Source organism: Prionailurus bengalensis, chromosome D1, assembly GCF_016509475.1.
Source record: "Prionailurus bengalensis isolate Pbe53 chromosome D1, Fcat_Pben_1.1_paternal_pri, whole genome shotgun sequence".
NCBI classification, from domain to species: domain Eukaryota; kingdom Metazoa; phylum Chordata; class Mammalia; order Carnivora; family Felidae; genus Prionailurus; species Prionailurus bengalensis.
Window position 1 is genome coordinate 79,669,648 of NC_057346.1, and position 1,153,433 is coordinate 80,823,080.

Sequence of the window (1,153,433 nt, forward strand, 5' to 3'; positions counted from 1 at the left end):
GTTAAAAGGAAAAAAAAGAAACACTTCAACAATCAATGGAGAAATAACAATATCACATTTTAAGAAGCATATGTAGGATAAAATATATTTTCGTGGACTTTCCTGGGAAATATATTTGCTACAGTCTGACCTCTGGCCACAATAGTTTATCACCTCTACACATGCAAAATTCCCTCATCCTTTCTCCCCAAGATATCTCACAAAGTATCATCTATGATGGTATTCAGGCTGGAGGTCCAACATCTTACCATCAAAATATGTTCAAGTGCAGTTGAAGGTCTTTGAATCTTATTCCTTGATTATGGCCCCTTTATTAGATTTGTTCCCTCATTCTGTTGTTTAAAAATGATAAGGTAGCTATCGAATTTACTTCAAAATAAAATATATTCTAGTATCTGAAAGTCACATCTATGTAAATTTCATGTCCTCGAAACACCCATTAATTCCAAGGTATTACTACATAATTGATTCATAGCCTGATAAACTGAACACCCTAGACTGATGTGTAGAGCAACAAAAGAAGTTTTCACAGAACTGTCTGTCTTATTGAAATTTGTATGAGATTGATTGTGCTTATTTATTGAGGGATATTCCACTATGCTGTCAATATTCTCTGTATTTCCCACTACTATCTGTGTTCATGGTTATGGGAACACTTACATAATCCAGTGATGGAGAAAAAAGAGGCTTCCATAATTCAACACTGAACTACAGTGGTGTGCCTTCCAAAACATAAAATACCACAATTTTGAGCCTTTCAGGTATCAATTGTCACTAAATATTAACATGAGTAAATTTTTTTCCAACTAACTGCAGTATAGTTTTGTAAAGCAATCTTTTATAAGACAGTCTGCCACACAGAATAATAAAGAGTTAGGAAGATTTATTGGACACGCAGTTTCATTTACACACTGATCATCTCAAGATATCTTAACACACATAGGCTCTCTTCTTGCCTACACTCTGACCAAAGACCATAAGTCACAATGTAACAATATTACGGTGACAATATCAGTTATCTTCAGAAATAAGGACGCATTTGAGAGGGATAGGGCACTATTAGTAATTATATTAGGGCAAAAGTTGTAAAACAGAATAATCATGAGTACACTGGGATATGTGCATAAGCAAACATGGGTGTACTTTGTGTTTGAACAACAGTTGGAATCCTAATTCTGCCCCTTATCTCATGCAATTCACTTAACCTCTTAGACTCTCAGTTTTCTTACCTAAAGAAATAGAATAATCAGACATCTCACTATTTGTATTAAATTATATAAATAAAATACTCTTAGCACTATCTGGCACAATTAGGGTCCTCAGTGAATGGCAATTAGCTTTGTTATTATTGTATTCTGATTGTCTAGAATAGTATCTGGTACATGATATATCCATAATAAATATTTGTTTGGTGAACAATAAAAATAATTAATACATACATAAATCAATGAAATGAAGAAGTACCATTAGTATTCAATGAAGTCAATTAATACTCCTGGTGATCCGACTACATGTCATAGTAGGATTAGAAAATACACAAAAGCATGTCCTGGGACACGGTCAACCTGGATTCAGAAAAACTATAAAATATGGAATGAATTAACTTTTTATACTATTTACCAGAAAATTAATCTGTATGCATCTGGAGCATAAGAACACTTGTGATTTAGGTTTCTATCCATTTGATTTAATCATGTAAGATATCTTTATTGTTTTCAGTTTTAAAACACTTTCTCAATTTCCCTGTTGTGTTATTGGAGATTGTATTAGTGAGAAAAGGAGAGGTTACACTGCATTATAAGTAACAAGCTATAAGCACAATTCTTTTAATGCATTCACAAACATTGTTATGGTTATATATTATGTAACAATCAATTGTACCCCTTGGCAAATTTCTCAACAGAAATTTCTCTCCTTTTCAGGCCAGGAGAGAATGGGATGACATTTAAAATATTGAAAGTAAATTATTGTTGGGGGAGCCTGGAGGCCTTATTTGGTTAAGCATCTGACTCTTGATTTTGGGTTAGGTCATGATCTCATGGTCAAGAGATTGGGCTCTGTACTGGGCTTGGGTGTTGGGTTCTGTACTGGGCCTGTAACCTGCTTGGGATTCTCTCTCTCCCTCTCTCCTTCTGTCCCTCCCCATTCCTGTGTTCTCTCTCTCTCAATCTCTCTCTCTCTCTCTCTCAAAAAGAAAGAGAGAAGGAAAGAAAGAAAGAAAGAAAGAAAGAAAGAGAAGAAAGAAAAAGAAAATCATTGTTACCTACAGATTCTATACCCAGCAAAACTGTCCTTCAGAAACAAATGAGGGATAAAGACATTTGGGAACAAAACTGAGGCAGTTCATTACCACCAGACCTACCTTACAAGAGATGCTAAAGGAAGTTCTTTAAATAGAAGTAAAATATCCATACCGCAGGTTCATTGGCTGAACACGGCCACTGTCTTTGCTCTGCAGACTATCAGGTGTCTGTCCTTCTCTTCACCAGAGCCTCACTTAGCTGCACAAATTCCAAGTGTTTTCACCAGCCTTTCTGGTCAAAGGGGGCCAGAATATACTCTCCACCCCAGGTAAGGTAATGTCACAGCCCTCCCTGCCTGAATGGAAAGAGGAGAAAGCACTCTAAGCTACTTTTAATTTCCCCGTCTCTCTAGTTGGAAGGGGCTGGGAGCTACCCTCAGCCTTGGACCTCCTGCATGCATGTAATACAGGAAGCTTCTATGCCTAGTATTGACTTTGTTTGGTGGGTGATCAACTCTGCCTGCCCACTTCTTTGACCAGCTTGAGCACTGCTAGGTTGCACACAGGCATGGTCATGAGCCCCTCTGATCAGGTAGAGCTGGAAGACATTCTTGACAGGAGGGAAGGAGTGACTCAGCACCTTACCAAGGCATGAGCAAATACAGCTCTAGGGCCAGCAAAACTCCTTGTTTCAGGATCTTAATCAGGTTATTCTGTACCTTGCTGAGTTCCCTGATTGGAGTCTGTCAGTTTTGCAGATGAGAAAAACTGCTGTTTGGGACTACTACTTAGATACTGCAGCTATCAGCCTGGTCTGCAGAGATCTATTTACTGGTTGTTACAAGTCCCCCCTTGCTTTCTCTGTTGTAGTCAGATTCCCAGTGAAATCTGCCCCACAGATTCCTTTGCAATTCCCATGGTGAAATATCAAAGTAGGGGTTCCCACAAAGTGACCCACAATGCTGAAAAGGGGTACCTGGATGTATCTCCTGAATTCTATTTCCGCACTGAAGGTACTCGAAGTTCAGGGAGACCTCTCCACATGGTGCTGCACTGGAGAAATGTGGTCAATGTGTAACTGTTTCTCTTAGCTTTCTATTGTGACCTCTCTTGGTCTCTGAGGTATAAGGGGATGCTTCAGCCTCATCCCTATGCTCTAGGATTCTCTCAGTGGTGCCTTGTTTTCAAATAGATGTCCATTGTTCTTGTGAGGAGGAACAAATTCAGGAACAACCTATGTCACCGTTTTGGTAATCACATTCAGCCTCATTATTCTTTAATATTATCCCATAACATTTTTTTCTGTTCTTTAGAATAATATATTTACTAATTGTACAATATTCTATTTTGTTTAGGTAACTAAATTAGTTTCCCAGCATCACCAAAACAAATTTTACCACAAAAAATTGGTGCTTTAAGACAAGAGAAATTTATTCCTCACAGTTCTGAAAGCCAGAAGTATGATATCAAACTTTCATGGAACTTAAAGAGCAAAGTGGAATTCTTTTTTACCACTCAATTCTAAGCTTTGAAAATTTAGGTCATGGAGTTTCTAGATCATTTCTTTTTTTTTTTTTTTAATTTTTTTTTCAACGTTTATTTATTTTTGGGACAGAGAGAGACAGAGCATGAACGGGGGAGGGGCAGAGAGAGAGGGAGACACAGAATCGGAAACAGGCTCCAGGCTCTGAGCCATCAGCCCAGAGCCTGACGCGGGGCTCGAACTCACGGACCGCGAGATCGTGACCTGGCTGAAGTCGGACGCTTAACCGACTGCGCCACCCAGGCGCCCCCTAGATCATTTCTTTAGCATGTTTCTATCCATCAAGTTCATCAGAAGCTGGCCATAGGGTGAGGACTCAAATGACAGCAATTTCTTGAGGGAGTGCTCTCATAAGAAACCATTATAAGAGTGCGGGAAGCATAAGAGAGGAGAGGAACTTAACCCGAGGTGTTATTTCAAGCAAAAACTTGAAAACAAAAGCTATTTCAAGCAAAAACTCAGCCTCAGCTTCATCATGCTTGGGATTTCTAGGGGTCAATTCTGCCATACCCTTGGTCTCTACTGGGGACATGTGAACTAAGTTTTATTCTTCACCAGAACCTCTCCAGGTTAGTATGAACTCAGGCACTTCTAGATCTTTGTATGTATAGAAAAATATAACTGAAGAGCAGTCCTGTGAGGACAGTCACACCTGCTATCGTCCACCTTTAACATCTTTCCAATGCACGTGCATCTCCCATCTCACATTAGGTACACTGTGTCCTGCCAAGACATTTTTGAGATGACATGTACTCATAATTCTGGGGGGAAAATTTACAGTAGGTAATTTAGAAAGATGAGCTATCTCTGACTACTGTAGTTTATCCTGAAATTGCAACTGATACTCATTATATACTTCTATCAACTATTCTGGATTCCACTCACCCTACCGTGGCTATTCTGGTGTCGAAGAAGTTTTCCCAGTGAGAAGCATTTCAACTCCTGAGTATATTCCCAAATTAAAGTTGTAAAGAGGAGATATAAGGAAGAATGTTTGGGGTGCCTGGGTGGCTCAGTTGGTTGAGCGACCGACTTCGGCTCAGGTCATGATCTCACAGTTTGTGGGTTCGAGCCGCATGTCGGGCTCTGTACTGACAGCTCAGAGCCTGGAGCCTGCTTTGGATTCTGTGTCTCCCTCTCTCTCTGCCCTTCCCCCACTCATGCTCTATCTCTCTCTGTCTCAGAAATAAATAAACATTAAAAAAAAAAAGGATGTTCATAGTAGCACTACTTAGTAGGGAAAAAAAAGAAGATAGCAAGAAAATATTTAAAATTAAGAGAAAAGAAAATGAAATACCTTATGCCAGTGAAAATTAATTCCTATATGCATAACATGAATACATTTTAGTGATCTAATGAGTGAGGAAAATATAAAGAAGTGTCTTTTTTTATAAAGTTCAAAAGCACAGAAAACAAAAAAATCATTGTTTACACATAAAATGTATACATGTGTGACTAGTACATAAACAGAATAGTGCTTTCATCTGTGGAGGAGAAAGGGACTTAGGATAGGAGAGGCCTATATAAATATGTAGTAGTAAGTAAGGGATTGAATAGTGAGTTTAGTAACACTCATTATATTAGCAAAGTAAACACATAAATGTGGGCCAAAGATAACCGTGCATCTACTACCAAGGATATCATTAATCCATCTGCACACCTGAGTTCCAATTAAAAATAAAAACTTTCCAGATTGACTGATTCGAATGTACAGCTAAGATTGAAAGCTACCACACTAGATGATCTGCAAAAGTTTCTTTTTTTAACAAACTGTGGCAAAAAAATATAGGGAAGATATTTCACTTATGAAAGTACACGTATGGGATATTTGAGGGAATGAACTTTTTTTAAATAAACAAATGTTTTAAACATTTTATCTTGATGTATAATAAAAGTCTGAAACAAAACATACCAAATTTAAATTTGATCTCATACTATGCATTCAAATACTAATAAACTCCTTCAATAGGAGTAGAATGATTTTAACAGTCCTATAATGCAGAAATGGCTCCACAAAGTCATATAACCCAAGTAGGTCAATTATATACTGAAGGGAACGTATATAGAAATACAAAGTTTCACTGGAAAGAGTGAAAAACCAAGGGACTTCTTAACAAACTCTAAACCCCATTTTAATCTCCTTATTTCAACAATGCAAGAACCTGTTTGTTTATTCACATGGACACTTTGACCACTTTAACACAAAGAAGAACCATAGTATAATAATGAACCTGACATGAAGATAAATGACTCCAATTAGCTTCCTCATTAGTTTTAACTAAGATTACTTCTTTAGTCATGACTGATTTATCTCCGTTTCACTTCGCTAGAGCCTCAGGAAGTTGCCTGCCAGATTAAAGCCAGGTAAAGAGAGTTCATTTAAAATCTAGACAGTCGTCTGCTATTTTCCCTTGGATCAATCTGTGACTGGCACTCAAGAGTGGATTCACATATGTGTGCTTTTGCCATTATTCCTATAGAGCAATGATCAGCAATTTTCAAACACAACATTCACAAAAATAGTAATAAGCATGTAATGTATGTCTATATTGCATGTGATGAAGGAAAAACTACACATTTTCAACAAGTATCTGCAGAACTCTTGAAAACTCCTGGTTTGAATTTATGTTTTTCACAGTCTCACTCTGTTTCACTTTGTCATTAAACCACAGAGAGTGGGGACTGAGAATGGGGACAGGCACATTGGTGGAATAAACTAAAAGCATTCAACACATGCTTAGGATTCTTCCTAGGTGCCTGGAGTTGGCAAGCTGTGAACAAATATGAAACTATGTTCTTGGGGTGCCTGGGTGGCTCAGTTGGTTAAGCATCTAACTCTTGATTTTGGCTCAGGTCAGGATCCTATGGTTCATGGATCTCTGTACTGAGAGCACAGAGCCTGCTTGGGTTTCTCTTTCTCCCTGTCCCTCTGCCCTTTCCCCGCTTACACATGTGGGCTCTCTCTCTCTCTCAAAATAAATAAACACTAAAAAAAAAAAAGCAACTGTGTTCTTTAGGTTTACAAAAAAGGCAGACCAGCCACAGAGATTTGCCTTTCCTTAGGCGAAGGAAATCTTCCTTAGGTGAAGATTAACATTTTGTGCTTTCTTGATGTAGACTTAGCCTACAGAAGGCAGTAAGTCCCTTGTGAGAAACTATGTGTGCCTGTACCCAGAGTTTACTCCAGGGAGAAATTGCCCAATTTCCCTGCGTCATACTTCCCTCAGGGTCCATGTGGTATGGGATCCATGGGCTGAAGTACTTTCAAACACTAACATTAGAAAAGAGACGGATGCTTTCAACAGGAAATTTGAGATCCTGAAAGCTCTCTTTCTATACCTAAGTGGTGGAAAAATGATTTGCTCATCTGACTATTAACTGATTTTTCATTCAAAAGCCATAAAGGCAGAAACTTCTGCACCATGCACCACCTGATTTTTTTTTTTGTCAGAACTCAAGATAACTTAGCACCTGACTCAGTTCTAGAGTTAAAGAAACATTAAAACAGAGCAGGAAGACCATAAAAAACAAAAACAAAAACAGAAACAAAAACAAAAACAAACCAGTAACAACAAAAAAATCCACAGATACTTAGAGCTTAACGATATAAAATCAAGGTAAAGATTTACACTAGGAAGTCACCTTTGAAATAGAACTGGGGGAAGAGTCATGTATAAAATTGGACACATCTCTAAGAAATTCTGGTTTCTTTTAAGGTAAGGGATTAGAAGAGACAATTGTGAGGTTAGAGGCACTCATTTCTACTGGAACAATACTGTATCCAGACTGTCTCATTGAAAAGTGTTCGAAGAAATAAATGTTGAGTCTCAAGAGATATTTCCAATTAAATTTGGATACTGTAGGTTTTAATCTCAATTCTATAATTATGTTGTCTTTAGCTATGAAAATTGATCCTGAAATCCATAACATAATTTATTTTTTACTTTATTTATTCTATTATGAAATATCATTCAAGATAATGATGGTTTCAAGAATATTAAGTGATTCATATAGTTGTATGTGATGTTTATTTGTACCATGCACAATGGTAGATTTAGTAGAAAATAAAGTCTATCAAGTTCTCTTAGCTATAATTATTAATAAAAAAAGGAAGAAAGGAAGGAGAAATGAAAGGCAGAAAAGGAAGAAGGCCATATTGCTATCTTAAAGTAACATACTTCCTAATGAGAAACACAGATTTATGCATGATTAAGTATTGCACGAGGCAGAATGCAGTAAGGGGATGGCAGAAATATAGCCACAGCCTATGGAAGTAATAAAGAAAAAACAGACGATTGTGGCTTGGGAGATGAGGAAAGTTTTCACAGCATAGGAGCTTAGCACTACACAATGAGAAGTATTTCAAAGGGCAATAATAACCAAGAAGTCGTTCTAGACTAAAAAGATTCATGTTACTGTAACCTAAGCCAAACTAAAAAATTAAAAAACTAAATATAATGGGATAATATATCACTTTTAACTTGGTATCAAACATGAATTACAGTTAGATTATGTTAGCATCACCTTCACTTAATTGGATATCCAGACAATGATCGTACTTAATTTCCAATAACTGGGATGAGAGAATACATTTTGCACATAGAATTCTTAGAAATAATTTGATATTACTTCACTGATTTTTTTGTGTCTGTCACTCTACTGTTACCTCTAAAATTGTTGTTTAATTTTCTCTATTAAAAAATCTTATTTGGGGCATCTGGATGGCTAGTTGGTTAAGCATCTGACTTCAACTCAGATCATGATCTCACGGCTTGTGAGTTCAAGCCCCACGTCGGGCTCTGTGCTGACAGCTCAGAGCCTGGAGCCTACTTTGGATTTCTGTGTCTCCCTCTCTCTCTCTGCCCCTTCCCTGCTCACTCTCTGTCTCTCAAAAATAAAGACATTGAAAATATTTTTAAAAAATCTTATTCAAGTTTGCAAAACCTAACATTTATTTCTTAGAACCCAAATTTTGTAAGGGAAATTACATCTTACTTTGAAATTATGAAGTAATAGACAGGATGCTGGGAAGGGTATAAAAGTGACTTCAGCATGTATCCAAAAGTGTATAGATAAGATTTACATATAATGAAAAAAATAAACTATTGAATTTTAAGGCACAGATATTACTGATTTGTAATGAACTGTATATTTACAGGACTCAATAATATGTAGAAAACAGATGTGTGCTAGGTATATAATTTCTTCTTCCAAGGAATATAAGACCTATACATGAAAGTGGTTCAACCAAAATGACAAATTAGAGACAATTCCATTATCTCCAAAGTATAATGTAGTAATTTTCAATCATTTAATCTTTTTTAAAAATTTTCTTAATGTTTATTTATTATTGAGAGACAGAGAGAGACAGAACATGAGCATGGGAGGGGCAGAGAGAGAGGAAGACACAGAATCTGAAGCAGGCTCCAGGCTCTGAGCTGTTAGTACAGAGCCAGATGTGGGGCTTGAACTCACAAACCGCGAGATCATGACCTAGGTGAAGTCAGATGCTTAACCATTTGAGCCAACCAGGTGCCCCTTTAATCATTAATCATTTAATCTTTAACAAAAATACATCTAGCACAAAAGGTATAAAACTTATGTATAACAACAGTACTCCTATTTACTTCACTAAAATTAAAGCAGCAGATATATGTTCTTTTTTTTTTTCTTTCTTTCTTTTTAAAAGCTTATTTAGTTATTTATTTTGAGAGAGAGAGAGAGAGAGAATCCAAGAGAAGGAGAGGGACAGAGGGAGAGAGAGAATCCCAACAGGTTCCACACTCAGTACAGAGCCCAATGAGGGGTTGGACTCACAAAGCAAGAGATCATGACCTTAGCTGAAATCAAGAGTTGGCGGGGGGGGGGGGGGGGGGGGGGGGACGGTGCTCAACTGGATGAGCTACCTAGATGCTCCTCTTCTTTTTTCTAAATTACACTTCCATGAATAAGATATTTACACCTACTCTGGTATGGATTATAGAATGATGTTAGGCATTTATTCTTTTTTCTTTCTTCCACATATCTGTGAATGTACACCCACTTCTGTAGAAATATTTTGGTTAATAAGTTACAGATTATCTTCCCACAAATACTCAGACAAATGGAGGTTTAGGGGCTTCATAAAGCAAAAATTAATAATAAGGGAACTTTCAGACAATGGCTTACTAATCTTATTGGAAACCTAGATTGTTTTTTTAATCTATTTTTTATTGTTTTAATGTTTATTTATTTTTGAGAAAAGGAGAGATAGTGACAGAGCATGAGGTGGGGAGGGGAAAAAAGAGAAGGAGACACAGAATCCGAAGAAGTCTCCAGGCTCTGACCTGTCAGCACAGAGCCCAATTCGGGGCTTAGACACACGAGCCGTGAGATCATGACCTGAGCTGAAGTCAGACACTCAACCAACTGAGCCACCCAGGCATCCCCTTTTTACCATTTTTAATATGTTGACTTAATCTCCAAAATTTCATGTCAATTGGTCACAACCAAGCATTCAGTAGTCTCATCAAGGGAAGGGAAGCAGATCCAGAAAGCAAAGAGGAAGAGGCCTGATGACTGCTTCTGTCCTATTCTTTCCCTTCTACTTCCTCTCCTTCTCTTCCTCCTCCTTTAAGTAGCAAAGCTAGAATTTTTCCAGAAGCCACACCTAGACACTAAATATATCCTTCTGACCAAAATTTTGCCAATTGGCTATAGCTGCTTATATAGGGGACTTGGAAATCAGGTCTTTAGTTGGGCACATTACTAACTGAAACAAAGTCCATGTAATGTAAGCAACAAAGGAAAACAGGGATATTTGGTAGGCCAAAAACATAATACCCAAGCCAACAACCTGAGTATTACCAATGACTCCATCATGCTTTCATATATGGAGAGATATACCATATTTATGGATCAAAATAGTTCATGTCATTAATATGTGAATTTTTCTCAAGATGATCTATAAATATGACCCTAACCTAATTGAAATTTCAGTAGAAGTTTTTGTAGAAGTTATCAAGCTGATTCTAAAATTTATATGGAAAATAAAGGAATTCAAATTTCCCAAAATTATAACAATACAAAGCAAAACAAACAAGATTGGATGACTCACACTACCTCATTTTAAGAACAATCAAATAAGTGTGAGATTAGTGAAGAATGTGGTCTTAAGTCAATAAAAAAATACAAAGTTCAACAATTAAACCTCAATATATTATGAATTGATTGTTGACAAAGATGTCAAGATCGACAAGAAATAGGAATGTTTTAAATAAATGACTACTGGACAATTGGACATGAACATTCAAAAAAGGAACAATCTATTTTGTATGAATTTAAAAAATTAACTAAAAATGGATGAAAAACCTAAATATAAGAGCTAAAACTCAAACTTCTAGAAGTAAACACAGAAAAAAATTTCAAGATCTTCTTAGGGAAAGATTTCTTAGATATGACACACAAAAAAACAATCCACAAAAAAAATTGATAAATTGAGCTTCACCAAAATGTATAATTTCTGCTTTTTGAAAGTTTGAAGATAAGGCACCAACTGGGAGAAAGTATTTCTAAATCACATATTTAATAAAGGACTTATTTCCAGAACACAAAACAAAGTCTCACTTCCCTTCTCCAGCTTCTATCTCACCTGCGGGAGGTCTTTGGTGTCACTTTCTAGAAGAGATAGGTACAATGGGGTCAAAATTTCATTCAGAGAACTTGGACAATTGAGAAAAGCAGAATTCATTTAACCATTAGTTTAATAAACTACAATAAGCTATAACTTAGAAAACATTTCAAGTTGACTCCTACTTACTACTCCAACCTTATTTCTCACTATCCTTCCATCAGACTACATGTGAAGAATTGCCATACTAAAATAATTTCAACAGGAATTTTAATTCCGAATGCAAAATTCACCCATAAGACAGGCTTTTCAGTACTTAAATTCTCGACAGAGCTAGGTACCAATTTAATGTTATTTGAGGATCTTCCATCTCATTTAAGCCTCTTTGGTCCTTTTGATACCAAGCACATATCACCAAATTTAGCTAATTGTTGCAACAGCATCCTGCAGACAGACGTCTGACTGATTGTCTGAAATGACTAACAGTTTGGGATATTATATATGCAATTTACTGCCAAGAATAGGTAATAAGCTCAAAGAGCTATTAAGATGCAAAGAAGGGATGGATCAAAAAAAAAAAATCAAAAGCTGTTCACAATCACAAGTGAAAGTATAATTACCATACATTATAAGGGAAAGAGAACTAACACTGAGTAAGCACCTACTATCTATTAACCATCTTGCTATTTAATTTGTGAATATTATCTCATCCACAGAACAGCTACTTAATGTAAACAGTACTGTCTTCATTTTAGGTTAAAATTTTTATTGAACTAAAATATACTATATACTGTAACATTCACCCTTTTAAAGAGTGCAATTCAATGGCCTTTAATATATTTACCAAGTTATCCAACCATCATTACTAACTAATTTCAGAATAGTTCATCTCTCCCAAAAGAAACCCCATACCTATTATAGCAGTCACACCCCATTTCTCCCTCTCTTCCCACTGCAAGCTCATGATAATCACTAATCTACTTTCTTTCCCTCTGAACTTGCCCACTCTGGACTTTTCATATAAATGGAATAACGCAGTATGTGGCCTTTTGTGATAGACCTCTTTCACTTAGCACAATGTACTCAAGGTACATTCATTTTTACGTCATGAATCAATACATAGTTCTTTTTGTAACTGAATAATATTTCCCTGTGTGGCTATAATAGTTTGTTTACTCAATCATCAGTTGATGGACATTTGGTTGTTTCCATTCTTTGGCTATTGTGAATAATGTCACTATGAATATTCATGTTCAAGTTTTTTTGTGAATATGATGGTTTTTTTTTCTCTTGGGTATATGTGTAGGAATGGAATTAGTGGGTTATAAGCAACATTTTACAGAAGTTTTGGGGTTTTTTTTAGTCTTTCTTTAATAGGTAGATACAGATATAGATATAGCTAGATACAGATAAAAATAATATCGCATTCTTTTTTACAAATGTATTTATTTTGAGAGAGAGAGAGGGAGAGAGCACAAGTGCTGGAGGGGCAAAGAGAGAAGGAAAGAGAGAATCCAAGGCAGGTTCTGTCCCGCCTGCACAGAACCTGACGCAGGGCTTGAACTCACTAACCCATGAGATCATGACCTGGGCCAAAATCAAGAGTTGGATGTTTAACTGACTGAGCCACCCAGGTGCCCAACATCACATTCTTAGGTAAATGGTAGCATTGCACACATATACTTTTTTTATGTGCTTTTTTAATTTAAAATATATTCTGAAAAACAAAATGAAAAATATATATGCTGAATATCAATACATAGATATTCCTCACTTCTTTTTACAGCCAAATGATCAGGATGTGCCATGACTAACTTAACCAGTAAACTATCCATGGATACTGGGTTGCTTTATCGTCACTTGTTATTACAAATTGAAACAGAATAAATCATGTTATGTATATTTGTTTTCATATTTTTGAACATATATTTTTAAAATAAGTTTTTAGAGATGAAGTTTCTGTGTCAAAGGACAAATGCAGTTATATATTATCAAATTCCCTTCCATCAAGTTAGCTCTATTTTTATATTCCCAGCCATTATCCCCATATGGTAAAATTTTAAGAAAAAGCTTTTTTAAATTTATTTATTTTAAGGGGGGTGAAGAGGAGGGACAGAGAGAGGAAGAGAGAAAATCCCAAGCAAGCTCCACACTGTCAGCATCAAACCCGATATGGTGCTTGATCTCACAAACTGTGAGATCATGACCTGAGCTGAAATCAACAGTTGGATTCTTCACTAACTGAACTACCCAGGTGCCCCACTATATGGTTAGTTTTTATAATACCTTTCACAATATATACAAATATCAAATCATTATATTATTTGAAACTAGTATAATGCTATAGGTCAACTACATTTCAACAAAAATATTTAAAGAATAGATGTATAGAAACATTAGAAGAAATTTACAAACTTGTAAACTTCAGTTAAGTTAAAAAATTAATAATAATCTAGAATTAAAAATATAACAATTTGATTAAAGGAACAAATAGAACTGGCATCAAAAACTAGAGAATCCACATTATTATTTTCAATCATAAATAGCACATTATAAAAAGTAAAATTCATTTTAAGTGTCTGGAAATGTAGGTTTTAGAGAATTAAAAGAACTTAATAAAGTCACACAGTCACACAGATCATTATTAAAGGAATGATCTTGGATTTGAACCCAAATATATATGGTTCCAAAGATTCTTATGTTTCTTATAGAAGTTGTTTCACAAGAAGAGAACTATGCATTATCTGAAAAAAGTCATTTCTGAGAAAGAAAAATAATGCAACTGGAGACAGCGTTCAGAATATAATACCTTAGACCATATCTTATTTTGAAAATATAATATATCAATTGATATACTGATTCTTCATATTTTAGTAACTTCTAATATAATTTCCTAACCCTTCTATTTTGGTAAAGAATGTGTAGCTTTTGTTTACCAAAGAAAATACAAATTTTTTCTATTGGCATATTTGCTGTGTATACAACTCATCGTGAAACAAGCTTTTAAAGTTGTATAACAATTTCTTCTCATGGAAAAGTTTTACAGAAAACCACATGTATAAAAATTTCATTATTTTCCATAGAAAAGTTTAAATGATGTATATTGTGAAGTGTTATTCTCTAAAAGACAAGTAAACACAAACAACTGATTTCTGTCTAAACATCATTAAGAAAATGGAGGTATCTGAGACATATGAGAAAGCCTAAAAAAACAATTTTAGCATTAGCTAAATAAACTGCATAGGAATAATACAGCACACTCCTCTAAATAATGCTCAGTATATGAAACATTTTTTCCCAAAGTTTTAACTAAAATCTACTGAAGTTAATGGACATTATAAAGGTTATAAATAACATAAAAACAAAAAAAAGTATGTAGCAACTATAGCACACTGGAAGCTGTTCTATTTTCTGCATGTGTCCCATAACCATTTTTGAAGGGCTCAGCTCTAGATATGAACTACACAAGAGAAAAACAAAGCCAAAGTCATTAATGAGCAGCCCACTTCAACATGCCAGCAGTTCTTACAGAGCACCAAGTCTGCATCTCATACTGGGCTGGAAACCCTTCACACCTCTGTTGCCCCAGACAAAAACGTGTTTTTCTGCATACAGAATAAGCTGGTAAATAAAAATCTGCCTGTAATCTAATGCACCTGTATATCAAAGCAAATTTCCCCATAAAAAATAATGGAAACTCAGATAATTCATTCTACAACCCAAAAAATATTCATATAAAAATGATTACAATACTGTAATATAATAGAAAATAATAAAGAAAATACAAAATATAAGGAAATATAAACAAATTAACCTGCACTTACTTTTGAAAACCTTCATGACTGGTGTAAGGGAGACAAAAGAGGAGGGTTATCATACAGGACAACTTTCTCTAACAGAATCACTACTAACTATTGGCTCAATGAAATCTTTTTCTTTTCATGCAACTTTAACAAAAAACCTATCTAAGACCTAGAATGAAGCAAAACATTCCTAACCTTACTCCTGTATGGAAAAGTAAAGGATTGCCCATAGGTGCTTTGAAATGACAGAAAACACACTAGTGCCAGTGGTGGGCATCTTCCAATGTTCTGAAAAAATCACTGATTTCTGCCAAACAGCGTGGCCTGAGACTGAGCATCTGAGCATGGAAGAGAGAGAGAGAGCATCTGAGCATGGAAGAGAGAGAGGAGAACCATTGGTTCAGTTGTGATCATGTGACATTTGGCTTCACATACCTAGTGTTGCAAGACATCCCTCGTTTATCAAGTTAAAATTTATTAGAAATGTTTGCTCTTCCTGTGGAACACTCACAGAACAAGTTACTCACAATCCAGGGTTTTACTGTATACACATTCAAGGCTTTAAGTGCTACTAACACTAACTTAAGTCGATATGAAATTTATCTGCCTTGAATTCTGCTCCAGAAGTTATCTGCACTTTTTATACTGACATTTACAGTTGTGGAATGTGTATATACAGAAGCTGGAAAACTATCATGGTGAAAAATAGAAGTATAAATAAAATGTGGTTTAATGGCTTTTCTAGTTGTTTCTCCTTCCTGCAGACAGCTACTTTGGGTTTTACTTTTCATATATAGAAGTAATTAATTTAAAATCATTTTGAAGTATAATTGGCATATTTCTTCCTATTTACCTGTTTTATTTGTCACTTAAAAAAATCAGGGGTGCCTGGGTGGTGAAGTCTGTTAAGAGTCCAACTTTTGACCTCAGCTCAGGTCAAGATGTCATGGTTCCTGAATTCAAGCCCTGCATTGGGCTCTGCATTATTGGTGTGAAGCCTGCTTAGAATTCTGTCTCTCCTTCTCTCTGGCCCTCCCTGCTTGGTCTCTCCCTCTCTCCCTCTCTCCCTCTCTCTCTCTCTCTCTCTCCCTCCCTCCCTCCCTCCCTCCCTCTCTCTCTCTCTCTCTGTCTCAAAATAAGTAAATAAACTTAAAATCTTTTTTTTAATCTGGCCTTAAGAAAATATGAGGTTTCAACATAAATAACAATTTAAGAGTAACTGTTGCATTTGCTTCTATTTTAAGGGCTAAGTGGTGTTCCAAGTTAGAAACCACTTGACAAACTCAATCATTTATACTATATTAAAAAAATGATCACCCTTATATTTTGAAAATGGTAGGACAAGACTGTTTTTTAGATTTAATTTTTTTTTTGGGTTGTTTCAGGCTCATAGCAGAATTGAGGAGAAGGTACAGAGATTTCCCACATACACCTACCCCCATATATGCATAGCCTCCCTATTATCCATATTTTCCACCAGAGTGGTAATTTCGTTATAATTGATGAACCTACATTGACACATCACAATCACCCAAAGTCCATAGTCTACATTACAATTCACTCTTGGTATTGTACATTCTATGGGTTTGAACAAACGTATGAAAACATGTATCTGTCATTATGGTATCTAAGAGAATATTTGCACTGCCCAAAAAATTCTTTATTCTTCTCTCTCCATTCCTCAATTCCTGAAAACAACTTATTTTTTTAATATAATTTATTGTCAAATTGGTTTCCATACAACACCCAGTGCTCATCCCAACAAGTGCCCTCCTCCCTGCCCACCACCCACTTTTCCCTCTCCTCCACCCCCCATCTACCCTTAGTTTGATCTCAGTCCTTAAGAGTCTCTTATGTTTTAATGTTGCCATGGTTTTTCATGACTCTTCCAAGATGTCGTATAAGAATCATATACTACGTAGCCTTTTCAGATTAGCTTCTTTCCAGATTAGCATTCAAGTTTTTCTTGCAGATTGGCATTTGTGTTTTCTCCACAGTTTTTTATGGCTTAATGGCTCCTTTCTTAGCACCGAATAACATTCCATGGTCTGAATGTACCACCGGTTGTTTATCGATTTATCTACCAAAGGACATTTTAGTTTCTAAACTTTGGCGATCATGAATAAAAACCGCTATAAACAGCCATGTGCAGGTTTTTGTTGTACATAAGTCTTCAGCTTCTTTGGCCAAATACTGAGAGGTGTAATTGTCAGATCATATAGTAAGAGTATGTTTAGTTTTGTAAAAAACTACCAAACGGTCTGCCAAAGTGGCTGTATGGTGCTATCAGCAGAGAATGAGAGTTGCTCTTGATCCGGATCTTTGTCAGCCAGCAGTGTTATCAGTATTCTGGATTTTGGCCACTCTAATAGGTGTGAAGTGCTATCTCCTTGTTTCAGTTTGCTCTTCCCTGCTGGCAAAAGACAGGGAGCATCTTTTTATATGCTAATATGTCATCTGTATATCTTCTCTGTTAAAGTGACTCAGGTATTTGGCCCATTTTTAAATCTGGGCATTCATTTTCTTATTGTTGAGTTTTAAGAATTTTTGTATATTTCGGATAACATTCATCAGATGCATCTGTTGCAAATATTTATTCCCAGTATGTGGCTTGTCTTCTCATTCCTTTTCATTTGTCTTTCACAGAGCAGAATTTTTTTAAATTTTAACTAAGTCTATTATCAATTGTTTCTTCCATGGATTGTGCCTTTGATGCTGTAATCTAAAAACTAATCGCCAAACCCATGGTTATCTGAGTTCTCCTATGGGAGCTTCTATGAGTTTTATAGTTTTGTGTTTTACTTTTGGTCTGTGATACATTTTAAGGTAGTTTTTTGTTTGTTTGTTTTGTTTTGTTTTTGATGAGTGTAAAGTCTCTAAATATCTAAATTCATCTTTTTTTTTTGCATGTAGATGTCTAGTTGGCCCAGCACCAATTGTTGAAAAGCCTATCTTTGCTCCATTGTATTGCCAGAGAAAACTTTTAAAATATTGCTAAAATGTAGTAATAGGTTTTCATCAATTCTAATCAGACTGTGTCTTCTATGGCTACTGAACTGTCAAGCCTTATTGAATAATGACAAAATTCACAGTGTTTTCAATGACTTATAAAAACTAAAATACAAATTGTGCAGGCAGTAATTATGAATTAGAGTGCTAGAATAACAACAACAACAACAACAACAAAAATCTGGTTTCTGGGAATATAGAACACACAGCTAAAAATAAGAAAGTTTTCTAGCTCTGGCTGTGCCACTCCTTCACTCTAGTCTTTTTAATAAATGATTTAATCATCCAGAGCTTCATTTTCCTTCTCTGTAAAATGAAAGAAGAGGCTTGACCAAAGGAGTCCTAAAATCTTTCTAAGTATCCACGTTCTCCCAGTTTGAATGTGTATTCCCTTCTCTTAGTCTCTGTCTCTCCTCACCTCTTTCCCTTCCTCCTTTTTCTCATCTTATTCTTCTTTCTCTCTTATCCATTCTTTCTTCCAGAGACAGAGAGAGAGAGAGGGAGAGAGAGAGCTTGAGAGAGATACACTATTTCTTATGTAATACAAGGGCTATTTATGTGAAACAGTTAAATTTTGAGGAATTCTGAGCTATAATAAATTTAAAGTAAAGTTCAATCTTTTCATGTAATTGAGGTTTGTTAAGGAAGCATTTCTCTTTAGTGTTTATAAATTATTTCATTACCATAAATTATATAGAAGAACTGATGAAAGACTCAAAACAGAATCTAGTAATTTTAAACACTTAGTGTGATAACTAGATAAAAAGATACACAATGAAACATACACCAACTCTAAAGTATAAAAGCAGTTGTATTAGATTAAATGAGTAGCTTGTTTAAAATATCAGTGTTGATAGACAAGTGCTGAAAATGCATTTATTTTTCATTTCTTTTTAAAATATCAAGATTTAATATATGCATTATTCAAAGTGAACTGGGCTAACACCTGACACCAGTGGATGTCCTGGAAGGACTTGTTACAAACCTTTCTTATAGACAAGCTTTGTAGCTGCCATCTAGTCACCCATTTCCTTCAATTTGTATTAAAATTAACTACTTGTGCATTATGCACTTATCTGATACCTTAGACTCTGCCATTCTAAATCCTTACCTTTTTTGTTTGGGACATCTCAAGTGTTTGTCAGTTAAGTTAGAGTGGACACACTGGGGGAAGATGGAAATAGTTGTTGTGACACCGAGACAGAGATAGGATAGCAACACATATTTCCTGAAATTTGTCTGCCTCTCATTCTATATTTAACCCTGGAGTCCTTGTCATTTGGCTGCTTTCTGATGGGTCTAATTCTATGTATAACATATTTTTGTAAGCTAGTCACTATGATTGTTAATTCATTTAGAAGAACCAAGAGGAAAGAATTACCATGAAAGGGCTGGTTAAAAGAAGAGAAATTAACGGGGAGCATGTTGGTAACATAGAAAAAATTCCCAGTAACTAAAGCCAATTTAATATTATTATATGAATGTCATAGACTCTGGGTCTGGAGTTCTCTCTTGTCCAGCAAGAGAGCACATGCAGGATTTAAATGCAAAAGCAGCTAATATCTGGGAGGAGACAAGAGCCCTGAATAAGGGTCCTTGTTCCGTTTTTATTAAGATCAGAAGGCTTACAAGCATGGTGGATGTGCACACAGAGACACTGAAACCGTGAACATTAACTCATGGGCGTGAAGGAAGGGTGTTTTGAAGACATGTGGTGTTAGGAGTTTGGGTCAATACAAAACAAAATCCTGGCACTGGGCAGAAGGTTGTTTACAACACACATGAGGAGCTACCTCTGTTTACCTGAACTGGGTTAGGGGACAAGAAAGACAGAGCATGCTACCTCAGGGTCAACAAGGCACCTTTCTTTTGGTAATTAGCTCTGCTCTGGCAACTTCATGCTGCTGAGGTGTAAAGTCTTGTTTTCCTATTTTTGTCCTTCCTTCCTGTGAAAGCAGCTTTCTGCTATTTTACTAAATTGGAGGATGCTTCCACCCTGAATACCTAATCTTGTTTACCTAATCTTGGATGCTTTTTATCTTGAGATTTCCTATTCCTATCCCTTTGTCTTATACTGGCGGCCTTTTCCCTGTTTACCTATTCTTGTTTACCCAAACTTGGATATGTTCATCCTGTGGCTTTGTAATTCTTTATGCCTTGTTAACCCATTGGTGCAAGCTTGGGGAATTCCTAAGGTTATCCCCCATATGTGAATAGCAAGACAAAGCAATGGAACTTAATAATAATTTCACAGATAGACCAAATTGCATATGGACATTCAGTACAAAATAAATGTGCCACATGAAGTCAGTAGGAAAAAAAGATACACAAGTTAACAATTGGGTTTAGAATAACTAGAGAGGCTTATGGAAGATGGATAAAATTTAATCAATTTTTTAAACCATACATGAGAATAAGGGCTAAAAAAGGAAATATATCTACTATAAGAATACAAGGACTAGATTTCTTTTTTTTTAATGTTTATTTATTTTTGAGAGAAAGAGCACAAGTGGGGGAGGGGCAGAAAGAGAGGGAGACACAGAATCTGAAGCAGGCTCCAGTCTCTGATTTGTCATCACAGAGCCCAACATGGGGTTTGAACTCACAGACCACAAGATCATGACCTGAGCCAAAGTTGGGCGCTTAGTGACTGAGCCACCCTGGTGCCCGCTATATATATATTTTAAAAGTTTTATTTACTTATTTTGAGAAAGAGAGAGAGAGAATAAGCAGGGGATAAGCAGATCTAAAGAGGGAGAGAGATAATCCCAAGGAGGCTCCACACTGAGACTGACACAGGGATGGATCTCACAGACTTTGAGATCACGCCCTGAGCCGAAATCAAAAGTCAGCCGCTTCACCAACTGAGCCGCCCAGGTGCCATTGGTAGAGATAGAGACAGCTGTCTCTATCTCTGTCTTGGTGTCACTACAACTATCTCCAACTCCCCTCGATGTGTCCACTCTACCTTAAGTGACAATCATGTGAGATGTCACGAGCAAAAAAAGGTAAGGATTTGAAAAGGCAGTTTAAGCTATCAGATAAGTGCATAACTTTAACACAAATATAATGAACATATTCTTGCAATTAAGGATGTTTCAGTAACAGGAAAACTATTCAAGCCTTTATTTAATCAGGTTAGATCTGAGGTCTAAGGTTGTCTCTTTGACAAGTAGTTAAGGTATTCTTTTTTTCAACGTTTATTTATTTTTGGGACACAGAGAGACAGCATGAATGGGGGAGGGGCAGAGAGAGAGGGAGACACAGAATCGGAAACAGGCTCCAGGCTCTGAGCCATCAGCCCAGAGCCCGACGCGGGGCTCGAACTCACGAACCGCGAGATCGTGACCTGGCTGAAGTCGGACGCTTAGCCGACTGCGCCACCCAGGCGCCCCAAAGTATTCTAAGGGGTACTAGAAGGTGAGAGAAATCTCAGAGTAAACATGGGGCACCTCCCCATGTTTTCATCTCAGATTTTATTGGAGGATATTGGTGGCAATGTATTTATAATGAACATACTTAAACCATCCTTTAAGCTCAAATAAACATCTATGCTATATAACAGAATGCAAATTCTCTTAATGATTAAACTTGAGAGTTCAAAAGGAGTCTGTACTTGAGATGGGTAACTTCAGGCTGTGCCCTAAGACTTACGGGAGGGTCTGTCTCCACTTCTGTCTGCTTGCTATTAGCAGTAGTTCAACAGAAAAAATTGGAAAGCACTGCCTTCAGTTCTTATTTCCTTTCCTTCATCTTCTTCTTTCCTCATTTCCATTTCAAAGCAGACCCTTCCAGTTTTTCGATCCCCGGTCTGTGGGAGAAGGGATTTGTACCCTCAGTGGATGAACTGCTGAGATGCTGAGACTTTTAACCGAAAAGGTTGTAAGAGCAGGAGTGAGCAGAATATAACCACTGGAGGAGACACTCCAGCAGCAGGGAAAAAAAAAAAAAAGAGAGAGAGAGAGAGATAAAGATCCTTAAATATTATATTGTGACATATTTATAGAGGGTTTAACTCCAGGTAGAAAGATCATAACCCCTTGTTGACTAATTTAGTTTACAATCAACTGTGACTTTAATGTTTTCAGTGACCTGGGGGCACCTGAGTGGCTCAGTTGGTTGAGAGTCCAACTTCGGCTCAGGTCATGATCTCACAATTCATGAGTTAGAGCCCTGTGCCGTGTGGGCTCTGTGCTGACAGCTCAGAGCCTGGAGCCTGCTTCAGATCTGTGTCTCCCTCTCTCTCTTCCTCTCTCTCTCTCTTAAAAATAAATAAACATTAAAAAAAATTAAAGTTTCAGTGGCCTGATGTTTTTCCCTTGTCCCCTCAGTGCACTTTTCTCAAATGTACTCCAAGCCATAGAAAAGAGAAAGTTTAGATCTTCCCTCCTTTTGCCCCTCCCACAGTCATATCAGAACTTCAGGAAAACGGAGATTTCTTCAAACCACAGGAGTAGCAGTTCATGGGTAATTTGGTTCATGGCGTTTTTGGTTTAGAACATAGCAAAGGGAATATTTCCATAAAAAGTAAATCAATAAGTAAATAGCTACCCAAATCAGGTGAGTATTCCATAAATTCAATAGATAAGAGTAAATTCAGTAAAGTGAGCCTTTTGGAAGGTACCTTGCATATGGGTAGGCATAGATTTCACTCAATTATAACACTTCTGTTTCTACACATTCTTGCCAATCCCTTCTCAATCCAATTTTCCTCCTTGATTGAGAGTAGTGAGGGAACACTGGCTCTCTGCTCGTTGTGCTAATTATAGGAAGAAAGATTAAGACCACTGTAGAGCTTTGGAGAACAGTCAGTACAGCTGGAGCTTGTTAAGTGAATTGGAGAGTGGAGGGATATGGGCTGTGGTCAGATCATGGCGAGAGAGAAGCAGATGCATCAAGCAGATGTGTAGAAAATGGAATTTACAGTATTTGTAGAAAATGCACGTTTACTAATCACTTTTTAAGAATATTTTTTATGTGATCTTCAGCATAGGAACATATGCCAACCTCTTTTAACTGTATAATTTTCATTTAAGTAATGCGAATACAGTTGATTCAAAAGAATAGGATCTTATTCTGTATACTTTGAATCTGAATGAGAAAGCAATTCTCTTCCTAACAATCCTGCATACCACTCCAACACAAGGTTCTTAACTTTTTAGAAGATGATGTGTGGATTTACGCCATACAGAGACCCAGGGGCTAAATTTCGTTTTGACTCTAATACACTGAGATGGACTCTGTAGTCTTCTACTGTCATTATATAAATTATTTACAATACCATTATTGTTTATATAGTTTTCCTATAAAAGAGGTCTCAACATAGAATATTTTTATATGTATATTTTTGTGTGTATGTGTATATCTGCACATATATATATACATATTCTATACATATATAGAAATACGACCACATTTATCAGGGAGAAAAAGATTATTTCTTCAGATAATGGACTGTTTTTATCTTTCTAGCTCTAGATCCTGGGAAAGGGCAGTTGGTTAATATATGCTGAATAAATATATGGCTTAGAGGCATAAAATCAAACAGAACATGTAACTGCTCTGTAATTTGCACACTAGCACTGTTTGCAGTGCTCACTAAATGCTTTCTCTATCTCTTACGAGTAAGAATTTTGCAACTTTTTTTCTCTGCTAATCAATATTTTTCTTATTATTACTTATTATTATCTATTATAGTGAGAGAGGGCATGCAAGCAGGGGAGAGAGGCAGAGGGAGAAAGAAATTTATATATTACTAGTAAGACTTTTGCAACTTTTTTCCCTTCTATCCAAAATGTTTATTATTTTTTTAAAAAGAAGACATGGTACAAAGTTATGACAATCTTCAACGTTAAGTATACACGCTATTCAAGCTGGCTTTTTTGAACTATCAAATCACAGAAAATAATAAATACAGTATAATCCAGTGTTACTTTTCTTTAATTATTCATTAAATGGATATTTAAGTGCTTACTGTGTCACTGATCCTGTGATAGTCATGAAAGGTGAAAAGACTAATTTACTCCACTCAATTAGTTTATGGAATAGCAGAGAGAAAATCATGCAAACAAGCCACTTCAGCATAATATCCTGGGGGTGGAGATGTTACCTTACTGGGACTGATTCAAATATAATATAATATAACAAATATAATATAATACAATATAACAGTGAAAACTGACATCTTTGTAATTTTCTTTTTTTTGTTTATGGATGTTAATAAGTCTTCTCATTTGATGAATTCTTTTTCTGAGTACTTCAGGAATGTTTTATATAACTTTTCCATTTATGTTTTTAGTATTTCTTGTTAAGCTATTTATATGTATTTTATTTTTATTTCTATTTTAAACTGAGCCTTCTCTTCCATTATATCTTCTGATATATGTACAGATTAATATATGTACACATATATATAGGCTATTGATTTTGTATACCAATTTTACTATCATCTACAGTTATGAAAGGAGATTTAACAAAAAAATGTTCTTCCTTTCATATTATTACACCTCTGATTATCTATTCTTGTGTTGGTAAATTCTTCCAACACAATGTTTAAAATATTATGGAAATCGTGGGTATTCTCCTTGAATTCAGTGAGAAATTCTTAATTGCTCATTTAGGTAAGATGCTGCATATTTGGCAGAGGTATATGCAGTTTTCTTGTTAAATAATTATCCATAAACTCCCATTTTACTGATTATCCGATGAGTGTTTAATTTTGCTAACATCTTTTCTGAATATATAGAGATGATCATATATTTTTTTTCTTTTGGGTCTATTAATATGAAAGAATTTATTAATTGGTATATTTATATCTCAATAGGCTTGTGCTCTGGAATTAAATATACTTGGTCATGATGTATAATTAATTTGTTGCTGGGTTGTGTTCATTAATATTTAACATTTATCAATTTATTTGATATACTTCTGATTTTCTATTTATTATGTCATTTCTTTTAGTTTAACTTTTCTGTTCCTTTAACGAGATTTTGGGAGTGCCTGGGTGGCTCAGTCAGTTAAGCATCGACTCTTGATTTCCGCTCAGGTCTTGATGTCACAGTTTGTGAGAAGAAGCCCCATGTCAGTCTCTGTGTTAAGAACATGGATACTGCTTAGGATTCTCTCTCTCCCTCTCTCTGCCCTTACCTCTCTCTCTCTCTCTCTCTCTCTCTCTCTCTCTCTCTCAAAATAAATAAATAAACATTCTTTTTTGAAAATGAGGTTTTGGAATTCACCTCATTTACTTTCATATCCATTAACATAGGTATTTTAATGCTATAAATTTTCCTCTGACAATGTTCTAGCTTTATACCATGACTCTGATGTATTTTGTTTCCATTATCACTATCTCAAGAAATTTTGAAATTTAATTTTATATAGATTCTTTGGCTCAACAGTTAATAGCAGGCTTTTATTTTAAATTTAATTTTAAATGGTAGGGAACTTCTACATTTTGTTATGAATTTTTAGTATTATGCTTAAGGTGCAGAGAATGGTGTTTTTATTACTCTTACCCTGGCAATTCATTGGCTTTTAGTGTGTGGTCTAACATGTACCCAGTTTTTATGCCTAGCCCAATTTTATTTCGAAGGTACATCCTGTATCATCACATTTTAGGGTTTGATCTGTGTAAGTTCTTAAATACTTCGTCTGTCTTTGTGAGAGGTATGTTAAAGTTGGATATGATTAGTGTGTGTGGTCCTCCTCTTATTTCTCTTTTCAATAAATTACCCCGTATCTACCTGGCTGCCCATATCAAAAAAATCCAGGAATCACCCTTAATGCATCTCTTCTCCTCGTCCCCTCTCCACAAGCAGCACATCATTAGATGGGTCACCAAATATGTCTCAAATCTACATCCATATCTTCATTTCCACATTACTACTCCAGTTCCTGCACCCATCTTATCTTTCCCAGAACATTGCCTGCCAGCTGATACTAATGGGTTCCCTCTTAGTCTACTCAAAACTGGCAGTGAGAACATGCATTGCCTGCCTGAAAATCATCCATGTTAGCTGGTTATGGTCAACTTGAAAGAAAATTCCTTCCTAGGTTGCACAAGGATGTGCCTATTCACCATCCTCATCTTGCAGTGCTTTCTGCTTCACTCAGGACACATCAGTCCATACTGGCCTTCTAGTTTCTCCAACAAGTACAGGCCTCTTCAACCTCTAGGTCTTTGAAGGTACTTGTCTCTTTAGATGAAATAATCCACACATCACTTTTTACTTGATTAATACAAGCGCTGCCTTTATGCTTCAGCTTAGACATCACTTAGACAAACATGTCTTCCCCGTTACATCTCTCTTATCCTTCCTCAATCTTACCTAAATTCTTGAATTTTTCTATCACTGAAATTATCTAATTTTGTAATTGTACTTCCTTTTTTGAGTATTCATATGATGTCCTTTTCTCTACTGGACTATAAATTCCATGAAGGCAGGAAAAGTATCTGGCCGACTTTTGCCATGTTGTATCTAGCATTGTGCTAGTCTCATGATCTTCCATCTGCAAGCTGGATGATTCAAGAAAGCCAGTGGTATAGCTAGGAGGTGTGAGACCCAGAAAGCTGATGGTGTAGATCCTAGTCCACGTCTGAAGGCCTGAGAACCACGAGTACTGAGCGCTTAAGGAGATTGATGTCCTAGTTCTAACAGTCAGTCAGAGAGCAAACTCCACTTTCCTCTGCCTTTTTGCTTTATTCAGGCCCTAAATAGATTCAGTGATGCTCAACCACAACAGAGAGAGCCATTGGTTTTACTCAGTCAACCAATTCTAATGCTAATCTCTTCTGGAAACACCCTGACAGACACACCCACAAAAAAAAAAAAATGTTTAGCTTTCAGGGCATCTCTTGGAATAGTCAATTTGACACATAAAATGAACCATTATAATTGCTCAATAAATAATAATAAACACATAAAAAATATTTTCAGTCATTTCACAATAACATAAGCATCTTGACTATAATGCTTTTGACCTTCTAATGAGAGGTGCATTGCAACACATTGAGAATCTAGAAATGGGCTGCATTTGCTTGCTAGGCTAGACTATGCCTTGGTTGAACATCTGGTAACAAAGTAGGACAAGAATCCCTACAGATGCATAATCAACCTCAACTGTGAAAAATATCTCTAGGAAAAACAAAACTTAGCATAATTATTTATATATTAAATCACAAAGGAGAAAACTATTGATTTGGCTTAAAGTTATGGCCAAGATATGTCTCCTCAGGTTTTGTTTTGTTTTGTTTTATTTTATATATCTATATGAGAAACATGGAAACATGTCTAAAAACATCTATGAATGAGTTTCAAATTGTGAACTACTGAACAAACCTAAAACAGTTCTTGTCAGCTGACTCTAACTGAAAATGTTGTGTGTGTCCAATTAAAAAAATCCAAAAAGGTCATTTTAGTGAAAATATGTCTCTATATGTTCACCATGGCTCTATGTAATCAACTAGACATTACCTCGGAGAACTGAAAATTGTCAAATCACTTAAAATTTCTGAAAGACCTATCAAAATATTCTCCACTTATTTCCTTAAAATATCTGAAGAAGAAGATCCCTAGATCTATCATACAATCATTAAGCTTCAAACAGATCTCACCTTGAACATTCAAGGTCTCCCTAAGCAATTGATTAATAATATTGTGTATAAGTTAGCCATGAAAATGACATGCCCAAGACCCGAATGAAAAGAAGCAGTTCCAGACAAAATAGGACAGAAGTATGCTTTTCCTCATTAGTTTTTTTCTTATATGGATACGTGTTTGAGCATCTTGGTTTCTTTCAGACTTCTGTCTTACATATTTTTAATAAATATGATAAGTTTTTCCAGGTTTGGTAACCTTCTTATGAGAGTGCAACACTAAATTTTCTGTTATGATTTATGTTACATATGCAGTAAGGAAATAGAAAAGAGAAAGGGAATGAAAAGTCATTAAAATTAAATATTATCAGGATGCCTGGGTGGCTCAGTCAGTTAAGCATCCAACTTTGGCTCAGGTCATGATCTCATGGTTCCTGAGTTTGAACCCTGTGTCAGGTTCTGTGCTGATAACTCAGAGCCTGGAGACTGTCTTGGATTCTGTGACTCCCTCTCTCTCTGCCCCTCCCCAACTAGTGCTCTGTCATCTCTGTCTCTCAAAAATAAATAAATATTAAAAAAATTAAAAAAATTTTTTCATGATACCGTTAATAGGCCAAAGCCTTTTTCCTTAGCCAAAGGCTTATTAATTTTTTTTTAACCAGCTCATAGATTCATTGATCTTTTCCATTGAGTTTTCTTCTGTTCTATTTATTTCTGCTCTGATCCTTGTTATATCCTTTTTAGTGATAGTTTTGTTCTATTTTCTATTGTCTTGAGATACGAAGTTAGGTTGTTTACTTGAGAAATTTCATTTTTCTTTCTTTCTTTTTTAATGTTTATTCATTTTTGAGAGAGGGAGAGAGAGAGAGCACAAGTAGGGGAGGGGCAGAGAGAGAGAGAGAGATGGAGACACAGAATGTGAAGCAGGCTCCAGGCTCTGAGCTGTCAGTGCAGAGCCTGAAGTAGGGCTTGAATGCAAGAACAATGAGATCATTACATGAGCCGAAGTTGGACACTCAATAGACTGAGCCACCCAGGCGCCCCTCATTTTTCTTAATGTTGGCATATATAGCTATAAATTTCCCTCTTAGAACTGCTGTAGCTGCACTGAAATAAAATCAGAAATGAAAGAGGGGACATTACAACTGATAGGTACCACAGAAGCACAAAATATTGTTGAGAATTGTTACCATAAAAGAATGTTGAATTTTGTAAAAATCTATTTTTCTGAATTTATTGAAATATCACATGGCTTTATCCTTCATTTTATTCCCGTGGTATATCACATTTATTGATCTGTATATGCTGTACTATCCCGTATCACAGGGATAAATTCCATTTGTTCATGGTGTATGATGATTTTACTGTGTTGCTTAATTGGGTTGCAAATATTTTGTTGAGATTTTTCATCAAAGATAATGACCTGTAGTTTTCTTTTCTTGTGGTATCCTCATCTGGCTTTAATATAAAAGTAAGACTAGCCTTAAAAAATGAGTCTGGAATGCTCTGCTCTTCAACTTTTATTGTGAGAGTTAGAAAAAGATTAGTTAAGTTTTTAAATGTTTGCAAAAAATCACCAGTGAAACCATTTGCTTTTTGGCTTTCTTTGTTGGGAAGTATTTGATAATTAATTCAATCCCCTTACTCATTATCAGTCTGTTCAGATTTTATATTTACATATGAGTCTTGGTTAAGTTGTATGTTTCTGGAAATTTATCATATTTAATCTGAATTCCTGCATCTTTATTGGTTTAAAGAAAGATGAATCACAAAAGAAAAATAAAAGGAAAATTGTTTAAAGGAAAACTAAAATGAAAATACAGTAAAACCTTGGGTTGCGAGTAACTTATTGCATAAGCATTCTGCAAGAAGAGAAAACATTTCTAATAAATTTCAAGTTGATAAACAATGTCTTGCAATAAGAGTAGCAGGTGTTGCCAAATGTCACATGATCATAACTGCACCAGTGCTCACTTTCAGCAGCAATGTACTAAAACTGGAACGATACAGAGGTTAGCCCCTGTGCAAGGATGACACACAAATTCATGAAGCTTCCATGTTAAAAAAAAAAAAAAAAAAAAAGAATTAAGCCAATGGTTCCTCTCTCTCTCTCTCTCTGTCTCTCTCTCTCTGTGCGGGATTGTGGTGATCATCTCCCATGCTCGGATGCTCAATCTCAGGCCACGTTCTGGCAGAATCAGTGACTTGGAAGGTGCCCACGACTGTCACTGGTGTATTTTTTGTCACTTCAAAGCACCTATGGACAGTCCTTTGTTTTCCATACAAGAGTAAGCTTAGGAATGTTTGCTTCATTCTAGGTCAGGCTGCCTGCAGATATAGACCCTTTCCTCTGCTACCTTATTGCCAGGTACATTGAATACAGCATATGACAAGAGTTTAGTAATACTGCACTGCAGTCAACATCCATGCAAATGTGTACAATGGCCCCCATGCAGAAAAGGTTGAAAAGAAAGGCAGTAAGAAGGAGATGGTTAGGATGGAAGTTAAGAAGGAAATTACCAAAGGGCGCCTGGGTGGCTCAGTTGGTTGAGCATCTGTCTTCGGCTCAGGTCATGATCTCACAGCTTGTGAGTTCAAGCCCCTGAGAGCTCGGAGCCTGGAGCCTGCTTCAGATTCTGTGTCTCTCTCTCTGCCCCTCCCTGGCTCATGCTTGCTCTTTCTCTCTCTCTCTCTCTAAAATAAATAACCTTAAAAAATTTTAAAAAGAAGGAAATTGTGGAGAAGTATGAAGTAGGTATGCGCATGACTGAAATTGCAAGGCTTTATAAGAAGTCTACATTTGCATGTGGTCTGAAGAGGAGGAGGAGAAAAAGAGGAATCCCTCACTTCAAATGAGATTAGGGAGATGTGTAAAATGTGGGAGACAGTGCAAAATTTTATAGAAAAGCACCACCCAAATAAGACTGTAGTGGTGCAAGTGATGAATCTGTTTAATGACAATGCAATGTCACATTTCTGTGAAATACTCAAAAGGAGGCAAAAGCAAGTGTCACTGGACAGATTCCAAAAGAAAAAGATTCCATTGAACCAGTAGATAGCAATGATTCTGTTAGCAATAGTGAATGTTGCCCTGCATAATAACCCTCCCCTCTCTTGTCTCCCTCACACCAGCCACAAAGGTTTTCAAAGGCAAGTGAAGGCTAATTTGTTTTTTTTCTTTATATTTTGTATTTTCTTCATTATTTTGTATTATATTACAGTACTATAATCATTTTTTATATGAAAATTTGGGGGTTATGGAACAAATCATCTCAATTTCCATTATTTCTTGTGGGGAGGTTCACTCTGACATACAAGTGCTTTGGATTACAAGCATGTTTCTGGAATGAATTATGCTCACAAACCAAGATTTTGCTGTACTATAATCTTAAAATATGAATATTTTTTTTAAAAAATCCATATATGAGTCAGGTTATATTGTTGATATAAAGAAGTATTGGGATACCAGGAGTGAATAAGGACTTCAGTCTCTGTGTTGACACTTAATAGTGTGTTACCTGGGATATATCACTTATCCTGAGATTCTGTTTCTTCACACACAGAATGGCAGGAAGGACTATATCACTCTTTTTCTTTGAGTCTTAGGTGAGATAATCAATATGAAAATATATAGCATTATGAAATGTGATGCAAATATGTAACACCTCAAAGTATTATTTTTATTGTCATCAGATACTATTTATCAAGATAATTTTATTTTGGATTCTAATAGCCATATTAATATATTATTTTATCTCTCCATGATATACTTGAGAGATTGTTAGTAATCACTTAAATAAATATTAAATATCCACTTTGCAATTTTAAAAGAAAACTTGGAAATAATAGCTTAACTTTTATCATTTTAAACAATTTTTATTAATGATAGTCATAATCAATAATGTAATGTAATGTAATAATGTAATAATGACAGCCCTACTAGTAACTATTCACAGTATTCTTCTTCTGTACCACTTACTAAATATAAGGGAAGTGGGGGAAACAAAAGCAGACAATTCTACTGAAGCTTCTTTTTTAGAATTGAATTTGCTAACATTGAAATCACAGCCGTTGAAAATGTTTTAAGTTTGTTTTAAAGTGAGAAAAGCATGTTGTATTTCCCCATCAGTCTTCAGTAGATTGAGAACAAGCTCTAGGCAAACGGCTGGACAGCTCTGTTCTTCTTTTGGTCTCCTTGAACTGACTCCTCCTTTCCTTCCCTTCTCCGGGTCAGATGGTACAGGTTTTCTATTATGTGCTGTTTGCATCCATGCCCAGAAGCATGTCATATATTCGGGGCATTTTCCAAAATACTTTACCTGCATTCCCATCAGAATATCATGATCCTAACTTTTCCTTCTGGACTGTGCTATTCAATATTCTCTTTGTCATTTGGCTTACAGTTTCCTTTCCTGTGATCTCTGACACATTGCAACAGATTTCCTGCCTCAGCTGAGAATGTGCCCTTCCTTTACTTATAAATCTTCAACTACATCATTGACCAAAAGAATAAACTCCAGGGGCACCTGGGTGGCTCAGTTGCTTAAGCATTGGACTGCAGCTCAGGTCATGATCTCCCAGTTCGTGGGTTCAAGCCCCATGTCAGACTCTGTGTTGACAGCTCAGAGCCTGGAGCCTGCCTCAGATCCCATGTCTCCCTCTCTTTCCCCCCTCCCCACTCATGCTCTGTCTCTCTGTCTCTCAAAAATAAATAAACATTAAAAAATAATAAAAAAAAGAATAAACTTCAAACTGCCTAGGCCAGAATTTTAGGTTTTTTATAAGCTCTCCTCGGGAAAACTTTCTTCTCCTATAATTCAATATAGTAGACCCTTGATATTACTCACATATATTTTAATTCAATCATTTTAACATCATTCATTGTGCTAAGCAATCTAATTCAGCAAAAAAAAAAAAAAAGAGTCAAAGACAGTGAACACACATTTTCTAATATTCTTATGTCAGCTAAATAAGCATAAATACAAATTCTCTTAGAATGCTTAAATAGGGGCGCCTGGGTGGCGCAGTCGGTTAAGCGTCCGACTTTAGCCAGGTCACGATCTCGCGGTCCGTGAGTTCGAGCCCCGCGTCGGGCTCTGGGCTGATGGCCCAGAGCCTCGAGCCTGTTTCCGATTCTGTGTCTCCCTCTCTCTCTGCCCCTCCCCCGTTCATGCTCGGTCTCTCTCTGTCCCAAAAATAAATAAACGTTGAAAAAAAAATTTAAAAAAAAAAGAATGCTTAAATAGCATAACTATATTTATATATAGTTGCTAGTTGCTATGTTTCTTCTTCAATCCAGTATCTCACATGTACCCACTAGATTCACAGAGCATGTGATTCATACTGAAATTTCAACAAATCACTAATCCTTACTTGTGATAACTTGTGGTATTATTTTAAAAGACAAAATTAAAATAATACCGAGTTTTCCATGAATTACATTCACTGTAATTGTCTCTCGGAATTTAAAAATTGTATTACCAATACTATTCTCAAGAGCTTTGTTTCATATTTATGTAACATCTTTCTCATTGTTACATGATACTTGTATTAATAACTAGCTTATTTCAATCCCTTCCTCATTTACTATTGCCTTATTGTAAGCAATTGCAAAATATAATAACTTAGAGTGGGTTTGAAACAATGTTTATTGATTTTTCTAATATACACTTAAAGATTTTGAAATTGAATAAAAAATTGTCACCCATATACAAACCCAAGTCATTTCATAATGTGACTATATCAGTTGGCTAGGACTATTGCAACAAAGTGCCATTAAGTAGGCAGCTTTAACAAAAGAAATGTATTTTCTCACAGTTCTGAGGGCTAACAGTCTAAGATCAATGTTTGGCAGGGTTGGTTTTTTCTTTTTTTTTTTTTTTTTAATTTTTTTTTTTTCAACGTTTATTTATTTTTGGGACAGAGAGAGACAGAGCATGAACGGGGGAGGGGCAGAGAGAGAAGGAGACACAGAATCGGAAACAGGCTCCAGGCTCTGAGCCATCAGCCCAGAGCCTGACGCGGGGCTCGAACTCACGGACCGCGAGATGGTGACCTGGCTGAAGTCGGACGCTTAACCGACTGCGCCACCCAGGCGCCCCAGGGTTGGTTTTTTCTAAGGGCTGGGGAGGAAGGGTCTGTTTTAGGACTCTTCTTGACTTGCAGATGGCCATCTTCTGTGTTTTCATGTTTTCTTCCCTCTGGGCATGTGTGTGTCCAAACTTCCTCTTCTTCTATGGACACAGGTTACACAGAATTCAGGCCCATGCCTGAATGATTCCATTTAACTTGATTACCTCTTAAAGACCTTATCTCAAAATATGGTCTATTTATGGGGTTCAGGGGATTAGAACTTCTATATGTGGATTTTTTGAGAGATACAATTAAGTCTATACTAATGCCTGATAGAATATTTTCCTATATGTGATCTTTCTTTTTCTTCATTTTGCCTTTTTAGAACATTTAGAATGTCCACTAATACCTTTTATAATCTTTTCCTAATCCTCCTACTTCTTTTTTTTTTTAATCTATGTATTTATTTTGAGAGAGAAAGCACACAAGTGAACAGTGAGGGGCAGAGAGAGAGGGAGAAAGAGAAGTTTAGGTAGGCTCTGGGATTTCAGGGGACCCTGATGCAGGGCTGGATCTCACATGAGACTACAACCTGAGCCGAAACCAAGAGTCAGACACATAACCAACTGAGTCACCAGGTGTCCTGAATCCCCCTATTTCTTTCCCCACCACCCAATTTAAGGCATTCCTTCCTTCTCTAAATCCTTACAGAATATTAGTTGCATCTCCTCTTAGGGTTATTTGACCATAAAAGAGATGAATTGCTGTAACATGAAGGAAAACATTTTGAAGGGAAATTTTGTATAACAAAGAAAATTATGTTCTTTATCCTTCATAGAACAGTGATTAGGGGTGCCTAGATGGATCAGTCAGTTGAGCATACCACTTCGGCTCAGGTCATGATCTCACAGTCTGTGGGTTCGAGCCCCGCATCGAGCTTTGTCCTGACAGCCCGGAGCCTGGAGCCTACTTTGGATTTTGTGTCTCCCTCTCTCTCTGCCCCTCCCCCACTCACACTATGTCTCTCTCTTTCAAAAATAAATAAACATTAAAAAAAATAGTGATTAAAAAATAATGTTCCTAACAAACCATTGAGGGTAAGGGAAATAAAAAGAAGAAAAAAAATGTAAGGGAATAGTAAGGAAAGAATAAGGAAAAGGAGACTTTAGAGGCATTTTCTTCCTCATTTACTTTTGATGCCAGACAAATTTTCAGTACCAAACATCATACCCCCGAACATACCAAGAATTAGAGTTGATAGAAGGAAAGGAAAAGTGGCTTCCACTATGCTGCAGACAGTGCCATGTTTTCACCTGAAAGTTCTTTCATTAACTCTCAAATTCACTTTGAGTTAACTACTACTTTTATATCAAAGGTAACAAGATGCAGTTCGGAAGGAAACAAGCAGGAAATGAAAGAAAGGGATGAGAGCAATCAAAGAGGTCAATCAGAAACAAGTCAATTAAAAAACTACAATTTTAAATTATAATCACCATTTTTTAGTCCCAAATTATCACTATCACTTTATTTTACTTAATAATTAAACTCAAGTTCACTTATTTCTAGGCAAAAGCTGACAAAATAAACATATTCTATGTACATGAACTTAAGTATAAATGCAATCAAAGTAACATTTAGCTAAACTAAGTGACTTGCTTTTATCAGATGTCAATAATGAAAGTAAAGTTGTGTTTCTTCTACCAAACTTCATTTGCAGTAAATTTTCTAGCATTAATATTTCAGCATTGCCATAAGTTAAGTTATGGAAATTAAAACAAAATTCTTTAATGTCCTATACAACTGAGCTCTTTCTTAAGTTCTATGACAATCAATTATCATGAGGAGCTACTAATTTACTAGACACTAAATTAGATGCACACAAAATCCTGCTACTTTCCAGATTATTTTCCTTTAGGAAATATATGTTAGTGAATAACTAAGAAAAAAAAAACATTAAGTTACATGTATAAATAAATACCAGTTTTTTGAAATCTAATGTTTACTTTTAATTCTTTCTTTATGCATGAATAAGTTATAATAGTGAATGCCATTCAAATGAGGAATTGCCTTATTTTTCCTCTACTTCTCAGAGAGAAAAAGTATGGAAACATCTCTCCCTGGATCTACAGACAATGGGAAAGAAGAGGCTTTTCATCTTCCTCTCATGGATAAGAAATCAACACACAGACTATTCTATGAATTAATCCATTTCAGTAGTTACTAAATTAGTTTTTTGGTATTTTTATCATCTTAGTAGCCTCAAAAAAAAGGTAAAATGAAAAGCTGAAGATATTATTTTCTTAAAAAAAATTTTCCTCTCTTAGATCTTGGTGTGTTGTAAGTTCTGTTTTATTGTGGAAGGATATCCTCTGAGATGCTGTTTCTGTTCAAGACTCACTGGTGGATACAGAACATGCATCAGTGACTTATAAACTAGCAATAAGTCCACCTGGGTGGCTCAGTCGCTTGAGCACCCAACTCTTGGTTTGGCTCAGGTCATCATCCCAGGGTTGTGGGATTGAGCCCCACATTGGGCTCTGTGCAGAGTGTGGAGTTTGCTTAAGATTCTCTCTCTCTTTCCCTCTGCCACTCCCTCTGCTCTCTCTCTCTCTCTCTCTCAAATAAATAATAATAATAATAAATTAAAAAGTAGCAAAAATGGGGAGGTTATAATTAGATTTTTAAAATGACATGTGTGGGTTTCAATCTACTAGATGAAAATACAGAATATAGTTTTTACGACTTTGGATATGATCAGATCTAATTTGGAAAAAAATGAGTGAAAAAGAATTTCTAGAATAAAATATTAAGGATGAAGTAGTCTTCAAAAGTTTCTTCTTCTACTTCCCTTTCCAATGCTATGGATGTGGGTGTTTGCAATATCGTATAAAGGAGAGGTAGACGTGGCAGGTCAAGAGATGGGACGTCATTTTAATTTGAAATTGGCAAAATCTTTATGAAATCCCCTCTCCAGTCCTGGGACAATACTTAATTCTCATGGTGTGGGGTATGCCATACAGTCACTATAATTACCTATTTTATTGAGCAACGGATTCTTCCTAATTTATTTTGCCATATGTCCCTAGACACAGAAGTAAACAGATCCCAGCAGTCATGACACCTACTACTATGAAGTTTCAAATGTGTGTTGCTATTTAAAAACAGATGAAAGAGTATAAAATATCTTATAATGCTATATAGGTACACTACCAGAGACATGTCTTAATAATATGTCAGTTGTATACTTTTATATAAAAATAAACCCCCAGAATCAAACAATAATAGCATCAATAATATCTAACATTGAAGATATAAACTCTAATAAAACAGAGTTCACAGATACCATGTTAAGTACTTTGAAAATGCACGATTCCATTCAGGAATTCTCTTCTACCTAATGTCTTTCCTGACTCCTCCAGTCATCCACCAACACCCAATACAAAAGAATAACTCTTCTTTTTGCCTCTATTTATAGTACTTCTGTTATAACCTCACAGTCAGTTTGCTGAATCAATTCTTTTCATGTTTTCCAACCAGCTGCCTCCCTAAATAAAAGAAAGTATGGATTTTCTCTCCATGCACCCAGAAGTAAGCATGTTGCCAGGTCAATGGTGGAATCTCAGTAAATGTTAATTTTGTTTGATCAAATAATTTGAGTGTAGAAAAACTCTACAAAATTAATTTCTAGTTTTGAAACAATTTTATTAGCAGCCCCATCTCTGTACTTAAACTAACACACCCTGTGACTACTCTGGATATTTGTTGACCCAGAATAACCAAGTATCATTATTGATGCAATAGAGATACTGCAGGCAACTTTGGTGATGCCTTACCATTTCAAGCTTTCCTTTATCTTAAGATTGACATTCAAAGGACTCATCTCACCCTTGGTGAAACCTTTGTTTGTATTATACAAGCTTCCTCTTTGTTTACCTAATGTTGCTGTTACAATTGCTTCTAACTAATCACTGTTTAAGCCTTGGTTAAAAACAGTAATCATCATTGTGTGTTAACTCTCATGGGTCCGAGGTTAACCAAGATTAGCTAGGCAGCTCTCCATCAAATTTTTTTATGAGTTAGCAGTCAGTTGATGACTGGAGTAATTTCAAGAGCTTCTTTATCCACACAGCTACCAGTTGCTAGTATACTGCCATCTGGGAAGTCAGCTGGGGCTGTCAGCCAAAACTCCTACATGTGACTTCTCTATGTAGCTTGTTTTCTCACAACATACCTACTAAGTTCCTAGAGTGAGCATGCCAAGAGAACCAGAACAAAAGGGGTATGGCCTTTTCTGACCAAGCCAGAAGACACATAGAGTCATTTATACAGGAGTCATGAGGATACCAAGATTCAAGGGGATGGAACAGAAACCCCCCCCAACCTCTTAATGGAAAATATTGTAACCACCTCCTTGCAAACAAACAAAAAAAGAATATGAGATTGGAGATCTTACTGCAGTCGTTTTAGACAAAATTTTCCCATAAATGGTGTATAGCTCTCCCAATTTGACCATATACTTCTTTATGAAAAGTCGAAATTCAAACTCAGTTCTTACATTGAGAAGAGATGAAATATGATCTGGAGCTGCCATATGCCCAAGAAGTATAAAAAGCTAACCAGAAAAGCAGGAAAGAATGAATCAAAGATCCAGAGAATGGGGCGCCTGGGTGGCGCAGTCGGTTAAGCGTCCGACTTCAGCCAGGTCACGATCTCACGGTCCGTGAGTTCGAGCCCCGCGTCAGGCTCTGGGCTGATGGCTCAGAGCCTGGAGCCTGTTTCCGATTCTGTGTCTCCCTCTCTCTCTGCCCCTCCCCCGTTCATGCTGTCTCTCTCTGTCCCAAAAATAAATAAACGTTGAAAAAAAAAAATTAAAAAAAAAAAAAAAAAACAAGATCCAGAGAAGAGGAGAGATGAAAAGTGTCTATGTCTGTCTGGGCAAGTGGAGAGAATACAAACATTGCTAAACAGCATATTCGCTTGTTCTAGTTCTTCATGACTTTCAATTATTCTTTCTATTTTGAGTTTTGTGATACAGCTGTATTGTTTCCAGAATCCATTCTATAAAGAAGGTTTTCTCTTACTTATCACCCAAATGGTTGCTGTTAAGACACTTTATAATGCATTTCAATAATGCTTCAAAGCATTTTAGGAGTAAATTCTTATGTTATTTTTGAGTTTGCAATATCATGAGATCGGTGCTTTTCACCAACAGAGAAGAAAATATTTACTATTCACTTATTATGAGCATGAGGCTTTCTGCCCATGTAATTCATATGATTCAAAGAACCATTACCTCCTAACTCCAGAGTACTTTACAGAAAAGATGTCCCAAAAGTTAAAAGGAGAGTTGAGGGCTCCTGGGTGGCTCAGTCGGTTGAGTGTCCGACTTTGGCTCAGGTCATGATCTCACGCTCCGGGAGCTCGAGCCCTGCATCAGGGTCTGTGCTGACAGCTCGGAGCCTGGGGCCTGCTTTGGATTCTGTGTCTCCCTCCCTCTCTGCCCCTCCCCTGCTCATTCTCTGTCTCTCTCTGTCTCAAAAATAAATAAAAATATTTTTAAAAAATTAAAAAAAAATGAGAGTTGAATGTTGGCACTCAGACCCTATCATTAATGTAAACATTATACCTGTTTTCACAAATATGTTGTTTTTATTTACAAACATGTTCATATTCCAAAATACTTGAGGTGCAGTCTCACAGTCAATCATTAACTGGGGAAAAATACAAGGATATCCCAGCTTAATCATCAGTAAATACCGACTGCACATCAACTACGTATAGTGTTCAGTGTTAGGACATGAAAACACCATAAGGAAGCAAGACACATTACACTGCATTGTGGTTAAAAGACCAGAGCACATAGCTGGAGAGAAATGGTGCACAAATCGGTATATATAATTGTAAAATAGAGCATCTGATACATATTCATATCAAATAAGTGACCCATTTAATATTTATAAGAATTTAGAAAATGATATTGAAAATGTAGCAATTCAAACGGGTTTCAAAAATGGTAGAAATCAAATGACGGTTTAGGTGAAAGGTAATACTTCTTAGAGAGAAAGCCAAATGGTTTTCAAAGGGCCAAGATACAAATAATAGAAGAATAGGGGGTTACCACTCTCTCATACAGCTTCAGTAAAAGTTATAACTCTGTTCTAGCACTCATTGCTAGGCTTTGACGTTGTCCAGTTTCTGACTTAACACAGCACGTAATGTAGTCTTCCCCAACATTGCAGAATTGGCACACAAAATATTATCTCCTTGGCTTCCTTCAGAAGAGAAAACAACAGGAGATAAGACTAGAGAAGGCAAGTTTTATTTTGTTTGCTTTTTGTTTTAAGTCCATGAATTCAAGTATCAGGTTTAATCCAGTAAGCAATGAAAAGGATTACATATTTTGAAGAATAATGAGAAAAAAATTAAACTTTTCAGTGGTCTCATGAAGTCATTACACATATATTGTTTTGAGTTAAAGGACCTTCAAAATAGGATGTTGTCAGTAAGAATACAAGAGATGGATTTAAAGTACTTTTACCAAAAAATATGCGACTTTGTTCATCTGTATTGGTAATTAAAAATATATAGAAAAATTATCTCATTAGAAAAAGCACTTTCTAGGGATTATTTTGTAAATCAAGTTGATAGCATAATTTTACCTCAATGTTTAATTTAATGGAATTAACTAAAACTGACCACAATAATAATGGTAATAATAATGATGATGGTGGTATGATAAAGATAACAATAAAAGCAACCTCATAAGAAATATCTATTAACTTATGCCTATAATTTTGCAAACTCTTTGCCAAGGAAATAAGCATAAATGCTTATACAATGTACATGCTACAGAATAACTGTGAACCCCATTCTGGCTACAAATAAGTAGTTATTGTGGAAAATGGCAAACCAACAAAATAATAAAATTTCTCCCTATCATCACAGAACCTGGCAGGAAGGTCAAAGGAAAATTTTTGAAAATCCTCTGCATGCCTACGTTGAACCTCATCTGGGATAGAACAGAGTCGCATGTTTTCTACTTTCTAGGAAATAGCACTGAAGGAGGGATTAGCAAGCTTTATCAGACTGGTGAAGTTAGTCCCTCAAACATGGCATTTAAGGAACCTCAGGGATATTCTAAAGCTCAGATTTACAGAACAATTGCATTCTTTTTTAGTGAATCTATCTACCCACCCCATGCAACTGCTCAGCTTTATCCTTAAGTTTCAGTAAAGGGAACAAAAAATAATACTCAGTTCTCAAAATATAGTTTTGGCTGCAGGTATATGGATGTTAGTGATTTCAAAGAAGATGGAAAAATTTTAAAGACAGTAGACCACACAAATCCATTATACTAAATAAACAAATAAAGATTGTGAAAGGCAAATAAATATATTAGTAAATAAAATTATGGTCTGCCAAAAGTTTTTCAACTTTGCCTGCTTACTTCTTTTACATGAACAAGACAAAAATAAATGCCATAATATCACAGACACTTGTAATTACTTACTTATAAAACTACCCCATTGTTTCTGCCACTTTGCAGAAAAACCCAGTTTCACTCATCATGCCAAGTGCCCAGGCCTAGGAAATGAATCATGATTGCTCTAATTTCTTTCCAAAAATATTTCTAGGTTACTATCGTAGCTAGAAAGTGACCATTGGATGGTATTTTGACCAATGAGATGCAAGGAGCTTTATAGGAACTCTTTTCCCCGTGGATAAAATAACAGAAATTTGCCCTTCTGATCTCTTTAGACTACAAGCTCTTTTGAGTATATAATAATGCCTGGATTCCTTCAATCCATCTTTCAACTCTGAGGAAAAAGCCAGTTGATACATAAGAAGCCAATCCCGAGCTCCTGACATTAGTATCTTCCATGAAGGACCCAGAAGTTCCTACCTGTACTGTACCTGTTATATAGATATACAGGTCTTTTAAGTGTAGTAAGGTTTCAATGACGTTATTCTAACAGATTCACATAAAAATTAGAAAACATAATACAACCAAAAATAGATGGGAAGAAAAGAATAATAGTAGAGAGGGAAGGAAGGAAGGAAGAAGGGAGAGAAGACTATGCAAAAGACAAGGAAGACAGTTGGAAGAAAATATTACCCTCAGTAAAGAGGTAAATATCCCCAGAAAGATTTAACCCTGCAGAAAATAAATGAATAAAATTTTAAGATAAACATTATGAAGAATAAAAATTCAATTTGCAAACTTTCCTCATTTTCTATAACTTCTTGTTGCTCAAACAATTGTTAAACTTTGAATTGAACACAGGCTAGAAGTTAAAATGGAAATAACAGTGAGAGGAGTAGGGTTATACCCAAAAGGTATTTGTTCATCCATAGTATCTAAAATCTTGCAAATAGAATTTGAGTGTGCTCAACCAAGGAGAATTGAATTGAATTTTGGATCAGACAAAATATATTTATACAGGTATCCTAACAAGACGCTCTGCATGCAACATTTTAACTGTGGTAGATAACTGAAGTTTTACTTGTTGGCCTAGCTAATGCAAACCTAGTTCTAATTTTGTACTATGAATACTGTAGGACAGACATCTGTTCATATAATGTAGAAGAACTATTTAAATAATTTGGGAGGTGGAAATGTTTTGGGTCCATCATGTGCTTACCCTCCCTCTAAAAATGACAAAAAGAAAAAAGAAAAACAGAAAAGGAAAAGGAAAGAAAGAGAAGACTTATCTTTCATTCTGACTTGGAGGCACAATTGGTGTGTCAGAATCTTAAAGAGTTCCATGCTGTTTTACTATGTTACAGAAGCTAGTGGGAAGATCTACAATTAGAATAGGTTCCTCATTCTCAATTAGGCTGGAAGGGGCTCAGGATTGCCAAGCAGAGATAGCTACAATTTTCTGCCATAAAGTAGAAATGGGCACTCATCAGAGTCAGCAAAAGAATCAGATTACTGAAATTGGTTTACCCCAAAAAACTTAGGGTTTAGTTTGTTGAATAAGTTATTTCAAAAGGTAAAATAAATAGGTAAATTAATAAGAGCATACGGCTAACCATATACTTAAGCTGCCCTATAAAGCTTGGTTCTTCATTTATCTGTCACATCCAGAATACCTGACTGAGGTGAGGATTTGTGCCCTTTAGAGGGGGCCCTACATATCACATGGGCATAGTATGACTCTTCCTTCTAGCCTTCTTTGACGGAGTCTACAGACTAAGTCTTTCTATTCCAGAGAGACAGTAAAATCTGTATCTATGGAGAACTACGGCTAGTGGCTCTAATTTTTTATTAAGTCCAAAGAACATAGAATACTAGTATAGTCAGCTGCTCCATGAGGGAAGTTATAAGGGAACAGATCAATAAAGTTCTCAAGTCCACCTGATTTGGAATTTGGAAATGAAAAAAATATATAGATAGATAGAGATAGAGATATACAGAGATAGATATAAATAGATATAGATATAGATATGCACATATAGATACATATATATAATACATATGCATATATAATCTCCACATTTTCTGAATCAATACTATCTTCATTAGGTTTTATTTTTAAAATTCATTTTGAAGTATAATGTACATACAGGGAAGCATACATATTGTAAGTATCTAATCTGATGAATTTTAACGATCAGGACATCATAAAAATCATTCTGTCAGCAGAGCCTCAGGAGCCCCCTTTGTGCTTTCCTCTGATTACTTCTCCTTCCCTGTCATTCCACTTTTTTTACTTAGAACAGCATCAGTTAGTTTTGCCTATTTTTGCACTTTTTATAAATGGAAACATAAGAATATGTATTCTTTCGAGCCTGTCTTTCTAGAACAAACAATCCTAGTTTGTATGGAGTCTGTCTTATTTACTGAATACTGTGTTGGTGAGGCTCACCGAGATGGTTGTATGTGTTGTAAAGTGTTAACTCCAGTTGCAGTACAGTATTCCCTTGTATGAAGATGTGACTCACCCATTCTACAATACATGAGCATTTGAGTAGTTTCCAGATCAGGGCTGTTATAAACAGGGTTGCAATGAACATTCTTGTGCTTTGCTTTTGGTAACATTTCTAGGAGTAGAATCGCTGGATCATAAGGCATAAATATGTTCTGTTTTAGTAGATAGTGCCAAACTGTTTAAAATTGGTTGCACTAATTCAAACTTCTATTAGCCATTATGAAACGTCTGACCGCTCCATATGCTCTCCTACTGCATTATGTGTCAGAGCAAAGCTTTTCATTTTTGTCACCTTATGTGGTTGTATTGGGATACCAATTTATTTTAATTTGCGTTTCCTTGGTAATTAATGAAATTGCCTTTTCATATTTATTGTTAATGTAACTCTTTTGCAAAGTGTCTTTTCGAATGTTTTAAATCAATTTTTAAAATTAGGTTTTCTTTTCGTACATCTTGTGAATGTACACAAGACCACCGCTTATTATAAAAGTACCCTTACTCATCAGGAGGATAGGCCAATGTAATCTCTGGATGTCCGTCAGCCTCCTTCTACACCCAGCTCAGGACTTACTCAAACAGCTCATGGATAAAGTAGCCAGCTGGAAGATATATAATATAAGCATAGTCTCAACCACATGGACTCTCTCTCTCCAAGGCTGTCATTGCTTCAAGTCTAATTTGCTCCCAAAGAATGACTAATCTAGGACATGAGTAAGGCTGTCCAAAACATTCTACTTCTACTTTATTTTGTGTGTGCCAATCATATCATTACAAAGGCTTGCTGATACCCTGGGATCCATCTAGGAAATGACAGATAGAATTCCCCACCTATCTCATCATCTCTCCTCCATTTTCTCCCTCTTCTCTGTAACCCTATGGAATCTTTTAAGGGAATGGAACATTGGCAGTGATAGAAAAGTTACCTTCCCTCATCTGTTTCTCCAAAACCTCTCTCTTACCCAAAGTTCCCTAAGACTTCAGGACTGTAAAACCCAGAAAAATTCCTATATCTTCTCTCTGCCAAATCTCATCAATGACTTGAAGCAGTAGTCATGGAATTGACAAATTCCTGATCGAAGGAGAGGAATAATGCTATAAATATCATGGACAATGATATATTTCAAATATGTAATGTATTCTGCCTAAGCCTCTCAGTGTTTTTTTTTTATTTTAACTGAATGAACTTGAACATTTTATTTAACCTCTCTAAGCCTAATTTCCCTCACCTAATAGAGAGAAGGCCCACAAGAGCAATGTCTCAGAATCGCTGTACTTTTTCAATGGCATGCCCACAAGTGACTCAGCAGGGCATCTAACCCCTTTTAGATATTGTTCAGTAAAGGTTAGCTATGTATAAGCCATGTACTGTTATTCAACTAATTATAAAAGACAGCTAAGAAGGGAGAAAGTGTCTGAACTTTCCCTGTAGTGTTATTCAAACTCAAACTGCTACATTCGTTATACTTGGAGCAGTGCTATGGACATGGCACCAGTAATTTCAGAAAATATCCTACCAATGACTCAAGCTCTGAAAGACCCTCAAACGTGGGGCTGTGAAAGTCAGCTATGAAACCGAAGGCACTAGCTAAACTGACAGCCTTCCCAAGGAGAAAGAGCCAGGTTAAAGCTCGCTGCCAGGAATCTGCCCCCACATTTCAAAATTCAGTGGAAGTCACAGACAAGACAGCCTCTCAGGGCCTCCTATAGCTTCCTAATATTGCAAGTGCCCCTGCTGTCCTGTCATGTCACACGCCAGCGATAAAAGCTTTCCCTTGTGCTCTTTCTCAGAAAAGCTCTATGGTCTTTGAATTTCAGATGTAAAAGGAGACAAGTGCAACAGTGCATTACAGAGGACCCAAACTGTTTTTGAAATCCTGTTTAGAGTTCACGGGTTGTAAAATCTGAGTGCAAAGGAGGGCCAAGATTTCAAGTGTCTCTTTCGTTGTTACTGCTTATAACTTATAACCATAATCTTAATGCTGCATTGCGTGTGCGCACATGTGAGGGAGGACACATGTGTGGGCGGCTCTCAATTGTGGTACCTATTCATGTACCTGCTGTGACGGCTGAACATTTAAGGGGGAGACTTCCATAACTTCTGGGCTTAAAACGCCCTTAAAGGACACCTATTCAAACTCCATTATGAAGAGGAGGACTGGACAACAGTGCCCCAAAATGCAAGACAAAGATTCAAACTTAGTACGAATATATTCTCACTTGCATACCAAGGCAAAAAATCCGTGGCTGTTGTCGGGACTTGCTCGTCCTTCTGCACCTTGCTCGCTCTCACCATGACATCACCCCCCCATACACACACACACACCAGGTAAACCTCATTTCCCATACAGGCATCAACAATTTTGCTTCCGAAGTTTGTTTTTTTAAATGTTGCTGTCTCTGAGTTGACTGTTGTTCTTCCGTGTAACCGTATCTCTAAATCATTTTCTTACATTAATTGAGAACCTACAATAGGCCAGCATTGGACTGGGCTCTCAGTACATTTTGTAGAATAAATCATACTAAAAGAGGTTGTTCCATTCTGTTAGAAGAAAACACTCACTTTTCAGAAATTCCATATGATGTAAGTTGAATATTTCTTGTAGCCTACATTGTCTTCTGTGTTGCACTGTAATTACCTGAATTTATTTTTTTAAATCTTTCTAATTACGTGTCACTCTATGTGGAACAACGGAAATATTTCAAAACAAAATTTAAAAGAAGAAATGAATAATAGAAGAAATATAGCGAATGTATATTCTAGGAATCAATCTATTTTTCTATGGAGCCATCTGCATTTAAACAGATACAAATATCAAAGCAGCACTTTAATATCAAAGGTAATGATGCCATCTTAAAATTTTCTATTATGTTCACTCGTTTCTCATATAATTATTTATCACGTGCCTACTATTTTCATGGCTCCATATAGGACAACTGAGATACAAAGATGGATTATAAAGATATAATTTTTATTAATCTGTTAGCCAAAGTCAATATGCAATCAACAGATTATAATATTTGGTACAAAATCAAGAAATAACAATTTTAAAGATTGATTAATTCTACTTGACAGGGAAATATTTTTGAAGGAGACATCTTTGGTGGGTATGTATTCTTGTCAGGCACAGAGTCAGGAAGAAAGCCTGGCATGATAAAGAAACTAAGATATGTGTTATTGTAGTAGAACTGAGGGGAGAGGGGGGTACTGTTTTATTCCTGCTCTAAGAGATGTGGTTAAAGAAATAAGCAGGGACCATGATTTGGAAAGTCTTGTATTCACACTAGAGTAATTTTAGAATGTAAGTTATGGGAAATTGTAATAGGATGTCCAACAGTCTACTTATAAGGCTTATAATGTAGTGATGGAAAGAATCTGCTCAGAGCCCACATTGCCAGGATTTAGAACCCAGCTGGGCATAAATAAGCTGTGAGACTTTGGTCAATTTATGAAAATTTTCTGTGCATCAGTTCTCACATTCATAAATGGTAATAAAATATAATCTCTATATAAATATAGATTATATACATACACTATATCATAGAGTTGTGAGAATTTAATTCACCAATAAATGCAAATCACTTAGAGTAGTGCCTGTTTTATAGTAAATCCCAAAAAAGTGTTCACTCTTACCCTTCCTGGTTTTCTTGATATATCAAAGTGCCAGCAATGTCATGAATGTGAGAAGATGAAGGGTAGAGTCAGCAAGTCAATGAACTGTAAGAATTCTATGATGAATAATTCACAAAATTTATTATACATACTTATGAGCAATAGATTCTGAAATGATTATGTGCAAGTTGTAAGGATCTACACAAAGCAGATATGAGGACAAAATCTTAAAAGAATCTCACATATTCTATAACCTTTCCATATGTTTCAGTTGGATGTTGAGTAAGTCCTTCTTTTGAAAAACTGTGATCACTCAAAGTCTAAAAAATACTGCTAGTTTTGGCTTTTTGTGTGCTCTGCCAAAGAAAATGACTATCCTTTCTAACTGTTGAGTACTTACTTTGGGTGCCAAGACTCACCCTTTATTAAAAAGTGGAGTAGGCAGAGTTATGGTTCTCCAAAAAAAGTTTATATCCTAATCTCCAGAACTGATGAATATGTTATGATATGTAGGTGAAGGGGAGTTAAGCCTGCAGATAGAATTTAGGGTGATAATTAATGGATTTAAAGATGGATAGATTGTTCTGAATTATCCAGGTGGGCCCAATGCAATCACAAAGGTACTTAAAGTGCAGGAGTTAGGGTGAGGGGGAAATGTGAGCACAGAAGAAAATACTGAGAGATGTGATGTTACTGGCTCTGAAGATGGAAGAAGTGGACCTTTATAAACTTGAAAAGGCCAGGAAATGGAATCTCACATAGAGCCAAAAGTAATATAACTTTACAAAACTTGATTTCAGCCTGTTAAAATCTGTGTTGGACTTCTGACCTGCAGAACACTGAGATAGTAATCTGTGTTGAATAAGCTGCTCACTTTCTGATAATTTATTATAGCAACAATTGAATACCAATAAAGCTACTATATATTTAATATAATGATTTATTATATAATACAACTATAATACATAAGCTATTATTTATTATATATAACTATATAATACATAGAACTACTTATAATGTAATACATATTATATATTAATATAATTGTTCAGTATATTATATAATATATACTATAATTATGTATTAGTATAATTAATGTGTGTAGGACATAACATGTATTGTTAATAATATATAAATGTATAATATGTTATAATATATTTTATATTATCTATATAATAAATATGTGTAATAAATAATAATATGTATATTCTTATAAGCAATATCCTCAACATGGTTTTATTACTTTCTAAATATGTTTCACTAAAAGATATTTTCATGTCTACTTTGGAAGAAATAAATTAGTTAACAATTAGTTCTCAAAATAACCTAGTGATGTAGATGATAATCATTTTATAGACTGAAATATGAAAGCCCTGTGAATTTAAATAATTGCCTAAGGTCACAGAGTTAATATATGTAGAAACCAGGAATCAAACTGGGTGAACTCACTTGAGAGCACATACTGTGTGTTTTTGTTTTTTGACTTAAAACACGAAGGAAAATTTTTATAATAAATAAATAAAATGGTAAAATATTTAAATTATAGAACATACTGAGAAACATACTGACTCCGCCAGTCAAGTTAATTAACATACCCATCACTTCATAGAGTCACTCTATTTATGGCAGGGTAGGGACGTGAAAATGTTTAAATTCTTTCTCTTAGCAAATTTAAATTACCCATTACAGTATTATCATCTATAGTCACCCATAGTACACATTAGCTCCTCAGAAATTATTAATTTTTCTACAGAAAGTTGGTTCCCTTTACCAAACTCTAACTGTTTCCCTCCCCCCCCACCCCCCCCCCCCCCACAGCACCTGACAACCACTATTCTCCTCTCTGCTTCTGGGGATTTGTGGGTTTGTTTTTAAGATTTTATATATAAGTGATACCGTGCAGTACCTATTTTTTCTGTCTGGCTTATTTTAGTTAGCATAACACCCTCCAGTTTCATTCATGTTGTCACAAATGGAAGGACTTTCTTATTTTTTAAGACCAAGTAATTTTCTTGGGTGTGTGTGTGTGTGTGTGTGTGTGTGTGTGTGTGTATGTGGGTGTGGGTATGTGTCATACTGTCGTTATTCATTCACCCACTGGGAGACACACAGATTTTTACCATATCTTGAATATTGTGAATAATGATGTGATAAACATGAGAGTACAGATATTGATTGATATGTGATTTTGTTTCCGTGGGACATATTCTCAAAAGTGAGAATGCTGGAATGTATAGGAGTCCTATTTTAATCTTTTGAGAAATCTTCATCCTTTTTTCCATAATGGCTGTACCAATTTACATTCCCAACAGTGCACAGGGGTTCCCTTTTCTACACATCCTTGCCAACACTTTATCTCTTTTTTTTCATGACAGGCATTCTAATGAGTGTGAGGTGATATCTCACTGTGGTTTGATGTTTATCTTCCTGATGATTAGCAATGTTGAATATTTCATACACCTAGTAGCCATTGTGTGTCTTTGGGAAAAAGTCTATTTAAGTATCTGCCTGTTTTTGTTTTTGTTTTTTATTTTGTCTATTTCTTTCATAAAGTCCTGGAAGATGGACCATGACAGCATAAAACTGAGATTTAAATTACCTTACAACTGGATTATTTCTGAATATTAAAGACCATAAAGTTAACTGACTTTAAATAACTATATGACTAAGGTTTATAATAGGATAATGCAAGTATGAATATTTTGCATATCTTAGTTTCAATATATTATTATGAATCAATAGGGCTTTTAGTTGATTAAGTTACTAATTATATTGTTTCTTTTTTTTTTCAGGTGTAGAATCTAGTGACTCATCACAAGTGCCCTCCTTAATACCCATAACTCATTTAACCTGTCCTCCCACCCACCTCCCATCCAGTAACCCTCAGTTTGTTCTCCACAGCTAAGAGTCTATTTTATAGTTTTCATCCTTTCCCCCACTATGTTCATCTATTTTGCTTCTTAAATTCCACATATGAGTGAAATCATATGATATTTGTCTTCCTCTGACTGGCTTATTTTGTTTAGCATAATACTCTATAGCTCCATGCACGTCATTGCAAATGACAAGATTTCATTCTTTTTGGTGCTGAGTAATATTCTATTTTATTTGTTTGTTTGTTTATTTATTTTTTTTTTATCCATTCATCAGTCAATGGACATTTGGGCTCTTTCCATAATTTGGCTACCATTGATAGTGCTGCTATAAACACCCAGGTGCATGTATCCCTTTGAGTCACAATTTTTGTTTCCTTTGGGTAAATACCTAGTAACACAATTTCTGGGTCATAGGGTAGTTCTATTACTTTAACTTTTTTTCAAAATTTTATTAAAATTCCAGTTAGTTAACATATACTGTAATATTGGTTTCAGGAGTAGAATTTAGTGATGCATCACTTGCATATAACACTGGTCCTTATCATAACAAGTGCCCCCCTTAATCTCCATCCCCCATTTAACTCACCCCCTATCCATCTCCCTCCATCAACCCTCAGTTTGTTTTCCCTCATTAAGAGTTTGTTAAGATTTGCTTCCCTCTCTCTCTTTTTTTTCCCTTGCCATATGTTCATTTGTTTTTTTTCTTAAATTCCACATATGAATGAAATCATATGACCTTTGTCTTTCTCTGAATGACTTATTTCACCTAGCCTAATGCACTCTAGCTCTATCCATGTCATTGCAAATGGCAAGATTTCATTCTTTTAATGACTGAATACTATATATATATATACATATATACATATGTATATACATATATATATATATACATATATACATATGTATATACATATATATATATATATATATTTATCCATGCATCAGTCAATGGACATAGGGACTTTTTTCATAGTTTTGCTATTGTTGATAATGCTGCTATAAACATTGGGGTGTGTGTGCCACTTCAAATCATTATTTTTGTATCCCTTGGGTAAATATCTATTAGTGCAATTGCTGGCTCATAGGGTAGTTTTGAGGCACCTCCATACTGTTTTCCAGAGTGCCTGCACCAGTTTGTATTCCCACCAACTGTGTAAGAGGGTTCCCCTTTCTCTCCATACACACCAATACCCATTGTTTCCTGTGTTGTTAATTTTAGCCATTCTGACAGGTATGAAGTGATATCTCATTATAGTTTTGATTTGTATTTCCCTGATGGTCAGCAATGTTGAAGGTCTTTGCCTGTTTTGTAATTGGGTTATCTATTTGTTTGCTATTGACTTAAGTTCCTTGTATATTTTAGATATTAATCCTTTATCAGTAGTTTAGTTTGCAAATATTTTCTCCCATTGCATAGACTGACTTTACAATATGTTAATAGTTTATTTTGCTGTGCAAAAGCCTTTATTTTATTATAGTCCCACCTGTTAATTTTTGCTCTCATTGCATTTGCTTTAAGGTCAAATCCAAAAAATAAAAAAAATTGGGGAGGAGCCAAGATGGCAGAACAGCATGTAAGTTTTTTGTGTGTCTCCCATCCATGAGATACAGCCAGACCAACACTAAACCACCCTGCACACCTAGAAAACTGATTTGAGGATTAACATGACAATCTGCACAACCTGAACCACAGAATTCAGCAGGTAAGTGGCATGGAGAGGTGAACTTGGGGAGCAAAAAGTCATGGGATGGTAGGTGCTTTTGCAAGCGGAGAGAGGACAGAGACTGGAGTGGGGGGGAATATGATAAAAGCACCCCTCCCCAAAAGCAGCTGGAAAGTGGACAATTGGAAACAGCCACAGGGACTAAACTAAAAAGGGAGAAAGGAGAAAGGAGAGGGTTTAAATTCCATTAAGACTGTAAACAAGGGAAGCACAAAGGCTGCAACTCTGCAGCTCCATACCTGGCAGTGCTCTGGTGGGAAGGGCGAATCCCCAGTGTTCCGGGAAGTTCTCGGGCCACACAGGGAAAAGCGATTCCACTGCTGGAAGGAGATTTGGTAGACATTGTTGAAGCCACCTGGTCCCAGCAGACCCCAGAAAACGGTCCATTTGCTGGTGCTGGAACAAGGTCATTAAGGGCGAATCCTGGCACCAGATGTATGTTGTGATTTTCCATGATCCCTGAAAAGCTGCTGCTACACTATCTTGCGAACTTTATCTGGGGTGGGCTGGCACCTGGTCTCAGTCTTGTGGCAATGGCAGCAGCAGTGTCCAGCCAGCGTTCCTGTGCAGCAGACATTTGGCCATTGCTCATTTGGTCATTGCTCCATAAGACCCTCCTGCAGAGGGGCAGAACGGATCAAAGCCACAGTCCTTCAGAAGTAAGGGGCTGGGAAAAACAGCCACATCTGAGACAAAATTCAGGACAGAGGTACTTCCTGGGGCCTGGTAACAGACAGTGAAAAAGTGGGTAGTGGATGAAAGCTAAAGACAGAGGAAAGGTGTGCAATTGCTGTTCCAGGAGAATTGAGTTCCAATACTAAAGACTGGGTAGCTGGATGGTGCCATTTTCACTGCTCCCACGCATGCGAATATGCATCTACCAGTGCCACAACACTCGACCCCAGTAGGTTAGCAGCATCACCTAGTGGAGAACGGAGCCATTACACTGAACCCCACCCAACTGGGCCAACCTTCCTCTTCAAGAACACAAGTCTTACCTCCTAGTTTATGGACTATAAAGTGCTACATAGTCTAACTTCTAGAGGAAAATGAAGTAATTTCAGTCCTATTTCAATCTGTTAGCAGGTCCCTCTATTCAATTTTATTTATTTTTTATTCTCTTTTACACTTCTTTTCTTTTTCTTGAATACCGAAAGAGAAAAAATTCATTTTTATTTTCAATTTTTATTAAAAATATTTTTCTTTAATTTTTTTACTATATTTTCCACTTTTGTGTAAATTTTTTTCAAATTCTATTTTACATCCATCATTTTTTTAGTCTACTTCAGAGTATTCACCTTTTCAAATTTTCAAACAATTTCCTTTTTTTTCATTTTCTTTCTTCTCTTTTTCGTTTCTATTCTTTTTCTTGAATGCAGAAAGAGTAAGACTTCATTTTTACTTTCAATTTCTATTAAAATGTTTTTCTTTAATTTTTCACAATATTTTTTGCTTTTATGTAAATTTTTTCAAATTCCATTTTACTTCCATCATTTTATTTTAGTCAACTAAAGTGTATTCGCTTTTACAAATTTTCAAAAGATTTCCTTTTTTTCTTTTTTCTCTTTTTCATTTCTTTTCTTTTTCTTGAATACAGAAAGAGAAAAAAATTATTTGTTTTTAATTTTTATTAAAAATATTTTTCTTAAATTTTTCTACTATATTCTTTACATTTGTGTATATTTTTTCAAATTCTATTTTACTTCCATCATCTCATTTTAGTTTACTTCAGTGTATTAATTTATTCAAATTCTCAAACTATTTCCTTCCCCTCCACCTTTTTTTCTCTAATCTGTCAAACCACTTTCAACACCCAGACCAAAACACACCTAGGTTCTACATTCATTTATTCAATTTTGTGTGTGTGTGTGTGTTTAATTTTTAAATTTTAATATTTTTTTAATTTTATTTTTTAATTTTAATTTTTCTACCTCATTAATTCCTTTTCTCCCTTCAAAATGAGAAAACTAAGGAATTCACCCCAAAAGAAAGAGCACAAAGAAAGGACAGCCAGGGACTTAACCAACACAGATACAAGCAAAATGTCTGAACCAGAATTTAGAATCATGATAATCAGAATACTAGCTAGAGTCGAAAGTAGATTATAATCCCTTTCTACACAGATAAAATAAATAAAAAAATAATCTGAATGGAATTAAAAATGCTATTACTGAGCTTCAATCACGGATGAATGCAGTGGCGGCAAGGATGGAAGAGGCAGAATAGAGAATCAGTGATATAGAGCACAAACTTATACAGAATAACGAAGCAGAAAAAAAGAGGGCGATTAAGGCAAAAGAGCACAATTTAAGAATCAGAGAAACCAGTGACTCATTAAAAAGGAACAACATCAGAATCATAGGGGTCCCAGAAGAGGAAGAGAGAGAAATAAGGGCAGAAGGGGTATGCGAGCAAATCATAGCAGAAAACTTTCCTAACCTGGGGAAAGACACAGACATCAAAATCCAGGAAGCACAGAGAATCCCCATTAGATTCAACAAAAACTGACCATCAACAAGGCATATCATAGTAAAATTCACAAAATACTCAGGCAAGGAGAGAATCATGAAAGCAGCAAGGAAAAAAAGTCCCTAAACTACAAGGGAAGACAGATCAGGTTTTCAGCAGACATATCCACAGAAACTTGGCAGGCCAGAAAGCAGTGCCAGGATATATTCAGTGTGCTGAATCAGAAAAATATGCAGCCAAGAATTTTTTATCCAGCAAGGCTGTCATTCAAAACAGAAGGAGAGAGACAAAGTTTCCCAAACAAAAATTAAAGGAGTTCGTGACCACTAAACCAGCCATGCAAGACATTTTAAGGGGGACTTTCTGAGGGGAGAAAAGATGAAAAAATGTATATGTGTATATATATGTATACGTATGTGTATATATATCTATATATGTGTGTGTATATATATATATGTGTATATATATGAGTATACATGTATATAAATACCAAAAGCAAGAAAGATTAGAAAGGACCAGAGAATACCACCAGAAACTCCAACTCTAAAGCATCATGATGCAATAAATTCATATCTTTCAGTACTCATTCTAAACGTCAATAGACTCAATGCCCCAATCAAAAGACATAGGGTAACAGAATGAATAAGAAAACAAGATCTATCTATATGCTGTTTACATGAGACCCACTTTAGACCTAAAGACACCTTCAGATTGAAAATAAGGGGATGGAGGACCATCTATCATGCTAATGGTCAAGAAAAGAAAGCCGGGGTAGCCATACTTATATCAGACAATCTAGACTTTAAAGACTGTATCAGGAGATGCAGAAGGGCATTATATCATAATCAAGGGGTCTATGCACCAATAAGACCTAACAATCATAAACATTTATGCGCCAAAAGTGGAGCACCCAAATATATAAATCAATTAATCATAAACATAAAGAAACTCATCGATAATAATACCATAATACTAGGAGACTTCAACACCCCACTCACAGCAATGGACAGATCATCTAATCAAAAAATTAACAAGGAAACAATGGCTTTGAATGACACACTGGACCCTATGGACTTAACAGATATATTCAGAACATTTCATCCTAAAGCAGCAGAATATACATTCTTCTCCAGTGCACATGGAACATTCTCCAGAATAGACCATATACTGGGACACAAATCAGCCCTAATTAAGTACAAAAAGATCGAGATCATACCATGCATATTTTCAGACCACAACCCTATGAAACTCAAAATCAACCAGAAGAAAAAATTTGGAAAGGTAACAAATGCTGGGAGACTGAAAAACATCCTACTAAAGAATGAATGGGCTAACCAAGTAGTTAAAGAGGAATTTAAAAAGTATATGCAAGTCAATTAAGATGATAACGTCACAATCTAAAACCTCTGGGACACAGCAAAGACGGTTATAAGAAGAAAGTATATAGCAATCTAGATCTTCCCAAAGAAGGAAGAAAGATCTCAGATACACAACCTAACCTTACACCTTAAGGAGCTGGAAAAATAACAACAAATAAAACCCAAAACTAGCAAGGGACAGGATATAATAAAGATTAGAGCAGAAATTAATGCTATTGAAACCAAAAAAATAGTAGAACACATTAATGAAACCAGAAGCTGTTTCTTTGAAAGAATTAACAAAATTGATAAACCACTAGACAGTTTGATCAAAAAGAAAAAGGAAAGGACCCAAATAAATAAAATCAAGAATGAAAGAGGAGAGATCACAACCAACACAGCAGAAATACAAACAATAATAAGAGAATATTATGAGCAATTATATGCCAATAAAATGGCCAATCTGGAAGAAATGGACAAATTCCTAGAAACATATACACTACCAAAACTGAAACAGGAAGAAATATAAAATTTGAACAGACCCATAACCACTAAGATAATTGTATTAGTAATCAAAAATCTGCCAAAAAACAAGAGTCCAGGGCGAGATGGCTTTCCAGGGGATTTCTACCAAACATTTGAGGAAGAGTTGACACCTATTCTCTTGAAACTGTTCCAAACAATAGAAATGGAAGGAAAACTTCCAAACTCTTTCTATGAAGCCAGTATTACCTTGTTTCCAAAACCAGACAGAGACCCCAGTAAAAAGGAGAACTATAGGCCAATCTCCCTGATGAACAGGGATGCAAAAATCCTCAACAAGATATTAGCAACCAGATCCAACAATACATTAAAAAAATTATTCACCACAACCAAGTGGGATTTATACCTGGGATACAGGGCTGGTTCAATATCCACACAACAATTAACGTGATTCATCACATCAATAAAAGAAAGGACAAGAACCATATGATCCTCTCAATAGATGCAGAGAAAGCATTTGACAAAATACAGCATCCTTTCTTGATAAAATCCCTCAACAAAGTAGGGATAGAAGGAGCATACCTCGAGTCATAAAAGCCATATATGAACAACCCAACACTAATATCATCCTCAATGGGGAAAAAGTGAGAGCTTTCCCCCTAAGGTCAGGAACAAGACAGGGATGTCCACTCTCCTCACTGTTATTCAACATAGTACTGGAAGTCTTAGCCTCTGCAATTAGACAACACAAAGAAATAAAAGGCATCCAAATTGGGCAGGAGAAGATCAAACTTTCACTCTTCGCAGATGACATGATACTCTATATGGAAAACCAAAAAGATTCCACCAAAAACTGCTAGAAGTGATTCATGAATTCAGCAAAATTGCAGGATATAAAATCAACACACAGAAATCAGTTGCATTCCCATACACCAACAATGAAGCAACAGAAAGAGAAATCAAGGAATCGATCCATATTTATAGTTGCACAAAAAAACCATAAAATACCTAGGAATAAATCTAACCAAAGAGGTGAAAAACCTATACAATGAAAACTACAGAAAGCTTATGAAAGAAATTGAAGAAGACACAAAAAATGGAAAAAGATTCCATGCTCCTGGATAGAAAGAACAAATATTGTTAAAATGTCGATACTACCCAAAGCAATCTACATATTCATTGCAATCCCTATCAAAATAACACTGTGAAGCATTCTTCACCGAGCTAGAACAAATAATCTTAAAAGTTGTATGGAACCAGAAAAGACCCCATATAGCCAAAGTATTCTTGAAAAGAAAACCAAAGCAGGAAGCATCACAATCCCAGACTTCAAGCTATACTACAAAGCTGTAATCATTAAGACAGTATGGTACCGGCACAGGAACGGACATTCAGATCAGTGGAACAGAATAGAGAACCCAGAAATGGACCCACAAACGTGTGGCCAACTAATCTTTGACAAAGCAGGAAAGAATGTCCAATGGAATAAAGACAGTCTCTTCAGCAAGTGGTGCTGGGAAAACTGGACAGCGACATGCAGAAGAATGAACCTGGACTACTTTCTTCAAACATACACAAAAATAAACTCAAAATGGATGAAAGACCTAAACGTAAGACAGGAAGCCATCAAAATCCTTGAGGAGAAAGCAGACAAAAACCTCTTTGATCTTGGCTGAGGCAACTTCTTACTCAACATGTCTCTGGAGGCAAGGGAAACAAAAGCAAAAATGAACTACTGAGACCTCATCAAACTAAAAAGCTCTGCACAGCAAAGGAAACAATCAGCAAAACTAAAAGGCAACTGACAGAATGGGAGAAGATATTTGAAAATGACATATGAGGTAAAGGGTTAGTATTCAAAATCTATAAAGAACTTATCAAACTCAATACCCAAAAAGCAAATCATCCAGTGAAGAAATGGGCAAAATACATGAATAGACAATTCTCCAAGGAAGACATGCAGATGGCCAACTGACACGTGACAAAATGCTCAACATCACTCATCATCTGGGAAATACAAATCAAAACCACAATGAGATACCACCTTAAACCTGTCAGAATGGCTAACATGAACAAATTAGGTAACAACAAATGTTGGCAAGGATGCGGAGAAAGAGGATCTCTTTTGCATTGTTGGTGGGAATGCAAGCTGGTGCAGCCACTCTGGAAAACATTATGAAGTTCCTCAAAAAAACTAAAACTAAAACTACCCGATGACCAAGCAATTGCACTACTAGGCATTTATCCACGGGATACAGGTGTGCTGTTTCGAAGGGACACATGCACCCCCATGTTTATAGCAGCACTATCAACAATAGCCAAAGTATGGAAAGAGCCGAAATGTCCATCGATGAATGAATGGATAAAGAAACTGTAGTATATACATACAACGGAGTATTACTCGCCAATCAAAATGAATGAAATCTTGCCACTTGCAACTCCGTGGATGGAATAGAGGGTATTATGCTAAGTGAAATTAGTAAGTCAGAGAAAGACAAATATCATATGACCTCAGTCATATATTTTAAGAGGCAAAATAGATGAGCATAAGGGAAGGGAAACAAAAATAATATAAAAACAGGGAGGGGGACAAAACAGAAGAGACTCATAAATATGGAGAACAAACTGTGGGTTACTGGAGGGTTTGTGGGAGGTAGATGGGCTAAATGGGTAATGGGCACTAAGGAATCTATTTTGCACTATGTGCTAACTAATTTTGATATAAATTTTAAAAAATAAAAAATAAAATTAAAAAAAAAAAACATTGCCAAGACTGATGTCAAGAAGCTTACTTCCTATGTTTCCTTCTGGTTTTATGGTTTCAGTTTACATTCAAGTCTTTATTTTGAGTTGATTTTTTGTGTATGGTATAAGACGGGCCTAATTTCAAGGTCTGCTTGTGTATACTCAGTTTTCCCAACCATTTATTGAAGTTACTATCCTTTCCTCATTGTGTATTAAGGATTCCCATTGTCACCACTTCTATTAAATATAGTACTCGAAGTCCTAGTCAGAAAAATTAAGAAAAAGAAATAAAAGGTATCGGTTGCAGGAGGGAAGATGGCGGCGTAGGAGGACGCTGGGCTCACTGCGCGTCCTGCTGATCACTTAGGTTCCACCTACACCTGCCTAAATAACCCAGAAAATCGCCAGAGGATTAGCAGAACGGAGTCGCCGGAGCCAAGCGCAGACGAGAGGCCCATGGAAGAGGGTAGGAAGGGCGGCGAGGCGGTGCGCGCTCCACGGACTGGCAGGAGGGAGCCGGGGCGGAGGGGCGGCTCGCCGGCCAAGCAGAGCCCCCGAGTCTGGCTTGCAAAAGCGGAGGGGCCTGACGGACTGTGTTCCGACTTAGCAAGCGCGACTTAGCGTCTGGGAGGTCATAAGTTAACAGTTCTGCTCAGAGGCGGGAAGGCTGGAGGACAAAGGGAGGGAGAGCTGCTGAGCCCCCGGACAACAGAGCTCAGTTTGGTGGGGAACAAAGGCGCTCGCCAGCGCCATCTCCCCCGCCCATCCCCCAGCCAAAATCCCAAAGAGAACCGGTTCCTGCCAGGGAACTTGCTCGCTCAGCGCAAACACCCAACTCTGCGCTTCTGTGGAGCCAAACCTCCGGCAGCGGATCTGACTCCCTCCTGCTGCAACAGGGCCCCTCCTGAAGTGGATCACCTAAGGAGAAGCAAGCTAAGCCTGCCCCTCCTGCCCCTGTGCACCTTGCCTACCCACCCCAGCTAATATGCCAGATACCCAGCATCACAAGCCTGGCAGTGTGCAAGTAGCCCAGACGAGCCACACCAACCCACAGTGAATCCCGCCCCTAGGAGAGGGGAAGAGAAGGCACACACCAGTCTGACTGTGGCCCCAGTGGTGGGCTGGGGGCAGACATCAGGTCTGACTGCGGCCCCGCCCACCAACTCCAGTTATACACCACAGCACAGGGGAAGAGCCCTGCAGGTCCTCACCACGCCAGGGACTGTCCAAAATGACCAAGCGGAAGAATTCCCCTCAGAAGAATCTCCAGGAAATAACAACAGCTAATGAGCTGATCAAAAAGGATTTAAACAATATAACAGAAAGTGAATTTAGAATAATAGTCATAAAATTAATCGCTGGGCTTGAAAACAGTATACAGGACAGCAGAGAATCTCTTGCTACAGAGATCAAGGGACTAAGGAACAGTCACGAGGAGCTGAAAAACGCTTTAAATGAAATGCATAACAAAATGGAAGCCACCATGGCTAGGACTGAAGAGGCAGAGGAGAGAATAGGTGAACTAGAAGATAAAGTTATGGAAAAAGAGGAAGCTGAGAAAAAGAGAGATAAAAACATCCAGGAGTATGAGGGGAAAATTAGAGAACTAAGTGATACACTGAAAAGAAATAATATACGCATAATTGGTATCCCAGAGGAGGAAGAGAGAGGGAAAGGTGCTGAAGGGGTACTTGAAGAAATCATAGCTGAGAACTTCCCTGAACTGGGGAAGGAAAAAGGCATTGAAATCCAAGAGGCACAGAGAACTCCCTTCAGACGTAACTTGAATCGATCTTCTGCATGACATATCGTAGCGAAACTGGCAAAATACAAGGATAAAGAGAAAATTCTGAAAGCAGCAAGGGGTAAACGTGCCCTCACATATAAAGGGAGACCTATAAGACTCGTGACTGATCTCCCTTTTGAAACTTGGCAGGCCAGAAAGAACTGGCACGAGATTTTCAGGGTGCTAGACAGAAAAAATATGCAGCCGAGAATCCTTTATCCAGCAAGTCTGTCATTTAGAATAGAAGGAGAGATAAAGGTCTTCCCAAACAAACAAAAACTGAAGGAATTTGTCACCACTAAACCAGCCCTACAAGAGATCCTAAGGGGGACCCTGTGAGACAAAGTCCCAGAGACATCACTACAAGCACAAAACATACAGACATCACAATGACTCTAAACCCGTATCTTTCTATAATAACACTGAATGTAAATGGATTAAATGCGCCAACCAAAAGACATAGGGTATCAGAATGGATAAAAAAACAAGACCCATCTATTTTCTGTCTACAAGAGACTCATTTTAGACCTGAAGACACCTTTAGATTGAGAGTGAGGGGATGGAGAACTATTATCATGCGACTGGAAGCCAAAAGAAAGCTGGAGTAGCCATACTTATATCAGACAACCTAGATTTTAAATTAAAGGCTGTAACAAGAAATGAAGAAGGACATTATATAATAGTTACAGGGTCTATCCATCAGGAAGAGCTAACAATTATAAATGTCTATGCGCCGAATACCGGAGCCCCCAAATATATAAAACAATTACTCATAAACAGAAGCAACCTTATCGATAAGAATGTGGTAATTGCAGGGGACTTTAACACCCCACTTACAGAAATGGATAGATCATCTAGACACACGGTCAATAAAGAAACAAGGGCCCTGAATGAGACATTGGATCAGATGGACTTGACAGATATTTTTAGAACTCTGCATCCCAAAGCAACAGAATATACTTTCTTCTCGAGTGCACATGGAACATTCTCCAAGATAGATCATATACTGGGTCACAAAACAGCCCTTCATAAGTTTACAAGAATTGAAATTATACCATGCATACTTTCAGACCACAATGCTATGAGGCTTGAAATCAACCACAGAAAAAAGTCTGGAAAACCTCCAAAAGCATGGAGGTTAAAGAACACCCTACTAACGAATGAGTGGGTCAACCAGGCAATTAGAGAAGAAATTAAAAAATATATGGAAACAAACGAAAATGAAAACACAACAACCCAAACGCTTTGGGACGCAGCAAAGGCAGTCCTGAGAGGAAAATACATTGCAATCCAGGCCTATCTCAAGAAACAAGAAAAATCCCAAATACAAAATCTAACAGCACACCTAAAGGAACTAGAAGCAGAACAGCAAAGGCAGCCTAAGCCCAGCAGAAGAAGAGAAATAATAAAGATCAGAGCAGAAATAAACAATATAGAAACTAAAAAAACTGTAGAGCAGATCAACGAAACCAAGAGTTGGTTTTTTGAAAAAATAAACAAAATTGACAAACCTCTAGCCAGGCTTCTCAAAAAGAAAAGGGAGATGAACCAAATAGATAAAATCATGAATGAAAATGGAATTATTACAACCAATCCCTCAGAGATACAAACAATTATCAGGGAATACTATGAAAACTTATATGCCAACAAATTGGACAACCTGGAAGAAATGGACGAATTCCTGAACACCCACACTCTTCCAAAACTCAATCAGGAGGAAATAGAAAGCTTGAACAGACCCATAACCAGCGAAGAAATTGAATCGGTTATCAAAAATCTCCCAACAAATAAGAGTCCAGGACCAGATGGTTTCCCAGGGGAGGTCTACCAGACGTTTAAAGCAGAGATAATACCTATCCTTCTCAAGCTATTCCAAGAAATAGAAAGGGAAGGAAAACTTCCAGACTCATTCTATGAAGCCAGTATTACTTTGATTCCTAAACCAGACAGAGACCCAGTAAAAAAAGAGAACTACAGGCCAATATCCCTGATGAATATGGATGCAAAAATTCTCAATAAGATACTAGCAAATCGAATTCAACGGCATATAAAAAGAATTATTCACCATGATCAAGTGGGATTCATTCCTGGGATGCAGGGCTGGTTCAACATTTGCAAAACAATCAACGTGATACATCACATTAACAAACAAAAAGAGAAGAACCATATGATCCTGTCAATCGATGCAGAAAAGGCCTTTGACAAAATCCAGCACCCTTTCTTAATAAAAACCCTTGAGAAAGTCGGGATAGAAGGAACATACTTAAATATCATAAAAGCCATTTATGAAAAGCCCACAGCTAACATCACCCTCAACGGGGAAAAACTGAGAGCTTTTTCCCTGAGATCAGGAAGACGACAGGGATGCCAACTCTCACCGCTGTTGTTTAACGTAGTGCTGGAAGTTCTAGCATCAGCAATCAGACAACAAAAGGAAATCAAAGGCATCAAAATTGGCAAAGATGAAGTCAAGCTTTCGCTCTTTGCAGATGACATGATATTATACATGGAAAATCCGATAGACTCCACCAAAAGTCTGCTAGAACTGATACAGGAATTCAGCAAAGTTGCAGGATACAAAATCAATGTACAGAAATCAGTTGCATTCTTATACACTAACAATGAAGCAACGGAAAGACAAATAAAGAAACTGATCCCATTCACAATTGCACCAAGAAGCATAAAATACCTAGGAATAAATCTAACCAAAGATGTAAAGGATCTGTATGCTGAAAACTATAGAAAGCTTATGAAGGTAATTGAAGAAGATTTAAAGAAATGGAAAGACATTCCCTGCTCATGGATTGGAAGAATAAATATTGTCAAAATGTCAATACTACCCAAAGCTATCTACACATTCAATGCAATCCCAATCAAAATTGCACCAGCATTCTTCTCGAAACTAGAACAAGCAATCCTAAAATTCATATGGAACCACAAAAGGCCCCGAATAGCCAAAGGAATTTTGAAGAAGAATACCAAAGCAGGAGGCATCACAATCCCAGACTTTAGCCTCTACTACAAAGCTGTCATCATCAAGACAGCATGGTATTGGCACAAAAACAGACACATAGACCAATGGAATAGAATAGAAACCCCAGAACTAGACCCACAAATGTATGGCCAACTCATCTTTGACAAAGCAGGAAAGAACATCCAATGGAAAAAAGACAGTCTCTTTAACAAATGGTGCTGGGAGAACTGGACAGCAACATGCAGAAGGTTGAAACTAGACCACTTTCTCACACCATTCACAAAAATAAACTCAAAATGGATAAAGGACCTAAATGTGAGACAGGAAACCATCAAAACCTTAGAGGAGAAAGCAGGAAAAGACCTCTCTGACCTCAGCCGTAGCAATCTCTTACTCGACACATCCCCAAAGGCAAGGGAATTAAAAGCAAAAGTGACTTACTGGGACCTTATGAAGATAAAAATCTTCTGCACAGCAAAGGAAACAACCAACAAAACTAAAAGGCAACCAACGGAATGGGAAAAGATATTCGCAAATGACATATCGGACAAAGGGCTAGTCTCCAAAACCTATAAAGAGCTCACCAAACTCCACACCCAAAAAACAAATAACCCAGTGAAGAAATGGGCAGAAAACATGAATAGACACTTCTCTAAAGAAGACATCCGGATGGCCAACAGGCACATGAAAAGATGTTCAGCGTCGCTCCTTATCAGGGAAATACAAATCAAAACCACACTCAGGTATCACCTCACGCCAGTCAGATTGGCCAAAATGAACAAATCAGGAGACTATAAATGCTGGAGAGGATGTGGAGAAACGGGAACCCTCTTGCACTGTTGGTGGGAATGCAAATTGGTGCAGCCGCTCTGGAAAGCAGTGTGGAGGTTCCTCAGAAAATTAAAAATAGACCTACCCTATGACCCAGCAATAGCACTGCTAGGAATTTATCCAAGGGATACAGGAGCACTGATGCATAGGGGCACTTGTACCCCAATGTTCATAGCAGCACTCTCAACAATAGCCAAAATATGGAAAGAGCCTAAATGTCCATCAACTGATGAATGGATAAAGAAATTGTGGTTTATATACACAATGGAGTACTACGTGGCAATGAGAAAAAATGAAATATGGCCTTTTGTAGCAACGTGGATGGAACTGGAGAGTGTGATGCTAAGTGAAATAAGCCACACAGAGAAAGACAGATACCATATGGTTTCACTCTTATGTGGATCCTGAGAAACTGAACAGGAACCCATGGGGGAGGTGAAGGAAAAAAAAAAAAGAGGTTAGAGGGGGAGAGAGCCAAAGCATAAGAGACTGTTAAAAACTGAGAACAAACTGAGGGTTGATGGGGGGTGGGAGGGAGGAGAGGGTGGGTGATGGGTATTGAGGAGGGCACCTTTTGGGATGAGCACTGGGTGTTGTATGGAAACCAATTTGACAATAAATTTCATATATATATATATATATATATATATATATATATATATATATAATGTATCTAATTTGGAAAAGAAGAAGTAAAACTCTGTTGTAGATGACATATTATCTATAGAAATACCCAAAGACTCCACCAAAAAATTGTTAAAACTAATAAATTCAAATAAAGTTGTAGGCTGCAAAATCAATATACAAATGTAAGTTTCATTTCCACTCACTAAGGTTTAACTACCAGAAAGAGAATTTAAGAAAATAATCACATTTACAGTAGGATCAAAACAGTAAAGTATTCAGGAATAAATTTAACCAAGGAGGGCAAAGATCTGTACACTTAAAACTATAACACACTGATGAAAGATATGAAGATATCACAAATAAAAGGAAAGGTATTTCTTATTCACAGATTAGAAGATCTACTATTGCTAAAATGTACATACTACCAAAGTGATCTACTGATCCAGTGCAATCCATATCAGAAATCCAATAGTATTTTCCACAGAAATAGTAAAAACAATTCTAAAATGCGTGTGGACTACAAAAGACCTTGAATAGCCAAAGTAATCATGGCAAAAAATGACAAAGCTGCAAGCATCGCAGTTCCTGACTTCCATCTATATTATCAAGTATAATATTCACAGCACTATGGTATTAGCATAAAACAGACACATAGATCAGTGGAACGGAACAGAGCACTCAGAAGTAATCCCACACAAATATGGTCAATTAATGTTCAACAAAGTCACCAAGAATACATCATTTGAGAGCACATGCTCTTATTTACTAAACAATCTGCTTTTCACTATATTCCAAGAGTTGAGTTCATGGCATGTAAAGCTTAAAAAGCTTTCTAGGCAATTCTGACATTCACTCTTAATTGCGAAGTATTACTTTAATGGCAAAACTCAGTTTTCTGCTTTTTGGGAAGACTTGTACTCACAATTATCCATTTCTTTTCCTTCTTGATATAAAAAAGGGATGGAAAAATGAATTAAAAAGTGCAGTTAAATAAAAAGCCCACATTAAAGAGCATTACCTGCTCGGACTGAAAAATTAAACTAGATACCACTATAATATATCCTGCACATTACAACGAAATGATTCTTATATAACAGTAGTTTATATATCACTTTTTAATCCTGAGCAATAATACTATATAGAATAGTCAGTAAAATGTGACACTTTAGCTTTGACATCTAAATGCACTAAAGCTCATACATGTATACCATGAAAATACTCTAAACACTAAGGGGCAATTATCCAATGCTTTTTTAAAGTAATTTTCATATTATTTTTATCACATGTTGTCCAAAAGAACTCTAAGGTGGAGAATGGTATTTTTTCCCTATTTTATCCAAAAAGAACTTGAGTATCAGAAAGTGATAAGTAATTTACTTTGGGTTCAAAATCACATGCCTTCTGGATGCCTATTTTGTCATCTGCCTTTGCTAAAAAATGCTTGTTCTCAGATTTGTGAAATTCAGGGTTACAATATTCAGCTCAACAAATCATTTCTCTTGCATATGCATTATAAATAATATTTCATAAATCAGAAGGCCATATCAATAAAGGTAAATGCTACATAAACAAGCATTTGATAGTCGTCAACCAAGATTTACCAAACCCTATGTAAGGACAACGGGCCTCAGGCACAGCAGAAGCAAATGCATTCTTGTGAAACCAGTCACCTGAATAAATTGGGACTAAGAAACTATATACAGCTGCTTACCTGAGTGCAAGGAGGTCAAATGAGCAGAGCAGATGATGCATTAAGTCTCTGCTGCCTGTGGAAGAGAAAAGTGCACATGGGAATGGTGACTTGAGTAAAATGTTTTCCCACACCTCTATTATGAGATGAATGCACAATCTTCTTATTGAATCACATTTCTTCATATTTCAATTATTCCTGGTGTCCTGAATTGGTCATGTAGGTGTCGCTCCTCCTCAGACAATGAGAACTAAAACATGCTCTCGATGAAGAAGGATTCTCATTCCACTTGTACTTTCCTGCCTGTGCACATGGATTTGGTACTTAAGACTAATGTTTTCCTTCTGGGACTTCTACTCATGACCTGATAATGGAAAATGCATTTCAAAAGGGTGTCCTAAGGGGCGCCTGGGTGGCTCAGTCGGTTAAGCATCCTACTTCAGCTCAGGTCATGATCTCACCCTCCGTGAGTTCGAGCCCCGCATCAGGCTCTGTGCTGACAGCTCAGAGCCTGGAGCCTGCTTTGGATTCTGTGTCTCCCTCTCTCTCTGCCCCTCCGCTACTAATGCTCTGTCTCTCTCTGTCTCAAAAATAAATAAAAACATTAAAAAAAATGTTTTTAAAAGGGTGTCCTAAAAGCCAAAATAATACTTCAAAATCTTTGTGTCAGTTATTCATCTTCAATCCCACAACAAGGCCTAATAATTCTGCCTCCTAAATAGTATTTCAAATATATCCAGACACCCTCCATATTTGCTGTTATTTCCCAAGTCTAGGCCATCATGTTCCTCGCCTGGTCAACACACTCCTACTATGTTTCCACCCATCTCTGCTATTTATCCTTTTAATACATCGCTACATAGTTGTTACTGTAATCTTTTTATTTAAAAAATTTTTTTTTAACTTTATTTATTTTGAGAAAGAGAGAGAGTGCATGAGCAGGGGAGGGGCAGAGAGAGAGAGAGAGAGAGAGAGAGAGAGAGAGAGAATACCAAGCAGGCTCTGCTCTATCAATGTAGAGCCCAAAGCGGGGCTGGAACTCAAGAACTGTGAGATCATGACCTGAGCCAAAATCAAGAGTTGGATGCCTAACTGACTGAGCCACCCCAGTACCCACCTACACTAATCTTTTTAAAAGTTATATTGAAATCTTCAGTGTCTTTGCACTGTATTTCAAAAACATTTCAAGGTTACCTTGGCCTATATGTGAAATGACTAAACTTTTTCTAAATTAGGGCAATTTATAACCAATAAAGAACACTATTAATAATTATACCAGAAAAACAGATATAAATTAGCACTTTTCACGACAATCTGGGTCATATGATTACTCTATCTACAAAAGTCTGCATCACCTGATCTATACCTAAATCCTAAAACCAAGTGGATATTTCCAGTCCTTAAAACAGAAAGCAATTGTCTCAAGTTATTTTCTCTTTCTGGCATTTTTTTCTCTCTTTTTTCACATCCTTTAAATGTCACCTCTTTATGGCTTTCTTTTCTGAATAGCCCATCTGATATTCATCCTCAAAATCATGATCTTAGATATGCCTCTTTTACAGAATGATTCATAAGTGATTAATGTTTATTTTTCTCTCCTCTAACATAATATATTGTAACCAATTGAAGATAGAGACTATATCTTGTATCACCAGCACCTAAGTAGTATGTTTGGCACATAGCACACTGTCAGCAAACATCAGATAATAAATGAGGAGTGCTAAGTGTTGACTGGATCCCTGGGGAAGAAGGTATGACCAACACAACAAGGGTAATTATGAAATACTGTTCCTCTAACATGGAATTTTAAAGGTGAGTCAGGCCTTATCCTAATAACACATTACTCTAACCCTTAAGCAAATCAAGCACAGAAAATGGAATGGAGTGGTTCACCTAGCCATATGGTAACATCCCCTCCAGATGACTCTTGATTTTTAATTAATAACCACACTTAGACTAAACACATCTTAATAGAGATATTATTTTATGGGATAAAGAAGAATAAGAACTGTAAATTTAATCTTGAAATAAAGATGGAACATAGTAATAGAATATATCAAATTTCCCCTCAAATTATAATTGTACTATCAGAACCCTAGATAGCTGTTAACTCATATCTGTATAATTGCAATTAGTTATTTTTATTTTCCCTTTAAATCTACTCTTTGTATCACTTACAAATTAATCTTGAATATGGGATCTCTTTCCTCAATCCTCTAGAATTAATTAGTTGTGTCTTACAGTATATATTTTTTTACATTTTTAAAAAATGTTTATTTATTTTTGAGAGAGATACAGAGAGTGAGCAGGGAAGGGGCAGAGAGAGGGAGAAACAGAATCTAAAGCAGGCTCCAGGCTCTGAGCTGTCAGCACAGAGCCCAACATGGGGCTTGAATTTATGGACTGAGAGATCATGACCTAAGCTGAAGTTGGGAGGCTTAACTGATTGAGCCACCCAGGCACCCCTATAGTATCATATTCTTGATTCATACATGTACTGTAGCATTTAGCACATCATCTCCCAATTTATCCAATTATATGAATTTCTTCCAGATGAGAGGGAGTTCTCAAAATAACAGATTTGGTCTTATTTTTATCATTGTAGGATCAAGCACACAGTCTAGTAAGTAGTGGGTTTTTCAAAGATGTTGTTTGAAAACATAAAATTTTTTTTTATTCTGCATTTTCTTCATTAGGGTATTTCAAATTTTCCATTACCAAAAGGCAGCTACATAAACATTTCGGCTTTACATTCAAAACCCTTTGTAATCTGGCCCTATCCTAAATATGCACCCAATACAAGAAACCCCTATATTGCAAAGCAAATGTCATGCAGTTCCCAAATGTAGGATGATAAGTACCACCCCAGGGAATATCAGCAATCTGATGGATTTTGCCTTGTTTCTTCTACCTTTTTGAAATTTTCAAATTTGCGAACATGTGTGTGCGTGTGTGTGTGTGTGTGTGTGTGTGTGTGTGTGTGTATTTTAATCCTTTAAAGATAACTGATTAAAGGAAAAATAGTGTTCTAAGGAATAGGATGATTGCATGTTGCTATAATATAAGGCAATGTGTAGGATGCGTTTGAAATAGTCAGATCTTATGAATTCAACATCAAAGCCAATGGTCTGTAACTTTGAGTTTAGCCATTATCCTTAGCAAAGCTTTTGATGTTTTTTTTTTTTGAAGTTGTCAAGTAATAATACGTTAGGAGATAAAAGATAAGAAAATTTGGTGCAAATGAGGTTTGCTTCTTTTATTTTAAAGACATTATCAGAGCAAATGCAAACAAATATATTTCTTATGAGATTGAGACAACAGGAAAATGAGAAAAAAAAGTAATTTTGTTGGTAGTAGGGATATTTCATTTTCTGTTTTCTTTTTGTATGTTTTACTTTCAAAATCACAAATATTAATAATGTAATCTTCAACAACTTTTTACCATAGAAAAATTAACAATGAGAATAAAGATCAGTAAATACGTTTTTTCTTTACAAACACCATTATTCAATTTTTCCATGAAATTTCCTTTAAAAATACCAAAGTTTAGTGAAAAAAATCATTTCCTGCTTCTCCTAAAGGTGCTTCTACTTTCTAATAAGTATCCATAGGAATAAAGTACATATTTCAACAAACTATGGCATTGTATCATGTTAAACAAAACTATATACAATTGTGGCCACCTTACTTTATTTAAATATATACTGGAACATTTAATACTGTAATCTCACTTAAATATCATGTATTACTGATTTAAAGAGTTGGCTATGATCTAGGGGGGATCAGAATCTTGAAAAATATATTAACTATAAAATTGTTAGTTTTGGAAATCTGATTGAATTTTATTCTTTTCACTTAAATGCCACCCTTTCCCTCCAAATATTTATTTACTTAAATCAGGAGAATAGGTTGCTTTTTTTTAATATGATAAATCTCTTCTCATCATTATAAGCTCTTCCTACAGCCAAATTTGTTTACTTACCATCCTTCAGATATATATGATTATGAATATACCTTATGAATGATAATAAAATGACTTACATAGATAAATCTTCTTGAAGGTTATTAATTCTAGGTCTTATGTAAACTATTTTGATATGTTTATCTCATTTAATTCCTCTCAACATTTATTATGGGGTAGGTATTATTTTTATTCCTATATGTGACTAAGACGTCTGAAGAATAAATAAGCTAAATAGCCTATGGTCACACACATACATACATACCTGGACACATACATACATGCATGCATATATACAACAAAGAGGGGAGGTGAAGGGTGCTTTGGTGGCTCAGTCCATTGAATGTCTGACTTCAGCTCAGGTCATGATCTCAAGGTTCGGTTCCTGATTTTTTTTTTCCAACGTTTATTTATTTTTGGGACAGAGAGAGACAGAGCATGAACGGGGGAGGGGCAGAAAGAGAGGGAGACACAGAATCGGAAACAGGCTCCAGGCTCTGAGCCATCAGCCCAGAGCCCGACGCGGGGCTCGAACTCACTGACGGTGAGATCGTGACCTGGCTGAAGTCGGACGCTTAACTGACTGCACCACCCAGGCGCCCCACGGTTCCTGATTTTGAGCCCGCATCAGGCTTGCTGTAGTCAGCACAGAGCCTGCTTCAGATCCTCTGTCCTCTTCTCTCTCTCTGCCCCTCCACCGCTCATGCACTCTCTCTCAAAAATAAATAAAACATTAAAAAAAGGTAGGGGGTGAAAAAAGATAGTAAAAGGAATAGTTTGAAGATTATTAGAGGATAGGTTTTTATTTTATCTAAAAAGGAAGGAAGGAACAAAGGAACGAAGGAAGAAAAGAAGGAAGGAAGGAAAGAAGGGAGGAAGGAGGAAAGGAAGGAGGAAAGGCAGGAGGAAAGGCAGGAGGGAAGAAAGAAAGGAGGGAGGGAAGGAAGGAAGGAAGGACAGAAACAAAGAAAGAAAGATCTTTATCTCTTGCTCACTTTGCTCTATAACTGCCTAAATGTACTTTATTCACCTAATCATTTCCTACCTTCACCATTAAGCATCTCTTGACCATACCAGGCCATTTTTCTCTGTATATTTTAAAAAAATATTTGCCAAGAAAATGGATGGCATTACCCATTTCAAAAATGTTTCCTGTGTGGAGGTCTTTATATATATATATATATATATATATATATATATATATATATATATATATAAAATAAGCAAACACACTTGCTGAACACAGCAGGAAGCTGAAACAGTTTGATGTTCCATTCGAATCAACAACTAAAACATCCAGTTATTTAGGGGCACCTGGGTGGCTCAGTCGGTTAAGCGTCCGATTTCGGCTCAGGTCATGATCTCACAGTCCATGAGTTCGAGCCCTGTGTCGGGCTCTGTGCTGACAGCTCGGAGCCTGGAGCCTGCTTCAGATTCTGTGTCTCCCTCTCTCTCTGCCCCTCCCCCACTCATGCTCTGTCTCTCTGTCTCTCTCTCTTTCTCTCTCTCTCTCTCTCTCTCTCTCTCTCTCAAAAGTGAATAAATGTTTAAAAATATTTTTTAATCCAGTTATTTAAATCCAATGTCATTTAAAATCAATCATTTTCAACTGGAACCTAGGTCCATGATATGACCCAGTTTAAGGTTATAAGTGGATAAATTACCAGGTAAATCAATAATCTGTGCAGTTTTTCAATAAGTTGAAACTCCAGTTGAAAATTACTACTTCTAGTACTGTACTGAATAAAATCCCTCACTGACTTTCTTAACAAACCAGTGTTCTCCATATCCTCTGAAACACATACTACTTATTAATGACCACAACCCACTAAAGACTTGTGGCTATCCTTACCATGCTTAAACTACTAGTGTAGTTTGTTCAACAAGAGTCAACTGAATAAAAATCTATCCCCTCCTGATTTTCAAACTATTCATTTTACTATATTTCCCTGCTAAGGAAATCACTATACACATCCTGATTGTAAACACTCAAAACTTTAATCCATTTAAAAATATATAAAAAATTAAAGCAAACAAAAGATTGTACAAATCATCACTATATATATATTTTTTAATGTTTTTATTTATTTTTGAGAGACAGAGAGACAGAGCATGAGCAGGGGAGGGACATAGAGAGGGAGACAGAATCTGAAGCAGGCTCCAGACTCTGAGCTGTCAGCACAGAGTCGAATGAGGGGCTCAACCTCACAGACCACAAGATCATGACCTGAGCCAAAGTCGGATGCTCAACCAACTGAGCCACCCAGGCACCCCATAACTGTATAGTTTAGAATTTTTGCCATCCATTACAATAAAGTTTCATGTCTTTAAAATAATTATTTTCATATCTATTATTATTTATCATACTGATCTCTTATAGAGCTTTTAAGTTTCAGGAAAGAATGGCATGCTGACAATATTTTGCATTGTCCTTTATGAGAATTATATTCATGTTTAACTGAATATGTCTTTGAATTTAGAACAAATCCAAAGAATCTAAAAGGAGGTATCATAAAATTTCATTAAAACATCACAGATTTTAAATGTACTTGAAAATGTAATGAATGTTTTCAGAAAGTAGGCTACATGGCATCATAGAATATTTAATGGGAAAGAACTCTGAGCTTATCCCTATAAATCCACCAGCCTGCTGGATGCATTTGTATAAGAGCTTCAGTAAACTCACTGATTAGAGAAAGTATATAGGTAAATTTATGTGAGTAGGCGCTTTCAATTGTTTTTATCTGTGATCCCCCACCCCAAAAAAGGAAGAGTAAGGGGCTTTTTTCATATTACTAAGTTTATGAATTTTTGCCATCCTTTAACAGAGTTCAGTGTTGCTGTTATATTTCCCATTCTCTTTATTTCACAATATTTATTAATCAGAATTTCTCTATTCTGCTGAAAAGGATCGTCAACTTTTCTCAATAAATGTATATGCACTGAAACAACTTAAATCAGAACAAAGTGGTGTAAAACGGTAGGTTATGGAGCCAAGAGTCACAAATGTGCTTTCATTGTATGGAGGTTTGTTTGCATGAGGAATCTGCTACTTGTTTTAAATATAATAGTGCAAGGGCAATTAAGCTTTGGAGCTTGTCTACATAGTTGAATATTTTTCTGTTCACTCATCTCTCACATTTCTCATACCTGTCACATCTGAACATTTAGTAAAAATTTATTTTTAACAGAATTCTAACCTCCGCATTTATTATTCTAAAGATAAGTACCTTGGCGTCGCAGGAGAAGCTGAGGCATATGGTACTTCTGCCTGCATATAATTCAACGTTCCTTTAATTAAATAGATAAAGCAAGTTTCAAAAGAATCTATATGACTGCTCATATTTGAGATTTCTCTTATGTGCATTAAACTTAACAGCACATCTAAGGGAAAATTCAGTTAATAATTTATGGTGTTTTGTATTGTATAATTATTTTAATTTAATAAAAATCAAATAAATGTTTAATTTCAAGTGATAAATTCTGATCATAAACATTGTAAAATAAGAAAAATGGCAAAAATAGCAGCAACACATACTCTCTTAAAGGATAAAAAAATTCAGAAAGTTAGTAATATGGAAAAATCTTAGAGTCCTTGCTTTTTTTTCTATCACATGAAAACATAGAGTTGGAGGTAATTACTGAAATAATTTCACCTATTTGTTTTCCATTATATAAATAAGTTGAGTTATGTATTTGTGTGAGATAAAACTTCCCTTTATTCAAATCTCATTTGATACTCACAAAATTGAAGAAAAATGACTTGATCATTTTAGGTACAAAAACTAACTCAGATCTTTAGAGAAAATAATAATATTTATGTAATAGAAAAATTTCCAAGTTTAATACAGCAGTATAATTTTATAAGGCTTTAATTAACCATGGTGCTATTTATTTAGACTAAAAGATTTCTAGCACTATAGCCACAAGCTATAAAAAGCTATTAAAAGAGGTTCCGAAACTAAGAAATAAAACCATTAATAATCACCTTCTTTCAAAGCCTTCAAACCCTTATCAGAGCATTAACGTTCAATAAACTATTTGGGGTAAACACAGAGTTTATGTGGTTTCTGTGTCACCTTATTGTCCTCAATCATTTTGTTTCCTTATGTCCTATAACCACACATTTGGGTTCCCTGGATTCGCACCAAACTACTAGATCAAGACTGATATCCTTTTAACTTTTAGAGAAAACAAACAAACCCTAAGACACTATTATTCTCAGATGCATTCTCAGGAATTAGGAGTGCTTTGAATGAAATAAAATTGTTAAAAAATAATAACAAATCCAAAGAATGTAGCCAGCAATACTGAATCCTTAAAGTAATAAAAATAATCATCTGATAAATAATATATTTTATATTTTAAGTGTTTTACACTTACATTTTCATTTGCTCAGTTCAATAAGTAAAGCATTTGAGTACACACAAAGAATTTTGTTTTTATTTTTATATTTTAAATTTTATAGGCCATCCATTTTATTATCACTGAAATGAACTAATTTTCAACATCATTTAACAAACCCATTTTCCTTTTGTAAAATTCAAACGTGGCTGAATATTTTGGTATCTAAAATATAACTGAAGACTTAAATAGTTTTAATTATAACAGTATGTAAGACCTATCATTGAAACTCTACGGCTGATCGAAATTTATTTTGAATGTTTAACAACATGTCCCGCTAGCAACAGTGAGTACAAAATGAAAATGGAAAATAATCTTTCTTAACTTCTTTTCCCTTTTCACTCATAAAGGCAAATCATACTGTTATATGTGTGTGATTTCAAATGTGTATATTTACTTATATATCTTTTGGTTTTCCCAAATAGTTTACTTTTGGAATGTCAAGCAAAAAAAACCATTTGGAAATAATGCAAATATTAACATAAGGGTAAACTATAATATGTTCTTTTGCTTGGACCTTTACTAAATAGAAGTATTCATTGAGAATAGACCTCAGAATCTTATTCCACAGTGAACCCACCATCTCATCTTGAAAACAATGAAGCCATTAAAAAAAAAGCTCTTGTGAATACAGGCTATTCATACTATTTTTTCTTTCTCCCTCTGCAATAAATCTTTACAATTTATTTTAAAAAGTGACTTGAAAAATTATTACCCATCTGCCATGGGCTAGTGTTTATCAGAAACATTTTCAATAATATCCAAACTATAGAAAAATAATATCAGTAAGTTTTTTTACATTTATAAATATTTGGGAAACATTATGAGCCTTTGCTATTACAAAAAAAATACACTTTGCAATACACTTTGCAAGCTCCATAGTATATAGAACTGGACACTATGTAGCCAAATGTGGAAATATGGCTTTGAGATAATGTTGATACAACTAATTATATTCAAAGTCCCAGGGATCATATAACCATTATGGTAACATAAAGCCATTTTTGAGAATTCTTTTGGCCAGGTGTCCAAAATAAATCTAAGAAAACTGGTATATTCCTTAAGCACTAGCTATGTGCTAGGTACTATGATAGTCTTTTTATAATTGCATTGTATTCATTATATCTATTTAGTGCACCCAGAAGATCTAAAAGATAAATATTATTATCACACCATTTTATTAATAAAAGTTCTGGAATACAGAGGAATTAAATTAATAATACCAAGATAATGAAGTTAGTAAATGGTCAGTCCATCTCCAAAGTCTTTATTCATCATCAGCATATATGGACCGACCAAGAGACAAAATATCCCTTATTGTCCAAGCATAGGACCCTAGTATTACATATTTACAAGTACCCTTAATGTTTATCTTATACAATGTCCCAAAACACGTGCTTGAATTACACTCTACAATACCTGGGGTCCATCTGTGGATAAACACTTCCAAAGACAATTTATTCATCCCAGCTTTTTTGTCTTTAGCAATCTTCCTCTGACTTTGAGAGGCATTTATACTAGTGCCAGATGAGGTTCATGTTCTCAAGAGTCAACCACAAACTGAAAGGCAAAGTTATCCATTTTGTGGAACTTACATGTTAATGGAAGATATAATGAAAAACAAATTAATAAGCCAGAAAATATCAGATAATAATAATGGATTTGAAGAATCCAAAACAAGTTAACAGGATGAAGATTGAGTGGGAGTATATTGTAAATTGGATGGTTACAGGCCTTTCTAAGAACATTCAAGCTAAAACCAGAATGACGGGGAAACTCTTAGCATGCGAAGATAAAGAGAAAATTGTTCTGTGCTGTTGGGAAAAAATAAACTTATGCAGATATCTTAAGGCAGAAGACAACCATGACCTATTCTAGGGAAAGAAAACAGGTCTGTATATAAGGAAGGGGTCTGTCCCGGGGGCTGTGTGGAGAAAGGTGGGAGGGATGCCAGGACCTAAGAGGCACTGCTTGAAGAGAAATAGTTTCTTTCTAAAATAAGATGGTTTAAAGCAAGGAAGGGACATCAATTTATTTATATTGTTTAGAGAAGTAACCCTGGATTTTGTGTTTTGAGACAATGATAATAGGCCAGAATGGAATAGAGACTCTTAGGAGACTCTTGTAGTTAGATGTCATTATCTTAGGCTAAGTCTGCGGCAGTGGAGATAGTATGTGGATGATTTCTAAACATAGTTTGGAGGTAGAACTCACAGGTCTTGCTCATAGATTGTATATATAAGAGAAAGAAAAAAAAGCACTAAGTGGTTGGTTACCTCAAGTTTTTGACTTGAGCACAAGAATATTTGTTGATTCAATTTACTAAAGTGGAGTTTTACTATCAGATGAGGTTTAATTCAGGAGGGAATCAAGAGTTCAGTTTTGGAATTGTAAGTTTGAGGTATCTATTAGATATAGGAGAGGAAATCTGTACTTTTAATCCATATTTTCCTATTTTATTCTTTAGTACCAGAGTCATAAAGGCTAATACTTCTTCTGCATGGAAGTACTTCAAATAGTGAAAGACTGTCTGCTCAGTTAATATTAACCTTCCTTGTAGTGCTTGTCTTAAGACATGTTTCCCTCACCCTTCCATTTTTCTCTCCTCTGGTTATGTTCCAATTTGCTTATACAATCTGAATGAGGGGGCTGATAACTAACTAGACAGAGCGGCACTGGGAAGATAATTTAAAGAGGATATTAATGCTCAAATCATAATGTGTCAAGCCACTAATTTTAAGAAGTAACAGATGAGAGGATCCTAGTGTAAAAATATAAAGGTATATTCAGGGTTGAGGGGCGCCTGGGTGGTTCAGTCGATTAAGTGCCTGGCTTCGGCTCAAGTCATCTCACGGTCTGTGAGTTCGAGCCTTGCAACAGGCTCTGTGCTGACAGCTCAGAACCTGGAACCTGCTTCAGATTCTGTCTGTCTGTCTGTCTGTCTGTCTGTCTGTCTGTCTCTCTCTCTCTCTCTGTCTCAAAAATAAATAAACATTTATAAAAATAAACGTATATTCAGGGTTGGGATTTCAACATATGAATTTGGTGGGGGAGGCACAATTTAGTCCGTAACAGGTACAATGTGAGAATTTCCAGCACTAGAGAGAGGAATATTTAAAGGGTATAGTAGAGACAAATGATTCTGTGCAGCAAAGACAACCATACTTCCTTAGTGCAGCACAAAATGGGGCAACATATGAAGCTGTTTTAAACCAAGTTTGGGAAAAACATACTATATATTATTAACTAACTAGGATTTTAGTCTACTCTTTAATCTACAAAAATTTCAATATGAGGAACTGTAAAGTCCTAACTTTTGGATTTCACCTTTATTTAAGTAATGAGGAAAATCAACAAGATAATGTCAGAGCCGGATAGAACCATGGTATCCACACTTTTAGATTCTCTCAGCCAAATTGTGCTATGTCTAATTCTGGCACCTTTCTTTTTAAAAAGTGTTTTGAGTTTGAACACATTTGAATTTGACAAACTGTCATACAAAGAGAACCTGAAGTAACTGGGAATATTTAGCCTGTAGAAAATATATACAGGATAAATTATGTTTGCCTTCAGATATTGGAAAATTTGCTTGATGAAAGAGCATGACACTTGTTTTGTGCAATCTAAATGGTAAAACTTAAGATCTTTTGGTGGGAGCCCCAGGGAAATTGCCAAGAAGACTGTTTTAACAATTATGTTATCTATCAAGTTAATGTTTTGCATTATAAAAATGGAACTTTGAACAGCCACTTGGAGAAAAAAAACATGGGAAAATCAAACACTGATTAGACATTTGAACTATATAATCTTCAAAGTTTCTTTCAACTCTGAAGTCTAACATTGTACAATAAAGAAATCCTTCATAGATTAATTCAATATCTATGGAAGACATTGAAACAGACTTATTGAGATGGTCAGTAGGGACAGAGATGATATTATTCAGTAACTTTTCTGCCCATAATTGAAAATTCAAAGCTGCCCAACTTGTAATCAAAACTATTGTTCCCAAATCCAAAATTCCTTCTTGAAACCTAATAAAATATTAAAAGAATATCATTTTAATCTTCCCTTCATAAGTATGGAAAATAAGACAGCATGGGTAGTGTTCAGAGGCTCAATAATTTGATTTAAAAGTTTTCAATAATCCAAGACACTTTTCAGGGGTCAACAACTTATAAATATGTTTTGAATTATTAAATTAGTTTCTCAAAAACTTGTTTCTCTCTCAAAGAATGAGGGACACAGTTTTATGACTGAGTTGAAGAATCGAAGGCAATATGAGAAATTGCTCTTCTTATCTCAGTCATTCAACCAACACACTGTTGGTTATAACAGAATGAGGACAAAGAGCTGCCAGTACTTGACGAGACAGGTGAGAGTAGAGTTGGTTCTAACAAGATGCCATCCAGGCCTAAACTTCAGATTGTCTCTGAGTAGATGATTTGCAGATATCACTGCAGGCGAATTATTATTCATGAGGAGCCATTGCCACAGAGTACATTCTGACTTGCAAATATCCCAGGAAAAAAAAAAAATTTGTTCCCTGAAAATTATCGTTAAACCCAGAGGTGGGAAAATGGAGATTTGTTAAGTCAATGCTAATTTCCTTTTTTTTTTTTTTTAACATTCCCAAATATATTGCATCTTTTTTTTTTTTCTTTTAGGTAACTGACAAAATGTTTCCCATGAAAACATGAGACAGGGTCACCTAGGTGGCTCAGTTGGTTAAGCGTTTAACTCTTGGTTTCTGCTCAGATCTTACGGTTGGAGTTTGAGCCCCACATCGGGCTCCCCATTGACAGTGTGGAGCCTGCTTGGGATTCTCTCTCTCCCTCTCTCTCTATGCCCCCCCCTCTTCTCATGCTTTCTCTCAAAATAAATAGACAAACTTTAACACAAACAAACAAATGAACAAACAAACATGAAATGGATTAGGGAATATTGAAATAGCCTACATTCAATTTACCCAAGCTCTTAATCTATTCTAAAATACAACTCATCTTCCTATGCAACTTATTAAACAATAAATATAAGGACTTTAATGATAGCCATTACTAAGCTTACTCCACTGACATTTAAAAATGTTTTCATTGATCTTTAAGTGAGAACTAGGAAGAGAATGCTCTCCCAAATAGGCTATATTATTGATTTTTGTAATACTTAAAAGTAACATTAGCTTATAGACTACAAGTGTTCAATATTCTCATAAAGTTACAAAATAACATATACTAATACTTAAATTATTGCATTTACAGATTTGGGGGAGACTAATAGTTATAGTACAAGTTCAATATTTCATATCTTTATGCAAATAGCATTTTTCAAGAATACCAATACTTTTATGTTGAAAAGGCTTATTGTAGGCATTTCCACATAATGAAAGAAATAGACTATAGGAATAATTTTGTCATGGAAAAAAAAGCCCCATATTTCTCCAATATAAGCAGTATACCTATTCAGTTATAACCTTCAAATTTCATGTTAAGTCACTGTCTTAAAGTTAGCTTAATCACATAAATAGGAGTCTGGCTTTGCAATTTATTGGGCTTTAAAAAAAATAGTTGAGTCATTAGGCAAAGTTTTTTTTAATCCCCTGTTATTAGAAACTAAAGAATTATAATATACATTTCTAATTCTCAGAGAAAAATATGAAGAAGGCAAAAGCTAAATAAAATTATTTCATAGACCCTGATAGATCGAAAAATATAAAAAGCAGATCATATATATCAATATAAAAGTATAATATAAATATGAACACATCTCTATGAATATAAGAATGGTATAATCAAATTAATAGATTTCTCTGAAGCACATGGATGTTGCTGTAATAGGACAGTAAACATTTAAGTGAACGTAGTAAATCAGAGTTGCCTCAAGACAGAGAGTGAAAATAGCCATTGTTTTTCATGGCAATTTATTGGGGAAGGATTTCTGTTTGATGATCAATGGGACACAAAACACATAACTAATGAGATGAAAATTTTTGGTACGTTAGTATGTTCAAGCAGCCTGAATTATGAACACTCTCAATGAAGATATATCTTAATGCAATGTACTTTAAGATTCAAAATCTATTTCAGGTTATTTAATAGCATTGCATTTATTTCATGTTATTTTAAAACTGTTCAGTAGGAAAATCTAAATCTGTTACCTTCTGTTTGGTCAACTGCAAATTGCATTGTCCATTTATTAAAGCAAAATTTACATAGTATAGTTTTTTTTTCCATATGTTTATTTCAATTATTCTATTATTTTACTGGTACATGTAGGAATTGCAACACTTTACCTCTAAAGAAGGAACAAGGCCAAATGAGTAAATTATCATTCAGGGTTCATTACTGGTATAGGAAAGTAAATTTTAATAAACCAGGGAATATGATGTCAGATTTTCCTGCAAGTTTCAGCACTGGTATATTGTAATCATTTATAGCTAATTTTCGCAAAGAAAACCCAACACATAGGTGAGAAAATTTCAAAATAAGTTATTTTACTGCAGTGTTTTTATGAAAGATAGCAAATTCAAAATGATTTCTTACCCAAGTTACCAAATTTATAATAATGATATTATTATTCTATACCTATTCTAGTATTCTATCTTACGTGTTCTTCTACTAATAATGGTATTAATTTTTATCTGGTTATTATAGCTAGTTATATAATCATAATTATTATTATAACCACAGTAATAATAGTATTGAAAATATAAACTACAGAAAACTTTCACATATGTTTATTTCAGTTGATCCTCACAGAAGCCTTTCATGCAGGTAAGGAAAAGTATTTTCACCATTTCGTAGAGGAGAAACTAATGCACAAGAGTCTATGTCACCTGGCCATAGTCATTCACCTAATAAAACAATATCATGCTCATTAAAACACTTGGCCCCAGAGTTATGGCATGGGATTTGCAATTTTTGGGCTACATACACTTACAATTATGAGTAAAGTTGTGTTTACAAGTAACTACATCTATCTCAAACAATGGAAACATTGGTTAAATTTGTATTACCAACTCTATCAAGAATTGATGCTTTAGCTGATATAGGTATATCTGACTGAGTTACTTTCTTTATTTCTCTAGATTCACATTCCTCTTCTAAAGATGTCCACAATAAATTTATGGATTGTACAACTTGATTAATTTTATTCCTAGAGTACTTTTATCAGAAAGATTATGACTGCTATTTTCACTGCTAGTAATATCAAGCCTAGGGCATTATTATTCCTATCCAGTCTTAATCTCCTTAAAGCAAATTTTTATTTGCTTATTAACTTTTTACTTTCTGCTTTTCATACTGCTTCTTAACCCCTTCACTTGTGTCTGTTTTTGTGTTGTTTTCTCTCATTTTGAGTTCTCTTTGCACTGCCCTACTCTCTAATGATACTCCCCAAGTTTTATCAGTCTCCATTATGTATTTTATCTTGCTTCTTTGAATGTTTTCAACAATCTCTATGCTGTCCCATCTTTCTGGATTCCTCCTGGCTATGATTTAATCACTTTTCTGCTTCCATTTTATACTGCTTAAAAATGGTGTGCCCACTCTCATTTTTTCAGTAATCAACCCAAAGTAATTTTGCTTTTTCTTCAGGTGTTTTATATCACTAACCACTTCCTAATTACCATATCAAATGGATAGTTTCCAGACTTCGCCTTTCTTCAATTCTTAGCTAAATTTGCCTGTTTGTACTTTTTGTTTCTGGACTTTTTTGCTCTGCCTTTTCTCAGAGATTTGTCTATGTTATAGTATTTATGAATATTGTGTTTATTCCTCTTGCTTTATTATATCGCATTCTATAAATAATTCACATATAGGGCATATTGTCGATAGACATTGGAGGTGGGTCCAGTTGAGGCTATTACAGTATTTCTACAAATATCCAGGAATACACCTTTATTGAGAACTTACACATGGCACAGTTCTGATGGGTGTATGGAATTGCTGGGTCACAGAGTACACATACATTTAGTAAACAGTGAAGAATATTGGTTTTTTAGTATACATGAACTTCAGTAAACATTGCAGAATAGTTTTCCAAAGTCCAAAGTGTTTGAAAGTAACTTATGCTGCTATCAGAAGGGTTTGGGAGTTCTACCTCTCCTAGATCCTTGCCAACTTCTGGTGGTGTTAGTCTTTATCATTTTAATACTCTTGCATGATATAGTGTCACAGTTTTATTTGCATGTTTCCCATAATTAATGAAATGGCCAAACTTCTTATATGTTTACTGTACACTTGGATAATCTCTTTTGAGAAGGGCTTTTTTAACTCTTTGCCTATTTTAAAAATCACATTATCTTTTTTTCTTGCGGATGTGTAGCATCTTTTTAGGCATTGGTTTCATCTTTCATCATGTCAAATATCTTTGCTCACTCTGTGCCTTACCGTCTCACTATTTATTGGTAATTATTGATAAATAATTCTTAATAATAATAAATCATAAATAATTTTAATATAATGTAACATTATTAATGCTTCTGGTATGGTTAGTACTTTTTTTGTCCCAAGGAATCTTTGCCTACTCGTAACTCATAAACGTATTGTCCTGTGTTAATCTTCCTAAAGCCTTATTGTTTAACTTTCACATTTAGATCCACAGCCCTTCTGAAATTGATTTTTATGTATGGTGTAAAATAGAGATCGAGATTTGTTTATATTTTTATATGGATTCCAAATGACCTAGCAGCATTTGTGCTAAAAACCATCTTTTCATTTATGCGCTGCAGTGTCACCAGTGACATAAAGCAATAGATATATATGTGTGGGCTTGAGTCTGCCCTTATCGTTCTGTTCATTTGTGGACTTGTCTGTCCTCATGCCAATTTCACACTATCTTAATTACTGTCCCTTCACAACAGGCTCTGCTATCAGAAGTATAAACTCCATCTGTGTCCTTCCTGGACACAACGTCTGTAGACGTTTGCATTTCCATTAAATTTTAGAGTCATTTGCCAGTTAAAAAAAAAAAAAAACAAAACACTGATGGGATTTTATTTGGATTCATTTGTGTCTATATAAATCAATTATATGGGTTATATTTCTTTTACCTCACAATTTTTTCATTACTTTTGTATTTTGAAAGGTGCTAACTACCAGGCACCAGGAATTCCTATGTTCAGGTGTTCCAGGGTCTTTTTTTAGTCATGGGCACAAAATAGATTTTTTTTTCTCAGGTGTGGAATAATGGGGGAGAATTTTTCTAGGGTATTTTCCATTCTTTCACTTTAATGAATTTATAACATGGCTTAGGAATGGCAGTCATATGTATACATGATTTTACAGATATTTAATACTTCTATGTTCTCAGACTTTTCTGTGATATATATACAATTAGTACGATTTAAAATTACTAAACTGTCATTAACTACTGTTGACTGTTTTGCCATTTCAGTTTTTATTTTCATCTCCTATAAATTTGGCTATGTTAATTATATTTTAAATGATTATGCATATTAACACCATTTCTCCATATTTATTCAATTTGAATACACCACAGTTTGTATTGGATAAAGAGAGAAGCTATTAGAGAAGGAGCTACTGCTTTACCAAAACTATTATTTAAAAGTTTGAAATTTCAAACAGGGCAGGATTTTTCTGTCAAGGAGAAGCTTCCTTAGGCTTCAGCTGTTTCAATGGGATTAGCCAAGGCAGAGTCCCAGTCTGAGGAGCTGATCCCATATCCAACTCTCAAGGAGATGGGCCCTGATAAATTTATACCAAAACAGAAGGCCTGTTTATCCAGAACTAGATACATATTTATCCCCTACTGAACTCATACTATGGTGCTTTCAGAGGGCAGAGGTAGGCTGGATAGAAATACAGCCTTGTTAGTTCTTGGCAAAGAAATCTCCAATGGGTGGGCATTAAAGTGAAATGTCCTGACCGGCCGAAATTACTTTTATGTTATCTCTTCTTGTTCAAGAGCCTACACTCTTTTACCTATTTTAAAAATTTTACAAGTTGTTCTCTTGCATCATATTATTTTATGTTGGATTTTTTCATAAACTAAAAACACAGTACAGTTCATTTTCTCATAGAATTTTCATTAAGGGATTAATGGGCAGCATTCATGAGATCTCCACAGTACCATCAACCCTCCTCACACACCTGATGTTGCCAATTCTCTGCTAATACTCAACCTGAGAAGTTGCAATAAATGCAAATCTGGACTCAGAGCTCTCAAAATCTTCACATAAAGATCACAAATAATTGATAAAATATATCTTAAGACCTACTACTTTTTCAGCTACCAAAGTGGCAGAAAACCATACAATGTTTGATATTGCCTAATGTTAATCCGAAACATGTCAAAACATGCAAAATTCTACAATGTTAAAACTTAAACTGAAAAAAAATAAAAAATTAAGCATTAAAAATTAAAAAAAAACTTTTTAGAAATGCAATTGGCAACATCTTTCAAAACTGAAAATGTACTTCCACTTTGACCCATCAAGTGCACTCGTAGGAATTTACTTTATAGATAAAATCATAAAAGTGGATACAACAATAGAAAGTTATGCAGTATTGCTCATAGTAACAATACAATAATAGAGACAGTTATGCAGGATTGCTTATAATAACAGATATCTGGAAACAGCTAACCATTCATCAATGAGGAACCAATGAAATAAATTACAGTAGATCCATACAATGGAGTATTATGAAATCATTAAAAACAAATAAGCTAGATTTCTGTTTGGCTACGAAAAGATAATCTCAGATGAGGAAAGAGAATCTCTGTGGAGCCAGGCAGCTTTTCAGCTATGTAGTTAACTACTACCTAAGCTAAAAAGTTCAAAATGAACAATATGCAATTTCTTTCCCTATAGACACTTTGTTATGGGAATATCGTGTAGTATTTATCAGATCATGACAGGAGTAAAATAAAGCCTTCTCTTCCTGGAACTCACAAACTCAAATCTCATTACCATTGCTGCTACCCAGCTCTGTTTGACTTTTAATGTACTATACTTTAATTAATCCAGACAAAAATACAGAGTGACAGTGAGTAGGAAGTGTTATATAGCCAAATCCCAAGGCTACAAATTATAAAAGAACACTAAATTTTGCCTCAAGCAGTATTCTGTGGTAGAAGGCGTCCTGTTCAACATCCAGAAATGAACAACTTGTTATTCTGTTAATTATGGATGATTAAAAGATCAAAACTTTTATGAACTTATTTTTGAAACAAGTATAGTAAGACAAGAAGATTGGATTATTTCTGTTTGGGGAGCTATATCTAAGATATAGTTGAAAACAACAGTTTCTGCCATGTCTTCTAGCTTTAAAATGCTGAGATGGTTATTCTTGCTTAAATTTTAGTGGCATAGGTGGAGATAGATGGAGACTAGACATTTGCAAAGAAACATTAAAGAGTAAAGTCTATTATTTCTTCTATGATTAAACTTAAGTTAAGGAGACAGTGTCTTTATTATTATGTATCTTCCATTATGCCTAGCTCAGTGAGCAGCTTTTCAATAATCATTTGCTGATTGCCTATGAATCCCCTGCTGATCTTAGCATTTAATTCTCCATCTCTCCAGGCCTAGTACAATCTCATGTTAGACAAGCTCTGGAGAGTAGAAAAACAGTGTAGTATATTGTGGGCATTTACATTTATAGTGTTTTATTTAATATATTCAAGAAACATCATAACAACACAAAAATCCAAAGGAAAAAATCAGTAAATATTCTATTTTCTTGCAAATCAACTTTTTATGTCTTTATTCCATTTCAGTCTTATATTATGTGCATCTCCAATTCTGCATAGCCATAATCACAGATTTTATATAATTTTTTATTCTTCATGAAATGTATCTTAACTTGAAATATTTAAATGTTGGGCTGTGTACCAATGCCTGATCTTAAATATCTAGACATAAAATAATTTAATACATGAAATTCAATATTAAATTTAAAAATAAATTAAAGTCAAAGATTACATTAAACTATAAACAATAAAGTACTAAATAAGCATTGCAGTAAATAAAAAAAAGCAGGTTTTAGTTTTTCTTTAAATTCCAGTTAGTTACCATACAGTGTAATATTAGTTTCAGACATACAATTTAGTGATTCAACACTTACATATAACACTGAGCACTCATCACAATAAGTGCACTCCTTAATTCCCATCACCTATTCAGGGGTGCCTGGGTGGCTCAGTCAGGTAAGCATCTGACTCTTGATTTCAGCTCAGGTCATGATCTCGTGGTTTGTGAGTTCAAGCCCCACATCGGGCTTTGCACTGACAGTGTGGAGTCTGCTTGGGATTCTCTCTCTCTCCCTCTCTGTCTCTCTCTTTCTCTTTAATAAAATTAAAAACTATATTATGTTTTAATAAACTTAAAAATTAAAAAAAATTCCCATCAACTCTGGTAATCATCAGTTTGTTCTCCATAGGTAAGGGTCTGTAAAACAGTGTTTGTCATATTTACATAAAGGGGTGCCTGGCTGGCTCAGCCAGTAAAGCATGCAACTCTTGATGTTAGGGTTGCAAGTTTGAGCCTCATGTTGGGTGTGGAGACTACTTAAAGTTCATATAATATATAATATAAAATTCTGGATTTTTCTCATACAATTAATAAATCCCTTCAAATAGAGAATTTAATGATACATAAGCATGTTTCATTTGGAGAAAAGGTAGATCATAGAAAAGGAAAGAAATTTGTTCAAAAAATGGGCTGAAAATGAGTACAACAAAGTCCCCTCCAACTCTAGAATATTGTTTGTTACCATCAGGCAAGGTGACCTATAAATACCAAATGAATTGTGCCAGATCTCAAGTTATTCAAAATTTCATCTAGTCTACCTGAACATAATAAAGACTATATATGCCAAGCTAACATCACACTTAAGAGTGAAAGGTTGAAAGCTTTTCCTCTAAGGCCAGGAACAAGATAAGGATTTCCTATCTCATCACTTCTACTTAACATAGTACAAAGCCATCAGAATTGGAAAGGATGAAGTAAAATTGTCTCTAATTACAGATTATATGATTTTATATATAGAAAATCCTAAAGACTCCCAAAAAGAATGGTTAGCTTTAATAAAAAAAAATTCAGTAAATTTGCACAATACAAAGTTAACATATAAAGCCTACACACTACTATGTTTGTATTTCCACACTTTAACAAAAAAAATTATTTAAAAAAAAATAAACATTCCCATTTACAATAGTATCAAAAACAATCAAATATTTAGGAATATATTTAACAAAGGATGTGAAAGATCGCTACACTAAAAACTATAAGGCTTTAATGAAAGACATTGAAGATGATGCAAATAAATGAAAAGGTATCCTGCATCCACAGATTGGAAGATTTAATATTGTTAAAATGTCCATGCTACCCAAAGGTATTTATAGATTCAACACAATCCCCATCAGAAGTACAATGGTATTTTTTACAGAAGTAGAAAAAATGATCCTAACATTTACGTACAACCACAGAAGACCCTGAATAGCAATCCTGAGAAAGAAGAACAAAGTGAGAGACATCACCCTTCCTAATTTCAAGCTATATTATAAAGCTGTAATAATTACAGCAGTATGGTATTAGCATAAGAACAGGCACATAGACCAATGGAACAGAATCAAGAGCCTAGAAATAAACCAGTGCATACTCAGCCAACCAATATTCAACAAAGGAACCAAGAATACTCAATGGAGAAAAGACAAACTTTTCAATAAATGACACAGTGAAAATTGGATGTTCACATGTAAAAGAATGAAACTAAACCCTTATCTTACACTACTCACAAAAATTAACTCCCAATGGATTAAAGAATTAAATGTAAGACCTGAAATAAAACTTCTAGAAAAAAAAAACAAAACAGGAAAGAGGTTCCTTGATATGCGTCTCTTTTTTGGGACATGACACCTAAAGCACAAATCAACAATATAAGGAACAAACAAGTGGGACTCAGTCAGACTAAAAACCTTCTGCACAGCAAGTGAAACTATCAACAGAGTGCAAAGACAACCCTATAGGATGAGAAAAAATATTTGCAAACCATATATCTTATAAGGGGTTAATATCAAAGACATAAATAAATCAAACAACTCAAGAGCAAATAATAATAACAGTAATTAATCATCATCATCATCATCATCATCATCATCATCATCATCCCAGGCAAAAGACCTGAATAGATATTTCCTTAAAGAAGATATTTATGAGGCCAACAAGTGCACAAAAAGGTTTTCAACATCTCTGATCATTAGGGAAAGGAAATCGAAACCGCAATGGGATATTCCCCCCATGCCCATTAGAATGGCTCTCAAAAAGACAAGAAATAACAAAATGTAGTGAGGATATGAAGAAAAGAGAATATTTGAGCACTATTGGTAGGATTGTAAACTACTAGAGCTGCTATGGAAAACACTGGGGATATTCCTCAAAAATTAGCGGGGCGCCTGGGTGGCGCAGTCGGTTAAGCGTCCGACTTCAGCCAGGTCACGATCTTGTGGTCCGTGAGTTCGAGCCCTGCGTCGGGCTCTGGGCTGATGGCTCAGAGCCTGGAGCCTGTTTCCGATTCTGTGTCTCCCTCTCTCTCTGCCCCTCCCCCGTTCATGCTCTGTCTCTCTCTGTCCCAAAAATAAATAAACGTTGAAAAAAAAAAAATTAGAAACAGAACTACCATGTGATTCAGCAATTCCATTTGTGGGTATATATTCAAAATAAATGGAACCATTATACTAAAAAGGTATCTTCATATCCATGTTTACTGAAGCATTATTAGTTTGTATCTTTGTGGCAGAACTAGAATTTTAAATGAAGCAATTTGACTCTATTCATATGTATGTATTACTGTGTAAATTTATACTAGTTTAAAAGTTGTTAACATGTATTAGGGACTGCAATATGGAAAGGCATAGGGAGCAAACAAAAAAGATGTTTAGAATTTAAGTTTAGATCATTTCTAGCATTTCCCTTAATCATATGCATTTTTAAAAGCAATATTTGAAAAGCTTGAATTATTAAATATACAGTCTGAGACACAGATTACCAGGGTTTGGATAACATAGCATGGATCTACAGAAATAAGTAAGTAATGCTTCCTAAGGATTTTGTAAATAGTTCAAGCTTACTATATTTTACAGTTCCAAGCAGAATTAATTCTGCTAAACATCAGTATAGCTTGTGACACTGACACTGGTTACATTTACATTCATCATCTTACCTTCTTCCACATTAGATTTCTAATCTAGTTATCATAAAACTAGCACAATCAGAAAAACTTTTTTCTTGTAATAAAAACTGTTGCCTATATATCAGGAATTGACCAGTATGGTGACCTCTGATCTTGCTTAGCCTGTGATTAATACATGTCAACACTCAAATGAAGTGGGGAAAAAAAGATTTGTGTCATCCTTCAAACAAGAAACAAATGCTTTCACGTTCTTCTCCATGTTTTCTCATTGAATTAAATGGACTTACTTCTGCAGTTATGTTGAAAGAGACATAACTATGAGCTTATAGAGAATTGATTATTTTTCCTTTACTCACTCATCTGATAAATATTAATGGAATACCTCCTGTGTGCCCTCTTTGGGGATTTAATAGTGGATAAGACAGACAAGTCCCTTGCTTCTGGCTGCTGAAAGGGTCTTATAATAAGCAAGTTAAATAAACTAAACCATACAGATGTTGATAAGTAAGTGAAGACATTAAATAAGGCATATACTAGAGAGTAGAGAATCTTTAACTGGGCTAACCAAGAAGTTCTTCCTGATGTTTGACTTTTGAGCTGCAAATTAGAGAACAAACAGGCTAGCAGTACAAAGATTGTCATTAATCCATCCTTAGAGTTATCAACTATCAAATATAAATGTATATAATTATTCAGAACATAGTAATTATAACCATATTAAATATGTTTTGCCATCAAGTTTAGGAAAGAGGCTCCAGAAGCAACTATTATTTTCTCCAGGATTAAGAGGTCTATCACAAGGCAAATCTAATTTTAACAAGGTGATAAATTTTATTTGCATTACTAGAAAAAAAATGTTCAGAGTGAATTTATAGTTCACCCATTAAAACAGTAAAATACATTTTCTTCCTATTCTACAGATGAGAATGTAAAGCTCAGTGAATTTAAGGTGCAGTGTAAAATGGATAAAGTTACTACAATTGTTAAAATTAATTATGATAATTATAGGGTAATAATAAAAGCAATCGCTGCCCCTCAATGACTATCTTTCCAAGGACTTTATTGCCTAATTGCATTCTCACACTATTTCTCCAAGTTGGTATTAATCCATTTTATAAGTGATAAAACCGAGGCTCAGAGGAGCCCAAACAAGTAAGTGGAATATGAATGCGGGTAGAATGTGCACACTTTAACCACAAATTTAATGAATTGCAAGTACAATGCAAGGTGCCCTTTAAAGATAGATAACTATGTTTTATCATAGCATTTTTGAAGAAATATTAACAATAGGAATTAACTACACTGTGGGGCTTTTTCCCCCTTAGCTGATATACAGGTCAATTAATCAATTTTTAGACTGTTGTTAGTGTATATAAACCTCCCAGCACAGAACATTGCAGGACTACCATTACTTTAAAATACAGTAAAATCCCATGTTATGATGTATTGCTGTAGCACTCTTCCATTTACAAAATACTTTCAAAGTTAGTTTTCTCATGCAATTCTGAGAGCAACCCTATGAAGTTGTTATTACTTCTTCTTCTCGTTTATGGATGGAGTCACTCCAACTTAGTAAGACACAGTGATTTGCTTTAAGTCCCACAGACAATACATAGCAGAACTTGCTTCAAACCCTATCTCTATGGTTTGCCTAGTAATCTTTCCAATATATCATGTTTCTTTTCAGAAAAATGAGCTTCTTTTGTTTAAGCCGAAAGTGTATAGGGATGGCAATAGCGTAGAAGTCAAAGATGACAATAAGTATGTATGTATGTTTGGAGATCTTACAGGACAATGTATTGATGCTCTTTAAAATATCACAGGGGAAAGTTAGTACTTTTCCCAAGTAATTGCTTCCAAGCCACAAAAATGTCTGCTAACTTTTGAAATAACTTCTACTGTCAAAGAAGACTTAATCTGTGAGCCAGTTGACTTTTCCTACTCTATAGTGAAAGAAGTTAGTGCTGCAGGTTTGATCCACTATACCATATTATGATAAAAGAGAGAGAATCAAACAAAGGATTAGCAAAATTTGAAAGAAATGCAAAGTATTAATAAAGTTAGTAATTAATGAAAGAGACAAGAAACCAAGTATATATTGCTCTTCTACAAAGTTTTCAGAAATGGCCAGCTCAGGTCACCAGAGTGAAGCCCAATGATTAAAACAGTATCCAGTATTAGCAGGAAACAGCACTACATAAGTAAAGAGCTTGAACTCTGAGGTTAGGAGAAACTGGACCTAAGCCACTAAGTCATCAAATTGCTAGATATTTGACCTCGAGCAAATAGCTCCATCTTTCTGTGTCTTGGTTCCAATACCTATAAAAATGAAATTTATACCTAACTTGTAGTTTTATCATGAAAACAATTTTTTAAAATCTCCATGATACACTGTGTAGCACATAACAAGTGTTTAATATACATTTTTAAATTTCTCTTTTCTTTCCTCTGGAGTGATCTGCAGAATATAGTAAATAAAAATGGATGAATAATACAAGGATATTTCCAAATGGAAAGAGTCTCTGCTGGAGCTAGTTTTTTTCAATGTACTTATTTGTTCTAATGTCAACATGATGAAGATACATGTAACTGAAATTATAGCCTAAAATATATAACATTATATTTATTACGAAACTCTGTTACAGGTAATTAATATGAATTTTGTGCAAGACCATTCTGAGGTTAATCTGTGATAAAGTTCAACGATATTTTTGATATTTGATAGCAGATAGTTTCAAGCCACACTCCTCTTTGTTCTCCACTGCCCCATCCATGGACAAGACAATAGAGCAAATGATCAAATACTCCCTTTCTTGGCACAAGTGGAAAAATCAAACCACACAAACCCTGGTACTCTCACCTGGGAATCCTCACCCCAACTCCACCACCTAACCATAATATAAAACAAAGATGTCACTTACTCACTTTAACTAAAGCCATCTGGGACTGGCTTAGATGCTTGTCTGCTCTCCTGAGAAAGCCCAATTATGTGATTAAAAGACCTCTCCATACCTTGTTAATATATTGTGGCATCATCAGTCTTCACACAAGAACAAATTCTGAGTGTTGAGGGTTGATCATACCCTCAATGCAGGAATCACAAGATGGGATAAATTTTGTAAGGGAAGTTATCCATATTAAAACGTGTGTAAGAAAAAAATAGTTGGAAACATGAGAATATATATACATTCACCTATGTATGCAGTGTATGCATACACACACACACATACAAAATACACACATATACGTATGTATGTGTGTGTGTGTGTGTTTATATTTATACCTACATGCCAAGCTTGAAAGCAAAGAACACAAATTTTCTTAAGAATTCTTCAAAAGTATGATGGCTGGTAGCATACTACCTGATTAAGAGAATAGGCCCTTACTCTTGACTTAAGCTGAGATGTCTTTTGAGACATGACCCCATGACCCCATGAAACCTTGGTATGAATGAGAATAATATGTGAATAAAGAATGAAATGAATGATTGGAAATCCAGGACTTTGCTTTAGGTTTCAATTCAGACTATACTCTGATAAGCTCTTTTAAAATCGTCATCTCTCTAGGAAACTCCACTGGGAATGCCAAGGGCAGCACCATCACCTCTTTGATCTCAAGAGTTCGTGGAATGAAATATAAAGCTCCCCACCAGGTGTACCTTCAGTGATGAGCTGAAGGAATTCATGTTGTTAAGGTAAATGGGCAAAATACTCACCCTCAGAAAATCCACTTTAGTGTGACTTAAAATAGTGTTTAGACCAAATGTCTAGTGAAATGTGACCCATTCAATAATAATGGATACAGTGGCCATCAGAACTAGAAATTATAGAATCATTTGTAAATACAAAAACTTGGAGATGATCTAGCTATCACATCAAATCAGTAGGGAAATGATCAAGTATTTTATGTGTCTTGCTGGTAAAGCTAAAATTTAGAAGGAAAAAAATTGTGACTTTCTACTCTATACCATACACAAATGCTAATTCCACAAAGATTACATATCTAAAATTCCATTCAGAAGTACACATATGTAAATTACAAAAGATATTGAATGGGTGGAGATTTCCATAAGAAAGAAGATAGATCAGCAGGTTTGATACCCTTATGCTTACCACATTATTGCTAGACTGTAAAAAGTTACATTTGAAAGTAATAGAGACTTACATGCAAAAATTTTAATAAGCAAAACCCTTGAGAAAGCAATTCCACTTTTGAACAAAAATTATTCAACAGAAGTAGGGCTGACATTAATTTCTTATACATAAGCATGATTGTATTGGTTGTTTATAGGTGATGCCAATTTTTTTGGTTTGGCATTTCTTCTATTAATAGGGTGTACATTCTTATAGTCAGTGTCCATACCCTACTGCTGGTAAATATTTTGAATATATTATGGAGGGTAGGTGTGTCAGGGTGCATGTACAGGCATGCATGCACACGTTAGCTAGCTTTTTCCCTACATTGTGTGCAGTAAAGTAAAACTAGACATAACAAGTGATTATTAATAAAGAAATTTGTAAGTAAACCATTCAACATTTACATTTGGGAGTGTTATGCATCTGTTAAAATCACTGAAGTAGATCTATTTGCATTTATATGAATATATACATACAAGGGAAATGCACGGGAATATGGAGAAAACTGTTAAGAGTGAGTACTTCTGAAGACTTGGGACTGTGTAGATGGAAAACATTACTTACATAGGTCTATGTAGTTGGATGTTTAATTTATATAGGTCTGTATAGCACATAATGTTTTAATATGTAAATTACATGCTCTATAATATATATGCCATTATAACTAATATTACTTCAGTAAAAATTATAATGAAACAAATCATGAGTTTGGTACTCTATCAAAAGAGAATCAAAAGGGGTATGAACTGGTTGAGAAATAACAACATATATCTCTGAGAGTGAAATGATAGGGAAGACTCTAGATTCAAATACTCTACTAAATTAACCAAGCTTAAAATTCCAGCTTCAGTTCCAGTTGTCAAAAGAGATGCAATTTCTGTATTTAACTACACAAGACAACTCACTGCTCAGGAATAACTTATACAGACTCTAGCCTCAGTGCTCCATTTAGACTAATCCTTGGTCATGAAAGTCTCCTCTCACCTCCATGCTTTTTGTGTGTATCATGCATAATGCTGACAATCTAGCTACAGCTCAAATATCATCCCCTCTGTAGATTTCTCAGATATTCCTGCAAAAGTTAATCTCTGTCCACAGTGCCTCGTATCACTTTTTAAAATAAGCATATACTACCTCAGATTTTAGGGTTTGGTGTGTGTGTGTGTGTGTGTGTGTGTGTGTGTGTGTTTTATGGGTGCCTCTCTTCTATACTTGTCTCTGACATCCTTTATCAAGACCAATGTCCAATTTGTCTTTGTATCTCCATAATATAACAAAATATATGAAAAGTAAGAAGCATTTAAAAGATTTTTTTGAACTACATTTATTTCAATTCAATAAGAATGCACTCTACAAAGTGCTCTAAATTTGATTATATACATGTACTTTAAACTGCATTCAAGAGCAAGATACTGCAAGATGTTTTTGAATTCCACATTGCAAACAGCTCTCCAGCATAGGTTATAACCTCAAAAATGCAGTAAAGTAAAAGTGAATAAAGAACATAAATAATTCACTTATAGGTCTTTGAAATTCTATAGATACAGAATTGATGTTATATATTTGTAGTATACATATAAAATATATAATTTATATTATGCATTTAGCATAAACATTTATAGTATATATAAATATACATTCACTAAAATTATTTATTAATTGCTTTATAGTCTAAATTTTAAAATAATACAAACAAAAGGTTAATTAGCATGTGTGATAATGGTGGCTGCTGCTACACAGCTACATAAGCTGGGAAATGAATACTTGAAAGTACTAAGAAATTTCAAGCTCCATTTTCTTGATAGAGGGATCATGAGCAAGAGAAAGGAAGGACAGAGAAAGGGAGAGACTTTTAAAAACACTTCAAAATGGATTCTATTATAATCCAAGTTTTCTTACTAAATTTCTACTATCAGAGTACACTATGTTTAATTTTTTCATTAGTGCCTAATTAATTCACATAATCATAATAATAGGCTTAGAAATAAAGGCTCTACTATTGTGCTATCCCCATAAAATTATGGATTTAATGTTGGCCACCATTAAAGAGTTAACATGACAAAATCTTTGTAATAATATATATATAATGTAAAATATTTCATTAATAATGAATTATATGTTGAAATGATTATGATTCGAATGTGCTGGGCTACATTAAATATATTATCAAAATTAATCTCACCTCATTCTTTAACTTTTTGAATGAGGTTATCAGATCATTGAAGTTTGCATGTGTAGCTTATATTTGTGACTTATTGTATGAATCACTTGGACAGCACTGTTCTAGAAGTTCTTGCTCAACAGAACACTCTTTCTTTTTAAAGTTTATTTTGAGAGGGAGAGCACAAGTTCAGGAGGAGCAGAGAGAATGAGAGAGGGAGAGGGAGAATCCCAAGCAGGCTTCACCCTGTCAGTACGAACCTGATGTGGAGCTGAAACTAATTAACTGTGAGATCATGACATGAGTCGAAGTTAGACACAGGTGCCCCAACATAACATTTCTGGGAAAACGCTCAAGCAATATGACCTCTCCTAGAGATTGATATTTATTAAAAGACTAGGGTAACCATCTCCTCCAGTCTGCTCAGGACTGAGTCTGTGATGGCAGACTTTCAGTGCTTAAAACAGGACAGTCCCAGGCATATCAGAACAGTTGATCATCTTCTACATAAAGCTTTTATCATGGTAAATTAAGTCTAGCATCTTTATCTGGAGGTTTCCACAGGTACTTAAAAATTAGAATGTCCAAAAACTGACTTGCTCACCTTTTCCAACTCCAGTCTCATGATCTCCAAACTCAGTTAATGATGTCACTATCTACTATGTCATAAATCAAGGAGAAAACAAAAAAACAAAAACAAAACCTTAAGATTACCTTTGAACTCTACATCAACATTCATATATTAACAGTCACAAAATTCTGTGAATACTTCTTAGTATGTCTTGTGAATCAATCCCATCCTTTCTATTTCTACCACCTGTTCCGTATTAAATTATCATTTAGCTAGTTGTGGGAAAAGATCAGGTTTTTGGGGTGAATCAAGTGTGGATATGTGGTTAACTGTTGGATCTATTTCTTCAAATTGACAGACAGTTGCTGCCTGTGAAACAAACTCCATAATTGCTCCAATTTTCCTAACACAGTGTTAGAAAATTTCCAGAAAATAACGTGAAACTGATCAGCACATAGATGTCAGTGCAAGTTACAAGAAGGGATTGGAGTGTTATGAAAAACACAGATATAATTAACCAGAAGAAGACCTAGAGTTCTCATCCAAGATGATGGATTGAAAATGAGGATATGCTTCTCTCTTCTAAGATACTCTTAAAGTATAAAATATTAATAATATTAATAATGAAAAAAACAGGAATGAGGCTATAGAGTGATGATTCAATAAAACCCTGAAACTGAAAAATTAATGAAGTGTTGACTGATAATGCACACTGGTTTAGAATACATGCAGAATGAACTACAGCCGCGGGGAAAGCCAGATGATCCAAAAGACCACTTGGGGCTGGCCTACTGTGGAAAACAACAGAGCAGCTATGGACAGGAGAAAGTTGTTTATTTGCTTTTTTGAATATGTGTGTTTCTTTGTTGTTTATTTTAGGCTTTTAGGTAGAGTTCCTTGGACTTGTTGTACTTCTTTTAAAATGCCCCTTTGCCCATGCCTTACAAAGAAATACTTAGTAAATACTTAATGCCCTGAACTGATTTACCAATATGTTTATCAAAGAATTTCAAGGGTGCCTGGGTGGCTCAGTCAGTTAAGCTTCTGACTACAGCTCAGGTCATGACCTCCTGATTCGTGATTTGGAGCCCTGAGCTGGGCTCGGTACTTACAGCTCAAAGCCTGGAGCCTGCTTCAGATTCTGTGTCTCCCTGTCTCTCTGACCCTGCCCCACTTGTGCTCTCTCTCGAAAATAAAAAAATAAACATTAAAAAAAAGAATTTCAAATATAAGAAATTCATTTAGGTAAAAGAGAAAGATCCATTTATTACTGAGCACGAGACAGACCTATGATTTTCAAGGTTTTGAGCATGAATAAAAGGATTATAAAAGAAGTATAAAAGAGTAAATGATAAATATTTTAATAGAGAGGTGTTTTTAATTCATTATTTAAAAACAGACATCTTAAAGATCTTCTTTTTTTTTAAATTTCTTACTAGTATGGCCCAAAATAACCTACTCTGAATTTGGGTGAAGAAATTTGAATTCAACAAAACACTGTCTATGTCTGTTTAGCATTTGTTGAATCTTTGCTATGACAGATTTCTACTTCTCAACTATGTTCATGGACATAGTGTACATATTGCAGACATAAATCTTTGTCCTATCCATAGATCTAAGTTTGGAAGGCCTTAAAGAAAAAGCAAACAGTTCAGAGAGGATGAAATCATCACACCTTCAGAGAAGTGAACCCTTTCTTATTCAGCTGTTTCTCCTCAAAGTTTCCCATCATTCTCCTACTTCTTTGTCCTCACCTAGCAATGTTCACTTTGTCAGCAAATTTCCACTTTTTCTGTGAGAATACAAACAACTCAGTTTCTACCTTTCAAACTTCTACCTAAAGAGAGTCCTGTTAATACTTCAGAAAGAGACCTCCAGGGTAAAGTAAATGCCAAGTACAAAGATATTGTGACTAGAGTTTCCTTACTTTGGTCAAGGAGGATCTTGGAAGCTAGGGTAGTGGACATGGAGGAATCAAGTGGAAAGTGGTAAATGATAGGAAGAAAACTAGCAGGTGGACAAAGTAATGTATGGCTATAGGCCACTGTAATTTGATGGGAGTTAAGCTATATTCTGAGTGAGACACGAAACTATTAGAGGACTCTGAGAGGAGGAGTAACACAAGTTGACATCATCTGAAAACAATCACAAAGTTTGTTGTGTCTTAGAAGGGTGGGACAATTGAAAGTGCAGAGACCCTTAGGAAGGTACAACAGTAATCCAGGTAACAAGATGTAGTCAGGATGAGGATGGATCTAGAGAAAGCAGTGGGAGGGGTGCATGGCTAAGTTGGTTGGATATCTGATTCTTGATCTCAGCTCAGGTCTTGATCTTAGGGTCATGAGTTCAAGCCCTGCATTGGGCTCCATGCTGGGCATAAAACCTATTTAAATGAATGAACGAGAGAGAGAGAGAGAGAGAGAGAGAGAGAGAGAGAGAGAGAGGAAGGAAGGAAGGAAGGAAGGAAGGAAGGAAGGAAGGAAGGAAGAAAAGGCAGTGAGATTTTCCAACATCATTTGTTGATGAATAAAATGTGGGAAATGCAGGCAAAAAAAGAAATAAATAACCTTCTATGTTTTGGGGGTAAACACTGCTAGTCTTGATAATAGCATTTATATCGATTGATTGATTTTTAACCCACTTCACTGAGATATGATTAACATTCATATCCTGTACATATTAATGTATATAACTTCATGAGTTTGAAGTAGACATCCATGAAACCATCACCACAGTCTATGCGATAAACCTATTCATCAGCACCAAGTTTCTATCTTCTATTATTGTTATTATTATTATTTGATAAGAACTCTTATAAATGATCTACCAGTTTTAATGGAGTGGAGTGGGTTCAGGAATGAATAGGAGCACAGCAAGTTGACATCATGAACATGGACAACTGTTCAAAGAGTTTTGTTAGAAAGAGGAGCAGACACAGAAGGGGTTAGCCAGGCACCAACAAAGATTCAGGGAAGGATTTTGTAAATTTATATTGTTTGTGTATAGTGATGGTAATGAATAAATACAGAGGTAAAAATTGATGATAAAGAGAATAACTCTTAACACAAAGTCCTCAAATAAGCAAGAAGAATAGGAACAAATACAGACAGTGAAAGGACGTTCTTATACTCATGGAAAGTGTATCCATTGAAATTCAAGAATAAAGCAGAATATAAGGGCACCAGTTAAAGGATATTAGTAGATTTGGTGTTGGATGTGTGTGGAAGTTCTTTGTTGATTTCTTTTTCTCTCTTTGAGAGAATGATAACTGGGGGAGGGGATGTGTTAGGAGTTTGAAGAGAAAAGATGTGTGAAATAAATGCCTATAGATGGAGAGTGTGAATTCACCATAGAATTACTTACCATAGTAGAATGTGTTAAACATAGTAGAATTGATGAGGTCCATTGAGGGCTCATATGGTCATAAATTTAAATTGAGTCCAGTTAGTACATTTGTATATATCTCTATGCCCAATGGGAAAAGAGTAGAGAGATTAGTATTGAACTAATGCATTTAGGTGAGTTCTCGGAGACAGAGGCAATGGACTTAAGACAATAAGCAAATAAGTCATTGAATCTAAATCAGGAAAAGGAATAAAATAAGAATATGAAGTACATGATAAGCAGTGGAAAGGTCAATAGATAGGACGTGCCAGTTGGGCAATTTAAGTGCATATTTTAACTTGAGCTATTAGAGTAAATAAAATGGTAAGACAGTAAACAGTCCTTGGAATATGAGATGCTTTAAGATTTTGGAAGGTATGAAAATACTGGAAAGAGAAAAATAAGGCCATGGTAGTGTTGGGAGAGAGGACTGAGAGTCACAGGAGATGGAAAGCCTAAAAGTATGAGAGAATGTGTGTGTGTGTCTGTGTGTGTCTGTGTGTGTGTGTGTGTGTGTGTGAGAGAGAGAGAGAGAGAGAGAGAGAGAGAGAGAGAGAGAGAGAGAGAGAGAGAATTATTAGGAATTGATGGAGAATGCCACCCAAGGCATCCAGGAACAGGGTGGGTGGGGGTAGCAGGTGATAGTGTCGTAGGTAGGAGAGAATAATAGTAATAGGCAGATGTTATGTAAGGATCTAGATGGCACTTTCCTTGGAGTGAGAGACTATAACATTGTACTATTATGTAATGCAATGTTCCCAGAGGACAGCCATATTTCTGTCACAGTGAGAAAGTTAAGGGGACATTCAAGTAAGACATTGGAATAGAGGTGACTTTGCTGAAGTCATATTGTGTTTCAGGGGTCATAGAGGAAAGGTTTGGGGCATCAGGAGATGAGATCAGAAAAAGAATTTAAAGAGATAAATGAAGTGTAAACCATGAGTATTGAATTTTCTGGGGCTACAGAAGTTAACACAGATATAAGAAAGAATGAATTCACCCTGAAACTCTCTTGGAAGAGGTCAATGATCCATTCTAATTATAGCCTCCTTCCTGGAACTGGTCTCTTAGACAGATTGTGATGGCCATTTGCATAATATTGGTAGGGAGAAAGGGAAATCCTGCCAAAATTTGCAGAACTCTATTGGTTCCTTTTTTAAATCTGCCAACAGCAGTGTCAGTGCCAGGCAATTAAAGTATTTCTCAACATATCAGACCTATGAATACAGAGCACAAACTGATGGTTGCCAGAGAGAAGGGGGTTGGGGGGATGGACAAAATGGGTGAGTGGAAGTGGGAGATACAGGCTTCCAGTTATGGAATGAATAAGTCACAAGAATAAAATATACAGCATAGGGAGTGTATTCAATGATACTGTAATAGCACTGAATGGTGACAGATGGTAGCTACACTTGTGGTGAGCCTAGAAAGATGTATAGATATCTCGAATCACTAAATCATACACCTGAAACTAATGTAACGCTGTATGTTAACTATAGTCAAATTAAATTAAAAAATTTTTTTTTTACATTTATTTATTTTTGAGAGACAGAGCACTAGGTGGGGGAGGGGCAGAAAGAAAGAGACAGACAGACAGACAGACAGACAGACAGAATCCAAAGCAGGTTCCAGGCTCTGAGCTGTCAGCACAGAGCCCAACAAAGGGCTCGAACTCACAAACCGTGAGATCATGACCTGAGCCGAAGTTGGAGGCTTAACCGACTGAGCCACCCAGGTGCTCTTCAAATTAAATTCTTTAATTGTTAAGATGATTTTAAAAATCCTCGACAGTAGAAAGTTAAAATATAGTTGCTAGATTTATTTTTTGTGTATATTTTGAAATATTTGGCTAAAAATTTTCAAATATTCTCCTGTTAAACACTGAGCCTCTTTGTAAACATAATCTCATGTGTTTTTAAAAATACTATGAAATACTTAAAAATAATAAATGTTCAGGTGTTTGCCTGTCCTATGAGATAATTCAATCTAGTGTTTCTTGGAGGGAACAATGTGAAACAGTTTCTTTCCTGTTGTCATTAATTCTGCATCTTTCTCATGATTTGAATCAGTGAGAAATAAATAATATTGTATCTCATCCAAAACTGGAAACTTAAATCATTTATAGCATTGTATATAATGAAAATTAAGACCAATACAGAACATATCATTTATATACTAGATCAGATGTTCTCAAAAGGTAGTCCATGGACCACCTTCTTCATCAGAAATATCTAGGGCGTTCATTCAGCATATAGATGTGTCTACACCTCACAGCACTTCCTGAATCATGTTCTCAATGTGTGGGGTCCTAAAAGTCTAAATACAGCAGATGATAGATGATAGATACATATATACATAGATGATAGATAGATAGATAGATAGATAGATAGATAGATAGATAGATAGATAGACAGACATTTAGTGTATATATACTAAAATGCAACGATAATTATAGTTTCAATATGAGTAGGATTTGGAAGATGGAGAGACCACATATTTATTTTAACAGCAGTCAGGAAAGATTGCTTTAACGGTATAAATAACAAGAACTTTTAAATTTTTACTATATGCTGTGTTAAGCAATATCTTAAATTGAGTTCCATCCAGAAGCAAACACTAGACTCAAGACAAGAATTCAAGTACAAATAGTTTATTTCAACAACGAAGGAAACATCAGTTGGGGAAAACAAAGTGTGGTGATTTCGCAACTATGCTTTCCACAGTTGTCTTCTCAATATGGCTTCAGCATAAAATTGGCCACAAGGTAAATGTGCACAAGACTGGGAAGGCAGACATAAAGGAGCAGCTATCACACTTAGGAGATCAGGGGAGAGTGCCAGGGATTTCTGTTGCTCCAGAGCCTTTCCTTGATCTATTGGGTCATCCTGTTACTGTGTGGCAGCAGCCAGTTCTGCAGCTCCTTCCAATCCTGCAATATCACCTCTCCAGACTTAGAAAGTCTGGGACAGCACATGTACAGTTCAGTTGCATTAACTCCAGCCTTTTCCACAGATCATCTGTGCCATTGGGGCCAGAGACAGTGCAAAACAAAGGTGGGTTCCTGTCTGTCTTCATGGACTCCAATATGTCTCTCTTTCCCTCATTTCACATCAAGCTTTTTTTCCTGACTTTCAATCTGCTGACCTGGTCCCCCACACAGTGCAGAGGCTTTCAACCTCCACAGACTTTCTAACTACCTCTCACAATTTTATAAAATCTAATCTGTAAAATAAATCTCATATTTCATATCACTCATGATGGTCCTACCTTCTTAATCAAACCCTAATTCATAAAACAGGGAAGAGTAGAAAACCAGTCAAGAGGGAGTTATCAAACAAGTTGCTACTGTATTTGATGAGAGCTCAATCCCACTGGAGACTCCAGGAACCAATACAGAACACAAGCCTTAGAGTTATTCCACTCTAGCAGAGAAGAAGCTGAAATGTTCATCTACCTCCTTCTGTCAATAATTGATTAACAGCTGCTCTCAAGGAATAATTCTTATAATCTGGCCATTCTATGAGCAAATAAGATTCAAGTGGCCAGATAAAGCCCTTCAGCAAAGAGATACAGTGGAAGTCCCAGATAAAAGTTGGGTGACCTGGACAGAAACTATGGGGGCCAACATGATGTGTGGGTCAGTGACAATTATTTATGAGAAGTTTATAAGAATTAGCTCTTTTATCCTCATAGAAACCCTACAAAGTATTCAGTATCATTTATGTTTGCCTTATGCAGTTAAAAAAAAGAGTTCTAAACCGCTTGGCAAAGTTTTCAAAGTCACAAGGCAATAAGTGGAAGAGTTAGGATTTTTTTTTAAGTTTAGTTCTTTTGGGAGAAAGAGAGTACGTGTGTGCACATGAGCACACACGATTGGGGAGGGGCAGAGAGAGGAAGGGACAAAAATCTCAAGATGCATATGGCACAGAGCCTGACATGGGGCATGAACTCAAGAACCGTGAGATCATGACTTGAGCCAGGATCAAGAGTCTGGCACAACCAATGAGAAAGAATGAAATATGGCCTTTAGTAACAACGTGGATGGAACTGGAGAGTGTTATGCTAAGTGAAATAAGTCATACAGAGAAAGACAGATACCATATGTTTCCACTCTTATATGGATCCTGAGAAACTTAACAGAAGACGATGGGGGAGGGGAAAGAAAAAAAAAGAGAGGGAGGGAGCCAAACCATAAGAGACTTTTAAAAACTGAGAATAAACTGAGGGTTGATGGGGGGATGGGAGGCAGGAGAGGGGGGGTGATGGGCATTGAGGAGGGCACCTGTTGGAATGAGCACTGGGTGTTGTATGGAAACCAATTTGACAATAAACTTCATATTAAAAAAAAAAAAGAGTCCTGCACAACCAACTGAGCCACCCTGGTTCCCCGAAGAGACAGGATTTAAACCCAAGTACATATTATTTCAAAGTCTGTGCTTTTAAGTTCAGTTTCTTCAATTATCTTTGGCAGTAGTCATGGGTCTACCCAGTTGTGGCAGAGAATGGTTTTCCCTCTAGCATGTATCACGGACTATTCGGGGTTGCTTAATTTCTCTGATCCTACATACATTATGGAATCTCATTATAATGTGGGCCTCACCTGAAGATTTTGCCTAACAAGATCCCAGAAAAGACCTAGAAAACTCATATATGAAGTGCAGAACATGAAATTTGTTTGAAAAAAAAAACAACTTCTGTCTTTTCTATTTTTTTTTTAACCATAGGCTCCAACTGCAGTTTGGGAACAAATTATAAGATGAAAGATGTAGACTTAAAGTCAGAAACACTTGTGTTGTTTAGCCACACTTACCCTGTAGCTCTGAGATATATAAAAGCCAGGGATCATAGGTGAAGAAAAGGTTTAACAATATAGAGAGAATTTGCAGGAACTGTTGAAACCTAAGTTAGTTCAGCAACTGAAACAAGATATATTCATCAATTAATATAGGAGCTAAAAATAGAGATGGTCCAAGTAAATGGGTATAGAGATGTATGGGGAAGTGATGCTAAAGTAACCCCCTGGTATCTGGACCCACTTCTCACCTTGCTTCTCACCAGTTCTGCCTGACAGTCTCTTGTCCTACTTTATGAAACAGCTTGAAGATTCATCAGCCTACTACACTCTCTTTTGTCTCTGAACCCTTTCCCTGTAAAACACTTCCCTCTACAAATTACAACATACTTAATAATAAAATGTTGAATGATTTTCTCCTAATATTGGGATCAAGGAAATGATGCCTAAAATCATGTTTTCTATTTAATCATGGTCCGGAGTTTCTAGTCAGTGCAAAAAGACAAAGTAAAAAAAGAAAAATACATGTAAAACTAAATCTATTTGAAGATACTATGATTACTTTGTAGAGCATAAATATATACAGAGATAATTATTAGGTCTTATAATAAAATTTGGCAAATGTGCCAAATGCCTGGTTAATATTTTTAAAAATTGCATCTTACACTGGCAACAAATTATTTCAAGATAAAATTAAATGAATTATGTTTTCTAAAGTGTTGAAAATATAAATTACTTAAGAAACACTTAGTGAAAGAAGTATAAGTCTTCTGCACTGAAAACTACAGAATTCTGTTGAGAGGAAGGAAAGATCTAAATAAAGGTATAATATTATCAACATGACATTTCTTCACAAGTTGATCTATAGATTCAGCTTATTTCCATTTAAACTCTCCCTGGGCTTGCTTGTAGAAATTGACAGAGTGATTCTAAAATGTCTATGGGAATGCAAAAGTTCTTGAGGAGCCAAAAAGAAAAAGAAAAAGAAAACTGGGAACTTGCACCTCATTTCAAGATTTAGTAAAGAAGTATAGAAATGAAGATATCATGGTTATGGCACAGGGATAGACCTATGAATCTATGGAGGAATAGACTCCAAAAAATAGCCCACAAATACATGGTCCCCTAACAAAGGAACCAAGGAAACTTAATAGACAAAAGAGTCTTTCTCACATCTTGTCTTGAAACTATTGTCTTTCTATATGGAAAAAATGACCATCCATCCTTATCTCACACTATATGGAAAATATAGTTGACATTGATTATAGTTATAAGTATAAAAACTAAACGTATAAAATTTCTAGAAGAAAAAAAGGTAAAATCTTTGTGACACTGGCCAAAACAAAGATACCTTAGATGGGATACAGACACAGAGAGCATGAACTAAAAAGAAAAATTGTATACATTGGATTTTTTTAATTAAAAATTGCCCTTCTGAAAATACTTTGGGGAAACAAAAAAGATAATACAGTCTAGGAGCACATATTCACAAACCATTAATCTGACAAGGGTGTTTTATACAGAATATCTACATCTATCTATAAATTTTACCACTAAACAATAAGCAACCAAATTAATAATGGCAAAATATGTGAATAGACACTGCAAATGAAGATATATTAATGAACACTTAGCACATAAAAAGTTCCTACAAAGTAGTGGTTATCAGGGAAATGAAAACCAAAACACATGACTAAAAATATCAACTATTTTTCAAAATGTGAAGGAACCAAAATTAGACACTCTTGGTGGAATTGTGAAGGGATGTCATGTCTTAAATATTTAAGATCATCTACCCTAAGTCCAGCCTTTTCTCTGGTAGCTATTTGCTAAGAGAAAAGAGAATAGGTGTATAAACAAATACATGTATTAATGTTTGGTTTTTGTGGAGTTTTTCTGCAACTTTACTCACAATGGCCCCAAACTGCAAATAATTCAACTGTCCATTGAGAGGTGAATAGATACATTCAACTTGGTATATGTAATTGAATACAACTCAGTAATAGAAAGGACAGAGTACTGATACAAATAGCAACACAGAGATGAACTGCAAAGGCAAGATGCAGTGTTAAAGGAGCCAGAAACCCAAAAGAATACATACTGGGTGATTCCACTTACATGAAATCTTTAAAAATGACAAGCAAAATATGGTGACAAAACAAGGATCAGTGGTTGCCTGGAACAGAAGATAGAAGAAGAGTTGCACTGCAAAGTGAAATAAGGAATATCCTTTGGGTTGTGCAATTGTTCTTGGTTGTGGTGATAGTTTCATAGTTCCATCCAACTGTCAAAAGTTATATTATACAATTTAAATGGATGTAATTTATTATACATAATTCATATTAACATCAGGTTATTAAAAAAAAAAAACTTGCTCAATTCTCAGTCAATGCTACTTTTGTTTTCAACCCACACAATTACTCTTCCAATAGCAAAGGTATTTTGGAAGTACCTCTTTTAAAATGGTGGGGTGTCTGGGTGACTCAGTCGGTTAACTGTCTGACTTCAGCTCAGGCCACAATTTCACGGTTCATCGGTTGGAGCCCCACTTCAAGCTCTGTGCTAACAGCTCAGAGCCTGGAGCCTGCTTAGGATTCTACATCTCCCACACTCTTTGCCTCTCCCCAGCTCGTGATCTGTCTTTCTCTCTCTCTCTCTCTCTCTCTCTCTCTCTCTCTCTCTCTCTCAAAAGTAAACATTTTTAAAATATTTTAAAAATTTAAAAATAAATTTTAAAAATATATAAATAAAATAAATCTAGGATCTGGATTATCACTCTCATGTTCATTGCAGTATTATTAACAATAGCTAAGATATGGAAACTACCTAAATGTTCATCAATGGATGAATGGATAAAGAAAATGTGGCACATATACACAATGGAACATAATTCAGTTTTTAAAAAAAGAAGAAACTCTTGCCAATTGTGACAACAAGGATGAACCTAGAAAACATTACGCTAAGTGAAAGAAACCAGGCACAGAAAGAACAATACTGTGTGATCCTACTTATATGAGATATTTAAAGTTGTAAAACTTATAGAAGCAGAAAGCATAAAGTAGAGAGAGAAATGGGGAGTTGTTTAATGAGCATGAAAATTTAGTTATCCAAAATAAGTTTTAGTGATCTGTTGTACACCATTGTGCCTGCAGTTACCAATACTGTATTGTGCACTTAAATTTTTATAAGAGGGAAGAACTCATGTTAAATGCTCATACCACAAAAACCAATCAATCTCTTAAATGTCAGTTTTAAAAAAAAGAATTAAACCTCTTGTTGATAGTAAAAAGATTAATACCCAGGTGTAATTACTGTTATCTTTTTTTTTTAAAAAAAGGAAAACAAATAAAAGTCTCTCTAACACCTGCCTAAATAATAGCCTGATTATGATGACAACAACAAAGGGTTTTATATGAATATACAGCAGTTGCACCAAAATAACACAATTAAATTTGCTGCACTGTTAATTGTTACCTATGTCATTATAATTATGCATACTACGGTCACCAAAAGTTAATAAATACTTGTCAATTGCCAAAGGCAATTTTTCACATTCTGCCTGACAGTAACCTGTATCTGTGCCAGGACAATTTTTGCAAAAGAAAAGCTTACTACAAGGAGCTGCTGAGCATGCCATTTCACTAATAATTGATTTTCTTCCCTTAATTTTCAAAACCCTTCAGGTAGAAGAAACACTAATCAATTCTCAGCACAGCAGGTAGAGATCTTTTCAGATGTTCAGTTGTGATACAGACATCCTACTGGGTTCCATCTTAATAACTGCGTACAATGTCATATGTCTCTTAATAAACTAGTAATTTTTTTTCTCAGTATAAGAAAAACATTTATTGACTTTTATATTCTGCTTAAATAGTACCGATTACCTGCTAATCCATTCATCACACTTAAAGCAACAATTTCTGAATGTTTTCTTAGCTTCCTGAAAGAGTTTAAATTACAGAACTATAGATGTTTAATTCATTGCTTCATTTTTTACCATTGCATTTGCTGCTCTGTTGTGCCACATCACAACTACATATAATAGTAAAGAACAGAAATAATTACACAAAATTATAGATTTTTAAATACTTTGTGTCCATGCTTTTTCCAAAAATTTATATGCAATTATTAAACGTTTACTTTGTATATGGTATGAAGTTTAATTTAAAGAAAGTTAAGACATAGTTTCTGCTCCAAGATGGCCTTATCATCTATTAAGTTATGCTAAATAGTTCAGGTTCTCTGGTAAAGAGAAATCAAAACAGAAATATGAGTGTAAGAGATTTATTGGGGAAAACATTTTGAGCGATAAAAAGGAAAATGCATGGAAAGGCAGGGGAGCTCTCAGACCAGTATATAGGTCTGACATTTTTGGAGAAGATAGGGAAGGGAGTACAGAAGATTGAGTGGCAAGAGTCTCAGCCCAGTTTTAAGAAAGCTTGATCAGGCAAAGGAAGAGTCCATGAGTCAAAGTTGCATGTCAGAAGAATCCCACATCTTGTAGAGATGGTCCAGAATTAGTATCTCCACCAAGTTAAGTCACTGAAACAAGAATGGTCTTGACACCAATGCCATTCTGAATTTACATGGAAATCTGCAAGAGCTACCAGCCAACAGGGCATCTCACAGTAGACCTGAACCAAATATTGTCATAACCACCAAACAGATCATTCTCTCCATGCAGTCCAGCAAGTAGCTCCTAGATTAGAGCCAGGAATAGTAGTAGTAGTAGTAGTAGTAGTAGTAGAAGCAGCAGCTCCTAGTAGTTTCTACTAGCATCTTTTTCTGAGTAGAAAACTTAGAAAAGAGAAGGCAAAGTGTAATGGGACACATGTAGTTTCCATCACTACAGTTAGTCTTGAGTGACATCTAGTACATATCCTCTCCAGTCAATGTATCTGAGATGAAAAACTGTCAGAAGATCATAACTTTGTATGGGGTTAACAGCCTCAAAGCCTCCTGATTTATCTTTTTTTCCCTTTTTCTGGTTGCAGATTGTGTTAGAGTTATGTAGAGAAATAGAACAATAAGATGGATAGATAGAAAGGAGATGGATGATTGATAGATGAGAGAGAGAGAGAGAGAGAGAGAGAGAGAGAGAGAGAGAGATGATAGATATATGTGGCTAAGAGGGAATTTGTTATACTAATTGCCTCATGTAGTTATAGAAGATGAAAAGTTCCATAATTTACCATCTACCATCTAGAGAACCAGGGATGCAGGTAGCATAATTCAGTTCCAGTCCAAAGGCCTGTGAATCAGAGGACTGATCATGTTAGTTCTGATCTGAGTCCAAAACTCTAGGAATTTTGAGCACCAATATCTGAGTGCAGGAGAAAATGGAAGTCTCAGCCCAAGCAGAGAGAGAGAGAGAGAGAGAGAGAGAGAGAGAGAGAGAGAGAGAAAGGGAGAGCAAATTCACTCTTCTTCCACCTTTTTGTTCTATTCTACCCTCAACAGAATGCATGATACCCTCCCACATCAAAGAGGGTCATCAGCTTTACTCTGATAACCAATTCAAATGCTTATCTATTTAGGAAACACTCTCAGAGACACATGTAAAAACACTACTTTACCCGTTATCTGGGTAGCCCTGAGTTCAGCAAATTCATGTATAAAATAAGCTATCACATAGATGTAAAGTAAGACCCTTGTTGGTTGCTTATACATTTTGTCTGTAGGAAGAATATGGTCTATTAATCATTTCCACAATTCCCTGCAAATCAAGCCCCCTTTGCTTCCTAACATTTCTGATAATTCAGGTCTTTTGACTTCTGACTGTTAAGCACTCTCATTTGACCTCTATCACATGGGGTCTCACAATCCTATTACATATTAATGAGCTACCTCTCCTGCTTTAGCCCTGAAGGACACTGGAGGGTCATCTCTGAATATTTGTGATACTGATCCCCCTCAGCAGAGCATTCCCAGTGGCCTTAGTGAACAGTGTGTTCTCTGGGCCCTTCTATATTACATCCTACATTGGTGGGTCTTCTGTTATATAGCATGCACATTCCAGCATGACAACACCACTGTCTTTATTTCTTCTTCCAGTGTCTGCCAGGGCAATTTAGACATTACTTCACTTGCTATTTCTAGTTCTTCAGGCAATTAAGAGTCACTTTCAGGAGCAATAGTCTTTAGATCTTAGTATAACCTGGTTAGTTAGGAATATCGATATCCAAATCCTGTCTGCAGTTGTGAAAACCTAGTCTCTAAAAGAAGAGTGACTGGCCCAAGATCATGCAGTCAATTTATAGTCAGAAGTAAAATCTACACCTGTCTTTCTCCAAAACCCATTTTTTTAAAAAAAGGAATAATTTTGCTCCATAATGTCTTTGTTTTTAAGTTGTTGTTTGGTTTGGGGTTTGTTTCTTTGGTTTTGGCTTTCTTGTTTTGGTTTTTATGTGTATGTTTGCCAGCATGTTTAAATTCTGTACCTTGAGAAATGCACAAAAGTCAATGGATTCTGGCTTCTTCTGATCCATGTGGCCAAACAACTTCAGAATCCACTTCTGGAATATTTTTCTGGTTCTGTTACAACATGCAAACATATTCCTAGCTAAGAAAGCTAGTCTCCAAAACCATTCTTATGGCCCATTTTCTTGCGCTATCCCTGGCTTCCCTTGTTTTACTTGCCCTCTGAAAAACAGATGACAAGATAGGATTACACATGCAAGAAATGTATTGGGAGAAAGGCCCATGATGAATAAAGGGCCGAAGGAGGGAAAAGCTTTCACACCACACTGTGGTGCTGAGAGCTGTGAGAAAGGGGAGATGGAAGAGGACTGGTAGGAAGAATCTCAGTCTGAAGAACAGTTCTGAGACAGTTTTGGTGAGGGCAAGGTGTCATTCCCAAGCTAAAGTTTCCCATCAGAATTATTCTGCCCCTTGCAAGAATGGACCTCTATTATTACTCATGCCACACTCAGTCAATATTTGGGAGCAGACTGCGGGAAGCATCTCCTGGTATGAATGTGATGATAAATCTAGGAGGACAGCAGTCGGAGTTGTCAGTTAGGTGTGTTCCTCATAAAGAGAACTGAGTGGCATGTTTTCATGATCTCCAAGTGGAGGAAGTAATTTATGTAAATAAAAACTCAAATACACCTTGTGAAGCAATAAGAACCCCAAGTGGGAAACAAATGACGTGAACTGGCAGTTTAGAAAAGTAGGCATTATTTGATGGTAGGGAAATGGTGGGGAGCATTGGTCTGAAGGAGATAAGGTCTACAGAATTAGTCATGAAGTAAGTGGCATTGGAAATGTGATTTAAAGAATATAAAAGAGAGATAGGTTTGGATTTTAAAGAACAGAGTGAAAGGGCATTCTAGTCAGAAGAAACAAAGCAAAACATTAGCTTCTTTGGGAAAGAGTCGGCAATAGGATTTGAACTGTGTGGAGTTACAAAGAATATGAATGGAAGGGAAGTTGTGAGTAGGATTTGTCATTTTTGCTCCATTCTGGACTGAAATCACTTCCCAGAGAACGCAATCATGTTAATTTGTGAGGTTGGTCATTTTTTAACTACTGTGAACTTAAGATAAGGAATCTGATTATTATTAAGTTCTTGCACCTGAGGCAATGCCTAACAATAATGTTCAATGAATATGTGCTGAGTTAACAATTGATTACGTATTAACTGAGATAAATAGCACAGGACGCCTGACTCACAAATTTGTCCTTTTTGTTGTTGGTGGTACTATTTACATTTTTTTTTCTTCTTGTAATTCAATAGTGAATCAAAGTTACCTAAGTGGAAAATATTTTAAATACATTTTTATAATTATTTATTTTTCTCATTATAACCTCAAGAACCAATGACTTGTTTTAATTTTAATTCACTTTCTCCCATGACTATACTAATTTAAACAAATTTTTATTGTGCTAATGTTTTTAAAATTATGACCTAGCTACCCCTTCACATTTGAATTAAAATGTATTATTCTTTTTTTTAAATTTTTTTTTAACGTTTATTTATTTTTGAGACAGAGAGAGACAGAGCATGAACAGGGGAGGGGCAGAGAGAGAGGGAGACACAGAATCGGAAGCAGGCTCCAGGTTCTGAGCCATCAGCCCAGAGCCTGATGCGGGGCTCGAACTCACGGACCACGAGATCGTGACCTGGCTGAAGTCGGACGCTTAACCGACTGAGCCACCCAGGTGCCCCCTATTCTTTTTCTAATTATAAACATAATACATAAATTAAATCACTATAATATCACTACTGAAAAATAATCTTTGTTAATATTTTGATACAGTTTCTTCTATTATTATTTGCCATTATTTATTATTATTCTATTTATTATTTAAAACATTTTAATTTCTATTTACTAGTATTTTACTGGCCCAAGAATAGTTTTCACAATATTTTTAAAATATAATGTAAGAGACAGGTGCAAGAGTGTTTCAAATGTTCTGGATATAACCTAATGTCCATTGCTGCTTTGCCCTAAATAACCAGTATGGTTTCTCCTTTCTTATAAAAAGAGGTAAGATTTTATATTTTCTTTATTCATATTTGTTATGAAAGCTTGAAAACAAATATGATACCCAAATCACAGCAACTTTTTCTATTCCTTGCTTTTTAAAATTTAATTAATCTTATAAAATCATTATCGCTTTTTGAAAGGTTTGAATAACATAATTTAAAGGACTCTCCTAGATTTTTAATGTTCTCACTACGCATCTGTCCAGGGTTCCTCCTAGAATAGTCTTATGATGGTATCCATAAAGTTCCAAGCGCAAAGACAAAGCAGACACTCAGTAGATACACACAGTTTTTAGAAATATTTAGCTATTTTATTCTATTGCACATAATACACTTCACTGAATGTTTCTGTTTTCAAGATTATTTTCAGCTCAAAGGAACTCAGTTACAACAGCTTTTATACTAACTGGAAAGCACTGGATCATCTCTGCCTTTGTATGAAATTTAATCTGATTATTACTATTTAGGAAGCCTTCAAATCTACCATTACAATATCATTTAAGTTGAGGACTTTAAGAGGCTCTTGGCTTTTTGTGGCTAGTCCATTGAGAGGAAAAATAATTAACATACTGTGAAGTACAATTTCCTAAAGTATTATTAAAAGAGTGCAAAGCATTTGAGGTTACAAAATCACTTTTGTGCATCAGAGGGCCCAAAATCCTGTCCAATAAATACAATAAAGAAAATTGGTGTTTTACATGGTTTTTTTTTTTTCAAAACTAAACCTTTGAAGACTAGAGAATATGGAATTTTAGAATTAAAAGAGATCTTGGAAGGGGTACTGGGTGGCTCAGTGGGTCGAGCATCCGATTCTTGATTTGGGGTTCAGGTCATGATCCCAGGTCATGGGATGGAGCCCCATTTGGGCTCCACACTGAGCATGGAGCCTGCTTGAGACTCTCTCTCTCCTTCTGCCCCTCTCTCCCACTTGCACTCTCTCTCTCTAAAATTAAATTAAAAAAGAAAAAGAGATCTTGGAAATAATTCTATTTGAGGTCAAGTTACATTTTTTATTTTTTTTAATTTTAATTTTATTTTTAAGAGAGAGAGGCAGAGCATAAGCAGCGGAGGGGCAGGGAGAGAGGGAGACACAATCCAAAGCAGACTGCAGCTTCTGAGCTGTCAGCACAGAGGGCAACGCAGGGGCCCAACACACGAACCATGATATCATGACCTGAACCAAAGTCGGATGCTCAACTGACTGAGCCACCCAGGAGTCCCTAGGACTTTTTTTTTAAGTGATAAATCTACTTCATTGCTAGAGGTTATATGAAGTACTATCTTAAGACCACTTTTAAGACTGATACTGGCTTCGATCATAGAAAAACTGTATTATGGATAGTAAAACTATGTGTGGGAAACTGAACGGTTGGACACCTACATAGCTGTTGAAAATTTTAATTTAGTCTTTAAGACTTTAACAGAAATTGATTCTCCAGTGTCATGTACTAGTAATGCTAGTGGATGCCAAGGTAGATTTTTTGTCTCTTAATTCCCAGATCAGTGGTTTCTCCACTGTTCCATGTTTCCCCTAACTAAGCTCTATGAAACTAGCTGATACATTGCCTGCCTAAAACCTCTATATGTAATGAAAACATAAAATTTAACTATAATATAAATTATTCAGTATTAAAAGCTATGATTTAACCATAAAAATTATTCAGTATTAAAAGCTAAGTCTTTCATAAAAGTATTCATGAAACAATTTCATCAATTAATGATGATATAGTTAAGTTAAATACTATATATAGTATTACATTTTTGATGTCCCATCTATACTTAATGTTTTTGAACAGGGGGGCCTGAGTGACCCAGTTGGTTAAGCATCTAAATCTTGATTTCTGCTCAGATCATGATCTCCTGGTTCCTGAGATCGAGCCTTGAGTCAGGCTCTGCACTGACAGCATGGAGCTTACTTGGGATTCTCTCTCTCCCTTTCGCTTTACCGCTTTCCCATTTGCACCCTCTCTGTCTCTCAAAATAAATAAAAGACATTTAAAAAATAATAATTTTTTTGAACAAACCTGCAAGACATTTAAAATGATTGCTTGTTCAAAAGCTTTAGAAAATTAAATTCATTGAGAACTAATTGTCAATGTTAATTAAGTATATATAGCAGTGACTAATGAATAAATTGTTAAAAGCTTTGCTTTCTAGAAGTGTATTTCAAACTAATCAAGATATTTTAGTTATATTGTTGTTTACAGCAGATAGTGAAATACTTGACATAATATTTTTTATAATGAGTCACTTTAATATTAAAAATTTTGACATCTAAAATTTCTTGACTATTATTTCAAAATAGTGCTTGTAATCATGAAGATTGTGAATGGAATGAACAATTAAAGAGATGTTACAGTGGTTATGGAATTGCTTATGCAACAGAAAATATTAGAAAAGCCAACGTTATTTGGGTATTTTGAAGTCGATGTATACAGAGTCATTAAACTCTCTTCCTTTAGTTCTTATATATTTACCTTAATATGATCACCTTGTATGGGAATTATTGTCACTGACAAGTTGACATTGATCTCTTTGAGGGTAAAGGTCACATCTTTGCCAAAGTTCATGGCCTATAGTAAGATCAATTACTGATTGGAGATGGAATAAGGTATAAAAGGATAACAAAAATTACATTGGAAAAAACAGTTGCATAGGCAAGGTAAACCATATTCACATATAATTTAGGACATGAATTAGAATGGTGATAAAGAAACTTTCTCATTTTACTCTTCATCTTTATCTTGATCCTTTGCTATTTCCTATACAAGTTCTTCCAAATATTTTGTCCCATAGTTCACTCATATTGTGGATTTTTTTCAATAATGTTGTTCTCTACGTTGCATAGTTTGGATTTTGAATACGTTAGATAATGAGAATTATCTTTTCTCCTGTAGTGCCTAATCTGCTATTAACCTCATACGTTATATTTTCATTTCTAGAATTTTCATGAGGATCTCTTTTGTACCTTCCATTTCTTTCCAAATCATGTTCATACTTTCTCCAATCCTCTCGTTCCCTCTTTCTTTCACACATGCAATTTTCATCTTTTAATCCACTATTTCTATCATGTGCATAATTTTTAAAATATCTCTATTTATTATTTTTCACTATTTTAACTTTACACTGATTCTTATTTAAAATATATATATATATATATACATACATATATATATATATATATATATATATATATATTGTTCTTGAATGCACTAAAGTTAAATGAAAACAGTTTGATGCGAGAGTTGCGGCAAGATGGCGGCTTAGGAGGACGCTGGGCTCACCGCACATCCTGCTGATCACTTAGATTCCATCTACACCTGCCTAAATAACCCAGAAAACCGCCAGAGGGTTAGCAGAACAGAGTCGCCGGAGCCAAACGCAGACGAGAGGCCCACGGAAGAGGGTAGGAAGGGCCGCGAGGCGGTGCGCGCTCCACGGACTGGCGGGAGGGAGCCGGGGCGGAGGGGCGGCTCGCCAGCCAAGCAGAGCCCCCGAGTCGGGCTTGCAAAAGCGGAGGGGCCGGGCGGACTGTGTTCCGACAGCAAGCGCGACCTAGCGTCTGGGAGGTCAGAAATTAACAGCTCTGCTCGGGAAGCGGGAAGGCTGGAGGACAAAGGGAGGGAGAGCTGCTGAGCACCCTGACAACAGAGCTCAGTTTGGTGGGGAACAAAGGCGCTCGCCAGCGCCATTTCCCCCGCCCATCCCCCAGCCGAAATCCCAAAGGGAACCGGTTCCTGCCAGGGAACTTGCTCGCTCCGCGCAAACACCCAACTCTGCGCTTCTGCTGAGCCAAACCTCCGGCAGCGGATCTGACTCCCTCCCGCTGCCACAGGGCCCCTCCTGAAGTGGATCACCTAAGGAGAAGCGATCTAAGCCTGCCCCTCCTGCCCCCGAGCACCTTGCCTACCCACCCCAGCTAATACGCCAGATCCCCAGCATCACAAGCCTGGCAGGGTGCAAGTAGCCCAGACGAGCCACACCACCCCACAGTGAATCCCGCCCCTAGGAGAGGGGAAGAGAAGGCACACACCAGTCTGACTGTGGCCCCAGCGGTGGGCTGGGGGCAGACATCAGGTCTGACTGCGGCCCCGCCCACCAACTCCAGGTATACACCACAGCACAGGGGAAGTGCCCTGCAGGTCCTCACCACGCCAGGGACTATCCAAAATGACCAAGCGGAAGAACTCCCCTCAGAAGAATCTCCAGGAAATAACAACAGCTAATGAGCTGATCAAAAAGGATTTAAATAATATAACAGAAAGTGAATTTAGAATAATAGTCATAAAATTAATCGCTGGGCTTGAAAACAGTATACAGGACAGCAGAGAATCTCTTGCTACAGAGATCAAGGGACTAAGGAACAGTCACGAGGAGCTGAAAAACGCTTTAAACGAAATGCATAACAAAATGGAAACCACCACAGCTCGGCTTGAAGAGGCAGAGGAGAGAATAGGTGAACTAGAAGATAAAGTTATGGAAAAAGAGGAAGCTGAGAAAAAGAGAGATAAAAAAATCCAGGAGTATGAGGGGAAAATTAGAGAATTAAGTGATACACTAAAAAGAAATAATATACGCATAATTGGTATCCCAGAGGAGGAAGAGAGAGGGAAAGGTGCTGAAGGGGTACTTGAAGAAATCATAGCTGAGAACTTCCCTGAACTGGGGAAGGAAAAAGGCATTGAAATCCAAGAGGCACAGAGAACTCCCTTCAGACGTAACTTGAATCGATCTTCTGCACGACATATCGTAGTGAAACTGGCAAAATACAAGGATAAAGAGAAAATTCTGAAAGCAGCAAGGGGTAAACGTGCCCTCACATATAAAGGGAGACCTATAAGACTCGTGACTGATCTCTCTTTTGAAACTTGGCAGGCCAGAAAGAATTGGCAAGAGATTTTCAGGGTGCTAGACAGAAAAAATATGCAGCCAAGAATCCTTTATCCAGCAAGTCTGTCATTTAGAATAGAAGGAGAGATAAAGGTCTTCCCAAACAAACAAAAACTGAAGGAATTTGTCACCACTAAACCAGCCCTACAAGAGATCCTAAGGGGGACCCTGTGAGACAAAGTCCCAGAGACATCACTATAAGCATAAAACATACAGACATCACAATGACTCTAAACCCGTATCTTTCTATAATAACACTGAATGTAAATGGATTAAATGCGCCAACCAAAAGACATAGGGTATCAGAATGGATAAAAAAACAAGACCCATCTATTTGCTGTCTACAAGAGACTCATTTTAGACCTGAGGACACCTTTAGATTGAGAGTGAGGGGATGGAGAACTATTTATCATGCGACTGGAAGCCAAAAGAAAGCTGGAGTAGCCATACTTATATCAGACAAACTAGACTTTAAATTAAAGGCTGTAACAAGAGATGAAGAAGGACATTATATAATAGTTACAGGGTCTATCCATCAGGAAGAGCTAACAATTATAAATGTCTATGCACCGAATACCAGAGCCCCCAAATATATAAAACAATTACTCATAAACAGAAGCAACCTTATTGATAAGAATGTGGTAATTGCAGGGGACTTTAATACACCACTTACAGAAATGGATAGATCATCTAGACACACGGTCAATAAAGAAACAAGGGCCCTGAATGAGACATTGGATCAGATGGACTTGACAGATATATTTAGAACTCTGCATCCCAAAGCAACAGAATATACTTTCTTCTCGAGTGCACATGGAACATTCTCCAAGATAGATCATATACTGGGTCACAAAACAGCCCTTCATAAGTTTACAAGAATTGAAATTATACCATGCTTACTTTCAGACCACAATGCCATGAAGCTTGAAATCAACCACAGGAAAAAGTCTGGAAAACCTCCAAAAGCATGGAGGTTAAAGAACACCCTACTAACGAATGAGTGGGTCAACCAGGCAATTAGAGAAGAAATTAAAAAATATATGGAAACAAACGAAAATGAAAACACAACAATCCAAACGCTTTGGGACGCAGCAAAGGCAGTCCTGAGAGGAAAATACATTGCAATCCAGGCCTATCTCAAGAAACAAGAAAAATCCCAAATACAAAATCTACCAGCACACCTAAAGGAACTAGAAGCAGAACAGCAAAGGCAGCCTAAGCCCAGCAGAAGAAGAGAAATAATAAAGATCAGAGCAGAAATAAACAATATAGAAACTAAAAAAACTGTAGAGCAGATCAACGAAACCAAGAGTTGGTTTTTTGAAAAAATAAACAAAATTGACAAACCTCTAGCCAGGCTTCTCAAAAAGAAAAGGGAGATGACCCAAATAGATAAAATCATGAATGAAAATGGAATGATTACAACCAATCCCTCAGAGATACAAACAATTATCAGGGAATACTATGAAAACTTATATGCCAACAAATTGGACAACCTGGAAGAAATGGACGAATTCCTGAACACCCACACGCTTCCAAAACTCAATCAGGAGGAAATAGAAAGCTTGAACAGACCCATAACCAGCGAAGAAATTGAATCGGTTATCAAAAATCTCCCAACAAATAAGAGTCCAGGACCAGATGGCTTCCCAGGGGAGTTCTACCAGACGTTTAAAGCAGAGATAATACCTATCCTTCTCAAGCTATTCCAAGAAATAGAAAGGGAAGGAAAACTTCCAGACTCATTCTATGAAGCCAGTATTACTTTGATTCCTAAACCAGACAGAGACCCAGTAAAAAAAGAGAACTACAGGCCAATATCCCTGATGAATATGGATGCAAAAATTCTCAATAAGGTACTAGCAAATCGAATTCAACGGCATATAAAAAGAATTATTCACCATGATCAAGTGGGATTCATTCCTGGGATGCAGGGCTGGTTCAACATTCGCAAATCAATCAACGTGATACATCACATTAACAAAAAAAGAGAGAAGAACCATATGATCCTGTCAATCGATGCAGAAAAGGCCTTCGACAAAATCCAGCACCCTTTCTTAATAAAAACCCTTGAGAAAGTCGGGATAGAAGGAACATACTTAAAGATCATAAAAGCCATTTATGAAAAGCCCACAGCTAACATCATCCCCAACGGGGAAAAACTGAAAGCTTTTTCCCTGAGATCAGGAACACGACAAGGATGCCCACTCTCACCGCTGCTGTTTAACATAGTGCTGGAAGTTCTAGCATCAGCAATCAGACAACAAAAGGAAATCAAAGGCATCAAAATTGGCAAAGATGAAGTCAAGCTTTCGCTTTTTGCAGATGACATGATATTATACATGGAAAATCCGATAGACTCCACCAAAAGTCTGCTAGAACTGATACAGGAATTCAGCAAAGTTGCAGGATACAAAATCAATGTACAGAAATCAGTTGCATTCTTATACACTAACAATGAAGCAACAGAAAGACAAATAAAGAAACTGATCCCATTCACAATTGCACCAAGAAGCATAAAATACCTAGGAATAAATCTAACCAAAGATGTAAAGGATCTGTATGCTGAAAACTATAGAAAGCTTAGGAAGGAAATTGAAGAAGATTTAAAGAAATGGAAAGACATTCCCTGCTCATGGATTGGAAAAATAAATATTGTCAAAATGTCAATCCTACCCAAAGCTATCTACACATTCAATGCAATCCCAATCAAAATTGCACCAGCATTCTTCTCGAAACTAGAACAAGCAATCCTAAAATTCATATGGAACCACAAAAGGCCCCGAATAGCCAAAGGAATTTTGAAGAAGAAGACCAAAGCAGGAGGCATCACAATCCCAGACTTTAGCCTCTACTACAAAGCTGTCATCATCAAGACAGCATGGTATTGGCACCAAAACAGACACATAGACCAATGGAATAGAATAGAAACCCCAGAACTAGACCCACAAACGTATGGCCAACTCATCTTTGACAAAGCAGGAAAGAACATCCAATGGAAAAAAGACAGCCTCTTTAACAAATGGTGCTGGGAGAACTGGACAGCAACATGCAGAAGGTTGAAACTAGACCACTTTCTCACACCATTCACAAAAATAAACTCAAAATGGATAAAGGACCTAAATGTGAGACAGGAAACCATCAAAACCTTAGAGGAGAAAGCAGGAAAAGACCTCTCTGACCTCAGCCGTAGCAATCTCTTACTCGACACATCCCCAAAGGCAAGGGAATTAAAAGCAAAAGTGACTTACTGGGACCTTATGAAGATAAAAATCTTCTGCACAGCAAAGGAAACAACCAACAAAACTAAAAGGCAACCAACGGAATGGGAAAAGATATTCGCAAATGACATATCGGACAAAGGCTAGTATCCAAAATCTATAAAGAGCTCACCAAACTCCACACCCGAAAAACAAATAACCCAGTGAAGAAATGGGCAGAAAACATGAATAGACACTTCTCTAAAGAAGACATCCGGATGGCCAACAGGCACATGAAAAGATGTTCAGCGTCGCTCCTTATCAGGGAAATACAAATCAAAACCACACTCAGGTATCACCTCACGCCAGTCAGAGTGGCCAAAATGAACAAATCAGGAGACTATAGATGCTGGAGAGGATGTGGAGAAACGGGAACCCTCTTGCACTGTTGGTGGGAATGCAAATTGGTGCAGCCGCTCTGGAAAGCAGTGTGGAGGTTCCTCAGAAAATTAAAAATAGACCTACCCTATGTCCCAGCAATAGCACTGCTAGGAATTTATCCAAGGGATACAGGAGCACTGATGCATAGGGCCACTTGTACCCCAATGTTCATAGCAGCACTCTCAACAATAGCCAAATTATGGAAAGAGCCTAAATGTCCATCAACTGATGAATGGATAAAGAAATTGTGGTTTATATACACAATGGAATATTACATGGCAATGAGAAAAAATAAAATATGGCCTTTTGTAGCAACGTGGATGGAACTGGAGAGTGTGATGCTAAGTGAAATAAGCCATACAGAGAAAGACAGATACCATATGGTCTCACTCTTATGTGGATCCTGAGAAACTTAACAGGAACCCATGGGGGAGGAGAAGGAAAAAAAAAAAAAAAAAAAAGAGGTTAGAATGGGAGAGAGCCAAAGCATAAGAGACTGTTAAAAACTGAGAACAAACTGAGGGTTGATGGGGGGTGGGAGGGAGGAGAGGGTGGGTGATGGGTATTGAGGAGGGCACCTTTTGGGATGAGCACTGGGTGTTGTATGGAAACCAATTTGTTAATAAATTTCAGAAAAAAAAAAAAAAGAATGAAAAAAAAAAAAAAGAAGATGTGGTATATATTATACAATGGAATATTACTCAGCCAATAAAAAGAATGAAATCTTGTCATTTGTAATGACATGGATGGAGCTAGAATGTATTATGCTAAGTGAAATAAGTCAACCAGAGAAAGACAAATACCATCTGATTTCATTCAATATGTGGAATTTAAAAAACAAGACAGATGAATATATGGGAAAGGGGAGGAAAGAAGACAGGGGAAACAAACACAAGAGACTCTTAATGATAGAGAAAAGCCATGATAGAACAAACTGTGGGTGGATGGAGAGAGGTGGGTAGGAGATAGGCTGGATGGGTAATGGCTACTAAGGAGGGCACTTGTAATGAACACTAGGTATTGTATGTAAGTGACGAATCACTAAATTCTATTTTGTGAAACCAGTATTATACTGTATGTTAACTAAAATTAAAAAAAAAAGAAAAAAGAAATATGTAATGTAGAGTAGGACTACTGGCAATAAATTTTCACAATCTTTTTTTTGAGAAAAAAAAAAAGAAAACAGTTTGATGCTTTGGAAGTTCATTTCTTAACTTTGTTTGGTGGTGCTCAAACAGCCGTTAGTCAGACAAATTTGGTCCTATTCCTAAGAAAATCCCCTCCTGATACCCTCCTAAGGACCCCACCCAGTGTCCAAAGTCTGATTGGGAGGCACGTGAAACACTCCATACCCTTTCTAAGCAACTTTACCTGCTGTCCAATATAAGATACACACACACACACACACACACACACACACACACACACACACACGTTCTTTAAGATGGGAGGGCAATTTCTTTCCTGGTTACTTCATCATAGCCCTAAATCAGGTCTCTTTTCCAATATTTTGAATGTGAAAAAGCATTTAATTTTCAGGCAAAGATTTAAAGGTTATAGATGTATTTACCTCTACTGCTTCCTAAAATGGTAACCAGAAAAATAATAAAATGTCTATAACAGAACCTATAAAACCTTACAAAAGGGAGATAAAAGTAGCAACATTTTAGCAACTGGAAGGCAGATGATTAGTACCAAACTGGAGACAAAAGAAACCTAAATTCCAAGCAGTCAGTGGAGATAGCCAAGAAACAGTTCAGGATGCACATCATAATCCCCCCAAATCTGTGAACATCAGCAGTAATCAGTACCTCTAGAGAGAAAAGTAAATATTGAACTTAAGAAAAGAGTATTTTGACTAAATCACTAATGCACTATACCAAGAGAAAAAGAAAACCTTAAAAGGTTAGGTACTGTATCATTATATTTATATAGTAGTCTGGAAAAGGTAAGCCAAGTCTTCAGACAATCGCTTAGAAGAAAAGGTCAAGGAAAAAGTGAAAAATTGATCTCTCTGTCCTACAATTTAAGAACACATTCTGAGCTGATGTTGCTTCATTTATTAATGCCCTCTCAGAATGATTTTGTAAGTTGGTTATACATATATCTATGTTTTTCTAACCTTATTTATCCACAACTACAAAATGAGTTATTTGAATGCATTGTTGAATCAATATACCCCAGGTCTAAGTTATTACCTTGATCTAACTCCCATAAAAAGAGATAGATTAACTGTGATGTTTCTTTAATTTCTTTATCCAGAGATATTTTAAAAGTATCCATGGAAATGTTTTCCAGAATGTTAAAAAGGTTTTGCCTTTAAACTTCTGTGTCCGTAGATTCTGGCATTCACTTTAAACTCTTTTAGAAAATTAAGTAGCAGTTGGGCATCCTGTAGCTCTGATATGTTTCATATTTTCCACAACTCATCAAATATTGACATATTCTCTGAGAAACTGCATTTCCCCTTTCATTTAGTACCATGGAGAAAATGTTCATGACCTAAAACCCAAATTCCTTAAGTCTAGCTTAGTACTCTCTGATGAAAACAAACAATGGATCCATTTATTTTGTTCCCTTTCATATTCTAAAGTTTTCTCATCTTAGAAAGTGTCTTGAATTTTAATTCTAAATTTATATAATATTTTCTAATTATTGTTGGATTTTGAAGTATATTCATATGAGAGAGGATTCTGTCTGAATAATCAGTGATATCTTAATTCATCTTTTTAAAGAATCAGATCAAAGCAACACATTGAGTCACAATAGATGCTACTTTTTTCAAGAAGCATTGTTAGAACTTTTATTTGAATTTATTTTAAAATTTAAGAGTAATACAAAGAATCTGCCTATACTCTTTACCCAGATGAATTAATTGATTCATTGTTTTATTATTTCTAGACTCTTTTCTCTGGACCAATTGACAGTAAATTGGAGATAATGTAACTTTTATACATAACAATTTTACTGTTTACTTCTAAAATTTACAGTTACCAAAGTAAAATATGAACAATGAAACATTTCTTCCAGATGAGATTAGCATTTAAGTAGTAGACTCAGTAAAATAGATTGCCCTCCTCAATGTGGATGAACATCATCCAAACTGTTGAGGGTCTGAATAAAACAAACGTAAAGAAAGGAGGAATTCACTCCTTTTTTCCTTCACCACTGTTAAGTTGGGCCATGTCATCTCATCTTCTCTGGACCTAAGACTGGAATGCACATTATTGGTTCTTCTGGTTCTCCAGTTCTGTGTCTGGTACCATTGGTTCTGTTTCTCTGTGAAACCCTAATACAATATTCAAATGTTATCAATTGTGCCAATAATATCCTCTATGGATCCTTTCCTGTCCCCCAATCTAGGATCCAACTTAGGATCATGCATTGAGGTTAGTTACGGTTTCTTATTCTCCTTTCATATATAACATTTCTGCAGTATTTTTTTATTGTTGTTTTTCATGAACTTTATATATTTGAAAGTAACAGTTATTTGATAGAATGTTCCTCAATTTAAGCTTGTCTGATGTCTCTTCATGATCAGAACATTTTGATGCATTTTTAGGAAGAATACCAAAGAAATGACACAGAGTCCTCAGTACATATTAGGAAGCATGTGATGTTGTTTAGTCCCATTATTGGTGATGTCAACTTTAGTCATTTGGTTAAGTGATGTCCACAAGATTTCTTCACTCTAAAGTTATTATTTTTTTCTCTTTGTAATTAATGAGTACATTATAGAGTCTGGATAAATAAATTTCATATTCATTACTGAACTTTCAATCACTAAGTTTAACATCCATTTAAGAAAACAGATTATTACTATGATTGTTGTCAAATAGATATTTTCTAGGGTTATTAACTAAGACCTCATTCCTCTTTTTCCCCCCTCTTCTCATCCTTCCTTTCTTTTCTTTCTTTCTTTCTTTTATTTCTTTTAGTTCTTTCTTTCTTTCTTACTGTAAACCTATGTGTTCATATTTTATTCAATGGGTTACTATCTTTATTAAAAATGATGGTAAAATTGTCCCAGATTTAGCCAGTGGGAAATCTGTGTCTATGTCCATGCTTGTCATTTTTTTTGAACACTTCCTTAATTTCTAGGACAAGATATTCTGGACTCATTTTTACTTTCCCTGTCTCAGTTATGGAATCAACCATATTCCAAAGAATCTCTGGTCTCTTTAGACTTTATTTAGAAACCAACATCTGAACCGGTAAGTATTTTTCCAAGCATTAAGTTAAATTTATTCACATTTCTTAGAGGAAAGTAACAATTTCATAGCTAAAGAAATAGAAAACTACCGGGGGTGCCTGGGTGGCTCAGTCGGTTGAGCGTCCAACTTCAGCTCAGGTCATGATCTCACAGTCTGTGAGTTTGAGCCCTGCATCGGGCTCTGTGCTGACAGCTCAGAGCCCGGAGCCTGTTTCAGATTCTGTGTCTCCCTCTCTCTCTGACCCTCCCCCGTTCATGCTCTGTCTCTCTCTGTCTCAAAAATAAATAAACGTTAAAAAAAATTTTTTAAAGAAATAGAAAACTACAGGTAATTTTCCAGAAGTTATGAAAATAGTAAATAGCATATGGAAGTTCTTAGTCTCCATCTCTTGATTTTAGTTGGCTGTCATATTAAATAACAGCTGATTCTTACTGTGATTGTATTTCACAGTAAGGTTTATCCATTCATTTAAAATACATTTTACTGGGGCACCTATCTGGCTCAGTAGGTTAAGCATCTGACTTCGGTTCAGGTCATGATCTCATGGTCCATGGGTTTGAGCCCCATGTTGGGCTCTGTGCAGACAGCTCAGCTCAGAGCCTAGAGCCTCCTTCAGATTCTGTCTCCCTCTCTCTTTACCCTCCCCTGTTCACACTCTATTTTTCTATGTCTCTCAAAAATAAATAAACATTTAATTTTTTAAAAAAAATAAGTAAATAAAATATGTTTTACTAAGCACTTATAGCTACTTCTATAAACACCAGAGATATAACAATGAATAAATTGAATAAAATCCCTGCACTCATGGAACTTATTTTCCAATAGGGGAAGGCAGTCAATAAGAAAGAAAAATGTTAATTATGGTGTATTTTAGATGATTAAAACTGTTACAAAGAAAAAAAAACAGGGAAGGGAATAGAGTATATCAGATGGGATGTCAAATATACCAGATGGTGCTGCAATTTTGAATAGACTGGTCCAGGAAGGCATCAGTAAGAACATTCCACCCACATAAAGACCTGAAGCTGATAAGGGAGATATCATATGAATATTTGGGACTAGCACAATCCAGACAGAGGAAGAGTGTGAGCCAGGCACTGATGTTGAAACATGCCTTGTATAGTAGAACAGTAAGAAAATGTTTGTGGCTGAAGTGATACGGGAAAGGAAGGGAGTGGTAAGCCATGCGGTTGGTCATGCTCTTGTGCTTCCCTCAATAAAAATAGAATAAGTAGATTTTTACAGATACCAAAACAAAATTATGATTTAAAAAGCAAATGAATATTATACTTACAGCAAAAGCATATAAAAATTAAAATAAAATTTCAGAAATCAAAATGAAGTTTAAAATAAACACAGGGGCGCCTGGGTGGCTCAGTCGGTTGAGCGTCCGACTTCGGCTCAGGTCATGATCTCACGGTCCGTGAGTTCGAGCCCCGCATCGGGCTCTGTGCTGACCGCTCAGGGCCTGGAGCCTGTTTCCAATTCTGTGCCTCCCTCTCTCTCTGACCCTCCCCCGTTCATGCTCTGTCTCTCTCTGTCTCAAAAATAAATAAACGTTAAAATAAACACATATTAAGGATACAAAAATATCAAAAATTGGGCACAGAATCTCTTACATGGTGGTCACTCAGTCTTGACTTTGGTCATGAAATGTTTAAGAGAATAAGAGAGGCATATATAGGCAACATTAGGAACTGAGAAGATCAGAAATTAGCACTAAAACATAAATGGACACACAATAGAAGATTATAATTGTTTGGAAAACAGCATAGGTTTTTTTTGCAAATTATTATAAAAAAAAGAATGTATCTTCATTGGAAAATTATTACAATATAAATAGAATTAAAGGAAAATAATATAAAATTTCTATTACATGCCAACATTATTTCATATATTCTTAGATACTTCTTTATTTTTATTTCTGTCTCTATCACCTCTATCTCTATAACCTCTATCTCTATCATCTCTATCTCTATCCCTATCTATATCTCTGTTTCTATCATCTCTATCTCTTTCTCAACTTTACAGGAGGCTAGATGCTGGAGAGAAATATGTCTTCTGTGCAATTCCTGTTTGTTAGTATAGTTGCCACACAGCTTTAAAAGTTTATGTTACCACTCAGTTCTAAGTTGTTTGAGATTTATGTAAGGTAAAACACATACATTGTCCTAAAACCTCAGGAAAATCTACAGTGATATACAAATTTGGGGACACTGAGTTGCTTAGGGAACACTGAGTAAAAGGCAAAATGTACAAGGGCTGGGTTGCAAATTCAGCACTTCCAAGAATGAGGAACCAGATGACTTTAAGAATATAAATCCAATCCAAACAGTAACTGCTGCCAGTAATTCTAACAGTAGATGCTTTCTCACATTTCTATACACTGGTGAATAGAATTTTTATTCTTTAATTTTTTTTAATTTTTATTCTTTACCAAATTCATTTATTCAACCTATATTAATTCATCAATCATAACTGTAGGCTCTGGGAGCACAATATCAAACAAAGCCAATTCTTTGTGCTCACAATACTTATGTTATTGTAAATATTTGTGAGTGTGTTTGAGAAATCAGCAGGGGAAATTGGGGTGAGAGTAAAATAGACAATAAGTAATGTTTACATGAAAAATAATAACATAAATGAAATAAATAATCGGTAGATGCAAAATGATATCCCATCATGTTAATTGTCCTCTTATTTGTGAGGATGGGTTTCAAGAACATGTATGTCTCTTATTTGTAACAGTAACTGAATAAAAATCCTATTCTTGCTGGTCTCTTTGTAAGCCCTGAGGAAATCACATGATCTGCCTTTTTTATCAAGTCAACAATTCAAATCTTTGAGTCCTTTCAAAAGACATAAATTTCCATTCTAATCCACTAGAAATTATCTCCTCTCAGAGTTTGCTCATATACTGAGAATATGTAATACATTCAAATCTTATTCAAGAATCAAGAGTGCATTTATCTTTCCTGTATCACCTGAAAGACTTCCACCCCCTTACTACAATTTGTTTCTCCCTGCTGCTTCAATGATATCTCTAATTTCTTGCCTATTGACATGAACTTCCTTTTATACAAATTGCTTTTAATTAAACTCTCTAGTTTTTATGGTTGAGATCTTTTATCAATTATATTAAATCATGAATTTTATCTGTACATGGGATTACATCCCCAAAGCATATCCTTTCTATATTAGGGAGCTCATGAAGCTAATAAAATAATTGGAAACCTATTTATTGTGGCTTCATCTATGCTTGTTTACCCCTTTTTTTCTCATCATTGACTACTCTTGCATATGAACTTAAATTATTGTTAAAGAATTTTTAATGGATTTTGTCCCTAGAAGTTTGCTTCCTGGTTTTCCATATTTCATTTGCTGTATGAAGCAGTTTTGCATTTTAGATTGTCTCCAGATTAACAAAACAGAACTGTGATTCTTGAATGTCATTAGCAACAGAAAAGAGAGCCCATTAACTAGCATTTATTAAATGTTCACTATGGTCCAGGTATTGCTATAGAAACATTACAGGATCCATCTCATGTAGTTCTTATGTTAATTCATTATTTCTTTTCTGTAGTGAGTTTAAAGAACAGCAATTATTGTAAAACATTTTATAAGGGTGGAAATTCTGACTCATGGATTTGCTATGCCCCTGCTGTACTCCCTTTAGTTGGGGTGATATTTTTTTATTATTATGAAATAAGTAATGCATTTTCATAAAGGTATTCAAGGTTTATTGTTTTTGTTACAAGATTTCTGTTTATGCAGAAACAACCATAACTGCAGCCTGAGACACTTAAGGTACATGTTTGTGTCCTGCTTATGCTACTAGTGTATCAAGATTTAGTGGAGGGGTTCTGCTTATCATAGTCACTTGAGGATTAAGGCTAATGGAAGCCTGCCTTTGTACTTCCAAAAACACCTCATTGTGGAAAAAGAACTTGGTGAATCATAATCTAGCTCATGAAGTTTCTTCCTGGAAGGGAAATATACCAATTCCATCTATATTTCATTGTTTACTGATGAGGGAGCATTGGGAAAGCTGAGGGCAAAGTACAAGCTAATACTACCCCCTTCCTCCAGGTGGGATATGTGTGATATTCCTCGGACACTCCTGGCTACCCAAAAACAAAGGAGAGGGGTTTAAGTGCTTGCCATGGTGATGTGGGAAACCAAAGCAAATGAAAAATTAAATTCCCTTACTGCCTATAGCCCATTGACAAGTCCTTGAAACAGTCACAGTGACCTCCTTCTCAGAGTTCAGCTGCCTCAATGATGACACTTTGCTAGGGGCAAAGGGGAATCTTGGCCTAACCCTCCAGGAACCTACAAGTCTATTTTAACATATAAAAATTCCTTTGGAAACTTTTTTTATATCAACTCCCCAAAGATATATGCTGGCAATCATACTCCAAGCTTATGGCCCCCTGATACACTTCTGAAGGGTCTCATGACTGAGGTTTTAGTAAATGGTAATAAATGGCATTTTCCTAACAGCACATAGCTTCTCAAGGTTCTGGAAACCTTGCTTCCAAAACTCCTTAGAGACTTACTCTATCCCTAACCCTCTCGCAACCTGAAGATATATATAATTAGTTTCCAGTTACAACCCTAATGCAGCTCTTTCTGCCCAAGGCTCCTGTCCCTGTGCTTTGATAAAATCACCTTTTGCTCCCTTTTTTACTTCTTGATTCACACCAGTTTCCTTTCCGTTCTTAGCAGAAATTTTATTTATGAAAAGAAATCCCCCTCTTTCTTCTCTCCCCCTTACCGCAGACAAAGAAAATTGCATACCAAAGGCCCTCAGGTTAAAAAAAAAAAAAGAATTTGGCTCATTTGAGTAACTGAGAAAAGGGAAGTGTGTCTGGGGCATAGTAAATAAGAGAAAGCATTGACATCTATGTAACTGTTTCTAATGCAATGCCTTTTCTCTTCCCCATAGGCAAATTCATATACTCTGAAATAGAGTTCAAATTATTTTCTTTCCAATCAGGTGCCCTTGTCCTCTCTGGCCCAACATGCCCTTCTTTGAATCTGATTTTTCTGTGATTTCCTCATTCTGAAAGGTTCACTCAGAGAGGCTCATACTTTCACTTACCCAATTGTCTTAACTACATCTGGCTTCCCACTCCTGCTGTCCCAGAGGGTTTCATCATGTATCACATTTTAATATATTGCCTTTGACATCTGGCACATGCAGTTCTTTGCAAACAGTGGGTTTCCAATGAATAAACTGGCCAAATGTGTGAACTATTACAAGTAACAAGTCAGGCATACACAATATGCCTTTGATTCTTTTCTTAACAAATATTTGTGAGTACCATCTCTGTGTTCGGCACTATGTTGAGCAGTGGGAATGCAATGATAGTGTCTGCTGTGAGCAAGTCAATGATCAACACTACCATTGGAAGTGACCAATGAAAGAAATTGTAAATGTGCTTGCCTAAGAGCAGAAAAATAGAGGGAAAGAGGAACAGTAACAGACATGGCTGGTCAGTGTTCAGTGGTGGTGGGAGTGCTAATACATGACCAGCACCATAGAGATAAGAGTCAAGTGAATGGGCTCAGTTCTGTGGCCCTTTCCAGTTCTCTTGGAGGCAGGTCTGAATTTAGTAGTCAAGAAGTGAGTCTTGACTGTGAGTACTCTTACTCACAGAGTAAGAGGCTGGAGGATAAAAATGAAGTAAGAACAGGTTCATTGTCTCATCACTGGGAGGTAAGGTCATGTAAGAACACAAGGGCCCACCTGTGATCCTTCTTCTGACACATTCTCTTTGATACATATTATGTTCTAGGAACAAGGGATACACTGGGGAACAGACAGGATTATATATGTCATCAACAAAAAGTTTGCATCATAGTTTCCAAGATGTACCAAAGTTATAAGATCCACATTCTTTTTTTTTAAATTTTTTTAACGTTTATTTATTTTTGAGACAGAGAGAGACAGAGCATGAATGGGGGAGGGTCACAGAGAGAGGGAGACACAGAATCTGAAACAGGCTCCAGGCTCTGAGCTGTCAGCACAGAGCCCAATGCGGGGCTTGAACCCACGGACCGTGATATCATGACCTGAGCTGAAGTCGGACGCTTCACCGACCGAGTCACCCAGGCGCCCCATAAGATCCACATTCTATTAGTTATTGTGTGATTGGTCCTGCATGGGGCCTAGCCAGCACCCACTGCAGAGGACTAAGAATACGTAAATCCCAAAGAAGGGAATGACTGCTCCTAACGGTTTCTGAGCACCATGATTTGGCAACTGCTTCCTTCTTGAGAGATAGTACAACACTGACTTAGAAGAAAGCAGAATACAGAATGGAAGGAGAAAGAGGTCACTCACTGAGTTGCTTCCTCTTCAGTGAAAGACTTCAACTGTCATCCACCTGATGTCACATTGGTTGAACTTTGGGATTCAAGATTGCCATTTGTGGATGTTCTTGTGACCTGAGAGTAATTGCAGTAGCTATAGAATAGTTTTTCTGCCCCTTGAGAGAACTATGACTTACATGCAGGCTTTTGTAATCTCACATAACAGAAGAGAATTGTATCTCAGAAAGGTTAAGGTGGAATGTTGTTAGTCTTGCACTCGCTTAACCTATTCACCTCCAGAAATGCCATAGCCAGTGTGTGAGTCCTTAAGCAAATATGAACTTTCTCACTGCATGTAAGATGCCTCAGACTTAACATTTTAATAAAGTAAAAACAGTGCATGACTTTCCTGTCCCTGAGTCCATAAGTGGAAACAGTCAATCTGGGTCATTATATTTAGTGTATTAAAGCAAATGTTTTTATAGTATGCCTACTCTTCCCTCCATTCAAGCTAGGTTCTCAAAACTATTTTAAGAATTACAAATACAGGGAAATTGACTTTCAGTTAGGTACAAATCAGTGAACTTAAATGTGAATATGGCATGGAAGAAAAAAACTATATGTGTATATGTATGTATGTATATATATATATATATATATATATATACACACACACACACACACACACACACACACTCTATATATATATACTATATATATACTATATATAGTATATATATAGTAACCGTATTAAATAACTAAAATCACCTGATAATGAATTCAGGAATCAGCATCCCACCTCTACTCTTTCATAGCCAGCTTTATCTAGGTCATTTTAAGAATATCTGATTCTATGCTATCTGGGTTCAAATTCAGATCCTGTTTTAATAATGTCTTTGTTCTTGTGAGAGGTGAGATGATTCATTTTCAGAAATACCAAATAAAAGCTGTCTAGTTAACAGTAGGTTTACAACCTATCGGAATTATGTACGAACGCCCTCCCCACCATCCACAATGGAGTCCCAAACCCTTAGATACTTCACCTTCCTGATTCTTCTTGCCCTCTCCATTTGCAAGCTTATTTTTCATGGGCTTTGCAATGAGCATGAGCCAAAGCACAGAAGTCTCTTCCTGACTTCAAGGAATCTATATTTGTTCCAATCAGACTACTTTTTGCCTTACATGGGCATAGGCAGCTTTTGAGTAAGGTTGTAACCTCTATAGTACTCATCCAATGAGGAATCAGGGGAGGGACTTCATGCTAGGAGATAAATTGCCTGCTGTAACTGCCCCCAGTGGGCCTGTCCATCACACACCTGCTCCTGCAAGAACACTGATTAAAGCCTCCCTTCACTGTGCTCTCTGATCTCCCAGTCTCCTCTGATTGGGTCAGTGGGCTTATTTCTCACAGTGCTTTTGAGTTTTATCCCCTGGTAGACATCATGTAAGCTCTGGCAGCTGTTCCTCACTCATTTATTCAAAAATTATTGTGTCTTCTATTCTGCGGGTACTTGATATATGTTAATGAAGAAAACAGAAATCCTTACTCCCATGAGGCTCACAGTGTTGACATTTATGTTCATTAGCACTTTTACATTTTATTTTCTTTATTTACTCTTCTATCCAGTATGACACTTGTTCCTACATTGTCCTGTATTATCCTCTGATTCTTGCTGTCTATTAATAGTATGTAGGAAATACTGACCTGGATACATAGATACCTCCTTTTATCTATATTTTCACATCAATCTATTGCTTTACCTAGTCCTCTAAATAATTGGCCATCTGTGCATAGCACAAAATAATAATACAATACTTCTGAACATAATTATCGTCAACAAAACTGAAAATCTTTGTCCGGATTTACAAACTCACTTTTTGAAAAGTTATTAGAAAACTATCCGCTATTAAAAAATTTCTTTTTGAATGCTAAAGCAATTCTAATTGTTAAAATGATACCATAATGACCCTTTTTCAATAAAATAAAAGGTATTGGCCATTCTCATAAACATTATCCCATTTGATTCCAAATTAAAAAGATAACAGAACCTTTATTAAAAGCCTGTGTTCTAGTTTTCACTGAAGTATTATATTCAATCTATAATTAGCAAGCAGCAAGGTAATGATAATAATAAATATAAAAAGATGGGTGCCTGGGTGGCTAAGTTGGTTAATCATCAGACTTCAGCTCTGGTCATGATCTTGTGGTCTATGAGTTCTAGCCCCAGGCTCTGTGCTAACAGCTCAGATCCTGGATCCTACTTCGGATTCTGTGTCTCCCTCTCTCTGCTCCTCCCCTGTTCATGGTCTGTTTTTGTCTCTCTCTGTCTCAAAAGATAACCATTAAAAAATAATAATAAATATAAAAAGAAATGGAGGAATATAGAATATAGAACTCTTGGTAAGTTAAAAAATAATAAAAATTTTAATTCTAGTTTTAGTTGCAGAAAAAAATCAATTTCTTGGATGAAGAACTATAATGCAAAATATTTTTAATGTTAGAATGTTTTGTTTTTTACTAAAAAGTTTCATGAGCTCTTATGTTTAAACACCATGAATTAGGAGCGCCTGGGTAGCTCAGTTGGGTGAGTGTCCAGCTCTTTATTTTGGCTTGGGCTAGGGTCATAATCTCATGGTTGTGGGATTGAGCACTGCTTCCGGCTTCACACTGAGTGTGGAAACTGCTTGGGATTCTCTCTCTCTCTCTTTCTTTTTCTCTCTCTGCCTCTCCCCCATTCCTCCCCTCTCAAAATTAAATAAGTAAAAAAAACAAATAATAAACAAACACCATGAATTAAATATCTTTTGCGAACCTGTTCTTTATGTGCAGTTGAATTGCCACACTTCCAAAGTTCATGACACATATATATAAGTAGGAATGAAAGAGCAGAGTGCATTTTGTGTGACTATTAGTATTTATTAAGTGCAGTTACGGAAGTTACCAAAAAGATGTGCATTTAAGAGAGGATGACTTCTTTCCCTCTTGGGTGAAGAAGGAAATGAAGGAAAGCCATAATGAGGGAAAATTTCAGAATGACAGAGCAGGGAATGTAGAAGGGCTCAGAAGGAAATAGAACAAATTTCCTGATGGAAGATGCAGTGATGTAGAGAGAAAGGCGACATTTGATAATCAATTAATATAAAAGAAGAAGTCAAAATGAAGTTAGAGCCATATAATCAGGGTAAAGCAGAAATAAGTAACAGGAATCTGACAGACTGACTTTTAAGCTTTCCTTTTCTCTCCTGTCCAATGCCTGAGTGTGTTTAATAGATTGCCTAAATCCAATGAGAATGAAAAGCTCATTCTGAACATTTTAACATTATTTATAGTATCGAATATAGATTTAAAATTATGTCACATATATGTATACATATCCATACATACATACGCACAATACTAATTTAGTCTTCCTTAGTATTGTCAACCAAAGAGTTCTCGCAAAATGGTTTGGTATTACCTACATCTATTTTGGAAGAAGGGAAATTCAACAATACAACATGCCTAAATTGTGAAACCTACTAGATATAGATGACATCTAATTTTTTTTTTATTTATTATTATCCACTAGAAAATACATTGTCCAAACTAAACTCAAATGCCTTTGTTACTGTGAGTTGAAGATTATCAAGTAACACATTTAGAATACTCCATAATTAATAGTTGGTGCTATTTAAATTTACTTACTGGGAATTGATTTCATCCATCAGGCTAGAGTTAACAAACATGAATTTATGTGTAATTCAGGCAAATTTTAAATTTTGGAGTATTTTCTAATTTACACCCTATGTCATTTAAGTGAAATTCACTTAATTATTGTGAGGTTAGTTTCCTCTTCTATATAACAATCACCTCCTTCATAAAATTTGATTGGGCTCAAATATGTTAATTTCTATCTTAATATTAAAACTGGATAAACATATTTTCAGTAATGTTACATTTACTATATTTCAGAGATATTCTATATTTTTATGTCACCTTCCTATTCAATATGATAAATTCCTACTAAAAACAAATAACTTCTGTTAAAAACTCTAGTCAAAAAGTGATGGCAAATAGTTCACTAAGGATATTTGTGTATACTCAAAATCTCCATATAACATTTAAAATAACTAACTTACTTGCAACGATTCACCTTTTTTTGTTTGTTTGTTTTAAGTAAATTCTTATCTATGTAAGTCATAAATACTACAAAGCTTCCAAACTGGGTATTATATGGCATTTAGGTAAGCCACAGATGAGTTTAGTGTGCCATGAAATATCAATGTTTAAAAAAATGTTTTATAGTAATACAACATTCAAAACTATTTTTTAATGTTTATTCACCTCTAGAGAGACAGAGAGAGTGTGCACAAGTGGGGTAGGGACAGAAAGTGAGGGAGAGAGAGAGAATGCCAAGCAGGTTCAGTGTTGTCAGTATGGAGCCATGGGGATCTACTCACGAACCATGAGATCATGATCTGAGCCAAAATCAAGAGTTGGACACTTAACCAATTGAGCCACTCAGGCTCCCCAACATTCAAAATCATTTTAACAACCAACTAGGAATTTTGCAACAATTGTAAAAAATATTTGGGCAATATTAATACAGCTCAGCACCTCAGCCTGACCTTTGCCTTGAAACACCAAGAAAGTGCAGTTATTACTTTAGATATAAGTTAGATAGCAAAGTTATTTATTTTTACTGTGTATGTAAAGGCCTAGTGTTTAATTTAATAATTCTGGTTTCACAGTATCTTTGTAAAAAGTGTGTTCTAATTTACATCTTTATTAATAGCATTAGTAGTAGTATTTGGTATTGCTTGATTCCACATAGAATATAATTGACTACAGTATTAGTGGCTGATTTTTGGCTTTCAGTATTAACAACTACTCAAATTATTGCTCATGATGGAAATGTCATGAATTACTGCTTGTTTTTCCAAAATACTAGTTTTCATTTAATAAATAAATAAATAAATAAATAAAAATTATTTAATTTAATAATTCATAAAAGGGACTATTATACCTCCAGGAAATTATTATTTTTTTGAATTTTAGATATACATCAGCATAAAATATATATTACTTTAAAATAATTTTAGCCATTGAATTAAGTTAAAATTAATATAAACTATTTCATATACTGCATACCAGCTTAATGATAGCTAATATAAGGATTTTCTCAAATTTAATTCATACTCCTTATAATATTTCTCTTCCTTAGCCTAAGGATCTTATGTACATGGAAAACTTATGAAATAGAGGAATGATACTAACCAGACCGTGTTCTGACCAAAAAAACAAACAAAAAACAAAAAACAAAACACTAAGGTAGGGAAGCTGAGGGGACTCCAGTTTAGAAAGTTTCCATTTCTGCCGGGCATGTTTACTCCTGTTCTAGATTTTACCTTACATCTGAGTGAGAACCAAAGAAGTTCTTTTCCCACTTCAAGGGGGAAAAAAAGTTAACCATTCTTTGAGTTTTGTCAGAGGTCCTGAGCATCTGATAATGCCTAAGAGAAGCTGAATCCCACACCTGTTCAGGACATTAGCTTCAAACAAGCCTCAGCTGATGCTGGCATCAGTATCCATATCTTCAATGATTTATAAAATATACCTAGTATTCACCTGTCACTAGCATTGATTGGACCCTACCCCTGGCTTCCTGAAGGAACATGAATCCTGGACCTCTTTTCCAATATACACCCCTAAATATAAGCCCCAAATGATGACAATACTCATTCTCCTTTTCTTTCGTATCCTCCCAGAACCTGCTGGTCTGTTCCACTCTGTCTGTTATACTCTATCACTCACACTACTCAGTCAACTCTGTTTCACTTCCTCTGGCATGTGATTTGATTTCTATCCTGCACGAAGCCAACAACCCTCACCCATGCTCCTATGGGGACCCCCTTCTGGGCACTCAGACCCAGCCTGCTTGCATCAAAACAAAAAAAAAAAAAAAAAAGGTTGGGCTCATTTCAGCTTTTTTTTATAAGTACAAATTAAGAAACAATATGTTTCCATGAGATTATTACAACATTTTCATATCAAGCTGAAGAAGCTGTTTAGAAAATACTGCAATCAAAAGCTAAATCCAAAATGTTTCACATAACTACAAAATTACTTATTTTCCCAGCTGACTTGCAATTTTTAAAGCCACATTTTACACCACTAGCACAAAGAAATAAATGTTTGCTGTTGAAACAAACTCATAACATGAAGTGACAACATGTCGAGTGGCATAAAAACAACACAAAGTCAGATGATTGTTAGACTTCAAAAAGTCTGTATTGCACATTGAATTTACAGTCAGTCCATATGCATGGTTAATAGTACTAAATGGAATTCTTGAAGAGAAAATTTTGAATTAAATGTATGTATTTGGCAAAAACATGCCAAAACATTCTTCAAAGCAATGAATGAAAACTGTAAACAATGAGATACTATGGAAACTTGCCTAGTGAGTGCCATGAAGGGGTGGCTGTTATGAGACAAGAGGATGCACATTTAAATTTTTTTTAATGTTTTTATTTATTTTTGAGACAGAGAGAGACAAAGCATGAGCAGGGGAGGGACAGAGAGAGAGGGAGACACAGAATCCAAAGCCGGCTCCAGGTTCTGAGCTGTCAGCTCAGAGCCCAACGCGGGGCTCAAACTCACAGACTGTGAAATCATGACCTGGGCTGAAGTCTGACACTTAACCGACTGAGCCACCCAGGTGTCCCAATTTACATCTTAATTTAGAAAACAATGAGATGCAGTTAAGTATTGTTTTAGTCAGACTTCAAGCTGTTTTACAAAGCTGTAATCAAGACAGTATGGTTCTGGCACAAAAACAGACACTCACATCAATGGAACAGAATAGAGAACCCAGAAATGGACCCACAAATGTATGGCCAACTAATCTTTGACAAAGCAGGAAAGAATATCCATGGAATAAAGACAGTCTCTTCAGCAAGTGGTGCTGGGAAAACTGGATGGCAACATGCAGAAAAATGCACCTGGGCCACTTTGTTACACCACACACAAAAATAAACTCAAAATGGATGAAAGACCTAAATGTAAGACAGGAAGCCATCAAAATCCTTGAGGAGAAAGCAGGCAAAAACCTCTTTGACTTTGGCCGCAGCAACTTCTTACTCAACACATCTCCGGAGGCAAGGGAAACAAAAGCAAAAATGAACTATTGACACCTCATGAAAAAAAAAGCTTCTGCAGAGGAGGGAAACAATCAGCAAATCTAAAAGGCAATCAATGGGATAGGAGAAGATATTTACAAACAACATATCAGATAAAGGGTTAGTATCCAAAATCTCTAAAGAATTTATCAAACTCAACACCCAAAAAACAAATAATCCAGTGAAGAAATGGGCAAAAGACATGAATAGACACTTCTCCAAAAAAGACATCCAGATGGCCAACTGACACATGAAAGAGTGCTCAACATCAGTCATCATCAGGGAAATACACATCAAAACCACAATGAGAAGCCATCTCACACCTGTCAGAATGGCTAAAATAAACAACTCAGACAAGGACAGATGTTGGCGATGATGTGGAGAAAGAGGATCTCTTTTGCATTGTTGGTGGCAATGCAAGCTGGTACAGCCACTCTGGAAAACAGTATGGAGGTTCCTCAAAAAATTAAAAATAGAACTATTCTATGACCCAGCAATTGCACTAGTAGGTATTTATCCAAGGGATACAGGTATGCTGTTTTGAAGGGACACATGCACCCCAATGTTTATAGCGGCATTATCAACAATAGCCAAAGAATGGAAAGAGCCTAAATGTCCATTGATGGATGAATGGATAAAAAAAAATGGTGTATATATATATATATATATATATATATATATATATATATATATATACACAATGGAGTATTACTCGGCAATCAAAAAGATTGAAATCTTGCCATTTGCAACTACATGGATGGAACTAGAAGTATTATGCCAAGCAAAATTAGTCAGAGAAAGACAAATATGACTTCACTCATATGAAGGCTTTAAGATACAAAACAGATGAACATAAGGGAAGGGAAACAAAAATAATATAAAAACAGGAAGGGGGACAAAACAGAAGAGATTCTTAAATACGGAGAACAAACAGAGGGTTACTGGAGGGGTTGTGGGAGGGGGGATGGGCTAAATGGGTAAGGAGCATTAATGAATCTACTCCTGAAATTATTGTTGCACTATATGCTAACTTGGATGTGAATTTAAAGACATATTTTTTTTTAAAAAGTATAGTTTTAGTCATAGAGAAGATCTCATATGTAACTTATCTGGTAGATTTGAATAATTAAATCAGTATATATCTCAAATTACTCAATCTAGTAACATCAAAGTTGCTAGACTCACCTCTTTTTATCTTTGATGTAACAAGATGGGCTCAGTATAAGCAATTTTCTGTTTCATATACAAGTATTGATTATATAGAGGAAGGGTATTATCAAAGTTTAAATGCTATATCTATTTATCTACTGATAAACAGTTTGTTTTCCATATCTTGACTACTGTGAATAATGCTGCAATGAACATGGAAGTATACATAACCCCTCCGAAATCCTAATTTCAGTTCTTTTGGTTATATTCAAAGCAACATATGCATACAATGGAATGTTATTTAGCCTTTAAACAGGGGGAAATATTGCTATATGGGAAAGCATGGATGAAGATGGAGGATATTATAATGAGTGAAAGAAGTCAGTCATGAAAAGAAAAATCCTGCATGATTCCACTTATATGAGGTTTCTAAAATAATCAAACTCACAGAAGCAGAGAGTAGAATGGTGTTTTTCATGGCTAGAAGAGGGAGAAGTTGCAAGTTGCTGTTCAAATAGACATAAAGTTTCAGTTATGCAAGATGAATAAGTTCTAGAGATCTGTGGTACAACCATAAATGTGCAGTTAAAATAATTAAGAGGGTAGATGTTGTGTTAAGTGTAGTTACTACAAGAAAACAACAAAGGAACCAAAGTAAACTTTCAAAGGTGATGAATATGTTTGTTACCTCGATTGTGGCTATGGTTTCACAGGTACATCCATCCATCCAAACTCTTCAAATAATATATATGTGTTTAATATATATTAAATATGTGTCGATTTTTATGAACCATTTATATCTCAGTAAATCTACATTAAAACAATTTTTAAAAGATTAGGTACTCAAAATCTGAGAGTGACTTCCATTTTTTAAGATTTGTTAAAGGATAGTCATTGCCCTTAAAAATAGATTACCAGAGGGGCGCCTGGGTGGCGCAGTTGGTTAAGCGTCCAACTTCAGCCAGGTCACGATCTCGCGGTCCGTGGGTTCAAGCCCCGCGTCGGGCTCTGGGCTGATGGCTCAGAGCCTGAAGCCTGTTTCCGATTCTGTGTCTCCCTCTCTCTCTGCCCCTCCCCCGTTCATGCTCTGTCTCTCTCTGTCCCAAAAATAAATAAACGTTGAAAAAAAAATTAAAAAAAAAATAGATTACCAGAGTGACATTTTTAAAAAAATATTTTTTAATGTTTATTTATTTTTGAGAGAGAGAGTGAGACAGAGTATGAGTAGGGGAGGGCCAGAGAGAGGGAGACACAGAATCCGAAGCAGGCTCCAGTCTCTGAACTGTCAGCACAGAGCCCAACGTGGGGCTCAAACTCACGGACCGTGAGATCATGACCTGAGCTGAAGTCTGATGCCCAACCGACTGAGCCACCCAGGCACCCCTCCAGAGTGACATTTTTTAATACATGAATTAACTTAATTGTAAATTGACAAGACCATGAATAGAGACTAATGTGTGTTGATGAAAATACATGGAATCAGAGGCAGGGGAATCTAACTTTGGAGAATTTAGACTTATTTTTTTTAACCTTTTTTAACATTTCTTTATTATTGAGAGACAGAAAGACACAGAGCAGGGGAGGGGCAAAGACAGGGGGAGACACAGAATCTGAAGCAGGCTCCAGGCTCTGAGCTGTCAGCACAAAGCCCGACGCAGGGCTCAAACTCACAAACTGCCAGATCATGACCTGAGCCGAAGTTGGTCTCCTAACCAATTGAGACACCCAGGCAGCCCTAGACTTAAATTTTTAAAAATCCAGATTAGTAGATCAACCAGTGTGTATTCTTTAAGAAACAATCATCATTACATTTAAATTGTTGATATCAAAAAGTCTAAATGATTTTGAAATTTTTCACAAAAAATTTCAACATACTAATTTATTTAATGAAAGATTACATTTTAAGAAAAACTATACTCTGACATGGAAGCAAGCTCTAGTGTGTCTTTTTAAAAATGAATTTGGGGCACCTAGGTGGCTCTAGTGGGTCTTTTAAAAAATGGATTTGGGGTGCCTAGGTGGCTCAGTCAGTTGAGTGTCTGACTCTTGATTTTGGCTCAGGTCATGATCCCAGGGTTGTGGGATGAGCCCTGTGTGGGGATCTGTACTGAGCGCGGAGCTAGCTTAAGATTCTCTCTCTCTCTCTCTCTCTCTCTCTCTCTCTCTCTCTCTCTCTCTCTCTCTCTCTCTTTCTCTCCCCTCCTCTCCCTTGCTCATGTTCTCTATCTCTCTAAAATAAAAAATAAAAGATTTTATTTGGGAGCTTTCTACAAAATAATGTTTAATATCCTCTGTAATCTCTATTTTTATCATAATTATGTAATTTAAAAAAACATGATAAATTTTATGACCAGGTTTCTTATAAATGTCCCCAAATTCCTTCTATTTCAGTTAAATTCCCCCTGCAAATAACCCTTTCCATGGGGGTAATAAGCCAAAAACTTTGGGAAATGCCAAAATAGTGTAGAGTGTTTTTGAATTGCCTTGGAATGAGAATTAAATAATGCATCCTAATTTGATTAATTCTGATGAGATTATATGTCAAAATATCTATGGAGAGTGTCATGAAATTTTTAAAAAATCATATGAAAAAAAATCATTTGGAGAAACAAAGAGTACCAATGAAAACAAGACAAAACAAATTTTGGGTTTGCCCTGAGCAAAGTGAATAGCTTTATTTATAGAAATCTGATGTATCATAGGCCCTGTAGACTTAGTGGAGTCTGAATTCATACATACTGAAATTTAAATAAAAGTAAAATCCTTTTCATTAAAGTTCAAAACATATAAGCCTGCAAATATCTTCTAAACAGGCTTGAAAAAATAGATTCTGATACTGAAAAAGGTTGTTACTAATAATTTTTCCAGAAAGACAGAAATAAACTGAGAGTGTCATAAGTAAACCAAGAAATAAGGTCACCCTGGCATAAATCACAATGATAAAAACAGCTAATTTACATCATGCCATGCAAGACTGTTGCATAGTACAATTCTGAGAGGCACCAGTCACAAACCATGTTGTGTTCCAGCAGGCACCTATGACAAATATTTCAATTTGAATGGTGCCCCATGGACTTGTGCAAAGTGGTGAACCCCATCCTCAATCTAAGCCAGGCATACTTCTGATGACTTTAGGTTATATTAGTTATTTTGCTTTTAAAACAATAGTAGGGATGAGAAAATAAAGATGGAGAGACTGAATAACCCGCTAGAGGCAGACAGGTGATTAGTGGTGGAACTCTGATATGAACCTAGACAGTGTGACACTCAATAGCTAAACTATATTTGCTTCCTATTAATATTTTTCTTCAGTGTATTTTCTTTAGCAATAGGCACAATGACCTGAAGGTATAAAAATTTGGGATGTATAATGCCTTCCAAGAGTTGGGTTATTTTAAATAATTTCCACTGCATGAGTAGAAAATATGCATACAAAATACACATAAGTGAATTGGGAACATTTCACAAAGTTTAGCTTGACATAATTTGTGAGTTAGAGCTTCACCTATGAAAATTTTACTTGGAAATGCAAAGAGAAATGAAGAAATCATACCGTATATATTTTCTTAAAATTGTATTCTTCCGTTTATCATTCATACTTTATATTTCCAGGCCCCGTGAAGATGAAAAGGAATAATCATGGGAAAATATTCACATCTTTTCCCTTCCTGACACAGTCAATTGGGTAGACAATACTTTGAATTCTCCTCATGATCTAAATGTTCTCCCAATAAAATACTTACCTGAAGGAAGGATGTTAAATCAATCTTGATTTAAATCTCTAACCATATGAAGTAGAGATTGTTTATTATTCCTGAGCCCATAAAATTTTAAATCCATATTCCACATAATTTATTTATTATACTTCTTTTCATCCTCAGATATAAATATGAAAATTACCGCACGGTTTAAGAGTAGAAAGAGAAAAAAAAAAGATGAACTGGAGAGACAAGAGGGTCTTCTGCAGAAAAGAGCAAATACATGAAATAAGAATAAGAACTGAAAAAGAGAAGTGAATGTAATAAATAATAATAATAAATAGCATTATGATGTTTCATTTCATCTTTATATAGCTCCTAATTACTCTAAATTAGAATATCAGTAATGCAAAATTGATGCCAAAGTTGTGAACTTTAAGAATGGTAATAATCTGGGACATTCTTCTGATATGTTCACTTTCCAAATCATCTTCATATTATTTAGACTTCAAGATTATAAGGAAACTAAAATTTTATCCACTAGACATACCTCCTTTGAGTAAGGAACTTTGATAATTTAGAGACTTTCTGTGATCAATTAAAATAAATACATTCTTGTTTCTGTCTGTGAATAAACCCTTTAATATATAAATCAAATCAAATAATGAACAAGTTAGTGTTTTTATTTGTCCATTATCACATCATGTCAAATAGACTAGGTGTGTTTTCCCTAACTTAGAGTATATTTAGAATGGTCTGGCCTAGGATACAGATTAGATAGAGTAACGGAAAACCAATTCGGGTCCCTGGAGAAGCATCCAAGGACTTAGAGGTATTGGCAGCCACACGAAGGAATGTATGGGGAAGGGCATGGGCCTTAGAAACATGTCAAAGGCATATGCCATTTCAATCTAAGCAACCCTGGAGAAGATAACAAATGAGACAGGTTCATGATATTGCTTACTAGAAGTGATCTGACATAGTATTGATATGTCATGAGTAAGGAAAACAGCAGTGATTCCAAATATGAATGCCAAAATAATTATCATTGGATTGATGCTTGAACTAGCAGGCACCATTTCTGAAGTCAATTTTCTTTTTATTTGGTAGCACTGTGATGAGTGGTATAAAGTGGTCAATTTTCTTTTTATTTGGTAGCACCAAGATGAGTGGTATAAAGATGGTTAATGTTTCCTCAACAAAGCCAAAGGAGCCTCCCAACCTGCCCATAAAGTTCTGTTGGAGGGCAGTGCTGTGCACCTTACACCACAAGTACATAATCTTTTCAGGAAACCCCTAAGAATATGCTGGACATGAAATTTAGCAGGCCTTGTGCTATTATGGGGAATTGTATTTCTTTCTTCAAAATACATTGCCACTTTCGAATAGTGAAATCGCCGTTGCAAGAATGGGGAAAAGTCAGACACAAAAATAGGAGAAAGAATGCTAAAAGCACATTCTACTCAAAGAGCCAAAAAATTCAAATATTAGCTTTCTCTCCAAGGGAAATGGAGCAATAGGATCCAATTTACATGCTATCAGTGTTTTCTTTAAGTCTCTATTTTGTTTGCAAAGATTTTGTGGATTTTAAAAAACAGTCATTATGTCATACTAAGGTAAGTTTTTCTAATATTCCTTACGTGTACTAAATATGCCAAATAACATATGGATCTTAGTATCTCAAGAAAAAAATATATAGGTAGATATTTAAATATGATAGACTTCCTCCTGAACATTGGTATAAAATTAGAGAAACACTCAATTTTAAGAAATAATTTGATAACTGATTGGATCTAGAAATAAAATGTTAAAAAAATAAAAGACAGTCAAAATCCTAGAAGTTCTGGTCCCACAAGGATAAACATCATTGTCAGATCTTACAGCTCTCTCCAGATAATTATGTTTCAAGAGGAACATTATTATCAGCAATAGTATTTTATACCAGGGTTTAATGAATATAAATGATATTCTAAATAACCCTAATTAGTTTTTTGAAAGCATAGAATGAATAATTTTAGGTGAACTTTTTCCAAGTTATATTTTCAAGTTAGGTACCTTGACACATATTTCTGTGAATTTTACTGTAGGTATTGAACATTTACTACACCAAATGTTCATAAATATCCCTGTATACCCAAGCTGCTTCTTTTAGATAAATCATTCAATTTTTGAACACTCTATTGTATCTCAGGATAGTTATACATCCATCCCTATGAATTTCCAGCTTTGAAGATTAACATCCCATGTGAGAAGCTAACAGATGGGACCCTACTTTCAGATTAATCATTTTACTCAAACTCCCCATGGCCTGTATTGTGACAAGGATCAAAACTGCATCCGAGGTCTAATAGAATATGTTTGGGAAAGTAGGGAAAAGAGAAGAAACATATTTTTATCAGTGTTTTTCTGACAGAGAGAGGAGAGTCAGAAGCACTCCTGCTGCAACAATAATATATGTTGTTTAAGGTAAAGCCTGTTCCTACAAACAAGTTCATTAAATACTTTCTTTTTCTTAACTCAGCTGAAGGAGGGACAAAAATAGGTATAGTATGGGTTGTGGAAAGATGACTGACAACAATAAAGCCACCTGCAAAAGACATGAGGAGTGAGGTTGCCAGTGTCAAACTAAATATTAATTAGTAGCAATGTTTGATATCTTATACTTCAGATAAAAACAAAATTTGAATATTTTCATTATGCTTCCTTATATATCGTCATGTATACCTTTAGTTTAAACTGAAATCCATTAAATTACACAAAAGAAATAGTAATTCTTCAGGCACTAGCAGATTCTTATATTTAACTATTTAGTATCCTCGTTATTCCAACTTGGAAGTCTAAAGAAGACTGACATAAGATAATGTTAATGAATTAATTTTATTTTTATAGATGAATAATTCTAAGTGTCAGGATAATTTCATGGTTTCAGATGGCTTTGGTTTGTCTTCTACAGCCATATTGCATTTTTTGTTCAATCACTTATACGTAAATGTGCATGACATTTGAGAGGCAGTGGAAAGTATAAATACTAGAGCTGCATCTATGGTCTAAAGGTTCACTTCACAGCATTTGGTTTCATATTCTTCATGGCTTTCCTGTTCAACTCTGTAGGATTCCAGGGGTTTATTCTTTGTACTTATAATGCCTGTCATCTTGTGAATAATTTACATGTATTTTTTTCATTGACAAATAATACAATGAAGTGAAGAAGTTAGATGATCATTGGGATCATTCTCAGCATGAATATCCTATAATACAAAATAGTTCTTTTCATGTAAAAAAAAACTCAAAGTTTATTGCCTTACTGATGCTAGGAGAATAACATCTGGCATATATTTTAAAAAAACATTATAAAAGAAATGAGAGTTTTACGGATTACGCATCTCAGTAGAAACATTTACAAAAATCAAATGTATAAAAAATCAAAATTCTATAAAGTCTTGTATTTTAGCAGAGAATTTACAGAAGAAAATGTTATATTACAATTTTATTAACAAATCCAAAAAACTAAAATGAGAAAAATTTCAGATGTCACATTTTAAAAATCCATCCATTTCCCTGTGAGGATTTTATCAAGATTGAGTAAACCTTTTTGTGAAAATCTAATTGCTTTCCAAAATTAAATTTTTAAAATTTTTATCTAGGGGAATGTGATAAAATTATATATCTATTTTCAAGATGAAACCTTTGGCTCTTTTATTTAAATTTTTTTCATTTGTATTGTTCTGACTTAAAAGAAAAGAAAAATATAAGAAGACACTATAAATTTGTTTTTCTATAGCTAAACTTACGAGAAATAGGTCACTTACAATTAATTTAATCCCAATCCACTTTTTTTTTTTTTTAAGAGGAACTATAGAGCAAGCATGTAACTAATAATGACCATTATCTCCTTTGGTGTCCTGAGTAGACTCATAGGGAGATCAGAAGCCAGTCTCTGTGAATGGCAGGCTTATTATATAATATGAAGAGTAAATATTTTTGCAAACAGCATGTTAAATTTTTTTCTTAACATGAGTAATCAGATATATAGGTAGATAGAAAATAGATAAATAAGGACAGAGAGGGAGAGAGATAAAGTAAATAGCTTCTTTTTTATATACATATCTGTCTCTCTGGAGCATATTTATACATATAACTATATGTATGCTATTTGTATACATACAAATATATGTATATGAGATTCCCCTGTTCAACCCGCTTTCTGAGATTTCAAAGGAAGTTATTAGAATGGAATTTCAAAGTGGAAAGCACTGTACAAATTTGGAAGCTAAAATTGAAATAGTTCAATATTTAGCAACATCTCATGATTTTGAGATGCCTTACCTCTCTTCTCTAATTGGTTTACTCCCAATTATTGTTATGCTCAGAATTCATCCCACCCTATAAATCCTGGTAGTTTGTTTTTATGCTGTAAAGCATGTAGATGTAATGCTTTATATATTTCAATATGACCTACAATTATAACATCAATAAACATCATAAATCATAAAATAGCAGAATCAACTGTGGTTAGTAGGGGGAAAAAAGTTTCCTTGGCTACAGCTCAGATATTTTGATTCTATGATTGCAGAAGGAAGTCCTAAATGTGTCTGAAACAGGTACCCAAAGAAATATTACAAGATAATTTATCTGGGGTGCTGGGTGGCTCATTTGATTGAGCATGCAACTTCGGCTCAGGTTATGATCTCGTGGTGGAGCCTCATGTTGGGCTCTGTGTTGACAGCTCAGAGCCTGGAGCCTGCTTTGAATTCTGTGTCTTGCTCTCTTTCTCTCTCAAAAATAAACACTAAATAAGATAATTTTTCTGATATAAAGGAAGATAATTTTTTTAAATGAAAAAGTTTACCAATTTATGCTTATACTCATTTTAAAAATAAATATTTCTGGGCATATTTAGATATATTCTAAGTAAAAAAAATATTTTTTAAAAAATCTAAAAGATAATTTGGCAAGTATCAACATCTTTTTTATTAAATGTTTATTTTAACACAGAGTGTGCACATGTATACGAGCAGGGTAGGGGCTGAGAGACAGAATCCCAAGCAGGCTTTGTGCTAATGACCCAGGGCTAGATCCCACAACCATGAGATCGGGACCTGAGCAGAAATCAAGAGTCGGAAACCCAGCTGACTGAGCCACCCAAGCACCCTGGCAAGTATCAATATCTTAAAATCATGTAGTTCCAATGATTCGTGAATCCATCTCCTATCAGGTATCTTATTTATTGTATTAAAATTGGGGAAAAAAGGAATAAAGAAACACATACTTAGATATGAACACAAAATATTGTGAACATCAGATTTTTCTTTTAACATATAAGAAATAAAATAGCCCTCTTTTCCTTTCCTTTTTTCAATGGAGTTTTTAGTGTCTAATATTTACTAGTTGTTAGGCTTGTCACATTTAACACTATCATGAACATGTCAAAAATTCTGCCCTAGAGAATCTGGCCATTTCTAGTGGGGTGGGGGGAGGAATACTCAAATAATGATTCTAATTAAATAAATCAGAATAAAGACCCCTTTCCCCAACCCTCCAAAACTCAAGGACAGGGATGAACAACTTGATATGCATAAAATAATTGTGGATAACATAGATAAAACATAAAATTAGGGTAAGATATTTTATTTATTTATTTATTTATTTATTTATTTATTTATTTATTTAGAGAGACAGAAAGAATGAACGGGGCAGGGTAGAGAGAGGGAAAGAGAGAATTCCAAGAATGATCCACTCTGTCAGTATGGAGCCTGATGCAGGGCTTGAACCCAAGAAACCATGCGATCATGACCTTAGCCAAAACCAAAAGTCAGATGCTTAACCAACTAAACCACCCAGGCCTCTGGGGTAAACTATGTATAATATCATTTTTATAACGATTTAATTTTTAAGAAAATATTTTGAAAAGAAGCATCCTTTTAATATTTAAATCAGTGGGGCAGGAGACAAAAAGATCTCCAGATTATAAGATTTTGGAATGTCAGTACAGGAGATGAATAGGTAAAATGTTAAAAGGTTTGCCTTTTCCAGGAATAGAAACAACAAATAAAAACTTAAAAAAAAATGTTTGTTAAAAATAAAAGTTAATCACTCATAAAATGAAAATAGGAACAGAATTATAAATGTGAAAACAAAGGAATGACTATAATTAAATTAGAAATGGTAGAGAACAGGCATGCCTGCATGGCTTCTGACTCTTAAGCGCCTGACTCTTGATTTCAGCTCAGATCAGGATCTCAGAGTCCTGAGACTGAGCCCTGTGTCCAACTCTGCTCTGGGGGTGGAATCTGCTTGGGATGTTCTTTCCCTCTCCCTCTTTCTCTCCCCCTTCCCTGTGTGCTCTCTCTCACTCTCTCTCTCTCTCAAAAAATAATAAAGAAAAGAAATGGTAGAGAGCAAAACAAAAAGGGAGAGAAAAGCATAAGTAGGAAATACAAATTATGAACACAAGACAAATATCAGATACATGTGTGTTCACAAGAAATTCCTTGCTAAACAAATCAAAGATACATCACCCAGAGACCTTAGAGGCATCCTTAATAACACCCTTTTCATCCACTGCAATCCAATGTATCATCAATCTCTGAATATTTTCTTCACCTAAATACTTAACACACACATGTATTTCTCTGAATACCTATTCCTACAACTCTACAGTATTGCCCACACTGCTGAAAAGCCTTCCTAACTGGCTTCTATCAAAGAGGATCAGGCATTTATGAGCACAGGTTTCCATGCAGAAATGACCCTCTAATTCTTTTCAAGTTTTATCACAGAAAGTCTATAACATACTTAATATGAAACTAAATTTGGACTTCTGAATTATAGAAGGCCGCTTCATCTTGCTTTCAATTTAAAAGCTATGGACTTTAACAAATTTAAAGAACAATCTTGTGATCAAAGAAAGTCCTGTCAATGGTTGGCCTTTGCACACAAATGAGGGCTTTTCTGGGGAATTCAATTATTACACATAGGAAAGATAAGCAAGAGGTAAAAGCAAGAGTGTAGATCCATAGTTTTCTAACATAATTTCTTGTGTACTTTGTTACTTAATAATCCCTTTTCCCACTGAGTGTTTTATACATATCTCATCTTTTAGGAGACAGATTTCCAACTTTTAGGACAATTTTTTTCCCTGGTAACAGGTACTACCAACCATAGCAGTCCTAAATCTCACATGTAACTAACTCTTTGATACAGTCTAGCTTTATTTCTCTACAGTATGAAATCCAAGACTTGTATTATGAGGTTTGTTATGTACTTTTGTTAGTAATATATTTTTATTTAATTCATATGTATATGAATATATTTATATGTATGCTTCACAATATTTTCAATAGAAATTCCTGATCTACTAATTTGAATTCATGTCTTACATTCAAAAAATTCTTTGAAATAACAAATTGAACTAATTAAGTTGCCGGCTAGTGTGAAGAAAATAGAATAGTTCCTATGCAGCAAAACAAGTTCCATAGCAGTATTAAATATGGTCTAATTTATTTCATTTTTTTAAAAAAATCATTATTATCACATTTATCATTGATACTTTTCAGGGGTTACTTAAACAGATGATGGACAGTAAGGCTGGAAAGAAAGTCTGGTGTCATCTGAGTAATTTCCATACTTCCAGACTCATCCCATCTGCCTTGGTTATGTAACTTCACCAATTGGATCTCTTCTACCAAATGCTGAAAATTTTAGGTTAAAAAAGGGCAATTTACGTATTTTTTTCCTAATTATCTAGTTAGTGTTATATTTTTGCCATGGAAATTTTTCTCCAAAGTCACCATATCCCCTCTCCATTATAAACAAATGGCCTGGTTTGAGAGCTCCTCACAAATACTCAATAAAAATATACAGAAGTGGATTTTTTTCACTAAGAATAAAAATGAGTGTGAGGACAATAAATAATGCACACATTATATAAATGGACAAAATTGTTGTAATTTCTGCCCAAATTCTTTTGGGGAATGCCCTGCAAGAATCATGTTTGTACCATTTCTGGTCTTTCACTACTATCATGAATTCATCAGTTCATTGGGTTCTAGGTTGAAAACAAACGAATGAGCAAAGTTGCTCCAACAGAGCAAAACACAGTTAACAACGTGCTTTTTATTTCTGAGCCAGCCAACTCTCTCCTCTTGTCCTGAGATGATGGGCATTAAAGTAGTAGGAAATGCACAATGGCAGAAAATTACACCCTTGTCTTCCCCCTGAGAAATCATGTCTTATTCCAAACTCTTCAGGTAGAGAATTGGCAATAGGTCAGGGATAAAAATTTACTACCTCTATGAACTGAACGTAATGGCAACATTTCAGTCTTCCTCTATTCTCTGTAATCGGATCACAATCAATACTTCTAATAGACATAGCCATAAAACTGAATCATCTAATACTACAACAGCTCTGTATATTTCTCAATATTTATTTTGTGCCATTTCTCCAGGGTTGAAGATTTAAAAAAAAAAATGACTTGTGGCAAAGAAGTAATCATAACCACAATGTTATTTAAATGTAATAACACTCACATGAATAATTATGAAATTGCGGTTTCAAGAAATAGAATGATCAGCCAGAATAACCTACAGACATAAGAAATAAATGTGTCATGCTTTCAACTCATACTTTAAGATCTTAATAAAACTTTGATCTGATATTTAGAATTTTTCAAAAAAGTCTTTTAAAAATACCACCTAATGCCTGAAGATAAAACATTGATATGTTTTTTTAAGTACTCAAGTATTCTTTCTAAATCTGTTTTTGGAGGCCTAAAGACTCAAGAGTTGGAAGTAATCTTTGCCTCAGATTCGCCCCAAACAAGACTCTCAGAGGGAGAAGACCCAGCAACCTTGCTCTTAAAGGTGAGGTTGCCTAGCAACTCCTATCCACCAGGCGGAAGCTGTCTGAATGCATCAGTTCCAAAAGCAGCTACTCTGCGGATCAATTACTAAGACAGAAAATAAAGACAAAAATGAAAACGTTAGCAAAGTGCCCCATGGAGTTAAAGAGTAATCAGATACTGAAAGGCACAACTCTTGTAAAATACCTCTCCTTATATCTTTTTGTTGCAGAAACACGCTGCACAAAGACCTTGAAAGAGAAAACTTTATCATTACAAAACTCCTAAGTTTCATTGGGCTAAAAGCAAGACCCTGAGGTCTTTTTATACTGTATCTTGGTGACCTCGGAAGGGACCAAACAAAAACTGTTTTGGTTTGTTTCTTTTAAAATGAGGCTTTTGTTCATTACAAGAGCTTGGAGGAAATGATTTCTGTAATCATTAGGGTGTGGTTTTAAGTGATACTTATATCTCTAGGGAGACACCATTTAGTTTGTAAATTACATACCACTTGATCCTTTGACTCTTAAAAGTTTTACATTTCTCATTGGAGCTACTAACCAGGAGGCATGACAGATTAAGGAAATGTAACTAAAGTAAAAACTAACCACAGCCCAAGTCCAAATGCAGACTTCATCTATAAAATGAGAGTTTAGAAGAAGTGTTTTCCAGTTTCTTCCCAGCCATTTTCCACTCTTTTAGACACTATAGTACCTCATTTCACATTCTCCAGTAGTACTTGCTAATTATACCACTAATGTTCACACTAAAAGATGGTCTCCATTTAAAGCCCCCACAATTTTTTTTAAACATTCAGTGCTGATTTAAATTGTTATAATCACAGTGCTACATGAATATCAAGAATATATTAGATACACACATTGGTTTCCTAGGGCTGCAATTACCACAAACTTGCTGGCTTAAAATTCAAAAAGAAATCTATTCTATCATGGTGCCAAAGACCAAAGGTCTAAAATCAAGGAGTTAGCAGTGTTGGTTCCCTTTGAAATCTCTGAAAGATAATACATTCCACACCTCTTTCCTAACTGCTGGTGGTTCCTTGGCTTGTAGAGGCATCTCTTCAATCTCTACCTCCATCCTCGCATGGCTTCCCACTTTGTGTCTGTTTCAAACATCGCTCTTCTTTCCCCTATTAGAATTTCAGTCATTGGAGTTAAAGCCCACCCTAAATCCAGGATGATCCCTTCTCAAGATCCTTAAATACCTCTGCAAAGACCTCATTTTCAAATATCATATTCATAGATATCATGAGTTAGGACGTGGACATATCTTTTTGGGAGTAGACAACTCAACCTTCTCCAGTATAATTTCCTAAGTCTTAATACAAACATAACTATCAGGCAATAACTAAACTTCATGTTGATAATTTGGTGTGCTGAATAACCTTGTCTTACTTTAATATATATATTTTAAAAAACACAGCCTCTCACCCTGTTGTACACATAATATCTTTCTATTAGAACTTCAACACAAAATAAAGAATGCTATTTCTAATAATTATGTTTTAGGAAGTGCTATCTCATACTTAAAAATCTCCAAGAGAACCATCCTTAAATATTAGTTTCAATGAGAATCTTGCTAACATTCTAAAGCTAACCTTTCTTATGAAGATAATGTTAGCCTTGAGACATAAGAAACTCTCCAATGTGAATGAGTAATAAAAAAAATGTCTATATTATTACAACCAATGTTACATTTGATGGAATAAGGCAAGTGGTAAACACAACTATAATATCTGCATCTTTTATATACTTTACCTTTATTAACTCATTTCATTTGCTTTATAAATTCATGTGGTAGATGGTATTATTATCTTTGTTTTGGAGGAAGCTAAGGTATATAGAAGTCATATAACACTTACTCAACATTGCAAAGCCTATAATTGGTTTGAGTGATATAGAGCAAGATGATTTCTTTTTATTTTTAAAGTGGGTATGCATATACTAGTGTGCTATTTTAGCTGCTATAAAATCACTACCAATTATGATATATCTTGGTATGAAAGTGATCATAAATGAAACATAACGTCCAATTCTCCTATATGGGTCATGTTAGAAATATCTATATTATCTTTTTATTACTTAGTAAGTTATTGTGAACATGAAATTCCAGAATTAAAAATATATTTTTATAATTAAATAGGAAGTAGAAACAAAATTCATTTGTGGATCATGTCAGGGATCTACTGGTCTACTTTTGTGACTTCCAAAATTTAGTCCATGGTTTAATGGGTAATCCAAGATGTTTTCATCCATCTTTAGCAAATTATAATATGAGGGTACAGTGTTATACTTATTTGGTTGGTTTTTGGAAGAAAAAATAAATCTGTACTGTGTTTAATTACATTAATTAGCAGATCATTACAAGTTGGTAAATACAAAGAGAAGTTTTAAGATGAAATATTAAGATCTAACACTTAATAGTATTATTTAACTGTAGTATGTAATTTACATGTTATAGTTCATGAAATCTTCAGAACTACTTCTAAGATAGGTTCTAACTTCATCTGTATCTTACACATGAGGAAATAAAGGTGTGAGAAGTTTTGTATTTTTCCTCAAGATTAAACAGCAAGTAAATGACAAAACCAGGTCATAAATTCAGATAATCCACCTCATGAGTTGGCACTCTTACTCAATATACTCTATTGCCTCATTGCACAGCCACTTAAATGAGTTGAGTGTACAGTCACCCTGATAAGGATTATATTTCCAATCTTCCCTTGCATCTTTCTTGTGGCCACAAGACTGAATTCTGGTCAATAAATGTCAACTTTTTATTTTATCTTTCTTCTTCTGTGTTGCTGCCTAGAATGTGGTAGCCATCAACCTGGATTATGAGAATGAGGAGAACACCCCAGGAATGATAGAGCAGAACGTCCATACTGACTTGGACTTCATACACAAGATATTTATACAAGAGATCAATTTCCTTTTTTGTAAGTTTGTTTGTTTATTTATTTTGAGAGAGAGAAAAAGAGAGAGACAGAGAGAGAGAGAGACAGATAGAGAGAGAGAGAGAGAAGGGGAGGGGGAGAGAGAGGGAGAAACAGAATCCCAAGCAGGCTCTATGCTATCAGGGCAGAGCCTGACGCAGGGCTCTATTTCAGGAACCATGATATCATGACCTGAGCCGAAATCAAGAGTCGGACGCTTAACTGACTGAGCCACCCAGGCACCCCAAAAGAGATAAATTTCTGTATTGTTTAAGCTCTATTAATTTGGCTCTTTGGTTTTTGCAGTCTAAATCAATCTTACTCGACAAAGTTAGCCACATTATCACTTATTTGGCAAATGAGGAAGCCTATGATAACAGACTTGTAAAGTATCCTCAGCTGATAGATATGCTGCTAAAATTGAAATGCAGCTGAATTACTGAGATAACAAGTACATGTGATTTTCTATATTTCCCCATTCTATAGGAATAAAAATGGAAATGTGAAGAATAAAGAAAAGTATGGTTTCTACTCTATGTAGTACCTTTATATAGGTTAACATTTTCATTTTCCTGAATTATCCAATAAATATGTAACTTATTTGGTCTACTATACTACATCTAGCATTATTTAGAAAACCATATATTTTGTATTTTATTTTTTATATCTACCTCTCAGTCTGAATAAATTTGAGTTCTCCAATTTAAAACAAAAGTATTTTTTGTATTGGTGAAAATATTTAACACTTTCTTGTAAGCACAATGTTTAAGATTTAATAGTAACAGGGAATAAATACACTCAAATACATTTTACTCATTACTCAAATTTGGAAGAATCTAATGCTATAGAAATGGGATTTTTCGATGTAATAATTTAAATATTAATATTATTTTTTATATGAAAATATAAATTCAGAATCTTTTTTAGCAAATCCTATAAAATGTCTCCTATTTATTTTTACTATCAAAACTGCTGTCGGGGCACCTGGGTAGCTCATTCAGTTAAGCGTCCAACTATTGATTTTGACTCAGGTCATGATCTCACCATTCGTGAGAGGGAGCCCCACATTGGGCTCTGAGCTGACAGTGTAGAGCCTACTTGGGATTCAATCTCCCTCAAAAAAAATAAATAAACTTTAAAAAAACTGCTATAAAATATTACATCCTTCTCACTCATTTATAGGTATCTTGTAATAGTTCTTAGAGAACAGAAACTGAATTCATTGGTGTCTTTAAATCAAAGCCAGTTCTTTGTACTTGAACTACTTTCTGACATAGAACATTAAGTTGCCATTACTACATGAATTTTAAAAATAATAATAAAACAAACAGGAACCTCCCTAGAGAGTTTCTGTTGCTGTTGACACCATTACAGTACACTGATAAAGAGCATTAAATTGCATTCAATCGATCTGGGGATAAGTCCAACTTTTCTACTTCTGTGGCCTTGGCTAAAGTAAATATTGATAATAGTGCAATTTACCATATAAGATTGCACTGTGTTTATTAAATGAGAAAATGCTTTAGCCCATTTCCTAGAACCTCATAAGCTCCTGGGAAGATGATGACCAAAGAATCTAGATACAAAAGTACAGGAAACAGGGAATCCAAACTAGGGAAAACCAAAAGGAAAGTCCAAGGAATGGCTCACCCAGGTGATTTAGTCGGTTAAGCATCCGACTTCAGCTCAGGTCATGATCTCACAGTCCGTGGGTTCAAGCCCTACTTCAGGGTCTGTGCTGATGGCTCAGAGCCTGAAGGCTACTTTGAATTCTGTCTCTCCCTCTCTGTTCCTCCCCTGCTCACTCTCTGTCTCTCTGTCTCTCTCTCTGAAATAAATAAACATTAGAAAGAAAGAAAGAAAGAAAGAAAGAAAGAAAGAAAGAAAGAAAGAAAGAAAGAAAGAAAGAAAGAAAGAAAGAAAAGAAAGTCAGTCAGTCCCAGGAACATGAAGGAAGGAAACTCCAAGTTTATTAGCTCTGCAGGTAATATCACGAGCCACACATCCAGGCAGAACTTATGCCAGAAGACTCTGGGAGAGATGCCTTCTTGTAATGTTAGTAGAATAACTGTTGCTGTGAAAGTATTTCTATGATGTTTCCATTGCCAAGGAGGAGTTTGGAGAGGCTAAATAATACATCCATGGAAAGCAAGGGAGCTAAGGGTGAGGATCATATTCTGCTCTTGGGTGGGAATAACACAGAGAGGGAAGCAATCTTTCGGATGCAGAACTCACAAAAGGGAAGTCTTCACAATGAGCTTGCCTAAGGGAAGCTTTATAAAATGCACCCAGAACTTTCGAGGTGTAGATGGTAAGGTACGGCCTTGGTAGAGAAAAGTGGGATAGGCATTCAGGCAGATAAGACAGTATGTGCATAGGCAGAGAAGAGACAGGTGGGAAAGTATGAGAGAAAGGTTAGTGTTTTATGAAAAGAGAAGGAAGCAAGTGACTGGGAATAAGAATTATGTGATAGGTTGATTCCTGATTTTAAAAGACTTTGTTCTGGAATAAAAACTTGGCCTTGAAACCTGTAATAAATGGGATGTTTTTAAGCTAGAAAAATTACCCGGTAAACAGGTGTTTTATAATGACACTAACCTTTTTGAGAGTGTTGAAATTGCATTGGGCCATAAAGCATCACGAGTAGTAAAATCAACAAAATTTAAGAACAAAAACAAAAATTTTGCTTTAGTTTCTAGGCCTGCCATGGAAAATTACCACAAACTTGATGGCTTAAAAAAGAAATTACTTTTCACAATGTTGGAGCCAGGTGTCTGAAATCCAGGTGTCCATGGGGTCATGTTCCCTATAAAGGATCAAGGAACAAATCCTTACAGAGCAATCTTTGGTATTCTTTGGCATCACTCTAATCTCTGCTTAGGTCTTCACATGGCCTTCTCTGTGTCTAGATCAGTGTCTTTTCTCTTCTTATGAGATCACTAGTCATATTGAATTTAGGACCCACCCTAATCTAGTGTGACTTCATCTTAACTTGATTACATATGCGAAGACCCTATTTCCAAATAAGGTCACACTGTAAGGTTCCATGTAGAGGAACATTTTGGCAGGCACTATTTAACTCACCACAGTCTACCCTCTGTTACCCCTCAAAGGTCAAATCCATCCCACATGCAAAATATATTCCTCCCAACCCACAATCCCCAAAAGTCTTACCTCATTCCAGCATTAACTCAAAATTTCAAAATCTCATTTAAATACCATCAACTCAAAGAGTACCAAGGCTCATTATCCAAGTCATCTAAATCAGGTATGCTTATCAAATTTCATTTTGATTTGGTGAGAAACCTAATTTTCTGATTACCACTATCACTGTAATAACACAAAAACTAAGAAAACTACTACTACTTAAGTGCAAGAAAATAGATTTTTTGTGATTTATCCACATGTTTTGTGTAAAAAAAGGATGAACACAAATGAGTATTTATTATATGATTCCATTTACATGAAGTTCAGAACTGGTCACATTTATCTATGCTGATAGAAGTCAGGATAGTGACAACTTTGAGGGGGGTAGATATTAAATGGAAGGGGTAAGAGGTGTAAAGGAAATTTCAGGAAGGAAATTTTCTGTATTTTGAGTTGGTTAAGAGTTACAAAGGCATATACATACTTAAAATTATATCAAGCTGTACATTTAAGATCTGCATAGTCTATGAAATTTATAATTATAAATTTATAATTAAGTAAAAAATTTTTTTTTCTTTCTTTTTTTTTTTTATTTTTTTTATTTTTTATTTTTTTTTTCAACGTTTATTTATTTTTGGGACAGAGAGAGACAGAGCATGAACGGGCGAGGGGCAGAGAGAGAGGGAGACACAGAAACGGAAACAGGCTCCAGGCTCTGAGCCATCAGCCCAGAGCCTGATGCGGGGCTCGAACTCCCGGACCGCGAGATCGTGACCTGGCTGAAGTCGGACGCTTAACCGACTACGCCACCCAGGCGCCCCAAAGTAAAAAATTTTTAAAGTACAAAAAAGTATTTTTATTTTTCCATATGAAAATTCTTGAATGCTTTACATAGACTCAATAAATAAGAGACACTTAAACATTTGCTAAGTAAGCATAGAAGAGGCAAATACAAAAGACTGGGAGAAAGTCAATATCTAGAAAAATGTCTCTTTCATGTGATGGTTCATTTTAATATAACATCAACCAGACATCAAATAAAACCAAGTTAAAAACAAACACTGTTTATTGGCATTACATATACATTTATATTTTAAGTTAATACATTTTAATCTAAACACATATGTGCCTTTAAAGTTTTATTTCCTACTTATCTGAATTTTCATTAACCCACAAACTTTTGGCAGTATTAGTATTAAAATAAAAGGGCCTTCAGTGTATATACTAGCATTATATTTTTCATCTACTATATGGATGAGGAAAATTAATCTCAAAAGTCTAGTATCACTTATAATTAAGTGACAGGAAGTAAATATAACATTAGAGTCTTAAACTCTTTTCTATAACAACTTCATTGAGGTAAAATTGATATATAAAGAACTGCACATATTTAATGTGTTTAATAATAGGTTTGGACATATACAAATGCCCAGTTTAGGTTCAATAGACCCTCAACTCTTAATTCAATGCTTTATTGCTTTTGGAAACTGAATTGCTAAGTAAATAGTTCAGACAAAAGGTGTTGCAGGTTTGATCTAGGAAAATCGGGGTTGAGAAAATCGGGGTTCAGAGTAGAATTTCTATGTCAATTCAACTTAAATATCAAGGAGAATGGAATATAAACCATTTCATCAAATATGATTAATGTGGTAAACCTAGCTTTAAAAAAGCACTATTTGTTAAATGAGTTATTCAATGATACCTTTGTGCAAAGAATCCACTTTAACTTAAAAAAAAAAAGCAAATGCAAATATGCAAAACAAACAAAAAAATGTAAGAGTATACCAAGATGATGAAATCAATTCTAGTTGAGAAAATGCCTGGATACCAGAGTACGTTCTTCAGGTTCTCACGACTACAGAGTACGCAAGTTGCCAGCACACAGCGTAGCATGCCACCCTTGACCACAGGAATGAAAGCAAAGTTTTAAGTAATTGAAGAAAATCAGTATGAAATTGTGTCTAACAATATACATACCTGTCTGTAACAAGTGATATCGGCAGACAGCATTCATAAAAATGAGAAAACATTGTATGAGTCTTCCTTTACGCTCTCTCAGCTTACTTATTTTACAAGTCAGGGATTGCTCTCTCTCTCTCTCTCTCTCTCTCTCTCTCTCAATATATTCCATAGGATCTCTACACATTACTTCTTGCAAGATTTATAAAGTGAAAAAAGTAAAACTCCAATGTTCACATGGTGTCAAGGAGTATTTGAGAGCTTTCTGAAGAATCTTTCCCATTTACAATGTCACATAGTCATGGCTGGCACTTTGTTTACTGTGAATGCAATATCCTGAGTCATGTAATAAACACGAATTCAGGATAATAGGGTTTTAAAGGATCATACAGAAGTATAGTTTGATATTATCCAGTTAAAATTCTGAAACAAGAATTCATTTTTGTTTTCATTATTCCACAGAAACTGTGTATTCTCAAACGCTTTTCTATTTTGATTTATTCTCTTTACGGGACTCTGTGGCAGCATGGATTGTGCTGCTAGATAGTATATTTGATTCTCTTTCCTTTTCAGTTTGCTTTACTAGCTGAAGTTAATATTACTTTTGTCAATTTCCCCTTGAATTCAGTTATCCTCTAAGGACCTACCTTCAAGTACAAATTACTGGGTAATCCCCTCAGGATGGGGGCTGTGATGCACTTATTTTTGATAACTATAATGGAAATACAAACGTCTACAGCTCTGTTCTCAAACTTAGGTGTACATCAGAAAGCCTAAAGAGAGTGAGTGTTGATTTAGGTTCTTCCAAAACGCCATCTGTATTCCCTGTTTTCTTGAATCATCTCTGGCACAGCTCGGGTTAGTGAGGGTCCTCTAAAAAGCTAATGTTAAAATGAAATTAGAAGTACAAGAGAGGAATTGGAGAAAATGCATGACAGGGAGGAAGGAGAGAGAATCAGAAAAGGTGGAGAAAGCATTCAGACCAGGAGGTGAGTGTGACCCCAGTGAGGGACAGGGGAAAGGAAAGAGTATTAGATGGAACAAGTCTCAGACTGCAGCACAATTCTAAGAATGCTTTGTCAAGCATAGCACAATGAGCCAAAGTGACCTGGTAAAGGAGTTCAGCATCTTGCAAGCATACCTCCTTTAGTACATCTACTCCATTCAGTCATTGGCTGGGAGCAGCCTTTGTGCAAAGATGGGGGCAGTTCCAAAAGGGCTGCTGATGGCCATCAGTTAATCTTGCTCCCTTCAGCAGGAGATCTGAGGAAATCTGAGTGCCACATTTTCACGGCCAACACAACTTGTCAAAACACAGATTTCTGGACTCCACCCTGAAGAATTTCTGATTTAGTAAGTTTGGGGTGAGTCTAAGAATTTACATTTCTAACAAGTTGTGTATGCTACTGACCTCACAACCACATTATTGAAATGCTCAACTATATATAGCAGCATCTGTAAGTTTTCTTTCCCCTTTGAATATGGTGGAGTGGAGAGATAATTTATGTGTTGAAATTAACTCTTTTGACACAAAAAGTTTCTGCAGTTTTATTTAGTAATATGTTGAATAGTTTGGTGAGTGTTTGGAAAAATGCATACATGCTGCTGGTGAAACTGCTTTAAAAGCACTTTGCTGGGATGAAAGAAAACCCCTGGGACTCTTTTATTGCTTTGTCTTATTACCTCAGCAAAGAAAACTTAACTTTTCTTTGTTACATTTTAATAGTTAATAGCCTATATATTGAAACAATACATTGAAAATTCATAATGCATACAGGGACCAAGGTTATAGGGTGAGAGTGTGGTTGGGGAAAAGAGATTCATTTAATTCCCCAAATCTACTAAAGATGCAGACACAAATCCCAATGCATTGTATAATGAACAGGTGGAAAAAAAAAAGACTCAAAGATTTCTCTTGCACCAGGAACATGTAAATTTCTCCTCAAAGATTAGACCTCCTCAGTATTTCCTTATGTAAAATCAAAGATTAGACAAAAATCATAGTGAGTAATTTGGATACTCAGATATATCTAGGACTTTGGCAATAAGGAAAATTATTTTTCTCAGCAACTTGGGGGACAGAAAAAATGAGATCTAACAAATGGGACAAGGATGAGAAGGAAATGAAGCTGAAAATCAGTGAAACCTATGGTTTATGAGGCAATATAGGTACCCAGTGGTCCTCAACAGATAATCAGGTATCTTTTATTGCTGAAAATAAAGAAAATATTCAGGTTGAGAATGGCCTCCATCCCCTGTAGCAGCAGGGCAACCAATTACCAGGTCCAGTGGAGAGACAAATACTAAGATTCCTTGATCTGAGAATTAGCATAAAGGAGAAGGGATCAATGTCCCAGCAACATATATTCAACCTTACTTATAATCAAATGAGATAGTCAACAATTAGCATAGCTAATAGCAGGAACAGAAACTCACCTATAGACATTGACTTAAAAGTTGATTTCACTGGAAGCAAGTATATAAGCAAACACTGAGAACATCCTACAATTAATAACACAGTCCTAAAACTGGAAGAGAATATCATAGAAAAGAACAAAGCAAGTGCAAGTCATATTGAAAGAAGAAATGAAGCATTCATCAGAAATTCATTCTCTATTCACACAGTTTAAGAAATCTCACCAACTTATTTGCTTTGAGTGAATGAAATTTCAAAAATGTGTTTAGGGGCGCCTGGGTGGCTCAGTCAGTTGAGCGTCTGACTTCGGCTCAGGTCATCGTCTCGCGGTCCATGAGTTAGAGCCCCGCGTCGGGCTCTGGGCTGATGGCTCAGAGCCTGGAGCCTGCTTCTGATTCTGTGTCTCCCTCTCTCTCTGCCCCTCCCCCGTTCATGCTCTGTCTCTCTCTGTCTCAAAAATAAATAAACGTTAAAAAAAAATTAAAAAAATGTGTTCAAAACAAATTGCATATCTCTTGCTAGCCATAATACATAAGTATGGATAGAAAATAAGACTTTTCACTATGAATCGTAGATACAACCAGTGTGTGCTTTGTTTGTTTGTTTCTTTGTTTCATAACTTCTAAGTGAAGAAACTTCTGCATTATGGTTTTACTTCTGTAAGTTTATATCCAAGCTCATTCATTTAAAAAAAAGGAATATTTTATATCCAGAGATATATACAAGATAAATTCAACCTAACTCCTACCATAAATTTTCTAATGCCTGAGATGTATGTATGTATGTGTGTATGTATGTTTGTATAAATAAAGAAATGTATGTGTTGCTTGCAAAATTTAATGTTAATGAAATTAGTTCTGAGAGTGATGTAGTGTAATTGTATAGTTACACAGAGTTTCCTTAAGCCTAGTTAAACTGTACAGTCCTATACAATTTCTACATTATTTTTTAGTTCTTTCTCTGTAGGAATTGGTAAAAATATTAGTTACAGCACCTGAAGAATGAGTCTCCCATTACTTTCTTTTTTTTAATTTTTAAACTTTTATTTATTTTTGAGAGAGAGAGAAAGAAAGACAGAGTGCTAGTGGGGAAGGGACAGAGAAAGAGAGGCAGACATAGAATCCAAAGCAGGCTCCAGGCTTCACTCTGTCAGCACAGAGCCAGATGTGAGGCTAGAGCTCACAAACTGAGAGACCATGACCTGAGCCGAAATCAGACACACAACGAACTGAGCCACCCAAGCACTCCTACCATAACTTTCTAATGATCCTCTTCTTTGGACCTAGCACAGTCTGGGTCCAACGTTAATATTGTGGATTATTAAGCCTCCACATCTGGGTGTTTAATACTAATAAGTAAGAAAATTAACATTTACACTGCATGTGCTCTCTCTATATATAGGCTCTATTTCTAAAGGGATTTTGTTTTAATTCAGTGTTTTAGGAAAAAATGTCCCGAGATAGCTACTTGAGAATGGTGTTCACTGTTGTGGTGTTGCATAGAAGTGTTACATTTTCTTTAATGTGTTTCATCCTTCAGTGAAAAGTAACTTCATGTTCTATGCCTTTGTTGTTGTTCACATTGCTCTTCTTCTATCCTGTAGCAGGAACTGAAGGTCCAGGGGAGGGAAACCCAAGGTATAGTTTATACTTGACAAGGATTGACAACCAAATTGGGTGAGAGCTGGAAATTATTTCCAACTGGGCAACCATAGACATTATGAAGCACCATTAACACTTTTTGGGCTGCTACTTGAGTTCTATTATTTAATTTCAAGTTCATCTTTCTTTAAGTACTGCTATAGACTGAATGCCTATTTATCCCCAAAATTCATATGTTGAAAGCTGATCTCCAATGTGATGGTATTTGGAGGTGAGACCTGTGAGATGTGTTTAGATCATGAGAAAGAAACCTTCATGTATGGGATCAGTGCTCATAAAAGAGACCTTCTGTCATGTGAGTTTACAGTGAGGCAATTGCCGCTGAGGACCCAGGAAGTGGCCCTCATCAAATCTTCTGGTGTCTTGTTCTTGATCTTCCTAGCCTCAAGATGTATGAGAAACACATTTCTGTTGTTTATACACCACCCGGTCTATGGTACTTTTGTTAAAACAGCTCAAACAGAATGAAACAAGTACACTGAGACTACAATGTAGGGCAGAAGGTAGGAAGCACTTTCAATGCTGTAAAAGATTTTCTTTTTTAGAGCATTTTCGACTTATACAAAGATTGCTCAGGAAATATTACAGTGGAAATAGCAGCGCTTTGGAGGAAGTCATATTGTGTGTGCTTCAACACAGGCTTCATAAGAAATTGTAATGAACATTCACTAAGCACTACAAACAAACTATCTAACTCTTTCTGGTAGATGAAAATATCCAAGATCACATTTTTCTGTTTTAACATTGAGGATCTAGACCTCCTCTAGAGCTTTATGCATTTTTGAAGTCATTAGAATCCTATGAGCAAACAATTATCAGTAAGGATCCACTGAAGGAATATGATGTAATCAGTGAAAGAATAACCATGAGCTGGACACTGATGCCATTTTGGAAATACCATCTCACATATATTTAGTAAAATGAACATAATACAAGATTATCTATTATGAAATGTCAGACTGAATTGATTTGAATATGGCTATTTAAGATATTAATATCAATATTTGGTTAGCAATCACACCAGGGCCCTCATATATTATTTTACTTCAAAGATGTATCCTGTATATTCAGAGACCTGTATTTTACATAGTGAAAAAAATTTTGATGGAAATATTTGGGAACATAATTGACAACAGTGTTTTAATAAAGAAAAATGGTTATGAGGCCAGCATTACCTTGATTCCAAAACCAGGCAAAGACCCCACGAAAAAGGAGAACCACAGACCAATTTCCCTGATGAACATGGATGCAAAAATTCTCAACAAGATACTAGCAAACTGGATCCAACCGTATATTAAAAGAATTATTCACCACAATCAAGTGGGATTTATACCTGGGATGCAGGGCTGATTCAATACCCACAAAGCAATCAATGTGATACTTTAATAAAATAAAAGATAAGAACTACATGATCTTCTCAATAGATGCTAAAAAAGCATTTGACAAAATACATCCATCCTTTCTTGATAAAAACCCTCAAGAAAGTAGGCATAGAAGGAAAATACCTCAAGATCATAAAGGCCATATATGAAAGACCCACCACTAATATCATCCTCAAGGGGGAAAAACTGAGACATCCCTAAGGTCAGAAACATGACAGGGATGTCATTCTCACCACTGTTATTCAACATATTTATTTAATTTATTTATTTAATAAATAATATTTATTTTAATATTTATTATTTAATAAATATTTAATAAATAAAATATTTAATAAATATCTATTTTTAATAAATAATATTTATTTATTTATTTAATATTTATTTATATTTGAAGAAGAGAAAGACACAGCGTTAGTGGGGTGAGGCAGAGAGAGAGGGCGATATAGAATCTGAAGCAGGGCCAGGCTCTGATCTGTCAGCACAGAGCCCAATGTGGGGCTTGAACTCACAAACTGTGAAATCATGACCCAAGCCAAAGTCAGACGCTTAACTGACTGAGCAACACAGGCACCCAAGATAAAAAGCTTCTGCACAGCAAAGGAAATAATAAGCAAAACTAAAAGGTAAGTGATGGAATGGTAGAAGATATAACAGATAAGGGGTTAGTATTCAAAATCTATAAAGAACTTATCAAACTCAACAGCCAAAAACCAAATCATCCAGTGAAGATATGGGCAGAAGACATGAATAGACACTATTCCACAGAAGACATGCAGATGGCTAACAGACACATTAAAAGATGCTTAATATCACTCATCATCAGGGAAATACAAATCAAAATCACAATGAGATGCCACCTCACACCTGTCAGAATGGCTAAAATAAACAACTCAGGCAACAACAGATTTCGGCAAGGATGCAGAGAAACAGGAACTCTTTTGCACTGCTGATGTGAATGCAAACTGATGCAACCACTCTGGAAAACAGTATGTAGGCTCTTCAAAAAATTAAAAATAGAACTAGCCTCTGACCCAGCAATTGCTCTAGTAGGTATTTACCCAAAGGATACAAAAATGTTGATTTGAAGAGGCACTTGCATGACAATGTTTATAGTAGCACTATCAACAATAGCCAAAGTATGGAAAGAGCCCAAATGTCCTTCAACTGATGAGTAGATAAATAAGATGTGGTGTACACACACACACACACACACACACACACACACACACACACAATGGAATATTACTTAGCAATCGAGACTATAATCTTGCCATTGGCAACAACATGGATGGAACTAGAGGGAGTCAGAAAAAGACAAATATACGATTTCACTCATATGTGGGATTTAAGAAACAAAACAGATGAACATAGGGGAAGGGAAGAAAAAATAATATAAAAACAGAGGGAGACAAACCATAAGAGACTCTTAAGAACAGATGACAAACTGAGGGTTGCTGGTGGGGTGTTGGGTGGGTTGGGCTAAATGGGCAATGGGCATTAAGGAGGGCACTTGTTGGGATGAGAACTGGGTGTTATATGTTATTGGTGAATTATTAAATTCTGTTCTTAAAATCATTATTGTACTGTATGTTAACAAACTTGGATTTAAATACAATAAAAAAGAAAAAAGAAAAAAGAAAAAAATGGTGTAGAACATCTATACAAATTTACAATATCAAGGAAATTACAATCCTTCATTTCTATATGGTATGCAAACATACCTAAATATTGCCTCATGTTTGCATATGGTTTTCAAAAGACATAAATTGAACAAATTCATAACTAGCCAATTAAATTATTTTTCCAGTTTTATTGAGGTTTAATTGACAGATGAAATTATATTTAACGTGCATAATGTGATGATTTCATATATGTGCACATTATATAAACACAATCAAGTTAACTAATGCATCCACCTCCTCATATAGTTAGCTGTCTTTCTCTTTTTTTGTTTGTTTGTTTTTTTGGTAAGAATACTAAAGATCTAATCTTCTATCAAATTTTAATTGTGTAATACAGTATTATCAATCATAGTGACCGTGCTGTACCTTAGAACCTCAAAAGTCATTCATCATATAGCTGAAACCCGTACCTTTTGACCAATCTCCCCCTCTTACTTCCATATACACATGCATGCACACACACACACCCACAACCACAATTCTACTCTGTATGAGTTCAACTTTTTTTTTCTTTGTTAAGAATTCACGATTCCACATAAATGTTATATCATGCAGTATTCCATGCAATATTCATCTTTTCATCTTTCTGTCTCTGGTTTATTTCACTTAGCATAATGACATGTTGTCATAAACAGAGGGATTGCCTTCTTTTTAAAGACTGAATAATACTCCATTATACATATATACAGCACATTTTCTTTATCCACTCTTCCATTGATGGACACTTAAGTTGTTTCCATATGTTGACTATTGTGAACAATGCTGAAATGAACATGGGAATACAGATAGTCTCTTCGAGATAGTGATTTTGTTTCTTTTGCATACATACCCAACAGTGAGATTGCTGTATCATATAGTAGTTCTATTTTTAATTTGAGGAACTTAATTTGAGCCACTTCCATAGTGGCTATACTAATTCTCACTCTCACCAATGGTGTACAAGGATTCCCATGTTACCATGTCCAGTATTTTACTTCTTGCCTTTTTGAAGTTAGCCATCCTAAAAAGTATGAGGTGATATCTCATTGCAGTTTTTATTTGCCTTTCCATGATGATTAATGATGTAGAGCATCTTCTCATAAACCTGATGGTCATTTGTATGTCTTCTTGGGGAAATGTCTATTGATTTCCCTTGCCCATTTTCAATTTGATTATTTGTTTCAATGGCTAAAGAGCGGTATGAGGGCTTCATATATTTAAAATATTAACCCTTTATCAGAAATGTGGTTTGCAAATATTTTCCTCCATTCTATAGGTTGCCCTTTAATTTTGTTGATGATTTCCTTTGCTGTGCAAAGGTTCTTAGGTTGATGTGGCCCCACTTATTAATTTTTGCTTTTGTTGCCTTTGCTTTTTCTGTCAAATTCAAAAAGTCATTGCCAAGACTGATGTCAAGGATCTCACCTTCTAAGTTTTCTGCCACTAATTTTTCAGTTTTAGGTCTGGTGTTCAAGTCTCTAATCCATTTTGATTGATGTTTCTGTAAGATAGGGGTCTAATTTCATTGTATGTTGCTATCCAATTTTCCCAGCACCATTTATTGAAGAGACTCTTCTTTCCCCATTGTATTTTTAAAACCTTTATTGAAAATTAATTGACTAACTATGTGTGGGTATAACCAGTTAATTTAAAAACAACCTTTTAATTGTTTAACTTTGTCCCCAAAATGTACCTTTTATTTGCCCACCTACATAAAAGTTGAAATTAGCATCAATCGTATTATGAATGTCTCATTCAATGAATGATAATAAATAAAATACATTTAAGTCATATGAAGTACAGTAATTTTGGTATGACCACACAGTTAAATTAGAAAAATAAACATACAATATAAATAAAATACATATATATATATACATTTATGTATTTATAATTATTTGCTGCATTTTTGTATCTCCCTTAACAACTTATAGATATTACTATAAATCAACCCATACGTCTTTAATTCACTATTCTCAATGATGAAAGAATATTGCATGAACTGGATGAGTGTTATTCAGTTATTTTTCTACTGTTGCATCTACACTTTTAACTGTTTTTTCCATATTGTGATTTTTTTCAAACCCAAATGTCATTATATTTAACTGTGTCCCACCCCAATCCAAAAAAAACTTTTAAAGAACACAGAGCTCCATATGTTTTGCCTCTACTTTCCTCTCTGCCTCATAGAGTCCCACATATCCTTTCACACTTTGAATTACAAATACACATACAGACCCACACAGACCCATACAGACTACACACACGCATGCACACACACACACACACACACACACACACACACACACCCTTCATTTGTTATCACCTTCTTCAGAATTTAGCTCAATAATTACTTCTTTAGGAATCTTTTCCTTGATATTTCTGGGTAGGTTTTTAACCTAGTTAAGTGCCTAGAGCACCATGCATTAGTCTGTCACACTTATTGTTGTAATATTATATTAGTGGCTTGGGTAGCTTTCAACCTCTTTAAAAATAATTTCCATAAATACAGGGATTTTTTTGATTTTTGATTTTATATTTTTGTCATGTCCTTAAATCTCTAGTGTTTCATACAAAGTACTGAGTATAATAGCTCTTAATATACTTCATGAATGAATGAAAAAATGTATAGTAAATATATATAGTAAGTACATAAAATAAAAGCAAAATTATAAATGAGAATTAAAATATGATATTGAAAGTATAAATTGATATTTGAAAAAGAAATAGAATGAATATAAGTAATTTTCAATATTTTAAACATTTGCAGTTACTAAATATAAATTGAATTTTGAAGTATCTTAATAGAAAATAAAAGGAGAGGGGCGCCTGGGTGGCGCAGTCGGTTAAGCGTCCGACTTCAGCCAGGTCACAATCTCTCAGTCCGGGAGTTCGAGCCCCACGTCAGGCTCTGGGCTGATGGCTCAGAGCCTGGAGCCTGTTTCCGATTCTGTGTCTCCCTCTCTCTCTGCCCCTCCCCTGTTCATGCTCTGTCTCTCTCTGTCCCAAAAATAAATAAACGTTGAAAAAAAATTTTTTTTAAATAAAAAAAAAGAAAAGAAAAAGAGAGACAGAATAAAACATGAAAATTCTTTAGATTAAATAACTTGAAATTTCTTACACAGTACTTAAATCCAAAAAAGAATATTTTCATCTAGGGATTAACATAAAGTAATAATTTTCTAGTACACTTGTTTTTCTTTTCCTCTGTTTGTAATTAATATTCTTGGGAATACTGAGAATAATTATATTGTGAACATTTATGCAGCCTTGCTTCATACTTGATACTTAACATTCTATGATTTTTGTATGTTTATTTACTTTTAAGACAGAGAGAGTATGTGTGAGTGGGAGAGGGACAGAGAGAGGAGACCCAGAATCCAAAGCAGGCTCCAGGCTCCAAGCTGTTAGCATAGAGCCCAATGAAGGCAAACCCACGAACCATAAGATCATGACCTGAGCTGAAGTCAGAAGCTTAACTGAGCTACCCAGGTTCCCCTTCTCTAAGTATTTTTTATATATTACATCATAAGCTCTTTACCTACTTTAGCTGACAACAAGTATATTATTATTACCATTTTAATGAGGATGATATTAAGGCACATAGAGATTGAGAATGCTGGCCAACTTCCTAGAGCTAAGGAAGGCAGGATGTTTCATCTTGCAGTTAATGACATTTAAATAAAAAATCAATAATAATAAACACATAACATAAAAATATTCCGAGATGATCCTTGTATGCTTTGAATTTTACTTTTAATCTCTTTGCACATTTATTTTCCCTCTAAGTAGTTCAAGACACTTTTAATTGTCTATTGCTTAGTAATAGACCCACAAAAAAACTTCAAGGCGTAAGTAGTGTCATTTATTTCTCATAATTCTGTGGAATGACTATGATTAGCTGAGTGGTTCCCCTGTTGCATGTGACATCATACAGAGTTATTAATTCAGATTCATTCAGCTGATACATCTGCTACATTGAACTCAGCCTCCTCACAGCATACATTCAGGGTAGTTGAACTTCCAGGACAGCTGATTTCCAAAGGGAGAAAGTGAAAGTTGCCAATACTATTAAGGAGTGGGATGGGGCCAGTGGTCTCTTTTACAAACTCTATTAGACAAAACATGTCACAAGGCCAGCCAAGATTCAAGGAAAGACAGAAGAGACTACCACTTGATAAGAGGACATATGCCTACTTGTAGGGAGGGAAAGAATTATTGGTGACCATCTTTAAAAACTCTAGCACAGACTCACATCAATGTTTTATTTTTCTTTTCTTTTTCAAATATTCATTTTCCTGCCCTTTTGTGGCAGTGCTGCAAATAAGATAATGTGAAAAAGAATGTAAGAGGAAAGAATAGAAGTACAGTAAAACCTTAGTTTGTGAGCATAATTCGTTCTGGAAACATGCTTGTAATCCAAAGCACTTGCATATCAAAGCAGATTTCCCCATAAGAAATAATGGAAACTCAGACAATTCATTCCACAACCTCAAAATATTCATATAAAAATGATTACAATACTGTAATATAATACAGAATAATAAAGAAAATACAAAATATAAAGAAAAATAAACAGATTAACCCGTACTTACCTTTGAAAGCCTTCATGGCTGGTGTGGGGGAGACAAGAGAGAGGAGGGTTATTGTGCAGGAGGATTTTCACTATCACTAATGGAATATTGCTATCTATTGGCTCAGGGGAGTCTTTTTCTTTTCATGCAACTTTAACAAGGAACCTATCCAACAACACTTGCTTTTGCCTCCTTTTGAGGATTTTGCAGAAATGTGACATTGCATTGACGGTCACTCACAATCCCACAGAGAGAGAGAGAGAGAAAGAGAGAGAAGAACCATTGGCTAGTTGTGATCATGTGATGTTCAACATCACATACTACTAGAATTGCAAGACAGTGCTCATTTATCAAGTTAAAATTTATTAGAAATGTGTGCTCATCTTGTGGAACACTCACAGAACAAGTTACTCACAATCCAAGGTTTTACTGTATAAGAAAGGCTATATAACCCAAACATTAGTATTTTATTTTGGAATATGAACAAGCTCTGAAAAAAAACTAATTTTTCTTTAGGCTATACAAGGGTGAGGAAGATCAAGAAGCTTGAAGAATGGACCAGGGCCAAACAAGAGGGATGTGTTTTTGGAGAACTGTTGATAAGTCAATAAGTCTGAAAAAGAAACAAAACAATACAAGGCACTTAATGACTGTATTCAGTGCCAGAATATAAAGGAAAGGAAGGGACAAAATGTGGACAACTTTAAATGACAGGCTGAGTATCTAAACTTGACATTTTTGCCCAGAGCCAGCCCAGGGCTTACTCTTTTAAAGTCAGTAGAGACAACATTAGTAAGAGAGAATTGAGAAGTTATTTTGACCCACTCAGAGATGTCCAAATCTTGTCAAGTGTTGATCTGTTTTTGAACACAGATTTTCCTGGTCTTGAGATATGATGACAAATGCTTTGTACAAGTATGATCTTGATAGTGCCAAACAAAGTATTCCAGTGTGTAATGTTTTAGACAAGTGTCATTCTCAGAAAAAGAATTTAAAAGATCCTTCTTAGAATTACAAAGTGAAAGAGAATGATGAAGACAAAAAAAAAATAAAAAAAGGATCTTCCAATTAAAATAATATATTTGAAAACTCCACCTAATAAATGTTTTTAGTATCATTAATTCACATAAATTATTTGGAGCCTGATTTCTACTACATGGACTCAGGATGCATCAGTATGATTCCATTCTCCATATACACAGTCTATCCATGCCTGAATAATGGCAGCAATACACATAGCATCAAAACCGGAGGAAATGAAAGAAGAAGGCTTGATTAAATTATTTGACCCAATTTTATACTTTTTTATTGAAGTTATGATCAGTGAATAAGGAACAACAGAAAAGGAGGAAGTAGCTTGAAGATTTTGAAATATAAATCGAGCTATTATTTAACAACTACTTATTTATCACATACTATGCACCAGATACTCTTCTCAACACTATAAAGATTAGCTCCTAGAACCCTCACAACAACCTTTTGAAGTAGGTATTATTATTATCTTCATTTTTAAATGAGATACATAAAAGTTATAATCTTATGGAACTTTGCATACTGTAGTTAATGGCAGGGCCAGAGGGACAAGTTCTTTCCATTACTGTATATACATTCTTCAAGATTTCTTCTCAGTTCATTTCCCAGAAGGCATCAAACGTGTCACCATTCACATATTCACCAAGATTCTTAGTGGCAGGGATATGAAATCAAACTAAAACCCAAGTCTCTGCCTTCTATGAATTAATATTTTTATTGGAGAAGAAAAGAAAGAAATAAGAATATACATAAGTAAGAACATCTTACAATAGGATAAATAAGCCCCATGAAGGAAATAAACCAGATATATCTAATGGGTGATCCTTAGGAGTAAAACTTTTATTACTATCAATTTGCAAGGAAAAGCCTTTGATGAAGCAACATTTGAACTGATTCCTAAATAATGAGAAGACGCCAGCCGTGTGAAGAGTCAGGGCAAGGGGTTGCAGGAACAGCCAAAAACAAGTATGTCGACCCTCAGGTAGGAATGAGCTTGGTTTGCTCAAGAAACAGAAGGAGAGTGTAGTTAAAGCATAAGGAATGAGGAAGAGAGATTAAAGAAGAGTGTTGTAGACACACACAGGCAACGGAGTAAGGGAGACCATATTTTATTATTAAAAACTCTGCAAGGAAGAAATATTACCAGAAGAAAGAGTTACTGATGTTATTTTACTTGCTTAGTAATGAGAGTGACACATTAGAGTCATTAAAACTAAAGAACTGCATTCAACTCTTCTCTGAATTCTATTTTTAATGACAGCTATTAGCATGTTCAGAAGTATTTCTACATTTAATAGAAGACTACTTATATTAGTGGACAGGAAAATATGGATTTCTTTGACATGTTTCACTTCATTATGGAGGTGGTATGTATAGAGTTTTGCTCCCCAGTGAGAAGACTCAGGTTCTTTATATTAGATAATTTAGATTTAAGAAAATATAAACTTCCTTCCTTTAATTGCACAGTTTCTATAATTTCCATTATGGTAAGTTTTTTTATAGAAAAATAGATATAATTCTGAGCCTTACTTTTTAATGCATTGTTTTCTGAATTTAAACCAGTAGATACCAAAACGTTCCTTTATTTTGGCAATAGGACTACCATCTATTTTTTACCTCTTTTAATTATATGTAGGGATCATTAGCTCTAATTTGAGTTTGACAGTTTTACTGAAAAAAATAAAAATAGTTTAATTCATTTTACAGTTCTATTTTATTGATTTATTTTATTAGCCTATTATTTTACATATAATTATTAAATTATTGCAGTTATAAATAATTTTCCCTTTTCCTGAAAATAGTATCTACTCCAGGTAAGTGAGGGAATTGAATACAGGTACAGGTTTAGAGTTATTGGAAGAGTTTTTGGAATTTTTGAAAGAGGGATGTGAAACCAACAGTGCTTGAGAAAGGCAGTTTCCGGGAACCTACTGTGGGGGCAACAACTATAATGGGCTGACAAGCATGAGCTCTAACAGCAGCTGCCCAGAAAGGACCAGAACATAAGGGACATACAACCACTGCCAGACACACTACCAGTAATGACAAGAGAAGGAAAGACATCCATGCTTTCCTTCTGCCCTCCCTCTAAATCTTGCCTCTCAAGTGACCGAACCTAACAGGAAACCAGGTGGCAAGAACACCTGAGAAGTACAGTATACAGAGATGTAGCTCCGGGTTCGATGTCTGTTATGAATTGGGGCTGATGAGGCTAAAAGGTGTGGAACAAGTCTATGAACAAATAACCAAATGACTGGAACATAAAAATCAACTAAAATTCCAAGAACAAAAGATAAGTGCTGTTCACACTCAGATTTTTTAGATTGATGCCTTTTATGAATTTTCTTTTACTTTCCATTGCTGTTTAGCTGTTTCACTACACACACACACACACACACACACACACACAATTCTTGGCACAGTTTGGTGAGTCGGCTCAAGAAATTTACGTATGGATTTTTAAAAAATTATTAAAATAGATCTGTTTTTTTTTTTAAGTCTACAGCTGGTTCCTGGGTAGCTCAGTAAGTTGAGCGTCTCTTGATTTCGGCTCAGGTCATGATCCCAAAGTTCGTGGGTTTGAGCCCCCTGTCAGTCTCTATGCTGACAGTATGGAGCCTGCTTGGGATGCTCTTTTCCTCTCTCTCTGTCCTTCCCCTGCTTGCACTCTCTCTCTCAGAACAGATAAATAAACTTTAAAAAGTCCCTGTGTTCTAAGTCACTGGTCAGGATCCAGAAGCAAACGAAGGGTTTAAGACTGAATATTAGTTTGATTCAAATGTGTTAAGGTAAACGAATAGCAACATGTGCCAATTTTGTTCATCATGGCATGTATTTCTGGAACTGTCTTAAATATGGTTTCACCCTTTTCTGATTAGGGATACTTCAAGTAAGGTCATGGACCTAATGTCCCCATGAACAAATCACATAACTTTGTTGAGGGGAATATGTGTGGTGTTTCCTAGCACAAGCTAAAATGCCCAGTGTCTAGCTACAGTCCTCAGACACTTGAACCTTTTCTGAGAACCCAGGACAGAAGGGAAGGAGGGAAATCTCTACCTTTCCGGATGCTTCATGCTGCAGCGCTGTGTCTATACAAACAGCCTCTGACCAGAAAACAGGTATTAATGGGCTAAGGCTTAATGCTGCTTGTCCATGATTCAGAAATCAAAAGCAACTAATTACACATGAAAAATAAAATGCAATAAATAAGTAAAACTACCTTAGACCACGCATGGTGCACACTGCCAAGGAAACACTCATGTGGTTAGTAAAGCAAAGGTTAAACTCCCCTGTGCTAATTGTATCAGAAACTTTAATTTCCATCTGTCCTTTGTAAAAATTTCATTGTTTACTTCTTTAAAGTATCTTGCCTATGCACCAACTGTCAAGTTGTTTGTGATTGTAACACCAAAATTGCCGGGGCCTTTACCACCTCCCCCCACAATTGAAAGTACCCTGTCAAGTGTATAATGAAGTTAGAAATAGAGTTCTGCATGTCCATCTTCACAAGGCAAACTCACTAGGCAAGAAAGTCACTTCTAATAGAGAGGAAAAGTATTAAGGAAATGAAGAGAAAAGCCGAGTGTTATGTTAATTGATGCCCAGATCCATGGAAGAAAACAGAAAGAAAAACTCCTCCCTAGCAAATTCAAGGAAAGAAGAAGCAAAAAAAATTTTTTTTTAATTTACACTCTGTCTATAGTATGGTTTCTCAGCTTCAACAGTGCTAATACTTTGAGCCAGATAGCCATTTGTTGCTCCAGCCATACTGGGTATGACAGGAAGTTAAGCAGCATCGCTGACCTCTACCTATTCAATGACAGTAGCTCTCCTCACTCATAACAACCACAAATGTCTCAAGATATTGAGAAATACCCCCTGAGGGCAAAAGAGATCCTGGTGGAAAACCACAGGTATATAGGATGAAATATTATAAGGGCATCACAGCAACAGTTAAGAAAATTTTCTGTTTTATTGTTTTTTATTTTTTCAATATTTATTTACTTATTTTGAGAGAGACAGAGAGAGAGAGAGAGAGAGCATGCACACATGGGAAGGGCAGACAGAGAGGAAGCAAGAGAATCCCAAGCAGGATCTGTATTATCAGCACAGAGCCAGACACGGGGCTCTACCTCATGAGCCATGAGATCATGACCTGAGCCGAAATCAAGAGTCTAACACTTAACCAATCGAGCGACCCGGGTGCCCCAAGAAAATTTTCTAATGTGAGAAAATATTCAATACACCAAACACAAAGGGTAGGAAATACTCAGTAACTCCTAAACATAATTTTGACTTTATTTTCATTACAGCATTTATCATTGATCAATGATCATTTGTAAGTAGAATGTTAGACTCATGGGAGCTGGGTTTTCATTTATCTTGAGCAATAGCTGTATCCCCAGAACATAGGAAAATACCTGAAACATAACATGTGTTCAATAGATCTTCAAGTTCTTAAATCAATATATATAATTTCTTAATTTTGGTTAAAATTTTAATTAGAAAGAAATGAATTAGGTATTAGGACAGACCTATGGGGGTGATATATAAACATGTATCACTTTATTGAGGTATAGTTATCATACAAAAGCAGTATATATTTAATATATACAACTTGATGAGTTTGGAAATAAGTATCCACCTGTAGAACTATTACCACAATCTATGCCATAAACATCCATCACCTCCAAGAGTTTTGTCTCACCCTCTTTATTTACTATTAAGTACATCTTTATTTAAAAAAAAAAACTACTTCTCGGGGCACGTGGGTGGCTCAGTCAGTTGAGTGTCCGACTTCGGCTCAGGTCATGATCTTGCGGTCTGAGTTCTAGCCCCGCATCAGGCTCTGTGCTGACAGCTCAGAGCCTAGAGCCTGCTTTGGATTCTGTCTCCCTCTCTCTCTGCCCCTCCCCCCGCTCATGCTCTGTCTCTCTCTCGCAGTCAAAAACTAAATAAAAACATTAAAAAAAATTTTTTTAACTACTTCTCTGTATTTGGACAGAAGAAACAAAGAGAAAATGGAAGGAAAAAATCCAAGAATAAAGTCTCAGAATAATGGAAGAACGTTTTCCAAAGGAAAGACACAAATCTATCACAGGTTCATCGAATGCAAAGCATGATGAACTAAATCTCCACACCCAGCCACATTCACACACACACACACACACACACACACACACACACATACACACACACCCTAAAAGTATTTTTTTCTATTTATTTATTTATTTATTTATTTATTTATTTATTTATTTATTTTTGAAGGAGAGAGAGAGAGACAGAGCATGATCGGGGGAGAAGCAGAGAGAGGGAGACACAGAATTCGAAGCAGGCTCCACGCTCCATGCTGTCAGAGCCCGATGCGGGGCTGGAACCCACAAACCGTGAGATCGTGACCTGAGCTGAAGTCGGACACTCAACCGCCTGAGCCACCCAGGCGCCCCCACCCTAAAAGTTTTAAGATGAGAAAACAAAGAAAAGAAAATAGGTTAACTCAGAAGAATAAGAGCCAGAACGATCAGATTTTTCATTAACAGCACCACATATCAGACAACAAAATACTCTGGCTTTTCCATTTTGAGAGATAATCACTTGCACTTAGAACTTGATACCTATATGTGCTAATAACTATATGATCTCACAACATGCAAGGCTTGTTTGAAAACTGCATGTACTGCCTGGTTTAATCTTGGGAGTAAGATAGCATTAATAATCCTGCATTTTGGATGAGGACTTAGAAGCACCGAGGGGATAAGTAACTTTTCTGAGGTCAGGAGAAGCAGTGCTCGAATGTAAGTAGCAGCCTCTGGCTTCAAATTTCTTTTTTTTTTTAATTTTTTTTCAACGTTTATTTATTTTTGGGACAGAGAGAGACAGAGCATGAACGGGGGAGGGGCAGAGAGAGAGGGAGACACAGAATCGGAAACAGGCTCCAGGCTCTGAGCCATCAGCCCAGAGCCTGACGCGGGGCTCGAACTCACGGACCGCGAGATCGTGACCTGGCTGAAGTCGGACGCTTAACCGACTGCGCCACCCAGGCGCCCCACAAATTTCTTTTTTTTTAACTTTTTAAAAAATATATTTATTTATGAGGGAGAGAGAGAGAGAGAAACAGCATGAGTGGGGAAGGGGCAGAGAGAGAGAGGGAGACACAGAATCCGAAACAGGCTCCAGGCTCTGAGCTGTCAGCACAGAGCCCAATGTGGGGCTCGAACCACAAACCATGAGATCATGACCTGAGCTAAAGTTGGATGCTTAACCAACTGAGCCACCCGCGCGCCCCTCTGGCTTCATATTTCTTAATGCTAATCACTTTTCTATTCTACTCTGTGGTATCCACTTTGAGTGGGATTGTAACATAAGAACAGGTTAATAATTCAAGGGCTCACATTTTTTCCATCTTATACATATTTTCTGAGGGAAAGAAAAAGTAGATGAGGAAGTAATATCATGAAATGAAAAATAATCCAAGAAAGAGGAAAATGTTAGCTACAAAAAATAATGTTCTTAACAAAGGAGTATGTTTGGAAAAGACATCATAATAACAGCTGTGGAACTTGAATAGACCATACTGAAGCTGAAGGTGAGAGTTCCACAGGACGAGTGACTTAAAAAAGAGAGTAGGTACCATGTAACATATAGTCGGATTAAGAGAATAAATAATCTGGGGTGCCTGGGTGGCGCAGTCGGTTAAGCGTCCGACTTCAGCCAGGTCACGATCTTGTGGTCTGTGAGTTCGAGCCCCGCGTCAGGCTCTAGGCTGATGGCTCAGAGCCTGGAGCCTGTTTCGGATTCTGTGTCTCCCTCTCTCTCTGCCCCTCCCCCGTTCATGCTCTGTCTCTCTCTGTCCCAAAAATAAATAAACGTTGAAAAAAAAATTTTTTTTAAAAAAAGAGAATAAATAATCTTAGATGACAAAGATACTTGCTATTATAATAAAAGAAGGGGGAAAAAATAAAAAGAAACTTCAGGAAGAATAAAATAAATCCAAACAAGTGACAAACATTAAGAATATCTGGATTCATTATTAAGAACACTAAAATTTATTGTGATTCTTAACCACTGATGAAGCTTAAAGAAAGGTAACTAATTAATGCTTCACCGTTGAAATCCCCTTGGAGCGGTTTAGTTTGGTAATGTAGATTAATATTTCTCATTTCTTCTGAAAGATCAAGTAGCAGTACTTAGATCTACAGTGAGCCTGAATAATATAATTACAACAATGTAAATATTATCCATTGACTTTTTTCAACCTGTAGATTTAACATGTATACAAATAAGCAATGATTTAATTATGGTTATAAGGCAATATACATGTTGTAAAGCTTAAGAATGCAAAAGCAGGGGCACTTGGGTGGCTCAGTTGGTTGAGCACCCAGCCTCAGCCCAGGTCCCAATCTCATGGTTTGTGAGTTTGAGCCCTGTGTCAGGGGTTTAAGGGTTTTAAGTTTTATTAAAGAAGCAATTTTGAATAACTCTCCTAAAGTTATAAACATAACCAATAAGAAAAAAAAATGTCAATTAAAAATTGACAAAAGAGTGAGAGGTTCTCTCCCTCTCTCTCTGCCCCTCCCCTATTCATGCTTTTATTTTCTCTCTCAAATAAACTTTAAAAACAAATTTTTTAAGAATGCAAAAGCAAAGTTATAACTGATAGCAATTATGAAATAGAAGGAAGAGGGGAGGTAAAGGAAATTGTAGGGATGCTAATATCCTCATTTAATATAAAATTAGGTATATATAGGGACACCTGGGTGGCTTAGTCGGTTGAGTGTCCAACTCTTGATTTAGGCTCAGGTCATGATCCCAGGTTGTGGGACCAAGCCTTGCATGGGACTCCACACTGAGTATGGAGCCTGTTTGGGATTCTCTCTCTCTCTCTCTCTCTCTCTCTCTCTCTCTCTGTCCCTCCCTCATTCTCTCTAAAATAAAAAAAAATGATCTACATATAAATATTATATATATATATATATGTGTGTGTACACACACGTAGTGGGTATGAAGTGAGATGTTATTTAAGTTTATTAAACAATTTTGAATGACTCTCCTAAAGTTATAAGCATAACCAATAAGAAAAAAAATAATGTCAATTAAAAATTGACAAAAGAGTGGCTATGATAAGTGACCTTACTATTTATCTTTCATCAAAACGAATGTAAAGATACTGATTTTGGCAAATCAAAAAATAGGAACATAATTATATTAGAGTTATCAAGTTGGCCACAAAAGAAAATTACAAAGAAAAAAAATCATTTAAAATGTCTAGCTTCAGGGCCTCCTACTGAAGTTTGCATGTAAAAAGGTAGAAAAAGATAGTTTAGTATTTAAATTATTTTGTTTAAAATATACGTTACGTGTGTTTGTATATACGTGCACATATGTATATATGCATACAGCATTTAAATATGCTTTACTATTTCATGTACTGTTGCAGGTAAAAATCTTCCTACCTGGGTGCCTGGGTGGCTCAGTCAGTTAAGCATCTGACTTCAGCTTAGGTCATGATCTCGCTGTTTGTGAGTTTGAGCTCTTACTCAGGCTCTGTGCTGACAGTCTTAGAGCCTGGACCTTGCTTCAGATTCTGTGTTTCCTTCTCTCTCTGTCCCTCCCCTGTTCACGTCCTGTCTCTCTCTCAAAAATAAATAAACATTTTTTTTAAATCCTCCCACCAAAATTACCTCCTACTGCTGTTTTCAGGGCAAGAATGCAGGGCTGATTCTGATATCCTTCTGACAAAACTTGGCCACAAAGCATAGACAATTACAATTATCTAAGAATTCAATACTCAAAACATGTGTTAGGATTAAAGTTTTACACACCAACATCCCTTTCTTATAATAGCAACTTTGTTGAGTATAGTCTAATCCACTGATTAAACAACACATGTATTATAAAGCACTTCAATCTTTTCCAGAAGACAGAAAATTATGATTAATATTTGAAATCCATGCTTATATACTCATAAGGAGCTGATATTTGGCTCAAAAACTTTAAGGTAGTCTCATTTCTAAAGTCCTACATATTCAGCACCAATTATTTTCACTAGATATATTAACCTTCTACCAATCCTCAAATGATTATTTTTTGCAAATATGCTTTTGTGTAATTATGCATTAAAAAGGCTGCAAGTTTTCCCAGGTCTCTATAGCCCAAGGCTGTTATACATCCCGCCCTGAATTCCCAAGTTGAAGAGCTGATTATATTTGGCCTATTTGATTTTTGAAGAAATTGCATTTTATATGTAGCCCACTTGCTTTTGACATGCTAAATTTTGAGTTTTGAAATATACAACTCATATTTCTAGTTACCATTTCTTAAACTTTAATGATAACCAGTCTATTAAAGCATTACTATTAATAGAATACAGACATTGAATTTTTAACATCATAAAGACACTACACTAAAGCTTCATTATTATATTCTGGGTTAGGAAATCATATACTCAGTAAGGAGCATCTTTAGATTTCACAGGTGTTCACTGCAGATGCTGATAAATAGATGCATCTGGAATGCCTAGCAACTTGCCACCCACCACAATGAGCGAAAATGAAGCAAAAAGGAAAAAAGAACACTATTGGTCATTGCCTGGAAAAATAACATAAATTGATCATTTCAATGTTGCATGGCTTCATCTAAGCATGGGGAGGATCAAAAGCATTTTTAAATACCTGAAATGACTTATCAACTGCTGAGAAATTACAGCTTGGAATTAAAGCAGCACAGCATAATCAAAGTACCTTACAACCATATCTTGGTGAAAAACTGCAAATTAAATTTGCCTTGCAAAGAATTGGTCAAAATTATTAAGTCATCAAATTATCACATTTCTTCCTTGCATAGATTTGCACTGAATAGCCCCATGCTGATTCTATCATTACTTTCTTTTTATGCTCCCCTATCAATAATAATATCTTAGAATACATATACAGAAAATCCTTAACAAAACAAGCAAGGATACAGGGAAGGGCCACAGAGTGAGTTAAATTTATTTTGATTGTTTTATGTACACATTCGGATGACATCTGAGAGTAACATAGAAATAAATCATATGTATAAGGATCAATGAAAATGACTCTCCATTTTTAAAAGGCAAAGATAAGCATACCATTTCCCCTTCTTTCTTTTCTTTAAAGTTGCCTTGGAAGCATACTGAATCCAAGCTCATACTCTAATCTTGGAATAGAGATTAATCTCTCTAGGGATTAACCCCATCACCAGTTTTTACTATGTAGAGATACCTCCAAATTCAGGCCAAATCACCTCTACATACATAAGGACATAATCTCTGGAATTAGCTTAGGGGTCACTTATGAGATAAATGGGAGACAGTCAAAAGGTACAGTCATTTGTCTATTAGGAAGATAAAAGAAATTACTGTTCTTTCTGTTGTTTTGTTATATACAACATGTGGGATTTTGTTCTAACTTCATAATCACTTTCATGCTTCCTTACATACACATAACTCTGTTAATGTTTACTTACAATAGTTTTTGTTCTCGCCTCTCTTCTGCATTGATACTAAGGAATCTTTTTGTAGGTAGGATTGTTACATTTCTCCAATATAGGTAAAGGTGACATGACACAGAATCCCCTACTGGTAAATTTTAAAAGTTAGATGTAAAGTCAGGGCAGGACAATAAATTGCCAAAAATACTCAAGAAGGAGACAACTCATAATCATATATGCTGGTCAGACCCTCAGCTATAAAAACATTCTCAAATACTTCAATGAGGTGACAATACAAACAGTTGGATCTTCAATTGGAAATTCAAAATATTGCATTCTTTAAGAGACTTTACCAGGCTGATTTATAATCTATCTTCCTAGTCTTTAGGGAAGTTTTATCCAGAAGTACACTACACTATACACATAGATGAATTAAAATTATTTATTCCTCTGTCTCTTCTATATAATTCTAAACTGTGAAATCTAAACCTTTCTACCCTCCCACTCTCCCTAGATACTGAGAATCAGAATAATGTTTACTTGTCTATATTAACATGATATTTCTCTTCCACTGTCTTCATTATTATTTCTTTATTCTTCCTGGATGCAAACAGTTTGAACATTCACTGTGGGAACTTCCCAGAAGACCCACCGCCTCTTCAATGGTAAGCATCAATACACAGCTTGGTTCCTGCAATTCTTTGAATTTCCTCAAATTTTCACTTTGCTGTTTTCATCAGTTCTGGACTATTGACTCACAATCCATTCTCAATCCCAATAAAGTCTTCACTTTGGAAGACCTACTTTAAGTCAAACTTCCAGTTCTAATAACTTCTGACCTCAGGCTTTCTTCCCTCTCCCCATGGGAAATATCACAAAGTTTTGTGAAGTAGTGTTCCTAGTTATTGCTGTGAATAATATACTCAGCATTGTCTTATTAATAAGTCTTGCTGCTAGTATATAGAGAATTCAATGCTGATAGTCCTCAAAGACAGTAAGGGTGTTTTCATAGTTTATTTGTCAATAAAGTGCCAAATGATTTCCAAGTAACTATGACCTGTGTCATTTACTTGTGGTTTGAGGTGCCATAAATCAATATATCTCTATCTCTCTATAACTATCCTTATCTCTCTATCTCTATCTCTTTACTTAAGTATCTACATATATGTATTATATGTAGAGAATATTTTATACATATTCTTATATTCTCTCTCTCTCTCCTTCCTGTTTCTCTGTGTTTTAAATATAGAGGGATTATATAAAGAGATACACACATACACACACACACACACACACATACATATACATTAAGAGATGGGAGAATTTCATATATATATATATATATATATATATAGTAAGAGATGGAGAGATAATATATATATTAAAAAAAAAGAGTATCCTTGGACACACATTTACATGAATTGTAAGAGTTCTTTCCAATATAGAAAGATAGAACTGATTCTGACTACCTCGGAATTTTAAAATTTCCAAATGGCAAGTTACTTAAATTTTATAAATTTCATTTCACACATTTTTCTCATCTGTAATGGAGGTGTCTCATAGGACTGTTGAGATTAAATGAATAAATATATGCGAGTACTTTAGAAAGGTCTCATATTAATGCAAGTGATATGTAAGTATCATCTACTATATGCCTTTTCATGATACTATCTGTTTACTTTGTGATCTTTAGCAGGTCCTTTACTATTGACTTTGGCTTAATTATGATGTTTGGAAGTGTCAAGAACTAGAACTCAAGGGGTTCCTGGGTGGCTCAGTTGGTTAAGCGTCTGACTTCAGCTCAGGTCATGATCTCACGGTTTGTGGGTTCAGGCCCTGTGTCAGGCTCTGTGCTGACAGCTCAGAACCTGGAGCCTAATTCATATTCTGTGTCTCCCTCTCTTTCTCCCCCTCCCCTACTTGTGCTCTGCCTCTCTCTCTCTCTTTCAAAAATAAATAAACATTATTTTTTTTAATAAGAAAGAAGAACTAGAACTCAAATTATGCTAATACTAAGTCATACCCACAGGATAGTTTTAAATTGTTTTTACTTTTTACTAAATTTCTGATTCAAATATTTCTCCTATAATTTCTTTGGTATCTTCTTGTAGTCTTGCCCACTCATCATTTTTATTTCATCAGCATTAACAAATAAGCACAGACATTATGCACAGAGATTAATTAAGTATAATCTAACTAAGGGTGTTTTTCAAGTATATCATTTCTTCTTGGTTATTTTCACTTTTTTTCAATATTATATATATTTTTAAGATTTAATGCAATCCCTATCATAACACCAACAGCATTTTTTCTCAGAACTGGAAGAAATAATACTAAAATTTGTATGGAACCACAAAAGATATCTCAAATAGCCAAAGGAGTCTTGAAAAGAAGAACAAAACTAGAGGTATAACAATTCCAGATTTCAAGATACCAACCTGTAGTAATCAAAACAGTATGGTATTGGCACAAAAAGAGACACATATATTAATCAAACAGAATAGAGAGCCTACAAATTAACTCAAAATTATATAATTAAGTAATCTTTGACAAAGGAAGAACATGCAATGGGAAAAAGACTGTCTCTTGAACAAGTGGTATTGGGAAAACTTTTCAGCTACATGCAAAAGAATAAAACTAGACCACTTTCTTACACTATACACAAAATATATTCAACGTGCATTAAAGACCTAAATGTAAAACTTGAAACCATAAAAATCCTTGAAGAGAGCACAGGCAATAATTCCTCTGACATCAACCATAGCAACATCTTTCCAGATGTCTCCTGAGACAAGGGAAACAAAAGGAAAAATAAACTATTGGGACAATATAGAAACAAAAAGCTTCTACACAACAAAGGAAACAATCAACAAACTAAAAGACAACCTGGGGGGTGGCGGAGGGGAGGGGGGCACCTGGGTGGCTCAGTAGTTGAGCATTAGACTCTTGATTTCAGCTCAGGTCATGATCCCAGGGTCCTGGGATTGAGCCCTGCACTGGGCTCTGCACTAAGTGTGAAACCTGCTTAAGAATATCTCTCTCCCCTCTCTCTCTCTCTCTCTCTCTCTCTCTCTCTCTCTCTCTCCCTCTCCCCCTTCTCTCTCTCTGCCCCCCCCAAAAAATAAAAAAAGTCTTAAAATATAAAAATGAAAAACAATGTACAGAATAGAAGATATTTGCAAATAACATATCCAGCAGAGCGTTACTACTCCATATATATGAAGAACTTACACAACTCAATGCCAAAAAACAAATAATACAATTAAAAAATGGGCAGACAACATGAAGAGACATTGCTCCAAAGAAGACATAGAAATGGCCAAAAGACACATGAAAAGATGCTCAACATCACTCATCATCAGGGAAATGCAAATTAACACCACAGTAAGATATCATCTCATATCTGTCAGCATGACTAAAATAAAAAACTCATGAAACAGCAAGTTTTGGCGAGAATGTGGAGAAAAAGGAACTCTCTTGCACTGTTGGTGGGAATGCAAATCAGTGCAGCCACTGTGGAGTATGGAATTACCTCAAAAAGATGAAAATAGAAGTACGCTATGATCCACTAATCACAATCACACTACTGGATATTTATCCAGAGAATACAAAAACACTGAGTTGAAAAGGTATATATGGGGCGCCTGGGTGGCGCAGTCGGTTAAGCGTCCGACTTCAGCCAGGTCACGATCTCGCGGTCCGGGAGTTCAAGCCCCGCGTCAGGCTCTGGGCTGATGGCTCAGAGCCTGGAGCCTGCTTCCGATTCTGTGTCTCCCTCTCTCTCTGCCCCTCCCCCGTTCATGCTCTGTCTCTCTCTGTCCCAAAAATAAATAAATAAACGTTGAAAAGAAAAATTTAAAAAAAAAAGGTATATGTACCATATGTGTATTACACCATTATTTATAGTCAAATTATGGAAGCAACCCAAGTGTCTATGAGTAGAAGAATGGATAAAGAAGTGGCGGTATATATTTATAATGGAATATTACCCAACCATACAAAGGAATGAAATAATTCCAATTGCAACAGTATGGATGGATGGATACAGAAGGTATAATGTCAAGTGAAATAAGTCAGAGAAAGACAAATACCATATGATTTCACCGATATGTGGAATTTAAGAAACAAAACAAAGAACAAAAAAAGAGACAAACCAAAAAAGACTGTTAACTATAAAGAAAAAAAAAAAACTGATGGTTACCAGAGTTGGGGGGGGGGGGGAATCGGTGAAATAAACAAATGGGATTAAGAATACATTTGTCATGATGAGCGCTAAGTAATGCATAGAATTGCTGAATCACTATATAGTACACCTGAAACTAATATAACACTGTATGTTATGCTAATCGTAGAATTAAAATTTAAAAACAGAAGAAGAGAGACTAATTTGAGATATCTGGCCATAGCACCAAGCTAAACCTTAAAAAAAATAATAGTGAAGCTTTGGAATAAGCAAAAATATTACTGAATATTCTTTCATTGAAATGCTGGAGCTTCCTGGTATTATCTAAATAGGAACATGCATATGAATTATCGCTTACTAACCTATATTCTAAATCTGTAAAAATTATAACACATATACAACTGAAAACAAGCAAACTACTCTTTTTTAGAATCATATATATAAATTTGATGGAGATTTAATAGATACTCCTTAGCCAAAGAAAAGCCAGTTTTGTGTCATTTGCAAATTCATTTCAATACTTTTTTTTTCTTTAAGTTTTATTTATTTATTTTGAGAGAGAGAGACAGACAGAGTGAGCAGGGGTGGGGCAGAGAGAGAGGTAGAGAGAGAATCCCAAGACAGGTTCTGTCCACACTGTCAGTGTGGAGCCTGATGCGGGGCTCAAACTCACAAACCATGAGATCATGACCTGAGCAGAAACCAAGGGTCAGACGCTCAACCAACTGAGACTCCAAGATGCCCGTCAATATTTTTGATCTACAAATATACCTGTTATTTAGATTTTACTAAGAATCATTCCTTACATTTTACTAGTTGTTGCACTGAATTAATGAGTTAAATAAAAACTTTAATACAGGTTTATTATATATCTGTATAAGTCTTCTTTTCAAAAATTGTTTTTAATGATATGATTTTTTTAAGTTAGCATGATTTTTTTAATGTTTATTTTTGAGATAGAGAGAGAGAGAGAGAGAGAGAGAGCGAGCATGAGCAGGGGAGGAACAGAGAGAGAGGGAGACACAGAATCCGAAGCAGGTTCCAGGCTCTGAGATGTCGGCACAGAGCCTGATGCAGGGCTCGAACCCTTGAACTGCGAGATCATGACCTGAGCCAAAGTCAGATGCTTAACTGACTGAGTCACCTAGGCGCCCCATAAGTTAGCATTATTAATAAAAGAGTTTTCAAAATTTTTATTCTTTTGTTGTCTAAACATTTCAGGAAACAAAATTTTAGGTTCTTAAGTTAGGCTTGATAATTTAAAAAATTATATCATTAAAGAATGATTTTCAAAAATGATCTGATTTGTACTCTCAGGGCAGATAACCATTCAGAAGAAATTTTATTCTGAAATTAACATAATGCAACTCTGATGAATCATTGACAGCAATAAGAAGTCAACGTAAGTAATTAAGTTGGTCAATATTTCTGTTGAGGAAAAGCTAAGTCCAAGACAAAATTAACAAACAATGTTTATTCATAGACTGTGACAAGGGACTTTATTGTCATCACTTTTGTTTTAGCAGGGTTTCAGTGTTGGTAATTTGGAGTAAAAACAGAAAGGGTGAGTCTGATTGACAAGCAGTTCTATGAAGGTGGGATTATTGGAAGTGAAGAGACTTTTACTTGGTTTTCAGGTATAGTGGAAGCTGATGGTTGGCTTCAAGGGGGAGAGCAAGCAGTTTGGGAGAGTTTAAAAGAAGAAAACATTTATTATCAAAGACTGAGAGGTTTCTCTGGGTTGGCCATATCGTGGGACAAATGGGCATCTATATGGGAGACCCCAGATAATGTCATAATGGTCCTGAGGGGCAGCAAGGGCTGTTGCCATAGGAAGCAATTTTTCTGTCTGCATTGGACTTTTGTCTTCTCTAAAGCCATGTTTCCTATTGCTTATGCAATTCAGTTAACTGTTAAATATGCTATCTCCTATGTTATTGCTTTGCTTTGTACCTTAGTATTTACATTTTAATAAATTTTTGCCCTGCATCTTCCCAACCAGATATGCTCTTTAAATGAGGTCATGGGGTTTTCTACATTTTTTATCATCAAGCATAGAGATTGAAAGCTTAGTTGCTCATGAAGTTTTAAAAGTCCCTTCAGTGTATGCTTGTGTGTGGAGCTCAATCATTAAGTACTTTAAAAATAAACCATATAGGGGTTGCCTGGGTAACTCAGTTGATTAAGCATCCAACTTTTGATCTCAGTTCAGGTCTTGATCCCAGGGGTAATGAGTTCAAGACCCCGTGCTGGACCCTGTGCTGGCCATAAAGACTTCTTAAGAAATAAAAAAATAAAATAAAATAAGATAAATAAATAAATAAACCATACAAAAATTCTTTGCTTTATTATGTTGCTTTTGTATGATTTATTCCAACATTTCAAATGTAATTGTTAGTCCACCCATATTGATGCTGTTAAAGTAATTTTGTTTAGTTGTAACTTGGAATTAACTAATTTACAAAGCAAAACATTATGTTAATTCGTAGGTGTGGTAGAACCTGCCTTACAAAAATGCCTGGGTCTCTCTACACAAATGCCGTGTTTCTACAACAAAATCTTCAAAATCCCTTAAGATTCTGACATGAAAGGTAAAATGAAAAGACAAAATTGTATGCATAATAACTACTGATTAAAAGTCCAAGTTTATAACACACCTTGTATTTTTTGTCATGGGAGGAAAGAATTTTAACAATTCATTAAATTAAAGCAACTATAAATTTTGAAAAATTCTGTACATATAAAAGTGAAAACAAACTTGCCCAAAGTAATCCATGGAGAAAAGATCTGCATAAAAATGTAACCATGAACTTTTAAAGTATACATTTAAAATCCACATATTCAAAAGGAAAAAGGACATGGCAGGAAACGGATGAGGATAAGGCAGATCACATCCACCAAGACACAAATGTGTAAAGATATTGACAAATAAGTTTGCATGATACAAATGCTTATTTGTCTCTTCATAAAGACATGTTGCTTCACCTAGAAACATGCATGCAATTATTGCATGCCTCGGACAGCCCATTAACATCAGTAGGAGGAAATGATCCAGAGAAATATGACCTGTACATTCCAAAGATTGAACCGGAAATAACAGTGAACTGTGAATATTTATTTAATGCCTGCTCATTGTTAAACAATATGTTTGTGGACTTGTAATTATTGGTTTAGAGTTGGAGGCAGGAATACCTATAAATCTTTCATACTGGAATGTAAATATTTACATTAACGTTTGCCTCAGGGACCACAGTATCTGTAGGTCATCAATATAAAAAGAAACACTCAGAGATCCTCCACACATGCGCTCTCAAAAAGAAGCCATACTGTGGCCTACAGTCTAGACATTTAATATTCCAAAATGAAAGGCACAAAGGAAGAGGAAGATACAGGCTCTATCATGACAACATGGAGAAGACTAATATTCTGAGAAGGCACATGGGTTAATTATTTGCTAGAAACCTGTGCTTGACAAAACACTATGACCAGCAATAGATTTTCCTGAAACATAAAACTTGTCAGCCTAGGGAATAAAGTATGTAAGGAGAATCATTTTCTAATTATGTAATGATAATAACTGATTATGTACATGATACATAATAATATCTGAATATGTATGAGAAAGAGAGAGAGAGAGAAAATGAGACAGAAAAATCAAGGTTGAGATATACAGGAAAAAAATCTTTAAAATAAATATATTTGGTGATAATTGTTGGTAGGAAAGATTCTTAGAACTGAGAAGCCACGGTTATATATATATATATATATACATATATATGTATATATATATATATGTGTGTGTGCGTGTGTATATGTGTATATATACACATGCACATACATACAAATACATACGCATATGTACACACACATACGTACAAATATATACACACATATAAACATAATCAAGACTTCTGAATTGCAACTATAAACAAGTGAGTTTGACATTGCAACTTAAAGGTTAAAAAAATGTTTATTTACTTTTGACAGAGAGACAGAGAGAGAGAAAGAGAGTGCAAGCAGGGAAGGAGCAGAGAGAGAGGGACAGAGGATCTGAAGCAGGCTCCATGCTGACAAGAGAGCCCGATGCAAGGCTCAAACTCACTTCATGACCTGAGTTGAACTGACTGAGCCACCTCACCACCCCTGGTTTCTATTAATATACTTCTCCAGTTTTATAATTAAACAGATGGTTCATAATATTATGCAAATATGTATACAACATACTAGATCTATCCAGAATTTAAATCATCAATAATTATCCACCTTTCAATCTCTTACCAACTCTTTCTTTTTTATTATTATTCTTGGCTTAGGTATTATCTAATACTAAAATAAAACATAATTATTTTGAAGATATCAATTAAATTTAATAAATAAGTATGCTTAGTTTGGTATTTGCAAGTCAAAATCATGGTAGGTTCAATAATTAACTTGTTAAAATAGTATTCCTGATTGAAAACTTGAGAAAAAAGTTTGTTAAAGGTTTTCGTCTAGGTATTGAGAAATTTAATATAGTATCTGAAACTTGAAATTCTGAATTTCTTCCCATTATTCAGGAGCATTAACATCTCCATAATTTTGACTAATGGCTGCCAGTGAGGATTGATATGAAATTTTATGATTATTCAAATACCTATGTTATGCAGAAAACTCAAATAATCAGGAGGCACACACTGGTCTATTGGAGTCCTTTTATTTAGGGGATAACTTAAGTGATGTTCCACCTTTTTCTCTTCATTTGAGAGGAGTGCATAGTAATCTAGTGCAGATAGTATCCATAGAGAAATCAACCCTTGTTTTGTGGGACATGATTATGGAAGCACTGTCCCCTGCCATTGTGTGATTATACCCAAGATAGAACAGTAGCCAACTTATCATGGCAAAACTGACTCCACCCCCATTCTATCAGCTTGGCATTCACAATTAAAAATAGAGTCAGCTCCTCTTAAAATAATCAGGAGACAGCAAACCAACCCTGTATTTGACCAAGAATGGTTGCCTTAGCCTGTCTTCATGGACTTTTCTTTTTTTTTTTTAATTTTTTAAAAATGTGTATTCATTTTTGAGAGAGAAAGAGAGACAGAGCGTGAGCAGGGGAGGGGCAGAGAGAGAGAAGGAGACACGTAATCAATCTGACACAGGCTCCAGGCTCTGAGCTGTCAGCACAGAGCCCGATGTGGGGCTAGAACTCAGAATCCATGAGATGATAACCTGAGCCAAAGTCAGATGCTTAATGGACTGAGCCACCCAGGCACCCTGATTTCAAGGACCTTTCTAAGAAGACAACTTTTTTTCTGGGAAGCCAGTCTTCAAAGATTATTCTTGGGTAATTTAAATTTACTTCTCAACTCATGAATATCAATAACAATGATCCATATAATATTTTTCACTCATTCATAATATTTCGGGGTACTCTTGGCATAGAGTTAAATTAAGTGTTTCAATTAATGTAAAACCGTATTTGGGTACCTTAATTCAGTGGTTGGTAGAAGCAGCTAGAAAAATAACGCTTCTCCTTATGGAAAAATAATAGTATTTCACACTAAGTTATAAAAGTTACCTCATGAAATTTAAGAATGAGGGGAGTCTTTCAATATTTGCTTCATAATCTTTGCAATAGTCCCTCTTTGTTATAAATATTCCAGCCACGGTGAAGACCACAACTAAATGTTCTGTGTTCCGTCCTTCAGGGTTGTGTGACTGACTTAATAATTACTGGATCTTTTTAGTTATTTGTCCACATCCTCATTCATCCCTTAATCTCTAATAGCATACAGAACTAGAGGGAAAGTTGGGGAAAACATTTATTGTCTCTTATTGTAATTGTAATTATCTTCCCTCTTTACCTTATGTCTGCCCTACTGTTGCTTACAGATAGAAAATAACTTCAAGACTTTCTCAGCAGCATGGACACTGTAAGTCTTCCTGATACTTCTTGCAATGCCTCTCATTACCATGTACACTCTGAGCCAGCTCTGAGTGAAAGTGTGAACAGGACAAGACTTGGGGCCAGGAAGAATTAAAGCAGAGTTCTGTAATTCATAAGATATAGGACATTGAACATATCTTTTCACCATTTTGAACGACAGGTTTCTTATGTACAAGTAAGGGTAGGAAGATCTACCTCTTGGGATTCTGTGTGAATTACATAAAATATAAGACATCTGGAAATTTTTGAGCAAGGTGCCTGACAGTGGTAGAATACCTAAGAGAGACCACAATTTTGTTTGTTTTTTCTTGAATAACATTTTTGTACTTTTTCCAAAGGTCGTTTGTATTTAACACTGAGTACTCCTAAAGGAAGATACTTTAAGCTTTCATCACCGAAAGCATCATAATGTTCCTCAAATTTTAAGTACATATTTTGAACTTACAGATTTTGTTTTCTATTTACACAATAATATTGCCATTTGCCATGAAGAAAAAGAAAAAAACACTAATTAGTCTCTCCTACTGTATGACAGGTGCTGTGAAAATATGTCCTGATTTATATTTTTATTTGATATTTATTGCAATATTTAGTCTGGGTGGTAAATTCTCATTTTTACATGTGGAAGAAAACTGTAGCTCAAAAATATGGTGGATTTTACACAATATAGTAACTAAAGTAGCTGTAATTAAAATTTGTACTTCGAAAGTCATGAATTCTGACATAGGATTGTGCCACAGTTGAAAATGATCACTTACAACTATTTGCTAATCAAATGCTGCACTATTAAAATTTTCTTCATACTGGTGCCGATAATTTGCATACTCAAAAGAAGGCAGCGGCTCGGATTTAATCATATCTAATTCTACCACATATTGTACAGCATGTTTGTCTACAGCAAATGCATATTTTTATATTTTTAAGTTTACTTATTTATTTTGAGAGAGAGAGAAACAGAGCTCATGAGCAGGGGGTAGGGCAGAGAGAGAGAGAGAGAGAGAGAGAGAGAGAGAGAGAGAGAGAATCCCAAGCAGGGTCCATGGGGTTCGAACTCACAAACTGTGAGATCAGGACCTGAGCCAAAGTCAAGAGCTGGACTCAACCAACTGAGCCCCATAGGCACCCAACAAGTACATATTGTAGAGAAGGGACAATTGTTGCAAAGGTGCTTAAGAGATTCTTTAAAAAAAGGGGGGGGGGTGGAATTCTTGCCAAGAAAGGAAAAGAAACTTGGTTTCATTTTCTGCAATCCAAGTCAAATCTATCCCCTTCAGTTTTATCCCCTGAGAATTCTCTCCCTCCACTGCAGGGTCTAAAAGCCTAGTTAACTATATTCACTAGAATCTTTCAGGCACCTTTCCAAGTTATCGTGCACCAATTACAGGCAGATTCAGGAGAAAGCTTAGAAAGCAGAAGTGCTATGTTTCCTGTAGCAATGCCAGGTAGCCGTGGGCTTTCTCAGACATGTGAATTTACACCTGCTCATGGATTCTACCAGTGGATCTCACCTTCTTCAGTGTTTCGGGTCACTGTGAACCTTTTTTGAGCAGTTTCCTGACATATAGTAGAAACAACTTATACATTCTATTCCCAAGTCTGTGAGCTAGTGGTAAGATGCCTTGATCGCTTCCCCAGCCCTGCCAGTTGTCTTGTAAGCAGCTTGTTTCCTGTGTGCAAACATTCATTGCCTAAACATTCTAGGGTGGCTTCTGTTTTCATGACTGAACTCTGGCTGATAGAGGAGACAAGAAAAGTGGCGAAGTACCGATTTTTCCTGATTAGTTTCCACTTAGAGATATCACCGTGCTTCCAAATATAGGAAGAAACTTCAAGTCTAGAGCTAAGATACACCTAAGACCATTTTTATTTATTAATGGGCATTACCAACTGAGAAATATTCCCTTTCTGCATCCTGCAGTAGATGTGACTCTCTCTTCTTACTAGGTAGAACTATAAACTTTAAACCACCCACAATGTCATTGTATCAACAACACAAAGCATAAATGGTACACTCTAAGAGTCTCCCTCAATTCCTAAATGATCTTGCCTTCAAGGTGTGAAATGTACTTTGCTTTCAACTATGTTACCTTTCTAAATGCTGCATTGGAAACAAAAACAAAACAAAGCAAAACAAAAAACCACACACATACCTTTTAATACCTCTATCTACTGCCATTTTCTTCTCAAACCTTGATTCCCTATTTTCAATTAATTATCAATGTTTGACCAGCTAATATGATAAAACATGTAATTAAGGACCACAATTATCTAAGTCTTTATCAGATGATTTCTCAAAGTGCCAATGGGACACATTTGTACTAAGATTCATAAAGTGAAGAAGTGAACCTTTTTTTTTTTTTTTCAAATTTCCAAACAGGTCCTTTTCCAATAATAAAATGTGACGTATTAAGTTGATTGATGTGAATAATTTTTTGCTATTTATTTCTTAAATGGAACCAAATCTTTGACTGTCCTAATAAATAATTCTCAGATATCAAAACTTAAAGATTTTATCATTTATTTAATTGTTATTATAGTTACTACTAGAATCATTATTCTGGGGGGTTAGTGTTATTAAATGATTATTTACAAGGGTTACTGTCATCATTTTCAAGTTTTAAAGATCTTTTTTATAAAATAATATGCAAATGTTATCATCCAATTCAATAGCTCACTTTCTTTCTTTAAGTTAATGAATTTAATTCTGATTAAATATTGGAGAGATTTGTTCTCATTTCTCCTCACTTTGAGTGGGAGAAAAAAACAAGTCTGGAACTAGAAAAAATAAAGGTGGACATCTAAGAACTTGTATATACTTCAAAATAATAAGTCACTTTGCTACTAAAGGAACTGATGAAAATTGTACTCGGGAACCAAATAAGCTCTGACAGTTAATGGAACTAATTTACCAGTGAAATGATGAGGGAAATGAATTACTTCAGGGATGTAGGAAGTTAGAAATATTGGTGTCATGGAGGTGAACATGTAAAATTGCTCTATTTTCATATTAGAAAAAGCAATTTAAAATATATCATTTCCTTAAAGTTTGAAAAATCATGTTCAATTCCCAGCATAGGACATATGGTGATGGGACAAGAGCATAATCTACTAGAACCCCCCATTATATATTCAAGTACCTAGGCATCTTGGGCTCATTAAGTTATATTAGTCCAAAATTAAAAAAATAATAATGAATAACACTCTAAGTGTAAGGAAATCATCAGATATGTCTGATTTGAGACTTTATTCATTGACCCCATCCATTACTTTCTTAAAATACCTTTTTAATAGTGTTGTAAAATGACAAACAATACTAAATAATAAGTTTGTACTGAGGACAGAGCCACATTTTTAAGATGACAACCCATCAAGAGGGTATAAATTGAACCAAAATATCTTTCTTTTCCCTTCATTTCTTCATGCCCATAAAAATTGTGGTTTTCAGTTATCAGAACAGGGATGTTGATAATTCTAAGAAATATATGTTGTGAGATTATTTTGGAAACTATAATTTAAGGAATATTGAGAAATGGAATTTTGTTAAAGATAAAGAAGAATTCATGCGATATTCTAGAAAAATAAAAATAAATAAAGGACATGCTAATAATATGCAGTAATTTCGGGAATGATGTAATATGTTTTGTAGACTCTATTATTTTGCCAATAGGGTATTTTTCTCTAATGTATGTGAAAATTTCCCGAAGGAAAACCTGTCTATGCACAATTCCACATTTAATATGAAGTTGATTAGGTCCGATCTCCCCAAATAACAACATATATCAACAAAATAAAGAGCAAGAACTTGGGGCACCTGGGTGGCTCAGTCAGTCAAGCATCCAACTTCAGGTCAGGTCATGATCTCGTGGTTCATAGGTTCAGGCCCCACATCAGATTCTGTGCTGATTCTGTGCTCAGAGCCTGGAGCCTGCTTCAGAATCTGTCTCTCTCTCTCTGTGCCCCTCCCCAACTCATGCTTTGTCTCTGTCTCTGAAAACTGAATAAACCTTAAAAACAAATTTTAAAAAAGAGCAGGAACTTGATTTTATTAATATATTTTTAAAAATATCCTTTATTTTTAATTTAAAATTTTAAATAATCATAATTTTAAATTCTTTAACTTTTTTTCTTTAAGCAAGTACAGATTATCTGACAAATCCGTGGCTCTTTTCTGAATGATTATTCTTATTTACATTTAAGAATCTCCCCCAAAAAACTTTTTAAATTTGTTTTGTATTTTATAGCATGTAAGGCATTGCTTAGCACACAGATACTCTAACTCTATGCAAGTTGGCATTCCAAACAACTTTCCAGAACCAATAAAGTGTTTTGTGAAAATATGTGTTTGGAAAACAGTGAGTCTCCATCACAAAAATTCATGCAAATAGTAGCAAATGATCTCTCTGAGGCACTGAGATAAATGGAATGGCAATTTGAGTTGCTGAGATAAATCCCAATCCTGGCAGTGCACTGGAGTTATCCAGTGAGCGTTGAAAAATAAATATAAAGCCTCAACTCAGACCTAATAAGCCTTAATGTATAGGGAACAGGTTCCAGGCATGTGTACTGTTAACATACTCCATTAGTGATTTTGATCTACCTGGTATATAATCAATATTGGAGAACCACAAAACTGAAGTTCCTTAAAGACACGTACATAACAAAAACATTTATTCAGGTAAATAAGCTATAGAGAATGAATCATATTTGAGATGCATCTATCACTTAGTTACAGAATGCTGAATTGGTAAGATTAACACAAAATTTAGTTTCTCCATTCCAATTTATTACCTGGCAAGTGAGTTGACTTACAGACCTAAGGGAAAACAAGCTCTATATATTTACGCTTGAAAATAGATTTTTATTCCTACATTCAGTAGATGTTTATTAAGTACCTTCTAGAGACCAGGCATTATTCTCTTAAACCCTTGACATTCTAGGGTCATTATTTTTTACATTCTGACCCCTACTCCTCAGATCTCCTGCATGCATATCTTTCCTTGGCACTAAGCCTATAAAAGGGTTGATACTTCAAATAATCCATCTGCCCTCAAAATTCTATTTTTAATGATGTAACATACGTGGGGAGGAGTACAACCTATATACAAGCAGGTGCCCTGACTCTAAGGACATGTGACCTACGACTTAATCACCACACAAAGACAGTCGTAGTTGTTCTCAGCTTTGATTCAGTATTATATCTACCCCACTTTAATGAATCTGTGAAAATCATTTCCAGATTCTTTGCAGTTAAGGATATTTATGAGCCTGCCAAACCTAGAGTTGCCAAATGGAGTAGACAGCACTGCTGATGGCTTGGTACAGCTTCCAGAGGTAGGGGGGAGATCTGAGGATGTGGGTAATAGGACATGAATATAAGATGCCCCTTTGTAAAATATGGGAAATAACTTTTCATCTAACTATCTCTGTCCCAACATATTTCTTATACAACCTGCATCATATATATATATATATATATATATATATATATATATATGCACCATATATATTTATATATATAAATTTTACTAAGAACTCACCTAATGGGGCTTGCATTTATGATAATGTAGCTATACCAAGATTCCAGTTGTTATTTACACTACTAACAACTTACAAAATACTTAAACATCAAAATTACTTATCTGAACTTGGTTGAGTCAATAATATTAAAGAGAGGGTCTTTGTTTTTGCCAACATTTTTTTCACTCCTGCAATAAGAATCCCACACTGACAGTAAATAGGCTTCAACTCACATGTCAATGTAAAATAATTGGTAGCAGCTACATAAAGTGACCTATTTTCAACAGAAAATATAACCTTGGAGTTGGTATATGCATGTTTTGTACCAATGAATGGGAATGGGGACCACTTGGAATGTATTCATGCCAACCAACCTTGCATTACCCCACTGTGTTATAATTATCTTCTTCCATCTTATTGCTCTGCCAATATAAGCTTTTTTGCTGATCAGCAATTATATATTGTGTTCATCTTTAGATCACACTTACTTACATAGTGCCTGGCCCGATAACTTTTTGCTGAATAGTTGTTCTTTACTACTTTGAGGGCAGTAACAAATAGACTTGAGACACCAAATGATAGTCACATTTCTGTTCTTTCACCAAGTAAGGTCAAGTTTCTGTGTGTGGGTTGACTGAAATACCCCTCCCAATGACTGTAGTGTCCAGTTGAGTTTAACCTTCTGAGTAAAGAAATCAAATAGATGAAAATAGAGACATGAAAATACTTGGAAGTACAATGAGAAACTCTATTAATCACAGGTGTGTTAAGCTTTGGTATTATTCAGTGAGATTGGATGATTATATAATATCATAGAGAGTACATGATACCTGTAAGATCTCACTTGCTTCTAAACAGCTTTCTTCTTTTTAGGCATTTACTTGTTAATCAAACATTTACTAGCAATCTTGTTATAAAAGGAGAATATAGGGGCGCCTGGGTGGCGCAGTCGGTTAAGCGTCCGACTTCAGCCAGGTCACAATCTCGCGGTCCGTGAGTTCGAGCCCTGCGTCGGGCTCTGGGCTGATGGCTCAGAGCCTGGAGCCTGTTTCCGATTCTGTGTCTCCCTCTCTCTCTGCCCCTCCCTTGTTCATGCTCTGTCTCTCTCTGTCCCAAAAATAAATAAACGTTGAAAAAAAAAATTAAAAAAAAAAAAAAGGAGAATATGGAGAAATGTAAATCAGGCCATGTCATATTCTATATGATTGAGAATAGAATATCCACAAAGAGATAAGGAAATACAATGGAAAAGTAAAGCAAGATTCATCCAATAAGTGGCTCAATCCCTAAACCTGTAAACAGTCATTTTTATCATCCTACATTCCCATCTAATCAATCATTCAATCAACTTTGCCTGCCTGATTACTCTCTGATCCATCCAACTGTCTGTATTTCAACTGCTGTTATCCATTTCCCTACCATGTACAGTAACTTTATTAAGAATTCCCTCATCAGGTCTAGTCCTTCCAAATAACACTTCCTGTGAAAGTCATGTTTCTTAAACAGCCCAATCTATCCAGTTATGATAAAAATCCTTGCTAGCCATTTATTTATATTAGGAAAAATTTCCCTCAAGAAATGACTTTTGCCTTATAGCCCCTGCCTCCTGATCTGCTTTATCCTTTGCAAATCTTCCTTTTCTTCCCTAAGCTTCAACATCCTTGTCTTTGTAGTGATTATAATCACAACAGGCTATTTTTAAGTTCAGAAACATTGTCATTTTTTTTTTCTTCATACTCACCATAGAAGTTGAGACAATACGTAATGAATGACATGTACCTGGGAAAGGTTTAGTAAAATTTAAGAATATTGAAAGGACTAAAAATAAGACCATGGGAATGTTGGGGAATGAATGTTAACTTTGAGTTTATTGTATCTCAGGCATTACCTCATTTACCTTTTCTGACACTTTTATAAGGAGGGATAATCATGCAGACATTGAAACCGTTCTTCAAAGAAGTTGAAAAATTCATCCCAAATCACAATATCAGTAAGTGGGCAAAGCTGAAATTTCAACCCAGATCTCTATGACTCTTTCTACCATCTCCTGCAACATAGGGTATTTTAATTTCATCCTAAAGGCAAAGGGAGACTTTGTAAGACATTTAGGCATGGAATAATATGATAGAAATATTATAAATTTTAGTTTGGCAATAATGTTCATCAGTTAATTAAAGAAAGAACAAACCAAATGTCATTAAAGTAGTAAAGAAATAATGTAGTGATCTAGAAGGATGTAGGCCAGGGTAGAATGAGAAAAAAGAAAAGAAAGGAATAACGTCTGCCATGCATTAAACTGCAGTGTAAAGTATACTTTGGGGAAACATATTTTGCCTAAGCAAAATTAAAATAGATATATGCATAGTTAAGCGTCCAATTTCAGCTCAGGTCGTGATCTCACAGTTCATGAGTTTGAGCCCTGAGTCCGGCTCTATGCTGACAGCTCAGAGCCTGAAGCCTGCTTCTGATTCTGTGTCTCCCTCTCTCTCTGCCCCTGTGCTGCTCGTTTTCTCTCTCTCTCTCTCTCAAAAGTAAATAAAAACAAACATTAAAAATTTTTTAAAAAGAATAAAACATTTTAAAAAAGGGGGTGTGCCTGGGTGGCTCAGTCGGTTGAGCGTCCGACTTTGGCTCAGGTTATGATCTCACAGTCTGTGAGTTTGAGCCCCATGTTGAGCTCTGTGCTGACAACTCAGAGCCTGGAGCCTGCTTCGGATTCTGTGTCTCCCTCTCTCTCTGCCCCTCCCCCGTTCATGCTCTGTCTCTCTCTCTGTAAAAAATAAATAAACATTTAAAAAAAAATTTTAAATACATATATACATGTATGTATTAGCTACATATGTATGAATAACCCGTGAAAGGAGAAGGGTAGAGAGGCAGACTCCAAGGTATTAGAAAAAAATATATAGTGCTGTCAGCCCAGGTTAGGAAAAGTATTGCAAAAAGAAGCCAGTTTCTGACCATGCTGTGATAACATATATAGGTAACTGTAGTAACAGAAAACTAAGATTTGTTGTTTCTTACTTCATTAGTTGAGAACAACCCCCCAGCAAATTAAATGGAAATGCGAAAGTAAAAAGTAGAAAGTATGGGGGCACCTGGGTGGCTCAGTTGGTTGAGCATCCGACTTAAACTCAGGTTATAATCTTGCAGTTCATGGGTTTGAGCCCCACATTGGGCTCACTGCTGTCAGCTCAAAGCCCACTTTGGATCCTCTGTCTCCCTCTCTCTGTCCTTCCTCTGCTTACACTCTCTCAAAAATAAATAAAACATTTTTTAAAAAGTAGAAAGTATTGGGGCGCCTGGATGCCTCAGTCAGTGAAAGCATCCGACTTCGGCCTAGTTCGTGAGTTCAAGCCCCACATTGGGCTCTGTGCTGATGACTCAGAACCTGGAGCCTGCTTTGGATTCTGTCTCCCAATCTCTCTGCCCTTCCCCCACTCATGCTCTGTCTCTCTCTCCTTCAAAAATAAACGTTAAAAAAATTTTTTTAATTAAAAAAAAAGTAGGAAGTATGATTATTTCATCAAGATGTTTGAAAAGTAACCTTGAAGTTCACTGCCAAGATGCATTCATTATGGAATCAAAAATAGTCAAGTAAAAGGTTTATAAATCCTGATCTGATTGTGGGACACATCTGAAGATCTATTTATAAGCCAGTCATCCTTTCTTGAGTTTAAGCATCTTTTAAATGGGAAAGTGTTCATTTATAGGCTGATGGTATAGTATAGGTAGTTTTAATAAGAAATAAAAAAAAAAAGTTAGGTAACATGGTGCAATCTGACAGCTATAAATAAAATTTTACAAAAATAACAGCAAAGGGGAACCTGGCTAGCTCAGTCAGTGGAGTATGCAACTCTTGATCTTGGGGTTGTAAATTCAAGCCCCACATTGCTTGTAGAGATTACTTGTAAATAAAATCTTTAAAAAAAAGTAACAGCAAAGAGGGAACACAGTGATCAGTGTGTTCAAGCAAGGACTGAAAGGACAGAAAAAAATACTTTGTATGATGTCTTTGGAAGGGTAGACTCCAAGTTATAATTCATTATGTTATGGCATCTGTGAATTTTAAGATAAAAGTCATGACTCAATTTTATACTACTGGAACTCATTCATACAAAGCCTTCAGTTCCTAGAAGGATTGGTACTGATATCAGGTAAATGTTTATGCACACACTAATTTCTTGGGATTGAAAAAATATACATTTTGTATACAAAAGCAGAAAAATATATACAATGAAAATTAATTGCAGGATTTTTTTCCAAGAACAGAATATTAGGAATAATCTAAATGCCCATAATTGAGAGTCTAGCTAAATATATTGTATTCCTTGAGTAAAATTTAGGCAATACAAAAACTGAAGGAAAAATGTTATATTTGCCTATAAGGTATACTATCCAATATGGTAGTCACCAGTCATATATGGCCGTTTAAATTTAAATCTATGGCAAAAAAAAATTCTATTGGACAATATTGGTTTAAAAGACAATAGGTGGGAAAATAAAAATATTATTTATACAATGAGATTTTGCACTTACTTTTTATTATTTTAACTTGCATAACCCTGTTGCTTTTATAATTTATAATTTAAGTTCACAGTAACATGATGAAATTCTTAACATAGATTATATATAAAATGATGTTTATTTTGGATAGGAGTCTAGCTCCATTTTTAGTTCTTTGAGTGTCATTTTGTCTGGCTCTACTGTCTATTGAATTTATGTATTCCTGGTAGCCGAATTACTGGCACACAGAAGTCACTGACAAACAGTCTAATCAATAATTTGGTGAAGAGTGGGGATTTGGGGGCCAAATTGCCTGGTTTTAAAGTCCATTTTGCCACTTACAGCTAGATAACTCTGGAAAGGTTTCATTTGTATTGAATGCACTGGTTTCCTCATCTATAAACGGTGTTAAAAGTTAACAATATTTACCTGTGCTATGAGGATTGAATAAGTTAATACATGTGAAATATTTAGATAAGAGTGTTTAGAGCAGAGTAAGTGCTCAGGACAAGTTAATTACTATGAAGAAGAGAATAGAAATTGATTTCTTCTGAAATTGAAGCAGGTACTGTATCTGATCCATTGCCCCTCTCTAGGACAGTGTCTCATGCCTAATCTATGATCCAATATTTATTTGTTGACTGACTATGGACTAAAGACCCCATTTTATAAATGCATTTAACATTATGTATATTCAGTCTTTACACTAAACAATGCCTGTATAATGATCTATTAATCCCTATCCTGAAGGACTTGAGTCTGCTGGGAAAGGGGACAAATACAAAATAAAAGTGCACAGTAATGAGTTATTTGTTACAGGAAGGCACAAGCAGTTGTGAGAGCTCAAAATAGCAAACTAGCTCAGCTCAAGAAAGGGAGGGTTAGAGAAAGTTTCCCAGAGAAAGAAATTCTGCTTTAGTGTTTAAAGTCAGTGGAGAAATGGTCTTGCCATTCAGAAATAGCAAACACAAAAACACTGACCAGCATAATAGAAGAGCAAGCAGGCGTGGTCAGGAGTCAGAAAAGTCTTTTGTGGACTTTGGCTACAGGACTACTCCAAAGGATGCCCCTTGGAGCCCTGTGAGCAAAAGACCCACATTGTCCCTTAACATAGAGGGGGAAACCATCCTGCACACCTAGAAAACTGATATGAGGATTAAACACAACAATCTGCACAAACTGAACCACAGAACTCAGCAGGTACGCAGCACAGAGAGGTGAACTGGGAGAAAGAAGCTGTGGAGGGCAGGGAGCTGTTTTTGCTTACAGAGAGAGGACAGAGATGGGGGGAGAGTACAGGAAAAGCACTCCCCCAAAAGTAGCTGGAAAGAAAGTGGAAAGTGGAAACAGCCACAGGGACTGAACTAAGAAGGGAGACAGGAGAAAGGAGAGGGTTTAAATTCCATTAAGACTCTATAAACAAGGGGAATTCAGAGACCGAAACTCCACACCTCGATACCGGGTGGTGCTCTGGTGGGAAGGGAGAATCCACAGGAGCAGAGTGAAGTCTGGGGGGTCCTCAGTCCACACAGGGAGAGGCAGTTCCACTGCTGGGAGGATATTTGGTAGAGGCTTTGCGGCTACCCCACAGGCAAAAGTCCCAACAGACCACAGAGAACAACCACATTCGCTGGTGCTGGAGCAAGATCATTAAAAGGGAAGCCTGGTGCCAGATGTGTGTTGTGACTTACCATACTCCCTGAAACGATGCTGCTACATGATCACATGAATTTTTTCTGGGGCGGGCTGGCACCCAGCTGCAGTCTCTGGGCATCAGCAGCAGTACAGTCCCTCGAATGTTCCTGGGTGTGGCCAGCACCCGATCATTGCTCAGTGAGACCCTCCCACAGACAGTCAAAATGGGTCAAAGGTGTAGTGCCTCAGAAGTGAGGGGTTGGGAAACACAGCTGAATCTGAGATAAAACTCAGCAGGGAGGTGCCACCTGGAAACCTGACAGCTTGGTCAAAGACAGTGTAAAAGCGGGAAATGGATGGAAACTGGAGACAAAGGACAGGTGCACGATTGATGATCAGGGAGAACAAAGTTCTAATACTAGAGACTGGGTAGCTGGGAGATACCATTTTCATGACCCCCCCCCCCCACCGTGAAAGTGCATACACACATACAAGCACCACAACAATCCACCCCAGTAAGCTAAGCACTGCCATCTAGTGGAGAATAAATCCATTAAACTAAGCCCAGCCCAACTGGGCCAACCTTGCTCTTCAGGACATCCTAAGTCTCACTGGGGCACCGGGTGGCTCAGTCAGTTAAGCATCCAACTTCGGTATCAGATGATCTCGCAGTTTGTGAGTTCAATCCCTGCTTTGGGCTCTGTGCTGACAGCTCAGAGCCTAGAGCCTGCTTAGGATTCTGTGTCTCATTCTCTCTCTGTCCCTCCCCCACTTGTGCTCTGTCTCTCTCTGTCTCTCAAAAACAAATAAATGTAAAAAAAATTTTTAAATATATTAAAAAATAAAAAAATAAGTCTCTCCGCGTGCTTAGTTTATGGACTATAACCCCGCATTGGGTTCTATGCTAACAGCTCAGAGTCTGGAGCCCACTTCGGATTCTCTGTCTCCCTCTCTCTGCTGCTAGCCTGCTCACACATTCTTTCTCTCCTTGAAAATAAATAAACGTTAAAAAAAAATTTTTTTAATCCTTCATAGTTTGACTTCTAGGGCAAAACAATGTAATTTCATGCACCAAAAACCATAAAACACCTAGGAATAAATCTAACCAAAGAGGTGAAAAATCTATACGCTGAAACCTATAGAAAGGTTATGAAAGAAATTGAAGAAGACACCAAAAAATGGGAGAAGATTCCATGCTCCTGGATAGAAAGAACAAATATTGTTAAAATGTCGATACTGACCAAAGCAACTACATATTCAATGCAATCCCTATCAAAGTACCACCAGCATTCTTCACAGAGCTAGAACAAATAATCCTAAAATTTTTATGGAACCACAAAAGACCCTGCAAAGCCAAAGCAATCTTGAAAAAGAAAACCAAAGCAGGAGGCATCACAATCCTGGACTTCAAGCTATACTACAAAGCTGTAATCAAGACAGTATGGTACTGGCACAAGAACAGACACTCAGATCAATGGAACAGTATAGAGAACCCAGAAATGGACCCACAAATGTATGGTCAACTAATCTTTGACAAAGCAGGAAAGAATATCCAATGGAATAAAGACAGTGTCTTCAGCAAGTGGTGCTGGGAAAACTGGACAGTGACATGCAGAAGAATGAACCTGGACCACTTTCTTACACCATACACGAAAACAAACTCAAAATGGATGAAAGATCTCAATGTAAGACAGGAAGCCATCAAAATCCTCGAGGAGAAAGCAGGCAAAAACCTCTTTGATCTTGGCCGCAGAAACTTCTTACTCAGCACGTCTATGGAGGCAAGGGAAACAAAAGCAAAAATGAACTACTGGGACTTCATCAAAATAAAAAGCTTCTGCACAGGGAAGGAAACAATCAGCAAAACTAAAAGGCAAGTGACAGAATGGGAGAAGATATTTGCAAATGACATATGAGGTAAAGGGTTAGTATCCAAAATCTCTAAAGAACTTATCAAACTCAACACCCCAAAAACAAATAATTCAGTGAAGAAATGGGCAAAAGACATGAATAGACACTTCTCCGAAGAAGACATCCAGATGGCCAACTGACACATGGAAAAATGCTCAACAACACACATCATCAGTTTCCTCCATGAGTGTACCTTTCTTTCTAGAAGAACTTTTAAAGGGAAAAAAACACATAAGTTATGATTAAAAATTTGGCACAAAAATGAATATTCATTTAGAATTACAAAACAAATAAAAACATATTACTATTTATAAAGATCTGGCAAAAATCAAATTATAAAATGCCCCAAAATAAGGTAATTGGAGTATATAATTAGCTGAATGTCTTACTTCTATAATATTGTTTTGCTTACATTTTGTTATATACTCTAAGGCTACCTCATCCATGGCAACAATTCTGTAGTAAGGTTTTCTATAGAAAGAAAAGGGAGACAATTCAGGCTTCCATCCAAGGTAGTCCATTGAAATGTAAATTTAAGTTTGCTTATTTATTTACTTATTTATTGAGAGCATGCAAGCACATAAGAGACAGAGAGAGAGGGAGAGAGAGAATCCCAAGCAGGTTCCACCCTGTCAGCACAGAGAAAGATAGAGAGTTTGATCTTTCTCCAACTGTGAGATCATGACCAGAGCTGAAATCAAGAGTCAGACACTTAACCAACTGAGCCACCCAGGTGCCCTGAAAGGTAAATTTTTTATAATGGTTTAGAAAAATTGCTTCACAACCCTTTATTGAAAGCTTTCCTCTCTAATTTTCTCTGTAGTTCTTACTCAGGTTTTTTTTGTGGCCCACGGGAAAGCTTTTTAGAAATTCTAGCCTTTTCATCTCACTTGGCATGATCCCCATTCAGCTAAGCCAAGGCTCTGCTGCTTTCCTCATCCTTCAGGAGCTTCTAGAGCACTGGAAGGGTAGAGCTGAGGTGAGAGGAGGAAAAAAATACTATAAAGTCCTGGCCTGAGTAGCTTCCAAATGGGGAGTAGTAGAGCAATGCCTAGTGTGAGCACATTTTTGTCATATTATAGTACAAATACAGGGTCTAGAAAATTCATGAGATCCAGCAAGACAGGTCTTTATTTAAGGAAGAAGGAGCCTGGGTAGAAAGGGTCGTAATGATGATAATACTGGCAGCCCACTAACGTCACCAAAGCAACAGAATATGGAAAGAAAGTGAGGAGGACTCCAAGCTGAGATAATATTCTATGTCCCTAACATAGGAGCTGGCTAACTTTTTTTCTGTAAAGGGCCAGACAGTAAATACATTTGGCTTCGTGTACCTATGGTCCCTGTTGCAATTACTCAACTCTGCCAGCAAGCAAGCAGCCATAGACAATACATTAATGAATGGATGTGGCTGTGGTCCAATACAACTTAATTTTCAAAAATAAGCAGTTGATGGGATTTGGCCTATGGGCCACAATTTGCTGACCCCCTGCTTTAGCCTATCATTAGAATTTGAAGACTTGGCAGGGGCCACAGCCAAAAAAAAAAAAAAAAAAAAAAAAAAGTCCTCCATTATGTTTTGGAGCTAAAAATACAGAGGACTACTTCTCATGTATAAGATATGATTCTTTTTAAAAGAGTTGACAAGCTTATTAGCAGAATCCAACAGAATCAGTTACACATGCAATAGCCAAGTGCAAATTTACAGAGGACAGAAGTCATGTATTTTGAAAGAATTCCATAGACAACAAATGCTATAGTAAAGGACAAGATATCATTTCATATTAGGTGCTCAGTGAAGACTCCATGGAAATTTGGCTTTAAATATCTCTTAAATCACAAATAGAATTTAGTAAATGTGGAAAGCAGAAAAGCATTTCAAGTATGAAAAAGATGTGAGTAAAGATATGAAGGCTGGAATCTAGGGTACCAAATACCATTACTCCGGGGAACCATAAAAATTAGCTATTGGATGTAGCCACTATTTATGAGGAAACAGTCTTCTAAACTACAGTTATACATGAAATAGAGTCTATTAAACTTTTATCTTCAGGCCAAGTAGAAATACAAAGAGAATGATTCTCTTCCCCTGATGGTCTATTCCACAGACACTATAATTTACAGACGCAGAAGAAATAAATACAAAGCAAAGCTTCCTTGTAATAAATCCACCTGGACTATGTTGGCTGTGAAAGTTATCACTTTTTTTTAAATTAATTAATTTATTTATTTTTGTAGTACATGGGATTTATAGCCTCAATCCTCTAGGACATCCTGCAAAATAGAGACAATTCAGCACCTCCCTTGAGGGACTTGCAATGATAATGAAGTAGAAAAAAATAGTAAGTTTTGCCTTGTGGATGCCTAGCTAGATTGCAAATAAAAACCCAGAGCTGCATTAGCTCTGTTATCTGCATTTTCAAGCTGTTCACAAATAGGGGGCTGAATGATATAGATTTGCACTCAGTGCAATTGTATTGAAATAGGAATACAGCTAACTATTTGAATATGTAGTGACTATGCTCTCCCAAAACACAATTTTCCACTAGAAAACATAACAAAACAAAAAAAATTAAGAACAGCTTTTTTGGACAAGAAATAGCAGAGTAAGTGCCAACATACGCTTTATTCTACAAACCCTCAAATTCCATTACATCATCCACAGCTTTCCTGGCAAGCCTTATTTTCTTCCCCATTCATTTTAAGTCTATGAATGCTTAAATAGGAAATGTGATCTATCTCAAAGGAAGAGAACCTGCATGGCTCCTATTAAGAATCCAACATCATCTCCCTCGGGGCTAAATTTTAAATATAGAACTACTCCTTGGCTCAAATTAATCTGTGTGAATCAAACTATGGTTTAACTCTTTCCTCCACTTGTCTTACTCTGACTGCCCAGTCTTAGAGAAAGGAGAACTAGAAAAGAGAACATTCTACATTTTCATAAAATAACCCATTTAAAGTATTTACTTTTCAACCAAAAACATAAGTTTCAGTACCTAATATTATGTTACCTTTCTTGATATAAATCATTATATCCTTTATTAAATATATATCTTAAAGAGTATTTTTCATAAATTAAGCTTTCTTCTTATAAAAATTATAGCTAAGTATTAGTTGCACATACTATATGTCAGATTTCGCTATTGTTTTATATGTCTTAAGTTATTTAATTGGCATAACAAACATAAGCCATATTATTGTGTATTGTATATTATTGTATTCTGCAATTTATTTATTTATTTATTTATATATTCATTTATTTATATATCAAAAGAGAGCACAAAAGGGGAAGGAGAGAAGCAGAGGGAGAGAGAGAGAATCTTAAGCAGGTACCATGCTCAGGGCAGAACTCAATACAAGGCTCAATTCCATGACCCTGGGTTTATGACCTGAGCCTAAATCAAGAATCAGATGCTCAATCAACTGAACTACCCAGGCATCCCATATTCTGCATTTTATTAAACTGAAGCACAGAGTTTTATCAGTTCAAACCCAATCCATCTGACACCAGAGTCTATGTTCTTGAACACTAATTTATTGCCTCTATAATAGTATATAAGAGCATGTTTGCTAAAAGCACAGCAAGTGTTAATTAAATCAAATATTTAAGTATGTTAGACATTTATACAGGAGACTCAGTTCTTTATAGGAAAATGATTTTTATGAACTTAAAAAAACAGTTAACAAGACGCTCTATCTGCTTCTCTAAGGAAAACTAGTATTTATCCAATTAATTCTTACAAAATGCTAACTATATGAAGATTATCCTGTATTAGGGATCTTGATCTTTTGATTGCTGGAGGATAGAGGCCCAGGGTCATGTAAGAGACCCTATCAAAATGCTCCAAGAGTGGCAGGACCTTCTTGGAATTTCATATAAATTTTTGAGTAGATACATATGTTTGTTTGTTTAAGCTGAAGTTTCATGGTTTTCAATGAATTTCAAAGGATCAGTGACAATCCAAAATTAATCCCCACTGTCCAAAAATAAGTTCACTTTTGGGGCGCCTGGGTGGCGCAGTCGGTTAAGCGTCCGACTTCAGCCAGGTCACGATCTCGCGGTCCGTGAGTTCGAGCCCCGCGTCGGGCTCTGGGCTGATGGCTCAGAGCCTGGAGCCTGTTTCCGATTCTGTGTCTCCCTATCTCTCTGCCCCTCCCCCGTTCATGCTCTGTCTCTCTCTGTCCCAAAAATAAATAAACGTTGAAAAAAAAATTAAAAAAACAAAAAACAAAAAACAAAAATAAGTTCACTTTTGGACTTAGCCCATTAGGACTCTTAGCGTAAGTAAGAAGAGTCCTCTGCCTACACATCACCTAAAGAATTCATTAACACCTGCAGTTCACATGGGGTATTAGATTCAAACTCTACTGTGTTCCCAGAGTCCCTGTATTGTGTTCCCCAAGTTCAGGTTGTATAAATTAGGATTCTAGAGCTTGGTTATGACTACCTCCCTAACTCTTTCTATCCTGAAGATCTAATTAGCTTGGCAACTACATTGGAAGGAATGATGGAATAACAGGAAAACTACAGAGTTAGCACTGAGGACAGTGATCCTCCTCACCTTTCAATAAACATTTTTTTCATGGCCAAATCTCCTACTAGATGTTTAATGTTGATGAAAAACAGGAGTTTTGATAGCTGCTCTTTTATCTTGTTAAATGAATTTTTCTGCCCCCCACCCCATCCTTAGGCATAGAAGCAGCAATTTTAAAACACAACAAAGTTAATATTTTTGAGTTTTTCTTTTTTCAGATACCAATTATTCCACCATTCACCATCATTCTCATGTTTATGTGGTGTATGAGTTAGAGTGTAGGTGAATAAATCCCTCGAAAGAAAGAAAGAAAGAAAGAAAGAAAGAAAGAAAGAAAGAAAGAAAGAAAGAAAGAAAGAAAGAAAGAAAGAAAAGACAAGATGCAGGTGTTTCATCGAGAAGCAACTGGGCAACTCTATGAAAACCAGTCTGCCTAGATTCAACTTCTAGGTCCATGTCCTTTCAGCTCTCCTCTCATTTCCTTCCTCTTGCTTTTTGTTGTTGTTGTTGTTGTTTGCTTCTTTTAAATGTTAAAGTGGACTAGGATTTCAGGAGTAGTGGTGGAGAGCAGTTTAGCCTAAAGATATGCAAATCTCTTTTGAGGCAAGTCTATTACTCCCATTGTTCAGAGTGTCTCATTAGCAGGATTAAAGTTCCAATTTAGCAGAGTTATTTGGAGTACTTGAAGTATATGGAACATTTCACATGACAAATGGTTGTGTGCACTTCATTTAGTAATTTGTTGATTTTAATTATATCTATCCTGACATACATGAAGAAATGAAACCTTTTGAAAAAGATTGACAATATCAAGTGACGCTTTTCCTTGCAAGGGAAACTATTTCTATTTATGTCAAACCTAATTTATAGCTATGTGAAAAAGTGACAATGCATATAAACCAATCACTTCTCAAAAGCCTTTAGTATCTCACTTTACAAGAAAATATCCAAGTTAATACAATTAGCATATAAGGCCCCAGGACCCACGATTTGGAAAATATCCTTACAGCTTTCCTTTGACCACATCATCAACCAAAGGATAAAGAGTCTGTGTGGTCAAGGGAATGAGCCTGATGAATTGTGTGGGGTGTCTCTTTGTGGGATATGTGGTAGAATTTACTGGCCAAAGTGTTCACAAGCATGAGTGACAGGCCTTTTATGGTATAGAGTGGGGCCAGGTGTAGCAAAAAGGGGGGAAAAAAGGCAGGCAGACCAAGGGACAGCTCACCTTTTATTGGACCATTTGGTGAAGAAGTTCAGTAATTTTGAGATTTCTGAATTACAGCCTGTCTTGTGAGACCATTACAAAGGTATATATGACATGTACTTAACAGCTTAATTTATAACTTCTGAAATTTAGACACATGGTATACTGGCATCCATATGTATTCTTTACCTGGATATGATTTGAATGCAGGTCTACTAACTGATCTAAACTTTGACTTTCTCTCTAGCCCCATCTTTTTTAAACCCTGCTACCTCCATTGCAATGGGATTTGGAAACATTATGTACTATCCATACCTTTCTGTTTTATATCTTGGTACTTGGACATTTTCTTTTGTGTGTGATTTTCTTCATTGACTCTGTGCTGCAAACTCCACCCTACTTTGTCTGATAAGCAGATTATTTCAAAAGATAGATCAAACATCATCTTTCTGGTGAGTCCTTGGCTAATGTCCCAGTTCTCCTACTCTCCCAGTTCTCCCTATCCCAGGTGATTCTTCTCCCACTTCTCCCTACCCACTCACAATACATCTCTTCACCTATAAAGCCCTATTCCTACTGCTACTTATTAAAGATGGTAACCTTTTTCTAAGATTTCTGTATAACATCTCAGAATAGTTCTTGTTCTGCATTCCCAGCTTGATGAATATTGCTACTTTATGTATTAAACACAATTCATATATATCAGTAATTGTTAGGACACAGTATTAAAATACCAATACACAGTCACGAAAAAAGATAGAAAGGACTCAATGGAAGGTTTGCTGTTAGAGTCTGTGAACTGAGCCCAATGCCTAATAATTTCTTGCTATACTTATTTCAATTGATACTGATGTAGATTAAACACTACATGGTCTTATGTAACCATGTTCTTCTATAATGTTTTTAATAATGCAAGAGATAAACCACAAAGCAAAAACACAAAATGGGGGTTGAGCTGGGAATATACTATCCAAATGCAATACAGTAATATATATTCCATAGCCACTAAGGATAATGTTCAAAACCTTACATATAGGAGCATTATTTACATTGATTCTCAAAAGTTATATAGTTTCTTTAGAAAATCTGCAAGTTTATTTCTTCATACTCAGCCATTATACCATATGAACCATAAGAACATAATATACCATAAGAACAACAATAAAATCACCAAACACTAGGAAACCATATGCATGCTTAGATAGATCAATATAGATAAAATATACCCTCAGCTATATATGGTATTCTGGAAACAAATAATGCTGCAAGGAAAAAAAAAAAACAACTAAAAAGTATCAGTCTGTTTTCCGTATAATCAAAGATAAGAGCATCTAACACCGAAGTCTTTAAGTGATATACCATTGTATGCATTTTGAAATCCTCTCTAAATGGTAAACCTACATTGTATAAAGTTCTTCTCAATTGCATAAACATAATCCAATCACAGAAACATACTAAATATTTTGGGCTATTTCTTTAGTTTTGTTTGTTTGTTTGTTTGTTTCACTGACACAAAAGGAAAATGAGAAAATGGGCAATTATACTTTACACAATTATATTGTAAATTTAGGGAATGTAAAGGGACCTAAAAGGAAAGTAAGGTTGCTATACTTTACTCAAAGTGGTAAATGGTGACATTTGTAGATTCTGTTAATGTACATATCTAGGTCACCTGCTAAAAAAAATCAATATATTGATTGATCAAAAAGCAATATATTCATTAATCAAAATAGAATTCTAAAAAATGTTCAAGGAATCTACAGAGAGGCCAGGAAAAAAAAAAAAAAACAATGCAATGAGAAACAAAGGGCCAAACATAAAATGTAATAAAATGTCAGATTTAATCTTCAACATATCAATAACTATATATAAATGGTATAAAAAGAGTAGTACAAGGCAGAGACTCATAGCAAGGATAAGAAACATGACCCAGCTCTCTGCCATCTATAGGAACTAACTTTGAATTTAAACACATAAGCTTGTTTAAAGTAGAAAGATTGAAAAAAAGATACATCATTCAAACAATCAAAAAAGGGTAGCTAAATTAATATTACAGTTTATAGACTTCAGACATGGAAAATTGGTAGGGACAGGGCCCCTGGGTGGCTCAGTTGGTTAAGCTTCCAACACTTGCTTTCAACTCAGGTCATGATCTCGTGGTTTGTGAGTTCAAGCCCCACATCAGGCTCTGAGTTGATGGTGTGGAGCATCCTTGGGATTCTCTCTCTCCCTCTCTCTCTCTCTCTCTTTCAAAATAAATAAATAAACTTAAAAAAAAAATAAAGGAAAATTGGTAGGGATAAAAAGGGACACTACATAATGATAAAAGAAACAGTACATAAGAATATATAGCAACTATAAATGAATATACACCAAAAAAAGTTCCAAAATAATGAAGCAGATATTTATAGATATGAAAGAAGTAGACAAATCCACATTTATTGGATTCATTTGGATCTTCTTTCAGTAACTGGTAGGACAACCAGATGGAAGAATAAAAATATTAAAAAAAAAAACTATATAACACCATCAAACAACAGGATCCAACTGATATTTATAGAAGACTCCAACTAACCGCTGCAGAACACACATTCATTTGAAGCACATATGAGAAATTCATCAAAACTAATTCCAAAAAGCCTTAATAAATTGAAAAGAATTAAAATAACAAAGGGTATGTTTCTGATCATAATAGTATCTGTATAGGAAACAGTTAACACAGTAGTACTGAGTTGCTCAAATCTTGCACATTTTCACAGAGCACTGGCTTTTTATGACTGGCCTTTATCTAGCTCTTGGGAATAGAACAATTGAAGTATTCTCATGGTAGTGTTTTGCATGCCCAGGGCCTTGAACCATACTGTATCACACTAAACAGTTTGTACATTTTGATTTGTGGTGAATGACTTTTCTTCTTCTGGGAGTTCAGTAACTTCTTAAGGTTCAGTAACTATTTCAGTATTATGCGCCTACATGACTGAAATCCAATAAAATCCTAGACTCCTAGGCTCAGATGAACTTCCCTAGTAGAAAACACCCGTCAAATGTTACCACATTTATTGCTGGATGAGGTAAGCAGGTTTAGTGTGGCCTGGGAGAAAACTCCAGGAAACATGTGCCTCAATTCCTCCAGATTTTGCTCCATAGATCTTTTCTCTTTGCTGATTTGTCTTTGTATTCTTCTGCAGATAAACTGTAGCCATGAGTATAAGGACTTCTGAGTCCTATGAGTTCCTCTAGTGAATCACCAAATTGAGAAGTAGTCATGGGAACAACCCTCAATACAGTGTTAAACTTGAAATCAGTAACAGAAGAACAACAATAAAATCACCAAACACTAGGAAATTAAACAATTCACAGCTAAGTAATGCGTGGGTTGAAGATAAAATTTACAAGAATGTTTTTAATATATAAAACTAAATGAAAATGGAAGCTAACATATCAAAATTTGTTGAATTAGATAAAGCAGTGCTGAGAGGGAAACTGATAAATAAAAATTCTCACATCAGAAAGACATACTGTCTCAGATCAATAATCTATGTTTTTATCTTAAGAAGCTAGAAATAGGAAGAGAAAAACAAACTCAAAACAAATGTGTGGAAGGAAATGATAAATATAATAACAGCAATAAATGAAATTAAATAGAAATACAATAGAGAAAAGTAATGAAAAAAATTTTAGTACTTTCATTTTAAAAATTAATGATTGATAAACCTCTAGCAAGTGTGACTAATATAAAATATATACAACATAAAACATCAATATCAGTAATAAAATAGGGATATCACAACAGCTCTTGTAGCCATTACAGGGATAACAAGGGTATACCATAAACAATTTTACACAGATAAATCCAAAAAGAAAAATGGATCAATTCCTCAAAACTCATAAACTGCCAAAACTCATCCAAGATGAAAAAAATAGCCTCAATAATCCTATATCTAATAAATAAATTAAATTTGTAGTTAAATAGCTTCTGAAAAATAAATCTGGAGGTCTAGATAGTCACTGGAAAATTTCATCAAACATATGAAAAAGGTTTAATAACAATTTTACAGAATCTCTCACAGGAAATAGAAGAAAAGGGGACATTTCCAATGAATCCAGTATTAAGTTGATACCAAAACTAGACAGACAGTAGAAAAATCAACAAGTCAAAATTACAGACCAATATATCTAACAAACTTAGATGCAAAAACCTTTCACAATATACTAATAAACATTTCAGCATTGTATTTTTAAAAAATTCACCATGACTAAAAAATTCACCAGTGATGCAAGGTTAGTTCAATATTCAAAAATCAATCAATGTAGTCAACCTTATCAAATGGTTTAAAAAAATCATATGATCTATTAATACAGAAAGAAAGCATTCGATAAAGCTCAACACCCATTCAGGATAAAAACTGTCAGTAGAAATAGTGGAAAACTTCCTAAACTTCATAAAGATCAACTACAAAATCCTATATCTAGCTTCATACTTAACAGTCAAAGACTAAAAGTCTTTCCCTCCAATATCAGATTCAAGGCAAGAATGTTGTCTTTTACCACTCTTATTCATAATATTATCAGATGGTCTAGCCACTGTAGCAAGGCAAGAAAAGAAAATGAAAGCCATACATATTGAAAAGGAACAAATAAAACTGCTTTTATTTGTAGACAGCATAACTGACTACATAGAACAACCACAAAATCTGCAATAAAAAACAAAACAATCTCCTCAAACAACAACAAAAAAAATCCCTTCGGTAAGGTCACAAGATTTAGGGTTAACACACAAAATTTAACTGTATTCCTGGGGCACCTGGTGGCTCAGTTGGTTAAGCTTCTGACTTGATTGCAGCTCAGGTCATGATCTCACAGTTTGTGAGTTTGGGCCCTGCACCAGGCTCTGCACTGACAGCACAGAGCCTGCTTAGGATTCTCTTTCCCTTTTTCTTTCTGCTCCTCCCCAACACGCTCACTCTCTCAAAACAAATAAGTAAACCTTTTAAAAAATTAACTATATTCCTATATACAGAAAGCAAACAAGAGAACATTATTGTTTAAATTAAAAACTGAATATCAAATATTGGAACACATGGATGGCTCAGTCGGTTAAGTGTCTGACTTTGGCTCAGGTCATGATCTCATGGTTGGTGAGTCGGAGACCACATAGGGATCTGAGCTGACAGCTTAGAACCTGGAGCCTGCTTCAGATTCTGTGTCTCCCTCTCTCTCTGCACATCCCCTCCCCCCCCCCATTTCAAAAATAAATAAACATTAAAACAATGCACATCTAAAAAAAATAAACACAATCTCAAATATAATTGCTCCAATCACTTTTCCTGATGATAAAGATGATTATATAACTGCAGTAATCAGAAATCAAGAGAGTGTGGCACTGACACAGACAAATAGAAAAATGGAACTGAGTATCAAAACCAGAAATAGATCCACACAGATATGCCCATCATACAAATATGCCCAATTAATCAAGTAACTTTTGATAAAGGATAAAAAGAACCTTAATGTAATATCATACCTTATTTAAAATTAGCAAAATTAACTGAAAGTAGATCATAGTCTTAAATGTACAATGTGAAATGATAAAATTTCTAGAAATATGATATGGGAGAAAAATTGTACAACCTAAGCATATTAGGCTTGACAGCAAAAACACAGTCCATAATAGGAAACTTTCATAAATTGAGCTCAATATATATTACAAACTTTTGATACATTAAAGGCTTATTAAAATGATGGAAAGGTAAATTTTAAAACTAGAATTTGTTTTCAAATGACATATTTATTAAAGTTCTTTTATCTAGAATATGTATAGAACTGGCAAATGCCAACATTTAGAAAAAAGTTTGAAAATGAACAAAACATAAATATATTCTCAGATATATCAACCAAGAGGATGTAAAGAAAATACAGTAAAACCTTGGTTTGCAAGTATAATTCATTCCAGAAACATCCTTGTAATCTAAAGCACTTGTATATCAAAGCGAATTTCACCAACCTTTGGCTTAGTTGTGATCATGTGACGTTCAGTGTCACATACTACTCCTATTGTAAAACATTGCTCATTTATCAAGCTAAAATTTATTAGAAATGTGTGCTCGTTTTACAGAACAGCTGCAGAACAAGTTACTAACAATCCAAGGTTTTACTCTGTGTTCAAGATCGTTAGCCCATAGAGAATTGAAAATTAAAACCACAATGAGGTATCATCATACACATATCAGAAAAGCGTACATTAAAAACAGCTGAAAACACAACATGCTGTCAAGAATGTGGATAGAATGGGTCACTCATACATTGCCTGTGGGAGTGGAATAAAAAATCTTGAAGGGATATATTCTTTATGATTCCATTTATTTAAATTTATGAAATTTCATAATTATAGAAGTGGAGAAAGGATTAATATTGCTAGGGGTTGGGTATGAGGAGCAGAGAGTGGGTTTGGAGAGCAAGAGTCTAATGCTGATGGGTCAGTTGAGTATTAGATGGTGTGGTGTTTGCAGAAAGCTACACATATGGTAAAATTGAATTTAGCCATACACGCATACCCTTGACAAATGAGTGAGTGCATTACCTGTGAGGTAGTATTTATTCCATTATGCATATAAAAATACTAAGCCTCAATTTAAATTACTTAATAAAGTTTTTTGATAAGTGAGAACACCAGAATTTTATCTCAGATTTTTCACATTCCAAAACCAATGTCCTAATCACTACAAAGCACTGTTTTCAGGCAATTTTATTTTCTTCTATATCGTTTTATCTATATAGGCTTTTTATTTGTCACTTTCTTACGGAACCTCTGCTGATATGAGCACACAAGTTAGGATCAATGGTGGGCTTAGGAAGGAAATGTAGGTTTTCATGAAGCCCAGTATTTGGAACCAAGTGGATCATGTCCTGAAGAGAAAAAAAAAAAAAAAAAAAGAGAGAGAGAGAGAGAAAAAAACAAAGCGACACCCTGGCTTATGGATGTGCAAACCCCTATAGTATAAATACAGCAACTGTGACCAATATCAAGTGCTAATATGACATCAGTGAATGTGGGGCTGGGAAGAACTATGTGTTAACACATCATTGCATGTTATTTTCACCATTCAGAAACAACAGATATAAACAGCCTGAAGAGCACACATAATTGTAATACAGAGTGAAATAATGAGGAAGGATGTCTTTTCAGTATTTACTATCTTTTAATACATTTTTGTTAAATTGTAGGTTGGTGCAAATTAATATTTAATAACAGCTGTTTTCAAAAACTGGCTCTCAAAATGCCTGAAAATTGACCAGTTTGCTATTGTGAATCAATACAAGCCTATTCCACTATGCACAACTATATAATCTCATTGTATTTCTACAGTTCTAATTCTCAAACATTTACACTAACATAACCCTAGTTGGTACACATGGGGTCTATAATTGAAACCCAAAGAAGCCTGCTTTAATGGGGAATATCTGGAGGGGAGATACTAAAATCACCTGAAGCCTATTCTCTCTCTCTTTCTCTCTTCCCAATTATGCTGATTTTAAACACTCATTTCATAATACTGATGCTGATACTTCTTTTAATAAATTTTATTTTAAAAGGCAATATTTTAAATGATTCATATTCTTATGGGTGCATTTTGTTGTTGTTGTTGTTGTTGTTGTTTATTCACAGGTGTATTGAGAAGTTCACTTCTAGTTTGCCTAAAGGTCATCAATGGAGTAATAAGACCATCTGAGGGTTTTGCACTAAAAACACAGTATTTTCGCCCACTATAAAATTGCCTTAGCAGGATTAGTTGAACTATTCCCTCATGAGAAAAATAAAACTGTGGAAAATTCATTAATGTCTTTATTCTATTTATTCAGGATGGATTCCACAATAATTCATGTAGCCACTTTTATTTAAAAAAAAATCACAAAGATTTCTCGGGTTTCAACATCAGGAATATTTACTCTTTTTGTTGTTGTTTGTTTGTTTAACACTAAAACCACTGAAAACATTTTCCTTTTACTCTGGCAAAAACAAACAAATGAAAAAAAACATAAACTACATTTATTTTGCCCTGATAAAGCAAACACTGCATCCTTGTCTACCCCAAGAATTATACAAGATGTCATAGCAAGTATTTGAAGTGTTCATTCTACCCTTGATTCATCTTCTTTTTCTACATTAATAAGTATTGCTTATTTATTGTAAATTTATCCTATTATATAGAATAAATCCAAGTAACTCATTATAAATCATTTTTTAATTGAGGCAGAATTCCACAGAATGGTTTTGCTACAGCTTAGTCATATAGAAATTGTTCCACAGTTTTCAACTTGGGTATACCTAGCCAGAGGGAAAAAGGATAAATAACGTTTTCCATAATTAAGTTGAATCTTTGAGGAAAATATTACCTTAATCTAAAACAATACTGATACTTTTAGAAAATAGCTTTTCTGCTGCCAACAGAGTTATATTAGTCATTCTATTCTTCAGATTTCAGTGAAAGTTTTAAAATGTTTAAAAGATATTATGACAATGTAAAATTAATGGTAGAAGCATTTTTGTCGAATTCCATATTTGCATTTTTAATTATTACACATCTGCTTATATTTTACCTAAATCCTGAAATGGATTTATTTTTTCTCTGTATCTTTTTGGTTTGGTGTTATTAATAATGATTGTGGAACATTTGCTTTACTTACTTCAAAAGACTGCTGTATCAAAGAACATTGGGTATCATTAAAGAACCTTGAAAAAGCTATAAAAATCTATCAAGCATTATTTCTCTTCTCACGTCATTAAAGCTGGTTAGCTTCTCCAGCAAGTCATAAAAGAAAGCCATGAATGATTCCCAGTGATTTGTAAATTCTCTTCCTACTTCATGCCTGACCATCACCCTGACACTCAAAACTTATCTTCCCAATTCCAAATTCCTGACTACAAACACCCAATTCCCTTTCTGCTACAGACACACATAAAATTATTTGTTCTGAAAAACCCTTTATGAAGTGTTGTTCTTTTTTGTTCTCTTTCTTTTTTTATACATTCTGGGAAGGCAAATGGTATTAATATTCATTTAATCAGTCTCTAGAATATTTTTCCAATTGTTTCGAGTAAGAAGTTCCTCACTCTGATGCTAACTTCTGCATTCATTGGCCCAGCACTCTCCAATAAAAGTGGGACAAAGGAGAAATATTCTAATGTCAGGAATTACGCATTTACCAACTTCATAAGAAACTAGAATTAGTACATTCATTACATTCATCCCATCTCTGCCATCATTAGGTCATGTGTTCATTATTTTGTCATCAATTTTACTGAGAAAATGTGAGATACAACAAAATGTACACATTCAAGTGTACTAAATGTGAGTTTAGACAAATATATACACACAAGTATTCACATCCCAAATAGAGACTATTTCCATCACCTCAAAATGTTCCCTCCTTCCCCTTTGCTGTCCATCTCCCACCCACTAAATCAGACAATTACTGATCTGATTTCTATCACTAGTGTCCCCTGTTCTAGAACTTCATATGAGTAAGTACACTTCTTTTCCTCAGCACAATATTTATGTTCAACAAAATGTTTTTGAAATGAAATCATGTTGTTACATGTTGTGATACCTTCATGTTTTTATAAAGAGCATACAGCATTCCATTGTATGAATGTGCCTCAGCTTATCTATCCATTCATCTAATGAGGGAGATGTATTTTGTTTCCATATTAGAGGATTACAAACAAAGCTGTAATATATTTTGTAAAAATATTTTTTGACCCTATGTTTTTATTTCTTTTAGATAAATTAGAACTGCAGGGTCTTATGGTTAGTGTATGGTTAACTCCAAAAGAAACACACTTTTTTCCAAAGAGGTTGTATGATGTTGCACACTCATAAACAATGTATTAGAAATTCTAATTTATCTATATTCTTGCTAACCTTTTGTACTGTAGTGTAATTTGCATTTCCCCAGTGACTAATGATCTTATTATGTATTTTTGTATATTCTTTTGTAAAATGCACATTCAAATCTTTTGTTATGTTTATTTTGTATTGGTACATTTATCTTTTTTGATTCACTGAGTTGTAAACTTTATGTATTCTGGATACAAATAATTTGTAAAGTGCATATAATGCCAGTACTTTCTATCAATTTTAATTTTCTTAACAATTACATTTGAAGATAATTTTTAATGAAACAAGTTCTCAATCATCTTTCTTATGTGATTATTAATTTTGTCTGATAATAAATATTTCTATGCTGATAAATATCTGCCCCAAAATCATAAAATTTTCCCATGTTTTTTTCTAGGAATTTAAAATTTTTACCTTTATATTATACATATGATGGATTTGGAATTATCTTTTGTGTATGATGAAAGATAGGGTTCAAGTTTTATTTCTTCTATATAAATACCTATTTTCTATATTAACATCTATATTAGCAACTTTATTAACACTATTTGTTAAAAAGACTCTTTTCCTGATGTAACTACCTTGGCATTATGCAGTGAATAATTAAGGATGTCCAAAGAAAGGTTTGGCCTTGCCCAGCTTCTGGAGAGTAACTTCTAAAACCATGGAAGGTCCTAACTGTTAAGAATGTCTTGTTTACCTGGGCATCTATGACCATGCCAGATAGTCTACATTAACAATGAGTTTTAGAGTGGAGGGCCATGTGACATCATGTGGTATCATCTATACCTCTGTAGGTACTAAAGAATAAGGTTAGTCACACAAGTGGTTCATCATGCATAATTCACTGAGCTCTAATAAAATTCTTGGACTCCAAGGTTTAGGAAAGCTTGTGTTTGACAATAGTCCATTCCTGGAGAAGTGCTGTCTGTGTGACTACTGAAGAGGGCAATCTGAAGCTCACACCTGGACCTCTACTAGACACTGCCCTGTGTGCCTTTTCCCATTGTTGATTTTAATCTGTATCTTTTCATTATAATAAAACATAATCCTGAATATAACAGCTTTGCTGAATTCTGTGAGTCCTTCTAGCAAATTATGAAACCTGAGGATAGTCTTGGGGATCTCTCAAACCATAGGTACCTTTTTTGAAAACTAATCAATCATGTATGTGGTCAGTTGGACTTTATTTTTTCAATGTATATTTGTCTACTTTTAGTTCTCTTTCTTAATTACTGTAAATTTATATAATTCCTTGATACAATTAACTATAAATCTTACATGTTTCCTTTCTAAAAAAAAAAAAAATGTTGGCTATTCCAAGTACTTTGCATTTCTGTGGAAATTTTAGAATGAGTCTTTCATTTTATACTAGTAACTCTCCTGGTATGCTGAATGGGATCACGTTAAGTCTAAGAGCAATTCAGAAAGAATTAACATCTTAAAAATATTGAGCTTTGGGGGCGCCTAGGTGGCTCAGTTGGTTGAGTGTACAACTCTTGGTTTAGGCTCAGGTCATGATCCCAGGGATGTGGGCTCCATCCTGAGGTTGGGAGCCCAAGTTGGGCTCTATGCTGAGTGTGGAACATGCTGAAAGATCCTCTCTCTCCCTCTGCCCCTCTCCCCTGCTCGTGTTCTCTATCTCTAAAATAAAAATATATATATTATATATATATATATTGACTTTCTTAATCATGAACCTAGATATCTGTTCATTTATTTAATCCCCTCTATTTTCTCTCATTATTGTAGTCTTATCTCTTAATTTCTTATAAATATTTATCTTTCTACAGCATCTATTCCCCAGCACAAAAGTCACCATGAGTGCTTTAGAGCTAGGTATGAATATCATGCTTCTGTTGCCAGAGCAATAGAAGATCTCACTCCTCAGGCTAAGGAGAGCCTCTATTTAAATCTGAAATAATTTCTCAATATCAATAGTGATGCTAACCTCCCAGTAACTAAAAAATATTAAATATTAGAAAGAGGAAGAAGAGGGGTGCCTGGGTGGCTCAGTCGTTAAGCGTCCGACTTTTGGTTTCAGCTCAGACCATGATCTCCTCGTTTCATGAGTTCAAACCCTGCATCAGGCTCTGCGCTGGAATCACAAAGCTTGTTTGGGATTCTCTCTCTATCTCCATCTCTCTCTGCCCCTCCCCAATTTGCACTATGTCTCTCTAAAAATAAATAAATAGGGGTGCCTGGGTGGCTTAGTCAGTTGGGCACTGACTTCCGCTCAGGTCATGCTCACAGCCTGCGAGTTTGAGCCCTGTGTCAGGCTCCGTGCTGACAGCTCAGAGCCTGGAGTCTGCTTCAGACTCTGTATCCCTCTCTTGCTCTGCCCTTCCCTCACTCATGCACTCTCTCTCTCTCTCAAGAAAGAGAAAAAAAAAACATTAAAATAAACTAAAAAAAATTAAAAATTTAAAAAGAGAAAGAAGAAGGAAGGGAAGAAAACAATGAAGGAAGAAAATGTGTTTTCTCTGCTAGACTGTATCCCATACAGTATCCTACTCCATGCATCTACATACATTAGAAGCATTCTATAATGATTAAATAAAATCTGAAGTAAAATCACTAGTTAACTTACCACTTTTATCTGCCTTTTATTTGCCATAAACTAGATTTTTAATATATTCAATATTTAAAAGATAAAAGAATTCTATAGTCACAACTTTGATTTATGTAACATTTTAGTGTGGGTTGTAGCAACTCATATAACCTCAAAGCTATGTAAATAGAAAACACATAGGGGTGCCTGGGTGGCTCAGTTGAGCATCCAACTTCAGCTCAAGTCATGATCTCAGTTTGTGGATTTGAGCCCCAGAGCTAAGAGCCTGCTTCAGATCCTCTGCCCCCCCCCCCCACCCCTCCCATGTTTGTGCCCTCTCTCTCTCTCTCTCAAAAAAAAAAAAAAAAATATATATATATATATAAAGAAATATATAGAAATATACGTGTGTGTACATATATATATATATATATGCACACACATGAATAAAGAAAACATATAGAAAACAATTTCAAACACAACTTATACAGTTTTTAAAACATTACATGGCTTTCCAGGTTTTATTTGAATACTGGACAAAAAGCAAGATTTGACTGCCAAAAACACATGTATCTACCTGAAGAGACAATTTATACTAACACTTACAGAAAATTTTGTCAAGGATTCATCAAGTATTTTCAATTGATTTTTTTTAAAATGAAAATAATGTGGAGGTGCCTGGTTGGCTTAGTCAGTAGAACATGTGACTCTCGATCCCAGGGTCATCCCTTAATTAAAGGGTGCTTGGCTGGCTTAGTTGGTAGGCATGCAACTCTTGATCTCAAAAGGGTTGGGAGTTTACTAAAATGAATAAATAACTAATGTTTTAAAATGAAAATGATATATACTTTAAAATCTTTTTAAATTGTTGATTTTTTTAACTTCATAACACATTTTTCTTTTACTCTGCAGCAAAAATTATGTATCTTTCTAATTTTCAGGGTATTTTCGATGTATAAAGGCAAATTCTGTTAACTGTAAATTAACAGCCACCTGACATACTCAGATCCTGTTCCAAAAGTATGAAATTTCATTAATATAAGGCTAATTTTAAAAAAAAATCTCAAATAAAGTCTACATAGTAAATTCCAAATCAATATCAAACTTATGTTCTTTGTTGTGCTCTTAACTTCTTTATAGGTGAATAGATAAATCTGTTTATGAAAAATTACAGCAAACAGAAGACTGTAGAGAAAAATGGAGTAGAAGTTATTATCATTCCTCCTTTAAGTATCTATTCTTTTCAATAACAGCAGCATGAGGGAAAAGATGATGTGATGTGGTTTTACATGTGTGTGTGTGTGTGTTATTTTGACACATTTCTGGTAACGTACTTATAAATGGTAAAATTAAATGTAAAAATTTTTGTGTCATGGCAAAATGTCCCATTGAGAGCATCCATCGCAGAAGGGTCACTAAAAAGCCATATAGACAAAATTATTTGGCCAATTGAAGTCAATTGCTTTCTTTCATCAACCACCTAAAACTGATACAACTGGTACATTAATGGATTAACTGCTGTCACATGTATGGAGGCTTATTTATAGGCCCGACTACATGGATCCCTACTTATGAAGGTAGCTTTAGCTACTGTTGTTAACAACTGCCAGCAACACAACCAAATCTAAGTTCCTAATACAATATCATCCTTCAAGAATATCAATTGGCCACTTTATAGTAAATTGACTTCAGGTGACACTTTACACCCTGGAAGAGGCTACAATTCATTCTGACAGAGACAGACACAAAATCCAATTATGGCTTTATCTTCTCTGCCTTTTCTGTTATGGTATCAACCAGCACCACCATCTGAGGGCTTAGAGAACATCTGATCCATAAGCATGAGATACCATATAGCATCATATTAAACAAAGGCACCCACAACAAATAGTAAGTAATATGCAAGAGTAGGTATATAATCATATGACTTACTGATCATATCACCTATCCTATAACCTAGAGTCTGCCAACATTAAAGGTTTATCAAAATGCCTGTTGAAGGCAAAGCAGAAGTACCAGTTTAGAATAAACTCCTGGATAGAATGCTGAATTCTTAAAGATTCAGTAAACAACTTAAGCCAACAAATTTTATGCAGTTCTGTGTCTCCAACAAATATACAGCATAGGAACCAAAATGGAAACAGGCGTGGCCCCCCTTAACTTAAATCCCAGTAGCTTATTTGGGGAATGTGTGGTTTCTCTTCCTGTAGCTCTGCATTCTGTAAGTTTCTCAAGCTTCTATTTCTCAAAAGGGAAATACTTCTTCCAGGGGAAAAACAAGAGACCCACTGAACTATAAACTGCAGTTATGGCTCCAATACCTCAGGGCTCTTTGGCCAGGAAATCATCAGGGGGAAAAAAAGAGTTTTCCTCTCACTGGGGAGTTGAGCCACTAATACACACTACAGGCTGAGAAAAATATGTAGTGGTACCCAGGTGACCCATCAGATGTCTCTTGGTATCCCCTTGTTCATTTTTATAGTAAATGACAAGAGAAGCAAGTGTGTCATGATAAAGTTATGGTGATATGGAATTTGGGTCCCTAATGGATGACTCCGGAGCATGACAAAACATAAGCCACAAAACCATTGGAGGTGCTATTCTCATTTAATGTACAATGGAGGGAGATGATGAATATCATTTGTGTCCCCCATACTAGCCACAGTGAAAGAGCCTGCACTTCGTCTCTCTAACTTTTATCCTCTAAGTTTTTTCCAGGAAACGAGGCCCACTGGAATACTGGAAGAGCTGTGTCCAGAAATTAATTAAAGTACTCGCATCCATGAAGTACAGCCAGATGAACACTAAACCATCCTGCACACCTAGAAAACTGCTTTGAGAATTCACACAACAATCTGCACAACCTAAACCACAGAACTCAGCAGGTATGCGGCACAGAGAGGTGAACCGGGGGAGAGAGAAGCTGCAGAGGGCAGGGAGCTGATTTTCTTGCAGAGAGAGGACAGAGACAGGGGAGAGAGTATGGGAAAAGCACTCCCCCCTGCAAAAGCAGCTGGAGAGAAAGTGGAAGAGTGGAAACAGCCGCAGGGAGATGCCATCTGGTGTCAGATGTGTGTTATGACTTACCATAATCCCTGAAATGCTGCTGCTACACGATGGCGTGAACATTTTCTGGGGACGGGCTGGCATCCAGCCACAGTCTCTGGGCCTTGGCAGCAGCACGGTCCCTCAAACATTCCTGGGTGTGGCCGGAACCGGCCATTGCTCGGTGATACTCTCCCCCAGAAGGTCTGAGAGGCACAAAGCCACAGTCCCTCAAAAGTGAAGGGGCGGGAAACACAGCCGCATCTGGGATAAAAGTCAGGAGGAAGGTGCCGCCTGGAAACCTGACGGCTTGGCCACCGTCGGTATAAAAGCAGGGAATGGAAGGAAGCCGGAGACGAAGGACAGGTGCAGAGTTACTGATCGGGAAGAACAGACTTCGGTACTAGAGACTAGGAGCTGGGGGACGCCATTTTCACCCCTCTTGCACATGCGCATACACACCTTCAGGCGCCTTAAAAATCCACCCCATTAAGCTAAGCAGCGCCATCTAGGGGAGAAGGGGGCTGTTACACTAAGCCCTGCCCAATTGAGCCAACAACACTCTTCAGGAACACCACAAGTCTCTCTGCCTGCTTAGTTTACAGACTACAAAGTGCTACGTAGTTTGACTTCTAGGGGAAAACGATGTAATTTCTATCGTATTTCAATCTGTTTGCTGGTCTATTCAATTTTCTTTTATTTATTTTTTTTACTTTTTCATTTATTTTCTTTTTCTTGAATACAGAAAGAGAAAAAAGTTTATTTTTATTTTCAATTTTATTAAAAATATTTTCTTTAAAAATATTTTCTTTATTTTTTAGTATATTTTATACTTTATTGTAAATTTTTCAAATTCTATTTTACTTCCATCATTTCATTCTATTCTATTTCATTGTATTCATTTTTTCAAATTTTCAAACGTTTTCCTTTTGTTTTTTCTTTTCTCCCCTCCCCCACCTTTTTTCTTAATCTATCAAGCTCCTTCCAACAACCAGAACAAAACACACCTAGGATCTAGCATCATTTATTTGATTTGTGTGTGTGTGGTGTTTTTATTTTTTTATTTTAATTTTTTAATTTATTAATTTCTATTTTTCCTTCAAAATGATGAAATGAAGGAATTCACCCCAAAAGAAAGAGCAGAAAGAAACAACAGCAAGGGACTTCATCAACAGAGACACAAACAAGATGTCTGAACCAGAATTTGGAAACATGATAATAAGAATAATAGCTGGGGTCAAAAATAGTTTAGAATCCCTTTCTGCAAAGATAAAAGAAGTAAAAAGATAGTCAGGATGAAATAAAAAATGCTATAACTGGGCTACAATCTCAAATGGAGGCTACAGTGGCAAGGATAGATGAGGCAGAGAGGGAGTCAGTGATATAGAGGACAAACATATAGAGAATAATGAAGCAGAAAAAAAAAAGGGAGACTAAGGCAAAAGAGCACAATTTAAGAATTAGATAAATCAGTGACCCATTAAAAAGGAATAGCATCAGAATCATAGGGGTTGCAGAAGATGAAAACAGAGAAAAAGGGGTAGAAGAAGACAGAGAAAAGGGGTCTTTCCTGGGGAAAGATACAGACATCAAAATCCAGGAAGCACAGAGGACTCCCATTAGATTCAACAAAAACTGCCCATCAACAAGGCATATCATAGTCAAATTCACAAAATATTCAGGCAAGGAGAGAATCATGAAAGCAGCAAGGGAAAAATAGTCCTTAACCTACAAGGAAAGACAGATCAGGTTTGCAGCAGAACTATCCACAGAAACTTGGCAGGCCAGAAAGGAGTGGCGGGATATATTCAGTGTGCGGAATCAGAAAAAATATGCAGCCAAGAATTCTTCAAAATAGAAGGAGAGATAAAAAGTTTCCCAGACAAACAAAAATTAAAGGAGTTCATGACCACTAAACCAGCCCTGCAAGAAATTTTAAGGGGGACTCTCTGAGGGGAGAAAAGCCAAAAAACAAAAAACAAAAAACAAAAACAAAAAAAAAAGCAACAAAGACTAGAAAGGACCAGAGAACACCACCAGAAACTCCAACTCTACAAGCATCGTAATGGCAATAAATTCATACCTTTCAGTACTCACCCTAACGTCAATGGACTCAATGGTCCAATCAAAAGACATAGGGTAACAGAATGGATAAGAAAACAATATCCATCTATGTGCTGTTTACAAGAGACCCACTTTAGACCTAAAGACACCTTCAGATTGAAAGTAAGGGGATTGAGAACCACCTATCATGCTAATGGTTGACAAAAGAAAGCCAGAGTAGCCATACTTACATCAGACCATCTAGACTTAAGTAAAGACTTGAACAAGAGATGAAGAAGGGTATTATATCATAATTAAGGGGTCCATCCACCAAGAAGACCTAACAATTGTAAACATTTATGCCCCAAAGGTGAAGCACCCAAATATATAAATCACTTAATCACAAACATAAAGAAAATTATTGATAATAATACCATAATAGTAGAGGACTTCAATACTCCACTTACAACAATGGACATATCATCTAAACAGAAAATCGACAAAGAAACAATGGCTTTGAATGACACACTGGACCAGAAGGACTTAACAGATATATTCAGAACATTTATATTACAGCAGTAGAATATACATTCTTCTCCAGTGCACATGGAATGTTCTCCAGAATAGATCACATACTGGGACACAAATCAGCCCTCAACAAGTACAAAAAGATTGAGATCATACCATGTATACTGTCAGAACACAATGCTATGAAACTTGAAATCAACCACAAGAAAAAAATTTGGAAAGATAACAAATACTTGGAGACAAAGAATATCCTACTAAAGAATGAATGGGCTAACCAAGAAGTTAAAGAGGAAATTAAAAAGTACATGGAGGCCAATGAAAATGATAACACCACTGCCCAAAACCTCTGGAATGCAGCCAAGGTAGTCATAAGAGGAAACTATATAGCAAATCAGGCCTTCCTAAAGAAGAAAGAGAGGTCTCAGATACACAACCTAACCTTACACTTTAAGAGTTAGAAAAGGAACAGCAAATAAAACCCAAGACCAGCAGAAGACAGGAAAAAATAAAGATTAGAGCAGAAATCAATGCTATCAAAACCAAAACAAACAACAACAACAAAACAGTAGAACAGATCAATGAAACCAGAAGTTGTTTCGTTGAAAGAATTAACAAAATTGATAAACCACTATCCAGTTTGATAAATAAAAAAAAAAAAAGGAAAGGAAAGGACCCAAATAAATAAAATCAAGAATGAAAGAAGAGAGATCACAACCAACACAGCAGAAATAAAAACAATAATAAGAGAATATTATGGGCAATTATATGCCAATAAAATGGCCAATCTGGAAGAAATGGACAAATTCCTAGAAACATATACACTACCAAAACTGAAACAGGAAGAAATAGAAAATTTGAACAGACCCAAAACCAGTAAAGAAATCGAATTAGTAATCAAAAATCTCCCAAAAAAAACAAAAGCCAAGGGCCTGATGGCTTTCCAGGGGAATTCCACCAAATATTTAAGGAAGAGTTAACACCTATTCTCTTGAAACTGTTCCAAAAAATAGAAATGGAAGGAAAACTTCCAAACTCTTTCTATGAAGCCAGCATTACCTTGATTCCAAAACCAGACAAAGACCCCAGTAAAAAGGAAAACTATAGACCAATTTCTCTGATGAACATGGATACAAAAATTATCAGCAAGATATTAGCCAACTGGATCCAACACTACATTAAAAAATTATTTACCACGACCAAGTGGGATTTACACCTGGGATGCAGGGGTGGTTCAATATCTGCAAAATAATTAACGTAATTCATCACATCAATAAAATAAAGGACAAGAACCACATGATCCTCTCAAAAATGCAGAGAAAGCATTTGACAAACTACAGCGCCCTTTCTTGATAAAACCCCTCAAGAAAGTAGGGATAGAAGGAGCATAACTCGAGATCATAAAAGCCATATATGAACGACCCAATGCTAATATTATCCTCAATGGGGAAAAACTGAGAGCTTTCCTCCTAAGGGATATCCACTCTTGACACTGTTATTCAACATAATATTGGGCATCCAAATCGGCCAAGAGGATGTCATATTCACTCTTTGCAGATGATGTGATACTCTATGTGGAAAACCCAAAGATTCCACCAAAAAACTGCTAGAACTAATTCATGAATTCAGCAAAGTGGCAGGATATAAAATCAATGCACAGAAATCAGCTGCATTCTTATACACCAATAATGAGCAGCAGAAAGATAAATCAAGGAATTGATCCCATTTAAAATTGCACCAAAACCATAAAACACCTAGCAATAAATCTAATCAAAGAGGTGGAAAAATCTATACACTGAAAACTATAGAAAGGTTATGGAATAAATTGAAGAAGACACACACATAATAAAGGAAAAATATTCCATGCTCCTACATAGGAAGAACAAATATTGTTAAAATGTCAATACTACCAAAGCAGTCTACATATTCAATGCAATCCCTACCAAAATAACACCAGCATTCTTCACAGAGCTAGAACAAACAATTCTAAAATTTGTATGGAACCACAAAAGACCCTGAATAGCCAAAGCAATCTTGAAAAAGAAAACCAAAGCAGGAGGCATCACAATCCTGGAATTCAAGATGTGTTACTAAGATGTAATCATCAAGACAGTATGGTCCTGGCACAAAAACAGACACTTAGATCAATGGAACAGAATACAGAACCCAGCAATGGACCCACAAATGTATGGCCAACTAATCTTTGACAAAGCAAGGAAGAATATCCAATGGAATAAAGACAGTCTCTTCAGCAAGTGGTGCTGGGAAAACTGGATGGCAACATGCATAAAAATGAACCTGGACCACTTTCTGACACTATCCACAAAAATAAACTCAAAATGGATGAAAGACCTAAATGTAAGACAGGAAGAGTAAAAATCCTCGAGGAGTAAGCAAGCAAAAACCTCTTTGACCTTGGCCCCAGCAACTTCTTACTCAGCACGTCTCTGGAGGCAATGGAAACAAAAGCAAAAATGAACTATTAATTGGGAATTCATCAAAATAAAAAGCTTCTGCACAGGGAAGGAAACAATCAGCAAAACTAAAAGGCAAGCAACAGAATGGGAGAAGATATTTGCAAATGACTTATCAGATAAAAGGTTAGTATCCAAAATCTATAAAGAACTTATCAAACTCAACACCCAAAAAACAAAAAAAAAATCCAGTGAAGAAATGGCCAAAAGACATGAATAGACACTTCTCCAAAGAAAACATCCAGATGGCCAACCGATACATGAAAAAAATGCTCATCACTCATCCTCAGGGAAATACAAAGCAAAACCACAGTGAGATGCTACCTCACACCTATCAGAATGGCTAACATTAACAACTTAGCCAACAACAGATGTTGGGGAGGATGTGGAGAGAGAAGATCTCTTTTGCACTGCTGGTGGAAATGCAAACTGGTGCAGCCACTCTGGAAAACAGTATGGAGTTTCCTCAAATATTAAAAATAGAACTACCCTACGAACCAGCAATTGCACTACTAAGTATTCATCCAAGGGATATAGGTATGTTGTTTCAAAGAGGCACATGCACCCCAATGTTTACAGGAGCACCATCAATAATAGCCAAAGTATGGAAAGAGCCCATATGTCCATCAATGGATGAATGGTTAAAGAAGAAGTGGTGTATATATATATATATATATATATATATATATATATACACAATGGAGTATTACTCGGCAAGAAAAATAATGAAATCTTGCCATTTGCAACTATGCGGATGGAGCTAGAGTGTATTATTCTAAGAAAAATTAGTCAGAGAAATACAAATATCATGTCACTTCACTCATATGAGGTCTTTAAGATACAAAACAGATGAACATAAGGGAAGCAAAAAGAATATAAAAACAGGGAGGGGGACAAAACATAAGAGACTCTTAAATACGGAAAACACACAGAGGGTTACAGGAGGTGTTGTGGGAGGGGAGATGGTCTAAATGGGTAAGAGGCATTAAGAAATCTACTCCTGAAATCATTGTTGCACTATATGCTAACTAACTTTGATGTAAATTAAAAAAAAAGAAATTAAAGTAGATTTCAATGATTCAAAAGTTTACTGTGATAGACAGTGGGATATACTGCCCATATTCCTCTTCAGGAATGAACAATTTGTAATCCCAGCTGTTGGAAATTCAGCTGAGTAAACTTTAGTTCCCAGTCCATTTTAAAAAGCCCCAACTTAGGGCTCCTGGGTGGCTTAACCAATGCTTAACCGACTGACTTCAGCTCATGTCATGGTCTCGCATTCATGGATTGGAGCCCCGCATCAAGGCTCTTTGATGACAGATCAGAGCCTGGAGCTTTGTTTCAGATTCTGTGTCTCCCTCTCTCTCTGCCCCTTTCTCTCTCTCTCTCTCTCTCTCTCTCTCAAAAATGAATAAACATTAAAAAAAAAATACCCCAACTGAAGACCGCTATCTTTCTTGGGAAGAAAGACATATACCTTCTTGGGAAGTATGCATTTAGTTTGATGGAAGAATATAAAATTCTGGGCCTCTTTGTCCCATCTCAGGATAATTCTAAAGTGTTATCTCAGATTTAGAGCTCTCTGCGGAATAAACTGAATCCTTCTTTGTAATCAAGCTTCTTCTCTGCCCAATTCTTCTCCCTTTCCCTTCCACAACAGTTGATCTCAAGAGTATTCCCTAATAAACCTCGTTTTCACTAATCTCCATATCTGACTCTGCTTCCCAGGAAACCCAACCTGGAACATGATCTCATAGGTGCTAAGATGCTGGTTTAAGGTACATAATAAAAATTCAAAAATGTTATTCATTTGAGTTCCTTTCATGAGTATTACAATAAATATATCATAAGTAACAATATGCTTTTTGACTCACATATATGCTATTTGAATTATAATTTAAAGGTTTAATTAAACCAAGACTCTAATTCAAATAAACTTCGGAAGACAATGTTGTAACTATGTTGGCTATAAATCCATAGTGCAAACAAATCTATTTTAACATTGGCTGATTTAGTCACCCATTTAATCTATTTAATGATACCAACAATTTTTATGAAAAACTACATCTTTTTGTGATACAATATATCAAATAGTTTTTGGCACTTGGTTTATGATCATCTTTTTATTGAAAATCCTGATGGATATTAATTATAAAGATAAATAATTTAAAAATAACTTCAGAAAATGTGATATAATAAATAATATTGGAAAAGCATTACCAAGCTAGATTTGCTACAATTGCTCTACTAATTTTATAATAAGGCTACTTAAAATAAAAGTTAAATTGCTTTATTCTAGTTAAAGTAAGATCTGTAAAAACATTTCTAAAGTAATGGCCTTTTAAGTGTGTTCCATAAAGTAAAATTTGCATAAGATATATTATAATTAAAGAGAGACAAAACATTTGCACTTAAATAAATTCTGAAATAAGGGAATATTAAATCCCATCTTGGATAATCACAGTTCACATGAATGTATTAGATCTTTTAAAGTAGAAACCAATGAAATCTGAACTGTAAACCTGTGATTTTTCCAACATAATTGATATTAATTCAGTAACTTCAGGCCATCCATTTATATTTTTATAAGTCATGAGTATTTTTATAAATCACTGTGTAGTGAGCACCTACTGTGTACAAGGAAGGTTGGCTACAAAAGGATATAAGATTAAAAGTTTGGGCCTATCTGGAGCTTGACTCAAGGGAAGAAAAGAGAAGATAAATATTCAAGTAAAATCATTAGAGTAGGTTTATATACTATTAAGAAAATTAAAAATGAGTGGCACCTGGGAGGCTCAGCTGGTTAAGCATGCAACTCTTGATGTCAACTCAGGTCATGTTCTCACAGTTCATGAGGTGGAGCCCAATGTTGGGCTCTGCGCTGACAGCACAGAGCCTGCTTGGGATTCTCTCTCTCTCTCTCTCTCTCTCTCTCTCTCTCTCTCTCTCTCTTTCTGCCCCTCCCCCACTCATGCTCTCCATCCCTCCTCTCTCTCTCTCAAAATAAATAAATAAATTTTAAAAAAAGAAAATTAAAAAAACATTAAAATATAACTAATAAAATGGAAATAATAAATATGTATAAAATCATGATTCACACCTTCATATACTTACTTGGTATACTTGCCTTCATAACTTAAAATGAAGTACATTTCAGAGATACAACGAACTTTTAGTTATTAATTTTATTTAGACAGAGAATATTTTTTGAACGTCCTATTTCTGAATACCTTGCTTCTTGTAAGCATGAAACAAAGGTAGAATATGTTTTGCTGCCTCAAAATATGGTAAGAAGGAAAAATTCCAGAAAGATTAACATCCACGATCAATCATCTTTAGATGATTTCTTTTTTCCTATAAGTACATTCTATGATGATGTCATCTGGCTTCAGTTTGGATTTACGTACAACATGAATTTTAATCCCCAGCTGTTTGTCCTCTTGCCACAAGATATATTTGGTGTACCTATAGAATTTAGTGTTGGATAAATACTATCCTCCTTTGGAAACTGGCATCCTTCCTCCTTTTCAATAATGAGAACTCTGCAATGTGTCACATGTTCTCTTTCACACAGGCAGTCAAAAAGCTCAATCAAATTTTTAAAGCCCAGTTTCAGTATTGATGTTAACTCTTCTGAATAAAAAATCCCATTATCAATATTTCACTGACCTGTTGCCTCTCTAGTTTCTTTCTTTCTTTTTTTTAATTATTAGATATTTAAATCATACAGAAATGAGGCGAAAAGAATATAACAAACAATATAATTAAACAGATATCAAAAATGTTCCTACTAAATTCTCATCTTAAGTCCTAAGAAAGCACACATTTAGATACTGCTTCACAGCCCATCTCATCCTTCTCACACCCTCACTAGAGGGCAACCAGTGATTTGAAGTTTGTGTGCATTGCTCAACTCCACAAAGTATCACTAGACAACCTCTTAATAAGGCAACATGTATTTTATTTAAACTCAATGCAGTAATGGAAAATATTACCTTGACGGAGGATATTTGTAAGTCGTAGAGTTAGGTTGCAAGTGGTTTATGGTTTGTCTTTCAGGTAAGGACATTTATTATAATTGTAAAAAGTTTGCAATCTTGGAGTTTGGGAGATGTACACAGTAAGTTGATGGTCTTGAAATGGGTCTTAGTAGGTACAGCATTTGATATGTAAGTTATTTGCCCAGATGAGCAGATAAATTTCTCTGATAAATTGATTTGTAGAAATTTTCTTGAAGTAAACAATGAAATTTTTTTATGGGCTTAGTCTTAATGCTGCCAGGCAAATGTTTCCTAGAACTTAAGTCACTATGACAGAGATCTTCTATACTATAGATTGATGCAGATGGGTTTTTTAGTACTGTGTGTATATGTATGTGTGTTTTGTATGTACACTATTATGTATACTTTCATGAATAATCTGCTTTTTATCAAAACTAAGGCACTATCAACATGCTATTGGCTATAAGATTCAGAGATATCCCTATTAAAAATGTGCATTTTAGTATTATTCAAAACTGGATATTATATATTTTTGTGAATTCAAAAATTTTTGTGAATGACATCATGCGTTCCCTACCATTTCTCCATTGCATATATTTTAGTTAACTTTATGCTTAGAGATACAGTGATATATATACATGTGATGTAATATCTTCATTTCAATTCATGTATTTTTTTGCATGAACCAATCAGCTTATTGATTCATTTTTTATTTATAGAGAATCAGAGGGTTGTTAGCATTTTTTATTTATTGTCCCTATTTCCTTAAACTCATATGCAAGATTTGTTACTAAAAATAGTACCGGATGTAAGTTAAAATTTCTAATTGCTTGCCATTTTATACTATTCAGACATCATCCAGAGAGTAGGTACAATTTGGCTTTTCTGTGTATTATGCATTTCTGTGACAAAACTAGTCCTACCAATTCACTTTCTCACATACTAGATATACCTAAGTTTTCCATTTTCCTACATTCATATAAACACTTAATGTTATCAGTTTTATTGATATTTGCCAATCTGTTTGTATAAAATCATATCTCAATATGACTTCAATTTACTTTTCCATTCTTACAGGGGAAGTGAATACCCTTCTGTATGTTTACTGATTAATCGAGTTTCTTCATCTTCATATCCTTTACCCATTTCCCTTTCTTTATTATAAACTCAGTTCTACATTTAAAGAGACTGTAGGGGTGCCTGGATCGCCCAGTCGGTTGAATGTCCAACTCTTGATTGCAGGTCATGATCTCGTGGTTTGTGGGTTCAAGCCCCACATTGGGCTCTATAATGATAGTGCAGAGCCTGCTTGGGATTCTCTCTCTCCTCCTCTCTCTATGAGCCTCCACTGCTTGTGCACATGTACTTTCTCTCTCAAAATAAATACTTAAGAAAATAAGAAACAAAAATAAAGAGACTGTAATATGTTATCCAGCATTTCTAGAAGGTTGCAGCAGAAGAAATTTCATCATACAAGTCTGTCATATTTCTATAACTGGACCTTTGCTCTCCTTTATTACCCTTGTCCTGTAGAACATTGTTACACATCCTAGTTTCAAAAGATATAAAATAGTAATTCTAGAATATATAAAAGAGTGTCAGTAGCACATGGGAATTACATAATATTATTTTGGTTATGTTTTTTTGTCAGCCAAGTATAAATTTCTAATCTCAAAAATAAAGAAACCTAGTTTGCAGATCAGTAATTACTAAGAGTAATTTGCAGAATAAGACTTTCCACAAGTATACCCACTACACAGTGCTATTTTGATTATGGATTTTGATCCCAGATGATACAGTTTGAACACAAAGTGTGTTATTGAAAATGGTATCTCAAAACAAAGAAATTTAGCCTATGCAATATTTTTTCAATGTTGATTTATTTTTTTGAGAGAGACAGAGTATGAGCAGAGGAGGGGCAGAGAGGGAGGGAGACAGAATCTGAAGCAGGCTCCAGGCTCCAAGCTGTCAGCACACAGCCTGACATAGGGCTCGAATCCACAAGCCACTGGATCATGACTTGAGCAGAAATTGGATGCTTAACCAACTAAGCCACCCAAACACCCCAAGAATGCTTATCTTGAATACAAGTTGGTTTTGTTTTGTTTTGTTTTTTAACTCTGCTAGAAAATGGAAAATAAATAAGTAAAATACTACATTATTTATTTAATTTGTATGCATACATTTTAAATCTTTGATTTTATTAATTCATTATCCTTTATTTCAAGAAAAAGTTTTCATCTATACAATTCTGTAGCTAAAATTACCTGAGCTGAAGTCAGACACTTAACTGACTGAGCCACCTAACCAACTGAGCCACCCAGGCACTCTGAAAATTAGCCCATCTAGGTCTCTCTTAAGAACTCAGCACTGATCTGTGTTTTGATCCACCAGAATTTATGGGAAAGAAACCTTCAACCTTCACACTTAGAGATACATAAACAAACAACCACATGTAAGAGCCCAATTATACTTTAAAATTACAGACATGAAAGAAATATACAAGTGGAAATTCAATGGAAGTTTCATTTACAATGAACAAATTATTTGCACATACAAAAAAAAATCCCTTTTTTATCCAAAGTTATTGATAAGTATAAATTAGATATGAAAATCATTTCCATAAAACATGTTCCATGTTTATCTTAATTTTACATATTAGAAAAGTTTTACTATATATACATATATAATACATATAATATAGATTTATATTTAATTTTATCTGAAGAAATAGCTATTAAAAACAAAAAAAAACACCTTTCTGCTTTTGATTTGATTGACTCTATCCGCATTTCATCTGTAGAATAATTTTCTTATTAAAAATCCAATGATACAACAATCATTCATCACTGTATCTTAGGGGTAGAAAGAAACCAAAAACAACAACAACAACAACAACAACAAAAACAGACAAAAATCTTCACTATTACAAATTGAAAATTTCGTATATTGAAGATTTTCAGTGGTAATACTCCCATATTTGAATACATTTTCTAAAAGTTAACATTTTTGAAGTGATGTGGAGAACAAGGCAAAAGAAATGTAGATAAAATTAAATTTCCTTATAACCTGCAGCCCATAGACAAATACTTGAGATTGGCAGAGGATGACCTGCCTCCAGGAATTCCCAACTGTCCTAATGTTAATGCTTCGCTAGAGAGAAAAGCAACCTTAGCTTGACAACAGCCAGGCCTCCAGAATCCTGAATCTTCTTTAGCATATGAGAAAGATTTTGGAAACTTTCCTGTGCCTTTACCTCCTCCATGTCCAAAGTATATAATCAGCTGCTCCTCACAATCCCACTCAGCTCTTTCTGCCTAAGTATCCTATCTCTGTGCTATAATAAAAATACCTTTTTGCACTGAAAATGTCTCCAGAATTCTTTCTGGGCCATTGGCTCCAAACCTCAACACTTCAAGAAACATCATTTTGGTGCCCAGAAAGTGGCCTGAGTCTTCTCGTATGGACTCTGAGCCTCGGTGCAAACTTGATGAGTAATTCCTCTCCCTTCCCTTTACTTTAATTTCAGGGGCTTTTCAAGGAGTATGGTCTTATTGGAACACTTTCATGCTGATTGCTCAGCTCAGGCTGCAGTCCTCATGGCTACTCTACAGGGAGAAGAAAGCTTGCCTTTTGGCTGGAAGTTAGTACCATGTCAGGAATAGTAATAAGATTCAGAAATTTGATGTCCTCTCTTTTATTCCTGTCCTTATAAAAGTTGTCTGTCTTGGGCATGGGACAGCCACCTATGTGACCAGGATGACTGCCAGTATTAAGACTCCCAAATGAGGTTCCCTCCTCATTGATCTAATGTGATCCCCTCCACATCCCTGGTCTAACAGTTTCTGGCTCAAGACCTCTACTCGGAGCTGGCCAAAAACCAGTACCCAATTGAATTAAAACCCAACCAAGGCCGTTTCCTAGGGAAGTTGGCTGTAAAACACTACATGTGTTGGAATGTCACTTGGATTTCTATCTTTACTGTTTTCTATCAATGTGCCCTACTGATTACTTAAACTACAAAATTGGATAATTTCCCCTTGTAAAAGTTTTCTAATGTTTTCCATGGGTTAAAAACGGTTGGTTCTTCATGGCATGGCCTTCATGGCAAAGCCAGGCATTTCAGGGCTTTCACCAGCACCCATCTGTATGCAATGGGAAAGTACAGGAACACTAGCATCCCTCCTACAGGGCCTTTACGGTGGGATGGTGATCAACAGTGATTTCATTTGAGGGACCTCTCTGGTTGCTTTTGACACCTGGAGCCTCTAACATATCCTGCATGGGACACCACTAGGGAGTTGGGGGAGATTTGGGGGAATGTACCTTTTCTAAGAGACTTCTTCTTCAGTTCCCAAGGACTATCCTTTGGGATGCCTTTTAATCCACTGGAAACAATTCAGATTGTAAAATTGAAATAGGATTGATATTCTGTAACACTGCATGGCCTCAGTATGATCCATCAGTTAGATCTCTTCTGCAGGAAACAGGGAAAATGGACAGAAGTACCCCATGTCCATCCCTGTATGGCCCTAAATCAGTACTCTGGCCTAAGGGTCTTTGCAGAATGTATTTGGCTAGTAAACTACCTGCTGATATATTGGATGTTAATTGTCCAAACAGGCCTCCTTTGAATAAACCCAGGTTGTTGGATGAAACACTGGCCTTTCCAAACAAAGGGGATACTCTCTCTCTCTCTCTCTCTCTCTCCCTTTCCTAATAGACCCTAATAGCTAGTTACTCTAGCTATTTGTGGGGGATTTTCCCTCATTCATTTCCCAAGCTAATGGCTATGATAATTTGAAGCAATTGTCTTTGATAAGTCTACTTCACAATGGGAACTTTAAGGAATATTCCCAAGCAGCTGCCAAAACCCCTTTTGTTTTGGGGACATACCCTGTCCTCTCTGGCCTGACATAAACTGCCTATTTACACTTTAGTGGAAAGAAAACCTGTCCTTTTATCCATCTAAACATGGGCTTTAGGACCTGGAGACCTCCTTCTCTGTCCTCTGGAGTTTTATCTGTCTCCAACCTTACTGGTGGACCCTCACCTCTTCAGTCTTCCCCTCCCACTCCTCCTGTTTCTGCACCACCTCAGGTGTGTCCTGCATAACTGGATCCTATAAGATCTCGGTGCCTCAGGCACCATTAGCTGCTCTTCCTCCCCTCACTGTCTAGGAGTCCAGAGCACTCCTTTGGACTTATACCACCCACTTCAGATTTTCCCTCCAGTGTCCCAGGAAAAAATTAACAATGGGGAACAAATCGATTGACTTATAAACGGATGCAGGTGGAATAAATTTGCTTTTTAAGCTAATTTCAGTTTGTTGGGTTTAATTAAGATAGACGTGTCTTTAGAGTTACCATAGTAGTAAATATGAAATTTTTATTCTGCCAAGGTTTACTGAAGGTCAAATATACTCATGATCTCTGCTCTGATTTGTCAGTCATCAAAAAGAATTTAAAATGATGGTTATTTTGTCTGTCTCAAAGTCTTCATGGGTTATTGTTAAGATAGGTTTCTAAGTCTTTGGTAACATGAAACTTTATAAAGTTTTGCTTGGATGATAAAATGGGTTTGAATTCATTGGACACCTAGGCCTTTTCTAAATAGGATGGAACACTGAAGCATTAATTACTGAACATAGGTGTGTGCTTCTTATTGCAGAGAAGCTAAGAATATTTGGATCTGTTGGAAAAGATGCTTTGTGCTTAATAGATTCATAAATTTGCCATCTAAAGAATTCTAGTGTAACACTTCACAAATGGTTACTACTACGTTTTCACTGGTGGCTAATGTTTCTAAGAGTTAAAATGTTGCTAAATGTAATTGAGACTGATGGAAATAAGGAAAGCAACTCTGAATTAAAAAAGTGGTTGTAGGGGCTCCTGGGTGGCGCAGTCGGTTAAGCGTCCGACTTCAGCCAGGTCACAATCTCGCGGTCCATAAGTTCGAGCCCCCCAGTCAGGCTCTGGGCTGATGGCTCAGAGCCTGGAGCCTGTTTCCGATTCTGTGTCTCCCTCTCTCTCTGCCCCTCCCCCGTTCATGCTCTGTCTTTCTCTGTCCCAAAAATAAATAAACGTTGAAAAAAAAAAAAGTGGTTGTAGAAGGTTTATGAAGGGAAATCTTTGGAAAGGAATTTTATATGTGGTCAAGACTAAAGTTGAAAATAACGGATATTAAAAGTACACTGGTATAAGATTGAAATTCTGCTTTTCTGTTAAAAAAAAGTTTTCTTTGATAGTTGATCTGCATTTGATAAGGAGATGTAAACAAAGTTTATTTCCTCTTTTGTCTGTCCAGAAACCAATTTCTATGTTTTGTCTTTATTATGTCCTTGAGTACTTAGTTAAGACTTCTCAATATGAAAGGAGCTAAGTTTTGCTAACAACCATAAAATCCTATATATTTGCGTTTGGAATCTCTTACTGTCACCTTGGTTAAATAATAATTAAGTTTCAAGTTTATAATGATCCATAATCCTGTTTGGACATGTGCTTTATAACTTTATGAGGTTTTTAAACAAACATCCCAGGATTTAAATTGCAAATGAAGTCTTTTGACCAATTAACATTTTGTTTATTTGTTATGTTAAGTTACTTAGAAATAGAAAGCACTGTCAAACAAATAATATGCCTTAGGTTGTATTGCTTGGGTAAATGCTATAACTTTTCAACAATATATATATAATTCCTGAAGTTTTAATATGTTTTGGTAATAAGGTTATCACTTAACATTCTAATTATTGAAGTGTTATATGTCACAGAAATAACTGAATATCCTTGTCAATTGCATTACAGTCTTCTGTCATTTGCAGAGTTTCATCTTCAAAGAGATTCACAAAAAGAACTTTTTTTTTATTTTAACCAGTAAAGGTTTTTTGATAGCTTTACAATCATAAAACTAAAATGGGTGAGAATTTCCAGAACTAACTAAAAGCTGCATTGAAGCTGAACAAGAATTAGTAATATGGGACTAAATGAATTAAGGAAGATGATTACAGTTTTCATGACTCTTCTTTGAAACATTGTTGGTTCTCTAATGTTTGCTTTTCCAGATTAAGGAAATTTTCTCTTAAGATATTTATGACTGGGTTGCCTGGGTGGCTCAGATGGTTAAGTGTGAGAAGTAAGCCCACTGACCTAATCAAAGGAGGGATGCAGAGACTTGGAGCACAGTGAAGTGAGGCTTTAATCAGTGTCTTTGCAAGAGTGGGTGTCTGATGGACAGACAAACTCTGAGCAGTTGCAGCAGAAAATTTATCTCCTAGTGTGCAAGTCCCTCCTCTGATTCCGCATTGGCGGAGTACTACAGAGGTTACAGCATTATCTGATGTCACCTATGCCTATGTCAGGCAAAAAGTAGTCTGATTGGCCTGAGGTGATGCAGAGTTTCAGTCCCTCCTTCATTCTTTGGTGCATGCTCATTGGAAAGCCCATGAAAATAAGCCCATGAAACAGAGAGGGGAAGAAGAACCAGGAAGTGAAGTATCCGAGGGCTTGGGAATCCATTATGAGGCTGGGGGTGTTCATATATATTTCCAATAGGTTTTAAATCTACTGTTAAATAGACAGCACAACTTTCATGTGGTATTTCTGAAAACGAATCATCTCCCTTACGTCTCACATTAAGCAACTGACACTTGATCTCGGCTCAGGTCATGATCTCACAGTTTGTAAGTTCGAACCTGTGCACTGACAGCACAAGCCTGCTTGGAATTCTCTCCTTCCCTCATCTCTCTGCCCCTCTCCCCCAAAATAAATAAAAAAATTTAGGGGAAAAAATGTATATATGATGTACAGAAATGTGATAAAGTTTTCATTAGTGAACAAATTGAAGAGTTTAACTTTTCTGTCTACCCGAACCCTCTGAAATTCAAAACTTTCTGTGAATATTCTTTCTTTCATGACAATTATAGTTATTCACATAAGTTCAATATGAATCTGTTTTTCTTATAACAGAACACCTTTGGAAATACTGGTTATTTTGCTAAGGCTTTTAACCAGAATGTCATATTTGGGAGCCATGCATAGACTCAGATATGAGCAGACAGCTTTAAGGAACGAAGGTTGACTTTATGAAGCAAATAGAGCCCCTTAGAAATGTTGACCTGATACTTTGCTTAGAGAGTTCCCATCAGCCTTATCGGGTGAGTAAAGAAAGTCATATCCTGGCAGGTGCAGGAACTTCAAGAATTTGGGGGACCTCAAGAAAAGAAATTCACCCAAATCTACAGGTATTGCAGGAATGTCTGATGGCAAGTGTTTGGCTTGGCTTCTGGCCTAGAGAGGCTACTAAAAGCTCAATCTAGAGATTTGTTACAAAAAGTTCCAGTGAAGCAAATTTTAAAAGATCTGTATGGTCAATCATTATTCTTTCTGAGCTTATGTAAATAATAAGATCAAGTTTTTTATAATTGGTTTTGTTTTACAAATGAATCAGTCTTCATTTGGCTATTTCTGGAAATGAGGGTAATTATAAAGAAAAGTTATGTTTCAATAACACATCTTTGTAGATAATCAATTCTAATACTATTTATTATAAACTGGACTAGATCCTGAATTTTTCAGGTTTCCTCAAATATTTGGCTATGGCTCTTCAACTAAGGTTTCCAAACTTCTTCCATTCTCTTGACTTGAAGTAATTAAAAACTAAATCTACCTTTTCCCTAAAAGCCCTAAAAACTGATGCTGGACAACTTGAAGTAAACTTTAGAGAAATAGCTCATCTATAGACAATCTTCTTGCTTATTATTCTGGGGGGTAATAATAGGACCTCATGGGCTTATGATTAGATTATTTAAACACCTGGAAAATGGGATGGATTCCCCCAACAATTGTATAGGAAAAGCCTTTTCTCACTATAGACCTATCAATAGATAAGGTGCTTTATTAAACTATTCACTTGAAGATGGGTTAATTCATACATCTCTAAATGAATATGCAAACCATACCCTCCCTAAACATGATCTGACAGTTACTAGCAAACCACTCCATAGAAGCCCAGGGGACATGGTTTATTTAAAAGATTGGAAGTCTAATACAGAAAGGGATTTAACTCCAAAATGGCAGGCCCTCGACCAGGTCATATTAAGTACTCCCACAGCCATAAAATTAGAAGGACATTCTTCATGGACTCATACATCAAGAATTGAAGCTGTATCTTCCTCACATGAATCCAGTGTGCCAGATAATGTGCCTTCTTATACCTGTGAACCTGCAGAAGACTACAAACTTCTTTTCAAATGAAAGTGATGGTTGTATCTTTCTCTTTCTTTCTCTTTTCCCCTATACTGACAATTCCTTCTTACAATGGGCCATTATAAAGGTTCACCAAAGACAAATTACAAACCACAAAAACCCATCAGATTCCAGCTGCCTGTTCCCACTCCATCTGGGTGGGATGCTTTAAGACTAACATCTAAAAATCTTCTCACTGGCAGCACTTGAGGCTCAGGCAGTAGCTTATAATTCGCTTGAACCATTAACTGATACATTTCTTTTGTTTCCATGGAGGTGTCTCTTAATGTTACCTGATTGCTTGCTAAACAAAACAGTATTTGATGGCTAACACCACTAGCTACACAATTAAGGCCTTAGGTGACTCTCAAAATGGCAATAGATATTTTAACTGCTGTACAGCGTGAAACATGTGGTAGCATAAAAACAGAATGTTGTGTATATATTCCAGATAATCACAAAAATGTAACAGGATTGCCAAAAGATCTAAATATTCAGATTGATGCTCTAAACCATCTCTCTTTCCTATAGTGATTGGTTAAACTCCTGGGTTGGAGGAAAATTTTGGTCAGCTATCAAAATTATTTTATTCAGGCTTCTCCTTCTCATAATAATATTAATCATATTTTGTTGTCTTTTCATGTGTCTTCCTGCCCAGTGCCAAGATTCCTTCACTGCCATAACTTCCAGCTGATGGAGCATCCTTTCTCTTCAAGGATGTTCATATATGTTATCTACCTTGGATTGGCTGCCTCTGCTTTAGTAACTTATGTATAAATTCCCCAGCTGACCAATGTTGACCCATAGGTAGGGTCTTCTTCAGCAGGAAGAAGTTATAGGAGAGACCTTAGGCCCTCAGCAACCTTAAAGATTTAAGGGTCAAAATGGTTCTGGGGTGGGGTGGGGAGGGGTGGGGAGATGATGTGGAGAAGAAAAGCCAAAGAAATGTAGATAAAATTAAATTTCCTTATAGTCTGCAGTATAGTCAAGTATTGACAAATACTTGAGACAGGCAGAGGATGACCATCCTCCAGGAACTCCCAACTGTCTTAATTTTAATGCTTTGCTAGAGAGAAAAGCAACCTTAGCTTGACAATAGCTAGGCCTCGAGATCCTTTGAGTTTTCTTTAGTGTATGAGAAAGGTTTTGGAAACTTTCCTGTGTCTTTACCTCCCCCATCTCCAATGTATATGATCAGTTGCTCCTCACAATCCCAGTCAGCTCTTTCTGCCTAAGGATCCTGTCCCTGCGCTATAATAAAAAGAGTTTTGCACAGACAATGTCTCAATTCTTTCTTGGCCATTGGCCCTGAACCCCAACACTTGAAACCACATCATGAAGTATAAAGGCAAATCTTTCCCACTGGCTTTATTCAAGCAGCCATGACTACTTGTTGCAAATTTCTTGCTTAATATATTCTACCAAACTTTGCTCCAGGAATTTTCATTTGTAACCTGAACAGGATATTGTTTTGTGTCAACCACAGTTCACTGGCTGAGAACATCAAGATTAGAGCAGCTGACTACTGGCTGTTGTTAAAAACAAACAACAGGTGGGGCGCCTGGGTGGCGCAGTCAGTTGGGCGTCTGACTTCAGCCAGGTCACGATCTCGCGGTCTGTGAGTTCGAGCCCCACATCAGGCTCTGGGCTGATGGCTCGGAGCCTGGAGCCTGTTTCTGATTCTGTGTCTCCCTCTCTCTCTGCCCCTCCCCCGTTCATGCTCTGTCTCTCTCTGTCCCAAAAATAAATCAAAACGTTGAAGAAAAAAAAAAAAAAAAACAGGTTCCCAAAAGGAGTCACTTTCACTAATCCTCACCAAGACTTAATACCTGGCAGCACTTGAGACTCAGGCACTAGCTTATAATTTATTTGAACCATTAATTTACATGTTTCTTTTGTTTCCATGGAGGTGTCTCTTATTATTACCTGATTGCTACAATTTCAGCCTCAATCAGGAGGGGCATTTTAAACCAATCAGTTTCTTGATCAGCACTAGTTAAGTAATCTGCTTGATAAAAAAATCCCCTGCCTTTCCCTAAGGGAATGTAAGTAATCTTCCCTAAAATAATCCATTCTTTTGAATTTCTTGTCCTGACCTCATTTTTCCTATAAAAGCCTTCCATTTTGTATACCTCCCCAGAGCTCCTTCCTGTTTGCTAGATGGGGTGCTGCCTGATTCATGGATTGTTGAATAAAACCCATTAGATTTGTTAATTTACTCTATCAAATCTTGTTTTTTAACACACGTAAAGGATTTGCAATTATTACTATTGCAAAATCAATTAGCTCAATGACAAAACATGGGATAGATTACTTATTTTCCTTCCTGAAAAGTGTAAAAAAAATTGGCACAAAAAATAATTTTGAACAAAACCACCATGAAAGGCAGCAGAATTTGCCACCTCAAAATATGCCTCTTTGGCATAAGAATTATTTTGAGCTGGTTATTTTTAAGAAACAGCAGGCATATAAAAAGACATAAAAACTGAAGTTACTCTTTTATAAACAACGTTTACATTTATACCAATGGAAATTTCCATTGGTAAAAGTGTCTTCCTACCAGAAAGATGAGGATAACTAAATCATTAGTACCTCTTGTCAGTGGAAAGGCAGTGACTCATAAGGGCATAGCAACCTTAGTCTTATGTACTCTGCTTTGCTTGATAACCTTCCATAACTGCCTCCCATTCCATACCCCATTTTCTTTTGTCTTTAGCTGAAGAAGGTGTCTAAAGTGATGGCCTGAGGAGCATGGGTGGCTCAGTTGTTAGGCATCTGACTTCAACTCAGGTCATGATCTCACAGTTTATGGGGGTTCGAGCCCCATGTCAGGCTCTGTGCTGACAGCTCAGAGCCTGGAGCCTGCTTCAGATTCTGTGTGTGTGTCTCTCTCTCTCTGTCCATCCCCTGCTGGCTCTCTCTCTCTCTCTCTCTCTCTCTCTCTCTCTCTCTCTCTCTCATAAATAAATAAATAAATAAATAAATAAATAAACAAACAAACATTTAAAAAATAACAAAAAAATGAAGTGATGGCTTGGACCATTTCAGAGAGTTACTCAGTTTTCCTGGGTATCTCCCAAGTATACCTAAAGTATACATGTTACTTAATATCCATTTGTTTTTCTCTTGTTAGTCTATCATTTGGTATTGGTAGCCTTACACTCAATTCTTCCCCAGAACATATTTCTGTTTCTTGTCATATAAGCATATTTTCTATAATTTTTAAAATGAGAACTTTGAAAATATATTCTAAGTAAGATTAACATTGGCATAAACATTAAAAGACTAGCTTATTTCTGTGGATTCTTTGGATAGGGTAGGAGACCCTGAATAGTTAGAGGTGTTTTCCATTTTTTGCATGTATCCCTCTTATCATCACTTTCTCTTCCCTGTGCAAAGTACCATATTAGGTCAGACATACAGATAAAATTTATTTCTGGTTATGATTTTGCTTTTTATTACAATAGGGAGAAAAGTGATGTTTTCAAGACACAGTGTGCACATGTCCAAGAACCTCTAAAAGTTCCAGACCTCATTTAATCCTTAAACCACAGGTGTAGGCCAACTAAGGATATTTGAAGCAATCCTATCTACTTAGCTCACAGTAGGCAAGATCAAGACTTAAAGAAAATGCAGTTGAGCAAAACCAAATACATTTAGCAACTTGTACAAGTCAAAGTCAGTGCATCAATTGGTGCATTCAGAATTGGTAATCGTACATACAAGGATCTATTTTGTACCAATAAGCATCTCTGCTTGCATATGAAAATGTTCTGGTTAATGGAAAAGAAAATTGAAGAGAAATAGCAACATCTGGCATTGAAGTTTAGCTCCTAAATTAATACAGAGTAAGCCTTTTTAAAACTTTCCACCTAAGCATATCTTCTATGCCCTAAGAAGTCTCCTACATTAAAATCTAAGAATAACCAAACACATGTGTTATCAAGCACCTAGTGTGTGTGTTTGTGTGTGTGTGTGTGTGTGTGTGTGTGTGTGTGTATCATGATATACAAATGTTTGCCCTAAGAATGTGAGTAACATTGTTGGAAAGATAGAGTTAAATTTGTAAGTAAAAAAAGAGTTTAACACAGAGTTTTTTGGCCAAGCATTCTAATGGAAAGAAGAGAGGAATGAGTTGCACAGCTTAGGTTTAAGCCCCAATTTGGGCAATAACAATGTAATCTTGGACTTCTATAGCCTTCCTTGTTATCAGTTTTCTCCTCTATATAAAAGAGATATCGCTATTGTAGGTGGAGTTAGGGGTTTCAGAAAAAAAAAAAGAGACAGAGAGAGAGAACATAGCATTCTTGACATAAGAAAAATCATTTTAGACCCCCTGCCATCTTGTGATATCTGCTTGATGGGCACTACTTATCCAAACTCCTTTTTTTTCAGAACTTCTTAATATATGCTGAAATTGTAGAGTAATAGACCTCAGCAGCTAATGATTTTAAGAGGAAAAAAGGAATGTAAGAACAAACAGCCACTATCAGTCCAGGAGATAGCTTAATCTATCAGGGAAAATAAATTAGTGGTGAAATTCCCAGTGCTGTTTCAAAAGTAAAGAACTCGGCCATAAAAAAATGAAATCTTTCCATTTGCAAAAACGTGGATGGATCTAGAGAGTATAATGTTAAGTGAAATAAGCCAGTTAGAGAAAGACAAATACCATATGATCACACTCATATGTAAATTTAAGAAACAAAACAATAAAAAAGGTGGGGGGGGAAGAGAATAGAGAACAAAGTGGGGGGGATGGGTAAATTAGGTGCAGGGGATTAAGAGTATGCTTATCATTATAATCACTGAATAATATATAGAATTATTGAATAACTATATTGTACACCTGAAAACAAAATAACACTGTATGGTAACTACACTTGAATTTAAAAAAGAGGGGAGGGCTCCTGGGTGGCTGGGCTCCTAAGGTCTTGATCTTATGTTTTGTGAAATCGAGCCCTGCATCAGGCTTTGCGTGGACAGCACAGGGCCTGCTTGGGATCATTTCCTTCCTCTCTCTCTCTGCCCCTCCCCACTTAGTGTTATCTCTCTAAATAAATAAATAAGTTTGCAAATAAATAAATTAATTTTTAAAAAGATTGTGCTGATGTACATTCTTGAGTTATCTTTGCAGGATCCAAGCCCCTTTGAGCACTCATACCAAAACAACTATAGCCAGAGAATGAATGGTGCTGACCTCCTGACTTGCACAAGGTCATGATCTCCTGGTCTGTGAGTTCGAACCCCAGGTCAGGCTCTGTGCTGACAGCTCAGAGCTTGGAGCCTGCTTCTGATTCCCTCTCTCTCTCTGCCTTTCTCCTGCTCTCTCTCTCTCTCTCTCTCTTTCAAAAATAAATAAAACATTATTTTTTTTTAAATAGCATAAACTGCAAGCTCTGTCAGAATCCAGGAAAAAAAAAAAACACTAGAATTTTGGTTAGAGCTGAATGAAGTGACAGAAAAAAAGATAGAGGGATCATTTCAGAAGTGAACAAAAGCTTGAGTGGAGATGAAGCCTGGGATAATCTTGATAATTTGCAGGAAACAGAGTAATGAGAACAAAAGAGCAATCTTTTCTTGTAGCTTCCCTCCCATTCGCTAATGTTATTTGTGCTGCAGGAGAGACTGCAAGGAATTGTTGAGCCAAATCCCAGACACATGTATGGGAACTGAATGGGGGCTGGGACAAACATTTGACAAGACAAGAGAATGATACATGCTATGGATCAAGTGGAAATAACATTGGCCAGGTACCACAGAGTCAGATACAATAGTTATTGACACATTGGGACTCAGGGAGTCACTCAGGATCATCGACCAGAGACACAAAATGATGAAAGCAATGTTTAGTGAAGTTTAATGGATGGTGCTACCCAATGGAAAGATGATCAAATGGGAGGAATAGAGCTTTAGAAAAAAATGCATGAAGGTAGGGAGATTTGCTGTTCTAGACATGAAGGGATTTAGTCAAAGTGGAAGCAATAGAAAAAGAACATTGTGGAAATATATTTAAGAAACAATCAATAATTTTTATATTTGACTGAATATATAAGAAGAAAGAAAAAAAATTAAAAATAACTCCATTATTGTTGTCCTTAGTCAAAATAGCATAGATTTCCACTAAGAAATGGGAAAAATTGGTGATCTAACATCGGTTACATATTTATCATTTACACGGAATTTTTTTTTGGATCCATTATTTTATTTAATATCCATAGCAAACCTATGAGGTATCACCATTTCTCTGTTACAGGCAAAGAAACAGGTTGAGAAAGTTTGGATAATTGGGCCATTGTCTAATAGGGAAAAAAATTAGACAGGTATTCTTCAAGTCTATGTCTAGTTGTAAAGCCGATATTTTTCTGTAATATATTGCTACAAAGTACCTTTCACCACCAAAATATGATATAAAGGAATTAGGGGAAATAATAGCCAAGTCCTGCGAAGAATGTTGTCAGGGTAACAACAGGAAGGAAAACTTGTATACTGAAAATTTTCAATACAGAAACTCATGTTAAGCAAGTGAGAGTTAAAAATGTACATACACATAAAATATAAATATTAAAAGTGAAACAAATGGTCAGCTGAAATTAATCGTTCTCCTTGCTATCATAAAAAAAAAATAAGGGTTTTTGAGAAATATTTTTTAGACTTAATTTTGAGATGATATGGTCCATTTCTAAATCAGAGGTGATTTATTTGGAATAGAAGGGATGAATAAATGAATTTTTCTATACTATCACCAATCCAAATTTAGCTTGAGAACCTGTATATTTATATATATTTATATTTATAATATTTATATTTACATACACACACATATATGCACACACACACATGTACATACACACTGTTGACTGCAGCCTGCAGAATCAGGAAAGCTAAGGTATAATTCAGTCACAATCTAAAGAACTGGGAACCAGGAAGCCAATGTCATGAATCCCAGTTCGAATCCAAAGGCCAAGGAACCAAGGGCACCAGTGTCTGAGGCCAGGAGTATATGGATGTCCCAGTTCAGGCAGAAAGGAAAAACTTGCACCCTTCCATTGCCTTTTTATTCTATCTAGGTTCTCAATGGATTGGATGCCCACAAACTTTTGTGAGGGCCAATTTTTTTATTCAATCTATCAATTCTTATGGAAATGTCCTCAGAGACACACCCAGAAATAATGTCTTACATGCTATTTGAGCATCTTTTAGTCCAGCCAACTTGACACACAACATTAAACACCACACAGTGGTCACATGAAGAGACAAAAAATGCATAAACCCATATGCATATGCATAAAACTCAAGACTTCTCTCATGGTAGGAATTTACTGCAACTAGAGACCTGGAAACTAGCTGAAAATGTTGAAATGCTATTTAAAATCTTTACGTATTTTGGGGGTGCAGGGAGGGTAAGGAGAATATGTGGATTTAAACTAAGTTGTGGGGGAAGAGAGAGTATTTGTAACTTTTCAGAGATATACTCTATGTCTTGCTATTCCTGTAAATATGAATAATGTTCAAGTTTTGTATTGCATATGTTGTATGGACTCACACCATTTTCTTTTACACCAATCAAACAATCTGACAAAGAATGCTTATCTTTTTAAAAAAATTTTTAAAAAGTTTATTTGTTTTTGACAGAGACAGAGAGAAATAGAGCATGTGGGAGAGGCAGAGAGGGAAGGAGATACAGAACCCGAAGCAGGCTCCTGGCTCTGAGCTGTCAGCACAGAGCCTGATGCGGGGCTTGACCTCACAGACTATGTATGAGACCATCACCTGAGCCAAAGCCTGACGCTTAACCAACTGAGCCACCCAGGTGCCCCAAGAATGCTTATCTTGAATGCAGATAGGTTTTATTTGTTTTGTTTTGTCTTTTAACTCTGCTAGAAAATGGAAAATAAATAAGTAAAATACTGCATCACTTATTTAATTCAGACACATTTTTTTCAAATCTTTGATTTTATTAATTGGTTATCCTTTATTTCAAGAAAAAGTTTTCATCTATACAATTCTGCAGCTAAAGTGACATTAAAGTAAAATTTCCTGTTTTTAATTTTTTTTAACGTTTATTCATTCTTGAGAGACAGAGACAGAGTGCAAGTGCAGGGAGGGGCAGAAAGGGAGGGAGATACAGAATCTGAAGCAGGCTCTAGGCTCTAAGTTGTCAGCTCAGAGCCAGATGCCAGGTTCGAACCCATGAACAATGACCTGAGCCGAAGTCAAAGGGTACTGACTGAACCACCCAGGCACCCCCAAATTTCCTGTTATACAACAAATGAAAGTGTCAAATGATCTTTGAAGGTTTTTAAATCCAGCTTTAAACATCCTGTGACATTGGATGTAAACTTGGTTTCTTCTTTCCTGAGTCAATGGGTAAAAATAAGTAGATTCACTGAGGTGACAAAATGGTGGAGACTTGACCAATGGTTGCTTGATCCAAACTTAAACATTTATTTGGTTGCAGCAGGGTTAGCTCATATGGTAACACACTATTTTCATTTATCAAATGACAAAATAAAGTTTTGACTTCTCTAATTAAATTTGGAACCAAATGATATTATAATAAATAACAAAATAAAAAATAAAAAATAAAATAAATTACTAAAATACATCTGTGAGCTTATAAAAAATTTAAAAGATAAATACATCTTGATGTCAAAACAGTTAAATTTCCCTCAGACTTGAATTGTCAATATTGAAATGTAAAATACAATAATTTGAAATAAAAGATTCTATAATTAAATAAATATTTGGCCATTAACTTAACAGCAGAATCTTTGACTGTAAGTTGTAGGAAGACATGATGGGGTGTGTATACTATATATATTAAATCATAAATACTTAAGTCAAAACAATGAAAACTAGTCCAACTTTCATTTTATGGGAGCAGAAATCCAAGCTCAGAGAGCAGACATATCCAAATCTCTTGGTATTTCCTGACCTTTCCTTGGGATATTACATCCACTTGGAAACTTTATAGACCTGTCTGTGATCATTCATTTCCTCCCTACTTTATGGTCTCTACCATCCTACTTGGGCCTCTCTGCTAATGGGAAAGAGATGCCTGCTCTAAGCAGATAAATTAGAGAAGTTTCCACCATATCCATCTTTCCAGTGGTTTCTGAGAGAAGGGGCACTTTTGTGAAGAAAATCCTCCTCACATTCCTCCTATCAATTTAGTGTTTCCCTGAACACAATGTTAGTCAGCATAAACTAGTTAGAATTTCAGACTCCATTTACACCTCAACCAGATGTCTTTGTGCAATGTGCAAAAAGCACAACCACTTGAGCTTGCTTTGCCATTTTTTGTAAACACACTGTATGTAAACTTTGTTTTCATATGAGTTTAGTGTAATCAACCCAGTTATCGAGTTGCATTTCTAGCAGTGGTAGTTTTTTGGTTTTTTCCTTAGAACAAGGGAAAAACCTTATACTATTATCACCTTGAGCTTGCTTTGGCATTTTTTGTAAACACACTGTATGTAAACTGTCTTTGTTTTCATATGAGTTCAGTAATCAACCCAGTTATCGAGTTATATTTCTAGCAGTGGTAGTTTTTTGTTTATTTCCTTAGAACAAGGAAAAACCCTTATACTATTAGACTTTTCCATTCACTGTGGCATTCTTCTCATGCAATCCTCTTTTCCATTTATCAACATTTAATTAATTTTCAGATCAATTAATTAATTAAAATTAACTAATTTTCTAAATCACTGGTATAACTTTTGTTTTTCACTCTTCATTCTTATAAAGTTATCTACTTGAACTCAGGAAAACTATCAGACCATGTATAAATAGCTTTCTAAGTAAAGAAACATTTTCATATAACAATAGTTCATTACTTTAAAATATCCTGAGATTTCTTATGTCTTTATCACCTCAAGTAAAATACAACCTATTTCTTACTCCTAAGCACAGAGCTGTATTCCATTTCCCAGACTCCTTTGCAGTTGAATGTGGCCATGTGATAAGAGTTCTAACCAATGGAATATGAGGGAACTGACTGAACCACTTCCAGCCCTGGCTGGCCAAAACTTCCCAAATTGTAATGTCCTTTTCCCATTCACTTATGCATTAAAGACTAGCACTGCAAAAGTGTAGGCCACTTAAAGTAGTGACATTAGAAATGGAGGGAAATCACCAAGTAAGTTAAGAACCCCCTCTATTTACAAGCAAAAAAAAAAAACTATTGATGATGTTTAAATAATTATATATTTAGGGGTTATTTTAGCAGGCATTATCTTAACTAATACACAACCATTACTTTAAATTAGAAAATAAAGTAAGTATCTTGCCTTGAAAACAAGAAGAAACCTCTTAAGCAATGATAGATTCCAAGTTATATATTTATTAAATTTTGATTTGGATGAATATTTCTGTTCACATATGGATATAAATGTGTGTATGAACATATATGAATTTAATATTCTATATCTGTCACATATATGACATATATATTCTGTATAATATATATAATCTACATAATATATATGTGCAATTTAATAAGATTTTTCAGCAAAAAGAAGAGACAGAGAGAGAGAGAGAAAACAACATAGATTGAGATAAGGGGGTTCTACTAGAAATATAAGGGTCCCAGACAGAAGGAATGAAAGAATTGTTTGTGTGTTTTGTTCAGTTTTATCAGGCACTATATTAGGTTTGGGTGTTATATTATATTTTTGTCTTACAAAAATTTTTGTGGAAAAATTATACATAAATTTTACAAATAAGAAATGTGGTGTATGCTATTTTTCTTCCTAGGGTGATGTCATATTTTATTAACTAAATTGTATTCAGGAATTCAATGAAGTCTGAAATTAGAAAGCTGCTTAAGTCTCAGGATGGCTAAAATTTAAACTAAAATAATGTTTAAATATTTTCATGAAACTCTGAAAGGTGAACTTTTCAAAAGTACTAGACTGAGATTCAAGTTAGCCCTTAGTTGTCAGGAACAGATCTTTTGTCTCAATTTGCCTCTGCTACTTGGGAGACCTTTATGTTTTAAAGTGCTGTCCATATGCCCCCTTTGACTAATGACTTTCAAAAAAAGTTGGACTTACTAGGATATCTATATACACATTTTCTAAATTAGAGACAGAGCAGTAATGGTCTTAAGAAAACAGCTGGCAGTAAGACTATTAGACTGTACAGAGTTAGAAAACATTTTAAGTGTAAAACATGTTCATATCTATATAAATGTCCAATAAATAATTTAAGACAACCTTGCTAACAAGTTATAGTGTTGAGTCATTTAAATACAATCAGCAACCGTTGCACATATGAGCAATTTATTTCTATAGTATGTTTTTCTCAAAAAATAGCTATTAAATGAGGATATAATGTCTCTATCTCTATCCCATGAATTATGAATGATATTTTAATCTAAGATGTTCAATACTATGAGTATAGTATTTCTAAAATTACATGCCTCTTTATAAATTATCTTATGAACTTTCATTTAAAGTAAATGGGAAATACTGAAACTTTAAAGTGACAAATTGCCATCTTCTATTGTATTAAATCAGGAATCATTTCTCTTCACTTTGAAAACAAGAAATGAATATCAAATACAAGAAAGTTATTAGTTCTCAAGTTCAAATCTAAAATAACTTTCAAAAGGACACCATAGACACATTCTTTAATATATCATTTTAACATGACTTACACTATTTCGTGAAGATAAAATTGGTTTGTTAGGTATTATCACTTTCAAAGCAAAGGGAACCATCAAGAAAACAAACAGGCAACCTACTGAATGGGAGAAGATATTTTCAAATGATGTATCTGGTAAGAGTTTAATATGTAAAATATATAAAGAACTTATAAAACTCAACACATACACATACACACACACACAATCCTATTAAAAAATGAGCAGAGGACTTGAATAGACATTTTTCCAAGGAAGACATACAGATGGTCAACAGACACATGAAAACATCACATCATTCCTCATAAGGGAAATACCAATCAAACCACAATGAGATATCACTTCACACAAGCCAAAATGACAGGTACCAAAAAAAAAAAAAAAAAAAAAAAAAAAAAAAAAAACAAGAAATAATAACTGTTGGCAAGGATATGGAGAGAGGGAACCTTAGTGCACTGTTGGTGGGAATGTTAAGTTGATGTAACCACTGTGGAAAACAGTATGGAGGGTCCTCAAAAGACTGAAAATAGAAATACCATATTCAGTAATTTCACTACTGGGTATTTACCCAAAGAAAACAAAAACAATTTGAAAAGATGCATGCACCCTTATATTTATTGCAGCATTATTTACAATAGCCAAGATATGGAAGCAATCCAAGAGTCCATTGATAGATGAATAAAAAAGATGGGGTGCCTGTGTGGCTCAGTTGGTTAAGCATCCAACTTCAGCTCAAGTCATGATTTCACAGCTTGTGGGGTCAAGCCTCGTGTCGGGCTCTGTGCTGACAGCTCAGAGCCTGGAGCCTGCTTTGGATTCTGTGTCTCCATCTCTCTCTGCCCCTCCCCTGTTCACATTCTGTCTCTCTCGCTCTCAAAAATAAATAAACATAAAAAATTTTTTAAAGAAAGATGTCATATTATATTTATAATAGAATATTACTCACTACAAAAAGAATGAGATCTTGCCATTTGCAACAAAACAAATGGACCTAGAGGGTATTACGCTAAGTAAAATAAATAAGACAGAGAAAGGCAAATAACATATGATGTCACTTATATTTGGAATCTAAAAAACAAAACAAAGAAGAAATAGACTCTTACATACAGTGAACAAACTGGAAATTTCTAGAAGAGAGGTGGAGGGGGGAATGGGTAGAATAGGTGAAGGGGAATAAGAGGTACAAACTTCCATTTATAAAATAACTAAGTCATGGAGATGAAAAGTACAGTATACAGAATGTAGTCAATAATATTATAATAATGTTGTATGATGGCAAATGGTGACTATACTTATGGTGAGCACTGAGTAATGTATAGAATTGTCAAATCACTTAGTTGTATACCTGAAATTAACATAACATTGTGTGTCAACAATACTTCAATTTAAAAAAGTAGCCATTTGTCACTCTGCATCAAATATGACTTCAGAGAAAAACATGGGTTTATATATTTGGGTGATGCTCTCTAATACTCCTTGTATTTTCACACAAATTTGGACATATAGCAAATGCTCACATGCTAAGTCAATAGATTGGTTCCCAATGACAAGAATAATATGGACTTCTAATTTACTCATAGTAACGTTCCTGAAAATGGAAATGAAAAATGGAATTTACAAGCAAAACCAGAGTAAAATGCAGTATCATTAGCTATCAAGGTAAAAACTCAATGTACACTTATGCTACACAACAGTAAAAATGTAAAAAGCCTAAGCTTTTTAGTCTTACAATGTATACTTTGGGCACAATGTTTTCTTTATTTTTATATTACATTATTAGTTACAATTTGTTGCACTTATTATGAGCCAAGCACTTGGCTAAGAACTGCATCCATTATCTTCTTCAATGTTTGCAACTATCTCATAAAAGATATAAGAATATGTTCAGTTGTAAAACTTTTTATTTTTTTAAATACTTTTAATGCTTATCTTGGTCTAGGCACTATTTAAGCACTTCATAAATATGAATTCAAGCCTTATTACAACCCTCTAAGTACATGCCATTATTACTCACATGTTGCATATGGAAACTGTGGCAAAGATAGATTAAGTAATTTGCCCAAACTTGCACAGCAATTAGCTGGTGGAATAGAGGTTCAAATCTAGGCACTCTGGCTTTAAACTAGAGATTAGAGTGGTTAAAACAGTTACCTAAGAGTAAACAGCTAATAATTGATAAGAAAGATATTAATGTGATATATACTTATAAAATTATACATATATACCCAGGCAAGAGAGTCTTTTGCCCTGACTCCTAAACTTCTTTTGGGGATGGGGCGGCGATGGGGGAAGGTGCTCCTTCAGCTGTGCTCCTTTCCATGAAGAAAGGAATACACAGGGTGGAGAGGATATACATCCTAGGAGCCCTTCCAAACCCTCTCTGAACCCTCATACTTGTACTTGAGACTTCAGTGCCCTGTACACAAGGCTCTTGGCTGCTTCCATAGCCTGCTCAAGCCTTTTCTTCCACAACACTTCCAGTGTGCCCAACATTAGGCCCGAGAAATTACCAAGGGTAGCTTTTAACGTAATGTAAACTGAAATTAGATGTGCAGTCTGAGTGCCCAACAAGTGTGCTGTTAAGGCCAACTCTTGGTACAGGATGGAGCAGGGAATTAAGAAGAAATGGGTAGACCATTTTCTAGGGGCTTGCAGCCTATGCCACCATGGTTTCCAAATTTTCTAAATCAAAACCTCGATATCCAGGTCATTATGAAGGTGTATTTGTCAAGGTAGAAGGAAAGAAAGTATTTTATTTATTTTTTAACTCTTGTATCCTAGAAATATTGGTGATTATTCTTTCCAGAAAAAACACATCCTTATTCTTTATGACATTCTACATCTTCAAATCTAGTAGAAAATGTGTGGATAAAAATGGAAGAGCACACAACCTTATTATTAACGTGGTGAAGTGAAAAAGTGTTTCCCCTTTTCCCTCAACTCTATTTTATTAATGTTTCATTTGACAAATCACTCATAAATTAATGATCTGCAGGGGAGTCCTAAATCTGAGAATGGAGATATAATGCCATGATATAAAGAATGATGAAGCAATTCTGAAATTGTTTAGCTGGTAATGCATCTAAAAACAGTACACTAAAATGTAATCAACTTCAAGTTTCCCAGCCTTTCATCAGCTACCACCATTTTCTCAAATTCTTTGTCAAATGTAAGTAAACACATTGATTTCAAGGTTCTTGAAACCTTTGAAAATCTTTGTAGATTTTTAATCTTGATGGTGAATTTATTGCTGTTGAAATACCCTCCATATATAATTTGCTTTCACCATACTTTATAAAAGGAAGCAAAAATTGGTTCCTTGTTTTTCCTTCAGGTTAGCTATCTATCTATCATACAGTGTCTTATACTGAGGAAATAGTTGATCCAAAAATGCTTTTGATTTCAAACTAAACACAAATATAAAAACTTAACATTCGATTAACTTTGGCATTAGTAGGAATATTTGAAGAACTAAAAACAAACATACTATACTAAGACTAATGTGAAAGAATAAGGAAGAAGAGACAATCATAAAAGGTCAACATTTCTTCCCAAAAGTAAAATGTTCAATTCAAAAAATAATCATTTTTTATTAAAAGTAAAAATATTTCTATTTTGAAAATTCAGCTCTGAAAATCTTAGTCATACATGAGTATAAACAATGCGCAAGACTGTACAGAGCCAATCGGTAAATGAACTTTATATGCTTCAGGAAATAACACAGTTAATACAGAAGTTTCGAAACTTTCTGTATTCCATTAAAAAAAAGTTTTCTATGTGATTATTTTGAATAGCTTTTTTATTACAGGATCATTATTTTATGATGATGAAATGAAAATACTAGTGATATATAGCTAGCTCTCTTTAAAACATCCCTAATTCTATAGGAAGAAGCCAAACTGGAATGCCTAATCAGATTTCCACTTTGCCCTTAAATTCTGCTTTTTCAGCATGTCACTGTTAACATGGTTCATTCAGTTCAGCTGTATAGTTAGAGACCAAGGCACTGCTGTGGAAGTGCCTTTGGCTTCCTAAATCTTAGTCTTTGAACTCATCCTTTTCTGGGACAATGAACATTAATTGCCATTTGGCATTGAAAATAAAAATGAAGGAGATAACCAGCAAACTGCCTCCACAGCAAGAATCTGTAGGGGAAGGGAGAAATGGAGTTTATGATTTCATGGTTTGTCCATATAGTCCCAGGAATCAGGATGTTTAGACAAATGAAAGATTATATGGATTTTTGATTTTAGGTCAAGTAACAGCAAAACAAAAACAAACAAAAAACAAAACAAAAACCCAAACCCAAAAAACAACCAAGCCAAAAACAAAATAAAACCATGCACCGTGGTCCACTAGAGACCTGCATTCTGTTACTCAAAGAAACATTTAGGCAAACAGATGACTGTAGAATTTCAGCATAGATTTCAAAAAGTATTCTTATATGTATTGTATTATGCTGTAAACTGTGATTACACAATGCCAGAAAAGTATAATATTGCAACAAATGTTCTAATTGTTGGATAAAATGTTTGAGTAACTTCTTCCCTCTACCCTCACACCCCGCCCTGGGCCTCCTACACACACTAAATCAAGGAATCTGAGAACTTGTGAGTCTTATCACACCAACCTCTAGCTGATGTGGCTAAATGCTAATCAAAAAACCATTTTAGAAAACTTTGTGTTCTGTGGTCAAAATCACTTTTATTTCACTGTGAGATCTTACACTTTGTCGTAGCATAAATACACACTGATGGCAACATTCAAAGGGCCTATTTATATACTTGGAGAGTAAGAATAGTTAACGGTGTCATGACACTTTTTCCATCATTTTTGTCAAAAAATCATTTAAGATTTTTAGCTTCGAAAAAAGCTTTGAGCCCATGTTGGGATTTGCTAAATCTGATTCTAAAGAGAAAAATGAAAGAAAAGTGAAATTCAGGCATGCTTCAAAGAGCTGTTTATTTAGAATAGAAATGGGGGGAGAATGGAAAGCAAAGCAATACATTTCAAGAGCCTGCAAATCTTTTATCTTTGCTATGCCTACTTAATCTGTCCTTCATATTTGGCTAATTCACGCTGATGATAGAATACTGATGAATGTTAATGTCTTATACGTATCTGCAACAGTCAACAATTGACACAAGAGTAAATATTCTATGAGAACATAGCCGAGTAGAGATTCTATCTGTACTGTGAATGTGTATGGCGATCTAAATGCTGGATACTGGAGATGTAATAAGTGGAACATTAACTCCTACCTTTTGAAGAGCTGATGACTTATACTTTTGTAATTGCTCTGTTATGATAGATAAGCAAATATGAGACACAGAATATTACCACCAAATAATGTGGGCTATGTTGTATAGGAAAAAATCAGATTAGGTTACAGTGGACTGGGCCCACTGATGTCAGGAATTTTGTAAAATTGGGCACCCGGGTGGCTCAGTGGGTTGAATGTCCAACTTTGGCTCAGGTCATGATCTCAGGGTTCATGAGTTTGAGCCCTGCATCAGGCTCACTGCTATCAGCTCAGAACCTGCTTAGGATTCTCTGTGCCCCTCTCTCTGCCTGTCCCCTGCTCATGATCTCTCTCTCTAAAATGAGTAAACATTAAAAAAAAAAAAGGATTTTGTATAATCATGTCCAATAAAGTTATCAATGTTACATACTTTCCACCATCAGTATGCCAACTGAGAGTATCAATACCTACTTTGGGGTTAGTTTGATATCGACATCAAGATTATAAAATTGGAAAGCAGGTTTCATTCATATATCTTATATTTCTAATTCATCGACAGTAATCCTGATACCTTCACCATCGGTTCCAGGGTTCCTGAATCTAAATGGTCCTTAATGTCTCATACTGTTGATTTTCTTTTTAAGTTTATTTGTTTTGAGAGAGAAAGGGGAGAGGGACAGAGAGACTGAGAGAGAGAGAGAGAGAGAGAGAGAGAGAGAGAGAGAGAGACTCCCAAGCAAGCCCTACATGGTCAACACTGAGCCCAAAGTGGGGCTCCATCTCATGAACTGTGAGATCATGACTTGAGCTGAAATCAAGAGACAGATTTTTCACCAACTGAGCCACCAGGCACCCCTCATATTGTTAATGTTAATAATAATTACCAGAATAGCATTTACTCAATGTTTGTACTGTATCATACACTAATCTCAGCATTTTTCATATATTAAACTATTACATCTGTAAAACAACCATATGGAGTAGGGAGTAAAATTATTATCTTTTCATAGATGAGATATTTGTTTTGGGAGTAATCAATTTCAATTAGTTAATTAATTCAATAACAATTTATTGAATACTCTGTTCTAGGCATTGAAATGGGCATGAGGGTACAACCTCCCAAAAAACCCATTCTCTTCTTTCACAGAATTTATAATCCAATAGTGGAGCAGTTACATTTCCCACAGCTATAATAAAATAGCTTCCTAATAAATGTATGTAGAGAATGTCTTTAAGGTCACAAAAGAGGGCCATCTAAAATGTCAGGAAGGGTCCTGAAACATGTCCTAATTTAGACATCCTTAATTAACAGTTATATAGAAGCATGTCTGTGTGGGGAAGCGAAAGTCATTCTGGGCAAAAGGAACAGTATCCATGAATATAACTTGATTGTAGGAAAACAGTCACTCTGTATGTAGTCATTTGTACTTTCGATAAATTGGGGATTTTAATCCCATGCTCTGCAAGGATGATAGAAGAAGAGGATTCTTAACCAGTGAGAAAGCCCAGCCAAATGCCCAGCAGCCAAATTCAAGGGATTATGTGTCCTATTTAAATTCACATCGAATCTCATAATGTGATAAAAACTGTTTCTGTTTATTAAAAATATGTAAAAGTTAAGAGTGTAACTAAACTTGATGTGAGCATATAATTGGGATATTTGATGGTGGGTGGGGTGAGATCCTAAAGAAACTGGAAATGTCACATAATTTCTCAGTCATGAAGGTCTTGCAAAATGCAGTTCTCCAAACTGTTAACTTTGTGGTTCAATCTAGCTCTGTGTTAAGTATATGTGATTTCCCCCAATTGCTTCTTGCTGCTAGAATTGTTCAAATATGGTACTGCAGTTTAACAGACAAAAGATATTATCTTGAATAGCAATTTATATACCTTATTTTTATATTTTAATCACTCCATGATCCAAAATTGTCTCATACTGAGTACTCCAAGTAAGCAGGATAGCATAGCATTTAGAGAACTAACTCTTGAGCCAGGCAGACTTAGACCTCTCTGATGTTGGCATTACAGGTAATCCCAACAAAGCCTTACTTTGCAGGAACTAATCACCAATATCTTGCCATTTAGTTTCCTCGGGGCTGGAGGTTAGTTACCAGTTTTAATATTTTAGGTTTTTGCCAGTCATCAGTTCTTTGTAATTATTACTACAGGAAAAACATTTCAAACCTAATCATATGGAACCTTTGAAGTCTTCTCACTGAATTAGGAAACAGAAGGCAGCCCCCTTGTTTTCCTCTCTCTATAGAGACTTACAGCACAGAAACATATCTTTAAATAAATCTCCATCCCAGTATGATTTTCTATTCTCTTGATCCATGTATATTCTAGAAGTGAGTGAATGAGTTCACCAGTTATGAAACAGGTTCTCCTTTATTCTCTTTATAAAATATATATGGGGTCAGGGGATGCATTCTGTTTTATTTGTCTTTTCATATCATTAAAACATTCAAGGGGCGCCTGGGTGGCGCAGTCGGTTAAGCGTCCAACTTCAGCCAGGTCACGATCTCGCGGTCCGTGAGTTCGAGCCCCGCGTCAGGCTCTGGGCTGATGGCTCGGAGCCTGGAGCCTGTTTCTGATTCTGTGTCTCCCTCTCTCTCTGCCCCACCCCCGTTCATGCTCTGTCTCTCTCTGTCCCAAAAATAAATAAATGTTGAAAAAAAAAATTAAAAAAAAAACATTCAAAATGGCAGCAAGAAGCATGCATGCTAGTATCTTGTTATATAAGAGTTTGACACTGAATCCAATGCTATGAATTTTAATATTTCTTTTATGAGTTACTTCATAAGTTTTCCATATAATTTTAATACTAGAGAAATAAAAGCTTTGAGCCCATGTTAGAGTCAGATTTAGCAAATCCTAAAGAAGGAAATGAACAACAAAATGAAAATTGAACAACAGTTTTGTGACTTCCTTGTACACTGAGAGTGAGCCAGACTCAGATTACTAAGTAAACACAAAGATATTTGTATTCTCTTGACATCTTCAGCATCATATAAGCTTTTAAATGCATTAAGTTGATATAACCTCTTCAGAAAAAAAGATGATAAAATACCTAGTAAAAACCATATGAATGTGTATAATACTTCTTCCTATAGTGTGTATTTTTGTGTGTTCAAAATGTATTATAAGCTTATCTCCAATACAATTAATTATAAAGAGTTAACTAGATAAACAAATACACAATTAGCAAACAACACAAAGACATAACACAAAGCAATTGCATAGTGAATTGTGGAATGTCAACAGAGAGTGATCCAGCATAGGTGTTTATAATTATAAAGTCCCAAAGACACAGGGAGAAGTTTTATTGATTTAAAAAGCAAAAATTCCATGTGTATGATGGTTGCAACTATGTAAATTGCACATGTGGGGATGCATGTGACTTTTTTGATGTTATAACACATTACCAAAACTTGAGCCATGTAAAACAACAGATTTATTATTTCACAGTGCTGAAGATCAGAATTTCCACATGACTCTCATCAGCTAAGAGCAAAGTAACTGTAGGACTGCATTCTTATAGAGTCTCTGAGGAGAATCAGCTTTTAAGCTCATTCAAGTTATTGGGAGAATTCAGTTCCACATGGTATAGGACAAAGATCCTTATTTCCTTGCTGACTGTCACCTGGGGTTATTATCAATTTCTAGAAGCCACCCATATCCCTTGGTTTCTATCCCTCTTCATTGATCTCCAAAGCCAGAAATCATGAGTAGTGCCTTCACATTTTGGATCACATTTTTAGCTTAATCTCTTTTCAGTTTTCTTTTCTTTCTAACTAGATGGAAGATACTCTGCTTTTAAGAGTTCATATTAGATTAGATTGAGCCTGCCAGATAATCCAAAATAATCTACCTATTTAAAGCAGTAACTTTAGTTGCATCTGCAAAGTCTCTTTTGCTATATAAGATAACATAGGGTGTGGACATGTTTAGGGGTCCATTAATCTGCCTTTCAAAATGTGGATAGTGGACAAAAGTTCATATGTAAAATGAGAATAATTATATTAAGATAGCAAAAGAGCTTTTCACTTCTTAAAATACTCTTAGTTTTCTCTACTATATTCTCAGAAATAAAAGGCAATTCATCATTTAACACTTACTAAGTTTTGACACTTCAGTTCAAGTGTATATATGTGCGTGTGGCTAATTCATAAATAAACTCACAAGACTGTTTCTGCATTGCAGTAATTATTATCATGGTAGCAGTTTGTTATATAATAAATCTTAAATATGCAATATACAGCTTAATAGGAGGCCAGCATTGCAAAATCTAGTCATTTTTAATAAAATTAAACTAACAAAAATTATAATATTTATAAGAAGTTCATAAGAATATGTAGCCAAGGGTATATTTAACAGTAAAACAAAATAGTTTGTGAAATTTTATGCAGCCAAAGAAATAAAAGAGAAAAGTGCTGTTTTAGGTACTTTTACTTAAACTGTTCCAGCATTCTACAAAGTAAGCAAGAGATTAATGATAATCCTGTCACAAAACTTTTTGAAGCAACAATTAGGTATGCAGAAATAGAAAGTGATGCTCAGAAATTAGCTAAGACTTTCTGGGAAGTTTTAGGAAGGAAGGAAGAAAGAAAGAAAGAATTCCCTAGAATGCAAAATGTATATAAACACTGGTGCAGACCCATGAAGTAATACCCTAAAAACTGAGCAAAAGCGCCAAATCTTATCTGGATGCTAGTCATACTGAAATTTTTGTCCTACTATTACTGGAATCATAGAAAACAAGGACAAAAAAAAAACAGTTCATTATTATCGCTCCAGTCATCATGTTTTAATAATTTTTGTATCCCTAAATGTTGCACCAGTCATACAAACAAAACAAACAAACAAACAAAAAATTATAGAGTGTTAAAAGAAATTAGTTCACAGATAAAAGTAAATCACAGTCCCATAGTTGATTATACTGCCAGGTAAAACATCCTTGCCCCAAATCAGATTAGATAATCTAGCTTAAATACTCCTTTAGAGGAGGATGCTTAATTCAAAAGGGGTTAAGTATTGTTCTGCAGCTGTTCCATTTCTATTAGGTTTAGTCCCCTCACAAGAGAAAGAAGGAGGAAAAAAAACCCACTGTAAACACTGGATTTAATATAGAAGAGTGTGTTTATTCCACATAACTACCTTGTAAAATAGGTATTATTCCTATCATTTCACAGATGAGGCAGTTGGGCTTAGTTGCTTAAGTTACCCAAAGCTAGTTATTTCTGGGAAAATAAACTAGGTATCTTTCTCTAATTATTTTTTCTCTCTCTCCTTCTCTCCCTCTTTCTCCTTTCTACCATTGCACTGAAAACAAAGAAACAATGGAGGATTTGAATGCATAAAACCATTTAAACTAACAGATTACAATTACCAGTTAAAAATTCAGTTAGTATGAGACAACTATAGCAGAAAGACATGAATGAGTTATCTGCTATAACTAAGATTCTCTTGGGTAAAGCCAAAAATGTAACATCTCCTTAATGATTAAGGAGAGAACTATAGGATTCAAATGGTGGGAGCCACAGGAAATATGTTGCAACATTCTCTTTTTATTGAAAAGCATATTTCAAGTGTGACCAATATTTATATTTCAGTTATAAAAGAAAATAAAAGCATAGTTTTGGTTTCTGGTTAAGAGATAAAGAAATGGAAAGAATACTGCACCTACCCTTACAACAATAAAGTATGCCAAATTGCAAGCTCATGACTTTTCTTGAGTATATTGGACAGCTGAGGCAACCACCTAGCCCAAAATATAAGAAGAGACAGATGTCTACAAAGGGAGACTGGATGCGAGCAAGTGTTTATGTGGAGCAGGTATAGCCAGACACTATCGGAAGAATTCAGTCAGCATGGTTAATAAGTTAGTGGAAGATGAGACGTAGGTTGTTGAGTGTGGAATCCTCGGAGGCTGCAGATATAGGGAGAATTTGCACCTTCTTTAAAGCTCTTGTCTTCCCCACCATGTGTCCACAAAACAAGAGTGACAAGAATCTTGAAAAAGCATCCTTTTTGAGACAGGGTAACAGCAACTACCGTGTGAGGGAGACAAAATCTGCCTGGACAAATTTTTTCTTATGTTTGCTATGGAACAAAAGCATCATGATGGGAAGGGACTTTTAGAACGGGCATAGTTAGCTTGCATTGATGTCAGTGATTTCAGTAGTAGAAATATGTAGATTAGCATTAATGAGAGCAATTCCCTGCTATTCTAAACTCCAGAGAGTTAGTACCTGTGTTCAAGATTTCCAAGTTCATCTACCTATATTCCCAACCCCATGTTCCAGGGTCCTACAATTTCCCTATTAGTTTCCTGATCTGGGTACACTCGATCTGCTTCATCTGAGAATCCAGATTTCTTTAACTCCTAGTCAATCTTATAATTAGGTTGTGTGCCTTATTTTCAAGTCTATGTGTCCTGAAATTACAAGAGGTAAATGTCTTTTTAAACGATGCAGAGGAAACTCTCCAGTTCTCACATTTTGCTTTAAATTGTAGATTAATAAATCTGAGACTCTCATTTTTCTATTCAGTAAATCGATGGCATTTAGCAACAGGCACTAAGTTCCAGATTACAGAATAGTTATTCATTCTGCCATGCTTTCCAAGTTCCAAAGATTTTGGCCAGATATGCATCCCCTTCATCCTATATCTGTTCCAAATTCACTACAGGTAAACATCTTGGCAAAAAAACTGCTACAGTCTTCCAGGAACTATCAAAACTCCATTTACCACCACTGATGGTGTCCTTATTGCCATTGGTTGGTGCATTCACCTCCAGATTCCTATCCTTAGAGTTGGCTTCCTAGAGCCATGTCTGGCACCAACTCTCTTCAATTAGACTCCCTAGAAACAGAGGCAAAGATAGAATTTCTCTTGAAAGCTATTTATTGATAGATTGCTCTCCAAGAGAGAAAATAAATAAATAAAAACCTGTAGTGAAAGAGCAAAGCAGTACAGTTGGGGGGAGGGTGTGGGCGGGGAGCTGACAAACACTACAGTCTCAGCAAATGCTTGGCTTTAGCTTCACTCATAGTGGGAGATATTTGGGAATAAACTCATCAGCAGTGTTGCCCTCCCTGGTGCTAGAAGATTCCTTTTGATTTCCCTGTAGCAATCAATCACTGGCTGTGAGTTATCCAGGGAAGGGGGTAGGGGTGGGGGTAGAAAATAATCAGTGGAGGGCAATTTTCTGGAAAAGACAGGTAGCTGTGGGCCATTACAAGCTGATAGCAACTGGGGAATGTGTATGTCAGTCAGTTTTGAGCCCAGGGTTTATGGGTGGGGCAACACAATTTCTCTGGTTAGGATAAAGGTCTTCTGATCCTCTCTCCTTCCATCTTCCACAAACTCTTTCCTCCGCTCTTGTTCAAACACACAGAGCTTCCCCTTTTGCTTTCAGTAGAGGCCAGTTGTGCTTGAATATGTGGCGTATGAATGGGGACAATGATTAAAACATTGAAATATTCACTGAGACACCAACTTAGATTAAATCTTGTGGAGTATGGAGAAGGTAAGTGCTAAAAGTGGTAAAGAGACACCAAATGCAATGATGGCAGTTGGAACAAGCACAGAGTTAGCCTTATCCTGCCATGACAGCCACTGAGTGTTGAGAACACAGATCAGACATCTTCTCAGAACACTGTAACCTTCATTGGCTCTTCCTGAGATTCTATGCCAGATCTCCAGCACATATACAAACAAAGCAAAACCCACAGGGGTGATTTCCCAGTGCATCTTTGAGGCATTCTCCCATGAAATTTTGGTTTCAGAATGTAACAGAGGTGAATCAGACATTGAGTGTAAAAAGAGAGATCAAATTGAATGATCCACATAGATCACATGCCCATTTTCACCAGAAAATGGTGTTTAATGGTCTCTGGAAGAGTCAACAAATTACAGCCCCAGGTTGAATTCAGCCCATGACCTGTTTTTTTTGGTTGTTGTTGTTTGTTTTTTATTTTTTGTTTTGTTTTGTTTTTGTTTTTAATGGCCAGTGTGATGAGAATGGTTTTTCATATTTTAAAAGATTTTAAAAGAGTAGGGGCGCCTGGGTGGCGCAGTCGGTTAAGCGTCCGACTTCAGCCAGGTCACGATCTCGCGGTCTGGGAGTTCGAGCCCCGCGTCAGGCTCTGGGCTGATGGCTCAGAGCCTGGAGCCTGTTTCCGATTCTGTGTCTCCCTCTCTCTCTGCCCCTCCCCCGTTCATGCTCTGTCTCTCTCTGTCCCAAAAATAAATAAACGTTGAGAAAAAAAATTTTAAAAAAGAGGAAAAGTAAAGTAGGATAGGGAGCAGGACTGTATGTGACCTCAAAGCATAAAATATTTATTCTCTGGTCCTTCACAGAAGTTTGCCGATGCCTATTTTATGATTCAGGTCTCTGAAAATATCTTCCACTAAAAGAAGGAAAAGCAATATTCTCTGGTACAAAAAATATTCTCTAGTAGTAGAACATAATCTCTATCCCCAATTGCTGATGGTATTTTACTTTGGCCATAGCAGTAAGGATATAGTTTTTTGAATTACTCCTCTCATGAAAACTACACTTGATATGGCCCTAAATAATCAGTAAAATACTACAAAAATGTGTTCCCCATAATTTCTGCATTATCTGAGGTTTGTCATACTTCTGTATGCATGGGAATCACTGGGAATTTTTCTTAAAATGTGGATTCTTCTATCCCAAGAAATTTCAAATTCATAATATATTGGGTAGGGCACAGGAGTCTGCTTTTCAAACATCCCCAGGTAATTGATACAGGTAGATTATAAACTGCACTTTGAGAAATACATGCATTGTGGAAAAGCATAAATTTAAAAGTCAGGCAGATTTGGATTTCAAGGATAGTATACTGATTAAATCCACAAATACTTGGAGGACATTCATTACCTTCTATGTTTCAGCTACACTTGTCAGCATTTGGGGATGCCGCAGTGAACAAAACAGAAAAAAAAATCTGTATTCTCATGGCACTTACATATGAGTAAGTATAAACAGATTAAAAACAAGTAAGTAAAATATACAGAGTGTCAGTGTGACGAGTGCCCTGAAAAAAAAGAAGGCAGAGAAATGCTGCAGGGGCTTGGGTGTGAAGGCAGATGGGTAAGGGGTCTCACTGAGATGCATTATAGTAAAGAGACATGAAGGTAAGGGGGAAAATATAATTCAGTCTTGAGCTGCTCTGTTCCCAGGAGAGAAAACAGCTAATACTAACCTTGAAGTTTCGCATATTCAAAAATAAAAGAGTAAGGAGGCAGTATGAGGCGAGGATCACTCTAACTGCTATGTGAAGAATAAACTGTAGGGGAGAAGGAAAGGCAGAATAATACCACTCCAGTCCCCCACATATCACCTATATGGCAAAACAAAACAAAACAAAAACAACAAAAACAATTGAAGATGTGCTTGTTAAGGATTTTCAGATGAGGAGGTTAGCCTGTGATATCCAGGTTGGCCCAGTTAATCATTACTGTCCTTATAAGTTAAAGAGGGAGCAGGGGGTAAGAGTCAGATCTGAAGATGAAGGGAGAGTCATAGTCAAGAAATGCAGGGAAAGACACCCTGAGAAGTTGGAAAAGGTAAGAGAAAAGATTCTCACCTAGAATTTGAGGAGGGAATGCATCCCTGCTGATACTGTAACTTTCTCCCCGAGACAGACCCATTTTGACATCTGACCTCCAAAAAGTAAGATAATTTTTTTTTTTTTGGTTTAAGCTACTGTATGTGTGGTTATTTGTTAGAGCAGTCAAAGAAGAATAACACAGGGAGTGAAGACATAAGCATGGAGATAACTAGGGACGTCACTGCAGGAATTAATTCAAAAAGTAATAACTAAGTAAAGACTAAGGTGATATTAGAAGAGACAGTATAAAAATGATTGAGGGGTGCTTGGGTGGCTTGGTCATTTGAGCATCTGACTCTTGGTTTCGGCTCAGGTCCTGATCTTGTGGTTGTAAGATCGAGCCCTGCTTCAGGTTCTGAACTGAGCATGGAGCCTGCTTGGAATTCTTTCTCTCCCTCTGCCCCTATCCCCCACTCTCTAAAATAAATAAAATTTTAAAAATGAATTATAGGTCCTGCCTCGCATTCTGAAGGGGAATCATAATGATTCACAGAGGGATAGGGTGTTAAATATAAGAGAAAGATCAAAGTCAAGAGTAAAGTCCAGGCTTTTGGCCTTGGATGATGGAAGAAAGTGGCTGTCATTTATTCAGATGGGGAAAATGTTGGAAGAGCAAAAGGAAGAAATGCCTGTTGGACATCCAAGTGAGTTTGTCAAATAGCCCATTTCCTATTCAAGTCTAATTTTAGGAGTGAAGTCTGGGCTTGAAAGGTAAATTTGTGAGTAACCAGTTTTAAAGAACATTTGGAGCCAGGAGAGATATCTTCAAATGGCATGAGTAAAGCTAAAAAAAAGAGATTTAAAACCTGAGCCCTGTGATTTAATGAGATTTAAAACCTCATTCTAGCTTTGGGAGATTGTAAAAGGAATAACAAACTAGCAAAGGAAACTGAGGAACAACAACAAACATGGTAGGAAAATGGAGCAGGTGAATGAGATAAGTCTGGCAAAAAGGGATTTGAAAGATGGGCTGAAGTTAGGGATCTTCAGATGGGGAGGTCCCAATATAACCCCAAACCTCCTTATAAGGGCAAGAGGGGGAGCAGGCAGGTCAGAGATCTGATGATGTCTGGTGCTGGCTGTGAAGACCAAGGGGAGACTCAAAATCAAGAAATCCAGGAAAAGGCCCTTTCCCAGAAGGTGAAAAAGGGAAGACAAAAGACTCACCTACAGCTTTAGGAGGGAATGTTGCCCTGCTGACACCATGATTTTCACCCAGTGAGATCCATTTCAAAGACGTCTGACTTCCACAAAGGTAAGATAATAACTTTGTTGGTTAAAGTACTGCATGTGTAGTAATTTGGTACAGCAGCCAAAGGAGAATAATATAGGGAGTAAAAGTATAAGCTGGGGATAATTTAGAAGGTCATTGCAGTAATTAAGGAGCAAGAGTGGGGGAAAATGTAGGAAATATTGATGAGAAGTCGACTTTGTTGAGTACTGAGGGATGACCATTGACTTTAGCAAATTGTGCATTATTTGGGGCCTTGATAAAAGCCCTTTTAGTGACGTGTTTGGGGAGAAACTTGGAGTGAAGGAGTTTGAGTGGTTCTACCACTTGCTAACTTTAGAACCATGGACACCTTTCTTAACTTCTGGAAATGTTAGTTTCTCCTAAAATATGGCATAATTATTCATGTTACAAAGGTCTTGTGAAGATTAAAGGGAGTAGTGCTTGCATAGTGTCTTTTAAAATTTCTGACACACTGAAAAATTTCAGCTATTTTCTTTCTGTTTCAATACAATATTCCAATGAAATAAACCTATTTGTGTCTGATGTATTCTATAAAGTGAACATGAAATGTTTGTAATCCAGATAAGATGTGAACTTATGCTGTAAGACATTGATCTATTAGGTTAAGGTATCTTCCATTTCTGGATTCATGAGAAGTCTAGAGACCTCTGAAGAATTACTGTAAATTTCTAGAAGTTCATCCAGTGTTCCCACTGATCTGAACACTTAACTACTTCTCAATTTAAAGATAGTCTTATTTTCTAGAACTAAATATGTTCACTTACAAATAATGTAAAATCCAAAAAATGATCTACGCATAAGAAAAGTTTTACTCCCCTTTTAAAGACCAACTGAGTGCTTTCCCCCAAGGTCAGAAACATGACAAGGATGTCCACTCTCACCAGTGTTATTTAACATAGTGTTGGAAGTCCTAGCCTCAGCAATCAGACAACACAAAGAATTAAAAGGCATCCAAATTGGCAAGGAGGAAGATAAGAAACAGATGAACATAAGGGAAAGGAAAGAAAAATAATATAAAAACAGGGAGGGAAACAAAACATAAGAGGCTTTTAAATACAGAGAACAAACTGAGGGTTGCTGGAGGGGTTTGGGGTGGGGGGATGGGCTAAACGGGCAAGGGGCATTAAGGAGGACACTTGTTGGGATGTTTACTGGGTATTATATGTGGAGGATGAATCACTGGATTCTTCTGAAATCATTGCACTATATGCTAACTAACTTGGATGTAAATTTTTTAAAAATAAAAGATGGTTTTAGATGGATATTTTTAATAGTAAAAATTTTAAATATCTACTAGAAAATATGTTGAAAAGGAATGTACCTGATTTGTCTTTAAAAAATTAAAAAACAAACAAACAAACAAAAAACGGGATCCTCTGAAAGCCTAGACTGAAGGTTTCAATGAACCTTCCAAACACCTCCCCTATTCTAATCCCTGAACTCCCCAGGGGATATTTGACAATGTCTGTAGACATTTTGGGTTATACAACTGGATGGGGGAAGGTGTGAGAAGCATCTGGTACATAGGGGCCAGGGCTCCTGCTGAACAGGTTGTAAGGGACATCCTCCACAATCAAGAATTATCCTGCCCAAAATGTCATAGGGTGGAGGTAGAGAAACCTTGATGTAGAAGGAGGTTATGTTTCTGGTCATTTGATTCAGAATCTTTATCCCTGTGACTGCTGCCTCTAGGCATGTTGTACAGAAAAATGACTTAAGAGTTTTTTCTGCCATCTCAACTGATATTTTACAAAGCCCAACATTTAGAAGGAAGTTAACTTAATCTTCTGTTTGTGCAATTGCATCAGCCTCCACCCTCTTCTATCTTGCTCTCTGTCCTGGACTGATGACATATATCAATAAGATTCAGATTCCCTGGGAGTTTGGCCAATGGGACACCCTAATGAAGATGGGGAGAAGGAAAATATGCACTATACTTAGACCTCTTTTCTTATACCTAACTCCCTCTATGTCACATAGTCTGGGTCCTTTTCCAAAAAGTCCTGATCTTGAATTTTTTCTTCCTGGGTCCCCTAACCCATCTTATTTTAAAGGTAGGCACAGTAGGGGCACCTGGGTGGCTCAGTGGGTTAAGTGTCCAACTCTTGATTTCTTCTCAGGTCATGACCCCAGGGTCATGGGACTGAGCCATGCATTGGGCTCCACGTGATTCTGGAGCCTGCTTGGAACTCTGTCTGTCTCCCCTGCTAATGTGTTCTCTAAAAATAAATAACAAATTTAAAAACAAAGTAGGCATAGTAACATCTCTACTGTTATAAGCTCAGGATCACTGACCTATACATTATGGTCCTTACTATGCATTTACTTCTTGTGTAAATGTCTTGAATTTGAGTGTATTATTGGTTTCCTGATAGAGATCTAATTCAGTTTCGGAGTGTGTCTGTGTCTAGGGCATAGTTGCCCCTTTATATCATGCCCACTTAAATGTTGTAACATCTCTCACAAGAAGTAAGTAACCCCCAAGGAGAAGAAATAAAAATACAACAGTTTAAACACAATAGGACATGAAAGAACATGAAGCAAGTTATACAACTTGTGAAAGATCTCAATTACCTTCTAAGATTAACATGTTACAATTGACCATTTTTATATTAACATGTTAGAATTGACCATTTTTCTTAAGTTAGAGACAAAAAGCACAAGCGATACTCCCTCACTGGGAAAACCTCGTACTATCCTTATCAGATTGTACCCTCACCCTACTATATGCTTATCAGGTCTCCCCAGGGTCTTACTATCCTGCACCTAGACAACAATAGTTGCTTTCTCATTCAAGACCCAGTATCCACTATTTCTACACTAGCCCATTCAGCAACCTATTGCTATTCTAAAATATCAGGTGATCATTTATCTTCCCTGATTAAACTTATTTTGTTTTTTATTTGCCCAGTGAATACTGTCTAATCTTAAAATGAAAAGGAAGGCCTTTGGCAATCTGACCTCAAACTTTCTTTCCAATATTCTTTTACATACATTTAAGAATTTCTTCTACCCAAGTTAGAAGGGCTAGGTTTGCTTCATACCAGTCTTAATTAGTCTACTAAACATCCAATTCTGAATAAACAGTTATCTGCTAATGGTTCTTTTCAAGTAAAAATGGTGTTTGATTAAAAAAGTAGAGGAGGCTGGGGCACCTGGGTGGCTCAGTCGTTTGAGCATCCGACTTCAGCTCAGGTCATGATCTTGTGGTCTGTGAGTTTGAGCCCTGTGCCGGGCTCTGTGCTGACAGCTCAGAGCCTGGCTCCCACTTCAGATTCTGTGTCTCCCTCTCTCTATGCCCCTCCCCTGCTCATGCTCTGTCTCTCTCTCTGTCAAAAATAAATAAACACTAAAAAAAATTTTTTTTAATTGGAGGGGGTAGCAGTCTAGCTTACAACTCAAATATTTTTCCTTGAAACAGTCATACTGTGGTTACAGTAGAAGTGTTTTATGCATACCTACTTTCTTATGGTCTCAAATATTTTAAGTTTAATTTATTTTGAAAAAGAGTGTGAGTGAGCAGGGGAGGGGCAGAGAGCGGGAGAGAGAATCCCAAATAGGCTCTGTGCTGTCAGCACAGAGCTCAACGTGGGGGTTGATCTCACAAACTGTGAGACCATGACCTGAGTGGAAATCAAGAGTCAGACGTTTAACTGACTGAGCCACCCAGGTACCCCTCTATTGCCTCAAATATTAAAAGGATTAAGACTTAAGTAAAAATATTAACAGTAACTTAAGTGAAGAATACCATGACTCTTTCAGGCTGGTTCAGGCTGAAGAACCAGCAGTTTATCCATTATTTTTACATCTCATAAATCTCAGCATAGAGAGAGAGACCAATAACTAGAAAATGTAGCCCATTGCTTCCCATCTCATGGGCTACACTTTGACCTTTTTTGTGTTAAGATACTTGCACTTACTTTTCTTAGTAAAGTAAGTAAAGTAAAGTAAAGTAAGTAAAGTAAATACTTACTACTTAGTATTACTAAGAAAAGTTTTTACCAACAGACCTCTTGAAAGATTTTCAGGAAAATCACGTTCTTATAACTGCTGCTATAAACTTTGAATTAAGTTATTGAAGATGCTTTTCCCTTTCTCTAACTCCTGGGTTGTTACCAAAAAAGAGCAAGAAATCACTAGTTGAAGACATGGAAGGTAGAACCATCAACTTCATGTTCTGATTTTCCACATTTGCCCAGGGTTCATGGGTCCATGCCTGTGGAATTGGGCCAAGACACTGCTTCTCTGGAGATTTATTTCCAGCTTTCCACAGCACTTTTTACATGACATATTAGTGTTTCTATCCTATTGATTTTAGTTATTAATTTGCATGTCTTTCTCATTTGGTAGAAAGTGTGCTTCTGAAAAGCAGGAAGCATGTTGTATTCAAACTGGCACCCTACCACCTAGGGTTGGCACAGAATACACGTTCCAAAAAGGAAAAGCTCAGGGACAGTGGAAGTTTTAAGTGGTTACATTTCATTGTAATGGTTATTTACTGAAATAATAGTGGTAGGTATTTCTCTGTGGAGGTCTTATGATGTTTCAAGCACGGTCCTGGTGAGTTTTGGGGTGATGGTGGGATTCATAGGGTTTGGAGCTGATGGCCAAGAAAGAATTCTTGAAGATGGCTTTGGTGCAAAAATGGTGATTTTATTAAAGTACAAGGACAGGTCCCGTGGGCAGAAAGAGTAACACTGGAGTTGTGTAGAATGACTAGTTACATACTATGGACTTGGGGGAGGTAGTTAAAGGGAAGTTTCCAAAGAGACTTTCATATGCTAAAGACTCACAGAGTACTGGAGGCCTAGCTATGTCAAGCTAAGATTGTTTTTCCCTCTAGCAAAACATTAACATGAATACAGTAGGTAGTTCCTGGAGAAATGTTATACTGTGTACTTGTCTCAGGTATCTTGTCAATGGACTACAGAATATAAGAAAACTTAATTTTACCTGCCATTTCCTTCTTGCCTTTGTTCCCCATGTCACCATAGAGGGGGTGATGTCCAGGCCCCAGGAAACTGAGTCTACAGGTTTCTAGAGTTTGGGCTATTGATAAAATTGCCTTTTTCTTGTAATTTACTAGAACATTTGTAAACTGATGGAGACTCATGTCCTGTATGACTGTGATCTCTATCACTTAACCACTTTTGTCTTTCCTTTGTTTTTAGGCAGTCAGGAGTGCCTGAGAAATATCACACATACCCCACTTTGGGGCTGGGGGATGGTGTGTGCTAGCTTGTACTTTGTCCTCAGCCTGTCTTATGCTCCCTCATCAGTCCTAAGTGCTTTGTATATGTCATTTAATCCTTACACAATTTTTAAATTTCTACTTTTTTCCAGTTAACATACAGTGTTATATTAGTTTTAGGTGTAGAATATAGATATTTAACACTTCCATACATCATCAAGTGCTCATTATGACATTACACAAACTCTTTACATTCATAAATTATTATTCCCAGCTCCTCTCCATCTGCATATTGTTGAAACAGTTGAAACAAAAATAGGGGGTTAAAAGGACAGAGGTGCCTGGGTGGCTCAGTCTGTTAAGCCTCTGACTCTTGGTTTCCATTCAGGTCATCATCTCACTGTCCATCAGATCAGAACCACGCATTGGGCTCTGTGCTGACAGCATGGAGACTGCCTTGGATTTCTCTCTCTCTCCCTCTCTCTCTCTCTCTCTGTCCCTCTCCCACTCACACTCACTCTCTTTCTCTCTCTCTCTCAAAATAAATTTTAAAAAAATTAAAAATCTTTAAAAGGACAAGTAATATATTTCTTTTCTGTAGTCAGCCAATTAGCGAACATTGGAATCAGTAATTCAATAATACACTTACTGAATGTCAGCTACTTTATATATAAAAAACAAAGCATGCTGCTGGAGACTTGGTTGTAGACTTTTTTTTTTATATCATTTGTGCGTATTCATCTGAGAACATGAATCAAGATCAGGTGGCTTTTACTTTACCCTGATAGGCGGCTGCTAAATATTAGACAGTTTCAGGTAGGTTTCCATGATATTTCTATGCCTCCGACTGGTTTTCATGTGAATTTTTTTTTAATTGAAATATGTCTGTATGAAAACATTTTTCTCCTGATTCCGTTAGCCTCTTCCTGAAACATGTCTAAACTATTGTCATGTAGCCTATCTTATAGCCTATTTAGTTGAAGAGCTTTAATGCTTAATAGTCAGTAACTGTGGCTGAGGAAGAAGAAAAACCAGCCTTAAGATTCTCTGCTGACCAATGGAGATTAAGACCTGAATGAGCGTCTCCTGTCCAGAGGCTATGCTGCTGCTATTCAGATGCAATTATCTTTGTAGCCAACTTCCCCATGTTAAACTTGGCATGTAAAAATAGGCCAGCACTTCCTTCCTTACTATCCCTCATAGGAAATATCATGATAGGATTCTCTAAAGCCCTGATGCAGGATACACCTTTCCAGCAGGAAGATCTTTAGGTAGGCAGACCTCTCATCAGAGGTGTATTTATAATCATGGATTAGAAGATTGAGAATAATTCCCTTAAAGTCAAAATGAATAATTCTAGTAGACCGCATCCCGAATTCCTTCTTAGGTTACAGAATACTCAGGGAGTTTTGTTTGTATATAAATTTGTCTTTTCCCAAGCATCATAGCTCCTTACTATAGTACTAGGTTCCATGACAAAGTTTCTTCTCTGTACTCTGTGATCATTCCCTTATGTTGAGCTCCTCTGATCTCAGGCAATACCATGGTGATATTATGTGTTGTCAAGAGTATTTCATAGTAGTTTTCAAACTATTTGACTCTTTTTTTTTAACCATAGCCCACAGTGAGATTATATATTTTACATCATGACCCATCTAAAAACATACTTTCACAATTTTTTTTCTCTTATTAAGTATAATGTACTGTCCTATATTCTTTCTATAGGTCCACAAAATTGATTTTGTGATTCACAAATAGGTCCTGATCATCAGTTTGAAAATGATAATCTGTTCCAGGGAAGTGGCTTTCAAAGTGTGGGTAAATTAAAGAAAAAACATAATCATAAGAGAATAAGTACATATTTACTGTAAGAAAACCAAAAGAACACCTGCAAAATTTTGCCATGCATCAGAATCACCCTTTGTTAATACAGATTACCAGGCTCTGCCTCAGAGATTTGATATAGTAGGTAAGGTGAGCAACCCAAGAATTTGCATTTTAAACAAGTTCCTAATACTGCTGGTTTCAGCGATGCACTTTGAGGACCACTAGTCAAGAGGGAAAATCAAGGATTTCCTCCCACTGTTAATCTTATTAGATCTTTCCTCAGAGTTCTATGTATGCCCCCTTGTGGCAATCCAAGGTAACAGTTTGGAAGATGGTGCTTCCCAAATACTACTGAGTGATAAAGGCAGTAAAAATTAACCGTCACATTTAAGATGTCTCCAACAACCTTAGAACATTCATTGTAAACAGAAAAAAAGGGGGGCGTACTTAAAAGGGCAGAACTAAGAGCCAGATGAACGTGCGTTCAAACTACCACTTTAAATATTTCTTATTAATGTTTATTTATTTTTGAAGGAGAGAGAGAGTGTGAGTGGGGGAGAGGCAGAGAGAGGGACACACAGAATCTGAAGCAGGCTCCAGGCTCTGAGCTGTCAGCAGAGTCTGACGCAGGACTTGAACTCATGAACTGTGAGATCATGACATGAGCCGAAGTCAGATGCCCAACCGACTGAGCCACCCAGGTGACCCTCAAACTACCACTTTAAAAATGTAAAGTTGGGCAAGTTCTCTAATTCACAGCGGCTCATCCGTAAAGTGTTATAGCAGTACTTTATATCTCACATAGTATTGTTGAGAATTAAGCATGTTAATACACGAAGGCTCGAGCATCCTGATAATTTAGAGTGTGAATAACCAGCCTTTAATGTTCCAAAGTACCACACTTGAGCCCATTCATACTCTTATCTACATTGTCAAGCCCACCACCTAATGCATCTTTGCTCCTATATGTCCAGGAATAAGTGTGTATTCACACCATTCAGCCTGAATTCAGAAATCAAATATACCCCGGTCTCTGCATAATTCTAAAACTGCTGCTACCACTTGAAGTTGTTTGCTCTAGAATAAGCCATCAAGCTACGCAGACCCTGGCTGGTGTTAAAACCTAGAAATGATACAGCTGATACCAAGGCATTCCAAGGGAACTTCTTACTGCTGCAGACATGTCTCCAGTATGTGGTTAGAACTGAGTCCTGTGCCCTGGGACTCTCCAGTGCCACCAATGTAGGTATTTACCCCAGGCTCCAGTGGTTATCGGAGGTAAAACTAGAACCACTTTCCTTTCAGTGCTGTGCTTAGACACAGATGTGCAATAGCAAGATGGGTCTGAGCCCTACCGTGCAGCTTTTTAGATACACTCTTTCAATAATTTTCATGTTCTACAATCCCATGAATCAAAAAAATATGCTTTAAGAACTAAAAACCATTGGGTGGCCGGGTGGATTAGTGGGTTGAGCATCTGACTTTGGCTCAGGTCATGATCTCATGGTTCATGAATTTGAGCCCCACATCAGGCTCTTTGCTGTCAGCAAGGAGACTACCTCAGATCCTCTGCCCCTCTCTTTCCGCCTCTCCCCCACTCATGCTTGCTCTCTCTTCTCTTTCTCAAAAATAAACATGAAAAAAACCTAAAAGTCATCAAAAAAAGCACAACTTGCTTTAAAAAAAGAGGCAGTAGTCAAAAAAAAAGTCATATCATTACTATTTGAAAATAAAGGAAATTAAAAGGATCAATTCCTGCCCTAAAGGAATTGATTCTATAATAGGAAAGGTAAGCCTATATTTATTTAATTTGATCTTGGGAATTATTTTTCCTCCTATTTGAAGACAAGGGGATATTTCCAGTGTAATAACTTTCTCCCCCCCCCCCCCCCCCCCCCCCCCCCCACCGAAAGTAAACCTGTTAATAAACCAATGCTGTATTTGTAGTCGGTGGCATTTCAGAATCCAGGGCAGGAAAGTTAGAAACAATAATACAATGTGAGGGCTTTTGTAAAGGTCTGGCTGAATATTTTTAGGTTATGTATCTAAGAGAAATTTGAATGGAAATCTTAAATGAAAAACGTCGGCACTGACTTGCACACAAACACACACGATATGCTCAAATACAAATGTGGCTAGTACTATCATCACAGCTCATAATTATATCCCAAAGTGTTTTCATACGGAAGATGTCTGTTCCTCATCTCTAGGAACCAACCAAACTCAAAGCAATATTAATAAGCATAGAATAGTCCTCAAGTACTTGTAAATAGTAACATAAAAATCTCAGCAAAACAGCCATCATTTCCAACCTAAAATACTGAAAACTGTTAATAAATATAAACCCTGGCTCTCTAGCATTTGAAAAGAATGTCTTGAAATATATACATGTGTGGAGTTTCAAAACTGAATTTTGGAATTAATTGCTAAATGAAGGTTTAAAAAATGGTTATACTGGAAAGAACGCTTTACAAAGAAGCCTCTGTTTGTCTAGAAAAGGATAGCAAAAAATGAATGCTCCTGTCTGAGAAACACTGTCATTCATGAGCAAAGGTTGACATCTGGACCTGCTTTTAATCAGGCAGCTCTAAACACTGCAGTCAAACTGAATCCTTCTGTGTGGCTTTAAACATCCACTTTCAAATGCATAGTTTAAAATTTTTTGTATTGTTTATTATTTTTGAGAGAGAGAGAGAGACAGACAGAGAGCAAGCAGGGAAGGGGCAGAGAGAGAAGGAGACACAGAATCAGAAGCAGGCTCCAGGCTCTGAGTTCTCAGGACAGAGCCCCACATGGGGCTCAAACTTACAGACTGTGAGATCATGACCTGAGCTATAGTCGGCCGCCCAACTGACTGAGCCAACCAGGTGCCCCTCAAATGTATAGTTTTAGAAATGCACAATTCTGAGATACATGTCCAGAATTTATCTGCATGTTTTTAAAATCTGTGATAACAGCCAGGAAAACAAATTTGTCAGTAGAAGCATTTTTCTTTTACAACGTACTTTTTTCCTCTCTCATTTAGTGATGTTACAATCACATGGATATAAAAAATGATTATGAATGCTGCTCATTCTCTATCAGACTAACTCCTTCAATATAAATATGTCTCTTACAACATGCATCCGCTTATCTACAGAACTACCATAATTAATGCAGTTCAGCATGAAATTTTAGGTGTGGCATTAAGATTTGTGACCTTGGGGGCACCTGGGTGGCTCAGTCAGTTGAGCATCTGACTCTTGCTTTCAGCTCAGTTCATGATCCCAGGGTTATGGGACCGAGCCCAAGTCAGGCTCTGTTCTGACAGTGTAGACCCTGCTTAAGATTCTCTCTCCCAGGGCGCCTGGGTGGCTCAGTTCAGGTTAAGCATCTGACTTGGGCTCATGTCATGATCTTGAGGTTCATGAGGTTGAGCCACACATTGAGCTCTGTGCTGATAGCTCAGAGTTTGGAGCCTGCTTCAGATCTATGTCTCCCTGTCTTGCTGCCCCTCCCCTGCTCTCTCACTCCCTCTCTCTCTGTCTCTCTCTCTCTCAAAATGAATAAAACATTAAAAAAAAAAGATTCTCTCTCTCCCTCTGCCCCTCTTCCCTGCTTATGTGTTCTTGTGTGCTCTCTGAAATTAAAAAAAAAAAAAAAATTAAACCCTGCTACTATTAAAAAAAAAACAAATGGTGACTTCAGGCAAATCACTTAAACAATCTAAGCCTTTTTTTTTTTTGGATCTAAAATAAGGATAACAAATCTATCTGGGTTGTTGAAAGTATTTAATCTATGCAAAATGCTATGTCTGGCATCTGCTCAGTAAATTATACTTTCATAGCTTTTTATAGATACCCAAAGTAGAATAAAAGTCATACAAAGGTATAAATCATGGTTTACCTAAAAACTATATACAGGGAAATATCAAGTAAAATTTATATATGCCCAAAGAAAATGTTAAAGAACGATGATTATCTCTTTACAGATGAATTCAGTAGAGGACTCATGATCACATCTCTTGAATTCACTTAAAACCTGAGATAAAATGTTGATTTGTATGGAATTTATGGGACCACACATCATATGAAGCAAGGTACACCTGTCTTTTCAAAATGCCAAGGTTCATATGGCTCAGTCCTTAAGCATCTGACTTCTGCTCAGGTTATGACCTCCCAGTTCGTGAGTTGGAGCCCTGCTTCGGGTGACCCCTACTTCTTTCTCTCTTTGCCCCTTGTGGGATTTTCTCTCTCTCTCTCTCTCTCTCCCTCCCTCCCTCCCTCCCTCCCTCTCCGCCTCTCACTCACTTGTGTGCGTGCTCTTTCTCTCTCAATAAATGCAAATTTTTTTCTAGTCTGTATTTCTAGGTTTTAGAACTTGTCATGTACAGTAATAAAAAGCTGTACAGTAAGAGTCTGAGGAGCGAAATCTGGGCCGAGGAATTTATAAACAATACCTAGCCATGAGAACGATATGCATATGGCACCCACGTGATCATGACTGAGTCTGTGGGCCTGTGGCTGGGGAGACAGAAGGGAGGAGGCAGGACCAGAGTGCACAGACATCCTTTTAGAAATTTGCAACCTGTCAGAAGTTAAACAGATTTTTAGCTGGTTGAGTCTCCAAGTTTCTTAGTTAGGAATGCTAAAAAGATAATAATAAACACAAAATGATTTTAGTCCTAGAAGTCATACAAGCTTTGAGCAAAACTGGACTTGAGGTGAGGGAAGAGTGATTTTTTTAGAGTACTCAAGAGCATGTGTTGTTAATTATCTTCTGGTTCTTTCTACTTGCACTTTCCCCATTTTTTCCATCTAAGAAGTTAGTGTGGTATTGTACCAGGAAAGAGAAAGGGTAAGGAAAAGGAGGAGGGGTAGGTGGAGAGAAAGGACTACTATTTCTGAACAGCATAAATATGGCAAAGGCTAAGTAAGTAGGGAATCTCCCACAGAGAAATTAGGGCCAGCTTTTCATGGGTCATGTTAAAATTCTTAAGTCCTTTATCCTTGAGCTTGTTTTCCTGGCTGAAGTTTGATGAGACAACAGAACGTGCACGAGGGCACAGGAGATATGCCCAGTGTGTGACTCCTGCCCTGCTTCCTTGCTGCCACTGTTTGCGTGTATCACTCATGATGCTTTAGGAGCACAAAATTATGGGAGACCCAGGAGTTGAGTGAAACTCAAAGTCAGTACAGGGTAAGTAAGGTGTGATTACTACTTAAGTCAAGGGTGACAAAACTTCAGATCCACAAGAAAGTAGCAGTGTTCTAAGAAATGGAAATGACCCAGTAGCTCTATCCTATCCTTTCTTACTCAGCCTTCCCCCACCCACCCCATGTATTAACCAATAAAGTGATATGGGAAAGAGGACATCAGAAAGGGAAAGGTGGGGCAACTGGTGGTTCATCTCCCTTTCAGTCCTTTACCCATGAGTAGACTAAAGGCGGAGGGTATTGGTAGGACGTGGGTGTGTCAAGGGGATGAAGTAAGAGTTGATTGAGTTTGTGCATGCAGAAAGTGTAAAACACAAGTTGTGGAATTCCAGTGAGTCTGCATACAAGTGAAATGTTCCTATTTAAAACTAGTACTTAGAGTATTTCTAACATGAAAACATTTAAAGCACTTAAAAATGTAAGCAAAAACTTAAACACAAAGCAATTTCGGACTAACACTGCCCAACATGAAAGTGAATGGCAACATTCATGCTAATAATATAAAGCGGGTTTCTCTTAGAATACTATCAAATAGTAATAAAACCATCATGGTAGGTAGAGCCTGCATTGAAGAAAGAAAACAAAAAGTTTTATGTGTTAGTACCATTAATAGCATCTGTTTTCCTACTTTGCATTTTGCACTAGGCCCTGAAACTTTTGCAGCCACAATGTGAAGGTAAGCGAAGGCACTTTTTCTTACATCAGCAAAGAAGGCGTGCTATGCCATAACCAGAAATACTTGTCAGAAAAGCCTCTTCTGTACCTCAGCTGGATTAGCAAGGCTCTGGCTCTTCCTACACATGAGCTCTCAAATATGATTCTCCTGTCTACCCCATAACCCCCTCTACCTCTTACTGTCATTAGTTAACCTCATAGATCTCCATATTTTACTGAAGGGGTGGTGCTTTATGAGTGTCATGGCTACTTGAGTTTCAGATCTGGCGACACACCAGTTATCCTACCTTAATAGGCTATTCATGTGGTTCAAACCATTACTGTCAGTTTCATGGGAAGCTCTGGCGTGAGTTCTTCCAGAAGGGTACTGTGACATCCTCTAGAAAATGGGGATATAGGTTCAGTGTCCGCTTGGCTCATCTGGTATTGAGGTGAAGTCAAAAAAATCAGGGCATAGATTCATTGCCTGTGTGTTGTATGTTCTATTTATACTTTATTCTTAATCATAACCAAACACCTTAAATGTGTGTCCTCGGTCACAGAAGGCAATTATGGAACTAATAAGGTTTGGGGTCTTCAATGGGTTAGAATCCATATTCTACCACTTGGCAAGTTGATCATTCTCAATCTTTCTTCATTGTGAGTCATTTGTTATTTTTCTCACAAAAGACAAAAGATTGTAACTGAAGTGATCACCAGAGAAGGGGAAAAGACAATTGGCTGCTATGTGGACATTTGGATTCTTTTGGTAATTCAGAATCTGAAGCCCTATGCTCGTTTAGGAAATGTTATGAAACAAAACCCTCCATCAAAATATAAAATGTTAGATATTCACCCTCCTGAACTCTCTAGCAATGAGGCTGTTTGAGGTAAGCTCCAATCACACACATTCAACTATAGTTTTGACTAATATGCTGTTCAGGTTTAGGGAAAGGGCAACCTGCCCCAAGTGGACCACTTTGTTATGAACATTATTTTGCATTAAAGTAATCATAACCCAGCCAGTGCAGGAGAATATCTCTTCAGGGTCCTCAACTGCCCAAACTGACATCGGAAAGGAGAGACTATAACAGGAAGAAAACTATTAACAGATAAGAAACTTATGTGCATAACAGGGTAACCTTCTTCAGAACATCTCCTTCACTTTCTTGCTAAGAGTCTTCTATATATGCTCTTTGTATGCTCAGATCCTACCTCTCTCTCTCCTTAGCTCCTGTAAGCATCATGTTGCCTGTCTTTGGAATTTGCACGTCTGCGTGGATTCCCCATACATATGCCTATTAAATTGGACTTTTTCCTATTAATCGGTCTGAGGTCAATTCAATTCTAAGTCCTTCTAGAAGGACCATAGGGCACAGAGTTCTTCCTGGACAGAGGCAAAGAATCGAGGCTACTCCAGAATTCTTTCTGCTCAGGCTGGCATCGGCAGCCCCATCTACCAGGTTAAAGAAGACTCTGTCTGAGGTGACATTTCCAAAGGCAGTGCCATCATCCAATGTTGATGGGTAAATTTTTTTTAATTAATTTATTTATTTTGAGAGAGAGAAAGAGAAAGAACATGAGTGGGAAAGGGGCAGGGAGAGAGAGAATTCTAAGCAGGCTCTGAGGTCTCAGCCCCAATGTGGGGCTCAAACTCCCAAACTCTGACATGATGACCTGAGTGGAGATCAAGAGTCAGACACTTAACCGACCGAGCCACCCAGGCACCCCATGATGGGCAAATTCTGATGTTCCTTCCTGGTGGCAGCAACAGTAATGTCTCTGCCAGGGCAACACTCTAGCATAATTTACAGTATTATTCTTCTGTTACATATACCCTTGCCTTGGTTCTAAGTCTTGCCTAGAGATTCTGAGTGGCTTGCTAACCTCTGAATACATTTTGTGCTTATGTCAGCTAGAATTGTTTTCCGTTGCTTGAACCGATAACCCTGACTGATCCAGTAGTTGATGCATATGTTCCGATATTCTAAGAGGCCTTGACAAATGACGTAGAAATAAATAATAATTCATTTCTAAGTGAGCACTTCTATACTCTATTTTAGAAAGGCCAGCCAAATCTTGCTGACTATACTCCAAAGGAAAAACAATGGATATTTATTTAGAAATAACTATGAAATCTGAATATGCAAAGGTCACTGTTAAAGAAATATGTTAGTTTAAGGTGAAGAGTGCCTTTTGCTATCTGTTTGTGTGAAATATATAAAAATACTCCTACAATATGGCACTGTTGTTCCCAAAAGATGGTAGCAGATCCTGGGCCAAGTTCACAGGCTTTCAGGAAAGGCTTTTGACTTGGTTCCATAAAGCACAGTACATGGAAATGTCCTATGTATATTCTCGGTATCACACTTACTGAACAAGAAGGCTGATGTTTCTGATCTTAAAAAAGATACCGGGAAATCCTATGTTTGGAGCTTTCTGCCTGGGAACCTTCTCCTTTACCCAAAGGGGATTTGTCTAGTAAGACACCTAATCAAAGAAGAAGTGAAAGGGTGCTATGACCTTAGGAACCAGAATCCACACATCTCTCTCAATTTGTGCTTTCAAAGTAGATTAACTGACTTCTTTGGTAGAAAGAAATCCATTAATTACCAGTTTTAGGCACTCTCAAGTTTTCACTTCATTTACTCACCTTCCTTATTTGATCCTTGCTCTGTGGCAGCTCTTCTTTCTGGAGATTGAGATTGTTTGGTTTGCCTCTTATGCCAAGACTCATCCTGGACTTTATGTAAAACCTCATTTTCCCTCTGTTTCAAACTATGATATTTTTATAACTTAAAATGACCCTCACCCTCAGGCAGTTTTTATTTTTATTCCCTGTTGGACTTTAGATTTCCTCTCCTTCTGACCTAGCTCTTTTTCTGAGCTGCTTCCTGGCATCTGTCAGCCAATATCTCCTCTCTCTCTCCAAGGAGCACGGAGGAAACCATATCCCACTTACCAGTGAAAAGCTTTCAGCTGCAAGAAACACAATTTCCAACTAAAGCAGGCCTAAAACAATAGATACTTCTCACTCAAGAAATCTGTATTAGAAAGTTTCAGTCTCGGAGGAGCCAAGATGGCGGAACAACATAGAAATTTTTTGTGTGTCTTGCATCCATGAAATACAGTCAGACCAACACTAAACCATCCTGCACACCTAGAAAACTGATTTGAGGATTAACACAGCAATCTGCACAACCTGAACCACAGAATTCAGCAGGTATGTGGCGCAGAGAGGTGAACTTGGGGAAAGAGAAGCCGGCAGCGGGCAGGGAGCCGCTTTTGCAGGTGGAGAGAGGACGGAGACTGGGGGTGGGGGAGAATACGGGAAAAGCAGCCCTCCCCAAAAGCAGCTGGAGAGACAGTGGAAAATTGGAAACAGCCGCAGGGACTAAACTAAAAAGGGAGAAAGGAGAAAGGAAAGGGTTTCAATTGTATTAAGACTGTAAATAAGAGGAGCACAAAGGCTGCGACTCCACAGCTCCATACCTGGCGGTGCTCTGGTGGGAAGGGCGAATCCCCAGGAGCAGAGTGGGGTCTGGGAGGTTCTCGGGCCACACGGGAAAAAGCAGTTCCACTGCTGGAAGGACATTTGGTAGAGACAGTTGAAGCCACTTGGTCCCAGCAGACACCAGAGAATGGCCACATTCACTGGTTCTGGAACAAGGTCGTTAAGGGTGAAGCCTGGTGCCAAAAGTGCGTGGTGATTTTCCATAATGCCTGGAATGCTGCTGCTACACTGTATCGCGAACATTTTCTGGGGTGGGCTGGCACCTGGCCGCAGTCTCAGAGCACTGGCAGCAGCAGGGTCCAGCAAGCGTTCCTGGGTGCAGCCGACATTCGGCCATTGCTCATTCGGTCATTGCTCAGTGAGACCCTCCCACAGAGGGGTGGAACAGGTCAAAGCCTCAGTCCTTCAGAAGTAAGGGGCCAGGGAAAACAGCTGCATCTGAGACAAAACTCAGGAGAGAAGTACTGCCTGGGGCCTGGTCATGAAGAATGAAAAAGCAGGGAGTGGAGAAGAGCTGAAGACAGAGGACGGGTGCACAATTGCTGATCCTGGAGAACAGACTGGGTACCTGGGTGACAGCATTTTCACCGCTTCCACGCATGTGCATATGCACCTACAAGCGCTTCAACGATCCACCGCAGTAGGCTAGCAGCGCCATCTAGTGGAGAACTGAGCCATTACACTGAGCCCCGCCCACCTGGGCCAACCCCGCTCTCAAGAACACAAGTCTCACTGCCGGCTTAGTTTATGGACTATAAAGTGCTACATAGACTGACTTCTAGGGGAAAACAAAGTAATTTCAGTCCTATTTCAATCTGTTAGCAGGTCCATCTATTCAATTTTCTTTTTTTTTTCTCTTTTAGACTTATTTTTCTTGAATACAGAAAGAAAAAAATCATTTTTATTTTCAATTTATATTAAAAATATTTTCTTTAATTTTTATTACTATATTTTTTATTTTGTGTAAATTTTTTCAAATTCTATTTTACTTCCATTTTATTTTAGTCTCATTCAGTATATTCACCTTTTCAAATTTTCAAACAATTTGCTTTTTTTTTCATTTTTCTTTTTTATTTTTCGTTTCTTTTTCTTGAATGCAGAAAGAAAAACTTCATTTTACTTTCAATTTGTATTAAAAATATTTTTATTTTATTTTTACTATATTTTTTGCTTTTATGTAATTTGTTTCAAATTCTTTTTTACTTCCATCATTTTAGTCTACTACAGTGTATTCACTTTCTCAAATTTTCAAAAGATTTCCTTTTTTTCCTTTCCTTGTTTATCTTTTTTCTCTTTTTCATTTCTTTCCTTTTTCTTAATACAGAAAAAGAAAATACTCTATTCTAAATTTTTATTAAAAATATTTTTCTTTAATATTTTTCTACTATATTCTTTACTTTTGTGTATATTTTTTCAAATTCTATTTTACCCCCCTCATCTCATTTTAGTCTACTTCAGTGTATTCTTTTTTCAAATTCTCAAATGATTTCCTTTTTTTTTTCTCCCCCCCTTTTTTCTCCAATCTGTCAAATCACTTTCAACACACAGACCAAAACACACCTAGGATCTAGTATCTTCTATTCGATTTGTGTATGTGTGTGTGTTTAATTTTTAATTTTAATATTTTTTAATTCTAATTTTTTTATAATTTCAATTTTTCTACCTCATAAATTCCTTTTCTCCCTTCAAAATGACAAAACGAAGGAAATCATCCCAAAAGAAAGAGCACGAAGAAACAACAGCCAGGGATTTAACCAACACAGATACAAGCAAGATGTCTGAAGCAGAATTCAGAATCACTATAATAAGAATACTAGCTGGAGTGTAAAATAGATTAGAATCCCTATCTACAGAGATAAAAGAAGTAAAAAAATAGCTAGAAAGAAATTAAAAATTCTGTAACTGAGCTGCAATCATGGATGGATGCAGTGGCGGCAAGGATGGATGAGGCAGAACAGAGAATCAGCGATGTAGAGGACAAACTTCTAGAGAATAATGAGGCAGAAAAAAAGAGGGAGATTAAGGCAAAAGAGCACAATTTAAGAATTAGAGAAACCAGTAACTCATTAAAAAGGAACAACATCAGAATCATAGGGGTCCCAGAAGAGGAAGAGAGAGAAATAGGGGTAGAAGGGGTATGTGAGCAAATCACAGCAGAAAACATTCCTAACCTGGGGAAAGACACAGATATCAAAATCCAGGAAGCACAGAGGAGCCGCATTAGATTCAACAAAAACCGACCATCAACAAGGCATCTCATAGTCAAATTCACAATATACTCAGGCAAGGAGAGAATCATGAAAGCAGCAAGGAAAAAAGTCCCTAACTTACAAGGGAAGACAGATCAGGTTTGCAGCAGACCTATCCACAGAAACTTGGCAGGCCAGAAAGAGTGGCAGGATATATTCAGTGTGCTGAATCAGAAAAATATGCAGCCAAGAATTCTTTATCCAGCAAAGGTTGTCATTCAAAATAGAAGGAGAGATAAAAATTTTCCCAAACAAAAATTAAAGGAGTTCGTGACCACTAAACCAGCCCTGCAAGAAATTTTAAGGGGAACTCTCTGAGGGGAGAAAAGATGGGGAAAAATAGGTATATAAATACCAAAAGCAACAAAGATTAGAAAGGACCAGAGAACACCACCAGAAACTCCAACTCTACAAGCATCATAATGGCAATAAATTCATATCTTTCAGTACCCTAAATGTCAATGGACTCAATGGTCCAATCAAAAGACATAGGGTAACAGAATGGATAAGAAAACAAGATCCATCTATATGCTATTTACAAGAGACCCACTTTAGACCTGAAGACACCTTCAGATTGAAAATAAGGGGATGGAGAACCATCTATCATGCTAATGGTGAACAAAAGAAAGCTGGAATAGCCATACTTACATCAAACAATCTAGACTTTAAAATAAAGACTGTATCAAGAGATGCAGAAGGGCATTATATCATAATCAAGGGGTCTATCCACCAATAAGACCTAACAATCATAAACATTTATGCACCAAATGTGGAGCACCCAAATCTATAAATCAATTAATCACAAACATAAAGAAACTCATTGATAGTAATACCATAATACTAGGAGACTTCAACACCGCACTCACAGCAATGGACAGATCATCTAATCAAAAAATCAACAAGGAAACAATGGCTTTGAATGACACACTGGACCAGATAGATTTAACAGATATATTCAGAGCATTTCATCCTAATTTTTTTTAACATTTATTTATTTTTGAGACAGAGAGCATGAACAGGGGAGGGTCAGAGGAAGAGGGAGACACAGAATCTGAAACAGGCTCCAGGCTCTGAGCTGTCAGCACAGAGCCCAATGCCGGGCTCGAACCCACAGACCGCGAGATGATGACCTGAGCCAAAGCCGGACGCTTAACCGACTGAGCCACCCAGTCGCCTCTAGAGCGTTTCATCCTAAAGCAGCAGAATATACATTCTTCTCCAGTGCACATGGAACGTTCTGCAGAATAGACCATGTACTGGGACACAAATAGCCCTAAGTAAGCACAAAAAGATCAATATCATACCGTGCATATTTTCAGACCACAACCCTATGAAACTCAAAATCAACCAGAAGAAAAAATTTGGAAAGGTAACAAATGCTTGAAGACTGAAGAACATCCTACCAGAGAATGAATGGGCTAACCAAGCAGTTAAAGAGGAAATTAAAAAGTATATAGAAGTCAATGAAAATGATAACACTACAACCCAAAACCTCTGGGATGCAGCAAAGGCAGTCATAAGAGGAAAATATATAGCAATCCAGGCCTTCCTAAAGAAGGAAGAAAGATCTCATATACACAACCTAACCTTATGCCTTAAGGAGCTGGAAAAAGAACAGCAAATAAAACCCAAAACCAGCAGAAGACAGGAAATAATAAAGATCAGAGCAGAAATTAATGCTATGGAAACAAACAACAACAACAACAACAGTAGAACAGCTCAATGAAACCAGAAGCTGTTTCTTTGAAAGAATTAACAAAATTGATAAACCACTAGCCAGTTTGATCAAAAAGAAAAACGAAAGGACCCAAATAAATAAAATCAAGAATAAAAGAGGAGAGATCACAACGAACACAACAGAAATAAAAACAATAATAGAATAATATGAGCAATTATATGCCAATAAAATGGCCAATCTGGAAGAAATGGACAAATTCCTAGAAACATATACACTACCAAAACTGAAACAGGAAGAAATATAAAATTTGAACAGACCCATAACCAGTAAGGAAATCAAATTAGTAATCAAAAATCTCCCAAAAAACAAGAGTCCAGGGCCAGATGGCTTTCCAGGGGAATTATACCAAACACTGAAGTTAACACCTATTCTCTTGAAACTGTTCCAAAAAATAGAAATGGAAGGAAAATTTCCAAACTCTTTCTATGAAGTCAGCATTATTACCTTGATTCCAAAACCAGACAGAGACCCCAGTAAAAAGAACTATAGACCAATTTCCCAGAAATACATGAAAGCAAAAATCCTCAACAAGATATTAGCCAACCAGAGCCAACAATACATTAAAAAATTATTCGCTATGACCAAGCGGGATTTATACCTAGGATGCAGGGCTGGTTCAATATCCGCAAAACAACGTGATTCATCACATCAATAAAAGAAAGGACAAGAACCATATGATCCTCTGAATAGATGCAGAGAAAGCATTTGACAAAATACAGCATCCTTTCTTGATAAAATCCCTCAACAAAGTAGGGATAGAAGGAGCATACCTCGAGTCATAAAAGCCATATATGAAAAACCCAACACTAATATCATCCTCAATGGGGAAAAAGTGAGAGCTTTCCCCCTAAGGTCAGGAACAAGACAGGGATTTCCACTCTCCTCACTGTTATTCAACATAGTATTGGAAGTCTTAGCCTCTGCAATCAGACAACACAAAGAAATAAAAGGCATCCAAATTGGGCAGGAGAAGATCAAACTTTCACTCTTCGCAGATGACATGATACTCTATATGGAAAACCAAAGATTCCACCAAAAACTGCTAGAAGTGATTCATGAATTCAGCAAAATTGCAGGATATAAAATCAACGCACAGAAATCGGTTGCATTCCCATACACCAACAATGGAGTGACAGAAAGAGAAATCAAGGAATCGATCTCGTTTACAGTTGCGCCAAAAGCCATAAAATACTTAGGAATAAATCTAACCAAAGAGGTGAAAAATCTATATACTGAAAACTATAGAAAGCTTATGAAATAAATTGAAGAAGACACACACACAATAAAGGAAAAATATTCCATGCTCCTACATAGGAGGAACAAATATTGTTAAAATGTCATTACTACCAAAGCAGTCTGCATATTCAATGCAATCGCTATCAAAATAACACCAGCATTCTTCACAGAGCTAGAACAAACAATTCTAAAATTTGTGTGGAACCACAAAACCCTGAATAGCCAAAGTTTTCTTGAAAAAGAAAACCAAAGCAGGAGGCATCACAATTCCGGAATTCAAGCTGTATTACTAAGCTGTAATCATCAAGACAGTATGGTCCTGGCACAAAAACAGACACTCAGATCAGAGTGGAACAGAATACAGAACCCAGCAATGGACCCACAAATGTATGGCCAAGTAATCTTTGACAAAGCAAGGAAGAATATCCAATGGAATAAAGACAGTCTCTTCAGCAAGTGGTGCTGGGAAAACTGGATGGCAACATGCATAAAAATGAACCTGGACCACTTTCTGACACTATCCACAAAAATAAACTCAAAATGGATGAAAGACCTAAATGTAAGACAGGAAGCCTTCAAAATCCTCGAGGAGAAAGCAGGCAAAAACCTCTTTGATCTTGGCCACAGCACCTTCTTACTCAACACGTCTCCGGAGGCAAGGGAAACAAAAGCAAAAATGAAGTACTGGGACTTCATCAAAATAAAAAGTTTCTGCGCAGGGAAGGAAACAATCAGCAAAACTAAAAGGCAAGCGACAGAAGGGGAGAAGATATTTGCAAATGGCATATGAGGTAAAGGGTTAGTATCCAAAATCTGTAAAGAACTTATCAAACTCAACACCCAAAAAACAAAGAATCCAGTGAAGAAATGGGCAAAAGACATGAATAAACACTTCTCTAAGAAGACATCCAGATGGCCAACTGACACATGAAAAAAATGCTCAAGATTACTCATCATCAGGGAAATACAAATCAAAACCACAATGAGATACCACCACCTGACACCTGTCAGAATGGCTAACATTAACAACTCAGGCAACAACAGATGTTGGCAAGGATATGGAGAAAGAGGATCTCTTTTGCATTGTTGCTGGCAATGCAAGCTGGTACAGCCACTCTGGAAAACAGTATGGAGGTTCCTCAAAAAACTAAAAATAAAACTACCCTATGACCAAGCAATTGCACTACTAGGTATCTATCCACGGGATACAGGTGTGCTGTTTCAAAGGGACACATGCACCCCCATGTTTATAGCAGCATTATCAACAATAGCCAAAGTATGGAAAGAGCCCAAATGTCCATCAATGGATGAATGGTTAAAGAAGAAATAGTATAGATATATACAATGGGGTATTACCCAGCAATCAAAAAGAATGAAATCTTGCCATTTGCAACTACATGGATGGAACTGGAGGGTATTATGCTAAGTGAAATTAGTTAGGCAGAGAAAGACAAAAATCATATGACTTCACTCATATGAGGACTTTAGGAGACAAAACAGATGAACATAAGGGAAGAGAAACAAAAATAATATGAAAACAGGGAGGGGGACAAACCAGAAGAGACTCATAAATATGGAGAACAAACTGAGGGTTACTGGAGGGGTTGTGGGAGAGGGGATGGGCTCAATGGGTAAGGGGCACTAAGGAATCTACTCCTGAAATCACTGTTGGATGATATGCTAACTAATTTGGATATAAATTAAAAAAAAAATTAAATATTTAAAAAATCAAGTCCATTGGAGTAAACTAGGGAAAAAAAAAAGAAAGTTTCAGTCTCGGTACAACCACTTTATAATATGAATGACCCAGAGATATCACATCTTTCACAGTACGGAAAGATGACTGGCAGTATCTCTCTTCATGGTCCCAGTATCTGGCCCTATTTTCAGGCACTTCAGTCTCACAGGACAGCATCCCAAACAGGAAGGAAGGGGGCAGGGATTAAATGAGTTTCTCTCTGTATGGCTATTCATTTTATCAGAAAGGGACAGTTTTCTCAGAATCTAAGAACTACTTTGCGACCCCCTTGCCCTCCCTCTCCTTCATCTTACTCTATGCCTTCCATACTAATGAATACATGGCTTCCAGTGAGGTAGAGAAAAGTAACTTCTTCAACCCAGGTATTTCAGCTTAAAATCTGTTTAGGACATTAATTCAGATTTCAGTAAACAGGTTATATTTATTGTGACTAATGCATAAATTGTAGCATTCGGTCCTGAAGGTGGAACTCCTTAGTGTCTGTGATGAATGCCTCTGCCTCTGTTTCCTTTCATCATATCTGAGGCATGATATAAGATAGAACTGATTGCTGTGACAGAGGAGCGGAGACATCCATATGAAGGAGATGAATCACACCAGTGCATTTTTCTCCATGATTTTGGATAATGGCAGGTGAAGGAGTGAAAACTGCCTGTAGAGACAGATGAGCCAAAGGCAGATGTAAACCTTGCTTTGTATGAGCCACTCTGCCCTGAAGAGCCTGTGGAGATGTGGCCCCTGGTGATAATTGTTAAAAGAAGAAAGAGGGATTCAGCTGAAAACTATTCTGAGTGTATCACGGAAAACGTTGCTGACTTGCTGGGATCTCTGCTAAAATAGAAGGATTTAGAATAGACATTTAAAACAAAATTTATCACAGCACAAGAAAGTCCTCAGTCAATATCCATGGCTGTTTAACAGTTTGTTATTAATTACCTGTGCTATTGGGATGGGTTGGACCAAAACAATCTCCACATACTAGAATCTCCTTTGTAATCCTTTCCTCTTCCATCCTATTATCTGCTCCAGAAAACAATCTTGAACTTGACTCTTCAACCTTATTTTATCTTTAATAAGTACATTTGAAAAATGTCAATGTTAAATGACCCAGCAATGTCGGTAGCAATCGATTTCAGGGAGTATAACTGTGGCAGTAGTAATAAAACATAAGAATTTTTTACTGACATTTTATTCTCCTGACTGGACGAAATAGCTAATAATAATATTGATCATTTCTTTTTAACCTTGTGCTAAGGACCTTCCCTTTCATGCACTATCTTTAATCGTTATAAATACCTTGTCTCAAAAATAACTAAACTGGCTTAATTTACTCAGGTCTATGCAACTAATGAGAGGTGGAACTGGTCTTCAAATCCTATGCTTGTTTTACTTCCAATAGGTTGCTTTAGAGAAACCAGTGTGTCCCCACAACATGTATTTCACTTTAGTACAATAACAGATGTTTTCTTCTTAGGAGTTAGGCACAACAAAACAAAAAGGACCAGAAAGAGTAACTGCTCTTGTCCAAAATGTAGGGCAGAGAAAAGACTAGGAGTAAGACATTAAATGTTGCCTCCTAAGTAGGTATATAAGTCTAGATTCTGTAGAGAGAAAATAGAACTAATAGGGTGTGTAAATATAAATGTGTGTCTAATACATATACATGTGTGTACACATATGTGTGTTTATAGGAGACATAGGCATTTATGTTAGTGAATCGATTCACACAATTCTAGGGGCTGGTGATTCTGAAATCTGCAGGGCAGGTTGAAGACCCAGGCAAGAGTTAATGTTGCATCTCTAAAGGAATTCTGCAGGCAGAATTTCTTCTAGGACCTGAGACTTTTGTTTGTTTGTTTGTTTGTTTTCCTTCTCTAAAGGCCTTCAACTGATTGGATGAGGTATTCATTATGAAGAATAATCTATTTTATTCAGTCTACTGATTTAAGTATACCTAAAATATCTTCACAGCCATGTCTATACTGATATGTCACCTAAACTTGGGTAGAATAACTTCCAAGTTATCCAAGTTGACATATGAAATTACCATGAAAACAGGGAAGTGACAACTGACAAATACTACCCAAAACATTGGGAAAATATCACCTAATATTTTATTTTGCTTCTAAATCTTAATATTGGAAACTTTCACAACACTAATCCTTATCATGTATGGTAATAATCATCTCCCCTTAGTCAAGTTAATGCACAGAAACATCTCCAGGAATATTAATTGAATCATTTAAATGTTATTAAGCCTCTATTAAATGCCATGAAATATGCAAAGCACCAGGACAAAAAGAGAAGACCTAGTCTCTGTCCTCAAGAGGCTTACAATCTGATATGAGGGACTGGGAAACAGAATGTCTATATATTAAAAAAAAAAATCTTTTCACTAATAGCTTCAGTGTCAATGCCAGCGTTACTATATTTATTAAAAATGGATTAAGTCCCCCTTATCAGATAAGGTGATGCAGGTGAATTTTATGCCTCCAAGAATATGTTGTCTTGTCATGGATAATTTCCATGTACCAACAGTGGTATTTTTTTTTAAAGAAATTCATATCAGTAATAACGTATTGGGAATGTACTGCATGCAGTTAAGGATAAAAGAAATATAATTAAGATGATTTATGCAAATTATTTCAATGGAAGTTATTCCACTAATTATGAATTTACATTAGAGTCTTACATGCCAAAATACCACACAGGTACTGAACAAAACTATGGAAAGAACTTTTTTCAAAAAAAAAAATTACAGTCCTTTGTTGTTCCCAGAATCAGTTGGAAAGCAAGTACTTTTGACTTGACTTGAGGTCAAGGATCTACTTGGTTTTCTACTACATTTTGTGACCTCAAGAAAGTTACGTAAGCTGCAGAGTCCTGATTTTTCTGGTAATAAGTTTTTAGAGTTGTAAAAATTAAGTGGGAATCACACATGTGAAAGTGCCAAGCAGCAGTGTGAGAGTAGAAGACACTCAGTAAGGACTATTTCCTTATTTATATTAGACTTGAAATTTAGGAGAATAGCTCATTAATTTATGGTTTCATGAGACTGCCTATTATACTTTGCATCATTTATATCCTTGACTTTGGTATATAAATTGCCAAAGTGAGAGGAGATAAAACTATCTGTTCCCCACCTGTGTTACTGCTGCTGGCACACAGGGACAGGCACACACTTCCTGGTGAAATTATATTCAATTCTACATTACAAAGTTATCATTTTTAGAGATTACTACAATGATTGCATGCTGTCACTTAAAGGTGGCCCATGTTATCCAAAAGACAAAGTATGCTTGAAATACACTGATTTGTACAGGAATAACTCATAGGCTTATAAGAGAAGCTGTTAAATAGTAGACTAACAAGGTGAAGAGAGGAAACACAGACATGAGTTGTGAGCCTGACCTTTGTTCTAGTAATTTTCTGACTATTCCAATGCTCCAGCTAACAGATTTAAGACGTGTGTGTCAATATGAGATCCAACTGGAGAACATTGTGTCTCTCCAAAGCTGTATAATGATGGATGAACTGTTGTTCATACTTTTTTATTCATTCTGGAAAGCAAGACTCAAATTTTGATAAATGTTTCTTAGAATACCATATAAGGATGAAGGAGTGAGAGACTAAAGACCAAACTTGGGACTTCTCTGCTGAGATTACATACTTTAGACATAGATGAGCTCTATTAGCCTGAGTTTCTCTTTTTAAAGATGTAGTGACTGAAATTCAGAGAACCTCAGGTATAATTATTGTCAGAGAGAAGGCTTACTTTCTTTTCATTAACTATAAAAGCAATTAGAAAGATTATGAAAATAACTGTTTTGGGGAGTAGAAAGTTTTAGGACATAAAAATAAACCCATAGTTTTCTCAAGGTGCATTATCATGCTTTTCCATATGGTCTTTTGTCATTACACAGATTAAAAAAAAACTCCTATATTTAGGAATTAAACTTGTCTTTAATCTTCTGATACAAATGTTGGTAATATGATAAAGGTTACATTACATTTATATTTTTGAGTCACAGGATCGGAAGCTTTCTGAGCAAAAGTCAGTAAATATATCACTAAAGTAACTTAATTTTTGTCATGTACATAGATATATACTCTTAAAATTGTTTTAATTTTATATATATAACTTGTTGCATTTAACTACAAAATACGGAATTACATAAAAATGTAACATATAAACTACATGTCAATTAATTATGTAAAGTAACAAATATATAAAGTAAGTTACACATAATTGGTATGTACAATAATATAAACACTTCTGAGTATACTATCTGATTTTAAGGTTTTTTCCGTGAGGTTTTTTCCTGTTTTTCTGTTTAGAATGTATTGTTTCCTCATTGTGCTTGACTCTGAGTCACTCTCTGTGCATCAGACAAAACCTTCCCTTTCCCAGTCTGGAATGAGTGGCCTCTCACAGAAGATGAACTTTATGGTTCAACCCCGCCCTAGCTCTTGTAGTCTCTGAAACCTTTGCCATTGTCCAAGAAGCCTATTTTATTTTTAAAGGTTCCCCCGCAGTTAGGTGTGTGTTAAGACCTGTCACTGCCCCAAGGGGAGGTTTTCAGTCAGCACCTAGATCCAGGCTGACTGGAAGCAAGACCTTCAGCAGCTTTAAAGTATGCAAATATATACAGTCCTATGGGACCACAAGCATAAGCCCTGTTAGCCACCGTGCCTAAGGGACAGAGGTGTCCAGGAAGCAGGTGCAAAAACCCAGCCACCAGACACTGTAGAATTCCCCCACCAGGGGAAATACCGGCGCTATGGAGCAGCAGGGGGAAAGAGCGCAAACAGCGCCCCCGGCAGTCTCCACTAGGAGAGCGCAACCGCAAGCTCCAGAGGGGTGTCCGTCCAATCAGATGCCTCGCCCTCTGGCCAGCGCTACGAGAAGAGACAGCAAATGAGACTGACTCACACGGAGTCCCCGGGCACCTTGGCCGCTGCTTTCTCGCGAGTTCCCAGGGCGGTGAGTCCAAGCGCGAAGCCCTTTAAGGGAAGTTTCTCAGATTGCAATAGTTTTGTGCGTCTCTTGGACGTGAGCCCTGACGGTTTTCAAAGCTAGATTTTTGGGGGGATTCTTTCTCAGGTTCATGTTTTAAAAGTTAGGGATGCCCAATGTGGGGTCCAAACCCTTTGCTCCTGGCGGGGAGAAGCTCCAGGTTTTGAGTTCCCTCCTGACCGTGCGGCCGTCTCCGCGCCGAGGGTAAGGTTGACGGTGGGATTGTGTCCCAGCCTCTCCAGCTGCTTCTACGTGAGCCTTCTGTCCTTTTGCTCGATGTGGAGGGCACTCAGCCGGTGTTCAGTTTGGTGTTTAGAGGGCATCTTTTCATTTGGAATTGTGGATTCGGTGTCTTTGTGTTAAAGATGTGAGTTTAGGGTCCTCATTAGTCGCCATCTTGAGCCCAAACTTTTTTTTGACTTAAATAATGATCTTCTAGTAGACTCCCTGATCCTGTCTCCTCCTCCATCCAATCTCCCCTGTTCAAGAAGTAGCCATTATCCTGAATTTGCTTCTTAAAAAAAACATTTTTTTTTTAAGTTCATTTATTTGGAGAGAGCGAGAGTGCGTGTGAGCAAGGGAGGGGAAGAGGCCAAGCAGGCTCCACATGGTCAGTGGTGAGCCAGACCTTGGGCTCTATCTCAGGGACTGGGAGATCATGACTTAAGCCTGAATCAATCAGACTGAGCCACCTAGGCCCTCCGTTTCTTAAAATTTTTGAACATTTCTTTGCCTATTTAAAATTTACACATGTATATGCTCATTAAAACAATATTTTTAATTTTTCTTGCTTTAAAATCTTAATAGAAATTGTTCTATATTGTATATATGTGTATGTTTACTCAACGTTATCCAACAATGTTTTTAAGATGCCTCATGTATGTGTTATGACAGTAAATTGAAGGTTGGCCGTAGCAACTCTTATACCATATTTACAATCCAGAAAAATTATTTCGTGAGCAAGCTTTTTTTTTCTTTTTAAGTCAGAGGTATATTAAAATGTATATTTTTTGATTGCCACTTTCTCTGTTCATGGTCTATTTTGTAGCCTGAAATTCCCAACAGTAAATGCTAATTTTGATTTCAAAGATGGCATCTTTTCTTTCTCAGGCCCAACTGTAAAGTATCCTCATAATTTACCACCCCTCTCCACCCAGGTATTTTGAAAGGTTATGGCCAGAATTACTCATCAGTGCAACTAATAACACTAGGAAGTGTAAAATTAAAAGGGCTTGAATGTATGTGGGAACCAGGGAAGGCCAGGCTCCAGGCAGAGAATTTGAAAGATGCTATCCAGAATTGGAAATATTATATTTAGTTTCATGTAATTTTGGCCCATAATATTCTTCCAAATTTTAAAATAATTTTATTACATGCATGAAAAAGACAAAAATTGGAGCAATTTCTAAATGAAGAGATTCAAAAGAGCTTTTTCTAAAAAATGCAGGTTTCAAAAAATTATGCAATAATAGTCACATAAATCCTGTTTTTGTTTGCATGACACTACACTTTCGGAATCCCATTGCTATTTGTGTCCTAATTACTTCACACTCAATGTTCCAATTGCCTGTAGGTGCCTGGTACTGTTCTTACAACAGGGAACAAGCAATAATGAAGACTCTGCAGATAAAAAGGAGTCATTGACTGCTTTTGTCAAAAACTAAGCAGATAACTACCTTATCTGGGTTCCACAGGGACTAGACATCTTTACCCTTAGTTTACTGCAAAATAAAAAAAAAATGCTCTAGAGTTAGTCTTTAGCCATGAAACCCGTATGGCAAGTGAAATCATCTGGCATGCCTTAAAATTATATGCTTGAGAAATATGTTCCTGGTTTATAAGTAGAGAGTGCACTCTGTTGGGGACAGAGTGCACATTCTGCAGCAGAAGCTGGCTCCTGACACAGCTTAGCCACACTCATCTTGAGTAACTCAGCTCACACTCTGAAATTGAGTACCAACAGGTTATTAAAGAAAAAGGTTAAGATTAACTAGAATGGCACCTTTTAGATTTCCTAATTAAATTGAAGCTTTTTGTAAATCTTGTTTAAACATAACTTACTGTACACAGTGCAGGGCAAACACATGAAGTTTTGAACCCTGGAACTCTGTTTTACCTTAGTTTCCTATCCAGAATTCCTATAATTTTCTTAGCTCTTCTATTTTATTAGACATTCAGGTAATCTCAAGCATGTGTTCTATCACTCTAGGCTTCCCTTTGCACTTAAAAATGTACTACTGATAACAAATGAACTGCAGATAAAGAGATCCTCTATTGAAAGTTGGCCAGGAAGAGGTCTGTAAATGGTTGGAGGCACTAGTGATCTCTAGACTTCAATAATAAGGGTAATTCTATAACCTAAGTCCCATTCAGCAGAGCCAGAACAATCCAGATTAGGGCAGGCTAAAGTCCTTGAATCTATAGCCAATCAGGTCAGCTCTGTGCATGAGAACATGCCAAGGAGGGTAGGTCCCATTCTGAGACCAAGTGGAAGACTCCAAATAGGCCAAGAAGCTCTGTAAATGACCACGATTCTGGAAAAGGAGCTCAGAAAAACTTCTGCTTTGAACTACTTCTCTAAGAAATAGCCCTTTTTAAGGTCTATTTAAAAAAATTTTTTTACTTAATGTTTTTATTTATTTTTGAGACAGAGAGAGACAGATCATGAGCAGGGGAGGGGCAGAGAGAGAGGGAGACACAGAATTGGAAGCAGGCTCCAGGGTCTGAGCCATCAGCACAGAGCCCGAAGCAGGGCTCGAACTCACAGACTGTGAGATCATGACCTGAGCCGAAGTCAGACGCTCAACCAACTGAGCCACCCAGGCGCCCCTAAGGTCTAATTTTAAATGCTACTAATAGTACTGCTATCATCAACCACTATTGCAAACATCATCCTATCATTTAAGTCCTAACATGTGCCTATCACCACAAGACCCACTCCTCTTATTCCATTTTTGCTAATCTGCAGAACTGGTTTACCAATTATGTTATAACCACAAGTTTTATAAGGGAAAAACAAACATCAGATTATTTCACTTAATTGGCTTCACATTCTGATTTTGTGGTACATGTGTAGACTCAAATAAACACATTCTTGTGCAGACACATCTGTACTGCCTCATGTGCTGCTTAACTTCCTCCACTGTAGGCATCTATGTCCTATTTTTTATTCATGGTAGTTGTCGTCTTATTGTTAAACTGTTGTCTATTTTTCCCCCCAAGAACATAAACTTGACGGAAAAGAATATGATTTCTTGCTATATGTACAGAGACTAGAGCAATGTTTGGCACATAGTTGGCACTCAGGAAATACTTGTTGAATAAATGAACAAAATAGTATCTTGAATGATAGATAATCTGGCAAGTGACAGAGACAGGGTATAAGGAAACTCAAGTATTCAGTGGCCAAAATTTATAGTTTCTATCTACTATGTTTCACAGCCTCTTAATGTAGCATTCTCAGATGGTATATACTATGACCTCAATTTTCTCAACAAAGGAAGAATTCTGAGTGGTTAGAAAAACCCAGTCCTCCTGGTGTGAGGGAATTATCACCAGTGTTCCTGTGCATAATTCAGTCACATTGTCTGGGTGGATTTGATTCTTGGGATGTGTGGATGTTTTTATTTTTATTTTTTTTTAATTTTTTTTTCAATGTTTTATTTATTTTGGGGACAGAGAGAGACAGAGCATGAACGGGGGAGGGGCAGAGAGAGAGGGAGACACAGAATCGGAAACAGGCTCCAGGCTCCGAGCCATCAGCCCAGAGCCTGACGCGGGGCTCGAACTCACGGACCGCGAGATCGTGACCTGGCTGAAGTCGGACGCTTAACCGACTGCGCCACCCAGGCGCCCCTGTGGATGTTTTTAAATGGGTTTTATTTTTAAATTTATTTTCTTTTATTTTAGAGAGTGCATGGGGAGAGGGTCAGACAGAGAGAATCCCAAGCACGCTCCACACTCAGCATGAAGCACCCTGTGGGGCTCAACCCCATAATCCTAGGATCAGGACCTGAGCTGAAGTCAAGAGTCAAAGCTCAACTGACTAAACCACCCAGGCACCCCCAGGGTGTGTGCTTTTTGAGATTCCGTGGATTGTGGCCAAGACTGGACAATGCCAGACCCATCAAGTCCTATCAGGATATCAACCACAATAATTCTTGAGCACTCCAGGGTTGGAGTTGAGTTCATCTACTTGGAAATACAACATTAAATAGAAATTTTAGGGCACCTAAGTGTCTTAGTCAGTTAAGTGTCCAACCTTGATTTCAACTCAGGTCATGATCTCAGTGGTTCATTAAGTTATGGTTTCCTGGTTCATGAGATCGAGCCCGGCGTCAGGTTCTGTGCTGACGGTGTCGAGCTTGCCTGGGATTTCCTCCCCTCTCTTTCTCTCTGCCCTTCTCTCCTCTGCCAACCATGCATGTGTGCACTCTCAAAAATAATGTATGTACTTTTGGGAGCTTTTATTATGACATTAATATCAACTGGAATGATCATGTAGTTATAAAAATAGATAGCATAAGTAGAGGCCGCATTGAAAAACTGTTTCTAGATGTCAGAATGTTTTGAATTGGCTCTAATGGAGAACCTATCTGGGGAAAAAGATTCATTTATTTCTCTCTCAAATACTGAGTACTGACTGTGTACTTTTTAAAAATACTGAGGACAATATACAGTTACAAATGCCAGCTGTAAGAGGGAATGCTAATTAATATAAGGTCCAAATAGTATATTTCTGCCTGATCTAAAGAAATAATCATCACCAGCCTATACTATGTTAATGTTGTACTTCGTGAATTTTTGGTGATTCTTATGAGAAAGTATCATGTGTTCTTCTGTGCAGTCACTTGCTCTGTAACAATATCTGAAACATTTACCAAAGTTCCTGCACCTCTGATTTTCTGGCCTGCAAATTCATGTATTCACAAAGTGGAACTTAAATCTGCCCATTTTCCTGACCTCAGGCTATCAATGAACAGTTAGTGCTACTTGCTCATCTTCAGCAGGTCTTTTGCTTACAGAACGGACTGCGGCATTAAGGTGAGGGTTAGCCTTGTCATCTCCAAGATCTTTCTTCTTCTCCCACCTCCTCAGCTCTTGCAGATGCATTCCCTGACATCTTGAATTTTAACATCACCATCACTATAGCTATCTGGGCTTGATCTCAATGTCATCTTTACTTCTACCTGCTCTATTCTCCATATTAAAAACGTATCAAAATTCATCTCAAGGTTTGTCCTTTATTTGCTTTCTTGGATGCTCAGTCTTTCTAGAATTGTCCTGACGCAAGGCATCTAAGAGCCTTCATGACTGAGCTCTCACCTGACTTTTTAGTCTCCTCTGGTATTTTCCTGTAACTCTTTCAGAATATGCACCCCCCCCGCCCCTGTCCCACCACACACATGCTTTTTGCTGCTGCTGCTGCTTCTTCTTCTTCTTCTTCTTCTTCTTCTTCTTCTTCTTTTTTAATTTTAGAGAGTACCAGTTGGGGGAGAGGGGCAAAGGGGGAGAGAGAATCTCAAACAGGCTCCGTGCTCAGAGCAGGGCCTTATGTGGGACTGGATGCCACAATCCTGTGATCATGACTGGAGCCCAAATCAAGAGTTGGATGCCCAATCAAGTGAATCACCCAGTGGCCCTGTGCTTCTCTTAATCTGAAATTCATTTTTTTGTCTCCAAATTCCACTCCTATTTTTCTTTGCTTAAGTTCTGATGACTTCATATTCATACCTTAAGCCTGTCACAGGTGCCACCCCTGATGGATCTTTTTCAAAATTAAGTGGATTTGTGGCAATGTGTGTATTTATTAGAAGTTAACACATTTATTATAATAATTGTATTTTTCCTTGGCCTCTTTTGCAATACTGTGTTTTTCTTCACTGTGATGCCACAGTATTTGGAAGAGAGACTTGTATATATTGGGCATTCAATGTCATATGAGTGAATTACATTCTAACAAGATGCTGTGATTACTGGTTATTCTCTTCAGGTAATTAAATGTGAAATTGATTTTAATTTGACAGCTACCACAAAAAGCAACAAAACACATGTCCTAACTTCTTATACATAGCTTTCTTTTCTATTTTTATAACTGTACTAGAGTGTTTTACTACAGAAATATGGCTTTAAACAATAATAAAACTTTCTGATTATCCTGTTGCTTGCTTAAAAGTAAACTCTCAGTGGTTACACTCTGGTCCAAGATATTATTTAAAGATTTCTGTGATAAATGCATGAAGGGAAAATTTAGTTCCAGGAAGGTGATATGAATCAGATCAATGGATAGAATCACACTATATGCTGTAAGAATTATGTGGGTTTAAATTTACATTTCAAATGTGCAAAGCAATATAAAATGGTAAATTGACAAAGCACTCCAGATAAAATACCAAAGAAACCTGGATCAATTCTGAGCTCCAAGAATATTATCAACTTTCTTTTTTGTGCATATATCTCACCAGAGAGAGATAATTGGTTTGACTCCAGAGTCCGGATACCCTGGGCGAATGGTGTTTATGTATTGAAGCTGGAGGCGGTAGCTGCTGTCGCTTATACGCTTCAACCCAATGAGCATCTGATTTTCCTTATGTAAAAATTTTATCCTGAAACTCTTCTGATTAGAACTGTTCAGTGCTTCCTAAGTAATGAATGGAAACTTCTGAGGTGGTATAGGAAGGTTTTCAAAAACTGATTGCTGTCTCCTGTCTACAATCCTATCTTGGCACCTTCCACCTCACACGGCATGCGTCAGTTATATGCTACTGCTGGGTGTCCCACAATTTTCTGTGATTGCAGGCCTCTCTTGGTTTACATGCTGTCATGCCTGCCTGCCCTTCTTTACTCACCAAGTCAAATCTTCTATTGGAGTTCCCTTCTTGATCTTCAAGGAACCTCTTCTATTGTCCTTATTTTAAATTCCATTATAACAATTTTTCATTTCCATTTTTTAAGCACTTACCTCATGCTTCCTGCTATACTAGATATAAGGGATAGAGTAATGAACAAATATTTATGGTCTCTGATCTCTGTATGCTTATAGACGAGTAGGGAAGTCAGTATGAAAGCAGTGATGATGATAATAGGATAAAGGAAGGTCTTCTATGAGATTATAAATGAGGGAGACCAAACCAAGTCAGGGATTAAGTCTTCTGTGTGGAAATGTTTAAGTTGAGAACTAAAGGGAGAGTGGAAATAACTCCTACAGAGACTCGGATTCATGAATAAAAATCCTATTTTCTCAATGACCTATGTATTATCTTTGTGAAGAAACTAATATTCTATAAATGTCATTTCTTAATTACAAGTTGAAAAACTATCTTTTTAATGCTGGGAGTTTATGGTCCTGTAATAGTTGTACTTCCACTGTGCTACAGGTTGACTGTGTCCTCCTGAATTCTTCTACTGAAGCCTGATGCCCACTCTGATGGTAGTTGGAGGTGGGGCTTCTGGAAAAGGATTAGGTCACGAGGGGGTGGCCCTCATGGATGGAATTAGTGCCCCTATAAAAGAGGCCTCAGAGCACTCCCTCACCATTTCTACCATGTGAGGATGTAACAGGCAAGATGGTTTATGAATCAGGAAGCAGAACTTGACCCAGAACCTGATGAGGCAGGCAAACCAGTCTTGGACTTACAGCTTCCAAAAATCGTATAAGCAACAGAACTTTGTTTCTCAGTTACCTAGTCTGTGGTATTTTGTTGTTCAAGCTGCTCGAATAGACTGAGACCCACTGTGTGCCACTCTCCTACCTCCAGGACATTTAGCAATCCCAGATGAATATATGATACTTCAGGATATCCTTCACTTGGGTCAGGTTTATGCTCATTACTAAAATACTTTAGTGGTTGTTCCTCACATAGTCACTAACGAAAGAGAAACTCATTTTCAGTTATGTAAGAGGCAGCTGCTTGTGGTGTCTGCCTTCTAGACACTGAAACTAAGACTAACCAGCCTGAAAGACCCATCACCCTTTTCATTCTCTGCTGGGCAGAACTTTTTTGGCGTGCTATGACCAATAACTCTATTCTGTCAATTCGTTTAGAGAAAAATGGACTAAATGTTGTTGTTGTTGTTGTTGTTGTTGTTGTTGTTTAATTTTTTTAATGTTTATTTACTTTTTGAGAGAGGGAAACAGAGCATGAGTGGGGAAGGGTCAGAGAGAGAGAGGGAGATGCAGAATCCGAAGCAGGCTCTGGGCTCTAAGCTGTCAGCCCAGAGCCTGACGTGGGGCTTGAACTCACAAGCTGTGAGATCATGACCCAAGCCGAAGTTGGACACTCAACCGACTGAGCCACTCAGGCGCCCCAAATGTTGTTGTTTTTAATTTTCTTTTTACTGTTTATTTATTTTTGAGAGACAGAGACAGAGCATGAGTGGGGGCGAGGCAGAGAGAGAGGGAGACACAGAATCCAAAGCAGGCTCCAGGCTCTGAGCTGTCAGCACAGAGCCCTCCACAGGCTCAAACTCACAAACTGTGAGATCATGACCTCAGCCGAAGTTGGATGCTTAACCAGCTGAGCCACCCAGGCACCCCTGGACCAAACATCATTTTATTTATTTTTTTTTTTTATTTATTTTTTTTTTTTTAAATTTTTTTTTTCAACGTTTTTTATTTATTTTTGGGACAGAGAGAGACAGAGCATGAACGGGGGAGGGGCAGAGAGAGAGGGAGACACAGAATCGGAAACAGGCTCCAGGCTCTGAGCCATCAGCCCAGAGCCCGACGCGGGGCTCGAACTCACGGACCGCGAGATCGTGACCTGGCTGAAGTCAGACGCTTAACCGACTGCGCCACCCAGGCGCCCCCCAAACATCATTTTAAACAGAGAAGTTGTAGACATTAGAGAGTCTGGATCAAATATTTCAATGCCATCAGTTTGTTCCATGTCTACCATTCTTTTAAAGCACTGATTTAGGAGGAACTTGGAATCAACAGGGACAAAAAAACAAACAACAAACAAACAAAAACCACCACCACCACCACCACCACCACCACCAACAACAACAACCACAAAAAAACCTACTGGCATAAATGAGCTGGAAGAGGTGTCCACTGGACAGGAGAATTTTTTACAATGTATACCAAGCAACTCCTGAAATGGCATAAAGCAACCTAAGTAATTGCTACATAGTCACAACTTTCCTTTGCTTAGCAATGGCCTTTGCTGTATTGTATTCTGCAGCTAGAGGTAAAGCATGTATTCTAATAAATGCCAGGCTTTTTTTTTTTTTTCCTTTGCTGAAAGCCTGTTCCACCTGAGGCAAACTTGAAAGAAGTTTCACTGACATCATGGCAAGCCATATTTTGTCAATCTAAGATGAATTAGTTTAAAAAAGTTACAATAGCTTATTCATTTTCACAAATTAAACATTCTACTTTAAAAAATTTTTAACACTTTTTTCCCCTTAACATTACATTTTCCCTAAAAGGACCATCAGGGAAGAAAAAAACAAAAACAGGGCTCTGACATAAACTTTGGTTGTAAAGTCTCTTGGCCCTGTGTAGGAAACCACAATGGAGATTCTTCAGAAGAGGGTGAAGCTCTGAGTTGCTTTGGGCAACACAAGAGAGGAAAGATATTTTGGGAAAGCCTAGAAGCTAGTTGCTGTTGCAGATGTCTGCAGGTTTTCGTAGTGGCAGTACTTTCAGCAGACACCTCAGTTGTGTGCCAGTGTTGTGTATCCTGGCCTATGAACATGGGAATATTCCATTTTTGGTGCAATTTGTAGAAAGTAACCAGTTCTGGGAGTCCAAATGTGGTGGACTAATTTTCTGTGTCAAGTTTTATATTAAGAGGAGCAGCATGATAATGGGCAACAGATCAAAGGTTTTGAGTCTAAGCAGTGGAAGGAGAACTCTTGTGCTATCTCAGGCAAATCATTTACTTGTTCTAGGCCTAGGTTGTCTCCTAGTAAAATGGGAAGCATAAAATCTAAACCCCCTTGAGTTACAAAGAGAATTATATATGACATAATGAATGTTATGTCATGTGTTGGTTGTTGATAGAGTTTAAATCCCTTACCTTTTGCAAAAAATTATGATTTTGGAAAAATGAGATCATTAGCAAATTTTAGGCATGGTTTCTGGAACAGTCTTTGAATTAAATGAAGAAAGGTATATGAATGGACACGAATGTCTGAAATTTGGTAACAGACTCCTAAGGAGGAGGTATTTAGTAGAGAATGTTTGGAGGAAAGTATTTAAAAAATGTATCTTTAAAGATCAACTTTAGGACTTTGAGATGGAGAAAACAAAAATAGCTTGAAGAAACCTCATCTTTGACCTGTTTGTTTTTGTTTTTGGTTTGTGGAGGAAAAGCATAACTCAAGAAGGACAGCATTTTGAATATATAAATATATACCCAAAAGAAATGACCCCCAAAAAGCTATGAACTGTGAAATTTTAATTTTTTTTCCTATTCCTTTTCCAATATTGAAAATATTGCTTTAGTTAGGCAACTCTTCCATCCAAGTATTAATTATTCTAGATTGGCCATAACCATGAAAGCAAATATATCCTGATTTGCTATGACTTTAACACATTTAATAAACTTTGAATTCAAAAATTTTAAAATCTATTTAGTATGGCGCACCTGGGTGGCTCAGTTGGTTAAATGTCTGACTTCAGCTCAGATCATGGTCTCAAGGTCCGTGAGTTCAAGCCCTGTGTCAGGTTCTGTTCTGACCACTCAGAGCCTGGAGCCTGCTTCGGATTCTGTGTCTCCCTCTCTCTCTCTCCGCCACTCTCCCTCCCCCTCCCTCCCTCTCTCTCTCAAAAATAAACATAAAAAAATCTATTTAGTTTTATAAAAACATGTATTTTTCCAGTCTGCCAGAGATGTAGTTCAGTCAGTGGTTAAATTAATTGAAATACCAATATTCTAAAATGCAGCCTTCTAAGGCAATTTGAAACAGTAGTAAATAATTGCTTTGAGCAAGTCTACTTACATGGAAAGGCACTCTACTTACAGCAAGGTCACATAATTTACAAGACCATGACCTGATGCCTGGACATGACACATAAGGGAATTCAGGTTTTTATAAAAATGTATGAGAGGGCCTCCTATCCTGGGGGTGTGTAATAGTCCATTATTAGTCTCTGATTCTGCTTTCTCTAATGAGTCCCTTTGTCCATTTCTCTCCATGACCTTTGACTAAAATCTATGGGAGTTTTTTTTCCATCTTTTTCTCTACCTTGGCATATTTGAAGTAGATATTAAGAAATATATCCTCCTTAAAAGATGGGATGGTGTTCTAAACCTATTTATTGCTTAAAGAAGACTGGGGACTTGAGTGTCTTAAGTCTCAATGAATCTCTAGGGTTTTTAGTCTAACTAATGAGGTCTTTAGTACCTGAAAGTTAGTTTTATTTTTTCCCCTGTCTTTTTACTTTATGATTATCCTCTTTTCTCTCATTGTTGGGGTGGGGAGAGGGTAATTTAAGACTGTGTAACATCAGGTGTATGGCTACACCTTTAATTTGATCTTTGCCCTGAGACATCTTAGCTTTCAGTTCCAGAGGCCTGCATTTTCTCTTTCATTCAGGTCTTCTTCTTCTTCTTCTTCTTCTTCTTCTTCTTCTTCTTCTTCTTCTTCTTCTTTTTCTTCTTCCTCCTCCTCCTCCTCCTCCATTTTTAGAGAGTGAGAGCACGAGGCAGGGCTGGGAGTAGGGTGCAGGCAGAGAGAGAGAGAGAGAGTGAGAATCTCAAGCAAGCTCCACACTGTCAGCACAGAGCCTGACATGGGGTTCGCTGTCACAAACTGTGAAATCATGACCTGAGCTAAAACCAACAGTTGGAGCCTAACCAACTGAGCTACCTATGTGCCCCTCAGCTGAGGTCTTCTAAGTGACTTGAGTGTCCCCATGGAAGGGTGGTTAGCTTCTCCCAGAACAAGGTGTTGAAGAGACAAAGGCAGAGAGTGCTAACATTTATTTGGTCTAGCCTTGGGAAGTACACACATTATTTCTGCTGTTTGACATTGGTGACACAGAGCTACCCTTGATTTAATATGGGAGGTAGACCACACAAGTGTGAAGGATTATCTAGGGCAAGGATTACTGGGGGCCATATGGGAGGGTCACTATAACAGGACTGATTTTGATTTTGGAAGAGTCCTTGACATGGCTACTGCAGACATGACCTCTGTCTGCCCAGGTGATTCTGCTTCAGAAGCATTGACTGATACTGGCTAATTTAGAGGGAATTTGAATGCCAAGTGCACGTCATAGCTGTGGCTTATGCAGACACATAACGTTAGCCTCTTTACATCACTGGTGAAGACAGTATTACATTAAGGCATTGGACATACCAACATGCCTTAGTGTGGCAGAAAAAAAAATGTTGGCTGGAGTTTGCTATTAAAAACCTGATATATGGAGGAAGGGAAATTAGAAGAAGGGTGAACCCTTACTGTCCACCTATAATGAAGCTGATTGCTGTGATAACCTTGCTCATTTTATAGCCAAACCAAGGGAATTCTAAGCTTGTACATTTTGAGAACTTTTAAATTTATTTTAGGCCTGAGATATTAGCCTTTTCTTCCAGGAATCTGAGGTTTAATAAATAATATTGTGGTAATGTGGCAAAGTCTGTATTGTCTTGAGTTTTTGCTTAAAAGTACGGTGTTACAGTGAAGCATTAACTATGTGATACTTACAGAATCTATGCAGTGAAAATTATTTACCTGTAAAAAGGCAGGTATTTCTTCACTCTCCTCTGCTTTGAAATCTACTATGGTCAAATAAATCCATAGGATTTGTTTATTTAAATTTAAGTCCATAAATATTATCAGGATTTATTTCATTGTGATGGTACAGAAGGGATACATTTGGTTTCATAGTTAACTACATGGCAGACGGGATATGTTTTTATTCCCAGACTGCCCTTCCTCTTCCCTAAGGAAATGAATACATATTATGAGGTACTGCATGAGCATTTTCCAAATACTGCATTTTGAATCCTCACAGAAGTCATAAAAGATGTTCTGTGTTTGTATTGTTAAAAGAAGTAGTGATATTTTCCTTAGATCTTTTTATGTTAATTTATAATACATGTATTTAAATACTTTTCATTTAAAATGGAGCTCTTTGAAGACTTCACAGGTTTATAGTATGGAGACCAGAGGAGAACGCTAATGACCTATTTCAGTTAACTATTGCTACTTTAAATCCACCCCCCCTCAAATGTAATTGGTTAATAGAATATTTTTTGTTCATGAATCTGAATTTTGGGCTAGACTCAGTGGGGACAGTTTATCAGTGTTCCATACTGCATCATTTGGGTTGATACAAATGACCTTGGAAGATCCAGTTCCAAGGTGATTCATGTATAACACTGATAAATTGGTGATGGTTCTAGGTTCCTTTCCACTTAGGCCTTTTCATGGGTTGGTTTCTTCATAGTATTTTAGTCAAGTTCCCGAGTGAATATTCCAAAATAGAGGAAGTAGAAGCTAGTAATTTCTTAAAGTGTTCGCCCAGAAACTGCCCTAGTGTTAGTTTTACCACATTCTATTGGTCAAGTAGCCACAGATTCCTGATTCTATGAGTGGGGATATAGACTTAGTTCCCAGTGAGGATACTGGAGGCCTTAAAGTGCAAGAAAATGAGTATTAACTTTAAAGATTGGAATTTTGTTTATAATAATTGATTTCATGAAAGTCATAGATGCAAGTGAGTATGTAAATCCAATTTCTTGTATACTGACAATGAGTGAAGACCAGAAATGTGTATGAAATACACCAAATTAGCACTAAAGTGATGAAGAGATATGCTCTCTTCATAGATTAGAAGACACAACATTGTAACATAATTTCTCCCCAAATCTAATAGTAATCAGAAGCCCATCAAACTTTTGTAGATATTAATAGTCTAATTCAGAACTTACTGTGAAATATAAATTGAATGACAACAGACAAAATAAATTTGAAGAAGAAAAAAACAGGAAGATTTGCACTGTCTTCAAGGCTTTTCATAAGGCTAAAGTAATGAATACAATGTAATATTGGCAAAATAATAGGGGTGCCTGGGTGGCTCAGTTGGTTGAGTGTCTGACTTTGGTTCAGGTCATGAACTTGCAGTCTGTGAGTTCAAGCCCCGTGTCAGGCTTTGTGCTGACAGCTCAGAGCCCTGAAGCCTACTTCAGATTCTGTCTCCCTGTCTCTCTGCCCCTCCCCTGCTCATGCTCTCTGTCTCTGTCTCTCAAAAATAAATAAACGTTAAAAAATTAATGTTGGCAAAATAATAAACGTAGATAAATGGAACAAAGTATATACATAGAACCACCAAAATCAGTTTAACTGATTTTTGACAGAAGTGCAAAATAAATTCAGTGAAAAAGAATAGTGCTGGAAATTTTGAATATGCTTATTTGTGTTTAAAAAAACCCTCCAGAGGCACCTGGTCAGCTCAGTCACTTGAGTGTCTAACTCTTGATTTTGGCTCAGATCATGATCTCACGGTTCATAAGATCAAGCCCCACACTGGGCTCTGCACTGACAGTGTGGAGCCTACTTGAGATTCTGTCTCTCCCTCTCTCTCTCTCTCCCCCTCCCTTGCATGTGTGTTCTCTTTCTTTCTGTCTCAAAATAAACATTTAAAAAATTAAAAAACCCTCTATCCTTATTTAGTACCCAATAAAATATCAACTTGAAATAGATCATAAATATAAAAAACATAATACATCTAAAGCAAAACAAAACATGGGAGAAACCTTTGGCTTTGGACAAAAAGCTATCAGATACAAGATCAAAATCACAATAAAAATTGATAAACTGTCAAAAATTTGCACTTTTTGGAAGTCTTAAAAATAACGGACATGCAAGAGATTGGGACAAATATAGGTAAATCAGACATCTCACAGATTTGTATACAGGCTATACAAAGAAACCTCAAAATCAATGACAAAGCAAGCTATCCGATAATCTGAAGGTTTGACTACATACTTTAAGGAAGCTATACAGATGGCAAGTGAACACATGAGAAGATACTACTACATATGTACTCGAATGGTTAAAAACACAAAACAAAAACTGACAAGTGTTGACAAGGATAGATAGCATCTGGAACTCTTTTATATGTTGATCCTGGGAATGAAAAGTGGTCACAGCTCTTCTAGAAAACAGTTTGGTAGTTGTGTAGTTTAACATATGCTTGCTACACTTCCAAGCAATCTCATTCTGAGGTATTTACCTAATAAAATTGAAAACTTAGGTTCCTACAAAAAACATACATGAAAGTTTATTCAATGTGTATAGCAGTTCTACTCATAACTACCAAAAACTGGAAACAACAAATGCCATTTGGTTGGTGAATGGATAAACAAAATTCAGTACATCAGTACAATGGCATGTTTGAACAATTTGAATTATTAGCAATCAAATTAATAAACTGACGTGTGCAGTGACATAGATGGGTCTCAAGGAAGTGAAGAGCCATATTCAAAAAGCTACACACCATGTGTGTCTTTTATTTATTTATTTATTTATTTACATCCAAGTTAGAATATAGTGCAATAATGATTTCAGTGGTTCATTCCCTATGTATAACACCCAGTGCTCATCCAAGCAAGTGTCTTAATACCCCTTATCCATTTAGCCCATCCCCTCCCCCACTTAATTTTTTTTAGGTCTGTTTATTTTTGAGAGACAGCACAAGCAGGGGAGGGGCAGAGGGAGAGGGAGATGCAGAATCCAAAGCAGGCTCCAGGCTCTGAGATGTCAGCACAGAGCACAATGCAGGTCTTGAACTGAGAAACCGCGAGATCATGACCTGAGCCGAAGTTGAAAGGTTAACCAACTGAGCAACCTAGGCGCCCCCATGTATGTCTTTTAATATGAATTTTTGGAGAGGCAAAATTTTAAGAACAAATTAGATCAGTGGCTTCCTGGTTATATGTGGAGATGAGTAACTGACTAAAGAGGGGGATCATTAGGGAATTTTCTAGGGTGATGGAACATTCTGTATCTTGTTAGTTGTGGTTACATAACTGTATATGTTTGTCTCAATTCAAAGAACTGTACATTTAAGAGTGAGTTATGCTATATGAAACTTAAAAACTGAAAAAAAGTACTGTAGGCACCTCTGGACATAGTAACACAATACCCCCAACCCACATTTGCTGAACAGGTTCCATGTGCATCTGATCCAACCCAACTACAACCTAAAGATGGGTCAAGGGGAATGCCTGCCTCAGATAACACTCTTACTAAAAAATGATGGGGTAGGGGTGTGTGTAAAAAAATGGAGGAGACTGAGTAGATGTGGGTATCATATATACAAAAGATAGCTATCTGTGTTAAAACTGGCCATGAGATTTAGTGGGAAGGAGGTGACTTAAAGTCCTTGAATGTCATTATTGTCTGGGCTTACATACAGATCTTCCAAAGTTACTCAAACCTTACCTCTTCATCTTATTACATTCTCTATATTCAAATTGTATCCTGATTCATATATACATCACTGCTTAGACATGACACCTGTTTACTAGGTTCTTGAAAACCTACTATGTTTCAAAGGTCCAGATTTCTCCCCTGTAACCTGACATTCTGATTTTTTGTTTAAATTGATAGGGTTAGGGGCTGCATTCCAAACACAAGTCACTTCTGCCTTTATTTGACTAACTTTAACTTGCTGGTGACGTAGGTTATGGCCATAGCTGTCTACTTCACTTGCTCATTTTATCCAGCCCGGCAAAACTCACTCATGGATTTTCTTCTAAATATGAACATGCATGCATTTAACCAGCCTCACTCATTTTGTCATTAATCCAAACAGGTGTCCTTAGTTTTGGATGGCAGTTTTCAGGCTGGCAGTTGTCTTGAGACAAAAGTGCTTTCAGCTATGATCAGTGAGAGTGATTGGCAGGAGCCGAGATCCTGCAGATCTCTGTTCTTTAATCACAGCGGAAAGGACATTTGGGAATTTCATCACCATCCACAACAATCTCATTTGGGAGAAACTGCTTAGCATGTCTTGTACTGCAGAGCAAAGGAAAACAATCAATAATAAGATATACTGTTAAGTAAAGTCAATACAACATCAAATATCTCATTTTTATAAATTGAAACTCATCTTACTATAAATAAGACAATGTTTTCACTTTGTATACAAAAAATGAACAAACAAACTTGTTTTTAAAGCCCAGGAGATAACAATCAGAGTTTATATATCTTTAACTTATAAGTAAAAAGAAATCCAATAGAAAATGGCTTAAACAAAGGAGGGGTTTAACTGCCCAAAGTGACTTGCAAATTTAAAAGTATGGTGACCATCAGCATTAGTTTGATCTAGGTGACTTCCAAGAACCCAGTTTCCTCCTCCTGTTCTTTTCTGCCTTCAAGAGTCAGTTTACCCTCTTTTATTTCCACTAATGGCTAACATCAGCTCCAGAAATAACCTGCTTCTCTGTTTATATTCAGAGATTGCAAGAATGAATATCTTCCTCAAATATCAAATGAAAACTCAAAGCTTTAAACAGCATTGAAAAGCCTAAGAGTCTACTCCAGAGCCAGCTATTGTGGGTGTTAATTGACAGGATCCAGGGTTATAACTCATTACCTGAAAAACTAACAATTGTGAAGGAGATAGGATTTTGTTAACTGAGCAGGCCCCTCCAGGTCCAGTCCCTATCAGCTAGGAGTAGGTTCAGCCCTACTATTGTTTGCTGTACAATGAGAGACGGTAAATGAGTGGAAGGTCACCATATCTAAAAGTACATATAGTAAGTGGTAGGCAGAAGTGTAGAATTAGTTGATTAAAGGCCATTCTAGGCTTGCCAGTTAGAGACATAGGCAAAACTCTTCACCGTTCAGTTTATATAACCTCATCTTTCAAATGAACATAATAGCTTGTACAGAGTTATTATGAGACCAGGAAAAGAGAATATATGTAAAAGTTTTTCCCAACTGAAATAAGCTGTTTTTGAAAGAAAAAATTTAAGGACATCTGGCTAAGTCGGTTAACTGTCCAACTCTTGGTTTTGGCTCAGGTCATGATCTCACAGTCCATGAGTTTGAGCCCTGTGTTGGGCTCTGTGCTGACAGTGCAGAGCCTGCTTGGGATTCTCCTTCTCCTCTCTCTGCCCTTCTCCTGCGTGTGCGCACACGCTCTCTCTCTCTCTCTCAAAATAAATAAACCTAAGAAAATTTTCAGTTAACATTCAGTGTAATACAGTTTCAAGTGTACAATACAGTGATTCAACACTTCCATACAATACCCAGTGCTCGTCACAGCAGGGGTGCACTCCTTAATCCCTGTCACCTATTTAACCCATTCCTCCACCCACCTCCCCTCTGGTAATCATCATTTTGTTCTCTATAGTTAAGACTCTGTTTCTTGGTTTGCCTGTCTTTTTTCCCCTTTGCTCATTTGTTTCTCAGATTCCATATATGACTGTAATCATATGGTATTTGTCTTTCTCTGACTCATTTCGCTTAGCATAATACTCTCTAGCTCCATCAATATCATTCCATTGGCAAGATTTCATTCTTTTTTATGGGTGAGCAATATTCCATTGTGTGTGTGTGTGTGTGTGTGTGTGTGTGTGTGTACACACATATATACATGCACCACATCATCTTTATCAATTCATCAGATGGTGGATACTTATGCTGTTTCCATAATTTAGCTATTGTGGATAATGCTGCTATAAACATAGGGGTTCAGGTATCCTTTGAATTGGTATTTTTGTATTCTTTGGGTAAATATATAGTAATGCTATTGCTAGGTTGTAGTTCTACTTTCAGCTTTTTGAGGAGCCTCTGTACTGTTTCCCAGAGTGGCTGGATGTGGAGAAAGGGGAACCCTCATGCATTCCCACCAACAGTGCAGTAGGGTCCCCCTTTCTCCACATCCTGGCCAATACCTGCTGTTTCTTTTGTTGTTGGTTTTATCCATTCTGCCAGGTATGAGGTGATATCTCCTTGTAGTTTTGATTTGCATTTCCCTACTGATGAGTAATGTTGAGCATCTTTTCATGTGGCCATTTGTTGGCTTTCTGTATGTCTTCTTTTGAAAAATGTCTGTTCATGCCTTCTGCCCATTTTTAAATTGATGATTCATTTTGGGGGTGTTGAGTCTTATACTTTATATATTTTGGATACTAACCCTTAATCAGATATGTTATTTACAAATATCCTCTCCCATTCTGTAGGGTGCCTTTTAGATTTCTTGATTGTTTCCTTCACCATGCAGCAGCTTTTTATTTTGTGTGGAACCACAAAAGACCCTGAATAGCCAAAGAAACCTTGAAAAAACACAGCTGGAGGTACCACAATTCCAGACTTCAAGTTATATTACAAAGCAGTGGTGATCAAAACAGTATGGTACTGGCATGAAAGTAGACCCATAAATCAATAGAACAGAATACAAAACCCAGAAATGAACCTGCAACTGTATGGTCAGTTAATCTTCAACAAAGCAGGAAAGAATATCTAATGGAGAAAAGACAATGTCTTTAACAAATGGTGTTGGGAAAACTGGATAGCAACATGCAAAAGAATAAAACTGGACCACTTTCTTATACCAAAATAAAATAAATAAATTCAAAGTAGATTAAAGACCTAAATATGGGACCTGAAACCATAAAAATCCTAGAAGAAAACGTAGGCAGTAACCTCTTTGTCATAGGGCACAGCAACTTCCTTCCGGATCTGTCTCCTGAGGCAAGGGAAACAAAAGCAAAAATAAATTGTTGGGACTTTTCTTAATTAGAAAGAAATCATTGTAAAGAAGCACATAGTGATCAAGTAGAGAATTGCTTTAGAAAAACATTTATAGAAACTTAGTAAATGAGTCCACTTGTATTTTTATGTGTTCTATTTTATCTTTCTTTGTCTTTTTGGGAGAGGGCCAAATTTAATCTGTAAATTCCAAATCTTGACTAAATGTTGGAGGAAAAAAATATACTAGAAAAGAAATTTATCTCCAAGGATAGGCAAATTATTTTTTTGTAAAGAGTTTAAATAATCCTCGACTGAAGAGTCCTGTTGCCAAAAATAGATAAGGTTTATCTTCGTATATTCTGCGTACATATTTGAGTTAATATATATGTAAAATAGGAGTTAATGTGTTATATATTATAAATGAATTTTATATTTAGATATGTATATATCTCTACATGTATAGAGTTAAATAATCTTTAGCAAATAGTCCTTTAATCTTGCCTCTTAGGAATTATGCATTTAATTCATCTGCCCTTTTAGAATTTCAAAGAATAAGAATAAAGTTGTACTGCATTTGAATCATATTTCAAACCAAGTAGAGAGTTTATTAGTTTGCTTATCCAAATAGGTTTTCCTGAAACCAAAAAAAGAATACATTGTATAAGAATACACTGATTATATAATAGTTAAATGCATGCTCACTTCCATTTTTCATAATTAGAATTTTTAATTCCACAACACTGATAACTAATGATTTTGAGAATAAACTTGATGAGAAGGGGCAGTTCCTGGAACAATTACAGAGCTTGATTAACCAGAGTAAGAGGAAGCTCCCCCCACCCCTTTGGTCTAAGATGATGCCTGTGATGCTTGAAGCCATTAAGTATAATAACAAAAATAAGCTTTAAGAGTTCAGAAAACAACAATGCATGAAGCTTAAGATGGCAAATATACAGAAACTCTTAGCTCAGGAAACCTGCATTTTTGCCTTTTTAAAATATAAAATTCTTTATAAGATCTACAATAAAGGAAACATGACTGTATTACTGAGAACCCTTCTGTGAGGCATGATGATAATCATTGAGACATAAAGAAAAGGTTTGAATTTCACCCCTCTTATGAGCTGTATGAATTGGGTAATTTACTACTTAATCTCTCCGTATTTCTGCTTTCTCACCTAAAAATGGAAAATAAGACCTACGTCATAGGTTGTTATGAAAATTACATGATCCAACAGTCTAATTTGGGCTGTGGGCTATCATAGGTGCTTACATAAATAATAACGTGTTTTGGTTAGATTTAAAAATAATTTAGAGAATATTATTGCCCTGAACAGTCAGAATTTTAAAGAAAAAAGGAAAAAAGAGAAAGATCTTGGGATATCTATATCCCAAAACACTTTTCCTTAGAATGTATATAGGCAACCAGTTTATATTTTTTGAACTTTTGTTGCATCAGGACTTCACACAGTTATGGAAAATTTGAAAAGTGGTAAGAAAACAAACGTTTTCCCTCAAGGAGCTCACAATCTATAAGCTAGATTTTTTTTGAACATTATATCTAATTTAACACCTCACTGCGATAGAATTATATTTAGGTTAGGAAAGATTAAGACTGGACTTTTTGTTATAAAATGCTTCGCACAGCATTTAACCAGCCAGTTGATGGATATTTTTTATTGAACCACTCTGGTTGAAGATGGTCTGTTTTGTTTACAGGGGAAATCAGTATAGGAGGGCCAATGTGTTTTTCTCAACAGTTACAAAATTTCATTCATCCTATTCTTTAATGAGGGTTATTTGTGATAACTTCGAATACATTTCCTATTCAAAGGGAGAGAAATGCTAAAACACAGAGGATATCTTACAACTGGTGAATTTTAGCATGATCCAAATCTCATTTGTATTATAATAAATTATTAGAGCTAATTGTGCTTTGAAGATTTCCCATGTGGTTATATAGCTCTTAATGATGCTGTTAGGAGGCATATTATGCTGATGCTATCAAATTTGAAATTGTTAAACCTACATGATAATTGTAGTGCTACACAATACCAGAGGGCTGTAGGAGGGCTGACATTTTTTCTACATCCTTAACATGGGATGCATTTCTGAGATTCATAACTGTTGAATCCTTTATTTCCCTCACTTTAAGGTATGTATGGCCTTGGACAAACACTAATGTTCTTTCTGTGCCTTGGTTACTCACCTGTAAAATGTGGAGAATACTGCCCTGTCTTTCTTATGAAATTTTGTAGAAATCAGATGGCTCTTTGCATTAAACTAGACTTTTCTCATCCAGTGCTTGTGTTCTTTTTACCCCTAAGAGCTCGGCAGGTTATTTTGGGGATTAGGTGGAGAGTGGCCCAGTAAGCCAGAATCTTTTTTCTTTTCCCCCTTTACCATTTGTGCCATTCCAATGTCATCAAAATATTCACCAATAGTTTCTTCCAAAAGTTTAAAAGTTCTATTATATTTGGTGCCTATAAATCCGTATATAGATATAAAGAATGTGTCAATAAATGATGTGAGAGATCCAATTTTACCTTATGTTCCATATTGTCATGTTACTATAACCCATCTTTCTCTGCTGATTTGTAATCCCACAGCTTTCATATGCAAGTCCCCCTATTGATGGATCTTTTTCTGGGTTCCTTCTTTAGTTTCATCGGTTTGTTTGTCTGTTCTTGTCTCTACCCCACAGCATTTTAAATATTCAAGCTTGGTTAAAATTCCAAATATCAATAGCTAAGTCCATTTGTTTTTGTTCTTTAAAATTGGCTTGGGGTGCCTGGGTGGCTCAGTCGGTTAAGCGTCTGACTTTGGCTCAGGTCATGATCTCACGGTTCGTGGGTTTGAGCCCCGTGTCAGGCTCTGTGCTGACAGCTCAGAGCCTAGAGCCTGTTTCAGATTCTGTGTCTCCCTCTCTCTGACCCTCCCCCATTCATGCTCTGTCTCTCTCTGTCTCAAAGGTAAATAAATGTTAAAAAAATTTAAAAAAATAAAATTGGCTTAACTATTTTTGACTTTTATATTCCTGGAAATGGTAGGAGCAACTGGGTAAGAATTTAATTGGAATTTCATTGAATTCTGGATCAATCTGGGGAGGACTGGCTGCTTTGCCACACTGAATTGATGCACATACGAACATTATATCTCCATTTTTTCAGACCTTCTGTGTCCTGTATTCATATTTGGTAGTTTTTCCCAGCAAACTTGCTTTTAACTTTTATTGGCAAGGGCACACTTAGGGCACATTTATTTCTTAGATAATAGATAATAGCATATAGTTCAACATTATATTCTGAATTTTGCGAGAAATTACATTTTTTTACTTTTCACATTACTTTTTTATTTTACTATTCAGTAATAACATTTGTTTTGAGATTTTGCCTGCTACTGATACCTTGCAAAATTGCTGAGATTAAATCATGACATTTTAGCTTCTATAAAATATTTTAAAGAATATCTATAAATGTAAAATAGCAAAAGTTAATTTCAAAAAAACATGTAATAATCTGGTATAATCTGATAGTGACCCCTGTATTCAGAGGGCAGAGAGGGACTAAAGAAAGTGGCAGGCCATTCCAGGTTGACTGCTCGAAATTTTAATAATAACAAAGGGAACAGGGGCCCCTGCGTGGCTCAGTTGGTTAAGTGTCTGACTTTGGCTCAGGTCATGATCTCGCAGCCTGTGGGTTGGAGCCCCATGTTGGGCTCTGTGTTGTCAGCTCAGAGCCTGGAGTCTGCTTCAGATTCTGTGTCTTCTTCTCTCTCTGCCCCTTCCCCATTCATGCTTGGTCTCTCTCTCTCTCTCTCTCTCTCTCAAAAATAAACAAAAATTACAAAAATAAATAAAAATAATAACAAAGGGAAGTGACATATGAGACTTATCTTGGGCAGCAGCAAGGTGAAATGGACTCCCATACTTGCCCTCCAAATTAAAGGTTTATATGGAAGCCCCAGCTGGGCTCAGTCGCATATACCATGCGAGTGTTTTCAAAACCATCACCATCTCAAGGCTGTGCCCTTGGAGTAGCCTCTGGGAACTGGAAAGGCCAGTGGAACCTACATTCCAAGGGCAAACAGAGCAGGTGAGGAGCCTCTGAGTGCCCAGGTTCAGCTCAAAGGTCAGTCAGTGGTCACATCTTTTTGATGATGTCCCCCAGTACCCTACAGTGCTTTACAATTCATGTTTTATTATTAAAGTCTGGTAAAACCAACAGATCAGGAAAATATCGACATTAAAATGATAGTTTGGGGGTGCTTAGGTGGCTTAGTCGGTTAAGCTTCTTACTCTTGATTTTGGCTCAGGTCATGATCCCAGAGTCATGGGATTGAGCCCCACATGGGGCTCCATGCTGAGCATGGAGCCTGCTTAAGATTCTCTCCCTCTCCCCTCCCTCTGCCCTTCTCCTGCTTGATGCTCTCTCTCTCTCTCTCTCTCTAAAACAAACAAATAAATGAAAAAACAAAGGCGAAAACAAAAAACAACAAAAACAAAAAATGCACAATAGTTTGTTATTCAAGAGGAGGCATGTTACTCTTCACATGGCCACATGGGAAAGCACCAGGGGTGGCCAGGGGGCAAAGGCAATGAGGGCAAAAGATGGACAAGAGCCTTTAATGTAATTTCAACTGGAAGGAAAGGAGAGGAAGGGTAAACAGATTTAGGCCTGGCTAGTTTGCATAATGTCAGGGGGCTTGGGAGCAAAAAGGTTATCCCTAGTTGCTTGGTACTTTGCACTGAGGTCATTAAAACAGGGAGAGCAGTAGTGGAAAAGTCTGATAAAGTAGGTGATTAGAGTACACCTCTGGATTGGTTGTTTTGCATATAAAAGGACCACTCATAGGTAAGTCATTTACTATGTGTAGTAGTCAGCTAGCCCTTTAAGAGGCGGTCTCAGCAGAGTTTGCAAGGTCCAGATGTCTGAGCATCAGAAACACAGAAAATATAAAGGCATAGTTGACACTCTCTCTTTTCTCTACCCAGATCTTCTCCCAGGAAGCACACAGAATTAATCATCTTCTTTTCAAAGATAATCCATGTTTTCAAATATAAGTAATTGTGAATTTTTTTACACAGAGAATTACAAGTAAAACATATTTTGCTTTCAGTTAACAGTATTTTTGAATTTCTTTTCATATCAGTACATCTCATTTTTCTTTCATTCATTTTACCAGTTTTGTAAAATTCTATTAGATACATTATGATTTACTTGACCATTCTTTTTCAGAAGGACATTTAGTATGTTTCAATCTTGTGCTATCACAGGTAGCACTGCAATGGATATGCTTATTCATACATAATTCTCAGAGAGGAAGACCTTACTCTGCCCTACGGTCCTTGTAGCTGGTCTTAGAATCGAATTGACATGAGACAGATTAGGAGGAGAAAATCAAATTTAATAGTTGTATGTACAGGGAATCCACATAGACGTGAGATTCCAAAGACAATGGGGCAACTTGAAGCTTCTGTGAGCTAAAGAGGGAGTAGGGATGGAAGACACAAAAGGGACACAAAAGGGAGAGAGGTGTTAGCAAGAAGGTGAAAGGAGATTCTTGGAAAAGCAAATGTTGCCCGTTATGCAGATAAGTCCCTTAGGTAATGAGGAGTCTGCATAGCTCTCTTTCTGGTACAGGCTCTCCTTTCCAATGAAAATTTAGGCAGTTATAAGATAGGCAGAGGGCTTTTACTGCATCTGGTGGGTTTTGATTCCTTGTAAATCAAAATAATCTTTGTGCCAAATTAGCAATTTCTGGGCATCTCATCCTGTACCTCTTTATAACCAACATATGCATGATTACAGAAAAAGGGAAAAACTGAAAAGGTCATGCATCTAAAAGTATATATTGATAATTTTTTTCTCGACAGATAGTACCAATTTATACCACTACCATATTTTACCATTTATACTACTACCAGTGATTGAGAAACACTGTTTCCCTCATTCTCAAGGTCTCTTAAAGTATTTATCAAAGGCTTTTTACCTTTACATCATTAAGCAAAATTCAACCAAGTAAATTTGAAGATGTAATTGGCTTTAAGTGATGCATGCATTAGGCCGCATCCCATCCAGCAAGTAGAGGGGAGCTTTAGAAGTTGTATAATATGGAAGGAGGGTGGGACCAGACCTTATTAGCAAAAGAAAAGGATTCTTTTAGACAAGGTCATCTTCCCTTAGAGGAGAGGCTGGGGTCTTATTAGGTAGATTACCTGAGCTTCCTTTGAGTGATGGGGAGCTCCTCTGACAGATTACCTCATTAGTGCTGGACCACAAAATTCCACTCCTAGAGAGTTTGAAACAGCGATTAGTCCTTGGTTTGCTGACTGGGGCCCAAGTGACTCCACCGTGGGCCTATGGCTTTCTTTTTGACATTATAAACCATATTTTTTTGTGTGTATGCATATATAAGCATATATAAAATGCTTATACACATATATAAATGTAGGTGATTTGATATTTAGGATTTTTGTAGTTCTGCTCAAAATATTTGCCTGTAGTATTCCTTTCTCCTGTTCTTCTAGGTTTTTTTAAATTTTTTTTTAACATTTATTTATTATTGAGAGACCGAGAGAGACAGAGCGTGAGCAGGGGAGGGGCAGAGAGAGAGGGAGACACAGAATCTGAGGCAGGTTCCAGGCTCTGAGTTGTCAGCACAGAGCCCAACACGGGGCTCGAACTCACAGACCGTGAGATCATGACCTGATCCAAAGTCGGACACTTAACTGACTGAGCCACCCAGGTGCCCCTCCTTCTGTGGTTGTAATATCAATGCCTTACTAGTTTTATAAAATACTTTTGGGAATCTTTCCTCTCTTTACATTTTTTGAACATACATGTAAGGGATTATATGTTTCTTGAATATGGTAGAACTTGCTTTAAAAATTGTTACTTGTTTCCTTAATATTCAAGTCACGATTCATGAATCTCACCCATGATTTTTATGTAGTTTCTGTCTTGGAATTCTGCACATGGCTCAAGTTTTAATGATGTTGAAAGTAAAAGTTTAGAATTATCTGAGTAGTCCATTTATTTTATTCACAAATAAACAAAATAAATGGTGGCCCAAATTAAAGAAATTATGTGCTCAAGAGTAAGTTATAATTCTCTCAAATCCGCAGTATCTCCACTGTGTACACACACACACACACACTCTCTCTCTCTCTCTCTCTCTCTCAATGCCATTAGAGATCTCTTAGTGGCACTAAGTTCCAACTACTAAGCATAATTTCCTTGGAGTCCTTTCATTCCCCCCGCCTTTTGGTTAATTTATTGGTATCTGGGAGATAGGTGAAAGGACTAGGGTAGCCTGGTCCTGTCAGAAAGATTTCATAAGATACCAAAGAACCCAATATGTCACAAGTAAGCATATTACGACTAACACATTGAGACCAGGTTTGTGACCATCCCTAGCTAGCTTTGATCACTGATCTTTTTCCATTCTACAGGGTCTCAAGAGGAGGAACACACTCACCCATAGGATGTATTCCTCACCTTTACCCATTTTGTTAAGTTTGAGTCCTTGATTGTATTTTTAAGTGAGGAAATAAAGCCTTTTCTACAGAATGACCAACATTAACATTCCCCTTCCCAAGTTGGCCCTCTCTTCACTACAGGTGCATGAACACGATAATAACCTAATGAACAAAATTGTTACAGAGCCCCCCAAAATTGTACACAATTCCAATAAGTTTTCCCAGTCACCAAATTTCACAAGCTGAAAATCTTTTCAATAATAATAATAAAACAGCATTTGCACTCCTGATGTCTTAGAAACAGTATGATGCCATAAAAATGTAAATTATTTTGGTTTTGTCCTAGTTTTTATGAATAAAGAAGTGAAACTCTTAGAGGTTTACAGAAGTGCCATTTGGTGAAAGACTGTGCATTTTTTGACCCCCAAGCTGGCCTTTCTCCTGAGTTCGCTGCAGTCGTATTGTTATTAAGCATTTTACCATGTCTAAGAAAACAGGGTGCTTAGTTGCATTTATAATCAAACATCAACTGAGAAAATTCTTCCCCTTTCTGACAGTTCCATCACGAGTATTACCTTTACAATAAGAGAAGCCAAAAGAATAGTGAGGATACATTAGATATGATTAAGTTCTAAATTTGAATACCTTCATGTCTCAAGACTCGTTCCAGAGAATGGCACTATATTTGTGGAAAGTTAATAGATACAAATTCATATTTAATGTGACATGTCATAGTTTATTTATTTTTTCATGCTGAAGTTATTTTCCTTAGATGGTGTGAATTCATTCAGTAAGCTATAAAAAGCAAACATTGTCCATCCTTTGGAATTTCAAAGGACCGTGTGTTTAAACAGTGAGTTAATTATGTAAGGATGCCAGAGATCATTAATGAATGCATTTCTAGTGGGGGATTAAAAAACTTTACGCTAGTGACAGTGAAATCTACTCGCTTGGTTTGATTTTTAAGAGCTATGTTGAAAAAAAAACAACCAAATTTTGCCTTTGTGAGGACACTCTTCTGCCTATAATCATTGAGATGCCACATTTCAAGGGCTGTTTTTAGGCTCCATTTAAGGGACAAGGACTTAGTACTCAAATTGGTTAATTGCACCCATTAATACTCAGCAAATATACATGGAGCTGAAAATGTTCTCTAGGACTTCCTACACTAGAAATGGCATTGTAATTTTAGTAAGTGAGAATTAGAATAATTCTTTCTTCCCCATTTCTAGCAGCACAAAGTTTTTCTTTTGCAAAATTCACAGCTAAGAGAACCACTTGGCTCCAATTCCAGTACCAAGGGTTACCACTTCAGTGACTTTTAACAAAGAAGATTTGGCTAGACTAGATGAGTGAAAATATCTTAGGCTGTTCAGACCCAATGATCCATAAAGCCAAATGTGGTGCCACTTTGCTGTTAGATTACAAAAAAAGTCTTTTTTGTTGTTGTTGTTTCTTTCAGAAGTTGTCCTATTTGATGAATACATGTTTGTAAATTATGGAATAGTTCAAGTAAGTTAAAAACAAGTATTAAAAGATGGGTAATTTCTTACCTAATTGAACTATGCATGTATGGTAAAATAGTGTAATTTTTATTTTTAACTGAAAGGTATCTTCATAATTATCCAGTCTAAAAATTACAGAAACTGAGGCTTAGAGAGATAAAAAGGGACTTTCTCAAAGTCAGACAGCTGAAATTTACAATCCTGCTAGCAACTGCTACATCCTGTTCCCTGATCATGCAGGTGATTCACTTCCTCTGATGTTCCCCTAATGCAGCCACATACATCAAGGATGCTCCCTGCCCTCTCCCCTATTGCTTTATAGTGTAAAGCATTTCAAATGTTCTTTTAAAGGAAGTTATTATCTTTAAACATTTTTTTAATGTTTATTTATGTTTTGCGTGCGAGAGAGAGCGGGGGAGGGGCAGAGAGGGTGACACAGAATCTGAAGCACGTTCCAGGCTTTGAGCTGTCAGCACAGAGCCTGACACAGGGCTCGAATCTAGGGACCCCAAGATCATGACCTGAGCCAAAGCCGGATGCTTAACCTACTGAGCCATGCAGGTGCCCCAGGGAGGTTTTTCTTTTTAAAGAAGCCCTTCAAATTCTAGTGGGATATAATCCCTCTTTCTGTATCCCCATATCTTTTCTTACTTAACTTTCCTGGTCTAAGATCAATTCAGTCTGTATTGTTTGCCTTAATTCATGCCCCCCCCCCCCCCCCCAGGCTATAAGTTTCTTGAGGACAACTATTTATTTTTGATGGTCTCTATTATATCTAATAGAGCATCTGATATTTGAAACAGTAAATACGTCTTGGGAACTTTTTATTTGTAGCTCTATTTTATTTTATTTTTTAAGTTTATTTTTGAGAGCATGCACACATGTGTGCATGGGGGAGGGGCAAGAGAGAGAGAGAGGGAGAGAGAGGAAGAGAGAGGATCCCAAGCAGGCTATGCAGTGTCAGTGCAGAGACTGACGTGGGACTCAAACTCACAAACAGTGAGATCATGACCCGAGCTGAAATCATGAGTCAGACTCTTAATCAGCTGAGCCACCCAGGCATCCCTATAGCTATATTTTAAATCTGGTTGCTGACTTGTGACTCTGAAAGCAATTTAGCTTTTTTTATCTGCCACTATATTGCATAGTAGGAAACACCATCAGACAAATTAAATAGATAAGAAAGACTGTATTCATGACTTTATTTATTCAAGACTTTATTGTATTAAAAAAGAGAAATTAAACTCTTCCCTTAAACAAAAGGTAGCATAATTATTAAATGCAGGAAAGAGCTAGTGGAAAACTAGGGTATTAGTGAGGATTTGTGTAAATGTGATTAAATCATGTGTCTGCCAAATAGCTCTTGTCCACCTTTGTTTTTTACACTCCTACAGAGTTTGGGAGATAGGGGTGTTACCTTTTTTGATGATTACCAAAGATAACTCCTAGGTCTTGAGAAAGACCTTCCTGGGTTGTAAAACTGCCAAGAGGCTGGAGATTTATATTGCAAAGGGGCAGAGAAATAATTTACAATTGCAAGTTTTTTAAATAAAGAAAAGGAGGTCTATAGTCTAAGGTGAAGATGAAACCCATCTAAAGTTTCGTCAATCTGGAAAGAACATTAAGGCTATCTGGGTCACCATCCAGTGTGTTACATTTACTGACACTATATAATTTATGATGTAAGTAATAGAAAACTCAGGTCAAAATGGCTTAATAAAGACATTTCATTTCATATAACCAAAAGTTCTAAGGAAGGTGTGGTTCCAGGATTGGTTAACCAAGCAGTTGAAGGATATCACTAAAGACTTACTTATTTTTATCTCTAATATTCTACTCTGGTATGAACCCCATGTTGCCTAAATCCTCCTTATGGTGAAATAATTAGAACTAAATTTTCAGGCACTCCTTACAATGAAACTACATGCCAGATACAGTCTCTTAATTAGCTTTTAGGGAAGATGCTTGTACATCTCATTGGCTCGAATTTGATCACATGTTCATTTCTAACCTGAATTTAGAAGGATGAATGAGAATCTCTTGATTAGGTGAGCATTACCAGGATTTACTCCTGAATTCCTTGAGAGAAGAATGGATTGAAAAAATATGTATATTGATTCTTCTTTGCCGGAAGAATGTAGAAATTAATACTGGGTAAACAATATTGGAAGACACTACAAAAATTATTAAGAGTTAGGACTTCCAGTGATTTCACTTTATTGAACCATTAAATAAATTGGATTAGGATAATATAGAGAATGAGTTCTTGTAAACAATGTTAAAATCTATGTTCTTTCTAAATTTACCAATCTTTCCAAATATATGTCCAATCTAATTTCTACATGTAATGACAGACTGAGCAATTAAGAACTAAGTCAGCTACTCTCCCCAGCAGCCATATGCCTTTCTGTCCCATGCCTCCTTTTTATAATTTTGCCATATGTGCATGCATCTGTATATAGTATATACAATGATTTTATAGGTATAAAATTTTATATAAATGGAATATTATATGACAAGTATTTTTGAAGTCTGTTTTAATTATTTTCTCAGTTTAATCATGATGTTGATAAAATTTATCCATGTATATCATGTCAGTACATCTGAAATTGTTTTTCATTTATGGTACCTAAAAGGATAACATTTTTATAGTACAGATAAGTGAATTTTTCAGAACCTTTTATTAAATGTTTTTATAAACTTATTTATTTTCCAATGATATATATCCTCTCTACAGTATATAATACTCCTCATATATTATATTCCTATATATGTATTTTTCTGAACTCCCGGTTGTGTTGATTTCTGTCAGAGCCAAGTATTCTCAGTTCATATAGCTTTAGAGTAATTCTTGATATTTGGAAACAAAAGCCACTCCCCTTGTTCTTCTTCAGAACTATTTTAAAATTTTATGGGCCATTATTCCTCTTTAAAATTTTTACTTTCATGTTTGTCAAACTTCAGTTAAAAAATTCTGATTATAATTAAAATCTTATTGAAATTAAACAGGTGTCTGAAAACAATTGATGTATTAAATCACTGAGTTCTTTCCAAAATGTGGAAAGTCAAAATTGGGTCTTCTGTGATGTCTCTGATATTTTATATATTTCTCCCCAAATCTTATCTAGCTAGCTAGCTAGCTAGCTAGCTAGTTGAGGGTCTTATATTTTACATTATTATAAAAATGTATTTTGTATTTTTGTAACTTTCTCTTTTGCTAATATAAACTGTGCAACTGATGTTTATGTTGATTTTAAATCTAGAAACTTGAAGAATTCATTACTTCTAATAAATTTTCTGTTTATCTTCTTGATTTTTCTTCTTAGGCTGTCATCAGAACTTCTCCAAATACTGATAGGCCTTTTTTATCAGTCCTTTTATCTTTTGTTCTTATATTATTGCCTTGGTTATGTCTTTGATTCAGTGTTGAGTAGAATTCGTGATATTGGGCTTTCTCTTTTTGTTCCTAATTGCACAGTAAAAGTTTTGACGTTCGAGTTTGTGTAGTTTTTGTTAAGTATTTTTAACAAGTTAAGGTAGTTTTCAGCACCCACCAAAAAACCCTTTGTATACCGTCTTCTCTTTCCCTTCCACCCAAAAACAGTGACTGCTATCACTTTCTAAAACCATAGATCGGTAGTGACTGACTTTAAAATTTTGTAATGATTTTAAACTTTAGATTAATGCCAAGGGTACTCTTGCTTTAGGCCTCCTTTGCTCAGATTATATTTATGATATTCGTGTTATTATGTGTAGTTGTAGTTCTTTCAAAGTGATGTATAATATTCAAAATGTCAAAGACATTTATGCATTTCTTTGCTGATGGAAATTTGTGTTTCCAGTTTTTGCATATTATGAATAGCATAGTTCTGAATCCTTGTGCATGTGTATTGTGGAGAACACTTGCATGCACTTATGGATACATACCTGAGAATGGAATTGTTGAAACCTGAAACACGCATGTGTTCAACTGCCAAATAGTTGCCCAAAGTGGTTGCACCAAACTATACATCTATCAGCTGCATATTTTCATAAATTGAATATCTGTCAATCATTCAGTTTAGTCATTCTGATGACCTTGTAGTAGTCTTAAATTGTGTTTTTTAATTTGCACTTCTATGATGACTAATGGTATTGACAAATTTGTCATATTTGTAACGTGTTTTGGAATATAAATTAGTACAACCACTATGGAAAACACTATGGAGGCTTCTCAAAAAAAAAAGTATATATAAACGTTTTTCCAGCAAGTCCATGTCTGAGTATATACCGAAAATGAAATTAGTATCTTGAAGAAATGTCTGCATGCCCATGTTCATTGCAGCATTACTTACATGAGCAAAGACATGGAAACAACCTAAATGTTCATCAATAGATGAATGGATAAAGAAAATGTGGCATATACATATAATAGAATATTATTCAGCCTTTATAAAGAGGAATTCCTGCTATTTGCTACAACATGATGAACTTGGAAGACATTATGCTGAGTGAAATAAGCTAGACACAGAATAAATTCTACAGGATTCTACTTATGTAGGAATCTGAAATAGTTGAACTCGTAGAAGCAGAGAGGAGAATGGTGATTACCAGGGGCGGGAGGAAAAGGAAATCAGGGAGGTTTTGGTCAAAGGTTTTGATCATCTAGTTCCACTGTATGAGTAAATCCTAGAGACCTGCTGTTTATAGTGTATATAAATAATAATAATGTGCTGTGTACTAAAATTTGCTAAAAGGATAGGTAGATCTTATGTTAACTGTTATAAAAAGAAAGAGGAAACTTCTGGAGGGGATAAGTAAGGTATTGTATAGTGACAGTTTCACAGATGTATACTTCAAATTCATTAAAGTATGTATATTAAATATGTATAGTTTTTTATATGTCAATCATACTGCAATAAAAATTAAAAATATTTTAACTATTCTTCTATTGTATCATCTGTATCTTTTTAATGTAGAAGATCATTATATATTCTATGTTAAGTCCTTAGAATATATATATATATATATATATATATATATATATATATATACCACAAAATATCTTCATCCAGTCTGTGGTTTACCTTTTATTTTTGATGGCATTTAAAACAATGAGCATAATGTTTACATATTCCCATTTATTATGTTTCTCTCTTATTAATTAGTGCTTTTAAAATTTTAAGAAATTTTGCCTACATCTGTAGTTTGAAGATAGTCTATTTTGTATTCTGAAAGTTAGTTGTTTCATTTTTTTTTTAAATTTTACCTTTGACATTTAAGTTTAGATTTATAATTCCTCTAGTATTGATTTTTTTTCTCTGACCTTGTATTAGTTTTCTGTGACTGATGTAACAGATTTCCACAAGTTTAGTGACTAAGGTATACAAATTTATTATCTTCTAGTTCTTTAGGTCAGAAGTTGGACTCCTGTCTCCATAAACTATAAGCAAGGTGCCATCGGGCTGCCTTCCTTTCTGGAAGCTGCAGGGGAGAAAGTTCCCTTGTTTTTACCATGCTTCTAAAGTCTGTCCTCAATTATTGGCTCATGACTTCCTTCTATCTTCAAAGTCAATAAAGGCATATTGAATGACCCTCATATTATATCACTCTGACCTCTTCTTTCTCTCCTTCCACTTTTAAAGATTTTTGTGCTTACATTAGGTCCACTCAGATACTACAGGGTAATTTATCTATTTTGAGGTTAACTGATTAGTAACCTTAATTTAATTTGCAACCTTAATTCCCCTTTACCATGTTAGGTAATATACTCAGTGTCCAAGGATTAGGATATGAGCATTTCCAGGGGGACATTTTCTGCCTCTTATAGACATGAAGTGGAATTTGTTTCAGTGTTTTTTTTTTCTATGTTGGTATCGAATTGGCCCAAAATCACTTCTTAAAGATGTACTGCACAGAAGTATGAAAAGTCAAGTGTTTGGTTCTTTTTATGAACCTTTTATGTTCCATTTTTCTATTCTTATGTTGACACCGTGTTGTCTTCATTCTTTCCTCTTTTTAATTTTTTTTAAGATTTCATTTTTAAGTAATCTCTATACCCAACGTGGGGCTCAAACTCACAACCCCAACATCAAAAGTCCCATGCTCTACCAACTGAGCCAGCAGGTACCCAGATTCCTTCTCTTTGTAATAACTATTGGTATCTGGTAGTTCTGTGCTTAAATTATTTTACTTCAAGACTGCCTTGGCTTATCTTGGTCTTTTGAATGATTAGAACTATCTTAGAATGAGATTATCAATTTCCAAAAATTCCTAGGATTTTCACTTGGGTTGCATTAAATTTGGAAAATTGACATCTTTGTAATACTAGATATATTTAGATTTTCTGTACATTTCTTCAATACAATTTTATATTCAGTGCAGAGTCTTAGTTTTGTGAGATTTATTCATAGCTATTTGATGTTTTAGGATGCTATTTTAAGTTGTAACTTTATTTTTCAGAATTTTCTATTTGCTAATCCATGAAATACAATAGATTTTCCTGTTTTTACCTTTTATTCAGTGACCTTTTTACCTCAGGAATAATGAAAATTAAGCAAATGTCATAACTGGGCATATGAGAAGACCATCAATTCTGATACTTTCACCAAAATCTCTATTGAATCGTCTTCACCAGCTTCCTTTTGCCCAGGCAAAGCCTGGATTCTCAGCCTCCTGTCCTGAGGGGAAAATCAGCTTCAGAAGATCAGCTGACCTCTGTTATATGTCCCTCTGGAAATTTAGCTCTTAGTATTTCAACTTAGTATTTCAGCAGCTCTCTGATACTTTTGAACAGAAGAGTCTTGTATTTTAGGACTTGTCTAGTTGTTTCTGGGCTGGTAACCATCCTACTTAGAGTGGATATTGTATGATGGATTTTATCCAAATATTTATGTAAATATATTGAAAACAATGATTTTTCCTTAGAGTTTCTAATGTTAAATAATATTAACTTCACAAACCCATTTTCAGTAGTATTTTTTATTAAAATTTGATTTCTTCTACATTATTAATTCTTTTACTTATTTAATTCAAAAGTTTAGTCAATTTTTTAGCTTTTGTTTCAAATATAAATATTCACATGTATAAATTGAACTATAATCACTATTTTTTACATCCTCGAAAGTATGAGTACCTTAATTATATGCAGAGTTAAATATTATAATATATTTTTATGTCATAATTTTTTTACCTTCAGATTCATTTAGAAGGGTGTTTATAATCTCAAAAAATGATTACTTTAGGTATGACCTTAATATCGAACTCTAGTATAATTAAATCATGGTTAAAAACCATGACCTAAAGAATATAAACTCTTTAAAGTCTACTGAAATCTGCTTTTGATCTATTACTTTGTACATTGCTAATAATAGTCTATGTGTTTAAGAATAAATACTCTTAAAAAAAAGAATAAATACTCTAAATTTGGGATACACATTTCTCTCTCTCCCCCCTCCCTCGCTCCCTTCCTCTCTCTCTCTCTTTTTTTTTTATTTTTTAAAAAAATTTTTTTTTCAACGTTTATTTATTTTTGGGACAGAGAGAGACAGAGCATGAACGGGGGAAGGGCAGAGAGAGAGGGAGACACAGAATCGGAAACAGGCTCCAGGCTCTGAGCCATCAGCCCAGAGCCTGACGCGGGGCTCGAACTCACGGACCGCAAGATCGTGACCTGGCTGAAGTCGGACGCTTAACCGACTGCGCCACCCAGGCGCCCCTCTCTCTCTCTTTCTATACACACACACACACACACACACACACACACACACACACACATATACACACATATATATACACACACACATATATGCATATATGTGTATATATATGTATATAGACAGATATATATCATATATATGTGTGTGTATATGTATATGGACATATACATACATACATATACATACATATACATACATATACATATACATATACATATACATATACATATATATATCTCCAGATCAACTTTGCAAATAATTGTTTAAATTTTTATATCCTCCTCTTTGTTACTCCTGTACATTGATTGGTTTTTCTATCTCACATATTTTCTTTTTAAAATTTGGCTTGTGGGTTTATGTTCATCATGACTTTAACTGTGGGAATTTTGCAAATGTAAGGTCTGTCCTAAACACTCGTCTTTCCTCCACTCAGGCTTTGGACCGGCTTCTGCTGGAACCCAAAGGTGTACTATCAACCTAGCCTCAGGTTTTCAGTTAAATTCTTTACAAGATTGCATTTTCTTTTTCTCTGTATCAAATTACCTTCAATATTAGAAGCTTAAAACAATACATGTTATTATTTATTATAGCATTTTGAGATACTGTTGGAGGTCAGGATTTCAGGAGAGGCTTAGCTAGGTGGTTTTGATTCAGGATCTTTTATGAGATTACAGTCAAAGCATTGGTCAGAATTCAGTCATCTGAAGACTTGAGTAAGGCTACAGGATCCACTTTCAACATGGCTTGCTCATAGGCTGTTGGCAGAAGGCCTCAAATCCTTGCTTGTTATTGGCAGGATGTTTCCGTTTGTTTTCATATGAACGTCCACATAAGACTATTTTTTGTCTGTACAACATGGTAGAAGATTCCCCCACAGTGAATGACTCAAAAGAGAGAACAAGGAGGAAGCTGCGTGCCTTTTATGGCATAGTTTTAGAAGCTACACATTGCCCTTCTGCCATATTCTATTTGTTATGAGTGAGTCATCAAGTCCCACCTTCATGCAAGAGAAGGGAATTAACTCCACCTTCTGAAGGAAGAAGTACCTGGTAATTTGTGTACATATTTTAAAATCACCACAGAAATTTTTACAGAATTTGAATAAAATGTAAATTCCACGCTGGTGGCTAACTAGACCTATTGTTTAATATTTCTAAGGGTAAAGATTTTTTTCTACTTGGTTTTAAGGCTCAATTATCTTTTTCTTTTAGTAGAATTGTATTTTGTTTGCCCTTTTCATTGAGACCTTCAAGGATGAGGCTATATGAAGGGTATCAGTTCCAAATCTGCTTTACAGAAGTCTAAAGCCATTATCTCCACATGGCCATTAATCCTGAAACCATTTGGTCACCAGGATTGCCACACAGGTTTAGGCTACCCAGTGCACTTTTGCTCTGTGATATACTCTCCTTGATTTAGCTCCTGAAGATTTTCTTTGCTTTCTTGAAAGTACAATCATAAGCTTAGAAAATGTTTATTATATATTATCCTGAATTTTTATGATTTTTCTAGTAAAAGTTGTTATAGGATAACCACTCTGCTTCCTTCCCGGAAATGAAAGTCTCTGAAGAAAGATTTATGGTGCAGACATACACTAAATCTTAATTAGAGTACTAGGTACTACTAATCCAGAATAAGTTTTTGGCTCCCCCTCTGGTAGTTAACTTTCATTGACCAATTCCATCTTTCCAAGATTACCTTTGTCTTCTCTCTTCTATTCTTCTACATTTGATGATGCATCTCTTTTGCTGGCTTCACACTTTCTGATGGTGTCTAATAACCAAATGCTTTTTAGCCCACCTTGTATGCACAAAATATTTCAAGTTTTCTTTTTTACCCAACCTCATTCCCTTCTAAGAAAAATTCTCTTGAAAGCTATTAACTTATCTCTTTATATAAGTCTATGAATTTTAGCTTTCTACCAACTTACTAGCTGTTACCTCACAATAAAATATTGACAATTTTTGTTACCATTTAGAAAAATAATTTTAACTGATCATTATCTACTGGATTATTTATTTAAGCTTTTATTTAATTATTTTTTAAATGTATATTTCAGAGAGAGAGACAGACAGCCAGGGGAGAGTCAGAGAGAGAGAGACCTAGAATCTGAAGCAGGCTCTGCGCTGACAGCAGATAGCCCAATGCAGAACTTTAACCTAGGAGTGGTGAGATCATGACCTGAGTCAAAGTCAGACACTTAGCCAACTGAGCCACCCAGGTGCCCCTCTACTGGATTCTTAATATTCAGAAAGCACTAAGCTAGGCTCTGGAGAGAGAAAAGGATGGGAGAGATTCACAGAGCTAAAATTATAAACATTAGAAAAACTATTGGTGACAAAATGCACCGCAATAAATAATGTGCATGAAGTGCTTTAAGGAATAATAGGAACATTTTAATTTACATTGGAATAGGAGAGGGAGAGTTAGAGAATGCTTTTGTAGAGACACTTTTTAGTTAGGGCTTGAGCAAAAAGTTCTTTAGTTGAAACTATGAGTTGGTAATGGGGAAGGAGAGTAGAGTGACAAGTGGTGCAAAGAAAGAAGACAGTGGAAAAGAGGGGAAGAGTCTCAGGAAAACAAATAAGAGCAAGGAGACATGAGAGCACAAGGAACATTTGGGCAACAACAAATATTTACTGAAGTGGCTGAAATAGAGTACACAAAGGTGGAATAGGGGAATGACACAGAATGGTAGACAAGGTTGAAATTTTAAAGAGCTTTGAATAGCAGGGTGTGGATTTCACAATTTATCCTGTGGGAAACAGGGGATATGAATAAAGTGGTAAGAGATCTCAGACAAAAATGGGATTTCATGGGTGAAGTCTTAAAATACTGAAATGTTCAAGACCTTTGTTACGGATTGGCTTTCCCAGGCTCAAGTCACATATTAACTGATTATATTTGCTTCAGAACAAATGTTCTTTTTATTTTTGTGGCTGATTGACTATTGTTGATATGTGTGAAAATACTTTCAGGTTCACAAACTGCTGACACTTTGAGTCTGTTTCCTCATATATTAAACAACTGATGAGAGCAGGGTGTAGCTATCATACGTACTTGATAATGTTGTGAATCCAAGACAACAAGACATGAGAGAAAGTCAAAAGATGACACTGTAATTTTCAACTTAGTACAAAGTGAACTCTCATGAATTTGACTCAAAAGTTTTGTTTTGTTTTTTTAAAAATATATCCTGTGGTCACTACCACCCCCGCCATGCTTAAGATGGTTTTGTAAGAACATTGACTCATTATGGGAGTTATTTTAGGCTGAATCTCTCTATTTAAGAGAAGAAATAGTTCTACCAAAAAACTGACACTGAGACACATCAATTAAGGTGATTTTAGTAAATACTTGTAGAAACTTCTACCAAATAAAACTCTTGTGTTTGTATTGCAGTCATGTTTGTTTTATGAGCTATTTGCCCTCATCTTGGCTCATTAGGTGATACAAAGACACCCTGACTTTAGCTTGATTAATAAGATTTTTCTCTTTGGAAAATATAAGAGACATTAAGTGAACTGGGTGGAGACACAAAAGATCTCTAGGAAAATCTACAAACTCATGGAAAATCCAAGACTCTAGCTCTGTTTTGTTTCCCATGTTGTTCAGGATTAAATTGACTTTCATTAAATTCAAGTAACAGAAATATTCTATTAAATAATGAAAAATCTGGGAGAGTGGCTGCAAAATGGAACACACTGAGATCTCTCTTGGCAAGGTTATTAACCATTTACTAGGTTTCATGGGTTTTCTAAACTTGAGATAAAGGGTCTAAAATATGTTAAACATATATCAACCTGTGAGATAATAAATCCCTATAAGATAAACTTTAATATGGAAAATATCCTCAGTGACTTCTCTGAGGATCAGTTTTCCTCTTAACTGCATCTATCTTAATTAGCAAAGAAGAAAGCACTCAAATGATAAGAAGTAGTTTAAGGACTACTTTTCCCTAAGCCATGTAATACCCTTTTAAGCAGCCATGAATCACAGTTAATGAAGTTTTAGGTTGCTCTAGAGATCAGCTAGAAGGGATAAACAGGTCTCATTAGGATTATTTTCAAACAATGAGAACTTGAACTCTGAACCTCAGACCAACCTGGTTTCTTCTTCTCTTTGCCATTTACTAAAGCCAAACCTTTGGGTAAGACTGTTAAGACTGTGCCTTAATTTCTTCACCTTATAATGAGAGCATGGACAAAGCACTTGGCCTGATGTGTTTCACTGTTGCACAGCACCTAGAACAGCATTTGGTGCATAAGACTTCAATAATATTGAATGAATGGACGAACTGTCTTATGTTTGGCTTTAGGCTTAAGTGAAACAATGTCTTTATTGTTTCTTTATCAGTAAAGTTATCTTCAAGGGTAAGAAAACCCACAAATTGCTAAAACAAAACCAAAAAAACTGAGAAGCATTATACATGGTTAACCTATTGAAACTGTAGCGTAGATAGTATATCTGGCTGCAGAGCTTTAGGGATCTTTGGGCTTTTAAAACAAAAAATGGTTTTTTTCTAAATCCGTTTTCTCTGAATTTTGTCTTTGTTGTATGGATCGAAATTCTCCATGATTTAGGAGAGCTGGATGCCTAATCCCATGTTCATATCCTGAGAAAAGAAGGCTTTTCTTTCTCAGCTCCAATTTAAAAAAAAAAGTGTTGGGGAAGGCTTCTGATTGAAATGGGAGGTGCATCCCTATTATCTTAGGACAAAAATTCTTTGCAGGTAATGAAACTATAGTCATTAAAAATAACTTTAAGCAATATGGTTTTAGCATGAAACAGACTCATGGATGAATGGAATAGAATGGAGGGCCCAGAAATAATCCCATAAATGTATGGTCAATTAATCCATAACAAAGGAGGCAAGAATATGCAATCAGGGAAAGAATAGTTTGTAATAAATCGTGTTTGGAAAACTGGACAGCTCGATGCAAAAGGATGAAACGGAATCACTGTATTACACCATACACAAAAATAAATTTAAAATGGATTATAGAAGAAAACATAGGCAATGAGTTCTTTGACTATGGTCTTAGCAGTATTTCTTTGGATCAGTCTCCTTAGGCACGTAAAACAAAAGCTAAAATAAACAAGTGGGATTACATCAGACTAAAAAAGCTTTTGCAAAAGCATAGGGAAATCAAAACAAAAAGTTAACCTACTGAGTGGGAAAAGATATTTGCAAATTATACATCTGATAAGGGGTTAATATCCAGAGTATGTAAAGAACATATACAACTTAAGAGCAAAAGCAAAGAATCAATCACAAATACACAAAGGGCTTGAATATTTTCCCAAAGAAGACGTATAGATAGATGGCCAACAAGCACGTGAGAAGATGTTCAACATCACTAATGAGAAAAATGCAAACAAAACCATGAGATATGGCCTCACACCTGTCAGATTCGCTATTATCAAAAAGACAAAATTACAAGTGTTAAGAAGGATCTGAAGAAGAGAATCCTCATCTACTGTTGGTGGGAACATAAATTGAACTAGAACTGCCATACAACCCAGCAGTTTCACTTTTGAGAGTTTACCTGAAGAGAACAAAAACAGCAATTCAAGGAAATATATGCACCCCTCTGTTCATTGCACCATTATTTACAATATCCAAGATATGGAAGCAACATAAGTGTTCACTGATAGATGAAGTTATATTTTAATATTTAGATATAAGGGATTATGATAATAGATGAAAAGGTTTTTTCCACCGTTTCACGTTTAAAAAGCTAAAACTCAGCGACTAGAAAAAATAAGCTAAAAATACTATAATGTCATATCACTGGATACTATCTGGTTATGAGATTAACAACATATTCTAATATTAAATCAATTATTGATGCTATATGACTGGTTATGACTAAAGGTATTGATGAGAAATAAAAATGACTAGAAATACGTATATCTTAGGGAAATTACAGATGCTGCTTCTGCTGGCCTCAGGAAAATCTGTCTTTTGAAAGTGAGGTGTGTTAGCAGGCTTTCAAATCTAGCAGAAGTCTTCATCTATTTACATGGTAGATTCTTAACATCTTTTTCTTTTTTTTTTTTTAATTGAAGTATAGTTGAGCCATGGCATTACATTAGTCTTAGGTGTACAGCATAGTGATTCCATAAGTCTACATGTTATGCTATGCTCACCACAAGTGTAACTACCACCTGTCATGGCACACTATTACAGTATGATTAATTATATCCCCTACGCTGTGTATTTTCTCCCCCTTTAATATCTCCCTTTTCAAAACCTTATATATGCATATTTGAAGAACTATTCCTCACCCATTATGTTAAAAAATATCCTTTGGCATTAAAAAAACATCTAGTTGCCACAATAGGGAAGACTCTAGAGATGAATTAATTGAGCAGTACTGGGAGTAGGTGAGAAATTAAGGTGTATTTTGTCAGAAGGAAGTTTCAACTATATCCATAGAACTAATACTTCCAAAGCCTATAAAATTCTCAAGATAAAATGATAAAGACCATATGCTGTGATGAAGTATTACTGAATGAGATCATCAGAGAAGATCTGGGATATGAGAATTTATGGAGGGTGAATAAGCTGTTGAAGGACTCACTGAAAGTGGTGAGACTTTGAAAGGGAAGTGATGTGTGGTCCTGGAATTCTATCACCTGACTTGGTGAATTCTGGAGAAAACTAAGCTATCAAATTTATTTTGAGTTACTTAATTTTATGATATATCTTTCTAGTCATTGATACTCCTTGATCGACTACCCCATGTCACAAGTCACATGCATCCCTGTTTCCGTGTTTTAGCTAATTGTGTTACTCTACCTGGAATGAATTTTGCTTTTCCTTTTTAAAAGGTGACTAATTCAAGACTCTGCAGGTCTCTCTGTTCTTGATGGCTCACTAAAGAACAGAAAGTCTGTCTTCGTTACGTCACAAATTCATCCTTTGCATTTCTGTTGCATTTATTTGGTAGTTTTTTTAGTCCTCATACAGCTCATGATCATTTTACTGGTGTTTATTTTTAAAATTTTTAATTTTAAGATAATTGTAGTTTTACATGGAGTTATAATAATCCAGAGATCCTATGTACGGTTTACCTAGTCTTTCCCAAAGGTAACATCCTGAAAAACTGTAGCATAATATTGAGTCCAAAATATTGACATTGATAGTCAAGGATCAGAATATTTCATGACCACAAAAATCCCTCATGTTGCCTTTTGATAGTCATACCCATTTTCCTCCTACCCCCACCCCCTACTTTATCCCCAGTAGCCACTAATCTGTTTCCCATTTCTATAATTTTGTCATTTCAGGAATGTTATATAAATGGAATCATGCAAATCCCAAAGGCTACATTTTTTTTTAGTTTTTGCCCAGCATGTTTTAGAAATTTGTCCCAAGTTGTTAAATGTGTGGCTTGTTTCTTTTCATTACTGAGTTTTCTTCCGTGGTATAGGTCTATCATAGTTTATTTAACCATTCATTTATTGAACATCTGGATTATTGCCAACTTGGGGCTATTAAGAATAAAGTTTCTATGAATTTTTGTGCAGAGACTTTCCTGTGATCACAAGTCTTTATTTGGGATAAGTGTCCAGGAAAGTAATGTTGTATTACATGTTAGTTGCATGTTCAGTTTGTTTGTTTGTTTGTATGTTTGTTTAATAAATTGCCAAACTGTTTTCCAGTGTGCCTCTACCATTTACATTCTCACTATCAACGTGTAGATGATCCACTTTCCCTACATCCAGCTAGCATTAAATTTTTGTCATTTTTTTAAGTTTTAACAATTCTGATAGGTGGATAGTGGTATTCCGTTATGTTTTTCATTTGTATTTCCCTACTGGCTAGTAATGCTGACCATTTTCTCATGTGGTTATTTATGATGTGTATGTTGTTATAGGTAAAATGTCTCTTGTCTTTTGTCCATTTTTTGACTATATTTTTTGAGTTTTGAATATTCAGTATTCTAAACAGTAATCCTTTGTATACCTAATTTGCAAATATTTTCTTGTGGTCTGTGCCTTTTCATTCTCTTAACAGGATTTTACAGAAAAATACATGTTAAAATATTTATAAAGTCCAACTCATCAATTGTTTTCCTTTTATGTATCATACTCTTAGTGTCAAATCTGAAAACTCTTTACCTATCCTAAATGCTGAAGATTTACTTTTATTTTTTACCAAGTTTTATAGATTATTTTGCTTTTAAAATTACTGTTTATGTTTAAGGGGAGCATTCTATACCTCCTACTTATGATAAATGTCCTGGCTCCCTATTTGGTCTTCTCTGACACCATACTGGTGGGTTTTTTGGTACTTCCTAATAGGATGGTAAGGATGAAAGTCTTACTGTCCAATCAACCCTTCTTGGCATAGGTGGATGTGGGCCATGGTTTCCCCCCTCCCATCCACCCCCTCCATGGTATTTGAGTGGATTAGAGCAGTTATTGTCGAAACATTTTCTCTTTTGCTAGGCTGCCTCTTTCCTGGTCTTGGCCAGAGAGAGCATGTTTTTGTTGGGCTTTTTGTTTTTGGTGACTCTTAGCATTTCTAGGTTGTTGGCTTCTTCAGCTCTAAGTATAGGATATTTGAAGCAAAAACTCCATGACCTCATAGTCTTTTTTCCCTTGGATCACCATGTTCCAGCCCACCTTCTTCACTCCACTTCTTATAATCTTCTTTATGTTGTTTTATATAATGTCCAGGGTTTTTCATTGGTGGGAAGAATAGGGAGATGTATATCTAGGTCATTTTTCCAGTATCTTTCAGTGCTTTTTAAATTATTTATATATAGTCTATCTCCCAGATAGGTCTCAGGTCTTTGAAACAGACATATTATTTTATAGTTTAGCAGGTGTAGCATAGCCCCCGAGTTCATGATTGTGATGGAGATGCTGTTGGTTTGATGATCTAGCCTTGCCATTTGGCAACTGTAAGCAAAAGTGGTTTTCTGCAGTTACATCTTTGCTACCAGACACCGTTCTTCAGGACATGAATAGACAACTGATTCAGTCTATGCCATTTGAAGTCTAGTATCTGAGCAATTTCAATAAAAGGCAGAGGCATATAGATAGAGGATGAGTGTAGACATTGATGGAGTGATTGAGAAAGATAAGATTGTTTTCCACTCTTTATGTAATTAAAAAACTTTAGAACTGAGGGTATTGTTCCATGTGGGCTTAGGAGGGTAGTCTCTAGAGAAAAAGAGAATGAAGCCAATGCATAGAAAAGTACAGATGACAGACCTAGAGCACACTGCCTGGGTTGCATGTTGTGCTTAGGTTTTTATTCCAGATCCTTCGTATGCAGGCACCATTTCTACATAATTTTTCATGTCCCATGCTCCATCCTTTTCACTGAAATTAAATTTTGTTTCTTCTTTTAGTCATCAAATAATGATAATTCAATCACTTATAGATATTGGATGCATCTTTTTTTTTTAACTCTGGAAATATATTCTATAGCTTCTCTCAATTTCACTTAGATTTCTTTCCTTTGTTTCCCTCTAGTTTTCTTAGTTTGTGTTGATAATATAAGAGTAGCAGCATTGCAGGTGGAAGTGTGGTAGAATATTTTAGTTTCTTTTTCCTACATTTTCCATCCTCAAGACCCACAAAATACATAATATTTATAAAATCTTGTCCTACATCTGGGAATGGCTAGCAGTACATTAAAAAGCATCCATTACTTAGAAGTGATAGAAGATTGATGTTCATTCAGTTGGACAATACATATCTAATTGCCCACTTATGAGTGAAGTAACATTATAGACACTTTAGAGCTATGAAATATTGATATAGAAAGGCATCTGACTCATTCTGTTAAATTGTTGTGCCAAGTGTGTTTTTAAGGACCTTCTGAAATTTTGAGTTTATCATTAGTTACTTCATCTGCAGGAGATATGTTAAAGGTATCTATTGAAAGTTGCAAGAAAGGGTGCCTGTTTCTGTAAGCATGATGTTTCATGAACTGGTTGGAATTTCTCTTCTGATAAAAGATTTGGTGGAGAGATGCTAGCTGGCTCAGTCAGTTAAGCATTGGCCTTCTTGATTTCAGATCAGGTCATGATCTCACAGCCCATTGTGGATCCAGCTTAGGATTCTTTGTGTCCTTCTTCTCCTTCACCTCCCCTGCTTGTGCTCTCTCTGTCTCTCTTTCTCTCTAAAAAAAAAAAAAGGGAGAGACAAAGGAAAAGATTTGGTGGAATTACCAATAACAACCTAGAAGTCCTAGGTAAGTTCTAGAATCTTTGTTAATGTGAACTTGAGATGTTTTCTTAGTAGGAAAATTAATTGAAAAGATGTACATTTAAGGCCTGTTTAGAAAACTTCCTGTCTTTTATTGTTTAAAGGGGTCCTGTATCAACAACATAACCTCATCAGATCTCTAATAGATTGAATAGATTGGTGACTATGATTTGGTTTCCTTCTAGAAATAACTTATATTTTAGGGTATGTTAACACTGGCAGAATGTTTGGAAAAAGGCTGAAACAATGTCCTTATCTAGACATGAAGATGAGGGGCATAGGTAATTTTAATTCTAATCACGATAACATGACATGACTCTTCCTTAAGTTCAAAAGACAAAGGATACACATGTACAACTAATCAAATAACACTAATTTAGAGAGCAGCAACTATGTGCCCTGCATGGTGAAATTAATTATCTATATTCATTGTCTCCCCAGTTCTCAAACTCCAGTGAAAAAAGTACTGGCCATTTCACATATGAAGAATCTAAGTATTTTAAAGAAGTTAAGCACCTTGTCCACATTCACATATACAGGAAGCAGCACAGACAGGATCTGAATTCTTACTGACAGGGAAAGGTAGGATAAAATAGGCAGAGAGGGAAAGGTTAGGACCCAAGGTCCCTGGGTGGGGAAAACACATATTTTAAAACAATGCTGAAGTGATCCCCAGGGGTGCCTGTGTGGCTCAATTGGTTAGGCGTATGACTTTGGCTCAGGTCATGATCTCATGGTTCGTGAGTTTGAGCCCCGCATCAGGCCCTGTGCTGGCAGCTCAGAGCCTGAAGCCTGCTTCGGATTCTGTCTCTTCTCTCTCTGCCCCTCCCCTCCTCGCGCTCTGTCTCTCTCTGACTCTCAAAAATAAATAAATAAATGTTAAAAAAAATTAAAAAAAAAACAATGCTGGGAGCTAGTGACCACCAGCAAACTCCCTTCAAACTCTCTCAGGCGTAAGGTTCCTCTTAAGATTGTAACAGACACCACCTACTTCTCCTCAGGAATTTGACCATCACAATACCTAACTAAAATAGATAAACCATAAAATTTATGTTGTATGAGAGACAGTATGACCAAAGTCTGACTTCTCACACAATGGAATCCAACCAATCAGGAATGGACAGCCCAGCACTTAGAACTATCAAGTCAATAAGGGTAGAACCTGAGAAGGAACAAGGAAGAAAGGAAACAGGGCTGACCAGAACCTTATAAAATAAAGCCTCTTCCCTATAGTTGAGGGTATTCACTTTCAAATGCCCCCTCTCTGTAAAGAGAGCTTTCATACTATTCTTACTTTCTGGTCTTATACTCTAATAAACTTTTGCCTGCTACTCATTTTATTCTGTGTCCACCTCTTCATTCCTGAAGCTGCGAGACAAAGAACCCCAGGCATTGAGGTAAAAAATCCTGAACACTATCTAACTAGAACACCTGTTGTATTAATGAAATTCCTATATAGTCTCGCCATGACTGGAGCAAAATGCTTTTATTTTTTCCCAGTCTTAGATCATTTCCATTTTCAGCAAATAATTTAAGCAGGAATTAAGTGGTGGCTCAAATGTTGTAGTGTTTCTCTTTAATGCACAGTATGCCGCTGGAATTTTCTAATTTCCTTTTGGGAAAAGAAAAAAGGTCTGCAAATGATAAGAATCTGTCTAGTTTATTGTAGGCACTGATCAAGAATTGATTTTCCTCACAACATTTAAGCCACCATGCAATTTATTTAAGTTTTTTTAATGTTTTTATTTATTTTTGAGAGACAGTGTGAGTAAAGGAGGGGCAGAGAGGGAGGCAGAGGATCTGAAGCGTGCTCTGTGCTGACATCAGAGAGCCTGATGCTGGGCTTGAACTCACAGACTGTGAGATCATGATCTGAGCCAAAGTGGGACACTTACCTGACTAAGCCACCCAGGTGCCCCAAGGTACCATGCAATTTGGGTAACTGAATTTATATATACCTTCCTCACCTGATCTATAATTTTTATTCATAAATTCTGAGCTTTAAGAGATGAATTCTTTATAAGCCTTGTATTTTACATGGCTATACAAGATGTAATAAATTTAGTCTCAATTAGAATATTAAGAACACAGACTTTGCCACTTTGTTCTAGGTAAAGAGTTTTAATAAAAACAGCAAGAACACATTCAATTAAATTGAGCATGCATTACATTTGCAAACAGTATAGGTGTAGCCCAGAAAAGAGCAGGAACCAGGCCCTATCCTCCAAAAGGGAAAAAATGTATAGTCTATTTGTATGGCAAACTATTCCAAATATTACAAACAAGACCCTAGGTGGCTGGGTGGCTCAGTCGGTTGAGTGTCCGACTTTGGCTCAGGTCATGATCTCACAGTTCGTAAATTCCAGCCCCATGTCAGGCTCTGTGCTGACAGCTCGGAGCCTGGAGCCTGCTTCGAATTCTGTGTCTCCCTCTCTGTCTTCCCCTAACCCACTAGCATTCTGTCTCTATCTCTCTCTAAAATAAATAAACATTAAAACAATTTTTAAAAACAAATAAGACACTATCAGATCTCAATTATGAGATCCCTTTTGATTGAGAGAAGAAGCAGGGAATGTCCATAGAAGAGACATTTGATGTGGAACTTGGATGATTTAACTTTGGCCATAGTTAGAAGATAAGAGAAAATAGGATGCCCTTGGAAGTGGGATAGACATGAGGAAAGATACAGATATAGGAGAGGCCACAGTATGAGGCATCAGGTACAATGAATCTAGAGTAAGTGACTGAGGAGAGGTTGAAGGCCAGATTAAAGCTTTTGTATTTAATTTTATGGGAAGTCTTGAGTCTTTTTGAATTTGTTTTGTTTTGTTCTGAGATGGGGTAGTCCAACATTACATGAGCAAGTAGTCACTTGTATATAGGATAGTTAAACCAACCTGGGGTGATGAAGCATTCCCTAGCCCATAAAGCATATCACTTGACTTTGATTTAGGGGGAAGAGAAAATCTGGAAGAGCCAGTGACAATTGTCTAGGAAGCAGAAAATGCATATCTACCTAAAGGTTTACCAGGAATACAAAGGAAAAGTCTTTTCTGGAGATGCTATAAAGTTAGAGCCTTAGGTCTTGGCAAATGATTATATGGGAAGGACGGTGAAAACACATGCAGTCATGAATACTCTAGAAGACCATGAAAGGAAAATAAATGTGTAAAGGTTTTTATCCTTAGAATTGCTCCTATAATAGGGATTTATTATAATAATCTAAATGGTGACAAAGGAGTTTTGAATCTAATAGGACTCCAGAAACTGTTACACTGCCAGACTCAGAAAGACTAGACTCACAATCCAAGGCTGTGCTACAGGTCAAAATGCCTTGTGGTCCCTGCTGCACCAGGAGGTTGTTGATATTTAATTTAGGACTCAGTTATCACATGGGCACAGCTACTGTGTGTCTTGAGGCAGGCTTTTTTTTTTTCAGTTCCTAGTATAAACCAGTGATTCTCTCTCCAAATCTACATCTTGAATTCTTGAATTCCTAATTAAGAGTATAATGGACCTATTTTGTACTCCTTCATGCTTGCTGTCACTTTCACAGGCCACCGACAAAGGATCTCTTAGAATCATTTTGAGAATAGAAAAGACTCAAAACATCAACACATTAAACAAAGTAAAAGTTCACCTTAAAGAGGGCTGGAGGTGGTAAAAGCCTGAAAGATGGGTCAAGAAAGCAGTATCCTTCGTGATGTGCCTTTTATTTCCAAGGTAACATTATGGTTGTGGCACTTCAGCCATTATGTTCACTTTTCAGGCAGCAGAAAAGGGAAGGAAAAGGAGAACCTTCATAACGAGAAGAATTTCCATGTATGTTTCATTCATTGATCTTGCTGAAAGAATTTAGGCATAGTTCTTTTTTTTTTTCCTCCCAGCACAAAAACAGTTTTTATTATAGCACAGGGATGGCATCCTTAGGCAGAAAAAGCTCCACCGGGAATGTGAGGGGCAACTGATCATATACTTTGGAGATGGGAGAGGTAAAGACAAAGGGAAATTTCCAAAAGGTTTCTCATATGCTAAAGAAGAGGCAGATGATTGATGCTGGGGGCCTGGCTATTGTCAAATTAAGGTGTTTTTTTTTTTTCTCTAGCAAAGTGTTAACATTAAGATAGTTGGGAGGGAGTTCCTGGAGCAGTGTCCTTCTCTGCCTGTCTTAAGTATTTGTCAATGGGCTGCAAGTTACAAGGAAAGGAAATTTTATTTTATCTGCATTTCCTTTGGCTTTTGTTCTCCACACCATTCCTCCCTGAACAATTTTGACCCTTAAATCTTTAAGGTTGCTGAGAGTATAAAGGTCTCTTCTGTAACTTCTTCCTGCTGTATAGGGCCATGGAGGTGTCCCTACCTACGGGTCAACATTGGTCAGGTGGGGAATTTATAGATAGGACTTACCAAAGGCAGAGGCAGCTGATCCAAGGTAGACAACATATGTGAAGCTCCTTGAATAGAAAGGATCATCTGTCAGCTGGAAATTAGGGCAGTGAAGGAGTCTTGGCACTAGGCAGGGGGACACAGGAAAAAAAAAACCAAAAGGTTAATATTATGAGAAAAAGAAGTCCAATAAAAACAGCCTTTGATAGTTAATCAGAATTTTCCTCTGGTCCAGGAGTTTAACCAATCACTAAGGGAAATGAGCCATTTAAAGCACCTATTTGAGTATTTATATCTTTTAGAAATCTTGCTATATTCTTACGATATTTGGAATATATATACAATATTCTGTTCATTCTTGTGATATTTGGAATATATACACAACATCCTGTTTTTATGCTAGCACATGTTTCACATTGTGAAGCAGTTAAAATATCTAATGCCACTTTGAGAGTCATTTAAGGCCTTAAATGTATAGGACGTGGTGTTAGCCATCATATACTATTTTGTTTAGCAAGCAATCAGGTAATTAATAAGAGGCACCTTTATGGAAACAAAAGAAAAGTATAAGTTAATAGTTGGAGCAAATTAGAAACCCAGTATCCTGAGTCTCAAGTGCTTAGAATCTAGTATCTACAAAGATGTGTTATTAAAACATTTTCTCTCTCTACAATCTTGTTCCCAGAGATAGCCAAATCAAGACTATTTCATTTGAAAATCAAGTCCAGTTTTCACAAACTTGGCCTAATTATTTATATAAGCTCAGTAAGAATAGTGATTGATCATCTAAATCTTTTAAAATTTGCTTTGCTGGAACTTTTTATAAGGAATCTTGATTGAATTTTTAGTAGCTTCTCCAGGTCAAAATCCAAGCCAAGTGCTTGCCATCAGACATACCTGCAATCCCTGTAGATTTTGGCAAATTCCTCTTCTTGAGGTCCCCAAAATAGCCTGAGTTTCCTGCACCTGCCAGGAGGTGACATTCTTTACTCATCTGATAAGGCTCCTGGGAACTGACAATTCTAAGCTGCAAAAGAAATGTAATTTTAAAAATTGTTCCTAGTTAAAAATTGGAATTGGTTTACTAGAAGGGGAAAAAAGATAATGAATATTGGGAGAAAAATACCTGGTCCAGTTTTATAATAGATTGTCACTGAGTTAAATGCCCATCACTAGTCCAAGGTGCTATTGTTGATGGAAGAGTTAAATCATCTGGAGACCTGACTATGCAGCTGTCTCGCTAAGGGATACAGCCAGGCATTTTACCTTAGGTGAAGACCATGAGCAACACAGACATCATGATTGGCCTGCCCAGAACAAGGAAGTTGAGTAAAGAGCAGATTTGGGGTAGAGTAAGCTTGGCAGTGACAGGTAATTGATGAGATCAATTTTGTTCTCATTAAGTTTTTATTGATGACGGGCACAGTTGCCCATAACTTTGTTTCTGGAGGCCAAATAAAATTATTGCAAACTAGGATATAATAAATATTATAATAGTAATTTTGAGTCTTTGCAATCGTTGTGTATTTCCCAAAGGGGACAGATGGCCTCTTACAGTGTATGTAGGCACAGAATTGCTTTCACTTTCATTCTAGCCATGGGCTTTTCCTGCACTTTCACCTCTGAAATCATGCTTAATGAGAACTCTACATTTACTAGTAAATGGTATTTTGTATGGTTTCAGTCTTGTTGCTTTCCATTGCATACTTCACAAATAATGTTACAGGGATCAGGACTATGACTCATCTGTGCCCTCAAATGAACTAAAAAGGTGCTCAGTGAGAATCCAGAGCATTTTTTTTCCTTATCAAGGGGCTCCTGTTAGCCAAATAATGAAGGCAGAGTGGAATGGTGAGGTACCAGCAACCCCCATATTTTAAAACTTAGAAATGTCATTTTCAACAAATGAGTTACATAGGAGGCTGCACCCAGAAAGACACAGGTGCACTTGGGAGAAACTTCAGGATATCTTGGCAGATTTACATTTGAAGATTTTTTCATGAAGCCTATCTTTAAATGAAAAATTTGCATTGTTTTTGGTGCATGTGCATGTGTGCGCACACACACACACACACACACACACACACACACACAAATATACATACTCACTGTGCCTTCCAAACTCCCACTCTTTCGGAAAACCTACCCACTGCACTTGAGGTGTTCCATTTATTACCAAAATTGCCAACCCTTTTGTGCTTATATTTAGGTTTATATTTATGTGTCAGATGAACATCTCTGCCTAGACTGCCCTCAGTCTAGTTGTCAGTTCATCCAAATTTCACCTGATTTCTTTTTATTAAATTTTTTAAAATGTTTATTTTTCAGAGAGAGAGAGAGGTGCGGGGGGGGGGGGTGGGGCAGAGAGAGAAGAAGACTCAAAATCTGAAGCAGGCATCAGGCTCTGGGCTGCCAGCACAGAGCCTGACACCAGGCTTGAACTCAGGAGCTGTGAGATCGTGACCTGAGTCGAAGTCCTACGCTTAACCGACTGAGCCACCGAGGTGCCCCTCACCTGACTTCTTATGTTCAAAGCTTGACTTTTCCATCTTGTTGAATCTGAGCTGCTGCTACTTTTATTTCTTAGTATTGTCATCTCTTATTATACCTTAGTATAACTTATGTTGTTTTTATTCATCCTATTACCGGCACTTTCAACTACACATTGGAAATAGTGTCTATTGCCAGTTTTTTTTATGGTGGATATAGTTTTTATCTCACATTTTTATTTTCAACTTTCATACAATTTATTCCTCCTTATAGCTTTCATACATGCACAAAGACAAAAGATTTGGATTTATCCAAACATATTGTAATTTAGATTTGTTTCATGTGGTCTTCTGTGACGACGAACCGCAGGGTCAGGTAGACAGATGAGTGTGTTGTTGCTTGAAATTGTTAATATCCTTCTTTTGGTGCATAGACTTGTTGTGTTTGGAGATGAAGGTTTTATTACACTTAAAGAATCATCTGAAAAGTGGTATAAATTTTCAAGATACCTTATGGAAAAAGTTATCAAATGAGGTAAGTCTGTTGGTCGTGTGACTGCTTTTAATATAGCTCTATGAGCTGAAGAAGCAGTGGTCCTACCTCAGTTGCCTTTTTCTCACTCCTCTTTCTTTTAAATTGCACTCCCCAGCAACAACAAAATAGCACATAAGCTTTTGTCTTAGGCTTCATTTTCCCAGAACTTGAAAATTATTTTCTAAGGGTAAATAGGTAAAGGAAAGAAAAGATATAATTAGAAAGGTGTCCTCCAAATTTTCCCTTATCCGAGGTCCCTGGCCTCCTTTTCCTCATTCATAAATCATTGGGGAGACAGAAAATGACTGAGCTTTATTGGATTCATCAACTGTTCTCCTCTTTGTCCTGTGGCTTGAGATTTATAATGCTGTGTAACCCTAATTAAATATTGTCTCTGCTTCGTTCTTTTTAATATATATGTTTTAGAGATCGAGCACAGGCAGGGGAGAGGGGCAGAGGGAGAGAGAGAGAATCTTAAGCAGGCTCCATACTCAGCATGGAGCTGGATGCGGGGCTCCATCCCACTACCGTGGGATCATGACCTGAACCAAAATCAGAAGTCTCAGAAACTCAACCAACTGAGCCACCTAAGCGCCCCCTCTCTGCTTTATTTTTAATCCTTTTAGTTACTTCCTTTATTCTACTTGGCAAGGACCAAATGGAATTCATTCTCAATCATGACTAACACAGAAAAATGTTGTGTCTGTGTGTTAGTCTTCATACTGTTTATTCTGAATTTGATTTGGCGGGGGGGTCCACTCCATTGAGATAACTATGAAAGAGAAGATTTAAAGATGCAGAGCAGAAGCCTGTGCTTTCTGAAGCTGTTGGCAGACCTGGGAAGGATATATGGAGACAAGAAGGAAAAGATTGGAATTTATTCACTCAACATTTTTGTTAAGTGCATCCTATTTGCTAGGCTTTTGAACATTTGTAACTCAATAGATGCATAAAGTCGGTACTACATACATATAATGGTAGTGGTAGCTACAAAAGTTCTGGATTAGCAATAAAAAGGCACACTGCTTTTAGGTTAAATTCTGCCATTGAACAGTGCTGTGACCTTGAGCAAATCAACTGTCCACTCAGGGACTCATTTGTCTTATCCATAAAATAAGAACGTTAAACTGAATAAAACCCACCAGTCTCTTCTCCATCTAAAATTCAGTGATACTAGCTCCTTTGTGTGACATTTTATTATTCATTTGCAAAATGAGAAGGTTTGCAGGGGTGGCTTACTTCAGTGATGGTAAAAATATGTTTTTCAAATATATTGAGTGCTATATAAATGCAAAGTAGTTGCGGGCGAGTTTAGATATGTTTAATGCGTTGCTGTTAGCTTTCATAAAACCACTACAACACTTGAGCATCTGTTATATTTCTAGTTCTATATTTATATATTATGAAGAGAAAAAGAAACTGGCTTATAAACATGTGTTTCCTAGAACAGGTCCAAAGCATTTGTTTAGTTGTCCTGCCTGAAAAAGATTGAAAAATAAAAATTAAAACCTGCGAAGATTTTTGTTTTGCTTTTTTTTGTTGTTGTACTTATTTCTTGTAATTTCACTCTTGCTGCTTCAGTGTAGTCCTGTGGTGATATTAGACATCTTTTTTGCATTCTTTCCTCGCAGATGGCCTGCTTGCTGTCCAGAGGCTTCCTTTAGCTGTTGCTCCTGAAAAAGTTTGCGTCTTTCTCCCTTTATGCCTGTATTCTTGTGTAAGTTAATTGGTGCTGTTGGAGGGTCTGAGCAGACCTTGCAGTGAGTAGAAGAATGGGCTAAAAATCCCTGTGAAAGTGGAATTGCAACAGTTGAAGCTCTTTTGAAGTGTCCTTGGGCTTTTTCTTTTTTTTTTTTTTTCAACGTTTATTTATTTTTGGGACAGAGAGAGACAGAGCATGAACGGGGGAGGGGCAGAGAGAGAGGGAGACACAGAATCGGAAACAGGCTCCAGGCTCTGAGCCATCAGCCCAGAGCCTGACGCGGGGCTCGAACTCACGGAGCGCGAGATCGTGACCTGGCTGAAGTCAGACGCTTAACCGACTGCGCCACCCAGGCGCCCCTACTTGGGCTTTTTCTAAGAGTACCTGTTCTTGATAGCCTCCACTGCTAGATTATTAGGTACTTTGTGTAACATTTGTGTCTCAAAGATCTTAATATAATAATAATAATAATAATAATAATAATAATAAACAAAAGAGGTAGTTATTTGTGGTATTAAAAAATAGTACCTAGCAGATCACTTGGTTTGTTGTAGATAATTGATACATAGTTGTGCTCCATTATTCTGGATCCTTTGCCATGTCAAAAAATACATATATATATATCACCTGCAAAGCAAAAAGCTAAATATGTACCAAATGCATACTTATTGACATGTGTATTGTCTGTTTCTTCTGCTAAGATTTCAGGAAGATGGATATGTCTTGACCGTTGTTATAGTTCCAGCATCTGTGACGGTGTATAGAACAAAGTGGGTTCTGAATACACATTTGTTAAATGAATGTGTTATGGTTATTAAGATTATTTGTGTTACGGTTTTAAGATTATTACAGAAAGTATCAATAAGTTAGAATTTATGTCTCCCTGAACATAAAAAATAACGAGGACCAAAAAGGCACTGTCAGTTCTTGTACCATTCGTGTCCCTTGCTCACTGGTATTATAATTACTAGCCATTTGAAGAGCTGCAACATGGAGAAGGATCAAACTAAATGAAAAGGGGAGGGGGAGGCAGTGTTTCCTAGTCTTCCATTGTTTTGTTTGTCTCTAAAACCCTACTGATCTATAAAAGTATTGGATTACTGAATTTTAAAGCTGGCAGGGACCATGAAATCTTCAAGCCATTATCATTTTCAGCAATACTGTTAACCATTCCTTTCGGTTGAACAATTATGTCTTGTGAACATTTAGTCAGGGAAAGCCTGTCTTTCTTTCTGTTCTTGTAAAGTTTGTGCTGTTGTGGGTATGTTCAAACAATTCATTAAATATGCATTCACTGTGTGTCTACAAGTATTTTGGGGGGCCAGATCTCTTGCTATATGTTTGAGACAAAGAGATAAAATAAGTGATTCTTTTTTTAAATGTTTATTTAGTATTTGAGAGAGTGGGTGTGCATGCAAGTTGGTAGGGGGGCTGGGCTGAAACCAAGAGTTGCGTGCTTAACCGACTGAGCCACCCAGACACCCCAATAAATGACACTTTTATACAAAGAACTCACAGTCTTGAGAAAGGGTCAAACAAATAAACAACAATTATTACATAAAATAATATAAACAGTACTAAACCTGTATATAAAACAATGGGCAGAAGGATGGGGTCTGATCATCATCAGTGGCATAGCAGATTATGTAATACATGAGCATAAGCTTGAAATATATGTTATATTTAATTATATACAGAAGGGGGAAAGAGCAATAAGTCAGAAAAACCTGAATGTTAACACAGAAAGGTGAGACAAAGCATGTGTTTTGTGATCAACAAATAACTCTGTGGGCATAAAAGGTAGGACACTGTGGGAAGCCATAGGTCGTAAAGCTGGAGAAGTGGACAGGATTAATAGCTTGAAGCATATGGTGTGTCAGGCTGAATTTCAACCTTAAATTTCAGGTTGTGAGGACAGGTAGGGTGGTGACATGATAAAGCAGTATGAAGAATAGAGAAGAGGAAGATATGTTATTGAATTAGACTTCTAAAAGAATAAACAGATGATTTAAACACTAAAACCATAGACAGAATAGCATTTGGAATTAAATATATAAAATTTAAAGGCTACATATTGGAAATAGAATACGAACCATGGCAGATGATAGGATAAATTGCTAAGATCCACTTTCTAGAAGGAAGATGTATTATCCCAGCTCCTGGAAGTTTTGCTGGCTGACAACCCTAAGTTGTCAACCTCTTTTAGGAACTACCTCGAGATCTGAAGTGAGGTTCCTTGCCCAAAGTTGAGCTTCCTACCACAGATCTTCTGCATCCAAAGACTGATTGAAGTTGGAGTGCAAAGGTCAAACCCTCTTAACCCAATACTGAAAAACTCTGAAAGGTCATACCATTTTCAGTACTCCCCTACGAGCCCACTGAACCCCATCACAACTCCAGGTCTCTCTTTGCTGAACTTTCTTACTCCCCATTCACAAATGTTAATAATTAAAACTTCCTGGGGCGCCTGGGTGGCTCAGTCGGTTAAGCATCCGACTTCGGCTCAGGTCATGATCTCGCGGTCCGTGAGTTTGAGCCCCGCGTCGGGCTCTGTGCTGACCACTCAGAGCCTGGAGCCTGTTTCAGATTCTGTGTCTCCCTCTCTCTCTGACCCTCCCCCATTCATGCTCTGTCTCTCTCTGTCTCAAAAATAAATAAACGTTAAAAAAATAATTAAAACTTCCTTAAATCATTTTGCTGCCCACAAACTTCTATCACAGAGTCTGCTTGCCAGTTCCAAACAAGAGACATAAAACTTTATTTTCTGTATTTTACCTTTTGTTGGTTTTTTTTATTCCACTAAATTCAGTTTAATTCCAGAACCAAATATTTCTTTCTTTTTTTTAAGTTTGTATTTATTTATCTACTTTTGAGAAAGAGAGTGAGCACAAGCAGGAGAGGGGCAGAAAGAGAGGAGACAGAGGATCTGAAGCAGGCTGTGTATAGACAGCAGAGAGCCCCATGTGGGGCTTGAACTCATGAACCATGAGATCATGACCTGAGTTGAAGGCAGAGGTTAGTTAACTGACTGAGCCACCCAGGTGCCCTAAGAACCAAGTATTTCCATTACTGATTATAACTTCACTCAACTTTTAGAAGTACTCATATCAATTATCCAGCAAGAAAATGTAAAATGTTGATGCAATCTCATTTCTGTGTATGGTTCATAGAGTGAAAAGTGGTTTCTTACACCACACAGGAATAGTTGTAGTTCCATATTTAGATGTTGTGGCTTCAGGGTATTTTAGTTTCATCACCTAATTTTAAAAATTCATATCTGAAGGGTCAGACCAGAAACAGTTACAAAAACCCAGAGAAGAATGGATGATAAGTGTCCTGACAGGATCTGTGGCCTTTGGTAGAAGGACTCTGTCAAGCCTTGAAGAATATCACAAAGTCGGGCCATGGGAAATAAAAATTCTATACATTCTTCTTACCTCTTGGGAGAGCTTACTGATTCCTCCTTTAGTTGACTCCAACCGGAAGCAAAGGGAGAAGGGAAACTGTTGATCAGAGCACGATGAAAATATATGGAACATAGATTTGAAGGAGAAATAGAAAACATAAAGCACAAGTCACAAAAAGCTAAAGTTGTCACAAGTGATGGATCCTATTAGGAAAGATCTGTAGTAATTATGAAGGTGGTGGACAGTCGCCTAGTGTTTATACCCCATCCTTAACATAACAACCACTCGGTGTTATAATGACACACCTAATCAATATTCGATGAATGAGTGAATTAATGATTATATTTTCTTTTATCATGTAGCTTCAGGCTTTATTTCTTATTTATGGCTCTGTAGTTAATCATGAATTTGGTTGTGGTCTATATATCTTGTAGTTATGACATCTGGCTGTAGATGGGCACTGGTTGATACCTTTGTCTCTCCTGATCAGGACTGAATTCATGTGTCCTTTATCCACATTGCCATTCAATTTCTATGACTTGTATTTGGTATTTTAAATAGATCTTTAACCTATTTCTCTAAAAATCCCACCTGTCGCTGCCCTATTTCATACCACCATGATGTTTTTCCTGGCCTATTAATACAGACTCCATGTTTGACTACTTACTGTAAACAGTTTAACTGCACCAATCTGTTCTCCATCCTGCAATCCTAGTGATTTTCTAAAGTTAAAATTTGATCATAATATCTTCCATTTAACATCTTATGGTGGCTTCCATTAGGGTAAGATGATAGAGGACTTGTATAGCCCTCTGCAATCTGGGTTTTGTTTCATTCTTGTCACTTATATCCTCATTCTCCATTATGTTCTCTGAGATCCAGCCAAGCTGAACTTGCCTGATTTCTTCAACAAAGCATATTCTCTCTTAGTTCTGCTGCATGTGGACATCCTTTTTCCTGGAACAAGCCCCACTGGGACCTCCATTCCATCAAAGCTGCAGGGTAAACTCCTTAGTGTCTATATAATGTCCATGTTTTCTGAGAGATTTTAAATTCCATGATGTCTCTTTCTCTGCTGACTCCCATTTCCCAGATATTAGCACAGTACCTGGCATAGAGTATTTAGCTAAATATTTGTGGAATAAATCACATCCTCCTAGAGGGTGATCCATATTAAAAAAAATTAATGCTTGTTTATTTTTGAAAGAGTGCAAGTGGGGGAAAGGCAGAGAAAGAGGAATACAGAATCTGAAGCAGGCTCGGCACTGTCATTGGGCAGAGCCCAATGCGGGGCTCCAACTCACTAACCATAAGATCATGACCTGAACCTAAGCTGGATGCTTAACCAGCTGAGCCACTCATGCACCCGTAGAGTGTGATCCATATTATTTTTTAGAAATGTATTGAAATATGTTTTAATTCTAAGAAATTGACAACAGAATTATACATGGAAATTAATGAGCAAAATTGACTACTTATATTCTTTCATAGTAAATGTTACACAGAAGCATCAAATGCTTTAACTTATTTCCAGGTACTGAGATCTGGAAAAATGCAAGATATATCCGCAACAAAAACAACTTTCATATATTAGGAAAACACAATCTTGTGAATAATATAAGTACTATATATTTATTCTGTATATTTAAAGTTCTTGACAGAACTTCTGTCATTCTATACAATCTGTATAATGGGAGATATTTTGTTTCTCCTTTCAAAAATTTATTATTTCAGCAAATTTTCATTGAGCATCAGACATTGATGCCCCAGATATTGTAGATAGTAGCGATAAAGTTATGACCAAAAGAAACAAAGACCCTGCTTTTATGAAACTTACATATCTGAAATACAGATAAATAATGGGAGAAAAGAAAGCAGAATAGATAAGATCTAGTTACGTGAAAGAAATCACCTAAGTTATGTAAAAAAGGAAATTAAGTATAAAGAATAACTAGGTAAAATGTCATTAACTAGTGAAAGAGGTAAAAATAAAATTCTAAAGTCTATGAGGGTAACAACTACCACAGCACCTGACTAACCCTATGGCTGAGGGAAAATTGAATCAGGAAGAGACAAACTTAGAGGAAGGACCTCACAAGATTGATATTAAGACCACGAAAGTACTGGTCTACCTGCTGCCAAATTACATTCCTGCTGCCATAGTAAAGGGGAAACTTTCCCAAGATCACCAAGAAACTGGGAGAGCAGCCCACCCCCATGGGGACTGCTAAAGAGACCAACCTGAATTTGCCACTGCAGAAAAAAACAAAATGATGAAGAAAAATGTAGTCCTTTTATCCTCTATCCTTGCCTTCTTATTCCAGTGCCTCCCACTGACGGAATTTGACAGAGAGCCAACTGGCAAAAGAGGAATACAGGTCTCAGAGACAAGTTCCCATAGCAAAAAGTAGGCCATAAAAGGATGGGGGTGGAGTTAGAAGGCGATAAATTAATAACTAGCACAAATCCCTGATAATGTGGGATTTCCTCAGAGGTCTAAATGAAGTAAGGAACACAGCTACATTTTTCTCTGAAGAAAAAATATTTCAGGCAGAGAAAAGAACAATTTCAGAAAACCTGGAGCTGGATCACAGTTGGTAGGTTTGACAAAGAGCAAGGAAGTCCACAATGCTGGAAGGAACATGAAGGGGTTCACAGAGATTGCAAAGGAACAGAGCAAGGATAGACCTTTCCTTTGAGTGAAGTGACAGTTGACTTGAAGATTCTGATCAGTGGAAGGATGTGATCTTATTTTATTTATTTTTATTTGAGAGAGAGCATGTATACAAGTGGGGGAGGGAACAAAGAGAGAGAAAGGGGCGGGGAGAGAGAGAGAGAGAAAGAGAGAGAGAGAGAGAGAGAGAGAGAGAGAGAGAGAGAGAGAATCTTAAGCAGGCTCCATGCTTAGTGCAGAGACTGACACAGGGCTTGGTCCCATGGACCCTGGGATCATGACCTGAGCCAAAATCAAGAGTCCAGTGCTCGACCTGCTGAGCCACCCAGGCACCCTGATCTTCATTGATTTTAAAAAGATCACTTTGGCTGTCATGTTGAGAAATGACAGTGGGTGGTCATAAGGAGAACCAGAATGTAAAAAAATTCAGTGTGAGAAAGGAAGATGGCATGGACTGAGGTGGATATAGGGAGGTAATGTGAAGACATTGAATTGAGGGTGGAAGTAAAAGCTAGCAGAGGTCACTGATGAATTGTAAAGGAAATACGTGAGAGGAAGAGAAATCAAGAAAATGATGCTAAAGTGTTTTTCTTAATCATCCTTCCTGCTGGAAGAGTGGAGATGTCATGGAACTCTGATGAGAAAGCCAGGGAGGGTTGCATTTTAGGGGTGTGGAGAAATCAGGAGGTCATTTTTAGATTTATTGGTTTGTTACGCCTGTTGGACAGGCAAGTGGTAACAACGAATAGTCACTAGGGCATATCATGTGCTGAGGAGCATCCAAGCTAGAGTTGTATATTTAAAGTCATTGGCTTAGCGATTGAAGACGTTATGTAATCAGTGAGATTGGTTAATATCACCTAGGGATCAAGTGCACATCGATGAAACAAAAGGCTGGAGAGTGAGCTCAGGGACAGTCTGACATTTACAGGTTGGGTATATGTGGAAAAACCAACAGAATTTGAGGTTGGCCAGTGAAACACTGGTGTTGCAGAAGTCAAGTAAAACAAGTATTCAAGAAAAGTGATCACCAAGTGATGTATGGAATTGTTGAAACATTGTATTGTACGGCTGAAACTAACATAAAACTAACTTGAATGAAAATAAAAATATAAGAATTTTTTTTAAAAAAAGAAAACATTAAATATAAATAAAAGGAAAAAATGTTCATTTTGTTCAAATGTAGCTCGTAAGGAAATAGGGAAGGGTAAAAAATTTACCACTGTATTAATACTCTTTTGCTGCCCATATTGCCTCCTCTCTTTAGCTACAGTTTGTACTTCCCCCAATATTTAAGTAACAACCAATTAGATGCAATTTTTCTTTTATTGATGCAACTGGATCCCACACTCAAATTTTAAGTTTTTATTTTCCAGTTAGTTAACATAAGTGTTATATTGCTTTCAGTTGTACAATTTAGTGATTCAACAATTCCATACATCACCCTGTGCTCATCACAAGTGCACTCTTTAATTTCCATCACCTATTTAACCCATCCCCCCACCCAAAGTCAAATTTTAATTGGTCATCTAGAAATTAGAGACTGCATTTTCCAACCTCCTTTGCTTTGTGTTGTACATAGTGATGTGTTCCTGTTGCAGGTTTGGTTTCTTAGAGATTTTTTCATCCATTTTTTCCTGCAGTTTTAGAAATCATGATGACTGAAGCACTCTTGGGTTGTTTGGTCATGTCATTATGATAGATAAGCATAGATCAGAGTCTACCCTAACACTCCCTGGGTGAGGATCCACTGGTCCTCTTAAATCTTCAATCATGAAAGGCTCGTTTATCCTAGTTTGGCTTCTTTTTTATACTAGGAAGAACAGATATAATTTAATGTTATTATACTTAGCCCTTAGAGGAAATGTTATATAAACAAACTACCATCTTCTTACTTTCCTTCCTTTCGTTCATGTATTCCAGTGATAATGTGATTTTAATATATATGAGTGATTTAAGATAAATTAGGGTAATGCTAAGGCTTAAGATAATATCTCACTGGTATTACTTTCTTTACAAACAAAACTTAATTTGCTGAAGGATTTAGGGAAAATCTGCTTCTAGCATTATCACAATTCTCTAATACAATTTCCTTTGTGGAATATATACATTTCCTTTGGAGGAGATAGCTAATATATCAGAAAGAGTCCTGGTCTTACCTAGAATGAGAAGATCTAGTTCCATGAGAAGCTACGAGGTAACTTTAAATTGCCTTCAGCTGGAACTCCCCATAAATGCATGAAGGCCATTAAATATATCTCCAGGTGACAGGAAAGATGGCAGCTCCAGGTGATAGAAAATGTTCTGTTCTAAGCCATGACTCTGCACCAAGCACCGTTTGCATTATTTGGATTAAATTCATGGGTCCGTCCTTTGACTATGACTTCCAGAACTCACTTAGGCAGACTCTTCATGAAAGAAACAAATACCGACTTTCACAATACTGTATCTTGACTCTGTTGCAATATTGTGCAGACCTCTTCTATCTTGAAAATATTGTGCTATCTATCTCAAAATGCTAGTAGGCTTTTTTTTTTTTTCAAATTTGAGATCCTATTAGGATTAGGCTGTATGTAAAAATAATCTCACCACAGGGAGTGATTCTTTTTTTTTTTTTTTTAATTTTTTTTTTTCAACGTTTATTTATTTTTGGGACAGAGAGAGACAGAGCATGAACGGGGGAGGGGCAGAGAGAGAGGGAGACACAGAATTGGAAACAGGCTCCAGGCTCTGAGCCATCAGCCCAGAGCCCGACGCGGGGCTCGAACTCACGAACCGCAAGATCGTGACCTGGCTGAAGTCGGACGCTTAACCGACTGCGCCACCCAGGCGCCCCAAGGGAGTGATTCTTATATGTGAGATACTATTTAATTACTTTACTCGTTTAATCCTCACAACTCTGTAAAGTGTACACTGTTATTCCTATTTTACATATAAAGTAACTGAGTTAAAGTGAGGAGACTGAGGAATTTACAGAAGGTTGTAAAGCTAATACCTTTCAGAGCCAGGTTTCATAGTAGTTAGCATCAAATTCTGGGATTTTAACCCCAACTTTATATTTAAACTATAAAATAATCTATAAATACAAAGTCTTTATATACTTGTAGCTTACACAGGTGCTTAGTCAAAACTGCCCTTTAAAACTTTGAGAGAAGGTGGAAAAATTCTGTTCCCTGACTGTAAAAGTCTGGGGAATTAATACAACACCTTAATTTTATTTGCTGTCATTAGGTGTTTTGACTGAGAAGTCATTTTATGCTGCCGGATTTCCCCAGGTAAATGACAGTGAGATAATATGTTTTGTTCCTGTGGCATCGTTCACCTACGAATCTTCAAGGGCTCTACAAATGTTAGCTCATTAACAATCCTATCTCTTTATCATACATTCTCTCTAGAGTAGATAGCAAATAATTGAAGCTCAGAAGTATTACATGACTTACCCAAGGTCACAGACCCAAACCTTTATAAACAACAAAGAAAAACATGTGTGGGTTAATTTATTTTCAGTTCTCTTGCCACATTGTTGTATACCAACCAATATCCTTCCTCAGTTATAGTCTTGAAGCAGAATTTCACCCTTATTTCGGTAGGTCCTAAGATAAAAAGTTAGATCTTAGGTTGGCCATCTTGCTCTTTGGTACAGTAATAATAGGAAAAATGCTTTATGTTTGGTCACTTATTGTATCACTTAATCTCTCAGATGTCCTAGGAAGGATATAAGGTAAGTATTATTCATTTATTGAATAGAAGTACTGAGACTTAGAATAATGATTACAAGCTTTATTATTTACTATATGTGAAATATTTTATAAGTTGTACCTCTTTCTATAAAAAAAACTTCATACATTAGATACTAAAAATATTCTACAGGTAAAGAAACTAGAAACTGGGACTCAGAGAAGTTAAATAGTTTGTTGTTATTGCAACAGCCTGTTTTTTCAATACTGTTTAACCCCTATGCTACAGGACCTGAGGTCCCAGCTGGTCACCAGTGGTAATGTTGAGGGTAGATATCATCACCACATCACACACACCCTTCACTATTAGCATCATTTTCAGTGTCCTAGGTTTGGATTCCTGGAATCAGATGAGACAAAGTATTGCATGGAGGTTTATTGAGAAGAACTCTCAGGGGATATACCAAAAGGAAGTAAAAAGGCAGATGGGGCAAGAGAAGAAGGTGATCTGCAATGAAGCCCCAGCAGATTCTCTGAGGAGCTTTGCTGTTTTCCACAGTTTTCCCAAATTGAGCAAGGGAGTTGAGCCTTTGACACGCTCAGTTGTCACAAGCCAAAAGACAACACTTGGAATGGGGAGTAACTTTGGGCAAGGTAGTCGTGAGCCATCTGCAACAGACATAACCATCAAAGAAGGTGGATATGTAAGTCTTGAAGTGTTCAGAGCAAAGCCCCATGGTATCCACAGCAGGCAGTAATATTCATTAGGCATGTACCTGTGTCAGGTACTGCACTAAGATCTTTATATGCATGATCTCATTCCACCTTTATGACTTTAAGAGATTAATATTATTCTCACTTTAGGGTTAAGGATATTTTTCCAAAACTACATGAGTACTACCTTTTGCACTTAACCACTGTTATGAATCTCCTGATATTCAAGAGTCTCTTGCCAAGATGAGTGAAGTTTCATGAGTTGATGAATTCCTCTGAAATTTCACAGATACATATCCATTTAAAAATTGGCTGTTGGGCACATTAAATGAAATTAAGTGAAACCACAAATATGGAACTGGTTTAGCTGTTATCAGCTACCACACAAACATAAAACATTTGTTGCTATTATTGGTACATAGAATGTATTCAACAAATGGTAGTTCATTTCCATATCCATCTGTCTCAGAGAGATTGGCTTTAACTGTGCCTACTTCCCCTCAGAATAATATGAAATGATGATCTCCTATCAATTTAAATAAAAAACAGTTATGCAGTGAAACCTTGGTTTGTGGATATAATTCGTTCCGGAAACATGCTTGTAATCCAAGGCACTTGTATATCAAAGCGAATTTCAAGAACCATGGCTCAGTTGTGATCACGTCATGTATGGCGTCACATACTACTTGTATTGTAAGACATTGCTCATTTATCAAGTTAAAATTTATTAGAAATGTTTGCTTATCTGGAGGAAGAGTTGCAGAACAAGTTTGTCACAATCCAAGGTTTTACCATTTTACCACATGAGTGACTTAGTCTGCACTATGTGTTGCCTGAAGCTACCAGATCACCTGTCATCTCCTCTAGTACCATCCCCATACAGTACAACACTGAAATTGTCTGTGGAGTAAACCTTAACTCGATTCTTCAGTCACTCCTATTCTGCATCAAGAGCTTTCGCTGTTGCCTTGAGAAAAGGTATCTCTATGTCGTGATCAGGCATTTCTGAAATCCATGGCAAAAGGGGATGTAGCATTTCCTAAATAGAAGTAGAGGATGGGGAGATGCCCGTAGACTAATTAGGTAACTTTATTTTTAAGTGTTTATATGGCATTTGGTCCATATAAAATCAGCAAAGGAAGAGAAATAAGGAATGTTACGTTTCATCTCAGATGTGAGATGCCAGATTCCTCACCGTACACAACAAAATGCCGAAGCATAGCTGGTACTCCATTAAAAATTATTATACAGTAATAATGGTAATTAGTACTGTAAATTTATATTCTTTGTTCTATATCAATATCCCAGATACCTTATCAGCATACAAGTTTCCTTAGATGTCACTTCTCTCTTTGGGCTTTATTTTTCTATCCACTGCAATAGTGCTACATTTTTTTTTTTATTTCCTACATACTTTGAAAATTCCAGAGTGCTGTAAAGACCAAGTTTTATTATCCAATTACATTTTTATGCAATTGTAACCAAAAACTTGTGCAATCAGTTTCTTTCAAGCAGGTACATTTTCTATTTGAATCTGATTGATTTTGCAATGAATGGCTGAGGTGTTAGCATAAATCCATGTAGTTGTTTAGGACAACCTGATTTCTATAGACACCTTGAAAATGGAATACAGTGAATGTAAACTGAAGATAAATTATCAAATGAAAGAGAGACCTGAACTAAATACAGACTTAAATATTACATGGATTTTATAGTCACTTCCACATTCGGATGCTGAAGTGCTAAAATATAATGAAGGGAAATCTGCCTGAGATAATTCCCATGAAGCAGTGCTTGAAAATAATAGAAATCTCAATATTACTATCCACAAAACAAAAACCAAGAAAACATAACTAGAAGTTTAGAGAGACAGTATGGGAAACATAAATTTCGGGAGCTGTTTAAAGTAAATGTAATATCTTCCATAAAAGAGGTATCACCACCAGCTGCTAACAGTGGAGGGAAAACAAAATGGAATTGGCAGTTTGGGGCACCTGGGTGGCTCAGTGGATTAAGCATATGACTCTTGCTCTTGCCTCAGGTCATGATTTCACAGTTGGTGAGATGGAGCCCCTGGTTGGGCTCTGCACTGACAGCGCGGAGCCTGCTTGGCGTTCTGTCTTTTCCTGTGTCTCTCCCCTATGTGCGCTCTCTCACGCTCTCTCAAAAACAACAAAAGGAAAATGGAATTGGCAGTAGACATAATTTTTGAATATCATGGGAGCCTCAAGGATCAAATAATATGGAAGTTCAAATGTAGTCTGGAAAGGCTTAGCTGACTGATGTGATGTTTGAGGCAGACAGATAGGCATGGATGCTCTATACACAAGAGCCCATCCTTATGCCATTATTGTCACTGGAGTACAGAATATGCTCCTTAGCCAGCCTTGAAGTGTATGCCTACTTCTGAAACCAGGACATTGTGTCAGCCCCATTCAAATCACCACGGAGAGAAGGAAGACAGGTATTTCATCAGAGGAAAATCAGTTTATTTACAGAATCAGGATAATGAAGGGAGAGCAAGCAAGCAAAACAGTAAGTGTCCACTAAGCCTGAATATTACCCAAAGCTTTACATATGAATGTATGTACCTTTTAAAATATAATTTTTTTTCAACGTTTATTTATTTTTGGGACAGAGAGAGACAGAGCATAAACAAGGGAGGGGCAGAGAGAGAGGGAGACACAGAATCGGAAACAGGCTCCAGGCTCCGAGCCATCAGCCCAGAGCCCGATGCGGGGCTCGAACTCACCGACCGCGAGATCGTGACCTGGCTGAAGTCGGACGCTTAACCGACTGCACCACCCAGGTGCCCCTTAAAATATAAATTATGAACTGAGAACAAACTGAGGGTTGATGGGGGGTGGGAGGGAGGGAGCGTGGGTGATGGGTATTGAGGAGGGGACCTTTTGGGATGAGCACTGGGTGTTGTATGGAAACCAATTTGACAATAAATTTCATAAAAAAATAAAAAATAAATAAAAAATATATCAATTATGTATCTAGACATATATTACATATATATACATGAACATGAATATGTGTATTATATGTTATATGTAATATATATTTATTTAAATAAGTTATGTGTACAACATAAATATATTTATTTATGTATCTCCTCAGAAAAAGTAGTGGAGCATGAACTATTTAGTGGTTATGGTCTTTACACAAAGTCACTTTCGATTGGGTTTTATCCTAACATTGATAGGTTTTTTTTTTTTTTTTTTTTTTTTTAAGAGAGAGTGAGCAAAGAAGAGGGACAGAGGGCTAGAGAGAGAATCTTAAGCAGGCTCCAATGCTCATCACAGGGCCTGATGCAGGGCTCAATCCCACAACCCTGAGATTGTGACCTGAGCCAAAACCAACAGTTGGACACTTACTCGACTGGGCCACCCAGGTGCCACAACATTTTCAGCTTTGATTAAGCACACAGGCATGCTTGAGATCTGTTTTGAAGAGATATAGGATTTTGCCAGTGTGATTCAGAATGATTATGTTTCTTGGTGTGGCTCTTTGGAATAAGTGTCGTAAATACAAAATGGTCCAATTTTGGAGTTTTGTGGAAAAAAAAAAACAGGATATACTAAAGCAAGTGTTTAAATATTTCTAACAATGAGAAAGTATCAATAGTATCTTCAGTTCTATTTTATTACTGTATGTTTCCTCTGAAAAAGCTGCATTGAAATAAAACCAAAGTAGTGCATTGTAATAAATAGGCAGTTTTAACTACAGGGAAAGTGGCAAAAATTACCATATGAACATCTTTCACAGCAAAAATTTAAGTATGGAATAACAAGTCAATTAGAAAACTTGTATGTTGGTTGTATATAACAGGTATTATAGCTTTTTTAGGCACTTAATATATTTGGATAATATTAAGAGTCAAAAAACTCAAGTAGAATTCAATGTTTCCTTGGTTTACATAATGCTATATTTTTTATCAAGTGTGCACATTAAGTAAAATAAATTAATTTGCTTAAGGAGGAATGATGATGTAGAGGAAAAAAAATATTTTTAAATACAAGCAGAAAAGAAGCAGATTGGAAATGAAAGAGCCGGAGCTCATACCGTCTATGGTCGTGAGGGAACTATATTGACTTTGGACTGGTTCCTGGCACTCAGATATCCTGTTTGTAAAATAGATAAATTGAGTTCAGATCCAAGCCCTGATTCTTATTAACTGTATGACTGTGAACAAGTTATGTAACTTCTAAGCTCAGCTTTTATATCGATACACTGGAGATAAGAAGTCCTACTCCACAGAATTATAGTGAGGATTAAATTCCTACTCTTAAAAAGCACTGTGTAAATATTAAAAGATTATATGGAAGTTAGTATTCCTTGCTAAAGAATATAATGTGTCCTTGGAAATGAAAATTAATAAATGAAACTTAAAAGTGTTATGCAGCTCTAAAATGCCAAAAATTTAGTAGGATTTAGCAAGTAATAAATTAAATTCTGTGCCCAAAATAATGTTACAAAATTTTAAAAATCCATTTGATAATATTACAGGATGATGTTACCTATTGGACAATCTATTGAAGCGTGAGAAATTACAGTGAAACATAGCAGTGTAAAACAAAAATACTTTATTATCTGATTATGTGTTTCTGTTGGTAAGGAGTACCTTACCTGAATAGTTCTGGAATTTGTCTTTTAATTAATTAGTAGGGCTATTTACATTGTCTAATTATTCTTGGGTGATTTTTGGTAAGATGCTTTTTCATAAGTGTGTCCATTTTTTCTAAGTTGTAAAATAGGTCAGAGTAATATATCTCATTGTCCATTTAATATCTGTAATATCGGTAATAATGGATCTTTTCATTCATAATGTTGACAGTATACATTGTTATTTTTTGTATCACTAATTTCTACTCTTATTGTTTCTTTCCACGAAATTACTTTGAGTTTAATTTGCTCTTCTTTTTCCAGTTTCTTATGGTGAACATTAGATCACTCTTTAAAAATATTTCATCTTTCTACTATTAGCATTTATCACTTTAATTGTATCACACAGTACTGATATGTTGTTTTTCATTTTTAACTGATTAAAAATCTTTTTTGATTTTTCTGTGATTTCTTCTTTGATTTCTTTCGTTACTTAAGATATCTGGAAACTTTGGCACTGCATTTGTAATTTAATTCTATTTGGTCAGAGTATATGTTCTGGAAACTTCAATTTTTTTTCTTCTAATATTTTATTTAAACTCAAGTTAGTTAATATATAGTGTTGTCTTGATTTCAGGAGTAGAATTTAGTGGTTCCTTACTTACATAGAACACCCAATGCTCATCCCAACAAGTGCCCTTCTTAATGCCCATCACCCATTTAGCCCATCCACCCACCCAACACCCATCCAGCAACCCTGAGTTTGTTCTCAGGGTTAAGAGTTTCTTACAATTTGCCTCCCTCTCTGTTTTTTTAATCTTGTTTTATTTTTCCTTCCCTTCCCCTATGTTAATCTGTTTAATTCCACATATGAGTGAAATCATATAGTATTTGTCTTTCTCTGACTTATTTTGCTTAGCATAATAATTCTAGTTCCATCTACATCATTGCAAATTGCAAGTCTTCATTCTTTCTGATGGCTGAATAATATTCCAGTGTGTGTGTGTGTGTGTGTGTGTGTGTGTGTGTGTGTGATATCACATCTTCTTTATCCTTTATCAATTGACCCAGCAATTGCACTACTGGGTATTCATCCAAAGGATACAAAATACTGAATCAAAGGGGGCACATGCACCCCAATGTTTATAGCAGCACTATGAACAATAGCCAAATTATGGAAAAAGCACAAATGTTCACTTTTTGTTTACCACATAGAGAATTATATTATGGCATGCCCTATTGTCTGTATGGCTAATGTTCCACAGACACTTAGAAAAATTTTCACCATTTTTGATGAGGTATATGATGAATGTTACTTAGGTAAGGTTGGTTAATAATATTCTTCAAATATTCTCTATCCTGATATTTTGTATATTTATCAGTGATGAGAATGATGTTTTGAAATTTCCATTGATACCTGTATTTGTTTTCCTCTTGAGTCTCTTTTCTTTTGAAATTTTAAGTACATACATTTAAATTTCTTGTCTATTTCTGATTTCATCTTATTATGAAATATATCTTTTTATTTTTACTAATATTCTATATCATGAAATCATTTTTCTATTAGTGTAACCACTCAAGCTTTCTAATGTAAAGTGAGTTTTTTTTGTCTTTGTATTTAAACTACATTTCTTCTATACCATTCTTAGTCACATATTTATCCAATTGGACGATCTCTTATTTTTAATTGATACCTAATTGCTTACATTGACTTAATCTAATTACTGATATGGTTTGTTTTATGTCTACTATTTTACTATTTGCTTTCTATTTCTATCATTTGAGCTACTGTTCCTCTGTTCATTCTTTCTCGCCCCATTTTGGCTTCATTGTTTATCATTTTTTTTCTCTACTTTGGAATATTTGTTATAAGTATTTGAACTTGTTCTGTGGTTACTCCAGTGACTATATTATGCATTCATACTTTTCATATTGTGTTTAAAGTTAATATATCCAACTTCATGTAACAGAACAAAAGACCTTTTCAGTAGGATAATTCATTTGCCATAGCTATCTTTTGTGCTATTATTGTCAGATATTATTTCTACATATTCCAGCCTAGAATGTAATGTTACTATTTCTTTTTTAAATAAGGGAAAAAAGAGATAGCCTTTTATATATATCTAAATATGTATTATTTCTGGACCTTCTCATTCTTTCCTATAAATTTACATTTTCATGTTGTATCATTTCCCTGTAGCCTGAGCAATCAATCTTTTATTATCTGTGCTAGAGCAGATTCTCTGTTAAGAAATCTTTCCAGTTTTGGGGCGCCTGGGTGGCACAGTCAGTTAAGCGTCCGACTTCAGCCAGGTCATGATCTCGCGCTCCGTGAGTTCGAGCCCCGCGTCGGGCTCTGGGCTGATGGCTCAGAGCCTGGAGCCTCTTTCCGATTCTGTGTCTCCCTCTCTCTCTGCCCCTCCCCCGTTCATGCTCTGTCTCTCTCTGTCCCAAAAATAAATAAACGTTGAAAAAAAAATTTTAAAAAGAAATCTTTCCAGTTTTATTTATTTGGAAATAATCTTTATTTTGCCCTTATTTGTGAAGGATATTTTGCTGAATATAAAACTCTGGATTGACAGTTTTATAGCATTTTAAAGATAATTCTTCCATTGTCTCCACTCTATTGTTTGTGTTGAGAATCTGTCATTATTGAGATTCTTTGGTGTATGGTGTTCCTATTTAAGATTTATTTCTTGGGGCACCTGGGTGGCTCAGTTGGTTGAGCGTCTGACTTCAGCCTAGGTCATGATCTCTCCATTATGAGTTCGAGCCCTGCATCATGCTCTGTGCTGACAGCTCAAAGCCTGGAGCCTGTTTCAGATTCTGTGTCTCACTCTGTCTCTGCCCCTTCCCCACTCCCACTCTGTCTCTTCCTCAAAAATAAATAAACATTTAAAAAATTTAAAAAAAGATTTACTTCTCTTTTTGGCAGTTTAACTAGGATATATCTAAATAAGGCTATTTTTGTATTCTGCATAAATTTGGTGGAATTTCTCAAATATGTGAATTTGTTTTTTCAACATATCTGTATTTTTGCCATTGCTTTTTAAAAAAAATATAATTTATGTCCTAATCTTTTTGTCTTATTCCTCTAGAACTCAAAATATGTTTGTTATACAACTTGATATGATACTACAGTTCACTAAATCCCTGTTCATATATTTATTTCATTATTTTCTTTCTTCAGATAGGATTATTTCTATTTATGTGTCTTTAAGTGCATTAACAATTCACTCTTTAGCATTCAGAATTATGCGTTTTTATTTCATATTGTCAGTTCTGGAATTTATATTTCCTTTTTGTAGTTTTTTTTTAAGTTTTATCTTTTGAGGTTTATTTATTTTGAGAGAGAGCGAGTGTGTGAACAGGGGAGAGGCAGAGAGAAAGGGAGAGACAGAATCCCAAGCAGGCTTTGCACTGCCAGCACAGAGCCTAATGCAGGGCTAGATCTCACAAACAGTAAAATCATGACCTGAGCTGAAATCAACAGTCAGATGCTTTACCCACTGAGCCATCGAGGTATCTCTCTTTTTTGTAATTTAAATTTCTCTGTAGTGATTGTCTGCTAATCTCAAAATCTGTGTTGCTGAGTTCTGTTTCCACTGATTGCTTTTATGCTTGATTATGTGTATGTTTTCATGTTTCTGCATGTTTGAAATAATTATATACTTGGCATTGTGTTGGATACACTGTAGAGATTCTGAATTGTGTCCTCTTCTTTTACTGGATGCTGAATTTTCCTCTGTAGGTAGTTAGGTAGCAGGATTTTCAGAGTTGTGACATTGAGGCTTTTCTTTCCAGGGAGCAACTTTAGTGCTGGCACTGCTCAGTAGGGTTCTTACCGGAAGAACTGAGCTCCAAAGGCCACATGGTGTAGTTTTTTATGTATGTTTTTACTTCTTTGTCTCCCATATCTGGTGACACACAAACATGCAGTCTGATTAAGTGGTCTCATGTTACAAGGTCATGAGGGATGGTTGTCCTATAATGTGTATAACCAGGTTGCCTTGAGGTTTGCTTGTTTTTTCTTTCCTTAGGGAGGGGACCCTACCACAGTTAAGTTACTGGTGGTTCTTTTCATACTGTCAGGCCTTATTTATTTATTTTTACTAGAAATCTGTATCAGTTTTATTCATTGTTCTAAGATTCATCTCTTATCCTTAGGCATGGTTGTTACCCCAAAAGCCTGGCCTTCTGTGAGTCTCAACTAAATACTTGAGGTGTTCATAAAGTGTTGTTGCAGCTTCTCCATTCTGTCCAGATGGGAATTCCAATGTCTCACAGTAGTTCAGAAACTCTGGTATCTGTCTTCCAGATTCACTGCAACTGCAAGTTAGCAGAACGAGGCCTTTCAGAGTCTGGTCTGGTGTATGCAGCCCAGCCCTTGGCCAAGGGCCCATGACAAAGCCCCATGCAGTATCTTGGAGGTTTTTTGCAAAGCATCTCCTTCTCTGGCACTATTTTCCCAAAATCCTAGGAACCTTAGGAAATCGAAACTCTGATTTCTTCCTCTGCTCATTAGGACTATTATTTTCCTGGTATGTACCTCCTTGTACCATGCTAATTAAGATGCTCCTCTTGAAAAAACTCACGTGAGCATGGGCTTGCTTCTGTGACCCTGCTCTTCCTATTTCTCAATGCTTGCAAATGTAGCAGGATTCTGGCACAGAGAGTCGTGACACTGAGGCTTTTCTTTCCAGGAAGCAACTTTATTCATGTGGGCACAGCTCAGTTGGGTTCATACGCAAAGAGCTGAGCCCCGAACAACAGGTGACTTAGTTTGTTACATTATTTTTTACTTCTTCGTCTTCCATATATGGTAACACACAAACATGCAGTCTGATTAAGTGGTCTCATGTGACAAGGTCGTGAGGGATGTTGTCACATATGCATATAGCCAGGTTGCCTTGTTTCCCCCCCCCCCTTAGGGAAGGGACCCTACCACACTAATAATCATCTTTTTTTGGGTTGAATATAATGTTGATGGGAAGATGTCTTTGAAAACCATATGTCTAATGTTACATACAGTAAAAAGCAGGTATGCAGTAAAAATCTTGGTTTAGCAATGGTTCTATAGTGAGAGATAGTCATAAAAGGGACTAAAATGGGTCTTAAATGTATCTGAAGAAGTTCACAGAGACAACTGTGTGTAGCAAAAGGAAGCACACTCTAAATCCCAGAAATAAGAAATGGCATTGATTTTACAAGTTAGGTGGAATTTAACTGAATGGATTGGTTGTGCAGACCAGATTCCTTTATAAATACACAGAGAAATATGAAAATACTTTTTAAAAGACTTAAAATGTATACATTAAAAAATTGTTGTGCTCATTAAGGAAGACTTACTCACTTTACAAGAGGATTAATTGGGGTCACGGTACCCTGGTGAATTCCCAGTGTAATTGTTTGCCAAAAGCAGATTTACAATGTATCGCCTACATTTGGTTAAAGGGAAGGAGAGCGACTGTTCTGTGACTGCTTTGTCTATTTTTTTCTTCAAGCAAATAGACTGAGTCCCAGGGCAACTCACACAGTGATGCTAGCCAAGAGGAGGATGTGGCATTATTTCCAGGGCGACTACTATAGGGTAGAAGAGATCCCTGGGTCCTTCCTTCTTGAAGTCCCATTCCAGAGATCTTGCACTGACTTCTCACCATTTGTGTGAACCAAGAGGATGACTTATAAAGGCGGTGGGGAATTCCGTATTTAATTCATATGACTCGGTTCAGAAGTACTAGACAGTATAGGATTTGGTCTTCTTGCTTTTGCTTTTCTTGCTTGTTTGATTCTGTGTGGGGCACAGACACTTGCATTGTTTTTTCTCTCTTTTCTTCCTTAGGGTGTGTTTGGGAAAAAGAAATAGCCTTATTAGAGGAAATTTCATTGTAGATAGTTTTCATTAGCAACAACAAAATAGTAAGTATGGAAATAGGAAACATTTTCGGTGAACCATGTAAAACACTTTGTTTTGTCTTTAGGTCTTTAACACTCACACCTAGAGATACCTGAAAAAATTAGTGATTGGCTTAGAATATACATACATAAAAATATGATTTTTACAGTATCCTCACCTTCCTTAGTACTGAATAAAGTGAGAAATATCCCTCTGGTTCTTAATGTATTTATAGTACAGTGAGGAACAAAAACATATAATGACAAAATGATATTAAGTACCAAGGCAATCTGGCACACATCCTAGACTCAGAAGGGTAGACCTCATCAAGTTTGTGGCATCTGGTAGGCTAGGGAAAGTAGTCTAGAAAAATATGATGGCCTTGATGAGTCTTAAATGATTAAAGTAAGGGACAGGTAAGTGAATGAGAGAACAGGTCAGGAAAAAAGGAATAACATGAAACATTACAAAGTCATATCAAGGAAAACATCTCTCACTCTGTTTGGAGTACAATATGCAAGTTAAAGCACAGAGAAAAGGCATGCATTGAAAACATTATTGAATGTAGTTTCCTAGTTTTGAGGCACTAAAGACATTTGCAGCCAAGGAAGGTCATATTGGGGCAATGAATTTGAGGTAAATACATCTGAAAGCAGGGAACACACTTCAGATCAAAAATATAAACCCTAAATAGAGCCTGCTTACTTTATTTAATATAGGTTCAATATTGGGGTGGCATAAAGAAATACATATGAAGTGATAGGACTTTGTGATTGACTCTATGTAGGAGAAAGGAGGGTTAAAAGTAAATGAACGAACCCCAGGGTTGTAACTCTGATGACTGAGTTGATGAAGGCATGAGGAAATATATAGAAGGCTGATCAGAGAGGAGGAACAAAAGTTTAGTGTGATTGACTTTGAAGTATCCAGAGGAAACCTAGCTAAGGGCTCAGGGAAGAAATGTATGCTGAAGATAACATTTTTAGACTCATAATCATATTGGCGATGGTAAAAGTCATAAAAAGTGCTGTTCACCTTGGGAGGAAAATACAGAATTTTAAATGTTTATTTACTTAGTTTTAGAGATTTAGAGCATGAACAGGGGAGGGGCAGAGAGAAAGAGAGAGAGGGGAGAGAGAATCCCAAGCAGGCTCTGTGCTGCCAGTGCAGAGCCCGATGGCAGATTTGATCATGAACTATGAGATCACTACCTGAGCCAAAATCAAGAGTCAGATGCTCAGCTGACTGAGCCACCCAGGCACCCCAAATAGAGAATTTTAAAAGAGGAGGATCAAAGGTGAAACTCTAGAGGATATCAGAGTTTAGTATATAGGAGTAGAAAAAGAAATACAGAAATGATGAAAACATAGTACTGTGAAGGATAATAAATAGCAGGATAATTCCACAGAGGAGATTAAATGGACTTCATGAAAATTAAAACTTTTTGCTACAAATGACACAATCAAGAAAGTGAAAAGATAACCCATAGATTGGGTTAAAACATTTGTAAATCAGTTGTCTAATAAAGGAATTGTATCCAGAATGCACAAAGAGCACTTACCATTCAGAAGTCACAAATTACTCAATGAAAATAGGCAAAGAGTTTGAATAAACAAATGTCCAGAAATTGTATATGAGTGGCCAGTGGGCACATAAAATTGTGCCCAATATGATAAATCATCAGATAAATACAAATCAAAACCACAATGAGATACCACTTTACATCCCCATAAAAGGTTATAATAATAATCTGAAAATACCAAGTGTTGGCAAGGCTGTACAGAAATTAACATGCATATATTGCCTGTAGGAATGAACAGTGGTATAGCTATTTTCAGAAAGTTTGGCTGTTTCTCAAAAAAAATTAAACAGTGTTATTATATAATCCAGCAATTCCTCTCCTAGGTGTATACACAAGGGAATTGGGAACAGATGCTCACATGGGAGCTTTCATATGAATGTTCATAGCAGCATTATGCAAATAGCCAGAACACGGAAACAATCCTAGTGATGAATGGATAAACACAATGTGGTGCATTCCTACAATGGAACATTATTAAAGGAATTAAAAGGAATGAAGTACTGATACATGCTATAACACGGATAAACCTTGAAACAGGAAAGAAACTAGTAATGTAAGACCACATATGGTAGAATTCAATTTATATGAAATGTCAATAATTATACACATCTGTAGAGACAGTAATTAGACTGTCAGGGGTTAGGAGAAAGTGAAAAACAAGAGGTATAGTGTGAGTGACTAGTGGGTATGGAGTTTCTTTTGGAGAGATGAAAATGTTCTGGAGTTAGATATTGGTGATTTCATAACCTTGTTGAGTATGTTAAACACTGAATTACACACTTTAGTGATGTTTTAGGTATCTGAATTAAATCTCAGCAAACCTGCTTAAAAAATAGCTACTGTATTTCCCAATCCCAGCATTTTATGGACACCAGCCTCTTGCTGTAACTGCATTGACTTTCTTGATGTCCTTTATCCAGACTTGGGTATAGTTATTGCAACAACTTCTGCTGAGCTCAGTGTTGGGACTCAGCATAGGACAAGTGGTTTCAGCTAAGTGAAACTGCTGTCTGCGCTGCTGCATCTTTAAAATTCATATGCCTGTTCTCCGAAGCCATAAAATCAATTCTGGATTTGAGTTTTCCTGTGACAGTGTGGACAGAATGTCATGGGTGATGGAGACTTACAGTCTTGTAATTCCCCAAGAAGAAAAGACTTCTGCCGAATGGCAGATCTATACTTGAATTCAGAATATAATACCGCAATCCTCTAAATCTGCAGGAGTTTCCAAAATCTCACTTAGGCTCACCTTCCAAATGTGCTTTCCTGATGCTTGCGTGCCCTTCTAAGTTCGATGTCTTTTTTTTTTCCTACTTGCAGAAAATTCACAAAGGCCAACAAACCTTGTGGTTCTTTATTGGTCTCCGATACAGAGGTACAACATAACTGCGAGACACAGTCTAAAAAGAATTCATTCTAATACTCGCCTTTCTTGGTTGACAATCTACAGTTGTCTATTGTTTTATGTTTTATGGCTAATAAAAAGTAATGCAATTTAGGCCGGGGAAGGTCTTTTCTTACATAGGTGTGTTAAAAAAAATTTCCTTCAAAAGAAAGATTATGAAGTGATACAGCCTGAATTTGAATGCTATCTACTAACTAAGTGATCTAGTGACCTTGAGCAAGTGATTTAACCATTCTGAATCTGTCAAATCAACTGCTAAAGAGGAGAATAATGAAAACAACTACTACATTTGGTGCCTATAATTAGGACCACAAGATAATGAACTCAAACTTGTTATGTAAACAAATATGTGTTCCACAAGTATGAGCGTTATTTCCTAGTATAGTTTTTTTTTTTTTATTACCAAGTAGTCATAGGCTTTTGTTGAGTATACAACTCAAATGTTCACCTTTCAAACTAAGCAGGAAATCTATTGTTAGATAATTCTGGCAGGAGCAAACTGAAATACATATTTTCCTTTGGAGTCAGAGTTCTGTTTTAGCAGAGTGGAGTGCAATTTTTCTTTGTAAATGACATGTTATTCACATGTGAGTTGATTTTATATATGCCTGGTTATATCTATTGTGAATCCTATTGCCCAAGGGACCGGTACCCAGCTTGCAAAAGTTATTATTCATCTATTTTAGTAGTCTGAGGTTTTAAAGCAGTATGTGTCCTGTATAAATGTCTTAAACTTCAATCCCATTAAAAGCAAAAACAAAAATCAGTAAAATAGATGGTTAATTCTTTAAACTTATATCCTCTTTAAAATAAAAGCTTTTTAACGACTATTTTTTCCTACAAATCATGTTTCAAAAATTATACTCTAAGTGTCTTGCCCCTGAAAAAATGGAATGTGAGCTGAACGCTCTGGATAGGAATTGCAGTTGACCACCTGACCTTTGCCCCACGGGGTCTTTGGTGCACTCTAGCCGTTACTGAACATCAGCTTTGTGTTGATCACTGGACTACTTGTACTAGGTGTAATGTTCCAGGCAACAGTAGGGTTTGCTTAAGATTTAAGACAATGAAATTCTTTGTTAAAAAGAAAAAAAAATCCAGCCTAGATCTTACTGGTCTTCAGTTACCTCATTTCTATAATAGGGACAATATTAATTTATATTTCTCTAGGATGTCTCTGGTGAAGATCAAATGTGTTGATGTATAAAGAAGTACTTATAAACATTCAACCAAGAAATACTGTTGGAATATCAAAAATAAACCATGTTTTAAGGACCCTAGAGTGAGCATCTCAGTTGAAGTTGGCTGTTTTTTTTTTTCAGAATTGCTTTTACAGAAATATTATTTCGTATTAGTTTCTAAAATTTTTCTCATTTTCCAAAATAAAGCTTAATATCAGATGTTTATTATAGAAAATATGAAAAATATATTAAAAAAATGACAGAGTCTTCTGTCTTCTGATACCGCCACTTTGAGTTAATTACTGTTAGCATTTTGATGAATATTAGTTATGTGTCCTCACCTGAAGGAAAGGACCCCTTCAGGTGAGTGAATTTGGGCCACCAACTCCAACCCCACTGTCAGCTGCTGGTACAAGGGGACAGATTGAAATTGGAGGAAGGTCAGAAATCTTCAAAACCAGAAGCAGCAGACGTCCTAACTGTCCCGAAACCTCTTTATATTTATATCCACGTTTGCGGCCAAAGAAGCTGGCAGTGGCATTATGGGCTCAGGGTGCGTTTCTGGACACTGCTCACTTCTGCTTCTCTTCAGTCTGCATCAGGCTAATCATTATGCAATTCTAATTAGAATATTTTAAACACTCTTCAGAGCGACGTTTTTCCAAACACTGTGTAATCAGGTGAGGGACACCTGCTTGCGAGTCTGAGCGTGATGGTCTCTCCCAGTGAATTCTGTCTCACATCCTGCTGAGTACTCAGGTTCAATTACTGGAAGGTTAGATTTCTCTCCTCGCCCCCCACCCCTGCTCCGCCCTTCCCCTCCCTCCCTTTCCCCGTCCTCAGGGGAAGGGGAATAAATGGTCAACCCCAGAAGGGTGTGCAGTCCGGGGAGCGGGGAGCGCAGCCCGTAGACCCGAGCGCCGGGCCATCGCTGGGAACCCCTCCCTCTCCCCGCGCCGCCTCCAGCGCGAGTGACAACGCGCCCTCCAGGCTCGGGAGCAGCCGCGTGCGGAACAATCCCGGGCAGGGCTCGCCTCGCTGGTGACATCACTGCCGAAGATACTCCCCGCTCTCTCAGTGCCTTCCTTCACGAGGCGTCCGTCCGTCCGTTTGTCCGTTTCCTCCCATCCGCTGCTGGAGAGGGCTCAGCGCTGCCGGGGACAGAGCCGGGCACCGAGGAGCGACAGGACCCGGAGGAGGAGGGAGAGCAAAGGCAGCGAGGGAAGGAGGACCCCGGCAGGCGACAGCATGAAATTCAGCCCAGCGCACTACTTGCTGCCTCTCCTGCCGGCGCTGGTCCTCAGCACCAGGTGAGTCCAGGAGCGTGAGTGACCTGAGCCAACGGGCGCTGTGGGTAGGGGTAAGTTGGTCCTACCGCAGGTCACCTGTCAGGGCCAAGGACAGGCACTTCAGCTCTTTGCACCTCCCACCTAAGTTAAAGGATATCTCTGTGGTTCGGGCTCTCAGATCCTTCCCGGAGAATAGAGCCCTTTTCTAGTTATCCTAGTCCTTAGAGAAAGTCTGTGTTCTTACCGGCAAGGGAACCAAGAGCTTTCCCTTTCAAAGAAAATATGTTTCCCTCCAGCCCTAGTAGGAGCAAACAGATAACAGGCAGTAATACCAAAATTAAGGAAATGGAGAGACAAGGAGGAAATTGTCACCAGGCAGTGTATTTATATTAGAGCTGACTTAATAGCCACAGAGCGTACTTACCTCCTTCAAGTGTGTCTGATTTTAAGGTAGGAGAATAATCCTGGAAGATAGTAAACCTTGTACAAAAGTTCCTGGACTCATGAAATGGCCTGTTTTAAGGTCTTGAGGAAGCTTAGTGGTAGGCATTTTCATGTGGCTGTCCTATGAACAGGTCTAATTAGAGAACACACAAGGCGATTAAAAGTTAGAAGGCACTCTCAGTGTGCTGATGCAGAGAGACCCTAGTCAGAAACAATTAAGTACTGTACTTCATCACTGGGCACTGATGGGACTTTAAGCCCCAGCACAGAGAAGCTATTTTTAGTGGAGGTTTAAAATGCAATGGTTGAAAAGAGTTTTGTGACTCCCCACTGTTGATCAAGTCCCAAAGTTGGTGATGGGCTTGCATTCTTCTTCCTCAAGAGAAGCACAAAGGTGGTCTGTTTCATTGCCCGGGACTGAGCCTTTATTCTGTATGCTCTTAACATCATATTGGCAGCAACCTCTTTCCCTTGGCTACTAGAAAATAAAATAACCCTCACAGCAAGAGCTTCGTTTCAAATCTATGTGAATGGAAACATTATCTGATTGTTCATCTGATGGAAAATGAAGGGAAACAGGGTAATATCAAATTCTGAAATTAAGAATGAAAAAAAACTCATTATCTATAAAAATGAGGCAGTAAAATTCTGGATTCCATTTCTAATTTACACATCCTCTTTCGGGTTCTTGTAACCAGACTTTCCTTTTAGAATGAAGACTGTTTGATTTAGCCTTAATCACTGATGAACTTAGTCTTTCCTTGCAGACAAAGCCAGGTGACTTTCCCACAATAAAACAGAATATGAGGTGTGTATATATATATATATATATATTTTTTTTTTTCTTTTCTCTAAAGGTTGTTTGTCACTTCAGTACACAACATGCAGATGGTTTTAAAATCACTTTGCTTCCCAGAATTACAGTAACTTGCTCCAATTACAGAACCCATTTTAATATTTGTGGTTAGCTTTAAATGACTCAGTGCAAATTGTACATCAGTTATTTTTTTTAAGCGTCTTGCCACTTACACTGAACTCTTGTGTTGTAGTTTAATAATTGTAATTTCTAGAAAAGGGAAATTCTCAAAGTTGGACACTCAACTAGATGCCTGTCATCATATGCATAAAATAATAAATATTTAAACAATAGAAACCCTGCCCACAATGATTTTTAAAGACATTGAAAACCCCTAGTGTTCCAAAAGTACATTTGCTTTTTAAGGATGCCATAATTTAAGTGAGTCAGGAAGCTGTATAGTCTCTAGCTTCTGAAGTTTTAGTGTTGGTTACATAATGCAAAGAGCCATTATCTTTCTTTTGATGGAATGGTTAATTTTTATTAGAATAAAATTTTAAAATAATCAACATTTATTACAACAGAAATTAAAATTAGTCATTCCTAGTTTATTTTAGATATGAAACTTCTGCAGTGTTTTTTGTGTAAAACCTATGTCAGGTCTTTAAATTTTCCTTCCTGCAAACTCAACAGAAAGAGCAAGCTGGGCTTAAAAAAAGTGAAACTTTTGATAACCAGTGGCCTGTCTTGTTGTGATTGTTGTGTAGAAATTTATTTTATTGGATATTCAGATTACTTTGTGACAGCAGATTTGACAGTGAATATGGTACTATCAATATGTCATTTTGCAAGAAGAGATTATGTTTTAGTGGTTTCTATCACAAGGCCATTCTCTTTGTAATATTTAAGGGTTCTTGTAGGCAATGGTTAACGTGCAGGTTAGAACCTAAACTAAACAGGTTTGTAAGAACAGTTGCATTAGTGGAGGTGAGTTTATTGTCCTGCTGAGAAAAATTGTAGCTCAGCCATGAGCACCTGGGGCAATGGGCTTTCTAGCCAAAGACTTGTTAGTTTCTTAGTCAGTGGTCTTGTATGTGAAGCAAGTGGCATTTCACATGCTTAGGTTATGTTGAAAGCATTAGCACAGGATGGCAGTTGCTAGATATTCTTATATAGCCTTTGGATGTTATCACTTTTATTGTCAAATCTTTTCAAAGTGTGACGAATGTGGATCTGTGGCTCTTCATGCAAAAGAAACCTATGTATTTGTTTCAACATCTCTTTCTCTGGGCAAAGCTCTTAAATACCATACTATTATATTTCCAAGAGGCCTAAAGTTCAGTTGTTTTATAGTAAAGGGATGTGTTCAGCAAAACACATGCTGCAAGTAGGGAAAGATCATTATTATATAATAGTTTCTCTCCACAAGGATGAAAACCCTAAAACGATTTCACCTTTTAAATAGGAATTTTTGGATAGCTGTTTTTGTTTGCTCTTCATCTTTACATCTTTATAACAACTTTAGATGCTAAAGCCTCAAAATGCCATAATTTTCACCATAGTGAACAACACTGATGCCCCTCAAGTAAAGTGAGTTACTTTATTTGTCCTGAAAAAAAGTTAAATGTTCGCCATGAACAACAACCAAGAATTGTCCTCTGTTTCACTGGTAAGCCCCATAGAGTTAAAAAGAGCCATTTAATTTTCTGTACATTGTCTCTCCTGTTTATAAAGTTCATGTAAATTCAAAACAGCAAGTTAATGTTATGAATAATGAAGCTAATGCAGAAACCCATTTAACCTGTGCACAAATAAATGTGGTCAAAGAAAGCAAACATATATTGGTTTAATAGCTTTAGAGTAGAATGACTGTACTTTTTAAATAGCTTCATTCTGTAGAAGTATTAAATTGCTATTCCAAGGCATCCAGCAATTCACTTCAGAAAGAGGTAGTATAGGTATTGAAGAGTAGGGTGAAAAAAATCTTTAGAAGTTCTTGGTGAAAAGGGACCCATGGAGTGCTGGGGAAGGCTTGTGCTTTAGTCTGCTGAACCTCTGTTCCTTTATGCTGTGATTCTACTCTTGATGCCTTTGGTTTATTGAGTTTTAAATGACTTAATGGGGAGAGAAACATGGCAGGGGAGAAGTGAAGGTCTACTGACTTCTGGTGGTTTTCCATCAAGCAAGAACTTTAAGCAGATGGTCGCTTATAGTCCTCACAATAGGAGTCACCTTAGAGGTCTCTCCTGGGCCCTCTGATCAGCAGTCACACCACATGTTTACTCTGGAATCTATTTTTAGATGATACTGTATATTGAAGATGCTCCAGGCTCTTATTTGCTCTGTACCTAAATCTAACCTCAGAATCAAGTTGATGTATAGGACAAAGACTTAGAATCACAATTAAAACACAATAAGCAGCTTAAAAAAAAACAACAAACAACTTAAGCAAATAAATTTTTGCAGTCTTCCTTGAACCTCCCCCAAGTTGATATGAGATAATGTGGGTTTATTCTCCCAAGGCCTACACAGAGTGAGTCTTGCCACACATACCTTTATATGACCCTACGTACATTCCTTTGTGATAAGAATTACACACTTCTGTGTAATCGAATTGGAGACAGGTCTTTTCTAGGCTAAGACAGTATTAATAAGCAAATGTTTCTGACTTTTCAGATTTTAATTCTGGACCCTAGTTGCCTATTTCCAATAGCAATTTTTAAAATTACTTATTAGGGGATTTCTTTATGGATTAAATTTATTTCCCTCATGACTAATAAGTGACCCCTCCAACATTTATGATATGACCACAATTGTCCCAGACCAAACTCCATGTGATTCAAAAGAAGGAATATGACCTACCTACCAGGAAGCAAAAATCATTGAAACCACTGAGGGGTATGTGCTAACAATACTGTGTTTTCTCAAGTGTGTGGTATGGGTGCTCACGAGCCTGTTTTGACTGACTTCTACAGGAAATCCCTTTAATGAATAGGGCTAAATCATTTAACCTGATTCAACATATTTAATACTGAGTTTTCTTCTCTGGAAAAGCAAACAAGTCCATTTGAGCTTCATAACCTTCAGATGTCTTTGATGTTTTCATTATCACACATTAAAAGTGTGTCTGCAGTGTGCCAGTCATTGCATATGGCATCAGGACAATAAGATATTTAGTTCCAGATGCGTGTCCTCCTAACCCAGTCATGCACAGAAATTGTTACGGGTAAGACCAAATTGGATAAATAACAACAAGCATTTTGAAGTTCTAGATACAAATAGAGAAGAGAGTGAATAATGATAGTGGAGGAGTATCAGAAGTAACTTCCACTTTGAAGACAGTGAGGGAAGTAATATATTTTAATTTTAAAACTTGAGTATCCTGCAGCACTTGCTAACTGTGTGATGTTAGGTGAATTTCTTACCTCTCTATCTAGTTATCTCATGTAGAAAATAGGACTACTTATAGAAACTACCTGAGCAGTAAGGACTGAATGAGTTTATTTAGAAAAATTGGCCAATATTTCTTAGAACAGAGTAAGTGATCAACAGGGACTAGGCTGTGTAGGTAATACTATGTTTTAATTATTTTCACAAACTTTTTGTATCTATGATTGATCAGGACATATCAAAATAAATGAAAACTTGGATACAAGTCAATTGAATGGCAGAATATGAACAAGAGTCACAGTCCTCATTTAAAAGTAGGAAAATATTGGCAAAGAAGAGAGAAGCAGTAGCAGAAGTAATGAGGATTACCTCGTTACTAGGCTGCTTCTTTCAAAAGTGTTTTGGTGGCAAAGTGCCTGGATGGTGCAGCGCACTTTGGCAAACCCCATGAAAAACTATAGTTTATAATTTATCGTACAGAATATGTTTTAGCACAAAAGTACATATTTAGCTACTTGTATATCTGTTTAAAATTTAGTTGTATATATAGCACATCCATCATATCAAATCAAAGCCATGAGCATCAATAAAAAGACGCTTTGAAACTACATAAGAAGGATTGATGTAAAAGGTTAAACAACTTTATTTTCTACTTTTCAATTGATTTCATAATCTGCTGACAATCTATGAAATACAGTTTCTTCTCTTAATTTTTCTAAATATATAACAGATTTTTTTCTACTGAGAACAATTTGAAAACCAGTGATACAGAAGAAACACAACTATGTCTTAAGAGTCATCACATGAGTTATTCCCTAAGCTTTTTGAAAATGACTTTAGAGACCATCTAGTTTCAACTAGTTTGCACATATTTCATCATAACGTTTTCATAGTTTTGCCAAGAAATTCTGACCACTAAATGAAAAAAAATTTTTTTTTGCCATAGATTATTGTGTGTTTGTGAATGTGTGATGTCTATTAATCTAGTGAATCCTGGAAAAGGGTATGATTTGCTGCTGTGGGGAGATAATAAGGCATAGATTATTGTTAAATCTGCATCAAAGAAAGGACACACGTTTACTGGGATGTCTACGAACTTTGCTTCATAATTATAGGAAGCAAAAAATCTAAACTATCACATTCAGATGCAATCTGAAGGTCAACCAAGTAAACAGTGTGCTCTGAGAATGCTTTCATAAACACTGGGAGGCGTCATTATACCATAGGTAGTGATTGCATTGCAATTATGTCTGACTTGTTTGGTGTTGCTTTCGAGTGTTTTAATCTCTTTGAGTGTACTTTAAAGAGTTTGTTATTGGGAAACATACTGTGAATATAAGGTTGTGTTCTATTCTAAAGCCCTTCACTTTAGAGATGAGAAAACTGAGGTCCAAAGCGACAGACTCCTCTAAGGCTGCAGAAGGAAACCAGAACAAGGATCCAACATTTACCCCAATACCCAGTAATCAAGCTATATTTGTATAGTTGGTCCCTACAATATTATCTAGAACTATTGTAGTTATTGTGAAGTTACTCTAAAACAAATTCTCTGCGCACGTATACTCATGGTGGAACAACAGGCTTTTGTCAAAGGAAATTACAGCAATGGGGAGTTGTTTGCCTATATTCAGTTGTTTTTGGAAGAGTGAGATGGCTTAAAAAGAGATCCAGGTCATTTTCAAAACCCAGAGTAGTCATTAATGAGTTCTCACCTTGGTACACAGTTTACTTCTCAAGCAATACACCTCTAATAGTTCCTGTTGATTTTTCCGTTCTATTGTGAAGGTGATATTGTTGATGTCTTTGGGATCTTTTCATTGAATCTAGTTCCAATAAACATAGTTCCTAGCTAGGCATTTGCTTTTATATTCCTTACCTATCAAACCTATGCTGTTACTCTGTGGTATTGTTCAATGGGAAACATACTCAACTATCCTACAATGAATAGTTCCCAGATATGTTCGCATGGAAATTTATGGTGAGCTTTAACACTCCATCTGGTGTTACCTGTCTCTACATTTTCATCATAGCCAGTGAGCAACTTATATAGCATTTTTAGGGTCAGACATACATATTTGTCTTTGGATAGGTTTCTTAACCATTCAGACTTTAATTTCTCATCTATAAAATGGAGAATAATACTGTCTGTCATTTAGGGCATTTAGGATTAAAGAAAATGTACTTAAGTGCTATTTCAGTGCGTATAGCTGTATAGCTGTGTTCCGTAGTCTTTAAGAGATCCTAAGACATGTTAGCTATTAGTATCGATAGAGAGTACAATTTAGCATGTTGATTTTATATTGGACACCTCAAGCAACCGACATTTAATTATTTTATCAAAATTCAAAATAAATTCCTTAAATGAATTGATTTGTATAGCCAAAACATGAAAAACATTTATTTCCTAAGATTTTGCTGTGGGTAGGCAGGGAGGAATTGAGCCCCGTGATTAATCCTTGGGGGAAAAATGGAACAAAAACATGCAATGACTTGCTGCCCTCCAAAATTGTCCTTGCATCTGAGCTAAGGTATTGCTAGGAGCTATTGCAGATTCTGGATCAGCCTTCATCTCCTATCCTTATAGAAGATGTGACTTCCTCCAGCCTATTCTCCAGAGGATTATTAGGGTTTCTAATTTCCTGTCCTTCCAACTAATATTCAAAATACTCTGAGCAGAAGCACTTAGTGAGCAAGGTTTACAAGAATTATTTGCCCTGTCACATGGGTTAAATCCAAAGAATGTGAACTCAGACTTTGGAATAGCCCCACTAGCTACTTGACTTAATGTCAATTAACAACTCTTAGCCACATTTTCCTATCAGTAAAAAAGGTGATAATAATGCTCCTCTGATTTAAGAGTATTTAATAAGATAATGTGTATAAAGAATAGTGTCTAGAACAGAGAAATTCAATGTATTTTCAGTCTTATCTGACTGAAGGGGATTAGAGCAATTTTACCCTACCAGAGTGTACTTTCATTTCAGAAAGAGCGGTCCCTAATAAATACACACCTGATGCTGGTGTGTGCAAGACAGAGGTATTGGTGAAGAGATTTTAGAGTTCAACCCCATCTTCCCTTATCACAGATGATAAAACTGGATGGAAACTTTATTTTCCTTAGGAGTTCATGAGGATTATTTGAGACCAAAGTAAAAGCCAATTCTGGATTGTCCTATAACCAATCTCAGTTAGCAACACTGATTTAAACACCTGTAACTTCCTCAAGAAAAAAATAAGGGAAACCAGTATGACCTGTCCTAGGTTCTATTTGGGGTCTGAAAGCTCCAAATTATGTTGCTAATAGTTAAACATTAAATATAGTTATTAAATTATATTACCATAATATATTAATGCCTTTAAAGGAAGTTCATGTTTCAACTTTACCTGAGGATGATGGAACCAAAGAGATCTATCTTAAACTAGGACAACATAACAGCAACAAGCCTTTTTGACAAATTGAGGGCTCTGGATTCTAATAATTCAGTGTTCTCACATGGGGTAAGGTTGCTCCTGACCTCTGCGGAATGGTGAAGGGGCTGGAATGGAAAAGGGAAACAAGAAACTTAGCATACTAAGACTGAATGTGGTATGCGTGGACAAAGATGGTAGGAGTGAACAAGAAAGTCCTCTATCATGTAAGCCTTCCTGTTTTCATTGTTTTTGTTTGTTTGTTACTGTTTTTTCAATGCTCTTCTCTAATGCTTACAGTCATTCATTGGTTGTCTTTGCAGTAAACTAAGCCATTAACATTGGGCAGGGAAGGGGGCAAAAAAAAAGATTCTGAATTGTAAAAGAAACAAGACAATGCATGAGAAATTGAAGTGACGTGTTGGCAAGAAGCAAATATGGTTGAGGAAGCTTTATATTGTTGAGAGCATGTAGCTTTTCCCTTCAGATGCCACAAAGTGAAATGTGAGCTCATTCTACAGATAAGTTCATATGAAAATGGGGGCACACTTTTTCTGACACTACAATTTAGAAAAATATTGAAAAGCATCAAATCCTTTTTGTAGTAGTATGTGTCTTTATTTCAATTGGTAATTTTATACAACATGTAAGTTATAGTTTCAGCCAATAACTAATTAATTCCCTGGCAGTGTTCTAGGTGCTTACTTTGTTACTTAACCCTTCCTTGCAACTGATTTTACTTATATACCTTTATCAGGAGGGAGGCTGAGTTTTAGACACATTAAATGATTAACCTACATTCTCCCAACTAGAAAGTGGTTAGATTCTAACCCCTTCATTCTGAGAATTGCTTTATGAATGAATTTATAGCACTGCCATAGAATTCAATTTCTTTATAAATACACAATGAAGAAAAATAATATGTGATATGCAAATAAGAATGCTAAACTAAACCATTTTGACAAATAACTGTTTTCATGAAGTAGGACAGGCTACAATAAAAATATTCTTAAAATTACACCTGAAACTTATATGTCATGTACCCGATATACCTCAATTAGAATATATTAAAAATTAAAAGATACAAATGATCTGATATTAAGAAATCAATTCTTAAATCAGCCCAAGAAATTCATTAGTTTGAAGACCAAATTGAAGCCTTTATAATAAACACAGAAGTTTGCCAGCTAACATTCCTATTTCCATGTAGAAAACATGTCTTCAGGCACCTTAGTGGCTCAGTCAGTTGAACATATGACTCTTGATTTCTGCTTGGGTCATCATTCCAGGTTGGTGGGATCGAGCTCCACTCTTGGGTTCAGTGCTGAATGTGGAGCCTCCTGAAGATTCTCTCTTGCTCTTGCTCTCTCTCTTAACCCCTCTAACCCTCCCCAAGTTCTGGGGAGTTCTAACTCCCCAAAGTTCATGTACTCTGTCTCTAAAATAATAATAAAAACATGTCTTCAGATCAGTGTTTCTCAAAGTATACCCCTTAGTGTACCTAAATTAGAGTACCCTGGGATGCCTGTAAAAAGGCACCTTCCTGGTCGCTGCCTAGACACACTAGATTAGATCCCCTAAGGAAAGGAGGAGGGGGCCAAGGAATTTTCGTTTTAACCTGGACCTCAGATGCTTCCCATGTACTTGAGAGCTTGGAAAGCGCTGCTCCACTATTTGAGAACTATAGAGTCTCGAACACCTTGCCATCTTCAGCAGTAACACCGTGTGCGCATTGCAGCTGAAATCAGGGTGATGGAAATATGGTGATACTTTGCCAAAAACCAAAAAACAAAACACAAAAAACCTGCCTATTTTTACATGGATATAAATTTAAACTTTTTTATGCTGATTTATTTTTGAGAGAAAGAGACAGAGTGTGAGCAGGGGGAGGGGCAGAGAGAGAGGGAGACGCGGAATCCAAAGCAGGCTCCAGGCTCTGCACTGTTAGCACAGAGCCCGATGTGGGGCTCGAAGCCACAAACCGCGAGAACATGACCTGAGCTGAAGTCTGACACTTAACCATCTAAGCCACCCAGGCACCCCTACATGTATATAAATAAGTGAATATCTTGGTATCAGCCAAGTTACATGAAAATGGTTCTCTGCCTCATTAAAAAAAAAATGCAAAGGGCTGAAAAGAGCTGAGAAAATAGTCAAACTAAATGATATAAAACTGTATTACATGGATACAAGGAATACACTCTATTTAGAATGTCCTGGAGAGTGAGGTAAAATCTTAGAAACTCTGAAAAGAATGAAGCTTTAACTGTATCTCCTGTCGTCCTGTGTTGATCTTTTCAAGTTCTATGACAAAGATGCACTGAAAACCAGGACCTACATGTAAGGCTGTGCAAATCCTTACTGTTTTTTACTTGGTGCAGGAAATTAGAGTTTTTCAGATGAAGTAGAAGTAATATTCAGCCTGACAAAAAAGGTTTTGAACCCCCCCCCACACACACATGCTACATTAAATGTACATGTACATGTACACACATGTACATTTCTGGATTAAGCAGAATGTACAGCTATGCTAGCCATATTGTGGCAGTTCTTTTCCACTCTACAGTTTCAGTTCTGGAATAACAAAGGAATCAAAAGATGGTATAATACGTAATAGCTCACAATCACAGAAAACCTTAAACCAAGTTAAGCCTCATAATAAATTTGTGAGGTGGTTCCTGATGTTGCCTTCAGTTTATATATGTGGAAACTAAGGCACCTAGGGGTTAGGTTACCTGCCCAAGGTTATAAGCCCATAAGTGGATTCTGAATTCAAAGGACAAATAGCACTAGAGCCCATGCTCTTAATTACTATGCTACAGCGCCTCCTAGCGTGTGATGTAAAGCACTGGAATGAGCCAGTGTCGGCTTGCATCCCTCTCCTGTGTGGCTTCTGATTTATATAGTGAGAAAAGGAAAGAAAAATGTAGCGTGCTCTGAGGTATCCCCAAAGCTCACAACTAAAGTTCTAACTAAAATAATGTATGGTGTATTTTGCTTTCATCGTGAAAGAAAATAATAATATTTGTGTGATGTTGCCTTTGCTTGTGGATGTTGTTTTCCAAAGTCAAAACCATTGAACTACAATGTTCTATTGCCTGGCTCCAGATGGCACTTGAATTTTCACTGTGGAGCTGGTGGGAATCAGACTGACCTAATTGCAGCACCTTCTACCTGTGTGATCCCAGGTAGCTGTCTCAACTTCTCAGACTCATAATTTTATTTTTAACATTTATAACAGTGGTTAAAGGTTGTTTACATGTGAGAATTGTGCTACACAGTTCTCTAGGGTAACTTTACTTAATGCTTTTCCATACTTAACCTTCCATGAAGGTATTTGGTAGATGAGAGCATTAAGGATTAGAGAAGTTAATACCTTTAAAGTTACTAAAAGGTAGAAGTGGAATTTGAACCTGTGATTTAAAAGGCTTAAGCTTTAAGGTCTGGATTCTCAGACAAAAAGAGTTTTAACCCTGAAATTTCGTGGCGTCTGGCTTTGGGAAGTATCTCAGAAACAATGCTGTTGAGAACCTAACGCAAAAAGGGGACTGTGTTATACACATGGATACCTGAGCTACAGGATTCAGTGCCCTGTTTGTATGCAAACCCTCACAATATCCCCATCTCATAAATAGTATCCCCTTTTGTTTTAAAGCTGTGAGAAAGCAACAGTCTCATCATTTGAACGTTGTCTGTCTTGAAGGCTGACCTGATAATAAGTCAGATTTTCCTTACGAGTTTAAGTGTGATGTTTCACTGGAACTACACTTCCATGGGTAGTCAGAAGATGGCACTGTGAAGTATAAAGTACAGCACAAGCATATCTCTGTTGTAGATTCAACCTCTTTATAGACTGACACATCTCAAAATTGATACCTGAAAAAATGACTTGATTTCATATCAAAATCATTAACAGATACATGTATGTATATATAAGTCTAGGTATGGATGTACCTGTATATATGCATATGTATAACATGCTTTATAATATAGTACATATTACATATAATTTTAATTATAAAACATAGGTATTTTAAAGTTTTATGAAAACATATTCTTAAAAATAGGAATTGGGAGCACACTGATGTTAGCTTAGTTCCATTCATCATTGTAGTAATTCCTATATATCCACTTTTCTCCTTGAGAATAGACCTGAAAGTTGGAGAATGTACCCATTTCCCCTATATACTCTTTTTATTCAAGTGCCCTATTAAAAGGATTCTCAAGGATCGACTTGAAGGGGAGTAGGCATCCTGTGAAGAAGGTCTACCTGACACATTTATACTATTTAAATTTTAACTTTCATACATGTTCATACATTTTCACATCACCCTGTGTAGCGATTAGTAACAACCCCTTTTTATGAAAATGAGGAGACCATTATTAGTGACAGTAAGAGGCCCAGACCTGTGGCTTTGGTACTACTTTTGCAGCAGCAGAGCCAGCGTCTGGTGAGAACCTGCTTTCTGGTCACATGGGTTATATCCCTACGGGATGGAGAGCACGGCGAGAGGACACATGTGGTGCTTCTTATTTATTTATTATTCTAAAATTATTTATTCATTTATTTATTTTTAATTTACATCCAAGTTAATTAGCATGTAGTACAATAATGTTTTTCAGGAGTAGATTCCAGTGATTCATCTGCTATGTATAATACCCAGTGCTTATCCCAACAAGTGTCTTCTTTAATGCCCTTTACCCATTTAGCCCATCCCCCACCCACAGCCTCTACAGCAAGCCTCAGTCCTCTGTATTTAAGAGTCTTACATTTTGTCCCCCTCCCTGTTTTTATATTCTTTTTTCTTCCCTTCCCTTCTGTTCATCTGTTTTATATCTTAAATTCCTCATACGAGTGAAGTCATATGATATTTGTCTTTCTCTGACTGACTTTGCTTTGCAAAGTACCCTCTAGTTCCATCCATGTTGTTGCAAATGGCATATACTACATCATCTTTAACCATTCATCCATCGATGGACATTTGGGCTCTTTCCATACTTTAGCTATTGTTGATAGCACTGCTATAAACATTGGGGTGCATGTGCCTCTTTGAAACAGCATACCTGTATCCCTTGAATATATACCTAGTAGTGCAATTGCTGAGTCATAGGGTAGTTCTATTTTTAACTTTTTGAGGACTCTCCATGCTGTTTTCTAGAGTGGCTGCACCAGTTTGCATTCCCACCAACAGTGCAAGAGAGTTCCTCTTTCTCTGCATCTTTACCAACATCTGTTGTTTCCTGAGTTATTAATTTTAGCCATTCTAACTGGTGTGAGGTGGTATCTCATTGTGGTTTTAATTTGTATTTCCCTGATGATGAGTGATGTTGAGCATTTTTTCATGTGTCTGTTAGCCATCTGAATGTCTTCTTTGAAAAAGTGTCTATTCATGTCTTTTGCCCATTTCTTCACTGGACTATTTTATTTATTTATTTATTTATTTATTTATTTATTTATTTATTTGGTGCTGACTTTGATAAGTTCTTCATAGATTTTGGATACTAACCCTTTAACTGATAGGTCATTTGCAAATATCTTCTCCCATTCTGTCGGTTGCGTTTTAGTTTTGCAGATTGTGTTTCTCCACTATACAGAAGCTTTTTATCTTGATGAGGTCCCAAGAGTTCATTTTTGCTTTTGTTTCCCTTGCTTTCGGAGGTGTGAGTAGTAAGTTGCTGTGGCTGAGGTGAGTAGTAAGTTGCTGTGGCCGAGGTCAAAGAGGTTTTTGCCTGCTTTCTCCTCTAGGATTTTTTTTTAATGTTTATTTATTTTGAGAGAGAGAGAGACAAAGCACAAGCAGGGGAGGAGCAGAGACAGAGAGGGAGACACAAAATCTGAGGCAGGCTCCAGGCTCTGAGCTGTCAGCACAGAGCTTGACACAGGGCTCGAACTCACAAGCTGTAAGATCATGACCTGAGCTGAAGTTGGATGCTCAAACGACTGAGCCACCCAGGCGCACCTCTCCTCTAGGATTTTGATGGCTTCCTATCCTACGTTTAGGTCTTTCATCCATTTTGAGTTTATTTTTATGTATGGTATAAGAAAGTGGTCCAGATTCATTATTCTGCATGTCGCTGTCTAGTTTTCCCAACACCATTTGCTGAAGAGACTGTCTTTATTCCATTGGATGTTCTTTTCCTGCTTTGTCAAAGATTAGTTGACCATAGGTTTGTGGGCATTTCTTTTTATAAGGGCACTAATCTCATCATGAGGGCTCTACCCTTGTAAACTAATTACCTCTCCTGATTCCATCTCAGTAAGGGTTAGGGTTTCAGTATATGAATTTTGGGAGAACCCAGACATACAGTCTATAACATGCCTGTTGGCTAGGAAGGGAAAGGACAGAGTCTGGTAGCTAAGAATACTCCCAGTTTTCATTTTTGGAAGATGAAGCAAAGGTGACCAGCCTAGTAGGATTAAAGAAGGTGGTACATATGTGGTATTTGATATATATATGTATGTGTGTATATGTATATATATGTATATGTATATATATATATATATGTGTGTGTATGTGTATGTATATATATACATATATATATACACATATATGTATATGTATATGTGTATATATATATATTTTTAATACATGGTTTTGGTCCTATTATCTGTGTATCTTTCATAAATCAATGTGAGTACATCCCTGTAAACCTTACCACTTTAATGAGCTAAGATTCAGTTTCTTGGTATGTATCAGAAAACTGCAAATTACAATGCCTTATACAAAACATACATTTATTTCTCTTACATAAGATATGCATACAGGTAGGAAATTACAGGGTGGTTGATTCTCCATCATCAGCAAGCAGGTTGTATTATCCCTTGCATGGGTCTGAGGTACTTTTATCTTCATCAACTCCTTCCCCCAAGTATAAATGTGTATATATAGATGTTTGTGTGTGTGTGTGTGTAATTTATGTGTGTGTATATATATGTATATATATGTATGTTTTGTAACTGTTATAAAAATGAGTATATTAATATACTTAAATCTAAAAGTTCATTTTTAATTTTTTTATAGTTTTTTTTTATTTCAACTCCAGTATACTGGAGTGTATATAGTGTGCTATTCATCACAGTAAGTGTATTCTTTAATTCCTATCACCTATTTCACCCATCTCCCCATCCACCTCCTTTCCTGTAACCATCAGTTTGTTCTCTATAGTTAAGAGTCTGTTTCTTGGTTTGTCTCTCTTTCTTTTCCTTTGCTCATTTGTTTTGTTTCTTAAATTCCACATATGAGTGAAATCATATATTTATCTTTCTCTGATTTATTTTGCTTACAATTATACTTTCTAGCTCAATCCATGTTGTTGTAAATGGCAAGATTTCATTCTTTTTTATGGCTGAATAATATCCCTTATATGTCTACCACTTCTTCTTTATCTGTTCATCAGTCGATGAATGCTTGGGCTTCTTCCATGATTTGGCTGTTGTAAACAATGCTGCTAAAAACACAGAGATACATATATCATTTCAAATTATGTTTTTATATTCTTTTGGTAAGTACCCAGTAGTGTGATGACTGGATCATAGGATACGTCTATTTTTAACTTTTTGAGGAACCTCCTTACCGTTTTCCATAGTGGCTTCACCAGTTTGCATTCCCACCAACAGTGCAAGAGAGTTCCTTTTTCTCCATATTCTCTCCAAAACTTGTTGTCTCTTGAGTTTTTTATTTTAGCCACTCTGGAAGGTGTGAGGTGATATCTCATTGTGGTTTAGAGTTGCATTTCCCTGATGATGAGTGATATTGAGCATCTTTTCATGTGTCTGTTGGTCATCTGTATGTCTTCTTTGGAGCAATGTCTATTCATGTCTTCTCATTTTTTTTTAATGTTTATTTATTTCTGAGACAGGGACAGAGCATGAGTGGAGGAGGGGCAGGGAGAGAAAGGGAGACACAGAATCTGAAGCAGGCTCCAGGCTCTGAGCTGTCAGCACAGTTCCCAGCGTTGGGCTTGAACTCACAAACCGTGAGATCATGACCTGAGCTGAAGTCGGTCACTTAACCGACTGAGCCACCCAGGCACCCCAGTGTCGTCTCATTTTTAATGATAGTTTTTAGGGGTTTCCTGGTGTTGAGTTGTACAAGGTCTTTATATATTTTGGATTCTAACCCTTTATCACCTATGTCCTTTGCAAATACCTTCTCCCATTACAAAGGTTGTCTTTTAGTTTTATTGATTCTTCTTCTGTGCAGCATTTTATTGCAATGTAATCCCAATAGTTTATTTTTGCTTTTATTCCCCTTGCCTCAGGAGACATTATCTAGAAAAATGTTGTTACAGTCAATGTCAGAGAAATGACTGCCTGTTCTCCCTTCTAAGATTTTTATGGTTACAGGTCTCACTTTTAGGTGTTTAATCCATTTTCAGTTTATTTTTATGTATGATATAACAAAGTGGTTCAGTTTCATTCTTTTGCATGTAGCTGTCCGCTTTAGGCTTTTACTTTAAAATAAATTTTAAAATGTTTGTGGGTCCCTAAGAAAGTTGTGGATCCTCAGCACTGGGTCCACTGTGCCTAATGGCCAAGTTGGCCCTGTCAGTAGGGACCCTGTCTCTTTCCAGCTCTCTGTTCTCCTGAAGCCCTTGCCATCATGATCCAAGAGAATTTAATAGAATAGCTGTATTCAACTAAAAGGGAAGCTGGGATTTGCAGTCTTTTTACCTGGGCTGTATGTTCAGGTAAAAATCAGGGTTTTGGTACTAAGTGACAAAAGGATAATGGAAGCTCTATTCACATTAGCTTTGTCTTTCCTTTGAACTGCTTTTCCAATTCTCTGCTAGGTAAATGCTTCCCATTACCCCCAAATGTTTTCTCTTTTCATTACATTGAAATAGAAGCTAGATGTCTCCCATTAGAAATTACTTTAAAAATGGCAAATTTCCTGAATGCGAGTCATTGTTTTAGTTTATAGATAAAAGCTTCTATCAGTGGGATATAAACTAAGAGGTGGAGACCAAAGCAGGACATAGTTGCAGCTTAAAGAGGGGTATTTTTAATTAATTATTTTGTGTGACTCCTATATATTACCAAGAATAAAATAGTATCAGCAAATGGTTGCATCTTGCATTTAGTACCAGTTTTCTGAAGGTGACCAAGTTAAAGGCAAGGTTCACATGTATTTTATGGCCTTATACTGTGGTTTATATATCACAAGTACTTAAATATGTGTTTAAATGCTCTATCTAAATAATTGGAAGTAGATGCTTTGCTTCAGTGTTTTTTTTCTTAAACTTTGTCTTTTTTGTATGTGTGTTCCACCCTCAGATGGAACGATAATACGATCTAGGTAATTTTTTAATTTTTAAGTAAATGATGCAATTATTTTTTAAGGAATTATGTTTCGATTTTATGTTACCAGGAACTGCCATTTTTTAAAATTTGTACCCTTGCAAAGATCCTTCCCTAAGGAAGAAAAGCTAAAGAAATTTCTCTGTACAGTTTTGCCCAGTTGGAATAGGAATGACATGATTATGGTAACACAGTGACTGAAATAATGGATCTTGGATACTAGGCTGAGTAGGGAGGGAAGTGAAGCCAAGACAGTGCTGGAAACAAAGGCAGAGACCAAGGATCTAGATATCTCCATAGGCTCACTGAAGGACGTGGTGGTAGTCACAAGCTGAGAAAGCAAACAGGAGAGGTGGCCATATATCAGTAGTACAAACCTTAAGAACCTTCTTAGAATCATAACATTTCAGACCTCCGTGGGTCTTTCTACCCAGCCCTTTCTTTTTCTGAATCTATAAATTTAGGCTTCTAGAAATCAAGTAACTTACCAAAAGAGATGGAACTGTTTAATAGTGTACTCAAGACATAGGGGAAAAAATGCATGTTTTTATTTGCAATCCAGCATCAGTATTTCATAAAAATTGAGAACTTTATCATAATCTTGAGCTCACCTGACCATTGTAAAGCATCCTGAAAAAAATTATAAACAAATATTTATGGTGGCTTTTGTTTCAGATATCTATAATGTTCTGTAACATGAGTGTAAATGGTTAAAAAAAAAAAAAACTTCAGTGACTTTGAATTCTTGGTTCCCTTCTAACACTTGCCACTAAGTTTAACACTAGTTTGTATATAAAAAATATAACTTGGCTTGTCAAAATGGGTCTTTTACTTTCTGGTGCTAATGCTTTCTCCTATCTGGCATAGTTTTACTCTGCTTTGGTTTTCTTTATTATCTTAATAAAATAGATGGTGATGTTTTTTTAAACATGATTTTCTTTCAATTTCTGGAGACAAGCTAATACCACAAACTTCTTTTAAGAGAATGAAAATTATATTGGCTGACAAATAGCAAAACAACCAAATAACCAAAATGAAGCATGTTTGCCTGCTTTTGAATTCATAAAAGATTTGACTATATCTGAATAAAAAAACCTACACATGAAAAACAGTCTTATAGAGTTATAAGATGGCTAGTTGTAATCCTGTAGCAATCATTGGTTAAGTTTTATTTCTTAGGATCAGTATAGCAAGTAAAACAAAGTAATGGATGAGACTTGTTTCGGGGCCAACAACTATGTCTTAAAGTACTTTCAGATATTAAGAAAATAAAAATTTATCAATAGCCACTTTTAGATCCTGCTCCTTCATGACTGCCTCATTAAATTAAAAATGTACATTTTTTAAAATATACTCAGGACCTATGTAATACAAGACCCATATGGTTTTGTCTGTGGCTCTTCTCTGTTCTTTATCCCTTACGGTGACACCAAGTTGCAGGGCCAGCATTTGGACCCGGCCCTCACTCTGAACTCTAAGTTGTATCCTGGAAGATCAGTGGATGAATCCCATTAGTACCAAACAAAAGGTAAATTCTGGCAGAAATGTGTGATTTTCTCTTTCAAGAAATCACCAGCATTTGCCTACCTGCAACCTTTCAGATGCTGAATGCACAGAGTGTTTATCCCAAAGAAGTGATGAAAAGGTGATAGTCTAGGAAAATAAGAGCTGCTAGACAGAATGCTAAGTGGAAAACCAAGTGGAATGGAATTGATTTAGTGTTTTGATGTGTGCAAGCATAGTATATTTTATAAATATCATCAGGATTCTCTGGCTGTGTTTTGTAATAAGCCCATTGGGTTGGGGGGCAGAGGGGAGGGTGCACAGGCCCTTGGAAAATAGAATGTTTTAAAGATAAAGAGTGACTACAGTGCCTATAAACAGATGCCTGTGATGCATCACTAGTGTTGAGCTTGAGTTTGTGGAAGAGAATGGATTGGTGGAAGAGAATTCCTTCATTGAATACAGACACTATTTCTGGTTTGTTGTTGTTGTTGTTTCCTGGCAATAAAAAAGACATACAAGACAAACTGGCAGAAAGAGGGAGATTAGTCGTTGGTGATGATGAGTCCCTTATTCCTCATCTGTAGTGAAGCAAAGTATAGTGACATGAGAAGAAGGAATTCAGAGTAAGTGTGCTTGCTTTATAAGTAGTCTCCACGTTTCAGCGGAGCTCAGACGGTAGCTGGACAGAGCTGCAGCAGAATGAGGGAGGCGTGTGGGAGTACCGGCCACAAGCACATAACAAGATCAGGCCCTGCCTCTCTCCAGCCCAACTCCCCACTGGATGATTAGGAATTTCATTTTGTGGGGGATGATATGGTATCCTCTTTATAGGGAGCCTACTGAATTTATGCTGTTTATGTAGAGAAAATGATTAACATAATTCTGTGGTTAGGTTTTGAGGGTGTTTTTTTTTATTCTCTCGATGATGAGGCAATGAGATTATGACAACACAGCAGTATTATATGAAACTAATTACCGGGAGCATTTTTTAAAGAATTCTCCCTACTGGTGTTGGAATAAGCAATACCGTTGGAATAAGCCCCTCAGATGAAAACAGCCCTGTTGGAATGTGTAGCTCAGGGAAAGCCAAGTTCATAAAACCAAGGACTGGATAGGACAGTCTTAAGCTAATTAGAGATGAACATAAAAGCTCACTTCTCATATGACTTTAGGTCAGGAGTCCCAAAGAGGAGAGTGAATGAACTATTAATAAGACCAAAAGTTGTAGCAAATAATCATTGTTACTAAGACTTTTCTGCTGATTTGAGCTGTGAGTGCCTGCAAGTGAAGGATGCTGGGAGATGTTACTTGCTGTTCCCAAATTTCTGGGCAAAGACTAAAGCCAGGAAAACAGTCATAATTTTTTTTTTTTTTTTTTTTTTTTTTTTTGGTAAATTCACCCAATTGACCCAGGGCCTCTCTTACAGGGGTTGCACATTCATCCAGAGATTCCCCACCCCCCACCCTGCCCTGGAGTACCTTATGGAATCATATACTGTGCCCAGTAGCCCAGGATGTGTGTGGTAAGAGGATAGAAGTGGGTGGTTATGCTGTAGGGGCTACATCTTCCATAATTTACTCTCCTCCTTCTGGAGAGGTTCAGTTTCTCTGAGCTATAAAGGATACTTTTGAGAACCAGCAAGAGGAATAATTTGACAACTGGTTGGTTTAATAGCAAAGAAGGTTATGCAAACTAATGTAATTAATATTTACTAATTAATGTATACTAAGAACCTGATGAATGCCAGGAAATAACATTAAGTGCTTGGCAGCCCAGATGCATAAGAAAGACATCCTTTGGGGAACGGGAGGGACATCAAATGTCCAAACAGGAGCATAAAGATACCCACCTCTGGGAATGGAGAGGAGAGAGCTGTGGAAGATGTCGGAGAAATCAGTGTCTTTTCTTTGGGTTTCAACACCTAGAGGGACATTTTCAGGAACAGTTTTTGCTCAGGAAAATAAATTCTAGGAATATTCAAACCATGCCTTATAAGCAGAACAGTGAGAAGGGAAAATAGACGGTCAGTTTGCCCATCTTCCATACTTAAAAAAAAATATCCCCTTTTTTGGTTATGGAAATCTGGATTAAAGTTTGTCACGTAAATGAATCTTATGTAACTTGAATAGCCCCCAGAAAATTCTACATTAAGTGTTTATATATAACCAGTGTATTATCACTATATACAAACACATTTTTATAGTTTTCAAATATGACTACGACATTTTACTCGGTTCACAAAGAAATGAGACAGATTTGTCTGTGAGTAGGCACTACATACATAAGCATGAGATATCTTCAGCTTTGTATGAAATTGTATACACTTGATCTTAGCCAAAAGTCCGAGAAGCGATTGAAATTGTATACTAACTGTACAAGTCTTGCCTGTATGAGATGGGAGATCCTGATCTCTGAGGATATGGGTGGCCCAAAAAGTCCTCAAGTTTAAGTTTCCGTGTCCATAAAAGAAGGATAGGATTAGAATGCCTCAAACAGAGGAGATAAGATAAGGAGTCCATGTCCTGGGAAGCTGACAGGATATTAATTCAGTTCAACATCCAACATTGTAGCATGTGGAAGAAGCAACATATTGTAATGGAATTCAGAGGCTGTGGAGGGTCTTCTCAGTGCCTGGTCCAGCTTCTCTCTACTAGGAGTTCCACTGTTTACCAATTACTGTTTTGGCTCCCAACGGCTAACAAATGCTTATCTCCACAAAAATGCTCATAAGAACAATGAGATTCTTCCCCTAAACCTGAGTTTTATTCACCCTGTCATTCAGGAACACCCTCTCACATTTCTAGCCTCCCCAGTAGTGTTCCTTCCCTTTCCCCTGAGTATTACGTATTTTCTCTCCTCTCTTATATATTAATTTGGCCTCATCCCTACCACTGGATAATATGCAACTTCTCCTTTCATGAAGCGGCTGACCCTGGTCTCTCACTCCAAGGTCAACAACCATGTGTCTAACATGCAGGTAAAAACAGAATGCAACCTGCCTCAAGGTAAGTCTGTGGTGCAGTTTGTGCCCCGGAGCTCTCCTAGGGACCGGGTGAAACTAGTCTCTTGCTGGAACCACTTCAGTGTGGAACATTTTTGTCCTGTTATGTTTTCTTTTCAAGTTTTGAAAATCTTTACTCATCCAGGTAAATCACTGCCAAAGGGCGCCCCTCTTAGGCTTCATTTTTAGGAAAACTGACCTGAGACAGATTGAGCTACTTGGGTTTGAATCCCAATCTCCCACATTACTAGTTATGTGACCTAGGATGAGCTATTGAAAATTCCATATGTAGATATTTCATTTGAATAGGGCAAATAACCAATCTCGAAGACTGGATGTGAAGAATAATGGATAACAGATTTAAAACACCTGGAACTTCTGTATGCTTATTGTATGCTACTTCTCTTCCATTAGTTATGGAAGTGAATGTAAAGCCTAAAGCTAGTTCCATGGAAAGTGAGGTTTTCTGGAATATGAAATCCTGTGACCCCTCAAGGTGGAATAAGCCGTGTGCTGCAATTCCTGCTCCAGAGTTGTATGGTCTTTTCTTTTTCTGAGTTTGGTAAGTTCTTGTTGCTATATATATGATACTTTTCTCACATCATCCTTCCAAACACAAAATACAGTTTTTAAAAATCATGTTTTCTGTGTTCTAAATTGAAATGTGTAAATGAAGTCTTATTTGAAAAAGGCAGTTGCCTGTCCAGAGAATTATTAGGAAAGGTTAAGAATACTCCCCACCATCTTTTATGTAAGAACTTCAACCTATTTCTTCAATTCCGTATTTGTTTTTGTACATATCTAAGCAATGACTCCAAAAACTCAACCATTTCATTGAGGGCATCAATCATACTGCTTGCATAGCTTTAATTATTTGAGCCAGTTTCTACAATTTACTTTCTTAAAAATCCATTTAAGAAGGTTGAGTGTACAAGATGGTGTGAGGTAATTAAAAGAGAGTTTAATCTTATTGAAGTCCGATTTTGTTGCTGCTCAAGGTTATTTTCATGTTGTGTCTGAAGAAAGAAAAATCTTTTTATGTGTCTAGTAATTATGGTGTATAAGAATTCTTTTTAATTATATTGAAGTCTTGCCTTTTTATCACTGAGAAAATAATTTCTCTATGGTAAAATAACAATTTCCTTCATTTGGTTTCTAAAATAATTTGTTTTGAAATGTGGTTTACTTAACTCTATTAAAGTTCTGCTGATTTGGGAAGTAAAATGGAACTGTTGTAGGCAAACAGATCTTTGAGATGGAGGTACTAAAAGGCCTGTAATTCATCACATTTTATTAATATATTTTTTAAATATAAAATAATTTGTACTTATGTGTTAGATATTACCTCATTAATCTATTTTTGCCTAATTGAGTTAATTTATTACATATGATCTATAGCTGAGCATACTAAGGCTCCGATAAGTTAAGAAACTTGCTTCATTTAGTCAACTGTTCAATGAGGGAGCCCGAATTCAAATCCAGGGTTGAATGTCTGAACCTAAAGCCTAGGTTATCACTTGAGCCATAACCATTAAATAACCATTAAAGTCTTTTGATTATTTTGAAAAAATAAATGACATACCTGTTTTCCCTTATAACATTCTGTGTTTACATCTGGCCTAATACAAAATACATAGCTATGTGATGGTACATTATCTTTTCTGTAAATATTCAGGGAGAAATCTGAATTCATTTGATTTTAATGTGGGCTTTGAACACCTGTCTCTGTCTCTTTATCTGTCTCTATTTTTCCTTCCCATTTTCTCTCTCCTGATGATCAGCTCAGGTACAGGGAGCCTCATTCTCCCTTAACCCTAACTAATTTAGTTAAATAAGAATTTGAGTAGTCAAGTAGGTTATTAGATTTAATTGTTTGGAATAATTGAGGGGGTATTCCAGGGACAGAAGATTATAGTTTGAGAAGCAAGGGATATGTTACCTCAAGAAAGTGTAAGGTAGTACCACAAGCCAAAGTAACGGGAGTGTAGAGCCTCTTCCTTTTCCTTGAAACAAATGTAAGAGAAACTGTATAAAATTTTCAAAGGGCACATTTATTGAGTGTCCGTAATATAGTTGTGAATTTGTTAAGTTGGTGATTGAAATATCAGAAGGTGATAGTAGATCTCGATGCAGATCTATTGAGTTGCTCTCTTCTTAGTCTTTCCGCTATTTATTCCTAACTCAAAGCTAGTTGGTAAACAGAGAATGGCTTCATAAGCTAGTTTGCGCTCCCAGTCCTATCGTCCTCTTGTCTGAAGTCTTGCTTTACATTTTGACTACAGTTATTGTTCAGACATTTTAAGGACTGTTAACACCACTCCTCAATCTGTTAACCTTATTCTGAATGAGTCTTGAGTTTTGGAGAGTACTGTTCATCATTGAGGAGTATAGTCTGCCATCTGGGAGAATCTATGTAGCTGGATATAGGTTTAGGGAGAAAGACAAAGATTTGAATAAAAGATTCTTGAAAGGTTTGAATGAAAGATTCTTTCAAGGTTTTATTTTGTGTAGTTACAACACTTGGTGCTTAGTTCTGTTACAACAAATGGAAGAAAGGAAGCATGAGATTTCCAGAATTAGGATTGGATTGTGGCCATGTTAGAAGAACAGGCCTATTACTTTTCTCTATAAAACTCGCCTGTGAATTGGGAAAGAGGTTTTGCCTTCATCCAGGATACAGTTTCAGTGAGTTAGTTCTGCATATCTGCTGAAATTTGTTGTCTTCTTGCATCTGTTTGTGTGTGTTTTTGGCGGGGGGGGGGGGGCGGGTAGAATTTCATTTATTGTGTGCAGAGTTGTCTTTCAGATTTTAGTAGAGTACAACTATTTTAATATAATTACTATATAATATACACTTTCTAAAAAAATTAAAACAAACTGCATCTTTTCAAGAATGTATTTTGGCTTATTTTTCACCTGTTAGCATCATCATCAGGAAAATTTTCATTTCAGCCAAGCTTTAGACATGAAGGTGTTGACAGCACAGACCTGGGATATATCTTCACTTCTCTCTACTAACTCAACATAACAACAAGAACAAAAGCACCTTGGTGTCAGGCAGTTATAAAGGCTTTACTTTTATCTGATTTCTTTCATTTCATTAATTTGCTAGATTTATTACCTGATCTTAGAAGCTTCATAGATGTGTGACTGTAAAGTGGCATAACAATGCGTAAAATCTCTAACAGCTAGGTTCTTTAATTTTGGAGAGTTTAAATGGGAGGATTTGGGAGATTTTACTTTCAGAAGGGGAAATCTGGTAGAAAGATAGCTGTCAAGATGCAGTGGACTTATTACCAGCAGAATTAAATGAACCACGCAAAGTTGCTATCTATTCTAAAACTCACTAGTGTATGACCAAAAGGAGTGGTTGAAAATGGAACTGTTATCACCGTGAAGGGAAAGCAGAATTGAAAAATGATTGAAATGAGTATTTGCATCTGTGATTCCATTTGAACATCATTTTGAAGCACTCCCTGCTGTAGAAATCTGGTGTGATTTTTGTGGTTTTCTGCCCATGGGAAGCAGACATATAATTTTAAAAAAAATTTAATGTTTATTTATTTGAGAGAGAGAGAGAGAGAGAGAGAGAGAGAGAGAGAGAATATGAGTGGGGGAGGGGCAAAGAGAGAAGAAAATACAGAATCCAAAGCAGGCTCCAGGCTCTGAACTGTCAGCACAGAACCCGACGTGGAGTTCAAACTCAAGAACTGTGAGATTATGACCTGAACTGAAGTCGGATGCTTAACTGACTGAGCCACCTGGTGTCTCCAGACATATAATTAAAAAAAGATAATAGGGTTGCAAGATTATTGAGCTTGCACAGATCTTTGTGTATAAATTTAAATTTCACTATTTCAATTTAATTTATATTTAAATTTCACTGATTATTCAGCAGCACTAAGTTGCTGAATAGTCATTAACGAAACTCATCAATGGAAAGGGGATTGAAAACACAGTATTGTTTCTTCCTCCTTCTCCCGTGTTCAGTTAACCTCTTTTGGGGGGGGGGAGATGGGGGACACTGAAGCATGGGCCAACATAAATTACACTTATACAAGAACTAACACCTGGGCCAGACTTGATTTAGGAAATTTGAATTTTGTGGTTAGTCATTTGTGATGCCATTGAAGGGCCAAAAACTCAATTTTTGTCAACGTTCCTCACAAATAAGTCAGCAGAGAAGATAATTCATATTAGTTAAGCCTATATGAGTTTGAAACATAATCTGAAGTTGCAGCATTGTCTTTGAGGAGAAATTAAAATTCAATGGTGATAGATGCTAATGTTTTCCAATCATTGCCTTACCCCTCTGTAGGGAAATATTCCTGGATGGCCACGTTATGATCAGGTCGTAATGACAGTAGTAGCAGCTGTTATGTTTTATCGAAAAAAAATCGTCATGGGTCTTAGCACTGTGCTAAGCTTTTCACATATTTTATTCTCTTACAGCTTCATAGCATAGGTTCTTTTATCACTGTCATTTTACAGATGAGGAAACAAAACCTTGGGAAAGTCCAGAATTTGCACAAACTACATATTCTGTCAATGCCATGGGTAAGATTTAGATACACATCTGTCTTTCAGCAGACAAGTTAAGAGCCCAGGCTTTCTACCTCAATCTAGGTGAGCCTTTACTTGGAAATAGAAGAAGGGCAGTCCCAAGGAGTAGGTCATCTAAGGTACACTGAGACTTTATTTCACATCCTCCATTGCTAGGAGGAGCATCTGTATAGGGGCTGGTTAGTCACATTACATTTCTCCTTTGGGCCAGTGAAAACTGCTTTTTTTCTTCCTTTTTTTTTTCTTAGCCTTGAGACTAAATAACTTAGTGTCTTCTTGCTTAGTAATACTCATGGGTCTATCTAGTGTTCCTGATATTTTTAAGTGTCTTTGAAGGAGTGTTATATATACCTCACCCTTTTATTCGTAATAGCCTGTCACCTATAGTAGGTACTTAGTTCATCACGAGTGGCCTTCTCCAGGCCATCTCAAAGGTTAACTCTGCACCTCTTCTTGAGGGCATAGTGATGGGCTACCTCCTCCATGATGGCTTCAGGGTGGCTCTTATCATGGTGGCAACCATATCATTATCTGTTGGACTGAAACCTTACACGAGAGTGACTGTCCCCAGGAAACTTTGAGGTCTTATTTAAAAGACTAATCTAGACCGCATATGCTTAAATAGTTGTGCTTAGAGAGTTGGCTTAATTTGAGAAAGGGAGAATCTGTCTTTAGTGCCATGCAATTATTCTTTCAGAATATACAACCTATACCCTGTACAATCAAGACCTTCTCTCAGAATATATCTTTTGTCAACCTGAATCCCAACAAAATAATGCCCCTATACTTGCCACGGCTTGTTTTGAATAATTTGGGATGTGGCCCAAGATAATGACCTCTCCTTTCAAAACTTGACACTTTGTATTTCACCTAGAACTTGATAATACAGTAGTACATCAAAAATACATCTACTTGGGCAGGAGTATCAATTAGAAAAGAATGCCTTAGTAAGCTAACCCTTAACTAAGTAACAGAGTTAGATTTTGCCACCAGTCCTCTGAAGGATAAGCACTTGCCAGAGTGGCAGTCCTATAAATCCCAGACATCATAGCAGATCACATGTGCAAGCCTACCTCCAGAACAAAGTTCTCTCCCTCAGACCAGGACAAAAATCCTTTGAGTATTGGTGACAAATGTGAAAAAGAGAAACTTACAAAGGTACTTATAGAAAATTTTATTTATTTATTTTTGTTTATTTATTTTTGAGAGAGACAGAGACTGAATGCGAGTGGGTTAGGGGCAGAGATATAGGGAGAATCTGAAGCAGGCTCCAGGCTCTGAGCTGTCAGCACAGAGCCTGACACGGGGCTCGAACTCACAAGCTGTGAGATCATGGCCTGAGCCGAAGTCAGACGCCCAACCGACTGAGCCACCCAGGTGCCCCATACTTATAGAAAGTTTAAATCATTTTGTAGTTAAAAAGTATCATAAAAAAAATGGAATCTCTTGTGAAATTTTGAAAACCTTATATTAGTATGAAAAAAGCTTCTTTATTATTATTGTGGATGTTAAAACTTCATGATTTTGTAAGTGGAATTTTATAAATTGCCTTTTTCATCCCTAGTTTTCTCTTAAGTGCTTGTGGGGGACACTAGTATTCTACCAGTAGCAAAGTCTTTAGAACATAGAAGTTATCCAAATTTGGGGTACTGAGAATCAGTTTTCTGGTCAGTATTGTGTGTTCACAGATGGATTGGCTAGCAATCCTGCATTTTACAATCACAGTCCAAAGAAAGAAGATATTTTTCCTCTCCCTGTAAAGTTTCCTAATAAGTTGTGAAGCATAGATTATCTTACACAAATATGCATTTAGAGTGTTGCAGAAGTAACAAGGCAGAGCTGACATTTTTCTGTGGTTAGAGACTAATCAAACAAGTTGTAATCAAAGAGTCATCTCTGCCTGGATGGCTCAGTCAGTTAAGCATCCTACTCTTGATCTCACTGTTCGTGAGATTGACCTCTGCTTTGGGTCCTTCACTGATAGTGTGGAGCCTGCTTGGGATTCTCTCTCCCACCCCTCTCTCTGCCCCTCCTCTGCATGTGTTCTTTCTCTCTCAAAATAAATAAACTTAAGAAGAAAAAAAAAGACTTCTATCTTGAGCTTTACATCTTAAGTTGCATTATATAATTGATAAATTCTCCCTAAAGATTGCTGGAGGTCCAGATCCTTAAAATCTACCTTGAGTTTTATGGCGAACACAGTGCCAGTTAAGTCCAGGTGGTGGAGATACTGGTGCAGTTTATCCCACAGTTAGCCCTGTGGTCCGTTCTAGAAGGAAGAGGGATAATGTTGAATGTAGACAGTGTGTTCTTAATTCCCTAGATAGGTTTCTGTGCTTAAATATCTCTGTGAATGGGCATTGCCATTTGCTATAAGCTTTTAAGAAAACAGACTGTTGTACAACAACGTAATTATACTTGAGGACACCAGAAGAATAAAAAAGCCAGGTAAACAACCTCTATGCCAGTGGTTTTCGGCGGGGGCAGGGGAGGGAAGCATAGCATTTCAATGGGAAACTTGGTGATGTACTTTGTAGACTTATACGTACTTGATGAATCAATTTGTCATTGCCCACCTTTTCACAAAGTAATGAGATAACTTTCATGGAAATCCTCACATTTAGTTTAAGAAGAAGAAATATATTTGGAATTACAAGTTTTAAAACTCTAGTTCAAGTGAAGCACGTCACAATGAGGAGGGAGCTGCTTTGCAATTCAAAATCACTGGTGTCTTTCTTTTACTAGTCAGATTTCCCTTTTGAAAATGCTACATCCATTGAATACCAGTAAAGCTGTGATTTCAAGACTTCAATGTCATGAAACACGCTTCTGGAGGAATGATGTTAGAAATACAGTTTGCATGCATGTTTCCTTTGACCACTGAAGTGTAACCACCACCAAATGCAATACTGGAAATTGTTGTTTGTTTGTTTGTTTGTTTTGGAGAGGGGGGAGGGGCAGATGGAAAGGGAGAGAGAATCTTAAGCAGGTTCCATGCCTAGTGTGGAGGCCAAGGTTGTGCTCGATCTCATGACCATGAGACCATGACCTGAGCCAAAATGAAGAGTCAGACACTTAACCAACTGAGCCACCCAGGTGCCCCTGTTGTTGTTGTTTTTTTTTTTTTTTCAACGTTTATTTATTTTTGGGACAGAGAGAGACAGAGCATGAATGGGGGAGGGGCAGAGAGAGAGGGAGACACAGAATCGGAAACAGGCTCCAGGCTCTGAGCCATCAGCCCAGAGCCCGACGCGGGGCTCGAACTCACGGACCGTGAGATCGTGACCTGGCTGAAGTCGGCCGCTTAACCGACTGCGCCACCCAGGCGCCCCTGTTGTTTTTTAATAGAAGAAATTTGACTCTCCAGAGGAACCTTTTTTGAGTAGTTTAATATTTGGCAATAATTGACCCAAAGTTTTTCTAATAGGTACAAATAGCCAATTTTATGAGGAAGGTATATTATCTAAGGGGAGAACACTAAAGAAAGTGCCATGGGAAAAAAAAAGGCTATGGGACCAATTTGTTTATGATGCTTTCATAACAAGCCTCATACTCTTTAATATCTCATAACAGAACTTATAACACTTTGTGTCAGAAGACAGTAAATAAATAGTAAATAGTAAATGACATAAATATTTACATGCTTTTATTAACCTATTTCTAAAAACTATTCTTTTTCTCATACTGATTTTTTTTTGTAATCTCCCTGAAAGAAGAAAGAAATCTGTTTTCATTCATCTAATTATACAGTGCAAAGCTATGAATATAGCTGTGGAGCTTGTTAAATGCATCTGTAAGCAAATCCTTCATGTGTGAGCAGTTGAGTCTAGATGTCTTCTGAAGGCAGGATCTCAGTCTTAGACTTCTTCATGTTCTTCATAACTCATTGTCAAAAGCTTGGCTCATATGCTGAATAAACATGTAATTTGACAAATTGTCATGCTGTCTACACTTGAGGTGTTATTTAAATCTTACTCCCAATCCTAAAGTATTTTTATGTTGGCTTTTATAGATTCATGTAGGAAAAGGCATGAGCAAATAGGGCTGCACAATTGTCCTTTTGATAAGAAGTTCTTACGACTTCTTAGATGGATATTTGACTTTGATACTACTCAGAAAGGCTATCATAATTTAAAACAAGATTTACATAGTAAAGATACTCTATCTTTGTGATTTAGAGGAGTCAGTAAAGGTACTTTAAAGCATTTAATCTTCCTATTCCCAACTTTTACACCAAAACTTTTTATACACACATGCATAAATACACACACACACACACACACACACACACACACACACACACACTACTGGGTCCGACTTTATTTTTTTTTTATTTTTAAAAAATTTTTTTTACGTTTATTTATTGTTGAGACAGAGAGAGACAGAGCATGAACGGGGGAGGGGCAGAGAGAAAGGGAGACACAGAATCGGAAGCAGGCTCCAGGCTCCGAGCCATCAGCCCAGAGCCCGACGCGGGGCTCGAACTCACGGACCTCAAGATCGTGACCTGAGCTGAAGTCGGACGCTCAACCGACTGAGCCACCCAGGCGCCCCTGACTTTATATCCTTTAACCACATAATGTCAAACTGAAGGTCTTTCCTCAATTTTGTCTCTACCAATCTGTACTTGATATTTCAATAAGCATGTCATTGTCTCTAAAAAATAGTTTTTGACAACTTATTGTATAATAAAGCTTCTCTGACCTGCTTTCAATCAGCATATGCTGATACAGTGAGAATCCCTTTGGCATGGATTTTTATTATATGTTGCCCTACAATTACTTTTCAGTTGAAGAAATCCAGGTGTTGTCCATGTTTTATGTCCCTGTAGATTATGATTAATCTGATATTTTCTCCTCAGATTTGGGGCTTGAAGAAGTAGCTCCCTTTTATTTAAAGTAACGTTTAATTTGAAAATAAAAACACTTTCATAGCATTGTAGACAATGTGGAAAATATAGAAAACATAAATAGGGGAAGAAAAAACCCTTTACTCAATACCTTTAACATTTTATGTGAATTATCCATATGCCAGGGATCATGCACAGTGAGTTTAATGCTGTTTAGTGAATAAATTAATACATGTTAATTCATGTAAAATATCAAGCATTGATTTATTAAAAAACAATTTGAAATATATTAATCATAGACAAGAGTCTGTTTCACTGTGGATACTAGTAATGCTTCTCATTTTGTCAGGTTAGAGTATTTAGATTGCCTACTTAAGCTCTAATCAGGATCCCGGTAACCAGTATTCACAGGTAAATGAGCCATAGGAAATAACTATATTATTTTAATTCAGGTCCTACCTAATCTCTCTGGGCAGGTGAAGATTCAATGGACTTGGCTTTTATTACAAATCTGCATCATTTACTTGTAATACATTAACTCTGACCCCAATGAAAGATCTTTAATCATAGGTCTTGGAGGCAGTAGGGCATAAATCATTTGATAAAAGTGAAAATATTATTTATATTTTCTATATAATGCAAAATGAAAATTTCTTAATATATTCTTATATCAAGACTCCTTTTTTAAAAAAAAAGGTCAGTTGAGGTACAGGAGCAGTGAAAATTTAAATTGATATCTACTTATTTATCTCACGATAAGTCAATTTACCCTAAACAAAACGTAAGATACTGATATAAGAATCTAGTTCTCAAATTAATTTTCTTAGATATTGGAAGTGTTTCAGAAGTTGAGCTGGCCAGTTCCATCTTCTGCCAAGTGATAAAGATTTTCAAATGCTGTGTTTCATTACAAAAATTAATATTGTTAAAATATTTTTAAAATAAAATATAGTTGTGTAGCTTGCATGCTGCATTTCAATTCACAATACCTGTTCTCTTAGGCTGGTCAACCAAGGTGATACAATGTCACTAATGCTATAAATGCATGGCCTGATTATAAGGGTGATGTATCCTTATGAGAATTTCAGCTTTAATGAAACATGCTGACAGCCAGGGCTTTCCTTTATATGCAAGAGCTCTTTAGAAAGAGTCTATTCTATGGACTTCTGAGACATCTAGTTGAAAAAAAGTTACTTTTTCTAATTCAGAACTTAAATCCCTTAGATAGACTTTAGGTAATGATAACCACCTTTTCCCTGAAGTCCGCTGCAAACCCATAGATAGAAATTCTATTTTTACTGAGCAAGAACAATGTTGTTTATACATTAGTCAATAACTCTTTCAAATTCCTTGGCACAGCATCCATGTAGGAGGCAATTAATAATGTAGTTACTGCAACGTAAATTGATTCACTTAATTATGAAATACTGAAAGCAACCTTTAAAAGTGGAATGGGGACAGTGTGCTAGGTCAGTGAGGAGAATATGAAAGTTCTGGTCTTCAATATTATATCATTTAAATCAATTCTTTATCAGTTTAGAGGATCAAACCAAGTTACATTTCATCCTTCTCTGATGTTCCCCTATCATGATCTCAAAATCATTGAACATTCGACCCTGAATAGTCTGCAGTTTAGAAGCCTTCTGAAAAGGGCTAGGATCATAGAACAGGTACAGTTAAAGTATCCTTGGAAAGACTTCAGCCTTTTTTCTTTGCCTTCCCTAAACTTTGTTAGTAGTCTGTATTTTTTATTGGGGCCTTCACTGAATAATAACCTCTGCTGTAGAGAAATGGACAAAAGTCTTACCAGTTCAGACTCCCTTTGGTGGTTTTCTGATGTGACATGCTGTTGAGGTGGTGATGATTTCAGAATGATGTAAATGTAGAATTTGAAAGAACCATAGCGGGATTAAGCTTTTTCAGTCCTCAGACACACTCTGTCTCTCTTCAGTAACTCAACAATTATATTTGTTTTACTTTTATTGCTGATTTAAGGTGGCTCAAATTTATAGAGGTACAGTTGTATTCAAGAATTGCCAAACTAATTTTCAGGGTGGCAGTAGCATTCTGTATTCACACTGGTTTAGTAAAAGTATTAAAATTGGTGGGCAAATGAGGACAACAGAAAAAATACAGATAAAACATGTAAAAACTACAAGATTAAGCTAGGAGGCTTACTAGAAGTTGGTTATAAAATTGGTGTGAAATAATTGGTAGACAGAATATATAATATAGACATATACATGAGAGAGAGATGCTGAAATTATAGAATTCAGCACTTCATAATTTAAGAATGTTCATTTTTTCTCAGGAGAGCACACCTTACCTGTCCCTGAGATCAAGAAAACTGGCTTTCAGCACTTCCCAGAGATAGTAGGGTACAACATAGTTAATAGGATTTTCTTCAAATCCTAAAAATGAATAGAACAATGAATTGTTCGTGACCTTTTTATACGATCCTCAAAATTAACCGCATAAATTTGAGGTAAAATTCAGCAATAACACTAGAGCACGCAAACACTTCTTGACATCAAAAACCATCCATAAAAGGAAAAATTAGTTCAACTGATCAAAATTTAAAACTGTCAATCTGCAAAAGACCCTGATCTAGCAAGATCAACAAATCAAGCTAGAGATGAGGAGAAAATATCTGCAGCTCACATATCTGAAAAGGGGATAGTATCTAGAAAATAACTCTAAGAACTCATTAGTAATAAAATGAATTATCTAATGAGAAAATAGGCAAAGATATAGACAATTCACCAATGAAGACATACAGACGACAATATGTAAGCATATGAAAGCTTATGTAAGCATATGAAAGATGTTCAACATCATCATTCATCAAGTAAATGCAAGCTAAAACCACAATGTGATCCCACTATGTACTTACCAGAATGGGTAAAATAAGATGGTATGTCAACATCAAAAGGTGGCAATGATGTAGAGAAACTAGATCACCTGCACACTACTGTTGTGAATGTGAAATGCTGTAGCCACCGTGGAAAAACAGTTTGGCAGTTCTTTAAACCATCAGCTATCATGCTTATAACCCAGCAATTGAACTCTTGGGCATATTGAAGAGAAATGAAAACTTAGGTCCACGCTAAAGCCTGTACAGGTTTATGTACAGCATTTTATTGTAACAGAAAATTGTTTTCTACAATTTTGTCATTTCAAGAATGTTATATATGAATAGTATTATACAGTACGTGAACTTTAAGGTTTGATGTCCTGCCAGCAATATAATTCCCTGAATATTCAACCAAGTCATCGAGTATGTCTGTAGTACTTTGTTTTATATCGTTATATTCTGTGAAAAGGACGTAGCGTGATTTGCATAACCATTCACTTACAGAGGACTATTTCAGTTTTTTTTTTAATTTCAATGTTTGTTTATTTTTGAGAGAGAAAGAGAAAGAATGAGAATGAGGGGGGGAAGGGCAGAAAGAGAGGGAGACACAGAATCCAAAGCAGGGTCCAGGCTTCGAGCTGTCAGGGCAGAGCCTGAGGTGGGGCTTGAACTCACGGACTACAAAATCATGACCTGAGCTGAAGTCGACATTTAACTGACTGTGTCATCCAGGCGACCCATAACTACATGTATAATTCAAAAAGAAACTTGATGGGAGAAAGTTTCATGGTGGATGTTTCACATTAGGTTTCTTTAGTCCAATCTAACTGAAGAATGTATTTAAGTATGGTTTTCCCCTAGAATTGTGTCAATGTTATCCTTCCTTCCTGATCTTGAAAACAACTGGTACCAACAGAAATATTCTTCCTTTTATAGTTTTCTTTAATCCAACTTTCTGTTTTTGACCTAAGTACATTGATATAGAAAGAAACTTTGTTACTATTCATAAAAGAAAACAAATCTAACTTACCATGAGGAAAGAGGAAACCATAAAAATGAATACATAACTAAACTATTCTGTGTTTTTTTAATGTACACTTGTATTACTTAAAATCTTCACAGCTCAGTCATGTGTACTGGATTTTGGGAAGCACTGCATAGCAATATTAAATTCTTTTACAAATCCTTAATTTCTAGCGTTATTTTCTACACCATCGCATCTAAAAGGCATAGAGTGGGATTATCTGATATTTCTAATTACATAGTAGTTTTGACATTATTATATCTTTATGAAGATATGGCTGTAACCCAGAGTTGACTTCCAGGCAAAGGAAACCATTTGTGGAAAATGTCTCTCATTTCTGGGAACAAATTAAGTTCATAGGAGTATAACTTTAGGAACATGCCATCATAGGTAGGATCTGATTGGGAGTCCTTTAATGCAATCTGGTGAAATTAGGACTTAGGTTAATGCTAGTGAAACCATGAAGAGATCCTTACAAGTCTGCTGGGATACTAGGATTTTTTTCTTACTTTCATCCCATTAAAATAGTATGCCCCAAACTAAAATAGCATATATAGTTGCAAATGCCAAAGGGCCATTTTAATATTTTTTCACTTAAAAATGTGTCTTTTTCCTCTTTCCCTCTTTCCCTCCTTCCTTGCTTCCTTTCTCTCTGTGTCTTTTTGTCATTTTTTTTTTATGAAGGATTACCGTGGTTTTAAGGAAGATACCCATCACTGTTCATGAGTTGATCTGTGTTGTGTGCCTTTGTTCTTGTGAAAGCAATCATTCTATGAAGGGTTTCCCTGCAGGGCTCCAAAGCTAACAAATCAATTAGCACCAGTTAATCAGTTATATAACTCACGACACCAGGGAGAAAACAAAAACAAAAATCAAAACCACAAATGTGTATTACCACTTCCGGTACCGACAAAGCATTTCTGACTGAAACCTGATCCATTCAGATTTATGAATGAATAAAAGAGGATGTCAAATTTTGGTTTAGAGATGCAATTTTAATCCCCTTCTCTGCCTGTTGTTTTGTTAAATATAATGTTGAGAGGCAATTTAAGAGCTGTAAATTTTTCTTTCACTGCTTATTTTCGTCTTCGTGATCTCTGATCACAAAACTGTCTTTTTTACTTGACTGTGTTCCACATGACTGTGTTATAGCATCTCATGTTTAAGGAGCATGCAGCCAGATTGTTTTAATACTTGCTAATGCTTGACAGTGCTATGGTGTATTAGAAGCAATTGATTAACAAGGGTTTTATTTCTATTTAAGGGCTTGTCTTTCTGTGCTATGACTTAACTTTGATCTTTTTAGTCTTACTAAGGTAGAAGTTTTCAGTCCTCAACGGAAATTGACCAATCCATCAGAGTTCCCTTGTCCCTTTGCTCCCCATCACAATACAGCAATATTCAGAGGATACGTGAAGAAACCCCACTGGGTTTCTTGGTTGGGTTCTGCGTTGTTCTAAGTGGTCTTCCACATAGCCAGTACTTGAACATGGGGATGGTACTCCCAGAGGGTTTTACCCACAGCCAACCTCTATGGGGAAGGGGATTCTGATGCTGTTTATTATCTTGATTGGAATAAAAGCAAGGAAGCAGTGTTGACCCCAGTCATAACTCTCATCACATTTGGAATTCTGGGAGCCAAACTTTTTTTTCTTCTTTTTCCTTTGCTTTCTTTTTTTTTTTGATAGAAACATTGAAAGAAACTGGCGTAATTGCCGAAGAGGCTTTGAGGAATATGTCCCAGAGATATTGCTATTCTCCTTCCTCAGTACGGCTTATCTTCCGGAAAAGAGGCAGACGCACCTTGGTATTTATGCTTGGCTGAGAAAGAACAGACAATAGTTAGAACCTCTGAGTGTCTCCATAAGAATATAGATTGCAAGGAAATAGAAGTTAAAAAAAATGTTTTAATTAACTATATATTCAAAAGCATTTTCATTAAAATACTATAGTTTTTCCAAGCCTCAAGGGTAAAGAGGTAAAATCATTTTCTCTCTGACAATTAGCTGTATTATCTGAATAAGGTTTGGGGCATTTGCAGGCTATTCCAGCGTCATGCTAACTGCAGTGTGGGGGTCTTTCTCTACCTTTGTTAAATAGGATTCTCTTCTCTCTCTCTCCCTCTGTGTGAGTGTGCATGTCTTCCTCTCTCACATACACGCATACACAATTTGTAATTTGTTGGCCTCTTCTGGAAATTCCCTTATTGTCAGTGCCTTTATTCTTCGGTTTCCACTCTTCCCGCCTACGCACAAACCCCACTTAATCCAGCCTTGAGAAAATAAGACCTTAACACTGAGCCTGCTCTTCTTTTCTTACAAATTGGGTCACTCTACAGTCTGCTTCTGGGTCATCGCCTCATTTTCTTTGCAAATGCTTTGCTCCTCTTTAGAGCTTTAAAAATTTCTCAGAGAAGTCTTAAAAAAATCCTTCAAACACACAAAGCTCAGAATACAAATAGAGCTGAATAGGAGTGCAATTTATAATTGGTAGTGCTAGGGGATTTGGGTTTGTGACCATAGAGATCAGCGTCCTAAGAAGCAGGAAATTGCAAATTCATGGGGCTGGACTTCCGTTTCTTGTTAAATGCCTTTGTAGAGGTCTCTCCACGTGGCTGTCACTGAAAATATGGCTCAATCTTCATAGTAGGTGTGGGCATTTTGCTTTTCTTGAGGAAGTATAAAAGTTTCCTTTCATGAAAATCTGACGGCTCATTGAAAATGCAAAACGAAGTAAATGATTCTTTAGAATCAAAATCATGTTTCTCAGCTGTTTCAAGGGACACTAGTTTCAGTAGACATTAATAGGCATTAAATGAACAAAATAATCCTCTTGGGAAACGCTACCAAGGCAGTTAAGCAGGTTTCTTTACTGCAGGAGTTTTCATAATCTTTTATTTATTAATGCGCACGAGCCTCTAAGGAGAGGATACATAGGCAAAAAAATTATCAAATTAATTTAGCTACCAAAGGACATCTCACGGAAGCAGAGTTCTCTGAAACATGTTTTAGGAAATGCCGTTAGAAATGCTGATGGCAGAAATAAAAAAATTTTAAAGAGTGATTTTAACTGGAGAATCATTTCTTCTCTGGAGGATAGTTACTGAGTGATGTGACTGAGGGCCAGCTCAGTCCTTACCAATGCTCAGCAAAGGATTCATTTCATTTGCTCCTACCCTCTGATCCTTTTCTACAGAGTGACTGTCACAAAACAGTTTGGAGATTCTTTTTATAAAGATAAACTAAAGTGTGTTGAAGACATCCATCCTTTCATACTCCCAAATAAATTACTTTACATGGCTTTTCTGGTCACCCTTTTCTGGTTGCTAAGAAACATTCAATATTTGGTAGCATGAAATTAAACTTCCAAACATTCTAACTCTCTTCTTGGTAGATTTTGTACGTAACTTCTTTCTGACCACTGTTCAGCGATACCAGTTCTCAACCTTTTATTCCTGATCAGTCACTATCATTTTCTTCCACTGTATCATCCTCCTGCATCACAGAACTCATTTCGGTTTGTGATCTAACAGCTCGTTGATAAAATTTTGGAGATTGTTATTGTTTCATCTCTGGGACAGTCAGTTCTGCAAGACAGAAACTATGTTCGTTTTGTTCATTGTGTCTTTATACACAGAACCTAGCCTAGAAATAGGTACAATGTAGCTGTTCAGTAACTATAATGAATGGATAGATGAATGAAGGTATGCATACATGTTTTTATCTAGGGGCTCAGTTCATGAGATCAGATTGCCAAATTCAACCACAGAGCAGAAAACCCTTTATTCATTAGCCCCCCAAGTGGGAAAACATAAGTACTAATCCTTGCGTGCTAATCATAGCCCTCCTGAAAGCATGTGCCCTAAGTTCTGACACCTGAAAAAATCTGTTAAGTAGTGATTTTTGAGGATCACATTAGAATATAAACAAACACAATATTCATCATTAGGAATATTGCTATTTTGCCAATAAATTGCCCTCTTCAAACAAAAGTTAATATATTATTTTTAAAAAATTTTTAACATATATTTATTTTGAGAGAAAGCGTGAGCAGGAGAGGGACAGAGAGAGAGAGGGAGACACCAAATCAGAAGCAGGCTTCTGGCTCTGAGCTTTCAGCACAAAGCCCGATGTGGGACATGAACTCACCAACTGCGAGATCCTGACCTGAGCTGAAGTCGGGCGCTCAACCAACTGAGCCACCCAGGAACTCCAAAAGTTAATATATTCTTGTTCAAGGTCAGGAATCCATAAGTATAAGGCTTTTAACTATTTAATTCTAAATTATATAAAAAAATATTTTGCTCAAGCTCACTGGTAGTATTGTAGCAGTTTCCCCCTTTAACAGGGCAAATAGTTCTGATTGTTTTTTGTTTTGTTTTTTATCACTAGGTTGCAGTTTTTTCCTTCATTGAATTTCCAGATTTTAAAAAGTGAAACTAAAGCAATCATTAAGTAGTTCAGATAAAGGAGAAGCATCTTTACCTGAGTTACCTATCAGGCCTACTCTGGCCTGCCCTTGCTCCCCTCAGAACAAGTTCTGGGGCTCTACGATACTCTTTGCAAGGTGACGCCAATTAAAAGTCATCTCTACCATATGACTCAACTGACTATGAGAACAGTTCTTCTCATACCTATTATGTGCGCACACAGTCCACAATTAGGTATCTCACTGGCATGAATGTCTTATAAAGTTACGCTCTAATACAAAATTAGATGGCAATCATTATATACAGAGAATCTGTCAAGTTATATAAATAAATCCATATGGCATTTTAAAATTTTAGAAATTTCATCATCTCTTTGAAAGTTAACAATATTGTTTTGCATATTACTACTAACTTATTATAGATTATTAATAAATATCTTCATTTTATCTTGAAAATATAAATGATCCCCAAAGCATTCACCAAATTTAAGGGTTTTTTTTCTGAAAAAAAAAAAAAACAACAAACCTTTGTTTTTACCTTAGACTACTTTTCTTATGGAAATTTTGATTGAAATATCCTAAAAATCCTAAAAATATCCTAAAAATTTTCCTAAAAATTTAGGAAATATCCTAAAAATATTGGCAATCGACATACTTTAATTCTTGCTCTTTTTTCCCCCTCAATTTCCTAGTTGCAAATTTCACTACTAGTACCTTTTTCATTTAATTCAACCAAAAGTAACTTGATTCTAATACTAAGGCATCTAAACATTTTTAAGGCAATGCACCCAATTATGAATTCACCAAGAAGATTTGTGTTACTCTCCTCAGTTTGGGGATTCAGGGCAAGTTACATGCAGAACTTCAGCATCAGAATATCTCATCTGCCAGTTTTTCTGCTTGACATTTTATAACCATTGTTAGATCTGTGATTTGAATCTTGATGTAACTATTATGCTTGTGCCAAACACCAGCCTACTCATCATATGCATAGATACACACATACACGTATATATATGAAGTATAAATAAAAATATGTATCTTCTGTAGTGTTAACAAGTACTATCTTGCTTAACATTCCCATGCCCCCATTAACTGATGGGCATAACTAATGCCCCCATTTTACCACTGTCTACAGAATACTTCTGAAAGGTCTATATTGGATCCTTATGTCCCCTGCACCATCGTCTAGTCAAATGGTCCTCCAATTGATGGACATTTGGTGTAATTCCTAAATATATTTCATACTTGAAGGACAAATTCAATAAATAAAAAAATAAAAATTTTTATTGCAATGTCTTCTGCCTTTCTGTAATTAGAGCCCTTCCTGTTTAAGCTACACTGAAATACTTATTTTTTTCTAAACACTTTTCTTTACTTTGCTGCCGATGCTGCTCATCCCCTAAGAACAAATGTCACGTACAACACAAACCCTTTCTTCCACTTTGATCCCTCACCCAGGTAGAAAGAAAGCACTACAATTAGTATATCCTCCTTGTGCTATATTTGTATGTATTATGCTATACTTTTATGTTTGCTTACACAGTGATTTGCTTACACAGTGTGAACTGCTTACAAGTCAGTGGCAGGTGGGGGGATGCTGGCCTAGCAAGCACTTCAAGTGTAATAACACATTTCCCATAGTTCACATATGAAAACTATAGCACACGATTCCATTCTGAAATGATTGTATTAGAGTCTTAATTATATACGTATCTTAGATCGTCTAACAATGCCTTTGGATTTTTCCACTAAGGTTATGTTAAATTCTCAGACAAAATTATAAAATAAAACCTTCTGTTAAGAATTACATCAGACCAAAATTGGATAAACAAAATAGGGAGACAGTTATGTTAAAATTCCCCTTGCTTAGTAAAATTAGATTCCCTGAAGGCAAGCTCTCCTATAGTCAGTTTGTTCTATATATCTAACCTGAGAAGCATTACTAATACCCTCCTCAAAAAGATAAAAGTGTGTCTATATGAGTTTTCAGTTGAAAATTCCAGAGGTCGGGGCGCCTGGGTGGCAGAGTCGGTTAAGCGTCCGACTTCAGCCAGGTCACGATCTCCCTGTCCGGGAGTTCAAGCCCCGCGTCAGGCTCTGGGCTGATGGCTCAGAGCCTGGAGCCTGTTTCCGATTCTGTGTCTCCCTCTCTCTCTGCCCCTCCCCCGTTCGTGCTCTCTCTCTCTCTGTCCCAAAAATAAATAAACGTTGAAAAAAAAAAAAAAAGAAAATTCCAGAGGTCATATTGTACGTGTGTGGATACAGGAAATGTGGAATCGCTGGTTTTCTCCTGCATATGGAATTCCGTGGGTCATTCTCTTCCTACCTCACACCAAAGGCAGGATCTCCCCCTGTTGTCTTTGCCAGGTGCTGTGTTTTAAGAAGTTTCATTCAGTTCTGCATGTGGGAGATTAGGTCTGTTTTTTGTTTTTTTGTTTTTACTTCTCTGCCATCTGTCAACCATTCAGAAGTGTATGGGGGCGCCTGGGTGGCGCAGTCGGTTAAGCGTCGGACTTCAGCCAGGTCACGATCTCGCGGTCCGGGAGTTCGAGCCCCGCGTCAGGCTCTGGGCTGATGGCTCAGAGCCTGGAGCCAGTTTCCGATTCTGTGTCTCCCTCTCTCTCTGCCCCTCCCCCGTTCATGCTCTGTCCCAAAAATAAATAAACATTGAAAAAAAAAAAAAAAGAAGTGTATGATCTTTTACATCTTTTTGATAAATAGTTATTTCCTATTCATTCAACTCTTTTTATATTGCTTTGAAATTGGTATTTTCATATTCATATATTTATTTGCCACAAGAATGCTTGCCTAGTTGTTTTATCCTTAGTTTCACTTAAAATAAAACCTCTAAGGTCCTGAATCATTTTATTTGCCTTTCAAACTGTCTTCTCTGTTTCTCTGATGTGCTTTCAAAAGGATATGCCTTGAATTTAAAATATTTTGGTCTCTTGATATAAAACATATGAACATAAAATTTGTTCTTGCTGACTTCTGTTACATATTCCATTTAGTTCTTCGCTCTCAGGGCCCTTGGCATGTGTCTGTTTTATTTATTTTTATTTTTATTTTTTTAAATGTTTATTTTGCGAGACAGATTAAGTGCATGCACGTGGGCACGAGAGTGTAGGAGGGTCAGAGAGAGGGAAAGAGAGAGAGTATCCCAAACAGGCTCTGCACAGTCAGTGCAGAGCCCAGCATAGGGCTCTATCCCACAAACTGTGAAATCATGACTTGAGACAAAATGAAGAGTCAGATGCTTAAATAACTCAGCCACCCAGACACCCCCATGTTTTATTATTTTAAAAAGTAATAATCATTTGCTTCTGTATGAGTTTTGGAGCTGCCACTTAGTAGCTGTGTGTAGCAATTTATTTAAATTTTCTCATTTTTGTGTACTTAAATAAAATTCAGCATAATATTTGCCTTGCCACATATGAAGATTATATGAAATAGTCAATATATAGCACATACACATTCAATGTATTTGTGTCCCCCCTCACTACCTCCTCAGTATGTACTCTGTATCTTTCTGCTGTGTTATTTTGTAAAAATCACAAGGATTAAAAAGAATTTCACCAGGACAGCAATCATTCCTTGCACTCCTTTTAAAAATAGGAACCTGTTTAAATAAAATAGAGTGAATAAAATTTCCCTAATCCAAATCAACTCTATGGATATGAAAAGGAAATTGCTCCCCCCTATCATTTTCTGTTTGTTGAATACGTGTCTCCAAATCTTCACAATGCAGATGACTGTTGGAGTTTTGAGGGGTTTTCATCAAATTTATTTTTATTTTTTCATGTGTCAGACTGTCTTTTTCCATCTTAAGGCTGAATAACATTCTGCATTATGTTTGTGTTTATCTGTTGATAAACACTTCTTTTTTTTATTTTTTTCAAATTAAAAATGTTGCTATAAATTTGGGAATGCAAATATTTTATTTCCCGTTTTCAGTTATTTTTGGGGGGGTATATACAGAGTAGTGCAATTGCTGATCATATGATAATCCTGTTTTTCATCTTTTGAGAATGACCATACTGTTGTTCACACTGTCTACACCATTTTACTTTCCTACCAACTGTGTATAAGTTTGCACGATCTCCACATCCTTGTCAGCACATGTTATTTTGTTTATTTTTCAGTAGCCCTCCTAATGGATATGAGGTTGTTGTCTCATGAGTTTTGATTTTCATATCCCTAATGATAGGTGATATTGATCATCTTGTGCTTATTTGTCATTTGTATATTATTTTGTCATATCTAATAAATTATTGCAAAAATCAATGTCATAACACTATTTCCTGATAAGGAACACTTTTTCTGATAAGTGTTTTATAGTTTTGAAATCCAGAAGTAGGAGTTCAAATTTGTTCATATTCAGTATTGCTTTGGGTCTCTGAATATGACTGAGATTCCAAAAGCATATTAGAATAAGTTTCTCTATGCCTGAAAACATAATTATGGTTGATATTTTGGTTAGAATGACATTGGGTTTTTTTTTAAAAAAGAATAGCATTGAGTTTGTAGTTTTTATTGTATCTAATTGACATCATAATAATATTGTCTTCCAGTCCTTGAACAAGAAATGTCTTATTTATCTTTATTATTTTCAGCAATGTTTTGTAGTGTTAATTATACAAATATTTTGCTTCCTCTTCAATTGTGTAGGTCAACTCCTATTATCTATAGTTTATGATTCAGTCTTGGTATATCTTGTTTTTATTTTTTATATGTGTAGTTCTATGTCATTGTTTTCATTTGCATTTTCCTGATGACATACCAAGTTGTTATATATATATATATATTATATATATATATATATATATATATATATATATATTGCTGTGTATCTTCTTTGATAAGGTGTCTGTTAAGGTCTTTGGCCCATTTTTAATTGTTTTTTGTTGTTGTTGTTGAATTTTAAGCATTCTTTTTATATCTTGGATGGCAATCCTTTATCAGATGGATTTTATTTCAAATATTTTGTCCCAGTCTGTGGCTTATCTTCTTATTCTCTTACATTATCTATTTATAGCTAGTTATTTTAGTTTTAATAAAGTCTAGATTATCAATTATTTCATGAATCATGACTTTGGTGTTCTAAACTGTCAACAATATACCCTTGGTCATTTAGATTTTTTTTGTGTGTTACAGCAGTTTTATAATATTGCATTTTACAGTTAGGCTTGTGATGTATCTTTCAGTTGTTGTGAAGAGTGTAAGGTCTGTGTCTAGATTCACCTGTTGTGTGTGGATATCTAGTTGTTTTAGCAGCATTTGTTGAAAAAACTATCTTTGAAACTTTTATTGTCTTTGCTCCTTTTAAAAATCAGTCGACTATATTTATGTGAGTCTATTTTTAGTCTATTTGGTTCTATTGATCTGTTTGTGTATTTTTTCAAAAATAATATACTGCCTTGCTTCTTGTGGCTTTATAGTAATCCTTGAATAGGGGAGTGTCAGTTCTCCAACTTTGTTATTCTACTTCAGTATTGTAATGGCTGTTGGGTTTTTGAGATGCCATATGCACATTAGAAACAGTTTGTCAATATGCACAAAATAACTTGCAGGATTTTGATTGGGATTGCTAATCATCAAGTTGATTTTTGGAATAAGATTTTTTCTATTCCATCTCTTGAACACCTCTGAAATAAAATACAAATATATACATGTACATATATATATGTATATATATATGTATATATGTATATATATGTATATACGTATGTATTATATATATGTATATATGTATATACGTACATGCATACACACGCACATCAATCTAACAATAGAACATAAAGGTTTTAAAAAGGAAGGGATAAAGTCTTGATATAGAAAGTAATTGAATCCTAAATATTTCTGAACTTCCTACATCTAGGAGAGATAGGGAAACCACCTATAAGTCTCTTAGCATAATTATCAAAAGAAGGGACATAATCTCTCAAGAAGAAGACAAATTTTATATGTGTAAATGTAATTTATTGATAATTTGTTATTATTAATATAAGCAATAATATTATAAGACCATCTTTAATCATTTTGAACAATGCCATGGAGAGTGTCATCTAGAAAATACTTATAATGAAGATGCAGATTGGCAGTGCAAATTATGAAAGTGCTACAAATTGAATTTTTAAAACCCCCTTTAGAGATTTCCTACAAAAAGTATATATGAGGAAGAAACTTGCTTACTTATAATGTATCTGTACAAAGATCCTTAAAATGAGTTAATATGTTAACTTACACAATACTACCAATCTAAATATAATCAAACATTTGAATGACATAATGGTATACTCAATAAAAGCATGCTGTTAAGTAATTAAATGCAGGTCTACATTCTAAAATTCAGTCAGGGATTGTTAAAAGACCCTTTGCCTACATATATAAAAAATTTTCATCCCATAGTTATTTAGCTCTGATATTCTATGTTCATTTCTTGGAATGTGTTTGTAAGAAAGTCCTGAAATTATATAATGGACTGAAGCCAAGTTTTTTGAATTACAATGCATGTGCTGTATTTAAATTAAAAAAAAAAAACATATTAAGACAAGACCAAAAACATTTTTTGGTGCTATAGATGGAGTACCACTAATAAAGTGAACTTTTTAAATAGTTTTGCATCACTTCTTAAACAAAATGTGTTGAAATTTGTCAAGATATATTGTAGAAGTTAGTTTCACTCTAATCTGTGAAATTAAAATGGAAAAACTGTTAAAATTCCTTGATCCCATATACAATTGCACCAAGAACCATAAGATACCTAGGAATAAACCTAACCAAAGAGCTAAAAGATCTGTACTCTAAAAACTATAAAACACTGATAAAGAAATTGAAGAGGACACAAAGAAATGGAAAACTATTCCATGCTCATGGATTGCAAGAGACCCAAAGCAATCTACACATTTAATGCAATCTCTATCAAAATACCACCAGCATTTTTCACAGAGCTGGAACAAATAATCCTAAAAGTAGTATGGAACCACAAAAGATCCTGAATAGACAAAGCAACCTTGAAAAAGAAGAGCAAAGCTGGATGCATCACAATTCCAGACTTAAGTTATGTTACAAAGCTGTAGTGATCAAAGCAGTATGGTACTGGCACAAAAACAGACACATAGATCAACGGAACAGAATAGGAAACCCAGAAATGAATCCACAACTGTATGGTCAACTAATCTGCAACAAAGCAGAAACGAAAATACAATGGAAAAGTCTCTTCAACAAATGGTGTTGGGAAAACTGGACAGCAACATGCAGACGAATACAACGAATAAAACTGTCAACTAATCTGCAACAAAGCAGAAAAGAAAATACAATGGAAAAGTCTCTTCAACAAATGGTGTTGGGAAAACTGGACAGCAACATTCAGACGAATAAAACTGAGCCATTTTATTGGGCTGAATGGATGAAAGACCTAAATGTGAGACAGGAAGCCATCAAAATCCTAGAGGAGAACACAGGCAGCAACCTCTCCGACCTCGGCTATAGCAACTTCTTAGGTATGTCTCTATGTCTCTTGGGGCAAGGGAAACAAAAGCAAAAATGAACTGTTGGGATCTCATCAAGATAAAACCTGCACAGCAAAAGAAACAATAAAACAAAGGCAACCTTCAGAATGGGAGAAGGTATTTGCAAAGTGACATATCAGATAAAGGGTTAGTATCCAAAATTTGTAAAGTACTTATAAAACTCAACACCCAAAAACCAAATAATTCAATGAAAAAATGGACAGAAGGCATGAATAGACTTTTTTCTGAAGAAGACCTGAAGGTCTGAAGAAGACTATTTTTCTCAAGATGGCTAACAGACACTAGAAAAGATGCTCAACATCACTCATCATCAAGGAAATAAAAATCAAAACCATGATGAGATACCAACTCATATCTGTCAGAATGGCTAAAATTAACAACATAAGAAACAACAGATGTTGGCAAAGATGTGGAGAAAAGGGAACCCTCTTAAACCATTGGTGGGAATGCAAGTTGGTGCAGCCACTCTGGGAAAACAGTATGGAGGTTCCTCAATAAGTTAAAAATAGAACTACCCTACAATCCAGCAATTGTACTACTAGGTATTTACCCAAATGATATAAAAATACTGATTCAAAGGGATACATGCACCCCAAAGCTTATAGCAGCATTATCAACAATAGCCAAATTATGGAAACAGCGCAAATGTCCATCAGGGATCTATACACGATGAAATATTACTTGGCGATTAAAAAGAATGAAATCTTGCCATTTGCAATGATGCAGATGGAGCTAGAGAGTATAATGCTAAGTGAAATAAGTCAGAGAAAGATAAATACCATATGATTTCACTCATGTGGATTTTAAGAAACCAAACAGATGAAAATAGGGAGGAATGGGAGGAAAGAGAGGCAAACCAGAGGATAGACTCTTAACTACAGAGAACAACAGGGTTGCCGGATGGGAGTTGGGTAGAGGAATGGGCTAAATGGGTAATGGGTATTAAGGAGGGCACTTGTGATGAGCACTCAATGTTGTATGTAAATGATGAATCACTAAATTTCACACCTGAAACTGTTATTACACTGTACATTAACTGACTGGAATTTAAATTAAAACTTGGAAGAGAAAAATAAATGAGCAAGCAAACTTCCAGGTAGAAGGGAAAAAAAGAGAAAACTTTTACAAATTTCTATGAATACTGTTTACAAATACCAGTTATCATAATATTTTAATGCAAAAAAGTCTGAATACTACCTGTGACAAAAACTACCAAAACAAAATGAAGTTTTATCCTGAAATAAAATCTACCTTTTATTATAAATACTATATTTTACTACCTTGCTTTAATTAAAAAAAAATTTTAATAGACCAAACTGTGTCTACTAAATACAGAAATTCAATATGGAGCTCCTTGTGTGGTGGTGTTTCTCAAATAATTACTTATAATCAGTTAGTTTGTTTTATAGTCACCTCTCTAAGAAAAGAAATAAGGGGACTGGCACTTTTCCTCTAATGCACTCAAAAAGTTACACACCCCAAAATATAAGTAGATGAAGATATAAAATTGAAATTAAATATATGAATCTATACATACTACAGTTATAATCTACCTTTTACAAATAAAAAGAATAAGGAGATCAGTTTCAAATGTCAAGGTAGCAAAAGTAAGAGTTAATAATGGACAAATGGATATCCACATGCAAAAGAATAAAGTTGGACTCTTCACATCATATTTAATAATTAAAATAGATACATAGACATAAGTATGCATGTTAAAACTATAAAATTCTAAAATGTAAAACATAGGAGTGCATCTTCGCAGCTTTAAGTTAGGCAGTGATTTCTTAGATATAATACAAAACCACAAGCAAGAGTAACTGCTAATGAATACAGGATTTCTTTTTGAAGGTGATGCCAAAAGCCATTTGCTTTAGAGAAGGTCACCCCTTCAGACATATGAAAGGAGAGACGTAAGTCCAGAATTAATTTTTATATGACATTTACTAAACTGATAGGCCATTACTGAACATTAAATATCAATTTGAAGAATACCCTGTTATGTGGAAGAAATGGTAATTATAGCTGCTATGAAGAGTGTGTATGGGGGGTGCCTGGGTTGCTCAATTGGTTTAATGTCTGATTTTGGCTCAGGTTATGATCTCATGGTTCCTGAGTTTGAGTCCCCCATCACTCTCTGCGCTGACAGTACATAGCCTGCTTCTGATCTTCTGTCCCCCACACTCTGCCCCTCCCCCGCTCACTCTGTAAATGAATGAATGAATGAATGAGTGAGTGAGTGAATAAATAAATAAATAAATAAATAAATAAATAAATAAATACATGTGTATAGGGAGAGGCAGTGAGGATACAGCCTCAATTTTCATAGTCAATTAAAGAATATATGGACAGAGCCCTTATTTGGGTGCTACTGATGATTATACAAGATAGTTTTGGGCAATATGATAGATTGCTACTTTAATAATGAAAAACAGTCACTGTGATTTATAAAAATAGCTAGTCCTTCATTGTTTTTTAATGGCTGTGTAACTTAATTTAGCTGTCACTCATAGATTTGTGGTAAAGATAAGTGCAAAAGACTATATTTAGCAGTGAAACTGTAGGAGGTATGCCCTCAGCTAGGCTTGCCCAATATCATGGTTTTATTGTTTGGTTTCAGTAAAAGGGGGAATTTTTATTGCCTGTATGTCCATGACATTCTAGGAAGGTAAGGAATTACATAACTATTATACAAGTGAACAATCATAATTGTTGGAAAAATTTGTCTACAAAAGTATGGGGGGGGAAAGTTGGTTTACTTATTTTTGAATGCACATACATTTAATTGTGGATTAATGATCATAGTGGATGGATTAAATTTTTATTGAAGAAAATGGATAGGGAGAATCAGAAAATGTTTGATTTATTTAAAATATGTGGAATGAATTTATAAAAGGGGTACATTGACTTACTCTAGTTACCTTAATCTCACTGGTGTGTATTTGGGAGAACCACTTGCAATCATAGGTCACTTGCAAAAGTACTGTGCCATTTCTGAAAACCCTGAATGCACTTGAAGTAGATAATTTTGAATGAGACAAATTATATGACTAAATGTTCACAACTTTAGCCAAAGACATTTAAATGTTAATGTTGCTGTTTATGGTAGTTTTTGGTATCTCAGTTGGAAGATTCAGTTAAAAATATAAGGAATCAAACTGCTGTTTAGAATGGAAGAATAAGAAGGGTTCACCATGCTGTAGGCTAGAAAGATTCTAACAGCTGGGGATTTGAGAACATTTATGAATCAATGTCATTGTATAGAGTGACATGTCAATTTCATTATAATGACATAGATGTGCTAGCTCTTCTGATACTAATTATTAGAGATAACCATGTGCTAGGTGTTTTAAAATATTTTAAAATAGAACCTATTATGTATGTATTAATTTTATTTATTAAAACATAAATCTAATACATAATTTGAAGAGTAATTTTGAAATTTTACTGTCTTAGCTTGAAAACTGTACCCTGGTTTATGTAATAAATCAGTGCTCACATTATGTCAAGTCTGAGTGACACAATTATAAGATATTGATTTTATTAGCTGGATGGTTATTGGAGCTGCACAATATAGAATATTGCATTCTAGAGTTGAAAGAGTATTTGGATATCTTGTAGCCAGATTTTAAGTATCTCAGTGTATATTGGATAGCAACATAGATCCCTACTGATCACTACTAGAGGCAAGGAATATATTCTGTTATTGAAAATCTCTAAATATTGGCAAATTAAATCTTTTTAATGGACTTCAGTTCCCCCTGAAATATGTCTTTTCTAACTGGGTCTGCTTTACATTGAGGCACAAAATAAATATCTTTAGTACTTTAAACCTAAATAGAAATTGTTTTTTGTGCATTTAAATGAAACAATAAATTGAGGATAGTTACCGTTTTATTTGAGATTTTGACTGCAGTCGTTCATGAGACTATTTCAAGATTTCAGAATCAGCTTTATTGTTACTTAAGATTACAGAAAAGTTCCCTTAGAATCCAAATTTACATTTATTAGAACATTCCATTCATAATACTCATATATTGTGAAAGTGTATAATTAATTTTTTTGATAAGAGGAGAGATTAATTTTTCTATCACATATTTGGATACTAAGAAATGGAGTGTTAAATCCTTTGGTAAAAAGATAAATCCTAAACATAGGAAATTTTAAAACTGACAAAATAGTGTATGTCTACACTATGGGATATTATTTGGCAATTTAAAGAATGAGGTACAGACACCTATTATATGGATGAACCTTGAAAACATTGTGCTAAGCGAAACAAACTAGTCCTATAAGAAGTATAGTGTATTGTTCAGTTATGAAAATGTCTGGAATTACCAACTCCATGAAATATAAATTAGATTATTTTTCTAGGGGCTGTGGGTTGGAAAGGGAGAAGAGGGGAAAACTACCAATGACTTTAATGTCTTGTTTTTCGAGTGTTGAAAATGTTCTATATTTAAATTGCAGTGATGTTTGCACAATTCTGTTTATAAACAACAAAAACACTGAAATGGATACTTTAAAAAGGGTGACTATTCTGTGAAATATATCAATTTAATATCAATATCAATGATAAGAAAATACTCAGGTTAAAAAAATGGGCCCAAAGTCTTCACAGACACCTCACCAAAAAAGGTATACAGATGGCAAATAAATATATGAAAAGATGTTCTACATCATATGTCATTAGAGGAATGCAAATTAAAATAACAGTGAGATACCACTACACATCTCTTGGAATAGTATTTGGTTATTTTTGTGTTATTGTTAGAGTGGAGTTTGGCAACAGTACCCAATGTTGAGAGGGATGTGGAGCGATAGGAACTCTCATTCCTTGCTGATGGGAATGCAAAATGGTACAGTCACTTTGGATGACAGTTTGGTGGCTTCTTGCAAAACTGAACATGCTCTTACTATACAAGCTGGCAATTGCATTCTTTCATATTAACCCAAAGAAGTGGAAACTTATGTTCCCATAAAAACTTGCACATGGATCTTTATAGCAGCATTATTCATAATTGCCAAAACTTGGAAGCAACGAAGACGTTCTTCAGTAGGTGAATGGACAAACGGGTACATCCAGAGATAATGGAATCTTACTCACTGACAGAAAGAAACGGGCTATCAACTGATAAAGAGACATGGAGGAACACTTCATGCATATCACTAAGTGAAAAACAAATCTAAAAAAGCTACAGACTTTATGATTCCAACTATATGACATTCTGTTAAGGCAAAACTACAGAGATAATGCAAAACTCAGTGGTCATCAGGGCTTGGGAGCAAGGAGTGAGGGCTAAGGGCAATGTATGATACTGTGATGATGGGTGCATGTCACTATACATTTATCCAAACCCATAGAATGTGCAACACCAAGGACAAACTGTAATGTAAACTGTGGACTTTGGCTGATCGTGATATGTCAGTATAGATTTATCAATTGCTTAAAAAAAAAGTACTCCTCTAGTCAGGGGAGAGGGATATGGATAATTGGGAAGACTGTGTATATATGGGGTAAGGATGTAAGAGAAATCTGTCTTTCCCTCAGTTTTGTTATGAACCTAAAACTGTCCCCTAAACAAAGCCTAAATAAAAAATAAATTTAGAAACATCTATTTTTACATATACTGGGAAGGCCATACCACTTATTGGCAACATCGCCCTCTGTGAGAAACAATGAAAAAAACTGCCATTTTCTCGAGTGTCCTCTATCTCTCTTGGGGCTCGAAAGACCTTGAAAGAATTTCTCTCTACAGTTCTGAGAAAGAAATTCTTTGTGCAGGCTCTGCAAGGGAACTGTTTTTCCTCCTGGCACATTTGCTCTGTAGTGCACAGGAGACGGGGAGTTTGATGTTTGCTTTTCTTTGTAAACGCGATGCTGAAGTGCTGATAGCTGGGCTTTAACTTCTGGATCCAGTGTAAGGTACCAAGAGAGAAAGTGTGAAAATCGTAATTGAGAAACTGCAAATGCAGAGAACTGAAATCATGTAGGTAGAAGCAGTCCTATTTTCTTATGCGCTGCTGCGTTTCTTCATCATTCCATGAATTTATGTATGATATGGTTTTAAATGTAACCTGTGGAGTACAGAGTGAAACTGAAGAAAATATATGTCTTGTGTCCAGAATGAAATAATTCTGTCAAGTGTTCTTTAACATTCACACAATAAAATATTCTCAAGTATACATAGTAAGAGTTAAAGTGGTTTTCTCAAATGATACTCTGTAAGATTTGCATATAACTTTACATCTTTAATTTTTATAACCTAATGATAAGTGTTGCCTTTCAAGTGTTTTCTTTGACTTTGAATGCCTATTCTACAGTCCTTTGAAAATGAAATTTAATCTCCCGGTCTTTCTAACTACTGAAAAAATTCCCGAGATTTTTGTTACAAAATACTTTCTTAATGAGGAATTGTTAATGACAGATTAGGTGAAACCCAGGTGGTGAGTCTGTGGTTTTGTGGCATAAACCTCTAAACCCTTGCTGTTAAAGATTTTAGTTAAGGACTACTAACCAGAGTAAGGATCTAACAAGTTGGGGGTAGGGGGGCAGCGCCTGGGTGGTTCAGTCAGTTAAGCATCAGACCCTTGAAATTTTGGCTAACGTCATGATCTCACAGTTTGTGAATTCAGGTCCTGTGTCGGGCTCCATGCTGACCACATGGAGGCTGCTTGGGATTCTCTCTCTGTCTGTCTCTCTGTCTCTGTCTCTCTCTCTCAAAATAAATAAACTTAAAAACAAAAAAGGATATAACAAGTATGCATCAGGCTGTATTGAAACAGGACCACTTCTAAAGTTATCCCTAAAGTTCATCTTTTTCAGATCCTACAGTTGGGATGCAAATAATGGTAGCCCAGTTAGAAACCTGGGAGATGCAGTTTTGGTGGTGGCAGGTTAGGAAAACATCTTATAATTGTAGCCATAAATGTAGATCGACATCAATGTAAGTCGGTTTCTCAGAGAACTCACATGGTATTATAAGGCATTGTGTACTATGTTCACAGGAAAGCGAGTGAGGTTCCTACGTGGCTGGTGAAACTCTTTGGTGTGCTGTGTGGATTTGCTTGGCAGACTGTAAGAATGATAAACCCAAAACTAAGCTTATTCAAGTCAGTCATGCCATTGTAAACACATTGTCTTTAAGAACAGCTGAAGAAACAATGTATGAAGGCTAGAGTAGGGAAGGTTTTTTAAAGATATGGAAGATAGTCCCAAGTATTGACAAACAATATGTAGGAGGAGGTTTTCTCCTCTGCAGAAGTGGGATAGTAAGGATACATAACTCGGGACTTTTATATGGGAAATTAATGATATATAGTGTTACTTAGTAAATCCTCAATAAATATTACTGTTGCCGTTATACTTTTGTATATCCTTTAACTTTGCACAAAGGAAATATCCCCAGATGGCAAAATTCTCAAGTCCGATCAGTCATTTTACAAATATTGTATTCACACCACTGAAGTAATAAGACATTTTAGAGAACTAAACTCAACCTGTCTCTGCTACCTCTGCTCATCTTCATAGACTAGTTGAGTCCTTGGCATCTAATTGCTATAAAAATCAAAGAGAGTCCATTTTCAACATTTATATGAAATTGATGCACTCAGTTCAAGCTGAGTTCAAATTCAAATAGCTGGCTGAACTCATTGTCCTGAGAAAGAAATGCTATCCCACACTGGTTATTACCACCTGCCTTTCAGTCTCTGTTCATTGGTAATTCACTTATGCATTAGTGGGGTGTTCTTTAATTTCATTGTGAGTGGCTGATGGTGCTTTTTCAAAGGAAAAAGTATTTTAAGTGCAATTTCAATAGCTTCAGCTAAATTAACACTAAGAATAGATGTATTGTCAACTCATTGATTTAATAATGTATGAAGCCCATATAAGAAGAATGCTAAAATCATTACTTAGTACTTTCTCTCAAGGACCTAGTCTTGTAAGAGAAGGTAAGTTTACAAATACCTCTATGTTGAGGAAGATTTTGACATAGCATATTGGGGGGGGGGGGGTGAAAGCATGCAGATTCAGAAAGGAGAAGATGAATTTATTTAATGCAAAGAAAGACTTTATGAGTAATGTGCTATATGAAGGAAACATCAAGAAATGCGTGGGATTAAGGGAGTGAGAGAGGAGGCATCCTAGAAAGATGGAAAATAATGCTATATTCTTAACTAATATTCTTCCTTGGGGCACCTGGGCGGCTCAGTTAGTTAAGCGTCTGATTCTTGATTTCCAGTCAGGTCATGATCTCACAGTTCGCAGGATCGAGCCCTCTGTGGGGCTTTGCGCTGACAGCACGGATCCTGCTTGGGATTCTCTCTCCCTCTCTCTCAGCCCTTCCTCCCCCTCTCTCAAAATAAATAAATAAACTTAAAAAAAATCCTCCCTTGGCCATAGTTCAGGATACTTGTTTTCCTGGAAAACTAATAGTATATTACGAATTATATTTCAATACTCACTTAGGTTATATTTATCTCTATCCTACACATAGTTGACAAGGCCCTGAAGGATTTTGCTCCAAACCCACCTTTTGTTACTTCTTTCCTTTCTTGTACTCATATACTGTCTGACCATTTGGTACCAATTTCACTTGTTCAAATCTTCCAAGAATTTTCTATTTCTAGCCTTTGCGTTTGCTAATATCTCTCTCTGGTATATTCTGTATTTTCATCTAGCCCCTGCACTCTAACATTCCTGGTTAATTTTCTCTATTCATGTCTTAATTACCATTTTTATAAAAAAAAAACTTTCCTTGATATCCCATCTAAGGAACCTTCTCTGTGCATCCCATACTATCCTGAACTTTTCCACTGGAGGATTTATTCCGCTGTGTTATAATTGTTCACTTATCTCCATTCTCCACCAGATTGTAGGTGTTATGACAATAGGACTCCCATTTTTCTTGCCTTTAGATCTCAGCACTGTGGTTGGCTGGTAATAAATAGATAATATTATTGAATCAGTGAATAGATGAGTAATATGTAGTGGAGATATCAGCATCTTGCCAAATTGTGAGTTTTAGAATGTAAGTATATCTTATTCAAGGCTGGTTCGTCAGAGGTGACATGATTATGGTTCTGAGCAAAGTGACTTGTGCATCTGAAACATTTTCTTGGTTATGACTGTCATTAGAACACAATAACTGGACAGAAATCTCTCTTTGATTTTAGTCAAATGGAAGCCATTGGAAAACATAAGTGCGTGAAAAATTATGAAGAAGTAACGTAAATGGAAGGGAACAAAGTTGTATTAAGTACCAAACAAAGGTATAAAATTCAAATCTTTATTATTATTTTTTGTTTTAAAAATATTTATTTATTTTGAGAGAGAGAGGGAGTGAGGGAGGGGCAGAGAGTGAGGGAGAGAGAGAGAATTCCAAGCAGGCTCTACATTGTCAGCACGGAGCCTGACACTGGGCTTGATCTCATGAACTGTGAGATCATGACCTGCGCTGAGATCAAGAGTTGGATGCTTAACCAACTGAGCCACGCAGATGCCCCAATCCAAATCTTGACCAGAAGAGAAATATCAAAACCTGTGAAAAAAATTGTAACTTTATTTTATTTCATTAACATCTGTATCGAATCAAGTAATGAACGATGTCCACTATTGGTAAGCGAAATTGTAGATAAATATGTTGCTCTTAACAAGATATTTTCTATTGAATAATTAAATTGTTTTTAAACATTTGTGAAATTCCACTTACTACATTTGTAGATAGTACTAAATTAGAAATGTTTACTAATATCCTGAAACACAAGCAAAAAAAAGTTAAGACATTCCTGCAAATGAGAACATTAGTCATATATCTGGATGTTTTAAAGGAATATGGACATAATAGCAGACTTCAGAAAAGCAATGAAACTATAGCCTGTAAACAACTGGCAGGGAATAAATGTATCAGGCAAATTATTGTAGGTTATAGTTGACCACAAATCAAATCCAAATGTATAGGACTATAATGTATTGTAACAACTTATGATAATCAGACTTTCTTTGCAAGAATATAATTTAAGTATATAAAATAAAATATAAATATATAAGTATCACAATTTTACAAAGCAAATACAAATGCACTTGATGTGGAGGGTTAAGCAGATACCAAATTAAATATGTTACATGTCATGATTCACTTTGAGAGCAAAGGAACTGAATGTGTAAAGAGAGTATCAGAGACAAGAAAGAGGCAGGGCAGCAAGTCAGATTCAACTCTAGGTCCACTTATGAAACACCTGTGTAGTTTTTGAAAAGATAATGAATGCCTTAACCATATCATTTCACATACACTGAAACTGAGGCCCAGAGTCTCAGTAGCAGAACTAGAAATTCAAATCATGCTACCCTTAACTGTTCTTAAGAATTATGTTAAGGGAACCACCGGACACAGATGAGAACCCTAAAAATGTGCGATACCTTAGTTGAGTCTTGAAAGATGTGTAAAGTTTGCCAAATGAAGAAAGATAGGAAGAGCCACCCAGAAAGAGGAAAGAGCCTGTGAAACACTGCATTGTTTTTATGTGAAACAATTGAAAGTATATATGGCTTGAATGTAATATTCAATTACATTTGTAGTGGATTTGTTTTTTGTATTGAAAATGGGATAGAGAAGGTTTTAAAACACAAAGATTAACAGTGAATTATATAAAGAATTAAAAATACTGAGGTGTTTGGGTGGCTCAGTTGGTTGAGGGTCCGACTTTGGCTCAGGTCATGATCTTGCAGTTCGTGAGTTCGAGCCTCACATTGGGCTCACTGCTGTCAGCCTGTCGGCACACAGTCTGCTTCAGATCCTCTGTCCCTCTCTCTCCCTTCCCCTCCCCAGCTTATTATGCTCTGTCTCTCAAAAAATAAATAAAACATTAAAAAATATAAATAGAAAATGTTTTGTAGGAAGCCTTCTGAAACAATGAGAGACGTTGCCATTGTCTATTAAATTGAGAAGGCATGCTTTATGGTATAACATGAAAGATGGTAAAGACCTCAGAATTGGAACGATAACCTCTTGGATGATAGGTCAAGAGTCTCGGTGGTAACTTAGTGATCGTTTCTAAGAGAGAGTACAGTAAAACCTTGGATTGTGAGTAACATGTCCTGCAAGTGTTCTGCAAGACAAGCAAACGTTTCAAATACATTTTAAGGTGATAAACAAGTGATATTTTTGCAATACGAGTATTATGTGATACTGGATATCACATGATCACAACTGAGCCAATGGTTCTTGAAATCTGCTTTGATATTTTGGATTGCAAGCATATTTCCGGAACAAATTATGTTTGCAACCCAAGCTTTTAATGTATATCTAATTACTAAGAGGTGGAGTCTGAGGAATACTCTAATTCTTATTTCAAGGGTAGGGCTTTGATCTCAAAATGGTTACTGGCAAGAGAAAATAAGAAATGCAGGTATAAGGGAGTTTTGAGATAGCCGTAAGCCAGCCGTGGCAAGAATCCATCAACAGTGACCAATAAAGAAGAACTACAATTGATGACTGGGTCAAAAGGGGTGATTACAGGGCTTAGGAAGGAGGTAAGAATCAAATAATTGAAACAAAGGTATTGCATTCATGCAGACTAGTTGCAGATACGGCTTGAACACAAGGCCAATATTTTGACTGGAGCTGAATAAGCACCTTTGATAAAACGCTTTTCTTTGCAAAAGTGAAATGGGATGAAACTACCTGTGTGAACTGAGGAACTTCACCCATGCAGAGGACAAGGTATGTGGCAGCTAGGGGCAGGATGGGTCTGACAATTTCCTCTTCCTATCTGAAATTGGAAAGAATCATTAGAAAGAAAGAATATAAAAGAAATATCAAACACAATTCAAGAAATACAGTTCAAATTAAGAGCCACTCAGTTTCTTATCATGGAATAGGACAAAAGGGACTTTTACATTCTAGGACACTGAAAACATTTCATGAAAAATCAATCTATTAAACATATATTTATTGAACATCTATACATGGGTGCTGTTTTAATTTTAGAGAGACATAAACAGACACTAATCATGCAAAAAAAAAAAACCCCACAGAAAACAAAATCACAAAAAACAGACAAATAAAGAAAAACCCACCCTGATCTTACATGTTGCTGTGCCTTTAGTGCTTCTGTTGAAGTGTTGAAATTATGGATAATTTTACTATGTTATTGGAAAGATATGTAGGACCCTGTCAAATTTCATATAATTTTAGTCACTTCATGTCTCTCTTATTTCAGCGTTCCTTCTATCCCTCTTATTATCAACACAATCATATGGCAATATAGATTTTTCTAGTAGTTATTTGACCTTAACCTCAATTTCAGAGAAACCAACTTTTCTTTGTTAGCATTGGAAAATGGAAAAAGATAAGGGAAAAAATGCTTTGTGAACATAGGAGAAAAAAAAAAAACTAGTGTAATTATAAAGGTAGATAGCTCCTGTTCTATAATTTTCCTATTTATTTTACTTATTTTATGTGTTTATTTCACTTATTTTATGAATTGTGGATTTTGTAACTACACTGTCATTAGAGCTACTACTGAGGCAGAATGATGATTAAATGGTATATATCTTAGTCTCTAAAATGAACTCTATTTTCTTCCTCAAAACAGGAAATGAAAACCTATGGAAGGTAAACTAGCAGCTCAAGTTCAGATTTCAAGTTAAACTGAAGAACAGTTTACCTTGACATTTAGTCCACTGAATTACCCTGTTTATTTGATTGCCTTTCCTTAGGTCTTGCTTTAAGATTTGAAAGTGTGTAGGGCTTCAGGTTTGAATATATAATTTTCCTTCTCGAAGATGTGTATTCAAATTAAAAAAAAAGGCTTTATGTTCTAGCTGTAAACTCTTTCAATGTACTTTGCAGTCTTTAATATGTAAATATCCTAGTTCTGAAAGTTCTTCTTCTTCAAAGAGTAGAACCAGTATTATGTGACATCTAGCCACCTGACTTTAGTATATTAGCACAAAGTGCATCAGTAACAAGGTAAAATTTGTTTTTAATACCACTGGAGTAGGATTTAGACTGTAAAAGAAAGATGTCAAAACTGTATCATACAAATATAAAATTCTGTTTCATTCAAGAGAATGAAAAACAATCTGGACAGGTCATACAAATAATTCCTTTTTAAGGTGGCGTACTCAGGCACATTTTGATATTGAATGTTTTACTCTGCTCCTGTATTAGCCTTCAGAAAGAGTAGATTTGCATGCTCCGTGCCAGAAATGTCAGCGAAATAGGACTGTTAGACCTCACTGGCCCATCTCGCTTATCTAGAAGCTGCATTTGATACAGTGTCTGAGGGACAACCAGGGCTCTGTTTTCAGGAAACAAGTAGATCAATACTTACATTTGTAACCATCAGAAAGTTTCTCAGTATATTGAATGATATTTGATCTTTTCGGCTAAAGTACCCTCTGAGGATGAGTAATAAGGGGCATGTTCTCATTTTGGTTATCATGGATAAAATTTGTTCATTTTTGTGACTTTATAAGCATGTATATGTAGGATAAATTAGATCCAGTGATCCTTATAGGATTGGCTTCCTCAAAGAACACTGCACTGATTTTAAGACTATTCAAATTAGAGATTCGAATTCTATGGTCTATTCATATAGACCATTGAATTCACAAAATAACTGTATTATGGTGTGCTCTACCTGTAGAGAATATGGTAATAAAAAAAAAAAGGCATCCCCTACCATACAACAGGGGTTGTCACTGATATGCAAGACTGACTGATGACCATGGAGAGGGATAGATAGAATCATCCTCTGAGCTTTGTGTGCAGACCTAGCTGATGAGAAAGCTTCCTGTATATGCTGGTTCCCTAGAACAGCAGAGTTATCAAAACAGGAAAGGACCTGAAGACAGTAGCTATTTTAAAATTATCCCTGATGCTTAAATCCAAAAGAGATTCAAATAAACCATGCATATAGCGAAGGAAACTGAGGATATTTTACTTGACACCCTATGGGCAGATTTTAGACTTGAAGGTAAATATCCAGAGGGTAAATAAGAAAACAAATTCTGGACTAAGAAAACCTATGGTGGCCAAAACCAATAAAGCCATTAAAATCACAGTCTTGAATAGTTTACTAAAGCAAATGGAATGGAAACTATTTTCACCTATGTAGTAAAAGATAACTTTGTTGAGGGTGCACTTCCAAAGTTCTCACCTGTTATCAGAATAATATTTTTAGGGGCACCTGGGTGGCTCAGTTGGTTAAGTGTCTGACTTGGGTTCAGGTCATGATCTCATGGTCTGTGAGTTTGAGCCCCGCATCAGGCTCTGTACTGACAGCTCAGAGCCTGGAGTCTGCTTTAGATTCTGTGTGTGTGTGTGTGTGTGTGTGTGTGTGTGTGTCTCAAAAATAAAATAAACATTAAAAAAAAGAAGAAGAAGATTTTTAAAGGACAAAAATCTTGCTGATAATCTAGCTGAAAGGAAAGTTTTAATTTCCAAAAATAAGCAATATTACAAATAGGTGGACAGAATAAAAACAGTGCCAACAGCAAAATAAACCTAATAAGTATTTCTTAAAGAAATGTCAAACAAATGTTAGCCTCTTCTCTACAATATTAAAAACTAGAAGATTTATAAATTATGGTTTTCAAGGTTAAAGTTTATTAAACAATAGTTCGTTAGTGAAGTCAGGTGATCATACTGGAAGAAAAGGAAAGATAATTCAGTTTATCAGATAGCATTCATCAATATGGCACAAAACAATTGATACATAAATTATCTAAAATGTCTGGTTTCCACAAGAGTAATAAAAAATTGCAAAGCATGGAAATATATAAGAAGTGTGACCCATATGTAGAAAAATAGAGCAGATACTAGTGACTGCCTTTGAGTGGGCCTATACATTAGGCCTAGAAGACAAACAATTGAGAGCAGCTATTATAAGTGTGTTCACAGAATCAAAAGTAACATTGAAAGGATGACACTCATCAAATGATGGATAACCAACCAGATAGAAATTATTTTTTTAAGACTAGCGGAGTTATTGGAGTTGAAAATTACAATCAGCTAAATTAAAAAAAAAATTCACTAGAGAGCCTCCACAGTAGATTTAAAAAATAATCAGCCCTCTTACACTGTTGGTGGGAATGAAAGCTGGTACAGCCACTCTGGAAAACAGTATGGGACTTACTAAAAAAGTTAAAAATAGACCTACCCTATGTTCCAGCAATTGCACTACCCAATATTTACCCAAAGGATACAAAAATACTAATTCAAATGGGTACATGCACCCTTATGTTTATAGCAGCACTATCTACCATAGCTAAATTATGGAAATAGCCCAAATGTCCATCGATTGATGAATGGATAAAGAGATGTGGTATATATACACAATGGAATATTACTCAGTCATAAAAAATAATGAAATCTTGACATTTATAATAACATGGATGGGACTAGAGAGTATTATGCTAATTGAAATAAGTCAGAGACAAATACCACATTATTTCACTCATATGTGGAACTTAAGAAACAAAACAAATGAACATAAAGGGGAAGAAAAAGAGAGGAAAGCCAAGAAACACTCTTAACTATAGAGAACAAACTGATATACCAGTAAGCATACCAATATGTGCATAATGAGAGTGCCAGAAAGAAGAAAAAGAAACGAGCAGAATTTTTTTCTGAAGAAATAATAACTAAAAGCCTTCCACATTTGATGAAAACATTAATTGACACATCCACAAAGTTCAAGAAATAACAAGTAGGATAAATACATATAGACCTACACCCAAATACATCATAGTCAAATTTTGAAAGCCAAAGAATCCTGAAAACAGCAAGAGAAAAATGGCTTCTCATGTATAAGTTAAACCCAATAAAATTAGTGGGGGATTTATTATCAAAAGCAATGGAGACTAAAACGTAGTGAGGTAACATTCAAATTGCCAAAAGAGAAAAAAAAAATCAATCTTACATGCAGCAAAACCCTTTCCAAAATGGAGACGAAATACATTCCAGGTAAAAACAAACTGAAAAAATGTGTTGCTGGAAGACTTGCCTTAAAATAAATACTCCAGGAAGTCCTTAAGAAAGTGACATTGTAGAGGAATTGTGATACACATACTAAAAGAGAGTAGGTAAATATAAAGACCAATTAAACTGTTTATTCATTCATCTGTTTATGGATATCTGAATTATTTCCAGTTTTGACTATTTCAAATAAAACTGCTGACTTGAATACAAAAAAAAAAGTAAATATAAAAGCCTGCATATATCTTCTTTCTGTTACCAACTGACTTAAAAAGAAATTGTGTAAAACAATGTCTGTGCAATTGTATTATTAGGTATATGACATATGGGAATGTTACATATTTGACAATAAGCACACAAATATGGGAGGTAGGAATAAAGCCAAATTGAAGTGAATAAGTGACACCAAATGGTAAATTGAATCCACAGGTAGAAATAAAGAGAAGCAGACATGAAATAAGAAGTTTTTTAAAAAGTATAATGTATTTTCCTTTCCTCTCTCAGCTTCTTTAAGGATTAAGATTCTACAAAGCAATAATTATAACATTGTAGTTTTGTCCTGTCATTTATGTACTGAAAAATTACCGAAGTGTAATTCAAATTGCCACTCTGAAATATCTCTATCCTAAGACAGTTACAGTACTTAATGAGTAAAACATGATTGTTTTAAGTGTAATTAACTCTATTCTGAGATTTGAAACCTATTAAAGGGTGAGAAGACAAAGTCTGAAAATACTTTGCCTGTACTTTGCTCATTGAATCATGGAAGATGTTGATGGCACTTGCCTCATGCAATAACATGAGAGGATCTATAAAGAAATGTATTGATACTTCATAGAATTTTCAGAAGTTTGAGTAGGAAAGTATCTTTCTGAAAAAGGCATCTTTTATATGCAAGAATAGATTTTTGGGTAAATTCAACTCACATGTGCATCAATCATCATTCAGGCCATCCAACCTTTAGTATTTGACTGTATGATTAAAGTGTTAACCATTTATGACAGATTATTTTATTTCTCCTGTAATAAAAGTAGGAAAAGAGCCTTCTAGTAAAATAGTTTGCATATCTTGAGTCCAGTTTTGAAATATATTATTAATGTGGGAAATTTCTTGAAATCCTGCCCTTCACTTGGACAAACTGGGCCATGTCCAGAAAAGAGTGAGTCAAATTAAAACTGTCTTAAGCAATGGCTAAAATAAATAGATATCTCACTTTTAAAAATAGTACAGAAATTTACAGGTATACAAACATTTCACATTCACATGTCTCAGTGTATCTAAATCTCTCTTCTGTAAAGCTTTTGACTTCCACAGATGTATTTGCCTGGGGGGTTTCTAGGGTATCCAGTGTGGAAACCAATAGCTGGAGCGCTAAACTTTTCACTTACGTTTCATATATTAAAGTGGCTTTAAACCTTTCCTTTTATAGATTAGAAAATTAAGGCCAGATAAGAAAAGATTTGTCTGAAATCATACCCTTAAAAGAGACATGAAGGGTAATATGGAAGGTAAAACCTATGTTCAAATGTTGAAAAGCTAACATGTGAAGGGAATAGAAGTCATTCTGTGGAGCTGCATAAGACAGCAATAGAGTCAGTGGATGGAAGATACAAATTAGAGAGAAATACACTACAACCAAAAAAGCATCCCACAACATAAGCTACAGTTCAGATGGCCTGAACACAAGGAGCACTGATTTATCCAGGTATAGAGATATTGAGGAAGAGTCTGGGATTCTGCTCTTGGTGGTGGGATCGAGGATGGATGCATCTTATCAGAGGTTGTATGTGGTGTCTCTTAAGACACATTTTAACTCTAAGAGTTTGTTTTATATATAAACAAAAAAAAACTCTAAGATTTTTTTTGTATATAAGAAAGTGACCTCCTTTATTTGGTGCTTCTCAGGCTATGGAAGATTTTGCTAAAAGGAAATTTGAGTGTCCTTGTGCAATTTGTCTAGACAGCATTTTGGGTTTTTTATCCTTCCCACCATACCCTGGGAAAGGCATGTGACTCTCATAAAAAATATGTATCTTTATATTTTCCTGCCCCAATCTTGTGTTTATCACAGCAAATAAATTCAATTCAAATGCCAACTCTGCATTAGAGTTAGTAGCTACCTTGGAGGTTGTGTTGTAGATAATTCTGATGGGTAGTTTGGGTTCAAAATAAGGAGTCAAATCCCTTGAGTCAGGTAATTGGTATCTCTGGTATAAATCAGTAAATGAATAAGTAGTTTGGTACGTGAAAAAAGCAACATGGACATGTGATTTGATAAATTAGGGAAAAATTTAAAATTGCCTTAGGCTTATATTTGTGTTTTTTTTTTTCTTTTCAGCTATGATTTTGAAGTTCAAGCATTTTCTAATTTCTTGATGAATAGGAAATTTTTTTTGTATCTTCTACCGATTTTATCAGGCTTTTGAAAGTTTTATCCATTTACTGAGATAGGGAAACAATAGGCTATGATTATTAGACTATTTGCTTAGCCCCAAATTTTCCTGCCAGAATGAAATGCTTGAAATTCTTGTTTAGAAATTCTAATGAATAAATTTCATTATCCCTTTTAGAAGAGTATACTGGGTGTCCATTTTTGCAACTCTTTCTGTACTACTGTCTGTGAAATTGTACAAGATTGTCTTTTATTTCCATGTTAACAAGTGAGGACAACTATGTGAATTTTCAGGCTTTAAATTCTGGAGACTGATGGACATATGCACATAAAATAGCCATTGGTAGAACACATAAGAACCTAATTAATTGTGGATGTACAGGTTGGGAACCCAACAAGTAATATGATGATGATGTCAGAGTATATGGTCTCTTTGTTCAGAACAAGCGTATAGCAAGGTTTACTGTCAAACTATCCTAAATTAACTGAATTACTTCTATTAAAACATTATAAAAGTCTTAACTTTTATTCTTGTCAAATCCTTTAAAATTATAAGCTGTTTCTTATGTTTGCTATTTCATACCTGACCTATCTTCTTGCCATTTTTATCGTTATATAAACCGTAATAGTAATAAAGATTTTAAGCAATTCACTTGAATTTTTCCCAGAAAACAGAAGAGATTTTACTCTGAAAACTCCTTACAGTCCTGCTTTGCCAAATATAAATAGGGGTTCATTACAGCTCAATGCCAAATGGAAAAAGGGAACCCCATTTCTAATCTGGCAATGCATAAACAATGGACAGCCACTTTTCACAGTTAATCATCACATATGTGACTCTTTTCTGTGTGCAAGGATGGTAGTATGCAAAGGCTGAAAACAAAACTGAAGGGTGAAGTCCGTAATCTGTTTGGCAGCTTGATATTTACTCTTTATCAGGGATCTCACATGAAAATATCCTCAGTCCCTAACCATTCACAGTTTAGAATGGATGGTTCTAATGCCTCAGTTGCAATATGTTTTTATTATCTAAAGACACAAAATATGTTATGCTTTTCAAAAACTTGCACAGAAAAAAGTTTCCTTTTTCAAGCACAGGGATGCTTTTGAACTTGAGAAGATTCAACTTTAGGTATCTGACACAGTTTTTAAAATCTCTTTATTGACATGATTAACATGTAAAAAGCTGTAGATATTTAAGGTATATGAACCCAATGATTGGCAAATATACAACTGATTATTAAATATACACTCATGAAACCATCACCACCATCATGGCCATAAATCTATCCATCACCTCCCAGAGTTTCTTCCCACCTCTTTATTTATGCATGTATGTACATATGTATGTATGTATATCATAAGAACACAATATAAGGTCTACCCTCATAATAAATTTTACATGTTTAATACAATATTGTTAATTCCGGCCACTATGCTGTATAGTAGATCTCCAGAATTTATCTTGCATAACTTAAACTAGGTACCGTTTGACCATCACCTCCCCATTCTCTCTACTCAGCACCTGGCAATCACCATTCTACTCTGCTTCCACGAGTTTGATTATTTTAGATTCCACATATAAGTGAGGTCATACAGTATTTGTTATTCTACAGACACAATTTTTATAAGTACTTAAGCTGGAGAGAATGTAATATTCTTTAGTTGGCTTTCACTTAGCATGATACCTTCTAGTTCCATTCATGGCAAGATTTCCATAATGGCAAGATTTCATTCTTCTTTATGGCTGAGTATCTTTCCGTGTGTGTGTGTGTGTGTGTGTGTGTGTGTGTGTGTGTGTGTGTAAGGATGTGTATAAATGTATATTCTATATTCATTCATCACTTCATCTTAAGTTAGGATGACCAACTGGAACTAGATTCCACTGAAGAGTAGGTCAAACTTAAAAAAAGAAAAAAAGGAAGGAAAGGAGGGAAGAACGGATGTGAGGAAGGGAAGGGAAGGGAAGGAAGGAAGGAAGGAAGGGTCATCTTTCAGGGTTTTATTGTAGCCCATTAAAAAAATAATGTTTAGTTTTTGAGAAAGAGAGAGAGAGACAGAGACAGAGTGTGAGCAGGGGAGGGGCAGAGAGAGAGGGAGGCACAGGATCTGAAACAGGCTCCAAACTCTGAGCTGTCTGCACAGAGCCCAATGTGGGGCTTGAATTCATGAACCATGAAATCATGACCTGAGTTGAAATCAGATGCTAAACCGGCTCAGCCACCCAGGTTCCCCTTATTGTAGTCCTTTTTAATTCCTCATTTTTCTCATAGCCCATGTTGACCCTACATATTTCCTTCTAAATATCTTTGGTGATTTCTTCCTTTTCCTGTGCTTCCCTAATTGCTGTATGGAAGTTCATTATTTGAACTATATATTTTGGGTGAAATTGCTTGATGTTTATAAATAAGCTCATTTAATTTCACATCATTATCTTATTTCATTGACTTGATCTTGATTTCTTTGTTTATAACACAAATGTAGGATTGCATGAATGTCAAGATTCACAGTTCCCACGATGTATTCTGCTATATACTAGTAATTGTCATGTATGAGTGTTTTCTTACCAGACTATGTATTAAACATTTTGCCCTTATAATCTGTTTAATCCCCAAAGTACTCAGTGAAGTACATTGGATTATCCAGCATATAAAGGAGAAAATGAGATACCAAGAGAAGAAAAACTTGCATGGTTTGCTAATATAAGAGCCTGTGTTCAAGATTAGGTTTACACCAGACTTCTAATCACCACAGGACACAGACTTATTGCCTTCCATTCTTTCAACCTTTTTCTCTTCCTTCCAGAGCTGCCTCCCCCTCTTTATTTATTCCCTCTCATTTTCTGTTATTCTTTTCTCTGTCACCTCTTTCTATTTCCCTATGTCCTAGGGGCTAGAGACTCAAAATTAGTTGGACAAAGCCCTGAACTCAGATTCACAAATACCTGTTTTTATCACAATGCTCTATATGTAATTTGGTATCCATTCACAATTTCTAAATGAGTCAATGGATGAAATAATTTAACCTCTACTTAACCTAAAGAGTGGTCAGTATCACATTTTTCTAGTTAAACATACTGTCTAATCTCTCCAGTCCACTTTTAGTACTCTTTTGTCTGTAGTGTGACATATTTATATTACAAATGTTATATATTTAGGGGAAATAGGGAATGAGTAATCACCAGATTTGTTAAAGAGAAACCATGAATAAATATACCTAAATTGCCAAATACTTCCTTGGAAATAATTGACGATGTGAAAATCGAAAAGTATGTACATTGTGAATGGAAACTAGTCATCCAAGTAAACTAAGAATAATCATTTTTTTTTCTGAATGAATCATAAGAGAATTAACTTTTAGAGTGTACCTGTAAAATAGATGATAGATAGAACGACTAAAATAAGGGGAACCTGTGGAAAATGTACGGAACCAGCAAGTTTAATTCTACAAGACAGATTGACAATAGATATGAATATTCTAATAAACCTGTTAACTTCCATAGGAATTAGACATGTAATGAAATTGAATACAATTAATTTAAAAAACTTAGCCATATATTAAATTGGGAGAAACCGATGGCTGTGTTTAAAGAAAAACATCCTACCAGCAATGAATAAATGATGCATCTCTTCATAGAACATTTAAGTCCATTCTTTTGGCATTTATTCCATCTGATAGATTTTATTTAAACTGCCTATTTGAATGATTAGCAACTCTGCTATTGTGAATATCTCAATTCTTTATTTGAAAACTCAGCTGCTGCCTAAAATGATGCTACTTCTATCTCTTAATAGCCTTTTAAAAATCAAAATATTGTGACATTATTCATTTATGAGGTATGAATTCTTTTATTGAACTTAGTATTTCTAAGGGATGCTTTCATGAAAACTTTAGTGCATCTGGTTTTGACACAGTGTTCTCTGCTGTATTTTGAGGCGACTAGGAGTTTTTTACTCAAGGGACTTTGCAAAGTTGTACAATTAAAGTAAGTTTTGGAAAAAAACAATAACAAAATGCTTTTAAGATAAGGTATTATGCATTCATTCCACTTTACCAGAGGCATATCATGTCTTGTAAATTTTGTATTTCATGATTAGATGTATTGTTAAAGTCACAAATGTAAAGGAGATGGTAATACCAGATTAACCCTATCTGATAATTAGGTCACCAATACTGAATATATACTCTGATCCATCAGATGTAAAATGAAATGAGTAAAAAGTATAAAAAAAGAAATACTTGCTTTTAAGTATGACATAAAAATTACAATGTGAGGTGCCTGGCTGGCTCAGTCGGTCAAGCATCCGACGCCTGATTCTGGCTCAAGTCGTGATCTCACTGTTGTGAGTTCGAGTGCCGCACAGGGTCTCTGCACTGAAAGTGTGGAGCCTGCTTGGGATTCTTTCTCTCCCTCTTTCTCTGCATCTCCCCCACTCATGCTGTCTGTCTGTCTCTCTCTCTCTGAAAATAAATAAACTTAAAAAATAATAAATACAAATTTTGTGGTAGGCATTGTAATCAGTCCAATTAAATGTGTTTTCTTTAATTTTACTGCCCCCAAATATATGTGAGCTAATAAATGTTATTGTACCTTCCTTATGAATGAAAACTTAGAATTCAGAGGTAGTTTGATTTATGATTATGCTTGTGGTGGTGCTGTTTTATGTCAGTTAGTAATTACATTCAGTTCCAAGAAGGAAACTTAGAAAATGGTGGCTACAATGAAAGAGAGGTTTTATTTTGCTCCTATCATGAGAACTGTGGAGAAAGTCAATCCAAGCCTGGGATACTGAGCCCATGATGTCAGCCAGGTTCTGGACTTACTTCTTTCTAAGCTCAACCATCCTTGCCATGTGCTTTTTCCCTCCTAGTACAATCTACTAAATTGTGTTTCTCCTATACTGGAAGGAAGAAAAGGAAAAATTCAAAACATAAATACTATTGTTTTATTCCTTAATCTTAAGAAGCATTCTCAGTAACCCCAGGCAACAATTTCTACTTACCTCAGAAATATGTGATATGGGCTATAGTATACTTTTTTTGTATTCCCACTTTGCTATCATCAACAATATTAGGATGCTTTTAATTTTTTTATTTATTTTTGAGAGAGACAGAGTGCAGGCGGGGGAAGGGCAGAGAGTGAAGGAGACAAAGAATCTGAAGCAGGCTCCAGGCTCCAAGCTGTCAGCACAGAGCCCGATGAAGGGATCAAATCCACAAACTGTGAGATCATGAGCTGAGCCGAAGTTGAATGCTTACCTGACTGAGCCACCCAGGTGCCCCTCAGAATGCTTTTGATGAAAAAAGTGAGGGTATGTTTTTTGGGTAACTAGAAATCTCATTCCTAGTCATTAAGAAGCAGAGCTATGACCTGAAGCCAGATTTGTGTAACTCCCAAACCAAGGCTCTTAAACTCTGTTTTATGGAATATTCTTTCATTTCCCTGGTATACATCATTATTTTAAAACTTAGTTATTAGGAGAGTGCTATGTTAATGCTATATGAAAAGTTTGATTATGTGAATTTGGAAAGTATAACATATTCATTGAATCAGTAGAAATTGGAAAAATCTTAGAAAACTATGTAAATGTGTTGTTATGCAATGCATATGGGAATATTTTAACCTTCTATTTTATTTTTGTTATTTTGCAGCTAGAACCTATGAATTATTTGTAATTTAGCAGATTAACCCTTTTTGAGTGAATTTTAATTTATGTATCAAGTGACCATTTTGAAACTTCAAGAATAGGAGAAATATGCTCTGTAGATATGACGCAATTGCCTTCAGAAGTTGGATAGTGTTAAAAGACTATCATAGCAATTTTATGTATTATAATCTGTATTCTTACCATTTTTGTAGAGCATAGGAGCCTATCTTTGCAAAATTGCAGAGGATAAAGTTACTATAAATGCCTACACTGTTTCTGGTTTCAAGGTTTTTTGTTGTTGTTGTTTTGATCCATTGTTGGCAAGCCCATTTACTCTACTACTGAATAATGGCTAAAGCAAATAATTGTGTGATCATATGGATTTATGTTATTAGTCCTTGTTTAGAAGTCAAGTAGTTTAGATGACCTATTGATTAGTAGAGTGAGTAGCAGTTAGGGGTCACTTGGGAATGAATTGATACTTCGAACAAAATACAAAGATAAATACATTTAAAAAATCACTTGTAGGAATATTGCAGTGTAGAAAATCAATGAGTATCTGTATCCCTTTAGAAAAATTAAAATGTAACAAAATAAATGTAGAAATTGTTTTTAGATAAAAAAATTATAAGATCACATGTTTTTAATTTATTTATTTAAATTCAAGTTAGTTAACATGCAGTATAGTATTGGCTTCAAGAGTAGATCCCAGTGATTCATCACTTACATATAACACCCAGTGCTCATCCCAACAAGTGCCCTCCTAATGCCCATCATCCATTTAGCCCATCCCCCCACTCACCTACCCTCCAGGAACCCTCAGTTTGTTCTCTGTATTTAAGGTCTCTTATGGTTTGCCCCCACCTCTGTTTTTATCTTATTTTTCCTTCCCTTATCCTATGTTCATCTCTTGTTTCTTAAATTCCACATATGAACGAAATCATATATCTTTCTGTGACTTATTTCACTTAGCATAATACCCTCCAGTTCCATCCATGTTATTGCAAATGGCAAGATTTCATTCTTTTTGATCTTTGTTAATTCATTTATATCACAAATACTCCTTGGATACATATTTTAACATTAGGCAGTAATGTTTTAGTCTGATGAAGACTGTCTTTTTTTTTTTTCAACGTTTTTTTTTTTTAATTTATTTTTGGGACAGAGAGAGACAGAGCATGAACGGGGGAGGGGCAGAGAGAGAGGGAGACACAGAATCGGAAACAGTCTCCAGGCTCCGAGCCATCAGCCCAGAGCCTGACACGGGGCTCGAACTCACAGACCGCGAGATCGTGACCTGGTTGAAGTCGGACGCCTAACCGACTGCGCCACCCAGGCGCCCCTGATGAAGACTGTCTTTATCATAGAAATAGCCTATGGAATAGCTACAAGAAACAATACCTTACATTATACCTAAGTTCATAATCAACTAAGTTCATATCAGCGTGAAATAGGTATATAATAGATATGGATAAATTAGGAAATTAAGTTTATTAAAATTAATTGGTGACAGATGATTTAAATACCCAATTTTTTTTAAATGAGTTTCAAAAGAAATACAGGGTACCATAGTTGTTATTTTCTGTTAGTAAGACTTAAGATTTCCCGAGTTCCCTAATGTTTAATGGTGTTTGAATATAACCCACAGATGTTTCTGCACACATCTGCAAATCCTTTCTTCTTTATTCAGTTCTGGGAGATCAGTTGGCTTACTGAGAAGGAACTTTATATTTTATTACATTCTGGTGCTGCTTAAGGACAACCTTGTTTAAATCCTTTCTAATTGTTTCAAAAGTTGTAGATCAGGCAATTAGAAGTAAAACAGCTGTGTATCTGTTGCCTGCAATACTGGAAAGATTCATTTTCTTTCTGTATTGCCTGTCATATCAAATAAAGAGGCTGAGAGTTTATCTGTGATAAATGCACTCAATTTAATGCAATGGGACAGTCCCTTAATTTGAGCACCTAGCATAGTGTCAGCCTAAATCTCTTTCTGCTGATTTAATTAGCAAAAACTCCGTATTAATGACTTTGCAATTAAACTTTTTTAGTCCCCATTGAAAAAATATAATCCTTTCACAAAACAACAACAAAAATTTAGAATGAGCTCAATAATAAAAGTAATTTGCATTTTTTAAGCAAATGTGTTAAACAGCTGATGAATTATTCAACATTCAGTGTTGGTTCTTCAGACTTAATGAGCCTCTGTAATTTGACTTCCATACCGAATTATAAATTTTATTCTATGTTTATGAATTGAAAAGTATTCATCAGCAAAATGCATGCATCAAAGTACTATACATTGTTAATAAAATATTTTTTTTCTAATTAGGCAGGAAATTCTGTTCTAGCAACCCAAGCAGAATTCCTTACTGTGATGACAGCAGTTTTATCACTGTTATTCATTTTACTGCCATATTTATTATGAGCAAAATATAGGTGGAAATCTCATTCTTGTTAATTTTGTGTTTTATTCCTAGATGTCCTATGTTGAATGATCACATGGAACCCAATTATAAATCTATTTCTCAAAACCTCAAGGCTGTTTACTTTATTTCATCTTGAGTGGAATAGTTCAAAGTTCTAGCAAGCTAGAATCCTATATATGTAAAGCCTAGCATCATAATATTTCTTCCAAAAGAAATAAAGCATTTGTCAGTTCTTGGGTGTATACTCTTTTCACTGACAAAATAACAGTTCGTTTAATGATGAAGAAAATTGTCAGTAAAACAAGGAACAAAACCCACAAGTGAGCCTAGTTTGTGCATTTTTAAACACTTTATTGCATTTGAAACTCAATGGATATGCTAATAATCTGAAAGTAGCAGCAATATACAAATATTTGCTAACCTGTATTGAGGACTTGCTCTGTATCTGGCTCTGTTTGACGTACTTCCACACATTCCTTACAACAAACAACATTAGGAGTTAGATGCTGTTATACTGTATCTTTATGAGGAACCTGAAGGTCAGAGAGTTGAGTTACTTTCCCTGATAGACAGCAAGTCACTGGCGAAGTAGTTACTCAAGCTTCTGGCCAGGCTGATTCCGTAGCCATGTTGGAAACCCCTGACAGCCCTCTCTGAACCATGCTGGACATGCTTCATGCCTCTTGTTGAGCTGCAGCCATTATTCTATTTCGAATGATTTCATTTCGGGGAATATAAGCTGTTCTACCACATAATGTTAATGAAATGGTTCGTAGAAGAATTAAGTGAGTTCTAACTTCTTCTAACTGGAATGATGCTGGTCATCTAACAGATCATCTAAGTGTAGCTCATTTGTAATAAATGATAAAAGTGCAATAAAAACCTTTTTCTTTTTCATGAATCTTTTTAAGTGTGTCTTAGGCAATTCTCTCTTTTTTTAAGGAGTATTTTGGCTCACTGTAATCCCTAGATATTCTTTCTGCCAAAGGACAGATTCTAGAGATGGATGGAAATAGAAACTTATTAAAATCACGGTATGTAAGAGATGTGTGTCTCACATTTTATTGTAAAATTTAGATTTAGGATTTTCTAAAATGGGCTACACTAATCCAAATCTCTTCTTCCATTTTAATCGATTTGCTGTTTTACATAAAATAAAAATTCTTAAGAATGTATCTCAAGTCATTACACAAAATAAGAACTCAACAAATACTGGTTTCTTCTTGCCCTCACTTGAAATTTTATAAATAATGTCCAGAAGCAGTGTATGTAGTTAGTACTGTGGTTCTTTATCCCATCTGTAGTTATTGTTCATCACATAGGTCCAGAAAAATGTGTGCTTGATCCCAACAGATTTTGGGGGTCTAGACGGTTGGTAATTTTGAAATTCTATTTTTTAGTCTTATAATTGTCTTGCATGGAGAGTCATTATATAAATCTATAAATGAGGCGAATTATATCTTCAACCCTGATTGAACAAAGGGGAATATATAAAATTAGGCCAGATACTCCAAGTGTATTTACATTTGAGACAGGGATCTAGAAGAAAGGGCATAAGACCAACCATATGTAGCCATTTCTTAGATTTGACTAAGTTTGGCAATGGGTGATAACAGCATGAAGGAAAAATTATCACGGTGGTTTATGGGTTTTTTTCTGTGGCTAACTCTTAGTTAGGAACTAGCTTACACTCTTTTGTCTTATTCTCTACTCTGCCAACAGGTTCTCCTCTTTTAACACAGAGATCTAGGCTCCAAATATAAGGTGTATTTTAGGAGTGAAATTATAGCATATTGGTTAAGAGCAGAAAGACTGGGATGTGCTTGGGTTGTATGAGGAAACTATCAGGAGACTATCACATGTTTCTATGAAATACATTATTTCAGCTTTTAATGTTCCAAATAACCAAGGAGAAGACTGTTTGGCACTCTGTTCCCAAAACATCCAAACTCTCATTCTAGATTTTATTTGCCTAGCAAAGGAAAAGTAGACATTCTTCATCTTTCTTATCTTCAAACTTATTTAGAAGGAAACTAAAGCAGGTTGTAATTTTAGGTAGAGTGACCAGAAAAGGTCAAGTTGTGTCCTGCTTTTAAATTATTTTGAATTGTATTATTTTGTTCTTTCATTAATTCAAATACATATATATTAGGTACCTACCATATACTAATTCTGGAAGTACTGGTGATAAGCTAGTGAGCAAACTAAAGTCCTGCTATCTGGATACCAAATTCTGGACATGATTGGAAGGAGGAAATGAAACCTACCAGCTTTTTTTTTTTTAAATCCCACCCCTACTCATAAACTTCATAATCCCTGTTGTCTTTGTTTCAACCTAACCTCACTTCACCTCCACTTCAGTCCACCTCACTCACTTAGTGACCTAAATTCTTTTGTGACTTCCAATAATCCTCCAGTATTTGAGATGTTAGAAAGTTGTCCTTTATATTTAACTACCAACGCCTATGCTGAAATTGACAATGATTTATTTCTACTCACCGGAGGAGAATCCAGTTGGACACTTACATTCTGTACTTATACATCAGATCTATTGCTCTCTAAGTGGGTAAGTATAGATAAATAACTTCATATCTCATGATCAAACAGAGAGCCCTCAATGATGTTTTGTTGCTACAATGGACTTTTCTCAGTTGTTCTGATTTCCTAAGGTACTCAATTCAGATTATTTTCATATTAGTAATTAACATGTGTTCAAGTATCTGTGTGTGAGATGACAAACAAGGTCTGCAGTGATAGTAGTATCCTTGGCATCTACCCAACCACCTCCATACATTGTTGCTTAATAATTTTTTTTGCCAATTTGTGTTGTGTGCCTTAGGCAAACTGTACAGTTGATAATTAGGTACTGTTTTGAAAAGGGGCTAGAAGTCAGAAATAACTGATATGAAAACAACAACATCAACAACAAAAGCCCAGTGGAACAGATCAAGAAATGAGGAGCTGATTCTTTGACAAGATCAACAAAATTGATAAATCTTTAGCCAGACTCAAAAAAACAAAAATCAAAAACAAAAAAAAAAAAAAAGAAAAGATTCAAAATCACATGAGAGAGGAGAAATAACAACCAACACCACAGAAATACAATTGTAAGAGAATATTAGGAAAAATTATATGCCAACAGTTGGACAACAACAAAAAAAACGGGAAAATCCCTAGAATCATATAACCTACCAAAACGGAAGCAGGAAGAAATAGAAAATTTGAACAGACCAATTACTAGCAAGGAAATTGAATCACTAATCAAAAAAAACTCCCAACACAGTTCAGGACCAGATGGCTTCACAGGGGAATTATACCAAACATTTAAAGAAGAGTTAATACCTATTCTTCTTAAACTATTCCAAAAAACATACAAATGGAAGGGAAACTTCATAACCCATTCTATGAGGCCAGCGTTACCTTGATACCAAAACCAGGTAAAGAAGAGAGGTATGGGCCAACATCTTTGATAAACATAAATGCAAAAATCCTCAACAAAATACTAGCAAACTAAAGTCCTACATACATTAAAAAAAATTATTCACCCATGATCAAGTGAGGTTTATTCCCAGGAATGAAGGGTGGTTTAATTCACAAATCAATCAACATGAGACATCACATCAATAAGAGAAAGGGTAAAAACTGTATGATCATTTCAATAGGTGCAGAAAATTTGACAAAGTACAACATCCATTCATGATGACTCTCAAAAAAGTGGGTTTAGAGGAAACATACCTCAACATAATAAAGGCTTTATTTGAGAAATCCACTTGCAAACATCATACTCAATAGACAAAAACTGAGAGCTTTTCACCTAGGATGTACACTCTCACCACTTTTATTCAACATAGTACTAGAAGTCCTAGACACAGAAATCAGACAACAAAAAGAAATAAAAGGCATCCTAATTGGTAGGGAAGAAATGAACACTTCACTATTTGCAGATGACATGGTACTATATACAGAAAACCCTAAAGTCTCCACAAAACAAAACAACAACAACAAAAAAACCTGATGGAACTGATAAATAAATTCAGTAATGTTGTGGGATACAAAATCAATGAACAAAAATCTGTTGCATTGCTAAGTACTAAAAATGAAACAGTGGAAAGAGAAATTAAGAAAATCCCATTTAAAATTGCACTAAAAAATAACAAGATACCTGGGAAAAAAACTAACCAAAGAGGTGAAAGATCTGTACTCTGAAAACTATAAAACACTAAAACACTAATGAAAGTAATTGAAGACACAAAGAATGGAAAGACATTCCATGCTCATGGATTGTAAGAACAAATATTGTCAAAATGTCTATACTACTTAAGGCAATCTACAGATTTAATTCAATCCCAATCAAAATATGAACAGTATTTTTAACAGAACTAGACCAAACAATCCTAAAATGTGTATGGAATCTCAAAAGACCCTGAAAAGCCAGAAGCGATCTTGAAAAACAAAACTGGAGGTATATTAATTCCAGACCTCAAGTTATATTACACAGCTGATGTAATCAAGTAGTATGGTACTGTCATAAAAATAGACACATAGATCAATGAAATAGAAAATAAAATCCAGAAACAAACCCACAATTACATAGTCAATCTTCAACAAAGGGAGAAAGAATATACAATTGGAAAAAGACAGTTTTTTCCACAGAGGGTGTTGGGAAAACTAGACCATTTTCTTACACCATACACAAAAATAAATTCAAAATGGTTGAAATATCTAAATGTGAGACCTGAAACTATAAATATCCTAGAAAAGAGAATAAGCAGTAATTTCTCTGACATCAGCCCTAGCCACTTTTTTCTAGCATATGTCTCCTGAGGCAAGGGAAATAAAAGTAAAAATAAACCTTTGTAACTGTATCAAAATAAGTTTCTGTACAGCAAAGCAAACATTTAACAAAACTAAAAGGCAACCTGCTGAAGAGGAGAAGATACTTGCAAATGACATATCTGGTAAAGGCTTAGTGTCCAAAATATAAAAAGAACTTCTAAAACTCAACACCCAAAAAACAATCCAATTAAAAAATGGGCAGAAGACATGAACAGACATTTCACCAAGGAAGACATACAGATGGCCAACACACACGTGAAATGATACACCACACCATTTATCATCAGGAAAATGCAAATCAAAACTACAATGAGACATCACCTCACCCTTGTCAGAATGGCTAAAATCAAAAACACATGAAACAACAAAGTGTTAACAAGGATGTGAAGAAAAAGGAACCCTCTTACACAGTTGGTGGGAATGCAAACTGGTGTAGTCACTCTGGAAAACAGTATGCATGTTCCCCCAAAAAGTTAAAAATAGAAGTACCCTATGATCCAGTAATTGAACTGTGTATTTACCAAAAATATACAAAAACACTCATTCAAAGGGATACATACACCCCAATGTTTTAGCAGCATTGTTTAAAATAGCCAAATTACAGAAGCAGCCCAGATGTCCATTGATAAGTGAATGGATAAAGGAGAAATGGTGTATATACACAATGGAATATTATTCAGCCATAAAAAAAGAATGAAATTTTGCCATTTGCAGTAACTTGGATGGAGTGAGAGAGTATAATGCTAACTGATATAAGTCAGTCAACAAAATACAATACCGTATGATCTCACTCATATGTGGAATATAAGAAAGAAAACAAACGAGCAAAGGAAAAATAGGGGCAAGCCAAGAAAGAGAGAGACTCTTAACTATAGAGAACAAACTGATGGTTACCAGAGGAGAGGTGGGTAGGGGGATGGGTAAAATAGGTGATGCGGATTAAGGAGTGCACCTGTGGTGATGAGCACTGAATGCTGTATGGATTGTTGAATTGCTATTTTCTACATCTAAAACCAATATAACACTGTATGTTTACAGGAATTAAAATAACTTAAAAAAGTAGGGGGAGGCTAGAAGAATTGATTCTGGAATCATGTATTTAAGTCTCTTTTTAGTTTTTGGGTACAGTTTTAAGTCTGGAATTGCCTGGGTAATTATACGTGACCCTTTCCCTATGAAATTCACAATTTACTTAAAAAAGAGGTTATGAAGACACACACACATACGCATACACAGTCCACTTTAACAACAAAATCGACACAAAATTGCATGGTATGAGTATGGAGCATGCTCCCTGTGATTTAACGTAGTGTTTAAGTAAGAAACATAGGAAGAAAATGTCACTACTTAGTAACCTCTGATGGTTAGCTAAGAGTCCAAGCCAGGTTCTCTTGGATACACTCACTGGTAAATATACTTATCTCCATAATTCTTGAGTTTTTCTGGTTACTTCTGGTTAAATGAAAGTTTTATTTCTAGCTAAATAAATGGAATAAGTATGTCGCAAAGCGTTTTCTTTTCGAAAGGCACCACTTTCCCTTTGGATAAAAGGAATCTCAGGGTTTTGCAGTGGTTTGTTCTTGCCATTGCGATCATTAGCCAAATCCAAACACAGAAGGATTCTTGAAATTAGACTAGACTTATTTCTGAAGTGTATTATTCACAACTCTATCTCTGTTAGGTATCCTTTCAAATGGATTCTGTGGCCATATACCTTTTGGAAATACTGTATTTCATATTCTCATCTTGGGAATTCAGCAGGAATGGGAGCATACTGAGTGAAGCAACAAAATCAGACTTGTTTAATCTCAGCTAAATATTTCTCAAACTTACTTGACCACGGACTCTCTTTGCTCTCCCTTCTATTTATAGTTTGAACAACACATGTTCTGAAGACCATCTTAACTCTGGCTGAGTCTGTATAGATACTAGCACAGCTTTTGGAAGTTTCAGTTACTAGTTTGTTTTACCTAAATGTTACATAGCAGTTTTTTAACTTCCCCACTTATTATTTTCTCTAACAGTATAATGGTGAATATTCAAAAAGATTCTGGCTCTTTGAACTACCAATATTGATATTTTTTTAAAAATGGCAATTTCCCATTTAAGTTGTATATAATCACTGTTAGTCTTTCAGTATGATAAATACAGAAGATGCTAAATTGTATTTTATATCTACCATACAATTTTGAGAGTAAGCGTTGAACTTCTTGAAGGGTCTGTGCCTTGCCCTTGTATTTGACGACAAACAGAACTGTTAGGACCTCTCTCCTTCTAAATTAAATAATGGCATATGGTTATCGTTTATTCTGAGAAGGAAACCACAGAGGTGAAAATGGCGTAAAAGCAAATACAGGCTTTTAAAAAAAGTTTGGAGGACTCAAGACTATAATTGAGAAGGCAAAGACTATTTAATGGACCATAACTGACCCCTATCCTCACAACCATATTTAGAATTAGTGCCTAAAAAATAGTTGTTATTCAAAGAAAACCAAAAGGAGCTACGTACTTGTATGCATGTCTAATTTCATTCTCCTGAAAACTCTGTGAAATAGATGCTTTCATTCCTGTTTTACCAAGGAACTTATTTTCTCAAGGTCATAGCCAGTAATTGGCAGAGCTTGGGGATAAAAGTGGATGAGTCCTGCCTTCTTTGGTCAGCATGTTCACAGAACACTCAGATGCTCTCTCTGTATGGTCTGAACACTAAAAATTTACGAAGACAGTATAAACATAAGTGAACTTAGTGAACAATAGACAAAACATGCCAAGAAAATGTCTTACTCCCTCAGATTCCTTTTAGTGTTTTTGGAATTGACTTGCATATCTGGAAACTCAGTAAGGATACCTGAGTGCTGCTGTTTCTATAAAGAAAAGGTTCCACCCCTTTCAGTGGAACCATACATCAGTACATTCAGTGGAACCATATTTGACTAGGCTTGTCCAGCTGCCATCAGCTAGAATTCAGGACTGAGGCTTCTGTGTGAATCAATAGCCAGTGTCAGGTTCAAATTGAATTTTATTGCTGTTAGTTCTTGAGTCATTGTTTTATGTCTCACTGCATTGCTTAAACTAACAGAAAGGATTTTCCAGCTTAGCTGGGCTGTTTTTTTCCACTCTCATCTCTGTACTCTATAGGCTATTTTATTTATCACATTCCTTTTTAAATAAGTGGTATATATTCTTTTTGTTTTAATTGGGAAAATTCACACACCTCTGTTCCTTTGTATTCCCCGGTCTCTGCTGAAAAAAGCCTTTTTTTATGAGTGCTTTGGAATCCTTTTTAGGCTGCTGAACATGGAAGTGGCATAAGGGTAAAGGCAGAACAAGATTATGAATGTGACTCCTCTTTTTGCAGCTTCTTAAGAAGCTGCTCGTAGACCTATTTTGTTTAATGTTGTGTTTTACGCTCATAGGAGATGGAATTATTGCAATATGATTTGAGAATACTGTTTTTAACACTAAACGTTACGTGGTTAATGAACACAAAAATTAGCCAATGCATCTTTAGCCATGTCTAGTAGGAGAGAAATGAACCACAGGAAACTTCAAGGTCCATTTTGTTGTGGTTGTTGAACTATACTCTTTACTATTTATTCTAAACTTTCTTTCCCAATTTTTTTTACTATGCCTAATAGTGCAACAAAATTAGCTGCTGTCATTTCTCTTTTTTTTTCTCAAATTCCTTTTGTAGAAATACAAAGGAGAAACTAAAACCCACAGAATCAATATCAGAAAGAAGGCAATGTTTTCAATTATGGTTCTCTGTACTTTCTGTAGAAATAAAAAGGGAAGTCAGCAGAAGCTTACATGTTCAATCATACAATGATTGGAGCAATGAATCTAAACTTTGTCTTTCCAACCTCAAACTAAATAATTTCATATCACATTACTCTCTCACTTCTACTGGATCTTGAAGCCATTATGCTTCTGTTTTGTTTTGATTTTTAAAGTGGTCATATTTATGAAGTCCATATAGATATTTGCTTTCTCCAAACGCATCTGAGGAGTTTCATTTTATAAATAAATTCTAAGAAAAAATATATCTTCTCAGGCATAGCAACAAAATCTTTTTAAAGAAGGACTCGGACCATGCCCCCCACCCTGCACCACGAGTTTATTATCTTAGTTTAAGTTGCCTGAACTTCAAAGATGCAATAACCATTAAAATATCATACGTTTTTATAAAATACATCTTAATCTGTTTCTATTCTTTTCTTTTTTTAAATGTTTATCTATTTTTAGAAAGAGCACACAAACAGGGGAGGGGCAGAGAGAGAGGGAGACAGAGAATCCCAAGCAGGCTCCACACTCAGCATGGAGCCCAACACGGGGCTCAACCTCACAACCATGAGATCATGACCTGAACTGAAATCAAGAGTCAGACACTTTACCAACTGAGCCACACAGGCGGTGGCCCTCTGTTTGCATTCTTAATAAAGGAAAAGTAACCTTGTTTTTGATCATTATGATTCAGTAGTCCATTTTAAATTAGAAAACTATGAATGGACCAAGCATTATGCCATTAGTGTTAAAATTCAAATGTGTAAACATTACAGAGAATAATGAATCCTCAATAGGGAACCTTATCCTGCATTCCCTGTATGCTAGGATTAAATTACACATATTCTTTGGGAACCTATGATTTTCCTATTCCTTTTCTATAATTTTATTAAATCCAGAGCAGATTCTTTCTGACTAGTTCTAATTCACTGTATCAATTTAAAGCCAAATTATATTTGTTTAATTTGAATTATCAAAGGCTTCTGTTCTTCTGTGTGTAGTGCAAATGGGAAATACATGTGTAGCTTTATTTAACAAAATAATCCTTTAAAAGGTAAGTTGGGACCTTTCTGAAGTCATATGTCAAAACAATTTGAATTATGACTGTTTTCCTTGCAGAAAGTTAGCTAAATGGGCACAAATATGTGAGTTCTTATCCTTTCATTCTTATAATTTACTTTGTATAAATGTGAGCCTATCTAGGTTCTCTGCTCAAGTCAAATATGTTTCTTCGTGAGCCTGTCCTTGATAGTGTACATAGAATACTTCCTTTGTGAAAGAACCAGAGAGCGTTGTAGCAGGATGAGGATTGGGGAGGGGTGTTAATTTGGTTATTGTGCAAGAGAGAATCCGGTGATGGTTTCACTCACATATCCCATTGCAGACTTTCCTGCCTGGAATTAGATTTACCACTCTTCCAGGATGAGAAAGAGAGCACAAGCGCAAAACATCTGAATGGAGGGCTTTCCTAGGCTTCTGATTCTCAGAGAAACTAAATGGTCAGCTTATTCCATGAGTATTCCCGTTTATAATTCTTGGCACAGGGGATGAGATTCCCTCTGTTTCAGGAAACCAGTTGTGAGATACAACAGTATAAAGGTTATAGGAAAATATTTAGAGTATTTTTGAAACTGAAAGCATTTGTGATAACTAAATATAAAGTATTTCTTAAGTACCTAGTAGGTACTTGGCACTGTGCTTAAATAGTGGGGATATAGAAATAAATATGACACAGTCTCTATCTTCAAGAGATTCTCAGCCTAGACAGCTTTGTTGTTAAGTAGGTTAACTGATGTATATGTGACCAATGCAAAAAAGCTATGGGAACAAAGGGGAGTGAACTGCACAAATTGTATAGAAGAAGGTTTTCCAAGATGTTGCTGGGATGCTGGACATTTTATGACCTTCTGAATTTTCCTTTTAAGAAGTACAGATGTCCACCTGGATGAGGCCAAGGTCTAATATAGAAAGAAACACAGAAAACTTGAGTGTGGTAGGATATAGGATACCTTTTGATGTTAATTTTTAATTTTTTTTAATTTTACTTATCTTTTAAGTTTATTCATTTTGAGAGAGACAAAGACAGTGTGAGTGGGGGAAGGGCAGAGAGAGGAGAGAGAGAATCACAAGCAGGTTCCACATGGTCAGCACAGAGTCTGATGTGGGGCTCAAGAAACTGTGAGATCATGACCTCAGTCAAAACCAAAAGTCGGATGCTTAACCGACTGAGCCACCCAGGTGCCACTTGATGTTAACTTTTTAAATTTTTTTTAATGTTTATTTAGCTTTGAGAGAGAGACAGAGTGTGAGCAGAGGAGGGATTAGAGAGAGAGGGAGACACAGAATCTGAAACAGGCTCCAGACTCTGAGCAAGTGGTCAGCACAGAGCCTGATGCGGGGCTCGAACTCACAAACTACAAGATCATGACGCTTAACCAACTGAGCCATCCAGGCACCGCACTTGATGTTAACTTTTTAAATGTTTTTCTTTTTCCTTGTTTTTCATAAATTATTTACAACTTTGTACTTTATTGTTTTATATTAGAATGTGTTTTTTTTGTTGCAAATATTTATATTGATGAGGAAAAAATTCCCTTATTAGGTGACTCATCACTTTTCTATGAATTTGCTGAGTCATCCTTGACTCATGATCATATAGTTCATATTCACCAGAAAGTGAAACTTTAAAGGAGGAAATACCAGAGCCTCCTGTTTGTCAGTGGATTAGAAATCTTAGGACAAGCAATAGCAGAGGTCCCTTGAAACTGAGATTGACAGTAATATATGACCTGAGTGGTAACATGTGACTTCATTTAACTAGTCCTTTAAGAATGTTAACAAAATTGAATGTTTTAACCAAAAAACATTATTGAAGGCAATGTGGATTACAAAAGGAATAAAATATAGCTTCGGAGGAAGGAACTTGGCTTTCTAGTCTGTCTGTAATGACTTCAGATAAGACGCATAAGTTACCAGAGAACTATCCCAGCCTGATCTCCAGATCCCAGGTTCAGGCTCACTTAAAAACAAATAAATAAATAAATGATTTTTTTGAAATCCATATTGTATTTTAAAATAAGGATACTAATAGGAGTAGTAATATAAATAACCTCTTTGTGTTGAGCATTTATGGGATTCCAAGCTCTCATTAATAACAATTTATGCTACTTTTCTCATTTTATTTTTTTATTTTTTTAAAGTTTATTTATTTGTTTAGAGAGAGAGAGAGAGTCAGGGAGGGGCAGAGAGAGAGAGAGAGAGAGAAAGAGAGAGAGAGAGAGAGAATCCCAAACAGACTCTGCACTGTCTGCACAGAACCCAATCCCATGAAATCATGACCTGAGCTGAAATCAGGAGTCAGATGCTCAACCTACTGAGCCACCCAGGTACCCCTGCTTTTCTAATTTTATCCTCATAGTTCTGTGATGAAGTTACTAGTATAGATGAAGCTACTATACTCGGTGAAAAACTGAGGCCTAGAGAGGATATGTGATTTTTTTCAAAGTCGACATTTAATAAAACAAAGATCCTGGCCTCCTATCCATGCGTTTCTCACCTCCAAATACATATAACTGTATCCTAGGCACCTTGGACCTCAGCTGCAGCTGAAGTAGCAAAAATCCCTGCTTACTTTCTTGCTGGTGGGGTGTATTTCTGGACCAACTCAAACTTCATTTATTCATTTGGCCATTTGTGTATCTCATTCTGTTCTCTCACTTCTATAAATAAACTCTGGCCCTGCAAATCCCAGAGCTCATAATGTCATAGCCATTGGATATGCCATCTGATTGTCTTCTGTGAGTGTCCTGTAGATTTCTAGTTATTCCTGGATCTCTAATTCATCACTGTAGATACTCTGAATTTTCTGTGCCCCTCTTTTAGAGCCTGTTGTCTCTCAGGTCTTCTGTTGCCTTCAGTGACTTTCCAAAAAATACCCTGTCTTGTTTCCCTAGATAGCTTGTCCTTACTTCACAGAGCTGCTGTGAGAAGTGACATGATACATGTGAAAATATATTTAAAAAGCTTCACATCCTTGGGGCGCCTGGGTGGCGCAGTCGGTTAAGCGTCCGACTTCAGCCAGGTCACGATCTCGCGGTCCGTGAGTTCGAGCCCCGCGTCAGGCTCTGGGCTGATGGCTCAGAGCCTGGAGCCTGTTTCCGATTCTGTGTCTCCCTCTCTCTCTGCCCCACCCCCGCTCATGCTCTGTCTCTCTCTGTCCCAAAAATAAATAAACGTTGAAAAAAAAAAACAAAAAAAACTTCACATCCTTAATTTCTTCCCCACTAAAATGAACAGGATTGAACTAGATACCCTCTAATGTTCCTGTGGCTCACCGATTCCATTATCAGTGATTTATTAACTTGCCATCAGGTGCAAGGTATTCTGACATCAGACTCCAAATATCTTAAGCTTATTGCGGAGCAGGCTCTAGTAGGTATTGTATACACTTAGGGGGAATTGAATACACTCAGAGGAATTAAAACAATTCTCTTTGTTAACTTATTCTTAAATTGGTGCTTATGTTACAATTTTTGTCATGGAGTCTTCCCCTTTTCTTCAAATCATGTGAAATACATACATAATTGTAGGTTAACATTTAAAAAGTCAGGCCAGTGCTTGAAATTATATATGACAGAGAAATTCTTCTTGCCAAGTCCGACCTTGACCTGTTGCCTCATTTATTTTCAACGTGGCTTATAAATGAATGTTCAACAAGATCCTTTTCAACTGATCTTATCCCAAACTGAACATTTTCAATTCAAAGGCTGAATCTTGAGCATGAAATGACAGCAACTATGTTCATAATTGAAGTGATTGGGGTTTGAAAAAAACAAAGTTGAATGCTTTCTCCTAAAGTCTGATATTCTAGTTAGGATTCTAATACTTGGGATATTTTACTTTGGTTTATGTGCATGTAAAATTATCCCATTTTATCCTTTGATTCACAAAAATGAAACTTTATCATCCTGGCATATGTACTTGACATTCAACCTTCCATCAAGAAATGTGCATGTTTCATAGGATACTATTATACTGGAATCATCTACGCCTCAAAATCAATAATTAAACGTATATAATTGTAGCAGAATGTGAGAATCAGTTTCTTTTCATTCTTAATCCGGTAATAGAGCTACTGTGTATACACATCTATATTTTTTCACCAGGTGGTAATGTTTTATTGCACCCATCTATTATTAAAGGCACAGTTATTTTTTTTTACTAATAATGTGAATTAACTTTACTTGTTTTTATAAAATCTTTACTTTGTGATAGAGATACAGTATAGTGATTAATGCTTTTTCACTAATTTATAAAGATTTATCCTTTTCCTCTTTATACCATTTAAGATATCCACAGATATCTGTCTCTTATTGCTAAATAAGAGACATCTTATTTAAGATGTCTAATATAAGTGTCTAAAGCTAAATAAGTGTCATCTTATTGCTAAATATAGGTGTTATTTATTTATTTATTTATTTATTTATTTATTTATTTATTGAGAGACAGAGTGAAAGCAGGGTAGGGGCAGAGAGAGAGGGAAACACAAAATCTGAAGCAAGCTCCAGGCTCTGATCTGTCAGCACAGATCCCGATGCGGGGCTTGAACTCACAGGCCACGAGACCATGACCCGGGCCGAAGTCGGACGCCTAACCAACTGAGCCACCCAAGCTCTCCTAAATATAGGTGTCATTATGATAGCACTTCAGAAAGGTAAAGAATTCAGAGCAGGAAATACATTAACAATATCCAGCCTTTCTAAAATCAATCCTAAAATATATGCTTTTACTTCCGTGAATGTCTTTGGTACTGCCTTGCTGTATTTTCAACATGAGTTATACAAGTAGAGATTTCTAGTAACATTCCTTCCTTGGCTTATGTATAGATTGTAAATGTAAATTTTTTTTTCATTCTGCAAATATTTATTAAGCACTATCTATGCTTTAAATGTGTTGTTTAAATGGGAATAGAGTAGGGACTATTGCAGTCAAGGTACTTGTCCTCATTCAAGAATTATTAATAGTCACTATTTTTGAACACTTATAGTACACCTATCAGCACATTTACAATATCCTTAATTCTTCAAAATAACATCATTACCTTATTTTCATGCAGAGATACCAAAATGGAGAAAAAGTAATTACTTAACCAAGATCACATGCCAAGTGAAAAGGCAAAATCATGCTTCACACCCAACTCAACCCAAGTACAAAAATCAACTCTTGGGGAGCCTGGATGGCTCAGTTGGTTGAGTGTCCAACTCTTGATTTCGGCTCAGGTTATGATCTCATGATTCATGAGTTCACGCCCCCCATCAGGTTCCACACTAACAGTGTGGAGCCCACTTGGGGTTCTCTCTCCCCTACCCTTTCTCTCTCTCTCAAATAAGTTAACTTAAAACGAAAAGAAATTTAAAAAATCAACTCTTTCCATACCTACTACTGCTGCCTTTCTGGCTTTATTGATAGTTTTGTATATTAGTTGATTCAATTACTTTCTTCTGTAATTTCTCCAATCCAGGTATCATAGTCACAATTGCTGTTCTACATTCCTTTGGACAGATAAACAGAAATAAACTGTGGTAATGGGAAATTGCCATCAGAACAGACTCCATAGTTGACTGTTCAAATTCTGATGTTGCCTTTTAATTGTTCCATGAAGTTGGAATCTCTAAAATCCATGATATGGCTGCAGCTTAAGATCAATTGTGTGACCTTGAGCAAGTCCTGTAATTTCCTAGTAGTTCTGTTTTGCCATCTGAAAAACTGTGATCATAATAGGTAACATCTGCACACCATTCGTGAAGTTGAGTGCATTCACATCCATAGGGCAGGCAACACTTTGGGAAAGACAATTCTGGCATTCAAGAAAATAAGAGCAAAATGAATTTTAAACATGTTTATTGCTAAGATAGTCACTAAAAATTTTTGAATGGTTATTGCCCAGAACATATTATTTTCTAATTGAAAACAAATGCCTACCAGTTTTCATCACAGCCCCTTTCAGCCACTGGTGACTGTTTCTGTAATATACCTGTCCTATCTCATGAGGATTAACAAAGAGCCATTGGGGAAAGTATGCAGTAAATAGTGAGAGTATTAATGAAAATGGAAAAACCCACCAAGGCATATTCTGTGTATGGTTACCTTTTAGCTGTCAGTACTTTTCACTATGAATTTGATTGATTTGCCCCGTGCGAACATTAACTACCTTTAACTGGGATATTGTGCCAGGATCTTTAGATTCACCCTTCCTGACAACAGGCATTCCTAATGTGCCATGTCATAGCCTTTTGGTGATTCATTCAATCAGATCTACTCTTTTCATGAATGCTGCTAATTAGAATTTGTGGAGCACTTCACATTTGATTTGAGATTTTGATTTTATAACAACCTTCTAGCAGGAGTACTGTCAGCATTACAATATTTTTAAGTGCAATTGTTTAAGAGGCAGAACCAAAATGGTAAGAGAAAAAGCATGTGACATAGTGATTCAGGGAAGCTGTGTGTTTTATAATATTTCTCTAGGTTTATATTTCCCTCAGTTCTTATTATCTCAGCATGGCTGCCTATGTTCTACACTACCTGATCCGTGTCTAGAAGACTCTCTCCAGCCTTACTCAGTACCCCTGACACGGTCTTCCAAATGCTAAACCCCAACAAGAGACAGGTTTTCAGCACAGCCTGTGCAAACCAGCTGCAGCAGTGGGAGTGTGCTGGGAGAGGACCTTCATCTGAGTGTCTCTCTGTGGATTGCAAAAAAAAAAAAGCACAATAGAAATGACCTTCTAAATATGCTGGCGGTGAAGGTTTTACCTAGTGTAAGGAGAGGTAGTAAAATATTCCTTTTAAAAGTCAGAGCCATATAATAACAGGGCTAGACAAAGAGAAATAAAATTACACAGAAAAGAGGCCAGTCTTTCAGTGGAATGCTTTGTACCTTTTAGAATAGAATCCATTATGGACATCTATCAGTGATAGACACAAGTCAAATAATACCCATTCTTTAGTTTCCTGCTGCCTCGAATGGACTTTTACTTTTTTTTTTCCCTGTAAAATTTGAACAATTTTAAATGTGAAACTTTGCCTTTAGAGGCTGTTTTTCTTAGTTTCAAATTTTAATGGAAAAGGTAGTGGAATAAATGGGGAATCTGATTCAGAAGGCTTGGCCTGTCCAGTATTTTAAATGGAAGTTCACATTCAGTAAGTCTCGGGGCTATTGGCACTGCTTTTCCAGCAGGACTCTCAACTTCTCCCATGCATCCTATCTGAGCTGGACTGATCAGTTTGGTTCATAAGCTAAAATCAATTTTTCTCTTTACAGACGATGCTGTATCTCCCATCTTTCATATAGCATTTTATCCTTCTCTGCCTTACATTATATTAAGACTTGCATTATAAATATAATTTATGATTATAATTTTTGGCATTGTGTATTATTATTCCTATTGTCTTTAGCTAAGGAACAAATCGCCCTGATAATAATTTATTGTCCTTTCTCATGGTTTTGTGGGTTGAGTAAGTTCAGCCGAGTAGTTCTTCCATAGTGTCTGTCATGTGGTTGTGGTCAGATGTCCCCTGCCTGACACCTGTCCACAGAAGCTCACTCACATAGCTGCTGCTTGACGCTAGCTATTGAATGGGAGCTCAGCTGAGCCTGTGGTCTACAGTGCTACAAGTGGCTTTTCTTTTAGAATGATCAGTTTGTCCTGTTTTTTCTGAGGGCATTCCTTATTTTCACGCTGAAAGTTGCACATCCTGAGAGCTCCCGTGGTGTTGAGCAAAGTGAGAAGGTTAGTCACCTACTCAGGTTAGGTTTCTTACAACTTAGAAGCTGGGTCCCAGGACAAATATCCAAAGTGAGGGTGTGTCAAGAGCTTCTTGCAGAAGCTGCAAGTGTTTTTACTGACTTTAGACACCACATATCATCACTTATGTTGAATTTTATTAGTGAAGCAAGTCGCTTAGGCCAGCCCCTTCAAAGGGAAGGGAATTAAACCCCATATTGAGGAAGTGGCAAAATAACATTGCAGTAAAGAAATTGGGAAGGAAGATATTGTTGTGGCCATCTTTGGAAACTGTAACCTTCTACAGTATATATGACCTCATCTTTGAGAGAACAGGATTCAGTTCACATTTGCCTTGTCTCTATATATCTTTCCCAGAGTACCTTGCACTTAGAGTCGCTTAATGCTTAAAAATAAGGAACATCTTTATTCTAAAGTTATTATTAATCCTTACTTGGATCCAAAATTGCATTCAATTTTGTTTAGATCTTCTCCAATTTATGCAGTTGAAAGTGACAAATTTGGATCGGGAATAAGAGAAGCCAAAAGAAAAAAAAATGTCCTAGAGAAAGTCTGTGCTTCTTATTACCAGATCAGTGCTGTGCACTGTCAAGAGTCTGTTACTGATTTCAATCTTCAGGTGGTGTTTTGATGGAGTCATGGGTAGTGTTTGGAAAGGCGGTAACTAATAGCACTGTTGGGAAACCAATGCATTATTTTACGTATCCCCAACTATAGGAATGAAAAAGAAAAACTAACAAGCAACTCCCATTTCTGCTTTCACATTTATATTCACACCTTTGGTGCCCTTAGGAAAACATGCTCTCAAGTTATGCAGGAATATAAACTTTGGTGTGCGAGTGAGACATGTCATCACTGTAGGTAGGTAAATAGCCCTACTTTCTCTCTTCTGTGTCCTATATTAGATCCTATTTGTTTCCTTTCACATGAAATGTGATAAATCCCAGGCCCAATTCTGTAAACAACATTGTACTTACTTATCAGTGATTAACAATTATATCATGTATATTATGATATACATCATTTATTTAACCTAAGTAAAGAATTTGTACATATATAATGGCGTTGAGTTAACATGGAAATTTGGCATTGCCTGTAGAGGATTCGAATATTCTTGTAGGTCCTTAAAATGTTGTGCTTCTCAAATTCTAGCGAAGGCAGTTTAATCTTTGTAAATATGTAAGGTCAATTCTATTAGATTCTCAAAAAAGGGGCAGTCACAGTTTGTGGGCAGCTCTGATGGCTTTTATTACGTGGGCTGAAGCACAAAAGTTCAGCTCTGTTGAGTACCACCGTAGAGTGCATTTTAGAGATCCAGTGCCCTCTAATTGCTTCAAAATGTCAGGTGCTCCAAGCAGGGGCAAAGAAGCACAGGCAGTGGAAAACTAATTGGCATTGGGACATAAAGCTTTTCTGGGTCACTGATTTACATTAGGCTGAGGTCAGTAGTGAACTCAGATTCATTCTCTTCAATGGCAAACTATTATATGGGAAATCAGGCCTGGACAGACTCCAATTGCTGCTGGCCGTTGTGCCACAAACCCGTGTACGATGGTTAACTACACTGGTAGTAGCAACCATTCAACTTTTAGATATTTGACTTCAATATGAAAATATCACACTTTTGAAAATGAGTCCATGCTTCACAAAAGCCAAGAGAAGGCAAAACTGTGGCTATTTATAGCCTGCTGAGGATAGCATCGAAAATTTGGGAGACCCGTAGGGAGAATGCAAGACTGTAAAACAGATTATTGTTTTGTGTATGTTAACGAAAAGATGATAAGTGAGTTTGACAATGGAATCTAAAAGAACGCAAATGTATTATCTTTGTTTTCAAAGGTCATGCTCATGGTCAGCATAGGATTAGGCCTCATGCCTGTGCCCTCTGAAATACTTTTGGCTCCAGAAACATGGAGTAAATGTAGCAAATTTTGATTATTAAAACTTCAAGATCTCATTTGCATAATACTTATCTCAGTTTTCCTAAGGAAACTTATGTGCATATCAGAGTATTACTTAAACCACTTCTACATGCCAAAGTAGCTTAGTGTTATCTGTGTACTGGAGAATTTACAAATATTCCCCCCCCCTTTTATTTATTTTTTTTTGTATTTCAGCTCCATATGCTTTAGCAGAAGGAATATAATCCCAAAGCATCCACATCAATTCAATAATCTCACGTGTATCCTGCACTTTACTTTTTCTCTATATAACAAACGATATATTACTTCTACAACTATTTCAAATGATCTTACAAATAAAAACATATAAGGTAGAATAAGTTCTAAAGTCAAATTTCAAATTTTGTGGATGTCTTAAGAGAGGGAAAGATTAGGTCTGCTAGGAGATTACATAAAACTCAAGAGTGTTGCATTCGAGCTGGCCTATGAGATGTTGGTAGAGATTTATACCAGCGACAGGATCAGGGAGGATATTTTCAGTTTAAGGAACAGTAGCACCATAATCAGTGATGACAGAATACAGTAAATATATTTAGGCAAATATAAAGTTTATTATTTGGAGTAAGGAGTTTATTAATAAGCGAATTAGGTATTGGCTAAAGTAGCCTGGTGCCTTATTTTAGAACACCAAAAATGACTGCAAGAAAATTGAGTCAAGAATTCCTAGACAGTGGCAGTTAGCAATACGACTCCAAATCTGTGTTAATCAAAAGACATTTTTGGAGTAATCCCTGTTCCTCAGAGATTCTATAAAAATGAAAACTATTGGCTCAGGAATTATCTAGAACGGAGTGATCTCCAGGGATTAGAATGTAGGGACCCAAACTGCAGGAACAATAATTTCAGAAATGATCTGCTATTGTTCAAGATATCCCTGTTCAGAAAACATGAAACTTTGGCAATTTTTAATCTCTATTTTTGAGCTAAAATGTCAAAATGTAAGGAGGATATATCCAGTTAGTCTGTGTTATCACACTATCTCATAAGTAAGAGGGAATGGGAACACTCTGTATAGTGGTGACTGCAATAAAGGATTGCCATTATGATGAAATGAGTCGAGTCAAAAGCAATACATATGCAATTTGCCAAGGAGTTATTATGCAGACAAGGTGAAGTTTAAATATTAAATATACATACCTTGTTTCTGTGCATATGTATATGTAGATGTATACAAATACTGTATCTATTTTTAAATGTTTTAATTATCAGCATTAAGTATGTGTGTATATATATACACACAGATACACTTTCATATTATACATTTAAGATGCGTAATGCTATTCAATGCATAGAAAAATTTCTTGCATAGTAATAACGCATGTTTGCTACAGTAAAGTTTCCTTCAAAATAGCTCCATATGGTATATAACCTACTTTAATTTTCCTTAATCCAAAATTTCGGTCAGCAGGTAGCTTATATAGTCAAAAATACCAGACTTTCTGACCCTATGCTTAGTGCTTCCCATAGTATGTTGGTGCTACAGTTTTAAAGACCTTTGAGTGGGAGTAAAGTTAAGTGTGCAAATGTAATCAGATTAAAAGGGAGAATGGGATATAATAAGCCTCCAAAAACCAATAAATAATTTTTGTGACAAAAATTAGCAAAGCACCAAACTGGAGGTAAGTGTTAGGACTGTCTTTAAATTTTATAGCTAGAAGTTCACCAATAAGTAAAGCAATAAAACTGCATTTTTCTTGCAGTGTTTTTTGTTTTGTTTTGTTTTGTTTTGTTTTGTTTTGTTTTGTTTTGTTTTTGGTTAAACTCTTGCAGCCTTCCACTCCGCCTGTTCGTCTTACATAATATCACAATAGAGGTCAGTTTAGACTGTAAGGAATGATAGTCATTCTTTAGTCATGTGACAAACATTTATCAAGCACCTGTTTTGTGCCTTGTAGAAACAAATTTGGTAGACCAGGCCCTGGAAATGCAGAAAGGAAAATGGGAGTTTCTGCCTCCCAGAAGTAGTCTTGTGGGAGACAAGTAAATAGATGAGTGCCATTAGTAAAAATAAACTATGGAAACGTTTTTGTGCAAGGATCTGTACACTAAGCAAATAAATAAAAACGAAGTGCCTTATTTTGCCTGAAACTTTTATCTGTTGAAACTGTGCAGATACAGGAGAGTTTCCAAAAACTGGATGGAAAAGGGAAACAGTACATTACATGGCTTCCCCTAGAAGCTGCTTTATGATTTAAATCTTTATGCAAAATTTGGCATCAGATGGATGTGAAATGTAATTACGTTGGCAGGTTAGATGGAAGTGTGGGAATAGGAAGAAACTAACATGCAAATAACTACATCTTGGTGTGTTCACAGAAGACTAAAATTCTGATTTCATATCGTCCCTGAAAATAAGCTAATCATTTCCAGAGAAACAAGGATGCTGTTGAGAAATAGGACCTCCAGGCAGATTATTATACCACCTCCAAAGATAGAGCCTTGCAGTAGTCAGAAATCTGTTTGGTTTCGTGTCCATCTCAAGTTTATCCTTATGGTGCAAGGGAAGCTGCGGCTGTTGACAGCACAGTGGGCTGTCTTTGCCTTGAGAGAAGCAACTCCACAGATGGGCTTGTTGCCAGCACCGCAAACCTGCTGACACCAGAAAGTCAGGGCAAATGAGGGATTGGTGTAGTGATTAACATGAAATCTTTGGGTCTGTTCAAATGTCCAAATGGTTGTTTTTCATTCTCCAAGCCATTCAGTTTACTTTTTTTTTTTTTTTAATCTGTAATCTAGGTAGATAACAGATGGCAAGATTTCTTTGGTGTTGTATTAATTGGATTATCCACTGTGTCATTAGCTGTCAAATGCTGAACCTCCTTTTTAACTAGAAAGTGTTTTCATCAACAAAGCAATGAGGATATGAACACCCATTAGGTCTTGGGACATTTAAGCTTAGGTAAAGATACTAATACATGGAAAACAAATACATTTACAAAAACAATACATTTATAATATGAAAACAATAAATTTACAAAACAATACTGCTTTTCCAAATTAGAAAAAGTAAGATGACTGGCCATGGTACAGATTCTTGGGGTGTATCGGTGAGGCATATCATCACCCAGTTTTTAGTTTGTGTAAATCCCTACCACACCATCACCTCCCAGATAACATCTGGCCCCTCTTGATAGCTTAGTCCCCACCTTATTCAGAATCCTTCCATCTTTGGATCACTTTAATTGTCAAAATATCCTTCCATATTTTGCCTGCAATTGTCCTGTCTTGAACTCACCCTCCACAACACTACCCATTGTCTATTTGTTGTTCTGCCTCAGAATCTTCTAATACTCAAATTCAAATGTAACAAGTGTGATAAATTAGCCTTCATCTGTCCAGGCTAAATAGGTGCTAATCCTTTTATTTCCTTCTCATCGGTTGTTTTTTTATTAATTATCTTCTCTTCCTCTTCTGTTACCATATTCTACAGTTTTTCTTTGACCCTCCTAAAATTTAGAATTATTTAAGCATCATTATAGCTAAGATATACTGAGATATTTGTCAGTAATACAGTAATAGTCTCACTATTTTTTGACACTACTAATTTTGAGAAGTACATGAAGAAAAAAACAAACAAAAAAAACCTTGTGTAGTTACAATATCCTGTAGTCAAAATCCTTTGCCACTCATTTTCACACGTAAGTATGAATTGTATTTTGTTGTTAGAAAGAAACCTAAATTTTAACACTCTTCTTTGTTTTCAAGTAAGCTTTTGTTATACCAGTATCCCCCTAAATGACATGTTGTTACCCTAACACCTGGTATTTGTGAATGTGACCTTCTTTGAAATGAGATCTTAATGTAACTTAAGATGAGGTCATACTGGAGTAAGGTTGGCCCTTAATCCAATGACTCATGTTCTTATAAGACGAGAATCGGAGCTAAAGGTAAAATTCACATGGGTGAGAGTATTATCTCTCTGGAGACACACAGGGAAGATGACCATGTGACAAGAAGAAGCAGAGATTGGAAGAATCACTAAGGCTTGTTGGCAACCACCAGAAGCTAGCGGATAGAGCATGACCTTCCCAACACCTTGAATTTGGATTTCTGGTTTTCAAAATGGTGAAAGAACTTATTTCTGTTGTGTTAAGCCACCCAGTTTGCAGTACTTTGTTATGAAAGGACTAGGAAACTAATATAAGGAGATTAGAGGTTTAAAATAATTTAGAAAGTTCCCCTGAAGCTTTCATTAGTGCTATATGGAAGAAAGCTCAGAGCTCAGAGAAATGTGAGTTCAGATTGCATTTGTTCCACTGAGAAGATGTGTACTTCTCACCAAGTTACCAACCTTTCTAAATATCAGGGCTCAGGTCTGTGAGATGAAGATAATGGCCACTTAATTGCATTTTTGCAGTGCTGAACCGGAAGTGGTTAGGAGCACCCTACAGACAGGAGCCAGAGAAAAGACTTCTATAACGTGCAGAAGCAAAGGAAGGAAATTATTTGATTGGCCACTGCTTAAAGCCTAGTAGGCTATTTTTGTGGTTGGCTGTTCTGAAGAGTTTTGATTTTGTAACTTTGAGGCAATTAGACTTAGATTTTGGTTTGCTTACCTAGGCCACTGTGGCATTAGAGCCACCTCAGTCAAATGGCCTTGCTTAATTAATTTAACAACAGTATTGGTCTCTCTTTACCAACTCCCTTATTAGGTTAATCTGTTATGTTTTAATTTAAACAAGCCTATTTCTCAGAAAGCTGAATGTGAGAAATCATATATTATGTTTTCAGGTACCCTTTCCAAATTGTTTTGAATTTTCTCTACCCAGTAAATTTTGTTACCATTTAAAAAAAGTATTACTTGGGGTGCATGGATAGCTCAGTCAGGCATCCGACATCACTCAGGCCGTGATCTCATAGGTTGGTGGGTTTGAGCTCCACATTGGGCTCTGTGCCTGCTTAGGATTCTCGCTCTCTCCCCTGTCTCTGCCGCTCCCCTGCTCACACTTTCTCTCCGTCTCAAAATAAATACGTAAATAAATCTTTAAAAAAATGTAAATTGTATTCACTGAATATGATGAGGAGGAATTAAATGAGTTCTGTTATTGTTAGCAAATACTAGTGACAAAAACACACTTGAAATTTCTTGAAACCCCTGTAACTTCACAGGGTATGCTAATTCTTGACCGTGACAGCAATTTAAGGTTGTTCAGACTTAGATTCTCACAAATAATCACAGATTAAATATATGTCTCTACATATATGGGAAAAAGAGGTACATGTACTATTGACATATGATTTCTTTTATAAAGTTAGAAGTATACCTGAATATGAATATATTGAAATGCTATGTGGGCATTTGTCTATTGGAGAATTCATATTTAGAATTCAGAAAGGAGATTTTTGTCTCTCAAGTGCTTCATGTCCAATTTTGTGTGTTGAATTTTGAAGGTGATAATTACGTTTAAGTTCCCCCTAACCTAGAATCAATGTAAAAATACAAGAAGGAAATAAAAATATCAGCTTTGTTATTGAGAATCCTGAACAGAAAAGATGGCTTTGATGTATAGCCATAGCCAGGCTCTCTTACGTTTCCTCTAATCCCTAATTTGCCCACCAATATGAATGATGCCCCTTCAGATAAACCTGTCTCCATTCCTTGAGGGAGAAGTGAAGTGAGAATAAGGAAGGTGGAAGTTTCTTACTATTTCACAAAGGGTAAAATGTATTCATTTGTGGTGTAACGACTATCAAGGGCCACTTTTATAGGGTTATGGTATATTCACTTCTACACATTGTATAAAAAGCTGTATATCTGGTTCCACAGGTATGAGACTGTACCTTAGGAAAGTGTAAGGGTCTGAGCTTTCCATCACGAAATCCCAAGACACAGTTTTCAGGAAGTGAGGTCGTCTCTTCCTGCCTTTCCACCCAACCCCCAATGTATGATTCTGAAAATTATTTCTGAGTGACCCAAAAAGTCTTAGCTTGACTCTCAGTTTTTGAATGGAAGACAGTTTTCTAGGAGAATATTTGGTTCATTAGCTTACATGTCAGAGGAATATTTATCTAAGCCTTCCAGTGTTAATGTTCTTTGGGGATATTTGAATATCGCCCAAGTGAGAGCCAGAAATATGCCACAGACACTATAACATTGTGAATTCAGAAGCAGCTATGACCATGCTGCTCTTCGAAAGAACTATTTTGTAAAGTGTGTGGTGAGAGAAAAGGGAAAAATTAATTATCTAGGTATGTATAGATATGTACAATTATAGTGTAGAATTCTTACGTAGTCATGCATTATTCCGCATCTACATTAATCTAATAAATTCACATGTGATCTGACTCACAAAATAATCTCTTATATGTAGATGTGGTTATTTATTGCTTCAGTTATCCATAAGTGAATTTCCTTTCAGGTCCAGCTTTCATGTTTTCTATAAAACCTTCCCATGAGCCAGTAAAGGGGAAGAATACAGGAATACAGGATTTGTAAGTCACTTAAAGTATGTGATTTCCTATTCCTTTTTTGGCATTTCTTTTAACTTGGTGATATCAGGCACATTAAAATATTACATAAGTTTTCTAGGCCTGAGTTTCACCATTTTTAAGGTGAGATTTAAAGGATGTTTAATTAATTGTGGGGATGGATTTTTGAGATCATTCTGTGTAAATTGCAATGCAAAAAAAAAAAAAGTGAGTTCAGCTTTTCTTCCAATACAGTATTAAATAAAATGAGGGTGTCACTCCACCTTCTGACCTTCTCCGACGTGCAACGTCTCATGATATTTAGATTTTCTACTGTGTCTTACTGGCGTGGCCCCTTTCTACTAAAGTGTGAGGTTCTTGAAAGCATACTTTATTTATCTTTTATCTTTCATTTCAGGCTGCACATACATCTGGCACATAGCTCTCTCATTACTCTCTGAGGGACAGATTAACTCATTCAACAGATAATTACTGAAGATACAGCATTACCATGGGGAGATATGTGCTAAAACAATGCTGAACAATGTACGAGTGCTGCCCATTATTCCTGAACTGGGAATTTCAACTAAACAAAGATAAACTAATGGTAACATTAAAATACCTTTTAGCCTTCTAGAACGCATTCGCTGTTTCCTATAGAAATACAGAAATAATGGGGCGCCTGGGTGGCTCAGTAGGTTAAGCGTCGGACTTCGGTTCAGGTCATGATCTCACGGTTCGTGAGTTCAAGACCCGCGTTGGGCTCTGTGCTGACAGCTCAGAGCTTGGAGCCTGCTTCAGATTCTGTGTCTCCCTCTGTCTCTGCTTTCCCCCCACTCACACTCTGTCTCTTTCCCCTTCAAAAATAAATAAGCATTAAAAAAAATTTTTTAAAAAGAAATACAGAATAAGAATTATATGCTATTCTATCAGGAAAGTGAAGCTGACACAGGAGAAGAGCCTGGTCTGTGACACCCAACTGAGTGCTAATTTTAGCTCAGCCATATATCACTTGTTTGACTTTAGCAACATATTTAAATGTGCGTTTTTGTTTGTTTTGTTTTTGTTTTCTTTTGTTTTAGTTTTCCTGAAGTAATGAAGTTAATGTAGACTAGTAATGATCTGACATACTTCTCAGGTAATCTGTCTTGAATGTTCATTTGTTTGACTTTTTTCTTTAAGAAGTCCATGTGCTAAACTTGAGATACATTTTCAAACACATGCCCACTGTGATTTGGTGGAGGCCAGTCCCAGTTTGTCTATGTGCTATGTCTAATATTTAAGGAAGCTATTAACTTTTTTTTTTGGTGGGGTTGGGGTAATAATTCAAATTTTATCCTGATCAAGTTTGAGAGAACTGCCAGAAGAGGACTGGAGATATTTATTATTAAACACCCCAAAGACCAGCCTGTAAATTTAACATTAGTACAAAGCAGAAGTGAGGCCTCTCCTTTCTAAGGCTTTCCTACTGAGTTCTGACTAATAATAAAGACTTTGAAATTATGTTTCATACAGAGTGGCATCAATATGAGAGGGCCATGCTGAGTTTTAGAAGATTATGATGTGGATATTAATCTGAACCATTTAACTTCTTTTTTTTAATTTTTTTAATATTTATATATTTATTTTGAGAGAGTGGAAGTGTGTGCGTGCACAAGTGGGGGAGGGGCAGAGGGGAGAGGGAATCCCAAGCATGCTCTGTACCATCAGCACATAGCCCAATGTGGGGCTCAAGCTCCCAAACTGCGAAATCATGACCTGAGCCAAGATCAAGAGTCAGATGCCTAATCAACTGAGCCACCCACGTGCCCCTATAGTAAAGAAACTTCTTTCTATGAGCAAATACCATCTCTAATTTAGTTCAAGAGATCAAATAAAATAATCATAATCATTTCTGAAAACACTGACTTTATTAGACCAAACACTTGAGGATTTATTTTTTGGGGTATTGTAATGCCTTGAATCTGAGCTCTTAAAACTTAAAAACAAAAACAAAAACAAAATTTTAAAGTTTCACCTTAAAAAAACTTGTCCGTGAATTTCTATAAAGCAATGAAGATGGTATCCTGATAAGCTCTCTCCTTATGTTCTGAAATATCTTTTAAGAAGTAGAGTATGTGGGGTGCCTGGGTGGCTCCATTGGTTAAGTGTCTGACTTCAGCTCAGGTCATGATCTCGCAGTTCATGAGTTCAAGCCCCACGTCGGGCTCTGTGCCGATAGCTTGGAGCCTGGAGCCTGCTTCGGATTCTGTGTCTCCCCCTCTCTCTGCCCCTCTCTTGCCCATTTTCTGTCTCTCTCTGTCTCTCAAAAATAAATAAATTAAAAAAAATTAGAATTAGAGTAGAGATTTGCTTGAAAAAAAAGAATTAGCGTAGAGATTTGCTAATGTTGAACCACGCTTGCAACCCAGGAATAAATCCCATTTGATCATGGTGAATGATCCTTTTAATGTACTGTTGGATTCAATTTGCTAGTATTTTGTTGAGAATTTTTGCATCCATGCTCCTCAGATGTTGGCCTTCAGTTCTCGTTTTAGTGCAATCTTTGTTTTTGGCATCAGGGTAATGCTGACCTCATAGAATGAGTTTGGAAGTTTTCCTTCCAGTTCTATTTTTTGGAATAGTTTGAGAAGATTAGGTATTAACTTATATTCTTATATTTTTTAAATATTTGGTATAATTCCCCTGTGAAGACATCTTCAGGAGATTTTTGATTACTAGTTCAATTACTTTGTTGGTTATCAATATAACCAAGTTTTCTTGGTTTTCTATTTTGCGGTGATGGATTAAGTGGGTGAAATTAATATTACACTGTAAGTTAACTAACTGGAATTTAAATAAAAACTTGAAAAAAAGAAGAGCGTATAGAGTAGATATAATTATTCTATTAGGGGATGTTAGTTTTCTCAGAGTTGTAGTGAACAACTTGGTTTTCAAGTTTTCTATTTCTTCCTGTTTCAGTCTGGGTAGTTCATGTGCTTCTAGGAATTTATCATTTCAAATGATATATATTGTAAAGGGTTAGTATTCAAATATGTAAAGAACTTATAAACCTCAACTCCAAAAACCAAATAGCCCAGTTAAAAAGGGGGCAGAAGACACGAATAGACATTTTTCCAAAGAAGACATATAGGTGACTGACACATGAAAAGATGCTCAACATCACTCATGATCAGAGAAATACAAATGAAAACTACAATGAGATACCATGCCTGTCAGAATGGCTAAAATTAATGACACAGGAAACAACAGGTATTGGCAAGAATTCAGAGAAAGGGGAACCCTCTTACACTGTTGGTGGGCATGCAGACTGGTGCAACTGGAAAGCAGTATGGAGGTTTCTCAAAAAATTAAAAATATAACTATGCTACAATCCAGCAATGGCACTATTAGCTATGTATTTGCCCAAAGGATACAAAAATCCTGATTTGAAGGGATACATGCATATTTATAGCAGCATTGTTAATAATAGCCAAATTATGAAAAGAGACCAAGTGTCTATAGACTGATGAATGGATAAAGAAGTTGTGGTGTGTACATATATATATATATATATACACACATACATATATATGCAATGGATATATGTAATGGATATATATAGATAATGGATATATATAGATAATGCATTATAATATATATATAATGGATATATATATAAAAGAATGAAATATGATCATTTGCAATGACATGGATGCAGCTAGAGAGTATTATGGTAAACAAATTAAGTCAGAGAAAGGTAAATACTGCATGATTTCATTCATATGTGGGGTTTAAGAAACAAAACAGATGAACATATGGGAAAGGTGGGGGGACAAACCAGAAAACAGAGTCTAAACTGTAGAGAACAAACTGAGGGTTGCTGGAAGAGAGGTGGTTGGGGGGGATGGATTAAGTGGGTGAAATTAATATTACACTGTTAACTAACTAGAATTTAAATAAAAACTTGAAAAAAAAGGATTATAGAGTAGATATAATTATTCTATTGAAGGGATATTAGTTTTCTCAGAGTGGTAATGAACATATATTTGTCTAATTTGGGGGGGTATATCTATATATTCATCTATCAATTTATATCTATCATCTCTATTTTAATTTCTCGAGTCATCAACTTGCTAGGGTACAAAATAGCAAATCAAAGGATTGACGGCCCCTATCCCCTCAACACCCACTTGCTGAGTTCACAGTATTAATTGACAATTTAGAATGATGAGAATACATTTCCACAGTATGAAAATAGAATATCATCAGACTCTATACAATTATATGATGTATGAAGTGTTTTTTAATAAAATTCAAAATTTCTGTAATGCTTAAAGAGTTTAGCAAACTATTTTGGGTTGACTTTATCATTCTCCTGGTAAAATCAAAATGCAATAAAGGAACAAAATATCATTGCATTAACTAAAATTTGTGAATACTTTCAAAGAGACACAAGAATAATGAGAAGACTAAGATTTTTATGAATTATGGCACAAATGGATTTTCTAAGGAGCAGTTACAGGAGTTGGGATTGTATAGTTAACCGTGGAAAAAGTACCTGAAGTGAGAAATCTCAGTAAATATACCTGCAGACACATACAAAATGCCCACCATTTTGGGGTCCTTAGAATGGCAATTTGGGGGGCACATTTTAGGCAGCACTAGGAAACAAAAGCCACCAGGTTTTTTTGTTTTGTTTTCATTGACGAAAGCCCGTATTTTACTAAGATTTTCTTAGTTCTTCCCTAAAGTCCTTTTCCTGTTCCAAGAGAGATGATACATGTATATTTTTTCAGTTTGTTCATGACCTGTTTTTTTTTCAAACTGAAATATAATTAACACACAATGTTATACCAGTTTCAAGTGTAGAATGTATTGATTCAACAATTCTATGCATTACTCAGTGTAGTCACCCTCTGTCACCAGTCACCATACAATATTACTACAATATTATTGACTGTATTTCCTATGTGGTACTTTTCATCTCTGTTACTTATTTATTTCATAACTGGAAGTTTATACCTCTTAAAGATTAAGTTTTTAAATTATTTTTGAGAATGAGAGAGAAAGCGCAAGTGGGGTGGGGGCATAGAGAGAGGGAGACACAAAATCTGAAGCAGGCGCCAGGCTCTCAGCTGTCAGCACAGAGCTTGACACAGGGCTTGAATCCACAAACTGCATGATCATGACCTGAGCCAAAGTCAGATCAGATGCTTAAAGTCAGTTGATTAACCAACTGAGCCACCCAGGTGCCTGTGGAAGTCTATACCTCTTAATTCTCTATTTCACCCATCCCTCTTAACCATTGTCCCTCTGGCCAACCACCAGTTTGTTCTCTGTATTTAAAAGTCTGCTTTTTAGTTTTTTTGTTTCTTTGTTCAATTTTTTTGGATTCCACATATAAGGGAAATCATATGGTATTTGTCTTTCTCTACAAGAGAAAGGCCTACCCATGTCATTGTAAGTGATAAGATCTCAAAAGCTGGGATTTCTAAAGATGAAAAGGGAATATTTTTATGTGTTATTTACAAAGACTTTGATTGGTGTTGGTGTCAGAAAGAAAACTAGTCTTGGCTAAACATGATTTGTTGCTAAGGCTGTCACTAATCAAAAGTCTATTACCATACCAAGTTGCAGGGGTTTGGGCAGAGTCCTTGCAATATTTGTGGTTTGGCCCAGTTCAAAAGTTCATGGTCCCACCCCATGAGGACTTGAATAAGACCCACCTCCTTAATGGCCTTCCAGCTCCATTTTCTTTTTCTTTTTTTTAATGTTTGTTTATTTTAGAGTGCAAGAAAGAGGGTACAGAAGATCCGAAGTGGGCTCTGTGCTGACAACAGCAAGCTAGGTGAGGGGCTTGAAGTCACAAACTATGAGATATGAAGTCCTGAGCTGAAGTCCTACACTCAACCTACTGAGCTATCCAGGTGCCCCGCCTCCAGCTCCATTTTCAAACCTCTTAACATAAATGACTCCATTTTATTACACTTTTCACAACACACACACACACACACACACACACAATTTGTTTTTATTTTTCGGTACACTTTTGTAAAACAACACGTTATAATGATTCAAACTAATTAAAAACTATAGACTTAATCCAAAGAAGCTTTCAGTAAGATACAGTTGTCCTGTAAATAATTAGGTATGGAATAGCAATTTGTTTTGGAAAGTGATAAAACATTTTTGGAGTCATACTTTTCCAATATATGTACATGAGTCCTCTGACCAAACGCTTTAAGATATTTTGTGGTGTTTGCTGCTGTAGTAAGTCTTTCATAAGTGATGGAAGAGATTATTTACAAATACAAGATACTGAGGGATGCCTGGGTGGCTCAGTCCATTGAGCGTCTGACTTTAGCTCAGGTCATGATCTCGCGGTCTGTGAGTTCGAGCCCCGCATCAGGCTCTGCGCTGACAGCTCAGAGCCTGGAGCCTGCTTTGGATTCTGTGTCTCCCTCTCTCTCTTCCCCTTCAGCAATCATGCTCTGTCTCTCTGTGTGTCAAAAATAAATAAAACATTTAAAAAATTTAAATTAAAAATACAAGATACTGTGTCCACCTTAGTGGCTCAGTAGATTAAGCATCTGACTTTGGCTCATGTCATGATCTCATGGTTTGTGAGCTCTAGTCACTTTGGGTGACTTTGAGTCCCACTCTGGGCTCTGCACTCTCCCTATCTCTCTGCACTTCATGAATTCCCTCTCTCTGCTCCCTGTTCACTCATGCTCTCTCTCTCCCTCTCAAAAATAAATAATTAATTAAAAAAATAAAAATACAAGATAGAGATGACTTATGGAATGATAGTCCCTACAAATCCACTCCCCAGTAAAGCAACCATAACTGGTGAAGGTGACGAATTATTTTTGCAAATTTCTAGAACTTGTTATAAGAGCATAGATAAAATAAAGAAGCATTTTTTAAAATTTAATGTTTATTTTTGACAGAGAGAGAGAGAGAGAGAGAGAGAGAGATACAGACAGACAGAGCATGAGTTGGGGAGGGGCAGAGAGTGAGGGAGACATAAAATCTGAAATGGGCTTCAGGCTCCGAGCTGTCAGCACAGAGCCCGACATGGGGCTTGAACTCACGGACAGCGAGATCATGACCTGAGCTGAAGTCAGATGCTCAAATGACTGAACCACCCAGGCGCCCCAATAAAGAATCATTTATTGAGGCATACCTACTCAATCTCACTGAGAACATTGAGAGTCAGGCATTTGAGCCACAATCTCTGAGCTCAGTGTGATGGAAGTGCTACTTGGGGTGGGTGCAGACTAGAATGCGGATCTCCTCGCCCACCCACATACTCTGAGGGGGAAGGTTGCAGGCTCCACGTTGCAGCAGAATCTCTAACCCAGGCAACAGCATAGGAGAGTTCCAGGACTCTTGTCCTCCACCAGACTCAACTAATAGGGTGAAGATTTACTCTAGATGTGGCAGGCTTGGATGACTGGGGCATCAGTCATCCTTGTCCTACCCACTAGTAGGGTAGAAGTTCCAAGATAAGAAGTAAGCTGAAAAAAAAAAAAAAAAAGGCTACTGCCCCAGCTCAGTGCTTGCTTGGGAAGAGGGTATCACCCTGAGAGAAGTGCGTCCCTAATTCTAGCTGTGTAGCAGTGGCACAGAGTACTTGCCAAATTTGCAGGCCATAAAAAACAGTGAACTGCTTTTATTTTGAACAGTGTTGGGGGGAAGTTCAAGGATGTTCTGGGAAACAATTTAGATTATAGCATTTAAGAGGAAGATGGGGGCCTTTGACAGCAACAAGCTAAGCTTCTAAACCAGCTAGAAATTTACCACAAAATCCTGGAAAGAGCAAGCTAAAAAGATCCCTCCCAAGGTCACCACAAAAGTCAAAAACTGGCATCAAAAGATTACCCCTCCAATGGGGTCTAAATTTAACTGGATAAAACCGTTTATGCCCCAAGGAAGAATGAAAAACAGTAGAGCAATCAGTTGGCAACTAGCCAAAGCTAACAACTGAGATTAATAAAAGAAGACAGTGTAAGAGACACTCATGTTCCCAATTTTACAGGAAAGGAAATAGAGGCTCAAAAGAGACTAATAAACATTTATCCCAATTTCCCCAGTAAGTGGAAGGAATAAGATGCGGGCACCTTTCCATTTGTTTTTCTATTCTAAAATTTATAGTTCTCTCATCCGGTCTCTGACTTGTTAATGAGCCTTTTACCTTCCAGGTGGCTGTAACTGAGGGCAAGCCTTCGGGAACATAATTGTCTATAATTGATCAAAAGTCTAAGGTCTTACGGGGTCATTTGTTTCTTAACTTATACAGCATAGTAAGTCTTGGTATATAGGTTGGCAGAGTACAGATTTTTAATTTTTTTTTTTAGTGTTTACTTTTGAAGGAGAGAGAAACAGAGCATGAGTGGGGGAAGAGCAGAGAGAGAAAGGGAGACACAGAATCTGAAGCACGCTCCTGGCTCTGAGCTGTCAGAACAGAGCCGTATGTGGGGCCCAAACTCACAAACTGTGAGATCATGACCCAAGCCAAAGTCAGATGCTCAACCAGCTGAGCCACCCAGGCACCCCGCGAAGTACAAATTTTTGAAAGCTATCAAGATAATATTCGTTGTTTTTTTTTTAATGTATCATTTCTCCTGTAGCTTCATGTAAGTATCATGCTTTTCCTTGATGGATTCTGTTTCTGCTGAGTGGTGTTTTGATCTCCTGGATATTGATCCTCTTGGGATACTAAAACAAATGTGTAGCTATTAACACTCAAAATCTGATGCTTCAACAGGTATTATATAATTATATAATTTTAAAGGTATTTGCAAATACACAATAACTAGTAATGTCTTAATTAACTGGAAAGGATATATTTTGGTAGAAATTTAGAGATGGTTTTGGATACTTGCTCTGTACAAGTCTGTGTGGGGCATGGTTTTAAGAAGTAGGAATATTTACCCGATGTCCCTTGTGATTTCATATATCTAACCAGCCTTATAACCATACTTTGAGTCCTACATTCTTCACTTGCCTTTTATATCATACAGAAGACTGATGTGTTCCCTGCTCTGAGGTATTCTTTACTAAATTCTGTTTCTGGCCTAGGCAACAACTGAAAATAAATAAAACACTAAAAATTATGCCAGAGAGAAAATTAAAGACCATGATATTTTGTAGGCCTGAGCTTACCTTTTTAGAAGCTTCAGGAATCCACATGATTGATTTGTAGAAGATGTAATTTATGAGATTTGGAGTCAAGTACAACTTGAATTTCACCTTCATCTCAAGCCGGCTATAGATACTTGGGTAATTTACTTAACCTTTATTAGCTGCCTTTGAAAAATGTAAATAATGACATTTTCCTCTCACTAATATGGTGAGTTTTAAATAAAATAATTTGGTGCCTAGCAGAAATCTTAAAATCTAATTGGTGTTGTATCTATTCTGGTTTCCTTGTCTTTCCACACCCTTGTCATCCTTGATTAGAATTCTATTTTATGGACACATCGATTCATTCCTAAAATTGAGCTCTAATAAAATGACATTTGCCCTTTTCATGGAACACTGTTGCTGCTCAGAGCAATTTTCCTCCTTGGATTCTTTAATTATAAAGCCAGAATCCTGCCTCCTGTGTGTCACAGTAACTGTACCATGACTTCAGTGAAGATTCATCAGTCCCTTAATTATCTTCACTGATATAGTCAGGGCCTTGGGAGTAGATTGTGTGTTTTAGAGAGACCACTAGTTCAGTCATACATGGTAAGTCACGTTCTCTTTGAATGACCTCTTTAGATGTAAGTGGAAATATGTAACAAATATATTGTATAACAAAAATGCTTGTAAGGTCACGTATTAACTGGTATGAATACCCACAAATCTCCCATTTAATTAGAGTGGTCACTATGTGGTGAGTCAGAATTCACTTTCATACTTCACAGAAATTTGAATTTAAAAAAAAAAACAACTCATAAAAACCAAAAACCCAAACACTTAATTCAGTGTAATAAAACTGTTATCTTTAAAATTTAGTTGCCAGGGGCACCTGGGCAGCTCAGTCGGTTGTGTCTGACTTCAACTCAGCTCATGATCTCATGATTTCTGAGTTCTGAGCCCCACATGGGGCTCTTTGCTCTCAGCACAAAGCCAGCTTCTGATCCTCTGTCTCCCTCTCTCTGCACCTCCTCCGCTTGCACGTGTGTGCCCGCACTCTTTTTCTCTCTCTCTAAAATAAATACACATTTAAAAAAATAAACAAAATCCAGTTGCCCAATGTCAGAGGCCTCTCTCTCTCTCTCTCTGTCTCTCTCTCTCTCTTTAATCTGATAAATCGAATTTAGATTTATAAGGCACACCATTCTACTTTTTAAATATTTAATTTCGTTTTCCATTAAAAAAGTGAATCTGTATATTTTTTTCTCATACGAAGACGATGTCAGATACCAGGGTGAGCAAAATGCTGGATAAGGAGACAAGAGAGCCAGACTTCAAGTCTTATCCTGACACTATTGAGATATGTGATCCTAAAGTTAGTGGCAAGGATGGGATGAGATATATATATTCCCATCCTTGGCCTATTTTTCTGTGTGTAAAATGTTGCTATTAGCTGCTGGAATAATTTGTAAGATTATCCTGAGACTCAAATAAATAAATGATGTTCCTGTATATTAGAAAGAAACATTGAATTACAGATTCCTGGCTTAAAGTCAGTTATAACTCTTAATTGGTTGAATACACTTAGAAAATTACTATTCTGAGACTCATTTGTCTTCCACAAAAAGAGAGATTGAACTAAATCTCTAAGAATTGCTCTGGTTCTGGGGCACCTGGGTGGCTCAATCTGTTAGGCGAACGACTCTTGATTTCGGCTCAGGTCATGAACGCATGGTTTGTGGGATTGAACCTCACGTCGGGCTCTGTGCTGATGGTGCTGGGCCTGCTTGGGATTCTCTCTCTGCCCCTCCCACATGCTCTCTCTTTCTCAAAATAAATAAATGTTTAAAAAAAAAGTTGCTCTGGTTCTGACTCTTGTATCATGTAACAATAGGTATAAAATTAACATAAATATATAATCCATATGCTATATATATATATGTATACACACACAAAATACACATACATACAGACTTAAACATACATACTTAAGTAGAATACATAAAATTTTACTTAACCCCCCTTTTTTTTTGAGAGTGTGAGAAGGGGAAAGGGGCAGAGGGAGAGAGAATCTTAAGCAGGCTCCATGCTCAGTGTGGAGCCCCATGCGGAGCTCTGTTCCATGACCCTGGGATCATAAGCTGAGCCGAAATCAAGAGTTGGATGCTCTACCCACTAAGCCAAGCAGATGCCCCCAAATTTTACTTAAATGTTTTAATTTTTGTTTAATTATGAGAGAGATACTTGGAATTTACTTAAATGTTTTAATTTTTGTTTAATTATGAGAGATGTTCTTTGAATTTAGTTATGAGAGATGTACTTTGAAATTCTGGTAAAGTACATATTTATTGTGATGAAGATGAATTTATATTGCCTTGTACTTCAGTAATATCTAGATTAATACCAGCATGTGAAATAAGGCCTAAGTTTGAATACAATCTCAGCTATTTGTTATTTATGTAAAACATGGCAAGTTAATTAAGCTCCTTTAAGGTTGTTTTCTCCTGTGAGCCAATACAAATACTTCAGTTGTTGGGGGGCGGGGGGGGGGTGGAGTCTGTGAAACCACACATGTGACAACTTTCTGCAGTATTTGGTTTCCTAACACAGTTGTGTCTGGTTGACATGAATGGATGTCCCAGAACTCACAGTGCCTACATCTCTCCCCCTCCATGGTGCCCTGCCCATTCCTCTAAGGAGGTCCATAGAGAGATGGACCACAGAGCACCAGTTCAAGCCATTTCTTACAGAAACAGAGAATGGGATGAGCCAGAGTAAATACAACTGGTCTCCTGGGGATTAGCTACAGGGCGGTAAGCACTGTTTCCAAATGAAGAGGACTGTGAAGGCTGGAAACAGGAATCAAAGACAAAAGGATTCAAAGACATGAATCATGAAAATATGCAGGACTTGGGAGCAAGTATAAAAGCAAAACATAAAAGTGAAGACAATTTACCCCATCAAACCACAATACAGGCAGCTTTGTTTACCACCCGAAAGCGATAGTATTTCTTTAGAACCCCAGTGAAATCTGTTCTCATAAATCTGACAGGTAATCTGTATTGTAGCACTTCAACAATTACTTTCTAGAAACCCTAATGAGAAGAAGTCTTAAGAGTATGCATTCAGGGAGTTGGGATTGTGAGGAGAAGTCAGATCACATGGAGTGGTAGCCATTTTATTTTCTGCACTCAGGGCTGAGTTTTGTGTTATGGTCAGCTCTGGTGAGTATCGGGTGTATGTTAAGAGAAGTCTTATCACCTTCCTATGAAGAGAGTATCTACAGAGTTCTCTGTGTACTGCCTTAAAGACAGATCAAACCCCTGAGATCTTTCTAGATGCTGCAACTGGCTTCATGTATCCAGCCTAGTATCTTTGTATTCTTGAGAGGGATATGCTGTCTTTCTTAGAGAACTCAGCTCGGCCAACATGAGTGATGGGGCTTTAAACTGGGTCGAGGCCAATGGTCTGTGCAAAATCCTCTCTCTGTAGCACTGTCATCTGTTACTAGGAAGCTGACACATGGGGAATTCAGGTTGAGCCATTATAAGACAGCAGAGTGTGACTGGAGCTGATTGAATGTTGTGTCTCTGCACAATGTGACATATTGCCCAAAGACGTATTGATTAGCTTCCGGTGTTTGGAGAGCTCAAACTCCATTTTTAGCCCTGGTCTGTTGCTCTAAGGCCAGTGAGAGGCCATCAAGAATTTGCTGTACCAGGAGCAACTAAGAGTGTTTAACAGTCCATTTCCAGGAACTTTAGGACATCTTAGAAGGCTGACTCTATGGCTTTCTGGTAAAGATTGGGAACTTTGATAAATAGAGATGGAATAAATTATAACCCTGGGAAGCTTATCTAATGGAATATAGACCAGACAAAAGCATATAAGGAATTGTGGGCTGTGGAAAGAGTCCATATGATGTAGGCACATACTCATTTCTACTTAAAAAAAATGTATCTTGGGGGCGCCTGGGTGGCTCAGTCAGTTAAGTGTCCAACTCTTAATTTTGGCTCAGACTATGATCTCATGAGTTAAAGACAGGGATCCTCTGTGTTCCTCTCTCTCTCTGCCCCTTCCCTGCTCATGGGCTCTCTCTCCCTCAAAAATAAATAAACATTTTTTAAAAGCTTGTTGGAGATAAGACCTTCTCTGGGGTACAGTATGCCACTTCCCTTAAAAATTCCATAGCTGTTTACTATGCAAAGAGGTCAGCCCATTTATAGAGCAGTTGTCATGGGCAAGTAAGTATGTTAGTTCATGGGGGTATGATGATATTGAAAAGAACAATGCCTATTTAAAGAGTGCCTATTACTGCATCGTCTTATTTGATCCTCATGCAAACACAGTGAGGTAGGCATATTTATATCCCTATTTTACATATAAAAATTATAAGAACCTTACTCAAAATCACACAGCTCATAAATGATAGGGCATGGGCTTGGAATCAATTCTGTCTGAGTCCAAAGTTATTTTTTTAATCAAATGATATACTCCCACTGAATGAAGAAAACATATTCCTTGAGTTGAAAGACTCACTGTAGAGGGAGACATATAAATAAATCGCTTTCCTGTTTAATCTTCTCACTGACTGCAAGTGCTCATAAGAGAAGTGCCAAAGTCCCTACCTTGACCTCTAAGTTCCTTCCTGATCTGGTCACTAACTCCTTCTGGACCCTTAGCCCATCAGTGGTCACCTCTTCTGCACTCACTCAGATCCCAGCCATACTCAAATTCCTCAGTCTCTGCAACATACCCACCCCCCCAGTCTAGCCCTTATTGTTTAGCTATTATTTGACCTGGGGATCTCAATTTAAGTATAATTTCCTGGAGAAGCCTTTCCAAAGGCACAAATTTAAATTAATTCATACTTTTGTATTCTCTCATTTCACTCTGTACTTCATCTTATGGCCACAATTTGTAATTACATGTTTATTGTGATTATTTATTACCTGCTTCCCCCCCCCCACCGCCGTAGCCTTAAAATCCCATGGGGAAGGATTATGTATATTTAGTGTATAAGTATCTTATAAAAATATCCCATATTAATGAGTGTGTTACCAGGTAAGTGATTTTTTATCTCTTATATTTAAGAATGTCAACTTTAGGGGCACCTGGGTGGCTCAGTTGATTAAGTGTCCAATTCTTGGTTTTGGCTCAAGTCATGATCTCATGGTTTTGTGAGTTCAAGCCCTGCATTGGGCTCTGTGCTGGCAGCACAGTGCCTGCTTAGGATTTTCTGTTTCCTTTTCTAACCCTCCCCCACTTGTGATATCTCTGTCTCTCTCAAAATAAATAGATAAAAATAATTTAAAATTAAAAACAATTTTGTCAACTTTAAGAAACAACATGTTTGATGATAGGTTAAAATAAAGTGAAATTTCAAATATCCTTTATACCTGCTCGTGCTTTGCTTTATATGAAGAAACTGTGATAAGGTAACAGTGAGAGTAAGTAAATATTTGTTGAATGAGTGAAAATAAATTAATGAATCTATCTAGGCGTCCTTAGCCTACATGGAAGGAAGCATTTGTTTATAGTGGCTTAAAAGTATTTTCAAGGACATACATTCACACAGAATTCAACAATTCTAATTATGTTCTAGGAGCTGGTTCCACTCAGGAACTAAACTTCCCTATTCAGGGCTTTCATGAATTTTAGAGTAGCTGAGAAACAGCACAATAGAAAAAGTAACTTTTGATAATATTACTGAGTTTTAGGATTCATGTATTTTTTCCCCCTAATATGGATGGATACATTGAGGTTATACCTATGTAACGATATATGTATGGCTGTAAGAATTAATTTGTCTTATATTTGTCTTTTGTCTTATATTTCTAAATCTTGTGAAATTAAAACATTTGCATCCTTCATCCAAAAATTTTCAACCGTTACTGTGTGCCAAGGTTGTGTTAGGAAGTGGGAATATGATACCAGTCTTCACCCATAAGGAACTCAAAGTTTGAGGGAGGAAAAAATTATAAAAATTATAGTCTCTAAGTGCCATATAAAAATTAACACTTTTAGTCATCACAAGTATCCCAGATGGAGCTGCCACATTCATCTTCATGTTCCAAATAAGAGAATGAATGCACAGAGACCCAAGTGTTCCTTATATGTTCTGGCTGTCATAGGAGGATGACATATCTAGGAAATAGCAAACATTTCAGGTGGTTGGAATATTAAGATAATCATAGGAGATAATGAATATAAAAATAGTCAGACCATGTATATAGCGCCAAGAAGTTTGGACTTCCCAAAATAGGTAATTGATGACTCATTAAGGAGCATGTTGAGATTTGTGTGTGTTCAGAAAATGATGTAGTGTGAAATGTGAGCAAGAGAGGCCGTAAGAGAAAATTATGAAATTCTCACTGAAGAAGGATGAAAGTTAAAACAGGGAATAGTTTTATGGATAGGAGAAATGAATTCAAACCAATTTAGCATAGAATTGACAGGGGTGATCATTTGGATGGCAAGGGGTTAGAAGAAAAAAGAAATTAATGTTGATTACCATTTCACACGTGGACAAATTGGTGGAGGGATGTGGTTGTTGTCAGAGATAAATACAGCAGAACAAATTTGATGGAAGTTACCTTAGTTTTGAATTGTATTTAAAATATCTGTCGAGTAGGAAAAAATAAATTTGTAGAACTATCTAAATCTTCCTTTATTTAAAAAATGAAATCATTATGACTTGACAAATCTGTACTCTTTATAAGTAAGGGATTATTTTGCCATGATGTATTTTCAGTAAATGTGATCTACTTTTAGTCTGTATTGTAATCACATTTACATCGAAGATCATCTCGTGCTACTAGTGTGTTCCTTCCAAAATATAGTTTGCTTTAGATCTCAACTTTGCTCACCACTGCTGCAGTGTTGTGAATGATACTAGCTTCATTCTCCTTTCAAAGGGGATTGATGGTGAGCAATATCTCTATAAATAGGTAAAGATTTGATTCCTATCTATTCTTCCGGATAGAAACATTCCAATCGGTTAAGAATAGCCTTCATCACTGAATCCATTTTTCTTTGCATAATTAATTATATTTAATTTCTTCTGTACAGATTATTCACATTCCATGGTATATTCTGTTAAGGGTAGAAAACCTGTACATTGGGCTTATTTCTTTAATTTTCTTCAGTGAGGTGTACCTATCCCTTCCTCCAGCAGAAATCTACCCACTTCTTAAATTCTTTAACTTGATCTTTGCTTCCTATTAATAGGGAAAACTAGTGATCCTAATATTTGTTAAACATGGTGCTTAACAAATAAACTTATTTGAAGCATCTCTTTTGAAGAATTCACAGGAGGAAGTGTTAATGCCATTTCTACTCTAGAACCACATAGTGAATATTAACAGAAGAGATCTTCAGCAACCATCTCTTGCTCTCCAGGGGCCTACCTTGGAGACCTGTCTCTCTTAACGTTGAAACAGCTACTTGGATAGCAATTCTATTTGCATTCTCAATAGTGTTTCCCTGACCTTTGAATTCAAGAACAAATGACATCGCAGATACACCTGTTGGTAAAGGGGCAACTTCAGTGTGACTTAGAAGTGATGATTTCAGATTTGGCCAGGAAAGGATATTAAAATACGCACATCTACACACTCCCCTTGTTCTTTCTCCCTCTCTTTTTCTAATCCATTAAAAGCTACTAAAAGGGTAATTTTAAAACCATAAAAGCAAATTAGAAAAAAAAAATGACCATGACAGAATAAAAGAATTTTTATATATATATATATATATATATATATATATGTATATATAGTTAAAAGCTTACCACATTTACCCTTTTACATTTATTCATTTCATTTATTCATTAATGAAAAATTTATCACTACTAAGCCCCAGTTCACTTTCTTTTGGAAGAAATAAGACTTGGGTATGTTGAATTTGAAGTGCAGATGGGAGAGGAAGCAACAAAAGTCTGGAATTAGGTGAATGTACATTAGTTCGATAAATGAATCCAAATATGGGTAATCTGAAAAATGAATATATCTGACTTCACTTGAAGTGGTTAAAAATTAAAAAAAAAAAAGAAACAGGGAAGGAAAGGAGAGAGAAATTACAAAGATGCTAAAAGATCACAAGACTATCATTCAAAACACATTTCTAATTCTGACTCAGCCACTAGATATTTAGCAAATCTTTACATTTTATTTTTGTTTTCTCACGGGAGAAACTTCCAAACTGCTCCCAGTCCATATGTGAAACCTCTTTGCATCCTAAGTGCCCACTAAAAACATTTTCTCAGTAAAAGAGGTTATTCCTAATCTCCCTAGGACAGAAAATTGCCTCCTCTGTGTATGTTCTATTGACCTTTATTGTACATGTTGCTATCAGCATGTTTCTCTTGCTTTGTTAAACTCTTTCTTGTCCACTGACATACCACTTGTCATGTGATGGGCCTAATAGATCATGATAAATGTTGAATAAATGTATGAATTAACTCTATCTTTGATGTCTAATTTCTTTAGCTAGATATACAGCTGTCCAAACAAAAGCCAAAAAATTATACTTCATTCCTCTTTCTTCCCCTCCCCTCTCCCACCCCATCCAGTCCACTCAAGTTTCTGTAAATACTGTCTATTCTAGAAAACTTATCTTTAATCAGCTTCTTTCCATCTCTGCTGTCTCTCCCATCACAATCCAATCCATCGTCATCTGGACTTCTGCAATATATTTTAACTCCTTTTCTTTCTTCTACTCTTGATTCACCTACAATCTATTATATACTTGGAAATATTTAAAGCATACAGTTTCATTTCCTACCAGAACTACCCACCAAAAAAAAAAAAAAAGAAAAAAAAAGCTTATCATCATCATTAGTAGTAAAATTCAAATCCCTAAGGTCTATGAAATAGCTCCCTATGTGAATCATCCTTGGCCTATCTTTCAGATGGCATTGTCTACTAATTTCTTCATTTATTTTTGCCAAAATGATCTTTGTATTCCTGAAATGCATGAGAATTGTTCCTGATTAAGGTCTTTGTGTTGCATTTTGCCTTTCTTGGAAAAACTCTTTTCCCTGAACTTTTATATGGTTCAGTCCTTTGTGTGAGAGAGGTTACCTGATGATTCACCTAAAAGTAGTCTCTCTTGATTGCCCTCGCCTAATAGTATTACACCATCAGTCTCTTTTACTTTCTTTGTTCTTTTACTTACTATTTAAAATCACCTTGTTGATTTGATTACTTTTTTTTTTAATCTCCATACTCAATTTAAGTGTAAATTCTTGGCATCACAGAATTTATCTGCCTTGTGTATGGTTCTGTTAAAAGAATACAGAACAGTGCTGGCATGTTAAAATAATACTCAAGAATGTGTTTTGGATATATAATTAAATAATGAATGGATCTTCAAGTCCATCTTCAAGTCCAACCTTTCCAGGTTCAATAGTTAAAGTTTAAAGCTCATCACTTAGAGAAGATCTTGTAATTTTAATTTTGGAATCACAGTTCATTTCATTATTGGCTTCAAAATATATTTTATGGATTTATTTATTTATTTATTTATTTTTACTTAGAGATAATTGTAGATCTATATGCAGAGATAATAAGGATTCCCATGTACCTTAACCCAGTTTCTCCAATGGTAACATCTTGCAAAACTATTGTACAATTCCATGACAAGGATACTGACTGACATGGAGAACATCAAGTTATGTATGGAATGGTTCCACACTCACAGTGATCCCTTGTGTTGCCCTTTTATGGTCTTTCTTTACCCACTCACACACTCCAGTCCTTCCCTCCTGGCAATCTTCTACTAATCTCTTCTCCATTTCCAAATTATTTGAGGAATGACATATAAATGAAATAACACAGTGTATAAGCTTTGGAGTTTGGCTCCCTCATCCTGCAGAACAGTTCTCTGGAGATTCATCCAAACTATTGCTTGAAATCATAGTTCATTGTTTTTGTTGCTGAGAATTTGGATGCACCATTGTTTGTTTAACCATTCGTCTGTTGAAGGATATCTGCGTTTTTTCTGGTTTTAGGGGTATTACCAGTACAGATGCTTTGAACATTTGTGAACAAGCTTTTATGTGAATGTAAGTCTTCATTTTTCTGGGATACATGCCCGGGAAGGCAGTTGCTGGGTTGTATGGTAATAGCATGTTTAGTTTTCACGGGAACTGCCAAACAGATTTTGCAGACCAGTTGTACTGTTTTACCTTCTCACCAACAAGGTGTTAGTGACTCAGTTTCTCCACATCCTTTCCTTTGTTACAGTTTTGAAGAACAATTTATCCACTCTGATAGGTGTATGAGGATACCTCATCGTGCTTTTAAGTTGCATTTCCTTAATCGCTTAAGGTGTTGAACATTTTTTCATGTGTTTATTTGCCATCTGTATATCCTCTTTGGTGAAATTTCCCTTTAGATACTCTGTGTGTTTTGTAGCTAGATTTTTTTTTTATTGTGGAGTCTAGAGAGTTCTTTCTACAATATATTATAGATACTAGTCTTTCGTGATATACGTGGTTTGCAAATATTTTATCCCAGTCCATAGCTTCTCTTTTCAGTCTCTTTACAGGGTCTTAAACAAAGGTAAATTTTTAATATTTGTGAAATAGCAATTTTTCCTCTTATTGATCTCAGTTTTGGTTTCAAGTCTGTCTAGACCTAGATCCAGAAGATTTTCCTCTAGGTTTTCCCTCTATGATTCTTGCTTTTCCCAAAAAGGTTTGTTAAATTTTACACTTTCGTCCAAAATTCATTGTGAGTTGAATTTTGAATAAAGTATGGAATTTAAAGTTGAGGAGGGTTTGTTTTGTTTTTGTTTTTGTTTTTGTTTTTTTGTTTTTGTTTTATCCACAGATGTCTATTTGTCTGGCATCACGTTTTGGAAAGGCTACCTTTCCACTATTGAAATTCTTTTGCACTTGTGTCTAAATTCAGTTAAGCATATTTGTTTGGGTGTATTTCTGAGTTCTTTATACTGTTGCAGTGATCTGTGTTTCTATCCCTATGTCAATACCCCACACTCTTGATGACAGTAGCTATATAATGTCTTAAAACTGGCTAGTTTACATCTTACTCTATGCTTTTCAAAATTGTTTTATGTATTATACATACTTGACCTTCCCATATGCATATCTAGATCTATAAAGCATTTAGCTAGGATTTGTATAATAATTGTGTTAAATCTCTATATCAATTTGGAGAGAATTACCATCTTTATTTTATTGTCTTCCAACCCATGAATAAGGTGAGGTAAGTCCATTTCATGTAGTGTTTTTCATCGGCATTTAAAAATTTTAAGCATAAAAGTCTTGTATGCTTGTTGCTAGACTTACACCTATGTAATTATTTTTTCCCATTTGTAAATGGTATTGTATTTTTAATTTTTGTGTTATTGTGTTCACTGCTAGCACACAGAAATGCAGTTAAATTTTTTATACTTATACGCTTCAATCTGTTAAATTCACTTATTCGTTCCAGGACTTTATCTGTCCTGCGTTTTTAAAAATTTATTTATTTCTTGGGATTGTCTATGTAGACAGTCATGATATATGCAAATAGGAATTACTTTATTTCTCCCTTATCTATATATTTTTAATTTCCTTTTGTTGCCTTATTACACTGGCTAGAGTATCTACTATTATGTTAAATTGTTAAATAAGAATGATGAGAACAGATATCTATGCTTTGTTTCCAGTCTTAGAGGGAAAGAATTCAGTCTTCAACCATTAATTGTCATGATAGTTGTAGTTTGTTTTTTGTTTATTTGTTTTTTAAATAAATAGTCAATATCAGGTTGAGGAGATTCTCCTCTATTTCCAGTTCTCTGAGAGTTTTACCATGAATGGGAATTAGATTTTGTTAAAGGATTTTTCTGCATAAATTGATGAAATCCTGTGATGTTTCTTGTTTAGTCTGCTAATATGTTGAACTGCATTAATTTTTAATATTTAAACAACGTTGCATCTGAGGAATAAACACCATGTGATCAGGGTATATAATTTCTCTTATACATTGTTGAATTCTGTTTTTTAATATATTAAATATTTCTGGTCTATATCCATGAAGGATTTGATCAGCAATTTTTTAATATATATTTTTGGTGTTTTTTTATTATATTTGTCTGTTTTGATAACAGCAGCTTTATAAAATGCGTTAAGAAATATTCCTTTCTCCTGTTTTCTATAAGATATTGTATAGAATTTGTATGAATTCTTCTCTAAACATTTGGTAGAATTCTCCAGTGACACATTCTGGGGCTGATAATTTATTTATTAATTTATTTGTGGAGTTTTTAAAATAAATATTATAAATAACTGCTGCCTTTAATAAATATAGGGCTCTTTAAATTATTTCATAGTAGATGAGGCATGGTAGTTTGTACTTTCCAAAGAGAAGAACTGTAGACAGTTCATCCACACTATCAAATTATGTTTACAGAATTGCTTGTAGCAGTCTGTTTTGGTATCTGTATGGCCTATATGGATATCCCTTGTTTCATTTCAGATGTTGATAATTTGTGTCCTCTCTCGTTCTCTCCAGTCTTGGTGAGATTTGTTAAGTGTGCAGATCATTTTGGAGAACCAACTTATAGTTTCTTCAGGTTTTTTTTTTTCATTTTCTGTATTATCTTTTGTTTTCAATTTAATGGATTCCTATTTTTCATTATTTTTTCTGTTCACATTTATTTTACTCTGTTTCTAGATTCTTTTGGTAGGAGCTTAGATTATTATTTTGGCCCTTTTTGTCTTCTCTCACATAAGCATTTAGTGCTATAAAATTTCCTCTCAGCACTGCCTTAGCTATGACATTTAGTAATTTTGGTATGTAGTAATTTCATTTTTATTCAAATCAATGCATTTTATAATTTTGCTTGTGTCTTCACCTTGTTATTTACAAGTGTGCTGTTTAGTTTCTCAGTGTTTAGAGATTTACCTATTGTTCATTTCTAGTTTGGTTCCTTGTGGTCAAAGATTTGTGTGTATGATTTCTGTTGTGTGTGTGTGATTTGCATGTGTATGGTTTCTGTTCTTTAAAATGGCTGAGGTATGTTTCATAGCTAATGTTGTGGTATATTTTGGTATAGGTTCCATGGGTATTTGAAAAGCAAGTATGTATTCTGCTATTGTTAGTACTGCATGAATGTTGATTAGATCCTGTTGGTTAATGGTGCTGAGTTCTTCTATATACTTGCAGATTTTCTCTCTGTAGTAATTCTATCAGTAGTTGAGACATGGATGCCCCATGTTTTATTTTAGTTTCAAAGACAACCAAGTTCCTGAAGAGCTGATGATATATATTTTTTTCAATCTTTTTACTCTCTATTAGTTATAAAAACTACATTTTTGGTCTTTTCTGTAATATATATTTTGAATTTTCTATTTCCTTGCTGATATTTTCTGTCTTCAATTGTTTCAAGTGTGTTCATAATTACTCATGGAGACATTTTAATGATGGCTTTTTAAAAATCATTGTCGGGTAATTCTAATATCTCTGGTGTCTCAATTTAGGCTTTTAGTGTCTTTTTCATTCAAGTTGAAAATTCTCATGGTTCTTATTATGATATGTGATTTTTTTTTCAACTAAAACCTGAACCTGGACATTTTGGGCATTATGTGATGAGACATAGGGTCTTATTTAAACTATTTTAGCTGGTGTCCTTTGAAGCCACTCTGGCAAGATAAGAAGACAATGCCTTATTACTGTCAGGCAGCAGAAGTACCGGTTCCCCACTAGACCTCCTTAGTCTAGGGTACCTAGTCCACCCTAGGAGAGAGGGGGACTTCTCATTACTGTTGGACAGATATGGGAGTTTTCACTATCTATGCAGCCTGTACTGATGTCACTTAAGGGGTGGGGTATGTGTGACCTATCTACCACCAGGCAGTGGGAATACCTGAACTCTCTGCGAGGCCACATGTGACAGCATTACAGGTAGGAGTTGGCAGAACATCTCATTACTGCTGGTGGGGTTTAAGTCCAGGCTCCCCACAAGTCTCCATTGATGCTTTGAGTAGAGATTGTCACTTCCCACTGGGGATACAGGTCCTTCTCTGATGCTACCATGTTGCAGGGGTTGGGTTATTTCATTATCACTTGGTGAGGATGGAGGTTAGTCTAGGCCTTTGCATGCATGATTTGTGGTGGGCCAGTTGGTTTCTGCTGTGCTTGACTTAAATGGCAAGCTTTATTGCCTGTTTTTTTATGTCTTTAGGCTGTCCACTTTTTTTTTTCTTGGCTGGAAACAGTAAACCTTTGTTGAAACTTTCATTTGGTCTGTGTCTTTGAAGTTTCTAGTCGCAGCTTCTTTTCCATGTCTGAGATACATAAGACAAAAAGAAGACCAAGAAACTCATCAGCATTTACTTCCCTGGTTCCCAGGTTCATTAGCCAGACTGCTTTCTTCTCTCCACCTTTGAGAGTTTTTCTTCTAATGTTTTTTTTTATATACAATTACCAGGGATTTTAGTTGTACTTACTGGGAGAAATAGAGAAAAGTGCATCTACTTCATCTTCTTTGGAAGTGGAAATACTTGTAATCTTACACTACTGCTTGCTGAATATCCTTGGGAGATTTATGCAACAATTTCCCTCTACAAAAACTTCTCCATGAGACTTGACATCATGCTTCAACTGGGAAGTATTACTTCATTGTTGGGCATTTCTTATCTTTGCCTTTCATAGGACTCTCTTTTTTTGTAATTGTAATCACTTAGCATTTTGCATAAAGTTTCTTTTATATGCATACACAGACCTTCTGAATTAGACAGCTCCTTGAAGAATAAGACCAGGGTTTGCTTATCTTCAGAGTACCTGGCCCACTGTCTTACACATGAAAAGCACTTGCATATTTTTCTAAAAAAATAAGTGCTTTATGTTTGCTGACATTTCATCAGATTGTGTAAAATGTTGGAATTTTCATATCCTATTCATGAAAAAAAATAGTCTGAACATTGTAGTCTGGTATTTTGAAAATAGTTTAGTAATTCTTACAAATAGTATGATTATTTTGGAGCTATATTTGCTAAAATAAGCATTGTTTCTGTTTCTATCCTTGTCTGTGTCTCATTTGGAAGGTTTGCTATTATTTTCTTTAATGCCAGGAGTGTAGATTCTAGTTTAATACTTAATTAAATAAACACATTTTAGTTAGTGAGTCTGAAGCCAAAATTGAATTATCTGTAATTCTACAGAAAAGAGTCAACTGAAATAAAAGCTTTTAGGATGATAATTTGATTCCATCATTTGTGTGCTTTACCAACATTAGGAAATTATACTTTTCAGACTTTCACCATAAAAGTTAAAATGGGAATTCTTGCCTCTTTTTAATTCAACATATGAATGTTGTTTAATTTTAAAATTTTATGTTAAAATAAGTTTATATGCATTTTTAGTACAGGAGTATTGAATCTCATATTAGTTTCAACAAAGTGTTGCTATATCTCCCTAGTTCTCAATTTTCTCCTATTTTAAGCGGTAATAATGATAATATCTTCCCTTTTTTACCCAGTGACAGCATTGCGACAGAAGAAAATCACTTGAAAGTAATTTAGGGGCGCCTGGGTGGCTCAGTCAGTTAAGCGGCTGACTTCGGCTCAGGTCATGATCTCACGGTCCGTGAGTTCGAGCCCCGCGTCGGGCTCTGTGCTGACAGCTCAGAGCCTGGAGCCTGTTTCAGATTCTGTGTCTCCCTCTCTCTGACCCTCCCCCATTCATGCTCTGTCTCTCTCTGTCTCAAAAATAAATAAACATTAAAACATTTAAAAAAAAGAAAATAATTTGTAACTTATTGGATTCTGGCACAGCCTACCCCTATGTAGTTGTGTGAATTGAATAATGTGAAAGTATTTTGAAAATGTCAAAACCTTAAAGTATGTTACCATCTCTGAAGAGTGGTCCATTTTAGATGACATGGTGCCAAATATGGTAGCAGAATATTGTACCAGAATCACCAAACTTTGAAAAGTTAATTTCATCATATCTTATACATTGTTTGAGTATTTGACCCATCTGTTGATATCAGATTTAAGTTTATTTTTGAGAGAGAGAGAGACAGAATGCAAGCATGGGAGGGGCAGAGAGAGGGAGACAGAATATGAAACAGGCTCTGGGCTCCACCATGTCAGCACAGAGCCTGATGTGGGGCTCAAACCCATGAACCAGAAGATCATGGCCTGAGCCTCAGTCGGGCACTTAACCAACTGAGCCACCCAGACATATTGATTCACCAGAAATTTACCCTAATTATAGATCTGATTTTCAGTGAGTACAGAAAAGATGACCATGCTTTTCTTGCTAAATATTGAAAAATGTCCACACCAGTAGGAAGTAGCCTGCTAAATGTCCAACCCCACTGTTCACCTTTACTTCTTCCCTGGAACTCTTATGCTTAGGACTCTTCAAAGGGTAACACATGTATCAGCAAGAATATCCATGATTCTGCTCCAGTGCTAAAGAAGCTACCTGACGGGTTGTTACTTTCACTATTTTTGGTGCCCACTCTTTCTTAACTCTTTTTGAAGACAAATGATAAGATGTTGGATTTGATTTTTTGTTAGCTTAAAGTCGCTGGGTCTTATTGAGGGAAGGGACAGAAATGGGCTGCACTTCCCAAGTTGACTTTTGTTTTACCTCTGGCTTTCACATCTCTCAGCTTCGATATCTGCATTTGGAGACTGACCTACTGGGGTGCCACAATATGCTTTGACACTGGATCTATTCTCTGGCTGACAGTGTTTTTCTTAGTTCTCACTAATTTGTATTGATCCTTTATCCAGCTACACAGTGTCTTTGCCTGGAAGTCTTACTGAAACTTCACACAGAGCTGAGTAGTACTCCTGTGTGTTCTCACAGCACATGTACTTATCCTTTTATAGAACATATCCCTCTACATGTAATGACTGCAGTACTTATGTCTCCCCCTCTAGATTTCATCTTTTTCAGGGTAGGAACTATGCTTTCAAGAGCTTCCTACATGGTGTCATGAATGAATACAGAAGTAAACTCATTATATTGAAGTTTAGCTTATAACAGTTTCTGTGCTAGACTCTTACAATTTTATCTTGGTTAATTACTGTTATTAAAAGATAAGAGAATGGAGATTCTGAAAAAGATACTAACCTGATCAAGATTAGCAACATTTTCTGGATTTGAACTGGAGTCTGTTTGACTTTAAATCCATACCTTGTATAGTGATATCACATTGCATTTGTAGGAACAGGTAAATCTCTTCTCATTTAAAACAAAATCATCTGGGGGGTGCCTGGGTGGCTCAGTCGAGTGTCCGACTTTCACTCAGGTGATGATCTCATGGTCTGTGAGTTCAAGCTCCACATCAGGTTCTGTGATGACAGCTCAGAGCCTACTTCAGATTCCATGTCTCCATCTCTCTCTGCCCCTCCCCTGCTCATGCTCTGTCTCTGGCTCTTTCTCAAAAATAAATACATATTTAAAAAATTTTAAAATGATGTCATGATTATCTGTGTTGTCATGAATGATTTGCTTCATTTCTCTGAACCCCAGTTGTAATAATATAATGTTCTTAGTTTTTTTTAAACATCACCCTCATTACCATTGTTATTATAATTATCATTAGGCTATATTTGAGAAGTGAAATAGGTAAGTAGACTAATTATGGTAAAATGAAGATATCAAGGGCTAGGTGAAGAAGAGTAGTTAATTAATGAGGAAAGGGAGGGGAGAGCAGGAGCAACGAATACTCGTGGTGAACATGAGATGCTGAGATTCAAATTTAATAGGTGGAACATTTGAGGGATATGACACCGTCCAAATGCATCTTCCATTTGTTGAAGTTTAGGTGAAAGTTCTTGGAGAAAAGATTAAGAAGCAGTAGGTCGAAAAATAACTTGTTGTTATCCACACAGATATTAAAATAGACTAACTCCAGCACCAGAGCCCTCAAATGAAGGAGAGAAATAACCAGACCCACACATGGTATTGATGAAAAGGTCTACAGAGTAGATTAGCTGGGTGGCATGAGACTTGAGAGCATATTTATACATGAAGATGGAGGTATAATGAGCAGCAAGCAGTGAAAGTATCTTGAGGAAGGCCAGTGTTTGTAGTCCACTGGCCTTTGGGTATGTGGGGAGTAGGAAAATAAGTAGTTAAGAGACAGAGCTTGAGAATGCAAAGGTCTCCACATTCTAGCTTTCTAACCTTGAATAATTTCCGAAGAGTCTTCAGAGGTTCAGCTGTTTCTGTCATAAAACGCCAACCTCATATGGTTATTGTCCTCCTAAATGAGGCAATATCTATGAAATGCTGCATAGAGGAGTGGCTGATAGTGATTTTTCAACAAATGGCAGCTATCTGTATTATCCTCCACTTCTAAAAGCTGGACAAGGAGAGTGCTTTTCACTGAAGACAATCATAATAATTATATATATATATTATATTGATTATGATATTAATATAAATATATTTATAAGACATAAATTATATAGAATTGTATGTTATACAATATGTAAATCATATATATTATATGATTGTGTGTGTGTGTATATATAGATATATAGATATATATATCTATATATACAGTAAGTCAGAAAAGAGCCTGTATTGTCTAAATTGTGTCATTCTATCATCCACAAAGAAATTGAGAAACTGTCATTGCAGCATCCTCCAGTGATCAGCAGGTTTTAAAATACTGACTTACAATTAGGAGTAAACAAATTAAACTACTTCTCAACTAGGAAGTCTTAAAATACATTCCCAAGTGTAATTGCATCATGAGTTACAATTGTGTTTTTTCCCCTTTAGACATGCCATCAATAAGTCCCATTGCCTTGTCTCTGGTAGACTTTCATCAATGAGAAGATAACCTTTCAGCCAGTTATAAGGATGAAGTGGGAGACCACAATCAATGAATCACACAGGCTTTGTAAATGACACAGCCTGTTTGATAATTTCCATCTAACCTGTACTGAACTTTAGCCAATTATTTGTAAAGAAAAGACCATTGTGAATTCACTGTACCAGCTAATATAATGATGAAGGGTGGTCAATATCAAATTGACTATTAAAATCGGTAGAAGATGGCATCTTGTTCCTGAACTCTGATCAACATTAAATTAATTAATAGACATGATGAAGTTGAGTACATGTTTCCACTTTATATGGTTAGAGAAATCAAGCTTTGATTTGAATTCTGAGTTGGTTGTGACAAAAGACCACAGGCAGTACCACGATATTTCATTTGCCATATGGAATGACCTGTCTTGGGTTTCTTTATGTTAGGGATCTGCTAACTCCAGCCCACAGGCCAAATGTGACTTGCTGCTTATTTCTGTATATAAAATTGTATTGGGATAGAAGTACATTAACTTGTTTATATATTACATTTGGCTAATTTCATGCTAAATTGAGTAGTTGTGTCAAATATGATATGGCTCCCCAAACCTAAAATATTTACTATCTAGTCCTTTACAGAACAACAATAACACAAAATTCAATTCCTGCTCCATGCAATAAGCTTTGAGGAATATTAAGGTATTCTATTTTTTACTACTTTATTAAGGCAAGAATTGGTTTACCAGTCCACATAGGTGATACATTGTTCTCTATTGCATGGATATTAAATTCTATGTTCTACATCTTAAACATACCAATGAGCATTTCCCTTTACTTGAACACTGAAATTTCCTATTGTTAGGTATAATTTGTCATCATTATTATTACTTTTATGTGGAGGGATTCCCAAAACATGCTTGAGTCACACAAGTCTGATTGGTAATGCCTTTAGTCTTTATTTAATGAATTAAAGGGGAAAAGTTAATAAATTTACACTTTTCGTTAAGGAAAAACCAAAGTACATCAGCCTCTTTTAATAAAGATATGAGCACACACGTACTAGAGAGAGATGCTTCCATAGTGCAGGAAAATATGTGAGATGTTATTCTCTGAGAATTGAAATTTTAAATCCATATTTAACACCCCCAAGCAGAGAGGCAGATGCGCATTAAATGGCTCTTAGGCCAGAGGGATTTGACCATCGTCAGATGACTGAATATCGGAAAGATATGACTGTGCAAAGGAGGTTTTCCGGCCTTGGAAAAAAGAACTTCTTGACTTCCTGAGTTGACAGTCTTAATTCAGGTTCTGTCAAGGAAGATACAGCTCTCTCTTTAGTGTTAGCCTATCTCCACAGGGTGGCAAGTGTATCAGTAGAGCAAAAGTGTGGATATAAATCTGTTTTTTTTAAAAAATAGGTATGTGACTGTTATAACTGACTTACTTTGCTCTGATCCCACGCTGGCTACAAACATTCTCCTGGCAATTTGCTTTGCCATGCAGAGGCAGAATACGAAAGCCAGATGTTCTCTTGTAGTAGAGAGTTAACAAATGTTCTAGTTTAGTCACCATTTCTGAGAGATGGCTTAACATGGATCCTCCTTGCAAAATGGAACCTCTTTGTAGTATTGGCAATTTGAGATGTTTGGGTCTGCCCAGGTGAGAGCCAGACCCTAGTTGGCTGAGGTACCCTTACAGTATTAATGCTACCCATGAGGCCTCCTGGAGGCCAGACTGTGGCTGTTTCTTGTCAATATGCATAGCATGCCAAATGGCTCACTCCTCTCTAAATGTAATGCGGGAGACCACAACCCCTTCCCCAATATGTGTGTGGGCACTTAACTGAATTTTATCAACTATTATTACATATTCAAAATAGGCTAATCATAATCAAACTAGTCAAACAAATTAGACCCTGAAGTGTTTCCAGTCTGGGGTACTTGCAGTTCTTGGCATTATGTTGAATTGGTGACAGTTCATCTATGTTGAAGAAATGATAAAGTATACTCTGGAATAAGGAGCAAGGGTATTTGGTGCACTTTTTATTTTCATGCTCTCAAATCTTGGAGCAAAGTTAATTCTTGTAAATTGTCACACTCACACATGCACATATATACCTGCAAGAACTCGTTTCACTACCAAGAGGCTATTATGTCAAATCAAAGGAGAATACTTATCCACATATTCAGGTACTGTGATGGATATAGGAAAGATGAAGCATTTGGTAATGTTGTGAAGGAGCGTGTCATTTTCTCATCCTATAAGAAGTATTGTTTATACAAATAATTTGAAATAACTCTGGATACACTGTCTTCTAAAACTTTAGATGTCATGAAGCTTGCATGTATGAGAAAAGATGACTGATATTTAACTAGCCTCGTCCACACTATTTCAGTTTTTCTGTTTTCAGTATAGGTAGGACAAGTATACTTGATGGATGTCTGCAGGAATTCATGTAGGAATCACAGAATCCTCGTGTGAATCTGTGCTAACAGTCCTTGAAAATCCCTGTCTACTCAACAGGGCAATCCTGATATCATCTCCAACAAACCACACTCATGCATCAAAAACAGGTATATTCCAATATCTCACAAATCCTACCTAGCATCTGCAGAGAAGGTAAATGATTACAATGTACTAGCCTTAATCACACACAAAGAGACTCTCCAACATCTAAGGAAATGCAAAATATCACACAGAATATAAACCAAGCTGATGACATAACCTAAAATATTCAGATACATTTACCTTTCAGACATTGTGGGATATTAGGACTCTTTCATTCTTGTTTGAGAGTACACAATTTTAAACTCTTTAAACAAAGTGGTGTACTAAAAAGTGATATGGGCTAGAATCAATAGATGGTAAAGGAGTGAAAGATTGTTAGAGCTCTTATTTAGAAAGGAAAGATGGGACCTTGAGGAATGATGGGGTCCAGAAAAAAACCTGAGCTAACAAGTGTTAAATGTTATGTTGTTGTTGTTGTTTTTAAGTTTATGTCTTTTTTTTAATACATGAAATATATTGTCAAATTGGTTTCCATACAACACCCAGTGCTCATCCCAATGCCCTCTTCAATGCCCATCACCCACCCTCTCCTCCCTCCCATCCCCCATCAATCCTCAGTTTGTTCTCAGTTTTTAAGAGTCTCCCATGCTTTGGCTCTCTCTCCCACTCTAACCTCTTTTTTTTTTCCTTCCCCTCCTCCATGGATTTCTGTTAAGCTTCTCAGGATTCACATAAAAGTGAAAACATATAGTATCTGTCCCTCTCTGTATGGCTTATTTCACTTAGCATCACACTCTCCAGTTCCATCCACATTGCTACAAAGGGCCATATTTCTTTCTCATTGCCACGTAGTACACCATTGTGTATATAAACCACAATTTCTTTATCCATTCATCAGTTGATAGACATTTAGGCTCTTTCCACAATTTGGCTATTGTTGAGAGTGCTGCTATAAACATTGGGGTACAAGTGCCCCTATGCATCAGTACTCCTGTATCCCTTGGGTAAATTCCTAGCAGTGCTACTGCTGGGTCATAGGGTAGGTCTATTTTTAATTTTTTGAGGAACCTCCACACTGTTTTCCAGAGTGGCTGCACCAATTTGCATTCCCACCAACAGTGCAAGAGGATTCCCGTTTCTCCACATCCTCTCCAGCATCTATAGTCTCCTGATTTGTTCATTTTGGCCACTCTGACTGGCGTGAGGTGGTATCTGAGTGTGGTTTTGATTTGTATTTCCCTGATAAGGAGCGATGTTGAGCATCTTTTCATGTGCCTGTTGGCCATCCGGATGTCTTCTTTAGAGAAGTGTCTATTCATGTTTTCTGCCCATTTCTTCACTGGATTATTTGTTTTTCGGGTGTGGAGTTTGGTGAGCTCTTTATAGATTTTGGATACTAGCCCTTTGTCCAATATGTCATTTGCAAATATCTTTTCCCATTCCGTTGGTTGCCTTTTAGTTTTGTTGATTGTTCCCTTTCCTGTGCAGGAGCTTTTTATCTTCATGAGGTCTCAATAGTTCATTTTTGCTTTTAATTCCCTTGCCTTTGGGGATGTGTCAATTAAGAAATTGCTATGGCTGAGGTCAGAGAGGTCTTTTCCTGCTTTCTCCTCTAGGGTTTTTATGGTTTCCTGTCTCACATTCAGGTCCTTTATCCATTTTGAGTTTATTTTTGTGAATGGTGTAAGAAAGTGTTCTAGCTTCATTCTTCTGCATGTTGCTGTCCAGTTCTCACAGCACCATTTGTTAAAGAGACTGTCTTTTTTCCATTGGATGTTCTTTCCTGCTTTGTCAAAGATGAGTTGGCCATACTTTTGTGGGTCGAGTTCTGGGGTTTCTATTCTATTCCATTGGTCTATGTGTCTGTCTTCATGCCAATACCATGCTGGCTGATGATTACAGCTTTGTAGTAGAGGCTAAAGTCTGGGATTATGATGCCTCCTGCTTTGGTCTTCTTCTTCAAAATTACTTTGGCTATTTGGGGCCTTTTGTGGTTCCATATGAATTTTAGGATTGCTTGTTCTAGCTTCGAGAAGAATGCTGGTGCAATTTTGATTGGGATTGCATTGAATGTGTAGATAGCTTTGGGTAGTATTGACATTTTGACAATATTTATTCTTCCAACCCATGAGCACAGAATGTTTTTCCATTTCTTTATATCTTCTTCAATTTCCTTCCTAAGCTTTCTATAGTTTTCAGCATACAGATCCTTTACATCTTTGGTTAGATTTATTCCTAGGTATTTTATGCTTCTTGGTGCAATTGTGAATGGGATCAGTTTCTTTATTTGTCTTTCTGTTGCTTCATTGTTAGTGTATAAGAATGCAACTGATTTCTGTACATTGATTTTGTATCCTGCAACTTTGCTGAATTCATGTATCAGTTCTAGCAGACTTTTGGTGGAGTCTATTGGATTTTCCATGTATAATATCATGTCATCTGCAAAAAGTGAAAGCTTGACTTCATTTTTGCCAATTTTGATGCCTTTGATTTCCTTTTGTTGTCTGATTGCTGATGCTAGCACTTTCAACACTATGTTAAACAACAGTGGTGAGAGTGGGCATCCCTGTCGTGTTCCTGATCTCAGGGGGAAAGCTCTCAGTTTTTCCCCACTGAGGATGATATTAGCTGTGGGCTTTTCATAAATGGCTTTTATGATGTTTAAGTATGTTCCCTCTATCCTGACTTTCTCGAGGGTTTTTATTAAGAAAGGATGCTGAATTTTGTCCAATGCTTTTTCTGCATCGATTGACAGCATCTTATGGTTCTTATCTTTTCTTAATGTGATGTATCACGTTGATTGATTTGCGAATGTTGAACCAGCCCTGCATCCCAGAAATGAATCCCACTTGATCATGGTGAATAATTCTTTTTATAAGCTGTTGAATTCGATTTGCTAGTATCTTATTGAGAATTTTTGCGTCCATATTCATCAGGGATATTGGCCTGTAGTTCTCTTTTTTTACTGGGTCTCTGTCTGGTTTAGGAATCAAAGTAATACTGGCTTCATAGAATGAGTCTAGAAGTTTTCCTTCTCTTTCTATTTTTTGGAATAGCTTGAGAAGGATAGGTATTATCTCTGCTTTAAATGTCTGGTAGAATTCCCCGGGGAAACCATCTGGTCCTGGACTCTTACTTGTTGGGAGATTTTTGATAACTGACTCAATTTCTTTGCTGGTTATGGGTCTGTTCAAGCTTTCTATTTCCTCCTGATTGAGTTTTGGAAGTGTTTTGGTGTTTAGGAATTTGTCTATTTCTTCCAGGTTGTCCAGTTTGTTGGCATATAATTTTTCATAGTATTCCCTGATAATTGCTTGTATCTCTGAGGGACTGGTTGTAATAATTCCATTTTCATTCATGATTTTATCTATTTGGGTCATCTCCCTTTTCCTTTTGAGAAGCATGGTTATCAATTTTGTTTATTTTTTCAAAAAACCAACTATGGTTTCACTGATCTGCTCTACAGCTTTTTTTAGATTCTATATTGTTTATTTCTACTCTGATATTTATTATTTCTCTTCTTCTACTGGGTATGGGGTGTCTTTGCTCTTCTGCTTCTATTTCCTTCAGGTGTGGTGTTAGATTTTGTATTTGAGATTTTTCTTGTTTCTTGAGATAGGCCTGGATTGCAATGTATTTTCCTCTCAGGACTGCCTTCGCTGCATCCCAAAGCATTTGGGTTGTTGTATTTTCATTTTTTTTGTTTCCATATATTTTTTAATTTCTTCTCTAATTGCTTGGTTGACCCATTCATTGTTTAGTAGGGTGTTCTTTAACCTCCATGCTTTTGGAGGTTTTCCAGGCTTTTTCCTGTGGTTGATTTCAAGCTTCATAGCATTGTGGTCTGAAAGTATGCATGGTATGATCTCAATTCTTGTAGACTTATGAAGGGCTGTTTTGTTACCCAGTATGTGATCTATCTTGGAGAATATTCCATGTGCACTCAAGAAGAAAGTATATTCTGTTGCTTTGGGATGCAGAGTTCTAAATATATCTGTCAAGTCCATCTCATCCAATGTCTCATTCAGGGCCCTTGTTTCTTTATTGACCGTGTGTCTAGATGATCTATCCATTGTTGTAAGTGGGGTATTAAAGTCCCCTGCAATTACCACATTCTCATCAATAAGGTTGCTTATGTTTGCGAGTAATTGTTTTATATATTTGGGGGCTCCCGTATTCGGCGCATAGACATTTATAATTGTTAGTTCTTGATGGATAGACCCTGTAATTATTATATAATGCCCTTCTTCATCTCTTGTTACAGCCTTTAATTTAAAGTCTAGTTTGTCTGATATAAGTATGGCTACTCCAGCTTTCTTTTGACTTCCAGTGGCATGATAAATAGTTCTCCATCCCCTCACTTTCAATCTGAAAGTGTCCTCAGGTCTAAAATGAGTCTCTTGTAAACAGCAAATAGATGGGTCTTGTTTTTTTATCCATTCTGATACCCTATGTCTTTTGGTTAGCACATTTAGTCCATTTACATTCAGTGTTATTACTGAAAGATATGGGTTTAGAGTCATTGTGATGTCTGTAGGTTTCATGCTTGTAGTGATGTCTCTGGTACTTTGTCTCACAGGATCCCCCTTAGGATCTCTTGTAGGGCTGCTTTAGTGGTGATGAATTCCTTCAGTTTTTGTTTGGGAAGACCTTTATCTCTCCTATTCTAAATGACAAATTTGCTGGATAGAGGATTCTTGGTTGCATATTTTTTTCTGTTCATCACATTGAAGATTTCCTGCCATTCCTTTCTGGCCTGCCAAGTTTCAGTAGAGATACCCGTCATGACTCTTTTCGGTCTCCCTTTATATGTTAGAGCACATTTATCCCTTGCTGCTTTCAGAATTTTCTCTTTATCCTTGTATTTTGCCAGTTTCACTATGATATGTCGTGCAGAAGATCGATTCAAGTTACATCTGAAAGGAGTTCTCTGTGCCTCTTGGATTTCAATGGCTTTTTCCTTCCCCAGATCAGGGAAGTTCTCAGCTATTATTTCTTCAAGTACCCCTTCAGCACCTTTCCCTCTCTCTTCCTCCTCTGGAATACCAATTATGCGTATATTATTTCTCTTTAGTGCATCCCTTAGTTCTCTAATTTTCCGCTCATACTCCCGGATTTTTTTATCTCTCTTTTTCTCAGCTTCTTCTTTTTCCATAATTTTATCTTCTAGTTCACCTATTCTCTCCTCTGCCTCTTCAATCCAAGCTGTGGTCGTCTCCATTGTATTTTGCAGCTCATTGATAGCATTTTTTAGCTCCTCCTGGCTGTTCCTTAGTCCCTTGATCTCTGTAGCAAGAGATTTTCTGCTGTCCTTTATACTGTTTTCAAGCCCAGCGATTAATTTTATGACTATTATTCTAAATTCACTTTCTGTTTTATTGTTTAAATAAATTTTGATCTGTTCGTTAGCTGTTGTTATTTCCTGGACTTTTTTCTGAGGGGAATTCTTCCATTTCGTCATTTTGGATAGTCCCTGGAGTGGTGAGGAACTGCAGGGCACTTCCCCAGTGCTGTCTTGAATAACTTGCATTGGTGGGCGGGGCCACAGTCAGACCTGATGTCTGCCCCCAGCCCACCGCTTGGGCCACAGCCAGACTGGTGTGTGCCTTCTCTTCCCCTCTCCTAGGGGCGGGATTCACTGTGGGGTGGTGTGGCCCATCTGGGCTACTTGCACACTGCCAGGCTTGTGGTGCTGGGGATCTGGCATATTAGCTGGGGTGAATCGGCAAGGTGCACAGGGGTGGGAGGGGCAGGCTCAGCTCGCTTTTCCTTGGGAGATCTGCTGCAGGAGGGGCCCTGCAGCACCAGGAGGGAGTCAGACCCACTGCAGGGATGGATCCTCAGAAGCTCAGCGTTGGGTGTTTGTGAGGTGCAAGTAAGTTCCCTGACAGGAACCTGTTCCCTTTGGGATTTGGCTGGGGGATGGGCGAGGGAGATGGCGCTGGTGAGCACCTTTATTCCCCGCCAAGCTGCGCTCTGTCGTCTGGGGCTCAACAGCTCTCCCTCCCGTTGTCCTCCCGTCCTCCAGCCCTCCTACTCTCCGAGCAGAACTGTTAACTTATAACCTTCCAGATGTTAAGTCCCTCTTGCTGTTAGAACACACTCCGTCCGGCCCCTCGGTTTTTGCAAGCCAGACTCGGAGGCTCTACTTTGCTGGCGGGCTGCCCCTCCGCCCTCGCTCCCTCCTGCCAGTCTGTGTAGCGCATACCCCCTCTCCACCCTTCCTACCCTCTTCCGTGGACCTCTCATCTACACTTGGCTCCGGAGACTCCGTTCTGCTAGTCTTCTGGCGGTTTTCTGGGTTAGTCAGGTGTGGGTGGAATCTAAGTGATCCGCAGGACGCGTTGAGTCCTCCTACACCACCATCTTTCCATTAAGTTTATATCTTGAGAGAGAGAGAGAGAGAGGGAGAGAGAGAGAGAGCACGAGCGAATGCTCACAAGTAGGGGGGAGGGGCAGAAAGGAGGAGAGACAGAATTCCAAGCAGCCTCCCTGCCATCAGTGCAGAACCCAATGTGTAGGGCTCAAACTCACAAACTGTGAGATCATGACTTGAGCCAAGATCAAGAGTCAGACAGTTAACCCACTGCACCACCCAGTTATGGGTGCCCCTGTTATGTTGTTTTCATAAGAATGACTTTCTCAGTCCTAGTTGATTGTCTTGTCTCCTTCACACAAGCCACATGTGAAGTTACCTTTATGTTTATGTAGCATTTTTGCAGTTTTATTTAAACATTTTGTGCTGACATTTAAAGGCATTCAGGAGTAGAGGACATATAAAAACATTCTCTCAAAAACAATAAAATAGAGCCACCACAATGCTTTTAAACATTTAAAAATAACTAGGATATATAGGTCACCTCAAGGCAAACTCAAATATATTAAGGTTGACTTTAGTTGTCACTTTATTCTTAGCAGAGTATACAAGTTATGCCACCCCAAAATTTAAAAATAACTTTTTGAAGGGTCATGTTTCCATTTTAATGATATAGCCACCATATTAAAAACATCAATCAATCAGAATTCAAAAGTCATAAGATAATCGTGAGGAAAAAAATAGTGGGAAAATATGTGTTGTATGGTTTTCTAAGTTGTATTTTGTATATCATTACAAAAGAAATCCTTATGCATATAAATTAAAGTTTTCAATAAGATAATTTAGATCAAAATATATTTTAAAATATCCATTTACCTTTGTCAAGTTTTAAATAGAAAAATGAAAAAAAATAAATGGAAAAATGCATGTTGTCAATTTTTACCTATTTCACATATTAAAGCAGCACAGTTTCTATCTCAAAATGAATTAATAAATGTCCCAAAATGTAAATACTAGTATTTATACATTTATGTAGCAACAATGTGGATTTTATTTTCTCTAATAAAATGAACCATTAATTTGGTTTTGTAAATGACATATACAGTATTTGTTACCATTATTCACTTTGAACAATCATTTTTGATATCTTTCAAATTTTGAAGGAAACATAAAAAATAACTGATAAAACATTTGCATCTGTATATTAAAAGATGATAAAGTCTAAACTAGTTTTACTACAAAATTAAAGAAATTAAGATCACAGACTTGAGACAGACTACCTGGATTTTATATAGCAAGGCTCAAAATTTACTAGAAGCATTATCTTGAACAAATTAATTTTTCGTGCTTCAAGTTATACATAAATTATTTCTATATGGGTTATTAAAAATTTATAACAAAGTCTAAGAAAATAAAACCAAAATTTGGATAAAATATAACATGGCAATAAAAACAAAGTCATTCACAAAATGTGATGCAAAGATCCTGAAAATTGTATTTTAGACCATAAGGGTGAGGAGTAAACATTATGGTAGAGGTCATGAACTGGCAGTCCATGGTCTACACATGCTTTGTTTGTCTGTCCCAGAACTGGTCTGCATAACTTTTTCTATGTGTGTTTACTTATTTTGAGGGAGGTGGAGGGAAAGACAGAATTCCAAGCAGCCTCCAAGCTGTCAGCACAGAGCCCCAATGGAGCTCGATCCCACAACCTCGAGATCATGACCAGAGGTAAAATCAAGAGTAGGACCCTTAACCAACTGAGTCACCTCGGTGCTCCAGTCCACATAACTTTTTTTTAATTGAGGTAGTCCCTAATGCTTTTGTATCAGAATATATACCAAGTATCAGGAATATATTTTATTTATTTTTAAAAAAAATTTTTTTTAAACGTTTATTTATTTTTGAGACAGAGAGAGAGCATGAACAGGGGAGGGACAGAGAGAGAGGGAGACACAGAATCTGAAACAGGCTCCAGGCTCTGAGCTGTCAGCACAGAGCCCGACGCGGGGCTCGGACTCACGGACCTTGAGATCGTGACCTGAGCCGAAGTCGGCCGCTTAACCGGCTGAGCCACCCAGGCGCCCCAGGAATATATTTTAGATAAAGCGTTTGCTTTCTATTTTTTCAAGTTCCCATTCCCTATTATTGCCCTCATATTGGGACCCAGTATCTTTAAGTTTTCTTACTGTTTTACAGAATTCCTTTTTTCAATTAAATGCTGCTTTTCTGGATTCCTGACAGAGATCTGTTTTCCCACTCTCTATCCCAGCCCTTAGGTTCACATATTTGCATTACCCACCTGCATGGCCCCTGGAGGCAGTTGACTTTGCAAACCAGAAGTGGTAGGGACCTGTGTTCACAAAATTAAGTATGTCATTACCTTTGTTCTTACCTTATTTAAAAATCAAATAGATAAATGGAATAATGGCCTTACTTTAATTTTGAACAGTCAAGAACTTCTTACTTTGAATCTAGTAAGGATGAACAATATGCACTGGGGATTAAATGTACACATTGTGACAGTCTCAGTAGATGAGTCATTTGATCTCTGTTACTCACCATAGTATCTTTAGACATAACAGTTATTCTTGTTACTTCAAAAATTATCAAAAGACTGAAATAGCATTCTATCAATTTGACTTTTTATTTCTGTGAATAAAAAAGAATGACACTATATATATTTTCTTAAATACCACCCAGGGGCACCTGGGTGGCTCAGTCGGTTGAGCGTCCGACTTCGGCTCAGATCATGATCTTGCAGTTTGTGAGTTCAAGCTCCGTGTTGGGCTCTGTGCTGACAGCTCAGAGCCTGGAGTCTGTTTCAGATTCTGTGTCTCCCCTTCTCTCTGCCCCTCCCATGCTCATGCTCTCTCTCTGTTTCTCAATAATAAAGAAATGTTAAAAGTTTAAATAAAACTAATGCTACTTTGGTTAAAGTTGTCAGAATATAGAGATTTCTATCTCATTGTCTTCTCTGAATAAAAAAGAATGACATCATATGTATTTTTTTAAATACCACCCAGGGGTATTTTTGTCTTCTATAAAACAAATGAAAGGAGACTTAATAAAAGGAGAAAGTTAATCTTTAATGAAAATGGAGGGAAGAGAGACTGTCAGGCACTGTGAAACTTAGGACAAATCAAGTTGGGGTGCTAGGAAGGACATTTGAGGCACACAGACAGCACTGACCAAAAGTGGATCTCAGTGCCCTGAGGGCCACCCAGTTATCCTGTGCCTGGAATTCAAGGCCAGAGGTGCAGACAGTTATTGTAAGATTCCCCAGTGCTTGGTGACTCTGGAATAGGGAAGGGAAGGCTGGAAAAAAAAATCCAAAAATAAGGAAAGAATATGGGCCAACAATCACAAGACAACCCTCTTAAATACTTGCAAATTAAAGGGATTTTTAAACTTAATTTTATGCAAAATGGATGATTTTTCCAGGAAAAAAATTTTAAAAAATCAACCTAGAGAATTTTAAGAATCTAACCAAACCAGAGGGAAAAAGGAGGATTTTTAAAACTTATCCAAAAGCCCTAGATGCCTCCCTTCTCTGCACTGCTTCAGCCTTTTTGTCATGTCTTCGCAATGACAGACTTTCCCCCCATGGCAGTAACTTAAGGCTGGATCATGTCATTAGCTGTCGATTCTAATTTTTTTCTAAAATGGGATCCTTTTGCTTATCTGTTTTCTTGATTCTGCAGTATCCATACTCACCTTTCCTTTTTATCTTCACATCTTTGTGATCCGTTGTACTGAATTAATTTTATTAAATATTTACAGCAACACTTTATAATAAACTATAAATTTCCTTGAGTTCCATATTTTTTTAGCCTCAGTTTTTTAACTCTTTTCTGCATATATGATATGTTCTCTTTATTTTGTTTCCCCTGCGTTTTGTGTTTTTTTTCTAATCTGTTTTTTATTTGTTCATTTTCCTGGTTTTTGTTTTGTTTACCATGGGTAGTTCTGGACAATCTATTAACTACCTGTTCCGCAATGTGTATACGTTCTCAATCATCACAGTTCCATTTAATCTGGAACCTCCTTGCCGCCGTCTCTCTATTACCGTCTGTATGTCCTTTCTTCCTACCTCAGTACAACCAGAGGGAGGAATAATTCAGTTGAAGTTTTGTGAATCCTTTGTTTAAGGGAATACTTCCTGTTTTCCTGAATCCGCTGTTAAATGTCTTAATAAAAAGTTATCCATTGTGTTTGATAATTTTTACACTTTATTACACTTAGGCTACTATCCTCCCACAGGTAACAGAGGTTGGGCATTGTGCATTGTCACCTTTGATGGCTGCATTTCAAAAGGGTGACTCCCAGGTCCTAGAAAGACTTTTCTGGATTGTGAAAGTTTTACATCTTTCTGAGAAGCTCAGAAAGAATTTACAAAGGAAAGTTTCTAAAGTAAATGCTCTAAGAGAAGGGAGGTCAAAGGGCTGGAGTCAGGAAGAACTCTATAGAAAGTTTAATGAAATTGACAGAAAAGTTAAGGCCGCCTTAGTCACTAATGACATATAAACAAATACATACATGATATTATGAATTACAAGAGACAGGGGAGTTGAGTGGCTGTTTTGGGGTAGTTACTGTTTTACATAAGGGAGCTTCTTATATAAATGGAGGTAATGAGCAGAGAATTGGATTAAGTTGTATATCTAACATATCTGATGATTTGGTTTGAACACGGAGATTGAAAAAATCTGAATAACAGTTACATGATTTATGTCTGTCCATAAAATATGACACCCAAAAGATAAAGTATTTGCACGTATTTAGTTGAATTTGTAGCGTATTAGTCAAGTTGTGAAAAATACAACTTGTATCAAGGATGTAAAAGCATTGTTAGAAAATTTAAGAGTGTCAGGTCTTATTAAAGTTGTTATTGAAAAATACTTAACAGTCATGGAATGTTGTGTAGATAAACATTAATAGATATGAAGATGTTATTAATAAAATGTTAGACTAACAAATTATGAACTTTTAAAGTTTTTAAATTGCTGACTTCCTGAATTTATCTTTAATGATTTACAACACGATTTACAGAATGTCCTTTTTATACTGAAGTGCCTCGCCTCTTCTAAGACAAGGTGGTGACACAGATTTTGCCAATGAGACAAAAAAAATCACCATTTTTCCTAATTAAAAAAAATCTGTTACTCAGGTGGTTCTGTGATTTCTCAACTTGCAGGAAGTGATGATTATTTTTAACAATCTAATGAGCTCAATTTGAAGATTCATGCTTACAAAGCTACCCCCTTGCTTAGTACACAATTTATTAAGGGAATTGAAAGAACATATGGTCTCAAGAAGGAATTGACTTTTATAACTCGGAGTGGATTTATGAAAAAAAAACCAAAAACAAAAAACATACACTTTCTGAAATTTTAAAAATGTCTTTGCCAGACATCTCGATATGTTTTAAATGCATTTGAAAAAATATGCTCATCTTTTGGGGGCAGGAAGGGCAGAACTGAACTGGCTGAAGAACCAACCGTTCATCATCTCCCTTAAGTTGGAATTTTTAAAGAAAGCGAGTAGGGCATATATAGTGAGTGGTTCAACACTGACACACAAAGACATTTTTTAAAGAACTTCCAGATCAGTATAGTTGGGTGCCATGTTGCTATTTCTAGTTCACTAACACCATACATGTTATTATTCACAATGATTTATCTTTGAAAATCAGAGTTTTCTTGATGATTGAATATACAAATTAAAAAGCAGAAACAAACGTATAACATTGCAATTATTATCTAGAATAGCCAATTTTAAAATATTGGTGAAATCAAATGGTTCTCAAATAGATTATTCATTAGCTTTATAAAAGGTAGAGTATTTTTAAGATATATAATTTTAGTTAAACATACACCTTTACCTGGCATAATTGTAGTACAATTAGGTTGCTGTTACACATTCTGTATTCCATCTTGGTATCTCCTGATTTTTTTAAGTTTCACACATTGTTAACTCCCTGCACAGTAAATTCCATGGGTTTTGACAAATTTGTAGTATCATGTGTCCACAGTTATAGTATCATTATCATACAGAAAAATTTCCCTATCCTAAAAAAATTCTTTCTGCTTCACCTATTCAAATCTTCCTCAAACACACTGAAATTTCTTACATCCAATTTTATTTGAATGTATGATTCCACCTCTGTGAATGTTTGAAAACCACTTTTATGGAAAATGAGAAACCATTAAATAATTTTATGGGAGAGGAAAATATGCTCATATTTGAATTTAAATATCTTGCACAGTGGGAAGGTAGAGAGAATTTTGAACAGCTGAAGTCTAGACAAAATGTGATGACCGCCTAAATTATTAGAATTAAAAATACAGATTGACATGGAGGAATTAAAGACATGGAGGAATTCAGAAATACTTACAATTACAACCAAGATGATCTGATAAGTGATGAGTACCAAAGACAGGAAAATAGTGTTCCATAAGAATTATTGGTAGAACCAGAATTAGGAACTAGACATTTCCACTAGAGCACAAAACAAAGATCTTGCCCCATGTGGCTATTACTAGGGAAGTGTTAATTTGCTTGCCAATGCAGAGTGCAGAGTTTGGTTCCCGCTTAAAACTTCTTCCTGTCTCTTGCATGGGACTTATTCATGGACCTTCAGAGCCAGTGCATAATTACAACATGGGTCAAATGATCCTGAACACCTTCTGGGCATTTGTTTTGTAAGGGAAGAGGAAGCAGGTAGATTAGTTATATTATCCTTAATTTATATTTAACACACAAATTAGTAATTACTGGAAGAGACATATCTAAGATGGAATATTCCGTATACTATTTTTGCTGGAGCTTCTTGTTGGATACTTCCAGTGAAACACTGTAATGAGAAAAGTATTCTTATTACATTCATATTGTAGCTGTCCTCCATTTATACAGTTGGTACCAGGTCAGCCTAAATTCTAGGACATAAAGAACAAATTTTGTTTCTTCTTCCATATAATATTGTTTCCAAATATGTAGATAATATACATGTTTACCCTTCATGACTAGAAATCATTTCTATAGATTCAATAACTTCCATCCCAGGACCAACTTTTCAGGCAAAATAATTTCACCCCCAGCTATTTTCCTCCGAAAACGTGCAAACCCCTAGCCTTCCGTACTTTCTAGCCAACGCTCCCATTGTCTGGATAGAATGAAGTTTTGGCTCCTTTTTGTGTTTCTGTAATGTTGATTGCTGGAGGCTGTGCCTGCTTACACACTACCGAGTGCAACTTTCAGATAAGGGCTGAACAGCATGATGGTGAGTCCTTCACAGTCTGCTCTGCCTAGGATCTTCAATACAACCCCCTCAGATGCTGTTTACAACTGTGCAATGAAGGGTGAAACTTCATCTGCTATCCTCCTCCTGTTCATGCTGCATCAAGCAGAATGCCACACATACTTTCCCTTTTTCCAATCCCCCCCCCTTTTTTTTTTGCTCAGCTTCCCGAAACCATATGGATGCAGCTAGAATGGATGGCTAAAATGATAACACGTTGATTTGCAGTGGATCATTTCTTTCATGCACATTTTTTTTTTTTTGCCCTACATGTAGATCACAAAGCAAATGAAAGAGCAATCAAATGGAAGATTCAAACAGGGATAGACCTGCAACATCAACAGTGATACCAGTGTTCAAGTCAGCCAAATCAACATGTACTAGGTCACAGGAAACTAAATCAGAACAAAGGCAGGTGGATTTCTTGTCTGTGTCAGCATATAAATTTCTCCTTCGTTCTTTTTTTATCAGTTTGGTTTGGGTCCCTGTTTTATTTCGTTTTTTGTCACTTCAGTGAAATTTTGCTAGAACTGAGTACAAATAAAACCACAAAAGTGAAATCCAAAGTTGCTGGCAAAGCATTAAAAAAAAAAAACCTGTTGAAGAAATACAGCATATGTTTATTTTCACTCGGCTGAAGACTCCGTGACTAATGGAAATCACTTCATAGACCCCTGATTCTAATGCCCATTTTGTTATCTTTCCTTGCCTGTGTCTGTCATTTTTCTAATTCTATTTTTTACTTCTAAATACCCATTCTGTTTATATATAATATTAGCTACTGTGTAGCCTGCTGGCATTGTGTCCAATGGTGATTGGCATTCTTTGCTTAACACCAGATTATTTCTGCCTATTAAAAATTTGAGAGAGGGGCATCTGGGTGGCCCAGTCGTTTAAACGTCCAGCTTCATCTCAGGTAATGATCTCACAGTTTGCTAGTTCAAGCCCTGCGTTGGGCTCTGTGCTGACAGCTCAGAGCCTGGAGCCTGCTTCAGATTCTGTGCCTCCCTCTCTCTCTGCCCCTTGCCCGCTCACTCTCTCTCTCTCTCTCAAAAATAAAATATTAATAAAATTAAAACATTTTTTTTGAGAGGAAAAGGAAAGTGAGTATAGACAGTGATACAGTCAGATATTCAACAATCTCCACCTCCCTTTCCACTGGTGAAAAATATATATTGGATACTTCTTAAATATATTGCAAGGCAATTATCTCATTTGTTTAAAGGCCCCCTTCCTATCAAATTATTCATTTGCATGATCATAGGCTGTTGGACATACAGGACTATGTTTCTTTAAAATGTAGATTGCTAGGAGTTTCTTGTGTAAACAGGGCAGTGGAATTAACTCAAGAGCATTTGACAGTAGTCATCCTTGTGTTCAAAGGTTTCTGCCACCAGGTTCTGAATGAAAGAGAAGCATACTGTCCAATTTATCTAATTAGCAGAATACCTGCTAGTTTGAGATATTAACAATCTGTCAGTATTTTTTTTCCTTAAAATAGCTTTCATGAAAATGAAGACATGTATATTACTTGACTATTTTCAATTTCAACAGTGCTAATGTTTGACGCTTTGTTATGCTGTTATAGTTCATTTCTTGAGGGAGTATTAATCATTATGTAGACATCTGCAAAAAGTAAGCAAGAAACACTTACTTTGAAGATCTATATTTTGTGTGTATGGGTATCAGTTATTCTTTTCTTTTTCCAAGAAAAAAAAAGCATACATAAAATCTCATTAACTTGGTCCATTAAACCTTGTGTAATCAAATGGCTCATTCATTTTAGGAGGTGAAGGCTGTACTGAACAGTGATTAAAAGCAGGCTCCCTGGGGGAAACAAACGAGTTCAAACCGAACTCTGTCACTCATGAGTTGTGTGGCCTTGGGCTGGTTACACTGCTCAACTTCTGGTTCATCATCTGTAAAATGTGAATTATAAAAGTACCAACCTCACAGTGTTGCTGAGGTGATTATATTGATCCAGCTTTAAGAACTTAGGCTGACCTCCCTAAGAGTTCAATGGAGACTGCTCTCTGCATTTATATTCATTGAGCTCATAGTAGTAATGAAAGTGTGCATTTAAAAATGAGAAAACAGAATTGGATATTTGACATTTGATTTTCAAAAAAAAAAGTCAAATATTTACAACAACTTATTATATTAGTGTTTTAAAATATATGTTAATGTTACTTAATTTTACATGGCAGAAAGCCCAATTATCAAGGTCTTAACAGATTGCGTTTAATTTCCTCATCTAAGCAAGCAGTCAGGAGGTGTATTATTACTGGCATTTGCTCAGTGATGCCATCAGGGTTTTCTATCTTGGTTTCACCATGTTAAGATCTGGACCCCTGCTCTTCTGCTTCATATCTCATGGCTGTCAGAAGACTGCTTCTGCTGAAATCACTACATCCATGAAGGAAATTGAATGTGTAGGATACCAATCATTTCTGTTCCTCTTTCATCAGGAATGCATGTGACTTCCTACAATCCCTCAAAAAGCTTTTGCTGATGCCTTATTGGCCATCTCTGTGTCCAGTGGTTTCTCCAAGGTGCATGGTAGCTGGGAAAGCAATTATTTAGTGGAAGGTTGTGTTCCCAACACTGCTCTGTCTGTGTAAGCAGGAAAGAAGTGGAGGAGTGAGCATCAGATAAACTACGTCAGTGGATGCGAGTAATCATCACAGGAAACCACTGTGCTTTCTTAGACTTCCATACTCTCATCCCATAGTTTAGCATTGTTTTAAATGGATATGAGGAAACAGCCATTAGCTCTTAATTACTTGGGACCTTTGAGATTTTAATTCAGCTCTAGTAGAAGGGGTTATTTATTCTGCAGTTGACATTTTTTTAAGTTTATTAATTTATTTTGAGAAAGACAGACAGTGCAAGTGGGGGAGAGGCAGAGAGAGAATCCCAAACAAGTTCCATGCTGTCAGCACAGAGCTTGATGTGGGGCTCAAACCCACAAAGCCTCTAGATCATGACCTGAGCCAAAACCAAGGGTCAGATGCTTAACCTACTGAGCCACCCATGTGCCCCTGCAGTTGAGATTTTTATGAGGGGTGTGCAGCATGTGTGAGCTTCTTTTTTGCCTCAAGATAACAATAGTAGGTGGGAAAAATGCCACTTGAGGAATTATCTCCCATCTCATTTCATTGCGCCATTCTCCTGGGCTCTATGTGACCTTCTGTTTTTCACATACACCAAGCTCATCCTCACTCAGTGAGATTTGCAGCTGCCTTGTCAGTCTGAGAATTTCTCCTTCATCCCTTACATTTACTTAACTTAGCACTTCCTTAATTTCAGCACCTTATTTTACTTTTCTGCCTTCAGTCACTGAGGGCTGTTTTTATTGGTAAAAAAAAAAAAAGAAGTCAAATTTATAGAGAAAATTATGAGGACTCAATGTAGCCAGTCATAAAAGAAAAGAAAAGAAAAAGAAAATTCCAATTGAATAAAAATTCAGAAAACTAATGGCGTTTTTCCAAAGATTGTTCCTAACCAATCCATGACAATCCTAGGGAAGTTCTGGAAATTATTTTCTTTCATGGAAGAAGTAGAGTATTTTCAACTTGATGAAATAAATTGAGATGTAATTATATACTGAACATTTTACCCTTTGTGAATCACACACAGAAACAAAGCCAATACTTTGGGTATATGGTTTATGCTATTATAAATTTCTCAAATTTTAATCTCCTTTTCTTGTTTATTTTTCTCATGGTTGTCTCATATTTGAGATAATTTGTTGTCCTTTTTGTAATTTCTTTAACTGTTTCAATTATTTTCCTCTTTATTTTAGTCAAATCAAACAGTTGTATGTATTTTAATATTTCCTTTCCCCCCCACTGAGTAACCTGGTATTCAAGAGTGATAGTACCCCTTGTGCCCACCACCAGTCATCTTATTTATTTGTGTATGTGTGTGTGTGTGTGTTCATTTTTTTAAGAATTTATTTTAATTAAAGTTAGTTAACATATAATGCAATATTAGTTTCGGGTGTACCATGTAGTGATTTCAGTGCTTCCATGCAATCCCCAGTGCTCATCACGAGTGCCCTCCTTAATCCCGATCCCCTGTTCAACACACCTCCCTTCTGGTAACCATCAGTTTGTTCTCTACAGTTAAGAAACTGTTTCTTAGACACATGGGTGGCTCAGTGGATTAAGCGTCCAAGTCTTGATTTCAGCTCAGGTCATGGACCTAAAAGTTTGTGAGAGCAAGCCTTGGTTAAGGCTCTGCACTGACAGTGGGGAGCCTGCCTGGATTCTCTCTTTCTCCCTCTCCTCTGTCTCTCTCCTGCTCATGTGAGTGCGTGCTTTCTGTTTCTCTCTCTCTCTCTCTCAAAATAAGTAAATAAGCATTAAAAAAGAAGAGTCTTTCTTGGTTTGCCTCTCTTTTTTTCCCTTTGCTAATTTGTTTTGTTTCTTAAATTTCACATATGAGTGAAATCATTCAGTATTTTTCTTTCTCTGACTGACTTGTTTTGCTTAGAGTAATACTCTGTAACTCCATACATGTCATTGTAAGTGATGAGATTTAATTATTTTTTATGGCTGGATAATATATATATGTATAAAATTATACACATGCATTATACATATACATATATATAATATATATGTATCTCACATCTTTATCCATCCATCTATTGCTGCTTCCATAATTTGGCTAATATAAATAATGCTACTATAAACATAGAGATGCATGTATCCCTTTGAATTAGTATTTTTGTATTCTTTGAGTAAGTACCTAGTAGTGAAATTGCTGGGTCGTAGGCTAGTTCTATTTTTAACTTTTTGAGGAGTCTCCATACTGTTTTCCAGAGTGGCTGTACCACTTTGCATTCCCACCAATACTGCAAAAGGGTTTCCCTTTTTCTGCATTCTCATGAACACCTGTTGTTTCTTGTGTTGTTGGTTTTAGCCATTCTGACAGGTGTGAGGTAATATCTCATTGTAGTTTTGATTTTCATTTCCCTGATGATGAGTGATATTGAGCATCTTTTAATATGTCTGTTGGTCACCTGAGTGTCTTCTTTAGAAAAATGTCTCTTCATGTTTTTTGCCCAGTTTTAATTGGATTATTCATTTTGGGGGGTGGTGAGTTCTGTAAGTTCTATGTATATTTTGGATACTAACTTTATCACAAATGTTATTTGCAAATATCTCCTCCCATTCTCTAGTTTGTCTTTCAGTTTCGTTGACTGTTTCTTTTGTTGTGCAGAAGCTTTTTATTTTGTCAATAAGATACTCAAGAATAAACCTAAACAAAGAGGTGAAAAAACTCTGAAAACTATTAAACACTGATGAAAGAAATTGAAGATGGCACAAAGAAATGGTAAGACATTCTGTACTCATGGATGGGAAGAACAAATACTGTTAAAATGTCTGTACTATGAAAGCAATCTACACATTTAATGCAATCTCTATCAAAATGCCAAAGGATTTTCCATAGAGCTAGAACAAAGAGTCCTAAAATTTGAAAGCAACCTAGAAAAAGAAAAGGCTGGAGGCATCACAATTCTGGACTTCAAGTTATATTACAAAGCTGTAGTGATCAAAACAGTCTGATACTGCCACAAAAATAGGCATAGATCAGTGTAACAGAATAGAAAACCCAGAAATGAACCCACAACATTATGGTCCATTAATTTTTGATAAAGCAGTAAAGAATATCCAATGTGAAAAAAAACCATCTCTTCAACAATTGGTGCTGGGAGAACTGGACCAAAGCATGCAAAAGAATGAGACTGGACCACTTTCTTACACCGTACACAAAAATAAATTCAAGATGGATTAAAGAACTAAAGGTGAGACATGAGATATAAAAATCTAGAGGAGAACACAGGCAGTCACCTCTTTGACACTGGCCACAGCAACTTCTTTCTAAATACATTTCCTGAGACAAGGGAAACAAAAGCAAAATTAAACTATTGGGACTTAATCAAAATAGAAACTTCTGCCCACCACCAGTCATTTTAACAAGGCAAGGTGTCTGGAAGAAACTAATGATCTTGCCAAACCATCTGTCTTCATTTCCATCATTGGCCTTACCTTTTGAACCTCCTTCCTCCCCCTGTTCTGCCAATCCATTTTTTCCTCTGAGAATCCATTCTTCACCATACCAGTCTCCCTATGAACCATTCCCATGGTTTCCTTATCTTCTCTGGTAGGGCTTTTAATTCTGTAACCTAAATTCGATATAAGTGCCAGATTAGTGTGCACCACTGACACAAAAACATTTTGCTATTTAAATCCATATATTGTCTTTAATTCCATTTTCCCAAAGCTGGTCTTACCTTGTTTTTATAAGCCAAGATGCTTCTCCACTTTTTAAATTTCTGTGGACTGCACATATATTCATGTGCTTATCTAGCATGGAACCTGGTAGTTACAATTATTTCCTCCCTTTTATTCACTGCGTTTGCAAATTGTCTCTTGTTAATATTATCCTTTAATCTAACCCACTCATGGCTCTCTATGAGTGGGTAGCACCAGCAAACACATAGGTGTTTGTTTGTTTTTAGATTAAAAATCTAGTTCCTCAGCCTCTTAGCTCTGAAATCCCCCATCCCTACTTTCTTTCTTTCTAATACATATTACACATTTAAGGGATTAGTTGTAAAAACTTTCAGCTGATCTGGTGTGTGTAGCCAATGGTTTCTGTCCTTACTACACATCTAATTTATGTGAACAATCTTTAGCATTCTGTGAAATTAATACAGAATCTAAAGAACACATAGATTCTGATTTATATGAACATCTGTGGTCAACCTGAGATGGATGGGAGGTTACTTCCAGAAGCTAGGGAGCAAGTGGAACTGTGAGCCCCTGGAAGTGACTGCACCATGACCAATGAGTCAGGTGAAAAAGTGCCAGTCTATGATGGAGGCTATGAAGCCTAACTGAGTAATGATGCTGGGAATAGTGCAGATACTAGAAATGGAAACTATAAGGGCTGTATGAATAAAGTAAAATGACTTATTAAATTATCCTACTCTACAAAGTCAGGTGAGCAAGAAATATCCCCCAACTTATTTTTGTTAATGAATTATCCCCAGATACCTTCCAAAAAACCAAAGTGAAATTAATTTTCAGACATTATTGGAGTTTTCTTGTTCCAATAAGGGGATTTTTAGAGAATGCGCTCTCCATCCTGTCACAAGCATAGCCAGAACATCTGCTGAAATTGAGGAAAGAACAGACGTAACAATATTTTCACATGTTCTTCCCTCTTATAAAACTTTTCAAAAAAAAAATAAATGTTCATTCTTCGGACATTATTCCTTGCCAGGAAATAGAGACTTTGGTGGGATGGCCATTCTGAGGCTTCCCACTAACATAAACATGCCTGGCTAAGTAGGTGATATTTTTTAGGGATCCCAAAGAGCTCTGGAGGAACAGTTTGGGTATTAGCTGTCTTCCTTACCTGCTCTCTAAGAGACAGTTTTCCTTGATGAGGATAATTTCTATAAGTATTGGCACAACTCTACCTCGCTTGGAGCATCTCTTGGTTCTGGATGAGTGTGGAAGGTTTTGGTTTAATGGAGTCCATGTGAGTATTCAATTTCCAATTTCAAGTGGTCTTATGTGCAAACCACAATTCTCATCTTTGGAGATATCTTCTTTTTCATAAAGTTATTGTCACTGACGCACTAATTGGAAAAAGGTCTTAATGACTTTTAAGTCCGGACTTTTCAAGTGGTCAGAGAGTCACTATCATATTTTGGATTTTGGTAATTTCCATCTCTGTTCTGTTTATTACTGCATCTTCAGTAATAATCAGATGCATCATCCCCTAAACCAGGAATTTCATTTCTGGAGACCCAGTGGTAGGACTACAGGTCTGATAAAAGATCATTTTTACTAGAGGCAAAAAAACCTTTCTCACAGTCTGTTTCAATATAAAATCTCAAGTCACAGGGGGTATTTCCAGGCTTGGGGTAATAGGATTATCATATTTCCTAGGCCTCTGGAAACTTGAGCCATTGTGTGTCCTCCTAAGTTTACCCAATTATCAGGAATCTATAGAGTTGAACAGATTCTTAAAAATCACCTCTATCTGTTTTCTGCATTTGTATCTTCTTGGAGATCAAAGATAAATTAATCTTTGCAGCAAGTACTGAGATTGCATTTTGCTACTTTCTTACTTCTGCTGACCATCCTATATCTGGTGAGGGCTATTAAGGCCTTCTGGAAAACAACGTGAAATGCATCCATTCACAGTCTTTCATTAGTTGCCAAATTGTACCGGTCTCACTTCTGCAAACACATTTCCATCAGGGTCATGGCCTTTTTCTCAAAATGAATTAGCTAGACGTGGTAACGTCTCCACAGAAGGCACGTGCTGCACGCAGATTCTTACTCAGCCTCTTTGTGAAACGGAAGTGTGAGTCAAAAATATCAGGTGAACTAAGATATTTATATTTGTACTTTATTTAAATCACCTTAAATTCATCATCCAGTATTTTAGTACATTACACAAAAATACTAGTAACTACACACATTTCCCGTATGTGGGGGATGCACGTTTGTGCACTCATACATGTGCACGCGTGCACACACACACACACACACTAGAGATGAACAAGGTAAAGAGGGCTACTGTAACTGTTTCACACATATTAAAAGATTCTGAGGAGCCATCATAGAACTAGTAGGCGGGAGATCTTATATGACATAAAATTGAAGAGGCAGAAACCAGCAATGGGAGAAGCCAGATTTATGAGGCCAGAAACAATGCATCCCCAAATGATTAATGAATACCCACCAAATTTTCTCTTAGAGACTTAAGAAGTACTTGAAAGTGCTTTGCAAAGCACTGGAATTTCCACGTAAACATGTGGGATTTAGATCTAGTGAAATCTGTGTTTAACTGCCTAGGTAAGGGATTGTGTTTTCATAAGCTGAAGTCTGACTACTTTTGGATTCATATGCATGATAAACTGTCCATGGGCTTCTTAACATTGTTACCTTGGGCAAATTTCTTAACTTCTATAAGTCTCAATTCCTTATTTCTTATAAACGTAAAACTAGTGAAGTGCCCAGCACAGACTCCATAGGCCCTTAGTAACTGTCAGTTCTTTCCCTCTTTTCTCACACATCACAGCCATTCCCTTCTCCATGCCTTTGTCCTTCTCTCCTTCCTTTTAATGTCTTCCTGGCCCTTTGTGCTATCCAATTCAAAGTTTTTAAGTCCAACTCTGTTTTGTTTCATTTATCTTGTAAACTATGCTTCAGTAGCACTACCCAGCTATTACACTAATCAACTAAACCATAAACTATATTCTGAAATAATAGGCGATTATTTTCAACCTGGCACCTTTTGATACATTGTTTTTCTCTGTTTTCTATTAGCAGCATATTATTTCACTCTGCGGGAGCTCATTAGCTTTTTGAGAGTAGGAATTATGTCATCTGTTCCATTTGATAAAGTGCCTAGCACAGGGCCTCACATTTAGCTGGCAAGTACTTAAACACACACACACACACACACACACACACACACACACACAAAAGAATACTTGATGGTTGTTTTCAATTTAAAAGACTATTGCCAAAGTCAGGGAGGGAGGGAGGGATCAAGTGATGTTTGCTGTTTAGTTGCTCTGTTACTGGGCCAATTTGCATATGCTATGTATTCAAGTATACACAATAACCAGGTAAAATATTTTTATTGTTCTCATTCTGAAAATGGAGAAGCTGAAAATTAAATATTTTAATTAATTTACGTAAACTCTCATAGTGTTTATAATGGCTAATTTTATGTGTCAACTTGGCTAGGCCCTGTTAGCAAGATATTTGATAAAGCATTATTATAGATGTTTCTGTGAAGATATGTTTTAGTTGAGATTGATGTTTCAATAGGTGGTATTTGAGTAAAGTAGCTTACTCTCCATAATGTGAATGGGCTGCATCCAGTGAGTTGGAGACCCGACTAGAAATAAGCTTTCCTCCCAAGCAAGAAGGGATTGTATAGACTCCAACTGCAACTCTTCACTAGGTTTCCAGTCTGCTGGCCTACCCTGCAGATTTTGGACTTGCCAAGCCTCCACAGTACCATAAGCTAATTCCTTAAAGAAAATTAATTTCCGGGCACCTGGGTGGCTCAGTTGGTTAAACATCAGACTTTTGAGCTCACGCTTCCTGGGTTCCAGCCCCATGTTGAGCTCTGTGCTGACAGCTCAGAGCCTGGAGCATGCTTTGGATTCTGTGTCCCCTCTCTCTGCCCCTCCCCCCTCATGTTTTTTCTCTGTCTCTCAAAAGTAAATAAATGTTAAAAAATTAATCTCTCTGTCTAATATAGAAGTGCACATATACACATCTTGTTAGTTCTAATAGAGAATTTCATATGAACAGAGGAGATTTAAACAAAAGCCTTCTAAACTACTTTATTGAGATATGACTGACATATAAAGAGTTGTACATATTTAATATATGAGTTTGGAGATAAGCCTACACCTGTGTAACCATCAACACAATCTGTGCCATAAACATATCCGTTACCTCTGGAAGTTTCCCTCTGGCCTTTTTATTTATTTATTGTGATAAGAACAGTTAATATAAGTCTTACCCTCTGAGCAAAATTTTAAGTATATAATATAGTATTGTTAACTGTTGACACTGTACTGAACATCTCTTTAGGACTTAATCATCTTGCATAACTGAAACTATATTTTTTGATATGAACCCAGTGTCCATGTTCATTGTATTATACCATCTGTCACAGAGATTCCTTTAAAGCATCTTACTAAGTTGGGGAAATACAAAATAATTCAAGGAGGAATATGGTAAGGTACTTAACAGTTTTAATAAGTGGATCCTAAGAGGAAAGGTAATTCAAAAGGAGAGAATTTAGTGAAAGAGCTATCATTGTGGACTGTGAAAAATAGGGTTTACACACCCCATGTAGAAGGAAGGAAATAAGACTCCATTTGTAGGAAAATAGAAAAGATCAAATATGTAGATCCATAGGTAATATTTAAGAAACTGCATATGTTCTCATGCTAAAGTGAAAGATATATGAAGATAGTTTGCATTAGATGGAAGTGAAGCATGAATCATACTCAATATTCTAGGTGAACAGTGGCTGAAGCCTAATCTTAAAGATGCATCATGAGGGGCACCTGGGTGGCTCAGTCGGTTAAGCGTCTGACTTCGGCTCAGGTCATGAACCCCCAGTTCGTGGGTTCGAGCCCTGCATCGGGCTCTGTGCTGACAGCTCAGAGCCTAGAGCCTGCTTCAGATTCTGTGTCTCCTTCTCTCTCTGTTCCTCCCATGGTCATGCTCTATCTCTCTCTCTCAAAAATAAAGATTAAAAAAAAATTAAAAAAAGATGCATAATGATTTAATGAAGCAGGGTTGAAGGGATTGAACTTTCATGACAGAGCTTCAAATATTTAAAAAAATCTTCAAATTTGTTTTTACATAATATTATGTTTTAAATGTTGCTCTATGCATTTTGACCCTTGTTCTGCCTGCCTCATTTCTTGATATGTAGCAAATGATGTCATGTCACATAGTTACTAGAGGGCAAGCCACTTGATGGTAAAAGGGCAATAGTGTTAACATCTTAAAACTTTTATTGAAAAATTTCTATAATAGCAATATATGTCTATTGTGGAAGAGTTGGAATTGTATCAAATTGGAATTAAAAATCCAAGTCAGAAAAGGATGATAGTGGGGAGCAGATTATTTGGGGCTTTAGAGACAAGGAATTTTGATCAGAGAAGAAATGGGGTGTGACAGAGATTCAGAAATCACTCTGGCTGCTGTTCTGAACACAGACTGTGGGTGGGTCAAGGGAAGAAGCATGGAGACCAGTTAGGAGGCTAGAATAATAGAATAGGTAAGAAAAGATGATGGTAGTTTGGACCATGGTGGTAACAGTGGTTACATGTTACTAGGTTCTGGATATATTTTCAAGTGGCTTTTATGATTTTCAGGGCATTAACTGAATATTGAATGTGAGAGGGATGGGTCAAGGGAAACTTTTTTTTTGGGGGGGGGCCTGAGTAAATTAAAGGAGTTGGTATTACAGTCAGAAGGGGTGGGGGATATTGAGGGAGAAGCCGATCATTTTGAGCTATGCAGGGCATTGCCCATTACGTATCCAAGTGAAGATGGCAATAGTCACTTCCCTACGTAAGTCTGAATTCAAGAAAGAGTTTCTACATATATTAATTTGGGAGTCTTCAGTATTGCTATGACATTTGCAGCCCATAAGATAACCGAAGTTATCTAGAGAGTGAGAGTAAACAGAGGAGAGAAGTCCTCTAACTAATACCTGGACATTGCCACTGCCCTTGTTTGGTATTGTATATATGAGAAGGAAATACATGAAAAGCTGGAAAGTAATGCATATTGAGGCAGAATTAAAAACAAAGGTGATCGGGTTCTGAAAGTCAAGTGAAGAGAGTTTTGAGGAGAATAGAGTATTGTGTACTTGAGATTTGCTGAGGGTAGATATTAAGCATTTTTACCACGAATACACATACAAAACTATGTGAGGTGATTGATGATTTAATTATCTTGATCCTGGCATTATTTCATAATGTATTTCAAATCACCACATTTTAAACTTAAATATACACAATTAGATTTGCAAGCCATTCCTTAATAAAGCTGGGAAAAATGCAAAAAAAATGTTTCTGGGGCACCCGGGTGGCTCAGTCGGTTGAGCGACCAACTTTGGCTCAGGTCATGATCTCACAGTTTGTGAGTTTGAGCCCCACGTTGGGCTCTGTGCTGACAGCTCAGAGCCTGGAGCCTGCTTGATTCTGTGCCTCCCCCTCTCTCTCTGCCCCTCCCCCTCTCATGCTCTGTCTCTCTCTGTCTCAGAAATAAACATTAAAAAAATGAAAAGGGGCGCCTGGGTGGTGCAGTCGGTTAAGCGTCCGACTTCAGCCAGGTCACGATCTCGTGGTCCGTGAGTTTGAGCCCCGCGTCAGGCTCTGGGCTGATGGCTCAGAGCCTGGAGCCTGTTTCCGATTCTGTGTCTCCCTCTCTCTCTGCCCCTCCCCCATTCATGCTCTGTCTCTCTCTGTCCCAAAAATAAATAAACGTTGGAAAAAAAATTAAAAAAAAAAATTAAAAAAAAAAGTTTCTTTCTTTTTAATTAAGAAGTTTTTTAAAGCGTTTATTTATTTTGAGAAAGAGAGAGAGAGAGAGAGAGAGAGAGAGGAGAGAGAGAGAGAGAGAGAGAGAGAGAGAGAGAGAATCCCAAGCAGGCTCTGTGCTGTCAGCAGAGACCTGAGTCAGAATCAATAGTCGGACACTTAACTGACTGATTCACCTAGGCATCTTTTTCTTACTATAATGGTAAACTTAGTGGAATCTTCTGACAGATGTGGGAGCTGATTTAATTAATATTCTTCAAAAAGATAATGATAGGTGGAGAAAACAACAAAAGCAAAAAAGGCTATTTAGAAGGCCATTGCAATAGTCAAAGTGAGAGACAATTTAAGCATAATTTGGGGAAATAGTGGAATGATGATAGAAGTGGTTAAATTTGAGATGTTTGGAGGGGAAAGCTGACAGGACAAACTGTTATGTTGAATATAGATTATCAGCAAAAGTAGAAGCAAGACAACTTCTAAATTTTGCACTTTGTAAATGGTATGCTTTTAGACTTAGGATTTTTCATCTTTTTTGTTGTTCCATAAATCATTTTGACGGCAGTAAAATCTAGTGGTCAAATGGTTCTCAGAATAATGTTTTTAAATTTATAGAATAAAATGTACAGGCTAAAAAGACAACTAACTCATCAAAATAGTTATAATATTGAAATATTATAAAAATTTGTGATACTGCAACGTGCATGCTTCTTCGTTAAGTGTATTTCATAATGTGGTAGGAAGGATTCTAGGATGATCCCAAGATTCCTTTCTCCTTTCGTTTAACCCCCTTCTCCATGGATATGAGTAGAATGCCTGAATATGATGAAGGTTGTTTCTGTGATCATGGTACATGGCAAAGGTAAAGAGACTTTTGCAGATGTAATTAGGTCCACAATCAGTCCACTTGAGAAAGAAGGACGATTAACCTGAGCTGGCTTGACCTAATCAGGTGAACCCTTTGAAACAAAGTCTAAGGTTGGAGACTGGAAGCAGCAGAGAAACTTTTTGCTAGCCTTGAAGAAGCAAGCCACTATGTATTCTTTTTACAGACACCTGTGTGAGCTTGGAACAAGACCTTGAGCCTCAGATGAGATCACAAACACCGCTTGATTTCCATCTCTCAGACCCTGAGCACAGGACCAGTTAAACTGTGCCTGGACACTTGACCCGTATAGTTTTAATGAATGTTCGTGCTAAGTTTGCTATAAAGCAGTAAACAGCAAGTCACGTAAGAGGATCTAGCATTGAGTGTAATAAAGTCTGTGATTTTAATGTACTAATGAGCATAAGCTACATACGTAGGTTATCTGTCACAACCATAATGTGATATGGAAGTATCTGCTTTTCTACTTGTGATAAATTACAGGAACTGCTGTTGCTGGAATTCATAATGGAAAGAAATACTTAATTTTAGCTACAGGTTAGTAAAAATGATTATTTTTTTTTCCTCAACCAAGTTCACAGGTTCCCTCAATTTTATGTGAATTGCTTTGGCAGAGGGATGGACTCAGGTGAAAAATTCTGTTTATAAAGTTTCTAAGTAAGAATGTGCCCTGAGTCTCTTTAGAAAGACTTTAGAAAGACCTATATTGTAACAGAAAATACATGCACCGTAATCTTCAGTTACCCAGAAACATTGAATTAAGCAGATGTGTCCTTTCAGTTAATGTGTTTTTTTATGTCAGTGAATGCAAATAAAGGAACAGTTTGGTAATATTTCTAAGCTCTATTCTTTTTAATTAGACTACTTTCAAAAACCGTGTGGGCATCTTTGGATGAAAGACATAAATTGATTCATATGTTTGGGAGATGGGAGAGATAGTTTTTACCAGAAATCTAGACATTTTAATATCTATATTTTTGTTTCTTCGAGTAAAGAAGTACATTTTCTGCATGAATGATAGTCACACACTGCTCAGTAATTTCACTCTATCATCAACATTGAAGTCACACCTTTCAGAGGAGATTCACTTTAGACACAACTTAATTTTAGCCAAGTTAAATGTATAGGTATGTTATAAAACAGAAAGATTTCACATCATTCTTTTCACATTTTCTGAAATTTAATGCACTAACAATCCAAAGCACAATATATTATGTTTTTTCCTTTGTTTCTGTGCTCTCCTTGATCCTCAGGCAATAATAAAATTTTAACTCCCAAGAGAATTGCGGCTTGCTGTACTTTGCTTCGTTGACATGTGATTGCTAATTGGAAGATAAATCCATTGTTGGCACGTGAAGTTGAACGAGACTTTGAGGACTGTGCCAACTAGAAACACACTCAACACCTGGTGCCTTTTTGAAACAATTATCATCCTTGCTAGAGTCTGTGGGTTCTGCTCAATGGACTGCAGACAGATGCTTGGATTAGATGTCACCTTGCACAGCTGAAGCTGCCAAGTTCGCATGTACCTATGTGTTCTATTCTGGTCTCCTGGTCGGCACAGCTGTGTGTTTCTGTGCATTGGATATGAGTGTTGCTAGAACACTAGAGGCTCAGTTTTCCTTTGTGTTGAAAATCCATCCTATTATAGATGTCCCTTAGACTATTTCTTGAGGCCCTGAGATGTAGGCTCACATTTCCCTAAGATTCATTATTTGGATATTGCATTTTAAAATAATGCTTTTACAAATGTGAAATTTAGGGTGCCTACCTGGCTCAGGCTCAGTCAGTAAAGTATATGACTCTTGATCTTGGGGTCTTGAGTTTGAGCCCCATCTTGGGCATAGAGTATCCTTAAAAAAAATAAGTTAAAAAATTTTGTGGTGAACAGAGAGGAAGGGAGGCAAACCGTAAGAGACTCTTAAATACAGAGGACACACTGAGGGTTGATGGAGGTTGGGGGAGAGGGGAAAGTGGGTGATGGACATTGAGGAGGGCACTTGTGGGATGAGCACTGGGTGTTGTATGTAAGCCAATTTGACAATAAGTTATATTAAAAAAAACAAAAACAAAATGAAACAAAACAAAATTTTGTGATGAAAGTTAACCATTTGTGAACCTAAGTAAAGGACATTTATAGATTCATTATATATTTCTTTTGCCTTTTTTTAAATTGGTTAAAAAACCAAAAACTAACAATAATGCTTGAAAAGAGAAGTGTGTCTGAAGTAAGCTTGTACCAGAAACGGAAGAGGAGATAGCCTATTCCCAAGAGAAAACTTGAATCCAGGGGATACCTCTTTCTCCACTTTCCACAGTAATTTTGGTACTTTTCTCACTATCTGCAGATGCAAATTATAGTGAACTAAAGCCATGTCCACAGCCACCCAACAGAAAATTTCTAAGGCTAAGTAAGCATCAAATCAATGGTTACCAAAAAGTTCTAAAATAATAATACTAATAAAAACATTTGACCAGAAGATGAGAAGCACTATGATCAAAACTAAATCAAACGGTACTAAAAAAAGTTAAGTTGCAAATGAGACTTTAGCTTTAGAGATTAGGGAAAATCTCACATTCATAAAACAAAACAGTTTACCATGAGAAATCACCAGTTGTAGATCATGGAGATTTCTTATATAATTTTTTTAAGTACCTAAAGGGATAGTTAAAGGGCATACGCTTAAACATCTAGATTTTAAAATCTATTGTAAAATAGATTCCTAAATAGCAGAAGGAATTAAGTTGGAACATAGATTAATAAAATATGTAAATTAAAATCTACTAACAATTAGCAAAAAAGGAAAATGAAATTTCAATATAGCTCTAAAAAGTTTTTTAAGATAAAAACTGAGATACTAGAGAAAATAAAATGTTCAAAGGAATAGAATTGTTTCAAAAAGTTTACCAAATTACGTTGAAAAATCCAGATCTTCATAGGAGATCACGCATTGATAAAAAAAAAATAACAATTATAAGACTCATTTGTAGATAACTTATAACATTTGAGAAAAATAAAATTTTACAAAATCTTAAAAATTTCTGGGGGGAAAAAAAAACCCAACCAAGGTTATCTTCAGAAAAGAATTGGATTATAATCATTCATCAAAATGGCAGAATCTTGTCAGAGGTAGAAAACAAAAATTGCTTTTGATTTAAAATCCTGCAACCAAACTAAGTTACGCTTGTGAGGGACAATTAAGACTTTAGACCGCTCGGCCACGCTACCTGCGTTAAGACTTTAAATAAATGAGAAATTCACTAAAAATAAATGAATTATTTGAAAAAGAATTAGGAAAGATAAAATGTTCTAAAATTAAAAAAAAATCTTGCACTTCAAAGGTAATTACTTTTAACATTTTGATGTATTCCATGTCATCTTTTTCCTGTTACATATTTAGAATATTGGTTATATAAGAGATTCTTAAAAACTGAGAATAAACTGAGGTTTCATGGGAGGTGGGAAGGAGGGGAAAGTGGGTGATGGGCATTGAGGAGGGCACCTGTTGGGATGAGCACTGGGTGTTGTATGGAAACCAATTTGACAATAAATTTCATATTAAAAAAAAAAAGAGTTTGAGCAATAGGATAAGTTTACACCAAAATTCCATTTAGAACTGGAATAAGTTTCTGGAATCAGCAAAACTTCACACCACATACTCTAAAATTTAAATTAAAAATTGTCCAAAAAATACAATATTGGTTATTAGGTTTTATAAATAATTTCCCCTTAATATTATAATTTGTCCCATAGTAAAAGTACTTTACAAATATCTGTTTAATGTCTAAGTTGTTTCCACTAAGTAGTTATGTACCAACTCACTTATAATCTTATTGGATGTTTCTTTTTTGTTTCTTTTTTTTACTATCACATATATTGTGATGACCATCTTTATAATATGGTTTTTTTTTTATGTTTCAGGGGTTTTTTTTGGTTTCATTTTGTTTATTTCTAAGTGTAATTTTTCTTTTTTTTTCTTGCCTCCATTTTTTTCATTGACTGAAGAAGCTATAAATAATGTCATTTTTATAGTAGCAGTAACCTACTGAGTGAAAGAGCTTTAGGATGGTTAAGAGCATAAAATTAGTTTCCTTGGGATTTGATGTAAACTGAGATAATGTTGACAGTGGAAGGTTTTTAATTTGTCTTTTCATCTACTACTTGCCTTTTTTTTTTCTGATGGGGAATTTTATTTTATTTATTTTATTTTTTATTTTTTAATTAATCAATCAATTTATTTATTTATTTATTTATTGTTTAACTTACATCCAAGTTAGTTAGCATATAGTGCAACAATGATTTCAGGAGTAGATTCCTTAATGCCCCTTACCCATTTTAGCCAATCCTCCCTTCCCATGACCCCTCCAGCAACCCTCTGTTTGTTCTCTATATCTAAGAGTCTCTTATGTTTTGTCCCCCTCCCTGTTTTTATATTATTTTTACTTCCCTTCCCCTGTGTTCATCTGTTTTGTATCTTAAAGTCCTCATATGAATGAAGTCATATGATATTTTTCTTTCTCTGACTAATTTTGCTTAAAATAATTACCCTCCAGTTCCATCCATGTAGTTGCAAATGACAAGATTTCATTCTTTTTGATTGTCTAGTAATAGGCCATTGTATATATATGTATATATGTGTATATATATAAAGAAGATGTGGAATAGGTATATATTGTATATATATATGCGTATATATGTATATATATATATAAAGAAGATGTGGTGTGTATGTGTGTATATATATGTGTGTGTGTGTATATACATATATATACAGATACACATATACATATGTATATATGTATACACACACACACATATATATATATATACATATATATATATATGTATATATATATATACACACACACACATACACACCACATCTTCTTTATCCATTCATCCATTGATGGATATTTAGGCTCTTTCCTTACTTTGGCTATTGTCAGTAGCACTGCTATAAACATTGGGGTGCATGTGTCCCTTCAAAACAGCATACCTATATCCCTTGGAAACACACCTAGTAGTGCACTTGCTGACTCATAGGGTAGTTCTATTTTTAATTTTTTGAAGAACCTCCATACTGTTTTCCAGAGTGGCTGCACCAGTTTTCATTCCCACCAGCAGTGCAAAAGAGATCCTCTTTCTCAGCATCCTCGCCAACATCTGTTGTTGCCCGAGTTGTTTAGCCATTCTGACACAGGTGTCAGGTGGTATCTCATTGTGGTTTTGATTTGTATTTCCTGATGATGAGTGATATTGAACATTTTTTTCATGTGTCATTTGCCATCTGGATGTCTTCTTTGGAGAAGTGTCTATTCATGTCTTTTGCCCATTTCTTCAGTGGACTTGTTTTTTTGGTGTTGATTTTGATATATTCTTTATAGATTTTGGATACTAACCCTTTAACTGATATGTCATTTGCAAATATCTTCTCCCATTCTATGGATTGCCTTTTAGTTTTGCTGATTGTTTCCTTCAGAAGCTTTTTATTTTGATGAGGTCCCAGTAGTTAATTTTTGCTTTTGTTTCCCTTGCCTCCAGAGATGTGTTGAGTAAGAAGTTGCTGTGGCTGAGGTCAAAGAGGTTTTTGCCTGCTTTTCTCTTCCACGATTTTCAATTTATTTTTGTGTTTGATGTAAGAAAGTGGTCCAAGTCCATTTTTCTACATGTCGCTGTCCAGTTTTCCCAGCACTATTTTCTGAGGAGACTGTCTTTATTCCATTGGATATTATTTCCTGCTTTGTCAAAGATTAGTTGGCCGTACGTTTGTGGGTCCATTTCTGGGTTCTCTATTCTGTTCCATTGATCTCAGTGTCTGTTTGTGTGCCATACTGTCCTGATGATTACAGGTTTGTAATATGTCTTGAAGTCTGGGATTGTGATGCCTCCAGCTTTGGTTTCCTTTTTCAAGATTGCTTTGGCTATTTGGGGTCTGTTTTTGTTCTATACAAATTTTAGGATTGTTTGTTCTAGCTCTGTGAAGCATGCTGGTGTTATTTTGATAAGAATTGCTCTAAGTGTAATTTTTCTGATGTAGGCAGTCTGATCATTCACCATTTTAAAAATGCAAAAACTTATTTCCTAGGAGATTTGTATTAATTGCATGCACAATGGGTGTGAAGTCTCTACAGTTTCTAAACCTGAAGATCTGTGGGTGAACAAGAGCTATTTGAAAAATCAGGTGTAGGTGGATGTGGGGGTGGGTGTGAGGGTGCAGATTTAAGAGCACAAGAACAAATCAGTAGGTTATATTAAGAACTAGGACCTATAGATGGAGATGGAGAACTTCAGGGAAACAGGTCTTCCTCCTGAGTAGTGGTGGCACACTACTGGGCCACACTCTCTGTGCCTGCAGGGAACTCCTTCCTGTGCAGCCCAGAGTCAAGGAAGAATCTCCTGAGCAATATCTGAAAGCACAGATAGAGTTTGCAGACGAAATGTTACCAAAGCCTTTATGCCAGAGGGGTGGAAGTTTCTAAAGAACTTCTCAAGGACTGGAGAAGAAGGAAAGACAGTATGAGATGAGACTTCCATTGATCAGAGTACGATGCTAACATTGAAACACGAACTTAAAATGAATGGAGGTGCCGTTTTGAGGCAATTTAATTTTCCAGCACTGAATATAAAAGCCGTGAAATTAAGGGGAGATTTTATTATTGAATCTTTTTCCCTGACTGAGAGGAGAGGTCCCCCTCAGAGACAGATTCAGATTTGAATCATGGAAAGGGCATTTCGCATAGAATGAATCATTAATGAAGTTCTTGTCCTCAAAGTTTGGAAGTCAAGACTTTTTTTAGTGTTATTACTACTACATAGGTGGTGAAGGATTGTTTTAGCTAAAAAAACAAAACTAAACAAAAGCCAGTATCTTACTGAAAAAAAAATGAGGAAGGAGGAAGGCATAGTGGAAAGAATCCATGAACTGACTTACACTTCTGTTTTTTCTAGTCTACAGTCCCATTATTTACTTACTCTATGGCTTTCTACAAGTCACTTAACCTTTTCAGATCTATCATCACTCTTCTTGCACATTTTTTTTGGAAATGAGATAACATAGAAGCATTCTTAATAACAGCAAAATGCTATATACATGTTAAATAGCATTATTAATATTGACCATGAGGATCTTGTAATTATTCATCTGCATATTCAAAGTACAAAGTATTTCAGCTCCCCAAATTTAAGTGTTTTTGAATATATAAATTTAAACATGCAATTTTTTTTTTCAACTTTATTTTATTTTATTTTTTTTTTCTGAAATTTATTGACAAATTGGTTTCCATACAACACCCAGTGCTCATCGCAAAAGGTGCCCTCCTCAATACCCATCACCCACCCTCTCCTCCCTCCCACCCCCCATCAACCCTCAGTTTGTTCTCAGTTTTTAACAGTGTCTTATGCTTTGGCTCTCTCCCATTCTAACCTCTTTTTTTTTTTTTTCCTTCCCCTCCCCCATGGGTTCCTGTTAAGTTTCTCAGGATCCACATAAGAGTGAGACCATATGGTACCTGTCTTTCTCTGTATGGCTTATTTCACTTAGCATCACACTCTCCAGTTCCATCCACGTTGCTACAAAAGGCCATATTTCATTTTTTCTCATTGCCATGTAATATTCCATTGTGTATATAAACCACAATTTCTTTATCCATTCATCAGTTGATGGACATTTAGGCTCTTTCCATAATTTGGCTATTGCTGAGAGTGCTGCTATGAACATTGGGGTACAAGTGGCCCTATGCATCAGTGCTCCTGTATCCCTTGGATAAATTCCTAGCAGTGCTATTGCTGGGTCATAGGGTAGGTCTATTTTTAATTTTCTGAGGAACCTCCACACTGCTTTCCAGAGCGGCTGCACCAATTTGCATTCCCACCAACAGTGCAAGAGGGTTCCCGTTTCTCCACATCCTCTCCAGCATCTATAGTCTCCTGATTTGTTCATTTTGGCCACTCTGACTGGCGTGAGGTGATACCTGAGTGTGGTTTTGATTTGTATTTCCCTGATAAGGAGCGACGCTGAACATCTTTTCATGTGCCTGTTGGCCATCCGGATGTCTTCTTTAGAGAAGTGTCTATTCATGTTTTCTGCCCATTTCTTCACTGGGTTATTTGTTTTTCGGGTGTGGAGTTTGGTGAGCTCTTTATAGATTTTGGATACTAGCCCTTTGTCCGATATGTCATTTGCGAATATCTTTTCCCATTCCGTTGGTTGCCTTTTAGTTTTGTTGGTTGTTTCCTTTGCTGTGCAGAAGCTTTTTATCTTCATAAGGTCCCAGTAATTCACTTTTGCTTTTAATTCCCTTGCCTTTGGGGATGTGTCGAGGAAGAGATTGCTACGGCTGAGGTCAGAGAGGTCTTTTCCTGCTTTCTCCTCTAAGGTTTTGATGGTTTCCTGTCTCACATTTAGGTCCTTTATCCATTTTGAGTTTATTTTTGTGAATGGTGTGAGAAAGTGGTCTAGTTTCAACCTTCTGCATGTTGCTGTCCAGTTCTCCCAGCACCATTTGTTAAAGAGGCTGTCTTTTTTCCATTGGATGTTCTTTCCTGCTTTGTCAAAGATGAGTTGGCCATACGTTTGTGGGTCTAGTTCTGGGGTTTCTATTCTATTCCATTGGTCTATGTGTCTGTTTTGGTGCCAATACCATGCTGTCTTGATGATGACAGCTTTGTAGTAGAGGCTAAAGTCTGGGATTGTGATGCCTCCTGCTTTGGTCTTCTTCTTCAAAATTCCTTTGGCTATTCGGGGCCTTTTGTGGTTCCATATGAATTTTAGGATTGCTTGTTCTAGTTTCGAGAAGAATGCTGGTGCAATTTTGATTGGGATTGCGTTGAATGTGTAGATAGCTTTGGGTAGTATTGACATTTTGACAATATTTATTTTTCCAATCCATGAGCAGGGAATGTCTTTCCATTTCTTTAAATCTTCTTCAATTTCCTTCAGAAGCTTTCTATAGTTTTCAGCATACAGATCCTTTACATCTTTGGTTAGATTTATTCCTAGGTATTTTATGCTTCTTGGTGCAATTGTGAATGGGATCAGTTTCTTTATTTGTCTTTCTGTTGCTTCATTGTTAGTGTATAAGAATGCAACTGATTTCTGTACATTGATTTTGTATCCTGCAACTTTGCTGAATTCCTGTATCAATTCTAGCAGACTTTTGGTGGAGTCTATCGGATTTTCCATGTATAATATCATGTCATCTGCAAAAAGCGAAAGCTTGACTTCATCTTTGCCAATTTTGATGCCTTTGATTTCCTTTTGTTGTCTGATTGCTGATGCTAGAACTTCCAGCACTATGTTAAACAGCAGCGGTGAGAGTGGGCATCCTTGTCGTGTTCCTGATCTCAGGGAAAAAGCTCTCAGTTTTTCCCCGTTGAGGATGATGTTAGCTGTGGGCTTTTCATAAATGGCTTTTATGATCTTTAAGTATGTTCCTTCTATCCCGACTTTCTCAAGGGTTTTTATTAAGAAAGGGTGCTGGATTTTGTCGAAGGCCTTTTCTGCATCGATTGACAGGATCATATGGTTCTTCTCTCTTTTTTTGTTAATGTGATGTATCATGTTGATTGATTTGCGAATGTTGAACCAGCCCTGCATCCCAGGAATGAATCCCACTTGATCATGGTGAATAATTCTTTTTATATGCCGTTGAATTCGATTTGCTAGTATCTTATTGAGAATTTTTGCATCCACATTCATCAGGGATATTGGCCTGTAGTTCTCTTTTTTTACTGGGTCTCTGTCTGGTTTAGGAATCAAAGTAATACTGGCTTCATAGAATGAGTCTGGAAGTTTTCCTTCCCTTTCTATTTCTTGGAATAGCTTGAGAAGGATAGGTATTATCTCTGCTTTAAACGTCTGGTAGAACTCCCCTGGGAAGCCATCTGGTCCTGGACTCTTATTTGTTGGGAGATTTTTGATAACCGATTCAATTTCTTCGCTGGTTATGGGTCTGTTCAAGCTTTCTATTTCCTCCTGATTGAGTTTTGGAAGCGTGTGGGTGTTCAGGAATTCGTCCATTTCTTCCAGGTTGTCCAATTTGTTGGCATATAAGTTTTCATAGTATTCCCTGATAATTGTTTGTATCTCTGAGGGATTGGTTGTAATAATTCCATTTTCATTCATGATTTTATCTATTTGGGTCATCTCCCTTTTCTTTTTGAGAAGCCTGGCTAGAGGTTTGTCAATTTTGTTTATTTTTTCAAAAAACCAACTCTTGGTTTCGTTGATCTGCTCTACAGTTTTTTTAGATTCTATATTATTTATTTCTGCTCTGATCTTTATTATTTCTCTTCTTCTGCTGGGCTTAGGCTGCCTTTGCTGTTCTGCTTCTAGTTCCTTTAGGTGTGCTGTTAGATTTTGTATTTGGGATTTTTCTTGTTTCTTGAGATAGGCCTGGATTGCAATGTATTTTCCTCTCAGGACTGCCTTTGCTGCGTCCCAAAGCGTTTGGATTGTTGTATTTTCATTTTCGTTTGTTTCCATATATTTTTTAATTTCTTCTCTAATTGCCTGGTTGACCCACTCATTCGTTAGTAGGGTGTTCTTTAACCTCCATGCTTTTGGAGGTTTTCCAGACTTTTTCCTGTGGTTGATTTCAAGCTTCATGGCATTGTGGTCTGAAAGTAAGCATGGTATAATTTCAATTCTTGTAAACTTATGAAGGGCTGTTTTGTGACCCAGTATATGATCTATCTTGGAGAATGTTCCATGTGCACTCGAGAAGAAAGTATATTCTGTTGCTTTGGGATGCAGAGTTCTAAATATATCTGTCAAGTCCATCTCATCCAATGTCTCATTCAGGGCCCTTGTTTCTTTATTGACCGTGTGTCTAGATGATCTATCCATTTCTGTAAGTGGTGTATTAAAGTCCCCTGCAATTACCACATTCTTATCAATAAGGTTGCTTATGTTTATGAGTAATTGTTTTATATATTTGGGGGCTCCGGTATTCGGTGCATAGACATTGATAATTGTTAGCTCTTCCTGATGGATAGACCCTGTAACTATTATATAATGTCCTTCTTCATCTCTTGTTACAGCCTTTAATTTAAAGTCTAGTTTGTCTGATATAAGTATGGCTACTCCAGCTTTCTTTTGGCTTCCAGTCGCATGATAAATAGTTCTCCATCCCCTCACTCTCAATCTAAAGGTGTCCTCAGGTCTAAAATGAGTCTCTTGTAGACAGCAAATAGATGGGTCTTGTTTTTTTATCCATTCTGATACCCTATGTCTTTTGGTTGGCGCATTTAATCCATTTACATTCAGTGTTATTATAGAAAGATACGGGTTTAGAGTCATTGTGATGTCTGTATGTTTTATGCTTATAGTGATGTCTCTGGGACTTTGTCTCACAGGGTCCCCCTTAGGATCTCTTGTAGGGCTGGTTTAGTGGTGACAAATTCCTTCAGTTTTTGTTTGTTTGGGAAGACCTTTATCTCTCCTTCTATTCTAAATGACAGACTTGCTGGATAAAGGATTCTTGGCTGCATATTTTTTCTGTCTAGCACCCTGAAAATCTCTTGCCAATTCTTTCTGGCCTGCCAAGTTTCAAAAGAGAGATCAGTCACGAGTCTTATAGGTCTCCCTTTATATGTGAGGGCACGTTTACCCCTTGCTGCTTTCAGAATTTTCTCTTTATCCTTGTATTTTGCCATTTTCACTATGATATGTCGTGCAGAAGATCGATTCAAGTTACGTCTGAAGGGAGTTCTCTGTGCCTCTTGGATTTCAATGCCTTTTTCCTTCCCCAGTTCAGGGAAGTTCTCAGCTATGATTTCTTCAAGTACCCCTTCAGCACCTTTCCCTCTCTCTTCCTCCTCTGGGATACCAATTATGCGTATATTATTTCTTTTTAGTGTATCACTTAATTCTCTAATTTTCCCCTCATACTCCTGGATTTTTTTATCTCTCTTTTTCTCAGCTTCCTCTTTTTCCATAACTTTATCTTCTAGTTCACCTATTCTCTCCTCTGCCTCTTCAAGCCGAGCTGTGGTGGTTTCCATTTTGTTATGCATTTCGTTTAAAGCGTTTTTCAGCTCCTCGTGACTGTTCCTTAGTCCCTTGATCTCTGTAGCAAGAGATTCTCTGCTGTCCTGTATACTGTTTTCAAGCCCAGCGATTAATTTTATGACTATTATTCTAAATTCACTTTCTGTTATATTATTTAAATCCTTTTTGATCAGCTCATTAGCTGTTGTTATTTCCTGGAGATTCTTCTGAGGGGAGTTCTTCCGCTTGGTCATTTTGGATAGTCCCTGGCGTGGTGAGGACCTGCAGGGCACTTCCCCTGTGCTGTGGTGTATACCTGGAGTTGGTGGGCGGGGCCGCAGTCAGACCTGATGTCTGCCCCCAGCCCACCGCTGGGGCCACAGTCAGACTGGTGTGTGCCTTCTCTTCCCCTCTCCTAGGGGCGGGATTCACTGTGGGGTGGTGTGGCTCGTCTGGGCTACTTGCACCCTGCCAGGCTTGTGATGCTGGGGATCTGGCGTATTAGCTGGGGTGGGTAGGCAAGGTGCTCGGGGGCAGGAGGGGCGGGCTTAGATCGCTTCTCCTTAGGTGATCCACTTCAGGAGGGGCCCTGTGGCAGCGGGAGGGAGTCAGATCCGCTGCCGGAGGTTTGGCTCCGCCGAAGCGCAGAGTTGGGTGTTTGCGCGGAGCGAGCAAGTTCCCTGGCAGGAACCGGTTCCCTTTGGGATTTCGGCTGGGGGATGGGCGGGGGAAATGGCGCTGGCGAGCGCCTTTGTTCCCCACCAAACTGAGCTCTGTTGTCAGGGGGCTCAGCAGCTCTCCTTCCCTTTGTCCTCCAGCCTTCCCGCTTTCCGAGCAGAGCTGTTAATTTCTGACCTCCCAGACGCTAAGTCGCGCTTGCTGTCGGAACACAGTCCGCCCGGCCCCTCCGCTTTTGCAAGCCCGACTCGGGGGCTCTGCTTGGCCGGCAAGCCTCCCCTCCGCCCCGGCTCCCTCCCGCCAGTCCGTGGAGCGCGCACCGCCTTGCCGCCCTTCCTACCCTCTTCCGTGGGCCTCTCGTCTGCGTTTGGCTCCGGCGACTCTGTTCTGCTAATCCTCTGGCGGTTTTCTGGGTTATTTAGGCAGGTGTAGATGGAATCTAATTGATCAGCAGGACGTGCGGTGAGCCCAGCGTCCTCCTAAGCCGCCATCTTGCCCATTAAACATGCAATTTTAATGCATACTGTGGTAAAGGAATTAGACTATGCACTGTGTAGAATGGGGATCCAGGTAGGGAGGACACAGTTTGTACATTCAAAGGGATGATTTTCATAGCTAAAATTTCTGGCTTGTTGTCCAGATTACTTTTTTTTTCTTTTTTTAATATTTTATTTATTTTAGAGAGAAAGAGTGCACACAAGTTGGAGAAAGGGGCAGGAGTTCTGAGCCACACAACTGAGCTACTGAGCTCAGCACAGAGCAAGGTGCAGGGCTCAATCCCATGGCACCGAGATCATGACCTGAGCACAAATCAAGAGTCGAATGTTCAATCTACTGAGCCCCCTAGGTGCCTCAGGGTTTCTAAGAACACTTAACTCTGAGTAACCCAAAGGCCTGAGCAAACACACCAAGTGATAGATAGGCTTAGTCAAAATATAAAATGTACCATCTAAAGAGCCAGATGTACTCTTAGACTTCAGCAATGGCTTTGAAAAGACTGTTGTTTGCATTAGCTGGACAGAATTGACCTCTTAGCAATCTGTGCACCCTAAAACTCAAATCTTCTGACTTCTTTCAGAGCAGTAAACTCTCCAGTGCAAAAGAATGGAGAAAATTCATGGGATGAATACTTTTCTCTATGAGTTTATTAAGTAATCTTTATGGAAATGAGAACTGGAAAGCAGCAAAACAGGCAATAACTAATACGATGTCAGCATGGCAAACTGTATTGAGTACTGGAGGGGTCAAGTACATCCTGCCTTCAAAGAGTTGATAGTGCAAGTTTGATCAATTTAGTGCAGGGAAACCACTGTGGTTTTCTCAGCTTTGTAATCATTGGTTTCACTGCTGGTACTTGTCTGGAATTTTTTTGCTTGAAAGTAATAGGAACTCAACTCCCAACGCGTCACCATAAAAAGGGATTTTATTGATCTCACTGCAGTCCAGAGTAAATTTTCTGGGCCTCAGGGCATGGCTGGCTGTAGGAACTCAAAGAGTATCCTCAGGATTTGGTGGGTATTTCTTTAGTCTTTCCCCTGGTAGTATATATTTTTTTCTTTTAATTTTATTAATTTATTTTGAGGGGAGGAGAGACAGAGAGAAAGGGAAAGAGAAAAGCCCAAGCAGGCTCCATGCTGTCAGTGCAGAGCCTGACTCAGGGCTCCAACACATGAACTGTGACATCATGACCTGAGCTGAAATCAAGACCCTTAACTGACTGACTGAGCCATCCAGGCGCCTCTCCCCTTATACTTTTATTCTCAAGTTGTCTCTCTCTATGTGGAGAAAAATGACATGCCCGAAGGTCCAGAAACCTATCTCTGAAAGTTAGCAACACCTGTAGCAAGAGAATATCCTTTTTTCCACCACTCCTTGAAAAACTTTGGGATATGCTCTGAAAGATTGGGCCCATGTACTCATTACTGAATGAATTTCCATAACCAAAGGTGTGGAATTCTCTGACTGATCAGCTTTCCATGTGACAGAAAGTCATACAAGAGTGATTCCCCTAAATAAATAAAGTAATATGTTTTTTTCTAGGAGGGAAAATAGAGGTGGGGCAGCAAAACCACAAATGTCTATTATCCTGCAGATCCTCTGCTATTATCAATAGACAGCTTAACTGAAAAACTCAGCTTTCCTCATGAGACATGAAAAGGACAGAAATATAAATGAGAAGAATGGGGAGGGGAAAGGTTAACGTCTAACTTGGCATGGTTAGAACTTGAGTATATAGCATATTTTCCTGGAGAGTCAGGTGCTCATTATGTCCCATTTTCCAACCAGAGGTTTCAAAATGCTCAGAAAATGTAGTCAAACGAGTTTTTTCATTAAACTCTTTTCCCTTTAGGCGGAAAGGCTGGGTTCAAGTACCTAGTGAGATAGAATCTTATTGACCTGCTATTGGCAAGCAGCAAGGTCCAGCACTAAAAAGGGAAATGAGAAGAACTGAGTCTGAGACCCAGCTCTGACAGTAGCTGCTTAGTGGCCTTGAAAAATGTTCTTTTTGACTTCAGCTTTCTCATCAGGAGAACAAGGGGATCAGGTCAAATGATACTTGTGTGCAGGGTTATCCAGAAGCAAAGAAAATTAAAAACAAAACAAAACAAAAAAGGAGTTCAGTTTGTTCCACTCATGCACCAATTTTAACCCTCTTCCAAATTAGCCATTTATTATTCTTGTGCCCAATTGTTTTCAGTTGGATTCAAGTATATTTTAGCACCCAGTCCTTTTCAATCCTGTCCCTGGAGTAAAAAATTAAATCTCTCTGGACTCATACTGCTTTTCTGATTGGTATTAATGATATACTTTTATTTTATTTTTAAAATGTTTTTTAATGCTTATTTATTTATTTTTAGAGAGAGAGGTAGGGAATGAGCAGGGGAAGGGCAGAGAAAGAGGGACATAGAGAATCCCAAGCGGACTCTGCACTGTCCGCACAGAGCTTGATGCGGGGCTGGAACTCTTGAACCAGTGAGATCATGACCTGAGCTGAAATCGGAAGCCAGGCGCTTAACCAACTGAGCCACCCAGGCACCCCAATCATTTACTTCTAAATGAGCCATACATTTTTATAGAGCTCACCTTTGGGGATTACAATCAAGCTAACATTGTTTTAAATTGTTAGAGGAAACTGCCCATGAATCTTCTTCTTTTTTTTGTTTTTTCCAGTCTGTGTTATGAAAATGGACACCCTCAGATACCTAAATGTATTTAGATTTGTGAGCAGGATAGGATATTTTGGTTTATTTGAAGCAGGCACATTTTGTAGTAACAGCTAATAGCTATACCTCATTAGTTTTGTTGGTATGATGGTCCTGTTCAGAATTTGAGGAATCATGTTGTGTTAGTCCTATTAAAGGACTAGTAAAGTAAAGACTATTAAAGGACTAGTAAAGACTATTAAAGTCCTATTAAAGGACTAGTAAAGTAACTAGTTTACTAGTTAGTAAAGAGGCACCTGGTCTCTTCCTAGGCTTCAAGTAAAGATTCTTTTGACTTAAGTCATGAATCTTGAAAAATCTTGTCCTAAATAAAGAAAAAGGAGGAGAAAATGAATTTCACTTGTATACCTTACTTACTGATCATATTTCCTATCTTTTGGCCATGAACTTTTCACTTAAAATATCTAATGGTAGAATATGAATCATATAGAGAAATAACAATCGATTCTGTGTTTATCTGCCTATAGTCTGAAATAATAATAATTTAAAAGACAACTAAAATGTGTTTCATTACAGCAGTTTATCTCCAGTAAATGACTATATTAAAAAGATGGTATAAATTTAATATGAAAAAGTAAAATGTAGTCTAGTTAATGTTCCTTAGGAAAGTTGCTTGATAAGGTCTTGCATTTTCATTTTCGTGGTTAAAAATAGTGTTTATACAGGCAACACTAGGCTTCAAGTTAAACCACTGGATGGGGGTTGTAACTTTGGTACCACAGAAGTCATAGAGTTTCGCTGCTATTAACCTTAAGTACGTATTTTAAAAATAGCAATTATTTTATTATGTGAGGATTATTATGGTTTCAATGACCTTATAGACATCAAAAGTTAACTCTATGATGTTATCTCACCCATTTTATGTATGGGCTGAAGCTTCAAATAGTTATATATTTAAGATCAGTCATATCAGCATATGAACCCAGGCCCAGCTGACTCCAGTGTGTGAGCCCTGAATCTATCTCACTTATCATATCAAATGCCCACCCTTCCAGTAGACTACCTGTCAAATTGCTGCCTTAGAATTCTTCCTAGTTTTGCTGCCATTTGAAAGCATGCACATACACACACACACACACACACACATGCACACATACATTTATTTCAGGCTATATTTTATAAAATATAAAATATTTTATATTTGTATTGATAAATTTGTAAACCTATTTGACTTCTAGGGCTTTTAATTATGTATAGAAAACATCCTTCACTTAAAAATTAAATGTTTCCAACAGGTTTAGATTTTTATTTCATTTCATTTAAGAAAATTAACCAATCAGGTATTCATTTTGGTTTATGTAAAATTAGAATTTATATTTTTCTCAAAAAGCCTAAGCATTTGTCACCTGACTCCTGATTAAATAATCCAGCTTCCAGATTCCTGAACTGATTTTGAGTATGCTGGCTTCTGGGTAGCTGTCTCTCTGTAATTAAGCCAGTGTCAATCTGAATTACTGAATTTTTATAATGAATTTCTGTTTTCCACGAAAGTTAGCTCTCCCTCATTATTCTTCCTTCTCAAAAATGTCCAAGGTTATTTTTTATATTTTTATCCTAAGTAATTTTTGAATAATTAAAAAATATTTTGTGAAATCCTGTCCATATGTATTTAGTATGGATTCAATTAATATAATTTAGAGTAATTGATATAATTGACATATTTAGTACTGTGAATTTTCCATTTCAACAAAATAATATATATTTGAATCCAAGTCCTCTTTTGTATCTGTGTAGATTTTTAATAATTTCTTTCTACAGGGGTGCCTGGGTGGCTCAGTCGGTTAAGCATCCAACTTCAGCTCAGGTCGTGATCTTGCAGTTCATGAGTTCAAGCCCTGAGTCAGGCTCTGTATTGACAGCTCAGAGCCTGGAGCCTGCTTTGGAATCTGTGTCTCCCTCTCCCACTTGTGTTCTATCTGTCTCTCAAAAATAAGCAAATACTTAAAAAAATACTAATAATTTCTTTCTGTAGATTTTGTCTATTTATTGTTTAACATATTCCTAGTGGCTTTAGTATATTTTCTTTACACATTGTATTTAACATTTTTCTCCTTGGATTGTAGATATTTTCCTTGTGCAACACTGTTAATTCTCATAGATATATTTTTATTGATGAATTAGGTTACTTCTCACATCTGTTCTTATAAATAACACTGCTGTGAATATATCTGCATATGAAAATTTGATTTTGAAATCACTGATATTCAGATATAGCAAAATACTACATGCTAAAGTACTAAGGATTTTTCTTCCTTGACCAAAGTAGTGTTTCATCTAGTCATCACACACACACACACACACACACACACACACATTTTTGAAGTAAATTTAAGATACTTAATACACAAGACTCTAATGTTTTCGCTTGGATGTCATTTTCAATGTGGAGGTGGTTATAATGGACACACTGGACAGATGGTATTTTATGCAGGGGGTCTAAGTAGATTCCCATTTTCTGAACATCACCCTAAACTAGTTGATGTATGTGTACTGAATTTTCCAGAACATTAGGCCTTACTAATGATTGTAAGACGCAAAGCTAACTGATAGAGTCAATAGGCTAAATAAGTGAGGAGGAAGTAGTTTAATTTAGCTTTCAAAGCAATAGTAAGGGACATTTCTTTTTCTTTTTCTTTTTCACTTGCTCTTAGCAGGGAAAAAGGACACTCTGTTTGGCATGCATAGAACTTATTAACAGACTGACAACAAATGTGAAGGAATGGGATTTCAGCAAAATATATTCTGAAACAGTTGCATTTTTATTGAGAGTTGTCTCTCATAGTGTGTGATTTATTAAATATTATGCAATATAGCTCTATACAAATATTGAACCCACTTACACAGTGCTGACAAAGAATTACATTATTAACTATTCTGAATTGTGCAGTGAGCCCAACTTTTTCTTGCCTACTAGGCAAATATTCTACTTAAGCCTTTAGTCCCTTTAGAAGTAGTTGCACATTTACCAGAATGGCAAAATTAGTCTCCCTGAGCACAAGAAAGTACTAAATGAAAATAGAATTAAAATTACAATTTTTGTTTGTGCAATTTATTATTTTGGGGAAGCCACAATGAATTCATTAATTTTTATCTTCTGGCAAGAAGAATTATAGTTGTTATGCAGTTATTGTATACATTAGCATATCCCATTGTATTTAATTTATTATATTTAATTTAATTAAGTCAATAGCTTTCAAAGAGTTGCTTGGGATAAGGCCCCTTAAGGTTAAATGAGTTTTCCAATATCACATAGCATGTAATTAAAGGGGTTATGATTAAGTGTCAGACTTCCCTCTTCAAAATTTCTGATTTACCACTTCATCAGTTATAACTTAATAAGCAAAGGGAAAAATCCTTACCAAACAATACAATGAAGGCTCATATTCTAGAGGGCATATCCAATATAAACAATCCCTTTCAATTTTAAAACCTGTTAAATATCTCTTTCATTAACCCTTTGAGCAGTAGCCTCAAATGAAAACTGTGTATCTCAATCTTTCTTCCTGAAGGAAAGGCCACTATGGTCATGTCCAAACGCCTACCAGATACCATTTAAAAACATCTACATCTTTGCTCTCTGTGTCTATGAGACTATTTCTGTTTTTGTCTCTACAAAGACTAGTGTGGCTAAAGAAGGTATCTAGTGTTTAATCTCTACCCCAGCCTTAGTCTTTCCACTTGGTTCAAGAGGAATCCTGTCTCCCTAGAAGGGATTAGGGGTGGGAAGAGATTTTTTTTTTCTTTTTTTTTCTTTTAATTTACAAATTCTGTTTTCTTAGAGGTATTGTTTCTTCAGCTGGATTATATGGATTATATGTCTCCCATATATTTTATTTGTGTGAACACTTCACTTTTTTTAATCCTAAAATTAACAAACTTTCTCTTGAAACTTTTGGCCCAGGGTTCCCAAACTCGGCAATATTGACATTTTGGGTCAGCTAATCTTTTGTCATGAGGTCCTGTCCAGTGCATTTGAGGATGTTTAGCAGATGTGACACATACACCTTTAGTTGTATCAACTAAAATGTCCCTAGGCATGGGGCGCCTGGGTGGCGCAGTCGGTTAAGCGTCCGACTTCAGCCAGGTCACGATCTTGCGGTTCGTGAGTTCGAGCCCCGCGTCGGGCTCTGGGCTGATGGCTCAGAGCCTGGAGCCCGTTTCCAATTCTGTGTCTCCCTCTCTCTCTGCCCCTCCCCCGTTCATGCTCTGTCTCTCTCTGTCCCAAAAATAAATAAACGTTGAAAAAAAAAATTTAAAATGTCCCTAGGCATGACTTAATGTTCCACGGGGTGAGGTGGGGGGCAAAATTGCCTCCAGGTGAGCAGCACTGTGTTAGCTCCTCCTCTAAAACAACAGAAGTTCTTGGAATTTATGATTTGTTTTCCTGTTTTTTGTTGTTGAGGTATGATTTAAAGAAAAAAAACTGTCCATATTTATACATCTTGGTGAGTTTGAAGAGAAGTATATACCTGTGGAGCCACACCATAAACAATGTCATGAATAAAACCATCTCCTGTAAAATTTTCCTATCTCCTTCTTTGTGTATGTGTGTGATAAGAACACTTAACACAAGGCCTATCAGCTTACAAATATTTAAGTATACAGCACAGTATTTTTAATTATATGTACAGCAAATTTCTAAAATGCATTGGTCTTGCATAACTGAAACTTTGTACGCTTACACCAATACCTCCCTGATTTCCCCTTCCCCCCAGCCCCTGGCAACTACCTTCTATTTCTGCTTCCATGAGTTTATTTTAGATTTCTTATATATTAAGTGTGATCCTACAATATTTGTTCTATCTCTGGCTTATTTCACTTAGCATGGTGTCCTCCAAGTTCTATCACGTGGTGCAGATGGCATGGATTTTTTTCAGCTTAGTAGTATTCCATTTTATGCACGTACCATACTTTCTTTATCCATCCATCTGTTTATGGGCATGTAGGTTATTCCATGTGTTTGCTATTATAAAAAATGCTGCAGTGAACCTGAGAGTGTAGGTATCTCTTCGAGCTCCTGATTTCAATTCTTCCGGGTATATACATGACATGGGATTGCTAGGTCATATGCTGGTTCTATGCATAAATTATTTTGACGAATCTCTGTTTTCCATAATGGCTTATGGAAAAGCCATTATGGCTTTTATACATACATTATTTATACATTATATATATTTATATATACATTCCTTATATATATTATTCCTTATATATATTATATATATATAAGTTCCTTATATATATTATATATATAAGTTCCTTATATATTTATTATATATATAAGTTCCTTATATATTTATTATATATATAAGTTCCTTATATATTTATTATATATATAAGTTCCTTATATATATTAAGTATTATAAGTTCCTTATATATATCAAGTATTAACCTTTTATCAAATACATGGTTTTAAGTTATTTTCTTCCACTATATAGGTTGCCTTTTAACTTGGTTGATTATTTCTCTTCTTGTGCAGATTATTTCTCTTCTTGTGCAGAAGTTTCTATTTGATGTAGTCCTGTTTCTCTAGTATCCTATCCAAGAAATTCTTGCCAAGGCCTCTGTTCCATGATGCCTTTTCCCTATGTTTCCTTCTTGGTGTTTTACAGTTTCAGAATTCTTTTACATTTCTAGTATCCTTACCACACATTCATTCCTCAGTGTATCTCAATTTGGCTTCTAAAACTATATTGGTACTGGGCCACCTGGGTGGCTCAGTCAGTTAAGCATCCAACTCTTGATTTTGGCTCAGGTCATGATCTCACATTTCATGAGATGGAGCCCCATGCTGGGCTCTGCACTGACAGTGCGGAGCCTGCTTGGGATTCTCTCTCTCCCTCTCCATCTGCCCCTCCTCCACATGCACATGTGCACTTTCTCTCTCTCTCTCTCAAAATAAATAAACTTAAAAAGAGAAAAAGACAGGGTCACCTGGGTGGCTTAGTCAGTTAAGCATTCCACTTTGGGTCAAGTCATGATCTCGCCATTCATGAGTTTGAGCCCCACGTCAGGCTCTGTGCTGACAGCATGGATCCTGGAGCCTGCTTCAGATTCTGTGTTTCCCTGTCTCTCTACATTCCCCGCCCCACCCCTCTCAAGGTCTGTTTCTCTCTCTCAAAAATAAATAAACATTAAAAAAAAAGACTACCTTGGTACTGAAATTTCTCATTAACATGGCCATAAAATTTCCAATAGCTAAATCATTTGAATGCTCCAGTCTTTCTTTTGAATTCTGAAATATTTGACATTCCCAGTCACCCTCCACTTAATAAAACTACTTTATATATAGGATCAATTTCAAAAAAAAAAATAATCTGCTAAGAAATGAGAATTACCATTTATTATTAACTCAGTATGTATTATGTTCTGTTTGTTCTACATGTTTTTTAGTCTCACAATAAATAGACTGAGAATTATTGGGCACACTTGGTACTGTTGACCATTGTCCTCTTGGAACCTACTTGGCTTTCTCTCAGTCCCAAGGACTTGCCTTGTGTCCTGACTCTGGTTTTCTTTTATTTCCTTTTATCAGCTAGCAAGCCTCCTTCCTCCTTTAAATACTTTATTTCCCCTGTACTGTGGCAGCAAAATGAACCATAGTTTCCTCCTCTGCTCCTTCTTTGATGTTCCCATAGCCTGGTGTGCCAGCCTTGTCATTTGGTGAATTTCACTGGATGACCTCAGCAGGAGAACAGCAACAACAAAACAAAAACAAAATGAAAAAAAAAAGTGAAAAGGAACCCAGTTTTTAGAGCTCTAAATATTGTGGGATGTGCCTTGCAATTTATAATTCCTTCAGACACAATAAATAAATGTCCATTTCATTTCTCTCTGACTGTGGTTGAAGGACAGATTGCAGGTGACAGCTGCCAGGTGGTCTCAGGGACTGTTTCTCAAGAGATTTGATTTCCTTGAGCATCTCCCTTCCTCAAAGAAAAACAATTGGATAGCATTCTTTCGTGAAAATGATGTTCATATTAATTTTTGTGTTCCTGGTCCTCATTTCAATGGTAAAATGCTATGTAAATGAGAAATAATTACCATGATTATTTTTTACTAATTAAACATGTGCAAAGGGACATTTATATCCCTTCATTGTTTTATTTAGTGTATAATTAAATGAGTTCACATTTATTTTCAAATATTCCTTAACAATAAATGCTACTGCATTTGGGCATATACAGAAAAAAAAAGTATTATAAACAGAGTTAGTTTTCCTATGTCTATATCATTTAACAATTTCATATGCAAGATTCAATGAGATTTACCTTTCTTCCACTGCCACAAGAGTGGAATCAATTAACAGGCATTTCAGATATGGTCTTTCCTCTTTTCATAGAGCAAGGAAAATACAATGTTGCAATCTCAAGTTAAAAATCTAAACTGTTTTTACCTAGAAATATTGTTCATATATCATATATATTACAGCCTGAGTGGAATTTTTAGCTGGTTTCTAGGAAGTGAGCCAAGCTTTTAAAACCTACCTCCTTCTTGAGGTTAGAAACTGTGATACAGTCTCATCTTCACTGTAGACATGACCTTGATGTTTGTTTTTTTTTTTTATTCTGTAATCACTTTAAGAAAATTGGGTTGTAGTTCAGGTATAAGGTAAATCAATAAACCCTTTAGAGTAGGATTGGGTTATCTGAACAATAATTTTATACCATGGACCAATGCCTACGTGAAATACAGATCCTGCTTTTTCTAACAGATTTATGAAAAGAAACATGCTTGGCATTTCTGAACTCTGTACTCTGAGGTTTTCAAAATATGCTTGCTATTAAGAGAATAGAAAATATCTTAATTTTCCTGAGAATTTTTATGGCAAATCTAGGGACTGTAGATGATTTTGGATTATTGTTATAAATTATGAAGTAATTTCCATAGGGTCAAATTTTTGCTCATTTGTTACAGAATTTTAACATTATGCATAGAGTGTTGCAAATGTTAAATTGTTCAATAAAAAATTGGTTCACCATAGAGGATTTTCAAAATAGAACCATAATGATTGAAAACTTAATATTATCTCTTTACACAACATATAATACATGAGCTTTTGAATAAAAAACTGCTTATTAATACTGTATTAATTGTTGTTAATATGTGGTAACTATTAATGGACACAATATGAAAAAAATCCTTTTAATTTGAGCAGAGGACCTCAACAGACATTTTTCCAAAGAAGACATACAGATGGCCAATAGACACTTGAAAAGATGCCCAACATCACTAATCATAAGGGGAATTCAAATCACAGCCACAATGAGATATCATCTTATACCAGTCAGAATGTCCAGTATCAAAGAGATAAGAAATAATGAATGTGGTGAAGATGAGGAGAAAAGAGAACTCTCATCAAATGTTGGTGGGAATGTAAATTGTGCAGTCACTATAGAAAATAGTATGGAGGTCCCTCAATAAAATAAAAATAGAAGTACCATATGATCTAGTAGTTCTACAACTGGGCATTTACCTGAAGAAAATGAAAATACTAATTCAAAAAGATATACGTATCTCTGTGTTTATTGCAACATTATTTACAATAGCCAAGATATGGAAGCAACCCAAGTATTCATGGATAGATGAATGGAGAAAGAAGGTGTGGGATGTGTGTGTGTGTGTGTGTGTGTGTGTGCGTGTGTGTGATGGAATATTACTTAGCCATAAAAAGAATGAGATCTTGCCATTTGCAACAGCATAGATGGACCTAGAAAATATTATGCTAGGAGAAATAATTTATTTGTTTGTTGTATGAGTGAAATGATTATATGATCAAGTGAGATCATATAATAATCATCTTTCACTGTACTAATAAATTATTATATGATCTTACTTGTATGCAGAAACTAAAAAATCAAAAAGAGCAAAAAAAAATAGAAACACATAAATACAACAAACTGGTCATTGCCAGAGATGAGGGTGTCAGAGAATGAGTGAAATAGGTGAAGGGGAGTTGGTAGTACAAACTTCCAGTTATGAAATAAGATGTGAGGATGAAAAGTACAACATAGGTAATGCAGTCAATAATATTGTAATAGCTTTGGTGACAGATAGTTACTTCACTTATCATGGTAGGAATTATGCAATGTATGGAATTGTTGAATCACTATGTTATACACTTGAAATTAATATAACATTGTATATCAACTACAATTTTAGAAAAAATGCTTTCACGAAACAACTGGCTATTTTAAAGTTATTATTAGTATCTCCTAAAAATTCCAATTTTCTTTGTATATATCTCAAAGCAGACAGAGATAAAAGTAAAATCTGCTATTAGTATTTTTTATGTGGCAGAATTATAAGATGAACAATAAGTGAAATATTGGATCATGAAAGAGGTTTTAAAGAGAGGTACTTTTTATAGGCTGCATTTTTTCTATGAAGCCCGAATAATTTTATGATGAGTTTCTGAAAAATCACGTAAATAATATACAGGGTGTCTATTGAAGATAAACACTGTTTAAGTGGGCTTTTTGCAAAAATTTCCCTCAAGCCTCAAAGCATTAGAATATAACCCAAATACTTTTATTTATTTATTCATTTTTTTTAATATGTATTTGTTTTTGAGAGAGAGAATGTGTGCTCACACGCAAAAGGGAGAGGGGCATAGAGGAAGAGGGACAGAGCATCCAAAGCAGGCTCGGCGCTGACAGCTGAGAGCCTGATGTGGGGCTCAAAGCTGAGATCATGACCTGAACTGAAGTTGGGCGCTTGACCTACTGAGCCACCCAGGCACCCCTAACCCAAACACTTTTAAGAAAAGCTATTTAGATTATCATTAATATGTAGCAGTTCAGGGATTCAAATATAGCAAATGCAAAAATGATACTTATTAACTCTAGTGAACCGGTGAGGAAAGTGAATAAAACTGGCTAATCTAGTTAGGATCAGACACATTTTATTTGATGAAGAAGGAGCACCGACACTATCCTCGTGATATCTGATGTTCCCATTTTCCTTAATAAATTCTCTTACAGTTATTGTAAAAGTTACAAGAAACTATTACAAACAGCGGACTTGAAAATTTTCACAGAGAATATAAGCAACAAGTATCAAGTATATTGTTCTACTTTTCTGCCTTCAAATATTATTAGCTGTATTCATTTTTGCCTATTTTCACTGACACCATTTTAACTTAAGCCTCCATTCTTAGCTGATTTGCACCACTTCAAGATCTTCCTTCTTCCTTGTACTATAAACTCCCTCCAATCTATTCTCCATTTACAAACCATCAAAATCTTTGAAATAAAAAATTACTCTCTAAAATCACTTCTTTTTGCACTTAGAATAATGCACCAATACTTTTCTAGGTCTCGTAAATCCATTAAGATTCTTTCTTTGCCTGACTGTGTATTTAACTTGTCTTGGGCTACCTTCTCCTTTTTTCCAGCTACAGTAGACCCTTTAATGACCTTGAACATGCCAAGATTGCTTTCATCTCAGAGCCTTCACACATGCTCTTCCTTCTCTCTGGAATTCTACAGCCCCTGCTCTTTGCACAGCGGTAATACATTCTTCAAAACTCTTCATGACATTTTTCAGCAACATCTTTCCTGACCATTCAATCTAGGTAGACTTATCTGTATTCTTTTCCTTGTTTCTTGTTCATTTTCTGTACATTACCACAGATTTAAAATCTGGGGCGCCTGGGTGGCGCAGTCGGTTGAGCGTCCGACTTCAGCCAGGTCACGATCTCGCGGTCTGTGAGTTCGAGCCCCGCGTCAGGCTCTGGGCTGATGGCTGGGAGCCTGGAGCCTGCTTCCGATTCTGTGTCTCCCTCTCTCTCTGCCCCTCCCCCGTTCATGCTCTGTCTCTCTCTGTCCCAAAAATAAATAAAACGTTAAAAAAAATTAAAAAAAAATGTGAATTAAAACAGATACATTTTATACACACATACACATGCATAAACCTCTGTGTGTATCTATCTGTCCGTCTATCTAGGGAGTGAAGGAGGGAGGAAGTAATTGGGGGGATTAGTAGATAGGTGGATTATTGTTTTTCATTTGTTTATTTGACCACTGATAACTCCATAAAGGCAAGGACCATACATACTTTATTCACTAAAATATTTCCAGTACCTAGGGTAATGCGTGGTCCATAGTAAGTATTCAGTAAATTTTTATATCATCCATGAAGTAATGAATAAAAAGAATGAATGAAAGGGTGAATATGGAAGTTCATATAGCTGAATGGTTGTGAACCACATCTTAGGAATTTTAGTCTAAAACTTTTTCTACTATGCCAGGTTGGATCTGAAACCACAGAAGAATGTCCACCTCCGATACGTGACTTTTTCTTACTTTCTCCTTTTACTGTATCCCCAGTGTGTTTATTATAATTATCCTAAAATCAGATATTTTATTAAACACTCTAATTGCGACTTGTGTTATATATCCTGAACTATTACTCAGCTACTCAGTAGTGAATTCCAAGTGTTAGGCGTTATTTCCTTGTGGGGAAAATAATCTAAAGTTCTAACATAATACAGGTCCTTAGGTAGATTCTTATTTTAATATATGCTTATTAACTTTAAAATGTACCAGAAGAGAACAAGGTTGTCTCAAAGGCAGGACTTTCAGTCCCTCTGGAAAGCACAGTATATCTCCCAATGTTAATTTAAGCTTGACAAATGAGGGGTGAATTTATTTGTAAGAGAGTTCATATCATCATTGAGAAGCATTTATTCTTCCTTGAAAGGTTATTTTCTGCAAAATAAGATATAGTGCTGCATCCAGGCATCAGCCTGCTCTGCAAGGGAACAGTCCGTGGCATTTAGACTAAGTGTTATGTCCTCTAGCTAGGAAATGAGTTGTGAGAGGTATTTTTCATTTCTAACTTCTGATCATAGTAACGTTTTCAGTAAGCTTATACGGAGACAGCTGCTGCTGAGCAGGTTTATTTTCACTGGGTCATAAAATAACATATGAGTGGAAATAATTCAGTTATTGCCTTAGTTGAAGGAACTTTTTGTCATGGGAAGAGAGTGGGTCATGTCAGATGTGATGAGTCAGACAGATGAGAATCTGTATCTCAGATTTGACCTTTATTGCATCTGTGACCTTTAGCAAGTTATTTAACCTCTATAAGCCTGTTTACTCATATTTTATTACTTCCTCCTAAGGGTACTAAAATTTTTAATGTCACTTTAAGTATTCAACACATGGTAACTTGAAGCAACAGTAATAATAATGCACACAAGTTACATTTCATAAAACACCACAGAGCTGAGACATGGAAATAGAGAAATTTCAGTATGTATCACTAGTTATTTTATGTACTCATTATGTCAAAAGTATTGACTAGCCCGTACTAGATTACAGACACTAAGTTATATATGAATTGTTGCATAAAGCCCCCGTGATGTCTTCTCTCATGGAAATATACTTTACTTTTTATTATTTTTGTTTTACCAATTTAAAAAATATATATCTAGTTTGAATGATGTTTTATTTTTAAAAAGTATGGTGGGATTAATGTTGCAATGTCCCAGTCTTAACTCTTTTTAAAGTGGCACAACCTTTGGAATTGCCCTCGACCTTTAGGACATTCATGGGATATGGAGGTAACACATAGGTGTTTCTGTGATGTGTCCATGTGGTGACCTGTGATTATTTATTACAACCTTTATCTACTCAGATTACAATCACTAGTTTAATTGTTTCCTTTGGCAGAATATAAGCTCTTAGGCTATAGGAATTGTGACTGGTTTATTTGCTATTATATATATACATAATATGTACTTCCTGGAAACTGTTGATTGAATTAATTGATGAGTATTTTCCGTGATTATTCATGCTGTGTGAAGTACGCGTGATTAGCACATGCTGGAAGTTACCACCCTATTTTGAAACACTGATGTAAAAAGGAAAAGAAAAATAAATTCTGCAAATTGAAGGATCAACATTAATAGCATTTTAAAATTACTTTCACTGCAAATGAGTAGAATGTTGAAAAGTACAGTGCAATTAGCCTGACATGTTTGCAGTAAATTGTCAGATTATCAAGGATTTTTAGGAAATCAAGACTCCTAAATAAACAAGCCCCCTCAATCAGCAAAGCTGACCGCCGGTAATACCTACTGATGTGTGACAGGGATAATGAGATTAATTCAACTCCAAAATAATCCTTTAAGTATTCCCAGTCTTTAATTTAGTCTTTGCTCCAGAAGTTTAGAAATCTGACGAAAAGAAAATGGAGTGAAATGGAGCACTATGGGTTTCAACACTTCTCTTTGTCTGGCATGACAGCCTGCCTTCTAATAAGGAAAAACAATTGTGTAAATACTGGTTACAGAACCAAAAGAAGAAAATTTAAAAAGCTTAGATGAATTTTCTTTCATATATCATGTCTTGAATTGTTAAGAGCTGGTATAATATTAAATGAGAGGATGTGCTTGGCTTTTTCATAATTGCTGCCTTTCATAGCTATAGCGTACCTCCCTTAATTTGGATAAAAAGATATAAACATAGATTGAACCTTATTAAGTTTGCATTTTTGCTCCCTTTTAACATATAATGCATTATTCATACAGCCATTACTACATTTGCAGTAAAAGCTGGTGAATATGGGATATCCTGGAAATACGACCTGTTGTCATTAACTCAAGACTATCTGCTTACTCAGAGAAGGACTTCTTGAACTATGAGGAAGATAAGGAAAATCAATGGAAATAATTTGTGCTGGTAGAAAATTCTTCTTTCTGGCTAGAGAAAATTACAAATGTTTCAATATGCATTTAGATGTTTTGCATTTTCACCAAAGTAACTATTAGCTCAGGGTGATGTCTTCTTATTTCAAGAATACAATTCATCCCTGGAAAAACACCATCAAATCACAATGAATTAACTTTGTAGTACTTGGTAAGTGGGTGTAGATAATGTGCGGTATAAAAAAAGCAGTCCACGAATTTTGGGGAGAGTAAAGTGAAGGTTAAAGCATTTTATATTAATATAAACGTTACACATATCCAGTCTATTAATTCAAGAGGTGTTAAAAATGAGGCTAATTCTTCTGTGTAGATCATCTCTATCCGATGAAGAAAGAAATGAATAAGGCCAAAACATATTTAAGACTATAATTAGACCAGATAGGCGAAATAATTCACCAACAAGATGTACTGAGAATCTAGTATCTATTGCATTCCTACCACGGTCTCCTATACCTGAAGTAGTAAAAGAAGGGACATTTAAATAGAAATTATAGGGGTCATAAGAGAGTGAAAATTCTTTTAAGAATCAGGAAGCTCCAAAGAAATGCTTGTTTTCTTAGTTCTTAATTTACGTGCTTATTAATCTCTTAAGTCTTTCTGTTTTATAAGCAAGTAAAATACCTTAGAACTTCTCTATGAATAAATGTTTGAGAAGTCTGAGTGCCAACAGAATCTAAGAAACATGGTCTTTTGGAGCAATTAAGGAAATCACAGATTTATTCAGAATGTTCACCACTTTATTTCTACAGGACAGTAGGTGTTACAGTAGTCCAAAGTTTAAGAAGCATTTCTGGGTGTTAGAAAGAGTGTTGACTTCGGAGTCAGGCAAGCTGGGTTCATTCTCATGTTACACTATTGTTAGTTTTGCGACCTTGGACAAGTCAACTACATTTAGATTCTGAGCCATAATTCCCTTACCTGAAAAATAAAGACAATAATGTCTTTTACAAGGGTTTGGTGAATATAGGTGTATATTCTTCGCCAGTGTATAAAGGTCTTTGCCAGTCATTATGATTGTGTTGAAGTCTACGATCATTGTTTGCAGAGCAAAACTTTTCCGGTTAATAACCTCAAAGTTAATAACCTCCAGCTAATAACCTCAAGAAATTTAGTCCGGCAAAACTAAAATAGAAAATTGAGAAGGCGATAAAGACCTTCCTCTTCAGTCTTACTCCTTGTCTGATCTTGGGACCTTTTGGTCTGCTGTTTTTCGCCTTGTAGGAAATGAAGTGGTTAAAGAAGGACCAGACACGGAGAAGTTAGAGGAGATCTGCATTCCTACTGAGAAGCACCTTCAGGGCACTGTTAATCCTGCTAGTGACAGAGAGGCCCTGGGGCAATCTTTTAAAAAGATTTAAAAGCCTTCTGACATGTTCCCCATCTAAGCAAATCTAGTGCTGCTACAGAAGCAGCACCAAGCAGAAGGCAACTTTAGAAAGTGTAAAAATAATGAGACTGCTTCTCTTTTGCACGAAGGGTGTTAGCGAGACTATGCCTTCCTTTTTGTGTGCCTGGAGAGGAGAATTTACTATGGATACTATTCTTCTCCTTGTATTTTATTTTCTCTCTTTTTTTTTTTCCTTTTTTACCTTTCCCCCTTTTATTCTTGCCCCCCTCCCCACTACCAGTGGAGCAGTATGAATTGATCATCTACTGTTTGTAGGTCCTGGTGGTGCCAGGGTATGCAAAGAATGGAAATGTTAATCACCCTTGTCAGATTCCTACCAGCATCTCTTTGTAGATGGGCAGTGTATTTCCAAGGAATATTGCCTCCTGTTTTAGCACTGCTGAACTGGTCCCTTGCCTTTAACTGGTGACACTCGCTTTCTCTGTTCTCAGATACGTCTTCTTTATTTCTCCGCATTGGCACCGCACATGGCCTGCCCTCCAGCAGAGCCTCTTGTACTTAGCACCATACGTAAGCTAATTCTGCTGTCTTCTTTTAATAGGTCTAACGTGGTCGATCCCGGTTCATGTCAAGTTCAGGCAAAGGCAGAAGATCCAAAAGAGGACGTATTATCCCTTTATCATTACCACCATTTAGCAGGCAGGATTCTGTCCCTAAATTCTTAATCTCAGGGGAAGCAAACATTTTTTTTTCCTTATGTTCTACATCAAAACACTAGCCAAATCTTAGAAAGTCTGCTTCCATAATAGCTCTGCTTTCTTCCTCTTCTCTCAGTCTCCACTTCATCTTTCTCAAGCCAAAGTCTCAAAACTTCACTCCAGAATGTTTTCAATAGCCTTCTAACTGGCTTCCCAAATCAATACTTTGTCCCCCTTTTGTTACATTCTCCACCTGATTATCCACCCAATCTTTCAGAAGGTTCATTTTGTTTGCATCACTTTACTGCTCAGAAGTGTTTTTTGCTTATAATTTTTCATGGGGGGGGATAAACCTGTTAATCTAGATCCCTTGATTATTCTCTTCCGATCCTGTTTCACCTGATTTCTCTTCACTCCCTTTAAACTTCAGAACTGCTTTGCCTATTGTTCCTATTTTTCCCCTGAGCCTTCCCGTCTATGTTCATCTGCTTATGCTGTTCCCCCTTTCCCACAAATTTCTCCCTCCAGTTTTTTTAGGCCTAGTCTAGTGTTCATGGTTGTTGACATATCTGTGGTCTGGATGCTTGTGATTCCAGTGCACACTGAACCACTAGGGAGTTGAGAGCATAGGAGCAGCACCTAGCCAATTCAGATAGGATTTGGAAGAAGAGGTATCCTGGTATATTAGGTTAATCTAAGTTCTCCAGAGAAGCAGAACCAGTAGGAGAAATTTTATGTGTATATATATATATATATGTATATATATGTATATACACATATATATACATATATATATATTACACTTATTTCCTTATAGTGTAATATATATATATATACATATATATATATATGTAGTGAAATTATTAACCATATATGTATATTTCACTATAAGGATTTGGTTCACATGATTATGAAGTCTGAGGAGTCCCCAGATCTATTGTCAGCAAGCTTGAGACCCAGGAGAGCCAGTGGGATAGTCCAAGTCCAAAGGCTTGACAACTGGGAGAACCAATGATGTAAGTTCCAATCTGAGTCTGAGTTTGAAAGTAGAAGACCACTGAGCTCAAAGAGAGGCAGGGGCGCCTGGGTGACTCAGTCGGTTAAGAGTCAGACTTCAGGTCAGGTCACGATCTCCCAGTCCGTGAGTTCGAGACCTGCGTCGGGCTCTGGGCTGATGGCTCAGAGCCTGGAGCCTGCTTCTGATTCTGTGTCTCCCTCTCTCTCTGCCGCTCCCCTATTCATGCTCTGTCTCTCTCTGTCTGTCTCAAAAATAAATAAACTTAAAAAAAAAAAAAAGCTCCTGAGGATTCAACTCAGTTCAAAAAAAAAAAAAAAAGAGAGAGGCAGAGAGAGAATTCTCTTACCCTGACTTTTTGTTCTGTTTGGGCCTTCAGTGAGTTGGATGATGTCCATCTACACTGGAGAGGGCAATTTGCTTTACTCAGTCTAGGGATTCAAATCCCTAGAGATTGTAGGGACTCATACAGAAACCACCTCACAGACACACCTAGAGTAATGTTTTTTAAATATTTTTATTTTTAAAATCTTTTCCAGCTTTAATGAGGTATGATTAACAAAAATTATGTATATTTAGGTTGTACATCTTGACGATTTAATGTATGTATGCACTGTGAGATGATTACCACAATCAAGTTAATTAATACATCCATCTATCACCTCATATAGCTACTATTGTGTGTGTGTGGTGATAACAATTAAGATCACTCTCTCAGAAAATTTCAAGTATGTAATACAGTCTTATTAACTATAATTACCATGCTATACATAAACCCCCAGAACTCATCACTTTACAACTGAAAATCTGTACCCTTTGACCAACATCATCCCATTTTCTCCATCCCCCATGAGCTGGTAACCAACATTCTATTTCCTGGCTCTGTGAGTTCATATTTTTTAGATTCCAACATATGAGTGGAATGATACAGCATTTGTCTTTCTGTGTCTGATTGTTTTTATTGAACATAATGTAAATGATCTTCCAGGTCCATCCAAGTTGTCATAAATAGCAAAATATACTTCTTGTATAAATGTCTATGTAGATATTTTGTCCTTTTTTTCTAATTTTTTTCTTTGCTCTAGAGTTGTAGGAGTTTCATATATATTTGGGATATTAACCATGTCTCAGATATTCAGTTTATAGATGAATATTTTGTAGATGGTCTTCTCATTTTGTTGACTTACCTTTGCTGTACAGAAGCTTTTTATTTTGATGTAATCAGTCACATTAGTCTGTGTTTGATTTTGCTGCATATGTTTTCAATATCTCCAAAAATCTATTGCCAAGACCAGTGTCAAGGAGCTTTTCCAGAATAGTTGTTTAGCCAAATGTTACCCAGTTGCCCAATCAAGTTGACACAGGAAATTAACCATCTTTCCTGATAGGAAAACAAGCTGAGGTGTGTTCTTTGTCTCCAAGAGGTCTCCAGCTATATCCTTTCCCAGTTGCTCACAGTGTCAAACTATTCTTTAAGTCAACTTTTACTAGTGTCCTTCCATTCCCATTTCACTTCCTAATTCCTTACCTAGGGTTTCGTGGGATCACTCAAGTAAACTGTTAGCACACACATCCCAGTTTTGGAGATAACCTAATAGTTATTCTTAAAAGTCACCCCCATTCTGTCTTCCCTGATTCTGCAGCTGAGAATGCTTCCTACCATTTTCTACTCTGTTAGAGTCATCACTTCCTTCATTTTACAAATATGTTTTTGTCTTTCCTCATAAAATTTCTTGATAAGCAAGAGTTACGCTACCTTTAACTTTCTATTTCCCATATTCCTCTGTCATACTATGTGATATATTTAGTGAATTTTTTTTTTCCTGTGTCTGTTTCTCCTACTTATTTATCTAAGTGTTTCCTATATGAGAGAGCAGTTTGATTGTTTGGGTCATCGTTTAAGGTAAATATTTCAGTAGATCCAAAACGAAAATGTTAATTCACAAAATTTTTCCTTTGGGGAGATTCTCAGGATACAGTGGGATTAGAGACATCCTTGTCAAACAGCACTAGGGTCCCTATGCAAGTGAAGTTTGTGTATTGCCTCTATATTCCCCTATTCTCCAACTGTAGAGAAATGTTCCTGTGCTTATTTTCTTCCTATTCCTTTCAATGAATGGAAGAAATCACCTATTCAATTTTAGAAAACCTAATTTCCATTTGAGATGTGGACCAAGATTATCTTTTTATTATCTTTAGAATCATGACCGGCGTGCCTGGGTGGCTCAGTCGGTTAAGCGTCTGACTTCGGCTCAGGTCACGATCTCTAGGTTTGTGACTTCAAGCCCCGCGTCGGGCTCTGTGCTGACAGCTCAGAGCCTGGAGCCTGCTTCCTATTCTGTGTCTGCCCATCTCTTGGCCCCTCCCATGCTCATGCTCTGTCTCTCTCTCTCTGTCTCTCAATAATAAATAAATGTAAAAAAAAAAAAATCATGACCATTGACTTGTTAAGGTGCCTGTCAACCAGCCTTTTGGATACTACTCTTATTTAATATCTTCTTGATATTATTATTATTATTATTACCACCACCCCTAAACAACAAAATCATACACAAACTCCTACATCACTAATCTATCTCTGGTTCTAGGTCTCAGAGACACAGTTAAGCCCCATCTGGTGATGCAGTTTATTCAGATACCTGCTACCCTGAGTCCTCTTCCTCTGTTATTTGGAGTTAATCTTATCTTAGAGATCTTAAAACTTAACTCAAGCTCCCATTTCAGAAATGTATAGAATTTAGCACTACCCTGTCCTCATTAATATGTCTAGGGGTCTTAAATGCTTATGTTTTTGTTATAATACATTGCTCAAAATTTCCTTTTTTCCTGAATTTCCATTCATACACTGTATCTATTTATTTTTCTATATTCACTTTACTCCCTTAAAATATGATTCCCGAGGCACCTGGGTGGCTCAGTCGGTTAAACGTCAAACTTTTTATTTCGGCTCAGGTCATGATCTCGTGGTTGTGAGATCAAACCCTGTGTTGGGCTCTGCACTGAGCATAGAGCCTGCTTGGGATTCTCTCTCTCTTTCTGTCTCTCTCGTTCTGTCTCCTTCTCTCTCAAAATAAATAAATAGGCATTAAAATAAAATACCACTCCCCACAAAGGATTATATGTCTCTGAGGTTTTCCTGAGGATTTTGAATTATTGTAACATGATACATAGCATCATAACACTGTACACATTTATTTTCATATAATTCCCTAACTAAATTGGATACAAAGGAATGCCTTCCTGTTTTTGTTTTTTGTTTTTCCTAGAGTTCTGCCTTCTTGACACTTTTTCTATAGCCCATCCTTACTTGAACCTTACATGTTTTTATCTCAATCCAACTTTCTAACCTTGGTTATCATTGAGAAAATTTTCTCATTTCTTTTGAAAAGTGTTTTGCACCTAAGGCATCAATGCCTAGATGAATCCCAGGGTCATGACAAATAGGTGCCTATCATTCCAAGTGCAAAATTCAAATTCCTTAGCTCAGCATATTCTAGCATCTGCCTCTCTATCATTTCTTCTCAACTCCTAACTCTGCCCAGTGTGTGCTCTCCTTACCTACACGTTGAAATATTAGCTCATTTCTGTGGGACCACATATTCTTCCCTCTTCCCACATGCTTTTGCATGTGCTATGTCATCTAGCTATGACAGTGTATCCATTTCCTCCTTACCCACACTGTTACATCAAACATCCTCCTCCTTCTAGAATGCTCTGTAATTGCCCACCCAACACAGTCAGTTTTGGGTATCTCCCTACTCTACTTAGATAACATCCTAGTCAGGCTTCATTTTTCCCCATGAGCTGTCACAGACTGAAAGATTTTTCAGGGCAGGGATTATGGTTTGTTCACTGATGTGCCATCACTCTCCCACAATGGTGGCTTCTGGCACGTATGGTAAATAACAAATGCTTCTTGAATGAATGCACAAATTATTGAATAAATAAATTAATTGTGAGTCTGGGCTAATGTGCTTCCTTGAGCTACTCTGAAGTATTTTTGGAGGAAATTTAAGGCAAATATTTGATTATTCCATATTTAGTTGAACTAGAATTGAAGGGCATCATACTTGATTGTCACACTCATATTTTGCTGTGTTAACTGTTGTCAAATGTAAGAAAGTATTTCCCTCTTCAACTTTCCCACTGTGTTCTGTTCTGAATGTGTAAGTACAACTGTCCACACTACATCTGCATCTGACTGGCCATTGAATCTATTGCATGTAATGCATGTAAATCACATCTGTTCTTTGAAACAGGATATCCACCACTTCCTAGGAGTTTGATTTCCATGTGTATAGTCTTGTTGGCAGTAGGGATTGTGTGGTGCTTGTGAGCATAGTGACTTCCAAAAACCAGCTGTTAAGGGAATGCTTTATCGTTCTTGTGGAATGAGTTTCAACCTTCTCACCCATAACTGGAGCCTTTCCACATAATACGCTCTTTCCCTTGACCTCCCTAGAGCTGCTTGTTAAGTTAACATGGAAACTGAGGTTTGAAATGTCTCGGCATAGATTTAGCATTCACCTGTAATGCCAAAGGGACCAGATGGCTTGTGATTAATAAACTGGACTATGAGGAAGGTTTCCTGTTTCCAAGATAAAAATTAGGAAAGGAAAACAAAAGCATTGCTCTGTGAAGTTATCTGGGAAGCTAGGAAGGAAAATAAAAACATTGCACTGTGAAGTTATCCAGGCAGCTAAGTTTTGTTCATTTAAATGATGATTATTATATAGAGATAATTCCCATTCTTATTGTGGGTTTTGGGTTTCTAACATGACATTGATAACAGTGTTGTAGTTCATTTTCAAATGTCTTTGTTAGGTGAAATAAAAGTTTATCAAATCTGTGTCAGTCACCAAAAACATGCATAAGGGGAATTTTATCAGTCCCTGAATTTAAAAAGTAGAAAAAATATTGTCATAGGCAACACTCATTCTTCAGAAACAATGTATAATCTAACATTATATAGAATTTACTATATGCCAGATCATCTCCCAAACATTTTACCTATGAATTGAGTCCTCACAATAAACCTGTGAGATAGTTAACTTTATTTGCCCATTTTACAATGAACACACTGAGGCTCAGAGAGGTTGTATAGCTTGCTGTAGGTCACAGAGCTGCTCGGAAGCAGGGATGGGCTTTGACCTGGTAGAGTTTGACTATGGATCCAGTATCTATAACCATTAGGTTAAACTGCTACCAAAGACAGAATAACTTATTTACACGCTTTGCACACTACAATGTTTTGAATTGCCTCACTTTATGTCCTCATGCAGGTGCTCTCCTAATCATGCTCAGGCGTAATTTTCATTTATATGCGAGTCACAAATTCTGTCTCAGACTCAGTGAAATCTGAATGTATTCCCCTCACAGCTGATATGAAGGGTTAAATATATTTGAATAAATCAGGTCAGCGCTTAATATAGGGAAGTCACTAAATAATTGATAGACATCATCATTCTTCTTTTTTTAATTAAAAAATTTTTTTCAATGTTTATTTATTTTTGAGACAGAGAGAGACAGAGCATGAATAGGGGAGGGTTAGAGAAAGGGAGACATGGAATCCGAAGCAGGCTCCAGGCTCTGAGCTGTCAGCACAGAGCCCGACGCGGGGCTTGAACTCACAGACTGTGAGATCATGACCTGAGATGAAGCCGGATGCTTAACCAACTGAGCCACCCAGGCACCCCAAGGATCATCATTCTTCTTAAAGGGAGGCCTTACCCAAGTCTCATCTTTTTTTTTCCTGTCGACTATTGTTTTTGTTTTTGTTTTTTTTCATTGAGATTTAACTTCCACTCCATAAAGAATACATGTATTAAATACTGGTTAGTTTTTATACTCAAGTAACCACAACCAATATCAAGCTATAGAGTATTTCTAGCACCATAGACAGCTCCCCAAGGTCCTTTTCCAGTCACTCTTGTCAAGGGATAACCATTCTTCTGATTCTATCACTATAGCTTAGTTTTTCCTGTTCATGAACTTCTGTAAGTTGAATCTTCATTCACCTAATGAATTGCATAGTGAAGATTTAATCTCAGGAAATCTGTTTTGGAAGCACCGACTGCTACTGTGAGAAGGTCAGGGCTGACCTTTTGTTAGTCTGTGCTTATTCCATAGGTCTAACACCTGGACTTCAACTTGACACTCGAGTTTTTTGTCTTCACCTTATGCCTGCTTTTGAGAACTTGATCCTGATCATTTATGTATCTTAAAATCAGTTACTGCTCAATTCTCAGGTGATGACTGAGGTACTCTTTTGTCCTTTTATTTGCTTTTGATGAATCTCTTAAAATCCTGTTCCCACCTCCCCTGTCACGTAATATTCAGCATTCCACTCTTGACTCCAGTGCCAGGGTAGATCACTAGATCATTACATATAACTGACCTCCGATTTCCTGCTGTGGTTATATATTAAGAAATCTGTAGCAACACAAGAGTTATAGTGCCAGTTGTGTTATGGGTTTTTTTCTCTGACATGTCATAATACCTGTTGGGTACCATGCTCCGCTTGTTGGCCATTCATAACCTGCAGTTTTCTCTGCCAAGTCACTTCCAGATTTATTCTGTTTCCCAGCTGGGAGATCTAGTTACAGAGTCTAGCCCTTGCTTCCTTACCTTGTCTTACTATAATCAACAGGAATCCTAACTTCTTTTTTCCCTATCTCTAGCTAATTTATATATACCTGTATATATATTTTTGTTACATCTATAGATATGTTTTTCATTCTCACTCTTCAGAACTGGGTTATACTTCTGACCCCAAATTGTTCTTCTTTATGTTTTCATTCTCTTTTCTTAATGCTTCCGTTCTTACCTGATTTTTTTTTCTCTCTCCTTCTGTACCTTTTTTAGGCAAATTCATACTTTTTGACTCCTTTAATAATTTACTTCTCAGAGTTTTAGAAACATTAAAAAATAAATGCAGTAAGGATTTGTAGAAAACATCTGAGAAGTTCTAGAAAAAGTGTAGACCTTTTTAATTACACACATATTTCCCCACTGTTAGCAAGAATGCTATGACACTGGTCTGACGCAGGAAATAAATAGGAACAGACAGCCGTTCTCTTAAATCTGGGATCAGGAATTTTCATTATGATAATAGTTTGTTTATTTTTGCTAATGTTTCAGTTCTGTAGTGCTTAGATGGTCATATTGAAATAAATTAATAATCACATTAATTATTAATATTAATTTAAATGCCTGATAACCGTTTTTGTTTTTTTTTTTTAAAACACTGCTCTTCTTCAGGACCTTGTTCTAGGTCTTCAAGGTAAGAAAGCAGTGAGTGAATAGACTTTGCATAAGGGCATTCATTTGCTTTTTAAAGAATGTTTTACTTCAAGAATTTGGACTTTATTTTAGTCCCACTTTACAAAGGCTCTTTGTAGCTGATTTCCCATGAATCCAATGAAACTGAAGCTCTGGATTCTTCCATTGCACCAGCTCCTTTCAAGGTCCTGAGAAGGTTCCCAATAATACGTTAATACAGTCTTGGATATTGCAACATTTGCAAAAGTAAAAAAGTTTAACTTCATTTGGTTAAGACTGATTTCTTTCCACTCTGATATTCTTCAGAGTTCCTTTTTCTTGTGTATAGTGTTTTTTGGTCTAGAAGAATTTTGGTGATACATTTAACTCCAGAAGTTGAGATGAAGCTATGTTTAACATGGGTATAATGAGATAAATGTACATGATTCAAAGTCAGTTGTGTTGCTCTATACCATCTAAGGTGTGGAATGATAACACTTCTATCACCCACTGTACCCACCCTCCAAGTGTCCTGATAAGAAGATAGAAGGTCAGTGGTCTAGTCAAGAAGTATGCATGTTCTAAATCCTTAGGAGCTGAAATATCTCAATAGTGGAAGAAAAACAAGGTTTGAAATACAAAGAAGTGGACAATGGTAAATGGAAACTTCAGTTTATTAAGAATGAAAATAGTAAGAAGAGGTTCCAGTTCTCACTGATATCTAATCAACACAGAGGTTCTCTTCTCTCCAAACAAGAAAAAAAGATGCAGCACCCACAATTTATAATTTATTTAATACATATACTATACTATATATATTATACTATATAATTTTGTATAATATAATATAATATCTATCAATAATATAGTGTATATATTTCTTTTTGATGAGACTCTTAGGAAATAGAATTTATCAGAATTTCTGTATATGGCCAAACCCCATTAAAGTGCAATGAATACATCAATGTGATGACACATATTCTAAGCAGTCTGGTGTTTAAGAGCATGTTGTATAGTATCTGACATCTTTTATCTTGAAAGGTGCTCCCAGAATAAGTGGCATGAAAATTGCCAACCAAGCAGAGAAATGGCCTAAAGAAACAAGTGTCCTCTTAAAAAAAAATTCTATGCGATCATCTACAAGTCAATTATTAAGTGCAGAAGAAAGTATATCAGGTAGTTTATTAACAAGGTATTTAATATGCTGTTTATAAATGTGGTTTTTATTGGTTTCTTTTTTAAGCTTATGAATTATTTTTTTCTTGTTCAAATTAATGTCCATATTGTCCCTTTTTTTTTTTTTTCTAGTGGAAACCCTGTTTCAGGACTCAGAAATCTGTATTTATTCCTAAAAACAATGGATAGGAAGGTAAAGTAGGTTTTTCCTTCTGGCATTTAAGATCTAGAATTTGGAATGTTTCAGGGTTGCATGGAACACGAAGTCTTGTTATGAGAAGAATATTTTAAAAAGAATGAGGAAAAAAGGAAGCAAAGATGACCACTCTATTAGAAAGGTGGGGCTGGTGAAAGGGGACTTAATAAGTTGTTATTTGAGAACTTATCCATCTTTAGACAATTACCTGTCTGTGTTATGCCTGGCCTGGAATATTGCTCAATGTTACTTGCACTAGTGGCACTCTGTGGAGAGCCAAATGGAAATTTTTAATAAAAATGTCTTGTGACTTGAGATAAAGCAGGAGCATAAAGATGGCCCCAGCGGATTCTGCTGTCCCAGCTGTAACTGGATACTAAGTGCTGGGAAAAGAAAAAAAAAAAAAATCACATAAAGACGCTAAAACTACAGATAAGAAAAGTAGTAAAAGCCATGCTAGGAATATGGGGTTCTTTCTACCATAAAATTAACTTTTTCAGTATCTATGTAGATGAGCAAGAAATGCACTCACGATGTTTTTAATACTCATTATATATATGTATATTTATATATCATATATTTTTATACATATATATGTATATTTATATATCATATATTTTATACATATATATATATATATACACACGTATATATTATGTATATATCCCAAACAGTTGAAAACAACTTGGTATCTTGAGGTTCCAAAACACATTTAATGTCATTATTTCATATTTAGCACAATTTCATCACTGTTCCTAGATGAAAAATCAATAATTTTTACCAAGCATACATAATGTCATTTGGCTACATTTTACCAAAAAAAATTTTTTTAACAGTATGATTTTTTTTCTTACACTAGTACATTATTATATAGGTGAAGTTGACTCAGTTTTTATTAAGTATTACCCTTCTCATTTGGGAGAACATTAAAGCATTACTTTCTAATCCATAAAACAAGGAAAATACCCTTAAGGTTAAAATCACTGGGTATTTTCCTTGAAAATAGCTACATATGGGAGTCTATTTGATTTTCACAGCTGCTATTCCATTTTTTCATTGACATTAACTCACTTTTGAGTGACAGTTTTTTTTTTTTTATGTTTCTCCAGGATTTTACAAAATGAGGCTAAATTATATGCTCCTCGCTAAAACTGAGTAAAATTCTATTTTTATGAGTAACACTAGCTGCCATTGAAATAACTGATTAAGGATTAATAGTCTTGTACATTGTTTGACTTTTATAGTTTTATTTTACTCTCTAATTTCATTCTTCTCTATACCTCACCCTTTTATGCTTGGTAAATATCTTTTGTTAAAAAGAAAAGAAAAGTAATATGGTCTTATAGCATTGGGTGATTTATTACACCATTACACCACTAGAATGACAACATTTTGGGGGAATTTTAACATAATTGATTATAAAGGCAGTTGACTCCCTTCACCCAGGACTAAGTAATACGTCTTCAGAATTGGCAAGAGAGAGTGTCTTATTTATTTATTTACTTAAATTTTTTTTTTAATGTTTTATTTTTGACAGACAGAGAGAGACAGAGCATGAGTGGGGGAGGGGCAGAGAGAGAGGGAGACACAGAATCCGAAGCAGGCTCCAGGTTCCGAGCTGTCAGTACAGAGCCCGACACAGGGCTTGAACTCATGGACTGTGAGATCATGACCTGAGCCAAAGTTGGATGCTCAAACGACAGAGCCACCCAGGACCCCCAAGATAGAGTGTTTTAAATATGAAGGCTAAGGAGAACTGATATACACTACATGGGCTTAAATTACTCTTCCACATATATTTTACCCTAAATAAAATACATGAGTACTGCTGAGCATGGAAAAGAATTAATTCTAAGTTGATTAGAAGGAAATAAACAAGGCAGCTTATTTTCATACAATGAGAATTGCATAATAGAGCATTTTTACAATGGAAACTAAATGTCTTTGCTTTTCATACAAAAGAACTACATATTTCATTTATTATTCCTTTGAACAAAATCTTTCTGCAGTATAGTATTTAAGCTACTTGTACTTTAGTAGGATCTAGAATTTATCAGAGAAAAGCAAGGACAAAGGACAAAATCACTGTACTGCATGTTTTAGAAATGTGTTAGGGGATTATATATGAATATGTTTAAAAGCTGAATATTACCAATATAAAATAAATGGTTCAAGTGAGAAATAGAGTACAATGGTGAATAAATGTAAAACTAATCATGTTTACCCTCTCTAGTTAGGAAAATGCAGTAGAAAGCAATCAGTTTGGAAAAATAAAATAAAAGATAACTAATAGCCCAAATATATTTAGGATGAGCTAGAAGAGACATTATGGGTAGGCTTGTATGATGTTGCAAATTTTAGAGAGGCCCATTTGGCACAGCTTAAAGTGGTCATACCATACGATAGAGAAATTTTACTTATTTTTATTTCTCTTCAAAACCTTACAGTGGTTTCAGATTTCACCAACAGTAAATGGCAAACACTTTATAATATTCTGAAAGCCCTGCATTCTTTGAACTCTGGCTTTTTCTCCTCCTAGCTATCTGTTGCTTGCTGTAACAGCTCCATGGGTCTCTTTGATATTCCTCCACTATGTTAGGTTGGTTTCAACTTAAGGATTTTTTCTGACTTCTCTATCTGGAATGTTCTCTCCACATATATCTGTTCAACCAGTTTCTTTACCTGCTTTGACCTTTACTCACATCTTAATACTTACCTTGGCTATCCTACTCAGCACTGTATGTCCTTCCTACTCTTTCCTTTCCACAATGGCAGCCTTTTTATTATTTTTCAGTGATTTATTCCAAGTGTCTAGAACTCATCTTAATATTTCTAGAATAGAAGCATTGTGTACATGGGGCGCCTGGGTGGCGCAGTCGGTTAAGCGTCCAACTTCAGCCAGGTCACGATCTTGCGGTCCGTGAGTTCGAGCCCCGCGTCGGGCTCTGGGCCGATGGCTCAGAGCCTGGAGCCTGTTTCCGATTCTGTGTCTCCCTCTCTCTCTGCCCCTCCCCCGTTCATGCTCTGTCTCTCTCTGTCCCAAAAATAAATAAACGTTGAAAAAAAAATTAAAAAAAAAAAGAAGCATTGTGTACAAAACAATGTTCCCTATTTTAGCATTGCTTAGTAATAAAAAAATAGAGATATCCTAATTTAGAGTATAAGTCATGTTTATACTCATTCTAGGAAATATCATACAAGATTTAAACTAATGTGGAGGATTTATACATTCTCACATATGATGATATCAGAAATGATATCCTGTTATTGGATTGTCTCCTTTACTATTATGTAGTATCCTTCTTTGTCTCTTGTTACAGTCTGTTTTAAAGTCTGTTTTGGCTGACAAAAGTAAGTATTGCTATCCAAGCTCTCTTTTGTTTTTTTGCTTTTTTAAAAAAATTTTTTTATTATTTTTTTAATATGAAATTTATTGTCAAATTGGTTTCCATACAACACCCAGTGCTCATCCCAACAGGTGCCCTCCTCAATGCCTATCACCCACCCTCCCCTGCCCCCCTCCCCCCCCCCCCCCCCCCCCGCCAATCAACCCTCAGTTTATTCTCAGTTTTCAAAGTCTCTTATGGTTTGGCTCCCTTCCTCTCTAACTTTTTTTTTTTCCTTCCCCTCCCCCATGGTCTTCTGTTAAGTTTCTCAGGATCCACATAAGAGTGAAAACATATGGTATCTGTCTCCATTTGCACATTAAATGCTTCTCTATTCCCTCACTTTCAGTCTGCATGTATCTTCAATCTGAAATGAGTCTCTTGTGGGCAACATATAAATGGGTCTTGCTTTTTTTATCCACTCTGTCACCCGATGTCTCTTGATTGGAGCATTTAGTCCATTTACATTCAAAGAACTTATTATTGATAGATATGTATTGGTTGCCATTTTGTTACTTGTTTTATGGTTTTTTGTAGTTTTTCTCTGATCCTTCTCTTGCTCACTTTCATGGTTTGTTGGCTTTCTTTAGTGATATACTTGGATTACTTTCTCTTTATTTTTGTATATCTAGTACTGGTTTTGATGTGTCATTACCATTGGGTTTGTATATAGCATCTTCAGCATAGAGCAGTTTATGTGAACTTGGTGGTCACTTAAGTTTGAACTCATTCCCTCCGCCATCCCCCACATTTTAGGTATATGGGATTATATTTTATATCCTTTTATTTTATGAATCCCTTGATTTATTTTTACAGAAATACTTATTTTTTACTGCTTTTGTGTTTTTTATTTTTCAGACTCTCACTTATGGTCTTTCCTTTTCACTGAAAATATCTCCTTTAATTTTCTTGTAGGACTGGTGTAGTGGTCCCAAACTCTAGTTTTTGTTGTCTAGGAAACTCTTTATCTTTCCTTCTATTCTGAATGATAGTCTTGGTAGATAGAGTATTCCTGGCTACAGATTTTTCCCTTTTAGCACTTTGAATATATCATGCCACTTCCTTCTGGTCTACAAAGGTTCTGCTGAAAAATCAGCTGACAACCTTATGTATGGGGTTTCTCTGGGATGTAATTGCTTTCCTTTCTCTTGCTGCTTTAAATTTTTTTCTTTATCACTACTTTTGGCCATTTTAATTATTGTGTGTTTTGGTTCAGACCTCCTTGGGTTGATTTTTTTGGAGGACCTCTGTGTCTCCTGAGTCTGGATACCTATTTCCTTCCCCAGATTTAGGAAATCTTCATCTATTGTTTCTTCAAATAAATTGCCCTCTTTTCACTCTCTTCTTCTGGGATGCCTATAATACAAATGTTATTACACTCGATGGAGTCACTGAGTTCCCGAAGACTATTCTCAATTTTCATAATTTATTTTCCTCTGATTTATTCAACTTGATTACTTTTCATGAGTCTGTCTTCCAGGTCATTAATTCATTTCTATGCTTCCTCTAGCCTGCTATTTATTCCATCAAGTATATTTTTAATTTCAATTATTATGTTCTTCATCACTGGTTGGTTCTTTTTTATCTCTGTGTTAAGGGCCTCATTGAGATCCTCCAATCTCTTCTCAAGTCTACTGAGTATCTTTGTGATCCTTACTTTAAGTTCTCTATCAGATAGGGGCACCTGGGTGGCTCAGTCAGTTAAGCATCTGACTCTTGATTTCCAGTTAGGTCATGATCTCGGGGTTTGTGAGTTCGAGCCCCACATCGGGCTCCACGCTGACAGTGCATAGCCTGTTTGGGATTCTCTCTGCCCCTCCTCTGCTTGTTCTCTCTCTCTCTCTCTCAAAATAAATAAGTAAACATTTAAAAATAAGTAAATTCTCTATCAGATATTTTATCTCCCTTTAACTTAGGTCTCCTGCTGTGATTTTGTTCTGTTCTTTCACTTGAGAAATATTCCTCTGTGTCTTCATTCTGCCTAACTCTCTGTGTCTGTTTCTGTGTGTTAGGAAAGTGGGCTAGGTCTCTTGCTTTTGAAAGTAGTTGGTAGGGTACACACTTTTAAGAAGGTGGTGCTGGTCCTCTTGCACAAGGTGTGTGTATCATCCAGGGAGGATGGGAAATGCCATGTTGGCAAACTTTGCTCTGGTCTTCTGGGGTAGGGGACCCACAGAGCTAGGACTGAGGCAAGACTGTCTGAAGGGGGTGGGATGCAGTGTAAGCAAATTAGGTATGAATGCCAGCACCTCAGGTTGACTTGTGATTATGCTGGAGGGGTAGAGGAGGGAAAAGATGCCTGCCAGCTCCTTTGTTCCTGGAGAAATCCCTCAGCAAACTCTGAGATTAGTAACTATCTCTCTAATATGCCCCAGGTGTCTTTCAAACTGCTGTTTTAGGCTGTTTGTTGTGCTATCTCTTTAAGGGTGGGGACTTCTTCTTGCCCCTTCCAGGCTCTCCCAGAGCAGAGCCTGCTGATTTAAATTTCTAGGACTTAAGTTCCTCTGGTTATAAGAAACCAAGAAACTTAGCCCTTCTGATTTTCAAAGCCAACTGCTGTGGGGATTCTTCTCTGTTGTGCAGGCTCCCTGGTGTGATAATATTTCTCACCTCTCCACCTCCCTCCAGCACCCACACCCAGGGGGTTTAACTCCCCACTGTGTCTGTCTTTACTACCCTCTTCTATGTGGCCTCTTCTCTACATTTATTCACAGACTTTGTTCTGCCAGTCTTTGGTTCATTTTCTGAATTATTTGCAATGATGCCTGTTATCTAGTTGTATCCATAGGACAAGGTGAGTTTAGGATCCTCATACTCTGCCACCTTCCCCCAGAAGTCTCAGATTTTAAGAATTTCTGTAAACATTAATAGAAAAATATGAGTGGTTAATTTATATATGACCTCTTTAATAAGGTAACATATAAACTGTTATCCTAAGTACATGAGAGAATTAGCCATACATAGATGAAGAAAAGAACCTCTAGATGTATAAATAGGAGTACAAAGGCCTTGTGATACAGAAAAAAGCTGAGTTACCTTGATTTTTTTTTTTTTTTTTTTTTTTAGGATTAGTGTGACTAGAGTTTTCTGAGCTAGGAGAAGTGTATGGATGAAATATGAGATGATTAAAGTTTGTTTAGATCATGAAAAGGACTTTGGATTTCTAAGTGGATTATGATACTAAGAACATTAACCAGGGGACAAAAAAGATTTACATTTTGAAAAAGACTTATTTTAGCTACTTGTGAAAAATTTATTGAAGGGTGAATCATCTGTGTAAGCAGAGGATCTACTTTAGGCAGATTAGAGTATGGACAGGCAAGGTAAGAGATGCATTAATATTTGAAATGCATACTGGAATTAAAATGTACAGAGATTACTGATGGATTGACTACTAAAGGTAGAAAAATAGAGACATAGAATATGGCTAACTGTGTTTTGGTTGAGAATTGGAAGTGTTTTATGATTAGCTGTGCTGGGGGAAACATGGGGAAAAGTTTTATCTAGGATAGAAGTCTAAGATACAGGTGGAAATGTGAGGGCAGATGGGTTATAGATATCGAGCTCAGAAGAGTACCCTTCTAGAGATAAATATTTGGGAGCTATCAAAAGAGAGATGACACCTAAAATCATGGAATGGATGAGGCCACTAATGGAGAGAATATAGATGAAAGAGACTGTCAGAATTTTGAGCACTGAGGAACCACGGCATAGATTTTTGTTGGAATAGAAGCCAAAAACAACAAAAAGATGGTGGAACTGTCAGCGAGGGAGAAAGAATGTGTCAGTCACAATTGTACCTCCTGGATTTGTACTCGCCATTTCTACTACCTAAAAAGTTATTCTACAGGTTGATGTATGGCCATTTTCTTCACCCTTTCAAGTGCTTCCTCAATTATCAACATGTTAGTCACATTTTCTCGGGTTACCTAACTTAAAATGGACCATGCCCAATACTGGCATTCCCTATACTTTTCTGCTTTATTTCTCTTTCTAGCACTTACCAACAGCTACCATATTATGTAGTTTATTCAACTGCTTATAAATTATCTCCCCTCATTAGACTATATTTCCCAATAAAGGGGTTTGGTTTTGTTTATTTAAAAAAAAAACTGCTATAACTCCAGAACTTAAAGCAACATTGGATATATTGGCAGTGTCCAATAATTTGTGGAATGATGTAGAAACTATTCTATAATTTAATAGAAATTATAATAACTGATGTTGGGATTTAGTGGAAAAATTCTACTGGACTAAGGGATCTTGATGCAAGATGGGAATGGTTTTAAGAATGAGTAGCAGTTGACGAAATGAAGACTGTACGTGACCAGCTGTAACATATTACGAGTTCATAGGCTGCAGTTAACCAGGCAGGCCACCAGTGGTTACTAAGTACATCTTAAAAATCCATGCTTGTATTATAGGTTGCTTGGTGGACTCTTATTCCTGAAGGTTATATTGAGAGATTTGGCAGTTTAATACAGAGGACAAAAAGAAAGTGGCATGGGTTTTTTTTGCAGGGGCCTTCAAGCCTGAATATCCTGATTTTAGAAAGCTTTATTCAGAATAATGATAACAAATGTTACTAAAATAGACATGGTAGTGGTGTTTTTAGGCTTTGAATAAAGAATCATTCACCAAATATTTTAAGTTTCATAACTGTGAAGCCTGGACTCCAGACACATAGATACAAGGTATGGTTTAATATATTATTTGTTTTTCTAAGTTAACTGATAGTTTAGAACAAATATAAATATAAAATGCAATCTGAATGAGCATAAATATTGATCTTAAATAACTGTCTAACCACCCTCACAACACACACACATATACACACGTACACACACATATGCACTAACACAGAAGCACATGGGCACTGGAGGAAATCCCTATGATTTAGACACTTAAGAGAGAAAAGGGAGCCTATATGAACCAAACAAGTTATAATTATTTTAGGAAAAGCTGCAAAAAGTTGAATGTGTATTTAACTATGCTTCGCTAAAAAAATCAATATAAGCAACGCTCTTTATTTATGAAAAACATTTCTGTTATCCTTAAGAAGATCCCTGCTGATCTAATGACTTTTTTTTTCATCAATTCTCTCATGACCATGAGAGAGATTTGCCTCTCTAGAGTAAAAATAGTCCTGTGGCAGTTTGCCTCTTAGAGCCTCAGAGAGCTCCCGTGAGCCCCTGCGCCTGCCAAACCACTGCACGTTCCATGGTTCCAACTGGGGTGTTTGTAAAGTAAATTATCTAAAGAGAGTGGAACAGACACCACCATGAGATACCACTTTATACCTGTCAGAATGGCTAACATTAACAATTCAGGCAACAACAGATGTTGGCGAGGATGCGGAGAAAGAGGATCTCTTTTGCATTGTTGGTGGGAATGCAAGCTGGTGCAGCCACTCTGGAAAACCGTATGGAGATTCCTCAAAAAACTAAAAGTAGAACTACCCTACGACCCAGCAATTGCGCTACTAGGCATTTATCCAAGGGATTCAGGTATGCTGTTTCAAAGGGACACATGCACCCCCATGTTTATAGCAGCACTATCGACAATAGCCAGAGTATGGAAAGAGCCCAAATGTCCATCAATGGATGAATGGATAAAGAAGAAGTGGTATATATATATACAATGGAGTATTACTTGGCAATCAAAAAGAATGAAATCTTGCCATTTGCAACTACGTGGATGGAACTGGAGGGTATTATGCTAAGTGAAATTAGTTAAGCAGATAGACAAAAATCATATGACTTCACTCATATGAGGACTTTAGGAGACAAAACAGATGAACATAAGGGAAGGAAACAAAAATAATATAAAAACAGGGAGGGGGACAAACCAGAAGAGACTCATAAATATGGGGAACAAACTGAGGGTTATGGGAGGGGTTGTGGGAGGAGGGGATGGGCTAAATGGGTAAGGGACACTAAGGAATCTACTCCTGAAATCATTGTTGCACTGTATGCTAACTAATTTGGATGTAAATTTAAAAATAAGTAAAAAATAAAATGAAAGAGAATGGAACAGCTTTTCTGTTCCTCAGGATGGGTGGAGCTCTTGCCTAGCTCCTTATTCAATCCACCAAGCAGTTTCCAGTGTGATTTCAACTGAAGAGATTATTCTTTTTTTCCTCTCCTTAAAGATACTGTTTGTGTGGTTTACCCAAAATAGGTCTCCACAGCTTCCTTCAGTGATTTGCTTTTCATGAATGGAGAGAAAAATCCTTACATCTTAGAGTCTTTTGAGGCTGCTCACAAATAGTCTTTAAAATCTGTTACTGGGCTGCCTGGGTGGTTCAGGTGGTTAAGCATCTGACTCCTGATTTTAGGTCAGGTCATGATCTCACTGTTCCTCAGTTCAGGACCCAAGTAAAATACATATATGCTCTGGACTCTCTCTCTTCCTCTCTCTCCACCCCTCCCCTGCTTGTGTGCACATGCTCTCTCTCTCTCTCTCTCTAAAAGTAAATAAATAAACTTAAAAACAATAAAAAAATACTATTACTATCCCCTGCTTGCTATGAAAACTGACCAAGGTCAACACAATATTGATCAAATCAGCAATATTTCTATTTTAGATTCTAGCTGTATTGTCATGTGTTAAAAACACAATCTGAAATTATTATTTTCATATATTATTTTGAAAATGTTCTTACAATATGGAAAACAATAATATTATGAATATCATTGAATAAGATTCAAGTTCATGAATGACTACCATATTTCAACTTTGTTTTTGTGATGGCATTCATTATTTTTAACTTATTTGCCTTCATTAGAGTCATGTATATCTGTCAGTGCATTGAATGAGTATATATGAGAGTTTAAGTGTTTTGTGGTATTATTATAATTATTGCTGCATACTAATATTCAAATTCATACATATGCTAATATTTCAAGCAACTACATTTCTAAAGAGAATATTATTATTATGTAGAATTTTAGTCCATTTAGTTTTATGTTGAATGAACAGAGGACAAAAAGGATCATATAATTCCCTAAATTCCCTAAGGAAAAATCATATTAGAAGTGACAGAAAAGGAATACACATAAGGCAAATATGACTTTTTCTGTAGTCACAGAATCTCTACAGATATTTTAACCTTGAAAAGAAACCTTTAGGCAGAAGATGTATTACTCACATAATTTGATTATCAAATTATGAGACTTGAGCTTACGCATTTTTTGAATGAGCAGTCATATCTGTCTATCTGTCTACCCATACACATGCACTAACACAGAAATATATATGTGCTTACAGTTACTTGATCTATAAACCTTGAATGTTCTTACTGTATATCCAGGGCATTTCTGTTTTTTTCATTCATTTTCTCCTTAACAAGAAAATATAAAATCAAGAAGAGTAAAGATTTGAAAACCTTAACCTTCCTGCAACTATTTTTGTTCTCTTTAAAATTTTTGTGTTTAGAATAAGTTGTTTTTGCCCTTTAAAAAAAAGTATGAAGGAGCAAGAGACATGGAAAGAGAAGAGAAAGAAATACAAAAGAAGATGCGTAGCAGTGCATTTCAAAGTCACATTTCATTTTCCCTTAATTTTTTCCCAACCCTGTTTGTCATTTAGAGGAAAATGAAACCAATCCGGATGTGAAACTAAGAGACAAGTTATGAAACCACAGAAAGAGTAGCGCATTCTAAGACCTAATACTGGGAGATTAAGGATTTGATATCCATTGAAATTAGACTTTCCTTTGTATATTTATTGATAATAAACAGCTGTGTCTGTTGAGACCTAATTTAAATAGCAACTTGGTGACAACAGAATGACATGTGAATTACCTAGGCTTGAGAACAGAAAGTTGGGGAAAGAAGTTGGGCATTTGGAATTATAATGCTGCAACTGACCTCACTTGGGTTGGAATGTTGCCTCTGACACTGCTCACCTAGATTAATGAATGTCTCTTCCAGCACTGGGGCCATTGAAAAGTGACATTTTACATTTTCAAGCTTGGTTATTAATTTAATCTGTATAAGCAATGATTCATAATCTGTAATGGGCATGCTCATAATTTCAAATGAAAATGACACATGCAAACTGGAAATAGGACAAACTTGCTACGCAAGATTCCAGAAATGCAAAATGTGAAATAGGTGCTCATAATGCTGGTAGGGGGAAAAAAAACATCCTAAAGCTGCTGATTGCCTTTTTTAGAAAGTGCTGAGTGAAGGTTTAAACTGGGCTTTGTAAGTCCCAGGGTGAGACTACCTCCTTGGCCACTGGAAAAAGTTTCACTGTGAGCTGTGTGATGACTGGCACTTGACACTTCTTCCCCACATGAGGGGAGGGATAGTCCTATTCTAAGGTACAGAAAATTGCCTGGCAGCCAATGTCCTGTTTTAGAATCTTTTATAAAGAAGAGGATGAAGACGATAACTACCATTCTTTCTAGTATGTTGGCCGTGTTGGGGTGGGGGCTGGAGTACTAAACTTGTTAACCCCATTATTGAATGTTGGGACCATGTTACTTATTTTGTTATAACAGAAAGGCTAGCTATGTGGGAGTTGCCAAGGCTCCTGATCTCCTCTTTCATATGCATTTAAAAAAGAAATTGAATCTCCTTTCCATCTGTGGGAAGAGGAAAATGCAGTTCCTCTCTGTCTTTAGTAACACCGGGACTCTGAGGTCTCCAGTCTGTTCTAGGAATGTTTGCTCAGATTCCTTGCTTCCACTAAACACTGCTTGCTGCCCTTCTCTCCTCTCTCTTTCAGTGCTGTTTTCTCTTATGTCTTGAATCTCTTGTGTGTAGTGATGAGAAGAGGGCTGAGTAAGGGGCAGCACCACTTTCTTTTAATATGTTCCAAAGTACAGCTAACATGAGATGGACCTTGAAAATTGTAATGATGGAGTGAATACCAGGCACAGCTCAGAAACCTGTATTATATTTAATACTTTATAAGCCAGCCTTATTTAAAAAAATTTTTTTTAACGTTTATTTATTTTTGAGACAGAGAGACACAGAGCATGAACAGGGGAGGGGCAGAGAGAGAGGGAGACACAGAATCGGAAACAGGCTCCAGGCTCCGAGCCATCAGCCCAGAGCCCGACGCGGGGCTCGAACTCCCGGACCGCGAGATCGTGACCTGGCTGAAGTCGGACGCTTAACCGACTGCGCCACCCAGGCGCCCCAAGCCAGCCTTATTTTTAAAAGTCTCTGTCTTAACCTGCTGTGAGGTATTTTCTGTGTACCACATTTCTTTTCCTTAGTTCCTGGTTTTCCACTATTTTCTAAGTAATTTCTCTCCTTTATACCTCTTTACTTATTATTCCCTCTTCACTTCTCCCCTCTCCGCCATACTAATTCTTTCAGGGTACTTCTCTCTTCCCTTTCTGATTTTTTTTTAATAAAAATAAGCCATAGGGCACCTGGGTGGCTCAACTGGTTGAGTGTCTGACTCTTGATTTCAGCTCAGGTCATTCCAGGGTCATGGGATTCAGGCCAAGTCAGGCTCCATACAGAGGATGGAGCCTGCTTAATATTCTCTCTCTCTCTCTCTCTCTCTCTCTCTCTCTCTCTCTCTCCCTCTCCCCCACTTGCTCTATCTTTCTCTGTCTCTAAAATAAAATTAAAAAAAACAATAACAAAAAAGCATTTGTTGGCTTAAATGCTCCTATCAAAAGACATGGGGTATTAGAATGAATAAAAACAAGGCCCATGTATATGCTGCCTACAAGAGACTCATTTTAGACCTAAAGACACTGGAATTGAAAGTGAGGAGATTGAGAAACATTTATCACATAAATGGATGTTCAAAATAAAGCACACACTAGACTTTAAAACAAAGACTGCAACAAGAGACAAAGAAAGGCATTATATAATCATAAAGGGGACAATCCAACTAGAAAAGCTAATAATTGTGAATATTTATGCATCAACATGGGAGTACCCAAATATATAAAACAATGACAAACATAAAGGAGTTAATTGGTAACAATACAATGGTAGTAGTGAACTTGGACACTCCACTTATATCAATGGATAGATCATCTAAACAGGAAATAAAAAAGGAAATGATGGCTTCAAATGACACACTGGACCAGGTGGACTTAACAGATATATTTAGAATATTCCACCCTAAAACAGAAGACACATGGAACATTCTCCAGAATACATACACTACTGCTCTGTTGATCTTTGACTGATATAAGTAATTGGTACTAGGTGTTTAAGAGCCAAACTCAGGAGTTAAACTTGGTTTGAATATTTCAGTTCTATTACCCACTAGGTGTTGACTGCAGGCAAATCATTTATCCTCTTGGAGCCTTTGCTTCATCATGGAAATCATTTCTATTTATAACTGAACCTCATTATTCACAGATTCCATATTTACAAATTCACTTATTAAAATTTATTTGTACCCCTCCCCCCCCCCCCCAAATAAGCCATTTGTTGATTTAATGCTGTGGTCTGGGGCCCATCTTTACACATACAAATAGTTAAAGTATATTGTTAAAAAAGGAAAAAGAAAAAGAAAGAAGAAAGGGAAGAAATCGAAGTCACTTATTCATTTTCTTTCCTAATCTGCTATCCTTTACAAAAATATTCACAACAGTCTTCAAGAAAGGGTATAATATGTCTAATTTTCAAGTAGGAAAATAAGACTCTAAGGTATTAGCAAAGTGGCCCAATTCACACAAGTAGCATGTGGCAGAGCTGATATTAAAACTGGCCTGTAAAACCAGAGCTCTGTGTGTGTGCGTGCGTGTATGCATGCTGTCTGCATATAGGTGTGTACAATATTTTAAAAACCCTGTATGAAATACACCTTGCAGAACTAGCATTATTAAAAATATCAGAAAATACAGAAGAGCTTTCAAATGTTGTTAGATGAACAATTAAAAATTTTCTGAGTATTAGCATGATTTGTATCTATGTTTCAGATTTATTAAATTTCTTTATGTATCACATTTACTATCTTTCTTTTGGTCCTCATGTCCCACAAATGTCCTTTGACTATCACCATTGCAAACATGGCCTTGAAAAGCAGGCAGCTCAATTTGGGCTCAGTTCCCCAGTTTATGGGCTGCGGATGATAACAATACAGAGAGTGCAGCACAGAGGCAAAGCACACTCTTACAGACCCACCCAAGTCCAGAGCCCATCCCTGATCTCCCCCAGATCGTTTGTCATTTGGATGTTTCAAATGTACCAAATGAGGCGGTCATAGAGTATCTCTACTTACAAATTGTTGATTTAATTGTCTATTTCTAGCTTGTAGCCATTTTTAACAGAAATGTGCAGAAGCATTGTACCTACTTGATTAAAACGGGAGGGAAGATTTAAAGATATGAGTTAATGTTTAGTTAAGGCATCAGACAAATAAAAGTGACTGTCTTATAACAAATAATGATAAGACACTGTCTTACAAATAGTCAAAGTCACAGTTAGTCAAAATAGTCAAAAATAGTCAAAGTTCATGAATGGTTGATTTATTTGGAAAAAATTAAATAAATAAATAAAGCACAAATGGCCAATGGCCAATACCGCAGGAGAAATCTCAACTATATAAGAAACCAGATCCAGATTAAAAGAAGAGATGCTATTTTTTTGTGAATCACTTGTAATTTTAAATCTTTCATGTGTCTCCATCTGTAGTAGGTTGTATGGTGGTACTGAAAAGACAAATGTCAATGCCCTAACCTCCTGAACCTGTGAATATGTATTTATTTTGAAAAAAAAAAAAAAAAAGGACTTTTTTGCAGATTTAAATTAAAGATCATCCTAGCGGTCGGGTGGGTCCCAAATCCAATGACAGTTATTTTTGTAAGTGAAAGGCCCATGGAGATTTGAAACTCAGACACACAGTGAGAAAGGTCATGGAAAGATGAAAGCACAGATAGAATCATACGGCCCCCACCTAAGGGACACTAAAGTCACCAGAAACTGGAAAAGGAATGGGAGGATTGTTCTCTAGAGCCTTTTTGCCTACTTCCTGATTTCAGACTTCTGGCCTCCACAGCTGTACTGGGATAAATTTTTCAATCACTCATGTGTAGTTAATTTGTTATGACACTTCGAGGAAACCAGTACTCTGCCTGTGTCTATTTTAAGAATAATAATTCTAGGTGTTTTGTAAAAGTCCCAAAACCTATGGTAGATATTTTTATGCATAGAGGTAGGTAGGTATACAAATTTTATGGGAAGTCTTTGGCTATTTATAATCTGAGTCATTCATTTTTAAGATCATGCTATTGGATAAAATAATTCTTTTAGACTGTCTCTTATGAAATAATCAGAAACTTCGTTCCTGACACCTTTCCCTTAGAAATTTTCATACAGTTGGTCTGTAGTGGGGCCCAGGAATCTATAGTTTTAAGAAGCACTCTGATTGTTATCTGTCAGGTTTTAAAAACACCAATATTATAATTTAGAATATTTTTGTTTTTGTTTTATATAAAGTATGAAAATCTACAGGGGTGCCTGCGTGGCTCAGTCACTTAAGCGTCCAACTCTTGATTTTGGCTCAGGTCATGATCTCACGGTTCCTGGGATTGAGCCCCACATAAGGCTCCATGCTGACAGTATGGAGCCTGCTTGGGATTCTTTCTCTCTGCTCCTGCCCTGCTCACACTCTTTCTCTCTCTCAAAATAAATAAACTTAAAAAAAAGAATCTACACTTTTATTGACTTATTATAGAAACAAAATTGAGTATTAAAGAATTGGTTAATTGTGTTTATATTTGAATTATGAAATCGAAAGCATGTATTATTTTTTCATATTTAACGTAGATTATACATTTTCTAAAATAATTGTGAATTGTATTCATAATAAGAAACCAACTCTACAGAGATCATTATGCTGTAATGTGATCAGTACTATGATGGAGATGCATACGATAATGGGTGGAAACAGGAAATAATAACAATAGATTCGTTTTACCTGAGTTGGGAGGCCATCCAGGATGTTTTACAAGGAGCTGACCTTTATACAGAAACTTGAAGAAGACAAGAACATTTCAACATGAGAATAAAAATAGAACAGAGAAATTGAGAGCTAAAAGTTCATGTTTTCAGAGTAATAAATTCTATAGCATGTTACTATATTTCTTATCGTAGTTGATACACAATGTTACATTAGCATCAGATGTACAACACAGTCAGTTGATGACCCTGCATGTTATGCTATGCTCACCACAAGGTGACCATGTGTCACCGTACAGTATAGTCTGTTAGTATTTGTGTTAGCAGAGTATTAATAGGTTTTGCAGGATCCTAAATAGCAGAAGACCATTTCTTCAAGAAAAGAAGCAGAGTGACCAGGTGAATGTCCTAAAAGCAAGTCCTAGAGGGAGGAGGAATGAAAGGGGAGAAGTTGAGTTTGTCATCAAGCAGGTAGAAAATAACAAGGATAGAAGGAGGTGAGAGAACAGTTATGAGAAATAGGCGATTATCACCTTTGCTAAAAAAAATTTCTACCTCATATTATCCCTCCGTGCATATCATTTTCGAAAACATTAGTAGCCTGAAACAAATCAGGTCCTTCAGGAAATCTTAGGTAATTGACTTAAGAAGAAGGTGCATGAGATTCACTTAAAGCAATTGTTAAGAAGCTGTATTAATTTTTGACAGTTTGAAATTCTGCTCCTCCTCACAGGCCTGTGGAAATCACCTGCTAAGCTGTTAAAACTGATTTCTGGGTTCTACCTCACCGCGGGAGATTCTGATTCAGAAACTCTGAATGGAATTTGATAATTTTCGCTTCTACTGAATCCTTAGACAATGCGGATAGAGTGGAACTAGGAATACGTGATGAATAATCAGGATGAATTCAAGTGTACTTACCTGAAAGCCTGACAGAGACTTAGAAATAAGAACGTTTAATAGCATCACGTAACAAAAAGTCTGCATGTTGGAGCTTGTAGGGTCAGTACTATAGCCTAAATACAGCCTTAAATACTAATGTTGTTTTTATACTTCAGATTCCCCATCCAGCAAGCTGGCTTCTCATCTGTCTTTGGGAATAACGTGTCATGTTCCCCCAAATGATTGTCACATCTCTAGAAGTAGGAAGGGAGAAGGAGAGGCAAAGATTGTCGAGGCAGGAAAATATTTCCCTTTTTTAAATCTGTTTGTAGTAGAAAAAAAATCCTGAAGACCCAAGAGACATTCTTCTCTCGTATTGTCTAAATCTATCACATGACGTGGCCATCTCTTGTTGCAGAGGAGGCTGAGAAATTGCATATGTGGCATTTGTGACCTCTAATGTGGGTAGATTATGCCAGTAAGACAGAGAGAGAGAGAAGGAAATGACTAACGGCTAGGCAACACATACTTAGCATATTCTAGAAGGATAAAAAGAAGAGTTTATTTGGTTAGAATGAGTCTCAACATCATTCTTAGGGAAGAACATAGTTTATGAAAGGGTACAGAGTATCAGGAAACGGAACAAAATGTATTTTAACTAGAATGTAGAGTACCTAGAGGGAAGCTAGTAGGGAAATGAAACTGCAGACAGGTAAGCATACTTTTTTTTATGCAATTGCCTCTACATTTTTTAGTTATCATACACCTATTCTTATTAAGACAAAATTGTGTTTTATCTCAAGGTACGATCGTAGGATTCTCTTTCAAAAATTTCAGTCATGATTAGGAAAACTCTCTCTAGGTGTAAGCCTCCTTTGCTGGTGGGTCCCACTGAATCCTCTATCTTCGGTAGAGCTGATTACTGGTAGAAACGCACATGGCCTTCCACTACACCGTCTTTCTTTCTGCAGATGTAGCCTTATCTGTGGGCCTTAAAAGCACTGAGAAGGCAGGAACTAGGAATCGCAAGAATGTATAGTCTTTTCGCCAGCAGTGAGTATATGGAGAGGAGCTTGTGGAGTAAATAGCTGCTGTAGTGTCTGCCTGTCTGAGCTGCCGGTTTATCAGATCCTTAGAACATGAGAAGTTTGAGTAAACATGAGCCGGGATCCATTTCTCTTGCTATATCTTTCCACCTTGGGAAGTATAGAAATTCATGCCTCTGGTGAGAGTGTTTCCTTTTGCCCCCTAGTAACCTGTGATTATCATTTTCTGGGATCAGAACCGTTTGACATTTTAATAGGTCTCTGCCAGAGTGGAAGTGAAAATCAGTGGGGTAAGGCTTCTGAAACACTGTGAATTCCTGAAAGGAAGAGATTAATATAAATGAAAGGTGGTGATTTTATTATTGTAAAGATGCCTTTGGACTTTTCCCTCTGTAGAATCACAGATATCATGCAGGCCTTGTAGCTTTCTCCCCTCACCTTGCTTTAGAGTCTGACTACACACAACTTGCAGAATGGCAGGATCTGAAACCACCCAGCCTAAGAAGCTTGCAAAATCAATATAACTCCTATCAGTCAGAGATGCCAAGGACAAGATTCATTTCATGCATCAAACAGAATGCAAAGCTGCGGACTCCTCTACTCCTAGTGAAATGTATTTCTATACAGATACATGAAGTTAATAAAAACTTAACACATTGATTGTGTATTGGCAGGGTTCTTTTTCTCTGTGATTAATGATCTCACATTCCATGCTCGTGCTGTAGCAAACCCTTCTGAATTTTTTTCCCGCTTTTTGAAGGTAGTCTAGCTATCTATTCTGTGGTAAGGATTTCCTTAATCACAAAGGATTTTTACTACCTGAATTATTCATTAAGAGTGTATCCCACACTCTCTTCACCACTGAACTTAATAAATGTTGTTGGCATAAATTTATCATATACTGTTGCAATTATATTTTCATGCCTATCATATTCTAACCTAAGAACTCAGTGAAGGCAGGAACTATGTTTTAGCCACTTCTGATTTTCAGACCTAGCTCTCAAACTGGTTAAGAACACACATGCGTGTGCATGTGCACATGCATGCATACACACACACACACACACACACACACATATGCACTGTTCTTAATTAGCTTGAATAAATAAGTAATGCTAATATTTTTGGGAAGCGGAATCAAATAAAATAACTCCAGACTCTTTAAAGGCAAGCTAGAATTGCAACTGTATTTAAACCTCTACTGATTTATTCTATTTTATTTTTTTCATTCCTGGCTAGTTAGATAGCTGTTAACTTCTTTCACCGTGGTCACTGAAAAGGGAAGAACTTCATTACATTTCACTGTGTATTCAAACAATCTAGGACAAAGTCTGTCTTCTCCTTGGATACATTCTCCCTGTACAGCATAAACTTCCAGTCTCTGCAGATATGAGCACTTTTCTGAACATCCCATTGACAAAATATCTGTAAACCATTTTGCCCCAATTAAGTCATCACTGATTTTTTTTCCAACGTTTTTTTTTTTTTTTTTTTTTTTTTGGGACAGAGAGAGACAGAGCATGAACGGGGGAGGGGCAGAGAGAGAGGGAGACACAGAATTGGAAACAGGCTCCAGGCTCTGAGCCATCAGCCCAGAGCCCGACGCGGGGCTCGAACTCACGGACCGCGAGATCGTGACCTGGCTGAAGTCGGACGCTTAACCGACTGCGCCACCCAGGCGCCCCAAGTCATCACTGATTTTAAGAACCATCTTGAATTTGAAGGCAATTTTGAAAAAACAAATATCCCAAATGGCCCTTCCTTCTCTACAAGGAGACTTCAGCTTGTGATATGTCTGCACTGGTATCAGTGTCCATTTCTTACAAGGAGTTCATGTGCCCTTGGAAATACTATGTAGCTTTGTTAAATTGTAAGTGCATGGAGATTATTCTCTTTCTTTTAAGTTTATTTTTGAGAGAGAGAGAGATAGAGAGAGAAAGAGAACAGATGAAGAGGGAGAGACTGAGCCTGATGGCAGAATTGAACTCACAAACCATGAGATCATGATCTGAGCCAGAATCAAGAGTTGGAAGCTTAACTGACTGAGCCACCCAGGCACCCTGAGTGTTCATATTTTCAGAAGAGCATCATTGAGGATTATAATACACAAAAGTTTAATAGCCATTCCTTGTGAGCGATTACAGGGCAGATATGCATTCAAACTCTAAAGGCAGGATGTAAGGCAAAATTACCCCTAAATTTTCCTTAGCATTGGAAAAGATTGCTTTTTTCTTTGGTGGAACATCAGATGAACTCAGTTTCTTGTATTTAGGGCTATACTGTCACTGGGAAAGGAGGAGGTTGTTTCTTTAAATAAATCATGTCCAGCATGGCATGATGTTTATATTATAAGGGACATACATCCTCCTGTCACACACTTCTTCACACGCATTTACTCAATAAATGACAGGTGTAATTCTTAGCACTATGAAATTCTTTTTCTCTTATTTAAAAAATCAAGTGATTACTTTTGGGGAAATAGAATTAAAAGTTCCTCCCAATGCAGAAAACATCTCCACAGAGATAGAAGAGAAATAAAGTAATGTCTTCTTGCTGAAAAAGCATTAAAACAGAATAATGATGTGCATGGCAGGCAATCAACTGGACGTTTGCAGGACAGAAAGAAATCTTATCCATCTTGCCAAGCAGATACAACTTATTCCAGACATTTTCTCAATATAAATGAAATCAGGTCTCAAGTAACAAGATTCAACAATACCGTTTTTCACATACAGTTTGTCCTAAATTAATTTGGTGTTTGGGATATCCATCTGCCTTAGCAAATTGGCTTTACCCAAAGGAAAAAATTAGCTGCTTATGCTTTATAAGAGTTAGTTTTGTAACTTGGAGGAAGTACCAGCTGAAGTTAGGCTCCGACCCCTCCCCCTCCCCCCAGAAACTGGGACATAGGAGTCCTATCTTTCTTTTTAATTTTTTTAAAAAGATTGTATTTTATTTTTTAAGTAAAATCTACATCCAACATAGGGCTTAAATTTATAACTTCAAGTTCAAGCGTCACATGCTTCACTGACTAAGCCAGCCAGGTGCTCTGCTTTCTTGTTTTTTAAAGCTTTTATTCAAATTACAGTTAGTTAACATACAGGGTAGTATTTGTTTCAGATGTATAATATAGTAATTCAGTACTTCCATACATCACCTGGCACTCATCACGACAAGGGCACTTCTTAATCCCCATCACCTATTGAACCCATCCTTCCACCACCACCCCTTGGATAGCCACCAGTTTGTTCTCTGTAGTAAAAGTATGACTCTTGATTTGCCTCTCTCTCTTATTTCCTGGCTATGTTCATTTGTTTTGTTTCCTAAATTCCACATATTAGTGGAATCATATGGTACTTGTCTTTCTCTGACTGACTTATTTAATTTAGCATAATACTCTCTGACTCCATCAATGTTGTTACAAATGGCAAGATTTCATTATGGCTAATTAATAATCCATTGTGTGTGTGTGTGTGTGTGTGTGTGTGTGTGTGTGTGTATACACAGCACATCTTTGCATTCATTTGTCAATGGATGAACACCTGGACTGTTTCCATTATTTGGCTACTGTAGATAATGCTTCTATAAATGTAGGGGTGCATGTATCCCTTTGAATTAGTATCTCTGTATTATTTGGGTAAATATCAAGTAGTGTGATTGCTGGATTTCAGGGTAGTTCTATTTTTAACTTTTTGAGGGATCTCCATACTGTTTTCCACAGTGGCTGCACCAGTTTACATTCCCACCAATAGTGCAAGAGGACTCCCCTTTCTCCGCATTCTTGCCAAAACCTGTTGTTTCTTGTGTTGTTGATTTTAGCCATTCTGACAGGTGTGCGGTGATATCTCATTGTAGTTTTTAGTTGCATTTTCCTGATGATGAGTGATGTTGAGTATCTTTTCATGTGTCTATTGGCCATATGGATGTCTTCTTTGGAAAAAAATGTCTATTCATGTCTTCTGGCCATTTTTAAATTGATTTTTCATTTTGGGGGTTTTGAGTTTTATTTTTTTTTTAATTTTTTTTTCAACATTTATTTATTTTTGGGACAGAGAGAGACAGAGCATGAACGGGGGAGGGGCAGAGAGAGAGGGAGACACAGAATCAGAAACAAGCTCCAGGCTCTGAGCCATCAGCCCAGAGCCTGACGCGGGGCTCGAACTCCCGGACCGCGAGATCGTGACCTGGCTGAAGTCGGACGCTTAACCGACTGCTCCACCCAGGCGCCCCGGGGTTTTTGAGTTTTATAAAAGTTCTTTATATATTTTGGATATTGACCTTTTATTGGATATGTCATTTGCAAATATGTTCTCCCATTCCATCGGTTGCCTTTTAGTTTTGTTGATTGTTTCCTTTGCTGTACAGAGGGATGCTATCTTCTTGATGATTACATTTCAAGGAAATGGTTCCCAGGTCAAATGAAAAAGATATTCCTGGATCTCAAAACTGGCAAGTGGCTTATTTACCTTATAAGAAGAACTACATATATTTCAAAGAGAGAGAAAGAGCTTAAAAGTTTTCTAAAGTAAATGCTCTGAGAAAGAGGGAGAGAGTCTTTTCTCCCCTTATTTTCAACTGGGAAAACTAAGCCTCCTATTTTCAACTTCTGTTTTCCCTAACACTACAAAACTCATGCTATTTTCATAAATTTTATCAAGTTGTGAAATACAATCTATTTCACAGATATGGAGACTGAAGCTAGAAAGTTATAATGATTTCCTGATGTCTGACTAGCTGGTTAGTGACAATATCTGGAAATCAAATTTTGATTTTTAAATTTTGTATCAATGTATTGATTGGCTAAAACATGCATGATGACAATGGTTCTTTGCCTTTTTTTATGCTTCCCATGTTTTCAATCCAGAAAATATTTCTCTGATAAGTGTTTTCTAACAACAGGCATCAGGAGATTCATGTAGTGCCTGCATCGCTATGAGAGGTGATGGTGGGGATGGTAATGTCTATGTCAAAATATGTGTGCTTGGATGTATTTATTTGGAAAAATGTAGGGTTTTTTAAATCATTGCTTAACGCTTTTGAGGTCTTTATGGGTATGCATATACACATATAATTTTATATAAAGGCAACACATTCTATTTTTTCCGTTTCTTTGTTTGCTTGTACCTTCCTTTTATAAACTTCCTCTCTCTGCAACCCTCCTCTACCCCCTCTTAACCTATTTCATTTCAAATTTATATCCTTACTAACATAATCCTGTATAGGTATACTCAGACACAAACACATATTTGTACATTCACAGGCCATGATTCATTATTACCAGTGTTATATAAATGCATCATACTCTTAATTTTTACTCTTGTTCCTTAAAAGTACCTCATGGAAATCCTTTCAAGTCAATGTGCATGACTCTGATTGACATACAACTTAACCTTAAAATGATATACTATATCGTGTTGTCAAAGAAAACCAGAGCCAGACAGTAGTTAGAGCAATAAAAACAGATTTTATTCAGGGACTATTGCAGTTGGGGAAAAAGGGATCTCCATATAGAACTGGGCTCAATTCTGCATACAGCATGGACAAGTGAGGATTTACAGCGAAGCAGCAGGTTGGGATCTTTGGATGAAAAATTATGAAAAGGAAACATCAGGGGTACGGGAGGGTTCTGATAAACCAAATTTGGCAGGATTCTTGCTGAAAGCAAGCTAGAGTTGTGGGATATCATCTGGAGAATGGTGGAAGGTGGGGAACTAGATCTGATATCCAAGATGCCCAGATATTGGGGGTGGGGGTGCTGGCTAAACTGATTTAGCAAGATTCCTGCTACAACTTGGTGCTGTAGACCAGACAGACACTGAGGAACTTGACTAAAATTTGGTCTCAGAGAGTCCTTGTCAGTGTATGTAACATAATTTACTCAGATCTCTTATCTTGTTTCCAGATATTTACCTATGATTAATGCTCCTTTAAATTTATGTTCTCAAGGGCTGGAACTTTTAATTTCTATGAATAAATTCCCAAGTGTAGGATGGTTGGGAGAAGAGTTGTGTATTTTTATTTTAAAACACTCCTGCCAGAAGGCTTGTGATACTTCAGACTTTGACTTTATTTATATGAGAGACTTTCTTCCTCAAAGGATACTTTTCTAGACATCTTTCACTACACAGGAGTACGGAACAAATTCCGCCACACATCCACAGTGGGCTTTGGCTTCTTCTCTTAGTTTGCAATGGCAAACTTTGAAAGAAAAATACTATGCAAATATCCTGGTGGTCAAACTGGATGTTGGGTCTGATAAAAAGAAAATGGAAAGAGTGGCTTCAGATAATACAGAGGCCTTTTAGCAAAATAATCCATGACCTTTCTGTCAAGATTGAGAGGAGTTTCATGGTTCTGTTGAATTTCCTGAGGGCAGACATTGCAAGCGTTTCCCAGGATACAACGCTCCATGGTCACAACTTTAATAATAGCTTGGCCAAGCCAAGTAAAAGTCACTTTTATTCAATCTCTTTGCCTATGAATAAATAAAAATATACACTTTGGAACAGGTTTGACAACTGGAGGGAGAATAATTTTAATCTTTCTTCTTTTTGATATGCTTTTGAGTTATTAATTCGAATATGTATTCCTAAATATATCTTTCCTGGCAATTCACAGAGCAGTGAATTTCCAATAGAAAGGATTTAAAACTCTTGAGCTTGGCATTTAAGAATTTTGATCATGTGAATTTAGCAACTTCTTCAGGTTTTACCCAATAGCTCAATGAGTACCCCATATGCAATTTAGACTGTATTACTTGCTGATTTATAATCTGTATGCACTCAGCACTTTCCTTATACGTCGTCATTACCTGTATCATTTCCTCTACTTAGAATACCTTCCCCTTTACTAAATTTAATAATCATATGCATCATTCAAGGCCCAACACAAATATCTTTTCTTCCATGAAATTTTCCAGGATTGTTTAATCTGAGCTTGATCTCTCCTAATGCCTTACTCCTATCACATTTTGTCACATGTTACCCTCATCGTGATGTGTGTTCTAGTTGACCTATATATTACATGCTACTGGATTAGGTATAATGTATTTCCTTTTTTTAAATAAAGATTCCTAATACATAGGAGGAACCAAGAAAATATTTAGCGGTTCATTTATTAAGGAGACCACATAATGTGATGTTTTGTCATCAAAGACATCTAGGGTTGAAAACTAATCATTACTGTCTATGTGACCTTGGAGACATTACTCTGAATCTGTGCTTTCTTGCTTGCAAAATGAATATAATGTCACACTTCTGGGAGATTATGAGAATTAATGATAGATGTATAACGTCTACCACAATGTCTGATATACACTTGTATGCAATAAATGTTAGAGATTATTTTGTAAGGATAAATAACATGAAACTATGGTGATGGTTGCCATAATAAGTGTTTCTTTAAATGTAGGCAGAAATGCTGCAAACAGGCTGAATGGAAGTTTGCATTTCTGTAATTATTATTATTGTTGTATTTCTGTGCAAAAGTACACCTTGAGATCTCACAGAACTACTCCAGATCTTCGAATTTTAAAAGGCTTAAATCTGAAGGCATTGGATATACTCTAGAAGATTTTTTCATTTAGAACAAAGGCAAAAAAAAAAGTGAAGTTGAAACATTAAAAAAAAAAAGACTCCACAATGAGCGTTACTTCTATTGTATTTGCATTTAGAGTAAACAAAAAATATTGGTTCTGACGGGGCATTGAAAGAGCATAAAGTGTAAAGAAGGGTTCCAAGAACAATAGGGACAAGGTGAAGGATACAATAATCAGTTTGTAAAAGCTTCCAACTGGCCCAGTCTAGGATTAATTAAACATCAAATTAAATAATAATTACTAGAGATACATGGTTCCAAGAACTCATTATCCTTATACAAGCTAATATACAATTATTCATTAAAAATATGAACTCTGATAATTAATTATAACAGGAGGGAATGGATAGGATACATGGCCTCGACATTCAGGAAAGAAAGGACCTATATAGTTCTAAGAGGAGACTACATGGCAGAAGTGCAATGAGGTAATTTTTCTATCTAGATTGACAGAGTAGGTTGAAGGCACTCCAGGTTGATGGAAGGATTCAAGCAAAAGCTAGAAGTGAGAATTCATTCAGCCAACTACATTTCAGAGGCACCTTTCAAAATGTGCTATGAAATAAAAACAATCTGGGCTGACGTAAATCAATCATTTATTCAAAAATTCATTGTGGTAAGGAGAATGCTTTCACCATTAAATCTTCAAGCAACTTAGAGTAAAGGCAACAAGGCTTCTTTTCTTTTTTTTTTTAATGTTTATTTTTGAGAGAGGGAGAGAGACAGAGAGACAGAGAAAGAGTGAGAGAGAGAGAGAGGGAGAGAGAGAGACAGAGTGTGAGTGGGAGAGGGGCAGAGAGAGAGGGAGACACAGAATCTGAAGCAGGCTCCAGGCTCTGAGCTGTCAACACAGAGCCTGATGTGGGGCTCGAACTCCCAAGCTGGGAGATCATGACCTGAGCCAAAGTCAGATGCTTAATCGACTGAGCCATCCAGGCGCCCCAAAAAGGCTTTCTTCCACAGAGAGAAGTATCCCAAGGCTAGAAAAAAGTAGCTGTGGAGAAGTGGGGTGAACAGGTGGTGTGATGAAACATGTGAACAGGAAATCGTTTATTTATCACCAGCTGATTCTCAGAGGGGATTGCTGAGGCTGCGGAGAGGTGGTGTGGTGTTCCATGCCCCAGTACTTGCTGAGTTGCCAGTGCTTGTTTAAGCTCAAGGTGAGACAAGTGTCAAGGGCCTGAGGGAACAAGAGAAGCCTGATAGCACATTGGGCAAATGTCGTTTTGTCCAGATAGGTCAGTGGGGACAAACAGATCAGCTATTCATTTATGAGACAAAGAATGGGAATTTGAAGGGTCTGTCTCTGACTTTGTCGCAAGTAACCAAGAGGGTCATCGGCGAGTCTTACTTAAATCATATAGGAAAGACGGCCCTTTGCAGAAAGGCCTTTCCTGGAACATAAAATGTTGGGAGGATTTCTTAACCATTGGTAATTTCCAGGCGTGCAGGTCTCAGATACAGTTCAGCATTGTCACTGAACAACACTGTGCTAGGTAATAGGACTAGACAACATTCATGCAAAGATTTCAATTTTGTAGTGAGATACATACATAAGTAATATGCTATTAATACAGTATAGAAGCTGTGAAGAGAGATGGGGAATAGAGAAAACCTTGAATGAGAATGAGGTTTGAGAAGACTGGCTTGATGTGTATAGAGGTTTTGTACTGTGGAATCGAAAGCGCTAAGACTGGGGAGAGTCTGATGTTTTGTGGATGGCTTGGCTATTGGAAATAATTTAACATATGATTATTTGGGGAATTTATTTTAATTTCAGTTTCAGTTAATTCATGTGAATGAAACTAGACCACAATACATTTAAAGACTTTCAAGAAATACACTGGTCGATAATTAAATACAGCACACGTAAGAGGTAAGAGAGAAAACCTGAGCAAAGGAAACAGAAGGAGAATAAAGGTAGTTTCAAGCCAGAGGGCATATGGCCTAGACCTTGACGTAGCCAAAGAGCACTGATATTTTAAACTATAAGTTGATGCAAATTGAACTTTAAGGTTAGAAATCCTGATTTGAGAGCAGTGCATTAAATGGATTGGAGAAGAAAAAAAAATATCAATTAATACAGTGCTATAAATAGATAATGATGACTTGTACTAGGACAGTAAGACTGGGTAGTTGCACATAACAGTATTCAGATATTCAAAGTTAGAGAAAAAGATGAGATTGCATCAAGCTATTGATAATCTTTGAGAACTAAAGAAAATAGTTAGTTAAACAATGGCCCCGAAAGTTACATTTTTAGTGAAATTGAACATATTTGTTGTCAGTGTGTAAGCCAGTGGAAAACTGAACAGAATGTCAAATCCCTTGGAAGGACTAGGAGGACCACCAGTGAGCAAGGTGGCAAGTACTCAAAGGGCTAATCTCTGAGAATGAAGTACTGAGAAGTTAACCACTGGGGCTCTGTAGCAGATTATTTAGAAGTATGACCATTATCATTCTTCTGGTGTACATACTCACTTACATTATGACTTGGATAGCTTTTCAAGAAGAAATGAAGTGTATTTCTCTGCCTCTTAATCTGTCCACGACTTGTGACCTGCTTTGTGACCAATGCAATGTGGCAGATGTGATATCATAATGCTTTCAGCCTAAACCTGAAAAATACTCCTTTACATTTGCTAATTTTCTTAGAACCCTAACCAATTGGAATGTGAATAAGCACAGGCTAACTCTCTGGATCCTGAGGAACATATGAGACATGGCTTCCATGACAAGCTGATAGTCAACCACAGAAGCAGAGCCATTTATTTGACCAGAAAACGATCAGAGAAACAAGAGTTAGCTCAGCCTAGAGCCGATGTGTCCGGATGAGCTCAGGCCAAATTTCTGACACTCAGAGTCATGAAATAAATGAATGATGATGAAATGGACAAATTCCTAAAAATAATGTATATTACTCATATTGACATAGGGACAATTAGTTGAATATCTATTTTTTTTATTTTATTTTTTGTTTAATTTACATCCAAGTTAGTTAGCATACAGTGCAACAATGATTTACCCATTTAGCCCATCCCCCCCTCTGACAATCCCTCCAGTAACCCTCTGTTTGTTCTCCATATTTAAGAGTCTCTTTTGTCCCCCTCCCTGTTTTTATATCATTTTTGGTTCCCTTCCCTTGTGTTAATCTTTTCTGTGTTTTAAAGTCCTCATATGAGTGAAGTCATATTGTATTTGTCTTTTTCTGACTAATTTCGCTTAGCCTAATACCCTCTAGTTCCATTCACATAGTTGCAAATGGCAAGATTTCATTCTTTTTGATTGCCGAGTAATACTCCATTGTGTGTGTGTGTGTGTGTGTGTGTGTGTGTGTGTGTATATATATACCACTTCTTCTTTATCCATTCATCCATCAATGGACGTTTGGGCTCTTTCCATACTTTGGCTATTGTTGATAGTGCTGCTATAAACATTGGGGTACATGTGCCCCTTCAAAACAGCATACCTGTATCCCTTGGATAAATACTTAGTAGTATAATTGCTGGGTCGTAGGGTAGTTCTATTTTTAATTTTTTGAGGAACTTCCATACTGTTTTCCAGAGTGGCTGCACCAGTTTGCATTCCCACCAGCAGTGCAAAAGAGATCCTCTTTCTCTGCATCCTCGCCAACATCTGTTGTTGCCTGAGTTGTTAATGTTAGCCATTCTGACATGTGTGAGGTTGTGTCTCATTGTGGTTTTGATTTGCATTTCCCTGATGATGAATCAAGCATGTTTTCATGTGTTGGTTGGCCATCTGGATTTCTTCTTTGGAGAAGTGTCTATTCATGTCTTTTGCCCATTTCTTCACTTGATTATTTGTTTTATGGGTGTTGAGTTTGAGAAGTTCTTTACAGATTTTGGATACTAACCCTTTAACTGATATGTCATTTGCAAATATCTTCTCCCATTTTGTAGTTGCCTTTTAGTTTTGCTGATTGTTTCCTTTGCTGTGCAGAAGCTTTTTATTTTGATGAGGTCCCAACAGTTCATTTTTGCTTTTGTTTCCCTTGCCTCTGGCGACTTGTTGAGTAAGAGGTTGCTGTGGCCAAGATCAAAGGGTTTTTGCCTGCTTTCTCCTCCAGGATTTTGATGGCTTCCTGTCTTACATTGGTCTTTCATCCATTTTGAGTTTATTTTTGTGTATGGTGTAAGAAAGTGGTCCAGGTTCATTTTTCTGCATGTCACTGTCCAGTTTTCGCAGCACCACCCGCTGAAGAGACGGTCTTTATTCCATTGGATATTCTTTCCTGCTTTGTCAAAGATTAGTTGGCCAGGGGCGCCTGGGTGGCGCAGTCGGTTAAGCGTCCGACTTCAGCCAGGTCACGATCTCACGGTCCGTGAGTTCGAGCCCCGCGTCAGGCACTGGGCTGATGGCTCAGAGCCTGGAGCCTGTTTCCGATTCTGTGTCTCCTTCTCTCTCTGCCCCTCCCCTGTTCATGCTCTGTCTCTCTCTGTCCCAAAAATAAATAAACGTTGAAAAAAAAAAAAAAAAGATTAGTTGGCCATACATTTGTGGGTCCATTCCTGGGTTCTCTGTTCTGTTCAACTGATCTGAGTGTCGGTTTTTGTGCCAGTACCATACTGTCTTGATGATTACAGCTTTGTAATACAGCTTGAAGTTTGTTGAATATCTATTAAAACATTAAATCTGTAACTAAGGACCTTCTAACAAAGGAAACTACAGACCAGATGATTTTACTTGTCAATTCTACTCATTCAGATAAAAAATATTACCAACCTTCCACAAATTCTTTCAGATAATAGGAAAAGAGAGCATACTTCCCAACTTTTTTATGAGCTAAACATTACCTAGATACAAAGCTTTACATCACTATAATGACAAAGGGCATTTATAACTAAATTGCTCTGTGAAAATGAATGTAAAAATCCTAAATAAAATATTAGCAAATTGAATCTAACATAATTATATATGATAAACAAAATGATTGATTTCAGTAATGAGAGTTTGATTTAATATTATCATTAATCGTATGCAAAATGAATCAGTAAGCCTTAATCATATGCAAAATGAGTCAGTGTCATTCGGCACATTAATAGTGTAAAAGAAAAAAATGTATGTGATCTTCTCAATGGATGCATTTATGAGACAAGTTTTTTCTGCTTATTTATTTATTTATTTATTTATTCATTTGTTTATGTAAATTCAAGTTATTTAAGATACAGTGTAGTATTGTTTTCAAGGGAAGAACTCAATGATTCATCACTTACATATAACACCCAGTGCTCATCCCAACAAGTGCCCTCCTACTGCCCATCACCCATTTAGCTCATTCCCCCATCCACCTCCCCTCCAGCAACCCTCAATTTGTACTCTTTAAGAGTTTCTTATGGTTTGCCTCCCTCTCTGTTTTTATATTATTTTTCCTTGACTTTCTCAATGTTCATCTTTTGTGTTTCTTAAATTGCACCTATGAGTGAAGTCTTATGATATTTGTCTTTTTCTGACTGATTTATTTCATTTAGCATAATACACTCTAGTTCCATGTTTGTGGTTGCAAATGACAAGATTTCATTCTTTTTGATTGCTGAGTAGTATTCCATTGTGTGTGTATCTTATATATATATATTATATATACACCACATCTTCTTTATCCATTCATCAGTGGATAGACACTTGAGCTCTTCCCATGATTTGGCTATTGTTGATAGTGCTGCCCCTTCATATCAGCATTTTTGTATCCTTTGGATAAATACCTAGTAGTACAATTGTTGGGTCATTGGGTAGTTCTATTTTTAATTTTTAAAAAATGTTTATTTATTTCTTTAGAGAGAGAAAGAGAGATAGCAATAGAGAATGAGCAGGGGAGAGGCAGAGAGAGAGAGGGAAAGAGATAATCCCAAGGAGGTTCCTCACTATCAGTACACAGCCTGATGCGGGGCTTGATCCCACAAACCAAGGATCATGACCTGAGGTGAAACTAAGTCAGATGCTTACCCAGCTGAGCCACCGAGGTATGCCTCTGTTTTTAATTTTATGAGGAATCTCTATACTGTTTTCCAGAGTGGCTGCACCAGTATGTATTCCCACCAACAGTGCAAAAGTGTTCCCCTTTCTTTCTCATTGCTGCATAGTACTCCATTGTGTATATAAACCACAGTTTCTTTATCCATTCATCAGTTGATGGGCATTTAGGCTCTTTCCATAATTTGGCCCTTCGTAGAAACATGGACTCAACTGGAGAGTGTGATGCTAAGTGAAATAAGCCATACAGAGAAAGACAGATACCATATGTTTTCACTCTTATGTGGATCCTGAGAAACTTAACAGGAACCCATGGGGGAGGGGAAGGAAAAAAAAAGAGAGGTGGGAGAGAGCCAAAGCATAAGAGACTCTTAAAAACTGAGAACAAACTGAGGGCTGATGGGGGGTGGGGGGGGAGGGTGGGTGATGGGTATTGAAGAGCGCATCTTTTGGGATGAGCACTGGGTGTTGTATGGAAACCAATTTGACAATAAATTTCATATATTTAAAAAAAAAGTGTTACCCTTTCTCCTCATCCTCACCAGCATCTGTTGTCTCCTGAGTTGTTGATTTTAGCCATTCTGACAGGTGTGGGGTGGCATCTCATTGTGGTTTTGATGATGGGTGATGTTGAGCATCTTTTCATGTGGCTGTTGGCCATATGGATGTCTTCTTTGGAAAAATGTCTATTCATGTATTCTGCCCATTTTTAAATTGATTATTCATTTTTGGGGTTTTGAGTTTTATAATTCTTTATATATTTTGGATATTGACCCTTTATTGGATATGTCATTTGCAAATATATTCTCCCATTCCATAGGTTGCTTTTTAGTTTTGTTGATTGTTTCCTTCACTGAGACAAATTATTACTGTGATACTGCTCTATTACAAATTACTCCAAAAGCTTTATGGCTTAAAATAACAGTGTTTGAACTCATGTTGAAGAGTCGTTGGGGTGTTTCTGCTTCAGAGTTTGAATCAAATTCAGGTTTGCTCCACATGATTTCTTTTTGAAGAAGCCTAAAGTTGCAGTAGTTATCTGGGGCAATTTCTTCATGTGGTCATTAGCAGGAGAACAAGAAACTAAGAAAAATCAGATAAACATCCTTTACAGTCTTCAGTGTGTCATGTCCATTAACATTCCATTGAAGTGTCACATGACCGAGTGAATGGTGTGGGGGTTTTTATCCTGCCTACATTTGCAATATGGAAAGGATGGGAGGAATGAAAGAGCGGTGCACAATTAATAACATATACTACAATGAAAAAAAATATGTTTGACACCATTCAGATTCCATTAACGAATAAAATTGAACAGTTAGAAACCAGAAATCGAAGAAAACATGTTTACATTTGATTTTTTAAAAACTTAGGAATTGACCAAAAAGCCTATAGGAAATACCGTACTTGTGATATTGAAATCTTTTTCCCCTGTAATCGGGAATAAGAAAAAGGTGCAATGTGGAATAAACAAAGGATTTTACATCACAAATTGTATTGAACGTTGTAGAATAGATCCTTGGTCCTTAATAACAAGGTAATATAAAGAAATTAAATAGAAGACTTAAGGATTGAAAAAATAAAAAACTATATTTTTGTGGACAATATGGTTATACTTGTAGAAAATACAAAATATTCCACAAATAATATTTTATAATTGATAATTTTCTGAATGCAAAATCATATACCAAAATCCATATTTTAATGTACTAGCAATATACAATTATAAATTAATGTGTTCATAAGAGAAAACATTTATAATCAGATAAAATTTTTTTTCAAATATTTATAGATTTAAGTGGTACAACTCCAGTGAACTACTCTGAATATAAAAGATTAATAAATTAGTCTATATTTATAATGTCAATACCTATTAATCAAAAGAAACCATTAAGAGATCAAAAATTCCAACAGCAGAATAATTATATTTTCAACACATTTAACCATGAAAGAGCTCATGTATGGAATATATAAATACAACCTACAAATAAATAACAAACAGTGGGCAAACCAATGGGAAAAAGGCAAAAGGCATGAGCAGGCATTTTATTGAAAAAAATATTTATTTATTCATTTATATTTAAAGTTTATTTATTTGTTTTTGGAAGAGAAAGAAAGTGTGAGTTGGGGAAGAGCAGAAAGAGAGGGAGAGAGAATCCCAAGCAGGCTCCACACTGTCATTGTGGATCCTGATGGCCTGAACCCATGAACCATGAAATCATGATCTGAGCCAAAGTCGACACTTAGCTGATTGAGCCATCCAGGTGCCCTAAAAATAATATTTAAATCATTTTTGTAAAGTACTCACTTTGAGTCAACCAGTAAAATACAAATTACAGCTAAAGCAAACTGCTATTTTGCAACCGGTAGGGTGACTGAAAATTGAAAACTATAATATCGTAGTATATAAGAATTTGAAACAATTGAAATTCTTCACTTCTCCTATGCTATAGCAGATTGGGAAAATTCTTTGGCAGTATTTACTGAAGTTGAAAATGCATGCCCTCTAATGAGCAATTCCTTTCTTAGATATATACTTGGCATACATTTACTTGCATGTTAAATACAAGGCATATGAAATATTCATATCCTTATTCATAACAGTTGAAAACTGGACAAAAACAAAGGTATGCATCAGCACTAGCATATATACACTGCAATATGATTATTCATTACTATACTATGTGGTGATAAAACTTAACTATTCTCCAGGGCACCTGACTCCAGAAGCTTCTGACTCTTGGTTTTGACTCAGGCATGATCCCATGGTTGTGGGATCGAGCCCCACTTCAGGCTCCATGCTGAGCATGGAGCCTGCTTAAGATTCTCTCTCTCTTCCTCTGCCCCTTTCCCCTGCTCATGCTCTCTCTCTCCAAAAAAACATTTTTTAAATGAACTATTTCTCCACACAATATGGAAGAGTGTTACAAACTCCATGTTGTATAAAACCAAATAAAAGGAGACATATTCAGTAATTTCATTTGCACAGATTTCAAACATAGGCAAATACTTATGAAGTAAGAGAAGTAAGAATATTAGTTATATTTGAAGAGGAAAAAGAATGTAATAAATGAGTGAAGTCAATATCATCTGGGGTGTATTATCTATTTTTAAAATTCTTATGTATTTACTTTGTGTGAGTTCATGAAATGTGCCTGGGGATTGTGGTTTTTTTTTTTTCCTTTTCTTTTCTGCATAAGTACCACAACTCAATTACAAAAAAAAAGTCCTAAGAAAAATGGTATCATCTGAAAATTACAGCAAATAGTTGCATACATTGTAGTCACTGATGAAGCACAATGAATATAGCTATCTTAAAAACACAAGATAGAAGATCTGCTATCATTTTTCTCTATTTAGCATTTTTTGGAGGTTTTAGCCAGTACAATTTGCAAAGAAAAAAAAAAGTTGTGACTATGAGAATAAAAGATGGTTGATACCATTCAAAGATAATACCACTGCCTAGTTGTAAAAGCCAAACAAATCAACTAAGTAACTCCAGCAAGTACTAAGTTTGTTTAATAAGGTATTTGGAATCAAGATCAACTTAGTAGCTTTAAAAGAAACGAACAACATTCATTTAGGCAGTGGAATGGAAAAATCCATCCACAATAACAACAGGTCTAACAAGAAATGAGCAAGAACTCTTTGAAGTAACTTTAAAGCATTTCTGAATCATAAGTTGTTAAATAATATATGAGACCACCTATCTTTGGGATTGAAAGATACTCTCTTGTTATCTATTTCCCTAAATATAATACAAATGCAGTTTCAATTAAATTCCCTATGGAAGTTTATTATGAAATTGACAAGATCATTCCAAAATTCACTGAGAATACACAAATACAGAAAAACTAGCAATAAAACTATAAAAACAAAAGTGGGAAATCTAGAAAATAACAAAATGTAGCACACAGCTTTAATAATTAAACCATGGAATGGTGTTGCAACAAATTCATCAATACATCAGAATAGATCATAACCACCTTTAAAGAACAGCATTGGAGTGGAGAAGGTCTATTTGTGCAAGAGCAATATGGAGGCCATAAATTTAGGAAAAGATTTATCTCCATGTATATTTAAAAGAAATTGGGGAGTTAGGAAATCTAAAAATCAATAACAGACTTACAAAAAATATTTTCCCCATAATAGACAGTTAAAAACCATACTGGGCAGAAATTTCTATAAGTCAATAGATTAAAAAACTGTTAAGGGTTGAGTCATTCACCCCAAAATTCATACTTTGAAGTCCTAATCTACAGTACCTTTGATGTAACATCATTGGGAGATGGGTGTTTATAGAAGCTGTCAAGTTAAAATAAGGCACTAGAGTGGGCTCTAAACTAATCTGAGTGATGTCCTTATAAAAATGGAAAATTAGTCACAGAGTCACACATAGAAGACAATGTGAAGACACATAGGAAGAAGACGGCCATCTGTAAGCCAAAGAGAGAGTCTGGGACAGATCTTTCCCTCACGGTCCTCATAAGGAACCGACTCTACCAACAGCTTGATTTTTAATTTCCTGCCTCTAGAATTGTGAGACAAATTAAAATTTCTGTTGTTTGAGCTACCCATTCTGTAGTACTTTGTGACAGCAGCCCCAGCAAGCTAATACAAAAACTAACCCAAAATATGAGTGGGTAAAAGGCATACATAGATCATTCATAGGGTCAGAAATGCAAGTACTAATGAAAGTTATGAAAATATAATTAATCTTTCCAGTGAAGTGATCGAAATTTTGTCCTAGAGAAGGTACAATTTTTCACTCATGCCACTAACACATATTAAGTAAAGGAGGAAAACAATTTCCAGTTCAGGTGAATGTGTTGAGAAGAATACCAGAATACTATACTGATACTAGAAGTATAGACTAGAATAGCAATTTACTAGTACCTATAAAAATTGACACGTTAACTTTGGAGTGAAATATTTGTATTTCTAAGAATATATGCCATAAGAATTTTCATTAAGATATATTTGTGGGTTTTTTTTCCGGTGAAATATATTTGTAGCCACATATGTGGATTTCATTACTTTTTAAGAGAGAAAGAAAACTTGAAAACACCCTAAATGTCCCGTGGTAAAGTATGTTAAAATATAAGTGCGTGGATTTTAATATGTGTAGACATGGAAAGAGCTCTGAGATATACAAGCCAATTGCAGAGTACACTTCTAGGAGGATCATATAAATATAAAAAAAAATGTATGTTATGGGAAAAATAACCTGCATTGAGAGATAAATATGCACTCATGTGTAAATGCAAGAAAGTGTGAGAAATCCAGTGCTTTCATTAAGGTTACTTTTCTCCTTTTATAAGAACTTTGAATGACTGAATCTGGAGTGGTGCTATTAATTAGCACTTTCGACGATATTTCCCTGTGACTAATATATAATCACAAAATTGTGATATAAAATTTTGATATAATCACAAAAATTATATCCTTTTTGTGGCTTTCAGTTTACTGACCTGAACAAAAAAAGGATCTAAATTCGTTCTCCTTTCCACATGAATTCATCTGAAGGCCAACATGGTGATAGAATTAAAAGATAATTGTAAATACTAAAAAAGGAAATGCTATTCCTAATTTTACTTAATGGTAAATAAAAATGGCAACAATATTCAATACCAAAGACATATATGCAATAGTGAAGGAAGAAGTAATACATAATAAGTTCTACAATGGCACAGTGAATATTTAACTATGATAAATGCCTAGTCAAGTCACGGTATTCTTCCGGAGTACTGGCTAAGACATAGGACTCTGAAGGCTGACTGATCTACCACACCCTTAATAGAAATGTGTTCTGGAAAGTTACCATCCCTGTGACTCAGTTCCTTCAACCCTACTGTGGGGTTCATGCTACTACTTATCTGACAGAGTTGTGCAAATTAAATGAGTCAATATGTATGATATCACATCTTATATGTAATACATTACCAATGCATGTTATTAAACACTGTGATTTATTCTGGTCATTTAAGGTAATTTTGGAGATGTGTTTATTGTCACAAACATTCAGGGGAAACAAATTGGGATATGAACTAAAGCTGAATAATTAGAAATAGATGGAAATGTGCCTTGCCCATCATCATAGGACTTTGCTAGAGAGACTGAGAGGAGACCTGGGACACTGTTCACCAGTGGAAATCTAAAGGCCATGGGGAGATAGTGAGGTTCTTAGCAAGGGAGCATTCCAATTTCCTTCAAACAAGAATACAAAGACCACTAGAAAACAACAGTTAAAAAATTATTAAGGAGGGGCGCCTGGGTGGCGCAGTCGGTTAAGCGTCCGACTTCAGCCAGGTCACGATCTTGTGGTCCGTGAGTTCGAGCCCCGCATCAGGCTCTGGGCTGATGGCTCGGAGCCTGGAGCCTGTTTCCGATTCTGTGTCTCCCTCTCTCTCTGCCCCTCCCCCGTTCATGCTCTGTCTCTCTCTGTCCCCAAAATAAATAAACGTTGAAAAAAAAATTTAAAAAAAAATTATTAAGGAAAAAAACAAAACAAAAACAGGGGCACCTGGGTGTCTTTGTTGATTGAGCATCCAAGTCTTGATTTTGTCTCAGGTCACGATATCGAGTTTCATGAGACTGAGCCCCGCGAAGGGCTCCGAGCTGACAGCATGGAGCCTGCTTGGGATTCTCTCTCTGCCTCTCTGCCACTACGTGCACCCTATCTCATGAGAAAAAGAAATTTACATAACCCAATAATTGTATTAGAAACCTATTGTAGATTGTAGACTCAGTTCCTTTATAGTTCTGCAGTAAGACTGAAAATTTTAAAAAACTAGAAAATTGAGCCATTTTCTTACAAGTTTGGAATTGAACTTGTCAACCTGACTTTAACTAAAAAAAACTGTTTTTCATATGACTTCTCTCTCAGTAAAGGGCTGTGTCCAACAGTTGCCAAGGCAGAAACAGGCCAGTGCCCTGCCTCTCCTTCCTCATAACACACACAGACAAAAGATGTTTTAAAAAATATTATATATTATTGATTCAATTTTGCTTGTTTCGCTGAAATCAGTGCAAGCTTCTCTGTCTCTGCTTTCTCTAATCTTTTTTTAATTGTTTTTCATGTTTGTTTGTTTTTTTTTTTTTGAGAGAGAGAGAGTAAGTGAGTTTGTGTGTGGCGGGGGAGGGGGACGGTCAGGAAAAAGAGAGGGAGAGAATCCCAAGCAGGCCTCAAACTGTCAGCACAGACTAGGGGCTCTATCCCAGGACCCCGTGATCATGACCTGAGCTGAAATCAAGAGTCAGACGCTTAACCCACTGAGCCACACAGGTGCCCCTCTGCTGCTTCTAATCTAAGCCACCACAAATTTTTCTCTGGATTGTTGCTGTGGACTTCCTTTCTCCAGGTTTTTCCCTCTTCCAGTTTACTCTCCAGTTTTTAGCCAGGAAAATCTTTACAAAACATAAATCTGACCATGTCACTCCTTGTGTAATTATTTATTTTCACATTGTAAAAACTCCTGTTACTTAAGCATCTTGCATCTGTTTTTTTCATGCTTTCCACATCCTCATTTAGCAGGAAGTCCCAACCCCTGAGTTAGGACTCCAAACCTTCTGATACTTATGCACTTTTCAAAAATTCAGTGAGCACATTTTTATTAGTATTTACATGTGCTTTCCCCTTTTCTATAGCTAATTGCTATTTATCTTAACAAGTTCATTTTATATTTTGTATTACTTTTTCCAGGAAGTCTTTCCTGGATTAGCAACTCTCCTATGTGCTCCAATTGATTATTTTAGCCTCTCTCTCTCAGTTACAGTTCTGGGCTGCCCTGGCAATTATCTTTTTCTTTGTCTACATTTTCCCCATACACACACACACACACACACACACACACACACACACCATAGCATACATAAACATACCCTACCTGCTCATTTATGCCTTGAATAGGAACTTAGCATAGTAACTTGGTCCTTCTGAGCCCAATTCTTTTATATTTGCAAAATGAGAATTACACTACTGGCCTTCTTACAAAGACCATATGAAAAAAGTAAAAGAAAATATGTGTATATATATGATATGGAGTTAAGTAAGTCTTTCTTTCATGAAAATTAACAAGTCTGTTCAAATTTTACTCTGATTACAATATTTATTGACTGATTTCATAGATATTCTGTTTTTTTCCTGTTCCTCTTTAATAGCAATAGACATTCTTAGACATGTTTGCAAAGGGGTGCCTTTTCAGTGGACTTCTTTCCCTACACAGCAGGGATAAAACAAGACCCCGACATTCTGCTCTGGCTCTGTCCCCAAGCGTCTCTCCCTAATGTCAGAATCTGTTTGTGTCTTTGGGATACGTTGGTTCAAATCATATCTCTTTGCTGTTTGGAAAAATATCTGTCTTCCAAGAGGTACCTGATAAGCTATGTTATATCTGTCAAAGATATACAGTATTGTTCTGGAAACTCTCTGTAGCCTGGAGGGTCCTCAATGCAAAATGAAACCTTTGTTATACAGCTCTTTGGTTTTCAGTTTTCCCCTTTTAGATGAAAGTGGACAAATAAAACATCCTAGTAATTAAGGTTTCAATTAATCTTGATTTTGCTTTAAATGCGAGGGCTTGTGATTATTTTTAAAGTGGCCAAAGCCACAGGGGAGCATTTGAGGGGCTCTCATGCGATTTTTTTCTGTGTTAGACAGGACTATGAAGATCTAGAAAAGCAGCTGAAAGAAGTCTTTAAGGAGCGAAGCAACATCCTCCATCAGCTGACAAAGACATCAAGGGAACTTGATGGAATTAAAGTCAACCTTCAGGTGAGATGAAAACTAAATTTCCTGGCTGCAAAGGACTTGGCCTGTCTCGGTGGATTAGCATTAAAAGACTCCTGCATTTTTTTCTTTACCAGTTTTGAATATGTTTTCTGGGCTTGACCATGGGAGTTATTTATTATCATATGAGCTTTAAAAAGAAATGCCATTTGAAATGCAGTCTGGGAATCTGTGGTTTGCAAATGCAGAAAGGAGAAAATTGTGTGCTTGGCAAGGCCATCAGTTTCTCAAGCTTCTAAGATCAATTTGCCCCCTGTGTTTTTTATATTATAAAATGATGAAAACTAATTATGACCAAGAGTTGAATGAATATAGGGATGATCTCTAGAAGAGAGTTTGAATTCCACAAAGGACAGTTCTCAAGCTTCTTTAATAAACCTCATTACTAAAATGGGTAAATGCCTTAGAAAGGTGAGAGTCAGCTATGAAAATGTATGAATACTCAGTGAAATCCCAATCAAAAACCAGAGACAAGATCATTATCTAAAAAATTTTTTTTCTGAAATATCTTATAATATATTTTAATGTTTGCTTGAATATTGAAATTATTGAGGACATAATGCATACTAAAAGCTTTGCTGTTTTACAGAATTTAATTTTCATAATATATCTCTGAGATGTGTACTATTAATGTGATTTTTCTTGTTACACATGAGGAATTATGCTTAGAGAAGATAAGTTATTTTTGAATGTCGCAAGGGAAGCCAGAGTTTCAGTACAGGAAATCTGGCTTCAGGGCTTGTCTGTTAGTTACCGCACTGAACCATGCTTCTGAACCATGTGGAGTCACTGTTATCCTTAGCTTTTTATTCCATGAAGTTGATAAGGATGATGATGGTGTCAGTCGCCACTCCAGTCTATTGAACATGGTCTCAAGGTCTTACATTAGGTATTCTTTGTATAATTTCTATTTAATTTTTACATGAACACTATGCTATGGCTGTCTTGTAAGTGGGAAAACGGGAGTTAGAGAAAGGTTAAGAAACCATGGAGGACACAGTGAGAATTAGGTGGCAGAGCAGGTATATGAGCACAGCGCCCAAGCTCTTGTTCCTGAAGTTATGTTACAACTTGAGAACATTAAAAAAAAAAAGGCGCAAAACCCACCCACATTCCATTAGAACACAGAGATGAGTATCAGGGCGCTAACAGTGCTAAGATGGAAGAATACATAGAATGTTAGGAAAGCCCTGACTTGGATAAAAAGGAAACTAAGTCAATTTTTACAGGGAGCTGATACCAGAATTACATCTTATCCTTAAGTAGAAATTCACCAGTTACATGGGGCTACAAAGAGTGTTCAGTAGGCCTGGCCCCTTCTCAGAGGCATGGAATATCTGCCACTTTGAGATTATTTCAAGCATATGGTTAGATGCCCATGTATGGTCAGGAAACTCAGTGTGTCGACACCAGCAGCCTAAGTCAAGACACCCAAGTACAATCTGGAAAATTGCTTGACAACAATATATAATTTCATGGATTCATGGCTTTTAAAAGGGTAACAATCCTACCACTAAATGCCATTTTTTAAAAATCGTTTTTCCATTTTCTGTAAGCCATTGTGCAAGATATTTTTCATTTTTTATCTTATTAAATCCTCTTAGCAACCTCTTCACAAAATTAAGGTAATATTTCACTCATAAAATGAAGAAGCAAGATTCAAATAGGCCAAGGAAGTGCCCAGTCATACATCTAATAAATGGTGATTCTAGGTTTTAAACTAATAGTGAATAACTACATAACCCATTCCACATTTTCCTCCCAGTGGAACTTCATGAAGAAAGGAGTTTTGAAAGTTGTTATAGTTTTCTCTATAACCATAGCCCCTGGATGGAATGGTAATATAGGTCAGCCAATAAGCACTACATTGATTAATTCGTACATAAATCAACCTTAGAATCCTTAAAGGAACTAAAAATATTTTCCAAGAAGTGGATGTTGCTGGATAAATAATAACCAAGGGCGCCCTAGCTTTTCTCATTATATACACTTTGCTGTATCTACCCTTTTCATTTCTGCATCTCATGTTTTTTTGTTTGTTTGTTTGCTTCTTTTGTTTTGATTGTAAATGTCTTGAAGACAGCCATCCGCTTCATCTTGGTTTCCGTCAGGATGCCCAGAATATAGCAGATGGTCAGCAAATGAATAGGCCTATTTTATTGCACTGTTCATCAAGGGTTTTTCCACATCTGTTTTGCCCTTTGAGTTTTTTCCAATAAATGTCTAAAGTAGACTGTTCAAAAATCTCATCCCTGTTTTTCACCTAAGGAAGTCAGAGGGCAGATTTTGTGACCCGCCCCAGGTCTTATGACCATGATGCACTTTGAGCTATGAATCCCATGATTGGCAATGCCCTCCATCCCTTCCTCATCCTACCCTCTTTGTATGTTATATAAAGCTATTCTTTCCAAATAAGTGAAACGCCTTTTATTGGCTGCTTCCTAATTATGACCTCTGTCAGTTATTTTAGGGAAGAAGTTTCTCTTATGCAGTTCAGCCCACCACATCCATATCAGAATGCTGATCCCGCTGTATGAAAATTATCTGATTTTAGCCTTAGACTCTACAATTTGTGAAGGCAGATGTCGTCCCTCTGCACAGGACTTTGCATAATTCATGAGAGATATTTGTTAGATAGGTATTAAGTAAACAAAGTATTTGCCATTCCTAAGATTCTTAATTTTCTGCCTGCCACAGCTGCTTTTCCTGCAAATAATATCACTGCCCCTTTCAACATCTAATATCAAGAAAGATTGGTTACCCTGTTAAATAGTTTATTGACTATAAATAAGAAAGTTCTTGGGGAAGGCTTAATGGGCCAGATTCTATAACGAGAATAGCTCAGTGGGCTTTTCTGTTTTAAGTCACAGTCTGTGGATGCTGGATCTGCCAGAGTAAATAAACACTAATGACTGAGGTGGTACATATTGTTTCTCTTAATACCCTCTCTTTTCATACCAGTTACAATTTTACATGGCTCTTGTTTTCCTGTGCATGCTGCTGCATTACTCATTAAGAATAAATAGACAAGACCAAACAGGTACATGTTTTTTGGCTGCTTTGATCTTGCATTATGTTATTACATAGCTTATTCAGAGACGTCTTTTATGTCCCTTTGTATTTGTAGAAACTATGCCAGAGCTGGTTTAATATGGCTGCAAAGAACACAGTTAAACTTCAACGGAAGAGCAAAAGATGTGTTTTCTACTTGCTTGTAAAGAGACCTAAATATTAGGAGAGCATTCTCCCCTCCGTCGAACCTCTAAAGGCTGAGAGACTCAGTATATTCGCTTTCACCACTGTGTAGCACCTATACTGTGCTTGGTGTCATGAATTCTCATGGGCACCTTAGAGCCATGAGGACCATGGTGGCCTCATTTGCACATTCTTGTTCCAGGGCCATAAGAACAGTCACACCTGTGCCATAGAGACAAAAGTGAGCCTCACTGTATCACTTGAATAAGATTTCCTTTTCCCACTTTTCTTATCAGTCTTTGAAAAACGATGAGAAAACTTCCAAAACTGATGTTCAGAAGCTTCTGGAAATAGGTCAGAGACAAAGGTAAGACTGTGCTTTCCCTTAATTTTCTCAATTCTTTCTTTTTCCCCATAGTGTGAAAAACTCCACATTCAGAAATTTCACAAAATCACTTCATTCTAAATGCATTAATTCATTTATCTTCTTACTTGAATGCGTGAGGATCTTGTTCAAATGAAGATTTGTATGCAATAAATCTATGGTGGGGTTTGAAATTGTGCATTTTCAACAGGTTCTCTGGTGATGGTTATGCTATGCTGCTTGTCTGCAGATCACAGAGTGTTTATGGATCTGTGGTATTTTCCTCTATTATCCAAGTAAGACAGACCCTGATAAATCTGCCCATCAATAGACACGTCCAATAACATGTTTAATGGCATCAAAACTTGATCATAGTGTTAATGGTGGGGTGGTAAGGAATGGGGTAATCTTATTAACAGCGTAAGTAGAATTAGTCTAATCTTATTAGTGTTGGATTGTGTTTTTTTGTTTTTTTGAAAGAAGTGTGTTGTCAGTAGATTTCTATGCAGTATAATATGATTTGAAATTGCCTCTCAAAGGAAAAAAAATATTTTAAGGTAGAAACAAGCTAGCATTTGTATACATTTACTAGAGGCTCTCTTAGATGCTTTATATATATTCTCCTATTTCACCCTCATAATTACCTTATAAAGTAGATACGATTTCCCTATTTAATGGATAGGAAATCGAGTTGATGAGAGATGTATTAAGTGGAATTTGCTCTGTTGTGTCTAACCCCGTGGCGACACCCTTTCACATTAGTTCATTGATCACAAAACACAAAACTCCAAAAAAGCTTATACATACTATGTAGTCCCTTCTCATTGTCTTGTATCTTCTCCACTGTTCTTGCCTTCTGACCCAGAAACCTCTCATTGGCATATATTCAGATCGAGCTGATGACACATTAAAAATTTCAGATCTACTGTCCTATGTTGACTATTTTTATTATTTTAATGAAATTATTATTTCTTAACATGAAATTGTCTTCAAAGTCAAGTATTAAAGAGCTTGTATAAGATAATTCGCTAGCATATTTCCAAAAATAGATCATTTTAAGTGATTGTATTGGTTTGAAATAAGCTACTTCTAAAAACATGGTTACATTTATTAAGAATTTCAGATCATCGTCTATACATTTGGTATGATATACAAACTACCAGATGATGGGCCAAGTCTTTCAATTAAATGGCAAAACAAACCTGATATTTTGGTATTACGATTTCAATGTTTTACTCAAAATTAGAAAGCTCGTTTAAAATGTGCAACTTGTATAATGTACACAAAGTCAGAATGGAAAATTTGGTAAATTCTAACGGTAGGTAATTTCTCAAACGGATATGACATTTGATATATTAGTTTTTGTGATTACTTGCAAAGAGAGATAGAAAAATCATGGCTACCTGAAGGTGAAGGAGACTGTGTATCTCATTTGAAAAGAAGAGATACTAATAAACAGTAAAAGAGAAAAAAAAATCTTAGAATATAAAAATGTTAACTAATTTCAAATTTAGAAGTTTTATCTGACTCTGAAACAGTGCAATGCATTGTAGATGCCACTTGGCTATACCTCCAGCTCTCAGTAACCTTTCATCCTCTGGGATGCTTGCCACCTGACACTTACGTGCACCAGTGTTCCCTAGAAGTCATTAGGACTTCAACGTCACTCACAGTTACAAAAACAAATCAATTAGAATTTCCCTCTTGGAACTGTAACTAAGAGGCATCTAATCAGTCTCTCTGTGTAGCTGAAACCAGACTGTGAGTAAGTAAACTCAGAGGCTATAATCGTGCAGAGAGAGCAGAGAGCACCTTGCTGTTGAGACAGAGAAAGGAATGCATGTGCATATTTTTGTGTGCACGTGCATGTGTATGAGAGAGAGCGAGCACACAAAAGTTGTGTTGGCTCTTGAGTGTTACATTTTGACACCCTAGATGATACCCACAGAAGAGCTCCAGATCTAAACCATACCATATAAGGAGAGAGTGTGTACTTAAATGTGGAGACTTGGGGGATTGGAGGGTAACCTAAAGTGTCTGAAAACTGCCTTAGAAAAAGTAATAATACATTTTATTCTCTATGGTGGTTGGTGGGTGGAGATTCTAAGAAGGCAGTTTTGGACTCTCTGTTCCAAAGCATCGTACAGAATCATGTTCTCTGAAAACAAAAATGATACATGGGGCAGCAGCAAGTTCTCCATCTGAGATGTTTTTACGATACAAGTTGTAAAAAAAATGCCTTCCTGTAGTGTGATTTTGGTGTGTTTTCATATTTATAATTTGACATTGGAGGTGTATGAAACAGCTGGTCCAGATAGGACCCTAGAGTAGCAGCGATAGTTGGGTAAAACCCTGGAGTAGCAGTGATAGTTGGTGGAGGAGGCCTGCCCATGAGCAAGTCAGGAGTCCTCTCTCATAGGAGTGTAACTTTCCAAGGCTGTGAGGCAGAGACTTGGGGCTCGCTAAAGCACAGGAGCAGTGGGAATGTGTAGAGATAAGTCTGGAAGGTGAAAGAGGAGATGGAGATATTCAGAAGGTTCAAAAGATCAACTTTACCGTTCTGTCTGATAGCTTTCTTTGATGTGAGAAAATGTGTAGAGTCCTCTACCTTCTCCAGTGTTTGTTAACAGCAGAAAGTGCTTTAACCTTTTAATTTTGTTTTACTCCCTACATTGCCTATAGATGTCAGTATGTGGGAATTTTTGAATATACATAGATACTCATTTTTATTTTTATAAAATATATTTTATAATTTTAAATTTTTTTTTCAACGTTTATTTATTTTTGGGACAGAGAGAGACAGAGCATGAACAGGGGAGGGGCAGAGAGAGAGGGAGACAAGAATCGGAAACAGGCTCCAGGCTCTGAGCCATCAGCCCAGAGCCCCACGCGGGGCTCGAACTCACGGAGTGCGAGATCGTGACCTGGCTGAAATCGGACGCTTAACCGACTGCGCCACCCAGGCGCCCCTAAAATATATTTTATAATTTTAAAATGTATGTATCATTTAAAATTCAAAGATATTTTTAATTTTTAAATATTTAAAAAATGATAAAAAGTTAAATGATAAAAAATACTTATTTTTTAAATATTTAAAAATTGATTAAAAATGATAAAAAATGTAAAAACTTTTTAAATTTAAAAATGATAAAAATATAATTAATCATTGTAAAATTTTAGTATAATTTTTTTAACAGTTGGAAATATAATAGTTTGTATTTTCATTCAGTGCTTATTAATGATCTGAGTGTTAGGGATAGCATGTAGACCCTTTCTGCCCTCGTTCTTCCCTCCATCCCTGTCTCCCTCCCTCCCTCCCTTTGTTCTTTCCCTCCTCTTTTTCTGTCTCCACAGAGGTAGTGTAATGACTCCAGGGTTTGAACACATAGGTTCTAGAACACAATTTCACTACCTTTCTCCGTATCAGTTTTCTGCCTGTAGTATTATGTCATAGTTTGATGTGAACCTTCTAAGAGTGAGTGCCTGATGCATTGGAAGCCCACAATATATATAGATATTTCTATTCTATTCTTTTATGCCACAAATGGTCTTTGTGGAAGATAGTAGAAACAATAACGGAAGCCCCAATTTTAAATGTTCATATATGAAACAATCCTGATCAATGCTACCTGTTAGAGGAAGGAATGGGAGCTGAGACTTAAATCCACTCTAAGCACCAGCATGTTACAAGCTTCTCCCAGGCGAACAGTAATTGTCTAAGAACCAACGTGACCATAACTATTTTTCAACATGTTTCAGTTATATCGTACTTTGACAAGCGAGGTCCAGATTGATTTTAAAAATCCTATGGACTCTCATTGATATTCCTGAAATTGAGACTTGGACCTAAGAGTTTCTAAAGTAAGAAATCTAGGAACGATATTAAATCCCATTAGATGAAAGAACGGTCCACAGGTGTGCAAGATGAGATGGTCAAAGAATGAGCTTAGGGACCCAGAGTACTGCTGGAGGTTATGACCGAGATCTCATATTTATTAAATGATTATTTTCTAGGGTTTGTGCTAAGCATTGTGCCTACATTGTGTCATCTAAACGTCACTACAAACCCATGAGGTAGCTCTATTAGTGTTCCCATTTTATAGATGAAGAAAATGGGTCTAAGACGGTACAGTCTTATCTCTAGTCTCTGTAGTGTGGTTACACGCAAAGGTTGCGGGGGGGGTGGTGGTCGTTTGCCATGAGAATGGGAATTTTAAATTAGTTTGAGTCCTGCTGGTAAGGCTGGGAAAGGTTTCTGTTTGGCTGTTGCTATTGCTTTGAAGGAGTTTATTCCTGTAGCCAGAATAAAATGCACACACACACACACACACACACACACACTCACTAACCTTTATCTGCTATCAGAATTTTTTGAAGTGGTAGCTTAGGTAATAAAATGAAGGCACAGAAAGATAGTATGATTTGCCATATGAGTAAATCTTAAACCCTTGAGAGGAATGCGTAATTATGGAAATGTTTATATTTTTAACAAGTGAGGCAACATCCATGTGTAGTAGTGAGCTTGAGACAAATGTGTAATACATGCAAGACATGTATTTCTTTTATTATCCCCAATAAATGAGGCAAGTCCGAAATAAGTCTCTTTTCTCTTTGTTTTTATAAAAAGTCCCAGGCCTTATAAAGCATGTCTAAAGTACACTGTCTTAGAATTAATCAATTAGAAGCATCCACAGGGAGTTGTAATTTTATCCTATCTGCAAGTCTGTGGCAACTTTTTTTTTTTTCTAACCAGCATGTTCATACCCTGGCATGCTGTCACTAAAATTAGCTTTTCAACTCTAATTATTATATTGATTTGATTTAACACATTATGCAGCTCACAGATGATTCACTCAGTGGGATTTTTATAAGACACAATAGCAAGGCGATTTTCTTTAAATACAGCTTGCTTTTAGCACTTCTATGGGAGAGAAAACTTTATTACTAGAATCCTTAGGTACATCCTGTATGCTTAATTATGTCTCTATATACAGTTCTAGTTATCAGTTTCCTAAATGTATGTAGACACCAAAACCTCCTTTCATAATGTACATAGGAAATAATAGAATTGTGTTTCTCTTTTGCTCTCTATTTTCTGCTAGAGAACAAATGAAGTCTCTCCAGGAGGTCCTGCAAAATCAACTTAAAGAGACATCTGAGAAAGCAGAAAAACAACAAGCTACTGTAAGTATGTTTCTTCTTTGTGTCCTTTGCTTTGGTGCTAGGAGATTTTTTTTTTCTTCCCCAAATCACCATGGAACGAACACTCCTGTAAAAAATAACAATATAATAAGGAAAATTCAGTCACCAAAATCATAAAAATACTTGGTCAGCATTCATTTCAAGGGAAGAGTTTTGTTGTATTTGATTGTTAGGGGTCTTCTAAATCCCAACCCTCATTTATGAATGAAAACAGAGGTCAAGAGTAGGACAAAAGTGCTGGTGTCAGCCCCATACCAATGGCTCCTGACTTGTGGCCTACAACTGACCTTGAGCTGAGTTAAGCTGTATAGATCCCTACCTCTCATCCACTTAGCAGGAATCTCTCAGGGGCGGAGCCATATTCTTCTTGTTGAATCAACTCCACAGGTGATTCTGACACGCCCCTGGCTTGAGAATCAAACTTCTCTCCAGATATTCTCACTGGATTTCTACTGTATTCTCCAGAACCACCTTATGTACCATTTATGGTTAATGAGCCTTTTATCTTGCTTCTAGGACCCGAGTCTATTTTAAAATATAGTATATTAATGGAAAGTTTAAGGTGCAGTTAGGCCAACAAATCAGGAAATGACTACCATTGAGAGGATAGTTTATTTCTCACAATTCCCAAGACGGATGACATGCCATGGGACTGGTGACCACCCATGGAAGTACTTGGGTAGGTCATGAGGCAGAGGGAACTGTGGGCAAGAGTCTTTATTGTGGGTTCTGTGGGAAGGAATGGGTGAGAAGGTGTAAGCAGCACTAGGAGGAGTCAGTGTGAATGACTTCAGCAGGCTCTGGGATGTAAGGAATGCTTACCTGTACCTGCCCCTGGGGTGATCAGGGCAGGTGTATAGTGAGTGGGCTGGCCTGTGAGAGCATGCCAATACAAAGGGGTGGCTCGGGCTATGGGCTCTGTGTTGGTTACTTTGTTTTTGAAAAGCATGTCACCAGGAGGAATTGTTCTGTGCTGGCAATTGAATAACTAATATGCTTTAACCCAGAGTCAGGAAAGAGATGACCACAATCTTGACAAATATGGGATTGAGATACACGTATTAAAACAACGATTATTTTATTAATGTGCATCTGATGGGATTTAGAAGACAGATTTCATAGTACCTCTTCCAAATTGTGGTCATCTCAGAAAGAATGCTTTGTGCTTATTCTCCCTCTTTGAAAATTCTAAGTTGACTAAGAATTAAACTAGTTTGTATTTTTAAGCATTGTGGGGGGGGGGGTGTGAATAATATTTATTTTCTCTGTTAGACTGTTGGTGTAATTGAAGGCTGGATGATAAGGAGAGATAAAGATAATTGTTCACTCTCAAATACAGGGGAACAACTGGATTTGCTTCTGCAAACATTGTGCTATTTTAGATTTAAGAGCTGATAATCTTATGTGCTACCCTTGATTAGATATCTAGTAACTATGCCTTTTTCCATAAAAATAGCAGGTTGTATGTTTTATGCAAAAGATGTTTCAAATATACCATTTGATAAGTCCATAATAAAATCTCATGAAACTTAAAGAATAAGCTTAAATCACAAAAATATGAAAGAAGATAAATTTATGAAAAATTAAACTGAAGAAACAGTAGAGCTGTCATGATCTAATGCTATTTGAAAGTACTTTTTAAGAATATTTTTTATTATCCCTGAGCAAATAATGGAATAGCTTATCTTTCAAACTATGTTCCTCCTAAAAGTCCTAATAGACAGCAAGGAAGAATAAGCTCTCATTCTCTGTAACCAGAGTAATTAAATATATTAATGCTCATTGGATGCATTTCACTACTCTTGTTAATTTTTATGGCTTAACTTGCCCTAAGTGAGACATAATTAGTTTAAAGGCAAAAATTAGCTTCTAGCTTTGACTCTCATTAAGAATAAAGAATTGCTATGTTCTTATATTCTTTGTTCAAAGTAAATAAATGATATTTTCTGTTTCTGAGAATTAAATTCATAGCTATCTCTTGAGAATGCTTATTTTTTCCAGGGATGTTAAAACCTGCTGGGATTCGAGATCAATGGTTTCAAAATGCTAATACTTTTTGAATATTCTGAATATATTTTAGCTCTTGAATATTGAACACTGACTTCTCAAGATTCTCTGTCCTTGTTTCACATTTAAATAATTATATTCTTTATTTTATTTTATTTTTTTTAAATTTTTTTTTTCAACGTTTATTTATTTTTGGGACAGAGAGAGACAGAGCATGAACGCGGGAGGGGCAGAGAGAGAGAGGGAGACACAGAATCGGAAACAGGCTCCAGGCTCTGAGCCATCAACCCAGAGCCCGACGCGGGGCTCGAACTCACGGACCGCGAGATCGTGACCTGGCTGAAGTCGGACGCCTAACCGACTGCGCCACCCAGGCGCCCCAATAATTATATTCTTTATTAATAAAACTAACTTTAATTAAGAGTATAATGAAAACTGGGGCACTGGGCTGGCTCAGTCGGTAGAGCATAAGACTCTTGATCTCAGGGTCTGGAGTTTGAGCCCCACAGTGGGCATAGAGTTTACTTAAAACAAAACAAAACAAAGCAAAACAAAGCAAAACAAAACCTGGTCTAGCTACTTCTTAAGGTTGTTTTGAAATAATGTGTGAGAAAATGCCATGTCATGTGTTTGCATGTAAAAATAAGATAATTATTTTTTTAAGTTGTTAATTATAGAAAACATATTGAATAATATCAAAATGTGAGGATTTGGGAAAAATTGAGGTCCATGAAGGAATAGGTTATTAATATAAACAAGATGGCTTAATTTTTAGATTTTTATTTTATCTTATTTTTAGTAGGCTTCATGCCCAACATGGGCCTTGAACTCAGGACCCCAAGATCAAGAGTCTGTGCTCTACTGACTGAGCCAGTGAGGTGCCCAATATAAGTAAGAGTGCTTTTTGTAGTTCATGACTTAAAGACAAATCTGTAATATATCAGATTTTTCTAGTGCTTATAAAGTGTTTAGGCTCTAAAGTAAGCTCTAACAGTTGGCTTTTTTTTTTTTTTTTTTTGTAATGGGAGTGCTCACTTAAGCTTTGATTGCAGAGGCATCCATTTCAAAGATGGCTATCTGAAATAAACACAGAGGTGCCAGCCACATCACTAGGTAAAGAGCAAGGCCAGGCCCTCCCCCTCCCAGACTTAAAGCTCCTAAAAACCCCCAGCTTCCTTTGTTTTGAAGATCTTGGTTGATTTCAGTAATTGACCTTTGGGGCTGCTTGTTTGTTCTGTTCCATTGTTTTAAATTTCCATTCTTATGTTTTAAATTCACCTACCCTCCACCCCTTTAAAAAGCATAACCTCCGGCCTGTGCTCTCCCTGGCTCTTTCTACCTAAGGCTTCACTGTGTGGCCCAGGTGTAACTTGTAATTTCCAGAACTTGTAAGCAATACCTTTATTTTTTTTGTTTTTTAAATTTTCAGTTTCCTGATGCTATTGATGAGGGGTCTTGCAGTCATACTAAGAACCACAAAGGCCGGTCCAGCCACAAGATTGGTTACCAATAGGCTGAGACAGTATGAAGCAGTAAAAATTGGTGCAAAAGCTGTTTATTGGGGCATACACTATTGCTCTGCGTACATATCTTTCATTTTTTAATTTTTTTTTAACATTTATTTATTTTTGAGAGCCAGAGAGAGACAGCATGAGCAGGGGAGATGCAGAGAATCTGAAGAATTCAGATTCTGAATCTGAGGCAGGCTCCAGGCTCTGAGCTGTCAGCAGAGCCAGAGATGAGGCTTTGATCTCATTGACCACAGGATCATGATCTGAGCTGAAGTCAGACACTTAACCAACTGAGCCACCCAGGCGCCCCTGCATTCATATCTAATTTTGAATGGCATTAAGTCCTCCATTGATTCCTTTGTTTTACCAACCAAATCAAATTACCTTCTTAAAGGGACAAAGAGTGTGACTCATGTATTCAGGTTGCTGTCAGTATCTTCATAGTTCAGATTTGCCCTGAAAATTATTACGACCAAGATAACGATCATGGTAGTTCTCGAGCTTCTGCTTGTTTTATATGCAGTTTGACCATTCAAAATTGGTTTAGATCTCTATTACCATTTGAAGGAATGGTACAAGAACCCCTACACAAGCCAGAAGAGAGTGTTAACATCTGTTGTATGGGTTTACACAACAGACAAAAGCAAAATATACAAAAACATGAACAAAACAAATACACATCAACTTCAGGGTAGTGGTTACTTCTGGAGACAGGGAAGGAAGAAAAATTAGGTAGGACTTTAATAGTAGGTGTTGTTATGCCCAGAATTCGTGATCCCCAAAGACCACTAGGGAGCCGAGTCCCATGCAAAAGCAAAAGAGCCTTTATTTGAGCTAGCTCGAGCTCAATCCCCTACCTGCACCGAGGCAGCGGTGAGATACCAGGGAGACAGCGAGTTTCAAAAGCACAAAGGTTTTATAGGGGTCTAGGGGCAGCCGATTGGCTGGGGAAGGGTCAGAGTCCTGTTACGCAGGTCGCTGGGCGTGTTTTGATCAGGAAGTTTGAATGGGTGAGCGGGAGGTTACTCAAGGGGAGGAAGCGCGGTCTGAGGTTTCTGCGATTTTCCAGGAAAAGGGGTCATGTCGGGGACATAGTCACTCAAGGTGGAGGACACAGAACAAGATGGAGTCGGCCGGCGTAGGCCTGCCCTTTCAGGTGTAATATTTTTTTTTTTTAATTTTTTTTTTTCAACGTTTATTTATTTTTGGGACAGAGAGAGACAGAGCATGAACGGGGGAGGGGCAGAGAGAGAGGGAGACACAGAATGGGAAACAGGCTCCAGGCTCTGAGCCATCAGCCCAGAGCCCGACGCGGGGCTCAAACTCACGGACCGCGAGATCGTGACCCGGCCGAAGTCGGACGCTTAACCGACTGCGCCACCCAGGCGCCCCAATGTGTAATATTTTTTTTTTACATGATTTGAAGGAAGTTTAACTAAATATTTACATTTGTTTATTCTTAAGGTTGGGCCCAGAGACATTTTACATACGACTTCCTGATCTTTTGTTTATGTCTGAAATGTGTCAGAACTGTTTTTTTTTTCTTTTTTAAATCTGTATATATAGTGAAAATTCATTTTACTCCTAAACTTGATTTCTACTGATTCAGTCTATCTCTGTAGATAATGCACATTACCAGTCTCTTTTGTATTATTTCAGGGATCCTCTAAGACTATGTTGTCCCACTATGTACATAAGACTGCTGAGCATTATAAAATGGCTGGTCCAAATTGAGATATGCTGTTAGTGTAAACCATACAGTGCATTTTAAAGATGTACTACAAACTCTAATGTCAATTATATCATTAATCCATGACATGTCAAAATGATGTCTTGAATATATTGAATTAAATAAAATATAGTGGTGAAATTAATTTTATCTGTTTCCTGTTGCTTCTTTTAAAAATGTGACTACAAGGAAATAAAAAATTGGAGAAATTAAATATTTCATCCACCATCATAAATTTACTTTTTATCATAGTGAATGCTCAACGGCTATAAAGTCTCAAATTTTAAAACTATGCTATACTGACTTTGTTTTCAAAATACTCAGGCAGATATGCTCAGGGAGAAAAGGTGCTATGTTTATGCAAACATGGCTTGGACAACTGACCTAAGATCACATATCCCAACAATATCACAATCGGAAGGAAACATCATGGTTTCTTTGATGTAGTATTATAACATTCTGTGTTTTTGAGATCAGAAATATCACCATGCAATTGCTTTCTAACCTGCCACTGATGAAAATTACCTGGAGAGTGTTTTATGAGTGGAGATTTCTAGGCGCAACCCTAGAATCTGGCTTTTTGTTGTTTGTTTTGTTTTGTTTTTTTAAAGGACCACATTTTTTTAATTCAGGTTTAAATAGTTAGAGAATCACAGTTATAATATGCACAGTTTCTTAATTAAAAATAATGAATCTTTTACTACATGAGAAAAGGCTTTTTTATGATCAATGGATATATGTATGAATTGGGCAATGAAAACTTGGTTAATGAAAATTTTAATCCTTTGTTCTTTTTCAGTATTTCTTTATAAAGAAATAATCATTGTATTATGCTTCAAAAATCATGAAAATAAATTGACAAATCCATAGAAATGAGTTTGAAATGTTCTTACATAATATTTTATTCCTTTTCAGATTAATTTTTTAAAGACTGAAATGGAAAGAAAGAGCAAAATGATCCGAGATCTCCAGAATGAGGTAAGATATATTTCAGGCAAATTCTATAAATCAAAAAAAAAAAAAAAAAAAGACAAACCCACATATAGTTTCACCACAAGTTTTGGAGTATTGATCACATGCAAATTTGACCTTATAGTAATGCCCCTGATTTCGAATCCGAGAGACCACCAAGGAGCCGATACGGATGCAAACGCACGAGGGTTTATTTGCAAGCTTGAGCTTGGGCCCAGGTATACCCGACACAGCGGAGCAGGGACTTGGATCCCTAGGTTAAGAGGCGTAGCAGTTTTATAGGGGCCAATGGCCAATGAGATTGTAACACACACAGAAAGTTGCATAGTCATGTCAGTCCACACGCAGGTGGCCAATTGAATTACAATTTACCCTATAATAACTGTTTGAACTAGCCTATCACTCTGGTCAGAATTGGCGCGCAAGTTTGGCAGGCAAAAGGCGAGGTTTAAGAATTGGCGCGCAAGTTTGGCAGGCAAAAGGCGGGTTTTACATTCTTTGGTGGTTAGGGGTTCCGCATGCCTATATGAGCCGGTTTCCAGTAAGGGTGTGCTCAGCAGCTTGTCTAGGGTGGGGGAGTGTCTTAAGCAATAAGTAGGTCATGTGGGGGTTATATATGAGATGGTGGGTGTAGCACAAAATGGAATTAGTCTTGCTCTGCTTGTCCAGGGGTAGGGGATTTTTGTTAAATTCCTTGGGTCCCACACTTATGTGTGAATGGAAAGGAATTGTAAGGTTAAGAATTTCAAAGAGTAGATAATCCCTACTTCTATCTGTATTTGATAATGTTATTAGTTCATGCCTCCCTATTTCATTTTCCTTCTAATTATATTTTGCTTGGACTACTATTACAAATTAATTTTCATTTCATAAATTTATCTATCCACCAAATGACATCAGAGGGGGTGAAGAAGAAGACTAGCTAGCAATTGACTTCCTGCAAGGAAGAGTTAATCTAGAATGAAAAATTTATTTAGGATAATCTTCAAGTAACATAAAGTTTAACAGAAATAGGCTGGAACAGCTTTCGCTATAGCCTTCAAAGTATAAGGACCCTATAAAATACTGTATTTTTTTTTCTTCTGATTCTCTCTCTTGTTATACAACCACTTTATTTTCTACAGTTCCTCCATCACATTTCTATTTCTACCTTTTCATTTCCATTTTCTTGAATACAGTTAGTTAATTAGGACTCTTAAACCATGACTAATTAATAATACATTTTCCTTGATCAGTCTCACTAATTATGGTTTAGTTTAAATCCCAAAATAATCACTCTAGATTTTCCTAATCTCTATTTTTTTAATTCCCTTGTTCATTCATTCATCTATTCTTTCCTTTTTTTTTTTTTTGAGACATTTGAACAATAGATGAGATACATTATTCACATTATTCCTAAATGGTTTCCATCTTGATATCAAGTTTAAAAAATAGACTTTACAAATGTTTTGGTATCAAGCATTTATCATCAGTGCTCTGATTATGACATTAAAATGGCTTAACAGGTGTGTGAAAAATGTACAGAAGAAAGGAAAGCAAGATAGATTTTAAATGGCTTTCTGATGATTTTACTGTATTTTCATTTCTTTCTAATGAGTTTTACTTCTGAGTGTTCTTAAGAAACTTAACATGGAAGGGACTTGATAATGGTTTCCCTGAGGGCTAAATCTCGATTTCCTATTTATAGTGGAAAATATCAGTAGACCAGAGTTACCCCGGAATGCTGAGTGTACTGGATAATATCTTGTTCACTGGAACTCAGTGAGAGGGTCATATTAGTCCAGTCAAACACTTCCGGGATTATTTAAGGAAAGGGGAATGTTTAAAACAACATTAAAGTCAATATTAAAATAGGAAATAAAGAACATTTGCCTGTGCATGCACAAATACACATATGAACAACATGAACACAGTTGTATGATAATGGAAGGATTATAGGTTAATTTAGATCACTAAACTTCATCAGTTAATTTTAAATCTTAGATAATTTTTTTTAAGTCTAGACTATAAGAAGAAATCAATTTTAAAATCAATCTATAAATTATTCATAACAAATATATATAAAGAATGAATGAAATATTTTTTTCTGGAGGATACCTTTATAGTATGATGTTAATTTTCTAGATGTATAGGCTAGAATAATTCTAAAACAAATACAACTTCACAGGAGTAATATCTATGAAATATAAGCTTTGAAATGAAATTTACTACTCACTTTTCATCAGATTGAAAATCTGCAAGATGATAACTGATAAGTAGAGACAGTTTTTGACTTCCCTAATGAAACCTAATGGTGAACATATATCATCAATTGAAATTTTTAAATTTGACTCCTTTCTATTAATTCCTTGAAATTTTAGGCTTATTATTTTGACAAATGATCATTATGTGTAGAGACTAAACAAAATGATTGACCCATATACGGACAGCTGCCTGGAAGATTTTTAGTTGAAAAGCAAGAAAAAAATCAAACAAAAATTAATTAAACAAAATATAAAGAGGTGAGGGAAACAATACAGGTATAAAGACATTTCTGGAAGAAGCTTGAAGTCCCCAGAGAACTTCTTAGTGAGGGTTTTGGGGAAGTTTCAGTAGAATAAGGGACTTCTGAAAATTGTTAAAGAATGATCAACATTTTTTTTCCCATTATGTGAAGGCAACTATTAAAAGACATTTATACATTACCACCTAGGGATTTGGGTTTTAAGACTTAATATATTCCTTGGAGGAGGAAAAATACTCAGATTTTAGAAAAAGCAAATGCTGTGTGAGGCAGAAAGTTTTAAGTTATGACCTGCTTTTCTGCTTATGTTCTCTTGCATGGGACATTCAAGTCACATCTATTCCCCCAGTGTATTTCTTTGTATGAAATTACCACAGTAGGAATTAATAAATGGTGGAAACTCCTTTTGAGATTCTTCATATATGTAAAATCATACGGTATTTGATTTTCTCTGACTGACTTATTTCAGTTAGCGTAATATACTCTAGGTCCACCTATGGTAAGGTCTCATTCCTTTTTATAGCTGAGTAGCATTCCATTGTATATGCATACACATCTTCTTTATCCATTCATCTATGGGTGTACAGTTAGGTTGCTTCCATACATTGGCTATTGTAATAATGCTACAATAGACATATGTCGTAGACATGAGTGCATATATCTTTTTAAGTTAGTAGTTTTGTTTTCTTTGAGTAAGTACCAAGTACTGTAATTATTGGATCCTATGGTAATTCTATTTTTGGCACTTCCATACTGTTTTCTTCAGTGATTATAGCAATTTACATCCCCACCAAAAATACATGAAGATTCTCTTTTCTCCACATCCTCACCAACACTTGTTATTTCTTGTCTTTTCAATACCAGCCAGCCTAACAGGTGTGAGGTGATATCTCATTGTGGTTGTGATTTGCATTTTTCTGATGATTAGTGATGTTGAGCATTTTTTAGGTATCTGTTGGCCAGCTCTATGGAGAAATGCATATTTAGGTGCCCTGCTAATTTTTTTAACCATATATTTTTTTTTTTGGTTTTAAAATGTCTTAGTTCTTTGTATATTTTGGATATTAATCCCTCGTTGGATATATAATTTGCAAATATCTTCTCCCATTCAGTAGGTTGCATTTTTGTTTTCTTGATGGTTTCCTTTGCTGTTCAAAAGCTTTTTTTTTTTAATTTGATGTAGTCCTAATAGTTTATTTTTGCTTTTGTTTCCCTTGCCTGAGAAGACATATCCATAAACATCTTGCTAAGGGTGATATCAAAGAAATTACTGCCCAATTTGTGTTTGTTTGTTTTCAGATTTTTATTGTTTTAGGTATCACATTTAGGTCTTTAATTCATTTTAAGCTTATTTTTGTGTATGGTGTAAGAGAGTTGTCCAGTTTTTTTTTTCTCTTTTCTTTTCTTTTCTTTTCTTTTCTTTTCTTTTCTTTTCTTTTCTTTTCTTTCTTTTTTTCCCCCCACATGTGGCTGTCTAGTTTCCCCAACACTATTTTTTGAAAAGACTGTCTTTTCCCCATTGTATATTCTTGACTCCTTTGTCATAGATTAATTAACCATAGAGGCATGGGTTTATTTCTGGGCCCTCTATTCTGTTTCATGGATTTATGTGTCTATTTTCGTATTGGTAATATACTGTTTTGATTACTATAGCCTTGTACTATATCTTGAAATTTGGGACTGTAATACTTCTAGTTCTGTTCTTCTTTCTCAAGATTGTTTTGGCTATTCAGGGTTTTTTTGTGGTTCCATACAAATTTTAGGTTATTTTTTCTAGCTCTGTGAAAAAAGCTATTCCTATTTTGATAGGGATTGTATTAAATCTGTAGATTGTTTTGAGTATTATGGTATTTTTAACAATATTAATTTTTTTTCAATCCATGAGCATGGTATATCTTTCCATTTGTTTTGTAATCTTCAATTTCTTTCATCAGTATCTTATAGTTTTCTTAATATATTAAGTTAAAAACTTAATATGGTTTTCTTTTTTTTTTTTTTTTTTTTAATTTTTTTTTTCAGCGTTTTTATTTATTTTTGGGACAGAGAGAGACAGAGCATGAACGGGGGAGGGGCAGAGAGAGAGGGAGACACAGAATCGGAAACAGGCTCCAGGCTCCGAGCCATCAGCCCAGAGCCTGACGTGGGGCTCGAACTCACGGACCGCGAGATCTTGACCTGGCTGAAGTCGGACGCTCAACCGACTGCGCCACCCAGGCGCCCCTAAAAACTTAATATGGTTTTCTTAATGTAGGTCTATTACCTCCTTGGTTAAATTAATCCTAGACAATTTATTCTTCTTGGTGTAATTGTGAATGGGATATTTTTCTTGATTTCTCTTTCTTCTGCTTCATTATTAGTGTGTGGAAATACAACAAACTTCAATACATTGATTTTATATCCTGCAACCTTACTGAATTCATTTATCAGTTCCAGGGAGTTTTTAGGTGTAATCATTAGGATTTTCTACATATTATCATATCATCTGGAAATATGACAGTTTGACTTTTTTCTTACCAGTTTGGATGCATTTTATTTATTTTTCTTGACTGATTGTTGCAGCTAAGACTTCAGGTTCTATGTTGAATAAAGTGGTGATAGTAGACCTCATTGTGTTACCCCTGATATAGCAGAAGAACTCTTAGTTTTTCACCTTTGAGTATATATAATATTACCTGTGGATTTTTCATATATGGCCTTTATTATATTGGTTTTTTTTTTCCCACTAAGCCTTCTTTGTTGTTTTTTATCGTAAACGGATGTTGCACTTTGTCAAATGCTTTTTCTGCACCTATTGAGATGGTCATACGGTTTTTATCTCTACTTTAAATTTTTTTAATGTTTATTTATTTTGAGAGAGAGAGAGAGAGAGAGAGAGAGAGAGAGAGAAACAGATCATGAGCAGGGGAGGAGCAGAGAGAGAGAGGGAGACACAGAATCTGAAGCAGGCTCCAGGCTGTGAGCTGTCAGTACAGAGCCGGATGTGGGGCTCAAACCCATGAACTGTGAGATCATGACCTGAGACGAAGTTGGATGCTTAACTGACTGAGCCACGAAGGGACCCCTGTTCTTCCTCTTGTTAATGTGATATATTATATTGACTTATTTGTGAATATTGAACTGCTCTTGCATCCATAGAACAAATTCCACTTTATTGAATGATCTTTTTAATGTATTTTTGAATTATTTTTGCTAATATTTTGTTGAGAATTTTTGCATCTGTTCATCAGCAACATTGTCTTATAGTTTTGTTTTTTGTAGTGCCTTTGTCTGATTTTGGTATCAGGGTAATGCTGGCTTCAGAGAATGAATTTGGAAGTTTTCCTTCCTCTATATTTTGGAATAGTTTAAGAAGAATAGGTATTAACTGTAAAAAATAAATGTTTGGTAGAATTCACCTGTGAAGCATCTGGTCCTGGACTTTTGTTTGTTGGCAGTTTTTAGATTATCTGGTTTTGATGTCTCTTATGCAGTCAGTTTTTCTGCATGAAATCACTGATTTTTCATTTTGTATTTGGTTATTTTTATATTAGAGCAAATATGAATATATTAGAGCAAATATGAATATATTAGAGCAAATATTTAGATTAGAGCAAATATGAAAATTTGCACCAGGAGTGCCTGGGTAGCTCAGTTAAGTGTTTGACTTTGGCTCAGGTCATGATCTCTCAGTTTGTGAGTTTGAGCCCCGCATCAGTCTCTGTGCTGATAGCTCAGAGCCTGTAGCCTGCTTGGGATTCTGTGTCCTCCTCTCTCTCTGCACCTTCCCTGCTCATGCTTTGTTTCTCTCTGTGTCTCTCAAAAATAAACAAATATTTTAAAAAGATATGTGTGAGAACATTTGAGCCAAAAAATGAAACAAAGGAACAAAAATGTCAGCCTGCCTTCTCTGACTTCCATATATATGATAAGTGCATTATCATGTGATAGAGATAATCTCATGGACTCCAAAGCTTAGAAGCCTCTTTGACTTTGCACTTTCAAAATATGCTGTCTTCACTATTCTTTCTAATGTTTTTTTTTTTTTAAATTACTCATTTTACCCCCTAGGATAAAGTAAGTTTATCTATAATGGTCCTAGATATAAGAAAGTCTCAAAGAATGAGTAGGATCATATGTAGATATTGAAATATTGGACAAATTAGACATTATGGTATGCATCTTTGATTAACTGAAACCCCTTAATGAAATGTGTGAGTCTGATTATCTCCAGGACTTTTTAAAGGAATATATAGTTGGTAATATTTGATTTAGATTGGTATCAAAACATAGTCTGAATCTAATTAGTAGATGGGAGATAAAAGGGAAAGGAGGGGAGAGGAAAAATAAAGGAAGGAGAGAAGTAGGGAGAAAGATGCCCCTCCCCCCAACCCCCAGCACTATTTTTTATGGTGGTTTGTTTTAAGACCGATTCTTATGATTATTTTCCTGAGACTCATTCAGGACGGTTCAAGGTAAGGATGAAATAAGTAATCAAACTAAAAATAATAATAACGAAATTCAAGAACCATAGAAGTGGGCCACACTCTGCCCAGGGATGGAGATCAGAAATTTGTCAAATCTACCTTTTTTCAGTGGCAGGCTTTCCCTCTCACTATTTTTCATGGCTCCATTTTTTTTTTCTTTCTAGTTTCTCAATTCTTTTGCTCATCTATTTATTGCATGGCTCGTAAAGTTTAACCTGACTCCGAATTACTAATATGACTCCTCTAGCTCCTACTAATAACTGATTTAATCTCTTTTTACATTTGGTTTTATTGCTGTTGTTATAAGTGACTGGGAGAAAATTCTTGCCATAGGTCAAGTCACTGACCAATCTGTAGATTTCCAAAGAATTCCAAATAGCCACGGACATATCCAGGCATAGGAGAAATAGAACATGTGATTTTAGATGCAGTGTGCCAGTTGCTGTTCTCAGCCTTGACAAAAATAATTCTCTGCTAAAACAAAAGGGATTTATTAACTCATACAGAGATCATACAAAATTGTTAGGAGAACTGATACATAGCTTATAGGCTGAACGTTAGGCACTACCACAGTATACCCCAGAACTGGTTGTATTAAGGCCAGGCTGTCTCTCCCAAGACCAGGAAGCTGCCAGCCAGCTTGATGCTCCCATCCCTGCAGACTCTGGAATCACACAGCCCTATCTATCTCTTGTGCATGAGGCAATGGATAACATCTATACTGTTTTCTCATGTAACAAATTTCTGTCTACATATATATTGCAGGGATCATGTTTGATGAGCAAAGCCCAAGTCATGTCTGCCCTGGAGCTATAATGAATTTTAGAAATGGAGGGAATTGGTTTCTTTTATTTCTAATTTGTTTTCTTTAAGTTTTCTTTAGAGATATGGGTTTAACACTGTGAGTAACTTTCACATTGTCAGAACAGCGTTCTAAAATTTGGTAGCCTGTGTTGTTAACAACCTTTCTTAATAAAGGTTTAGAGTACATGATAACCAGGTTTAGTATATGGCAGACCATCACTAAAGGGTTTTGGGTACTTGAGGTAAGTACCACTGACAAACCGTTCAGTTATACATATGTGTATGTTATGATATCTTGTGTGTATAAATGTCATTTTACCTATCTTTATAATGTTATTTTAATTTTGCTTTTCTCTGGATTATTTCCTCAATTAGATGATTACTTTTTGAAGTTAGAATCCTACCTTCCCTAAAATATTAGATTTAACATTTTTATTGCAATTTTTTTTAATGTTTCTTTATTTTGAGAGAGAGAATGCTAGCAGGGGAGGGTCAGAGAAAGAAAGAGAGAGAGAATCCCAAGTAGGCTCTGTGCTGTCAGTGCAGAGTCTGACATAGGGTTCAAACTCAGGAATCATGAGATTATAACCTGAGCCGAAATCAAGTCAGACGCTTAACAGACTTGAGTCACCTAGGCACCCCTATAATTCACAATTTTTAACACACAAAAAACACAGGGCCAAGACTCTGTGCAATGAAAATAAATTAAGACCACACTTAAGACTGTTCTTAGCACCAGTAGATTAAATGAGTTGAATAAACACTGGACATTATCTCCAAATTTGGAGATTGGAGTTGGGTTCCCTAATTTGCTATTCTCTACAATAGCGATGCTTAGAGATCCTGTAAAATATAAAGATTGATATCAGAGAATCTCTTACCATGCTGAAATTCTAAGATAACAGAAAAAAAGTATAGATACATGTGTGTGTTTCTCAAAGGAAAGGATTTAGATTCTCAGAGGGAGTCCATGACTCAGAGAAAAATAATAAAGGTCAGTAACCACTGATCTAGAGAAATATCTAGTAAGTTTTAAGAAGAAAACCCATTTTGGTTCAACTCTTTTGGCTGTAAATCTCTCTAAAACAAATTATTCCATCTTCTTGCCTCAGTAAACACATTCAAGTGAAGATGATGGGTTCTTTCATAATGTGACAGAGTGCTTCAGGGTCATCATTCTGCAAATGGATTCTCATGGCTGCCTGCAGATGAATAGGTGTAAAGTTTGAGTCAAATATATACTGAGTCCAGGACATGCCTGAGATGTTTTCAAATGATTCCATTACAACCTTTCACTTTATTCCTGCTGATTTACCTTGTTTTAAGTGATTAGTTCTGAACAATTGTGGTGACTGGTTATTCTGGCTAGTTTTGTTTGTACCTAGTATGTAAAGTTTAACCATCCCCATTAGGTCCTATGGCTACTGTGACAAAGTACCACAAACTGGCTGGTTTAAAACAATAGAAGGTTACTTTCTTTACAATTCTGAAGGCTAGACGTTCTAAAATCAGTTCTAAAATCAAAGTGCGGCAGGGGCTTGCTCCTTCTGAAGGTTCCAGGAAGTAATTCTTCCTTGCCTCTTTCTAGTTTCTTGTGCCTCCAGAGGAAATCCTTCCCATTCTTTGGCCTGTCAAGAATCTCAGCTTCTTGCCTTCATATGACTTTCTCTATGTGTGTTCTCTTTATGTGTTCTCTCTTCTTCTTATACGAATACCAGTTACCAAATTTAGGCCCTACCATAATGTAGTATAACTTGGTTTTAACTTAATTACATGTGCAAAGGCCCTCTTTTCAAATATGGTCACATTCTGAGATTGTAGGTGGATGTGAATTTGATACATTTCAAACCAGTCCACCATTTATAGCATTTTGTATATTTCAGGTAAACAGCCTAGGCATTTTTGTTTTTTTTTATAGCAAGCAAGGAGAGAACATTTTATTAGTTGCAAGTCTTGGGCAATTTTTTAACAGGGAAAGAGCAAACATTTTATTACACAAAAATCTGTCTATGGAAATACTCTAATATTGTTAATTTAGATGCACATCTAAGATTTATTTATATTTTCATTTCTAAGATAAACAGCTTAATTCCTAACATTGTCCCAACTTTGTGCTAGATTCCTGAAGGATATAATAAATATTATTACATTTAAATTATCTTTGTCTATGACAAAGATCTTTGTCTATGACAAAACAATCTTTGTCTATGAGGAATATAAACAGAATTTAGTAACATTTTTCAGTATAATATATAATGATACATTAATAATTACAAAACCCACACAAAAACATAATAAATATATTGAAATAAGCATTTTACAATAAAATCTTGTAAGGGGGGCAGATAAGGGTAATACTCAGGTCTGGTGGACACCTAATTCATTGAAGAGGTGACTTTTGAAAGAAATAAAAGGACTAGAATATATGGCTATTTTATTCACAACCAAGAAAGAAAACATAAAAAAAGTTGATATTGCAAACATTCCCTTATAAGTGAAAGGTTATTAACTATTTACTGATTTAAAGAAAACAATTAATTTTGATGATTGTGGCTGAATTTAATTTCAGGCCAGCTTACTTATAAAGCATGTATGTATTTTTAGTGTCTAAATCAATGCTGTAAGTACATGTTATAAGAGAGCATTGGGGCAGCCAATCTTATAGAGCCAAAGCATAATAGATAGAAAAATAAATCTGAAAATGTCCACTGTAAGATACAGCTACATCAGTGAGCTTTCCACTTTGAAGACACATAATTTTTTCTTAGCATTTCAGAAGTAAGCCAGAACTGCTGTTTTATGGGAGATTACTATCTAACTTATATTTTATTTTATTTACTGCTACAATCAATTAATTCTGCCTAATTCTAGTTTATTACATCAGAATATTAGCTATATGCTACATCTAAAATTGTCTGCCGTTTTAGAAATGATTCTCAGTTGAAATGGTGTGACATGTGCCCTCGGAGGCAAGTGGGTCACTGTTTCTCTTTTCTAGAAGGGGAATAGCCAGTGTTCTCTAATGTGCTGCTTCAAGTGAAGGAGAGAGTGTGATTTCTTAATTTCGTGTTTCTTGTAAACATTGTTTATCTTTTTTATGTACCTCAGAATATTCGTTTAGTACATGAGAAAACTGCACATAAGACATTTAGCACATATTTAGCTCTTCACATTGAAAACTTATTATCATTATAATTGCTGTCACTGAGTTCTGAGGTAAAATTAATTCATCAATAAGCAATGCTGTGTACAAATATTTCCTTATGAAATGGTTCTAAACAAACAAAAAATCCCTCCCTATGTCTCCTAAATGAAAACAATAAGGTAAGACATTACTCTACCTCTCTAACTTTTAGACAGTCTCATTCCATCTCTCCAAATGTCTCTCTCCATATGGTAGATGAGAAGACCACACATTTCTGCCCTTTAGTCAGATGGGATTAGCTCTATTACAAACTCATATATGATCTAGCATTTTGTATATTTCAGGTAAACCGCTTAGGCGTTTAAAAAAAAAACAGGCAAGAATGGAACATTTTATTAAGTTGGATGCTTAACTGACTGAGCCACTCAGGTGCCCCTGTTTTGTTTTTTAATGTAATGACCTCTGGTTCACAGAATTGGATCAGTCATGATCTGTGGTTCTGTGGTTCCTAGAAAATCTCCATCATGTGACACTGATTCTGCAAAGGCCCTTAAAAAATTAATTTAAATAAACACGAGTAAAGACTCTGACCAACATGTGAGCAAAATCTTATTAAAGTCCCTTTTAGCACCATCATCCATAGTTTTTACATGAACAAATTAAGGAATAGAGAGGTAAAAGTCCCACAGTCAGTCGTGGAGTTGGGGTTTGAAACCAGACCAACACAAGAGCTAATACTCTCAGCCTTTAACTAGAGTTTAGACTGTGAATTCAAGTTACTAAGTTCAGGGTTTCAACATTTTTGCACTAAGCCTAATTGAAGTTTGAAAAACTCTCTACCTCTTTTCAATGTAGTTTCAACCATCAAGTGAAACACTTCACCTTTTGCTCCTTCTTTTATTTCCCCCTCCTCCCCACTCCTGTGAAAAGTTTATTCACATTGATGTAGCTAACATCATACGTTTCTTTCAACCTCAGGGAAACTTAGACTTAGTGAATCATTAGCGCAGAGAAACTTTTTGTGCTCTGCACTAAAATAAAAATATTAATATTGTTGAAATAGATTGAACCTACCGTATGTGGGCCCTCAAAATGATAGTGGGGCCTTTTCCACCTTATTTCTGAATGTTGCACAAAGCAACACTAGATGGGGCAATTAATGTGCTCCCTCATTCATTGAGACCTATGTTCCAAGAATGTTTCTAGCCCCAGGTGAGAGACACTTCCATTTCCATCATCATTTTCCATTTTCCCTAAAAAATAGATTTCTTAACCTACCATGGTCCATTTTAATAACATAAAACTGGTATTAGGAAATTACGAATGAGTTAGTTCATAGAAACATTTTTATACATTAAGAACCTTCTAAAACTATGCATTATGCCCTATTTAAATTTAGCCATGACTTCTAATCTCTTTCTTACCCAAAACATTTTTTTTAACTAGGTGTCTTCCTCCATGCTTCTGAAACTTCAAGATACATGAGAAGCCCCTGGAGATCTTGTAAAAATGCAGATACTGATTAAGAGCAGGATCTGTATTCTGCATTTCTAACAAGTTCCCAAGAGATGCCAATACAGCCAGTGCATGCGCAATACTTTGAATAGAAAGGCACTTAATAAGTGATTTACAAATGCTACTCAGTGTTACTGAGGATCATTTGGGGAGCTTTAATAGAGAGACTCTTGAATAATGTTTAGAGATTCAGTGTCAGTGCTGGTGACCTGAGGCTTGGCCATCTGCATTTCTTCAGTGTAGGTAGAAGGGATTCTGTTTTAGATGAAGAGTTCACAGAAATGTTAGGGGATGTGTTCACTTGGTAACTCAGAAAGGTCAAGAAGGGAAATCTCAAAGATTAAGCATTGGAACACTAAAAGTATATTCTGAGGGCATCTTTAGAGTGGGTGTTCTATAGCTATCTTGGGTCTCAGGTACTCTTATTGGCCAAGAAAGAGCAGGACTGATTAAATGGTTTGCTTTAAGCAAGAGAAAGTTCTGCAACACTAGATTTGGATGTGCTGTTAGAACCGAATGCTAGATAGCCAAAGCAATCAATGGACATGGTGATATTATAGTAAGGATTTAAATAATTTTATAATCACGGGAAATAAGACATCTGCGATGTTAAGAAATAAGATCCAGATTTGGGAACCTGTGCTCAAAAGCATGTATGTCCTCAGTCTCCTGCTGTATGACTGCCTTGTTTTAAAATTTCCTTCCTCCTCCTCATCTTGTATCACCACTATCACAACTATTTAGGAACTTAGTGCCTATGATATAGTTGATATTCAGTAACCACTTGTTGACTATTGCCAGCTTCTTATACATTTTTACAATAAAAATATCTCACCAAAGAAGGAGTCAAAACTGCCACTGTCATCAGTTCTCCTGTAGCTAGCATTTTACACGTGCAATTGCACTTCTTGGTGGCAAGCAAGCCCTTTTATATACATGATTTCACTTTGCACAGTCTGGAAGTCAAGCAGAACACATTCTGAAATGGAAGAAAGAGATAAGGAAAACTAAATTCTAAAGACTGTCCACATTGCTTAATTTCAGAGAGCTAGAAGACAGTAGAGAAGGAATTAGGCACTCCATTTTCCCTCTCCTTTTACTACGCTTTTCTCCTTCCTAGTGTTCTTCCACTCCCATGACTATCGACTGGGGCATAAATGTGAAACTAACCACCTAGATAACTGTCTCTTTTAATCTTTCTGCATATCACATGCAGGCATGCATTGTCTAAGCTCACTATTCTTGCTCCAGCTGTGAGAAAATGAACCCCTTTTTTGTATTCTTCTTCATAAAGCTGTCTCTGTCATGTTGGATGTTAACACCTCTCCTATTCCCTTTGATTTCTTATTTTCTAGATGAGATTACATCCCCTGTAACATAACAGAGAACAGCTATTTTGGGTTTTCAAGGAAATTACACTTACCCTTTTTGTTTTCTAAACAAGTGTAACAAAATTTTATAACTTTTCTTCGTAATCCAAACTTACCTGATATATGAATTTGCTATATTAATTAAAAAAACTATTTTGATTTTTAAGAGGTAAAAAAAGGAATTTAAGATTTTCAGTGATCTATTTATATTGTATTTGAAATAAGGTTTTAATATTTTTCAGGTTTGAGGAATAAGTTTTCATATCAAAATGACTGTACTAATAATGCATTTTGAATTATTTTACCATTAAAAAAAATAGTCCTTTCTTGTGTAGTAAGAGTTGGATATTTGGCCACTGAAAGGCAGTTTGCTTAGGAGAAGTTTTATTTCTTAGGCTATATACTGAAACTAGTTTTTGTGGACAAAGTTTCATCCATTTCAGACATTTTTAAGATTTCAGAATACATAATTTATGTATTGTACTCTTTGTGTATATATACTACTTACCCATTGCCTGTCACTCACTGCCTCCCTTGGTCACTGATAAGTAGAATTTAAAATAAGATAGTGTGATGGAAGCAGACGTGTGTCTGCCAATACCCATTCCCCCAGTCCTTCATTTGGTAGTACAACAAGTGAGTTTAGCAGGAAACGTATACCTACAGCTCCGTTAACTAGCCTCTTGGCAACTGTTGCAGTTAGGGCCACGTTACTATGCCCTAGGCAACAGATAAGAATAAAACTGAGTCCATGGTTATATATACAAAGAAAGAGAAAACTGTAGTTGTTTTCTCTTAGATACTTAATTCTTTCTTTTCACTGGGTGGTGTATACCTTTATTCAGTATGACGAAATGATAAGTTCTTGTTCAGTCTGGAAACTCTTTTTATGCCCCAAATTGTCCTTAGGTGTTTCATATCTTATTTGAGAGGAATTTTCCTTTTTTAATGTTTTTGCTCAAATGAGACAAAGTATTGTCACCATAACTGTATATTTCTCCTTCAACTTTTGTAGAAAACTTTGCTTCATCCCTATACTCTTAGAGCTAGATTATTGCCCCCTTCCCTGTGCTCTGGCACAGTTCAGCATTTCTCATATCTTAAAAGTTATCACACTGCATTGCATTTTTCTATGGCAGGGAGGGGCACATACCTATTGTCTCTTCATCACCAGTTTCTAATGTAGTACATGATACCGGGAAGTTTTTAATGAGCAACTAAAGAATACCTTCCCTGAGTCCTCCTGGAGTACACCTCTATTTTGGAGGAGGAGAGGTGATTATGTTTCTCCTTTCAGAACCAACATTCTGGGGGATGGAATATTAAACCTTTTGTTGGTTCTTAAACTATTTGGAATTTTTATTGAAAACTGCTATTGGGGCAGCTTCTAGGCTTTCCTTATGTTGCATCATTAAATACACCCCTAGACATAGAACTGAAGATTATTAATGTATCGTTTCAAGTTAAATGTCTTATGAGTCAACAGAACATAGGACAACCCTTATGTAAGCAGACATAGAACTTTGTTTTTCAGCAATGTCAGAAGCAAGTTTTTTTTAAGACAGTTAAGTTTCCTTAATTGGCTATAAAAATCTTTTTGTATTATAGTTTTTTTATGTGTAAGTTTAAAATCCTTATCATTTGAATCATCATTAATATTAAAAACATCTACCAAAACATCTTTTTTAAAATTTTTTTTCAACGTTTTTTATTTATTTTTGGGACAGAGAGAGACAGAGCATGAACGGGGGAGGGGCAGAGAGAGAGGGAGACACAGAATCGGAAACAGGCACCAGGCTCCCAGCCATCAGCCCAGAGCCTGACGCGGGGCTCGAACTCACAGACCGCGAGATCGTGACCTGGCTGAAGTCGCACGCTTAACCGACTGCGCCACCCAGGCGCCCCCAAAACATCTTACTTTTTAATTAAGGGTCTAAAGATTTCCTTCTAAAAAAGAGTGGCTACAATAAATTCTAAGGCTACATTTGCATCAGTGTCTTAGTTGCGTTGGTTCTGTTAGATTTTTTGTAAACATCCTTTTCTTCCATCCTTCAGAAGCTGCTCATTGATTTTGCCACAAAACGGTAAATACTCTGCTTTCTTTCAAAAGCAAGCTGAGTGCATTGTCTGGCAACAGTGAATCAGAATCTCCATTCTGTCAGTTTTATCACAAAAAGTCTCTTTTTCTCCAAAGCCTTGGGGGTCAGACACTCTGGATATATAAAATTCCTAGTAATTCAAAGTGTTTGAATCCTCCACCTAAACAGGACGATGGTGAATTGGTAGCTATGTAGGAGTAGTTCTTGTTACACTGTATGCTCCTCACCGTAGAAAGTTAGACTCTGCACAAAAGCCCAATTTTGTGTCACTCTTATCTTTCAAAATATTCTCATTTTTTGCTACATGTATATGTTAGGCATTAATGCATGTGCATAAATAAATACATACACATATATTTACATAAAATTATTTATTTATTTATTTATTTATTTATTTATTTATTTAATGAAATTTATTGACAAATTGGTTTCCATACAACACCCAGTGCTCATCCCAAAAGGTGCCCTCCTCAATACCCATCACCCACCCTCTCCTCCCTCCCACCCCCCATCAACCCTCAGTTTGTTCTCAGTTTTTAACAGTCTCTTATGCTTTGGCTCTCTCCCATTCTAACCTCTTTTTTTTTTTTCCTTCCCCTCCCCCATGGATTCCTGTTAAGTTTCTCAGGATCCACATAAGAGTGAAACCATATGGTATCTGTCTTTCTCTGTATGGCTTATTTCACTTAGCATCACACTCTCCAGTTCCATCCACGTTGCTACAAAAGGCCATATTTCATTTTTTCTCATTGCCACGTAGTACTCCATTGTGTATATAAACCACAATTTCTTTATCCATTCATCAGTTGATGGACATTTAGGCTCTTTCCATAATTTGGCTATTGTTGAGAGTGCTGCTATGAACATTGGGGTACAAGTGCCCCTAAGCATCAGTACTCCTGTATCCCTTGGATAAATTCCTAGCAGTGCTATTGCTGGGTCATAGGGTAGGTCTATTTTTAATTTTCTGAGGAACCTCCACACTGCTTTCCAGAGCGGCTGCACCAATTTGCATTCCCACCAACAGTGCAAGAGGGTTCCCGTTTCTCCACATCCTCTCCAGCATCTATAGTCTCCTGATTTGTTCATTTTGGCCACTCTGACTGGCGTGAGGTGATACCTGAGTGTGGTTTTGATTTGTATTTCCCTGATAAGGAGAGACGCTGAACATCTTTTCATGTGCCTGTTGGCCATCCGGATGTCTTCTTTAGAGAAGTGTCTATTCATGTTTTCTGCCCATTTCTTCACTGGGTTATTTGTTTTTTGGGTGTGGAGTTTGGTGAGCTCTTTATAGATTTTGGATACTAGCCCTTTGTCCAATATGTCATTTGCGAATATCTTTTCCCTTTCCGTTGGTTGCCTTTTAGTTTTGTTGGTTGTTTCCTTTGCTGTGCAGAAGCTTTTTATCTTCATAAGATCCCAGTAATTCACTTTTGCTTTTAATTCCCTTGCCTTTGGGGACGTGTCGAGTAAGAGATTGCTACGGCTGAGGTCAGAGAGGTCTTTTCCTGCTTTCTCCTCTAAGGTTTTGATGGTTTCCTGTCTCACATTTAGGTCCTTTGTCCATTTTGAGTTTATTTTTGTGAATGGTGTGAGAAAGTGGTCTAGTTTCAACCTTCTGCATGTTGCTGTCCAGTTCTCCCAGCACCATTTGTTAAAGAGGCTGTCTTTTTTCCATTGGATGTTCTTTCCTGTTTTGTCAAAGATGAGTTGGCCATATGTTTGTGGGTCTAGTTCTGGGGTTTCTATTCTATTCCATTGGTCTATGTGTCTGTTTTGGTGCCAATACCATGCTGTCTTGATGATGACAGCTTTGTAGTAGAGGCTAAAGTCTGGGATTGTGATGCCTCCTGCTTTGGTCTTCTTCTTCAAAATTCCTTTGGCTATTCGGGGCCTTTTGTGGTTCCATATGAATTTTAGGATTGCTTGTTCTAGTTTCGAGAAGAATGCTGGTGCAATTTTGATTGGAATTGCATTGAATGTGTAGATAGCTTTGGGTAGTATTAACATTATGACAATATTTATTTTTCCAATCCATGAGCAGGGAATGTCTTTCCATTTCTTTAAATCTTCTTCAATTTCCTTCATAAGCTTTCTATAGTTTTCAGCATACAGATCCTTTACATCTTTGGTTAGATTTATTCCTAGGTATTTTATGCTTCTTGGTGCAATTGTGAATGGGATCAGTTTCTTTATTTGTCTTTCTGTTGCTTCATTGTTAGTGTATAAGAATGCAACTGATTTCTGTACATTGATTTTGTATCCTGCAACTTTGCTGAATTCCTGTATCAGTTCTAGCAGACTTTTGGTGGAGTCTATCGGATTTTCCATGTATAATATCATGTCATCTGCAAAAAGCGAAAGCTTGACTTCATCTTTGCCAATTTGGATGCCTTTGATTTCCTTTTGTTGTCTGATTGCTGATGCTAGAACTTCCAGCACTATGTTAAACAGCAGCGGTGAGAGTGGGCATCCTTGTCGTGTTCCTGATCTCAGGGAAAAAGCTCTCAGTTTTTCCCCGTTGAGGATGATGTTAGCTGTGGGCTTTTCATAAATGGCTTTTATGATCTTTAAGTATGTTCCTTCTATCCCGACATAAAAGTATTTAGATATTAGATAGAACTCACTTGAGATTGGCCTTTTGGGAAACTGATCCAAATCCAAATATGAATCCAAATACGAAAATTGATCTAAATATAAATTTGGCAGCTTTGTGAAAATGTAGAACCCATTACAAATGTCTGTAGGTGCCTTGGCTCACAAATACTTTCCTCCCCACGGTCAGACACCTTTCAGGCCAAATCTTTCAAAGATACCTCCTGATGACTTTGCAGACTCCTCCCATGTAAATTCATTGACTTTCTCATGTGTTCCCATCCCGGGTGGCATAGGGATGTCTGTTGTGGCTTCTATCATATTGCTGGCTAGTTTTCATCAAGGTGGCTCTTATCTGCCACACCTGAGGCACTGACACACTCTAAATTCCTCAGGGCAGGAAAGAAGGGAGAAAGGGAAATGGAGTTAACGGAGGGAGGCTTGAATAAATGTATGGGTAGGTGGATTTAAGATTAATGACGTGTTAAAAAGGTGCTCCGGCTTTGATTGTAAGTGTCAATATGTGCATTATTAAATAAAATGTGGGCCTTGCTTGGCAGTGTTTCACTGAGTAATTTAAGTAGTCTGTGACCTGTGAAGACATTGTTATTTACTTGGAAGTATTAACGATATACCTGTAGAAGTGTCTGACATTTCATTAGAAAGTTTAATGAGCTTCTCAAGGTGCTCTTGGTGGTCAGTTCAGTCCAAACATGTTATTATAATATGATCAGAATGGGGAAGAAAAACTCAGTGAAGATAAACAAATTATTATGACTGACATTGAAAGTATTGCTAGGATTCTAAGTGATCTTTCATACACCATTGAAGCCAGGGGAGATCTCAGGCAACATCCTACCCACCAGTCTCCTTTCACAGGTGACACGCTCCAGGCTTTAAAAAGACCAGGCTGATTCTTTGTGTGGTTGCTTTGTTTCCGATTGGCACTACTTAGAACTCACGGAAACTATGACTTCTGGAAACCGTTCTCGAGAAGTGGTTATTTAAGTTTGTGCTTCCAAGCTTTAGGATTTTTAGCCCTTTAAGTAGAGTCAAGGGAGATGGGTACACTGAGCACCCCACTGTATTTATTCACTTATGTTTGTTTTGTGGGACCATTTGTCCCCCACTGGCACTTGATAAATAAGCACATTTTCTTTTCTTTTTTAAATTTTTATTTATTTTATGGGACGCCTGGGTCGCTCAGTCGGTTAGGTGTACGACTTCGGCTCAAGTCAAGATCTCGCAGTCCGTGAGCTCAAGCCCTGCGTCAGGCTCTGTGCTGACAGCTCAGCCGCTGGAGCCTGCTTTGGATTCTGTCTCCTTCTCTCTCTGCCCCTCCCCTGCTCATGGTCTGCCTCTCTCTGTCTCAAAAATAAATAAAAACATTAAAAAAATTAATTATTTATTTATTTTGATGTTTATTTGATTTTGAGAGAGAGAGAGAGAGAGAGAGGGAGCATGAGCAGGGGAGGGGCAGAGAGAGGGAGACACAGAATCTGAAACAGGCTCCAGGTTCTGAGCTGCCAGCACAGAGTCGGACGTGGGGCTCCAACTCATGAACCATGAGATCATAACCTGAGCCTGATGCTTAAACTGACTGAACCACCCAGACACCCCAATAATTACATTTTCTAGCCAAGCCAATACAAAACCCTTTTGTGAAGAGATTATAATGTGTATCTTAGGGCAACCTGAAAACAGGAAGCATATTATATATTTCATGATTTTTATTTCATTATTTCTGTGAATTTATATATGTATATATTTAAAATATATTTAATATATTTTTATATATAAGACATTTTAAAGGGTAAATTTATTTTCCAACTGTAATTGCAGGCATGCATGTTCAATATAGAAACAAAAAAAAACACAGCAAAGAAAATAATAAAAAAACTTTTATTTTTTTCCTTGGAAAGAAGAGTTGGAATATGGGAGCCTGTCTAACAAATAGAATCATGATCCTTCTGTAAATGAAATGTATTATGTTTTTCTTTCCAGTTGGTATTTATAAGGATTATCTCACAATACTAAATTTTTTTTTTTGGTAAACATCAGATTAATGGCTGCTTACTTATAAAACTTGTCCCTCACCTAAAGAAATTATGTGCCAAACTATCTAATTATCTACCTAACGATCTATGTGTTTGGATAATAATTGATTTAATGTTTTGAAGTCTATCTGTATCCTGGAATGGATTACATATTCACCTACATTTTATTCTGGATATGGCTGTCATGAACAAATTTTCAATAAAAATCGTCTATATCAGTAAATAGAATGAAGTTATTTGTACATTTCTTAGTAGGATTTGTCCACTTGGAAAATAATGATTGCCACTGAAACATACAAGGACTGACAGCTTTTTTAAAAATCTAATTCAGCCTCAGTTAATAAACATAATTGAAGAATGAGTTGGTTAATTAAATGTTCCTGTTAACTGAAGTTACACAAGCTCTGACCTATGCTTCTTGATCCCCTGTAATGATTTTAAAAAGACCTTATTATTTCCACATCTATAATTGGGCATCCTTCTGAAACTTCAGCCAATTAAGTTCTTATAAAATTAAGCTCCTCTGACTATTTTGTATCTTCCAGAGCCTCGAGCTCAGCATTTAAGTGTCAGTAGTGTTTTTCCATGACTCCAGATATGAAGTTAAAAAAAATGGAGTTGAATGTATATTGGTTGTAAATTCAGCAACTTTGGCAGGCTTATTCATTCTTCTTTCAACTATAAAATACAGATAAACAAAATATCTGTCTCATAGACTTTCTGTGAAATTTAAATGTATGGAAAGTGCTGAGAACAGTCACTGGCTTATAGCTGTCATCACTGTAATTGGTCTTATCATTGGGAATTGATAGTAAAATCAATAAAATTGCATATTGTTGTCAAGTGATTTTCATTTACATCTATTAAAAATATCAGTGTGAGCAGGGCGCCTGGGTTGGTCTGTCGGTTAAGCGTCCGACTTCAGCTCAGGTCATGATCTCACAGTCTGTGAGTTTGAGCCCCGCGTCGGGCTCTGTGCTGAGAGCTCAGAGCCTGGAGCCCGTTTCAGATTCTGTGTCTCCCTCTCTCTCTGCCCCTCCCCTGTTCATGCTCTGTCTCTCTCTGTCTCAAAAATAAATAAACGTTAAAAAAATTAAAAAAAAATATCAGTGTGAGCAGTGAAAGGACTGTGGAGAAAACACTCAGTTGATATTTCTAATTGATTTGTCTTGGGTTACTCACAGTTTTTCATAGCTCTCCTCTAACAACCACCCTTATATGTTTTCTCTGCAAGATCCTTCTTTCTCTCACATGAATTTTCTTTGCAGTATGTTAAAAGCAGATGGGAAGTCATATTCGGTACCTGTCCTTATAGCTAACAAAACTAGGTTCTCAATGTATCACAGTTGACTGTGATATCCTCGGGGTGTAAACCTAATCAGTATTATCGAGACTGTGTTACTGCTGACATCTTGCCTGTGTGCACACCTGCCTGTGTGCAAAGCCCTAATCACTGCAAGAGCTGGTGACTGGACACCAGCTGAGAGGAACAACCTGGGTTTATTCACTAATTTTCCTTGCTAAATGCTATTTGTGGCAATTACATAGGAACCTCAAAATAAGAATAAGATAATTAAGACTGGACAGAGAGTTCTGGAGTTTGGTTTTTTTCACAACCATTTAGAGCACCGGAGCATGTAAAAAGTGTCCATAAAAATAAGGTGAAAGGGGGCACCTGGATGACTCAGTCAGTTAAGCATCAGACTCTCGATCTCAGCTCAGATCTTTTTTTTTAACAATTTATATTTTTTATTTTTTAATTAATTAAATTTTTTTGAGGTAGGGAGAGAGGGAGGGAGAGAGAGTGCGAGCAGGGGAGGGTCAGAGAGAGAATCTTAAGCAGGCTCCACTGTTCAGCTCTCAGTGCAGAGACAGACCTGGGACTTGACCTGGGGCTAGATGCAGGTCTCCATCTCACAACTATGAGATCTTAACCTGGCCGGAAATCAAGAGTTGGGTGCTTAACTGACTGAACCACCCAGGTGCCCCTCAACTCAGGTCTTGATCTCAGGGTCTTGAGTTCAAGCCCCACAGTGGGCTCTGTGCTGGGCATGACACCACTTAAAAAAAGAAAAAGATGAAATGCAAGAATTAAATTTATATTTAGAATATCTGTAGCTCCATCTCCAATTCAGTTTTCCATCTTCAACTCTGAATCTTCAGAAACGTGTCTATCCCTATAATATATTAATTGTTTCATATATATATATTAACTAAATATTCTTGTATACCAATGCATACATGCATAATATATGTGTGAAGCTTAGATCCCCAAAATTTATCTCTCTGTGAAAACATGCTATTTTCCCAAATTTTGGTTTTTTTTAATTGTATTATCAGATGTAAGACTGCATATTGTTAAAATTCCAATTAAAATAAATTTTTTAATGTTTATTTTTGAGAGAGAGAGACAGATAGTGTGAGCAGTGGAGGAGCAGAGAGAGAGGGAGACACAGTATCCAAAGCAGGCTCCAGGCCCTGAGCTGTCAGCACAGAGCCCAACACAGTTCTCGAACTCAGGAACTGCAAGATCATGACCTGAGCCGGAGTCAGATGGTCAACCAACTGAGCCACCCAGGCACCCTGTTAAAATTCCAATTTTTGAAGATAATTACTATTTACATATTCTCTTCATGACATGGCTACTTAGGGAATCATTTGTAGAACACATTGGCTATTCTACCAATTGACATTCCTTCTATAAACAACGAAATAGATGTCTTCAAGACTAAATACCTACACATGGTAATTATTTTACTGACTATCAATATGTTCTTAATTCTTAGGTATGGTACCTGTTTGAGTTTTTTGATTTGTATGTTGGTTTGGCCTTGATTGGCAGCTCCCATTGATCTCTTAACTTTTTCATTGTCCCCTAATCACTTTGTGTTCTTGGGTCTCTTCTTTTTCCATCCCACTTTGTACTACTCATTCTAATAATCACTCCCCCTAGTAATCCTTCATTTCCTTCATGCCTCCCTTCTTTTGCCATATACAAATGGCTAAATCCGAAATTTAGTTAAATCTAAATCTCTCTATACCTTCCCCGGTGCAGGAGATTGTGGCTGGTGAGAATCAAACAAGCATGATGACTGATCTCATTTTGAACTTATGATCAATAACCTTAAGTGGGTCCTTGCTGCTAAGCAATCCTGCAATCTTCTACATAGCACAGTCCATTAATTCTCCCAATGTGATACCTATTTTATACTTCCTTCTCTCCAAACTTTAAACTCCTCTTGCTCAACCAGCTGTATCAGTTGATACACCTGTATGTTAGTCAGGGTTCCAGAAAAACAGAACCAATAAGAAGTGTGCATGTGTATGTGTTCAGGTGTGTGTGTGTGAGAGAGAGAGATTCATATATCTCCTTTATATCAATACATTATCTATCTATCCTCTATCTATCTATCTATCTAAGAGACATTTAAGAAATTGCCTCCCATAATTATGGAGACTTATAAGTGCAAAATCTGCAGGATATTGGCAGGTTCAGACCCAGAGGAGAGTCAGAGTCACAGTTCAAGTCTCAAGGCTGTCTGCTGCAGAATTCCCTCTTCCTGGGACGTCAGTCTTTTGTCTGATTCTTCCTTCAACTGATTGGACAAGACCCCCCCCAACCCCCCAAATTATAGAGGCCAACATGCTTTACTCAGAGTCCATCAATTGAAATGTAAATCTTATCCAAAAACACACTCACAGAAACATCCATAAAAATGTTAGACCAAATATCCGAGCATTGCAGGCCAGCCATGTTGACACATAAAATTAACCATCATGTCATACTTCTTATTTCATCAAGAAAATAGATGCTATCTATGCTGGACATTGTTCATTTACCCTCCAGGTCTACTTTCTAGCTATTATCACACTTCTGTGTGCCCCATAAATCTGTACAATATGGACCATATCAGTTTGTCCTTTTGTCTTTTTCTTCCCATTGGGCTTGGGAATTCCTGGCAGCAGATGGAAGGAAGCTGGGGAGTGAGGCCAGTATATTTTGTATTCCACATACATGGTCAACTAGAGCTGTTAGAATTTTCAACCTAAGTTCATGGCTCCTGACAAGGTGTATCTCTCTATTTTAACTTTCTTCCCTTGAATATATGTCACCACCTTCCTCTTGTCCCTTCATGCCCAAAGCAGTTGTATCTTCAGGCCACTGCATCACCTCTCCCAGTTCTCCTTCACACTTGCTACATCTTGTCAAATACTTCCTCAAACCTACATGAAATGATCTGATTTTGATTGTACGATCTTTTCTGAAGGAACCCTGATTAATACATTTTAAGAAGTAACCTTTTACTTGGTCCTAGCACATCTAGCCATCTATCTACATTGTTACCCATTTGCCTTTACTGCTTATACCGGGTGAGTTACTACCCCTCTTAAGTCAGTCCCTACACTTGTGCATCAGATCTAAACTCCACTCATACTCAAAAATATCTGATAATTATCCTTTCTCTCTTCTGTATCATCAATTTATCTATTTCATAAACAACTATACTGTTGTATCACCCATCTTTGAAACATTATGGCTCAACCCTGCATTGCCTTACAGTTATTACCTTATTTCTCTGCTCTTTTTTATGGCAAAACTCTTTGAAAGACTGTATATTCTCATATGTGTCCTCATCCATATAAATTCATGCTTGACCCCACTTCTATAGACTGCTTCCTTTCAAGGTCCATAGTGAACTCCATATTGCTAACTTGAAATGTTAGTAATAATTCTCCTTTTAAGTTAGCAGCTGTATTTGCAATACTTGACCACTCCCACATTCCTAAAACATTTGCTTCACTTGGATTTCATGACTCCATGTCTCTGGAATCTTTTCTCATTTTACCATTCCTATTCATTCTCTGTTGATAATGATTTTTTGTCTTTTTAGATATTTTATTGTTGGAGTACATCATATCTTAGTCTTCAAACCTCTTTTCCGTTCATTCTCTAAGTGACCTTTTCTGTGTCAAGTTTGTGAGTAGCACTGACAAATGTATACTTCTCATATTCATATTTTCTGCTTAGGACACTCCTTTGAATTCCCAAGTACTTGAATCTAACTACTTACTCAACATACCTATTTGTATCTCAGACTTAACAGGTCCGCAAGCAATGCCTCCTACTTTCTTCCTCTATGGAGGAAGTTGAGACAATGGAGGAATCTATGGAGTTATTGAGACAAACAATTTGTGGTCATCTTTGATGCCTCCCTTATTCTCATACCTTCACATATAAAATCCTTATTAATGTTTCGAAAGAAAAAATAGAATCTTAGTGATCTTATGCTAAATCTGCTATTTTACAGCATTGTCAATACTGACTGAATAAGCAAGTTTAATTCAAACCAGATAAATCTGTCCTATGTTTTTGACCACCATATTTTCAGGAATCATTTTCATTATAAATTTACATTTAGCTTTAAAGCTACATGTTTCAGTGGGATACAATGGCATTTTTAATGACCTCTAGTGTAGTTTCTGTACAATATATATAAAAATTTGCGGGAATACTTGGTAAATATATTTTAGCAATATTTGTCATGATATGCGGTAAACTGAAATCTAGAGACCAGTGTCAAAATCTTTATTATAATCTGCCTACCCATCACCTATTTATTATTCTAAGTATAATCAATAAACAAATGCTTAAATTTTTTACTTTGAATAGTTTTTTGTCTTTCATCCTGTACAACTTCTGTCTTAGGTGTTTTAAAAGCTTTTTTTTTTTCCCCTGAAATTCACTACTAGCATGTTAAGCAGCTCTTATGTTTTATTTTTATGATCTATCATGGTAACCTCAGTAGTGTATTCAATACATATGTGTCCACTAAGTGTCCAAAGCTTTGGCTTCATGCTACAGGAGACCAAAGAGCAACTGATAAATAACCATATTTCTCAGGATCTCACAAGGTGATAGAATTAATGTAATTACTAGCAAGCTTTTTTATTGGCCATATAAAGGAGCTAAATTAGCCCACTGGTTATCTTAAGTAGAGAACTTACTAGTTGTTTTCTTTTTTAGGAAAGGGGGGGACTATTTATGAATCAACATTTTAGCCTTTTCAAAATATAATCCTTGAAATTATCAGAAGCATCCTTCCTGTGATCCAAATTTCAAACCACAAAAGCAGTAACTTAAGGAACCAGAATCTTTGACATGGTAAGGATTTTGATGTGATAAGGATATGTCAAGGGTTTTTTCCCAATGCTCAAGTCCCTTTCATTGTGAGTTTCTTTTTGTTCAAATACAAAAGCAGCTTGTTTGTTTGCTCTTTTCTTTTCTTTTCTTTTCTTTTCTTTTCTTTTCTTTTCTTTTTAACCTTTGAGAGCTCTGAAATGGAATCCTTTTTTTGGGGGGGTGGGGATCCTTCATTTTAAAATACTGCAATCATTTTGTTGCTATATATAGAAAAGTTTATTTAGCTTTTGTAACCTGTCTATCTTACACTTCTGTTTTCAAAGACATGGAACCTTATGCTAAGCTATAATATAATAAAACCACTTCTAGTACAATTTATTGGGCACTTACTCTAGTGAGGTACTGTATTAGTAGCCTTTTTACATATATTACTTCTCTCATCTTTATAGCAACCAGTAGGACAAATGTTAAAATCTCCAGCTTCATGGAAAATGTAATGAACCTCAATGAAGTTAGGATGCTGAATTTCACCCAAATTAGGAAGCAGAGACTGGATTTGAACCAAGGCTTACTTGGCTCTAAAATCCAGATATACTGTTAAGTGGCATTTTCCTTTTGTCAGGTTCTGACATTTTTCTTACGCCCTTATTTTCCCCTTTTTATCTATAGTCAAAGTGCTACTGTCATTCCTATTCAGCCCCCATCCTGCTTCTACCTACAAGGTCTCAGTGGTATCCTTGAGATTGGTGCGGGCTCCAGCTGGAGATGCAGGAAGTTTCTCTTGAAGTAACTTATACAACCAGCACTTTTGATTCCTCTCTTCTATTTTCTCGATGACAAATCTTGGCTTTTTGCTGCCTGGAAGTCTGGTCCATCTTTTGGATTCATTGTCTTCTATTACCTTATTGCTGAATTCTTTTTTTTTCTTAATTTTTTTATGTTTATTTTATTTTTGAGAGAGAGACAGAGCACAAGCAGCACAAGCAGGACAGGGGCAGAGAGAGAGGGAGACACAGAATCTGAAACAGGCTCCAGGCTCTCAGCTGTCAGCACAGAACCTGACACGGGGCTTGAACCCACAAACCGTGAGATCATGACCTGAACTGAAATTGGTGCTCAACCGACTGAGCCACCCAGGCACCCCTGATTGCTGAATTATTGTTAGATCTCAGTCTGAGTTTTAGCTGAGCCGCTTAACTGTGGGTTGGTTTCCTTGTAGTAACTTCGATGTGCACAGCAAAAGGTTCAGTGTCCCATGTTGCCCGAAGTCCCACACTGGACACAGTTGGATTCTCCCCTCCTCCCCTCTGTATTATTACAGACATGTAATTTCAATATTTCAACTTTTCCTAGTTTCAAAGTTCAGCTCTAAAACATTGAACTATTTTACTTTGTAGAGGTATCATCAACTGTATTTTTATTTGATTTAGCATTTCCTCTTGTGATTAATGTCTAAATGATCCCGAGTAACCCTGTGGGGCTGAATCTGCGCTCTACAAGTACTTCCTTCATGTGTAAATACATTCTGTTAATGTTGCTACCTGCCGCTATCTGCAGATATGCTCTGCTCACAGATGGGCTGCAGTGAAAAGATTTGTATGTATCCTCCTGATTCTCAGTTGTAAAAGAACAAAGAAAACCCTGACCAAATCTTGCCAAAGAAAAATTGCACTAGACAAAGTGAAACAGGCATTGAAAATGGTATTCAAACCTAGTACAATAGGGGAGTGAATCAAAACAAAGTCTGAATTCAACTCCCTTGACATAAATGGCAGAAAGGTTGTTATTCTGCAGTGAGCTAGTGGAGATATACCAAAGGAAGTTAGGGGGAGGATGATCAATGGGATGGGTTAGTGCACACTGAATTGTTCTTGAGTTTGCAAATGTTTTTTCCTGTGATTAGGCCACCTGTGTTTGCTAATCATTGCCCATAGAAATTAGGCCTCTACCTTTCCACAGGGACTGGAAGATAGGAGTGCTATGTTGTTTGATAAACCGCATTTCAAAGAGATAGCACCCATGTATCCTTGAAGATATTCCTGGGTTGTAAAATTGGCAAGAGCCTTTTTTCCTTTTTTCTTTTCTTTTCTTTTCTTTTCTTTTCTTTTCTTTTCTTTTCTTTTTTCTTCTGTTCTTTTCTTTCCTTTTCTTTCTTTCTTTCTTTCTTCCTTTTTTATTTCTTTCTTCCTTTCTTCCTTTTTTATTTTTGTAATTAGAGGCTTTTTAAAGATTTACGTCTCGAAAGGGCAGGGAAAGAATTTACAATGACAAGATTACTAAAATAATGTCCTAAGAAAAGGGAGGTCAGGGCCCAGAGTCAGGAAGACTATATGTCCAAACTTTAGTCAGGCTGAGGGAAATGTTAAGGCTGTTTAGGTCAGTCTCATTGCTTTTAAGATGTTACTCATTACTTGTAAGTCATTTCCTCTATTTCATTTACCCTCAGGCTACTTATTAAACAACTCAGAGGCAACAACAGCTGTTCTAACCTGATTTTGCTTTTTTGCTTTTTACTAGCTGCCTTGACAGATTTTATCTCCCTTTTTTCAAGTTTTTATTTAAATTCCAGTTAGGAGGCGCCTGGGTGGCTCAGTCGGTTGAGACTCCGACTTCAGCTCAGGTCACGATCTCGCGGTCCGTGAGTTCGAGCCCTGCGTCGGGCTCTGGGCTGATGGCTCAGAACCTGGAGCCTGCTTCCAATTCTGTGTGTCTCTCTCTCTCTCTGACCCTTCCCCGTTCATGCTCTGTCTCTCTCTGTCTCAAAAATAAAACTTAAAAAAAAATTAAATTCCAGTTAGTTAAAAAGGGCACCTGCCGGGCACCTGGCTTCAGCTCAGGTCATGATCTCACAGTTTGTGAGTTCAAGCCCCGCGTCGGGCTCTATGCTGACAGCTCGGAGCCTGGAGCCTGCTTCAGAGTCTGCATCTCCGTCTCTCTCTGACCCTCCTCCGTTCATGCTCTGTCTCTCTGTCTCAAAAATAAATAAACATTAAAAAACTAAATTAAAAAAAAAAGGGTACCTGAGTGTCTCAGTAAGTTAAACATCCAACTTCAGCTCGGGTCATGATCTTATGTTCATGGGTTTGAGCCCCGCATTGGGTTGATAGCTCAGAGCCTGGAGCCTGCTTCATATTCTGTGTTTCCTCTCTCTCTGCCCTTCCCATGCTCACACTCTGTCTCTCTCAAAAATAAATAAATATGTAAAAAATTTAAGGTCCAGTTAGTTAACATACAGTGTAATATTAGCTTCCAATGTACAATATAATGAGTCAACAATTCCATACATTACTTATCATAAGTGTATTCTTTAATCCCCATCACCTATTTTACCTATCCCACCACCCAACTCCCTCTTAACCATCAGTTCTCTATAGTTAGGAGTCTGTTTCTTGGTTTGCCTCTCTCTCTCTCTTTTTTTCCTCATATGTTTTGTTTCTTAAAATCCACACATGAGTGAAATCATATGGTATTTGTCTTTCTCTGACTGACTTCTTTTGCTTAGTATAATACTCTCTAGCTTCATCCATGTCTGCAAACATAGTCATGAGGGAATTATATTTATGTACATTTCTCCTTTTTCTTTTGTGTTCTGATCCTCATTTAGTACTATAAAATCAAAATAATATTCTTACTGAGTTTGAGAAGAAATCGAATCTGTTTTCTTTAACCCTGACCTTGTGTTTGTCATTTCAAGTAACAGGTTAAGTAAGGATAAGACCTTTTAAATGCCAAATTCTCCAGTTGATTCTAACTAGAAGGTTAAGAAATTAATCAAAGAACCTGGCCTTATTACCTTTGTTGGATCCCATTAGCTGACTTAGAAAGAGCTTGAGAAGGAAGTGCTATTGAACCGTGGCCCAACAGAGAAGTCTTGTAGAAAAGGTTTGTAGAAAAGAAAAAAGTTATCCTCAACTCTCCTAGGACTCCTGTCGGGAAATTAAACTGATAAAGACATGCTAATATGAAAAAAAAAGCATCCAGAATTATTTTATTAAAGTTTTATGTGACATGAGAAATTTTATTAGGAAATGACCCAAAGAAACAAGCCTGTGTATTTTTATGCTAGGTTTGATGAACACTGGGCAATTGTATAGAAATACTGTAGTCTAAGGAATATGCAGTAATCATAGAGAACTGGGGGAAATTTGGCAACTCATGGTTAAGATCCTTTTGGCATTTTCTTGTCTTCAGAAATGAAGATGCACCTTTCCTCCAGGTATAGGGAGGGTACCTCTCACATGAGGGTTTTGTGATCTGTTACAGCTAAGAAGAGTGAGAGGAAGATCAGAATAACCTTCCTGTTTCTGCTGTTTTCTTAAACTCCTTCAGCCTAAAATATTCAGTAGGACAAGGTCCCATTTTGGGGGGTTGTGTTTCCTAAGCCCCATCAGGTTGACCGCATACTGTGTACTGTGATACTCCACCTGTTCTACTATAATATTCCACCTACTCCACACCTACTATGCTCAAGTACACAGATAGACTTTTTCCTTTTTTTTTTAACTTGGATTCCAATAGTAGGGGGTGAGCATGTACAAATTGATATTTGTTCTTTCTTCCAATCCCGGGGTGCCCTATAGCGTGTGCATTTTCAGAATGGCTGAGACTGGTACTCATGGAAGTGGAGTCAAGAGACTGACAAGCCTAGTGAAGATTCAAATCCCAACCTCGGACTCCTCCTAGCTATTGTCCTCTAATCACTGGAGCTAAGTACTCCCATATATTGTGATACATAGCACTTCAGAATGAAGTAGGAGCTATGGTTGTATAAACTGGTTATAGATAAAAATCATTCGAGTGTGTTGTAATTTAGATACATGAAGTGTGCCATTTTGCTGTTGTCTCAGTTGTGCTTTGCTTTTTCGTCTATATAATACAAATCATATTCTCTGACTTACGTTTCTCGTAAGGTTCTTTCAGAGTCAAAGAAGGTGTTTTTTGCAAGTACACTTGAAGCTAAAGGATGCAAGATATCATACTATGAATAAAATACAGGAATAAATGTGGCAGTCATAACAACCTTGTTAACCAAGAAGTTAATTTCAAGATTATAGGATTTTAGAGTTTGAATAGATTTGGGGTAGTTCGGCCATGAATAACATCTTTGATGGTTTCTTTGTTTATTTGTGTTGAAGATAATGTATGAGAAGGAAGTTAAATGTTGTTAAAACTCACCCAGTAACTAGAATTCAAATTTAGTTCTTTAACCTTCTAGCCCATTTCACTTTTTATTTTTGTGCCCATTTCACTTTTCACACTGGCCCTGCTTTACTGGGGCAGCTCATAAATATTTCTGTTTTTTTAGCCACTAATAAGGTGCTCGTGTAGATTATATGCATGATTTAGTGATGAAGCCTAGCTTTATGAGAGTTTATGCTATTTTGTACCATGTGTCATCACTTCTGCCAAACCAGAATCTGATTTCAGATCTTTAGTTTTTTCCCTTTGATTTCTTGGCTTTTCAGTCTGATTGTCTTTTCTTGGGAATAATTGGTAGAAGGTCAGTGATACAATATTTATTTTTGAGTTCAGAAAGTTCACTAATTATTCACTAACTGTGTCTGATATCTACAGCCTTAAAAGAATATAAGAAATATGAATACAATGATAATAGCCATAACAATTAACAACTGTGAAGAGAATACATCTTGCAGAGCATCTTTATGAGTTTTGTTACATATAATTCTCCTAATATCCACGTGAAGGTGAATGTACTAAACTCGTTTCACTGTTTAAGGAACAGAGACTCTGATAATTTATAGGAATGAGTGTATATCTCACAAGTAAACCTGATATTCTGACTGGTACCTGAGCTCTTTGCAGGATTCTGTACTATTGGTATATCGATATTTCAATGTTCTACAGGTCTCTATTTGTACCATGTTCTTACGTATTTTGGACTTAATCCTGACAGGAGTAGATAGCTAGGAGAAATACAGAGTGCTAGACTACAATGGGATTATATGATTTACTGCCAATCTGTCACCTCCAAGCATCCCAGAATTGCATACCGCCTCACGGGCTTCTGCACGTCTGCATGATTCTGGTTGGCTACAGAGGGCACTGACATTTAATGACTGACCTTAGTTCTGTTGATTTCATGGTTATGAACTGAACTTCTCACCATGCTGTGTACAGAGTTCTCAAGAGATTCCTTTCTGTCCATAGACCAGGGCTTTGCCTTGAGACATGGCATAAAAATATTTTGAGTTTTCTCAGATGTGTCATAGCTGTGTCTTTTTAGGGCAACTTTGAATATTAGACCCAGAAAGAGTTCATTTGAAGCACAGTGTGATGAATAAACTTGGTGAATAAGCAGGAACATAATTTTTCAGAATAAAAATTACTCTGGTGCTTTCAGGACCTTAAGCAAATGGGGCGCACAAAGCAAACTGCGTTCTTCCAATATCACCTGGGGTTGTCTTTTTTAAGAACTTGGTTAGAATTTTCTGTGTTTATTATGCTCTACCTTTCTACATTTTCTGCCACTCTTTCAAGTAACACCCATTTTTGGAAATAGGTATGACATTTTATCATTAGCCACAGACAACGTATAGTTCACTTTTCTAATTGATGTAGGTTCTTTACAAAATGTGATATCAACTACAATTATTACTTGGTTTTGAAATTGTGTGTCTGTGTGTGTGTGTCATAGCAAGATATAGGACAAAAAGAGCAGAAGTGATAGTAAAAAAGTGGTCCAGAAGATATATACAGTACACCTTGGCCCTGATTGGAATGCCTAAAATTTACAGGACTGGCTTGTGATCAGGCTACTGGTGAGCTCTGGTTGAGTTCAATTTTCTTATAGCCAAATTGGACTGAACTCCTTTAGATGATAAAAATGCAGATTTCTGTAATAGCTTTTTGAGTGAAATATTTCTTCACAATTGACATAATTTAGACAGTACACAGATTACCTTTGTTTTGAGGTACATATCTAGCAAAGCTTACTTGAATGGATTATGCAGATACAGAGATAAATAAAATAAATCCTTCTCAAGAGTACTGCAAACTACCTACCTTCATGTGTTATCCTGTACAGCAAGCCATTTTTATGTGTTGGAAACAGGGCTAGGTTTGGAGACAACAGACCCTGGTGGATAGGGGTTCAGGGTTCAAGTCGGAGCATCTGTGTTGAAATTCCAGCTCATCATTCACTAACTGGGTGACATTAGACAAGTAGTTCAACCAACCTCACCCTCAAACCCTCTTGAATAACACGAAAAAGAAATAGTACCACTCATAGGGCAGTTGTGGGAGTTAAATTAATTCATATGTATAAAACACTTAAGAATTGAGTAGCTATGGCTATAATTAGAACTCAGGCAATGACAGATGTTGGCGAAGATGCAGAGAAAGAGGAACCCTTTTGCACTGTTGGTGGGAATGCAAACTGCTGCAGCCACTCTGGAAAACGGTATGGAGGTTCCTCAAAATATTAAAAATAGACCTATCCTACTATCCAGCAATTGCACTATGAGGTATTTATCCAAAGGTTATAGGTGTGCTGTTTCGAAGGGGCACATGCTCCCCAATGTTTATAGCAGCACTATCAACAATAGCCAAAGTATGGAAAGAGCCCAAATGTCTTTCAACAGATGGCTGGGTAAAGAGGATAGGGTGTGTATATATATATACTGAGATATTATATATATCTCATATATATATATATATGTATATATATATATATATATAGGGTGTGTATATATATATACTGAGATATTACTTGGCAATCAAAAATCTTAACATTGAAACATTGATTAAAATCTTAACATTTGCAACAATGTGGATGGAACTAGAGTGTATTATGCTAAGCATAATTAGTCAGAGAAAGACAAATATCATATGACTTCACTCATATGTGGAACTTAAGATACAAAACAGATGAACTTAAGGGAAGGGAATCAAAAATATATAAAAATAGGAGGGGACAAAACATAGACTTTTAAATATAGAGGGTTGTTGGAGGGGCTGTGGGTGGGGGCGTGGGCTAAAGGGGTAAGGGGCATTAAGGAGGACACTTGTTGGGCTGAGTCCTGGGTGTTCTGTGTAGGGGATGAATCACTGGATTCTACTTCTGCAGTCATTATTGCACCATATGCTAACTAGCTTGGATGTAAATTTAAAAACATAAATAAAAGAATAAATTTTAAAAAAGAATTGAATAGCTATTAGTCCTTACCGTTATCACATTATGATATAAAATGATGCAAAATTCTGAATTTTCATCTTTGTTTGAAATGACTGTTTTGTGGCCTATAGCCTAACATTCATTTCTGTTGCACCCTGCCCACCATACAACATAACTTCTAGCTACTAGAAGTCCTCTTCTAGCTACACCATGGCCATAACTTTACAACCAAGAAGTATACATATCTAATTTTGGTTGTGTCTAGCCGTTAACATTCTCTCACTCCTTTAGCTAGTGTTTTAATAGTTCTTGGCAAGTCTGTTATCGGAAAGCATTATTTTAACTTCTATAAAACAGTTTATTAATGGGATATGTGAGTGTTACACTAAATACTGTGAGTAAAGGTCTAGTAAAGGTGACACTAAAATTTCTGAACATGTGAGATCGTAATCAAGCCTGAAGATGAAACTGCATATTTTCTAAATACTGTGTCTGTAAAGGAAGCACGCGGTTTTAAATTTAAATTATATGTTTATCATGAGGAGGTGGTGTTGACATGGAGATATTTGGATGACAAGCATCTCCAACACATCATGGACTGTCACTAGTATCTGTCACATAGGAGAGACTTAATAAATGTAAATTTCTTTCCCATTCAGATGTGTTGTAAATGTTAATTTCAATCTTTGTTAACAAAATTGTCTTTTCATTTGTCAAAAAATTGTGATATCTGCAATTAAGAGTCTGACTTGACTCAGAATTTATATTTGTTAATCTAAGGGAGAAATTTTGAAAGCCACAGTTGATGATGATGGTGTGAAAAAAGAGAATGACGATCATTGTCACCTTTAATACCTAAAGTTTGGCAACCAGTGTAGGAAGTTGCTTTTATATAAACCATCTCATTTAATCCTAAAAGCAATTTTTCAAGGAATGTACTTTCCTTCCCATTTTACACCTGAGGAACCTGGAGCTCAGGGGTTTAAGAATCTTATTCAAGGTCAGAAAGCAACAGAAATTCAAATCCAAAAGCTCTTCTGCCTGTAAATCTGGCACTCTACAATAAAAATGCTCTCCATCTATTCACTGAAGATAATTTAAGGAAAAGTGTTTTGTCATTAGCATCTTAATTTCATATTGCCAAAATAACAACTTTTAGGATTCATCCCAGAAAACCTCCAAAATAAATTTTTCAGCCTAGGAATCTATTTATTGACAAATTCATCTTAAAACACTGCTGACAAGACACTAATAAGAGCCATAGGCAGACATTTAGTGCAATTTACCCAACTGCCCTTTTGTCCACTTATTTTTTTAGATGTTTTAAAGCCTTCATTATTTGTGAGAGAAAACAGTGAGATGTTTCAGAATGTCTGAAAGTAGAACCAGTTTTCCAAATATGATAACCCATAATAATGGGAGGAATTTTGTTTTGATTTTCCTTTGCTTTCTGTTATTAAAAATGTCTCTCTGAGACTGGGTGGCCCAGTCGGTTAAGCGTCCGACTTCAGCTCAGATCATGAACACAAGGTTTGTGGGTTCGATTGAGCCCCACCTCGGGCTCTGTGCTGACAGCTCAGAGCCTGGAGCCTGCTTAGGATTCTGTGTCTCCCTATCTCTCTGCCCCTCCCCTGCTCAAGCTCTGTGCCTCTCTCAAAAGTAAATAAATATAAAAATGTCTCTCTGTTTTTTTTTTTTTTTACTTTTGAGTTTTAATTAATGTTTTTGTCTCTGTTGCTCTGTGAAATACATAGGCGCTTTGGTTTTTTATGTTTATTTTTTTTTAATTTGAAACAATAACATGTAATAAGCCTCATTCTTTGTAGCTGTAGCATCTTATATTTTATGTCACTTTGATTTGGGGAAGTAGCAATCAAATTTACCAGCACAGGAGAGGAGCCCCTAAGTTCCCATCTGCCTTGTGGGCAACACCAATTCACAATGCACAATGGACATTCAGTGTAGAGACTTCGGATGGAAAATGAAGACTTCTCCTGCAGACCATGCTTATAAACCATAGGCTCTGGGTCTTTCCATTCTGCCTGCCGACCATCCTCTTTCCCCCTGCGTCCCACTAGGACAGGGGAAGGGATTTTCTAGAACTTGGGGAGAGTGGGGTGAGGGAGAGAATAAGCTACATCTCTGGCTTCTGGAGTGGACCCAACATGCATTTCGCATAAAAATACTGCCGTGCATCATGGGCAGGCATGGCCAAAGTGACACCGCTAGTGTAAGAAGTGCACAGGTGAGGCTGACTTTGGCTGGGTGAGCTTCCTCCCTGTGTGTTTAACACTGCTGCTAAGGCATGAGGCGTTTCCGAGGGACAGTTTACAAGCTGAATTGTATTGCAGCGGTGGAAACTTCACCCGCTAGAAAAAAAAATCTGTGTCACCATTGCAAGGACTGCGTGTCATTGTCATCTTTTCCTCCTTCTGCTCTTTCTCCACCATCATCATTGTCATCATGGTCATTCTCAGCCTACAAATAAGTAACCCAGCTGAACCCTTTCCATATCCAGGCACTCTTCTAAGTGCTTTACGTACGCGAGCTTATTACTTAATTGTCACAACATTCGTATGAGTTAGAAACCATTTTTACTTTTACACAGAGAGGAAACTGAGGGATGCATAGGGGAAAGAAACTCGTGCAATCTTTTAAATTCAGGCCAGACCACCCAACTCTGCATTGTTTTCCTGGAGAGGATCTGGCTCATAGCTCTTGAGTCTGGCAGAAGTAGATTCAAGTATTAGCTTTGCCAAATACCAACTTTGTGACTATGGTAAGCTACTCTAGCTAATCTGGGCCTTGGCTTCCTCATCTCTAAAATGGGATAAATGATAACACATATTTCCCAGTAATCTTGTTGGTATTAAATAAGATATGGGGAAATCATTTTGGCCTCTGGCAGTGGGAATGGCCATCCAGATATAAAAGTAATACTTCATTATCATTTTTTAATCAGAAAGAATTAAGCAAATTTAATGTTCCCTGAAGTTTAGACATTGAACATATCTTGCTGATCGATTGCTCCAGTAAATGAGAATTTTAATAGAGGTGCTTAATTAATCTAGCTAATTAACTAAACAATCCTAGATATCATTAGAAATAAAACAGGGCAGGAGTCCAGATTTGATGCTTTTAATTCCATTCCAGAGCACTTCAACAGCCCTTTATTTCCTTTGTCCTACTTCCTATATAGTGCTCTCCACCCAGCCCCATCCTTTTCTTTTTGGGTTTGAATGCTAGGAAGGAGAGGACATTTTATCTTCCTTCTCCTACCCACTTCCCATATGTACAACTGAAGCCTTGAAGGTAGTAACACTGAAAGCCTAACCCCTGATAAAACATTCTTGGCAAGTCTTTGATGGGAAATTCTTCTGGAAGATCTATGTGGCATCCTCTTCCTGCCTCACCAACAGTATTTGACTGTGTGTTGCATTATGTTATGCTGTGATGTTGCTTAGCTCTAACTTGCAACATGACAGATTCAACAATACCACCTGGGTATGTGATATTATGATACTATCAAAATTGTTGAATGGGAGAACTGCAGGACAACAGTTCAGGCAGGAGTTACTGAATTCCCTAGGTAAGCATGTCTACAGATTTAGTGAAGGCAAGGTCAACCTTCTGTGTTATTGTCACTTATCTACCATTCAATTCAACAAACACTGGGGAAAGCTAGGGAGGTTGTGTTTTCCAGGCCATATGCTCATTCATCACCAGTCTGTTGTTCCTGCTAAGAGACTGAACAGCTCCTAATGGGACTGATTCTCTGGAACTTTCATTTAGACAGGTTGGGAAAATCATGCAACTATTAATACAAGCCCAGGTCAAAAGTTTCTGAATAATAATAAGGATAAAAAGTAAACTCTTTTCTTTAAATTTGCTGTTCCTGAAATTCTTTCTCATACCTTAAAAATAGCATTTTTTTCTGGGAACCTATTTTATGGTGATATATTTTTAGTGTCAAATATATAACTAAAAGCTATTGTGAATTCTATCTGCATTTACCACCAGACCAAAATGACTTGTAAAACTGCAGAATAGATTTAACCTTCCCAAGCCTTTTTATTTCATGTTACATCATGAAATCTGTTTTTTTTTTTCTTTTTAAATTATACTTGGCTCCAAAATGTAAATTTTCAAAAAGGGCTTTTATTTATAAAACGATTTTCTCTGAGGTTTCATGTATAACAAGGGAATGTTGCTCCTATAGAATCAACATACAACACTTCACATCAAGGAGGTGCCAATATAAAAGAATTTCTAAAAGCAGGGGTGATTTTTAAAAATCATGACTGGCAAAGGAATATTATTTTCCTGTTCTAGAAATAGAGCTGCCTACCTCCACAGACCAGATCCTAAATGCATTATCAGAGCCTCTTAGATACTCCATTAAAGACCCTTTTATTCAAGTCTTCTGACTGTCATATGTTCATTAATAATAATAGTTGCAGATTTTAGAGATGTGTTATGTTCTGGGAAGATTGTATTGAACATTTTAATGTGTTTATATTGACCATTACAATAATATTGTGGAATGTGTGTCTTTACTATTGTTGTTGTTGTTGCTGTTATACTGAATATATAATGAGGTTTAACATGTCATCCAGGGTAGCACAATTAATGAAAAAGAGACTTTTCTGGGACAATTCTTATTGCTACTACATATTGATTCTCAAAGGAGACTGAGATAGTGCTATTTTAGATATTATTAGAAGGAATTTACAAGGAATCGGGTAATAATAGCTTAGTATGGGATATATGCAAAATTTTCTTAACTTTGTTTATTGCTTTTTAAATATAAGACAGGATATGAATTAATGACAAGAGCCCAGGTTTTAGGTAAATATCTGCCATTTAATAAATGTTCCAAGTTTGGAAATTTACTGCTCTGAGTCCATTTCCTCACCTGCAAAATGGGTCAATAATGTCTACCCAAAATTGTTTTTATGAGTACGAAAGTATGTAAGAAGCAAAGTGTGTGGTAGAGTTTCAATAAGTGACATAATAAATGGTTTATAATGAAGCTTTTGCTATTAGTGTTCAAGGTACATTGGAAGGACTTAATGAGAAATGAGTATTTCTCAATCATTGAGCAATAACATTGAGCAAAGGCATGTAGAGGTTAGAGAAAGATATCATGATACTGAAGCACACACCAAGTGCTACAGAGGAGACAAAGAAGTGGGGTGGTAAGTATTGGCAAAGTGAGGGAGCATTGGATACACAGGATATTATCTATTAAGACCCCCTAAGTTAGAAAGGTTGTAGGAAGTACACCCTATCGTATTCTTACATTTATTAACATCTCTTGGTTTTGCTCTCAGAAAGACTTAGCTCAGCAAACATTTATTAAGTGACTCATACAAGCCAGGCACAGTGATAAAAGAGTCTGGAAGCTTGCAGTCTGCCAATGTCAGAAATTATCTCTGTATGTATTTTGATCTTTGAAAATTAGAACCACAAGTATGTCACGGAAATTGTTTAGCCCACTGCATTCTAAATTTAGTTTGGATTTTCTTGGGAGCCGACTCTAAGACAAAAATCCAAAACTAAACAGTCAATTTGGGAAGTAGAGTAAAAGTGGCAGGTGCTGGAGAAGTAAGACAAAACATGGAAGGTGGACAATTAAGAGTTATAGAGTTTAATCATCTTGAGAGACTTTTGGATGACATTCTAAAATCTTTGTTAGATATTGGCCGAGGCTGATTCCAAGAATCTTGATTCCATATTTCTATCTTGCAACATAAGCAAGAAGAGTGTTTCCTGGCACAAAAGCCCCCAACAAAGAAATACAGGTAGTGGGAGTTAGATGTTGGATGACTTGCACGGATTGAGAAGATAGGGCCAACTTTATGATCTGTGTGTATTGCGTGAATATTAATTTATGAAAAGTATTCAATGGTCAAAAATCTTTGGGGATAAATCTAGGTTAAACTCCAGGACTCTTCTTTTTCTATCATTAATGAATGTTTAGCTTCAGCTTAGAAATGCACAAACATTCTGGAACTGGCTCTGATCTGTTGGTGAGTGTTGACTGTTAGATATTAAGGAATTTTGTGAGACCATTTTTAAGCTGTCAGTAGCTTGAAATTGGACATTGTAGGAATACTTACACCACGTAGATTGGCAAATATTACAAATCAGCCTTCACCGTGCCCAGAGCTGGTTTAATAGCACACTTCCAAAATAGTGCAGATTTTTTTTTTCAGATTTAGGCCATCAACCCTTAAATTACTGCAACATTGTGTGGAATCAGTGTACTATGTGGGATTTACTAATAAAATCCAACTGCTTCTTTATATAAAGAAGGAAGCATTAAGTTCATATTGATAGTAATGTATTCATTAAAAACAAAATTTCCATTCTATTTGGAAAGAGATAGGGCAACGTGGACCCAAAATATGTGGTTTCCAGTTGTTTATAACTCTGTTGATAATGTTTTCATGCTATTTTTATCAATTTGTCTAATGGATTTTATTCCCTTAGCTTTGTTTTCTGACACAAGATTTGGAATATAAAAGACATCCTAGACAAATTATTTAAAGATCTCTGTTAAGATCTTATACAGTCCTCTATGAAATCATGTATGAGTTCCTTGTAGGGCAGAGAGATGTTGGCTTAATAACAGAACAACTAAAAATAAACAAAAGACCCATTTAATTGATAATTCTATTAAACATACTGGAGGGTAAACAGACTGATTTACTATTTCTCAAAGAGTACAGACCAGAAGGAGGAGAGAGGTGGTCTGGATGCTTCACACCAGGTCATTACCTGGTTATAGCATAGTGTGATATCAATGCCATTGCCTTTGAAAAGAGATGATGTAGCCCAATGACTACACTGTTTACTTTGAAAAAATAGAGCTGAAGTCAGAAGGGAAATAAAAGTACTATCATCGAATCCAGGTCACTCCTATATAATTGTGAAGTGGGATTTTGCAAGAGGCTTATACTTTGCACTGTCAAATTGGTGGATTACTTATAACACAGAACTTATGATCATAGCATTAAAAATAAAAACAATAATGGATATTTTGAAACCTTTTGGGTTTATAAAGCACTTTCACTTGTATCATCACCTCCAACTGTAAATTAATAAGTTAACTGTGGAAACAGATGGCAACAATATAGGTACTATTGTCCTATCCATGCGTCCAACTACTTTTAGTAATTTTGGGGATGTAGACAGTATAAATTCCAATAATGTTTCGCTCGTGTCTTTGTGAAGGTCACTAATATGTTATCTTGTATTTATTTAGGCTTCTGACTAGATTTTCAGTGTACTTGGTTCTGAAGGTTGGCAAATTCCAATACTCACATAACCTTTCCTGTAGATACTATCTGATAAAATAAGGCTTAGAAAATTTAATTCTTTTTCTGCCAATCTGTAGAATTGAAGAAACAGGTTTCAAACCCAACTTCTAACTCTAAAGCCTGATGTCACGTATCCCAGGATAGATAAGATTTAGGATGCATAGCTAAAAATCTAATACCTTGGTTTAATTAAAGTTCTTATATAGAATTACTCTTAGAGTGCACTGCAGGTATAAACCTGTCTGGTTCACATGCTAATGTAAAATTTAATTGTGTTTACTGAATAAATTGGCTTCTACCATCAACACCATTCAATGTGAAGTTGAATATCTACAGTCCTTAACTCCTGATGTATCTAACAGTCAAATGTAGCAAATCCCTGCTATCAATTGTAAAATTAAGAAAAAGCTTTTCAGTTTAAATTCCATGTGTGTGTATTTCAGTATAGGGTAATCAACTATGTAAAGTGACAGCAGCTAATATATAGCCAACCGTTCAAATGACTTTAACACATAAGAGCATATACTTGCTCAATTAATGCTCAATGTCATGTATTATATGTAAGGAGTCTCCTTCTGTTTGAACAAGTAAATTCCCACGTGAAAAATATGCTGAGAAAGATTTATACGGAAAGAAATATTTTGATGTGGGATTTTATTTCCTTTTTGTTTTTTTAACCTTTCCCTGACCCTGTAAAATTTTTGAAAACACATGTATGAATTAAAAAATACAAAGGGCAGAACACGTCTGATGAGACTTAAACAAACAACAACAAGGAGCTCCTGGGTGGCTCAGTCAGGTAAGCGTCTGACTCAATTTTGGCTCAGGTCATGATCCAGTGGTCCTGAGATTGGGCCCGGAGTCAGGCTCTGCGCTAAGCCCTCTACCCCTCCCTCCCCCCCTCCCTTATATGTGTGTGAACACACGCACACATGCACTCTGTTTCTCTCTTAAAAAAAAAAAAGGAAAAGAAAGAAAAACAACAAACCCCCACCCCGTATTCTGAGTTATAGAAATGACCTCTGAAAAAATTGTCAGTGGGCTAGAGCACTAAAAGGTGATCTTACTAAAAAGATAACTTTTTTTTATGAATTTTTCCTAGGGATACCATGTCAGTTTAGAATTACTATGGCTTAAATTAAAGATGAAGATTTTTTTTTGATGATTTATAGTCATTTCATTTCATTTTGACAAATGAACAGAGTCCTTTTGTAAAGAGAAAATACAAATCCTTAATATCTTACCTGGTCATTAGCAAGTTTTCATATTAAGAAATTATAGCATAGTTTAGCCGACAGAAAGTTAGTTATCAAAGATAGCTGTGTTCCAATGTGAGTGCTATCACTTATGAAATGTGCAATTCTAAAGCTGTTTCAATTTATTTTTGCCAAAATGCCAACTACAAATAAATAAGCAAATAAATCAGTAAATATATATTACCTTAGATAACGTTATTGACCTCAAATCATTCAAATCTGGAGTTGGAAAAGGTCAGTCTTACTTTGCTTAATTGCTGAGGAAGCAAACTAGTCATGTACTAACATGTCACTGGTGATCATTAGTTATTTCCCTTTTTAACTCTTCATTCTCTCAGGATCCTGCTCCTATTCCCATTCAGCATCTCCCCTGAACCTGCCACCTCAAATTTGCAGAATGACACAGTCGATTCTTCAGGTAGACAGAGAAGGAATAATGGTGGAGAAACATGTGAAAATTAGCTTTCTTTTTCTTCTTCTTCTTCTTCTTCTTCTTCTTCTTCTTCTTCTTCTTCTTTCTTCCTTCTTTTCTTTTTCCTTCTTTTCTTCTTCTTCCTTTTTCTTCTTGAGAGAGTGCATGTGTGAGTGAGGGAGAGGGGCAGAAGGAGGAAGAAAGAATCCCAAGCAGGCTCCATGCTGAGCATGGAGCCAGATGCAGGGCTTGATCCCATGACCCTGGAATCATGACCTAAGCTGAAATCAAGAATCAGTTGCTCAACTGACTGAGCCACCCAGGTGCCGCCAAAATTAGCTTTCTTAAAATGATGACCTAAGTAATTTTTAAAAATTTTTCTCTATGAAAAGGGACAAAATACAGACATTTCTTTTGTTCATGTCTGTCTGTGTACACACACATATGTTTTTCCCACTGTGAAGTAGTTGGATTTGCTTAGTGGATGACAATATAAAGATAATTTATAATACTATAATACAAGGGTGTAAATGAGAATTTGATTCACTATTTTAAAATAATTCAGTAGGATAGGCTGAATTTTTCTTTTATATTTTTACAATAGGAAGAAGCAGCTGTTAAAGGATTATCTTCTCATGATGCTGCAAAAGCACAGTTGAGTCCAGAGATAGGGATTTCCCCCGCTAAGGTACTGAGAGCCAGCATTTAATCTGCATATGACTGCAGAGGAGCAGTTAAATTTACATGTAGTTGTATTCCGGGGAGTTGACAGCCCTTTTTTTGTGTGACTTTGTTCTTTTTTATGAAGTTACTGGCATCCTTTTAGTTGTAGGTTTCCAAATTTGGAACTATATTTGCAAACCTCAAGATGTCAAAGGAGATGGGGCGCCTCGGTGGCTCAGTCGGGTCAGTGGCCGACTTTGGCTCAGGTCATGATCTCGCGGTCCGTGAGTTCGAGCCCCGCGTCGGGCTCTGTGCTGACAGCTCAGAGCCTGGAGCCTGTTTCAGATTCTGTGTCTCCCTCTCTCTGACACTCCCCCATTCATGCTCTGTCTGTCTCTGTCTCAAAAATAAATAAACGTTAAAAAAAATTTTTAAAAAGATGTCAAAGGAGGGGCGCCTGGGTGGCGCAGTCGGTTAAGCGTCCGACTTCAGCCAGGTCACGATCTCGCGGTCCGTGAGTTTGAGCCCCGCGTCGGGCTCTGGGCTGATGGCTCAGAGCCTGGAGCCTGTTTCCGATTCTGTGTCTCCCTCTCTCTCTGCCCCTCCCCCATTCATGCTCTGTCTCTCTCTGTCCCAAAAATAAATAAACGTTGACAAAAAAATTTTAAAAAAATCCTTTAAAAAAAAAAGATGTCAAAGGAGAAATTTAATAAACAATGCAAACACACATGCACACAAACACAAAACACAGATCAGTTTTATTTATATATTTACTCTGATTGCTATGCATTTTTTCCTGTGCTATATGTAGCATATTAGTTGAGCTGTATAAAATTGCCATTTTTGTGGGTTAAAAAGAATAAAAAGTTAGCAATTTTATATGATTCAACCTTACAGATGAACTAGAACTGTTTTCAAGGATCAACATCAGATAGGAGCCATTCTCTCTGGATGGAATTACATAGAACCTGATTAGTTTGTAAAGTTTTAGGCCATGTTATTTAATTGTAAAACTAGTATTATTCATTTAGTTCAACAAGTATTATTTAATGCTTACCATGTGTCATAACTGAGAAACACGATAGCCAATATACCTGTTCTCATAAAACTTATATTCTACTTGATGAGAGAAAAATTAAGATACATAAGATATATATATATATATGCGTCATAAAAGATGATACAAGCAAAAATGAAGCAGGAAAGAGGATTTTGTATGAGAGAGTGGGGTTGCTGTTAAAGATGGTGGTTTGGGGGCACCTGGGTGGCTCAGTTGGTTAAGTGTCTGACTCTTGATCTCGGCTGAGGACATGATCTCACAGTTTATGAGATCAAGCCCCACGTTGAGCTGTATGCTGACAGCACAGAGCCTGCTTGGGATTATCTCTCTCCCTCTCTCTTTCTGCCCTTCCACCCCCCACCCCCCATCTGCTTACTCTCTCTCTCTCAAAATAAATAAACTTAAAAAAAAAAACTTTAGAAAGACTTCGGGAAAAAAAATGAAGTCCTGAAGAAAATGAAGGGCAAATGATGGGAATGTCTATAAGAAAACAACAGCCATTATGCTCTGAAGGTCCGCATAGGATGCCAAGTGCTGCTGCATCCTATGCTTAGTGTCACTGGTCTGCCACAGAACATGTTGATACAACTCCTACAGTTTCCATGGAGTCTTCTCTGTCACCCTCTCTGTGTCCTGAATCAGGAGCTCCATTTGAAACAGTTCCACCTTCTTCTACAAGTCACCCTCATTGCTAAAGTTAGAGACAATGAGGAATAGACATGAGTCTCAGTTTGTCCACATGTGTTCCAGTTTGATTTTGTAGGTTTTGGTTTGTTCTTGGGAACTCTGCTTTTCCCTTGATTATCTAGTTTCCCTTCTAGTTTTCTTACTGACTGCCAGCCCCAGTGTCTTGTGATTTTAGGCTCACAATCAGATGCGGAAGTAGTAGCCTTCCATAGATTATTTCACCAGCTTCCATAATTGTGGAAGGTTTAATGCCTAAAGTAAACTCCATATTGCATATCACTTGACTGAGTTTGCTTCCTTGATTATTAGTTATGTCACTAAATAACCTTTAGTGTCTAGTAGGCCCCTCGAATGTTAGCATATACTCAGTTGGCTTTGTGATTCCTTCTAAGAAAGACTTGTTATCCTCAGTCTTATCCAGCACAGTTAATGGCAACTCATCTTTTCTATTGTTCAGTCCAAAATCATGGAGTTGCCTTTGGTGGTTCTCTTTTATGTACACCCCATAATGTACATTCTAGAAATTTTGTTCTACCTTTAAAATATACCTAGTATGCAGCTTTTTTTTTTTTTCTTACTTTCTGTGGGACTCCACTGTGGCCTAAGCCACCATCATGTCCTGCCTGGATCAGATAAGATCCTTCATAGAAAGTGAATATAGATAAAAGAGAAGGGTTCTTTAATTTTTCAAGGTCAGGCAATGGAGAGATCAGTGAAGCAAACTGGGAATGAAGAGCCAGAAAGATGGGAAGAAATGTACTGAGTATGAGAACCTGAAAAATCACATGAAACAAAGGATCAGAAAGGTTATTCAAGGAATTGAAAGCGATCATTTTCCATTGCTCCCCATGACTGGTGAATTATTTTATTGGGAAAGTGGGCTGTAGTGTTTTATCAAAGTTTCTCACCAGGATATAATAAAGAATGTATGGCATACCTCCACAAAACTATTAGGCAATGGTAGAATTTTATGAAATATATTTCTCATGCTATTTTATTAGGATGGATCACAGGGTGTTTGATGTAAAAATCAAATTTTATACAGTGAACATTTTGTCTGTATTTCTATGGATATTTTGTTGATATCAAACATCACCTTGAGAGTATTATTTATTGAGAGCACAGGCCAGTGGAAAAGCTTACAAAGAATTAAGGGGGGAAAAGTGCCTGTCTTAAAAAAGCCGTCTTCAGTTCCCTTTCTGCTCCTGTGCTTATGAGCTTCGTTTACTGGTAAATAAAGACTCCAGTAACTCAAGCCACATGAAATATCAATAATCATTTGCCATTTGCTCTTACATAATGGGCTGATTCCAGAGACTGAGCTTCTGTTTCTAGCTCTGCAGATGAGTCAGTTAACCTCTCTTTGCCCTTAAAGATAGGGATAATTGTTCCTTGGATTGTTCCTCATTTACACACCTCATGGAGATAATGGGTATTGGTGAGATAACATCCTCAAAGCTATTTGGATATCACACACATATAAAGTGAAATTAGATTCTGGCAAATTTCCATGGACGAGGGATGAAAGGAGTTTTTTTTGTTTGTTTGTTTGTTTTGCTTGTTTGTTTGTTTTGCAGGGGTGGGGGGCAGTGTTGGTGAGAGACTATAAAAGGGAGCTATATGTTATGTTTTTGCCCAATGGAAGCATTTAGGAAAATGGCATGCATTCTTAGAGAAATTTCTAGTGCATAGGTGATGCTTTTGCTAGGCATGTGCACATCCTGAAGATGCACATGAAATCCTCAATTGTAGGCGACCTCAGGACCTGGCTCCTTGGAAAACAACTCTCGTTCATTTGCTGTAGTTTGCCATAGTTTGTGCTATAGGTGCCACCCAGGTAAGATGTCTATTCTAGTCCTTTCCTTCTTCACTCTCCACATTCACACGCTCTCCAAATCTTATCCTCTCTTTCCTCAGCTAACTGCCAGTTACCAACTGAGACTGCTTTATTTCAGACTGCCACTATTTTTTCATATTGACTAATGTGGTCATCTCCCCTCTGATCTCCTGACCTACAATCTTATATCTTTCTATTCCATCCTCAATATCCATGGCATTCACAGGCTTCCTTACTTGGTATCTGTTTCTTTCATTCATTTCTATGCCTGCCACTCCCCAAATAGAGCCTTCACTCCAGGCGTGCTGAGGTACTCAGTGCTATTTTGCATGTCTGGCTTTTGAATATTTATTACTTAAAATACCTCTTCTTCTTTCTCTATGGGGGGCAGCAGAGTATTGTAGATAGGAGGAAAGGCTTTGTCTTGTGTTCAAATCCGGTTTCCCTTTACATGACCTTGGGAAAAGTTCTGACTATTCTGTGCCTCCATTTGTCACCTGCAATGTTGAGATGATAATAGTATCTACCACATGGGTGGTCATGAGGATTAAGGGAGATAATTCATTTTTGTAAAGTACTTAACATAGTGCCTAGAACATCACAAGCAATGAGTAATTTTAGTTACTGTCAATTATATTTTGGCCAGTTCCAATTTATACATTGCGTAAGTCAAAATTTGCTTACTTCTTTTCTTTGGAAACTTTCCTACCATATTTATCCTCTCAATTTCAGAAGAACAGAACACTCCCTCTTTTTCCAGTCTTCTACATTATAGATAATAATACTGACTAATTATTGAAATTATTTATGAATCTGCCTTGTTCACTGGACTGTACATTTATGTATCTAACCACATTTATTGGTATAGATCCTGACACATAAGAAGCATTTCATAAACATGTATTGAAGGGTTGAGTGACAAGTGAGATCAGATGGTTTCTATCGTAAAAAGCCTAGAGCCCTCTTTATGCCTGGAGAGTATGTATGTGTGTGTTCCTCAAAGTCTTTGTGGAAGAACTGGACTTCTTTCTGTCTTCTTGTTTGTTTGTTTTAAAAAAAAAGCATTTATTTATTTTGAAAGAGAGAGAGAGTGTGCATGTGAGCAGGAGAGGGGCAGAGAGAGGGAGAAAGAATCCCAAGCAGGCTCTATGCTATCAGTGCCAAGTCCGACGAGGGGGGCTCGAGCTCATGAGCCATGAGATCATCACATGAGATGAAAACAAGAGTCAGACGCTCAACCAGCTGAGCCACTCAGGCTCCCTGAGCTGGACTTCTTTCTGATATATGCCAATATTCTATTTTCCTGTGTGCTGAAATGAATTTTCTATGGAGAATAGATCTTTTCCCTCGTGGTCACCTCTAAAGAAAGTCCTCCTCCTCTTTCAACTGATTTCTTCATTGCCCCACAAAGCTTAAACTGGTTTGTCAGCACAAAGTTTCAGATGGCTTGTGGTAGTTCCAGTTTAGCATGCTCAAGAGGATCGATTCTACTATGTTAGGAATTTCTCAATGTTATTAAATGATCAAATAAGAGAGCAAATTGATTGCTGTTTGTAAACTACATTTCCTGAACCAAAATTGATTTCTTAGCTTGGGAATAGGAGGTAGAATCTTTGTTATTTAAAAATGTAGTTTTAGGGGCGCCTGGGTGGCGCAGTCGGTTAAGCGTCCGACTTCAGCCAGGTCACGATCTTGCGGTCCGTGAGTTCGAGCCCCGCGTCAGGCTCTGGGCTGATGACTCGGAGCCTGGAGCCTGTTGCCGATTCTGTGTCTCCCTCTCTCTCTGCCCCTCCCCTGTTCATGCTCTGTCTCTCTCTGTCCCAAAAATAAAAAAATAAAAAATAAAAAAAATAAATAAAAATGTAGTTTTACATTTAAAGTGGAAATGTATTCAGCTCTCCATAATTAGGCCCCTCTCATGCAAGTTTCCTTATAAATGGTATATCAATGGATGCGTGTTATCATTTCTGTAATTTAACTACAACCTGCTAAATTGTTGTAAATTTAATTAAAAGAACTGCAAGTAAATCACCCCTATAGTTTTACTTATTAAAATTAGTGTTGTTTTGGGGAGTGGCTCAGTCGGTTCAGCATCCGACTTTGGCTCAGGTCACGATCTCGCGGTCCGTGAGTTGGAGCCCCGCGTCAGGCTCTGGGCTGATGGCTCAGAGCCTGGAGCCTGCTTCCAATTCTGTGTCTCCCTCTCTCTCTGACCCTCCCCCGTTCATGCTCTGTCTCTCTCTGTCTCAAAAATAAATAAATGTTAAAAAAAATTTAAAAAAATTAGTGTTGTTTTTACTGTTACTAAAGGTATTTTCTATACTGACTTTGATGAATGCTGAAAGAAATTGAAAAGAAAAAAATCTCAGATGATAGCCAAAAGTTTTAATCATGAGTTTAGCTTTAGGCATTTTGAAGAATAGTGAATTAGATTTCCTAACACATTAATGCTTGCCTTTAGTGAAAAGTTTTTAAAATTCATCATTAATAAGTTTTTATTTGATTCAATAATGTAACTTCCCACGCTGCCGGGGACATATAAAGAAGAGTTGAGGGTAGACTGCCTCTAGAAGTTTCTTGATTCTTTTTGATCAGCCTTTAACATCTTAAAACAGCATCATTTCTCTTAATGTAGGGACAGATGAGTTGTTTTCATCCTTCAAACCTCTCATTCTCCACTTAGCTCAATGAAACATTTTCCTGAATGGCTGATATGTTTCTTTATCTTGTGTTTTCAAGTGTGTGATGCTCTGTGTATTAAAATAGCTTATCAAAATGTCCTTTATGAAAAAGGGTAATGATGCTCAGTTTCCATCCCAGATGGGTAACAATTAGAGCCACAGGATAACGTCCAGATGTATTTAAATTTTTAATCCAAAAATGCAGTATAATGGATTATACGCACATGGGAATGCTAAAGTCTACTCAAGAGTGAGGTTCGCTTTTATTGGTGTATCTCTCTTATCTCTTCTTTTCTCCTTTATAAATAAATTAATGACTTTTATGAGCCCAGTAGTTCCATTTACAAATACGGTGATTGGACCGTGTTAGCTCTAAGATTTTTTTTTTTTTTTTAGGTTTAGCATTTCATATTTCTCTGATTGTGACATCAGATAAGGTAAAAATTTATATTCCATGTATGGTGGGGTTAAACAGAAATGAGTGCTTTCAAGCTCTTTTAGAGCATGGCTGAGATAACATGAAAAAAATCTAGTCATGCTAAACCAGGACAGGAACTCAAGTAAAATTTAGTGGCACCTAAAGCATTTCTGTTTTTTATACTGTAAAAAACATCTTGATCTCATTTTACACTATAGTTACATATATATTTATATATACACATACATGTGTATGATACTAAAATATTGCCAGAAAGTATATGGCAATATGTCAAAAATCTTGCCCCAAATCAAGATTGACTTTTTTTTTTCTTGTAATTGACGCTATGTAATGGAACATCTGGATTCTGAGTTTGCACCATCATTTGGTAATTTGGTAAGTAAGCCCTGTGTTAAGTGCTCTACAAACATTAGCTATCTCCCTTAATTCTCATGACAATCACCGAGGCAGGTAGTTATTACTGTCTCCCCTTTCAGACAACAGGTGACATACAGACTATGTAGATGAACTTTCTGTAGTAAAGTTTTCTTTTCTTCCAGGATAGTGCATTTAAAACATTTTTTAGTACTTGTATTAATATTTTAGCTAAAACTAAGAAAGAATCAATTGATTTTTAACATCCTATCACATGCTTTAGACATAATCCTTGCCCTCAGAGATTAAATTTGGAAGTATAATTTTTTTGAAAAATAATTTGAAACAATAAAGCACAAAGGTTGTTTCCTAGAAGTCAGACATCTGGATTCACATTCCATCTTTCATAAACCTGGTAACAGTCCCCTGATAATTACTTTCATCATGTACACAATAAGAATAGTAATATTCCAATTTATGTATTATGAGTGACAAATGTTATTTTTAATAATAACAATCTACAGAGTATAATGCCAAGTGAAATAACTCAGTGAGAGAAAGACAAATACCATAATTTCACTCATATGTGGAATTTAAGAAACAAAACAAATGAACAAAGGTGTGGCAAGAGGGAGAGAGGCAAACCAAGAAACAGAGTCTAACTATAGAGAACAAACTGATGGTTAACAGAAGGGAGGTGCATGGGAGGGATGAGTTCAATACGTATGGGGATTAAGGAGTACACTTGTGATGAGCACTGGGTGATGGATAGAAGTGTTGAATCACTATTCTGTGCATCTAAAACTAATATTACACTGTATGTTAACTAACTGGAATTTAAGTAAAAACTTAAAAAAAATATAGAGATGCCCAAAGTATAATAATTGAGAAGAGAGAAGGATCTTTAAATATTTGGATTTCAGATTCCAACTCTGCCACTTATACCCAAATAGGGTTATCATATAAAGGCATATAATAAACCTAGTTTACAAATGAGAAACAGTCTTGGGTTAGATAGCCCAATGAAAATCAGAATTTACAAATACAGAGTTGGAATCCGAAACCCAGATTTCAAAAGGTTGTTCTGTCTTCAAAGTCCACATACTTTCCAGTGAACCTACAAAGATCAGGAATACAAAATGTTGAAGAACAAAGTCAGTTCTCCCAAATCACTGAGGATATTGTGAGAATTTAGTCTGCTCAAAAAGCCATGAAGTGAGAAACACTGATACTTTCTCAAGTATGAAGCAGAGGGTGAGATCTCTGTCCTCAGTGAAGAAAGACATGGCAGTTTTGTCCAATTGTAGAGTGAAATAGTGTTTAAAAAAGTCACCGTTCAGGAAATGGAATTAGCAAGTGTATCACAATTCCTTGTACTACATATGTTTCTTCTTCCAAGTGGAGGCCTGTCATACACTGTATAATATTTTCATGTATTGTGGACACATCTTCCAACTCATTTTTGCAAATGTGTAGATAATAATATTTACTAGTGTGTTTTTTGTCCCTACTGGCAGATTACATGTGCTTACTGAATTAGTGCTTTATAAAAATGGCAGATATGGGCCACATTATGCTCAAATAAAGATATGATTGAGGCACTAGGCTAAAAAAATCCCCCAAGCTCTTTGAGTGGCAGCAACTTGGTTCTTTAACACAGCTTTAGCTCCATTCCTCTAAATAGGTTGACAAAATAGAATTAGCTGCCAGTGGGAAAATTTTCAAAAAATCTCTGCAGACAGATGCCAAGATGCATAATGTGTCTTACGGGTGGATGATGACCAGGTTCTTTTTCATCAAGAAGGCAGACAACAAAAGTGATCGCCTCTTTAGGAAAATTCAGACAGAACAGTTTTATTTGCCTTTATGAGAATGATTCATTGAATTTATTAGCCAAGTTGAAAAATATCGGGCCACATTTCTATACCATAGCTAAATTATGAGATTTTAGAAATTGGCACAGTCCTGAAAAGTCAACCTAAGAAATACACTTCTGGCTTTAATAAGTAGTAGCCTAGAGCTGGGAGGTGGAGCATAAGTGGGGTCACAGTTGTAAGATTTTACTCTAAATTATCTGTGTTAAAAATATATTTTTACTTTTAATTGAGAGATAAAACCTGGGCTTTTAAACCTTTTTTTTTAAGTTTATTTATTTTGACAGAGAGAGAGAGCAAGGTAGGGGCAGAGAGAGGGGGAGAGAGAATCCCAAGCAGTCTCTGTGCTGTCAGTTCAGAGCCCTATGCAGGGCTCAAACCCGGGAACTGTGAGATCATGATCTGAACCAAGAATCGGATGCTTAACTGACTGAACCAATTGGGTGCCCGAAACATGGGCCCTGAAACAATCAGTTTCTTCAAAAAGGTTTCAGAAGTTCTGTGGAAATTATATAGAAAATTGAGGAAAAGTTTTACTTTGCCATTTATTTTGTTCACTCAAAACATGTTTATTGTGACCTAGCCACATATCATATCTGTGTTAGGCAATAAACTTAGGTTCTACTTATCCTTACAGTTTCAACTTAAACATCACTTTCACAGAGAAGCCTTCCTTGACCCTTGTACATGGCTTGACTCCTGTAATATATTCTCATTTATCTGTTAATACTCAATTATATATGTTATCATTATTGCGTGTGTAGTGTTTGTCTTCCCTAATTGTAAGTTTATAGAGATTAGGAGCCATATATGTCCTTTTAATTATTTTAACTCCAGGGCTCATAGTAAGAGCTCTGTATTTTTGGAAAACATTCAAGAGGCATCCATGCAAACAGTGAAAAGGTGAAATAACATTACGTTTAATACCATTTTGTTAAAAAGTACAGTGGACATAGAGGACAGGCAAAACCTGGGTGTCTGGGAATTGTCAAAAGGACTTCATGGGGGAAGTGACTCAGATAAGAGTTGTTTGTTTCTGGGTAGAAAAGGTGAGGTAGGTGTAACTGAAAGTGTAAGAAAATGGAGTCTTCTGGTATAGCATGTTTGGGTAAGTACAGACTGTGGCAGAGGAAGTGCCTGGAAATGACTCTGGACAAGTGGTAGGATCCAGCTTTTGAAAGGCCATCCCTATCACCTATTGGATTCCCAGGTAGGGGTGTGTATATATCACATATCCTTTTGGCTTTAATAAGTGCTATCCTAGAGGTGGGAGGTGGGGCATATATATATATATATATATATATATATATATATATACACACACACACACACACACACATATATACACATACACACACACACACATATATAATAGGAAGACCTTGGGGAGAAAAGTGGGAAAATGACAGGTTTCAATTTTTGTCTCGGGAAAAATGCCCCTATAGTGGATTGTGGATGAATAGCTACTTCTGCCTTCAAATATCCAAACACTATATACCTGGAATATATGGACAGCTTAGTCACTTATGTAACTATTGGCATATATGCCCGGAAACTCTTTTGGGAGTCTCCATTTATAATAATGCCTGAATTTTAAAACTTTTCTATTTGGGGGTTTTTATGGATTTTTTTTTGTTTGTATTTTATCTTGAGTGCTTTGCCAATTCACCATTTTGAATTACTTTTCACATTTTATATCTTATAGAACTTCAAACATTCGTGGTATGTAATGTGATTCTGTCTGTTAATTTAATTCATATCACCTGCCTGGAAGCTAGATTTTCCCTTCTCACATTCATCAGAGACATGTTTTATTTTGTTTTGTTTTGTTTTGTTGTTGTTGTTGTTGTCTTTTTTCCCCTTTACAATGACTGACAAGGGAATGGGTACTTTTTTAGTAAGCAATAATATACAAAAAAATTAAGTTGTACAGTTGTTTAACATCTAGGTGTTTCTATAGTAGTATTTTTCACAAACAAACTCTTTTTTTTTACTCTAAAACAAAATATGAGCAGAAAATATTACATATAGAAAAATAAGAGTGACAATTCCTTTCTTCCTTTGATGAGTGTTAAATAAAAATTACACATATATTTTATTGAGTGAACAGGAAAGCTGTCTGATGCAGTCATGGTAGCCGAGAGTGAGATTGGAAATAATTCCCTCATTTGACATTTATTGAGTGTTTGATAAATGCAAGAAAAGTAACAGTTTGTGTCCTCCAGGAACTTTCAACCTAGAGAGACAAAGAAGCCTATTAAAGCATGGAAACTATTGTAATAAGTGAATGCACACAGTGGCAAGAGAACAATTGACCTGTGGACTTTAGAGAAAGTTTCATCTGGAAGGTGGCATTAGAAGTATATCATGGGCATGCACAGGAGATTATTTGGCAGAGTCTGAAAATAAACAGCAGAAAATAACATGTCAGACACCATGGATAAGTGAAAATACATGATAGGTTCAGTGACACATAGGGTGTCGTGTGTGTTGGCAGAGGGGGCAGGTTCAAAGTGTTCTTGGAAGGGTAATTTCATATCCATGTAGGAGAGTGCATTAGGCAGAAAAGAAATAGGAACAAGACCTGACTAAAAATGAAATGTAGGGGATTGGCAATGGGATTAGTAAAAAAAATAAGGATTTAAAAAATCATTTCCAAGATGACTTTGGTGACTGATTGGATAAGGTAATGTGGGAAAAGATGGAGACAAGAACCATCTAGAGATGGCTTAAACACATGACTGGGCAGTGTGTCATAATCCAAGACCAGAGGACATATAGTAAGATGAGCAATTCGGGGACACCTGGGTGGCTCAGCCCATTGGGCATCCACATCTTATCTCAGCTAAGGTCATGATCTCAGGGTTTGGTTTGTGAGTTTGAGCCCCAAGTCGTGGTCTGCCCTCACAGCACGGAACCTGCTTAGGATTCTGTCTCTCCCACTCTGTGCCCCTCCCCTACTCATGTTCTCCACTCTAAATACATACATACATACATACATACATACATACATACATACATATATAATAAGCTTAAGATGAGGAAGTCTGATGTTATGAGAGGCATAGGATATTAAGAAGATCCTAGAAGTCACCCAAACCAACCTATTTCTTCAGATCTCTTCAGATCTTTCTTCTTCTATGACAGAAGGAATTTTTAAAATTCAGCAATTAACATTAACTTCAGTGGAAATTCTAAGCCTAGGTAACAGATATGGACAATCAGATTTATGTCCACTTTGCAGCTCATAAATGGATTTGTAAAATAACAAATCAGTGTGTAGATGACCTTGAAATACTTTTAAAACAGTGTTGTAGGAATAATGGTTGGTAAAAAAAAAAAAAACAAAAAACAAAAAACAAAAAACACCAAGCACTTTCTCTTTTTAAAGGAAGATATGTCTCAAAAATAAGAAATATTTAAAAAGCAGATACAACACAGCATATAGATTGTTTTGTGTACCTGTTTTCTACTCTTGTGAGGTAGATTAGTTACCAATTATCTGGCTAGTTCATTGTCCTATTGCAGTAATTGGCATTTTTTGTGTGGAGTGGCATCCACAAATGTACACATTTCCCAACACTAAACAAGGACCTGGAACCCAGTACATATTCAATAGCTTCTTGTAGAATGAACGAGTGTATGTATAAATATGTGTTTTACTCCAGTTTTCCAGATGCTGTCTGCAGACAATTATATCAAGAGAATTTTCAATTCTAACCACTGACTCATTAATTCAAGATACTATTAACTGTTTTATCAACTTCATTCCCACCTCATCTGACATTAAGCTGGGATCTTACCTTTATCTTTAACCTATTATGAATAACCTTATGATGTTTTTTGCAGTTGAACCTGGCTGGTTGGTGGCCTTCTATTTGCTACTGGCCTTCTTGGAAAAAACAAAACAAAACAACAACAACAAAAACAAACCTTCCAGTACTATCCTAAAACTTTGAAGATTATCTCCTTATACATTTTCAGGTGTTTTTTTTTTTTTAAGCTGCCTGTAAGGGTTAAAGAGCATATTTTCAGGTTTCTTGAATGGACAATATGAAAATAATTTTTAAACAATGATAGTAAATAGGGGCACCTGGGTGGCTCAGTCAGTTAACGTCCAACTCTTGATTTCAGCTCAGGTCATGATTTAATGGTTCATGAGTTCAAGCCCCACATTGAGCTCTGCTCTGACAGTGTGGAGCCTGCTTGGGATTCTCTCTTTGTCCTTCTCTCTCTGCCCCTCCCTCATGTCTCATTCTCTCACTCTCAAAATAAATAAATATATTTTTTTAAATATTATAAAAAATAATGATGATAAGTACAGGTGAGTTGCAGAGAAGTGTAACTGATTGTAGGCCTTCCAAAAATTTTCACTGCATAGCTCATATTAAAAATAACATTAATACCAACAATGTCAATAGAGATATTTGAATGCTTATGATTTAATATTAATAACAAAATAGAATGTAAATTCTGGAGTCACTTCTGTTTACATATTGTGAATTTTTTGTATGACTATTGACAGATTACTTAGTATCTCACCATTGTTTTTTTTTTTCTTTGAATAATTGGGATAGGATATGTCCTTTATAGGGTTATCATGACGGATTGAATGCAAAAGCATTGCATGAAGTGCTTCACACAGTGTAGAGTGGAGCAGACCCTCAGTGGATATTATTTATCTGTTGAAAGATTATTTCCTCTGCTATAGAAATCTGAAGTCAAATTATGATTGTCTTTCTTTTTTGTTTCCTTCATCTGGTAATATTTAACATTGGCCCCCATTTTTCTCCTGTCCTAATTTGAATGGAGCCTAACAAGTTTTTGTCACTGTTTTTAGCCTTCTGAGCAGCATATATGTCATACATTCTCACTTAGGTTTCTTCTTGCATATTTTTACTCATATCTTTTTCTGACATATTCTTATCACAGGAGTGGGTGTGTTTGTGTGCATGTATGTACATATTAGGTGAAAGGCTTTCTATTTTTTCCTCTATCTATTTTTTTATTAAAAAAATTCTTTAATGTTTATTTTAGAGAGAGAGAGTGTGTGAGCAGAGGCAGGGGAAGGGCAGAGAGAGAGGGAGAAACACAGAACTTGAAGTGGGCTCCAGGCTCCATGCTGTCAGCACAGAGCCGGATGTGGGGCTTGAACTCACGAACTGTGAGATCATGACCTGAGCTGAAGTCAGACGCTTAACCGATTGAGCCACCCAGGTGCCCCTTTTCCTCTATTTTTAAAGAAGCTTTATTGAGGTGTAATTGATATACAAATAACTGCAAATACATAATGTGTACAATTTGATTAAACCATTTTCACTATAGAAGTAGCAGACACATCCATCATCTTTTTAACTTTCCTTGTGACCTCCCTTGCTTATGGTAGCAAAAATATTTAACATATCTACCCTCTGAACTTTCTAAGTGCAGCATACAATATTGTTGACTATAGGCCCTATGCTATACAGTCGATTCTTAGATTTAACTCATTGTGCATACTGAAACTGTATCCCTATTCATTGATCAACAGCTCCTCATTTCTCCCTAACCACACAGCCCCTTGTAACCAGTTTCTAGTCTCTGCTTCCATGAGTTCGATTGCATTAAATGCCTCCTATAAGTAGACTTATCTAGTATTTTCTTTCTGTGACTGGCTAATATCACTTACCAAAATGCCCTTAAGTTTCATCCATGTTGTTGCAAATGGCAGAATTCCCTTTTTTTTTTAAGTTGAATAATATCCCATTGAATGTATATAATACTGATTTCTTTTATCTATCCATTCATCTATCCATGACCAAGTTGTTTCCACAACTCGGCTATTGTGAATAGTACTGGAATGATCAATCAGGGGAATGCAGATATATCTTTGAGATCCTGACTTCCAATTATCTTGTATATATATCCACATTGAGATTGCTGGACCATATGGTGCTTCTATTTTTAATTTTGTGAAGAACATCCATACTGTCATAGCAACTACACCATTTTACATTCCCACCAGCAGTGTAGAAGAGTTCCAAATTTTCCACATTCTCACCAACATTTGTTATCTTTTGTTTGTTTGTTTTTGATAACAGCCACCCTGGCTGGTGTGAGTGATATCTCATTGTGGTTTTGATTTGCATCTCCCTGATGACTAGTGATGTCGAGAATTTTTGCATATAACTATTGGTCATTTGTATGTCTTATTTGGGGGAAAAAGTCCATTTAGGTCCATTACCAAATTTTAAATTAGATTATTTGCTTCTCTGATGTTGAGTCTTTTTATAGATTTTGGATACTAGCCCTTTATCAGATAGATATATGGCTTGCAAGTTTTTTTTCTTCCCCTTCCTTAAGTTGTTTTATTCTTTTTTCATTCTATTCATTGTTTCCTTTGCTGTATTGAAGTTACAGTGTCTAAAACAATATGGCACCAGTATAAAGACAGGCATATAGACCAAGGGAACAGAATAGAGATCCCAGAATGAAAACCATACATAATCAAGTGATGTTCAACAAGGGAACAAGAATACATGATGGAAAAAAAAAACATAGTCTCTTCAACAAATAACATTGGGAAAACTATATATCCTCCTGCAAAATAATAAAATTAGATCACTACCTACACCATACACAAAAAGAAACTCAAAATGGATGAAAGACTTAAATGTAAGACACAAAGTGTAAAGCTCCTATGAGAAATCACAGGGGAAAACATTTTGGCATTGGTCTTGAGAATGATTTCTTGCATCTGGCATGGAAAGCATAAGCAACAAAAGCAAAAATATACAGGTGGGGCTACATCAAAGTAAAAGGTTTTCTTTAAATGACATTTTACTCAAGAGTATTAGTTGTAGGTATTATTACCAGAGTATCTCTTTATAGGTTTCCCATTCTTTGTGTTGGTTATTGTTCTGAGTCTCACAAAGTGGCTGATACTGCATTGTTGCTTCTCAGCTCTAATGGCTCTTATTCAACGGATGCCAATATTCTTAAGGATTTTAGCATGTCTACCTCCATGACCCATTACTACCCAGTGATGGATTTAAATCTAGGGTGGTACTTCTCCATATTGCTGCTTATTCATTTTGAGAAACAAATTGGTAAACATTAAAAAAATAAATCCCTGTATTTGGGTGAATGAGGTTTTTTAGTAGCTTTAAGACTGTTGATTTGTCCTTAATTATTATTTTCCTATATGTTGACTTTAAAATGTGTTACAAAATCCTCCTCTTCTCTCTTATTTTCGTTAAGTGAACAAAACTTGAAATATTTGTCATTAGTTGTACAGATATGGTCACAATCATACATATATTCAACAAGTATTTTTTTGTTTCTTTCAGTACATGTCAAGAACTCTTCTAGAGTTAGAAAAACAGTGAAGAACTAGCCAGACAGTATCCTTGTTACCTTGGAGCTTATCTTGGGGCATGGATTTCAGGTAGAAGTAAATGCTGTGAAGTTAATATAGCCAGGTTATATGATGCAGAATAATCAGTGGGACCAGTTGTCATAGTGGGTTTCTCTATGCTACAACATTTTAGCTGAGTCCTAAATAATGAGAAGGAAGCAGCCATATGACAATTTGGGTAGGACATGAGTGTTCTCAGGAAGAATTGAAAGCAAATTTAAAGGTACTGGAATTGCAACAGTCATGGTGTGTTTTAGGAATACCTTTATAACTAAAGAGAAATTAATAAAAAGGTAGTTTGAAAATGATGTGCTTAGAGAAGTGGGAAAGATTTGCATCATACAGGGTCTTACACATCATAGAAAAAAGAAACGTTTTGACTTATATTAAGTGTAAAATGAAATATTATAGAATTTTAAGTAGTCCTGTAGTATAACCAGATATGCATTAACAAAATGATTATACCCATTTGTGAAGAATAAGTTATAGTGGGTCAGTAGCAGAAGCAATAGGTCCAAGTTGGTAACCTCTGCAATATTCCAAGTGAAGAGGACAGTAACTTAGGCTATGATAGCAACAGTGAAGATGGAGGGAATTGGTCATATGCTAGATAAAAAGGCTATAGTAGTTACTGAAGGTATAGAGGTATGTTTAGATAGATATAAATCAATGATTTCTCCTAATTTTGGGGGATGAGTAAACGAGTGGTATCATTTACTGTGATAGAGAAGACTTGGAGGTATTTTTCTTAGAGAAGACATGTAATATTTGAGAAAGTGCCCTGGAAAACAACTTAGAAGATCTGAGTTGTGGTTACTTTTTCTTTAGAAATAGTGTGCTAAGAAATAAGTCACAAAATAACACATCTTACTTTAAGTAGAGTCTACTTCCAACTCTAAAGTCTTATAATATGATGAAAATAGAATAAATACAAACCCCTGTAGTTTTCTCCTTCAAAAGCTCTAAATATATTTTTATGTAATTATCTGATTCTTAGAAATTTTAGAAAATGCTTTTTGTGATGTTCAAGTATATGAAGTTTGTGCTTTCAAACGTTATTATGTATTCATACACAATGCCATAATTAACAACAAATCATCTTCAATTATTAATTATAAAACTAACAAAGGAAGTTATAGTTCTTTACATTTTATGCCAAAATAAAAATTTTGGTTTTTTTTTTTTGGTTAATGAAAATACACGCTTTATATGTCATGTCAGTTTTATCCAGTGAAACTGTGTTAAATTTGATATTTGAAAGACACACCAACACATACATGTGGAATCATGTGTAAAGCAACAAACACAAACACATAGAATTCAGTGCAGAATGTTTTATTTGGAATAGTCTAAAATGTCATGTAATTTTTTCGTGTATTCTAATGTGGGCTCTAATTTAAAAAATTAGAATGAAATGTTTCCATTAAATATTTCTATTAGATAAATCAAGTATGAGAAAAGTGTATATTCCATTTACATCTTCACCTCATTAAGGGCAATAATTTAGTGGGACCATTTGTATTGTCCTAGTCCCTCAAGATCACCCTGATAGCTCCATCAACTTCCCCAAAATGATAGCCCAATCACATTGTACTCAGTTTTCCTCTCGTCCCCATCCTCCCCTCTCCTGATCTTCACTCTCCCTATTTTCTCACTCAGTCCGAAAACTGTATCCAGTCTGGTCTTGAGTGTCTGCGCAGGGTTCTGCTTCTAAAAGGCACTACACTTGACACTGTCCTTGGTACTGAAAGGTCAGCCATCAGAATGATTCCACTAAAACATTGAAGACAAAAAGGGTAGAGTCTTTTATTTTCTCAAAGAATAAACAGAATATTTAAGAAAAAAATTATAAATTTTCTTCAGGTGGGGGTTCATTCCAGGTTCATGAGTTTAAAAAAATAATGATGTTTCCTTATCTACTTATTCCACAGTAATCCCATAGGCTAGCCCCCAATTTCTCTCCCTCTTCAATGGGATCAATATTATAGAAAATTCGTACACACTTTGGAGCAGATCCCACTTTCATTGTTTCTTAGAAAAATAGTTTACAGCTTACAACTTCATTATAAATTAATTACATTTAGAAAATCTCTGTAACAGTTGGCTTAAGGAGTGATTTAGGATTTTTTTTTATCTGTCTTATTTTATCTTGGATTGGGTTACTAAGCTCTGAAGACTGGTGTTCTATAATTACGTTCTCATGGATTCTGAATGTGGTTTTAGTAGTTATGTCCCTTTGAGAGTTGGGGCTGGCTTAAAGAAAGAGGAAAACTAAATTGACTGTCAGTAAATTGGAAAATCATGCTATCCCTCTGCTGTCAAAAGTCATACAGACGACACGCACTGTGATATATAGAGAGTCCTCCTCAGAGTTGTAAATTCACAGCATACTAGAAAACTTCTCCTAGGAGAGTATTAAACTTTTTTTTTCTTCTTCCCATTTTCAGTCCTCTACCAGTTTTAACACCATCTTCAACATATGGCTGGTGTCTTGACAGAAACTTTAATAATAGGACAAGACAAATCAATTGACCACTACCGTATTCACCGTCTTACTCTAAACACCTACTTGACCATAAACTGAAGGGTCTGGAGTTTCACTGAAGGTATTTCTGCAGTGAATAGACATAATTCTTTAGTAATTGAATAGTAAATAGTATTTTAATGCAGTAAGAGAAAAATCTTTTCTAAGCAGGCAACCTGGTTTAGTGTAAGATGTAAGGCAAAGAAATATAGCATTATTTTAGGTAGAACTTTTGAAAACTGGGGCGTCTGGGTGGCTCACTTGGTTAAACATCTGACTTGGGCTCAGGTCATGATGTTGCGGTTTATGAGGTTGAGCCACGTGTCAGGCTCTGTGCTGACAGCTTGGAGCCTGGGGCCTAGTTAGGATTCTGTGTCTCCCTCCCTCTCTGCCCCTCCTCTGCTCATTCTTTCTCTCTCTCTCTCAAAAATAAATAAACATTAAAAAAAGAACTATTGAAAACTGATACATCTCCACTTTTGGGCCCCACAGACTTCTGATATTGATGCTTAAGTGAGTAGTCCATAATGTGCAACTCTGCATATTAAAAATATCTTGACATGAGGATATTATCTCATGAGGATAATATCCTCACAAGAGGATGTCAAAATCACATGGAATTCTCCTAATAATATTTACAATGGCATTGCTTTTTCAATTAGGAAACTAATAAAAATCTCCAACAAGGATACAATTATACAAAAAAAATACTTAGGTGGGTTTGATTACCTTTTAAAACAAATGTTGTGGAATATTGGATGATTAATTTATGAATTTATGCCGTCTAGCATATTCAAGTCATGAACCTTGGATTTGTACTATTTAAACACCAGTGAGTATGAATATGCTAGGAACTTGTCAAAGCAGAGTGAGTCAGAACTCACAGGTTATACTGAGAAAAAACAGGTAGATTTCTACCTTCTTGAGGTTCAAGAGTACTTAAATATTTTTTATTTTACAATTTTATTTGTAGAAAAACTAAAAAGTCACTGGGAAAGCTAAAATATTACTTTGTATATTATTTATTTATTACCAACAATAATCAGCACAGAATTCTTGCCTACATGGTTCTTACATTCTGGCAGTGGAATCAGATCTGAGATAAATAATTCATAGCATGTTTTTCTTAAGGACCAGCACATTCAAAGATCTTAAAACAGGAGTGAGCATAACAGACAAAAGAAATTATAGCAGGACAGCTTGGCTAGCCCAGGAAGGGTTTGGGACCATGGTACAATCTGAGTCTGACAAGGGAAGTAGGAACCAGACATGCAAGGACTTGTAATGGTATCAACACTGTCTCTGATGATAGAATCTGAGTCTCTGCATTTATAACAGCAAAAAAAAAAATCCAGTGGTTCTTATCTATATTAATTTATTAGTGTATGTTTGAGAGACCTGGCTTATGGAGAGTCCTTAGTAACTATCTTTAAAACCCAAACCCAGGCTTTGTGGATAACCAGTCAATGTGAGGTACAATCAGAGAAGGACAGAAATGGATTCCCACACTTTAAACTACAGGGATCCACAGGGATCCATACATGAGACAGGACCAAATGAAATGACATTTCAAGTGTGCTATTGAACCGCAACTTATAGGCTTTAATATGCTAATTCTACAAATTTTAGGACAGTCAAAAAAAAAAAAAAGGAAGAAAGAAAAAATTGAAAAGAATTAAAGAAGGAAAAGTTAGGATGATAGATGCGTGATGTCCTCATGACTTAACATGGAGAAGGCAAAGGGATAACACTTTAGCACAAGACCCGAATCTAATAATGACTTTTCACCTCTGCTTTTCTACCAGGTCATGTTAACTTTTTAATCTCTCACCGTGATAGGGCATTTCGATCACAATGCATAAACCTTATGGAATGATTGATTTGTTTTTAATATTCAAGACCAATAGCAGCCTAGAGTCTTCTGTGAGTAATTTAAGGTAGTTTTTAAATGGGCTTTATAGAAGTTTACTATGTTTACTACCCCATTGAGCATATAAAAATTCACCATTGAGAGAGATTTAGAATGGGAAAATGTAATATGATTCGGAATTAGTAATTGGAAAAAAATATTGATATCCCAGTTGTTGATCTCCTGCCTTACAGATACTTTTCACAATAACCATCCCTGTGGCAGAAAAATTTATCTTCTGATATTGCCCTTCTTGCTTAGATTGATATATTTTTATAAGCTTCTGAATGTGTCATAATCTGAACAAATGAAAAAGCAAAATTCAAAACTGTGATGTCTCAGTGTCAAGCCAGTGTTTGTTTTCCCTAAGCCAGAGCTGGAGGAGAGGCAGCTGCCACAAGACCTTCAGGCTGGGCTGGAAACACTGTGGGTAGGCATCAGGGTCAAGAGAGCCATAAAGGAGTCAATTCACTTTTAGCTTCTTTTTAGTTTACCGTGTGTTGCCTGTGACTTAAGATTTGTACAGAGCAACAAATAGGAGGGAAATGGAACTCTGAGATCCTGTGGGTAGGACAGACAATGAGTGGCCCTGGGGTCCAACAGCTAATCAGAGGGGGAGAACAAGGATATTGACAGGTCCTCCTGTGTCTTTTAGAGAAGGAGGCTCTGGCATGATGAAGCCCTGTTAGTTTCCTTTTAGGAAGAGCTATCTGGTTGCTGAGAAAAAAAAAAAAGCTGCACTGCCAACTACTTTATTCCCTATGAAAAGAGAAGCCGAGGAAAGCAGATACAGCTAAGTAATCAGTTTCAGAGAGCAAATAAAAATTAAATGAAGGAATGAGAATGGAAAGGGGATGAAAATAAGAAAGGGGAAGGGGAAGGGCAGAGAATGTTTAGCAAGACCTTAGCACAAAGCCTGGAAGTAAAGTAAATGTAAAACTCCAGGGTAGGGAAAAATATCTTAAAGGTAGGACATAGGAAGAAGCACAGCTCTTCTTTTACAAAGAAACGTTTTTAAATTTCAGAGTCACTCTTTGAAAGTACCTCTAGTTGCACAAAGAGAAGTGAGGCTGGAATCTTAGCGTTAATTGATGGTAGTCATTGCTGTGACGAGGTCACTCCTGAAGCAGGTAGATACTGGAATGAATGCATATATATCAGGAGAAATATTGGTAAACTACAAACCAAATGAAAGAAGAGTATTTGACAGTTGTTAAAGTTTCTAGAGAGGAACCTGATCACCTAGAATTTTAGACAGCACGTATGTTACTTTATTGGAAGGATGCCTTTAAATAGAATTTTTTTTTTTTTAAATTCTTTTTTTTTCAATGTTTATTTATTTTTGGGACAGAGAGAGACAGAGCATGAACGGGGGAGGGGCAGAGAGAGAGGGAGACACAGAATCGGAAACAGGCTCCAGGCTCTGAGCCATCAGGCTGAGCCATCAGCCCAGAGCCTGACGCGGGGCTCGAACTCCCGGACCGCGAGATCGTGACCTGGCTGAAGTCGGACGCTTAACCGACTGCGCCACCCAGGCGCCCCTAAATAGAATTTTTTAAGTTCATTTATTTATTTTAAGAGAGAGAGAAAGAACAAGAGGGGAAGGGACAGAGAGAGGGAGAGACAGAATCCCAAGCAGGCTCCACGCTGCCAGTGCAGACCCGAGGCGGGGCTTGAACTCAGAAACCGTGAGATCATGACCTGAGTTAAAATCAAGAGTTGGATGCTTCACCAACTGGGTCACCCAGGCGCCCTGGAGGGCCACCTTTATTTTATTTTTTTAATTTTTTTTAACATTTATTCATTTTTGGAAGACCGAGAGAGACAGAGCACAAATGGGAGAGGGCTAGAGAGAGGGAGACACAGAATCGGAAGCAGGCTCCAGGCTCCGAGCTGTCAGCACAGAGCCCGACACAGGGCTCGAACCCATGAACTGCGAGACCATAACCTGAGCTGAAGTCAGCCACTCAACCGACTGAGCCACCCAGGCGCCCCTAGAGGGACACCTTTAAAAAGAGAATGTCGTGATATTCTAAGTGAGCATGATTTGATCGTGTGATTTGATTAGCCTAGGGTTAACAGCAGACGCAAAATTCTTGGAGACATACTTGTGGATAGATGAAACTTACATATTATTTGAAGTGTTTTTCATTTTAGTGTTTCCTAGAGGAAATTAGATTTCTCATAGAAGATAGGGTAGCATTAATGTTTTAATAGATTTAAAGACTCAATAATTAACAAACCCAGTAGGAAAAAAAAATCTGACTTGGTCAATGATAATTAAAGCCTCTCAAATAATTTAAATATAAATTTTGAAAGGAAAAAAATTAAAAAGAAAGTAAAGCCTGTGTATTTGGTTCTGTTGCAGAACTACTTCTATGACATGAATGTTGATTTTTTTTTCTCATTTAAAACACTTTGATAGCCTTCAGGCTTTATCTCAGGGGTTACTTCCTCCTCATCAATTTCCATCATTTTGAGCCCCATTTTTCTTCCTTGTTTTTGAGTTAAGCTCCCTTTTATATCTTTACTTCACTGTCCCTGTAATTCTCCTAACCTAAAACTTCTCACACCAGATTGTAATTGACCATTTATTTGCTTATAATAGCAACTCAACTGAGGGTCAAGGCCAAGTTCACCTCACTGCTCTGGCTATAGTGAATGACACAGAGAAGACACAAGAAAATAATAAATGGCAATAGTTAATATTAATAGAAAGCTAATTATATGTCAGATATTGTTATGAAGGGTACAAAACCATTAAATTATTCCAAATGCACAACTCTAAAAAGTAGGTACTATATTTATCCCCATTTTAGATATGAATAAACTGGAACTTTGTGACCTGTCTAAAGTCTTGCTATTTATAAGAAGTAAAGCTGCAAGTCAAACTCAAGAGGTCTGTTTCCAGACCTGTGCTCACAACTGTTGTGTTGTTACTCTCTTACATTGAGGAAATGAAGGGGCTGAGTGCCTAGCACTTACCATGTTATATTGGTATCCTTTCTCTCTGTATCATCTATGGCAGTAAAAACTCTTCAGGAGCAAAACATCTCATTCATGTGTGTTGTACCATTGTGGCATAATGCCTAGTTCATGGTTTGAGTTCTTAAACTCAAAAGGTAGAGCAATTATATAAACTTTATCTGGAGAGGTTTGACATAGAAAAGTGCATTGGATTCATGTGATCTGTATGGGGTCACTTCTGTAGGCATTGTTCTTGAGAAAAATTAGGATCTTAAATAAGACTTATATGTCTGAAGATGGAGTTTTGGAAAAACATCACAAGCTCACTTTAGGAAGCCAGAACAAGATGCACAGTACATACTCTTTAAAAGAAAGAATATATCCCATAGTATGTATCTTTAAAAAAAGAAAATTTAGGGAATGAATGAATGATCTTAATTATGCAAGAAACTTACAATGTTAGTAATAGATTATCTCTTAAGATTAGACGTAAAGAAGAGTTTAGGGGGGACGCCTGGGTGGCTCAAGCAGGTAAGCATTCAACTATTGACTTCGGCTCATGTCATGATCTCACAGTTTGTGAGTTTGAGCCCTGGTCATGCTTTAAGATGACAGTGCAGAACCTGCTTGAAATTCTCTCCCTCCCTGTGTCTCTGCCCCTCCCCCATGCTTTCTTTTTCTCTGTCTCTGTCTCTCTCTTTCTGTCTCTCTCAAAATAAACAAACGTTAAAAAAAAAGATTTTGGGACTAGGAGTCAATCACAGACATGTTTGCTATGAAATTGTAGCATGTCTTTTAATGAATATAGGAATTCATTGCTATTGTGTGCACCTTTTATCTTTTAAACAAAGGAAACTAGTTGTAGTGAGAAGAGAAAGTCTTTGAAAATGCTGGGAAAAAACAAAGTAAAACCATTTCTTTTCCCTTTTTTCTGTCTGCTAAAGCAGTGTCTATCATGCATAAATCTTTCGTACAATAATGTGTGTATTGTGTGCATGCTGGCATTCAAGATTTTGGGAGGAGGTCAAGAAATGTCCAATAGAAGATTGTCTCAATGAGGAGCATGTCAGGATATTTATTGATAGATCTCTAGTGCCTACAATAGCAGAAGGCATATATTAGATGTAAGATAAATACATGTAGAATTAGTAAATGAATGCATACATAAAATATGAATGTGTCCATCCCTTAAGAGCTTTTACTTAGAATTGGATATGATACAACAGAATACTTGCTATATGTAATAGAATGAAAGAGAAATCAAATCTGTCTATTGAGTAATGAAAGCCATCTTGGAGGAAATGGACCTTGAGAAATGAATTTAAACAAAATATTAGAGGAAATTCCACAGTAGAATGTTATCAGTTGACTTGGCATGGACTTATTAAATGATCATATTATCCTCTATAATAGCCTTGACCCCCAACCAGAAGAAAAATGAAATAATAAATAGCAAGTTATTTTGCCCACTCATAGGGAATGAATGTGTGCTTAACATAATGAAACAGATGTTATAATAAATATAACAGCTATTATTTTTCTAAGTAGGGGTTCCCCATTTCAAAAAATGTGCTTTGGAAATACAAAATAGAATACTCTATATTACACTTAGTTTTCTACAATATATTGTTAAGGATCCATTATTTTTTTCATTCAGAAACAGTGGAACATAACTTTGAAAATATGCAAAAATGGCAAATAATGCAAAGTCATTAGAATCCATGGCAACTAAAGATTGAAGAAATAGTTTGGTTTAAACAAAATTTGTATATAATTAGAAAAAAAATTAGAATATGTTTGTGTCTTATAAAGTGCCTTACTGTAATTTCTAAGAGAGAAGTTTCAAAAATATTTACAATAATATTATTAGAGTTTAAATATAAATAAATAAAATAGAGTGAGTTGGTTGTACTTCAGTATCTTATATTATGACCATGGTTTAATGGAGAGAACACTCAACTTGGAAGCCAGAAATCTGGATGGATTCCAATCCCACTTTTCTGACAAACTCGTTGGGTGATTTTTGGACTAATCACTTCACCTCCTTGGCTTCATTTACCTTAACTGTAAAAAGAAGTTGAATCAGGGAATCAACCCCTGAATAATATCTTGTAATAACGTGTTGTGATCTTCTCATTATAGCCATTATTAGCAAGAGAGAAATTAATGCAATGACATAGAAAAAAACTAAAAGCATATATAGTATTTAGAATAGAAATAATAATAACTGAACCCTTTGTTGTAAACTAGCAAATTGTATCAAATTGGCAAACTGGAGAAATGGGAAACACTCAGTAATGGTAGAACAAGAGAGTATTCTGAAAGGTAACATTCACCAAACCAATGGCAGTTGGTAAAATAAAAACATCACTATTACAAAATTCTGCTGAGCAAAATTTGTTTCAAGTAAGTTTTATTTAGTTTGTTGAAAATGCGGTTTGTGCATTTTCACTCTTAAGGTTGTGCATCATTGCAAGAGTTCTGCAAAGGTTGAGACTCATACTTGTGCATTTTCACTCTTAAGGTTGTGCATCATTGCAAGAGTTCTGCAAAGGTTGAGACTCATAGTCTGGTTGCCTAGTTAGACAGCCACAAGCAGAGATTCTTTTCACTGTAACACAAAAGTACCCAAACTTGAATGTCAATCGGAATCATTTGGGGGCACTTTTATTTAGAAAAAGAGAGAGTGGGAAAGAGCAGTTCATTTCTGGGCTTTAGTCCAGAACAAGTGAATCAGAATTTGCAGGTGATGGAGCTCAGATGCCAGTGTTTTTTGAAAGCTTCCTCACCCTTGATTTCATCGTGCAGACAAATAGAGGAACCACTGCAAACTCATGGCACCCCCTCATATAAGCATTTAATGAATTCAGCAACAATTAAATTTAGGGACAGATGGCACAGGTGACCACTTTAACCAATCCCAGTAGGATGGGGACAGCTATTGTGGTCGACCTCAGTTTCTTTTTGAATAGATACATAGGAAATGGTCTGGTTTACTATCTCATGAGGTGAATAAATTATTTGCATTAATAACATACATTTATAATTCCTTAAAATGCCACCTCTTTTATACTTAGTAGAATTTTACATTTTATTAAATGTTGGAGATTTAAAGCTACAGCATACTTTCATCGTCTAATTTAAATATTCCAGTCTGCAGATAATAAAATTAAGGATTAGAAAGTGAAAATGGCTTGCATATGGTAACAGGGTCAAAAATTTGCAGAGCTAGATCAGGATCCAAGTTTCTTAATGCCCATTTCATTATACATTAAATCTTGTTGCCCCTGATATTTCATATTCCTAGCACGGAAAAGCCTGAAAATGTAACTGTTATGAAATTTGGCATTCGCAACATCAGAATCTTAAATTCCTTAATATAGAATGGATTTCTGCATATTTGTGGCCAAAGTAATGTGTATCTTATTGATGTGTATTAAGCTTCTAATTGAATGTTTACCTATTACAAAGTTTAGTAATTTATTTACTTTTGCCAAAAATACTTATATGAGTTATCAATCCAAAAGCTATTCATAAAAATTTCACTCTGAAGTTCTGAAGAAAGATACAAAGAAATCTTAATCAGGTCATATTGCCCTCCAGATAGGAATGCAGATGCCATGTGGCACTCTCAATATTGCAGTAGTTACTAACATGTTCTTTGCAATCAGAGTTGGGTTGAAATTCTAGGTATTCAACTTTCAAAGGGCTAGAGCTATAGTGATCACACACCAGTTACTTAGCGTGGATTTTCTCAAAATCATATAGATGATGATGTTAACAATAAGTATCTGATTTAAGCATTGATGAGGATCAGGTGAGAAACAGGGTAGCGGGCGGGGAGGGGGTATGTTTTACCCCATTGCCAACCATAGAGTAAGCACTCACTAACTGGCTACTTTTGTTAATATTGTCAATAATTATCAAGCCTTCAATCTTGTTTACTCCAAATAGTATTTAGAGAAACGTCAAATAGGTTGAAAATGTAGTATTTAAAAATCTGATTTCCCAATTAGTGAAGTGAAATTGTATCAAACTTGATAGAGACCAAAGAGGTTGATGTGGATTATCCCAAAGTAAGGGATAGGGGATTGGAGCCTGAGCTAAGAAAACAGGGTGGTCACATGGGAGGGAAGCAAGTACAGGAAGTTGGAACTTCTGCGGAATGAGGATTTCCCCTGTAGACAGGCAATGATAATAATAGGAGATTGCCCATATACAGGGGCATTGCTCAGATAATTAAATATGTAAGTTAAAGGGAGGCAGGTTTCTTACTGTCTGAGGTGGAAAAGAATAGAACCTGTAATGTTAAATTATAATTGGAATAGAACCATGTGTAAATATATATACGTGTGTATATATATGTATACATATATACACACACACACACCAAAGGGCCTGGGATCAGTGATGCACCAAAAGCTATGAGCCCACCTAAAACCCAAATCTCGTTTTCTAGATACTATTTTCCAGTATAAAGAATTAAGATTCCGGGGCGCCTGGGTGGCTCAGTCGGTTAAGCGTCCGACTTCGGCTCAGGTCACGATCTCATGGTATGTGAGTTCGAGCCCCGCGTCGGGTTCTGTGCTGACTGCTCAGAGCCTGGAGCCTGTTTCCGATTCTGTGTCTCTCTCTCTCTCTCTGACCCTCCCCTGTTCATGCTCTGTCTCTCTCTGTCTCAAAAGTAAATAAATGTTAAAAAAAATTTTTTTTTAAAAAGATTCTTTGGAGAAATAACTAATTACAGGGGAAATACAAGGTGAACCTAGAACATCTCATTGTGCTGGTAAATAAAAAGTTGCTCAAATAATGAGTGCAGAATAGGAAAGCACACAGAAGCCTGTGTGAATAGGTCAGCTGGCCAAATGTGGGACAAATCAAGCATCAAAATAAATATTGATAGTATTAGGTTATAATCCATTAAAATGATAGGAAACCATGAAAACATATTAGTATGGGGAAAAGGAAAAATGGGAGATGGAGGGCAGGAGAGGAGGGAAGGGAAAGAAAGGTAGGGGATCTGAAAGACCAAGCCTTCAACCCAAAGAGACTGCAGAAATTATTGAGTCAGCAAAAGAATGCTTACCAATATGTTCATGATGGTCACATTAATAGTGGTAGAATTTTCAGTATTTTTATTGTGTTCTTTTATATATTGTTTGCATTGTTTACAATGAGCATGAATTATTTATGTAGAAAAATATGCTATGTTTATCAAGAAAGAAAGAAAGAAAGAAAGAAAGAAAGAAAGAAAGAAAGAAAGAAAGAAAGAAAAAAGAGAAGGAAAGGAAGGGAGAAGGAAGGAAAGGAAGGATGGAAGGATGGATGGATGATGGGAAGTTTGAGGATTGGGACATTTACATAGTCCTGAAATCCTTCTCCCCAAAGTATCTATTATTTACAAAAGAAAAAAGTAATTTTATAGTAGAGAAGCCTGGAATCAAAGCTAATATCACCACAAAGGAGCATATCAAATTCATGTGTCATTTTATAGGATGCAATTAGAAAAACACAGCATTATCTCTGTGATCTTTCTTTCAAAGTACTCTTTAATCTTATCAAAAGGAAATACCAGACAAGCCCAAGATAAGAGACATTCTACAAAATAACTGGTTTATAATCCTCAAAAATATTGAGGTCTTGAGAGGATTGAAGGAAACTAAAGAAACCTGAAAACCCATGCAAAATATACTTCTGGACTAGAAGGTTTTATAATGATATTATTGGGAAAATGGAAAAAAGTTGCGTGGAGTCTAAAGTTCGATGGTAACAATGGATCAGTGATTTTTTTTTTAATTATTATTCTTGTATTAAGGTTTCTTTGAGAAGACCCTTGTTAGAAAATGAACACCAAAATATCTGTGGTCATTATGTTAGCCACTAACTCTCAAATGGTTAAAAAAATAAACTTTTCTTTAACTCTACTTGGGATTTTTATTACCTTCCATGTCTTTCAATATAAAATTAATAATAATAATGACAGCGTCAACAGTAACAGAACACCCACGAGTGAAAGCTTGTGAACTGATCAAGAAGAATGGTGGGTAGAATTTAAATCCTTCCATGTCCATCCCATCTAAAATGCGTCTATGTCCTACCCTACTTTCCCTGCCCTCTGAAATTTCTGATACAGAGAAGATCTCTTATATATCATATTTATCTTTTTTTTTTTTGCTTTTCTTTACAGGCATAAGCATACAAATTTCTAGTTAATTGACTTACTAAACTATATTAAATAAGGGGTTTATGTCTGAATGCACAAGGTTTTTAGACATAAAGGTAGACATAAAATGCAGAGGTTTTAGGTGTACTTGCACAAGAGGAGGTGACTCAGAATGAATAGAGTGTTGGCTAAGGCTTCTGAAGAGATAGGATGGGATACGCACCTTCCGACTGGTATTTATGGATTGAGACCCAAAAAGCTGTTAAAGAAGGCCATTTTTAACTAAAGACCTGTGAAATGAGGACAGAAATGTGATATTGGAACAAAATGATCAGGACTGTGGATAAAATACCAGGACGACTACTGCTCTACATTTAAAAATGATCTGTGGGAAAATAATGTCTCCAACAGGAAATCATGTAACTGGAAACACAGGATGGTTTACCTCACAGTGGATGGATTCTGGTCTTGAGGATAGAGAGGAAATTTTAAACTCCAGCTTTGGCTAAATTGCTTACATTATGAACGGCTCAGTGTCTTTATCTGTAAAATGGACTCAACTTGTGAGTCGTTGTTTTGAAGCTAAATGATTTGGAGTATGAATTGCTCTGCTTGAAATTTCTAGTCATATGTGCTTAAAATACAGCAATGCCCTCCACTGCTTCCCATGTTTAGTACAGTGCTTTCTCATCATCAGTGTTTGTGTTTGATCTTCGCAATACCCTTTTGAGTAGTAACCTAATCTCTTCCAGATAAAGAAACTAGACTAGATACAGTCGCATGATATTTCTGCATAAGGTCAATAAGGATAATACCAGGTAATACGTTTTGAACATATATGCATCAGGTATGATACTATTCCTCATATCATGAAATCCTATTTATTATATGTTATTATTGCCCCCATTTAACATGTGCTGTAACCAAAGCTTAGAAGAAAGTTAAGTAATTTTGCTAAGATTGCCATTGCTGGTATATCCCAGAGCAAGATGAAACTACATCTATCTGATACCGTAATTCAAGGAATTATTTCATTCTATTGGCCTTCATGTGGAAAAATGGGCATATTGTGTCATTACTGTTCATGACAAAAATCCCAATTTTTCAGTATTTAATAGTTTCATAAAATATTCATATATATTCTCATTCGTTTTATTCTTAGAAACTCATGAGGGAGATGTGGCTCAGTTTATTTTAATTTGGTTTTTGAGATAAATTGAGACTCAGATAAATTAAGTCACTTGCCCAAGATTGTAGATTAGCTGAGAGATAGTTCAAGGCTTCTGCTTCTAAACATAGGGCTCTTTCCCAAGCTCTGTTCTCTTTGCATTTTGGTTATGAATGCCTTTCTTACTAAGAGCTCATTATGTTGCATGTTTGAAAGTAGTACCAGGCATCTGGCTTTTGTTCCTAGGAAATAAGCTGCAAGCATTTCCATTCACTTTTGTGGCTGATAATTTTGACTTATTTCCGAGATTTTTTTTAAAGAGGTAGTTTTCCTACCCAGTTATTAAATTAAGCATCTTAAATGTGTATTTATTTTCCATTTTAAATTTCATATAGCATCGTGAGATAATACATCAGGGTTTTCTTTTGTTTTAATATGTTGGGACCACGGACACTGAAAGAATGAGAGAGGATTTGGACTCTCTCCTTCAAAAAAGGTGTGTGTTCAAAAAGGATTAGTTACAGTTTTAGGGAGTTTCCATCAAGCCCATACTTGTACCTCAAATGAAGAAGCACTTACCTTTTACATCCCTACCACCACCACTGCTACCAACTTTTAGCATTTATGTCCCAGGCATGGTTTAAAGGTGTTATACTTGATATTTCATTTTGTCCTAATGACAGCCATCTGATCTAGTTACAATTACCATTCCAATTTTATATATAAGGGAATCAAGTTGTGGCTTGTAGTCTAATGAGTATTTTTCAAAATTATCATATCTGTATTCTGTGTATAATTATCCTTCATTTTTGTGTACATATTCTTCTAAATGGCTTATTAAAATGTTGATTCCAACTGGTCTAGAAGTGATCCTCTAGAAACTCCATTTTCTGTACTTATGTGCCTTTAGGGAAAAACATCTTTATTGCAAACTTGATTTTTGATCACCAGTCTGGTTTCATTGATAGTATACTCTGAAATAAGGCCCTTGCAAATGGATTAAATATCTTTGTTCTGTTTTTTATATCATTTTGTGTTAGGAAACCATCTATTTTTAGAGGAGTTAAACCTTCTAGGCTGCAGAGACTGAAATACTATGAAAAGTGGTGCTAAATATAATCAAGCCAAGTTATGAATCATTAATGTCCCAAATTGCATGTGCTGCTGAATTTAGTACTGTAATACAATTCAATATTGATGAGAAAAATCCTTATGCTTTTATCTTTATGGAATCCTTTGTCACTGCTAAATGAACATCACAAATGTTCCTGAAGGCAGCCTGATGACTTATCTGATCATAGGTGTGATACTGTTCAACGATTCCTTTCCTTTCAAAGGATATGAATTCCCCTGAAACTAACTCAAAATTGAAGACACCATACATTCCAGGGATACCTTTGTATGACAGTCAAATTATAGTGGTCTGTGTTTGTTCTTGTATTATCTTTCATGATCCAGAGGAGGGAATCAAAGTGATAGTGAGTTAGGCAGAATATAAATGGGGATAAGTCTTACTCTTATTCTTGATACTTATAACATAGCCTAGTAATATAATTAGAACATTTTGGATGTAAACCATGCCTCAAATCTCTATTGATTACTTACTCAAAGATCATGGCATCTAGCCCTTGTCATATGTTGTCACAGAGAAAGAAGAAAAATGATTCATTGTTCCTTTTTAATAATACTGATAAATTAATAAAGATGACAAATATTTCTTAATTTCACGTAACAGCACCTTGAATATGCGTCGGGAGAAGAGTGATTTCTTTTTCTCAGATTATATTTAAATAGTAATCTTTTTAAAAATATTTATTATTATTTTTAATTTTGAGAGAGACAGAGAAAGAGACAGTGAGAGCAAGCAGGAGATTAAGCAGGAGAAAGGCAGAGAGACAGGGAGAGAGAGAATCCCAAGCAGGTTCCAGACTGCCAGCACGAGCCCCACTTAGGGCTTAAACCCAGTACTGTGAGATCATGACCTGAGCTGAAATTAAGAGTCAGATGCTTAGCCAACTGAGCTACCCAGGCGCCCCTAAATATCAATCTTAAGAAGCCAAGAGCCCTGGATCTCCATACTGTTAGCTTAATCAAAAAAAAATAATATCCTTCAGTCTTTTAATCTTCAAATACTTTTTCTGATAATGTGTACATGCCCTACCCTTAGGCTTAACACAGAGTAAGGTTCATACCGGTTCAGGACAAACGTCAGTATGCTCTGAAACAGGAGCACACCAGAAAAAGGTGTAGCTTAATAGAGGGAAGATTTGAAAGAGGCCCAGTGGTCCTCTGATGCTAAATTATCTTTTATTCAGAGCTTTGTTCAAATTATAAAGCTCTGTAAGAATCAGAAGAAATGATAATATGCAGGAGTAGGAAATTATCTTACTAATTATCTAAGTCCACAGTCCTCTTTGATGAGAAACCCTAGATGAGTTGCTTAAATCAGTGATTTCTTAGTCCTATATGATAATAGCATCAACTGTGAAGCTTGTAAAAATGACCTACACTCATGCCTCTCCCTTGAATATTCTGTTTCTGGACTCTCTCTACTCCTGAAAAATTTATTCAGAATATTTGGAGATGGAGTTTAAGAATTGTATCTTTTTTTTTTTTACTTATTTAAGATCCACAGTGAATCAATATGCAAAGTAATAATTGATTCTCCCAAGTCTACACATGTATTACAAATGACAAATAAATGACAACAGAAAAAGCATATATCCAAGGACCAGATATTTAGGTCAAGTCTCATTTCATGTCCTTTTAATAAACTGAGTTATCAGTGTCATTCTATCTACAAAGAGCCATAAATTTCCTAACCAAAATGTTAGATCAGCACTAGCCAAAAGGCTCAATTTTTCTGCAGGTTGATAATAAATACCATCATGCAGGTTGTCTATTGGAAATTTTGTCATTGGGTTTCATATGCCATTGTCTGCTCCTAGTTCCTGTGAGAACAATGTAGTATACAGTAATGACTTTGGGTCAGAAAGGGTTTTTTGTATGGGGCAGATATGGTCTGTAAAAAGAATTCAAAGAAATGTGAGGCAGTAGCAGATGGAATTCTACTTCTGGCCATGTGACAGATTATATTCAGTAAAATCCTTCTGCTCAATACATTTAGATTCTCTTAAATTATAACACATATTTCTTTGAAATGCTTTTCAGTTTCTCAAGAGAGAAAATCGATTCCCAAGGGCAAATAGACAATTGAAACGAAATTTTTAAATGAACTTGAAGTCAAGAGTATCCTCGGACCAAATGCCACATACAAGGTTAACTGGCACATAGACGTTCTAGGCCTTGAGCCCAGCTGCTAAACTTAGTAAGCCCTTGAATAAAGCTAGGATACCCAGAGGGGCTTCATCCACAGTGAAAGTGTAGACTGAGGGTGAATAAAAGGAACATCTAAGGAAATATTTCTACCTCTAAACTGTCTCTGGGTTATAAAACATGTAATGAAAGCAGTGGTAATAATAATATCTCTAAGGCTTTGCAACACATAAAGGAAATATTAGCATCGTATAAGTAAACCCAAATATGTCATCCCGATGAATGTAAATTGGCTAAAACACCCATTTAAAACATCTAGAATATTGTCAATTATACTTAAAAGTACAAATATATGCTATGAGTACTCAGACATTGAATATAAAAAGATAGAAGAAAATAGATATAACAGTAAAACACTGACTAATAACTAAAGTACATATATTAATATCAGACAAGACTATATTTTAAACAAAAATCATTAACAGAAAAAATCTTGTTTTAAAAAAATTTTTTTAATGTTTGTAATTTATTTTTGAGAGAGAGAGAGACAGAGTGCAAATACAGGAGGGGCAAAGAGGGAGGGAGATACAGAATCTGAAGTGGACTCCAGGCTCTGAGCTGTCAGCACAGAGCCCGATGCAGAGCTCGAACTCATGAACCATGAGATCATGGCCTAAGCTGAAGTCGGATGCTTAACTGACTGAGCCACCCAGGTACCCCGAGAAAATCTTTATTTAGTATGGAAATACTCAGTTACAAGGATGATGTAATGATTCTAAACATACATGAATCAATAAAATAGCTTTATAAATTATAAAGCAAAAGCTATTAGAGTTTGAGATACAACACATGAGTCTAGGTATCTGACAGGTCAATTAGAGAAGAAAGTCAATAAAGATATACACTATTTTAAAAACACAGTCAACAAGGTTAATTCAATAAGCAAGTGTTGACCTCTTCACCCAACAATTACAGAACACAAACTGATTTCCCCTACAAAATAAAATTGGTAACCTGCCGATCATAGTCTCTGACTCTTAAGCTACAAATCAATAACAAAAATGTATTTTTGTTTATATATAAACACTTCTAAATAACTCACTTGTCAGAGAAGAAAAAAGATGAAAACTTTAAAATATTTAAACTGAAGCATAATAAAAAAAATAGTAGTGGTATAACATAGCTATAAAAATAGTCCAAGGGAAAGTTATATTTAAATTCTTATATTAAAAAGATTAGCTCAGGGGCGCCTGGGTAGCTTAGTCGGTTGAGCATCTGACTTTGGCTCAGGTCATGAACTTGCAGGTTGTGAGTTCCAGCCCTGCATTAGGCTCTATGCTGACAGCTTGGAGCCTAGAGCCTGCTTCGGATTCTGTGTCTCCCTCTCTCTCTGCTCCTCCCCTGCTCGCTCTCTCCCTCTCTCTCTCTCTCTCTCTCACAGAAGTAAAGATTTAAAAAATTAAAATAAAATAAAAAGATTAGCTAAAATATTAATGAGCCAAGCATGCAACTTAAAAAGAAAAGAAAAATAAAGTAAACCCAAGAAAAGAAATAATAGACAAAAAAGAAATTAGTCAAAAAGAAAGCAAAATAATAATAATAATAATAATAATAATAATAATAAATCACTAATAAATTACCAAATCTAATGAAATAGATTCGGAAGCTATTGGTCAAGAAAATGACTGAAAGAAGCTGTATTATAATGAAAAGGAGGATGTAGCTACAAATGACACAAGATAGTAAAAATATAAAACAAGAGAATACTCTTGAAAGAATTGCATGACAATATATTTTAATATGCAACTATGTAGATACATATCATAACCAAAAACAGACTTAAAAAAATACAGTGAATTGACATAGCCTTTGGAAAAACACTGAACTGGTAGGGGCACCTGGCTGCCTGTCAATGGAGCATTTGACTCTGGATTTCAGCTCAGGCCATGATCTCCTGGTTCCTGAGATCGAGCCCTGCATCAGCTCAGCACTGACTGAGCGGAGCCTGCTTGGGATTCTCTCTTTTCCTCTCTCTGCCCTTTCCCCTCTCTCTCAAATAAATAAATAAACTTTAAAAAAAAAAAAACTGAACTGTTAGAATTATTTCCAAAGGGGAAAAATAAAAGTCTTTAGAAGTATTATCAAAACTTATTAGAACAAATTTCTTTACACCAGTATTCAGAACTTAGATAATAAGTGAATTCTTCCTAACAATTTTAGCATAATATTAACATGAGGAGCATGACAGTGTTTGAAAAGAAAATTGTAGTGAGACAGCCTAATTGTAATCAAACATTTCTCTACATTGAGTAAAAATTTTGTCCACCACACATTTTACTTTTGAGGCTGTACAGCAGAAGAGGGTGTTATCGTGGTCTCTCTAAGCCAGTTCTGTCATTTGGCATCATGGCACTGTTCCTCTCGTGCAAATTCTTTTTTTTTTAATGTTCATTTATTTTTGAGAGAGAGAGACAGAGTGCGAGTGGGAGAAGGGCAGAGAGAGAGGGAGACACAGAATCCGAAGCAGGCTCCAGGATTTCAGCTGTCAGCACAGAGCCCGAGGCGGGGCTTGAACTCACGAACCCTGAGATCATGATCTGAGCCAAAGTCGGGAGCTTAACTGACTGAGCCACCCAGGAGCCCCTTGGTGCAAAATTGTAAACAAGTTATTTTTCTTTATGTCTCATGACACAGAATCTTTCAGAATTGTTGTGAATTAATAATAATAATAATAATAATAATAATATATGTAAAACACTTAGGATGTTACCTAGCACAGTATAAGCACTTGATAAACGTGAACTGTGATTATTTTACCATCTTGACCTGCATTCAGGGATGAACCCATGTAAATTCCATGAAATAGTCCTTTTATAATTTAAAGTCATTTAGCATGCCCCAGGCACCCCTCCCCCACCTTCATTCTCACTCCATTCACTATGAATTCTATTTTTTATATTTAATTTTAATTTTTATAATTTTTAAAGTTTATTTATTTATTTTGAGAGAGACAGAGACAGCCCAAGTGGGGGAGGGACACAGAGACAGGGAGACAGAGAATCCCAAGGAGGCTCTGCACTGTCATCTTGAAGCCTGATATAGGACTCAATGAAACTGACATCATGACTCAAGCTGAAACCAAGAGTCAGACGCTCAACCAAGTGAGCCACCCAGGTGCCCCTAAATCTTCTATTTTTTAAGCTAAAACCCTAGTATATTTATCAGTTCTTCATGTAACCTTATATAAACCCAGTAATCTAAGGATTGCCTTCATTGTGGTATAGTCTAGATCCAGTATTCTGAATCCAGCATTCATTCAAGGGATTCAGGTGGTTTTTTTCCAGATGCCTAAAATGACATTCAGATTCTTAGGTGCAGATATGCATATGCTTTTTTCTGGAGAGAGGACTAATAGTTTTCATCACATTTACCAGAATGTCTCTCACATACAAAGTCTAGAATTGTTCCCAGAAAGAAGCACATTCTTTTGCATACCCTGTATCTAAATTAGCTTCAGTAAATACTCTAAGGATCCCTTCCTCAGTGATAATTGCTGAATACACTTTTGGGAGCCTGTCTTTAGAGAAACATCCTTTTCTGTCTTTATGAAACTGAATTTTGTCATCCAAGTCTTGTTCCTTCCCCAGAATGGAAAATATAATTATTTTCCTGCCTTCTTTTTCATGAAATATTATAACCCACTATATTGTGAGATACTCTCTCTAAAGATAAAACTATTCTTTTCAGACAGCACAGTGGTTTCTAAGGCAACCCAAGTAACTAAGACAAAGTTGTCTTTTCTTACCAGGGGAGAAAGTTTCTAAGAAGTTGCTATCGTTAACACCTAGAGAAAATGGAATGTAAAATAATGTCACATTGCTCTGTAGATCTGTGTCGGCTGTCTCACTAGGAGCATTTGGAAAAATAAAAAGAGCTGTTGCCAAATGCGAAAAACTTTAATGGTCCATACAAAGGTGGAAAATATTGCTACATCCTTGCCTTTTGAATGATAATAACTCTGTGAAGAGTGTAATCCTTAGGACGGAAGGATGTTTCTATGCAAAGGAAGATAAGGTGTAGGGTGAGTGGTGCTGATCCAGCACTATTTGAGGGGAGGGGGCAAACAAATCATAGCAACAAAAATATAAAGAATAAGCAAAATCTTCTAAGCCTCACGTATGCACCTTCCATATTTGAGGGGAGGGGGCAAACAAATCATAGCAACAAAAATATAAAGAATAAACAAAATCTTCTAAGCCTCACGTCTGCACCTTCCATATTTCAGGCTTCATTCTTGACTTATTTCACCTCTATTTTGAAATGCAGTGTTGTTGGGAGATATAACACATTATAGCCGAATGCAGCCACAGTTCTGTGGCTTATTATAGTCAACTGAGATATTTTGTATCTACGTCCACTCTCAGCGCACTAGTTGACTAGAAACTCGGTTAATAATAAATGAGTCCCAGGTGTTCTGGTCCTGTTCTGTACAGACACCTGTTACCGCTCCCTATTGCCCCACACTTATCACCATTTTCTTTGCTTCTGCTGTTATCTCACTGCCTCTTTCTTTCCAGCTAATTATCTTCAGAAATACATAGCACAGCTGATCAATATCTACACATGCTATTATAATTCAAATAAAACAAAGTTCATGAAGGCCTAAATTAATATTGGAAGAAGAGGAAATTGAGTTAAACAGAATGAATTACTCTTTGTCCTAAATCACTTTCTGTCTATGAATGCACCTTTATTTTAGAGATTAACCACATTTGATTGCACATACTACTTTTCTTGAACGTCTTGTCTCCCCTACTCATCTCATTCAGCTAACATTGTACTTTGGCACAGAGTCAGCACTTAAGACTTTTTTTTAAAGGTGATTTATTTATTTTGAGAAAGAGTGAGAGAGAAAGCGAGTAGGGGAGGGGCAGAGAGAGAGGGAGAGAGAGAGTGTCCCAAGCAGACTCTGTACTATCAGTGCAGAGCCCAAGGCCGGGCCTGAACTCATGAACCGTGAGATCATGACCTGAATTGAAGTCAAGAGTCGGACGCTTAACTGAGTCATCCGGGATGGATGGCCATTTTTTAAATGGAACGATAGGTGGACTTTAATTGGAAAAATTGGGAAAGAGGGTCACTTGAGGTTTAAGATGTAATAATTAAAAGAAGGCAAGGATTATATTCTACAAGTAAGTGATTTTGAAAAAAATAAACTTAATATGGATTTTAATAAATCTCCATGTTTTGAGATTTGTGTGTCACAGGCAGACAGCTGTTAAATGTGTCATGTTTGTGATAGATGTAAATGAAACGTGAGGGACTTCCCACACTGGGCATATGGGAAGTTTGTCTTCTGACTTACGATGGCTCATCATTATTCATGAAACTCTAACTTGACATTCTTTTTTACATGGAATTACCCCATTCCTCCTGGCTAGATCATCTACAAAAATGATGTCAAATGGATCATAAACATGTATGTGAAAGCCAAAAAGGAGAAGAAAACATGAGTGAATATTTGTGACCATGGTTTAGCCAGTGGTTTCTTAGGTATCGCACAGAAGCATAAGTGGAAAAAGAAAAACACATGAATGGGACTTCCTCAAGATTGAAAATGTGTTTTCTGTAAATGAAAAAATAGAGAAAGTGAGAAAATAACCTTCACAATGGGGAGACTATTTCAACTCATATCTAATAAAGGATTTGTATCTAGAATATATAAAGAACTCTTTCACCTCAATAATAAAAATATAAATAACACGGTTAAAAATAAGCAAAGGATACTTATTTCCTCAAAGAAACTAAGCAAATTACCAAGAAGTACATTTAAAACTTGCATTAAGGAAATGCAAATCAAAACCATATTGAGGAGGAGAATGATGTCATCCTCAGGGTGGAATAAGCGTTTTCTGCCATCTCTTCCAAAAAGAACACAGATTTAGAAATTTACCCATTGAGAAGAGTTCCTTGTGGAAGTTCATGAGTCCAGCAAATAAGGTGTAGCACACTATTGAGGAAAAAATATCAGAGATTGGGTACACTGAAGAGGGTGAAAGAACAGTATCCCTTTATCTGCATCACCCCCCTGCCAAGCTGGGGAGCTCAGTGCCAAGAGAGATCTTCTCAGGCCATGATTTCTCCCACCAGGGAAAGTGAAAGTGTGTGAGTGAGTGCATGCTAGGCTTCCCCAGCTTTGCAGGGGGAACTGCTAAAAAGGCCCACTTTTTTTCTAGCTCTATGCAGAACACTGAGGTGTGTTGTGTAACAGGGAAGGGGAACAGATGGGAGAGTGGGAGATAGAGCTCCAGGGGCATCAGAGAGGACTCAGATATGACTAATCACAGACTTCATCGGGGGTCCTGCCCACAAGCCCCTGGGAATGCCTCACAAAATGTTGGCTTGACTCTGCGGGCCTGGGAGAAACCACAAAATGGAGCTTTTACGTTGACCTCAGGAAAGCAAAAGGGAGGCTGTCAGCACTTCTAGGCCTTGCAAGATCAAGCAAAGGTGTAAAAACTTAAGAATTCTGACATAAGGGGGAATAAGAAGTATGGGACAAACATACTCATAGGAAAAGTCTGAGAGAGTTCCAGAATCCCTAGTACGGTTGGCAGAAGGTATTTCTCTACAAACCCTGTCAGTATAGAATGGAGGAGGTGACTGCTCCTTCAAATGTGAAGACAGCAATGAAAAACTTTAAGGAACACGAATAAATATATTAAGCAAATACTCCTGAAGGGAGAAATAAAAAACAGTACAATATTTGTTAGGAACTTTTAATACCCCACTTTCAACAAACGATAAATTATCCAGACAGAAAATCAGTAAGGAAACATTGGACTTGAATTATACTTTAGACCAAATAGACTTAACAGACATTTACTGAACATTCCATCCAGCAGCCACAGAATACACGTTCTTCCCAAATGCACACAGAAGATTCTCTAGGATAGCTCACATATTAGCTCACAAAACAAGTTTTAGCATCTTTAAGAAGATTGAAATTGTATTAAGAATTTTTTGTGACCACAATGGTGTGAAACTAGAAATCTATAGAAGGAGAAAAACTGAAAATTTCACAAATAAGGATAAATTAAACAGTACGCTCCTGAACAACAAGGAAAAAACCCAAAGGAATTTTTTTTAATCCTAAGCAAAAATGGAAACAAAACATGCCAGAACTTAATGGGATGTCACTTATATGTGGAACCTAAAAAAGCTTTCCTTATAGACAGAATAGAATGGTGGTTATCAGAGGTTTGGGGGAGGGCAGAATGGGGAGATGTTGATCAAACGTACAAACTTCCAGTCATAAGGTGAATAAATGCTGGTGATCTAATATACAACATGGCAACTATAGTTAACCATACTGTATTATATACTTAAAAATTGTTAAGAGAAATCTTAAATGTTCTCACCACACACACACACACACACACACACACACACACGATAATTACGTGAGGTGATGGAGGTGTTAACTTAGTGTGGTAATCATTTAACAACATGTACCTTTATCAAATTACCTTAAACTCACACAACATTATTTTTCAATTATTTTCTCAATAAAAATGGAAAAAAATTTTGAGAGACCACTCAAAATCATAATTACAGCTGAAATTTAAAAAAAACCTAGCAATATTAACTGTGTATGTATTAGGCAGGGTTATCCAGAGAAACATAATCATATATAAAATCATACAAGCCAACTCCTATCTATCTATCTACCTATCTGTCTATCTGTCATCTATCTACCTACCTATCTAGAGATATATAGATATCTATATAGATCTGCCTATATCTATATCTATATATCTATATCTATATCTATATCTATATCTATATCTATCTATATATATATATAAAAGATTTATTATAGGTTTTGGCTCAGGTGATTTTGGAGGCCTAGAATCCCCAGGATCTGTATAGGCTGCCAGTTGTTTGATTAAGGTAATGTCATCTGAAAACTGGTATTAGATGCTTACCAAAATTCCTAGAACTTGGGAAGTGCTTAGTAAATTTTAACTACTGCTTCTGTCCTGTTTTTGTTAATACTTACATTTTTCCCCTCATTTCCAAAGTAGAATAATTTAATCTACCTTAAATATGAACATTCCTTGGTCCTCTTTTCTCCTCTAACATCCCCAGAAGACTATAAGTAAAGAGCTCCTCACAATACCTGGCATATTCTCATGAGGGGCTAGTTCTCCGTAAAACTTCCCCATCAGGAAAGTGAGTTAGACATGTTTCTTGCTGAAGCCCGTAGTAGTGCTCTTATTATTCTGTTGGCCATGACAACCAGCCAGGAATAAGATGTTCTAAAGGGAAACTGTTTAAGAGTTTCTTTTAGAAGTAAAGTGACATGTGCCAAATTTAATGATCCATTTTGTGACATACATAAGCCACATTTTTCTTTCTGTGAAATCTGTTTGAAGGAGGAGATGTGATAGAAAATGCTTATCAAATACTGAGTGCAAAGCACTGTGCTACATGCAGAGAGGCATAGAGCAAAAGGGATGTCCGACGTCACTTTTATACTCTTGGGAAATCCAGGAAGGCTTCATAGAAATGGTGATACTTTTGTTAGGTTTTGTAGGACTTCAACCAGTGCAGATGTGTAGAATGTTAGGAGATGGCAGAAATAACCATCATAGTGCTTGAGTGCTACCCAGATTAGTTAGGAAACAAGATTGTCAAAACTCTCAGGAGTTTGGTGGGAGAGTAGTCTGAGATAGGAGCTGTTAATGACTATTTGTTTCCTTTTTTGTTGTTGTTGTTAATACGTAAATATTTTTTTTTTCTCATTTCCAAAGTGGAATAATCATCTACCTTCAGTATTTACGGAGAAGTTTTAATAAAAGTGTTCATATTTTTGACCTGGCCTGGTCAATTTGCCCATAGCAAATATTTGTTAAATGATGATTTTTAAAAATTTAAAATTGTTCATGACATGTCCCTTAGGAAGAATATAAGGGACAATTCAAAAGACATCTAGAAATTATACTTATCATTCCACAGGGCCAAGAGAATTACTGGAAAAGTATGGAAAAAACATTTAGTGTGAATGAGGGGGAACCTGTTAAAGGGTCAGCCAAGGGGACAATGAGGGCTGGCAGCAGGGGAGGAGGTGGTTCTGGATAATCCCAGGGACAGATTATTGACCCACACTACACCCACTATACCTCACAGCTGGTGCTGGATGGGCATGTCAGGGACATTGAGAAGGACAAATAAAGAATAAGCAAATTATTTGGGCTCTTTAGATTTTAATTCATAAAAATCATTATTTAAGGATTATTTAATCATTATTTAAGGATAGACTGTGTATCATATTGAAAAGCTCTTCCTTCCTCTGCTTGTTGCTTCAGAGTGTTTCCCCCTTCTCACATTCGGCTTCCCTAATCAAGCTTCACATTTCAGATAACTTCTTATTCCCTGAGCCACTCCTGTCCACGTTGCAAACTTCTGTAAATTTTCTTCTGGTTCTCTCTTCTCCATGCTTAGTTATAGCCTCCTTGCTGTCCTGAGTTAAAGGTCCAGGCTTCCTGCTTGCTCAGGTGAGATTACACATCAGTTAGGTAAGAATTAGATTATGTATGCCTTAGTGAGAATGAGAGAGAGAGAGTGAGAAAGAGAGAGACAAACCCACATACTGCAACTTTCAAAGTAAAATGTAAATATTAATTTTTGCGACACCTTCCCAGTCTCCTAGAAATGCCAATTCTCCTTCCTCTGGCATCCGTAACACCTATCTGATATGAATAACTAGCATTTTCCATGTCAGTAGCCTAGCTTGTTCAGTCTATGTCTGTATTTCTCAAGGGATTGTGCATTGAAGGCAGGTGGCAGGCCTCATATCCCAGTTGCAATCAGAAAGTCTGGTATGTGGCAGAATCTCTGTAAATGCTGGAATTGGGTAGAATTAAAGGCAGATTGAGGTACAATCTATCTATCTGAATATTCCCGACATATCATCTCTTTAGGGAAATTTTCTTTATAGACGTTTTTAGAATTGTTAATAGACATCAATGATAGAAGGAGACATTGGATATCCTAAGTAAAAGTAGAAAATCACATTGAGAAGTTGCTAGTCAGAGAAGAATGTGAGAACTGTACCTCCTCTTAAAAGATAATAGCATCCTAGACTCAGTGAGTGTCATTCCTGGTGAGACAGCCAAGCAGAAGCCAGAGATAATAATCCAAATGGCATGCAGTGATAAATTAAGTACAAGCAGGTGAGACCTGATAGAAAGAGCAGCCTAAGTAGAACTATCTGACAGGTCATGTAAGCATGATCCAAGAGATACTAATCTCAGATGGGAGTGACCTGGGAACCCCTAAAAAAGGGAGGGAGAGCTTGTACTGCTGTTATAAAGAACATGATCTTGTGGTGAATAGAATATTTCCTGGTTTTTGTAATTGCCCTTGGTGAGTCCAAAGTGGCCCTGGAGGTTATGGGAGCAAACTTTGTCAATTTCTGGCTTTAGCTCTAACCAAAGCCGTTTTACTGTTAGTGTCTTATTCTCCATCTGGGGGAGTTTTCCTTTGGTTGTAGTCTTGGTGCTGCCTCCTTCCTTGGCCATCTGTTTACAGGAGCTGAGGGAGGCCAGACCCTTCTGCTATCTGTCTTCTTACACAATCCCCAGACCAAAATTTTTCTGCCAGAGTTTTCAATGCTTAGAGAATATTTTGGAGGGCCCATTAATAGTAGCTGCAGTATAATCTTGGTTATTGTTTCTCAGCTGAGCGCCCTGCCTGTTTGCTAATAGTATCATATATATACAGATATATGATGTAAAGAGAGCCTGATGAGTCTCAGGGGAAGACTAGACATCATAATACTTATAGTGGAACTCAGGCTCCCATGAAAAGCCTTTCTGGGAAATAAAATCAAAATTGAGGTAGTGCCCAGAGGGGATAAATTATGTTTGACAGCACAATATAGATGATAGGTAGGTAGAGAGAGAGATATGATAGATATTATATATATATATATATATATATATATATATATATATATATGTATACACACACACACACATTTCCTATAAGATAAGAAGCATCTGTTTTTGTTACTTGCAAGTAACCTGTCTCTTAAAGGTGTAACTCCCTGGTTTTGGAGTGTAGACTTGAGTGAAGAAAGTTGCAATAAATCCCCCCAAAGTATTCTAAATTCTCTGTGCTTTTGATGCTGCTGGCTCAAAAATTACCCAAGAAATTTGATCTGTTTTAATATTTGTCATGGACTAGCAATTGTACAAAAGTCTTAAGGGAATTCTCTCGCTAAAATATCTTATTGAAAACAAAGATTCATTTCATTGGAGTCTTTATCTTGTTCATTTTCTTGGTAAGAAAATGGCTGTTCTCTACTGGTATCTCAGGGTACAATCTAAATGTAAGAGAAACAATGAGGAGATAAATTAACCATGGGTTGAAGCTCTGTTTATTCAGTTATCCATTTCTTCTGGAAAACATTTGTGTTGCTTTCATGTTTTATATTATTATAAGATATTGAATAATGAATGACATTTTACCTGGTGCTTTTTTTCCCTTATACTGTCTTTAGGTTCATTCTTAACAAATGGTAACACTGGGGGTGCCTGGGTGGCTCAGTCGGTTAAGTGTTTTGGACTCTTGGTTTTGGCTCAGGTCATGATCTCTGTGCTGACAGTGTGGAGACTGCTTGGGATTCTCTGTCTCCCTCTCTCTGCCCCTCCCCTGTTCATGCTCTCTCCTCTCAAAATAAATAAATACACTTAAAAAAAAGAAAAAAGAAATGGTAACACTGAATTACAATATAATATGAATCTCAAGATAGTTAAATATATTGTCAAACTATTTCCCAAAGGGGTTATGCAAATTTATTTTCTTTTTAGTAGTAGTTAAAAATACCCTTTCATTATAGTTTCGCTTCCCTTTTCTTACTAAGTGCTTCAGACTCTCTTTACATAAAATAAATTTGATACATAAAAATTTTATTTGTTATGAATTTAAATTATGATGCTTACTATTGATATTGTCAGCCACCATAAGTCCTTCTGTGAAAATGGTTGATTAATGACTGTAAGCCACTAATATAATGTTCCTTTTTATTTGGTTCTAATTAGTCCCTTGAAATTTTGTCAGCTGCCCTATCAATCTGCCAGCATCGATCAGTCGTCATGTATTCTTGATTCCAGAAACCCCCATTCTGTAAGCTGTGCTCTTACCTGAATTTATCCCCTCTGGGCACTTCAGTCTTGATTTTAATTGCCAGAAAGGCTTTTCAAGGGAGCCTGGCTTCCACCACAACCTCTAGTTGGCTCCTGCAGACTCATCAGGCTCTCTTTACATCAGTTTCAGAGATGTCCTACTTCAAAGAACAATGCTTCTCCAATTTATCGCAGAATTGTTTGTGATGGTATCACTGTTACTCTTTCACAGAACTTGCATCCCTTTGAACGCACACTAAGAATTCTTTAATAGCGTCTGGAGAAATTATTTAACTCAGAACTTTATGCAGTGAATGGGAACACTTCTTTGAGAATAACTGACCTACATTCTGGGGTGAGCTTTATGTATACTGTGCCATGGAGTTTCTTTAGGAAGTAATTTTCCCCAACTAAAATGATACACAGGTCCTCTTACAATCATCTTTTCATTCCTAATCCTATCTTACTAAGGAAGTGATGGAAACTTGGACTTCCCATTAGTTACATCTGATTCTCATCTTCTATGGATCTCCTCCTCTACCTGTCTCTCCTCCCCTTCCACCTTCTCCTCTTCTTTCCTTTTCTTATCCCAGGTCCCCTCTTCCCTCTCCTGTGCCTTTTTCCTCTTTGTTATTGTGAATATCCAGATGGTTCTGATCCCCTTTCCTGTATTCAGACACTTATCTTTCTCTACATCTGCACTGGGCTGTCAACTTCTTACATTAGTTGTTATCATTTAGAGGCTTTCTTGGTGTTTATTTGCAATTACTGAAAATTCACCTTATATACCAGTGCAGGCCTAACTCAGCAGCATTCTGAAGGAGGTTTGTTCCTTCTAATATGCCTTTCACAGTGTTTGCTACTAATTATGGGTACTTGAATCCGTCTGGAATGATTTCACGCAATATTTGTGGCAGACTCAGCTATTCTTCCCAATCTAAGTGCTTTGTTCCCTGCCCTGGCTGTAGTAGCTCAGTAGTGCATCTATTACACCATTTGAAGTGATGAAAACATTTGAGAAGATTAAAAAGCATATGTAAAATGTTAATTACTGATCAATTCTTCCCAATCCCTCTCTTCCTGCATGTTTTGATCCCAATTTTATATTCACCAAAATGGAGAAAAATTTAAGCATGTGGAGCCAGTAGAAGCACATAATGGATTTTTTCAATCAACCAGCAGACCCCATATTTTAGGAGAATCCTACCTGTACTCTGTGAGTTGTGGTTTATCCTTCAGCCTCAGTGACAGGAGAATATGTGGCATATGCAAAATTGCATTTTTTATATTTACAAAGCACTCACACGTCCATTGCCTCCTTTTTATTCTCACACTAACATAGTGAAAAGGCAGACACAATTACAGATTGAGAAACCAAGGTTTCGAAATGCCACAGTACAGCTGTGTCCACGGTGACAGCTTGTAAATGGGTGACCCAGGACTAAAACATGTCTGATAAATTCTGTTCCATGTTTTTTTTCCTCTTTAACACTCTATCAAAGAAGAAGTGAAAAAGTCTCAGTTTTGATGGTAAGGACAGTAGTATTAGAAGACTTTCCCCCTTGTTCTTGTCTAATCAGCCAGGTACAGGTGCACACCGCGTGAGCAGATGGAAATGCAATGAAGACAGATGTGATGACAGTTCATGCACAGACTCTGATGCTTTAAAACCCCAGTGCTAGTCTGAAAGCACAGCTCATAGCAGGAATAGCACAAGAAGAATCAAATGTGGGCACAAGATTTGTACAAGCTGCATGTATCTCCAAATTTTGAAAGCAAAATGGCACTAGTGATTTTGAAATCCTGCATCTATTCGTAAGTCCTTCAAGTAGCGCATACTTTTGGACATTGTTGATTGAACATGATTAGAAGAAAATAAAAGTAAATGCAGAATCTTTGACCATTTGTACGCTATCAGCCCAGTGTAAGATAAATCAGAATGACGGAGTAACCAAATCTTTGGTCTTCAGAATGTGAGTTGTATCTGTATTATGTGGGGAGCCTAGATTTGTGCTTTGGCCAGTTATTTAGTATGACTACCCTCCCTCTTCCCTCAGGAAAGCCCTTTGACTTTTAGCATATTACTTTCAACATTAAACATTGCTAAGTAGCCCCTTCTAGTTGGAGGAAATTGCAGGCACTGAGGGTAAATGTATCAAAATGAACATCCTCATGGGTCAAAGGTGGCAAAGCTGAAGCCACCTTGGGGTCATGCTTGGGGTCATGCTCTCAACCTTTTTATTATTTGGGAGACAGTTGCAAGAAGGTGAAGACTAGCACAGGGCCTGTGCTCAGGTAAAGACCTAAGCCCACCTGTGCCTCTTAAGAGCCATGGACATTGGGCAAGTCTCTTGACCTCTCTGAGGGTCAGATAAGTTTATTTGTATGCTAAATAGGAACATTATCTTGCTAGCTACCTTACAGTGTTGCTAAGAACCATGTATAAGGGAATAACTGAAAGTTAGCTATTTTTAGTGGCACCGTATATGTTGTTTCTGTACCATTTGAGCTCTGACACCTGCCGGGGATTAAGAACTATAGAAAGACCAACCTGCAGATGTTGCAGAAGGATGTTAGCAATGGGAGAGCATAATATGAGAGAGAGAGATCCCCCAAAATTAAAATCTAGCCATTTCTTCCCCTTACTCTGCAGTGGTTTTAAAGTTTAATGTGTATAAGACTCTTCTGGGGACAATGCAAAAATGTAGGTTCTCTCATGTTACCAGAAACTGTGATTCACCAAGTCTGGGCAGGAACCAGGATTCTGATTTAATATTAAATACCTTAGGTAATTCTGAAGGTGATTTGAGTACTCCAGTGTGAGAAATCTGAAATAAACCCTTCATTTCTGGTGCTTTCTCACCAGTGTATGGGGCAGATAGTTGGTGGACTAATGCTTTCAGCCGAAGAAGGTGCTTCTCATGTGTTCTGCTAATTAACCAGGCATGTGGCTAAGGTCAGCAGTTCTCCAACAACAGCTTTATCTCTGTTGCACTTTCATTTAAGCAAATTAACATCCAGAATAAGCATTTCCCAGCCTCCTTTATAGCTGGCTGGGGTCATGTGCCTAATTTCTGTCCACTGTTCTATAAACAGAAGAGATGTGGGCATCTTTCAGATTGTATCCACAAAGAAAAAAACATTTACTCTCCTTTTTGTCTTTCCCCCTTCCTTGATGGTGGAATGTAGATATAGAGGTGAGGATCAAACAGGCAAAGATGACACCAGGAAGGATGACACCAGGAAGTGAGAGTGAGTCTGGCTCTTCACACCTGGAAGGAATAGAGTCACAACACTGAATTTTGTGTCAGAAATGTCAGAGAAAGAAATTTCTACTTGCTTAAGATTCTGCTATTCTGAATCTCTTTCACACAGAGCTAAACCCAGTTTGTTCTAACTCATAAAAGTATCAAATGCCCACCCAGGATGAGGACAATGCAATATTATCATGTGAAATGCGTAGCCTCTCACTGACAAAATAGGCATTCCAGAACCTTCCTCATAAGGCTCGTAGAAGAACCCTAAGAGATAAATATGCATGCAGGTTGCATGATGGGACTCCTACAACTCTGTAAGTGAACAGTTTTATATGTATTTTTATTATTAAGGAGTAATCCATGAATCATTTGTTATGATGGTAAGCCGTCAACTCTAGGATAAAGAATTCTGTGCTAAGGTTGGCAGAGTAACTTGGATAGAAAAAAAATATCTACCTCCAACTCTAAGCTCCAAGAGAGACTTGAGTGAATTCCAGGTCCAGAAAACCTTGAGTGGAAAACACTCGCTGAATGTACGTTTGTTAGCAGAACCCTGATGATCTGGGTGGGAACCATAACTGCAAGTCAGACAGGGGCAATGTTGAGTTCCAGGGCCCTTTACACCATACCAAGGGGATGTCTGTGAGAGTGGATTTTAGTCAGGTTATTTGGATGGCTGACTTCTTATTCATGAGGAGTGTGCAGTGCAAGGTTTGTGTTAAAGGCTTTTTGAATCATATTGCCATCACCATGAAAAATAGCCCAGTCACAGTACTGCAGCCAGAAAGATTTATGGGTGTGCTTTTACCATATTTTGAGAGGGCTGCTTAGCAGTGATACTGGAGTAGCCTATGAAGGTAGCCATGTGTTAGTCAGATAATCTGAGAGAAAAGTTTCCTTGCCTTCCTTCTTTACTGTGGCACCACTCCAGACAACAATATGTCCTTTCGGATGTACCTATGTTATGGAAAGTGCTTTGTACAAAGCCTGGCAATAATTGCTTCACAGGAGAGGATATTTCCTAAGCTGAGTTGTTATGTTATGATACACTTTAGGGTGGGAGGCAGAGATATGGTTTTTATAACTCTGAGCCATGGAGACAGGATTGCTGATGGAGGTCAAAACCTGGATTTGAATCTTGGCTTTGTTTCTTGTTTGCTGTCTGAGCTTAAGAGATTCACCTAATCTAAGTTATCTGACCTTACTGTTACATGGGTTTAATCATTTGGAATAATCGTGCTGGAAGTTATGATATGTCAAGTCTTTAGTTAATACACTTCAATGTGTTAATGCATTTAGAGTTCAATTACTTAACTGAGATATTTTGGTTATAGTTTAAGGGAAATAAAAGTTATTCTTGAATAAAGATACTTAGAAATACAGAAAAGGAGGGGCTGGATATTAGCAAAAAAAAATAGGGTTAAAGCAAATGTCTTAGCAAGAGAAGTTTATGCAATGGAAAAAGAAATAAAGCTAAATCTGACCATTTCTCTGTGGACAGGATGGGTGAGTCCTGTGCAAGGGCGGGGGCAATAGAGTGCTTTCGCGTGAGTTCTTCAAAGCCAAAGGTGAGGCACTTGACTGTGTATTTGGGATAAAAATGAAGTATAACTAGAAAAAGTTGAAAGTAATTTGAGTTTTAAAATCAAATGCTTCCAACAGTCAGAAAAAGGTAAATAATATTTACCTAAAAAAATACTCTCTTTTGCTGGGACCACTCTGTTAGAAGCAGGAGTCAAACTCTAGTCATACAATGAAAATAATCACTTAAAATTCCAATGTGAATACAAACTAAAGTGGAAGAAATGGCTGCTGATGTGGATGATATCTGCAGTAAAGTGTTTCTATAAGTATATTGGAATTTCAGTGAGCAGCTTTTTTTTAATGTTTATTCTTGAGAGAGAGAGAGAGAGAGAGAGAGAGAGAGAGAGAGAGCATGAGTGGGGGAGGGGCAGAGAGAGAGGAACACAGAGTCAGAAGCAGGCTCCAGGCTCTGAGCTTTGAGCACAGAGCCTGATGTGGGGCTCGAACCCACAAACCATGAGATCATGACCTGAGTTGAAGCCAGACACTTAACTGACTAAGCCAACCAGGTGCCCCTCAGTGAGAAGTTTTTATGAAAAGTTTATAAAGACTAAAGAAGATTAATGCAATCAATTGTATATATTTTACTTATTTAAAATAAGTATATTTGTGAAAACATGTCAATTTGAAACATTATTAGTATTCTCTTTATTAGTGTGCTTATGTATTATTTTTTAGTTACTTTAGCAAGTAATAAAAAAGGATATTTATAGCTTAATTTGTGATCTCTGTTATGTAGTCCATTATTTCAATACATCTAAAGTTCTTAACTATTAAACAGCTACTGTGGGAACTTTCAAAGAGCTTTGTGTGGTAGAAAGCCACTTTATCAAAGTTAAGGTAGTTTTATTATAAAGTTGTTTTGTTTGTATTTTTTTATTAATATCCATCTCTTTAAGCAATCATATCATCAAAACATATATTTTACATGGGAGATCCAATATACTGGGTTTAAATGCTAAATAAATGCTATTTCAGTCTATTGTAGATTGTCAGGTATTGTTTGGTTTTTAATAGGTTTAAACAGTGTTGTTTGTTGGTGTATTTTAATAATTTAATATTTTAGAGTACTTTAAGATTACATCAAAATTGAGTGGAAAGCACAGAGTTCCCATATACCCAATGTCCTTATAGATCCACAGTCTCTTCCACTGTCAACACCCCACACAAAAGTGATACGTTTGTTAAGACTGATGAACCTACATTGGGCATCATTATCACCCAAAGTCCATAGCTTACATTAGGATTTAGTCATGGTGTTGTATGTTCTGTGGGTTTTGACAGATGTGTAATCACATGTATCCACCATTATAATCTCCTAGAAAGTAGTTACATTGCCCTTAAAATCCTCTGTGCTCTGCCTATTCATCTCCTTCCCTTGACTCCCTAGCAAACAATTAATGTTTTACTGCCTCCATAATTTTTTCCTTTCTCAGAATGTTGTATAGTTGGAATCTTACAGTAGTAGCCTTTTCATATTGACTTCTTATACTTAGTGATGTGCATTTAAGTTCACTTTTTTTTTTCATGGCTTGATAGCTTGTTTGTTTTAGTGCTGCATAATACTCCATTTCCTGTATATACCACAGTTTATTCATTCATTCACCTACTGAAGAACACCTGGTCACTTCCAAGTTTTGGCAATTATGAATAAAACTGCTATAAGAGTCCCTGTGCAGGTTTTATGTGGAGATAAGTTTTGAACTCCTTTGAGTACATACCAAAGGCCATTATTGCCAGACCACATGGTAACATATACATAGTTTTATAAGAAACTGCCGACTGTCTTCCAAAGCGGCTGTACCATTTTGTAATCTCCCCAGCAGTAAATGAGCCTTCCTGTTGTTCCATATCCTCGAAAGCATTTGGTTTTGTCAGTATTTGGATTTTTTTGTCTTTCTAATAGGCGTGTGGTGGTATCTCATTGTTATTTTAATTTTTAATTCCCTAATGATGCATGATGTGGAGCATCAATATTGTATGTTAATACCTTTCTGTACCCACCCTGTGTGGTTTAAAGGAGCACTTAGTTAATATTTAACCAGGGTTCTGGCTTTCCTGGTGAAATTTCTGACACCATTAGAGGCCAAACCTGAAATAGAGAGAGACAACTTTGCTCTGAAATCCTTTAGCATCATTCTACGAGCAGCTGCCTCCTCAATAGTATTTAGAATGTACTCTAAACACAGATGTTTCCTCCAAGATCAAAATACTCATTCACGTGCAAAAAATTCATAGTGACATAATTTCCTTTTGAAGGATCAAGTCTGGATAGCACCAGCCGTCACTCTCCTCACAGCATGCCCTATCTCTTGGAGTGCAATTGCTGTAGCAGGATTATTAAGCTTTAAATAACTAGAAAGGGATACTGGCAAAATACTTGCTATTTAAGGTATATGAGCAGATTTTCAGACAAGACTGAGCAAACTTGTGCTTAAGAAAATGGCAGCAGCAGCTGCGTTTGACCCTAAATAAAGCACATTGTGATTTTAACATCAAACTTTAAACATTTCTATTGATCCATCTGAACTTCTTTAGGTTAGTAGAAAATGTGAAGCAGTTATCATCAATTGTTGCCAGCACCTTTAGCCAGGCTCAATCGTGGTTTGTGTAGATATCCAGAAGAAATAATCTAACCCATGCTAAGGTTCTTAGTATAGCTCAATTTCTTCTATTCACTAAGTCAGGTAGAATCCAGATTACTCTGTAACAAAAAGTGTGATACTCTAGTGAACTGAATGATATTAATCATATGAAACTGTTGTGTAAGAACCAGCCTTTGAATTGGTGCAGATTAGGCCCATCTATGACTATAGGCCCTCGGAGTAGAAATTCTATTTTATTTTTGTATATGCCTGTGAAAAAGACACATCTACTGACTGTTTGAAAGAAAGGAAAACTTCCCATCTTCAATATTTCCCCTGATGTATATATAATAAAGCACTTGTGCTTTCTATCTGTAAATACCTTGTTTTTCTTCCTTATTCCAGAGGCCACAATTTAAACTTTTTGGGGCCTGGGGACACTTAATATAGTTTTTTAACCTATAGGATGCTGGACGCCATGGGAGCATTATGCTTTTTATACATTGTAGAATATCCCATATAAAATTGTATAGTAGTTTTAGACAAAAGCCTTTCAATTAAAACCTTTCTAGCCAGGGCGCCTGGGTGGCTCAGTCAGATAAGTGTCTGACTTCAGCTCAGGTAATGATCTCACAGTTGGTGAGGTCGAGCCCCGCATGGGGCTGTCTGCTGTCAGCACAGCCGCTTCTGATCCTCTATCCCCTGCTCTCTCTCTCTCTCTCTAAAAAAAAATAATAATAATAATAATAATAATAGTAATAATAATAAAATATATATATGAAAACAAAAAAAGCTTTCTAGCCAAGCATTCTTATTTGAGAAATATAACAGCTGTTTTGTTTTTTGTTTGTTTGTTTGCCATACCCAGAATTGAGTCCAGCATTAAGGGTTATCATGACACAGCTATGGAGAGCTATGGAAATGAAAGAAACAAGTAATTTGAGAATTATCAGAATATAGAAAAATGGAATCCATCCCTTATATATTTATTTATGACATAACTACAGTTTTGAGTTTAATATCCAGTACAAACTTTATTATGTTCATACTCTATAAAGAACATTATATAATTGAAGGAAAATGGCCTTAAAAAGTCTTTAGAATTTTAAAACAGCCAATAACATAATATAAAATTCAAGACATAAGTATAAGCAAATATCTCAGTTAGACAATAACTCAAAGGATGGGGTGCTTGTTAGAAAATATACTTAAGGAGAGAATATACTTTAAGGACGAGAATTTGAAAGACTTATCAAATTAGTTACAGAGAAGACAATCTAGGCCATATGAACAATTACTGTATGGCATCATTAGTAATAATAATTTTTATAAATAATAACCTTAGTCACCTACTATATGCAAAATATTGTTAAATGCTTTATAGTCATTCTTTCAATGCGTATAACATATGGGGTAGGTACAATTTTTATCAACATCTAAAATTTTTGCAGAATGGTTAAGTCACCTGGAAAGACTACCTAACCTGAGAATTGTGGAAGGAGTAGCTAAGACAGCTGCTCATGCCCTTAACCACAGTGCAGTCTGTATGGTTTTGTTATGTCCCTCTGTAAATGCCTTTAACATGTTGTTTGATCTGAGTCACAAGGTTCATGAACCCAAAGCACATTTTCTTGGAGTATTATAAATATTAGAAAGCCGGAGGAACAGGTATTGGCAAAACCACACAGCTACCCGGCAAGTATTGATGAGCAGAAATAAAATTAAAGCCAAAATAATAAAAATAAATAAAACCTCCATCACAACGTGAATCTGTGCACCCAAATTCCAGAACACATAAGAAAACTAGTGGTAAGAATGCCAGTAAGTAAAATTAACAAATAAAAATCAGTGTAGATAATATTTTTATGGAAGAGCTTGGTAAGAATATGTGTGTGTGGGGGGGGGGCGGGCGCACGCGTGCACGCATGGTTAAGAAACATGGATAAAAGATTGACAGCCTAAATATGTGTCGAATAAAAGTTCTTGAAAAGAGAGGAGAGTATGATGTAGATGCAACAGTTAAGTCTGAATATATATTTTATAATGAAGACGATTTTTTGAAAAAAACTTTAACGTTTGTTTTTGAGACAGAGAGAGACAGAGCATGAGTGGAGGAGGGGCGGAGAGAGGGAGGCACAGAATCTGAAGTAGGCTCCAGGCTCCGAGCTGTCAGCACAGACAGTGCACTAGGGTTTACTTTTCTCCATATCCTTGCCAACATTTGTTTTCTCTTCTTGTCTTAGAAGTGAGGCGATAGATATCTCATTGTGGTTTTGCTTTGTACTTTTCTGATAGCTACTGATGTCAAAAACCTTTTCATGTACCTTTTAGCCATTTGCTTGTCTTCTTTGGAAAAACTTCTATTCATTTCCTCTGCCCATTTTTTAGTCAGATTTTGTGGTTGTCATTAAGTTGTATGACTTTCTTATTCTCCCCACAGAATACTGCCTAAAATGTAACTGCTAACAAAACCTAATGGAGGGGTGCCAGGATGGCTTAGTCGACTGAGTGTCTGACTTCGGCTCAGGTCATGGTCTCACAGTTTGTGAGTTTGAGCCCCACTTTGTGCTTGCTGTTGTCAGCGTGGAGCCCACTTTTGATCCCCTGTCCCCCTGTCTCTCTTTCCTTCCTCCTCTCAAGTTCTCTCTCTCCAAAATAAATATTTAAAAAAAAAAGCTAATGGAGGTAAACTTTAGATTTAGATTTCAAATCCAAAATTAACTTTTCCTATTTTATCTTTCTAAAAAGTAAATCTGCTCATGTCACTTCATAAGCTCATTCAGTGCCACGGCTTCAGTGGCATACGAGCCCCATGGGGCTAACCCCAATGTACCTCTTTAGTCTCGCTTTTCTACTCTTTCACCGGTACCTTATGCATGATGCCACCAGGCATCATTATAGTTCTAGTGCAAATATCCTCCCCTCTTTCTTGCCTCTTCCTGTTATTTAGCTGACTCCTTTACACAGCTCAAGACAGCTCAGTGTCACTCCCTGAGTAGCTGCCTCTCCAGAGCCTATGAGTGCTACCATCAACCTCCTTCATGGATTGCCAACTTCTTGAACTGCGGGATTGTTTTAGCCCCATTCCTAGTACATGAAAGGTTTTTATAAATGTTGACAAGAATATTAATGCTTTTTTCATAAAGTTATTTCTGGGGTGAATGACATTTCATATATTTAGCCACATTTTTTAACCCATCAGAATGAGAGCTCTCTGATAAGGGAGGGGAGCTATTAGTGACAGCAGAAAAAAGTTCTATTTGCAAGGGAATTGTCTATTTTAAAAGAAAAGTCAGCCATGTAAAGAAATACCATTGAATACAATGACTTCCACAATAAACTTTTGGGTTGTTTTTTTTTTTTTTTTTTGAGAGAGAGAGAGAGAGCACGAACACAAGCAGGAGAGGGGCAGAGTGAGAGTGAGAGAGAGAGAATCGTAAGCTGGCTCCACACCCAGTACAGAACCCAGTGCAGGGCTTGATCTCAACAACTGTGAGATCATGACCTGAGCCTAAATCAAGAGTTGGAGGCTTAATCCATTGAGCCACCCAGGCACACCCACAACAAACTCATTTATCCATAAATCAGAGCTCATTGGCTAGAAACTTACCTGCCATCTTCTAATATGTATATATATGTTTATATTTATTTACATATATAAAATATGTATTTATATATTTATATTTTATTTGTGGTGCTGAATCCCTGAAACTTCTGGAGTGCAGTCCTAATCATCAAAAAATATTTTTCCTCTTTTATTTTTACAAGATGAAGTGAGTTTTGTTGAAGTAATAAGAGCTAGTATTTGTTGAGTGCTATGTGACAGTCACTGTTATAAGTGTTTTGCTTATATCATCTCATTTACTATAATCGCCCATTAAATTGGTCATGATAGTTGCCTAAGTGTATGGATGAGAAAACAGGTATTATCAGTGGTAACAAGATGCATCTAGAATTACATATCTTATTAAACAGTGGAATTCAAGTACAGTTGTTCTGTCTCAAGAACCCAGCAACTGTGCTTTATTATATTCATACTATTTGAAAAGTGATCTTGCAGGTATGAGACAAGTGTGAGAAGCACACAGGATATCTAATTAATCAACTCTGTAAGTTGAAATGTCATGCAATTATCTCTTACCTGACATCAGAAAAAGTCATTAGCTTATGTCTCTCATGCCACAGTCCTGAAGATGCAAGAAATCTAAGAGATGACCTAGAAATTTTCCATTACTTCACATATATTGACACATATGTCTAAAGGTTAAGTGATTTATACTAGATATTAGAGCTAGTCTGGTGCTAAGCTAAGAATAAAACTCTCATGAAGCACTCTTAAATTTTCTAACAAATTAGAACCAACATCAGTGTCACATCCTCTTCCTGAGTTAACCTCAATGAGGAAACCTATTAGCAATTGTAAAACTTCTGTTACACCTGCAACCAATTTAGAATTCAAGTTGGCAAGGCCAACACTCAACTGGAATATCTGCCATTGCTTGGATGATAGCAAAATTGTCTGGTGGTTTTATTTAAAAGTTTATAGAATGATCCTATTATTCACTTCTACTCAATTTTAAAGCTTTCTGTGAAAAAATAAATCTCTATTTTTAATTTAATTTAATTTTTAAGTGTATTTATTTATTTTGAGAGAGAGAGAGAGAGATGTGGGAGGGGCAGAGAGAGAGAGGGAGAGAGAGAGAGAATCCCAGGCAGGCTCCCCACCATCAGTGGAGAGCCCATTGTAGGGCATGAATTCACAAAGTGCAAGTTCATGACCTGAACCAAAACCAAGAGTTGGAGGCTTAACTGCCTGAGCCACACAGGAACCCTGAAAAATATAAATCTCTATTAAAGTAGCAATTCATTTATATACAGATTAAATGATAGCATTATTTCTTAACAGGATGATTCAGAAAAAATATTAATCAGAATATTTAGTTTGAAGTGTCTTTCTTGCTGTGTACATGATATTTTCACATAATTCTCAAGAGAATGGCTTTAAGTCTTTTTGACAAAAGATATTTCAGTTGTCTGAAGACCTACATTTACACTATGATATAAATAGGCTTTTGGCCTTTTTTGCCATTATCAGTTTGAAACTATTTCATAGACAATTTTATCTCTCTCCTTTTTGAAATTATATGTTTGTCTTCTGTGTGTCTTAGAACAAATAGAAGGGCCACATATACATTTCTTATTTTCCCTAGTTTCTCTACAGTTAAGCTTTTCTAAATGGGAGAAAAAATTCTCCCCTTTATTGACCTCTTCACCTCTTATTCTGAAATAAGAACTCTGGAATAACAATCTTTAAATTTTAAAGAGCATCAATTGTAAAATGACTTAACTTTCTTGAGGGAGGTAAACCATAAATACTAAATGAAAAGTTCACAGTGTTCTAGACTGCATCCTGATTTCAGAAACAGTGAGAGGTAAAAAAAAAAATACATCTAAGAACTAATAAAACAAACACTCATGATTTAAATTTCAGTGCAGTATCCCATCCCCTTCCTGAGATGTCCTCAATAAGGGACTCTTGTAAAATTTATAAAAATGTCACATCTGCTAATATTTTAAAAGCAAAGTATTTAGGGGCACCTGGGTGGCTCAGTTGGTTAAGCCTCTGACTTCGGCTCACAGTTTGTGAGTTCAAGCCCTGCGTTGGGCTCTGTGCTGACAGCTCAGAGCCTGGAGTCCACTTCAGATTCTGTATCTCCCTCTCTCTTTGCCCCTCCCCTATATTCACCCGCTTCTCTCTCTCTCTCTCTCTCTCTCTCTCTCTCTCTCTCTCTCTCTCTCTCTCTCTCAAAAATAAATTATAAACATTAAAATAATTTTTTTAAAGCAAAGTATTTATGTTACATATTACCCCTAAACCATATTGTTTTCCTTAATATGGGATATAAGATTTCCAATTAGAAAATGACTTACTTGAAAGAGCACCCCCATTCTCTAGCATTTTAAGAATATATTTAAACTGAAACAAATGTGGATCTCAGTCAGATACAGTGGTTTCTGAACAGTCAGTTTTTGGAAATTCTAGGAGATACTTGCCACAGTTAGAGCAGTCTCTGGTTTCATTTTGAATTTCACTGCAGGTGATTTTACTTTTGGTTTACATTTAATTGCATTTTTGAGATATTAACACATGTTTTTGGCTGCCTGGAAACAGTGGTATCTACTTTTTTTGATCTAGAAAATAACAGTATAAACACATATACATAATTTATTATATTTGACAATCCTAAGTGGTCCGATGATGGCTTTTTCACCATGAAAATTCATCGAGAACTCATCATGTCACTTTGTAATTAAGTATAGTGATTTACAGTTGTCTCAATAGGTATATTCTATCTTATAATCATAGATACCTCCTCTTACCTTCGGTGTTACCTTCTTTCTGAGCCTTATTCCCCAGGCTTTATTCTGCCTGAAATCTTCACAATAGATTCATGTTTTGCTTGATTTGACCATTATTGGTTTTTATTATTTACAAACAAAAATACCTCTTAATACCTCTTTTCATTTGAAAGCACCATGTAAAATTTATACTCATAACAATTTTGGATTTTTTACATTTACCTATAGAACGATTATAGAGATATACTAGACTTACATGTCTTTTTGTTTTGTAGCCTAGCATATTTGGTGAGTTTCAGCTACCCTGTAAACTATACTGAAAATGTGATGTGTTAAGTTACCAGCCAAAAGTTAAAACTAGATTAAACAGATCTATGTATTAAGAAAGATATTATGGGGGCACCAGGGTGGCACAGTCAATTGAGCCACCTGACTTTGGCTCAGGTAGTGATCTTATGTCTTCATAAGTTCAAGCCCCACATTGGGCTCTCTGCTGTCAGGATAGAGCCTGCTTTGGATCCTCTGTCTCCCTTTCTCTCTGCCCCTCCCCTACTTGTGCTCTCTCTCCCTCTGTCAAAAATAAATAAACATTTAAAAGATTTAAAGATATTATGTTACTATAATATTTGAGTTTGAGATTTATCCTGTAGATAATGGGAAATGTTAAATAACATTTTTAGGCAGGGCTGATATATATACAACCTGGGTTCCCAAGAAGACTATAGATATTTGTTTCATGCCACCCCAAATTTGTACAGCATCCAGTTGGGAGGCAGTCCCTAAATAGGTAGTAAGCAAGGTCTGCCTTCCATTTAGAAAAGGCAAAATAGGGGCACCTGGGTGGCTCATTTAGTTGAGCACTGGACTCTTGATTTCAGCTCAGGTCATGATCTCTGGGTCATGGGATTGAGCCCCGTGTCGGGTTCCACGCTGATTGTGGAGCCTGATGCAGTCCGTCTCTCTCTCTCTCTCTTCTCCCCCTCTGTCCCTGCCCCCTGCTAACTCTCTCTAAAATTAAGAATAAAATATTAAAAAAAAATAAAAGGCAAAATAGATGGCCCACATCCTGATAGGCTATTGCATTAAGCGATAGATGTCAGCATGGTTATTTGGATGTTCTTCTTTGCTACTCTGAATCGTAAGGACATGATATGATTATGTGATCATGTAAGGTAGGGTGGACAAAAGGATTTGTTTGGTGTCAAGAGGGCAGAGGGCTGGTGCTGGTAGCATGTAATTGAAACACCCGAGAGTATCCTACCTTCACAGGTATGAAGTAGGGAGAAGGGCCAACACTATTACCAAGATTCAGTAGTTCTCTCTCCATACTCATGTGTTCTTTTTCCAATGTTAGGTGTACTCTCATATGGGTGATGTGTTTTAATCTAGTAATGACACTCGGCCTCTTTTTCCTTGATAATTCTTGAAAATAAAATATTTATATTAGTGTCTCATCAGTAGTGATTACGTTACTTTACCAAATCTGGACCAAGACTGTTTGGCTGGGCTTGAGCTTGATCCTTTTCCTTGATGGAGTGGTAGAGTTAGGGTCACGCCAGCTACATGGAATTAGCATGGAAAAATATTTCTAATAAGAAAACTCAGATTGTGGTTATTAGAATAACGGATAGCAGAAGTGTGATGGCAGAAGGAACAGATAGTTAAACATTTGATGACTCTGGTAATCTACTTTTCTTCATATTCCCTCAAGTTAGGCATAATCATAATTGGATCCTTGCATCTTGGGTGTAATTATATGTGTACCTTGTTTTAGATCTTGTGAAAGCATCATTAGGTTTGATAGGGATGAGATACATTAGTTAGAGGGTGGATGAAACAACACAAGTCTGCTTACCAAACTGTAAAAAACAGTGTTCTCAATGCCAGAATGTATCAAGCCATGATGACTTCTGGAATTAAAGAAGTATGATCACTGATCACAAGTAGAAAGGTTAAATCAGTGAATTGTCTGGGAGTCAGTATTCCCTCTTCAGTGCTCTGTGCATTCCATGTTTCTGAAGAGCATGCCATCTGAGAACAATTTTACTATGGACGTTGACAAGCCTCCCTTGTGTCCTACAATTGGCCCCTTTGTGGGTGATCATGATTATTATCCCCAATTCTGAGTATATTTCAAAGAGTGAAATACTCTAATTCCTAAGCTTGAGAAATCACATGTAGCTTAATGGAAACATATTACTTTAAACACTTTACACAATTGCCCAGAATTATCAACTGTCAGTGTAGACAGTAGATGTGTAATGTAATCACTGCTCATTTTGGGGCAGTCACAAGGGTATCCGTGTGGAAAAGCAGCAGTTCCCCCCTGTACAGTTCCAGGTGCATTGTCCAGGGCCATCATAAGCATTTCCAGTGAAATAATGTTCTATTCATTGCTTTATCGTCTTTGAATTGAACAGGATGAAAAGGAAGGGAGGAGGAAAGAAATAAGGAAAGAAAGAAAAAAGGAAAAAAGCTTTAAGTGAAGGTGCCAACTTTAAATAGTATAGACCACTGAATTGTAAATATATTATTAACTGCATTGTCATGCCTAATAGACTTACTCAGATGTGGATGGTTTGTGTTGGTACATATATCTTCATATGCAATACACTCCACCTGTCTTGTCTCAGTTATCCTTATATTAATTTAATTTTTATTTTACTATTACTTTTTAGTGCACAAAATTTCATTTTATCATCCACCTTCTGAGCTATTACACAGGAGCAAGTGGGGTGTGTGTGGATGGGGAACATTGACAGCAGGGACTTCCTGAGTTGTCACAGGCTAAGTGCCATTCTCACACTGAACACAATGCCATCTACTAGATTGTAGAGATGAATGATATTGGAAAAATGTATCATTTTGTCTGGAACAGTTTGTAGGGAGGTCCTGCTGCCATGTCACAGACCAAGCCTTGTCTTTCACCTCCAGCTTATCTAAGATGCTGTGGATATCCACATGGGTGTCTCCAATGATTTTGTGCTTAAAAGAAAGCTAATATTTCCCAGAGGTCACTAATGGTGAAAGAGCTTAAAGGAAGGGTAATATTGTTTATGGAATCAGGTGGGCCCCTGTGGAAGCCAAATCATGAGCAGATTTGGGGGAAAAAAAAAAGAATTCTCTTCCTCAAACCCAGGTTCAATAAAAGAACAGATTTCCTCTTTCTGGAGACTGACTTTTTTTTTTTTTCACTTGCAAGACTGGCACTGGCAGGTCCAAGATCTGGGGGGAAATACATTTTCTTATAGTGGCTTATCTGGGATGCAGGTTGAAGGGCAATCCTGTGTTTCCGGCTGTCAGGGCAGAATTCCAGTCCTCCTACACAGCAGGTTCCTGAGGATGGACAAGGTATCAGTCATTCTGGAGGAGACTTGGGAAGGACTCATACTTCCCATTAGGTTGAGGCTGTAGAACCATGTGTCCAGTGGCGTAGGTGTGAGAATAGTCAGGCTCTGGGAAGATGAACTGTCTGGGGAGGGGAAATGCCATAGCTTTCCAGACTGAATAGAAAAGGTCCCCACCACGGACACTGGATACTGATCCACAGCCACAGGACCAGTCCCATTCAAGCTGTAGTTGGTGGCAGAATATGCAAAAGATACTCCTTGTGGTTTGGTCCACTGAGAAGAGAAACGCCACTGACTTGGAGGCACGTTGCTGTCATTCCTCAAGATCACATCTTCACTCTGGCTCTAGGGGCTCGATCCCTGGGGGCTTGACATGGCTAAGAGCTCTGGAAGTTAGTCTCTTCCACCATGCTGCTGATGTCCCCTTGAAAATAGATGAAAAAGGCACACCGGAAATTCCACGCAATCTTCATAGGTCCCTGCATGTTCACAGCAGTCTTCCCTCTTACTCCCATGGCGAGTGACACAGGTGACACCTTAATTCCTGACCGTCACCTGAGACAGCAAGCCACTCCGACTGGGCAGTGGTGTCCTGTGATGGCCAGAGTTGCCTGACCCACTTTCAAGCAGCTCAGTCTTAGTTTTATTTTTGTAGATAATTTAACATTTTATTTTGAAATAAATTTTGACATAGAAAAGGGCATACTAAATCAGTACAGAATGTTCTTGTGTATCTTTACCCAAAACCTCTAATACAACATCATACAGAGTGATAATAATACAATTATTAAACCAGAAAATTAGCATTAATACAATACTATTAAACAAACTGTAGACCTTATTTAAATTTCATGTCTTTCCACTAAAAAACTATAGCCATTAAAAAGATGAAAAATCTAAGTATAAGTATGAAATCTTTACAGCTAGTGAAGATACTTTATCTACAAAGATAATTCAGGAAATCAAAAAGGGAAAAATAGGCCATTGTATGATAAAAAATTAAGATTGCATATGTCAAAAGTATAACTGTACAGGAACAAAAGGAAAACTAGGGTATGTTTTAACCTACAGTCTGAGCAAAATTGCGAAGTTAGAACATCAGTATGTATCCCCTCATTATAGTTTACAAGCTTTTAAATATACGAATAATATATATTAAATTATTTTAAAACCTCTAATCTTGTGCTTTGTGTATGATGAATACAAATATTTACAAGAAAACATTACTTGAGTGAAACAAGTTAACTCCTCATTTGTGTAAACTATTTCACAGTATTAAAATTCTAAGAAATGAGCTTTTTGGAAATGAGCTTTTTAGAATTTTAACTCTTTGCTAAAGAGAAAAATTAGACAAAGGTTTCATTCAAACTGAGGCAGCTGTATCCCCTCTCTGCATGACAGGAAAATAAAATAGGAAACAATTTGTTTCAATGTTCAAAATAAGGTGGGAATTGTAAGTGAAGAACTCTCAACTTTAATGTATTCATTCATTCAGTTATTCATTCATTCTGCATAAATTTTGTTCAGTTTGCTCACGATGCTCATCAGATCGACGTTCTTTAAAGTCATTATGCATAAGATGTACTTTAGCACTAAATGGTTTGCTCCTGCAGAGACAGCACAAAATCTGAATCCAGAGGGTTTCAACAAGATTTCTGTTCTCCTTTACCCTGCCTGTCTAAAAGTACCTCAGTTACCAGGACAAAGAAAAGCCTGAGCATAATGAGGCAGGTATAATTGAATAGCTATAAGGGTTTAGATTCAGATGGCTAAGAACACATGGCTTCTATGTCAGAAGTAACAAACATTCATCTATGAATCAAGGTCAATTATGGTAAGTTAAAAGGGTAATCGTATCTGTCCGTACTCAAGACCAGCAGAGAGAGTACACTTATACACTTATGAGGCTTAGAAAAAGAAATGGCTTCTGAACATCCAGAAGCCCTCTAAGTATAATGCACAGTACTCCAGAATATAAGAGGATTCAAAAACTATCGTCTTAAAAGGGAATATAGACCCTGATGCATCTATGACTAGATTATACTAGGGTCCAAGGTGACCAGCATCCAGATGACAGTAGGAAAACAAATATTTGCTGTCTAGGGGCACTTGGGTGGCTCAGTCAGTTAAGCATCCAACTCTTCGATTTCAGCTTAGGTCATGATCTCATGGTTTGTGAGTTTGAGCCCCTATGTCTGGCTATATGCTGACCACTGACCATGCAGAGCCTGCTTGGGATTCTCTCTCTCCTCTCTCCCCCTCTTTCTCTGTCCCTTCCCTACCTATCAGAATAAATAAATATACATTAAAAAAATACTTGCTGTTTAGAGATGTGCTCTCAGAAACTAACATCTGTTGTAAATTTGAAACTAAAATTATTTTATAACATACCATACATAAATATAATAAAACAGTATTAAATGTAAGGCCAAATAAAGTTCTACCTTTTTAAATAAACATGTTACATTTTAATTGAATTAAAGAAACATTATTTTACATTACAGATTATACTCAGTTTGTACAAATATATTACATCTCATATCATGAAGGACTTATCCATGAACAGAGAAATGCAGCTGACATGTTTAGGAATTATTAATGCTTTATAATTTCTCAGCAATACACTATGTTTCTTTCATCAGAATAAAAGCTTGAAGAACAAACTCTTGTCAGGAAACAAGCTGTGTGGCATCCATGCAGAAGAGGTGAGTAAATTTTCTCTTCTAGATTCAACAAAATAGAAAGTGCCAGAATATTAGTGCCAGGTTTTTCTTTTAGGGCCCAGATACCCGGAGACTTTTCTTTCGCTAACACAAAGGAAAACATCGGAATAGGAAAATTAAAACAGATTTTAAACCTTAGATATTTTTGGATGTTTTTGACATAGCATAACCAAGAACAAACAAACAAAACAAAATAAGCCCGTTAGGCATTACTTCCCTACAGTGATTTTATGGATTCCTTCCTTAATTGGATTATCAGGATTTCCTTAATAGTGAATATCTGAAGGTCCTTGAATTTTTTTGTTTTTAACCATCTATGTGATGTCTACAAAGTTTTGCAATAACAGTTAAGTGTCAGAAAGAGGATTCTGGGGTTGATCATAAATCTTAAGGAACAAATACATTCCTCAGTTCTCCTTGCTAGGCAGGAAATTTGTCTCATGCATTTCTTAGGGTGGGGTGTGGAAAGTCATTCTGGTTAATCCAGATTTAACTAAAATCAATTTCTTATACTCCTGGTCTCCCAAATCCATCTGTGATATAATCCCCTATTTAATGTGGTTTAACCCCTTTCCCAAAGCAGTTAGAAGTAAGGCACAGAGCTGGTGAAATACCTCTATAATCTTCTAATGGTGGACTCACATTTTTTGTTCCAATGAACTTTTCCTATTATTATCACCTTATAGCAGGAGGGATAGGGAAGATTACCTGATGACTCATAAGAATTGCTTTTTAGGACTCCAACTAGGAAGTAGTGATACGTGTTTCATTGTACCATATTTGCCAGACGTAGGTCACATGCCTAGCCAAACTGCAAGGAGTCTGGACAATGTCATTAAGTTGGTGGTCATTAGGTTGAGATAATTTTTTTAGTAAACCAGGTGAAAATACTTCCTAATGGACGTGTAAAATTCATCACTCTAAACACTCAAGTTAGAGTCTAACATGAAATATAAGAACCCATTTATAATGTCTTTCCAATAATATTGTGCATGAAATATGAGTATAAATTTTCAATACATGGAAAAGAAAGGTTGATGCTTTATAAATGAATAATCAAACTGAATCTCTTGTAGATATGAGCCAGTGTAGTGTTTCTTTCATTACACTTTTCTATTTGAAGAGTATGCTGCTTAATTTGCTATGATTCTAGAAACATTACATGTGTAATGTGCAGTTTCTGGATAGGTAAGCAAGTAGAGCCAATTTTTGAGTAAGAACTGTGTTGACTCTGTGGATTGAAACTATATTCTGAGATGGTTGCCAGGTTCCCAGAGTCCCCCAGTACTCATGAAAGAGAGATGGCTCCTGGGAGACATTGCCTATAGTGTTTAGAAACAAACAAAACAAACAAACAAAAATCCAATAAACAAGCAGCAACGTCAATCTGGGCCTACCTGTTATTTTTTTAGCCCCTTAGTTCATTAATGAGTCATTTTAAAAATTCATCTCAATTCCTTAAGACGATATATTATATCTACATTTTAATTTATGAATTCCTAGATGGTTCATATATTAGTATTGCATAATGTTGAAATAAATTTATTCACTTGACCTATCTCTATTTATTTATGGAAAATAATTTAGAGTTTAAAATTCTGGACAAAGAGGGAGACATGTATTTTTTTTTTTTTCTGTCACAAAAACACTTGCAAAGAATATGGTAACAGATGTAATTATTTGTATTACCACCATCAAAACAAAATAGTAACGTCCTCTATCAGTTTAGAAGCTAAAAAGGAGCTTGTCTTCTAAATCAGTGACTCTAAACTATTTATAGGTACATAAATATCCACATCCCATTGACACATAATGGCTGGCCAGTGTTTTAATTTGCCAGCACAGAATATTGAAAAGAGTGGAGGCTACTACCAACACCATTGTCTTTACTGTTATTTCACAAAAGAAATGTTCTTGGACATGAATTGTAGAAAAGAAAAACCTCAGAGACTAGCTGAAATATTTTGTCATGGCCACCTTCTTTGCCTTCACCTTCTCCATTTTTTTATTTTACTTACAATTATTCTCACAAGCTTAATTTTAGTGTGGACTTGTGGACTTTACAGGCACCAGGATGTCAAATTACATTTAAAATCATTAGTATAGTTTTGGGGCACCTGAGTAGCTCAGTCGGTTAAGTGTCTGACTTTGGCTCAGGTCATGATCTCACGGTTCATGGGTTCAAGCCCCATGTTGGGCTTTGTGCTGACAGATCAGAGCCTGGAGCCTGCTTTGGATTCTGTCTCCCTCTCTCTCTCTGCCTCTTCCCCACTTGCTCTCTCTCCCTCCCTCTCTCTCTCAAAAATAAATAAACATTTAAAAAATAAAATAAAACCATTAGTATAGTTTTAAAAATTACTAAAATTCCCCAATAGCCCAGTGGTTTGAAGATTATCCCTCTGACAATTCTAATTTTTCAAAATGATGCCAGGAAGCTAAAGGAAAATACAGTGTCATTGGGGTTTTAGATCAATGTGTATTATAAAATGCATGCACCTGAAATGTACTTATTCTTACTTTGTATACCTTCATCAGATCTTTTGATAGGATTTTCCTTTTTACCTCACTGAACATTAGAAGATGGCTGGAATATACAACGCAGAGAAGCGATGAGTGACCGTAATGAAAATTTCTAAGACAAATGTTTCTAAATAACCTTAACTAAACTCAGGAATTCTAGCTGTTCTTGCTCAGTGCAGAACAAAGATGTGTAGGCTTTTATTATTGTTCCTGAATGAATCACTGCCTAAGACAAAAATTGATGTTTTAATAATTCAAGTTATGAATAAAAGTTTAAATTATATTCTGTACATTCAGTATAAATATGCATTAAAATAAACACCCAAAATGGTTAAAATTAGTCCTTTTTGACACTTTAAAAATAGAGCATTAATTATTTGGAGGGGTAGGAGTGAAATTGGGCATGGGTAGTAGTCATTTCTCATTCTGCATTGATATTGGTCAACATTAGATTGGAAAAATAAATAGTCTGTTGACCTAAGAGACTGTCCTGTCTTGTTGATGAGCCCCAGACAGTAGATGGGAACAGTGGGAGACAATGGCAATCAATTGTGCATTTGAAGTTGGAGAAGATCACAGAAATGATTCTTTGCTGGAATCAGTAGCACAAAATTAAGGGTAGCCATGAACAAACCTGCAAATGAAGTTAATGTAACAAAATGAAGTTAATGTAAGGAGAGGGATAAGGTGTCTGAAATACCATTATCTGGGGTTACTTAGGGAATTTTGTGCCAGGAGACCAGATTTATAATAAATGTAGAATCCTGAAGTAGAAGTATAAATTCAGGGGACTGGGGGCTTCAAGTGAAAGTTGTTATTCTTAAACCATACACCTGTAACAACAGCTCTTTATCTTCTTATGCATTATATCATGCACGTCACTTTCACTAGTCCTATCAAGTGAAAGAGGATGCTTTTCTTATGGAAATGGAAATTAGTAGCTAGTTTGTAAGCAGACAGAAATCTTTACTTCTTCTGAGTATGGAGTTTAACTGCAGAGTTGTGAATTATTAATGTGTCAAGAAGCTGGTTCTTCCTCCTTCCCTTCCTCCATCCCCCTGCCCCTCTCTCCCTCATTCTCTCTCTATTTCAAATCACCACTCTCCCCACTTCACTTTTCCTCTCTCCCTTTTTCCTTGTCTTTTCTTCCTTTCCTTTATCTCATTTCATTTTATTTTTGTTCTTTCTTATCAACTTCCAGATTCAATAGATCATGAAATGTCGTTGGCTCATGATAGGGATGTCTGTGAAAACTGTTTCTAATATTAGAGCCTTTCAGTGGTGTACCACAGACAGCACTTTTAAGATTGTGCTCTAATTGATGGTGCCTCCAGCATTACCCAATAATTTAGGAATTATACACCATAACATAGCTCCCACTTGGCAAACTCTACTATCTCGCGTCATTAGACATGTCCTGAATATAGTAGGAAACTAAATAGTATAGTTGCAGTTGGTTCAGTGAAAGACTCATGTACATTCAATGTAGCTTTGAAAATTATAATATTTAAAAAATATGAGTGGGCTTTATTTCTTAAAAAGGACCTTCATAAAGAGGACCTTAAAGAGGATCTTGTGCTTAGTATGTACTATGGCCAGCTACTTTTGAAATTGAATTTTATTGAGATATAACTTATCTACAATTCATCCCATTTAACTTTACAGTTGGATGGATTTGATCGATGTATAGCAAATCAAATGTTAAACATATAGAACATTTCTATCATCTTCAAAGTTTTCTCTTGCTGTTTTATAACCTCTACCACAAACCCGCAGCCATTGTCAACTACTAGCCTAATTTCTGTCCTTCTCCTTTGGTCTTTTTTACAATATAATATAAATGGCATTATACAAAAGATAGCTTCTAGTGACTGGGTTATTTCACACAGTATAATGCTTTGGAAATCCATGCACATTGTTACATGTTTCAGTACTTAATTCATTTTTTTAAATTGCTCAACAGTATGCTAGTACTTCATGATCGTACCAGAAAATGTTTGCTGTGCACCAGTTAATGGGCATGTTGCTTATTTCTACTTTTTGACTATTACGAATAAAGATACTATAAACATTTGTGTTTATGCTGTAATTTCTCTTGTACAAATACCTAGAAAGCATTGCTGTATAATGCAGTGTGCTTATGTTTAACTTTATAAAAAACCACCAAACTGTATCCCAAAGTGACTATACCATTTTACATTCCTCCTCAACTCGTTTACTATTTTTTCAGTTATCATTCTTTATTTGACGATGATAATCCGTTTGTGTTTATGTTCTCCTACTGAGGAATCAGAACTTGTCATTTTAGATACACAAAGACAAATACCTGAGGTCCTCATGTTAGAATATTTGAAATTGCATCTGTGCTGGAAAAATAGGAAGGCATGATCATCATCTGTGGCTCACCAGATATATATCCATAGGGTAGTCAACCATGTCTGCTGAGAGAAATGTCCTTGTTATAAAGCCCTTTTATAGTTGGCGTAGTCCTCTCAAAAAGTGCCTTCTTCTGCAGAGCAAACAGCCTTCACCTCAGCTTCCTAGCTGCTTTCTTTACACTCTGTCACATTTGCTTGCTACCCTCCCTTTGGACGTACAGCAAATTCAAACTTGGTTGTCAATTTAAATTTACCCTTATTTAATCTTAAAAAATAAGTAATTGCAACTAAACAGTGAAAACTGTAGCCTAGTTATACATAGGTATATCCAGCATCTAAAATTGAATTGTTGTACATGCTCTGGTGACTAAAATTTTGTGTGTGTGTATTCTTTTGTGGGGGGAGATGCTAGACAGAGAAACGATAAATTACTTTCTTTAAATAATGCCTTTAAAAAAATATGGTTCCTATTGTGTGCCAACTTTACTCAAATAAAAAAATTAAATGTTAAATGTCAAATAAAATTTCTACCCCCAAAAATTAAACACTATGGTTCCTTTGCACAGGCTTTGGTTTTCTCTTCCTGCCTGGACGACCTGGATGTCTGACTTCGAAAGCAGAGATTAAGCTTTTGCTTGACTGCAAACTTTATTCTTGTACAGTTTAAAATCATTTTAATCTTCAAGTTTGAAAATATAAATGAAATTAAGGCACTAATCTATGTTTCTGTTCTTGCAGTCAAAAAAAATCCAAGCCCAGCTGAAAGAGCTTCGTTATGGGAAGAAGGATTTATTATTTAAGGTGAGAATCTTTCTCCCTTCCCCCTCCACCAACCCAATAAGTGAACTATAATATTATTTAGCTTACATTTAATTTCTGGATTTTTATAAGAATTATAGCTGTATTTGACTGCATTGAAGATATTTTCATTTTCTTGCCTTCTTAATTAACGGAGATAAATGCAAATATGATTTCCTGGGTACATTCTTAATCAAAGGTAGGCATTATTCCAAAGTATTTAAAGTCTCTTTGTAACCTTTGATTACTTTAATTCAATATTGAGGAATACTGTATTTCAGAATATTTACATTAAGGAGAGCATAGATTGAGTGAATATCCAGAGATGAGATCCACTGGTTACCTACATTCTTGACTTCCAGAGGCCCCTGCATAAATCTCTTTTTTACTAAGAGTCTTCCTATTTAATCATTGTTGATTGATTTTCATCATTGATACTTTTTTTTTCTACAAGACTATCAAGTCACCATCTGTGTATAGATAGACATCTATCACAAACTATGGACTAGTGTCCCCCCAAGGATATCCACTTGCCAATTCCTGGAAGCTGTGAATATTATACTTTATGAGAAGGGAAACTTTACAGAGGTGATTGAGTTAAGGATCTTCAGATAGGAACGTTATTCCAAAATATCCAGGCAAGACCTAAATAGAATCATGCAAGTCCTTATCGCAGTGAAATAAGAAAGCCTAAACAAGAAGGTTGTGTGATCACAGAAGCTGGAGGAGGAAAGGCAATGTGAAAGATTTCCTTCCTATAGCCTCCAGAAAGAACCAGCCCTACCAACACCTTGATCTTCGTCCCATAAAATTTATTTCAGACTTCTGACTTTCAGAACTGTCTGTGAATAAGTTTGTGCTTTTTTAAGCCACTGAATTCAGGGTAGTTTGTTATAGCAGCAAGGTGAAACTTAAACAGATACTTTCTTTTATCTCCCTTGAGCAGGGGGAGACAAGAGGCAAGTGTTGTGCTTGTGGTACATGTGCATTTCCAAACGCAGTAGAGTGATGGAATATTAGGCTGTTAGGAGTAGGAGTAATAATTTGCTTGATAAATAATAAGTACGAATTACATTTTGTATAATATTTTAAAAAATATTTTCATTACAATGATCAGCCCGATCTATATGTGCTAGGTTTAAATTAAAGGGAGATAGTTTCTCATTTTATTTAATGATTGAAAAAACCTAAAATTTTTCCAGTGAAAACAATAAGAAATGACACATTTCCCTTCTTCAGCCCCTTTACTTTTGGTTCGGAGTCAGGGGAAGGTAGTCCTATTATGTCAGCCAGTATTTATTAAAAACTCATTCCATGTGAGGCATGAATCTGGACATATCTTGCCATTGACTCTTACATGAATATGCTACTTTCCTTTTTTTTTTTTACCTTATTTACAACAAGATATTCCCCTGCACACTAAGAAAAATCTGAATTAATTCTTATTAATGTTTATAGATCCCTGCCTCACAATACTCTGTTCATTTTATGTGATAAGTAGATAAAAGTATAAAACCCAAGGCACTTGTCTTTCATATTGAGACTCGAGCTCAGGGCATTTTAACTCTTAATTTCAGGTTGGCCTTTGCTTTTTGTAAGGTCATCAACAATAAATAAATTGTCAACAACAGTAAATAATTGAAATTGGGAAAAAATAAATAAAACGTCTGTGTGTGTGCGTGTGTGTGTGTGTGTTTTCATTTGCAGAGAAATTTCTATTTCTCTGTGAATTAGTTTAACTTAATATCAGGACTGTAATAAAACAAATCCAAGCTCCCTGGAGCTGATAGGTTTTAGGTAGGAGGCTGAGAAATTTATGTAAAGATAGATCATGTAAGCTTTTTAAACTTTTTGAATTTAATTTCCCAAATTGAAGAAAATTTGGGAAAAGAGATTGAAGAGATCCAATAATTTTCAGTGATTTACTTCTTCATAATATACCAGTTGTTGAATATACATTAGTAATTTATCAAATTTCAGAAAGTACCGATATCAGGATTTGTTGAAAATCTTTATGACTTGAAAATGAGACATTATTTGTAAGCCTTTGTCACTTTGAAAGAAGCGCTTGTGTATCAAATCAGGTGAATTGTGTATGACCATGAAGTTGCCTAAGTTAGAATGCCTTTAGCGTATACACTCTCTAAGGTGCTGTGTACCAGCAAGAGTTTTGTTAAATAAGATAATGAGAGGTCTATAAACATGACACTTTTTGACTTATTCAGTAACTAAACAATGTCAACAGGCCAACTTTTTTGTTTGTTTGTTTGTTTTTTCCTACCGTTCCATATCTCGGTCCTCAACTTACTGACTTATTCTAAGTTTTGATCCCTCATTATATATGATAGTAGTTAAAGATTTATATGCTCCTTTGTCCAATTTTGTACAAAGTCAGAGGAGAAAAAGGAAGGGGCAAGCGCTTGTCCTTCAGTGTCATAACTTTTATAAGGGAGGAGAATTTTTTAAGATGTTTCTCCAAACATGATCATGCAACCGTGCAAAACAAGTGAGACCTTAGTGTTTTCAGCTTCCATTGTGAAATAGTATTCATTCATTCATCTTAATGGCATTCACTCATCTGATTTGCCTATTACTATATCAACAGTGTGCATTTTAGGTCTTATATAAGCATGTACTGAATGAATAAATGAATTCATACATACATATAGGCACATGTATATACCAATGTGCATACATAAATAGAGGTGTCATGGCAGTACATTATAGAAATTCATGTATGTAGTCCCAAAGGGCATGTGACTACATGCACCTTTGAAAATGAACCCACAGAATATATTTGGTAATATTTTGCTGAACTCAGAGATGAGTAATAGAGGATTCTATTTCAAGTAGGTTCCCTGAAAATCTGTTCAATTTTGAATAGATTTGATCGTTTTTGTTAAAGACAGTCTTTGAAGAGCAATGAGTACTGCTGAAACACTTCAGTTATGTTTTAAAAATAACAGCATGTGCTGACAATTGTCAGACATGTTGATAAATTCAGTGTTCTTATTAATGTTTGAGAACTGGCTTTTGATTAGGAAGGCTGCCAGGGGTAGTACACATTCTCTACTAAAGGAAGAAGTGAGGCCCTGCTGACTGTTAGTTACCCTGACTTGAGTTACTTTTTATCCTCTCTGATTCCACTTGGAGATGATATTCTGTGGAATATCTACTTTCCATTTTGCTGCTCTATTTTACTTTTATATATACAATTGTTTAGTTTCAGAAGTATTATTTTCTCACTTAAAACCCATCACTCAAAACACACAATAGTTTGAAATATTTTATATTTCTGTTTAGTTCCTTTTATATTAGGCATAATCTGCCTTATGATTATATTAGTTAATATAGAGTTTATGTTATCTATTCTCCTTTTTCATATAATTTTAAAACATAAAACATCCTTTATTTCTTTGTAAAATCTAAATGCATAATATTTCATATGTATTCCAATAGTGACTTAACTTTAACCTTATAAATATTTGTGCATCTGTGTATTCATATATGTGTGTGTTGTGATTTAAACTTAAACTATGATAAAAATTCTGTTGTTATTTTTAACTTGAGGTATATATTGAACATATATATAACTATAAAATAATTCACCAAAATTATTGAACAACTTTAATGTTATTGACACCTAGTACACTGTTTTTGAGTTTAGAACTTTTTTTTTTTACTTTTTTCAGGAATAATTGATGAATGTAATCATATATATTTAAAGTGTACAACGTAATTATTTGATATTCATGAACCTTGTGGAAAGATTACCAAGATCAAGATTATTAACACGTTCATCACCTCTGATAATATTTGTGTGTGTGTATATGTGTGTGTGTGTGTGTGTGTGTGTGTGTGGTGAGAATGATTTAGATCTACTGTCAGTAACTTTATGTTACACACAATGCTGTACATTTGATCCTCAAAACTTATTATTTTTTCTTTTCTTTCTTTCTTTATTTATTTTTACTTATTTTTCTTTTAAATGCAAATTTCTAAGCTTTGATATCCTTCACCCCATTTCCCTTGTCTCCCTGCCCCTGGCAACCACCATTCTATTCTGTTTCTATAAAATTGGCTTGTTTTGTTTTTGTTTTATTTTGTTTTGTTTTGTTCCATATATTCCATATGTAAGTGATACCATCAATATTTGTCTTTCTCTTAGCTTATGTGGTTGGCTTATTTCACTTAGCCTAGTATCATCCAGGTCCATCTATGTTGTCACAAATGTCAAGGTTTCTTCCTTTTTTATGGCTGAATACTGTTCAATTGAGTATACCACATTTTCCTTACCCATTTATCCACTGAAGGACATTTAAGTTAATTCTATGGCTTGGCTATTGTGAATTATTCTACAATGAACATGGCTATGCAGGTACTCTTCATGATACTGATTTCATTTTTTTCAGATGTATACACAGAAGTAGGATTACTGCATCACATGGTAGTTTCCTTTGTGTATACATATATTATGTATTGTGTATAAATATATAATATGTTTCCTTTATAAAAATTATATATATGTTTCCTTTTTGTATATATATATGTATATATTTCCTTTGTAAAAATTATATATATATATATGTATGTTCCTTTGTGTATATATATTTAAAAATTATACATATATAATTTTTATGCACAACATAGTGATTTGACAGTTCTATATATTACTCAGTGCTCACCATAAAAAGCTGTTCATCTTTTCATCTCCAAAACTTATTTATTTTATAACTAGAACTTTCTTTTTAATTTTTTAAGGAACCAAGATACTGATTTCCATAATAGCTATACTAATTTACATTCCCATCAACAATGATAAGGATTCCCTTTTCTCCACATCCTTCCCAACATCTGTTATCTCTTGTCTCTGAAAATAACAATACTAACAGGTCTTAGGTGATATTTCATTATGGTTTTGATTTGCATTTTCCTAATGATTGGTGATGTTGAGCACCTTTTCATATATCTGTCGGTCATTTTGGATATTAAGCCCTTATCATATATATGGGGTTTGCAAATATTTTCTTCCATTTTGTAGGTTCCTTTTTCAATTTATTGATTGTTTCCTTTTAGTATAGCAATTCTTTAGTTTGATGTATTCCTGCTGGTTTATTTTGGCTGTTGCTGTCTTTTTTTTTTTTTTTTGTCTTCTTATCCAAAAAATCATTGCTAAGACCAACGTCAAGAATCATTTTCCCAGTGTTTTATGGTAGGGATTATGTGGTTGCAGGTCTTAAATTTAAGTCTTTAGTTCATGTCAAGGTAATTTTTATGACTAATAAAAAGATAGGGGACCGGTTTTATTCTTTTGCATGTGCCTATCTAGTTTTCCCAGCATCACTTATTGAAGAGACTGTTGTCCCCTCATTGTGTGTGTGTAAAGCTATGTGTTGGGACCTAGGGAGCGGTGTTCAGAGCAGCAGCAGCACAGTCTTGACACTGACAGGCCAGAACCGTGACCTGAGACCTAGGGGTGAGCCCTCAGGGCACCAACTAGGTGGTCCTCAACAAAGACAGATCAGAGCCAGGACGTGGGAACTTGGAAGGCACGTTCCAAGCAGTGGCAGCTCTGGTCACATTTACGGCAAAGCACTGGGGCATCCCAATCCCAGAAAGTGAGGTTTGGGGACCCTGAGGGCATGTCTCACTGCAACAACAGCTCCAGCCATGGGGAGGAGATGTAACAGCAGGGATTCTGGAAGGCTCTACAGGGACTCTGGAAGGTTCTGTCCTCTGGGATCAACACTAGAGAAGACTATGGGATCCTTGGTAGCAAAGGCTACAAACTTCCACAGTGGTGAGGCTTGCTGGGGCCTCTCCTGTTCTCCCTTTTCCTGTGGGGTGAAATCCCTCTGTGGGGATTCCTTCTGGCACTTAGCTGCTCTGGACTGGGGGTGATGGGGTGACATAGGTAAATCCTTCCTATGGTTTTCTATGTGGCCATCCTCAGTTTTTGAGTTTCACAGAGTTTTGGCTGCTTCTTCACTGTAGCTCACAGCTTTCCTCTAAGCTATTTTCATCTGTTCGTAGTTGTTTATTTGTTGTTATTGTTGTTTTGTTCAGGAGACAATTGTTGGGACCTCCTAGCCCCCCATCTTGCTGAGGTCACCTCTCTTAAGAAAATTACAACAGTTGACTCTACCATCAGTACAGTAAGAAAAAAAGAAATGTTGTGTTTAATTAAAACTTCTTTAGTTCTGAGTATTCTTATTAAAGAAACAAGAATACATAGGTGAGTAAATATATTAGTCTGCTCAGGCTGACATAAAAAAATATCATACACTGGGTGGCTTAAACAACAGAAATTTATTTTCTCGGAGTCTGGAGGCTGGAAAGTCTGAAATCAAGGTCTGGCAATGTTTGGTTTCTGGTGAGAGTGCTTTTCTTGGTTGGCAGACAGCCAGCTTTTCACTGTGTCCTCACAGGGAGAGTGACCGAGCTCTCTGGTGTCTCTCCTTATAAGGACATTAATCCCACCCAGACCAGGTCCACACCCTCATGACCTTTTTTAACCTTAATTACCCCTTCAAGTAGTTAGGACTTTAACATAGGAATTTTAGCCCTGGGGGGCGGGGGGCACAATTCAGTCCACTGTTGTAGTTAAGTAAATAATACCCACAATAAAGCGGCAACAAACTTTGTTGTTTGAGAGGTTATAAAAGGAAAATTGCTATTTTAATTTACCATAAAATGATTACTGGGAGCTTGGACATTTATTTTAAAATGTAAGCAATTTAATTTCATTTCCTCACTTTTATTTTGGTAATTTCAAAACAATTTCCGTAATGCTCCCAGTTACCAAAATTGAATTTATCAACTTCCCTAGTGAAGTAGGAAATGACAAACAATTTGAGTTTTGTTCTCAGATTCTCAAAAGGAAACATTGCTGAGTTTAACTGGAAGTTAGATCTGATCTCACTTTCATGTCCTATAAGCTGACGAATAGCTATAGTCTGGGTAGAAAGCTTCTTGCACATACATTTTGGTCATGACAGGTTTCCTTAACTGACTTTCTCCGTGTGGAGACTGACCTGTTTTTGCCTTTGCTGAAGGTTTTGTTCCACCTGTCGTTTTGCTAACATTTGGCCTTTTTAAATCATAAGTATAACATCAGTCCTTATTTAATATTGTGCTTATAGTATGTGTATATTTATATAAAATAAAGCATGGCATTTTGTTGATAAATATGTCCAAAATATGTTTTTTAAAAGAATTTTACTGCCTCTAAGTGTGTCATTTTGTATCTATAAAACAGAAAATCTTGAGTAATAATAACAACTGGCATATACTAAACACTATGCACTCGTAAGAGATTTTGCTATGTGTTTTTCTTTTTTTTTAATTTCTTGAGAGAGAGAGAGAGCATGCACATGTGTATGCAAGAGAAGGAAGGGCAAAGGGAGAGATAGGGAGAGAATCTTAAGCAGGCTCAGCACTCAGCATGGAGCCTGACTCAGGGTTCAGTCTCATAACTGTAAGATCATGACCTGAGCCAAAATCATGAGTTGGCCACTCAACCAACTGAGCCACCCTGGCTCCCCGTTATGTGTTTTATATGCATTATCTCATTTACTCCTCAAAACAATTTAGGTTTATATGATGTATTGAGGTATTGAATATGTGTGTATATGCATATACATTCATGTGTATATATATATATATATACACACACACATACCTATATATACATACATACCATAAGGTGTGTGTGTGTTTGTGTGTGTGTGTGTGTTTGTCTGTGTGTGTGTGTGCATCTGCATATAAAGTGAGGCCTAAAAAGTTAATGGTCTTCACTATACTGTATAACTGAGGAAGGAGTCCCATCTATCATATATGTTCATATTCAGGGTCTATGTCAGTCTTCTTCCCCTGCCTTTTATTGTTATTGTTTTTCTTTCTCTCACTTCCTGTGGTCTCCCAGTGGGTAGCTCTTCATTTGGTTGTGTGTCTACTTTCTTCACTATATAAAATCCTGTTTGTTTTCCTACTGCGTACTAGTTGTAGCACATATTGAATATTCCGTCATGCTTTGTCCTCTGATATTTATGAACTCTTTGTCAATGTCCTGACCTTAGGTTTCAGATGGACACAATTTGGTCCCAATATCCATCCTTTTCTCCATATTCTAATATTCTGAGACATTCAATTTGTATGCATTCTATTTTTTTATTAAAAGAATGACAACATTAAATTAGATTTCCACTGAGTTATACTGGTTTTGTGATTGTTTCTGTTATTTATTGAGTAAAAACAATTTAATAATATTGTGTGTCCTTCAGTGTTTGAAATAAAGTGGCAAAATGATCAAATTACTGCCCTCAAAGGGACTATATATATATATATACATATATATATATGTAAAAGGGATTGTATATATATGTATATATATATATATAAGAAGATAAATAATATACATATATATTTATATATGATTTATCTTCTTTTATTTGAGTATAATTTTCATACAATATTGCATTAGTTTCAGGTGTACAACATAGTGATTCAACTTGTCTATATGTTATGCTGTCTTAACCACAAGTGTAGCTACCATCTGTCACTATACAAAGCTGTTATAATCCATTGACTATATTTCCTATGCTGTGCCTTTTATTCCCATGACTTATTCATTCCATAACTGGAAGCTTGTATCTCCCACGCCACTTTACCCGTTTTTCCCACCCCCCACACCACTGCTCCCTGACAATTATCAGTTTGTTCTCTGTGTTTGTAGGTCTGATACTGCTTTTTAGTTGTTTGTTTATTTGTCTTTTTGGATTCCATATTTGAGTGAAAGTATATAGCATTTGTCTTTCTTGGTCTGACTTATTTTACCTAGCATAATATCCTCCAGGTCTATCCACGTTGTTGCAAATGGCACGATTCCATCATTTTTATGGCTGTGTGATACTCCATTGGGTGATTATGTGTGTGTGTATATGCCACATCTTTCTTGTCCATTTGTATACCTATGGACACTTACGTTGCTTCCATATCTTGGCTATTATAACTTTTAAAGATCACAAGTGTTGGTAATAAAAATTGCTAGAGATTTCAGCTGTTCACTTAGATTTTTACAAACTTAATTTCACTTTATGATTTTTCACTATGGAAAGAAACAAGATAGCCTTTTCATTTAATTCCACAAAAATAGGAAACAGGATGAAAATCACTGTGCCTTACATATATTTAATGTTTGATACATTATCGCATCCTCATGACAACCCCTGTCAAACAGAGAAGTTGGGGGATCCATCTAACAATGAGGGAATTGAGACCTTCAGAGGTTTGACAATAAAGGCCACCAAAATATTTATTTAAAAAGCAATTTTGTTAATAGATTGAAACCATCATAGTAGATTCATTCATTCATGCATTCATTTATTTAAAATTGAACTGACTTGTTTTAGAGTATCATATCAAGCATATTTGACTTGACAGAGATTTATAGTTATTACATTGATAATTATTTCATAGTATATATTTATATCATTGTATCAACATTCTGATATTTATTGCAGCAGATTTGGTGACAGACCAGATGTATCCATTCCTTTGAAACTTAGATATCAACGTGGCATGTGTTCTCATTGGTATTTTCTCTAGAAATAAGATGTGCCCAACTTGATATCCCCACTGTTGTCTGCTCCTAAAAGCAGGGACATTGCCACATGAATTTCCATGTATGAATGCCGGATTATTTTCTGAAGATTTGAGTCTTCTCTAAGAGAATTTGTGAAGCAATTGCCCCATAATTTTTAAACCCCTGTGTAATTTAAGGTAATTTCTGTGCATCTGCCTCTCATTATCTTACATTTATCACATTTATGTGTTAAACTATTTTTGAATGAGCAAAAGCATTTTTGGTGCCAATCATTTGTTACAAGTGTCAAATTATCTCCAGCTAAATGAGCTTTGGCCCTAAAATGTAGGCACCATGCATAAAGGGTGAGAAGGGTTACTGGTTTTACTTTCTTACTTGATTTGACAAACTTTAAGGTTTTCAAAACACGTTCATTTGTGGCTTAAAATAATTTTACAAGTCAGTCGGGGCAGGTAATAATATCACCTTATCCTGAATAGAAAAACAAAGCCTAGGGATGTTAAAAGACTTGTCCGAAATCACAAAACTAGGAAGTGACAGTTTTATTCTAATCTCAGTCTTTTTATATTACATTGTCCCCAGTTATATTCTGTTTCTTAGGGCTATTTATAGATTATACTTTCAAGAAATATTTTCTAATGCACTGAAAGATTTGAAGGCCAAACATGTATAGCTGTAAATATAACTTGATGACAAAAACAAACAAACAAACAAACATCGGTTGGCAACTAAAACTCAATGCATTTCCTTAAAACCGTAAGCATGTTTCAGTGCAAAAGTATGCTGCTTTCAGTTTAGAATTGGCAACTGCTTGGAGCAGAAGTTTCTTTTCTGACTCCCTATATTTTTGTGATCCTCCCTACTTGTTTTTAAACAACAGAATAGGACACAAGAGGAAATTAATTGACCTTCTCCAGAACAAAACAACTTTTCAGGCTTGTTGCCTCCATGCTAAAACACAAAGCCAACAAGCCTCATTGATTTTTTTTCATTCGTTACCTGATAATGGAATAGACACACAGATTATATATAAAAGGACACATGTTTCTTATCAGAAGTTGTAACAAATTGAAATTTGGTAAACATTAAACTTTCTCCAAAAACATTGGGATTCTTCAAATACTGAGTATCACCAAAAATGCAGGTTTTTCAGAAACCAAACCCAGAGTTTTAAAGTGAATTATCTATGATTATACAACTTCAATCTGAGTTTCCTGACTTCGTGTTCATTCATTTGTTCTAAATTATCGATCGAGCATGTGTTATCTGTCAGGCACTGAGCAAAGTTCTTTCCGTTTGAATAAGATGTCTTCATGCTTTAGTGAGGGATTTGAAAACAATGGATGCATTTCAGGAAGGTATTGACTCCTTAGAATTTGCTCATAATTTTTATAGGTTTTCATATGGCATTTTTCTTGGAGTGACGTTTGTATAAATTATCAGATTATCAAATGTTCTATCAACACCCAAAGCTTAACGGTTTAAGGACCATTGATTTACAAATTGGCCCTTACCTTCTACCATTCTAAGCTGTTAATGGGCGTAAACCATGCTTCTTCCAAGTTTCTTTCTCTTTCTTAGTCTGTTTACTTATTCAAAAACTGAGAGGTATTATCTGCCAGGTTGATGGTTATGTTAGAAGTGATTGTTAGAAAGTGTTTATAACTTTATATAGTGTTTTCACATTTTACCATTTTAACCAAATTCTACCGTTAATTCAGGATTTAAAAAAATGTTATCTCACATCTCCTAGGAAAACAAAATATTTTCAGTGCCTTCGGACAGCAGTTGTAAATACATTTTAAAATATGTATAGCTTTGTGTGTCTCCACCCCACACCCTGTGCCCATTCCGTCATTTGCTCATGTGTCACAGTGCTCTTTCCCACTGAGCTTGGATCTAGCCTCAAAGTCATTCTCATTCCAAGTTTTGAAGCAGATTCTAAAAGTCAGTCATAGTTGGTACTTAAGATAAACCTATTTGCCATTTCTGAAAGCGCTCTAAATAGTTTGCCTAGAGCCAGTCTTCAGTTTCTACAGAGCTGCTCTGCAAGATGCTGTCACCATTGTCTTACTGTTGCAGTAAATAATAATAGTTAAATATATTTCAAAGAGAAGTGGTCTTTATGCTAAGGAACATTAGAGAATAGGGCACAAGTGGGAATCCTTGTGTCAAAAATCAAAGTGAAGACAATATACTTTAGACCAGCCCTGGAACATTTCTCCCTTGGTCTGAGAGGGTGGGTGAGCCTTGGATCGCTGACCTTCCCTGCCTGTTCTTGTCTTATCGTGTTGCATCTGTTTCTTGGCTCAACAAGCTACCCTCCCACCGAGAGGGGCCACAATCTTTACTAGTTTCAGTTGGCTGCACATTTCCTTGCTTGGAGCATATGTAGAACAGTGGCACCATCATGAGACCTTTGGGGGGAATCACTCTCCTTCTGGGACTTGCCTAGTATACTACCATTTCAGACCAAGCACATCTGCCCACTGATGCACTGATTTCTTTAGGTCCTAAGTGGTTTTATTTTCAGTATGTTTACACACACACACACACACACACACACACATACACACGTGTGAAACATCCTGTGTTTCTTCTGAGTACATTGAAAGTTCAACACATTTCTGATCAGAGCCCATCTTAGGTTCGAATTTATAGATTAGAAATTACAAAGACAACAACAACAAAAAAGAGATTACGGTGTTTTGTAGAGTCAAATTTGAATACCCTACAGAAGTACTGCTCGGGGACATACAAACATTCTCAAGTAGCTTTTCATCTCTAATTAAAATATCAAATAATTAAATAATACTTGTATTCTAAACATACACTCTTTTTAAATTTTTTTTTAACATTTATTCATTTTTTGAGAGAGAGACAGAGTACAAGTGGGGGAATGGCAGGAAAGCCAGGGAGACAGAAAATCTGAAGCAGGATCCAGGCTCTCAGCACAGAGCCCCATGTAGGGCTTGAACTCACTAACTGGGAGATCATGACCTGAACCAAAGTCGGACACTTAACCGACTGAGCCACCCAGACACCTCATCTAAACATACACTCTTATATTTAATGTAAAATGAAAAGAAAGAACAGTGAAGAAAACATACAGTAATTTCACTTATTATACAATTTTTTAAAAATTACTTGTGCTCCATATCCTTTGCCCTAGTGGTGATGCCAAATATAATTTCAGAAGACAAGAGCAAGTTACTGTTCTTGTTTGAATACTTCTTTTGGCAATACATTTAGATGTTCCCCTTTGTCAGGGCAGGAGACATTTCAGAAATATATTTGTGAATTTACTTGATTTATTTTATTTCATTTCATTGCTGTTACTCAGTTGCTAGGGTGTTTGTTAATCGTGCATAATAGAAGAAGCCAATTACCTTGGAAGGTAATTGCATAGAAAGCTGCAGCAGTAGACACGATTTAGAGGAATTTTAAAAAGGAGAGTTCTCCATCAATTTCATAGTTTATCACAAGGCATGTACAGCTTCTGAAGGCACCAGCAGAATCCCTAAGTAGTGTGTACAGTGGGAGTCTTTTACAACAGCAGCATCTCCCCTTCAATCATTGACACTAGTATATCTCTTAAAGAGAGATTCCAGGGATAATTATCTTAGCCTCTACCACTGCCATTTAGACTTAATAAACCCCATTTTTCTAAAACAAGTCAGCTTAACTTAACTGCAGAAGTTTTCACCAGCATAAGAACCGTCACCTTAGAAGGATCCTGTAACACCTCCAATTCCAGTCCCTTGCACGAGACTGGCTGATCTTCCTGACGGCATCACCTCTCCTGATAACTGTTTAGTGATTAAGGTTCTCAACATTCTAAGGCAGATTTTTCTCTCTTACGAAATTCTGACCGTGGGAGAACCCCTTTCTCACTTCCGATTATAGTTGGTTTTTTGTTTGACAGATTGATGAGAGATTTGGATTGTTTTATTTTTTTTGTTTTGTTTTGTTTGGGGGGGGGGGTGGGCAGAAAAGAGAGGGAGAGAGAATCTTAAGCAAATGCTTAAGACTCGATCAGGACCTGAACTGAAATCAAGAGTCCTACTCTTAACCGACTGAGCCACCCAGGCTCCCCCAGAGATTTGTGTTTTTAATGAATTCATTTTGTTTGTAATTTTTACAATTTTTAAAATTAACATTGGGTGTTAACTGCACTCAAACAAAAAATATATTGTTGATTTTTTATATGTTTATCTTATTCCCACAGAGATGCCAGGCTCATATCTATAAAGTAACGTGTTTTCCCCACAGTTTTCTTGTGTTGGTCTCTGTTTGCCCTTTCTATTCTCGATGCCCCCTCTTGTAGACTCCTTCAGAAGGAGAATTTAAGTTCATAATGTAATTTTTTTCAGTCTTAGGAACATTTGTGATCTTAGGCTAGGGTAGAATTCAATATATTGCTAATAGCAAAATAAACTAGGAAGGTGAGTGGGGTATATTATATGAGTAGGCAGTAAAAATCATGTCAGTGCTCTGAAGCCATGCTACTTAGCCAGGAGCCAAAATTTACAGTCACCAGCATATGTTTTTCAGTTTGTTTTTTTCCCAGTTGTATCGTCTCTTCTTTTGTCAAAGTCACAACTAGCATATCCTACCATCCTGCCCCCAATCATTGCTACTCCTGCTTTAAAAAGAAATAGGAAAATTCCCTGAGGTTGGAAATATCCATGTGGGTTATAGTGAATGATATATAGAAATTCTATGAACACGTTTTGGGTAAAATTTTTTTGTATCATTAGTGCTTCTTGTGACAAGTTGGGCAAACCACATAGCACAATTAAGAGGCACCAACTGAGGCCTAGGTATACAAAGGCAAACACTTTTATGGAAGACTGTACTGCAGCTTTGACTGATATCTATGCGAAAGTTCTTATTTATATCAAGCCTAAGCATCATCTCCTGAACATTTGTCCATTTCTTCTTCCTTAGTAAATAGACATTGAGATGGTTAAAAATATATATGATTGTAGTCAGTCAGAGGATCTGGGTTCTTTTTTTTATGCTTTTATTTTTGAGAGAGAGGAGAGAGAGAGAGAGAGAGTGAGCACAGGAGCAAGCAGGAGAGGAGCAGAGAGAGGGAGACAGAGAATTCCAAGAAAGCTCTGCGCTGTCAGGCAGAGGCTGATGCGGGGTTCAAACTCACGAACCCTGAGATCGTGACCTGAGCCAAAATCTAGAGTCAGACGCTTAAACAACTGATCCACCCAGGTGTCCCAGGGGATCTGGGTTCTTTATTGGCTCTTTCACTTACCTGGAAACTGAGCTTAAGTAGTCAGCCTTACTGGATATCAATTCCTCTGTCAGTAAACTATGGGTAGGATTGATACACACATGTCAAAGTTATTTAACAGGATCAAATGAGATTATATATACAAATGAATTCTACGCAATATTTTATACACATATTATTATCCATCAATTGATTTTGGTTTTGGTTTTGGTTTTTCTCCAGAGGGAAGTTTATTTCTCAAGGTAATACCAAGTCACTTTTTCAGAGTCTAAACAATTGTACTTAGTCTCACTCAAAAATGCATCACATATTCTCAACTCAGGCCATCCTACTCAGCAGTGTCCAGGATATATATAACTACATCCCAGGCCCCCTTTTTTTCTCCTTTAAATATGGAGCTATCTTGAAAGCCAGGGAAAGAGCAGTTCATCCCCTTCATTTTAGGCAACTGTGTTGCTTTATTTATTTATAAATTAAGGCAAAAGAATCTTCAGAACATTCTGAAGAGAAAACAGCTGACTTTTTTTTTTTAGTTTTTATATGGCAATCAAGGACCAAGGGCATCGTAGCTTTTCAGAAATGAAATTATTGGAATATATATTTTCCTAATAAATTTTTACAGAAGTTTCTTTATTAAAGAAAAGAAACCAGTGTAGAGACCAAGAACTGAATGTGATTTCTTAACATAATTGCACTTGACCAGTGTCTGGAATCAGAGATATGAAAGGTTACATTCTCTTTTTCAACTGTCTTTAATATAGTTTTCGTGGAAATAGTAGATGAGAATTGTCTTTAATCTTTGATGTATAAGAAGACTTTGCTATAATAATTTGGTTTCGTGCTTGGTTTTATCTTGGACTAATTTGACATGCTGATATACTGTTAATTTATTCATTAGCATCTGTAAAATCTTCTAAAATAATACTAAAAGTGGATTATTTTGTGTGAAATTGAGCAGGAGCAGTGTTAACTCGATATTCCATGACTCCTCTTTTATGTATTAAATTTGTTTTTAGTTTAGATATATTGTGGATAACAGTGATCCCATATTTACATTTTCATTTATTTGAGCTCCTTTATTTGCATGCTGCTTGGATTTAAGTGTTATGTTAGTCTGCAAGAGTTTGTTCCCAATCAAGCACAGTCTTACAGGTTGCCTGTTCAACTCTGGTTGTTTTAATTATAGTTCCCTGCTTCACTAAATGAGGATGTTCTGTTGGTGTCTCATAAATTTTAACACAGGGATCACCTGTGTATCTTGTTAAGAGGATATTCTGGTTCAGTAGGTCTAGGATGAGGTTTGAGATTCTGCATTTCAAACAAGTTCTGAGTGACAGTGCTGACTGTGATGGTCTGTGGACCACACTTTAAATTATAAAGTCCCAGGCTTTTAATTAATCTGATGTGAAGGTGTTTTCTTTTTCTTTTTAAGTAATCTTTACACCCACTGTTGGGCTCGAACTCACAACCTGAAGATCAAGAGTCGTATGCTCTACTGACTGAGCCAGCCAGGTGCCCTTGTTTTTCTTTCATTAAATTTTAAAATTCTATGGACATTGGTGTGGTAGAAAGAACCAGCACTTGAAATCAGGTAATTAAAGTTCCCCTTCAGCGTTCAGCCTTTCATGTAATTTACCGGTGTTTTCTTTAGCACACGAACCTCCAGAAGAGGGTATTTGTATTATTTAACATCTCCTCCCAACCTTTTTGTTCCACTCATCACAGCTGACATTTTGGAGCAGGCAGAGGGAAATCAGAATTGGATGACAGGTTGTCCCACTCTCAGTCTAGTAAGGGTGATGAGCTAGTTTACAATTAATTTTAATACAATATGGAAAGTGTTTTATAAGGATTTACTGCTCTTGGGAGAGCAGGTCAATGAGTGGAGGGTCAAAGATTAGTAAACCTATTACTACCACCTTGGGACAAACTTCATGTAAGAATGACAATGGATTAGACCTTGAAGGCATTACATCAAAGCCTATACTTGGTAGGGTACCCAGTAAATATTTGTAGAAATTAACAGAAGAAGAAAGGAAGGAAAGAGTCAAATGAATCAGTAAGGTCAATTTGGACATGTGTTAGTATTAAATAAATCATCATAGGAACTTTCTGAAATGTGTGGTACATGCAAGAGAGAGGCAAGAGAATAGACCAGAAAGATAAGATGGTCCAAATCAAGAATGGTATTGATGGTGATGGTAATTCTTAGAGAAAAGCATCAATAATTTTATGAATGTTGTTTCTCTTTGTTGGTGGGGAAAGGTTCAAGTTCCTCATGGCTTGTATATGGAAACTCTGACTTGTTCTTCTCCTTCCATGGATCCTAGGAGTGCCTTGCTGGTCATTCCAGCTAGTGACGCATATGCGACCCACAACTTCATAACCATGTACGTGCTTCTGACTGATCAGCTGACCCACAGATTCTGGTTCTACTTATTTTCTGTTTTTTTTTCTTTTATTGCTTACCAACTTAAATATCTTTTGACTTCAAAGTGAATATAGGAAAAAAGGAGAAAGGAAAGGAAAGAAAACTGATGATTTAGCATTATGCTCAGAAAACAGGTCAAAAACAAACACAAAAACCCACATTACAATCTAATACTTTCATATTTCTTTTTAATAAACAATTTAGTGAGAATGGAAACTGCACTGCTACTTAATGGGGTATACAATTTTTCTCATTTAATGTTATCTACTAGTCTGTGAAGGGAGAAGTAGACTCAAATATTCTGAGTAGTAAAACAAATGAAAGCACTTGGATTGGTCTTGCCTATTTTGGGCATTCATTAAGCCTGTGTTTGATTCACAACTGAGTTCACTGTCTTTATGCTCAACTTATGGAAAAAGCAGAATTGTGCAGCAGTTAAAAGAGACTGGATCCAGGCCTCTGTGTTTAATACTGTCAATTTCAGAATGGATTTGAACAAGATAAGTAAATATATATGTCTCTTTATTTGTCATCTAAACTGAGATTAAGTATAGCTTCTATACCATATAGTTATTTTGAAATGTGATGAGTATGCACAAGTAAATTATCAACTTATAATAGTGTTTATAAACGTGCTGATTGCACAAGTATTAGCTATTATTGTTCAAAAACAGGAAGTGAAAATTTACTTTGTTTCTATCATAATAATGGGTTCTAGTAGAAGCTTAATAAAACACATGCTCTTCCTACTCTTAAGTGAGTTGCATAACCTCCCTGGGCTATTTTCCTAACTGCAAAATGGAAATCATCACTACACTATAGAAATGGAATGTGAATCAGCAAATGCTGGTTGCCTTCACCTTGCCTTCTAATTTGTTTTTTTGAAGCATAGGCAAACAGAAATAGAAAGATAAACTCTTTCCCCACTTTTTAATGTTACTCATAGGCAAGCGTGAGAGAGGATTGAGATGTAGTTGTACATCAAAAATAAATGAACATTTTAAAAAGAGAAAGTTCTATTTTTGTATTGGATTGCTTTCTAATTATTGAGTTATAATGGTTCTTTATATATTCTAGGTATAAGTTCTTTAAGAAATATGTATTTTGCAATTGATGTCTCCCAGTATGTGACTTGGATTTTCATTTTTTAACCATGACTTTTAAAGAGAAAAAATGTTTCATTTTTGATGAAGTACAAGTTATGTTTCTCTGATATTACAGCTAAGAGATATTTGTCTGACCCAAGGTCATAAATGTTTTTCATTTAGATGTTTTATAATTTTTGGCCCTTATAATTAGGTCTAACATCTACTTCAGGTTGAGTTTTGTGTAAGGTATGAGTTAATGGATTTGGAAGTTTTTCTTTACTGACATTCAATTATTTCAGTTTCATTGTTAATATTAAGCATAGGAATTAATTACTGAGCTGAGAATTGACCAACTGATGGATATAGAAACACCCTGAGTAGGGCACAGATTTTTATGCCACTTAATTCATGGATTCCTGCATAAGAAATCCATATAAAACTCCTTTGATTAGAGGTGTGGGTGATTCTTTGTTCTTACAGTTCAGCACAGCCGTTAAATACTCTGAATCTAGAGCAGCAAGAACTGAAAAATCAGTCCTGGTTTTGCCACCGACTGGAGTGATGGGGCCAAATTTTCAACTTCTGTTTTGTTTTGTTTAATTTTTTTAATGTTTATTTTTGAGAGAGCGAGAGACAGAGACAGAGTGCAAGCAGGAGAGGGTAAAGGACAGGGAGACAGAGAATCCGAAGCAGGCTCCAGGCTCTGAGCTGTCAGCATAGAGCCTGACGCGGGGCTCACCAACCATGGGATCATGACCTGAACTGAAATCAGATGCTAAACCGACTGAGCCAGCCAGGTGCCCCTCAACTTCTGGGTTTTAACTTCATCTGCAAAGTTCAGGGAATTCACTTTTTTGTGCAATGGCTAGTAGAAACTCTAATGCCTTGTGAGTGGTATGTCCTATTATCCTCCTCCTCTTTTCCCTCCTCTGCCTTTTTCATTAGCTCCTTGTTTCAGGCAGGAAGGTGCGTTGTCCCATTCTTCTCTACACTGCCCTATTGCTCTTGAGCTCAAGTGGCTGTGCTGTGGTTTACTGTAGTTACCTGTGTTTCTGCCCCCTTTTCCTATAGAACTGAAAGATCCTGTTTTGAGGGACATTCATCTAATACTGACTTCTTATACTGAGTGCCACTATTCTTGTACTACATATTTCACCTATGTGCCATAGACAAAAATAAGTAAGGTATGGTTTTTCCATTTGAAAAGTCCACAAATAATAATAGCTATTATTTTAAATGTCTAGTATTGGCTGTGCAATATGCTAACTCACACACACATGACCACATATAATCCTCACAGCTCCTTAAGGCAGTGGTTCCCAAACTTGTATGCACTTGAATAATCATGTGGAGATATTTTTACATGTCAAAAACCCAGGTGAGACCCTAGATCAATTAAATAAAATGTCTGGGGATGGGACAGAGTTTTACTGTTAGCCACAGATTTCAGGTGAGGTAACTGTGGCTCTGAGACATTAAGGCACTTCAATTGTGAGACCCAAGAACCCAAACATCACTGGGAGGATGGCCAGTGATGTGGGTGGCAAAGAATGGCACAAAAGGGTAGAGCAACAAGCAGGACAGAGATTATTCACTCTCCAAGGGAAGAGGGTGGCCAGACATCTAGAGAAATATCAACCCCAGGTTTCTGTCAGGCTGGGCCTTTTAAGGGGGTTTGAAAGATATGAGAGATTGCAGCTGCACCCATGGGCATGGGCATGGGGAGGGAGTCAACTGTTGTACAGATAGAGCAGGAAGTTCCAGGTTTTTGAAGGGGCTCTGTCCGGGACTCCTCTGGGTTATGGATTGTGGTCAGGCTACATATGAAGAATATGCTTTGTAGTTGGGGTCTATTTTCCGAGGATGGAGGGCACCATGACCTAGAGAAACAGAGTTAAGGCCAAGTGCAGACACTTGTGAGTTTTGTCTGTAGGTGTGGCTGGGGCTTGGGGGGAGGGGAGGCTTTGAATAGATTCCTTTCATTTCCTCCTCTCTTTATTTAAAATTACTCTTGATTAGGAACATGGGAGAAAGTCATTCTTCCATTACTACTTCCTGCTGAGTAAGGGCATAGAGCTGTCCCTACCTGGCTGCAGGAGAGATGGGAGTGAAGGAGATGTTGGTAGGGGACTGTTCTGAAAGCAAGGGCTTGAGTTTAAGCTTGTTAGGTCCTTAGAGAACTACCAAGAGCTAAGATGTAATCCCAGATGAAAGAGATGAGATATTTTAAGATACAGGGCACCAAAATAAGGGCTAGTCTGATAATTGCCAACGGTCCTAGGAAAGGAGTAAGCTATAAGAACCAAGACAAGATATATAGTTTCTGGGAAAACCAATCAGCCCCCTAGTTTTTATATTTTTCCTGATTGTCTCTAGCTGTTTTGATGATTTTATCAAGGCTGTATAAGACCTGGCCTGGCTCATTTACACAGAAGTAACATTTTTCCTGTAGTAACCCCTGCAACCCCCCCACCCAGGAAGTTAACAGGTCTAAAGCCCAACAATTTTGAAGAACTGCTCCTGCTAGGGAATTAATTTGTCTCTGCACTGCCTGGAGTGTAGAAGCCAAGTTGTCTACTTGTTGACTCAAGGAGACAGTTCCCGCGTATGGTCAGAATGAGCTATTCTTCCTGTGCCTAACCCAGTTCCCCTATGAGGAGGGTGAGGATAGACACTGGTTCAGCTCTGTGGGGGCAGGATAAAAAAGGTTTGAATGCCTGTTACAGTCTGCATTAAGGGTATGAGGACTGGTGACTTGGGAAAGTGTAGGTCAGTAATTAGGTATATGAGGTGTAGTATCCCTTTTAGGTAGGGGCTAAGCAGAGACAGGTCTGTGTTCCAGAGAAAGTGGGTGGGAGAGTCAGGTTCCATGTAGGGCAATATGGTGAGTTGCCCAACTTTGTTATTTTGAGGGGCATATATGGGATAAATTCCCCCTACCAAGACTGCTACCAGTGGAGTGACTTTGTAAGTGCTAAATATAGTTTTGGTAGAAAAATTAACAGGCCATTAGTGTGGTTCCATTTCCAGTTTATGCCATCAAGGCCTTTATAGGATTGATGCTTTTGTATATTTTGGGGTTGGAAGAAGTTGAGTTTGTAGAGGCAAGAATTGTCCAGGGCTGGGCAGTCTGTTGTATCACTAGTGGAAGAGATTGTCCAGGCAGCCTTGGTTTTGGGTCTTGTGAGCCCAGTTATGTTGGGTTTATCAGAGTAAAAATGTGTGCCCTACTTCTCTGTTTTGGGGAGTGTTTGTTTGTTGTATGAAGGGGTTAGTGAAAGGATTAGGGATGAGTTAAAGATATTTTGGAAGACCATTGTGGGTCAGAATGTGAAGCATTAATGCAGATGGGCACACTTTATCTCTGATAGAATTGGTCATGATTTAAGAAGGAATTTATTGGATTTAATGATAATATGGGCTTTAATGCTGAAGTCAATATGTTCATCCTTTGAAATGCGTTAGATGTGGAAGGTAGCATTGGCCAGGTACCAGTCAGTTAAGTTGATGGGAATGGGGACAAGTCCCTTGGTTGGTGAGATGGGGGCACATATCCAACAGTTTTGTATATGTTGTGTTTTTGTTGTTTAGAGCTCAGATGGCTGCCTGGTGATCTGGAAATAAGGGTGTTGGAGGACTTGTGAAGAGTGGAGGGTGGATTGGTAGTGAGGGACCCCAGAGTGATGAGGACACTCATAGGAGCCATAGACAGTGTTGGAAGCCCCATAAAAAGCAAGAGGATTAGCCTGACCTGCAGAGAAAGTGATTCCATCCTGGTGAGAGTAGACAGTTTCTCATGCAGTGATGAAGGATTATAACTAACATCCTAAGAATAAGGACAAACCAGAAAAGCAGGTGAGTCAGGGGCTTATCAGGACTATTGAATGTATTGACATATTTCATCAAAGGAGTAGTTCATGAAATCTCCCTGTAGGAACTTGTCCCAGGCCAGAGTAGGAATAAAGGATTATACCTGTCACCTGGAGGTCAGCTAGGATAGAGGTAGAGAAGTCTCCTTCCCATGTGGACATGGAGGGGCTTTGACCTTTTTGAAGAGCAGTTTGAGATCACCTGTAGTTTGAGAGGTGTATTGTGGAGGTTCAGATGGTGGGTGGTCTTCTTTTGGTGGTGGGGTTGTTAGCTTGAACCTTGAGAGGTGAATCCAGAAAGGGAATCCAAGGAGTGTGGCTGCTGTGGGGATAACCAAGATTGTTTGAAAGCGTCCCTTCCATGGGGGTTGAAGTGGTTTTGTTTGACCTGGGAGTTCCTTTAAAAGGATCCAGTTGTAATTTTTGTTTGGGTTGGAGGTCACATGAGGGGTTTGGTAGGTGTTGCTCTGCATATTCCCTGAGTAGTTTTCAAGTGATTTCAACTGTGGGAGGATAGTCTCCCAAAGGAGGGGCTCTGTTGGTAAGTCAAGATGTAGCAGGGGAGGCTTGCCATACATAAGCTCAAATGGGCTCAGAAAGGGGAGTTTTGCCAGTAGATTTTATCCTTAGAAGTGCATAAGAGACTCTTGGACACTGAGAACAAACTGAGGGTTGATGGAGGGTGGGGGAGAGGGGAAAGTGGGTGATGGGCTTTGAGGAGGGCACTTGCTGGGATGTGCACTGGGTGTTATATGGAAACCAATTTGACAATAAATTATATTAAAAAATGGTTTTTTGATTCCTCTATACATGGTTAATAAAATAAAGGGGATATTCAAAGTAAAAAAAAAAAAAAAAGTCCATAAGGGAGGAGGAGTGGGCAGCCTGCATTAAACTCTATGGATAACTTGGTGAGTTGTTGTTGCTTAAGAGTTGAATGATGACTGTGGGTGGTAAGCTGAGTGTGGTTTGTAAACTATTCCTAAGGACCTAGATAGCTGTGGAGTGATTTGAGAGGTGAACCCTGTACCATCATCACTTTGTAAGGAGGTGGGGAGCCCAAAAGGAGGAATGATCTCATTAAGAAGGACCCAAGTCACTTCTGAGGCTTTTTCTGTAAGGGTGAGGAGGGCTTCAAGCCAGTCTGAGAAAGTATCATTGAGGGTTAGTAGGTATTTGTATCCCTTGTGCTTGGACATGTGAGTGAAGTCTAATTGCCAGTCTTGTCCCATTAAGTGTTCATAGAATTGGTGGTTTGGGATGGAAGGTGGTAGTCTAAGGTGTCCTTGTGGGTTTATTGACAAACACATGGGACAATTCTTGGTGATGTTGGTAAGCCTGTTTTGTAAGTGTGTGAACCAGAGGAGAGATCTTAAGAGTATGTAAAGGGGCCTTGGTCCTATATGTAAACAGTTATGAATCTTATTGAAGATTTCCTTCTTTTGTTCTATAGGTAGAATGAGTTTCCTCTGAAATATTATTCATGGTCCTTTCTTGTTGGCCCCCTTGTTTATGAATGTTTTCCTTTCATTGTCTGAGTATCTGGGGGCAACTGAGGTAAGGAAATAGTTGGGTAATACTGCTGTCTCAGTAGCCAGGAAGGGTATTAAGGCAGCTCTCTTTGCTTCTTTATCTGCCATGTTATTTCTTATGGCTTCTAGAGAAGTGTGTCCTTGATGTCTTTTACAGTGTATGACTGCCACAGAGTGGGGAGTTGGGCAGCTTGAGTGAGTTGGAGGATAAGTGAAGCATGTTTGATAGAAGAACCTTTTTTGGTCCGGAGTCCCCTTTCTTCCCTTATGGCTGCATGTGAGTTCAGAATATGGAAAGTGTACTTAGAGTCAGTGTAAATATTGAGTCTTTTTTTCTTTGTCTAAGGTAAGAGCTCTGGTGAGAGTGAAGAGTCCTGCTTTTTGTGCTGATGTCCCTGGTGGTAGGGGTGAACTCTCTATGATTTGTATGATTGTGGTAATTGCATAGCTTGCTTTTCTTTTAACATTTGAGATAAAAATATTCCCATTTATAAACCACGAATACTCTGAGTCTGAAAGGGGAAGGTCTGTCAGATCTGTTTGGACTGCTCAGGATCTCTGGGCATGAATGTTCTACTGGCTCTGTTGTAGGGAGGAGGGTGGCAGAATTTAGGGTATTAGATTATTGAATGGTGATGTCAGAGTTCCCCAGAAGGAGTGTTTGGTATTGTGTGAGGCAGGAGCTCATGAGAAAGTAACAAGCATTGTTTTTTAGGACGTCTATAACGTGATGAGTGGAAAAGACATCTATGTGTCATTCATACATGAATTGGTTAGCCTCCTGACTTAATAGGGCATTAGCTGCTAAAGGCATGGAGGAATGAAAGCCATCCTTTGGCTATGTTGTCTCATTGTTTTGAGAGAAAAGCCACAAATTTCAAATCCAGTCCATATTTTTGCCCCAATAATCCTACAGCTATTCCTCCCTCTCTATTGTGTATATGAGAAAATTATTTTGAATATTGAGAAAGACCAGGGCTAGGGCTCAGAGTAGGGCTTGTTTGAAGGTTTGAAAGGCTATGAGCAAGGGAGAGGAGTGTCAATCTAGAAGTTCATGTTTGCGATCCTGAAGGGCCTCATGGAGAGGTTTGGCTATTAGGCAATAGTTGGGAGTCCATATCCTAAAGTACTCTCTGAGACCCAGGAAGGTATGAAGTTCCTTCTTGAATGATGGGGGCTGTAAATTAGAGATGAGTTGTTTTCATTGGGAGGTAATGGCCCTGTGTTCTGGTGTAAGCAAAAATCATAGAGGGAGATGCAATAACCTTTGTTGTTTAGGAAGGTGAGGAGAGTGATGGTTTCAGAAATAGAAGCAGGCAAAGAAGGACTACAGAGGAGGTCATCTATGTATTGGATAAGGATACTATTTGGGATGTAGAGGTTAGAGAGATTAGTTGCCAGAGCTTGTCCAAAGAAGTGGGGGCTATCCCTAAAACCCTATGGGAGAATAGTCCAAATTAATTGTTGGGAGTGTCGAGTGTCACAGTCAGTCCATGTAAAGGCGAGAAGGTCTTGGGGACATGGGAATAGTTAAAAATTGGTCCTTAAGATCTAAGACAATGAAGTCCATTGTGGAGGGTGGAATGGTGGAGTGAAGGGTATATGGGTTGGGAAGAATGGAGTGGATAGGGACGACTGCCTCAATAATTCTGAGATCCTGAACTAGTCTATAAGAACTATCTTTTTTACTGGAGGGATTAGAGTATTGTAAGGAAAGTTAGTAGGTTTCAACATATTTAAGATAAGGAATTTGGAAATGAGGGGGTTATAAGCCTTGCAAAGCCTCATGTTTGAGTGAATATTGGGGCTTTGAAGGGAAAAAAAGGTAGGATATTTGAGGTGTATGGTGATGGGGTGAGGTGAGTAGCCTTAATTGGCTTGGAGGTGTCCCATATGGATGAGGGAACCAAATTCATAACTGGAGAGAGTGAAGTGGGAGCAGGGTGTGTAGGTTCAGTAAGGAGTCCCAAGAATTGGCATTGGAGGTATATGGGGGTACAGATGAGGGTGAGTTCTAGTTTAGTCATGATGTCTCATCTTAGGAGGGGAATGGGACAGTGTGGCAAAACAAAAAAGGAATAGCTAAAGATCTGATCTCCCAGGACACTTGACAAGAACAGGGTGGCTTTGAGTTGAGAAAGAACTCTGTAAACTCCAACACAGAGATGGAGGAGGGAAAAGAGAGTCCTAAAAATTCAGGGAGAGTGCTGCACGTTGCTTCCATGTCTATAAGAAATGATATCCCCTTACCTTCAACAGAGAGAATTACCTTGGGGTTGGCCATGGAGATGGCATGTACAGGAGCCATTGCCAATCCTGGGGTGTGTGAATCCATGTCCTGAAGAAGTCCCAAGGGATCGGCCACTGGGGATATGCCTGATACCCCCTGTTTGGGCCCTGAAGACAGGTTTTGGGAGGTGGGACCCACCCATACTTTGAGGGTGAGGCAGTCACTCTTCAGTGGCTAACCTCCTTACAGTTGGCACAAGGGGTTTTAGGTGGCAGTTTTTTTATTGGGACACCATTTATACCATTGGCCAGGCTTACCAAAGGTGTAACAAGCTCCCCAAGGGGGTTGGTTGAATGTTTGGATTGAGCCAGCAGGGTAAGACTTTTTTGAATAACTCCACTAAGGGCAGTAGCCAGAAGCTGATAAGCCTGAGATTGTTTTTGATCTCTTTGTCTCTTTTCCTCTTTGATTTCCTCCTCTCTGTTGTTAAAAACCTTAAAGACCAGGTCTGATAGTTCAGACTGAGGGGTTTGAGAGCCTTTATCTAGTTTTTTTGAAGTTTTTTTTTTCCTCTAATGTGTGGGCTGATGGGAGATAAAATGCATAGCTAGCATCAATTTTCCTTCATGAGAATTAGGATCAAGGTTGGTGAATTTTTAAGAGCCTCAGTCAGGTAAGTGAGAAAAAGGGCAGAATTTTCATGTGATCTCTGGGTAAGCTCCCTTAATCTTTCATAATTGACCTGTTTAGAAGTTTCCTGTTTTTATAAGGCAGGTGACCATTTGGTTGCATTTGATCTTGTCTCCAGAGGAGGGTTGGTAATTCCAGTTACGCTTGTCTAGGCAAACCACTTTATTGCCAGGAACATATTGTGCAGGCTATCTATAGTTAAATCATCAGCATATTTGGTAGTCTTGGACCAAATTCTGGTCTTTTCCTCTGGGTTGGTGTAGGTGGAGAAAATAACATGTAGGTTTCTCCACGATAAATCATAGGAAAGGGTCAGTTATTCAAATTCCTTAGTGAACCTGGAGAGAATAGTTGAAAAAGAGCCAAGCTTAGATTCTCTATTGGAAAGATGTGGCATGGAGAAGGTAATGTGCACTCTTAAAAATGCCTTCTGCTCCAGCCACCTCCAGAAGAGGAAATTGAGTGACAGGAGGATCAAGAGGTAAGAGTGGCCAGAATGGCTCAGTCCATGGAGCATGTGACTCTTGACCTCAGGGTCATGAGTTTAAGCCCCACAATGGACATGGAGCCTACTTAAAAAAATAAATAAATAATTTTTAAAAAATAAATTTTAAAAAGTCCAGAATGAGTGTGGGTGGGAGAAGGATTGGGACCTGGAGGCAAGGGCTGAAGGGGAGGGTAAAGGGGTGCCAATGGGTCTTGAGGGTAAGGAGGGTAAGGTCAACTGTCGGTGAGTGGAAAGGCGAAGGTTGGTCAGGAGGGTCAAAGTCCAGGTGGGGAGAATTGGGGAGAGGAAGAGAGGATTTTTAAGGAGATAAAAGGAACATATGACATGCAGCACATGTCAGAATGATGAGCGAGTTCGAAGAAAGCTTCAACATAAGGAACCTCACATAATTTACCCAGGCAATGACAATACAAACTCATTGGAGAAGAGTATTGTGGTTAAGAGTGCCATTTTATGGCCAGACTTCCTGGTTATCTGATTTATATTGGGGCCAGTGTATATTACAATAAAAAATAAGATGTTTGGGCCAAATATCTCATTTCAGTTGGAGGTTTTTGAGATTTTCAAGGGGAAGTCCTTGGGAGGGATGGACAACTGTCCATCAGGAAATCTGGGAAAAGGAGAAGGAAGATTTTGATGACTGGGAACTAAGGGGAAAATGTGAAGGGAGACATCTTGACTCAGAGTCCTGAGAAGATGAAACCCTGACCGATGGGGAGCCTGAGAGAAAGAAGTGTCCCCCAAACTCAAGGGTCTGTGTAAGGTGAAGTTATCAAGGATCCCACACTGTGGAAAGACACAGAGAAGGCAGCCCTTGAATGGGCAATATGTTGATTATTGACTGAGTCCAGTACTGGGGCTTGAATCCTCCTGGGGGGGAATCAGTCAACCACTGGTGAGTGTTGCCAATGCTTAAGATCTCAAAGACCCCTCCTAAAAATGAAAATTTTGACTCACCTGAAATTAGTCAACAAGAAGATCTGGTTAAGATGGATCCTGGTCAGCAGACAACGGCCAGTCCCTGTACAAGCCACCAAAATATTAAGGGGCCAGTGACATGGGCGGCAAAGAATTGCACAAAGAATAGAGCAACATGCAGGACAGAGATTATTCACTCTCCAAGGGAGGAGAGGAAGCCAGACATCTAGAGAGATGTCAGCTCTGGATTTCTGTCAGGCTGGGCCTTTTAAGGGGTTTTGCAGATGTGAGAGGGTTGCAGTTATGCCCATGATGGGCATTTGTGGGGAGGGGGTCAACTTTTAGCCAAGTAGAGAAGGAGGTTCCAGGTTTTTCAAGGGGCTCTGTCTAGGACTCATCCAGGACATGGGTTGTGGTCAGGCTAGAGAAGAATATGTTTTGTAGTTGGGGTCTATTTTCTGAGAAGGGAGGGCACTGTGACCTAGAAACACAAAGAGTTAGGGCCAAGTGCAGATACCTGTGAGGTTTGTCTGTAAGTGTGGTTGGGGCGGGGGGCTTTGAATAGATTCCTTTCAATCACATTATATAAATTTCAATTAAATGAAAAAATCTTAATATATTTATATACATATGATTTATGCATATGTAAATTATATATACATAAAACATGCTTGTACTATATGCATATATACATATATAAGGACAGATTGGAAGTATGTAAGAAATGATCTAGAGAGTAGGAAAATGGGAAAACTTAATATCACTTTTGGGGATGGTTGAGGGTGTAGCATTGTGGCTGGAACGTGTAAGAGACATTTTGAAGAGAAGTTGAGCTGTCAACTGAGTTTGGAAAAAAAAGTAGTTATGCAGGTAAAAAAAAAAATTGGGGAAGTTTCCTTTGGGGGGGAGATGGATCAGCATGGTCAAAGGCCTGAAGTAGGAGAAGGCGTGAGGAGTTTGCATTTGGCAAATAGTGGGAGGAGCTAGTGGTGATCCTGCAAAAACTGAGACCTGGAGTCAGAGCTGAAACATGTACCTAAGTGCGGTTTTACAGTGTCTTGTGTTCCAGGATCAGGGCTTTAAACGTTAATATTCATTAGCTTTGCTGAGTTTAATTGAAGATTAATGTGTAGAGATGCACCTTTAATGCACATTATGTGCCCCTGTCGACATTTATGCAGAGTTTTGATTTGGAGTACACTGCTGTGGAAAGCATTGAGTGCCAATTCTTCTCTTCAAATCTCTGCAGTGAAATCCTAAGTTCTCTGCAAGCTGGAAACCACATTTCAACATTAATTGCCAGATGCCACTGGCAAGGAGCACATTTCCCTGAATAGACTCCTATTTGCCAGTTCCAGAGATTAGCAATATAATTGGATGTCAAAATGCATCCTTCCTGTTTCTTCCTCCACTCCTCCCTGCTGTTTTCATAATAAGAAAACCTGAAAGCAATGAAGCAGGTGATGTTGCTTGTCTAATTCTGGAACTCAGAAGCCTACAATAAGAGGCAGAGAGAGGTTTCCAGCATAAGTGCACATTTATTTATAACCACACTATAAAATAATTGTACAAGTGCCTTCTAAATATTTCTTTACATCCTCCCATTCTTTGTGTGGGTTCAGACTCTCTCCACCTCTTCTGAATCACTGGCAGTCCTCCTTGACCATCTTTTCCTCTTCCCAACTATCTCCCCCACAGTCAAAAGACTTGTCTGCTCAAGTTTTAAACTTGCCCATTATTCCACTTATAAACCCATCATTATGTGTCCAGTCCTCACAGAATTAAGTGCAACCTCCTTAGTATGGCTTGCAAGGCTCATCCCTCCCTGTCTCTGCACTCTTGTCAACATCAAATACAGAACCAGAGAAGTCATGCATTTCTTAGAGCTTTCCATTTCTTACCTCTATTTTTCTTCTGTTTGTTTTCTTTGCCTGACATGTTTTTCCAGATTTTCTTGACTTGGCTAATTCTTAACAATTTTAAAAATAGTTTTATTGAGATATACTTCACATAACATAAATCCATCCATTTAAATTGTAAAATTCAGTGGTTTTATTATATTTGCAGACTTCTGCAACCATCACCAGAATCCGATTTTAGAGCATTGTCATCACTGCAGAAAGATACTCATGTGTGTTAGCAGTCACTGTCTATTTTCCTTGTCCCCTAAACCCTTGACAGCTGCTAGTCTAATTTTTGTCTCTGTGTGTTTCACATTTTTAAACATTTTATACAAATAGAATCATAACATTTGGTCTTTTGTGACTGGTTTCATTCACTTAGTGTGATGTTTTCAAGGCTCTTGTTACAGACTATCCATCAAGTGATAGGCATTAGGTGGCTTCCACCTTTTTGTAAATCATGAATAATGCTGAGGTAAAATAGATTTGGTTCTTGCTTTTTATCCAATCTGATAGTCTCTGCATTCTGATTGGGTTGTTTAATCCATTCGCCTTTAATGTTATTGTTTATATAGTTGGATTTAAGTATGTCATTTTCTTTTCTATGTGTCTCATGACTATTTTGTAACTCTGATGGTATTTTACTGCCTTCTTTTGTATAATTCAGTGTTTTCTAATGTAACATTTTAATTCCTTTTAATTATTTAACTATCTTTTTTGAGCTTGGCTTTTAATATTTCTTCTAGGGCCTTCAATACACACCAAATTATCAGTATCTACTTCAGATATATAGTAACTTATTTCTAGTGAGGGATGTAAATTTTATACCTTTATAGTTCTATTCCCTCCACACACACCCTTTTATTTTCTGTTCTTTTTGTTGATATATTGATCATATGTGTTATCTTTTGTCCGTTAAAGAAGCTGAGAGAAGAAATTATATAATTTCAGAATATGTTTTATTAGCCTTCTTATTTATGATTTTTTTTGCTGCTTTTTATTTTATTTCTTCCTATGAATTCAAGTTCCCAAAAGGTGTCATTTTCTTACTCCAAATTAGCTGTTTTCACCCCTCTTTGTTTGCTGTTATTCTCGTCAAATATATTTCTAACGGGCAAAACAAGATGATAAATAGTTTATATTTTAGTTTATATATTTAGTTTATTATAGTTTATTGTACTGTATATTATAGAAATATATATTTATGTAAAAATATACATGTATGTATAAATATGCAGTTGCTTATAATTAATTAGAAGAGATGCAAACATACTTTTATAATTATTCAAGTACATTTACCAGTGCTTTTTTTTTTAAATGTGTATTTGAATTACTACATGCCATCACTTGTTTCAGTCTGAAAACCTTCGTCCATGTTTCTTGTAAGGCAGACCTGTTATAACAAAGTCTCTGCTTTTCTTCACCTGGGAATGTGTTTATTTTGCCTTCATTTTTGAAAGATAGGTCTACTGGATTCTTGGGTGAATTTTTTTCTCCTTCACTCTTTTGAATGTGTCATCACATTGCCTTCTGGCCTTTCTTATGAGAAGAAAGTTGTTAGTTAAAAAAAGAAGGAGGAGGAGGAAGCTGAAGGAGAAGGAGAAGAAAGAAGGAGGAAGGAGGAAGAAGAGGAGGAGGGAGAGGAGGAGGAAGAAAAAGATGTCGACAACGATGACAGTTATTAGTTTTAATAAGGTGGTCTCTCATACATGATGAGTTATTCTCTTGATGCTTTCAACATGTTCTTTTTATGTTTGCCTTTCAACAGTTCAACAGCGTTAAGTCTGAGCCCGGATCTCTCTGAGTTTATAGTGTGTGGAGTTTGTTGAGCTTGTTGGATGTGTTAACTTTTTTTTTTTTTTTCAAAATTAGAGAATTTTCAGCTATTATTTCTTTTCTTCAAATATATTTTTTTTCTCTTTTAGTTCTGTCCTCTCCTTCTGATGGTTCATTTATGCATATGTCAGTGTTCTTAATTGTGTCCCATGTATCTTTAAGGTTCTGTTTACTTCTATTCATTCTTCCTTCTGTTTTTTAACTGCATAACCTATCAGTCTATCATCACCTTTGTTGATTCTTTCTTCCTCCAGGCGTCTATAGTGTTGAACAAATTAATAACTTTTTTTTTAATTTTGGTTATTATACGTTCATCTCCAAATTTTTGTTTTGTTCTTTTCAGTAATTCCAATCTTTTTACTGCTATTCTCTCTTTGATAAGATATTGTCTACATTCCTTCATTTGATAATTTAAGCATTATTTCCCTTAGTTCTTTGAGCATATGTATAGTAACTCTTTTAAATTCTTTGTATGCTAGTTCACCATCTGGTCTGCCCCACAGGACATTTCTATTGCCTGCTTTTACCTGTATATGAGTCACATGTTCTGATTTTGTTGCATGTTTCATAATTTTATTATTAAAAAGTGGATATTTTATTTACTTTTTATTTTTTTAATATAATTTATTATCAAGTTTGCTAACATACAGCATATAGTGCTCTTGGTTTTGGGGGTAGATTCCCATGATTCATCGCTTACATACAACACCCAGTGCTCATCCCAACAAGTGCCCTCCTCAATGCCCCTCACCCATTTTCCCCTCTCCCCTGCCCTCCCTCATCAACCCTCAGTTTGTTCTCTGTATTTAAGAGTCTCTTATGGTTTGCCTCCCTCCCTCTCTGTTTGTAACTTTTTTTACCCTTCCCTTTCCCCCATGGTCTTCTGTTAAGTTTCTCAAGTTCCACGTATGAGTGAAAACATACGATATGTCTTTCTTTGATTTATTTCACTTAGCATAATACCCTCAATATTGATTCCCAGTACCAGTTTGCACAGCAGCTACACAAGTTTGCATTCCCACCAACAGTGCAAGAGTGTTCCCAAGAAACTGGACATTTTAAATAATATATTGTCCCAAATCTCAATACTGATTCCCTCCCTCTCCTGAGTTTGGCATCGTTAGTATTTCCTTGTTTATTTACTTCTTTGTTAGTGATTTTGCTAAACTAAATCTGCAAAGCCCGTTTCCTCACTCTGTGTGCAGCCTTGGGCATTCCTGTTCAGAGTTTTCCCTTGTTTTCATCTTTTAGACTGATTAAACAGGGGACACTACTGGCATAGCATAAGGGACTTGCTGCTTAAAGATTTGCACCTTTACTGTCAGACCTGTGTATGAGTTGGAAATGTTTTCCATAATTCAGGGAATTTACAATTTGTCTCATTTTAATCCAGGGACTAGTACTTTGAAAGTTCCTTTCCACTTGCTCCAGAGAGGGCACCATTTTTGGTATGGACATAGTCTTCCAGTCTTCTAGATCATCAAAGATGAGTGATTTATTCATAAATGTTGCTTCCTAGGAGTTGTCTAGATCAGAGTTGTTTATTCAGCTAATGTTTGCTCAAAGTTCATGCCAAAAGCCATTGTGCTATTTGAGGCTCCAGGAGCCCTTTGCTGATGAATCTGTGTGTGGCTTAGGGAGCACTTGCACTATCTCATCCCAGAAATCATCTGATTTCTCCTGAGTGGGTACAGCCTAGCACGTGCATGTAGTTTCTTGACCTTCAGGACTGTGTGTAAGTCCAGTAGGGCACTTTCAGACTCTAGCTGGTTTTCCTTGTGAAACTGGCTGTTCCGTTCCTTCCCTTTTTCTAGGAGTATAATGAGGCTACTGATTCCTCTTTAAACCTCTCCACCAATATCTCCATTGTTTTCTACAGTGCCTTTAGGCATGAAATTCTTTTAGCTCCTTTTCAGAAGTCTGCACTTGGAGGCATATCTGCAGAGCTCATCGCCCTCATGGTCTGTTCTCCCCTTGGGCAGAATCTGTGTATCACTGCACCGGGGCTGGAGGGTACGTGCAGAGGACAAGTGCCTATTTCTTCCTGAGTGGTACCACAGGGTAGAACATCTGCCTTATGATGGGATATGGGTGGGGGGGGGGAAGTGATCAGGCCCCAACTTGTCATACCCAGAATAATGCTTTCACCAGGCCTTGGGGAGAAGAAGAAACATGGTTTGCCTGCCCCTGACAGGGTGAAACCACAACCATAGTCTCAGAGCATAGAGAATAGGAACCCTATTCTCTTGCTTCATTTTTATGGAGTTTACATTCTGGAATCCTAGCCCAATTCTTTTGTTTTGTTTTGTTTTGTTTTGTTTTGTTTTGTTTTGTTTTGTGAAAGCAAGTGAGCAAGGGAGGAACAGAGGGAGAGGGAGAGAGAGAATCCCAAGCAGGCTCTGTGCTGTCAGCTCAGAGCGCTATGTAGGGCTCAAACTCAAGAACTGTGAGATCATGACCTGAGCTGAAATCAAAAGTCAGACACTCAACCGATTGAGACACCCAGGCCTCTTGCCCAATTCTTATTCAATTTTAAAATGTGAGCTCAGGTGTTTATCTCCTCCCAGAAACATTTCCTGAACCCCCAGGTTTGAGGTATGGGGACATCCTCTCTTCCTCCTTCTAATTCTGCAAGCTCTTTCCTATCCATCAATTTCATCAGCCCTACTTAGTCTTCAAAATGCAATTAAGGTCCATACTCATTAGCGCTGTCTCCTGTGTCTCCACCCTGAGGTCTGGGGAGGACCATCCTTTAATGTTCCATGAGCACCCCATATCTCTATGTTAGTGCTTACTGCATGATTTTTAAATTACATGTTTGTTGGGGTACCTGGGTGGCTTATTTGGGTAAGACTCTGACTCTTGATTTTGGCTCACATCATGATCTCATGGCTCATGAGTTCAAGCCCTGCATCAGGCTCTGTGCTGATAGCATGGAGCCTGCTTGATTCTCTCTCTCTCTCTCTCTCTCTCTCTCTCTCTCTCTCTCTGCCCCTTCCCAGCTTGTGTGCACACATATGCTTTCTGTCTCTCAAATAAATAAACTTAAAAAAATACCTATTTGTTTCACCTTACTATTGTCAGTGAACTTCTCAATTACACTTTATTTTCTTTGTATCTCTAGTCTCTAGGTCAGCACCAGACTAACAGAAAATATTTATGGGTTAATCCAACATAGCATATGGGGGGAAAACTATGTGCCAAACACTATACAAACTATTGGATTGGTATGCAAGAACAGATGCCTGTTCTCAGGGACATATGACCTGACCTAGTAGATGAAACAGCAGAGTTACACACTGATTAAGGTGTGAGATTAAAAGAGAGAGAGAGAGAGAGAGAGAGAAGTATGGAGACGAACGTCCACCTAATGTTCAAAGACTTAATGTCAATGGATGTACTTGGGGTTGTGATGAGGAAGGAATAGCTGAGATGAAACAAAAAAGCAAATGCTGTTTAACTAGATAGAGAGGATCAGTGGAGTAAGAGTTCAAAGTGGGGGGTCATACATATCAGCCCCCCTGTGGTCGAGTGAGCCAAGGGCCTGGATCTGAGAGTGTGCTGTGCCCGGAACACCCAGCAGAAGGAGGGTGTGGTGAGGAGTATATTAGAATGATAGGTAGTACTCCAATGATGTAGGGCTTGTAAGGTGCATTCAGGATTTTGGCTTTTATTTCAGAAGACTGGTCAGCCAACCATAGCCAATTCTAACCCATTCCCTCTTTTTGTATGGCCTGTGTGCTAGAAGTGGGTTTTGCATTTTTAATTGATTTCTTTAATGAAAAGAATTTCAGGATGTATGACTATGTCAGGATGTGTGTACATAATATGAAATTCAATTACAGAGTCAAAAAAAAAAGTCCCCTGGTATTGGAATACAGCTATTGTTTATGCACCGTCTGTACTACTTTCGTGCTATAGTGACAGAGTTCAGCCGTTATAATGGAGACTCAAAGCTATCTGGCCCTTTACAGAAACAAGTCTGTCAACAGCAGTCCTATAGTAATGGAGGGCAGTGACATGTTTTAATCAAAACTTTTAAAGGGCACACAATCACGTAGCCATGTTTTGGTTTTAGGAGGGAAGACAACTTAGAGGAAGGCAGACTCGTTAGAAGGTGCGTCAGCCTGCGTGCTTTGTCAGGACTCAGCATCATGGGACTCAGCAGGTAGACTACTTATGAGGGAGGAGGAAGATGTGGTCTCTTTTCTACTGAAAAACATAAGGCCTCTCCAGGATATATTGTTTTCTCTTCATTCACATCAGTGATTGTACTGGCTTAATTTAAGCAGCTACATTTATAAAACATTTTTTGGCGGTGACTTTTAGGTTGAACATATTTAACATAGAACGTTGTGTAATTTTAAGGTGTACAACATGTTAATGTGATAATTTATATATTGTAATATGATTGCCACTGTAGCACTATTTAGTACCTCTAGTCCCATTACATAATTATCCCTTTCTTTTCTTTTTTAAAATTTTTTTAACGTTTATTTATTTTTGAGACAGAGAGACACAGAGCATTAACGGGGGAGGGGCAGAGAGAGAGGGAGACACAGAATCGGAAGCAGGCTTCAGGCTCTGAGCCATCAGCCCAGAGCCCGATGCGGGGGTCAAACTCATGGACTGCGAGATTGTGACCTGAGCTGAAGTCGGACGCTTAGCCGACTGAGCCACCCAGGCGCCCCAATTATCCCTTTCTTTTCAATGGTTGGGATAATGAAGTTTTAGTGTCTTAGTAAGTTTGCAGTACAATATCCTTGTGTATATTCATTATAATATTCATTAGATCTCTGGTTTATTTGGTACTTCTTGCATGTGTATAAGCTTAAACAACATCAATCTTACCCTCCCCCCATGCTCCATTCCTTTGGGAAACATTTTGAGTATAGTGATGTTGAGGTTACTCCTGTCTTTGTCTTTTTATACTATTGTCAAGCTTAAGTAGGGATGTATATGTTTTACTGAGGCATATCCAGAGATCATGATAATCAGTGAAAACCATACTGTGTGCTTCCTTTGAAGAGGTGTTTCTGAATGCTGGATTTATATCAAATTTATATGTACATTTGTCAAAACACTGAAGCCCGTGTCAAGCCAGATACGATTCTGCCTTGGATGATTTGGGTGGGAGAATGGTTACTTTTTTTTTTCTTTTCATCTTAAGTGCTCTGAGCTGTTTGAATAGGTTACTGGGTTGAGGAAGTAAATGGGTGGATGCATAGTGGATAATTAGATGAACAGAGAAATGGATGAATGGGGAGATGGATAAGTGGATGGATATGTGAGAACTGCATGAATAATAGGGTAGGGAGTGTGTAAGTGGAAGGATAAATGATGGCCAAATGAGTTGACTAGTAGCTAATTGATGAATGGAAAAAAATTAATGGATGAATGAATGAGGGAAGAGGGAACACATAAGGATGAGGAGCAGTAAACCTTATAATACTTCTTATAATATTTAGTTTACCAAATTGCCCAGAAAAAATAATAATTTTCCCAGGTTTAGTAAAAATGTATGATTGAGAAGATTCATTCATCATCCAGGTATGAGTTACTCAGATGGTCACTGACACAGAAACACACGAAGCCTTATGGAGGCTAAGTAGGTAAAGCAAAGTGACAGCTGCGAGACCGGCAAAATAAATATCTGACCCCCATTTTGACAGCTACAATGACAAGACATGTAACCTCTCTAACTGTGAGGATAGACCAGTGACATGTGACAAAGGCCAACAGAAATTAAGCTGTTATTTTTGGTGTCTTTGGAGAAGCAATATAGCTAGTGAATTGGGTTACAAAGACAATTTTTTACTCAAACCAAACTGACAGCTCTAACTTCTAGATAATTTTTCCAAAGACATACCAAAAAAAAAAAATCAGAACCAAAACCAACTTGTACTTCAACTTTTTGCATTTATTACCTCAGTCAGGCCTTAGAACAGCCCTTTGATGTAGTTACACTTGTTAACACTATTTTATTAAGAAGGAAATCCCACTCAGAGATTAGGTTAATTATCTTCCCCAAATTATTTGTACCGCTAAGTTTTTATGACACATTTTTTCACACAAAAAATTAATCAAGACAGTGATTGCAAAATTTCTGGTTTTCGTTCTGTGATATCTACTGGGGTTTCTTGAAATAATTTTGCCATGAAAACTTTCATTCTCATTTCGACATTTTTGTTCTTGGTCAAATGGAAGGAGCGTATTTTATGTCCCACTGAAGTTTACTACCCTTTGGGAAGCAGTGAAGTCCAGAACAATGTAACCACTGGAAGCAAAAATGTGCATTATAGTATACAATCCTAGATAAATAGTCTTAGCTAGATATAAGTTTTAGAATCAGGAATGAGTCTGAATCACCAAATTTGGTAAGGTAACCTTTGGCCATATAAGAGTAGCCTCATTCAGGTTTTCTTGCCTCCTTTGCTATGTGTAACAATCGTGCTTAGTTTTATAAAAGCTTAAAAAATAACATAATTAAATATCAGCACGGTTCTTGGCAAATTGTGAGTATTCCATAAATTTTTACTGATGCTGTTATTCTCATCTGACAAATGAAAAAAAACAGATTTGAGAAAGTAAAGGCTTTGTCAATAACTTAAAGCTGGTAAATCATAAAACAAAGACCAAACACATGCCTTTAAAGGTTATATTTCAGGACTGTTTCCAATTCCTCTTATTATAATCATTTAATGATAAATATTTGTTTTAAAAAAGTCAGTAAAATTTACGTGATTGTTGATGTCAATTTGTCTGTACTGCTGGCTTTAGTCATGATCCTAGTTAGCTCAAGTAAAATATATTTCAGCATTTAAGAAAAAAAATCATGTATGCTATTAAATATCAGAAGATCTTCAATCAGTTTATCCTATCTACTGGTACAATTTGGGAACTAGTTTTCTATAGCATGGAAAGAAAACCTATATTCTCTTGCCACTCTGAATATAACAAAAGTAAGTCAAAATTTAAACCAGAACTTTATGCCATCCTTTATTGTAGCATATACCCTATTAAAATAGGAAATAATTGTTAGTTTATGCATCATATCCTCCGCTACAGTGCACATTCTTGGAGTGTACATTTTATGTATCTTTATAGTCCTTATAATTTGCATATTGATTAGCACATAGTAGAGAACTCCTAATTATTTGTGGAATCGACCTGAATTGATTCAAATACAGCTCATCAATGTGTTAACAATTTGACAGTTGTACTGGCAACTGAGTCTGGGCAGAATTTTAGGTCTGGTAATGAGATGACTAAATATTAAATGATGTGATAATAGCCTGATAAAAAATTAGATATCTCCCTTTAATCATAAAATAAATTATTATTAGTAATATAAGTTATAATAATATGAATGATTGTTATCCAAATCATTATCTTTATCTTTTGTTGAACACCACCTATGTGTCGTGATCATATTCAAAAATGTTTCTAATCCTTACAAAGTCCTTTTCAGTCATATTATAATGTAATGATAATGCATTCAATCAAAATTGGAGGGGGGACTAATGCTGCCTCACACTTTCCTGGGGACTTACATAATTCATCAGTGAACAAAAGCTTTCTAACTTAGCAGAGCTTACATTTAAGCAGGTGTGATAGGCAATACTCAATAAACAGAAAACATAATCCATGTAGTATATTAAAAAGTCAAGCACTCTAAGAAAAAGAAAAAGTAGAGAGTTATAGAGGATTGAGAATTCCAGGTGGGAAGTAAGGCAGCTCACAATGTTAAGAGTCTAGAATAGGTTTATTAAGCAGCTGACACTTAACCCAAGAATTAAGAAAGAGATGAGGCATTTGACAGAGACATTTGGAGTTATCAAGAACTGGTTCTGAATATATTTCTTCTACATATCCTCTACCATTTGCTAGAACTCCATAAACTTTTGCACATCTAGAAAAACAGAAAGGAGCAGTTACTTTGCCTGGATGTTTGACTATTAAATATAGTCAAATTGTGGAAATTGTATAGCACTTGACTAGCAGATGTTAAGCATGATGTAATATGTTAAAAAAATACAGTGTGCTAAAAAGGGTAGCTCATGTTATATACAATTGCATGGGAAATGAGATATTCACATAGGTTGCAAACTCTGTTCCATCTCTGGGTGATTTGCCACCTTTCTAGGGCTTCACGTATTCCCTAGAGTTTAGCTCACTCTCTAACTGCTAAATTCTGTGTTTTGGGGTTCCACTTTTAAATTTGAGTGAAAAGAACAAAATAAGTCTGGTGGGAAATAGGTCATGGAAATACATTAAAAGTCTCTACTAAAATTTTAGCATTAAAATGAATTTAAAGGAAAAAAATTCAGATTTAGAGTGGTAGAGAATTTGACAAGCTGGTATGTAGATGTTCAGTACCTGCTGCTTTTAACAAAATTCACTTAGTGGAATGAAAATTTTGAAAGAATGTTTGGGATAAGCATCCAGAGCAGCTGCTGTACTTTGGCAGTAACAAAATTAAAGCAATTGGCTTCATCCAGCCTTCGAGTGGCAGGAGGATTTGCACAAATAGAGGGGACCATGACATTTAGGCAGATTTCACATAGGAAAAAAATACACCTATTCAAAATATTTACCACTGACTTAATCCTGACATCTACAAAATTTTATGCCAGATCTTATCTCTGTCCACTCACCGCTGTTGTCAGTAATGTTAAACCATCACTTCCTGTGCCTGTTAGAAGGAAGTGTAACCATTGCCTGTCATGCCAATTAACTGCCAGGAAAGAGATTTACATGATGGACTGAAAAGGCTCCCAGAAAAGCATTCTGCGGCCTGGAAAAGTAAGGACTCAAAATTTTATCTTCAAAATGTTCAATTAAGTATAGGGGCGCCTGGGTGGCGCAGTCGGTTAAGCGTCCGACTTCAGCCAGGTCACGATCTCGCGGTCCGTGAGTTCGAGCCCCGCGTCGGGCTCTGGGCTGATGGCTCGGAGCCTGGAGCCTGTTTCCGATTCTGTGGCTCCCTCTCTCTCTGCCCCTCCCCCGTTCATGCTCTGTCTCTCTCTGTCCCAAAAATAAATAAAAAAAACGTTGAAAAAAAAAAATTAAAAAAAAAAATGTTCAATTAAGTATAGAGTTCTTGTAAACACTGGGGTTCTACAGACACAAATGAGGACAAAACAAATTAAGTTCTCTGGAGGAAGATAAGAAATCTGTTTTCTTAGTACACTACATGGTGTCAGCTCCAAATGTACTCATTTGTTCATTCATTCATTCATCTAATACTTATTAAGCATCTCCTAGGTACCCGTCACTAATCTAAGAATTATTGATTCAAGGGTTAGCAAAACAGAAGCAATTTGTGTTCTGAGACTGTTGTCCAATGAGGGAATGAGACGTTAACAAACAGATAAATGGATAGATGACAACTGTAATAAGTAGGGATTGACTTAGCCAGTATATGTTAATATAGACGTGCAGATTGTCCAAATATTAAAGTATTTCTGTACCAACTGGTACATAACTATTACCCCTTCATGCTGGCCCTTCTTGAACCCTTCATCTTTCCTGGCATCTCTCCTAGCTGTCATTCACCCATAAATAGCTAACACCTGTTATAGCATGATGGCTCTACCATAACATCCTGATAACCATGTACATCTACACTTAGATCACATAGGCAAGGCTAGCATGGGGTTTAACTCAAGTCTTGGGGGCATGTCCTGTGACCTTCCATGGAACATATAAAGACAAGTAGTCTTATTTGGTGATGTTACAGAACTGTTTCTCATCTGCCTCCCTATCTCATAGGAGGTTGCCTTGTAGAATTTCCTATTTGCCTTCCTAATGTCATTAAGGTGTGGGACTTTCCATATTACACTTCTGTTCCTCCTTTGGGTATAGCTGTGGGCTCTAAATGGCTTTGCTGTAGTTTGGAGTTGGATCCACAATGGCAGAGAGACATATGTTGCCTTTGATATGGCACCCTGGTTTGATGTCATCCAGTGATACTAGAGACATGGAGCCCCAACACCATGCTGATCTTCCTTATGTTTTCAGTGTGAGTAATAAACTGTCCAAATTTATTTGGGCTCCTTTCTCCTTCCTGGCTGAATTGATGGGGATATGGCAAGCCTGCTTAGGATCTGCCAAAATGCTGCTGCTTAGGGACTGCTTGACTACTTGACACCTGTCAAGCAAAGAACTCTCAGAACCTTGTTCCAGCATTCAGAGCAGAGTCAGATTTTATTGGGTTGTGTCCATATCATACCAATCATTTTCTATTTCAAGAATCACAACTGGTAAAAGTAATATAAAAAATACAATATCTCACAAAGAATATAACAAGAATGATGAAATTATGTTTTCAGTCTATGAGAATCAGCATTTCAACTGGGCTCTAAAAAGGATGAGTAGGAATTTACCAGGGAAAACAGGGTAACAGAGAATTTTCCATGATTCTAAGTAGAAAGAGCAGGTACATGTGAAGACCCTGAGGTGTGTAAGAAATCTTCTTTATTCAGTAAACTATAAAGAAGGCCATTGACACATCATATAATGCTTTGGGGTCAAAATATCTCTGTCTCTTCTGAGAGCCTAGTAAAACACTTGTAATTCTACCAGTGAAGTTAAAGTGCCTCTGATTTCAAATAGAACACCAATATAATTTTGTTTTCTGACTATGTAGAATACACACTGATAGCTCTAATGATGAATACAGAAAGGTTTAAGAAGCAATGTGATGTAAAGCAGTTGAAACTGAGCCATGAGTGAAGTTGTCTACTTTGTAGGTATACCAGGACCTGTGTTGCCCAATTTAGCTTTTAAACCATTACTGTAAAAGTAGCTTAGTGTCATATGTTTGGAGTCAGGCATACTTGGTACCAAAACTTCACTCTAGTTCTGTGTCTATTCTCTCTGCTCCGTTTTCCAAATTAGTCAAAGATGGTAATACTATCTGCCTCCTAGGTTTAATGATAGCATTTGGGAGGTAATATATGGGAATGGACATGTGCCTACCACACCATGGTAATTACAAAATGGTATTTATGATTATTAAATGGGTCTTATCACTATGTATTAGCAAAGAGAGAATAAAACAAAAATACAGATCCATATTAGATAAAAGAATATATGTAAATACCAAAAATACCCATGAATACAATAATACAGAAGCAGAAAGTATTTTATACTTTATTTATATTTACAAAGTATGTATGTGTGTATGTATTCTTTTTTCAAAGAGTAATTGCATATTTACACTTTATTTTTTATTTTGAAAAATGTTTATATTTTGTTTATTTATTTATTTATTTATTACTTACTTATTTATTTAAATTCAAGTGAGTTAACATACAGTGTAGTCTTGGCTTCAGGAGTAGAACCCAGTAATTCATCTCTTAGATGTGATAGCCAGTGCTCATCCCCAAAATTGCCCTCCTTAATGCCCATCACCCATTTAACCCATCCCCCCACCTATGTCCCCTCCAGCAACCCTCTGTTTGTTCTCTGTGTTTAAGAGTCTTATCGTTTGCCTGCCTCTGTGTTTGTATCTTATTTTTCCTTCCCTTCCCTTATGTTCATCTGTTGTGTTTCTTAAATTACACATATGAGTGAAGTCATATGATACTTGTTTTACTCTGACTGAATTATTTTGCTTAGCATAATAACATGTAGTTCCAACCATATTGTTGGAGATGGTGAGATTTCATGCTTTTTCATTGCCAAGTAGTATTTAGTTGTATTTTTTTAATTTTTTTTAATGTTTTTATTTATTTTTGAGACAGAGACAGAGCATGAGCAGGGGAAGGGCAGAGAGAGAGGGAGACACAGAATCCGAAGCAGGCTCCAGGCTCTGAGCTGTCAGCACAGAGCCCGACGTGGGTCTTGAACTCACAGACTGTGCAATTGTGACCTGAGCCAAAGTCGGATGCTTAACCAACTGAGCCACCCAGGAGCCCCATGATTGTATTTTTATGCCACATCTTCTTTATGTATTCATCAGTAGATGGACATTTGGGCTCTTTCCATAATTTGGCTATTGTTGATAGTACTGCTATTAACATTGGGGTGAATGTATACCTTTGAATCAGCACTTTGGGATCCTTTGGATAAATACCTAGTAGTGCAATTGTTGGGTAATAAGGTAGCTCTATTTTTTAATTTTTTGAGGAACCTCCATACTGTTTTCCAGAGTGGCTGCATCAGTTTGCATTCCCACGAACAGTGCAAAAGGGTTCCCCTTTCTTTGCATCCTCGCCAACATCTGTTGTTTCCTGAGTTGTTAATTTTAGCCATTCTGACAGGTGTGAGGTGGTATCTCATTGTTTATTTAAACTCATAATTATTTAAAGTAACTATTAACTAATAAGATTAAGTAGCAAGCTATTTATGTAATTTGAAGGACCACTCCTCATCCAGGATTTTAAGATAGTATATATTGAACTGATGATACCTGCCGTAAGAAAGGCACACAGTAGACAACCTCCATTTTTTCTTGAGCTGTTGCAAATGAAAAATTACATATTATATAATGATCTAGAATCATTACTCCTAGAAGTTATTTTCTCTTAGAAAATTCATGATAGACAAAGATAAAATAGATTCATACTAATTTAAGGAAGGTTTTTTTATCTTCATGACGTAAATAAATATGACAGTAAAGAAAAATGAGATACTTCTAGATCAAATTTCAAAGCAATATGTTCAATCCAGATTTATATAGATCACAGAAACTTCCCAATGCACAGTATAAAAGGAATCATCTGATATCCACCTTTCATGAATGCAATTTTTATTTTTAGTGATAGTCATGATGAATAAAACTTCTAGATGTTTTATAGAATGTTTTATACTTTCTATATGTGTGGTTCAGAGTCTAAGACTCATTAGTTAAGAACCAAAAAGCTAAGTAGAGTACTGGGGAAGTAGCTAGAAAGTGCTGTCATGATTCCCAAGACTAACATAAAGAACAAAAATCTGTAAGGAGATGTTTGGGCATTAAAGATGATTTGCCCACGACTACCATCTATCTCTAATGGTAAATAGTGGATGGGTGGAAACTCATTCTCCCTCCTGGCCTATATCTTTTTCTCCATTTTTCTTTCATATCAATTCTACATACACAATACAAGTTCCATTGCATATTTAAGACTTTTTTTTCAGTAATATGAATGACATAGTACATATTCTATAAAATTCATCTGGCATAAAAATAAACTTGAAAGGGGTGGTTTTCTGCTGAAAGCTTCATTTCTTCAGCTGTTTCCTCAGGCTCATTGGCTACCATTATCTGTTCTTTTGTTTAACTTTAGGTCATATATTTCATTTCTCTGAATATCTAGTAAGATTTTATTCTGTGCTGGACATTGTCATTTATACGTTAGAAAGATGCTGGATTTTATATGCTTTTTAAGATTGTTCATTTTTGTCCAATAATGCAGTTAAAATACTGGTATTGCCTTGATGTAGAGTTGGCTTTATACTTTGTAAGTGCATATATGTTAACGTCCAAGATCATATCTAAGTTCTTCTCACTTGACTGAGCTAAACCTCCAAAACTCTGTCCCCACCTTGACCTCCCAGAATCTTATCTAGGTTTTGATGTAGATATAGTTCAGGTAGGCCGAAAGTAGATTTTATATTAGAGCAGGCCTCAGCAGATATTTTCTAGAATTGATCACATAACAAAGACTTCACTCTTTGCAATCTATATGGTCTCCATTTCAGGTACTCAATTCTACCATGGTAGCACAACAGTCCACAACACATAAATAAATAAAGGTGGCTGTGTTCCAATAAAATTTTATTTATAAAAACAGGCAGTAGGCCAGATTTGGCCTTTGGGTTTTAATTTGCCAACCACTGCTCTCGTGCATGGCTGTTCCTTTGTTGCCTATGGTGTGTAAATAAGGCTTATGAATGTGTCTAGAATGCTAACATCCTTCTGCAAGGCTCAATCTCTGATGTGGGTTTTGTTCTGCTCATATAACAGTTATTTGTGATTAGCCTTGTGTAATGTATCACCCTGTGTATGTGCAGCCCATTTCTCAGCCAAGGATTTTCAGGAACACCCCCACAAACTGATTTTTGGAAGTGCTGCCCTTGCTTGCCTCCCTCTATCTCTGCTCCTTTTCCCAGTACACCGTAGGCATTTAATCATCCCCAAACTCTGATCTCTGCCTCCACAGCTCAGTGCAATTACAGTGATCTGCTTGGGCCACAGCCCTTGCAGCTAGGTCAGGAAATTTCCCTGAGGCAAAAAGTCTGGTATAGTGACAGTTCTCAACACAGTGAGTTTTCCATATTTCCTGGTTCACAACCTGACATAGTTAGCTTATAGTTGTTTATGGACAAGCACTAGACCAAGACCAGTTACTGTAAGCAGAAGATTGGAATCTTTTATTTTTAAATTACAAAATATAAATATCTAACAAGAATTTAGTTAGTGAAAAATGAATCTTATTTACTCACGTTAATGAAAATGCAAAGTTCATTTGATTTCATGTGTGGTTTGGTTGAGAGTTTTCATTCACCAGATCCTATAATACATTTATTTGCTATTTTCTATGCTCTGCTTTCTTCTCTAGGGCAATTTTAGCCTCATGATGTTCTCGTTTTCTAGAAATGAGGCTATTAGTAATGAGGCTAGTTACTTAGACGTAAACATCCTTATACTATATTACCAAGAAAAATTAAAAATATATATATGCGTTTATTCACTCTGATAAAGAAGAGAGACTCCTTTCATTCCAGAAGTCACCAGCATATATCTTCTTGTCTTTGACATGCTGTTAATTAGATGATCAGGCTGTCATAACAAAAGACTGCCATAACATAAGCCACAGACTGGGTGGCTTAAACAACAGAAATTTATTTTCTCACCATTCTGAGGGCAAGAAATGTGAGACTAAGGTGCTGGCAGATTTGTTTTCTTGTGAGGGCTCTCCCTGGCTTGCAGAGAGTGCCGTCTCACTGTGTCTTCACATGGCCTTTACTCCAGGTGAGCATGGAGAGAGATAGGTCTCTGGTGTCTCTTCTTCTTATCAGGACATCAGTCATACGGGATTAGAGTCACCCCTTTATGACCTCATCTCACCTTTTTTACCTCTCTAAAGGGCTTGTCTCCAAATCCAACCACGTGGTGGGAGGAGGTAGAGTTTCAACATATGAGTTATAGGGAAATAAAATTCTGTCCAGAACAGCTAGAAACATAACTGATTTATTTCAGAGTATTTTCAGGGACTTGAACTGGAACTCAGCAACTAGATGTGTTGGTCCAGTAAAGAATTTAGTGTGTATTAATCCAGAACAAACCATTTTCTGAAGCTTAACCACATATAATACAAAACTTTTAACCTGAGTTCTAAATAGATTTCACAAGGTATTTTTTTTTTTATTCTTTGCAATGAATGAAAGATGCTTAAAGTAAAAAGGGACATTATAGAATTTACTTTTTTGCTTTTTTTCATTTTACAGGCCCAACAACTTACTGATCTGGAACGAAAATTAGCTGTGGCCAAAATTGAGCTGGAGAAAGCAGCTCTTGACCGGGTATGTTTACATCCATGAATCGTTGCAACTTCAGTTTTAGCAGCAAAACTAGGGTATACCTATTGCTTCACTTGATTTATTAATGCAGTTCCAGATGCCATGCTTGGAAGATGGTTATAGAATTCATGAGTACTTGATATTCTCCTGGGAACCCAATTCTTTCCTTGTTTTTGCTGCTACAGTAAACTGACTCAAGGTTCAGCCTTGTGAGTTCATGGCTTCATTTTCCACCTTACTGGTACATTTGTTCCATAATACTACGAATAAACATGCTTGAAAGCACCAACAAAGATGCCATGTATTAACTCTGGTTGAATGAGTTATGAAACAAATGGAAGTAGTCATTGACACTTTTTATTTTGGAAATTTTAAATCAGAGTTCTGGAGGTAGAGTCATGAATCAGGAAGGTAGCTGTCCTAAACAAATCTGTCCTAACCAAGATAATGAAAGTGTGGGTGACTGTCCATCTTTAGGACAGCTTTTCTTAAATATAATTCATTGCCATGACAGTTGCAATTTTAAAGTTCACAAAGTTGTGCTGCCATCACCACTAATTCCAAAAGATTTTCTTCACCTCTTTTCACCCTACCTATTTCATTTTGGTTTTATTAATCTTTCATTGTGTTACGATTATGTGTTGCCAGGATAAACCACAACTCCAATATGATGCCTACCTGTGCTTTTCAGTACTCTTCATATGAGAGATACATGGAGACTAGGCCATTGGCATATGGAGAGGGAAACATAGAGGAATAAATTGATTATATAATTCAGAATTATGTTATCTGGCAACATTTCTTAATGCCTCTCTTTTTTTCACTTTTAAATCAAGTTTATAAAATTATGGTAAGTAAATATTCCTTTATTCTATAATTCATTCAGAACAAAAGAGTAGAGTTATTTTAAAATAATCTCTTTGTTTCCTCACACCCATTTATCAAATACTCAATGCAATTTTCTGTAATACTTAGGTCATATATCTAGCACATGTTAATATAGGAAACTCTGAATCTGAGAAATCAATCATAGCATTTTAGACTTAAGGAGACAAACACCACATTATTCTCCATCAAAATCTTGGAAAGTAACAGGGCTATCCAGGAGTAATCTGCATTTTACTAGGCCTTCAACACATCCCCCTGAGATCAATTCTTGATTGGATTGGAATTATCAGCCATATTCTGTCTAACATTGGAAAGGTAGACCCTTTCTTGTGGAAGATATCATCTGGGGAATTTTTGGTTCATTTATACACAGTGTTTGACATGTAATGAAAGCATTCTAGACATGTGGAGAGGGAATACAATCTGATCAGTATACAAAAAGAAAACAAGGAAAGCATAACTGGAACTGATTCAGAGACTGAAATGAGAAGACAAAAATTTTACAAAGGTGATGTGTGTGTGTCACAATAGTGGAAAGTAATCAAAACAGAAAAAAAAGATAAAATATTTCACTAGACTCAGAATCTATAAAAAATCAGGTAGATATTCTAGAATTAGAACAATATAATGCACATAAGTAAGACTTTAATGCTGTTCAGTAGAAGATTGGATGATTGGACATAATAGAACTGAAAACAAGTAAAATGTAATGACAGTTAATGTCCAATACCTTTATTAATATAGAGAAGGTACAGATAAGTGGAAAGTAAATAGAAAGAGAATAAGAAATGTATATCAATTCAAAAAAAAATTAAAGTATTTATAACTGTTGTCCCAGAAAGAATGACAAACAGAAGCAATATTTGTTTGTTTGTTTGTTTGTTTGTTTTCAACGTTTATTTACTTTTGGGACAGAGAGAGACAGAGCATGAACGGGGGAGGGGCAGAGAGAGAGGGAGACACAGAATCTGAAACAGGCTCCAGGCTCTGAGCCATCAGCCCAGAGCCCGACGCGGGGCTTGAACTCCCGGACCGCGAGATCGTGACCTGGCTGAAGTCGGACGCTTAACCGACTGCGCCACCCAGGCGCCCCCAGAAGCAATATTTGTAGGGATAATGACTTAAAAATTTTCCACATGGAAAATTATAGATCAGTCCAAGAGACAGATGTCACAATCCTAAATCAATATGTAAACAGCAATATTCCTTTAAATTGTGTATAAATTTTTAAAAGTACACTTAAGACCCATGCACTTTTTTCATTATCTTCTATGTTTCACTGCAATTTATTAACAAAAGGTACTTAACTTTAGAAAATTTTAAATGTGAATAAAAACAATGAGATGTCATCTCAACACCATCAAATTGGTAAAAATTAAAAAGCCTGATGATACCAAATTCTGATACACTAGTGGTGGGAGTATAATTATTAAATCAGTGTAAATGTATGTATCCTAGAATTTGCACTATCCCTATGTGCTTGGAAACATGCATAAAGACATTGAATACAATAATGTTTGTATTAATAGCAAATTGAAATAATTTAAATGTTTACTGTTAGAATTAGCATATACATTTTATATATTTTTCATACTTACATTTTCAAATAGTAATCAAAATTTAATATTAATGAATAAATATAAAGACATTTATATCAATATTGATACATCTGTAACATATACTGTTGAGTAAAAATATTCAGAATTATATATATAGTATTCAACAATTGTTCAAATACACAAATCACATTTGTTTTGATTATATATCAGATAAATAGCTGAAGTAGAAAAATATATATCAAATTCAAGGACCCAATTGCCTTGGGGAAAGATGGAGTAAAATAACACTAAGAATGCTTTAAAATACTTCTACTAATAATTGTATAAATTCTCTAGTAATTGTATAGACAGATAAATAGTCTTTAATTCATATACACACATATGTGTATTGTACATATTATATACATGCATCATGTTCTATATTCATTGTATATATACGTTAGATACACATAATACATGCCATGCATATGTGTATATTACCAATATGTATATGCATGTTTCATATGTATTTTATAAAATTATAATAAATACCATATGTGACAAATATATGTAATAAACATGATGCTTTTTAACATTTAATTCAGATTGATATTTACCTGATATTTGTTATATTGTTCTCTATATACCCCTATATTTTTCAAAATAAGTTACATTAAAAAATAAAGAAAGTGTGCTATCTCCCGTCAAGAGCTTTCCATTTTGGAGATCACAGCATAGCAACCATTTTATTTTAAAAAATAAACAAGTAAGATGATCATAGACTTGCTTTGAAATAATACACTGTATACATTTAGCAGTTTTCTAAGGAAAAGAGGTTGCCTTCTAGCCATCAAGTTAAACTATGGGTGTTTTGATACAGGATAGAGTAGATGGAATATTTCAGGCAGATTCATTATGGAGTTAGTAAGGTATCTCCCTTCTATGCAGTAGCTGTGAAGAACCAGGCTAAAATTCTACTTCCCAGGTACTTGGGTCTCACGTAGGCATTACCACATATGGCCAAAAACAATTACATAGCTAGCATAGCTAACTTTTCAAACAGGATATCCAGAAGGTATTATACTTACAAATTAGTAAGGGCATTTTGTGCATTCTAATGATATTGCTTCTTAAGGTTTAGATCTTTGACAATGAGGCTTTTGAATGAACAACTAGACATTTTAACAACTCCATTCCTTTGTGATTGTCTTATTTTGTGTTTTTCTGAGTATTTAAAATAATATTTAGTAGTTTTGAGGAAGTCTGCTTGCTATTTTGTAAGGGAGGTCAAGTATAATTCATGTTACCAAGATTCCGGCTTTATGAGATTTTTTTTTAATTTATGAAAAGAGAAGTTTATACTAATTTATGTTAATGTGTGTTGACTATATCCAACTCATGCTATAAAATAGTACTTTTTAAAAAGGGAAAAAGTCTTTACAGAGTTGAGAGAATCAGAAAATTAGAATACATATGATCCTAAAATTCAACTAGACCATTAAAAAAGATTTTTTTTTAAATTTTTTTTTCAACGTTTATTTCTTTTTGGGACAGAGAGAGACAGAGCATGAACGGGGGAGGGGCAGAGAGAGAGGGAGACACAGAATCGGAAACAGGCTCCAGGCTCTGAGCCATCAGCCCAGAGCCCGACGCGAGGCTCGAACTCACGGACCGCGAGATCGTGACCTGGCTGAAGTCAGACGCTTAACCGACTGTGCCACCCAGGCGCCCCAAAAAAGATTTTTTTTAATCCTTTCTCTGGACATCCCTGCCACAATCTCTATAACATGCTTTACGTCCTGGGAAGACACTGGATTCCTATGACCCTGAGCCAGTCCAGCCTCCTCTAAGTTTTTAACAATTCTTTTAGAATGTTCTCCCTTACGTTAAATCTTTTCCCTGGTTTGACTTCAAATAATCCACTTAGTCAGGTTTGAAATGGCTACATAGGTTTGACATGCCAGTCCTGTGACTACCATGCAGTAGGATGTATGGGAAACCAAAAACATGTATGAATCATGGTCTGGGATTCCACACCTCTCACATTTCATTGGGCACCAAAAATTAGGAAATAATTGTTTGCAGAGCTAGGAGGTCTCCGAAGCACAGAGAATGAATATTTTAAGTACTTGTGGGTTGTATAAACTGGTATGGTCACATAATACTTCATGGGCAAATTATAATTTGGCCTTAGTCACAGAACCCCAGGTTAACATAGTTTTTGTGGTTTTTTTTCCCACCTTTGTCTTACCCATTCTATGCTTTTCTCCACCCCATCTCTATCCATTCCCCACTTAGGTGTGCTTAGCTCACACCGTGCCACAGTCTGGATTCAGCAGGAGAGGCTTGATATTGCAGTATTTATATAAAGGTCTCCAGAATCAGTCTACCTGTGTTCAAATCATAAGTCTTCCACTGAATGACCATGTTCAAATTCCTCAAACTCCTTATGCTTCACTGCAAAATGGAATAATAGTAAAACTTACTTTATAAGGGTAGTGACAAAACCATATGCATCCAACAAAAAAAAAGCACTGAGAACTTTTGGCATATGGAAAACCCTCAGTGAGCATAGTAATTATTAATATGAGTGGGTGAGATCATAGACACTGCCTCTCTGTGGTGACAGGTTTTTCTCTGTAACCTTCAGGATCTTGTCACTGTTTTTGCTACAGTAAACTATAAATGCATTTTGTATTACTGGAGGTCGGTTTCAACAAATCTCTTGTACCATATGTATGAGGCTCATAAACTGCAGTCATAAAGGCCGGTGGAAATGCTAGCTCACTTCAAAATGGATAAAAAGTACAGTTTAATGAAATTGCTCTCCACCTCTCTCCATCATCTTTATATGAGACTTTTTTTTTACTCTCTTCAGTTGCCTAGCGCTCAAGAAATGTTATATCTGGGCTTCAAATAACCTTAAATACCTCATAAATATTATCAAAACACCTTCACACTCTAACGTGGTTCCCACGACATGTTTAATAAAAGAAGTTTCAGTTTACTATCCCAGTATACACAATAATAATCTCAAGATCTAAGAATCAACCTTGGTTTTGCAAACAATTATTTATTTGGCAGTATCTTATGAATTATCGTTAGCCTCAGCTACTGGCCTGTAAAAAAATAAAAGCTTTATTGTATGGAAATCTATCTCTCAAACTTTCCTATTAAAAAAAGTTTCCCTTGCGTTGGACCCTCACAAAATTTTGCCCAGGAAAGCATACTCTATTACATTCATAGCAAAGATGACGCACGTTAGGCAATCTTCAGAGATTCCCAGGACTAAGTAGGAAAAGAAGAACAAGTCGTCTTGCCATATGTGTCTGACGCATAGCAGGAGCATAATAGGTCGTTATTGAGTAACTAGATAAATGAAGATACAATGTCGTAAATTAATGAACAAGCTATTTATCTCTCCACCTAGAGCAGAGAATCAAAACTGTCAAAATGGCCTTACAGGATTCATAGAGTTGATTTCATGGCAGAAATAAAAGTTAAGGCGAGAACATTTGGATTCACAGCCCTTCGTAGTCTTTGCAAAGCCAGCAGTCTATATTGCACCCAGATATCTCTGAGGACCTCACACCTTAATGTAAATGAATTAAGAGAGGCATGAATAATGTCTTGTGAATTTCTGTCTATTAGGAAGTGAGAAATTAGAGGCACAGTTGCAAGGTATATCTTGTTCCCAGGAAAAAAAGCGCATTTTTCTGAGAAGAGTCCTCCTATAGACACGCACGAAATTGCCTTCTAAATCTCCCACCATGTTAAGATCATCTGTGTACACAATAATTTCTTATCAGCTTCACATACTATATAGCACAAGCTTTAATGTCCAAAAGAATACTTTCTTTATACAATATACAGGATAAAATGAGAAATATTTCATATTTTCTCATGTAAAACAGCACCAGCCTATATCCTCTAGAGGGTTTGCCTTATTTATTAAATGAGCAAACATTTGTTGAGTTAGAAACTGGGATGCTTTACTGGCCATCAATGAAATTAAATTATAATGGATATAGATAAAACACTAACCATATAAACAATAAGGTAGTCTGCAATGACAACAAGGCTCCTTAGGACTTAATGTAAGAAATGTGTCAGAGACTTTAAGGAAGGGGTATTCAGGGACTGTGTTTCCAAGAAGATAAGATGTGAACTGAGAGAAATTTTAAGTGGAAGTTTTCTCGTAGATATTTGGAAAAGCGGTTGTGTAGGCACAAGAAACAGCAAGTGTAAAGGCTCTAGGATACAAATTCGTTTGGAATCTTTGATGGGCTATAAATAAAAGGCGTTGTGGCAATCAGGTTTTTCTTAAGAAGTTTGCCTTTTACTATCATGTGGCAAAACAAAGTGGGAAGAGGGGTTTGGTGCAATGAGAAGAAAAGCAGGGTGAAAACAAGACTGACCTTAGGAGGGAATAGGTTGTAAGATCCTGGGCAAAATATACTTTATACAGTTTACATCGTATTTCATTAGGTGACATACTGTTAAGGTGAACTTCAAAATGAACAGTAGCCTTCAATTTCAAAACAGACTGCATCCAGCAGTATAAATGAAAATATAATGATGTTGTGGTATAAAATCATTTTCTGAGTCCTGCTCATGGAACTGGGTCAAGCCAAACCCTGCGTAGTATCCTTAACAGTCTCTCTTAAGTCAGAGAAACTAACTAGGAAGATGTTTTTATGGTAGACAGCTGAGCAAATGAGGACAGGGTGGCTCACAGCCAACTGGGGTGTCTGGCAGGAAAAATCTACAGTGTAATCAAGGAGCAGAGACAGAATCTACGGTAGCAGGTCAAGTTCTTATGGTTCAAAAAAGAAATAAAATCAGGAGGTAAGAGGTTAGGAATGGTTTGAAACAGAAGAGCAAAGATAGTCCTACTACCGTGGCCATGAAAGGTGGTGAGCTGGAGGTTGTGTCATTGTGATGTTGATTCTGTCACATCAGGAGACCTATACAAACAGATGAGATTATCGCACCAAGTTCGGATCATTAAAAATATAACATATATGTACCTCTCCCCCCCACCCCTGTATTGTTCTAGTGGAAATTTTATCTTGCCTGAACAGCATTTGCTGGAAATTGATGTTCTAAGCTATTAACTTGATGCAGTTTATTATATAATTTCAGCATCCAAGTTCAGCCATTACTCAGAAATTTGTTTGCTATGGTGAAGTATACCTTAGGCCTGTTATAGATCCAACTTTTATATACATAGTGTATTTAGAGGGTCCAAGGTATGAATGCAGTGAATAAAATAACCATCATTCCTTCCTGCATGATCTGAGGTGATTGAAAGTCTACATTTCAGAGGCACATTAACCTTGAGTCTGGGCCCAAACCTGCTGACTCTGTCATATTAGCTCTATTTCCATTGTCTTGCTATAATATGTGAGACAGAAAACATATGTAAATTATTAAGTACTACCTGGAATATTTCACTTCTGACACAACACACAATGCCATCATCTTCTAGTCCATACTGATGGAAAAAAAGAGTCAGCCGAGATTATAACAAAGCACCAGTAGGGAGAGAAATTTGAACGATTATTTCATTTTTTTTTTTCATTGAGATAGCTTGTCACTCTCCTTCCTTGACATAGAGAAACAACACTTTCACTTAAGTGTTTAAGTTATTTATTCAAAACACTTTCTGGCGAGCCCCTTCTAATGTGTCAAGGATCATGATAAGTGCTAAATACACAGTTTTGAACAAAATAGTCAATTTATACATGTGTGTGTATATATATATACATGCATAAAAATTAAAAATTAGAGATAAATTATATGAAGAAGACAAATACATGATAGAATAGAAAGGAGAAAGGAAAGAAAGTAATGGGGTGGAAGAAGGACAGGAAGTTAGGGGCTCAGGCGAGCAGACAAAAGGGACCATTTTGAGGAAAAAGGTCATCATTCAACTTAGCCATGTCCTGTCCACTTAACAACACTCCTCCATCCTAGTTCTTATCAGATTTTTATGCTGTCTTAGATAACTTGTCAGGGAAATATTAATGAGAAGAAAATACACATTGGTTCTGTTTCTTATATATTTCCAAGTTGCTGCTCTTCTTGCTGCTTTGTTTTGTTTTTAATCTCTTGCTATCATGAAATAGATGTCTTAACTGATGTTCTAGCAAGACATTCTTTCTCGTCTTCAAAAAAAATCTTGTCATGTACCACAGAAGAGTAGGAAGCTCAGAGGGAGACCTTGGGAAGGATCTATACCATAGAACAGGAAAGAGGAGCAGACGCTACATGGAGGTGTATTCCTGGCATAGTGTATAAAAGACAGTAGATTTTTGAGGAGTATGCTACCTTACCGGGAAGACAACAGACTTCGCCATTCCACTGATCCGTGCATACACTGCATGTGCCGTCTCCACATGTGCCAGCTTGTCCAGGGATCTTGACGCCAGTAACTCATCTCTTCATCTCTCTTGCCCCAAACACCACATCTCATGTGTTGAGACGGATGGTTATGTAACATATTCCTATTTGGGCCTACATCCATACCCAAAATTATCCCTGAGTTACCATAAGATTCCTAAAAGTTGTAGGTATCTATTTTGGCTCCGGGTGGGGGGTCGGGGGGGGTGGGTCTCTCTGTGATTTGTACTCAGCTTTATATTATTATTATTTTTTTTACTCTATCAACTTTTAAAAATATTTTTAGCGGTGGAATCTGGTGGTAAGATGGGAGTTACAGATAGTTGTCTACGTTAGTTCAGTCTGCCTTATGATATAAACCAGAAAAAAAAAGTCTAAAAACCTTGAGCTTTCATTTCTTTAATTAAAATAGTAATAATGATACCAGTTTCACAGTTGTTAGAAAATATAAACTTATTTCTCACATGTGAAAGAGTTTGAAATACTGTGATATCCTATGCAAATATAAGAAAGTGTAAATTTTATAATTTACAATCACATCAGAGTAACAAGTACCACTTAACAAGGCCCATAGGAAGTAAGAGTTTTATTAGAAACAAAATTTGTTTTCTCCAATATGTGGAGAAATTGAGTGGTGCTTCAGGCTAATCCGAGAAACACAGGGGCCTACATTGCCCCTGTAAATAATTTGTAGTAAAAGCGATTAATATTAATAGAAAGATGGCAGGTTTCTAAGGACGTTTTCTACTTGAAGATGACCCTAGCATACATTGCCTTGCCAGAAAACTATCACTATTGAAATCATATCCATTCGAGTAACATGTCTCTCAATTTCAGTTTTCAAAATATATCATGAGACACAGCTCCTAAAAACAGACTGTGTGTGCATTAAACAGCACGTCATAGCGGAATTTAGAAGTTAAGCAATTACATTTGAAAACTGGTAGGCATTTGTGTGGGGAATGAGTGTAGAGTAGGAGGACAGGGAGAATCAAATCAAATAAAATCGAGGACCACCAGAACCACATGTTAACAGTTGTCATCTCTCTCGTTTTTTCCATAGGACTCACAGCTGAAAGCAATGAAAGAGACCGTCCATCTCTGCCTGTCAACTGTGTTCCGTAATCAACCGCCTCCCCCTTTGAGTCTAGTCAGGACAAATCCAACTCAGATGTCAGTTCCCCCTGGGACAATTGACAGTATGATTCCTGATGCAAGGACAAAAATCAAGGTACGCTTTAGTCATGCTCTGAAAGTATAATCAAATAATACACTGTCTTTATATTTTATTCTATGTGATCAGCAGAGTGGATCCAAGTAAGGTATCAAATTCACTGAACGATTAGGAAGTAAGTAGAAGTTACTAACCCTTTGTAATGTCTTTGTGGTCACTTGGAGAATATTGGAAGACATTATTTTTTTCTAGAGAGCCAATTGTTCTTTAGGCAAGATTACATAACTGTAAAATAATCGTCATTATTATTCTAAAATCTAAAATGATTTTAAAATAATATTTTAAGAGCATTTTATTTATAATAACTAATAATCGCTTAGTATTTTAATTTAATACATTTCTCATTATATAATTTTATGTTACTTAATAATATCTTAATGATGATAATTATTTTATAATTTAAAATCTCCTTTTTTAAAGGTCTATTTATTTATTTTGGGAGAGTACATGAGCAGTGGAGGGACAGAGAGAGAGGGAGAGGGAGAATCCCAAACAGACTCCCAACATGAGACTCAATCCCACAAACTATGAGATCACCTGAACTGAAATCAAGAGTCAGACGCTTGGGGTACCTGGGTGGCTAAGTCGGCTGAGCATCTGACTTCGACTCAGGTCGTCTCAAAGTCTGTGAGTTTGAGCCCCACATCAGGCTCTGAGAGTTCAGAGCCTAGAACCTGCCTCAGATTCATTGTCTCCCTCTCTCTCTGCCCCTCCCCTGATCACTGTCTCTCTCTCAAAAAATTAAATAAGCATTAAAAAAAATTAAAAATAAAGTTGGACGCTTAACTGACTGAGCCACCCAGGCACCCAAAGAAAACATCTTATACCACATACCAGTATGCACCAGAAGCTTAATATGGAAAATACTTTCTCTTGGGCATAACCATTATCATTCCAAAAGTAGATTGTTTTTAAAAAAATTAAGTCCATAGTTTTCAACGCTTCCTACACGTGAAACTCACTTGAGATACTTGTAAGAAAATCCTCACCCTTGGTACTCCCCCCAAACCCATTAAATTATTTCTGGTTGGGCTCTACTCATCAGTAGCTTCTAAAAGCTCCCCAGGAGATTTTGCGAACAATTGAGTTAAGCAGAGCTTCCTCCAACTCTGCACCACCACACTCCCTTAGACAGGACAGAGAGGCATTTGTTGCTTTTTGTTTCAGTTGTCAGAACCTCCTATTTACAGGCTCCCACTTAAATAAATCCTGACAATCTGAAAGAGTTATTACAGAAAGTTTAGTTTCAGGCAGTATATTTGAGAGTGCCGGTTCTTTAATCACTTGCCTTAGGACCACTTACTATTACAATGAGTAATACTCATACTAATACAATGAGTATTCTAGGCGCAGCTGGTGGTCAGTTGGGTAAGCACCCGACTCTCGGTTTTGGCTCAGGTCATGATCTCACCATTACTGGGATGAGGCTCTGTCCGCGCAAAGCCTGCTTGGGATTCTCTCTCTCCCTCTCTCTCTCTCTCTCTGCTCCTCCCCTGCCTGTGCACATGTGCACATGCTCTCCCTTTCTCTCTCAAAATAAATAAATAAACATTAAAAGCCCAGACACACCCGAGAACCACTGATGCAATTACACAGTGATGTAGTACATACATTTGGAGCTTTTTTTTTTTTTTACTGCTTATTCTGATTCCCCACATTTGGATTAAAAGAGGTGTGCACAGATGGCAGGTTAGAGAAATATTATTTTCTGAATCAAAAACAAGAGAAAAATCTAATGTTTTTAGCTGTTATCAATGTATGGACTGCACAGATTTAGTCTGTGTAATCTCATGTTTCTCTGTCAAAAATCATTTAAAGTATGTATTTCCATTTAATCTTATTCTAGGTTTATTGTATACCTAAGGATCTCTATAATGTTTAGGCCAATATTTTTCTTTATTTTTTCCTGCCTCTGAAAACTCTAGGTCTAAAGTGTTTATTTACTTAAACAAATTCAGGAAGAAAGTTGCATAATAATATATTTTTTATGTTTCCGAAAAACCCTGAAGAAATTCACTGAAACTGGTTACTGGTAAAATGCCCTGCTTCTCACACAATGTTACCCACCCACCAGGAAGCCACACTCTACTTCCTTAGTGTTGGTCTAAGGGAGGAGCAAAGGTTCAGCCTTATTAAGTCTGATGACTTTGGGCAAAGCACTTTGTAATTCTGTGGGCACACAACACTTGTCTCCAACTCAAAATATGTTTGTTTAGGCCCAATTAAAACTGGGCTCTCTATGACCCTGACTGTGTGAAGGAAATTACTGATTGTTACCTACCTGATTTATTATGAATAAATGTAGGTCCTGTCATTGAAATAAATAATAAATATTTATTATTTCCCTTGGCTTATCACAGAAAAAGGTAGGAAGCATTTAGATGAGCCTGGTTTAGCAATTGCTCATTTCTCAAAAAACAATAACAGAAAAATCCAATTGCTTAAGATAAAATTCAGTAAATCTAAGTTGATGTATTGTAGAGCATTCTAGTTTATGGATTGGCATTAAAAGCTTCTCTACGGTTTCTGGTTTGTCCTCATTCTTTATCTTTTCATTAGTGGTGGAGATTGTACTTTATGTGTACTTGGGGCTTAATCTCTGTGCAGGCATCTCAGATAACATTTTAAAAATCCTGAATGGTATGATGTCATATAGGGTGTATATAAGAGAAACCCTTCAGTCATGGAACCTTTTCTCTATATATATTAAAAAGGAACTTAAAATTTTTTTTTAATGTTTACTTATTTTTGAGACAGAGAGAGAGAGAGAGAGAGAGCGCACAAGTGGGGAGGGCAGAGAGGGAGACACAGAATATGAAGCAGGCTCCAGGCCCTGGGCTGTCAGCACAGAGTCTGATGCAGGGGTTGAGCTCCTAAATCAGGAGATCATGACCTGAGCCGAAGTCGGACACTTAACCAACTGAGCCACCCGGGCAAAAATGGAATGTTTAAATGAGGGCATTTAACGGGTACATCTTCAAAGTTGGCTAACTGCAGCCATGGGGACATGGTGATGTTATGCCTGGATAATTGTGAGAGGCTCACATCACTTGCCCTCTCTATGCTTCAGTTTCCTCAGTGCCTAGCACAGTGTTGTTGTGACATGAACATTACAAATATGGGCTCCTAAATGTCTTACTTAGGCTCAGGTCATGATCTCGAGGCTCGTGAGTTCTCTGCTGCCAGCACAGAGCCTGCTTCACATCCTTTGCACCCCCCGCTTTCTCTGCCCCTCCCTTTAAATGTTTTAAATAAACATTAAAAAATAAAAATAAAAACAAATAATCCCCCTGTTTCCACGATTTATAACTGGTCTCATCTACTTCCATTTGGTTTCTTAAATCTTCAACTTTTGAATGCTTTTTCCTGAAATCTGTGAAACGTTTTCAAGTAAGCTATTTTCAACTTACATCTGGAAACAGACAAAATGCCCCCAACCCTCCCCCCAAAAAATGTCATTTTATTTTATTTTTCTGAAAGAAGATTGATAATTCAGTCAAAATTGTCATTGTATTATCCATGTGTGTGTATATGCATATGTGATTCATACATACATACATATATTGTAATATACACATTATTACAATAAATGTAATATACACATTATTACAATAATGTAATATACACATTATTACATTAAATATATATATTGTTCACTGTGGATTTTAAAAGCACAGATTTCATTAGGTGGGAAGTTCAGTATTACAAGAATCTACTAGCAAAAACCTAAAAAATAATTAGTGTGTTGATAACCTCCACTTTTTTAATTCTGGAGGATGCCTTTATATGTTTCTGCTGAGAACACTCAGTCAGGTCAGTCAGCCTCTTTTCCTTCATTATATTCTCCATTCTCTGCTTTTCTCTAATCTGAGTGAATTTTTTCTTGACCCTCCAAGTTAAAATTACTTATCTCTATTCTCAGTGGTTTGATAGCACAGTGTTTATCCCTCACAGCTCTTGGTCATACATTGAATACAGTGATGGCTACATATTCCTCTCTCCTTAAAGGAAATGACTGTGCTTTAGCTCCATGATTTGCTCTACATTTGTCAGTGTCCAGACTGATGTTTCTACAGAATTCATTTGAAATGACACTTGCTGTGTTTCCAGCCAGTTTGGGCTGTTACCACAAAATGCCATAGACTAGGTGCCTTAAATAACAGACACTAATTTCTCACAGTTCTGGAGGCTGTGAAGCCCATGATCAAGGTGGTCCCAGATTCAATTCTTGATAAGGGTCCCTCTTCTCTATTGTAGACAGCTGCCTTCTAGCTAAGTGCTCAAATGGTCTTTCTTAGACGTGTGTGAATGGGAAGAAATCTCTCTCTCTCTCTCTCTCTCTCTTTATATTCTTTATAAGGGCACTAATCCCAGCATGAGAACCCCACCATCAGGACTTAATCTAAACCTAATTACCTTCAGAAGGACCATCTCCTAATACCATCATATTGGGGGTTAGGGCTTTAACAGGAATTTTAGAGGACACAAATACTCGATCCATAGCAGTGCTCCTCTTCTTGGATATATTCCTTATTTGGAAGTTAGAGAACATATATTATTGAGTGCTCATTATGGGCTTATTATTCAATTAAATTGTTTTCCATCTGTAAGACAGGCCTGGGATCATCATTGGGGATGCAAATTTGAAATCACACAACCCTGACCTTTTGGACTCTGAAGGCTAATTCTCTGTAAAGAGAGAGGGGAGAAAAAATGCAAGGGGTATGTGGTAGGTCAGGACTTTGTTTGTTTTTAGTATTTAGAATTCAATAGCTTTCATTAAAGATAAAAACTAAGGAGACTTGGATTCAAAAGCACATGAGATTATGTCTTTGTTATGAGAGTATGTATTTTTTATGTAGAAAATGCTCCAACAGAGAGGCAAAGAGCAAAGGTTCAAGCCAGTAGCTCTGATCTGCATTTGAATAATTCTAAAGTGCAGTGGAAACAAGCAAACCAGTGACACTCTATTTCATTGATCCATGCAGGAGATGACGGTGATCTCATCTAGGGTGCAGAAATGGACACAGGGTTCCAGAGCTAATGGGGGCATAGAACTGCTATATATAAGTGGGATCCATAAAGGCAGGAAGTGAAGAACACTCAGTGCTTGCATTCATTCACTGTGATGCAAAAGGCAAGAGGAGAACTCAAATTGGTTTGTTTTTCAACATGCTAAGTGTTTGAGGTCTCTCATGCAATCAAATGTCTATATGCAGCAGACATTAAACATTTGAATCTGAAATTTAGGGAAGACATCTGAGTGCAAATAAAGGATTTAGCATTATCACCGTGGATGGCAATTAAATGTTGGAAGTAGATTAAGTTGCCTGATAAGACAGTGTGGAGTGAAAACAGATGAGAACCAAAAGGACATCAGAGAAGAGACATGACTTAAGTATGGTTTTATGTGTAGTTTAATAGTGGAATGTTTATGGTAAAAGAACACCTCTTACTTTTCATTGGGATATCCTCTCTTTATTGTATACATTTGGGCTGAGGACCATGACATTTTCATGCCATTTTTACCAGTACAAACCAACAGAATATGCGAGCCATTTTGTATATTTAGAAATGTGAATATTCCATGGCTCATACCTGCTTTTAAAAGCTAACTGCTGGGGCACCTGGGTGTCTCAGTTGGGTGGGCATCTGACTTCGACTCAGGTCATGATCCTGTGGTCTGTGCATCAGGCTCTGTGCCGACAGCTCAGAGCTTGGAGCCTGCTTTAGATTCTGTCTCCCTTTCTCTCTCTGCCCCTCCCCCACTCACCTTCTGTCTCTCCCTTTCTCAAAAATAAATAAACATTAAAATATTTATTTTAAAGCCAACTGATAAATTTTCAGAATTTGACCTAGTCAGCTCTTAAACCACAGCCCTTATTAAATATTAATTATATACACTTACAATTAAGTAAAATTTACTATAAGCAAACATGGTAAATACCAAAACTACCACATTATGATATTATCTCTTTTCTTGAGAATATTATGTCTTTTGGGTCCAGAGAGTGAAAATACTACAGCGCTGTGCTACTGATACCTTTCCAATTCATATCCAATAAATATCAAGTTGATAGATTGAAAAATGAGTAGTATTTATGCCATTGAAATTGACAAACACTACAAATCAGGGTTCTTCTAACTCCAGAGTTAGTAAATAACACTGACTGTGTATGTATGAGTGTGGCTTATGTGTTGGTGCGTTGAATGTTTAAGATAGGTCTACTGGGCATCATAATATACAAACAATATGTGATCAACATATTTATTTTTGTCTTCTGCTTGTGTGGTAGAGCTACATGAATACTAAGTGCTCAGTAAAGGCAAAATAGTTATTTTTAAAAACTGCTCAATTAATGACATGTTCTGAAAAAAACTAACAATTTTTATATATTTATTATACTGTTTCCCATAATTATTTTCATTTTATTATAAAGTATTAAATGTGACTTTGTGTAAGTTAGGAAATATATAAGCGTATGAGGAAGAACAGGAGGCATATTACTAAAAGGTCTACTTTTAGGTGAAATAATATGAATTACTAATACAGCAATGCCATTGGTGTTTACAGTTGCATGATATGGAGGTTAAGAGCTAGGATTCACTTTACGCGGAGGTAATGATGTTTACCTCTGAGCGTTTCTGGGAACATTAAATAAGATGAGAAAAATGCCAGACACAGGCCTTGGCATGTTAGTCAAAGACAGTTCCCAGCCTCCTTCCTTCCTCTCTCCTCTCCTCTTCAGGGCTGATGTATCTGCATGCAGTACAGGAAGGTCTCGGCTTCTCTCTGCCTTTGTCCCTCTGTAGGGATGATCAGGAAGGTGTACGTGGGCCCTGCCTTCACCGTGACTCCAAGGCAGTGTGCCTCTTGGGGACTTCTGGGTCGTTCTCACCTCCCCACCACGGGGTCATCTTCCTGGTCCAAAACTCACCAGTTACCACATCAGGGCAGAGACCTTCAAAGGGAGAAAACGTTTGTGTTTCTGTCCCACGTGTTTCAGCCAAGACCCTTGATGTTTCAAGGGGACTGCTGCCCGTGTAAAAGGCTGCACTTTTCATCAACATCTAAGAAATTTAATATAATAAAATACATAACATGAATACAAGGAAAATTATTATTTTTTAATGTTTATTTCCTTTTGAGAGAGAGAAAGACAGAGAGAGAGAGAGAGAGAGAGAGAGAGAGAGAGAGAGAGCATGTGTGGGGGAGGGGCAGAGAGAGAGAGAGAGGGAGACACAGAATCCAAAGCCCACTCCAGCTCTGAGCTGTCAGCACAGAGCACAGCCCGGGGCTCGAACTCATCAACTGGGAGATCATGACCTGAGCCGAAGTAGCTCAGGTAAGCTCAGGTTAGCTCAGGTTAGCTCAGGTTAGTCGGTAGCTCAACCAACTGAGCTACCCAGGTGCCCCGGAAAATTATTTTTTAAACAGAGAGCTAAGATTCACAAGTCATACAGACCAAGTAAAAATCTTTTTTCTGCAATATTCTAACTTTGAAACCTTGATCATATTACTTCTCTGAGACTAATCTTCAATATGTATAAAATAGAGATAGTAACATCCCCAGCCCTAGAGAGTTGATATGAAGATTGAATAAGAAAATTCAGTATGGCATTCAGCATATGTAGTAGTGTCTAACACTGAGAAAGAGTAAAGGTATGAAATAAGTATTATATCTAGAAACCAGGATAACATTTGGGGAAGATTTAAAGAAAGTTTTTGAAATAGAATATTACTTTAATTAAAACAAAACCATGTGCCTTGTTTTAGTGTTCATATGTGAGTATAAGATACATCGATACATGTATCCAAATGAGTATAAAACTACAGTTGTTTTTTTTTAGCATAACAGTATGGATGAAGTCTCACAATACATTTAATGTCAGTGATCATAATAGTAAATGCCATGAAGAAAGGAGAAAATTGAAAGGCAGCAGAAATGAAAAGCAATTCAGATTAGCAATCCTGATAAAATATGAAGAAATTGTGTTACAAAAATCCATTATTTTGTCCCCACCCCAGGCGGTTACCACCTTCTGTCTTTTTCTTTCCATGCAACTCACTGCCTTGGATTTAGCTGCAGTTTACATTGGTAAAGGTCACCACTGTGGTATCTACTTAATTGGACAAGGATGATTTGTTTTTTTGTTTTCTGTGGGTTTTTTTTTTCTAGTTTGTTAGAAATGCCAAAGTCATTCTAGGGCAACAGTCAACAGTGACCCTATTCTGCAGCTTAAAGGCATCCAAGCGAAAAATGTATTCTGTTTGGTGCCCGGCAGTTTAAAGCAAAGTGGATTTGTATTTCCCTCTCTTTTGCCAAAAATCTGTTGCAGTGCAATTTCCAAGAACTCTCAAAGCAGTCCACCTGGAATCATCAGAAGACCAAAGGTTCTCAACCTAGGCTGTATTTTTAATCATTGGGAGTTTCACTGACCCCTGAGTGTCAACACTCAGAATTCTTATACAATCCAGCAAAAGAGCAGACTAGTTTGGGTATTATTCAAGGCTCCCCGATTGTTCTAATTTACAGCCAAGTTTAAGAACTGTTAAGATCCTTACTCTAAAAATGGGGAAGGAGTATAAGAATTAAGCCTGCACTTTGCACGCGCTTCCCTGCTTCTAGAAGAGATTTCTCAACCAGTTCAGAAGTTTTACACAGATCTGTTTTCTACTAGTTGTCTGCCATTAGCTACCCATTTAGTTACCTTAACATCTACTGGTTATTGGTGGTTTTCCATGCTACAGAAATATATTTTATATATTGTGTCTAGGTTATTGTAAGGATAAAAAGTAACATAGTCTAAACCATTTTCGTCAAATTATAACATTACAACTCGGGAGTTTTGTTTGGATTTCATTTTTGGTCCTAGGAGGTCCTAATGGCTTCTTTGATTACTCCCCAAGAAGATATGGCATATATGTGGCAACAAAGGTAATTTTAAGTTAAAAATACATCATAGTTTACATGTTATTATATGAATATACATGTTATATGTGCACAGAAATATTTGTAAAATTATGTTATAAATTATAAGACATACTTTATCTGGTAAATATGAACATTTAACCAACAAGGAAGCTTTGATGTATTCTTTTCAGTGCTGGTGTGCAGGTTTGTACCCTGCAATAGGCCAAAACCAAATCCTCATTAGCTCTCATTAATTCTTGATCCTTGATACATATACAATGAGAATATCGCTTATAGAAATAAATTAGTTGAGCATCTCTGTGAACTTCTTTCAGAGACATTTGTTAGAAACATGAGGATATAATTCATTTAATTCATTTAAGCTCTTGTGGCATAAATCTCCTTAACTCACAATATTACATACACTGCATACTTAGCACGTTACCAAAGTTAAAAGAGAAACTGGACTACCAGGACCAAAGATATTACAGAGTGCATGAAATTCTGACAGTGAGAGCCAAGGTTTTCTTTAGAAAACCATTCTACTGAAAGATAACATGAGGGATTCTAGTCAAGATGGTGGCGTAGGAGGACGCTGGGCTCACCGCGCGTCCTGCTGATCACTTAGATTCCACCTACACCTGCCTAAATACCCAGAAAACCGCCAGAGGATTAGCAGAACGGAGTCGCCGGAGACAAGCGCAGACGAGAGTCCCATGGAAGAGGGTAGGAAGGGCGGCAAGGCGGTGTGCGCTCCACGGACTGGCGGGAGGGAGCCGGGGCGGAGGGGCGGCTCGCCGGCCAAGCAGAGCCCCTGAGTCTGGCTGGCAAAAGCGGAGGGGCTGGGCGGACTGTGTTCCCACAACAAGCGCGACTTAGCATCTGGGAGGACATAAGTTAGCTCTGCTCGGAAAGCGGGAAGGCTGGAGGACAAAGGGAGGGAGAGCTGCTGAGCCCCCGGACTACAGAGCTCAGTTTGGCGGGGAACAAAGGCGCTCGCCAGCACCATCTCCCCCGCCCATCCCCCAGCCAAAATCCCAAAGGGAACCGGTTCCTGCCAGGGAACTTGCTCGCTCCGCGCAAACACCCACCCTGTGCTTCTGCGGAGCCAAACCTCCGGCAGCGGATCTGACTCCCTCTCACTGCCACAGGGTCCCTCCTGAAGTGGATCACCTAAGGAGAAGCGAGCTAAGCCTGCCCCTCCTGCCGCCGTGCACCTTGCCTACCCACCCCAGCTAATACGCCAGATCCCCAGCATCACAAGCCTGGCAGTGTGCAAGTAGCCCAGACAGGCCACGCCACCCCACAGTGAATCCCGCCCCTAGGAAAGGGGAAGAGAAGGCACACACCAGTCTGACTATGGCCCCAGCGGTGGGCTGGGGGCAGACATCAGGTCGGACTGCGGCCCCGCCCACCAACTCCAGTTATACACCACAGCACAGGGGAAGTGCCCTGCAGGTCCTCACCACGCCAGGGACTATCCAAAATGACCAAGCGGAAGAATTCCCCTCAGAAGAATCTCCAGGAAATAACAACAGCTAATGAGCTGATCAAAAAGGATTTAAATAATATAACAGAAAGTGAATTTAGAATAATAGTCATAAAATTAATCGCTGGCTTGAAAACAGTATAGAGGACAGCAGAGAATCTCTTGCTACAGAGATCAAGGGACTAAGGAATAGTCACAAGGAGCTGAAAAACTCTTTAAATGAAATGCAAAACAAAATGGAAACCACCACGGCTTGGATTGAAGAGGCAGAGGAGAGAATAGGTGAACTAGAAGATAAAGTTATGGAAAAAGAGGAAGCTGAGAAAAAGAGAGATAAAAAAATCCAGGAGTATGAGGGGAAAATTAGAGAACTAAGTGATACACTAAAAAGAAATAATATACGCATAATTGGTATCCCAGAGGAGGAAGAGAGAGGGAAAGGTGCTGAAGGGGTACTTGAAGAAATCATAGCTGAGAACTTCCCTGAACTGGGGAAGGAAAAAGGCATTGAAATCCAAGAGGCACAGAGAACTCCCTTCAGACGTCACTTGAATCGATCTTCTGCACGACATATCATAGTGAAACTGGCAAAATACAAGGATAAAGAGAAAATTCTGAAAGCAGCAAGGGGTAAACGTGCCCTCACATATAAAGGGAGACCTATAAGACTCGTGACTGATCTCTCTTTTGAAACTTGGCAGGCCAGAAAGAATTGGCACGAGATTTTCAGGGTGCTAGACAGAAAAAATATGCAGCCAAGAATCCTTTATCCAGCAAGTCTGTCATTTAGAATAGAAGGAGAGATAAAGGTCTTCCCAAACAAACAAAAACTGAAGGAATTTGTCACCACTAAACCAGCCCTACAAGAGATCCTAAGGGGGACCCTGTGAGACAAAGTCCCAGAGACATCACTATAAGCATAAAACATACAGACATCACAATGACTCTAAACCCGTATCTTTGTATAGTAACACTGAATGTAAATGGATTAAATGTGCCAACCAAAAGACATAGGGTATCAGAATGGATAAAAAAACAAGACCCATCTATTTGCTGTCTACAAGAGACTCATTTTAGACCTGAGGACACCTTTAGATTGAGAGTGAGGGGATGGAGAACTATTTATCATGCGACTGGAAGCCAAAAGAAAGCTGGAGTAGCCATACTTATATCAGACAAACTAGACTTTAAATTAAAGGCTGTAACAAGAGATGAAGAAGGACATTATATAATAGTTACAGGGTCTATCCATCAGGAAGAGCTAACAATTATAAATGTCTATGCGCCGAATACCGGAGCCCCCAAATATATAAAACAGTTACTCATAAACATAAGCAACCTTATTGATAAGAATGTGGTAATTGCAGGGGACTTTAATACACCACTTACAGAAATGGATAGATCATCTAGACACACGGTCAATAAAGAAACAAGGGCCCTGAATGAGACATTGGATCAGATGAACTTGACAGATCTATTTAGAACTCTGCATCCCAAAGCAACAGAATATACTTTCTTCTCGAGTGCACGTGGAACATTCTCCAACATAGATCATATACTGGGTCACAAAACAGCCCTTCATAAGTTTACAAGAATTGAAATTATACCATGCATACTTTCAGACCACAATGCTATGAAGCTTGAAATCAACCACAGAAAAAAGTCTGGAAAACCTCCAAAAGCATGGAGGTTAAAGAACGCCCTACTAACTAATGAGTGGGTCAACCAGGAAATTAGAGAAGAAATTAAAAAATATATGGAAACAAACGAAAATGAAAATACAACAATCCAAACGCTTTGGGACGTAGCGAAGGCAGTCCTGAGAGGAAAATACATTGCAGTCCAGGCCTATCTCAAGAAACAAGAAAAATCCCAAATACAAAATCTAACAGCACACCTAAAGGAACTAGAAGCAGAACAGCAAAGGCAGCCTAAGCCCAGCAGAAGAAGAGAAATAATAAAGATCAGAGCAGAAATAAACAATATAGAATCTAAAAAAACTGTAGAGCAGATCAACGAAACCAAGAGTTGGTTTTTTGAAAAAATAAACAAAATTGACAAACCTCTAGCCAGGCTTCTCAAAAAGAAAAGGGAGATGACCCAAATAGATAAAATCATGAATGAAAATGGAATTATTACAACCAATCCCTCAGAGATACAAACAATTATCAGGGAATACTATGAAAAATTATATGCCAACAAATTGGGCAACCTGGAAGAAATGGACAAATTCCTGAACACCCACACTCTTCCAAAACTCAATCAGGAGGAAATAGAAAGCTTGAACAGACCCATAACCAGCGAAGAAATTGAATCGGTTATCAAAAATCTCCCAACAAATAAGAGTCCAGGACCAGATGGCTTCCCAGGGGAGTTCTACCAGACGTTTAAAGCAGAGATAATACCTATCCTTCTCAAGCTATTCCAAGAAATAGAAAGGGAAGGAAAACTGCCAGACTCATTCTATGAAGCCAGTATTACTTTGATTCCTAAACCAGACAGAGACCCAGTAAAAAAAGAGAACTACAGGCCAATATCCCTGATGAATATGGATGCAAAAATTCTCAATAAGATACTAGCAAATCGAATTCAACGGCATATAAAAAGAATTATTCACCATGATCAAGTGGGATTCATTCCTGGGATGCAGGGCTGGTTCAACATTCGCAAATCAATCAACGTGATACATCACATTAACAAAAAAAAAGAGAAGAACCATATGATCCTGTCAATCGATGCAGAAAAGGCCTTCGACAAAATCCAGCACCCTTTCTTAATAAAAACCCTTGAGAAAGTCGGGATAGAAGGAACATACTTAAAGATCATAAAAGCCATTTATGAAAAGCCCACAGCTAACATCATCCTCAACGGGGAAAAACTGAGAGCTTTTTCCCTGAGATCAGGAACACGACAGGGATGCCCCTCTCACCGCTGTTGTTTAACATAGTTCTGGAAGTTCTAGCATCAGCAATCAGACAACAAAAGGAAATCAAAGGCATCAAAATTGGCAAAGATGAAGTCAAGCTTTCACTTTTTGCAGATGACATGGTATTATACATGGAAAATCCGATAGACTCCACCCAAAGTCTGCTAGAACTGATACAGGAATTCAGCAAAGTTGCAGGATACAAAACCAATGTACAGAAATCAGTTGCATTCTTATACACTAACAATGAAGCAACAGAAAGACAAATAAAGAAACTGATCCCATTCACAATTGCACCAAGAAGCATAAAATACCTAGGAATAAATCTAACCAAAGATGTAAAGGATCTGTATGCTGAAAACTATAGAAAGCTTATGAAGGTAATTGAAGAAGATTTAAAGAAATGGAAAGACATTCCCTGCTCATGGATTGGAAAAATAAATATTGTCAAAATGTCAATACTACCCAAAGCTATCTACACATTCAATGCAATCCCGATCAAAATTGCACCAGCATTCTTCTCGAAACTAGAACAAGCAATCCTAAAATTCATATGGAACCACAAAAGGCCCCAAATAGCCAAAGGAATTTTGAAGAAGAAGACCAAAGCAGGAGGCATCACAATCCCAGACTTTAGCCTCTACTACAAAGCTGTCATCATCAAGACAGCATGGTATTGGCACAAAAACAGACACACAGACCGATGGAATAGAATAGAAACCCCAGAACTCGACCCACAAACGTATGGCCAACTCATCTTTGACAAAGCAGGAAAGAACATCCAATGGAAAAAAGACCGCCTCTTTAACAAATGGTGCTGGGAGAACTGGACAGCAACATGCAGAAGGTTGAAACTAGACCACTTTCTCACACCATTCACAAAAATAAACTCAAAATGGATAAAGGACCTAAATGTGAGACAGGAAACCATCAAAACCTTAGAGGAGAAAGCAGGAAAAGACCTCTCTGACCTCAGCCGTAGCAATCTCTTACTCGACACATCCCCAAAGGCAAGGGAATTAAAAGCAAAAGTGAATTACTGGGATCTTATGAAGATAAAAAGCTTCTGCACAGCAAAGGAAACAACCAACAAAACTAAAAGGCAACCAACGGAATGGGAAAAGATATTCGCAAATGACATATCGGACAAAGGGCTAGTATCCAAAATCTATAAAGAGCTCACCAAACTCCACACCCGAAAAACAAATAACCCAGTGAAGAAATGGGCAGAAAACATGAATAGACACTTCTCTAAAGAAGACATCCGGATGGCCAATAGGCACATAAAAAGATGTTCAGCGTCGCTCCTTATCAGGGAAATACAAATCAAAACCACACTCAGGTATCACCTCACGCCAGTCAGAGTGGCCAAAATGAACAAATCAGGAGACTATAGACGCTGGAGAGGATGTGGAGAAACGGGAACCCTCTTGCACTGTTGGTGGGAATGCAAACTGGTGCAGCCGCTCTGGAAAGCAGTGTGGAGGTTCCTCAGAGAATTGAAAATAGACCTACCCTATGACCCAGCAATAGCACTGCTAGGAATTTATCCAAGGGATACAGGAGTACTGATGCATAGGGCCACTTGTACCCCAATGTTCATAGCAGCACTCTCAACAATAGCCAAATTATGGAAAGAGCCTAAATGTCCATCAACTGATGAATGGATAAAGAAATTGTGGTTTATATACACAATGGAGTACTACGTGGCAATGAGAAAAAATGAAATATGGCCTTTTGTAGCAACGTGGATGGAACTGGAGAGTGTGATGCTAAGTGAAATAAGCCATCCAGAGAAAGACAGATACCATATGGTTTCACTCTTATGTGGATCCTGAGAAACTCAACAGAAACCCATGGAGGAGGGGAAGGAAAAAAAAAAAAGAGGTTAGAGTGGGAGACAGCCAAAGCATAAGAGACTCTTAAAAACTGAGAACAAACTGAGGGTTGATGGGGGGTGGGAGGGAGGAGAGGGTGGGTGATGGGTATTGAGGAGGGCACCTTTTGGGATGAGCACTGGGTGTTGTATGGAAACCAATTTGTCAATAAATTTCATATAAAAATAAATAAATAAATAAATAAATAAATAAATAAATAAATAAAATGAAAAAAGATAAAAAAATAAAATAAAAATAAGAAAAAATAAAAAAAATAAAAAAAGAAAGATAACATGAGAAGAGAAGTAATTTAAAATGCTCAAGACTACTCCTGAAACAATACTACACTGTATGTTAACTGCTTTGAATTTAAAAAAATACATTAAAAATGAATAAATAATAAATAAAATGGAGCATTCCTCAGCAATCAAAAAGAATGAAATCTTGCCATTTTCAACTACGTGGATGGAATTAAAAGGTATTATGATAAGTGAAATTAGTCAGAGAAATATACAAATATATGACTTTACTCATATGAGGAATTTAAGACACAAAACAGATGACCATAAGGGAAGGGAAGCAAAAATAATATAAAAACAGGGAGGGGGACAAAACATAGGAGACTCATAAATATAGAGAACAAACAGGGTTACTGGAGGGGTTGTGGGGGGGGGATGGGCTAAATGGGTAAGGGGGCTTAGGGAATCTACTCCTGAAATCATTGTTGCACCGTGGATGTAACTAATTTGGATGTAAATTTAAAAATAAATTAATTAATAAATTAATTTAAAAGAAAAGAGTAAATTAAATAAAATGTTCAAGACATATTAAATGCAGATTGTGGCTCCAAGTTGCCATCCAGGGTGCTGAGTATTATAGGATATAACAACTATTTCCCCAACTGGGGAATGATAATCAAGACAATCAACACCTCCCATATTCAATATTCCACTATTTTCTCGCTACCAAAAATAACCAGCAAATGATTTCAACTCTTTAAAAAAACACACACACACAAAATGGGATGAAGCAGAATTCTCTCCTTCTTAAAAATGTTTCTAGAGCTGTTGAAATACTTATATTTATGAGATACCTGTTAAAAATATTCCTCTGGATTGTATCAGAAGAGAGACAGGGACCACTGGTAAGATATGGGACATGTTGCTAATTGGACTCCGGTTTTTTCTCTCCTGCTTCATCAGAGGCTGAACCCTCCTTGTTTGTAGTTTCTCCAATTTCTGCCAATAAATCTTCTTCAGTTTCTTGGTTAGACATTTTCAACATTTTTTGCCTTTGTCTGCACATTTTTGTCTGACTATTTATCCTTTCCTGCTGCCTTTCCTGCCTTTCTTTCCACTTTTGCAGGAGCTTAGATGACAAGTTCCCCTGCTGATCTCCTCCCAGGCTCCTGTTTCACTGCCCCTTTGGCAAAGCCGATTTTCTAATGCATCCTGGTGGCAGCAAGGCAGGGGCCATGTGCTGGGGGCCATATTATGACTAGAAACTTCATGAAGCTGCACTGCTTGGCCTCTACCACTCCTCATGTTGCCACACAATCTTCTGGGACCCACAGTGGGAGAACCAGAAGACTGGTTCCATTTTGTATTCCTATATTTTCAATAACATTTTTAGACACTCATAAAATAGTAATAACTTTCATGGTGCCTCCAGCATGACAGAGCTTATGTTATTTCAAAGGCATTTTAGATTACCTTCTAGTTACCACTTGGCTATTCATAGGTAAGACAAGCCCCAATATACCCTCCATTGATTATCAATGAATGCAAGGGACATTTTGTCTTAGACATTAGAAGTTATTGTCCAACTTTTCTTTTGCCCTTTTAGATGCAATAAAAATTACTAATCCCCAAAAAACTGCATCTACAAGAGATATTTCCTTATTATACTTCGGAAGAAAAGGATATCTGTAATGAATTTAATCAGCTTGCTTCATTTTAAGTCAATAGTACTTTTCTTTTTCTCCAGGAATTTTTTATTCATTTATTTTTATACCTCCCAGCCACTAGCAATCTACTAAAAGTTTTTTAACAAAGGAAATGTGAAGAAATTACAATTTTAAGAAGATAATTCCATTACAGGCATATCTCAGACATATCGTGGGTTTGGTTCCAGACCACTGTAATAAAGTGAGTCAAATGAATTTTTTCGTTTCCCAGTGTATATAAAAGTTACGTTCATGCTATGCTGTAGACCACTAAGTGTACAATAGCATTATGTCTAAAAAATGTACATACCTTAAGTTAAAAATGCTCTATTGCTAAAAAAAATCAAAAGATAAAGAGACTTGAAAAGCATACAGAAAGAACCCATTACAAAAAATGGAATAGTGATTACCCACAATGTAATAACCATTAGGCCAACGCCCGACTTTTCAAAAGCAATGATGGAAGCCAGAAAGTAGTGGAAAAATATCTTCAATAGGCTGAGATCAAACAACTGCCAATTAGTCTATACCCTTTAAGAACTAGGGGGAATAAAAATGATTTTCAGACAAATAAGAACTGAAAGACTTTACTCCCAAAAGAGCTCACAGAAGTATTTTAAAGGAAGGATTTTAAAGGAAGGATTCAGTTGCAAAAGAGATGTGCTCAAAGATATCAGTAACGTGGACAAAATAAAGCAACATTGATTGTAATAATTGATTACATTGATTGCAATGTAATAAAAATCCATGGTTATAATTGGCCTAAAACACCATGATAGTAGCTTATAAGTAGTGAGAGGGTGGTCAGAATTAAAACATTCTAGTCTTTGCATTTTCTGGAAAAGTAAAAATATTGAACAATGGCACACTCTGACAAGTATTCACGTTAAAATATTCTGAATAACCACACATCCATAAAAATACTTTATTGCTAAAAGATGCTAGCCATCAAAAAATAATTCTAGCCATCATCTAAGCTTTCAGCAAGTCATAATCACTGACTACAGAGAACCATAACAAATATGGTAATTATGAAAAGTTTTGAAATATTGTGGGAATTACCAAAATGTGACACATTGATAGGAAGTGAGCAGACGCTATTGGAAAAATGGCACCGTTAGACTTTTTTGATGCAGGGTTGCCACAAACCTTCAGTTTGTAAAAGAAAGACGGTATCTCCTAAGTGCAATAAAGCAACGCACAATATACAATATGTACAACAAGGTACACCTGTGGCGATGTAGAGAGCATGTGGAGGAGGACAAGATGGTACCAGCAAACAAAATTGTTGGGAGATTAATAGCATTGGTGAAACAGTGAGAGAGTGGTGGTGGGAAGGGAGTGGAGGGGATGGATTTGAGAAGTGCTAAGGGCATAAAATTTGGACAAATTTGTGAGGAATTGTGAGAAGACTAGATGATTCTTTAAAAGATATTAGTCATGAAGAGGAAGAATTTGGACAAATGTGGGGGGTGGGCTTCTTAGCAGGATAGAAGGAGATTGAGTACATTTTTAGTAAGAGAGAAAGGGAGGAATGAAGAAAGATAATGAAGACAAAACTTAGAGACGTATATTAAGGAGTCAAAATTCTAGAAGAAGTACCAAGGGATAGGAATATGATCACAAGGTGAAGAGTTGAATGTGGAGAGCACTAGGAACATAACCAACTTCTGAGATGGAAGATATGTTGGTTAAGAAGAAGGAAGTTATGGATAAATTTTGATGAGATGAAGGTCAGTTCAAAGGAGAAGCTACCCAATGGCCTTTAGTTCAGTAGTGAAAATTAAGCCCTTACTGACTCTGGACAAGCTTCCTGTCTCTCTAGACAAATGCTTTGGAAAACCTTTTTACCCATAACTTGCAGACTAACTCCAATTTCTAAATTCCCTCTCTAGCACTCCTGTTAGTACCCTGTTTTGTTTGCCAGTCCCAGGGGAAAAACAAAACAAAACATCTCCTCAAGAGAGATGAAGTTAGGAAACATGAGACCCAGTAAAATGAAGTATTGCTTCAAAGAAAATATAGCAAGTAAAAATAATCACTATACTCAAAGATGATACAAACTAAAATTAATTCAAAAGAAAATTAGCAAATTCATTTGTTTCCAGGAAAATGTAAATTTGTTAATATAATGCACTAAAGGATTAAAAACACCTAAAATACTCTAGTTTCCAGTGTATTAAAACCAACTTCTTAAAGATAGGGGTAGGTTCTAATCCATTCTGTCTATACAATATTGTAGACATGTAGAGAGAAACTAATACTGCTTTCTTCAGTTATAGGCATATGCTTCTTTCTAATGGTCCTTTATAGGCACAGACAAGTTCCCTTAGGTGAGCACTCTGAGTATGCTAGGCTCTCTCTTTACCATCACTCTCCTGGAAGCCTGTGTTGGAATCTGTGAGTAAATGTTAGTTATTCAGAATCATGTGTGAGAGGATAGAATTTGGAATTCAACAGACCAATTGCAAATCCTGGCCTCTGCTAATTATTCACTGCACATATGAGATATTGAGAAATTAAACTGGAGATGGTGATTATTCCTATTGAAAGAGAGCTAATGTTACAAAACAATGACCTTGATAAACTAAAATGTGTAATTGCTAAATTTGTACCGTGATACCTGGTATAAAGTATAACTAGCATTTAAAAGCATAGATTCTATTAAGTTTCTCAGGATCCACATCCTGAGAAACTTAACAGAAACCCATGGGGGAGGGGAAGGAAAAAAAAAAAGGTTAGAGTGGGAGAGAGCCAAAGCATAAGAGACTTAAAAACTGAGAACAAACTGAGGGTTGATGGGGGGTGGGAGGGAGGGGAGGGTGGGTGATGGGTATTGAGGAGGGCACCTTTTGGGATGAGCACTGGGTGTTGTATGGAAACCAATTTGACAATAAATTTCATATGTTGAAAAAAAAAAGCGTAGATTCTAAAGGCAAACTACCTGGATTTGAATTTGTAATTAATCATCTGTGTAACAAAGGCAGTTTTTAAAAAACTAATTTCTTACCAATAGCATGAGGATAATGCTGTTTTCCTCAAAAGGTTGTTATGGGGGCAAACTCAATATGATTAGTTTCAGACTAATTTGTTCTGATGAAATATCATTGTGTGTCCATCCCTGGGGAAGTGTCCGTCACAAAATTCTACATGGAGTTTGACAATAAGAAAATAATTTGAGCATTTATCAAAAGAATTTCCATAAAAGAGCTTCCAAAAACGATAGGAAACATAAGATCTTTATATTTGCTGAAAGTAATTATTCTTGGTACTAGATCTGATGAAAGGCCAGAGAATTATTTGTCATCTTGATCCGCCCTCAATGCACTGTGAGTTGAACTTCAATGTTTCAAAGAAAATTAAAAATAGTAACCTTGCTTTTCATCACTATATGAAGCTCCTTGATATTCAGGATTATGTGAAATTATAGACAGCATTTTTGAATCTCCTAGAGGGCTGGTGTTAAGCTTTCCTATGACATGTTTAGTCTTCTTTGATCTCCTCTTTATGAAAGCAAGAATATTTCCTGAGGGTATATAGCTACCTAACCTAGGAAGTTACTCAAATCAAGCATACTCAAAGACCAAACTTTTCTCTATTGTAGGCTATTGCATGGGTTCTGAATGCTCAATACTAATAGTAATAATAATAATAGTGATAAATTAATTTGCACAGTTCTTTATGATGATTACTATAAGAAGTTTAATAGATTATCACAATAAATAGAGCAGATCTTACTGTAAGGATTTTACTTAAAAAGGAACTAAAACATGAACCCAGGGTTTTTTTTTAACTTTTTTTAACATTTTTATTTATTGAGAGAGAGAAACAGTGTGCGAGCAGAGGAGGGACAAAGAGAGAGGGAGACACAGAATCTGAAGCAGGCTTCTGGCTCTCAGCTGTCAGCACAGAACCTGATGCAGGGCTCACATTCACAAACCGAAGTCAGATGCTTAAACAAATGAGCCACCCAGGTGCCACATGAACCCAGGTTTTTTATGCTAAATTAGGGCATCAAATCACCCTCTCAAAATGTACACTACTTAGAAGTTTAGAGATACTCGAACAAAAAGGAATGAGCATTTAAATATGTAGTGCTTTTTATGTTATCACAACACTTACATTTTATAGAGTACTTGCTCTGTAACTGACTTACACAAGTTTTGCACAAGTTTTCTTAGTTAAAATCCAGAAGAACATTTTGAGGTGGTGCTGATAATATTCTGATGAATATTAGAGAAAACTAAAGCATTTATAGAGACTAGTAAGCCATCCTAAGTCTCAAAAGTAGGTCATTGGCAACTGAGGTTTTGAAGTCACCTGCCTTTGGCTCTAGAGGCTGAGAGCCTGACAATCACTTTACACCTGAAGATGTGGTTCTGGTAACAACCCCCTTGCATTTAGAAAAGAAGAAAAAAGGAGTAAATAGAAAAAAAAACCAGAAAACAATTCATAAAATGGCAATAGTAAGTGTGTGCTTATCACTATTCACTTTAAAAGGACTATTTAGTCATGGGGCACGTAGGTGGCTCAGTTGGTTAAGCGTCTGACTTTGGCTCAGGTCATGATCTCATGGTTCGTGGGTTCGAGCCCCATATCAGGCTCTGTGCTGGCAGCTCAAGAGCCTGGAGCCTGCTTTGTATTCTGTGTCTTCCTCTCTCTCTGCTCCTCCCTTGCTCATACTTTGTCTCTCAAAAAAAAAATGTGAAAGATGTTTTTTTACATTTCATAAAAGGACTATTCAGTCAAAACACATAGGTAGGAAAATGGATACAAAAGCAAGACCTAATTATATGCTGCCTATAACTGACCATTTTCCGCCTCAAGGACACATGCAGAGTGAAAGTGAGGGATAGAAAAAGATATTCTGTGCTTTTGGAAAACAAAAGAAAGCAGAGATAGCTGTACTTACATCAAAAAAAAAATTGACTTTAAACCAAGGACTGTAAAAAGAGACCAAAAAAGTCATTATAGGAGTATGTGGGTGGCAACATAGGTTGAGTGTCTGACTTTTAATTTCAGCTCAGGTCACGATCCCAGGATTGAGGGATTGAGCCCGTGTCAGGCTCTGCACTGAGTCTGGAGCCTACTTAAGACTCTCTCTCTCTCTCTCTCTCATGTCTCTCTCTTTCCCTCTACCCTCTCCCCAACTCATTCATACTCTCTCAAATAATATTTTAAAAGTCATTATGTAATAATAAAGGAGTCAATTCATCAGGAGACTATATAATTAGTAAATATGTACCCAAAATAGGAACACCTAAATATATAGAATTAATATTAGCAAATCTAAAGGGAGAAATAGCAGTATAATATAATGCTAGTACAGGACTTTAGTAGCCCTCTTTCAGCAATGGATTTATCACCCAAACAGAAAAGGATATATTGGACCAAACAGACATTTACAGAATATGCTATCTAACAGAGGCTACATATTCTTCTCAAGCACACATGGAACATTTTCCCAGAAAGATAACATATTAGTCCACAAAACAACTCAATAAATTTGAGAAGATGGAAATAGTATCAAGCATTTTTCTAACCAAAATTGTATGAAATTAGAAAAGAATCATAAGAAAACTGAACAACTTACAAATATGTGAAGATTAAACAATATGCTCCTGCATAATCAGTGAGTCAAAAAAAGAGAAATTAAAAAATATTTTCAGACAAGTAAAAATGGAAACACAATATACCAAAACTTAAAGGATGCAATAAAAGGAGTTCTAAGAGTGAAATTTAGAGTGATAAACACTTGCATAAAGAAAAAAAAAAGATCTCAAACAACTTCTAACTCAAAGAACTAGCAAAAGAAAAAAATAAACCCAAAATTAGCAAAAGAAAAGAAATAACAAAGATCATAGTGGAAATAAATGAAATAGAGACTAAAAAGACAATAGAAAAGATCAATGAAACTAAGAGCTGATTTTTTTTTGAAAAGATAAAATACACAAAGCTTTAGCTAAACTTACCAAGAAACATAGAGAACTCAAATAAAATTACAAATGAACGAGGTGGCATTACAACAGATGCCACACAAATAAAAGGGATCACAATACACTACTACAAATAATTATACACCAAAAATTGGACAACCTAGAAGACATAGATGCATTGCTAGAAACACACAACCTACCAAGACTGAATCATGCTGAGATAGAAAATATGAATAGACCAATTACTACAAAGGAGATTAAATCAGGGATCAAAAACCTCCCAGCAAGTAAAAGTTCAGAGCCAGATGCCTCATTGGTAAATTCTGCCAACCATTAAAGAGGAATTAATACCAATTATATTCAGAGTTCTAAGGAAAAAAAGGAAAGGAGGGAATATTTCCAAATTCATGCTAGGCCAGAATTCTCCTGATACAAAAGTCAGACAAGGACACTACAAGAAAAGAAAATTGTAGGCCTATATCCCTGATGAACATAGATGCAGAAATCCCCTACAAAATATTAGCAAACAGAATTCAACAGTACATTGAAAGGATCCTATACCTTGATCAAGGGAGTTTTATTCCATAGGTGTGTGATTGAACATCCACAAATCAGTCAATGGTTTAAAAATCATATGATCATCTCAATAGATGCAGAAAAAGCATTTAGCAAAATTCAGGATCCCATTATTATAAAAAAACTTCCACAAACTGGGTATAGAGGAATTCGATGTGATAAAGGCCACATATGACACACCTGCAGCTAACATCATATTCAACTGTGAAAAGCTAATAGCCTTTCCTTTAGGATCCAAACAAGACAAGGATCCACTCTCATAACTTTTATTTAACATAGTATTGGATGTCCTAGACAGAGCATTTAGCAAGAAAAAGAAATAAAAAGCATCTAAATGGGGAGGAAAGAAGTAAACTTATTCTGTTTGTAGATGACATGATCTTATACATAGAAAACTCTAAAGAGTCCAGGAAAAATTGTCAGAACTAATAAATTCAGTAAAGTTTCAGGAAGGCACTTGTAAGCCTTCAGTTTTGATCTGCCACCTCCTGTTGATTCCGAAGATATTAAATATAGAATCTACGCTGCTGAGATACATTTGGAAGATTTTTTTAAATCATTCAACAGTATGCCCTGTGGAGACAATTAATATTTGTAACATGTCCATACTACCCACATCTATCCATAGATTCAATTTACTGTCAAAATTCCGATGGTATTTTTCACAGAAGTAGAAAAAAAGCAAACCTAGAATTTGTATGAAACTACAAAAGACCCCCCAAAGCCAAAGCAATACTAAGAAAGAACAAAATTGGAGGCATCACACTCACTGATTTCAAACTATATTACAAGGCTATTGTAATAAAAAAAGTATAGTAGTGGTATAAAAACAGATATATAGACCAGTGGAATAGAATAGAGAGCCCAGAAGAAAACAAAAACAAAAACAAAACAAAACAACAATGACAAAACAAACAAACAAAATCAGCCATGTTTCTGTTCAGGTAAACCTAAATTCAATTGTTTGTTACTTCCTAAACGATTTAATCTTTGACAAGTGCTTTGACATCTTTAAGAATCTGTTATCTCATACAATACAATAATAATAACTTTGTAGGGTTGTAGGTAGGATTGAATGAGGTAATGTATTTAGAGCACCTTCGTAAGTATTCAATTAATGTTAGCTTCTTATAAGTGGGTAGATTAAAGAATATCAGTTGAGTATATCTTTATATTATATACAAAATTAAAGTCGCTGATACTTCTGAAATTTCCAATGATACCACTAAACGGGCACATAATAGTTGACAGTTTAATTCTCAGTAGTCAACTCCTGAGGACTTGAGGCGTATCTTCATTATTTGAATTCCTCTAAAGTTCGCCATAATGCATTGTAACCAATAGCAAATATTTTATGAATGAACAAACAAATTAATGAATGAGGAATCAGAGAGGGAACTGTTCCACATCAGCCAAATTACAGTGTATTCATGAGTGGCTATATCTCTCTGAAAACTTCTTCACAACCATAACGTCATTCTATCATGGAAAATAAACATACTCTTTTTAGTGACAGCAACTGCTGTGAATTTTCATATTAAATACATGCTCTTTTCATGTTTCATCTTCAGTCATGTATGTGTATGTTGTGAATTTCGGTATCCGTGATGGAAACAGCTGTGCCTTAATCTGGCCTGCTATCCTGGTTAGTTACCCCCCTCAAGGCTAGACTAGAGTCAGTGAAAGTGAGCATGAGGTTCAGACCATTTGGTTTCCAATATAGTCTATAAAATATTCTAATTTTATTTTACAACAAAATATAAAGCTGTGAATTTCCATGAATGTCTTTTTAATGGATAATTGTAAAACTACCATATTTAAGTTATCTGAGACACACCAATGTTTAGTTTTCCTAAATAACCTTATGCTTATTGTCCAGACTTCGATTAAAATGCAGAATGTGCCATGTGATCTCATCGAGTCCCTGAGAACTTTTAATTTTGCCGCTGCTCATTCTCCATGGATAATTTTACCATTGGAGTCTAATCCATTCAGGAATCATTCCTGATAAAATTAAAACATATATAGGAGAACCCTTCCCACTACTTGGAGTACCACAGTATCAAAAGATGGAGTTTTGATAACAGAGTTTCCCTGAATGCTTATGTAAAGACCCAAGAGGCAACATTTCCTACTCTCTTCCTACAGGGTTGACCATTTGTAAAGCCAACATTCACTTTATTTTCATGGATTAGGAATTCAATTTCCTCTTATTATTAGGATGAGGGTCCTTCCATGAATGTCAACCTGCTTTGCTGAGCACTTAAGAAATCCTGATTGACATTTTCCCAGGTCTCTCACTTTTGCAAAAGATAACATCCTCCTAGTCCCTATATGTTCATGAGTCCCTAACCTGAATAATAAGATAATGTAAATAATACTGATGCTTTCATTATTACCTGCTGCTTATAATACTATGTTTTATTTTATTTATTTATTTATTTATTTATTTTTTTTTTCTGAAATTTATTGACAAATTGGTTTCCATACAACACCCAGTGCCCATCCCAAAAGGTGCCCTCCTCAATACCCATCACCCACCCTCTCCTCCCTCCCACCCCCCATCAACCCTCAGTTTGTTCTCAGTTTTTAACAGTCTCTTATGCTTTGGCTCTCTCCCATTCTAACCTCTTTTTTTTTTTTTTTCCTTCCCCTCCCCCATGGATTCCTGTTAAGTTTCTCAGGATCCACATAAGAGTGAAACCATATGGTATCTGTCTTTCTCTGTATGGCTTATTTCACTTAGCATCACACTCTCCAGTTCCATCCACGTTGCTACAAAAGGCCATATTTCATTTTTTCTCATTGCCATGTAATATTCCATTGTGTATATAAACCACAATTTCTTTATCCATTCATCAGTTGATGGACATTTAGGCTCTTTCCATACTTTGGTTATTGTTGAGAGTGCTGCTATGAACATTGGGGTACAAGTGGCCCTATGCATCAGTGCTCCTGTATCCCTTGGATAAATTCCTAGCAGTGCTATTGCTGGGTCATAGGGTAGGTCTATTTTTAATTTTCTGAGGAACCTCCACACTGCTTTCCAGAGCGGCTGCACCAATTTGCATTCCCACCAACAGTGCAAGAGGGTTCCCGTTTCTCCACATCGTCTCCAGCATCTATAGTCTCCTGATTTGTTCATTTTGGCCACTCTGACTGGCGTGAGGTGATACCTGAGTGTGGTTTTGATTTGTATTTCCCTGATAAGGAGCGACGCTGAACATCTTTTCATGTGCCTGTTGGCCATCCGGATGTCTTCTTTAGAGAAGTGTCTATTCATGTTTTCTGCCCATTTCTTCACTGGGTTATTTGTTTTTCGGGTGTGGAGTTTGGTGAGCTCTTTATAGATTTTGGATACTAGCCCTTTGTCCGATATGTCATTTGCGAATATCTTTTCCCATTCCGTTGGTTGCCTTTTAGTTTTGTTGGTTGTTTCCTTTGCTGTGCAGAAGCTTTTTATCTTCATAAGGTCCCAGTAATTCACTTTTGCTTTTAATTCCCTTGCCTTTGGGGATGTGTCGAGTAAGAGATTGCTACGGCTGAGGTCAGAGAGGTCTTTTCCTGCTTTCTCCTCTAAGGTTTTGATGGTTTCCTGTCTCACATTTAGGTCCTTTATCCATTTTGAGTTTATTTTTGTGAATGGTGTGAGAAAGTGGTCTAGTTTCAACCTTCTGCATGTTGCTGTCCAGTTCTCCCAGCACCATTTGTTAAAGAGGCTGTCTTTTTTCCATTGGATGTTCTTTCCTGCTTTGTCAAAGATGAGTTGGCCATACGTTTGTGGGTCTAGTTCTGGGGTTTCTATTCTATTCCATTGGTCTATGTGTCTGTTTTGGTGCCAATACCATGCTGTCTTGATGATGACAGCTTTGTAGTAGAGGCTAAAGTCTGGGATTGTGATGCCTCCTGCTTTGGTCTTCTTCTTCAAAATTCCTTTGGCTATTCGGGGCCTTTTGTGGTTCCATATGAATTTTAGGATTGCTTGTTCTAGTTTCGAGAAGAATGCTGGTGCAATTTTGATTGGGATTGCATTGAATGTGTAGATAGCTTTGGGTAGTATTGACATTTTGACAATATTTATTTTTCCAATCCATGAGCAGGGAATGTCTTTCCATTTCTTTAAATCTTCTTCAATTTCCTTCATAAGCTTTCTATAGTTTTCAGCATACAGATCCTTTACATCTTTGGTTAGATTTATTCCTAGGTATTTTATGCTTCTTGGTGCAATTGTGAATGGGATCAGTTTCTTTATTTGTCTTTCTGTTGCTTCATTGTTAGTGTATAAGAATGCAACTGATTTCTGTACATTGATTTTGTATCCTGCAACTTTGCTGAATTCCTGTATCAGTTCTAGCAGACTTTTGGTGGAGTCTATCGGATTTTCCATGTATAATATCATGTCATCTGCAAAAAGCGAAAGCTTGACTTCATCTTTGCCAATTTTGATGCCTTTGATTTCCTTTTGTTGTCTGATTGCTGATGCTAGAACTTCCAGCACTATGTTAAACAGCAGCGGTGAGAGTGGGCATCCTTGTCGTGTTCCTGATCTCAGGGAAAAAGCTTTCAGTTTTTCCCCGTTGAGGATGATGTTAGCTGTGGGCTTTTCATAAATGGCTTTTATGATCTTTAAGTATGTTCCTTCTATCCCGACTTTCTCAAGGGTTTTTATTAAGAAAGGGTGCTGGATTTTGTCGAAGGCCTTTTCTGCATCGATTGACAGGATCATATGGTTCTTCTCTCTTTTTTTGTTAATGTGATGTATCACGTTGATTGATTTGCGAATGTTGAACCAGCCCTGCATCCCAGGAATGAATCCCACTTGATCATGGTGAATAATTCTTTTTATATGCCGTTGAATTCGATTTGCTAGTATCTTATTGAGAATTTTTGCATCCATATTCATCAGGGATATTGGCCTGTAGTTCTCTTTTTTTACTGGGTCTCTGTCTGGTTTAGGAATCAAAGTAATACTGGCTTCATAGAATGAGTCTGGAAGTTTTCCTTCCCTTTCTATTTCTTGGAATAGCTTGAGAAGGATAGGTATTATCTCTGCTTTAAACGTCTGGTAGAACTCCCCTGGGAAGCCATCTGGTCCTGGACTCTTATTTGTTGGGAGATTTTTGATAACCGATTCAATTTCTTCGCTGGTTATGGGTCTGTTCAAGCTTTCTATTTCCTCCTGATTGAGTTTTGGAAGAGTGTGGGTGTTCAGGAATTTGTCCATTTCTTCCAGGTTGTCCAATTTGTTGGCATATAAGTTTTCATAGTATTCCCTGATAATTGTTTGTATCTCTGAGGGATTGGTTGTAATAATTCCATTTTCATTCATGATTTTATCTATTTGGGTCATCTCCCTTTTCTTTTTGAGAAGCCTGGCTAGAGGTTTGTCAATTTTGTTTATTTTTTCAAAAAACCAACTCTTGGTTTCGTTGATCTGCTCTACAGTTTTTTTAGTTTCTATATTGTTTATTTCTGCTCTGATCTTTATTATTTCTCTTCTTCTGCTGGGCTTAGGCTGCCTTTGCTGTTCTGCTTCTAGTTCCTTTAGGTGTGCTGTTAGATTTTGTATTTGGGATTTTTCTTGTTTCTTGAGATAGGCCTGGATTGCAATGTATTTTCCTCTCAGGACTGCCTTTGCTGCGTCCCAAAGCGTTTGGATTGTTGTATTTTCATTTTCGTTTGTTTCCATATATTTTTTAATTTCTTCTCTAATTGCCTGGTTGACCCACTCATTCGTTAGTAGGGTGTTCTTTAACCTCCATGCTTTTGGAGGTTTTCCAGACTTTTTTCTGTGGTTGATTTCAAGCTTCATAGCATTGTGGTCTGAAAGTAAGCATGGTATAATTTCAATTCTTGTAAACTTATGAAGGGCTGTTTTGTGACCCAGTATATGATCTATCTTGGAGAATGTTCCATGTGCACTCGAGAAGAAAGTATATTCTGTTGCTTTGGGATGCAGAGTTCTAAATATATCTGTCAAGTCCATCTGATCCAATGTCTCATTCAGGGCCCTTGTTTCTTTATTGACCGTGTGTCTAGATGATCTATCCATTTCTGTAAGTGGTGTATTAAAGTCCCCTGCAATTACCACATTCTTATCAATAAGGTTGCTTATGTTTATGAGTAATTGTTTTATATATTTGGGGGCTCCGGTATTCGGTGCATAGACATTTATAATTGTTAGCTCTTCCTGATGGATAGACCCTGTAACTATTATATAATGTCCTTCTTCATCTCTTGTTACAGCCTTTAATTTAAAGTCTAGTTTGTCTGATATAAGTATGGCTACTCCAGCTTTCTTTTGGCTTCCAGTCGCATGATAAATAGTTCTCCATCCCCTCACTCTCAATCTAAAGGTGTCCTCAGGTCTAAAATGAGTCTCTTGTAGACAGCAAATAGATGGGTCTTGTTTTTTTATCCATTCTGATACCCTATGTCTTTTGGTTGGCGCATTTAATCCATTTACATTCAGTGTTATTATAGAAAGATACGGGTTTAGAGTCATTGTGATGTCTGTATGTTTTATGCTTGTAGTGATGTCTCTGGGACTTTGTCTCACAGGGTCCCCCTTAGGATCTCTTGTAGGGCTGGTTTAGTGGTGACAAATTCCTTCAGTTTTTGTTTGTTTGGGAAGACCTTTATCTCTCCTTCTATTCTAAATGACAGACTTGCTGGATAAAGGATTCTTGGCTGCATATTTTTTCTGTCTAGCACCCTGAAAATCTCTTGCCAATTCTTTCTGGCCTGCCAAGTTTCAAAAGAGAGATCAGTCACGAGTCTTATAGGTCTCCCTTTATATGTGAGGGCACGTTTACCCCTTGCTGCTTTCAGAATTTTCTCTTTATCCTTGTATTTTGCCAGTTTCACTATGATATGTCATGCAGAAGATCGATTCAAGTTACGTCTGAAGGGAGTTCTCTGTGCCTCTTGGATTTCAATGCCTTTTTCCTTCCCCAGTTCAGGGAAGTTCTCAGCTATGATTTCTTCAAGTACCCCTTCAGCACCTTTCCCTCTCTCTTCCTCCTCTGGGATACCAATTATGCGTATATTATTTCTTTTTAGTGTATCACTTAGTTCTCTAATTTTCCCCTCATACTCCTGGATTTTTTTATCTCTCTTTTTCTCAGCTTCCTCTTTTTCCATAACTTTATCTTCTAGTTCACCTATTCTCTCCTCTGCCTCTTCAAGCCGAGCTGTGGTGGTTTCCATTTTGTTATGCATTTCGTTTAAAGCGTTTTTCAGCTCCTCGTGACTGTTCCTTAGTCCCTTGATCTCTGTAGCAAGAGATTCTCTGCTGTCCTGTATACTGTTTTCAAGCCCAGCGATTAATTTTATGACTATTATTCTAAATTCACTTTCTGTTATATTATTTAAATCCTTTTTGATCAGCTCATTAGCTGTTGTTATTTCCTGGAGATTCTTCTGAGGGGAGTTCTTCCGCTTGGTCATTTTGGATAGTCCCTGGCGTGGTGAGGACCTGCAGGGCACTTCCCCTGTGCTATGGTGTATACCTGGAGTTGGTGGGCGGGGCCGCAGTCAGACCTGATGTCTGCCCCCAGCCCACCGCTGGGGCCACAGTCAGACTGGTGTGTGCCTTCTCTTCCCCTCTCCTAGGGGCGGGATTCACTGTGGGGTGGTGTGGCTCGTCTGGGCTACTTGCACCCTGCCAGGCTTGTGATGCTGGGGATCTGGCGTATTAGCTGGGGTGGGTAGGCAAGGTGCTCGGGGGCAGGAGGGGCAGGCTTATATCGCTTCTCCTTAGGTGATCCACTTCAGGAGGGGCCCCTCTTCCGTGGGCCTCTCGTCTGCGTTTGGCTCCGGTGACTCTGTTCTGCTAATCCTCTGGCGGTTTTCTGGGTTATTTAGGCAGGTATAGATGGAATCTAAGTGATCAGCAGGACGTGCGGTGAGCCCAGCGTCCTCCTAAGCCGCCATCTTGCCGCAACTCCAATACTATGTTTTAGATGAGTGATTTAAAGTCCTTCCTGCTGACCTCCCTACACAGTTGTCTAAACCTGCCATATGCATTAGACATTATAAACATTGGACCCCACCATTTTACACCTAGGGAGTTGTCCTTATCTCTTTGAAACATCAGTTCTCACTTCTTCCTCATCCTTCCTGCTGATGCTGCAAAAGCCCCAGCAGTGGCCCAGTAAAATCCCAAATGCATTTCGTCACTACTGACATAGTTAAAAACATGCCCTTGGTCACTTTCACTGGAACCACATTACAAGCAGACATTCTCTAGCTTCGCCATATGCTTAATGTTTTGATGGCATAAAACAGATAAAATGTTTAACTTTCAACTTTAAAATGTGTAAAATATATTTAATAAGACTATGTCTGAATTCCTAGTTTCTTTTTTTTTACTTTTAGCCATTTTTATGCTTTGAGATAAACTAATATTTTGAACATGTATATGGTATCAATACATCAATACGTATTTTATATCAATATACCAAATCATATTTATATTCTCATAGACATAAGGCCACCATCATTTATAATATCAGCTGCTTTTTAAACATATTATTTTTCTAATAAAACTTATTTTTCACAAATTTAGAAAATTTTATTAATACACATTAATAATATCAATAGTTGACATTTGTGGAATTGTGCTCTACCCATACGAACATATTTAATCCTCACAAAACTCTAGAAGGAAGAAGTATTATTATCCTCATTCTCTTAAGACTTTATCTTTTGGAAGAATTTTAGAATTAAAAAATTACAAAGATAGTACAGAGAATTCCTGAATAGCCTCCACTCAACTTCCCTTAATGTTGACATCTTCCATAAACAGGGTGCATTTAACAAAACTAAGAAAGTAGCCCTGATATATTGTTACCAAGCTACAGACCTTATCTGAACTTCACCAGTTTTTCTACTAATGTCCTTTTTTTATATTTCAGGATCCAATCCAGGGTGCCACACTGCATTTTTAGTCATCATGTCTTCTTAGTCTCCTCTGGTTTGTGACAGTTTTTCAGTCCTTCTTTGTTTTTCATAACCTTGACACTGAGAGAAGTAGTGGTCAAATATTTTGTAGACTATCCATCCTTCTAAGTGGGGCTGTTTACAGATTTTTATGCTTATACTAGGGTTATGGTGGTGCTCTTTTTATCGTCATGTTAGGTACATATCATTGGTGATGTTAATCCTCATCACTTGGTTAAAATGGTTTCTGTAAGATTTCTCCACAAAGTTAGCATTCATCCTTTTCCATACTTTATTCTTTGGAAATGAATCATTAAGGGAATGTCAATGTCTCTCTCTCTCTCTCTCTCTCTCTCTCTCTCTCTCTCTCTCTCTTTCTCTCTTTCTCTCTGTATGTGCATGTATGTGTGTGTGTATATGATTCATTTTACATATATATTTTACACAAACATATATATATAATATTTTATACACACACACACACACACACACACACACATATATACACACACACATTCCCTCCTGTGGTAGGTGAAACTTAAGTACCCTTCCCTTGAGTGTAGGCTGAACTTAATGATTCATTTCCAAAGAATAAAGTTTATATACAAATTAAATATAAATTTATATATATACACATATATATGTGTATGTGTGTCTGTTATATATATAATTTATAATTTTTCTGTAAAGAATGTTTGTTCTTCACCCCATTTATTTATTCAGTCATTTATTTATATCAGAATGGAATTATAGATATTTATTTTAGATTTTAGGTTATAATACAGTAGTATCATTTTTTTCCCTTCAAATAGATCTCATTTTCCAGAGCAGTCTCAGATTTATAGCAAAATTTAGCAGAAAGTAGAGAGAGTTCCCATATACTCTCTTGCTCCCCACCTCCCACACAGCCTCGTCCACTACTCATATCTCTCACTAGAGTGGTACATTTGTTATAGTTGATGAACCTACATGGGCACATCATTATCATCCGAAGCCCATTGTTTACATTAGGTTTCTTGATGGTTTAAATTCTTTGTATTTTGAGAATTGTATAATTACATGTATACATATATACATGTATACATTATACATGTATAATTACATGTATAATCATCATACAGAATGTATTCTCATTTTTCATATGAGTAAAATGATTTACAGAGATATTAATTGTTCACAAAGAGTGATACAGTTGGTTAACATTTTACGAGTAAAATAATGACATCTATTGAAATGCATTGTAAATTTTATTTGAATCATTTCATATAATTTCCTTATAGATGTACACTGTAATTGATTCATGTATCTCCTTATTTCTAAGTTTTAGTATTGTCCATTTTTCCATTTTAACAACTATACAAGTAACATTTAGATAAACATCTGTCTTATACTCTACCATAATAGATTACGTAAAGTTAGAAATCCTATTTGTTCATTTTTACATCTCCCTTCCTTTTTCATTCATCCCTCTACTCAGTAGCATTTAATACAGTGTCTAAAACTAATAAGTAACTGATGAATGATTGTTTACTGAATGAATGATTATCTCATAAGTTATTGAGCTTGAGGTTTTGTCAGGCACACCTTTGAAACTGACATTATGGAGGACTGATTTCTGAGGTTTCTTGAGGCCACTCTCAGAAGTGGCCACTTCTTTCAGAAGACAGAAATATGAATAGAAGGGCATGTTGTTGTGATTTAGTGTCACACAGTTCACCTTCTTAAACATGACTTCAAATTTCACATCCTGGAATGTGTTTTTTTAGAATATTATTTAAAGCCTCATAATAATTTCTAAGTTCCACCTGTATTAACAATCATCTGTGAACTTCATCAGGCATGTAATCAATGTTCCAGACTGTTTCGAAAATCCACGGTGTTTTCTGAAATCTAATATTTTTATGGAATGGTTCCACAGTAGCCTTACTATCATAGACACAAAAGAGAACAGCAACAAAAGACCTTTACCTTGGAAAAATTAGTCTAATACCACACACTATTCATACAACTAAAGTCATTTTCTGAGAAATGTTTAAAAGAAATGTCCAAAAATGAATATCTTCCATTTGTGATATTCTAATAAAATATGATTACTCATCTCCCCATTTTTAATTGACCATATTTTCCTCCAGAAAAATCCAGCTATAACCAACCTATTCAGGAACTCAATTTTCTGACGCTAAATATAAGGTTTTTCAAACAAAAGTCCATTCTGATTTTTATTTATTTTATTTTATTTTTCCCAACAAGTGCCCTCCTCAATGCCCATCACCCATTTTTCCCTCTCCCCTATCACCCCACCCCCATCAACCCTCAGTTTGTTTTCTTATGGTTTGCCTCCCTCTCTGTTTGAAATTATTTTCCCCTCCCCTTCCCCCATGGTCTTCTGTTAAATTTCTCAAGTTCCACATATGAGTGAAAACATATGATATCTGTCTTTCTCTGACTTATTTCACTTAACATAATACCCTCCAGTTCCATCCACATTGCAAATGGCAGGATTTTATTCTTTCTCATTGCCAAGTAGTATTCCATTGTATATATAAACCACATCTTCTTTTTCCATTCATCAGTTGGTGAACATTTGGGCTCTTTCAGTAATTTGGCTATTGTATAAAGAGCTGCTATAAACATTGGGGTACAAGTGCCTCTATGAATCAGCACTTCATATTTGCAAATGATATACCGAATGAAGAGTTAGTATACAAAATCTATAAGAACTTGCCAAACTCAACACCCAAAAAACAAATAATCCAGTGAAGAAATGGGAAGAAGACATAAATAAACCTTCATATTTTTAAAGTAAGCTCTATGCCCAACGTGTGGCTTGAGCTCACAACCCCAAGATCAGGAGTTGCATGTTCTACCGACTGATCCGGTCAGGCACCACAAAATCCCATTCTTCTTGATTTGGGAGGAATCAGTCTTTATTGCAGCACTATGTATCCTTTTATGTTTCACCAATTGCATCTTCTTTTTTTTCTGTTGTCATCTCTATAGAGCTGTTTTCCCTTTTTTAGTGAATATATACAAATAAATGGATTCTGCTATATGAAGTACTGTACATGGGTTTTGATTCTAAATTTAATCACCTGCAAATAGTATTTTCCTCTCTGTTGCTCTAGTACAAAAATTATCTCTTTTTTAAATTTTTTTAAATGTTTATTTACTTTTGAGAGAGAGAGAGAGAAAGAGAATGAGCAGGTGAGGGGAAGAGAGAGAGGGAGACACAGAATTTCAAACAAGCTCCAGGTTCTGAACTGTCAGCACAGAGCCTGACATGGGGCTTGAACTCACGAATCATGAGACCATGACCTGAGCCACAGTCAGATGCTTAACCAACTGAGCTACCCATATGCCCCTACAACCATTATCTCTTGAGAATGTGAATACTTTGAATTCTTTGAAGCCTTGCTTATCTTTATGATATATTAGGGCCCTCTGAATAAATAATTGCTCTTGGGGTCTAATTTAATAACTTTTAAAATTATTTTGTTACTTGCACTCTACCATCTACAACTGATGAAATATGTAAGGGGCATATAATCATGTATAGCCAAAAGAATAATTCAGAAAGCTATTAAATTAAAATTGCTATAGCCATCTTATAATTATTTGGGAATATTCTGAAAACAGTAAGCAGAAGGATGAAAAATTACTGGACCCTGATGCCATGCCTGGATTACAGAATTATCCAACCTCAGAACTTCACTATATTAGGATTCCTTATGTGAAATAATAACCCTTAGTGTTTAGGCTATTCTTAGTGTGAGGTTATATAACTTGCAACTAAATGATTTCTAACTGATGGAGTTTTCAGTATAGTTAAAGAGAAAGATAATTAAGCATTTTAGAAATGAAAACTGACATATTTCAATGAAAACAAAAAGTCTTTGGGAAGGACAGAATGTGAAAAAAACTGTGATTTTCCAAGAGAGAATTTGAAAGGATTCATTAGTGCAGGTTAAATACTCCAAGAGTGTTTCAAGGGTAAGTGGGAATTTATCAGGAAAAGGATTTGGGAGAAGTAGAACTAAGAATGAGCAGAGGAACAGTCAGGAAGGGACTGTTAACAAATAACGCAAGACCTAAAAACACTGTGCAGCTCCCGTGTGTATGCATACGTGTTCACACACATGTGATTGAGAGAGGAAGGAGAAAGAGGGAGTGTTTGATATATTGAGTATTGACAGTGATCACTATAACCAGGTAACAGGGAAGTATAGAAAGAAAGGTTGGAGAGAGGTTTTGAAGGAGCTTCTGTTTTCATACCCAGGAATTTTTATGTTAACATGAATGTAAAAGTGAGTCAACAGAGGAAGATCAACATGATCCATATCAGCTTTGTCTTTCATCACATTGCTCTGTCAGCATTTTGTAAGATGCGGTATAGGGAGACATAGGGCATCTGCGTGAGGTCAGTTGGGGAAGAAAGCTGTAACTATATAAAATGTGGATGCCTCTGGGGGTAAAGCTAAAAGCCAAAGTTGGGAAAGAGAAGGCAGACATTAACGAGACATCCATGGCTACCACTCCAACTGGATCTTTCATCACTCCTCATCTTTCCTCGGGCATACTGCTTTCTTTTGGTTCCCTAAAGTTAGAGTTTACTTATTCCCAAGAAGAATCCCATACCTATTCTTCTCCCTCATTTGGAAGGTTCTGCCTGGCCTCTTCACCTGGGGAACTGCTCATCCTTCAGGCCTCGTTTTCAATGCCACTTCTTCAGGAAAACTTACCCGACCCTCCAGATGGATCAGCTCACTCTATTGTGTACAGTGCTCTCAAAGCTGTATGTAAGCGATGAATCATGGGAATCTACCCCCGAAAGCAAGAGCACACTGTAGACAATGTATGTTAGCTAACTTGACAATATATTATATTAAAGAATTTTTTAAAATCTTTCATAGTAGTTATACAACTTATACTTAATTAAATTTTTGTGAAATTACTTGTTTTATATGCAGTTCTTCTAGCAGACTGGCTGCTCCTTGAGCATAGAGATTGCATCTGTTTTGTAGTCCGCCACATTCTGGGCACATCTAGGTCACCCAGCAAGTAGTTTTGAAAGAATGAACAAATAAATGAATGGCATACTTCTTCCCACCCTAAAGAGCAAGGGAGTGTACAAGGAGTTTGAGTTGGGGCAAAAATAAGGGAATGTACTTTAAATCACTTGTCCTCAGTCATTTGAGATTTTGCAGACTCACTCTACTATTGTTGTAAAAGCAATGGACTCTCTCCACAAAAAATAATACCTATAATTTAATATCAGTTGACCTCAGTTTAAGAAGTCCCATTTTATTCAGCAAAACTAAAAGGCAACTGACAGAATAGGAGAAGATATTTGCAAACGACATATCAGATAAAGGGTTAGTATCCAAAATCTATAAAGAACTTTTCAAACTCAACACTCAAAAGACAAATAATCCAGTGAAGAAATGGACAAAAGACATGAATAGACACTTCTCCAAAGAAGACATCCAGATGGCCAACTGACATGTGAAAAAATGCTCAACCTCACTCATCATCAGGGAAATACAAATCAAAACCACAATGAGATACAACCTCACACCTGTCAGAATGGCTAACATGAACAACTCAGGCAACAACAGATGCTGGCGAGCATGCAGAGAAAGAGGATCTCTTTTGCATTGTTGGTGGGAATGCAAGCTGGTGCAGCCATCATGGAAAGCAGTATGCAGATTCCTCAAAAAATTAAAAAAAGAACTACCCTACGACCCAGCAATTGCACTACTAGGTGTTTATACAAGGGATACAGGTATGCTGTTTCGAAGGGACACATGCACCCCAATGTTTATAGCAGTACTATCAACAGTAGCCAAAGTATGGAAAGAGCCCAAATGTCCATCGATAGATGAATGGATAAAGAAGATGTGGTGTGTGTATATATATATATATATACACAATGGAGTATTACTCGGCAACCAAAAAGAATGAAATCTTGCCATTTGCAACTATGTGGATGGAACTAGAGGGTATTATGCTAAGTGAAAGAGTTAGAGAAAGACAAAAATCATATGACTTCACTCATATGAGGAGTTTAAGATACAAAACAGATGAACATAAGGGAAGCTAAAATAATATAAAAACAGGGAGGGGGACAAAACATAAGAGACTCTTAAATACAGAGAACAAACAGAGGGTTACTGGAGGGGTGGTGGGAGGGGGGCATGGGCTAAATGGGTAAGGGGCATTAAGGAATCTACTCCTAAAATCATTGTTGTGCTATATGTTAACTAACTTGAATGTAAATTTAAAAAAGATAAATTAAATAAAAATGTCCTTGTTTTGCCCTAACTCTTAAAAAAAAAAGAAGTCCTATTTTATTTTAAGTTTATTTATTTATTTTGAGAAAGAGGCAAAGAGAGAGAGAGAGAGAGCACAAGAGGGGGAGGGGCAGAGAGAAGGAGAGACAGAATCCCAAGCAGGCTGTGCACCATCAACACAGAGCCTGATGCAGGACTTGAACTCATGAACTGTGAGATCATGCATGACCTGAAAAGAGATCAAGACTCGCCACTTAACCGACCAAACCACCAGGCGCCCCTAAGAAGCCCAATTTTAAAGTTTATTGTTTGAAAGTCACAACATTGAATTTAGACTGGGACTTTGAAAGTTATCTGGGCATTCTATGTTTCTAAGGAAATACTACTGAACAGTACCTTTTAGCTCCTCTGTATTTCTATTAAAATGAGATGAAAGGGAATATATTTGAAAATTTAATAGTAAAGATTCAGACTATGCACTGGAATTGATCTATTAAAGTTTCATAATTACAAACCATTGACCTCTGGAGATGAATTGTTGTTACATTGTGAATATTGCTTACATTGTGAATATTGTCACATTGCAAAATGCTCTATTTGGGTAGTGGCATATAAACAATGTAGGCAAAACCAAAGGAAGCTTATTGACTTAAAATGTCAGTTGTTTTCCCCGATTAAATTTTATAATGGTCCCATATTAGGATTCACTGTGATTAAAGAGTGAATATTTGAGTAGGCTCTATGCTTTTTCTACCTGTCGAATCTGGGCAAATTTCTTAAAGCCTCAATTGAGTTTCCTCATTTTAAATGATTAGGGGCATCTGGGTGGCTCAGTAGGTCAAGCCTCTGACTCTTGGTTTCTGCTCAGGTCTTGATCTCAGGGTCTGTGAGTGCGAGCACCGCATCAGGCTCTGTGCTGTCAGCACAGAGCCTGCTTGGGATTCTCTCTTCCTCTCTCTCTGCCCCTCCCCAGCTTGGGTGCAGGCTCTCTCTCTCTCTCTCTCTCTCTCTCTCTCTCTCTCTCTCTCTCAAAATAAGTAAACTTGAAATAAATTTATTAAAAATAATAAAAAATCATAAAAGGTAGCATGATTAGTTGCTGAGATACAAGCACATATGAACTTACACTTTTCTGGAATATGGCAGGGACTCTATAAATAGAAACTCTTATGTTATCTCTCCTACCCCAACAAAAAGAAAAAGATAAATAAGCAAACTCAGGGTCTTTAAAATTATTTTACTTATTTCAGTTTTTTAAACCAGTAAAATCTTTACTCCCACTTTAATTAGCCTTACTGTTTTGAGGGGTTTTATTTATTTATTTTTTAACATTTATTTATTATTGAGAGACAGATAGAGACAGAGCATGAGCAGGGGAGGGGCTGAGAGACTGGGAGACACAGAATGTGAAGCAGGCTCCAGGCTCTGAGCTGTCAGCACAGAGCCTGACCTGGGGCTCGAACTCAGAAACGGGGCGGGGGGGGGGTGGGGAATCTTGACCTGAGTGGAAGTCGGATGCTTAACCGTCGGAGCCAGCCACCCAGGCGCCCCTGTTTTGAGTTTTAATCAAACATATCCCTGAAATCTTCTAATCCATTGGCATATGGGCCACACACATCCATATATGTAACATCAAACAGGTTAGTGAGTTATTGTCGGATCTTAAAATTATCAGCAATACCACAGGACATAAGAAATGTATTTTCTAAGTATTCCTAGGCAATTATTAGTACAGGAGAACAAATTACTGTTAAATGATTCTTTCTGATATAAATAAGGATTTACATCCTTTTGAAATATTAATAAACATTACTGATAGAGTAATTACTCATTCCGTTTAGTACAGCAAGTTTCATATTCAAAACACCTTGGAAACACTCATATTCTATTTCTCATAGTTGATTTGGAATAATTCTTCTCTTGAATAAATAATGAAGCTATTATTTACATTATTATGACTTCATTTTATTTTTACTAATTTCATATTACTTGGTAATGAAGTTTAGAAATACCCATGAAGACTTCTTTCTTTTTCAATCTTCATAGCTGCTGTTGCTTTTTTAAAATATATATGAAATGTTGATTGTGTAGCAAGGACTGATGTTACAAGCACCAATTCTATGAGTAATTATGACTAACGCTTGTTGAGATATGAAAAAATTGTTTAGATACCATCTAAGTTCTTCATTACCTAGTGGACACAGTCTAAATTCCTCAGTCTGGAAGTCAAATCTATCAACTACTTGATATAACATATTTTCCACTAATGAAACTTTTTCCTTGGGGCATGTTCATGTACTATTTTTTAATTCCCACAGACTCCACTCTAGAACTGTCTTCATTTGACCTTTGCTGAAATCTGACTCCTTTTCCCAAATTCATCTTTCCTCATATCAAACTCCAATCCTGTAAGACAGGGCTTGAGTCTAATATCTAGCCTTGATTTCTCCATCATATAACTGAAAATAATTTTTGACTAGAATTAATTTTTCTCTTACATGCAGTATTTTATAACTTTATCTTTTTTTTTCTTATTATAGAAAAAGTCTATGCTATTTCATGGAAAAAATAAAGCAGAAACACATACATACAGCATAAAACAATCCCATAATAGCCCCAACTAGGGAAAAAAATGCCTCACATACTTTCTCTCACAAACTCTGTTTTGCACATATCATACAAACTTTTATATATTTTTGCACAAAAGGATATGACACTGTGGATACCTATTTGTGAACTATTTTTTAACAAAGTATGAGCAATTTCTATGTCGACAGATCTGTTTTTTAACTGGAATAGGATTTAATTATTTTATGTTTTCATCTAAATTGTGTACATAGTAATAAACACGCATAAGTCCACCAACCAACATAAAAACAGGATTGGAGCATAATCAGAATACTGACATTAGCTGTGTATTTTTTTTAATGTTTATTTGTTTATTTTTGAGAGGGAGAGAGAAAGAGAGCACAAGCAGGGAAGGGGCAGAGAGAGGGGTGGGGGGAGAGAGAGAGAATTCCAAGCAGGCTCTGTGCTCTCAGCATGGGGCTTGAACTCATGGACCATGAGATTATGATCTGAGCTGAAGTCAGATGCTTAACTGACTGAGGCACCCAGATGCCCCAGCTGTATATTTTAAAGCAAAAATTTTGCTGATTTAGTATAAAATGATAGCTCCCTTAAGTCTCAATTTGCATTTTCTTGATTGCTAATGAGATAGAGATATCCTGTCCTAATGTAACACAAAATTTGTTTCACCCATTATGAAGCATGACTATATCTTTTCTCTTTATTTAAGTTTTGTCTATTACTTTTTTATTTATAGGGATCCTTTATACATCTGAATATCATTCCTTTTATTTGTAAATAACTATTCTCAATTCCTGTGTGTGCTTTTTCCTTTTTTGACTTTGTTTTTGACGGCTTTTAATAAAAAGGACTAAATTCCCATGTAGTCAAATCAACCTGTCAATCTATTTTATGATTAGTCCTTACTGCTCTTTTTATTTAAAAAAAAAAATTTCCTGCCCTGAAGTCGTAAAACTGTTCTTCTGTATTTCTTCCAAATATTTTACAGATTATTTTTACTGTATTACTGAATCTACATAGAATTATTCTAGTGTGATTTAGATATGCAAATTAAATGTTAATCTGTACCATTGATTTTCTCAGTAATTACTAAAGAGTGCACATTTTTCCAGTAACTTGCAATTCACTATATTACTAGTTTCCTCATTTTTATTTCAGTAAGTTTTGCAAAGTTATATTTTTCTAGAAATTTGCCAATTTTATATGTGGTTTATAATAGATTGGCTTTAAAGTATTTGTGGTTTTATTGTTAGGTCTTTTAAAATTTTGCTGTAAATATAGTTATACCAACTTTTTCATTCCAAATAGTTTATTTGTGCCTATCAATATTTCTTCAAAGTTATCTATTATATTAATATTTCTTAAAGAATTACTTTTTTCTGCTTAAGTTTTCTAGCCTGGTTTTGCTTTCTAGTTCTACAATTTTTCCTCCTCTCTTTATTGTCAGCATTTTCCTCCTGTATTTGGGTAATTTTCAGACTTCTTGAGAGTTTTATCCTTTTCTCTTTTTTTGATATAAGTATTTTAGAATTATACATTTTCCTACAAAGGGTTTACTTTGGCTACATCCAAAAATTTAAAATATAGCATTTTGAAGGCTACATTATGATTTCCTCTTAGATGTATGAATTATTTATAATATATTTTTTTAATTTAGAAATAGATTGTGGATTTTGTTAGATTATATGACAAATGAGAACTAAGATTGTTGACAGAAATGAAGTTGCCAATTAGCTGATCTTAAAATAGGGAGACTAACCTGGATTATTTGTGTGTGCCCAAAGTAAAACAGGACACCTTAAAAGTGGGCAAAGAAGCAGGTCACCTGGGCGGCTCAGTCAGCTAAGCATCAGACTCCTGATTTCGACTTAGGTCGTGATCTCACTGCTGGCGATATTGAGCCCCACGTCAGGCTCTGCACTGACAGTGTGGAGGCTATTTGGGATTCTCTCTCTTCCTCTCTCTCTGCCCCTACCCTGTGCTTGCTTGTTCTCTCTCTGTCTCTGAAAATATATAAATAAATATTTTTTTTTAAAGTGGGCAAGAAGAGCAAAAATGGGGAGTTGTGGCTACGGAAGCCATGGGTGATAAAGATCTGTGGAGTTTGAAGACAAAGGATGAGAGATACGGCTGAAGGACCTGAGTAGGCTATCGCAAATGGAAAAAGAGAACTGTGTTCTTCTCTAGAGCCTCCAGAAGATAACATAGTCCTGCTGAAACCTTGATTTTAATTCATTGAGACCATGTCAAACATCTGACCAACAGAACTTTAAGATAATAAATTGCCTTGCTTTACTCCAATCAGTGTGTTGTAATTTGTTATAGCAGTGCTAGGAAACTAATGCAATGGTATTGGACCAAATCTCATAACATTATGACTTTGGACAATGATTTAATCATCATCTGAGTTTTAATTTTCTTTTCTGCAAAAATAGGGATTCTGATACATCTTTTTTCTTCCTCATAGTTTAACACTTTGACATGCAGATTTATCATAAAATTGCCGTATAACTTTATTCTAATATCTCCTCTCCTGGGAATGTTATTAAGTGTCATTACATCTTTTTTTGCTCCCTTGGAACCACAGAGCAATTCCTTAGAATCCCTTATCATACCTGCCTCTCAGTCTTTAGAAGTTATTTGTGAAAGGAGTGACTTCAGTGGCATGGGTAGGATTAAGATTACAGAGTGAGGAGAAAGCCAGTTGGGACAGAAGGAGAAAATTGAACAAAAGCACAGGGAGGTTAGTGTGTGGCTTGTTCAGAAGACACTAAATACCCCAATGTTTCTGCAAAGAGTCCTGTCAAACTTCATTTATGTATTTATTTACCTACTTATTTATTTATAGTGCACACACGAGTAGGGGAGAAGGGCAAAGGGAGAGAACAAGAATCTTTTTTTTTTAATTTTTTTTTAATGTTTATTTATCTTTGGGAGAGAGAAAGAGTGGAGCAGGAGAGGGGCAGAGAGAGAAGGAGACACAATCTGAAGCAGGCTCCACTCTCTGAGCTGTCAGCACGGAGCCTGATTTGGGGCTCTAACTCCTGGACTGCGAGATCATGACCTGAGCTGAAGTCAGCCGCCCAGCCGGCTGAGCCACCCAGGTGCCCTAAGAACAAGAATCTTAAGCAGGCTCCACGCTCAGCTCCAAACCGGCTGCGGGGCTCAATCCCATGACCTTGGGATCACAACCTGAGTCGTAATCAGGAGTCAGTTGCTCAACTGACTGAGCCACCCAGGCACCCCAAACTAAATAATTTTGGTAATCGGAATAGTGCTTACTTATAGAGTTTATCACAGAAAACTTCTGCTCACATTTAGACTGATAGGAGATTTGAGCAAACTCCAAGATTTGTTTTTGTTAAGAATCCAGTCAGCTCTGTTAGTTTTTTAGGGAATGATTTGTTGACTCTTATTTAGAGATAACTCTATTATACAGAATCCCACAAGAGGGTTTGTGTTCCCTCTTAGCAATCATCTAACTTTGGTAAACCATCTGAGACGGAAGAACTAGAGAGAAATAAAAGTCTGGAAGTTTGGGCTTTCAAGTTAAAGCTGTCATTCAGGAAATACCATAAGAATGGAAATAAGAAGTAACCAAGGACAAGAATGTGTGTTTTCTGCTGTAGAGAAGCAGAAGGACTTTAGTGGAATTGCAAGCACAGAACTAGAAGGGCATTAACTGAACTCTGAAAATGATATATTAGCTAATGACAAATTTTATTTGGATCATAGCATATTATTTTACCTTGAGGATAGACATGGAGGTGGAACAAGGAGAAGCTTTGTTCTTTCACCTTTTTTTTTTCTTTTTATAACTTCTGAATCATCTCTCTAAAAATTGTTTCAATTATCACCACATGCAGTTTTTCTGGTCACTCTCTTTGCCTCATTTTATATATGTGAGCTAAAGTTTAAAAAGGGATGGTTCTGGGAAAATTATGGGTGGATGACATTCATACCACCTTGCCTTATGACTTTCATTTATCAACAACCTATAAAAACTATCAGAAATTTTTATTAGATCAAACTTAATGAGTATACAGAAAAATAATGTATTTGGCAAATTTAATTTAATAAATATATGTGGGTATTTATATTCTTCAAATAGAGTGTAATTTTATGTCCACTAATTTTTTTTTTTGAGCAATTACTTGACCCCAGGGCAAGCTTTAATGAAGTTAAAGTACAATGTAGCAAACTAGACACTACCGAAAGAGTACTCTGTAAAGGCCCCCTCCTTTTCATCTGTAGCACATAATACAGAAACTAGATGCTTGGGAAAAGTCATTACATAACTTGAGGTCGAAGAGAGGACATACAGTAAATGGTTATGAATCCTGTCAACCATTATCTCTAGTAGGGAGGTATTAAGATGGAGTTGGAAATACAAAGAAATTGGAATATGATAGCTTGGGTTAATCACTAGTTCTGTCATCCCAAAGCTGTTTGATGTGGGTGACTCAGTGAACCTCTCAAAGTCTGTTTCCTTGCCTAGAAGATGGAGCTAATAATAGCTGCCTCACAGAGTTCAGGTGAGTTACAAGATGAAGAGTTCTGTGATGTTTCTATTCTTTGTCCATCTTGATGCTATTTGTGAAGAGTTGTGGAGACGAAAGAGGCATTGTCTTTGCCTTTAAAAAGGTCATGATCTCATTTTTCTGTTAAGACCCTGGGAACTAAATTAGGTCAACAAAGCAATTCCAGTCTCTTCACTCATCTTCATTGTCCTCATCACAGGAAAGATAGGGGCCATGGTTTGGTCTTGAGAGGCCACTGCATGTGTAGGCTGTGGCAGAATTCATTCCTAACAGTATTAGTCTTGGTGCCCATCATTTCTGCTTCAGTTCTTCAATACCCTTCTCTTGGTCTCTAGTTGCCCATGATACAGGCCCTGTGCATTTCAATTGTGTCTTGTCTTTAAGGTACCACTGCCCCTCGTTATCTGCTGTCAGTTTTCTTCATACCATTGCTTCCTCTTTTTTCCAGTCCCCCCCCCCCCCGTTTTTTCAGGTAGGAAAGTAAATATAAGCACTGTTATTGAATATTGGTTAGAAATGAAATTTATCCCATTTTATCTTAAGACCATTAAGTGTTATATTAAAGTGCTTACTGCTGCGTCTGGGTGGCTCAGTCACTTGAGCGTCCGACTTCGGCTGAGGTCATGATCTCGTGGTCTGTGAGTTCGAGCCCTGCATCAGGCTCTGTGCTGACAGCTCAGAGTCTGGATCCTGCTTCAGATTCTGTGTCTCCCTCTCTCTCTGCCCCTCCCCCACTCATGCTCTCTCTCTCTCTCTCTCTCTCTCTCTCTGTCAAAAATAAATACACATTAAAAAAATAAGGTACTTAGAGTTGAAAGAAATATATTGTGATATAAATATTATATATAGTTATATATATTATATATATATATATATATATATACTTTATCATCACCATGATGATACTATTTGTGAGCCCAGAATCAAAGCTGTTTTTCCATGTCATTCACCTTCACACTCCCTGATTATTTTTCTGGAAACTTCCACTGCTAAGGAAAGAACTTCACATATCACATATTCCAGTTTCCTCATGTGCTATATTAAAAAATATGTACACACTACATAAAAATCAAGTTAAATTAGAGAAAAGCCACATGTGTAATATATATGCTATGGTTTCTCCAACAGAATATAGAAATGACTAAGAATATAGAAATGACTATATGGAATGACTAGATTCCATTTATTCTGGAGTTCTTTCTTGACAAGTATACTGTCAGGGATTCTCATTTTATTTATTTAAAAAAAAACAGTTTCTCTAATAGAAATTTTCATGTTTAAGACGGGTTCTCAGTACTATCTGAAAGGTTTAGGCTTTGGGATTTTTCCTCAGAAAAGACAAGAAAACCTTGGATATACTATTGAGGACGTTTAAAATTATTTTGCCTTCTATAGAATGATGGAACATATTCAAGTGCTAGGAAAATGAGTAAGACATTTCTAAATTACTGGAAGGGGTAGTTGTTTAGTTTCCTGTAGTTACCAGAAAGATGATAGCTTAAAATAACAGAAATTTATTCTCTCACGTGTTTGGAGACTAGAAGTCTGAATCTGGCAGTACTATACTCTCTCTGGGAGTTTCAGGGGAAAATGTGCTTGCTGCCTCCTTCAATTTCTGGTGCCTTTGTGAACATTCTCAACTTCTGGTGCCTTTGTGAACATTCCGAGGCTCGTGACTGTATCCTTCTTGCCTCTATTCTCATCTGCCATTACCTTGTGTTCTGTGTGTCTTTATGAAATCTCCCTCTGTCTTATATGGGCACTCAGGAGGGTATTTAGGGCCCATCCGTATAATCCAGGGTGGTACAGACTGAATTGTGCCCCCCTAAAACTCCCATGTTGAAGCTTTAACTATATTTGGAGAAGGCACCCTTAAGGAAGTTATTAAGTAATTAAGGTCATAAGGTTACAGCCTTGATCTGGTAGGATTATAAGAAGAGATACCAGAGAGCTTGCTCTCTCTCTCTCTCTCTCTCTCTCTCTCTCTCTCTGCCATGTGAGAACAACTTAGAAGGCATCAGTGTCCAAGTAAAGAAGAAAACCTTCACCAACAGCAAACCCTGCTAGATCTTGATCTGGGAATTTTCAGACTCAGGAACTGTGAGAAAATAAGTGTTCTGTTATTTAAGCCACCCAGTCTGTGGTATTTTGTTATGGCAGCCTGATTGAACAAGACTGAATAATTTCCTCTTCTCAAAGACCTTAATTTCATCACATCCTTTGCCATATAAAATGACATTTACTCTTTTATCATAGGACATATCAGATATATTTTTGTGGGCCCACTATTGTACACCATATAACCTACTAAGTACACAATCTGTTATTTTTTTTCCTAAGGAAAGTTTATTTTCAACCTGTAATTCAAAAATTCACAACATTAAAGATTATGATTAGAAAATAAATACAATTTCAGTGATATGCCACTATCAAGATTTCTCCTTTTACCCATTCCCCTTTAGATTTTTTCATTTTTTTATTGAGATATAATTGATGTATAACATTATATTAGTTTCAGGTATACAACAGAATGATTTGATATTTGTATATATTGCAAAAGGATCATCACAATAATTTCTAGTTGAAGTCCATCACCGTACATCATTATAAAATTATTTTTTCTTAGGATGAGAACTTTGAAGATCTACTCTCTTAGCAACTTACAAATTATGCATTGTAGTATTATTAACAATAGCCACCATGCTGTACATTAAATCCTCATAACTTACTTATTTTATAACTGAAAATGTATACCTTTTAACCCCCTTCACCCATTTCTCCCACCACCCAGTCGCTACCTCAGGCAATCACGAATAGGTTCTCTATATTTTTGAGCTTGTTTCTTGGTTTTTGCTTTTTTTGTTTTTAAAGAGATCATAGTATTTGTCATTTTCTGTGTGACGTATTTTACTTAATATTCCCAAGGTCCAACCATGTTGTTACAAGTAACAAAATTTCATTTTATTTATGGCTGAATAATATTGTGTGTGTCTGTGTGTGTGTATTTCTTTATCCATTTGTCCATATATGGACACATAGATTGTTTCTATGCCTTGGCTATTGTAAATAATGCTGCAATGAACATGGTGGTGCATATATCTTTTCAAGTTAGTGTTTTTGTTTTCTTCAGAAAATACCCAAAAGTAGAATTGCTGGATCATATAATAGTTCTGTTTTTAAGTTTTTTGAGAAAAATCTGTACTGTTTTTCCTAATGACTACACCAACTTACATTCCTACCAACAGTGCAAGGGAATCCCCTTTTCTCCACATCCTCACCAACAGTTGCTATTTCTTACCATTTTCATAATAGCCATTCTAAGAGGTATGAGGTGAGAGCTCATTGTGCTTTTAATTTGCATTTCCCTGATGATTAGTGATGTTGAACATCTTTTCAAGTACTGTTGGCCATCTGTATGTCTTCTTTGGAAAAAAAATGTCTATTCAGATATTTTCATTTTTTAATTGTATGTTTTTTTGTTTTGTTATTTATTTTTATTTGTTTATTTATTTACTATTGACTTGTATGAGCTCTTTATGTATTTTGGATATTTATCCCTTATCAGATGTATGATTTCAAAAATATATATTTTTCCCATTCAGTGTATTGCCTTTTCGTTTTGGTAATGGTTCCCTTTGCTGTGAAGAAGCTTTTTAGTTTGATGTAATCTCACTTATTTAATTTTGCTAGTGTTGCCTTTGCTTTTCATGTCCAATCATCTCCAAGACCTATGTCAAGGAGCTTACCACCTACATTTTCTTCTAGGAATTTTATAGTCTCATGTCTTAACATTCAAGATTTTAATCCATTTTGAGTTAATTTTTGTGCATGGTATAAGATAACAGTCCAGTTTCATTCTTTTGCATGTGGCTGTCTAATTTTCCCACCACCATTTATTGAAGAGATTGTCTTTTCTTCATTGTATATTCTTGGTATTTGTATCATAAATTAATTGAACATATATGTGAGGTATTTTTCTGAGCTCTCTATTCTATTCCATTGATCCATATGTCTCTGTTTTTATACCAATACCATACGTTTGGGATTACTGTAGTTCTTTATATAGTTTGAAATTGGGAAGCCTGATGCCTTCACCTTTGTTCTTTCTCAAGACTGCTTTGGCTATATGGGGTCTTTTGTGATTCCACATGAATTTTAGGACTATTTGACCTATTTCTGTGAAAAATTTCATTAGAATTTTGTTAAGGATTGCACTGAATCTTTAGATTTCTTTGGGTAGTAGCATGGGCATTTTAACAATATTAATTCTTCCAGTTCATGAGCATGGAATATTTCTCCATGTATTTGTGCTTTCTGCAATTATTTAATTAATGTCTTACAGTTTTCAGTGCACAGGTCTTTCATCTCCTTGTTTAAGTTTATTCCTAGGAGTTTTATACTTTTTAATGCTATTGTAACAGATTATTTTCTTAATTTCTCTTTATGATAATTTATTATTAGTATATAGAAACACAATAGATTTTTGTGTATTGCTTTTATATACTACACCTTTAATGGATTCATTTATTAGTTCTAACAGGTTGTTGGAGTAGTCTTTAGGGTTTTCTATATATAATATGTCATGTGTGAAAAGCAGCAAGTTTACTTCTTTTTTTCCATTTGAACACCTTTATTTATTCTTTCTTGCCTACTTGCTCTGGCTAGAATTTCCAATACTATGGTGAATAAAAATGACAAGCATGGATAGTCTTGTCTTGTTCCTAATCTTAGAGGAAAAGCTTTTAGGTTTTCACCATTGGCTGTATTAGCTGTGGGCCTGTCATATGTGACCTTTAGTGTGTTTAAGTATGTTTATAGCCATTTTGTTGAGAGTAAATGGAGGTTGAATTGTAACAAATGCTTTTTCTGAATCTATTGAGAAGATTCTATGATTTTATCTTTCATTTTGTTAATGTGATGAACCACACTGACGATTTGCAGATATTGAAGCATCCTTCATCAATAGAATAAATCCCACTTGATGATGGTATAGGATCTTTTTAATGTAGTTTTGAATTTGATTTGTAATATTTTGTTGAGAATTTTTGCATCTACGTTTATCAGGGATATTGTCCTGTAGCTTTCTTTTTTTGCAGCGTATTTGTCTGACTTTGGTATTAGGGTGATGTTGGCCTCATGAAATGAGTTTGCAAGCATTCACTTTTCTGTTTTTAGGAAGAGTTTGAGTAGGATATGTATTAATTATTCATTAAGTTTTTGCTAGAAATCACCACTGAAGTCATCTGGCCCTAGACTGTGGTAAATCCAGGCAATGGAATATGAATCCACACCAAAAATAAATGAGCTATTAAGCCATGAAAAGACATGGAGGAAACATAAATGCATATTACTAAATGAAAGAAGCCAATCTGAAATAGATACATAGTGTATGATTTCAACTATAGGACATTCTGGAAAAGGCAAAACTATGGAAAATATTAAAAGGACAGTGGTTTCCAGGGTTGAGGAAGGTAGGGATGAATAGGCAGAACACAGAGAATTTTTAGATCCATGAAAAATACTCTGATAATATAATGAGGGATATATGTTATTATACATTAGTCCAAACCAAAGAGTGAACCCTAATGAAAACTATGGACACTAGATGATTATGATGTGCTGCAGGTTTATCTTTCATAACATTTGTATCACTCTGGCATGTGATGTTGATAATGGGGAAGGCTCCACATGTGTGTGACAGGGACTATATGAAAATATCTCTGTACCTCTCAGTTTTGTTGTGAACCTAAAATTGCTCTAAAAATACAAAATAAAAAAAAATGACAACAACCAAAAGGAAAAACATACTTCACTTTAGGTGTTCTTGACTTAATTTAGCAAGGCAACGGAGTACAGAGACCCTTCAATATTATATAAGTTTTCCAAGTCCTCAATTTATTTGTGTGCTAGTCCAGAATCTGAGTCCTCATTTTTTAACTCCAAAAACACATTATCTTCCCCGAAAGTCAGTTCCCATTCTGTATTAATTCATGAGACTCAACAAGGCTTCTTTCCACCAGGAGCATCTCACTGACATCAAAAGCCTTTTTAAGGAATGCATGTTATTATGTTTAAATGTAAGCAGTTCATCAATTAAATACTACATTTTTGTATTTAAAGCATTTTAATTTTTTACACTTTGTTACACTGTTGAAGCAATGTATCATTTCCTCCAGTTGTTAAAAGTAATTAATAGACACAATATACAAGTCTTTCCCTGTAGCAAAATTGAGATAACTTTAGTATTGATAAAGAAGTGGCCAAACCAGACACCCCAATTTTTTTATGTATTTTTAATTTTTAAAATATTTTTTTTTATTTTTAAGAGAGAGAAAGAGAGTGCATGCAAGCAGGGGAGGGGTAGAGAGAGAGGGAGGCAAAAGGCCCAAAGCTGGCTCTGCACTGACAGCAGAGATCTCGATGCAGGGCTTGAACTCATGAGCTCTAAGATCATGACCTGAGCTGGAGTTGGATGCTTAACCAACTGAGCCACCCAGGCGCCCCATGATAGCCTGATTTATTAATATGTGGAAACAAGGGTGTCCCTGGCAAACGTATGGAAGAGAAAAGTTTCACTGTCATTCCTTTCCCTCAACTTTTTGTGACTTTGATAATTAATGAAGACCTTTCTATCATCTATCCAAAGTAGCAAAAGCCCACAAAAACAGATAGATAGATGATTGATAGATAGATAAAACCTTTTATTTTGGATATATTCCTTGTCTCAGCCTTACCACCAAAATCTGGGAGCATTTTCACAAATGTACAGTACTTCCGTGAGAAAATATTAAACATTATAATTTATTAATATACTACATATTTATATTTTTAAGAGGGCATTGAATATCTACCCTAAAATGTAATCTCCATCATTGGTGGGCCTGGTATTATTCTTCTGAGCTTCTCTAGCTGGGTTAGCTTTCCATCCTGTTAGTTTCCATGTAAAACCTCTGCCTAAACCCTTATGTTATGCTGTCAATTTTATTTTATTGATTTGACTCCTGTTTCATCCAGGCCTCTGTGATTACATGCAAACAGCACTGACCCTTACCAAATTAAATAAAGGGGCTTTATTGGTAGAACCTCAGGAGCTCCTAATACCAAGAAAATGACAGAGGTAACATATCTGGGGATGGGCAGAAACAAAGGCTGCTTCGGAAGACTGGGAGTATGAACCATAAAATGGGTCTTACTGTAGAAACAACTTGGGCAAAACACCCTATTGGAAAGAATGTACATAACCATTTATAGCCTCCTCTTAATGTAATCAATATTAAATTCTAAGAATGGAGATTTCATGACCTAATTTGGGTCATGTGCCAACATCTTGATAGATCAGGGAACTTGATATATAAAATAATTCCTTGGAAACACCATCCCATGAAAGGTAACCCCCCAGAATGAAATCAGGAGCTATTAGCAAGGTAGAAGACATGATGAACAGTTAATGAGGAGCTAATGATAGCTCTTTGAGATCAAGAACTGTGGTTTTAATGTTTGATCTCAGTTCCAAATACACCACTGTCACAGAATGGATGCACAATAAATGTTCACTCATGCTGCAAGAAGTAATTAAGATTGTCACATTTTGGAAAGATTTCTCTAAGCATAAATATCTCTATTCCTCTTGACTTAGTACCGATCTTTAATTCTTATTTTCTTTTTTGTCCTAAAAAATGTATCTTAAATTAATAATGAAAAGAACAACTGAACTTAATGAGTGCAAAATGTGTACTAGCTTCAAAGGATGCAATAATGAATAAAGCATGATATCTTCCCTTCATGGGTCCCCAACCTATGAAGAGAGACAGACGTTTAAACCAATGACTAATATGATATGAGCTGTCTTGAAGACTGGTACCAAGAAGATTGATATTGTCACAATATTATAATCTAAAATCCAGAACCACCAATATCCTTAACTGTAATATACATTTTTACAAGTTCATTATAGGAAACATTATTTAGACATGTAAAGGAGAGTTATATCCTTATATTTATGTTTAGGAGATAAAGCATATATATAATCTGTGTAAAAACAAATATGTCATGGGCACTATAATTGTGACTATATAAAATACTCGTGTGGATATGAACAAAGACTGGAAGGCAACATTGAGAAGTAAAAGTAGTTATTGCTAAGATGATGGGTGAGTTTTATACTTCAATTTCCTTTAATGCTGTTATACAGTAAATAAATTTTCAAAGGTATGTTGGGACTGTTCATTCAATGATTTGATTGTTAAACAGAAACAAAATATGCTAAAATTTCTCCTTGCCTGTTAGTGGGATTATTCTATCTTTTTGCAGTTGTGGTTTCTGCTACGAAAGCCAGAGGAGACTCTCCTTCACTATTCGTATTTATTTATTCCCCCTGTACTTTTTAACCTATTTCTTCAAACTGTCTGTAATCTGTAGGTTACAAAAAGGCCAGTAGGTTTTAGCTAGATTAAATGGCTTTTTTGATTCATGTTGACATTTTTAACATTGTTACTGAATAGCACCTATCTATTTAAGGGTCACAAGTGCTTTAAACCCTCCTTGCTACAAACCTACTTTTTCACCACGTTTCTCTATTTCTGTAGAATTTTTTCAATTCTGTAGGTTCTAATCATTGCTCTCGACAAAGAGCAATCTCTTTTCGATAGCCAGTGCACTTCAGTTTGGCATCTGTTACCATCTACTTGATCGATATCTATCGTTTCTTTCTTGATTTCCACACCCTATGTTCTCTTCCATTTTTGCCTTTATGCTGCTGCTGCACCATGCTCACAGAGCTCTGGCCATTTTATATGCTTGCTTTAAAATATCAAATGAACTTTCATTTGGCTACTAAACTGAAATACATACTTGGCTGCTCAATTTTGGAATTTCCTTGCTACTTGTGGCATTTTTCTTGTGCTCACTCTACTGCTACCCTATAAAGCAACAGAGCAACAGCTGAGTCTTCTTCCTACATATCTTTGCTTGTACCGTTCCCTTCACCTGGAACGTTCTCCTTCATTCTTCCCTTAATCACTCAGGGCTTGTGCCCTCTTTTATTAATCTTTGTGTAAATTCTGTGAAGACAGAAACAATACCTTTTCATCTTTCTATCCACCAAAAACATCTAACACAGAGTACTGGCTTATTCAAAGACATTTTGTTTACCTGTTTAAATTTCTTACCTTAAGTAAGGTATAGAGGGGATATCAGAAGATAGGGGTCTTAAATAAGGAAGAAGAGGAAAGAAAGGTGGACTAAGAGAGGGGAAATACTTGTTGTCTTCTGGATCTCCTACAATGAAATTCAATTCCTTTAAGTTATAAAGAAATAAGAATTTCATTTACTTACTTTATTTATCTGTTGTTTGTTTGTTTGCTTGTTTTTACCGTTACATGTAAAGCCCAGCATTTGGGTAACTTAATATAGAGACTATTTTAGTCAACTAAGGTGCTTTATTTTCTGTTGTTTCTCTAATGTACTACTAGTTTTGATTTTTTGTGTTTGATATTCTACTAGTTTTATTAAATATTTTTGTATTTTAAAATATAAAACACAAATTCTAGTTTTATTAAATATTTTTGTATTTTAAAATACAAAACATAAATTCTACTAGTTTTATTAAATATTTTTGTATTTTAAAATACAAAACACAAATTCTACTAGTTTTATTAAATATTTTTGTATTATTAAAGTGTTACTTTTGTAAGAAAGTTCCCCTGCTAAGGAATGAAACTGCCTATGGAAAACCATGGCAGTGTTGTGCAGAGAGTAGCAAAGAGAAAATCTGAGTGGGTTCTTGGGCACTTTGATCAGACCATATCTTTGTCTTTATCTTCCTGGGTCCCCAAAGCTTAGAACCCTCTTTTCTGTTTCCTCTGTGATCCACTGAGATCACAGTTTCAGATCCAAGCAAGTTAGCATTCACTGAGTTTAGTTTTTGTCTATCCTACAATAGTACCCTCATAGATTGATGAGCCTAACAGCATATTCAAATCAGCTTTGCCCAAGAAATGCACTTTCAGTGGAAAATCTTAGACCAACTTATAGGGATATTTACATATATTAATTATGAATACACTTCCCTGGACAGAGCCTGAAAAACTGGCTTTAAAAAATTTTAGTGTTCCTAAAGAGATGAATTTTAAAATCGTATTTAAGGTTTCCAGAGATATGAAGCAGTGCTTAATTAATTAGTAAAGCATTGATGTAAATGCAATGCTCTATACAGTGAGCTGTTATGGAGCATTTTCTTTCTTATTGAGAATATGATGTGTGTACTTATACTTCTCAGATATACTTGGAGTTAAAATATAAGAAAAGAGAGGATTCCTGCTTTTTGTGGAACTATTAACCTTAAAATAAAAACTTAATATTCAAGAAATAAGTATTTCCAGTGGAAAAATCATACCATTGGACATCACTAATACAAAATTGAACGTATTTTATTTGCTTACAATGTTTAAGGTCTGAGATATATACAGATTTCTATTTTATTCTTTTTCCTTGAGTGTGGTGTTGCCATTTTATCATATTTTATAATAGTCACATTGATCTATTTGTTGAACCTACTTCTCTCTCTCCTTTTCTCTAGCCTCAACAAACCTTTACTGGAAGCAATGAGAGCTCTCAAATTGAGACAACAAAGGAAGAAAATCTGAACACTACTGAGTGCAATCCTCTAAGTGTAAGAATAAGTTAAAGTGTTTTTCATGTATTCAACATGAAACAGACATTTTAACAGTTCTAGTTCATGCCACCATGAAGCTTTCTATTTCTATGTAATATCTACTGTCTAAATGTTGTACTTTTTTATTATTTTTATTTTTTTTTACATTTTATTTATTTTTGATATAGAGAGACAGAGCACAAGTGGGGGAGGGGCAGAGAGACACAGAGACACAAAATCCGAAGCAGGCTCCAGGCTCTGAGCTGTCAGCACAGAGCCCAATACGAGGCTCGAACTCACAAACTGCAAGATCATGACCTGAGCCAAAGTCGGATGCTTAACTGACTGAGCCACCCAGGCACCCCTAAACATTGTACTTTAAAATGTGAAAAAGCAGATGTCCTTTGGATGTCACTGAAGTGTAGGTATTCTGTTAGGAAATGTAATAGACTCTCAGGAGTACTATGTAAGTAAGGGGAAGTCAGGGGGTGACCACAGGCTCCGGAACATACCCATTCCCATGACCACATGACAAAAAGCTGTTAAAATCTTTAAAACAAACAAAAAAACCCGAGGATGTGATTCAATAGTATTCTGCCTGTAAAACAAATGAACCCAGCATTACAAAGACATTACATTGAAGGAATAGAGATTCCTTTTTTTAAAGCTTATTTATTTACTCTATATATATCACAGAGTGATATATATATATATATATATAGAGAGAGAGAGAGAGAGAGAGAGAGGGAAAGAGAGAGAGAGCATGAGTGGTGGAGAAGAGCAGATGGAAAGAGAGAGAGAGAGAGAGAGAGAGAGAGAGAGAGAGAGAGAGAAAGCATGAGTGGGGGAGAGGAGCAGAGAGAGAGAGAGAGAGAGAGAGAGAGAGAGAGAATCCCAATCAGGCTCCATGCTCAGCATGGAGCACCATGTGGGGTTCAATCTCATTTACTCTGAGATCATGACCCAAGCCGAAACAAGGGTCAGATGTTCAACCAACTGAGCCACCCAGGGGCCCCAAGAAGATAGATTCTTAACCTTCAGATGATAATAAGAAATATGTAGTTTTGTGCTGTGGGTGTTTTTTTACTCATAATAATGTAATGAAATTTTAATTCTGGGACTTTGGCACACTTACAGACCTATAACGCCTGGATTTGAGAAACAGCAAATGACAATTGTGTTGAGTAGATTCAAAGTTAGGCTTTAATCTAGGTGACAGAATGAAAAGTATTGCTGAAACTATTCATGATTGAAAAGAGATCCGGCTACTGAAAGGAAATAAAGCAGAAGAGACACATAAGTTAACCAAGTCTATCTCTTTTTCTTCTACTGGCTGCTAATGTGAATTTAGAAAGATGAGTTTCTCAACAATTTTGCCTTCAACTCTCATATTTATACATGTACCAATTTAGAACATAATAAAACTAATGAGAAGTAAAAATGAAATTCTTCCAAAGGAAGAAAAAGGTAGGGAGGCTTTGGGCTGGAAGGAACCTTTTGATGAAGACAGGTCTCTAACAGTGTGAGCAAACGTGCAGAAACAAGAAACCATCGGAATAAAATTACTAGAGAATAGAGTGCAGACAGTGGTGGGATCTATGCCTAAAAGAATAATTTGGAACTTAAATGTGAAAGATCCTGGATTCCCATGCTCTAAGGGGTTTGGTTTGAATTAAGGTTGTAGTTCAGGCTTTTAGATATCTGTGTCCAATTAAGTTATGAGACCATAGGATTAATTTCAAGGAGTGTGTTTTTATTTCTTGATGTATTTTCTTAAAACTACCAAAAAAGTAATTTTGCCACATAGACATATAGCAAATCATTAGACTGTACACTTAAAACTGGGTTATATCTTGGGATGCCTGAGCAGCTCAGTCGGTTGAGTGTTCGACTTCAGCTTAGGTCATGATCTCGTGGTTCATGGGTTCGAGCCCCACGTCAGGCTCTGTGCTGACAACTCAGAGCCTGGAGCCTACTCCTGCTTGTGCTCTATCTCTCTCTGTCTGTAGAAAATAAATAAAAATAAATGTTAAAAATAAAAAAATTACTGGGTTATATCTTAATGATATATATGAATTTTTTAAAAAAGAAGGAAAAGAATCTTGGAAGCAGCACACTTATGAGTAATGCTCAGGCTTGATCCTTCAAGGTACTGCTTTGAGCTCTTATATTAGGAGGAATTCAGTTGCCTTATTCCTGCCTCTGTACTGACATATGTGTGCCTTGAGCAAACCGTTCTTGTAATGAAGTGGCCAAAGTATCTAGAAGGACAAAGAACAGGGCTTCGTTAAGCCTACCAAACAAACAAGCAAAATGTTCCCACTGGAGACAAAGCTGAAAAGTTCTGCGTATTGTGCCAAGGTTCCCCAAAACAACATACCGGTCTACTTTTCTTATCAAGAGTGAGACCTACCCAAAATTATAAATTGTTTTTTGTTGTTTTTTGTTTGTTTGTTTCACTTTCCTAGTTTTATTGTCCTTTTTTTGTCACTGGCAATTCCTTTCCCTTCAAAAGTCTCATAAGCAGCTACTACCTGTTTGCAGGTCCCAATCTGAGCCCCTTCAAAAATCTGCGTCCACCTGCACCAAGATGAATGGTCTGTCTCTAACCTGGCCTCAGTCTAGATTTTAGTCTTGGAGCTTCTACTTCCACGAAGTTACACTTTGTAGTGCAGAGAGTGCTCAATATTCACAGGCTGTAGACTCACTTACCTTTAAAGGCTGTGTGAGTAATGTAGATGAGTGAAATACACCAGATGTAAGCAGTAGGAATTAGTGGCACTGCTGTGAACATCAATTTTCAAATTTTACACCTACAGTTCTTAGCTGCCCTCACAATAGTATCACCTCAAGAGTTCTTATAAAATACTGATGCCTGGAATTGACATCCAGAAAATTAATTCAACATCTTGGTATCTGGGGTATAGACATTAGTTATATTTATTTTTTCAATTACTCCAGTGACTCTAATGTGCAACCCAGTTTTAGTATCAATGTATTTCACATGTAAGTGATCATAAACATCATGTGGAGAGCTTTTAAAAATTAAGATTCTGACATTCTTCAGGAAATTTTAAATGAATAGGACTAAATGTAACCTGTATTCGTTTTGTTTCGTTTTGCTTTGTTTTGTTTTGTTTTGTTTTTTGTTTTGTTTACATGGATCTGGCAACCCTCTTCCCAATCCAGGTGATTCTGAGGCAGATGGCCTATGAGCTATAATGTGCAAAACCTTGGTTTAGATAACACATAATCCCTTTAGTATGTTGTTTAATAATGGATTTTCTGCTTCTCCTGCTCTGTTATATTTACCTTCTAAAAAGGGCAATGCTTAAGTAAGGCTCTCTAATTTAAATGATGAAAGACTGTGGTGTGCCTTTTGAGAGTGCGTAGGAGAGATCCATCCGCAAACCCTTCATTTATCAGTAACCATGTACTGATGTAGGACTGTGGAACTGAGCAGGAAACTGATGTGTGATTTCATCTGTTGCTAAGGTCTCCATGAGAAATTTAGTGGACCGTCATCACCCAAGCAACAGTAACCAGAGTTATGATTAATCTTACGCATGGAGAGCTCTATAGTTCCTTTCCAGGGATTCCCCAATGCTAAGAGACTTCTTCACCCTTACAGAAAGAAAGTATGGGGACCTTTGGATCTATGAAAAGTATTGTTACTCAGCTTGTCTAAAAACACCAAGAATATTCGTATTTATGTTGAATATCATGAAATGTGTTTGCTTCCATTTTAATACTATAATATGAAAATAACTTCAACTTGACTCTAACAAAGCTGGAGACTCAGCCCTAATGTAGGCTGCTTTAATTTAATGTCCAAATGAGGTATCCAAACATAATTTCATAGAGTAAAAGCAAAATAAATGTATCCATTTCTGGGAAAGGGGTTAAGTGTATTTTCTGTTGTAAGATAGTTATATTAGGCAGAATTATGGCCTCCTTATTGTCTTTATTTGGCAATTAAGTATGGTATAAAAGTGATGCATATGGGTCGCAAATTAACAAGGGGTAAATTTGTGATGGTTAATTTTATGTGTCAACATGCCCAGAGAGCTGGTAAAACATTATTTCTGGGGATGTCTGACAGGATGTTCCCAGAAGAGATTAGCATTGAGTCAGTAGATGAAGTAAAGAGGATTGGGCAGGAATTCTCTAATCCCTTGAGGGCCCACATAGAACAAAATGATGAAAGAAGTGTGAATTATTTCTTTCTTGAGTTGGCACATGCATCTTCTGCTGCTCGCCCCTGACATCAAAGCTCTTGGATCTTGGCCCTTGCAACTCTGGGACTTAGACCAGCAGCATCCCTCTGACTTCCCCAGTGGAAGTTACATCCTCAGCTCCCCGAGTACTTGAGAGTTGGATTGATATACCACCAGTTTTCCTGATTCTCCAGCCTGCAGAGGGCATTATCACGGTGTATCTCAGCCTTCATAATCGCATGAGCCAAGCCCCATAATAAATCCCCTTATATACGGATGTCTATATCCTATTTCTTCCTCTGGAGAATACTAACACAGTTACTTTCTCATACTTATATCCTGCATATTTTGGATATATTTTGAAATAATTGGCATCTGCATCTTATGGGAGTTGTCTTTAATCAAAGATTAGTCAGTGTAACTTAAGATTTATAAACTAAAGTGGATGGTAGTTTTTAAGGTAAAATTTCATTTTAGTGGCCTTATTTGGCAAAATTAATGGTTGGCAGTTTTATCCCCATATCTTTTTTTTAAATTTGTTTTCTACTCTATGAAATTCAAAAATCTAGAAACTACCAAATAAGGACATTTTAAAAATAATGAAAGTATGATAAAATAGGGACCTCAATGAAGCCAGTAACAGAAATAGTTGAGAAAAAGAAGTCAACAGAATATCAAAATGAGAAATCCATATGATTTTGTGATTAAGTGAAGATGCAGAAATAAAGATAAATGTCTAATATGGACCCCAATTTTGATGCTAATTAATGAGGACAATTATATTGTTGTTCTCAGATAAAATACAGGGGGAAAAGTTTAAGTTAATTTTTGTCCATTTACTTGTAAACAGATAAGGCTCATGTTCTCTTAAAAACTAAAATGAATAAGGTGCCTGGGTAGTTTAGTCAGTTAAGTGTCCGACTTCGGCTCAGGTCATGATCTCGCAGTCCGTGAGTTCGAGCCCCACATCGGGCTCTGTGCTGACAGCTCAGAACCTAGAGACTGTTTCGGATTCTGTGTCTCCCTCTCTCTCTGACCCTCCCCCATTCATGCTCTGTCTCTCTCTGTCTCAAAAATAAATAAAGATTAAAAAAAATTTTTTTTAACTAAAATGAGTAAACATGTACATTACAGCTAATTTATTTATTACAAATTATGATAGTTTTTTTTTAATTTTTTTTCAACGTTTATTTATTTTTTTGGGGACAGAGAGACACAGAGCATGAACGCGGGAGGGGCAGAGAGAGAGGGAGACACAGAATCGGAAACAGGCTCCAGGCTCTGAGCCATCAGCCCAGAGCCTGACGCGGGGCTCGAACTCACGGACCGCGAGATCGTGACCTGGCTGAAGTCGGACGCTTAACCGACTGCGCCACCCAGGCGCCCCGAAATTATGATAGTTTTTAAGAAACAACTTTATTGAGGTATAATTTGCATACCATACAGTCACACATTTTTAAGTGTGTATTTCAATTATTCATGAAACTTATTGAGTTGTACAGCCATTAACACAGTCCAGTATTGGAACATTTCCATCTCTCTACTAAGATCCCCATGCCTTTTGTACAGTTAATCTGTTCTCAACCTCAGCCTAGACAGACACTAACCTATTTCTTATCTGTATAGGTTTGTCTTTTTGTAAATCACATATAAGTTCGTCATATAATATGTAGTATTTTGCATGCACTTCCTTCACATAGTGTAATGATTTTGAGGCTCATACATGTTGTAATACCTATCAGTAGTTTGTTTCTTTTTATTGCTGAATAAGATCCATTGTACAACTATACTGCATTTTCTTTATCCATTCACCAGTTGATACCTTTTGGATTTTTCTACTTTTTGGCCATTATGAATAGTGATGCTACGAATATTCGCATAAACAGCGTTGTGTGGACATATGTTTTAATTTCTTTTAAGTAGATACCTAGAAATGGAATGGAATATAGTTTTTTCTTGAATTTTTAAGAAACAAATGAATTTCCAAAGTGTGTGCACTGTAAATCCAAAATGTTTGCATTTACAACCTAATCAGTAATGTATAGAGTTCGATTTACTCCACATCTTTGTCACTATTTGTTATTGTCTGAATTTTTGCTTAGAAGGCAAATTCTAGTGAGTGTGAAGTCAAATTTCATTATAGATTTAATTGTTAATTCCCTAATGGTTAATAATATTGAACACATTTTCATATACTTATTAGCAACTCATATATTTTCTTTGGTGAAATATCTACTCAAAATTTTCCCCCATATTTTGGTTGTGCTGTTTCTCTTCTTAATGTTGAGTGGTAAGATTCCTTATGTATTCTGGATATAAATCCTTTGCCAGATAGATGACTTAAAAATATTTCTCTCAGTATGTTTTGTATCTCTTCATTTTCTTTTATTTATTTTAACAGAGAGAGAGACTGAAAGAGAGAGAGAATGAATGCATGCAAGCAGGGGAGGAGCAGAGAGAGAGAGAGAGAGAGAGAGGGAGAGAGAGAATCCTAAGCAGGTTCCATGTTATCAGAATAAAGTCTGAAGCACGACTTGGTCTCAGAGGCTTGACCTGAGCCAAAATCAAGAGTGAGATGCTTAAGCAACTGAGCTACCCAGGCACCTCTTAACTTTTCATTTTCTTAATGGTATCTTTTAGAAAGTAATTAATAGACTTTTTTTTTTAGTGCAGTTTTAGATTTACAGAATAATTGAGCAATAGTACATAGAGTTCCATATAGCAACCAGCTGTATTTTTGTAATTGACTTGCTGTTTAATTCCATTACAGTCTGATGGCATAGTTTGCATTTGTTCAGGTGTGTTTTATGGCCCACAATAGAGTCTACATTGGTAACTATTCCATGTGACCTTGAGAAGAATGTGTATTTCTCCTGTTTGATGAAAAAGTCTATAATTGTCAGTTAAGTCCAGTTGATTTATGATGTTGTTCAGATCAACTATATTCTTACAGGTTATCTGTCTGCATGATCTATCAATTAGTGATAGAGAGGGTTGAGGTCTCCATCTATAATAATGGATAGGCCTATTTCTATCAAAATTATTTATTTTTTACTACTGACTTCTGTGAGTTCCTTATATATATTGGATATTAACCACTTATTAGGTAACTGGTTTGAAAATATTTCTTCCCACTCCATAGGCTGCCTCTTCATTTGTTTGTTATTTTGCTGTGCAGAAGCTTTTAAGTTTGATGTTGTCCCACCTGTTAATTTTTGCTTTTGTTGCTTGTGCTTTTGATGTCATATCCATGAAATTGTTGCCGACACAAAGGTCAGAGTTTTTCCCTGTTTTCTTCTAGGAGTTTTCTAGTCAGGGATTACATTTAAATCTTTAATCTATTTCAAGTTAATTTTTGTGAGTGGTGTGAAATAAGGGCCCAGTTTTATTATCATAATATAGTTTGAAATCAGCAAGTGTGATATCGTCACCCTCATTCTTGTTTCTCAAGATAGCTTTGGCTATTTGAGATCTTTTGTGGGTTCATTTGAATTTTAGGATGGTTTTTCCTTTTTCTGTAAAAACAGACATTGTAATCGTAATGGAAATTACAGTGAATCTATCGATAGCTGTACATAGCATGGAAATTTTAGCAATATTTATTCTTCCAATCCAAGAAAACAGAGAATCTGTCCATTGATTGGTGCCTTCTTCAATCTCTTTCATTAGTGTCTTATCATTTTAGTGTATAGCTCGGTCACATCCTTGGTTAAATTTCTTCCTAATCATTTTTCGTTTTAGATGCTGTTATACAACAGATTGTTTTCATTATTTCCTTTTTTTCCATGTTTTTTTTCAAATTTTCATTTAAATTCTGGTTAGTTAACACACAGTGTAATATTAATTTCAGGCATAGAATTTAGTGATTCATCACTTACATACACACCCAGTGCTCATCACAACAGATACCCTCCTTACTACCTATCACCCATTTTACCCATCCCACTACCTACCTCCTCTCCAGTAACCCTCAGTTTTTTCTCTGTATTAAGAGTTTGCTTTCTGGTATGCCTCTTTTTTCCCCTCCATATCTATCTGCTTTGTTTCTTAAATTCCACATATAAGTTAAATCATATTGCATTTGTCTTTCTCTGACTTACTTATTTCACTTAGCATAATACTCTCCAGTTCCATCCATGTTGTTGCAAATAGCAAGATTACATTCTTTTTCATCACTCAGTAGTATTCCTTTGCATTGTATGTATATATACATACCACATCTTCTTTATCTAGTCATCTGTCAATGGACATTTGGGCTCCTTCCATAATTTTCCTATTGTTGATAATGCTGCTATGAACATCGGCGTGCATGTGTCTTTTCAAATCACTATTTTTGTATCCTTTGGGTAAATACCTAATAGTACAGTTGGTAGATCATAGGGCAGTTCTATTTTTAATTTTTTGAGGAACCTTCATATTGTTTTCCAGAGTGGCTGCACCAGTTTGCATTCCTACCAACCGTGTAAGAGGATTTCCCTTTCTCTGCATCCTTGCCAACATCTGTTGTTTCCTGTGTTAATTTTAGCCATTTTGACAGGTGTGAAGTAATAGCTAACTGCAGTTTAGATTTGTATTTCCCTGATGATGAGTGATGTTGAGCCTTTTTTCATGTGTGTTAGCCATCTGGATGCCTTCTTGGAAAAATGTCTATTCATGTCTTCTGCCCATTTCTTAACTGGATTATTTGTTTTTTAGATGTTGACTTTGATAAGTTCTTTTTTTATTTTTTTTAAGTGTATTTATTTTGAGATGGGGGAGAGGGGTAGAGAGAGATGGAGAGAGAGAGAGAGAGAGAGCGAGAGAGAGAGCTCTAAGCTGAGAGCAGGAGCTCTAAGCTCCTAAGCAGTCTCCACACTGTCAGTACAGAGCCCCATGCGGGCCTTGAACTCAGGAACCATGACATCATCACCTGAGCCGAAGTCAGACACTGAACCAACTGAGCCACCCAGGTGCCCTGAGTTTGATAAGCTCCTAATAGATTTTGGATACTAATCCTTTATCAGATATGTCATCTGCAAATGTCTTCTCCCATTTTAAAGGTTGTCTTTTACCTTTGTTGATTGTTTCCTATGTTGTGTAGAAGTTTTTTATCTTGATGAAGTCCTAATAATTGATTTTTGTTTTGTTTCCCTTGCCTCTAGAGACATGTCTACTAGGAAGTTGCTACAGGGGTGCCTGGGTGCCTCAGTTGGTTAAGCTTCTGACTCTTGGTTTCAGCCTGGGTCATGATCTCATGATCTCGCACTTCATGAGTTCGAGCCCCACATCAGGCTTCACACTGACAGGAGCCTGCTTGGGATTCTCTCTCTCTCTCTCTCTCTCTCTCTCTCTCTCTCTCTGCCCCTCCCAGCTCACTCTCTCTGTCTCTCTCCCAGAAATAAATAAATCAGCTTAAAATTTTTTTTTAAAAAAGAAGAAATTTCTTCAGCTGATGTCAAAAAGATTATTGCCTGTGTTCTAGGATTTTGATGGTGTCCTGTCTCACATTTAGGTATTTCATTCATTTTGAATCTATTTTTGCATATAGTGTAAGAAAGTGGCCCACTTTCATTCTTTTTCATGTTGCTGTCCAGTTTTCCCAACACCATTTGTTGAAGAGACTTTTTTTTATTGGATATGCTTTCTTGCTTTGTCGACGATTAGTTGACCGGATAGTTGTGGGTCCATTTCTGGATTTTCTGTTCTGTTCAGCTGATCTATGTGTCTCTTTTTGTGCCAGTACCATACTGTCTTAATCAGTACACCTTTGTAATATAACTTGAAGTCCGGAATTGTGATAGGTTCCCTACTGCTCAAGGTAGGGCTCAGTCCCACTATCCTGGGTTCATGACCTGAATATACTTTCCCTATTAAATTGCTTTGGCACGTTTGTCAAAAATAATTGACTACAAATCTGAATTTATTTCTTAACTTTCAGTTGTTTCATTAATCTATATGTATGTCCTTAAGCCTGTACCATACTGATTTGATTACTGTAGCTTTATGGTAAGTTTGGAATTGTGAAGTTAAAGTCCCCTTACTTTATTGTTTATTTTCAAGATTGCTTTGACTATTTTCAATACCTTCCATTTCCTTGTTAATATTAGGTTCAGCTTTTCAGTTATAATAAAAAAGCCTGTTGGGATTTTGACAGAATTTGCATTGAGCCTATAGATAAATTTGGGGACAATTGTAATTTTACAATATTGATTCTTTCAGCCTATCGACATTAGTTATCTCTCCATCTACTTACATCTTTTAAAATTTCCTTCAGGAATATTTTGCAGATTTTCGGTGTACAAATCTTGCACTTCTTTTGTTTTCTTTATTCCTAATTTTTAAATTCCTTTTGATGTTATTATGAATGGGGTTGTTTTCTTAATTTCATCCAGATTCTTAATTGCTAGCATTTAGAAATGGAATTAATTTTTGTATATTTATCTTGTAACAAATTAAAGAGTTTCAAGTGACTGTGAGCTCTGACTCAAACAAAAATGTGATGACATTTGCAAAACAGCCACATGAAGTTATAATGTTGATTTAAAGTAATTATGATGCCATACCCAGAATAAGGGAGATAAATCTCTTATCTGATTTTGCTTATCAGTGTAGACTGATACAACATGTTCTATTCTAGAAAGACACTGCTAAGTTCAACAGTGACAAATGGAGTGTGTCTACTATAAAGCTTAAGGGACAAACCTCCAGAGGAAATTCAGTATGTAATGTTGATTGGTTTCATTTCTGTTTCAAACAGTTACCTGATGTGTAACCATGACTATTTAACTCCTTGAGGCTCATTTTCCTCCTTTGACAAAGAGAGATAAATGTTGCCTGTCTTATATAACTTGTTAAAGGTTCCAGTGAGACAGCCAAACTTAACACCTGGTTTATCAAGGACACATAGCAGGTTCTCAGTAATTATCACTTTCCATTCCTTTATTCAAAGCTATACTGTTCACTTAAAACCTCAATAAATATTTTTGAGTTGTGTGTTTTAATTAATTTCTCTAAATAGAAAAGAGATGACGAAAGCAACCGCAAAAACTATAATGTGAAATAAGGAGTGGTCTTATTTACTCCAGAGCAGAACTAGATGTTGCTGGTAAAAACAGCTGTAAGAAGGAGAATATTTCAGTCAAATGTAAAAGTGAACTCTTAATAAGAAGTATACGAATACAGAATTAGCTACAGGAAGACATAGTATATTATATGATTGAGTAAAGAAAAACAACTATTCTGGGATGTATTTGGGAATTGAAGCACGAATGTGGAGGAAAAGAATGTGAGTATCTCTTTGAATTCTAGGATTCTATGATCATCAGCAGTCTCACTGAGAGCTGATGGGAGTGCATGCAATCTGTTAGTAAATAAATAGCAAAAGAGATGCATTTTGACTGCTGTTGGTACACCTGAGACTAAGCAATAGAGAAAGACTTAAAATTACATAAAACCTAGATTTGAACACCAACTTTGCTATTTCCTCACATGTCACTTTGGCAAGTGGTTTTATAATTCAGATCCCTTATTTATATAATGTGGATCAGTGATTTTCAGACTTTTGCATGTCTGAATCACCAGGTCAACTGGTAAAACTGCTTATAAAGCCCTACTCCTATAGACTATTAATCAATAGATATGGGGCACAGCCCAGGAATGTGTAATGTTTTAATAAACCTACCTAGATTTTCTTCTTTCAATATTTCCTGATAAACATTTTGAGAAACTTGGATGTTGATTTTTTGCAGGTTTGTCATGATAATTATATATGATATCAAATTAAATGCACAGTATTCAGTAATTTCACAATGTCCTTATTCATTCTAAGAAAGCTCTTCTGCAATTTTAATATTCAAGGTCTCCATATTTCCATGGTCAAGGTCCCAAACTAGGAATTACAGGCGATGCATTTTCTTTTTTTTTTAATTTTTAAATTTATTTAAATTTAATTTTTTCTTTAGAGATAGAGAGAGCATGAGCAGGGGAGAGGGGCAGAGGGAGAGAAAGAGAATCTTAAGCAGGTTCCAAGCCCAGTGCAGAGCCCAACACGGGGATTGATCCCATGACCCTGGAATCATGACCTGAGCCAAAATCAAGAGTTGGATGCTCAACCAGGGCACCCCAAGACCATGCATCTTCTCATATATCTCTGTGTTTTCTTTCCATTTCCTGCCCTATGCAAACCAGAAAAGGTCACCTAGGAAAATGGCCTCTGGATTCCTTAGCCTTTTTTTTTTTAAGTAGCCTTAGAAAACTTGAACTAGACCACTAATGCCTTAGCAGAATATTGGTCTATCAGTTTGGTGAGGTTTAAATTATTTTGAAACAGGCTTTGTTTAAATGATAATATTGGAGACACTTGGAGAAAGCAAAGGATGTACCTGTTCCATTCCATTCACCTGAAGTTTGCAAATGCATCTCATATTGTTAAAGCATATCAAGAATGAAAGACATTGAACATTCACTTTTAATTTTCACTTAGGAATTAAGACTTAATGCTAATGTAAATGTGTTTCACAATATTTCTGACTCCTATACATAGCAAACATTTAATTTTTCTTAATATGCTGAGGAAATGAAAAACACAATGGCTTCTCTTTAGCACTGAAAGCACCAGCTCTGTTTCTTTCTATTACACCTGCCTGCAAGTCCCTAAACAAAGGGAGTTTATTTAACGGCAAAGTATTGTCTAGGGAAATGAGAGGGGGAAAATATGCAGAAAATCAATCCTAGAGCTGTGAATGGAAAGATGATGCCAACTTTTTCATGCTAACACAATTTTGACAGATTTAAGAAATCCTAGTTTACCATTATAACCAATATCCATTGTGCAGTATTTGATGGTCCTGATGAGTTGTTGGCAGATGCTTGGCTAACAAAATTTTCTAAGCAAGTCATGCCCTGCTGTAACTGGGCTTGGAGACTACACACCATTGTCATTCTGGGCATCTGAAGAGGTTGGCTTTATACAAGGCCTTCTTTATATTGCTACTGCGGTTCCTTCAAGAAGGAATAGACACACCTCGAGATAATGCAGAATGGCAAATAATTTTATCTTCAGAAAATTTTTCTGCTTTGCACATTAAATATAAGTCTGCATGTTTTCCCTACTTTAACATCAATTTAAAGTATGCAAAATGTGGACTTAAGTATGAGTTATTATCAGAAATTGTATAGAAACCATAATAACAATGGTTAATTTATTAATCTGATAAATAAAAATACCCAATAAACATGCTAATTTATTATAAGGATATTGACAAGACAGTGATGTACACATAAAGCTTAATCTGGTCAATACTTTCTTGACTCCTCTTATCTTCCCTGAAGGCACAGAATGGCTTTCTCTTCTTGGTTGCCATAATGCTTGGTTTATACACCTATTTTATCCTGTGTCACAGTCCATCTGCATCCTGATTATTTGTACAAAGTTCTCATTTTGCATTACATAATAAGCAGTTTGAGGACAGTAGCTATAAAAATACTGGTATTTCCTTCAGGACTAAGCAAAATGCTCATCCTAGCAGATGCATATTATTTCTCCAAAACTTCTAAAGTTATGAAATTAGGGCTTTGGTTTCAAAAAGTTTAATTTTTTCATATGGAGTACTAAATACAGGGCTAAAATATCATCCTGTAATAAATATAACAAATTATTTCATACAGAAAGGTGGCATCACAGAAAAATTTAGCCAAAATGCATTCATATTTTTAAGTACCTTGGTACTTAATTCCATTTTTTTCTCCTTTATAATATTTCAAAAAGCATTCTTTTTAGCCTCCAGCCTGTCCCAGAAGAATCAACTGGACTTCTGTACCTGCCAGAGATATTTTTTGTTAGTAGAATTTCAGGTTGCCCAGTGATACATTTGCATTAATTATTTTGAGTTCTTTTAATGTTTTAGAGAAAGATCACAAGAGATATAGCTAATCTCTCTTATGAAGTAGAACCAAGTGTTTAATACCAATAACAAAGTTATAATGATCAGCGGGATCAGAGAAGCAAGCTCAAAGATTTTAAATTAATTTATGATAAATCATTTCATCTGCTATAATTCTTAAATATTATTCCTTATTTCTGAGAGAAAGAATAGAGTATAGTTTAAAATAAGCAAAGTGCAAAAGAAGCCATTTTCCTTCCATAGGGTTTCCAATGATTGTTAATTCAGTCATAGACCTCCTTGTGATTTTTATTAAATTAACATTTGTTAAGAAGAGCCCTGGGGTTTCAGATGGTGGTGAGCCAAGATTCGAGAAAGATCACAAGGCAAGGGAAAGTGAAATAGAGAACTTCATTAGTCACAGGTTTTGGAGGAGGTACAATGCATTGGTCACTGGGGCAATGGGGAGGTCAAGGCAGGATACCAGCAGAGAGGGAGTAGCAGAAACTGAGGTACATGTTTTTTTTTGTTTTTGTTTTTTAGGATTGGTAGGTAGAGTTCTTTGGGGGTCCTGAGTTAGACCTGATTGGTCAACACAAACCAAAAAGAGCAGGACTCTTGGTAAATTCTGAGGAAGGAGGAGGAGAAGCACAAAATGGAAAGGAGCTAGGAGAGACATATGCTTATCTCCAGGGCACTGGGGAGGTTATATCAGGAATTTACACTTCTTGTGACTTTGCTGGCTGTTACCTAGGATAGCACTCCTGGTCAGGGCTAGTGTCAGTTCCAAGTCCCAGCAGACCCCTCTCCACACAAAATGGACTCTAAGGCAGCAATATTATGGATATTTAGCTAAATTCTTAAAAGCACCCTTTTAAAAAGGTCATCCTAAATATGACTTTATTTTCATAATTTCTAAATGGGATATTTGCATTGAAGCCAAAAATGTGCCTGTATCATAATGAAAACATTTTGAGGCAACTAAATCCCTAAGTTAAATTAATTAGATTGTGATGATTCTGTATTGAGGAGAAATGCACACACACACACACACACACACACACACACACATACACACACACGAAGGATGAAAGCATCCTCCAAGGTTAAGCCTGTTTAGGAAGACTGAGTGGCTGGTTAATAAGATTTTTTTCTTGCCCTGTTAAATCATAAATAGAAAAGGATGAGACAGGAAGAACCACAGACTAGTGGGGAGAGGTTCGGAACGGCAACAAATCCTTTGGCAATATCAAGATTGTCTAATGACCTGGGTGTGTTGATACCAACGTGGTAAAATAAAGTGACTGAATATCCGTGTTCCTATTCTCATAGGATCCAAATATTTATTGGCAAAAGAGACACATTTTGATCGAAGGAAGAGGAAGCTGAGGGTGAGAAAGAAAGCATAGAAACAAAACTAATTGAGCACCTAATATGTGCAAGATACTCCATTAGAAACCATTATATATTTTTAATTTAATCTAACTCTTCCCAGGGCACCTGGGTGGCTCAGTCGGTTAAGCGTCTGACTCTTGGTTTGGGCTCAGTTCATGATCTCATGAGCCATGGGTTCGAGCCCCACATTAGGCTCTGCGCTGGCAGTGTGCAGGGTGGAGCTTGCTTGGAATTTTCTCTCTCCCTATCTCTCTGCGCCTCCCCTGCTCATAATCTCTCTCTCTCTCTCTCTCTCTCTCTCTCTCTCAAAATAGATAAATACATTTTTAAAATATGTAATCTAACTCTTCCAACAACCCTCTCAGGTAGGTATTACTTTGCCAACCTTACAGATAAGGCATCGACCTCAAGAAGATGAAGTAACTTTTCCGAATCCATACAACTTATAAAGGCTAAAGGAATTCAAACCTAGGATGGGCTAACTTGTCATTCCATTCACCTAAGCTGAGTTACCTGCCTTATCTTATTTTGCAATGATGCCAATTTTGAGTGTTTGCATTATTATCCACAATTTACAAATGGAGAAAAATTAAGGTTAAATTAGTATATTTCAAATGCCATTCCACTGGCAAGTGTTAGCCTGTGATGAAGTTTTCAACACTATGAAGATGTAGAAAATTGACATTGAATAGAGTCAAGTAACAAAATATTAGTGCGTTTTCCATGAATCAGTCAATCTCTCTCCATCTCTCTACCTCTCCATCTCTCTCTTTCTGTCTGCCTCTCAAGAATAATTTCTTTTGATTCTGGATCCTTCATATATTTAGTATTAAAATAGCCTTGCTTCTCAGAAACATTGTTGAAATACAGGTGTGTGTTTGTTTGTTGCTTTATTTGTTCTAATGTTAAACTTTGAAGCTGACAATGCCAATGTTTATTATTGGCGTTTAACTTTATTCTTTTGTAAAATACCAAAGTCCAGGGAACTCCATGTTCATTAACTTGCCCCCATTATTGTAGATGTGGGATATGGAGTTGGGACTCAAAATTCATTTACACATGGCTCCAAAGTCTGGTATCTCCACATTAAAATGAAAGTCCTAATCATTATTAGGATATCCCAGAATTACAGTCTTCCCACTATGTTGTGATTGTGTGTTGTGTGATTATTTCCCATGTATGGTGATAAATAATTAGCTGGGGTTGTCTCAGCTGCATAGTTTTGTTATCATCACTTAGCCTGCTTGTTGGCCATGATACAACATGTGGTCAGATAGCTAGCTGTCCATTGCTCAAAAGCACAGAAAAAAACTGGTTACTCTGGTGGTGTCAGTGTATATGTGTATGTGAGAGATAAGTGTAATCACTTTAATAAAGATGTATTCATGGCTTATCCCATTTCATAATTTACAGACCCAGCTGTGCTCCTCCCTAGGTCTCCTGGATAATAGGTGAGCTGCATATTGAAGCAGCTGAATTTGTGCATCATTTGCTCATCAGTCTTCATATTTTATCACTTGAGTTTCTGGATATAGGTATCTTGCTAATCAGATTAAATTTTACCTAACTAAGATGGAATGTTTTGAAGGCCTGTGCTAGCCTTTGATTGCTCAGTTTTATGCAGTTCTCAAGATTAGTATTTAAACCTTTTTGGTCTCTTAAGGCAGCGAACAGTTACTTTGTATAATTAATCAATTATTCACCAAAGCTAGTTATATCTCTATCCATTCTTCCACAAATAAAATTACATTTCTTAATCACATGCATGAGGGAAAGTGATGTCTGAGCTTTTCCCTTTAGTTCAAGAGAATTTGAGATTCAAATTGATAGGGAAGGAAAAGCTTAAGGTTCTAGGCACTTTTCCATCTTAAAATCATGTTTTTTAATGAACATATATATTCTCCCATAGGCAAACTGTACATAGATAAATGGTTCTTCTATAGATGGTCATAGCTCATTGAAAAGTGACAGATCAGCCATGTCCCCCAAGAAAGAAGAAAAAGAAGAAAGAAAAAAAAAGAAATGATAGGGAGAGGAACAGGGAGAGGGGAAAAAAAGAGGGAGAAAAAGACAGGGAGTGAGGGAAAGAAGAAGGGAGGGAGGTCAGGAGTCAGGGAGGAAGTGGAAGAACAGATAAAGAGAGGAATAGTTTCAGAGATAGAAAGGTAGACAGATGGACAGACGTGTGTTATATGTTATTTTGAAATCAACAAAAATGCTAAAGCACAACAAAATTGTCTGTTTTGGCCTCTAAAACTTTACTGTTGTGCTTTGACATTTGTCAATATAAAAAGTTTGGTGCATTTATTTCTGTTTTACATGCACTATCTTTGTGATTTTAACTGTATAATTTTGAATGATATATTTTAAGCTTAAGTAATTTTCATATTAATAAATAGCCCACAAATGTCTTAACAACTATAAAATATTTCACCTAATTATTTTATCATTATTTAACCAACTTCTTTATATTCAATGATTATTTTGCTTTGTTTTTCGCTACTATACAAATCCCAAAGTAATACTTCTGAGTGAAAAGTTTTCTTTTTAAATGTGGATTATTTTCCTCAGAGAAAGACTATCCCAAATGAAATATACTGGATAATGAACATATTTGAAACTACTGTATCTATCTTACTAAATTATTTTCCAAAATATCTGCACCAGCATTGTAAAAGAGAGGAGAGAGAGAGGGTGAGAAAGAGAGAGAGAAATCCCTTTCATCATGCTGGAGCCAACAGTAAATGTATAATTTTTTTTCCTTGTTTAAAAGAAAAAAAGTCTTATTATTATAGTGATGATAATAATTTTGGGGGGTAATTAGGTTGTATCATTTTTCTTCAATGTCATTGTATTAATGCAAATGCATCTGAAAAAGCTAATGTAGAACTACTTTTCCTTCCAAACTGCATGCACCACATATATCGTTATATGAACAATTATTTGTTGAAAACATAGTATCAAGGAGTCTGCTGTGATATAACAGGTATGATTTACTGCATATCTCATATATTTCAAGTGCTTTGTTCCAGGTGGTTTACAAATTCATTTCTATCTTCATTATCATCATTGCTACTACGATATATTGAGATCTTATTAGTAAGAGGCACTGAGCTAAGTGCTTTAACTCATTCTCTTATGTAGTCTTTACACACATTTATAAAATAATAATGTTCTACATTTTATAAATATGGAAATTTGGATTAAGAAAATAATGCATAACTTATTGAAGACCACAAAGCTAGTAAGCAGTTGATCTAAGGATTTGAACATTGGTTAAGCCAGACTTCATAGACCATGGGCTTAACCGCTACCTTATTCTGTTTAGTCATAAAATCTCTTGCATGAAATAGAATTTTTCATTTCTTTCCAAGATTTACAGTTCCACTCCTCGTTGTACCAGAAATAATTAAAAGAATTAAAAGTCAATAATTATTCTAGGTAGTGTTGGGCAAGAAGGCAAAAAAAAAAAATCAGCATGACAAAAAGTTCTGTCTATGTATGTGTATTTAACAATAGTAATAAGAAGAAAATCTATGAGTCTGAGTAGGTGACAGCAGAGACTCATTCTTTTAATGCCCAGTCATTTACCTTCAGAGGCTTTGCTGTGGTTCATCAAGGTGAGTCTGAAGGCCATGCTCCTATATCACATCTTATTTGTTTAAGAAAACTGTCTCCAGCCCCTGCATCTCATCCATGTTCTTGGTCTACTATACTTTATAGGCAATGGGAAATCACAAATTTGTGCACGGGATGATATTTTTCTAAGTTGTTTTGATTTGATTCATTTTTGTGCACCGAGTTAGCATGATAGGATATATGTTAGGAAGACATTTCTGGAGACTGACCAACAGATGGATGGCAGAAAGCAAGGTTGGAGAGGGTTGGATCATTCAGTTTAATAATCTAGGAATGGAATAAAGAGATAAACCCCATGATCTCTTAAAGAAAGAGGAGGATTAGTGTCTAACATACTGAATTACTTTAATAAACAGTGGTTTACAGACTCAGCCATGGAAAGACTGTTAGCAGCTCTCATCTGCAAGTTTCAATTTTGCAAGCTAAGATAAAGCAATGACCCGTACTGAATCCATATGGAGAAATTAAAGTACATTAGTTATTGTTGTTCTTGTTTCTTTTCTTAGATTCTGGTCAATGAATATGAAAGGAAGAGTCTCAAGATTTACTATCTCGTGAGTTGGGTTGTGATGACAAGCTCAGCATACTTTGATGATATGTAGTGTCTAAGTTTCAGGCACGAATGAACATGAATCACTTGAAAAGGGAATGTTTGTTGTTGTTGTTGTTGTTCTTTCAGCTGCATAATTTAATTTAGTAATGGACTTATGAAATAAGTTCTGAAACTCCAGCTCCACATATTGGATTTTTTAAACCTAATTTCTGAAAAATTTAGCCAAGTTTCAACTTCCTGTCAGCCTGCTGAGAGATGGGAAAGGCAGCTGCCCTCACAAATCCTGGTGGTCTCCAGAATAGTGCAAGTGAGAGAGAAGTGCTCATAAAAAATGTAATGGATTCCAAAACTTTCACTGAAGGTGGAGGGTTCTACTAGGAATGATGTTTTGAAGTATGTATTATGTGGATAGATCACTTCAAAGTCCTACTAATGAATCTCTTTAGATATCAGCACAGAGAAAGTATTAACTTGTAAACTTCTTTTAAAAAGTAGGCATATTCTTACAGGATATTTACAGTATAACTGCCTCTTCATAATTGCAAAATTGAGTATAAACATCACTGTTTGGCCTGCAGGTTCTTCCATGAACCGTCCCTATTCTAGTCATCTCTTGGTAGTTACTATCTCAGCTGACCTTGACGCTGTGACCTTTGATGCTTTCTCCCACCCGACACCTACTTTAACTTCCCCTTCATCCCACTGACTCTGCCATAAACAACTCTATCCATTCCTCAAGGATGACTTCCTTGTTCACTTCCTTCATGAAGAAATCCCTAGTCATCCTAACTAACCAAGAGTCATCTTTTCTTTTCTTTTCTGGATAATACATCTCATTGATTCATCAGGCCCCCATGTGTACCTACTACCTACTAAGTTATCTTTGTTGAATGTTTCAAAACTATGGGGAACTATTTTGTTGTTAAAAATTGTGTCATTAGCCACAACTGTAAAATGTAATATGACCATTCAAATATAAGATGTTGTAAAGTTAAATAATAAAGTGAAAAAAAGGTGGTATAGAATCTTGGAAAGATCCCAAATTTATGGGAAAGTGGACATGGGTTTTACTTGCAATAATACTTTTATGGCCTTGAGAACCTTTATCTAACTGTTGATCTCTTCATGTGTAAATATGAGGGGTTGAGATGAAGGGGACAAAAGAGATTAAATGTTAAAACATTAAGGGAACAGGGCTATCAAACAGAGAATTTTAAGACAGTCAAAGCACCAGCAATATTAATAGCAACAAAGAGATCAGGAGGAAGAATTGGGAAAGAGATTGTTATTACATTTTAAAAAGGCATCTATATATTGTGTTCACATAATTATTTTTAAATTATCACCCCCAAAGAGAGTTTTTATTTATAATTTAACTACTGCCTACCTTCAAAAAATATGGAACCAATACATTACCTACAATTAAATGATCAAAACAAAGGTAAAGAGACACACTAATAAGATACTTTAGGCTCCCATGATATGACATATAGGTCCCCTGTCATAACATCTGTATTAGGTTTTCAATTATAAACTTTTGTTGTCTTCCTAACTACAATTGTTTGGAACTTTTGGCAATCTGGGTGATGTTGGCAACAAATGTAAGAGAGCTCCATGAAGAAACTTCCCTTTTGTGTTTTCACCAAGTGAATGCCTGCTTTATCATAGGTTGTACAGTTGATAAGATGCTTATTAAGGCATGATATAACCTGCAAGTTATAATTATGCTGTCTCTCTGAGAAACACTAAGAATTTTATGAACTTCATTTCATGAAACTTCTACAATGCCTGTGAGGCACAGACCAAAATAATTTTAAAGGTAGTGTTCATTGTAAGATCAAAGTATCAAAAAAGGTTCAAGCTATCTTTAAGCCACATAACATTTTCTTTAATGTTGAAATTTAATAAGTTTTCATTGTTCAGATGATCAAAGGCTTGTCTGAAATAGTCAGCCATGCTTGCATTAATGAAAGAGTAGACTCTGCTGAAAATCCTATAGTATGAAGCTTCCTCATAACAATGACCTCAAGTGAAGGGCCACACAAGACAGGGTTTTAAGGTCAAATAGATTTGGGGAACAGTTATATTATATATCCTTCTAAGAGATTTGTAATGCCTTTGTACATTATGAAGAAGTAGGCTTCAAATTTAACTGTGCATTGGAATTGTTGGAGTGCTGACTGAAAATGCAAACCCCATTGCCATAGGACCCAGTTATCACCCAGGAGTGTCATGTTTTGACCATCACCTTATGTAATGATGTGGACAGTTCGTGCAAGACCAGAACTTTAAGAAGTTGCATATTAAAGGCTTTGAGAAGAACTACTTTAAATACAACTGGTTAATTTTCAAAGAAACTTTTCCCCTGAACGTGCATGACCCACAAACACCATTGTTCCTAAAACATACTTTGGGGTACCTTATACTTTGCAGGAAACTTTCTGCATTCATCATGTTTTTTGAGCTTGACTTTATACAATTATTTGTTAATTTTTCAAAGGCTGAATGCAAGCATGATCAAAACACAAGCTGGTTGTATTATCACAACAAAAATAGAATAATTATAATATTCTAGGGAAATGTTAGAATCCAGGTCCTATTCAAACCCATAGAACATAAAAAGAAATGCATTTCTTAGTGTGCAAGATTCCTCTGTGCATCTGCTTAAAATTCTTTGGAATAATGTAGTCAAGGTTTTGACCACTGATTTCTCCTATTATTATTTTTATCTTACCTTTCGACTTTAATAGGCTTATATAGAAGAAGGGGCAATGTGTAACCATTTTGGAGCTTCAATCAAATATGTCTAAATCTGACCATATGAAAAATCAGGCATTTATTAAAATTCTGAAGTACTAAAATATTTTCATAGCCAATGTTTGTGTTATTCAATTATTATTTACTCAGAGATTTCATATTTACCACTTGTTATCTGCTGGCATGAAGCTGAGATCTAGAGCTGATAAATGTAGTCTCTGTCTTCAAGGAAATGAAGAGCCAGACATGCTTATACATCTAAAAACAATCTTAAGTGATATAATTTTTATATACATTGTGCCTTTAAAGCAGGAAAGTATGACTGAGTCTATCTCGTGGTGGAAATGACATTCTAGGAAGGGAATGAGTAGCTGGTTGTCAAGATGTCACAGTGGAGACTTTTATGAAGGTGGGATGACATACGTATGGACATGGAATGGTAAAAAAACATGGTGTGTATTCAAATAAAAGCAATATAGTGCAAGAATAGCAAGCATAGAAAAATAACATTACTCTAAAATCCAAATTGGAGTAAGTCTCCTTTGGAACCTCTTTATTTATCATCTACTTGTAGAATTTATAGGATGTTAGTATGAGGCCCTCTTAGATCTCCTCCCCCTATTAGATCCCAAGGAAACAAACATTGTTTATGTTCAGAGCTACCCGTGGCCAGGGACTATTAAACTCCTAGGCTCTGTTGTACACATAGAAAGGATTACAGGCAATTACCCCGCCCCCCAAAAAGAAGCATATACTTATAATAAATGATTTTTGTAGTTACTTTTAAAAAGTGTTTACTCCCTCTCTCTGACCCTCCCCCATTCATGCTCTGTCTCTCTCTGTCTCAAAAATAAATAAACGTTAAAAAAAATTTAAAAAAAAGGGGGGCACCTGGGTGGCTCAGTCGGTTAAGCGGCCGACTTCGGCTCAGGTCATGATCTCGTGGTCTGTGAGTTCGAGCCCCACGTCGGGCTCTGTGCTGACAGCCTAGAGCCTGGAGCCTGTTTCAGATTCTGTGTCTCCCTCTCTCTGACCCTCCCCGTTCATGGTCTGTCTCTCTCTGTCTCAAAAATAAATAAACGTTAAAAAAAATTTAAAAAAAGTGTTTAAAATAAAGAGAAAGAAAAAAGGGAGGAAGGAAGAATGAGAGATAGTATGGAAAGAGAAGGGAAGCAGACAAGGAAGGAGAGAAGAAAGGGATGGAGAGAATGATAGAGCATGGGAGAGAGAGAAGGAAGAGAAGTTCAATATTTTAACCTTAGTTAAAACGGAAATGAAGCCCAATTGGAATACACTGCCAGCAACTCTTCTTCAAAACTGTTGAGGCTAACAAGTAAGATGAGAATTCCTGGTTAGTAAAATCTAAGATCTTATCTTCCAAAATATAATCTTTTTTAAGGTAGTGAGGATTTTTTTCTACACAGATTGATGATTATATTGTTTAAATTGCTTCCTAGCTTGCAATATTGATGTTCCTGCAGGCATATGGACGACTGACATATTTAATATCTTAGGGTCTAGACGCTTCACAGATATAGTAGTTTATAATTCTTTACTTCCATTTAAGTGCTTTTACAAAGAATTTTCCATTGGAATGGAATTTTGTTGTAATAGCTGAGTGTCCTAAGCACCACTGAGATTCCCAAACCAACTGTGAATGCTTGATCTCTCCTTGGGATCCCACTCAGGTTGTGATGAGTTTATTTTGTCCCTAGCTCGCCCTTCCAACCTGCATCAAAGGGAAAGAAGTTTTACAGAGGGAAGAATTCAAGGGAATTTTTCTATCCCTTTCTTCATTTAACTTAACTTCACTGATCTATTTTCATTTGCAGCTTTTACAAGAGGGCAGGACCTGTTCAATGAAGCACAAAGACAATCCCCCAACCAATGCTACAGTAGAGCCAGTGACTACCCCACAGGTATTTTATTTGTTTGTTTTGATTATGTCAGAAAGAACTTGAATCCTTTGATCCCCATGGTTTTCTCTGTGTCTATAGCTGAAACAGGGGTGTTGTATTGACTAATACAAGATACCTCCTTCACCTAGTGTCTTTGGACACTGCCTGCAACTAAGATTTTGGCTTGATCATCTCAGAACCTCAGAAGAACAAGGGTGAAAGAGGTACACCCCACCACACACACACAACCAAGAAACATACCAAAAATGTACAGAGAACAAAAAACATGCATCTGTTCCTTATGGAACAAAAAAAGATAAGAAGAGGATTTGGGGAAGCAGATGAGGGAGAAAGAAGTACATATCCCCAACAAAAACAAACAACAAACACAGTTCAGGAATTTAATTATGAACTTCTTTCTGTACTGTTCTTTATATGACCAAAAATATTATATCATAATAATTTGTAGGGTTCATTTCACTTAATACAACATTTCCTAACTTATGGGTTAATCAGAGTTGAATGGTTTGGCCAAAGTTATCTCAAAATAGTTTTTGAAATACCTTGCAACTTGTTGACAGTATTTTTTGTACTTCCATGAATTAGAAATATGGACATATTTATGCTTACTTCACTTGGGTCTAGCATTCACTTGTCTGTAGGATATTTGTTGAGATAAAAAATTTATATTACTATTCTGTTAAGATTTTAATTTTCCCTTAAATGTATATTTATCGCAACTATCCTAAATGTCATTTCTGTATTGTTTGACAGAAATTGCAAATCGTTCCTTGTACTGAATGTGAGGTGAAGAAAAACCCGGAAAAACAATTGACCAACTTTGAAGGGAGGGCAACTAGAGAAGAAAAAATACTGTAAATATCAAGAAACTGTGTTAAAAACATCCATTTATGATTGTCTTCATACTCTTTTTCAACCACAGGCTTGATGGAAATACTAAGTTTTTAAAGCATGCAACTTTTTCACAATTTTATGTAACTTTATATAGTCTAAAAATTTTCCAAAAGATTCCAGGCCAATGATGATCCTTGAGCAATAACCTAATTAAAATGGATATCCACAGTCTTAAATAGTCATTGTCATCAGTAAATTGCCCAGTATAGACTGCTCAGTTTTGATCTCAAATACAGTATGACATTTAATTCTCCTGGTTCATTGGCTATCTAGTAGTTTTATCATCTAGTTTTGAAATTAATTGGAGGATGATAAAATGTTGTGGATCCTTGGCATTCTTAGAATCCAAATTGCAACCATATCATAAACATTTGTCCACATTGGCCAATGGGAGTCACTTTCTTTAAGGTTGGAATCGGTGTCAACCTATTGTTTATATGAGGGTGTTATTGCTATACTTCTTGTTATTTTGAACCATGTCTAAATAATGTCAAGACAATACTTTCAGATTTTTAGTCAGCTAATAAAATTTACAAAATGTGTTTGGTATGATGTAGGCAAAACATCTGGATGAATATCTAAATTTCTGACATAATCGATGAGATTTTTTTTTTTTTTGGCATTCTATAGACACATCCCTAAGGTTGTCTGCTGGAATTACTCCAAGTTAGGAATTGAGTTCTTTGAAAGGCTTGGCAAGATTTTTTTTCAATGAAATTGGGTAGTGGAATGTGGGATGCCAAGAGGGTTGAAAAACATAAATATGCAAGCAGATAATATACATTTTAAAATGGGGATTTGATGAAAGTAAAACAGCCATATAGAACCAATAAACCCAGATTTATATATTTTGAAAACAGAAGTATTACCAAGACAAGTCAATGGCTGTGATCACCTTTGAAGTTGGGTCTCTGCATAGGAATACCACTAATTAAAGAAATGCACTCCTGAATAATCTGAATGTAGCTCAGAAGCAGCAGGAATTGATACCTAAATCCTATTTGGTTGATAGGATTGAAATAGCATCAAACTTAAAGACTCAAGTTAATGGGTTAAATCATCCAGTTAAGTTGTCTGCACTGAACATATTCACTTCTGCTGGATAGATCCCATTTTGCAAATACACAAAGTATATAAAACCACTGGTTTTTATAGAAAGGATCTGCCAAACCACAATTAATATATTTGGAGCACTGTGTCCTGGCATGCTATCTTAGAAGATATTGTTAATTTAAGAAAGAGAAGGAAAGAAAGAAAGAAAGAAAGAAAGAAAGAAAGAAAGAAAGAAAGAAAAAGAAGAAAGAACGGGAGGAAAGGAGGAAGGGAGAGAGAGAAGATCAAAGGGAATTTGTAATCAATAGATGGACTTAAATTCTGATATATAATGGCACACCTTTGATCATAATGACATATTCCAAGAAATTAGGTAATTTGGAAAAATGGCAAACTATCATAAATAGTATAAGTATTACTGTGATATGATCATGTAGCAGTTATACTTGTGGAGTAATTCAATGTCATTCATCAGTATTATTTTTTTAGATTATGGGGTACCCAAGAAGAATTATGTACTTTATAGATGGTCCATTAGAGGTTTCAGATGAAGAGACCAGGATAGAAGACAAAAATCAAGGTCTAAAGTTCCTACTGACTCCTCAGCTCTAAAACTCACTTAATTCTGTGAGATGGAATGTTGTTAATTTCCAAGTTCTGTTGCTTATAATTTCCCCATTGTGCCTAGAATCCCTATCCATCCCCAAAGGTTTATAGAAGGAAAGAAGATAATTTAGTTTTCATTTAGGTTCACTTCCCCACCCCCACCCTGTGCTCCAATTTCTCTCCTGGACTCTGTAGACCCTGTGGAAAATTAATCACCATTTTACCTTAGCACACGTTTTGAGGCATCTTTGGAACTAATGAAAAGAGAATCAAGCTGATATGTTCTGGGATTTTTAGAACATGCTAAAAAGATGAGAATTTGGCTTCATATGAATCAACTTTGAACAGCCTCATTTGTAAAATTTTCCTATGCTCTAGATCTCTACTCTAGTGTGTGACAATAATCACACACACACACACACACACACAATTGTTTCTCTCAATTACTGGCATGATCAAGTGGGCTTTACATGAGCATAATGTATACATATTTTTCTTTAAGAATAGATAGCATTATGCATCCTGCAGAGTTTACTGGGGTATATTCATTGCATTATTTGTTTCAGAACAAAAAAGAATTGCAGCAGAAGTGCTTTATAAATATTTAGAAATATTCTGGGGGTTCCTTTTAATAGTCAAGCATGGAATTTCTTTTTTCTTAGTATGTGTGATTTTAACTAACACATTTTATTTCTCTCAATTCTTTAATTGCTTTAAAATAGCATCAGAAAGGCTTAAAATGCTTTACTTACATGTGTGGCTTTGTCCATAAAAGATGCCATTACTTATTATTTCTTTTAGTTAGCAGCTACACAAATTGATGTTGTTCTTGAGGAGTTAATATTCCTAGCCTAACTACCCTCATGGGGAAGAACATATTAACCTAAATGTTGAATTCAGATACTATAACTATGCCTATAATGGTAAACAGTGAAAGATAACTTAACCTTTGCAGAGTATAAATGGACTCCTACTGAGAAATTAACATCCTTTCCAATGGAATAATTTGTTTCAATATAGGTACTAACAAAACTAACAAAAACATATTTCTCTAGCTATATTAAAATACTAGTCAATGCTATATATGCAGAGTTAGGAATTTGTTTTGGACTTTGTGTCTCCTTTTGTATGCATTAACTATGTAAATTGGGTGAGTGCCTAAAATGTGTAAGACCTAACTGAATGCTGATTATGTCTATCCAATGCCAACATGCTCAGAAACAAAGTGAATAATTCAGTAACTCATCTAGATGTGGTTTTCTGTGTGATCTTAAATCTCTGACTACTGAATATACTAGATGGCTAACCTTTTTTATTCCCTTTATTCTTTAAGCGGATATTTAGCATTATAGTGTTATTTCAGACACAATTCTATTTCATAAAATATACTGGATTACAAGTCTAAGACAGTTATAAGAAAAGCACACCTTTACTGTTTTAGATAACAGTGTGGATAGCTGGATTAAAACAATTATTTGTGAACTTTGCTATAATGGAATCTTATTTTTATAGCTCAGGTACTATAATTAGCACTAATTGCAAGCAGAGGCTGAAATTATTATTGACACCATAGAAAAAAGTGAGCTGGCCAGACCTGGAGAGTTATGAAAACATATACTTGTTTGCTTAGGGGACATTTTCGTAGTCATATGTACAGTCTTAAATTTCCCCAAACTATTTGTTGGATTATGTTACATAATATTAATGGTCAATGATGAAGAATAAAAGTTACTGAAAGATGGCCTATTTTTGCTCAATAAACATTTGTTACCAAGACTGCAATGTATATCCTCCTACATAAGCTAATCGAAAAATCAAATATTAACATTAAAAATAGTACTTGCTTCTGTGTATCAAGAGCTAAGGACCTTCGTGAAATGTCACCCTGAGAGTATCTTCAAACTCTCTTTGCCAATGCCCCAGAAATCCTTCATTTCATTTAGAGGTGTTTTGTTTTGTTTTGTTTTGTTTTGTTTCGTTTAATAGTTTCCTGATGACAAAGATTTTTGTCCTTTTGTTTGCAAATGAGTTTCAAGCGCTTAGAACTGGCTTCCTCGTAGAAGGTGCTCAAATATTTGTTGAATGAATTAATTCAGAACCTGAAGCAGCAAGGGAAGAAAAAGGAAGCAGAAGGAAGCATATTCTCCTGTGATAATAGGGAATCATAAGATGTAGTCTTTTAGGAAGAGAAAATAAATACAATGTTTTAGTTTTGTTTTTTTGTTTTGTTTTGTTTTCAGGCTATTTGTCCTTGCTTTTTTCTCTGAAAGATATATCTATGGGCCCGTGGCTGTGACTTCTAGCAAAGTAGATGTGGCATTTCTGGATGAATTTTGGAATGCTGCTCGATGTGATAGACACAATTCACCTGGCATAGGTGCGTCTTTAATTGGAATCTACCTTTGACATTCGCCTGGACGGAGGCAGGGCCACTTAATTTCTTTTAGTATTAGTTTCCAACCTCTTGGGCCTTAAATTGTTGGACTTAAGTCAGAGATTTTCTTCTGCATTCTGCTGCATTCATTCTCCTAGTCCTAAAGCAGACACAACTCCAGGACTGTGAGGATGGGGGCTCTGGCCTCCATAAACCCTCACTTTCAACTAGAGTACCTATTCTTTTATATAATGTATTTGTTGGGCTTCCACATTCTCAATATACTTTTAATGAAGAAAGGGAGCCCAAGGCTAATGTGATTTGAAAAACCCTGAATAAAATAATCTCTGTGATCCCTTCTCCCCATTTGTTCCTTCAGTCAGCGAGCCATTCAGTTACTCAAAAAATATTTGTTGAGATTCTAAAATGTTCCTATTCCTTTTTTTTTTTTTGGTTAAAAAAAAGCAATGGCAAGAGAAAGTAATAATTATGAATTCTAATATTGCACATAATAGGTGCCAGCCACTGTTTTTTAGATCTTTTGAAAAAAAATGATTAAATATTCTAGGCTTTTTTGAGACCAATATTACAGTTATCTTTATTTCACAGAGGAAATTGAAGTAGAAAAATGTTAATTGCATTGCCCAAGATGTCACGGGAAGAAGGAGAGGTTGCATATAGACCCGGCAGTGAGTTGCTGGAATCCCATGTGCTTCACCCCATTACCACATTGCGTCTCCTCAAAGGCCGGAGTCCTGCCTTCTTGGAACTTACGGTTTAGAAGAGACATCACTAATGAAGGAAACACACAGATAAATGCATGACTGTCTAGGACAGGAACATTGTTCCTTTTTCCCCTCCAAGTTTTTTCATCTGGTTTAAGAATTAAATTGACACGAGACAGATGAGCAGGAATAAAAAAAAAAATAAAAACACCAAAATTTTATTACGTGTGCATAATGAAACTGAATCCTAGAGAAATTGCCAAAGCAGGCAGTTTTTATACTTTCTTAGACAAAGAGACAATAAATCTGTGAGAAATTGACAGGACAAGGAAAACTTCATTTTGAAAGCTGCAGTTAATAAGGAATTTTAAACAGAATTAGGACTGGGGTAGTAAATTAGTAGAAAATAACAAGGGATGTTTATACAGCCTTTATGGGTCTGAATTTCTTATCTCTGGTGATGAGGATTTTCTTTACCTCCTGGTACAAGGAGGGTAACTTTCACATGAGAGGTTTATATCTCATTTTCTGGAGACAGAGTGGGGGAGGGTCATAGGATGCATTTTGCATTGCTATTTCTTAAGAACTTTCATTTAAAATCATCAGTATGCCCCAAAGTGGCACATTTTGGGGTAGGCAGCACTTGGCCCCTAAAATTGCTATGGAAACAAAACAAAACAAGACAGGGTCCTCTTGACTGCATGCCACAAGGCAGGGAGCAGCATGTGAACGTATCTTGTATGTGTGAAGTCTCCACTGAGAGAATTCTATTAAACAGATTAATGAATATATAATATTTTGCGTGGATGTCCAAAGCTTCAAACGTAATTTTTTTTGTTGTTCCTAGATACTAGCTAACAATATTTTAAAGAGGATATTTGAGTTGAAATAACTAGAGAGTTGTGAATTAGTGCTTTTCAAAAAACAAAAGCATCCTATGGGAAAATTGCCAATGCTTTCTATTCCCTGAAGTCTAGGACATAGGATTCTTTTAGGTATAGATGACAATGAAATGTGGATTTCTTCCATGAAAAACTTCCAAACAGGTTTCTTCTGTTTTCTGTCACAAAAATAGAAATTTTATTTCTCAGCCTTATACTTGAGGTAGTGCCTCCCTGCCCACCTCCTCAGAAGAGCCATACATTTGCTAGCACAATGATTGACCCACGGTGTCTGTATGGTACTTCTCTAGTGCTGTGATGCCATTTGCATCAGAAGTAATTGTGGTGTGTATGTTTTCCCCCTTTCCCCACTCCTAAATTCCTTAATTCCTTTGAGAACACCATTTCACTTCATGTCGTAGGGATACTGACATCCTGGGAAGGTCATAAATGCAATATATTTGTTCCTAGAAAATCAGACTCTATTTGGGGCTCCAGGAAGAAGCAGTTAACCTGTGCACTTGATTAACTGACGAATGAACATACATTCACAGGCAATATTTCTACCGAGGGTGAGAAGAAAAAAGAGTAATCTGTAGTGGGTCATGCCCTTTTTCTGACTCTGGCTTATATTTACCACTTTTTCATGATAAAGTGCCCATTGAAATTAAGTCAAGAGATGGATATTCAGCAGAAAGTCCCAGCTGGAATTTAGAAGATGCAGCAGAATTGAGCAGAAGATGAACACTCCTAATAAGTTCCTGTTAAATTAGCATCGTGTTCCAAATGATAAGTTGGTGGTTTTTACCCTGCAAATTTCTGTTTTACTTCTTTATACTTCTTCAGTCTTGATCCCAAAGTTTAAAGATTTGGGGGCTGGAAATCCCCAAAGCTGCTCCTCAAGTCTTTCCTTGGAATAATGTGTCAAGTATGTAAATCTTAATGTCTGCTTGGCAGAAAGTTCACAACTTTTTAAATGGTCATGTTTCCAACATGAGTAAAATGAGATGCTGACAATTTGCTTAGCCACTGGGAATGACTTCAGGTGATTCTGACTCCATGAAAAAAGAACAACACAATATGGATAAGAGGAACAGGTAATGAAGAGCGCGTTTTAAATCTATTCTTTAAGTCCCTGACATAGATCCTTCTTAAGTAGATGTGGCATAAATAAAATTGAATATATTTACTGCATGTGTTTCTGGTCATTTATTACACAGCAAATAAGTAAATAGTTTAATGCATATTAGAACAATTAATGCTTGCAAATTTGAAAAAGTTATGAGATAAAGAATAAACATCTTCTGACTCAGTGGAAATGAGGACCAGCTAGATGTATTGAAAAAAGTAAATTAGACCATAGTTGACGTAATGACTCTTACCAGCCTTGGCAAAGAATGTACACGGGGCGCCTGGGTGGCTCAGTTGGTTAAATGTCAAACTTTGGCTCAGGTCATGATCTCGAGGTTCCTGAGTTCGAGTCCCAAACTGGGCTATGCTGACAGCTCAGAGCCTGGAGCCTGCTTCAGATTCTGTGTCCCTCTCTCTCTCTGCCCCATCCCTGCTTGTTCTCTGTCTCTTTCAAAAATGAATAAAACATTTAAGAAAATGCACCTTCTCATTTTATCCTCCTGGTTGTATATTAAGCAGCCTGTTTATGTGTTTTATGTGTTTGTGCATTTCCACCTTGATATGATTAAAGAGATAAGAAGGTAGGGGAAATATGAACCCTAAAAGAACTCTCGTCTTTCTTCCCATAATGGAGACACAGACTAGTTGTTTGAATGAAGGCATGGAACAAATCTTCCTTCCCTACAGTGCTAATCCTACTGTCTGCCATTTCCTCTTTCATTTTACTTTATTTGGTGGGAGGTGTCAGGGTATGCATTTAAAGGTCGCTTTGTTTTTGGTTTTTTGTATTGGAATTCACAAATTCAGAGATTTCTAGGGTACATTTGTTTTATCTATGGACATACCATCTAGTAACTTAATCCTAACAATTATTCATGTATCTTCTCATATAGTGTATGTGTGCTGTATGTTTTTATGCATGCTCCTGTTTGCAATATACATTGCGAGCATCATTGTAGTGATAGCCATACACATCTATGCTTACTGGAATTTTTTAACATCATTATTGGTAGTTGCATAAATTTAGTATATGAATACCTTCATATGTTTACTTCTCTATCCACGTATGTATGTGTCTGTATTCATGTGTTCGTGGATATAAATTCAGCAAAATACGCATATACCAGTCAGATGCCTTTTTTTCTGCCATAATTTCATTCCTATTTACATCTTTCATGTCGTTTTAACACAGGGATTGTCTTTTTTCTTCTTTCCAAGTTTTTATTTAAATTCCAGTTAGATGACATACATCTTGTTTCAGATTAACACAAGAATTTTAAAAGCATAATAGATAACTGTGTATGTGTAGTTAGGTAACCATCCAATACAGTTGCAATGAATACAATATGCTAATTTAGGCTGTACAAATGGACACAACAAATTAGCGTCTCAAATCAGCCATTAGATACAGTCATCCCCATCCCTCTTATACACAGGTGTGGCTCATATACTTCTTCACATCTATTGCTTTGTGTAAGGTTTGACCTAGACTAGGGAATTATATTTGCTAGATGTTCTAAAAGGGGGAATTCTTTTCAGCATGGTTTTGTATGCATGGAAACTCAAAGGAATTTTAATACCTATCCTTATGGTAACCAAAGTATGTTTTATTTGGAGAAAGTGAGGTGAGTAATTACACTATCCACTTTGACTATACTAGAGCAAAGGTACACAGTTAGAGAAATAAGAATGAAGTCAAGGAAAGTTCATTTCTCTCAAATGATAATGAGAGAATGTCCTCAATGACAGGGAATTGTTGTAGGAATTTCCAGGAGTTGTTGTAGAAATCACAACACATTTGAAAATATAAGAAAATTATATTTTCTGTTTATAAGAAAATACTTTGCTGAAGTTTTTTTTGTTTTTCCTTTTAAAATAAAGTTACACAGTTACTTTGTTCTCTAAGTGTTTAATTTGAAATTTGGGTTAAGTACAGTTAAGTGCATGGCTATATTTTGCAGAATGAAATACTAATTAGTCCATGCTGCAGCTTCCAGGGGTTAATTGGCTTTTACTTAAGTTCTGGTATGCTTTGTATAATTTTCTTTTCTTGGACAAATCTGAAGACAGATTTGTCTGATTGACTTATACGGCACAATTCTAGGAACTCCCACTTCACCAGCTGACCTGGTAGGTAATTATTATTCTTTGACACATCAGAGAATGTAATGTTTTCTATTATTCCCTTAGACAGTCACAAACAATTCAAACTCACTGGTTTTCTCTAAAGGTTGACCTATGTGCTCTGTTTAGGCCAACGGTTAGGCAGACATGATGGTGGTGGTAGATTTTTAAAAGAAGTCTTCTGAAACCTTCCTGAGATTGGGTCTCAATTTTGTGTCTTGGAACACACTACTTCCAGGTCAACTATTCTAAAAGTTACTTTGCTGCATACATGGGAATAAGGTTAGGAATTCTCTGAGCTTGCACCAGTGGGTTAACAAGGTTCAGGGTGGAAAGCTGTCACAGGGCGACAGCACCTGGCATAGGACAAAGCATAGAGAGGAAAGCCGCTTCCACAGGACAAAAGCATCTGAGAACAAGTAGAGGTGGAAAGCTGCCACAGCAGGGCGAAAGTGCCTAGGATTCATCGTTAAGTAAAGCAAAGCATAGACCCAAATGCTGCTACAGGGTGAAAGTGCCCAGAGACACTTGCTAATTAGCAAGAAAAATGCCTTGTTAACCCTCAGGTAGCAGGCTCTATCTGACTGAGCCCCTGCACAAGTTAAGATAGACACAGTGCCTGGTGCTTGCAGTAAACAGCCGTCTGCTCAGAGCCGGGACTTTGATTTGTATTGACCCTAACTCCTAACATGCACACCTTCGAAACCCCTTTCTCTCACACACGTGAGTTAATAATCACTGTTTTATTGTCTCTTTCTGCACGTCCATCATGTATGTAAGCCTTCTGATTCTAATAAATACAGAGCAAGGACCCTTACTCAGAGCTCTTGTCTCCTCCTGGACATTAGCCTCTCTCGTATTCAGTTCTGTGCCCACTCTCTTGCTGGACAAGAGAGAACTCCAGACTCAAAGTCTGTGACACATACATATATCTAAACCTTTAGGTGTATACACATTACTACACTAGAACTGGTATGACATGATTATAAGAGAAGACTTTGGAGTCAAACTTTGCATTAAATTCTTCATGCAGCTTGTTAATTATGTGACCTCAAAAAAGTAGCTAACCTCTGTGTGTTTCAGAGTCTTCACTGGTAAATTGGGAATTATGAGATGGCGTAACTTGTGATAATAATAGCTGTTTCCAAAGAGTAATAATAATAGCTATTTTCATTAAATATTAAATGAGAACATAAATAGGGCAAATAATAAGCATTTTACAAATATGACTTATTCCTATTTTAAAGGTGTCTACACATACCTAAATTCATCCAGAGATGCCAAAAAGGAAAATTATTATGCATATGGAGCTGGATACATGTATGGTACATCTCTCTCTCTCTCACTGTGTGTGTGTGTGTGTGTGTGTGTGTGTGTGCATGTGCGTGTGTCTTGTTTCCAAAAAAACTCTCCTAATTGTGCCTGTCTGAAGAAAAAGACTGGATTTGTCCAGATAGTGCAAGGTGAATGAGTCAAGATATGATCTTCCTTTTAAAATTTGTGGGTAATGTGGCATCAGCCACCTCTCCATTTATTCACATAATATCAACACACAACTTTTCTTTTCAAGCCATCTAATTTCTGTCTCCTATTGAGAGTCTAAAATACTAATTAAGGGACTCTGTTTATTTGCTTCCTAAAAATTTTATAAGCATATAATTATTTTCTTTACCCATCTGGTGTGAGTTATTTCTTAGATTGTTTTTTTTTTATTATTTATCTTAATAGGTACTGAATAACATCTGAAGGAAAATGAGAGGAAATTTACCCTAACTCACAACCATAATAATTTTAGTAAGATGTATATATCATTGCCTATAATCCAGGGATACATGAAGAAGTTCTCTTTAAAAATTAAATGAGTAGGTATATGAATAGAATATTTACATGTTCCAATGATACTTTTCTGTAGAAGAAGAAAAATATATGCATTCCAGATTGTCTTTTGCTTTCCAAGTTTTAAACTTGCAGAAACCCAGTACTAGTTTTGCTGGGGCCTTAAAAAAACCAATAAAACATTAATCAAAACCAAGCCTCATTTCAGATTTTATGGTAGAAATGATTCTACGCACATTCATTACTTTTTTGAAATTAGATTTTTATTCTCATTTGGGAAATAGAAGCATCCACTTTCCTTTTCAATCTTTCTTCATTCCCACTTCAAAGCTTCAAAGCCTAGTGGACTTCTTTATACCCTCCCTTTTCCCAATTCTCTCTTTTATTAAAGGAAAGTATGTGAACAGACTTCTTCCTGATGTACCCTGAAATTTCTTTTGAGGGAGTAAATGAGATAAGGTCTCTGTGGACCTAAAAGCCCCTTGAAAAGTTTAGAATTCTTACAACCACTCATTAAGTACGAAGTTTTTATACTTCTAAACTACTCAGACAGTTTTCTAAATTGTCATTCCATATCACCCTTGACCCCATGATCTATTCACCGCATAGTGTCCTTACTGATTCTTTAAAAAGAAATGGGACGCCTGGGTGGCTCAGTTGGTGAAGCGTCCAACTCTCAGTTTCAGCTCAGGTCATGATCATGGTTTCATGAGTTGGAGGCCCCCGTCGGGCTCTGCACTGACAGTGCGGAGCCTGCGTGAGATTCTCTCTCTCTCTCTCTGCCCCTTCCCCACTCACACTGTCTCTGTCTCTCAAAATAAATAAAATTCTAAACATATTTTTAAAAGGTTACATACATCATGACATTCCTCTCCTTAAAACTATCCAGTTTTCGGGGCGCCTGGGTGGCTTGTCGGTTGAGTGTCCGACTTCGGCTCAGGTCATGATCTCACAGTCCGTGAGTTCGAGCCCCGCGTTGGGCTCTGTGCTGACAGCTCAGAGCCTGGAGCCTGTTTCAGATTCTGTGTCTCCCTCTCTCTGTGACCCTCCCCCGTTCATGCTCTGTCTCTCTCTGTCTCAAAAATAAATAAAAATGTTTTAAAAAAATTAAAAAAAAAACTATCCAGTTTTCAGGATCACTGAGAATTCTGTTTTAAAAAACTTGACACTCATCATGGCTTATGAGGCTCTGCATCTTCATTTCCCATCAGCCTCCCCATGGCTCACTTGGCATTTCTACCAGCTTCTTTGCTGTGCAATAAACTTGCCATGTATTTAGTAACTGCCAATTTCTCCAACTGGGATGTTGTTTTTCTAAACATTTATTCAGCGTACTCGATTCTATTACTCTACTCAATTATTTCTGTATAAGAAGGATTATCCTTGATTTTCCTACCAAAAATAAGGACCACTGATGTCACTACCCTGCTGCTATTGCTGTCTATCCCCTAGTCTTGCTGTCCCCTCTGCATAAATTGCACCACTGTATGACATTGTATTACATATGTACTTGGATATATGTTTTGTCAGTGCCTACTTCTAAAATGCTATCTCCAGGAAAGTAGGGCTTCGTCTGTTTTCTCCATTGCCTTATCCCCAGAATCTGACACAAGTAGGTGTTCAATGGACTCTTTCTCAAAGAGCTTTAAAGCTTTCTCGTGAGGGGCAGTGAGCTGAGACTCACTCTAAAGATTGAAAGAAAAAGAAAATCCTTAGTCTGGTCCATCGGTTGTGACTTGAAGGATATTCAGCTTTATTGGCCTTGCATAAGTCACTCAAGATAGTAGAAGAGTGGTTTAGGTGTTTGTATTTTATGGCGCTTACCCTCCTCCACCCAAATTTCCCTAAAATCCCTGATGGAAGTAAGCACTAAAAAATGAAAACAAATAAAAAGCTTGACTCTAAACTTAATATAGAAAGAGAATGGATGTAGCATTTCCAACATAGAAAAAAAGGATTTGAAGCAAGGATAGGTGAGTTGTAGCAAAATTTTGTTGTTATAGGAGATCATCTTATCATCTTATCAGATCATCTTATCATCTTCAATAAGATTATTTAATCTTAGCAGATTAAAATGCTTTAGGTGACTTGCTCAAGGCAAATGAAACCAGAACCCAGAAAGTCAGTATTTCCATACCCACCTAGCACCTGATGGACCCCTGCACCCAACCTGAACATTAGCATTGCACAAGCCCGGACCTGGTCCATACCCTAGATTTACTGAAACAGATTTTCTTGTGCTGGAGCTGAGGACTCTGAATTTTTATTTGTACTCAAGACGAACCTTTGTGAACTGAAGTTTAAAGCACTGAAGTATGCGTGACATGCCACCTATATAATTTCTATTCCTTAAATTCCAGAGTTGGCTCACTTTCCTGTTTTGACATTGGCCTGGCTATACAAATCTGCCCTCTTCTAAGGTGTTTTTTTTTTTTTTCCTTTCACTACACTTACAGATTCTTTATGATAGAAAATATGCCCCACCGCCTTTCAAATACTGCAGCTTTTCAGCCAGGGGTGAAGCAAAGTTGCTAGTCTCCCCATTTCTGGTCTCCTTCTGATACAGAAACAAGCATGCCAGATGATGTCACCCAGTTGGCAAGGCAATGGCTTTGTTCCACCTTCCTGCTTGGATGTATTAAAATATTGAACATGGTCACTGACAGCTGATAATGCTAATAATTATTTCAATTGCAATTATCTAATTGACTGCCATGGAGGAGGACTGTAATGGGATTTCCGTAGCAACAGTCCCTTTGGAAGCAACCGATTTCATTATTTTTATGGAATTGAAAACTGTTTCAAACTGTGATTTTATTTCCCCCTTCAGGATAAGGAGTTTTTGTAGTTGGCAATAGATGTTAGCTATTGCAGGGAACTACAGATTTTAGATGAGGAACAAAAGCTGAAGACCTAACCAGGAAAAGAGGATTAGAGAGGGAAATAACTTGTAGGAGCTAGAAGTTTGCCTTCACCATTGTCAGTAAAGTAACAAATTAGTCATTACTGATGACTGTGAGAGGAATTATAATGTGAGAATTTCCAGCAAGTTTGCTGGTGGGTAGGTCATTAAGGAACCTGAACTTAGACCATTTCTTGAATATATTATAATGCTGGCCTCAGGCCCTTCCACACCTTCAAAGAAGATTAAGAAGTGCAGCTTGCCTTGAATTCAGTGAAGTTATTTTGTATCCCTCAAGAGGCAGCAGAAATTCCAAAACTTTTATTTTTTCTTGAGTGACCTTTGAATCGAGTTACTAACCTAAATCTTTAATAAAGAGCTGGGATCGAAGGGAATACAATGCAAATCAAACATGTCACTCTTGTGGCACCTGGGTGGTTCAGTCCGTTAAGCATCCGACTTCAGCCCAGGGCATGATCTCATGGCTTGTGACTTCAAGACCCATGTCGGGCTCTGTGCTGACAGCTCGGAGCCTGGAGCCTGCTTCAGATTCTGTGTCTCCCTCTATCTCTCCTCCTTCTCCACATGTGCTCTGTGTCTCTCAAAAATAAATAGAATGTTGGGGTGCCTGGGCGGCTCAGTTGGTTAAGTGTCCAACTTCGGCTCAGGTCATGATCACACAGCTCGTGAGTTCGAGTCCCACGTCGGGCTCTGTGCTGCCAGCTCTGAACCTGGAACCTGGGGCCTGCTTTGGATTCTGTGCCTCCCTAGCTCTCTGCGCCTCCCCCACTCATATTCTCTCTCTCTCTCTCTCTCTCGCTCCAAAAATACATAAATATGAAATATATATATGCCACTCTTATTCTCAAGTGTCCATTACTTAAAGAGCAAACTTCTCACCAAAAACCACAAAGCCCTACAAGATCTGGCCTCTGGTTATTTCAAACTTGACCATATCCCTTGCCACCTGCTCACTGCTTCTCTCACTGCTCTCTGGCAAAATGGCTGACAAAATGCTTACATATACTAGGAAAACCTGGCCAGTGCTCCTAATCGTAGTAGCAAACACTCACATGGTTCTTATAATGTTCCAGTAGTTCTAACCGATCATATGTATGTTCACCACAACCAGTGAGGTAAGTTGTATCAACTTCCCATTTTATGCCTGAAAACACTGAAGTACAGAGAATTTAACTCATCCAAGATCACGTACCTAAGAAGTTAGTAAAGTTGGGTTTGAACCCAGGCAGTCTCATTTCAGAGTTGCTCTTCTTAACCACTGTGCCTCTCTACAAACCAGACCACAACTCTCCCTTGCTTCATGTATTCCAATGTCTGGCCATCACACTTCAAATAAAATCCAGTGTAGGGGTTCTTTGAGTTCCAGTTCCTGTCCTATCCCTTTAAGCCTGTCCTCCCCCATAAAACCAGCTACATAATATGTGGGGCCCAAGGCAGAGTGAAAATATGGAACAACTGTTAAAAAATTATGAATGGTTTCATGACAGTGACAGGAGAGCTAGAAGTAAAGGAGAGTGACACAGGGGCAGAAAGAACTTTTGAGAAAGCAGTGGCATAAAGCCTTTTCAAATTCCACTTAAAAATAATTAATCTTGGCATCTAATAACCTCAGTGAACTCTCTTGAATTTAAAGTCAAAGAAATCCAGACCTTAACACTTCATAAACTGTGGAAAGCCAAAGATAAAGAGATAAAAGTGACTCAGCACATTCAAAGAATTTTCAATAGCATTAACAACATATTTTTCATCAAAACCAGTGCACTCGGAAGGCTATGGATTACATATTCAATGCACTGAAAGGAAAGTCTGTCAACCAAGAATTTCATATCCAGCCCAAAATGGCTATATGGGGATTAATTAAAAGATTAGCATATAAATAACACTGGGAAACTTGTTGCAGAAAACCTGCCCTACAAGGAAAAAAAAAAAAAAAAGCTACAAGAAGACATTTAAACTGAAATGGAAAGGCAGTAGACAGTAACTCAAATCCACATAAAGAAATAAAATGCACATAAAATGTAAAAGATAATATAAACATATTTTTCTGGTAATTCTTTATTTTCTCCTGTCTTACTTAAAATACAATTGCATGGAATAATAATTAGAAGTCTGTGTTGATGGGAAATCAGTGAATAAAAGTATAATTTGTATCACAACAGTAGCTCAAAGGAAGAGGGAGGCAATGGACGAATATAGGAGCAGTTTGTTATATTATTGACATAAAATTTCTATTAGTCTCATCTAGATTATTATAAAATAAAACGTTAACTGCAGCATCCAGATAAACCACTAAGAAAAATAAGTAAAAAAAAAAAAAGGAAAAGAAATGAGAACTGAATTAAAATGGTACACTAGAAAAAATCTAACATGAAAAAATGCACTCAGAGAGAGAGAAACAAAAGAACCTGAGACATATGGAAAACAATTAGCAAAATTACACATAAATCCTACTTTATAAGTAATGACCCTAAATATAAATGGAGTAAACACTCCAAAAGGCAAGGGACGTCTGGGTGGCTCAGTTGGTTCAGTCACAGACTTCAGCTCAGGTAATTATCTCACAGTTTGTGAGTTCCAGCCCCGCGAAGGGCTCTATTCTGACAGCTTGGAGCCTGGAGCCTGCTTCGGATTCCGTGTCTCCTTTTCTCTCTGCATCTCCCCTGCTCATGCTCTGTCTCTCAAAAATAAATAAATGTTAAAAAAAACCCTCCAAAATGCAAAATTAGCAGATTGTATAAAATAAACCTCGACCTGGGGTACTTGGGTGGCTCAGTCGGTTAAGTGTCTGGCTTCGGGAGCATCATGGTCTCAAGATTTGTGGGTTTGAGCCCTGCAGCGGGCTCTCTGCTGACAGCTCAGAGACTGGTGCCTGCTTTTTGGATCCTGTGTCTCCCTCTCGCTCTGCCCTTCTGTTTGCTCTCTCTCTCTCTCTCAAATAAACATTAAAAATTGTTTTTAAATAAAAAATAAATAAACCGTGACCCAACTATATGTATTGGAGATGAACTTTAGATTAAAGGACAGTTTCTATAATCATCAAGACAGCATGGTATTAGCACAAAAACAGACACATAGACCAATGGAATAGAATAGAGACTCCAGAACTAGACCCACAAAAGTATGGCCAACTAATCTTTGACAAAGCAGGAAAGAGTATCCACTGGAAAAAAGACAGTCTGTTTAACAAATGGTGCTGGGAGAACTGGACAGCAACATGCAGAAGGATGAAACTAGACCACTTTCTTACACCATTCACAAAAATAAACTCAAAATGGATGAAGGACCTGAATGTGAGACAGGAAACCATCAAAACCCTAGAGGAGAAAGCAGGAAAAAAACCTCTCTGACCTCAGCCACAGCAATTTCTTACTTGACACATCCCCACAGGCAAGGAAATTAAAAGCAAAAATGAACTATTGGGACCTCATGAAGATAAAAAGCTTCTACACTGCAGAGGAAACAATCAACACAACTAAAAGGCAACCAATGAAATGGGAAAAGATATTTGCAAATGACATATCGGACAAAGGGCTAGTATCCAAAATCTATAAAGAACTCACCAAACTCCACATCCGAAAAACAAATAATCCAGTGAAGAAATGGGCAGAAAACATGAATAGACACTTCTCTAAAGAAGACATCCAGATGGCCAACAGGCACGTGAAAAGATGCTCAACGTTGCTCCTCATCAGGGAAATGCAAATCAAAACCACACTGAGATATCACCTCATGCCAGTCAGAGTGGCTAAAATGAACAAATCAGGAGACTATAGATGATGGAGAGGATATGGAGACATGGGAACCCTCTTGCACTGTTGGTGGGAATGCAAATTGGTGCAGCCACTCTGGAAAACAGTGTGGAGATTCCTCAAAAAATTAAAAATAGATCTACCCTATGACCCAGCAATAGCACTGTTAGGAATTTACCCAAAGGATACAGGAGTGCTGATGCATAGGGAAACTTGTACCCCAATGTTTATAGCAGCACTCTCAACAATAGCCAAATCATGGAAAGAGTCTAAATTTCCACCAACTGATGAATGGATAAAGAAGTTGTGGTTTATATACACAATGGAATACTACTTGGCCATGAGAAAGAATGAAATATGGCCATTTGTAGCAACGTGGATGGAACTGGAGAGTGTTATGTTAAGTGAAATAAGTCATACAGAGAAAGACAGATACCATATGTTTTCGCTCTCATGTGGATCCTGAGAAACTTAACAGAAGACCATGGGGGAGGGGAAGGGGGAAAAAAAAAAGTTAGAGAGGGAGGGAGCCAAACCATAAGAGACTCTTAAAAACTGAGAATAAACTGAGGGCTGATGGGGGGTGGGAGGGAGAGGAAAGTGGATGATGGGCATTGAGGAGGGCACCTTTTGGGATGAGCACTGGGTGTTGTATGGAGACCAATTTGACAATAAAGTTCATATTAAAAAAATAAATTAAGGGGTGACTGGGTGGTGCAGTCGGTTAAGCGTCCGACTTCAGCCAGGTCACGATCTTGGGTCCGTGAGTTCGAGCCCCGCGTCGGGCTCTGGGCTGATGGCTCAGAGCCTGGAGCCTGTTTCCGATTCTGTGTCTCCCTCTCTCTCTGCCCCTCCCCCGTTCATGCTCTGTCTCTCTCTGTCCCAAAAACAAATAAACATTGAAAAAAAAATTTTTAAAAAATTAAAAAAATTAAAAAATTAAAAATAATTAAACTGTGACCCAACTATATGTGTTGGAGATGAATTTTAGTTTAAAAGACAGTTTGCAAGTAATATGATGGAAAATATAATATCATGAAAACCACAAACATGAGAAATATGAAGTTGCTATACTAATATCAGACAAAATAGACTGTAAAAGAAAAAAAAGGGGGCGCCTGGGTGGTTTAGTCGGTTAAGCATCTGACTTCAGCTCAGGTCATGACCTCGTGGTTCGTGAGTTTGAGGCCCACATCCGACTCGGTGCTGACACCTCAGAGCCTGAACCCTGCTTCAGATTCTGTGTCCCCCTCTTTCTCTGCCTCACCCACCCCTGCTTGTCCTCTGTCTCTCTCTGTCTTTCAAAAATGAATAAAAGTTAAAAAATTATTTAAAAAAATAAAATAATAAGGACTTTTTATTGTTATTTTTTTAATGTTTATTCTTAACAGAGAGACAGAGACAGAGCATGAGCTGGGGAAGGGCAGAGTGAGAGAGGGACACAGTATCTGAAGCAGGCCCCAGGTTCTGAGCTGTCAGCACTGAGCCCAACGTGGGGCTCGAACTCACAAACTGTTGATCATGACCTAAGCCAAAGTCAGACACTTAACCGAGTCACCCAGGTGCCCCACAAAAAATAAAGACATTTTAGAATGATAAGATGGTTAAGCCATCAGAAAAAATACAATAATTATAAACGTACATGCATCTAACATCAAAGCTCCAAGATGCATAGAGCAAAAAAGGACATACATGAAGGGAGGCATAGTTAGTTGAAAATCACTGGACATGTCAAAACCACCATGAGATACCACCTCATGCCCATTAGGATGGCTATTATAAAAAAAAAAAACTGAAAAGTTTTAACAATGATGCTGAGAAATTGGAATCACTTTGACTGTTGGCGGGAATGTTAAATGATGTAGGTGCCATGGAAAACAGTTTGGTGGGCCCTCAAAAAGCTAAAGGTAAAATTCAAATGATACAGAAATTCCACCTCTGCATATACCCAAGATATATGAAAATAGGATCTCAAAGGGATATTTGTACATTCATGTTCATAGCAGCATTATTAACAGTAGCTAAAAGGTAGAAGCAATTCAGGTGTTCATTGACAATATACAATATTGACAATAAAACAATATGACAATATACAACAAAATGTTATATTCAGCCCCTAAAAAGAGAGAAATTCTGACATAATCCAACATGGTGTGAACCTTGAAAACATTATGTTAAGCATAATAAGCCACACATACAAGGACAAATAATGTGTAATTCCATTATTCCTAGCAATACTTTGTATAAGCTTTGAACAGAGCTTACCAGGTTTTAGGCGGAAGAAAGAATGGGGAATTATTGTTTAATGGTTAGAGTTTCAGTTTTGCAAAATGAAAAAGAGTTCCATAGATTGATGGTAGTGATGGTTGCATAATATAAATATATCACTGAGCTGTTCATTTAAAAATGGTAAAGATGGTAAATTTTATGTATATTATACCACGATAAAAAATTTAAAGGAAAATGCAATAGAAGATTTATGTCATTAAAAATAATAGCCATTGGAGACGTCAGTACCACATTTTCAAAAATTAATAGCATAACTGGAAAGAACATCAACAAGACAATAGAAGATTTGAACAGCACTATAAAAAAAATCGATTTAACAGGTATCTATATAGCACTTGACTACCAGCAAAATATACATTTCTCTCAAGTGCACATGAATCATTCTCCAAGATAGACTGCATGCTAAGCCATAAAATAAGAATAAATAAATTTAAGATGGGTAGGATTACACAAAGTTCATTAACCATCATAGAATAATATAATAAAGAAATAGCAAAGGAGGCATCTGGGTGGCTCAGTCAGTTGAGGGCCCAACTTTGGCTCAGGTCATGGGTTCAAGCACCACATTGGGCCCTATGCTGACAGCTCAAAGCCTGGAGCTTGCTTTGGATTCTGGGTCTCCCTCTTTCTCTGCGCACTTCCTGCTAATGCTCTGTCTCTCTCTGTCTCTCAAAAAATAAAATAAAATAATGTAAAAATTAAAAAAAAAAAGAAATAGCAAAAAAACTTAGTGAGTTCATAAATATGTAAACGATTAAACAACACACTTTTAAATAGCCTGTAGGTCAAGGAAAAAAAATAAGGAAAATTAGAAAATATGTTAAGATGAATTAAGATGAAAAAACAACACAGTAAAACGAATGGGATCCAGCTAAAAGGATACATAGAGATAAATGAAATAAATCAGTCATAGAAAGACAAACACCATATAATTGACTTCACTCATGTGTAGAATTTAAGAAACAAAATAGATGAGCATAGGGAAAAAATAAAGAGAGAGAGAGACAAATCAAGAAACAGACTCTTAGCTCTGGAGAACAAACTGAAGGTTCCCAGAGGGGAAGCGGATGGGGGGATGGGTTAAATAGGTGATTAGGATTAAGGAGCGCACTTGTGATGAGCACTGGGTGTTGTATGAAAGTGTTGAATCACTATATTGTACAGCTGAAACTAGTATCACACTGTATGTTAGCTAATGGGAATTTAAAGAAACACCAAAAAAGTGTGTACATGTAAATGCCTATATTAAAAAAGAAAAAAAATTTCAAATGAAAAATGTATCTCCTATTGGTTCTCCTTCTCCGAAGAACTCTGAGAAACTCTGAGAGGTACAGATTTGGTATGAGGAGTGGTTCTACAGGAATGAAATATTAATGATGAGTTTTCTGAACTTGTTCTGGAGTATCTGGGATTAGTTCTCTAGTCTAATTATATTCAAGGCGTAAATGGCTCTATTTTTAATGGTAAAGAAAGTACTGGTGGTTCATTTCATGATGGGTCAATAGAAATACACAAAGTACCACCACTGGATACTCTTAATCAAAAACTCATAAAACTCATATTCTGATTGGCTATGTATTCAATATCTTAGAAAACGTTTGTCAATTTAATGGGTATAATGAGATTTCTGGTTGCTCTTAATTGCACTGGAGAAAGTGGGAAGATAAAATAATGAGTTCAGGGATTCAAATTCCCAGCTTAAATTCCTTACAAATAACCTGAAAGTGTCTATAACTTCCCTGAAAGAAATCCTTATCTCCTATAGCCACAGAGCTAACAGTTCTAAAAACCCAACCCAGAGTCTCATCTTGCAAGCAGCTGCATTATAACACAAATTGAATCCCCAACCTCACAGGATGTCTGAAATTAAAGTGAGGACAATCACTGGGGAAGAATGGAATCCTGATAGTTCCAGAGTTGAGCCAGTTTATAGACCTTTAATCCCTTGAATGAAGGGAGGTCAGGTCCCCTTCAGGATGGACCCTGCCAAATTTTACACTGTTAATCTTTCTGCACACCTTCCCCAAAGAGACCTATGGCCTTTTATTAAGTGACTGTGTGTTGGAGAAAAAAAAAAAAAAAAAAGAGATAATCAGATTTTTAAAAGATTACTAGACACAGGCTCTGAAGTGAGCTAAATCCAGGAGATCCAAAATGTCACTCAAGTTTATCTCAATATGGGTCCAGTGTGTGTTCAGAAATCCCTCATGTGGTTATTTTTTTAGTGCCAGAATGCATAATTAGAATAGACAGACTTAGCAATTGAATAATTTCCACCAAGGTTCTCCAACCTGCAGTGTAAGTGCTATTGCATTAGGAAAGGCCATGTGTAAGCCATTAGAAATGCCTCTACCTAAGTAAGTAGTAAATAGTAAACTAAAAGCAATACTACATACCTGGAAGGACTATTGAGATTAATGTCACTATCAATGACTTGAAGGGTGCATTCCCATTACATCCTCATTCAAATCTGCCAATTTGTCCAGTTTAGAAAGCAGATGTATCATGGAGATTGACAGTGGGTTATTGTAAACTTTACTAGGTATAAACTCCAATTTCATCTGCCCTTCCACATGTGGTTTCGCAGCTTGAGTAAATTAATATTTTTCCTTGTACCTGATATGCAGCTATAGAGTTGTCAAGTTCTTTTTTCTCAACACTTGCTGGTAAAGACCATCAAAACCAGTTTCTTTTTACTTGGCAAGGCTGGCCATACAGCTTCACTGTTTTACCACAGTGGTATATCAGCTTTTCGGCCCTATATCGTAACTGATTCCACAGGAAACTTAATTGCTGGCCGTCCAGAAGACGTCATACTGGCCCATGTAGGTTGACATTATGTAGTGATTAAGAAGTACCAACTCTCTAGATGTGGTGGTAAAACATTTACCTGTTAGAGACTGAGAAATAAATTCAATAAAAATTCATAGGCCTTCTACCCTCATGGAATTTCTAGGAGTCCAGTGGTGTATACAGGGCATCCCTTCCAAGGTGAAAAAGAAGTTATTGCATCTAGCTGCATTTAAAAATAAAAACGAAGCACAACAACTAGTGGGGCCCTTTAGCTTATAGAGGCAATAATATATTTCGTCACCTGGGTGTGCTAACTCTGGCCAATTTACAAGCGACCCCCCAAAAATGCTAGTTTTGAATGAAGATCAGAGCAAAGGAAGGTTTGCTACAGCAGGTTCACTGTTCTGTCACTTGAGCCATATGATCTAGCTGACAGAATGGAGCATGAAGTGTCCATGGCACTTTTTGGGGGGGGGGGCGGTCTATAGATTATTTATTAGGGGTGGAGAGAGAGCAGTCTTTCCACCTTGAATGTGCCCCCCGCCCCCAGAGCCTTAGAAGACTCAAGTAAGGTGACTGTAGGTGGTGGGTCCCCCGTGGAACCACACTGGCTCCAGCTGACATTTTTGCCCCTGGCCTCTGCCCCTCAGCCCAAAGGCTGCCCCGGAGTCTGTGAGAGCCTGCTTGCTGGAAGTCACAGTAGGAACCTTTGTCCCCAGGCTGAGCAGAAGGCTGGCCCCCGGGCCGGGGGTTCCTCCCAGGTCTCTGCGCACAGCCCCTGAGGGGCAGGCTGGAGTGGGTGTGGACAGTGGGGGCTCACAGAGCTTGGGGTCGGTCCCACAGCCACAGCCAGCCTAGGAAGCACACGGGGCTGAGAAGGAGCCTTGCAGGAGAGCAGACCCTATCCCAGGGAAGGTGACGCCCGAGTCAGCAGAGGGTGCGCAGAAAAAGGCAGCAACCAGGCAGACACCCAATCTCTTTTATTGGGAGGGGGGCCACTGGGGGTGAGCCCGGGGCCCTCTCACTGCACCCCCTGTTCATTGGCGCTGCTTCCTGAGTCCTGTGGCTTCATTACATCCGGCAGCTCGGGTGGACTGGAGAAGGGCTCGATGTGCAAGGCCTCGAAAGCTTCATCTGCCCGGAAGGCCAGACCCACGGTGGCTGGGGCCTGCGGCCGTGCCATCTGACTGGTGAAGCCGCACTCTCCCAGTGTCTGGCCATCATCCAGAAGTTGGTCGTTCTTGTACAGCGGCTGCTCGTCGGGCAGCCACTTGAAGATGCCCTCGACGATGCGCTTCAGCTCGAACAAGGTGCTCGACTCCTTGGCGTATGCGAAGATGGTGGTCTTGTGGGGCCTGATCATGAGGAACACGTCCTGCCAGGTCCTGGCTTGGGCTGCGATGCTGAGAACTCCCTCTGCAGGCCTCCCGACTAAACGAGGTTTCCTTTTACTTTTGGAAACTTTGGCAGAGCTCTATAGGTGAATCATGGAATTTTCTGGGACATTCCTGTAGGGCATTCTTGAAGAGAAATTCATCCGGTGATCAGAACTTTGGCCAATGTATCTGGCGATTCATTTTACATAGGGGATAAAAAAAAAGGTTTGAGTGTGTACTGATTCACGAGTGGTAGCCAATCGTTGGACTGGACGTTCAAGTGCTTGGAAGGAACATGAGCAGAAACTTGGTGAAAAGGAGATTTGTGGAAGAGGCACATTTGCAGACCTCAAATGTGACTAGGATATTAGGAAACCATATTTCAAAAATAATTAATGCATAGCAAAAAAGATTACATTATAAGAAATTATTATATAGCATATAGAAAACAAGTTTAATGGTGAAATCAAATTTATAGCACAATTAAATATTACTTCAATATCTGCCTTGCAAAACTATATGTATCTGAGTCAGTTTCCCACACCTTTTTTCTTCTTTAGTAGGTTTGAATTTTTCAGATGAGAGAGTTTCATTTATTATACAAAAAGTAAATAAATGAAACACCTAAGTAAGTAACTATTTTGCACACAGCAATACTACAAGAATAAAATTTCATTTGCCCACAACCAAACAGATTTTTTCTACAGTTCTCTAACTGTAATACCTCTAGAATGACTGCATCCCTGGCTTGAGTGATAACTTCTGCATCAAAAGTCACATATCGGTTCACGCAGAGATGTGAGATCTATCACACAGAAAGAAAAGTGAAATGATATTACAATGCAGGAACTCTGGATGACCTCAGCTGTCTCTGTTAGCAAACTTCATTGGTAAGAAAAATAAGCAGTGACAATAAAAAATGTCTATTTTTTAGTGTATGATTGTGGGACAGAGAGAGAGAAAATAGAAAGTAATAACAAATCATTATTTTAAACCTAACCATTAATTACCCACTTCCATATTACAATACTATCAAAGAACAATCCCAAATCCTAGGGAATCTTCTGTACCTTTGCAGAGATTTTTCCACGCTTGGTTGTGTTTTGATATCAGTATGTGGTGTATGTGATATCAGCCTTCCATTAATTAATCATTCACGTAATACGTTTCTTGCAACTTTCTTGTGCCTTGTTCTGATCACATCTAGGTTGGGAGGAGAAAGAAGAGGTAACATAGGTTAATATAGGGAACAATGAAGGAGGAGGTATCCCACAGAAGCTGGTATCTTAAAATGTAGTAACTATCAGGCCCTCATCAAGGCAGGAAGGGAATATCCAAAACAGAGTGTGGGGATCAATATCCCAAGGTCTCTCCTCCTACATCCACTATTATTCTTCCAGATTCTCCCGTTAGTCAACCTGGAAGGCAGAGGGCAAGAAAGCACAGATGATGCAGCCTACAGAATTCAGTTTTCTGGATCACAGAAGAGGTGAATTCATATGGATGGCAACAGAGAATACCAACACGGCCAACTCTTTGTTCCACTTAGCATCTATTCTTGTCTGTGCTAAGAACTTACACCTTGAATTTACACCTTGAACCCAGCCACAATATTCATGGAAGGATGACATCAATTCAGATATACTTCCAACTGGAATTTAAATTGTAAAGCAACCCACTACCAGAACTCTTCAAGTAAGACAGCAAATAAAAGTATTAAAACCAAATCTACAATTATAGTTGGGAGATTTTAAAACTCCTTTTACAGTAAAAGACAAAAATCATGGGGAGAAAATAAGCAAGGTTAACAAAAAGGACCTATTTCTAAAAGCTGCTTCTAGAATCTAAGGCCCTACCTTAAGAAACTTAGAGGGCAAAAGAAATGCAAATCAGAAGACAAAGGCAATTGAAGACAGTAAGCAAGATAGCAGACATCAATGAATGTGAAAGCAGAAAGAAACAAAACAGAAAATAACCAAACAGAGAAAGTCAGTTTATTGTGAAGATAAAATAAAAATGATAAACATCTAGGAAAACTAACAAATATAAAGGAGAGGAGACACAAATAATTTATGAGTACTGAAAGAAGGGATATTCCTACAGACTCTTAGGACATATATAGGATAATATAGAAAACTATAAAGAACTCTACATACACAAATTTGACAACTTATACAAATGTACCTAAGCCTCAAAAACTATAAAATATCAAAATTCACTGAAGAAGAAATATATAGCATTAATATTCATATAACTCTTAAAAATGAATTCATATTTAATCCTTCAGATTAAAAACAAGACCCATTGGTTTCACTGGAAAACTTTATCACACATTTAAAGACAAATAACACTAATTCTAAACAATTTCTTCAAGAAAATTGAAGAATGAAAAATAAAAACTTCCAGTTTCATTTTATGAGTTCAGAATAACATATCAAAACTAGATAAAGACAGCACAAAAAAGAAAACTACAAACCACTATCCCTTGTTACTATAGCTACAAAAACTTCAACAATATATAAACAGCAACAACAACAACATACCTAGCCATATATGAAGAGAAAAATATACTATGATCAACTAAAATTTACCCTAGAAATGCAATGGTAATCGAACGTGTGAAAATTTGGTCAATGGAAACTTGTGTAATAATAGTGTGAAAAAGAAGGAAAAAATACACAATCCTTTTGATACTGAAAAGGCATTTCATAAAACACAATATTTATTTATGATAAAAATTCTCAGCAGCTAAGAATACAAAGAAACCATTGCTTTGTAGAGAAAGTGATATGCCCCGATTCGAGAGACCCCCCGAAAACAAATCACCAGAGTCCAGAGCCAAAGCCAAGCGGCAAGGGTCGTTTATTGCAGGTTGGAACCCCGTCCTCCGCGCACTCCTTGCCGGTGACGCAAGAGGCCCCGAGCAAGAATCTTATGGCTTTTTTTATAGACAGGCACAAACAAGTTAGGGATTTTTTTGAGGTTACAGAGTTGTTATAGGTTGACATTTAAATTTGAACACTCAGCAGAACTTGATTGGTTCCCGCCTTTATTTCAAACCATTCAGCAGAACTTGATTGGTTCCCGCCTTTATGTCAGACTACCACCGGGCGTGCCCTGGCTGGTTTCCGGAACGGCGGAGGAGGGGAAAGATCTTTTCTTTGCAGTTGTGAGTACACCTGGTAATTTTTCTCTTAGCCTCTCAAAAGGTCGTCAAAAAACCTGCAGCTAACATCATATTTCATAATTCAAGAGTGACTGCCTTACCCATAAAATTGGGAGGAAGGCAAAAATGTCCATTGCAGTCCCATTTAACATCATACTGGAAGTCTAAATCGAGGCAATAACACAAGAAAAAGAAATGCAAGTTAAATTGATTGGAAATGAATTTATTTTCTATTTACAGATATTATGGCTGTATATCTAGACAATTACAACCCATCAAAAAACAAAAACAAAAAACTCCTAAAATTAATGTGTGTTAAGGAAGAATATAGATACAATGTTAGCCCACACACACAAATTCAACTGTATTTCTTCATACTGGTAATGTAAATGGAAACCAAAATTTTAAAATAACAGTTAAGATATCTGAAAAAAGTAATATTGGGTAAAATCAAAGAAAATACATAAATAAGGTCTGTATGCTGAAAAATATGAATACCAGTGAAAGAAATTAAACAGCACATAAGAAAATGGAGAGACATATTGTGCTCAGTTGGAAGTCTAAACATGATAAAGATGTGAATTCTCTTAAAATTGACTTATAGATCAAAAATCTTGTCTAACCACATTGCCATGTGTAGATGAAGGAGTGTCTGGTGACCAACAGCAGCCAGAAATCCGATTCCCTTCAAAATGTATAGGGATATAAACTTCACCTGTCCTCCTGGAAACTTCAGGCCAGAGCTCACCACTGCTTACAAAAATACTGTGACATAATAAAAGTTTCTTTCTTTGACAAGTGTAAATTTACATCTCCTAACAGTCTCTGATTCAATTCAAATTTTTTAAATTGCAAGTAAAGTTGTAAAGTTGTGTTTCACTGTCTTTTTAGCTCTCTATACATCCAGTTGATATGATCTAACCTGCCTTCTGTATTTTCTTTACAATACCCATTTTCTTTATTATATTTATTGCCAAGAGTAGTCTATTTCTAAAAATGTTCAGAGTATATATGATTATGAAGCACTGTACTAACAGTTTATAAGAATAAAATATTTTACAACTTCACCCAAGTAGTCCATGTTACATTATATAACCCTCTAAAAGGAAGAGAAGTTTTATAGAGATCATATAATATGTATATATAAATTTATTATAGCTATTTATACTATAATAACTATATATACTATATATATAAATAAGATTGAATTGTGCTAGTGCATAGGAATCATTTAACATGATTTATTACTCATATTACTCATACTGTTACATATAACTCATACACAGAAGAGTTGCTGTAAAATATATATACACACATATTATATGTACTATATATACTGTACACACTATATACTATATGTACTATGTGTACTATATGTACAGATATACTATATGTACTATACAAAGACAGAGAGAGAAAGAGAGATAATAGCAAGCATTATTTGTACAATTCACATTACAATTATGTTGCATTACTGATAGAATTTTACTTTTGTATCTTATACTGCAATATTCTTATGTTTCATCAGAAAATTGAAATACAAAAAATAACTCACTTGTCCAATGCTATGATACCTGGAAATAATAGAACAGTAATGTAAACATCTTATTCCAATTTTCATGTCAGTTTTAATGGAACTCATAATTTCTCATTATAGAAACATTGTTGCTTTTATCTCACTAAGTTACATACATAATACAACTTTATATCTAAATGAAAATTTATTTAAATACAAAGTTTGATTCTACTTGTAAAGTGATTTGAAGATATAATGAGGAACCTTGGGGTTAACAAATTTTGTTTTGTTGTGAATGAGGGTCATGTCAGAATGAGAGACTTTAATCATGATAATTCCCCAAAGACAAACCTGAAATTGGTTTATACTAATGTGGGATGTGTTATAAATGTCATTCTAGATGTGAGCCAATGGAGAGACAGGTAATGATTCAAAACTATAATTTAAAATCTATTTTAAAACTAATTGAAACAAACTATAGTTACCCCTTTGGGGAAATTTTTTGTACAACTCATTCTTTTGAAAATTGCATTTGAGAAAGTGGTATGTGTGGGACATTACATTATCCATTTTTAAAATGGAAGTTGTAAAAATGAGTATTACTTAGGATAAAAAGACATTAAGAGAAATTTATTCTGCAAAGTAATTTCAACCTGCATTTCTATGCTATTTAAGAGCAACTTGCTGGTTGAGTCACTGTCTATGCTAGATTAAAGAACTTAAGGCAAACAAGGTACATTCACATAGAATCATGACAATGATTTACATCTATAAAGTGAGCTTGAATTTATTTATTTATTGCATTGATTGTAGGCAGTTAAGCTGTCTTATTGCACATATATTTCCTAATTCACTGACAGAATCACCCTAATTCACTGACAGAAAAATAAGTGTAGATAAATTACCAGTCAGTGATAAATGAAAGTGTATCCTGGGACAATTCTGACACTTACCCAAATGCTTTGAATTTCCAGAGAAACAAGGCTTATATGCAGCTACCTCTCTGATGACTCATATCTAGGAGCTAAGGATTAGCCAAACAATAGTATGTCATGGAAACCCTGGGAGTGAATCCATGAGGAGGACACTACTCTGTTCATACAAGCAAAGTAGACAGAGTTTATTCTATGCCCTGTCAGTTAGGAAAAAAAAAAAAAAAAAAAAAAAGAGGAGACCCTAACTCAGGAGCCGATTTCCTAAAGTTATGATATGATACACCAATGATAATTATGGAAAATCATATTAAATGATCTCTATGCTCTAGGTGCAGTGCAATTCTAACACCCCATGAAAAGGATTCTTAAAAGACTAGCTGAACTATTTGATTCCCTTTAACCAACTAGACACAATGATAAACACTTTCTCTTCATGTGTCTGAGGATTCCCTTATAAATCACTCTCTTGTAACCAACCATCTGTGTACTCCTTCCTATAAAATATAAGGCAAAACCACCTCACCAAGATATTCTAATCTTTGGATATGTAGCCTCACCCTATGGCAATAGCCTTGATGAAATTAGTTTCCATACTTATTTGGTTTTTGTCTTTGACACACCTAATGACCCTTTACATTTGATATGAATTGCAATTTTATCTACAGTTCTACGAAGTATCTCATTTGATTCTTATAGATACTCTTTTTAAAGTCACAGAAACTATGGCTCAAAAAGTTGTATAACTATGAAGAGTATTTCTTATTCCCCACAATTGTACACATATATTTTTGTTTCTGATATGTGCCTGAGAGGGCTCCCTAACCTTATGTATAAGTGGTTCATTTCTATAAAGGAAGACTGTTAACTCCAGAGCTAACTATGCATAAAGAGGGAAGAGACCTCTTCATCTTGGAGTGATTCCAGAGTTGTAATAAGAACCGTAGGTTTCAGAACCATGAAGGATTCTTTAGTCATTTTGTTGCTTACCAAAAACTATCAGTATTACTTATAAGATAATGTTTAGGAATGATTATAGCTTAGATAGCCTATAATTCTGGCTAATTGGCTTGAGTAAACTTAAATTTTATGCTTAGCAATATAAGTAATGGGAATTTAATAGTGTTAGCTTTGTTCTGCATAAAGAAATAAGTATAAAATGAGGAAGATGGAAGTGAAGCTTAGCCCATGCAATGGGACACCCTCTGTGCCATGCAGGTCAGACAGGGCCACACCCCGTGTGCTTCTCTTGAAAGTGACCACTTTGTAATTGTTGTTTACTAGGTAAAATGAACATCAATCAAATACAACTTAATTTCTTGTTGGAGAGTAAAGACATTTCACAACATATTCTCTTCAGTAGTTTGGGCATCTTGTAAAATCCTAATTGAAAATCTTCCTCAGGACGCATAGAATGCAGGCTATGGAATCAGGTGAGTTCCTTAAATAAAAAGTGTTAGGTAAGTGCCTGGGAGCTCAGTTGGTTAAGCCCCCAACTCTTGATTTCGGCTCAGATCATGATATCACAGTTTGTGAGATCAAGCCCCACATAGGGCTCTCTGCAGTGACAGCAAGGAGCCTGCTTGAGACTCTCTCTCTCCTTCTCTCTCTGGGCCCCTACCTCTCTCCCTCAAAAAAAAAAAATAGATATATCTTTTAAGACAGATATTAATTCAATTTTTAAAATATATATTTCCCTGATATTAAATATAGGGTTCACCAAAGATCAGCGGTCTAAATCTCATTTTATGAAGATATCATATACGCCAATGGTCTAATGTAGTCAGAAGGTTGCAGAATGATTTATCCTTATCATTTTCATTACTTTCTTTTTTTCCATTTTTTAATTAAAATTTTTTATTCCAACTTTATTTTATTCACTTTTAATCACTCATTTTAAATACCAACATGTGATATAGCTAAAATATATTAATTATTCAACATGCCAGAGCATAACAAACATATTTTCACACAATAACTCATTCACCTGTCCTTCTTTTCATTCATGCAGCAAATAATGTTTTCTACAGGGGGCTCCTGGGTGACTCAGTCTGTTGAGTGTCTGATTTGGGCTCAGGTCATGATCTTATGATTCACGGGCTCAAGCCCCATGTCAGGCTTTGTGCTGACAACACTGGACCTGCTTTGGATTCTCTGTCTCCCTCTCTCTGTCTCTCTCTTTCTCTCTGTCTCTATGTCAAAAAGAAACAAACATTCAGAAAATTTTTAAAAAGATTAAGTCTTTCGGGGCGCCTGGGTGGCACAGTCGGTTAAGCGTCGGACTTCAGCCAGGTCATGATCTCGCGGTCCGTGAGTTCGAGCCCCGCGTCAGGCTCTGGGCTGATGGCTCAGAGCCTGGAGCCTGTTTCCGATTCTGTGTCTCCCTCTCTCTCTGCCCCTCCCCCGTTCATGCTCTGTCTCTCTCTGTCCCAAAAATAAACGTTGAAAAAAAAAATTAAAAAGATTAAGTCTTTCTACGTGTAAGATAATGTTCTAAGCACAAACTAGAAACAAAAATAATAGACACAACACTCTGACCTCAAAGACCTCATGAAGCTTATAATCTTTGGTGAAAGTAAGGGAGCAGGGATGGACAGACACTAGACAAATACACAAGTAGCAACACATATAGTATCCCAAATTGTGGAGACATAGGGAAAATACAACAGGAAATGAGAATAGAAATTATGGACGTGGGTAGACTGCAGGTGAATGCAATAATACAGGGCTATACAGGCCATTTATTAAGATTTTGTCTTACTCTGAGTGAAATGGAAAATCATTGGATGTTTTATAGCAAAGAATTTTGAACAAAGAATTTTAAGCAAAAAAATTACAAAGAACTACATTTAAAAATAATTACTTGGTCAGTCTTGAGAATACAGAGAAGCAAGGGCTAAAGTAAAAAGTCTACTAAGGAAGCTGTTAGAATAATCTAGATGAAGATTATATTGAATCATTGAGGGAAGTAGTAAGACCTTCAACAAGTGTTGGTCTCCATTTAAATGTATATTTCCAATTTCCACAAAGAATCAATGTTCGAAATGAAACTATCAGATAAGAAAATTTGTTGTTTTTTTTTTAATTTTGTGAATGGTTTTAAATAATCAAAAACACTTTTCCAAAGAAATGTTATCTTTCAAAGTAGTAGATATTGGAAAGTAGATTGGATATTTCTCTAAAACAGTTATGGATCCTTTTGGCATTTGATTTTATATTCAATAAATAACAGTGGTATGTTAAAAGAAGAAAAAGAATCATAAAAGCCAACTAGTTCAATACTACTGCCTTTGATATCAGGACACTTGGTTACAGGTGACAAATTTCAACTCAAAATAATTTATGCAACCAGGGAAAAGTATTAATTCATGTGAATGAGAATTTCCAGTGGTCAAAAAGATATACCTGGCCTCCAGTACTTTTATATGAAGAATTTAGTGAAATTCTCATTTATTCTTTTTCTGTACATGTCATTCCACATTTTCCCCCTTTTCTATTAGCTTCATGTTTTTGGCACAACTTCCTAGAATTGTAGCAAAGTTGTTCTGTAGAACTTCCTCAAAAAGGCTTAGTCTTTAGCTATCACTCTTTTGTCTTCTCTCATGACCCTAGCCCTAAGCAGTTGCTTACCTACTTTATGTGTCTATAGTATTACTGATTCATTTAAGTGGACTCATACAATCCATAGTCTTTGAGGGCTGGCTTTCTTTCACTTATCATAAAATTTTCAAAGTTCATACATGTTATAAAATATTTCAGTACTTCTTTCTTCTTAGGAGCACATACTATCTATTGCACGGCTATATTGTATTTTGTTCATCCATTCATCAGTTAATGGGCAATTCATTTGTTCCCATCTTTTGACTCTTATGTGTAATGTTGCTATCAATATCATGTGCATGTTTTTGTGCAGTCATATGTTTTTATTTCTCTTAAATATTTACCTAAAAGTAGAATTGCTATGTTGCATGATCCTCAGTGTTTATTTGAGGAAGTGCCAGACTATTCTCCAAAGTTTCTGGCATTATTTTGTTTCACCAACAATGTATAAGTGTTCCAACGTTTCCACATCCTTGCCAGCAGTGGCCAATATGTGGCTCTTCCATTATAGCCACCCTAGCGGTGTGAAGTGATATCTCCCTGTGGTTTTGATTTGCATATACACAATGACTAATGATGTTGAGCATCTTTTTGTGTGTTTGTTAGTAATCTTTATATCTTTGTTCAAGAAATGTCTATTCAGATCCTTTGGCCATTTCCAAAGATTGGATTATTTGTAGTATTGTTATTGAGTTTGAAGAGTTCTTTGAATATTCTACATATAAGTCCCTTATCAGTTCTGTAATATTTTCACCCATTCTCTGGGTTACCTTTTTATTTTCTAATATTGTCCTTTGAAGCATACATGTATCTAATTTATATTTTATATTTATATAGCCATTAAAGATTTCTTATGAAGATTATTTGCATGATGTTTTTCTAACTCTTCTTTGAATCTATATTTAAGTGTTTCTTTATTAGAAAACATAAACTTTCATTTTGCTTTTTTATATTGGTTGTATATAAGGTATATTTAGACCATTTACAGTTAATATAAATGTTGATATAGATTTGTTTAACTCTTAGTCTTATTTTTTGTTTTCTAATTGTTTCAGTTATTCCTTGTTCCATTTTCCCTATTTTATGCCTTGTTTTAAAATAATTATATTAAAATTTTAACTCCCATTTTATCTCCACTGTTACATTTTTTGTGCTATATTTTACACTGCTGCTCTAGAATTTGAAACATATATTTTTATCATATCAGTTTATTTTTTTAAATATCATAGCGTTTAATGTATATTGTAGAAAACTAACAATAGTGTAATTAATCCCATTTGTCCCTTCCAACCTTAGAACTATATTTATCAAACATTAAAATTATATATATATATATATAAGCCCCCAAATATATTTATATTAATTTTATTTGAATAGGATTTTGAAGACTTTTTTTTTTTTTTAATTTTTTTTTTTCAACGTTTATTTATTTTTGGGACAGAGAGAGACAGAGCATGAACGGGGGAGGGGCAGAGAGAGAGGGAGACACAGAATCGGAAACAGGCTCCAGGCTCTGAGCCATCAGCCCAGAGCCCGATGCGGGGCTCGAACTCCCGGACCGCGAGATTGTGACCTGGCTGAAGTCGGACGCTTAACCGACTGCGCCACCCAGGCGCCCCTGGATTTTGAAGACTTTTAAAGAAAGATGAAGAAATTGTATATTTATATTTTATATGTATTTTACCATATATAGTACTGTTTGTTTCTTCACATACCACAAAGTTGCCAACTGGCTTATTTTCTTCAATCTAAGGTGCTTCATTTAATATGTCTCAAAGTGCAAGTTTTCTCAAGACATTCTTGAGGTAGTTTTTGGTCTGCAATGGGTCTTTATTTCCCCTTCATTTATAAATGCTGCTTTCATTGGATAAAGAATTCAACACTGACAGATTGTTTTTAGAAAGTTAAAGATATATCATTTTCTTCATCTCTGCATTGTTTCTGATAAGTAAGCAGCAATTCTTAAAATTTCTTTCTTTGCAAATAATTTGTCTCTTTTCCTGGCTGATCATAGGATTTTCTTTTTATGACTGTATTTCACCCATTTGAATATGAACTGCCTTGATATTTTTATTTTTGCTTATCCTGCTTCACTTTTATTGAGCATTTTTGGATTTATGGATTTATAGTTTTCATGAATGTTGAAATGAACTATATTTCTTCAAATATCTTTGTGGCCTACCTTCACTTATTTCCTTCTGTGATTCCAGGTACACATGTATGAGAATGCTTGATATTATCCCACAAATGTATCTTTTTTTTATTCTCACTTTTCTAACGTCAGGTTCACTAATCTTTTGGTCTGTGGGATCCTAAGTATTGGTAAACTCATCCAGTGATTTTTTTTTTTAATTTTTTTTTTCAACGTTTATTTATTTTTGGGACAGAGAGAGACAGAGCATGAACGGGCGAGGGGCAGAGAGAGAGGGAGACGCAGAATCGGAAACAGGCTCCAGGCTCTGAGCCATCAGCCCAGAGCCCGACGTGGGGCTCGAACTCCCGGACCGCGAGATCGTGACCTGGCTGAAGTCGGACGCTTAACCGACTGCGCCACCCAGGCGCCCCTCATCCAGTGATTTTTAAAAGTATTTTTTTTTTAGCAGTTCTATTTCCTGCATTTTTATATCTTTCATTTCTCTCTTGGTATGTTCATTTATCTCTTTACATTCCTGACCATCCTTATACTAGCTTGGTTAAAGTATGTGGGACGACTGCACCCTACAATTAAGATGTGACAATTCTGGAGTTTGAACCACCACTCCAGCTGGTCAGAATTTGAACATCTCCCAGTGTTCGGTGAATGCTAAGAACTGGTCATCTGGTAGAATCCCAGTAGTTATTTAACTGGCCTTGTGTGATCTTAGTCTGCAAATGCATGGCTGTTATTTAGCTGTAAAGGGAACATAGTTTTCTTTTACTCTTCTGATTTCTTGACTGGAACCCTTATAAAAAAGGACAGATAAACAAGAGGAAGACAAACACAAGCTTATTAGTAGTACATGAATACATAGGCAATACCTATGGAAAAATGAGGAAAAACTTGGGAAGCAAGAGTAAACTTTGTTATGTACACTTAAGTCTGTACCTTCTCCATTGATAAGGCCCTACAGTATCTCTGGTAATTAGCCTTTACTCTTCCTGGTAGAAAGGGAAAGAGGGATAGTTGGTAAATTTGTACCCTGCTTTTAGGCAAATATGGGGAGCACAGGGAACTTTTCTTGTATCTGCCTCTTATCAAATGCCTTCAGCTTATAACAGCCCTCAAGCCAAGCTGGTGTATTGTGAGGTGGAATATTCTGCCACCTTTAGAGCCAAAACTCAAGAGGACATCCATGAAAATTTCTGGAACTTTCTCTCTACAGCTTTCTCTTCCCTGATATTTTTCTCTATAAATCCTAGCTCCCTCCAACTCTGATATCTGTCCTATTATTTCAGAAAGACCTTCATGCTCTAGTTAGCTCTCATCTACCTCCTTTTAAGCCATAGAGTGCCTCCATACAGAAAAATATGACAATAATAGAAGTCGTCTCATTTGTTAGTTCAAAGATTTCAGTCAATACTGTCTATGGTCCCATATCTAAAAATGGAAATTTCTTATATTTTGTCTAATTATTTCACTGTTCATGATGGCAGCCCATGTCCTATATTTGCTACTTTTTCACAATTAGCTTTTTAATTTTTTTTTAATCTTTTTAATGTTTATTTATTTTTGAGAGAGACAGAGACAGAATGTGAGTGGGTTAGGGGCAGAGAGAGAGAGGGAGATACAGAATCTGAAGCAGGCTCTAGGCTCCAAGCTGTCAGCACAGAGCCCAACGTGGGGCTCGAACTCACAAGCTGTGAGATCATGAATGACCTGAGCCGAAGCTGGACGCTTAACCGACAGAGCCACCCAGGCACCCCAAGCTTTTTAGTTTTTTAAATGTGCATTGGACATAGTTGATTTATACCATACAGATCTTGCAGTCTTTTTTCTTCCTTAGAAAAGGGTCAGTTTTATTATAGTGTGCAGTTCATTTGCTGGTCGATCACCTTGAATTGTGGAATATAAAGGAACATTTCTGAAAGGCTAGAATGTTACCCAAGTCCTTCCACATGCAAAGGATTCAATTTCAAAATATTGTTTGACTCATTGGATCTTATCAGGGCCTGGTTTTATTCTCTAATTCCTTGAAAACATTGCTTTATCCATTTTTTAAAATTTTAATGCTAGTATGATTAACATACATTGTTATATTAGTTTCAGGTGTACTATCTAGTGATTCAACAATTCTATACATTACTCAGTGCTCATCATGATAAGTGTACTCTTAATCCCTAATACCTATTTCAACCATCCCCCCACCACCACCTCCCCTCTGATAAACATCGGTTTGTTCTCTATAGTTAAGTTTTTTTGGTTTGTCTCTTTTTTTCTTTGTTTTGTTTCTTAATTTCCACATATGAGTGAAATCATATGGTATTTAAATGTCTTTCCTTGACTGACTTATTTCACTTAGCATTGCACCCTCGAGATCCATCCATGTTATTGCAAATGGCAAGATTTCATTTTTTTTTTTATTTTTTTTTCCCAACGTTTTTATTTATTTTTGGGACAGAGAGAGACAGAGCATGAACGGGGGAGGGGCAGAGAGAGAGGGAGACACAGAATCAGAAACAGGCTCCAGGCTCTGAGCCATCAGCCCAGAGCCCGACGCGGGGCTCGAACTCCCGGACCGCGAGATCGTGACCTGGCTGAAGTCGGACGCTTAACCAACTGCGCCACCCAGGCGCCCCGGGATTTCATTATTTTTTATAACTAAGTAACATTCTATTATACATGTATGTGTATATATACACACATCACTTCTTCTGTATCCAGTCATTGATCCTTGGACACTTGGACTGCTTCTACAATTTGGCTATTGTAAATAATGCTGCAATAAACATACAGATGCATATATTTTTTCAAGTAGTTTTTTTCATATTTTTTAGATAAATGTCCAGTAGTGCAATTCCTGGATCATATGGTGATTCTATTTTTAAGGAACCTCCATACTGTTTTCCACAGTGACTGCACCACTTTGCATTCCCACCAACAGTGCATGAGGGTTCCTTTTTCTACATCCTCACCAACACTTGTTGGGAGAGGGAGGGAAATGGCACCTGCCAGCTCTTTTGTTCTTGGAGAAGTCCCCCAAAGACCCCTCCAGCCCCTCCAGCACATGTTCTGAGATTAGTAAATAAATCTCCTTCCATATATCCCAGGTGTTTTTAAACTGCTGCTTCTGGCACAAAAACAGACACATAGACCAATGGAATAGAATAGAAACCCCAGAACTAGACCCACAAATGTATGGCCAACTCATCTTTGACAAAGCAGAAAAGAACATCCAATGGAAAAAAGACAGCCTCTTTAACAAATGGTGCTGGGAGAACTGGACAGCAACATGCAGAAGGTTGAAACTAGACCACTTTCTCACACCATTCACAAAAATAAACTCAAAATGGATAAAGGACCTAAATGTGAGACAGGAAACCATCAAAACCTTAGAGGAGAAAGCACCTCTCTGACCTCAGCCGTAGCAATCTCTTACTCGACACGTCCCCAAAGGCAAGGGAATTAAAAGCAAAAGTGAATTACTGGGATCTTATGAAGATAAAAAGCTTCTGCACAGCAAAGGAAACAACCAACAAAACTAAAAGGCAACCAACGGAATGGGAAAAGATATTCGCAAATGACATATCAGACAAAGGGCTAGTATCCAAAATCTATAAAGAGCTCACCAAACTCCACACCCGAAAAACAAATAACCCAGTGAAGAAATGGGCAGAAAACATGAATAGACACTTCTCTAAAGAAGACATCCGGATGGCCAACAGGCACATGAAAAGATGTTCAGCGTCGCTCCTTATCAGGGAAATACAAATCAAAACCACACTCAGGTATCACCTCACGCCAGTCAGAGTGGCCAAAATGAACAAATCAGGAGACTATAGATGCTGGAGAGGATGTGGAGAAACGGGAACCCTCTTGCACTGTTGGTGGGAATGCAAACTGGTGCAGCCGCTCTGGAAAGCAGTGTGGAGGTTCCTCAGAAAATTAAAAATAGACCTACCCTATGACCCAGCAATAGCACTGCTAGGAATTTATCCAAGGGATACAGGAGTACTGATGCATAGGGCCACTTGTACCCCAATGTTCATAGCAGCACTCTCAACAATAGCCAAATTATGGAAAGAGCCTAAATGTCCATCAACTGATGAATGGATAAAGAAATTGTGGTTTATATACACAATGGAATATTATGTGGCAATGAGAAAAAATGAAATATGGCCTTTTGTAGCAATGTGGATGGAACTGGAGAGTGTGATGCTAAGTGAAATAAGCCATACAGAGAAAGACAGATACCATATGGTTTCACTCTTATGTGGATCCTGAGAAACTTAACAGGAACCCATGGGGGAGGGGAAGGAAAAAAAAAAAAAAGAGGTTAGAATGGGAGAGAGCCAAAGCATAAGAGACTGTTAAAAACTGAGAACAAACTGAGGGTTGATGGGGGGTGGGAGGGAGGAGAGGGTGGGTGATGGGTATTGAGGAGGGCACCTTTTGGGATGAGCACTGGGTGTTGTATGGAAACCAATTTGTCAATAAATTTCATAAAAAAATTAAAAAAATAAATAAATAAATAAACTGCTGCTTCTATGCTGTAGGTTATTTGGGGTTCTTTGTTGTGCTTTCTTTTTAAGGGTAGGCACTCTACCCTCCTAATTCTCCCAGAACTGAGCCAGCTAATTTTTAAAGTTCTGGGTGTTAGGCTCCACTAATTGTTAGCTCCCTCTGGTTTTCACAGTCAAATGTTACGGGGATTTGTCTTCTCCATGTAGGTCCCCCATGCCTGGAGTACCTGGCATGGGGCTCTGCTCTTCTCCCTTCTCCAAGCCTGCTAAATCCCTCCCTCCCAGGACAGTGCTGTGAGTCCATTTGGCTCCCTACCATACCTCCACCCTTCATACCTTTCTTCATGTGGTCTCTTCTCTATTTTTAGTTGTGAAGTCTGTTCTTTCAGTCTTTGAGTCATTTTCTGCATTATTTACATGATGTAGGCATTATCCAGTTATATCCATGGGAAGAGGTGAGTTTAGGATTCTCCACCTCTGCTCACTTCCCCAGAAATCCCTCATTATCTACTTAACACATTTTTGTGGGCACTTAAAGTGGGCCAGCAATTCCAAAATCAGCTATTCCATTATAGATGGAATAGAAATCAAGCCATAGAATTTGGTGATGCCTTGTTATGCATCATTATTTTAGGAAGAGTTTACTAATCCAGTGCCCCTCCTATACGCTACCACAGTATAATGTACTTTGCATACCATATCCTCAATAAACCTATGTAGCAATGGCCTTTTGTAATTTTATGATCCCCTACTAGACTGTACACTCTAAGAAAGAAGGGGTCCTGTTGAAATTGTTTTCTCTTATAACTTTGGCAGTTAGCACTATTCTGGGCACAAAAACAGATGCATAAAAATCTAGTTTGGTGTTGATTGACAGATTGAAAGATTTCAGAAAATTTAGGCAGAAAATTGTAACTGGAATTTTACAAATGATTCTCCCCGAATAGCACAGAATATCTTAAATATAAGAGTATTAAGAAGGTCAATGCTGAGAGTTAACCCTACTGTTCAACTTTATGAATAAAAAGGTTTTACCTCTCTCAGCCTTAGGCTCTATCTCATTTCCATAAATCAAAATAGCATAGTTAACATTTGCCACCTTTAATTTCAAACTTCACTTTTACACCAGTTATTTAAAACATGTAAAATGAGTTCTGACCCATGCTATACAGTTTAAATAGTCACTGACTAAAGTGTGGATGAGGGCACCCTGAAAATGTTTGATAAGCATTATTATAAGGCATCATTATAACTGGAAATATTTTTATTTTGTGTGATATGACAGTCCAAAGATTCTGATGCCCAGCTGAGAAAATTAGTTAATCTGTCAAAGGCTTTTTTAAATGTATACAACCAAACAACTGGATGGGATGACATATAAGGTTGTTTTTGGCTCTGAAATGCTATGACTATTAAGACAACCTAATTTATTACAGTAACAAGTAGTTTGCCCTATGGCAAAAAAAAAACAAAAAACCCTTCTTGTTTATTAGGAAAGATTTTAAGGTAGTACTTTTTGCACTTGGCCTGAACATTTTTTCCTTGGTAAGATCTTATCCAAGCCTTCCTTCAGAGCAGAAAGCATTTTCTAATTCAATGTTTTTTTTTAATTTTTTAAAAAAGTAATTGTATTACTCCTAAGAGATCAGTGTGGGTGCCAACTAATTCATCTTAAATAAAAATTGCATTATGTCAATTGTTGTTAAAGAATGTGAAAATCTTGTGAAAAATCTATTTGCCCCATGGCCCTATCATCCACACACATCATGCACCATTAATAATTACATGTCACCAGCACAATATTTATATTTGGCAAATCTAACACTTAGTGGGGATTACTATTGCTAGCAAAATAGCATATTTTTCTTAACAAAAAGCTGTGGGGGTGCCTGGCTGGCTCAATGGGTAGAGCATGTGACTCTTGATCTTGGAGTTGTGATTCAAGACCTATGTTGGGTGTAGAGATTACTTAAAAATAAAATTGTAAAAAAATAGTTGTGAAAACTACTATTTATTTTTCTTTTTTTAAAGGACTCTTTACATAATCTAAAATATCCTATACATATCTGATGTACATGTTAGTGGTAGGTCCCTTGTAATAAGCAATGTATCAGTAGCTTATTTGGCTTTTTTGATATTCAGTGTACTCTTCTAATCCTTCCATGAGAGTAAATAACATTATCCATGGAAACTATCTCAAAATGGGAAAGAAGTATTTGGTGTAGATCTAGACAGCTATTGTTAAGATAAGATCTTGAGGTTACCTAGGTTAGAAGGACAGAGAAAATAAAATAAACAATTCTACTACAGAGATATATGTTTTAATGATTTTTAAAGACACACATGAGAATAATAATTTAATAGACAAATATTGCATTATGTAACAAGTTCTAACCCCTTTAAAAGATATATTTAGTCACTGGGTTTTTTTTTTTTTTTGTCCAAAATTGTGCACCTTACTACTTTGATCTTTATTTCTTTTCCTATAAATATCTACATACACTCATGTTTATTAAGTTAATGTTTGAATCCATAACCTAATAGTATGTATTATAATGTTGTTTTCATAATATCTTTTGTCTCTTAAGAACTAAGCAAACCCCCAAAGTATTATTTCATTTTAAAACTACTCAAGCTTATAAGAAAAATTGCAAACATCATACACTTCTATCTGACCTTCATCCTATTTCTCAAATATTAACATCTCACATAAACATAGAATAACAACAACCCAGAGTCTCACATCTTGAGTGCAGTGTAGTTTTTCTGTCTCTTTCGTCTCCTTTCATCCTGGAAAATGTGACCATCTTCTTTTGTCTAAATGACTATTTTGAAAAGTAGTGGTCCATTATGTCCTAGAACACCATTCAGTTTGGGTTTGTCTGTTGTTTATTCATGTTTAAAAATACGGTTTTTGTGGGGCACCTAGGTGGCTCAGTTGGTTAAGTGTCCTATTTTGGCTCAGTCATGATCTCGTGATTCAAGAGTTCAAGCCCCACATTAGGCTCTCTGCTATCAGAGTGGAGTCCCCGCTTTGGAGTCTTTATCTCCCTCTCTCTGTCCCTTACATGCTCTTCCTCTCTCTCTCTCTCTCTCAAATATAGAAATATTAAAAATTCAAAAAATAAAGCTATTTAAAGTTTTTTTTTAATACCACATGACTGATATTGTGTGCCTTATGTTTGCATCCTATCAGGAGATACATAATGTTAACATGTGTAACTACAGATGTTGTTGCCTTCCATCAGTTGGTTGAGGTGGCGGCTCCAGGATTTTGAATTGCAAATTTAGCTAATTTCCATTTATGGTTTAAAATTACTCCACTGGATGACACTTTAAGAATATGTGATTATCCTGTTCCTTGTGATAATTGGAGGATAAATTAATGCAGTGTACCTTAAATCGTGAATATTTTTATCATTCCTTCTACCTTTATTAATTAGAAGCCTATGAAAATGAACTGCTCTTTCTCATTTAATATTATTCACTTAATTGTTTATATCAGTCTGAAATTGAAGATATTTATTTTTTCTATAGATCGTAATCTGTTATTATCATTGTTATTAACATTCTTTTATTGTGATAAGACCACTTAACATGAAATGTATCCACTTACATTGTTAAGTTTACAATCCAGTATTGTTAAAAGTAGGCACAACATGGGATGCCTGGCTGGCTCACTTGGTAGAGCATGAGACTCTGGATCTCAGGGTTGTGAGTTCAAGCCCCATGTTGGGCATGCAACTTACTGAAGATAAAAAAAAAATAATAAGCATTGTACATAGGTTTCTAGAATATGTTCATCTTATATAACGTCTTGGTTTTACCTGACAAACCACAAATCAGGCCAGCTCCCTTCCTGGGGGCATTTCTAAACAGAATATATAAACTAGAATAATGTTTCCAGATTGCAAGTGTGAAGAACCAGAGTAATATAAAAAATCTAAGAAGTATCATATTTGTCTACATTTACTCCCTACTCATGGGCATCATCTTAATTCAACCACCATGATTTTTAAAGTTATCTTCCATTTAACTATTATGCTATCCTATTGCTCTCAGAATTAGATAATCAGAGTGACAGTTAACTTCCTGTTACTCTCCCTGTATTAAACATACCTTTTAGCAAAAATGTTTTAAATTGGGGTATTTCTTAACTAATTTATTTTTTTCTGAGACATGTGAAACCAAACATCTTTTGTATCAGCTTGAATAATAGTGAATACAAATGCTTGAAGAGAAATCTAATTATACTTCTATGGAAGTACAGGAAGGGAAAAAATCAAATTACAGATGTGAACTGACAAGTAATTAAAATAAACAAATAAACACATTAATAAGCTGAGATACCCTATGTTTAAAAAAAAACTCAGGGGGTGAGAATTAACTAAATTACTCTCTCAACTGCTAGTGTTTGACATTAAAGTGAGTAGTATCTGACTGGGCATCTTTGTGGCTACTTGTACATCAACTCTGTTTCTGAGTTAAATTTATTATTATACCTTTATTTTCAAGTGTAGGATTCTAGGACTCCTATAATTGCTTTACTGACCATATTCTTGGGTCCCCAACCTGAGGCTGTTTGCCTAAACACAGAACTGACAATTTGCATGCTCTGACAGGCAAAAAGCCAAACCAAGCTTTTAAAACACAAGACAAAACAAACAGAAAAACAATAGTTGTTCCTTGGAGGAAACAGATTGATAACTGATGTGTACCCCAAAACCAAATTTAATCAGAGTTGCCATCCAAAGAGCTGAGTTTTACAATGTTTTTCTCCCGCTAATCTGAATTCAAAAGGAAGAGACAAATGGAATTTTTACCTTTGCCTCTCAAGTGGGCGTCACAGAGATCCAGAAGAGTTGACCTTGGTCAGAATTCCTAACCTTCACTGGTTCCTGCTAGCTTTCCCAAATTTTCATCTGTCTGCCTCAGAGTGAATGGGGTGTCCAGCCAACCCCTCATGGTTTCACCAGAAACTGTAGGAGAGGAAAAAAATATCTTTTTACTCTTTCAAATTGTTGACTGGGAGTCCATAATAAAAGAGAAAAACCATATACATTTATTTAATATAAGTTACACAGGAGCCTTCAAAGAAAATGAAGACCTAAGGACACAGTTAAATTTCAGTGTTTTTGTGCTAGGTTTGATGAAGAGTGGATCATCATGGAAAGATATGTAGGACAATGATGAGCTAGGTGTAACTGGGGCAAGGCTTGTTCATTTTGATTCCTCCCTGTATCCCTTTATCTTCATAGAAAGATGCTCCTGTCTTTAAGGTATAGGGAAATCACCTCTCATATAATGATTTTTTTTTTTATGACTTGCTTCAGGAAAATATCAGAAAAACCTTCCTAGCTTTAATGACCTGCCACATGGAAAGGTCAGAAAGCCACTTTTGCACATGGCAGTTCTCAAATTCCTTTAGCTTGAAATTTCTATATGTCAAGGAGCCATGTTTTAGAGTAGTGTGTTCTGAACTCTATCACAGGGAACACCTCTCAACAGAAAATAAGATGATCCTTACACTCAAGATTCATTGATGACCTAGGGTTACAATTGTGTTTATGAGCTTGTTCTTGCTTTTCTTTCCTTGCTTTGTTGGTTTCTTACTTATTAGAATAGTTACTATACTAATTATGGCCACTTTAGTTTGCTATCTTAATTATACTTCTGAGTATAATGAACTGGAAAAATGCTAATGTCTTCCCATTTTTCATGCCAGAAATTTGAGGTCCAAGGACAAAGCTGAAATAAATGTCCAACTGCTGCATAAACTGAGTATAGGTCAAGGAACCCAAAACAAAACCAAAGTGACTCTTAGAATTAACTCTGCAGATAAATCTTTATTTGTATAGTGAAGGTAGATATGGTCTCCCCACAAACAGGACTGGAAAGTGTGTGTGTGTGTGTGTGTGTGTGTGTGTGTGTGTGTTCTTGGTGAGGGGGTCTTGTCAAAGGATATAACATACATGCATATATGAGGTCCAGAGAAATGTTTGCTTTCTTCTTTAAAGAAGAAGGGGATATGGGCTTCTGGATGACTCAGTGGGTTAAGTGTCCAACTTGCTGTTGGCTCAGGTCATGATCTCATGGTTTATGGGTTGAAGCTCCACATTGGGCTCAGTGTGGGGAGTGAATCCTGCTTTGGATTATCTCCCTCTCCCTCTTGCTCTCTCTCTCTCTCTCTCTCTCTCTCTGCCCCATCCCCATTTGTGCTATCTCTCTCAAGATAAATAAACTTAAAAAAAAAGAAAAAGACGGGAATCTATTCTGAAGATTTTTGTTTGGCTTGAAATCTCTGTGGGTTCCCTTGACTAAGAATAATGTGGCTGAATGAAGTCTTAAGCTGTTCCTAGGAGGCTCTGGGAGAACTGGTTGAAAGATCCTTTGAACCCTCCAAACTCTTGATATAAATCCAAACACCACACAAAATCTGTCTTTCTGAGACGTTATTCCTCTGTCTTCCATAAAATTGCTGGTGATTATATTGGTCTAAAGAGCTTGCTTCAGGAAAATAACTATATAAAACTCTGGAATTCCATGGCACCTAACAATTATTTGTTAAAAACTTAGTAGGAACCTCAGAAGATATATGGAAAAGTTAGAGACATTTTGCAAGTGAATTTACAATTACATAATCAACAAAAACCATAATAATATAGTCCTTAGCACTTGAGATTCCATTTTTATATTTTCTCATCTTTTTTTTTCCTGAAACATGAGAACACCATTTATTTTCTCATCTTTTTCAGTAATTTACAGAAGGTGTTCTAAATTCATCACTGTTTTCATGCAAGTTGAAAATAAGTGTGAATGAGCCATTCAGTGCACACATGTCACAGGTTCTTGATTCTTAAAATGACAATTAAAACCAGGCACTAGAGGGTTTTTTTTTCTTTCAAAAATATCTAAATAAACCTTCAAAAATGATGTTATACTTGTATTTCTTTAGTGAGTTTTTTAAATTTACAAGTTACAAACAAGCATGAAGGCAGTGTGATACAGACAAAATGATATTGAATGGGGATTCAGAAATGGATTGAGGAACTATCTCTACGACTTACTTATTTTGGATTACTTGACCTTTCTGGGTGTCATTCCTCTTAAAATGATAACACTACATTTTGCACAGGATTATTGTAACAATCAATGATAGTGCATATGAAAGCATATGAGAAAACTTTTTAGTGCTGTAGCAAGGTAAGGAAAAAGTCTTCATTTTATTTCCAGTGTATTCTTTAGGAAAGCAGTAACATATTTTCTAAGGTTTTTATCCACAATAGGTGAGAAAGAATTAGCAGACCTGCAATTGACTATCTTCGTTTATGGGAAATGCTCAAGAAAGAAAAATAAACCAGCCAATTCTTCTTGTAAATGCTAATAGCAGACCTCTTGACAAAGACATAAATGGTATGTATGTACCATCAGAAGGGTCCACATCTATGAAATGTCTGGTTCAATTAAAATTGCTTATGGCTGGGGCACCTGGGTGTCTCAGTCAAACACCCCACTTCGGCTCAGGTCATACATGATCTCATGGTTTGTGAGTTCGAGCCCCGCCTACAGCTCTGTGTTGACAACTCAGAGCCTGGAGCCTGCTTCGGATTCTGTGTCTCCTTCTCTCTCTGCCCCTCCCTCACTCGTGTTCTGTCTCTCTCTGTCTCTTAAAAATAAATAAATGTTAAGAAAAATAAAATAAGTGAATAAATAAAATTGTTTATGGCTAAATAAAAACAAACAAAAACTAAGCCCTGTAATCTGGGACATGCATGCCATTAAAATATCAGAATAAAAATGGGTATATTTCATGACCAAAATGTTTTTCTTCTAGTGTGAGATAGACACACACAAACACACACACACACACATACTCACACACAAACTTACAGAGTAAGATCTTTTAAATCTTGTGAGTCTGATTCATATGACAATTTAGTTACTTCTGCTCTCACAAGATTTTTAAAAAGTTGTTTTTAAAATCATTATCATCAGCTCATTTGCTCAAGCTAGAATCCTGGGAATCATCATTGATATTTTTTTTCACATTTTCACTATAATATTTAGTCAATAGTCATATGCTAGCAATTATACTTGTAATTTTGTCTTGAATGCATTTATTTCCTCTGCTATCATGGAAAGCTAAGGTACCATCGTCTCATTTACAGTTGATGGGATGACCTCCTAACTTGTTTATCTCCACTGCTTTCTCCAATCCACTTTATTTATTTTTTTTTTTTAAATTTTTTTTTTTTTTTCAACGTTTATTTATTTTTGGGACAGAGAGAGACAGAGCATGAACGGGGGAGGGGCAGAGAGAGAGGGAGACGCAGAATCGGAAACAGGCTCCAGGCTCTGAGCCATCAGCCCAGAGCCCGACGCGGGGCTTGAACTCACGGGCCGCGAGATCGTGACCTGGCTGAAGTCGGACGCTTAACCGACTGCGCCACCCAGGCGCCCCCACTTTATTTTTTTTTAAGTTTGCTTATTTACTTTAGAGAAAGGGAGCATGCACACATGTAAGCAGGAGAGGAGCAGAGAAAGAGAGAGAGGGAGAGGGAGAGAGAGAAAGAATCCCAAACAGGCTACACACCATCAACACAGAGCCTGACAAGGGGCTCGACCTGAGTCAAGAGTCGGATGCTTAATCGACTGAACCACCCAGGCACCCCTCCAATCCACCTTCAACACCACAGACAAAAATTAAGCCCTGGAATCCTCTGCTCAAATCCTATCCATGGCTTCCCATGGCTTTCCTTCTAAGGGCCAAAATCTTTACCACTTCTCCTGATACAGCCACTAGCACTATATTCTCGGGAGCTCAGTCGCATCAATCCTAACATCACTCTTCCATCCCCTCAAGCTTCCTCTCACCCTTGCACCTCTGTCTGGAACATTTTCCCCAGCTAATTCATATCTTATGTTAAATTTCACTCTCTACTGCAAGATTCCCCAGAATCCAGTAATTTTATTGTATAATCTTATAGCTTTCTCTTTATCAGAGACCTTACTAAAGCCGCATGTAATTAGCTGGTGACTTGTGAAACATTTAATTTCGTCAGTTCCCTTAGTAGTGCAAGCTCTGCGGGGCTAGGATGTTATCCTCCTGTTAGTTGCTACACCTCCAGGGCATAACAAAGACATTAACACAGGGACATCCTCAGAAAGGTTTACTGAGTGAATGTAACAGCTCAATTCCAGGTGATGAAAGAACAATTATTAGTTTCTATGTTTGTCTAGATATTTAGGACAGAATTATTCCTGGCTCGTTCCTCATTGTTATTTTGATTAAAAAAAAGTGCTATAGTACAATTCTACCTTCATGGTGAAGGAGTGAATATAGCAGTCTTTCAAGGTGCATATACAGCTTCCAATAAACAGGCAAATCCCCCAGGGAATTTAGTAAAGGAATTTGTTGAGAATGAAGACTATGAAGTATTTTATTTTCTTGAAAAAGAAATATGAAACATTCAGAGAACCATGGTGGATGACACTCTTAGGAATTAAATGAGCACAACATTGTGGATGGATGTGTAGCAGGATTCTTGCAGAAGTCGACTCTGAGGCTTTTCTTTTCAACTTTATTCATGCTGGCACCACTCATCTGGGTTCCTACCCAAAGAACTGATCCCCGAACGTCACATGGTGTAATTTTTTATATATTTTCTACTTCTTTTGTCTCCCATGTAAGGTAACACACAAATGTGCAGACTGATGTGGTCTCATGTTGCAAGGTCATGAGGGATGTTGTCACCTTTGTGCATAGCCAGGTTATCATGAGTTTGTTTTCTGTTTTTTCTCTCCTTAGGGAGGGGACCCTACCACAGATGTAGACTCAACACATACTTTCAAATGTTCATGAGCCTGAACTTGTCATGTAGAACAAATCTATTTGTTTAACAAATCTAAATAATACCCCTATTACAACTCTATCTGGATCTTCAATCCAGAACTCTATTTTGAATTCCTACTTGCTACTCTGCATAGTTTTATAATCTGTGTGTTTGTGCCAATATTATAATCTGTGGGTTTGTGCTAATATAATCTGTAGGTTTGTGCTAATATTGTGAAATTTTTATTCAAAGACAAAGGAAAGATATCTGAAGAAAATGACAAGAAAAGCAGTCAGTTTCTAGCAAAAGAAGTAAACATCTGCTTGTTCTCAAAAATGCTCTGGTTTTTAACAAGCTCCAAAGTGTGGAAAACCCTTGTAAACAAGACAAAAGAGCTTTTTCACCAGTTGTAGCTTCCATTTCACCACCAGGAAGGATTGATGGGTTCCTGAGTTTGGTCTATCACTTATGCAAAGGTCTTAGTAGATTGGTACCCATCATTAGTTTGCTTTATTAAGTCATCCAGGAAATGTTTGGTTTTATGGACTCATATAATCTTTCTTATTAATTATATATGGCCTTTTCCTCTTTTATGGGTATATCATTAACTATGTAATATTTAAGAGCTTTTATGTGTCACAGAAAACTAATTATGATAGGATTGCAATTATATTACTTTCATTCATGTGCAAATAAGCAATAAGTAACATATTAGGTGAATAGACATATGTGCATTAGTGTCCAGCTATTATTAGATAGTGATTTCATCTTAAATATTTAATCACTGAAACGTCTAATCACTTTGGTTTTGAAAATCACTTGTTAATTACAACAATATACCTTACTTTCCTAAGTAAAACACATTAATAGGAGGTCTTTCTTGACTGCTTGATGCAGGCTCATCATAAACTTCCATATATGCTATATCAAATGGTGGTGTTCACAATGTCAAATGAAGAGGTCCCAAATGTGTCACCGTGACATAAGGATTGTTCTGATCTGAAGATAGCTGAGAATCTACAAATGCAGGGAGAGGCTTTCTCTGAGATCCCCTTATCCACCTAAAAACAGATCTTCCCCCAAGAAAACCTCGATTATCATAAATATCCAGAAGAATTTCATCAACCCAGGGAGACTGACTCATCATAGGAGAAGAGAGAAGTGGGTGCCACACTCAGACAGACATGGACACACACTATTGTATATTCCATTTGTTCTTCTAAGGACTCACTTATCTTTGCTAAAATTCATTTATTCTCCCTTTTCCCCCATTTCTTTGCCTTTTTAAAATGTCCTATCAGTTCTCAAATCTCACCATTTCTTTGGTTATTCAACTCTTTTTGTGATGTCCCTGTGCATGCAAAATTAAAAATTTATAAATTTGGGGCACCTGGGTGGCTCAGTCTGTCAGCTCAGTTCATGATCTCAGGGTTTGTGAGTTTGAGTCCCACATCAGACTTGCTGCTCATCACAGAGTCTGCTTCAGATCCTCTGTCTTCCTCTCTGTCTCTGCCCCTCCCCCGCTCATGCTTGCTCTCTCTCAAAAATAAATAAACATTAAAAAATAATGTAAAATTTTATAAATTTTTATGCTTTTACCCCTGTTATTTTGTCTGTAGTCAGTTTAGTTCACAGGCCCCAGGTACTGAACCTAAGAGGTCAAGGAAAATTTTTCCTCTCCTACACCAGCATTACTGGCCATCCCTACATGGCCCAGACTGCTTTACTAGGTTCATTTAAGGTCCTTGTTGATCTCTTAGATGTTTCTTTTTTGTTTCCTTCCTCCTTTCTTTTTTTTCCCTCCTTCCCTTCCTTCCTTCTTTCCTCACATCCTTCTATTCTTCAGTTCTCTTTCTCTGTCTCATCCTCTGTCCCTGTGTCCCTGTGTCTGTTTCTTTCCCATTAAGTTCTATTTGGTCTGCCATAGTAAGTTTTACTTCTCGCCATTAATAGTATAATTGCCTCTATTCTAATCTTCCATGGGAGGAGAAACTAAATGGCCATATGTTTTATAATTATTTCCAGAAGCAGACTGAACAGGTTTCACTCAAACACTCTTAAACTCTTCTGTAAGTAATGTACATAGATTTAATATTCTTTTGTAATATTTATTTTTGAGGGAGAGAGAGAGAGAGAGAGAGAGAGAGAGAGAGAGAATGAGCAGGGAAAGGGCAGAGAGAGGGAGACACAGAATCCAAAGGAAACTCCAAGCTCTGAGCTGTCAGCACAGAACCTGACATGGGGCTCGAACCCACAAACTGTGAGATCATGACATGGAGCTGAAGTCAGATGCTTAACCATCTGAGCCACACAGAGACCTGTGTGCATGAGCCTTTTAGCATATAGCCCTCATAATGTCGATCTTACTTCCTCAAAAGAGATTTTCCTTTCCATCTAAATTTGATCTGTTGTAGATAATTTATGTAGCTACAAATATTTTCTAGGTAAATAAGGCATTGTGTATGAAATACACGTGCATTTTGAAGAAACTATTGTCATTTTATGTACACAATACATGTACATCTATGCACATACATATTCATATATATTGTATATGTATATGTGTGTGTAGCAAATTGCACATTTAAACAAATTAGCTCATCAGTTTCTTCTGGTGTTTCTATTTGAATCTAATCACCTGTATATTCTTAGTCTAATTTTCTAATATTAATTCACAGTTTATGAGAGGTTTTTTTGTATCAGTTGAATTATAATCAATTTGACTATCAAGGAAACAAATATCCTATCAACTTTACCCTAAAAATAAATTATTTTATTGATAGTATGTTGCTCAGCTTATATAAAGTGTTTTTCAATTAGAAAAGACTTTTGTAGGGGCACCTGGGTAGCTCAGTCGGTTAAGCCTGCCTCTCGATTTTGGCTCATGTCGTGATCTCATGGTTCGTGAGTTCGAGCCCCACGTCAGGCTCTGTGCTGGCAATGCAAAACCTGCTTGGGATTCTTTCTCTCTCTGCCAATCTCTTTGCCCCTCCCTCTCTCAAAATAAATAAATAAACATTTTTTTAAAAATTGAAAAGAAGAAAAGACTTGTATATACTAGGTTCTAGACATTGTTCTAGTTAGTAGTTGCAGGGAGATTGAAGGGAGATTAATTGATAAGGCTTCTGAACTACAGGTGTTATTTGGGTGTTAGGAGTGAGGAAAGCTGCATAGAGACAATAACTTTTAAGTGTCTGTGGTAGATCAAGTAGGAATACTGCATTGTTGACCACTCATTCCAACAAAAACAAGCTGCAATGGAAACAATAGTACCAAAGACTCAGGTAAGAAACATATACATATTTTTGGAATTGTAAGTAGCTCAGAAAACTCAAAATTCTCCCTTTCTTTCTCTCTCTCTCTCGTAAATAAATGTGTGCAATCAGATTGTCATTGTTTTATCTGCCTATTTAGTTATTTTTCTTGGAATAACTCTGTTATTATTGTTACTGCTATGTACCTGTATAAAGACTGTTAGTCACATAGAGGACATTTGTGAGTAAGAATGACCTTCATTATGTGGCACCATGGAGCAAATGAGTATCCATGGAGATTATGTAGCTAATTCCCCACTCTAAATATTTTCATAATGTGAAGACATTTGGTTTTTGTTTGTTCCCTTTTTATGTGTTTAATGCATTTATTTGTTAGCCCTCTTCTTTGTTAGTTATTTTAAAGAGGTTATTATCTGATGTATACTCTTAGTACTTAAGAAAAAAAAGACACATCACATACATCCCAGAGATTGCTATTCAAACCTTCCCTCTATCATTAACTATCTGTGAGAGGTCAGGCAATTCCTTCAAACTCCCTGGGCCTCACTGTCCTCATTTGTATAAATTGAGGGTTTGAGTCAAATGACTCCCATGACTGCCTGAATCAAAGTGATCATTACCTCGGTTTCTTTGCAGCCCAAACTGATATTCAATTAAAAAGTTTCTCAGCTACCAGTCCCTGTACTTTTAAAACAGTGGAATTTAGAAAGATTTGTGACTGCTTTGTATATCTCCCTCTTGATGTCTGTATTAGTCTCTTTGAGTATTAATAAAAATGTGAACACATGTTGAGATAGCTTTCTAATTAGATTTGTTTATACAGTGATTTCAATTATAACATTCTTGAAAAATAGAAAAGGAAAATGATCATTTATTTAAATCATTGAATTTACCATACATTTTACCTATATTTTAATTAAGCAAGCTAGGTGGTTTTGTTCTCAGTTTGCAAATGAGAAAAATGATTTTAAAGAGTTGTTAGGTTCATATTATGCTCTTTTTATCACATAAATTTGTTTTTAAGAATTGTTGGATGGGGCGCTTGGATAGTTCAGTCAGTTAAGTATCTGACTTCGAGTCAGGTCATGATCTCAGGGTTCTTGGGTTTAAGACCCACATCAGTCAGTTCAGAGCCTGTTTGGGATTCTTTCTCTCCCTCTCTCTTTCTGCCCCTCCCCCACTTGCTCTCTCTCTCTCTCAAAATAAATAAATAAAAAACTTAAAAGAAAAGAATTGTTAGATGCCTAAGATACGAAGTATTTGAATACATATATGACTTCAACCCAGATCTGTAGGGAGACCAAGTCTATACTGTATCATAGTCTTTCTGTATTATGAATCAGGGTCAATTATATATCCTTTGAACTCTTGACTGTATCTGATTCAGGGGATGCCTTCTATCCTATCCATCTCCCTCTTTTGCCCCTAAGTTCTCTATTTTCCATCTTTTATTACACTTTTTTATCTTCCAGAACACTTTCACTAACTTTGTGATATCCAGTAGAAAAGCAAAAGCTTTGTTGGCCTTGTATCACACCAGTCGCTAAAATGTAATGAAATGTGAAACAGCAGAGTGCTTAAGTGCACACACTATGGAATGGACATGTTTGTGTTTGAACACAGTTTCTAAGGCTTTATTAGGTTTGCAATCTGTGCAAGTTATGTAGAGTCCTGTGCTTTGATTTCCTTGCTGGTAGAGTGTGGGTATTAAGAATAGTGTTTAGGGATGCCTGGTGGCTCAGTCGGTTAGGCATCTTACTCTTGATTGCTACTTAGGTCATGATCTCATGGTCATGAGATCCCACCATGGCTCCATGCTGAACATGGAGACTGCTTTGGATTCTTTCTCTCCCCGCTAAGCCTCTCCCTCACTTGTGCATTCTCTCTCTGTCCCTAAAAAAAAAAAAAAAAAAAAAAAAAGAATAGTGTTTACTTGGAGGATTGATAGTTGGATGAAGTGGACTAATTTCATGAGAAGGAAGTATTAAATATGGAAAATTAAGTAATAATCCTACACATTCTCCTTACATTGGAAGCTTATACTAATGGAGCCTTTAAGCTATTCCATTTATTTTCAGCTTCCTGTACTCATATTAATAACAATTCGTGCATTTGGGGGGCTTATGTAACTTCCAAATTCTTTTTCCTGTTTTTTTTTAACCTCATAACTCTATACCATAGCATTAGTTCAGATTCTGATCTCAGCATCTTTGACCCCAAATTATAATCAAACCTATACTTGCGTTGCTTCACTTTCTAGCATTGGTCTAAGTTCTTGATGCCTGAACTGTACCCAATATCTTAGTAGCCCAGTTGTGATTGCTTTGAAGGAAAAGCCTGAGCCATTTCCCTTATTCCAAACAACTTTATCGTATTGACCACAATTCTGAAAAATGAGGCCTGTGAACTTACATTTGGCTGAGAGGTAGAAGGAAGGAAATAGATTATTTCTCAGTAAAGATGGACTGACCCTTTGTTCAGAATGTGGAGGATGGAGGTACAATCTGCTGGGTTGATGGAAGTTCATCCACAAGATGGTGCACACTGCTTATCTTTGTTTATAGATTTTCTACCTTGAACAAAAATGTTAGATATTATATTTTCACAGAAAGGATAGAATAATAGCTTTTGTTTGACAGATTATATGTCATGTGTTATAATCTGTCATACTTTGTATTCCAAACTCTATTATGTTTTGGACCTTTAGTGTGTGTGTGTGTGTGTGTGTGTGTGTGTGTGTGTGTTGTGTGTATGTATTATTTCAACAATATAAGAATTGACCCATATTACATAATCATTACTAAATAATGTAGACCTAGAAAATTCTGGAGGCTGGGAGGGGGTAGATAGATTCTACAAGAAGGGAGGACTGTTGTTTTTTTGTGAGTATTTTACCAAAAGTGGAAGAATAAGGATGTATTGACTATTTCAAAACAATAAGGATGAAGTGACTATTCTGAAACACCAGCAAAGAAACATGCGTGCATTTGTGTATTCTTCATCTTTTTTTTTAATGTTTATTTCTGAGACAGAGAGACAGAGCATGAGTGGGGGAGGGACAGAGAGAGAGGGAGACACAGAATCCCAAGCAGGCTTCAGGCTCTGAGCTGTCAGCACAGAGCCCCAGGCGGGGCTCACACTCATGAACCCTGAGATCATGACCTGAGCCGAAGTCGGTTGCTCAACCGACTGAGCCACCCAGGCGTCCCTCTTCATCTTTTTAATTATATAGTTATTTATAAATGCAATGTGTGTGCCTTTTGGTTCCTTTGTAATTCTCCCAAGCTTTGTGAACTTGTGCTTCACGGTTATCATTCAGATGTGACTGATAACTTAGATTAGACTAGCAATAGCTACAGCTAAAAATGGGAAAGAAATACAGGTGCCATAGGAACCAATTACAAAAAGGATATAATACAACAGAAACAGCAGCCACAGAAATGGAGCCAGATGCTCACGCATTTAGAGTTTGCTTGAACTTTATTTTATGCATACCACTTCAGTAGGTGGAGGGTTGTTGCACATGTCCAGCGTTATATCTTTGTAGATCAGATGTCACCTAGATAGGGAGGTCAAGTCACATGATAATTTAATGGACTATAAAAAGCTTTACATGTTTTCTGAGACCATATAAACCAGAAACTGCTTTTTCATAGAATAGATATAGAGAGAGAATAGAATAGCATTGTTCCCAAGTCCTAGAGACTTGTGCTATGATCACTCCCATAGGGCCCCTCCAAAGCCTTCATGTAGCATCCCTATTCAATATATAGACTTCAAAAATATTATCTTCAAAGTTCATATGACCCATGTAGCAGAATTGCTTGCCCAGCAGCCAAGATCCATTAATAAGACTTTGTGCGTGGAGTCCCACTTTTGGGTTCCTTAGCAAATGAATTGAAATAGCATGCCCAAAAGGGGCATATGGTCCTCTAAAATTCAAAGGGGCTCGCTAAGGATTGTGTTACCCTGCACTTAGAAGAGATATATCTATAATATAATAAATATATCCGTATATAAGTATATATGTATATATAACTGTATATATATTATATATATCATATATATAAACTTTATCAATGTGAAAGGCCATAAATTTCTCCATATTTATTTCCTACCCTTAAGTACACATATATCTTATGAAGGTTTTTTTTTAATTTAAGTTTATTTATTTTTGAGAGAGAGAAACAGAGAGAGAGAGGAGTGGGGGAGGGGCAGAGAGAGAGGGAGAGAATCTACAGTGGCTCCACACTGTCAGCATAGAGCCTGATGTGGGGCTCGAACTCACAAACCGTGAGATCATGACCTGAGCTGAAACCAATAGTTAGACACTTAATCAACTGAGCCACCCAGGCACCTCTTATCAAGGTATTTAAGCTTGTTATTACTCCTGCTCATCAATGCAATCACCATGACATCACCAATATAAAGGATACACATGATGTATGAAATAGAGAAGAGATCAATGCCCCTGTGGCTAGATTATGAAATAATTGATACAGCTCTGAGGTAAGAGAATGAAGCTGTGTTATTGGATCTGCTAGCTGTATGCAAACTGTTTCATGTGTCCTTACTAATAGGCACAGAAGAAAAAAAACACATTCACCAGATCAATACTTGAATATGAGGTGCCAGGATGTGTTGATTTGCTCCAGCAAAGAAATTGCAACTGGAGCAGCAGTTGAAATTGAAGTCACCACCCGATTAGGTTTACAATGACCTACTCTCTTTCTCCAAGATCCATTTGTTGCTGGCACAGAAAAATAAGCAAGGGAAATTGAAACGTGAGTAGAATCACCAACCTTGCATAATTCAAGTTTACAATGGCGAAACTAATCAATCCCTCTAGAAAAGCAAATCTAGGGGCTTCTACATTTCCTTTTCTTTCATAGTAGCTTATTCCACAGGTCAGGTAAGGAAAGTAGGGTTTCTGCTATTTTCTGGATATATCTGTTTCAACTATGCATATCAGAATTAAGAAAATAAGTATAGCCTGGGGTTGGGGTCTCACTGCATCCACTGTGACTTGGGCCTGAGGTGGTTCTGTTTACCACAAGATTCCAACAATACCTTGTGCTGACTGGTGGACCTCAGCAACACTTTTGATTTCAGGAATTAGTGTTAGTTCACAGTGTCCAGTTATCTCTGAATTCTGGTTAATTGTCCTTTCCTAAAGCATAACCACCATGATGTCTGATGAAGATTCATTGGGGAAAGACTAACCAAAGATTTATAGAATACATTTCTTGGTAGGGCAGTACTCTTTCCTCAACAATTGCTCAACCTTCCTTTCTTTCTAAGTGTTATGATTTGTAAACTGATTCAAACCTAGAAAATGGTACAGGAGCCAGAAGTCTCTACCCTGATCTTTTTTTTTTAATTTTTTAAGAATGTTTATTTATTTTGAGAGAGATACATACACAGTGAGAGAGAGAGAGAGAGACACTAAGCATACACGCATGCTAGCAGGGGAGGGGCAGAGAGAGGAAGAGAGAGAATCCTAAGCAGGTTCCGCACTGTCTGCACAGAGCCGGACTTGGGCTCAATTCCATGAACCGTGAAATCATGACCTGGACCAAAATCAAGAATCAGATGCTTAACTGACTGTGCCAAGCCACCAAGGTGCCTCTCTACCCCGATCTTTTAAGTAGGACTTCTGTTCATTGAACTTTGGACTTTCAAGTAAAAATTTAATATGCTGCTCATCTATTTCAGTTCCAGGGATACCGTGATATGTTAGCCAGAATTAAAGATCTCTTTAGGTTTCTGCCACCCAGTAACCATTACACAACCTGTCTCCGGCAGTTAAGTGTAGGTCACTTTCCTCCTACAACTCCAATACTTATCAGCTCCATTAAATTCTGGTAATTCGTTTGATAACAATTTCCACTATCACTACTGGCCTGTAGAAACTAGCCATTGCAGAACTCATCAAGAATATTGGTGTTCCACTTACAATGTATGCTTTTACGCCTTAAGAGCTTATCCTCCTCCAAGAGACAAAGTTAGGGGTTGAGTAAGCAGATGCCCGCCCTGGTATTCCAATCTCTAAGTGCTTTGGGATGCTCTTCTCTAGAGCAGGACTATTTAGTAAAATCTCCTGCAATGATGGGAATAGTCTATATATGTGTTATTGAATATGGCAGCCACTAGCTCTATTTGGCTGTTTAACTCTTGCAATATGGTTAGAACAACTATGAAATGGAACTTTAATTTTACTAATTCTAATTAACCTTAATTTGTTTATTTTCTTTTATTTCTTTTAAAATTGTATTCACATTAAATAATTGTGCTTCCCAATATGAAACTAAAATAGCAATAAATCCCATTAGTATATATGATTTATGTGTGTTTATTTTGAAAACAATGTTACAGAATTTATTTTTTGTTAAGACCCTGTAATTCGCTCTTTGTGATAGAGGTATACGAAGTGCTGGTCTAAGTTCAATCTGTTTTGATGCCTTAATTTTTTTGCTGCCACAGTGTTTATTCATTTTTTATTACTTTATCCAATTTTTGATATTTATTCACTTCTATTTTATTTTCTAAAATCGCGATCACCTGTAATATTGTAGTGTAATATTATTTTCATAACCAAATGTATATAATGCTATCACATTGGAAAGCACAACTTCATAGTACAGAAAGGAAGTTCTGGCATCTCAACTTTTTTGGGCATAAGTTATATCTGAGTCCATGTTTCAGGCAGCCAACCAAGCAGACTCCCAGCTGCTTGAGCAAATACACTGATGTCAGACTCTCTGATTACTGCACTCCTCTCAATAATATGTTTGACCCAAAATTAGGTTCATCCTGACTTAGCAACCTTAGAATCCATTATGCCTTTTAATCTTGTCAAATCAAGGAACCAATTCCAGATTTCTAGCATTTAGGTTCTATTTTCCAGGGAGCACTTCTGGTGGTAACCACTGTTTTAGTCAAGCTCCAGTCAGAGAAGCAGAGTTACAGCATCACTGTATTATGTAGTAAGAGATTTACTTTTAGCAATTAGACCTTAAAGTTATTTGAAAAACTCTGGACAGGAGAGCTGGAGGTTCAGAAAAAGAGTAATTAACCTGATTGCCTTAAGCACTCGCTTAGATGGATGCATTGGAGCTTACCAGGAAATGTGAGGAGCCAAGCACATTCAGTCACTGAAATACAACCATGAAGGGTAGGTAGCCTTTGGATTTGTCTATGGGAAGCTGTTGACTGGTTAGTTATCACCTCTGAGGGTCTGCAGGCAAGTGTCTGGTGGTGGAATGAGAGTCCCTATTTGTCAGCCAGGCAAACAATTGAAAATACGAGGAGGACATGAGCAGAAGAGAGAAAAGATGGGGCGAGTTGCCTGGGTGGCCCAGTTGGTTAAGCAGCCTACTTTAGATCAGGTCGTTACCTCGAGGTTCACGAATTCAATCCCACTGTTGTTAGTGCAAAGCCTGCTTCGGATCGTCTGTCCCCCTGTCTCTCTGCCCCTTCCCCTTTCATGCTCTCTCTCTCAAAAATAAATAAACATTAAAAAAAATTTAAGAAGAGAGAAAGGATGAACTAAGACTTCCTGGGTCCTCTCCAACTGCCTATCACCATATCTGATGGTGAAAACCTCAGATTAATGATGACTGCTTCATTTACATCTTTCAAAAATCATTGGAGCTTCTCTCCTGGACAACTCTAACCTGAGAACATACTCGTGGTTCAGAGAAATGCAATTTCCATCTTGGTTGACATTAGTTAAAACCAACGCACTTCCCAATTTGAATATATACTTCATGGATTAACAATAATATATCCAAAACAATATCCATCTCAGAGTTTTAATGAATAATTGATCATAATTGACGAGATCTAAGGAGGGAAAGTTAGTGTATGATGTTAAAAACTACCAACTCTATTTTTCTTTAATAACACTGATATGCCATAACTCTGTGCTCCCTACTGTGAAATAGTCTCTGCATTGACGTCGCTGCAATGCTTACTGCTATTCTGATCATATTCACTAGTCTGCAAAAGCTTTATAAATTCCTGATTTATAGAAATCACATTCTATAAGTGTATTTTCACTTTATAAAGTCTCCTCTGATAATAACTGATGAGACGCAAATATATGCACCTAATTAGAGCCAATGACATTCTTTCTTCTGGGAGACTGGAGTTAGGGTGAAGAGAGACTGCTTCCTTCTAAAGTGAATTGCAAACTCAGGATAAGTAAAATATCATGATCTACCCAGAGAAGCAAAGTGAATCATTCTGTCCTGGGGTGAGAAAAACAGATCTAAAACTCATTTGCTGTGTGATGTGGAATATGAAGAAAAAGAAATATTCCTCAACACTTTTTAGTCACTAATTTTATTTCCTTTCTGAGGTTCATTTCTTTCTTAGCTTTAATGTAAAACAACTGTCCCACCACACTGCCATGAACTCACTTGCTATGCTTAGGCTAACTTGGGATAGTTTCTATTAAAAATGCCCTAACTGATATGGTCTCCATATTTAAATTCCTCCATGGAACATTATAACATCGGCAATAATCAGGAAATCATTTATCAACTCATTTTTACTCACAGTAGAGTACTGTCTAATATAGTTCAGCAATGCCAATTTCTCAAAATTGCCAGTGTATCACAGCTTCATGAACATAGTTCAGAAATGCTATCGTATGTACAAAGAAAAGCAGGATTAAATATCCCATATCAGTGAATCAGTGAAATGCAGTGGTTAAAAGAGCAAAAGCTAGAGCTAGACGGCCTCGAGTCAAATCGTGGTTCTTCCTCTTATGAGCTGTGACTTTGGACACCTTATCTTCATTTCTCATTTCTCTTATATGTCAAATGAAGATTTTATAAGAGTGTCTACCTGATAGGGTTGTTGTGATCATTATTTGAGGTAATACATATAATATATAAAGCATATGGTAAACATTTAATATGTGTTAAATAATGTTATTAATAGCTATCATGTAATCCTGTATCTTCAATATGAACACATTTTCCCTCATTTTGAGAGAATAATTTTATAATAAAACTATATCTACATGGTGTTTCAGGATCATTATTTTATGGAGACAGGATGGCATTTCTCAAGTTGAACAAAAGCTACTTTTTTACATTCTTTGTGCTGACTTCCAGTAACTTACAATGAAGATAAGATTACAAATCTCCTCCTGGATCTTGAGTCCCAATTATGTTGAAACAAAAGCCTTTGAAAATAGGAGGATAAAAATGGCAATTTTCCAATTTGTTCATTGGACAAACCATGTTCCTTAGCTGTCTTATCACATATTAAAATGATGTTTGAGTCTTTTGTTTTGACAAGGAAAGAAAGAGTAGTGAAAATACAGAAGGGTGGGCAGCAGCTCTGAAAGAAAGGAAGAAATAGAGAAAGAAAGAAAGAAAGAAAGAAAGAAAGAAAGAAAGAAAGAAAGAAAAGGAAAATTTTATTTCGAAGAATATGTCAGAGTAAGTGTCAAAAGAAGACTATCTAAAATTAGGAAACTAGCGTATAACTTTCAGGAAGTTGCATCTAAGGCACCTAAGAGCAAGGAAGAGGAACAGCAGAAACCGTCTTCGCCCGGGCAGCTCCTACTGCGGAAAGGCCATCAGGACATGAACTCATGCGGCCCTGGCCCGTATCCCGGACATGCCTTCTGTGCAAATAACCACCAAGAGGCTGATCAGTTGTCCTCACCCTGCAAGACGACGACGGCACTTCCACATCACAACACACAATTGGACGCCAATAGGATAATCATCCCTAACAACATAGTTAGCTATTTATATTGTTTGTAAAGTAATATCTGTGTTATATCTCAGGTCATTTGATAATCATTGCTTTCAATCTTCTCTAGTCTAGAAATCAGTGATGCTTCTAAAATCAGTGATATGCAATATTTTTGTCCATTCTTACCATAGATTGCTCATAAACTAGTATACAAGTATGAGGGTGTCTGTAAATAGTTCTAAGTTAAGACTGAATCACTCAATGGAAGGCTTTGTTTGTTTGCTGTATTTGTATCTCTTCATGTGTATCTATAAAACCTAAACTTTCATTGTGGCTTTCTTAATACCTCCATCTACACACTTAATCCTCTTCTCTCTAAATACGGTAAAATGTATCAGATGACAGGAAAACAAGAAGATAAGGCAGCTGAGAGCTATGTATTTTTAACAATTCCCACTTCCAGAAACCCTCTGAACAGTAATGTGATTTTCATCTCCTTAGACAATTTTGTAGGACTCCTCCCTATGGATAGGAGATATGAGATACTAGCACCAGTTTCCACAGCTCAAAGGGGCTTTATAGACTACATTAGAAATAACACAACTACTCAGCCAGAGAAAAGAATGAAATCTTGTCATTTGTAATGACGTGGATGGATCTAGAGAGTATAATACTAAGCAAAATAAGTCAGTCGGAGAAAGACAAATACCATATGATTTCACTCAGATGTGGAATTTTAGGAAACTAAACAGGTGAACATAGGGTGGGGGGAAAAGAGAGGAAAATCAAGAAACATGCTCCTAACTATAAAGAACAAACTGATAATTACTGGAGTATGGGTTAAATGGGTGATGGGTGTTAAGGAGGACTGTTGTGATGAGCACTGATGTTGTATATCAGTGTTGAATAACTAAATTCTACACCTGAAATTAATATGACACTGTATGTTAATGAATTAAAAAAATAGTTTTTTAAAGAAATAAGTAACACAACAGAGCATGATGTGTGGGTCTGAATTGCCACAAATCCTGGAACCTAGGATCTTACTTCCCATTCTGCACCTGTTGCCACTGCCTTACATTTATGACTTCTCAATAACTAACCAAATTTGTTCACTTGTGATGATATACTCACAATGATAAAAATTAAGGAAAAAATTAGTTGAATCTATGTTGCTGATAAATCAGCATTTACACTGATGAGCTCACCACTGCTTAATTCTGATTCCAAATTTGGGTAAATAAATGCTCTCTACCCACACAGTAGATTGCTAATTTGAGCCTCTGATTTGGTTGAAATCTGTGCAAGATTCTGTGGCTTGACATCAGTTTGCCCTCCATTTGTCATTGCTTCTGAGGAGGCTCAAACCAGAGCCTAACTCATTCCGTCGACAAACTAGGAGTATCGAGCTCAGGAAAATCCTCTCAGATCTGCACTTGGGTTAGTTCACTAGCATCATAAATTAGTCACATGAGGGATTGTCAGTAGTTACCCTGCTTACATATGCTTTGACCCAACACTTCTTCCCTACTGTCTTTATTATCACTGTAACTGCCCAATATTCCCTGGGAACAATAGTTTGGCAAAATTTGCCAGGATAAAAACTTTGTGGAGTAGGTGAGTGCTGAATTTGGGGAGGATATTAAGATTTGCTAATTAAGTATTAAGAGTAGTGTGTGTGGCCCTAGCCTAGATAATAGATAGTATAGATATTATAGAGAAAGTTATAACTTTTTCATGTTTAACGTTATCTCCCTATTATAGGTGAAAAATAAATATCTTTATATTAATTTGCATTTGATTCAACTTAATATTAGGTCAAGGCAATCACAAGCAATGGGTAGAGATATAAAATAGCAGTACGTCTAACAACATATTATTTTATTTCACCATCATAAAAAAAAGTTACAGATAACCAGGTCTGTTATGATGAATTTACCACCACTCTTCTCCCTTGTACATCCTGAATATGCAGCTACCATCTTTTGGTTCAAGAGGGCTGCACAAGCTCCAGCCATTGCTTCCATGTTATAGCAGACAGGAGTGAAAAGTCACAAAGGACACACCCGTTCTTATTAGTGTGGTTAGGTGGTCATAACCAAATATCACAGGCTGAGTGGCTTAATAAAACTATTTTTCTCACAGTTGTGGAGGCTAGAAGTGTAATATCAAGGCAATGGCAGGTTGGTTTCATTCTGAGGTCTCTCTTTCTGCCTTGTAGATGACCCTCTTATTTCTTTGTCTTCGGATAGTTTTTCCTCCATGTGTATCTCCTCTACTTATAAGAACAGAAGCCATATTGAAATAGGACCAACCGTAAAAACTTTGTTTTATCTTTATTAACTCTTTAAAGACCTTTTCTTCAAGTGTGGTTACATTTTGAGATATAAGGGATAACACTTCAACATATGAATTTTGGGTGCATGTGATTCAGCCTTAATTCCTTCCCTTTATTGATATTTCTCTATAGTTGAACATACTAGTGATATTTGCATTTTATTGACTAGAACATACTCAAATGACTATATATGTGAGACTATGTGACTAAACTAAGCATCCAGATTTCTATTAGTGAGAAAGGAAATGTAAGCAGTTGTTACACAATGCATAGGCATCTCAATCACATATATTATTTAAAAAAAATCACAGCTGAAACAGAACTAAAGACATGATCACTACTTACATACTTTACATGACTAAGAGCATTATTTGGTTACACACAAAAAAGGAGAAGGAGGAGAAGAAGGGAAGGAGGAAGAAGAAGGAGACAACTAATCAGGAAAAAACAAGGGAATGCTCAAAGAAAAAATGAAGATCCTTGCATCAGAGAAGTATAGCAGAGCAAGATCAGAAGTCTAGACAGATGGACATAATTAATGAGAGCATCTTCAAGGTGTGACAAGTGGAATGGATCGGATCCCCCAGTTTTCAATCCAATTTCAACCTTGAAAGTTCAAATTCCTAGGTTCAAGACTCTGACTGTGTGGACTGTGACACATCTGAGTGAAGGGCTGGTTGGGGATATTGAGAGAAAGCAATACAACTGATGCAATGGTGGGTTGGGGAGGGGAAGGTGGATGGGTAGAACAAAATCAATGTGCCAGTGATGCTCTTACCAGAGAGACATGAAATAGGTGCTGAACAGGACAAGAAACAAATAAACAAAACCCTACTACTCAAAGCTAGAGATTCCAAAATAAACGGCTCCTAAAAACAAGAAGATAATCTAAATATTAAATCCCAGTGCATAGAAGGTCATAAGCATTAAAAATGACAAATGCCAGTAAAAGGAGCTTAAGCCCTGTGATTGCGAATAATAAATAGGAATTAAATGCAACAAAATTATAATTATATTAAAAGTACTTAGAATTAAATTACTTTTATAAAAATACAAACACATAAGGCATTAATTAAATATCCAAAATTAAAACATTGTTAGAAAATAATGTATATGAGTGTAGTCTTGAGGCAAAGAAGGTAGTCCAAAAAGAGACCTAAGCCTCATACAAGAGAAATAAATGATAGCATAAAAATTGCAAAAGCTTATGTAGTCAACAAACCATGTACTCTCATCTCATTAGAGTCTTCTGTGACAGCTTGTATTTTTTAAGAGGAGAATAAAAGCTAGCAGAAAAAAACACATGAAATCAGAATCAGCCTATGTCTGATCCTATAGAAAATTCTAAAGTTCGTATTTCTGAAGCCCTTCAGTATAGATCTCCAACTTCTATTTGATACCAGTGCCAAATCAAGTAACATATAGCTGTCTTTAAGGGCCTGCTAAGAGGAGGATTTGCTGTTAGCATAAGGGATTAGAGAGAGTTCCAAGCAAGCTATTCTGCCCCGTGTGTGTGTCTCCCTTTTAATAAGTGACTTTGTTAGCTGGTCTTAAACAGTAGAAGTAGGGATTAGGCACGTTGTACAATGGATGCTATATTCAGGAAAGTGAAGTCATTACAAAGTAATGCCAAATCTGAAACATTTCCAGAGAGCATTCTCTTTTTATAGAGTGGAGACTCTTTAAAATAAAATTGATATTTAAGTGTGTCATTGCTATCTTTGATCCCAGCGCAAATAACCTAAAAACGTGAATTGTGCTACTCCTGACTAATTCCGGTGGCATATGGTTTGGCTGGGTCCATGTTCTGCTTTTTGAATTTTTTGTTAAAAATTTCAAATTAAAATTCCTGCTATAATCATATATACCAATATATACGTATACATATGTATGTAAATATGCATATGTATGCACAGAGAGTGATATGTATATACAAATATATAGACACATATATACCTGTATACATATGCATATAAACACACACACACGTGTTATTACATGTAGATGATATGCAAATACATATGCATCTCTGCATATGTATTTTTATTTATATATAAACATATGTACATATATACATTATATATAACATAAATACATAACTACATATTACAAATTACAAATTTTGATATATATATGATTTATGAGGGAAAGAGTGTCTTATTTATTTTTCAAAATATCTACCTTTTTCCCACTTGTTTCTGTGAGAAATATTTTCCCAGCCGTAAATGCTTAAATCTTTTGATTCGGAATCTGTTTTTGAGAGACAATTTTGTACTTCTGATTCACAGGCCTTCTCCAAAATTGATCTTCTACAGTGGTTTTGTGACAGGCTTCTTCTGAAGCAGGCAAAGAAATAGATGAGATAACGCAACCTTATTTATTTACGAGGATTGTGTTTTCATTGATTGACATCTGAACCCAGAGGAAATATTGTTTCATTTTCCACCAACAGGGTGAATCAAGATTAACTGTCACCTACATTCTCCCAAGTCAAGAATTCTTTTTATCATTCCAAAAACAATAGAATGGTTTCCATTAGCCTGAGCACGAAGCCTGAAGCTTAGTTCCTTACTCCAATTTATCATGATTTGTATATGAGAGGAAACCAATCAATGTACTCTATATTTTTGCTGTTAATTAGTAGACATTCTGGAAACTTCTGTCAGAATTAGAATGTCTCTTAGACTTTTTAAAAATTTTTTCCCTTTAGCTTTTTGGAAATGATGTTACAACTTATTTTCTTTGAAGGTAACTGGAATTCTTTGCTTGGATACTAGCACTCACAGTTGAGCATTGTACTACAAAGCTAAAAACTTTTTCCCCACTATTATTTGAATCGTTATAATGGGAGAAAGAAGAATAATTGGTTGTTGTGTCTATTCTGTGACAGATTTTGAAAACTATTTTGAAGAGTTTACTCTTTTATTCTTTAACATTCTTTATATGAAGGTAAAATAACCAAAATCAATCATGTAGAGAAAAAACAACCCTCATTTCCTTGAGGGAATGAAAGATTTAATTATGGCCAAACTAAATAGTGTTCCAAATTTTTCATATTTAAGGGGAAGATACTCAGTCTCATTTAAAAGAGTTATACAACTCAGCTGCTTTCTAGCCAAGTGGTCAGAGTTTTAATTGGTCTTTATCATAACTTGGCCGTAAAAGAAAAAAAAATCCTAACTGAAGACTTTGGATGTCAAAAATGTTCGAGCATTTCAGCTGCCACATGCAATTTGCTGAAATCCATATAACAATTCAGCATGTCTCTAATGCAAGTATCTCAGGAAAAGTTTTTACTTCCAACAATATTAAGGAAGACAACAGAGGACTAACAGAGAATGAAAGAATACCACGAAAAGGCTGCAAGCAAAAGGCCTGTATTAACCTTTTGTGTGTGTGTCGTAATATCATTACGAGAGGCAGAAATTAGGCAGCACGTTTGTGCGTTTGGGATTTCCTTGTCTTTAGAGAAGGCAATTCATTTTCCCTCACTGACGCCTCAAAAGATTTTTCTTTTTTGTCAGGGTGAAGAAGATAATTCCTAACCAAGCAGCAGGTTTACTTATAGCATACTTAGCAATAAAGTCTAATAAATTCTCAGGCCTCAAATAAAATTTAAATCACCTATTTCGAGGTACCAATTAAATGTGTTCAATTGTTCTACATGCTTGCTACTCAAAGTGTGAGCAATATACTAGAAGCATCCGCATCGCCTAGACAGTTCTTAGGAATGTAAGATCACACTTCCACCTTCACAGACTTTTTCACAATTTTCATTTAACAAGACCCCCCAGTGATGCATGTGCATATAAGTCTAAGAAACCCTGCTTGACGATATTTCTTCCAAATGCTTATCCAGATCCAACACCTTCATTTACTGGGTAATCAGTACCTCAGGTACCCTCTTTCACTATTGGATAACTCCAATGATTATGGACATCTTCCTTACATTGAAGCAAAACTCTGCTTCTCTGTAATATACAGCCAGTTGGTCCAAATTCTTAAAGGGCCAATCACAATAAGGTTTATTTCTCTTTCAGGATAGTCTGTTAGATACTTAAATTTATTTCTTGTTCATTTCCTTACTCTTTTCCAATTCCTTTAGTCAGTGCTCACATTACAAAGTAGTTATTTCCCCAGCCATGTTGGATGCTCTATATGAATGCATCTTGATGAGTTGGGAATCAACATATTATCTCTCAATTTAAAAAGCAATACTCCTGTGATCATTGCAGAGTTGAGCAAATGTTGTCTCCTGCATTCTGCACATTCTATTAATGAAAATTACATAATATATCCACATACACTATATAGGTCACAATAAATACTATATACTATATTCTTAGACCACTTCAGAAAATATACTGTAAACATTTTATATTGTTTTTTAAGTCATTGTGCATGTCATATCTTTTTTTTAAAACACTAAGCAAACTCCATTAGATTATGTTGTTGGGAACTTCTTGTTTTTAATTTTTTTAATGTTTGTTTGTTTATTTATTTATTTATTTATTTATTTTTTACATTTATTTTTGAGAAACAGAGTGAGACAAAGCGTGAACAGGGGAGGGGCAGAGAGAGTAGGAGACACAGAATCTGAAGCAGGCTCCAGGTTCTGAGCTGTCAGCACAGAGCCCTACGTGGGGCTCAAACTCACAAACTGCGAGATCATGACCTGAGCCGAAGTTGGACACAACCGACTGAGCCACCCAGGCACCCCAGGAACTTCTTGGAAAGGACACAGCTCTTACCTTTCAGTCTTACTACCTGCCATAATCTCTAGTACATGTTAGCTTTAAAATATTGATTTCCTTTTTTTTTTTTTTTGTCTAACTTTGATGTATAGAGGTAAAATCACATGCATAGTGAACACTGGCATGAATGGAGATTCTGAGTTATGGACCAGCTTTATCTCACTGGTTATTTGACTTTGAATGAGTTTAAGCCTGTCTGGACTTTGTATTTCTCTGTTGTGAGAGAAGGTAATAGAATCCACTAACTTTCAATCATTTTTTTAAAATATGGATTGTTTTTCTTCTTCAAAGGAAATCTTATGTGGACCTTACTTGGAACAGAAATCTCATAAAAAGCTAAATTATTCAAGTTAAAGAGGGGGATTGAGGATCCTCCTGGAAAATGGGAAGGAATGTACTCTAAGCTAATATGTATTTCAGTATCTCAAGTAAATATTATTTATGAAAAGCAAAAGCTCTAATATATGTTATAGACTCAGGATTAAGCTTTACTTTTCTACGAAGAATGACTTACATTAGTTTGGATACCTCTTGTATTTTGAATATCCTCTTATATTCTCTTACTTTGGATCTTTCAATAGTTCACTTATTTCTGTCTCTATTTTTTTTTAAGTTTATTTATTCATTTTAAGAGAGAGGGAGGAGAGAATCCTGAGCAGATTCTATGCTGTCAGTGCAGAGCCCAAGACAAGGGCTCAGTCCCACGAACCATGAGACCATGACCTGGGCCAAAATTAAGATCCAGACGCACGCCAATAATTCACTAATGTCTTAATGTTTAGAAAGTTGAAACAGAACTCTTTCATAAACATTTTTTTTATTTTAGTAGAAATAAACATGAAATTTACTCTCAAATTTTTAAATATGGAGTACAGTACTGTGAAATATATACACATTGTTATACAGCAAACCTCTAGAATATTTTTTCCCACATGTCTGTAACTCTATACCCATGAAGCAAAAACTCTGCATTTCCACCTTTCATTTCCTAGCACCTGGCATCCATCATTCTAATTTTGTGCTTTTATGTTCAACCACTTTTATGTACCGCATATAAGTAGAATCATGGAGTATGTTTCCTTCTGCTGCTGTCTTATTTCATTTATCATAATGTCCTCAAAGCTTATTCATGTGTAGCATGACAGGATTTCCTTTTTTTTTCTTTAAGCTGACTAATATTCCACTGCGTGTCTCTACTATACTTCTTTATCCATATTCTCCAATGGACATTTAAGTTGTTTGCATTTCTTGGCTGTTGTGAATAATGCTGCAAAACATGTAAGAATGCAAATCATTTCTAGCTTTTGTTTTCAATTATTTTGGATAAATACTCAGAAGTAGGATTGCTGGATAATATGATAGTTCTATTTTTTTTTTTAATTTTTTTGAAGGGGAAGCTCTATACTGTTTTCCATAGCAACCGCACCACTTTGCATTCCCACTAATAGTGCACAAAGTTTCAATGTCTATACATTCTTACTAACATTTAAAAAAATTTTCTTGGGGCGCCTGAGTGGCGCAGTCGGTTAAGCGTCCGACTTCAGCCAGGTCACGATCTCACGTCCGTGAGTTCGAGCCCCGCGTCGGGCTCTGGGCTGATGGCTCAGAGCCTGGAGCCTGTTTCCGATTCTGTGTCTCCCTCTCTCTCTGCCCCTCCCCCGTTCATGCTCTGTCTCTCTCTGTCCCCAAAATAAATAAACGTTGAAAAAAAAATTTTAAAAAAAATTTTCTTTGTGTATGTCTGTTTGATAATGGCCAGTGTGATAATTCATTGTGTGGGGTCATATTTCATTGTGTATCACTAATCACTGATGATTAGTGAAATGAGCATGTTTTTATATACTTGTTGACCACTTGTATATCTTCTTTAGAAAAATGTCTACTCAATTTCTTTGTCCATTTAAAAAATTGGGTTGTTTCTTAATATTGAGTTGCATGAGTTCTTCATATATTTTGAATACTAACCCAGTATCATATAAATGGCTTGCAAAACTTTTCCTATTCCATAAGTTCCCCCTTTACTCTGTTGATTATTTCCTTTGATGTGTAGAAATACTTCAGCTTGACGCACTCCCACTTGCCTATTTCTGTTTTGGTTGAATGCGCTTTTGGTACCATATCCAAGAAGTTATTGCCATGATCAGTGTCATGAAGATTTCTCTCCATGATTTCTGCTAAGAATTTATAATTTTAGGTCTTACATTTAAGTTCTGAAGCCATTTTGAGTTGCTTTCTTTTTTGTACGGTGATAAATAAGGTTCTCATTTCATTCTTTTGCCCGTGAATATCCAGTTTTCCCAGCACCGGTTTTTGAAGAGACTATTTTTTTCCCCATTTTGTGTTCTTGGCACTCTTGTGAAGATTATATGACTTTTTATGTGCAGGTGTAGAGAATGAATTTAAAATTTTGTATGTCTTGCCTATTCGATGTGAGCACCGTTAAACTTTTCTAGACTTAGTTTGCTATACCCTAAGATGATAAAAATACTTACTAACCAGCATTTTCTCGCTTCTGTAATCTTGCTTGCTTAACACATTCCTCCCTTTCTCCCTTCCCCCTTCCCCCTTTTTCTCCCACCACAAGTAATGGACAAAGCCTTCCCGCCAAAGGACAAAGGACGCCCAATCAGAGAACAACAAATGTCCGTACTTTAAAATCAACTAATCAGGCCCCTCATAATCTGAAACCTCCCCTATGCTATTTGTCTCTGTCTATAAAAACGCTGTACCAACCCTGATCGGGGCCTCTTAGCGTCACCGGCAAGGAGTGCGCGGAGGTCCAGGTTCGAACCTGCAATAAACGACCCTTGCTGCTTGTTACGACTCTGGTGGTCTCTTGTGGGGAGTTTCGCGACCTCGGGCATTACACAGGGATTTATTTCTGGGCCTTTTACTCTGTTCTATTGGTCCATGATGTTAGTTTTTATGCTAGTACAATATTCATTTGATAACTGTGGCTTTGTAATATATCTTGAAGTCAGAAAGTGTGAGGCCTCTGGTTTTTCTTTTTTCAAAATGTGGTTTTGACTATTTGAGGTCCTTTGTAGCTCCATATGAATGCTAAGATTGTTTTTCTATTTCTTCAAAATGCTATTGGGATTTGGCTAGGGATTGCACTGAATCTGTAGATTGCTTTGGGTGGGGTGAATATTTTAACAATATTAAATCTTCCAATCCATGAACAAGAAATGTCTTTCCATTTGTTTGTGTTTTCCTTAATTCTTGAAACAATGCTTTGTAGTTTTCAGCATACAGGTCTTTTGCCTCCTTTAAGTTTATTCTGAAGTATTTTATCCTTTTTTTTGCTTTTATAAATGGGATACTTTTCTTAATTTCCTCCCAGAGGGTTCTGATCTGATCTGTATCTGATCATGGTTCTCTGATTTAACCATTTTTTCCTATTACCTGCTCACCCTAGTGTCATTGGACAAAATCCTCCTGGGGTGTATTACATATAAAGCATCTTTACAATTCATGACTGCAATCACTGGCAATACAGCTCACTCTCATCCATTATACTACAAAGTCAGAGGAGAAAAGAAGCTGATGTTACTTGTTTTGGGTTGTAGTCACTTATTTCTTAAGGATGTCAGAAAGATCAAATGTATTGGGATATTTCAATCCTGGAAACTAGTAGAAACATTTTCAAATGAATGTTATTTTCTTGTGATTTAAATTTGGTTAACACATAACTTTAATAGTGTTTTGAGTTTTCCCAGAGTGTGTCTTGTTTTGCAAAGTTTCTTATTGATGCCTCCCTTGGAGATGCAAAGACAGCAATTTGCATCCCCCAAACAAAAAGGCCATTTAACGTAACTAGACCCATGAATATTAGAAGAAAATGTAACTAATCCCTTAAAAAAAGAACGTAAAAAATATCTAATTCATCTTCATTCTATTTCCCAATCAACAGGGCCAGTGAAGTAGGAAAATGGTTTCAAAAATAAGTTCATGTCATGTAACCTATTTATAATTTTAGAAATCCTGAAAATAATTTCTATGAAATCCAAAAGTAGCCTTTAAGACTTCTGATATGCTTTGATATACCTTATTGATACACCTCATGATTTTTTTTTTCTTTCTGGCCACTGATTGAAATCTGATTTCTTCAGGAAATTGTTATGTAGTTGAGACCTAAGAACAGTTGAAAAACAGTTCAGGATAAAAGTATGCTTTTTCACAGCTGGGGTTTTGTTTTTTTATGTTTATTTTTGAGAGAGAGAGAGAGAGAGAGAGAGAGAGAATAGGAGGGTCAGAGAGAAAGAATCTGAAGTGGGCTCCCCACTGTCAGCACGCAGCCCAATATGGGGCCTGATCTCACAAACCAGATCATGACCTTGGCTGAAGTCAGACACGCAACTGACTGAGCCACCCAGGCTCCCCACAGCTGGATTTTATTATGGATTTATATGTATTGCAAATTCAAATAATACCATGTTTCATTTCATCATCTGTTTTAGAAAGAACCAGTCTGACTCTGGGTCTCTGTAGAATTTATCATATTTCCTCCTTATGAGAAGTAATGTAATACATTTGAACTGCAGAGGATTTTGCATAATACTTAGTACATTTCTGCCCCTTATGAGCACACACCAGGCACCCAAAATGAAAATATTCAGACTTGAAAGACTGACTGGCTCTTTAATTTTTGTGGCTGGGATGAAAACAATGTGGTGTGTGTGTGTGTGTGTGTGTGTGTGTGTGTGCGTGTGCACGCACGCTTGATTTTCATAATGGTTGATGAAGCATGGATATATGTCTATGTCTCCTACTTCTGCTACCTGGGAAGAAACAGTCATTTTATAAGATGATATCAGACTGCTATTTTAAAAATTAAGTCAACATTTCTGCAGTGGTTCTTGCCTTTAGCAAAAAAAGATCATTAAATTTTTGTGAAAAATTAATGGCTAATGTATGCTTTTATGTATGTATGTATTTTTTGCTTTGCTTTCTCTCTGTACTTAATTCTCAACCAAATGTCATTAAAGGAATATGATTTCTGATATTTCTCTTTTTACAAAGGTAGAAAATTCTCTACGTTCTCTTAATGATAATTATTTAGGTATTATATATTATTGAGTTTCTAAAGGAAATTCTTCATAACACATCTTCCAACTATCCTGAAAGGGAGCCGCCCCAGGTGCATGGTGTCTCTTGTGATGGTGAGACACTTTAGATCCAGCGTCAGCACGTGAATTGCTCTAAGTTCTTCAATGCCTGAGATGGAAACACAAGCAAGGTTAATTTATTTGCTTATGCCTGACCTCCCTCATCACAAGAAAATTTTTTCTTAAAATGTCCTGATATATAAAATATAAACACAAGACAAAAATATAAGCAATCTATTTAGCTATCCACCTCTTCGGTAAAGCTTGAAAGAACTTCTTGCCATTAAAGAATGGGCATTGCTGGAGGATTATCTAAAATTGGCAACACTAACATTTTCTCTCCCTTTCTTTTTTTCTATTGCAAAGCAGACATTTGGTACAAACGAGACAGTATAGGGAAAACAAGAGACTTAATTTCTGTAAAGCTGCAGATCTCAGGCAAGGGTTAAAAGTTTCCATATATTTAGAGACAAATACCTTCTTTTGGGACAGAGAACAAAGCAGAGATAACAGCCAACAGGGAGTAATGGTTGTCTGGCAAAATTAGAAGTAACAATTTAAAGCCTGTTTGCACAAGTATTTCTATTTTCCAGGAGCCCTAAAAGAATATCAACCATGAAGAAAGGTATCCTGTGATTGTCTTGTGCCCACTGGAAAGTAAAGACCACAAATAATGACCAGGGGACTGAAGGATGCTTCCCCACTCCCAGCCTCTCACCCTTTGGAAAAGTGCTTTTTTAAGCCTGGTACGCTACCGCATCAGAGAACGACATTCCTCTTTCTTGTCAGCTCCCCGTTGACAAGCTATCTCTAATAAACTCTGCCTGCTTCCTTTCTCTCAAACTCAGTGGTCTTTTCTATGACATCGAGACTTAAGAACCTGGTCTTGGGAGTCTGGTAACTCAAAAGCATTTAATTTTTTAGGGAAGTTTTCCTAAAGAATCATGGATGTTCTTTATATGTTTTTTAGACCTAGACCACTTTCCCCCTGAGAACCAGTACTACCCTTGAGATGCTATAAAAAATTTATTTCCAAATTTTGAAGGGCTGTGGGACAAATTTTGGATTACAATGAATTTATCACAACGATGTCACTGGAAGTGAACAACTCTTCTCTACACTCCAGCTTTTCTTTGTATTTTAATCATTAGGGGCCACATTTAGTTATTGCCTTGTATCATCTTGACCCAAGCTTCAATATAGCTGTGTACATGGTAGCTGCTTAGAAAGTATTTCATTTGACTGTATCGGAACTGCTTTCTAGAGAAATTCTTAGTAGCCTTCCTTGGATGAAATATTTGTTAACATCTAAGTCTCATTGACATTGTGTACATCTCCTGTGTCAGTATGGCTTGGATATATGCTGTCTTTCTTCTTAGACTGACGATAAGAATAGGAAAATTCAAGTTTTGTAATAAGACCCAGACCTGAATATTTGTCTTACCATATATCAGCAGTAGAGCTTTCAAAAGTCACTGCCCTGAGCTTCCTTCACCTCATCATCAACATGGAGATGGTACTCCTCATCTTGGAGATTTACTATAAAGATTAAATAATATAGTGATAATAACATGTATGAGCTCCTTATAGTACACATTAGAACCTCACAACATCTCAGTTTAGTGAATATTGTTTTTGTCCCCAATTTATAATAAGGAATTGAGAGAATATTTAAATTATCCACGGTCACACAGCAGTTATTGACAGACTTGCGCTTTGAATCAGGCAGATTGGTTCCGGATCCTCTGCTTTTACTCCCTATGCTAAGAAAAATGCCTGGCATAGAGCTCGTGGCCATTAAATATTTGATGCTCTCTTTTCCACTGACTCCATCCACTCACATACCAGACAATACATTAATTTTAGGATGCATATTTAAGTTCTTTTCATTGCATTTTAATAATCCATGGTCCTTTCTTGCTAGTTGGATGCTGAAGAGGTTCAGCATTCTGGCTATGGTATAAATTCCCTCCTTCAGTATCTTCCATCAAATTCTTATCTTCTACAGGAGACTCCCTGGGTAATTTTAGATGTTTTCCTCCTTATTTGAGTATTTTAAGAATTTATATTTTTAATTTAGGTCTTTTTGGTTTCAAATAATTTTTTTTTCTCTTGGCTTCTATGATAATATATTCTTCCAGTTTTATTCCTATCTCTCTGACTGTATTTTCTATCTTTCTTGCTGATTCTTCCTCTTCTGTTCTGCCTCCCTAAATGTTGGCATTCTCCCTCCTGGATTGGACCCTAACTTCTCTACACATTTATTAACATTATAGTGGGAAAGCCTAGATTTATCCTGATTAAAAAAAAACCATGAAAATTAGAATTGGGACTGCAGATATTGAAGGACATGGTGTAGATTTATAGATTCACTACTAGCTCTCTCCTTTATGTGGTACACGCCTTCTCATTCATTGTACCTTTCATTCTCAATGTTGTCTACATATTCACCTTTCTATGGTGACTAGATGCCTCCACCTATTCTATTTTCTTGTTTCTGTACTTTTGTATTGCTTCCACTGCAAAAAAATCTATTCTGTTACCTCGTCAAATTTCTAAGACAGTAAATACTTTTTGGTGACACATGACATTCTCTATGATCTGGCAGCTGCTTCCATCTCTAACCTCATTGGGAGCTATGTAATGCTATGCTCACTGTAGCCTGTCACATCACCTTACTTTCCGTTAATCAAATGCCCCAGACTTGTGCCCCTCTTATCACCTTTGTAACTGCTGTTTCTTGTGTCTGGAATAGCCTTCTGCTTTTATTTTTCATGACCAACACTTTTATCCAAAAATATACCTTTGGAACACTTGATCTGGTAAATCGATCTAAAGTCATTTCATATTCCTTTGTTTGTTTACTGCACTTACTTATCTACATACTTAATTTTCTTTTCAATATATATTTCCTTCTACTACCACTAGAATTCAAAGTTCATGGAAAGAAAGACTGGGTTTGTTCTTTCATGATTGTATTCTTAGCACTTCCTGCAAGGTCTAACAAAGTTATTTCATTTCTAAATGAATTTAGAGCTATTTCAATAAGATGTTAAATTAAACACATCTCTAAATTGCCACAAGACAATCATTTTAGTAAGACTAAAAGTATTATTTGGTCTTAGAATCCTTCCATTTAATGGGGCCTCCCGGGTAGCTTTGTTGGTTGAGCATCTGACTTAGCTCAGGTCATGATCTTGCGGTTCATGAGTTTGAGCCCTGAGTCGGGCTCTGTGCTGACAAATCAGGACCTGGAGCCTGCTTTGGATTCTGTTTTCTTCTTTCTGCCTCTCCCTGCTTGTGCTCTCTCTTTCTCAAAAATAAACAAACATTAAAAAAAAATCCTTCCATTTAAAAGAAACTGTTGTGATCTGGGCAGATAGGGAAATATCCTGCCCATAGTTTAAGAGGATCATCTGTCAGCATTTCCAAGATTGACTTCAACTGCAGATAGCCATCTTGCCCAAGGTCATGCCCTTCACAAGGCAGCCCACATTCATCAATCAAGTTGTGGTATTAAGCATGACATGGTGATAGAACAATTTCCCCCATATATATAGAGACTAGGTGGTAGCACTTAGTCACAGATGCCAGATGATTTCAATTATTACAATGGCCAACATAGAGTGATAGCCAAGGGGGGCTCAACCCAGAGATTATGATAAAGGTTAAATGGACACAGAATTCTGAAGCAAAAATTGATAGACATCAAGTTTCCTCCTCCAATTGTACCTGCAGAAGAAATCAAGGATTAATGACAGGCAGCCTAATAGTGGTCAGCTCAATAAAAATGATATCAGTGTAATTTCTTTTCCAGTATTCAGACCTGAGATGGTTTTTATACCCATAATCTGATGACAGAAGTGATGTCTCTTTGTGTAGGAGGTAGGAACCGGCAACACCACAGTAAGTGTATGCAATGCTTCTCCCAGTTCTTCCCCAAAGGGACCTAGGCCATTTTTCAGTCCATTGCACAATGGGGAAAGGGAAATACTTAGGTATTTTCAGGATCTTTGAACACAGGGCATGAATTGAATTTGAAACCAAGAGACCAGTGTGTCATGATGGCCTCTCCATTAAAGTGGGATGACATGGGAGTCAGGTCACAAATGGCATCCTAGGAAAGCTGTGGCTTGCAATGAGTTGACTAGGTTTGTAAGTCCAATCGGTCATTGATTGATTCTAGGATCCAATCGATCCTAGAATGTGTCATTGGGTTTGACATATTTGGTAGATAATGAAACCAAAACATTGGATTCTCTTTCTGTGGGATCACAATTATCCTAAAAGGGAAGACCAAGTAGAAGTCTCAGAAATTAACACTTTCACCCCCACCCCACATACACTACAACCAAGATAGGAAATCACATGCAAAATTGCATCTCTGGGAACATGACAGATTTGTACTGCTGTTCAAGATCCGAAAGATCCAGGTGTGGTGGCCCCATCATGTCTTCTCTTAATTCACCAGTCAGGCTCCTACAGAAACCAGAGTAATACAGGACGATAAATGTAGAATATTCCAAGTTCAATCAAATAGTAGCTCCACTTGCAACATCCTTACAAGATATAGTATCTCTGCTAGGACATACTAACATGAGTTCAAGTTTATGGTATATAGTCATTGATACGGAAAATTAATTTTTCTATCCAAATCAATAATGAGAAACAGAATGTTTTCTCATGAAATGGACAGCAATATACATTTACTTTTCCTCTTGGCTATCATGATTCTCTGACCCTCTCTCACAAGATACTTTGAAAGTTGAGAGTAGTTTGGATATTCAGCAACATATCACATTAATTCATTACATTGTTAATACTATGTTCATCTGGCCAGATAAGCAGAATATTACTACCGAGCTGAAGGCCTTAATGAGACTCAAGTACTCATGAAGTTAGGAAATAAACCCTACTAATATTTTTTTAAAGCCCGAAGGTCAGATGCTTGTCAAGACATCCATACAAATGAGACATTTAAGTATCATTTGTAGTATTGTATTTTGCAACTTCTACCAAAAAGAAGGAAACCAGTGTCTCAAGAGTTTTTTTCAGGTTGTGTGGAAAACATATTCTACATGCTGGGATATGATTCTGGCCCTTATGCTGTGTGAAATATAAGGTTACCAGCTTTGAGTGTGGCTAAGAATATGAAAATAATCTGTGGTATGTCCAGCATGTGGCGTGAGCAACCCTACTAGCAATGTACTAGTAATCGTAGTACTTGTACTGAATATACAAGCTGGCAGGTGTCATATGGATTAGAATTAATGTGCAAAGGATAATGTACCTTGTGGAAAATAGCTCCTGACATGCTATAACACCCTTATAGAGACATAACTCTAGATCTTGGCCATGTGTCCAGAACTATCCATCGTAAGCTACATCATCTTAGACTTACCATATCATAAGTTTTTGTAGCTGGACAACAAACCACTGTATTATAGAAGTGATACATCTATGATTGAGCCTGAATGAGACCAGAGGATTCCAACAAATGACATGAACAGGTTAGCCCAGAACCCCATGGGGCTCACTGCTTCTTTATCAATGTACTTCATAAATCTATGCCTATAATTTATGTGAGATCCACCTGGAGGGGAAAAAAGCCTGAACTCATTTTACGGATAAGTCAACTCTCTATACATGAGTGAAAATATATGTATACAATGAGTGGCCTTAAAAGACTGTAGTAAAGAAAATTCAGCCCAAAAGTCAGTACATCTATCTACCTTATGTGGAAAGAGAACCGACCCAAGTTTAGAGTCCATGCCCACTCATAAGATTGGCCAATAGCTTGCCTGGCTGGTCAGGGGGCTAAGCAAAAAGACTCATAAGTCAGGGACCAGAAAGTATAGAGAATTGGCATGTGGACAGATATATGGATATAAGCATAAAGTGTAAAGATATTTGTGTCATATGGTAATTCCCATCAGAGACAATCTACCGTTAATGAGGCATAAAATATCCTAGTAGACACAGTTGTCTGACTGAGAGATATCAACCATACTATCAGTGGCCAATCCATTAACAGCACAATAGCAAAATGGACCATTTTGACAAAATGGTAGAGATTACGGTTATACATTAGCCTAACAGCATAGAGTGTTACTACCAAGTCTAATTTAGTTATTCATATTGTCAAATACCTAACCAGCCAGCCCACAGAGGCCAGTGTTGAAACTCTGATATGGAACTTCTCTTTGATGTGACTAATTAGTCTCTTGGTATCAAGTTGATCACATAGGTCCTCTACCAGTTATGAATGATCAAAAGTTTTGTTTTTGTTTTCTTCCAGGAGTATATATAATTGCTCATGGGCTTTTAGGCAGCACTAATATCTGAGGGTTTATTGAGTATTTGATCCACTAGCCTGAGATCCCATACAATACTACATCAGGCCAGGCGGGCATTTTGAAGCAAAGGAGATATGTGAGAATGCCCAGGACCATGGAATCCGTTGGTCATATCACAGCACATGTTGCATCACCCAAAATCAGTTGACCAGATAAAATATTGCAATAGTCTATTATAGTCTTAGCTGAACCACTTAGCTCAGAGGCAGTACTTTATAAGTATGGGTTGACACTGCACAGGTTGCACATATATATTAAATCAAAGACTTTTATATGTCACTATTTCTGCAATAGGGAGAATATACAGATCCTGGAACCAATAGGTTTAAGAAGTATTGCCCCACGTTCCATAATTCTCGATGAGCCATTTGGGAACACTGTACTTCCCATCCCTGCAACGTTAGTTTCTGTAATGCTACAAGTTCCATTCCTTAATGGGAGAAGAATTTTTCTACATGATATAACAAGTATTAACTTGAATTACAAGCTGTGGCTGTTACCTTGACATTTTGTATCAAAGGAGTAACAGGCCAGAAGAGGAATTATTTTTTAGCAAGAAGAATTGATCACGATACTCAGGAGGAGGCAGGGCTGCAATTTTACAATAAAGCAAGAAGGAATACATGCGAGACTCAGCTCTCTTTTGGTTCCTGTATGCCCAATTTGACCATAAATGAACAGATGCAATCACCCCAGGCTAGGAAAGACATGGTGAATAGGGCTTTAGTTCTCTCAGGGATAAGAAACTGGAGGTAATAGTTGACTTTGCAAAGAATAGGATAGGGAATAAAAGATGGAGGGAGAAGACGAATGTCGATTAAAGCACCAAGAACGAGTCTAGTGAGAGGTATAGTAGTACTTATAGAATTTTTCTATTTTCCCTCAGGAAGAGAGGCCCTCCAGAACACTGGAGAGTCAGCTATTCAAATGTACAGAGAGAAGTGGATCTCAATGGCACAAAGAGTATACTGACCTTAATCCCTCTTCAAGAAAGTATTTGTCCAGCAGTGGGGATGGTAAGAAGCAGACAATCTAAGTGTCAGTTCCTCAGGATCATTCTCATCAGGAGAGAGTCACTTCATTTGACATCATGTACTTTTCAGGGCAACTTGTCTATAGTGATTGAGAGACAGAAGCATAAAATCCCAGCAATTTTAGACTGATTCAGGGTAAGCCTAACAGGCAATATTCACTCCAGAGAGCCTTTCTTGGTTGACTGAGTCTGTATCACAGTTCAACTTCTTCTGTTTGATCCTGTTTCCATACTCTTTGTAGGATAAGCATGTACTAAACATCTTATACCTAATCTCCATCTAATTATTAGACTCTGGAGCACACAACATAGAACATATTGCTATGTCTTTTAAATAAACTGGATGTCTGGTCTTCTGCTAAAATAATAGAAACATACATATCCCCCATAGAGCAGCGATTATTAAACTTGGGACCATGGCTGCATGGAGGGTCAGGAAATGTATGGGTTTATGTGGTGATATGTGTATATACTGCTACCTCTTTTTCAGGGAGAGAATGCATGCATATTCACAAGAGAGAATCCATACTTTCCATCTAATTGCCAAAGTGGTATACAACTAAGAAGTTTGACTCACCGCCATGTATGATGAAAGCAGTTATTACTTTTCTTTTTATAATCTTGGTCATCTAACTGCATCAGAATTGACAAGACAGTAATTTAAACGTTGAACAGTTGCTCTATGTGTGTTCATATCAATTAATAATATACTTATGAATACCACATGCAAATGTGAAGTTGAGGATGAAATGGTCACGGCGGGGAGGCAAAAGCAGAAAGGAAAGATGAGTAAGCCTTCTTCAGGAATGTCCACTATAGATGCTTCATGCATGAATATTATTTACATTATTTTTATACAATGGAATACTTATTTTTTTTAATGAATGAAGAAAATTCCGTACAATATTTTGTAGTGTGGCCATGAAGCATTTTGGAAGCATTTTCTGGCTTTAAATTAACACTGAATTTGCTTTCATATGTATGAGAATACCAGAGGCTAATTTCTTTGTAATTTTATTAACAAGTTACAGAAAAGTATGCAAATTTTATTCATTATATAATTAAAGCTATCCCAAAATATCTCAGAATCTGACAGTCACCTTAATGCCCTGTGGCTTCCTGGACTCCGTAATTATTCAGCTTTGACTGCTCCAGTTGTGACGGACTTTGAAACAGCATTCCAACAAAAGGTCACGTGCACACATATGCATCAAATGTTTTGTACTACCACTTTTAAGATTTAAATAAGCTTATTCAGAATCTCCATTTAAAAATAATTACAACTAAAAAAATAATAATTAAAACTTTAAAACTATTGTGTGTGTATATACATATCTTTGTATATAAGGATTATAATTTATGTAAGGCTTAGAGTTTCTTTGTCCAGTCCACTGTATTTCCTAAAGAAAGTAATAGTCATTCTACATGAACATTAATTTTTTAACAGCATATAAAGAATTTTAATTTAGAATGTGTTTCATTGATGCAACACTGTGATAACATGCATTAAAAGAAGCAAACAAACCAAAATATTAATGATTAAAGAAACGTGTCTTCTAATTATTCTAATCATTTTCTATTCTTTCACTTCTCTGTAATATTAACCCTATAAATAAGAAGGAAGTCAAGAGCATTGACATAATACTTAGATATAACCCAAACATAATTGACCATGATTGAGGGAAATTCAGACCTCTAAAAATAGGGAAAATTCTCTAGAGAGAGATGTCCTGGCAGGTGTTTATCTTCTGCCTTTATCATCACAAAGAGTTAAGTGAAAACAATTCAGAAAAGTCAAACCTAGTGGTAATAAAATAATCCAACAATAGGAAGTTATTCTCGCTAAAGAAACAGTGAGCTTGAAGGGCTGATAGGAGACTCCCATAGTGTGGTGTGGACTGCCTCATGCGGTGTGTCACATACAGGCTTGCCTGCGGAATCACTGGTTGTAGCAGGGAACAGGACGACTTGTAAGGCAAGTAAAAGCAATGCATGCCTTTCTGTACTGAGACGCCCTCATTTAATCTGTGTAGCATTTTCAGCTGGAGATAGCAGGAAGGAGGCAGCGCTAGAAGGTAATGATTCCCAAGTGTAAGCGTCATTTAACAATGGGGAGCCTGAAGCTCTTTGAGCAGATTGGCTGACCCAATGTGGTATTTTATGTTCCAACCAGGCAAGGCAAAGGCAAAGCCAAGACAACAGTCCAGCTCCCTGGCTTCTCAGTCTTGATCTCTCTCCAAGATCAACAACCAAAATGCACTCCTTACGTTTTCGGTTTAAAAAATCTATCTCATGCTGTGAAAAGTTTATTTCTACACTATCTCCTGTGCAATATTAGATTATTAGATGCTTTCACATTTTCATTTAATTATTATGACTTCCTAATGAGATAAGTGTTGTCCCCATTTGACAGATAAGAAACAAACAACCAAAAATGAGATCCACCAAGGTCAGGAAGGTAATAAATGAAGGAGTAGATAAAATGACTCAGAATTCTCTGTTCTTGAATATAAAAATCTGCCACTTTGCTTTCATTTAGATTTCACAAATTTAGGGATACTATTTAAAATTGTTTTTTTTTTTTAATTTTTTTTTTCAACGTTTATTTATTTTTGGGACAGAGAGAGACAGAGCATGAACGGGGGAGGGGCAGAGAGAGAGGGAGACACAGAATCGGAAACAGGCTCCAGGCTCTAAGCCATCAGCCCAGAGCCTGATGTGGGGCTCGAACTCACGGACCGCGAGATCGTGACCTGGCTGAAGTCGGACGCTTAACCGACTGCGCCACCCAGGCGCCCCTAAAATTGTTTTATATCCCTGGTGTAGTCAACATTTTCAATATTATAAAATGTTCTCCTTATCTGTAGTAATGAAGGTCTATTTTATCTTACATTAATATAGTACATATAATATATAAACATTTGCATGATATATAATTTTTATTCTTTCTTTCTCAGCCTTTCTTTATCCTTGTATTTTAGCTGGAAGCATCTCTTTTAATCTATACAGTGTTCGACCCAGCAATTGCACTATGTATTTATCCAAAGGATACAAAAATATGGACTCAAAGGGATATATGCACCCCAATGTTTATAGCAGCACTATCAACAATAGCCAAATTATGGAAAGAGCCCAAATGTCCATCCACTGATCGACAGATAAAGAAGATGTGGTATGTATATACGATGGTATATTATTCAGCCATCAAAAAGAATGAAATCTTGTCATTTGCAACAACGTGGATAGAGATAGTGTATTGTGCTCAGTGAAATAAGTTAGAGGACAAATACCATATGATTTCACTCATATGTGGAATTTAAAAAACAAAGGAAAAAAAGAGAGGGAGGCAAACTAAAAGATTCTTAAGTACAGATAACTGAGGGTTGATGGAGGGGAGGTGGGTAGGGGCATGGGCTAGATAGGTGATGGACATTAAGGAGGGCACATGTGATGAGCACTGGATGTTATATATAAATAATGAATCACTGACTTCTACTCCTGAAACCAATACTACACTATCTGTTAGCTTACGAGAATTTAAATAAAAACTTGAGGGGTGCCTGGGTGGGTTAGTTGGTTAAGTGTCAGACTGGCTCAGGTCATGATCTCATGACTTCTGAATTCAAGCCCCACATTGGGCTCTGTGCTGACAACTCAGAGCCCAGAGCCTGCTTCAGATACTGTGTTTGTCTCTCCTCCTTCTCCACTCACGCTCTGCCTCTCCTTCTCTCGTAAAAATAAATAAAACAATAAAACAATAAAAAATAAATAAAAACTTGAAGCAAAAAAGCAAAACAAAACAAAACCTTTTCAGGGAGTCAGTCGGTGAAGTGGCTGACTTCGGCTCAGGTCATGATTTCGCTGTTTGTGGGTTCGAGCCCCGCGTCGGGCTCTGTGCTGACAGCGTGGAGCCTGGAGCCTGCTTCAGATTCTGTGTCTCCCTCTCTCTCTGCCCCTTCCCTGCTCCTGCTCTCTCTCTCTCTCTCTCTCTCTCTCTCTCAAAAATAAACAAACATTAAAATTTTTTTTTCAAAACAAAACCTTTCACTCTCTGGTACAGTAATAATAATAATAACAATCGGTATGGTGTTTTTTAATGCATGTAGCAGTCTTCACTTTTCATAAGAGAATTTAGATGATTTAAATTTAATCACTGCTATGTTTGGGTTTAAATCTACCATCTAACTATATGTTTTCTATTTGTCCTACCTTTCTCCCTTCACTTGCATTCTTTCTGGTTAATCACTTTACAAAATTTTGTTTTCTCTATATTTATTCATATATTATACAGTCATTTATAACTTTGGCTCAGGGCTGCCTACAGTTTCAAATGTCTATCGTTATCTTATGAAACTCTAATGTTAAGTGATACCTACCCCCTCTTCCTGAATAAGGAAAAGAACTTTATTTATCCAATTCCTAAAATACATGCTATTTTGATGTAATTTTATAACATCCATTTTATTTATTTATTGATTTATTTATTTATTTACTATTTATTTAGGAGGAAAAACTAAATCAAAATTTTTTATTTATAACTAAACCACTAGGAAAATAATCACAGTCTTGAAACACCAAATGCAGGCTATATTATCATTTCAACAGTTGGTAACAATATGTAAATGTAATAATAATAAATATATTATCATTTATCAACAGTTGGTAAAAAGACAACATGGTCTTTATCAAAATGATAAGGTGCTAGAATTGGGGCAGGAACACTGCTTGCTGCAAAGGTCCCAGGTAAATGTGGTATTTGGTAGAGTGGGGGTTGCCCCTCTTGTGTTTTAAGTGAATCACAGCTCATCCCTGAGTTGCTTACTTTTTCTCTTTTGACCTTCCTGTCGCCAAGGGATTGTCTCAATAGTGCTCTTTGATTTCAGGGAGCTAAATAAGCAATACTGAGTTTAGGCTTTCCTTTCATTCTGTTCTATGAACACCAGGTTTTTCCAAATCCAGTGCTTAATAACTCCGTTAACTAAGAAAGTAACAGCTCCTCCTTCAATGTTCATTCCTGGATACCAGTATACAGTGCAAGCAAACCCCCCTTTCCCTTCGATGGAGAGTGTCGCTGTGAGACTGTCCTGTCGCAGATAGCCTCAGGGTCCATCATGGCAGCCAGTGAGAGGGAAGGTCCACTTCCCATTCCCAGTGGGGATTTTTCAGGGTTTCCTAGCTAAAAGATGTGATGTGTATTTCAAGAAATGAATATCCATGTCTTGATAGCCAGAAACAGACATCCACAAGGAACTGTTGAAAGTCCTAAACTCCCTGTCTCAACTCTACATCTTAAATCAACTTCATGCCCTTGTATATAAAACAAAACAAAGCAAAGGCCCAGAAACCCCCTTTCTAAAAATTTTCTAAATTAGTGACCTTGTAGATTCTGTTTTGCACCTCATGGAAAATGATTTGGTTGGCAACACACAGAAACACCTCTGCTCACACTCCACCAGATCATAGGTTAGAGAAACCTACCAGCCTGTTGGTACCTGTGCACTAAGAAGAATCTGATACCTTGGGGGGCTCTGGCTTGATACAAGGGAGATCCTTAGTGGTAGGACAGATACGTGAAATTTAGGCTATCAAAAACTCTTCTGCACCCCGACCCAAATTTCAGCACCAGTTTTTTTCCATTTCACGTTTTAGGGTTGAAACATAAAGGAACCAGTGTCCAAAGGCAAGCGACACACTCCTCAAATTGCTGCCATCCTTAATTTCTTCATAAATTTCACTTAAAAGACCAAAACTCCCATTTCTCTTTTTAAATCGATTCCTGCCATCGGCCTGATGGCCAATTGCAAAGACTTCTATCTCCCAATGGACAGGAGAGACTCCTCATCTTCTTGGTCACGGTCAGGATGACCTGCATGTGGTCATCCACGCACCTGGTCACACAATTCTCCAGCTGCTGTTTCACCCGAAGGTCTTTACTTCCCGCATCTATTGAAGCTTTGGCTTTGTTATTTCAGTACACGGTACACCTGGCCAGGAAGCCCTGGAACTTCTCCAACTCACTGATCACCAGTGCCTGGGCTGAAGCCAGAGACGCGTGGCAGCGCTCCATGCACTGTTGGGCCTGATGCATGGACGCCCGGCTGTTCCCACAACTGTTGGCACTGCGCCGGAACATGAGGTCTGCATCTTCCGGGTGGCTTTCTCTCCAGACTCTTCACCACGGAGTCCGCTGCCTCCTGCACCTGGAGCTGCTGCAGCTACGCCATGGCGACCTCGCGCTGAACCCCCTCCGTGCTGGCTCCCACTTGGACTCTGACCCAATCCATATTACTTAAACACTACTAGATACTACTAGTAACATTGTATAGAGTCAACAGCCATTTAGATTAACCAACCCCTATACTTAGGATCTCTTCCTTGTTTGTTGTTGTTTTCTGTATCTCTGAATTTACACCTGACATCATGTTCCTTCAGTGGAGGAATATTCTTTAGTATCTAACTTGGTGCAGGTTTGCTAATTTCAAGATATCTGTATATTTTGTTTTCTAAACATCTATTTTGTTTCTGAATGACATTTTCACTAAGTATGAAATTCTATGTAGGTAGATCTTTTCTTTAAGCATTATAAAAATACTATCAGACCCCTTGATTATGTTATAAAATCGTCTACAATTCTACCTGTTGCTCCTTTGAAAACAGCCTCCATTTATTTTCTGATTGCTTTTAAGAATAGTTTTGTCTTGTATTTACTGAAGTATCACTGTGATTTTTAATGGATTATGTGCTGGATTTATTTATTTTTTGTAATTTGCATTATTTTATTTACAATTTTTTAATATTTCTATTTATAATCTTATTCTGTGGATTCTTATTTTACATCAAATTCAGGAATTTGTCAGCATGTATGTCTTGCTGTATTTATTTCCTATCCCCATGATCACTTCCCTCTTCACTAGGACTCAAATCACTTATGTTAGACCCACTCACTATATATAACACTCTGTCTTTTAATTCTTTCTAATCACTACTCATCTAATAAAGACCCAGGGGCCTGTTATTGGGGAAAAAAATCTGCTAGAACTTTTATGCTAAATAAAAGTCCACAAATACTGTATATTTTTAGTCTCTATAATAACTGCTTTAATTACCAATTTGGTATATAATATTTCAAGTTCCCATTTATGTGATTATATGTAATTCTCAAAATATACGTGGGATTTCTGTCTATATAAGTGTGTTTAGGGAATACTGAATAATTTCTTGGTTCAGCAAGTATCTCTAAGTGGTTTTTCTTTAATACTTGTAAAATAGTTTCTTAATAAAATCACAAGTTTATACAGCATCTTTTATACTACTTTTAGGATTCATTTTAATTTCAAAACTTATTTTTCTATGGATATGAAACTAATGTCAATAGCTAAAATGATCTATTGCTGTCTCATACCACACAATGAATTATCTAGAATGTTTTATATATGGTATATATTCAAATGAATACTGGTAATTGAAAGCCATTCTTTAAAAGTATAAAGAATTTATAGGTTATTTTCTTGAATAAAGAGAGAGAAATTAGTTGCTGTGGCATGAGTTTAAAATCTATACCTCTGAGGGAAATTTAATGTGTTTTTTTACATTTATTTATTTTTGAGAGACAGAGAGAGATACAGAGTATGAGTTGGGGAGGGGCAGAGACAGAAAGGGTCACAGAATCTGAAGCAGGGTCCAGGCTCTGAGCTGTCAGCACAGAGCCCAAGGACACGGGGCTCAAACTCACAAACCGTGAGATCATGACCTGAGCTGAAGTCAGACACTTAACCAACTGAGCCACCCAGGCACCCCTGAGGGAAATTTAATTAAAACATTCCCTGGTTCTACTGCTCCTAAGCCCTTTACCCTCCACTGGCCCTTAATATGCACTTTGCCATATAGCCCATTTTCACCAGCCAGCATCTAATATCTGTAGTACGGATGTTGAGTGCTTATGTAAAGAATGTGTTACGCCTTGCGCAGGGAGGATAGAAGCAGGGTTTAAGCCTTTCATCATGAGTGGATTGGATAATAACTAAGTTTCCTTGTGTTTATGAGATTCTGTAATTCAGTCAATCTGTAAAATCTGCTGAGTCAGGATGTTAAGGTCCATGGGGAATTTGGAATCTTTTTTCAGTAATAGACTCCCAGCTTCTTTATAAGTACCACTAGTTTACTAATTTGTGTTTATTGATTGCCTCTGCGTGTCCTGGGCTCTTACCCAGATGGTTGGGGATAATTCATGATTAATTAAGATTAAAACGAGTAAATATGGAAAGGGTTGACTTATAAAATCAAATAAAACTCTACATAAATTGTGTTTGAAGTTTGTTTCCAGAGATTTAAAGGTCTACAAATGCCAGTGTTGAACTTTTTATTAAAGACTATTTTTAAGATGTGGATTTTTTCGTAGGTCAATAAAACTCTCAGTCTTCAAGAGTTTCTTTCTCAGCTTTTAGTTTTCTTCATTTTGTTTAGAACATCATAGAACTAAAGGATTTTAAGAGCAGTTTGATTAAACGATTAAATTCCCTGATGAAAAAGAAATATCTAGAGAGGCGGAATGGGATGTATAACAAACTCAAAATTAGGTCATGGGATTTTGGATTTTGCCTTCTATAGTCTTTAAAACCTGGACTCTAACAATCAAATCTTTCCAAAGACGGACAGATTTAAACTTTTTAAAAATAGCGATTTGGACCATTATTAAATCTCTCAAGCATAGTTTTTGGGCAGAGGCTATGTGTTCATTTTTCAGAGATGTGACACAAGTTTTAAGTGTTTAATGAAGTAGATAGGGTTTGGGTTCAATTTAAATGATCTGTATAGTCCCAACCAAGGGTAAAAAGTTTTAACTCAGTAATTACCTAAAATCTCATGTACTTCTCATAATGCTAATTCTGAATTGATAAACATGAAGATCACTTTTTTAAGACATGGAGATTTGAGCCCCTTGTATTAAGTTTCTACCTTTATAATATTTGCCATTCGTTTACTAGTTAGCATTTTTAATTACCTTTTGTGTGTATCAGAATCCTACCTAGATCTATGATAATTACTGGTGATTACCTAAGCTTAGAGAAAAGCAAATATGGAGAATGTGATCTCTGGAAAGATATAGTTGTATCACTAACTATATTTGGAAAAATTCCTGTAGATGGGGAAGTTTGCAAATAACAGCGTTTAAGCCTTTGACATATTTGTTCGGGTGTGCATAATTCAAGGACTGAAAAATAAATTCTGTAGAGGTAGGAGTTTTTCTCTGTTTTACTTAGATTTTTTTTTACATTTAAATTTTATTAGTGCATTCAATATTTTTCATTGAATGCCTCCTCTCTGCCGTAAAATAAATTTAAAACTGTCTATATTCTTATAGGTGACATACTAATCAGTTTCACTGATCAAAATGGGAAGGGATGTTAAGTTTTCTAACCATTCTCCGGGCACCTGGGTGGCTCAGTTGGTTAAGCATCTGACTCTTGGTTTCGGTTCGGGTCATGATCTCACAGTTTGTGAGATAAAACCCTGCGTTGGGCTCTGCACTGATAGTGTGGAGCTTACTTGGGATTCTCTCTCTCTGCCTTGCTCTCTGCTCCTCTCCTGCTCTCGCTCAAAATGATTAAACTTAACTCTTTAACCATTTTCATTTATTTTGAGATAAATAAAGGTCTCTGTAGGCATTGATACAGTGTATAGTGCAATTCATGCACCCAGAATTCTTGGAAGGTTCTGACGATGTTGGGTGTGCTTTATTGACTTAACTTATTTTGTCCGTTCTTTCTCTTCAAAAATTCCCTTCATTCTCTGCATTTACTTTGTTAATATTCCCTCCTTTGATTTGTTCTTGAAATATTTTTTTAAATGTAGCTTTTAGTCACCTGTCAGGTATCAACAAAAATGTTACTTTTTCTTGTAATTAACTCCTCACCTTCTGTGTCATGCATACGTTTTATTTATTTATTTATTTATTTATTTGTTTGTTTTGGTGATCGGAGAAAGAACATGTTTGGAGAAATTAGTAAGTCAAATAGACTTTCTATGAGGCCAGGAAGAAACTAAAATCTTTGTCTTCTTATAAATAAAGTTGATGTAAAATTGGAGAATCCAATTAAGCAAATTTTATTTCAAAATGTCAAGTTTAACTTCTGCCAGATCATAAGACACACCTGGCCAACTCTTTTGTCTTAAAAATAAACAGACAAAAAAATAGACAAAATACTTATAATCTGAAGGGTTAACTGAGATAAGAATACCCCCAATGCTAATACCCCTAAAGCCTCACAAAGGTTACAGATTATTTATAAATTTTACAAAAAGTGTTAATGATGCTTTATAAGTGAAAAGACAGAAAAGGGAAAAAAGAAAAAATATGTATAGGTAAAAAGCTATAATTATCAAAATATTGGTTTCATTTTCATTGTTCTAAATAGTGTGAAGTATCCAAATACACATATGAATTAAATACAGTTCCTACTCTCAAGAAGAATATAATATGATAGATTAAAGTGAGTAAATGACTATAGCTGATATCATGGCACTAATCATTTAATACTCAGTTTGTGACAGATAAATACATTCTCACATAAGAATCAGAATAACTCTGTAAAGTAAGTGCTATTGTGCTCTATACATGCACACAGTACATATACATATATACATGTACTGAATATACACAGTACTCACTTCCCCCCTCCTTATGAATGAATGTTCTATGCTAATGTCAAACATGCTCCCTAATTTTCCAGCCTCTCTTGAAGTGAAATCTGACTGAAAATCTGCTAGTGGGAGTTAGCTGGAGTCTTGAAATTTTTGTTTTCTGATAAGGGGGCAGAGCCTTAGCTATATTTCTTAGTGACTACCTAAACATTTTTTAAAACTTGGATACAAATTTTACTCTTTTTTATGAAGGCAACTAGACATTTATGTGAGCAGCACCTTGGTGAATTGCTGATTGTGTTCTATGATGACCATTTTTTTTAGCCTGTTCATATTATTTGACATTTAAAAACAGATGGGCAAATATTGGTGATGCAAGTAGAACACAATGTTCAAACCATAAAGAAATAGGGGTGTCCAGATGGCTCAGTAAGTTGAGCATCTGACTCTTGATTTTAGTTCAGGTCATGATCCCAGGGTCATGGGATTGAGTCCCAAGATTGGCTCTGTGCTGAGCGTTGAGCCTGCTTGGGATTCTCTCTCTTTCCTTCTCTTCCCTTCCCCCCTCCCAAATTAAAAAACAAAACAAACAAACAAACAAAAACCCAAAACACCCACACATATAAAATGGACTATGTGGCCCCAGAGGCCATTCTTACCTTGAATCTGTATAGTTCTGTGATATTTCTTTGAGCTTAAATGAGCTCTGCTGATGCAGCTACTGAAAAACTTTGAGATAATTTGTCAGAGGTTTATGAAGATAACCACCTACTTTTTACTTTTGTCCTCTTTCATTAAGGCTGTTTTTTTTTCTTTTCTTTTTTGCGTTTCTATGTGGTAGTCTGTGATCTTTAGAATATTTTCCCTTTTGCAATATTCAAAGGTTTATTTTAGTTTATTACCCTTCTCCCTATATCTTCTTGTGACTGTTATTTCATATACTAAAGAATTTGAGACTTCCAAAGAAATATATTCAATAAAATAGGTGAAAACAAATTTAAAGTATAAAATTAGGAACTGGAAAATCATGAATGACAGGAAGGGAATAAAATGTAGTTATATAAGCCTGAATTTCAAAGAAGTTCTTAAAATGAGCTACAAAAACAGTTTCTATAGATTATACCATTATACCATTCCACCCACTCCTCTCTTCCCCCCTCCCAAAACACACATGGGCTGCACAGTTACAGAAATCCCCATTTATTTGTAGTTTCAACCAGTGCTTGGACACTGACATATCACAGTTAATTTGCCAATTATAATTAGGAGGCTATTTCAGTTTAATGGTTTAGGGTCACGGGTGATATCCTTCTTGGAAATATTTAAGCTGATTAAAATTTATTATTAAGTTGTTTATATATTATTTTAATGTTTATTTTTGAGAGGCAGAGAGAGACAGAGCGTGAGTGGGGAGGGACAGAGAAAGAGAGAGGGAGACACAGAATCTTGAAACAGGCTCCAGGCTCTGAGCTGTCAGCACAGAGCCCTACACGGGGTTCGAACCCAAGAACCGCAAGATCATGACCTGAGCTGAAGTCAAATGCTTAACCAACTGAGCCACTCAGGCTCCCCAGGTTGTATATGCTTTATACAACATCTATCCTCTATCTACCTTATATGATAGTCTGCAAAGGGTTCAAAATCTGCCTGATTATGAAGAAAACCACCTCTATTTTCATCTGGGCTAGATACTTCTTTTTTCAGATAATGCCAAGAGTGTATTTTTGAATTACTCACAATTCTTGTTCTTCACAATCTACACAGAGATAATTTTTTCTCATGTAAGTAAAAACTTTTAATGATCAAAACAAGTAAAGTATATACATTTCAAATATATATGTATGTGTGTATACACATATATATGCACATATATTTAAATGATTTTAATGGTTAATTAGCACATCCATCACAGTTTCTTTTATTTATTTATTTATTTTTATTTTGGTGAAAATACTTAAACTCAAGTTTTAAGTACTCAAGTACACAACACTATGTATGACTATGGTCACCTCTGTTACACATGAGAGCATCAGAACTTGTCTATCTTATAACTGAAAGCTTGTACCCTTTTCCCAATCTCTTCCTATTTCTCCACTCTCCTGTCTCTGTCAACCATAATCCTACTCTCTATTTTGATTAGTTGGATTTTTTTTTTTTTTTTAGATTCCATACATAAGTGATGCCATGCAGTATTTGTCTTTTTCTGGTCTGGCTTATCACAGAGATCTATTGCTATTTTCTTCATTAAAATTTTGAAAACAGTAATGTAATTCCTCCATTCTTTCTTTTTTTAAAATTTGTTTTATTGTGGGTCCTTTGCACTTCACCACACATTTTATACTCAGTTGGTAAAGTTGTAAATCAAACCCTGTTGAGATTTTAACTGAGTTTGTCTTGGGCGATGATCTGTGAATTTATAGTTTTAATCAGGTTTGGAAACATTTTCAACAAATATTTCATAAAATGTTTTCTTCCATCCTCCTTTGTTTCCCCCCTATTTTGGAGACTCCAATTTCATGCTTATTAGGCTCCTCAGCAATATCCTATTGGACACCTGGGTGGCTCATTTGGTTAAGTGCCAGACATAGGCTCATTTCACGATCTCATCATTCATGAGTTTGAGCCCCACATCGAGCTTTCTGTTGTCAGTGTGGAGCCCACTTCAGACCCTCTGTCCCCCCCTCTTTCTGCTACTCCCCACTCATGTTTTTTTTCCCTCTCTCTCTCTCTCAAAAATAAGGACACATAAAAAAATCCTACAGTACAGGAATATTTTGTTTATGGTTATAAAAAACATACCTCTTTTTAAAATTTGAAGTATTTTCTATTGCTGTTTCTTCGTATGCACTACAAATATCCTATTCTTCTGTGTCTAATCTATTGTCATGACATTCCATGTATATTTTGTAAAACTAAGGTATTCCATTTTTTGTCTGCAGAAATTTAATGAAAACTGTTTTTTAATACTTCTCCTGTCTCTCTTTATCACACTCTTGCTGTCTTCTACCTTCTTGAACATATTGATTATAATTATATGAACTGTTTTGACATTATTTCTATTAATTCTACCATCTGTTAAGTCTCTGATTCTATTGATTTTTTCCCCATTATGGCTTATATTTTCCTGATTTTTTGCATGTCATAATTTTTTTCATTGTATGTCAAACAAATTGTTTTGATTATATGTCAAATATAAACCTTATCCTCTTTGATACTATATAACTTTTTTATACCATTAAATATTCTTAAATCTATCTCTTGGGCATATTTAAATTAAATATACATGTTACAATTAACACCAACACCACAGTGTAGTATTTATCAAAGCTGCAATAAAGAGGGAAAATATTTATTGGTTAGGAGACTTTATTATAAGAAAGTATTCAAAAACTATAGAGACTCACAAACATAACAGAAGAAGGTTTAGAAAATGTATCAGAGAGAGTTGCAAATGAGAAATTGCCAATGGCCAGGATGGTCTCAGGGGGACTTAAGAGAGGAATATATAATAATCGATCTTATGTTCTTTATAGTTGTCTGTTGTGCTACATATGACTTAATAATTACAAAATCCACCCTTATTATAGCAGTACCTAAAACCCTAAATAAAATTAACAGTTTACACATTCTTTGATGTAATGACATTTAGGGTCATTAAAAGAAAATATACATTTTGGGTTATGTCCAGTTAGAGACAATAGTATATCCACAGGTGTCAAGATAGAATGATTTCTAATATTAAAATAAAAGGAATTTAACATAGATTTAACCATTTTGTGAGGTGTCCATTTCCCATAATGTGGGAGTCATTCTCAAGGGCTTAAAGCAAAGGAAATGGTAATCCACAATGGCTTGAGAACTTGTGGTCGTGAAACCTAGAGATGTTAATATTACAATTTTAATTTTTTTTAACGTTTTATTTATTTTTGAGACAGAGAGACAGAGCATGAACGGGGGAGGGGCAGAGAGAGAGGGAGACACACACAGAATTGGAAGCAGGCTCCAGGCTCCGAGCCATCAGCCCAGAGCCCGACGCGGGGCTCAAACTCACGGACCGCGAGATTGTGACCTGAGCTGAAGTCGGAGGCCCAACCGACTGAGCCACCCAGGCGCCCCTACAATTTTAAAGATTAGGAGAATATCTATGAAAAAACTTGGCAGAAACTATGATAAACTGCACATACAATTTCATGGTATAATCTTTGGGAATCAGAAAATATGGCTTTAATTTTTGCTTCTGATACCAACTCTCTGAATGATTTAGATAAATTGTTTAATCTCCAGATCTGCAAAGCAGTATGTCTAACTTCCCATCCTACTCTAAAATATGAGAACTATAAACACCACAAAATCATTACCAACCATGGTGTAGGAGAGCCCTGAAAAATAAATAATCATTAGCTCTTCTTTTTTCATTGAATTATAACTTTGTGTACAGGCCTGATCTAGGTTTTCCTGGAGCCAGCGGTAGAAGAGCAGTAACATCCTTAAAATGATTCAGATTAAACAAAAGTTGTTATCATGTATTAAGCACCTACTAAGTACTGTTACATGATGAGTTTTTGCTCAATTAATTGCTAATACGATACCATACAGTAGTCTTTGTGAACACATCTGACCTAAGAGCAAAAATGAGCTCTGTGAAAGCTTATACTCAAACAGGATAGTTGTTTAGTGTATGTCATAGGAAATGTCATACACATAAGCTTCATAGTTTCATCCAGGAATTGCAAGGAAAACAAACAAAACAAAATAAAGGAAAACTAGTATGGCCCAAACAGTCATTTGATACTCTCTTAACTCTGTTAAGCAGAAGAACTTCTGTTCCCAGGAGCTGTTTTTCACATATCGCATGGCAACATTTGCATTCCCTAGGAACAGCTTGAAATGAGGCGACAGCAACTCTTAAGAGAATTGCCTGCATGTTTTGCTAAATTCTTAAATGTAATGCTACTTGGGTTTTCAGATGTCCTGGGAATATTTCCAACTGTTTCTCCATATTTCTACTTGGTTCAATCAATACCCTATTAGGCACAATGGTTTTCTAGAACTCAGCCATGAAATTTTATGACTAGGTTTTCCATCCTCTTGCATCATTAAAAGACAAAGAGTCTCTTTGCACAATTTGCTAGAAAACTTCAGACAAAAAGTTCCTTTGATTATAGTGAATTAAGGCCATAGTCGTAGTCATTGTCTGATATTAACTTTAATGAAAAGCAATCTCCACCATTACTATAGATCATCAGGGATCTCTTATAGGTTTAGTTGGACTTGTTCAAAGAGAGGTTCTTGGCAGTATTATATAAATTTTAGTATGGTCAATTTGCCTGAATGACATCTAGGAGGCCACATGAAATATTATTAAAAGCAGCTTAGTGTGAGATTTATGGAAAATTGTTCTTGGTTTTATGAAAAAATAATCCATTGTATTTTATGTGGTTCAGAGAGGTAGGGAGATAGCTAATGTTTTGATTTCAAAATAATATCTCTACCATACTAAGAGTTATACATTGTCTAAGAAAGAGTAATGTCATATGCAATATTTCCTTATTGAGAATTTAAACTGAATCTTCCCAATAAGGGGCTTGAAGAAATTTACAAATGGACAGATCCAGTAGGACTTATAAAATAAAAAATAAATAAAACGCACAGAGATTATGAAAGAGTTGTTATCTCTGAAAGCTAGGCCCATATGGCTACTGTATTTGAGCATTGACTTTACCTCAGAGTCTTTTCCAAGTCTAAGTTAAATAAGGAATACACACATAGATACACACAGAAAGAATACACACACAGACACACATGTTTATACAAGAATTTTACTATGTATTATAAATTCATGTTATGCATACATAAGTTACTTGTGATATATATATATATATACGTATATATATGTACATATACGTATATATATGTATATATGTATATATTTAACTTTCTCATCATAATTATAATATTGAAATGTATTTCTTGTTTACTATGTTAATATTTGTTGAGCCTAGATTATTACCTGCTCATTTTAATTCTCACAATAAATCTGTGAACTTTATGCCGCTTCTTTTCCCTATTTTAGAGGCAAGGAAAATATAGCCTTAAAGAGGTTAATGTGTCCAAAGTCCCACAACTTGTTGTATGTCAGAAATAGGTTACAAATTCAAATGTGTCTGATTCAATAACCTGAATATTATTTTTTCCATAGGGCTAAGAACCTCAGGTCCCTGTTGGTTAATCATAATATGGATGTATGTTGGGTTTCTGAATTACATGATGGGCTATATTTATAATTTTATTGCTATTACTGTCTTTTTGGGAAAGAGGGGTTTAGAAAGCTAATGGTGTAAATTTTAAATATTTCAAATATTTAAGTCTTGCCTTGACTATATAAATTTGCAATGATGCATTTAATACCAATGCCTACACATGAACGTTAAATAAAATGAATAGATCACTGTGAAACTCAGTTTCGAAGTATCTAAAGCAAGGACCATAATAACTAATTACACATGTGTTGGGAATGTTTAAATGTAAATTTACTAATACAATCACTCACATACTCGTGTTCAATACTATTCCTCTTTGTAATTTCTCCCACTGTTACGTGAGTAAAGATATTCCTGTGTGAACACATACCACAACTGACTAATTCTCCTTGACCTTATTGGTAGTGTTGATTCTCTCCATAATTAATTTATAATAAATGAATGTTGTGTTGGATCGTGTTATATCAACTTTCGCAGGTTGCAGGTTAGAGAAAACTACCTTAACTACTTGAACTAGTTAAATACAAAGAGAAATCTATTTGAAGGATATTGAGGTGTCTTTCAGAACCCAAGGAGAGTTGAATTTACTTAGTAATCACATTTCAAAGTAGAAAATAGGTAGAGGTGCCTGGGTGTCTCAATTGCTTAGGTGTCCGACTTCAGCTCAGGTCATAATCTCACGGTTTGTGAGTTTGAGCCCTGCATTGGGCTCACTTTCAGTGCGAGAGCCCCCTTCAAATCCTCTGTCTCCCTTTCTCTCTGCCCCTCCGCTGCTCATCTGCAGGCTCTCTCTCTCTCTCTCTCTCTCTCTCTCTCTCTCAAAAATAAACATTTAAAAGAATAAAAATCTAGATGAGGGACATAATTACCTCTCCCACTCCCTCCCCAAATTCCAAAACATACACACATTGTGTACAGCCTTAATATAGTAAACTAAAACCTTTTATAAATAACCCATTAATTTTTCTTGGTCCCAACTTTGTATTTGCTTTGAGAAAACATGTATGTCTACACACGTGATAATTATGCATATATAATTATATTTTATGATTTTTATGTAACATTACAAAAGTTTCCCCCCTCCATGGTTCCTCTTTGTCTTTATAGTACATACATATTAAGTGACTACGTAAATATCAGTGTTTTATAACTACGTAAATATCAGAAGTTTATATCAATTTGAGTACTAATGATTCTATATCTATGCTTCAGTATTACTGAAACTTTGTTAGCAATGCATATTTTAATTGATTTTTCTAATAATAGTAACTCAGGGTAACTTCAATAAACATTTCTTTTATGATTTCCAAGGATAAGCGTTTTCCCATATGTATGTTTACTCTTGCTTTTCTTCATGTGTCAATTGTCGTTTCCTATTCATTTAACTTTGAAAAGTACACCCCGAAATGTATACGTTCAAATTTAGGTGTTTTCTTCTTTGGTAGTTATGAATTGCTGGGAAGGCTAAAAGAGAAAAAAATGTATCATTCGCATTTCCATTTGCAACATTGTTACATCCGTTAGGATGAATGACACATTGTGTCAGAGTGAGTGAAATTTGATAGATGACTGGGAAGGTTGGAGAACAAAACTCCTTAGACCATGTTTATAGCTTCAATGCTGCCAGATGCTCTTTTCCTAAAGCTGCCTTATTGACTGAATTTGAAATAGCTAACAGGCAAAACAAAATTAAAGAGAAAAAGCATGATAAATGAGCATTTGGAAGGCAAAGTCAAGGATATAAACAGGTAACCTTTCCCTTGAAACCATGTTTTAAAAGACAGACTATAATTCTTCTGAACTATATAATGTAAATAACATGGAAGTTGGCTTTAAAGTATAATTGATTGCTCTGTTTACAGGAAAACATAAATCAAGAGACATGCAAAACAAGGGTGGGACATATCAAAAGAAACAGAATATGGAATTATGGCAAAAGAATGATGAAGAGAGATCCTGAGTTGTTAAGAAAATTACAAGCCATTCATTTTTATTTCCATTGTTTTCTAGATAGTGATGGTTAAAGCTATTAACACCAGGATGGGAATATGACAAATAGCATGCCTGGGCTAGGAGTTCTCCGGAGTAGACAATTCTACAGTATAATTTTTATTTGGCCATAATTAAACACCCTGTTTCTTTTGTTTATAATAGAAGGCGGTGAGTAAATGCTGAAGAAAGGTTCTGAAAGAGTGCAGAATTCCCTCACAACTGTCTCTCCAACTTTGGCTGATAAAACACTCCTTGTGTTTGATTTCTGCACTGAGGCTGATTCACAAAACTCAGGACCTCAGGGCCATCTGCACTGGTACTGTTTTGCCATCTATCCAACATGGGTAAACAAAGATGTCTCTTGTCACCAGCCCTTCAAAACAGAACCTTCGATACATTTTTGTATGGCTGGGAAAAATAGTTCTAGTATCAGTCAGTGGGTGTCCTGGAAATTTTTCCTGTGATAACTTTTTGAAGCAGAACAGAGACTGTCATTTTGGGAATTCAGTTGTCCTTCCAGATGATCTAGACATGTAGCGGGCCCTAGTCAGGCAGAACCACGTTCACGCTCCAAATCTGCCACTATCTCAGGTGGTGTGGATCCTGACAAATGACTTAATCTTTTTGGGTCTCATTTTTTCCCACATGTAATATTTAGATAAAATGGTGTGTGACATCACTGGGAGGATTACAAAGAACTCTATTTTAGGCAATCTTCCGATAAAAAAGCAAAACACAACAAACAAAAAACACTGCCCCTGGGAGAAAAGTGGCCCTACAAATGATGCGTCTTCTTTCCTTCTATTTATATTTTAGCTGATGGTACTTCAGCTGATCTACATTTAGTGTCCAAGGAATCTCATTTGGTCTCACCATTTATCTGTGTTTTCTGGAAAATTGCATAAATATTCAATTGACTTTGACTATGCAAACGCACCTACATTTGGAAGGCCGGTTAATGATTTTAACAGTTTCGAAAGATTTGGAAACAATTAATCTTAGAAATAGGCCTGTTTGTTGGAGGTCAAACATGGCTAAACATAATGCGGAGACTAGCAGTTTTGATAGATGATAGATAGATAGATAGATAGATAGATATAATTTCTATATAAAGTATATAGAGATAGATATTTTATATGTATAAGTGTGTATATTCTCACATAAACATACTCAGAAAATGAATTTACCACATACATATATAATAGTATGATCTGACTTCCTCTTTGTAATACTAATTTATGAAAAAGTTCCAATTTTGTTTTTTAGAAATTCCTTAAACACAACTTTTTTAATGGCTATAAAATATATAATTTTTGAATGCATCATATGTTTAATAATTCCTTTATTAAAAGACATTTTGATTTCCTCTGGATTTCGTGATTAACATTGGGAGGATGATATTTGCAATAATCTTGAGTAAGTTGCATGTCTTTCTGTAGGATAGATTTATAGAATTATTATCTTTAAATTTGTTAAATTAACAGGATAGCATTACCAACTCACCTTATAGTACACTATATATATTTTTTAACTTTTTTTAATGTTTATTTATTTTTGAGAGAGAGAGAGACAGAGTGTGAGCGGGGGAGGGGCAGAGAGAAAGGGAGACACAGAATCCGAAGCAGGCTCCAGGCTCTTAGCTGTTAGCACAGAGCCTGATGTGGGGCTTGAACTCACGAACCATGAGATCATGACCTGAGCCGAAGTCGGATGCTCAACCTACTGAGCCACCCAGGTGCCCCAGTACACTATATTTTAAATGCAGCCGCCATAGAAATATCCATAAAAGGTAAATATCATTTTTTAAACTTTTCATCTTAAATCCTCAATGGGTTTCCATTACTCTCAGAATAAAAATACCATTGTTTTTCTCATTGAGATGTGCAATTTACATATAACATTGCACTAGTTTTAGGTGTGCAGCATAATGATTTGATGTATAAATTGCAAAATGATTACCAAAATAAGTTTAGTTAACATCCACCACTGCATAGTTACAAACTTTTTTTCTTGTGATGAGAGCTTTTACGATCTCTCTTAGCAACTTTCAAATATACAGTACAGTATCGTTTATGACAGTCACTATACCTTACACAAAATGCAGAATCTTAAACGTAATCCAGGGTTCTGTATGATTTGGCTTCTGCTCACCTCCCTAACCTTATCCCAAACCACACTCCCACCTCCTCACCTTCCTTCAGCCATGCTTGTCTTCATTTGGTTTCTCAACAAATCAGGGCATTTCTCACCTCAAGTCCAGGGGGCCCGCTCTTGCCTGGATATTGCATTCTTGATCACTTCCTTCATATCTCAATTTAAATATCACTTCTATGGGAGATTTTCCTAGATCACCTTCTCTAAAAGTCACTTTCTCCAGCTGCTTCCCATTGCATCAGTGAGTTTATGTATTTATTTATTTTATCGCTCTAATCCTAGTAGAAGGAAAGCCCCCTGAGGGGAGGAACAGGGATCTAGGCACAATGTGAAATATATTGTAAGTGCTCACTATTTGACAAATAGCCATTGCTTGCAAAGGATGGTTACAAATTAGCTCTCAAATATGCTGCAACTATTTCCTCATCATTTTCTTTTATTTATGTATTTTTGTGAGATAATATTTTACATATTTATACAGTCAAATATTATATTCATTTATTATTTTTATTTTAATCTTTGTGCTTGCAAAATATTGGGCTATCTGAGATGAGTTCCTAATGATATCTTCTTCCACATGCTTATGACTTCAATTTTCACTTAAAACTGCTTTCGTCTTTCTAAAATTTATTTTGGTATATAGTGCATGGTAATGACTTATCTTCTATAAGTATCAATATTTGGAATACTCTTATCACCATTGATACATGATCCGTACATTCTCCATTGGTCAGAAATGTGTGGTAGACAGAGTAACGTTCCCTCCCAAAGTGTCCATGTCTTTACCTTTAAAACCTATGAATAGCCTATTGCCTGGAACAAGGGGCTTTCCTCGTGTGATTAAGTTAAGGGTTTTTACATGAGGAAATCTTGAATTATCTAGGTGGGCTCAATATGATCACAAGGGTCTTTATAAGTCGGAGGCAGAAGGGTCAGGGCCCAGAAGCATATGTGATAACAGAAGTCAGAGAGAGATTGGAAGATGGTAGGCTGCCGCTGACTTTGAAACAGAGGATGGGGCCACAAGCAGAGAAATGTAGGTGACTTTTTTTTTAGAGAGAGAAAGACAGAAAGAAAGGCAGAGAGAGAGAAATCGAGGAGGGGATGGGCAGAGAGAGAGAGAGAGAGAGAGAGAATTTTAAGGAGGCTCCATGCCCAGAATGGAGCCTCAACAGGGGTCATGAGTTCACGACTTGAGCCAAAATCAAGTGTCAGACACTTAACCAACTGAGCCACCCAGGCGCCCCAATGTAGGCAACTTTTAAAACCGGAAAAGGCAAGGAAACAGATTCTATCCTGGAGCAAGCAATGCAGCCACACTGACACCTTTATTTTAGTCCTGTTAGACTCAGTTCAGACTTCTGATCTCACGATAGTTTTCACTGTGTGTTGTTTTATGTCACTAAGTTTGTTATATTTTGTTACATCCTTAAAAATCTAAAACAAAATGCTTATTTGAATATCTTCTGTTCTAATATGTAGTATAAGTGTAATACCTGTATCAATCTGTCTTCCAAAGACTTGCCTATCATCTATCTATCATGTATCTTTCACCTATCTTTCATTTATCATCTATGTATCTATCAATCTATATATCTATCTCTATTATCTATCTTATCTCTATATATATCATGTATATATCATCTATCATCTATCTTCTTTCCTTGGAACAAATACATGTACAAGGTCTTTTCCAAACTTGAATTTTTTTTGTAATTTCTTAAACACTTTATTTTAGTTACTGTAAATATAAAAGAGTGAGATACATGTAAAAGCATATATAGATTATACACACATATACATATACATGAATATAAATAAGAATTTTGCTAACAAAAGTCCAACTTTATTGGGGACGACCTTGTGCTATTCATCTTTGCTAATAGGTGTAACCACATGATCACATTATGGACTATGGGATGGAAAGAGTTCTCATGATCACTACAGTTTTCTTGAAAACAGATTCTGGCAGCAGTATTCCTCTTCTTCATGCCCTCATTAGGAATAGAGATGGGATTTCTCAAGTGAAGAGTCAGTCAGTTTGTGCTTGAAACAGAGACACTAGAAAATCTGCTAAACTTATTATAGTTTGAGTTCAGCTGAAGCCAATTCTAACTGATGAAATTTAAATTGCTCCCGTACCCTAATGATTCTCTTAACTTCAATCTTTTTTTAAAAGTAATTTTTAAAATTTTTTTATTAAAAACTAATTTTTCTGTGTCAACTTTCAAAACAAATCATTTTTTTTTTGCTTGCAAAACCATTCCACTGGCATTTTGTTTGCAATTATAGTAAACCAAACAATAAATAAATGTGAGAGAGTGAACATGTTAATGGTGTTCAGTCTCACTATCTAACATGGCACATGGTATACTTTTTCATTTACTCATATATTTTGTTTTTGTCTCTTAGGAAAGTAATTTTATTTCTTCTCGCGCGATTTCTCAGATTTTGGCTTACCAACTCTCTAATGACTTTGATTTTTATTGAGCCAAATGGAAAAGATGGAATCAGTCGGATCATTAAGAGATGTTGTGCACCAAGGAAACCAAAAAGAATAATCAGCAATTTTTCATATTAGTGAGGGAAATCATTGTCATCAGAAATTAAACTAACATTAAAAATAGGTATGTTTTCTATGTATACATAGTAACCAAATAATGATGTGAAAGACCATTGCATACCCTATGCACAATAATCACACAACTATAAAAACTCAACATATTCAGAAAAAAAAAAGAAAGAAAGAAAAAGTAGATTACCTACAAAAATATAGCCAATTGTCTCCCTGGGTTAAGTTCAAATATAATATTTGTCTTTCTCTGTCTGATTTGTTTCATTTAACATCATGCCCTCAGAGTTCATCCATGTTGTTGCAAAAGGCAGGGTTTCCTTCTTATTGAAGTCTGAATAATATTTGTGTGTGTGTGTGTGTGTGTGTGTGTTTAGGGTTATACATTCAAAACCAGAAATGTGTCTTTCATGGGAAGAGGAACCTTCTCTGGTATGGACTGATTGGAAAACGTCTTTGGAGAGCTTACTCATGTTTAAGAATTCCTGCTGACATTTCTTTGCCATATATTACCAGTCTGTGAAGCCTCCTGATGATTCTGATTCGAGATCAGCCATTGAACAGGACAACGAAGCTATGTGGAAGTGTCAGTCAGCAGGGAACATGTCTATTACCTGACTCATTTCTTTGATAGTACGGGGCCAATTTTTGAACAATGAGATGGATAAGTCATGTTTTGCGAGGGACTGTAATGAAAAGAGGCTTGGATGAAAATAGAGTAAAATTTAATTTAATGATTAATATATAATACTAATATTTTCTATCATTTCCAACTAATTACTAGGGCTGCTAAAGGTTTGTACAATAGTCAGGAAGTGAATATTTGAGTCTGGAATATCCTATTGTACTTTGATATAAGAATAATGTAGTCCTTTGGGTGTTGAGTTTGATAAGTTCTTTATAGATTTTGGATACTAACCCTTTATAAGATATGTCAACTGCAAATATCTTCTCCCATTCCACTGGTTGCCTTTTATTTTTGCTGATTGTTTCCTTTGCTGTGCAGAAGCTTTTTATCTTACTGAGATCCCAGTCATTCATTTTTGCTTTTATTTCCCTCGCCTCTGGAGACGTGTTGAGTAAGAACATGCCAAGGCCAAAGAAGTTGCTGCCTGTTTTCTCCTGTAGGATTTTGATGGTTTCCTGTCTCACATACAGGTCTTCCATCCATTTTGAATTTATTTTTGTGTATGATGTAGAAAGTGGTCCAGTTACATTCTTCTGCATGTTGCTGTCCAGTTTTCCCAGCACCATTTGCTAGAGACTTTTTCCCAATGGATACTCTTTCCTGCTTTGTTGACGATACATTGGCCATAGATTTGTGGGCCCATTTCTGGGTTCTTTATTCAGTTCCATTGACCTGCGTATCTATTTTTGTGCCAGTACCATACTGTCTTGAAGAATACAGCTTTGTAACACAGCTTGAAATCCGGAATTGTGATGCCTTCAGCTTTGGTTTCCTTTTTCTACATTACTTTGGGTATTTAGAATATTTTCTGGCTCTATACAAATTTTAGAATTGTTTGTTATAGTGCTGTGAAGAATGCTGGTGTTATTTTGATAGGGGTTGCATTGAATGCATAGATTGTCTTAAGTAGTATAGACATTTTCACAATATTTGTTCTTCTAATCCATAAGCATGGAATGATTTTCCATATTTTTGTGTCTTCTTCAATTTCTTTCATAGGCTTTCTATATATAGTTTTCAGAATAGAGATTTTACCTCTTTGTTTAGGTTTGTTCTCAGGTATTTTATGGGTTTCGGTGCAATTGTAAATGGGATTGAGTCCTTGATTTCTCTTTCTGCTGCTTCATTATTGGTGCATAGAAATCTAACTGATTTCTGTACGTTGATTTTATATCTTGGGGCTTTGTAGAATTCATGTAACAGCTCTAGTATTTTTTGGTGGAATCTCTCAGGTTTTCAATGTGGAGAATCACATCATCTACAAAGAGTAAAAGTTTGACTTCTTCTTTGACAATTTGTATGCCTTTTATTCCTTTTTGTTGCCTGATTGCTGAGGCTAGGACTTCCAGTATTATTCTGAACAATAGTGATGAGAGTAGACATCCCTGTCATTTTCCTGATCTTAGGGGGAAAGCTCTCAGTTTTTCCCCATTGAGGATGATATTAGCTGTGGGCTTTTCATATATGGCTTTTATGATGTTGAGGATATTGGCCTGTGACTCTTTTTAGAATTCCTTGATTTTGGAATCAAGGTAATGCTGTCTTCCTAGAATGAGTTTGGAAGCTTTCCTTCCATTTCTATTTTTTGGAACAGTTTGAGAAGAATACTTATTAACTCTTCTTTAAGTCTGGTAGAATTCCCCTGGGAAGGCATCTGGCCCAGGACTCTTATTTGTTGGAAGGTTTTTATAATTGATTCAATTTCTTTGCTAGTTATGCATCTGTTCAAATTTTCTATCTCTTCTTGTTTGAGTTTTGGTAGTGTGTGAGTGTCTGGGAATTTGTCAATTTCTTCCAGATTGTTCAGTTTGTTGGCTTATAATTTTGCATAGTATTCTCTTATAATTGTTTCCATTTCTGTGTTGTTGGTTGTGATCTCTCCTCCTTTATTCATGATTTTATCTATTTGGGTCCTCTCTCCTTTCTTTTGGAGAAGTCTGGCTAGGGGTTTATCAATTTTGCTTATTCTTTTAAAAAACCAGCTCTTAGTTTCATTGATTGGTTCTACTGTTTTTGTTTGTTTGCTTGTTTTGGATTCTATATCATTTATTTCTGCTCTAATCTTTATTATATCCCTTCTTCTGCTGGCTTTTGGCTTTATTTGCTGCTCCTTTTCCAGTTCTTTTAGATGTAAGGTTAGGTTGTGTATTTGGGACCTTTCTTGCTTCTCAAGATAGGCCTGAATTGCAATATACTTTCCTCTTAGGACTGCCTTTGCTGCATCCCAAAGGTTTTGGGCTATGGTGTTTTCATTTTCATTTGCTACCATGTATTTTTTTTTATTTTTTTTTTAATTTTTTTTTCAACGTTTTTATTTATTTTTGGGACAGAGAGAGACAGAGCATGAACGCAGGAGGGGCAGAGAGAGAGGGAGACACAGAATCGGAAACAGGCTCCAGGCTCTGAGCCATCAGCCCAGAGCCCGACGCGGGGCTCGAACTCACGGACCGCGAGATCGTGACCTGGCTGAAGTCGGACGCTTAACCGACTGCGCCACCCAGGCGCCCCATTGCTACCATGTATTTTTAAATTTCTTCTTTAATGTCCTGGTTAACCCATTCATTATCTAGTAGGATGTCCTTCAACCTCCAAGTATTTGGGGACTTTCTAAATTCTTTTCTGTGGTTGATTTCAAGTTTCATAGTGTTGTGATATGAAAATATGTATGGTATGATCTTGATCTTTTTGTATCTGTTGAGGGCTGATTTGTGACCCAGTGTGTGATCTATTCTGGAAAATGTTCCATGTGCACTTGAGAAGAATGTGTAGATTCAATCCAGTGAAGAAATGTGCAGAAAACATGAATAGACATTTTTCCAAAGACATATGGCTAACAGACACAAGAAAAGATGCTCAACGTTACTCATCATCAGGGAAATACAAATGAAAACCACAACGAGATACAATCTCACACCTGTCAGAATGGCTAAAATTAACAGCTCAGGAAACAACAGATGTTGGCAAGGATATGGAGAAACGGGAACCATTTGCAATGTTGTTGGGAATGCAAACTGGGGCAGCCACTCTAGAAAACGGTATGGAAGTTTCTCAAAAAATTAAAAATAGAACTGCCCTATGACCCAGCAATTGCACTACTAAGCATTTATCCAAAGCATCCAAAAATGCTGATTTAATGGGGTACATGCACCCCAATGTTTATAGCAGTGCTATCAACAATAGCCAAATCATGGGAAGAGCCCAAATGTCCTCAACTGATGAATATATAAAGAAGATGTTGTACATATATACAAGGGAGTACTACTCAGTGATGAAAAAGAATAAAATCTTGTTATTTGCAACAACATGGATAAAACTAGAGTGTATTTTGCTAAGCAAAATAAGTCAGAGAAAGACAAATATCATATGATTTCCCTCATATGTGGAATTTGGGAAATGTAACAGATGAACACACGGGAAGGGAAGGAAAAATAAGATAAAAACAGAGAGGGAGAAAAATCATAAGATACTTTTAAACATAGAGAACAAACTGAGGGTTGCTGGATTGCAGGTGGGTGAGGGATGGGCTCAATAGGCTATAGACATTAAGGAGGTCACTTCTTGGGATGAGCACTGAGTATCTTATATAAGAGATGAATTACTGGGCTCTACTCGTGAAACCAAGATGACACTGTATCTTAACAAACTTGAATTTAAAATATGAAAAATAAAATAAAATAATAAAATAAAATAATGTGGTCCTGTTATTTTACTTTTTTAAGCTTTAAATGTGTTCAAGATATGAACATGCAGTCTCCCAAATGTTTTGAGCAGATCTTAGCCTCTCAATAACCAATGCTGTGGCTGGACCAGCCTTGCAATTCTTAATATGATTGCAAGGCACCCTTCAAAAATAATCACCAAGAAACTTTGACAAACAAAAAGTTTAATACCTACAAGTCCTATAAATTACATGGTATACCTGGGGCCACACAGTGAGGTCGCAGGTAGAAAGAGAGAGGAAGAGAACATTGACCTGTGTTCTGCTTTTATATTGGGGTCTAGAGTAGGGGTATAGGGTTTTGGGGCTCACTTTTTATTAGTGAATTTAAAACATAAAATTGGGAATTTAAAGCACAGGAAGAGGACAAAAAAAAGTGGTCCAAATGGTCAATTTTCAAAATCAACCAAGATCTTTAAAGCCAAGGATCCTGCTGTGGGAGGAGGGAGTAGAAAGTTGCCTGACCTAGTCCTGGCTGGCAATGTGTTTATTCAAAATAGCCATCTTTGAAGTAAATATTTCTTTGAAGTGGATGCCTCTTTGAAGTAGATGCTTCTGCAATCAAAGTTTAAGTCAGGAACTTGCATTACAAAGAGAGAGAACAGCCAACCTTGAAGGCTTACACTATACCAAATTAAAGTGACTTCATAAAGTGACTTCCCCATAAAAGTGGGAACTCAAACAGCATCATAAAGAACCATACTGCAAAGGCTTGGACTTCACACAATATGCATTTTATTTTAGCAGTGGCTCACAGCATGCTCTGTGTAATTACACTGTGATATAACTTACTACCTATATTGACTGCCTTTCCTCCTTCTCTATATCAAGAAACAGGCTGTCTGAATAAAATGCATGTCTTTGCAACAGTTTGTAAAGCAGTTGGCATCAGTGTGTTGAAACAATGACAATGTTTGAATCAAGCTCAAATAGAGTATATTCTTTAGACAGCTTTTATTGACTTTTTCAATTTTTTTTTCAGGGTGAGGCTTGTAAGCCTTAAAATAATAACACACATTTTAAAATTCAAATAAAAATTTTGTGATTTTTTTTATTGAGTGATCTCTTGTATTTTTAGAGTACCTTATAGCTTTCTAACACATATGCATTATCTTATTTTGATTCTAATTCTAACAAAAACTTTATATGGAAGGAAGAACTGACCTTCTGATACCATTTTTAAATGTAAAAAAAAACCTGATAATTAGAAAATTTACATAACTTGTCCAAGATCATGCACTAAGAACCAAACCTGGAGCTAATAGCCAGATCCTGAAATGGTGTCCTGGAAAGTACTTTAATCCTAAGAGAGCATCTCTTACAAATAAATAAGAGTGAGGCAATTCAATAGAAAAAGGACAAAGATCTTCATCAGACATCACAAAACATAATACTGAAGTGGTCAATAAACATAAGAAGAGGTTCATAACATCATTACTTGATCATCAGAAAAACGCAAAATACAGTCGCAAAGAAATACCATTACTTATCCACTAGAGTATTCAAAAATAAAAAAAAAATGATAAGGATATATAGCAGGTAGAAAATCATATATTGCTGGCCTTATCTGCAAAAATAAATATACTATCTTATGGCCCCAAAATTCCATTTCAAAATGTAAGGTCAAAGTAAACTCATAGCAGTATATATATATATATATATATATAATATTATTATTATATTTTATAGTATATATTGTAGTTACTTATTATATCTCATAGTATATATTATAATTATCTTTCTTTAGTATATCTTATAATATCATATCTTATATGTAGATATTATATATCTGTCTATAGGGAGTAGCTATATTTTTAATGTATATTTGGGAAGAAGTGTTTAGGATCTTGGGGGTGTCCATATTAATATGTCCATCCATATTAATGTGGATAATAGTTATATGGGTGTCTACAAATACAAAAGTATGATGAGAAGTACACTTAATATTTGTACACTTTATTGCATATATGTTACTACCTCAGTAGTTCTAAACTATGAATTGACAGCAGGTAATGATCAATGAGATATTTAAGGACAAATTTTAACACTAATGCCAGAGAGCCTTCTTGCTCAACTATAGACCCTAAAAGTCAAAACTAGAAAGAGACAAGAATGCTTAACTCATGCTTTGACTGAAACTCATTGTTCTTATTTCTTGTTGCACTTTCTTCAGACATTGATGAAGGTGTTTTGCAATGACTGGAACATTCCAGCTGCCAGGCCCGAAAACCCCTGATAGCAATGGAATGCCTTCTCTTCTGTGCCCATAATCGTATGCTGAACACATACCCACCCCTACCCATGATCACATGCTCCCTGCCTGTTCTCTTGCACATGCCCCCCTGAACCTCTTCCTATAAAACCCTAGGAGTCCATCTGGCCAGCAGAGAGATCAGTTGTTAAGGCTTGAGGCTGTCAGCTTCCTTGGCTGCCAGTACCCGAAACATATCTCCCTTTCTCTTTTCCAAACCCTTGTCTGTTGAATTATTGGCTTCTCTTGTGATGAGTTTGAGTTTGTTCTGCAACAGTATTGGCAAACCCTCGTTGCCGGGAGGTATACTTTCGATTTATCCTCCCCTTTGGGATTCCTGGGATGGAGCAGTTGACCATGGCAGCGGGGCAGGGCTCACCCGTTCCTTTCCTGAGTTAGCGGCTGTGACAGATGGGTAACACCAGCACAATAATTAAAAAAAAAAAACAACAAAAGAAACAAAACTAAAAAAAAATCAGCAAGATTTTCTCTTAACAAAATGGAGCATTGTAATTTATATCAGACAAATAAGGAATTATATCCAGTAAAATCATGAGAAATTATCAACACAATTAAAAGGAATATCCATAAAGTATTATTTAGATATTAATAATGAATACATAAAAATAAAATCAACAGTAATGTAAGAAAGTAGCCTTCCAGAAATTTAATGATGAAGAAAATAGTTGGATTTTTTTTTTTAATTTAAGAAATTAATCCAAAAGCAGTAGCTTCTGACTACTGTATATATTCTGGAAAATAGTTAGATTTTTTTTTTTTTAATATAAGAAATCATTCCAAAAGCACTAACTTCTGACTACTATGTGTATTCTGGACAGTTTAAAAAAATGGAAAGGAACAAGTTACAAGAGAATTAAAAGAGATAATACATAAGAAAATATCCAATTTAGCAAATTAAAAAATTTTTGCTATTTTATTCCCAGTACCTGAAAGGAAGATTAACAAATAATTAGCGTTTAAAAATATTTAATGAATAAAGGGCTTTTCCAGGTCTTATTTACACCTTTAAATAGAAAGCTCCCAGCAATTTCCCAACTCAAAGAATGGTAAAAAGACATTTTTTAAAATGTTTATCTATTTATTTTAGAGGGGGGAAGGGAAAGAGAGAGACAGAGACAGAGAATCTGAAGTAGGCTCGTGCTGTTAGCACAGAGCTAGACGCAGGTCTCCACCAAGGGCTCAAACTCACGAACCAAACTCACACACTGTGAGATGATGACCTGAGCCAAAGTCAGATGCTTAACTGACTGATGTGCCCCCAAAAGACTTTTTAAAGCAAATCATTGCAAATATTCTGAATGCTAAAAATAAACAGCCTCAGGTGCTAGAAGGGTCCAGAGAAAAAAATCAGCTTAAAAATCAAAGAATACAGGTGTTTGACCTACTCAATTACTGTGGTGGTAAATATTTCATACAACTATCACTTCCACCACCACAGCCCAGTCCTCCATTGCATGGTATCCTAGTAATGGCTGCCATGTATAAATAGTGAACCATTCGTATTACATTGTCACGGCCCACTGTGGCAGAGTTGTCCGAATACGATAAATTACAGAGCTAGTAAGGGAGTGAACAGGAGATTAGGTTCATTGTGAGAAGTGATATCTCACACTGTCCTAAATATTGGAAATTTACTCTGTGGATTTGGAATGGGTGCCTTAAGTACACGAAAGTGACAAATTATTATGAGAAATAAATAACATTGAGAGCATCTCTAAACAGAAGACTATTCCTCGAACGTACATGGATGTGATGATTTACAGCAGTCTCATGATGGGGCAGTATCATTAGGATTTCATGCACCACCACCAACTCCTTAAAGAATAGTGTCTGATAACCCATCTGGTTATCTTCTCCCTCATTTGAGATAGCACGTTGACCATTTTAGAACACAGAATTAAAATTGAATAATGAGACTTCCAGTTTGGGCCCAACATGTAACAAGCTTAGATATTGTTGCTCCATTCTAGCAACAAGTGAAACACTGAACAAACAGAAAAACCAACAACTCTTCTTAAATCTGTAAAATAAGTGAGGTCACAGGGTGAAACAAGTATACCATGTGTTTTCCAAGACATTTCCAAGGCAAGTGTAAAGATAATTCTCTTGTGTGAATTTCAACCTATGGAGATGTTTGAGTCATGAGAAATTTGGAAGTAAAGACAGATGCCATAGTTAATATTAAATGAAGAGGACAATCGTATCATTTTTTGAGAAAGAAAAAAGCATATCCACTGACATTTGCAAATTGTCCTGTAGCTCACTGGTAGGCCATGACAATCTTCCATTAGACATAAACAATCTCGGAGAATACCAACTTCCAATGAGGTTGCTCTGAAAATGTGATAAAATGTGGCAAAGTCATTTTATAATTTTAAGCACAAATAAAAACAAGGCATCTGTGCTACTTGCTGCTTACCTAATACTGCACATCCCTCTCTCTTGGCTAAAATGAGTAGCTATTACATCTTTATTAATGACAGCTTTATTATCCCTCTTATCTGTCATCCCTATAAATAAGATTTATTGAGATATTTTATCCTACAACTGCCATCACTTTCTGAGAGCATCCAATGTAAAGCAAACTCCACTTCCTTAGACCTCCCTCAAATCTCCCAGCTGAATATCATACAATAGATTCTTTCTAATGGTCTCTTTTAGGGGCACCCAGTGGTTTCCCCAAAGTATGTGTTCACCTTCACTGCAACTTGTTCAACTATAGGTGTGTTCCTGGTGGTCTAGCCTAGACGATATTGACATTTCCAAGAAGAGACATAGATTATATAACTTTCAATAAAATCCTTTGTGCCTCTAAGTAAATCTGTGAGGTCTGGAAATGTTTGCTGTATTTCCTTTCTTACAATTTTCCTTTTATTTCAAAAAAATGGGAAAATATTGTCATTTAAAATGGCTAAATAGTGCCATAGTGCCAAACATGTCAAATGATTGGCAAAATTAATTTGTGAAATGAAACTTCTTTACTGGTGACTCATATCGGCAGATTAGATCTATATAGCTGACAGATAAACCCGTTCTGAATGAAAAATTTAAGTAACACTGTTCATCTATTATATTCTTAGAAATTGACTTAGTGATTACTCTGAGAATCTTCATAAAGTATGTGACATTGATAAATAAAGTTAGTGAACAGTGATGCAAAAGTGAACTGATTATTCAAAGGCCAAAAAGGTAACAGGTGATAAAGGTGCAATTTATGTAGAATGATCCAGAATCAAATTAATTAAATCTGTCTCTTGTTATATTTCTACATGGATAAATAAAGTAACATTTTCTGAACAGCTAATATTAAGTCATCAATTATTCTATTCTTTATGAACTCCATTAACAGTTAAATAATATATTTTTTTCAGTTGAAAATGGTTGTTTTCAGTGGTCAAATATTTGACTCTTTAAACAGTGCATTCCTTAATGCTATGCACATTGGCATGTTAGGGGTGAGATAACAGAAAAATGAATTTTTTAATCTTTACTCCCATATTTTCCAGGGTCTTTTTAAATTGTTTCACTGTTTTTTGCAGTTTGTACTATTGTTTTCTAAAGCAACTATAGGTTATTGTAAAAGAGCTGATAACTGGAAAAGATCAAGGTAGCAATTTAAAAAATATATCCATTAAAAACAGAAAGAAATTTCCCTTTAGAAGAATGTGAAGCTCAGAACACTGTATAATGAAGTTCTCTAAGGAACGGCCTTCTGTAACTTGCAACTATTGACTTGGAACACTTACTAAACAATGGACTACATAAAGCAATGTGTGCAGTTAATTCTCCCAAAAAGTTTTGGGGACGTATAGTAATATCCCTCTTCCACAAGTGGAAAAAAAGAAGGCTAAACTTAACTTTATCAAGCTGAAGAAGCAAATGAATACTGGTACAGATTTCAACTTTAGTTTACATAGAATAATTAATGAGTCTTTTGAAAATCAGAAAATCTCATTAAGTGGAATTAGAATGTCTTCTGCTCCTCCCACTTACCCCTCACCCCCACACCACTGTTCTTACTTTATAATTACATGAAATCTAAAATTTTCAAATTGAAATTCAAGGATCTATACATTCTGATCCAGTGGACCATCCCCTGTCCTCTGCCTCAGCCATGCAAAGTCTTCAGCTCTATCTGAGGTTATCAGTTCACTCCATGTGGCATGTGAATATTCATTTTGACCTCTAAACCCCAAATTCAAGTTGAAGTTCCTTCTTCCTCAGAACACCTTCTTAGATCACTCTAACCGAGAATGAGAAAATTTTCTCTGGAATTATCTGGTATTTATTTTCTACAAACATACCGCTTCATTATAATTCCATTATTGTATTTTGATAAAAATTTGAATATGTAATATCTATATGATACAACTAATTAAGAGGGAAAAAAGAAACATCTTTTTCTTGCTCTAGGGGGGTGGTCATTTCTATTGAATAACTTATTTTAAAAATCTAGCCAGTGAAAGATAAATTCAGATTATTTAGGTATTAAATGAGTTCTTTCTGGCTATTCCAGCCACTTTGGGGTAAATACCAGCTAAATCAAATTCCACACTCTTTTGCAGGGCCCCTTTGTTTTCTCAACGATTTTCTCTCTTCTTACTCCTTCTCAGGATAGTATAGAAGCATAGAGAGGATATAAATCTTCACGGAGATGGAAAGAAAGATCTCTGGTCCAGAAGATGGTCATTGCAAACTTGATGAGGCCAAAGTAATCAGAATCCTGGGCCCACCCTCAGACACCTTCTCACTCAAATGTCTTCCCTTGTTCCCATGGTAACTTCCTGTTTCCTCTCAGTAACGAAAACATCCCTTGTATCAATTCTGTTTTCCCTACATTAGGGCTTATGGTAAATTTCTACGAATTAAATAACTCTTTATATGTAAAATAGAGCTTTTGCAAATTACGAATCATTTGTCTCAATAATAATGAGATTTCAAGGCAAATGTACACTAAACGTGGAAGTATATTTTCTAATTTGAAACTTAAAAATTGACTGATTATTTCTATTTACCATATTCCTTTGGTCTCTAGCTAAGTAGGGGAAATGTTTTATACAATTACGGAGAAGAGAAGCACATTAATATATTTCCAAATATATAATCTCAATTAAAGATTTTATAGTGTATATAACTTTTCCCTGTGGTGCTTCCTTCTTCCTATCTTCATTTTCCAAATGGCTGTCGTGAATCTTTTATGTCTTGGAAATTGTGTTGGACATCGGATTTAAAATGTCTTATAGTCAGGTCTACTAGGTACAGAACTACTTTTATATATATCTGACATGCGCCCAGAACCTAGAGCCGGGGTATTTACGTGTATCTACACAGTAATTATGCTTTGCCTAACCTATTCTAATGTCCCTGCCACTAACTTTTCTGAATTTATTTAATCCCTAAACTGTAATCTATTCTCCACAGAGAAGCCAAAGCAATTATTAATATATAAAGAACAAAACATGTCAGTCCATAGTTTCAAAGCCTTTGGTGGCTTCTCATTACCTTTAGAATTAAAACTAAGATTCTTACTATTGTCTATAAGGTTTTTCATGAACTAGTTTTTACCTATTATGCTATAATATTTTTAAGTGGGTAAATACATAACATTCTTTTTTCCTGACCTAAGATTTGGAATAATTAAGAGACAGACAAGAGCCAAGAATAAGGCAATAAAATATCCTCTTACTAGTAGTAATATTAAGATTGGTTTATATATATGGCACATATAAACTCTCCAGTGATCTTGGAAATATTCATCTCAAAATTAGATGGCAGGCCTATCCATGGGAGATTGGATCTTTGAAATTTATAACAAGGAGAAGTACAGTAATATGTGCACTTCTTGAGGACCAGTTGGCTTCCAAAATAGACAGGAAGGGGCTGGTTCACGTAAGCTTATTTCCCACTCTCAAACCTCACAATTAGATAATTTAGTCCACTTGCATATCATAAAAACAAAGAGAGGCTTGTGGCCCCTGGGTGAGTCAGTTGGTTAAGTGGCTGACTTTGGCTCAGGTCATGATCTCATGGTTCATGAGTTCAGGCCCTGCATCGGGCTCCGTGCTGACAGCTCAGAGCCTGGAGCCTGCTTCAGATTCTGTGTCTCCCTCTCTCTCTGCCCCTCCCCTGCTTGTGCTCTATCTCTCTCTCTCAAAAATAAATACACATTAAAAATATATTTTAAAAAAGAAAGGCCAGAAGTGTTATCTAATAGATGTTCTCTTTCAAGAAGAAAAGTATCCACTCAATACTTTATATAAATGTCTACACCACTCTACTTTCATTCTCTAGCTATGCTGACTTTTAAATTTCTTGCTTGTTTCTACAGCAGGAGTTGCATACGTTTCCTCTACTTGGACCTGTTCAGCTTTCATTGAGCTCTGACTCACCTTCATCTCTAGGTGGATCTCCCTCTAATTAGTCTAATAACACATTGCATTTTTCATGAAATTTTTATGATTTGAATTCATATATATATATATATACATATATATATACACACACACACATATATACACATATATATGTTTAATATTTTAATTTTTTATATTTTTATTTAACTTATTTTTTAAATTTACATCCAAGTTAGTTATATATTTTTATATTTTTTGATTAATACAGATGTCTTTCCATATACACTTTAGGTTCTATGAGGTCTTATATTGTAATCTTGCTAACCTAGTTATTCCTTGATGTGTTATCATAGTGCTTGGCATACTGCAGATGTACAGTATTTGCCGAGTAGATGAGTAACAGTATGAATAATTTCAGAATTAGTTTGAAGTCTACTGAAGTGCTGTCATTGTTCTTAGATTAATACCAAATCACATATTTCTATATATGAATCCCTAAACGCCAAAGTCCATCAGAAGCACGAATATCATAAATTTGAGTAATATTTTTCTAGGCCCTGGAAGTCTGGGGAAATATGGTTAGAGTTCACAATGATTGCAACACAGTTGCATCAAGGCTCTGTTTCTACTAGTTGGATAACTCCTACCCCAACCCATCTCCCAGTACCAGCCCAGTCAAATGGAATGTAGGCATGCTTATAGAAAAAGACGTTCCTGACATTTTTCTCCAAACAGAAATCTTTCTCCATATCTCAACATGTAATTTTTCTCTCTTAACAGTACCCATCCCTCTATCAACTTTAGTGGGAATAGGTGTTTTGGGGTCCACTTGGAGAATGTACCAATAAATGTGTAAGCTTATCATCCTTTGGTTTCTATCCAGTAGTTAAGGGGCTAAAATGCCACTTCTTTAATCATAGTAAATGCATAATTACAGTCAATCTATCCAAGAAATGTTGGAGAATATTGACATCCAGAGGTGTTTTAGGTGGTTAGATATACAATATACAGTTATTTCTTAGAAACTGTTGGACAGAAATACTTTTCTCTCCACTTCTCAGACCATCTCTTCTAAATTATCTCAAAACATTTCCAATTTTTAATTCACTTAACTTTTGATTACTAAATAGTGATCTAACTAAATATTTTCTTTATTTTCATAGAAACCTAACTTTGACCTCCAATTTGCAACTGTCTTCATTCTTTATCAAATTTAGAAGGATGACGGTAGCTGAAGAAAGAAGTGGAAAATGTACTTGCCTTGATGTGGTTACAACTGTATGTTTTCATGTGGGTAAACATATGAGCCATGGCCTAAGACAGTGTCTAGTACATAGTAGATTTGGAAATAAATATTGGATAAATTACTGCAAGACCACTGAGTTGGAAGGCAGGTCATCAGGATCAAGATTAGGAGGGTATTCCCTTGCTGCATTGGGGTGCTCCTTACACTTGAAATCAAAAGACTTGGCTCTAGTTGGTGCTCCAGCCTAGATTCCCTTTGTCTCTCTCATTAGGTTCACTTTCATTTGTTTGTTTATTTATGTATTAGCTTCTTCCATATAAGCAAATATCATATGGTGATCTCATTCTTTTTTTTTTCTCATGAAAATAAACCTAAATACCAAGGGAAAGCATTCTTTCTTAAGTACAGCCATTGAACTCTAATACATTAGCTACAGGAGCAATGAACAAGTAAAAGTGAATGTTTACCCCTTAAGACTGACATCAATATTGAGTCTTCCATGTGTCCTTTGTATTACCTTCGAGACAGGATGGATGGAGAGAAATCGTTGAGCTCCCCAGAAAAATTCAAAGATGTGGTCAACAAGGACTTTAAAGACTCAGGGTATGCCAAACTCACTATAATGACCAACAACACTGTATCTTGCTGACCACTCTTGACAACTTCCCATCTTTTGTTTTTCTTCAGTTTCACTCTCTTCTTGGTGTTGTTTGCACACAGGAGGCATTAACCCCCTTCTAGGGTTTTTGCTCTGCCTGTGAAGCCTTCCCCTGAATACTTATACAAAGCCTCCCCCAAGGCTTTCCTCTTAGTCTTTACTTGGCCAGTACATTCAGGGATAAGCCGAGGATTGGTTTGAAAGTTTAACTCTAAATACCTCTGCTTCAATATTTACTCCTATTTATCATGGGGAATAGAATGAGAACAGAATGAATTTAAAAAGATAATGGATCCTTGAGCTGATGTTGATCATATCATTAGAAAAATCTTCAGGAGAATTCAAAGGCTCCGAAGGAAACTTTTTTTCCCTTTCTCTCTTTGTGTAAAAATAAAGAAAAACAAATTGGGCTGTCAGGCAAATGCATGAACTCCATTTAAGGGGCTGAAGTTTTCATCATTTTGTCAGGCCAGCTGCATCTTCATACCCAAGGTAGATTCACACCCAGTAATGATAGAAATGCTGCCATAGAAATTCAAGGAAAAACTCTGATGAATGAATGATAGAGAGGGCTTGTTCACAAATAGTAATGCAATTAATGTTAAGAAATGAACTGAGAAAAAGCTTGTGAAAGATCAGAGGTGACAAAGAATAGAGGTGACAGTAATCCTCCAGTAATTTGTTTCCATTAATAAACAACATGGAGAAAGTTCCTCAGATAGAACTCTCAGAGGATAAGCAAAACCTACTAACTCCTAACCCAAGTTTGTTAGTTGTGAATGAATCAATTCTCTGGATATATATGGGGGAGAAGGGTGGAGAGGGAATTCAGGCCAAATGTTGGGAATTAACAACAATAAAGACTTTATTTGGAGAAAAATAATTCAAGATTGTGGCAAAGCTGGCATAAATGTCTTTTCTCAAGAAAAATAAGAGATCAGGTATTCTCAAACACAAATAGCTTGCATAAATCACAGGATCGTTAAGCCTGATTTTAATCGAGTGAGAACAATTGGCAACTTTATGCCTTGGGTTATGATACGTTGTAAGCATATCATACATTCTCACTTTCAAGTAAGGAAATTGGTACCCAGGACATATAATGTGAACTTCATCCTTTTCTCTCTGAAGAATGTAGAGTTATTCACAGAAGGATTGTTAATATCATTGACAGGCCCAGATGTCTCTGCTTGTAGCACAAAAGAGAAAATTTGGGAGAGAAACAGTCACCCTTACCTACCCCAGCTAACAAATCTTATTTTGCAGAGCTGTTCTTAAACCTTGATATTATCTGCTACAACTGTGTATGTGAAGGATGACTCTGTCCTTTTGGCTTTCATGTTCCAAAATCTTATTCTGTCTGTGCAGTTAAAACATCTGTGCCCTTTGTTTTTAATCAACAATGAAGAATTCATTTGGGTTCACTGCAGTGCCTGGTGATTCATCTGGTTTTCCATTCAAAGATTGGGAGATGGATATACTTTGTACCACCCAATGGTACTAGATGATTCTGACCTTAATTGAATAAATCTTCAGTGGTGGATAAGGGTTACTATGATTCAAAGCCCATCATTTAAGCTGCAGCCTTCATCTACAACTATCACAGAAAATTTTCCAAATAATCACATACTTTCCTTGTGAGAAACCGCAAAGCCCCTTTGAAGACATTCATCTATACAATAAATTCTAGATTAGATTGTGAACCAGTTATTTTATCAATCTTGTGCTCACAATTGAAACAGCCTTAGGAAGAATAGTAAAAGAGATGCACAGAGAACAAACAAAAAGGAAGAAGAAAAACTGAGATTAGTGGATGTGAATGGCAGGATTTTGTAGATGGTTGATTTTGTAAGGTTCTTTGAAAGATATAAAAGAAGCCGATGAAAACAAATTCAGGCAATGACTATGTACTCATACTCTGAAGAGAAGACCAAGACCTGTTTAAAAGAGGCTGAGTAAATTCATTTATTCATTCATTCATCCAACAAATGTCTACTGTGCAATTGAGTCATATACCTAAAAGATAATAAATCTTACTACTATAATTCCTAACCTCATGAAACTTAGTTTAGTTGTAAAACATGGATATTAATAATTCCGCAAATAATAACGTAAATGCAATTGTAGCAGGATGATGCAGACCAAAGCATTTCCAGAATGTTATGTTGCTTTCTGAGATAAAGTCATCCTGGATGGAGCTGACATAATAATATATGTTTAGGATGCCGATTGGAATAGCTACCCTGTATCTTTCTGGTACAACTGTGCTGACAGACTAATTTGCTATTGTCAGGGAGGAAGACCTTCCTCTGTCCTATGGTCCTTGTAGCTGGACAGAATCAAAATGACACGAGACAGATTAACAGGAGAAAATCAAATCTAACAGGTGTATGGGTGGGGAATCCACACAGACATGGGATTCCAAAGGTAATGAGGAAACGTGAAGCTTATATGAGCTAAGGAGAGGGGTAGGGACCTGAGGACACAAAGGAGAGGAAGACCATTAGCAAGAAGGAGATGTTTGGAAAAACAAGGTTGCCTTATTATGCAGATACATTCCTTAGGTAAAGGGGAGTCTCTGTTAATAAGTCTCTTCCTGGTGCAGACTCTCCTTTCCAATGTAAATTTAGGCAGAGAGTTTTTCCTGCATCTGCTTGAGTTTTGATTACTTTTAACAGAAAACAATCTTTACCCCAAAGTGGCCCATCTTGGGGCAACCTACCTTGGGCCCCTACATTATGAATTTTTATCTTGAATGTTTACATTTCCTCTTATCTCTTTGGAACTTCAGAAGGGAACAGTTGAGAGCTATCTCAAAAAAAAAAAAAAAAGGAAAAAAAGCATTATATTCAAGAAATAGAACTAAATTGTATACTTAGTTCATAGTCTTCACCATGGCTAGTATAGTCCTGGTCATTTTATGATATTCTCGAAAATTTAGCATTAATGAAGTCTTCCACAGACTTATACTGATGTAGTAAGCTGGAGGATCCAATGTTTAAATGTATTCAATTACAATTATTCTGAGAATCAGGGATTTATCACAAAATTAAATCATATTATGCATGGAAAGAGAAGGATTAGATAAATTGGTAAAGCATAAAATAGTAACTATTCTGATTTAAAGGTGATATTCAACCAGGGATAGAATTAAAGCAATGAGGAAGTTTCTAGGTCATTTTGGAATCCCACACATAAGGAAGCATACATTTTTATTTTTTTTTAATTTTTTTTTCAACGTTTATTTATTTTTTGGGACAGAGAGAGACAGAGCATGAACGGGGGAGGGGCAGAGAGAGAGGGAGACACAGAATCGGAAACAGGCTCCAGGCTCTGAGCCATCAGCCCAGAGCCTGACGTGGGGCTCGAACTCCCGGACCGCGAGATCGTGACCTGGCTGAAGTCGGACGCTCAACCGACTGCGCCACCCAGGCGCCCCGAAGCATACATTTTTAAATGAAAATGTGTTACTCATGAAATGGAGCCCTATCTATAGAGGCCCTTATTTGGAAATCCTCATAGGCAAGTCATAGGATGTCTGGAATATTCAACTAGTATAACATTTTTAGTAATACTCAAATTTGTCTAAAGGATCCTGTAACTGCTAGAGCAGGAGATCTGAGCCAAGCCTGAATTGCTCTTTTCTTCATTGCCAGACAGCTGTAGACAGGTGACCTGCTTTGCATTTATAAACAACTATTTGCGACTACAGTGCTCTTTAGTGAGTGGTTTTCTCTTAGGAAATTATGATACAAAAAAAATTATTATGTTATGTTTTAATAAAATTGACTAAAAGCAATAATATATAGCAAAAAGATAAAGGATGGCCTAAATATTAGAAACCATTCCTTTTTATCCTTATGTGTAAGATAGAGACAAAATCTGCCCTGCTTGAGTTTCATGTTGCTTCACTTTTGTAATGCCTCCTCTTACTCTAAAAATGTTAACAGTCTTTACTGGGTGCTTCCTATGTGACAGGTCATTTCTTTTTTTAAAATTTTTAAATTTTTTTAACTTGTTCTGTTTTTTTAATTTACACCCAAATTAGTTAGCATATAGTGCAAAAGTGATTTCAGGAGTAGATTCCTTAGTGCCCCTTACCCATTTAGCCCATCCCCCCTCCCACAACCCCTCCAGTGACCCTCAGTTTGTTCTCCATATATATGAGTCTCATCTGTTTTGTTCCCCTCCCTGTTTTTTATATTATTTTTGTTTCCCTTCCCTTATATTCATCTGTTTTGTCACGTAAAGTCTTCATATGAGTGAAGTCATATGATTTTTGTCTTTCTCTGACTGACTAATTTCACTTAGCATAATACCCTCCAGTTCCATCCATGTAGTTGCAAATGGCAAGATTTCATTCTTTTTGATTGCTGAGTAATACTCCATTATGTATATACACCACATCTTCTTTATCCATTCATCCATTGATGGACATTTGGGCTCTTTCCATACTTCGGCTATTGTCGATGGTGCTGCTGTAAACATGGGGGTGCATGTGTCCCTTCGAAACAGCACACCTGTTTCCCGTGGATAAACGCCTATAGTGCAATTGCTGGGTTTAGGGTAGTTCTATTTTTAGTTTTTTTGAGGAACCTCCATACTGTTTTCCAGAGTGGCTGCACCAGCTTGCATTCCCACCAACAATGCAAAAGAGATCCTCTTTCTCCACATCCTTGCCAACATCTGTTGTTGCCTGAGTTGTTAATGTTAGCCATTCTGACAGGTGTAAGGTGGTATCTCATGGTGGTTTTGATTTGTATTTCCCTGATGATGAGTGATGTTGAGCATTTTTTCATGTGTTGGTTGGCCATTTTGTTGTCTTCTTTGGAGAATTGTCTATTCATGTCTTTTGCCCATTCCTTCATTGGATTATTTGTTTTTTGGGTGTTGAGTTTGATAAGTTCTTTATAGATTTTGGATACTAACCCTTTATCTGATATGTCCCTTGCAAATATCTTCTCTCATTCTGTCAGTTGCCTTTTAATTTTGCTGATTGTTTCCTTCGCTGTGCAAAAGCTTTTTATTTCGATGAGGTCCAGTAGTTCATTTTTGCTTTTGTTTCCCTTGCCTGTGGAGATGTGTTGAGTAAGAAGTTGCTGCGGCCAAGATCAAAGAGGTTTTTGCTTGCTTTCTTCTCGAGGATTTTGATGGCTTCCTGTCTTACATTGAGGTCTTTTATCCATTTTGAGTTTATTTTTGTGTGTGGTATAAGAAAGTCGTCCAGATTCATTGTTCTGCATGTCGCTATCCAGTTTTCCCAGCACCACTTGCTGAAAAGACTGTCTTTATTCCATTGGATATTCTTTCCTGCTTTGTCAAAGATTAGTTGGCCATACATTTGTGGGTACATTTCTGGGTTTTCTATTCTGTTTCACTGATCTGAGTGTCTGTTCTTGTGCCAATACCACACTGTCTTGATGATTACAGCTTTGTAGTATAGCTTGAAGTCCGGGATTGTGATGCCTCCTGCTTTGGTTTTCTGTTTCAAGATTGTTTGGCTATTCGGGGTCTTTTCGGGTTCCATACAAATTTTAGGATTATTTGTTCTAGCTCTGTGAAGAATGCTGGTGTTATTTTGATAGGGATTTCATTGAATATGAAGATTGCTTTGTGTAGTATCGACATTTTAACAATATTTGTTCTTCCTCTCCAGGAGCATGGAATCTTTTTCATATTTTTTGTCTTCTTCAATTCATAAGCTTTCTATAGTTTTCAGCGTATAGATTTTTCACCTCTTTGGTTAGATTTATTCCTAGGTGTTTTATGGTTTTTTGTACAACTGTAAATGGAATCGGTTCCTTGATTTCTCTTTCTGTTGCTTCATTGTTGGTGTATAGGAATGCAACTGATTTATGTGCATTAATTTTATATCCTGAAACTTTGCTGAATTCATGAATCAATTCTAGAAATTTTTTGGTGGAATCTTTAGGATTTTCCATATAGAGTATCATGTCATCTGCGAAGAGTGAAAGTTTGACCTCCTTCTGGATGATTTGGATGCCTTTTATTTCTTGGTGTTGTCTGATTGCAAAGGCTAAAACTTCCAATACTATGTTGAATAACAGAAGTGAGAGTGGACACCCCTGTCTTGTTCCTGACCTTGGGGGAAAAGCTCTGTTTTTCCCCATTGAGGATATTAGTGTTGGGTCTTTCGGATATGCCTTTTATGATCTCGAGGTATGCTCTTTCTATCCCTACTTTCTTGAGGGTTTTTATCAAGAAAGGATGCTGTATTTTGTCAAATGCTTTCTCTGCATCTATTGAGAGAATCATGTGGTTCTTGTCCTTTCTTTTATTGATGTGATGAATCACGTTAATTGTTTTGTGGATATTGAACCAGCCCTGCATCTCAGGTATAAATCCCACTTGGTCGTGGTGAATGATTTTTTTAATGTATTGTGTGTCAGTTCATTTTTAAGTGCTTTCCACATACTGACCCATTAAATACTTACAACAGTTCCTAGGGAGCATATGCTACTACTGTCTCCATTTTATAGATGAGTGACTGCATCCCAGGGAGGTATTTGAGGAAGGCAGTACAACTAGTATGACGCTAACACAAGTTTATGCACTTGTACCTTCTGGTTCAGGAGTCTCTTAGCTATCCTACGTGTCTTCATATATACATGAATTTGCCACAGTTTCTTCCTTGCTGGAGAGATTTCCTCTGCAACTTCTCCTAAGTAGAACCTAATTTAAAAACAATTGAATTTCAAGTTTCCATTCAAATATACTCTTCTCAAAGATTCATGTTTTTCTGACTGCTAGCTGGATAAGAAGCACTTGTGGGTACTGCTAAAGAACTCCATTTAACAGAACTCATCACACTATGTTTAACCTCTTTGTTTTCCCTATTAACTTGAGATCCTTAAGAGCAGACATATGTGTCCCTAATAAATGTTTATCAAATCTATCCATGAGCCTACAAGAATCATGTGACATAATCTGGTAAATCTTCTTTGAAAACAGTAAGTGGCATGTCAATATCATAGGTTATTATTCCTCATAATCACAATAAATGGATCCTGTGGCATTAAGGTATCTCAGAAAGGGTTTTTCCCCTATATACATAATATAGAGAAATTAAAGAAAAAATGGTTCAAAAATGGCAAGCACTGATTTATGTCCACTGTCATAAGAAACCACAGTCAAGCCTTCTAGATATAAAAGCATATGAGCCTAGTACTCCTAGATTTTATATCTGGAAGGCTTGACAGTGGTTTCTTATCATGGCTTGCCTAAGAATAATAGAAAGCGTCATGGAGAATCATGATTTAACTCTTTTTTATTCTATTGAACTCAAGAATGCAATAGGTGACACTCAATTTTGATGTATTTATATTAATAAGAATACATGACATAAAATACTGGTAGCATAGAAAATAGGCATCAAATGAAGAAATTTTCATGGCAAAGAGTATCATGAAATATATGGCAGAAATTAAAGAACAGCTATAGTACAATGTAGATTAATAATACTAACATTCCTAAAAAAAATAACTGATGGCCAATTCACTACTTGAATCTGTGCTGTTATTTCAATCAACATATTTCTATGGGGGTTCTAAGTATATTGATATCACAAATGCTAAAACATCTAAAACTGGCCTTTCACGGGCCCCTGTGTAGTTCAGTCAATTAAGCATCTGACTCAATTTTGACTCAGCTCATGGTTTCATGGTTCAAGGCCACCTTGGGCTCTGCGCTGACAGTGCAGAGCCTGCTTGGAATTCTCTTTCTCCCTTTCTTTCTGCCATTGCCCTGCTTGTTCTTGCTCTCTCTCTCTCTCTCTCTCAAAACAAATAAATAAACATTTTTCAAAATCTTAAAAAAATAGCTTCTCAGTTTTAAAAGTCATATGCTATATTTAGCTTTAATAATAAAAATAAAGGTTACCGTTTATTGCACCAAAACTTGTAATATTATCTCATATAATCTCCAACATCCCCTAACCATTTCATTTTAGCAAGTGAGACCACTAGGATTCAAGCTCAGATTTATAAATTCAAAAGAGCCTTGGAATTTTACATTATATCTACCTTCTTTCTTAACTATAATCAATTATTTCATTTTTCACTGCTTACAAATTGCATATATTATAAAACATGGTTAATTTTATAGGGTTTCTTAATCAATTATACTTATTTGGATACACTAATGCAATCACTATAGTGGTTACCTGAGACAAGGTTAATCATCTCAGCAGGTGATTAAATCTGTAGTTATTTTAGTCTTGATTCTCGTTGGTAATCTTGCATCATTAAAAAGTCCAATAGTGATAGAACATTAACTATTCACCATGAGATATGAAATCTTGTGTTTTTTTTATCAATTGCTTTAATACATATTAGGCAAAAATGAAAGTACAGAGTTGAAATAGACTGTGGAGGATAGCATGAATCTTTGCAACAACATAAACATCCACTTCTAACAGGTGATTTACAGTTTTAAAAAAATTACCACTTGCCCTAAACATTGCTTGGTGCACATGGTGAAAATCATCCCGGTTACTGAGTGGAATGAATTGGTTAATAGGCCTACAGCTATGAATGGTATGGTTTAATTAAAGGGCCATGTATTCATGTGTGGCACTGAGAAAGCTGAAATATGTAAAATGAAACTTTTATTATTTATTTGCTGTCACATGTATCAACTCAGATATCGAAGGAATACAATTTTTCTCATTTTTACAGGGGAGAAAATAGGTTCAGAGGATTTAATGCCCTGAAGAAAGTAACAGAGAATGAATACGAGCCTTAAAATTTCTAATGCCTGTCAAGCCAAGAAGAGACAATAAATTATCCATGATAGTGACATTGCATGTCTCAAATTGCCAGGCACCATTCTAACTGCTGGAGATACAGGAGTGAACAAGACAAATTTCTTGAATTTACAGAGCTTATATTTTAGTGAGGAAGGTAGGAAATAAAGCACGACAACACATAAATAACGATTGTACTTCTAAAAGTGATGGCTACAAAATAAGTAAAGCAGCAAAACAGAATAGAGTGTGATGAGGAAAGTGCTTGTGGTTTAGATAGTTAGGTCCTAAGTTTCACGGGTGAAATGTGAGCGCTACTTGAACGATGCCAAGGAGCAAATTTATTCAGTGGGTTGCAGCAGGTCTTTTAGGTCAAGACTCTGCGTTGGAAAAATGAGCTTACGATGTTCTAGAAATTGCAAGAAGACCAGTGTGGCTGGGCCAGAATGAGCAAGGAGGAGAGTAATAGCATAGAAAGTCAGAGAAAGAGGCAGCTGTGTGATCACACCTGGCTTTGCAGGGACTTCAGATGGTGTGAGCACGGGGTTGACATGATATGATCTTAGTATTAAAAGCATTGCTTCTGATATAGTGTGAAGGATAGACCTAGGTCGCCATCAATAGCAACAGGCAGATGAGAAGTGATTGGATTTAGAATACTTTTAAGGCAGAAGCAACAAGTCCAACAAGTGCCGCTGATGAAATGGAAAGAGGGAGAGAGAGAAAGAAAGGAATCAAGGTTTCTAGACTGATCAACTCAGTGACTGATATTACCATAAGATACGAAAAGTTGAACAATTTTTTTTCTTTATTTTGTTTGAGCCAGGAGGTTCTAATTTATAAATTTTGCTTCATATAGTTCATAGGTTTTATGTACTTTTACATATTCACATGTAATCAATTGTAGTATGCTAGCATACAGATGTTAAGAACCAAAGTCTTCACTTGTTTAAATTTGTTAAGGAAATAAGAAATATTGCACATCCCGGGATTGTAGACAGAGGGAAGCCATGGCAACAAGGCAATAACTCACAAAAAGCACCCACTGAACCTACTGGTTTTCTAATAAAGTGCTTGTAGTAGGCACATAGCATTCTGTCTTCTGTTTGGTAGTCAGGGCCAATGGCTCAGACTAGTAGAAGGACCGCTTTTTCTGCGACTTGGGTGAGCAGGATATACACGGAACATCATGTGACCATGGCTATGGAAGTATTCCTGTTTCGAGTGCTAGATCTGCCAAGTTCAGCCAGCTCAAGCTTTAACAATCAAAAGCAAATCCCTTAGGCGAGTTACTGGTGAATGGTGGCAGTGACCACTCTCATTTGCACTTCTTGACTTCTGGACATGTGTATTGTTGCTACCAGAAAGACCATGCCATATATTGTCTGTGTGTTTAAAGCATATGCCTCATCCCACCAGACAGGGCTCCTCTCTTGCATAGTGTTTTCTCCCAGTTGGTACTATAGTGAAGATTTTAGAAACCTATTTCACAGCTCCATCAAGCCAGCTCCTTCTGAGTGGTAAGGCACGAATAAAGACTGTTAAGGCAGCTCCACATGCTTGAATCAACTCATTAATTCTCAGTCAAGTACATCTATGCTGATAAACTCACCTTATCAAATTGGTTTGGTTTAGCTTTCCTTTCACTAGATTGAGTTTTGTCCTCTTCATTCCAGCACCCTTAGAGTTCATTCTCACATGTGTCCCAAACATCCTTAATATTTAAATTACCAAAGTCTTGTCATTCTTCCCTCATTAGTCTAAGCCCTGTCAGATAAGGCCTTCTATTTATGACCTTAGCTAGGCTGGATCCAGCTCTCTTTAAGGGATGAAGAGAATAATAGAATAATTAGGCATGAATAGAAGTGTGTCTTTTCTGGAAAAGAAGGTTCACGGGGGTTTGGCATCAGAGTTCCCAATTTTGTCTTCATTTACCCTAATGCCCCATATCATGTCTCAGGCTCCAGCTCCTTCCCCACCATTGCTGCACTTTTAATAAGAGAACTTGCATTTGTGAGCACTTAATTGTTTTTTGCAATCCTAAAAAGCTTTACATTCAGGCCTTTGGTACAGCTAGGTTGTGTCTGCTCTGTACCTACATGAAATAAGGAATTTTTAAAAAACTGCTATGAACACTTTCTGATTTTCTTCTTGTGCCTTAAGTTGGGAATTAAACATTTTACTTTGTACTTTCCTTTGTATATATATATATATATATATATTTCTACTTTTTCTGGAAGCCACAGGCTATACCACATTTCTCTTCAATTACCCTTGTCATAACAGCGGCCAGATGCCACGGTCATCTCATTTTCCAACAACTTGTCCTCTATTCCCACCATTTCTCATCCATTCCTAGATAAAAATGTGAGTAATCATGATGCCAACACAAGCCATGGGTTATCAATAACTTAATCCATCTATCAAGAAAGATACACATGAGTTCATCAAATATATGACCAACTGCATTTGAGATTCCTGTTTTTAGGATCTGTTTTCCCAGGTCAATTCCTGGTACCAATTACTACCAGGTAATTGATTGATTAGGATCCCAGACAAAAAATAGATGCACTCTCAAAAACAGTAGAGTATAATGAAGACACTATTTACAAGCGCAAACAGGGTTACACAATCTAAGAAGGATGTGGAAGCTCTTTGGAGCTAACAGCAGTGGGAAGAGGCCACCAACACTACATCTGAATGGGCAAAGGTGGAGGTGAACGGAGTTATTGTGAGGAAGCTCTGGTTGGAGATAAGGACCAGCCTACAGGAGCTGTGACCCTCAAGAAAGGAACTCACTTCCTGCCAACCCAGAGCCCAGAAAGGACAGAATCAGGACCTAAATCTTTCTCTCATCTCCAACCTTCTAATCTCTTGTTGTTGCCTCCCCCCAGCAAAAACCCAAACACAGGGCAAGTGCAAGACATCCCAGTGATATGTTCCATAAAATTGCACTGCATCAAATCAGAAAAAGGTGAAGAAGAATGGAAAAAAGGATCTAAAATGGCATAGAGCCTATGTGCAACACTCTCATTTTTCTCTCCCATGCACATAATTGTACACTCAGCAGTATCGATCAAAAAGATGTGGCATCTATGAATTTAATGCCCTGAAGCTTCAGATGTATTGAATGAAACCCACTATTCCTCATTTGTTCTCAGTCTCTGAAACTTAAAGTTTAGGTGTCTCAGCCTAGATATTGCTTAACTGATCTGCAATATCGCATATATTCCTCATGAGCTCTTTTGCATAGTGATAAGCAAGCTTTGGAATCATTTGAAAGTAACTATGTTTTGTTCTTTCTTTCTTGAAAAGCAAATTGGCCAGTTGGGAACTAAAATTACATCAAATCACTGAAATGCCATGGCTATGATAACTACTGCACAGGCAACAAATTAGAAATGTCAGAGATAACACCCTGCACGGTCTCTTATTATATCAGACGCCTTGGTTTCTTGAGGACATAAAGGCATCATGATGAAAAAAAAAAGAGTTTGAAAGATAAAAAACCTAACTAAACACATTTTAAAATATAGACCTTGATAACTTGGTGAGAAAATATTCATAATTCTCCAAAGACAATATTTATAAACAGCCTATAATTAGTAATATTAGTATCAGTCAATCTATAATTATGGATTTATCATCGACTACATGTCTAGCACTGTTCTAATACATATTTTAACACACAAAAACTACTATCTACCTCACTTAAAGAGGAAATTTAATTGACTGTGAAAATAAGGAGGAAAAGTGTTCACTTCTGAACCAGTCGGATTTTCCGTTTGTAAACAACACTTTCTATGCTGACTAGTTTAAGTATAAAAGGACTTTATTAGAGGATGTCAAATAGCTCACCATAGTTCTGAGAGGTCAAGGTCCAGGCTGTGACATGTGAACTCATGGAAATCCCTCAAACTAAACAGGGAAATGTTGCAGCAAAGACCCTCTTCAGCCAGTCAGGGTGCATCATCTGACATGGGGCTCGGGCATGTGTTTCCATGCTCTGCCCAAAACTGAACGTCTTCACCATCAACCCCACCGGATAAATGAATTAATGAAACCCACTTTACACTGTTTTTCCAAGTAAACAAGGTGCTTCTTTATTTATTTATTTATTTTCTTTTTTTTTTAATATGAACTTTATTGTCATTCCATAAAAAGAAATAATTTCCTGCCTGGTTTGCTACCTTTCAGATCTATGTGAATGATCTATTCTTAATTTAGTTAGACCCCATGTATTACTCTCCTTATGTCAAACACTGTATAAATTCTCATGTAATCTTCATGACCCTTCCATACTTTATTGTCACCATTTTAAAAAACAGTATTGACATGAAGTCACCTGCCACAGTCATTCAAGTTAGTCCATTATTAGGCAGAAGATATGAACAGACATTTCTCCAAAGATGACATTCAGATGGCCAACAGACAGGTGAAAAGATACTCAATATCACTCATCATCAGGGAAATGCAAATCAAAAGTACAATGAGATATTACCTCATACAAGTCAGAATGGCTAAAATAAAAAACATAAGAAACATCAAGTGTAGGTAAGATGTGGTGAAATAGGAACCCTTGTGCCTTGTTGATGGGAATGCAAACTGGTGCAGCCATTGTGGAAAACAGTATGGAGTTTCTTCAAAAAGTTAGAAATAGAACTACCCTATGATCCAGTAATCACACTACTGAGTATTTAGTTAAAAATACAAAAGCACTAACTCAAAAGGATACATGCATTCCTATGTGTATAGCAGCATTACTTACAATTGCCAAATTAGGGACACTGCCCACATGTCCATTGATAGATGAATGGTATATATATATATATATATATATATATAGCCATTCCATTGTATATATGGAATGGCATTCACCAATAAAATTCTCTTTGAGACTGCCTGTTCCCACCAAAGTCTTCCCTCTAGTCTATGTAAAATTTTGCCTTATATAAATCATGATGCTGTATATGATTTAAACTGCTGCTGTTTCTTAAATTCCTTGGCTTTGGATATGAGTTTTCTTGAAAAATTCTTTATTTCAGCTGAAGAGTACAAACTCAGCTTCCTGAAACAAGTATGATTTAGGCAGATCAAGAGATACATTTCCTACAATACATATGCTTCACAAGATTTGTGTTCTGCGTTAACCTTGAGGTTACAGATTATTTATTTATATTCTCTAAGGATTAGATGAAATTTTGTAGTTGAGATGAACTATCATGACAACAAGAAAAAAGATCATTCATGATTTCACTTAAATACAACCTTTGCCTCACCTGGTTGGTCTCCAACAATGCTCTTTATGTCTATAGTAATCCAAATGTAAAGATGCCCTGCATTTTCTCTTTAACTTGTTGAAAAGATAAATAATCAATTGGCTTGAGTCATTAAGATATTTATTCCTCTCAAGATTCATTTCAATTACAACTATGAGCTAGACTTTATTACAATTAAAACTTTTTTTAATTTGTTTTACAAATATTTTATTTTTAACAGAATGAGAGTGCAAGACTGGGAAGGGGCAGAAAGGGAAGGCGACAAAGGATCCAAAGTGGGCTGTGCACTGACAGCAGTGAGCCCAATGCAGGGCTCGAACATACAAACCATGGGATCATGACCTGAGCCGAAGTCAGACATTCAACCGATTGAACCACCCAGACTTTCCTACAAATTTTATGAGTTTCAGATTTATAATTTTTTATTGATATCCAAACTTTTGGGGAGAAAAGAGAATATGGAATTTGTTAATACATTCAACTCAATTCAGCAAATAATTCTTAATGAAATTTCTAAAAGCAAGGAGATACAAATATTGTCATTGGTTTTCCCAAATACACCATGTGCTGGTGCTCTGGGATTCTCACCTTGCCACCTCTAACCACATCATTGTCACTTTACCAGCTTCTGCCTTGAGGCTTTGAGTTGCCCTACGCCTTATCACATATCCTCCCAGTAATGCCTCGAGTGCATCCAAGATGAGTCAAGTTTCTTCAAAGATTCAAAATAAGGATAGCTACTTTTAGCGGAGGACTTGTTAAAATTATTTATTTTGTTATCTAGGAGAGGTTTGGGTTTTTTGTGTAGTCTGGATCTTGTGTACTTAGGAGTCTGTTTTTAAGAAAAAAATGCAAAATGATAGAAATGAAGTTTTTCTTTTCTTTCATATCCATGGCATAGTCTCTGCTTGTTTCAACCCTTCTATCAATTGCTTGAAAGATAATTTTCAAGCAATTTGACCACTGGGCACACCACTGAACCACTTTTCTTCATAAAATGTTTTATATTAAAGTCTTGGAAGTGATTTATGTCATGAATATTCAATGACAATTCTTACAGTATCCAATGACTAAAAATAATCACTCATTGATTGTTGAACGTCTACCCAGTGCCTATGCCACACGTGGTTCCAATCAATGCTTATGACAATGACTGACGTACATGATATTTTCCCCATTTTACACATTAGAAAAAGAAGAGTTATTTAATTTGCTCCAAATTATAGAGCTAATAACGTAAGTAGGGATTTGGATTTGCATAAGGTAACCTAGCTACTAGTACAATAAAAACAGCACTCAGAAATGAGTATTTATTGAACATCTCCCAAGACGGCACTCTAGACTTAATGGGTGTTAAAGAGAAAACTGATTTTGGATTGGAATGCACTTTAGTCTGCTAAAATATCAGTGAAATATCAGAGCACCAGCAGGGTAATCTCTCCATTGAAGTTACTCACTGAATCACATTCTGAAATTATGTTCAGATATTAGAAATTGAAAAGAGTATCCTAAATTCAACAAGTTATCATTGCTTTCAACAGTTTCTTTTTAGCCTGTAGCCTGGATCATGAGAACAGATTCCTAAAAGCTTTTCTGTTTTCAGATTTGACCTTCTATATTAAATATTTCAAACTTCATCCTGATGTGTAAAATAGAAAACAAATTACATTCTACCCTGCTCAAAATCATCCAATGGCTTCTTGTTATACTCAATGATATGACTTCTTGACTCTCACCTCACTCTGTACCACTCTTTTTCTCTTTCATTGTGAAACAGCCACACTACCTTTTCTGAAACTCAAAATAAGCAAATTCCAGTCTTCTCTCTGGTCTATTTTACTTGACTGGAATTCTGCTCCCTGGGAGAATCACATAGCTTATTCCATTATTGTATTTATGTCTCTTCCAGACACATATTTTTCTGCCATAAACCAGCAGTATGGGCAGATAGAATTCAGGAACTCCCTGTCTAATTCTTTTTCTTTTTTTGAGATTGCCCTTTCTTTCTGGCAACTCTGATTGCTGTGACTCAGTACTCTCCTAAAAAGCCAGGAAGACTACTCTTTTCCTCCAGCTTCCGGGTCCTCAGGTTAAAAGTCACAAAAATGGAAACTTAATCCAGATAACTCCTCTTAGTGTATGTGCTTGCCACAAGAATCTGCATGCCTTTCATTATTCTCCATTCCTTTCTCGTATGTGCTTTAAGTATTCTTTCTACATTTTCTACCTGTTATCTGTGGAGATATTGATCTAGTAGGATCTTAGCCATACTAGCTGTGAAAGAGGACCTATCTAACTTAAAGATAAATTTTTCACTTTGACTAATATTCTACAAGTATAATGACTAAAGAACCCATCCTTTCATCATCTGCATCTTCTTCCATCATTTAAAAACTGACTTTATAAATTTTGTTTATTTTAAATGTTGCCTGAGGTGATGGGAAGCATCTAAATTGAAATTTCCAGTATGAGGTTGAAGGTACAGAACTAACAATCAAGGAGATGGGCAAAACTGGGTCTGAAAAGAAAGTGATGGTATAAACTGGGGCATAGATTTCGTAGAGAATGTGGAGAGAGAAAAAGATCAATGAAAGTGTAAAATCTAGTGGTTAAAATAGTGGTTATGTCTGCTACTCCATAGTACTGTCATTTGGGCAGGTTACTTAATCTCTTTAAATTTTAATTCCTGTGTGTGAAATGAAGTTTATAGAACTCAGTGGTATTTTATATGTAAATTTTTACCTTTTTATTCGGAGTTAGCTTTTATTTATATAATGCTTATTTATTCTACAAAGTATTGTTAAGCTATTCTATGACCTATTCTATGTCATTCCCAGTGACACTATTTTATTTTATTTTATTTTTAATGTTTATTTATTTTTGAAGGAAGAGAGAGACAGAGTGTGAGTGGGGAAGGGGCAGAGAGAGAGAGGGAGACACAGAATCTGAAGCAGGTTCCAGGTTCTGAGCTGTCAGCACAGAGCCTGACATGGGGCTCGAACCCACAAACCTCAAGATCATGATCTAAGCTGAAGTAAGACGCTTAATCTGCTGAGCCACCCAGGTGCTCCTCAGTGATACTACTTTATTTATTTATTTATTAAAAAAATTTTTTTAATGTTTATTTTTGAGAAGAGAAAGCAGAGCATGAGCAGAGGAGGGGTAGAGAGAGAGGGAAAGACAGGATCCAAAGAAGGCTCCAGGCTCTGAGCTGTTAGCACAGAGCCTGATGTGGGGATCGAACTCACAAGGAGTGAGATCATGACCTGAGCTGAAGTCAGATGCTTAATTCACCAAGCCACCCAGGTGCCCCGATACTATTTTAAATAGATGAAAAGAAATGTCTACCGACATGAAACTCAAATGGTGGAAGACACTGTCACAGTAGAGTGAAACACATGCCTTACTGAGAGCCGCAGTATGAGCCATGAAAGCAGAGAGTGGAGTCATCTAACCTAGATTTGGGAAATCTAGGTAGGCTTTTCAGAGGAAGTGTCACTCAAACTAAGATTGAAGGGTCAGTTAGGTGGGTGAAAAAGGAGGTCAGCAAAGGATGAGTGTTACAAGATTTGTAAGAACCCTGTAGTATATGATTTTACAGAGCCACCACACATAAATCTTTTTGTCATTTCCATTAAATATTGACCCTGAGAAATGTAATAATTATTTGCCAGAGCAAATACTAATATATTCCCATAATTATACCACATGAAAATAGAATACTGGGAAGAGAGCTTTTTCCTTCTTCTCTTTTTTAAATCTAAATATAACACATTCAGAGGCTAACATAATTTTATACATATTTTTGGTATATATATATATACACACACACACACACACACACACATATATTTCAATAAAAGCTAAATAGCTTTGAAAAAAATGAAAGCTTCCTGAACATTTTTGTTGATTTTGTTTGTAATTATTTTCCAATAAGTATTTTCCAAATAGTATTCTAATGAAGTGATTGTTAACAGGAAAATAACAAAACATTCTGATCTTCATCTGTTAAAACTTATCAACATGGGTTATAGCTACAGTCTTTACATGCTAAAGGCAATAAATGAGCAAGAAAATTTTAAAAGTTTCACAAGTTCTAAGATATATTGCAATGTTTTCCCTAGTCAATAAAAGAAGTAGAGAGGAAAGAACAAAAATTTAGGAGTCAGATCACCTGAGTTCTGGTCCTAACATTTGGCAACTCAATTAGTCATGATATCTTTGATTCCTCTTCAGATAAAATTCAGATGTGATGTTGCCCAGGGCTTTCCTCAACAAAATTCTCAGGAGCCCTAGCTTTGCCATATTCTTCTGCCTTCATGTATCTGCTGTATTTTGAGAAAATTTCTGGGAACTTCCAAACATCTTTACCGCTTACATCTCATTGACAGAAACTTGGCACTTGTCCATACCTCTCAGCAAGGAAGGTTGGGCAATGCAGTCTATGCAAGTGTGTCGTGTTCCCAAACAATAATCCATGTTTCTATTATTCCGAAAGTAAATATTAATTATTCAGTTACATCTAGTGTTTTTCTCCACAGAATAATCAATAATAATATTAATAAGAATAGAACAGAAAAATATTTAAAATAGACGTAATTTGTATTTATTTTTTAAGTTTATTCATTTTTTTTAGGTAATCTCTACACCCAGTGTGGGGCTCGAACTCATGATCCTGAGATGAAGAGTCATGCTCCTCCAGCCAGGCACCCTCATAATTTATACTTATAAACTATTCCAAGTGTTCGGTTCCATTTTTTTGCGTGAGAAATCAGTTTTATTACTTCAATGACTAAGTAGCCCTCTCTTGCCTTATCCCCCCTACTCTTAAAATTTCTTTCCAGGCAGTAATAGTCTCAGGTACGGCAGTTGAGCTAGTGTTTGTGAAGTTTTTGCATACATTGGCATTGAAAAAAACATTTTAGTATTTTCAGTCCATTTACTAAAAGCATGTGATACTTTGCACTATTCAATATTCATTCATTTTCCCCTCCCATGATGGGCAGAATTTACTTGTTCACTTCATTGATGTTGACTTTAGTTTGTGATTTGTTTTGGCCATGATAGCGTTAGAGGAACCGTCAGAAAGAGAGACCCAAAATGGACTTAGCTTTGGTATTCTAATCTGCCATGAAAGTGAGACAGAGCAGGGACTGTACTCAGGTCCCCTAACCTAATGTCCAGCATTCCTTGACAACTGAGACCTCATGCCTCTTGAGTACCATATCTTGTGGAATGCGGAGGCAGGAAATTTACCAAAGGAGGGATTCGACTACAGAGGCAAGCGAAGACTGAACCAAACCAGTCTGTGCTAAGGTGGACCCTTGGCTGGGCTTTCACTGACTTTTTCCCCATGATGATATTAAAAATCATGCCCAAGGTAGAGATTTAACATGCTAGTTACACATGCAATGCATAAAGAAGTATGGCTTTTAATTGCCCAGGTGCTAATAAATCCCTGCTTCTACATACTTGAACATCACCCTTTATCCTGCCCAAGCCTTTTAAATTTCCCCAACCTCTCTTCTCAGGGAGTCAGCCTAAGGATTCTTTCCTTTGTACTCTCTCCCTCTGTGCTCCAGCATAAACCTCATAAAGCCTTGCCTGAAACTCCCACTTTGATGCCAGACAGACCGATGCCCCAAGAGGGAGGACCTCAGGCTCTCACCAAGAAGGTTCTTGGCTTTGTGTAAAAAATAATTCAAGAGTGAGCTATTTAGAGAAAGGAGCAAAAATTTATTAAGTATATAGATGTAAGAAAGGAACTTCTACACAAATTGTAGTATCTCCTCCCAAGTGAGGAGGAGGACCCCACTTTGCCTTTAAAGAAGGATTTTATACGTTTTTTGAAAATTAGCTAACTGTATAAGGAGGGGCTTACTCTTTAACTTTGGGTTTGTCACGTATAATAGGTGGTTTTTCCTTTGCCTTAGGGTTATGGCATTACCCATAGGGGCCAATGTAAAGAATATCCAGGCTATGTGTCTCTCCCCGCAAAGTTTTATTTAAATTCTAGTTAACATGTATAGTAAAATTGGTTTCAGGTGTAGAATTTAGTGATTCACCACTTCCATATAACACCCAGTGCTCATCACAGCAAGTGGCCTCCTTAATAGTCATTTCCCATTTATCCCATCCCCCGCCTACTTCCTTCCATCAATCTTCAGTTTATTCTCTATAGTTAAAAGTCTCCTGGGGCACCTGGGTGTCTCAGTCGGTTAAGCATCTGACTCTTGGTTTCAGCTCAGGTCATGGTCTCACATTTCATGAGTTCAAGCCCCACATAGGGCTCTGTTCTGACACTGCAGAGCCTGCTTGGGATTCTCTCTCTCTCCCTCTCTTTCTGCCCCTCCCTCTCTTGCTCTCTCTGTCCCTCTAGAAATGAATAAACTTAAGAGTCTTATGGTTTGCTTCCCTCTCTCTTGTTTTTTCTCCTCTCCCTATGTTCATGTGTTTTGTTTCTTAAATTACACATGTGAGTGAAATCCATAGGTTGTTTTTCTTTCTCTGACTTATTTCTTTCAGCATAATACTCTCTAGCAATATCCACATCATTGAAAATGGCAAGATCTCATTCTTTTTATGGTTGAGTAATATTCCATTGTATGTATATACTATATCTTTATCCATTCATCAGTGGATGGATATTTGGGTTCTTTCCATTGTTTGGCTAATGTTGATAGTGCTGCCATAAACATTGAGGTGCATGTACCCCTTTGAATCAGTATTTTTGTATCCTTTGGGGAAATACCTACTAGAGCAATTGCTGGGTTGTAGGATAGTTCTATTTTTAACTCTTTGAGGAAACTTCATACTGTTTTCCAGCATCAGCCTATGTGCCTTTTACTGCAAGAGGGTCTTGTGGTCTTCCATATGTCAGATCTTGTGACTCTTCTTATGACTCACTGACTTTTAGGTTAAGGATTAGCCTAAAACCAAAATTGCTTTACTTTGTCAACCTATCTCCCTAATTTTCTCCTTCTTCCTTAGTTTGGCCTCTTGTCAGTGACTATTGTTGGAAAGCCCAAGGACCCAGTTTAGTAACAAGAAGAACATGGCTTAGCTGCTTTCTGCCATGTTCCCAGCATGAAAAATAATTTAAAAGACCTAAACTCAACCTACGGCCTAAAACAGAACCACAGTCTCCATCACATTTCACTAGCTCAGAGATCCATGAGCAAGAGATAAATACATATTGTGGTCATGAGATTTCTGGGTTTGTTTGTTGCGTAGAAAAGCTGACAGATACACACTGTTACCTCTATCTCAGTCAACTTAATAGATTTTCATTTTGATTCATACTGCCATTTAAGAGTTAGCAAGCAACTCTATCTTTGGGACTTATTTCATCAAAATTCTATCTGGATGAGACATTTCTGTTTGTGCTTTATCTTCTAGATTAGTCAATATCTAGTGAGATTGTAACTGGCAAGGCTGTAATGGACATTGAATTCCTGAAGGCCTTTTAATCAAAATGAGACCACAGGCAAGTTCAATAAGATTACTTTTGTCATTCAATGTGCTAAAGATCTAAGTAAGATCCCCAAATAACTCCTCAAGGAAACTTCTGGTTTGGATGAAGTTGTCCCAGATTGCTGGTCAGCTGATACTTTGCAGGGTAACTTTGCTATTGAGGAGATGATCTGTCTATCCAAAAGACATCAATCAGTATTTCAGCATACCCATATACAGAATGCCAAAACAAATTACTATAACTCTGTTTAGTTTGTTATTAATCAATTCTTTTCCTTCAATATTTAATTGATCTATGAGTGTAGCTTAATTAATTCTGAAGAGCTAGAAGTACAAAATAACTAATAGCATATTCTTTTATTGGATTGCTGCTGTTTTCTTTATGCAACTAAATTATTATAGTATTGTTAACCATTGGTATGCCCTGAAATTATTTCACAATGTAATCATAATTCTAGAACATGACTGCTTGTAAGCCTTCCAGATTAATTTCTATGTATATATAAAACACAAATGATTGATTGCTTACCAATAAATTGTATTTACCTGCACTTTAAGGAAACTGAAAGATTCAGTTGGAGCTACATAAAACTGAGAACACAAAATTTGAGCAGGGTTCAGAGCCAAATTGTTTACAGAAATAGACAATTCATTTATTATTTTTTTCTTCCTATAAGGGCAAATATTAGTTTCAAGATACAAATAGACAGTTTCTTTTCAAGACATTCTAAAATCTTATTTTGCCCCGTAGAGCATTTTTCTAGTGCTAAAGACTTAATGTCGTCTCTTAGGTCATTTACTTCATTTACTTCAGGAAAGCAACTGAATTAGACAAACACTGAAGAAAATCTGGAAGGTATTTTCACATAATTTAATCTTTATTCTCTATTACTTTATCTAAGAATATCTTACAAAATATAAGTTAATAAATATCAAGTTGGAAACTCTTGCTGACCTCATCTCATATCCTTTGGCACTAATGACCTCATTTTATCCATTGTTTATACTATTAAATGTGTTGAGATCCAGCTAAGTCCCAGTATCATGATAGATTGAGGAGTAGCTCTCTGCTCGCAAGGTCTTTGATAGACCTTGACAGATTGAGGAATAGCTCTCTACTCTCAGGGTCTTTGAAGTCCAGCAGAGGAAGTCCCAGAAAAACTAACAATTCCAAAATACTGGGGAAACTTTTATAAAGACAAAGGATGATACAATGATTTTGAAAGAAGAATAATCATCTTTGCCTAAAAAAGTCTAATAGAACTTCTCTGAGGCTCAGGGACATGAACTGACCATGAATTTGTGGGCAAAGAAGGAGAAAGTATCACTGTGCAGACAGAAGTATGTTCAGTGTTGTGAATTTTTAGAAGGGTTTTTAGAAGATGAGAGCATTTAGGTGGATCACAGTGCAGTGCATAAAACTAAGAATCTGCCTGGACATAAAGAATGCAAGTTGATGTGTGCTCTATGTCAGCTAAAGGTCTTGGATAACCAACTTTGCATCTGAAAAGTGCTAAGTAAAGAAATGAAGGGTGCCTAGGTGGCTCAGTCGGTTAAGCGTCCAGCTTAGGCTCAGGTTACAATCTTGTTCCTGAGCTGAGCCCTGTGTTGGGCTCTGTGTTGACAGCTCAGAGTCTGGAGCCTGCTTCTGATGGGTTCTGTGTCTACGTCTCTCTCTGCCCCTCCCTCATGCTCCATCTCTCTCTGTCTCTCTGTCTCTCTCTCTAAAAAATAAATAAACATTAAAAAATTAAAAATAATATTAAGGTGGCTAAAAGCCAAAAGTCATCTTTATTTGTAATCTTCTAATTTTTAAAGAAGAAAGACAATGCCTTTGAATACTGCTCATAATATTTTTCAAATCCCGATTAAAATGAACAATGTTAGAAACAAATACATCAAAATGTTTAAGACAGTTGATTCTGAAATTAGGAATGTGGGTAATTTGTAGAGTCTTCTTTGAACCCTGTAGGCATGTGTTTTCAATTCTTGAATATTAAAGACAAAAACCAAAACAGAAGGCATCATGAGATTAGACATTTGGATGATGAATTAATGCCAGTAGAAAGAGAAATATAAAAGCAATACTCTGAGTGAGAAGTGATGGGATTCCAAATGAAGACAGTAGACCTTGAGGAGACCTAGTCTAACAGCTCACTTCTGTATTATTCAAGCAAGAAGAGGAGGGAGAGGAAGAGGAAGAGAAGGGGGATTCCCTTCCATCACAGTGAGTCCCATTTTTTTTTCTTATGAAAGTAGAAACACGTTTGCCTTGAGATTTGTAGTTTTTTTTGTTACTGTTATAATAAGAAAAATATTACAAACCCCAAATGGATCAAATATGATAATCACAATTATTTTTTCTGGATTCTTGCAATGAAGCTCTTAAACTGGCAAAGAAAAGTTGATGTTTAGAAGGGTTAAAGCTAAGTACGAAGAGGAATCAACCCACTCTTTTAAGACACATGATAAAGATAAAGATGTTGCTGGCTTTATTTAAGCTTGAAAAGAAAGAGGAAAGGATTCTAAAGATATGTTTGTGTCTCATATTTATTCAACCTTAAGCATTACAATTTATATCTCTATCATCTGAGATGAACTCGGTGAAAATTCACGGGGTGTAAATCCTTTGGTATGTGACTTAATTTCAAATATTTGAAAAGAGGTATGACTCAGTCTTTCAATTTTCAGTCTCTTCTCAACTTGTCCATTTTGTGGGAGCTGAGAAAATCTGGTAGACCAAAACATTCACCTAGTTTTTTTATCCAGATCAAAATGAAGAGAAAGCAAAGTCCCGAATATGAGAGTGGGGAGGGTTTAGAGGGGCAGGAAAAATAGGTGAAGAAGACTAAGAGGTACAGATTTCTAGTTATAAAATATATGAGTCAGGGGGATGTAATAATATAGCACAAGGAAGAGAATCAACAATATTACAATAACCTTGTATTGTGACAGATGGTAGGTAACTAGACTTATGGGGATCATTCTGTAATGTATAAAAGCATCAAATCACTCTGGTATACACCTGAAACTAGTAAGATTTACATGTCAGTTATGCTTCAGTTTTTAAAAAAGGGAAGCAGATGGAGTAAGTTCAAATCATAGTTTTTAATAACAATAGTAAAAATACCAGAGGATTATTATTAAGCATCGAGTCCAAGCATCTAAGGATAAAAAAGATGAGGACTCAGGAGCTAAGGAGGCTTAAAAGTGAGAGCTCAAAACAGGGTGAGGTGATTGGATTCATCATAAAGGTATATTTTAAATAAAACACAAAAGGGGGAGGTCTATTTTTGTTGTTGTTGTTGTTGTTGTTGTTGTTGTTTTTGTTTTTCAGTGGGTGAGAAGTATATGGGAAACTAATGCCATTCTGATTTTTTAAACAAGGAAACTGAGGCTCAGAGTGGCATCCTTCGCTTCACATGTCCATCCTTTGAGGAATCATGGCTTTTGTCCAAAGTAAATTTTGCTGACTTCCATGTTCAGAACTTAAGACAATACATATAAACCCTGAGAAATGTTAAAACCTTTTGAAATGTGGGTTTTAGGGTGATTCGATTTTATCTTTTTTTTTTTTTTGAGAAAGCCTGCTGGTGTAGTATATAAGTAGAAAAAGTAGCTATATCTCATCTCCTGTCTAAATAAATCTCAATTTTCTCTTATACCATGTGTCTTGACTCCTCAAAAACCTCACTGCCCTTTGTTACTCACTATCCAGTTTGCCAATGACTTAGATTCAAGAGTTTTGAACCTTGAAAAGCTGCCAGAGACCATCCATCTTATATATTTGCAGCCTATGATTATTAGATGGTGATAGGTATAGAGACTCACTCATGTTTTTCTTAGGAATTTCATATACTTGGATGAATTCCATAGCAAAATATTGTAAAGATTACTTAAAAGTTCAAAATTCCAGATGAATTGAAGATGAAATAGAGAGAACGAGCAAAACTAACTTACAATGGTGAAAGGCATATTTCCGTTTCAAAGTTGAGTAATCTGATTCTAAAACCAAGAACATAAAATTTTTTTTACATTTATTTATTTTTGAGAAACAGAGTGAAACAAAGCATGAGTGGGGGAGAGGCAGAGAGAGAAGGAGAGACAGTATCTGAAGCAGGCTCCAGGCTCTGAGCAAGTGGTCAGCACGGAGCCTGATGTGGGGCTCGAACCCACGAACTGCAAAATCATGACCTGAGCCAAGTTGGGGGCTCAACTGACTGAGCCACCCAGGTGCCCCTAGAACCAAGAACATTAAATGGTTCTATGGAATACTGGCTTAGGAATAATTTATTTCCACAGAAAAAATGACATGCAAAATTTATTGAATTTCTTCTAAAAAGTGGAAAGATGATGGGATTGAAAGGAATAAGAGTTTTGCATGTCTTCCATATGCCAGAAATTACTTGTGACTTTGAAAGTCATTAAGTGATTTAAAATTTTAATTTTATTTAATCTCTATAATGACAGTGGTAGAAAATTATCAGTCACATTGTATAGATGAAGAATTGAGGCTCCTAGTGTCACTGCTTAGAGTCACACAGGTAGAAAATAGAAGTCATGCAAATAGGCAGTGGTAAAAATCATATGTAAACCAAAGTGGGCATGGCTTTGAAACTAAAATCTTTCTAATCCTAGAAATGCTATTCATCAATGAAAATCTTGCCAGGTAACTGTCATATCACTAACATCAATCTATACACTATGAGTGATGCAAATACGAATAAGCCTCAATCCATTAGTCAACGGGTTTACAATCTAATCAGAAAGCACAATTCAGTTATAATTATACTGAATATAAAATACAAATTTAGCTGAACCCTCACATGATTGAGAGATCTCATCAACGTGAGCTGAAATCATTGATTAGGGCTTTATGGTAGATTTGCAAAGAAGTGAGAGATTAGGAACATTCACAATTAAAAATAATACATGTATGGAATTAACTCTAGCACAGGAACACAGTGCTACACCAACCTAGAGAAAAACGTAAGATCGATTTTCCAGGTAATCATTTAGAACACAGTTATCTTATATTATTTGTAATATACCTTAGTTTCTACACCTGCAAAACAGAGATAGTGATACTTCACAGGGTTGTTGTCAGGATTGCATAGGAAAATATATGGGAAAGCAAACAGGGAACTGTTATTCTAAAATTCAAAAGTCACCAGAGGGCATTTTCGCACTTATGAGAATGTGGAATTCTAGCCACATTTGAGTAAATAGTTATCACAAACTGTCAAAAGTTTTATAAAAACACTAAAGAAACATACAGTTAAATTTTAAAATTCTTCTTTGAGTTTTTGTGATTCATCAATTATTGAGATGTTTGCTTTTTATAGATCACTGATGTTCAAGGGAAACGTAGCTCTTATATAAGATTCTGAAAGAAGACATCATCCAAACTCTACCTCAAAGATACTCAAAAGTACAACAAAAAGAGCAGGGTAGGCAGAAGAATGAAACTGGACCACTTTCTTACAGCATATACAAAAATATATTCAAAATAGATTAAAGACATAAATGTGAGACCTCAAACCATAAAAATCCTAGATGAGAACACAAACAGCAACTTATTTAACATTGGCCATAGCAACTTCTTTCTAGATATGTCTCTTGATGCAAGGGAAACAAAAGCAAAAATAAACTATTGGGACTACATCAAAACAAGGAACTTCAGTCCAGTGAAGGAAACAATCAACAAAACTAAAAGACAACCTACAGAAGGGAAAAGATATTTGCAAGTGACATATCTGATAAAGGGTCAGTATCCAAAATATCTAAAGAAATTTAAAAACTCAACACCTAAAAAACCAAATAATTCAATTAAAAAATGGGCAGAATGGGGCGCCTGGGTGGCTCAGTCGGTTAAGCGGCCGACTTCGGCTCAGGTCATGATGTTGCGGTCCGTGAGTTCGAGCCCCGCGTCAGGCTCTGTGCTGACAGCTCAGAGCCTGGAACCTGTTTCAGAATCTGTGTCTCCCTCTCTCTGACCCTCCCCCGTTCATGCTCTGTCTCTCTCTGTCTCAAAAATAAATAAACGTTAAAAAAAAATTTAAAAAAATGGGCAGAAGACATGAACAGACATTTCTCCAAAGAAGACATACAGATGGCCAATAGCGACATAAAAAGATGCCCACTATCACATATCATCAGGGAAATGCAAATCAAAACTACAATGAGATATCCCCTCACACTTGGCAAAATGGCTAGAGTCAACAACACAAGAAACAACAGGTGTTGGCAAGGATGTGGAGAAAGGGGAACTCTCTTGCACTGTTGGTGGGGATGCAAACTGATAAGGCCACTGTGGAAAACAGTATGGAGGTCAGGTCTCTCAAAAAGTTAAAAGTAGAACTACCTTGCAATCCAGCAATTGCAAAGAATTGCAAAGAATACAAAAACACTAATTCACAGGGATACATGCACCCCTATGCTTATAGCAGCATTGTTTACAATAGCCAAGATAAGGAGGCAGTCCAAATGTCTGTCGATTGATGAATGGATAAAGAAGATGTGGTCTATGTATATATGTGTATATATCAATATGTTGATAGACACATCAATATCTTTATACACACACATATTCCTTTAATTTTTAAATAAAGCCTTTGAGATATGTGTCCCTATTTTCTAGATGAGAAAAGTTAGGCACAGAGAGGTTGAAATGTTAAATTACTTGGCCAATGTGGAACCAGAATGTAAACTTGACAGTGTGGCTACAGCCAATGTCCCAGCACTACACGTTAGTGTAACACAATTCACAAAGTACAGGTGCAGTAGAATGTCTCATAATCCCTGCGACAGTAAACCTTTCTTCCTATACAAAATAATGACTGGAACTGAATATAAACAATGTCCGTGATTTCTGTGGTCGCTTTGGTACAGAACAAATAAAAACTTTATATATAGAGTAAGACAGCCTAAGATTAAGATCTAGGCTTGCCACTTATTGATTTTGTGACATTAGGGTGATTTGCTGAACAACAACAGCTAACATTTATTGAGAATTTACCATTTACAGAATTCCACATCAGAAGCCTTATGCCTGCCATATTATATAATCCTTACAAGAAAAATCTGAGGTTATAGTAGTGGTATCTGAATTTTGCCATTGGGAAAACTAAGAGGCAAAAAGTGTAAGAACTTCCCACAATCACCCTAGGGAGTGACAAGGTCAAGATTGTTCCAGACACTCAGCTTTTAGCTACTGTGACACACTTTCTCCCTTTGGGTGTGAACTTCATTTCTCTCTTCTGTTAAAAGAGGGTAAGAGCCTCTACATATGTGATTATTATAATGATCAGTGGATGGATTTGAGGCATTGTGTTCTATAGTGAGGAATGAAAAGTCCTGGAGGTTAAAAGCTCTATGGAGGGATCCATATTGTAGCCTCTCACCAGTTCTGCTTCAGTGTTCATTTCTTGAATTGGAAACAGTAACGAAGTGTCCATTGTCAACAGTGCAGAGAAAGAACCTGGTATGGCAGGAATGCTCTGTATAGAACATCGCTATGGGACTTCCATGGCTTCCGTCCAGACTTACTAGAAACCAAGTTGAGGACTAGCTATGCTATTGAGAAATTAACCAACTGAAAAATACACATTATTCTGTCTTCTATATTTGTCTCTACATTTAAAAGGCTGCACTTTAGTCTTAAATAAATAATTCAATTAAGAACCAACTAGGCACCAGGGAATTTATTTAGTACATGCTCAATAACACACAATACTGACACATTGCTGAAACATCCTGAGGCGTCAACAGCCTAGTCTTTAGAAAAGAATGACATTTTATTACATCAAAATGCAATAATATGTGCATGTATTAACATACATGCATATAATAACAACATATAAAAGCATATTAATAAATAAGATGATTTATGTTCAAGTTATATGAAAGTATGAGAAACAATCAACAGTTTTTGTATTTATTCATGGGGCACCTGGGTGGCTCAGTCAGTTGAGTGTCTGACTCTTGATTTCAGTTCAGCTCATGATCTTACTGTTTGTGGGTTTGAGCCCTGCACTCGGCTTCGTACTGACAGTGTGGAGCCTGCTTGAGATTCTCTCTCCCTCTCTCTCTGCCCCTCCCATGAACACTCTGTGTCCTTCAAAATTAAAACAAAACAAAACTAAACTAAAACTAAAAAAAAAAGGTTTATATTTATTCATAAACTCCTTGCAAACCCTGTGGGAACTACAAGAAAATCAGTAAAATTTATGGAGTAAGAGCATGCATTTTATAATTCCAGAAAGTGGAGATATGAATCATAGCCCTGACATTTATTAACTCTGTGACCTTATGTGAATTACTTGATCTTCTAAACTTTATACTTTCCACTTGGAAATTGGTTTAGTAAAGATCTATTTTGTAGAGTTGTGAGAATAAATTGTAACAACATCTATCAGTCATTTATTGTGCATTGGTGGGTGCACAATAAATAGTACATTATGTTAATGGAAGCCCTTAGGTATGTAGATTCTAGTAAGGTCGTAAGTGTTCTAAAAAGTAAAACAATAACAGAGCTACATTAACGGATTTGACCTAAATTTCAATTAATAAAAGAATAGCTGAAGAATACATTGTGAAAGAGTAAGTCCTTTTTGTAAATGCGCTTAGTATCTGATATTGTTTCATCCCAAGTATCTGCTAGAATGTATCCAATATCACTGTTGTGACCCTGGGAGAGTGAATAGATAAGAATACCTTGCTTGAAGAAATGTATATAATAACTTACAGATACGTCTACCTTTTTAAATTTAAAGATAGTTACTAGAAAGTATTTTGTTTGGGCTCAAATTTTCAATTAGAAAAGTGTACGTAAATAAAATATTACTCAATAATTTCTTTAACCCAGCTAAACGTTGCATTTTTTTAGAAGACAGGAGACTAATCAGCTAAGAATATTCATAGTGATTTTGATAACCTTTAAATTTTATAAAGTTGCCACACAAGTATCAGATGAAATCAAACTGTATTATTACTATTTTACATATATTTTTAAGAATGCTACTTACTAGCTACAAATATTAGTTTTGCTACAAGGCCATCTGTTATAGAGGCTAAGAACATGAGCTCTAGCCACTCTAAGGCTATGAGAAAGGTTAAGTACATGGGCTCTATAATGGGGATGATAATTGTACCCATCTCTTGGATTTACTGTTCTGGTGTATACTAAACATTCAAAATGATAGCTGCCGGAAACCTCAAATCATCGTTGACACTTTTCTTTTTTTCCATACTCCACAGTGATTCCATTAGCACATCTATCTTGCCAACTACAGTTTCAAAATACATCACATCGCTGAACCCATCTCACCACAACCACTGCTAACACTATGTCTAAGTCCACCATTATCTCTCATGTCCATTACTGCATTAGCATGTTAATTAGTCTCCCTGCTGCTGCTCTTAGCAGTAAAGCCTATTTCCACACAGTCATAATAATGGCAATTTAATAAATCAGATTATGTGACTTCCCTACTCATACTAATTCCCCTCCCAACAGACTTATATGAACAATCCAAAGTTTTCATGTACAACGATCCTATATGGTCTTCGCCTTGCTCAGTCCCTTCCAGGCTCACTGACCCTCACACTTGTCCAGCACATTCCCTCTTCATAGAACTTGCCTGGAGACTCCTTCCCTCAAATCCTCATTCCTTCACCTCTTCAAGTCTTTATTCAGGAAATACTTTCCAAGAGCACTTTGCCTCCACTTTACATGCTTTCTTTTTACCCAGTTTTGTTTTTCTTTAAAGGGCTTATTGCTACTGGTGTTTCACTATGTATTCTTCTGCTGTCTTCCTCACCAGCATATACATTCCGTAAAGCTAGAATGTTTACTTTGTTTAAATTTTTTTTTTAACATTTATTCACTTTTGAAAGAGAGAGACAGAGCATGAGTTGGGGGTGGGGTGCGGTAGAGCAAGAGGGAGACACAGAATCTGAAGCAGGTTCCAGGCTGTGCTGTCAGCACAGAGCCTTACACGGGGCTTGAACCCAGGAACCATGACATCATGACCAGAGCTGAAGTCAGACGCTTAATGGACTGAGCCACCCAGGCATCCCTAGAATGTTTACTTTAACAGCTAATGTCTTACCTGTGCCTGGTGAAGTGTCTGGCAAATAGGGACCATAAATATGTGTTGAGTGAATGGGTGGTGGTAAGCTAGATAATATGCTAGGTATCTTGAATATATTATCCACTCTTCAAAACATTCCTGAAAGGAGATTATATTCTTCCTGTTTTCACACCTCAAAAAAATTGAGTCAAGAAGGTCAGATTAATTCTCCCGAGGCACACAACACTTCACTGTGTGTCAGGATATACTTTCAAATCTTAAGGATTTCAGAGTGTTCACTATTTCCATCGTGCTATACTTTTCATTTGATATTTACGAATCAGAATTCAGGCAAATGGTGCTTGTTTTTCTGCAGCAAGCCATTATCATGAACCTGTAAGTCAGTATAAGTTCTCCATTAAGCACCAATTTTGTAAGGACCTCATCTTCAGGCCATGAAAATCAAACCAAGGTACGGTTTGGTTTTGATAAGACACTTCTGCTATCTTATTTATTCTACCCAAATATTTAATATGAATATCCATTTAAACGTTGTTTCTAGTGTTTAGGGTTTTTTTTTTGTTTTTGTTTTTTGTGTTTTTTTTTTTTTTTTTTGAGAGAGAGACAGAGACAGAGCACGAGCAGGGGAGGGGCAGATAAAGAGACTCACAGGATCTGAAGCAGCTCCAGACTCAAAGCTGTCAGAGCAGAGTCCAATGCAAGGCTCTAACTCACAAACTGAGACATAATGACCTGAACGAAAGTCGGACGTTTAACCAACTGAACCACCCAAGCACCCCTATTCATTTTTTAAAAACTGTGAAAATTTTGAATATTATATTTCAAATGTAGGATTTCATATTTCTCCATAACCTTAGGGACCTTGGGTCTGACTCAGGTTTAGAGCTCAGGTTTAGAGCTCTTCTTAGAATGGAATTGAGAGTTGGCTGTAATACACTTTCTTGGAACATTGACATTTTGCCCCACTTAGTGCAAAGCCACTGTTTTCTTCTGCTTTAGTCCTTTAGTCCTTGTAATTATATTTCACAAAGTCTTTCAATTGTTCTCGAATGAAATTATGACATAGTCTTATGATTTTTCTTATCAATAGCTGATTGCTTGACACCAAAACTCATTTTTAGAAACACCCAAACCCTCATTCCTCCTTCATTGAGTGGACACCTTTTATTTAGGAAAACATTTTGGTAATTTGAGAAATGCAGATGTGGATTGATAACCAAATGATATCTTCCCTGAGAGATCAGTTGTAAAGCTAATGTAAATGTTTCACAGGATCGGTGACTGCAAATAAATATTTTTTCTGCTATATTCTGCTACATGTTGAAACTAGTGATAAGCTGTCTAGCTGAAATGTTTCCATTGGAATTACAATTTTCAATTCCTTTGTGTGTATGATTTCTTTTCATAAATTAATTTCTGAAATCTGCTTTGAGAAGATCAGGAAGCAGAATCACAATATTATGGGAACATGCATCACCTACATGCTCTGTGTGTTTTAATAAGGAAGGATGTCTGTATTCTAAGTAAGTAAACATTAAATTTGGAAAAGATATGTGAAGATGGAGAATCAATTTGATTGATTATGGAATCTTGAGCAATTGCACTTTAATATGTGAATATTACATGTGCGAAAAACGGTACAGAGCAAGTTCTGAAAAATTTACTAGAAGGGATAAAATTACTAACCTTTAGATTTGGAACCAAAAACCATTCTGGTTAAAGAAGGAGTAGAATTACTATAATTAAAGGGAATACTGATCCACAAAATATCTTTTCAGACTTGTCTCTGATTATATTTCACACAGTCTTTCATAAATATACCAAATTTCACTGACCTCTGGATTCAGGCTGGACACAGCTTTGAACTTCTCCTTTAGTAATTGATTGTGGGAAATCAGTCATAACAGCCACTTTCTACAAATTATTTGATAGGATAAAATTAGAATTTTAGATGATTTAAGATCCCTTCAAACTCAAAACTGAATTATTTGGAGCTAACCAGGATCAAGAATCTGGAATTTAGTATCAGAGAATTTTTTTTAACGTTCATTTATTTATCTATGTTGAGAGAGAGAGAGAGAGAGAATCCCAAGCAGGCTCCATGATGTCAATGCAGAGCCTGATGTGGGACTCAATCTCATGAACCATTAGATCATGACCTGAGCCAAAATCAACAGTTGGACGCTTAACCAATTGATGTACCCAGGCACCCCTGTATCAGAGTATTTTAAAGAACTGAAAGAACTGAATATATTTGATTAAAAGTGTCCGAAATTAGTATTATGTAGGGAGCTGTTGAAACTGTAGCCTCAGTCCCAGAATTCCTGGTGTAGTAAGTGTGAGATGGTGCTGGGGAAAGTGCAACTTTTCGCATTCCCTAGACAAACCTGTTGATCGACTGAATTTGGAAACCATGATTCTAAGCTCCATGTGCTAGTTCTGAAAATACAGAAGTTCAGAAGACTGACCTATTGTCTCCATCTTTTAAGACAGTTTTGTGTGAGTCGTTAGCAGGTAAAAATGCACTCGTGTGAAAGAAAGAGAAGATTTGCTTGCTTAAATATTTATGTGTTTCCATGAATTTTGTAGAAGGTGAAACTCTAATGCTGATGTTGGCAGGGTGGAGGGGGGCGGGTAAGGAGTTACCACGTTCTGTATGTAAAAATAATCAGAGGTTGAATGAAGATTTCAGTGAGAGCCAAAACAAAACATAAGGTGACAATATGTAAAGAGAGAATATGAAGTACTTTAAAACATGTCGACCAGCATTGTGGTTACTAAGTTTTGAGGCATGTGCTTTATAGGTAGTAAATAGTATTTTCAACAGGTTGTGTGCTATGTAGTTTCTTTAGAAAAAATTTAATGTTTATTTATTTTTGAGAGAGAGAACAACAGAGCGCGTGTAGGGGAGGAGCAGAGAGAGAAGGAGACACAAAATCTGAAGCAGGCTCCAAGCTCTGAGCTGTCAGCACAGAGCCCAACGTGGGGCTCGAACTCATGAACTGTGACATCATGACCTGACCCGAGGTCTGATGCTTAACTGAGTCACCCACACATCCCTGGGGAATGTAGTTTTAATGTATAATATTTTCATTAATTAGATTTGGTAACCATAGAAAATTCATCTGGTCCAGGTGACTTGATGAGGTGGAAAATGAGATGAACCAGTTTAGATCATTTAGTTTGAGTTTAAACAAAATAGCATCTCTCAGAAAATAAACAGCTGGAAAACATAGTTTCAGGATTAGAAGAACATAGATTGCCCAGAGAATTCGCTTCACAAGCTTGAATGTAGATTTTTAAGACTTTGAAACTCATTGGGATTTACCCACATTTAACTTGTAGATTGCTCCTTTCTTCCTATATAAATTCATAAATGCAATGAGATGAGACAGGGAGTGAGCTCCCCAAATCCACAGGCAAAAATACAAATTAAAAAATGGACAATGTGGGATGCTTACCTGCACATTAGACAGGGTTTAGGCTGCAAGTTCCAGAATACTGCTTATATGTCCCATTAAATATATTTGCATTCAGAAGCAATCACAAAAGAAAATGTACCGAACAGAAGTTTAGCAGCAGTAAATAAATACAGTTCCCAGGAAGCAGGAATTCTCAAATCCTCATGAAAACAGAACTTACATTTCCCCAGTGGTTGAGATCATACAGAATATAGCAAATTCCTCTTGTTTATCCCGTTACATTTTTTCCAACAAATTTCCAAATATTTTAACGTAGTTTAAGGTTTAAATAAAGTCCAAATGGATAATAGATTTCATAATGTTCAAACTATGGTTGAATCAACTTACTTTGTTAATAAACTTAAGAAGGGAAGCAATTTGTAAATTTTAACTTTCTCCAAAATACTGGGGCATTTAACCTTCTTTTCATAAAGGCGGGATGTGAGGTTCAGAAAAGTCAAACGAGAAGCTGCTGGTGACACAGCCAGTTGTTTACAAACCTGAGACTGAAATTTAACTCACCTGTCTAGAGATCAATTTTTACAGATTAACTGTGAGTCTGTCCCGAGACTGTTGCTTAAGAGAAAGGTGAGTTAATATAGGAAAAGCATTTGTGGGTTAGGTGCAAGGATCCACTTAGTAATAAAAACGAAGGCTCATATTTCAGGTGGCCATATACCCCAGTTTGTCAATATTAGTTCTGATTGATGTTTAGTGTCCCCACGTCCTATGTGGTTTTGCATTTTTGTTCTTTTTTTTTTTTCATTTTTTAACAAACTCTTACCATTAATAGTTGCCTTACAATGGAATGGGCTTGGAAGAACTTCATTGAGCACCTGCAACTTTTGCCAAGGTCTCATCTAATGGTGTGAGACCATGTGCAGTGAACAGAATTCTCACTATCAACACAAAGTTAAAACTGGAAGAAAATCATCAACAACACGCCTTTTCTTTACCAAACATTTCTAGATCAAAATAACATAAAGCATCACTTTCAAGGAAGTTGTCCTCTGATAAGACAAAGTACATTCTGATAGAAAAACAAAAACAAAAACAAAACTAGGTATACACAACTCCAAGTTTGGGGTTGAGTTTGTGGGGTGCTGTGTTTTATGAGCCTGTACCTGGAAGCTACTTGGTGGATAAGTGAGAAAGCCTGCAGGAGGCATCAGTCAGTGAGCCAGGGTCAAGAGGAAAATGTAGGAGACGATGGCATCCGTTTGTAAAATGTGTGTGGCACAAAAAGCTTAGTGAGCCTGCCATAGACCAGGTAGAGTAGTCTACAACCTTGCCACTCAGCATGCTGTTCTCAGACTACAGTCCCCCTCCACTTTTCCAGAAATGCAGAATTCACATTAGATATGGCCAGCTTTGGGGCGCCTGGGTGGCGCAGTCGGTTAAGCGTCCGACTTCAGCCAGGTCACGATCTCGCGGTCCGGGAGTTCGAGTCCCGCGTCGGGCTCTGGGCTGATGGCTCAGAGCCTGGAGCCTGTTTCTGATTCTGTGTCTCCCTCTCTCTCTGCCCCTCTCCCATTCATGCTCTGTCTCTCTCTGTCCCAAAAATAAATAAAGGTTGAAAAAAATTAAAAAAAAATAGATATGGCCAGCTTTTTGTATGTTAATCTTACCTCAATAAAGTGGTTAAAAAAGAAATGGAAAGCAGAATTGCAGGTCTCATACCAGACTTGATGCATTGTATGTTCATTAAAATCTGAAAAGTGCTATTGTAAACATTTTTGCTGGAGAATTTGTGACTTACTGCATGGAAAATGGACAATTACATTTAAAAAAAAATTTATGCTTCTTAATTTGCAATTAACCCACTTGACAGCAATTAGCAGAAAATTGTTCACATTTAACAAAAAAATCAATAAATGATGTCTCCATTTCTCAAGAAAGTTGATAATAATAAAAGTGTAACTATCACAAACTATCCATGTAGGTTGAACATCTACTGTAGGGGTCATAATGGCATCGCTAACCACACACAACTGTAGGCAAAAATCTGTTGAAGAGTCATGGATATTTATTTCAAAAGTTATTAGAGGAGAACCTGGGTGGCTCAGTCAGTTAAGCAACTGACTCTTGATTTCAGCTCAGGTCATGATCTCGAGGGTCATGGGACCAAGCCCTGTGTGGGGCTCCACACAGAGAGAGGAGCCTGCTTGGGATACTCTCTCCCCTTTTCCCTCTGCACCTCCCCCATGCTCACGCTCGCTCTCTCTCTCTCTCTCTCTCTCTCAAAAACAGTTATTAGTTATTTTCAGAAAACCATGCCCAAAGATGATAATTTAAAAAGAAAACTCAATAAGGTACTGTAACATATCACTTCATAAAGCAGCATTTTCATTTAAGCTTTTCATTTGTTAAAAGTTATTTTACTCATGTTATTCCGAATATGTGCTACCTATGTGTGTATGGTCTGTAAGCATACATTTATGAAAATATAGTCAGAGTTGTTGATATGATGGTTTCATTAGCACAGGAATTTTGTAAACTGTTAAATGATGGTTGTTTTGTATCAGTATTATCAATATTTCAAACAAAAATGTAAGATTTATTAATTCCAATAATTTAATTTTTTATTCACATCTATTTATTTATTTATGTTTTTACTGTTTACTTAAGGTCTATGCCTAGCATGGAGCCCAATGCAAGGCTTGAACTCATGACCCTGAGATCAAGACCTGGGCTGAGATCAAGAGTCAGATGCTTAACTTACTCACCTGCCCCAGTGTCCCAATAATTTAATTTTTAAAAATCCAATACATAATATACTGCTTTGAAAAGTTAATTTTGTAAAAGATGAAACGTTCAATATTATTGTGAATTCTCTCTCATATATGTTTAAAAGTTCAAAGATAAAAAAAATTGCAGTGATAAAAATAAGTGAATTTCAATACCACAGAGGGTCAGTTAAAGGTAACGCTCTAATAAACGAACAGCAGAGAAATACCCTTGAATTTAGTTATGGAGGACAGGCAATCTAAAATTTTGTTCAAACCAACAGAGATCATCTGCTTTATAGATAGAAGCAATCTCATATGTCAGACATGCAGCATATAAGTGTGAATTCTTCATTTTTTATAGCTGAACTATAAATTTCAGGGCCAAATTTGATGTTACAAAAGTTACCATGGCAGTTTGCAATTTTTCTTTTGCAGCCCAACATCAGTATGATTTTAGAAACTTTTTAATCTTTAAAAACTACTATTCACGTCAATCTAAGTGCCTGGCAATACTTTTGAGATTACTTTTTAAGTAAAATCTTTTTAATTTAGTTGTACTTTCTTCAAAATCAGCTGAAAATCTTTAACCAAATAGAAATGATGGAACACCAAAAACTTTATATTTGAAGCTTTAATAATTTTCAGTCCCTGAAAAATATTTTGTAAACAAAAGTTGATTAAATCATAATTCCTTCAAAATTAAAGAAAGAACTGAACAAATTAAATGGTGGTAAATACAGAGTACAAGATCTAAGTTTGAAATTCCACAATGCATGTTGAAATGTTTTAACTTGGAAAATAGGATTTTGAGGAGACTAAGTTCTAATTGGTTAATTTGCTTTCTGGACTGATATTTAACGGAGAATGAATGCCTGCAATTTTGTAGCACCTGAATTTTATTAAACATTTAGAGTATCCTAAATATAATGGAAATACAGATTATTTGTTGAAGAATATATTCTGAAGGGGATACAAAATGGTAGAACTTGTAAAAATATTGAGGCTATTTACACACTTTAGTCTAAAATGTTTCAGGGACGCCTGGGTGGCTCAGTCGGTAAAAGTGTCTGACTTTGGCTCAGGTCGTTATCTCACGGTTTGTGGGTTCAAGCGGCGCTTCATTCTCTGTACTACAACTAAGAGCCTGGAGCCTGCTTCAGATTCTGTCTCCCTCTCTCTCTGTCCCTCCCCTGCTCAGGCTCTGTCTCTCTCTCTCTCTCTCTCAAAAATAAAATAAACATGAAAAAAAAATTTAAATAAAATGTTTCATTAAAATGTCTCGTTAGCAGAATTTGCTGTGAGTTACCACTTCCATTAGTACCCTTGCAAAGAGCATATTCTAGGTAAAATATTCATCTAAAGAATGAATAATGTTCTATATAGTAATGATGGATTAGTTTGCCGCAGACTAACTTTTCCCAAAGACCGATTGCAAAGCTGGAACAATACACAAAAACTATTTTGAGGTTTGTTTTTAGATTTTTGTTTTTGTTTTTGTTTTTTTTGTTTTTTCTTTTTTGTTTGTTTGTTTTGTTTTTTTTTTTTTTGGCATTTGAGAACTTTCAAGACAGCTTTGTTTAAGAAGAAGCTGGAGCATAGAAGAAACGAGAAGTTCTTTGAGGTAAAACCATTATTTTGTGTTGGTTTTGTTAACTTGCAGCCATTTGTTACTTTGTAAATTCTGTGGAGATGAGAACCTATGAAATTAATCAGAAAAGGATAATTGAAATATTGGAACCTGACCATGAGCTGCTCCTTTCATGAGCCTGGTGGAAATAAAATTTAGAATTCAGAGCAACCAAGGAGACAGTATCAGACAAAGACACTGACTGAATGGAAGAAAAGCACACAGAGGTAAGCCAGATATTTTGTGCCACTTTTCCCAAAGGGCACTATCTCTCTCTATATCTATATCTCTATGTATCTATATATGTCTATCTATATCGTCTATATCTATATATATAATATAGAAAGAGAATTAAATATATATATACACACACCCACAGAGAAAATTTTAAATCAATCAATCAATTAATTAATTAATTAATTTTGAGAGAGAGTGAGCACTGGAGGGGCAGAGAGAGACAGAATCTCAAGCAAGCTCCACACCACCAGCACAGAGCCCGATGTCGGGCTCAAACCCATGAACCACGAGATCATGACCTTAGCCAAAACCAAGAGTCACCCAGGAACCCCTCAAAAGACACTTTCAGTAAAGGTCTATGAAGCAGATCTGAAAGTTGCAACCCACAAAGCCAAAGCAAGAAGTCATCTCTCTGAACTTGAGTTGTTAACAATTAGAGCTTATGCATTATGAAGAAGGAAGGTTCATGGTTAATAATCCATATTTCCAGTTAAGAACCTGGGATGACTATATTCTGGAAATAAATGAGAACCAGATATAGACCACAAAGACTGTAGCATGTTTTAATAAAGATATATTTTAGTATGAATTAAGGTAATATGTCCCTAGTCTAACTCTCTGTCAAAAAGCACAAATAAATCCATTTAGAGGGGCCGATAAGGATAACTTCATCTTCAGATGTCTTTTTAGATCAATAAGAATTATGAGACAGCTTTCCAGGAAACAAGAAAAAAATCAAAAGTCAAAAAATCAAACAAACAAACAAAACAGATAACAGAAACAAAAGCAAAAGTGATCCAAATAATGGAATTATCAAACTTATTTCCAAATAACTGTTATTCATATATTCAAGAAAACAAATGAAAACATTAAAATTTTGTCCAGAAAACTGAAATCTAGAATAAAATAGTAAAAAATTGTGGAACTTCAAAACAAATAAAAGAGATTAAGTCTCCAATGAATAACTATAGATTAAACAACAGAAATAAAGATAAGCCTGCTTATAAAGACCTGCTGCTGAAACTTCTTTTAATTTTTTTTAATGTTTATTAATTTTTGAGAGAGAGAGAGAAAGAAGTAGAGGCAGAGAGAGAGAGGGAGACACAGAATCCGAAGCAGGCTCCAGGCACTGAGCTATCAGCACAGAGCCCTACCTGGGGCTTGAAACCACAAACTATGAGATCATGACCTGAGCCGAAGTCTGCTGTTCAAACCAACTAAGCCTCCCAGGTGCCCCTGCTGCTGGAACATCTTAATATTATTTTATAACAAAATGTGATATATTTATATAATGGGACATATTTGACCATAAAAATGAATGTAGGACTAATACATGCTACCACATGAAGGCATTTTGAAAACAGTATGCCAAGTCAAAGGCCAGTCACAAAGATCACATATCATATGATTACGTTTATGCATAATGTAGGGGATAGGCAAATCTCTAGCAACAGAAAGTAGACTAGAATTGTTTAGGGCTGGAAGGGATGGGTGGATAGGGGACTGAAACATTCTTTCTCTTCTAGAAGAGTTGAATACACTCAGACCCTGAGATATGTAAGTTATAGCATTAAAATAAAAACTTGTTAGGTTGTGAAGGAGCAATGTTATGTCAGTTGTAAAACTGGAACTTGATAAGGCTGAACGTGATTTTAAGGCAAATTAGACTTAACCTTTTTTAGTGAACTCTGGTTATTATGGTCAATTGGGGCCTCAATGATCTAATTCTTGCCTTACTGGTAAAGTTGCTTTTCGATTGATTTTTATTTTATTTTTTAATCAGTTTTATTGGGATGTAATTTACATAAAATAAAATTTACTCCTTTGAAAAGTACAGCTTGGGGCGCCTGGGTGGCTCCGACCATTAAGCGTCTCACTCTTGATCTTGAGTCAGGTGATGATCTCACAGTTCCTGGGATCCAGTTGCACGTCAGGCTCTGTGCGGACATGGTGGAGCCTTTGGGATTCTCTCGCGCGCTCTCCGTCTCCACTGTTCTCACTCTGTCTTTCAAAATAAGTAAATAAACTTAAAAAAAAAGTACAGCTTGATGAATTTGATTAAATATAAACACCCAACAAACTCTAAAACAATGTGAATATAGAACATTCCACCTTAAGATGTTACTGCGTGCCTAATCGAAATCATTTATAACCCACTTCTATTTCCAGGCAACCTACTTTCAGGTTTGTCTATTTTAAGTTATCACCTAATAATTCATAATGAATGTACTCGAATTATGCCTGGCCTTTTTTCTTTTTATTTATTTATTTATTTATTTATTTTTCAATATATGAAGTTTATTGTCAAATTGGTTTCCATACAACACCCAGTGCTCACCCCAAAAGGTGCCCTCCTCAATACCCATCGCCCACCCTCCCCTCCCTCCCACCCCCCATCAACCCTCAGTTTGTTCTCAGTTTTTAAGTGTCTCTTATGCTTTGGCTCTCTTCCACTCTAACCTCTTTTTTTGCCTGGCTTTTTTTCAATCAACACAATGTTTAGGAGATTCATTGTTTTTTTATTATAGAATAATACTATACAACATGTGGACCTGACCTAACTTATTTTTCCATGCATCTGTTAATGGACATTTGAGTAATTTTCAGGTTTTCTCAGATTTTATCTGTTATGAAGATGGCTATTATAAATATTTTTATGTGGACACATATATTAATTTGTTTTGTATTAATACCTGAAATGAAATAAGAGAATTATATGGAAAATGTGTATTTAACTTTCAAGGAAGCTATCAAATTGTTCTTTAGAGTGTTTGTACAGTTTTATACTCCCTCCAGCAATATACGAGATTTGAGTGTTTAGAGGCATTGCGACATTAGTATGCATTTTCCTGGTGACTACCAATGATGACCATTTTTTCATACACTTATTGGACATTCATACATATTCTTTGCAAAGTATCTCTTCAAATATTTTGTTCAATATTTGTTTTTCTTTGTCCTTTTATTCAGCTGGTTTTGTTCTTTATATACTGTGGATATAAGGCCATACAGGCACACTTGCATATACACTTTCTCCAAATTTATGGCTTGCCATTTTGTTTATTAATGATGTCTATTGAGGAAGAGAAGGTATTTTTGAAATCATATTTTCATTGATTTATTTTTTCCTTCTGTGGTTATTGCTTCTTGCATCATAGCTAAAAAATGTTGACCTATTTTTGGAAAAAAAAATTCCTCAATGAATTATCATGATTTTTGTTTAAAATCAATTATTCTGAACAATAAAAATGCCCAAGATTATTCTGGTTTTGTTTTGATATATCGGTGTATGTTTCTATCATTATTTCAATATCATACTGTTATGATTACTGTTTTTTTAGTAATAGTTCTTAAAATCAGATAGTATAGTCCTCCAGTATCATTCTTTTTGTTCAAAATTGTTCTGACTATTCTAGTTCCTTTGCATTTCCACTTGAATGTTAAAATCAGTTTGCCAATTTGTCACCTTTCCCCTGACCCCCTCAAATAATTCTTGGTCTGTTGCCTGGGTTGAGGAATCAGTCTATATAATCTATATAGACTATATAATCTATATAGTCTATATAGACTATAATCTATATAGTCTATATATATAGTCTATATAATCATTTAGGAATGAATTGATATTATGAAACATTTTGTGTTTCAAATTCAGGAACATAATACATTTCTCCATTTATTTAGGAATTTGACATTGTAAACAACATTTTTACTTTAATTTGTTGATTGTTGGTTGAGGAATCAGTCTATATAATCTATATAGACTATATAATCTATATAGTCTATATTATATAGTCTATATAATCATTTAGGAATGAATTGATGTTATGAAACATTTTGTGTTTCAAATTCAGGAACATAATACATTTCTCCATTTATTTAGGAATTTGACATTGTAAACAATATTTTTATTTTAATTTGTTGATTGTTTTGCCAGCATTTAAAATTGCAACTGATGTTTATTTAGTTAGTTTTTATGTATTTTACCAAATGCAGATAAATTTCTGGTTATGTAGACGAACAGATATTCGTTTATCACAGGAAGACTATAGATAGAAATTTCACAGAGTGGTTACCCAATGGCAATACTAAAAGTTTTCAATATCAGTTAGATCCATTCATTTTTCCCCTGAAATTTCCTGTTGGGGGTTTCCTGTGTATTATTGTAGCATTTTATCAATAGTGGTCCACAGGTAACTATGAACAAGGGAATATATTTTATAAAAACAATGTCGGTACCCAAAATACTTGAAAAATGTTTCAATCACCATCTCTTCCTTTAGAGTCACAATGCACTATTTCATATTGTAGACTGTGAGTAGTGTTGCTTTAAAGAAGCAACTTGATGAATTATTCTCTCAAAGTAGCAAATTTTATACGTCCTTATGAACACAAATAAATGTTGACCATTCAAAACATAGCTTTATATTCTTCAGTAGAAGCCAGGACCGGGAATGTGAATTCTTTACTAACGTTGAGGAAAATTTAATACACAAAGGCAAGTTGAATTATCGATGAGGATTTCATATAACTCTTTGAAATGAAAGAGTTCCCTTAGCACAGTGGCATTTATCTCTAACACTGCAGTTAATGAAACTGAACAAGTTGTGTATAGAAAAATCTTTGTTAACAATGGAGAAGGAAACATTTTTTTTCAATGAGCAGGCATTGATTGAACATTTTGTACAACAGGCTATGTGTGAAAATAAAAAAGAAAAATATTAGCAAGACCAGGTCTTTTCACTTAGAAGTATAAGATCCAATAAACTTCATCACAGCATGGGTCATTTTTTTCCCCACACCTGTGTCCTGTGTACCTACCACACTATTAACTGTCTGTAACCTGGCTGATGGAAATGTAACAACTATTGAACATCCATCATGTTCCAGAAATCAAAAAATCTTATTTGATTCTCACAAAACACAATAAAACATACTTTATTTGTGTTTTACTGTTGGATACTAAACAAGAGGTTAAGTAACTTGTCCAAATTTAAGCATAAGGTAAAAAAAGGCAGGACCAGGAATCTAACTCCAAAGCCCAATAGATTAGTCAGCTCAGGCTGCCGTACAAAATACTAAAGACTGTGTGGCTTAAACAGCAGAGATTTATTTTCTCACAGTTCTGAAGGCTAGAAGTCCCAGATCAAGAAGGAAGAGAATTGGTTTCTGGTAAAGGCTCTGTTCCTGGCTTGCAGATGAATGCTTTCTTGCTGTGTGTTCACGTGGTGTATGTGTGAAAAACAAAAACAGATCTCTCCTTATTTTCTTATGAGGACACTGGTCATATTGGATTAGAACCCCACCCTTATAACCTCATGTGACCTTAACTGCCTCCTAAAAGCCTATCTCCAGTATAATCATATTGAGGGTTAGGACTTCAACATTGGAATTTGGACAGAATACAATTCAGTCGTTAGCACCAACCTTACTGTTTCTTAGGTTTTATCATTTTCTTACTCTAAAAACCATCAAGGATCAAAAGCCTAAATTTACATTACCTACCACATTGAGGCTGAAGTGGTGTAGTTTCCATTTTCCCTCTTAATCAATTAATTTCATATCTTACTCTCCTTCGGTCACTTTCAAAGGAAAGACCTACATTTCAGAAGATTCTTCAAAAAACTCAGAGGATTTAGTTTCTCTACCGACATTTAAATATGCTTAGTTGTTAAGCAAAGACCCTAATAATTTCTAATATCTGCAATTTTAGGTAAAAATTGACTTGGCTGGAAATAGAAAATAAAAACACGTCCATGCTTTTTTGTTTTGTCTTGTTCTGTTTTGTTTAGACTCTCTGAAGGTTCATATTGCTGTTGGCTAAGTGAGAAACCTCCATGATATATCCCTGGATACCATGTCTTTAGCAATCTGCCCCTGAGGAATGGTACTTGAGACAAAACACAAAGGCTAATTATTTTATTGTGTCTTCCACTAGTTACTTTTCTGCTCAAAATAAATAATTGAAGTTTCATCTTTATTTAAACCAAGTGTTGTTCTAAAAATAAGCTTAGATAATTAAGCTTTCTGGGAAGTATGACACTTCCAGGGTCTCAGAGGCATGAAAGTCCTTGTAGATGCTCTGGACACATCTGCTACTCCATTCACCTCTCCCACGGTATGCATTATTATAATCTATTCCAGACGTAGTTTGCTCATTTTCAAAATAAAAACTATTCCACGAGGTAGTTACACAGGTGTTTGTTTCTCTATTCAATATGTATTACTGAACACTGAGGATAAAAACTAGGTAACTCTTCCCTCTGCCCAGTTGCTCTCACACAATTTGGTGTACAAATTAGGATGATTTTACTATTGCGCTGTCTTCATTACCATAACTACAATTCCAGGAAACTCTTTATCAGGCAATTGTCTTCATTGATCATAATAAAAATTTCCCCCAAATTAGGATAAAACCTAAAAGTGATCCAACACTTCTTCAGGAAAGAACCTTACCAGATAAGGCATTTTTGAAACTACCACCCTGATGGCACCCCTGATGTACCAATCCTAGTCTGTTGAGAAACAAAAAAGCAGCTCCTAATATATCTAAGATTTGTCCTGGTACTATCAGCTAGATCTTGATGTTCTCTTACTGAACATAAGCAACTTCATAGAACAATTTCAGACAAGGCCATTCTGTGACTATAATAGATCAGGACAAAAGAGGACCAACTTGTAATGAGTCTGTAAAGAGGCAAAAACTGTTACTTTACCAATTACAATTTTAACCTCAATCTGGTCTTCCCTTTTTCTAGATAAGGTTGTTAAGATCATCATATAATTATCCCCACTTCCTGAAAGTATGCAATTCCATGCAGAACTGCTATTCTTTGGATCCTCCCCTCAAATCACCTAACACAAGCCCACAACCTATAATTAATCATTCCTAACGTCTTCTTACTGAGTGAGAGGCTCCCTTGTTCTGAGTGGTGTGCATTTTGCCTCTCTGCAACAAGTAATTAACCCAACCTGTGCAATTACACAAGTTGTTGTTCTTTGTCTGGAAGACTTTGTCATTGTTATATCATGATTCTTACTCAACCTTAATCTAACTCCACTCTCCCCGAAACCCCTCACATTCCAACTATAGCCCCCTACATTGAAAGGCCTGCCTTAAACCAAACTTTAAATTCTCAATTAATTCAGATCTTACCTTTCCACCTCAGAGACACTAACAAAGCTCTGCTGAGATAGTATTCTCCCTGTAAGCAATAAATCTATTTTTGTCAAAAATATATATGTAATATATATTAATATAATACAATATTTAATATAATTATTAAATAATATAATTAAATATATAAAACATGTTTAAATATATATAAAATAATTAAATAATATAATACAATACATATTATATATATATACATATATATGTATATATGCATATATATGTGTGTATATATATATATATATATATAACTTATGTAGCTGACATTTGACCCCATTCTGAAATAGGCATTCTTCTAGGCTGATAAGACAACTGATTCAATGTAATTGAAGTAGATTAAAGTCTCCATGGGGTACCTGGGTGGCTCAGTCAGGTAAACATCAGATTCTTGACTTCAGTTCAGGTGCTGATCTCAAGGTTCATGAGTTCAAACCCTGTGTCTGGCTCTGCACTGAGAGCATGGAGCCTGTTGGGATTCTCTCTCTCCCTCTCTCTCCCTTTCCCTGACTTGCACATGGCACAGGCTCTCTCTCTTTCTCTCTCAAAATAAATAAATAAACATTTAAAACAATAATGTCCTCTCAACATTTTCCTCTACAATTTTTGGTGTGTGATTATGTTTCAGGGAAATATGCTGTTATTTACTTTATTTATAATTTATCATGTTTATGAAGACACAACTCAAATTTTTAGAATTGACTTCCTTCCACATGGCAGTCTGTGTGATCTAAATTGTTCATGTTGTGTACATTTTTCAAACTTCACACTTGCTTCCAGTTACACTTAAAATGTAATCTCATTCCTTACTTTGGCCTATAAGACTCTAAATGATATGGCCCCTCCGTATCTATCAACTCATCTCCTAACACTTTCTCCTCTGAGTTCAGCACCATTGACATTCTTTCCCCCTCTAATGCATATTAAACTTAGCCCTGCCTTAGACTCTGGCACTCATTACCTCCTCGGCATAGAATCTCCTGCCCAAAAACCTTGCATGGATTTTCAACATTCAGTGGACATCTTGGTTCCATATAGTACCACAAAGCAAACCTCATCTTGTGCATTTTTTTCCATTACCATATCTTGCCGCTTATTTCAGTTTGTAAAAAATCTCAAGCACAGCAATGAAAACTACAAAGCTATATCATCAGGTTTTGTATAGTCGCAAATTAAGGTAATATGGTGGCTGAATTTAATTTACTAAGCCATGAACCCAAGAAGTGTTGATCAAAGACCAAAGTTAACAGCTCCATTTATGTCATCTGCTTTAAATCTTTATTTCTTTGTATGTACATAAAGAAACATATATATAAAACATTTCATATTTTGCTTGTTTATTTTTTGCTGGGATTAGCTTAAATATCACCATAAAATTTATCTTAGGCCATTTCCGATTTGGGGTTAAGAAATTAATAAGTGAATATGATGACATAACTGGAAATTAGGTTTGGCAAGTTATTATTGTTATTGCTATTGTTGTTGTTGTTGCTGCTGTTACTGTTATTATTAATCACTGCAAAAATGCAGTTTTATGTTATGACTCTAATATCTTATGTTTATGAATGACCAATTTGAGCTTTAGGATTATATTAACTGACTTGTGCTTATTACTGGGTTGTCATGCGGTGTAACGTAAGAGTGTAATAGAGATGATGACTAGAAAATGCTGCCCATTCTTTTCACACAATCATTAATACAATAGTTTGGGTGCCGACATCTTGAAGGGCAGTGATTACTACATTAGATGGTGAATAGAAATGATCTCACCGAGGAAATCATCAAAATAATCAAAACAGCATTCCCTGAGCTGTATGTCTATTAGTAGTCTGTGTATTTTAAAACGTGAAAGCTATTGGTGTCATTTTATTGTGTATATTCTAAAAAGCTATAATGAAGACCAATATTTGATGACCACATTTTTGTTTTAAGTATGGTTTGGAGCTAGGGCATGCTTTGTATGGGACACTAAATGACTATTTTGCTGAATCAACTATAACAAAACTTTTTCATGAGGAAAATAACATGATGAAAACTACTTTTAGGAGAGTTGGAATTTCACTGGTTTTTAACCATGGTAGACAAAAATCTACTTCCAAGATGATTGTGTGTGACTTAGTGCTCCTAAGTAAAGACACAAGTGTGATGAATACTTGAGTTAAAAGTGAACAAACATTTAAATGTCAATATCATAGTATCATTGACTAAATTGTTGTGTTTAAAAATTTTTTAACATATACTCATTCTTGAGAAACAGTGAGAGACACAGCAAAAGAAGGAGAGGGGCAGAGAGAGAGGGAGACACAGAATCAGAAGCAGGCTCCAGGCTCCGAACTGTCAGCACAGAGTCCGATGTGGGGCTCGAAGTAACAAACCGTGAGATCATGACCTGAGCGGAAATCAGACATTTAACTAAGCCACCCAGATGCCCCTAAATTGTTGTGTTTTTAATTCTGTATCAGAGCTATATTATTTTTCTTAGTACTCTTCTTTGCCATTTAACTTATCTGCACTAAAATTGTTTAGATTTGTGGATTTACAGATAAAATATATCAAAATATATCAATGAAGCTATTAGTGAACACAAAGCAAGAGATGAAGAATTCCTTGACTTCCTGACTTGCCAGAAAGGAAGAGTGCGGATAAGTGAAAAGGGATTTAGATATTTGTGTGAGCATTGCCACTAGGTTGTAGAGTGAACACTGAAATACCCTAATGTGTAATATAAGACATTAGGTTTGCAACAGTTCTAGTATTATATGCAAATTATAGGTCCGATGTGGCCAACAGTCATGATACTGTTACTTGGATATGTTTACATTCTGAATATTTATTTAGTCACACACTAATTATTTGTGTTTCAATTAAAACAATAAAAATAGTGGAATGCCTGGGTGGCTCAGTTGGTTGGGCATCGGAGTCTTGGTTTCGACTCAGGTCATGATCTTAGGGTTCATGAGTTCAAAGCTATGAGCACAGAGCCTGCTTTAGATTCTCACTCTCTATCTGCCCCTTCCCCCACCCCTCTCAAAAATAAATAAATAAACCTTAAAAAATAAAAAATAAAAAATAAAATAATAAAAATAGTAATGGCTAATATGCATAAGCCTGTAATGATCTAGATGCTCTTTTAAGCACAATATCAGTGTAAAACCTCTGATGGGTAGGAACTATAATATCTTCCTTTTATGGATGAAAGCTGAGGCAAAGAAATATTCATTTGATCAAGGTTACTCAGCTGGTAAGTTATCAGCATGGTATTGAAAACCAAGAGTCAATTCTGTTAACTGAAACATTATATTCTTTTGTTTGTTTAATATATGTTTATGGTTTAGCCTATTATGGTACATTACACCTTATCTGGTATAGTAGTGAATAAAATAAACGAGGCCGCTGCCTTTTTGTGGCTTACAAAGAAACTGAAAAGGAAGTATAATACAAAAGGAAGTAGAGGTAGACCTTGCTAGGCACCAATATCCAGGTCTTCCACTTCCTGGCACCTGGATGATAACACTGTCTGGTATTTTGAAGTTAGGGCTAATACGTAACTGGTTCTGGCCAAGAAATAGGAGCAAAAGGGACATGTTTCACATGTTTTCTTAGGCAAGGAATAATTTAAGGGATTCTAAAGGCTCCTGCTTTTCCTGCCAACATAACCTAAGGGATTTTTGGTTAGAGACTGGCAGACATATGATATCTGATTCTGCATCACCCTGGATCTCTGAGTGGTTCTGGAACATCACTTTACTCAAACCCTCTCAAGCTACAATGAATAGATGGTCAGAGTGAGAAACAAACTTTGGTTGTACAGATACTTGGATTTGATGATTATTTATCGTCACATTCTGTAGTCAGTCCTGACAAAACAATAGGCATCAAACAAGTGATGACTATTATTAATGTGGTTAGTGGTTAGCATTTGTTCTCCCGAAGAAGTGACCTGTAAATGACACCCGAATTATAAATGAGAGTTAACTTGGCAAATGGGATAGTAAGTACAAACCACTACTCCAAGCAAAGAAGAATAAATCATGGGTAAATCATAGACACAAGAGTAGAGTAAAATAAAAATAACGTTCGGACTTTAAAATACCACTCTACTAGTAATGTACCAAATAAACTGGAGAAAGCAAAAATGCATGCAATATTTAAATTAAGAGATTATAGCTGTAGTCAGGTAAACAGTGACAGAGACAGTGTAGATGTGCCAGCAGTGAACACAGGAAAAAGCGGACAAATTTAATAAACATTTGGGATTTGGTTACCAGTGGAATGGGGAGGATGTTATTGAGGGAGAGTGTTCAAAGGTAAAGCTCAGCTTCCTACTTTGACCAACTATTTTTTTTTCTTTTAGTAAAACTGACTAAAAAAATGAACATTGTAGAAAAAGAGACTTCACAAGATGAGATAGGAAAGTGCATTCAGATGTTGAGTCTGTTAAATTCAAGATGCCTCATGATATCCAAATGGAGATGTCAAGTATTTATGCTTTGTTTTGTTTTGTTTTTAAGAGGGAAGAGGCTTGAATATGCTTCAACTCCAGCGGAAATGAATCTAATGATGGAATTTTTTGATGAAAAAAAAGACCTAATAAATGGACAGAGAGAAACTATGATTGCTGATATAGTGGGAATAAAAAATGTACAGCTCAAACTCTGTTACATCTCCAAACTTCTCTGGCAGGTGATGAGACATCTCCACAATTAGATTACTCTATAATCATCAGGGAGGTTTTGACATTAAGTATCTTCTTTGAATATTACTCATTAAAGTAACCATCTTTTCTGTCCAAAACACGTATCAGAATTCTTCTACTGGTCTTGAACCAAAATAAAATTATTTTCTAATCATCTTTGAATCCAGCTCATCTCTATGATTTCAAGTATTTCATCATACCAAGGTATCTTTTCTAAATTTCCATCACAATATTTTTATGCAGTTAGGCATAAATTCTTTGAGTTGATATCAAAGGTACACATGCTTATTTAACATAAAAATGATTCAACAAGAAAACAAAACAAAGCAACCTAATTGCTCTGCCATATGTTGCTGTGGAAATGTAGGCTAGAGTAACTGGTATTTATAAACAAACAAACAAAAAAATTTGGTGCTAGAAGATGAGCTGCTCTTGGTCTGGGACGACTATTTTTCTGATATGGGGTAAGATATTTTTTAATATTTCTGAATTCTTTTATCTTTTCCCATTAGATATAGATGAAGGCAACATCTGATACGGGTTTCAGGCAGAGTGAGAATCAACTAAATAACGCATGCAAAATTATAAAAATTACACATATAAACTGTAAAGTGCTTTATAAATGTCAGCTATTAGTGTTTTTAATTGGTCTACCAAAATGCATTTCCCGAAGCTAAAGGATGTTGAGAGGTAAAAGGGAGGAGAGGGTCCAAAATGAAGACAGCTTCTGGCTTCAAAAATATGCGACGTTGGTAAAAGACAAGGAGGTATAGGTCTCTAACCGACCCTGAGATGTGGGCTGTGCGAGGTGGAGGAGGGCCTGGGAGAGGAAGAGTAATTCTCACTCTTAAGTCAAAACCTTGTCATACATTTGTTCCCAGTTACGCCCTAATTGTTCTTAGTCTTTGACAAACTGCAGGTAGAAATGAGTGGAGTTCTAACTTAACATTTAATATATTCCAGATTCAAAGTCACACAGTGGTCTAATACAATGCGCTTTTCCTTCATCATTATTCTCCTTATGGTGATTTTCCTTTTAATCAGTTGAAACTCATCAGGAGAAAGGAAAGGAGCAAACCTACACTTACTGGGAATTAAATGTACCAGCAAATGTGCTAAGTGTTGGAGATCAAACATTACTTAATAAAGATTCCTGTCCTCCTGTAATTTGATCTGTTCAAGAAAAAAAAAGATATATACAAATGAACAAAGGATATTTTGAAATAAAAAATCAATAAACAACAAAATATAGACGAAGCATGGAAAAGAGATAAATTCGCACAGAGTGAAGATTGCCTCTATTCAGTGTGTTTGATGAGGACTTCATAAAGGAAGGGGTACCAAAATTGAGTTCTAAAGGACAAAACAGGAATTCACTAAACAATGCAACATGGACCATATCATAATTTTCCTCCTCCTGCTTGTCCTCCTTTTCTATGCTTCCTGTTGATACTGTGTCTGACATCATTGTGCTTATTTAGTATTTATTGAGCCATTAGCCTATAACTGTCAGTGCTTGGATGTTTTGCAGGAATTTTCTTATTGGCTCCTTACCCTAACCCTGTGACTGCTCATACTTTGCTAATAAGCAAAATGAGGTTCATAAAACCGAACACATTGCAATCAGACAATTAGAAAAAGATAAAACTTCAGGCTAAAGGAATAGTAAAAAAAAAAAATTGGGCTTTGTTGGTGTAGTGTATCTTTATGGTTCGAGGTAATCAGTGTTTATTATCTGTGCTTCTGTGATTCTTCAATGTTTCTTTAAGCATATTTGGCAAACCTTTGTTGAGGTCACTTATTCCTTTTTTTAATATATTTTTTAACGTTTATTTATTTTTGAGACAGAAGGTGACAGAGCATGAACGGGGGAGGATCAGAGAGAGAGGGAGACACGGAATCCAAAGCAGGCTCCAGGCTCTGAGCTGTCAGCACAGAGCCCGACACAGGGCTGGAACTCACAAACCAGGAGATCATGACTTGAGCCAAAGTCGGATGCTTAACCGACTGAGCAACCCAGGCGCCCCGAAATTTTGATATTTTTGAATAATTTATTATCTTTCTCAAGAATAAGTGCTTGTCTCTGTCTCTCTCTGTCTCAAAATTAAATAAATATTAAAAATTTTCTTTAAAAAATCAAAATTTCGAATGCAAAAACTTGACAACCTGCAGAATATAATTTTATATCCTTTGCAGAAGGTAATTTTATATCCTTTGTTTCATTTACCTTTAAAAGTGTAGTCTGGAAAGAGTAATATGCTGTTAACAGAATATAAGATTCAGAAACAAACATAAATGTCAGTTTTGCTAATATGACTGAAGGACATACATTACATTCTGAAAGTAATTAGAACATTTTTATTTTAAGTTTTTACAGAATTTTAAATATAGGAATTTTGTTCATATAAGTGCAGAAAGCAGGTAAGATACCATGAATTTTAGAGTTGGTTTTAAAATTTTTAAGGTCTGTTTTGGCGCACCTGGGTGTCTCAGTGGGTTAAGTGTTTGACTTCAGCTCAGGTCATGATCTCGTGGGTTCGTGAGTTCGAACACTGCATCGGGCTCTGCGCTGACAGCTCAGAGCCTGGAGCCTGCTTCAGATTCTGTCTCCCTCTGTCTCTGCCCTTCTCCACTCCCACTCGGTCTCTCTCTCAAAAATAAAATAAAACATTAAGAGCATTTTAAAAATAAATAAAAATTTTAAGGTTTGTTTCAACTCAAAGCTTGGATCCAGGTCGCTAATGTCATGTGTGCATTCTTTTACTTATATAAAGGAGGTAAAAATTCAACTTTAGGATAGAGTTTTACAATGCAAAATAACTGTGTCTCAGATTAGTTTCCGGAAAGTAATAACAGTGAATGTATATTTGTCTCAACAACTACATACTGTGGAAAAGTTCAGCACACTCGTATAATATAAACAGCATGTGAAAAATTTTTTTGATCCATAGTGAAAAGTTCACGGAGAAAAATAAACCAACATTTTATTTTGCACAAATGTGAGAGGATGGAATCTCATCAAGGATGATGTGAAAACAACTTCATGCATAAACATCTTTATATAATCAATTGAAAACACAAAAATAGAAAAAAATATTTTGGATGAAATTGAAAAGCAGGTGCAATCAAAACCATAATCTCAAAAAGGAGTTTCCCAGCAAAGCAAAAATGATCCCTTGTAAGAAAAAAGGCTCAGAAGCAGAGCCAAGTGCACAGAAGAGATTCTTTGATGACCAAATTGCTGCTAGTCTCTAATGAACATATATCCCAAAACATAAAACACAATAAATTAAGTCCATAATTTTACCAAATTATGGATAGGAAATATACATGACAGAAAGTAATATCAAAGTACCATAATTGATATTTTTAAATAAAGTAACAGGATGATTGAAACGGAAAGTACATAATTATATAATGGAAGAATTTCAAAATAAAATGGAGAACTTCCCAAACACAAATGAATTGCTGAATTCAGAAATTGAAAGTCTTCCCTGCATTTCAGAGAAAAAATACTGTAGACTAATAAAAAGCATTTAGCATTTTTGGTATCATCTAGTCCTTATTTTCCTTCCACCGCAATGTACTTGAATCATAAATTGTTTGAACATTTCAAAAATGTAAGCCTATGTTTACTTCTCTAATTATCTTTTCATTATTTAAAATTTTTTCTCTGTTATTTTTATTGAGTCCAAAAAATAGGTATTATTTAGTCAGTGCTTGAGAGTGGATGCAGAATTTCTTTAGCTTAATAGATGATCAGCATATATAACTGTTCTATGAATGTTTTAATTAAATGCATGAATTCTGTGATGTTAGATTTGTTATCTCTGTATCATGAGATCAAGTTTACTAATAAGTTGTTCCCCAAAATATCCTATAATCTTCCTTATTTTTTTTCTGTTCTTAGTCTATCAACTAGTAAATCAGGAACATTAAAATTATTTTTGAGATGGATTTTTGAATTATTCTGCTTAATTCTGTTCTTATTTGCTTTCCATATTTGGAGGCCATAATAAGAGATCCATATATGTTTAGAACTTTATATCTTCCTGGTGAAATAAAATCCATTATATATATGGTCTCTTTAACTCTAATGAAGCTATAGCGTTTATTTCATTTGACGAGGACAATAATACTAACTGCAAAAATAATAATAGCCAACAGATTTTGAATATCTACCAAGTGACAAACATTTTTTAGTTGCTTTATCTGTATCATCTTACTTAATCCTCACAATAAAATAATGAATAGACACTATTATTATCAAAATCCTCCAAAGTAGATGATGAAGGTAAGTAACTTTACCATTTTGACAAAATTCACAAGAGCAGACATCCTAAATCAATGCGGTTTGGCTCCAAACTCCATGCTCTCAAACACACATCAGCTTCCTAATGATTAGTGTTGCTAGAAATACTTCTTTCCATTCTTTAATTCACAAACTTACTTTGTGAACATTTTAAGTATCCCTTGCAAATATACAGCTGGATTTATTTTTAGCCACTGTAAACTTTCTATCTTTTAGTTGGGACTTTATTCATTTCAAATGTATTGTCCTATTTCTACTTATTTCTACCATCTAACTTTATTTTACATTTGTTCTGGTTTTCCAATACATCTTCTGTCCTCCTTTCTTTCATTCTTTTTTAAAAATTGAGGTAGGGGTGCCTAGGTGGCTCAGTCAGTTAAGCATCTGACTTAGGCTCAGGTCATGATCTCGTGGTTCGTGGGTTTGAGCCCTGCATTGGGCTCTGTGCTGACAGCTCAGGGCCTGGATTCCGCTTCAGATTCTGTGTTTCTCTCTTTCTCTGTCCCTCCCCAACTCATGCTCTGTCTCTCTATGTCTCTCAAAAAATGAATAAAAGTTTAAAAAAAATTGAGGTATACCATATGTAAAGTGCATCAATATTAAATGCACATCCTGCTGAGTTTTGATGTGTCTATACAATTGTAAAATTACCAGCTAAGTCAAGACACAGTGTGATGGTTAATTTTAAGTTCCAACTTGACAGGTCCACATGGTCACCAAATATTTGGTTAAACATTATACTGAGCGTGTCTGTGAAGGTGTTTCTGGGTGAGATTAACACTTGAATTTATAGACTGAGTAAAACAGATTGCCCTTCCCAGTGTAGGTGACCCTCATTGAATCTGTTAAAGCCCCAAACAGAGCAAAAAGGCTGAGAAAGGGAGAACTTTCTCCCTCCTTTTCTCTGCCTCTCTCAGAGCTAAGACATTGGTCTTCTACTGCCTTTGGACACAGAATGGAGATTATACCATTGACTTTTCCACTTCTTGGACTTTGGCCTCAGACTGGAAGATATATATCATCACCTCTCTTGGGTCTTTATTTTTATTTATTTATTTATTTATTTATTTATTTATATTAATTCATTAATTTTTTTTTTTTTTTTGAGAGAGCACAACCAGGGGAGAGACAGAGGGAAAGGGAGAGAGAAAACCCTGAGCAGGCTTCCTGCCCAGCACGAAACCCAACACAGGGCTCCATCTCAGGACCATGAGTGAGATCATGACCTGAGCCAGAATTAAAAGTCCAGTGTTCAACTGACTTAGTCACCCAGGCTCTCCTTCTGGGTCTTTAGCATGCTGATCGAAGAATCTTAGAATTTCTCAGCCTCCATAATCATGTAAGCCAATTCCTTATAATAAATCTCTCTTTCTGTGTGTGTGTATTTCCACACGTGTACACTCATGTGTCCTATCAGTACTATTTCTCCGAAAACTCTAATGCGTGTTGTCTTTTAAAGTTTTTATTTTGTATTTTCTTTTTAGTTCTTCGAAAGTTGTGGAATTCTATTTTTATTTTATTAGTGATATTCCTCAATTTTTAATGTCAGTACATAACTTAGAATCTAAAATTTGCCTGTATCTATAACAATCTTAAAACATTTTAACTTCAACTGTCCCCTGACATCTTAATTAGTTACCTTTCAACATCTTAATTCTATTCCAGGGATGATTTTATTACTTATATTTGTCATCATCATCATCCTGATCCACATCATCATTGTCATCTTAATTTTTGTTTCTGTTCAGTGTAACACAATTTGCTAAGATTCAAACCCACGTCTGTCTGATACCAGAAAGGGAACTATTTTATTTTATTTTATTTTATTTTATTTTATTGTATTTTATGTATTTATTTCGAAAGAGACAGTGTGTGTGAGCAGGGGGAGGGGCAGAGAGAAAGAGAGAAAGAATCCTAAGCAGGCTCCATGCTGAAAGCATAGGCTTGACTCGGGGCTCCAGTGTCATGAACCATGAAATGACGACCTGAGCCGAAATCAAGATTTGAGTGTTTACCTGACTGACCCAGCCAGGTGCCCCTAGAATAATTTTCTTAACATCTAACTTGGTCTATATTCCCAAGTAAACACTCTTATGCACTGTTTTAATCTTTAGTTTTGCCACATTATAAAAAGCATTGTTCAGCGCGCCTGAGTGGCACAGTCGGTTAAGTGTCAGACTTCTGCTCAGGTCATGACCTCATGGTTCGTGAGTTCGAGCCCCTCAGTGGGCTCTGTGCTGACAGCTCAGAGCCTGAAACCTGCTTTCAATTATGTGCCTCCCTCTTCTCTGCCCCTTTCTCGCTCATGCTCTTTCTTTGTCTCTCTCTCTCTCTCTCAAAATAAATAAATAAATAAATAAACACTAAAACAAATTTTTTTAAAGTGTCATTCAGGGGTACCTGGGTGCCTCAGTCGGTTAAACACTGACTTTGGTTCAGGTCACCATCTCACGGTTCCTGAGTTTGAGCCCCGTGTTGGGCTCTGAGTGACAGCTCAGAGCCCAGAGGCTGCTTTAGATTCTGTGTCTCAGTCTCTCTCTGCCCCACCCTCTCTCACACTCTGCCTCTCTCTGTGTCTCAAAAATAAACAAAAACATTAAAGAAAAAATATCAATCAAATTAATCCTTCTTTTTTGGTGGCAAACGGAATCTTACTTTATTTTAAGATAGAAGATTGTCCCCAAGGAGGAGACACTGGCATGCATAAGGATCATCAGCATGCATACCCTTCTACAGATGAAAATAATGTTATTATATTTTTGCTATAAAGTTCTTTCCCTTCACATGTTGTGAAGAGAAATGTGTAGAAAGATAGATTAATCAAAATATTCTCAATCAAAACCATGTGACTAAAGGTTAGTAAATGACTTACTCTCTTTTAAGGAATAGTTGTACTATTTTTTTTTTTTTTGGCATTCATAAGCGTTGTATGTAAGGAAATTTACCTAAGAGTTGAATAGTTTAATAAACATATAAAAAAGGAATATTTTGTGCAAACACATGTAAAGTTTAGCTTTAAAGGGGTAAATATCTATGAAATAAATCATTCCTAAGGTATTAATCTTTGGGTTTTCTTTGTTACCATTAATAGTTTAATTATTTTTTTAAAGCCTCTTAATTATCACTTTTGAAAAAGTAAAGAATTGCTGTAATATCAGTGGGGGAACTTCTGTAGCTATGGTTTCATTTATATTGTTTATAAATATTTGTCTTAATTATAAATTCTAAAGGAAGTGTTAAAATGTCTAGATTCATATACCTCTACTCAGCACCCTGAACTAAAAAAAAAAAATCTTCCAACTATTTTCATGATTTTCTTATCTTTATAAATAATTGTAAAAATAAGTAAGAACAAATATTTACTTTGCAGTTACTTTGGGTCAGCCATAGTTCTAACTCATTCAACTTTTACAACGATCTGATTTGGATGCTGCCTATAGAGATAAGAACTGAAATAGTTAACAAACTGAGGCATAGTTAATAGCATTAATAAAGTTTTAAATGTACAATGGAAACAAGTTTGTTTTGTTAAAGAACAAAATTCACCTGAGTATGTTTTAAAGGTCTTATTGGCTTTATTCAACATTTCCTGAATTGGGCGGCATCCCATTGAGCAGATAGAAAGGAGCGCCAAGGAACTTTATAAAATGAAAGCCTTTTATCACCATAAGGGGATGGGAACAAGGAAGATACACTAGGCAAAAGCGTAGGTTGGTTATTGCAAGGTCACCTCCCTTTAGGTGATGACAGCAGTCTATCAGGCAGACGAACTAACTAGTGCTGATCAGGCAATTCTTAAATGACTGGTTTCAGATTCCACTTCTGAGAGAGCCTAAACTCTCACTGTCTCAGTTTGGTGACATGCGGCTTGGCATAAGTGACTCCTTTTGAGCCTGTTGTCTTGTTTTTAATAACTCCTTCCTTCTGATCAGACTTTCAGCCTAACTGAGAGATGTGGTCAAAGTTAAGGCATTTTCACTGCTGCCAGCCAGTGCTATGGAGTTCTTGTAGTTTTGTTCTGAAGCTCTGTGCGTAGTCACAGGTCGTGACATTGGGATCACATTCTTTGCATTGGTCCTTCCCTTGTTTCTTTTCTGATGTCCTGTTCTTACTGTTTTAATCATTTCCAGAAGGTTGTTATAAACATTAAATTAGTTACTTGATAAAAATTTGCCTGATACACTGCAAAGTACTAGTCACACATGGTTCGTTGTTAATAATAATTCTAAAAGTATTAATGAAACTAGTTACATCAGTAGCTTCTCAACAGTTAACACAAAAAATATCTAATTTTATAAACAGACTTTTTGTACTGCTTTATTTTAATCACAGAAGAGCTTCAATTTTCCTGCCAATAGTTGGTTGTTTTGATATTTTACGATGTAGCTATTATAGTCTTGACAAGGTCGCAAACTCACTTGGAAGTTCAGATGTGAAATGTCTATGACAAGAAAATAGCTTTACACTACTCCTCAGGATGGATGACTTTGAGCCAAAAGTTGTCTTTGGGGTCCAAACAAAAGACTCCTTCAACTGAACTGACCAGTCCAGGAGTTTCTTATGCTCAAATAGCTGCTGTTTATAAAAGTGTCTATAACCTACCCGACCTTGCCCATTAGTGACATTCAGACTTCTACACATTTGATAAGAATAGCACCAAGTCACCAGGGAATAAATGCTCTTTAAGTACAGCCATTGTGTCTGTACTTCTCAACCACTGAACTCCCAGGTGTATGCACATTCTATTTTAACCGGTCGCATCCAGGGTGCCACTTTACTCTAAATGGCTTGCTAGTTAGTCAGAGAAAGCAGATACGTGGTTCTGCTCACCAAAACCCACTGCAATCGCAATCAGGTACTATTATCCAATTTGTCTTGAGATAGGCAGGTGGGCCAGTGGTCAATTTTAAGTGCTGTATAAAGGTCAAGTTTATTTCTTTTTCAAGATGTACCTTTTCCTAAAGAGTCTGCAGTGGTTCTTGGGAATAAATACTTTTTTTAGCTTGAATTAGTAATTATTATACCTCCTTACCCTACAGGTTAGTCAGATATGATTATCTATAAGGATATGTGACATAGCTAACATACTGACTCCGGTGATAAGACTGATTTGTTTTAGGGAAAGTAGATTTAATATTTATACCACTGCAAGTCACCGAGACAGGATGATACTATTTGTTATTCAATATGATCTATCAGTTACTAATAAGTCTTTAACTTGGTTAAGACTGATCAAGTTTTACTAATAATTGTAATGTGAATGATATTAACTTATGTTCCTAATTTGATGGTAAAGTTTTGAATATGCACTACAGTATGTTTAAGTGAATTTATAAAATAGTATCTAAGTCAAGAACTAGTAACTTTTTTCAGACTGAAAATATGAATTATTTCATGTTGTTTGATATTTTTTCAAGTTCACTGTGTTAGTTTGGGTCTTCTGCGAAGTGGACACCAAGGTAGAATTTAGAAGTACAGGAGATTTCCAGGGCACCTGGGTAGCTCAGTAGGTTAAATGTCCAAATTCAGCTCAGGTCAAGATCTCGGTTTGTGGGTTCAAGCCCCGTATCCAGCTCTGCACTGACAGCTCAGAGCTTGGAGCCTGCTTCAGATTCTGTGTCTCCCTCTCTCTTTCTGCCCCTCCCCCACTTGTGTGCTCTTTCTCTCTCTCTCAAAAATAAATAAATAAACATTAAAAAAAAAGAAGTACAAGAGATTTATTGGAGGTACTACCTGTGAGAGGTAGAGGAGGAAACAGGAGGAGACAGAGAAAGATCTCAGAAACCAATGCAGACCCAAAAACTGGGAAAGAAATTAGGAAGGAAGACCAGTTAAGACAATCCTCACAGCATAGTGCAGCTCACAGAAAGTTGCAGCCATTGCAATGGGGAACTCTATTGTAAATGTTGCCCATTGATGAGCCTCACTTTGGGCAAAAAGGCCAGAATCTACCCTTCTTCCATGCACACTTGTGGTAGACGGAAAAATGACCTCCAAATCTACTTACATCCTAATTCTCCAAAGTTGTCATTAACATTGTAAAGAGAAATTAAACTTGGAGATGGAATTAGGCTCCTTCCTAATCAGTTAAGTTTATTATTTTTTTAAGTTTATCTATTTACTTTGAGAAAGACAGAGAGGGAGAGAGAGAACATGAGTGGGGGTGGGTCAGAGAGAGGGAGAGAGAGAATCCCAAACAGGCTCCGTGCTGACAGCATAGGCTTTATCCCAAGAACCATGAGATCATGAGGAGCTGAAATCAAGAGTCAGATGCTTAACCAACTGAGCCACCCAGATGCCCCTCTTTCCTAATCAGTTAACTTCAAAATAGGGAGAATATCCTGGATTATTCAAGTGTTCACAATGTAATCACCTTGTCTTGAGAGGTAGAGGCTATAGGGGGGAAAAAAAGAAGAAAAAAAACTATAATTGTTGAGTATTCAAATATTGTCAACAGATTGGAGCATAGAAATCCTATAGGCTCTTGTTCAGAATTAATTATGGGAATTTTAAACAGTAGGTTTATATATATTGTCTCATTTCTAATTTCGCCCTCATTTTTCCTTTGTCTTCCTGTAAGACATTTCATAAACACAAGTGAAATGGAACTTATGTACTATTCTGTTTACATGGGAAATTTTCTTCTCAATTCAGATTAATGCCTCCAAGTGTGATGTAATAAAGGCTCTGACTCTATTTTTTGATGTTCGAAGTCCCCATCTGCCCCCTTTCCTCTTATCCCACATGTAGGGAAGCCAAAAAAGAAAGCTCAAACACTCCCTTCTTGGCACCAGTATGGAATTCAAACCATACAAGTGTCACGATGTAAGCCAAAGGGAATTTTACCCAGTCCTACCCCTAATAACAAAAAATACCAAAGCCACAAGTCCCTCCTGCTGTCTAGTCTATTTAGAACCAATGTGAATGGCTTGTCTTATAAATCTTTTTGTATCCTCTTGATGTGTATGGGATCTTACCCTCATTATCAGAACCACTATTGGGTGGGGAACTGAGCCCATCATCTGCAGGGTGGCCATACCATATGTGAATATACCAACATTAATATCTAAATGTTCAAAGTCTTAAGACAGTCTCCACTATCAACCATACATTCTCCACTTATCCTGAGACCACCTGAAACACAGAGGAAAAAGACAAACCTAGAAACAATAATGTTAGTTTTATCAGCATTTATTTTGGGGTTTGATTATAAAACTGATAATGCTACTACTTTCCCTGTGATAGTAAATTCCTAAGTTACAGATATTTGGCCAAAGTCATAAGAATTGCCACTGGGAGGTCTCTCAAGTTCATTGTGCTTCATAAACACAAAAGCTGAGTTCATCTTTTAATCAGCCCTTCAATGAGTTCATACTCTACTTAAAATAACTTTGAATAAGGTTTAGAATAAGAAAAGCACTGGGAAGAATAAAAAAATGAATAGGTAGGTTCCTGTTTCCCGGGAAGAAGAAATCACATAAGGCAATAATGGTCCTAGAGTGGGTAGAGTGGTTTAGGTGCAAAACAATTCAAAGTGACTTGGGTTTGAATACAGCTCCATTGTTTAGCAGTAGAGGAAATTTGGGTAATTTTCTTAACCATTCTATGCTTCAGTTTTCTTTATTTACAAAATAAGGGTCATAATTTTACCTGTCCCCCAGGGCTGAATTGCTGCTGTGCTGGAACTAACTTGTACTCATTCATCAGAGCATTTTGTTAAATAGTCACGAAATTTTCAAGCTGGTCATTAAACCCCTGGTAGTTGAAATCGATCACGCTGGGAGCATTTTTACCCTGGAAAATGACAAATACTACAAACCACCATGAGAGAAGCTGTTTACCAGCACAACACTGGTTGTAGTGATGGTTATGTATATTGTGAAGCATTTGTACTTGTCTGTACAGTAATTGTTCAATATTATAATGCTCAACACGTATGTGTTTAGTTATTTTTCAGAAAGAAATTGAATAATAACTGAAGCATATAAAGTTAGCAAAAGACATGCACAGGATATATAGACCCAGCACAGAATTAACAGCACATGGGGGTAGTGAAAAGAAGAAACTTAGTGGAGTATATTGTGGAGTATAATAAACACAATATCAATCTTCATTGAGACATTATCAGTGAGACTGTAGTGTTTGGAATCCTTTGATGGCCTACTGTGTCTGTTTTGGTGATTTGTACTTTTTTGAGAATTTGTGTTTCCATTTAGTTAAGCTTGTTGAGTATATTGGCTTTAAGTTGTAAATATTATTCCCTTATAATTTTTTTTATTATCTGTACCACTTGCAGTGGTAATACCCCTTGGTATTGGTAATTTGTGTTCTTTTCCACATTTTGTTCTTCAACATAGAAGGTGTTTATCAATATATTTTTTTTCACTCTATCAGCTTTTGGGCTTTGTTAACTTTCTCCATTGTTTGCTTTCTATTTTATTGATTTCTTATGTGTATTATTTTCTTCTATCTACTTGCATTTGGTTTATTATACTGTTCTTAAAATTTTGAATGCAGAATTACATTCACTAGTGATTTCTAATTTAATCCTAGTTAGATGAGAAAATATACTCTGTATGATTTCAAAGATTTTACATTTAATGAGACTAGTTTATAGACTAGCATATGGTTTATAGGTTTATAGGTAAACATTCCATATACACTTGAAAATAATGTGTACTCTATGGTTGCTGGGTGAATATAAAGTTTCATGATTATCATGCAGTCCAAGGTGGTTGTCTTTACGGATATTTCGCCTACTCCTTCTTTATTGTTATTTTAATAGCTGTGGAGAGACAGATGTAAAATATCTATTATTGGGAAACTGTCTTTCCATATGAAATCTAATATTTTTTGCTTTATGTATTTTAAGGCTTTTTTATTAGACACCAATACTTTTATGGTTTTTATGCCTCCCAGATGAATTGGTCTTCTTCTCATTATTAAATGGCTATCTTTTTCTCTCAGTTGAATTTACCTGATATTAGCATTCCACTCTAGCCTTAAATTATTGATATTTGCTTGGTATAACCTATTCATCCATATATTTTTAAATAACCTATATTATTACAATTGTAGTACATATCTTTTAGATAGCATTGAAGTTAATGCTTGCTTTTAAAACATTTATATTAGTAATCTCTGCCATTAACTAAAGTATTTTGTCCAATAACATTTACTGTAATTATTTGTGATGGCTAATTTAATGTGTCAACTTGGCTGGGCTATGGTGCCCAGTTAGTTCATCAAACACTAATCTTTGTGTTGTGGTGAATGTATTTTTAATTGTGTTTAACATCCATAATCAGTTGATTTTAAGTAAATGAGTTAGTATGAACAATATGGGTGGCTCATCCAATCAGTTGAAGGTCTTAAGAACAAAAACTAAGGTTTCTAATAGAAGAAGAAACCCTGCCTAAAATTGCAGCATTAATTCCTACCTTGGTAGGAATGAGTCTGACCTACGGATTTTGGACTTGCCAGACCCCACAATCTCATGAAGCGATTCTTAAAAAAAACAAACAAGCAAAGAAACAAAACACACTTTATCTATGGCTAGATCAGTACCAGTGTGGAGGTATGGAGATAAATACAGATATAGCTATAGGTAGATATATGTAAAATATATTTGGTTCTATTTCTCTGGAAAACACAGACTGATACTTTATTCATGATACTAATTCCTTTTAAATTGTCCTTCAGTTCTATGTTCTCTATGTTGTTTTGGATTATTTAAATAATTTCTAGAATTTGATTATATTAATCTATTTGATATTTGGCTACAACTTTTTGCAAAATTGTTTACTAGTTGCTCTGGGGATTAAAATTTATATCAAAATTAATATTCACACCCTATTTAGAATTAATTATCACTTCATATAAGCTATAGAAACTTTGCCTGCAAATAGGCCCATTTGCCCTCATATCATGTTATACAGTAGTTTTCATGTGGAGTATATCTACTGCATTATATCCCTCACAAGTTGGCAGTATAATTTGAAATTCATAAGTATTTTAAAGATATTAAGATGAAAAGTAATATTTTATATTTACCCAAATACATATATCATTTACAATATTCTTAATTCCTCAGTGAAAATCTATAGCTCCAACTCTTACCATTTTTCTTAAGCTTTAAAAATACCCATAATCATTACTTGGAGTGCAAACTTGCTGTCAGTGAGTTTTCTTAGTGCTCTTTTACCTAAAAGTTCTTTACTTTATCTTTGTTCTTAGTTGATATTTTCACTTGGTAAAGAATTCTCAACTTAGTATTGTTTCAGGCATTTCAAAGTTCTTTCCACAGTCTTCTGGCTCCTCTAATGAGAAGTGAACGTTCATTTGAATTGTTACATTTCTATGTAATTTGTCATTTTTCGTGGTTGTCTCAAGATTTTCTTTCTGTCTTTAATTTTCAACAGTTTCACTATGATGTATGAAGGCATTGTTTCCTTCATATTTATCCTTCTTATTGTTTGTTGGTCTTATAGAATCTAAGTAATCTCCATATTGGGGAAACTTTGTGCAATAATGTTGTGAAACATTTACTTTTTTCTATAATCTCATGTCTCTCCTTCTGGCATTCCACTTATAGATATGTGAGAACTTTTCATACTGTCTCATAGGTCCCTGAGGTTCTATTGATTATCTTCAATGGTTTTATCTTGATTTACCTTTCCTGCAGAGAAAATGGCTATCATTTTCAATTGGAGAAGCAGTGTGTGACATAGAAGTCACAGAAACACAAATGAAGATTGTGTGTACCGTGCACAAAAAAATAAACAATCCCCTATGCCTGTGCATAGGCTGTGAACATATAGTCTACAATATTTTTGTGATAGTGGCCCCAGTGGACTAAGACAAGCCACTTATGCTGAAAATGGCACCATAAAAGGAAACAGAAGGTTGGGCAACTTATATTTTTCTTTTTAATCTTTCCTTTCTCATCAGGAAACAGAAGGTAGATCGTGTTAACCATAATATGTGCAAATCAAAATTAAATTAAAAAAAAAAAACTTAGGATAGTCAGCTTTTCCAGTGTTATAATATGAATGAAATACATATGCATGTATACACTGCAAAATAAAAATTGTACAATTTCCTATTTCACCAAAAATGAACCTTAATGTAAGCTATGGATGTAATAGTGATAATGATGTGTCAGTGTAGGTTCATTGATTATAACAAAGGGACTACTGTGGTGTGGGAGGTTATAAAGGAGGAGGATGTACGTAGAGGAAGCATGAGTACATGGAAAATGAGAAATCTCTATACCTCTGCTCAATTTTATGGTGAGCCTAAAACTTGTCTAAAATGTAATGTATTTTAAACAAAAACAAAACAAAACAAAAAGAAACACATTTTTTTCTAAAATGAAAGTTGCTGCTGTAATATTTCTGTAATAGTGTCATTGCCAAATAATATTGAATGTCTATCTCTATATCTTTCTGTTCTTCCTTGGGAATTAAGTTTAATATTGACAAATACAATGAAATAAAACCAATGTGTAGAGGATATTTTTGTGGATGATATCAAGAAGTTATTTCTTCCCTGTTTTTTAAAAGCTCTAAAACTCCATTTATTCATTCTATGCTATAAAAATCAGAGGTGACAAATCTTTGATTACATAGTTCCGTTTGTGATTTCCACATTCCCATGGCAGACATCTCTTTTTAATCATAGCAGTTGATTTCTCCAAGATTTCAGATTTCTTTTCAGCACAGCAATGCAGACAGACAGACCCAATTATCTTTGATCAATAAGTTGAAACCTGGTTGACATCTCTGCAAAAAGTGGTGAATCCTTTTAACATGATTTTAATTCCTTTATTCTCCTGCTTAAGGAATGGAACTTAGGTTAGTTTTGCTGGTATGTCATTCCAGGAGGAAGGGGAAAACACCCAATGGTTTTAAAAGAAAACAAAATCCCATAAAAGTCTATTTGGGTTAAACACAGATAAGGTCTTTGCTGATGAATACACAAGTTTTCTCTCTACTAAGTCAGTCACAATGCATCCTAATACACTGAGCTCCCAGGTATTTAGTCTTGACCATAAGACTAAGACTTTGCAGGGGGACCTGGGTGGCTCAGTCAGTTTAGCATCCGACTTCAGCTCAGGTCATGATCTTACAGTCCCTGGGTTCGAGCCTCACAGTGGGTTCTGTGCTGACAACTCAGAGCCTGAGCCTGCTTCAGATTCTGTGTCTCCCTCTCTCTGCACCTCCCCTGCTCACACTCTGTCTTTCTGTATCTCTCAAAAATAAATATTAAAAAAAAAGACTAAGACTTTGGAGTTTGCATTTTGCTTAGCAGAAAAGGGGTACTTTTATGTAACTTGATGGAGTTAATTAAATCTGACTCAAAGATAAAAGTTGGCAGAATTTTGAAATATTTTTCATATTTCAATCATTTTTTTTCAGGTGATTAATAAATTATAACTATTAAAAATAGTGTCCTATAACTAACAAAGTTATAATACTCAATGGTCACAGAACTTGAAAAATGAAATATGTTAGCATTTTCATCCATCCATCATCATCAGCATCTAACATTCATTTACTATTTACTACGTTCCAGGCATTTTGCTATGTGCTCTACATATACATTTCATTTGATCCACATGATAAACCTATGGGCTAGTTATTATTAATCTCCTTTACAGATGAAACTGTTTGCCCACCATCATAGAATATAAATGAAGTTACTAGAGCTTGAATTCAGGCAATCTACCTCCAAAACCTCAGGGACCTCTTAATATCAAATTCTATACACAGAAAGAGAATATATAGCCTCTATTTCAAGAAATGAATCTAACATTTCTCAAGCTCTTTAAAGTGTTCACAGTACATTCATGTTCTCTTTATATTTTATCTTCATAACAATCCTAAGAGATAGTTATGATGACAATCCTAACTTTTCAGGAGAAGAAGCTGAGATTCAGGGAGAATAAGTGATATACACACAATCCCAAACTAGTAAGTGGCAAAGTTTTTACTTAAAAACATAATGTTTCACTATAAAGCTCACCTCTAACATTGTTTTGAATTTAACTATAAGCCTATGAAAGTTCAATACTCAAAATCATTGCTTAGGATAGAAACATAGGTAGTAAACTATTGATTAAAGATATTTATACTTTAAATCTCATGCAAAGAAGTCAAGCCATTGAATAGTATTTATGTGGGAAGAAGGCACCTATGTGCACTATTGTCACAAGGTTTGAGCTGGCATCTCAAAGCAGTTTAAAGATGTAAGGAAAATGGAGGCATTTGGGGCAGAAAAACTTTTCTCTGGAAAAAGAAAACCATCAATCACACTACTGAGTACCAGTTAGCAGAACAAACTTTGCGTAGATTTCATGGTAAGGCTTAATATCAACCAAATATCTCCCCTACTGACCTTTTATGGTATCTCAATCCTGCCAGAAAATTTCCCCTTGAATTAGGATATTCTGTTTTCAAGACAGGCATACCAGAGTACTAACACCATGCAGCCGACTTCTCCTATGTGTATGAGGAGGAGAGTGAACATGGCATCATTGAGCATGCTAGACTTTTGGAAGTGAAACACAAGAAGTGGTTTCTAGAATAAGCATTTAAAAAAGATGTTATGGGGTGCCTGGGTGGCTCAGTAGGATAAGTGTCTGACTCTTGATTTCAGCTCAGGTCAATCATTTCAGAGTCCTGATTGAGCCCTGAGATGGGCATAATGCTGGGTGTGGAGCCTGCTTGAGATTCTCTCCTTCTGTCTCTATCTTACTCTCTCTCCCTCTGCCCCTCCCCCCACGCAAGGTCACTTGCTCTCTCTCTAAAATAAATAAATAAATAAATAAAAATATGAAAAAGGATATTAGGCCTCAAATACAGGTTTCTCCCAACTACAGATGTTATCCAGGGCAAATTTTAAAGGTGGAAATAAGATAACCGTATATAAATGTACTTTAGCACAAGATAAGACTGCTGATGTTTACTTCAGAGCTACTCCTGCAAGGCAGGAAACATGCCTGATTCAAACACAGTGAATGAAAAGGATAAGAGGATGAGAGTGACCGTTGTCATAATCATGGAATCATGTGTCTAGTGATAGATACATGCATTTATCTTTGTACATCTCTTTATTCGACCTAACATGTTTTATCTTCTCTAAAAGGTAAGTTTCTCAAGTATATTTTGGGGCTGATCGTTATTGCTGTCTCATAGAGTTGTGTAGATTACCTGAATGGACGTGGGGCTTGGTATATAGTAAACATTTAATAACTGTTACTTGCTAAACCCAAAGTTCTATACCATTATCTCAGTGTTTCAGGGACAATGAAACAATTAGATCCTCTGTAGTAATTAGGCTCCTACTTCATGTTCTGTATCACATTAGCTGTCAACTCTCTAGTAAACCCAGATTCTTCCAGTTGAAAAATCTAGAGAAAGAAATCAAGTGTCCAATATTGATATGAAAAATTCTCGTTTATCTGAGTAAAAATGGTAAGATGAAAACCTAGAACTAACAGGACAACAATGCTTACTAAGGAACAAATATACATTTATTTTACCATTTCTCCAACATTTATGGAGACAGATCTTCTAGCTTATAGACAAGATTGTCATAGATCCCTGATTTTCTAGGTATTCTCAAATTTAAGGAGCTCACTTTTTCTCTATGATGGAAAGTGAGTAATTCTATACATAAAATGTATGTCTTTCTATGTACTCATAAAATGTTTTGTTTAACGATTTCCCAAATTAAATTATAAGTGTGATCTGTTGGTCCCAACATCACAGAGAATAATTTGGCTTTATCTAGCAGATTGAAGACATATATCTTCTCTGTCAACATCCATCACTATTCTGGTTAAAGTGCTCAGAAATGTTTTAATGAATACTTTGCCACTTTGTGATGGTTTAAGCTTAGTGTAATGGATTCAAAGTCATTTGTTCTGGTGTGGACATGTGATTTAATTTGGGCCAACTAGAGTTAGATTTAGTAGTTCCACTCAAAATATTGATATAGAGGAGCACCTCGGTGGCTCAGTCGGTTAAACGTCTGACTTCAGCTCAGGTCATGATCTCACCATTCATGGACTTGAGCCTCTGTGTTGGGTTCTGTGCTGACAGGTCAGAGCCTGGAGCCTGCTTTGGATTCTGTGTCTTCCTGTCTCTCGAACCCCTCCCCCGCTCACACTCTGTTTCTCTCTGTCTCAGAAATAAATAAACATTATAAAAATTCAAAATAGTGATATGGAAAAGTTCTCGTTTATCTGAGTAAAAATGGTATGATGAAAACCTAGAACTAACAGGGACAAAAATGGCTATTCTGTAGGCATATCCTTCTTGAGAATAAAGCCAACATAAAAGAGAGAAAGGAAGCAGACTCAAGAGAAGGATATCACATTCTGATTATGGAATTTAGGCCCTTTAAGCTAATTGCAAACAAATTAGTCTATGATGTCATAGAGGATTTACAATCCTCTTAAACAGTTGCTCATCAATTACTTATTAGACCTTTACTATGCCAGCCATTCCTATGGGTGTTATAATTACGGAGGGAATTGAATATCATTACATGACCTGATTTATATTTTGAAGAAATCATTTATATTGTACTTGGGAGAATAGGCTGTGAATGGAAGAAGGGCCATCTTCGTGGGCATGAGAGGCATGCAATTGCATAAAGCTTCACTTTCAGATGTCTCCACATTTAGTTTAATATTCTACTTTTGTTGTCTTGAAATTTTTGATAATTTTATTTTTGACTTTGTTGTGTAAGTTAAATCTGATGAGATAATAGACCATGCACAAGAGCAGAGGAGGTATGCACAATGTGCATGTCTATTGTCCTTGCCACCTCGTTAACATACAGCAGGTGTGATGCCCCAAAAGTGGAGAGACCACAAAAGAAAGGGAAAAAGCTTTATATTTTAGAACATTTTTAAAAACACAACTTTCTTTTTTTCTTTTTGAACAAAAGGACTCACATTTTAATTTTGCTTTGGGATTTGCAAATTACGAAGCTTGTATAGGGTGTCAGTTTAGAAGGCAGAAATCACTATAACAGTGACATTATTAATCTCATATTCAGCCTAAGAAGCAAAGTGAACAAATAAAGAGGGCTTCAAAGGAGAATAACCTCAGGAACAGAAACAAAGCCAGTGTAGTTGGGTTGATAAATCCATTGATAGTGAGATATACCATAGATTCAAGACCCAGCCAGTATCCAGGTCATATAAATTCTTGTGAGAAGAGTGTGTATTTGAATTTTTAAAAATTATGATGTGAGCTATGGGAAAGCTTTAAGCAGTGAGGCAGGGGCAATAGAATTAGATCTAAAGATTTTAAGTGGTTTTCTCTTTTTGCATGAAGATCTTAAAGAAAGAAGAGAGTGGAAATAGTCAACCAGATGGTGAAACCATTTTAAGTCCCCTCTTTAATGCTCTATAGAATTTTTATTATTATGTAATTAACATGATTAAAACTTAATAAAACCCTATATTAGTAAATGTTAATAATTAGTCATTTTAACTATTTTGTATACTTACTACTGATGTTAATGGATTTATATAAATTTATTCCTTTTTTATGTCTTCGGAACTCTACTAAGCTTTTTACATGAACATGTATTTTGTTTCATATCTTTTTTAATCTATTTAACTGAACTTACTTCATCTATGATTTTTTTTAAGTGGATGAACATAGTTCCCGGTAAATACGTGTTAAGTGAATAAATGAGTATCAGGGCAGATATGATGAATTGAAAGGAACTACAATATATAGAAGCTTATGGAATATACAACACATCAAAAAGTTTAAATGATTTAGAGATTAGCGAAACAGCCAGGAAGAAATGTGGATTAGGCTGCCAGAAATATAAGGCTGGACCTAGAGAGTGGATAAAGTTCCAGACATGGATCTCTGACTCATTCAAAAAGAAGCAAAACGGAGCGAATAAATCTGTGCCAGAAAAGTCAAGAAATCCAAAGAGAGGAGAACTTTGGTTAAATTTTAATAAGCTCATTTAGACTGTATTCAGGTTCAGTGTTTATTTAGTAAAGTTCATAAAGTATCTCCTATAAGTGTGTTCCAAATGTTAACAATATCATTCTGAGTCACTTGCATATGAGATATAAAAGAAGATGATGACAAAGTCCGTATCTCTAATTATAGATGAGAAAATGGAGGCTCAGAGCGGTGGCTACTTTGCCCAAGGTTATGAGAGACAGAAGCAGAATTTCACTCCACATTGTGCAGATCCCAAAAAAGCCAGATGGCTTGGTGCTCTAATCATTGTCCACAGTGGGATCACTTCTGTGAGATGTTTCTTCCTCCCATAACTGAAGGACACACCATGTTTCATGGTGGCCACGCATGCATGGAGAGAGCTCTGATACGTGTTTCAGGAAAGAAACCTGTTTCATTTTGCCTGATGGGGTCCTCCCCCATTTTGCCTGGTCGCGGACGCCCTTTCTTTCCGCAGAACATCTGTTGTACTTCCAACAGTCACAGTGTATAGCCTCCACTGGCATTTTTAGGAAATGGGATTTTCTACTCTGGCACAGATATTTCACAAGGGGGTCACTGTGACCAGCCTTCTTGAGTAATAAGCATTCATTTTTATAGAGAAAGAGAAAAATGAGGTCACATTTGATACTGAGTCATTCTTATTTGAGAACTGACTTTTCTGAATAGGCCAAAACCTACTTAGCCACGTCCTATATTGTGCCTGGCATAAAATAAAATAATTTCAGGGGCCTGTCTCACCATGCCCTACATCCCACCAACAAAACACCAGCTTTTCTTCTTATGAGAGGAGTTAATTTGGTAACGATGGCAATTTTCACACCCTCAGTGAGTTTCCTCGGATACAAATACCTGTCCCTGATATTGGAGCAGTTGGTTACTTTTGATATTTTCTCTTTCCAAAGTTCCTAAAATATCACACTAGTGTCTATATTTTTATTAAGTATTCTATGCATTACATAGATACATTTTTTTTTCATTCAGTTCACTATGCCCAGAGCTACTTCAAGGTACAAGAAGTGGAGCCCCGAAGGCTTCTTGGGTTGAGAGGGTGTCATCTGCTCAGTTTTCCAATGGAGGAGTCTGACCTACTATTATCATTTTGGAGATGAAGAACCACAAAAGCAGAGAACTGAGGGACTTGTCTGGAATTATGGAAACAAACTAATTCTTCCTGTCTGCCTGCATCCTGATAACAAAACCCAGGTACATTTCTAAATTAATCCTTCTTTAATGTGTTTAATCATCAGCAAAACAGAGATGGGTACATTTGTTAACTTCATTTTACAGATGGGAAAACTGAGAGGAATATTAAGTTGCCTAAAATCATGTAGCTGTTAAGTGGGTGACCAGTATTATAATTCAGAGAATCTGGCTCCCAAACCCATGCTTTTAACCACTGTGCTCTAAGACCATTATTTCATCTATCACCTTCTTGTCTTTTTGTATTGAAACTAAAAAAAACTAGTATACAAATCTGTTTGGCTTAAAATAACTAAGATTGCCCATGGTCATTTCTGGCAGTATTAAAATGGTATGCATATCTGTTTGCCTCCAAGAAGTCTAAATGTATAAACAGAATAGAAAATTTTCCAAACAGAAATACTGTGGTGGTTTCCTCATGCTGACATGTGAGAGCTGATAGTCTCAAAATATCACTTTGAGAGCCTCTGCAAAATCCCCAGCCATCAGATAAATAGTATACTTGTTATATTGATTTATTTTGTGAACCTTATATTTCTAGAAGGGTAACAGGTATTTCTAAAAGGTTTATTAGTTTGTAGAAAAAAAGGCATATTAGGTCAAAGACCTAATCAAAATTTTTATTTAAACAAATTTCTCTTTCTCTGCTAGTCTCCTTCTCACCCCTCTTAGCACACAGTAGAGAATGGTTATACGTTTAATAACTGAGTCAATCAAAACTTGATTTGCATCCAGTATTTCTCACTTTGTAGTCAAAGACAACTTGTTCATTTTTCTCTGTCTCAACCTTGCCACTAATGAAACTCAAGTTTCATACTTTCTTTGCCAGATATTTTGAAGATTGAATAGAACAATCTATGTAAAATATTTAATGGCCAGAAAATGTATACATAGGCTTAGATTAGGGTAAATGTTAATATATGCTCGTTCCTTCCTCAAGTCATTTTGGATCATTGGGATTTGACCACAGTTTGATCACAGTACATGTTTTTATTTGATCGCTGGTATTCATACATATGTTCATAAATTAGGTCACACTTAGGTATGTCTTTTTCTCTTGCTTGATGAATCAGTAAGATCTTATGCAAATATTTTATTTTTCCAAAATCACTTTTCAAAATAAGGCTGTCCACAATCATGATATTATTTAAAATTTTAATTTTATTTAATTTAATAATTTTAAAAATTATTTATATTCAAATTAGTTAACAAGCAGTGTAGTCTTGGGTTCAGGAGTAGAACCCATTGACTGATCTCTTACATATGACATCCAGCGCTCATCCCAAAAAGTACTCTCCTTAATGCCTGTCACCCATTTAACCCATCACCCCCCCCCAGCCACCGTCCATCAACCCTTAGTTTGTTCTGTGTATTTAAGAGTCTCTTATGGTTTGCCTCCCTCTCTGTTTTTATCTTGTTTTCCCTTCCCTTCCCCTATGTTCATCTGTTGAGCTTCTCAAATTCCACATGAGTGAATAAATCTTAACTAAATTCCTATTTTAGAAGGGAGTTTTCTAAACCATGCCAACAATTATGAATACTTTTCCCTTTCAAAATAGCATGAGTCATTGAAGGTTATCTAAAAATGTGAAAGTAAGTGCTTCTGGGGGTGACGTTTATTCTGGGGAGTAAAGAAGACTATAAAGGTTTTTTTTAAATGCATTTATTACCTTTGTAAATAAAGAAGTTAAGACAGGGAAAAATTATATACTAAAGGCGTGAATGGAAGTTTAGATCTCAGTCCCTATTTATGAGCTACACTAAAAATAAGTGATTTAGCACATTGACTGTAGATGGTTTATCTTTATTTTATTTTGAAAATCTACTAAGTTTTTTTTTTTTTTTCTGAGAGACAGAGTGGGAGAGGGCAGAGGGAGAGAGAGAATTCCAAGCAGGCTCCGTGCTCAGCACAGAGCCCCATGTGGGGCTTGATCCCACATAGGGGATCATGATCTGAGCCAAAATCAAGAGTCAGACGCTCACCCACTGAGCCACACAGGCATCCCTAAAATCTACTAAGTTTAAATGAAAGTGTTTACAGATGTCAGATATTAATAGGGTAATTGCAATTCTGAAATAAATAAAATTTATCTTGTGTGTTTAGGGAGGCAAGAGCTGTCTTGTTTTATATGGATATGGACTGAACATAAGCATCATAAACATAAATTTCCAAGTGTAGATATGCTGAAGACTTGCCTCTTCCTCCATAGCAACAGCGTTTTGTGACTTGTGTGTTTTGTGTGTTGGTATGTACTTGCACATTCACAAAGCAAATACAGTCAGTCCAATTAAACCAGTTTTTTGAAGTCTTAATTCTCGCAGGATTTTAAAAATCTCAAAGAAGAAATTGCTACCAAAAAGGTAAAGCTCATCCATTATGCCTATATACATTTTAGAGATTCATAAAGAGAAAAAAAACTGTTTAATGGAAAACTAAAAAATATTTCACAACATATTTACTTAGAGTATGCGTATGTATGTTTGTATGTATATATTTAGAACATTCACAAGTAGATGTTAAACTAAATGGTTGTGACATAGAATCATGGATTATTATGGCTTAAAAAATTTTAAGAGATGACCCACTCAACTATTGGGCTCTTTCTAAAATATTCACACTTTCTGTTGTCCTAGCCCTCCCCAAAACTATACATATATAATTTTGAATTTGTAGCCACTAAACACCATTTTAAATTCATTCATTCATTAGTCCTTTTATTTATTCGATATCTATTAAGCACCTACTATCTATCAAACATTTTTCTGGGTTCTACTGAACAACACAGATAATAATCTCTGCATTTATGAAGCTCATATTCTATAGGGAGTAAAAATCCATAAACAATAATGGCGAAATTTGTAAATTATATTGTGTGTTAAAAAGTAATAGATTTATAAGATAAATAATGGGTAAAACAGAGAAAGGAAGATTCAAGGTACTGATGTCAGTTTATTTAATGTAAAATTATTCATATATATATATATATATATAAAGACTATGTGATTCTATGTGATAATGCATTGCTTTATAAGTAGAAGAAATATTTTTTTATATTTATTTATTTATTTATTTATTTATTTATTTTTAATTTATTTTTGGGACAGAGAGAGACAGAGCATGAACGGGGGAGGGGCAGAGAGAGAGGGAGACACAGAATCAGAAACAGGCTCCAGGCTCTGAGCCATCAGCCCAGAGCCCGACGTGGGGCTCGAACCCACGGACCGCGAGATCGTGACCTGGCTGAAGTCGGACGCTTAACCGACTGCGCCACCCAGGCGCCCCTAGAAGAAATATTTTTAAATGAGAAAGATCACCCTCTATCGATTACCTGGAAATAATCTTAATTGGTTTTCAAGGGGAGTTTGACTTCACAAGCCAAAAATTCTAATTAGTATGGAACCACAGGCTGGTGACCTTCCATTCATGCTTGTTAGGAATTTTGTCATGGCACTGAGAGAACAAGTAGAAATTGTAGACCTCAATTTTAAAGTCTCCATATAATTTCATGAAATCTCCCGAAATTGATTCTGAGACTTGGTGCAGAGTTCTCTAACATTTGTTGGGAATACCAAGCAAGTAGCCTCTTTATTTGCTTCCCTCATTCACTGCCTAGAACACTCCAACCATTGGTCTCTTCCATATCTGGAGTTCTATTATCAAAGTGTCACCCAAAAATCTCACTTTCTAAGATTGCATTCTGCCACTCTATTTCAAGCAATTTCTTCTCTCTGTCTGGACACTTTGTGTCATGTTACATCTTTTACTTTGTTTTAGCACTGAAGCTAATTTTTTTTTTGCTTTGTTTCTTTATACTGCTCCCCTCCCTCCTTGAGTCCAGATTCAACTCCCCAGGAGCCCATTTGCTGACTGTCTCATTTACAGCTATTATCCAAGGTGTTGCCCAAGACCAGGCAGAGTAAATGTTCAATAAATATTTGTTGAATGAATGATGAACCTCTTCAATTGTTCATGGTTAAAATTTTATGATGACTTTACTTTTCCCATTAAATTAGCATTTATACATCAGTTGAATGTGAAGTTCAAGATCAAGTGAAATTATGGAAATTCACTGCTGGTACAAGTGAAAAATGGTGTAGCTTAGTGGTCATGAATGGATATAGGAATCCAAGTGCTGGCTTTGCCACTCTTTCTCTCTACCTCCATTTCTTTAACTGTAAAATAGAGATAATTTTTTAACGTTTTTTTTTTTTATTTTTGGGACAGAGAGAGACAGAGCATGAACAGGGGAGGGGCAGAGAGAGAGGGAGACACAGAATCGGAAACAGGCTCCAGGCTCTGAGCCATCAGCCCAGAGCCTGACGCGGGGCTTGAACTCATGGACCGCGAGATCGTGACCTGAGCTGAAGTCGGACGCTCAACCGACTGCACCACCCAGGAGCCCCAATAGAGATAATTTCAATGTTCACCTTAAATTTTATAGGATAGCTATAATTCTCGTCTTTGTGATTGCACCTGTGAATATTACAGAAGGAACACGAGAACAAGTATGATGTAATTGCTCACATTTTCAGCCACACTAGCCTTGTCTTCTACAGTATAGCTGTTTTCAGAGACTCGTTAAACTTGGTTCTTTTTAGGAAAAAAAGAAGAAAAAATAGTGCATACAGATGAGGCATATTAAAGCTGCTGAGTATATGGCTACTGACATCAGTATTCACTGGAAATTATCTAGAATTTCTGCAACACACTTTGATCTGATGTTCCTCAGTTCTGCGCTGTGTCCCTAGAGATATCAAATGTCAAAATCAAGGTTTACTGCAGTCCATACTTTCAATGTGTTTTCCCTTCTGCAATCCATATTTATTAAGAAAAATGTTTTTGCTGCCTGGGTAAATATTGTGAGTTAAATTTTATCTATACATGTTATGTGATAGTAGCTTAACAATTCTCTTGGCCCAGTCATTCAGCAGAATTTATATTTAAGTAGGGCCACTTACTGAAAATAAATATTCTCATTATACCTGAATAAACATTCTTTTTATCACTGTGGGAAATTCCTTGGACTCCAATGTGTCCATTAAGTCCTTTTATAAAAGCAGAGATCAGACTCAAAGCTATTATGAAAATATAAATATTTAGAAGAAAATACATCAGAAAAAATTGGTAATGTTCTTCCAGACCTGAGAAATTCCAATGACTCTTGGATAAAATGACCTTGAGAGTTGAGTTGTTTTGCAAATGTCACATTCTATGAAGAGAGAGAATTATTTAGATAGGATACTCTGTATTAAAATTTTTAGTCCAGGGGCATCTGGGTGGCTCAGTTGAGCATCTGACTTCGGCTCAGGTCATGATCTCATGGTGAAGCCTCACATTGGGCTCTGTGCTGACAGCTCAGAGCCTGGAGCCTGCTTCAGATTCTGTGTCTCCCTCTCTCTCTCTGCCCCTCCCCCACTCACACACACACACACACACACACACACACACACTCTCTCTCTCTCTCTCTCTCTGTCTCTCAAAAATGAGTAAAAGTAAAAAAAAAAAATAAAATAGAGGCACCTGTGTGGCTCAGTCGGTTAAGCATCCCACCTCAGCTCAGGTCATGATCTCACAGTTTGTGAGTTTGAGCCCCGCGTCAGGCTCTGTGCTGACAACTCAGAGCCTGGGGCCTGCTTCGGATTCTGTGTCTGCCTCTCTCTCTGCCCCTCCCCCACTCTCACTCTGTCTCTCAAAAATAAGCAAACATTTAAAAAAATTAAATAAACAAATAAATAAATAAATTTATTCTATCTGTTGTAGGTTAAATTGAATCCCCTCCTCCCACCCCAAATTCATAAGAAGTCCTAACCTTCAGAATGTGACCTGATTTGGAAATTGCTTTGCTGCAGGTGTACTTAGTTGAGATGAAGCCATTAGTGTGGGCCCTAAAGCAATGTGACCAGTGACTTTATGAAAAGGGGAATTTCCACAAATACCACACATGTGCATACACACACGCGCACGCGCACACACACACACACACACACACAGGGAGAAAGCCATGTGAAGATGAGAGCAGAGAATTGGGTGCTATTTCTCCAAGCCAAGAAACCCTAGGGATGGCTAGACATCAACAGCCACAGGGTAGGATATAAGTATGAAAAAGCTTAATCCAGCACAGCCTTCAGAAGAAATCACCTGCTGCCACCTTGATTTTGGACTACTATCCTCCAGAATTGTGAGACAGGAAATTTCTGTTTAAACCACTCCATTTGTGGTCCTTTGTTATAGCAACACTAGCAAACTAATACACTAGCATAATAAAATATGTGCGAATATGAGATTTGGCAACTATTCTGGCTTTAGACAGAAGAGTAGTCTACATGGCATAGGTCCTAGAAAAAAACTTTTGTATGAAGGAGTCCTTTATGACTCCTTCTTAATGTACTTGTGAATGATTTATGCAGTCACAAAACAATGTTTTCCTTATATCACTGTCCTCATATCTCTGATTAATGCTGGACCATAAAGGATTGGGCTGGAATTATAATTTTAATCTTCCCATCAATCTAGTTAACATTTACTGTGTAACAACTACACCCAAATTACTGTTCATAGATGCTTTTTCCACTTGTATTCATACATATTTCCATCCTTTAAGAAACTGCTGTTTAGTTAGCAAAACAGATATAGACCAGTGGCTTTAGTTCAATGTAATAAGTGCCATATAGCAGCAATTAATGGCTAGTATCTATAGAACATTACTACATTCCAGAGCCTCTTCTAACACTTTATATAGGTTATTCCAATTAACACTCCCAAGACTAATTGGCATAGGTACTCTTTTAAAAAAAACCTCATTGTACAAATGAAGAATTTCAGACCCATTCCCTTAACCAAAATCCTAAAATCAAGGGTTGATATTATTCTATGATAAGAGAGATGAGCAAGAATTATGCATTTAAAAGAAATTCAATGCAGAAAGGTTTCAGAGAAAAACAAACAAAAATATGTGGCATTTTAAGTGGAACTCAAGATGTATAGGAGTTTCCAGGCACATAATGAGAGGAAGAAGAATGCAAGTCTTTGAGCAAAGACAGGGTACAAGAGTACATGGTGGCTTTTGTGTGTGCCTCACTTCCCTAGCATATGACAAGGAATAACTAGATGGATAACATTCCAAACCCTTAATCCCCAACCCCTCCCCTCCAGTCTTGTGAATAATTTAACAATTAGTTATGCTGGTATTTCAGACCTAACTGGCTGAACCCCCAGTCTAAATGTCTCATCCTGTCTTCTGCTACTCTGACCCTTTGCATGTTGAATCGGTTGCACCAGCCCCGTGCCCATCCCACCTCTATTACTTACACTATCTCTCAACATACAACATACCTAGCTGCCATACAGCAATCTTCTTTTCTTGAATGCACCCAGGTGATTCTGGTTCAGTTGAAGAATTGACCGTAATTTGAGGAAACAAATTATGAGTTGGTGTGTCTGATGTACATTAACTAGAATGGCGGCATGCTTATCTAGTTAAATACTGCTGTCCTAGATAAAGATTTTTAAATTTTTAAAATTTTTTGGTTTATCTCTTTTTCATATAATTTTAGAGGAAAAAAGACTGCTTGGTTTTTCTTACAATATCTGCCTACTTTGTATATACCTTGCTTCAAAGGGTGACAAGAACGTTACAATAATAAGATAGCAATAATAAATCTACACACTAATTGTGAAAGTGAAATTGAGTTATTGCTTACAACAAATGTTCGCTCCAACTTTTGTAGACTGAAACTGACTTTGTTCTGAAAGTGCAATTTAACGTGACTCCATAAGATATCTAACTTTAAAAAAAAAGAGCATGCTTTGTTCCACAGAAAGCTACCACAAATGTCCGTGGTACATGATAATGTAAACACTGATTCCCAAATCAGAACTCTACAGAGATCGGTTTTGTTTCTATGCTTCCTTGTTTTACGTCCTTGAGATTTTTAAAGTACAAAACTTGGATCTCATTTTAGAAAGTCTGAGTAAATAGGTCTTAGCAGAGAAATCCATAATTTTAAAAACCTCTTCAGGTAAGTCTATGATCAGTCAGGTTTGGGAAACACCAGCTATCGAATATGTGTTTCTTAAATCAATAATTTCAGACCACAACAGAGGATTCCTATGGGAAACTGTATACTAAACACACAGATTCCTTCAACTCTTTTTTGACACTATTGCACTGGAACCTCATTGCTAGGGTAGCAATCCTAGGAATATACTTTTAAACAAATGTTTCTGTTTATTCTAATGTATGCCAGGCTTGAGAATGATAGCTTGAGAATGATAGCATTGCTCCTAATGCAATTCTAATTGGTTAAGTGAGGAAGTTATTACACGAATAGTTTCCCAGGCATGCATTTTTCCTATTGTAGTACATATTTTTAAAATAGAACCCTATCTATAAAACAGATATAAGGGAAGCTACTCTAATTGAAATCGGGCCAAAACTCCCTATGTCAGTCTCAGAGGCTCTTTTACACATGTGAGGGGTCTAAGGAAAAAAACAATTTGAAAAGCAATGAACTAGATGATCTTGATGATTCTTCATCTTATATTGTATATTTGCACAGTTTTGGAGAGAGAATGGAGTTAGTTTTATCTTCCTTTTGTAGGTAAGAATTAATAATTCCATAGAAACATAGACTAATCTGTAAGTTGAATTTCCCTTGAAAGAGAAAACTGTGTCCTAGAAGTTTTCTATTGTTTAAACAATAAAGACAACAGTAAAGATCTTTAAAAAGCTGAGTTAGTGCCGTGCAAAAATAAACCCCAAAATATTCTCATGTTATCCCTTCTTCATGGGAAATATTGTGTGTCCTCGAATAGTTTTGACATTTCTGTTTAAAAATACAAAATGAGGAGCCTTGTTACTTTGTGCAATGTATCATGTTTCCGTGTTCATAAAACCAGGTTTATCCCAAACCCTTGTGCCAGAAGAGACACTAACAGTCCTTTTCATGAGCACAGGTAACAAACACTATGGTTGTTTTTCAGATTATGATTCAAATTAATGCTGAGGGATAAACTATCCACAACATTAATTAAGAAGTTACATTAGAAGGACTTCATGTTGACCAAATTCATAAGTTATTGGATGCCTCGAAATCTTTTTTCCTAATGTTGTTATTACCTGTGTATTCCCCAACATTTATCATAAAAAATTTCAAATTTATGGAAACTTTGAAAGAACTATGTAATACCATATACAGTCCATAATAAATACTTGGCTGTATTTGCATTAACATGGGTATATTCTTCGAGCCATTTCTCTATCCTGTCATCTATACGTCCTTTTTGTGGATGCAGTTCATCCATCCATCATAGTTTCGACGTGTTTAACCCCTAATTATAAACTCGGTACACGTCACTGCTAGAGACTTCAGCCTGAATATCATTAACCAGAGTTCAATATTTTCATTTATTTGTTTTAGTGGAAGTATCATTAATAAAATGCACAGATCACAAATTTGCCATTTGTTGAGTTTTGACAAATGAGTATACTTTTGTTACATCAAGATATTGAACATCACCATCCCCCACCAAAAGGCATTTGTGTCCCTTCCCAATCAATTTCTGTTTCTCCCAAACCCAGCCAGATGCAGTGACAGTTATAATGATTTTCATCACAGATTAACTTCTTATATTCTAAAGTTTTCTTTCACTCTGCATAATGTTTTTAAGATACATCAATATTTTTGCACGTACCCATGACTTGTCCTATTTTTATATTCTGGAATATTCCATTTTATGAATATATTGCAGCTGTTTCCTTTTTCATTCTCTTGTTGATGAACGTTTTAGCTGTGTAAAATTGTCAGTTATCATGAATAAAGCTCTTGTGAACAATTGTATGGATTTCTTTTTGTGAATACATGTATTTTATTTCAAATATGAGTCACTGAGGAATTTTATATTTACCCTTATAAGAAAGTACCAGATTTTTTCAAAGTTGCTGATAGTGTACACATTCAACCACCTTCAGTGTGAGAAAGTTCTGTTACCCCATATCCATATAAATATTTGATGCTGTTAATATTTTCAATTTAAGCCCTTCTCTTCTTGGTGCTGTAATTTTAATTTGAAAGTCATTGATGAGTAATAATGTTGAGTGCATTTTAATATGCTTACTAGTGATTGTATAACTTATTTTTTAAAGTACTCAAACATTTTGACCATATTTCTATCAGGTAGTTGCTAGGTTATAGAAATTATACATTCTAGACACCAGTTCCTTGTCAGACACACACACATGCACACACATGTACACACACATACACATCTCACAAGATAACAAGTGGGTATTACCCCATTTGAGGGAACCAAGGCTCAGAGAGATGAAGTGTTTTACCTAAAGTCACACAGCTGATGAACGGAAAATCCAGGTTCATTGTATTCCACCCTACTGACATTGTAAAGACAGTTTCTAAGTGTCTCTAAGGATGCAGAAGACGTAGGCTAGGTGCAGACCTAATACAGCGCACAGGACCCTTCTCACTATTATGCTCTGGCAGGATGTTGACATAAATATGTTTTTACTCTCGAAAATCAGAGTCTTGGCAATTTACATGTGGCATGTGAAAAATGTAGACACCAAACTTAGGTTTATGAGGGGATGATCAATTTCAGAAATAGTTAAAAGAGACCGAAATTTGGATCAGAAAATTTTGTGTTTAAATACCAGTTCAACCACTCACTAACTAAACAATCCTGAGCAAGCTGTTTGCCCTCCCTGAACGTCAGTCTCCACATGTATAGCATGGAGGAGCAGCCTTTTCATCATGGCGTTGTCTTGTAAATTGCAAGAAATAATGTACGTAAATCCCTAAGTACAGGGTCAGTTATAGTCCGAATAATGACTTGTGCACTGATTTCTGATGATTTTTACAGCTTCATACCTTGGTACATGTTTTACTTCTGGACTTAGTATATATTTTTGGTTTTTCATCCATGTTTTAATATTCATTTTAAGGAAAGCTTTTCTGGGGCTCTCAATCAGTTGAACGTCTGACTCCCGGTGTCATGGGTTACAACCCCACAGCAGGCTCTGTGCTGATAGTGTGGAGCCTCCTTGGGATTCTCTCTCTCTCCCTTTCTGCCCCTCCCCTGCTCATGTTGTCTATGTTTCTCCCAAAATAAATAAGTAAACTTAAAAAAAAAAGAAAAGCTTTTCTTTCTCACTTCAATTTTTTTCTGTCTGATTGCAAAAAACAAAAGCCCAAACAGGCAACATATTAGAGTTAGGAGACTAAGATTCTTTCAAGATTTTATGTTACTTTATTCATTCATCAAACATCTCATGAGAAACTCCTATAAATCTAGGAGCCAATTTCATTGTATTCAATAGAACTTAATGGCCATTATTTGTTATTTTTTATGTTTATTGGTATATTTGACATACCTAGCCCAGATTTAATAGAAAGTTAATTCTTTTTTTTTTTCCTTTAGAGAGAGAGAGAGAGAGCATTAGCCACAGAGAAGGGCAGAGGGAGAGAGAGAAAGAATCTTGAACAGGCTCCATTCTCAGCACAGAGCCTGACATGGGACTCAATCTCATGACCATGGGATCATGGAGTGTGAAATCAAGAGTCATACACTTAACCAACTGAGCCACCCAGGTGCCCCAGAAGATAATTCATTTTTTAAAATCCTTAACTTTTATTGGAAATTGAAAAAAAAAGCCCATCTCAGTAATCAAAGAACAAATGCTTGTTATTAAGAGTTATCTTGTTACAAAATCCTTAACTTGGAATTATCCTCAAACATTGGGAGCTAGGTAATAGAAATGAAAGTTTCATCAGAATTCCAACTACTAAATAATACCAATAATAATTATCCAATAAAACATTTATTGAAATTAGTTGACATCCATAATTAAATTCAGCTTTCTTTCAATGTTGGTCCTGTGAAAAACAGTAGATAGGAGTGTCTATATAAAAAAGTATACATTCATGAAGACTGTAGGCTACAGTGAATATAACATGTTCAATGTTCCTAATTTTCTTGTAATGATTAGTGATGTATAATATATTTTAATAATGGTTTCCAGACTACAATGGAATAACAGTATAATGGCTTCTGTAATATACAGTGGTATATATTTGGTGTATCGTTAGGATAGTATAATAGAATAATTGTATACGTTATATACATATTACAATTTTCTATTTACATAACATCTATATGTATTACTGCTGTTCAATAAACTTTACCTGTTAGTCTTAAAAATAACAACAATCACAACAACAACAACAAAACCCACCAAATCAATACCAGGAAGATCTTACCTGAAATATTGTGTTTGTGGCTTAATATTTTTAGATAGAAGTTGTCCAAAATATAATTAAACCTTCCTAGTGCTAACTTTCTAGAGGCATATTCCTAAGCCTGAACTTTCAGAGGTCAAACATTGCCACTATTTATTACATTAAGGTAGAAAAGCAAAGCAAATAGGATACTTTTAGTCAGAAATACCTTGTTTCAAATTTCAAGTTGGTGTGTGATTTCAGTGTGTAACCTTGGATGAATTATTATTTGATCTTTATCTCAATTTCTGTACTAAAAAACTAAAAATCAAATATCCTTTACAGAGTTGGGGGTTATTTTGTGGGTGGGCGGTGAGTGTAGTACAATTAAATATTTTCTTTACATAAGACAATGAAGGATACAGAATAGGCACTCTTTAAATGTCGGATCACTTTTATTCCTTTTCTAAATTTTAAGATGTTTTCCCTAGATTCTGGATCTTTCCTCCATTATCCAATGAATACTCTTTGCCCTATTAAAACTGCATTGGTTTACTGGGCTCTTCGTCATTCACAGATTGCTTTTTTCACGGCCCAAAAAAGTTTCTATTCTAATTTTTCATTTTAGCATAACACCCAAAGTTAAACATCAAGTACTTGCAGAGAAGTAATAAAGTGACGTAAAACACACACACTCACACAATCCAGTGGAGACAATTGGGATAAGTAGGAGCTTCTGCTGCCGAGATATTCTCCTAGTAGAAATGCTAGAAGTAACATGTGTAAAGATACACACAGGCATTATGTTGGGTAGCAGAAAGAAAGTGAGAAATTGCCACATTTAACTGGCGTCTACCGGAACAGTAGAATTGACCCAACTACTGCCGAGTTGAAAATAGATGTCTGCTCTTCTTTTTAAAGCAATAAGATAACATTATGGGGAATGAGAGTGATTGTACTCACAAAATGTTTCCTATCCTCTTACCTGATAGCAGTATTTTTAGAGTAGTTGACGAAAATATGAAAAAAAAGGGATTGTGGGTAAAATAACCTGCTGTAGTAAAGGTAGAATAAAAGACTTTGAGAAATCAGAGAAATAATCTTTTAAAGCTATGGTTTTACCACATTCATTCTCAAATATGAGGATTTCTTAACATAAACTTTCTATAAGTATAATGTCTAGATGTACAGGTAATCACATGATTTAAATTATTAATGATAACATTTCTGACATGAGGTTTGAGGTAACATCAAGCATTTTGTTTTTTGGTATATTACCTCTGCACTTTCTTATAAATACTGTAAAAGAACAATTTTTGAAGCTGTTAATAATATATGAATATCACAGATAAATTAGACTTGTTCTTTGCACATTGTTTGTTTCTGGTTTGTTTCTGTGCCCGTGTCCATCTTAACTTTTATGGATATGAAAGTCAAAAATTTTTAAACTTACCATAAATAATAAGCAGTAACATAGTCCTTAGAAAAATTCACATTTGAAGTCTGAATAAACTTTTCATTGTCATAATATGTGTCATTTGACCAGAAATCTGATCTACTGGGTTCCTTGTTGTTGTTGTTTGTGTTTTTAGAGAGAGCATGTGCAAGTACAGGAGAGTGGCAGTGAGAGAGAGAGAGAGAGAGAGAGAGAGAGAGAGAGAGAATCTTAAGCAGTCTCCATGCTCAGGGCAGAGTTTGATATGGGGCTCGATCCCATAACTCTGGCATCATGACCTGAACTGAAATCAAGAGCCAGATGCTCAACCAACTGAGCCACCCAGGCTCTCCTGATCTATTTTACTCAAAGGTATACTCTCTGTGCCTAGAAGAGTGTTTTTGTATAGTAGTTGCTCAGTTAATAATGTGTAAATACATTAATAAATGCTTTAAAAGTAATAAATCTTCTTGTATATGAAATAGTGTTCTGGGAAAGGAGAGAGAAAGAAAGGGAGACAATTAAGAACTGATATGTTAGCATGAACAACTTTGGAAGAACTTTTTTTCCCAAATGGAAGGACTTGACAAAGTTAAACTCACAAATCCTCCTGGATAACTCATAGAGAGATTTCCTGAGTCCCAGAGTAAACATCCGGTTCTATGACTGCACTGGGTCATGAATATCATCCAAGAGATGAGAGGCAGAAAACATCTTTGAAAAAAATGTCTTTCATGTCCCAGGAAGATTCTGATAAAGGTGAGACAACAATGACAGGCTGACTTCTCCCTTCCTTGTGGTTTACAGAGTATAATAGTTATAATTGTCTTAAAGTTTTGGTTGAATTTATTCCATTTATCATTGACCACTTCTGAAATGTAAAAAAATGTTGTCTTTGGCTTTTTCTTCCTTATAAGTTAGCATATATTGTATATAAGAGAAAATTAATTTGCCCTGAATAAATCTATTTTCTTCACCTGTTCTCTGAGAAAGGGATTTAAGGTTCAGGATGACTGATTCACTTTATAGCTCTGGTTTGGGGTCACTGTCATTTGTCACGTTAAAAGCTACTAAGACAAAAAGAAGCTTTTGCCCAAATAATAGAACATCAGACTTACTCGTGATATCCTACCCAACTATATAGCAGGCACCTAAGGATGCCTTTCACAGTTGTGCCTGGTGGTGCTGCTGGTGTAGACAGCAGGTGGCTTTGTCATTGCTTTCAGTAGTCTTTCTTCAGTTTGCGCAGGTCATGACGGCAGGCACTCATGTCTGGTGTTTTATCATCAGAGCCTGTCACAGCGCCTGATATATAGTAAGTAGGTGTTTATTGTTGAATGATGTATAAAGTTGATAGCATTAAGAGGTGTCAGGATAGATGTCAGTGATAAGAAATGGAATAGACTCTCGTTGTAGTCAGAGACCCTCTGTCTCATGGAGGAAATGTGTGTGTGTGTGTGATTATTATACCAATTGGTAAAAACAACCACGATTGCCAAACAGCCCAATGCCATGCCGGCATTAATTCAGACTCATGTGGGTGGACAAGATCAAGTAAAGTTTCCGGGAGATAGCACCTGAGTAAACTGTTGAAATAAATCTAGGACTTAGCCAATTAGGGAGAAATAGTATTCTAGGAAGAGACAATACGCACCAGTGTGAGAAGGAATGCCTGACTGGTTCAATATAGCATGAGGTTCAATGAACCTGGGTTCAATATAGCATGAGGACACTTTTCTCTCTTTTCCTTTTCTTTTCAATTCCTCACTATTTCTCTTCTTCTCCCTTTACTCCAACAGCAGTACCAACACCAGCCCAAATATATATTCCCTCCGAAGAAATAGAAACTCAGTTACTATAAGAATAATCACAGCATTCCCCCCAATGGCATAAAAGTCAGATTCTCACTAGAGAACGTGTAAAAGTAGGGATCCTGCATAGAGCGTCTAGCACATTAACGACTATGTCTTGTTAATGCTGTTTGATTTTTAATTACGGGGCTTGTATCTGGAAAATCCTATTTTATTTATTTTTTTTTTTTCTGAAATTTATTGACAAATTGGTTTCCATACAACACCCAGTGCTCATCCCAAAAGGTGCCCTCCTCAATACCCATCACCCACCCTCTCCTCCCTCCCACCCCCCATCAACCCTCAGTTTGTTCTCAGTTTTTAACAGTCTCTTATGCTTTGGCTCTCTCCCATTCTAACCTCTTTTTTTTTTTTTTTTCCTTCCCCTCCCCCATGGGTTCCTGTTAAGTTTCTCAGGATCCACATAAGAGTGAGACCATATGGTATCTGTCTTTCTCTGTATGGCTTATTTCACTTAGCATCACACTCTCCAGTTCCATCCACGTTGCTACAAAAGGCCATATTTCATTTTTTCTCATTGCCACGTAATATTCCATTGTGTATATAAACCACCAAAACAGACACATAGACCAATGGAAAATCCTATTTTTGCCAAGGCCGTACGGTGCTAAACTTTCCAGAGGGCATTGGTTGAAAGTGTAAGCAAGATTTTCTATGCAAGATCTGGGGCACATGGATTATGAGGCAAAATTTGGACAAAAAGAATTCCCTATGATTATAGTGAATCTCAATTCTATTTTCCTCTTTGTTGGTGCTTAAAACCTTGGAGTCATTTTTTGATGCTTTTTTTCCCTCTCATATCCCACTTCCAATTGTCACATTCACTTTGGCCTTAACATATAAATATATTCAGAATCCCGAACTATTGAGCATTTTTCCACCTTCAGCCTATAGCCAAACCCTCTTTACCTTTTACCGAGATTATTATAATAGCCTTCTGATGAACCCATCCTCCTAATTCTCTCCACTCACTCAACATACACTTGACCAAAGATGCTAAAACTTCTGTTAAGGTATAATTGAGATTGTGTCACTCCTCTGCTCAAAACCCTGTAATGGTTTCTCTTCTCTCTCTGAATAAGAACAAGGACGCCTGGGTGGCTCAGTCGGTTAAGTGTCCGACTTCAGCTCAGGTCATGATCTTGCAGTCTGTGAGTTCGAGCACTGCGTTGGGCTCCGTACTGACAGCTCAGATCCTGGAGCATGTTTCAGATTCTGTGTCTCCCTCTCTCTCTGGCCCTCCCCCGTTCATGCTCTGTCTCAAAAATAAACGTTAAAAAAATTAAAAAAAAAAAAAGAAATAAGAACAAAGTCCTTAGAGTGATTTAAAAGACGACCTACATGATCTGCCTCCCACTCACCTTTCAGTCTTTATCCTTCCTATTTTTCCTTCCTTACTGCTCTGTCCCTGCCAACCTGGCTTCTTATGATTTCTATAACTTGTGAGGCCTGCCTCTGTCTCAGGGCCTTTGCACATGAGGTCCCTTTCAAATGGAATGCTTCTCATCTGTTAGGTCCCTATTCAAATATCATGATCCTTTAAATGATCAAATCTTTTATCCAGCTAATCTATTTGTAGAATGTTTTCTTTTTTTTAAATTTTTTAATGTTTATTTATTATTTTTGAGAGAGACAGAGACAGAATGCTAGTGGGTTATGGTCAGAGAGAGAGGGAGACACAGAATCAGAAGCAGGCTCCAGGCTCTGAGCTGTCAGCACAGAACCTGACGCCGGGCTTGAACTCACGATCTGTGAGATCATGACCTGAGCCGAAATCGGATGCTCAACCTACTGAGCCACCAAGGCGCCCCTAGAATGTTTTCTTTAAACAAAAAACAATGTTCACAAAAATATTGTATGAAAAAATAATAAATGTAAAGCTATATATATATATATATACACACACACACACAAATGTGTGTGTGCACTTTTAGAAATATTCTGTAGAATTTTTAAAAATGCATTGCTAGTCATTGGTTAGAAATTAGGGGGGCACCTGTGTGGCTCAGTCTATTAAACCTCTGACTTCAATTTAGGTCATAATCTCACAGTTTGTGTTCGAGGTCCGCATCGGACTCTGCTGACAGCTCAGAGCCTGGGGCCTGCTTTGGATTCTGTGTCTCCCTCCCTCTCTGCCCTTCCCCCCGTCCCCAGCAGTCTCTTCCTTTCTCAAAAATACATAAACATAAAAAAAGAAATCGGGAATATTGAACATGTTATATTTTCTAAGTAGATTATAAGTCTCTGTGAAAATATACATTTATATAGACACTCCTAGCCACTGTATTTTACAGGACCAATACTGAAGAAAAATAATCTAATTATTGATGTCAACTAACTTCAGTAAATGTTTTTCTGTTTAATTATTACTGGTTTTATTGGTAATTGCAATTCTGATGAAATTATCATTTCTATTATCTAGCTCCCAATGCTTGAGAATAATTCCAAGTTAAAGCTGTTGTAACAAGATAATTCTTTAATAACAAACATTTGTTTTTTAAGTAGCAGAATGGGCTTTTCTTCAGTTTCCAATGAAAGTTAAAGATTTTAAAAAATTAATTAACTTTCTATTAAATGTGGGTCAGGTATGTCAAATGCAGGTACAAACACAAAAAAAGAACAAATAATGGTCATTAAGTCCCATGTAATACAACAAAATTAAGCTTCCAGATTTATGAGCTAATACTGGCTCTGTAGCTGAAAGCCGGACACAGTAAGATGTTATGCTAGTGATTATGAGTATCCAATTATAACCACTTTGTTTATTCATTAGGCCCATGTCCGTTATTATTACTTAAATTTGTAAGCAGATTACTAGTAAGAATTGCAGTCAACATGATTACAGAGATTCATGTGGAACCATAATAGTCTTTAAGGAAACACCAGGAAAACCTCATTCTGACCTTGAAAGTTTTGCTACCCATCTCTCTAAAGTCTACTCTCTGAGAGACTGTATTTGTCAGGATAAAAACAAGAAAACAAAAACATCTGCAAATATTTATGATGGGAGGAAATTTAATGTAGAAAAAAAAAGTTATGGAAGAGATGAGAGGCCAAAAAGGGAAGGGGAGAAAATCCAGAAATAATTAACAGTAGGAAGTCCCTCTCACTCCTAGACTGGAGAAACTGAGGGAGGAGGTAAGGTTATTGGAGCCAGGGTTTGGTCTCGTATCTGAGCCTGGATCCATGACAGGGTTTTTCGTTGTGTTTTGAACGGTATAAGTTAGGAGCAAGAGATCAAGAGGGACCAGCAGTGAAGCAGCTGGTGAAAGAAAGCTGCCTTTTGATGGGGAAAAGAGGATAAATTGCAGAATTGGTCGTGAATATTGTTGAGTTGAAAATAAGGGCAAACAGGAAGTACACCTGATAAGAGTAGTCATTTGTTCAGTCAACAAACATTCATTGAGCACTAACATCATGTGCTGAGAAAGGAAAATAATAGGACATCAGTTTCTGTGGACCAACAGTCCTTAGAGCCTTATAGAAGAGACTACAATTGCAATGGCAATTCAATGTATACGATAAACTAATGGAGGTATACTTGGTGGACTGTTGGAGCTCAGAAAAGTAAGAACCAAGCTAGAATGAGAGTCAAGAAAGGAAGTAAGACTTAATCTTGATTTAAAAATGTTAATGTGGGGAGAGGGGGCTGGTTGGCTCAGTTGGTTGAGTGTCTGACTCTTGATCTTGGCTCAGGTCATGATCTCATGATTCTTGAATTTGAGCCCTGCATCAGGCTCTGTGCTGATGGTGCACAGCCTGCTTGGGATTCTGTCTCTTCTTCTCTCTGCCCCTCCCCAGCCTGTGCTTTCTATCTCAAAATAAATAAATAAAAACATTAAAAAATATTAATTGGCTTTCACTGGTTGAAATGAATGCTGACAGGTGTGTGCTGCCATAGAAGTATAAGTATATTTTGATGGTGGAATCATAGGCGTTCAAGAAATCTGAAATGGCTAAGACAAAAAGCATTTTTGTAGTATTGGGTAATGCTAGAGAGGTCAGCAGAGCCCCGTGGGCTGAACTGCATTGATATTTTGCCTCAGTCAAGCCCTGCAATGACCAGCTATCTTTCTCATTTAGACTCACTCCATGGATTTATAGAGCATGCCATTGTGGGCAATGAAAATGACGCTTAAAATTTGAAAACTATTCAACATTACACATCCTCAAAGAACTCACGCCAATGATTATCTTTTTACAGTCTCTACTGGTGAGTTATTTTATTTTATTTTATTTTATTTTACTTTACTTTATTTTAGACAGAGAGAGTGTATGAGCAGGGGAGGGAGGAAGAGGGAGAGAGAGAGTGTGGGAGAATTTTAAGCAGGCTCCACACTCAGCATGATCCCACACAGAGCAGGATCCCACAGCTCTGGATTATGACCTGAGCTGAAACCAAGTGTCGGACGCTCAACCCACTGAGCCACCCAGGCACTCCCATTATTCTGGAATCTGGGTAAAATTTTACTGAGTTAGATTAAAGATCTTTTGTATTCTTTAACATACCCAATATCCACAGTTGTGATCTACATCCCTTCCTTTGTTCTGAGCAAACTCTCTTACTGCTTTGGCCAATAAAATGCTGATAAAGAAAGCCCTGTGAAATTAGGGACCAGAACTTAAGAAACTGTCAGATTCCATTTCCTGCTCCGTGAGCACTGTCTGGGAGAGCAATAAGAAGTCCACTTACTTTGAGAACAGCAAGTGTAGGCGCTCTGGCTGAGAGACCCAGATGAGCTCATCCTTCCAGCTATCCAAACAATGACACCAAATACATGAATAAAGCCAACTGGCTGCTCCAGACAATCAAGATTTCTAGCTGACTAAAAATGTTAATCAAAACCATGTGATGGGGAAGAAACACCTAGCAGACCCAGCCTGAATTTCTTTTATGTCTTTTGATTAAGGCTTTTTTTGGGGGAGGGGGAGCATTTTACAATAAAATTGAGATGAAGTACAAAGATTGCCCATATATCTCCAGCCTCCACATATGCATAGTTTCCTTTGCGATCAACATCACTCCCCAGATGGTGCATTTTTTACCAAGAATGAACATATATGGGCACATCATTATTACCCAAAGTCCATAATTTTACCTTAGTGCTCAGTTTTTCCTATCTTGACACTGGTTATTGTTGTGGTTTCAGCTCAGGAGTCTCTGCTCTGGTAAACTGTGTCACTCTGTCCGTCTTTACCTGTTCATCTCTTCAGTCCTAGTAGCAACTTGCCCTGTGTATTCTTCTCTCTATGGGTCCAAGAAGATTTGTTTATTTTTCAGTCTGTTCATCTTCTTACTTATTAGGGTGGAACAGTGACTTGCAAGCTCCCAACGTAAGAAAGTGGAAACTTAAAATCCCCCTGCCTGCTGCCTGACTTTCTGACCCTGACAGTAATCCACCAGGTATAATAAAATGTGCTGTTTTAAGGCACTATGTTTTGGGGTTATTTGCTATACAGCAGGACTCAACCAGAAGCATTGGCTAAATAAAAATCTTTAGGATCCAGCCAGATGTGCAAATCTATACATTGAGCCATTGATTTTTCAAAACAAAATTATTCTCTTTCTTTCAAAATTCCAAACTTGTTTTTTGTTGTTTTATTTTGTCTTTCTGTGAAATGAAGTTCATAGTCAAGCTGATATTGGTCACTTTATCTTGTTAGTTATTGTCTGGCAGTTACAGATGTGATATATGGGAAAGAAGCACTAAGGATGTCAGTTCCAGGTAATCATGGGTCAAATATTCAGACAGTGACTGTTAGGAGACCACAGGGACTGGTGAGAAGAGACAGATGGGAGATCCAAATAACTCAGAAGGAGAGCTGCAGTAATGTGAGACATAGGGAAAGGCAAGGAAAATGAATTTTGGAGAAAGAAATAAGCTCAAGACCTTTACGTTTTTTCAACAGCTTTGTGAGCCAGTTCCAATATACATCCTTCTAGGGTCAAAAAAATTTGCAGAGGATACCTGGCCATAGACATATAAGGAACATAAATTATTTATGTCTTGATAAAGGGCAAAAAACAGGAGGGGGAGAAGGAAGGCTGTTCGTTACATTCCTGGGCATGTACAAGTCTAGAGACTGGTAACACAATGTCACATGAGACTTTTGCTTTCCAGAACAAGAAAAAAAAATCATCCTAAAGTGACCTTTTAAATGAAACTTGATGAATAGAGGTAGTTGGACATGTTCTTTACAACAAATTTCAGACAATTTAGAATGATCCAAATGTCAAGGTTTTGGGGTTTTTTGTTTTTTTCTTTTTTTACTTTGTTCATGATGTTCTCTGTGGAAGGTTATACTTATCTTTTGACATGAAGCAAGGTTTCTGCATAGAAAGAATGATCTGCTAAACCATGTGATGTTGTGATTTCATTTTTTTAATTTTGTTGTTCAGAGATAATTTTTGGAAATAATACATTATGCTTCTTAAGTTTCTGTGCCTTTGTGATTTCTTCTGAGCTACTGTATAAAAGATCTTCTGCATCACAAATTATTACACCAGTAAAAGTCTCTCACAAGGGTCTCCAGACTTTTCCATTCCATTCCATTCCATTCCTTTCCTTTCCATTCTCTATCACCTAATGACCAAGTTCCCTTTTTCATATATAAATAATTGCATTTTTCTCCTTCCAAGCTATATTACGATAAAACTAACCACATACTTAGACTTAATACATAGAAAGGAATATATTTTATCTGTAGTTATATTAAAATAAAATGCATAAACTTTCTAAAAGGCAGTATCCATGTAGCATGTAAGTGGAATATAGTTCTGCCATTGATTAAAGAAGTAGGGTCTTAATTTTTTAAATAAAAATAAATCCTTTTTTAAATGGAATCTTATCAAACTGAAAAGTAGAACTTAATGTTGGGACAGAGGATGCAATATGTATCCCAGCTGCCTGGTTAAGATGAGACTCCTCCCTTTCATATAAGTTAAAAGAAAAAAGAATGTGTGTGTTTTCCATCTATTAGTTACACCTGAAATTAGATGTTATCTGTACTCAGAAACTGGCTTTGTTCCCTTTTCATCCACTGATAGCACAGGTTTAGCCAAAGAACCAAAAGACATATAACATTTATTTGCAGATAGACTTCAAATTCAGAACTGAAATTTTAAATGGACTCTATGATGTTGAATAAAATATCATTATTGTTTATACTCTTATTGTCATGATGATTATAAGGGATTTTTATGAGTGGATATCAAAAAAAAATGAAAACAAGAAGTCCTTGTATTTTCTCACTTTAAATTTTTTAACATTTATTTATTTTAAGAAACAGAGAGAGACAGAGCGTGAGTGCAGGAAGGGCAGAGAGAGAGGGAGACAGAGAATCCGAAGCAGGCTCCAGGCTCCAAGCTGTCAGCACAGAGCCCGATGCGGGGCTTGAACCCACAAACCATGAGGTCATGTCCTGAGCCGAAGTCAGATGCTTAACCAACTGAGCTACCCAGGCTCCCCTATTTTCTCACTTTAAAGTGAGTTGTTTTCTTAATAAACCATTTCAGTTATCTATTTTTGTAGAAGAAACTGACCCAAATACAATGACTTAAAGCAACAGTGATTTATTATGTCTCATGTGTTGACTAAGCTCATCTGGTAGTTCTGTTCCATGTCATGTCAACTGGGGTCATCATGTGACAGCACCAGAGAAGGTCTAATCATATGTCTGTCAGTGCTTATATTTGGTATGGGCACTTGAATTCTATACATGGAAGAATAGCTCTTCTCTACTCTGTTCTCTTCTATATTTTCTGAAGTCTAAGAGCATTAAAGCAGAAAGTTTTATGTCTTTGAAGGGCTAAACACAGAACTAATACAAACTGACCACATTCTATTTGCCAAAGCAGATCACAAGTTCAGTTCATCTTACAGAAGAAGAACATCTCTTATGCCTACAGGCTGAGGAAAGATTATTAATACGTATTTAAAGTGCAACCTGCCACAGTTCACCCTCTGGTAAAGGAATCCTTGTCTTCTCCACTTACAAAATACATTTACTCACTTCCCTGGAAGCCTCACCCTGTTAAGGGATCAGGTTCAAAGTCCAGGACCTTATGATTTGCTTTACTTCCAAACGTGGATGAACGTTCTTCTGTTCTTAAAATGCAGACCTATGAACTACAGTGACAAGTTATTTACCTCAAATAGACCTAATATACAAAGTTAAGATTGGGACAAGTTAGCCACCATAGGCAATCCCCTTCACACGGCTGTGAGTGGAACATAGGGCACATAGTTACGTCTAAGGAAATTCTGATATCGAGCCAGCCATGTCACCAAAACTGCTGACTTGAGGCAGGAAGTGGTCCCTGTCAGAACCTATTTGGGAGATGCTTTCTTCTGCATTGTTTTCCATAGTTTCTGTTTCTCTCCTTTGTATTTGGGGCCATGTCCTTTGAGTCATGTGTGTCCATGAGAAATGGCCTGTATTTTCAGCTGAGAGTCTTTCTTGGCCTGTTACCTACCTATGGAAAGTTGAGGTCCCAAAAGTGGAACTCTTTGCTCTCTTTACTTCAAACTAGAACAACTCCCTTAAAAACATTGTGGGATTCCTATGTAACAAATTGTAATTTGTTCATTAGAAAAAAGTCTTTGAGCCACCCAGAAATCTGAGACACTCACATTTGTACTCTGGGCTCTAAGATTCATAGAAATTATTTTGCCCAGCTGAGAATGTCTAACAGGCAATTACTCAAGTTCTTCAGACACACAAAAGAAAAGTCTGACAGCCTGTGGCCATATTTCACTGTCATTGCCCTGGATTTGGTCTTTGCCTATCATGCATTTCTTTGGTTGACTTGGACTGAGGTCCTAGCATATATATTTTTTCTCTAATTTCTGCTTGCAAATTTAACAGTTCTTTTATGCTTCTAAAAGATGCTAATTGGCACATTTAATGTTTGTCTATATATCTCCTTAGCCAGATCCCCAATTTCAGTGGGTACATTTCTATCTTTTATGTTGCCATAGTTAACAGCCTCGCTAATTGATATGCCAGTAATAATCAGGACAATGGAAACATCTTGTTAGTGTTACTGAGAAGTCTAAATGAGATATTTTATGTTAATTGTCTATGCCAGTGCCTGACACATGGCAAGACCTTAAATATGTGTAGCTATTTTTTTAACTGTTTTAATTACCAAAGCTTACAATCTGTACCCTGGCATTCAAGGCTAGATCAATCAATATATTTAAAAAAATTGCTATCTAGCAACTTGTTCTGTAGTTTTTACAAGAACCTCCTATTAGAGTCAAAGTAGTGTCTCACTATACACCAAATTTATCTCTGACTTTCACATACATTTCTTCCTATATATGTTTGCCCAATTTTTATAAAATTTATTTTTTAATATTTCTTTTATTTTTATTTGAGAGACAGAGAGAGAGAGAGAGAGCAAGCAAGGGAGAGGCAGAGTGAGAGGGAGAGAGAGAATCTCAAGCAGGCTGTGCACTGTCAGCGTGGAGCCTGATGCAGGGCTTGAACTCACGATCTATGAGATCATGACCTGAGATGAAATCAAGAGTCCAATGGTTAACAGACTGAGCCACACCAGTGCCTCTATAAAACTTATTTGCTTCTCTGGTAATCTGGGGACAACTCTCTCCATCCTCTCTGTGAAAAATTCTCAAACCCTCTCAGAGTACACTGAGTTTCTATTTCATTTCTTTTCTGTGTCATATAATACCTGTTTGTGGCAGTAGTCAAGAGACTTTACATTTCAAATCAATAATATTCTCTTTTGTAAAAGAAATGCTAATGGCTATGGTATACCCCAGGGTACACCCCATGAATGCTATGTGGATTCATATTTAGTATCTAAAAGTGAATGGTAAATCCCTAAGTATTAAAGCACAAGTCTGAACCTCAGGTGCCTGATGCCAGTACTTTAATTCAACCACTAGGTTCTGCCACTTTCAGCCCATCAGTTCTGAAAACTTTTAGCAGATCCATATCAGAGATGGAAACCTGCCATCATCCACACTCATACTATCTTCTCGTTCCTCCATTGTAGGAGAGAAAGTTTTCCAACTGTTGTATAAGTCTAATTCCTACACACGTGCTTGAGAGCACATACCCATGTCATTCTCCCTTATTTTCAGAAACCCTCAAGCAACTATTGTCATTAATTGAAGGTCTTAAGTGATTTCCAGCATAATTCTCATGATGAATGAAGAATAAAAACTAAAGATTTATATGCCTGTAATTGAAAATGGTTTAAACTATACTGTTTAGATAACACCATGAAATGCTCTATTTAAGCTTGAACATTAAACTGTGATTTCACCCTATATGCTAGACGTGATTAATTCACACTGCAAAGACTGTTACAACCACAAATAAGCACATGGGTTTTAAAATATTTACAGTCAATTATGTTTGGCACTTTTTGAGTTATTTATGATAATATTTCTTTGATACTTATTCTCCAGATTAAGAGTGTTGCACAAACTTTGATTTATTTTGTTTCATGAATTGGAAAAGAATGGCATTACCTCATGGAAGCAAGAAACATCAGCTCTGTGTTAGAACCTGGGATGGGTGAGGGAATAGAGATTATCACAGGGTTGATCAGAATTCATTATTAGACCCAATGTAGTCACAAAGCTTATAAATAATTGATTTCTTATGTAACTTGTGCCCACTAGGAGAAAAGGCATGAAACAATGATGAACAAAGCAAAAGCATATCAGAACACGGCAGACCGTGCTTCCTCCTCTCTCAAAGGCAGGATAGCCCTTACTAGACATGTAAGTGTTCACTTTTTAATGACCAACGGTAAAGGTAGTTTTGTACTCTGCCTTAGCACTGAAATTATGCATTTTTTAGGAAAGTTTTTTGTCACATACGTCTGGAATGATGAAGCTATTTACAAAAACAAGGAAGAGGAAAAAAATAATGTGAGACAAAGGCAGATATACAAAGGCTGATCAGAAGATTTTCAGATCTGAAAAAAAATAATTGTATATTCTTTGCATTTATCAAACCTGATCTAAAAATAACATATGGACAAGTGTGTATGTGTTGATACATATTCTGTTCAGTATTGTTTCTAATGAAATATGTGAAATATGTGAGACCATCGAAAGTATTCATCAATAGAAAAAGGGTTACATAAATTAGAGTGCATTCATATTGTGGACTACTATTCAGTCATTAAAAATTGTTAAAGGGGCACTTGGGTGGCTCAGTTGGTTAAGCATCCGACTTCGGCTCAGGTCATGATTTCATAGTTCATGGGTTCAAGAGCCCACATTGGGCTCTTGCTGACAGCTCAGACAGAGGCTGGAGCTGTTTCAGATCCTGTCTCCCTCTCTCTCTGACCCTCCCCAACTTGCATTTTCTCTCTCTCACAAATAAATAAACATTTAATAAATAAATAAATAAAATAGTTAGATGTGACAGATTATATTAGTGTTTGAAATATCCTCTGTTAAAATTCTATTCTAAAATACATATCTGTCTTGATGATGACCAACTTGGCCATGAGTCTTGCTTCACCAATGAAATGTGAATAGAAATAATACATATAGCATCCAAGATGGAGATTTAAGAGCCTGTATATCCTTTCTACATGTTATTTGTAGAGAAACTATTCCAAATTGGGCTGCTCTATCATTCTGAGTCCCACAGAGAAGAATTCATGAAGCTGGGGGAGTAGTTGTCCCTGGTAGATGTGTAGCAAAGAAACCAGTGTGATGGGGATAAGTCAACCGGATTCTGACATTATAGAATCATTCATGATTAGCATAGCAAGGTTTTTCCTAAACTTAACTGATAATGTAGATTTGTGTGTGATAGACAAATGGTTGGGTAGTGGTGGAAAATCAAAAGACATACATGCTAGTTAGGTCTTTGGAGTATTAGGGTTTTTCTTCCATTATCCAGTTCAGCATATTTCAAGCTGGGTCATGCTGTGACCTGACTTTAGTTATAGACCTAGTAAAGAGGAGGGGAAGAGGGGCAGGTCTTAAAAGCAGCTGTTTTCTTGTGGAGGGGAGGCATCTACATTTTCTTCAATCATGAGGGAGATCATTGCTGCCACTTAACAGGGAGGGGTCAGCCATATGTTTAAGTTGAAGGGATTCAGAGCATTCAGGAGAATGAAAAAATCTCATGGGGCGCCTGGGTGGCTCAGTTGGTTAAGCGTCCGACTTCGGCTCAAGTCATGATCTCAGGGTTTGTGAGTTCGAGCCCTGCGTCGGGCTGTGTGCTGACAGCTCAGAGCCTGAAGCCTGCTTCGGATTCTGTGTCTCCCTCTCTCTGCCCCTCCTCCACTTGTGCTCTGTCTCTGTCTGTCTCTCAAAAATAAATAAATGTAAAAAAAAAATTAAAAAAAAATATCTTCCTAGGCACCCACTCAGATGTTTTCATCATGTGAGTCAGGGTTTTCTCAGCCTGGGCTTTTGCCTTGTCAATACAGACCTGTCCTAGTTCAGCATTTAGCTGTCTTTGATATTAAGTCTCTCTAGTGGGTCCTGTGCTTGGTCTTTTATGTCTCCCATCTTCCTGCAGTGGATGATGAGAGCTCACCAAAAAGTCCCCCTGGATTTCATACCTTTATTTTAACTGGCTGTTACTCATCCTGGAATGTTCGTTACCTTTTTCTGTATATAAATGGCACTTTGTAATAGCCATAGATCTCACCATTCTTAATAGCTACAAATGTTTCACACACCTTGAATACCTGATACATTGCACCTGCTAGTCCAGTGTCTCATGGGATATTAGTACATTCAGCACCAGTGATATATTTTAAACAACTGGACTACCACCTGTGTCCAGGGATAGAATGTTTCTTTTCACAGTGGTAAAAATATTTTAAATAAGATTGTCCTGATGGCTGTACAATTCTGTGAATATACTAAAAACATTGAATTATATGGCATGGGAATTACATCTCAGTAAAGCTGCTCAAAAAAAACTTAGAAAAACAGGTTTTGTAAAAAGGATGGTGATATAAAGGTGCCTGGGTGACTGGGTTGGTTAAGTGTCCGACTCTTGATTTCAGTGAAGGTCATGATCTCACAGTTCATGGGTTCGAGCTCTGCATTGGATTCTGCACTGACATTACAGAGCCTGCTTGGGATTCTCTCTCTCCTTCTCTTTCTACCCCTTCCCTGGTCTCTCTCTCTCTCTCTCTCTCTCTCTCTCAAAATAAATAAACATTAAAAAATAATGGTGATATAAATTTAATAATATCCTATTCACCATTAATTGTTGATGTTAACTCCCAAATATTTTCTGATATTGTTTCCCAGGGAATATGCAATTTTTGGGAAGGTCCAATATGCTCTATTTTAAATATCATTTTATTTTAGTAGCTACTATTATAAATTAGTGTATTGTACCATGTATATCCATTTTCTAGTAAATAATGAGGACCTTTGTGTCAAGTATTGTACCGTATGCTTTTATACCTGGTTCATACAAATATCCAACGAATGCTTGACAGAGGAATGAGTGTATGGTAATGCAACTATAAACAAAGAACATAAATTCAAAGGTGATATTTGAAGTGCTTTTCGAGACCATTGTAGATATGCAGAAAGGTAGCCTTGAGCTTGGAGTACTTCAAGTATCATCATATAAGAGAATCATCTATAATGCTTCTGTAATGTAGACACACAATGATGCCTAGAAAATGAAAATATCCATTCACATGTGGAAAGTTCATATATAGGTAACTGACTTTCAAAAGAGAACATTTGTACAGGGCAACGTGTTTCCTATAAGCAGCCATGGTTCCTCTCACAACATGCTTGGTCATTTGGCATGCAATTACTGTGATACTATGATTCTGTTTTTAAAGAGCTAGAAAGGGGCGCCTGAGTGGCTAGGTCAGTTAAGCTTCCAACTTTGGCTCAGGTCATGATCTCCTGGTTCCTTAGTTTCAGCCCCGCAACAGGCGGTGTGCTGTCAGCACAGAGCTGCTTTGGATCCTCTGTCTTCCTCTCTCTGTCACATGCTCTCTCAAAATAAATATTTAAAAAATAAATAAATAAAAATAAAGAGCTAGATAAAGGAAGACAAACTGGTGGCATACTTATTTAGGATTTAAAGTTATGAAGAAAAGCTTGTGGACAGGACTAAGCAAGCATGTGCTTAAGATGATGGCTGTAGCAGATAAGTGCTGTGCTAGTTAAGGTGCATTTTGACTGGTGTCAAACTGCTTTCATACTTTCCCATCTAAATCCCTGAACTAATTTTGTTTAATGGAAAACGCTAAGCAGTTCATCTTAAACTGTCTGTTAGCCCTCCTCAGACTCAAGAATGATTTGAACAAACATCAAACTGAAAACATCTAACCAGTGGTAAAGACAACACAACTCAATTTGTTCTATTCTCCACGTTAAGTAGATCCAAATTGCTCTGCAATAGATGACATACAGCAGTCCTAGGAAAGGGAATGATATTAATCATTCCAAGCTGTATTCTAAGCAAGAACCAGGGTTTCAATCAATACCAACTTGACCTGCCCATGGAACCAGCTTGTAAACAGGTTTATCTCTCTAAAGAGTGTACAAAACCGTCTTTGTCAACCCTCAGAGCCTAGAGCTGTTTCGGATTCTGTGTCTCCCTCTATCTTTGTGTTCCTCCTCTGATCATACTCTGTATCTCTCTGTCACTCAAAACTGAATAAACGTTAAAAAAAATGTTTAAAGAAGAGAAAGAAAAAAAAATGTGTCTCATAATGGTCAATATTTGTATAAATACACAGCGTGTAACTTGTGGCTGAGATGAGTTACTAGCTTCTTGATGGTTAGACCTCTGATATTGTTTACAATATATCCCTGTTTTTATTCATTTGTTTTGTTTTTTTTAGATTCCACATATAAGTGAAATTGTATGGTATTTGCCTTTTCCTGTCTGACTTATTTCACTTAGCATAACTTCCTCTAGGTCCATCCATGTGGCAAATGGCAAAACCTCTTTTTTTTTACAGTTGAATAACATTCAATTGTACCATGACAGCGAATATTTGGCAAGTTTCAATTAAAGCAAACATTATAAACCAAGTATGAATTCATTCTCTTTAATAAATTAACTGATACTTTTGCTATATTGAGTTTACTAACAATGGTTTGACCTAACACTATTATTTAAACAAGTTACCTAAATGTGGCTTGAGAAGCTAACACATTTTCCCCATGAATGTGGAAATATGTAGCATACGTCTCTATTCTGGGCCTGGGGAAAAGGGAATGATAATTTTCCTGATAACATTCAAAAAAACAATTTGCTTTTCCTGTAGGTTGAGAGGAGAGATTATCTGTTTTCAACCACAGCAGTCAGTCACAGTGCTTCTTAATTGGGTAGGCGGGGAAGAGATACCCCTGGCAGTAATTCTGATGGAATTACTAACCCTTTCTAATGATTTCACAATGTATTTTTTTTTTCAGTTTCTTTTCTAAGAACCAAGATGCTTTTTAAAGCATAATTACTTACATTGCCTCTCCAGGGGGCTGTAGCCTTCTTAGAATAAAAATTCATTAATGATCAAATCAATGGATATATGTTTTGTTCCCTGAGATTCAGCTCGTTTGTCCATGAGTTACACTGTAGACCTAAAGTATTTGACTTTTTACGTTTTTTCTCCTTAAGATAGAGAAATTTGAAAAGACCGCATAGTTGACAGAGAAGATTCTGTGCTTTATCAATAGCTAGACAAAACTTAAAGCTCAGCTTTGCAATTTATCATTTTGGTGGCAAGAGGGAAAGAAGATTAACTGTCTGAGCCTCAGATTTATCCTCTACAAAATGAAGACTATAATATTTGCCTTGCAAAGTAGATACGAATATTAAGTAAAGCCATGTATTAAAACACTGTGCAGTGTCTGTGTACCAGTTATCCATTGCCATAATAATGTGCATTCTATATCTACTGAGCTCCAATGGCTTCTAACAATTAACATTTATATTTTCCCATAAGTCTCTGCATCTGTTGACAGGTTTTTCATTGGTGCCACACTCAACTGACCTCAGCTGGATTTCTTCATGGGTATGTGGTCACTTGGTAGGTCAAGGAAGGGATACCTGGGTCTCAGATGCCCTTAACTGAGGTGAACTGACTCTCCCCCATGTGGTCTCATTGTTCAATATCCCATCCTGCTTGCTACAGGTCTGCAAAGTGATGACGGTACTGGAGAGGGTCTGGGGTTCAAGAATAAAAGTAGAAATGTATGTCTTTTGAGTCCTTAGGCTTGGAACTAGCACACAGCTCTTCCTGCTTCTTTCTACCAGCCAAATGAAGTTATAGGGGCCTCTCGGATCTGAGATATGGAGAAATAGATTCCTCCTCTTCTTAGGAGGGTGGTGGAGTCTATTAAAAGGAGCACAGATACAGATGGGGAAAATTCTGTGCACATTTGCAATCAATCTACTAAAATTTGGTCCAAATGAAGCAAAACATAAACAGGATCATTCTATTCTCCATCTGTAAACACTGTGCATAAGTTAACTTCCAGATGCCCCTTAAAGTGCCATATCAGACATATAAATGAATTAAGAATCCAGAATACTTATCTTTCTAAAGTGTAAGCATGATAATGTGATTTCCAGTAAATATTTTCAAAGATTAGCTTTCATCTGGTGCAATGGACCATACATAGCTCATGGCTAGGCTACCTCTTCAGTCTTATCACTCATGCCTCTCACCAGCCCCTTGTATGTAGCCACAGGACTTCTACACATACTTTGCTCTGTTCATTTCTCCTTGTCTGGCCGGTATCTTCACTCTCATGAACTTTCAGCTCAGGCATCTGCTGGTTTGATGTTCAGTTACCTCCTGTGCTTATGTCTTTCACAGCTTGGGATTTCTCTGTCAGCCTCCTCTACTGGATCACAATTTTTCACCTTTACTTCTGTTACCCCAGTGCCTGGAACATACAAGGGCTTAATACATGTTTGATGAAGGAAAGCTTGTCTTTCACAAAATAATCCTCTGTAGTGAATGGCTTGCCATATATGTACTCTCAATGTCTAACCCAGGAGGGCAGGGCACTGTACTAAAGGCAGAGATATAATGACAGAAGGAGCAGATTCTATTGCCAAGAGGATTGCTATTTTAGGGGAGGAAAAAATAGATCTAGAGAGAATACTATGAAGTACAGTAAAACCTTAGTTTATGAGCGTAATTCATTCCAGAAACACGCTTGTAATCCAAAGCACTCGCATAGCAAAGCAAATTTCAAGAACCATTTGCCCAGTTGTGATCATGTGATGTTCAGCATCATGTACTACTCGTATTGCAAGACATCACTCACTTATCAAGTTAAAATTTATTGGAAATTTTAACTCTCAGAACAAGTTACTCACAATCCAAGGTTTTGCTATACTAGTTTTCCACAAGGGTGTCAAGTTTGGAAGTGTGCAAATAAAGGGCAGCCCCATTTAAAATGGAGTCAGAGGCCACAAGGGGGAGCCCGCAGCAATACCACTCCATCTCAATTACAGATCCCCGCAGGAAGGATCATCAATTACAGACCTCAACAGGAAGAGATGCACCTTGTAAGTACATACTGCTTTCCTACTTCAACAGGAGGAAGGACAATTTCCTTCCTTGCCCAGCAATTCAGTCAATGAGAAATGGTTACCACCATGAACCCTCACTTTCCTCCAATGGGCTTTCATTTGAAACAACCCTTCTCCTTTTTCTCTATAAAGTAACATTCCTTTCCTTTGCTTATTGGACTTGCCTATGGTTTTTGCTATAGCTTGTTTGTCCCCAACTGCAATTCCTTTGCTGATAAACCCACTTTGTTATTGAAATAACTGGCCGTTTTATTTTTAAGGTTTAAGGTTTATGTTTTAAGGTTTTGAAAACTCAAAATCAGGCAATACTTAATTTCAAATACCTGCAATATGCCTAGTATTTAGTTATGTTTTAGAGACTGATATTCTTATCATCTCAAGGAATGCTCTAGAGCCCAGTTGGTGAGGTAGATTTGTAAACTGATCATTTCACCACTATATGCTAAGTGTAAGAGCAAAGAAAGAGTTGGTGTAAAATAAAGGAAAGCCACAGGATCAGGATTGGAGAGTTAGAGGAGTATTCCTAGGGAAGGAATTCCTCCACTAACGCTTAAAAAGTGAATAGTTTTATCAAAAGGCGATGAAGAATTTTATAGGCAAGGTAAGAACCTCATTTCAGGTGAAATTGTATGTTGTTTTGGGCAAATATTTTATAACTGACTACAATTACTTTAAGTCCTCAGAAGTGAAAATGGATTACTCACCTATAAATCTATCTAGAATCTGTTATTTTTAACATTGGTGGTAACACCCACAAAAGGTGTTGTGGGAATTGTAGGGGAGAGTACACTATTGCAGTTTTCACAATGATTAGGAAGAAATGGTGGCATGGGTCATCCTACAATGCCCAGGACTGTATTAAACAAAGAAGTATTGTTCCACACCCAACATGGCTTTCAAATCCTTACCACATGATCATGAGGATGAAACACACAAACGTATTCACCTATTACCTGAGTCTAGACTATAGACTGTTTCTATAGATCAGCATAAAGTGTTTCTCAAGGATTTTATCTATTTTGGAAGTTGTTTAATTTACAATAAATAAATGTGTTCAACTACAAAACAAATAAAGGAAAATAATACCTGTGTCATTCAGAGCTTTACCAAGGACTGTTCAAATCCCACACAATCATGTCAGTAAGAGCACTGCTAATTACGTGATTTGAGTTGTAACAACTCGCCTGTGACAGTCTTCGCTGGAAATTGTTGCATTAATGACTACTTTACATATAGGTGCAAACCTCCAGTCGCTTAATTAGGTTTTCAAAGTAGTCACACTTACTCATTTACATATTGAAATAGGTCTTAATTTGTTATAACTTCCCACTCATATTTCTTTTATATTAAAATGAAGGCATTATTTTGATTGCTTAAATTATGATGTGGGTAAGTTATATTACCCATGAATAGCTTCTTCAACAAGTGAGTGTTGATTTTTGTGAAAAAGGGACACGATTTTGATAAGATTAAAAGCCATCCATAGTTGAAGACAAAGATATGATTAATCTGTGTTTGCAAAGTGCAGAGATTCTGTTCTTGATGTGCATACACTAGCAAAGTGTAATTGACCCTGAAATTACAAACAAACTGTATCAGGAGGGTAAAAGAGATATATTAGTGAATGGTTTGAGAGTTAAAATCCTCTCTTCAGTTACCTGTGCTATCCATGGATCTAATGTGATTGGGATTAAGAAAATCACAGTGGAAGACTTGATAAGGCACTCCCTCCCTACCTTCACCACATATAATTTTCAGGTACATTTGGATCAGCTGGTAATTTGGCTTCTGATAACGATGCCTAGTTACAAATATCTTTGAAAAGAATAAAAGTCTCTAACTTGATTGTTCTTAAAGTGTGGTCCTGAGACCAGCAGCTTTGATATCACATGGGAACTTGTTAGAAATGCAAGATATCTGGACCCATCACAGAATTACTGATTCTGGGGGCTTTTCAAAGAAATCTGTGTTTTAACAGTCTTCCAGGCCACTCTGGTGTTGTGCTCTAAGGTTTGAGAAATTTTGTGCTAGCTTTTAAACTCTGAGTATGAAATTTAGCATGATGGAAATATGTTGCTTTACCCTGTTACCTAGAATTCCTGCCTTCCAGAGGGCAACACAATCATTGCCAATTTCTAGGTAGCTACATGGAGAGACATGTTGAGGTTCCTGAGTCTCCTGTATACCAGTCCAGGTGTATTGGCCAAAACAGTAATTTTTTTTTTTTTTACTAAAACACTCACTGTGCTGCCTAGTTACCTTGGAATATGACAATGTACAGGAGAGATCTAAATGAACTTACCTTCGCTAAAACTAAAATACATTTTTTTCCAATTTGAATTATTTAAAAAAAATTTATTTAAGTATAGTTGACACTCAATGTTATTTAGTTTCAGGTGTAAAACATGATGATTTTACCTTCTCTATACCTTATGCTATGCTCACCACAAGTGTGTATACCATTTGTCACTATACAATGCTATTAAAATATCATTGACTATATTCCCTATGCTGTTTTCCTTTTTATTCCCATAACTTATTAATTACCTAACTGGAAACTTGTACCTCCTACTCCCATTGACCCATTTGGCCCATCCCTTCACTCCTACCCCTTGGGCAACCATCAGTTTGTTCTCTGTATTGATTGGTCTGATTCTGCGTTTTGTTTGCTCATTGGTTTTGTTTTTTAGATTTGTTTTAGATTTGTTTTTTAGATTCCACATGGGAGTGAATTTTTCTTTCTCAGCCTGATTTATTTCACTTAGCTTAATACCCTGTAGGTCTATCCATGTCATCACAAATGACAAGATCTCACCTTTTTTATTGTTGTGTAATATTCTTGTGTATGTGTTTGTGTGTGTGTGTGTGTGTGTATTTATGTACATCTTCCTTATCCATTCATCTATAAATGGAAACTTAGGTTGTGTCCATATCTTGACTATAGTAAGTGCTGCAATAAACCAGGGGGTATGTATATATCTTTTTGAATTAGTGCTGTCATTTCTTTGGGTAAATACTCAGTAGTGGAATTATTGGTTCGGTTGGTATTTCTGCTATTAATTTTTTGAGCAACCTCCTTACTGGTTTCCACAGTGGCTGTAAAAATATATATTTCCAACAATATTGCAGGAATGTTCTTTTTTCCCCACATCCTCAGCTACACTTGTTATTTTCTTGTCTTTCTGATAATAGCCATATTGACAGGTATAAGGTGAGATCCCACTGTGGTTTGGATTTGCATTTCCCTGATGATTAGTGATGTTGAGCATATTTACATGTGTCTGTTGGCCATCCAAATATCTTCTTTGGAAAATGTTTATTTAGCTTCTCTGTCCAGTTTTTAACTGGATTATTTTTTTTTTTGATATTGTATAAGTTCTTTATATATTTTGGATGGGTGAGTGGTCTATGGCACCCGATTCAAGCTCCTGCTTTAATTTGGATTATTGCATTTTAATTAAAGGAAGTTGATTGGACCACATAGTATACAAGATCCCCTCTAGAAATAAAAATGGTATTAGTACTAAAAGCACTGCTAATTACGAATTTTAAAATTAGACAACCACACATAAATATGATCATATGGAAATAGAGCATCCTGAAATCATATTAGGACATAGCTGTGTTAACAAGAACATGCACTTCTCAAAATATGTCTGAAATTTAATAACAACAGAACAAACAAGTTAAACACACAATAAAGAGGCAATCGATGTGGCATCTATAAGAGCCAACCAATTAAATGATTTCATTTTGAACAATGTGATTCTGTATGAATGTTATACACATGATTAGATAGCAATCATTTTTCCATAAGGTATTTATGGATGTTACACACAGGCATAGACTCATGATTTTGCTTGTTGAAATGACCAAATGGAATCATTGTTTGTAAACTAGGCAGGTGCTCAGTGGTGAATAGCAAACAGTATGTAACTTAACCCTGATTTATGAATAAGGATTTGTAATGAGTAGATGTTGAGCCCTGAGAGCAGATCAGAATTGGGTCATGGGGAACTTCACACATAAATTAAGTATAATGAGATTCTGGGGACACTGTTCATTGGCATCAACTGAGAAGATGATTCATTTAGACAGTAATATAACTTTAATTGTTTTATCTAAAATAAGTCATCACAAAAATGCTTACTCCTGAACATATAATTTTAAATATTCTATAATGACAAAATTGTACATATAGGAAAATACCTTTTACAATTGTTTATATACATTATACACATCTGGGGCCACTCACAGGAGCAAAAATATCATCATTCAAATCTAACAAATTAATTCACTTTCATAATAGAGATCTAAATATCAAAAAGAAGGTACAAATATATTCAGCATATGGACACATGTAAAACATTTTTGTTAATACTTATTCCTAAAATATTATATTTTGAGAAAAAATATTCTCATATTTCTGCTAAATGGTAATATTTGGAATGTATTTGGATTAAAGAAACAACTGAGCACATTCCATACTGAGTAGCCAGTGGTGTGAATATGTCTGACTATATTTGGCATTTCATCCATTTCATTTCATTTCATTTCATTTCATTTCATTATTTTATTGATGTTTAATCTTATTTATTTCATACTTTTAGAAACTCTCATTGTTGACTGGACCTAGAAGGAGAAGCTCTCAGAAATGACAGCCTTTGTCTCTTGGCAATCTGTTCCTGCCTTTTTTTTTTTTTTTTTTTTTGGCCTCCTTCATTCTCTTGGACAAAAGCTTAGCATATCCTGTAGCTTCTTCCTTATTTTTCTTAGTAGGCTGTTTTTTTTTTTTTTCAGAGCAATGCAATAACATTTTTGTTGGAGGACACGTGAAATAATAAGACGTTGAAACTTGGTTCTAGGTTCTTATCTTCTTTGGTTGGTGGCTTTCTCACAACAGACTGGTGGACATCAGGTTTAGAGAGATCGAAAAGTTTGCAGATTTGCCTAGCTCTTTTGGGCCCCAGATGAGGCACAGTAGTATCGGTGAATCCAGAAATACCCTTCTCCTCTTTTTTTTTTTTTAACAATGACCAAGTTGATAAGGCTGAGATTGCCATCCACAATGCAACCCTGGATAGATTTTCCATTTTCTTTCTCCAGTCCTCCTTGCTCTGTACCAGGAATGCCTCTTACTAAGCAACAGGTGGACATGGCCATGAGTCGAGACACACTTCATGGGGAAGCCTTGTTCATCACTGCCGCCAGAGATATGGACCATATAAACTATTCCATTCTTCACTCAGAACATCAGCAGCAATTTCTGTGGCTGTATGCTTCTCATAAAAGTTATAATGTTTGAGGAGCCTGGGTGGCTTTGTTGGTTGAGCATCTGACTTTGGCTCAAGTCATGATCTCTTAGTTTACAAGTTCGAGCCCCGCATCAGGATCTCTGCTGACAGCTCAGAGCCTGGAACCTGCTTCAGATTCTGTGTCTCCCTATCTCTCTGCCTCTCTCTCTCCTGCTCACGCTCTGTCTCTTTTTATCAAAAATAAATAAAAACATTAAATCTTTTTTAAAAAAGGTATAAAGTTTGCATTCATCATCCACTTCAATGAGTTTCTGGCAGCCAGTAGCTGGGAAAGAGATGTTCAGCTTCAACCTTAAGCAGACTATCACCCACCAGTTACCACAAAAAAGAGCTGTATTTGGCACTTTATTTTATTATTTTTAAAACGTTTATTTATTTTGAGAAAGAGTGAGCAGGAGAGGGGCAGAGAAAAAAGGAGAGAGAGAATCCTAAGCAGGGTCTGCTCTGTCAGCTCAGAGCCTCATGTGGATCTTGAACCCATGAACCTTGACATCATGACCTGAGCCCAAATCAAGAGTTGGACGATTAACCAATGGAACCACCCAGGTACACCTTGGCATTTTAGATTTAAGGTCCTCAGACTGAGGTTACCACCCTTCCATTGTGTATTAAATTCATTCAACAAACACTTGTTGAATGTCTAATTTGTCCTTTTCACTAAGGAAATCCTTAAGAACTTAAAAAATAATAGAATAGGGGTGCCTGGGTAGCCTGAAGCACCCGACTTTAGCTCAAGTCATGATCTCAGGGTTCGTGAGTTCAAGCCCTGGATTGGGCTCTGTGCTGACAGCTCAGCACAGGGTGCCTCAGCATGGAGTCTGCTTGAGATTCTTTCTCTCCCTCTCTCTCTCTCTCTGCCTTTCCTCAGCTTGTGCACAAGCTCCCTTTTCTCTCTCAAACCAAAATCAAATAAATAAATAAATAAATAAATAAATAAATTTAAGTTTGAAGTCTGTATTAAAATCGATAGATTTATAGATTATTTTGTAACTATATTGATATACTAAACTCTACTAAAATGACATAAACCTGTAAATAACAGAAAGTAGCACAAGCGATAAATTGATGAAGAAAATTACCGATAATCACATAAGCTAATCAATCAGAGGTTTCCATTTGCACATTTTGCCTGATAGTCTTTAAATACATTTTTGTGGTGAGGCGCCTGGGTGGCTCAGTCAGTTAAGCAGTCAACTTCGGCTCAGGTCATGATATCACAGTTCGTGAGTTCAAGCCCTGTGTAGGGCTCTGTGCTGACAGCGTGGAGCCTGGAGCCTGCTTTGGGTTCTGTGTCTCCCTCTCTCTCTGCCCCTCCCCAGCTCCTGCTCTGTCTCTGTCTCTTAAAAAAATGAAAACATTAAAGAAAATTTAAAAAACATTCTTATGAATCTTTATCTATCTCAATTTGAATTATAATTACTGATAGAGTTTTATTTTCCATCCATTGCAACATAATAGGATGAAATTTAACAAACTAGTATATGCATTCCCTTATTTCTGAAATTACATGTAGCCAAACACAGGTACATATACACTTTGCATGGTTGTTTTAAAAAACGAAATCAAAACTCCTGTGTTTGTCTACTACCTGAATTTCTTACATGATAATGTAAAACAGGACAACAATTATAGATCCAATTCATTGTTTTTAATATGTATGTAATTTTCATTTGGTATATATTATATATGTAATTAAAACTACATGTGTACACATTTATTTTGTGTATATGTTATTTATATGTGTGTGTATTAAACTACGTGGTTTTAATTGCTTATCTAGGTATGTATTGCACCTTACCTGAACGTGTAAGATCTGTGAGTGCCAACAGCCCCCATATATATATATATACATATACATATATATATATACATATACATATATATATATATATTTCTATACCTGTGTTCAGACATAATGGATCATTCCAGTGGACTATCCAATTTGCTCTTTTGCTCATTTGCTAATCACTGAATGGCACCAATTTTTTTTTATCCAGTTAAAGCTGAAAAATAGAAACTCAATTCACTTCTGTCCGGATGCCACCACTTCATTTTTTTGGTAAGAGGCTTTTCTGGACTTTTTTTCTGAGGAAATTAATAGATTTATTACTGAGAATAAATTGTTGTGAATATGTTTCTGATGTGCAAATATCCTCTATTGTCAAACACTTTTGTGATAGGACAGCTTCTTGCATTCAACCAGGTGACCAATATCCCTCAGTAAAGAAATGCCACAAAGAATGAAATATGGCCCTTTGTAGCAACATGGATGGAACTGGAGAGTGTGATGCTAAGTGAAATAAGCCATAGAGAGAAAGACAGATACCGTATGTTTTCACTCTTATGTAGATCCTGAGAAACTTAACAGAAACCCATGGGGGAGGGGAAGGAAAAAAAAAAAAAAGAGGTTAGAGTGGGAGAGAGCCAAAGCATAAGAGACTCTTAAAAACTGAGAACAAACTGAGGGTTGATGGGGGGTGGGAGAGAGGGGAGGGTGGGTGATGGGTATTGAGGAGGTGCACCTTTTGGGATGAGCACTGGGTGTTGTATGGAAACCAATTTGACAATAAATTTCATATATTAAAAAAAAAAAAAAAAAGAAATGCCACTGAGGGAGGGAGCAAAATTGAGTTACTGGTGAAAAGAGACAGGAAAAAAAATAATTTAAAAATTATTTTGTAACTTTAAATATTAGTCTTATAATGTATTTACAATTTATGTCATATGTATATGTGTGCATATGTATGGATGGGTGTGACATTGTCTTCTGAATATTTTATAATTTCTTATCATTTTTGAAAAAATGTAACTGATGCTTGTTTTCATTCAGATCGTCTGGGTCCCATTGTAGCTCTTGTGATCGATATATGCTCTTCAATGTTATTTGATAGGTTCAATGAAAGTATGTATTTGAATTTCAACATTATTTTACTACTCTTATGCAAGACATTTGATTAAGTCTTGTATTTGAAATTCGCTTTCTTTCTTCATGATTAATGAACTGCTATCCACTTTTCAAAAATGTTGTATTTCTCAAGGAATTTTCAGACTACTTTATTGGAGCCTAAAACTATTACTCTTTCCTTTTCAAGAAAGATGTTGCACCTTTTTAATTCAGAACCTTGTACTTTTCAATCTTTGTGTTTTGTGGAACTGTATTCCAGGCCAATATTTCCTCTAGCCACATAGCTGCCCTTGTAGGTCAGTTGAGAGGAATTTAATCATTTCACCCGAGGTAAAGCATTTGTTTTGTTTATTTAACACTGTAGAAGCAAAAGCTTCTTCAGCCCATTCAAGAGGGGACTCAGCTTATCAAAAAGCAAGATCTTTATAAAGCTTTTCTAAAATGAGATTAGCACCGATTATTTTGTCCAAGTAGAAGGTTTACGTAAGCTTATTTATTAAAGAAGAGAAATAGATATTGGGAATAAGCACCAAATGCAGTTATTAACTTAGCTGCTGCCAATTGCTATCTGGAAAAAAGATCTAAAAGGTTATATTTTTTCTTATCAACAGCTAATAATATATTTTTCTGGGAATAATAGATAAAAGCTCTAACTTTGATTATATATGTAGGAGTTTTTGCTACAATAGTCTTGTTATTTACTTAAGCTTCTCTTAAGTAAACTTAAATGCTGATTTGCTGATCATATGTGTATTAAAATTTGTCAAATTCTCAAAATAAACTGGAAAAATGTGGAATTGGAAAACTGCATAGATTATGGGGATAGTGTGAGGGGGCTGAAATGGTTGAAGAGTAGTGTAAGAACTATTTCAAAGAGAAATTAAACTTTGAAGTGAATTTAGAAGAAGGAATCAGCCGAGTGTAGGAATGGGGGAGCATAGAGGTCATTGCATGAACAAATGCACAAATCTAACAAGAGCTTAGATAAGATAAATGACACAAGGTAGCAGTTGTGTTCTGTCTGGAGTTCAAAAGGTATTGGGAGCCTTGTATGACAGGCTTAAACTTTACTACTCATGAGTAGTAGTAGCCTTCTAAGTTTAATTGCAATTTGATATGGATAGAGCACCTTAAATGAGATTTATATGCTCGTGACTGCATCCAGACAAAGTTCTGATTCAGGTCAATGATGTTGAAAGCAACAAAAGCAAATGATTTCCCCTGAAATCTTTGTAGTGAAATTCTAAGTCCTTTGCAACCTGGAAAACCTCTCAAAATGACCTGCCGGATGCTACTGGTGACAAGTATATTTCTCAGAGTAGACTCCCATTTGCTGGTTTCAGAGATTTAGCAACATAGTCAGATGTCAAAATACTTCCCTTCTACATCTTTCTCCCTGTTATTTTCATAATCAGAAATCCCCAGAACAAGAAGCAGATGATCTTACTTGTCTAATTCTGGAAACCAGAAGCAGGAGGTATAAGAGACATTCCAATAGTGATTGCACATGTATTTACGATGACACAAAGTCAAAATAAAAAATCATTCTAAATATTCTTCTGCTACCCCACAGTCACTGCTCTCTTCCAGATAGTATCATCTCCTCTGAATCACTGTAGGGCCTACCACACGGGTCCCCCGGCCTCAGTCTTCTCTTCCACCATGTACTTGAAGAGCATGGATGGCATCTCCCATATGGAGCTTGAATAGTTATCTGTCCAAAATGCAGATGTGCTCATTTCCTCCCTTCTCAAATGCCTCAGATCTCCCCAGATTTTGGAAGATTAAGCCCAGCCTTTTTATCATGGCATACAAAGCCCTCCATGAGCCACCCCCTCAGCTACCTTTCCAAACTTACCAGCAGCGAGTATTAGGCCATGAAAGTTTCATGTAACATTTATTTCTCCTTTTCTTATCTTTGAACCTTAAATCTGTATTTTCATATGAGAAGTGGGTTTAAAAGACAGATCCTAGACTACACTACAAATTAAAGTCTAATTTTTATACAGAGGGAGGGGCTCCAAAAATGCTTCTAGATAGCAGACTTTAGGATGCAAATCAACTCTGCTTGTCATAAAGACTGGGAGGCAGATGCTTATTACACAGGGAAACGTTTCAAAAGAGGAGTAAGAGAAATCACTAGGGACAGATGAATTTACCTTAACTGTGCTGAATAAAGAGAAAAAAATGTCAATGGATTTTAGACTCTCAACCCCCCATTCACAAGAACACCCCTCCTGCCTTAATGAACTGTGACAGGAGAATCCAGAAGTATATCTTCAGCATTATTGCTTCCTGGAAAATGGATAAAGAGTTTCCTATAAAACTCTAAGGAGAATAAAACATAAAGATATCTAACCATTTTTTATTGATAAATGTAAGTCTGTTATAAAACATACTATTTCTTCTTTCATTAACATGTAGGTTTTTGTTAACAACTGTAATTACACACGCTTTAAATATGTTGGCTTATATTGATTTTTGTATATCTTTGCACAAGGTGAGATTTACACTGTATGATAAGCCTGATTTATATATATATATAATATATGTATTATATATAAATATATGTATTACATATATATAAATATATGTATTACATATATATATATATATATGTATATGTTTTCCTGAGATGAGTTATGGTAACTTACTATTGAATGAAAACTACACACCATAGGATTTCTCTGAAGCCAGTAGTTCTCAATGTTGGCTATACACCCAGATCCATGTGGTGCTATCAAAATATTTGATGTTCAGACTGAGTTGTTGGATATTCTACAACAGAAAGGTTGGGTTGGACCTGGGATATCTGTATATTTTCCTCAGATTTCACAGGCAATGGCTTATTGGTGTGACCATGTTTCTCTGAATATTCATGATTTAAGTAAATAGAGACAAAAAGATGAACATCAAAAAGTTGTTTGAAATCATTTACATCTTAAAAAATTTAATAACTAATAAGTTTCATCTCCTCTCTTGTTTGAGATAAACTTTATGAAATTCTTTCTTATTACTGAAATATCTATTATGGCTTAATGCCAAACTTACAGTCAGGTTTAGTAAGTAATATTGGCTTGCTATGTGATGCTAAGTTAGGTAGATGAATGGATGGATAAAGGATGGATGATGGATGTATTGGTAAGCGCATAGATATACCCTATATGGATGCACAGATAAAGCATTGGAGGTATGTAGTGAATGGAAGACAAAAGATTAATGGAGGGGGGATGGCAAGTAGCTGGGTTGGTAATTGGAAACACTAGTGAAGCAATGGATGAATGAATGAGCGAATAAAGGATAATTAAAGGATGAGGAACAATAAAATTTCTAGAGTCTCCTTGCAATGTTTAACATACTAAACTTCCAGGTTAAACCAAAAAAAAAATTGTTTTTCATGTTTAGTAAAACAAATTCAATTTGAAGGAGTCTATTTGTTAATTTTCTGGTTGTGAATTCCATATCACGATACAGAAACAAATTAAGTGCTGTGAGGATGGCAGTAGATAAAACTGATGTGAGTAACTGTGAAGATTAGCTGGATGAATATTTTGCCCTAGATGAGAGCTCAAATTTGATGCACGCAAACTCTCTGCTAGAAAAGAGCAATGCCAGATGAAGTAGGTCAGCGGAAAAGACAAACAGCCTTTTCAGAAGTCCGTGGGGAAGCAATAAGGCTAAGAAATGGGGTTATAATGATAAAGAATTTTTACTGAAGCCAAACTCACTGACCTAAACTCAAAAAGATTATTCTAAGGGCAAACAGAACAGTTTATTGTGTGTCAATCTTCTAGTCATGTAGGAGCACACAGAATGTGATCACGCTTTGCAGAGAGTGGTGTAAACTCTCGTTATGAAGGATGTGTATTTTAAGTTCATATGCAATAACTAGCTGAAAGGCCTTTATCAAAAATAAAGACTATATTCAGACCCTATAAAGCAAAGATGTTTACTCTAAAATTCATTATTAAGCATTTAAAATGTAAATTTAAAGTAAACAAGTAAATGAAAGACTTTTTCTGCTGAATCTCACATTGTATGTCTAATTTTATTGTTTTTTTCTAATTTTTAAAAAATTTTTTTTCAACATTTATTTATTTTTGGGACAGAGAGAGACAGAGCATGAACAGGGGAGGGGCAGAGAGAGAGGGAGACACAGAATCAGAAACAGGCTCCAGGCTCTGAGCCATCAGCCCAGAGCCTGACGCGGGGCTCTAACTCACGGACAGTGAGATCGTGACCTGGCTGAAGTCTGACGCTTAACCGACTGCGCCACCCAGGCGCCCCTTTTTTTTCTAATTTTTAAGTGGCTTATTTTATTTATTTTTGAAGAAACACAGTTTATTGAAACATACCTTAGTAAAGTATGATTTATATACAAAATACAAAAGTGCGCAGATTTGAGAGGACAGCTTTATGCTTGACAAATATCTAAATCCATATAAGCACTAATGCAACCAGATTATGGAACATTTCCATCACCTCAGAGACATTCTTCTGATTCTAAAACTATAGATTATCTTGCCTGTTCTAGAATATTCTTATGAATAAATTTATTCAGAACAAATTACTTTGGATTTAACTTGTTTCATTCAGCATAATATTTCTGAGATCCATTCATTTTGTTGTGGGTTTAAGTAGGTCATTGTTACAATTATGAAGTATTATTCCACTGCATAAGAAGGTCACAGTATAGGTTTCCATTCACTTTCTCGCATTTTTCATCATTTAATTTAATTTAATTTAAAATTTAATTTTTACTTTATTTCATCATGATAAGTATACTCTTTAATCCTCATCCCCTATTTCACCCATTTTCCCACCCACCTCCCTTCTGGTAACCATCAGTATGTTCTCTGTAGTTAAGAGTCTGTTTCTTGGTTTGCCTCTTTTTTTCCCTTTGCTCACTTTTTTTGTTTCTTAAATTCCACATATGAATGAAATCATATGGTATTTATCTTTCTCTAAGTGGCTTATTTCATTAGCATTATACTTTCCAGCTCCATCCCTGTTGCTGTAAATGGCAAGATTTCATTCTTTTCTAGGGATGAATAATAGTCATATATATATAATATATGTATATATAATATATATAATGGATATATATGTATATATAATATATATAATGGATATATATATCCATATATATCCATATATATATCCATATATATCCATATATATCCATTTATAATATATATCCATTCATCTATCGATGGATACTTGTGCTGCTTCCATAGTTTGGTTATTGTAAATAATGCTGCTTTCAACATAGGAGTACATATATCCCTTCAAATTAGTGGGTTTCTTTGGGTAAATGTTTTTAAGAGTTCAAACAATTTTGAAAAATGTTTTGCATTGGTAAAATATTTTATGCTTATGATAAACTTATAGGATCTAACTTGATCTGACTCCTCACTATTAGCACTACCCATCAGACTGATAGAACAGCATTGTCATTCCTTCTCTGTGGGAGAGAAGTGATAAACACATTGAGAACTATTATCATTTTCAGACCTATGTGCTTGGAGACGGAATCGGGACTAGACCCAGGCCTTTGCACTCTTCCTCAAAATCAGTTTTTAGAATAATAGTGTAATTTCTTCATCTTGATATTTCCTTATGCACTTAGTAAATGCGCTCTATTAAATAAATTTTTAACTCTATTTAATTAATAAATATTTATTTTAATTAATTAATTTTTGGAATATGTATATCAGGATTCAGGAGTCTTAAGCCAGATTCCACAACTTCTCCCTCCCAGCTTACACACTGAAGAAATTTGTTCTTGGTCATATGTGCACATATCCTTTTTTGAATAAATAATTCTTGATTGCTACTGGTTCCATGAATCTTCTTTTAATCTTAACGTTTATGTTGAGGTATACTTGAAAATACAAGTATAACATATGCATCATTAACAAACATATTTTGGAAGTTATCTGTTAAATGATTAAAAGGTAACCCCAAAACTAATAAGATAAATGGAGAAATCCACAAACACAGTGACAAATTTTTAACACACAAATCTTGGTAACTGGTGATGTAACAAGTTCATAGAATAAATAGAATAAAAATCAAGAGAGATCCAAAAAATTTCAACAATATTACAGAAAATGACTCCAAGAATTGAGGAGAGCTTTACATCTGGGAAACAAGATACCTAGATGTCAAATAAATTGGTAGCAGTCTGATTACAAAAAAAAAAAAAGAGAGAGACCATATATCTTTAATACTAATATTAATATTAGTATTATATTTATTGCTTATTGAACACTGACTCAATTCCAATGAAGTGTTTTGATAGCAATTTTTAGTATCGGATCTAAAACCTTACAGTTACCTGCCATAGCATATTACAGTGTAACTATCATACTCATTTAATTGAATATATATGGAGGTCCTTCTATATTCTAAATGTTTATGACACATCAGACAACAAAGAAGACATGATTCCTCACTTGATCTAGCTTATATTAGAGAGAGTGGAGACAGGCATTGATTAGTAAACAAATAAATAAATCTCAATAAACATAATTATATAGTAAATCAAAGAGTTAAATGTTACATTTAAAAAGGAAGAGGAATGATATTTAAGCAGTTTGGAGAGAGAACAAAGGAAGGGAAGGTTGCAGCATCCACAAGGTACCGATGAGGCCTCTTTGATAAAATAATACTATGGGCTAAAGGAGATGAAGTAGAGGGAAATGAAATTGAGATTTAGATCATTAAGACTTGGGTTATGATTATGTTTTGTAATTTACTAGCCATAAAGCTTCCTTAGACTCTACGAGTCTCATGGAGAAAGTGAAAATTGGAATATTCACTTATAATTTTTTTAATTAAAGTTTTAAATTGAAAGCTGTTTTAAAGGTAACAATATTTTTAATTGCTTGAAATATGACTTGCATAAAATAAACATTATGCATGTTTTTCTTAAAAAGCATATTGAATACACAATAGAGAATCCGTATGTAAGACATTGAACACAGTCTTATATAGAATTACATAAGACACTGAATACTAACATAAAATTCACAAGGTTTTCTAATCCCTCTCCACCAGGTGCCCCCATATTTTGGAGGCTCCAGATAAATTATAGGGTTTGTGTTCTACTTTGATCACTAGATTCCACATATGTTGCAGATTCAAGGGAAAATAAATAACAAATAATTAACATTGAGCAACAAGACAGAAGAATGTATTAAAATCCCTAGAGTTAGTAAAAATGAATTCATATGAAAACAGTTTTGGAATGATGGGGAATTTGAAAGGTTAATATTTGGTAATTTAATTACCTGCTAACTTTGTCTGAGACAATTCTTTTAGTTAAAGCAAACACTGTTAAAGTATTTAGGGGATGGGGTGCCTGGGTCGGTCAGTCAGTTAAGCATCTGACTCTTGATTTCAACTCAGGTAATGATCTCTCCACCCAGGTCATGATCTCACAGTCATGAGTTTGAGTGCCTCATCAGGCTCTGCGTTGACAGTACGGAGCCTGCTTGGGATTCTCTCTCTTTCTCTCTCTCTCTCTCTGTCCCTCCCCGGTGCTCTGTCTCTCTCTCTCAAAATAAAAATAAATAAATAAATAAATGAATGTAAAAAAAAAATTAAGATATTGATTTAAAAAAATTAAAAAAAAAAGGATTTGGCACATAAACATCAATGCAGCTATTAGGTTTGTTAGTGACATACTCAAAAATTGTCTCTGTTCAGGCTTCAAGTGGCAGGATTTGCTCAAATAGAAAGGACCATTACCTTCAATCATACTCAACTAGATTAAAGTGCCTATAGAATATATTCACAATTGACTTAGTAATTTTAACATCTATACAATTTTGTTATATATTTTATCTCTGGCTTCTCAGCACGATTCTTCATAGTATCAATAAACCACCCATCCCTGTGCTTTGCAGAAGGAAGTATAGTCATTGTCTGTCAGGTTAATCTCATGGTGAACCATAATAGTTCTAGAGAAGCATTCTTCATTCTGTTATGGGGTGAATTCAAGCTTTCCCAAGTTGCTAAACTAGGCTGACTACCCCTACTTATATGGACTGGGCTTTTGAAATGCAAATTGAGAAACAATAATTCTAGATTCTTCGGAAGAGAATGTAGAACTTTCTTTTAGTAGAATATGTAGTCGAATATCAAGCATCAGCATCAGTCATCTATTTATTCATTAGTCATCTCTAATTATTACAGTTTAAATGGCTATTAAAACAGAGGCAGTGTTTATTGTGATGGAGAATAGTATCTAGTGAGAGTGATGAACAATAAAGACTAACACAGGTAGAGAGACAAATGAAAATTTGTGAAGACTGATATTGAACTATATGTGCCAGTATAAACTTGAGAATGCTTCAAATATTGAAATGCTTCTGTAACACTTGGTAGTCACTACCTGGGTCATCCTGACCCATTTTTCTGAATTGTCCTGAACTTACTATTATTCAGAAACTTAGTGGTTAATAACCCTTCCAACAGAGCATTCCAGGACTCAAGCATAAAAGTAGCACAGTTCTGTTGTTTGATGTCTGCTGCTATGTAATTTGCTGTATATATTATAATAATATACCTAGTAAAAATACTTGAAAGAAAAATATGACATACTAAAAAAAAACCCACAGTAATATGACAAAATTATAGTGGAGTGATCACAGATGCACATCTTTGAGAAAATGGATTTAGAGCTAAAATCCAAAGAATGAGTAAGAGTTAGGCAGTAAATATTTCTAATTGAGAAGCTAGTAAATATTTTTAAGTGTATAGTCTTTGGGGCAGAAGGAACATGGCCATGCAAAGGTCCTGAGATGTGACGAAGCTTGGCATAATCAGTCAAAAAAAGAAAACCAAAGTTTTTATTATAGATGGATATTACCTGGGGCAAGGCACAGCACAATGTGGCTGTGATCTTGACATTCCAGACTTAGCTTGGCTGCTCTGAAAATACAATATAAAATTCAATTATGAACATTTTCATAATTGATTGATGCCCAAAATGCTTGGTGTTGAATTTTTAATGTTTACTCAGCCATAAAAAAATAAAATAAAGAATGAAATCTTGCCATTTGCAACACCAGGGATGGAGCTAGAGAGTATTATGCAAAGGGAAATAAGTCAGTCACAGAAATACAAATACCATATGATTTCACTCATATGTGGAATTTAAGGAACAAAATAAACATGCAAAGAAAAAAAGAGAGAGGGGGACACCAAGAAATGGACTCTTAACTATAGAAAAGATTGCTACCAGAGAAGAGCTGGGGGGAGGTGGGTGAAATAAGTGATAGGGATTAAAAAGTGCACTTGCTGTGATAAGCACCGGGTGTTATGTGTAAGTGTTGAATCACTATATTGTACACTTGAAACTACTATTACACTGTATGTTAACTAACTGCACTTTAAATAAAAACTTAAAAAATACATTGTTACATGCTTAGTCCTAAAATTTAGTAGGGAAGACAATCACCACTTTGAAGCAGATTGAGTAGCTAAGAAGAGAACCACTGAAAAAATCAAAGTATCTTTTCTGACAATAAATTCTAATAGTAAAGGTGAAGTTCCAGATACATGAAATATAGCTTCAAAATGCATTTTGGTACACTGCTATAGGCAAGATAGAGGTTTATGTGAATATGAGACTATTTGAAAAACCTGTTTATTATAACCCTCATAGAGTCTGAGATTTTATCTTATTTTGTATTTTTCTTGTCTCTTCTCTAGCTAAATAAACAATAAAACTAAATAAAGGGGTGAAGAAAGGAAGAAAATAAAGAAGGGAGAAAAAGACACAAAACATTTCTTTTCTTGAATAGCCTGAAAATTACAAATGCCATTAATTTAATAGGTTGTTATTAAAGATTTGTGAAAAATTGAATGAAAGAGGAGAATGTATATTATGAAGAAATTATATCTAAAACTTTTTGCTGTACTTTCCTCATGGGATTAGATACTCCAGAAAAGCTTCCATTCTTTGTGATTATACATATAACAGGACCATCATTTTTCATACACTCTGTGTGTGTGTATGTATGTGTGTGTGTGTGTGTGTGTGTGTATGTACATACTGTTTTAAAGAGAATAGACTTTAGGTAAGAAGGAATGATATGAAATAAGATTTAACAAATCTTTCTGCATTTTCATTTCTTTAAAATCGCTAAAAGTCAACTGAGGATTCATCAAAACTCCATTAATAAATAGAATTGCATATCATTATGCCATGGAAAATCTGTAAATATGTATTAAAGTTTACAATGTTAACAATTAGCTCATTTATTAGAAACAATAATTTTAACTTTAGAAATAACAGTAACTTTAGAAACAAAGTTATTACTTATTAATAAAGTCAATAAATAATAATAACTTTAAAAAGTTGAAATAAGGGGCGCCTGGGTGGCTCAGTCGGTTGAGTATCCGACTTCAGCTCAGGTCATGATCTCACAAGTCCGTGAGTTCGAGCCCCGCTCTGTGCTGGCAGCTCAGAGCCTGGATCCTGCTTCGGATTCTGTGTCTCCTCCTCTCTGTCCCTCCCCTGCTCATGCTCTGTCTCTCTCTGTCTCAGAAAAAAAAAAAAAAACAACATTAAAAAAAAGTTGAAATAAATAGCCATTGGTTAGGTACATTTAAATCTGAGAATATTTTATTTCTGTACATGAGCTAGGAATGTTTACTACTTTGTAATGAACCCAAACACGCATAGACTCTTATAACTAGAAAAGACACTAAAAGTAAACATAGTCCAAAGTACTTGCCTTCCAGATGAATTAACTGAAGTCACTAATTGAGTGTTTTAGATCCTGTAACAACTTAGTTCTGACCTGAGAAAACTAATCAGTACTGGAATGGCTTTTGAAGAAATTCAATATTGATCTACAGCATTACACTTATTTCTTTTCCTAATGCTTGATCATCTGAGAATCTTGTAAGAACCACAAATCCTCTCCAGAGAAAAATGTACCTGTATTTATACACACATAATATAATTATTCACCTTGTCTATCCATAGTTATTTATTATTCAAATGAACGAGAAAGGGGGGCATAAGAGGTGTCTTCAATGTCTCAAATTAATCATCCACAAGGTATTTCAAATTAACCAACTGTACGACGGATGCCACAGAAAATTGGAGAACCTTCAAGGAAATATTAGAATGACAGATTTAAGCAACAATAGGTCCCTGTTGTATATATGAAGCAATCTCCTCCAAAATCCATTATCAAAGCTAGAGGTAGAGCAGATCCCTCCATTCTCCCAAAATACATACCAAAAATAAATAAATAAATACATATATACATAAAAAATCAACACGTTCTCTTGAAAGAAAAAAAAGGAAATTGATACAAAACATGAGAAAATAGTCATTATTTTAGATTTTTATAAGTCTAAACTGTTACATATATACATACCCCACTTCAATAATAATGTTCCCACTTACAGAAATTTGTATTACACATAATTCTTACATTTTAGAAAAATTCAATTTGTCTGCTCCTTCTCCCAAAGGAGACTTATATAACTTTAATCTATTAAAATGAAATTCATTTTTAGTAGCACATTAACCAGATGTTATGCCAAGCTATTTCTGTGTAATTTAGAAACTAAATCAGCTTCTTACACATATGTTAGTGATTCAAGGCCAACTCTCTCAATGTTAATCACAAGATATTATCATTGACAGGACCAGATGTTTCAGCAAAACCTGAGGTTAAAGTTAATCTTAATTTTAACGTGTGTGGGGTGTGTGTGTGTGTGTGTGTGTGTGTGTGTGTGTTCAGGGATTGTTGACTTTCAACCTCCTTAAAAAGATGGTAAAGTGACAAGCAGACATGATCTATAGATGTATGCCATAAATATCAAATATTTACCATAGGGTGTAGATCAGTGCTACTGAACAGAATGCATATGCTTAGTAAATACTTACAAGGAGCTGAATGGTATATAATAACAATTCACTCTTATTGTCATTCTTCCAACCACTAGTAAGTACTCCCATTTCATTAACTCATAAGTCTCATTAGATGAATAATCTTAAACACATTAAGATAGTCTGTCTGGTCTTCAATATTTTAAAAAGCTTATTATTCCCATTAAATTTCTTGAGCACATGCCCCTAGATATGTTCATATTTTACTAATTACGTATTATATACATATACCCCTGTTGTGCTCAGAAACCAATTCTGGAGTCAGACTGTTTAGATTTGAATCATGCCTCTGTCATTTTCTAGATTTGTGACCTTAGGTAAGTTATTTTACCAGTAGGTACTACTGTTAACTTCATCCTAAGATATGGGTAGTAATGCTAACTATTTTATTAAGTAAAACATGCATAAACACACTGAAATCCTTATTGTGAGGATTGAACTGTTAAATATATGTTAAGTGCGTACAATAAATGTGGGCATATATTAAACACTCAATAAGTGAGAGATATTATTCACATATTATTATGGTTAATATGGTATATTATTACATTATAAACAAATTCCCAAAAAGAGAAAAGAAATTACACACACACTACTCATGCACACATGATCTAGATGTTATTAAATTATTTGTTTTACTTATTTTTATAAATATATTATTTATATTCATGTATAAATCATTAAATATATTTTTATATGTAATGTGTGCATGGGTGTGTGTATATGTATATGTATATGTATATCTATCTATCTATATATCTATATATATACACATACAAAGAGAGAGAGAGAGAAGTAGGAGGAGGAAGAGGAGGAAAAGGAATTTCTTTCCACAACCCATCTTATGCACCTCTAGGGTGACTACAACCCAGTTTGGAGATCACTACTCAGAGCTCTTTTGTTGTTGTTGCTGTTAACATTTATTTATTTTTGAGAGATAGAGACAGAGCATGAGTGGGTAAGGGGCAGAAAGGGAGGCACAGAATCCGAAGCAGGCTCCAGGCTCTGAACTGTCAGCACAGAGCCCGACCCGGGGCTCAAACTCACAAACCGCAAGATCATGACCTAAGCTGAAGTTGGACGCTTAACCGACTGAGCCACCCAGGCACCCCCCACTACTCATAGTTCTAATCATTATGTTGAAACACATTTGTGCTCTGTTATTGTTTCCAAAGTGACTGACAAGTTCATTTTTTTAAAAAAATAATAGTTAAAATAACAACTTCATGTATATAGAGGTCTCTCCTAGAATTTTCTGATCTTGTTGCCAGATGCAAACCTGTTGCACATCCTGTTGTCTTTGCTTTGCTCTCAAGATCTCTTTCTCGTGCTGCGGTGACTAAAGTTCTTGAAGGTTGTGTCATCAAAGTTCCCCAAATTTTGGAAAAATTCTGTACTTTTTCATTAGGACATTGGAGAGATGGTGTGTTTGTAAAAAACCAAATATTCCCTGGATCTGTTTTTAACTACGTGTTTGAAAAATCTGATCCACTTGACCTTCTGGATCTTGCCTGTTAGTACTACAGACCCCAGCTGTCTCTCCAAGCAGGAGGCAGTGCCATAAGGAGTCTGCGGGTCTGAATATCTTGATTCTTAGTTTCTGTTGCGTCAGACTTCCCCACCAGGCTTTGTCATCGGATAAATTAGAATTTAGGCAACATTCAGAGATCCGTGCTTGCCCCTACATCCCCTTAGTTTAATTCAATATTATTCAAGACTGATTTTTAGACATTTAAAACTGTCTATTTATACAAAATATTGACTGTGTGTCAGACACTGCTAGCTGTTAAGAATGTACCACTGAGGAAACTGTGCTAACCTCACATATCACAGAGTGCAGAACCAACTCTCCCTGGCTTTCATTGTTCATCTAGTGTAAGAACACGTGACATGGAGGGTGCACAACGGCAAAAAAGAAAGTTCTGACTTTTCATGCCACTTTGCGTGTGTTGAGAGGTAAAACAAAATATTTCAGTGTTATCTTTGGTTTAAGAAAAGCCATGAATTTGGACTATATTATCTTGGTTTCTGGAATAGTTCATTTTCTTGAGTGGAATTATGGTCTTGATTTGTGAGAATTCTCTTTTACAGCCTACTGCTTGGAATAGTTTTGCTCCTTCTATGTCTCTGGTATCTTTTCTATTCCTTGATGATGAGGATTGTAAAACAGGCTATGTTTTACTTTATATTTGGCTTAGAAGAAGGTTGGAATTAAATTTACACCTCAACTATGCAAATTCCTTGAATATTATGATCTTATTACCAGAGCAATTTTCTCCCACCTTCCACTTGCACCCCTATAGCCACACCCCATCACACCCTATAATTTATGTTTTTTTCTGGATCTATTGTGCTTCTGTTTACATTTCAGATTTTATTTGTTTTTGAAGTTGGGTTGTATGATATTATAACCTATAAACATCAGAAAAATTCATACTGGAATTATGTAATTTTTTAGTTAACGTCATGTAAAATAAAACAAATCTAACAAAGGCTCTTGGCCTTCATACGTCTTCTGTTAGTTTAACGCTCTGGAATCATGTTCTTTTATTATGTTTTATGATTTTAATGCAACAATAATGCAAGCAGATGATTCTTTTAGGAATAGGATCAAATCTATCACAACATGGGACATTAATCACCATGCCAGTAATTATCCTGACTTACTCTTTCTGTAATAATTCAACCCCCAAGATCCCTTAGCTAGTTTATATGAGGTTCACGGAGGCCCTCAGCAATTTAAATAGTGGAAATCCTGTGAGCTTATGGGTCTGTAGCTCTGGACACATTTGCAATGCCTGTTAGAATCTATTATCCCTGCCAGGTCACAAACTTGCAAGACTGCTTCTTTTGACTCTTTTTATGATATATCGATAGCAAGCAAAAGAAATCTAGAAACCAAATTCATTTTTACTTATATATGATAAGTATATATACATAGTATACTGATGCATATGTGTGTATATATATATGTATGTGTCAGCTAATATTCAAAGTGCTTTATGAATACTGATTTATTATTTTATTATTTAATTTTTAAAAATAATTTATTGTCAAGTAGCTCACATACAGTGTAGTCCTGGCTTCAGGAGTAGATTCCTGTGATTCATCACTTACATACAACACCCAGTGCTCATCCCAACAAGTTCCTCCTCAATGCCCATCACCCATTTTCCCTGACCCCTCCAACTCCCACCCCTATCAAACCACAGTTTGTTCTCTGTATTTAAGAGTCTCTTGTGGTTTGCCTCGCTCTCTGTTTGAAACTATTTTTTTTTCTTTTCTTCCCTCATGGTCTTCTATTAAGTTTCTCAAGTTCCACATATGAGTAAAAGCATATGATAGCTGTCTCTCTCTGACTTACTTCACTTAGCATAATACCCTTCAATTTCATCCATGTTGTTGAAAATGGCAAGATTTCATTTAATTTGCTTACTAGTTTAATTCTTTAAAAATCGTATGAGGAGGTTTCTGACATTATCCTCATTTTACAGAAGTGAGACTTGAGGCATAGAGAGGTTAGTAAGTTGCCCAAGTTACATAACCAGAAAGTGATAAGAGTCAGTATTTAAACTCCAGCTCTCTTATTCCAAGTTTCACCTCCTACCAGCTCAGCTCTGCTATCTCTCTAGAAATAAATAATTAGCATATTCAAAGAGAGAAAACGGGGAGAGTTGATTCTGTATAAGTAGTTTTGTACATTAATTGTGAAAAACTTCTAGAAGGCTGGATCTCAGCTTTACAATGGAACATGTGGCACTCAACGAGAGTTCCCAGCTACTCCATAACCAATTTCCCCATTATTAACATATGAACTATGGTATAGAACAAATGAACCAATATCAATACATTATTATTAGCTAAAATTCACACTTGATTCACTTTTCTTATTCTTCACCTTATATCCTTTTTCTTTTCAAGATCCCATCTAAGATACCCCATTACATTTAGTCATTAAGCCATCTTAGTCTTATTTTGTCTGTGAGTTTCTCAGATTATCCTTGTTTTGAGAACATGGACATATTTGAGGAGTATTGGTTAAGTATTTTCCAGAATGGCCATTAAATGGCTTTTTCTGATGTTTTTCTAATGATTAGACTCATATGTTTAGGGGTGGAAAACCACAGAGATAAAATGTCATTTTCACCTCTTACTATCAAAAGTGCATACTATCAACATGACTTGCCACTGTTGATGTTGAACTTAATCACAATGCTGTTTGTGAGACTTCTATACTGAGATCACTATAAAGTGACTTTATTCCCATTTCTGTCTGTACTTTGGGAAAGAAGTTACTCTCGAAGGAAGACACTAAAGAGGTAAAGAGTTAGACTCCACCTCCTTGAAGGCAGAGTATCTTACAGATAATTTGGAATTCTCCTGAACAAGGGTTGTGTTTATCCTCTCTCATTAATTTATGTCTTCAGTCACTTATTTATATCACTACGGTCTTATGGATATTTATTTTACATATTGGGTTATAATGCAAAATTCTTTTTATTTCTTTTGTTGTCCAAATTGTCTGAACTTTGGCAATTAGGAACTCTTCCCATTTCAGTTGGTTCCTGGATACTTTTTACATACCTCTAATACTGTGGTGTGTGTGTGTGTGTTTTAAGCACTTTCTTACTTTCTGGCACTTTGAGATTCTCTTGTATATTTCTACTGCCTGTCCTAGAACAAGCCTTTTCTCTAAGGAGCTCTAGTACTTTTATTGGGGGGTGGCTTTAGAAACCAACATTTAGCCACTAGGTTTAGGCATTGCTCTTGAAGGGTGATTGTTTTAGTCCCACTCATATATATTTCTGTGTATAGCTATTAAGTAAATTTATTAAGTGAAATATGAGTTCCTTCTGATGATTCCAACTCTAATCCATTACTATCTGGATCATTCTAAATTCCTTTTTCTTGTTTATCTGAAAATTCTCACTCCACCAAGAAGAAACCTGGTTCCTATAATCTTCATCTATTTGTTTAATTGTTCAGTTCTAGGGTCATGATTCTTAAATCTTGCCCCTTAGAGAAACAACTCTGCCATCTAGAGAACAGCACTCTGTATGGTTCCTTTTGCCTCTAGTCCTATTAGACACTCCATTTATTTCCACGATGACGATGACTTGGTCAGCTCCTTTATATTCCAACTCCTTTCAGTGGTATTGTTTCACACATTTGTAATGCAGCTAGACTGGTCCCTTTCGTATCCTGCATTCCATGCCATGATCCTCCAATGTCTTACATGGTTTGTTTCTAATTTGTAAGTTTTACTTCTTGTGCTTAAAGTTCTTTGAGTTCATACAAAAGGAGAGTGTCATGTATTCCCCCATTGCAGTATCATGCAGAATAGTGTCACGTCCTTAAAAATTGCGTGTGTTTCACCTGTTCAACTTCTGTCTTCCTCTGACCTCTTTAGGTTCAGAAGGAGCCACTGATCTGTTTACCAACACCATTGTTTTGTCTTTTTTAAAACTTAATATGATTGGAATCATACACAATGTAGCCCTTTCAGACTAGTTTCTTTCACATACCAACATACATTTAATATTTATTCTTACATTTTTATTGTTTTATGGCTATGAAAATAAAAATGTATCAATTTTTCACATGGATCATGTTTTTGCTATTGTATCTAAAAACTCATCATCAATCCAAGGCTGCAGAGAGTTTCTCTTATTTTTTCCTCCAAAAGTTTTATGAGCTTTTATCTTTTATTTGGATTTATGATCCATTTTGAGTAATATTTGTGAAAAGTGTAAAATCTGTTTCTAGGTTGAATTTTCTGCCTATGAATGCCCACTTTTTCTAGCATCATGTGTTGAACAGATCATTCAGTTCCATTGAATTGTGTTGTTCCTTTTTCAAAGATCAGCTCACTACATTTATGTGGACCTATTTCTGAGTTCTCTGTTCTATTACATTGATCTATATATACACCTATACTCTCACCAGTACCTCTGCTGTCTGGTTTATAGTAGATTTATAATACAATTTGAAACTGAGTAGGAGGGGTCTTCCCACTTTGTTCTTCAGGCATGCCTTTTTATGATGATGCAGAAGTGATATAGAAAATCCAAGCATAAGCTCTTTAAAAGTGTTTGCTTACATTATGTATGCTGACATCTCACTTGCCAATGTAAATTAAGTGGCCAATTTCAGGAACAATAGGATGGGAAGTATATTTCACCTCTTGATGGGGGAAAAACCACCTTAATCATATGCAAAGGGGTGGTTTCAGAAAAGGATGAAAAATTGCTTTCATTAATTATATCTACTATATTCTAGTTTCTTTTGCAGCTTTGTTTTCTTCATAGAACCGCTGTCTACAATTACCTTTTTATATTTACATGTGACTTTTTATATTTCCATTTAGAACATAAACTTCGTGAAGGGATGGGATTTTCTTTTTAATCATTATACCTGTAGTACATGGAAAAGCAATTAGTATATATTAAGAACTCAGTGAACATTTGATGAATAACATATAACAGCAACCACGAGATGTATTTCTAATGTTAACATCAGGTATTTAAACCGTAACTAAAGGCTGGCTCTGTTCCTACACTTTGACAGCAAAAGTAGAATTTCAAAACAGTTTGGATTGTAGACCAGGACAGAAAGATAAAATAATTATAAATTAAGAAGAGAAATTAAATGGCTTCTCTTCTCACCTGTCTCTCCTGGACTCCTCCTTAGCCCATCATACTGTAGACACAACTGCCTCATGGAAATTGTTTTGTTGCCTTCTCATCTGGGATGGCTCACTGTCTTGATGATCTGCTTACACATTTGTCTGCCTATTCATTTGGCTCTGCACCCTAGTCTCTCTTCCACAACTTGTGACTTTTTCAGTATTCTTTGCTTTCATTTTCCCTGCACAATCATTCACATGGCTTCAGCTATGCTTTTCATTAGACATTTCTGAGTTTTCCATCTAATAACTCATCTTTATTTTTGAACCCCAGGCACTCATTTCTAAGTGAGAGCTTGTTACCTGCACCTGAATATAAAACATATTCCCTAAGTTTCCAGCTCAAGCTTATTGACACAATTCCACAATTCTTTATAGTGGTCAGTATTTTCCTAGCCCACCTCCCTCACGTACATGTGCCCCTGATTTACACCAACACATCAGTGAGACAGTATAGGAGAAGCCAGAAGGACTTAATTCCTGTGAAGCTGCTGGTCTGAGGCAAAGGTTAAAAGTTTTCATACATTTTGAGACAGATATCTCCTTCTGGGGAAGAGAACAATGAGAGATAACAGCTGATGGGGAGTGATGGTTCTCTGGGCAAAATCAAAAGTAACCATTTAAAGCCTGTTGGTGCAAGTATTTCTATTTTCCAGGAGCTCTGGAAGAATGTTGACCATGGAGAAAGGCATCCTGTGATCGTCTCGTGTCCACTAAACAGCAACAACATAATGACCGTGGGACTGACAGACTTCCCCACTCCCAGCCTCTCACCCTTTGGAAAAGTGCCTTTATAAGCCTGGCATGCTACCCCTATGGGGGGCAACGTTTATCTTTCTTGCCAGCTCCCTTGCATGCAAGCTGTCTCTAATAAACTCGGCCTTTTTTCTTTATCTCCAGTTCAGTATTCATTTCTGTGACATTGAGACTCAAGAACCTGATCTTGGGGGTCCAGTAACAGTAAGGATAAAGTTTTCTGACCCCCATTGCTCATGATTATTACGTGGTCATTGGCTGATTTGTACCCAGATCATTGGGGAACTTTGTGTGTTCATGTGAAGTTAAAGGGATAAATTCTGCCATATTAATTTCCATTTGGTCAGCAATTACCTGATCAAGTCTAAATATGGCTCCTTATAGTCTGGCCCCAATCCACCCTTGTAGCCCATAATTTCTTCCTTTCAGTCTCACTTACCCCCAATTCCTACTCACATCTGAATACAAGTTAATGACTTTTATGCTTAGATACCTAAATTCATTTTGTTCTCTTAGTTTGGAATATCCAAAGCAGAGTAAATTACTTTCTAGAAGACGCCTACTTACAGAGCAAGTTCATTACAAATCTGTTTTCATAGAGAATGCTTCTTCTCAATCACCAAATTAAATTGTCCAGGAAACATTACTATGCTATCCTGATAGCCTAAGGGAGATTCTCCATGACTTTAACTAAATGCAGTCTGCATTTCTTTTAGTATTTATGAAGCAAACTATATGGGTTTAAAATTTAATTTCTAGGGGCACCTGAGTGACTCAGTAAGTTAAGCGACTGACTCTTGGTTTCAACTAAGGTCATGATCTCACAGTTTGTGAGTTCAAGCTCCGTGTCAGGCTCTGTGCTAACAGTGCAGAGCCTGCTTGGTATTTTCTGTCTCCCTCTCTCTCACCCCTCCCCTGCTCTCTCTCTTTCTCTCTCTCAAAATAAATAAACATTTTTTAAAAATTAAAAAATAAACTTGAATTTCTATTGCATAAGCATTCCTTATTATTTTTTTTCACTTATTTCCTGAATCTCTTGAAAATGTTGTCTAACTAACCACTTTCATATTCAGAGTAGCACAGAAAATATGTTTTCTATTTTTAAAGCCCATTAAATAATAATAATAATAATAGGTAAATATTAATTAAAGTAATTTGCTGGAAACTTATAATGCAGAAAGTACTATTAC

The 1,153,433-nt window shown here is 36.3% G+C and overlaps 2 protein-coding genes, 1 non-coding gene and 2 pseudogenes across 5 annotated transcripts; 3 read left to right on the forward strand and 2 right to left on the reverse strand.

The window, feature by feature from the left end:
- Positions 1-29,768: 29,768 nt before the first annotated feature.
- LOC122484553 lies at positions 29,769-29,866 on the forward strand (annotated as a pseudogene).
- A 356,412-nt stretch (positions 29,867-386,278) lies between these two features.
- LUZP2 (leucine zipper protein 2) lies at positions 386,279-900,259 on the forward strand. Of its 3 annotated transcripts, none has more exons than XM_043580830.1 (12): positions 386,279-386,699; positions 625,797-625,914; positions 629,421-629,491; positions 634,591-634,672; positions 640,853-640,915; positions 751,700-751,762; positions 757,417-757,479; positions 804,776-804,850; positions 814,742-814,909; positions 871,516-871,608; positions 895,844-895,930; positions 896,684-900,259. In XM_043580830.1, the coding sequence occupies exons 1-12, from the start codon at positions 386,638-386,640 to the stop codon at positions 896,786-896,788; spliced, it is 1,050 nt and encodes a 349-aa protein (XP_043436765.1). In that variant the 5' UTR covers positions 386,279-386,637; the 3' UTR covers positions 896,789-900,259. The 3 variants fall into 3 exon arrangements, with proteins under 3 accessions (XP_043436765.1, XP_043436766.1, XP_043436767.1); XM_043580832.1 differs by having other exon boundaries at positions 386,287-386,699; positions 625,801-625,914; XM_043580831.1 differs by lacking the exon at positions 871,516-871,608.
- Positions 900,260-920,329: 20,070 nt separating this feature from the next.
- On the reverse strand, positions 920,330-969,339 carry LOC122484299. The gene is made up of 4 exons (XM_043582273.1): positions 969,234-969,339; positions 959,225-959,370; positions 921,409-921,489; positions 920,330-920,782 (listed from the first exon to the last, which is right to left on the reverse strand). Exons 1-4 carry the CDS (start codon positions 969,337-969,339, stop codon positions 920,330-920,332), a joined length of 786 nt encoding a protein of 261 aa, XP_043438208.1.
- TRNAQ-CUG lies at positions 940,225-940,297 on the forward strand. Its single transcript has one exon. It is a non-coding gene; the product is annotated as a tRNA-Gln (tRNA).
- Positions 969,340-984,736: 15,397 nt separating the features above from the next.
- On the reverse strand, positions 984,737-985,196 carry LOC122484301 (annotated as a pseudogene).
- Positions 985,197-1,153,433: the final 168,237 nt, after the last annotated feature.

Excerpts from the sequence above, each read along its gene's own strand:
- LUZP2 (XM_043580830.1), top strand. The coding sequence starts at position 386,638 with ATGAAATTCAGCCCAGCGCACTACTTGCTGCCTCTCCTGCCGGCGCTG. Across the intron at positions 386,700-625,796 it reads GCGCTGGTCCTCAGCACCAG|ACAGGACTATGAAGATCTAG; the intron begins GTGAGTCCAGGA and ends TTTCTGTGTTAG. Across the intron at positions 757,480-804,775 it reads AGAAGGATTTATTATTTAAG|GCCCAACAACTTACTGATCT; the intron begins GTGAGAATCTTT and ends TTCATTTTACAG.
- LOC122484299 (XM_043582273.1), bottom strand. The coding sequence starts at position 969,339 with ATGCCCGAGGTCGCGAAACTCCCCACAAGAGACCACCAGAGTCGTAAC. Across the intron at positions 959,371-969,233 it reads CCTCCGCGCACTCCTTGCCG|TGCCGTCGTCGTCTTGCAGG; the intron begins GTGACGCTAAGA and ends GTGATGTGGAAG. Across the intron at positions 920,783-921,408 it reads GGGATGCAGTCATTCTAGAG|AGCTCTGCCAAAGTTTCCAA; the intron begins GTATTACAGTTA and ends ATTCACCTATAG.